Here is a 1,153,433-nt window from a genome sequence, read left to right on the forward strand (position 1 = left end):
GAGTCTTTTAATTTTCTCTGTTGTTCAGATTGAATAATTTCTACTGTTCTATCTTCCAATTCACTAATTCTTTCCTCTCTCCTCTTCATTCTGATAGTGAATCCATGCACTGGGCTTTTAATTTCAGTTACTGTGTCTTTCAGTTCCAAAATTTCCATTTGGCTTTTCCTTATTATCTGCTAATTCCTCTCTGAGACAGTTTTTCTCACTGAACAATTTTTCTGTTTTTCATTTGTTCCAAGTGTGTTCATAATTGGTCTTGGAAGCATTTTCATCATGGCTGCTTTGAAATATTTGTTAGATAGTCCCAAAATCTCTGTCACTTGAGATTAGTACCCATTGATTTTTTTAAATGAAAAATTGGACATTTTCATATTATGTTAGGACAATCTAGGTCTTATGTAAATCTTCTCTTTTAGCTGACAGTTTCTGACAGTGCTCTGTCAGGGAAAAGAGACCCTATTACTGCCACGGGGTGGTCCAGGGGAGTCTGGGTTGTCCATATTCTCCACTTGGTCTCTGTTGACACCAGAACAGGGACCATCCCTTAATCTTACCTGGGCAAGGACGGGAGTTCCAGCTCTCTAGAGATACTGCAGTGCAGCTGACCTCCTTCCCACTGGGCCATAGTGAATTTTTTGACTGTTCATTAAACCTTCTCTCAATGGTGTTTTCACATGTTTAAAAAAATATCTTATATTCACGTTTTTTTTTAAAAATCTTCCTTATATCTAGGAAATGAATGTGACTAAATTTCCTTAATGAATTACTTAGTTTTCCATTTCTATCAATTCTCTGCGGCTTAATTCTTTTATTTTCAACAAATATCTTCTCCTTGCCTGAGTCTGGCAACTGCAAAGATGTTTTTTTTCCTCATCCATGATATATTTTCTTATATGCAGCTACTATTTTCTCCCATCTTTATTTTTGCTTCTCTTACTGTTTATCACAAGTCACCTTATTCCTTTTGAAGGTGTGTTTGTATTGTGTGTGCTCTTTTTGAGCGTTTCACTTTTGAAATAAAGGAGTGAAGTTAAAGTGCTGAGAATGCCGGTTCATGCATCCTGAGCTGAGATTTCTCCTGGTGAGTGAGGTGGGTGCATCTGAAGTTGACTGAGGAAGGGTCAATAGGAGAGATGAGACAGGGATCTGATTTTGAAGACTAAAACCTATTTCCTCTAAGGAAAGGAAAGAGTACAAAACTATTTTGGATCCTATTTCCTTGTCTCTTGGGTGGTATAATGGCAATCAGGAACTAGATAAGCTTTGCTAGAAGCATCTTAAAGCACCATCAGGAAATGACTGGCCTTAGTCATGATATTTTAAAAAGTAGCATGTTCGCAATTGATACCTTTATCTCTAATTTCACTTCTGCAAACATTATTCATGAATATTGTCACCGCTTTGTCAATCTCTGGGATTCTCAGAGGTGTCCTTTTAATTAATGCCCCATCCTCCCTGCTGTACAGACTTTTAGGCTTCTAGATGGCCAAATAGGATTTGAGTGATTGATTAGCAAGTTCTGCTAATGATTTTGATTAGCTTTATTTGTTTTGCATGTAATTATCTTTTCTTGGTAATTAGAGTTTAGTCACACTAGTTATACTTGATGTAATTTTGGATAGAAAATATCCTAGCTAAACCCAGACATATTTATAATTTCCAAGCAATTATAGAACAATCTATCCAAATTTACAATAGTTGTATCTTCTGAGGGAAATAGTGTTCCATCGTGTCTTAAAATGTAAAATAGTTTTTGCTTATGAAAAATGACTGATAACATGAATTGACTGTGTTTTTAAAAATGATGTTTCCTGGAACCTCCCTGGCAGAACAGTGGTTAAGACTCTGTACTTCTGATGCAAGGAATGTGGGTTCAATCCCTGGTAGGGGAACTAAGATTCCACTTGCTGCATAGTAAGGCCAAGAAAAAAATAATTCCCAAGAAACTATTTGCTAGATGAAACTGATATTAATCTAGGACATAGTAACCTTTTCTTCAGAGAGGGATTTGAGTGAGTTCGCCTTTTGGATCCATTTGTTAGATTAATCTTTTTTTCAGATCCCAATTATGCCGTATCTGGTATCTGGAAAAGAAACAGCACAGTGTCCTGTCCACTTGTGTTCACAGACCCCAAGAAAACATTCTATTTGTGGACTTAGCATTCAGCTAGTATCTGAGCAGGTCTCCCTTTATCCCCTTAGGGAAAATGAAGTGGTTATCTGGATTTATCCAGGTCAACTGCAGAGCAGGACTGAGCAGAGCTTTAGCTGATCCTTCTCTTAGTCCGTGGGCAGCTGTGTGGCTCCCTGAGCCCTGGCTGAAAAGAGCAGAAGTACCAGGGCACCCAGATGGGGTGCAGCAGCCCTGATTCCCTCCTGGACAATCAGTAAGGCCAATGGGAAGGGAACATTCCTGCATTTCTGACAGTGTACATTCCTTCAGCCACGTTCTCCTGTAAGTTTTCTTTTGGAGGCACTAATGATGAGTGTGAACCGCTTCCCATGGCTACTTTAAGGTCATCTTAATTGGCTACTTTTGATTATAAAGCTTTTCGAAGAGACTATATATACTTTGGCGCAGATGCATATTAATGATATTTCTTTTGGAATTTGATGAAAGCAGCTTCAAGTCCAATTTTTGTATGATTTGATAGTGGTTACAGAGTAATCTAAAGGAAAGCTCCCAGCATGTCACAGTTCCTGCAGTGATCCAAGGGAATGTTGGCATAGAGTAACTCCCATGCCTATGCTTTGCCGGCCACCTGGCTGTTGTGAATGGCAGCTCACAAGGCCAGGTCAGGGGACTCATGAACATTGTTGGCAATGACACTGCCGCCTAAACAATTCAACTCCCTTTAGCTTGGTTTTCCCACAGACACTGCTGACTGTGACTGCTGATAAGCCAAATAAGGCTGGAGGTCAACAATTCCCAGACTGCTCTTAATGATTAAAAGATCAACACGTTTTAATGCTCAAGTCCTCTGAACCCAGGGCCAATCAACTGGGTTTCAAAGAGAGTTTTCCCTTCTCTCTCTCTCTTTTTTTTTTTTAAGATTTTTTTATGTGGACCATTTTTTAAAGTCTTTATTGAATTTGTTACAATATCATTTCTGTTTTATGTTTTGATTTTTTGGCACAAGGCATGTAGGATCTCAGCTCCCCAACCAGGCATCAAACCAGCACCCCCTGCATTGGAAGCCAGAAGCCCTAACCACCTGATGGTCAAGGAATTCCCTTTTTCTCTTTAAATTAGCAAAAACAGACAAAGCAATTGTTAAGGGGGGCCAAAGGATTTTCCCTGGTATTCTGATTGTAAATTTGGCACTTAAAACATTGAACAGGGAGCAGCTATTAATTACTCTCCAAACTGAAGCTGCTGTCTTTTTGCCACCTTGATCTACACACTTGGTTAATGGTACCCTGACTTGGTCCCACACCATGGAGTGATGGGACTAAACAGCACACTGGAGCCTTGTGTGGCTGCTGTGAATTAGTGGCTTCTCTTATCCTAAATTAAGCTCCTCGACATGTAATTATCCATCCCACACATTGAACCTATCTTCAAGGTATGTGTTTCTGCAAGGCTAATGGCTGATTATAGCACAAAACAAGTGCAAAAAACAAGTGCTACTCTCTCCACCAGCTCCCTGTCACCACTGCCAGGCAAACTGTGCGTCCTCCCTCTGTTCTTCAGGCTGGGTTGCTGTAACATTTTTCAAAAATTAAAATATAGTTGATTTACAATATTATGTTAGTTTCAGATGGGCTGTAACATTTTGGTGATTACACAAAGAAAAAGGTAGCCTAAGGAAGTGTTGTTGGTTCTTCCCCCAACCCCTGCCTTTTTCTCTCTCTTCAGAATTTGAGCAAAAGGTGTCAAATTTGTTAGAAACAATAAAGCTGGAGTTTATTAAAAACTTAGGAAACCACTCAAATCAAAACAGTTTACAGTGCTGCCAAAGGAGTTAACTGGGTGTGTTATTTCTAAATGGGTATTACAAGATGATCAGAACTATCCTAAATTTGGCTGCAGTGAGTGATCCAAAGTGTCTATTCCAATTCTTAGTAAGATGAGGTTTCAGGGAGTCTGCCTGAGTATTCTGAGTATGTAGCAGCTTCAATATTTAGTGTCTTAGAGTTTACACACCGATAGCAGAAAAGACAACAGAGATAGGCAGTTCACTCACTCTGAAGAAAAGGAATACAGAAAAATGGCCAAAACATAGAAAAAGGGAAGTTCAGAGTAACTAATGGGCTTCCAAGGTGGCTCAGATGGTAAAGAATCTGTCTGTAATGCAGGAAACCCAGGTTTGATCCCCGAGTCCAGAAGATCCTCTGGAGAAGGAAATGGCAACCCACTCCAGTATTCTTGCCTGGAGAATCCCATGGACAGAGGAACTGGTGGGCTACAGTCTATGGTGTCACAAAGAATTGGACATGACTGAGTAACTAAGCACACACAAACTAATTAATAAGCCTACAAATGCAAGTTAAAAATCTTTTTTTTTTTTTGCCTATCAAATTTGCAAAGATATAAGAAATCATAATACTCAGGATTGGTGAAGGATACGGGAATTTTCTCCAGTCAGATAGACTGAGTTTGCTTCCTAGCTCTTCCTCTTACTAATGAAGGGAACTTGGGCTATTTTTGTCATTTATAAATGAAGATAATATTAGTAACCACTTCACAGAGTTTTTGAGAGAATTAGTGAAATAAAGTGTTTAATATATTGTTTGGCACATGGTAAACGCCCAATTAATATTAGAATAATAATTATTATTAGAAGCTAAATTCCTGATACACTAAAAGGGGAGTGTAAACTGGTAAAACCTTTAAGAATGAACATTTGACATATATGTTAAAGCTTTAATGATATGTATACTTTTGACTTAACTGTTCCACTTCTATAAGTTTGTCCTTGGGAAACAAGGCACAATGATATATTTATGAGGATATCTTTCATGGTATTTTTATAATGATAAAGACAGAAACAATGAAAATAACTAAAAGCAAGGGAATAGTTAAAAATTATGGTTTGTCCAAAAACACTTAATTGAAAAGATACATGTGCCCCAATATTCATAGCAGAATTATTTTTATTTTCAATCTTTAAACTTTTTAGTTTGTGGGGTATAGCTGATTAACCATGTTGTGATCATTTCAGATGAACAGGAAAGGGACTCAGCCAACATATATGTGCATCCATTCCCACCCAAATACCTTTTCTATCCAGACTGGCAGATAACATTGAGTAGAGTTCCATGTACTATACAGTAGACCCTTGTTATTACCCATTTTGAATATAGCAGTGTGTACATGACCTTTCCAAACTCCCTAACTATCCATTCCCCCTGGCAACCATGAGTTCATTTTCTGAGTCTGTGAGTCTCTTTCTGTTTTGTAAGTAAGTTCATTTGTACCATTTCTTATTCGAATCCACATATAAGAAATGTCATATGATATTTCTCCTTCTCTGTCTGGCTTACTTCACTCAGTATGACCCTTTTTAGGTCCATCCATGTTGCTACAAATAGTTTACTTTATTCTTTTTAATGGCTGGTAATATTCCATTGTATATAGGTACCACATCATCTTTATCCATTCCTCTGTCGATGGACATTTAGGTTGCCTCCATGTTTTGGCTACTGTAAGTAGTGCCTAACAGCATTATTTATAATTTCCAAGGTTTGGAAGCAACCTAAATGTCCATCAATAGATGAATGGGTACTTGATAAAACCAAGTACCATAAATTGAGTGGATTAAACAACATAAATTTTTTTTCACTTCAGAAATATTTATGATCACTTTCAATTTCATTAATCTTTCATGTCTTCTGTCTCCTAATCTTTGGCATTCCGCTGCCCTTGGAATAGGCCACTCCGTAACAAATATTTTCCTACACAGATAATCTTTAACTGTGTATTTATCTTTTTTTAAATATAAATTTATTTATTTTAATTGGAGGCTAATTACGTTACAATATTGTGGTGGTTTTGCCATACATTGACATGGATCCACCACAGGTGTACATGTGTTCCCCATCCTGAACCCCCCTCCCACCTCCTCCCCATCCCATCCCTCTGGGTCATCCCAGTGCACCAGCCTCGAGCACCCTGTCTCGTGCATTGAACCTGGACTGTCAATCCATTTCATATATGATAATATACATGTTTCAATGTCATTCTTCCAAATCATCCCATCCTTGCCCTCTCCCACAGAGTCCAAAAGACTGTTTTATACATCTATGTCTCTTTTGCTATCTTGCATATAGGGTTACCATCTTTCTAAATTCCATATATTTGCGTTAGTATACTGTATTGGTGTTTTTCTTTCTGGCTTACTTCTCTGTATAATAGGCTCCAGTTTCATCCACCTCATTAGAGCTGATTCAAATGTATTCATTTTAATGGCTGAGTAATACTCCATTGTGTATATGTACCACAGCTCTCTTAGCCATTCATCTGCTGATGGACCTCTAGGTTGCTTCCATGTCCTGGCTGTTATAAACAGTGCTGTGATGAACATTGAGGTACACGTGTCTCTTTCAGTTCTGGTTTCCTCAGTGTGTATGCCCAGCAGTGGGATTGTTGGGTCATATGACAGTTCTATTTCCAGTTTTTTAAGGAATCTCCACACTGTTCTTTATAGTGGCTGTACTAGTTTGCATTCCCACCAGCAGTGTAAGAGGGTTCCCTTTTCTCCACACACTCTCCAGCATTTATTGCTTGTAGACTTTTGGATCGCAGCCATTCTGATTGGCGTGAAATGGTACCTCATTGTGGTTTTGATTTGCATTTCTCTGATAATGAGTGATGCTGAACATCTTTTCATGTAAACAATGGAAATTTATTTTCTGTCTGTCCTGGAGGCTAGATGGCCAAGATCAAGGTTTCATTCAGGGGTGGTTTCACTCTGAGGTCTCTCTCTTTGTATACAGGTGGCTTCTTCTCTTATGTCTTCACATGGTCTTCCCTTTGCAATTGTGTCCAAACTTCCTCTTCTAATAAGGACACCAAGTTGTACTAGATTAGAGCCCTCTCTAGTGAACTCATTTAATTTAATTATATTTTAAATATCCTATCTCCAAACATAGCCACATTCTGAGGTACTAGAGCTTTAGGGCTTCAACATATGAATGGGGGGGGGCATAATTCAGTCCAATAATAGACATTATTTGACAGTATTTCTCATCTGAGATTGCTCTTCTGAGCCATATGATAAAGAAACTAGGTGTCCCTTCCTTTTCCCTTCAATGGAATATTTTCAGCCCCTTTAAAGAGCCCCTTGAGGAAGACTAAAAATGTGTATCTCTCTTTGAAAGTCTGCTCATTGGCCCCAGTGTGGACAGTGGTGGAGTTTCATTTTGGGTAAAGGGGACCGTAGATTGGTAGTCCAAACTCACTTCTGGAAAGCAGTGATGTTCAAGGGTTTTCCTGGCATTTTGAGTCTGCTCCAGTGTTTAGTCCCCAGTCCCTATCTCAGCCCAGAACCAAGCATTCCAGGTGCACCTCCCAGGGAGGACTTCCTGAGGAAGAAGGTGGTGTCCCAGCATCTCACCAGTTTCAGAGGCACAGTCTGAATGAAATCTTTTTCTAGGCATGGCAGGGGCCACCCAAGGAGAATGAGCCACTGGTGAAAAGCAGTAGTAAAAAAGGTTCTATAATTCTATCAATCAGAAGCTCCCTTCATTATATAAATCCAACTTACTTTCATTAAAACAGGTTTTAAAGAAGAAAGGATATAGACAATTTTTGTCAACTGGATAGTTAGTACAGTTTAAGATTAAGTTAAGATTAAGCTAGACACATCAAGTTCAACCCTGTGTTTGAAAGGTTGGGAAACTGTTCCTCCAAGACTTTCAGGATTTGCTTCCAATCACACATCCGACGGGGCTTCCCTGATGGCTCAGATGGTTAAGAATCTGCTTGCAATGCAGGAGACCTGGATTTGATCCCTGGATTGGGAAGATCCCCTGGAGAGGGAAATGGCAACTCACTCCAGTATTCTTGCCTGGAGAATCCCATGGACAGAGGAGCCTGGCAGGCTGCAGGACATGGTTTTTAAATGTACCCAAAACTTTGATTGCCCATGACCTTTATATTGCCTGTGGTCACTTTCAAATAAATTGCTTTGAAATTTTTTCATTTTTGTGTGCTCTTAGTATAATTTAGAAATTACTCAGGTTGGTGAGGAAATTTTAAAGATAACTCAGTCCATATACCAGAGAACAAAACATTACAAAAACTGCCTGCTTCTGAGCTGTGGTTCCTTGGCAAAGAAACCTGGCTGTAAAGAACTGACAATTTAGGGTATGACCCCTCCCTCTCGTCTAACTCCTTCCACTCTCTGTTGTGGGCTTCCTGGAACTTGCTCCTGCCACCATTGGCCACTGAACCTGAGAAGTGAAGTAAGAGCCACTGAAATGTCCACAGAGCAAAGAGTAGATAGGACCCCATTCTGGTCACCTCATGATGCACGCACATCACAATCCAAAGGCAGGTCATTAATTTACAGTGAGAAATCACTGTGACAGAGACCTGAAATACTTAGAATCTGCATGTCATTCTCCATGTAAACGGACTTACATGAGAAGCCACATAGTAATTATAAAATTTTATGTGAGTATAGAATTAGAAAATGGGGAGTTAATAGCAACTGGCTAAAAGAGCTAGAGGTATCCTTTTCCTAAAAGGGATGTTCTTACTAATGGGACTACATTATTTGAAGCCCATTAGCTAATACTTCTTCATCCCTAGATGTGCTTGGATAGGCATTCTAGCATCTACCTCAGTGACTCACCTTGTTCTGTGTTTCCTAACTGACCATCTCCTTTTAATGATTGATGCATTCTTTATTTAGACATGTCAATACACTTAATCATATCATGGTGGAATTAGCCCTACTTAGGAGCCATTCTGTCTCTTTAAAATGATGGCCATTCATCCATCAAATATTTATGGAGTGTTTCCTATGCACCAGGCTCTGTGCCCTGAATTAGGCCTACAGCAGTAAGCGAAACAAACAAGTGATACAGTCTGGTGGGGGAAATAACAGTTTAACAAGCAATCACAGTAATGTGTGATAACAGAATGAAAATAGCAAGGAGCCATAAATCACATCACCCCTAGTCTAGGGGGCTTCTGGGGGAAAGTGATGCCAAATCTGAGAACTGAAGGATGGAGTTGGAAAAGGCAGAAATGAGAAAAATATTATTTTTTTAAAAAATTAATTTTTATTGGAGTACAGTTGCTTTACAATGTTGTGTTAGTTTCTACTGTATAGCAAAGTGAATCAGCTATATTTATACATATATCCCTTCTTTTTTTGGATTTCCTTCCCATTTAGGTCACCACGGAGCACTGAGTAGAGTTTCTTGAGCTATACAGTAGGTTCTCATTGGTTATCTATTTTAAACATATCAATAGTGTATGTATATATATATATATATGTCAATCCCAGTTTCCCAATTCATCCCATTTCTCCCTTCCCCTTTTGTGTCCATATGCTTGTTCTCTACATCTGTGTCTCTATTTCTGTTTTGCAAGTAAGAACATCTATACCATTCTTCTAGATTCCACATGCATGTGCTAATATATAATATTTGTTTTTCTCTTTCTGACTTATTCACTCTGTGTGACAGTCTCTAAGGTCCATCCCGGAGAAGGCACTGACAACCCACTCCAGTACTCTTGCCTGGAAACTCCCATGGACGGAGGAGCCTGGTGGGCTGCAGTCCGTGGGGTCGCTAAGAGTCGGACTCGACTGAGCGACTTCCCTTTCACTTTTCACTTTCCTGCATTGGAGAAGGAAATGGCAACCCACTCCAGTGTTCTTGCCTGGAGAATCCCAGGGCTGGAGGAGCCTGATGGGCTGCTGTCTATGGGGTCACACAGAGTCAGACACGACTGAAGCGACTTAGCAGCAGTAGCAGCAGCAAGGTCCATCCACATCTCTACAATTTCATTCCTTTTTATGAAAGAGTAATACTCCATTGTATCATGTACTATATCTTTTTTATTCATTCCTCTGTTGATTCCATGTCCTGACTTTTATAAATAGTGCTGCAATGAACATTGGGGTGCACGTGTCTTTTTGAATTATGGATTTCTTTGGGTATATGCCCAGTAGTGAGATTGCTGGGTCATATGGTAGTTCTACGTTTAATTTTTTAAGGAACTGTTCTCCATAGTGGCGGTAACAATTTACATTCCAGACAACAGTACAAGAGGTTTTGCTGCTCTCCTTATCCTCTTCAGCATTTATTGTTTGTAGATTTTTTAATGATGGCCGCTCTGACGGGTGTGAGGTGATACCTCATTATAGTTTTGGTTTGCATTTCTCTAATATTTAGTGATGTTGAACAAGTTTTCATGAGTTTGTTGGCTATCTATGTGTCTTCTTTGGAGAAATGTCTATTTAGGTCTTCAGCCCATTTTTTGATTGAGTCGTTTGTTTTTTGATACTGAGCTGCATGAGAAGAAAAGTATTATTGGTAAGGGGGACTTCCTATGTGAAGGCTTTGAGGAGAGAGAGTACAAGCTACCTACCTGTAAGGCACTGAAATACTATCATTAGGGCTAAGATATAAGGTGAAGAGGATAATGGCTGGTGGTCTTGGTAGGGAACTTCATGAAGGATCTTAGTAGACCTCTTATGGAGACTGAGCTGTATCCTGAAAACAATGGGGAAGACTCTGGAGGGTTTTAGCAGGAGAATGATGATTAAGTTTGCAGTTTGGAGAGATCACTCTGGCTGTAGCATAGAGAAGGGATTTCCAGGGAGAAAGATTAGAAAGTGTGAAGCCAAAGAGAAGATCATGGCATGACTGCAGGCAAGAATGGGTGAGTTAATAGCCTGAATCATGGTAGTGACAGTGAGAGAATGGAGAAAATAGTGTTTTGAGATGTATTTATGGGGAAGATGGACTTCCCTGGTGGCTCAGTAAAGCATCTGCCTACAATGAGGGAGACCCAGGTTTGATCCCTGGGTCGGGAAGATCCCCTAGAGAAGGAAATAGCAACCCACTCCAGTACTCTTGCCTAGAAAATCACATGGACGGAGGAGTCTGGTAGGCTGCAGTCCATGCGGTAACAAAGAGTTGGACATGACTGAGTGACTCCACTTTGTCACTTTTTTGTCTTTTATGGGGAAGATTAGATAAGACTTGATGCCTGGATCAAGTATGTGGATGATGAATTCAGGCCAGAACATATTGAGTCTGAAGTGTTCATGAGTCTGTAAGGTGGTTAGATATGTAAATCTGTAGTGTAGGAGAAATGTCAGAGCTGGAGATAAGATTTTAGAATCATCACACCAGTATGGTCTTTGAAGCTATGAGAAGAGGTGAGCTCATTTATGGAAAGTATGGAGAATACAGGAAGAGATGAGCATTAAATTTCAGCTGGAAAAAAAAAAAAAGCAGCATGAAAGTTAGAGGAGGTAGTTTAGATGAATGGGCAATTTGAACCTCAAATCCTGTCTTGTGTGTCTGCTTTCCAGAACCATTTTTCTATTCTGATTCTCTTAACATGGGTTTCTCTGGAAAATCTTCTAAGGCAGTGGTTAATGTTCATGCTTCATATAGTATGTTCAAACCCAGGGTAGCAAGGATGAAGAAAAAGGAGGAGAAGAAAGGAAAATGAGAATCAAAGGAAAATGATGTCAGTGGGGACCAGGTCATGGAGATTATTAGACGTGTTAAAGAAACTGGACTCTATCCATGTGTGTTAGTTGCTCAGTCATGTCCGACTCTTTGTGACCCCATGGACTGTAGCCTGCCAGGCTCCTCTGTCCACAGAATTATCCAGGCAAGCATACTGGAGTGGGTTGCCATGCTTCCTACCATTTCACAATAAACATACCTCCCAAATTGGTGAGTTCCAGCAACATATCAGATGACCAGTCCAGCCAGGTCTCCAGCAGAGTGAACACAGTTAACAGTGGGACTGTGGGGCACACCTGGGAAGGAGATGAAGGAAAAGAGCTGGCAAAGGAAGAAAAAGTGAAGAAATCCATAGATGGTTACTGGAGGTTTGGGGACGTGCCCCTTTGTGCTCATTGCATGACAATGTAGCTTGATAATACTAAACTCCCATTTGAGGAGAACAGATCAGGTTATAAAATTTATAACAGCTTTCTGCACCTTCTGCCACTTGGCCTTTGGGCTCATTTAATATGTAGTGGTCACAACACTCTTTGTGCCCATAGGTCAGCAGAAGAATTATCTTCCTAGGCAGATATTAAGAGGGGGCTCTTCTAATCTTTTCATGCTGCTCTCCCATCTGTCCCTTCAGTTTGCACTTTTGCCCAAATTCAAGCTAAAAGTCACAGGCAACCCTGTAATGTAAGATGTCTGTATTGCTCAGTGTTAACTCGCTGAATTGAAAGGATCAAACAGGCTAAACTTTTCTAAACAAGAAAAGCCTCTTAGGTTGAAGGCTTCCTGAAAATTTGCATATTTTCATTTCACTGCTTTATAAATTATCATCAGGAAGTTGAATCTCTGTTGTCTATAAACAGTATGATGAAGTGCAATTTCTTACCTCTAACGGATTTGTTTTTAAAGAAAGGAAAGCTTGGATTCAAATATTTCAAAGATGTTTTCTACGATCCCTTGTTATTTAAAACTCATTCATTAAACATCTGATGAATAGGTCTATTACATTTTTTTAAGCTGATGAAATGCTCGTTTTGGAAAGATAGAATGAATGATCTCAAGGTGACTTCACTGCAATACATCTTTGTCAATGTCCAGTGTTATATGGAATTGAGTCACAATTTGCTCTACAAATTGACAGGCTAGCAGTTACTATTTTTCATGTATAAGCAGGAGTCTGTCTTTGATCTTAATCATATTTTCAGTAGTAGAGGAGATGGAGGTGGTGCAGCATTATTATTTTCCCTGCATAGAAAATTATACCACAAAATAAATCATGTGCAGGGCTATCATAATGGCCACAGTGGTTATGACAGGAAAAAAGAATAGTTACAGCTACCCTTCAGTACACAGTGAAATAGTGAACAATTTGTTAAATATCCCTGGAGTCCATTAAAATGGCATATGATCAGTTTGATGGCTACCCAGCCTCAGTGGGAACCAATTAGAATTCACCAAAAATGAAAATGGATGCATCTGGAAAATCAGTGTTAGATTTACAAGGGAAAGCAAACACATAACATCATTGAGCTAAGAATAATCTTGGAAGATATTCTCTGAAGGCTGTTGGTCAGAGAGGATTGTATAGTGCCATGTTCATAGTTTTTTGACTGTTTCTTCTGCAATATTTTAAGCCATCACTACAAGGGAATTAAATTAGTCAGATTTAGCCTCCACAACATGAGAGAATCATTCTGCAAATTGCAGCCATTATTAATTTTGTTCCAGAATCAGCCTTGAATGAAACATTCGTGTGATTTTTCTTTTCTTTTTGCAATAAACTACAGATAAAGGCTACCGATTGCTCCAGATAAATGCTATGAAAATGCTGGAGACTTTATGGCATTCCTTTTAAAGTCAGATATTCAATTGTGAAAGATGTTCGAACAATCTCATGATGGATGTTCATTAGTTCGCTGCTCTCAAGACAAGTTACTACTCCACATCTCTGATACTGATCATGTTTTTGCAGTCATGATTGAGCTACTGAAGAAAAAGCACTCTACAGAGCTCTCTCAACTGTGTCCAAACCAGCACCAACTTGAAATATCATTGGCTTACTCAGCAGCATCAAAACCCACAAAAGCAAATAGGTTAGATCCATCCCAGAGACTTCTGCAGCAGTAAATGGATTTGCCCTTTTTAGAGCAGGGAGCACTGTTCCGATACAATTATTCTTATTGGACTAGATGAAGGAATTTACTTCAAATGAGGTTGCTAGTTGTCCTGTGGAAGCTATGTCAGAATAAATATCCAGCTACTCTTCAGAGGCATAATTTGTTCATTCTCCCATGAAACATGTGTGCCTCATGAACTGTAGATAGCTGACTTTGTTTAGATGGAGGAAAAATTCTTTTATTCTATTAACACTTGCATTGCTCAGGTAAGGTACCATTTTAATGAAAACACCTTGACATCCAGTTGTTTGCAAAGGGGCCATTTTCATATGCCAGATGTCCTGAAACAGTCTTTCTTTGTTACTTGTTCACAATCAATTTTATTAAGGGAAAAATTCCAAGTGACAGATGTCACCAGTGAATGTCCACATCAGTTTAAGGAAGAAGTGCTTTGAAATGTATCATTGTCGGGTAACTATTTAAATGCAAAGCCTATACTGCTACAGTTTGACAAGATGTAAAGCTTTTCAGTTGCAAGAAGACGGGCACTGCCAGTTACTCCTGTGACAGAGCACATACTTCATCCTTCTCCGAAATCTGAACCTCTCTGAACAGAAGATAGTGCTGGACATTATGGGCACCTCTGTAATAGGAGATGCTTGACAATGAAAGAGATGATGACTGTGGCCTAGTGCTTTGTATGGGGGTGTTTGATTGACTGAAAGCAAAGACGAGAGTGACTGGTATATGCCATGACCAGTAGGAATAGGCTGGGATGTGTTTTCAAGAACAAACAAAACTTTTTATGAACGTGTGAAAATGTATTATTTCTAAAAATATTGCATTCCTACTAGGTATAAAATGTTAGGTTGAAATTCTAAGAGATACAAAATCACTGTGGGGTAACTTGGATTTCTTGGCGTGGCTTGGACTGTGAATGGTGACATTTCATTTTTCTACCTTTTTAAAAAAAATTTATTTATTTATTTGACTGCACCAAATCCTAGTTGCAGCACACCAAATCTTTAGTTGCGGCATGTGAACTCTTAATTGTGGCATGTGGGATCTATTTCCCTGACCAGATTTCGAAGAACTCAGGCCCTGTGCGCTGGGAGTGCAGAGACCTAGCCACTGGACCACTAGGGAAATCCTCATTTTTCTGTCATGAAATTTAAGGATTGCCAACATTGGGCCTCCAGTTAATAGAAGATTGGTTTACAGTGATCTTGAAATGAGATGGTGAGAACTGTCCCTGAAGCGGAACCCTTTGGGAGAGCTTCTTACACTGGACTGAGAATTAGGCAATAGGAGACCCAGGAATACAGCAAGTAACCTTGGGTGTGTTTACATAGGTCATTCCTAACACCAAGACCCCTATGCATGTTTAAAGTAGCCATTGAGTATATTAAGATATATCTTATTCCTTCATCCATTCACTCTGGAAACATCAACACTATTTAACCAAGTCCCAAGTAGCCTCCATTTATATATGTCAAGGTGGGACATCCCTCTTCTGTCGGCCCCTTAAATGGAATGCTCCTTGTCCTCTAATATCCTGGATGTGACAGATTCCATGTCCTCACTGTAAAGGTGTCATTTAGAAACTGGACTCTTTATCTATTCATATGTCCTGCCCAACTGACAAAGGTATTCTTATTTTTTCTTTGACAGGGATTACTTTCCCTCCTTAGACTTTTCTTTTAAATATTTAACATATTAAATCGAGTATTACAGCTGAGCCTGCTCTTTCACTGGTATCGGGGATAATACTGGAGCAGATAGTGTTAGAAATATCCCCTTTTCAAAGAGATTTTTTTTTTTTTTGGCCTCTGATTAAATCAGTGCTTCCAATTTATCATAGCATGTTAGTAACAAAACCAGTCAATTTTTGCCAGGGCCATTCCATCTTCTAGCAAAATCTCCAGGATACAAAGAGTACATTTATCATGAGGGGATTATAAAGGTTCACTTCGGCATTTCAAGGAAGACTGATTATATGTATTCTTTTCATGGGATGTTGAAAATCTATTTGTATATCAGTTATGCCCAAGAAACTACAGATCTTGACGGCTTTCCTACCTCCAAAGTTAGGCTATTGGATCCCACAATTAGGGAAAATTTAGCTTACTATGGATTGAATATTTGTGCTCCCCACCCCCTAAATTCATATGTTAAAATCTAACTCCCAAGATGATGGTGTTAAGAGGCGAGACTTTTGGGAGGTGCTTAGGTCATGAGGGTGAGATTAGTGCCCTCATAAAAGAGATCCCAGAGAAATTTTTTAAAAATTAAAAGATAAGAAAAACAATGAAAGAGATCCCAGAGAGATAGCTCTTCCCAGAGGTCACAGCAAAAAGGCACATCTATAGACCAGGAAGTAGGCTCTTAACACACACCAAATCTGCCAGTACTGTGGTCTTTGATTTCCCACCCTCCAGAACCATGAGAAATATGTTTTTGTTTATAAGTCAGCTAGTTATAGTAGGAGAAGGCAATGGCACCCCACTCCAGTGTTCTTGCCTGGAGAATCCCATGGGCGGAGGAACCTGGTGGGCTGCAGTCCATGGGGTTGCTAAAAGTCAGAGATGACTGAGCAACTTAACTTTTACTTTTCACTTTCCTGCATTGGAGAAGGAAATGGCAACCCACTCCAGTGTTCTTGCCTGGAGAATCCCAGGGACTGGGGGGCCTGGTGGGCTGCCGTCTCTGGGGTTGTACAGAGTCGGACACGACTGAAGTGACTTAGCAGCAGCAGCAGCAATTTATAGTATTTTTGTTATAGCAGCCCAAACTAAGATGTAGCTTAAATATGGTTCCTAGTACGTTGTAAATAAATAGAATTTTTAAACTTAAAGTATATTTATAACATGCAGATAATTGGGAAAGTAAAAAGTTTTTACAGTTTTTGTTATGGAAATTTTCAGATACTCAAAAGTAGAAAGTATAGGATAATAAACCCACATGTACCCAACTTTAGCAATTATCAGCATTTTGCTAATTATGCTTCCTTCCTTCCACCCATTGTTTTTTGTTGCAGGATTTTAAAACAAATCCAAGACATCATGTTATTTCATACCAAAAACTTTCATATGCATTTTTAAGTCTTTTCCTTGAGCACCATTTTAAAAAAAGAAACATAACTACTATGCCATTGTCATAGATACTAAAACCAACAATAATTTAATTTCACTTAAACCCAAGACAATATTCAAATTTCCTTGATTGTCTCAAATGTCTTTCTATGGTTGATTTATTTATTTTTAGATTTCATACATGGGTCATATGCTGCATTTAATGAACATTAGGAGAAGGCAATGGCACCCCACTCCAGTACTCTTGCCTGGAAAATCCCATGGACCGAGGAGCCTGGAGGCTGCAGTCCATGGGGTCACTAAGAGTCGAACACTACTGAGCGACTTCACTTTCACTTTTTACTTTCATGCATTGGAGAAGGCAATGGCAACCGACTCTAGTGCTCTTGCCTGGAGAATCTCAGGGACAGCAGAGCCTGGTGGGCTGCCGTCTGTGGAATCGCACAGATTCGGACACGACTGAAGCGACTTAGCAGCAGCAGCAGGTCTTTTAAATAACGACATACCCCCCCCCCCTTTATTTACACCATTAGTTTGTTAGAGAAACAGTCATTTGTCCTGTAGAAATGTCCTGCATTGTGAACTCGATAATGCTGTATCATGTGGTTCTTCTCTCGTCCATGTTTTCTGTAACTGAAATTTTGTTGTGGTTGTTCAGTCACCAAGCTGTGTCTGACTCTTCGTAGCTCCATGGACTGCAGTACGCCAGGCTTCCCTTCATGGATCTCTGTCTTGGCGAAGGGGCTGGCTAACTTAATGAAGCTATGAGCCATGCTGTATGGGGCCACCCAAGATGGATGGGGTCACAGTGGAGAGTTCTGACAAAACATGATCCACTGGAGGAGGGAATGGCAAACAACCCTAGTATATTTGCCATGAGTACCTCATGAACTGTATAAAAAGGCAACTGAAATTTATGTTCAGAAAACTGATCAGATTCAGGGTGAATTTTTTTAAGTGTAAATAGAATTTTTAATAAAAAATGAAGTACATTTTGAACACACCAAAATGGTTAGTTACTTTATAAAAATAAGTATAATGTTTTCTGCAAAGAAACTTTTTCTGTGCAAGGAGACAACTCATTGGAAAAGAACTAGATACTAGAAAAGATTGAAGGCAAAAGGAGAAGAGGGCAGCAGAGAATGAGATGGTCAGATAACATCACTGACTCAGTGGACATGAGTTTGAGCAAACTCTGGGAAATAATGGAGGACAGAGGAGCCTGGCATGCTATGTTTCATGGGGTCTCAAAGAGTTGGACAAGACTTAGGGACAGGACAACAACTTGTGAGTAATTGGAACTATGCTACCCCATCATGATAAAGAGAAAATGAACGGGTTATAGAAAAATAATATTAGACAGCACAGTGTCCAGTAGAAGAATGTGCTATGAATTAGGCAGAATGGCAGGGGAAAAGAGGCAGAAACATTACACAGTGAGACAGGCTGAACTTTTAGATGCGATTTGTTCTCAGGGGCAAGGGGTGCACGGTACTTCGAAAGGCGTCATGTCACAAGGTGCTGGTCATACCAGTTATTTCAGTCACTCTGAGGCAGGGCGGGGTGGGCAAGTGGTATCAAGTTAATATCTTCATTATAAAATTTGCCATCGACCTTCCTCCAAATGAACACCTTGTAATTACATGTTCATTAACAATGGATTTAGTGTTAATAAGTCAGGTACTTGAGACTTCGTGACCCCGGCTTTCTTCAATCGAGTCCCTGGTTCCTGTGCCACTCCTTATTCCTTGTTTTGACACCAATTTTATGCTTCAAAAAAGGCACTTTAACAGCCAGCATTCTTTACCCTCCTTTTCCCCCAAAGTGCTTATACAACCGTCTTTATTATTGGCAGGCACTTTTCTTTACCTTCCCATCCACTTTGCTCTCCCCTTCTCTGCCGCCATCTTTTTTTTTTTTTTTAACCAAACAGATTCATCTGTGTGTGTGTGTGTGTGTGTGTGTGTGTGTGTGTGTGTGTGTTTTTTAAAGAGGAATGTTCACTCGGGACTGTTCAGTAGTCAACTCTGGAGAAACCGTGCAGCTTCATTTCCTGTTTACAAACAGAGCTGCTGGCTACTGATATAGACAAAACCCAACCAGGAGAGAGTGAGGCCTCTCTGTTCCTCCTAGTGTTTCTGTAGTTAGTGTTCTTTTTAAAAAATTTTTATTTTATATTGGAATATAGTTGATTTACAATATTATGTTTCAAGTGTACAGCAAAGTGATTTCTTTTTCAGATTTTTTTTCCCATAGAGGTTATTACAGAGTATTGAGTAGAGTCCCCTGTGCTATACAGTAGGTCCTTGTTGATTATCTATTTTATGTATAGTGTGATGTATATGTTAATCCCAACCTCCTAATTTATCCCCGCCCCCAGCTTTCCCCTTTGGTAACCATAAGTTTGTTTTCTAAGTCTGTGGATCTGTTTCTGTTTTGTATATAAGTTCATTTGTATCATATTTTAGGTTCCACATATAAGAGATATTATATAATATTTTCTTAGACTTACTTTACTTAGTATAATAATCTTTAAGTCTATCCACATTGCTGCAAATGACATTATTTCATTCTTTTTATATATATGTACCACATTATCTTTATCCATTTATTTGTCCATGGACATTTAGGCTACTTCCAATCTTGGCCATCAGTGTTTTAGAAACAGATCTTTTAGAAAGTAAGGTCCAGGATGTACTTTAACTTGCACAGTTGCAACTATGGCGTCATCTATATGATGGGGCTGCTGGTCCTTCAGTAAGTTCCAGTGGTTTCAAGTAGGCTACTTGGAGTAACTGCTGCAATTTGACAGTGACCTTTGCAGCACAGAACTATCTAGAACCTTTCAAGTAGTGAATGCCATTGAATAAAATCTTGAATTTTAAAATTCCCACTGTTCATGTGATACAGAAATAGTAAATAATATATATTCTTATATATCCTACAGAATCTGAGTCTTGGGAGCAAATAATTCCTTTGCATGGGAAGAGTGGGTACAGAAGATATTTAGAGTGGATTCAGGAAATGGATTAGGGTAGTAAGAAAGATTCTTTAGGCAAGAATTCAACTGGACAATATTTATTTTTCAGTTTTTCAACTAAACTCTTACATTTCCATGAACCTGTTCCCACCTCTCCATGTAGGGAAATTCTGAAGAAATAATAGGAACAACTACCATTCTGTGAGTGCTTTACCAGGTGCCAATCATGGAAACAGACTTCACATTCCTGAGGCTCTGAAAGATTATATACCTTCTGCAAAATCACACCCAGAGTAACTGTCAAAATTCTTCCGAAACTGAGGTCTCTTAAATGTGACACTGCATTGCTTTTTTGCTGAAAAGGTCTGAGAAAAGCCACATCTTCTGCAGTTTCTACACTGTGGAGATTTGTGCAGTATTCATTAGCAACAGCAAGAACTCTCAAGACAAAAGACTGTATTCTCAGGGCTAAACTTTGGGCAATTGGAGATAATGAGCTAGAACTCTGCAATGACACATTAATGACAATCCCAGAAAGCCACCAAGTCAGTGCTCCCCAGTGAGAAGCACATGATTAAAGAATGAAAATTGAGGATGGAGAGGCAGGAATAGAAAATAAAATAGGGACAGTGAAATGTTGACTCTGTTTGTACTGCTCTCGGCCAAAGTCTTCACCAAGAGAGAATTGATGGGTAGATAATCCCATACCCAGGCTGGACTTGGACTTGCATTATTTGTAACTTGCTGCCTCTATTAGTGATTAAAATCATTAAGTTGAATTATTCTCAACCAAAGCTTACTTGTTTTCAATACAGTTTCAAATTTGAAGACTCTCTTCTGTTATTTTAAGAGGCAGCATCTGGACCAGGTGGACTGGACCCATAGATGTAGTCATCCTCAGTTCAGTTCAGTTCAGCTCAGTCACTCAGTCGTGTCCAACTCTTTGTGACCCCATGAACTGCAGTGCGCCAAGCCTTCCTGTCTATCACCAGCTCCTGGAGTTTACTCAAACTCATGTCCCTTGAGTTGGTGATGCCATCCAACCTCTCATCCTCTGTCGTCCCCTTCTCCTCCCACCTTCAATCTTTCCCAGCATCAGGGTCTTTTCCAATGAGTCAGTTCTTCACATCAGGTGGCCAAAGTATTGGAGTTTCAGTTTCAGCATCAGTCCTTCCAATGACTATTCAGGGCTGATTTCCTTTAGGATTGACTGGTTGGATCTCCTTGCTGTCCAAGGGACTCTCAAGAGTCTTCTCTAACACCACAGTTCAAAAGCATCAGTTCTTCAGTGCTCAACTTTCTTCATAGTCCAACTCTCACATCCATACATGACTCCTGGAAAAACCATAGCTTTGGCTAGATGGACCTTTGTTGGCCAAATAATGTCTCTGCTTTTTAATATGCTGTCTAAGTTGGTCATAACTTTTCTTTCAAGGAACAAGTGTCTTTTTATTTCATGGCTGCAGTCACTATCTGCAGTGATTTTGGAGCCCCCAAAATAAAGTCTGACACTTTTCCACTGTTTCCCCATCTATTTCCCATAAACTGATGGGACCAGATGCCATGATCTTAGTTTTCTGAATGTTGAGCTTGAAGCCAACCTTTTCACTCTCCCCTTTCACTTTCATCAAGAGACTTTTTAGTTCTTCACTTTCTGCCATAAGGGTGGTGTCATCTGCATATCTAAGGTTATTGATATTTTTCCCAGCAATCTTGATTCCAGCTTGTGCTTCATCCAGCCCAGCATTTCTCATGATGTACTCTGCGTATAAGTTAAATAAGCAGGGTGACAGTATACAGCCTTGATGTACTCCTTTCCCAATTTGGAAATAGTCTGTTGTTCCATGTCCAGTTCTAACTGTTGCTTCCTGACCTGTATACAGATTTCTCAGGAGGCAGGTCAAGTGGTCTGGTATTCCCACCTCTTTCAGAATTTTCCACAGGTTGTTGTGATCCACACAGTCAAAGGCTTTGACATAGTCAATAAAGCAGAAATAGATGTTTTTCTAGAGCTCTTTTGCTTTCTTGATGATCCAGCGGATGTTGGTAATTTGATCTCTGGTTCCTCTGGCTTTTATAAATCCAGCTTGAACATCTGGAAGTTCACAGTTTACATACTGTTAAGCCTAGCTTGGAGAATTTTGAGCATTACTTTACTAGCCCTATATTAGTGATTCACATCATTAAGTTGAATTATTCTCAACCAAAGCTTACTTGTTTTTAATACATTTTCAAATTTGAAGACTCTCTTCTGTTATTTTAAGGGACAGCGTCTGGACCTTGAACTTGAGGTGAACTTGAGCCATAGATGTAGTCCTCCTCAGTTCAGTCATCCTCTGGGTGCTATAATAAAGTAGGTTGAGAACCACGCTTATAAAATAGCTCCCCAAAAGGGATAATGTTGGAAAGAACCAACTGTTACACCTGCATTAGAGAAACACACATAGACTTACTGGATTGCTTAGTCTTCATAATATAACCAGTAATCAGTAACCAATATAGCTGTAAAATATGTGATTTTATAATCATAAAACCATTTTATATTAATAAAATATGTGATTCCTATGAAACTTCCTTACTTGACTACTGCAAAGATTATCCTACCTACATAACTCCTTCCATTATAAAACCAAGGTTTAATTATACCTCTGATCCATGAAGATGTTTTCTCTCCAAAAAACCAAATCACTACTGACAAAGCAAAAATTCAATGTTTATTCTGGAGTTATAAAGTAATTCCGTTTGAAAAGACCTCCATGAGTAAAGGAAAGCAATGAATTCAAATGAGCTTTCTTTTTGCAGCCACTGAAGGTGAAGTGTTGAGGATGAATCCTCAGCAGTTTGCCCAGTTTTCTATTTGCTTCCATGGAGGAGCTTGGCCATGTGTTGGGTTAGTTAACAACTCGTGTCTAAGGCTCACTAAAAGGAATTTCAGGGATCACGTAGTTTATTGCCTGTCTGGAAGCAAGACCAGCAGGGAATCCATTTCTCAGGAGAATTTGGAAATGGCATATATTTAAAAAAAGACCAAAGAGATATTTTCTGTGTTTTTTTTTTTCCTCTAAGATTATGTCTCTCTGCAGATTCTATACCCTGAATAGTATTCATTCGACTATTTAAAAACCAGTAAAAATTTCTGTGTCATGATTCTAGAAAACTTTTTTTACCTTTGTTATCTTTTTCTGTAGGGCTGTCAAAAGTATGAAAATGAGAAGAAAAACAAAATTAAAAGCTGTGCTGAGAAATTAAATTTCTTTTTTCTTAGGAATATTTTTTCAGGAGTAAGAAAAATTGGGGATTTGAGGTTGCTTTCATTATCGCTCTTCAAAAATCACAAATAGCTTTTACCTTTTTCTCTTTCTTCTTTTTAAGCAGTTCAGACATTTTTATTTTAAAATAACCTTCAGTTTAGAAAAAAGGCAATGTAAAACTTCAGTAGGGCAGAGGAATCTGAATCATGTTTTAGGGCAGTTTTTCCCCAGGGATTTGGAGGACTAGGGTTAGATCTTATATCAGAATTACCAATGGCTTTTTTCAAATTGTGTTTGCTTAATAAGGGCAAGACAGAATTTGAAGGGACTGAAGGTGGTACAGGGAGGGTGGTGGTCCATTTCCTATGGAAACTGGTTATGTTGCATTTTATCAGAATTGTTTAGAGGTTCTCAAATGAATGAACATTTGTCCAGATAACCCCCTCTCTCAGGTGGCACAGTTGGTGAAGAATCCACCTGCTAATGCAGGAGACACAAGACACATGGGTTCAAGCAGGAAAGATCCCCTGGAGTAGGCAATGGCTACCCATTCCAGTATTCTTGCCTGGAGAATTCCATGGACAGAGGAGTCTGGCGGGACTACAGTCCATGGGGTCGCAGAGAGTTGGAATCAACTGAGCATGCACTGGCTGGCTGGTGGGTCAGAGGTGGGGAGATTCTGTTGAGCATCATTGAGTAAATGAGTTTTAAGCATCCAAACTCATTTACTTCCCACCGACAAAGTTGAAATAGGCTAGGTATAGTTGCTTTTGAACTGTGGTGTTGGAGAAAACTCTTGAGAGTTCTTGGACAGCAAGGAGAGTAAACCAGTCAATCCTAAAGGAAATCAGTCCTGAATATTCATTGGAAGGACTGATGCTGAAGCTGAAGCTGAAACTTCAATACTTTGGTCGCCTGATGCGAAGAACTAACTCATTAGAAAAGACCCTGATGTTGGGAAAGATTGTGTTGTAGCCACGCATTCCGGGAAACAAACTCACTCAGAAGGACAATGCAGATAGTGAAGTGCAGTTTATTACACCGGCGGGCCCAAGGCAGAGTCTCCTCTTAGCCAAGGACCCTGACCAGCATTTGTGAAAATCTTTTATACCCCATGAGTACGTGTCTGAACCCACCACTCCAAATTCCTTAAGACTTACATAAACCAAGGAAAACACAATCCCAATAACCCCATCATTCACATGCTATGTGCTCATGTGCTCAAACAGTCAAACAATTAGCCAATAATCAATAAACCCGAGGTTATACTCCGAGTGATACAGAAAAATTTATGGCCTGTCTGGAGGAAGGGGTGATTAGTGTATGTTTTCTCTTAGGCGATGAGTAACCTAGATACGATCTTCAAGGTTCCCCTGTCTGGAGGGGGTCTTATCCTTCTGTTGTTGTCTTCATAGGCACTAAACACAGAGTTCAGATTCCATTGGAAAGGTGGCTGAGCATGATCAGCATGAACAGGCCTAAGGTGGAGTCCAGGCCCTATGAATTCCTTCTTTAATTGAAGGCAGGAGGAGGGGACAACAGAGGATGAGATGGTGGGATGGCATCACCAACTCGATGGACATGAGTTTGAGCAAGCTCCGAGAGTTGGTGATGAACAGGGAAGCCTGGCATGCAGCAGTCCATGGGGTTACAAAGAGTTGGACAGAACTGAGTGACTGAACTAAACTGAGCTGATTTGTCCCCACCCCACCTCACCAACAAAGTGTGAGAATATGAAGGAGGAAACAGAACAGGCTTTATTTTGAAAGCAGGACTCCATCTTGGGCTGGACTGTCGAGCTATATGCCCAGTATCTATAGAAACAACATACCAACTGGAAAACCAGGCCCCGGGAAGGAAGAGCCCCAGGGCTGTCCATCACCTAAAAGAGTACCCTAATTATCTGTGTAACTGAATAGAATCATACATTCTATTATGCTTATTGGGGTATGACTACAAGCCTATTGATAATTGTCCACTGTTAACTACCTAGGCTTAAGGCTTATGAATCACAAGTTAACTTTGATTGTATCTTTCTTTTTCCTTTGTTCAAACTAGGGAATTTTGGGGAGGAGGGTTTGGACAGGTACACTTAGGGTATATAAGGTCTTCACAAAAACTAGTCGGGGTCCTTGGCTAAAAGAATACTCTGCCATGGGCCCACCGGTGTAATAAACTGCACTCCACTATCTGCATTGTCCTTCTGAGTGAGTTAATTTCCTGAAACACGTGGCTACAACAAACAAGCCTCAGCTTAACCAATCGCAGGCTCTCATTGGAACTTTGAATGAGGAGCAAGTGACATGGAAGGAGGACAGCTCCAGTTCCCAAGGGCAGCAGAGCTAGTGTCCAGTGCTGGGGATAGAGGGCAGCAGCAATAAAGGAACCCACCCATATCTCTGGTCCTTGTTCCCTTGTCTTGCTGACCAGTTTTGGGAACTATTTAGTGTGCTTCCAGTTCTTTTTCTGCTGTAGTTGTTCAGAGTGAGTTTCTATCACTGGTGATAAGATCCTCATAGACAGAGGCTCTTTCTGAGATTTGAACCTGGAGATATAGAGGTTAATGTGAGCTTCTGTCACACAGCACAGAAGCACTGTCTTGTGTGGGTGGCCTTGCTAAAACCCAACCTGCTCTGTCTCAACCTGCTTTCGCTCAGGACACTTTTCTTGCCCAAGTCAAAGCCCAAAGGAGAATGATGTAATCACCAACAGCTCAGAGAACAGAGTCAAAGAGCATAGTTTCAAGAAAAAGATTAATGTCACCCTTTCCAGCCCTTTTAACACTAGTTTAAATTCCTGTTTTTTCATAGAGAGCAGCAGTTCTGGAAAAGTCACTGGTGTCTTGAGGCTTGATGCTGGGGTTCACTTAGCTAAGCCTTGTTGAAGACAAACTTGCCAGCAGCTGACAGTTACCTTTTCCTTTTTCCTTCCCCCTCCTACACTGAATCCATTCAGGGTGCTGAAAAGTACCAACCCAGAGCTAAGGCCGGCTCTTACCTGCTAGATGTTCTGAGACGGAGCCTCTGAAAATGAGAATATAATTTATCAAGCAGTATGTGTTCAATGATTCAGAAAGATCCATATGTGCTTTTGTTTTAGCTGCTCTAATGAGAATGTGTCAACTTCAGTTAGATTCTTGTATTATCAGGCTTGTTTGTGACTAAAGCAGAGTCACTGCTCTCCAGAGAGGCACGGTCTTCCTGTTGGGGTGTGCTAGGTTTGCAGAAGGTATTCTTCATCACTTGGAACCTATGGCTTAGGGGGCCCAAGCCCCCTTAGAACTGTCAAAAATCGATCTATTCTTTCCATGAGGAATTTGACAACATTCCAGCATCATTATCCACCTCCAGCACTTAGCAAGCAAAATAAAAGATCTAAGGCAAGAACTTCAAGAGTGACCAGTTTAGATGGATGCAGGGTGGGCTGGAGCCAGAGGCCGATGCAGAACAAGAGGTCACATTGTTTAACATATCACAAGGAAATGACATTCCTTTCCGGTGTCTGCTGAAATGAAAGTCATGTCTTCCTGTTTGGAGACAACTGGTGTCTGCAGGGGACAGACTATTTTGCAGTCAGAGAAATGTGCTGTCCAGCAAATAGATGCTGAAACACATGGATGGCCATGGATTAGTATAAATGTGCCCCTGAAAGAAAATGATCCCCACCCTGTTCTAGCAAAACCTTGAGCTTTTGTATAGAAAGAGAAACCCTGGGGGTGAAAATGGGAATTAAGTGTGAAGCAAGTAATCTTTTTCTCTTGCAGTTCAATATTCCATCTGTCTCAAGGGTGAAGGAGGCATAATAAGCTTCATGGCCAGGGAGACTAAGCAGGGTTTTTTCCATAGCAGTCAAACATTCTCTGTGGGGGCAGTCTAATGACTTACTTGTGCGGATGGTCAAGTAAGAGTAGGGGTATAGAGAAAACAGAAGGCAAGGGAACCAGGCAGAGCTCCTTTGAATGTATTTCTATGTCATCACTCTTGGGGTATCTGAAACCAAGATTCCTTACCTTTTACTTTGGGTTGAGGTTTTCATTCTGATTCCTTCACAGGCAATTTGCATTAGAAAAATATGAAATTCATGGATGAAAATTCACAAATTTGCTCTGTTTCACAATTTGGTGGATGTCTCTGAATCATATCACCAGCTTCTTGGGAAACTTAACAATTGTCAGCCCTCATGAAGATATTGCAAGTGACAGACAAAACTGAGAGTCCCCTGGGGAAAAAATAATCTCAATGATTCTAGTAAAATCTGTAATTTACCTCCTTTGTTCCTCTACTTTGAATGATATCTGTATTTTTATTGACTGCTTCCTAGGGTTGGCTGTTTAATAATATCCTGAGGGAGTCTGAGATGGTTGACAGTTTTAGCAGATGACTAGAATTTTAACATTATTTCTCTCACTCACCTTTTTATGTTCCATTAATGATAATATTTTTTGAGTGCCTAATATGTGTTAAGCACTATATAAGTTTTATAACAAGCCTACTTAATGTTGGTGCTATAGCTAGTTTTTTGACACTTTTTATTTTGTATTGGGGTATAGCCAATTAACAATGTTGCCGTAGTTTCAGGTGAACAGCAAAGGGACTCAGCCATACATATACATGTATTCATCTCCCCCAGGGGCTTCCCGGATGGCTCAGACATAGAGAATCTGCCTGCACTGCAGGAGATGCTGATATCATCCCTGGGTCTGGAAGATTCCCTGGAGGAGGATATGACAACCCACTCCAGTATTCCTACCTGGAAAATCCTATGGACAAAGGAGCCTAGCAGGCTACAGTCCATAGGGTTGCAAAGAGTCAGACACAACAGAGCGCATGTGCCATATCATGTCGTTCTCCCCCAGACCTTCTTCCTATCCAGGCTGCCATGGTGCTATAGCTCATTTTAAGGACTGAGACTTCCCTGGCGATCCAGTGATTAAGATTTTGCCTTCCAATACAGAGGGTGCAGGTTTGATCCCTGGTTAGGGAGCTAAGATTCCACGTCTTGGGACCAAAAATCAAAAGAAAAAATAGAGGCAATATTGTAACAAATTCAATGAAGACTTTAAAAATGGTCTAATTGAAAAAAAAAAGCTTAAAAAAAAAGGATTGCACAACTATAGCACAAACATTATCTAAGTGATTTCTGCACACTAGCTATTTTCTTGTTTGCTATGGTTCTGTTTTTCTTGTGGGTTTTCTGGTGTGTTTTTTTGTTTTTTGTTTTTTGTTTTTTTGCATGTATTCAGGGAGAGTCTTGCTGGCTTTGTGGATTGATGAATGCACAATCCTGATATTTTGCTTTTTCAACCTCTTCCTGCCATGTCAGGAGCACCTCATTCGATTTTGTAATTGTTTCTGATCCTTTTCAAGTTAAAGCTGCTTAACTTGCCCTTCAGCGGTGTATCAAAGTTGGCTGCTGGCGGCTGATAGGTATTATCAGCGGCTGCAGATCAGAAAGTGCTTCATCAAATCAATGCTCTGTGGCTCTGGACGGGCAAGCACATGGGTATTTCCTTCTATCACAGTGATGGAACGTTAGTAAGAATTAACTAATTTGCTGTCTGAATGGGTGTCTTTGATTTGAGGCCTTAAAAAACTATGCTAATACTGCCTTTCATCTGTTTGAAATCTTGTATTGAAATTTCCCCAAAACTCTAAAAGAGTTGAGCACACAATGTTAGACTTTCTCTAAATGCTGAGTGAGTTGAGTCAGAATACACAGTATGTTAATTTGATTTCTTTAATATTTACTAACATGCTGTCCAATAAATACAGATATGACATGTGGGAACAAAACATTTAAAAATATGGATACAAAATGAGAAACTTGGGAAACAACTATAAGATTTTTTAAAATACGATTTCCCCCAAATTATTATAAAATTTCCCCAAGTAGATTCCCTGGGACACAAATGGGTCCCTGAAAAAAAAAAAAAAAAAAAAGACGTTAAATTGTTTAGTACATTTGAGAGACAGTGCATACTTTGTTTCTTACTCGGAGAGATGTGATGCGTATTAGCATGTAGTGAAATCTGTAGCCCTCTGCAGCAGGAGATCTGGGTTTTCCTCAAGGCCCTTCTTTCTCAAATGTACTTGACGCTTGAAGATTTTATTGGGTGATACCTTTTAACATCTCACAAAAACCACCATTTGGGAAATGCAGGCAGTGAAAATGGAAAGAGACAAGCTTCAGCTTTCAGATGTGGATTCTTCTACTAGAGAAATTTTGAGAATGTCATTCTCTGCAGTCAGGATTAGTGAAGTTCAAGCCTATGAAAGAAATTCGGGGGCAGTGTGGAAGAATAGTGGGGGGACGTCTGTACTGATATGCAGCCATCCAACAGCCTGGTATGTAGTTTGGCCAGACCCATGCCTTCCCCTTGGTGGCACTCTCTGTAATTGGAGAAAAGATCCTGTGTTCGCTCCCCTCCCTAAACCAAATGCAAAAGAGGGGAAGAGAGACTTGTGAAAACTGAATTGTTGTTGTCTAAGTCGTGTCCAACTATGTGTGTCCCCATGGACTGTAGCCCTCCAGGCTCCTCCATCCATAGGATTTCTCAGGTAAGAATACTGCAGTGGGTTGCCATTTCCTTCTTCGGGGGATCCTCCTGACCCAGGGATTGAATCTGTGTCTCCTGCATTGGCAGGTGGACTCTTTACCACTAAACCACAGGGAAGTTACTTACCCTCTCATTTATATTTATAAGAATTTTGATGTAGCAGAGTTTTTTCTTCCAAAGTAAATTACATTTTTGTTGTTGTTTAGTTACTTAGTCATGTCTGACTCTTTGTAACCCCATGAATTGCAGCACATCAGGCTTCCCTGTCCTTCACCATCTCCCGGAGTTTGCTCATACTCATGTCCATTGAATCAATGATGCCATCCAACCATCTCATCCTCTGTTGCTCCCTTCTCTTGCCATTAATCTTTCCAAGCATTGGGCTCTTTTCCAGTGAGTTGGCTCTTCACATCAGGTGGCCAAAGTACTGAAGCTTCAACTTCAGCACCAGTCCTTCCAATAAATATTTAGAGTTGATTTCCTTTAGGATTGACTGGTTTGATCTCCTTGCTGTCCAAGGGACTCTCAAGAGTCTTCTCCAGCTCTCAGTGTCATATCTTTTTGCCTTTTCAAGCTATTCATGGCGTTCTCAAGGCAAGAATACTGAAGTGGTTTGCCATTCCTTTCTCCAAGTAAATCACATACATAGATTTTTTTTCCTTAATGGGAAAATACTACTTTTGAGTATTCTGTTGTTAACGCAAGTCCGAATGCCCAATGCACCGGGAAGCCAAACAAACTGAAATGTCAAGAGTTGGGGGCAGCAAAAGGTTTATTGCTGGCCCATGCAAGGAAACAGAGTAGCTCAGGACCTAAAAAGCCTGGAGCTCCCAGGAAGTGTTTGGGCAGCACTTTTAAAGAAAGCTGGGTGAGGGAAGAGGGTCACAGAGTCTGGGATCAGCTTGTGCACTGTTCTCTGATGATGACGGGGAGCAAAGTGGTGTCACAGGGTTAACTTTATCAGTCCTTGGACTCCAGGAGGCCAGGGCTATGTGCTTAGGGTGGTCAAGTAATTAAGATCTTCCATTTGGAGGGAGATGAGGGTTTTGCAGATCAGGAAATTTTGCATTGAATACTATTTTCCAGGTACTTCAGAGAGGAACTAAAGCAGAGGATGTAGGGGAAGACCAGGTACTTCAGAGAGGAACTAAAGTAGAGGATGTAGGGGAAGACCCCCTCAGGGTCCTGCTCAGTTACATTATAATCCGTCAGTTTCCACAGGCCAATTTCTTTAGACCTATAGAACAAGAGAGGAATTTATATATGTCATAATCTATTGCCTTATATTTGTTTTGAGTGTGATATTGCATTTCACGGCTTATATGCTTTCCCCAACTCCTGTGGTTATGTCATTCGCAGGGACTGTTCCAATTAGATTGTGGTCCTTCGACGCTGGCCAAGCCAAGCTGGAAGCAAGGTGTGGGTGTCAGTTTTTATTAGCACCTTTGCTTAGATAACAGGCTTCCAAAAGGAAAAGGTGACAGGGCAGAGTTGAGGAAAGCTCAACTATATGTCAGTAGATCAGCATCTTGAGTTTTCAAAGAGGTTGTCTGTCTTTCAGCTCTCTTTAGAGGAGGGAAATGGATCAGGATTTCTTAATCTTGAATTCTTGGTCCATGGCCCCTTGCCAGCTTCCTCCCAAGACCCTGCCCAGCTTTTAGTCTTACCAGCAGGCTTGTGATGTGCATCCTCTGAAGGGGCTTTTTAATCGGGAAGAGGACACTGTCCCCCTTGTTGAGAGGGAGTTGGGAAGGATATTCCTGGGCCTCTTGGAATCTCATTCAGCCTAATGTACTTGGAAATGAACCCGCTTGTCAGAGAACAATTGACAAAAGAAAGAAAAATCTCGATTAAATTTTGAGTCTAAAAAAAGCTGCTCTTAATCACTTCTTAAAATAGCAGTACTCTTTCATCACTAAGCCCACAAAAATGTGCAGGCCTGAAATTTGGTCAGCCTTGTTTCAAAGATATGCTTATAATGTCTGTGTAGCCATTCACCACCTAAAATAAAACAAATCAAACACACACACACACGCACACACCAATTAACTAGGGAAAAAAAGATGTTTCTTCATAAGCCCATTCCTACAATTCCTGGTATTATTCAGGAATAATACTAGCTTTCTTTCCAGTGGAAATATTTTACTAAGAATTTTTTAGCATTCAGGCAAACCTCCAGACCAGAGATAGTCTCGGACCGTGGTATCATGTCTGTGCCCTCAAGTGAACAGTCTTCTGAGATATCCATTGTAATTTTCTTTATTTATTTTTGGCTGTGCTAGGTCTTTGTTGCTGCTGCGGCTACTCTAGTTGCAGTGTACAGGCTTCTCACTGTGGTGGTTTCTCTTGTGGAGCGTGGGCTGTAGGGTGCAGGCTTAATAGTCGTGTCGCTTGGCCTTTGTTGCTCTGTGGCATGTGGGATCTTCCCGGATCAGGGATCAAACCTGTGTCCCCTGCATTGGCAGGCAGATTCTTTACCACTGAGCCACCAGGGAATCCCTGAGATACCCATTAAATAGTTCTGTCAGTGGGGATTGTCAAGGATGACCCAAGCTTGAGATGCTTCTACTGTCATTTCTCTATGGCCAAATTAATCTGCCACCTCAAGGGCATCCAGCCTGTGTAGAAGGGAGAGACCAGAACTCTGCCAAAGTTAAGGTTACTGGAACTGGGAATTACCAAACAAGTATGGATGGATAGGTAGACAAACAGATAGCCCCCGTAGATGGGGCTTCCCAGGTGGCTCAGTGATAAAGAATGCTAAGGGAAATGAGCTCAAACCATGAACCTAGAGAAACAGCTCTGTTGGGACAGAGGTTTTATTTTAAAGAAATCTTCAAAAAAAAAAAAAAAAAGAAATCTTCATGGCTCAAGCAAGGGTAGCAGTGATGGCTGGTGCCCAGTGGAAGTGGTGCTGTTTTCTACAAGCCAGGGACAAGCTCTGTCATAACCACAAGTTTCTACCCACTTAGATGGTGGGAAAGCACTGTTTTAGAAGCGATGACTTTGGTAAAGGCTTCCCAATCTCCATGATGCTCTCTCTTCTTATCCCCATGCTTCACTTTCTCCCTTTGCCCCATAGATCCCTTAAGGTAAAATATCTGGAGGGCATATTTAGTATTATTTTATTTTTATAATGTTTTTGTATATGACCATTTCTTTGATATTTCTATATCATATTTTACCCTTGATAAAGAAATTCTGACCACAAAGAATGCTACTGAACGGTTTCATTTGTTTTGGGGGGAGATAGCGTGTGTGGGATTTAAGTGCAAACCTGATGGCCAAGGATTTAAGGTGACCCCACAACTTCCCTGCTGGGTACACTGGACAAGTTGTTAACTCTCTGTGCCTCAATTTCTTCATCTGTAGAAGAGAGAGAATAATAGCACTTTTCACAGGTTGTTATCAGAATTAATATTTTTAAAGTGTTTAAGATAGACCCTGGTCCATAGTAAACATTGCATAAATATTTTCCTATTACTTAAGATACTCTGCACATGTTTCTATATTTCTTTATCTGGAAAGGGAGGGTGTTGGGGATTAACATTGTTAACCACCTACTGTGTGTCAGAAACTGAGCTAAAAGCATTTAGATTGCTTTACTTAATCCGCGTGATAACCTACAATTCAGATATTACTCTTCCTTTACAGATTAAGAAATTAAGATTTGCAGAGTTTAAATTGGTCACCAGCATGTAGCTAGTGAGAGGTGAGCTAGAACTCAAACCCAAGACTACCTTGTCCAATTTTTCTGTGTTCCCTTTCATCTCATTTCCGATTCTTTTTTATGATACCCCCTTGAGATGATTTTCCATTTTCCAGTGAAGAAAACCTGAGGTACTCAGAACGTCCAAACCAGAATTTCTAACTCCTGTGAGAACTGCCTCTAAAACTATTAGCTTCATTTTTTTTTTCTGCTACAACATAAAACAAAGAGTAATGGCATGAAAAATATGACTTGACAACATCATTTATATTATAATTCCCCCATATTATGAACTTTATCCCTAAAACAAAAATTTAGCTTACTTTTGTTCTATTGTCAACTGCAAAAATTACCTTTTAGTTTTTTGGGTTTCTTTGTGTTCAGAGAGCTTGCAAGCAAATATTTCTACACCGAAGAAAACCCCAAACTAAGAAGATTAATTCATAGTAAGTCAAATCTGATGCTAAAATAGTTTGATCTGAGATTACCATTGGCTACAAATTGCCATCTGTGCTTATTTGTTAAAGATGTCAAGTGTAATTAATTCAGTGGACCCACTATTTGACAACCTCTGTTAACAGGATTTGCAGAATACATACTGGTATGTTAATTTTCAAATTAGAGCTGCTAAGTGTTTGTTGGTTTTGCAAAAATAGCTGCTTCTCTCCTCTGACCAAACTTTGAAAGGCCTGAAAGGGGAAAAGAAGTGATCATTTATTAAAGATGTTCTATGTGCTAGGCACTGTGCTGAGTACTTTGACCCACGTAACCCTAATTCATCCTCCATACTTTCCTGTAAGGGGGCAGTTATTAGCTTCTTCAGTGAAGAAAAGGTCCCAGAAATCTTTTGTTTCAGACCCCGTGAGATGGGATAACTCTGTCTTGAGCCTTAATGTTCAAGACTCATCATTAACATGTAGGGACTTTCCTGCTGGTCCAGTGGTTAAGACTCCACGTTTTCACTGCGGGGGGTACAGGTCTGATCTCTGGTCACACAACAAGGATCCTGTGTGCTGTGCAGGCAGCCAAAAATAAATAAATAAATAAATAGAAGTAAAAGACTCATTATTAACATGTTTTTGCAGGCCTGATACTCCTTTTCATGTTCTAGGGGGAAATAGAGGACAGAAAGAAGGAATCACCTTGTCACTAATGTGTTTCCCAGCCACTGCCAATGGTCAAAACCCTTAAGTCCTTCTCAGGAGACACATGTCCTTGGACAAAGGCTAAAGGAAGAAAGCTGGCAGGCTGATCTTGTTCATATTTCAGTCAGGGAGGAATACTGTCTTGGGCAGAGGCAACAGAAAGTGGAAAGGAAAAGAGAGACTGGCGCACCACTCTTTCTGAACAGGATCAGAAACCGAACACTGACAGTAGAAGGCAAAACCTGGGCTCGAGCAGAATACTGAAAGAAAGCCTCGACCCTGAACCTGTTCCACGTCCCCTAAACTGCCACCCAAGGCCTACTTCATTTTGCATATTTCCCAGCACCCCACCGTTAGTCCTGTGGCTGGAGCCCCGACACTAGTTTATAGAAGCCCCCCACCCTGAGTGTCTAGGTCAGAGAGGGTCTCCCCATTGTCAGGCCTCAGAAGTTAGAAGGGACAGCTGAAGAGGAAGTCCAAGTCCCACTGCAGTAGGGAAATAAAGTGCTTTTCTGATATCTCAGCTTCAAAGGAATTTATTTCCCATGGTATAATTGTTAAGAAATGGTGTACAGACTCTGAAGTATTATTATAGTTAAGCTCCAGCAACAATTTGCAAGAAATGGTTTTGTTTTGTTTTTATGAACTGGCCTGGGAACCTAACAACCGCAAACAACATAATTTTCTAAGAAAGTGTCCTCCCAATTTCCTATTTAAAAATTTTTTTAAAATATATCATAAGTTGGGTCTAGCTTAAAGTTGATAAACTATGGGAAAGACAATCAAAAGAATCTTTAAAAATTCCTCGAATAAGGGAAATAGGAATGTAGCAATGAATACAATAAGTGAAATTAGAAATGGTTCACAAAAGGAAATGCTAAAATTGGGGCAAAATGGAGGAAAAAAACTTAATGTACTTTGAAATGATTAAGTAATTTACAAAAACATTAATCTTCAAATTTCTGACACTATGAAATCAACCCTGAATATTCATTGGAAGGACTGATGCTGAAGATGAAGCTCCAGTACTTTGGCCACCTGATGCGAAGAGCTGACTCATTAGAAAAGGCCCTGACACTGGGAAAGATTGGAGGCAGGAGGAGAAGGGGACGACAGAGGACGAGATGCTTGGATGGCATCACTGACTCAATGGCATGAGTTTGAGCAAACTCTGGGAGACAGTGAACTACAGGGAAGCCTGGAAGTACAGGGAAGTCCATGGAAATCCATGGGGTCACAGAAAGTCAGACTGGACTGAGTGACTGACAACAATTAGCATTTATCTCAGATAACATACATCTACCTTGACATAAAATACACATCAAATCTATGAATCTCTTTATTCATTTACTCATTTACTTTTATTTAAAATTTTATGGATTTATACTAGACACATGTACAAATGTGTACTATAGTTTTTTCAGAAACAAATTTGTAGCATTAAATATGCATCAAAGTTCTTAAATCATGCCTCTTACTTTTTATAATCTTTCCATATCCCCATTATCCCCATTTTACTTTTGTAATTTTCAGGATTGTCTGAACTTTTGCTAAGTGAAGGTTTTCTTCTATATTTTTATTTCTGGGTTTCTGCATTTTACTGGACCTTAAATTTATGTACAGTCATAAGCTAAAAGAAAAAAAAAATCCTTGCTTACTTTCTAGGCAAGGTATGGTAACTGAGGAAATACTTGCTGTTCCTTTAATATTTTTCTACATAATTGAATCTATTTTAGCAGTCTGAGCTATTGCAGCTATTATGAACTGAACAATGGAGGAAGGCCAATTATTCCAAAGCTGCATTTAACTGTGGCTCACCTTATACAGCTATCTCTCTTCAAAATCAACTACAATCCAACATGCATTTTCTGAAGAATTCAAAAGGCAGGCAGATCAACACCATGAAACAGCGTCATTTTAAAGTGTAGCATTAGACATTAAGAATCTTGGACCATCTGTGCTGCAATTCTGCTTCTTAGAGTTCCTGGCCAGTGGTACTCTTAACTACATTTTAAAAATGCAGATTGATGGTTAGGATCTATATCAAAGAATTTTTGTTCATAAAAATATTCTATATGAGAGACATCTTCTCATATATCCTGTGTATTCAATATAGATGAGTCCTCCCAAAATTAGCCTTAAAATTGGCTTGAGCAAACAGCTGTAAGAATTAGGGGAAGTGCATATGCTAAGATGAAAATCCAAATGAAAGGTACCGGTTGAAAGAGACTGGAAAATTAGGTAATAAAATTCAGTTTAAAAGTAGCAAGTGGGTAACAGACTGCTGATATGGCCTCTGTGTGTCCAGGGTTGATGCCACTGAAGCAAACGTGATACCCAGGAGCTCCTAAGCTAACTGATTGACTTCTCTTTGCTGTTAGAAAAATGGCAGCTTGAGTGATGTTTGTCTTCAGCACCTCCTTACTTTATGTGACTCCCATCATTGCTCATCTCAACATCTTATTTCACTTGGGATCCTTCCACTTCTTCCATCCTCTGGTAAGTATCCCAGGTCCTTGATCTTTCTTACCCATCAAAGCGTATCTTAAATACATTCAGTTCCCTTAGGGTATGTCTCCCACTGAGGTAGCAGCATAGCATGACTTGGGAATCAGACAAGCCTTCCAAATTCTGGCTTGGATACTTACTAACTGTGAGACCTTGAGTGATATATATATATAACCCTTTTGAGCATCATGTTCAAAAGTAAAATTAGCATAATAGTAGAAGGTGCTAACAGGACTGTATTACAACACATAGTATATTTGAAGTGCTTGGTATTATATCTGAAAAACAGTAAAGGTCTTGTAAATAAAAGATACTATAAGATATAATAAAAGTATTATATCTGAAAAACAGTAACGGTCTAGTAAATAAAAGATACTATAAATGATTTGATAACATACAGTAAAAAGAACACAGACTTTTACATTAGTGAAAAATCTAGCAAAAAATGTATTAGTTCAGTTTAGTTAAGTCATTCAGTCATGTCCGACTCTTTGCAACCCCATGAATCACAGCACGCCAGGCCTCCCTGTCCATCACCAACTCCCGGACTTCACTCAAACTCATGTCCATCGAGTTGGTGATGCCATCCAGCCATTTCATCCTCCATCGTCCCCTTCTCCTCCTGCCCCTAATCCCTCCCAGCATCAGGGTCTTTTCCAATGAGTCAACTCTTTGCATGAGGTGGCCAAAGCATTAGAGTTTCAGCTTCAGCATCAGTCCTTCCAATGAACACCCAGGACTGATCTCCTTCAGAATGGACTGGTTGGATCTCCTTGCAGTCCAAGGGACTCTCAAGAGTCTTCTCCAACACCACAGTTCAAAAGCATCAATTCTTCGGTACTCAGCTTTCTTCACAGTCCAACTCTCACATTCATACATGACCACTGGAAAAAACCATAGCCTTGACTAGACAGACCTTTGTTGGCAAAGTAATGTCTCTGCTTTTGAATATGCTATCTAAGTTGGTCATAACTTTCCTTCCAAGGAGTAAGTGTCTTTTAATTTCATGGCCGCAGTCACCATCTACAGTGATTTTGGAGCACAAAAAAATAAAGTCTGACACTGTTTCCACTGTTTCCCCATCTATTTCCCATGAAGTGATGGGACCAGATGCCATGATCTTAGTTTTCTGAATGTTGAGCTTTAGGCCAACTTTTCCACTCTCTTCTTTCACTTTCATCAAGAAGCTTTTTAATTCCTCTTCACTTTCTGCCATAAGGGTGGTGTCATCTGCATATCTGAGGTTATTGATATTTCTCCTGGCAATCTTGATTCCAGCTTGTGCTTCTTCCAGCCCAGCGTTTCTCCATGTCCAGTTCTAACTGTTGCTTCCTGACCTGCATAAAGGTTTCTCAAGAGGCAGGTCAGGTGGCCTGGTATTCCCATCTCTTTCAGAATTTTCCACAGTTTATTGTGATCTACACAGTCAAAGGTTTTGGCATAGTCAATAAAGCAGAAATAGATGTTTTTCTGGAACTCTCTTGCTTTTTTGATGATCCAGCGAATGTTGGCAATTTGATCTCTGGTTCCTCTGCCTTTTCTAAAACCAGCTTGAACATCTGGAAGTTCACAGTTCACATATTGCTGAAGCCTGGCTTGGAGAATTTTGAGCATTACTTTACTAGCATGTGATATGAGTGTAATTGTGCAGTAGTTTGAGCATTCTTTGGCATTGCCTTTCTTTGGTATAAGTACTCTATAAGAAAAATTACAAAACTTTATTGGGAGAAAGGAAGGAAGATAAAAATAAATGGGGTGATATGCCATCTACATAGATTGAAAGAGTTGACATAGTAAGGATTTAAATTTTTCCCATATCAGTCTCAATATTCAATGGAATCCCAATTAAAACCCCAAGAGACTGATTTTCATTTTAGCCACCTGATATTAAACTTTTAAAGAAATAAAAAATTCCCAAGAATATTCAAGACACACTGGAAAAGAGTTATGAGGAAAGAGGTTTTCTTCTGCCAAATATCAGTCATGACTGTGTGGAATTGTTGCAGATAAAGAGATTCCTGAAAAAGAATAAGGATACCCAAAACAGACTCAGGCATAAACTGATATGATTTGTGACAAAGGAGGTAGTCCAGAACAATTGGGGAAATGATGGCCTTCTTGATAAATAATGCTGGTATAACAGTATCTAAATGTGAAAAGAAGGCTTCTATGCTGGCTCAGTGGGTAAAGAATCTGACTGCAATGCAGGAGACACAGGAGATATGGGTTCAATCCCTGGGTCCTGAAGATCTTCTGGAAGAAGAAATGGCAACCACTCCAGTATTCTTGCCTGGAGAATCTCATGGACAGAAGAGCCTAGCTGGCTACAGTCTATGGGGTCACAAAGAGTCGGACACAGCTGAGCGGCTGAGCACAGCACAAATGTGAAAAGAATCAAACTGGACCCCTTCCTCATACCACGCACAAAAATCAGCTTCACGTGGATTATAAACTTATATATGAGAACAAACATTTTAAAGTGCTTAATCAAACTCATGAAAAGGCACCACAAATAGTGTGAAGTTATAAGCCACAGAAGGAAATGATATCTGCAACATACAATCAACATAGATTTGTATCCATAAATCAATTAGAAAAAGGCAGACAACCCAATGAAAAAAGGAGCAAAAGTCTTAAATAAGCACTTCACAAAAAAAGGAAATCTAAACAATGAATAAGAATATGTCAAGATGCTCAAGTTCATTAATAATTGGAAAGTATAAGCTGAGGTCCTAGGGCACACACAGGAGTGGCAAAATTAAAACTCTGATAATAACATATGTTGGCTTGGATGTGGAGAGATGTCATACACTGTTGGTAGTAGTAGAAATTAGTACAATTACTTTGGAAAACAGTTTACATTTTCCAGTAAAATCGGAGCTACACATACTTTGCAACATGGCAGTCCTACACCTGGATATATTCCTAGAGAAATGCACACTACTGTGTCTCAGGAGATGTATAAGAGTGTTCCAAGCAGAATTTTGGTAATGATCTTCAACTGTAAATGAACCAAATGTCCATTAACAGTAAAATGGCCATAAACATTAAGTGAATGACCAAATCGTGGTACATCCATTAGCACATTGCAGTTCTACAATAATGTAAAAGGAGAAAATAGAGGGCTTTTGGTGAGGAGGAAGAATCTTACGAACACAATACTGATCAAAAGAGCAAGGCCCATAAGAATGCATACAGTTTATTTTTAATTGATATAAAATTGAAAAATAAGAGAAAGCACATTTCATAGGGAATAAAGCTATAAGGAAGCCAGGAGAGTTAGGACTACCCTAGGAGAGCTAGGACAAGGCCTCCCACCAGAATAATCAGGGCAGTGGTCATTTCTTTGAATAGGAAGTGTCACAGTGGGGACTTCAGAGGAGCAACCAATATTTCATTTTAAATCTTGGACATTGGCTACAAGCATATTTACTATATAATTATACATTCCAATATATGTTTGTGTCCTTTTTCATTCTTCTTTGTGTATGTAATATGTCAAAATAAAAAAGAAATTAAAACAAAAATATGCCCACCAGAAAGAGAATCATGGTGGTACCACCGTTTTAGAATTAAAATAAAGTGCTGTTATTATCCAGCCTCTGTGCTTTGAACATAAAACCAATGTCATGCTGACATATTAAGCAACTTTACAAGTGTCATTGACAAACTATATTTCATGTTAAATAGCAAGATAACATATAAATAAAGCACTTACTAGGTCCCAGGCAATGTGCTAATATATGAGCTTATTTAATCCTCTCCATAATGCTGGGAGGTAAGTGTTATGATTGTTTTACAAATGAAGGTAATGTATGTCAGAAAAGTGTTTGTGTTAAGTCTCACTCAGATTGAGGAAATGGCAGAGGTGAACTCCAACCCAGGTCAGTTTGACCGTCCAGCTGGCTTGCTGAGCCATTGTCCTGTTTTCCTCCTTTGTGAACATTTAGACTTGGTCATTAATAACAAAATCTTGAGCATAACCAGGTGACTGCTATAAAGAAATGGCTCCAGATGGCTCCAGCCTGGCATTCGTTCATCCCATAGACATTTACATGGCAAACTCCATGTTGGACTTTGTGGCTACAAAGCGGGAAATGACACCAGCCCTGCCCTCGGAGCTCCTGACCTGGGAAGAGTCTAGTAAGTAAACAGATAAACAAACAGTAGTTTATGGGTTTCTAAAGTGGAGTGAGGACACTCAAGGCTGGAAGAAGGAAATAGATACAGGTAAGAGAAGATGCTTTAAATCATATCCCTTTTAACCAACCAACCAACCTTCTTTATTACCTATCCTTCTTTATTATTTACTTCTATACTTGTCTCCCAGAGACGGCAATGGCACCCCACTCCAGTACTCTTGCCTGGAAAATCCCATGGGCGGAGGAGCCTGGTAGGCTGCAGTCCATGGAATCACTAAGAGTCAGACACGACTGAGCAACTTCACTTTCACTTTTCACTTTCATGCATTGGAGAAGGAAATGGCAACCCACTCCAGTGTTCTTGCCTGGAGAATCCCAGGGACAGGGGAGCCTGGTGGGCTGCCGTCTATGGGGTTGCACAGAGTCGGACACGACTGAAGCAACTTAGCAGCAGCAGCAGCATACTTGTCTCCAATTACTTTGGAGCTAACTTTATCCCATAACTTGCTTTTTAACTGGACTGCAAGTTTTTCCATTCTTTGTTTTAGAAAGTGTGATTTTTTTGGTTCCTCTTCTTTCTACCCTTATGCTCCCACACCAGCTCCCACACCTCTACTCCCCTCCTGCTCCCTCTCCTCTGCTTCCTCCTCATTTCAGCTTAAGTCATACCTTGTCCCTTAATGCCTGGATCAAGTACACCTTTCTCTGTAAATCTCATGACACCCCTCGCCCCTACTCTGGAAGTGAGTGCTATCTTTCTGACATTCTTCTGCTTTTTATGTATGTTATTTTTATAGTCTTATCACATATTTACTCTTGTATCATAATTATTTATGTGCATGTTTTGTCCCCGCTGCTAGCGTGCAAGTTCCTTTAGCCCAGAGACCATGATTAATTTCTCTTTGTGTTCATCTGCCTTGCTAGATAGAAATGGACACATAACCAGAGCTGAGAGGTATTTTGGCAGCAACATGACTGAACTTTTTGGTAGTTGAATGGTTCTTCTGGAGCAAAGGTATCATAAATTCTGTAATAACAACTTATAATATGTTAACATTTTAAGACATTTTTAGATGGGACAAATGGAATCTACAAAGAGGGATGGTATTCATAGGTAAAAGACTTGAAATTATTTATGAAAATATTTTCTCCTTTTGCAAGAAACATCATTTATGAAGTAACAGCCAAGTTTTCACAAGTATAGAATATGGAAAGGATGGCTAATCACCATTGATCTATGTTACCCTGCTCATGAATTCAACCATTAGCATCAATAATTATGGAATTTAGAACATAGTATAATAAAATACCACATTACTTTATATTTATGATTGTTTTAATTTTGCTTGTGATACGGGATAAAGTCACTAAAGTCCTTCCTATATTTGGCATTGGCAATTGCTTCTAATTCTGTTTCTTAAGTGGATTTCTCTTCATTTGTTTATTACAGCTTTTTCTGTGTTTTTCTCTATTGGAAAAGTTTTCCAGCTACTAGACCTACAGGGTAGGAAGAAAATTTGATGAAAATTTATGAAAGCTTGATGACCTTTAGAGATCTTGCCTTGAAATTTTCTTTTGTTTTTTAAATGTTTGATGTTAAATGGTTCCGAGGGAGCTGCACTGTGCAGCTACCCAAAAGTTCAATGTAACACACTCAAGTTAACTGCTTCAGAGGTGTATATCCAAAAGAGAATGATTGATAGGAAAGATGCAACTTTTAATGAAGGCCAATAGGAAGCTAGCTGCAACTCCAAATTTCTCATTTCCCTGATGGTGTCCGGGGCCACCTCACACCTTCTCCCTGGAACCATTTTAATTCCTTCTGTGGTTGAAGCTCTGATCTCCCCTAGCCTCAGCCTTGTATATGGCTGTTGCCCTCATGAAACCATAGACCAAAACTGGATACTGTCTCTTGGTTGGGCTCTTCCAGAGATCTCTTGTGATTATCAGTGGGTCTTTAAGGAAGTACAGGGAGAGAGGTAGGTACAGACAGCAGTCCTAGGTCTGGGCCTCATGGCAAATAGGAACATTTTCCATATATAACATCATTCTGGTGGCTCACCCAGAAGAAGCACATCTACCGCTTTTTGCAGTGGCTTCCAACCACTTTTGATCCTTCAGTGGTCAAAAAAATAGAGCATGTCCCCAATATGTGTATTTTTAATGTATGCAAAAATAGAAATGAAGAAGAGATAAACAAATAAGTGCAAATAAGAAGAGATAAACAATAAATATGAAGAGATAATAAATATGTGAGATAATAAATGTAAGAGATAATAAATATCTCTTCAATAAATATGGAGAGATAGATAGGTGCTTCTAATGTCACAATGGATCATCTTGCAGACCCCACCTTGGGCATCACTGCTTGCATGGTGATCCACTGTTCCATGGTGAAGGGTGTCTCAGCCACCATCTGTCTCTTCTGCTGCTCCTGGGCTAAAAGCTAATATCTCTCCACATCATGGTTCCTCCTACCATAGCTTTGTGTCTCTCCACTTTGCCTCCTGTAGTGCCGATTCACTCTGGATGCATCATACAAACTCTGTTAAGTAAGACTTCGGCTTTCAATGCAGGGGGCCCAGGTTCGATCCTCAGTTGGGGAGCTAAGATCCCACATGTCTTGCAACCAGAAAAAAAAAACACCACAAAAAACCATAAAACAGAAGCAGTATTATAACAAATTCAAAAAAGCTTTAAAAAAAAGAAACAGGTTCACTACTCTGTGTGGAACTCTTCTCTGGACAGAGATTTCTTGCCAGGCCCCAAGAGGACCGCTGACCAGCTTAGATAGCTTTGTGGAATTGGGAGTTTGGCCATGGTGAAGCCATCTACAGCCTGGGTTATAGATCTATTATAAATCCTGATGCAATTCTTCCTTTCTTGTTTGGTCCGCAGCTTCAAACAACCCCCAACCTATCAACTGCAGAGCCACAATTTGTGTATGAAGCCCACTAAGGGGAGGCCCCCCTACTTCTCCCGATGTCCCCAGTAAAGAAACGCTCATTCAATCTACTTTTTGTTAATAGAGGTCCCTTCCCCTGGGAAGGAAATACAAGTTTTCAGGATAATCTGGCACATCTCAGGGTGAATTATCTTGGCATACTTAACCCTTCTCCAGGAGGTATAAGGGTGAACTTTTGCCTACCTTTCCCTCCTCATTGAGGATTTTAGATCTAGAACCACCTGATAGCAAGAATTTTTCTGGGTCTTCTTTCTTTCCAGAGCCTATGGATATTTGTCCAAACTGCATCCATGGCACAGGGCTCAAGGTGTATAAATGTGCTGTGTGTCCTGGAGAAGATGAGGCTGCTTCCGGCTCTGCTCCGTCTGTGTGATGCAGGGAGCATGGGACTAAGAGCCTGGGCTCTGCAGCTGGCCTGCCGGGGTCCATAATCCAGGGTCAGACATACATTCATGCCGTGATGTTAACACTTCACTTATCTCTTTGTGCCTTGGTTTCCTTCTCTGTGAAATGGCAATAATAATAGAATTTGCCTCATAGGATTATTGTGAATTAAGGTACAAATGCTGAGACTTCCCTGGTGGTCCAGCAGTGAAGATTCTGCCCTTCCAATGTAGGGGCACAAATTCTGTCTCTGGCTGGGTAACTAAGATCCCACATGTCCCATGGCCAAAAGATTTTTTTTAAAAGCCCAAATCAAAAAAACACAAACAAACAAACAAAACCTCTATGCCTGTGGTGATAGTTGCACAACTGTGTGAATATACCAAAAATCACTGAATTGTGCAAGTCAAGCAAGTAAATTGTATGGTATTTAAATTATAACTCAATAAAAAATTTAAAACAGATACAAGTGCTTATTACAGTTAGCATTCAATAAATTCCTAAGAGGAATAATAGCTTTTGTGTGGTTTTTTTTTCCAGACTAGGAGGGTTTATTAGACTTCTTGCTGAAACCAACAAAGATGAAGAAAGCAGATGGATGGACTTAGTTACCTGTAAAACGCAGGAACAGCAAGCTGGGGTAGGCCCTGTTCACTGCTCTGTCTTTAGTACCGAACCCCATCCCTGGTATGACGTAGACACTCAATAAATATTAGTTATTGGTCTAGAAAATGTTAGGAGGTACAGTTACATAAAAGTAAGTAGTCTTTAATGGATTTAAATAAATTTTTCTCTGCTGAAAGAAAATGCAGTGATGCTAATAGACTCTGGGAATGTGCAATAAGGATCATTTCCATTTATTGACTGCCTCCCTCTCCCCCAGCCAGATAAGTTAGTGATCACATTTCGCCTATGGGAAACTGAACTTTACATAGTTTGTGACCTTCATGAAGGTGACAGGGCTGTAGGTGACAGAAAGGGGATGTGAACCCAGGCTACACAGATGGCTCTGAGTCAGAGACTTTTCTGTTGATTTATTTCCCAGTGGTGAGGACAGCTCAGAGGAAGAGCTGCTCTCTAGTGCCTCAGGCATCCAGAACCTTGAGATGAAGAGCCAGTCACTGTGGGATGTAGGGTCCTCACGCTTCCTAGATATGTCATGTAATCCACCCAAATCATTGAGTTCCTAAACTGGTCATCAGAAACTGGTGTTTATCCATTCAGAATTAAGAGACAGACAAATTGCTACAGTAAATTCAAGTGCTTGATGAACTTTTCACCATAGGCTTGTCTTGTTTGATATTTCTTATCTTAAAAAATGCAGAATTTAGTTGATACATCACACAAGAAGGATCAAAACTCAGAGATGTAAAATATATATTGGGGAGCCAGGAGAAAACTGCAGAGTGTAGAATGGGGTGGTTAATTTCCGGCTTTCATTAGCATCTGCAAAAAAATGTTAATGCCTACTTACCTTCGAACCAAAGGGGAGTTTGCAGGAAGCATTATTTAATGTTTTTAAAAAATAGGGTTTTAAATAATTAAGATAAATGCTAAAAATAGCTAAGCAATAAACCCCTTTTAAATATTTTACCAAAGTATATTGCTTACATGCCTTATCTTCAGACGGTGTCCTGATTTGGATATTTCATGTTTCTACAATTTACTTTGTATATCACTAATCAAAATTAAATAGTGTCTATGCCTAATTACAATGATAATTTTCCACACACTGCAAAGAGAATGGAAATCTTGGAAATAAATGCTTTTGCTTGGAATGAATTCTCTCTGAAATAGTACATTGATGAGTGATTTGTTGAGATAATATGATATAAGTGGTTGCCACTGGAATTAATTAGGCTTCCCTGATAACTCAGTTGGTAAAGAATCTGCCGGCAATATGAGAGACCTGGGTTCAGTCCCTGGGTTGGGAAGATCCCCTGAAGGGAATGGCTACCCATTACATTATTCTGGTCTAGAGAATTCTTTGGACTGTATAGCCCATGGGGTCACAAAGAGTCAGACACAACTGAGCAACTTTCACTTCACTTCACTGGAATTAACTGGATGAAATGAAACTGGAAGATTTGGGATGAATATCCAGAAAATAGAAGGTTTTAAACTTTTAGACTGTGTGAACTTCTTCTTGGGGAACAGGTAAAAGTCCTGGGTATTTATATTAAGCCCCGACACCAATATGAGACTATTCAGCAGGAAAGATTTCAACCTTTCTAAATACCATTCAAGAGTATTATGAAGCATACTTCTAATCTCCCTTAGATCCTAAGCAGGTAAGACTTTGATATCTCTGATAAAAAAACATTGAATTTTAGTGCACCACAAGTAATTATTCTCCCAAGTAATTTCCTTTAGAATATAAGTTGTCTGACTGTATCTACTTTGAGGGAAGTGGAAAGTATTAGTCCCTCAGCCATGTCTGACTCTTTGCAACCCCATGGACTGTAGCCTACCAGGCACCTCTGTCCACGGGATTCTTCAGGCAAGAATACTTGAGTGGGTTGCCATTTCCTTCTCCAGAGGATCTTACCAACCCAGGGATCAAACCTGGATCTCCTGCATTGCAAGCAGATTCTTTACCGCCTGAGCCACCAGGGAAGGAGATTTTTTTTTCTTGAGAAACTATGATCTGATCTGTGTGGTGCTGTAGAGCTGAAGGCAAGAACTTGACCTCTCTGGGTGAATTTGCTCAAGGATCTCTTGAGAAGGTCACAGAAACACAAACACCTCCAACCTGGATTCAGTGTGGTCTTATTCAACTCATACGGCATCTCTCTGGACTTCTCTAAGTTCCCAGTGGTCCTAATGAGCAATCAAGATTGAGAACCACTGCCAGAAGAAGAAGTGAAGTCGCTCAGCGTGTCCAGCTTTTTGCGACCCTGTGAACTATAGCCTGCCAGGCTCTTCTGTCCATGGGATTTTCCAGGCAAGAATACTGGAGTGGGTTGCCATTTCCTTCTCCTGTTTCTTGCCTGCAGTACAAACCGGAGTCTGCTCTCCTGGTTCTCTTGAGCCTTGGATTACTGCTTCTGCACTTTTGCCTGAACTCAAAGAACGTGATGTCTACGATACCTCTACCAAGGTTATTAACTGTGATGGTTAATTTTATGTGTCAACATGACTGGACCATGGGTGCCCAGGTTAGTCATTGTTTGTGGGTGTGTCTGTGAGGGTATTTCTGGATGAGCTTAACGTTTGAATCAGTGGACTGCCCTCCCCAAGTGGTTGGGGATCATCTGATCTGTTGAGAACAAAAGGCAGAGGAAGGAGAAATTTGTTGGTCCCCCATATTTTCCCCCTGTCTCACTGATTGAGCTGGGACAGGACATTTCAACTTCTCCTGCCCTCAGACTAGGATTAATAGCGTTGACTCACCTGATTCTCGGGCCTTTCTATTTGGACTGAATTATACCTCTGGCTTTCCTGGATCGCCAGCTTGTGGACATCAGACATGTGGAATTTATTAGCCTAAATAATTGCATGAGCCAATTCCTCTATCTTCTATCTATCATCTATCTATCATCTATCTATCTATCTATCTCCTATTGGTTCTGTATCTCTGAACAACCCTCACTAATACACTAACACTTTTTAATTCATAGACTCCTTAGAGAATACAGTAAAAGCAATAAACCTTCTCCCAAGAAAACACACTTTATCTTGGGAGCAACTGAAACATGTTTTAGAACCCCATAACCCCACCTCTGAAAACCTAGATTAAAGTCCCTATCTTATCTAGATAATGCCTGAAACCAGATGCCTGTATTCTTATCTATCTGGAGTTGCTGCCTCTGAAGCCTGTGCCTGAGCCAGGTAGGGACTAGGAGATTGTCCTGTCCTTTCCCAAAGAAGCAAAAGACACCTCTAGTAAAGCCCAATGCTGAACTCTGCTGGTGGGGCTGTTCAAAAATTATTTAGAACTCTAGAGGTACACACACAAGAATATAGTTCAAAATCAGAGCAGAGGTCCAGCAATGCAAACCTGTAAAAGTTACATACATATGCCCTGGGATGATTTACTTTGCTTTCATGCATTGGAGAAGGAAATGGCAGCCCACTCCAGTGTTCTTGCCTGGCAAATCCCAAGGACAGGGAAGTTGGACACGACTGAAGCGACTTAGCAGCAGGAACAGCAGTCCAGTATTAACAGCAAAGCAGATGGGATGGGCTTGAGTGATCTTGGCCCTGCAGCTGAAAGTGGATGGACACTATAGAGACCACTGTATGAACAATCATGACATCAACACTTGTTCTTTCTGGTTGTCCTGCGGCAGCTCTGGGGCAGGCCACATCAACTGCAGGACCACCCACCGTGTACTCTTAGGGTTCATGACCCCACTGCGATGTCCACATCTCTAAAGCAGTGGTCATCATTTATCAGGAAGCTCAACATCTGCACCTATTTTCAAGCATTTTTTCATTGTTTCTCCATTATTAAAGGGTTTAATTTTTAATCTAAAATTTAAGAAACTACATAATTCGCATATACAGATTTGTCTCGTAAACACAGATTAGTATTGAGCAAGACACATTTGAAACTGGATTGTTTTGCTTTATAAATTGCTTAATACAGAAATGTGGTTTGAATCATAGCTCCTCCAAGTATTATCTAAAAATTTTTTCCCACTGAAAGGGGAAAAGAGAAAGAAGCAATGTCATCTTTAGTCCAAGTAAGGAAATGCTCAGCAGTCCATTTATTTAAAGCATTTTGTTTTGTTGTTTTTTGGTCTACCTTTCTACTTGGCCGACTGAGCGACTTCACTTTCACTTTCTACTTGGCAGGGCTTCCCTAGTGGCTCAGACGGTAAAGTGTCTGTCTGCAACACAGGAGACCTGGGTTCGATCCCTGGGTTGGGAAGATCCCCTGGAGAAGGAAATGGCAGCCCACTCCAGTATTCTTGCCTGGAAAATCCCATGGATTGCAGAACCTGGTAGGCTACTGTCCATGGTGTCGCAAAGAGTTGGACACGACTGAGTGCCTTCACTCACTTCTATTTGTCAACACTCAAGTTAGAAAATCCAGGTGAAATAAATGATAATAAAAAAAAATACTGTCTCAAAAAGATAAAATTTGTTTAGATCATGAACTATAGTAGATAGTGTAAAGCAGGTAAATATCAGCACTTTCCAAAAGGCAATAGGTTACTTTATGAATGATTCTGCAAAACCTGTAAGTAATAGATAATTACTATTTTAAACTGTTGTAAAGTATTAAGAACGAAAAGCTCTCTCATTTACTCTGTATATCTAGCATAATTCTGCTGTAAAAATTGAACATGAATAGTGAATGGAGTAGGACACTATGATCCTTTTGCTTCCCCATGGCCTCAGCCTACCTTTTGTCTGTGGAAAAACTTTAGCCAAAGAATAAGTTTAATTAGAGCAGTGAGAAAATGCAAAAACAAAAGAAACAGTTCAACAAGACTAAATAATATTAGTTTATAGTTATTAAGCATAGTCAAGGACCTTTAGGAGCAGGCAATGGCAACCCACTCCAGTACTCTTGCCTGGAAAATCCCATGGACAGAGGAGCCTGGTGGGCTGCAGTCCATGGGGTCACTGGGAGTCCGTTAGCACTGAGCGACTTCACTTTCACTTTTCACTTTCATGCCTTGGAGAAGGAAATGGCAACCCACTCCAGTGTTCTTGCCTGGAGAATCCCAGGGACGGGGGAGCCTGGTGGGCTGCCGTCTATGGGGTCGCACAGAGTCGAACATGACTGAAGTGACTTAGCAGCAGCAGCAGCAAGGGTTTAGACAACATTCTGAGCCATACCCTATGAGCTGTCTTGTAGATACTGAAACCCCCACGTGGTGACGAAACTGTAGCCATGACATAAGCTGCCACAATTCTGAAACCTGGCCTCAAAGAAATGGGAACAAACTGACTCTGGAACTGAAGATTAACTGTACCTAATCCAATCAAGGTGACACTGACCAGACTCTTGCAGCACCAATTTCAAGATGACTGCCAGAGCCAACTGTGCTATTTCTGCATGTAGCCCCATCCCTCCCTCCCTCCATAAACGGTCTTGCCCACTGATTGCCAGTGTGGATGAGCTGGCCTTTGTCAGGAACCCCTTGCCTCCAGGCTGCTGTCCTCTGAAATAAAGCAAACTTTCCTTTCCACCAGCTCGCCTCTTCTTTGGCTTTCGAGTGGCAAGCAGGTGGACCTCACTCTCAGTTTTTGGCTCCTTCCTTGGGACTCCTGTGCTCTCGCGATACCTGGCTTCTGGGGTTTTCCTAGAGTAGAGCCATCAGGACCAGGCTCAGGAATGGCTGTGAGGAACTGCTGCTGGAGGCTACCTGGTCCTGAGAGGAACATTTTGGAGCGGCAGGTGTTTCTAGCAGCTGCTGAAACCATTTGTTTCTGGGAATCCTCCCTGTTTCTCCTGTGCTCGGCACTGCCTGTCAACATACGCTTTCCCTCGGTGGAATGGAAACACGCGCCTGGATGAACAGACGAGCTCCAAGACCCTGTAAGTCCTACTGGTGTGCACCCAGGCTAACATCTCCTTTGAGCACAAAGTGCTATTTGGGCATTTTGCCAGTTGGTTCTGACGTGCCTGATGTTGACCATTTGTGTTGGGGGCGCCTTTGTTTGGGACTCTGTATCGGTCATTATCTTGTTGGATTTGTGATGATTCTGTTTTCTGGTGTGTGGGTATACATTCCATTTGTGTGGTTGGTATTATCTTTTATAAATTAATTTTTATTAGAGTACAGTTGCTTTACAGTGCTGTAAAGTTTCTGCCTATACATATACATATATCCCCTCCCTTTTGGATTTCTTTCCCATTGAGGTCACCACAGAGCATTGAGTATCCTGTGCTATAAGGTAAGTTCTCATTAATTACCTCTTTTATACATAGTATCAATAGTGTATATGCGTCAATTCCAACCTCCCAATTCCCCCCTCCCCACCCTTGGTGTCCATATGTTTGTTCTCTACCTCCTGGGTGTCTATTTCTGCTTCTCTAATAAGATCATCTGTACTGTTTTTCTATGCATTAAAATATGACATTAGTTTCTCTCTCCCCCCCCCAACAATGCTTTATTCATTTTCTCTAAAAGTAAGGATTTTTCCTATAATTTTGGCAACCTACTTCTTGATCACCTCTCCATATGAAAATGATTTTCTAATTACTTTTTTAAAACTGGAGGATTATTGTTTTATAATGTGTTGGTTTCTGCTGTACAACAACACAAATCAGTCATAACGATATACATCTCCTCCCTCTTGAGCCTCCCTTCCATTCCCCCTATCCAACACCTCTTGGTTGTCACAGAGTGCCGGGCTGAGCTCCTTGTGTTATCCAGTAGCTTCCCACCAGCTGTCTATTTATACATGGTCATATATGTGTGTCAGCGCTACTATCTCTGCTCCCACCTGCTGTGGCCTCAAGTCCCTTCTCTATGTCTGTGTCTCCATTCCTTTCCTGCAAAGAGGTTCATCAATACTATCTTTCTAGATTCCATATATATGCATTAATATACAATATTTGTTTTTCTCTTTCTGACTTACTTCACTGTATGACACTCTCTAGTTCTGTGTGATTAGTGTCTTTATTGTCTTTCATAAAATGGGAAATTCAGATTCAATTCAGTAGAAAAATATTAGTTATGCAATTATGACTGAAAAAAGAAAGGTAATTAAAAAAAAAACTTTTTACTTTGTATTGAGGTTTAGTCGATTAACAATGTTGTAAGTTTCAGGTGTTACAGTATACTAACACATATATATGGAATTTAGAAAGATGGCAATGATGACCCTGTATGCAAGACAGGAAAAAAGACACAGCTGTGTATAACGGACTTTTGGACTCAGAGGGAGAGGGAGAGGGTGGGATGATTTGGGAGAATGGCATTCTATCATGTATACTATCATGTAAGAACTGAATCACCAGTCTATGTCTGACGCAGGATACAGCATGCTTGGGGCTGGTGCATGGGGATGACCCACAGAGATGTTATGGGGAGGGAGGTGGGAGGGGGGGTGCATGTTTGGGAACGCATGTAAGAATTAAAGATTTTAAAATTAAAAAACCAAAAAACAAAAAAACAATGTTGTAACAGTTTCAGGTGAACAATGAAGGGACTCAGCCATACATATACATGTATTTATTCTCCCCTAAAGTCTTGTCCCATCCAGGCTGCCACATAACATTGAGCAGAGTTCCCTGTGCTGTACAGTAGGTCCTTCCTGGTTATCTATTTAAAATATAGCAGTGATTTTTAAAACATTATATAACAATGGTATTCTTTAGACTCCAGAAAAAAATGGTTAAGATGAAACTCTTTTGGAATTCCAAAGCTAGTTCTTTTTGCATATGCAGTTAGAGGAAGCTAGCTTGATAAAATACTGTTTTAAGAATGCTGAGGCTTAGAGAACAAAAACAGTCCAGGGGAAAGTTTGAAGTTAACTCTTATCATGTCCTTGAAATATACTTTGCCTGAGACTTCAGCTTTGGGTTAATTAGTAGAATTGCAAAAGATGCTTGGGTTTATTGTACCATATTAAAGAGTAAGTATAGTATGAGAAAAATGCAAGTTTTTAGAGGTTATGAAATATGTGCTTAAGTTTACCAATCAGTAAATGCTGGTATAGCAGTTTAGTTACTTGCTTCCTGGTTTTGTTAAGGCTTTTAAGGGTTAAAAATTGTAATCTGTAATTAAAGCTACTAAAAATGATAAGGGAAACATTCCAGTGTTTAAAGCAAGTAGGGCCTGTGTTGTCAGCGAGAGACGATATATAGAATGGAGATATTTTTGTTGAGGAAAAATGATGATAATAATTTTGTCCTGGAGCTGGTTATTTCTAGGTAGGGAAAAATAAGGGACAAATTATATGGATACAAAAAGTAATAAAACATTTGTGGAAAAAGGGAACTTTGAGAAAAGAATTTTGTACGCTGTCAGGAGTGATTAAGATTAGGTTGGATTTAATTTGGTAAATGAATCATGTTATTAATAGTAAGCTGATTGAAAACTGGAATTTGGTTTTCTTTCTCTCTGTTAAGAGAACAAAACTTTCCTGGAATAAAGAGCTGCTTTTGATAACAGATTGTAAGTTTCTTTCTCTAGCTAACTTTGAATATTCCAAATGGCCCTTAGCTGTCTCAAAAGAAATATTTTTATGGTTTAGAATTTTTATTTAATGTTTTTACTATGATAATATATACATACAATTTACTGTTTTAACCATTTTCAAATGTACAGTTCAGTGGCTTTAGGCACATTTACATTATTGTGCAGCTGTCACCACAATCCATCCATCTCCAAAACACTTTTGTCAGCCCAAAGTGAGACTCTCACCCATTAAACAAGAACCTTCCATTCCCTCCCCCTAGCCTGTGACACCTGCCGTTCTATTTTCCATCTCAGAAGAAATATTAAACTAACTAGAATTGTTTGGTATGTTAAACTATATAGAAAATATTTGATAACTTTCAGGTCATACTGCTGAAGTGGGTAAGAAATTTAAAGAATGCTAATGGAAATCTATTGTTTTGCTTCAAGTCATATTTTTGACCCCAGTGTTCAGGATTGATGTGTATCACTGCTGGCTTTACGTTTACTGCTAAAAGTATGTACAATGCGTGTGTGACAGTTGGGTATAAGTGATAAAATGTATGGCCTATAAAACGTTTCTCCATAAGCATACCTCTATATTTGTTTGCTGTATCTTAGTTTTAGTTTTACCCCAACGTGGATGACTAGGTCAGTATATAAGCAAAGAATAAGCCTAGCACTGAGGGACACAAATGGACCTAGAAAAGGCAACTGAACCACTCTGAGAATGCCAGAAAAATATAATGATTATTGATGCTTTCTATGAAAAGATCTGCCATTAAAAGGGGAAAATTATGCAAGAAATTTTCACATATTGTGTTATGAGGAAGTCATTCTGGCTTATTCATGATTTAATTTGAACTTTAGGTTAACCAAAAACATCCTGTTTATGGCCTAATAAACATGCATTGTGCACGTGTGCTCAGTCACTCAGTTGTATCTGACTCTGTGGCCTCATGTACTGCAGCCTGCCAGGCTGCTCATGGAATTTCCCAGGTAAGAATACTGGGGTGGGTTGCCATTTCCTACTCCAGGGGATCTTCCTTACTCAGGGATCAAACTTGCATCTCCTGCACCTCGTGCATTGGCAGGCAGATTCTTTACCACTGAGCCACCTGGGAAGCCCTCAACTTACATTGTACATCTGCTTTAACACGTTTAAAGAATAATATAAAGATGCATTTGATTATTATCTTCACTGTAATATCTCTGTTGTCCAATTGCTAAGTCCTGTCTGACTCTTTGCAACCCTGTGGACTTCAGTATACCAGGCTCCTTTGTCCTTCCCTGTGTCCTGGAGTTTGCTCAGATTCATGTCCATTGAGTTGGTGATGCCATCCAGCCATCTCATCCTCTGCTTCCCCCTTCTCCAGTTGCCTTCAATCTTTCCCAGCATCAGGGTCTTTCCAAATGAGTCACCTTTGGCCTCAGGTGGTTAAAGTTTTGGAGCTTCAGCATCAGTCCTTCCAATGAATATTCAGGGTTGATTACCTTTAGGACTGACTAGTTTGATCTCTTTGCAGTACAGTATGTCCAGTACTATGACAAAGTACCTGGTAAAAGAGGTAATATTTTCAAAATACAAAATATTGATGCTAAGCTTGGAACTTGAGGTTATTTCTAATTCTGTATCCATTCCCCAAATTAGGCAGGAATATACCCCACTTCACCAGGAAGTTGCTAAAGTGATTGTCACCCCATTCCCTCCAAGAGCTGGAGATAATTTGAACAGAAATGGAACTAAATCTGGGTTCCTCTGCCAAGTTTATGACTACCCTCTCTATCTAAAACTTTGCTCCCTTTCTTTTTCTGTACCTGTCCTTCCTCAAGACTGAGAAGTACCAGAGAAAAGGGGGGACTGAAATGGAGCAGAGCTCTGTAGTCCTCTATGTCCTCAGCCTACCTTTTGTCTGTGGAAAAACTGGAACCATAGAATAAGTTTAATCAAAGCAGTGAAAATGCAGAAACAAGAAAACAGTCCAAAAAGACTAGATAATACTTTAGTCATTAAGCACAGTCAAGGACCTTGAGTCCATCTCCAAGAGCTATAGATAATATTCTGTGCCACATCCTTTGAACTGTCTTATAGAGACTAAAACCCCGACCAGGTGGAAGAAGATAACTATGTGATGACCAGGCTACAGCCATGACATAAGCTGCCACGATTCCCAGAGCTAATTTCAAAGAAAGGGAACGAACTGACCCTGGGCCTGCAGATTAACTGTACTTAAAACCATCAAGATGACACTGGTCAGAGGGTAGCTTAGCTGGTAAAGAATCCACCTGCAATGCCCGAGACCCCAGTTCGATTTCTGGATCAGGAAGATACCCTGGAGAAGGAATAGGCTACCCACTCCAGTATTCTTGGGTTTCTTTTGTGCCTTAGATGGTAAAGAACCTGCCTGCCATGTGGGAGACCTGGGTTCGATCCCTGGGTTGGGGAGATCCCCTGGAGGAGGGCATGGCAACCCACTCCAGTATTCTTGCCTGGAGAATCCCCGCAGACAGAGGAGCCTGGCAGGCTATGGTCCATGGGGTCGCAGAGTCGGACTGAGCAACTAAGCACAAAACAAGATTACACTGATCAGATCACTGTAGAACCAATTTCAAGATGACTATCAGAGCTGACTGTGCTGTTTCTGCATGTAGCCCCCTCCCTTCACCTGTAAAAGCTCACTGATCTTCAGTGGGAGGAAGTCAGCGTTTGGACAGGAGTTCATGTACCCCTCCCCTCCCTTGGGCAACAGTCCACCAAACTTTCCTTTCCACCAAGCTTGCCTTTTTATTGGCTTTCAAGCGACAAGTGTCTGGACCCCAATTTACAGTAAAAACAGCACTCAAATAAAGGGAAAGTGAAAGTCACTCAGTCGTGTCTGACTCTTTGTGACCCCATGAATTCTCCAGGACAGAGTACTAGAGTGGGTAGCCTTTCCTTTCTCCCGGGGATCTTCCCAACCCAGGGATTGAACCCAAGTCTCCCACACTGCAAACAGATTCTTTACCAGTTGAGCCACAAGGGAAGTTCAAGAATATTGGAGTGGATAGCCTGTCCCTTCTCCAGTGGATCTTCCCAACCCAGGAATTGAACTGGGGTCTCCTGCATTGCAGGCGGATTCTTTACCAACTGAGCTATCAGGGAAGCCCTAAATAAAGGGAAAATATAGTCCAATATGAATATATAGATGCAAGTACATAAATAAAATATTGAGAAATCAAATCTAATGATATTTGAGAAATACTTGATGCCCAAGTAGATTTCATCTCACGAATGGAGAGGTGGTTAACATCAGGGTACCTGTTAGTCTAATTCACAATATTAACAAATGAAAGAGAAACCAAAATCATTCCTCAATCATGATAATGATTATTAAAAACACTTGTTATGAAAAGAATAGAAAGGGACTTTCTTATGTCCCTCAAATAAACCTGATGATGAAACATTAAAAGCTATTTCCACTATAATTGGCAAAATGACAAGGATAACTACTGTGACTATTCAACATTTTATGGAAGTTCTAATTATTGAAATAAATCAAGAAAAAATCAAGTAATGATCTGGAAAACTATTAGGAATTATATGAGAATTAACGAGTGATGTTGGAAACAACATGCAAAATTGATAGCATCTACCATTGCCACTTAGAAAATGTAACAACTAATATAGTGCCATTTATAATTTGCAACTCATTTATAAAATACCTAATATGAAATGTCAGAATTATATAAATAAACAGACAAAAAAGTTATAAGATATAAATCAAGACATATACATATCTCCTGGATGGGAATGTCCAACATTACAGACATCAAATCTACCTATCACAAATTCATTGATTAATTAAATATAACACCAATCAAAATGCCATAAGAATGTCTGTTAGAAATCTGAAGCTTATTCTAAATATCACATGAAATAGAAAAGGCACAAGAACAGCAAAGACATTTATAAAAAAGAAGAGCAAGGAAAGGGATGGAAAAACTACCATAAAGCTATAATAAACAGTGAGACAGTGGCATGGATATAGACATAGCAATCAGTGAAACACAGGAGTCCCAAGACAGACTCCTGGAAACATGAGAATTTTGTTTTGATACAGTAGCATTTCAAATATGAGATAAAAGGTGGAAAATTTAATGAACAGTTACTGGATAATTTTCCACACTTTTGGAAAAACATAAAGCTAGATTCATTATGAAGCTTATAAATTTACAAGTGATGCATTTAAGGTCAAAAAAAATTTTGGAGGGTAAATTGTCGTTCTCTATAAACATGAGAAAACAAAATAATAAGATTATTAAATTATTAGAAGGAAATACAGAAAAGTATTTGTATAATATTGAGTTAAGATTGACCTTCCTAAACAAGATAAGAATTTGAGAAACCCAAAGTTAAATCTACAGGAGACCCCGGTTTGATTCTTGGGTTGGGAAGATCCCCTGCAGAAGGGATAGGCTACCCAATCCAGTGTTCTGGCCTGGAGAATTCCGTGAGCTATACAGTTCATGGGGTCACAAAGAGTCGGACGCAACTGAGTGACTTTCACTTTCACTTTCAAAGTTAAATCAGATAATCTTCTTTTAAAAAATGAATATAAAAAGGACCATATAAGTAAAATTAAAATATAAGCCACAGAGTTGAGGAAATATTTACAATATGTTTTATAGACAAAGGTTACTATTCAGAATATGTAAAGAGAAAATAGAAATCAATAAGAAGAAAGTTAAAATATTAATAGTTGAAAGATAAGAATAAACAATTCATGGAAGTGAAGATAAAAAGGGACCAATGAAAAGATTCTCAGTGTTACAGGTAATCAAATACAGACTAAAATCTTAAAATATATTTTAACCATTTATCTAACTGACAAAATTAGAAAAAATACTTATTTTCACTATTTGCTGAGAAATGTGTGTAAACATGCATTTTTATTAACTATAGGTGAACATATCTTGATGCACATTGAAGAAGTCAAGCTGCTACTCTTTGTAAATGAAAGAAAGTTTCCATCATTTGGTTCAGGCATTCTATTTTGGGGATTCAATTCTTTAGAAGTATTTAGATTTAAAAATAGAAATATACATAAAATGACATCCCAGTATTGTTTCTTGGCATGAAAAACTGGGAACAATCTAACTCTCCAGCAAAACATAATATTTCTGCTACTATTGAATGCTATATAGCCTTTAAAAATAACAATAATAGGAAACCATCATCACAAAACAGAGTTAGTATGACCTTATTTATAAATTTTTTACCACCTAAACATGTGTGTGGATGTGCGATTATGTTTAAATTCATAAGAAAGGGTTAGGAAGGACCCACAAAATACTGACAACCGAGGTTAAGTCATGAGTAGAAGAGACGGAGGAGGAAAATTTTTATTTCTCCATTTATTTCTGTTTTATTTCAGTTTTTAATAATAATTGAATAATAAAAATATAAGATAATGTGATGTGAATAATTTTAATCATATTATATAGCACAATGACTTGAATTTCCACCTCCCACCAATTTCTGTTTGAACCAGTCAATACTGTTGACTACCTGGCAGGTGAACCAAAGTGTTCACTCCTCCTCTACATGACAAACTCATTCAGGTGAGCATCAAGGCACGAGATTAGATCCATAGATCGAAAAGGCAAGACACCAACTCAGAGAAGATATCTGCAGGGCATATACTCGACCAAAGATTTATTGATTTTACCCAGGGATTGAATCCACATCTCTTGCATCCTGCATTGGCAGGCAAGTTCTTTACCACTAGTGCCACCTGGGAAGATAAAGATTTATATCCAGAATCAATTAAAAAGTTAAATGGAAAACTTCTATAAATCAGTAAGGTAAGATACCAAATTAAAAATAAATGACAGAAGCATACTGGCTTCTTAAGAAATGATAAAATAAGGATATAAAAAAAAAACCACTCCTTCATAAAGGCAGTTAGAATACTGATGAAAAAAAAATAATCAAAAATAAACTTTTTCAGAACTCTGGAAAATAACCAAAAGTTTACAACAATCCAAGGAACATCAAATTGAGAAAAACAGCTGAATCTCAGTAAGAGCATTGAGTTTGGTGGCATTGTAACCTGCTCTCTACCCTTCTGCATAGCTCCAAAGTAGCCTTGAAAACTAAAGGCCTTGTAACCATGGTAACTGTGAAAGCTAGCAGTCTAGCAGCCACTGGAGGCCACAGACAAGTTTGGAGTTGTCCCAAAAGCTCTCTCCCCAGAGAATTGTTTCTATTTGATCTGTCTGGCTGTTCCAGCCCCTTTCTCAAGGTTTGTCTCTATTTGACTGGACTCAGAACTTGTTCTACATGGACAGCCTATCACCAGTGTGTTTGTCAAAACGATCAGAGGAATCATTTAACATCAGAGCTCTCTGAAATGGGAATACAAGCTAAATGAGAATACCAAGTGGGATATGAAAGAGGCTGACCAAAAGACTCAAAAAAAAAAAAAAAGGGCATGGGAAAGAGATATCCACAGAGCACCAAGAAAAACTTTTACTTATTTCTGGCAATCTAGAAGGCCACACAATGCAGGGCTGTGCGCAGGGGAAAGAGCAGAGAAGGCCCTAATCTCACATCTATGCCTACTTTGAGACTGTGAAAGAGGAAGTTAAGATTAAAGCAGAGTATATTATAAACTGCTGGAGTATTGAAGATAGGCTACAATGTACTTGGACCCTTTGGCAAAGGTTGAGAGGCTTATTGGCATTTACAAAAATCTCTGTCCAATCATTAGCAAGCTGAGCAGAGACTTCAGTGGAGAACTTTACAAGTTAGATCATCCTTCACCCCTATGGGATTATCATCATTGCTACTGGTTATAGTTGCGGCTCTTATGCTTTATTTGCTTAGCAGCTTTCCTGGACTAATTCTATAAAGTCTGTATTCCTTGTTGCAGGTACAAAAGAAGAAAAAAAGACTTGAGAAAATAAAAAAGCAAAATGACATACATAAATCCTACTTTATCAATAGTTACAATGAATGTACCTAAAACGTTCCAATCAAAAGGCTTGGATTTTAAAAATATGCTTCAAGGAGGTTATATTATATGACAGATGCAAGGCAGACATGAACAAAATGGAAGTATAATTATATCCATAAAATATTGAGAATTATTTTCCAGCTTGAAGAGATTTTCAGAATCATCTATCCAAAGCCTTCATTTTCCATATGAAAGAAAGTGCAGGAGAGAAATGGAGTCACTATTGTTTGTTTACTATATAGGATATTTTAATTGGTAAATAGTCTAAGTGTTCATTCTTTTCTTTTCTCCTTTACTGTATCTAACAAGGTATATCCCAGCCCCCAAATATAATCAATATTGCTTTATGACTTTATTTTTTGCACTGAAACTTTTATGTAAATCCTAATACAGACTGTTAATTAATGCTTTTCTTTGTTATCACCATTGTTCAACTAAATTGTTATTTCTGTCCTGACTATAAATACTACAATATTCTTCTATCTGTTTTCTTTAATCTCTATTTTTTTCATAAATGCTTATTCCTGATTCAGAATCTTAACTATTTCAATTTTTTTGTTTTATAATATGTTACAATAAATGGTTAAGTAAATCCTTTCAATCTTTTTTTTTCAAACATATCTTGACTCATTTCAAGTTGCTGTTTAAGTAAAATTTTAACATTATTTTTTAAAGTTCTAAATAAATTTCATTTGGAATTATGGTTGGGATTGTATTAAATTTATAGAGTCCTTCCATGGGGTGTCTGAGTCACAGGAGGGTAAAAAGGATGCCCATATACAGAGAAAGTCTGGAGTAGGATTCAGCGGGCAGGTAGGGTGAAGAGGGAAACATGCAGAGCTGTTGCTTGGTATTGTGTGTCAAAGCCTGAGTAGGACCTGGAGGGCATCCACAAAGCAGGGACAGCCTAGTCAGGGGATCAGCAGAGCATGGTTTACATCTGCAGTACCCTTGCCAGGGATGTGTAAGTTGAACTCGATTTTAAGGAAATGTGAGACAAGTCCAAATTGAAGAACATTCTACAAAACAACTGACCTATAGTCTTTTAAAGTATCAAGGTCATGAAAGTCAAAGGAGGAACTATTCAAGACTGAAGGAGGTATAACTAAAGGCCATGCATGATTGAGAACTGGATGTTTTTGCTATAAAAGATTACTTAAGGGTTTCTCCTAATGCAGGAGGCCTGGGTTTGATCTCTGGTCAGGGAACTAGATCCCACAAGTGAGTGAAAGTGAAAGTCGCTCCATCATGTCCAATTCTTTGCAATCCCATGGACTATGCAGTAGTCCATGGAATTCTCCAGGCCAGAATACTGTAGTAGTCTATCCCTTCTCCAGGGGATCTTCCTGACCCAAGAATCGAACCGGGGTCTCCTGCATTGCAGGCACATTCTTTACCAACTGAGCTATCAGGGAAGCCGGATCCCACATGCCACAACTAAAGATTACTAAGGTAATTGATGAAGCTTGATTATGGGGATTAATGATTAGAAGATAATAATATATCAATAAACTTATTTTTAAGGCTGTATCGACATCATGTAGAACATGTTTGTTCATACGAAAAACACTAAAGTTTTAGATAATAGGAAAATGGAAAAGTAATTTACTCTCAAATAAATCAGAAAAAAGTGGGCCTTTGTATTGCACTCACCTTTTCTGTAACTGTGTGATTGCTTCAAAAATAATTTTTTGAACAAGAAGCAATTTATGCTGAAAATAAATGTATAGATTAAATTGAGAGAATTGAATGATTCCAAGATTGAATCTTTCCATTCAGGCTAATGTATTTCCATTAATTCAAAAATTTTAAATACACTCCAGAAAAGTGTTATTACTTTTGTATGTCTTGAATATTTCATCTTAAGCATTTTATGATTTTTTGCTATTGTGAATGGAATATATTTCTATTTCAGTTCTTCTTCCTCTTCTCCTCCTGCTTTTCTAATTCTATTGAGATTTATGTGTTTAATTTATATCTTTGGCATTCTGACCTTTTGGCATAACTGACATTTGGACCTTTTATTAGTTTTATTATACTTTTAGTTGTTTCCCTTAATTTTCTTAGAACTAAATTATATATCTGCAAATTACTCTCATTTTATCCCTTCAATTTGTGAATCTGTGCCTTATTTCTTTCCTGATATTTTTGTTAATAATTCCAGAATGATGCAAATAGTTTTAAAAACTGATATTCTTGTTTTAATCCTAATTTTTGTGGGAATGCCACTAATGTTTTTTATTAGTTATGATATTTGTTTTTAATAGATATTCTTTATCACTATGAGAATATACTTTTATTCCTTAGTTTGGTAATATTTCCCCCTAAGGATTGGGTATTGAATTTTATCAAGTATCCTTATGGCAATTTGAAAATATTCATGATTTTTCTCAATTAACTTGAGTTATGAATTATGCAAACAGATTTCCTAAAGTTGATCCACTCATAAATTCTCAGAAGTAATTCATTTCAAATTAATATAACATTGGATTTAATATTATAACATTCCAGAAAGGATTTTTACAATTATATTTATGAATGATATTGGTCTTTATTTGCTCATGTTTATTATGCTATTCTTGTTAGCATTTTTTTCTGCATTTAACTTTATAGCAATGTAAACCCCTAAAATTGACTGGGAAATATTCCAATTTTTCTATCTTCTGTAATTGCACAAATAATATAGGGACTTGATTAAACTTTCAATGAATAGAGAGAACTTGTCCTTAAACCATATGGGTCTATTGCCTTTTCTTTTCCTCATTACATCACTTCATGGGAAATAGATGGGGAAACTGTGGAAACAGTGTCAGGCTTTATTTTGGGGGGCTCCAAAATCACTGCAGATGGTGACTGCAGCCATGAAATTAAAAGACGCTTACTCCTTGGAAAGAAAGTTATGACCAACCTAGATAGCATATTCAAAAGCAGAGACATTACTTTGCCGACTAAGGTCTGTCTAGTCAAGGCTATGGTTTTTCCAGTGGTCATGTATGGATGTGAGAGTTGGACTGTGAAGAAGGCTGAGTGCCGAAGAATTGATGCTTTTGAACTGTGGTGTTGGAGAAGACTCTTGAGAGTCCCTTGGACTGCAAGGAGATCCAACCAGTCCATTCTGAAGATCAGCCCTGGGATTTCTTTGGAAGGAATGATGTTAAAGCTGAAACTCCAGTACTTTGGCCACCTCATGCGAAGAGTTGACTCATTGGAAAAGAGTCTGATGCTGGGAGGGATTGGGGGCAGGTGAAGGGGACGACAGAGGATGAGATGGCTGGATGGCATCACTGACTCGATGGATGTGAGTCTGAGTGAACTCTGGGAGATGGTGATGGACAGGGAGGCCTGGTGTGCTGCGATTCATTGGGTTGCAAAGAGTCAGACACAACTGAGCGACTGAACTGAACTGAACTGAACTATTTTTAACCTTTTAAGTTTCTTTCCTGGATAATACACTATGCAGATTTGGTATGCTCTTGTGTCAATTTTGGTGTTCTGTGTTTTTCCATAGAATCATCTCCTTACTACATGTTCTAGCTTCTTTTGTTCCATTGCTGTCTTTTGTTGTATTGTTTCCCTTGATCCCTTTCTCAGATGATTTGAAAGTTAGATATCCAATTGTTATTCTATTATGCTTACTCTTACTTTAAAAATATATTTGAACTTATATTTCCCTGTCATTCTCAAGAACAAAGTAATATCTGTGTATTCTCACCCATTCTATGGCCCTCTCTTTCCCAACAAATGTTAGCTTATTTTATATCCCTCTTTCTCCAACTCTCTCCGATATTTTGTTCAAGTAGCTCCAGGTAGTTTAAAAATGCTATATGATTTTATATTAAAAATGCTCATAATTGCTTTACTGGTCAGGAAGCAACAAATACAACTGGACATGGAAAAACAGACTAGTTCCAAATAGGGAAAGGAGTACATCAAGGCTATATATTGTCACCCTGCTTATTTAACTTATAAGCAGAGTACATCATGAGAAACACTGGGCTGGATGAAGCACAAGCTGGAATCAAGATTGCTGGGAGAAATATCAATAACCTCAGATATGCAGATGACACCACCCTTATGGCAGAAAGTGAAGAGGAACTAAAAAGCCTCTTGAAGAAAGTGAAAGAGGAGAGTTAAAAAGTTGGCTGAAAGCTCAACATTCAGAAAACTAAGATCATGGCATCTGGTCCCATCACTTCATGGCAAACAGATGCAGAAACAATGGAAACAGTGGCAGACTATTTTTTTGGGCTCCAAAATCACTGCAGATGGTGATTGCAGCCATGAAATTAAAAGGCGCTTGCTCATTGGAAGAAAACTTATGACCAACCTAGATAGCATATTAAAAAGCAGAGAAATTACTTTGCCAACAAAAGTCCATCTAGTCAAAGCTATGATTTTTCCAGTAGTCATGTATGGATGTGAGAGTTGGACTATAAAGAAAGCTGAGCACTGAAGAACTGATGCTTTTGAACTGTGGTGTGGGAGAACACTCTTGAGAATCCCTTGGACTGCAAAGAGATCCACCCAGTCCATCCTAAAGAAAATCAGCCCTGAATATTCATTGGAAAGACTGATGCTGAAGCTGAAACTCCAATACTTTGGTCACTTGATAGGAAGAACTGACTCACTGGAAAAGACCCTGATGCTGGGAAAGATTGAAGGCAGGAGGAGAAGGGAACGACAGAAGATGAGATGGTTGGATGGCATCACCAACTCAATGGAGATGGGTTTGAGTAGGTTCCGGGAGTTGGTGATGGACAGATAAACCTGGCCTCTTGCAGTCCATGTAGTTGCAAAGAGTTGGACATGACTGAGCAAATGAACTGAACTGTATTTTTAATTTATTTTTAATCAGCAAGTAATCCAGGGCTATATTCTGATTCTAAAAATTCAACCAATCATCCTATTTATTTGGTTGGCCAAATGGTTTGTTTGGGTTTTTCATCAACAACGTACAGAAAAACATGAACGAACTTTTTGGCCAACCCAATAAAAATGACCCACTGTCAATGCTAGTACTTTCCAAAGAAGTTATTGCTATTATGAATCTGGTGTATATTCTTTCAAAAAGTATCTGGTAATGCATGGCATATATACTCAAACCACATATTATACATGTAGTATTTAGAATATATATGTTTAGTGTGTTTAATATAGCACAACCATCATGTAACTTCCTTATTTTCTTGGAACTGTTTTCGTGTTCAGAGGTAGAGAGGCACTTCATTCTTTTAAACTGATGCATCTCATAGGAGATACGTGCCCTAATTTATTCACCCATTCCGCTATAATTAGACATGTAGGTCATTGTTTTGGAGTTGTTAACAAACAATGTTGAAGTGAACATCCTTTACTTGCCTCTTTTTGAACAGGTACAAGTGTAACTATAGGGTTTTCTATCAATTGGGCTTTAATTCAGGAAAGATAAAAAGAGAGGTTTTTTGAATATGAAAGTATTTAAATAGAAATAAGTTTTCTATAAAATAATTGTAAGCGCTGGAGGTATGGAATTCGGGGTATTTCATTGAAACTTTGAATTGAGTGTTGACCACTCTTGATGCAATCCCAGGATTCAGTGATTGCTGCAGCCACAGCTCCAAGAGCTGCCACCATCACCTCCACTTCCACTCATGGAGCTCGTGACTAGAGTGTGGATTATGACATCTGGCCACTCCAAGCCCCCACCCTTTAGAGCTTGCTTGTCTGTCCATACTGTTACAGAAAGATGGTATAGAAAGAAAGTGAAGTTGCTCAGCCATGTCCGACTCTTTGCAAGCCCATGGACTGTAGCCTATCAGGCTCCTCAGTCCATGGAATTTTCCAGGCAAGAGTACTGGAGTGGGTTGCCATTTCCTTCTCCAGGGCATCTTCCCAACCCAGGGATTGAACCCGGGTTTCCCGCACTGCAGGCAGACGCTTTACCGTCTGAGCCACCAGGGAAGCCCTGAAAGATGGTATAACTCTTTCCAAAAAAGCTCATACAAATGTGTTTAATTGGCAGAACCAAATTTACATCAAGAATCTTAGCAGCAAAAGTCTGAAGAATGTAGTTTTTAGCCTTCTCAGCTCAGTCAGTCATGTTCGCTCAATTGTGTCTGACTCTTTGCAGCCCCATGGAAATGGCAACCCACTCCAGTATTCTTGCCTGGAGAATCCCATGGATGGAGGAGCCTGGTATGCTACAGTCCACGGGGTTGCAAAGAGTCAGACATGACTGAGTGATTTCACTTTCTTTCTTTCTTTCTTTCTTTCTTTCTTTGCAGCCCCATTGACTGTAGCCCACCAGGCTCCTCTGTCCTTGGGTTTTCCAAAGCAAGGACACTGGAGTGGGTTGCCATGTCCTCCTCCAGGGGATCTTCCTGACACAGGGATCGAAGCTGCATCTCTTGTGCCTCCTGCACTGCAGGTGGATTCCTTACCACTGCACCATATCACCAAATAGAAAAATTGTTTGACATCCGAGTTGAGAGTCAAACCATTCTGTCACAGTCTACATTTTTTGCCTGCTCAATAACCATAAACGAATTTTTTTGCACACAGAGTCTTCCAAATAGCTGCAAGGGCAACAACTTACTCCCATTATGCAACCATCCCCCATGCAAATAAAACATACCATTTTCCTAAAGAAAAGACCCAAACTCCCATTAAACACTGCATAGATCCTTGAAGATGTTTGTTCCTTTCTAACTCAGCCACAAACCTATCTTGGTAACCAATAACCTCAAAAGTAAATTATAGTTAACCATCACCTCATAGAAATAAAAGTGAGAAAATAAATAGAAAATTGGTCAGTTATATACAAATATACATATAAAACAAAGAAAGGAATAAAAATATATAGAACTATTATGTTCTTCAGTTCTGTAGTAAGTCAGAAGAATACAGTTGGTATTTATAACTTCCTTTGCCCAATACCAATTTTCTGTATCAATTTGCCCTCAGCCAGCAATTCTGTGGTCAGTGTTCTATATCTGGTGGGGTGATCCAAACCTTCCCTCCGTAAGTGCCTGAGTTCTTCCTGGTTTTACATGTATTGTGTTGCTGTGGTCTTCCATTAATCTTTACTATTGGATACAGAAATTCTAGGAGACACCCTAGGGGATTCTCAGGGTTATAAATACTCCTTCATGCCCTTGATATATACCAGTAACTCTATTTCTGCTTGATAATGAAGGTCAATTACTTACGTTAGAGCAGTGAATCTCTTCTTTGTCTATTATTCAAAGTTCAGTGAAATCACTGGTCATAGGTGGAAAGAGTCCTCCACTGGGAAATAAGACATGTAAGCCAGAAGAGTTCAAAATCATGGTAGTGGGAAGCAAAAATTTACAAGTGAGTAATTAGGCATAATAGTGAAAGGAACCACTGGCATTTTATCTTCTCAATTCCCAGATGCTCTTATTTTATCGGCAGGAGAATCAACACTTGATTAAATGTATAATGTCCATTTTATAGGACATTTAATATTTATTCTGATTACAAAAGTAATTTATGGTCATTAAAAATGTTATCATCCAAAAAGATATAGAAGGTGAGATTCTCCCTTATTCTCTCTCCTGTCTCCCAGTGATAACCATTGGCATCATTTGTATTATAAACACACACACAAATATACATGTGCTATACTATAATTTATTACTAAATTAGTAATTATTATTATAGGGATATGAGTATACACTTCTACATTTAAAACATTTTAAAATATTTATTTGTTTATCCTTGACAGATCATCTTATTCCTTTGAGCAGTAGGTATAGTATTCCATGGCTGGTTACATTGTAATTTATTTATTCAATGTAATATGAATAGACATTTAGTAGCTTCTAAGTTTTGCTTTTTTTTTTTAATCTTCGTGCACATATGGAAAATAACTCTAAAAAGTAGAAATTTTACCTTTCCTCTTCATCAAAGTTAGGAAAATATGGAGGCCACCTAACCTTATGATTTCACCAATCAATTTGGAAAGTTAGACTTACTTTTGGATGTTAATTCAGAATCATTTCAGAGCAAAATGAGCTCCTTTATTTTTGTTTGGAGAGGAGAGCACTGGAGGGTATGTGACTGCTAAGTGCAATTTGTGTGTAATTATTCCTTAAATAATTGTGTGACATAAGATGCTTTGTAAAGAATATATGTACCTATAAGGTATGTTAAAAATAACCTTTATTGGGACTTGGGTGGCAGTCCAGTGGTTAAGGCTTTGCCTTCCAATACAGGGGCTGAAGTTTCAATTCCTGGTTGGGAAGCTAACATTCCACATGCTTTGTGGTCACAAAATGAAAAAAAAAAACAAACCAGAGACAATATTGTAACAAATTCAATAAAGACTTTAAAAATGGTCCCCATGAAAAAAATTCTTTAAAAATAAACTTTATTTGTATCTTCAAAGAAAATAAAAACAATCTATATAACGATATTTTAACCGAACACAAACACAAATACACACACCCCCCGGAAGCAGCAACTGCTTAGGTTAGACAGGTTTTCATACTCCATTTATAATAACTTTAAATTTTTAAGTCACTGAACCATTGTATCATCAATTTTCATTTCTTTTTACTTTCCTGTGAGGTGGACTGGTTCCAAGTTGACTAAGTCACACATTTAAAATAATTAAAAGTTTTATATTGCAGAAGAAAAATATACTCTTTCCTCCACCTTGGTGTGTGTCCTTTTCTCCACTCATTTATCACCATAATACTGAAAAATAGTAAACCAGAGCAGCATTTCATGTTAACCTTCTTGCCTCAAATATTTAAGATGAAACATGAGTTTATACAAGCTCCAAGACATTGAAACAACTAAATGTTTTTGAAATGACATTTACAGATAGTGTTTGTGCATTTGTATAATACTTTTTAAAGAGTATTTCATGCTAGAAACATGCCTATACACAAATGAAAAACCAAGGTGAATAAATATGTACTGCAAAGGCAAATGTATCCCAATTGAAGACAGAAAGCATTGCCCACTGGCCTTTTTCTTTTTTGGCCAAATCGCTCAATCTGCAGAATCTTAGTTCCCAGACCAGGGATCCAATCCAGGACCCCCACAGTGGAAGCTCAAGAGTTCTAACTACTGGACTGCCAGGGAATTCTCCATGCCTGCTGGTCTTTTTTCTATTATTTTAATTTTTCTTTTCTGTCTTTATTTTTACTGCGCTGGGTCTTCGTTGCTTCTTATGGGCTTTCTCTTGTTGCGGTGAGCAGGGGCTAGTCTTCATTGCGGCGCACGGGCTTCTCACTGCAGTGGCTTCTCTTGTTGCAAAGCACAGGCTCTAGGAGCACTGTCTTCAGTAACTGGAGCACAGAGGCTCAGTAGTTGTGGCACACCAGCTTAGCTGGTCTGTAGCATGTGGAATCTTCCTGGGCCAGGGATTGAAACTGTGTCCCCTGCGTTGGCAGGCATATTCTTGTCCACTGTGCCACCAGGGAAGGCCTACCCACTGGTCTTCATGACATAACACCAGCCTGTGAATTCTCTTCTCTTGCCATCTCCTCCTGCTACACCCCTCCACTTCCTGTCTCCATAAATTGCTCTTGTAGATGCACTGCACTCATAGTTATTTCTCTGATTTTAGGTGACGGAGACGCCAGAATGTCTATGCAAAAGAATTCAGTTCAGTTCAGTTCAGTTGCTCAGTCGTGTCTGACTCTTGCGACCCTATGAACCGCAGCACGCCAGGTTTTCCTGTCCATCACCAACTGCCGGAGTCTACCCAGATCCATGTCCATTGAGTCAGTGATGCCATCCAAAGAATTAAGTGGTAGCAATTTCGTAGGAAAAGGAACTTGAAGGTGGAATTACACTGCTCTTTACATAAAATTGAGAATATATTGATTCTAGTAAAGAATGTCCTTCCTACCCCACAACCCAGAAATACCATTGCTTTTAGAGTGGAAAAGGAAGAGAATCTACTCTGATTCTGTTACTTTATACATGAGACTGAGGCCCATGAGCCGAAGCTAACCGCCTAGCTGATGGCAGACCTAGGCTCTCTTCTCACTCCAGGCCTGGTATCTGGGAAGCATATTCAAAATGATAAGTAGTTACAAACATTGCAATTCCAGGTCTTTAATTATTAGTGAATTCAGGAATTCATTTTAAATGAAAAATAATCAAGTCATCCAGCAGCAAAGGCTTAATTTAGTGAGAGGTGAGAAAAAGTATAGGAAAGGGACACAAGCAGGGTCTTTTATATTGTAACAAATTTGCTAGTATTATATAAATACTACGTTTTTGCTGACTTTGGAAATGGTTTAAGGGAAAAAAATGAATTTGGACCCTATCACCAGATAGATATGGGGCAAACGGCCTTCATTCACCACAGGTGGTAGATGACTAGGTCTAGAACTTTACCTTTTCACATTCAGATCACAGCTGTGCATTCAGGGAGGGAAGGTAATGGATGAGATTTGTTGATCTGCTTATCTGACCGCCTTTAGAAATAAGATAAATTCTCATTAGCCTGGGGTGACTCAGGTGTGACTGCCTACCTGAAAGAGAAGGATAAATTACACTACCTTACCAGTGCTTTTACATTCCAGTGATTTTGTAAGTCTAAGCTAAATTAGCTCAGATTTCTGAGTATTATAAATATAGTGGAATATCACTATAACATTTTTTGAAGGTTCGTGTTAACCTTATTTTATAAACTTAAAATTGGAACACGTGGTCTAGCAATAGATGTTTTCTAATCTCTAAAATGAGTAATAGGAAACCACACTTAGACACTGAAGGCACTACCTTTATAGAAAAGAATAAATTTATACTGGAATTGTCCCAGAAAAGTCTAAGATATATGACCACTATACTTATAAATGAGAATAATTTATCAGGTGGATATTTCAGTAACTATGCCTTTTTGGATATACCTTAACAAATTCTGATCTAGGGCACAGAATGTCCCAGTGAGTTTCCAGTGAAGTTCAAATCCAAGAAATAGAATTCTTACTGAATAATTTAGACTTCCCTTCTTTAAGGCACTCTAGTCTTATTTTTCTCCCATTTTCCTCAATATTCATGCCTTACACAGGCTCCTTGTTTTACTCAGCTACTCAGAAACACATTATCTCACTTAAAATGAGAAAGCCAATGAGAAAGAGTTAGCTCTCAATGAGGAGTTTTCAGTGTTGTAATTCATGGGAAATTCCTTCTGCAAATGATAAAGAATTCCCAGCATGTTTAGCCACAGTTAATCCTATTCCTTTGGGTGCAATATGGTGCTATATTTCAGAACGTTTTAAGAGCCTTACCTAGCTAGGCAATAAACATGCTTTTAAGGGCTTATTGGTAGCAAGCTGACTCAAAGCAAAAATAATATTATTTCCAGTCGCCATGTCCTCATTCATTCTTTCTAAAGACCCTTGTAGGCTTTTCAAGGTCTCTTGCCCCCTGTGACAGTTTGATTTTGTAAGAGAACAGTCTAAGAATTCAGTTTGTTGTACAATCTTAAAACAGAGCAAAACAGAACAAACAAAAATCTCCGTATTTGTTTGAAATTTCATGAGGTGAAGACTTCCTGTCAAGAGACCAAGTCCACCCTCTTCTTACTGTTAGGGGGCATAACTGTAGTCACCTGTGATCTGTGGTTCTGGAACCACAGAAATCACTTTTGGAGAAAACCATTTTAGTTGGGGTTATGGAACTGGAAAAGAGGAAAAGTAAAGGAAAGAAGGGACTGAGAGGAGATAAACCCCTTTAAAGCCAAAGGTGGGCAAAGGAAGACAGGACCAGAGCTGGACAAGGGGGTTCTGAGAATAGGCCTATGGGAACTTCTAGTGATTTCTCATTACATCCAGACTCTGAGGAAGAGGGACGCTTGAAATACTTATTCTTGGAAACTTAGATGCTTTTTTTCTGAAGTTCTTGGTCATTAAGAATAGGAGTTAGGGGGTATAGACCAGAGATCCTGACCATGAAGACACTGTAAGATTCCCTGAACTCATACAACTGCCCAACGTTATAGTTGTTGTTGTTGTTGTTTTCAAATCTCCATTTCCCCGCAGAGACACTGGTAAGCCCTCTGAAGTGTGAATGGTCCATTCAATTTCAGGAAACAAGTCTCTTCTGTTGTCACATTTGGAGAATGAGGGAACATGGGATATAAGGGAAGGCAGACAGCTTTAGCTAAATAGACAGCAGGGTTTTTAGGTGACCCTGGAGGGACACATCACAAGAAATCAGCCAAGAACTCCCTCAGGAGTGAGGCTGTGTCTTGAGCAAGGGTTGTCTGGAGGCCCACTGGATGACAGGGATCTTTCATTTGCTACAGAACTGGAGCCACAGTGAGCTGTTCTGGGGTTGAAGAGCTTATGGGAAGTGGATGTTTAGACATCCTCTCTATTATCTTTCACTTCAAATTAATCCTCTACACTCCTGTCTTGATAACATTGTTGTTATTGTTGTTGAGTTGCTCGGTCATGCTCCACTCTTTGCAACCCCATGGACCATAGCCTGCCAGGCTCTTCTGTCCATAGAATTTTCTACGCAAGAATATTGGAGTGGGGTGCCATTTTCTACTCCAGATCTTCCTGCTTGAGGGATGGAACCCATGTCTCCTGCATTGGCAGGCGAATTCTTTACAGCTTCACCATATGGGAAGCCAAACAGAACGTGTGTTGATGACTTTTGTGATCAATTACCCCTCTCAGTGGCTCTCTGTTACCCACCAAGCTTGGCCCAAATTCCTTGATAATTTATGTCCAATTTCAACCAACTATGATTTGGAATTCTGTTTCCTCCTCTAAACATCACAAGTAGCCAGGAATTCCTTTTTAGTTCTGCCTCTTCTGGACACTAGCTTCATGGTTTTCTGCTTCATGGTTCTGTTTCCCTGGGTCAACTAGGCCATATGAGTTCTTACTGTTTTACAGAAAGTCACCAAGTTTAGCTCTTTTTGGCTATCTTATTTTTTCCATTTCCAATAAAATCTTAAGGAAAATTTTCTGATGCTCTGTGCTTGTATGGGGGTGGAAGGAGAGGGAAGTGGAACAGTGTGGGAGGCAGTCAGTAGCTCCTTCTACTGCCAGTTGTCATCACGATTCTAATGCATCCTTTTTGCTTTTTATCCTTTGACTAGACAACACATCCCCTCCCTTTTGGACTCCTACAGTGATCTTTCTGTTCTCCAGTCTTCAAAAATCCTTGTAGAATAGTTTAGTTGCAGTTTTGACTATTTATGTCCATCCCCTCTCCTCATTAGTGAGCTCCATGAAGGCAGGGATTGACTCCTACTTCAATTTGCAGCTCCAGAATCTAGCATTGTACCCAGAACTCAAAAAATATTTACCCATTGAATGAACTGGAATTAGAATCATCTTCCATCCTTGTGATATTCTCCACTGAGCCTCCATTTGAGGCTTACATTTTGGCAATGACCACCTGTCAAATGCTGAGTCAGAGGCAGCTTTGATCTAATCCTGGAGGGTTTTACTTTAGAGGAAAAGGACCTGATGAGACATAAAGAGCATACAGAAGCAGCTACTTGCTTAAAATGGACCTAGTACACCCTTCTCTCTCGTCTCCTTGTGCTTTCCATCTACCCAGAGGGTATAAAATCACCATGTGACACAGGCACCAGAGGCTTCTGGATAAAATGGGTGGAATGCTGTAATGCCAGGAAAATTCCTTCTTCTGCAAATGATAAAGAATTCTAGGCATGGGAGAAATATACTAAAAAAGTCATATCCATGGAAAGTCAAGAAAATCACTGAGGTCAGACAAACAAGGTCAGTCAAAGGTGGAAATTACTGAAACTGCTGTCATCTCTGCATCTCTGAGACTATCTAGACAACTTCACACTTAGAGTTTTCCCAAAAAGGGTTTTAAGAAGTGTTAATATAAAAGAAGGCTTCCCAGGTGGCTCAGCGGTAAAGAATCCTCCTGCCAAGGCAGGAGACACAAATTCAATCCCTGAGTTGGGAAGATTTCCTAGAGAAGGAAATGGCAACCAACTGCAGTATTCTTGCCTGAGAAATCCCATGGACAGAGGAGCCTGGAGGGCTACAGTACATGGGGTTGCAAAGAGTTGTACCTGACTTACTGACTAAACAACAACAGCAATGTAAAAGAAAATAGCAAAGAAGAAGAAAAGCCCAGATGACTCAGGCAGCAGGGAAAGCTGTCTCACCCTTTCTCCTTTTTGGCTACACTGTGCGCATGAGGGATCTTAGCTTCCCAACCAGGGATTGAACCCCTGGCAGCAAAAGCATAGGGTCCTAACCATTGAACCTAAGACTTCCCTGGTCTCAATTTTGAGTGGGAGTGACAAAGAATCTTCTCTGAAGATTTCAAGGTCACCAGCCATGACAAGGATTTCAGCACTGTTTGTGTGATGTATAAAATCCTAACATAAAAGGGACCCTGGTTAAACAGTGCTTATTGACCTCAGAAGGAAAGTCAGATTTTTCTTAGGATCTAGGCACCCTCTACCTAGACCTCCGGCAAAAGAGAGTACCCACAACTACAAAACCCTTACACACACACACACACACACACACAACAGGCACACACACGCAAACACCAGTATGAGAATTAGCAGAAATAACAAAGCTGGATCCATAAGAATTATTGGAGGTGGTAAAACAATGAGGTTTCAGTTCAGTTAAGTCGCTCAGTTGTGTCCGACTCTTTGCAACCCCATGAATCGCAGCACGCCAGGCCTCCCTGTCCATCACCATCTCCCAGAGTTCACTCAGACTCATGTCCATCAAGTCGGTGATGCCATCCAGCCATCTCATCCTCTGTCGTCCCCTTCTCCTCCTGCCCCCAATCCCTCCCAGAATGAGTCTTTTCCAATGAGTCAACTCTTCGCATGAGGTGGCCAAAGTATTAGAGTTTCAGCTTTAGCATCATTCCTTCCAAAGAACACCTAAGGCTGATCTCCTTTAGAATGGACTGGTTGGATCTCCTTGCAGTCCAGGGGACTCTCAAGAGTCTTCTCCAACATCACAGTTCAAAAGCATCAATTCTTCGGTGCTCAGCTTTCTTCACAGTCCAACTCTCCCATCCATACATGACCATTGGAAAAACCATAGCCTTGACTAGACGGACCTTTGTTGGCAAAGTAACGTCTCTGCTTTTGAATATGCTATCTAGGTTGGTCATAACTTTCCTTCCAAGGAGTAAGCATCGTTTAATTTCATGGCTGCAATCGCCATCTGCAGTGATTTTGGAGCCCCCCCAAAATAAAGTCTGACACTGTTTCCACTGTTTCCCCATCTATTTCCGATGAAGTGATGGGACCAGATGCCATGATCTTCGTTTTCTGACTGTTGAGCTTTAAGCCAACTTTTTCACTCTCCTCTTTCACTTTCATCAAGAGGCTTTTTAGTTCCTCTTCATTTTCTGCCATAAGGGTGGTGTCATCTGCATATCTGAGGTTATTGATATTTCTCCCAGCAATCTTGATTCCAGCTTGTGCTTCTTCCAGCGCAGCATTTCTCAAAATGCAAAAAAGCAAAATGGCTGTCTGAGGAGGCCTTACAAATAGCTGTGAAAAGAAGAGAAGCAAAAAGCAAAGGAGAAAAGGAAAGATATAAGCATCTGAATGCAGAGTTCCAAAGAATAGCAAGAAGAGATAAGAAAGCCTTCCTCAGCGATCAATTAGGTTTAATATATTTAAATAAATAAAAGTGAATTTAAAAGAGTAAGGAAAGAGAGGCTATGAAATGGAAAAAAGTGAGAGAAATGAAAGAAAAAATTATGATTTAGAAGAATGAAATGGGACAGCTGAAGAGCCAAATAGACAAGCTGAAGAATTATGAGGAATGCTGATTAGAGAAACAAATGAAAGTAGAAAACAGAGGTCAAATGCCAGAGAATCTTCCAAGATTGTTGAGACACATGTCTCTAATCCAGAAGACCAAAACATCTCTAGTCTAGATTAAAAAAAAAAAAACCCACACCCAGTGGAAATACAGAACACAGAAAATACAGAGAAATCATTAAGGGCAGCCAGAGAAAAAAAGGCAGTTTACCCAAGATGGAATAATGATTAGATTGAATACTGAGTCATCAACAGCAATTAAGACTGAAGAAAGTAGAATATTAAAATATTCAAAGTACTTACTGTAAAACAAAAATTGTGTTCCTTGCAAAATTGTCTTTCACAAACAAGAGGAAAATATTTTCTGTATAGTAAAATTGAAAGAATTTAATAGCAACAAATACTCACTTATGGAATTTCCAAAGGGTGTTTTTCAAGTGGAAGGAAGAAATCTCCAAAAAAAGATCTGAGCTTTGGGGGAAAATGGCATATAAGTAAAAGCATAAATATATCACCAAATCTACTCACTATTGAGAGTATAAAACAACAATGCTAAATTGTGAGCGAGTCATCATAAATAAAGCAGAGCTAAAAGACTGGACAAATATTGAATGTAAACAGGTGAATGGGTCAGAAGTGATTGAAAATAAAACAATAGACTTCTGTCTATTATTTAGAGAGTGGGAAAATATATGGATTAAAGCATCCTAAACTTTTATGTTATACAGTAGGCAGGTAAAGATATTGATTACTGTAAATTTTAAATGTAACCATGTTAAAATTTCAAGGACAACAGCTTGAAGACTAAGATAAAATATGTATTTTCTTTACTATGTGTTATCACTTATATGTGAAATCTAAAAAATAATACCAGTGAATGTAACAAAAAAGAAACAGATGCACAGATATAGAGAACACACTAGTGGTTACCAGAAGGGAGAGGGGCAGGGGCAGGGGCATGATAGGAGTAGGGGATTAAGAGGTACAAACTACTAAGTATAGAATAAATAAGATACAAGGATATATTGCACAGCACAGGGAATACAGTGAATTTTTATAATAACTATAAATGAAGTACAATATGTAAACATTTTTGAATCCCTACATTGTATGCCTGAAACTAATATAATATTTAAATCAACTATACCTCAACAAAAAAGGGGGGAAATTTGTATTTTCCAAATCAGGATAGGAAAGAAAAAGTGAAATGGAAAAAAAAAATCATTTCAGAAGACCAGGAAGAAAAAAGGTGAAATTCAGAAAAAAAAGTTCAGCAATACATAAGATGGAAGAAGTAAGGCCAAATTTGTGACAAAATCACAATGAATGTTAAATGCATAGATTGATAGTCTGGTTTTTTAAAAGTCCATTTCTATACCATTTACAAGTAAACGTTGATGGAAATTTTCTTCACCTGGTTTACCTGTCCTAAATTAACCTAATTATGTCCATTGTTTCTGGGTAGTAAGGTACTTGATACAATAGAAAGTTCACAGACATCTGAGTCAACAAATGTCACACAAGTCAGAATTAATTTGCCTCTAAGTTTCTTGCAGACCTTCACAGGTATATTTTTATTTCATTAGTCACTGTCCAGAGGGTATGAGGTATTTTAGCCAGCCCTGGAGTTTCTTGAGCAGTATCTCTGGTTCCAATAAAACTGACCACTCAACCAAGCATTTATACAAAGCTCTTTACTACTGAAGCATCATGGGCTTTGACATAGGACTTCAACCTCAGGATGTCGTTCTAGGACCTTTTCTGAGGGATGAGTTCTTTTCTGGAGAGAGGAAGGGCTGACTTTACTAAAATCTGATTCCACATTTTCCTATCTATCATGATATTTAGTTATGCCAATTTCATAGTGTCAGGGCCAGTCTTATTATGTAGGCTGGTGGTCAGCTGTCTAGGGCAGCAAAATATTATTGGTGACTGTGTTGGCAGAAAAAAATTCTATTGTAAGAGACTACAAAAAAAGAAAAGAGTTAAAAAGAAAACTTTAAAATGCAAAGTTTGCATCCTTTAAAGAAACAATGCTATAAGAAAAAGGTCTGAAACTTAAGATTCATGCTGAGCTTCTTTCCTTCTAGAATAACTAACAGAGCTAGGTCTATGTCTAGGTAGATTTGAAAAATAGAAAACAGCTTTCCCTTTTCTCCAAAAATATTACCCTGCAGCCTTCCACACTGACTTGACATTCTCACAACAGCAATTTCAGTTAAAAATGTTTAAATTCTATTTTTATAAAAGTAAAACACACATGGAACTTAAAAAAACTGAACACATCTAATAAAAACAGTACTTCCTTGCTCTAATACCTGAGTTGGGTTTCTCAGAAACACCCTCTTCACTTTTTTTCTTTTTTAGCTATTTCTTCTGACAATTACTTATATAATTTTAAATGCTGTTCTCACTTAGATTTTTTGGTTTTAGGCATTGATCACTGATTTCTTGGTATGAAACATGAGCATTGGAACTCTTATGAGACCACCCTACCCCTCAGCTTCTTCCATCTTGTATAACTTTTAAATAAAATCAATAATCAGTGTTATATTTTCATCACCATGAAAATATCATTCACACCTGAGCAAAATCTTATTCTACAACTATATCTTCTTTTTTATGAAATTTTCTATTTCCCTTAGATTTGACATTTGATTCCTTTTTACTTGTTTTTTTTTTTTTTCATGTTCTCATCACAAATTCTGCTCAGACTCTTCACAAGAACTAGAAAACCCAGGATGCTATTTATTTACTGGCTGCACTAGAATTCATTGCTGTGCTCGGGCTTTCTCTAGTTGCAGTGTGCTGGGTTTATTGTTGTGGTGGTTTCTATTGTCATGGAGCTCAGGATCAGTAGTTGTGGCAGCAGGCTGAATAACCCCAGGACATGTGGCATCTTCCTAGAGCAGGAATGGAACCCCTGTCCCTTGCATTGACAGGCAGATTCTTAACCACTTCACCACCCAGAAAGTTCCCATGATACTATTTTAACTACTTTTCTAGAAGGGAATACGTAACAGGTAACCTATCAAGTCTAGTGTGTTTTGCCCTGGGGACATAATTCTTCAATTCTTCTACCCTCTCTCCTATTCTACAGGGTTCTCTGGTAACTCAGCTGGTGAAAATCCACCTGCAATGCCAGGAGACCCCAGTTTGATTCCTGGGTTGGGAAGAACTGCTGGAAAAGGGATAGACTACCCACTCCAGGATTCTTCGGCTTCCCTGGTGGCTCAGTTGGTAAAGAATCCACCTGCAATACAAATGACCTGGGTCGATCCCTGGGTTGGGAAGATCCCCTGGAGAAGGGAATGGCCAGCCACTTCCGTATTCTGGCCTGGAGAATTCTGGCCTGTCACAAAGAGCTGGACACAACTGAGCAACTTTCACTTTCACTTCACTCCTATTCTGACTGATATGACCTGGCCTATTGGAGACAAAGCATCCTGGGACTCCTCTCTGCTTCACTTTTCTCTTAGATTCCCTGTTCCTTACATTTGCTCTCTTTCTTTTCCTTGTTTACTTGCTTATTGTGTTGCATTGTATTATCCAGTAGCTTCCTGAGAAATAGTGACTGGGAATTGGCAAGTAATGAAAGGTTGTGGCTATGAGCCGTGTGCTACGTCGGAATTTGTGACCTCTGGAGGAGAGGAATTTGGTCGAAGGCCAGAGATGAGCCTCAACAACTTGAAGCTTTTTGTGTAGCCAAATTTTATTAAAATATAAAAGAGATAGCGAAAGCTTCTGACATAGACATCAGAAGAGGACAGAAAAGAGTGCCCTCTTGCTAGTTTTTCAGTTCAGTTCAGTTGCTCAGTTGTGTCCAATTCTTTGTGACTCCATGGACTGAAGCATGCTAGGCTTCCCTGTCCATCACCAACACCCAGAGTTTACCCAAACTCATGTCCATTGAGTTGGTCATGCCATTCAACCATCTCATCCTCTGTTGTCCCCTTCTCCTCCTGCCTTCAATCTTCCCCAGCATCAGGATCTTTCCCAGTGAGTCAGTTCTTCCCATCAAGTGGCCAAAGTATTGGAGTTTCAACTTCAGCATTAGTCCTTCCAATGATTATTCAGGACTGATTTCCTTTAGGATGGACTGATTGGATCTCCTTGGAGTCCAAGGGACTCTCAAGAGTCTTCTCCCACACCACAGTTCAAAAGCATCAATTCTTCAGTGCTCAGCTTTCTTTATAGTCCAACTCTCACATCCATACATGACTACTGGAAAACTATAGCTTTGACTAGATGGATCTTTGTTGCTAAATTAATGTCTCTGCTTTTTAATATGGCGTCTAGGTTGGTAATAGCTTTTCTTTCAAGGAGCAAGTATCTTTTAGTTTCATGGCTGCAGTCACCATCTGCAGTGATTTTGGAGCCCCAAAAATAAAGTCACTATTTCCATTGTTTCCACATCTATTTGCCATAAAGTGATGGGACCAGATGCCATGATCTTAGTTTTCTGAATATTGAGCTTTCAGCCAACTTTTTCACTCTCTTCTTTCACTTTCTTCAAGAGGCTCTTTAGTTCTTCTTCACTTTCTGCCATAAGGGTGGTGTCATCTGCATATCTGAGGTTATTGATATTTCTCCCAGCAATTTTGATTCCAGCTTGTGCTTCATCCAGCCCAGCGTTTCTCGTGATGTTCTCTGGATAGAAGTTAAACCAGCAGGGTGACAATATACAGCCTTGACGTACTCCTTTCCCCATTTTGAACCAGTCTGTTGTTCCATGTCCAGTTCTAACTGTTGTTTCCTGACCTGCATACAGATTTCTCAGGAGGCAGGCCAGGTGGTCTGGTATTCCCATCTCTTTAAGAATTATCCACAGTTTGTTGTGATCCACACACTCAAAGGCTTTGACGTAGTCAATAAAGCAGATGTTTTTCTGAAACTCTTTTGCTTTTTTGATGATCCAGCAGATGTTGGCGATTTGATCTCTGGTTCCTCTGGCTTTTCTAAATCCAGCTTGAACATCTGGAAATTCACGGTTCACATACTATTGAAGCCTGGCTTTTTTTTTTCTGTTTTCAAAATGGAATTTTGAGCATTACTTTCCCAGTGTGTGCTGCTGCTACTGCTGCTACTGCTGCTAGGTTGCTTCAGTCATGTCTGACTCTGTGCGACCCCATGTGTCCCTGGGCTTGGAGAATCCCAGGGACGTTGAGTGGAATTGTGCAGTAGTTTGAACATTTTTTGGCATTGCCTTTCTTTGGGATTGAAATGAAAACTGACCTTTTCCAGTCCTGTGGCCACTGCTGGTTTTTAACAAGGTGTTTTATGTCTGTTAGGGAGCCGCTAATCAGATAAGGGAAACACCAATTGACACGAATACTGGTTTGTTGAGCCATTATTAACCCAAGGTTTGAGAAAAGAGAAAAAGGTTAGTCTTAGGCTGAAAGGATTTGGAGAAATGCAGATTTCAAAGCAAATACATAGTTTCGTTAACATAGCTTAAGAAAAACATTTCCATAAGAAAAAGCTCAAGGTTTGAGAAAGTTAAGTTCAGGTGGAACCAGGTATTGTCAACAGAGAAGGGAAAAATAAGTCTGCTATTTGCGGTTTATTTCCTCCTGCTGCTTGGGGGACCTCTGATTTTCCTACCTATTAACCCTCTCAATAACATTTCTGTGACCTTGAATGTTTAAAAATGTGTTTTTTTTAATTACCGTTATACTTCTGGTAGATTGCCTGGATATGAATCATAATCCCCCCCCCCCCCACCACCACAATTTTGAAGGTATTGCTCCATTGTCTTCTGGCTTCCAATGTCTCTGATACGAAGTCTAATGTTCTAATTCTTTATCCTTTGAATTAGCAAGTCTTTTTTCCCTAAAAGCTTTCTGGACTTAAAAAAACAAACAAACAAAAAACCCTCTGGTGTTTAAACTATTATGACATGCGTTGCTTGAACCCTTTCTTGTTCATTTTGCTTGGTTTATCATTTCAACCCTATGAAATTATTTTGTAATTTTTATTGCCCAAATCGCCTCACCTGTGTTTCCTTTGTTCTCCTTTTCCATATTACCTATTATTTGGATGTGGAGATTTGAATTAATCATACACTTTTCCAGAATTTTTCTTTACTGTCTCTTTATCTCAAATTCTGCTTTCTGGGAGCTATTCCTCAATTTATCTTTCAGCTCTTCTGATATTTTTTATTTTGTCTACTCTGTTTTTTAAAAAATATTTATTTATAATTATTTATTTGGCTGCATCAGGTCTTCGTTGTGGCTCAGAGGATCTTTGATCTTCAGTGGGGCTTGTGTGATCATTAGTGGCAGCATGTGGGATCCAGTTCCCTGACCAGGGATCAAACCTGGGCCTCCCTCATTATGAGCATGAAGTCTCAGCCACGAACCATCAGAGAAGTCTCCACTACCCTGTTTTTAATATCTAACAATTCATTATTGTTTCAATGTCTTTTATTACTTTTTATGGAGTCAATATTTTCTCTTAGCTCTTTGAGGAAATTAAATGCAGGCTTAAATTTTTAAAAAAACTTTCTACATTGTCTTAGTTCCCCTGATAGCCTATGGATTCTTTATAGTAAGAAGCTGTTTGGAATATGTGTGTGTAAAGTCAAGCCGTATTGACTAGGGCTCCATGTGAGTTTTCCTAGCAGAGGCCCAGCTGTTTCAGTATTATCAAATGTCAGTATATGCAAATATTCCCTTCGTCCTCCACTCAGTCTTTTTATATCTCAAGAGAAAAGAATTCTCTAGTCTCCAGCCTTGGGAAATAGGCCTACTTGCTTGTATTCTTGGAGTTGAGTCATGGAAAAGTGGTAGGTGTCTCAGTATTCAGTATGTAGGTTTTTAAATTTTATTTTTTAATTTACATAAGGTAGTATTCACTCTTTTGGGTTTACTGTTCTGTGAGTTGCGACAAATGCAAGTTGTGACAAATGCACCACCACAACTGAGAAACTGAACAGTTCCATCTTCCAAAATACCTTTCTGCTTGTCCTTCACAGTTAATCTCTCTTCCAGGCCCTACCCAACAACCACTGATATCTTTACCATTCCTAAGCTTTTACTTTTCTAGAATAGCATATAAATGGAATTGCTCTTTTTCATGTCCAGTTACTTCATTTGGCACAATGCATTTGAGAATCATCCATACTGTTACATACACCAACAGTTTATTCCTTTGTTTGCTGATTAATATTCCATTATATGTATCACAGATTGTTCATCTCCTCCTCTATTGAAGGACATCTCTATTGGTACCAGTTTTTGGTAATTGTGAATAAAGTGGTTACAAACATTTTCATATGGGCCCTTGCATGAAAATAGATTTTCATGCCAATCCTACCTGCTAGGAGTGAGATTGCTATGCCATATGGTAAATGTATATTTAACTTTGTAAGAAATTGACAAACTGTTTTCAAAGTTGTATTTTCATTAGCAACATATGAGAGTTCCAGTTGCTCTACGATCTCACCAGGATAATATTAGGATTTGTTTGCTTGTTTTTAAGTCATTCTATTAGATGAATAGTGGTATCACATGGTGGTTTCAGTTTGCATTTCTCCAGTAGCTAATAATGCTAAGTATCTTTTCACACATTTATTTGCCATCTATATATCTTATTTGGCAGACTATCTTTTGAAATATTTTGTGCATTTTTATAAAGCTGTTTTTTTTCTTATTGCTGAATTTCAAGAATTCTTTATATATTCTGGATATGTCAGTGCTTTTGTAGATGTCTGATTTGCAAATATTTTCTCCTAGTCTGTGGCTTGGCTTTTGATTTCTTTAATAGTGACTTTCACAGAGTAGAAGTTCTTAATTTTAAGGAGGTGCAATTTATCAATTCATTCTTATAGAGATGTTAGGTATAGATCAATGTTTTTTATCTTTAATATATATATGTCTAATTTTCCCAGCAACATTTGTTGAAGACCCTAAAAATGATACATTATACAGTGGCTTTCAAGAGAGGAACAACAGTTAATGAAGAATGGTTTTCTCTGAGAAATGGGAAATAAATGAGATAGCCTTATGCATGACAGTGTAGGGAATCTGGGGGTGCAAAGTCTGCTCAAGTCTGCAGGAAGAAAACCAAAGAGGAGAAGGCTGCACAGAAAGGAACTCCAGAGATGTCTAAATGGTCCTTTTGAATATTCTGCAGAGTACTGATAAACACATGCATATGAAAAACCTCCCAAAGACAGAGGAAAGAACACTCTTAAAAAGACTGGATTTATCTCTGGCTTTCTGTTCTGTTCCATTGATCTATATTTCTGTCTTTGTGCCAGTGCCATACTGTCTTCATAACTGTAGCTTTGTAGTAGAGCCTGAAGTCAGGCAGGTTGATTCCTCCAGTTCCATTCTTCTTTCTCAAGATTGCTTTGGCTATTTGAGGTTTTTTGTATTTCCATGCAAATTGTGAAATTATTTGTTCTAGTTCTGTGAAAAATACCGTTGGTAGCTTGATAGGGATTGCATTGTATCTATAGATTGCTTTGGGTAGTATACTCATTTTCACTATATTGATTCTTCTGATCCATGAACATGGTATATTTATCCATCTATTAGTGCCCTCTTTGATTTCTTTCACCAGTGTTTTATAGTTTTCTATATATAAGTCCTTAGTTTCTTTAGGTATATATATTCCTAAATATTTTATTCTTTTCATTGCAATGGTGAATGGAATTGTTTCCTTAATTTCTCTTTCTATTTTCTCATTATTAGTTTATACGAATGCAAGGGATTTCTGTGTGTTGATTTTGTATCCTGCAACTTTACTATATTCATTGATTAGCTCTAGTAGTTTTCTGGTGGAGTCTTTAGGGTTTTCTATGTAGAGGGTCATGTCATCTGCAAACAGTGAGAGTTTTGCTTCTTCTTTTCCAATCTGGATTCCTTTTATTTCTTTTCCTGCTCTGATTGCTGTGGCCAAAACTTGCAAAACTATGTTGAATAGTAGTGGTGAGAGTGGGCACCCTTGTCTTAGTCCTGACTTTAGGGAAATGCTTTCAATTTTTCACCATTGAGGATAATGTTGCTGTGGTTTGTCATATATAGCTTTTATTATGTTGAGGTATGTTCCTTCTATTCCTGCTTTCTGGAGAGTTTTTTCATAAATGGATGTTGAATTTTGTCAAAGGCTTTCTTTGCATCTATTGAGATAATCATATGACTTTTATTTTTCAGTTTGTTAATGTGGTGTATTACATTGATTGATTTGTGGATATTGAAGAATCCTTGCATCCCTGGGATAAAGCCCACTTGATCATGATGTATGATCTTTTTAATGTATTGTTGGATTCTGATTGCTAGAATTTTGTTAAGGATTTTTGCATCTATATTCATCAGTGATATTGGCCTGTAGTTTTCTTTTTTTGTGGCGTCTTTGTCAGGTTTTGGTATTAGGGTGATGGTGGCCTCATAGAATGAGTTTGGAAGTTTACCTTCCTCTGCAATTTTCTGGAAGAGCTTGAGTAGGATAGGTGTTAGCTCTTCTCTAAATTTTGGGTAGAATTCAGCTGTGAAGCTGTCTGGACCTGGGCTTTTGTTTGCTGGAAGATTTCTGATTACAGTTTCAATTTCCATGCTTGTGATGGGTCTGTTAAGATTTTCTACTTCTTTCTGGTTCAGTTTTGGAAAGTTGTACTTTTCTAAGAATTTGTCCATTTCTTCCAAGTTGTCCATTTTATTGGCATATAATTGCTGATAGTAGTCTCTTATGATCCTCTGTATTTCTGTGTTGTCTGTTGTGATCTCTCCATTTTCATTTATAATTTTATTGATTTGATTTTTCTCCCTTTGTTTCTTGATGAGTCTGGCTAATGGTTTGTCAATTTTATTTATCCTTTCAAAGAACCAGCTTTTGGCTTTGTTGATTTTTGGTATGGTCTTTTTTGTTTCTTTTGCATTTATTTCTGCCCTAATTTTTAAGGTTTCTTTCCTTCTGCTAACCCTGGGGTTCTTCATTTCTTCCTTTTCTAGTTGCTTTAGGTGTACAGTTAGGTTATTTATTTGACTTTTTTCTTGTTTCTTGAGGTATGCATGTATTGCTATGAACTTTCCCATTAGCACTGCTTTTACAGTATCTATGGACACCTTATCTTTGACAAAGGAGGCAAGAATATACAATGGAGTAAAGACAATCTCTTTAACAAGTGGTGCTGGGAAAACTGGTCAACCACTTGTAAAAGAATGAAACTAGAACACTTTCTAACGCCATACACAAAAATAAACTCAAAATGGATGAAAGATCCACACGTAAGACCAGAAACTATAAAACTCCTAGAGGAGAACATAGGCAACACTCTCTGCCATAAATCACAGCAGGATCCTCTATGACCCACCTCCCAGAATACTGGAAATAAAAGCAAAAATAAACAAATGGGATCTAATTAAAATTAAAAGCTTCTGCACAACAAAGAAAACTATAAGCAAGGTGAAAAGACAGCCTTCAGAATGGGAGAAAATAATAGCAAATGAAGCAACTGACAAACAACTAATCTCAAAAATATATAAGCAACTCCTGCAGCTCAATTCCAGAAAAATAAAGGACCCAATCAAAAAATGGGCCAAAGATCTAAATAGACATTTCTCCAAAGAAGACATACAGATGGCTAACAAACACATGAAAAGATGCTCAATATCACTCATTATCAGAGAAATGCAAATCAAAACCACAATGAGGTACCGTTTCATGCCAGTCAGAATGGCTGCGATCCAAAAGTCTACAAGCAATAAATGCTGGAGAGGCTGTGGAGAAAAGGGAACCCTCTTACACTGTTGGTGGGAATGCAAACTAGTACAGCCACTATGAAGAACAGTGTGGAGATTCCTTAAAATACTGGAAATAGAACTGCCTTATAACCCAGCAATCCCACTGCTGGGCATACACACCAAGGAAACCAGAATTGAAAGAGACATGTGTACCCCAATGTTCATCACCACACTGTTTATAATACCAGGACATGGAAGCCACCTAGAGGTCCATCAGCAGATGAATGGCTAAGAAAGCTGTGGTACATATACACAATGGAGTATTACTCAGCCATTAAAAAGAATGCATTTGAATCAGTTCTAATGAGGTGGATGAAACTGAAGCCTGTTATACAGAGAAGTAAGCCAGAAAGAAAAATACCAACACAGTATACTAACACATATATATGGAATTTAGAAAGATGGTAACAATAACCCAGTATGCGAGACAGCAAAAGAGACACAGATGTATAGAACAGTCTTTTGGACTCTGTGGGAGAGGGAGAGGGTGGGATGATTTGGGAGAATGGCATTGAAACATGTATAATATCATATAAGAAATGAATTGCCAGTCCAGGTTCGATGCAGGATGCAGGATGCTTGGGGCTGGTGCACTGGGATGACCCAGAGGGATGGTATGGGGAGGGATGTGGGAGGGGGTTCATGTAGGATTGGGAACACATGCACACCCCTGGTGGATTCATGTTGATGTATGGCAAAACCAATAAAATATTGTAAAGTAATTAGCCTCCAATTAAAATAAATAAATTTAAATTAAAAAAAAAAGATTGGAGTGACCATACATGGTGTTCACATGGGGCCTGAACTAGTTCCTATTGCCATCAGCCAAAACGAAAATGCTCATAATTCTGGGTGCACTGGGTAGAACACTTGGGAATATCTTGCCTAAGAAATAGGGAATGATTAGCCTTGGACTGGACAGGTCTCTGTTTAAGAAATTAGAAAAGTGAAGTCGCTCAGTTGCGTCCGACCTTTTGCGACCCCATGGACTGTAACCTATCAGGCTCCTCTGTCCATGGGATTTTCCAGGCAACAGTACTTGAGTGGATTGCCATTTCCTTCTCTAGCGGATCTTTCCGACCCAGGGATCGAACCCAGGTCTCCCGCATTGTAGACAGACGCTCTACCATCTGAGCCAGCAGGGAAGCCCTAAGAAATTAGAAAAGCTAGATCCAAACAAATCAGTTTTACAATAATTTAACTGCATACAGTTAGAACTGGACATGGAACTGGTTCCAAATAGGAAAAGGAGTATGTCAAGGCTGTATATTGTCACCCTGCTTATTTAACTTCTATGCAGAGTACATCATGAGAAATGCTGGGCTGGATGAAGCACAGGCTGGAATCAAGATTGTTGGGAGAAATATCAATAACCTCAGATATGCAGATGACGCCACCCTTATGGCAGAAAGTGAAGAAGAACTAAAGATCCTCTTGATGAAAGTGAAAGAGGAGAGTGAGAAAGTAGGCTTAAAACTCAACATTCAGAAAACTAAGATCATGGCATCTGGTCCCATCACTTCATGGCAAATAGATGGGGGAACAGTGGAAACAGTGGCTGACTTATGTTTCTGCGCTCCAAAATCACTGCAGATGGCAATTGCAGCCATGAAATTAAACAATGCTTACTCCTTGGAAGGAAAGTTATGACCAATCTAGACAGCATATTGAGAAGCAGAGACATTACTTTGTCAACAAGGTCTGTCTAGTCAAGGCTATGGTTTTACTAGTGGTCGTGTATGGATGTGAGAATTAGACTATAAAGAAAGCTGAGCACCAAAGAATTGATGCTTTTGAACTGTCGTGTTGGAGAAGACTCTTGAGAGTCTCTTGGACTGCAAGGGGATCCAACCGGTCCATCCTAAAAGAGATCAGTCCTGGGTGTTTATTGGTACAACTGATGTTGAAGCTGAAACTCCAATACTTTGGCCACCTGATGTGAAGAGCTGACTCATTTGAAAAGACCCTGATGCTGGGAAAGATTGAGGGCAGGAGGAGAAGGGGATGACAGAGGATGAGATGGTTGGATGGCATCACTGACTCAATGGACATGGGTTTGGGTGGACTCCGGGAGTTGGTGATGGACAGGGAGGCCTGGCATGCTGCAGATCATGGGGTTGCAAAGAGTCAGACATGACTGAGTGACTGGACTGAACTGAACTGCATCCAAGTATGAAGCTTAAGAAGATTTATAGGAATACAGAAATAACCAGAACACAGCATGGTTAAATTCTTAATGCCTGCCACTCAATCAAAAATTATTAGGCATGCAAAGAAGCAAGAGAATATGCTCCACAATGAGGATAAAAATTAAATCAATCAAAGTTGACCCAGAACTGAAACAGATGCTAGATTTAGCAGACAAGGACATTAACACAGTTATTATAATTATATTCCAGATGTTCAAAAAGCTGGAATAAGATTGAACAAGTAGAGTTATGCTATAAATAAAAAAGCTCAAATCATTTTTCTAAAAATCATAAATCACAGAGATGAAAAGTTCATTGATAAGATTATTGGTAGATTAAATATTGCAGAAGAAATGATCATTAAACTTTAAAAAGAAAATCTTTTGGCTGTGCCACATGGCATCTGGGATCTTAGTTCCCTGACCAGGGATCGAACCTGAGCCATTTCCATTGGCAGCATCGGGTGTTAACCACTGGATCACCAGGGATGTCTCTTTATTTTTTTAGATAAAAAATGTTTTTTAGAAATGATTATTAAACTTGATGACATACCAGTAGAAACTATGCATAATGAAAAACAGAAAAAAGACAAGACAATAATAGCAAAAACCAAATAAGAAGGCAAGGAGAATTACCAATATGTAGGACCACTGCAATGGCTTATCACATGTGAACTTGAAATCAACGGAAAAAAGAATAGAGAGGCTGAGATAAAAATAGTTAAAGAAATGATTGAAATTTTTTCAAATCTAAAAATCTATATAGCCAAGATGGTTAATGAAGCAAGCAGAACAAAAAACAAAATGAAACCAAGCCCAAACCAAAAAACTATGAAGAAAACTACATCAAAGCACACCATAGCCAAATTCTCCAAACTATGATCAGGAGAAAAATCTGAAAAGGAGCCGGGGCAGGGGAAATGTTAAGTGAATGGGAACAACAATAAGAATTACAGCAGAATTTTCAACAGAAGCAATACAAGTTGTAAGGTTCTTTTACCATATGTGACATGGTATAATACCACTTGGAATTAAAGATAAGTTAAAGATATTTATGGTACTAAAAACCCTGAAACAACTGCTAAAACCAAACAGAAACAGAGCCATGTCTAATAAGCCAACAAAGGAGATAAAATGAAACTATTACAATTTTTCATTAATTCAAAAGAAGGGAGGAAATGAAGAAAAGGCAAACAGATTAGACAAATAGCAAGATGGTAAATTTAAGTCTAAACATATAATTAATCACATCAAATTAAAGGATTTAAATACTCTAATTAAAAGACAGAGATTTTTAAGACTGGCTTAAAGAGCAAAATCAACTATTGGTTTCCTACAGGAAACCAACACAAATAGGTTAAAAGTAAAAGACAGCCATTAAAAAGAATGCATTTGAATCAGTTCTAATTGCATGTATAGTTAAAATTCTCCCTAAAAAGAAAATTCCGTTTTCATTGGTAAACTTTACTAAACACGAAAGGGGGAAATAACACCAATTCTCTATGAATTCTTCTAGAATACTGAAACATAGAGCATGCTTTTCAGTTCAATCCATGTGAATAACACTATTTGTACACCAAAACCAGACAAATATACCACAGAAAAGAAAACTACAGAGCATTACATCTGGTAAACGTAGATGGAAAATTCTTAACCAAACTAGAAGTCAAATTTACCAATGTATATTTAAAAAGATAATATATTATGACCAAGTGAGACTTATTCTAACAATGCAGAATTGGTTTAACATTTGAATGTATATGAACATAATTAATCATATTAACAAGTGAAAAAGAAATATGATATGAATAGCTCAACACACAGAGAAAAAGTATTTGAAAAAAATTCCATTTCTGATTAAAAATTTCTGATTTCTCAACTTGATAAAGGATGGATATAAAGAAACTTTGACTGACATCACAGCGATGGTACAAGACTGAGTACTTCCCCTCTAAGATACAAAACAAGGCAAGGATGTCTCACCACTTCTATTCATCATCATGTGGACCTGTAGCCAGTACAGCCAGGCAAGGAAAAGAAATAAAATGCATCAAGATCAGAAAGGAAGAAATGAAACTGGTTTTATTCACACATGACATAATTACCTATGGGAAAAATATGATGAAAATGTATAAAAAGAAGTTGCTAGAACTAAAAACTGAATTTAGAAAAGTTACCGGATACAACAACAACATACAAAAGTCAATGTGTTTCTATATATTAGCAGTGAGCTGTCTGAAATTGAAAACTGAAAAATAGTATCATTTACAGCAGCACCATAATGATACAATATTTGGGATAAATATGACAAACAATGTGCAAAATCTATACACTGAAAACTATAATCCATGCAGAGAGAAGTTTTAAGAGATCTAAACAGAAGGAGAAATATGTCATATTTCTGGGCTGGAAGACTTCACATTGTTAAAATACCAATTGTTTCCAAATTGTTCTATAGATTCAACATAATCCCAATATAGAAAAACAAGCTCAGGGCTAACATTCTACTAAAGTTTCTAAACCACACCACAGAATTGGTTTTAGAAGAAATTATGGCCACAGTTACCACTGCATTAGATATACTTGGCTTTGCAAGGCTGCCAGCAATTCAACTTGGCTTCAACTGCTCCCGCTGCCAAAAGGGATTCCACTTATAAAGACTTTACTTTGCAATCACAGCTTCTGCTAAAAGCTGAACGTCTTCTCCATCAGTCTCTCCAGCAAAATGGATACTTCACCTAGAGGTTATTTCTCATACAGTTCCCTTCTGAACTGAAGTCTCCTGTGGGTGTAACAGACCACTGACACCATGTGGTCACCTGCCTGTGCTCTAGCTGCAGAGGAGGTTGAGGAAGAGAGACATTCACTTTTTTAATCTTGAAAAGGTGGAATTTACAAAGTGGAACATTTCCCAAAATTAGAAGGGTTTTCAAAAGTGTTGGGCAGCCAGAGACATATGTCCCATATATAGGGCAAATACTAAAAATATTCAACATAAAATAATTGGACTTCAGCTGTATTTTAAAAGAGACTCCCTAAATTAGATGTATAAGAGTCCTTTTGTTAGTCCTTAAGACAAGAAAGGCCTGTGTTTTAAACCAGGTTGTACATCCATCTCCATGTCCCTCTGAGTCACTTCAGTTTCAAAAACGCGTATATAGGTGGCATTCAGGAAGACAAGATACAAAAACAAAAAATAGCTTAAGGGATGCATAAAGTCTCCATCAAAAGTCTGAGAAAAAGTGACCTATTTCCCTTTGTCCAATTTACATCGTTTTCCAGGGAGTCATAGAATGAAGAAAGGGGGCCATGTGTGATCAGCATGTGAGCAAGACATGGACCACCTCCTTGGAAGTGTTTCAAGAGTTAGTGCTTGGATATTGGAACTTGTCCCTCACTTGGTTTCCTGTTGTTGTTTTCAAAATATCCAGAAGTTCCTGGAAAAAAACAATCCAGACACCAGGGTCATTGTCAATGTTGCTGTTATAGTTTAAGGTATTCCTGGCATCCTGGAGAACAAATCAGCAAGTAAACTGTGAAAGAATAGTATCTTACTTCATGGTGTTTTGGATCTTTGGTTTTTTTTTTTTTTAAATCTTTTTCCTTAGCTTTATGTGGATGTAGTCTAAAAATATCTAATCTATTTCTCCAGGCCACCACAAGTGCAGGGACTTAACAGACACACACACAAACACATATATATATACGTATAGTATTTATATAATTCTTCCCTGATCCACACTCTCTTAAAGGGCTTTAATCCTCCACCTACAGAGCGTTCCTTACATGTCCTTGAGGACTCCAGCTCTGGACCAAAATCCTACATGGGATTGTTCAGGGTCAGATAATTACAAAGGCTTTACCTGGCCAGTCCCATGGAGGCAATCTGCCCTCATCACACCAGCCTTGGTAAACGACCACAACACTGTAGTTTTCTAGAGGGAGTTACAGTCAAGAACTCAGGCCCCCAAGGCCAGCCACCCTCACCCATACATCTGCTTTCCTGTAGTCCAGGAATCTTCATTCAGAGGCCTCTTTCTGAATGTCCAGAAACAGCTTGCAGCAGTACAATAAAAGGACATATTTCGAACTCATAGCCATAACCACAGCCTCAGAGGTAGGTCATGGCTTGCTTGAGAATTCAGTTCTATATATTTTTTGCGTATCATTTCTAGAGTCTAAAGTCTGCCATCATAACTTTTTCCAATGGATCTTGCAATGATTTTGTGGCAACCAAATTCTGGACCTTGAATCACTGCTTCCTTAAAATATCTAGAATTTCTGTTCCCTATCTTGAACCCTGACCAATACACTTCTCTTGCCAATAGATCTCTAGGTGGGGGACAGTGATATACGCTTACACACAAGCCAGAAATGTCCTTTCTCACCTTAATCTCACCCATCCCCCCTGCTATAAATACTTCTCTTTTGATATATACATTCTTTCCTGCCAAAGACTGAGAAGTATGTATCTTCTGATGGTGTTTTAACTAAGATGTACAGTTTCATACTTCAGAAGAGGTTGCTAGAGAACAGGTACCATGCATTTCTCCTTTTATCATTTTAATGGGAATGTCCTGGAGACATTTTGACCTGCATTTCTCATTTGCCATGGTATTTTACACACAAATCTGAAGAGTAGATTAAGTCATTTTTTTTAAGCAGTTGTTGAAGACACACAAACTTAATGATTATTACGGTGGACTGGGTAATGTTTTAAACGATAACATCCTCCCAAGTCAGCTCTATGTACTGTACAAATCGATGGGGTTTTGCTCTGTTGGAGAGGATGGAAGGAGCCAGGATTGTGCAGGCTCAGTGCCTTTGCCGTGTTTCTACTCTGTGGCCAGCCAGTGAGCGGTTCTTTCTGGGAACTTTGCCTTAGGTATTTCTGCAGTGGTGTCAAAGGGATTTCTTACTATATGGTGCTATATCCAATTAATTCAGAAGACTAAAAATATAGCTGGAGACACTGAAATTTGTGACTGCAGAAGTCTCTGGCCGAGGTTTCCATCCTGACACATTAAAATAACATTACTGCATCAGAAGGAAAGCCCCGGGCAAAAAGCAAGAAAGGCGGGGAGCTCCCTTTTCTTAGGCAGTAAAATGATGTGAGATTTTCAATTTTATGTAGTACAGCTCTTTCTACACTGTATATTTTCAAATGTCATAGGTGTTTTGGACATGTGACCTGTCTACTTAATGATTTACGCTACAGTTCTAGCTTAATTACCTCAACCTGGTAACTCTGTTGCAGGAAAAGATCAGCAGCTCTGCATATTACAAACTGGGAGATATTTTTGACAATGTTTCCAGCAATTTCTTTGCTCTTTCCTTGAGTTTGATGATGAGAGGAAGTTTCCTGATTTCTACAGTGAACTCAAGGCTAATGTTTGGATTGCTGTTTAATCAAACAATGAAAGTTCAAGCAGTTTGCAGTTGTGGCCATTAGCAGTTACCAGTGGTTAACTCATAAATCTTGAGTGCTAGGTTTCAGCATTATGTGAACCAAGAACTTCCAGATGTCCAAGCTGGGCTTAGAAAAGGAAAAGGAACGAGAGATCAAATTGCCAACATTCACTGGATCATAGAGAAAGCAAAGGAATTCCAGAAAAACATCTACCATTTCATTGACTACACCAAAGCCCTTGACTGTGTGGATCATAATAAACTGTGGAAAGTTCTTAAAGAGATAGGAATACCAGACCATCTTACCTGTCTCCTGAGAAACCTGTATGCAGGTCAAAAAAGCAACAGTTAGAACTCTGTATGGAACAATTGATTAGTTCAATATTGAGAAAGGAGTATGACAGGGCTGTCTGCTGTCACCTTGTTTGTTTAATTTATACACTAAGCACATCATAAGAAATGCCAGGCTGGATGAGTTACAAACTGAAATCAAGATATGCTGGAGAAACAACAACCTCAGATATGTGGATGTTACCACTCTAATGGCAGAAGTGAAGAACTAAAGAACTTCTTGATGAGGGTGAAGGAGGAAAGTGAAAGAGCTGGCTTAAACTAAATATTAAAAAAATTAAGATCATGGCATCTGGCCCCATTACTTCATGGCAAATAGTGGGGAGAAAGGTGGAAGTAGTGACAGATTTCCTCTTCTTGGGCTCTAAAATCACTGCAGCTGGTGACTGAAGCCATCAAATCAGAAGATATTTGCTTCTTGGCAGGGAAGCTATGACAAACCTAGACTGTGTGTTGAAAAGCAGACTTTACTCTGTGAACAAAGATCTGTATAGTCAAGGCTATGGTCTTCCTAGTAGTTATGTATGGTTGTGAGAGCTGGACCATAAAGAAGGAAGAGTGCCAAAGAATTGATGCCTTGGAACTGTGGTGCTAAAGAAGACTCCTGAGAGTCCCTTGGACCACAAGGAGATAAATCCAGTCAATCTTAAGGGAAATCAACCCTAAATACTTGTTGGAAGGACTGATGCTGAAGCTGAAACTCTAGTATTTGGTCATCAGATGCGAACAGCTGACTCATTGGGAAAGACCCTGATGCTGGGAAAGATTGAGGGCAGAAGGAGAAGAGGGCATCAGAGGATGAGTTGGCTGGATGGCATCACTGATGCAAAGGACATGACTTTGGGCAAACTTTGGGAGATGGTGAGGGACAGGGAAGCCTGGTGTGCTGCAGTCCATGGGGTCACAAGAAGTTGGACACGACTAGGTGACTGAACAACAACAGTGCACATAAATGCCCCCAGGCCCTGTGTTTCCTGCAATAAGTGTGTGGCAATCTATAATTCTCATGTCCTTTATGTGGGACCAATTATACACTCCCATCTTCTTGTTTAACTTACTCCTTCTGGACAAATATATCTTAACCATACTTAATGCTGCCTGGCTTTTTGGATGGAAAAGTCTTAAAAGGAGATTACTTCGAATACTTTGCAACACGAATACCACTTAAGTATCACCCTGCCATTTCTGTAGCCTAGAGGCGGGTAGAGAAAAACTGCAGGTGCGTCTCCCTGACAGAAAATATAGTAACATATTTTCGGAAGATTGTATAATGTAGTGCCCATTATACCATTGGTTTCATGAGATAATTAGGATGCACCAAAGCAAATCAGCATACTAGACTGGATGAATATGCTCACATTCTAATTTTGTATAGAGGGTGATTACTGTTATTATTATTTATAGAGTGCAGTAAGTGTATGTAATGCTTGATAAACACGTAGGCAGACGAGGGCTTGGCCCAGAGGTGCTTCAGTTCTAATTTCCTGACTTAGACAACGTAAATGAAAAAAGGCTACACTATGCAAAAATGGAAGGGGACCAGGCAGAAAATGGGGTTAATGAAGTAAGTGTTCCCAACGGACTACAGGATAAAAGCACGTGTCCTTTTAGACTTGGGCTGAAGTTTCTCTTAACAGTTCAGGAAGAATCACATATTGTAACCAAACCCACTTACAAATACTTTCTGAAACCTTTTAATGAGATCCAACCAGTCCATTCTAAAGGAGATCAGTCCTGGGTGTCCTTTGGAAGGAATGATGCTAAAGCTGAAACTCCAGTACTTTGGCCACCTCATGCGAAGAGTTGACTCATTGGAAAAGACTCTGATGCTGGGAGGGATTGGGGGCAGGAGGAGAAGGGGACGACAGAGGATGAGATGGTTGGATGGCATCACCGACTTGATGGATGTGGGTTTGGGTGAGCTCCAGGAGTTGGTGATGGACAGGGAGGCCTGCCATGCTGCAGTTCATGGGGTTGCAAAGAGTCGGACATGACTGAGCGACTGAACTGAACTGAACTGAATTCATTTCTGTGAAGTTAGCTCTTCCCTACTCGCCCAGGTCTAGCTCTATGGACTCTTAGATCCCAAAGCACCACTCCTAGGAACTTTACAAAGAAGGTAGGAAAATAGAATGATACCAGATTGCAGACTCTTTGAAGGCAGGAATGAAGTCTAATAGGTACTTGACCTTCTACATCCACTCCCTTCCTTAGGATTTTTCTTGCCTTGACACTTGTAATGGGAAAAAGGAAGACTTTGTAACTAGCAGTGTTGTTTTCACTTAAAAGCAAACCCACATGTAGGGGTTGCTCTTGTTATTCCTCTGTAGCTAAGTTGTGTCCTACTCTCTGCAAACGCCATGGACTGCAGTGCACCAGCCTTCCCTGTCCTTTACTATCTCCCAGAATTTGTTCAAATTCATGTCCATTGAGTCAGTGATGTTATGTCAAAGAATGTTCAAACTGTCGTACAATTGCACTTTCACATGCTAACAAAGTAATATTCAAAATCCTTCAAGCTAGGCTTCAACAGTACACATGCATGAACTGAGAACTTCCAGATGTAGTAGATGGATTAGAAAAGGCAGAGGAACCAGAGATCAAATTGTCAACATCCTTTGGATCATAGGAAAAGCAAGATAATTCCAAAACAAAAATCTGCTTCACTGACTACACTTAAAGCCTTTGACTGTGGATCACAACAAACTGTGGAAAATTCTGAAAGATATGGGAATACCAGACCACCTTACTGGTCTCCTGAGAAATCTGTATTCAGGTCAAGAAACAAGAGTTAGAACTGGTCATGGAACAACAGACTATTTCCAAATTGGGAAAGAAGTACATCAAGGCTGCATTTTGTCACTCTGCTTATTTAATGCTTAACTTACATGAATGCCCCTTATATAAAAACCCACCCTATAAAAAACCTACCAGCCATGAAAGTCTTCCCTCAAGTGTTAACTGAAAACAATAACACATTGTCTCTTTACTATTACTCTTCAGGGTTTATAATGTGTCCAAAATGTTCTTTGGTGCCGAAACAGTCCATTTTGGGTGAGTACTCCATAATTCATGAGAACATATCTCCAGGGAATGCTCTAAGTCCTATTTGGAAATCTATGGAGAAGTATAATTACAGTATATGAACACATATATAAGTAAAGTGTTGTCATTATTTTTTAATATAATAACACTAGCCAAAAATTCAACTTTCATTACAAACTTATTGCTAACCTGTAATAGCATTTCAGGAATATTATCTACAAATCAATATAATTACATGTCAACTACTTGTCTTAGTTGTGACAGTTTTAAAATTTGAGTTCATCAAATTATCAAGTTGAATTTAGGATTTCAACATTTTAAAAGAAATCAGCCACTTAGATTTTGTCTTTGGGGTTAACTCTACCAAGAGTAGATAGCACAACATAAGAAGTTGAAATACTAAGCTATTAATATATCATGAAGCAGGAATATTAAGAGCAAATCCAAGTCTTGAGAGAAGTTGCAGGAAAACTCCAGTGATTTATTCCAAATTTGTTACATTCTAAAGACAGTGTTTGAAAATTGTGATGTTTTCTTCATCATGAGCTCTACTAGGCTCTTTTAAAATGCTTCTCTAGAAAATGTATTACATAATTGGGCAGATTTATGAAAATTGTAATCTATAACTGAGATATATAGATAACACACATATATATGAGATATATGTATTAACTGTTTTTTAGGTAAGTCCTATATGAAATGAATTTTATCCCTATTCTTGCCTCTTTTTTTTTTTTTGGCAAAAAATGAGAAGCTGTATTAAGGAGCTTGTTTTGCTCAGGAGATAACTTCTGGAAGGACAGAATTATGAGTCTCCATAGTTTTGCCAACATGCATTTGCTAGAGGGTTTGATTTAGAGACTTTAATGTTACAGAGTATATTATGAAAAGCCACTGCCATATTGAAATAGTGTGCCCCTGCCCACAACATTGCCATCTCTACTCCCAATAAGAGCCATTCCTTCTTTGTAAACTTGATGTTTTGGCTCTCTGGTAGCTATGGACTGGTGTGCACGTGTGTGTGTGTGTGTGTGTGTGTGTGTGTGTGTAGCTAATTTTCCATTTGGACTCTGAAGTGTGCATGAGCTGAACTTCCTGGTCAACTATCATGCCTTTATTTGGGGCACCTCATTTTGGAGAAGGCAATGGCACCCACTCCAGTACTCTTGCCTGGAAAATCCCATGGATGGAGGAGCCTGGTAGGCTGCAATCCATGGGGTCTCGAAGAGTTGGACAGGACTGAGCGACTTCACTTTCACTTTTTCCTTTCATGCAATGGAGAAGGAAATGGCAACCCACTCCAGTGTTCTTGCCTGGAGAATCCTGGGGAAGGCGGAGCCTGGTGGGCTGCCGTTTATGGGGCCGCGCAGAGTCGGACACGACTGAAGCAACTTAGCAGCAGCAGCACCCAAGCTTTGGTCCTCAACCTACTTGGCCATATGGCAGTGTCCAGACCCTTGTGAATGTCCACATGTTGATTAGGGCAAAGTCCAGGGTGAGCTGAGCTAACAGTGTTTTTTACCTTATCATATATGCATGCACCCAGCTTAAATGACATGCTGCCTTCTGACCAATAGGAAAATATTTGTAAGGCACTTTGGAATTCTGAGTGATTCTGAGTTCCAAATACTAAACTTTTAAAACACGTACATGTCAATAGACAAACATAAAAGAATCTTATATAATAAGAGCAGCAGGTGATGTTTCTATGGATAATTTAACATGATCAGTTATGAAGGATTATTCTTTTGAGAACTGATTTTTCTTCTTCTCCTTTCCATTTCATACATAAATATATTTGTTTTATATCAGATATATAGTTTTTTCACAGAGATGGCATATGAGTTCATTTAAAACAGATTTTAAAATGTAGTTATTTCATACTCTTTAAAAAACAACTAATTAAATCAATATGTATTTATTAAGTGCCTACCATTTATCAGACACTGCACTGTTTCACGTAGAAAGGAAGACAGAATTACTGCCTTGGAGATTATAAATTTAGAAGCAAGACAGATATGCAAACAACCAATCAGTTCAGAATGTGAAAAAAGTTATCCTGCAGCTGTGAACCAAATAACAACAGGAAACCAAGGAAGGATGCTTAGGCTTGCCACATCAAATAGCCATTACTTACTGTGGCTGTGTCAGCCAGGTTGTCATGCGTGCTAATACAGCATCACTAATTAGCTGTTGACATGGAGCACTCAGAATTGTGACCCAACTTAGAAGGCTCATATGTACCAGCATAGCTGCCACTTCACCATCTTGTTTTCAGACCTTTTTATATTTTTGGCCAATGACTTGCTTATTCCCACACTATTAACCTGAATTAACATTATTAGGAACAGTGATTCCTGCTGAGGAATTGCTGTTTCGGAAACAAGCATCACTAGGACTTCATTATGTAATTCCTTCATGATGACAGGGTGTTTTTAAATTTATATATTAAAAAAATAGGTCGGTTGAAGAGGGCCTGGAGGCTGGTACCCAGTGTCCTCTGAAATTCCCTTGTTCTCTGTTCTAATTAGGAACATGCTGTATCTTTACTAATTTTAAGTATTCTATTTATTTGTTAACTCCAACCCCTAGTTAAGGATATCCATGACATTGCCTAATTAGCTAGAATTCTCTTTTTCAAATGTGGGGATTCCTAAGATTATTAAACGTAAGACAGTAGACCAAGATTCCACACTTCCTTCTATTTTGTTCAGCTTCCTTGGAGATTGAAGATTGCAGGGAAACTCTCTGCTCCTCCTGGATCATATTTTGAATAACTTTGAGAAGTTGAAGTTAAAAGCGTGTTTGTGGACAAGGGATCGTTTTCCTCGCATTCTGTTTCTTTCCCGCTTCCTACCATCACCTTTTCCATTTTAAGCAAGTATTTTCACGAAAGAGGCATCTCGGCGATCAGTGTTCTGGATTCACGAAGAATGACACTTGCATTTAAAAAGCACTGCCACTCGACCGGGGCAAAATTGCTGGCTACTCGCTTGGTGACTGCAGTGCCAGTCTGACGCCTCGCTGCTGACAGCGGATCCAGCCTGGGCAGGAGGCGCTCCTGCACATTTTGCTCAGACCCCGAGGCTGCGGCCGACCCCGAGGCTGCGGCCGTCCCCGAGCTGGGCACAGCCGCAGGGTACAGAGCGCCGCGGGCACACGGAGCCGCGCCCTCTGCCCCACTGACGGCGGGGTCGCTGCAGAGGGACAAACCTTTAGTCATTCTAGAACCTCCTAAGACCCTTCCTTTGGCGCCGCCTCAGGAGGTTACTTCCCTGTTGGGTCCCCAGCATAACTTCAGAGAACTGGGCAAGTGAGGTGACGACTCAGGCCTCCTCCGAGAATAAGTTCCTGGTGGGTGGCGGAGATGCACTACGATGGTCGACGATCTCCAGGGACTCGGCGCGGAGTTCTAACCACCATGGCCTCAGACCCCACGACAGAGTATGGGGCATCCGGAGGCCGACCTTGGCCTCTTTTCACTGGTTCCGGGAGTGTTTACCCAGCTTCTGTGGAAAACTCCCCCAGGGTCGCGCGGGGCGGGGAATTAGGTGCGGAAGGCCCGGCCTCTTTGCATCAACTTCTCAGTGCGCAGCGGCGGCGGGCTGGAGGTGAGCTCGGAGCAGGCTACAGCTGCCTTTGGCGCACCCAAGAGGGCTCCTTGCTGGGACCTGCGGCGGCCGTGGAGGCCCGGAGGACTCAGAGCTCCTCCTCCCGCCTGCTTCCTACAGGAGTGTGAAAATCCGCCCGCCTGCTCGGTCCACTCCCCTCTTCCTACTGTACCTCTAGTGCAGCTTTTTAAAGGCGTCTCGTGCTTCCTCCAACTTTGGGGGAAGATAGTGCCCAACTCCAAGGACACTCCCAACTCCTGCTTTCCCAACCCTCCTATCGCATTAATCCAGCCTCTTTGGTCGCATCCAAACTCGGTGTGCGTAGCATCGCCGCCCCAACTTGGAACCGAGCGCCCCCGGCTGTTCACGGCCGCCCCTCGGCTCCTGTTTGCAGGGAGCTCGTCGCAGGATCCAGCTGCGGTTCCGACAGGTCCCCGGGCTGGCGAGGCCCACGCGCGCGTGCACAGACACGCGCTCACAGTCCCGCTCACACTCCCGCGTCCTCGCTCCCCGCACCCCACCCTCCGCGCGGCTCCTCTGCCGGGTGGGGGGGTGGGGTGACGTCAGGACTGCAGTCCCGAGGAGAGCGGCTGGAGAGGGCCGCGCGCTCCTCGCCCAGCTGGGAAGCTGGAGGCGCACTGGGGCGGCCGCGCTCCGCCCTCTCCTCTGCACCCGCTGTGGCGCTGCCAGCCCGCGGGGGAGCCTCGCGAGCCGCCAGGTGGATTGAAAGTCGTTTCCTGGGAAGGACGGAGAGGGTGCTGCAGACCTGGCAGGCACTGAAACTGCAACTCGGACAGAAACGACCCAGCGGAGGAGCTGGGCGCGGGGCGCCGTGCGCAGCATCCCTGGGCGGCTGGGGGCGGTCGCAGCCCAGCGCGGCGGCCGGACCTCGGCCCCTGGACTCGGGCCCCGGGCGCGCTCGTCCAGTAGAAACCTCCCAGCCCTACGCATTTCGCGGCTGCTCTGGTGCGGGGAATGCGAGCGCGCCGGCTCCAGGTCACCGCCGCGGAGCAGCTGCCTGTAGGAAAGCGAGGAGAGGAGAGGGGGCGGCAGCCTCAGCCCGAAGTAAGTGCAGCAGAAGTTTGCGTCGGTTTCCCAGTCGCTCCCCTGGAGCGAGTGGGAGGCTTATCCCCTGCCCTCGCTCTCTGAGGATAGCAGACTTGCCGGCGACCCTCGCCGGGAGAGAAGGTGAGCGTCACGGGAGGGTCGAGGACGCGGGGCGCCAAGGCAGAGTGGGATCCCGATGGAGCCAGGGGAGTAGATCCTCCACCTGCGCGGAGGAACGCGCAAGGAACAGGCCGTGGGGGTCTCGGGAAGGGAGGGGTTTGGGGAGAGATAAGGTGGAGGTTGGTTGTCACACCTACTCTGGTGACCTTGGCGCGCCATCCTGGAGTGGCGAGCCGGGAGGGTCTCAGAGGTTGAAAACGGGTGAGTCTAGGAAACGGCGTGGCTTCTCATCCGGGGCTGCCTGGGGTGGAGGATCGCTGCCGCTGCCGGACCATGGAAGACCCGGGCAAGAGGAGACAGAAGAACGCGGCACCGGGCAGCGACGGTGAAGGGTGGGGATTCAGGGCAGTCCGGATCCAGGGGCTCGGAGTGGGAAGTTGGGGGGTCCTCTGAGATGCTCCGGTCTCAACGGGGGAAACAGCGGTCTAGGAAGAGGCCGGGTGTGATGCTCCGGGACGCTACAGTTGCAGTTGGGCGCCTTTGGAGCTTCAGTGGCTAATTCTTGTAATTGGGCGGCTTCCCCCAGGCCGAGAGCACCCGGGCTGCGCCGGTCCCCCGGACCCTCCGGCTCCCGGTCTCGGCTACCCTCCCCGCGCGGCCGCGGGTCCCCGCAGTCGTCAGGCTGTTCCCCGTGGCGGGTAGGGCGGGGGAGACCCGGTGAACACAAGAGACCCCCGGCGCTCTGCTCACTTGTTCCCGGGGCACGTTCAGGTCGTTTTAGGTTCCGTCCTCTCTAACCCGCCTCTGGAAGGAGCTTTTATTCTTTATCAATTGACCAAACTTCGAACCTGGAGAAAAGTTCATATAAGCTGCGCTCCTACCTGGAGCTGAGCCCCGCAGAGGGCAAGGGAGGGTGGCACGGGCAGCTCGCTCATCCTTTTCTCAACTGGAGAAGGTTCTCAGGGAATTTTATTATTAAATAAGATGCGATTATTCTAGGAAGTCAACGAAGCATCATTTTTCCAGAGTAGGACCGTCTGTGCTTAGGAAACCAGTATTCCACTCAGCTTCTGGTACCAAGGGTGCACTTTGTGGGTACAGGGAGATTGTTAACTAAGTTCCATTTTTTTGGTAAGTTATTCATGATGCATAGTGATTACCTAATTTCATTTACTCAGATTTATTCATGCAAAACAATTTATGAGGCCCAGTATGTGTCAGGCATTGTGTTAGATGCTGAGTTGATAGAAATGACTCATGTGTGGTCCTAGTGTTCAGGGAGTTTACAGTCAGTCTGTAAGAGATGTGGTCTGGAAAGAAGGTGGAAAAAATACATGCCCTGCAGCAAAGGGCAGGTAATACCTGTTCTTTAGGAAAATGACTCACTCCAACTCCTTAACTAAGGGGTCCAGCATCTGCTAGATTTCATCTTCCCTGAAATCAGGGAGGTTATTATTCATCTTTGATGGCCAGAAGACAATCTTGTGCCAGGCACATAGTAGGTCAATAATAAGTTCAGTTAAATGGATGGATGAATGAGTGAATTATTCTTGGTGAAAATATTAGAGGAAGGTATCATGCTGTATTGGGGAAGCATGTGAAGAATAAAGAGTGAATTGGAAGGAGAAGGAATAAATGGAGTTCTGGAGGGCAAGAAAGAAAAGAGGCTAGGGTTTGTAAACATTTGAAAATTATGTAACAGCAGAGCTTGTTTCCCGTTTTCACACAATGGAAATCAGTAAAGTTCTTTATCTGTGAAATACACACATCTCTATGTGTATTTACATTTTAACTTTTTTTTTTTTTTTAACAGCAGATTCTCTGTTACTTTCCCATGTTGCTGGTGGTGGTGGTTTAGTTAAGTGAGCCTGACTCTTGCGATGCCATGGACTGTAGTCTGCCAGGCTCCTCTGTCCATGGGATTTCCTAGACAAGAATACTGGAGTAGGTTGCCATTTCGTTTTCCTGGGGATCTTCCCCACCCAGGGATCCAACCTGCTTCTCCTGCATTGCAGCCAGATTCTTTACCAGACAGCCACGAAGGAAGCCCTAATTTACCATGTGGAGGTCATCATGCCACGCTCATGTGAATATGTTGATAATGTGTTGATTCAGATGTGTCTAGGTTAGTGGGACAGGTTGGTGAAAAAATTCTTTAGGATTACCGAAATCATGCATTCAGATATTTTATGATATTTTGCTACTTCATGTGCACATTTCTACTCCTATGTGTTAACCATATTTAATTTAAACATGATTAAAATATTTATACATAGATTCTGCCAATGAAAATTAAATATATATATATATGTATATAAGCAAGACTGTTCTTGCTTTAATTATCTGAACCAAGGTTACCATTGCACTCTGGTAGAAGGCGGTAAGTCACTCAGGTTCCAGAATGAATACTTTTCCCCCCATAGTTTAATTTTGTTATATTTACTAGGTCCATATATTTTTCTTACTTGTACAACAGAGCTACTTACTTTTGAAAAAAATTAGTATTCATTAATGGTAATAATAATTCAGTGATCTGAGTCATGAGTTTATAAGCAATAATTTTGGATTTAGAACTTCTTAGTGACATGTGATTTGGAGCCATCCTAGAAATTTTGTAAACCTCATTTTTTTCTACTTACAAAATGAGATAATTTTACTTGAATGATTTAATTAGACATTTAAAACAATATGTCAGTATACAGTACTGTTTTATTTGGGGCATTGGTTTCTCTAGTCAATGCCATTAATTTAGTATACCAATACTGACAAGTAATTTGTAATTAACAGAAAAAAAATCCGTATTTTCCATTAATGGGTATTTTGTAGGTGTTTTAGGACATTAATGGAGTTTTAGAAAAAGTACTGTGATTGTGGACAATGCATGGTGATTAAAACAATGTTTTAGAAGTAAATGTAAATACTTTAAACAGTAGCTAAAATTTGGAATTCTTTAACCAGACCATTTGTTGTGGTTATTTGATTTGGATTATTACCATTATCATGCTGTTGGATTGAATGACCATTTGCAAGGATCTTGCAGGTGTAGAAGCAGTACATTCTAGATGGCAGACTCTTTATTTTAGAAATGGAGTTAGAGTGCAGAAATACTGAGATTTTAGGAATGTGGGGTCACAGTTACTGACCTTGAAAATGATCTAGCCCAGTTTTTGGACATGAGAAAAGGAAGGTCTAAAAAGATGAAGGGTATAAATTTCCCAGGATAGCATTTGGACATACAGAAGATTCCCACATACTGTCCATTCCAGGGGCAACTTACAAGGTCTGCTATCCTTGGATGTCCTCTTTCCTAATTAGCTGTGTGTATGCACATATACCCTCCCTCGTGGACCTCCCTCCCTCCCCACCCACATCTTACCATCTTGGTCACCACAAACCGCCTAGCTGTGCTCCCTGTGCCACACAGTGGGTTGGAGGAAGAAAACTTGTGTTTATATTGCAACCCTGTCTCTTCCCAGCTACGTGGGCAGGTTGCTTTTTATTTATTAGTAGGTTTTTGTTTTGTTTATAGGTAATTACCATATATGTGGATAGATGTAGTTGCACAATTGTTTATTTCCCCTCTGTATTGTAAGTTTTATAAGAAAAAGAACTGAGTATTTCTTGCTCACTGCATGTCTGAGACTTAGCAGCTGTTGGGCACACAATGGATATCCAATAAACATTTGTTGAATAAAAGAATGAATGAATGAGTGAGTATAAAATAATGATTGAGTGAAGGACACATCTCTTTGGTAGAACTGGAATCCTTAATATGAGAGCCATGACCTTATAAAGATTCTTTATCTAAAATACTGTTCCCTTTGCCAACATCCCTTTCTGGATAGATGAGCTCCTGATGCACCCCTTCCCCAGACCTGCCTCTCCCATTTACTCCTCTCAGGAAGGGGTAGCTCCATTTTTCTGGTTACTGGGGTCAAAAACCTTGGGAGTCATCCTTCATGCTTATTCTTCACAGCCGGCAGTGAATTCATTTACAAATCCTGCAGCTGTGCCTTCCTGATGCATTGACATTTCGAATCTGACCAGTTCTCACCATCTCCCTTGCTGCCAGCCTGGACGGAGCCTCCATTATTTCCTAGCTGGTTTACTGCTGCTGCTGCTGCTGCTAAGTCGTTTCAGTCGTGTCGGACTCTGTGCGACCCCATAGATGGCAGCCCACCAGGCTCCGCCGTCCCCGGGATTCTCCAGGCAAGAACACTGGAGTGGGTTGCCATTTCCTTCTCCAATGCATGAAAGTGAAAAGTGAAAGGGAAGTCGCTCAGTCATGTCCGACTCCTAGCGACCCCATGGACTGCAGCCTACCAGGCTCCTCCGTCCATGGGATTTTCCAGGCAAGAGTACTGGAGTGGGGTGCCATTGCCTTCCCCGTGGTTTACTGCAGTGGCCTTCTAACTTCTCTCTAGGCTTCCATCTTGGGCCCACCCCACAGACCAGGTTCAGCACCCAGCCAGAGCCATACTATGAGCACATAAGGCTCTTCATATGACTCCTCTGCTTATATTTTCCAGTGTCTTCCCACCTCTTCTCAGAGAAAAAGAAAAAGGCCTTCCAGTACATCAGATGAATAAGGCTCTACACTGTCTCACCACTTGTAACTCTCTGGCTTCTTATACCCCCCCAACCACCCATAACTGTGCTTCCGCTGCACTGACCCCCTTTCTGTTCCTACAACATATCACAGTGGCTCTCTCCTAAGCAGTTTTGAACTAAGCAGTTTGAACCTTTTTCTGGAATGTTCTTTCCCAGACACCTGCTTGACTCACTTCTTTACTCCCTCTTTTCTCAAATTCCCCTTCTCAGTGAAGCCTCTCTTGGCTACCCTGTTGAAGATGACACTCTAGGTTTTTATCCCCGCCTTTCCTACACTCATTTCCTTTTAGCCTTTGTGACTATTATAACCATAAATTCTACCTGTCTTTATCTTGTGTTTCTCCCATTCGAAGGCAAGCTCCATGAAGGTAGAGATTTTTGCCTTCGTTTACTTCTGTACTTCTAGTGCCTAGAACAACATGTGGCACATAGTAGGTGCTCAGTAAATACCTGTTGACTAAGTACATGGAGATGAAATAGTGTCTGTAACCTAAATAGGGTCTTACTAAAATTAAATGAAAATGCATGTGCAGTGATCATCACAGCGCCTGGCGCACAGTATGTGCTTAGTATCAGACACAATTACTATGGTGTCTTCTCTGGTCTCCTGGACTTTTTGTCCCTCCTTTGACCAGGACTGTGGTCAGAGGCCCTGCTGTCCCAGGATCCTTAGCTGTTATTTTTGGAAATGACTTTGAAGAAGCCCCAACGGTTGTTTATATGTGCTGCTGGAAATAATTAGGAAATAAATACAGTTAACTCTCTAAGATACAGTGTAATTCTTTTCATTAAGTACCTTCTGGCCTGGGGCTTCTGGAAAGTGGCTGCTATAAGTTTCATCTTCAGGGTGAGATCGAAGGCTATCCTGATCTCTGCGTGGGACCTCCTGTAGTGGAGCGGGGGTCTTCTTCCCCTCTTGGGTCACACTGCAGTTCTTAAATGGCAGTGGCAGTGGAATGCTGGGGAGAGTGATATCCTGGGGGTGGGGGTAAAAGTGGAGATCAGAGCTAAGCTGGGCAACAGAACTGTTTCTGGAACGTTATTTCTTAATCGAGTCATCTAATCAAGTCAGGACTGAGAGCAGAAACACGAGAAGGGACAGAGAGAAACTTTATGGGTCACTAGTTGGCCACCCAGGTTGGGTTTTAACTACTTTTCCTGTCTCTTAATGCTGGATTTACTTCTTGCTTGACTTAACATGTCTGTTCTCATTGGTTGCCTCCTGGTCCAATGGATTCTAGCCGAGGAGGAGTTATAAGGCCATATCAATTAACCAATGATGTACTACATTAAGAAAATCATAATTTAAGTGGAGCCTTGTAAAGCTATCTCCAGGGCTTAGATTAGCCTATGTGGTAAATACTACTCCTTAATTCTAAAAATCCAGCTTAAGAATAGGCTGTACCTGTCTGTTTAAATGCACAGTTGGCCGAGCTGTTAGGATGTTTTTTATGGTTCTACCAGGATGTTGGGAGCAGATATTGTGCTTATGTGTTAAAGTTGGGTACATTGTTGCATTTCTATAAAATTACATACTAAGCCCTACAGCTCCTAATTCCTGCTAGCTAAGAGCAGTCACACTTTATGAGTTTACTCAATGGATAGTATTTGCCATCCTGAGTGTTCATAATGGTTTTGCCTTAACAGAAAAAATGCTACGTTGTGCCAAATTTTGCTCTAGAAATAGAAGGAGAGCCTTGGGTTTAGTACTTGTAGGTTATCAGATCTGTTCTTAGCATGCTTTGTGACCTTGTCCGATTTGCATTATTTTAGAGTAGCTTTTCTGGAGCCAGGAAAAGTTACCAAAGCAGCAAAAATGGGGCCAACAACCTTGAAATATAGCCATTTGAAATCCGTTTTCTTATAACTGTAAGAGATGCAGCTGGAGCAACTTTTCAACAGAAACTGTGTGTGTGTATGTATATATGTGTTGTGTGTAGGGGAGATAACAGACTCTAGGATAGAGGCTCAAAATATCACAACACTGTAAAGGAAGAGGGAGTGACTTAGCTTTCCAAACAACTGTGTACACAGTTTTTAGTGTTCTTTTTTTTTTTTTTTTTTTTTGGTGCCTGGTTTGAACATTTAGAACAAACACACTTTGTTCTAAATGTTTTTAATAAGTAGGTTGTTGGGAAACTTCTTCCTCCTAGAAACAATGTTACATGTGGAATTCAGGTTCCCAGCTGCCTTGGGAGAAATCTGTTTAATTCATTGCTGAGCATTAAAAAATGATACTGTAGGTTTCTTCTTCATATGAGAAAATCAGTATTAATTTCTAATTAATAAAATTCTAATTTCCATTTTTTTATAACCAAAAGATCTAGGCTGGCACTTTTGTAAGTAATCTCTCCCTTGACTCTTACTGGTATATTCAGCAGACCAACAGATTATATAACATATCATGTATAGTATACATCTGTAATATAGAAAATAAGTAAGTGGACATATCCTTCTTTTAAATATATAGATAATATTGGATCACCTGCATTTACAAACTTTTAAAAATCAATTTATAAAATCATGTTACCTTAATAAAACATAAATAAATAAACCACATAACCAATGTTAACTACATAGATATCCTTGAGAGTTCATGGTTTATGTATTGCTGAAGCCTGGCTTGGAGAATTTTGAGCATTACTTTACTAGCATGTGAGATGAGTGCAATTGTGCAGTAGTTTGAGCATTCTTTGGCATTGCCTTTCTTTGGGATTGGAATGAAACTGACCTTTTCCAGTCCTGTGGTCACTCACTGCTGAGTTTTCCAAATTTGCAGACACATTGAGTGCAGCACTTTCACAGCATCATCTTTTAGAATTTGAAATAGCTTTACTGGAATTCCATCACCTCCACTAGCTTTGTTCGTAGTGATACTTCCTAAGGCCCACTTGACTTCACATTCCAGGATGTCTGGCTCTAGGTGAGTGATCACACCATCGTGATTATCTGGGTTGTGAATATCTTTTTTGTGTAGGTCTTCTGTGTATTCTTACCACCTCTTCTTAATAACTTCTGCTTCTATTAGGTCCATACCTTTTCTGTCCTTTATTGAGCCCATCTTTGCATGAAATGTTCCCTTGGTATCTTTAATTTTCTTGAAGAGATCTCTAGTCTTTCCCATTCTGTTCTTTCCCTCTATTTCTTTGCACTGATCACTGAGGAAGGCTTTCTTATCTCTCCTTGCTATTCTTTGGAACTCTGCATTCAAATGAGTATATCTTTCCCTTTCTCCTTTGGTTTTTGCTTCTCTTGTTTTCACAGCTATTTGTAAGGACTCCCCAGACAGCCATTTTGCTTTTTTGCATTTCTTTTCCATGAGGATGGTCTTGATCCCTGTCTCCTGTACAATGTCATGAACCTCCATCCATAGTTCATCAGACACTCTGTCTATCAGATCTAGTCCCTTAAATGTATTTCTTACTTCCACTGTATAATCATAAGGGATTTGATTTAGGTCATACCTGAATGGTCTAGTGGTTTTTCTCACTTTCTTCAATTTAAGTCTGAATTTGGCAATAAGGAGTTCATGATCTGAACCACAGTCAGCTCCAGGTCTAATTTTTGCTGACTGTATAGAGCGTCTCCATCTTTGGCTGCAAAGAATATAATGAATCTGATTTCGGTGTTGACCATCTGGTGATGTCCATGTGTAGAGTCTTCTCTTGTGCTGTTGGAAGAGGGTGTTTGCTATGACCAGTGCATTCTCTTAGCAAAGCTCTATTATCCTTTGCCCTGCTTCATTCTGTACTCCAAGGCCAAATTTGCCTGTTACTCCAGGTGTTTCTTGACTTCCTACTTTTGCATTCCAGTCCCCTATAATGAAAAGGACATCTTTTTTTAGGTATTAGTTCTAAAAGGTCTTGTAGGATTTCATAGAACCATTCAACTTCAGCTTCTTCAGCATTACTGCTTAGGGCATAGACTTGGATTACCATGTTATTGAATGGTTTTCTGTGAACTTCCAGATGTTCAAGCTGGTTTTAGAAAAGGCAGAGGAACCAGAGATCAAATTGCCAACATTTGCTGGATCATCGAAAAAGCAAGAGAGTTCCAGAAAAACATATATTTCTGCTTTATTGACTATGCCAAAGCCTTTGACTGTGTGGATCACAACAAACTGTGCAAAATTCTGAAAGAGATGGGAATACCAGACCACCTGACCTGCCTCTTGAGAAACCTATATGCAGGTCAGGAAGCAGCAGTTAGAACTGGACATGGAACAACAGACTAGTTCCAAATAGGGAAAGGAGTACATCAAGGCTGTATATTGTCACCCTGCTTATTTAACTTCTATGCAGAGTACATCATGAGAAACGCTGGGCTGGATGAAGCACAAGCTGGAATCAAGATTGCTGGGAGAAATATCAATAACCTCAGATATGCAGATGACACCACCCTTATGGCAGAAAGTGAAGAACTAAAGAGCATCTTGATGAAAGTGAAAGAGGAGAGTGAAAAAGTTGGCTGAAAACTCAACATTCAGAAAACTAAGATCATGGCATCTGGTCCCATCACTTCATGGGAAATAGATGGGGAAACAGTGGAAACAGTGGCTGACTTTATTTTTGGCTCCAAAATCACTGCAGATGGTGACTGCAGCCATGAAATTAAAAGATGCTTCCTCCTTGGAAGGAAAGATATGACCAACCTAGATAGCATATTAAAAAGCGGAGATATTACTTTGTCAACAAAGGTCCGTCTAGTCAAGGCTATGGTTTTTCCAGGAGTCATGTATGGATGTGAGAGTTGGATTATAAAGAAAGCTGAGTGCCGAAGAATTGATGCTTTTGAACTGTGATGTTGGAGAAGACTCTTGAGAGTCCCTTGGACTGCTAGGAGATCCAATCAGTCCATCCTAAAGGAGATCAGTCCTGGGTGTTCATTGGAAGGACTGATGTTGAAGCTGAAACTTCAATATTTTGGCCTCCTGATGCGAAAAGCTGGCTTATTGGAAAAGACCCTCATATTGGGAAAGAGTGAAGGCAAGAGTAGAAGGGGACGACAGAGGATGCGATGGTTAGATGGCATCACCGATTCAATGGACATGAGTTTGGGTGGACTCCAGGAGCTGGTGATGGACAGGGAGGCCTGGCGTCCTGTGGTTCATGGGGTTGCAAGGAGTCAGACACAACTGAGTGACTGAACTGAACTCACTGATCCTTGAGAGTTAAGTCTCGTACAAGGCAAATCTTAGAGTCTTTCTGGGTCCACCCATCAGTGTCATTCATGGCTTTGGGAGGAATAAGAAGCTCTCTAGCCACCTGCCCTGAGGCCTCTGCTGTGGCCACATCTGCACAGAAGGGTGCTCGGCTACCTAGAAACTCACTCAGAGTTCTGATCCCACATTTCTCAAGTATATCTGTGTCCTTTGTTTATCAGATCCCTGAGATTGGATGCTGCCATCTTGTACCCCTTCCGTAGAAGTCACAAAACAATGATCCTTTTCCTTCTGCTTTGTCCTCCTCTCCTTCCTACAGTCTTCACCCTCTCTCCTTCCTTTGGTCTCATTTCCCATTAAACCCCAGCGTTCAGGTCCCTCAAATGCTTTTACACAAAATGTGACCCGCCCTCCCTCTAGTGGCGATCAGGAAATCTCTTCTGTTACCTTTTCCCCCAACTTTATTGAGATATAATTGCCGTATAAACTTGATTCATTTAAGGTGTACAATGTGTTGATTCGATACACTTATATGTTGAAAAATGATTACCATTAGTTAATACCTCTATCACATCACATAACTGTCTTTTTTTCTTTCCTTTTTTTTTTAAGTGGTGAGAACATTTAAGCTCTATTCCATTTCCAATCCATTGATACACATATATCGAAAAATGATCACCACCGTATGATTAGCTAACGCCTCCATCCTGTGTTGTATTTACCTTGTGTGTGTGTGTGTGTGGTGAGAACGTTTAAGTTCTACTCTCTTGGCAATCCATGACCTTGGTTAATATCAGGAGCTTGTTTTACCTATAGTCCTGGCAGTGGGCTGGCCCTTCCCCTCACAACCATCTCCAGAGACCTGGAAGTGGAGACTGTCTTGGTCACTCGTGCAGAGAATGGGTGTCCCAGCACTGGAGGGAGAGGGAGAAGGGGGATAAGAGACAGTTACTGTGAGAGTCTGTGGTTTCTTTTCTTTGGAGGACCTTGTACATTGCCCTGAGAACTTCCCTATCCAGTTCTAGCTTAGTTCCATGGGGTCCCATCTATGCATTCCCTATAGACACAAAAACAGATTCAAAGCTTCTTTGATACCCTCTGGTTTCTGAAAAGTAGGACTTCCCAGGTGGTTCTCGTGGTAAAGTAGTCACCTGTCAATGTAGGAGACACAAGAAATGGGGGTTTGATCCTGGGGTTGGGAAGATCCCCTAGAGTGGGAAATGGGAATCCACGCCAGTATTCTTGCCTGAAAAAGAGTTGAATATGACTGAGCATAGCATAAAGGAAAGTGAAGGGAAAGAAAGCAAAAAAAAACAAAAAGAAAAACCCACCAAGAGAGGTGAGATTTTCAGGTTTCATTTAGAGGTGTGTTGGATCCCTGGTGGAGCAAAAAAGCTCTGATTTGTTGCATTTGTTGATTTCTGTGTTGTAAATATTTCTATCATAGCTGATTTCAGCATGATGTCAACTGCCTCTCAAAACTCTTCAAAATTTAACAATTAACTCTCATGAATCTGTACAAAAATGCCTTCCTTATTCTATCTACTCTTCATGTTGCAAGCAATAAGGTAAGAGGAAAGATACAAGTTTTCCTCTTGTTCTTTCTCCTAGCCACTCCCTTGCCTTTTTAACTCTGTGAATAGTAGGGGGGAAAATGTATAGATCCTAGAGTCAGCAAATTTGTTTTATAAAGGCCCAGATACTAAATTAATATATTAGACTTTGCAGTCCACATTAGATTTTTGTCACATATTCTTCTTTTTTTTAATTTTCAAACAACTGTTCCTACTTTTTTTTTTTTTTTTTCAAAGAACTATTCCTAACTAACGGGCAGTACAAAAAACAAAACATAGGCTGTTGGTTGGATCGGGCCTCTGGGTCTGTTGACCCCTGGAATAGATGATCAGATGATTAAAAATTTAAACTTCAGAAATTTGAAATTTATAATTTAAAATTTCTATATATACATAAAATGTGATACAAATTGCTGCTGCTGCTGCTGCTAAGTTGCTTCAGTCGTGTCCGACTCTGTGCGACCCCATAGACGGCAGCCCACCAGGCTCCCCCGTCCCTGGGATTCTCCAGGCAAGAACACTGGAGTGGGGTGCCATTGCCTTCTCCGTGATACAAATTATATATACATATATATGTATGTGTGTGTTCAGTTCTGTTGGTCAGTCGTGTCTGACTCTTTGCTACCCCATGAATTGCAGCACGCCAGGCTTTCCTGTCCATCACCAACTCCCGGAGTTTACCCAAACTCATGTCCATCGAGTCAGTAATGCCATCCAGCCATCTCATCCTCTGTTTTCCCCTTCTCCTCCTGCCCCCAGTCCCTCCCAGCATCAGGGTCTTTTCCAATGAGTCAACTCTTTGCATGAGGTGGCCAAAGTATTGGAGTTTCAGCTTCAGCATCAGTCCTTCCAATGAACACCCAGGACTGATCTCCTTTAGGATGGACTGGTTGGACCTCTTTGCAGTCCAAGGAACTCTCAAGAATCTTCTCCAACACCACAGTTCAAAAGCATCAATTCTTCGGTGCTCAGCTTTCTTCACAGTCCAACTCTCACATCCATACATGACCACTGGAAAAACCATAGCCTTGACTAGACGGACCTTTGTTGGCAACGTAATGTCTCTGCTTTTTAATATGCTATCTAGGTTGGTCATAACTTTCCTGTGTATATATATGTATAAATGGGCTTCCCTGGTGACTCAGATGGTAAAGAATCCACCTGCAATGCAGAAGACCTGGGTTCAACCCCTTGGTTGGGAGGATCCCCTGGAGGAGGGCATGGAACTCACTCCAGTATTCTTGCCTGGAGAATCCCTATGGACAGAGGAGCCTGGTGGGACTCCTCTGGACTAAGCACATTATATGTATATATATATATATTTCAAAGGTAAAGCCCAGACTGAGTGAGGTTATCCTGAGCATCTCACCATGGGACCCAAGCTTCAGTCTCTGTTAGAAGAATAAGGCCTCTCAGGGTTGGGGGTGGAGGAGGTGAGGACACCAAGGATGATCTCAGGGTTGACTAAGGAGAAGCCTGATCTTAGGGCATCCTTTTCTTCCCTTCTTTCTTTTATAAAAAAATTTTATTGAGATATAATTTATATATTATAAAATACATCCATTTAAAGTACACAGTTCAATTTTTTTTAGTGTATTCATAGGATTGTGCAACAATTGCCACATTCTAATTTTAGAACATTTCAATCTCCTCTAAAATATATTCCCATACCATTACCAGTCAATAATCATTCCCTCTGTACCTTCCAGCCCTTGGCAGCCACCAAGCTACTTTCTGTCTCTATGGATTTGCTTGTTCTGGACATTTCATATAAATGCAATGTTTGTCCTTTGTGAGTGGCTCCTTTCCTTTAGAACAATGTTTTCAAGGTTCATCCACATTATAGCATGTATCAGTACTTCATTTCTTTTTACTGTCAGGTAATAGTATCTTGTATGGATATACCACATTTTGTTTACCCATTTATCAGTTGATAGATATCTGGGTTGTTTCTTATTTTTGGCTAATATGAGTAATACGGTTATGAAAAGTCATGTACACCTCTGTATATGGATTTATGTTTTCATTTCTCTTGGGTAGATATCTAGGAGTGGCATTATCATGTGATATGATAACTCTTACGTTTAGCATTTTGCAGAACTGCCACACTGGTTTTCAAAGAGGCTGCATCATTTTACATTCCCACCAGCAGTATACGAGGGCTCTATATTTTCCATAGTCTTACCAACACTTGTCTCTTTTTTTGATTATAGTCATTCTAATGATGTGAAGTGGTATCTTCTCATCATCGTTTTGATTTACATTTCCTTATTGACTAATGATGTTGGGCATCTTTTCATGTGCTTATTGGGCATTTATATGTCTTCTTTGGAAAAATACATGTCTGTGCAAATATATTGTCCATTTTTTTTGTTTTCTTACTATATATATTTTATTAAACTATAGTTGAGTTACAGTGTTTCAGGTGCAGAGCAAGGTGACTTATTTATACATAGATGCATAGATTATTTTTCAGATTATTTTCCATTATTGCTTCTCGGCCTTTTGGCTAAGATCAAGTGTAGTATCAAGTATGACTTCCCTGGTGGCTCATACAATAAAGCCTACTATGTGGGAGACCTGGGTTCGATCCCTGAGTCAGGAAGATCCTCTGGAGAAGGAAATGGCAACCCACTCCAGTACTCTTGGCTGGAAAATCCCACGGCCAGAGGAGCCTGGTAGGCTACAGTCCGTGGGGTCACAAAGAGCCGGACACGACTGAGCAACTTTAGTTCAGTTTACAGTGTTTCTGGTGCAGAGCAAGGTGACTTAGTTATACATATATGTATAGATTATTTTCCATTATAGGTTATTACAAGATATTGTATACCACAGGGAACTATTAAATGGAGTTCTTTGTCTTTTTATTATTGGTTCGTAAGTTGTCTAAATACAAGCCCCTTGTCAGATATATGACTTGCAAATATTTCCTCCCCTTATGTGGGTATTCTTTTCACTTTTCTGATGGTTTCACTTGCAGCACAGAAGTTTCAATATTTCGAAGAAGTACAATTTATCTATTTTTTTCTTTTATCACTTATGTAACAAATTCAGGTTCAGTAAGATTTATTCTTATGTTTTCTGCTAAGCATTTTGTAATTGTAGCTCTTGCTTAGTTTAGGTCTAATCCATTATGAGTTAACTTTTGTGTACAGTGTGAGGAAGCTGTCCAGTTTTATTCTTTTGCATGTGGTTGTTCAGTTGTTCCAGCATCATTTGTTGGAAAGGGTTGACTTGTTTTGGCATGCTTGCTGACGTTAATTGACTATAATGTGGGATTTATTCCTTGACTCTCAATTTTACTCCGTTGATCTATCCTAATGTCTTTTCTCATGCCAGTAGCGTATAGTCTTGATTCTGTGACTTTGCACTGAGTCTTTAAATTAGAAGACTCCAGCTTGCTGAGTCCTCCAGCTTGCTTCTTATTTTTCAAGATTGTTTTGGATATCTGGCCCTCCCAAATTTCCATATTAACTTTAGGATTTGTTTGTTAAATTCTGCTAAAAAAAAAAAAAAGCCAGCTGGTATTTTGGTAAGGAATTGTTTTATGTCTGTGGATCAATTTGGAGAGTAATGCTATCTTAACAATATTAATGCTTCTGATATTCTTCTGATACATGAGCATGGAATGGCTTTTTATTTATTGAGGTCTTCCTTTATATTTTCAATAATGTTTTATAATTTTAAGAGTGTAAGTATTACACATTAAAAAAAATTATTCTTTAGCATTTCTTCCTTTCCTTCCTTCCTAAATGCTCTGTCTAGAACCTGTAGTACAAGGTCAAATTGAAGGGACGAGAGTGAGCATCCTTGTCTTGTCCTTGATCTTGGGGGGAAAGAATTTAGTCTTTAACCATCAAGTATAATGTTAGCTGTGAGTTTTATCAAAGGTGCCTTTTATCAGGTTGAGGAAGTTCCCATTTTCTTCTTGGTTGTTGAGTGTTTTTATCACAAAATGGTATTGGATTTTGTGAAACTCTTTTTCTTTGTCTATTGTGCTATCACTCATTATTTCCGCTCTTTCCATTTTAGTGTTTTACTTTTATGAAACTCAGAAGTGGAGAAATGGAATAGAGTGTGGGTAGACAAAAATGATTTTAGGCTGCTTATGGAGAGAAGAAAGGGAGGAAGAGGGCAACAAGATGAATTTTAACAGTAGAAAAAAGAAGGATGGGGTTGGAAGGAACATGACCACACTTTTGGTCCCTACGCCTAGTTTTCTAGGTGGACACACAGACTTGGAAACACTGGGTGACTTCCTTCTCACATAGCCTGGAATGGCAGTGCCAGTACGCAGGCAGACCTGCCCACTTCCCTTTTGGGGGCTCTTTCCACTGGTCAGCGCCATTCCTCAAGCTAAACTCTGAAGGATAAGGAGTAGTCTATCAGATTAAAAAAAATAGAGGAAGGAGGTTTCTGGTAGAAGACGCCTGATATATAGAGGCCTTGGGGCAGGAGAGAGCTAGTATGGAGACTTCCAAGATGGTGGCTCTGGTTGAAGCTCTGAGTGAGAAGAAGGTGAAAACTGAGAGGGAACAGTTGGGTGAGGGCTTCATCACAGAGTCCTGTGGCCTGTACTGAGTGTGGATTTATTCCAAGTACAATGTGGACAGTTTTAAGGTGGGAGAAGCAACTTGAAAAGATTTATGTATTGTGAAGATGATTTGCTGCATTGTGGAGAGATTAAATGTGGCCAGTGCTGAGGTGGAGAGTCCAGGTGTGACCCTGCGGAAGGTGAGATGGGTGAGGAGAAGTGGGCAGACTAGAGATTTGGTTTGGAGTTAGAATCCACAGAACTTTAAAGCATTGCTAGGAATTCCAAGAGGGAGTTGGGTGTGTTTAGACTCAAGAAAGAGGGCTATGTGGATCCCCTCCTAGGAAGCTGGGTTGCTCTGGAAGCAGATGTATTAAGGGGTGCAAGGTTTTAGTTAAGGTGTTCCTGACTTGCTCTCTAGGTGTTTTGACCAGATGCTGCCTCACTCACCAGTAGCGGGTGAAAATTTGTGGAGGAAAAGAAACTTCCTTTTACCTGAAATGCCCTTTCTTCTTTCCTGATGGACATTGTTGCTGTTGTTGCTCAGTTGTGTCTAACTCTTTGTGAACCCATGGACTGCAGCACGCCAGGCTTCCCTCTCCGTCTCCAACTCCTGGAGCTTGCTCAAAATCATGTCCATCGGGTCAGTGATGCCATCCAATCATCTCATCCTCTGTCATCCCCTTTCCCTCCTGCCTTCAGTCTTCCCCAGCATCAGGATCTTTTACAATGAGTGGGCTCTTCTCATCAGGTGGCCACAGTACTGGAGTTTCAGCTTCAGCATCAGTCCTTCCAATGAATATTCAGGACTGATTTCCTTTAAGATTGACTGGTTAGATCTCCTTGCAGTCCAAGGCACTCTCAAGAGTCTTCTTCAACACCGCAATTCAAAAGCATCAATTCTTTGGTGCTCAGCTTTCTTTGTAGTCCAGCTCTCACATCCATACATGACTACTGGAAAAACCATAGCTTTAACTAGATGGACCTTTGTCAGGAAAGTAATATCTCTGCTTTTTAATACACTGTCTGGGTTTGTCATAGCTTTTCTTCCAAGGAGCAAGTATCTTTTAATTTCATGGCTGCAGTCACCATCTGCAGCGATTTTGGAGCCCACCCAAAATAAAGTCTGTCACTGTTTGTGTTGTTTCTCCATCTATTTGCCATGAAGTGATGGGACCATGCCATGATCTTTGTTTTTTGAATATTGTGTTTTAAGCCAGCTTTTTTAGTCTCCTCTTCCCTTTCATCAAGAGGCTCTTTAGTTCCTCTTTGCTTTATATTTACATGTTCTTCAAAGCTGGTCTCAAATATTACCTCTTTTGTGAAACTTTCAAGTTCTTTATTTCAGACACTGACATAACATTTATTATGTCTCTCTAGCCTTTGTTACTAGGTAACCCTTATTCTGCCTCAAATCTGTGTTGAGCACATGATGATAGGAAGCACAGAGAAGTTAAGTCACAAAGGGTTCCAGGGTTCCAGTGTCCCTGCTTGGCCACTATGCTATGCTGCCTCTTGCTGGGAGCTCTCTAAACAGAATGCCTGACCCCTTCTCTTGCTTCCCATGACCTCTGTTGTAGCTCTTTTTATATTGCACAAAGAGTGAAATGAATGTTTCTCTTCTCTGACAAAGAGGGAGCATATTGAAGGCAGGAACCGCATGTTGTTCATTTTCATAGCTCCGGTGCTGGGTGCATGATAGATGCAGGATAAGTGAGTGAAGGAAAGAACAAACATGAATGAATGACTGGCTGAGGGACTAAGAAAATGAACTGGTAGAAGTGGGATGGAGCTTTCTGTCACCTTATGCAGGCAGCACTTTTTCTAGGCCAGAGAGTCCCTGAACTGCATTATAATTTAGGCCAGTGAAATTTCTAGCTTTGCCATCATATGATTTAAAAATTTCCATTAATCTTTCAATGTGTTCTAATCAAATAATACTTTTCTCAGTTAAACAGATGATGAAGCTCTTGCACTGGCAGGTATTATGCTCTTTAAACACGGTTGCTTGGTTGTCACCAAGGACATTTCTGCATCTGATATTGATTTAAATATTCAATTATGAATGTGATGAAGCTTTATTTATAGATAATGAGCATTGTATTGGCTGAAGAAACCAGCTCTGAGAACAATATGGTGTATTCTTGTTAATTTGATGTGGGTAAATAGCTTCCTTAATCAGTATTCACAAGGCTTTTCGTTCTGCACTGATATGAAATTGAAAAATATTGGGTGCTATGATTTTACTGTATTTTAGTGTCAAGTAGTGAGGGTATTTGTGAAAAATTCATTATGTTTTGCAGATGATTCGAGTCATGTTGAACTTCTACTCAAAAATATATTTACACAGCTATGCCTTGATTTTTGAAAAATTTGTTGTATAAGATTCGAATTGCAGAATATATATAATATGAAGTCCGTTACAAAAGAACCATCAGGTAGTTCATCTGATGTCTGTGGAATGGGTGTAATGAGTCTAGGGGACTGGGTCACCATCCACCCTTCTCATTCTCAAAGGTTCTGATCAATAAAGCAAACCAACCAAGCAAGATTGCTAGCCAGATGGAGAATACAGTGATTTTGCTTGTCTATAGAATCTTCCGTGCACAGTTTTGTGAAATCTATATTAAAATATATGCTTTAGGCTTATCCAAAGTGGAACTTTTTACTCCTACTCTTTATCTAGGATTGGGCCCCATAAACTCAGGTATGCTTGAATATGGATGAGGCTGGAGGCAGCTTCCAGAAAGTGTCATAAGCAGAATAATGGCCACCGTCTCCCAAACTGTCTGCATCCTAATTCCCCTAAACGGTGACTGTTTTAATGTTGTGTTGCTTTAAGCCACTCCATCTGTGGTATTTGTTACAGCAGCAGTAGGAAACAAATACTGAGAGTTTGGGGACCTGCTCAGATGTGTTTGCCAATAGGAAACAAGAAACAAAGGAGAGCCCTCTGGGACCCATCCCAGTAAATGAAAGATGAAGTAGTCCTATCTGCTAGTAAACCATTGTCCAGTTAGTGGCAAACGTCAGCAGACCAACCAACCACCCCTTCTCTTCTAGAAAAGAGTGAGTGAGGCAAAAAGAGGCTGATTAACGTGTCTCGGTGGGGAGAAGTTTAACGCCAAGGATCAGAGACCTACACAGCCCTGGGGAGGTAAGAGAGCCAAGCACAGGGTGACCAGCCTTAGGAACTCCAGAAGCAGGAGTCTCAGAAAGGCGCTATGTCTATAGGACATTCTTTACTTCTGCTGTCTGCCTGATACCTGTGAGCCTGCCTGCAGCCACCATCAAACCTAAACAAAACAAACTTTCTGCCCATTTCCTGAGTTATTATATAAAATGTTAAAGCCACCAAATGGAAGATATTAACTACTTAATGACCATGAGCACACAGCACCCCAGGGCTCCTGGAGCCTAAGGACTGATAATGCTAACCTCTGCGATAATGCCCTATTCCCTCACCATCAGCCAGTCAGAGAATGGTGCATGAGCTGAGCACATACCCTTCAATCCCCTTCCTTACCTGGCTTTTCAAAATGCTTTACTGAAACCCTTTGGGGAGCTTAAGTTTTTGGGGCCATGAGCTGCCCAGGCTTCTTTCATGGCCCTACAATAAACCTTTCTCTGCTCAAAAACAAGCAGATGGAAAACTCACTTCCAAATCCCACAGGAGGCCCTCTCACTGCTCAACTCTCAGAGGAGCTCTGCAGGCCAGGGAGAAATGTAGTTTCAGGACCTTACATGGGGTGAAGTATACAGGGTATCGAAGAGGAAACAGTGGCACAAATTTTGCTTCTCACTAGTTTGAGAGAAGAACATGGGAAGATGAGCATACACGTTTTTCCCTATGACCCCCGGTCCCTTTGTTCTCTTGACCTTGGGACTGTAGCCTCCCTTATGGGCCTAGTCAGTGAACACACTGGCAAACTCTTTAAGAGACTGCATAGGGGTACAGTGAAGTTGGTGCTCAAGAGATCAGAGATGGATGTGGAACTGCATATTAATGGATAAGTTTGAAATGATTGTGTTATTATTTAACTACAATTTACCAGATATCTATTTTGAACCTACATTATTTCAAGGACATTTTTCTTTGAAGCTTTTAACAAATAATTTAAGCCAAATTAATATTCATCACAAATGTCAGAAACAGTTGAATTTTATTTTCATAGGGCCTTTGAACTTCTGTGTTTACTGAAAGAGATAAAATGTTATCACGCTGTGATTTCTACTTTTTAAAATTTGATAAAGTTGTGCAGGTAATTGTTATCTAATTATTAATAGTTATAAATACCATTTAATTAAATAATGCAGGAATACACTCAGCATGCCTCATTTCTTCTTGCTCTCAATCAAGAGTTTGCAGAAGATTTTCATATTACCTGTTAGTTCAGTCTTTAATTGCCTTTTAGGAGTACAAAATTGCTTCAGTTCTGCCAAAAGTAGCAAAGAGGTTGGAGTGGTTAGGGTGGCATGTGGTAGCCAGGTATTTGGCTCTGTATGTAATCTCAGAGTATGAAGGTAGGGAACAGCCAAAGTTAACAACATGGGGTCAGTAGGTATCTCTGTAAATTGAGTGAAGAGGGAGTCAGGAAAAGCCAAAGTTTCTAACCATGAGCTCAGGGTTTGAAAAATAGTGAGAGAGGGATATGTCATGGATTAATTGAGGCAGCATAGAAGTTGGGAGCAAGTTGCTAGAGCATCACTGAATGTTTGAACAGTCTGAACAGCTTTGGGCTGTTCTAGTACCTGGGAAGACTTTTGTTGTTGTTGTTGGCTGCACCATGGGGCATGTGGGAGCCTAGTTCCCCAACCAGGGATCAAACCTGTACCCCCTGCATTGGAAGTGCAGAGTTTTAACCACTGGATCACCAAGGAAGTCCCCTGAGGTGGCTTTTGTGAGCCCATCCAGGACATGTTCTGGTTCATAAACCTGTGTTCATTTGGCTCTTTGCCTCTAGGTTGTCATGCTGAGTATTTCTCAGTTTCTAAGACCTCAAGGTCAATATCAAGAGCTGTTGGTTTCTGTTTATAGTCACCAATCATTTCAGCATTATTTTATCATTTGCAATTTTGTTTTTGTACTTTCAGCAGATTAGTCTGACTCCTGTCCAGGCAGATTACCATGGAACAGAACGTATGTTTAAATACTTGTTGTTTTTCAGTCACTAAGTCGTGTCCAACTCTTTGCGACCCCATGAACTGCAGGGCTAAATACTGTTCTTCTGTAAAAATGCATCAGTCAGCAAGCATTTTAAAGTCCTTTGCATGTTTGCCAGCCTCATAGGAATGACAGTTTCAATGGTAGTGACCATTGTGTAGATCATATTTTCAGTTAATATTTTGCACTTATGTAGTCCCCTTGCTTTTTTTTTTCTCTTGCCTTTTTTTTTTTTTTTCCTCTTTCTTTTTTGGCTGGACTACCTGGCTTGCTGGGATCTTAGTTCCTGGACCAGGGATTGAGCCTGGACCCAGCAGTGAAAGCACTGAGTCTTACCCACTGGACTACTGGGGAAGTCCCTATACATTCCCATTTTTAAGGTTCTGTCTGATTTCTTTCTAGTAATCTGTGTTGATTTGCATGGTGATATTATTATCATTGTTATTATTAGTAGTTATTCTTTCACAAGACACCCACTAAAACTCTTTAGTATTTCTCATAAAGTTTGGCTTTAATCCCTACTAGAATATGAGATATGTGATGTGATTCTGGAGTTGAAGACATTCTAAAAACTAGTCAATTTAGTTTACTCTATTCCTCAGCAAAATTAGTGCTTCATGGTCTCCTATTTCTGGGTACCTCTAGGCAATTTTATTTATATCCTTGACTTCAAACCCACTCTCAAGTCTGTTCAGCTCAGAACTCTCTTCTGGAGTTCAGCTTGGTGCTCTGTGATGATCTCGAGGGGTGGGATGGGGTATGAGGTGGCAGGAGGTTCAAGACGGAGGGGATATATGTATTCTTATAGTTGATTCATGTTGTTCTGCAGCAGAAACTAACACAACTTTGTAAAGCAATTATCCTTCAATCTAAAAACTGTCCTATGAAAAATCATTATAGAGAAGAATATTAAGAAAAGAATGTATATATATGTGTGTAATAAAATCACTTTGCTGTACAACAGGAATTAAGAACACTGTAAATCAACTATACTTCAATAAAAAAAAAAAAGAAGAATTCCTTCTGAATGCAGACGTGCATCTATGCTGATTTTTAGGTACCCGGCCCTGCTGTTTCACGGGCTTCCCATGTGACACTAGTGGTAAAGAACCTGCTTACCAATGCAGGAGACCTAAGAGATGGAGTTTCGATTCCTGGGTCAGGGAAAACCCCTGGAGGGGCAACCTATTCCAGTATTCTTGCCTGGAGAATCCCATGGACAGAGGAGCCCGGCAGCTACAGTCCATTGGATTGCAAAGAGTTGGACACGACTGAATCGACTTAGCACAGCACAGCACAGCACCAGCTGTTTCATAGGCACCTCACGCTTAATCCGTACAGTCAGAAATCATCGCTTCTCTAGATCTGCTCCTCTTTCTATATTTCCTGACTCAGAGATTGTCCCAAGCTGTCTGAACTTATCTTCGATTTATTCTTTAACTTCACCTCCATATGCAGGACCGTTGCTAAGACCTGTCAATTCAGGATTGGGTGTTTCCCTTACCCAGTAGCTTTTATTGCCTATGCTCCCCAGCACTAGGTATCCACTTTGATTATAACAGTTATTTTTTGCATTACAACTGCTCTTTGCGTTACTGTCTCTCCCTTTTGCTGGTGGAGGAGAGAGACTTTTCATTTTATCCCTTTGGTTGTTGATTTTTGTTTAGTCTCTTAAGTCATGCCTGGCTCTTCATGTCCATGTCCATGTATTGTAGCCTGCCAGGCCTTTTTGTCTATGGGATTTCCCAGGCAAGAATACTGGAGTAGGTGCCATTTCCTTCTCCAGGGGACCTTTCCAATGCAGGGATGGAACCCTCGTCTCCTTCATTGGCAGGTGGGTTCTTTACCACTGAGTCACCAGTGAAGCCCCATCCCTTTCCTGGCTAGCCTCAGATTTGTTAAGTCAATGAAGTGAGTGAAAGAGTAACTAAATTGGATGAAAGTACTGTGACCAGATTTTGTCCATATTACTTCCTAAATAATTTATTTTGTTGAGACTGCCACTCCCATTTTATCTTTTCTTTTTTGGTTGGAGGAGGTGAGTGCCATGTCTTCTTACTCTGCCATCTTGATCCCCTTCCTATAGGTCCCCAAATTTCTTGATACAATCACTGTTAAAGGATGTTTTTAAAAAACAATTACTTTTCCAAAATAATTAACCATTGTTTCAAAATGTTCATTTGAAAAATAGGAGGCTTAGATTCTTATTTTGTTCATTTTAAATTCTATGACTCAGTAGCTTTTAAATTTTTATTATTTTTATAAAAAGACAGTGATTTCATAACAAAGAGATTCCTATTTTATCTTCTTTACACTTGAGTGTTATGTGACTGAATGATAAAAGTTGTATCAACTTTAGAGTTTCTTCATTGTAGCTGTAAGAGTTTACATTTATTTTCTGACTCACAACATGAAGTTTGAAATATATACCAGAGAGATTTAAAATGAGCATTAAATAGATGACTAACATGTAACTTTGGGAGTTTCAATGTCAAAACATATATTCACTTTGTCTCATCTACAAGTATTATCTTCTTAAAAATAAGGTAGAACTGATTCCAAAGAAGTAGTCACATTACCCAAATTTCAACAATTAAACTTGCCTGTGGAAGAAAAAGGCAAAGCTTATATGACACCTTAACTTTCACAACACTTCATTTAAAGGATTAATGTCATTACTCAGTCTACCGAAATGACCTTTGAAAGTCAGGATCTTTACCAAAGAAAGGGCTTTGTTTTAAACGGGAGCACTTTGCCCCAATTTGCAAGTTAATGTTTGTATTTTGGCCTTATTAATGGTGATAAGAAAGCAGAAACTGTGACACAAAAGATACAAATGTGTTTCAATTTTGAAAGACATTATTGTTCTTTTTATGCCTTGAATAAGTTAATATGGAAGCATTCTGACTAATGCTGAATATAGAAACTTATGCTCATATTTCATCGATAAAGTATATGAACATAGTAGACTCTGTGCACACAAAATGAAACGGAATATGCTTAGGGCAATTTGGAAAGCTTCTCCTTATGGAATGGATGAGCAATACCTTTCTTTAAATCCATCCAAAATAAAACTCTGATTTACAATATAGAGCTTAGTTTGGGATCATTGAATCCCCTTGGTTTGGATTCTTATGCACACATTCAGTAGTAGTTCCAAATAGGTAAGGTCATTTTGTGCTAAGTGCTCCTTGTGCTAAATCAATGCAATATGGAAACACTTCAGATTATAAATTAAAGATTCACTCAGTATATACAGTCAGGCTTTCTTGCCATTACAGGGTGAACCTGCTTTGTCTTTCCCTGAATACAATGAAAGTGGTTGGACCTTCCCAAGTGTTACATGTACAACAACTTCTCCATCTGCAGATGCTCCCCACTCACCCCTCCAGTCTGGTCCAGCATTGAACACACAGAAGACTGTGTGATTTGATGCTGTAAGTCAATGCAGAAAGCTGGTCTAGTTTACTAAGAGCAGCTTTTTAAGTCTGCATCTATAGTATAAAGTTTATTTATATGCACATAACAACAAAGGAACATTTATTTGACTAAACTTATAAAGTGAAGTGAAGTGAAAGTCGCTCAGTCATGTCTGACTCTTTGCGACCCCATGGACTTATCCAGTCCATGATACTCTCCAGGTCAGTATAATGGAGTGAGTAGCCTTTCCCTTCTCTAGTGAATCTTCCCGACCCGGGGAAGAACAGGGGTCTCCTGCATTGAAGTCAGATTCTTTATCAACTAAGTTACCAGGGAAACCCAAGTTTTCTTTATTTTTTAAAAAATTTTGGCCACACCATGTGGCACATGGGATCTTAGTTTCTGAGCGGGGATTGAACCTGAAACCCCTGTCCCCTGCATTGGAAAGCAGAATCTTAACCGCTGGACTGCCAGGGAAGCCCCTAAAAGTCTTTTTTTTTAAGACAAGCAGATTGTGAATGATAAATTTATAAAGTAGATCCCAGTTTACTACAAAATATTTTTACCTTTGACATCATCCATAATTCTTTTAGGTCTTAATATTTCATTTTTCTCACATTTTTAACTTCTTATATGTGAGAAGTATGTACACATTTGCATGTGTTTATTTGTCATCATGCACATCTCTGTCATAGTGTATGTTCATGTTTTACTAATCTTAAAGCAACCATATTCACAAACATACATTGTTGTTATTGTTCAGTAGCTAAGTCATGTCTGACTCTTTGTGAACCCAGGGACTGCAGCACGCCAGGCTTCTCTGTCCTTCACTATCTCCCAGAGTTTGCTCAAACTCATGTCCATTGAGTCGGTAATGCCATCCAGCCATCTCATCCTCTGTTGTCCCCTTCTCCTTCTGCCTTCAATCTTTCCCAGCATCAGGGTCTTTTCCAATGAGTCGGCTCTTCACATCAGGTGGCCAAAGTATTGGAGCTTCACCTTTAGCATCAGTCCTTCCAATGAATATTCAGGGTTGATTTCCTTTAGGATTGACTGGTTTGATCTCCTTGCTGTCCAAGGGACTCTCAAGAGCATTTCCAGCACCACAGTTCAAAAGCACCAATTCTTTGGTGCTCAGCCTTCATGACAAACATACATTAAACAACCAAATAAACAAAACCATACACAGGACCTAAATTCTCCTTCGATACTAAACCTCCTATCTAGTTTGCCCCTTGTCCTCACAACCTGTCTTTTTAGAAGCATTGCCTGCACTGGTTATCTTTACTTTTTCACCTCATCTTCACTGCTAGGTTGGTAAACTTAAAATGTGTGTTAGTGTTAACAAATACTTGGTTACCTCTGCTGGTTCATTATAAAATAAAGTCGCCTGACCTATTCATATGTAAATATTTGTTCTAAATTAAGCTCATGGGAGGACACAGTAGCTAAAAAGATTTGATTTTAATTGGGCACTTACTGTGGTCCAGGAAGTGTACTAAACTCTTTACATGAATTATGTAAGTTATGCTCCACAACCACATGAGGAGGTAAGAAGTTTGTCCAATGATAACTAAGGAAAATGAAGTATGTAAGTTGTGCCCATGGTCTCAAGCATGAAAATACAGGTCACCCTCAGATCACCCCAACTTTTTGAATAATTATGGATTTCTGCAAATGTGCCAACTAAGACTAGAGTCCTAGAAACAGAGGTCCACTTGGGAGTGGGATGGCTAAAGAGGCCGATTTCTTTATTCTCACATGATTCTCAATAGATTTTAAGCCAGAGGAAAGATACAAAGTAGAAATAGGGATAAGAGAAAAAGAACCTATGATGAAATTAGTATATAAAACATATGCTATGAACTCCTCTACCCTTGGAGATGTGGATCAGAAAATCAGATCGGGTTCTGAGCTCACTTGCAGCCAATGCAGAGATAAATAAGTCATTAGTGATGTCATTCACTCTGTCTACAATCTGAAAACAAAACAGCTCTTCAGGAAAAGTGCAGCTTATTCTGATAATGAGATCCAGACCATCATAGCAGTGATCACAGAGAATTACATATAAATCCCCTTAAAATATGTGTTTCTTCTCAAAAAATTTTTCACATGGGTTTTCTGGCTTTCTGGAGCTGTGTTTTAGTGTCTAAAGCCGTTATGATCAGGCTTTTTTATTGGTTATCCTAAATCTCCAAGCCAGGCTTCAGCAATATGTGAACTGTGAACTTCCAGATGTTCAAGCTGGTTTTAGAAAAGGCAGAGGAACCAGATATCAAATTGCCAACATCTGCTGGATCATCAAAAAAACATCTATTTCTGCTTTATTGACTATGCCAAAGCCTTTGACTGTGTGGATCACAATAAACTGTGGAAAATTCTGAAAGAGATGGGAATACCAGACCACTTGACCTGCCTCTTGAGAAACCTATATGCAGGTCAGGAAGCAACAGTTAGAACTGGACATGGAACAACAGACTGGTTCTAAATCAGGAAAGGAGTACATCAAGGGTGTATATTGTCACCCTGCTTATTTAACTTCTATGCAGATTATATCATGAGAAATGATGGGCTGGAAGAAGCACAAGCTGGAATCAAGATTGCTGGGAGAAATATCAATAACCTCAGATATGCTGATGACACCATTCTTATGACAGAAAGTGAAGAGGAACTAAAAAGTCTCTTGATGAAAGTGAAAGAAGAGAGTGAAAAAGTTGGCTTAAAGCTCAACATTCAGAAAACTATGATCATGGCATCCGGTCCCATCACTTCATGGGAAATAGATGAGGAAACAGTGGAAACAGTGTCAGACTTTATTTTGGGGGGCTCAAAAATCACTGCAGATGGTGATTGCAGCCATGAAATTAAAAGATGCTTACTTCTTGGAAGGAAAGATATGACCAACCTAGATAGCATATTGAAAAGCAGAGACATTACTTTGCCAACAAAGGTCCATCTAGTCAAGGGTATGGTTTTTCCAGTGGTCATGTATGGATATGAAAGTTGGACTGTGAAGAAAGCTGAGCACCGAAGAATTGATGCTTTTGAACTGTGGTATTGGAGAAGACTCTTGAGAGTCCCTTGGACTGCTAGGAGATCCAACCAGTCCATTCTAAAGGAGATCAGCCCTGGGTGTTCTTTGGAAGGAATGATGCTAAAGCTGAAACTCCAATACTTTGGCCACCTCATGTGAAGAGTTGACTCATTGGAAAAGACTGTGATGCTGGGAGGGATTGGGGGCAGGAGGAGAAAGGGACGACAGAGGATGAGATGGCTGGATGGCATTACCGACTCAATGGACGTGAGTTTGGGTGAACTCCGGGAGTTGGCGATGGACAGGGAGGCCTGATGTGCTGCAATTTATGGGGTCTCAAAGAGTCGGACACGGCTGAGTTACTGAACTGAACTGAACTGAAATCTCGTTTCTTTCCATGTTAGCCTACCATCGAATGATTCAGTAGGGGCAGAATAAATGAGTTTCTTCCCTGTTCCCACCTTATATACCCAATACAAAGTGCCGTGCCAGGAGTTAAAATCAGTGAGTGCCTCTGGTATGGCCCTTCATCTGTTAAATATCTTAGGCCTCTTAAAAACAGTTTTATTTCTCATTTTTCTTTTTCAAACTATTTAAATGTGGTTTACAGTACAGGAGAAATATTCCTAAGAGTCATTTGTTTTTTGTGTCACAGGGAAATGTTTTATGATTCAGGATTTGTCACAACTCTTTTTTCCATGTTTAAATAATTTTTTACTTGCTTTGTTATTCATCATAAGCTTAAAACAGTTTTTAAATTGCATTATTTTAGTTACTGATAAACCCTTTATCTGGAGAGAAGAGTATGTGGGTGGAAACGCATCAAGACTGGTCTCATTGGAAATAAATTTATAGAGATGGAAAGTTGATATCTATACTTTTTTTCTTTTAACCAAAATCTGTTTAGTGAAAGAAGATAAATGATAGGGTTTCTTTTTGTTAAAAACTTTATTTTTTTACAATATTTTCTTATAGCAATCTCAAGGTCTGCCTAGATGAGGTAATTATTTAATAAATAGTTTTGGAGCATAGAGAGAAAAATATCAGTAGCCATATAACTTGGAGAGATACAGACAGAGAGAGGGGGAAGGAAGGAAAGAAAGAAAGACAAGGATTTCCTTCCCTTTCAGAAGCTTATTTAGTTAAATAGATTATGCATGCAAAATGATGCTGTGTTTGTTGGTTCCTCAAAAAACTGAATAAAGAATTACCATATGACCCCACTCCTAGGTATATACCCAAAAGAATTGAAAACAGATATTCCAACAAATACATGTACACACATTCATAGCAGTATGAATAGGCAAATAGGCAAAAGGTAGAAACAGCCCGAATGTCTATCAGTGGATGCACGGATACACATTCATGGGGTATATGTACCATAGAATGTTCAGTTCAGTTCAGTCACTCAGTCGTGTCTGACTCTTTGCTACCCTATGGACTGCAGCATGCCAGGCCTCCCTGTCCATCACCAATTCCGGAGCTTACTCAAATTCATGTGCATTGAGTCGGTGATGCTGTCCAAGCATCTCATCCTCCGTCACCCCTTCTCCTCCCTCTTTCAGTTTTTCCCAGCATCAGGGTGTTTTCCATTGAGTTGGTTCTTCCCATCAGGTGGCCAAAATATTGGAGTTTCAGCTTCAGCATCAGTCCTTCCAATGAATATTCAGGACTGATTTCCTTTAGGATAGACTGATTGGATCTCCTCACAGTCCAAGGGACTCTCAAGAGTCTTCTCCAACACCACAGTTCAAAAGTATCAATCCTTCAGCGCTCAGCTTTCTTTATAGTCCAACTCTCACATCTGTACATGACTACTGGAAAAACCATAGCTTTGACTAGACGGACCTTTATTGGCAATGTCTCTGCTTTTTAATAGGCTGCTTAGGTTGGTCATAGCTTTTCTTCCAAGGAGCAACCGTCTTTTAATTTCATGGCTGCAGTCACCATCTGCAGTGATTTTAGAGCCCCCCTCAAAATAAAGTCTGTCACTGTTTCCATTGCTTCCCCATCTATTTGTCATGAAGTGATGGGACCAGATGCCATGATCTTAGTTTTTTGAAAGCTGAATTTTAAACCAACTTCCTCACTCTCCTCTTTCACTTTCATCAAGAGGCTGTTTAGTTCTTCACTTTCTGCCATAAGGTGGGGTGTCATCTGGGTATCTAAGGTTATTGATATTTCTCCCAGCGATCTTGTTTCCAGCTTGTGTTTCTTCCAGCCCGGCATTTCATATGATGTACTCTGCATATAAGTTAAATAAGCAGGGTGACAATATACAACCTTGACGTACTCCTTTCCCAATTTTGAGCCAGTCTGTTGTTCCATGTCCAGTTCTAACTGTTGCTTCCTGACCTGCATACAGATTTCTCAAGAGGCAGGTCAGGTGGTGTGTTATTCCCATCTCTTTAAGATTTTCCAGAGTTTGTTGTGGTCCACACAGTCAAAGGCTTTGGCATAGTCAATAAAGCAGAAATAGATGTTTTTCTGGAACTCTGTTGCTTTTTTGAGGATCCAACAGATGTTGGCAATTTGATCTCTGGTTCCTCTGCCTTTTCTAAACCATAGGTCCATGCCATTTCTGTCCTTCATTGTCCCCATTTTGCATGAAATGTTCCCTTGATATCTCTAATTTTCTTGAAGAGATCTCTAGTCTTTCCCATTCTATTGTTTTCCTCTATTTCTTTGCATTGATCACTGAGGAAGGCTTTCTTATCTCTCCCTGCTATAGAATGTTATTCAGCCATAATAAGGAGTGCAGTGGTGATGTCTGCTACAGTATGGATAAACCTCCAAAATGTAATGGTCAGTGAAAGAAGCCAGACCCCAAAGGTTATGTATTGTATGATTCCATTTAAGTGAAATATTCAGACTAGGTAAATCCACAGAGACCAAATGCAGGCTCGTGGTTGCTAGGGACGGGGGAAGGATAAATGAGGAGCCACTGTGTAATGGGTGGTAGTGATGGGATGATAGAAATGCTTTGCAACTAGATAGAGGTGGTGGTGGTACTCCATTTTAAATATACTGATGCCATTAAATTATTCACTTTAAAATGGTTAACCTATGCTATCTGAATTTTACCCCAATAAATTAAGAAATAGCCCTGTTTACATAGGATGGAGAAATAAATACTTACATGCCAGATTAAACATTCAAAAAATTCAAAAGGCTTTGCCTCCATGGGGCTTGTGGAGAGATGGGACAGTGTCATAGCATTTTTGTTTTAAACTTTGCAATAGCATTTAACCTGCTAAACTATGTTTTTTTTCCTTAATGAAATTAATTAAAAAAATTTTTAAGTGTTTGCTTACCAAGATTTTATAATAGTATCAGTAAATAATAACGAAATACCTAAATCCTGGAGAAATAAAAAAATTTTTAATTGAAGTATAGTTGATTTGCAATGTTGTGTTAGTTTAAACCCTGGAGCAATGTTGAGTAAAAACCTTTAGAATATTGAGGGTTATTTAAAGTAATATCTTTTTGGAAATGAATTTGGAGCTGGATTTCAAGGCTAAGTTGACTGGATTAATGAAATGAATGCGGAGGGGGGAAACAACAATCTGAGTAATGCAGAGGGACTGGACCGAAGCTTCATAGAAAGAACTTCCCCAAAGATACAGTAGAAGGTATTTGGAATCCAAAAATTGGTTACTTCTTCTCCATTTTGCTTTTCACTTGTGTTGAACACTCCCTTTGCTTTCAGTTTTCTGTTTGATTAAACAAACAAACAAAAAAGAATATTAGAGTTTATCTTGAAACTACTCTAAGAATGCTCTGTTCTCGGATAGGAAAATCCCTCCTAAATTTTATAGATAAAAATTCAATGAAGTATATTAACTACTTTAAGCCTAGAATTATTCCATGAACATGCACAGGACATCTATATGGAAATGGCTCATGTTCTCTAAGGAAAAAAAAAAATCTGTGAGTCTAGGTTTTGCCTAGAAAATCAAAATGAAAAGGTAGGAATCCTACTGATACCTTTTTAACTTACTGAAGACCCTAAGAATACTTTTGGATTCAGGGCATTAATAATAGCTTCTATGCACCCAATTTTGTATAGGCTTTTGTCTTCTTTAGGTACTATTTTTCCTAGGCCCATTAAAAAAACCATTTTTAGAATGAAATATTTGAGAACTTCGTAAAACATCTGGGAAATTAGCCAGTTTCCCTGAGAGTGCCCTTGAAAAGTCAGATGGAACTTCCAAAGTGTCTTTGGGAATTCCAAATTGCCATCATCCCATTCTGATCACTCTGTGCAAAAAGTACTACCAGTAGGCACATTGGAAAGTGGGTTAGAGCTTCCTCTCCCCAGGATTATTTTAATTTAATGTCTTAGAGTTATCACCTTTCACCTGCCAGGTTTTGACAAACCCCATGCTTTGCACAGCGTGTGGGTAAAATAATAGGTAAAGCATTATCATCTGTGAGAGTCAGGGTTACTGTTATAAATAACATCTTTTATTCCTTTAAAAAATATGGTTAACTGCTGCTGTTGCTTTAACTGTTGATATAGTCTATTCTTTTTCAATGTGTACAAAAGTATAAATAAATAAATAATCCATGTTCTTGGTTACCTAAACCAATTCAGACTAAAAGGCGTATAAAAATGTTCTCTGAGTATGTTTACCTTCAGTATAAATACGTTGTTCAGATTTTCCAGAAAAATATTCCTCATTTAGGAATCAGACTATTTGCCTTCTGACAGAAGAAATTAGCATAAACCCACCAGTTCAAGAGTTGAAAAGAAATAAGCCCTAACACATGTAGTGGGTACTTTAAAAAACATTTTGAAATTTTGCTTTTCCATGAAATCAGGCACAGAGGTTTCCCATATTTTATCTTCTTTTAATATACTTGTTTCTATTCAGATTTACCTTTTATGCTTAAAAAATATTTTTCTGTTACAACCCAAGTATTGATAAACAGATGAATGGATAAATAAAAAGGGGATCTATCTATCTATATGCAATTAAATATTACTCAGTTTTTGAAAAGAAGGAAATTCTGATACATGCTGCAACATGCATGAACCTTGAGGACATTGTTCTAAGTGAAAGATGCCAGCTACAAAAAAAAAAAACAAATACTGTGTGATTCCACTCATATGAGGTACTTAACAGTAGTCAGATTCATACAGACAGAAGTAGAATGGTGGTTGCTGGGAGCTGGGGAGTAAGGGGAGTATGGAGTTAGTGTTTAGTGGGCACAGAGTTTCAGTCGAGGAAGATAAAAATATTCTGGAGCTGCATGGTGGTGATGGATGCATAACTGTGAACGTACTTAATGTCACAGGACTGTACACTTAAAAATGGCTAAACTCATAAATTTTATGTGAACTTTACCATAATTAAAATTGTATATATATACACATATACATATATGTCATCTGTAAATAATGTTAGCACTTTTCCATGAAGCCTACTGTTAGCTCTTGGATTAGGATAAATATTGTCATGCTAAAGTAAAACATTTTGCCAGTATTTTTTAATTAATTATTTTTAAAATTCAAATAATTCTGGGAAAAATCTTTTCTGAATGTATCTAGGTTCTTAAATACGGTCTATGTATAGTCCTAGTTTTCAGAATGAGCCATCCTTTGGAGTAACAGACCACGGTGATGCGGTATGCTTTACCTCTGTTTTCTCAGTAGATCCCTACAGTGAGGAAATGGAGGCTCCAAGAAACGAAGTGCCTTATTCCAAGTTACCCCATACCAAAGCCAGGAGTTGAGCTTAGTCTGTGTAATAATAAGCTTTGGACTGACTGCCTATAACAGAAATCCCAATGGAAACTGGCATCCCCAGGAGATAATATAATTCATATATTCCAGTTCCTGACGGGCAGGTTTGGGCTCATGAATCTTGGGTCTAGCTGTTCCTCCGTTCCCCCCTTAATTCTGCCCTACTCAGTGTTGGCCCCATTCTCGGACTGGTGACAAATGGTGAAAAGAATTGTTGAGTGTCACCAGACAGCCTTTGCATTGACTTCAGCACACACCTCATTGGGCTGAATTAGTTCATGTGCCCGAATTAGTTCATGTGCCCATTCCTAGGCTGGCCAGTAGAAAATGATGAACTTAAATCATAATTTGGAGTCAAGTGGCTATTTTAGTCTATCTGATTCTCGTGTCCCATGCCACTTTCATAGGACTTTTAATGTTTTCAATCTGTTTCTGAATAGCCATATGCTTCTGTGCTTCCTGCATGATTGTATCTGGTTTATTACAGTTTCTAATGTTTGCTGTCCTTGTAAACTGCTATTTCCAGTTTCTATTAGCATGTTTGCTACCAATAGTATGCCCATTCCTCCTCAGATTATTTGATTATCTGCTTCCTAGCTGCTATGACCTGGGAAGATGAAAACATATTACTTTATTAGGCTTATATATAAAAATCTAAAGAGAGACTAATAGTAATGGCATGGTTGTCTCTCCTAAGGGGGGAAAAAACAAATGTACAAGCTTTAATGCATGCAACTTGTATCATCCCTTTTCACTGTTCAGATTTGTTTTTGTGCATTTACTGGTTCTCAACTTTCTTGATTATTGAGACTGGCTTATGAGTAACTTCTAATTGTGAATATTTGAAGTTATACAGAAGACTATATAGTATGTCTGTGTTTTTTAAAGTTAATGAAATTAATAGAATTAGAATTTTAGCATTCTTAAGATGCTATCCAAGCTATATTTCACTGTGATTTTTTGACTTATTAGTAGTGGAAGGGAAGGTTGAAACGTGGACAATGAGCTGATTGTGGAAGATTTTGATTGCCAGGCTGGATAACATAGCAGATTCTCTCAAGTTTTATCCCTAAGTAACCCTAAAGGTAGAAGAGAATGAAGGCATAATCTCATAATTTGGGTATGTTCAGTCGCTCAGTCATGTACGACTCTTTGCAACCCTAAGGACTGTAGCCCACCAGGCTTCTCCTTCCATGGCATTTTCTGAGCAAGAATACTGAAGTGGGTTGCCATTTCCTTCTCCAGGGGATCTTCCCAACCCAGGGATCGAACCAGCATCTCTTGCGTCTCCTACATTGCAGGCGGATTCTTTTACCTCTGAGCCATCGGCTTCCCTTCATAACTTGGGTGGTGAGCCCTAAATAGTTTCAAAAAGCCCACCAAAATGTATCTCAGCTTTTGTGTTGTGATTTAAAACTACATGTAAATTTTGCATTCCCCACCATAATGTATGTAATTATTTTAATATGAATTATGCTTTGATTACTTGTCATGAAGTTAATTGATGCGCCAGGAGATATGCCATATTTATCTGATGACTTTTGCCTTCAGTCTGTCCCACACCCAGGAGGACTTGCATATCTAATCATAACCTTGTGCATATGAAGCTCTCCAAGTTCATACTTCCAAGTACTTGAAGCCATTGGGTCTGCCTCAGTCCTACACCAGAGAGCCTCCCAATACACAATATTTTGCAAAACTCTTTTCTTCCAAAGTGCCGTTGACCTCACAGTTTCCTTTCCCTCATATATCTTCAACTATAAAATGTTTCTGGCATTTTTTTCCCCTTTGAAACCAAATTTGGATCTTGCTACCCATTGTCAGCACCCTGGTTCAGCCCGTTCCATGGAGTGAGACTGAAATCTGAAGTTTTTTTTTCAATTTCATTTTTAATATTTATTTTATTGAAATACAGTTGATTTACAATGTTGTGTTAGTTTCTGGTGTACAGCCAAATAATTCAGTTTTTCTGCAATGTATATAATAGTTTGCATCTGCTAATCTCAAACTCCCAATCCATCCCTCCTCCACCCACACTCTCCCTTGGCAACCACAAGTCTGTTCTGTATGTCTATGAGTCTGTTTCTGTTTCATAAATAAGTTCATTTGTGTCATATTTTAGAGTACACATGGAGATGATATCATATGCTATTTGTCTTTCTGTTTCTGACTTATGACACTCAGTAGGATAATCTCTAGTTCCATCCATGTTGCTGCAAATGGCATTATTTCATTCTTTTTTATGGCTAAGTAGTATTCCATTGTAGATATGTACCATGTTCGTTATCCATTCTTCAGTCCATGGACATTTAGGTTGTTTCCATGTCTTGGCTATTATAGTGTGGCTATGAAAATAGCAGGGGCATGTATGTTTTTCAGATTATAGTTTTGTCTGAATATACACCGAGGAGTGAGATTGTTGGATCATATGGCAATTCTGTTTTTAGTTTAGTTTGAGGAGCCTCTGTTGTGAAAACTGAAGGTTTTTATACCCTAGTGTGACTGATACACTAGTCTTTGTGGAAACTTGCCCTGAGAGTGATCTGTGTAAATGGTTTAAGTGGAGAACTGCAGTGTTAGGGGACACCCATTAAAGGCACATAGAAAGCCATTTCGGCAGGAAGGCTGTCATGATTTGATGTTCAATGTAAAGACTACAGAAAGGTCTTGAATTCTATCTTTGTCTCTCTTTAAAGATTGTTGTTTGGGGGAAATGTTGATTCATGTGACATGTTTAGGTATTTTCCTAGGTTTAACTTTATGATTGTAATCATGTTTGGGATCTATGAGAATAAGCATAATTAAATGTCACACAGCAAATGAGCTAGTTGCGCTGGTCCTCTTTCTTCCAAGTGGGATAAAATCAGAGCACTGTAGTTAATGGAATAATTAATGTCCACCACTGATTAGAGTGAATTCTTTGGTTTGGAACAATAAATGTCATTCTGCTGACATACAGGACTTGTTTATTCATTGAACTTTTGACTTATGGAAACTAGCATTTTACTGTAATAAACACTTGGTTACATCTGTTATAAATTGAACACAATTGGTTTTTCCAAGAATAGTGTTCCAACTCTAAACCAAAATTATAAGCAGCTGTCTGCTAATAGATAAGCACACCAACTCCCCACCTTTGTGTCCTGTTGTTTTAAAATGTCTGTGCCCCCCCAAATCAAGTTTAAATGGATATAGTTCCACATTTGAAAAATGTGCTTTAGGATTTGGTGTTCTTTGCTCACTCAAAAAAAAAAAAAAAAAAAAACAAACCCAATCTGGAGAAAAAAATGTTTTTACAGTTTTTTTTTTGTTCACATTATCCTTTTATTTGAATTCAGGCAAATGTTTCTATATTAATTTAATCCAAAGTTTCAGCTAAATTTAGCTTTCTCTCTCTTTTAAAAATTCTTATAGGGTTTAAATTCATTTTATGTTTTCAAATTACTTGCTTTCTTTTGTACCAACCTGGTAATGTTCCTAGGATATGGGGGAAGGGAAAACTAATTCGTTTTGAAAAGCTAAGCTTAATATTTGAGCATTAGTTGTTCATTTTCTTGTTGAGTTTCTTAAGTTACAAAATAAATGTAATTTACATGGGAAAATGTTGGCATAGAGAGAAAAGAGTTACTTGTGGTCTTAGTGTTTGGGCTTCCCTGGTGGCTCAGATGGTAAAAAATCTGCCTGGGTTGGAGACCTGGGTTGATGAGACTTGTAGTGTAGTCTTATCAACACCACAGGACCACTATTATAATTCTGTATTACAGCAATCCTCTTTGGGGTTGGTTCCAAGACACCTCAGCTCTCCTGTGCTCATACCAGACTCCACAGACGCTCACGTCTCTAAAATGGGTAATTCTATTGGTCCTCTGAATTCTCAGGCTTCCCGGGTGGCTCAGAGGTTAAAGCGTCTGCCTCCAATACGGGAGACCCGGGTTCGATCCCTGGGTCAGGAAGATCCCCTGGAGAAGGAAATGGCAATCCACTCCAGTATTCTTGCCTGGAGAATCCTATGGATGGAGAAGCCTAGTAGGTTACAGTCCACGGGGTTGCAAAGAGTCGGACACGACTGAGCGACTTCACCTTCACCTTCTGAATTCTCAGTTCCATATCCATGAATTCAGCCAACGAGATAAAAAAAATCTGATCCTCAGTCATGGAGGGCCAGCTGTATTTAATTCTATTCCTTTTAATAGGCATTAAAAAAAAACAACTATAGTTGTCATTATGATGTACATGCATCTTTGTATTCTTTTTCATCTAATGTTTTATTAACATTTTGTTGTGGTTTTTATATAATCTCTACAACTATCCACTTTAATGCCTATAAATATCCCTTTGAGGTGACATATGATGATTTACAATATATTTATATTGTTGAACATTACTTTTCACAGTTATAAGTACAAAAACAAGGATTTTTCACAATAGGATATCTGAATTAAATACAGTTGACCCTTGAATTCTATTGTTTCTTTGAGGAAAACAATAGAATTGGAATGACTAGAGATCTCTTCAAGAAAACTACAGATACCAAGGGAACATTTCATGCAAGTTCAGTTCAGTTCAGTTGTTCAGTTGTGTCCGACTCTGCTACCCCATGAATCGCAGCACGCCAGTCCTCCCTGTCCATCACCAACTCCCGGAGTTCATCAGACTCACGTCCATTGAGTCAATGATGCCATCCAGCCATCTCATCCTCTGTCGTCCCCTCCTCCTCCTGCCCCCAATCCCTCCCAGCATCAGAGTCTTTTCCAATGAGTCAACTCTTCACATGAGGTGGCCAAAGTACTGGAGTTTCAGCTTTAGCATCATTCCTTCCAAAGAACACCCAGGGCTGATCTCCTTCAGAATGGATTGGTTGGATCTCCTTGCAGTCCAAGGGACTCTCAAGAGTCTTCTCCAACACCACAGTTCAAAAGCATCAATTCTTCGGCACTCAGCCTTCTTCACAGTCCAACTCTCACATCCATACATGACCGCTGGAAAAACCATAGCCTTGACTAGATGGAACTTAGTCGGCAAAGTAATGTCTCTGCTTTTCAATATGCTATCTAGGTTGGTCATAACTTTTCTTCCAGGGAGTAAGCGTCTTTTAATTTCATGGCTGCAGTCACCATCTGCAGTGATTTTGGAGCCCAAAAAAATAAAGTCTGACACTGTTTCCACTGTTTCCTCATCTATTTCCCATGAAGTGATGGGACCAGATGCCATGATCTTCATTTTCTGAATGTTGATCTTTAAGTCAACTTTTTCCACTCTCCTCTTTCACTTTCATCAAGAAGCCTTTTAGCTCCTCTTCACTTTCTGCCATAAGGGTGGTGTCATCTGCATATCTGAGGTTATTGATATTTCTCCCGGCAATCTTGATTCCAGCTTGTGTTTCTTCCAGCCCAGCATTTCTCATGATGCACTCTGCACAGAAGTTAAATAAGCAGGGTGACAATATACAGCTTTGACGTACTCCTTTTCCTATTTGGAACCAGTCTGTTGTTCCATGTCCAGTTCTAACTGTTGCTTCCTGACCTGCATACAAATTTCTCAAGAGGCAGGTCAAGTGGTCTGGTATTCCCATCTCTTTCAGAATTTTCCACAGTTTATTGTGATCCACACAGTCAAAGGCTTTGGCATATCAATAAAGCAGAAATAGATGTTTTTCTGGAACTCTCTTGCTTTTTCCATGATCCAGCGGATGTTGGCAATTTGATCTCTGGTTCCTCTGCCTTTTCTAAAACCAGCTTGAACATCAGGGAGTTCATGGTTCACATATTGCTGAAGCCTGGCTTGGAGAATTTTGAGCATTACTTTACTAGCATGTGAGATGAGTGCAATTGTGTGGTAGTTTGAGCATTGTTTGGTATTGCCTTTCTTTGGAACTGGAATGAAAACTGACCTTTTCCAGTCCTGTGGCCACTGCTGAGTTTTCCAAATTTGCTGGCATATTGAGTGCAGCCCTTTCACAGCATCGTCTTTCAGGATTTCATGCAAAGATGGGCACAATAAAGGACAGAAATGGTATGGACCTAACAAAAGCAGAAGATATCAAGAAGAGGTGGCAAGAATACCCAGAAGAACTGTACAAAAAAGAGCTTCACGACCCAGATAATCATGATGGTGTGATCACTCATCTAGAGCCAGACATCCTGGAATGCAAAGTCAAGTGGGCCTTAGGAAGCTTCACTATGAACAAAGCTGGTGAAGGTGATGGAATTCCAGTTGAGCTGTTTCAAATCCTAAAAGATGATGCTGCGAAAGTGCTGCACTCAAAATTCTCCAAGCCAGGCTTCAACAGTACGTGAACTGTGAACTTCCAGATGTTCAAGCTGAATTTAGAAAAGACAGAGGAACCAGAGATCAAATTGCCAACATCGGCTCGATCATCGAAAAAGCAAGAGAGTTCCAGAAAAACATCTATTCTGCTTTCTTGACTATGCCAAAGCCTTTGACTGTGTGGATCACAACAAACTGTGGAAAATTCTGAAAGAGATGGGAATACCAGACCACCTGACCTGCTTTCTGAGAAATCTGTATTCAGGTCAGGATGCACAGTTAGAACTGGACATGAAACAACAGACTCTTTCCAAATTGGGAAAGGAGTACGTCAAGGCTGTATATTGTCACCCTGTTTATTTAACTTATATGCAGAGTACATCATGCGAAATGCCAGGCTGGATGAAGCACAAGCTGGAAACAAGATCACTGGGAGAAATATCAATAACCTTAGATACTCAGATGATACCCCCCTTGTGGCAGAAAGTAAAGAAGAACTAAAGAGCCTCTTGATGATAGTGAAAGAGGAGAGTGAAGAAGTTGGTTTAAAATTCAGCGTTCAAAAAACTAAGATCATGGCATCTGGTCCCATCACTTCATGACTAATAGATGGGGAAGCAATGGAAACAATGACAGACTTTATTTTTATGGAGTGGGGGGGGGGGTGCTCTAAAATTACTGCAGATGGTGACTGCAGCCAAGAAATTAAAAGACGGTTGCTCCTTGGAAGAAAAGCTATGACCAACCTAAGCAGCATATTAAAAAGCAAGAGACATTACTTTGCCAATAAAGATCCAAGCTATGGTTTTTCCAGTAGCCATGTATGGACGTGAGAGTTGGACTATAAAGAAAGCTGAGTGCTGAAGAATTTATGTTTTTGAACTGTGGTATTGGAGAAGACTCTTGAGAGTCCCTTGGACTGCAAGGAGATCCAACCAGTCCATTCTAAAGGAGATCAGCCCTGGGTGTTCTTTGGAAGGGCTGATAAAGCTGAAACTCCAATACTTTGACCACCTTATGCGAAGAGTTGACTCATTGGAAAAGACCCTGATGCTGGGAGGGATTGGGGGCAGGAGGAGGAAGGGATGACAGAGGATGAGATGGTTGGATGGCATCACCGACTCAATGGACATTATTTTGAGTGAACTCTGGGAGATGGTGATGGACAGGGAGACCTGGCGTGCTGCGATTTATGGGGTTGCAAAGAGTCAGACAGGACTGAGCGACTGAACTGAGCTGAAGTGAACTGAAAATGTTTTGACAGTTCAGTTTCCAAAAGTATCCCAGCATGTGCTACTTCCAGGATTTTAAAGTGATACAAATTTAACTACGCAAGAGCTGATATTGTATCTTTTTAAAGGTGCTAATTTACTTTAACTGACAATTATTTGATTGTTAGTTAAGATCAAGTATTTTTCCATGTTTATTTTCCAGTTGTATCTTGTCCTTTGCAAATTACCTAACATTTATCTGCTGCATTTCAAATATTTTCCTTATATATTTGTATATTACTTACTACTCTCTGGGCTCCACTGAGGGCTCAGATGGTAAAGAATCCATCTGCAGTGTGGGAGACCTGGGTTCGATCCTTGGGTTGGGAAGATCCCCTGGAGAAGGGAAGGGCTACCCACTTTAGTATTATTGCCTGGGTAATCTCCACAGACAGAGAGCCTGATGGACTGAATTACTAAGCACATATCCTACTAAGAAGTAGCATTTTTGTTTCTATAATACATGGTAAAATGTTTTTTAATCATGTAGCACTTGATAGTGAAGCAGATGTGTAAATTATAACAATAAATCTATATTCTTATATTACCTCCTCAACTAGAACCAGGCAAATTAACTGGAATCCAGCTTAACCAGAACATTAGCACCTAACTTAATATTAGACTCTAACCCAACCAACCCCTTCACTTTTGTGCTCTTCCTAGCTCTCCTTTCTTTGGTAAGCACTAGTCTAATTTTGGGATTTATTATTCTCTTTGAAGTTATTTTAAAATTTTTATTACATATGTTTGTATTCCTGAGCAACATTTTGATTAACTTTAGTTTAAAATAGTTTTTAAATATTGTGTCCTACTCTCGGCAAATTGCTACTTCTGTAGCATGGTATGTCTATGAATCATCTGTGTTGTTGCATCTAGATATAATCCATATTTACCCAGATAAATATTCTGTTGAGAGAAAATACCACAATATATCCATCTTGTCCCTCCTTAATGAGCATTCGAAGTTTTTCCAGTTTGTTGTTATTATAAATAATGCTGTTATAAACGTTGCTGTTGGTGTCTAGTAAGGTACACAGGGATTCTTTAATGTGTGTTCCCAAGAACAGAATTATGGGGTTCAATTATAATGTATATGGCTGCATTGTGTTTTGAAGTGGCATGGCATACCACTTTTTTAACTTTCTCCAGTGTTGTGTAAGAGTTCCTACTGACCTGCAACATTGCCTACACTTTATACTGTGAGGCTCTAAAATTTTTAGAAATCTACGGTGTACTAGTATTTTTTCCATGCTATCTTTGTGTGAAAGGAAGTTCTTAATTTTTTTTTTTTTGTATGCAAAATTTTATTTATTTTTTTTTATTTTTATTTTTTTTAAATTTTAAAATCTTTAAGGAAGTTCTTAATTTTAAGGAAGTTAAACATTGATCATTTATTTCATTACCTCTTTTTTTAATGGTATTTCAGTTCTTCCCTACATGATTCCATAATGATGTTCTCCTATATGTTTAAGTATTTTAGGTTTTGACTTTTACTTTCAAATTCTTAATTCTTTGTAGTGGTGAGTGTGGCATGATGTGGAACCTAATTTTATTTTTTCCATGTGAACAACTGTCTAAATGCCGCATCTCAAACATCTATCCTTTCTCTTCTGACCTTCAGTGCTGTCCTGCTACCCATCCCATTTCCATATATGGAAGGCTTCAGGTGATGCCTCTATTCTGTTTTGTTCATGTTTCTTCTGAGTCATTGCCACACTATGGTAATTAATCACTGCAGTTTTATAATAAGTCTTAAGATCTGGCTGTGTAAATATCTTCACTTTTTTCCTGCAAGTTTCTTAGCTTTTCTTGCCCTTTGTTCTTTCATATACATTTTAGAATCAATGTGCCAAGTTCCATAAAAAAACATTTCTAGGATTTTGATGGAACTGCATTTAATTCAAAGATCACTTTGAAAAGAATTGAAATCTTTACAAAACTGAGTATTCTGATCCATGAACATGGCATTTCTTTCTATTAATTTTTCTTTAATGTTTTTCAAGAGTTCTTATAAATGTTTCCATGAGTGTCTTACATATCACTTGTTAGATTTATTCTGATTTCATATACTGAATGGAGACACTCTCTTAAATTCCACTCGTACTTACTTTAGTGCTTTAAGAGTTTAGTCTCTTGCTTTTCCAATTTTCCTTCCATCACCCCTCCCCTCACTGTGTACAAATTTATCACTCTTGCATCAGTTTCCTCTGATTTAATGAACAAATCTTTTGAGCAAAATGTCCTCTTCTTCAATAAATGTATGTTTTGTATTCTGTCCTAGGTACTGTAATTGTAATAACTAAAATTATATTTGTTAGAGTACATTTTTTTTAAGTAAAAACCAATATACTTATTGAATTATGTCCAAGCAGTTAACCAATTTCGATGCCTACTGGTGGTTATTTTCTATTACATGTCTCCATTTTTTTGAAATTATAGTTTCATTAACCTGTTGGTGGTCTGGATTCTATTCAGTCAATTTTTATAGAAAACTCATTGGGTGGTAAATTCATCAGACTTTTTCATCTCCGAGCTGATTTTCCTTATAGCGTTCTTCATTTGCAGGTGTCATTCGTTAACATATGTTGTCGTGGCATATGAATAGCACATGGACATTTATAAAATCTTTGACTCACAAGCTTTTCTGCTCTGTGAGCTATAAACTGCCTTGTTTTCTGGCGTCTGTTATAGAGGCGACATTGGAAAAGGCGCTGTAGTTTTTTTCCCCTCAGTTGATTTTAGGACTCTTGAAAAATTCTTTCAGTTGAAACTTTGTGTGAAACTGTCAGAATATTTATTTCTGCCATTAAGTTTCTCTGAAAGATATTCAAGTATGAATTTCTAATCTAAAATTTGCTTTTTCAGGTCTGGAATGCTTTATTTTTCTCCCGCTTCCAATGATTGCTTCTCATCTGGATACTTGTTCTTTTACTGGAGGGTTTTCTTTTTTTTTTTTTTTTTTTTAAATTTTTTAATTTTAAAAAAAATTTTTTTTTATTTTTTAAATTTTAAAATCTTTAATTCTTACATGCGTTCCCAAACATGAACCCCCCTCCCACCTCCTTCCCCACAACATCTCTCTGGGTCATCCCCATGCACCAGCCCCAAGCATGCTGCACCCTATGTCAGACATGGACTGGCGATTCAATTCTTACATGACCGTATACATGTTAGAATGCCATTCTCCCAAATCATCCCACCCTCTCCCTCTCCCTCTGAGTCCAAAAGCCCGTCACACACAGCTGTGTCTCTTTACTGGAGGGTTTTCTAAGATTTGTTCTTCCAGTTTGCCATTTGCTTTGTGCACATTCTCACAGCTTTATCCATTTGGCCTTTCTTCTCAAGTTTATTCTCTATAATTATGAATGGGTTTTCTCTATTACTTACTGATTTTATTCCAGTCATAATTTCATTTTTCTACACTTGTATCTTATTTCACTGAGTTCTTGTTTAATACATTATTTTAGCATATTGGGCTGAAAAAGTAGATAACAATGTTCTTCTGTTTCTTAAAATCTGTGGGAGGGGGAGGTGAGAAGGCAATAAGATTTACCTTGAAGCCATTATACTTTCTTTTCTTGGCCGGAGAAATTTATGAAGAGATAGTTGATTTATTAATTCAACATGTGTTTACTGAAAAACCTACCAGGTGCCAGATACAATTCCAGGCAGTGGGGAGGTAGTCGTAAACAAAATAGCCCTTCCCCCAAATCCCGACTCTAGCAATTATAGTCTGCTGGGGAGACACAGGGGATAAACAAATAAATAAAGAAGGCAGTTGTACATCAGGTGGAGAGATGTGCTCTAGAGAATAATGAAATCTGGAAAGAAGAGAGGAAATGTTGCATGGGGTTGTGTGGACTGCTTTTAATCTAAGAAGGTAAAGATACCCGAGGAAGGGGATTCCAGGTGGAAGAAACTGTTAGCCCAATAACAGTTAATAGGAGCACGCCTCGTGTGCACAAGGAACCACAAGACGATAGCTTGAGTGGAGCATGCCAAGTAGCAGAAGTGACATCAGAGAGACATGGGTTCCACAGGCTCAGGCTTATCTTTGACTTTTTACTGCCTGAGGTGGGAACGCAAAAAAGGATTGGGAACATAGGCGTGACTTTTTTTCAGATAGGATTGCCAGGGCTGCTGTGAGTTCAGAGTAGAATTGGGAGGCTGCTCCAGTGACCCAGGTGGTCGCAGTGGAGAAATTGCCCACGGGTATATTTTGAAGCAGAGCTAATGTGATTGGCTGAAGCATGGGTTACCAGGTGAGAGAACAATTAGGGATCAGTTCAAGGCTGTTTACCTAGAAGTGAAATGGAGTAGACTTCTCCTCTGAGCAGAAGACTGACAGGGAATCAGATCTGGGGAATGGTGAGGGTTTCCACTTTGTACGTCCCAGGATTGAGATGTCTTTTGGATATTGAGTGCCAGGCAGACTGGAGAGGAAATGCCACTCAACGGAGGTGAACTTTGAATGATGCGAGAACAGAGTAAGTGCCTGAACGGATGACAGTCTGGTGGAATGAAGTCCAGGCAGAGGAGGCAGTGAAGACCCTGTGGAGGAATGAGCCTGTGTGTTTGAGTAACTGTTGGAAAACTGAGATGGGGGAACGAGTGAAGGATGGAAACAGTAGCAGTCAGGGTTGTACCAGAACCAGGTCCTGTGTGGCCTTGGGGCCTGAGGGCAAAGATTTGGAATGTTCTGTGTGTTTGACAGGGCTAGGGAGGTGGAAATCCTCCTGCTGGGGTTGGAGCGGGGGGTGTTGCAGGGTGGCAGGACCACAAACGACAGCCTGGTCTCGTCCCTCCGCATCCAAGCCTCTTTCTGCCATTCTCCAGCCTGGGCGAGTGGACCAGGGTCTGCAGGCCCATCCGGGATTTTGGTGCTTTTTGAAGAGCAGTGAGGAGCCATAGGAGGGTGCCGTATGACTGTCACAAGCTGCCGTATGACTTAGTTGGATCTTCATTTCAGTACAGTACTTGGAGCCAGAATAGTGGAGTATTATTATTATTTTTAACCTGACCCAAACCCATAATGCTCAGTCAGTGATTTTTGTAAAAAATGAAGTATAGCTGATTTACAATGTTGTGTTTGTTTCAGGTGTATAGCAGAGTGATTTAGTTATACATACATACCTGTTATTTTGCAGATTTTTTTCCCTAACTGGAAAATGTTGAGTATAGGTCCCTGTGGTATCCAGTAGGTCCTTGCTGGTTATGTATTCTATCTATGGTAGTTTGTGTATGTTAATCCCAAACACCTAATGTATCCCGCCCTCCACCTTTTTCCTTTGATAACCATGTTGTTTTCTATGTCTTTGGGAAGGCAGGGTGAAATAGTAGAAATCTCTTGGTTATTTTTCCCCCTGAAAATACATGTAAGATTGTCAACAGCAGAAACAAAACTCTAACTCGCTGCCCCTCCCCCATCCAAAGGGAAAGATGGCTTCTTAGTTGTAACAAGGGGCTTTTGAGTAGCTTTGAGCAGGGAAGTGATGTGGTTTGATTTATGTTTTAAGACCATGGTTAATGTTCTGTGGATCACTGACTGTAGGAGCACCTTGGAGACCAGTAAGGGGCTGATGTCATGGTCCAGGTGAGAATACAGGGTGACTTGGACCAGAGTGGTGGTAACAGAGTAGACAGAAATTGGAAGATAAAGGTGATGGGATTTGCTGATGGAGTAGCTGTGAGACCATGATACAACGTGTATGGCACAAACAGTAATAATAGACATCAAGTATTGTGTGTAAGGTTTTGACCTGAATAAATGCATCACTGTGCTGTTAGTATACTAGTATTCATTGGAAGGACTGATGTTGAAACTGAAACTCCATCTGATGTGAATAACTGACTCATTTGAAAAAAAACCTGATGCCGGGAAAGATTGAAGGCAGGAGGAGAAGGGGACGACGGAGGATGCGATGGTTGGATGGCATCACCAACTCAACGGACATGAGTTTAGGTAAACTCCGGGAGTTGGTGATGGACAGGGAGGCCTGGCGTGCTGCAGTCCATGGGGTCGCAAAGAGGCAGACACGACTGAGTGACTGAATTGAACTGATGGCGAAGTGTGAGGGGTGGATTTTGGAAGAGGACTAAAAGAGTTATATTGGAGAGCTGTTGTGTTTCGATGCCAGTATCCATGCAGGAGGAGATGTCTGCTCTGTGGGTTTATCTGAGAAGAGGCCAGGGATGGAATACACATGAGGATGTCAGTGACAGGTAGATGGGTTTACGGCCACCAGATGGGATGAGAGGTCCTGGGGTGTGTGTTTGTGGAGAGCAAAGAAGAGAAGTTAGAGGCCTGAGCTATGAGAAGATCTAGAAGAAGTTTCTAGGAGAGTTGGACTTGGGAGTTGTTGTTCAGTCACTCAGTCATGTCCGACTCTTTGCAGCCCCATAGACTGCAGCACACCAGGCTTCCTTGTCCTTCACTGTCTCCCAGAGCTTACTCAAACTCATGACCATTGAGTCAGAGATGCCTTCCAACCATCTCATCCTCCGTTGTCCCCTTCTGCTCCTGCCTTCAATTTTTCTCAGAATCAGGGCCTTTACTGATGAGTTGGCTCTTTGCATGAGGTGGCCAATGGAGCTTCAGCATCAGTCCTTCCAATGAATATACAGAACCGATTTCCTTTAGAATTGACTGGTTTGATCTCCTTGCAGTCCAAGGGACTCTCAGGAGTCTTCTTCAGCACCACAGTTCAAAAGTATTGATTCTTCAATGCTCAGCCTTCTTTATGGTCCAACTCTCACATACATATATGACTACCAGAAAAACCATAGCTTTGACTATATGGACCTTTGTTGGCAAAGCAATGTCTCTGCTTTTTAATATGCTGTCTAGGTTTGTCATAGTTTTCTTCCAAGGAGCAAGCATCTCTTAATTTCATGGCTGCAGTTACCATCTACAGTGATTCTGGAGCCCAAGAAAATAAAGTCTGTCACTGTTTCCATTGTTTCCCCATCTATTTGCCATGAAGTGATAGACTGGGGAGGGGGCACTCCCTCAAAGCAGAAGGTAGAAGTGGGGACCACAGGAAGAGGGGTGTTGACTGTATAAAACACTGCTGAGCATCCAGGTACAACTGAGAGTGAGAGATGATTGTTGACTTTGCCATCGTCTTTGTACCTCAAGGCCAGGGTTAGGAGAGATGGAGGAGGCTCTAGTTAGGAATTAATTCTTGACCAAGTGTGGAAGGGGCAGTTATTTTGATGTACTAGCCACTAAAAGAAAGCAGAATGCACAAAAGTTGCCCAAATCCAGTCCTACCTCTGCAGAAATATCAAGTGATGAGTTGGGTACTTGGAACAAAAGCCAAAATGGCACCATTAACACGTGGTGGACAAAAACACAGATTGCCAGGAGTTTCAGTATGTTTAAGATTATTTAACCACCTTTATGATATATTGGAACGTGACCTGCACAGAAAACCTGAAAGTTAAAAATATGTGCATAACTGAAACTGTCCCCTGGGGGCTCCAGGCAACAGATGAGCTTTACAAAAATCAGTGTTTATGGTAGTTCTTACCACAACCTATTGGTAATCCCATCGGGCATCTATTTCCAGAATGAGCTCAGTTTTATGATTTCTTGTGCAAATCACCTCTAAGTTGAGCACATGATATGTGCTAAAAGCAGCCTGAGGGAGAACAACTTCTCTGGCATTTAAATGGATCTGACCTGTGTTAGTTTTGAAAATTCCCAGAAAGAGGGGACATTATATTCAGACATTCCACTGGAATAAAGTGATAGCTGCTTGAACTGGTTTCAAGACAGTACAATCCCACTCACTTTCAGGGATGAAGGATCTAAAGCAGAGAAGTAAATAAGTTGATAATAACATCAGTTCAGTTCAGTTCAGTTCAGTCGCTCAGTTGTGTCCGACTCTTTGCGACCCCATGAATCGCAGCACGCCAGGCCTCCCTGTCCATCACCATCTCCCGGAGTTCACTCAGACTCACGTCCATCGAGTCTGTGATGCCATCCAGCCGTCTCATCCTCGGTCGTCCCCTCTCCTCCTGTCCCCAATCCCTCCCGGCATCAGAGTCTTTTCCAATGAGTCAACTCTTCACATGAGGTGGCCAAAGTACTGGAGCTTCAGCTTTAGCATCATTCCTTCCACAGAAATCCCAGGGTTGATGTCCTTCAGAATGGACTGGTTGGATCTCCTTGCAGTCCAAGGGACTCTCAAGAGTCTTCTCCAACACCACAGTTCAAAAGCATCAATTCTTCGGCACTCAGCCTTCTTCACAGTCCAACTCTCACATCCATACATGACTACTGGAAAAACCATAGCCTTGACTAGACGGACCTTAGTCGGCAAAGTAATGTCTCTGCTTTTGAATATACTATCTAGGTTGGTCATAACTTTTCTTCCAAGGAGTAAGTGTCTTTTAATTTCATGGCTGCAGTCACCATCTGCAGTGATTTTGGAGCCCCCCAAAATAAAGTCTGACACTGTTTCTACTGTTTTCCCATCTATTTCCCATGAAGTGATGGGACCGGATGCATTGATCTTTGTTTACTGAATGTTGAGCTTTAAGCCAACTTTTTAACTTTCTTCTTTCACTTTCATCAAGAGGCTTTTTAGCTCCTCTTCACTTTCTGCCATAAGGGTGGTGTCATCTGCGTATCTGAGGTTATTGATATTTCTCCTGGCAATTTTGATTCCAGCTTGTGTTTCTTCCAACCCAGCATTTCTCATGATGTACTCTGCATGTAAGTTAAATAAGCAGGGTGACAATATTCAGCCTTGACATACTCCTTTTCCTATTTGGAACCAGTCTGTTGTTCCATGTCCAGTTCTAACTGTTGATTCCTGACCTGCATACAGATTTCTCAAGAGGCAGGTCAAGTGGTCTGGTATTCCCATCTCTTTCAGAATTTTCCACAGTTTATTGTGATCCACACAGTCAAAGACTTTGGCATAGTCAGTAAAGCAGAAACAGATGTTTTTCTGGAACTCTCTTGCTTTTTCCATGATCCAGCGGATGTTGGCAATTGATCTCTGGGTCCTCTGCCTTTTCTAAAACCAGCTTGAACATCTGGAAGTTCACGGTTCATGTACTGCTGAAGCCTGGCTTGGAGAATTTTGAGCATTACTTTACTAGCATGTGAGATGAGTGCAATTGTGCGGTAGTTTGAGCCTTCTTTGGCATTGCCTTTCTTTGAAGTTAGAATGAAAACTGACCTTTTCCGGTACTGTGGCCACTGCTGAGTTTTCCAGATTTGCTGGCATGTTGAGTGCAGCACTTTCACAGCATCATCTTTCAGGATTTGAAACAGCTCAACTGGAATTCCATCACCTCCACTAGCTTTGTTCGTAGTGATGCTTTCTAAGGCCCACTTGACTTCACGTTCCAAGATGTCTGGCTCTAGATTAGTGATCACATCATCATGATTATCTGGGTCATGAAGATCTTTTTTGTACAGTTCTTCTGGGTATTCTTGCCACCTCTTCTTAATATCTTCTGCTTCTGTTAGGTCCAGACCATTTCTGTCCTTTTTTGAGCCCATCTTTGCATGAAATGTTCCCTTGGTATCTCTAATTTTCTTGAAGAGATGTCTAGTCTTTCCCATTCTGTTCTTTTCCTCTATTTCTTTGCATTGATCGCTGAAGAAGCCTTTCTTATCTCTTCTTGCTATTCTTTGGAACTCTGCATTCAGATGCTTATATCTTTCCTTTTTTCCTTTGTTTTTCGCCTCTCTTTTTTTCACAGCTATTTGTAAGGCCTCCCCAGACAGCCATTTTGCTTTTTTGCATTTCTTTTCCATGGGAATGGTCTTGATCCCTGTCTCCTGTACAATGTCACAAACCTCATTCCATAGTTCATCAGGCACTCTATCAGATCTAGGCCCTTAAATCTATTTCTCAGGTCCACTGTATAATCATAAGGGATTTGATTTAGGTCATACCTGAATGGTCTAGCGGTTTTCCCTACTTTCTTCAATTTGAGTCTGAATTTGGCAATAAGCAGTTCATGATCTGAGCCACAGTCAGCTCCCACTCTTGTTTTTTCTGACTGTATAGAGCTTCTCCATCTTTGGCTGCAAAGAATATAATTAATCTGATTTCAGTGTTGACCATCTGGTGATGTCCATGTGTAGAGACTTCTCTTGTTGGAAGAGGGTGTTTGCTATGATCAGTGCATTTTCTTGGCAAAACTCTATTAGTCTTTGCCCTGCTTCATTCCACATTCCAAGGCCAAATTTGCTTGTTATTCCAGGTGTTTCTTGACTTCCTACTTTTGCATTCCAATCCCCTATAATGAAAAGGACATCTTTTTTGGGTGTTAGTTCTAAAAGGTCTTGTAGGTCTTCATAAAACCGTTCAACTTCAGCTTCTTCAGCGTTACTGGTTGGGGCATAAACTTGGATAACTGCTATATTGAATGGTTTGCCTTGGAGACGAACCGAGATCATTCTGTCATTTTTGAGACTGCATCCAAGTACTGCATTTTGGACTCTTTTGTTGACCATGATGGCTACTCCATTTCTTCTGAGGAATTCCTGCCCGCAGTAGTAGATATAATGGTCATCTGAATTAAATTCACCCATTCCAGTCCATTTTAGTTCGCTGATTCCTAGAATGTCGACGTTCACCCTTGCCGTCTCTTGTTTGACCACTTCCAATTTGCCTTGATTCATGGACCTGACATTCCAGGTTCCTATGCAATATTGCTCTTTACAGTGTGGGATCTTGCTTCTATCACCAGTCACATCCACAGCTGGGTATTGTTTTTGCTTTGGCTCCATCCCTTCATTCTTTCTGGAGTTATTTCTCCACTGATCTCCAGTAGCATATTGGGTACCTAATGACCTGGGGAGTTCCTCTTTTGGTATCCTATCATTTTGTCTTTTCATACTGTTCATGGGGTTCTCAAGGCAAGAATACTGAAGTGGTTTGCCATTCCCTTCTCCAGTAGACCACATTCTGTCAGACCTCTCCACCATGACCTGCCCGTCTTGGGTTGCCCCGCAGGCATGGCTTGGTTTCATTGAGTTAGACAAGGCTGTGGTCCTAGTGTGATTAGATTGACTAGTTTTCTGTGAGTATGGTTTCAGTGTGTCTACCCTCTGATGGCCTCTTGCAACACCTACCATCTTACTTGGGTTTCTCTTGGAGCGCATACCCTCCTGTCTTGAGAAGAATGACCAGCACCCATAGCACGCACCTCACCAACACTGCACCAATAAGTTTTTCTAACTGGAAGTTCTTGTATTTGAGGATTATGTCTGATTTATGAGTTAAATAATCTCTAAAAAGCATCTTATTGTTTGGAGTTACTCAGTGCTGTGAAGCTCTGTTTACAGACTGCATTTGTAAAGCATGGAAATGAAAGCAGAAGAATACTAGTAAAACTTGTACCATCTCATATTTAGACTAGTTTTCTAGAACAATTTTCATTGAGCTGGTATTTGAATGTTTGGCTAATATAACCATGTTTCTATGTGTCCTTTTTAATCTTCAGAAGTCATACAGATGTTTCTGGGAACACTGTTAAAAGAGTAATTAATTTTTTTCTAGCTGGCATCAGGAAATGCCAGAAAAAATGTAACTACTTTTAAGGCAAGGCTGGGAGGATGAACAGTTTTGTGGTAGAAGAAGGGAAGTAAGCATTCCATGCAGAGGGAAAGCATGAGCAAAGGCAAGACCAATTGGAACTGCCTGATGTGCTGGAGTCCACGTTGAATCCAATGAGAAGAGGATGACCTTTGATTTAAGGACTTTAAAGACAAGAGTAGAACTTTTCCGTGTATAGTTTCCAGTTAGCAAGTGCATGAGCCACTAGGTGGCCTGTTGTCCCTGGGGCAGTTTGACTGCCACTTAAAAAACTTTTTCTTGAAGTTTAGTTGATTTACAGTGTTGTGTTAATTTCTCTGTACAGCAAAGTGGTTCAGTTAAACATATATATATATATATATACACACACACACACACACACATTCTTTTCCATTATAGTTCATTACAGAATATTGAATGCAGTTCCCTGTGCTATGTAGAAGGACCTTGTCATTTATCCATCAGAAATGTTATAGTTTGCATCTGCTAACCTCAAACTCCCAAACCATTCCTACCTCCTCCAATCCCTTCCCCCTTGGCAACCTCAAGTCTTTTCCCTATGTTTGAGTCTGTTTCTATTTATAATAAGTTCATTTGTGCCATATTTTAGATTCCACATATAAGTGATATCATATGGTATTTGTCTTTCTCTTTCTGACGTACTTCACTTAGTGTGGTGGTCTCAGTTGTATCCATGTTGGTGCAGATGGCATTATTTCATTCGTTTTTTATGGCTGAGTAGTATTCCATTGTATATACAAACCACATTTTCTTTATCCATGAGCATTTAGGTTTTTTCCATGTCTTGGCTATTGTGAACAGTTCTGCTGTGAACACAGGGGTTTATGCATCGTTTTGAATTATAGTTTTTTAAATTTATTTATTTTAATTGGAGGCTGATTACTGTACAGTATTGTAGTGGTTTTTGCCATACATTGACATAAATCAGCCATGGGTGTACATGTGTTCCCCATTCTGAACCCCCTCCCACCTCCCTCCCCACCCCATCCCTCTGGGTCATATGCTCAGGAGTGGGATTGCTTGATCATATGTAGTTCTGTTTTTTGCTCTTTGAGGAACCTCCATACTGTTTTTCATAGTGGCTACACCTATTTACATTCCCACGGGTTGACTGCCATTTCTTACCTGGTACTTTCTTTCTGCTTTTGACATGGGCATGATGCCAGCAGAAGATCCAGACTGGTGTTTCTACAATCTGAAAATTGACTAAAGCCAGCTGAACTGGGTGATTTCTCAGAGAACATACCAGAACAAGTGAAGCTGAGGGTATGCCTGTGGAAGGTGCCAAAGGGAGGGCTTTTCTTGATATTGTTAACCCAGTTGGGGCCGTACCCAGAGTCCATCATGTGACTCACTCCCCCGTATAGGTAGATAGATAGATACAAATATAGATACACATGCACATACAGGGTGGGATATCAGGCTGGAGACCCAGGGGAGAGCCTGTAGTAAGGTTCAGTTCAAGTCTAAAGGCTAATCACAGGCAGAATATTTTCTTGTCCAGGGGAGATAAGTCTTTGTTCTGTTAAGACCTTCAACTGATTAGATAAGGCCCACCCACATCCTGAAGCATAATCTGCTTTCCTCAAAGCCCAGCAATTTAAATATTAGTATTATTGGAAGATACACCCTCACAAAAACGTCCAGAATAATATTTGACTCAACGTGTATAAGCACTGTTACCCAGCCAATTTGGCACATAAAATTAACCATCACAACCTCCAAAGACTAAGGTAGAAGAAAGATTCTCTAATTAGATTTCTATATCTGTTTGTTGTCTTTTTGCCAACAAAGCATCAAAGGTTTTTGATTATTTTATCCATGTTGCTGTATCCCCAGCACCAATACTATTAACTGGCATGTAGTAGTTGCTCAAGAAGTGTTATATAAATGAATGAAAAGAATAAATATTTGATTTTAATTATTTGGAAACATATCCAACACTCCAGTTATTTCCATCCTGGCCAGAATGCTTGCTAACAGAACATGTTTACATTGAGTCACTCAGTATATCTGGCTGGAGCTTCTGAGCCTTCCCAGACAGAAATTAGGTATCTTTGGAAATTGGTTGTTAAATTTTTCATATTGCCAATTACTGCAGAGATGTTGGGAATAGACTTCAGTGCATCACAGTTCAGCATGTCCTGAAGAGCACCTCTTGGCCTAGTGAGAACCTCTAATAAACGGTCTGAATAATTTTAGCTGCTTTGGAGATATATAATATTTGTATTATATATATATAATATTTGTATTATATATAATTTTTGTATTATATATATAATACATGTAACATATTTACATACATATTATATATATATTTACATATATTATGTATCTCCAAAACAGCTGAAATGGACTTCCCATGTGACTCATTGGGTAAAGAATCTGCCTCCAGTGCAGGAGACGCAGGAGATGCAGATTCAATTCCTGAGTCAGGACAATTCCCTAGAGAAGGAAATGGCAACCCACTCCAGTGTTCTTGCCTGAGAAATCCCATGGACAGAGGAGCCTGGGGGGCAACAGTCCATGGGGTCGCAGAGAGTCAGACACAACTGAAGTGACTGAGCACAGGCATATATATATAAATAAACACAAGTGCTTTGAGACACGAAGAGAGATGATCTATTTTCTTTATAAGCAAAACTTGGGAAGGCTATTTGTAACTGTACTTGGCCCACAGATAATTTGTAGCCTTGGAAAACAGGAGAGGCAAGTGTGGAGGAAGCTCACCCAGAGCCCACAGAAAAAAGAGTGATAAGATGCAGCCCAGTGAATGGATGGTTCACCACTGGGAGACAGAACTGGCGTGAGGAGGTTCATCAGACAGTGGGTGCAAATGAAGAGATGATGAATCCATGCTTTTGTGTCTCTGATGGTTCAGGTTTTTCTGATAATTTTGCACCCCTTTTAAGCATCGACTTTTTAAAAATTATTCTGTGGATTGCAATGAACATTCATTCAGCAGATTCCCTGCCCTCTATTAACCTACATCCCAGATAGATGTTTGGGGCAGAGGCATGTTCATCCTTTCTACCTAGTCTGCAAAATCGTTTATGTGAGTTAGAATGTGAGCAAGAACTTACATGAGGAAACAGAGGGGCCATGGTGATGGGTGATAGGAGTCAGTCTTTGCTAGCTGTGGTGGGGAAGGGGATATGGAGATGCAAAGAGAAGGATTAAATAAAGTTCCAAGTGCCAAGGTAGAAACACACAAAACAAGATTGGACTGTATAATAACGAGGGCATTTCAAATTCATTGCCAAAAAAAATGTACTCAATAAAAACTGTTGATGTAACTGGCTATATTTGGAGAAAAACAAAACTGGTTTCCTTTCTTAGCCTTCCAGATGAATCAAAATTAAAACATTTAAAGAAAAGAATGAGTAAAGAATACTATAACCTTAGGGTGGGAAAGATTTCTAAGGACAGCGCAAAAACCATAATCATTAGGGGAAATAATAATAAATGTGAACATATCAAAATTTTAATTAACTCTATAGGAACATTGTTAGTCAACCAGTCATGTCTAACTCTTTGTGACCCCATGGACTGTAGCCCATCATGCTCCTCTGTCCATGGGGATTTCCCAAGCAAGAATACTGGAGTGGGTTGCCACTTCCTCCTCCAAGGGATTTTCATGACCCAAGGTGGAACCTAGGTCTCCCCCACTGCAGGTGGATTCTTTACCATCTGAGCCCCCAGGGAAGCCCTATGGGAACAAATCCACACCAAAAAAAGTAAGTCGTGGGCAGGTAAGGGGAAATATTATAAGATGTTTTACAAACTTCTGGTTCCCAAAGTTTAAAAAAAAAAAACAACATAAGACTTACAGGGGGCAAAAAAAGGGAGGGGTGCAAAAGAATATTTGTTTTGGTTGGAGTGAGGGAACATGAAAAATTTCAGGAGGTAAAGACAGAATCAAGAAGGCTGACAGAAGGCCTTGAAACCACCAGGAAGGAAGCTAAGACTGAGACCCAGAGGACCGTCCTGACTCATGAGACTGTCTCATCTGAAAAGCACTTTGTATTGTGTGTAGCACTTAGCTCACAGGAACACAACATGACGCAAATATCTGGCAAGAAAAAAAGACCTCTTTGAGTCTCTGGAGAGGAAATTACTAGAACCAAGAAGTCTGATGAGGAGACAGCAAAGCCAGAGGTCTGTCGTAAGGAATAAGAGGTAAATGAAGGTAATGAAGATGTTGGAGGAAGCATGGCATTTTATTTCTTCTAGAATTTGGATCAAGAAGGTGATGTGCCTTTTATTTCTTGGTGTTCTGACCTTGGGTGACTAATGGGGTTCTCAGAGTCTTTGTGAAGATGAGTATATATGGTAGGTTTCAAAAGATAAAGACTGGTCTTTAGTGTATGTTCGGGCAAAAAAAAAAAAAAAAAAAAACAAAAAACAAGAGTTCAAAAAAATACATTGCCAACACAACGGCAAGTGAGCCTCTTGGGTTGGGCCAAAACACATGTGGATAGAGTGGCTATCAGGACCATGTGTGTGTTAGTCACTCAGTCGTGTCTGACTCTTTGCAACCCCATGGGCTGTAGGCCGCCAGGCTCCTCTGTCCATGGGATTCTTCAGGCAAGAATACTCGAGTGGGTTACCATTTCCTTCTCCAGAAGATCTTCCCAACCCAGGGGTCGAACCCAGGTCTCCTGCATTGCAGGCAGATTCTTTACCATCTGAGCCACCAGGGAAGCCCATCAAGGCTATGGTAATCAAGATAGTTAAGGCAGAAATTATCTTATTTCTCATTGGGGAGGAATGGGGACTAGATTTCAGAGGAAGATGCACATGTGGTGAGGGAAATGATGAAGATGAGCATTCAAAGAAAATACAAAGGTTAGAAAGATACAGATGACCTAGATCAGAAGTGAATTCCTTCCAAAGCATGGTCTAGAACTGACAGGCTCCTTTGCAAAAGGTTCAGCTTTCTCCCTGAGCATCAGGGGCTGCTTCTGTAACTGACATCGGAAAGTCCATTCTCAGGCGTCCCATGGTCCTGCCTTTAGATTCCCTGGGTCTGCAGTCTAACCAGGCTTAAGCTGGTTTCGTACTGAGAGGTAGGTCCCAGAACCTTCTGCTGTATCCTACGCTTGGATTCCCTGAGAAGCCCAATTAATGATGACCTGCCTGTTTGGGAGTGATACCCCTGGAGACCTCAAGGCCTGTTAATTAGTTAGCTCCTCCAGGCTTCACGCCCCTGACATTCCCAGTTGCTTCTCACAATGTGTCTTTCCAGGGTGAATTCCCTCTTCTGTGGGCCCGGCCTGCTCTGTCCTTCCTCATCTGACCCTGCCTCTGCCACGCCCTTTCTCCAAAACCTGTGCTCTGTGGCTTATGGTTCCTTCCTGGACAAAACTCCCTTGCCCCGTCCTCCCCTTCAGTGGAAGCTTTCTTCCCCCCTAAATCTCCAGTGACACCTCCTCCATCTCAAGGCTTCCACATTTCCAACAGCCTCCCTACTGTAGGTTCTGTGAGAGCAGGAAGCACACAAGAATCTTCCAAGTACCTAGCACAGCCCTCAGGTACTCAAGAAGTACTTGAATCAATGAAGAGATGAGTGAGTGAAGGATGTGCTCATTGCCACAGCCTGTGTTGTCAGTCAGGAGTTGGGGTTGAGACCCCTTTGTTCCCCTGAGTATCTTACGGATAATGATTCTTCCTCCACTTGTCAGTGCCTGCCATTTTGAGGCCCGTGCTATCTGGTTAAAACCCACTACCCCATCACTTCAGCAGCTGTCCTCACTTCTATCTCCTTGTCCTTAAGGCTTTGCTCTCTGGCTCCTGCCTCTCTGCCATGCCAAGTCTGGCGTGACTTCAGTGTCCACAAAGATGATGCACCCAGCACTCTAGCTTTTTGGTTCCTTGACCTCTTCAATACCAGTGACCCTCATTTTCACTTTACTGCATTTGTCTGTGCTCCTGGATTCATCCTGAAACTCATTGCCATTTGGAGTGATGTCATGTCCAACATTTTTTTCCCCATGGATGTAAATTTCCAGAAGCGGACTTTCAGAGTTCATGAAAATGTTCTTTACACTTTTGTCTCCAATGCCTCATCTCCTAGGTGTACCCTAACTCAGTCCAATCAAGCATTTGTACAACCGGGAATCCCGCTTATCTATTATCCACCTCTCTTTAAAAAAAAAAAAATCCACTGCATTTCCCTATCTTTATTTCAGTTAACGGCTTGGCAGCGTTTGCGAATTGTGAAGACAACTGCCTTCTTGAAACATTTGTCCTTGGCTTCCTGGTACTCTCTTAGTTTCTTCCTGCCTCTCCTTGGTCGTCTTTCTTTATGCTCCTCCACTGATGCCCATTTCTAGAATGTTAGTGTTCTTAGTGTTTTGTCTTCTGCTCCTCTTCCTCTTAATTCTGTGCATTCTACCTGTGCTGTGCACCAGAGATTCTTCCAACTTTAGACCTTCCTCAGACCAGCTTTGGCTTCCAGGTAGATACCTCACTGCTGTGCAGTGATTAATTGTACATAAAGAACTAATGTTGACCTCAAATACAGCCTGTTATAAATTGAAAATGTAGTTTCCAAACCATCTCTCCAAATTTTCTTTGTCCCCTGAATTTCTTTTGTTTTGTTTTGTAACCTTCCACGTGTATCTTGGTGCTCTTTCATACTCTCCAACTTCACTCCCACAGCTTTATTCTGGCCATTGTCATTTATTGCCTGGGTTATTGCAGTCCTTTCTTTAAGCGGCTTTCCAGCTGTCCACTCCTAACTCCATCCAATGTCAGATTCAAATTGTCATCTTTCTAACATAAAAATCTGCTCATGTCATTTTATCTCTCAAAAGTCTTCAATTTTTCCACACTGCCCTTGAGGAAAGTCTATAAACTTTTTTGGCATGACATCTACAACCCTTCAGAAGCCCAACCCAAGCTGACCGCTTCTGCTTGGTTTCTAGCTACTCCTTTCTCAACTCAGCCCTAACTTACAGCCCTGCTGGGTGGTTGGCAGCCTGAGGATGTGAGAATGGGTCTTTGTTTCATTCATGTCTGTTTCAGTTGCCTGATAACAGCCTTCCTCTTGCTTCTCTTCCAACCTCCTCTTGGTTCCACTTACATGCTCTCCCCATCTCGGTGGCCCTGGTGCATCCCCTGCTTTCACTGCATTGCCCCTGTGTGTCATATTTGCCGTTCACGTTTCTTGTCTCCATCACTACATGGAATGCTCTTGGACTGCAGCCTCTCAAATCACGTTCATGCTTCTCTTCTCCCCTGCCCAGGACAGTGTCTATCTCAGAATATACTGTTGAGTTAATAAATGACTAAGAGTTGGAATGAGAGTCTGTGACTAAAGCTGACATAAATGAAGGAGAATTGCAGTAGCAGCATCTTGGCAGAATGAAGTTGTTGGTCCTGTCTTGATTGCCATCAATATATTCAAGTCCTTACTTAGTTTAGAAAGAGGTGAAGTTTAATAGTCCATTGGCAGGCATGCATCTTGTCATTCCTACTCATAATAGGCTGAATGCTGTCTCTGATTTTGTGTGAGACATCCTGGACCCAAGAACAGATGTGTTTGGGAGGCTTACTCATTCTCAGATTTTAATAATTGAAACCAACGAGAGTTATGTGTGCTGAAGCGTTTTGAAATCTATGCTGAAAATGGGTCTCCTGGTTTTCACGTCTCCATTATGAGTCATGAAGTCCTTACAGAAGCTAAAATGTCCTTTGGGTATCGTTGTTGGTTAGTTGCCAAATCATGTCTGACTCTTTGTGACCTCATGGACTGTAGCCCACCAGGCTCCTCTGTCTGTGGGATTTTGCAGGAATACTGGAGTGGGTTGCTTTTTCCTTCTCTGGGGGCATCTTCCTGACCCAGAGATCGAACCTGTGTCTCCTGCTTGGCAGGCAGATTCTTTACCACTGAGCCCCCAGGGAAGCCCCCTTCAGATGCTAGGACCCCATTTCTCCATCTCTTCCTTTGTGCCCTGGAATTTACTCTCAGTATGAAAAAATATTCAATTTCGTCTCATTTTACCATGATGGATGAACTTAATTTGTTTGTGTGGCTAATGGTCTTGCAAATCAAAATAGTTTCTGTGGTTTAGCAAAGCTGGTGGAAGAAAAATGTGAAGAGAAAATTTTAACTTCATGGCTTCCTTTCCTGTATTCCGAGACATCTTCAGGGGCTCTTTGTCAGATTATGTGTCTTAAAAATATTTGTAACTATTTATCGGCAACTGAACCTAGAAGGGAGGCAGTTCAGGTATAGGTTTTCAGAAACACTGGAATGAGGACACATCAGCAGGCATCTTTCATGATGTCTACTTTTAAAATAAATTTCTTGGAAAATTGTTTTTAGAAGCACAGAGTGGGTCTGGTGTGTTGTTATTTGTTTTGCTTCTGACAGCAGATTCTGTATTTCACATCCTTTGAAATTCACCCTTAGGTTGCAGGGAAGACAGGTGGTTTTGGGTAGAGCCAGTTGGACACCAGTGTCTATCTTTGCTCAACTATCCTGTGCTGCACGTGAAGCCAAAATAGTTTTCATAAGGAAACAGATTGAATTCCGCTGTGAACATTTTCATCAATTCCTATAATCTCAGAATGTCATTAAATTTTCAGGTAGAGGTGTTGTGTTACGTGTCAGGAGCAAGTTAATGAACTGAAATAGTAGTAACGTTGCCTTTCTTTGGGTTCCTAAGGCATTTACAGTGGGCTTAAGCCAACATTTTTTTAGAGTGGAAGTCAGTGAACAAAAATATCTATTTGATCCTAAGATAGGTTGATTTTATTGCCATGAGTTGCATGGGAAAAAATTGTACTTTGATCCAAATGTTAATTGAATGCAGGAGAATTGTTTCTGAAAATTTGACTGTTTTTAACGACCTTGATATAGGCTCCCATATCATTAAAACAGCCACCTGTGACATTCACTTTTATTTTCATTAACTCAGAATTAAGAAGCATGTTATAAATATAATTTTCCACTATTCACACAATCTTGTACTTTCTCTGTTTCCCTTAGGTATTTTACATTTGATTATATTTATTTAGAAATGACTTTTCTCTCTTGTATCAAAAGCATTAGTTATGATTTGCTGCTAATGAATGTAAGCATAAAGGAAAGACATTTTTATTAAATCCTAGCATTATTTTATTCCATGTCTTTAGATGGTTGGCTTTTTTGAAAGTTCTATCATGAGCCAAAGTAAATAGGCATTTACTGAGTGTCTCCTATGGGTCAGGTTAGCAATAAGCTATGTTTTAGAGACTCCCCAGGTGGCACAGGGGTAAAGGATCCACCTGCCAGTGCAGGAGATGCAAGAGACCCAAGTTCTATCCCTGCGTTGAGAAGATCCCCTGGAGGAGAGCATGGCAGCTCACTCCAACATTCTCGCCTGGAGGATCCCATGGACAGAGGAGCCTGATGGCTACAGTCCATGGGGTTGCAAAGAGTCGGACACGACTGAGTGACTGAGCACAGCAGCACCATGTTACATATGTTCTTGAATTAAACTATACAAGAGTCCTACAAAGTATTAATATCTCCAGCTTTTAAAAAAATTATTCTTTTGGCTGCATGGGGAGTCTTAGTTTCAGCACAGGTGATCTTCACTGCATTATGTGGAATCTTTTGATGCATCCCACAGACCCTCTAGTTGTGGCATGCGGGCTTAGTTGCTCTGTGGCATTTGGGATCTTAGTTCCCTGATCAGGGATCAAACTCAGGTCCCCCACATTGCAAGGTAGATTCTTTACCACTGAAAAGTGGAAAAGGGAAGAGAAGACCCCTAATGTCTCCAGTTTTACATAGAAGGAAGCTAAGGCACAAATTTGAATCCTTAACCCAGGTCCACATAAATAACAGTTGGTGGGTATTTGTAGATCTTTGAAATTAGATGCTCTGCACAATGATTCTGCAGTCTAATGCCTCTTATTTTCTTTTTTTTAATGAGAGCTCCAGTCTTTACATAGAAAATATTCTATGCTTAGTTGAAAAAAGATTCCAGATTTGATAGACAGTGGAGCCAATGAAGTATTAATAGATGTCTAACAATGACAGAGGAAAAACTGGCCAACACCAGCAGCTCGGGTTAGAGTTAGAGTGTCCCTGAGGACACTCTGGAAGCCTTATAGAATGAAAAGATAACGTTCTCAGTACAAGGATTAGGAGACCATTTGCACCCCAGGAAGCTTGCCTGCTAAGCTCACAATTGTTAATAGAAATAATTTGAGAGTTCTGTACTGTAACATGCTATTTCTGTTATGCCTGCTTCATCTCTATGTTCTGATTGTGAACATAATCAAAAGTCAATAGCCACCCACCTTTTTCTTGGTTGAAGTAGCTATAATAATTTTAGAAAATTTAGGATTCAAGCTAGGACTTGGATTTGGAGCTTGGCAGCTTTCATGTGACTGGGTTGACCCCACTCTCTGAGAACATTTGGGAACAGGAATCTTCTGATTGAAGCAAACATTATCTGGACTTCCAGATTCTGGAAGAATTTTAGAGAACAGAATGGGAGTATATTCCATAATAAGCCAACTAATCTTTTTTAATGATTGAAAATACCATTTGTTCAAAATCCATACTAATCTCAACAGTTAATCAGTGAAAAATCATTAGGGCTTTTGATGTACCAACCCATCTGAGTTTTAAAGCATCTACTTTTTTTTTTTTTTTTTTTTACAACAGAAAGGAAATCATAGATCTAAAACTTTCAGACTTTCCATCTCAACTCCACCTTTGCAGCTTAATTATTCTAACCCTTCTTGTCTCTCTGACAAACTTGTTTTTTACTTGCAAGACCCAGCTCAAAAGTGCCCTGATCTATAAATTCTCTCCTAACTGCTTGCTCACTGTTCCTTCTTCCCTGCCCCTATCAGAGTTAAACCCTCCCCCGTGTCTCCTGTACACCATTTAATGGCTGACCTTACTGGCTCTCCTCTCAGTGGCTGTCCTCTGAGCTGCAAGAGCGTAGGGAGGAGTGGACTGATTCATCCTTGTGAGTGCATGCTAAGTCACTTCAGTCATGTCCAGCTCTTTGTGACCCCATGGACTGTAGCCCACCAGGCTCCTCTGTCCATAGAATTCTCCAGAGAAGAATACTGGAGTGGGTTGCCATGCCCTCCTCCAGGGGATCTTCTCGACTGGAAGAACCCGCTTCTCTTATGTCTCCTGCATTGGCAGGTGGGTTCTTTACCACTAGGGCCACCTGGGAAGCAATGTTTGCTTAAAAACAAAACAAAAAAAACACTAACAAAACTGTCATAGCTCCTGCCTTCATATCATTTTCCACTGCTCTCTACCCCTTTCATCCTTAATGTCCCCTGGTCTCAAGAAGAAAGTGTCCCCTCTTCTGGTTCTGCCCTCCAGCTTCTCTTTGGGGCCCTGGAATCTTGACATTCACCTTGTGAAATTCCTAAATGTGCCTGTTTTTTTTTTTTTTTTTTTTTTTTGGTTTCTCATGTCTCATTCATCTCTGGGCATCTTCTGAGAGAAGGAGCAGTTACATCCATTGTACCATTTTCTACAATGTATTTTTTTTTATAAGCATTGCTGATTTTTTCCATTTGTGAGCCTTAATCAGTGGTATTTAATAGCTACATTAAGAGGAAAGATAAAATCAAAAGAAAAGGAATTTTAAAATACCATTGGCAAATGATTTAAAACCACCAAATTATCAAAAACAATAATTAAATACAAACTGAATTTTATCCTCATTATAGAAATATGTAGGCAAATCACAGACTGTGTAGCCGTCAGGGCTGGCACTCCTGATCCAGAGTTCTGCAGCTGTACCACCCCGCTGACTCTTCTGGGCTCAGCTGCATCTGGCTGTGGCCCAGATTCTTCCCTGAGCTGTAGATCAAACAGAGGAAAAGGTTTGGTAGAGAAGATAGCTCAGACCCTTGGAGCTTACTAGGAGAAGTTAAAATCTTGATAAAATCCTAGGAACCCAAAGGAAAAAAGAAATTAGTATATACTGTTATTCCAGATCTTTTGCCAAGATCCAGAGAATCTCGGGTTAGGCCCATTTCAGGCTTCCCCTATGACTCAGCAGTAAAGAATCTGCCTGCAATGCAGGAGACTCAGGTTCAATCCCTGGGTTGAAAAGATCCCCTGGAGAAGAAAATGACAACTCACTCCAATATTCTTCCCTGGGAAATCCCATGGACAGAGGAGCCTGGGGGCTACAGTCCATGGGGTTGCAAGAGTTGGACACAACTTAGCAGCTCAACCACCACCACCACTAAGTACCTCATATAAGTGGAATCATATAGTATTTGTCTGAAAAAAAAAAAACTGGCTTATTTCACTAAACATAATGACCTAAAGCTTCATTGATATTGTGGCATTTAGCAGAATTTCCTTCTTTTTAAAGGCTGAATAGAATTTTTTTGTATGCATATATACATTTTGGTTATCCATTGATCCATCAGTGGACACTTGAGTTGCTTCCACATTTTAGCTATTGTGAAGAATGCAACAATGAACATGGATGCAAAACCCTGCTTTCCACTTTTTGGTATATATCCAGAAGTGGAATTGCTGGATCATATGGTAATTCAGCTTTAAATAGAATTATTCAATAGTGCATAAGGATTCCAATTTCTTCACGTTTGCCAAAACTTGTTTTCTGGTTTTTTTCACTTGTTTGGTTTTTTTGGAATAATATCCATTCTACTGGGTGTAAGGTGGTTTCTCATTGTGGGTTTGTTTGCATTTCCCTAGTCATTAGTAATGTTGAGCATCTTTTTATGTGCTTATTTCCCACTTGTGTTTTTTGAGAAATGTCTTTTCAAATTCTTTGGTAATTTTTGAATCAGGTTATTTGTTTTGTTGTTGTTGAATTTTAGGAGTTCTCCAAACTAATTTTGTAGTAACTTTTAAAATCAGAAAGTGTGTGAACTCAGGTTTTGTTCTTCTTTCAGAATTGTTTTAACTTTTTAGGGTTCCTCAAGATTCCATATGATGTTTAGGGTGGATTTTCCCATTTCTATAAAAAGATGTCATTGAGATTTTGATAAGGATTATACTGAATATATGGATTGCTTTGGATAGTGTTGATATCTTAACAGTACTAAGTCTTCTAATACATGTACATGGGATAATTTTCCATTGATTTATGTTTTCATTACTTTCTTTAAGAAATGTTTTATAGTTTTTATTGAATCAAGTCTTTCACCTCCTTTGCCAAGTTAATTCCTAAGTGTTTTATTCTTTTTGATGCTATTGTAAATGGAAATTGTTTACTTAATTTTTCTTTTGGATTGTTCATTGTTGGTGACTAGAAATTCAGTTGATTTTTGTGTGTTGACTTTGTATCCTGCTACTTTGCTGAATTATAAGTTATAACAGATTTTTGTGTGGAATTTTTAGGTCTTCCCAGGTGGGGCTGCTGCTGCTGCTAAGTCGCTTCAGTCGCGTCCGACTCTGTGCTACCCCACAGAAGGCAGCCTAGTGGTAAAGAATCCACCTGCGGATGCAGGAGATGTAAGAGATGTGAGTTCAGTCCCTTGTTTGGGAAGACCCCCTGGAGGAAGGCATGGCAACCCACTCCAGTATTCTTGCCTGGAGAATCCCGCAGACAGAGGAGCTTGGAGGGCTACAGTCCATGGGGTCACAAAGAGTCTGATGTGGCTGAAGTGACTTAGCATGCACGTGTAATGTCACGTCATCTGTGAGTAGAGGTTTTTTCACTGCTTCCTTTCTAATTTGGATACCTTTTATTTCCTTTTCTGGCCTAATTTGTCTGATAGGACTTCCAGTACTATGTTTTATTCCTTTTACTCCCAGTTTTATTGAGAAATAAATGCTGTATCACTAAGCTGTGTCCTACTCTTTGCAACCCCATGAACTATAGACCACCAGGCTCCTCTGTCCATGGGATTTCCCAGGCAAGAATACTGGAGTAGGCTGCCATTTCCTTTTCCAGGGGATCTTCCCCACCCAGGAATCAAACCCATGTCTCCTGCATTAGCAGCCAGATTCTTTACCACTGAGCCACCAGAGAAGCCCCCATGCCACTGTATATTTAAGGTGTAAACATGATGGTTTGATTTACATACATTGTGAAATGATGACCACAATAGGTTTACTTAATATTTATTATCTCATACAAACACAATAAAAAGAAACGAAAAAAGTCTTCCTGTGATGAGAATTCTTAGGCTCTCCTCTCTTAACAACTTTCTTATATATCATAGTTATTTATAGTCATTGTGTTATACATTATATACTTTGTAGTTATTTATAACTGGAGTTTTGTACCTTTTCCACTCACAGAAATTAACTCAAAATGGATTAAAGACTGAAATTTAAGACCTGAACCCATGAAACTCCTGGAGGAAAACATAGGAAAAAAAGCTCCTTGACATGCGAACTTATACCAAAAGCACAAACAACAAAGTTAAAAATAAACAAGTGGGGCTACAACGAACAAAGAAAGCTTCTGCACAGCAAAAGAAACAATCAACAGAGTGAAAAGAGTACCTAAGGAATGGGAAAAATATTTGCAAACCATATATCTGATAAGGGGTTAATAATCAAATAAAGAATTTATACAAATTTGATGTCAGTAACAAAACATCAATACTATATTGAATAGAAGTGGCAACAGTGGGCATCCTTGTCTTATTCTTGATCTTAGAGGAAAGTTTTCTGTCTGTCCCCATTAGTGTGATGCATGCTGTGGGTTTTTCATATATGTCTTTTATTTTATTGAGGTATATCAGTGTTTAATTTTGCAACTATAGTTTTTCTAAAGGCCTGATTTCAGGATAGGTAGTTTTATTGTGTAAAAGGCAACGACGGGAACAACAGCCATGCTCATAATGATTAGGTGATGGTGTAGAGAGAAAATCATTATCTCGAAAAGATCTTGGGCTGATTCACAACTCTTCAGTTTTATGGTTATTGGATTTGAACAAGGTGCTTTACTTGTATGAGTCGCCAGTTTCCTGTCTGTGGAATTGCCCTCAGAAAGTTGTATGCGTGCTTTAAAAATTTCAGGTGCTTTTGTGTCCACACCTGCATTGTGCGTATGAAGAGTACATTACTTTTCTGTATTCTTTGTGGTAGAGAGAGAGAGAAATGATTTCCTTAATACTGTATCCCCACTTAGCTCACTTCTTCCATTCACCTCGAATCATACATGCACATAGGGAACGGTCATTTATTCTTCAACCCCAGTGTTAACTGGAAGTTCATTCAACCAGCATTTAAGTTCTCAGAGCTGGAGGTGCACCCCACCATTTGGATGTGAGGGCGATTGGGCTGCGACATCTGTCACCCATTGGTCTCCAGGGTCGATTTGGCTGACCCGGGTGTCCCCTTCTTCCCTTACCACTATGTGCGCCCTTCCCATCATGTACTTGCTAAGCACTGTCAGCTCCCTTTCGCACCAGCATGGAGTGTGTGAGGACGAGTCACTGGTTACAGTGATGTGCTTACTACAGTGCATGACCAGGGCAGATGAAAGTAACTCTTTTCACTGGACTGCTGATTGGCTAGTCCTTGATGTTACCACTCTGTCTGAATACGACTGAAAGTGAAGTTAGTAAAGTATTTGCATTATAAAATGGCATCAGGGGACTTCCCTGGTGGCCCAGTGGTTAAGAATCCTCCTTCTAATGCAGGGGACATGGTTTGATCCCTAGTTGGGAACTAAGATCCCACATGTTGCCAGTAGCTTGCACACTGCAACTAAGACCCAATGTAGCCACATAAATAAATATATTTTTAAAAAAATAAGGTTGCATCAGTATACACTGAGATGGAAACATTTAGGAATAAGCAAAGCAGAAGGGTCTGGAATGGACAATGGGACAGAAGTTGAATTCTAGCAGTCACAATGGGGCATCTCTATTAGCACCCTAAACTTTTTTTTTAACCTTTTACCAATAACAAGGAGAATAACAGTAAAGGCAAAAGGAGGTAGCAACATGGGAGGATGAAAAAACGTCAAAAGGTTAATAAGACCAAGGTTCTGCAAATGCTTATGTTGAGACAGTTTCAATTCAGTTCAGTTCAGTCGCTCAGTCATGTCCGACTCTGCGACCCCATGAACTGCAGCATGCCAGGCCTCCCTGTCCATCACCAACTGCCGGAGTTCACTCAAACTCACGTCCATCAAGTTGGTGATGCCATCCACTCATCTCATCCTCTGTCATCCCCTTCCCCTCCTGCCCCCAATCCCTCCCAGCATCAGGGTCTTTTCCAATGAGTCAACTCTTTGCATGAGGTGGCACAGTTTACCAGCTGTTAAAAAAAGAGTTCAGAAAGTTGAACAAGTATCCACTAAAAGGCTCGTCTAGTCCCAAATTCCGTCACTAAATCTTAAATATTGATTTAAAAAAAATTAATTGGGCATTTAAGTGAAATGCAGTGTTAGTTACGATAAAGACTGTAGGACAGTTGGACAGACAACTCTTTCCTTTGTTTTCCCTTTTCTTTCTCTTCTTTACCACCCTTTTCCTACCCCAGCAACACATATGAAACATCAGGGAAAAAGTGTTCATTTGCTATCCTACCTAATACTTGCTGCTTTCCAATTTCCAAGTCTTATCAGGTTTGCTTGGTAATTTTAATTTTTTTGTATTATCACAGTAAGGAGTAATTTGAAGGTGACTTGCGGAGGAAAATGTGGCTGATAAGAAGGTAGACAGTGGTTAAATTTCTTTAATTAGCAATGATTTCAGTATTCTTCTACTCTGTAGGAGTTTGAGTCAGATGACAAATTGAAAATCATGTATTCTAAAAGAAAACTGGGTCCTTCCTGAAGAGATTTTTCTGGCTTTTAAATCAAGTGTAGTTTCATGCCTGGTAGTTGTAACTAGTGGTGTGAAAGAGTAAATGTAGCAAATATTGATTTTGCTTTTGTGATATTTAAATGGTAGCTTTTATTCTTGGGAATGATCTTAATGTGTAAATAAACAGCTAATAGTTTGATCAAGTTTATCACCATATAGTTTCCTCTAGGCACCACTTAACAGCAAAGAACAATCGTTTATTCTTCAACCCCAGTGTTAACTGGAAGTTCATTCAACCAACATTTAGATTCATAGAAGCCATTTGACTCCAGAGCTGTGGTTATCACTATATGCTCAAATTGCCTCTTTGGGAACATGGCATTCTTACTCTAGCCTCTGTTTAGTTATTCATTCAGCAAATATTCATCTCTTGCACTAAGCCCAAGAGAAACAGAGATAGGAACACAGAGCCCTCCCTCCTGGGGGCCCCATGGATTAGCTGGGAGACACAGGAGCTTTCAGGGTGCTATGGAAACATAGGAACCAGTGAATAATTAGGTAAGTAGTTGGAGAGGGTGGTCAGAAATGGTTTCCACAAAGATGCACAATGAAGGGAATGAGTATGGTGATGTAGAGAGATGAACGGTGTGTAGTACACACTGAAAAGTACGCTTGAGGATGGGAGGAGCTGAGACTGCAGAGGTGTGGGTCGTGGAGGAGCTGGGCTTTGCTCTGGAAGCTTTGCGGAGACAGAATTTCAAGCAGGAGAGTAGTGTAATAAAGATCAGTGTGGACTGAGGACTGGAGGTGGGCTGGGCTGGAGGAAGGGCGGCGGCTGGAGCTTCTAACACTCTGGGTGAGAGGCTGGAGCTCCTGCTGAGGGAACAGACATGAGAAGGACAGTTTTCCTGCTCGAATCTTTTTTTAGAGTAAGAACAGCCTGGAGTAATTAGCAATAATTCGAACCTGGAGATCCTACATTGGTCTGAGCAAGCCTGTGATGAATGCCAGCTCTCATGTAGACAAAGATTCTAATGGGATGGAAATAAACCAAAAAAAAAGAACTGAAAAGTCAAAGTAACTGACCATGGATAAGGGAGAAGGAAGACGCTAGGACCACTCAGCTTGGGCAGTTGCTGTTCAGTTGGGAGATGCCACTCAGCAAGAAAACAAAGGGCAGGGATAGAAGATTTAAAAAAAAAAAAAAAGACTTTTTTTTGGGCCACATCCCATGGCATGTGAGAGCTTAGTTCCCTGACCAGGGATCAACCAAACTTGCATCTTCTACATTGGAAGGGAACGTCTTAACCCCTGAACCACCAGGGAAGTCCTGGGTAGGCAGAATTTTAATACCCCTTCCCTCTCCATAGTTCCCTAGCACCGAAGTGTATATGTAAGAAAAACTAATGAGACAGAAAGCACTGCTTTAGTGATAATCAGGCAGGCACCCTGCCCCACAAAGCAAGCCCAGAGAGGCTTAAATCCAGGAATCCAAGCATGCTTTCTCCTTTGCTCCTGGGAGGCAGATGCCAGGATCTCTAACTCAGGAGGCCAGAAGGCGGGGGTTTGTTGCCCCCTTCCCCATCCAGAGCTGGTTCCTGCTCCAGAGTTCTTCCTTTGGAAAAACAAGACTGTGGAGAAAAGTAACCTCTGAATTAGCAAAAGACAACAAAGAGGGTGAAGTCCCATTCTGTCACCAAAGAACAGTCACCTCATCCGTTCTTAACATGGGGCCCCATGAATGTTTCAAGAGCTGACCAATAAGATTTGTAGCTTTTCCTTTGGAGAAGAAACAGTGAGGCTGTGAAACAGTGGGGGCAGGGACATCATTTCTTTATTACAAGAGATGAGGCTCTCTCAAGTGCCTGGAGATGGTTCTTTACCATTTAGTGCAGCCCAGGAATGGGTTAATTCAAGGATCTTGGACTTAACTTGCCTCAGGAGGGTGCTTGGAGCTAAGCAGCTAAGGGTGGTGTAGGCTTGCCAGGGTCTTGTGGAGCCTCACGGATCTCCAGCAGACATCCTTCCAGAACCACACCAGACACATAAGTCAGCACGGATCCCTATATTGTGCTCTTCCCACTGTTGGGGGTTCAGGAGTCCTCAGCTGTATGGTGCACAGCCCTCACTCCCACAGAATTTCAGGTCTAGTGAGGACTTCTTGTAATGCAGAAGGAGGTGAGACAGCAAATGTGCTTTATCAAAGAAGTGGGATTGATTGCTGCTACATCCTTCTTTCATCCCCTCAGCTCTCATAGGCTTTGCTGTAATGACCTTAGCATCTAAGAAGCTCTGTTCCAAACACTGGAGACATTTGGCTTCGACATGTGCAATCAGTGCCTGCCATGGGAACTGGTTCCCTTTAAACTCAAAATTAATTATAGACATTTATATTTCCAGCAACCAAATGGGTAATCAGACCTAATTAACTGGTAATCAACCAATGATGCTTTTCTTTGCCTATCCTTCCCCATGTACAGTAGTAAGATAGTTTGGATCTGAGAAACTTAGAAGCCCTTGGGAGGCTGGAGTGAACCATTCTGACATCATGCCTGGGGATGTGATGTTTCTCCTCTTGGTAATGCTGTATGGTGGGCATGTGCCCATATCTCTCACTGTGCTTCCAGCCCTCTTCTGTTTGGCTTAGTGGTTTTCATGTCTTCTGTGCCAGAGGCTGTACTAAAAAATGCAAATCCTATTTCTCAAGTGGCTACACACTGGATGAATCTTGCTTCTTGCTGTATGTCTTGTTTAGGTTTCAGTAGAGTTGCATTTATGTAGTTTAGTTACACATTATCTATTATTGTTAAAAGATACTTTCAACCTAAGCTCACTTTTCAGGAACTCCTCACTGGTAGATAAAGTTCACTGTGTTTAGTGGTGACACAGAAGTAAAACAGGAATTTGTGCCCTACTACTTCAAAAGCAAAAGCAAAATGTTGCTACCTTGACCCCCAAGGATGGAGAAGACTCTGTGATGCAACTTATTATATTATAGACAACGGTACCCATTATATTAGTTCCCATTTTATTTTTGAGGAGTGATATTAGTTTTGCTCTTATTCACCCCTGAGTCAGTCTGGTCCTCTGGTGTCTTTGTGATGTACCAGATCTTCCCAGTGTCTCCAAAGTAAGCAGGACACAGGGGTAGCTCCTGTGTACACGTTGACCACTGTGTATCTCCAGTGGCTCCCAAGAGCCCATCTGTTTTTCCAGTATCAGGGAACTCCATGAGGTGGGAAGCTTGATGGGGTTAAGTAGTATATTACATACAGAATACAAGTCACCTTTTTATGGTGGGTAATAGTAGTGCCATACATTCAAGGTATATCTGGTCAGGTGTGAGGCACCCCTCAATGTGACAATGTAATGTAGCATGTTTTTAACCTGGCACTCTTTCTGTAATTAACTCCTCTCCCCTTTTGTCACCTTGATAGAAGTCCTCAAGTGCTAGGAAATTCTAAAGAAATGTCCTTTGTAAGATCAGAACTAGCATTGAAACAATGCCACCAGGTTTGGTTATGGTATTTCTTGTGGTAGTGTTGGAGCTACTGCAGAGATGGTTTCCAAAGACATAGCTTTGTTTCCTACGTGGTTCAGGTTGAATAAAGCTCTGTCTCCCAATATAAATTGCCCAGCTTGGAGTTTCTGCAGTGACTGTTAGTTTTTTCCTCCTCATACAGTACACTTTGAATCACTTCCTTGTGCCATAGGTTTTGATGTAGAAAATGCAGGCAAATTTTTAATATTAGCATGAATAAGATAGAAATGAAAAAGTATGTTTTTTGCCACCAAATCCCCACAAACATATTACTCCAATCCAATCAAGATACTGGTGCTTCTTGATTATATTTTATGGAATTTATATTATATATGATAACCCTGGCCTCTGTACAACAGATACACTTGAAAATCTCAAGGGCTTAACACAAGAGAAGTTTATTTCTTGGTCGCATAATGTGTGTTCCTAATTAGTGAGTGGCATGCTTCCAGGAATGATTTGAAACTGGCTTTCTTTCATTTTGTGGCTTTGGCATTTCTGATACAAAGTTTCCAAGTAACCATGAAAGGAGAAAGGGCATGAAGGATTGATTATGTTTAAGGACCATGGCACACATTGCTCTGACTCACGTTTTCTTAGGCAGAATTCAGTCCCATGAGAGAAAATTGAGACGGGTTCAGCTTAGTGCCCAGCGGGAAGAGGACACCGCTGTGGTCTGCAGCTAGCCCAGCTCCGTCGCAGTTGTGTTCTCTCTTTTCCTTCATACCCTCTCCATTCTTTTGCCATTTGTCTTTTTTTCACTTCTGCAACATAAAGTTCAGAGCTTCCCAGGTGGCTCAGTGGTAAAGAACCTGCCTGCCCATGCAGGAGACCCGGGTTCAATCCCTGGGTTGGGAAGATAGATCCCCTAGAAAAGAAAATGGCAACCCATTCCAGAGTATTCTTGCCTGGAGAATTCCATGGGCAGAGGACCCTGGCAGGCTATAGTCCCTGGGGTCACAAAGAGTCAGACATGACTTAGTGACTAAACAACAACGACAACAAACATGAAGTTTGGTGATATGGCCCACATATTGACAATTTTTATGAAAGCATCTAAAAATAACCACACTGTCAAATTTTATGAATTTTAAACTATGTGAATTTAAAATTCATATACTTTTAAAGTATGATTCAAATGTTAATGTATATTAGAATCTCACTTTATATGTAAAATTTGAAAAAATCAAATATACCAAATTTTAAAATCATTTGAATTGTATAATTTCTAAGCTGGCTGACCAAGCAGATTATAATGTATTTATGTCATTGACAGTTGGAGATTCCACAATACTTGATTCCAGTAGGTATAACGTGAACCATAAATTCTTCATATGACTGATGTATTGTCATCTTAATGGCCTTGAAGGCATTCTGTGTTGCCGGCATATAAGGTGTGCTGGCCTTAAACTTGGGGTACAGGTGTCTTGTTCTGGCTCCTGAACCTTAGGGAGTATCACTCTGGTAAGAGGTCCCTACAGCCCAGGGGTCCTGCCAATCTGGAGTCCATCCCCGCTGTGCTCCAGGTCCCAGGGATTTGGACATGCCTGCTCAGATGACTCCCAAGCTCACATCCAAAGTCGGTGCAGACCTCCTGCACTGGCGGTTCCCTTGGAGGTCAGGAAGCATAGTGGATTTAGGCATCGCTAAGCCTGAGTTGGCCCAAGGGTTGGTTGTTCTCAGAGGGATGTGGTTGAGCTCTTGACCTCAGCCAGGGCTGTCTACAGCCTGCCCCTCATATTGCTCATGAGCAGAACCCATGAATGGAAGAAAAGGAGCGGGGATGTAGGCTGGGGACCCAGAGTTTTCCTTTGCTGCTGTTTCCCATGTGAGTCTCTGAGGAACCCAAGAATTCTAAATTCACCACTAGTCTCCAAGTCTGTTAAGCAGTTACATTTGTTAAGATAGGAGGCTTGAGCGTATTTAACAGTTTATGAGCTTGATTTATTTATATGTTTTTATGTTCATTCATATGGATATGGGCCTTCGTTTCTATTCTTGTCTGGGCCCCATGCATGTAAAGGGTTGACAACTTGCAGAACGTGAAGCAGATGAGAGAGGCTGCAGTCAAATGCTGAAGGTCTTGACACATTGTGCCAAGTAGCAACGGGGAGCTGACAGACATATTCAAGAGTCACACGATGAGATTAGTTTTTATAAAAGACAACTGAGGGCAAAGTGAGAAATGAGCTGGGCCGGCCTTCAGACGATGAGTGGGTTAGAGGCTGTTGTGGATGCTTAACTCGTAGAGGATGAGGCAGTGAACATGCAGGTGGGTGATGAGGAGGATCTGGATTTGAGAGACAGTTATGAGGTAGAATCAATGAACTTTGCTGATGAAAATGGGGAGTTAGAACTCAGAGGAGGGATTGAGAAGGACTTCCTCTGTTGTCTGGGAGACTGTAAGGATGGTGATGCCGCTGGCGGAGACTGGAAGGCAGACAGGGTTTGTGCGGAGAGACAAGTTCAGTTTCAGGCACCCTATGTTGCAGGCGTGGGTGTGCAGCAGGCAGTGGGTGTCTGGAACCACACTGGGCAGACAGGTCAGAGAGTTGCACCTTGACCTCTGTCCTGTCTCAGCACACCCTGCAATTCATACACAGGCTGTCTCATATAAGAGTGACCAACATTAATGACTGTTTTGCCTAAACAGACTAAATGTTCGATTTAAAATTTTAAGCTTAATTTATGACAAACGCACCATTTTAGGTCATTCATATCATTCTATATCACATGGAACTTCAGGGTGATTAAATTACCTGTCTAGACATATTGTGGGGGCTTCCCAGGTGGTGCTAGTGATAAAGAATTTAGGAAACATAAGAGACGTGGGTTCTATTCCTGGGTCAGGAAGATCCTCTGGAGGAGGGCATGGAAACTCACTCCAGTATTCTTGCCTGGAGAATCCCTTGGACAGAGGAGTCTGGTAGGCAACATTCCATAGGGTCACAAAGAGTTGGACATGACTGAAGCGACTTAGCATGCATGCACAGATGTATTGCATTAAAATGGGATAAATATGCATTTTCTTCCTTTGATATGACTTTGTAGAATAAGACCTTTTCATCACCATTTTTTCCCCAATGGTCAGTGGCTTCTCTGGGTATTTTATTTTTTCTTAATTTAAATCATTTTGTGTTGTAATCCTGTTAGCTTCTATAACCTGTATAACTATAAAATGTAATTGTCCCTCAGACATAACAGATAATGTTATGAAAGTAACATGGAATCAAAATTACTTTCATTGAGTCAGATAAAGAACACTAATGATTTCTTTTAAAATTATAGGGCAGGTGATGTTCAGAGAGAATCTAGTATTAAGTAGAGGAATGACATTGGATCAGTGCCCAGTTTCTTGAGAGACCATCAGTGATAACCTGGTTTTCTCTGGGCTTGAATCCACATCATGTCTTCTCAGTATAGCATCCCTCACAGTAATCTTCCCTGGTGACTCAGAGGATAAAGCATCTGCCTGCAATGCGGGGAGACCTGGGTTTGATCCCTGGATTGGGAAGATCCCCTGGAGAAGGACATGGCAACCTACTTCGGCACTCTTGCCTGTAAAATCCCATAGATGGAGAAGGGGTAGGCTACAGTCCATGGGGTCACAAAGAGTCAGACACAACTGAGCGACTTCAATTTCAGTTTCTTTCACAGTAAACTTAATTGTTCAGATGCCTCCTAAAGGGACATTGTAGTTTATAAATTGATTCTTTAAGGATTTTAATCTGCATTAACCATGTAAACTTTGGGGAACTATTTGAAATTACATACATATTGAAATTTTTTCATTGGTGAAGATATAGATGATGATATTCTTATGCCTAACTTATTACTTTATTCACACATTTATTTATAATATTCTCCTACATCAGCCTCTTCTCCCAGGTTACAGTTGTTTACACCATTAGGGGTATTTTTGGCTATCAGCATTACCTGAGGTTAGTATCTCAATTAGAAATTAATATTAATAAAAATCTAAATGTCTTTTATTATTTTAAGACACATAGACAAGATTACTGGAAAAAATACATGGAAATTACTAGTATGTGTACTGAATGTTAGGACTATGGATACTTTTTCTTTCATTATACATATCCTGTAATTTCCAAAATTTCTGCAGTGAACACACAATTCTTAAATGTGAAACAAGGAAATACATCTTTTTGTTTTTAAAGAAAAACAAGGAAATATGTCAAGGGTCATATGTGTCTGAAGAACAGAGTGATGAGGTGACAAGTGATCATATGAAAGCTCACGTGCATGAACACTCCTATATTCACTAAAAGGAAATAATAAAGCCAAGAAAAAGGAGAGCAACTGTCAATATCTTGCTATCCCTCTGAAATAGAAAGGAAGCTGAGCTACGGAAAATGCTTGCTTTCTGTCTATCTCTTTAACATGTCATCGACTAGTAGTCTTAACTAAGGATGTATCTGTGGCAGGTAGAAGCATCTATTGCTGCACGAGAACTTTTTCTTCATAATTGGAAGAACCACCATTCCTATTTCTTTTTCATATCATTAAAGATTTAAGCACATAGAGAAAAATGAAATGGCCATGAGTTCAACTTTGTCAAAAACCTGGCATTTTGCTGAATTCCTTCAGATATTGTTTTGGTCTTATCAAGTAGAATATTTACATCTTTATTGTGGAAAAAGAGGGAAGACTTCAGTTGTGCCCTGATTGGACGCTGTTGGCATGGGGATGTTGTAGGCAGACTCACCAGAACTGAAACCTCCTCCATGATTTGTGAGGAGTGCATATTTGGTTTCCTTTGAGTGATCCTAAGTTGAAAGTTGGACAAAAATTAAGGAGACTATCCATTATTAATCAAGTCCTGGCCATTTGAGGCTAGTGTTAGAGAAGTTGTTGTGTAGCCTCCTGGACTGACACTCAAGAAAGCTGTCCAGCTTCCTGCAGATATGACTTAAAGCGGGTTGGCTTCCTGGGCTGTTAATTGAGAGAAGGGGTGTTTCCCGGGCAGGTGGCTGCAGGTTGGGGGTCAGAGCTCTATTTTTCTATGTCATCTGTCTGTATATTCAGTCTTTCATGATACTTGAACCTCAGATTTATTCATGTTTACCTGATGAGTGGTATTTCATTGTATAACTATGCAACAGTTTATTCATCCATTCTCTGGCTGATTTGAATTCCAGCTTTTTACCATCATGAACAACGCTGCAGTTAACATTCATGTCTGCTTGTAGAAGAAATACTTTTTTTTTTTTTTTTAGAAATACTTTTATTTGGTGATTCATACCATGATTTTCTTGCTGTATGTCTACTTTCTGTTTGGGGGCCAGGAAGAAAGAATGGCTTTTTATAACTCGTGTCTTTCCTGTTGATCAAATTTGAACAGTCATCGTTTCTTTCTGGCCCCCAAACAGAAAGCAGACATACAGAAGGAAAGTCAGTATATGAAGCATTGAATAAAATATTTCTTCTACAAGCTACTTTCCCTGATGGTCCAGTGGTTAAGAATCTGCCTTCCAATGCAGGGGATATGGGTTCAAACCCTGATTGGAGAACCAAAGTCCCACATGCAGCAGGGTAGCTGAGGCAACATGCCACAGCGAGAGAGAAACCTGACTGCTGCAACTAAGACCTGACACAGCCAAAAATAAAAAAAAAAATAAATAAATAGTTGTTTAGAAAAAGAGCCGAATTAATGATTGCCAGAATAAGTAAACACTGTCTAGGATTTCCAGGGCTACAAAAGTAGGCCAGCGAATTACATTTGCCTGGTATTTAAATGTTTACGATTTTTTAAAAAAATCATTTTTGCTCCTCCTGCAAAAATACAAATTCTACCACCTCTTCTTCCTCTGTGTCTCTCCTCTTCAGCTGTGATTAGTTCGTGGCAACTTCACGACTTCCCCAAGATGGAATCTCTTGAAGCTAGCCATTATAAATTGCCTCCAATGTTGCTTATTCAGGACATTATATCACATAAAGCTCACTCACTGTGAATGTTTATGATCAAGGCCAGGTGACTAATAGATACTTAACTAGAAGTTAAATTGACCGCAAGTTCTAAGATGAACCCCTGCTATTGAATACTTGTCAACATTGTTATTTTATGTTTACCTTCTCCTTTAAAAGTGCTACTATGTATTGAATATTAATATTGTAATGCAGCCTTTTATGTGTATATGCTTTCTAGGATGTTTATAGCTTTTCTCTTCACTCCAGATAATCACTTAATGGGCATTCATCTGAATAGTATTTATTTCAAAGAAATAGTAAAAAAAAAAAAAAAATTAAAAACATACCTGATGGAAAAAATATGAAGTTGTGCTCTGTCCTTTGTGACCAAGTTTAAAATCCCAAACACTTAATTCACAAGCTTGTTCCCTTTGGTGTGTCCCACTGCCCTCAATATTTCTTGCCTGGATTTAAAAACAAAAAGGCACTTTTTGACAGATTTTGCTGTCTGTGGGCTTACCTGCTTCAGCTTATTTTTCCAACCATGAGCAGAGTGATCTGATATAATGAATCTAAAGACTTCCCTGATGGTCCACTGGTTAAGACTCCAGCTTCCATTACAGGGGATATGGGATTGATACAGCTTCCATGGTGGCTCAGGCGATAACAATCTGCCTGCAATGCAGGAGACCCAGGTTCGATCCCTGGGTCAGGAAGATCCCCTGGAGAAGGGAATGGCAACCCACTCCTGTATTGTTGCCTTAGGAATTTCATGGATAGAGTAGTCTGGAGGGGTCCATGGGGTCGCAAAGAGTCAGACATGACTGAGAGACTAGCACTTCTTGGGGAAACAAGATTCTGCATGCCAAGTGCTGAGGTCAAAATAAAAAAAAAAAAGAAGAAAAAGAAGAAACTCTAATTACCCCCATGCTTAAAATCCATTAAGGACTTAGTGTTGAGTTTAAGTCAGCTTTTTCACTCTCCTCTTTCACTTTCATCACGAGGTTCTTTCGTTCTTCTTCGCTTTCTGCCTTAAGGGTGGTGTCATCTGTGTATCTGAGGTTATTGATATTTCTCCCGGCAATCTTGATTCCAGCTTGTGCTTCATCCAGCTCAGCATTTCACATGATGTCAGTTCAACTCAGTCATGTCCAACTCTTTTCCACCCCATGGACTGCAGCATGCCAGGCTTCCCTGTCCATCACCAACTCCCGGAGCTTGCTCAAACTCATGTCCACCAAGTCAGCGATGCCATCCAACCAGGTCATCCTCTGTTGTTCCCTTCTTCTCCTGCCTTTAATCATTCCCAGCATCAGGGTCTTTTTCAATGAGTCGGTCCTTCACGTCAGGTGGCCGAAGTATTGGAGTTTCAGCTTCAGCATCAGTCCTTCCAATGAATATTCAGGATTGATTTCTTTTAGGATTAACTGGTTTGATCTCCTTGCAGTCCAAGGGACTCTCAAGATTCTTCTCCAACACCACAGTTCAAAAGCATCAATTCTTCAGCGCTCAGCTTTCTTTATAGTCCAAATGTCACATCCATACATGACTACTGAAAAATACATAGCTTTGACTAAATGGACCTTTGTTGGCAGAGTAATGTCTCTGCTTTTTAATATGCTGTCTAGGTTGATCATAGCTTTTCTTCCAAGGACCAAGCGTCTTTTAATGTCATGGCTGCAGTCACCATCTGTGGTGATTTTGGAGCCCCCCAAAATAAAGTCTCTCACTGTTTCAATTGTTACCCCATCTATTTGCCATGAAGTGATGGGACCAGATGCCATGATCTTAGTTTTCTGAATGTTGAGTTTAAAGCGAACTTTTTCACTCTCTTTCACTTTCATCAAGAGGCTCTTTAGTTCCTCTTCACTTTCTGCCATAAGGGTGGTGTCATCTGCATATCTGAGGTTATGATATTTCTCCCAGCAATCTTGATTCCAGTTTGTGCTTTGTCCATCATTTTACATGATGTACTCTGCATATAAGTTAAATAAGCAGGGTAACTATATACAACCTTGACTTACTCCATTCCCGATTTGGAACCAGTCTGTTGTTCCATGTCCAGTTCTAACTGTTGCTTCTTGACCTGCATACAGATTTCTCAGGAGGCAGGTCAGGTGGTTTGATATTCCCATTTCTTGAAGAATTTTCCACAGTCTGTTGTGATCCGCATAGTCAAAGGCTTCGGCGTAGTCAGTAAAGCAGAAATAGATGTTTCTGGAACTCTCTTGCTTTTTTGATGGTCCAACGGATGTTGGCAATTTGATCTCTGGTTCCTCTGCCTTTTCTAAATCCAGCTTGAACATCTGGAAGTTCATGGTTCACATACTGTTGAAGCTGGGCTTGGAGAATTTTGAACATTACTTTGCTAGTGTGTGAGATGAGTGCAACTGTGCGGTAGTTTGAACATTTTTTAACATTGCCTTTCTTTGGGATTGAAATGAAAACTGACCTTTTCTAGTCCTGTGGCCACTGCTGAGTTTTCCAAATTTGCTGGCATATTGAGTGCAGCACTTTCACAGCATCATCTTTCAGGATTTGGAATAGCTCCGCTGGAATTCCATCACCTCCACTAGTTTTGTTCATAGTGATGCTTTCTAAGGCCCACTTGACTTCACATTCCAGGATGTCTGGCTCTAGGTAAGTGATCACACCATCATGGTTATCTGGAAATAAGTCATGAAGCTCTTTTTTGTACAGTTCTCCTGTATATTCTTGCCACCTCTTCTTAATATCTTCTGCTTCTGTTAGGTCCGTACCATTTCTGTCCTTTATTGTGCCCACCTTTGCATGAAATGTTCCCTTGGTATCTCTAATCTTCTTGAAGAGATCTCTAGTCTTTCCCATTCTATTGTTTTCCTCATTTCTTTGTACTGATCACTCAAGAAGGCTTTCTTATCTCTCCTTGCTATTCTTTGGAACTCTGCATTCAAATGGGTTTATCTTTCCTTTTCTCCTTTGTGTTTAGCTTCTCTTCTTTTCTTGGCTATTTATAAGACCTCCTCAGACAACCATTTTGCCATTTTGCATTTCTTTCTCTTGGGGATGGTCTTGATCCCTGCCTCCTGTACCTCGTGACAAACCTCTGTCCATAGTTCTTCAGGCACTCTGTCTATCAGATCTAATCCCTTGAATCTGTTTGTCACTTCCACTGTATAATCGTGAGGGATTTGATTTAGATCATACCTGAATGGTCTAGTGGTTTCCCCTACTTTCTTTAATTGAAGTCTGATTTTTCCAATAAGAAGTTCATGATCTGAACCACAGTCATCTCCCTGTTTTGTTTTTGTTGACTGTATAGAGCTTCTCCTTCTTTGGCTGCAAAGAATATAATCGATCTGATTTTGGTGTTGACCATCTGGTGATGTCCATGCGTACTCTTCTCTTGTGTTGTTGGAAGAGCGTGTTTGCTATGACCAGTGCATTCTGTTGGCAAAACTCTGTTAGCCTTTGCCCTTCTTCATTTTGTACTCCAAGGCCAAACTTGCCTGTTACTTTAGGTATCTTTTGACTTCCTACTTTTGCATCCCAGTCCCCTGTGATGAAAAGGATATCTTTTTTGGATGTTAGTTCTATCTTCAGAGAACCATTCAGCTTCAGCTTCTTCAGCATTACTGGTTAGGACATAGAGTTGGATTGCTGTGATATTGAATGGTTTGCCTGGGAAACAAACAGAGATTATTCTGTCATTTTTGAGATTGCACCCAAGTACTGCATTTCAGACTCTCTTGTTGACTATGAGGGTTATCCCATTTCTTTTAAGGGATTCTTGACCACAGTAATAGATACAGTGGTCACCTGAATTAAATTCTCCCATTTTATTTCACTGATTCCTAAAATGTTGATGCTCACTTTTGCTGTCTCCTGTTTGACCGCTTCCAGTTTACCTTGATCCATGGGCCTAACATTCCAGGTTCTTATGCAATATTGTTCTTTACAGCATCAAACTTTACTTCCACCACCAGTCACATCCACAACTGGGCATTGTTTTCTCTCTGACTCTGTTTTTTCATTCTTTCTGGAGTTATTTCTCCACTCTTCTCCAGGAGTGTATTGGGCACTACTGACCTGAGGAATTCATCTTTCAGTGTCATATCTTTTAGCCTTTTCATACTGTTCATAACAGCTGTTTAGTCTGATATGAAAGCTCCTGAGGGCATCTCTAAGCTCCTTCCAGATATTTCCAGCACAGCTACCCAACAGGCAGGCATGTTCTTTACCTACACCCTGGGGTTCCCAGAGATGCCAAAGGGCCCTAGCCCCTTTAGCTCGGATATTCCCCCTTTTCCTGTTTATCTGACTAGCTCACCCTTTAGGACTCAGCTCCAGAGTGTCTTGTTCTGTGAAGCTGCCCCCTTGCCCAGAGAAGCAGGAGTCCCTCCCCTCTTTTTTGTAATTAAGAACATGTTTGCCTCCCCTATTAGACAATGGGCTTTTTGAGGGCAGGAGCTATCTCAAAATGCTGATCTATTTGCCTTTTCAGTTGTGAATTAAGAAAAAATGTGTACATATGCATACACACACACACATATATGCATGCAGACATATACCTGACTCCTCGCTGCCAGTTGCTTTCTGAACTTGGACATGTTTTTAAACCTCAAGCCTTCAGTTTCCTCTTGAGGAAGTTGAGCCTAGTTAGGTTTGGGATTTTTGGAGGAGTCATTAGAAATCTCAACCAAAGATTCACTAAAAAAAGCACCATTTCTCTTAACTCGCTTTTCTATCCTTGCTGCATGTTTAGTCACTCAGTCACGTCTGACTCTGCGACCCCGTGGACTATGCCCACCAGCCTTCTCTGTCCATGGAATTTTCCAGGCAAGAATACTGGAGTGGATTGCCATTTCCTTCTCCACAGAATCTTCCCGACCCAGGGATCGAACTTGCATTGGCAAGTGGATTCTTTACCTACTGAGCCATCAGGGACTGTTGGATAACTGGGGGGAAGAAAGGAATGAAAGAGGAAGAACAGAGGGGAGGGATGCACGGAGGAAGAAAAATGAATGAAGGAAAGCAGCGTGTGATGATGTCAGATGTTTCTTGAGATCTGCGTCGGTGAGAAGGCTGCCTAGACGGCATAAAATTCTATTGGAAAAGAGGAAACAGGAGGATGCTGATACTGGGTAGGCAGCAAATAGTGTCCACACCAAAAATTGCTTGTGGGATACAAATAAATCAGACTTGCAGCCTGTCTCCAAGGCACTTTCTGGCTAGTAACAGATTCCGAAACGTGTGTCTGCACGAAATTACAAAGCAAGTGGTGAGGTTTGTTGTAGACAGTGGGCCTTCTGTTAAAGTCCATTGAGTGAATACATAAATTAATAAACTGAAGTACAGATAAAGCTCTTATAGGACTTCCAAGGAGGAATAAATTCCATCTAGCCAAAAGGCTCTTGGAAGGAAGGAACAATACTTAACCTTGAACTTGAGGACTGGGAGTATAACAGGAGTAAGTTGCAAGGGTCTAGGGTGATGGAAGGATGGGAAGGGGGCACATACTTGGTAGCATGATGAGTGAAGAGGAATGAATGGTAACTGAGATTGATCCAGTTCAGCCAATGACTCATTCTCGATGGCTCACAATGAAGGTGGCTTCCAGGATTACAGATTCTAACAAATGTAGACACACATTATTTACTCATGTTGGCTTTTCTACTGCATCGCCATCCAACACCATTGCTACCTCTCCAAAAGCTTAAAAGTATATTAAGAGGTAAGCAAAAGAACATTAGTCAAAATAGTGACAGATAATTATTATAACTCCAACCTTGTTACATGCGACACAGGAACCAGGAGGTGAGGTTCCTAGTGTGGCAGGGTTGTCATAGCCTTTTTCCCTAATTATTAGGGAAGAGTTCCTCAACCAGAGTAAACCAAAGGCTAAAGGAAGTCCTAAGAGCAGTAGGCACAACAAACCCAGAAATGTGATTGCACGTGATCCTGTGGAATTGCACCTTCTGCTTGTGTTGCTCAGAAGTCTGAATTCCTAAGGAGAAAGAAAAAAAAAATTCCAGTCATCAAAGTTTAACCTTTAACCACCATGACAGCAATGTTTGTGCACTGCTTACAGGTCCTCGACTGAGGAGATTGAGTATGACAGTGAGAATGGGAAAAAAATGTTTTCTGTGTTATAGACATTTAAAATATGTTAAGGTGTAATAGCATCACCTTTTTCCTCTCTAGTAATGTTTTAAAATTTAAAGGAGAGCTTTGAGTCATCTTTTTGGTATATTATGAGCAATCATATAAAAGAGAGTAAAAGGGGGAGTTCAATATATTTTTCAAATAATATGAAAGAAACAATTTCCTGATCTTTATGAATTCTCTCCTGTTTCCAAATGTTCCCCATTTGCATGGATTCTCTGGGGTAATTTAAATATGGAAAGTTTGCTAATGGAAAATCCTCTTGTTAGACAATAGAATGAGAATATATGAGATTCTAAGAGATTTATATTGTTGAGCTTTCCATAACTACGGGATACCTGCTGTTACATCTGTTACTCGGCTGGGTATTGGAGAAATAATAACAGATACTTCCCTGACAGTGTCATTCAAGGGTCAGGAAAGCAAACAGGGTCTCACAATTCTGGGCCATGTAGGTAAAGAGAGTAGTAAATACATGTTTCTTCAGGAGTTTGCAGTAAGGCATTTGACTTAATTTTGAAGGTCAAGGAAAGAGCCTAGGAGACCTCGAGTACATCAAAGAGAAGGGTTGCAGATAGATAATGGTCTGGGACAGAAGGCACAGCATATGCAGAGGCTCAGAGGACAGAGAAAGCAACATTGCAAGGGAGATGGCCAGGAGTTGGGAGAAAACCAAAGCAGACCAAACCAAAATCCATCATGCTGCCCAGCTTCCATATTCAGCGTGCCATACACATATTGTATTTCTGAAATAGGACTAGCCTTCCTTAACTAATATTTCTTTTCTAAACCAATAAGTGAAGTCACTCAGTCATGTCCGACTCTTTGCGACCCCATAGACTGTAGCCTATCAGGCTCCTCTGTCCATGGGATTTTCCAGGCAAGAGTGCTGGAGTGGATTGCCATTTCCTTCTCCAGGGGATCTTCCCCACCCAGGAATTGAACCCAGGTCTCCCGCATTGCAGGCAGACACTTTACCGTCTGAGCCACCAGGGAAGCCAATAGGTGAAATCAGTAATAGTATTTATTGTTTTGTTTTCATCCTTTTAAAAATTGTGGACCCTGTTATGATGAGCATCCCTGTTATATGTATCTCAGTGCCTTTGGGTCATCATTTCTTTACAGTAAATTCTTAGAAGCAGAATTATCAGGTGAAACCCAAGCGCACTGTAACACTTTTGATGAATTTTCCCTACAGTTTTATTTATACTCCTGCTAGGATGATGGAGTATCCCTTTATCTGGATCTTGATTGCTCAGATTTTTAGCAGCTCCATCCACTCACTCAGTTTTTAAAATGTTAATCTACTGGAACTCCTTTTGGAGTATATTCTTGAGGACAGAGATTTGCGAGAAGTCTCTTGTGTTTAGGGTTTTGTCATTGGGAAACCCTTTTTTAATTTATTGTTGATTATTTTGATGTGGACCATTTTTAAAGTCTTTATCGAATTTGTTACAATATTGCTTCTGTTTTAGACTTTGGATTTTTGGCTGTGAGGCATGTGGGGTCTTAGCTCCCTGACTAGGCATTGAACTCACACCCTTTCTGCATCTGAAGGTGAAGTCTTAACCACTGGAATGCCAGGGAAGTCCTGGCAAATCCTTTTTTAAACAAAATCGGTTATTGAAGGGTTAAGATCCCTCTCCATGCCATTTGGAGGTAGCCTGATGGGGGAAACATGGAATACCTGAGCCGGAATTTCTCATGGAGTTCACAAGCCTCGGTCCACCAGGGAGGCCCCCAAGTGCAGGATGGAGAATGCACCTTGCCCAGGGTCCTTCCGCTTCCAGGGCAACAGTGAGGTCTCTCTATAGTCCAGGTTTCTAAATCATCACCCAGTGAGGTTCCCCTACCACCTGAAGTTTAGTCCTAAAATTTCCAGCAATGGCTTTATAGGGAATGTGCTGGTTCTTTTGTAAAGTGTCTACTGTAACATTATCCTTTGCTTTGCCCCCCCTCCTTCCCATGCGGAGCTTTCAGTTAATTAATGAAAGATCGGATGACAAGTGATTCGCTTTCTGATGGGATTTTGCTGTGAATTGTTGAGCGTGATTATGTGTGCATATTTTGGGGACAGCAGTGTCCTTACAGCTCTCATTTCCATGGTTAATTACTGCGTGTGGCTCTCGTGAGCCAGTTCTGTCGGGTAGGAGCAGGACAGGGACAGGCAGATGCCACCAAGGACATAACACAAAACACCCAAATTAGGCTCTTTCATGACTAAGCAATTAGAGACTCATTTTAGATAAAGCCAAGTGACTTGTTGCAATTCTCAAGGTCTTTTTGCTTGAAGCTTTGGATGGCCATAGGACTCAGTGACATTAAAGAGATGAGCTGCAGGTCACAGGGGACTATTTTTGATAAATTTCTTTACAGTGTAAGATGGTAAATGAACTCTTAATTACGAATAAAATGCAAAGCTCTTTTTGCATCTAATTCTTAATAAAGCTCTTACTGAGGAAAAATGAGAGAACTTTTTTTTTTCTGTTTCCCTTTCTTTGATTGCCTAATAAGTTTATATGAGAAAAAAGGAATAACTTCAGTTTTATTGACGGTTTTTTTTTTTTGTATTTTTATTAAACTGGACCTTGTTAAGTCATCAATACTAGAAGCTTGTGATTCTTCCCTTGTTTTTAATCTGTGGTGATTCAACCTCTGTGTCTTGATTTCTGAAACAGACCACTGTGTAAGTAATCTGGGATTATATAGTTCACTCTAACCTATAATCAAAAATGGCCATTTTTAAGCTTCTTTTTTTTCTGAAGAAATATGGTTCATAACTTCCTATGAGGTAGGTTCTGGAATCTGACATTTTTTGGATTTTTATCCCTGCTTGGCCTCTTAACATCTAAAAGACACTAGGTAAGTTTACATAAACTTCCTAGGGCTCAGTTTGCTCACCTGTGCAATTGCATTAAAAAAAAAAAAAAAGATTCTCTAGCATCTTTGCCAAGCTGTCATATGAACACTTGCATGTTGTTGTTAGGAACACATATTTTAAATGAATATTAGTATATTTCTTCATGAGAAATATATATATTAAGTGCTGGGCTTTAATTTGAGAGAACCACATTGTGCTTAAAAACTTACTACTTGAATTGCTATAGCATAAAATTGCTGACAGAATTAGAGTTTTCTTTCTAATTAACTGCCAAAGAAATAAAATAGAACCTTTTCTTTTTCTGATAAAAGAGCATGTCTGCATCACAGGGTTTTGGTGAGGATTCAATGAGATAAAATGGATAAAGCTTTTAGTAAGGTAGCAAGCCTATCATAAGAGTTCAGTAAATAATATCAAAATATAATGTGACTGGTTAGGTAAAATGTTTACAATTTTCTGGATTGTATTTGCCATTTTACACGTTTATACCTGGCTGAGTTCCATTGCTGAGAAATAGCCAGCTTCAGTTACAGATGTTGAAGCATGTATTTCTTTGTTGTTGCTCTTGTTCAGTCACCCAGTCATGTTCAACTCTTTGTGACCCCATGGACTACAGCACGCCAGGCCTCTCTGTCCCTCACCACCTGCTAAAATTTTCCTAAGCTCATGTCAGTTGCATCGGTGATGCCATCCAGCCATCTCATCTTCTGATGCCCTCTTCTCCTTCTGCCCTCAATCTTTCCCAGCATCAGGGACTTTTCCAATGAGGCAGCTATTCGCATCAGATGACCAAAATACTGGCGTTTCAGCTTTAGCATTAGTCCTTCCAGTGAGCATTCAGGGTTGATTTCCCTTAAGATCGACTGGTTTGATCTCCTTGCTGTCCAAGGGACTCTCAAGAATCTTCTCCAGCACCGCAGTTCTAAGGCATCAATTTTTCCTTCCTCCTTCTTTACGGTTTAGCTTTCACAACCGTACACGACCACTGGGAAGACCATAGCTTTGACTATATGGACGTTTGTCAACAGGGTAATGTCTCTGTTTTTCAACACACTGTCTAGGTTTGTCATAGATTTCCTGCCAAGAAACAAAGGTCTTCTGATTTCATGGCTGCAGTCCCATCTGCAGTGATTTTAGAGCCCAAGAAGAGGAAATCTGTCACTACTTCCACCTTTTCCCCTCTATTTGCCTTGAAATAATTGGGCAATATATTTCTTTAATACTAAATTGTCAACAAATGATCTTACTGGTGATATTTGTGGTAAGTGCCATGCAGTGATTTTCTTTTCGTGAAAAGAGCTCATTTTTAAAGAATAATTGATGTTTCCTCATTGTACAGTCAAGTGAAATGAGGGAGAAAGGACTTTTTGTGAGATCTCAAATCTAAAATGTATAGCTTTCTTTCAAAGGTCCTTTAATTTGGTGTATTGATTGATGTCGATATTCTTAAGCTAATAGTAATATGACTTCTGATCATAATAATAGTTGAATGCTGTCTTTAAAAACTTAGCATCATGAAAAATTTCAAGCATGTACAAAAATGGAATAGTATAAGAAGCCTCTATATGCATAGCACGTAACTTCCACAATCAGAAATACATTGTCTGTCCTTTTAAATGTTTTATTCTTCCTTTCCTAGGTTTATTGAGATGTAATTAACATATAACATTGTGTAAGTTTAGGGTGTAGTGTCATGATTTGATACATGTATATATTGTGAATGATTACAAGAACGAGTTTAGTTATTCCTTTGTGATATGGATGCCTTTAATTTCTCTTTCTTGCCTAATCACTCTGGCTAGGACTGCTCTGGCTAGGACTTCTAGTACTATGTTGAATAGAAGAGCCAGGAGTGAGCATCCTTGTTTTGTTCTTAATCTTAGAGGAAAAGCTTTTCACTGCTACGTATGATGTTAGCTGGGGGCATGCCATGTATGGCTTTTATTGTATTAAGGTGTGTTCCTTCTCTGTCTAATTTGTTGAGAGTTTTTATCATGAACAGATGCTGAATTTTGTCAAATGCTCTTCTGTCTCTGATCATCATTTGAGATGATCAGATGACTTATTCTGTCATTCTGTTAATGTAATGTGTTGCATTTATTGATTTGCTTATGTTGAACTATCCTTGCATCCCAGAGGTAAATCCCACTTGATTATGGTAAATAATCTTTTAAATTTGCTATGAAACTTTGATAACTAGTATTTTATTGGGATTTATCAGGGATATAAGTTTTCTTTCTTGTAGTGTCCTTATCTAGTTTTGGTATTGGAGTAATGTTGGGAATAAAATGAGTTTGGGACTGTTTGCTCCTTTCCATTTTTTTTCTTTTTAAGAGTTGAAGAAGAATTTGTGTTAATTCTTTAAATGTTTGCTAGAATTAACCATAAAGCCACTTGGTGGAGATTTTCTTTGCTGAGAAGTTTTTGATTACTGACTCAGTCCCCTTACTCATTATTGCTCTGTTCAGATTTTTTATTTCTTCTTAATTAATAGTGGTTCATTTCTTCATTGATTCATGTTTCTAGGAATTTTCCATTTTTCCTAAGTCATCCAGTTTGTTGGCACCTGGTTGTTCATAGTAGTCTTTTATGATCCTTTGTATTTCTGTGGCATCAATTACAGTGTCTCTTCTTTCATTTCCAGTTTCATTTATTTGAGTCTTTTCTTTTTCAAATCAGAAGTAACATTTTAAAAAACCTCTGTCCTATGGATAAATCCAAAATGCCTGGAGAATTCCAGGGACAGAGGAGCCTGGCGGGCTACAGTTCATGGAGTCACAAAGAGTTGGACATGACTGAGCAACCAATGCTTTCCCATTTTTTTCCCTTAGTCTAGCTACAGGTTTGTCAATTTTGTTTATTAAAAAAAACCAGCTTTTACATTCACTGATCTTTTTGATAGTTTTTCTGGTCTTTGTTTCTTTTATTTTTTTCTAGGTGATTAAGGTGTGAAGTTAGGCTGCCTATTTGAGATCTTTTTTTTCTTAATCTAGGCATTAGTAACTATAAACTTTCCTCTTAGAATTACATTTACTGCATCTTGTAAGTTTTGGTGTGATGTTTTCATCTTCATTTGTTTCAAGATAATTTTTGATTTCTTCTTTGACCTATTGATTGTTCATTAGTGTTTTGTTTAATTTCCACATATTTGTCACATTTCCAGTTTTCCTACTGTTACTGATTTCTAGTTTTATTCTTGGCAAATATACTTGGTATGATTTTTTATCTTTTTAAATTTGTTAAGACTTGTTTTATGGCCTACCATATTATCTATCCTGAATGATGTTCTTTGTGTGTTTGAGAAGAATGTGTATTCTGCTGTTGTTGGATGGAATGTTCTATAGATGTCTGTTAGGTCTCTTTGGTCTAAAATTTCCAATTTATAATCTGGAAGCCTATTGCAAACTTTTCCTTTGTTTTGCAGTTTGAGCTCCGTCTGTACCACATTCCATCTGGAAAAATATTGGTGTCTATGGAAGGTATCATGATCTTCATACCTAAAAGCAAAGAGCACCTTAGAAATGAATTAAATAGGAGCTCTTCTGTTTGGTGATCATTTTTATGATGGTTATATAAAATGTTTAAAATTTTACATAAAATCTTTGTAAACTAGGACACTAGAGGGAAAAAGAAACATTTAGCCTGTCCAGCAGAGTTAGGAGAAGGGGACACCTTTTTTACTTTCTGCCATAGCTGTTCCAGAATGATTGCTGGTAAGTCATAATTTCAGAGCCCAGCAATGCTGTTGATGCTTACTGAAGCTGGCTATTTAAGGAGAATTACAGAAGAGAATCCTTTTGCAAAGTGAAAAATATATTATTCTGAACCTTGAATAAATAGTGTCAATTTAGTTCTCTTATAGTAAACTTTCCTATATTAGCCTTTCTCAAATGGATCGTATTTGAATGTAATTACTATTAAAATATTACCCTATTCTTACTCTTTTTGTCTCAAAGTGAGAATGGATGTCGGTAAAAATTCTAAACCTCTATAGCTTCACAAGTGTTCTCTATTACAGAACTGCTTTTCCCTGATACTTGTTCGCTTTCCTTCTCTGAGCTATGTTAGACTAAAATGGAGACGGTGGTAATCTTTAGCCTTGTTGCATGGTGGTTTACAGGCTGTTAGAGCCAGTGGCTTGAATGGCCATCCGGAAACCACTACTGCACTAAGTCTGCAAGATCACTGAAACTCTAAGCCATGCCGTGCGAGAAATGAGTTAAATGTTATGCATAGTTCTCTTCTATTTACTAGTAACTGGGGGCATTTTATTTTCATTGCTCTGCACATTCTACCATCAGGATGAGAGCCCTAACTCTATTCAGTTGTTCCACTGCGGTCACAAGCAAGGCAGCCTAGAGAACCCCATTTCTGCTCATGGAAAAGCAGCTCACAAGGTGTCCTAGTCAGGCGTTGGCATCACTTGGAGCCTCTTCCTGTGCCACCTCAGAGAACATGTGTCCATTATCTGCTTGGTGCTCTGCTCACTTGGTTATCTCATGGGATTGACTGCCCAGGGTAAGGACTAGTTGTGCGTGTGAAGAAACTACATTCCTGTTCATGCCTTCCTCCACTTTTCCTACCTCTTCTTCCAACTGTAGTACTCTTTTCTTCCTAGACCATTTGTACTGCATCCAGCAGAATATTCATGCATTCAGTGAACATTTAGCACTGTTAAGTGATGCTTGCTCCTTGGAAGAAAAGTCATGACCAACCTAGACAGCATATTCAAAAGCAGAGACACTACTTTGCCAACAAAGGTCCGTCTACTCAAAGCTATGGTTCTTCCAGTGGTCATGTATGGATGTGAGAGTTGGACTGTAAAGAAAACTGAATGCCAAAGAATTGATGCTTTTGAACTGTGGTGTTGGAGAAGACTCTTGAGAGTCCCTTGGACTGCAAGGAGATCCAACCAGTCCGTCCTAAAGGAAATCAGCCCTGAATATTCATTGAAAGGACTGACGCTGAAGCTGAAACTCCAATACTTTGGCCACCTGATGCGAAGAACTGATTCATTTAAAGAGACCCTGATGCTGGGAAAGACTGATGGCAGGAGGAGAAAGGGATGACAGAGGATGAGATGGTTGGATGGTATCACCGACTCAATGGACATGAGTTTGAGTAAACTCCAGGAATTGGTGATGGACAGGGAGGCCTGGCATGCTGCAGTCCGTGGGGTTGCAAAGAGTCAGACATGACTGACTGACTGAACTGAACTGAATATACTTCTACAGAGCACATCGTTGAAAAGGGAAACAATGCCTTGGCCGGCAATTAGTTGCCCAAAACATGCTGATAGTTACTAACCATAGACAATTTTCCCCAGAAAGTGTCTACTGAGAAAGCATCTGCTCCTTGGGCCTGGGTTCTTTGCTATCCCTGGTGCTGGTGCTGGAGCCTCTGCCTCCTCCCTCCGACCTGTGGCACAGGCTGGCCATGGACAAGTCCGAAGGAACTGTGAGCTCACAGAGGTAATTTAGGCTTCTATCTGTAAAAGCACTTAAAAGCAAAAGGAGATGATTTCATTTTGACCTTTTCTTGCCATGTTTCAAATAAGGTGAACTTAATTTTAATAGTCATTCATCAGAGGCATTTTGGCTATTATTATGAAATCATCATTTTTAAAAGTAAGCAAATGCTTATTAAAAGGAAATTATGGGGCTTTAAAAGAGTCTTCAATTTTAAAAACACCCTTTAGCAATCCTAGATTTTCTAAAGCTTCTTAAACTTTGCTTCCCAACTTATTTTTAAGTTATTCATTTATAGACCAAAGTGCAGAGAGAAATACATCATTTAAACCCACGTGTTTGGAGGTCGCTTTTTTTAAGTGGATGTTTGTTTAATGTTCAGTTCTTCTGAGATACTCATGATGTCTCACTAATGTCCACTATGGCTGATTGGAAAATACTTAAATATTTTGGGGACTAGTCTAACACATATTCAGTGGATGTTTTGGGGGATAAAAATTTTCATACAATAACTTGACTTGGGGGTAAGCTAGTAGGAAGGAAGCTGCTCCATCTAATTCTCCTTTATCTCTCCTTCTAATTATAAGGGACCAAGCAAAGCTCAACTTTTCTCTAAAGAAGAACACATTTTTTCATCACACCTTTGCTTACAAAAGCAGTAAAAAGCTGTTGTTCCTATTTTTGTTTAGCTGACAAAAATTGCAGCTATCTATTTTAAGGGAGGATTTGATTTTTGTTAACAACTGTGAGTCATTTCCTATATAATACATGCTTTGGTTTTCATTCCAGCAAATTTCAGAACAAAATTTTAAATATTTTGAAATAAACATGGAATACTTGCTTTCTCCAATGTGAAATAAATCTGCCCCATAAATTAATTTACACAAGATATTCAAAACAAAAGCATAATTAATTATTTTAACCTGGGAACCTGGGATCCCTAGAAGACCTGAAGATATCCTGGAAAATGTGTGATGATTTTAATGGATGTGTGCAAGTCTCTTTTGCTTTTTAAATATTTTTATTGGAGTATGAGAACACAGTATTGTGTTAGTTTCTGCTGTACAGCAAAATGAATCTTTTATACATATGCACATATCCACTCTTTTTTCTTTTTTGGCTGTGTTGCATGGCATGTGGGATCTTAGTTCCTTGACCAGTGATTGAACCCACACCCCCTGCATTGGAAGTATGAAGTCTTTCACCACTAGACTGCCAGGGAGGTCCTACACGTCTCTTTTGATGAGAAAAATATAAGGATACGTTCTTTCACCTGATTGTCAGAGGTCACTGATCAATCAGGTGGTTTTACTTCTTGTAACACAGATGTCAGGAGAGTCTCCTACTCTGTGAAGCGCTGCTTACTCCTGACCAGTTTTCCAGCGAGTGACACCCCAGAGTCCTTTGTGGGAGGACCAGGGAGCCCTGGGCTTTCTTCCCCAGGGGACCTTGGTCTCAGTGCCCCTGGGTCTGTGCAGGTCATTTGCTTCACACGGTCATGCGACTTCTCTGATCCTCAGGTTCCCCTTCTGCACAGTAGAGACAATAATCCCTCATCCCCTTTCTCAGAGGCTGCTATGTTTGTCTCCCATGGCCCTGTGACATCCTGGAGGGCCCAATGGCTCCAGACTCCCTGCCTTCAGCAAAATACCCATGAGATTACAAATCGGCTGCACCCAGGAGTGTCTTAATACAGGAGCCCTTCAGAGAAGCAGAGTACTTTTGGTGCAATGACTTAAGAATATTGTCAAATGTATATTTTAATACAAATACTGGACATGCTATTATATGTGTCTGGAATATTCCAGCCATGTCCTCCTTCCCCATAATATAAGGGTATTCTTATGTCATAAGACATAAGGGTATTCTTAGGCCTGAGGGCCTGCGAGAGGGGACCTCTGGCCCCCTGGATGATGCTAGATGTGTCTTCATTGAGCACTCACTTGCCTGGTACCACCAGGCCCTTTATATAAACTCATCCCTTTACTGGACTTCCCAGGTGGCTCAGTGGTAAAGAACCTGCCTGCAGAGCAGGAGATGCGGGTTCAATCCCTGGGTCAGAAAGATCCCCTGGAGAAGGAAATGGCTACCCACCCCAGTATTCTTGACTGGAAAATCCCATGGACAGAGGAGCCTGGTGGGCTGCAGTTCATGGGGTTGCAAAGAGTTGAACATGACATAACAGCTAAACAATGACAATCCCTTTAATGCTCACAGCCATCCTGAAAACATTTTTTTCTTTAGTTCAGAAAGAAGGGGGCTTCCCTGGTGGCTCAGATGGTAAAGAATCCGCCTGCAATGTGGTAGACCTGGATTTGATCCCTAGGTTGGGAAGATCCCCTGAAGAAGGGAGCGGCTGCCCACTCCAGTATTCTTGCCTGGAGAATTCCATGGAGAGAGGAGTCTGGAGGATTGCAGTCCATAGGGTCACAGAGTCGGACACGACTGAGTGACTTTCACTTTCACAGAAAGAAGGGAATCAAATTTCTGAGAGATTAAGCAACTTGCTCAAGGCCCCAGTTAGTATGTCTGACTCTAAAACACATGATTCTGTTATTCCAAGTGAGGGCAGAGGTGGTCGTTCATCTTAGCAGAGGAACAGCATCTATATTTTCTGCTCCCATCCTGTTCTCTTGAACCACAGCAGGAGGTGTAAACTGGGAGGAGTGATATATTAAAAGACCTTCAGGGTCACTGCCCACATTTTGAGAGCTTGTGAATCCAGTTCTTCAGCCACAGGTTAAACTGCATGCTCACGAGAGGAATTTCTTTATTCCTTGCTTTGCCTCTTTCTTTATTGAGAACAACGGTCTCTGAAATGTGACATCTAAGACAATCTATCCAATGTGGGAACAAAATGCTGGACAAGTAGATGTTGCCAGTGTCTTAAGGTCTGGCTGGGAAACCTGTATTTTGGATTCTGTAGGTCAGGTGGTCTCAGTGCCCATCCAGACTCAAGAGGAGGACAAACACCCTGCTCCCAGATGGAAGCAGTGCCATGGAATGTCTGGCAGAGGATGTTCCTAGGAGCGCCATGTTCTCCACCAGCTCCATCCACAGGCTGGAGTGACTGATCCTCTGAATACGCCATACACTCTAGGGTGTTTTAAAAAATATGCCAGATTGTTAGAGCTAAAGACATAGGCAAGAACTTGAGTTTAGCTTTTTTTTCCCTGCTATGAACCAAGCTGAAAACTTGATAATGGAATGGGTGTAGGCTCCCAAAGTTTGGTGTCTGTTAATATCTCATGAAATTAGAAAGGGTAGATTATGTCTTCCCACGTATTTTGAAATGTGTAGTGAGCCCTGCCAGGCAAGTTTTCTACTTCTGTCAGTTAATATAGGACTTCCCTGGTGGCTCAGACTGTAAAGCATCAGCCTACAATGCATCAATTAATATTGTAACAAGGACTTCCCTAGTGGTCAGTGGCTAAGACTCTGCACTCCCAATGCAGGTTTAATCCCTGGTCAGGTAACTAGACCCCACATGCTGCAATTGAGTTCACATATGTACTGTGCTTACTCAGTCGTGTCCAACATTTTGTGACCCTATGGACTGTAACCTGCCAGGCTCCTCTGTCCATGGGGATTCTCCAGGCAAGAATACTGGAGTGGGTTGCCATGTCCTTCTCCAGGGGATCTTCCCAACTCAGGGATCGAATCCAGGTCTCCCACACTGCAGGTGGAAACTTTACCATCTGAGCCACTGGGGAAACCCAAGAATTCTGGAGTGGGTAATCTATCCCTTCTCCAGGGGATCTTCCCAACCCAGGAGTCAAACCTGTGTTTCCTGCATTGCAGGCGGATTCTTTACCAGCTGAGCTACAAGGGAAGCCCCAGGAGTTCTCATGCTGCAACTAAAGACCTGGCACAGCCAAATAAATAAGTACATAAAACTAATTATTAAAAAATCATAACAATAGCTGGCAGCTTCTCTGCACAAAGGGTCCTGACGAGGATGCTCAGGGTAAAGTGTAGAATCCTTGGAAGGAGGGATGGGAGGAGATGCCAGAGAGAAAAGAGGGTCAGACTGAGGAGCCTTTGTATTAGTTTCCTTGGGCTGCCCTAACAAAGTACACACATGGAGCAACTTAAACAGGAGAAATCTGTTGTTTCACAGTTCTGGAGGCTTGAAGTCCAAGAGTAACATGGTGGCAGGGCCGGTTCCTTCTGAGGACTCTGAGGGCGAGTCTGTCCCCTGCCTCCTGCCAGGCTTCTGGCCATCTGCTGGCAGTCTTCGGTGTTCCTTGGCTTGCAGGAGCATCACCATGGTCTCTGCCTTCATCTTCATCTCCGCATTCTCCTTGTGTACATGTCTGTGTCCAGATTTCTTTTTTTGTAAGAATACCAGTCATACTGACCTAGACCCCACCCTGAGGACCTCATTGTAACTACATTCCCTCTGTATAGACTCTCCTTCCAAATAAGGTCACATTCTGAGGTCCTGGGGGTTAGGATTTCAACATAAGAATTTTGCAGGAAACAGTTTGACTTCTAACAGCCTTGTAAAGCAGCAAAGGAAAGTTTAGACTTTGTCACCAGAGTTTTTATTAAGATCATGTAAGATATGTTTATGAAAGCACTTCACAAACTGTGAAGTTCAACACAGATGTGAGTTATTGCTGTTTTAATTGCTGTGTATTTTACTGTTTTTCAGCCTATTTCTTCCCATTTTCCTCAGATGTTTGGACATTGCATAGCAGGCTGTGTAGAAGGTATGAAGAAGGCAAAATGTTTCTGCTACCATAGGATTGTTAAGCAAGAGATAATAAAGCTGCCCTTAGCATAATTCTTCTAAAGAATTAGGATCCACTAATTAATTTCTGGTTTTCTGAGGGAATTCAAGAAACTTTCTCCAGAATTTTTATTGGTCTTCTTAAGATTCTCTTGTACTCAAGGTCACTGGGCTTCTGTATGAAATTGAAATGTTCTGTTAAAGGAAACCTAGCAGCTTCCATGCTACACTGGAATGAAAAAGCCCAAGGACCACTCTCTTTGGAATGTCAGGCTTAAAATATTAAAAAAAAAAAAAAGGATTTATATTCAGAGCAGCAGAAAACAGGGTAGAGTTCTATTAGACTAAGAATTAAGAATGTATTAGCCCTATGAGAAATGCCTTTCTAAGATGGAAACAGGATTGATTTTCAAGTGATTTCTTTTTCTTTGCCTGTATGATATTTTTCTGAGAGCAATTTTGTTTGCTTTGAAAACTGTCACCATCGGGTATCTTAGAAATCCCTTGGTTGTTTTTCATCTCCTTGAAACCTACCAATCCCCCTTCCTTCCCTGCCTCTTACATTTTCACAAGAGTAGAAGATCAAAATTCATTTAAACAGGATGGACAACACCCATAAAACAGACCAAATAGTGTAACAAGGCACTCATTCATTCTACGTGAATTTGTTGCTCTGCTTAGGTATGTGCTGTGCTGTGCTCGGTCATGTCTGACGCTTTGCGACCCCCATGGACTATAAGCCTGCCAGGCTCCTCGGTCCATGGTATTTACCAGGCAAGAATACTGGAGCAGTTTCCATTTCCTACTCCAGAAGATCTTCCCAACTCAGGGAGCAAACTAATGTCTCTTGCATCTCCTATATTGGCAGGCGAATTCTTTACCACTGGGCCACCCAGGAATCCCTCGAATGTATTTATTCCTCAGTGGAGTTGATGTGGTTCTTAAAACCACATAAATTACAATAGGATTAAGTATCAATGAAGGGAATGGGGGTACAGGAGTGAACATGGATGACAAAATTAGAAAACTAGGTTTAACCAGTGACACGAATACCACCTGGTCCCATGTCCTTGCTGGAGGTAGGCCTCAGACAGATGGTACCCACCTTGCCTGTGGCCAAGGCACTCATCCAGGGTGTCTGGGCTCCCTAATGTTATACAGCTAATGCGCCTCTCCCCGGAGTCTTGTCTGCAAAATTTCTTCCTTGGCGCCTATAAAAAGGATACCGTGACAAGGGCCAGGGCCAGTAGATAAATAATGGGTACCATGTGGTTGGCCTCTTATGTCATCCCTCAGTGAGGCCAGTTGTGCAACACTAGGGACTAATTTTTAAAAAGCCAAGTCTAAAAACCATGGTCCAAGTCAAACTTTCTAATGGTCTCTCTCCATCTCAGGGTTTAACTGAGAGTATCCAGAGCAGCATTTCTTGAGTCTTGTAGGGGCTATGGACTATTTTAATAAGAAGAATAATGGCAAAAATATAAACTGAGCACCTTCTGTGGAGGTGTGTTGTTCAAGGTGCTTTACCTGGATACCTGAGATGATCTGATTTACTCTGCACAGCAATAGCTGGTATAGGTACTACTATTATCTTCTGGTTGTACGTTATTATCTATCTATAGGTACTATTATTATCTCCCTTGTCACAGTATCCTTTTTATGAGACTCCAAGGAAGAAATTTTGCAGACAAGACTCAGGGGAGCTGCTCAGGTGAGGAACTCTTTAGCTGTATAACCTTAGGAAGCCCAGACACCCTGGATGAGTGCCTTGGCCACAGACAAGGTGGGTACTATCCATCTGAGGTCCACCTCCAGCAAGGACACGGGACCAGGTGGTATGTGTGTCACTGTGTTAAACCAAGTTTTCTAATTTTGTCATCCATGTTCACTCCTGTACCCCCATTCCCTTCATTGATACTTAATCCTATTGTAATTTATGTGGTTTTAAGAACCACATCAAATCCACTGAGGAATAAATACATTTGATTGGCTGCAGTCCATGGGGTCGTGAAGAGTCAAACACGACTGAGCGACTTCACTTTGACTTTTCACTTTCATGCATTGGAGAAGGAAATGGCAACCCACTCCAGTGTTCTTGCCTAGAGAATCCCAGGGGTGGGGGAGCCTGGTGGGCTGCCGTCTATGGGGTCGCATAGAGTCAGACACGACTGAAGCAACTTAGCAGCAGCAAGATGTGGTAAGGTGAGAGATCTCTCATGAAAGCTGAAGACAGTCACTGAGTGGGTGATTGTCTCCCTGCACAAGCAGGGAATTTGGCCAGGTAATCCCTGCAGAAAACTGCTCAGCACTGTTCAACACATGGATTAATGAGTGATTGAGGCCCCAAAGCTTTCTGCCTACCATACCATTTTAGCCAAGAAATATTGTTTCAGTAACATAACATTGGCCATATGAAAATTTCAGTAAAGCAGCTACAGTGTACAGTGTCTCTTCCTTTTAAATGGTGTGGCTCCTGGGTAACCTCCCTAGATGAACTCTCTGCAGCTCTACCCCCAGATGTCTGATTGACTTAACCTGTTCCATAGACTTAGTGCATCTGAACAATTAAAGGTTGGAGGACCTCTGACATGGATGATGGGTTTTTGATTTTAGAATAGTTGACCTAACACTATTCTTTCTACTATTCTCAATTATCTTTTGAAGCTCCATCTCGTGACAATAAAACCAAGAACAGAGGAGAAACTTAAATTGTTTTCTTATCACTCATGTGGAAGTCAGCCAAAGGTAGGGTGAAGTCTGCTACCCGAAAAGATGTTCCTGGCACTGACTCCTTGAACTGGTTTATGAAGCAGTTCTGAGCATGTCCTTATAACCACAGAGAGATATTGAGTTCATAGAGTTTTCCAAAAATAATAATGCTCATTATAGCTAATGGTGTGACAGTACTCTTCTAAGACCTTTGCATGGATAATTTAATTTATCCTCTACACCCCATGAGGTTGTTACTATTATTACCGTCCTTATTGTGCAGATAAAGGAACTGGAGCCCTTTCCAGTGGGCAAGCGTTTTGTCCATCAGATTTCTCTACAAAGTGATTAAAGGTGTTTTTCCACATGAAGAACCTGCACTACAGTTGACTCAGTGATCTAAAAAGGCAGAATATCAGGAGAAACAAGCATCAAGTTCAGAAGGAATCTCTGATAGAGCCGGGGACTCCTAATTTGGAGTAACAAATATTTTGTTGTTACTGCTTAGTCGCTAAGTTGTGTCTAACTCTTTGCAACCCCATGGACTTTAGCCTGCCAGGCCCCTCTATCCATGGGATTTTTCCTGACAAGAATACTGGAGTGGGTTTCCATTTCCTTCTCCAGGTGTTCTTCGTGACCCAGGGATTGAACCTGCATCTCTTGCCTTGGCAGGTGGATTCTAATAGCTCTCATTTAAAAAAATATTATGAATGAGGAATTCCCTGGTGGTCTAGTGGTTAGAACTCGGTGCTTTCACTGCAGTGGCCTGGGGTTCGATTCCTGGTTGGGAAACTAAGATCCCACAAGCCTCATGGTGTGGCCAAAAAAAAAAAAAGTTATGGACTCGCAAGAATTTTGCAATGATGCTGGGTGCACCACCCAGGCCCCCTACCATTTCCCCAGGTGCTGGCAGTGTCACTGCTGAGGGCTCATAGTTGAGTTCATCCCCAGGCATTGTCTTCCCTTGTCAAGGTTTTACTCCTTCACCAGGGGCAGCCAACATCCTATGGCTGATCAAGGCAGGGGTGTAAAGACCCAGTGTCCTGTCATCACTCTGGGATGTCTCTGAAAGACCACCAAGCTCCAGAACTTCCCCTGGAGTTAACTGAGGCTCCTTTGGATCCTGAGGAGCAGTGCAATTCCTCCCTCTCCCCATCCTACTCCTGCACACCCAAGAACAGTGGTCCCTAAGGGCACCTTTTAATAAACATCAGGAAGACACATTTTGATCTCAGAATCTGTTTTGTGGGGAACCCTGACCTAAGATAGCTGTCCAAATTTATGATTTTCCTTTCTTCAATTTTATTAAAATTTTTTATTGAAATATAGTTGATTTATAATGTCATGTTAATTTGTGTTATACAGCAAAGTGATTGAGTTATATATATATATATGTTCTCTTTTTTAAATATTCCTTTCCTATTGATGTTTATCATAAAGTACTGAATATGGTTCTCAGTGCTATACAGTTCAGTTAAGTTCAGTCGCTCAGTCATGTCCGACTCTTTGAGACCCCATGGACTGCAGCACGCCAGGCCTCCCTGTCCATCACCAACTTCTGGAGTTTACCCAAACTCATGTCCATTGAGTCGGTAGTGCCATCCAATTATCTCATCCTCTGTCGTCCCCTTCTCCTCCTGCCCTCAATCTTTCCCAGCATCAGGGTCTTTTCAGATGAGTCAGCTCTTTGCAACAGGTGACCAAAGTATTGGAGTTTCAGCTTCAACATTAGTCCTTCTGCTGAACACCCAGGACTGATCTCCTTTAAGATGGACTGGTTGGATCTCCTTTCAGTCCAAGGGACTCCCAAGAGTCTTCTCCAACACCACAGTTCAAAAGCATCAGTTCTTCAGCACTCAGCTTTCTTCACAGCCCAACTCTCACATCCATACATGACCACTGGAAAAACCATAGCCTTGACTAGATGGAACTTTGTTGACAGAGTAATGTCTCTGCTTTTTAATATGCTGTCTAGGTTGGTCATAACTTTCCTTCCAAGGAGTAAACATCTTTTAATTTCATAGCTGCAGTCACCATCTGCAGTGATTTTGGAGCCCCCAGAAATAAAGTCAGCCACTGTTTCCACTGTTTCCCATCTATTTGCCATGAAGTGATGGGACCGGATACCATGATTTTAGTTTTCTGAATGTTGAGCTTTAAGCCAACTTTTTCACTCTCCTCTCTTACTTTCATCAAGAGGCTCTTTAGTTCTTCTTCACTTTCTGCCATAAGGGTGGTGTCATCTATATATCTGAGGTTATTGATATTTCTCCCAGCAATCTTGATTCCAGCCTGTGCTTCATCCAGCCCATCATTTCTCATGATGTAGTCTGCATATAAGTTAAATAAGCAGGGTGACAATATACAGCCTTGACGTACTCCTTTTCCTATTTGGAAACAGTCCATTGTTCCATGTCCAGTTCTAACTGTTGCTTCCTGACCTGCATACAGATTTCTCAAGAGGCAGGTCAGGTGGTCTGGTATTCCCATCTCTTTCAGAATTTTCCACAGTTTGTTGTGATGTACACAGTTAAAGGCTTTGGCATTGTCAATAAAGCAGAAGTAGATGTTTTTCTGGAACGTTCTTGCTTTTTCGATGATCCAGCAAATGTTGGCAATTTGATCTCTGGTTCCTCTGCCTTTTCTAAATCCAGCTTGAACATCTGGAAGTTCACAGTTCATGTATTGTTGAAGCCTGGCTTGGAGAATTTTGAGCATTACTTTACTAGCCTGTGAGATGAGTGCGATTGTGCGGTAGTTTGAGCATTGTTTGGCAGTGCTATACAGTAGGGCCTTATTTTGTATCCATTCTATACATAAAAGCTTACATCTGCCAACCCCAACCTTCCACTCCATCCCTCCCCAATAGCCCCACCTTGGGAACCACCAGTCTGTTCTCTGTGTCCTTGATTCTGTTTGTGTTTCAAAGATAGGCTCTTTGTGTCCTGTATTAGATTCTACATATAAGTGATATCATATGGGTATTTGCCTTTCTCTTTCTGACTTACTTCACTTAGTATGATAATCACTAGTTGCATCGCTAGATAATTGCTAGTTGCCATCTTGCTTCAAATGGCATTGCGTCCTTCTTTTCATGGCTGAGTAGTATTCCATTGTGTATGTGTATTGTACCACGTTTTCTTTATCCATTCATCTGCTGATGGACGTTTAGGTTCTTTCAGTGTCTTGGCTATTGTGAATAGTGCTGCTGTGAACATTGGGGTGCATGTATCCTTTTGAGTTATACTTTTTTCCTGGATATATGCCCAGGAGTAGGATTGCTGGATCATATGGCAACTCTAGTTTTAGTTTCTGAGGAACTTCTATACATTTTCCATAGTGACTGCATCGACTTACATCCCCACCAGCAGTGTAGGAGAGCTCCCTTTCTCCACGCCCTCTCCAACATTTGCTAACTGTAGATTTCTTAATGATGGCCATTCTGACCAGTGTGAGGTAGTACCTCACTGAAGTTTTGATTTGCATTTCCCTAATAATTAGTGATGTTGGGCATCTTTGGCCATTTATATCTCTTCTGTGGAGAAATATTTTTTATGTCTTCTGCCCGTTTTTTGATAGGGTTGGTTATTTTTTGTTCTTGAGTTTTATGAGCTGTTTGTGTATTTTGGGTGTTAAGCCCTGTCAGTCACATTGTTTGCAAATATTTTCTCCCATTCTATAGGTTTTGTTTGTTTTGTTTATGGTTTCCTTTGCTATACAAAAGCTGATAGGTTTGATTAGGTCACATTTATTTTTGTTTTCATTTCTGTTATCTTGGGAGACCGACCTAAGAAAACTGGTATGATTTTTGTCATAGAGTGTTTGATTATGATCTCTTTTAGGAGTTTTATGGTGTCATACCTTATGTTTAAGTCTTTAAGCCATTTTGAGTTTATTTTTATGTATGTTGAGAGTTGTGTTCTAACTTCATTGATTTATATGTGGCTATCCACCTTTCTTCAATTTTAAATCAATGAAAGATTGCATTCTCATTTCACACCAGGTATCTACTAAATTAGTTTTATATGTACAGATCTATTTGTCTTATACCCCGCTGCTTTAATAAAGAAATACATCTATAATTGCATCTTGATAAAACCACCATGAGAATGCCATGATTTTGGTTTGTGGCTTTCTACACACATACAACACACACACACAATGGCCAAGAAATTGATGCAGGTTCATACTAATACCTGTGAGTTTATATTAATGCAAAATTAAAATCATTTTATGTGTGTATATTAACATCATGAAATATTGATATAAAGATGAACAGAAATGTAGCCATAAAGATAAAAATGTTTTACATGCATAAAATTATTGTGTGTAACTCTGTAGACATATAGATTAAATATAAACAAAATTATAGACACATAGAGAAGAATATAGCTGTGGGCATATATATATGCAATTTTGTTATTGGATCGTGTTTTAAGTTTAGCACTCCTTTTTTTCTTCACTGTTGGCACTTCACTTTTCACAGGAGGATAAGTGAAGTGAAACTGTTCAGATGTGGTTTAAATTAGTTGCTGGGATAGTTCAGGGAAGATTGTAATTATAGGCTGAAGATAAGCTACAGAGTCCTGCAGGGTGCTGAGTACATCTTTCTTTCTGAGCCTGTGGTCAGTGGCTTGCTTCCTGTAGAGGTGATCATGCTCCAGAGTTGGATGAAAGGTTCCTTTGAATGTTCTGAATTCCTTCTCTTTGTGTGAGTGCAAGCCAGAGGAGCCACTCACACAAGATGCTTTGTATTAGTTATCATGAGACACAACCAGATTTTTTGAAACATATGAATAAATGTTGGACTCCTCCTGGGCAAATTTTTTTTCCATTTTTTTAAACAGAGATTATATGCGTGGGCGATATGAACATGAATCTTGTACGTGGTACTTTTATCAGTCTGATTTGCCCTGAGTTACTTTATCAGTGTGGCATTAGAGGTATATACATACCCTTGCCCATGTCCCATGCACTGGTGGTGTGGACTAATGAGAGAGCTGGCAGAATGAAGGTGTGTAGTCTGAGACATAATCATTTCCTAGTAGTCCTCGAGTCAACTAACCCCATCCTCATGTGTTGAATGAAAACTAATTTGAATTCAAGACCAAGACTCTGGAAGAGATGCTGTAAGGCAAATTCTTTAAGTTAAGATCTGTGGTCATCTGATCAGATGGAATTCTCATCTTGGGAATTCCCATTAGATTCACCCTAAAGATGTCTGACAGTTGATTGAGAGGTGTGTATGTGCATGTGTGTGTGTGTATGAAGGAAGAGTGAAAAAGTGTAGAATGGGAAAGAGGTGCTGAAAAGATTGTTGTCATTGATGAGCCATGTGATGGTATTTCCACAGGTAAAAAAGTATGAATATCTAAATGCAAATTAAAAGTGCAGCTCAATACTAGAAAAACAAACAACCCAGTCAAAAAGTGGGCAAAATACCTAAACATTTTTCTGAAGAAGACATACAGATGACTATAACACATGAAAAGATGCTTGACACTGCTTATTATTAGAGAAATGCAAATCAAAACCACGATGAGGTATCACCTCACACCAGTCAGAATGGCCATCATCAAAAAGTCTGCAAACAATAATTGCTGGACAGGGTGTGGAGAAGAGGGAACCCACTTACACTGTTTGTAGGAAAACAAACTGATTCAACCACTATGGAGAACAATATGGAGATTCCTTCAAAAACCAGGAATAAACTATCATATGATCAAACAGACCCACCACTGGGCATATACCCTGAGGAAACCAGAATTGAAAAAGACACATGCACCCCAATGTTCACTGCAGCACTATTTACAATAGCTAGGACATGGCAGCAACCTATATATATCCATCAGCAGATGAATGGATAAAGAAGTTGTGGTACATATGCACAATAGAATATTACTCAGCTATAAAAGGAACACATCTGAGTCAGTTCTAGTGAGGTGGATGAACCTAGAGCCTATTGTACAGAGTGAAATTAAATCAGAAAGAGAAAGACAAACATCACCTATATATGGAATCTAGAAAGATGGTACCGATGATCCTACATGCAAGGCAGCAAAGGAGACATAGACGTAAAGAACATTTTGGACACGTAGGAGGAGCGGGTGGGATGATTTGAGAGAATAGCATTGAAACATATATATTACCATATATAAAATAGATAGCCAGTGGGACTTTGATGTATGACACAGGGAACCCAAAGCTGGTGCTCTGTGACAACCTGGAGGGAGGGGGTTGGAGGGAGGGAACACATGTATCCCTGTGGCCTATTCATGCTGATGTATGGCAAAAAACACAACAATATTGTAAAGTAATTATCTTCCAATTAAAATAAATATTTTTTAAGAAGTGGATTAAAAAGTCCAAGTAGAAAAATAAACAAGAAGTGAATGATAAAATGTGAATGATTTTTTTACATTGGCTGTACTTTTGAATAATAGCATAAACTGGAAGATCAGATGGTCATTTTTTACTTCTTCAGATCCTACCCTAATCAGTAAAACTCTATTTACCCTGATGATGACCTTCTAATTTTATATTCATGAGCCTTCCTAAGGATACCGTTTTACATTCTCATGAATTATTCTATGAGAAAAAAATTCTCGAAACCAACATCTGGGTGGAGTTTTCATGGTATTCACATTTCATATTCTATTACTTTCCTCTGTCATCTCTTCTAGGAATAATGATTTTTTGCTAACCTAGTTGAATCTTCTTAGGTTTGAACCAACCATCTACTCTTTTGAATGAGTTTAATTTGCACTGCTACTTTTTCTTTTTGCCGACTCTTTGAAGATTGCAATCAACTCCTTTTTGGCCTTCACTGTACATTTTCAAGTTATTGATTCACTTGCTATGTGGTATATAAATGAAGCTTACAAATGCAATTTCTTTGGTTCTTTAAGTTTTTTTTTTCCCCTTCAGCTCTCTGATGTCCCAGCAATTCTGACTCAACATTCACAATATCTCAGCCCATTAGCAGCTAGAATTTGTTGAAGCACAGTGAACTATATTTCCTTGCTCTAATGAAGCACACAAAATATAACTGCTGTCTCCTCAGCAGGCTACCCTTTCTAAAGAGGGCAGAGCAAATGTTCTCTGAGAGCAGAGAGCACTCTTAATGAACTCAGAGGGACTTTCTACACTGGCCAGCTTGCATCAGTATGAAATTTAACAGATTACGTGTACTGGGTCAGCTGCTTCTGTCTGCATACTCCCCTTTTGGTCTTTTGAATGGACATGGATAATACATCAGCTATGTTTTCAAACCCCATTTGGCATTTCCTGAAATGGAAAATGCAGAGATTTTGAAGAATTCATAGCCTGAATGAAGGACACAACATATCATAATTATGTATATATAATGGAATATTACTCAGCTATTAAGAATGAAATAATGCTGTTTACAGCAACATGCATGAACCTAGAGATTGTCATACTGAGTGAAGTCAGACAAAGACAAATATTGTATGACATTGCTTATATGCAAAATGGTTTTTTAAAAATGATACAAATGAACTTATTTACAAAACAGAAACAACTCACCGACTTAGAGAATCAAACATATGCTTACAAGTAGGGAAGGGCAGTGGGGAGGGATATTTTGAGAGTTTGGATTGACATGTACACACTGCTATACTTAAAATGGGTAACCAGCAAGAACCTGCTGTTTATCAAAGAGAACTCTGCTCAATATTCTGTAGCAACCTAACTGGGAAAAGACTTTGAAGAATTGTCATCTTAGTTGCTCAGTAGTGTCTGACTCTTTGCTACCCCATGGACTATAGCCTGCCAGGCTCCTCTGTCCATGGGATTTTCCAGGCAAGAATACTGGAGTGGATTGCCATTTCCTTCTCCAGGGGCTCTTCCTGACCCAGGGATCGAACCCAGGTCTCCTGCATTGCAGGCAGACTCTTTACCATCTGAGCCACCAGGGCCTTTTGAAGAAGAATAGATACATGTATATGTATAACTGAACATATATATGAATCACTTTGTTGTACACCTGAAACTAACATAACACTGTTAATCAACCACACTCCAATATAAAATAACAAGCTTTTAAAAAAGAGATAGAAATTAGATGTAAAAACCATCTCTAAGTGAAGTTTTTTAGAGATGTGCTGTTACATGGTATGTTGGGAAATGGAGCCTGGGTAGCTATTGCTGGAGCATGGGGTAGGAGAATGGATTAGAGATATGATTGCAGGTGAAATCAGGGAGCTAGGATCTTGTCTGGATGTGTAGTTTTATAAATAGCCAGATAAAGAGATTGACATGATCCTTAGGTGCCCATTCAATATGCAATCATATTTGTATTTGGAGGTATCAGATGAATATGTGTAAGCTGATGTGAAAGAGCTTGATTGCCTTTCAGTTCAATACCCAGGAATATCAGAAAATTAGGAAAATGTAAAAACCGTAGTCAAGGCTATGGTTTTTCCAGTGGTCATGTATGGATGTGAGAGTTGGACTGTGAAGAAGGCTGAGTGCTGAAGAATTGATGGTTTTGAACTGTGGTGTTGGAGAAGACTCTTGAGAGTCCCTTGGACTGCAAGGAGATCCAACCAGTCCATCCCAAAGGAGATCAGCCCTGGGATTTCTTTGGAAGGAATGATGCTAAAGCTGAAACTCCAGTACTTTGGCCACCTCATGCGAAGAGTTGACTCATTGGAAAAGACTCTGATGCTGGGAGGGATTGAGGGCAGGAGGAGAAGGGGACGACAGAGGATGAGATGGCTGGATGGCATCACTGACTCGAACTCCGGGAGTTGGTGATGGACAGGGAGGCCTGGCGTGCTGCGATTCACGGGGTCTCAAAGAGTCGGACACGACTGAGCGACTGAACTGACTGAACTGAACTGAACTGAAATACCTGGGCCAGGTTCAAAGTCCAGAAATGGAACCCCTCAGCTGTCAGAAATGAAGAAGAACTCAAAGCCAAATCAGTGAGCAGGAACTGAAACTTAAATGGACCATGAGAGAAGGCAATAAAGATGCAGGGTTTAACTACTGGCAACTGAAGCTTTAAGTTCTGTGGAGATTTCAGCCTTCCCTAGTGGCTCAGACAGTAAAGAATCCACTTGCAATGCAGGAGTCACAGAAAACACAGGTTTGATCTCTGGGTCAGGAAGACCCCCTGTAGAAGGAAATGGCAAGCCAATCCAGTATTCTCACCTAGAGAATTCTGTGGACAGAGGAGCCTGGCGAGCTACAATCTATGGTATCACAAAGAGTCAGACACGACTTGAGTGAATAACACACATGGTGACTGTTACTAATGGCATATATTAGTGTTAGTTCATGTGAACTCCTTGAAAACAAGGGGTTCTCTTTGTTTGTGTGTCTTCCACTGTGCTTAACACAAGCCACAGTAGGAGCTTGGTGTAAGGTTGGTGAGTAAAATAATAAGAATAATTATTCTTTTTTCCGGTTTAAAAAAAAAACAGCCTTATTGGGATATAGTTCACTTACCATGCTATTCACTCATTTAAAGTGCACAATTCAGGGGCTTTTAGTATATTCACAGAATTGTGCAGCCATCATCACAATCTTAGAACTTTTTCATTATCTCCAGAAGAAACCCCCTGCCTAGCAGCTGTCCCCCTCAACACCCTTCTCCCCATCCACTTCCCACCTTAACCTTAGTTTACCACTAGTCTATATCCTATCTCTCTAGATTTGCCTGTTCTGGTTATCTCATACAGCTGGAATCAGTATGTGGGTCTTTATGACTGACTGCTTTTACTTTCAAGGTTCACCCATGTTGCAACACAGATCAGTACTTAGTTTATTTTTATTGCTGAGTAATAGTCCATTGTATATAGTCTGTTTTATTTATCCATTTATTGTTTGATGGATAATTGGGTTGTTTTCACTTTGGCTGTTATGAATAATGTTTTATGAACATTCATACACAGATTTTTGCATGGACATATGTTTTCATTTCTCTTTAGTATGTGCCTAAGAGTGGAATAGCTGGGCCATAGAGAGAAGGGAATGGCAACCCACTCCAGTATTCTTGCCTGAAAAATCCCATGGACAGAGGAGCCTGGCAGGCTACAGTCCATGGGATCGCAAAAGTTGGACACGACTGAGCAACTTATCAGCAAAATGGTGACTTACTAGATCTTCCCTGGTGACTCAGTGGTAAAGAATCCTCCTGCAGTGGATTCGAGCCCTGAGTTGGAAAGATCTTCTGGAGAAGCAGTGCCAACCCACTCCAATATTCTTGCCTAGAAAACCCCATGGACAGAGGGAGCTGGTGGGCTACGGTCCATGGAGTCGCAAGAGAGTCAGACACAACTGAGTGACTAAACAACAACACCAAAAATGGTAACCTACTACTTAATCATTTGAAGAACTACTAGATTGTTTTCCAAAGTAGCTGCAGCACTTTGCATTCCCCTCAGCAGTGTATGAGGATTCCAGTTTTGCTGCATACTCCTCAATACTTGCTATTATTTGAGATTTTGGCTATAGCAATTCTGGTAAGTGTGAAGTGGTATCTCACTGTGGTTTGGGTTTACATTTCTTTGATGGCTAATTATGTGAGCATCTTTTCATGTGCCTTCTCTGGACAACAATATCAGTTCTTTTGACCGTTTTTCAAAATAGGTTACTTATCTTTTATTAATGAGTTTTAGTAGCTCTTTGTATGTCCTAGATGCAATTTCCCTAGAAGACATGTGATTCACACCAATGTCTTCCTATTCTGTGAGCTGTCCTTTCATTTTCCTGATGGTGTCCCCTTGGAGCACAAAATTTTGATGATGTTCAGTTTATTTTTTTGTTTGCTGCTGGTGATTTGATATAATGTCTAAGAAACCATTGCTTAACCCTAAGTGACTCTCCCTTAGTTTTTAAAAAATAACTTTTACTACTGTTTGATTGCCTTGAGAATTTTTTTGTTTTGTTTCATTATAGCTCTTTTTAATGCTTATATATCTGGTCCAGTTTTTCCTTCTCTTTCTCTCTGTAATTATCAATTTTTTTTAAAAAAAAGATCTTCATGTATGTAATCGTTTGATCCTGTTTTTCTCACTTAAAATTTCATGGTGAATATTTTCCAGTATCATTCAAAATATTTGGAAAAGATCACATAAAATGAGTGTAAATCCCAGTGTGTAATGTATGTATTCTAATTTATTTACTCATTTCCATTTTCTTATGCACTTATAACTTGCTTTCAATGTTGTAGTATTACTATGAAGGGCTAGTCAACATGAGTATAAATATAATATTGTGGTGTTGCTATTAAGAGCTGGTGAGCATGCATATAAATATGCTGTGGTCCAAGTACCAAGTCCATTCCCTAGGATAGATTCTAGCTAAGAGGTGGAGTTAGTCAAAAGGCATGAACATCTTTCTAGAATGAATGCAGATTGCTTTTCAGAAAGTTATACCAATTCACACTTTCCTAGTTAGTGCCTGTTTCATTGTATCCTTATCAATATGAGCATTATTTTTTTTACAAAAATCGAATAGTAACTGTAGGATCCTCCTCTTCGATGCCCCAACCGCTCATTTACTTAAAACTTGAGAATGTAGCTGCTAATTTCAGTATGAAGCAGTCCCCAAGGAAAAATCATAAATTCTACCAAAATTTTCACAGTATTTCAGTGATTTCACACTTCATTTAAAAAGGCACTAAACAATTACCAGGTAATTAACAAATGCGTATTTAAGGAACTGAAAATAGTTCTCTCATAGAGATAACTTCTGAGCTTGTGTTGTTTTATTTTGGGGGGAGTAGGGGGAGAGGAAACGTTGACACAAATGAACAATTTAGAGGCAAGTATCAATTTATGGTAATAATTAGCAGATGACCCTACTCACTAGATTTTGGGAATCCCCTTGACAGCTTGAACTCCAGCTTACTCTTAAAATGAGAGGCACTTAACAGCATCGAGTCTAGGCAAGCAGATCAGTGTTAGAACCCAGGTGCTACCATTTCCTGGCAGTGCAGCTCAAGGGTGGCTTAAACTGCGCATGAAGCACTTAGCATAGCTAAGCACACGCTAGATACTCAGTAAATGTTAGCTATTTCCCCTTATTATTCATCTTTATATTCCCCAAAAGACAGCAAACACTGAGGAGAGCTGGTAACAAGTACTCATTACAATTATTAAGTGAGTATATAAATAAATTATGGAAAAACTAAAAGGAACGTATATGGAAGAAACCTCCCAGATTTTTGTGTTATCAGCCACTCATAATCCTCCATTCCAAAATTAAGCCATCTCACATTTGAAATTTCTTTAAGCGATTATCCGCTTATGCTTCCTTGGTGAGATCTTACTCTGAAATAAAACATTATTTGTAGCCTGTCATGTTTCTCTTCTTGCAGGGATGTGCATTGTGTTTTAGTTTAGTTTGCCATTTTAAATCATTTAGCAGATTTTAAAAAAATAGGAAGAAAAAAGTAATCACTTAGGGTCTAATTTAATCAAGAGACAACAGGATGAAGTGTGAAAAACTCAGTGTTGTTCTGATCCTTGGCTTCACTGAAGGCTGCAAAAATGTATAAATTAAGTGACCTTTTCAGGTCAGGATTTTATGGCTTTGATAAATTCCCCAAGCTTAGCAGTTATCAGAGAAAAACATGTGAGCAAGAATAGGAAGATCTTTTCTCCCCAACTACATCTTTCCATGAGTAGATGAGATAATGGGTTTGAAAGTGCCTCAAGAAAAGTTAAGTTCTATAAATCTACAGCATTATTATTATAATGTAAGGGATATAAGCACAGCAAAAATCTGGAAAGGTTCAAACTGAGCCAAAGTTTCTTTTTTATCACTTCATAAGCTCTTACAGCCAGAGGGATTATTAGTGATTTTATGGTCTAAACATCTCACGTTTATATATGAAAGAAAAGTAAGGTGACTTTATCAAGATTACATTGTTTAAAACCAAACTCCCTTTGCTCTCTATAAAAATAATGAATAGTAAAATTAAAATTTAAATTGTTCATAAAAGACTGTATTCTTTAATCTTCATGGTGCAACAAAAATATAAATTTATATAGTTCATTCATAAAGAGTTTGAATGCTTTATTTTTGTACTGAAAACTTTGGTTTTAGAATTAGCCAGCTGGACTCAGTTTATTTATTTAGAGTTTTTGTGTATTTATTTATTTGGCTGTGCTGTGTCTTAGTTGTGGCATGTAAGACCTTTTGTTGCACCATGCAATCTCTCAGTTGCAGCATGTGGGATCTTGTTCCCTGACCAGGGATCCAACCCAGGCCCCCTGCATTGGGAGTGCAGAGTCTTAGCCAGTGGACCAGCCGGGAAGTCCCTGGACTCAGTTTAGATAATCCCAGTTTTGTTGTCAACATCCTAAGCATCATAATCAGGAGTCAGTTGAACACATGCCTTCTCTCCATCAGGCCTGATTAGGGTGTTGACTTTAGCCACGTCAAAGTCACAGAGCTTCTTCACAGCCTGTTTACCTTGGCTCTTGTTGGCTTTGACATCCACAGTGAATACCAGTGTTGCTGTCTTCTGTTTTCTTCATGGCTGACTTGGTGGTGAGGGGGAATTTGATGATGGCCATAGTGGTCAAGTTTGTTTCTCCTAGGGGCGTTCTTCCCAGGATATCTGGACCACCTAGAATATTAGCCACGGTGTGGGCTGCCAGAAGGTGGGTGATGTCCGGGTCTTCTGTTTTTGTGGCTGTGGACCCCTTTCAACACTGCCTTCTTGGCCCTCAAAGGCTTTGCTTTGGCTTTAGCTTTGGAAGGGACAGGGGCTTCCTTCTTCACCTTCGGCGCCATCCTCATGAAAAGCCGAATGCATTTTAAATGTTATTGTCCTAAGGTGAATTAAAAAATCTAAATGAGGAATTTCAATTATGGAGGCTTCATTGGAATTGATTAGTGTTTGAAAATGTTTTTGCTGCGTAAGCAGTGCAGAGTTTAAATTCCCGATCTCCACCCTTAGTATAAGTTAACCAAACAGCCTTGTCCTTTGGAGAACTGTTAGCCAGGAGGGTCCAATCTTCTCTGGAGGATAATATATGCTGAAATGAGTAAAGGTTAATTAAGGCTTTTAGGAACTTCCCTTTTTTTTTCCTGTGGAACGCCATATTTAATGTTAAGCCCTTCCCTCAAGCAAAGTTTAAGAAGGTTGTTTCATGGTAGCCAGCATTCATCTTAACTTGGAGCTAAAAGTCTTGTATGTAAAGTATTGAGTGACATTTTGAATATACGAAACCAAATATTAGGTTGCAAAAACTGTTTTGCAAATATTACTCTGATTCTTAGGAAGTACCCTTCCCTACACTCACTTTTGGATGATATTGCGTTTAAAATACAATTCTCCTTTAGCCAGTCCTATTTAGAAGGACTGAAGAGTGGAAGGGTGAAAACTCTAAACCACTTGAAAGTGAAAATACTAGATCTTACATTGTAATTTGAAGGGCAAATGGATGAGTGGTTGGAAGTTAAAGCTTTTGTATCATTTATCACCAACTAGAGAGATGTCATCAGAAAGTGAGCATCAGAAATCGTCCATAGGGAACTATTCTTTATATGACAGAGTAGGGCACACAGAAATCCTGGAAAATAAGCAAAGGCAAAGGAGGGAAATGGGAAAAAAGATGATGCTGCTCTTCTTGGGCTGCAGCATATACTTCGGTCCCTGCTGCTTTGAACTTAAAATTACAGTGAGTGCTATAGAATATATACTGCACAAGTCCTTGTCAAATACTCCTGCAGAGCTGGAAAGCGAGATGATTCTGTTCCCCTTGCAGAAAAGACAAATTCCTAGTTCTTCCAAAAAGCAGTGACTGTGACATAATGCTCATTTTAAATGATTTGAAATCATTTTAATTGGTACTTACCTGGCAGGCTCTATCACTTTTCATTTCACCAACCTTCTCAAAATGGCACAGTGTATTACCACTCATCGGCAGCTGTGAAAGTTTGATAAGACAGGATGATGTATACAAACAATTTCTTCTTCAGAAGAATTCATCCAGAAGAATTGTCAAATTATTTTTAAATGGCTGTAATTCTTAATGAAACATTGCAAGAGAAATTTAAAGCTTCCCTTCTGTGATATGGCTTGCTATTCTGTAGTTGCTGCTGCTGCTGCTAAGTTGCTTCAGTTGTGTCCGACTCTGTGCGACCCCATAGATGGCAGCCCACCAGGCTCCCCCGTCCCTGGGATTCTCCAGGCAAGAACACTGGAGTGGGTTGCCATTTCCTTCTCCAATGCATGAAAGTGAAAAGTGAAAGTGAAGTCGCTCAGTCATGTCTGACTCTTCACGACCCCATGGATTGCAGCCTACCAGGCTCCTCCACCCATGGGATTTTCCAGGCAAGAGTACTGGAGTGGGGTGTCATTGCCTTCTCCAATTCAGTAGTTATGTTGTAGCATTGTGAGATGGGTCTGAGCTGCAACATGCTTTAGGGACTGTCTTTTCTAAAGCACTGATTTTTCTAATGAGATAAGGGAAATCCAGAGAGGTTAGGTAACTTGAAGGTTCTAAAGTAAATTTGAGGGTCAAAGGAAGCTTTAGAAGTCCAGAAGATCACAGTCAGTCATATTATGAAGGAGGCGTCTAGCCAAGGCTATGGTTTTTCTTGTGGTCATGTATGGATGTGAGAGTTGGACTATGAAGAAGGCTGAGCGCCGAAGAATTGGTGCTTTTGAACTGTGGTGTTGGAGAAGACTCCTGAGGGTCCCTTGGACTGCAAGGAGATCCAATTAGTCCATTCTGAAGGAGATCAACCCTGGGATTTCTTTGGAAGGAATGATGCTAAAGCTGAAGCTCCAGTACTTTGGCCACCTCATGCGAAGAGTTGACTCATTGGAAAAGACTCTGATGCTGGGAGGGATTGGGGGCAGGAGGAGAAGGGGACGACCGAGGATGAGATGGCTGGATGGCATCATGGACTCGATGGACGTGAGTTTGAGTGAACTCCAGGAGATAGTGATGGACAGGGAGGCCTGGCATGCTGCGGTTCATGGGTCACAAGGAGTCAGACATGACTGAGCAACTGAACTGAACTGATCATGACACTAGTGACCAGGATCAGCCAGGGAGAGCAAAGAGCCCTGGTTGCCTTGCCGATGATTTGTCCTTTGGCAGGGCCCAAGAAACTAGGAAAGTGGCAGGTGAGGTGGATGGAAAGAGCTGAGCAGACACTTGAAGAAATCACCCATTCTTATGAGCTCTCTTGACAAATGTCATGATCCGGTGACTAATTTCTTGCCCTATGAGGATTATCTAATAGCCCTGGGATTATTCCGCTACTCTTAGTATCAATAAAGCAAAGATGTGAGCTTATAATAATTGCATTCTACTAAAATATTCCTTCTATACCAAATGGGTTTAAAACTATTGTCATTATTCATATTACTTTATCTATGTAAATAATAGCATGCTATTTAATATTCTGATTTAATATTGTTTGTATGATATTAAAGTATCATTTGAATTTATTAAGAAAGGGATTATTGAGCAGAAATTCTGTGGAAAAGGATACCAGTAGCTCCTTATATTTCCCCCTTCTTCTTGCCTCGTAGCAGAACACTGATAGTAAAGCCAACATGGTCTAAGGTCCCTTGGAGCCAAGTCTGGCCACATGACTAGGATCTATTTAAGATGATACAGACAGAACTGTTGTTTGGGGCCTTCACGAGGTTATCTGAAAGAGAGAAGTGTGCCCTTTCTCTGCCCTTCTCCTTTTTTTGGCTGAATTTAAAGGAAATGGATGGAGCTCAAGGAGAACCTTGAACTCAAAAGTCATATGGGAAAGATATGTAGCAGAAGACATATGAACCCACAGCAGCTCTGAATCCCCTGCTGCTGGACTTCTTTGCTAAGTTGTTTCAATAGTGTCTGACTCTTTGTGACCCCATGGACTGTAGCCTGCTAGGCTCCTCTGTCCATGGGATTTTCCAGGCAAAAATACTGGAGTGGGTTGCCATGTCATCCTCCAATGGATCTTACTGACCCAGGGATTGAACCCACATCTCTTACATCTCCTGCATTGGTGACAGAAAAATTCATGTCATTCTCATTTAAGCCATCACTACTTGGGGGATCTCTGGATATATTCAGCCACATGTCATCCTAAGCAATACAGGTCTTATTTTAAAATATTATGAAAAACATTTAGTCCATATAGAAAAATCATTGAGCAAAACATCTTGCCAGTAGACACACAAAAGTATATTATCACTGTAAATGGCCTTAGGAGTTGAAAAGTTTTCATGTCATAACATTGAGGTTTTGAAGCAGTTCAGTTCAGTTGCTCAGTCATGTCCAACTCTTTGCGACCCCATGAAGCACCCCAGGCTTCCCTGTCCATCACCAACTCCCAGAGCTTACTCAAACTCATGTCCATCGAGTTGTTGATGCCATCCAACCATCTCATCCTCTGTTGTCCTCTTCTCCTGCCTTCAATCTTTCCCAGCATCAGGGTCTTTTCAAATGAGTCAGCTCTTCGCATCAGGCAGCCTAAGTATTGGAGTTTCAGCTTCAGCTGAAACTGAAACAGTCCTTCCAATGAATATTCAAGGCTGATTTCCTTTAGGATTGACTGATTTGATCACCTTGCAGCCCAAGGGACTCTCAAGAATCTTCTCCAACACCACAGTTCAAAAGCATCAATTCTTCAGTGCTCAGCTTTTTTTTATAGTCCAACTCTCTCATCCATACATGACTACTGGAAAAACCATAGCTTTGACTAGATGGACCTTTGCTGGCAAAGTAATGTCTCTGCTTTTTAACATACTGTATAGGTTGGTCATAGCTTTTCTTCCAAGGTCATAGCTTTTCTTGCAAGTGTCTTTTAATTTCACGGCTGCAGTCACCATCTGCTGTGATTTTGGAGCCCCCCAAAATAAAATCTGTCACTGTTTCTATTGTTTCCCCATCTATTTGCCATGAAGTGATGGGACCAGATGCCATGATCTTAGTTTTCTGAGTGTTGAGTCTTAAGCCAAGTTTTTCTCTTTCCTCTTTCACTTTCATCAAGACACTCTTAGTTCTTCTTCGCTTTCTGCCATAAGGGTGGTGTCATCTGCATATCCGAGGTTATTGATATTTCTCCTGGCAATTTTGATTCCAGCTTGTGCTTCATCCAGCCTGGCATTTCACCTGATGTACTCTGCATATAAGTTAAATAAGCAGGGTGACACGATATAACCTTTAGGTACTCCTTTCCCAATTCAGAACCAGTCTGTTGTTCCATGTCCAGTTCTAACTGGTGCTTCCTGACCTGCACACAGATTTCTCAGAAGGCAGGTCAGGTGGTCTGGTATTCCCATCCCTTGAAGAATTTTCCAGTTTGTTGTGATCCACACAGTGTTGTCCATAAAGCAGAAATAGATGTTTTCCTGGAACTCTCTTGCTTTTTCCATGATCCAGCAGATGTTGGCAATTTGATCTCTGGTTCCTCTGCCTTTTCTAAATCCAGCTCGAACATCTGGAAGTTCATGTACTGTTGAAGCCTGGGTTGGAAAATTTTGAGCATTACTTTGTTAGCCTGTTAGATGAGTGCAATTATGCAGTAATCTAAACATTCTTTGGCATTGCCTTTCTTTGGGATTTGAAGCAGATTTTCCCTTTAATGTTTTAATGCTGGCCTTGAGAGGGTTGCTGATCCAGTAGTTCAGGAAACTCAGTACTGTACCACGTGTGTCACTTACTTGTGCTGTGCTCTTGAATAAGGCCTTGTGACCTTGGATTGTCCCTCTGTAAAAATACCAGTTCTGGACTAAGTCATCTCCATTCTTCTAAGCTCTGTGGGCCGTAAATTTATAAAATTGCCTATATCCTTGTAAAACCACCAGAACTCTTTCTGGCCCTAGCTACATATGTAAATATAGATTAACAGATACTTACAGAGTGCCTGGTATATGTAGATGCTTCCGCAGTTTTGCACTATAGGGGATATGTGTGTCAGGGAAAAGAGGCACACACAGCTCATTTGCAAAGAATTTACATTCTAATGGTGTAGCACATGAGGCAAATAGCAAGTCATAAGATTTTGAATGACCCATGTCTCCTGACTCCTAGTTCAATGCTGGCTCCTCTCTGCTCTTACAGAGCTCCACCTGTTAAAGTGACAGAGGTCTCCTGGCTATGTGGTCTATAGAGCTCTTACTAAATTCCAAAAATTTTATTTAATACCATGAACTACAATTCTACTCTCTTATGACTCATCTAAGTCTAATCTGCTTGCTATGATAACGATCGTTCAACTTCTCTCCAACATTAGCTGTGCTTTATCTCACTTGTAAAGCTACATGTCAGCGAGGGCAGAATATTCTCTTGATAACTGAATGCCACCATGTTGAAAGAATTGGTGAAACAATTAAATCAGAAAAGACTTTCTGCAAGAAGTGAGCTTTGATCTCAGGCTCTAAGAAGGTGACAAATGGAGGTTGTCAAAGATGTCAGGAAGTTGTCCTCTTTTATATATAATTTTTAAATGTATTTATTTACTTATTCGGCTGCACCGAGCCTTAGTTGTGGCACACAGGATCTTAGTTGTGTCTTGGGGGATGTAGTTCCCTGACCAGGGATCCAACCCTGGCCCCCTGCATTGGGGGCTTGGAGTCTTAGCCACTGGACCACCAGAGAAATCCCAGGAAGTCATTGGAAAGAGGGTAAGTGGTGTTTGCAAAAGGAGTGGATTGGGAATGATGAAGGGCATGCACGCATGTGGCTGATGGTGGCCAAGTTGGCTGTGGGGAATAGGACCTGAGACCTTTCCTGCTATTCTTTGTTGGCCTTGATTCTCTAATTAGCTTGAAATATACCTTTTAAGCCCAGTGCTTGTCTTGAGTATGGCAGGAGCTCAGGTGAAAGAGAGATGGGTAAGAAGCTGACTCTGGTGGAAGTCATTTTAAAGATACAAAGCAAGGAATGACAAAGTCATCACTGCAAGACTGTGTCCCCTTCGTGCAAAGATATTCTGCTTGCATATTTAGGTTTCATGCTTCACTGTGTGTTTGTATGGTAGAGATGAGATAAAGTTGCAGAAGGAACTTCGAATTGCCTGACTTTTGAAAGTTAAGTCAGCTGTGACTTTCCACTAATAAAGTATCTTCGTGGGCTAAATTTTCTTGCAGGTGCGTGTGTGTGTCTCTGTGTGATGTATGTAGCTTGTATGTGTAGTGTGTGTGAGAGAGAGAGGGAGAGTTAATGCAAAGAGCATAAGTAGGCAGCTGATTAATTGCAAGCAGTATATTTACCTGAATGTATCATCACTGAAATTAACATAGATTTTACAAGTGGAAAAATGCCCTGGTGTTTAGTGTCAGCTCCCTTCTCCTCATTTTGCAGCACAAATCTGCCCTACAGAGTCATGATAGTTCCTGAGCACTGATTTGGACTTTGTCAAGGAAATAAAGCACAAAGTCACATGCTCAGATATCACACTAAATGGCTGCCTGCAGCAAGCTAGGTTGGCCAACCCAAAAGTAATGCATGTACATTACAGACCAATGGGACACTGGACTGTGTTTTCAGTCACAGGCATGGAAGCACTTCCTCCTCCTGCGTCCTCTTCTAAGCTTCTCTGCCGTCTTGCTTGTGCCTGGCAAATCGCTGTCCTCATCAGCAAACACAAATGATCAAGAAATCCTTTTGAAGAAAGGAGCACGGCCCTTTCCAGTTTCCTTCCTTTTATAACTATTTAAGCTATAGCTATTTATAGATTCTGACAGAATGTGGTCCACTGGAGAAGGGAATGGCAAACCACTTCAGTATTCTTGCCTTGAGAACCCCATGAACAGTATGAAAAGGCAAAATGATAAGATACTAAAAGGGGAACTCCCCGAGTCGGTAGGTGCCCAAAATGCTACTGGAAATCAGTAGAAAAATAACTCCAGAAAGAATGAAGGGATGGATCCAAAGGAAAAACAACACCCAGTTGTGGATGTGACTGGTGATAGAAGCAAGGTACAATCCTGTAAAGAGCAGTATTGCATAGGAACCTGGAATGTCAGGTCTATGAATCAAGGCAAATTGGAAGTGGTCAAACAGGAGATGGCAAGAGTGAACATCGACATTCTAGGAATCAGCAAACTAAAATGGACTGGAATGGGTAAGTTTAACTCAGATGACCATGATATCTACTACTCTGGGCAGGAATTCCTTAGAAGAAATGGAGTAGCCATCATGGTCAACAAAAGAGTCCAAAATGCAGTACTTGGATGCAATCTCAAAAATGACAGAATGATCTCTGCTCGTTTCCAAGGCAAACCGTTCAATATCATAGTAATCCAAGTCTATGCCCTAACCAGTAACATGGAAGAAGCTGAAGTGGAACAGTTCTATGAAGACCTACAAGACCTTTTAGAACTAACACCCAAAAAAGATGTCCTTTTCATTACAGAGGACTGGAATGCAAAAGTAGGAAGTCAAGAAACACCTGGGGTAACAGGCAAATTTGGCCTTGGAATACGGAATGAAGCAGGACAAAGGCTAACAGAGTTTTTCCAAGAGAACACACTGGTCATAGAAAACACCCTCTTCCAACAACACAAGAGAAGTCTCTACACATGGACATTACCAGATGGTCAACACTGAAATCAGATTGATTATATTCTTTGCAGCCAAAGATGGAGAAGCTCTATACAGTCAGCAAAAGCGAAAGTGGGAGCTGACTGTGGCTCAGATCATGAACTCCTTATTGCCAAATTCAGACTTAAATTGAAGAAAGTAGGGAAGACTACTAGACCATTCAGGTATGACCTAAATCAAATCCCTTATGATTATACAGTGGAAGTGAGAAATAGATTTAAGGGCCTAGATCTGATAGATAGAGTGCCTGATGACCTATGGATTGAGGTTCGTGACATTGTACAGGGATCAAGACTATCCCCATGGAAAAGAAATACAAAAAAGCAAAATGGCTGTATGGGGAGGTCTTACAAATAGCTGTGAAAAGAAGAGAAGTGAAAAGCAAAGGAGAAAAGGAAATAAGCATCTGAATGCAGAGTTCCAAAGAATAGCAAAGAGAGATAAGAAAGCCTTCCTCACTGATCAGTGCAAAGAAATAGAGAAAAACAACAGAATGGGAAAGACTAGAGATCTCTTCAAGAAAATTAGAGATACCAAGGGAACATTTCATGCAAAGATGGGCTCGATAAAGGACAGAAATGGTATGGACCTAACATTAGCAGAAGATATTAAGAAGAGGTGGCAAGAATACACAGAAGAACTGTACAAGAAAGATCTTCATGACCCAGATAATCACGATGATGTGATCATTTGTACCTAGAGCCAGACATCCTGGAATGTGAAGTCAAGTGGGCCTTAGAAAGCATCACTATGACAAAGCTAGTGGAGGTGATGGAATTCCAGTTGAGCTATTTCAAATCCTGAAAGATGATGCTGTGAAAGTGCTATACTCAATATGCCAGCAAATTTGGAAAACTCAGCAGTGGCCGCAGGACCAGAAAAGGTCAGTTTTCATTCCAATCCCAAAGAAAGGCAATGCCAAAGAATGCTCAAACTCCCGCACAATTGCACTCATCCCACACGCTAGTAAAGTAATGCTCAAAATTCTCCAAGTCAGGCTTCAGCAGTACATGAACTGTGAACTTCCAGATGTTCAAGCTGGTTTTAGAAAAGGCAGAGGAACAAGAGATTAAATTGCCAACATCAGCTGGATCATCGAAAAAGCAAGAGAGTTCCAGAAAAACATCTATTTCTGCTTTATTGACTATGCCAAAGCCTTTGACTGTGCAGATCACAATAAACTGTAGAAAATTCTGAAAGAGATGGGAATACCAGACCACCTGACCTGCCTCTTGAGAAACCTATATGCAGGTCAGGAAGCAACAGTTAGAACTGGACATGGAACAACAAAGTGGTTCCAAATAGGAAAAGGAGTACATCAAGGCTGTATATTGTCACCCTGCTTATTTAACTTCTATGCAGAGTACATCATGAGAAACGTGGGGTTGGAAGAAGCACAAGCCCGAATCAAGATTGCTGGGAGAAATATCAATAACCTCAGATATGCTGATGACACCATTCTTATGGCAGAAAGTGAAGAGGAACTAAAAAGCTTGATGAAAATGAAAGAGGAGAGCAAAAAAGTTGGCTTAAGGTTCAACATTCAGAAAACTAAGATCATGGCCCCATGATGGTCCCATCACTTTATGGCAATATATGGGGAAACAGTGGAAACAGTGTCAGACTTTATTTTCTTAGGCTCCAAAATCACTGCAGATGATGATTGCAGCCATGAAATTAAAAGACACTTACTCCTTGGAAGGAAAGTTTTGACCAAGCTAGATAGCATATTGAAAAGCAGAGACATTACTTTGCCAACAAAGGTCCATCTAGTCAAGGCTATGGTTTTTCCTGTGGTCATGTATGGATGTGAGAGTTGGACTGTGAAGAAAGCTGAGTGCTGAAGAATTGATGCTTTTGAACTGTGGTGTTGGAGAAGACTTTTGAGAGTCCCTTGGAATGCAAGGGAATCCAACCAGTCCATCCTAAAGGAGATCAGTCCTGAGTGTTCATTAGAAGTACTGATGCTGAAGCTAAAACTCCAATACTTTGGCCACCTCATGCGAAGAGTTGACTCATTGGAAAAGACCCTGATGCTGGCAGGAATTGAGGGCAGGAGTAGAAGGGGACGACAGAGGATGAGGTGGCTGGATGGCATCGCTGACTCAATGGACATAAGTTTGAGTGAACTCCGGGAGTTGGTGATGGACAGGGAGGCCTGGCGTGCTGTGATTCATGGGGTGCAAAATGTCGGACACGACTGAGCGACTGAACTGAACTGAGCTGATATATAGATTAAGGGAATTTCTTGGATACACTTAATCTACTCTCTCTTTGTGCCAATCCACACATAAACATAGCTGCATGAATTTGCTCCACAACTGTGTACAAAAACACCACATTGCTGTATGTTTCTGTATCTTGTTCAGTCTCTGTTTTAACCCTTGTTGACTAGTGTAGCCAGCTACCCAGTTTCAGTCATTACTGGAGGCCTCTGTCCCTGATAGTGGCTCAAAGGTCCCATGGGATTCTTTGACTTAGAGAATTTGGGGAAAGACTTCCAATTCTGTAGGCCATTGTGGTCACTGCTGTGTGTTGTGGTCTGTTGCAAGGGAGGGGGCCCATCTCCCATCTACCGGATGCGGGAGTAGGCATCATTCTTCATGTTAGTCAATCTCCTTGTTATCTCCAGTGCCCTTGGCCTACAGCGGCTCAAAGCAGGCTTTCCCTTCTGAGCCAGAGATTGAGGTCGGGCCTCAGCAGTGAGAGCGCTAAATCCGAGTCACTAGAGCCATTGTCAGTGACATGGTTCTGGCCCTTTGGCTTTGCAGAAAAGAATTCCCATAAAGACAGGAAGTAGTGAAATGAGTAAAGTATTTATTAGGAAGAAATAAAATGCAGTATGTGTGGATAGACATAGAGGGGTACTCAGAGAGTCACACCCTCGTGGTAGTTTAAATCACTTATTGGGACATTTCTTCTGGGTTTCCTTTGGCCAATCCTTTTGATTTGTCTGGTTCTGAATCTGTATTTGGTACATCTCAGGATCCTCCTATGTTGTTGTTGTTCAGCCGTGAAGTTGTGTCCGACTGTTTGCAGCCCCGTGGACTGCAGCACAGCAGGCTTCCCTATCTTTCACTAGCTCTCAGAGCTTGCCCAAACTCAAGTCCATTGAGTCAGTGATGCTATCCAACCATCTCATCCTCTGCCACCCCTTTCTCCTCCTGCCCTCAATCTTTCCCAGCATCAGGGTCTTTTCCAAGGAGTCAGTTCTTGGCCAAAGTATTGGAGCTTCAGTTTCAGCATCAGTCCTTCCAATGAGTATTCAGGACTGATTTCCTTTAGGATTGACTGGTTTGATCTTGCTGTCCAGGGGACCCTCCAGAGTCTTCTCCAACACCAAATGTGTGCACGCAAATCTCTCAGCCAGGGTGGATCCCAACAACAAGGCCTATGGATAGACTTAGCATCACTCTTCTTTTGACCTGCAAGGAATTTACTAGTCAAGAAGGGCTCCTTGACTTTGAGAATGACAAATACGTAGTCTCTTATCTGGGCATGGCCCAGCCTCCTTTCTCGATTACCCTGCTATTGATTTTTTGGAGTTTCTGTCCATAAGGAATCAACTCCTAATGCTAACCTTGTTGGGGAAAGGGGGCATCTACCCCCTGCCTCACTTGTACTCAAGCTCCAGCCTCCCTGACCATCCCACCAGACATCATGGACAATCAGGAGAATAGGGGAGGGCAGAGGCAGGCTCTGTAGCACCTCTCCAGTCTCTTTTAATTTCCAGGTCATTTTAACCATCTAAACTCAAAGCCACATCCATCTCTTTGGCTAGTAACAAACTCCAAAGCCTGGATAGTGGTTTTGCTTCCCCCGCCCCCCCCGCCCCCTGTTTCTGGCAATTTCTGTTTTCAATTCCTAAATCTAATATTTCTGGGTGCCCTAAACGCAAAACTCAAGACTTTGTCTTATCCACAAGAAAGGGAGCTAAATTTGCCTTATTTTTCCTAGATCCTATTGCAGTAGCAGGAACAAGATATAAAGTCATATCTTAATAGATTATCTGCCACATACATACCAGAGGAACTTGTGGCAGGGGAAGGAAAACAGGAATTTTTTTGATCAGTGGAAAATGGGCAAACTTTTTTCTTTGTTTTTATTATTGGTGTTGTTTAGTGTTATGAAGTACAGGAGTTTTCTAAAGATTGATGTGACTGATAAATTGAGTCACCATCCAGAATTGACTGCTTATTTCTCTATCAAAGATCTGCCAAACTTGTTCCATTTAGGAATTCAGGTTAATTATTCTTCCATTCTGTTGGTATCATGCAGGATCATGTCTCTTGAATGCTTAAAGACACAAAATCATGATCTGATTGCTTAAGCCTCTTAACAAGGATGGAGAGGTATTTAGAAAAAGCCAAACGAGGAAGTTTTTCCCAGAGAGTTTTGTGAGAATGAAAATGAAGTGAGTATTTATAGTAATGATGTGTGTTTTGTGAATGAGTCCCTCTAGATTGCTAAGTTTATCTTTTGATCTGAAAACATGACAGTGATTGAAAAATCAATTAGCACATATACCATATGTCCAAACAGCCTAAAATAAAGATGAGGAGGGTGATTTTTAAATGTATTAGGAGGCACTAATCCATGAACGACTCCTCCCCAAATTAAGCAGGGTTAATTATAAGGTATGTATACTGTATTCACTTTCTATTGCTGCTGTAACAAATTACTGCAAATTTAATGGCTTACAACATTCATTCATTATCTTTCAGTTCCATAGAGCAGGAGTCATGGTACAGCATGCCTCAGCTGGGTCCTCCACTTTAAGTCTCACAGAGACAAAATCAAGGTTGGGAGGGTTGTGTTCCTTTCTGCTTTCAAGCACATTCTGTTGTTAATCAAATCCAGTTCTTTGTGGCTGTAGGACTGTGCTTCCTTGATGGCTGTCAGCTGGGGGCCATCCTAGGCTTTTTCTGCTCCTTCCATCCTGTTACCCTCTGCATCCTAGTGCCAGTCAAAGCCTTCACTTCTTCTCGCACTTAGAATCCCTCTGACCTGGTCGTTTAGTGTGTCTCTTGTCTCTATCTAGAGGAAGTTCTCTGCTTTTAAGGGCTCATGTAAATGAATTGGCCTGCCCAGAAAATTCACATAATTTTCCTTGTAATGTATAGTTTAAGATGTAATCTTATGCTTTTTACAGAGAGGAAAGTGAAAACTTATTTTGTAGATGTATTTTCATATTTATTTCACTGTTTCAGGTCTTGGTTCTCTAGTTGTGGCCTGCAGGCTCTAGAGCTTGGATTCAGTTGCACGTGGGATCTTAGTTCCCTGACCAGGGATTGAACCTTTGTCCCCTGCATTGGGAGATGGATTCTTAATCACTGGACCACCAAGGAAGTCTCCACTCATTATGTTTTAGATATTAAATCAAAATACGTTTTCTAGGAATTTCCCTGGTGGTCCAGTGGCTAAAACTCCATGCTCCGAAGGAGGTGGCCTAGCTTTGATCCCTGATCAAGGAACTAGATCCCATATGCCACAACTAAGGACCCTTCATGCTGCAATGAAGATCAAAGATCCTGTGAGCCACAGCTAAGACCCAGCATGGTCAAATAAATAAATATCTTTTAAAATTAAATAATGTTTTCCAGTATTGTAGTTTTTTCACATTAAAATCTCAGCTTTTCTTTATCATTTGGGGCCTCTTTAAGTAGTTTTAAGTTCTTAGAAGCCATACTCATATTTGTGTATTAATTAATCTGTATTGGTGAGAATATGTATAAAAAACATATAACATGTATAATAAAAGAGCAAGAGACCAATAGGAAAACTAACTCTGGCTTTAATGAAGCTGTATTTCAGGCTGCTTGTGGTTATTAAACCACATATAAAGTGGTTGTCTTAGTTATTATACTCAGCAGGTACAGTTATTTTATTATGAGATAGTTTCAATTTTGGTTTAAATAAAATTGATTTTCATGGACTACAGTTTAGTTCTGAATATCTGTGTATTATTCTGGATTACAATGCCTTTAGGAGGTAGTGGGTAAAGGAAATATCCAATTTGTCATAGATTAAAATCATGTGTGCTACCCAGGTCTGCTAACACACCTGAGTAGCTTAAAAAAAAAAAAAAAAAAAAGGAAGCAAACTTCAGAGTTAGGCAGAAGACCAAATGCTGACTTTGTTCCTTAGCAGCTGTGTGACCTCAGACAACTTGCTCATCCTCTCTGATACTCCCTATCTGCATCTGCATAACGGGGATATCAGTATAAAGCTGCAGGAAGACGTCATTGATGAAGATTAAATGAGATTAATGAGAAATCCCTCACCACTTCTGGTATGCAGGCAGAGTTAAAAAATTATGGATTTCCTTTGCTTTGTCTCTCAGGGTCTCTAATATGCTAATATGTGAATCTCATCCTTGATGACTTATCTGAACCCAAGCCCTAATTTTGTGATGGAGGAGTCCATTTAGATTTAATATTCTTTAATATTCTTTCACATCCGGAGAAGGCAATGGCAACCCACTCCAGTACTCTTGCCTGGAAAGTCCCATGGATGGAGGAGCCTGATGGGCTGCAGTCCATGGGGCTGCGAAGAGTCGGACACAACTGAGTGACTTAGCAAGTCGGACACGACTGAGTGACTTCCCTTTCACTTTTCACTTTCATGCATTAGAGAAGGAAATGGCAACCCACTCCAGTGTTCTTGCCTGGAGAATCCCAGGGATGGTGGAGCCTGGTGGGCTGCCGACTGTGAGGTCGCACAGAGTCAGAAACGACTGAAGTGACTTAGCAGCAGCAGCAGCAGCATTCTTTCATATTGTCTTATTATGTTTTTAAAAAAATTCAGTTTGATTCTTTCAGTTCAGTTCAGCTCAGTTCAGTCACTCAGTTGTGTCTGACTCTTTGCAACCCCATGAATCGCAGCACACCAGGCCTCCATGTCCATCACCATCTCCCAGAGTTCACTCAGACTCACATCCATTGAGTCAGTGATGCCATCCAGCCATCTCATCCTCTGTCATCCCCTTCTCCTCCTGCCTCCAATCCCTCCCAGCATCAGAGTCTTTTCCAATGAGTCAACTCTTCGCATGAGGTGGCCAAAGTACTGGAGTTTCAGCTTTAGCATCATTCCTTCTAAAGAAATCCCAGGGTTGATCTCCTTCAGAATGGACTGGTTGGATCTCCTTGCAGTCCAAGGGACTCTCAAGAGTCTTCTCCAACACCACAGTTCAAAAGCATCAATTCTTCAGGGTCTACTAAAAGAAGTATTTTATGATCATTTGCTAATGCAATAATAAAAATGCTTTTGAAAAGGATTAGAAACTTGGAGTTTCATTAGGGGGCCAGAAACAATAGAATTTTATTATTTACATTAGATTTGTCATTTCAGTAAAATAGGAAATGCTCCTAGTTGAAAGGCCTTACTTACCACAAGAGCTTAAAGTTAATCATTCTTCTCAAGAGTAGCTAGAATATCCTTTGTGTTGCATGTTTTTTTCTGGGATAAAAGAAAGTAACTTTGATTGGTAATTTGAAGGCAGGGTCGCAGTCCCCTTGTGGTTCCTTTGGTTCCTTCTTTATTGAGCCGTCCAGATACCTCTGTCCATGGTGCTGACCTCCAGACTCGCTCCCCTTCAAGTATTTGATGGCCCAGGTTTGTTGTTTTTCATGCTAGGTGCCTAAGGAGCTCCCTTTGGTTTGTAGCTGCTGTTCTTCTCTGTTGAGTCTGTGTCATTTTATGCTCTTCTGCAACTTCCCCAGTGCTTAAAGGGCCAGCTTGTTCCTGGTTACTATTTTTTAAATGCGCTTATTCAGTGTTTTCATGCTGTGATTTAGAGTTTTTTGAGATGTTTCTTGGTCCAGTTCACTTATGGTTGCTGAGATTTAAATCCATGCCAGTGGTATCCTCATTCCACAAATTTTTACTGCTCTCTTTCTATTTAAGAAAATCTGTCTTCCTTCTGTGTTTCTCCTTTACTCTCACATTACAACCATACTTAAAACACTTCGGGGGTCAACCACAAGTCCAGGTTGTCACCTGCACCTCTGATTGATAGGCTGTAGATCCTGGGTTCTACAAACCTTGGATTCCTTGCAAACTCCCTACTTGGATTCTATTAATTTTCTAGAGGAACTCACAGAACTCAGAGAATCAGTGTACTCAAGAGATTCTGAGTAACTCAGAAACAGCCAGATGAAAGAGATGTCATATAGCAAGTTATTGGGGGAGGGCACATAGCTTCCACACACTCTCCCAGCACTTGTTCACCATCCCAGAAGCTCTCCTAACCTTGTCCTTTTGGAGTTTATTGAGACTTCTTTACAAAGTCATGATTAATTAAATCACTGGCTGTTGGCAGTTGATTCGACCTCCAGCCCCTCTCCCCTCTCCAGAGGCTAGGGAGTGGGACTACAAATTCCAACTCTGAAATCACGTGATTGGGCCCACTGGCAGTCAGTCCCCAACCTTAGATGATCTAGGGGCTTTCCAAAGCCACCTCATTAACATAACACAAGACACCTTTATCACTCCCCTCACTTAGGAAATTCCAAGAGTTTTAGGAGTCTGTACTAGAGACAAGAGATGTTCTACACAAGGAACAGGGATAAAGACTAGCTATATATTTCTTGTTATAAATCACAATACTGCACCTCCTAAGTATAGACTCTTGTCATGGGCACTCTAGAAAAATAAAAGGGGAATATGATTTGGCACCTGACTTCAAGAAGCTTTGAATCTGGTGAAAGGTGAGAGGAGGTGAGCAGTAAACAGATGCAGGAAAGCGAAGCAGACATAAGCTAGGTGTCACTGGAGAGGTGCCAGTAGTGGCTGTGTGAGCTTGCAGCAGTGACTCAACTCTGGCCACACAGAGGAAGCACCTGGGGAGCTTTTAGACATCTTGGTGCACACTGTCAGTCCCAGACATATTCAGAAGCTCTGGGGATGAAGGTCAAACATCAGCATTTTAAAGTCCCAAGCGGATTCCAGTGTGTGGATACAGTTGAGAACCACCAGCCTGAAAATGACCCTGACACATTCTGGCTCTGTGACAGGGTAACAGCAAAGTCTTGCTTTCCTTTATTTTTATTTGATTTAATGCACCTCATGCTGCATATTGGATTTTGACAAGTACCTGCTTCAATGTTGATAAGACCTTGTATACGTAGTATATACTCAATAAACACTTACCTGTTGATAGATGAATACCCGCTTGTTTTAACGCTCCCCACTCCCTTAAACAACATTTATTGAGCACCTAATATATTTGGAGATTGTCATTTAGTTGCTCAGTCATGTCCGACTCTTTGTGATCCCATGGACTGTAGCCCGCCAGGCTTCTCTGTCCATGGGATTTCCCAGGCAAGAATGCTGGAGCGGGTGGTCATTTCCCTCTCCAATATTTGGGGATAGAGCACTACTCACTGGTGGGGACAGAACAGTAAGTGCAACCATCTCTGCCTGGATGTGCTGTTTCCCACATGATGCCATCTTCTCCATCAGAACCGTTCTGGGAGCTTGTAACAGAACAGGCTCTTGGATGCTTCCTCAGCTTATTACAGAGTTTCTGGTCATGAAGTCCAGGGACACTTTTTGTTCACAAAGTGCCCAGATGATTCTGTATACATGAGAGTTTGAAAGGCCCTGCAAAGACAATGCAGGACAGGTCAGGGCAAGGTGTGCTACGGTGCCCCCTACAGAGAGACTGACGTTCAGGGAGCCCGGAAAGGGTGTTGGGAGAGGGTGGCCTCTGAGCTGGGTCTTAGGGATGATTATTGACTTATTCGCAGGAAAGGGGAAGGAGAGCATTTCAGGAAAAGGCAAGCTCCTGGTCATGTCTCAGAGACGAGAATGAACACAGCACATGGCAGAGACTGGAGGCCAACTGTGAGGAGCCATTTGTAATTTTGAGTTAATTAACCTCTATCGATCCCCACAATGTTCTGAGCAGTGCATGCAAGGAGGATAAAACTGCTCAAGGAACACGGTGTCCCTGGGTCTGGCTCTGAGCTCTTATTTGGTTCGGCAGAGCGATGCCTGATCACTGCCAAGCTCTGGAAGTCTCCCAAGAACCCAGATTCACGAGGTTGTAAAGCCACGCCTGGGGTGACCGAGTATCTGCAGGAAGGGCACAGAGCTCTGGCTGGTGTCACCAGGGCCACCACTTCCTGATGCGTCTCTTCTGGAGGCTCTGAAAGAGGCAGAGTCTGGTCTGGGAAGTTGGCTGACAAAATGAGGTCAAGGCTGGTGATCCGGTGAAATTGGTGGTTTGGTTTTATTACACTGTGAATGCCAGGCTATAAACATTATGAGTAAAATAGGCTTTGGAAACCTAACATGGAATTCTAACCACTGTTTATAACTTCTCCTCTAAGAGAAAGAATAAACCATGGTCCAAAAACTAAATTATTTTTGAGTAACAATAGCTATTTACTGGGCTTCCCAGGTGGTGCTAGTGGTAAAGAACCTGCCTGCCAGTGCAGGAGACATAAGAGACATGTTTGATCCCTGGGTTGGGAAGATCCCCTGGAGAAGGAAATGGCAACCAACTCCAGTATTCTTGCTTGGAGAATCCTCTGGACAGAGGAGCCTGGCAGGCTACAGTCCATGGGGTTGTAAAGAGTCAGACATACCTGGAGCGACTCAGCACGCACTCCCAGCTATTTATTGATGACTTAGTAGGCACCAGGCCTCTAATGGCCTGAGCTTTACACTTTCTTTTTACTACTGCTTGTCTGTGTCTCTCCCTAGCCATCTCAGAGATGTGGTATTATTCCATTTGCTTTACCGATCATGGAGCTTGTGAGCGACAGAGTTGGGATTTGAATCCAGATATGTGTAGCTATTAGAAACTGAGTGTGTAACAACCGTGCCAGGCTACTTTTGGAATATGATTTTGTATAAATTGGTGGTTTCCTTTACCTTCTTATTTTACATACACATCCCACAGTGTCTGTCGAGACCTTGATGAATAGTTAACCAGAAAACAGCATGAAAAGAAATAAAATGCCCCAGAATTAGCAGGAAGAAAAATACTGCTTTATTTCTTTGATCCTTCTATTGGGTCGGCCACAAAGTTCGTTAAGGTGTTATGGACAAACCCGAATGAACTATTTGGCCAACCTGACACATTTCTCACAGTTTGAAACCAAAATCCTTCCTCCGAAGTGCTTTTGCCAAGGAATGCCTGATAAAGGGGTTAGAAATGTAGCATCACTCAATTTGGCAGGAATCGCAGGTAAAGTGGAATGTCAGATCCTCTGTTTCAAGGGCTGTTTTCAGATACAGTGGCTCTAAGATGGTTCTCATTCTATAAAACAGAATTTAGAAGAGTGGGATGAATTCAACTGAATTATGAAAACAAGTGCTGTGATCTGCTAAGTATAGTCCTTGATCATCCTTTCCCCCCAATACCTAGATAATTAGCTGGAGCTTGAGTCATGGTTTACACGTAGCCATCTGATTATTTGCAGCACCTGCAGGGGAAAGTACATTGTCACTTCTGTCAGTTCTGTTTGTAGGGATCATCTCTACAGGTGAAAACAAGAGGCCACTTTGGTGAGGATGTGTACCTGAAATATATTAATACAAAAGGGGAAAATTGCAGAAACAAAATTTCTTCACAGTGATCTGAAGTTTCAGTAATATTCAGTTATTAAATATTTGCTCTTGTTTATTCAAAACTGTAATTATTGGCACATTTACAATTTTCTGCTTAGTTTGACATTTAATGGTTTTATGTTTATTTATTGCATGGCCTAAATATGGTTTCACTTTCTAAACTGTGACTAATCTTTATAGTCATTTGATATGATTTAATTGTATCATGCTATTTAAATAATGAGTGCCTTCTCTGTACCAAGTATTTGTAATCTTTTTGTACATGTGGTAACTTCAGGTACCAAAGAGTTAATCAAGTTTTGCATAGTTATTAGACATTTCAAAATATTTATAGTGAAGATATGAATTTACATGACCTCTGAGTAAAAAGAAATTAATTGAGCTCATGCTGTGAAACTAAATAAATCAGTGGGAAGAAAAATTGTAGGCTTTAGTAGCGGAAGTAATTAGATCAAAGGCTTCTTCTGCATTGTACTAAGTTGCCTCTGTTTGTTTCTGAATGGCTGCTAATGTTTAAATTTCTGAGCTGCCAGGTTTTTACTATTTTGCCAACATTTTCTCTACTTCAAGGATTACTGGAAAACTAATCAGATGCAGTAATTGATTTAACAACAGAATGATTCAATAGTTGCTGTCTTCTGTAAAATCTTCCTTCTTCAGTTTTAAGGTAAATTATCAATTTATGGGTCTTCACAGAAAAGTATTTATTTCTCTTTGTTCCGTTAAAAAGGAGAGTTCTCTGCACTCAAATTTGCTTGGGGGTAAAATGTTCCACCTGTGAATCCCTTTCGGGAACATGAATACGTGTTTGACAATCAAGTCTCAGATGACAGTCCTGTATGAGAATCACAGGGCTATAGTTTAAAATTGTGTGTAATCAAATGATGCGGTCTTGACAGAAGATGGCCTTGTCCAGAGCGGACTGAGAAAAAGTCAGTTGCAGAAGTTGTGTGCTTGTCTGTCACTGTAATAAAGGGTCCAGGGTTTTGCTTTCTAGAACTGTTGCTCTGCCTGACCTACTCAGCGAAAGTCCCCAGTCTTCTGATGGGCATGACATGCAGATTTACCCTACAGGAACGAGTAATATCCCTAAATACATGTATGTAGTTACAAATATATGTACGTATGCTTAATGACAGAGGAAGTACCAGACATGAAAACTGCAGATTAGTTGAGGTCTATCCCGATGGGGCTTTTCCAATAAACCTACATCATTGGAAATGCCTCGTAGAGTAAGTATGTGGTTTCCTTTACTCATAGAACTGCCTGTTCGATCTGTGGGAAAGAGCTACAAGACACAGTTGCCAAGAAAACTATGAAAAATCTAACAAACTTTTTTTTTTGAATCTTAGGTATTGACATATCCCAACAATCTGTACTGTTCTAGGATGTGATAGCTTAGGGGTGAATATGATTTGCACTTAATACATTTTTAGAGGGTGTCAAATTCAGAACCAGGCAGTTCTGTCTGCAGACCCTAAACATGGTCCTAAAGTAAACTGCCTGAGGAAATTGAATCCCAAAGATTACAGATGGGGGATGTCAAAGTGTGTCTGTATTCCATTGGAGAGCAAAGAAGCCTGACTGACTGACTGACACGGCAGCTGTGGATTGTGCAAAATGTCTTTTGGAAAGGGCTGTTGTACGTATCTTGAATATTATGACTTTGTAGGAACTGAGGTGATTGGCAGTGGAAAGAATGAGATCATGTGAAATCCCTTTAAAATGTATTGACTTAAATCATGCCTGTGTTACACATTTGAAAAACAAACAAACAAAAAACAAAACTCTTTGTGCAGAAAAAAATCCTCTGCAGGTTTCATGTGAAGGCTGGACAGCTCCTCAAGTGCTCAGAGGTATTGAGTATGGCACAGGGTTTCAGTGGCCGAGTGGAATGGGATGGGCAGGAGACACCAGTCTGTAGAGCCCTGAGCGGGTTGCTCCCTACTTCCAGAACTTGTCTTCTCTGCTGATTCTTGGATAACTGGCTGCTTCCTTCCAAACAGCTGGGGACGCTCTTGATTTCTGCATGCCACCACTGTTGCCCAGCTGTCTGCCCAGCTGCTTTTCCAAATTCTCACTTGTGCTCTTAAGGGATTTTTATTATAATTTATTATTATTCTTGGCTGTTCTGGGTTTTCACTGTGGCGTGCAGGCTTAGTTGCCCCATATGTGGGATCTTGGTTCCCCAGCCAGGGATCAAGCCTGTATCCCCTGCACTGGGAAGCAGATTCTTAACCCCTGGACCACCAGGAAAGTCTTGAATTTTTATTGCAAATGCAATATGTTTATTGATAATAAAATTTGAATTGGAGATGATCATATAGAAAATAAATATCTCCTCCCCTAACCAGGTTCTCAGTGTCCAATTTTCTTTTTTAGTTCTTCTTGTGGTTACCTCTGTAATCATCCCAGACTACATGCTGATGTTTCCCCCTCTTGAATTATCATTGTATACTAGACTGTTTGAGCAATATATATTCATTCCCTGCCATGAAAGATAAGGACTTTAGCATGCTTGTGCTATTTCTAAAGACTTTACTCTTATTAATGATCCATTTATTAATTGCTTTTGTAACTCTAAATAATAATGTAAATCTTTTCCTTAACACATCACCTTAGGCACTATATCTAGACTCCTCAGTACATCTATAAAATGGGGATAACTATAATACCTACATTATAAGGCTGTTATAAGAATTAAGTGACAGGATCCTTTTAAACTGTTTAGGAAGGGCTTCCCAGGTGGCTCAGTGGGTAAAGAGTCCGCCTGCAATGCAGGAAAGGAGATGCAGATGTGGGTTCAATCCCTGGGTTGGGAAGATGCCCTGGAGGAGGGCATGGCAGTCCACTCCTGTATTCTTGCCTGGAGAACCCCATGGACAGAGGAGCCTGTTGGGTTACAGTTCATGAGGTCACAAAGAGCTGGACACAGCTAAAGCGACTAAGCACACACAAGGTCCTGGTACTTAGCGAATTCTCAATATATTTGGCCAATATTCTATGTGGGAATCCCCAGCCTTCAACTCCGCTCACTGCTGTTGCTAAACAGCTACCTCAGTTAGCTGGAGTGTGACTTGTACATTATCAGTGTTGCTTTACGTTCTCAGCTGCAGCTTTAAAGATTGGCATAAAAACAATTGCCTGCTTTCACCTGATGGTTAGGGTCATCAGCTCCCTAATAGCCCAGTTTGTTACATTTGAAGATATTCTCTAGGGACCCTTTGCTTTTCTCTTCAAGTTTGGACCGATTACTTTCTAGGTCTGTGGCATAGTCATCATCCTGGTTATCGTATATAAAATGATCAGGGAAGGACTGCTGGGAAAGTGATATTCAATTAAAAACCTGAAGTAAGGAGAGGAGAATTCTAAACAGAGGAAAGAAGTGCAAAGGTCCTGAGGCAGAACAACCCTACTGTGCTTACTTGGGGCACAGGAAGGGGGCCAGTGTGGCTGGATTGAGTGGAATGAATAATCTGGGCGAAAGTGATGGAGGTTATAAGTATTTTGAAGATTCAACTAAATGGATTAGATGTGTAACAAGATAGAGAGCAATGAAGAACCACTCCAATATTTGTGTTATAGTCAGTTGGAAGGATTGGGTTGCTGTTCAGTAAGATGAATGAAGAATGGGGAAGAATGTGGGAGGAGCAGGGGACGTCCCTGGTGATCCTGTGCTTAAGAATCTGCCTTGCAATGCAGGGGACTCGGGTTCCATCCCTGGTTGGGAGACTAAGATCCCACATGCTGCGTGGCTCAACCCAGTCCACAGGCTGCAACTAAACAGATGCTGCGTGCCACAACTAAGACCCAACACAGCCAAATAAGTATTTTTTAAAAAGAATTTGGAAGAACAGATTTGACCCATGTGGGATGAGAGATGGGTGGCAGGAAAGGGCAGAGAGCAAGAGTTCAGTTTTGGAAGCATTTATTTAGAATGCCTGCCAAAGGGACTTCTCTGGTGGCCCACTGGATTTAAAGTTTCACCTTCCGGGGCAGGAGTGAGGGTTTGATTACTGATTGGGAAGCTAGGATCCTACATGCCTCACAGCAAAAAACTCAAAACAATGTTTGTAAAGCAAACAATGTAACAAATTCAATAAAAACTTTAAAAATGGTATACATAAAAAGAAATCTTTAGAAATAATAGAATGCCTATAAGATATCCAAATGGAGACGTGAATGGGAAGTTGGGAATATACTTTGGGGTTTGGGACAGACATCTAATCTGGGAGTCGTATATGTGATCAGTAGGCCATGAGATGAATGAAGTCATGAAGGGAGAGTGTGTGAGCAGAGAAGAGAATTAATAGGGCCAAGGGTCATGGTCTTGGTAATGCCCATGTTTGGAGCCAGTAAAGAAGATGAGAAAAAGACCATTGAAGGATGGAGTTTGTGAAGCTAACAAAGCAGTTCAAGAGGAAAGAGTTAAAGAGTTGCAAAGAGAATTAAGGGAAAAGAAGAGAGTGGTAAAACAAATGGATGTTAACAACAGAGAAAAGAATATGAGGTTGAGAGTTCACTTCTGGATTTAGTGTAGTGGAGCTCACTGTTAAACTTCATAAAAGCAAAGCGAGTTTATTTTAGCTACTCTGAGAAAGGAGGGACCATCCCCAGTCCTTGGGGTGTTTTTATTCCCAGAGATGATGAGCAACCCACCTCCTGCTGGCATCTGCATTAGCGCCCAGCAGGACTGTGCTTTAGCCATAGATGTTTCTGCTCTGTTCCTGGTCTAGGGTGATACTTACTTCTTTAAAAGCCTGGCTATGTTGCTTTTGTTTGCTCTTTTTGTATTTGGTCACATTCGCATGTGTTTAGAGACGCGGGGGAGTGTGATAAAGTGTGCATCTATTTAAACTGAATGTTTTTTTCTGCTAAATCTTTACCTTCTTTACTAAATGTTCCTTTTATTTTCTGGCCTTACCTGCCTCACTGTTAAGGATGTGATATTTGTGATCACTTTCTCAAATAGAGAGGTTGTTTTTTTTTTTCTTCCTGCATGTATGGCTGGGTTGCTGAAGTTGGTGTCATATTAAAACTCACTGCCACTAAAAGTCATTTCTCCCTTATTATGTTCATCTAATTTGATATATTCCCCTGTGTTCCTTCTAGTTTTTGTCACTTAACAACCTCCTGGCCAATCCCTGTTACGGGCTGAATCGTGTCTCCTTATCCACATTCATATGTTGAAGTCTTATCCCCCTGGGGCCTTAGAATGTGGCTTTATTTGGAATAAGGTCTTTGTCTTCTAAATTCTATTGGAGTATATTTGGTTTGCAATGTTGTGCTAGTTTCTGCTGTATAGCAGAGTGAATTAGTTTCACGTCTACATGTGTGCCGTGCCGTGTTTTGTTACTCTGCTGCTGCTGCTGCTAAGTTGCTTCAGTCGTGTCTGACTCTGCGACCCCACAGACAGACAGCAGCCCACCAGGCTCCCCTGTCCCTGGGATTCTCCAGGTAAGAACACTGGAGTGGGTTGCCATTGCCTTCTCCGGCTTAGTCACTCAGTTGTGTCCAACTCTTTTTCTCTGTTCATGGGGATTCTCCACATAAGAATCCTGGAGTGGGTTACTATGCCTTTCCCCAGAGGATCTTCCTAACTCAGTGATCAAACCCAGGGCTACCTCATTGCAGGAGGATTCTCTACTGTCTGAGCCAGCAGGGAAGCCTAAGAATACTGGAGCAGGTAGCTTATCCCTTCTCCAGGGGATCGTCCCCACCCAGAAATCAAACTGGGGTCTCCTGCATTGCAGGCGGATTCTTTACCAGCTGAGCTCCCAGGGAAGCCCCATGTATACATATACCCGTTCTTTTTTAGATTCTTTCCCCATATAGGTCATTACTGAGTATTGAGTAGAGTTTCCTGTGCTCCACAGTAGGTCCTTATTAATTATCTTTTTTACATATAGTAGTGTGTGTATGTCAGTCCCAATCTCCCAACTTATGCTTCCCTCCCTCTTCCCCAGTAACCATAAATTTGTTTTCTATATCTGTGATTCTGTTTTTGTTTTGTAGATAAGCTCATTTGTACCATTTCTTAAAATTGCTCACATAACCAATATCATACGATATTTATCTTTCTCTGTCTGACTTGACTTAACTTATATGATGCTCTCTAGTTCTACCCATATTGCTGCAAAAGGCATTATTTCATTTTTCCGTGAGTAATATTCCACTGTATATCTGTACTGTATCTTCTGCATCCATTCCTTGGTCGATGGACATTTATTTAGGTTGCTTCTATGTCTTGGCTATTGTAGACAGTGCTGCAATGATTTGGGGCACATATATCCTTTAGATTATAGTTTTCTCAGGATATGTGCCCAGGAGTGAGATTGCTGGATCACATGGTAGTTCTATTTTTAGTATTTTAAGGAACCTCCATACTGTTTTCCATAGTGATTATACCAATTCACATTCCCACCAACAGTGTAGGAGAGCTCCCTTTGGATAATGTCTTTAAAGAGGTGACTAAGGTCAAATGAGGTCATTCAGATGGGCCTTAGTCCAATATGATTGGTGTCCCTATAAGAAAAGGAAATTAAGACACAGACATACAAGGGAAGATCTTGTGAAGACACAAGGAGTAACCAGCCACCTGCCCTGCCAACACCTTGATCTTGAACTTCTAGGCTCCAGAACTGTGAGCCTAGAACAAATTCCTCTTTTTTAAGCCACCCAGTGTATGGTACTTCATTATGGCAGCCCTAGCAGACTAATAGGCCCCCTCATAAAAGATTTTGGCAGTTGGTTCACAGACCTTCTTTCCATCCACTGCCCTGCCTTCCTCCTGGCCAAGCTCAATGTCAGTAAAGACATGGTCCTCTGACCTCCAAGATCGTCTTTCACGGCTCAAGCCAAGCACTCCCAGGACCATTCATTCTCTGGTTTTCACTCGGAAGAGTTTTGCCTTTGAAGTGATACATCCCCCTTTCCAGCAATATCACTCAAGTATTTTCTGTACACTGATTCTTCAGCTGCTTTGTCTCATAGGCTGTTATCATCTAGATTTGCTCCCTGATTGTCAGGCAACTCTTCCTGACTTCCTCCTCCCCCAGCTTAGACTTCATGAACCCTTCCTCCTACCAAATGCTGCCAGCACACTGAGCCATCTTGTTCTATTGTCTTCTTGTTACATATGCCCGGCAAACCCCAGACTCAGATGGACCTGAATGCCAGTCTTCTCCATGTCCGCAACTAGGACACACTGTAATTTGTTTAATAATGGTTGGACATAAGGACATTGTTTCCCCTTTTGCTATTAAATATGACTATGGTGAATATCGTTCATTATACATATATCTTTGTGTGTTTCTCTGTGTCTTTCTTAAGCTAAATTCCTAGCAGTGTAGTTATAGGACCAAAAGCTTTAAGACTTTTAAATAGAATGATTCAATCAAAGGTACTGTTATTTCACTTTCTTTGGCTTTTGTTTCCTTATATATATAAAAGATGGTACACCATTCATTTTTTCCAATTCCATTAGAAAACAAACCTATAATTGCTAGGTGTCTAACAGGTTGTGAATTACATTTTTCATTATTATTAAATCAATTTGTAAGAAAAGTTATCCATTTAATCTTTATTTTCTGCCGTGAATTATCGCTTTTTCTGAAGATATGTGATTATAAATTTGCTGTTCATCTGAATGCTCAAAAATGCAAAAATTTGAGTTAAATTCATTTACATTAGTGATTTTGCTCTTATAGCCTTTGTTTTTCTCTTCACCTCTTCATACTGTGTTTAATTATTATCAATTGCAATTTACTTTGATTGCATGGTGAAATATATTGTAAGTGACCTAAGATAGTTTTAGGGATGAATATATTTAATTTTTAAAGTGTTGGTTTCCTTGTGGCATTTCCAAAGTCTTGTTTGGCACTGACATTCTACATACTTCATTTTTTTCTTATAAATAAAATTGATGAGCAGACTATATAATAAAATAAATAAATAAAATACAACATCAGGTTGCCTTTCAATAAGCTCAGAATGATTTTTCATCACTGATGTATGAGAATACATCAGTTCAGTCCAGTTCAGTTGCTCAGTCGTGTCCGACTCTTTGCGACCCCATGAACTGGAGCATGCCAGGCCTCCCTGTCCATCACCAACTCCTGGAGTTCACTCAAACTCACGTCCATCGAGGCAGTGATGCCATCCAGCCATCTCATCCTCTGTCATCCCCTTCTCTTCCTGCCCGCAATCCCTCCCAGCATCAGAGTCTTTTCCAATGAGTCAACTCTTCGCATGAGGTGGCCAAAGTACTGGAGTTTCAGCTTTAGCACCAGTCCTTCCAATGAACACCCAGGACTGATCTCCTTTAGGATGGACTGGTTGGATCTCCTTGCAGTCCAAGGGACTCTCAAGAGTCTTCTCCAACACCACAGTTCAAAAGCATCGATTCTTCAGCTCTCAGGTTTCTTCACAGTCCAATTCTCACATCCATACATGACCACTGAAAAAACCATAGCCATGACTAGACAGACCTTTGTTGGCAAAGTAATGTCTCTGCTTTTTAATATGCTATCTTAAAAAGCATGGTTTTTAATATGCTATCTTAAAAACCAGGTTGGTCATAACTTTCCTTCCAAGGAGTAAGCGTCTTTTAATTTCATGGCTGCAGTCACCATCTGCAGTGATTTTGGAGCCCCCAAAAATAAAGTCTGACACTGTTTCCACTGTTTCCCCATCTATTTCCCATGACGTGATGGGACCATCATGGGGCCATGATCTTCGTTTTCTGAATGTTGAGCTTTAAGCCAACTTTTTCACTCTCCTCTTTCACTTTCATCAAGAGGCTTTTTAGTTCCTCCTCACTTTCTGCCATAAGAATGGTGTCATCTGCATATCTGAGGTTATTGATATTTCTCCCAGCAATCTTGATTCCAGCTTGTGCTTCTTCCAGCCCAGCATTTCTCATGATGTACTCTGCATAGAAGTTAAATAAGCAGGGTGACAATATACAGCCTTGACATACTCCTTTTCCTATTTGGAACCAGTCTGTTGTTCCATGTCCAGTTCTAACTGTTGCTTCCTGATCTGCATATAAGTTTCTCAAGAGGCAGGTCAGGTGGTCTGGTATTCCCATCTCTTTCAGAATTTTCCACAGTTTATTGTGATCCGCACAGTCAAAGGCTTTGTCATAGTCAATAAAGCAGAAATAGATGTTTTTCTGGAACTCTCTTGCTTTTTCGATGATCCAGCGGATGTTGGCAATTTGATCTCTCATTCCTCTGCCTTTTCTAAATCCAGCTTGAACATCTGGAAGTTCACAGTTCATGTACTGCTGAAGCCTGGCTTGGAGAGTTTTGAGCATTACTTTACTAGCATGTGAGATGAGTGCAGTTGTGCGGGAGTTTGAGCATTCTTTGTCACTGTCTTTCTTTGGGATTGGAATGAAAACTGACCTTTTCCAGTCCTGTGGGCACTGCTGAGTTTTCCAAATTTGCTGGCATATTGAGTATAGCACTTTCACAGCATCATCTTTCAGGATTTGAAATAGCTCAACTGGAATTCCATCACCTCCACTAGCTTTGTCCGTAATGATGCTTTCTAAGGCCCACTTGACTTCACAATCCAGGATGTCTGGCTCTAGGTGAGTGATCACACCATCGTGATTATCTGGGTCATGAAGCTCTTTCTTGTACAGTTCTTCTGTGTATTCTTGCTGCCTCTTCTTAATATCTTCTGCTTCTGTTAGGTCCATACCATTTTTGTCCTTTATCGAGCCCATCTTTGCATGAAATGTTCCCTTGGTATCTCTAATTTTCTTGAAGAGATCTCTAGTCTTTCCCATTCTGTTGTTTTCCTCTATTTCTTTGCATTGATCACTGAGGAAGGCTTTCTTATCTCTCCTTGCTATTCTTTGGAACTCTGCATTCAAATGGGAATACATATTTTGCTACACATTTCCTAGAGTTGGGACAAATGAGTTCAGAATGTTCAAATCAATTAAACAAATGAAAAATGACACTTTTAAGATATTATGTTCTTTCATTGCTAGGAAGAGAATAGATTTAAATGTTTATTGACAACTTGTTTTCTTGATTCTGTTTCTTTTTTTTCAGTGTTTGAGTTTCTTTTCCATTGATTTTATAAGAGATCTTTCTCATTACTTATTTGATACATTGTTAACTCAGGACTGTCTTAAACTCATAAAAATGTTCTACTCTATTATGAGTTTGATTATTGTCTCAGTAGTCTATTATTTGCTCTTATTGTGTCTTAGCACTATCAATTATACATACACAATGGATTTTGTTTTATATTTGTCATGCTGTTTATCATTATGTTTATTTCCATCCTCTTCCTCTGTCTTCTGGAAGATAATCTCAAATTTCTTTGATTTTTTTGTATTTTTAATTAACTTGAAAAATAATTTTGCAGGCAAACTTTAAAATCTCCCAGTACATTTATAGTTTTTTTTGTAATAACTTCTTTTTTTAACTAGTTCCCTTATCTTCTCTTCCTCTGCCTAAAGAATCTTCGTATTAATTTCCTGATGTCTTACTACTTTCTTTTCTTGTTTCACAGCCGTCTTACATTTTGGAAACATGAAGCTATATTGCTGACAGTCTCGTGACTCTCGTAGTAGACCTTTTCTTAAGTAGGAAGTTCCTCTCATCTTAAATATGACATTTCCCTCCTTTTTGGTTGCAGAATTTTTTCCATTGGTTTTGTCTTTTTCTTGTTTGCTTATCTTTAATGAGAAGGTCACTCTTTGGTCTGATTTTATAAAGATACAGGGTGAGTGAATTCTCTTTGGAGTCTTGTACTGTTTGCTCAGTTGCAGTTAGAATTTCTCTCTCACATAATAAGGGCCTGGATTATTTCAGACAGATCCTTTTTTAATCCCGAGTGTGGTGGTTATTTGCATACAGTATGACTGGGCTGCTCACTCTACATATACAATTCGTCTCCATTTTCTCTTGCCTTTACCTCCCGTATATATTAATTTTGAACCTTTAAATCTAATTTATTATTCTGAACCATCAAGCTTGTAACCTTAGGCAGCCAATGAGTTACCCTAATGGAAACTATCTGTTCTTGTGATCAAAATGGTTTCTACAGGTTTCATCAAGCCACACTGGATAGCAGTGTAGCTAATGGTTGGAAAATGCACAGCAATGCTTTCTTTAAGTTAATTGTACAAGAACCCTTCACGTGTACGTGCATGCTAAGTCGCTTCAGTTGGTCCGACTCTTTGCCATCCCATCCCGACTGCAGCCTGCTAGGCTCCTCTATCTCTGGGATTCTCCAGACAAGAACGCTTCACAAATGCTGCTAAACTTTTGTTGAATTTCCCTTATGAGAAATTTGAAAGATATGCAAAGATATGCAATATGTATATTGCATTCCCACCTGGAGGACAGTTTTCATCTGCCCCATAGAATTGCATGGTTCTAGAGTAGATGTTTTTGTGAACAAGAAATATACCTTTGTATTTGTTGCAAGCTTTGAGAAGCTGAGATTATTTGTGACCATTGTGTAATTTAGCTCATCCTGATTAATATAATACGTGTCAGCTTGTAATTACACATTCCTTTTAGTTATTAATGTAATGTCACCCTTTCAATGGTTAGGTTGAGGAGTAGATAAATTGGGTCTATATTTTTATCCCTAGAACTTGGTACAGTCCCAGCATGTGGAAGGTACTTAAAAGTATGTATGGGACAAATGGGAGCTTCCTTTGAGATCGATTGGTTGAGACTCCAGGCTTCCATTGCAGGGGGGCCCAGGTTCAATTCTTGGTCAGGGAACTAGGATTCCATATGCCACTGGGTGTGTGGCAGCACCACCCCGCCCCCCCAAAAAGTATATGAGACAAATGCCTAAATAAAAGGACAACAGAAAGCTCAATGTTATTGTTGATACAGTTCCTCAAATATGTTTCCATGAGTGTTGTTAGAACAAATGAATAAATGAGTTGATTTTTGGCTATAAATTGTGACATTTTACCCAGGGAAGGCTTGAAATATTAATACACAAATCTTCAATTGAGAAATAGGGACTAATGAAATTAAGCTGGAATTTGAAATTCCAGCTAATTGAAATTAAGCTGGAAGCTTGCATGGGGTTATCTTTTCTAGATGTCATTTACACATGCAGACACCATCCATCCAAATTCTGACGTATCAGTTCAGTCACTCAGTCGTGTCTGCCTCTTTGTGACCCCATGGACTGCATGCAGCACACCAGGCCTCCCTATCACCAACTCCCGGAGTTTATCCAAACTCATATCCGTTGAATCGGTGATGCCATCCAACCATCTCATCCTCTGTTGTCCCCTTCTCCTCCTGCCTTCAATCTTTCAAATGAGTCTTTTCAAATGAGTCAGCTCTTCGCATCAGGTGGCCAAAGTATTGGAGTTTCAGCTTCAACATCAGTCCTTCCAATGAACACTCAGGACTGATCTCCTATAGGATGGACTGGTTGGATCTCCTTGCAGTCCAAGGGACTCTGAAGAGTCTTTTCCAACACTACAGTTCAAAAGCATCAATTCCTCAGTGTTCAGCTTTCTTTTTAGTCCAACTCTTACCTCCATACACAACTACTGGAAAAACCATAGCCTTGACTAGATGGAACTTTGCTGACAGAGTAATGTCTCTGCTTTTTAATATGCTGTCTAGGTTGGTCATAACTTTCCTTCTAAGGAGCCAGTGTCTTTTAATTTCATGACTGCAGTTACCATCTGCAGTGATTTTGGAGCCCCCCCAAAATAAAGTCTCTCACTGTTTCAATTGTTACCCCATCTATTTGCCATGAAGTGATGGGACCAGATACCATGATCTTAGTTTTCTGAATGTTGAGCTTTAAGCCAACTTTTTCACTCTCCTCTTTCACTTTCATCAAGAGGCTGTTTAGTTCTTCTTCACTTTATGCCATATAGAGAGCTTTAATAGAAGTTAGTTACTATGAACATTCTTCACTCACCTTCTCCTCAGGGCCAAGATCCTAGATCTGTGTTGAAATAATGGGAAGTGAGGCAGTTGCTCCCAAAAGACAGACTGTTACTCCACTGATCCTTCCTAAGAAACATTCTGAAAGTTCATATCAGGATAGCATTCTCCATACAGCGGAGCTTCACACTTCACTAACTGCTTAACAGTTGCATCTCACTGGATTTTTTTTTTATCCTTCCAGCTCTCTGGCTAACTCAACTCTTATTTTGTAGATTGATCAGAAGACTTTCTGTTCAAACCCTGTCTGAGTTGTAATGGCCCAAAGTCTCCCAATGTGACAGTCTCTTGGTTGACCTTCTCTGTTTTCTCAGGAGTCCTCTGCCAGTTTCCAGGCACTTACAAACATCCACCCATACAACAGACACTTTTCAATCTTACTTGCTTTCTAATCTAAATAGCCTGTAAGTCCATCCTTCAGGTTCTGCTGTGGATTTTTTATTGTGTGCTCAAACCAGGAGGCTATTTTTAAACACGATTTACAAATTGAATTTTGCAAAATGAGGTGGACCAAATTCTAGCATTTACCACAAGTAAATGCCTGAAAGTCCATCCCATTAAAGAGTTTTTAATTAAAAAGAACAACCCACAGGTGCCTCATTGTCCTAGCTTCCTGGATCATCCAGCAGCTTTTACAAGAAACAGAAGAGTTTGCCCCATGGTTAATGTCCTCTAGACAAAATTAACCCTAGCACAGAGCGAGGCTGCCCATTAGAGGCTAAGGTAATTTCATCTGAAGTGCTACTAACTCCTTACTTTATTTCTTTAAGTCTCTGCAAATAGCAAAGAAAAGAGTAATCGTGTCCTCAATTCTCTCATTTCTTCCCAACACTATTTTAATATGAATTTCAAAGAAGGCCAGCTGACAGTATCACAGTAGGGGAAAAGCCAGATGCAGAAGTGTAAAGAGGGGTAGGATAATTTGCCTCTTCTACCACTAAGCTGTGATCTTCACGAAGGGAGGAAGGTACAAAGAATAAGATACCTTCATAGGCCTTGTTCCTGACAGAGCACATCTAATGTAGTAGTCCTTAAGTGAATGTTTTTGAAAGAAATTCACATAAGATTTTGCAGTGCTTTCAACTGATAAATTATGATCTCAGGAGAAAGTCCCCACACTTTGTTAACTTACAATGGACTGCATGGAGTAAACTCCAGTTTACTGCAGTAAACTCCATTTCTCAGACTATAAGAGTTTCCTCTCACCTCTAGTGAGCATATGTTGTCCAGTAGAGTTGATCAGTTATTTATTAGAGTGAACAGGACAGGACTGAATAGGAGGCCAGAGATAGAATGGAGTGAGAATCAAAGGTCCATTAAAGAAAGAATTTGCTAGAAGCAAAGCTCTGTCATTGATAATGATGATCTTCCGCTGTAATTAAAATTACTTTATAGATTTAGTCATGCCTGTGTATTGAAGGATATAGAGGTCCCCGAGTGTCTGTATCAGAATCACCTGGAGAGTGCTGGGTGCAGGTAAAAGGGATCGAATCAATAGTTGTAGGGACTGAGACTTCCCTGATAGTCCAGTGGTTGGGACTCTGCGTTTCCACTGCAAGGAGCACGAGTTTGATCCCTGGTCAGAGAACTAGGCGGCACTAGTGGTAAAGAACCCGTCTGCCGATGCAGGCGACATAAGAGACATGGGTTCGATCCCTGGGTTGGGAAGATGTTCTGGAGGAGGAATTGGTAACCCACTCCAGTACTCTTGCCTGGAGAATCCCATGGACAGAGAGGCCCGGGAGACTACAGTCCATAGCATTGCATAGAGGTCAAACCAGGGATCAAACCCTTGCCCCCTGCATTGGCAGTGCAGAGTCTTAACTACTGGACCACCAAGGAAGTCCCACTTAGGACTTATTTTAATCAAACTTCATTTTCTTTCTCACAACATCTGTGTACATTTTCAGAGTAGTCTTGTGTACATGTTTATAGCACACCAGTACTATACACTAAGTTCTGGTATGTACAAAATGTCACTTTAAAAGCACTCCTTAATCTGACTTTGAATATCACAAAGATGATTTTGTCAGTCTAGTAATTTATCTAATTTCATTCATGGCTCATCGGGAAAAGGTTTTGCCTGCAGTGTAGAAGATACACACGAAATGCAGGTCCAATCCCTAGGTCAGGAAGATCTCCTGGAGGAGGAAATGGCAACCCACCCCAGTATTCTTGCCTGAAAAATCCCATGGACAGAGGAGCCCTGGCAGTCCATGGATCACATAGAGTTAGACACGACTGAGCACACACACACACACACACACACACGCACACACACGCACGCACACAGAGTCATTACTGGGGCTCCCCCTTCCACCCTAAAATCCCTCCCATCTTCAACTCACGCTGATTAGCCCTGAAATACTCATTGTCTGAAACCACTTGCTTCTTTTACAGTTGCCTCCTTTTGCTCGTTTTCTGCATGTGATAATCTTTGCTGAGTCTAAAAGTTCTGGCTGTTGAATGATATATCTTCCCAGACGTACCAGATGTCCTAGGAAACTAAAGAATTCCCTACCCCACTGATTCTATTGTTCCTTCCAGTCTCCTGGACAACCTCAAAAGACTTTCGTATCTTTTACAGGATGGAAAACCTTCCTTCCTTTGACTTAAACCTTGCACCTCTCTTCTCCACTCTTAATTCCTCCAAGGAACTCAGGGCTTTAGAAAATAAAACCCAGGGAGAAATTAAAACTTATTGTGAGCCAGTGTTGTACAAAGAACTTGACTACTATCTTGGAAGGGCTTCCCAGGTGGCGCTAGTGTTAAATAACCCACCTGCCAATGCAGGAAACATAAGAAAAAACTGAAAAAGTCGCTCAGTCATGTCCGACTCTTTGCGACCCCATGGACTATCCAGTCCATGGAGTTCTCCAGACCAAAATACTGGAGTGGGTTGCCTTTCCCTTCTCCAGGGGATCTTCCCAACCCAGGGATCGAACCCAGGTCTCCCGCATTGCCAGCGGATTCTTTACCAACTGAGTCACAAGGAAAGCCCATGAATACTGGAGTGAGTAGCTTATCCCTTCCCCAGGGGATCCTCCTGACCCAGGAATCGAACCGGGGCCTCCCACATTGCAGGCAGATTCTTTACCAACTGAGCTATCAGGGAAGCCCAGGAAAGGTAAGAGATGCAGGTTCCATCTCTGGGTCAGGAAGATCCCCTGGAGGAGCACAACCCACTCCAGTATTCTTGCCCAAAGAATCCCATGGACAGTGGAGCCTGGCAGGCTACAGTCCATAGGGTCACAAAGAGTCGGACACAACACGCTATCTTGGAAAGGGAACACAACTGATTTAAATATATTATTGTTTAAAATGTAGCAACTGGGTGTGAATGTGTTTGTGCGTATGTGTGTGTGCTATATATGAGGCTTGTGACATCTATAAATTTATTGTTCCTTTGTTATGATAGCAGCCTAAAGCCCATGAATTGAGAATCTTTGGATTAGAGGATCTCTAAAATTCGTTCCAGCTCTATTGTTTAGCGCTTTCTGGATCTTTCCGCCCTTTGGTGTTGCCCTTGACTGATAGCTGCTGCTCCCTACAGCTTTCCAACAATATGCACTAAACTCTCTGTGTCATGATGTGAGTAAGCTTGGATGGAGTTGTCATTGTTGGTTAGTTGATTGGTTTTCTAACCTGGGGTGAAATACAAATATATTTAGAGTCATATTTGGAAAAGCAATGCCACAACCTTCCACTAACCACATGCCTTGAGCCATTCTTTCTCTGGTGCCCAAGGCATAACCACAGCCAGCAGGAGTCAGGCTGTAGCTGTAGTGATACATGGGGCTCTTCCATAGAAGCAGCTGTTTTTCAATACTTCACTTTTAAATCTCAACTTTAGTCCTTCCAGCTATGGAATGTTGCAATGCTTTCATTCCAAAAAACACGTACAGTGTGTACTTCAAAAAAGGTTATATGCTTTCAGAAGAATTTTGAAATATGCGAATTTACAGCATAGTAGAGATGGGTTTATTAGCCTCATAAAAGCTTCCCCGTGTTTAGACTGAAGTGTCTAAAATGACTTTACTGTGATTTTTTTGGCAGCTAGTACAAAAACAATTACTCAGGGTCACAGACATCTAAGACTTTCACTTCTGAATTAGAATATCATGTAGACTTTCAAAGGCATATTCGCTCACTGCCATTTGCTCATTTGCCTAATGGCATTTGCAACCATGCAGCTGAATGTCACTTGTCTAAGTATAAGAGGGGGAGGGTTAGAATCTCTGCCTCTCGCATCACTGACGTCCTAAGCTTCCTCTTCAGGGTGGGGAACAGCTGTAGCCTGGACCTCACAGCCCAGGGCAGGGATTTTCTGGCTTCTTGCTCTGCTCTTTCTGAGCTTCTGCTCCTTCATGTAGCTTAGGTATATGCATAGATGTATATGTGTATATATGTATGTATGTATGTATTTTTTATCTTGACACTAAACTCTAACTGACCTTAATGGTGAGATCTTAAAATTTTTCTAGCTCTGGTTTCCTGGGTGATAATTTAATATTCTTCTTTGCTTCCAGCCTACTTGGAAACTATTCCGTTTCACGTTTCCATATTCTTTTTAGTGTGATTTCCAGTATATAACCTCCATCAAAGCTGACATGATTCCCTTGCCACCTGTAAAAAGTGTATCATTTAAGGACATTAATATTACACATGGTAGTGGAATATCTATATACAGGACCAGCCATGTTTAAAAATAGGGTAAACAGAGAATTTTGGAGTTAAGAATTATTATTCTAAGTACTTCCTCTGTTCCTTTATTTATAAGCAATTTAAGCATCCACTTTTAAAAAATTATTTACATATATCATTTCTATAGCAATAATAAGGGAATTTTTATAATGCTAACCATGCAGACCCTAACTATCTTCAGGGCTTGCTTTCACCTTGCTATGGGCATAACTGAAGTCAAGAAACATTACATTTTTAAAAATGTTCCTTCTTTTTTTTTTTATTCTTGCACATTCTACAGTGACATCTTTTATTTTGCTATATAGAATCATCCATCTTTAAAGTATTTATTTAGTGTTCCTGATTCTTTTATGGAATATAATTCTCCAGGCTATCTTCTTCCCTGTCTCCATTTAGTCTTCTCATAAAGCCTCTCTCATGATCCTGTCAGGAACCCTTTGCATTTCCCTTACTGTTCATCGCCTTTCCACCTTATTACCTGATCCATCTCATCCCTCCTCTTTCTTTCTTTTTTTTTTTTTTCTCTTTATTATTATTATTTTTTTTTACTTTACAATACTGTAATGGTTTTGCCATACATTGACGTGAATCCGCCACAGGTGTACATGAGTTCCCAATCCTGAATCCCCCTCCCACCACTCTCCCCATATCATCTCTCTGGGTCATCCCAGTGCACCAGCCCCGAGCATCCTGTATCCTGTATCGAACCTAGACTGGCGATTTGTTTCTTACATGATAGTATACATGTTTCAATACCATCCTCCCAAATCATCCCACCCTCTCCCTCTCCCACAGAGTCCAAAAGTCTGTTCTATACATCTGTGTTTCTTTTGCTGTCTCGCATACAGAGTTATCATTACCATCTTTCTAAATTCCATATATATGTGTTAGTATACTGTATTGGTGGTTTTCTTTTGTATCTTTTTTTTTTTTTTTTGGAGGGGAGAAAAACTCATTATTCTATTTTATACAAGGAATATGACTCTTCAAGGATTTTGGTAGGGGTTATAGTCTGAAAGTTTGTGTCCCCTTAAAATTCATCTGTTGAAACCTAATCCCCACTGTGATGGTGTTAGCAACTGGGGCCTTTGGGAGGTGATATGACAAGTGTGGTGCCCTCATGAATGGGATTAGTTTCCTTATAACAGAGGTTCCAGGGGACACCCTTGTCCTTTTGGCCATGTAAGAACATAGCAAACAGGTAGTTGTCTATAAACAAGGACATGAGCTCTTACTAGACACTAAGTGTGCCAGCACCTTGATCTTGGATTTCCCAGCCTCTGGGAGTGTGAGACATAAACATCTGTTGTTTATCCACCCAGTCTGTATTGTTTTTGTTTTTAGAAGCCCCAGCAGATTAGCAGTGAAATGTCTCTTAATCTAATAACACAGGCATGAAACCTGCATGAAGAAAGATACACTTTGTAAAATTTCATGTTAACTTGGATTGAGTGATGAAATACACAGATGCAAGAGGTTTATGGTGGTCATTTTATGGGCTATAAGCAGTGAGGTGAACAGAATGGACTCCAAAGACCTCCCTGCTCTGATGCCTGGAACCAGAATATGTCGCATTACATGCTTTACAGATATAATTAAGGTTACAGACTTTAAAATAGGGATATTATCCTGGATTATCTGAGTGGGCCCAATCTGATTGAGTGAAGGTTTAAAAGCAGAGAACTTTCTCCAGTTAGAGTCAAATAGATGTGGCAGAAGGAGAAGTCAGAGAGGTTCAAGGTTTGAGAGGACTCAACCTTCCATTGCTGGCTTTCCAAGAAAGTGGACTTTATGAAAGGGGAGACCATGAAAGGTGGGACACAGGCCAGAACTGTAACAGATGCATGACTGGCCCCTTAATGTAGAAGATCTCCATTCCAGCAATGCTGAGCCCAAAGCATTCATAAAGCCTACTTTATACCCATCACTGTGCCTTATAAAATTGGAGATGTGTTTCAATGGAGGGAACTTACTAAAGCAAGTTTAAACATTGATGAAAAATGGTAACCAACCACTGGTTTTTTTTTTTTTCAGTTTTTAATTTTATTTTTAATATTTATATTGTTGTAGTATAATTGCTTTACAATGTTGTGTTAATTTCTGCTGAACAACCAAGTGAATCAGCTATACACATCCATACATAGATCTCCTTCCTCCTGCGCCTCCCTCCCAGCCCACCCCCACCCAGTCTGCCCCTCTAGGTTATCACAGAGCACCAAACTGAACTCTCTGTGCTTTACAGCAGGTTCCCACTAGCTAGCTATTTTACCCATGGTGGGGAAGATCCCCGGAAAAAGGGAATAACAACCCACTCCAGGATTCTTGCCTAGGAAATCTTATGGACAGAGGAACCTGGTGGGCTACAGTCTATGGGGTCGCAAAAGAGCCGGACACAACGCACGACTGACTAGCAACTAAAGCAACAACAGCAGCAAGTGTGTATATGTCAGCGTTACTCTCTCAGCGCATCCCACCCTCTCCTTCCTGCTGTGTTCACACGTCTGTTCTCTGTGTCTGCATCTCTCTTCCTGCCCTGCTGACAGGTTCATCTGTACCACTGAAAACCAACCACTCTTTTTCTAGGTTATCCTGGAACTCCACCACCCAAGCCTTTGAAGGATTATATTCTGCAGTCAGAAAAAATGGTTCCTTCATAATACTTTCCAAAGCCATGACGTTTTCTCTGCTGTTGGCTACTTTCCTCCCATCAGTTGTCTCGCCCCTTGCTTGTTTAAAGATGGATCTGAGAACATGTCTCCCTTTTCCTCTCATTTGATTATTTGTAATAGTGGCCAGTGGAGACACCAAAGATAAAATCAAAATGCTTTAGTGAAAACTAGTAATGTACTGAAGAGAGAAAAGAAAGCATAGAGCTGAAAGAGCAGCAGTGCCTACTGACCCAAGAGTCCCATAATTAACTCCAGCACAAAAGAAATGGGCTGTCTGTATTTGCAGAACAATTTACCAAGCATTTCCACATCCATTAAGGGATGGAATCTTTGTAACAACATAATGAGTCTTCATCTCATTTTATGGAAAGAAACTGAGAGGTTTCTGAGAGGCTAAGGGAATTGCCAAAAGCCACACAGCTAATAAGTGACAGAACTGGGGTCTTTGGACTCCAAGCCCAGTGTTCTTGCCAATCCCCTGCTGTTACTATAGACAGTCCCTCAGATTTGCTACATGTTACAAACATGTCCTCAAGTAATCATGAACATTTCAAGAAGCAAATGTATTATCAACACATTTATTTATTTTTCAATATTCTTATTTATTAATTTTATTTGGCTGCTCAAGGTATTAGTTGCAGGACTTCCCTGGTGGTCCAGTGGTTAAGACTGTGCACTCCCAATGCAGGGGGCCTGGGTTCAATCCCTGGTCAGGGAACTAGATCTCACTTGCTACAACAAAAGTCCTCACATGCCGCAATGCATTTATTGGTGCTTACATAATAAGCTGTTCTTTCCTCTAGGGATGCTAACTCTGAAAAATATCTGATTTGTCCTTCCCAAAGCAACAGAATGTGGTAGAGGAGGATGGAGGGGGGTGCTCAGTGCTCAGTCACTCAGTTGTGTCTAACTCTTTTTGACCCCATGAACTGTAGCCTGCCACAGTTCCAAAATCCTCTGTCCGTGGGATTTTCCAGGCAACAACAGTGGAGTGGGTTGCCATTGCCTTCTCCAAGGAGAATATGTGGGGAGTATTGAATACTCTGGTTCATTCTTCTCTAGATAACACCTTGTTTTGATTCAAAGTCTCCTTGTACACAACTGTCCTGAAAAGCTTCCAATTTGATGAGCATTTTAGTATAAAGTTTTAACTGATGTGTTACTTTGAACACTGTTTTCTGAACAACAAAGTCTATATCCCTGAAAGAGTAGATCCATTTAGAACAAATTAATCATGTAAGCTATGACCAGGCTGATGAGGATGGAGGAGGTCGTCTCTGTTAGTAAAAGGTCACATAAGGAGTCTTGTAGTAATAGAGCCGCTCAGTTTCTTGAGTGTGGTGGTGGACACTTGTGTGATGAAATCATAGAGAACTTAATACAGCCAGACCCACAAATGAGTACAGTGTGCAGATCTGAATAAAATCTATGGATTTTATTAAGGTAAAAAAAGATGTTATTTTGAGCCCTCCAGAGAATCAGTGACTTCCACATGACTTTCTCTTTCAATCTTTCCTCACCTCCTGTCTTCAGATTAAACATTACTCATCCCTCACTTATACTTCCCTTCTTATAAATCCAAGCTCCTGTCCTTTTCCTCAAAATCTCACTTGAAGCTCTTCGCCTGTGCAAAGTGTTTTCTGGTTGACCTTAGCCCACTGTCTATGTTATGAGGCTTGTGTGCTGTTTTTGCCCTCCACAAACTTGTGTGAATATTGTGTATGTGTGTGTGCACATTATCTACACACAATTAAATTATGAGCTTCATGGGAAGAAGTACAGTTCCTTCCAACTTCATTTCTTAATTCCTTTAACAAAGCTTTATTGAGCTCCTATCGTGTAACAACAACTGTTCCAGTTGCCGGAGGTACTGTAAGAAACAAAAACAAAGTCTCTCTTCTCATGGAGCTCATGTTTGGTGTTGGAAGGCAAACGCTAAACAAGTAAATATATGGTTGTGATAATGAGGGCTGGGAAAAAAAACTAAAGAAAAAAGAGCGGCTGAAGATGACAGGGATGGAAGGAATGCTATTTAGGGTAAGTTGATCAGGGAAGACCTCTGAGCAGGAGACTTGATAGAAACCTAGATAAATAAAGAGATGCACATACGGGGGGAGTAGGGTTCTAGGTCAAGGGCACAGTGGAGTCTGACACTCCCCAGGCAGGAGGCTGTCTATGCTGGGGACAGAAAGCAGGCAGATGATGCTGGAGCACAGTTGGTCAGGAGGAGATGAGTAGTGTGTGCATGTTCAGTCATGTCTGACTCTTCACAACCCCAGGGACTGTAGCCTACCAGGATCCTCAGTCCATGGGATTTTCCAGACAAGAATACTGGTGTGGGTTGCCATTTCCTCCTCCCGGGGATCTTCCCAACCCAGGGACTTAATCTGAGTCTCCTCTGTCTCCTGCATTGCAGTTGAACTGTTTACCGCTTGAGCCAAGGTACGTAGGAGGAGATTGGCAAATGATATCACCAAAATGGTAGATGGAGGGCGGATCAGATAGAACCTTGTAGGCAAACATACCGAGAAGGCAATGGCACCCCACTCCAGTACTCTTGCCTGGAAAATCCCATGGATGGAGGAGCCTGGTAGGCTGCAGTCCATTGGGTCGCGAAGAGTCAGACATGACTGAGTGACTTCACTTTGACTTTTCACTTTCCTGCACTGGAGAAGGAAATGGCAACCCACTCCAGTGTTCTTGCCTGGAGAATCTCAGGGACAGGGAGCCTGGTGGGCTGCCGTCTGTGGGGTCGCACAGAGTCGAACACGACTGAAATGACGTAGCAGCAGCAGGCAAACATAAGGATGTCATTTTATTCTAAGAAAATTAAGAAGCCTTGGTAGAGTTTCAAGCAGAGGCAAGTCATTAAAACCATCTTCCTGTCACCTGCTACTGGCTGTTGCATTGCTTGAAAAAAATAGTCATTGTTTACTCTTTGCTGTTGCGGTTGTTGTTCAGTCACTAGGTCAGGTCCGATTTTGTGATACCCCATGAACTCATGCATCCCAGGCTTCCCTGTCCTTCACTCTCTCCCAGAGTTTGCTCAAACTCAGTGTCCATTGAGTCAGAGATTCCATCCTGACTCATCCTCTGTCGCCTTCTCCTTTTGCTCTCTTGCCCTCAATCTTTCCCAGCATCAGGGTCTTTTCCAATGAAACGGCTCTTCCCATCAGGTGGTCAAAGTACTGGAACTTCAGCTTCATCGTCAGTCCTTCCAGTGAATATTCAGGGTTGATATCCTTTAAGACTGACTGGTTTGATCTCCTTGCTGTCCAAGGCACTTCTCCAGCACCTCAGTTCAAAAGCATCGGTTCTTTGGCTCTCAGTCTTTATGGCCCAGCTCTCACATCCATACATGACTCTTTGGTGCGCTCTTCTCCTAAAGCCATTGAACTCAGACCCTATCTAGGATAAGGTGGCCTCTTAATTACCGAGTTCAGTGTCCTTTTTCAGTATTTATCCTTCCAGACTCTTGACAACCCTTAATAACTTTGACTGTGGCCTCCATTTTGAAATGCTCTTCATTGACCTGTAACCCAGGTCCAGCAATGTTTAGCTCTGTGACCTGGGGCAAGTTGATTACCATCTATGTTTCCACATCTGTGAAATGGGAAAAGTGATTGTAACAACCCCAAAGGCAGACCTAACTCATTCTTCTTAATAACTATGCAACTCTTCATATTTTACATATTTTTAACAATATGATGTTCCATAATTTGTTTACCATTGGCATTTGATATCCAGGTTATTTTGGAGGCTTCTTTGTGGGGAGAGGTTACTACAAATAATGCTACATGTAACAATTATTTTGGGGCATTTCCCAGGTGTCTCAGGTGGTAAAGAATCCACCTGCCAATCCAGGAGATTTGGGTTCAGTCCCTGGGTCAGGAAGATCCCCTGGAGGAGGAAAAGGCAACCCACTCCAGCATTCTTTCTGGGATAATCCCATAGACAGAGGAACCTGGTGGGCTACAGTCCATGGGGTCACAAAGTGTTGGACGTGACCGGGCATGTGTGCACAATTATTTTACTAGATGTTATGGATTACTTTCTTCAATTTAGTACTCATGTTTTCACCAGTAATGTGTGAGAGAGATTTTCCGTTTGCCCAGCCAGCACTGGGGATTAGTGTTCATTGTAATTAGTGCCAGCCTGATAGATAAAATATGGCATCTCATGTACATTGAATTTGCATTTTCTAGACTGTTGATGAAGTTGAGCATCATTTTCATTTATTAATTAACCATTTGGACTCTCTTTTGTGGATTATATTTTGAGGTTTAAGTCAGATACTTTGTTCCTTTTGGTACTGATTTCTATGCTCTTTCCTTATCCATTTATGTATTATAGAATTTAACTCTCAATCTCTCAAGTGATTTGCAAATAATTTTTACATTCTCTTACTTGTCTTTTGACATCATGGAATCATTTATCATTTCAAATGTTTTTCTTGAATTTCTTTTCCAATCAAAATTGCCTTTTTCTTTCTAGTTTTGGAAATTTCTTGTTGCTTGAGAACTCTGTTTCATTTTGTTATTAACGTTTTAAACAGCTAAACCTTTATTTCATCTAATACTTATTTTTGTACATGGTGTGGGATGAGGTCCAAATTTGCTTTCTCACAATGGTTAGTCAATGATGCCTGCAAAGTCTACTAAACCTTATTACATTTTAATTTAGTGGAGAAAGAACCAAACAAGCCATCCTTCCTCTTCTAAATTAAATACCATTTTTGTCACATGTCAATTTCCCATGAAAAGTAGGATCTTTTTCTGGATACTGTATTGATCTATCTGTCTGCTCCTGTTGGTTCGACTAAAGAAACTTTAAAATAAGTTTTATAGCTGGTAAGACAAATCAATGACCTTCTCAGCCTCAAAGACAAGATGCTCTATTCCTCTTTATTATAATTCAAAATTTTCTTGGAGACTAATTCTTCCATGTGAACATCAAATTATTTTACCCAGTTCCAAAAATTTTTTAAAAAAGATATAATAATCCTTACTCTACCAAACCAAACACACAACTCTCTAGGAGTCTATCTACATGTTCAGTATATTGTATGTTATTTGAGGGAGAAACATTGCTGTCTTTATGATAGTCAGTCTCCCGTCTCAATGAAATTTGCTCATTTGCTGAACTAATATCATAATGCTTGCTTCAAGTTGATCAAGCTTCTGGGAAAACTTCTCCATTGGGCCTGGATGGGTTCTAGTTTATTGATTGAAAAGCACTAAAATGAAAGTAGGTAAACATTTAATAGAATAAATTTTATATTTTAGCCAGTTTCTATCTTTGCTAGATAAGGACCTAATATTTCCTGTTGCTATACCCACCCGTTATTATTCTAAAGAGGAAGAAATCCCCTTCCTAACGTGAGCTCTGGTGGTCAAGGGGGTTGGTTTCATCTTGCTGGTTTCCTAGCGGCCACTGTCCTCTTAGCCCCAAGTGTATCCCCCTGGGAGCCCCACCCAGTCTTAGGAGGCAGGATGCCATGAGAGCTTCTCTGCTTTTCTCTCAATTCAGACCACTCTGTTTCCAGACCTCTGTGCTCTGAGAACTGTGAGCCCTCATGCTGCAGCTCAGAGGCGCTCGGGCAAGCCTGGCAGGATGGAATGCTTGTTCTGCAGTCACGGTATGCCCTTCTGCATGTTCCCTCATGCCCCTCTGGCTCAGGCTGTTTGTTTTCTTATTGCTTTTTACCCTTTCTCAATCCCCCAAATGCCTCCGGACCACATGGCTTTCTTTGTTGCTGGGAAAGCAGCCCAGATGGCTGGCTGTTCAGTTAATCCAGTCTTCGTATAAAGGATGCAAAGATAGACCAGCAGACAGGCTGAACAAAGCCTGGGCAGAGACTGCTTTGACATCAGGGCACAGGGACACGCAGTCTACTGCTCAAGTTGTGCCTGAGACTCTAGGAAGAGCAGGCAAGTGTATTTGCCCACGTCTCTGTCCTTGTCTGTAAATCTCTTTGTATGGGATTTAAAAAAACCAATCCATCTGTCACCAAGCCCTGACTCTCCTAGCAATCTGATTGGGTCAAGATGCAGTGGTTGGTTCATTGTTCTTTCTGAAGGTCAACATTTTTCAACATCTGCAGCCTAGATCTTGAGCAAATACGTGGCTTTCAATTCACTCAAGAGGGGAGGATTCTTCATTTCTCTGTGCCCTATGCCTAGCACACATGGCAGGGCCTGAGCTATCTGTCCTCTTTATCAGCAAAGTTCCAGCTCTCAGCCTGTGGCATTCTCAGATGTTTGCAAAAGCATTTTATTGGCTGCAGTTGCTAATATTAATACAAAGTTATCACTTGATATCACAATTTGGGGCTACCTTTTCCATGCCTGTATTTGAATAATATTTGAAAAAATGTCTTCCTTTTGGAAGAACTAGAGTTATTTTATAAGAATAGACCTGTCCTAATGTCAATTTTCTGCCTGAATAAAAGTGAATGAATATTAAACATTGCTGCAGGCCACCTTGTCATCGGAATTAAAGACTCTGCTACAATAAATAATTCTGTAAAGACACAAAGTTTTGTCTAAGCAATACTCAGCCCAGAGTTTTTGTAAATACATTTTCAGCCCAAAGTACATCTATTTGCAGCTTAAGGTATGACCATGAAATGTCGGATTTAGCATAAGTAGCATATATTTTGAAAGAGCGGTATAGTCACCCACCTGGTAAAAGGTGGTCCAGTGGCTAAATGGGGAATAGACGATTTTCCTAGTGAGAAGGTAGTATAAGTCTTAGAGGAAAAGTGAGTCACATCCAGCACTCCTGAATAGATGTGCGCTTGAATTACACTTTGGGCCTCGGCTGAAGGAAATGTGATGTGTTGTGTAGAAACAACATTGGCCTCAGATCAGCAGACTTGGTTTCCAGTCAGTGGCAGTTTTGCTACTCAATACCTGTGTGACCTCAAGCAATTTATTTATGCTTTCTGAGCATCACTTTTATTGACTCCAAAAGGGAAGTATAAGGCTAGGTTGGCGTTCTCAGCCACGTTATTTTACACAGTGGTCTGTCTCCATCAGTTCTGAGGTAAGAAATCTATTGCTGCTAGGAATGAAGTCTTGACGTTTGCAAACAGTTTATTTGTGGAGTGCAGATAGGTTTAGCCCAGTGATGTCATTCTCACCAACTCACTTCTGAAATGGTTTCTTAAGAGTGTGAATTGTGGCCACCACACTGGTAAGATCAGTGCCAAGAACTTGACACATGACCAGTTTCATTATTTATGTATCTATAAAACATTTCCATGCATACCACTTGGCCCAAAGTTTCTGGATATCTGCTTTTCATAAAAACATTTTTTGTCAATATTTTTCCAACATTCTGTCAATATTTTGTCAATTGGGAAAAAATATTGTCTGTCAAAATACTGTCTTCTGGGCACAGGCTGAAGAAGACAGTATTTCTTAAATATAGCCCGCCCCGAGTGAACTGCTGGGCTGGATTTCCCCTAGCACTCCTTCTGGTTACTACCTTCTTTGCAAAGGTAGGTACAGGCGAGGATATTCTCACATTGGGAGTGGGGTGGATGAGGGAACAGATGCTGACTCCATGCACTGGCGGGAGTGATTCTGGAGGCAGAAGCATCTCTGGAATATTTCTGTTGCTCTTTGATGCTGCCTTTGCTACTGGCACATGGAGAGTGCTTTCCTGGGGTTTGAGTACTTCAACTTTCAAATTCCATATTTTCATATTCTGAATTTTCTTTGCCCCAAGGCATTTAAAAACAATTATTTACATATTTATTTATGGCCGCGCTGGGTCTTCGTCGCTGCTCACAGGCTCCCCCTAGCTGCAGTGAGTAGGGGCTGCTCTTCCGCTGCAGGGTGCAGGCTTCCTACCGAGGTGGTTTCTTTGGTTGTGGAGTGCGGGCTCACGGGCTCACGGGCTCCGTAGCTGTGCGCATGGACTTGGTTTCCCCATGGCATGTGGGATCTTCCCAGACCAGGGATTGGACCTGTGTCCCCTCCATCGGCAGGTAAATTCCTAACCACTGGGCCACGGGGAAAGTCCCCCAAGGCATCTTAACAAAGGTGTATGATATGAATTCAGCTATAATGAATAGCTCTGTTTTCCCCCCACTCCTACCTCCCTCCTCCTACCAAACATAGGTACTTAAGGAAACACCAGGAAATGGATGCGGTGACGCCAAGGAATGGTGGTTATAGCCAGTGAGGACACAACCCAACTCTGTCAGGGCTTTCTAAAAAACACTTGCTTTCCATCTTATTACGCCAGTTTTAAATTTGAAGAAGCCAAGGATCAGTGGATAAAGTGACTAAGTTCCCTTCACTGGAAATATTAACAGGTGGTGAAGGAACTGGGTGTTTTATTTAAATTGAGATATAGTTGATGTACAACATTACACAAGTTATGGGTGTTCAGTATAATGCTTCACAATTTTTAAAGGTTATATTCCATTTATAGTTATTATAAAATACTACCTATATTTCTTGTTTTGTACGATATACACTTGTAGCTTATTTATTTCATAATACTGGTTTGTACTTCTTAATCCCCTACCCTTATCTTGCCTCTCTCTTTCCACTTGTAACAACTAGTTTGTTCTCTGTATCTGTAGTCTGTTCCTTGTTTTGGTTGTTGTTATATTCACAAATTTGTTTTATTTTTTAGATTCTACTTATAAGTGATATCATGCAGTATTTATCTTTCTCTGACTTACTTATTTCCCTTAGAATAATGCCCTTCAAGTCCATCTATATTGCTGCAAATGGCAAAATTTCATTTTTTATGGCTGAGTAAAATTCCATTGAATATATAAACGACATCTTCTTTATCCATTCATCTGTTGATGAACATTTCAGTTCAGTTTAGTTCAGTTCAGTCATGTCCAACTCTTTGCGACTCCATGGACTGCAGAATGTCAGGCCTCGTTGTCCATCGCCAACTCCCAGAGTTTACTCAAACTCATATCCATTGAGTTGGTGATGCCATCCAACCATCTCATCCTCTGTTGTCCCCTTCTCCTCCTGCCTTCAATCTTTCCCAGCATCAGGGTTTTTTCAAATGAATCAGTTCTTCACATCAGGTGGTCAAAGTATTGGAGTTTCAGCTTCGATGTCAGTCCTTCCAATGAATATTCAGGACTGATTTCATTTAGGATGGACTGGTTGGATCTCCTTGCACTTCAAGGAACTCTCAAGAGTCTTCTCCAACACCACAGTTCAAAAGCATCAATTCTTCGGCGCTCAGCTTTCTTTATAGTCCAACTCTCACATCCATACATGACTACTGGAAAAACCGTAGCTTTGACTAGGCAGACCTTTGTTGGCAAAGTAATGTCTCTGCTTTTTAATATGCTGTCTAGATTGGTCATAACTTACCTTCCAAGGAGTAAGCATCTTTTAATTTCATAGCTGCAATCACCATCGGCAGTGATTTTGGAGCCCCAAAAATAAAGTCAGCTACTATTTCCACTGTTTCCCTATCTATTTGCCATGAAGTGATAGGACCAGATGCCATGATCTTAGTTTTCTGAATGTTGAGCTTGAAGCCAACTTTTTCACTCTCCTCTTTCACTTTCATCAAGAGGCTCTTTAGTTCTTTTTTGCTTTCTGCCATAAGGGTGGTGTCATCTGCATATCTGATGTTATTGATATTTCTCCTGGCAATCTTTTTTCCAGCTTGTGCTTCATCCAGCCCAGCGTTTCTCATGATGTACTCTGCATATAAGTTAAATAAGCAGGGTGACAATATACAACCTTGACGTACTCCTTTTCCTATTTGGAACCAGTCTGTTGTTTCATATACAGTTCTAACTCTTGCTTCTTGACCTGAATACAAATTTCTCAAGAGGCAGGTCAGGTGGTCTGGTATTCCCATCTCTTTCAGAATTTTCCAGTGTTTGTTGTGGTCCACACAGTCAAAGCCTTTGGCATAGCAGATATTTTGGCATAGTAGTAGATATTTTTCTGATGATGTACATTTAGGTTGCTCCGTACCTTGGCAATCATATATAATGCTGCTGTGAACATTGGGGTGCATGCATCTTTTCAACTTAGTGTTTTTAATTGCTCATCATATTTTTATTTTTAAATTTAAAAAAATAGCTAAGGAGAAACGTTGGAGAAACCAAGGACCTGGGATTTGAATGTAGGCTTCTTTGTATATAAAGCTACAATCTTGACTATTTTACATTGATTTCTGAATAATAATGTCACCTGATAGAAATGAATATGAAATACTTATAAGAATTTTTTCTGAAAACATAGTTTGTCCTAACTGTTTGAACTTTTCATCTGTAGTAGAGCATCATTTTCCAGTCAATGATTATTATCATTATAATTTTTTCAAGTACCAGGTTTTGAATATCTGTTGAAGAGTCATTTTCACTACTGCTTGAAACATATCAATACATTCCACTTAGAAGGGACTGAGGGTCTCTACCTTTAAGAGCTGCTCTCAGGTGCTGATAACATTTCATCCTCAGACTCAGCCCCTTCAGTCCTAATCCAAACAGAATGGGGTAAACCCTAAACCTGAGTTTCTGGTCGGTGGGAAGACCTAGTAGGGCTGTCAGCTTGATAGCCAATCAGAACCAAGCTTGAAAATGTAGCAGATATTCCCACCTACCAGCGCTGGTGGTGCTATCTAGCTTTGGTCTTGCTTTCCTAAAACAGCTCTGTGAGTTGCAGATTCCTTCCCAACCACCACAGGGGACCCACTGAAAGATGGAAGTTCAGTTCAATCGCTCAGTCGTGTCCGACTCTGCGACTCCACGGACTGCGGCACGGAAGGCTTCCCTGTCTGTCACCAACTCCTGGAGCTTGCTCAAACTCATGTCCATTGAGTTGGTGATGCCATCCAACCACTGTGTCTTTATTCTTGCTTTTTCAGTCAGGTTCTTTGATTGGAACTTTAACCACTGAAAAACCATCAGTACAATTCAGCTCCCCTGCTTTGAGCACAGACTCTATCACTTATCCTCAATCATTGATTACGATTAACCCAAGCATCTCCCCCTTCTCTTCCTATTCCCCAAGTTGATCAGTTACAAGTTTGCCAACCTTTCTAAGAAGGGGAGGTTTGAATGACATGTTAGTTACCACTTCTTTAGTGCAAGGTCTTTTGAAGGCTCCAACCCTAACCTCAGGTTGTTAGAAGAATTCAATAACTGCTAATGAAAACTCAGTAGCAATCAATCACCATTTGCTAATAACAGCAAGAGTGATGGTGAGCAGCAACATCAATATGTCATTTTCTATTTCCCACTTGAAATAACATGCATTGAGTGTTTCCATGGCAGGCACTGTGCTAGGCCCCAGGGATCAGTGACAGGTAAGCTGGATCATGTCCACAACCTCTGGCAGACCCATTTATGCCAGCAGCATGGTCTTCCTCTCCAATTTAATTCAGCTTTTCTGAGAAGGTCAAATGATCTCTTTGTTGCAGGATCTTTATAAGATTACATTTGCCTATCTGGAGAGGAATTTTTAAAAACAATTCCCAAACTTTAATTCGGAAGAGACACTGCAAGTAGTATTTATTCGGATTTTCCCATAAGATATTATGGAAAAACCTGAGCTAACATTTTGGCCAACCCAATATGTGGTCAGAAATTGTAGGCACCCCAGCCTGAGACTGTGTGATCTGGAAACACAAGAGGAGCCTGGGAAAGTGATCAGCAGTGCCTTCAAAGCTCAAGGCTTCACGGAGCAGATACAGAAAGAAGGCACTCCCAGAATAAACTTGGAAAGAATAAATGGATTTTCAAATATTGAGGAGAAATGGATAGGAAGTGAAAGAGGTGTAAACATTACCGCAAAGCCTCCTTCTCAGCTTGGAGGAGAGCAAGCTTGTCATTTTCTTGAGAGCAGAAGCTGCAGGGCTGACTGCACTGTCTGCCTCGTGGAGACAGTTCCCCCAAAGACCGCCCTGCACCAGCCTTGCCAAGACTGCAAAGGGCTTCATTTGCCACCGCTGAAATATCTCCACCAGCTAGCGTTCACATTAAGGGAAACAATTAGCAAGTTAATTATTTGGATTTTTTCCCCCTTGCTTTTGTTTTCAACACTACTTTGCCTTGATTAGAAGCCTTAAACACTTCTACGTGCTCACCGAGCTTGCTTCCTCTGTTCTTGAGGCAAGGTTTGTGAAAACAGAGCATTTCAGAAAAGTCAGCCAACTAAAGTGAGTGTTTAATTTCTAATGACTGTACTCAGTGGACACACTTTATATATTTATGTATATAATTAATTTTAGAATAGAAATAGATATGGAGATAGATTTCCAGTTGTTCTTCCTAGAGTTTTTCGCTGACTTTTAGTATTTTGAAGTCAGATTTCCAGCATTTTCAGAATGAAACAAACCCAGCATAAACAACTAAATAGCTTTCACTTACTGGTAAGTGAAGTACCAGTAAGTGACAAAAGACTGCTCCAAGCCCATGTATCTCACTCTAGTAAAAATTATGTAAAAAATAAAAACCACATGAGAAGTGGGATATTATACTAGAGGAGATTGAGGTCAGAACAACACGGCATAAGGAAAATAGTCTGGGGCCATTAAATGTAGGGAGAAATAACCTGCCACACCATAGCATCTTTTCAGAGCACCACAGCTGTTAAGCGAAATAACTGCAGTTCCTACTGCAAGAATAATATCAGATTATGTTTAACAAACACGGAAAAAAAAAAAAAAACCAGGGTCATGATTAATGTTCTTTATAAATAATTCCTTAAAAATAAGACCATTTTTCTGAGAGATGACTCTTAAAAGCATGTAATTTATCTTTTAAAATGAATTTATGTGGAATGCCTCTTCTGTGAAGATGTTCTGTGATGTGTTAGAATATGTCATTGAGCTTGCTGCATCCTCTCTTACTTGAAAGTTAGTTTTTATACTTCCAATTCTAAGATGGGACGAGGAGTCATAGGAAGGTGAATGGATTGAAGAAATGTTTGCATAGTCCAGGTCTGATCCAAGACACTGTCACCTCTTCCCAACTTACTGATCTTGTCCTAGACAAGCTTGGCCTGGAAGGGTGGAGGGAGAACATGCAGAGTCCCATTGCTGGTCTCTTTTGGTCCTCCAACCCATCTCTCTTTCTCACTGCTCAGAGTTAAATTGGAGGTTAAAACATTCTTTGCCCTAGGTAAATGCAGATTACAAAATGCCAAACTTACACCATTGTAAGGCAAGAAAACATGAGTACACATGCAATACGCTAGTCAAGTATTCCAGTTTTATGAACTAGCGCAGTCCAGTTCATTTGGACTTTGCATGCTGACAGCAGTGAAAGGAAATAACTCCAGTCATTAAGTAAGCACTTACTGTATATCAAGCACTGGACTTTATATGGTAAGAACAATAAAATACGTGCTTTACTTACATGGTAAGAAAATATGCAGTATTTATAGAATCATTTCTGTAATTCATCCAAACCTCTTTCCTGTTTGATATTAATTAAGTCCCATTTGGTTTTTACCCTGATTTTCATGGTTAGTTATCATAGCTCAAACTCCCAGCTTCTCCTACAAGTCTGCCATGAGCCATCACGAATTTATCTATTAATCCCTCCTTGATGGTGTTAGGACATTTGCCTCTTGATATGCCATATGTTTTGTATTTTCTCAGTAAAGTTGTCGCTTCTTTTTACTCTGAATTCTCTCAGATGTCAGATGTCCCTTCATTACTCAGCTCGTGAATCGTGTGACCAGAGTTCTGGCTCTTTCTCTAGTTAATTTTGAGATCTTGATTTATTCACTTAGCATCCCTTGACTTCGGTTTCCTCGCCACTATGACAAAGTGGTCCTTAAGCTTCTACTGTTTCTACATGCCTAAAATTCTGTTATTTTATCATCCAGTTAATACCCTTTATGATTCCTAATCTCTGCTCACATTTCTTTATCTAGAACAGTGCTGTCGTAAATATATACCAGTATTTGGAGATCTTTTTAAAAATATTTGATGCTTGGCTTCCACTCCAGACCAATTAAATCTGGGGGTGGAGTCCAACAACATATTTTCAACTTTGTTTCCAGTTAATTCAAATCTGTAGCCAGAATCAAGAACTCCTAGTCTTAAGTAAAGCATCCTGAGTTTATCTTTGTTGTCTCCATTGGTCAATACTACAAATAATCAGAAAGAAAAGGGACACGTGTTCCAGGATCTCTGTTTACAGAAGCAGGGAGCCAGGCATCTGATAGGAGGAAAGCAGGCAGTAATAGAGGAGAGGTCATGCCTTTGAAAAATAGGAAGGAACCATTATTTTCTAGGTGCAGAATATAATCCTTCAAAGGTTTGGCCGGTGGAGTTCCAGGATAACCAAGAAAAGGAGTGGTTGATCTCCATTTTGACTTTTTCCATTTTTGAAATTAAGAAAATTCTATTTATAATAGCATCAAAAAGAATAAAATTATCAGGATCGAATTTAGCAATGTAAATGTAAGGTTTGTACACTGAAAAATATAAATAATATTGAAAGACAGAAGACACAGTTTCCCAATACATCCCTGGAAGATATAACATTTTTTAAATGACAATACTCCTTAAGTTGATCTGCAGATTCAATGCAATCTCTATAACAATTCCAGCTAGGTTTTTGTAGAAACTGAAGAGCTGATGCTAAAATTCATGCAAAAATTCAAGGTTCCCAGAACAGCAAAAACAATCTCGAAAAAGAGCAAAATCTGAGGACTCACATATCCCAGTTTCAGGACTTCTACAGCCTGGCGTGCTGCGATTCATGGGGTTGCAAAGAGTCGGACATGACTGAGCGACTGAACTGGCAAACTGTAATAATCAACATAGTGAGGTTAGACAGTAGATCAGTGTAACAGAATTAAGAATCTAGAAATAAATCCTTACATTTACAGCACTTTAACTTGTTCCAATGTTTCCCCCATGAAAACACACCTCCAGCTTTATAAGGCTCAGTGGTGGGTATGGAGCATATTCTGTGGATGTGCTTTGGGGTCATTGTGGAATAGAGCTCTTCCACAAACAAGGGCACTCACACACCTGTTATAATTCAGGCCTGTGTCCCATCTCTCATGGCCTCTCCTTTCATAAATTCCACTTCCTTGGAAAGCCACCTTGCAGTGATCGAATTGGAATCTACCATTCAGTGCTTTTCTATTTCTTGGCTTTGAAACATTTACCCTTCTTCCAATGGAAAAGAAATAGATTTAAAGTAATATGTACTGATATCTGAGACCAACATGAAATTCTACAACTATATTTGATGACAACAATGAAGGATGAGTTAGGAAGAGTTAGGTTTGGGGTAAGCGGCAGAGCAGTACAATAGAGACACTGATTGATGTGTCCCTTGTGTGGAAATTATTTTTTTAGTATTTATTTTACTTATTTGGCTGCATTGGGTGTTAGCTGTAGCATGGGGGATCTTCACTGAGGCATACTGGATCTTTTCACTGTGGCACGCAGGCTTTTCTCTAGTTGCAACACGCAGGCTTAGTTGCCCTGCAGCATGTGGGATCTTAGTTCACGGACCAGGGATTGAACTTGCATCCCCTGCATTGAAAGGTGGATTCTTGTTTTGGTGGTTTTTTTTTTTTTTGGAAAGAGTATTCTTAACCACTGGACCACCAGGGAAGTCCCCAGCATGGAAATTATACCCTGCTGCTAAGTGATTTGATCACGCCAACTTCTTTTTAGCTTTTCAACGTTGTCCATTCCCGGAACTGTGCAATGGGACAGGGTCAAATCTAAGGTTCCTTTTAGCATCAGGTGCCAGAGTTTTAAGCTTATGTGTCACCAGCTGCACTTTCTTTAGCTAACAAATGGATCAGCTGTCTAATTTTCCTCTTTGAGTGAGTGAAAGTCGCTCAGTCGTGTCCAGCTTTTTGCAACCCCATGGACTGTAGTCCACCAGGTTCCTCTGTCCATGGAATCTTCCAGGCAAGAATACTGGAATGGGTTGTCATTTGCTTCTCCAGGGGATCTTCCCGCCCCAAGGATCGAACCTGGGTATCCTGCATTGCAGGCAGATTCTTTATCATCTGAGTCCCTGGGGAAGCCCCAGTCTTCCTCTTTAAGTGATACTGAAGTTTCTAAGACTTTTATTAGATGTGATCATATGTAGGGCAGAGAGCCCAGGGGCCATCTCCTCCGTAGCAGGCATTAGACCAAATGATGTAGAAAGCCTCAGCTGTATCACTACAGCCTTGATTCTTCACTTTACTTTTATATAAACTTTTATATCTATGGGAGAATATTTGTTTTTTTAATGTGTCCTGTTGTGCGAAATGATATTTATTATTTTTAACATTTCTAGGACAGTTCCCTTGAACCCTCAGCCTAATGTTTTCCATTCATCAGCAAAACTCTTTCTATAGCTAGAAATAATGAATATTGGAAAAGTGAGACAACTCCATAATTGACATGTTTATATTAACAGTGTGTATACTTCAGTATCTCGAGAAGTTAATATATTTTTGCCTAAAGTAATTACAGTTTTTCTAGAAGTGTATGGATAGCTTTTAGTGAGCCATAGATCTTCTACCCCATCAGATATGCACAATGGTCTTTAAAAATTAGGAAGCTAATTCTCTTTGATAGCTTCTGAATAAATGTTCACTCTCAAAGGCTTTAACATTAGATATAAATTGACACTTGAATATCAAATAGGCTTTAAGAATCTCTCTTCTTGCTTCACTAGCATCATTTTGTCAGAAGCCAGATAAACACAGGTGTATAAAAGATTCATATTGTGATGCAATATTCCTGATAGAGAGGTTCGCAGACACAGTGAAATCTTGATTTGTGGTGACATAAAGGCATCCGGTTTCCACTGTTTCTTGTCAAGCTCCTGCAGAGGCACCATGGCAGCCAGATTGCCGGGGGCACTGGTTCAACTGCATCTACAGAGAGTGCAGAGAAGTTACTGCTAACAAAGATGCGAACCGTCTCAGCAAAGAGGGGCAAGTGCCCTCTGCTTTCTTCCTGGCAGGAAAGCTCTAAAACAAGAAGACTGACTAATGAGACAACTTGGCTCCAAGCAGCGTGAGACACTGAGTCAGATCACAGCAAGAAAAACCCAGACATGATTTATATTGAACTGACATACTCTTCACACTCGGCTCTTTGCGGGGGGAGGCACACTTATGTGCCAGAATGTTTTATCGGTGTCACCAAACTCAGTGGATAGCATCCAGAGGTGAGATTCCAGGTGCAGCTGGGATCAGCGCTTCCATCTTGCTTAAAACGATTGCACTATATTTCTCTTGATTCATTTATATAATTTTTTTTCCAGAGGAGTTTGTTTGCTATGATATAAAAGATTCAGACGTTCATTCAACAAATATTTACGTTTGTGTTTGAGGCTCTGTGTCAGAAACTGGGCTTTCTTGAGTCTGTATGCTGAGGGAAAGACAGAATTAATAAACAAATAAGTGAAAGATGTGATGTGCCAGGTTGTGGTAAATTCAGTGAAGTTAAGTAAAGCAGAGTTCGGATAGGGCTTGCGGTGTGACAAAAGGTGTGATCAGGGAAGCAAAGGAGGTAAGGAGCAAGTTCTGTGCCTGTCTGGGGAAAGGTGATGGGGAGAGGAGTGGTTAGAGGCTTGAGCAGAGAGCAGAGTATGAAATATATATAAGGAAGATGAGTAAGCCAGTGGGCGAGGGGACTGCAGAATTGACTGGCAGTTGAAGGATTATAGGTTTGGGGGGAGATAAGCAACATGGTGATGTATGTGTTTTCCAGCCACATTCAGCTGCTTGTGAATTCAACCAGGGTGGACTCTGCCAGGTGAACAAGGTGGAGAAAGGAGCCACAGAGCCGAAGCTACAAGGTATGCATGGGGCAGAGTGGGAACACCACAGGAGGCTTGGGTGGTGCCATATATGAAAAGGTAGTAAGAATAATGGATTGATGCTCTATATAGGGTCAAATATTGCTAAAAACATGGAGCCAGTAGTTCATTATGACATGAAACTATTGTCTCTTTTGATGAAAGATAAGCGCATTCATCACTGAAATCTGATTTCACTTTGAATCTATTTAATTAAGTTTTCAACCATTAAAGTTCGTTAAACGATGCAAAAAGGACTACAGCTTTCAACATTAGTATGCATCCTTTCACTTACAATTATGAAATGAATATATTAATGCATAATCTAAAAACAATTAGTGATTGCTAGAATACATCTCAGTAATCTGCCTCTTGTAAAGTAATAAATTGCCAAAGACAGAATTTAACTATCCTGAGAACTTTTAAAATATTTATGCTTCCTTGTAACCCCAATGGTTTGGGAAAATGATGACAAACAACATAAATCTCTCCTCCTATTCTGCAAATCATTTTAATTTGTCTAAATTGCTGAAAAGGGGTTTACTGTGGTTAAGAAACACTTTTCAAAAATCTAATTGATGAAAGTACATTATATAAGACTGATGCTAGAGCTATAGAATGCTTGACTTTGATAAGATTATGTCCATTACACTTCAGAATTGATCTGGGTGAATGCAAGTTTAGCCACCCTACAGTCTAATCCAGTGATCTTTCCCTCCACTGATTGTAGGGGGCATCTAGGATACCTTGCCCCATGCCCACTTCTGTGGATGAGAAGCATCATTTTCCTCTCACATGAGGACCTGGCCTAGTGGGCTCATGTGCAGCTATCTCCTCTCACTCAGCTTTGCAGCCAGGTCACTTCCCACCATTTCTGTTTTGACAGCCCAGCCTTCTGTTCTGATGTCTGATGCTGTATGTAGCTTTCCCAATCTGCTAACCAAGATAAAATCACATCCCAGATGTGATGGGCAACATAAACTTGTATGGTTTATACAAGTTGTGTGTGTGCATGTCCTTAGTCGTGTCTGATTCTTTGTGACCCCATGGACTGTAACCTGCCAGGTTCCTCTGTCCATGGGATTCTCCAGGTAAGAATACTGGAGCGGTTGCCACTTCCTTCTCCAGGGGATCTTCCCGATCCAGGGATCGAACTCAAGTCTCTTGCATCTCCTGCACTGACAGACAAGTGCTTTACCAGCTGAGCCAACAGGGAATCCTGTTATTTGGGATAAAATACAGATTCCACTTCTGCAAAATGGAACACCTTTTTCTGTTCTCTTAAAGTCTTATTACTTTCACCAGCTTCAAAGTCAGACAAAAATTTCAAATACATCTAAAATCCACCAAAGCACATACCAAAAATCCCAGTGTTGAGGTTTACCAAATTCCTGGTTAGGATGAGATGACTCAATACTGACTTCTATTTCTCAATTTGGGAAATCTGTGGTCTCAGTCTTTCCTCATACTCAGTCTCTTGGGCCTTACCAGTGACAGGCATTCAAGGTCAGATTCAAAGTATTCATTGTTGTTCTCATGGTTCTCAAGTCTAGATCCACCAGCCACTGTCTCACCTTTATTTGAGTCTGGAGCCTGAGTGAACCTAGTAAGGTGGCTCTGTGCTGCATGCTAAGTCGCTTAAGTCGTGTCTGACTCTCTGCAACCCTATGGACTATATATGGCCCACCAGGCTCCTCTGTCCATGGGATTCTCCAGGCAAGAATACTGGTGTGGGTTGCCATGCCTGGCTCCAGGGGATCTTCCCAACCCAGGGATCAAACCCATGTCTCATACATCTCCTGCGTTGGCAGGTGGGTTTTTACCACTAGCACCATCTGGAAAGCCCAAGGTGGCTCTGGGTTCACCTATAGGTCAGTCCTGTACTTGAACTTCTGCCTTGAACTACTATCATATCTTTGACAAAAGTAGTATATTATTTGCACACAGCATATAATGCTATAAGAGTTGGATGTCTAGAGTTTTTCTATTTGAATCACCTTAGAAGAAAACCGTAGCAAGTCCTCTGTTTTCACATATAATGTGTTCCTGAAGATGCCAAATGTAAGAAAATTAAAAAATAGACTTATACATTAAAAGAAATTTCTATTCATATAGAGATTTTTAAAAATTAAGTCCCTAATTATATTTTTCCTATAATCTTCAATGATATGGTTTTAACCATTCAGGAATTATTCTTAAATTTTTTCTTTCTTCATAATTAAACATACATTTTCTTAGTTCTAATAAGCATTCAGTTAAGGCTAGAGATTTTCTATTTTGTTAAAGAATCTATATTCCTTAACAGTAGTATCAGAGCTTTCGTTCTGTCTTCCCTTTGTTCCTGTAAGATAATCAGGATAAAATGTAATATCACCTTCACATTCTCAAATAAACTTCACTGGGGACTTGCCTGATGGTCCAGTGGTTTAGACACTGAGTTTCCACTGCAGGGAGCACAGATTTGATCCCTAGTTGGGGAACTTAGGTCCTCAATGCTGGGCAGCTCAGCCAAAACAGTAAAAAAATAAATAAATCAGGTAAACGTCACTAAGCAGATGAAGATAGCAATGTCTCGAACCAGAGTCATTGTACAGCAGAGATTGCCATTAGGCAATGTTTCAGGAGGCTTATCCATCCATAGATATCAAAGTAGTGCTGTTTAGATGACCTATGATATGTAATCCATAGTTCCGTGAAAACCAGACATATCACTGCCAAAGAGGAACTACTTACTACATTCGCAAAGCAGGTGCCATGAAAGAGGAAGAAGAAAGCATTGAAGGGGAGCTAGGACACACTGGCTGATGGGGGTGGGGAAAGAGGGTGCAGGGTGCCCCAAATTCACCTTGCCTGTCCATTGAATGGTGGTTAAGAAACATCATTCAACACTCCCTTGCATTTGATGTATGTTCTGTGTTTTTTTGCATGGAATAGCATCTGGGAATAATTTATTCTCATCTTATTGATTTACCTTGATTGATTGATTTGTGATTGGGAAAACAACTGTCACCTTCATTAAAAAGAAACAAAACCTGAACTTAAGTCTGTGTTCACCACTGAAGGCAGCATATGGTTTCACTGGGAGTTACTCCCAACAATGATTCTTGTGTTAAGTATTAAGGACTGGAATGTCTTCTAATTCACTTTGGTTTTAAATGTGTTTATAAATTCTTTCTTTGTGAGGCATCGTATAGACTGGAAAATGCATGTGTGATTCCTCATGAAAATAGGTTAAGAAAGAAAAACTGTAGCTAATGCCACAATTAATGGATTAATTAGAAAATAATTCAAAAGGCTTGGGCACAGATAATGAGACTGAGTGACTTTAAATTGTGGTGGGAGAGTTTTCAGTTTTACAGTGGACACGGCCAGAGGGATAAGCCATCTGACACTTGAACCTAGAGTGTTTTAGTTAGAGTAATACCTGCTTTCAGCTCATGCTCCATTTACGAATCAAAGGATCAAAAGCAAGGGAAGATATATTTCTTGAGGTGTTATGGTCGCTGCAGTCAGCCAGCCAAGGACTTCCCTGGTGGTCCAGTAAGACCACAGTAAGACACAGTAAGACTCTGTGCTTCTAATGCAGGAAGCCTGGGTTCAACCCCTGGTCAGGGAACTAAATCCCGCCTGCCGCAACTGAGAGTTCACATGCTGAGACTAAAGATCCTGTATGCCACAGTGAAGATCGAAGATCCCGAATGCTGCAACCAAGACCTGGCGCGGTGAAATAAATAATTATATTTTTAAAAGAGCCATCCAATTAATATTATGCTTTACTGAAATCATAATTTCTTGAGCTGAGTGAAATTGTGATGAAACATTGGCTAGATGTAGCCAATACCTTAACTTACTCTTGACTTTAAGCAAATCATCTACAGGAAAGGCTTGAACCTAGGCAACATTTCAGATCCTAGTTTTCAAAATTTAAATTGTGAAGAATAAAAAGTAGTATGTAAACAAGATATTTTTGCTCTAAAAATAAAATTTAAAAACATAGTGTTATTTTTTTTCATTTTATTATACCTGAGTATTGGTTACAAAAAATATATATATATATAAATATATATATATATCAGTATGCTTTTCTTACCCATCGTTGATTACAAGCATGAAAGTGAAAGCGTTAGTCACTCAGTTGTGTCTGACTCTTTGTGACCCCATGCACTGTGGCCTGCCAGGCTCCTCAGTCCATGGAATTCTCCAGGCAAGATTACTGGAGTGGGTTGCCGTTCCCTTCAGCAGGCATACCTAGCACTTCCCTTTACTGCACTTTGCACATACTGTGGTTTTTTTACAAGTGGAAGATTTGTGGCAATCCTACATCCAGCAAGCCCATCAGGACCATTTTCCAACAGCATTTTCTCACTTCCTGTCTTTTGTGTCCCATTTTGGTAATTCTCAAAATATTTCAAACTTTTTCATTATTATTACATGTGTTCTGATCTGTCATCAGTGATCTTTGATGTTACTATTATGAAAAACATTACTACTCACTGAAAGCTCAGATGATGACTAGGATTCTTTAGCAGTAAAGTATTTTAAAATTAAGGTATGAACCTTATTTTTTTAGACATAATCACACACTTAATAGTATAGTGTAAACATAGCTTTTATGTGCAAAAATTCGTGTGACCAGCTTTCTTCATTAGTATTTATTTTTCTTTTATTTATTTGGCTGTGCTGCGTCTTAGTTGTGGCATGTGAACTGTTAGTTGCAGCATGAGAGGTCTAGTCCCTGACCAGGGATTGAACCCAGGCCCCTTGCATTAGGAGCACAGATTCTTAGACACTGGACCACCAAGGAAGTCATGAGACCAGCTTTATTGTGACATGTGCTTTATTGCCATGGTTTACAATATCTTCGAAGGTATGCTGTAAGCTGAAAGTGTGCTCTGTGGATGCCCAGAGACGTCTGAGCCGTAGGAACACGCCAACAGCAGAAAAGGGAGCTGTGTTTCGGTCTGGTGACCTCCCTCTTTTCCCTCCTTGGAGCTGCAAGCAGGCAAGCCACCGCCTGAACTCTTGTCATCTTTGACACCAATTTAACCTGGCAATTCTCTGTCAGTGCAATAGTCTCAGAGACAAATGATTTTTCAAGATGGTGAGGCCTCTTTTTCACCAGTTCAGTTCAGTTCAGTCGCTCAGTCGTGTCCGACTCTGCGACCCCATGAATCACAGCATGCCAGGCCTCCCTGTCCATCACCAACTCACTCAAACTCATGTCCATTGAGTCGGTGATGCCATCCAGTCATCTCATCCTCTGTCGTCCCCTACTCCTCCTGCCCCCAATCCCTCCCAGCATCAGGGTCTTTTCCAATAAGTCATCTCTTCACATGAGGTAGCCAAAGCATTGGAGTTTCAGCTTCAGCATCAGTCCTTCCAATGAACACCCAGGACTGATCTCCTTTAGGATGGACTGGTTGGATCTCCTTGCAGTCCAAGGGACTTCAAGTAGCCAGACTGTAATCCAGGGGAAAGTGAAAGTCAGTCACTGTAATACATAATCTCTTGCTTTTCCAGTTGCCTCTCTCATTATCTGTCACAGGCACTGATAGGTGGTGGAATTAGAGGAATTATTCCAGCAGATTGGCCCTTGGCTGCAGGCTTCAGGATTGTTCCAAGGAACTCACACGTCGCAGCCTGTTCTTGGGATGCGGGTCTGGCACCTGCTGGCTTCCCCAGGATGCTAATGATCACAGGGCTCTACAGTCACTAATTCCCCAGTGGCTCAGCCGTAAAGTATCTACCTGCAGTTCAGAAGACGCAGGAGATCCCGGTTCGATCCCTGGGTCAGGAAGATCCCCTGGAGGAGGGCATGGCAACCCACTCCAGTATTCTCGCCTGGAGAATCCCATGGACAGAGGAGCCTGGCGGATCGCAAAGAGTCGGACATGACTGAAGCAGCTGAGCACACACACACAGCTCCTGGCAGATCAGCTGGAAACAGCACTGCTTGGGATGGGTCACGTGTGCCACCTCTTCTTCTCTTCTCCGTCTCTTGTCACCCCACGCTGTCCTCTCCTGGCTGCTTAAATGGCTGCATTTGGAAGGAAGCATTTCTACTTCTTCCAGCCAAAAAAATTGGATGTTGTTTGAGTTTTATACTTCACAGTGCATTATTACAAAGTACCTAAGCTGAAATCTCCAGATGAGAATAGTGATGCAGAATATATCTAAACTTTTTAAAAAATAAATATTTATTTGATTTTGGCTGTGCTGGTCTTCATTGCTACATTCAGACTTTTCTCTAGTTGCGGCAAGCCAGGGCTACTCTCTAATTTCTGTGTGTAGGCTTCTCTTGTTGCAGAGCCTAGGTACTAGGATGGGTGGGCTTTGGTAGTTGTGGCATGTGGGCTTGGTTGCCCTATGTCATGTGGGATCTTCTTGGATCAGGGATCAAACCAGCATCCCCTGCAATGCAAGGCAGACTCCTAACCACTGGACCACCAGGGAAGTCCGATGGAGAGTAGCAGACTTGAAGCTGAGGGCCTTCACCAAGGGCGCGAGGCATTGGAAACAATATAGGGGACAAATTTGGAAAGATAAATGCATCTCTCAGCTCATTTGTAGACTTGACCTCCACACATTCAGGAAGAATGTCTTGTTGATCTTTGTATCTTCAGCACATAGTCCTGTGTTTGGCACTTAGGAGGTACTTGGTAAGCATTTGATGCACTGAAGAAAACAGACACACAGTTGAACCAGGGATGGTGATCAGGTAGTGACTCAGTACATTTGATGAAGGTGCAACAGGAAGAGGAAGGACATAGATTTTTCTTCTTACCTTTGGTTTCATACCCAAATCTCGCTCCTCTGTACCCCTGTTTGAAGCTGTGTGCTTATGTAAGTCATTTGTGCAGTCAGCTCTAAATGGAGCTGCTTCCAAGTCACTGAAATACTAACAATTGCAGTACCCACAGGCAGTGTATTATTTGCAGAATTTGGGTGCCCAGGCGAGATAGTTATTTCCCATAGTCTCTTCAACAACTGTGGAGCGTTTTCTTGCTATTTGAAATGTAGTGGTGTGTATTTCTGACTCCACTCTGATTATGATAGTGTTGATCGTGCCTTTAGTGGTGAGGGTGGCTGCAGGGTCTGAACTTGTTACTAGATAAATCATTATCCTGAGGTTGGCCTCTGTTATCATCTACCTAACCTTTACAAAGAGTGAAAAAAGAAAATCTGACTCTCCAGAAGGAAGCTTCTCTGATTTCCAGCAGCCCTGAGTACCAAGTATCACTCTTATTGCTAACTTTGCGGATGTCAACATGGATGTCTTCCTATTTCAATCAGAAAACAAGGTTTTCCTAAAACACATTTCTTTGAAACTCTGATGTCTTGTTCATTCATTCAAAAGGATTGGCACCAGTGGACATGTGGATATATTTGCCTGACCCTACCAGTCAGTTGCTTTTTCCTCAAAGCCCTTTCTAAACACACAGCTCTGTGTTGAGCCTGCCTCAGGAGAGCGATTATGGAAGCAGCCAGATCAGTCAGAGGCCAACATGTGCTTGCAGTTTAGAGGTTCAGAATGAGAAATCTGCTGGGCTTTGGTCAATTCATTTGTAACACGTTCACTAGGCGGCAGCAGTGAGCAGCCTTGTGTGTTCCCTGAGGTTGAAGCTATCAATCTGATTTAAACCAAGGAGAGCTGAATGAACAGTAGAGACAAAGTTTAGATTCAGTTTCATTTTATGTATTCATTTCTGAAAAGACAGGCCTTCTATTGCTAATGTAACTTCTTCGAGGTTAGGAGGTTAGGATCTTTATTATAGTTTAAATTTTTTCTTCTTCCCCCCAAATGTGATTTAATAATAGATTGCTAATACTAGGAGCTAGGAACCTTTTTAACTTTAAAAAAAATTTAAAGGAATAACTGAAATGTTATGAAATTTTGAATTTTGGACTCAAATTCCTCAGCTGGTGTACCTTCAGAGAAGACATTTCCCCATGTCTTATCTTGTAAATTTACTAAGAAATTTGAAGCCCTTCCTAATTTCACTTTTATAGTTAAAATACTTTGGGCTATGTTTATTTGTTAGAGAAACAGACTTGAGACAGGAATTCAAGATTTTAGATTTGGTATTGCCATTGTCTTACTTTCTTTTCCTGTGGATATCATTTAAACCCTTTGAGTTTATTTCCCCAGTTGTAAAAAATAAAAGGATAAAAATAACTTATACTATTATTTGATAATCATATCTAGTAAACTATGTCAGAGTATTTCAAAGAAATGTAAAGTGTTATGTAAGTGCTTCTGTTTAGACAAGATATAGATGCAGAAAATAGACTGTGTATTTGCTAGGGGGTGGTATTCATTTTTAATCTCAAAATAAGATTCCTTTGAAATTTTTCCATTAGTGATGGTCTTAGAGTTGTTTTTTGTTTTAAAAAAAAAAAAGTAAAGAAAGAAACAGCTATAGGCAACCATTAGGATGAGTTAGAATCAGTGTCTGAAAAATGTTAATCTTTTCACATCTGTCCTGAGGGATCAATATCTGCAGTCACAAAGAGAAACAAAATTATATCTGTGAATACAAGCCAGTCCTGAAATCAGGCTGTAAAAGTACTCATTTTTAGTTATCTTTTTATATCATATTTTCTGGGTTTCTTTTAAATAAAAATCTACCATATTGGGTTTCTATGAAGATCCAGATGTGACTGGCCTCTAGCATCCTGAAATAGGGACTTTCCAGTGGTTAAGACTCCATGATGACAATGCAGGGGATGGGAGTTCAGTTGCTGGTCAGGGAACTAAGATCCCACATGCTGGGCAGCATGGCCAGAAGATTAAAAAAGAAGAAAAGAACCTGAAATGTAAAAATGACTGAGAAATTTTCCCTATGGCTTGGATTCCCTTGATTTTGGGGAAACCCAAAGTAAACAGTGTCCGGTGAACATCTCTTATCTGTCTCCCTTGTGAAGTAGTTCTCTTTGAAATGTCATGTAACTTAACATTAATTCTAAAATTTTGGTGCCTTTTTAAGGATTTCTTCATAGGCAAGATTATTCTCTGTAACAGGGAAATATTTGCAATATCTCTTTACCAGAATTTTACATCTGCAAAACAGAATACAATAAAATTTGAAGCTACTTTTGTGTAGCTTTCCAGACATTTCCACCTCTCACATAGAATGTCCAAGACATGTTCAGGAAACAGGTTACTAAACATCTGTTACTTGTTTTACCAGGCTCCCAACTTTGGGCATTAAACCTGGGGACCAAATTGCAGAACTTTAACTGTAATGTGACCTCATTCAGTAACCATCATAAAAGCAGACCAAGATTGGAGGTAGGGAGACATTTGCCTGCCCTGCTTCCCTGCCCTCCAACCCCCAGTCCCTCCCTGCTCTAATTCATTGTCTCCAGCTACCCCCCACAGGCTATTTCTAGGCAGAAATAAGTGGGATGTTGAATAGATAGTTATAGATGTGATTATGCATATGCAATCATCTGTCTGAATTATGGACATTAGAGTGATTTGCAGTTTGGAGCTATTGAGTCTGAAGCTACTCTGAATTTTCAGCAGAAGCTATGGCGTTGACGTATATTTTAAATCTCTCTCTTGAATTCTCTTGTTCATAGAGTACGTGCATGTATAACTTTACAGGAAATTACTGAATTATTTCTAAGTGATGGGACCATTTTAAACTCCCACCTGTAATGTGTGAGAGTTCAGTTGTTCTACGTTCTTGTCAATACTTGGTACTGTCCGGTTTTTTGATTATAGACATTCTAATGAGTGTGTAATTAGTATGTAATTGTGGCTTTTGCCTTGCATTTCCTGATGACTAATGTTGATGAGCACCTTTCAGGGATCATTTCCCATTTACATACCTTCTTTTGTGCAATGTCTGTTATCTTTTTCTGTTTACCAGATTGTCTTCAAGAGTTTATGCCAGATTTATATTACTTTTTTCATTAAATGTTCAACAGAATCCACCAAGGAAGTTATCTGGGCATAAAGTTGTCTTTGTGAAAGTTTTTTGATTATGGATTCACATTCTTCAATAGATAAGGAGTCATTCAGATTTTTTTGTTACCTTTTGAGGTAATATTTTGGTAATTATGATATCAGTAATTTATGTTTTTCCTCATTTTTCCATAATTAGTCTTGCTAAAAGTTTATCATTTTTGATAATCTTTTCAAAGATGAAATGTTTGTCAGTATTCTGTTTTCTTTGTGTTGATCTGTGCTCTTGTATTTATTATTTTTTTCTTTCTATTCACTTTGGGATTAATTTGATTTTCCTTACCTAAATTCTTAAGGTTGACACTTAGATAACAGATTTTAAATCTTTCTCTTTTTAAAATTTTGTCTGAGTTGTAAACTTTTCTCTAAGCACTATACTGGCATCACCGACTCAATGGGCATGGATTTGGGTGGACTCCGGGAGTTGGTGATGGACAGGGAGGACTGGCGTGCTGCGTTTCATGGGGTGGCAAAGAGTTGGACACAACTGAGAAACTGAACTGAACTAAAGCATTATACCTATCTTTTGCGTATTCTGATATGTTGTGTTTCATTATCATTAATTTTGAAAGGTTTTCTGATTTATATTTAACTCCTTTAACATGTAGATTATTTTAAATTGTATTGTTTAATTTTCAAACATTTGAGAATTTAAAAATATCTTAGTGTTACTGATATCTAGTATAACTCTTTTATGATCAGAACACACATTTTGTCAGTTTCCAAATTATTATAGTTTATTGAACTTATTTTATGGTTCAGCATTATGGCCATATCTGATGGCCATATCTGATTTCTTCTGCTATCAAAACAAATATGTATAATACAATTAAATAAAATGATCTTTCAGTTCGGTGAAGTTGATGGGTAGAATTTTTCAGATCTTCTATATCCTTACTGATTTATTGCTTACTTAATCTATTTCCTGATAAAGCAGTAATGAAAAATAAAACCCAACTTTGTTTGCTAATTCCAACATACAGATGGCCTCAGGATCTGTTTGTATTAACTATTTTTTCTCTTGACAACATTTTTGTTTCTTCACATGTACAGTAATGTCTGACTGATATTGAAAATTGTAGATGACATGTTGTAGAAACTAGATTCTGTTTTCTTTCTCTAAAATATATTGATGTTTGGTTTCTAAATGATCATATGAAATATGTATTAAGCCTTTCCACGCTTTGTTAGATGGGATTTGTGGACGGTCCAAGGTGTTTCCTAAGCTGTTCAAGAAGATCTATCTTCCCTGTGGATCTTGATGAGACATAGTTTTACAGTTGATACAGGCAGGTCTAATGGAAGTCTTACTGCAAGTCAGGGTCCTTTCTCCTAGGACATACCCTTTCTGGTGTTTCAGTCATGTCAGTGTGGTAGACTGCAATGTTACCATGGTTGCTCTTCTCTAACTGGGCCAGAAATCCAAAATTAGCCAGCACTGCTTGATCTCAGTATCTCTGGCGCTCGGCCTGGTAACAGCAGCCTTCTGGTAAGCCGTATGTATTACTTTGTGCATACACGGCCCAACCCTGAGCAAAGGATTTGTGGGGGAAACACACTTAGACTTCTGGGTCTGTTTCTCCCACACCCTGGCAGCTGTCTACCTCGAGGACTCAGCCACTCAGGCTTCAGCAGCTTCAACCATCTCAAACTCTTGATCTTTGCCTCCTTGGACAGCAGAGCAGCTGTACTTTGCGTGGGCTCCAACCCTTCATGTGAGTCAGAAAATTATCTTCAGACACAGTTCCAAGGTATTTATGGTGCTGACCTCATGGATTTCTCTTCTCTCAGAGACTGCTTTCTTATACTTCTGTTGTCCATTCTCTAGAAATAATTGCCTTATATATTTCGGCTGGTTGTCTATGGAAGAAGACCTGATCCTGATGATGTTAGAAGTTGATGTCCCTAAATTCTTTCTAGAGAGATTTGTCTGTTTTTCTCCTTACCCTCCAAGTGTTAATTTTCTCTCATTCATTATAATTTCAGATATTTTCTTAATTCTAAGAACTATTTATTTTTATATTTTTAATTTAAAAATTATTTTTGTTTCTGAATTCTTATGTGCTTGATTTAAAAAATGAAAACCACAGGAATATACATATAAATGAAAAATAAATGCCATTCATTTCAACAAACTCTCAATCAAAACATAAAGAAAAGACATTATTAAAGGTTTTAATGTCTGTTCAATTTGAAAATCCCCTTTTAAATTTTGCTTGTCAGGTAGTAATATATGTGGAGGTTTCTTTTATGAGAACATGGGTAACTTTTAAGCAAACAGTACTTTTATGAGATTTTCCCTTTAGTCTGGTTTCTTCTCACTAATGGAAATAAAATTATCATTACAGTAAGCTGGAAGGCTGTTTCCAGTCCCCAGAGGCATGCTTCAGAAGCCTTGTTGAGTTTTATACATTTGGTATAGCCAAGTGAGTCATCTGTAATATGTTCAGTGTCTGCTGGCCTGGGGACTCAGAGTCTGCTGACGAACCTTGGCCTCTTGTTAACAGAAATCAGCCCTTAAATTCAGAGTTATTAATGACACACATTAAGCATCAGTTTCCATTTCCTTCAGGGAAAAGAAATCTCCTGGACAATTTGGACAGTGTACCTCATTTATTGTGTTAAATGTCTTTTTAATAATGATGGCTTACTTGTTCATTTTGTTCAAGGTTCACAAGTTTGAGAGAGTCATATGTTCTATGTTATAAAGAAAAGAAAAGATACCACAGTTAAGAATTTTGATAGAACTTGGGTGAAAAATAAACCCACAATTTAAGTCATGCCTTCATCAACTAACCAGAATTTGATGGTAAAAGAAATAGGTCTGTAATTCCTCCTGTCTGATTTATGCTATAGAAGACACAGCTTGGCATTAAAGTCTCTTTTAAAAGCAGAACAATGATCAAAGGCAAATAGTTCCATATTTCCTTACTCTATTTGTAGGATCATTTTTTTCCATTTTCCCATTTTTTTTCTTTGTTTTTATTAATTCTGTCATCATCATCATGCTATCCAATTTATATTTGATGCATCTTTAGATTTTATTTCAATAAATGAAAAAATTCTTCATTAACACTCACACTCCACATACTGCAAGGAGTTCTTGCTGTACATTTCTATCCACTTCTTTCTCTCACCCCAATCTCACCTCAAGGAAGTTCAGTTCAGTTCTGTTCAGTTGCTCAGTCATGTCTGACTCTTTGTGACTCCGTGGACTGTAGCACACCAGGCTTCCCTGTCTATCACCAACTCTTGAAGCTTGCTCAAACTCATGTCCATTGAGTCAGGGATGCCATCCGACCATCTCATCCTCTGTCGTCCCCTTCTACTCCTGCCTTCAATCTTTCCCAACATCAGGGTCTTTTGCAGTGAGTCAGTTCTTTGCATCAGGTGGCCAAAGTATTGGAGTTTCAGATTCAGCATCAGTCCTTCCAATGAATGTTCAGGACTGATCTCCTTTAGGATGGCCTGGTTGGATCTCCTTGCAGTCCAAGGGACTCTCGAGAGTATTCTCCTACACCACTGTTCAAAACCATCAATTCTTCAGTGCTGAGCTTTATAGTCCAACTCTCACATCCATACATGATTACTAAAAAAGTTCCATCACCTCCACTAGCTTTGTTTGTAGTGATGCTTCCTAAGGTCCACTTGATTTCGCATTCCAGATGTCTGGCTCTAGGTGAGTGATCACACCATTGTGGTTTTCTGGGTCATGAAGATCTTTTTTGTATAGTTCTTCTGTGTATTCTAGCCACCTCTTCTTAATATCTTCTGTTTCTGTTAGGTCCATACCATTTCTGTCCTTTATTGTGCCCATCTTTGCATGAAATGTTCCCTTGGTATCTCTAATTTTCTTGAACAGATCTCTAGTCATTTCCATTCTGTTGTCTTCCTCTCTTTCTTTGCATTGATCATGGAGGAAGGCTTTCTTATCTCTCCTTGCTATTCCTTGGAACTGTGCATTCAAAAGGATATATCTTTCCTTTTCTCCTTTGCCTTTCACTTCTCTTCTTTTCTCAGCTATTTGTAAGGCCTCATCAGACAACCATTTTGCCTTTTTTCATTTCTTCTTGGGAATGATCTTGTTCACTGCCTCCTGTACAATGTCATGAACCTCCATCCATAGTTCTTCAGGCACTCTGTATCAGAATCTGTCACTTCCACTGATTAGATCATACCTGAGTGATCCGGTCCCATCACTTCATGGGAAATAGATGGGGAAACAGTGGAAAAAGTGTCAGACTTTATTTTTGGGGGCTCCAAAATCACTGCAGATGGTGATTGCAGCCATGAAATTAAAAGATGCTTACTCCTTGGAAGAAAAGTTATGACCAACCTAGATAGCATATTGAAAAGCAGAGACATTACTTTGCCGACTAAGGTCCATCTAGTCAAGGCTATGGTTTTTCCTGTGGTCATATATGGATGTGAGAGTTGGACTGTAAAGAAGGCTGAGTGCTGAAGAATTGATGCTTTTGAACTGTGGTGTTGGAGAAGACTCTTGAGAGTCCCTTGGACTGCAAGGAGATCCAACCAGTCCATTCTGAAGGAGATCAGCCCTGGGATTTCTTTGGAAGTACTGATGCTAAAGCTGAAACTCCAGTACTTTGGCCACCTCATGCGAAGAGTTGACTCATTGGAAAAGACTCTGATGCTGGGAGGGATTGGGGGCAGGAGGAGAAGGGGACGACAGAGGATGAGATGGCTGGATGGCGTCACTGACTCGATGGACGTGAGTCTGAGTGAACTCCAGGAGTTGGTGATGGACAGGGAGGCCTGGCATGCTGCGATTCATGGGGTCACAAAGAGTCGGACATGACTGGGCTACTGAACTGAACTGAACTGAGTGGCCTAGTGGTTTTCCTTACTTTCTTCAATTAAAGTCTGATTTTTGCAATAAGCTTCATGATCTGAACCACAGTCATCTCCCAGTTTTGTTTTTGCTGACTGTATAGAGCTTCTCCATCTTCAGCTGCAAAGACTATAATCAATCTGATTTTGGTATTGACCATCTGGTGATGTCCATGTGTAGAGTCTTCTCTTGTGCTGTTGGAAGAGGGTGTTTGTTATGACCAGTGCATTCTCTTGGCAAAATTCTATTAGCCTTTGCCCTGCTTCATTTTGTACTCCAAGGCCAAATATGCCTGTTACTCCAGGTATCTCTTGACTTCTTACTTTTGCATTTCAGTCCCCTATGATGAAAAGGACATCTTCGTTGGGTGTTAGATCTAGAAGGTATTATAGTTCTTCATAGAACTGTTCAATTTCAGCTTCTTCAGCATTACTGGTTAAGGCATAGACTTGGATTACTGTGGTATTGAATGGTTTGCTTTGGAATTGAACAGAGATCATTCTGTCATTTTTGAGACTGCACCCAAGTACTGAATTTCAGATTCTTTGTTGACTGTGGGGGCTACTCCATTTCTTCTAAGGGATTCTTGCCCATGATAATAGATATAATGGTCATTTGAATTAAATTCACCTGTTCCAGTCCATTCCTAAAATGTCAGTGTTCACTCTTGCCATCTCCTGTTTGACCACTTCCAACTTTCCTTGATTCATGGACCCAGTATTCCCGGTTCCCATGCAATATTGCTCTTTATAACATCAGACTTTACTTCCATCACCAGTCACATCCACAACTGAGCACTGTGTTCACTCTGGCTCCGCCTCTTCATTCTTTCTGGAGTTATTTCTCTACTCTTCTCCAGTAGCATCTTGGGCACCTACTGATCTGAGGAGTTCATCTTTCAGTGTCCTATCTTTTTGCCTTTTCATACTGTTCATGGGGTTCTGAAGGCAAGAATACTGAAGTGGTTTGCGATTCCCTTCTCCAGTGGCCCATGTTTTGTCAGAACTCTCCACCATGACCCATCCAACTTGGGTGGCCCTACATGGCATGGCTCATAGTTTCATTGAGTTAGACAAGGTTGTGGTCCATGTGATCAGTTTGATTAGCTTTCTGTGATTGTGGTTTTCATTCTGTCAGCCCTCTGAAGGATAAGGACAAGAGGCTTATGGAAGCTTCCTGATGGGAGAGACTGACTGTGGGGGAGTCTGGGTCTTGTTCTGATGAGCAGGGCCATGCTCAGTAAATCTTTAATTCAATTTTCTATTGATGGATGGGGCTCCATTCCCTCCTTGTTGTTTGACCTGAGACAAAACTACAGTGGAGGTAATGAAGATAATGGCGACCTCCTTCCAAAGGTCCCATGCACGCACTGTTGTCCTCAGTGCCCCGACCCTGCAGCAGGCCGCTGCTGACCCACACCTCCACTGGAGACTCCTGGACACTCACAGGCAAGCCTGGGCCAGTCTCTGTGGAGTCACTGCTCCTATCTCCTGGGTCCTGGTGCTCACAAGGTTTTGTTTATGCCCCCCAGGAGTCTGTTTCCCCAGTCCTGTGTAAGTTCTGTAATCAAATCCCACTTGCCTCCAAAGTCAAATTCTCTGGGAGTTCTCAGAGCACCACAGAGCCGCCGAGCAGATGACCCCAAGGAAGCCATCATCTAATTATAATGTCTGTGGATAGAGATCTTGCTGGTGACCTCTACGATGCTATTTCATGCTTAGGTAAATCATGTCTTATTTCATTTTAACTTCTTGAAATCTCTAGCCAGTCATATAGTTGGATAATGTGTGATGATCAGGCCTTATTAAAAATAATGTTTATTAAAAAAATTATTCACTTGGCTGCACCAGGTCTTAGTTGCAGCACATGGGATCTTCAACCTTCATTTCAACACATGGGATCTTTAGTTGCAGCCTGCAAACTCTTAGTGGCAGTGTGTGGGATCCAGTTCCCTGACTGGGGATTGAACCTGGGCCTCTGCATTGGGAGCACAGAGTCCCAGCCACTGGACTGAAAAATAATTTTAAAAAGAAACTCATGTTTCAGTAGGTTCTTTTAGGAGCAGCATCCCAAGGATTGTGTTAATCTCTTGCAGAAAGTCTTGAATGCCGTAATCTGGATGACCCTTGCTTTCTCTGCAAAAACATCCTTAGATTTGAGATATTTTCCATTATCAGTTATATTTTTGAATTCTAGATGTTTCCTGCTACCTGGATTTTTTAACAAGGTTGAATCAAGTGAAAACAGACTCCATTCATTGAACCTTTGATTGAGGATGGGTGGTGATTCATACATTCTAAAGGTTAGAAACTCTTAGGACACTTAGGACTTTGCTTCTTTGAGAGGTTGGCTGGCCTCTCTCCATTTCAGTGGAAACAGTTGTGGTCAGTCTAATACTATAAAGAGACATTCCTACATTTCCTTAGTAACATTTTTGGGAGGGGGGAATAAGTGGTGAATTTTTGGAAGGCGGGAATATAAATCTCCCTCGATGTTCATGTAATTAAATTTGTACATCAGAATCAGTTTTAATCACCTCATAGGTAGGAATAAAGTTTTGAGGTAAGCAGTGCTACATATAGACAGATACCATAGATTGAAAATGACCTTGTAAGCTCACCAAATCTGACATGTGATCTTGGGGTCCTCACCAACTTTTTTATTCTCATTTTATTTATAAATCAAAAGAGTTGTTTGTTTTTTTTTTCTTTTTGCCCCTTCATATGCAATGGTGGCCCAGGTAGTTTGACATGACTAAAATTTTCTCGGTGGCACCCTCTTGGTTTGGTTTTTCCCTTCACATATTCATTGCCCATCATTCTGCTCTTGGTTTCAGTCTGAACCATCTCCATGCTTTATGGCACTCACTGATGCAAGAGGAAGGGTGGACTCAGGGCTTCAGCTGGCGAATTTCTCTGATGGTGGCCAGGGTGGGAGGTGGGAGCTATAAACACCCACAGATGTGACCAGCTATGGACCCAGGGTGCATGGGTGAACCACATCCTTCCCATGTTGAAGACATTTCTATTTAGTCCCCCAGGAGATGTGTGAACCTGGGAGGAAAAAAAAACTAACTGGCAGCTTGGAACCCATTCACTATCTTCAATCTTTGCTGAACTCAGGATGATAATAGAATAACAATGTTTAGTTTTACTTGACACAAAGACAAATCATTGCTCCATGTAAAACTAAAAAGGTCATTCTTTTCTTGAATATACCCAAAAAACTCTTCTACAACCTATTATAAAAATGTGATATCTTAGTCTGACTAGAGATGCCATTTTGTTTAATGGTAAATGATTTTTAAATTGTTTTCTTAAAAATCTCTTTCCCAGATCCTCAATTTCCCCTCTTTTGTAAGTAGAATTATATTTTGAGTGAGACTAATAAAGTTTTTTTTTTTTTGAGACTAATAAAGTTTAGAGAGACACTGCCAGAGCATCTGTGGTATGACTGGCTTCTCCTATGCCAATGCCTAGCTGTTGCTAGGGGAGTATAAGAAAACAGTGGCTACTCATATTTTATTGAACAGACTGTACATAAATTCTGACTCTAACCAGAAAATCGGGTTCTTTATAATACCAGAATGACTTTCTCACCTGGAACTTGGTTCCATATATACTCCATCATGCTGATCTCAGTTCTGACATTCAGACCACAACTGTTTGGCATGGAAAAAAAAGAAGTTTATATATTTATTAGATGTGTACATTATATATGTACAATCATCAGACTGTATCGAAAACCTAGTTTAAGGGTTAGAACATAACTGTCGTCATTGAGGACCCCTGCGTATTCTGTCCCATTTCATGGCATCACCTTATTCTCTATTATGCTTTACCATAAATGCTTATATCTCTAAGGATTATATGGCAAGTTTGCAGGTGTTTGAGATCTATAAAAGTTGAATTATACCCTGTATTCTTCTGCAAATTAAAAAAAATTTTTTTAAGTTAGAATGATGTAAAATACACTTGACTTTAAATTTAATATTTTGACTCTTTTCAGAGAGTACAGATCAGCATTATTAAATTGTTGTTTTGTCGCTAAGTCATCTTCAACTCCTTGCGACCCCATGGACTGCAGCTCACCAGGCCTCCCTGTCCTCCACTGTCTCCTGGCTGCTGCTGCTACTGTTAAGTCACTTCAGTCGTGTCCGGCTTTGTGTGACCCCATAGACGGCAGCCCACCAGGCTCCCCTGTCCCTGGGATTCTCCAGGCAAGAATACTGGAGTGGGTTGCCATTTCCTTCCCCAATGCATGAAAGTGAAAAGTGAAGATGAAGTTGCTCAGTCATGTCTGACTCTTAGCAACCTCATGAACTGCAGCCTACCAGGCTCCTCCGTCCATGGGATTTTCCAGGCAAGAGTACTAGAGTGGGTTGCCATTGCCTTCTCCGCTATCTCCTGGAGTTTGCAAAAGTTCATGTCCATTAAGTCAGTGAAGTTATCCAACCATCTTATCCTCTGCTGCCCTCTTCTCCTTTTGCCTTCAGTCTTTCCCAGAATCAGGGTCTTATCCAGTGACTCAGTTCTTCCCATTAGGTGGCCAAAGTATTGGAGTTTCAGCTTCAGCATGAGCTTCAACATGAGCATTTGCCTTTTTGCATCTGGCTCTTTTCACTTAGCATAATATCCTCAGCATTCATCCATCTGTAGCATGTGTTAGAATTTCCTTCTCTTTGAAGGCTTAATGCAACTTTCTTTGGATCCACTCAGCACTAAACTGTGGGCTAACCCATGTTGATATATATAGTTATTGTTTGTTTAATTTTTATTGCAGTACATTATCCATTATATAACCATTCCGTAACTTAGTTACCCACTCTGGTTTTCCTGGACTTCTTGTTTCCAGGATTGGTTGGCTTGTTTATTTTAGAACCGGTTCCTCTGGAGCAACTTTGCTTGCAGCATCTTGCTTATTTGTATGTACCTGTGCAAGCATTTTTCTAGAGTATAAACCCAGGCAAGTGCTGAGTTATGGAGTACACACATGCTAACTTCACTCATTAAGGCCAAATTGATGTCTAAAATACTTATAAATCAATTTACATTTCTACATGAGAGTTCTTGCTACTTCATAGCCTTGCCAGTGCTTAATATGGTCAGAATTTTTAATGTCTACCAATCTAGTGGATATGAAGTGATAGCTCACTGTGGTTTTATTTTGCATTTCCCTAATGGCTAGTGAAATTGAAGCACATTTTTGTATGTGTGACTTGCATATTCAATTTTGGGATCAACAGAGAAGAATATAAGTCTAGAGAGAAAGAGAGCAGGCATTGTATATCTAAACCATAACTCTGTAATTGACTGTAACTCTGGCAACTTCTCTTGCCCCAGTGTGAACACTGCCCTTAAATCACTTGTTGACTGACTTATGTCCTTCTGATGCTCACAACATTTGAATGAAAGAAGTCACATAGTCTACTCGGCAGGCCATGAGAAAGCTCCTAGAACTAGAGTCTAACTTGTTTGGCTGAGAGATGCCTATGAATATTTATGCATGTGCATGTGTGTGTGTGTGAAACATTCTTTTTTTTTTTTAACAAAAGAACAAACAGACACCTTTATTTACTTACTTTTCAATAAGCTGAAATCCTTGAAGGGTATGGATCACATGAACCTGTTTCCAATGGTCTGAAAGTGAAAGTCACTCCATCCTGTGTGACTCTTTCCAACCCCATGGACTATACAGCCCATGGAATTCTCCAGGCCGGAATACTGGAGTGGGTAGCCTTTCCCTTCTCCAGGGGATCTTCCCAACCCAGGGTTCGAACCCAGGTCTCCCGCACTGCAGGTGGATTCTTTACCAACTCAGCCACAAGGGAAGTCCAAGAATACTGAAACAGGTAGCCTATCCCTTCTCCAGAGAATCTTCCCGTCCCAGGAACTGAACCAGAATCTCCTGCATTGCAGGCGGATTCTTTACCAACTGAGCTATCAGGGAAGCCCAATGAGCTCATCAGGACAGTTGCTTCAGACTTTGACACAAGCCATGTCATTGTTTCCATGAACACGATTACTCTGGTTTTGGCTGGTTTGCTGCTAGGATGTGCATTGTAAAACACACACATGTACCTAACCAGAAAAATACCACATATCACAGTAAAATAAAAATTAAATTTACTAAGTTCACAATATGGTTTGATATTTTTCGCTCAAGTTTTTTTCTAGTCTTCTTTCTTTCTCTCTTCTCTTCCTTCCTTCCTTCCTCACTGGCTCCAGCTAAATAGATTTCACAATATACAAGTGTAGTGGTTCTCCGTGTGGACAGGGAATATTTTGGACCTTTAAAAAATATTTATGTATCTATGTGGCTGCACAGGGTCTTAGTCACGGCACTCAGAATCTTCAGTCATTGCTGGGGCATGTGGGATTTTTAGTTGCGGCATGCAAACTCTTGGTTGCAGCATGTGGGGTCTAGTTCCTTGACCAGGGATTGAGCCTGGGCCCCCTGCATTGGGAGCATGGAGTCTTAGCCATTGGACCACCATGGAAGTCCCTGTTTCGGATATATGTGAGGATGTTCAGGGCATTTACTGGCCAGGAATCAGAGATGTGATGTATGGCTTATTCCCAAACAATGAAGCATTTTTCCTGGTCTCTCAGAACTTTTGATATTGCTACAGGTGATCATTGGATATTCATTAAATTTTAAAAGATTGTTAACCTGAGAAAGATCTTCCTTTCACCCAAGTACATTTTGCATAGGTAGAGTCTATAATGTGCACTTCTATTAAAAGGCTAATGTCAGTCTGTCCTATAAAATAGTGATCTGTCACTTGCTGAAATGGAAGATCCCTGAAGGAAGGAGTGATGTAGCACTCATCAGGGTAATGTCTACAAGGGGTCAGCAGAGGGCCTTGTGTCTAGGAGTTAGGGTGGAAATGTAGAGAGGGGTGAGTGTGAAGGCCGTACTTAGAGAAAGACTTGATTTAAATTCCAGTCATATCCTGTCTGTTTGTTGTGAACAAGGGTAAATTATGAAGCTTCTCTAACCATCCATCAATCACTTGCAAAACTGGTAAGACAAAAACAAAATTTCTGTGGAGATTAAGTAAAATCATGTTTGTAAAAGTGCATATAGTAGTTGCTCAAACTATCATAGCTATTATGACTTTAATAAGTGTTTTTCCTTTAATTGTTTTCCTTTAATAAGTGTTTGTTCCATTGATGTTGATGTTGTTTGAATATTTTTATTTAACCCTAATAATAAGCTCTAACATTTATTGAGTGCCTCTTTTGTGTTCAACTTGAAAGCTTCACAGGGTTGCTTTCCTGAGGTTAATATTTCCTACAATCCTCCTGTAAGGTAATTATAATTTAAGAAAATTTACATGAAATCCGAAAAAGAGGGGATATGTGTGTACAAATAGCTGGTTCACTGTGCTGCACAGCAGAAAATAACACAACATTGTAAAGCAACTATACTCCAATAAAAAAAAAAGAAAGAAAATTTATATGAAAAGAGGCTAGGTAACCTGTTCAAGATAGCAGTGTAGGAAGGAAGGAAGCCAGGGTATACACTAAGGAAGTCTCATGTCAACATCTGTGTCTTAGCCATTTTGCTGTTGTTTGCTAATATAAAAAACTTCTAAAAATATCCCATAAGACAGTATTTGCCTTAACAGGTTTCAAGTTGACAAATCATTGATACTGTCCTTCAGAAAATAAAGATTATTGGTATAAAGCGGGAAGTAAGGCCTGGGTACCACAAACAAAAGAAAGTATATAAAAATGCCACAGAATAACTTTATGTTGAAAATCAACCATTTAGCTCCAAAATTTAATGACTTAGGGAGCTGAATCTGTTATGGAGTCTTGTTTCTCTTGTTGTGCTTTTTCATTACTTAACTAAGACCTGAAATATTAAAGAGCTGGCTCACTTAGGCGTGAATGCAGACTCGACCATGAAGGCAAACTTTCAGCAAGCGTATGGAACTTCTGTACTGAGTCTGACATGAGGTGCATTGCTGGTCAGCCCAGCATTTGTCTCAGCCCTCTGTGTGTTGGTCAGCAGTTGTCTGACACGCAGCCATGAAGGAGCTGTATTTTTAACCACAGCTCATTATCAAATGGGCTTCCCTCATAGCTCAGTTGGTAAAGAATCTGCCTGCAATGCAGGAGACCCCAGTTCAATTCCTGGGTCAGGAAGATCCAGCGGAGAAGGGATAGGCTACCCACTACAGTATTCTTGGGCTTCCTTTGTGACTCAGCTTGTAAAGAATCTGCCTGCAATGCGGGAGACCTGGGTTTGATCCCTGGGTTGGGAAGATCCCTCGGAGAAGGGAAAGGCTACCCACTCCAGTATTCTGGCCTGGAGAATTCCATGGGCTGTATAGTCCATGGGGTCACAAAGAGTCAGAAACGACTGAGCAACTTTCACTTCACTTCACTATCAAATACAAACCTTTCATCTCATGGAGATGGAATGAGAAGTCTGGATGGATGGACACGAACACATGAGCACTAGACTGGAAACATAGTTGAAAGTACCTTGTCCTCCTGAGGTGAAGCCAGACGAAACTTCTTGTTTACCACATACTCTTTATATATGATGAATCATGCAAGAGTTTGAGAGGGAGCCATGCTGAGCTGCTGAAAGAGTTCATAGCAGTACTTCAAAGGCAGCATCAAACAGCAGGCAATTTGATGCATTACACAATCCCGTATAAGTCAGAGCATCAATATGACAAAAGTGCTGTGGCAATATAATTGTGCTGAGAATGACACATGAGTGGCCACAGGAGCACAGGAAGGTTAAGACAGGAGAAATACTCAGCAGAGCTGAGGTCTGGATGTGGCTGCAGGACTGCCCCATTGATCTGACAAAAGGGTCTTTGAGCTCATTTCATCAGAGGGCACAAGTGGTTCATTGTTGTTGCTGAGTTGCTAAGCTGTGTCCCGACTCTTTGTGACCTCATGAACTGCAGCACTCCAGTCTTCCCTGTTCTTAATCTCCCAGAGTTTGCTCAAACTCACATCCATTGAGTTGGTGATGCCATCCAACTATCTCATCCTCTGTCTCCCCTTCTCCTCCTGCCCTCAATCTTTCCCAGCATCGGGTTTTTTCCAATCAGTCGGCTCTTCGCATCAGATGGCCAAACTGTTAGAGCTGAGTGGTCAGTAGGTTGGAGGATATTGTGGAGAGAAAACGGCAGCAGAACGGCCAAGGGAAAGACTGAAGTGGTGCAAGAAATAAAAAGCCATGAGGGGCAGGAAAGCGGGCAGGGCAGAGTGTTAATGACAGAAGAGTTCTTAAAGGGAGGAGGAACAGTTGGGATTGGAGTTAGTTTCAGTGAAAACTTTTAAACTCCTTTGTACCATTGTGAAAGAATATACCGCTTGGAAAGAATGTTCCCCCTTTATCCTCAGGGAGTATTTTCCCCAACCCCCAGTGATGAACCTGATCTCGGAGCCTGCAGTGGCTTGAAGCAGGGGTTCCGGTCCCAGCCAGAGATTGAGGTGGACTGTGGCAGGGAGAGCACTGAACTGCAGCCACTAGATCAGTGGTCAGTGACAAGGCCCTGGCCTTTTGTCTTTGCAGAAAAGAATCCCCATGAAGACAGGAAGTAGTGAAACAAGTAAAGTGTTTATTAGGAGGAAAAAGAATGCCATATGTGTGGACAGACACATGGGCTGGCTCAGAGGCAGAATCACGCCCTGGTGGCAGTTTAAATCACTTTTACAGGGCATTTCTTCCAGGTTTTCCTTCAATTATTTTGATTTGCCTGGTTCAGAGTTCAAATTTGGTGTATCTCAGGATCCTCCCATGCTTGCACACATCTCTCAGCCCAGATGGATTCCAGTGCAGAGGCCTGTGGGTAGACTTAGCATCACTCCCCTTTTGATCTGCTAGGAGACTTTCTGTGCATGTGTAGTCAGGGAGGTCTCCTGACTTCAAGAATGAGAAATTTGTGGTCTCTCATCTTCTATCTGGGAAGGGCCCAGCCTCCTCTCTCAATTGTCCTGCTATTCTCATCTTGGAGTGTTGGTCCACAGGGAACAAAATCCCCAACTGCTTACCCTGGGGCAGTGTGAGGCCCATCTACCCCCTGCCAGAAAACCATGGATAGTACCAAACCCTATATATACTATGTTTTTTCTTAGTTATACCTTTGATAAAGTTTAATTTATAAATTAGACACAAGAAGAGATTAATAATAGTAACTAATAATAAAATAGTACAGTTATAGCCACATACTATAATAAAAGTTATTTGAATGTGAGCTCTCAAAATATCTTATTGTACACGTTTAATGCCTTTTCTATCTTAACTAAGCCCTTATCACTTAGCATGGCCATATCTTCTGCAGTATGAGGTGTCACAGCAAAACGAACACAAATTTCCTTTTTTGTTCATAATTTCACAGTTAGAAGATTCGTTCTTCCTGTAGATGTTAGCAAGCTCAGCATACAAAAGGGTCTTTGAGCTCATTTCACCCTTTCACTTAGAAGCACTTCGCAGCTTCTCTTTGGCATCATCCACGTTGTCAGCATCTCTACTCTGGTGCTTTGGGGCCATTATTAAGTGAAGTGAGGGTCAGTTAAACCCAAGCACTGCAGTTCCACGACAGTGAACCCAATAACTGAGGTGGCTATGGGATATGCAGGACCAGGGGATGATTCAAGTCCTGGGCTGGATGGAGCCAGAAGGAGGAGGTTTCATCACCTTATTCAGAACAGTGCATGGCTTAAATTTATGAACTGTTTATTTCTGGAATTTTTTCTTTAATATTTTTGGACCATGGTTGACTCGGGTATCTGAAACCACAGAAAGTAAAATCATGGATGAGGGAGGAATAATACAGTATGTGGGTAGGGAAATGCAAATTAGCTTCCTCCCATTTAGTGTCCCAAAGCACTATGTCCAGTATCCTCTTTTGTCTTTAGCTAAAGATGGTATTTAAAGTGAGGGTTTTGGCCATTTGAGGGAGTTACTCGGCTCTCCTTCATCATGTTATTAAACTTTTGTTTGATTTTCTCCTCTTAATCTACCTTATGTCAATTGAATTCTTAGACCAGCCAGAACTTGGAAGGATAGAGGAAGATTTCTTCCTCCCCAGCACTATATATGAGCTTCACTTGTGACTCAGCTGGTAAAGAATCTGCCTGCAATGCGGGAGACCTGGGTTTGATCCCTGGATTGGGAAGATCCCCTGGAGAAGGGGCTACCCACTCCAGTATTCTGGCCTGGAGAATTCCGTGGACTGTATAGTCCATGGGGTCACAAAGAGTTGGACACAACTGAGCGACTTCCACTTCACTTCAGCACTGTATATACTGAAATATTTTTGTTCAGCCCCTCTCTATCCATAACTAACAGTAGCCTTGAGAGTTCTACAAAGTGTAAGATTTACTTGTATTAGTTTTTGGTGTGATGATGAGGCGTCATTATGCTTTCTAAGGGTATGCCAAGTGTAAATGCAATTTGTTTTTAAAAGACTTTAATATCAGAAAGAAAGTATTGCGTATGTTTAATATCAGAAAGAAAGTATTGCATATGTATCGCCTGGAATGATATCAGAAACATAATGGGTGCTCTGAGACATTTGATGACTGCAATGAAATAAGAATGGGTTACCTCAGCAGTAGTCCAGATATTTCATAGTGCTACCGTGTTAGATATTAATCACATGATCTCAACAGATACCTGAAATAGCCATAAATAGTATTTATAGAGTGTGTTATATTTGGCAAAGCTTTTCTTACATACATTTGTCAGGATAGGCTAGGTTTTATCATACTTATGACAGTGTCCAAAACTTTCTTAGCATAACTCAGCAAAAGTTCAGGTGTCATATTTGCAAAGTCAGCTGCAGGGGAAGTGGTTCTCTCCTGGGTCAGAGTGCTTTTGCTCGGGGAACTTTAGTGTCAATGGGCTGCTGAAACTGCATAACTCAGATGGAAACTAGAACCAGTGGACTGGGACTCGAGCCCAGCCAAAATCCAGGTTGGAATTCAAACCTATGGTCTTTTAATTGAAATCACACACCTGGTCTTAGGACTTAATTAAGCTCAGTTTCTTCATCTATCTTTATAGAGAGAATTCAGTGAGAAACAAAGTGCTAGGTAAGAAGTGGACTTATTTAGATAGATACACATTCCATAGACAGAATGCATGTTCGGTCTGTCTCAAAAGTGGCCCAAAGGGTCGTTTTGGAAAGTGAGAATGACCTTGGGAGAAACACACCCCACAGACAGTTTGGGCCACCTCAGAAGTGAGAGACCCTGAAGTATGAGGTGGTTAATTTTTATAGGCTGGGTAATTTCATATGACAATGAATGGGAGGATTATTCCACCTTTTTTGAGGAAAGGCCAGGGATTTCCAGAAATTGGGTCACTGCCCACTTTTTGTCCCTTTATGGTCCGCCTCAGAACTGTCATGGAGCCTGTGGGTGTGTCATTTAGAAGCTAGTATAGTACAGTGAACCCGTGATGAGGCTTCAGGTCCGCTGGAAGTTGAATCTTCCACCATTTGGGACCCAGTTGGTTCTAACCAATTTTTGCTACATCCTCAACAGCTGTCATTTTTTTAAAGACTGTACCTTGCTCCTTTCCCCACTTCACTGACAGAGTCATCACAGCAAGGAAAGGGAATATGGAAAAAAAATCATGTATTGGCTCTTAACTGCTCTCCTGGAAATGATATATGTCCCTTCTGCTCAAATTGCACTGGTCTGAACAAGTCATATGACCAAGTCCAATCCCATGGGAGTGGGAGCAGGCACGTGAAATCCTGTCATTACTGAACCAAACTTGGGTCCTCTCGCTGGACACCTGGCAAAGCCAGTCTCCTGATACCTGATTGTGGTGAAGGGAATTACAGCATTCATTTCAGGGCACCAAACAAGGGGAACAGGCAGCTGGTGCTCAAAAGACCCAAACTTCCCAGTGGCTCTCAGGCAAGGGTTTTTAAAGGCAACATTGGGGTGAGGGTTGCAGGGTGTGTGATCAGCTCCTGAACGTTTTTCTAATTGGTTGGTGGTGAGGTAACAGGGTGGTGTTTGGGGAATCTTAATCATCAGTTTTCTGGTTCCAACCAATCTGTAGTCTGTGTGCTTGTGATCAGCAGGTGGTCACCATCCTCTGCCTGGGTGGGAGTCTCAGTTCCTGTAGAAGAACTTGAAGATGTGTGTCAGATTGTTATGTGTGTCTGTGGAGGAGGAATGGGGAGTCCTATGACTTGTTTTATTACTGAACTCTTGTTTAAGCTATCAGTACTTTTCTTGCTTGGCTGCTTTCCCTTTATTTTGCATTCCCTCAATTCTCAAATCATGAAGTGTTTGACTCTGCTTTTAAATCTGCTCTTTGGAACTCAGGGAAGACCAAACAAGAAGCTGGGGACATGAAAGGGCCCTGCAGAGTCCTGCTTAGTTCCTGTCCCCTATTTTCTTTGATATTCCTTAGTCCTGAAGGGAACAGGTGTGGGACAAGAAAGGGAATAAAGTTTTGGAGAGAGGTTAATCATAAACTCATCAGAGGAACTCAGTTTTAGGGGGACTCAGTTTTACTGTGACCCAGAAGGAAATGAGAATATGAAATATTGGTGAGCACAGTCAAGTTACTACACCTACATTATCTTATTTATCATTGAGTCTGTCAAAGAACTCTCTGAGGGTCAAAATTTTAGTATTGTTTTGCAGGTGAAAGAAGAAAGGACCAGGAAGATTAAATAACTTGCCCACAGTCACTCAACTAGTCAGAGATGGGCCAGCCTTTGACCCTGGCCCGGGAACTTGAAATCTCTTACTCTTTCCATCCATCTCAGGGATGAGTGCATCGCTGAGAGTGTGTGTTTAGGAACAGATTTCACATCAACTTGGATAGCTTGCAGAGTAGTCCCTCTGTTGCCAAGCAGGTACCTAAAGTACCAGTGTGCAGCCTGCCGTCTGATCGCCAGGCCAGGAGGGGGCTGCTTGTTATGTTGCTGCTGAGAAAGTTGTGACCTGCGTGGGGAGATGTCTGCCCAGGGCCCTGGAGCTCATGTGCTGTCTGCTGAGCGAGCCAAGAGGGGCTGAGCAGCGTGAGTCATGGGAGCTTGTCTCTACAGGCCTCTCCATGCAGGGACTGGCTCTCTGTGTGTCTTGGGCCATGACCTGCCCCACCCACAGCCACCAGCCTGGAGATGGGGTTCAGCCATCAGCTGGCCTTCCGTAGGGCACCTAAAGTGTGTCTTCCACTATATAAAGGATGGTAGTAGGACCTCGGAAAGGTTCAGTCACCTGCCCAAGGTCATGGAGATAAGAGAACGCTGGAGGGGAGCCCCAGACTCCAGGATCCTCAGGGAGACCCCTATTAAATATGTATATATATATATATTTGACTGTGCCGGGTCTTCATTGCTGCATGCAGGCTTTCTCTGATTTCAGTGAGCAGGGGCTACTCTCTTGTGACGCGCAGGCTTCTTATTGCAGTGGCTTCTCTTGTTGTAGAGCACAGAATCAGCAGTTGTGGCACTTGGGCTTAGCTGCTGAGAGGCATGTGGAATCTTCGCAGACCAGGGATTGAATCTGTGTCCCCTGCGCTGGCAGGCGGATTCTCAACCACTGGGCCCCAGGGAAGTCCGGGGGATTCCTTTGACTGTTTCAGATGGCCTAAAAGGGACCCCACAGAATGCTTTGCCTGGACTTCTGAGAGCAGAAACAAGAAGGGAGAGGGGGTCTCACTTGTACCCATTAGCTGGGAAAAGCCCATTCTTTAATAAAAAGGAAAAATATTTCATGACTGTCTCATGAATCAGACAGTGTATTATTATCATGCCCCCCAAATTTGAAACTTTGAACAATGAGTATGAAACTTTCCCCCCAAATCCAAGACTAAGACAGTCATGCAGAGAAGTATGAACATACTGGGTAGGCCAGAAGGTTCATTTGGATTTCTCTGTAATGTCTCATAGAAAAACCTGAATGAACCTTTTGGCCAACCCCATATATAGACACTTGCACACACCCCCCAAACGTATAACCAAGGCTTTTCTCATGATCTTAGCCTCCTAACCACTTCATTACTTGCTGCTTTCTTAGAATAACCAGATGTAAAATGGAATATACTTAAATGACAAATAAGAAGTGGAGAAATAAACTATTTTTTGTAGATGTTAAGGGTTTGGGGTTATGAGTGATTTTAGTTTTTAAAATAAATCTGGAGTTCTTTCCCGGAGAACCCCATGAAGAGTATGCAAAGGCAAAAAGATAGGACACTGTAAGATGAGCCTCTCCAGGCCGGAAGGTGTCCAATATGCTACTGGGGAAGAGTGGAGGGCAATTGCTAATAGCTCCAGAAAGAATGAAGCGACAGGGCTAAAGTGGAAATGACGCTCAGTTGTGGATGTCTCTGGTGGTGAAAATAAAGTCTGATGCTGTAAAGAAAGGGAGAAGGAAATGGCAGCCCACTCCAATATTCTTGCCTGGAGAATCCCAGGGACAGAGGAGCCTGGTGGGCTGCCATCTATGGGGTCGCACAGAGTCGGACACGACTGAAGCAACTTGGCAGCAGCATCAGCTGTAAAGAAAAATATTACATAGGAACCTGGAATGTTAGGTCCATGAACCAAGGTAAATTGGATGTGGTCAAGCAGAAGATTGTAAGATTGAATATTGACATCTCAGGATTGAAGGCAAAGAAGAAGAGGGCAGCAGAGGATGAGATGGTCAGATAGCATCCCTGACTCAATGGACATGAATTTGAGCAAACTCTTGGAGATAGTGGAGGACAGAGGAGCCTGTTGGGTTGCAAACAGTCAGACACAACTTGGCAACTGAACAATAATAACAAAAACTTATAATTACGGTCAATTTTTATTTTGATTTATATAAAGTATTCTTAGTACTAAAAGTATTTCACAAGCTCCCAATTTGCACTTTCTTGTAGAACTGTATCTGGGAATATAGTTTTCCGTGGACTGCTAAAGAAAGCTGATCAGGGAATTCCCTGGTATGACTCTACGCTGTCATTGCTGACAGCGTGAATTCAGTCCCTGGTTGTGGAACTAAGATCCCACAGACTGCATGGTACAGTTAAAAAAAGAAAAAGAAAGAAAGAAAGAAACAGAAAGAAAGAAAAAATAATAAAAGAAAACTGATTGTCTCTAGGACTAAATCCCCAATGTGCATTAGTTTCATGATTACTGCAAGGTGGTCTGGAATGTATGAGACAGTCCATAGTGTAAGACAAGCAAAGCTGTGGTTCTTATTCCTGAAGCCCAGCAGGTGCATGGACATCAGAAAACAGAGAAGTCTTACTGTAGAGCTGATGTAAAATCTGCCCCGCCCCCAATCCTGGCTCAGTTTCTTTGTAATTAATGATCAGACAAGACCACTGCCACCCACCACGACTGAGTTCCTTTATACTTTATGAATGCCGTTTTTGAGAACATGTGCAATTTAATGGGCCAAATTATATCTCAGGAAGAATGTTTATGGGAAAAATAACTGCCTTCCTCAGTGACTCAAATATTTATACACTGAAGTACTTAGAACACCAGTGTATATGAATCGGTCTGAGGCAGCTTAAAGCCCTTGATGGATTTCTACACATAAATAATTGACATGAAAACTGCACACTGTTCTCCCCCGTGTGTTGAAGCAAATGGCCTAACGATCAGTATCGGGCTGCTGCTTTGCTTGAGTTCTCAGCAGACAGACTTCATCTATTTTTTTTTCTCCCTCATTTCTTTCTTTCTTTCTTTCTTTTTTTTTTTTTTACTGTCTTCCTCGTCTTTTTCTTCAACAAATAATTAGAGTGGTAACTGTATGTCCACCCCTTTTCTAGGCTCTGGGAAGACGGCCATGAACAAGGCATCTCTCTCTTCTCACAGTTGACATTTGAGAGTAAAGGGGAAACCTGGCCGCAAAGGGAGGAAGACCATTTTAGGGAGGTGTGGACTCTGTGGGGCTAACGGGATGGGCTTGGCAATGATATAGGATCGGGTATCCAAATTTGCATTTGGAACATGAGCAGTTGACCCTGGGAAGATGTGGGGGTGAGAATCCCAGGTGGAGGGAAGAGCTGAAGGCAGACGCAGAAGGCAGGGGCCACGTTTGATTTCAAGAGCTTTAATGTGTGGCTGGAGCAAAGACAGCAGGTGATGACACACATGTAGGATGAGAAGATGGGCAGGACCTGGATGGTAGATGGGTGTCTGCTGCTAAGGAATTCAGACTTCAGAAGTGATTGGTGTCACATGACATTTGTCCTGCACTGACTTAACTTCATGCAGTGTGACAATCTCTAGGTCCATCCATGTTGCTGCAAATGACATTATTTCATTCTTTTTTATGGCTGAGTGATATTCCCTTGTACATATGTACCACGTCTTCTTTACCCATTCCTGTTTTGGTGGACATTAAGGTTGCTTCCATTCCTGGCTATTGTAAATAGTGTTGCAGTGAACATTGTATTGCTTTGTTTTATAAATTTTCCACAGTTTGGATTTCATCTGCTCCACTATACTTTCTCCAGTTCCAAGGCTAATGCCTCCCCTTTGTAACCAGTGCCCCTGTTTCCCCTGATGGTGGTGAGAAGCTCTCTTCTCACTTCCCCCGACCCCCGACTGCTCTGTCTCTGTTCCTCCACTAAGTCTTCCTTGGCAAACCAGGAAGAGTTGGTTTGCCAAGGAATCAGCTTGGCAAATCAGCTGTTGCTCTGCCCAGGTGTCACCCTTGACTTTTCTTTCTCTAGACACCCTCTCTGGGTGAACCACTTTGGAGCACAGTTTCTATTTTGACTCGTTCTCCGACCCAGCCCTGAGTTCTCAGTTGAACTTATGGGCCAGCTGGACATGCAGTGGCAGATATCCAATCTTTTCAGTGTCAACCTTTCTAATGTCTCTTTCTCCCTGAAGGATGGAGCCCAAGTTCCTGAGTGACCCTATGCTCTGACTCTGCTCCATCTTCAGCCCCAGGCTGTCTTCCTCCGAAGTCTGTGAGACACCAATAGGGCAGCTTGTAGGTTACTGTCACCACCCAACTGTTTTTCCAAGTGCACTTCACTGTAAAGCTTGTTCCATGTACCTCTGGCCATCAGATGAGGGTCAGGTGGTGCCCTAGGGGCACAGCACACGGAGGTGAACAGGACTGCCTAAATTCATAGATGAGACAGAAGGTCAAAGGTGAAGATGATGGAGTTCAAGGCAACCAATAAGCACTCAGATGTAATGACTAAAAGTAAGGAATGTGCTTAAATTTTTTTAAAAGGCCCATGAAAAAATAGTTTTAAAGAAAATTGAGCCAAAGCATGAGTTGGGAAAAAGGAAGGAGGGATAGAAAAATGGTTATAAAATGGAAGTTATTGTAGAAAAGAAAAGCTGAGGGAGACTTGGACAACATTTCTGCACCTTAAGTGAAAATGTCTTCTGAAGAAGCAGGAAAAAGTGGGGATTTCTATATAGGAAGAGGAGAGCAGGCAGACTCCCAGGGAAAAAGCTAAACTTCTGGGATTAGATCATGGGCAATAAATCCATCTGCACCCCTGGCTGCTGCAGCAGTCTTTACAGTCCTCACCAGGGAAAGAAAAGTGAGAGTCCCTAAGCGAGGGGAGACCTCCTATAGGCAGGCCCTAGGTTAAGTAAAAGAGAATGAAATACTGCACAAAAGTAGATTAAATCCTGGGTAAAAGAAACCTTCCCAGAGATCAAATTGCCAACATCTGCTGGATCATTGAAAAAGCAAGAGAGTTCCAGAAAAACATCTATTTCTGCTTTATTGACTATGCCAAAGCCTTTGACTGTGTGGATCACAATAAACTGTGGACAATTCTGAAAGAGATGGGAATACCAGACCACCTGGCCTTCCTCTTGAGAAACCTATACGCAGGTTGGAAGCAACAGTTAGAACTGGACATGGAACAACAGACTGGTTCCAAATAGGGAAAGGAGTACATCAAGGCTGTATATTGTCACCTTGCTTATTTAACTTATATGCAGAGTACATCATGAGAAACGCTGGGCTGGAAGAAGCACAAGCTGGAATCAAGGTTGCTGGGAGAAATATCAATAACCTCAGATACACAGATGACACCACCCTTATGGTAGAAAGTGAAGAGGAACTAAAAAGCCTCTTGATGAAAGTGAAAGAGGAGAGTGAAAAAGTTGGCTTCAAGCTCAACATTCAGAAAACTAAGACCATGGCATCTGGTCCCATCATTTCATGGGAAATAGATGAGGAAACAGTGGAAACAGTGTCAGACTTTATTTTTGGGGGCTCAAAAATCACTGCAGATGGTGATCACAGCCATGAAATTAAAAGACACTTACTCCTTGGAAGGAAAGTTATGACCAACCTAGACAGCATATTCAAAAGCAGAGACATTACTTTGCCAACAAAGGTCCATCTAGTCAAGGCTATGGTTTTTCCTGTGGTCATGTATGGATGTGAGAGTTGGACTGTGAAGAAAGCTGAGCACCGAAGAATTGATGCTTTTGAACTGTGGTGTTGGAGAAGACTCTTGAGAGTCCCTTGGACTGCAAGGAGATCCAACCAGTCCATTCTAAGGGAGATCAGTCCTGGGTGTTCTTTGGAAGTACTGATGATAAAGCTGAAACTCCAGTACTTTGGCCACCTCATGCGAAGAGCTGACTCATTGGAAAAGACTCTGATGCTGGGAGGGATTAAGGGCAGGAGGAGAAGGGGACGACAGAGGATGAGATGGCTGGATGGCATCACCAACTCGATGGACAAGAGTTTGGGTGAACTCCGGGAGTTGGTGATGGACAGGGAGGCCTGGCGTGCTGCAATTCGTGGGGTCACAAAGAGTTGGACACGACTGAGTAACTGAACTGAATGAGCTAAAAAGACAACCTGAAGCTGTTGAATTCAGTAGGACATTAGGTGTAAGCTGGTCCCTCTGCATCATGAACACCCACAAGCCTGAGGGCTGGTCCACAGTGGTAATGTCTGGCTCCAAGCAGCATGAAGGGCGCTGGTGGAGAGAGAAATCAAACCCCTGGTCCAGGCCTCATTAGCAAGATGCTCAAACCCGATGGGTCCACCGGCATCTCCATACAGAGTTGCAAACGGTGGACTTCAGGGCTTTTCCAAGGATCTACTGATTTTTTACTACTCAGGATTGGAGTCAGTGATGCACACACTAAAGAAAATTTGGGCTTCCCATGTGGCTCAGATGGTAAAGAATCCACCTGCAATGCAACAGACCCAGGTTCAATCCCTTGGTTGGGAAGATCCCCTGAAGAAGGGAATGGTAACCCATTTCAGTATTATTGCCTGGGAAATCCTATGGACAGAGGAGCCTGGAAGGCTACAGTCCTAGGGATCAAAAAAGAGTTGGACACAACTTAGTGATTAAACCACCATATAATATGGTGTTTATATATATGTGTGTGTGTGTGTGTGTGTGTGTGTGTGTGTGTGTGTGTGTGTTAAGTATATCTATAAGTAAAATCTTAAGTAAGTAAAAATTATACCATGTGAAGATTTTTTTCTTGTGCTAGGGAGAGGGTGGCAGCAAATGCCTCCAGAAGGGTTTATCGAGGTTTGACACCCACAACAGATACAGTCCTTCCAGCTTCCTTTCCTTGTATTTACTTTCTTGGTTAGGAGACCGTTGAGGGTGGAGACGTCCCTGCCTGCGATGGAATCCCAGATTCCCATCCATATATCATTTATGTCTTCCATTCAAGTATGCTGTGATGTAGGTGCCAGTAACCCAGTTTTAAAGGTGAGAATATTGAAAGTAGAGTAAGTGACCCACCAGTGGCACATCTCTGATAAATGAGAAGTCGGGACTCAAGTCATCTGGCTCTGAGTTCAGAGGTATTTCCAAAACTGGGCAAACTGTCCACAAGGTTCTAGACCGACGTTATTCTCTACCTGCCTCAGACCCTTTATCACTTTGAAATGGCAAGAAGGCACCCAAAACAATCCCAGTTTTCCACATGTGACCTGTGGGTGTTTCCAGTTAGAAATATTATCATCACTGGCAACTTTATAGCCTTTACCATTGAAGTGAAAACGCATTCACCCTTTCATTTTACCATCACATATAAGACGGGTTTCCCTGGTGGCTTAGATGGTAAACCATCTGCCTGCGACGCAGGAGACCTGGGTTCAATCCCTGGGTTGAGAAGATTCCCTGTAGAAGGGCATGGCAACCCACTCCAGTGTTCTTGCCTGGAGAATCCCCATGGACAGGCTAGCCTGGTGGGCTACGGTCCATGGGGTCTCGAAGAGTCGGACATGATTGAGTAACTAACACGCACATCACATATAAGAACGAATGCTGTAAGAAGCAATGTTTTTTTAAGATGTATTTGTGTGTGTGTGTCTGTTTAGGGGTTCTGCTTTTCTGACTCACCATTCACTTCCCCACCTAACTTCCAAATTAAAAACACATAAATAATAGATTTGAGAAGGAAATTGCATTGTTTATGAGTGTGGGAAAACTGGACCAGCATCACCCAGTGTTTTAGTGAAGCATTGGATGGTCTTGACTTCCCTGATGAGGTTGATGGTCCAGGCGTGACATTGATGGTGATCTACTTAAGACAGCAGGGGCTATGCACTGCCTTCAGCTCTTCCTTCTACGTGGATCCACGCTTTGAGTTGGTAAGCAGCTGAGATGAGACTCCCCTGTCAATCATCACCTTGCTCTGTGCAGTCTAAGCTGAGTTGTGACCACATCAACTGCCTGAGTGATGAACAATAGGCAGGATGGACACTAATGAAACCCTCCTCTCTGCCACTTCTTGCCACTAGGGGGCATGGTTCCTTGACCTGCATCCCTTCCCTCCTCTCCCATTTACCTGCTCACTGATGTTGTGATCCATTAATGATAAAGCCACCTTGCTTCTCAGTTTTAAGTGCAGATACTCTCGAGGAAGGTAACACACTGACCTAAACTAATAGGGAGGTGATGGTTCCCAGTGGGTCAGGCCTCAGGTTCAGAGCCTTTGGGAGCTGTTGTCCACCTTTCTGCACTCAGATTTTTTTTTTTTTTGGGCATTCTATCTTTTTTAAAAATTAAATGCTTATTTTTGGCTGCGCTGGGTCTTTGCTGCGAAGAGCAGGGGTTATTCTCTAGTTTTGGTGCAGCTCCTCATTGCAGTGGCTTCTCTTGTTGCCGAGTATGGGCTCCAGGGCGCACGGGCTTCAGTATCTGTGGCATGTGGGCTCAGTAGTTGCGGTTGGCAGGACACAGGCTCAGTAATTATGGCACATGGGCTTAGTTCACCCGTAGCATGTGGAATCTTCCCAGACCAGGGATCGAACTGGTGTCCTTTGCATTGCAAGGCAGATTCTTAACCACTGGACCACCAGTGGAAACCCCCTGCACCCAGATTTACATGAGCATTTAAGATCGTCTTTTAGAGAAGGTCTGGGAGCACCAGTATGACCTGTTGGGATTGCAGGTAAAATTCAAGACATTTCTTAATACAATAAAGAAGTCACTTGCTTTTTCATGTGATTGAAATAATGTAATCTGTGTTCCCTGGAAAGAATTTGAGGAGCAGGGTCAGAGCAGCAGAAATACAGAGCAGGCATTTAGGCCTGGGTAGTAAGAGAGGGCATGGGTTGCTAACAGCCTAGTGTCACCTCACGGTTCTTTGTAAACACAGTGACACAGACACGCCTTCTTCGGCCAGTCTGTCGGTGCTGTTTTCCTTAGAATGGCACTCTCTCTCCTGAGCTGTCTGAACGGTACCCACCATGGCGTGGCCAGCTATAGAGCAAACCACAGCAATGTGATTGTCACTCATTTATTCTTAGGAACAGAGGTCAGCCCCGGGAACTGTCCTTTCCTGGGATGGCCTTTGAGTTCACAATGACTTGTGACAGCCAGCCTCAGTCTTAATGGAGACTTCTTTTTACTGAGAAGAACTCCCCAGAAGGCTCTGCATTTGGCTTCTTTACTGCGGGGCAGATAAAGGAGCTGTCAGACCTAATCATGCCCACGAAGAGACATCCTCCCAAGTACATGAGTTTATGCTGTCAGAGAAGACGCGCCGAGCTCCGGTACTGGCTTTTTACCCAGTGCTTTTCTGTTCCTAAAAAAGGAAGAAGAGGCTTTCCCTTGCTCCTGTATTAGCCCTGCCCCCACATATGCCTTATAAACTTTTACGGGGGGCTGGAGTGCTTTTTAGATGGAAGTTGTGGGGGTGAGGAGAGTGGGAAGATAATTTAATTAGAGGATCGGGGGCTGGTATGGAGAGATAAGTGAGGGGATTGCTCAGGGGCCCTTGGAAAGTCCAGGGATGGTGGAGTGAGAGGCAGGCTGCCAGGGAAATTCCTGCTTCCAGAAGAGTGTTGGCATTCTTCATTGGTGTACACTCCAAGAGAGGACAAATCAGCCAGATTCTTTAAATAGACTAATAAAAATATCACTTCTCCTGTTCCTTTTCTAATTCCGTCTTTACATACTAGGGAGGCAGATAGTCAAATGGAGAAGCATCCAGGGGAGGGTGCGGGGGTGGAAGTAACTGCTTCCTCCTCCTTCCATCTGTGGTCCTCACATGTGCAAGGCAAGGCGGCCAGTTTGTACTCATGCTTTCAACCCTTCATTCACCCAACCGACGTTCACCAAAGCTCCCTGGAGCCGCCACTTCCTAGATGCTGGGGGAGCAGCAGTCCACACCGATGGCGCTTCCTGCACCAGTGGAGGGCTGGACACAACGCTGAAGAAGGTGTGCCGAATCAGGAGGGAGATCCCAAACCGCCTGAAGGCTCAAGCAAGACAGCCCTAGGAAGGGGACACTGGGGCCAAGGTTTGAAGGATGGGTAGATCTTGGTGGAAGAAAACGTCTTCTTAGTGGCAGCATGCAGCTTACAAAGGGTCCTACGCGAGATGTGAAGGGGCAAAGGGGTACCTCGGAGGCCAGTCATCAGTGCACACATTTCCCTCTTTCTCCTCCACCTTGGCGCAGAATCCTGATGACAGCTCTTACTCAGCCATTATGGTTCCGTGGGCATCATCGATGCCACGGCAAGTCCTCCTCCCTCACCCTGTGTCACCCCAGCCCGGGCTTGGGGACAGCATGACTGCCCGTCAGCCTCAGTGTCTAGATCCAGGACGATTCTCCTTTGCAGTCAAACCCATTCAAAATGAAGAGGAAATGAAGGCGAGATGCCTGCTTTGTGATGTTTGACAGCACTCTGTATCCAGCTTCGGTGCAATCCATATCCCCAGCCCAGTGCCAGGGCAGGGCAGAGCTGGGCTCAGCTGCCAGGGAGCTGGCCTGGGGGGTGGGACATCTGTAGTTATGCTCTGATGCTGTCGTGCTCCAGGGAGGTTTGGAGTATAGCTGTAAGTGTGAGTCGTTTGATCTATTTATTAATTGAAGAATTGAGCAGGATATCTCAGCGAAAATGCCTTGAGGGAAAAGTAAAGAAATTATAGATCAGACCTGAAATAGCCAACCCTGGATGATGTACAGGAAAGGGAGAATCTCGCCAGAGAAAAGAGAAGGGGTGGGGAGGGGAGGAGGGAGGAAGAAAGAGAAATACCTGGCAGGGGGGAATGGAAAGTAGGAAAGCAAAATTGCACAGAAAGAAACTAGGGGCAGTGATCAATGCAGCGGGGAAGTCATATAGCTAAAGAAAAAGAAGTGCTCCTTGGACTTGGAAGTAGATAGGTCATAAACAACCTGGGCACAGACTGCTAGTGATTGCCATGGATTGAGGTGCAAACAGTTTATCTGTGAGGAAGAAGGGAGAGAGAGGGTGGTAACTGTAGGAAGTCGTGGATTTGTAACAGAGGCTTTTTGTTATTTGGCTTTAATATTATAGAGATGTGGATATGTTAAAATGCTGTTAGGAACAGAAAAAAAAAAAAAAGAGATGAGGGGAAAACTGGTATAGTCCAAGTGCATCCAAGCTGGTCCTTAATTTTGGCACATGTACCATGGCAATTAATGCAAGATGATAACATTAGGAGATGCTGGGTGTAGGGTAGGTGGAAATTCTCTGTACTCTTTTTTACAACTCTTCTGGAAATCTACAACTATTCCAAAACAAAAGGTTTATTTTCATTTGAGCTATTGGAAAGATGACTCTAAGGAGAGAGAAAGGAGTAAGACTGGGAGGAAGCCAGGGCCAGTGACCAGACCTAGGAGGAAGATTTGAGCAGAGTGAGAAGTACGTTTGTAGATGTGATGGTGGGAAGTTCAAGGCCATTTCCTGGAAGGGATATATCAGAGAGAAGCATTGATCATTGGCTAATTCGAGGGGGAAAGAAATGGAAGATAAAGGGAGTGGAGATTTTTTTTTAAAAAAGCCACACTGTATAACGGGACAGAAAGAATCAGAGGGCTATGTGGAATATCTGAGCACTGTGGGTGTATTACAGACATTTACTGTATGCCGGTTTTCCATATTCTGTTGGATCGCTTACTAATACTCAGCCCTCTGATTGAATATACCCCAGTCCAGCTTATGGACTCAGAACGTCTGCTTGCTCCATTCTAATGAAAATGTTCGTGTGAAGATAGCTTTACAGATTAAGTAATGTCCAGTGAGAGTGGCTGACGCAGGATGCCTCTGTTCAACTTCACGTCAGCTATGGGTCTTCGGGAAGTTAAATGAATGCTTGTTCATCCTTGGCCTCCATCCTTGGCTCTGAGCATTTCTGACTCAACCACGGTCTGATGATCTCTCCTCCGAACTAGCCAACATCCCTGTTGTTGTTGTTTAGTCGCTCAGTCATGTCCAACTCTTTTGCGACCCCATGGACTGTAGCCTGCCAGGTTCCTTTGTCTGTGGGATTCTTCAGGCAAGAATAGTGGAGTCAGTTGCCATGCTCTCCTCCAGGGGATCTTCCTGACCCAGGGACAGAACCTGAGTTTCCTGCATTGCAGACAGATTCTTTGCTGCTGAGCCACTGGAGAAGTCCTTTGCGTGCTAGCACCACTTCAGCAGGAGGTAGATTTATCTCACTATATTGCAATCCCTTATTTAATGAGATTGATTTACTGCTATAAATTTATCTATTTGTTCATTTAATGCTGTAGGGCTAGATTAAAATAAGCTCATTGTATCTTTCAAATGTTCAATATAAAAGCACTTCTACATAAAGGTTATTAGAAGGAATAAGTGACCAGAGGGTTTCTTACCAATGTAGCTTAGGAGCATATACTTATACCCTGGTAAACTGGAATTGGAAATGTTTGGTTCATTGTCTCTTTTCTTTCTCTCACACACGTGCACTTTTTATGCAATAGAATATAGGCACCGTTATGGGGCCCCCACATTTTAATGTTATAATTTTAGACCATACTTCATAGTTCATTTTAACATGTTGACAACCCTGTAGTGGCTATTATGCCCCAATTTAACAGGAAATAGTAGAGGAAAACTCAGAGAAGGATAGCATTCCACGGAGACCCTCAATTGATTCAACATGCAGAATGGAAGATTCACTGAATTTCAGTTTCCAAAGCCACTCTCATTCACCAAAAAGGAACCACTATGACTGTGGTCCATCCAGTCGCCAGGGCAGTCAGGCTTCCTACTCCAGGGGACATGGGGACTCAGGGTCAGATTCTCCCAGTGCTGGTCCTGTGAGTCCCCAACAGCAAGCCTCCAATCTGGTCAAAAGAGGCGGGTGGATGAAAGAGGAGATTCTCGACTGCCGTAGGAGGCAACAGGGAACAGGTGTGTTGGGGCAGAGAGTCAGACAGACAGACAAGACAGCAGGACTAAGGAAGAGACTGGAGATTGGAGTCCAGGACTCTGGCCATGTGAGTGGAAAGTGACTTGCCTTTGAGCTGGGAAATTCCATTTCCCAGAACTTGTCTGTCACAGTCAGTATGGAAAGAAAGGTCAGAGAAGTGGAGCCAGCCAGAGAGCTCCAAGGAGGTAACTCAAGCCTTACCCCTGGCACTTCACCCGCAGCCAACTGTTCCAACAGCTGTCACTGACAGATGCCGCTTGCTTCCCACCCCCAGTGCTCATCCCAAGGCTGATCGTTCAGGGAGGACAGGGAGAGTGATTCCATGTCCCTGGAGCTAGGAGTGGCCTCTGTCTTCAGGTTGCCTTTGGTGAGGTTTGATCACCTGGTTACTCTGTTTTGAGGTTCACACTGCGTATCATTTTTATCTGTACAGACATATGTGTGTATATAATGAGCTAGACCAGTTTTAGCTTAAAAGTTTAAAAATAGGATTCGCTTCTTCAATCGAGAGGTAACACATGTTTTACCCCACTATTCTTAGAGGGAAAAAAAACCCCAAGATGCTGAGAACAAATTGGCGTATCTCATCCACCATGTGAAAAGCAAATGGAAAAACAAGCAGCCAAATGGCACTTGTCACGATGATGTAGCATAACTGACCCTCAGCCAGTCCTTTTGGGCAGCTGTTTTTAGCTGGGATAACCTTTGCATGAGGCCTTTGCAGGGTCACAGCTGAGACCGCTTGGGAATGTCACCATTCCCACGGCTGCTCTATCAGGAAGGTATCCATGAGCCCTTGCGCCTTGGCAGAGCTGCCCCCAGCAGATCCTGCTCAGGACAAAATAGCCGAGTCCAGAGTATTCCCAGCCTTGGATGGAACATGAGTGATTTCACATTTCATATATCATAATTGTTTTGTGATATTTAAGAATTTAAAGAAGAATGTACTGTTCATTGTTTTTCAGTTTCTCAGTCGTGTCTAATCTTTGCACCCCATGGACTGCACCGTGAGAGGCTTCCCCATCCTTCACCCTCTCCCAGAGTTTTCTCAAACTCATGCCCATTGACTCAGTGATGCCATCCAACCATCTCATCCTCTGTTGCCCCCTTCTCCTCCTGTCTTCAACCTTTCCCAGCATCAGGGTCTTTTCCAGCGAGTTGGCTCAGGTGCCCAGTGTGTTGGAGATTCAGCTTCAGCTTCAGCTTCCAATGCACTGTCAATACACCAGCAAAAAAAAAAATGCCCCCAGAGAGCAAGTCTACTGTGAGCATATGTTCAGATGGTGGTCTTCGCATGAGTGTGGGTGCTCCAGAGTCAGAGCTGGGTGTCCCTGACCCAGGCATGCACTCAACCATTTCAGCAGCTGGCACGCAGTGGGATTCTTACACCAATTGGGAAAGGATGATTTCTCTGCAAGACTGGACCAGAGAGATAGAACTCCACTTCCCTGTAGCTGGATCCTAAAACAGACAACTGCAGGCTCCTCACAGCCCTGGTTTCTGATTCAGTGAAGAGGCTCCATTAAAAGAGCCCTTTGGGTTCTCCTGGCTCAATATGATTGAAAGATTAGTCTGAGACTCAAGCACATTGTCATCACTTCCTTCTCTTATGGTGTTATCATGTACTGCTGAAGCCTGGCTTGGAGAATTTTGAACATTACTTTGCTAACGTGTGAGATGAGTGCAATTGTGCAGTAGGTTGAGCATTCTTTGGCATTGTCTTTCTTTGGGATTGGAATGAAAACTGACCTTTTCCGATCTGTGGCCACTGCTGAGTTTTCCAAATTTGTTGGCATATTGAGTGCAGCACTTTCACAGCATCATCTTTTAGGATTTGAAATAGCTCAACTGGAATTCCATCACCTCCACTAGCTTTGTTCGTAGTGATTCTTCCTAAGGCCCCCTTGACTTCGCATTCCAGGATGTCTGGCTCTAGGTGAGTGATCACACCATTGTAGTTTTCTCAGTCATGACGATCTTTTTTGTATAGTTCTTCTGTGTGTTCTTACCACCTCTTAATATCTTCTGCTTCTGTTAGGTGCATACCACTTCTGTCCTTTATTGTGCCCATCTTTGCATGAAATGTTCCCTTGGTATCTCTAATTTTCTTGAGGAGATCTCTAGTCTTTCCCATTGTATTGTTTTTCTCTATTTCTTTGCACTGATCACTGAGGAAGGCTTCCTTATCTCTCCTTGCTATTCTTCAGAACTCTGCATCCAATGTATATCTTTCCTTTTTCATTTGCCTTTTGCTTGTCTTCTTTTCTCAGCTATTTGTAGCCTCATCAGACAACCAATTTGCCTTTTTGCATTTCTTTTTCTTAGGGATGGTCTTGATCACTGCCTCCTGTACAGTGTCATGAACCTCCATCTACAGTTCTTCAGGCACTCTGTCTATCAGATCTAACTCTTGAATCTATTTGTCCCTTCCACTGTGTAATTTGTAAGGGATTTGATTTAGGTCATACCTGAATGGTCTAGTGGTTTCCCCTACTTTCTTCAATTGAAGTCTGATTTTTGCAATAAGGAGTCCATAATCTGAGCCACAGTCCGCTCCCAGTCTTGTTTTTCTGACTGTATAGAACTTCTCCATCTTCAGCTGCAAAGACTATAATCAATCTGATTTCAGTATTGACCATCTGTTGATGTCCATGTGTGGAGTCGTCACTTGTGTTATTGGAAGAGGGTGTTTGCTGTGACCAGTGCATTCTCTTGGCAAAACTCTGTTAGCCTTTGCCCTGCTTCATTTTGTACTTCAAGGCCAAATATACCTGTTACTTCAGGTATCTCTTGACTTCCTACTTTTGATTCCATTCCCCTATAATGAAAAGAACAACTTTTTGGGGTGTTAGTTCTGGAAGGTATTGTAGGTCTTCATAGAAAGAAAGGGGAGGCTTTCTCTGAAAGGGGAGAGGCTCTCAGTGAAAGGGGAGGCTTCAACAGTACATGAACTTCCCGATGTTCAAGCTGGATTTAGAAAAGGCAGAGGAACCAGAGATCAAATTGCCAACATCTGCTGGATTATCAAAAAAGCAAGAGAGTTCCAGAAAAACATTTACTTCTGCTTTATTGACTATACCAAAGCCTTTGACTGTGTGGATAACAACAAACTGTGGAAAATTCTTAAATAGATAGGAATACCAGACTACCTGACCTGCCTCCTGAGAAATCTGTATGCAGGTCAAGAAACAACAGTTAGAACTGGACATGAAGCAACAGACTGGTTCCAAATTTAGAAAGGAGTACATCAAGGCTGTATGTTGTTACCCTGCTTATTTAACTTAATGCAGAGTACATCATATGAAATACCAGACTGGATGAAGCACAAGCTGGAATCAAGATTGCCGGGAGAAATATCAATAACATCAGATATGCAGATGACACCAGCCTTATGGCAGAAAGAAAAAAGAACTAAAGAGCCTCTTGATGAAAGTGAAAGAGGAGAGTGAAAGAGTTGGCTTAAAACTCAACATTCAGAAAACTAAGATCATGGCATCTGGTCCTATTACTTCATGGCAAATAGATGGGGTAACAATTGAAACAGTGAGAGACTTTATTTTTGGTGGCTCCAAAATCACTGCAGATGGTGACTGCAGCCATGAAGTTAAAAGATGCTTTCTCCTTGGAAGAAAAACTATGACCAACCTAGACAGAATATTAAAAAGCAGAGACATTACTTTGCCAACAAAGGTTCATCTAGTCAAAGCTATGGTTTTTCCAGTGGTCATGTATGGCTGTGAGAGTTGGACCTTAAAGAAAGTGAGCACCAAAGAATTGATGCTTTTGAACTGTGATGTTGGAGAAGACTCTTCAGAGTCCCTTGGACTGCAAGGAGATTAAATCAGTCAATCCTAAAGGAAATCCGTCCTGAATATTCATTGGAAGGACTGATGCTGAAGCTGAAACCTCAATACTTTGGCCACCTGATGGGAAGAGCTGACTCATTGGAAAAGACCCTGATGCTGGGAAAGATTGAGGGCAGGAGGAGAAGGGGATGATGGAGGATGAGGTGGTGGTTGGTTGGCATCACCAACTCAATGGACATGAGTTTGAGTAAGCTCTGGGAATTGGTGATGGACAGGAAAGCCTGGCGTGCTGCAGTCCATGGGGTCGCAAAGAGTTGGACATGACTGAGTGACTGAACTGAAATGAACAGATGGTGTTATCAAATCAGGGGTCCTGCTGCTTGCCACTTATGCATCAATCCTCATAAATGTTGGTAGCAAAAGAAAGACCTTTTAATAATCTGGGAAGATTTTGGGCTAAACATTCCCCAAAGGCCACCATTGGAGATTCTGCTTGGCCATGAAACTTTTAAAGGGAAGGAAGGAAGGAATCTCAGTCAATCATTGAAATGGGGGTACAGAGTCATCAACTTCTTCTTATCTTCCTGTACACTTCATCTTGTCCACACAGTTTGGTTACACAGTGTGCTCATGAGATTACTGAAAGGAGAATCTAAGGAAGAGATCTGGTCATCTCTTAATTACGTATTCTTCATTTCCACTTCTTTGATCTGTGGCAAGGACCGACAAGTTAGGCAAGGTACTGTGTGATTAAAAGATCTGAAAGATGTGCATGGACTGGAGAAGAGTAGAGCATGGGGGTGCCTGGTTTAAAATTAGTTACAATGTGTTAGTCACTCAGTTGTGTCTGACTCTTTGTGACCCCACAGACTGTAGCCTGCCAGATCCTCTGTCCATGGAATTCTTCAGGCAAGAATATTGGAATGTCTTCTCCAGGGATCAAACCCAAGTCTCCTGCATTGCAGGCAGATTCTTTGCCACCTGAGCCACTAGGGAAGCCCACTTACAATATAGCTTTGCTAAAAGGGGCCTCCTGCTGAGGGCAGTCTCCTGAAAAGTGCTGCTTACAATGGTAGATACATTAATGCCTGTCTGCCCTTACACAGATACCTCATGTATGGTGCAAGGATCCCACTTAAACTTTGCAGGGAAGTCAGAATCTAGTCACCAGAAGACTCCAACATTGCCAATTTAAAATGTGTGTTGTTTCAAGATGGATGCTCAGCATAGTTTCTGCAGAGTTCAGTCATAGTCTTTTGCAGAGTCTAGTGATTTTCTTTCTTTCTTCACTCCAGCCTAAGTGATTTGGCTGGAGGTAATTGCCTATTCTTTTTCAGAACAGATGTCAATGTACTTGGTTCATAACCCTGCTTCTAACTTATTAGTAGCAAAACATTATTATTTGCCAGGCTGTGACTATGTGTATCCTTGACTCAGGAATTGAGAGCATCAGAATTCCACAGATATTAAAGGCTATGAGGGGGTTATGTTAATGACAGAATATGCTGCTAAGGATTATGTCAGCCTGAGACAAAGTAAAGGAAAACCTAGCCAGAACTGAGGGCATTAACCATTAAAAGGAAGGTGTCTTATTCCATCTGGGCAGCTATGAGAGAAACATAGGGAATTCCCTGGCAGTCCCGTGGTTAAGTCTACATGCTTCCACTGCAGAGGGCACAGGTTCAGTCCCTGGTCAGGGAACTAAGATCCCACATGCTAAAAGGTGAAGTCAAATAAATAAATATATATATTTACAAATAAATAAGGAAGAAAAGTATCATAAGCTAGGAGGTGTGTAAAGAGCAGACATCTATTGCTTACTGTTCTGAGACCCCTCTTCCAGTTGCAGAGTGCTGATTTCTGATTGTGTCCTCACGTGGCGGGAGGGGCAAAGGTGCTTTCTCAGGCCTCTTTCGGCAGAGCACTGGTCCTATTTATGAACACTGTGCCTTCATGAGTTCATCGCATCCCAAAGGCCCCCACCTCTTGATACCATCGCCTTGGAGGTGAGATTCCAACATATGAATTTTAGGCAGACACAAACATTTAGACCATAGCAGAAAGGGTAACATGATACTTTAAAAGTACAGTAAAGACTTAGCTTTGATGCAGATTATAAGGGAAACCAAGTAGGACTTTTAAAAATAATAATTCTGTGCTCAGAATGTTGAGAGACATACTGAATGATAGACCCTAAAGATATCTACATCCTAATCCTGGAAGCTGTGAATGTTACTTTTTATGGCAAAAGGGACTTTGCAGCTGTGTTTAAATAAGGAATTTGAGATAGGGAGATTATCTGGGTGAGCTCTACATGTAATCTCAAGGGCCTTAAAATAGGGAGTCAGATGGAGACCTCACTACACAAATCAGAGGGTATAATGATAGAGAAAGAGATAGGGTGATGTGCTCTGAAGCTAGAAGAGAGGGTTCCAAGCCGAAGAATACAGGTGACCACTAAAAGCAAAAAAAGGCCAAGAAACAATTTCTTTCCCCAGGAAGAAACCAAGCCGCTGACACCTTGACTTAAGCCCAGTGAAACTGATTTCAGATTTCTGACCTCCATAACTATAAGGGAATAAGTTTGTGTCATTTTTAAGCCACTGGGTTTGCGGTAACTGTTTTACAACACCAACAGGAAACTAGTACACCTATCTTGATGTACCTTCTCAAGTGATTAAAGTTTGAAAATCCTGGAGACTGATCAAAGGAAACTATAATTACCGCAATCCCCAAAGAACAAGTGGAAAATTCTAATCATGAACATAAGGTATGCAAGTGAATTAAGAGGCTTCTGCCTGAAAAGAAAATTTAAGATTGTTTAATACCTGGAAGAGGAAGACATAAAAGTTATACAAATTTTGTGACAAAAGGAGAACAGAGAAACAGCAGTAGAATCAGACTATTTCAGAAGGAAAGTCACCTTAAAGGCCATCCTATCCATCGTCCCATATTGCAGTGGAATGAATTTGGACTGGCAGAGCTTCAGGAAATAATCCGGAGTCACAGAGCAGGGCCCCAGCAAACTGGGACGATACCTTTGCCTCTCAACCCCAGATTCCTCCAGGGATTTTTCTCCCACCCCATTGTATTTAAAACTTCTGAAATAATCTCTAATGAAAAGAGAAATGAAATGCTGTAGATAAGATCAGGTGCATAAGGCCTCAGTAATAGGTGCTCAGCTCATTCTTCATTATGACTTTATCATCAGGGCTGAAAGACAGAGCGGAGGGCATAATTGCTATTTGCAAATGCTGGTGAATCCAGGTACAGAGTTTACTGTTATCGAAAAAAAAGATAACGGTTTCAATTTGAAAGTGAAAGTGAAGTTGCTCAGTCATGCCCGACTCTTTGTGACCCCATGGACTGTAGCCTACCAGGCTTCTCGGTCCATGGGCTTTTCCAAGCAGGAATACTAGAGTGGGTTGCCATTTCCTTCTCCAGGGGATCTTTCCGACCCAGGGATCGTACCTGGGTCTCCTTCATTGTAGGCAGACGCTTTACTGTCTGAGCTACCAGGAAAGCCTGGTTTCAATTTAGACATTTTAAAATGTAGACTTACTGAGAGAACACATTTTGGTTACTCTGGTAGGCATAATCTGAGCTCTTCTCCGAGGTGCAAACTGACATGCTGTTCCCTCTCTCCTGACCTGAAAATGTCGTTGAGGTGAAAGTTCTCATTTTGAGGGGGTTCCCCAAAGTGTTAAAAATAACTTAGGAATGTAGAAGAAGGAGAGGAAGAGGGAGGGGCAGAGCAGGAAGAGGAGGAAAGAGAGGGAGGAGAAGAGGGGGAGGGGAGACGGCAGCTCTGGCAGCAGAAGGAGAAAGGAAAGAAGGGGAAGGAGTGGGACTTCCCTGGCAGGTCAGAGGTTAAGACTCTGCCCTTCCCTTGCATGGGGCACGGGTTCAATCCCTGGTCAGGGAACTAAGATCCTGCATGTTGTGGTGGCCAAGAAAAAAGAGGCAGGGAGAAGCTGTGAAGGATGGGGATTACCTACGTTCCTCTCCAGCATGTTTGGACCCACACTCTGGGAGACATCCAGGAAGAAGACCCTTGGGGCTTCTCTCCAGTGGGAAGATGGGCAGTAAATTAGAGGCCTGTTAAGAGAAGGTCCACACTAAGTGCCCTCTCCTCTCCCGCCCACCTGCATGCTGCATTGGACCAGGATCAGCATCTTCCAGCTGTCTCGGCCTTTTCCAGTTGGCTCAATAATTTTCCAAGTTTTTGAAAGAATTTCTTGACTTGAGCAAATTGCCGCTGCACAGTTAGCTTTGACGCTGTCTCGTGTTTCACAGGCACAAGCCTCCGTTTCTCACGAATCCTCAACTGTTTCAGCATTTGCCACCTCTGACTGAGGTGTTGCCCTTTCTTCTTCCTGGAGTGGAAAAAGCGGATGGAACTCCAGGCAAGTATAGGCAAGCTGGGTTAATCTCTGATACATGTCTCTTTCTAGCTCTGTGACAAGTTACTGAACATCCCCAAACTTGGGATTTGGGATTCAAGGAGGACCCCAATAAAAATAACACTTCTCTTTTCTGTTTGAGTTTTGATCCGCTGAGAATTGAAACCAAGTGGGAAGCAGATGGATGTCAACATGGCACCTATGTTCTGGACAAAGATTATGCGGGAGAATCTGGCTTCTATCTGCTGGCCAGTAGATTTCCTCTCATTGACTCGCAGGATGTGTATATTTACCCATCCTCCATCACAGTGGTGCTGGGTCCAGGAGGACCTCCTCCCACTGGGGCAGAGCCTGGTCTAGGAGAGGCAGGATAAAAACTCTGCTCGGGCACACTGATCCTCAGGAAAGAGAAGGAAGAGGGGCTGACCTAGACAGACGTGGCATCTCCTCCCTGCCTCTCAAATAGACTGACTCACTTCCTCTCCCCAGGGGAAGATTGAGAGGGGAGAGGGGCTTAACAAACCAGGATTGTATCCATTGGTGCTTCCTGTATGTAAAAGGAAGTATCAGAAGTCAAATTCTTGAGCTTATCAAAGTCTGTGTGTGTGTGTGTGTGTGTGTGTGTGTGTGTGCGCGCGTGTGTGTGTGTGTGTGTGGTTGGGTGGGTGCTCAGTCACGTCTGACTCTTTGCACCCCTATGGACTGTAGTCCGCCAGGCTCCTCTGTCCATGGTGTGTTGCTGGTGAGAAGACGCGAGTGGGTTGCCATGCCCTCCTCCAGGGGATCTCCCCCAGCCAGGGATTGAACCCAGGATTTGTCTCTTGTATCGTCTGCACTGGCAGGCAGGTTCTTCACCACTAGTGCCACCTAGGAGACCCTTTTTTCATTTTTAAGGTGGGGTTAATACTCATCGCATGTTAACCTGATGACAATGATGAGGGGTCTAGGGAAGACTGTACATCCAAGTGCCTGGAAAATTGTGATCTGCCTAGCTCCCTCCCCTTATCCTCTCCTCTTGTCTTCCTTCAATCCCTGTCTCCCTCTTGGAGGAAATTATTTGAGAAACAAATCTGTCCTATTTGTTTTAACTGCTTGAAAATCTTTCCTACAGGTGGATTTCTGCTCTGGCAACAGTACCATTTTCTCTCATCTGTCTTTCCCTTAGCAAGTCACAAGAAAGGGAGAAAGGGGTACGTGTGTCTATAGTCAGATGTTATCTGTAAGTTGAGATACTCCTCTTGCAATACTACTGATAATTACTCTACTCAAAGTGTAACATGAAAGTAATATGAGAATTAGGGCTACATAAAATTTCCAGTAAATTTAAGATAGTGTTTGGAGGCACCAAAATCGCATTTTATTTTACTATACAAGAAGGCTGGTTTCCTGCAGTGAGAAGCTCATATAGGATTCAAGGTGAGGATGTGTGTTCATGAAAGTAGAATCTTGAGGCAGATAAAATGGTTATGTATTCGCCTTTTGGGCAAATATTTTGGAGATGAGATTTATCAGCCCTCTGTTATTTCCCAGAATAAGTTCCTCTGGATGTTTTCTTGCTTTGTGTCCCCGAACGGCACCTGTTTTTGGTGTGTGAGTTTTGTAGCACAGATGCAGGTATAAACAGATGTGCTGTTCCAGCCTCCAGAGGTGGTTCTTTTCCCAGCTTAGTGCTGAAACTATCATGGGATACACAGATGTGACCCTGAATGCAAGACAGAGAATTCACATATAAAAATAAATATCATGATAATTACTAATGAAATGTTGAAAAATATCGCCGTAAGCCTGCATCATCCGTCCAGTCACTGAGGACCAGTGCTGCCAGATTTTAGGTTAGGTGCAGCAGCTGGTCCTCAGCAAATCAGCCAGCACGTGTTCCTGCAAGGTGTCTTGCTTCCTGCTTAACAATGTATCGACCAGAGATGTGTTAGTACATCCTCTGTTACCTGAACGTTATTTTGACTGTAGATGTTTCAATACTCACTTACCTAACAAATTGCTGGCCACAGGCAGTTAGTTTCTGCAAAAATCCCCCGGTCAATAATGTGTTAAATGAGTAACTTCAAAGAACAATCTGCGACACTATATACCTATGTGGGTTTAGCTGGCTTTGGCATAATCATCAACAATTCAGTCCCCTTCTGAGACACTGTGCTCTCGCATTTCACAAGCAAACTGCATCTGGAAGCTCTTGCTGAGTGACACAACACCCCCCTCCACCCACTGCCACCCCGCCGACCCCGGCCACCTCTCCCAGCAGGTTCCACTTGGTAGGGCCCTGATCTAGATCTGCATGGCATCCAGCTCTTCATTTCTGAAGCAGATAACACATTCTAGTTGAGAACACTCCCTTAAAACCAACTCCCTGAGAAAGTAGCTGCCCAGAAATAGCAGTACAGACATTTTCTTTTTCAGTATCACTATGGGCCTAATCTTTGCTAATGATTGTGGTATTTACCTGTCAACTTGTACGTTTATTTATTTATGTAAGTATCATTATTTAAATAAGTGGCTACTGCATGCAATAGGCATTATTCTGGGCCCTGGGCATAGAGAATTGAAAAGGGAATAAGAAAGATTTATGTTCTTATACAACTTGGAGCCTTCGGATGTGGAAAAGAGTCAGTGAGCCAGAAATTATATGCACACGTGCTTAAATATGTGTCCTGTTCCCAGCAATCCTGTGATGCAGATGCGGCGATCATCTGGGTTTTAGGTGAGGAAATTGAGGTCCTTGCAGATCAAGCGTTCACAGAAGTCATTAATTATAGGTGGTGTGGCTCCATAGTATTTTCTTCACTTCCACATGGAAAACTAAAATACGGTGAAGCCATAGCTGCAGAGTGGCTACTTTCAATAGAGAGGTCTCAGCAGGCCTCTCTGTCTAAAGAGATGACTATAAACTGAGGTCTGAATAAAAAGAAGTCAATGGAGGCAAAGATGGGCCCAAAGAACAGTGTGTTCTAAGGCTCTAAGGCACAAGTAAGTATAGCCCGAGGGAGCATCCCCAAGAAGACCAGTGTGGCTGGCAAGTCAGAGGAAGGAGCTGCACGAGGGGATAGCGATGCAGAAGCTGAATCAGGTGGGGCTGTCAGCCAAGAAGAGAAGTGAGTGTGACTGTGGATGACTCTGTAAAAGACTGCGATGTCAGAGTGCAAATCAACTTTAAAACACAAAAACCTTTCATCTCCTGTTGATTATTCTCTCAGTTTTTCTTCTTTGGCTAATGACCATGAAGTCAGCACCAGTTAGAAAGAAAAGGAAATATGGGCACATCAAAATGAGGGATTTTTCAAACTGGCCCCCAGATTGATACAGAAAAATGTCAAGGTTCAATAATGTCTGCTTCTGTGTCCTCTTATGTACAGAGAAGTTAGTTATCCAAATAATCAAATTAGAAAATGGTTGGAACTTCCAGGGAACGGTGGTAGAGCCTCCACAAGAGCAGTGTCCACATTTGCTTTGTATCATCCACTTTTTATGCTCAATTCTACAGCACATATTTTTCTCACATCTGGATGTTTTCAGAATTGGTTTGCATCTTACAGTCAAGATACCAAAATAACTGTCAGGGTCTTTCAGAAGTTGCAGTTTCTGCATTTTGCTGGAAAAGGACAATATGGAAATTGAGCTGCTTATCATTTCAACAGAAGCCAGGATCAGTGAAATAGACCTTTCCAGTGTATCCACGACTCCTGAGGAAGAAGTCAGACATTTAAGGACATTCTGCCTGTTTCTTTCCTATGCTCTAGTTCCATCTGATTCACAGAAGTTAACTCAGTGTGAAGACGGTGTTCCTCAAGTTAAGTCCTTGGACTCCATGCCTTCAATAGCCACTTGACCTTATATGTTTCAGAACCATAGATGGCCCCTCGGTGCTGGCCATGCCCTTCCTCTGATGTGTTCCTTACATTGGTCTCCTGAAATGCCTTGATGTCAATTACATGGAACTTTAGTTCAAATGCCTCATTGTCTTTTTCAAAATTAAAAGATGCATAGCATGTCACAAGTCTGCTGGGAGTATGGTCGTGGTATAGAAGGTAGGAACAGAATATTATGTTACATGCTTTTCTGTAGTTCTCTGCAGTTCCTGTTTCTAAACTGTGAACTAACTCACCCTGTCTGTCTCTATCAGGTATCACTCACAACAGCACTAGCATTTTCTCCGTGCTTCCTAAGAGTCAAACACTACATTAAGTTCTTCATGTGGATGTCTTGAGTAAATCCCACAACACCCCGGGATGACAGGTATTGACATTAGCATCTCCATTTTATAGATAAACAAACTGAATCCCAGAGAGAATGAGAAACGGCAAAGCTAGGATTTGAATCTAGACAATCCTACTCATACGTGTGCCCTTGTCTTTTGCTCCTGTACTTAGAGATACTGAGAGAAAGAAGATTCACTGTGTCCAGGTCACTTCATCTAACGCTTACCAAGACTACAGCATAAGCTCCCGGAGGCAGGAATTATATCTTATGATTTTTCTGTACCCAGCCCAGCCCCTGACTCAAAGTCTCTGCATGATAATTGTTGGTGGATGGATTATCCTTGTTCAAGTATAGGAAACCTCATCAGACTGACCTGAAAGTATTAGCTCACCAACAAATTAGTATCATTTTCTTTTCTCTTTGGTGATAGTGGATTTGTCTTCTACTGTTTTAATAGATGACGTGTGATGTCTTAGAACTCTTGTAAATCAGAGTCCTGGCAGGAAACAGATGATTCATTCAATCAGTCAAGGAGTGTGGTAAAGAGGCTGTCTGGAGTGTAGGGACACAGCAGACGCCAGTGCAGTCACGCAGGCTGCTGGCTTCAGAAATGTCGTCACCCCTCCAGTTGAAAAGGCAAAGGTGATGGGAGGTCCTGAACTACAGGAAGAGAGCTGGATGGTGAAGACCATCTGGCAAGAGCTGGTAGAAAACCCCCACAGCAGCCAGCAGGAGGGGCAGGAGAGTAGACCTTGGCTTTTCCCTTCTCCCACGTCCATCTCCTGCCATCCCTCTCTCCTATTGACTGAAGGTAACCGGACACAGATATAGTGCAGAAGGATGAGGGTGTGCCTGGGGGAGTCGGCGGACGATATTCATCATAACTTGTGAGAAAAGCCAAGAGCATAGTGATGGAAAAAGTTTTCACATATTGAGACCTGGGGAAGTCATTCTGGCTTCTGCATGATTTGGCTTGAACTTTGTGCTAACTAGAACAGCCTGTCTTACGCCCTATCAGGCATGCATTTTATATCTGCTTTAACCATTAAAGGAAAGAATGCATTTGAAAATCAAAGTGAAGTAACTGCAATTCAGGCATTCGGATGGAGCCGGTGGCCATTGTGGATGTGATCTCAGACAAGTTCCTGCATCGCTGAGAACTCGAATTTTCTGAACTGGATCAAACTCAAAGATGCCACCAGTCGTTCTCAAAACAGTGTTTGCTAGCAGCTGTTGGCTGCAGCTTTATGGTCTTAAGGTCTCCCCTTGTGTTAATAACCATGCAGCCGTTTCGGACCCCAACCAGCTCTTGCTTAACAAGCACCCTTTTTTCTTGCCAGCTTCAATCTTAATTCTTGGCAAGCAACTTGTCTAATTTTGTGGGTTTTGTCTTTATAAGCCTTTCCTATTTCGTAGTCCAGCAGAACACAATTCAAGTGCTCCTTGAATCTGTGTCTCCCAGACTATCATCCTCAGTTTGGATCAAGTAAAGTTCTTTTCTTATTGTAGATCATTTATTGATTATTTGCACCAACAGTAGCCGGTGTGTTTCAAACAGTATTGATTACCTAGCATAGTTCTTACTTGCTCCACACGATCTTCGTTCATTCAACATCTGGTTGTTGATGGTCACATATGTGCTAGGCCAAGTATATAAATTGAGCCAGATTCTTTCAGTCTTTAAAGTGCAACTTTAGAGAATCTTGGAAATTCTCTATCTTGGAATGTTCACTCTTCAAAGATGCTTAAGCAATAATAGAATGTATCATCAACTCCAGGAACCTAATACACAACCATGAGGAAATTTATACATGGGGAGCGTGGAATAACTGTAAATTTTTTCACACACAATTTCCTCAGAGATTGCTGAATCCTGTCCTCATGGAAATTTTCCTTTATAGTTTTTAGATAGTAATATTTAATATCATCTTTACCTCATACTGTTGGAAATATTTAACATCATCTTTACTTCATACTGTTGGAATAACATTTGTTTTTACTCTAATAAGTATGAGTTCTGAAGTCATTAGGTCTTATCTCTTTTCACAGTAGTCAAATAGACGGTGTTAATCGCTACTGCCTGGTTTTCAGATTGTAGAACTGTCTGCACACTGAAATTACTCATTATGATAATGAGGAAGCAGAAATAAATAAGTGAATACATTTGCTTAGAAAAATGAGCAAATATTAAGCAAAATTAGGACCATTTACAAGCAATGTCCCCCTTTTTTGGTTGTTACTTTGACAGGTAATTTGAATATCCTAAGAAACTGTAATGAACAATTAGTTAGCCGATTAGCTAGAACTACAAGCAGTTTATAATGTAAGTGCCATCGAGGCATTATACTAGCATTGTAGCACGGCTTATGATCACAGTTATTTTGCCCATTTCACTTCCTGTATAATAAAATCAGCATATTCTTTGCTGAGCCTGTTAGATACAAAAAAATGTATTCCGTTTTTACATCTTCTCTGCAAGCTGTGTAATGACACATCTTGAAGGGAGGGGCGATCACAGAAGTTGATAGAGATACAGACTAAAGGCTATTTCTTGAAAAGCCTCAGAGGGCAGCACTCTTCACACACAGGCCGAATTGGCTTCTGGGATGAGGGTTGTGTTTTGGATGAGGGTTCCGGGAGCCCAGGACATGTTCTTTGCTAGGCCACCAACCCTTGTGCCTGGAGCAAGACTCTTGCTTTTCTGAACCTTCATCTATTTGGTTGTGAAATCATTGTGCTAATTTTCAACAGTCACCAAGTCACTTTCCAGTAAGTCTCATAATTTTTTGCTCACCAAAATTACAAAGTGGTCTTAGAGTACATTTTTAAAGTTCTCTAAATAAAGCACATTAAAAACAATGCTTTAATTTTCCCAGCCTTCAATGATAAATACCATGAATATTGACCAGAGTGTGGAATTGCTGACTCTTGAGAGTCCCTCAGACTGCAAAGAGATACAACCAGTCCATCCTAAAGGAGATCAGTCCTGGGTGTTCATTGGAAGGACTGACGCTAAAGCTGAAACTCCAATACTTTGGCCACCTCATGCAAAGAGTTGACTCATTGGAGAAGACCCTGATGCTGGGAGGTATTGGAGGCAGGAGGAGAAGGGGACGACAGAGGATGAGATGGCTGGATGGCATCACCGACTCGATGGATGTGAGTTTGAGTGAACTCCGGGAGTTGATGATGGTCAGGGAGGCCTGGCGTGCTGCGATTCATGGGGTCACAAAGAGTCAGATACAACTGAGCAACTGAACTGAACTGAACTGACGGAAAAATTCATGGGCTGTTCATATGTTCCTCTGTTATGTTGGTGGCATTTCTCATTAGGATAGGTGAGGCCTGTGTTCTATACAGAAATGAGTGACAGTGGAGGGAAAGTGATGGAAACCCCTGAATGTTAAATTCCTGCTCTGTTTCAAAGCCATGAAAGTTAAAGAATGAATAGGAGGCAATCAAAGACCATAGGTTGATTGCTAATTATTAAACTGACTTAAGTCAGTATAAATGGACATGATTATCCAAATATCAGACTTCTGTGAACCCCAGACCACTAACAGAGATATATCTGAACATTCGCAATAGTTGCTAGAAAATACTTGCATTAAAGGGGCCTCATAGATGGCTCAGTGGTAAAGAAATCACCTGTAATGCAGGAGCCACAGGAGATGCGGATTTGATTCCTGGGTTGGGAAGATCCACTGGTGGAGGGCATGGCAACCCACTCCAGTATTCTTGCCTCGAGAATCCCATGGACAGAGGAGCCTGGTGGGCTGCAGTCCATAGAGTCACAGAGTCGGACACAACATGCACGCACTTGTATTAAAGGAATGCACTTTTGTCTGTCCTTACTCAGCATTCATTGGCTCTAATTTAGCCTGGTATTCTCAATGTAACCTGCACTTTTACCTGAAATTGTATAGACTAGGTTATATGATTCTCAGACCAAGACATAAATAAACTAGGAGTGAGGCAAAGGGAGACACTTAGAAACTCACATAATAAAGGCAAGGGAAATGAGGTTTCAGAGCTGGATCTGAGGAATAGATAAATAGAAAGTAGACAAAAAATTGTATCATTGAAACTAAGACTAATATTCATAATAAAGTAATTGTATCTTTAGTGATATATTGAGTTATTTGCACCAGCATTTATTTAAGAAAGAGTGGATAACATTATCTCTAAAGGTCTTCATCAAAATGGTTAATTTTTCTTTTAAGTTTTGGTACTGAAAGAGATTATATATATATATATATATATATATATATATATATATATATATATATATATAATTTATTTGAAAGAATAGAAGTCCAGCTAATGGTGGATAAACATCAGGATTCCAATAGGAAACAGATGGCACACACAAACTAGGATAATTTTCAATGGCTTATTAATAAAGGGACTAAAGGAGATCAGTCCTGGGTGTTCATTGGAAGGACTGATGCTAAAGCTGAAACTCCAGTACCTTGGCCACCTCATGCGAAGAGTTGACTCATTGGAAAAGACTCTGATGCTGGGAGGGATTGGGGGCAGGAGAAGAAGGGGGCGACAGAGGATGAGATGGCTGTATGGCATCACCGACTCGATGGACGTGAGATTGAGTGAACTCTGGGAGTTTGTGATAGACAGGGAGGCCTGGCGTGCTGAGATTCATGGGGTTGCAAAGACTTGGACACGACTGAACGACTGAACTGAACTGAACTGAACTGACCTGAACTGACAAAGAGGTTGCATGATAGATATGCAAGAGCTAACAGAAGCCAAGCTATCCCTACTCCTTGTTTCAGAGAGCAGAAAGAAATGCTCATTGGAACCAGGAATGAGACAGAGTTGATTAGAGCAGGTGGCCTGGTGACCTTCTGTCAAGACACATGGCAAGACTAGGGTCACCTCCCAGAGAGAAACCTGGTAAATACATTCTCAGGCCCCTCTCTTCTCAGTTCCTCCAGTCTCCTCCTGGAACTTCCCATCTGCTGAATCCAACTGGAAACCAGAGGCCATGGGGGTCCATTGATGTAGTCCATTTAGGTCAGCTTCCAGAGACTGAGAAAAGGGTAGAGAAGGACGGAGTATAGGTGGAGGGTCAAAGGTAGATATTTATGGTGGGTTGAATGTGTTCCCTCCAAAAGATATGTTCAAGTTCTAACCCTGGTCCCTGTGACTGTGACCTCAATTGGAAAAGGGCCTTTGCAGATGTAATCAGATTAAGATGAGGTCGTATGAGATCAGGGTGGGCCCTAAATTCAATGGCTGGTGTCTTAATACAAGAAAGCAGAGGGGTGTTTGGACATGGAGACACAGACAGACAAACAGACAGGACTATATAACAATGTAGACAAAGATGACAGTGATGAAGCTACAGCCAAAAAACAGCAAGGATTGCCAGCAAACCCCAGAGCCCAGGAAGAGGCGAAAAAGGATCTTCCCTAGAGCCTTCAGTGGGAGCACAGCTCTCCTAACACCTGGATTTCGGCCTTCTGGGCTCCAGAGTATCAATTTCTGTAGTCCAGTTAATGGCGATTGGTTTAGGCAGCCCTAGGAAGCTGACACACACAAAGCTGTAGCAAAGCTAGGTGACATAAAATGTAATCATAGGGCTGGGAACGTTTGGAAATGAGGGAGGGCTGTGCCTGTTGGGACTAAAGAATGGTGTTCTTAGACTCCTGACTGGATAATATTGTGTGTTAGTTGCTCAGTCATGTCTGCTCTCTGCTACCCCATGCCAGGCTCCTCTGTCCATGAAGTTCTCTAGACAAGAATACTGGAGTGGGTTGCCATTTCCTTCTCCAGGACATCTTCCTGACCCAGGGATCGAAGCTGGGTCTCCTGCATTGCAGGCAGATTCTTTACCATCTGAGCCACCAAGATAATATTATGTTCACACAAACAAATACTGCCCTGCCTGGCTACTCTGTGACTCATTGAGCAACCAGCCTTCTCAGACTCGTTCCTGGTACCTGGCCTCCCAACTCCCTGAGGCTGACCTGCTGGTACTTACTCTCCTTCCAGATTCCACCCTCTTTACTTACGCATCAGGCCGTGCTGCCTCAATTATGTTCACCAGAACCTACGCCTCTTCCAGCTCCAGTAACCAAGGTTTCATATGCTGCTTTCCAAAAAGAAAAAAAAAGAGAGAGAGAGAGAGAGAGAGAAAAGCCAGGTTATAAAAGATAGCTAACAGGAAGATCCATACACCAGCCGATTATCCCTTCTTTGCTTCCCTCCAGCATCCTACTTAATTTGGTATCATCATAAATAAGCAGGAGCATGTGCTTCAGGCCAGATTGGAGCAATAGGTCCCTTGCTTTCCCTTCCTTGTTCCTGACCCAATGAATAAACTGGAAGAGGTATAAGAAACAATGGTTTTCAGACATTAGCTGAAGGCAGTGTAGGATGGTGATTCCTGAGAGAGGAGAAGCAAATGAGATGAGCCCTATCATTGCCCCAGTTATTTTCCTGGAGTGAATCTCCAGACTCCAATACTGTGAAAGGAAGCCCAGGCAAAGCCCAGAAAAATCCTGGAGTTGGGAAGATAGAGTTGGGAGTTCAGGGCCGCCACGGTGGGTGGTGTTCACAGGGCAAGGTATCAGAGAGAAAACCACTCCTTGGAGGGACAGAGAGCACTGGAGACCTGAAGAAGGTCCCTCTCAGACCTTTTGCTGAGTATATTCAGCACATGTATGTGAAGAAACTTCCTAAGGTTGGAGAATGAATGAACCACTCAAAAAGAACAAACAGAAATTTCTTCAGAGCTCATGTAAGACTTGAAATAGTTGCTGTTTCCACGAACCAGAGAAAGAGGGGTTTGGTAAACATTAAAACAATAATAAATTCCCCTGAAATTACAGAACAGCCAAGCCTTAGGAGTCAAGTATATATCCCAAGACTAAGGATTCATCCTAAGATTAGAAATAAAAATTGAAATTGACCTGTCCTAACAAAATGAAAAAACAGTGCCCCACAGTGTCAAAACAGTCACCTGTCCTAACAAAATGAAAAAGCAGTGCTTCACAAAGTCAAAATAATCAACCAGTAATTGAACTGCCTGCTAGAACAAAGATCTACACTCTTCAGAGGAAGAAAGCAAAATTCAATGCCTCTATAACATGTTATTGACAGGGTTCAGTATGTAATAAAAATATGTGAAGAAAAAAGGAAGTGTGACTGGAAAGAAACAAAAAGTGGCAAATAGAAACAGTCACTGAGAAGCCAAGGATTTGAGGATTAGCAAAAAAAAAAGATGTAAGCAGCTTTTATAAATGTATTTAAGAAAATAAAGATAATGAGTAGACAAATGAAGAATATCAGGTGAGAAATGGAAATTTTAAAAATAATCAAATGAAAATTCTAGAACTGAAAAGTAAAACAGCTTAAATGAAAAAAGTCACTGATATGCTTAACAGTAGATTGGAGACATGGTCTATTACCTTGATTTCAGATTTTAAAAAATGATACATCATAAAGAGCAGAGAGGAAAAAATGAACAAAAGTTAAGTCAGAGAAACAATGAAGCAGAAAAAGTATTTAAAGAAATAATGACCTCCTTTGGTAATCCTGGCATTGACTCTAATACAAATAAAGGTATGTTTTCAAGGCATGAAGGAAAAAGATAGCCAAAACATCCCTAAATTTGTGAATAATATCAATTTACAGATCGACATGTCTCAAGAAAATAAATTCTGATAATTCAAGCACATGCTCACACTTAAGTACATTATAGCAGCAGTGCTGAATAAATATAAAATCCTGAAATCACCTAAAGGAAGATGATACATTACATACAAGGAACAAGGATAGGCAAGAATGCTTACTCTCCCCACTTCTATTCTTTGTATTGGAGACCCTGGCCAATACAACATACCAAAAATAAAAATATATATAAATATATATATACACACGCAACTGACCCTTGAACAATGTCAATGTTGGGGTGCCAGTTGAAAATACATGTATAAAATTTGACTCCCCCAAAACTTAACTACTAATAACATAAATCAGTAACATAAACAATTGGGGAACACACACTTTGTATGCTGTATGTATTATATACTATATTCTTATAATAAAGTAAGCTAATAAAGAAAAATGTTAAGAAAGTCAGTAGAAGGAGAAAATACATTTACAGTACTGTATTGTATTTATCGATACCATTAGTTTACATCATCTATCATCTATTTATAAGATAAATTGTCTATCAGTTGTTGTTGTTGTTCAGTCCCTAAGCGTGTCCGATTCTTTGCAACCCCATGGACTGCAACAGGCCAGGCTTCCCTGTCCTTCACTATTTCCCACAGTTTGCTCAAACTCATGTCTATTGTGTCAGTGATGCCATCCAACCATCTTATTCTCTGATGCCCTTTTCTCCTTCTGCCCTCAATCTTTCCCAGCATCAGGATCTTTTCCAGTGAGTTGGCATTTTGCATCAGTTGTCCAGAGTATTGCGGCTTCAGCCTCAGCATCAGTCCTTCTGATGAATATTCAGGCTTGATTTCCTTTAGGATTGGCTGGTTTGATCTCCTTGCAGTCCAAGGGACTCTCAAGAGTCTTCTCCAGCACCACAGTTTGAAAGCATCACTTCTTAGGTGCTCAGCCTTTCTCTCAGTGTATCAGTACCTACATCAATATTGTCTTATATGATAAAAACAATGTAGATGTTATGTGTGTTACTAACACTAGACATCAACAATGAAAAGATAATGTAAAAAAGAAATTCACATTTACTTACATATGTATTAATAGCAATTCACACATTGAAGAAGCAGCAGCAGCATTATGATTGTTTTATGCTGACTCTTGTCATTGATAGAATTGCTTCACGGTAGCCTAACCCATACAATAAAGCATGAACCATTATAAAATTTGTATGGCATACAGTATTACAGTCATATTCATAATATAATTTGGGAAAAATTGTTACATTTAAAAAAACCAGCTATCTAAAATGATAGGCTGATATGCAATTTCTCCAGTTATATGAGAGCCATATTGTATAGTAATGTAATTCTTTGAAAGGAAAGTTATAAAACAGTAAGAAAACTTATGTATTTTTAATTTTTTAAAATATCATTCAGTTTATGCCTATGAAAGAAGAGCTAACCACTTCAGTACAAGTCTTACACATGATGTCCTACATGCATATTTTTGTATATTTATTGAAAAAAATCCACATGACTTTACAATTTAACCCACATTGTTTAAGGGTCAACTATATATGTAGATATGTCTATGTATAAAGTACAAGACACTTCCAGAAGGAGAAAAAGAGAAATTGACTGCAGAAGGAGATGAGGAAGCTTTCTGGGGTGATGGAAATATTCTGTATTTCAGTTGAGGAGGTGGTTATAGAAGTGTGTGTGGTCTTCCCTGGGGATCTCTGGGGGGATTGGTTCCAGGACCCAACCAAGATACCAAAATCTGTGATGCTCAATTCCCTTATATAAAATGGTGAGCGTTTGTATATAACCTCCCCACATCCTTCTGTATACTTTAAATCATCTCTAGATTACTTACAGTACTAGTACAAGGTAAATGCCACGTTGTTGTGTTGTTTAATCACTCAGCTGTGTCCAGCTCTTTTGCACCCCATGGACTGTAGCCCATCAGGCTCCTGTGTCTGTAGGATTTCCCAGGCAAGAACACTGGATTGCCATTTCCTCCTCCAGGAGATCTTCCCAGCCCAGGGATGGAACCTTATCTCCTGCATTGTCAGGGAGTTCTTTACCACCAAGCCACTAGGGAAGCCCCTAAATGTCATATAAACAATTGTTATTGTAATTGTAAACAGTTGTCATATAAATAGCGTGTAAATAGTTGTTGGCATGAGGCAAATTCGTGGGGTTTTTTTTTTGCAATTTTCTGCAATTTTCAAAAATTTATTTTTATTTTTTATTGAAGCATAGTTGATTTACAATGTTTCAGTTGTATAGCAAAGTGATTCAGTTATATATGTGTGTGTGTGTATATATATATATACTTTTTCAGTTTTTTTTCATTATAAGTTATTACAGGTACTGAATATAGTTTTCTGTGCTATACTGTAGGTTCTTATTGGTTATCTATTTTATACGTAGAAGTCTGTATCTGTTCATTCAAAATTTTTCCCTCCCCCTTCCATCCTCTTTGGTAACCATAAGTGTGTTTTCTCCATCTGTGAGTCTGTTTCTGTTTTTATAAAATAAGTGCATTTGTATTATTTTTTAAGATTCCACATATAAATGATATTGTATGATAGTTGTTTTCTATCTGACTTATTTCGCTTAGTATGGTAATCTCTAGGTCTATCCATGTTGGTGCAAAGGCATTATTTCACTCTTTCTATGGCTGAGTAGTATTCTGTTGTCTATGTATACCATGTCTTCTTTCTCCATCCATCTGTTGATGGACACTTAGGTTGCTTCCATGACTTGGCGATTGTGCATAGTGCTGCTATGAACATTTGTTGTTGTTGTTTAGTCACTAAGTTGTATTCGACTCTTTGTGGCTTCATGGACTGTAGCCCACCAGGCTCTTCTGTCCATAGGATTTCCCAGACAAGAATACTAGAGTGGGTTGCCATTTTCTTCTCCAGGGGATCTTCCCGACCCAGGGATTAAACTCACATCTTCTGCATTGGCAGGCAGATTCTTACTGCTGAGCCACCAAGGAAGCCCTCTATGAACATTGGGCTGCATTTATCTTTTTAAAAAATATTTACTTATTTATATTTATTTTTGTTTGCACTGGGTCTTGCTGCGTGGGCTTTTCTCTAGTTGCAGAGAGAGGGGATCACTCTCTAGTTGTGGTGCCCAGGCTTCTCCTTGCAATGACTCCTCTTGCTGCAGAGCACTGAGCTCTATGGCCTCCAGGCTTCAGTATTTGCGGCATGTGGGCTTCAGAGCACTGACTCACTAGTTGTGGTAAACGGGCCTGTTCCCCACAGATGTGGGATCTTCCTGGACCAGGGAAGAGGCAGGGTGTCCCCTGCATTGCGAGGCAGATTGTTAACCACTGGACCACCAAAGTGCATCTATCTTTTCAAGTTAGGGTTTTCTCCAGATATATGCCCAGGAGTGGGATTGCTGGATCATATGGTAACTCTATGTAGTTTTTTAAGGAACCTCCATACTATTCTCCATAGTGGCTGCACTAATTTATATTCCCACCAACAGTGTAGGAGGGTTCCCTTTTCTCTACACCCTCTGCAGATATTTTTGATCTCTGGTTGGTTGAATCCATGGATGCAGAACACCCTGATAGAGAGGGCCAACTGCACATTTATCAAAACACAAAAAGATTATATTGAAAATCTGTGTAAAATAAACTTTATCTAAAATAAAAAAGCAGAACACTAAGGGGCTCTCACAATTCTTTTATTATGTTGGAGGGATTTTTTTAAATCAAGAAATGATGCTTTTGCACTGTGGTGCTGGAAAAGACCCTTGAGAGTACCTTGGAGAGCAAAGAGATCAAACCAGTCAATCTTAAAGGAAATTAATCCTGAATATTCATTGGAAGGACTGATGCTAAAGTGGAAGCTCCAGTACTTTGGCGACCTGATGCAAAGAACTGACTCATTGGAAAAGACCCTGATGCTGGTAAAGATTGAGGGCTGGAGAAGAAAGGGGTGACAGAGGATGAGATGGTTGGATGGAATCATCGACTCAATGGACATGAGTTTGAGCAGACTGTGGGAGATAATAAAAGACAGGGAAGCCTGGTGTGCTGCAGTCCATAAGGTCACAAAGAGTTGGACATGACTTAGCAACTGAACAATAACAAATACCCACTTTATGAAACACAGGTAACCATTTTTTTGGGCAGTTTCCCACCCTTCTCTACAGGTGTCTGTCTGAAGAAAACACACATAGACTGTGTGCCTCCAATGTCTGTTCTTTTGAAAAGAGAGAGAGTAAAGGGAAAAAAAAACACTAAAGGAGCTACTTGACAGGTAGAAGAAAATTTCATGTAGAAAAACAACCTGACTAAAATCCCATTAAGGCTTCCTGATTTATTTCAGGGACTCAGATTGTGTAAGTGTTTCTTTAATTATGTATGTATTTGTTTTAAATCCATATTTTACCCATACACACAGCCATGGTGGAGTTTTAATTCACGCTGCCCATTATAACAAATTTTTAAACAAATGCAATTGACGTCTTCACCTTCCAAAGAAATTAAAAAGCAGTAATATAGAACAGCTTTATGCAGAAATTATCCACTGCTAAATGTTGTTTTCCTCTTTCTTTTCCTTCTTTATTATTCTAACACTTGCCTGACAGGACTTTATCATCACATAATAGTCTACATATAGACTCTTCAAGAGTCCATAAAAATCCATCTTTATATGGTTAAAAGGTTTGGATAATATTCTGATTTCTAAGGGTGGCGTCTGGGAGAGACTTTGGAACATCACTCTATTTAATTCTAGAAGAATTAAAATATAAAGGACAAATGTATATACATGAATAATGAAGCATTTGTGTCTTGAAAAAATGTAGTTAAAAATATTTCAAAAGAGTCTTTGTTTAGCTGCCAGAAGTCTGGATTATGACTTTTAAGCAGTGAATATTGATCTCATTAGCTAATTCCCTGTTTCTACTTGTAATTAGAGTAATCACATTATGTGCAATCCATAGATAAACATTCCAACCTTTCCTTTGAGCCAGTCCTTTACATTTCATCCCATACCAAAGCTTTTTACCTAATTGCACAAAGCAGTAAAAGTAACATTTTTGCATCTCATAATCTTTCCTCTCTCTTTTTTCAACAAGAGAGTAATAGGTGGTGACTACAGTTGCATTAAAAATGTAAAATTACCGCTAAATTCCTTCATTCTTTCCATAAGTTTTTGTTGAGTGCCTTACCATGTGACTGTTAACTGTTCTTGGGAAGGTGATGTAGCAGGAAACTAAACAAAGGTTCTGCCTTCATGGAGCTTAAACTCTCGTGTAAGGATACAAACAGTAAATAAGGTAAGTATGTATGTGACATCTTAAATGGTGATGACTAATAAGGGGAAAGTTAAGAAGAAACATCTACATAAGGGGAAATGCACCCAATCCAGTTTTGGATAATTGAGGATTTATTGCCTTCCCACCAATACCCAGCCCTGACAGAGCAGAGGATCTTTTTCCTTAACTCATCAACTTGGATCTTTCCAAGGCTGGTCATTTACTCAGTTACCTTTCCCCCATGGCAACATGGAACAGAGACTTTCCAACATGTCTGTGACCTAATCTGATAAGCTTTTCTGAGTTCTTATATCCAAAATTATATTAACTTTGTCAGTTTGTTTGCCTTCATGATGTTGGTTGAACTATTTACTGCTGGTACCAGTAGAAACATGAGCAGTTAGTCTGTTAGCAGATAAGGACTCAGATTCTAGGGAAAACTGCCTTGGTTCAAATTCCAGCTGTCACCAGCTGTGTGACCACAGGCAAGATGCTGAACTTCTCTGTGCGTCAGTATCTTCAGCTATAGAGTAAGGATGATAATACCTCATAGGGTTGTCGTGTTAATGCGTACACAGTACACTTAGAACAGTGCTTGACATATTGTTTATTAAACTATACAGAAAAGACCACTTATGGTATTTGTTCAGCAGAGTTTCAAATTAGGGTTGGGTTGAATGTTATAGTTCAATACCATAACCAAATGCTATTTTGTTTAGTATTTTGAAGTGATACTGGATCAAGTGAAGTTTTGTTTTAAATTTAAAGAAATGAGAGATGGCATATCTCTTAGTTATGCTGAGGTTTTGAAAAGAAAGCTGAGTCCCTATATGTCAGGAAAGTTTCGTTTGTTCTTTACTCTTGACTATCATTTTCCATCCACTAGAAGTTAAGCTTCATGAGGGCAAGGATTTTATTTTGTTCTGTCTCTGTTTTTGCTATGTTCTTGTTTTGTTTTGTTTATAGATGTATACCAAATGGCTAGAATAGTGTTTGGCACATGGTAAGCATTCAATAAATTGGATAAATAAATGAACAAAAGAATGAATGAATGAGCAAATGATGAATGAATGAAATGCCTGTAAACAGAAGTCTGAGGAGCCAGGTTTAATTCTGGCTTAGTCAGTGATTCTGGTAGGATTTTATTATTTATCTATCTGTAAACTTTACTCATTCTTGAAACTTTGATTGAATACCGATCTATTATAAAGCAATCTGCTAGACTGTGAGCCCTCAACAGGCTCACAAGTCGGGAGCATAGGTATTAAAGGGACATTTAAAAAAATAACCAAAGGTAGAAAGAGCTAGATGTTTTGAAAAGAAAAGAAGAAAAAGTGAATGAAGTAAAGAGGGAGAGAGAACTGGAAGAGTCAGAGAAGATTCTTTATTGGCCTTTTGTCTTTTAGGGATAGTTGGGCTGATTCCCGAGAGCCTCCCTTGAAGTCTTCTTAAATAAATCTTTGGAAAGTTAAGGCGCTTGTCAAGTTCACAGACCCTGTGAAAGCCTGACAGAAAATACACGGGCATGCTAGTAAAACACAGTACCCTCGTGCAAAAGCAAATAAGCAGTGAGAGGACAGTTGTTTTCTAGGGGACTCTGATGAGATTTTGTAAGTCTGATTATTTTTCAGTCGATTCATCTATATTTACACCTCCAGTTGTTTTGTTGCTTCTCAGAGTTATTTATGTTATTTAATTTGTAAAAGTACGCAGGATTGTATGACATATGCAGAGTGAGAATGTGATTCTCTGACAATGATTACTTGTATTCTCCTGGAATAACATTACAAATGCATTAAATCCAGATACCCACAAAGAAATTGCAGCTATAAATTTCATTTACCAGAAAAGTAGACATCAACATTTCTTTATTTTTTACTTTTCTTAGATTTCATCTTTATAAAATTGAAGAAAAAATTGTCTCTTTTTTTCAAAGCAGCTCAGCTGAAAGTCAGTTATGCTCTTGACAATGCAAATCCTGTGAATGAAATTTTATTTTAAACAGTTGAAGAGTGTTCAGTGTTGTGCAGATAAAGCAATGGAGAAATATCAAATGACAAAACTGTAACTTCTCGATAATTAAAATTCTCTGGTTTGTTTGCTAAGCCGTTTTCAGCTGCACAGGAAGTCAATTCAATGGGAGAGCATTATAGTCTAGAATCAGAATAACAGCTGATGTTTACTGAACACCTTCTGTATGTGAGACACTCTTCCAAGACTCTAAATTGTTAAACTCATTGGATCCTTCTAATAACCATGGCAGGCTGATGATTTTCTTATCTCAATCATATAGATTAATAAATCAGATGAGAGGCATTAGGGGAACTGCAGTCTTCCAGGACTAGTAAGTATCAGAGCAGAAATTTGAAACAAGATCCCTCCCTCTTTACCTGTTTAACCCCAGAAGACTTAATACCAAAGGTATTGACCCCAGGCAAATAGTAGTTATGTAGTAGTTGTGACTATGGCAACTATCCAGCTTCTGTCCACGAAGTTTTAGGGCTTTTTTCCTCCGTAAGATTATTAGGATATTTTGGTAATTCCTGCATTAAGGTGCTGTGAGGATTCTTTGATTGCCTTAGGAGTAGACAGCAGTTACGATTAAGTTCAAAGGCTGTATGGTGGAGTTCTTCAACATTTTTTCTTGTATGTTTTCATAGTGTTATCTTTACATTTCATCACTTCTGATCCACAGAAGTTTTAAAGACATAAATGATAAGACTCAATTGCAGGCAGGAGGACAGGGGGAAAGAAATATTTTTTGAGCAAGTAATTAGGCCATGCCCATGCCAGGGACTTTACTGGGATTATTTCAAACAAAACACAAAGTAATTCTATTATTCATTAATTTATTCACTGGGGATGGTGATGGAAATGAATTTCAAGTTGGGGAAAGACAGATGAAAATAGGGTAGAATTAGAGACTGGGATGGGGCTGAGGTTGGGTCCAAGGATACAGAAAAGGAAGGGATGGGGTGGTTTTGTGTTGGGGATGGGAAGAGGTTGGAGACAACACATCACCATCTGGCATATAATATGTATTATTTACTTGCTTATTGTCTCTTTCCCTCTACTGGAATATTTACTTGCTTTTGTCTCTTTCACCTTACTGGAATGTAAGCTCCATGAGAACTCAGATTTTTTTTTTTCTTTTCTTTACTGTTGCATTTCCACAGTCTAAAATAAGTCCTGAGATACAGTAGGCATAAATACTTATTGAATGAGTGAATGAATGATTTACATATATTCATATTGCTGTGCCATTAATGGAGTGTCCATGATAAAAGAAACTGCCTTGGCTCTTAACAAACTTCTGGTTGAGAAATGAACATACAAACGGGATATTACCATTGATGTGAAAGGTACAAGTGAAATCCAGGACAAGAAGAACCTGTGTGATCCTGTGAACGTAATCCAGCCCTAGGAAGGCAGGATGGCCTTCCTAGAAGAGGCAAGAGCATCTGAGCTGACATCTAAAGCAAGAGAGCAGTACCAGGAAAGCTGGAGGGAAGGATATTTCAGTCAAAGGAAACAGTAAGAAAAAGACAGGCAAGAGGAAGCAAGGCACGTTCAGGCAACTCTAAGAGTCCCTAAATGTCTTCATTTTAGTTTTGAGAAAACTTAAGCTCAGAAAATAAAATAATTGGCCCTAGGTCACACTAAATCAAGATTCCAACTCAGTTCTGTCTGCATTCAAATGCCATAGCTTTCCCAGTCTGCTGTACGCAAACGACTTCACAGACCCAAATCTTTTAGTGTCTCAAATGCCCTCTTCCTGTTGATGTAGCTATAGCTTTCCAAATGGAAAACATTAGGTCTCATTTCTTATCATTTAAAATATTCCCCAGAGAACCTCAGAGCTAACGTCTCTGGTTTTTTTCCCCATGCAATTCAGACTTGGACCAAGCTGAGTATATAGGAAGCTGTGTTCACTTACTTAGGACACCAGAGATTCATTTTATGGACTGAAATGTACATTCAATCAATGTGGCTTAAAAGGCTTCAAGAATTCATGTGCCATCCGAAAAGGGATGGCTATTTTCTCCTGGGAAATAGCTTGCACACAGGGATTATCCTCCTTGTTCCAAGAGAATAATTGCTCAGCAATTGTTGGGCCAAATTCTGTAATAAGCAGAGACTAAGTGACGGAAGATTGGCTTGCATGCAGCCGATACCATGTGGATATGCAAACTCATTCTATCTATATCACCTGTCGGCCAGCTTTGCCTTCTTCTAGGGACTTCATTTGTCATCACCCATAGAACCATGGGTTTTTTGAGTAGAAACTATTCTGTCCTCTTATTTTACATTTCTGCTATGCACTCTAGAGCAATGTCTGCCCATCATTTCTGTGTGCTCAGCAGGTGTTTTCCAAAGGTAGGAACATAGTGAAATTCAAGCTTGTAAAAGGCAGTCCTGTTGTGATCTGTTCCTAAAACCATGGGGGCTCTAACAGTGCCCACTGCTGAGAGAAACTGCCCCCAGCTGAATGCTGTAAGCAGGGCAGTTCTAAAGACCTGGCGTCAGCTGGGGATTTAGAAGTTGTTCTGTCATGGCAGGATGAACAAGACTCTTCTTCATACTCTTCCTGGACACTGTCTTCCATCTAGGAGCAAGGTACTAGGATCTGGAAAATCTGAGTCTCAGCTTTAGCTCTGCCATTTAGCCTTTGTGACTGTTAGTTAGTCTTTGTGAGCCTCAGTCTCCTAATCTGTGAAATGGGGATAGTAACACTGGCCTTGCCTACTTCCTAGTGTTGTCATGAGGAACAAATGAGTTATGTGTATGAATGTAACCTGTAAACCTTAAACCATTTCCTAAATGTAAGCTGTTAATGTTATTATTATTATCCGTGGATTGAGACTCAATTGGTGTCTTTACTCAGCTCTCTGGCTGTGACCAGCCATCATTTCGGGCGGGAGGATTTGACTCAATGGTAGAAATGTATGACTGCATGTCGGCAGCACCTCTGTATCACCTGGACTGCCTGTGCGCACAAAGCGGGGAAGGGCAACAGCAGATAGCGGGGATCTCACACAAGGGGTTCTATTAATGTCACTTCTTGTCTGCTTTCTGGGAGAAGACATTTGAGAAATTCTATTTGATAATATTGCAAATATTTTTAAAAAGCTAACTTTAGGATGGGGCTCTTAGCGAAAGTGAGGTACACGGTTTAGAACTGGGGTCCCCAACCTCTGGGATCTAATGACTGATGATCTGAGGTGAAGTTGATATAATAATAGAAATAAGGTCCATAATGACTGTAATGTGCTTTAATCACCCAAAAACATCTCCCACCCCTCCCCTGGTCTGAGGAAAAATTGTCTTCCATAAAACCGGCTCCTGGTGCCAAAAAGGCTGGGGACCCTGGTCTAGAAGGTATCACATCATGGCTAAGAGTTTGGGCTCTGAAATCTGCCCAATGCTCTAACATGGTATTAAAGTTGGGGTTGTATTTGCATATGCTTCAGGAGCAAATTAATCTTGAAATATCTATGGGTGAACATACTGTAAGTATATTTATCTTTTATGTAAAATCCAGGTTAATAATGGCTCTCTTCCATCTCCAGTGTCTCAAGAATTCAGGCTCCTCCCAAATTGAGACATTGCTGTCTCAACATGCAGCTTCCAAATTTGCAAAGAAAAGGGAAAAAGTTAGTATAAAATTGACACATTGGCTCTTCAATGCCTTGGCCTCTATGTGTCACCCATCATTTCTTAAACAAACAATTTATTTGGCTGTGCTGGGTCTTATTGCAGCTCTCAGGATCTTCGACCTTCATTGAAACTTGCAAACTTGTAGTGGCGGCCTGGGGAATCTAGTTCCCTGAAAAGTGCAGAATCTTGGCCGCTGGACCACCAGGGAAGTCTTGTCACTCATCATTCCTATTCATGTTTCATTGGCTAGAAAAGTCTTATGGTTTTGACTAACTACCAGAGTCTGAGTAGCACAGTTCTCCAGTGTTGCCAAGAAGTAGGAGAGAACTCATATGGAGAAGAATTAAGGGTCTTTACTGTACCCGGCTTCACCCCCTTCTTAGCCAAGTGGGTTTTGGCAAGTTAGGTTTCTTTATGTATAATATAGAAGTAATAATAACATCTGCCTTGTGTGGCTATTACTCTGATAGATCAAACGAAATGATGAATCTGAAACACTTAGCATAATACCTGCACAGAATAAACTTTTAGGTATTATTATTGTTATTGGTGAACTGATTGACCTAATAGTCAATTGTATACAGAGCTGACTTCTGAATTAATTGGTGGAGAATCTTCTGCAGAAGAATCAGTTCATTTCCAGGATGTTTTGAGTGTTTTCCCAACAAAAATAAAAACATTATGGGTTTCAAAATGTATAAATGAAGCTCTTCTCTTGCTATGAAACCAATACTTTCTTGATTTAGGTCAGTTTTATCCAAAGGCCAGATGAAAATGTATTTGTGTGATAAGATGTCAGCTCTTTGAAGAGTTTGTCATTTTCTGCATCCATTGAACAAGGCTTCAGTGTGATTTTTTTTTTTTCAACTGGCTCTTTGGTTTGTCTTTAAAACCATCTGGGGCTTTCGTCCACTAGTAATTCAATTGCAGAAAGATTAGAGCAGATGTGCTCAGCAAGCAGGAACAGTCTTATGCAACCAGGCCATTGGTTCACTCCTCAATGAAAAAGGAGGGAAAATGAACATATACTGATTACCTCCTCTGCACTGAGCACCTGATGTATCATTTCATTTAATCATCACAGCACATTGGTGAGGCTGGTACCATCCTTCCATTTATAGATGAGAAAATTGGGTCTCAAGAGGGTCCAGACACTGGCTCAAGGTCTCAAAGCTAAATTGCAGGGCTTGGATTTGAGCCATGCTTTGAGGGGAGAAAACAATAGAAAGAATATACACTTTGCAGTGAAGAAGAGCTGCATTTGAACTCTGGCTTTGCACATACCAATACTGGATCTAGATGAAGTCACTTAATCCAATCTATCCATCTCTGTGTAATGAAGATGATAATACCACCAACAGTAACAGCTAACACATGGAGGGCTTATTGGAAGGGTTTTCACATAGGGCTTACAATTCCAAGTTCTTTTAATGTGCGTTTTGGATATTAATCCAGTTAGTCTACGTAACTATCTCATTGAGATGGGCAACGTCAGAACCCCTATTTTACAGAAGACAAAACTGAAACACTCAAGGATTAAGCATCTTGCCCAGGGTCACATGGCTAATAAGCAGCAGAGTATGAATTCAAACCCATGCATTCTGGCTCCCCCAGTGTGAGTCCTCAGCTCCAACCTGTCCTCCACTCAAGTTAATGCATTCATTCCGAACAGATTAGAGAATGCTTGATGTCAGTGCCCACTCATGGGAGGGCCTCGGCAGGCCTCATTATCACCATTACCTCCCCACGCTACAATACTGAGGTGATAGTTCCAGTGGGGTCTCTTCCCTCTGAGAAGGTGATCTGGGGACCACTGACCAATGATGAATGACTTTTCACTGCATTTATCCATCAAAAGGCTTCTCTCCCACCCTTTATAGTGTCTTGGATGCTGTCCCCATGGACCAGGCATTTGTAATCACTCTCATCATAAGGAACTAGTGTTTGGGATGGGATTGCCCAGCCTCCATTAGTCTGCATCGGGCAGCTTGTCTGCCCCATGGAAGGGCTGTGGGTGATGAAATACAAGGAGCTTGAGGAAGCAAATCCTGGCATTTGAGACCATCCAACAAATGGTGACATGTCTGGAGAGTATAATCACTTGAAGATTTTATCATATATTTGGTTTTTAAGCTAATGGAGAGCTTAACTATAAACCTCTTAAGTTGATTTGCCATGATTCCTGTAGTTAGCCCAAGTTGTTAAGGATGGTTTCTCATTTTCTTTCAGTCCATTTCATCACAGAAATCTAAGAGATGAAGAGAGATTCTATTTTCAGATGAGCAGTTAAATGGACAAGAACAGTAAGAGAAAATGTGGAAGGCCCAAGATCTTTAGATTAGACATGGCATCTGATAAATCTGGAGGAAACACTGAAAGAGGGAACTACGTGCTAGCTGAACAGAAAGAAAATAAGCTTTATTGACTGTGTAGATCAGTATAGTAAGTTACTACAGAAATACTCCAGGCAAAAGTCCAGACTCAGTGAAGACAAAGAACTCGCAGAGTCATTTTGTTTGGTGAATCCATAAGAGAGCTACAACTTGTGAACACCTTTAATGGTCCCATTTTATTTTTTTAAAGAGTTGTGGCCAGGCCACAAGGCATGTAGGATCTAATTCCCTGACCCCAAGGATTGAACCCTCGCCCCTTGCATTGGAAGCATGAAGTTTAACCACTGGACCACCAGATAAGTCTCTAATGATCCCATTTTAATCTTACTCTCTAAAACTGAATTTAAAAAGTAAAAGCTGGGGTTCAGTGAGAATGTGATCTTTCTTGGTACTTTTGTGCTCCTAGATCTTTGACAGATTTTTACCCCACGTTTAAGCATCTGAGGCCTAAAAAATATACAGTACACACACACACACACACACACACAAACACACACACACACACATCTTAGCATTACTGTATGTCACATGAGTGGCTGCATGTCCTTGGTAACTTAGGGGAACCGTTTGTGGTTGTTGTTAGTCACCCAGTCATGTCCAGCTCTTTGCAACCCCCATGGACTTCAACATGCCAGGCCTCCCTGTCCCTCACCATCTCCTGGAGTTTCCCCAAGTTCATGTTCATTGCATTGGTGATGCCATCCAGCCGTCTCATTCTCTGATGCCCTCTTCTCCTTCTGCCCTCAATCTTTCCCAGCATCAGGGACTTTTCCAATGAGTTGACTGTTCACATCAGATGGCCAAAATACTGGAGCTTCAGCTTGAGCATAAGTTCTTCCAGTGAATATTCAGGGTTGCTCTCGCTTAAGATTGTCTGGTTTTATCTCCTTGCTGTCCAAGGGACTTTCAGGAGTCTCCTCCAGCACCACAGTTTGAAGGCATCAATTCTTTGGCACTCAGTCTAACCTTTTTTTCTTTTTGGAAGTCACTCAGTCGTGTCTGACTCTTTGCGACCCCATAGACTGTAGCCTCCTGGTCTACAGGAGACTGTAGACCAGGCTCCTCCGTCCATGGGATTCTCCAGGCAAGAATACTGGAGTGGGTTGCCATTTTCTTCTCCAGGGGATCTTCCCAACCCAGGGATCGAACCCAGGTCTCCCGCATTGGAGGCAGATGCTTTAACCTCTGAGCCACCAGGGAAGCCGTGTCTAACCTTATAGTAGTTCAATTTAGTATGCATCCTTGAAGACATATTATATTCAAGACAGTAGGCTAATTGCCTCACTGCATTAGCCTCGATGCACCTCCTTATCAGTTACCAGATCCTGTGGAGTCTACCCTGAGGACCCTCCCCACCTCTCCCCCTCCCTGCCTTCCCTTTACCCTCAGGTCCTGTTTCTAAGCCCATCCCCTTGCCTCTTCCCTTCCTTTGAACAGGTGTCTTGCCATGCTCCTCCCCCATTGAGGACTCTGCCTGTGGGGAAGCTGCTCTCAGCATCATGACATTATTCACCTTGACCTCACGGGGCCTGCCGAGCACTGCCGAGAACAAACTGGCCACCGCTTTGTTCTCCAGTCTCACTTGCTCTTGTCCTTTCCTCAAATGAGCCCTGTTCTCTCCTGCCAGATCTCCTGCCCACATGGATTTCCACCTCCATGTCTTCTAGCTCTTACACTTCTTTTGAGCACTCTGTACTCTCCACTGGGCTGATGTCTCCATCCTCACAGTGGAGGACTTCAAGTTCCACAAAAACATACTCATAGACCTTCATGAGGAGGTGACTGATTGCTGTATCCCCAGCATCTAAAACGTGGCCCCACACAGAGAGATGCTAAATATTTGTTCAGTGAGTAAGTGAAATAACTTACTGTTCTTGGAGAGAAAACAAATATTTGCAACTAAGCTAACAGAAAGCAGGAAAGAAAAGCCATCCTGGGGAGCCCCTGGGCTGGGACTGAGGAGCTCTCCATGGGTTAATGGGGGCTTGTAAGGATGAGCATGCTTCCCCTGGAGGCTCAGTGGTAAAGAATCCACCTGTCAATGCAGGAGACGAAGGAGATGCAGATTTGATCCTTGGATCGGGAAGATCCCCTGGAGGAGGAAATGACAACCCATTCCGGTGTTCTTGCTGGGAAAATCCCATGGACCGAGGAGCCACAGAGTCGGGCACAATTGAGCACATGCACGCCCGTGAGGATGAGCAGAATTTGGACCTGCCAAATAGAGGGAAACTTCATCCCATTCAAAGAAAATTTCCTGGAATTTCCTTGGCAGCCCCTTGGTTTAGACTTCACCTTCCAGTGCGGGGGGTGAGATTTTGATCCCTGGTCCAGGAGCTAAGATCCCCCATACCTCAGGGCCAAGAAACTAAAACATAAAACAGAAGCAACGTTATAAGTCAATAAAGACTTAAAAAATCATTGCTGTTCAGTCACTAAGTTGTGTCTGACTCTGCAACTCCATCTATAGCACACCAGGCTCATCTGTCCTTCACTATCTTCCAGAGTTTGCTCAAATTCATGTCCATTGAGTCAGTGATACTATTTTTAAAAATGGTCCACATTAAAAAGATCTTTGAAAAAGAGAGAGAAAAGGCTGGTGACCAAAGGCAGTCAAGTATGTGGCACTTTGAGGAATGAGAATTCTAGTAGAACTCAAATATCTTAAGGGTCTGTGTAGAGGCTAGTGGCTGGAAGGCCATGTGCCATAGGAGGTGGTGTTGAATGCCACACCAAGCCTATAAATATTAATAAAAGACAGGCTTTACCATCCTTGTGAAGGAGCATAGCATGACCCCAGATGATTTTAGCAATACTTTCTAAATGGAAAAAAAAAAAGAAAAGAAATCTTGAACTCAGCTAACGGTGAGAATAAAGCAGGGAACAGATTCAAGAGAGAGTGCAAAAGCGAGATTTCTTCTCACATTGAAATCAAATGCAGGTTTCATGTGAGAATTTCTTGAGAATAAATGTGACTTTTCCCCTGTGAATGATTCATTCATTTGAAACAACTCTTTGTAACTTTTCTAGGAAGTGAGAGAAAGAGGGAGACAGAGAAAGATTGGTTGACTGTTCTGGTTGCAAGAGAGTTGAACTTAACCCCATCAGTTTAGGCAAAATGGAGACTGTGTTGGCAGCCTGCTGTGCCATAGAAAGACCAACTTGGTGCTGGAGGCTCTTACTTCTTGTCATCTTTCATCTTTGTTTTACGTTGGGTATCAGTTTCACTCTCTCAGGCACTTTCTGGGCTTTTTCTTACAAAGGTTGTCACCATACTTTCTTTTCTTATTTTTGGCCATACGGCATGTGGGATTTTATTTCCCCAACCAAGGATCCAACCCAGGCCCTTGGCAGTGAAAGCAGAGTCCCAACCTCTGGACCACCAGGGAATTCCCCATTATGCTTTCTTTCGATGTTGCTTGAAAGTTCTTAGAAAAGGGCTCTCAGTGACCTAGCTGAGCTGTGCATCTATTCCTGGAGCCCAGAAGAGGTGTTCTATGACAGCCTCTCTCTAGAACCAGGAGCTTAACAAAGAGAGGTGCAATCAAGGAAAGACGTAAAAGGTCTGGTAAGACAAAACAATAAATGTCTCCTACATACACTGTGGCATATAGCATCAGTGCTGAAAATGGTCGTATGTTGGGAGGCCATTGATCAGGGTAGCTATTCACATGTCTCTTCCTGGCATTCATACACTTGTCTTACAATAATCTAAAATACCTTCCCCAGCACCTGCTTGCAGTTTGAAAAAAAAAAAATGGAAAAGCTTCCCCCCCACCCCAACTCTTGCTTATGGATCATGGATTTGATTAGCTAAATGACTATGCCCTTCTTTTAATGAAGTTGGAGAGCAGTCTTTTCATTCCAGAAAGAAAACAATATTTGCGAAGAAAAGGAAATAGCTGAACACAGTATTTCTGCTTCTTCCGATTCTACTTTGTTTTATGGTTGAATAATGTCCTAGAGAGACAAGGGGAAATAAATAGCTGGAATGAATATTTCACTTAAGAAATTTAAGCAAAGCAAAACAAATACCTATTAAAGTTCCAGGAATCTAACCCAGTTTGACCCACTCTAATTGGTTCATTAAGGCTTTCTTCCTTTATATATGTTCAAAATAATTCATTTTAAAAGGAACAGATGAATATGGGCTAATTGCTCAATGGCTCATCTTATATTTCATGTAATCACTTTTATGTTATTTATTTTATAATAGCAAGATAAGATTTGACAGCTGTAGATTTGAACAACTTTATCTGAAGGCAGATAATTTAAAGCACATTATATTTAAAAGAGATATCTTGATATTCTTAGGAAACCAAAACCACTAAAGTATGATATTACAATGCATTAAGAATGTTTGAACTATTTTTATGGATTATAAATTGCAGGATTTTTAAAATAAAGCCTCCAGGGAATTTTAGAATTTGCGCTGGAAGCCGTTCTGTGGAATTCATAAAACACTTTAAAGATAGGCGTGTTCATGGGTCACTAAGGACTTCTGTAGGGCCCCATAAAAGTGCAATTTCCATAAAATATCATATTAATACATTTTAATTTATTTATCTTTGTGCCTTTCCTCCAGCTGTAACCTAACAATCATTCTCTCTTTTACTTTTAATGTTATGCTTCCTCGTGGTTATATTCAGATGTTAATCTATACATTCATTATATTTCATGTGACCTTTTCCAGACCATGTTATCCAAAAATAATATTTGAAACAGCGCTGAAAAACATTTTTGTGATGCTATCAGCCATCAGTGCCGTGAGTTGGAAGCAGGTTGAGATGAAGACTTTTAAAACATTTCTTAATGTTATACAAGCAACAAATTTTGTGCCAGTTCCTATAAATTAGAAAGGAAAAAAATCATTCAGCAAGAATTGCATTCAAAGTTGTTCCTGATTCTCTCTGTGTGTACCATGGGTTGGCTGGTAAAAGTGCACTTTCTCATGTGCTATCACACCTAGAAACTATCCTAAAAATAATCCATGCACTTTTTTTTAATGTGGCAAATCTAATTAAACAGACCTAATGAAGTCTAGGAAAACTGTTCTTTTGAGAAACAGCACCAATTGATGGTGTATGACTTTGCTAAGGCTACTGAAACACAGTATTGTTGACTGGATGGCTTCTACAACTGAAATGTAATGTTTCACAGCTCTGGAGGCAGAAATGCAAAATTATGGTGTCCACTGGGCTTCATCTTTCTGAGGGCTCTGACTGAAGGATTGGTTTTAAGACTCTCTCCTTGGATCACAGATGGCTTTCTTCCTGTGTCTCTTCACGCTGTCTTTCCTCTATGATATTGTACTTCCTCTATGAGTATCTATCTCTGTGTCCAGATTTCCCCTCCTTGTAATAACATCCTTGTAGTAACCCCTGTGTCAGGTAGATCCCCTGGAAAAGGAAATAGCAACCCACTCCAGTATTCTTGCCTGGAGAACTCCATGGACAGAGGAGCCTGGTGGGCTACAGTCTGTGGGGTCACAAAGAGTTGGACACGACTGAGCGACTGACACTATAATAACATCAGTCATATTGAATTAAGATCCACCCTGGTGGCCTCATTTTAAGTTCAGATGTACATCACGGAGGCTTCCCCTGTGGCTCAGCGGTAAAGAATCCATCTGCAGTGCAGGAGATGCTGGTTGGATCCCTGGGTCGGGAAGATCCCCTGGAGGAGGCCATGGTAACTCACTCCAGTATTCTTGCCTGGAGAATCCCTGGACAGAGGAGCCTGGTGGGTACAGCCCATGGGGTTGCAAAGACACGACTAAAACGCCTTAGCACACGCACATGTTCAGGAAGGAACTCTGAATGAAGGTACTATGTACCATGCCTGAAATCTGATTATATTTAGAAAACTTGTGGCAGACTGAATGAACCCCTCCTTCCATTCCAGGTAGTACCATTTGTGAAAAAACAAACAAAGACTATTCTTCACCTCAATGAATTGTCTTGCCAGCGTCACCCTCTGAATATTCTAGAATTAAATATTGATTGATGGTTGATGAATTTTTATGATTATTTTGTTAAACAAGAATTTCCTTTCTTGTGAGAGAATTTACATAGAATTTACATTACACTTCATGAGAAAATTACCACATTCGGCTTTCATACACATTTTGTCAAGATAAATATTTTGCTTGAATTGAAAAAGCTCAATTTGAAAGGCTATGTATGTCTGATTTTTCTCTGTCATCAGAAAATTGAGATCACTTTGTCAGCTGATGCTGATGAGTTAAGAGTTTTTGTGTCCTTGTTCTTTAGGTGCAAAGAGAGTTAAGTACAGGAGAAAAAAATAGCTCTAAAGTGGGGAAAGGGAGTTTTTAAAGAATTTTATCCTGATCATGATAATCATGAAAGTGAAAGTATTAGTCGCTCAGTCTTGTCTAACTCTATTTGACCCCATGGTCTATAGCCCCCCAGGCTCCTTTCTGTCCAAGGAATTCTCCAGGCAAGAATACTGGAGTGGGTTGCCATTCCCTTCTCCAGGGGATCTTCCCTACCCAGGGATCAAACCCGGGTCTCCTGCATTGCAGACAGATTCTTTACCATCTGAGCCACCAGAAAGAATTAGGTATGGGAGGAAAAAATAGCTCTAAAGTGGGAAAAAAGAATTATTAAAGAATTCTATCCTGATCATGATAATCATACCTACCACTTACTGAGCACTTGCTCTGCACTACAAATTTTGTCTGATCCAATCCTTGAAGCAGCCTGTTTTACAGATTATGAATCTAAGACTGGACAGATTAAATGATATCTCCAAAGTCATGCCATTTATAAACGATAGAGCTGGGACTCAAAGCTAGGGCTGCCTGAATTTAAAGTTTAGGGACAGCTTACTGCCTGTTCCTGAAATGGTTCCCAGCCTCACAGAGGCTCATGCTGAAATCACATAAAATGGCATCTTACATTCAGGCAACAAATTTATGTGTTTGTTGAGATAAAAGACAGTTATTTTGCCCAGATTGAGAAATACCAGCTAGCAAATTCATAACTTGCTGAACATACTTCAGACAAGCACGCTGCTCCCTCCTGCAAAAGTTCTGCTTTATCACAGGCAACCCAGAGAAGGCGATGGCACCACACTCCAGTGCTCTTGCCTGGAAAATCCCATGGGCGGAGGAGCCTGGTGGGCTGCAGTCCATGGGGTCGCTAAGAGTCAGACGCGACTGAGCGACTTCACTTTCACTTTTCACTTTCATGCATTGGAGAAGGAAATGGCAACCCACTCCAGTGTTCGTGTCTGGAGAATCCCAGGGATGGCGAAGCCGGGTGGGCTGCCATCTATGCGGTTGCACAGAGTCGGACCTGACTGAAGCAACTTAACAGCAGCAGCAGCAGCAGTATCACAGGCAATCAGGGTAATGCTAAGAAACTGATTCTTGTTGTGAGTCTGTTTGCTTCTCCCAAGTCATAGATTTCACATTGATCTTGTTCAGCAATCCCCCACCCCCCACCCCATGGAACCAAATTCTGATCAAGAAAGAATGACTCAACAAAAAATTCTCATTTCAGCTCAGGAAGGAAAGGCGACCACGTTCCCCATGGGCTTACATGTGTAGCTCTCTGGAATGTTCTAGAATCAGATGTCAACAGAGTAACCTCCAAACCCATAACCAAGTTTTTCTTTTCATTTTTTTTTAAAGCATTTTTAACGTGAACCATTTTCAGCCTTTATTGAATTTCTTACAGTGTTGCTTCTGCTTTGGTCTTTTGGCCAAGAGGCATGTGGGATCTTCGCTCCCTGATCAGAGATCCGACCTGTATCCCCTGCACTGGAAGGTGAAGTCCCAACCACTGGAGCACCAGGGAAGTCCCCATAACCAACTTTTTCAGAGTTGAAAGTGAAAAAGGATGTGACTGCTGGAAAAAGCAATTAGGATTAATTCATCAACCAAAAGAAGGAAGCACTCCTCTCTACTCAGTATACACCCCAGATTGAAGAATGCAAAGTAAAAGGCTTAGCACCAGCTTTCTGGGGCTCGTTATTAATAAGCTACATAATGAAGGCTTCATACTGGGCAGAGGAGTAAGAGCATGTGTTGTGAAGGACTGGCTTTAAAGTCTATGTCCAGCGATTCCTAAGATGCTAACCTTGGAGAAATCAGAGCCTCAAATTTGTTTCCTTGTCCATAAAATGACGATGCTATGAACTGTTACGTATGTGATCCTGATGCAGAAATCAGGGACCTGGGCTTTATACTCATTTACATCAGGGCTCAAATCTTAGTTCCTCCTTTTATCAACTGTGTGATGTTGGGTAAATAGCTAACCTCTCTGAACTGCAGTCTTTTCTTCTACAAATGGGTTATTAATACAGAGGGCTTGTGGAGATTAAGTAAGATAACGTGGATAAAGCACTTAAAGTTGAACATGGATCATATTACATGGTGAAAAATACACATACCATCTGTTGTTTATTATCATCACTACTGCTACAGTTTCTGCTACTTGAAACACCTAGTACAACCCCTACCGTGAAGAGGAACTCAGGAACTTCTTTCTCCCCATTTTATAATAATTGGAAAAAATATGCCTAAGTTTATTGATTATCCTTCCCTCCTATGGACAGACATTTCCTCCTTGGCCGTCATGCAGGTGCAGAAAACTTCTGGCTCCTTTTCAAGAGTTCTGGGTGTAGCTGTGTTTTTTCTCTCTCCTTAGCAATTAACTTCAGCAGTTTCATTTAATTCCTCAAAGCACACTGCAGAAAGCATGTCTTCCCTGGGTCAGTGATGCACACAGCTGATACACACGGAAGTAGAAGCGCAGGGGCGATGGCTTGCCAGTGTCCCTCCCCTTACACAGAAAATACGCATTTTCAATTAAGAATCTCCATGGAAGCCACTGGCCTCAGAGACTATTTTTATCAGGAGAAGTTGGCCCCTAAAACTTCCTTCGCCAACCGATTTTATAGCACCCTTGCTCCTCTCTTCTGGCTCCCCTCGTTCCTTTCAAGCTGGAAGTGAGATAGAGTTTCAGGGAAATGCTTGGCAGGCAGGCAGGACACATTTTATAAAAAGCAAGTATCTGAAGTTAAGATTTCAACCTGCTGTCCCCACAGCAACATCATCCAGCTTTTCTTTTCCACTCCGAAACAAAATTAGAAATGCCCAAAGTTACTTTGAAAATAAAAGGTAAAACCCTAAGCACTTCCTTGGTTCTGATGAAAGTGCACAGGTCAGTGCCTCCCTAACTTTGACGTGTGAGTCACAAGAAGTTTACCTAGAGGGACTCAGAGCATTTACCAGGTAGATGTGACGTGCGGTAGTGATGCCTTCTAAGGCCCACTTGACTTCACATTCCAAGATGTCTGGCTCTAGATGAGTGATCACATCATCATGATTATCTGGGTCGTGAAGATATTTTTTGTACAGTTCTTCCGTGTATTCTTGCCACCTCTTCTTAATATCTTCTGCTTCTGTCAGGTCCATACCATTTCTGTCCTTTATCAAGCCCATCTTTGCATGCAATGTTCCCTTGGTATCTCTAATCTTCTTGAAGAGATCTCTAGTCTTTCCCATTCTGTTGTTTTTCTCTATTTCTTTGCATTGATCGCTGAAGAAGGCTTTCTTATCTCTTCTTGCTATTCTGTGGAACTCTGCACTCAGATGCTTATGTCTTTCCTTTTCTCCTTTGCTTTTCACCTCTCTTCTTTTCACAGCTATTTGTAAGGCCCCTCCAGACAGTCATTTTGCTTTTTTGCCTTTCTTTTCCATGGGGATGGTCTTGATCCCTGTCTCCTGTACAATGTCACGAACCTCATTCCATAGTTCATCAGGCTCTCTATCTATCAGATCTAGGCCCTTAAATGTATTTCTCACTTCCACTGTATAATCATAAGGGATTTGATTTAGGTCATACCTGAATGGTCTAGTGGTTTTCCCTACTTTCTTCAATTTAAGTCTGAATTTGGTAATAAGGAGTTCATGATCTGAGCCACAGTCAGCTCGCAGTCTTGTTTTTGTTAACTGTATAGAGCTTCTCTATCTTTGGCTGCAAAGAATATAATCATTCTGATTTCGGTGTTGACCATCTGGTGATGTCCATGTGTAGAGTCTTCTCTTGTGTTGTTGGAAGAGGGTGTTTGCTATGACCAGTGCATTTTCTTGGCAAAACTCTATTAGTTTTTGCCCTGCTTCATTCCGCATTCCAAGGCCAAATTTGCCTGTTACTCCAGGTGTTTCTTGACTTCCTACTTTTGCATTCCAATCCCCTCTAATGAAAAGGACATCTTTTGGGGGTGTTAGTTCTAAAAGGTCTTGTAGGTCTTCATAAAACCATTCAACTTCAGTTTCTTCAGCGTTACTGGTTGGGGCATAGACTTGGATAACTGTGATATTGAATGGTTTGCCTTGGAAACGAACAGAGATCATTCTGTCATTTTTGCGATTGCATCCAAGTACCGCATTTTGGACTCTTTTGTTGACCATGATGGCAATCCATTTCTTCTGAGGGATTCCTGCCCGCAGTAGTAGATGTAATGGTCATCTGAGTTAAATTCACCCATTCCAGTCCATTTTAGTTTGCTGATTCCTAGAATGTCGACATTCACCCTTGCCATCTCTTGTTTGACCACTTCCAATTTGCGTTGATTCATGGACCTGACATTCCAGGTTCCTATGCAATATTGCTCTTTACAGCATCGGATCTTGCTTCTATCACCAGTCACATCCACAACTGGGTATTATTTTTGCTTTGGCTCCATCCCTTCATTCTTTCTGGAGTTATTTCTCCACTGATCTCCAGTAGCATATTGGGCACCTAATGACGTGGGGAGTTCCTCTTTTGGTATCCTATCATTTTGCCTTTTCCTACTGTTCATGGGGTTCTCGAGGCAAGAATACTGAAGTGGCTTGGCATTCCCTTCTCCAGTGGACCACATTCTGTCAGACCTCTCCACCATGACCCACCCGTCTTGGGTTGCCCCGTGGGCATGGCTTGGTTCCATTGAGTTAGACAAGGCTGTGGTCCTAGTGTGACTAGATTGACTAGTTTTCTGTGAGTATGGTTTCAGTGTGTCTGCCCTCTGATGGCCTCTTGCAACACTTACCATCTTACTTGGGTTTCTCTTTCATTCCAATTCCAAAGAAAGGCAATGCAAAAGAATGCTCAAACTACCGCACAATTGCACTCATCTCACATGCTAGTAAAGCAACGTTCAAAATTCTCCAAGCCAGGCTTCAGCAATACGTGAACCATGAACTCCCTGATGTTCATGCTGGTTTTAGAAAAGGCAGAGGAACCAGAGATCCAATTGCCAACATCTGCTGGATCATGGAAAAAGCAAGAGAGTTCCAGAAAAACATCTATTTCTGCTTTATTGACTATGCCAAAGCCTTTGACTGTGTGGATCACAATAAACTGGAAAATTCTGAAAGAGATGGGAATACCAGACCACCTAACCTGCCTCTTGGGAAACCTATATGCAGGTCAGGAAGCAACAGTTAGAACTGGACATGGAACAACAGAGTGGTTCCAAATAGGAAAAGGAGTACACCAAGGCTGTATATTGTCACCTTGCTTATTTAACTTCTATGCAGAGTACATCATGAGAAATGCTGGACTGGAAGAAACACAAGCTGGAATCAAGATTGCTGGGAGAAATATCAATAACCTCAGATATGCAGATGACACCCGCCTTATGGCAGAATGTGAAGAGGAACTAAAGAGCCTCTTGATGAAAGTGAAAGAGGAGAGTGAAAAAGTTGGCTTAAAGCTCAACATTCAGAAAATGAAGATCATGGCATCTGGTCCCATCACGTCATGGGAAATAGATGGGGAAACAGTAGAAACAGTGTCAGACTTTATTTTTGGGGCTCCAAAATCACTGTAGATGGTGACTGCAGCCATGAAAATAAAAGACGCTTACTCCTTGGAAGAAAAGTTATGACCAACCTAGATAGTATATTCAAAAGCAGAGACATTACTTTGTCGACTAAGGTCCATCTAGTCAAGCCTATGGTTTTTCCTGTGGTCATGTATGGATGTGAGAGTTGGACTGTGAAGAAGGCTGAGCGCCAAAGAATTGATGCTTTTGAACTGTGGTGTTGGAGAAGACTCTTGAGGGTCCCTTGGACTGCAAGGAGATCCAACCAGTCCATTCTGCAGGGGATCAACCCTGGGATTTCTGTGGAAGGAATGATGCTAAAGCTGAAGCTCCAGTACTTTGGCCACCTCATGCGAAGAGTTGACTCATTGGAAAAGACTCTGATGCTGGGAGGGATTGGGGGCAGGAATGAAGGGGACGACAGAGGATGAGATGGCTGGATGGCATCACAGACTCAATGGATGTGAGTTTGAGTGAACTCCGGGAGTTGGTGATGGACAGGGAGGCCTGGCGTGCTGCGATTCATGGGGTTGCAAAGAATTGGACACGACTGAGCGACTGAGCTGAACTGAACTGTGACTTGCCGTGAAAAGTGCTATTCGTGGGAAGAAATGAGAACCAGCAGTTACACTCAGAGCCTCTTAGGGATGAAGACCCCACCCTACCACCCAGCCTCACACTGCCATATTGTATTGAGTTCCTGGAAGTTTCTAATCCTCTTGTTTCCCTTCTGAAAATATCACAATTGATCCCTGTAATGGGGCTTATCCATCTGAAAACAGAGTTGGTTCCTTGTGTTACAATCCCATGCCCCATTCCCCTCTTGACCTCGTGAACCCATTTTCCAGACAACTTCTCTGGGTTCCCCATGCAAATGAGAAGAACTTACTTGTTTCTGTGGGAGTAGAGATTGCTCCAGCAGCACTTTATCCCTTTGTTTGGATTCATCCTCCACAGATCTAGAGTGAACTCAGAGACTCCCAGCTCAGTATCGGACCTACTAGATCAACCAATCACATCTACTCATTTTTAGATAAAGGATTGAACTGGGTCTTCGGGAGATAAAGTAATTAATCCACAACCACCCAAGCAGCTTGTGGCAAAAGTGGAACTAGAAATCAAGACCTTTCTTTTTATTAGTATTTATCTATTTGGACCTTTTTTGTATCATGCAGGATCTTTCATTGTGGCACTCAGATTCTCTAGTTGCGGCACGTGGGCTCAGTAGCCGTGGTGTGCGAGTAGTTGCCCTGAGGCATGTGGAGTCTTAGTTCCCTGACCAGGGATAGAACCTGCATCACCCCCTGCATTGCAAGGCAGATTCCACCAGGGAAGTCCTTCAGGGTCTTTCTTTATCAGTCCAGACTGCCCCTTTTCCTATTACTGAGAAGTGGGAGTTAACTGGGTAACAAGTTAGCTGGACACATTCTTCCTCTACAAGATTATTTTGATAAATAGTTTGTTCTCAAATGAACTGCAACTGGTAAATTGTTAATAACAATTTAGGCATATTAAAATATGATAATTTGTGGCCAAAGGCACAACTTCTATATCTAGGCAGATGATACATACGTCTTTGTCAAAATTCTCCCTCTTGACTCAGGCTCACACAGTATTTTGTACACAAGAAAATATTCCTTAATACTCCATCAGCGCATAATTAATCAGTATCCCCCGGTAGGTTCAGGACTCTTCTAGGTGCTAAAGAGATTAGAGGAAAGGAAAAAATTGTCTATATAGATTTAGAAGAATGAAGTTTCTGTGGAGGAAATTTAGAAGGAAAAATTCCAAAGGCTTTGGTTCCCAAAGACATGCTGGATCTTGAAATGTCAGTAGCTGCTCATGGGCAAGTAGGGGTCAGAGATTTTGTATGAAGTCCAACTGAGGAAGATGTTGGATCGCACTGACCAGGTCAAGGGAAAACTCTTGATCTTACAAGATGAAATATACTTTGCTTAAATCAAGACTCTTTTTTTCTAAAGAAGAACAGGGGCAAAGTCATTTGCAGTCAGAGAGCTAATAAAACCCCCACGAGACACCATTCTCTTTCTCAGCAGAATAATAGCTAAAAGTTAAAGATGATTATGACTTTTAGTCTGTAAGCCTTTCTGCTGACAGAGGTCTCTTTCATGTATGTTTTCTATCTAAAGGGTACGACAAGTACCCTTGAAAAAAATGTTGTCTCTTGTATTAGGTCCTTCTTAATTCCATGAGAATGATTAGCAACCCAAGGCTTGAAAAGAATTTTGATTTAGTTGTAGGAAGAGAAGCACATCTTGAAATGGTTTCAGAGGCTGTCAAATTTCTTTTATTTTTTAACCAATTGTGTGCCATCTTCCAGCCCTAGTTTTCAGAATGTACATAACGCTGAAGCTTATAGAGCACTTTCATTTCCCTGCTTAGAGAGGGAGGGAGGGCAAGCGTTATCACCTTGATGTTACAGATGAAGAAACTAAGCTTCAGAGAGTTTAGAACACTTACCCAAAGTTATACAACTAGTAAGTGGCAGAGTTAGAGGAGGAGAGAGGTCTTTCCTGATTTCATCCAGTGGTCCTTGGGTCACACTCCAATGAAAGGAAGGGAAGGAGGGAGTGAGGAAGAGAGGGAGGAGAGGTGAAAGGAAAGAAAGGAGGCAGGGAGATGGGAGGAAAGAAGGAAAGGTGAAGAAAGTCAAGGCTTAGGACTGAGGGATACTTACTAAGGTAACCCAGCTTCCCCAAAAGCAAAACAGTTGGCAAAGAAAATCCTCTCCATTTTTCTAGGTTTAAAAGCCCTTACCAGTGTCCTATAGAATGAAAAATTAATGAACACCTGTAAAAGATTTCATTGCCCAGCTCCCTGGGGCCACAGTTTAAAGTTAATGTTATTTTCTATATTAATAGCTGCTCCCAGTGTTGTTTCCTTTTACATTAATGCAGATGCCAGGTAATTTGGAAGAAACCAAATAGACCAAGAGGAACAAGCCAGATTGCTCACTCAGCAGCCCTCTAATTTGAAAAGAGAGCTTCAGGAGCAGTTACTACCATGGGGACTACGTCTGGGGTCATTAGATGCACACAAGCTACTGCTTAAGAATAACATCCCTTATTTCTTATCCTTCGGAAAAACTTGTGGGCTCCTAGCAATTGTAGACTAGAATCCCATTACTGCATACTCCCACTGAGTTTCTCCTCCACTGCTCATTTCTCAGACGTTTTCCGTAGACATGACTGCTCACTCCAGCACCGATAGGGGAGTCGCGCGACACATTGTGCTCATAAAATAGCAATGATCATCATCATGGTGATTTTAGATGAAGAATGGAAACGTCCTGAGTCTGAGATCCAAGCTGAGTATTCAGAGACATTCCCAAGATTCTGCAAACTCTCAACTCATGTCTTTATTCTGCAATACCTTCCTTTAACCTTCAGCCTGACCTTTCTCAAGGAAAGAGAACCTTCTGAATGTTCCTCTGTTCTTTGTTCCACCTCTTCTAATCAGAAACATATTTCTCTGAACAGAAAACTAAGGAAATGTGTGGGTGTCTTTTCTGACACTAGTTTGAAGCTACTCTGATCAATTAATCTAAATTAGAGCAGAATTTCTCAAGGGCAGTGAATATTTCATGTGGAATTCATGTTGGGCTTTTGTATAAGTGTTTGGCCTTTGAAGCACAGCGCTATGGAGAATTAAGGAAGTGGGTGTAGAAATAACAGACTCCAAATACTTCCAGTAATACATGCTCCTCCATCTATGTAGAATGTATACACGTTACTCTGCAAACACATTCTAATACACAAAATGCCTTTATACGCGTACGGAGAAAATGCAAACTAACAGATAATGTGTTTATAAATAGGAGTTGTATTTTTTCTTTACTTTAAAGAATCATGTTAAGTTCTTCCTTAAGCAAAGTTTTAAAGTCCTCTTAGGAGGTCACTGGCCTAGCCATTTTTCTCATATGGTCCCGTGAGGATATGAAAGGAGAGCAATCTTAATGTACTGTACTTGAGTTATTTCTTCTTGCCTGTTACCTGGTAGCAAAATGAGAATGACACATGGATGGTGGCAGAGCTTCATGTTCCTGAATACTGGAAACCAAGAACAGACCAAGCAGAGTGGGGCAGAAACCCAGCTGTATCTTTCCCTCAAAGTCATATCTCCAATGAATGACTATATGTCTTGATTAAAATGCTCCTGTATAAATGACGCAAAGAACTTACTTACGAAATAGAGACTCAGAGAATGAACTTAGGGTTGCCGGGGGAAGGAAAAGGGGGAGGGATAGTCAGAGAGCTTGCAGTTGACATGTACACACTGCTATATTTAAAATGGATAACCAACAAGGACCTACTGTATAGCACGTGGGACTCTGCTCAGTGTTACGTGGCAGCCCGGATGGGATGGGAATTTGTGGGAGAATGGATACATGCGTATGTGTGGCTGAGTCCTTCAGTGCTCACCTGAGGCTAGCACAGCATTGTTAACCAGCTATACCTCAATACAAAATAAGGTTTTTAAAAAGAAACTTTAAAATGCTCCCGTATAAAATAACTTTGGGACTATTCCCTGGCAGTCCAGTGATTAGGACTCCATGTTTCCAATGCAGGGGGCACAGGTTTGATCTCTGGCTGGGGAGCTAAGATTCCACATTCCAGGCAAGGGGCCAATAAGTAAATAGAGTCACTTTGAACCACACAAAATGGAAGAGAAAAATATTACTCTTCCCAACGTTCATTAGATTTGTGGACCTGAGATTTTAAGTGCCTTTGCTGATGTTCTCGCTGAGACTCAGAGAGGCTGACTTATGTGCCCAAGTTTTCACATCCCGTCCCAGTGGGTGGCAGACCCGACGGGCTCTCTCAAATCCTTCTCTGCTCATTCTCACTCTAGTAGAATTTATATTTTAAGATAGAAAAATGTTGAATTCCCAAGGCATGAACAATCCCACATTTTATGCTCCCTTAAAAATTTTTCCCTTCATGCTTCTCCTAAGGGAAAATCTATTGTAATAAAGTCTCCTGTGGGCCCTTCGTTTTTTCTGATTAAGATAGTTTTTTTCCCCTTTATTGTAAAATAAAACATAGATACAGAAGACATATTTTTTGCTTTCCCTGGGGGATGTGAGGGCACTCTTGCCTGGCCCTCAGCAGGCAGCTGTCCTTGCCTTTCTCAGCCCTGCCTCCCTCCCCACACTTCTGTCCTCTCCCATCCGGGGCTTTCATGGGGAAGCCAGCTTACAGCATCACAGTCAGCCCCCTTCCTCCAGGAGAGCAAGGTTGATGCTCTCACCTACCCGCATGACTCTGGATGGGCTGCTTCAGAGCTCTCAACCCGGGATGTCCCTTTTCTGATATTTACTGGTTGTCTATCTACCTGAGATGGTTAGCATCACCGACTCAGTGGACATGAACTTGAACAAACTCCAGGAGATAGTGAAGGATGGGGAAGCCTGGCGTGCTGCAGTCCATGGCGTAGCAAAGAGTCAGGCACAGCTTAGTAACTGAACAGCAGCAACAACTGATTTTCTCTTTTAAAATAAACCATTTGTCTCTTGTTCTCATCTCTTTGCTCTGCTTTCTGGAGGATCTCTTTAACTTTATTTCTCAGCTTGATTATCAATGTTTTAGTTTTTAATGTTTAAGCTTTTTAAATGTTGGTGATTTTATTTATCAAGAATTATTATTTTTTTTTTTTACTCACGGATGATTTCTCTTTTATGGCCTCCTGGGTTTATTTTATGGTAACAGTATTTTCTCTGTCTGATGATAGGGTTTAGTATATTTCATGTTTTCCTCTGTTCTTTGCAGTTTCTCATCTTCTGACATTCTTTCTTCTTATTGTCTGTCTCGGTGTCTCTGTCTCAGGAGGAGGCTTTGCTCAGGGCATGATGACTTTGGCTGTCTGTCCTGTTTGACAAATGAGGGGCTCTGAAAGCCAGAGAACTCATGTGGGGAGGGCTGACAGGTGAGCAACTCAGATGATCGGGGGACTGTTCAAACAGGTGACAGATGGCATTATCTGGAGATTGTCTCTCTGAGGTCTTAAGTTTCCACAGAGCAGAATCAAAGCTACCAGTAAGAGTTGCAGCTAGTGTTGACTTGGGATAATTCGAGCCCCAAATCAGTAGGACAAGTATATATTCAGTGTGCTTTACTGTAGTGCAAAATCACAGGAGAAAATGAAGAATTGAGACAAGTTATCCAGTCAACCACAGCCTTCTCTCTTGACTGTGATTATTCACCCCCATGTGAGACTCCATGCTGAGACTCCTCAAAGTCTCACCTCATCCCAACATCAGGCTCAAAGTCCTGAATCGTATGAGTGACATCACGGCCAGAAGAGACTTCTTTAGTTTTGGAGACTTACAAACTAAAAAGGCAAGCTACCTGCCCATCTCTATGCTCATACATACATCTCTATGTACCTAACGTCTAATGATGGAAGAGGAAGAGGTTTAATGCCAAACACATTTGACAGATCCAGGGTGGGAGGCACATAGTAGTTGTTAACCAACTGTAATTCTGAAATTGCCCTGTGGAAATGTTGCTTGGTCGTAAACAAGAGAGTGTTGCTTGATTGGCCCGTTCTGCTCCCTGGGTTCTCCATGGTCCTACTCCGTGGTTCTCCGTTGCTCTTGGCACTATCTGCCAGGAGGCCCTTCCTTTTAGACCATCTTTCAAGGCCACATCTGAAGAAGGTTGGTTGCTTTGAATATATCCTTCCCAGTAGCTGAGAAGCTGTCTCGGTCACATCTCTGCCTGTGAACTGTTGGTTGCCCTTAGGTCTTTTTATAGCCAGTCACAGGTTCTTTTATTTAAAGCTGGTGGTAGTCCTGCCAATATAATTATCTCAAAACTGTTGCAAATTTTCCATGTATTTGATTCCTGTCAATTCCTTGTGCTCAAGCCATACTCACCATTCGATTCCAAAGGCCATGTCGTACTGGCTTCATCTTTGACTTGATAAGAAACGGTTTTATTTCCCAACCCTACACGTCCCCAAATTCCTGGGCTTTCTATTCTGTTTGCAAACTGGCCTTTTCTAAATTCGTCTCTTTCTAATAGTGCTTTACCAAAGGAACCAGTTCATTCCATTGACATTTTACCTCAAAACTTTCTCACCCACAAAGTTGTTATGAATGTTCTCTGTCCTCTGAATTACCATAGAGCACAGTCTTATCAATTCGTTCATCAGTTACATCACATAAGTCACAATTTTTCCATTCTCCTATACTGATTTCCTTCCTTGTTTGCTGTCAGCTGATCTCATAGCCAGTGCTGGGGAGATATCTATTACTAACATTCTACTTCTGGGTATCAATTTCTGTTTTAGTCAACATTTGCTAGGTACTGAGACCAACCAAAATCAAAATCTTAAGGAGCAAAACAGCAAGTATATGTTTGTCTTGCTCATAGTTCTTCAGATTTGTTTGGCATGGCTCCAGGCTTTAGGTTGGTTTGAAGTCAGCTCCACAGGTCTCCTCATTCACTTTGGACCAGACTACCTGAAGCAGGTTCTCAGGTGGATCACAAGAAGGGTGACCAGAAATGCATGATGTCTCACAGAGTCTTGGGTCAGAAGAAGAACATTGTCACTTCTGCCCCCATTCTCTTGTCTAAAGCATGTCACATGGCTAAGCACCAAACCATTGCCTCCTTTACTGCTCTGCAAGTCACACGGCAGAAAGAGGGGCAAAATGAAGACAACACTTCAATGTATGATGCATTTCATAATGTACCTTTGTTTTGATATAATTGTTTAAGTATTGTTACCCTGGAGACTTTAAATAAAATTGACATTCCAGGATTATTCCATGGCTTTGAATACTTCTGACACTACCAACCACCCCCTGCCTCCACTAGTTTGTCCAATTCGGGAAACAGAGCTTCATAAAACTGTGCCTCAAGCACTGGGAGGAATGATGATCTTGCAGGTCCCTCTGAAAAGGATATTCTAATTCTATGACAAGGGGTGAGGGAGGCACTGAACATTTCATCTGGTTTACAGTTTTACCTTAGGCTGGTTTGAATCCAGTTCTGTCAGTTCTGAAACCTGGCCTCTCATGCTCCTTGTTTTCTAGCAACAAAATTTTGAGGTGTGAGAATGAAAGCAAGAGGAAGGCTTCCTTTAAAACATGTACAGATTGTGGCACATACAACATGTACAAACACTGGAAAGGGAACAGTGCAGGAATGTGATGGCCTTTTACTCATTAATTCTTTCATCAGGGAGCTTTTACACATCTGTCACGTCAGGTGATGAGGCTAGTGGCTAAGGATGTGATTCTCTAATTTTGATTATGTATTTATGGCTGTGCTGGGTCTTCGCTAATGTTTGCCAGTGTTCTCTGGTTGTGTCGAGCAGGGGCTACTCTCTAGTTGCAGTGCAGTATGCGGGATTTTCCTTGTGGTGGCTTCCGTTTTTGAGGAGCGTGGGCTCTAGGGTATGCAGACTTCAGTAGCTGTGGTGCACAGGCTTAGTTGCCCTGAGGCATATGGGGTCTTAGTTCCTGGACCAGGGATCAAACCTGTGTCCCCTGAATTGGCAGGTGGATTCTTAACCACTGGTCCTAAGGATGTGATTTTGCAGTGATTAATAAAGTGGTCTAGGGAAGCTGAGTGTTCCTGAGAAGTTTCAAGTGGTCTTCAAAGGCCAAATTGCTTCCATGACAATCCTAAAGTGTTACTTGCATTTTCACTCTTGTTCTTACTATCTTAATAGAAAATAGAGAAGCTATTGTTATTATACCAGACATTTAAAAGATTTACAAAAACATAAAATATTGCCATTCTTCTCACTACTTTAATTTTGGAAAATTACAGCCATTTTTTCATAAGAAGTATTAAATTTATGTTACTATGTAAAGATTTCATTATTATTTTAAATGAATTGGTATATGAACATTGTGGTGTGCTTAGTCGCTCAGTCATGTCCAACTCTTTGTGACCCCTTGGACTGTAGCTCACCAGGCTCCTCTGTCCATGGGGATTCTCCAAGCAAGAATACTGGAGTGGGTTGCCATTACCTCCTCCAGGGGATCTTCCCAACCCAGGGATCGACCCCAGGTCTCCCAAATTGCAGGAGGATTCTTTACCATCTGAGCTACCAGAGAAGTCAATTAACACTGTTAAATATTCACAATTTTGTCTTCTATTATGGTAAATATTGTTACATATAAGCCATGTAAGCAAAAACCCTCATAGGTATCCTCAAAGAGTTTTAAGAATGTAAAGGATCCTGAGACTCAAAAGTTTATGAACTCTCTCAGTAGAGAGAGAACATGAAAGCAGGTTGGATCCTTCTCATTTGGAGCTTGTATAGAGTTATCTGTAGGCAGCCGGAAACACTCCTTTCTACGCACCACCCACTGTCACGGGGGCTGGAAGCCTAAGAACTCATTTCCCAGAATGCCTTGCCAGAACGGCTTCAGATTAGATTCTGCCAACGATACATTCTCACTAGATGTGGAAAGTAACTGAAGCCAAATGCTGCTCTACAGGCAGGTGTCTGGGCTCCAGCAGATATGAGATTTTCCAGCAGCTCTTGGTATTGCTATCATCACTAGTTTCGGTGATTCAGGCAGCTATGATTATCACCAGTCTTTCCTATGCCTTCAGAAAGTTCCCAACTTTCTTTCCCCCGCCCCTTTTTGTTGTTTTATTATTAACCATTTTTTTAAATTAATTTTTATTGGAGTCTAATTTCTTTACAATGCTGTGTTAGTTTCTGCTGCTGCTGCTGCTAAGTCGCTTCAGTCATGTCCGACTCCGTGCGACCCCATAGACAGCAGCCCACCAGGCTCCCCTGTCCCTGGGATTCTCCAGGCAAGAACACTGGAGTGGGTTGCCATTTCCTTCTCCACTGCATGAAAGTGAAAAGTGAAAGTGAAGTCGCTCAGTCGTGTCCGACCCTCAGCGACCCCATGGACTGTAGCCCACCAGGCTCCCCATCCCTGGGATTCTCCAGGCAAGAACACTGGAGTGGGGTGCCATTTCCTTTTCCACTGCATGAAAGTGAAAAGTGAAAGTGAAGTTGCTCGGTCGTGTCCGACCCTCAGCGACCCCATGGACTGCAGACCACCAGGCTCCTCCGTCCGTGGGATTTTCCAGGCAAGAGTGCTGGAGTGGGTGCCATCGCAGTCTCTGGTGTTAGTTCCTACTGTACAGCGAAGTGAATCAGCTAAGTGTGCACATGCCTCCCCTCTCTTTTGGACCCCCTTCCCATTTAGTCACCACAGAGCACTAAGCAGAGCTCCCGTGCTGTGCGGCAGCTTCTCATTAGTTGTGTATTTTATACATTCAGGCTAATGGCAAACTTTCATTGTCCTCCTCCCACCGTCTCAACATTTTGGTAACCCTCTAATTCTCTTATTTATGTTAATATCTCTTTCTGGATGGATGCCTAGAGAGGTTTTATTTTCCTGAACCAGCTTACTTGTACCTGGAGAGTCAAACACCAAATGAACAAATAAATTACAAAATGCAGCTCACTATAAGTAACACAAGAGAAATAGAATGAATGCTGTAATGTAGACTAAGAATGGACACTTTAGGTTAAAAATTATATACATGAGAACTATGCAATCTGTTCATTTATGGTGCTGATTCTGTATCTGTTTTTGGTTTTCTAAGAAACCATTTGGGTGTTTTTTTTTTTTTTTAAAGTTTCAAAGCAAAAGGAAATAAAATCACAAAATTATATCAGAAAAAAAGACTTTGACTTTAAGAAATTAATACCAGTGTTCCTTGTCACAATGATTTGTGAATGTGTCATAAAATTTTATAGACTCTTACCATATGGAAATGTTTTACACAGAAATTCTTGGGAACATAATTTAGAATCTTGTTACAGAATAGCTTGATATAAAACATTGATTTGGTGATGTGATTAATGAAAAGCAAACTTTCCACTAATTTTTATTTTCATTTTTGAGAAAACTTCTACTTCATTAACTCTTATGGAAGTATCAGCACAAGCTAAGTCCTGTGAAACAAAACTTCTGGTGATCGGAGAGAAAACTCAGGTTGTAGCAATGAACTGTATCATACCTCAGCTTGGCAGTGATGTTCACCATCAGTAATTTACTTAAATATTTTGCCAAAGTTGGAAGGATGACAGATGTTGCACTTATAGTCATGAGATAAAATGGATGCAGAGTGTATGTGTGTATGTCTATTTAAAACTAGATTTTCCTGAAAGTTAGAGCTGTCTTCTTAGGTCTGGAAGGCAAAAAAAGGATGCAGCATGGAGGTGCACAAGTTTGTCATTCTAAACAGTCTTAGTGAAATACCAAACCAGCTTATTTTCCAAATTTCAGAACTCAGCAGGGCTAGTGACCATTCCAAGGTCACACCCAGCATGCAGCCATTGCCTCAATTCTACAGCAATTAGCAGAGCCCAAGATCCACTAGAATTTTCAGAGCTCAACTTTCTGGAATTTATATAATGAAAACAATAGACCTTTAAACCTTTTTCTGAATATAAAACTTACTATAATGTGTTAAATACTTTCGAATAGTTCTGTCACCCTTCTCATTTAGTTATGTATAATGAAGTTAGAGATATTAAGGAGCTGAGTGTGTTGCAAATACATTTATTGGGCTTAGTTCATTGCTGATAAGCAGTACAAAAGGAGAGAAGAACTATTTGATTAACTGTACTGTCTCCTGACTTCAAAAGTCAGTCATGGCATGTATGTCCCAACGAAGCAGGTGCTATCAAAAGCCCTATGCAAGTCAAGGGATCAGATCTTCATCTTTTTGTGTGTGTTGCTCTTGTCTAGTCGCTAAGCTGTGTCTGACTCTTTTGCTGCCCCTTGGACTTTAGCCCTCCAGGTTTCTCTGTCCATGGGACTTCGCAGGCAAGAATACTGCAGTGGCTTGCCATTTCCTTCTCTGGGGGATCTTCCCGACCCAAGGATCGAACATGCGTCTCCCACACTGGCAGGCAGATTCTTTTCCACTGAGCCACCAGGGTGCCCCTTTTATTTGTGAATTCTTAAACCTTTCCCTTTTCTGCTTCTTTTCATTAAAGCCTTTAAAAGTCATTTTGTATCTCATTCCAATAAATATCAATGTAAGTCCCTCATTATTATTAATATCCTTTAAAAATGAGGTGGCCTTTTTGTTTCGGTTTAATCACAAGAATCTATATTCTTTTCCGAATTTGGTTTCTGTGGGTACTTTTCTCTCCTAATGAGTCATATTTGTGGGTGCTTAAAAAAGGAGATTATCTAAAATATATTTAAGAAAAGCACACACTTTTTTTGGTGGTTTTTTTCCAAAGCAGGTGTATCTATTTAAGTAACACTTGCTTTGTAAAATCTAAATTACTATAGGAAGACCAACAGAGTGATGACCCACTGAAAACTAAGGAATTGTGTTTTAATTATTTTTAAATTGCTACTCTATATCATTTTTACAAGTCTTGGTGAACAGATGAAATGCCTTTTTCACCTGGTAGCAATGGGTGTTATGGGTAACAAATTGATGAATGAGGTGAAAGTTAGCGAAGAAGAGCTGAAGGAAAACAAAGTAGATTATAAGGGTATAGGGAATGGAGACATAAAGAATCCTGCAGAACAGTTTAATATTCCAGATCCCTCATTTTATGCATGAGGAAGTTGTAGGCAAGTGAGATAAAGTGACAATAAAACTTAGAACCTGTACCTGGAGAGTCAAGAGTCATCTGCCTTTGACTGGACATGAAAAGCAAAGTGAGAAACAGAGGCCCTTCTCTGCTGGAATTGCATTTTGAACCAGAATCATCAAGTTATGCTGTCTTAGTGGATTGAGTCATCAAACTCTTCGAGTATTTTCCTGATTTCTACTAAAAGTTATGCTTTGCAAACACAGCCTGTGTCTGTATGGGAAGGGAAGGGTCAGATCCTGCTACCCTGAGGCTGCCCGGCCAGCATTTAGCATCACTTACAGCTCACTTTTGTATGCGATGCTAAACAGTCTTCCCACAATCCTGTTTGCATTGGCTTCTCTGCTGTTTCCCATGAACTCCATCATCTAGTTACTCAGCACCTGAGATAGGCATGGCCCTGGGTTCAGCGCTTAATGGGAACATAAAAGTACAAGGAGCTTGCAGTCTAATTAGAAAACAAATCGCTGGGTGCAGAGGCGAAGGGACAGGTCAGTGCCTGTGTGTGTTTGAGAGGTCAGAGCTGGGTTGAGCAAAGAGAGTGACTTCTGCACACTGCCCTGGATTTGAGCTGGACCAGGAAACATAGGTACGTTCTAGATGTATGAAAGAGGTGGAAATTATATTCTAGGGGAGGAACAGCATGTGTACACACTTTGTGCTAGCGATAAACACCATATAAATGAGGATCCAAAAGGAAAATGACCTCTAGGGGCATCAGGGGTCTGTGGTGAGGAATAGTTAGGTAGATAGGTTTTACAGGGACTTGAACACCAGGCTGAAACACTTTATCTCATTAAATACAACAATCTTACCACCTCTGAATAAATAACGTCTTCCAGTTGGAAAGTGGGGAAGATAAACTGCTTTGTGATCCATTAAAATAATGACATGAAGCCAAGTTGTATGATTTCCCAAAAACCCATCATTTCACGAGCTACTCCTCGGGTAAAATTACTTTTCTGACTCTGTAGCAATATAAAAGAATACTCTCCAAACCACAACACTGAAACAAGCCGGAGTACTTTGGGTTGTGCTCCCCTTGTGGATTTATAAGTCTTTATTGCTTTTTCATTGTGGAAATTGTTTTGGCAAATATATATTCAGAAGTGCATTCAAAAAGCAAAAGCTGATAAAGTGGAGAGACTACAAAATGTAATGGCTCTGACAAAGCAACAGAGGAATAGAAGCCACAGGGCTTGAATGTCCAGTAACTGTCTCAGTACATTGTGTGACTGACCCAAAAGAAGATGAAACACCCTGCCTACCCCACAGTGACCTCTCTCTGTCAGAATGAGACCCGAGAGAAGCAGGAAAGTGGTGAGGGCAGGTGTCGGGAACCTCCAGAGGAAATCACCTGGCCTGATGCAAGGGAGAGGATCCGCCAAGATAAGGGATGGTCCCCATAAGATACATTTATCTGGCAGATAACAGAGGCCAAGAGAACTAAGTTCTATCATTTTTTCTTGGCAGCCCTCAGGCTGGGGTGTCCCAGCCAATGGTCTGGAAGCCCTGAGGTCACGATATAAGCTGGCACTGAGTCCCATTGTTCCTCATCACTGTCCAGCTCAGCATCCCTGCTGGTTCTGACATGTGGACCAGAAGAGGCAGTTTGGGGTCATGGTCAGGTCACATAGCTTGTCCCACTCCACTGAGCCTGCAAATTCAGAAAGGACACATAGGGAGGGCCGGGTCGGGGAGGGGAGTCTGGGAGGGAGGGAGAGAGGGCCGACCCACTTAACCAGTCAGATCAACTGAGTCATCACTGCAGGACAAGGGAATCAGGAATGTCACGCCAGCTTCAGCCCACCCTTCCTTGTACAGACGTGTCGTTTAAGAGCCTTGCCGTCACTTCTTCCCATGGACTCTGAAAGCCTTCTTTTCATCCCCAGCTGCACACGTAGATAGACTAGCAAAGCCTCGGGGTTCCTGCTCTTCTTTCTTGTGCTGTCCTATTTGCCCAGCCTCTAATCCCAGCTAGGATCAGGACCTCCATGTGAAGCTCCGGAGACCAGGTTGTTTTCCAGCCAATGTCTGAAATGTCTACGAGTCAGGAGCTTGGTTGGGAGTAGGCAGCCTTTTCTAAGGAGATGCTGGAGGAAGGCAGGTCTGAGTCTTCTGGGGCTCGGCCCAGGTTCCCAAGCATTCAGGAGAACAAAGAGATGCTCCTGAGGTTTAAAGCCATCCTTCTTCTCCCTGGTCGATGGGGAAGTACTCCCAGTTTAATGACTGCTTCAGCTTATGAGCAGATCTGGGTATCCCTAGACGAGGAGGGAGAGAGATGGTGATAGCAGCTCTCTTTGGACTAACCTGGTAATGACAGGTAATGTTGTGCTCCTTACCCAGCTTGGCACAGAGAAACCTTGGGTGCAAAAGGCTTTCTTCTTTTCTAAACTGCAAGTTCATGACTGCTGAAGCCAAACGGGAGCTCAGTGGTCCTTTGGCCACCCTGTCATACTTGGGGTGGGAGTGTGGGAGTTTGAGGAATGGGGATTTAGGGATGCGGACGATAGGAAACTTCCTCTGTGCTGATTTTAGGACCTGGGATAGTCCCGCTGCTCAACACCATCCTATACACGGGCTGTCTCTGGGGGTTGCTGGGTTTGTTGAAATCCTAAATGCCCCCTACAAGGAGTTTGCCTTCCTGCTACCCAGGGAAAGCTTTGGAGAAGTGGAATACAGGAGATGTATGAAAATTGAGGAAGGCCTGAAACTAAATGCTTGTAAGTCTAAAGCCAGAAGCCTTTCTTGAAGGTTGCTTCAAGAAAGCAACCTTCCTTGCTAAGGAAGTCAAAGATCTCATTTGTTTTACCCCTACCTTGAGGACGTTTCTGAGCGTCATTGAGCATGACACCACCAGGGGGCAATATGAAGCTGCGTCCATTACTCATCATTTTGGTCTTGACCAAAGTCAAATCCAGACCACACAACATTTTCTGTCCCCATACAGCAGCTTTCTGAAAGCCCTCAGGTGGCATTTAAACTTTAAAGCTTTGGCAATGTTTAGCAAATCTGACAGAATCATTAAGAGTACATTGGATTTTTTCCCCCTTAAAACCAATACCAAATTCAGTTTTACTGGGAATATGTTGCTTTTCAAATTCTCATCTGAAATGGCCATTTTTCTCTGACTTCACAGTCTGAAATAAGAATGCATTATGGAATGCCCCAAACCTAAGTTGTAAAGAAGGAAAAATTTGTAAAGATTTGCTTCCAATCCATGTTATTAAAATTTAAAAGTCTCCAAGGGCAGCACAGTCCACCAGAGATGGATTCACACTAGGTTGAGTGTTTTGTTCAGTCCTTGCCTCGTGTCTCCCTTGTGGCTCAGCTGGTAAAGAATTCGCCTGCAATACGGGAGAGCTGGGTTCTATCTGGATTGGGAAGATTCCCTGGAGAAGGGAAAGGCTACCCACTCCCAGTATTCTGGCCTGGAGAATTCCATGGACTGGATAGTCCAGGGGGTCACAAAGAGTTGGACCTGACCAAGCGATTTTCACTTTCGCTTGCCTCGTGTTAGGATTGCCCTGGGGCTGGCACCGCTCCTGCCTTTGGAGACTTTTAGTCTCCAGGGAATCTGACGAAATAGCAGAAGTCCATTCCCTGGCACTCTGCTAGCTTTTAGGGAATAGCTGGTCAGTTTGGAAAATGAAAAAAGAAAATAATTTCTGGAACCATCACAGTTTAGGGAGCCTGACATGTTCATAATCTTAGATTTTGGAATACTACTACTCCAGTGGATTTTCTAGCTGATCAATTCTATCCCAGCCAAATTAGGGTAAATGGCTTTCTCATTATTAAGAGAGTATTTCCCCTTTTCCTAAAAGTTTCAGTATTTCCTCAGTCAGTTCAGTCACTCAGTTGTGTCCAACTCTTTGTGACTCTTTCCTCAGTAGTATTTAGCATTTTCTTAGGGCCCCGGTGGCTCAGACAATAAAGAATCTGCCTGCAATGCAGGAGACCTGGGTTTGATCCTTGTGGCAAAGATCCCCTGGAGAAGGGAATGGCTATCCACTCCAGTATTAGAATTCCATGAACAGAGGAGCCTGGTGGGCTACAGTTCATGGGGGTCACCAAGAGTCAGACATGACTGAGCAACTAACACTTTCACTTGTTTTAGGGCAGTTTTGCTAATATATGATATTTGGGAATAAACACAGGTTGAGGTGGTAATCCAGGGACTGTCTCCTGAAAACTTTGAGAAGTTGGAAGAACACTGAGTTCTTCAACTGAAACAGCGGTAAAATAACGTCACTGCGCTATGAATCAAGTGCTGTCTTCTTGCCTAATGCGTCTTAATTCTAATTAAACAGCAAAACTGAGCCCTGATTTTTTTTGGGGGGAGGAGGCAAGGTTAAGCATTTTGTTGAGTGCTCTCAGCACAGGATAGCGATTTATAAACTCCAAATCCAGGTCCCAAGTCTATTATGGACTTTGGGAAAGTCATTTAACCTTTTGTCTCATTTCTGTGGAGGGAAATGAAAGTCATAAAATGGCCCATCTCACTGGGAGGCTGGGATTAATGTCACAAATGACAGAAATATACTTTGCAAGTTCAAATTGGTATTGCAGTACTGTAGTGAACCCCTAGCAAAGGGGTAAGGGTCCTGTTTCATAGACAAGGAGGCCATCTGCCTCCCTCTTTTTCCCACCTCCATCCTCTGACAATGTCCAGATGCTTCCAAAACCTTACTCAGCTCTTCTTGACTTTATATGAAGCAAGCAGGTGCTCAGGTGCTCAGTTGTGTCCAATTCTTTGACCCCCATGAACTGTAACCCGCCAGGCCTCTCTGTCCGTGGGATGTTCCAGGCAAGAATACTGGGGTGGGTTGCCATTTCCTCCTTCAGGGAATCTTCCAACCCAGGGATGGAACCCATGTCTCCTGTGTCTCCTGCATTGCAGGCGGATTCTTTACTGCTGAGTCACTGGGGAGGCCCAGGTGAAGCAGACACACAATCATTTCAGAGACACTTAGTAAGCATCTTATCTTTACATTCTTCAGGAAGCAAAGACTGTGAGAGTCAAGTTACCATAGTTGTGTGTGCTCCCCTTCTTGCTTCATTGTGATGGAGAAGCAGTGGGGTTTGGGGAAAGGGGGGTCAAAGTAGCTTGATGACATAGGAAGGAGATAGTTTCTCTGTAAGAAGAGAGCATTGGACCAGCACTCCTTGCAAAGGGCTTTTCCTCGCTAGACAATGAGCATAAAAGCTAGACCTGGTGATTTCCTTTTTTACTATGTATCCAACAATGGGCACAGTGCTTGAGCCAAAATAGTCACATGATAAATGTCTGTTGGAAGAAAGATCGAGGAGGAAATCAGCTGGTTCATTTGTAGCGCTAATAGCCACACCAAAGTGCTTAGAAGCTGCATTTTCCATGAAGATCTAAATAATGAAATTTTAATGAAATAACAGAAAGTTATACCAACCAATTTTATCTCCATGTATAAGTTTGGCTTTCCTGGTGCCTCAGATGGTGAAGAACCTGCCAGCAGTGCAGGAGACCCAGGTTTGATCCCTGGATTGAGAAGATCCCCTGGAGAAAGAAATGGCAACCCATTCCAGTATTCTTGGCCTGGAGAATCCCACGGACAGAGAAGCCTGGTGGGGTCCATGGGGTCCTAGCGGTCATAGGTCATAGTGCCTAACACGGCCGAGCAATTCACACACACACACACACACACACACACACACACACACACAATAAAAATTTAATAATTCAATAAATGAATTTTATTTCTATTTTTTTGCTTTTATGTTTTAATATCCACACCAAAAACATTTCAGAAGAACTGTAATTTTTAAAAAAATTTTATTGAAGTATAGTTACTCCACAATGTTGTGCCCGCTTCTGCCATGTACATATACATACCAAGGCTTCCCTGGTAGCTCAGCTGGTAAAGAATCTGTCTGCAATGCAGGAGACCCCAGTTTGATCACTGGGTCGAGAATATACTCTGGAAAAGGGATAGGCTACCCACTCCAGTATTCTTAGGCTTCCCGGGTGATTCAGCTGAAAAAGAATCCATGGGTTTCCAGTCTAGTATTCTGGTCTGGAGAATTCCATGAACTATATAGTCCATGGGGTCCCAAAGAATTGGACACGACTGCACAACTTTCACTTTTCTGCCATATAGCAAAGTAAATCAGCCGTACACACACATACAACCCCCCCTTTTCTTTCATTTCCTTCCTATTTAGGTTAACTATAGAGCATGGAGTAGACCTCCCTGAGCTATACAGCAAACCCTCATTAGCCATCCATTCTATAGCCATCCACTCTATATACAGAGTAATGTATATATTGTCAACCCCAACCTCCCAATCTACCCTACCCACTCCTTCCCTGCTTGGTATCTATACATTTGTTCTCTGCAAATGTGTCTCTATCGTTGCTTTGCAAATGGGTTTATCTGTACTATTTTTCTAGATTATACGTATATGTGTTAATATGCAGTATTTGTTTTTCTCTTTCTGACTTTCTTCACTCTGCATGCCACTGTAGGTCCATCCACATCTGTGCAAACGGCACAATTTTGTTCCTTGTATGGTGGAGTAATATTCCACTGTATACATGCACCACATCTTCTTACCCATTTCTCTGTTGATAGACATTCAGGCTGTTCCCATGTCCTGGCTTTTGTAAACACTGCTGCAATAAATATTGGGGTGCAGTCATCTTTTGGAATTATGGTTTTCACTGGGCGTATGCCCAGGAGTGGGACTACTGGGTTGTATGGTGGTCCTGTCTTTAGTTTTTTAAGGCACCTCCAGACCATTCTGCATAGTGGCTGTATCAATTTACATTCCCACCAACAGTGCAAGACAAGAAATGAACTTTAACTTCCATCTTTATTACTTTTTAGAGGTTTTTTTAGTAGTCAAATTCTTCTACAAGCCTAAGTGCCAAGAATGCAAAAAAAAATTTTTTTAAGAAAAAAAAAAAAGAGAAATGCTAAACTTATATTGTGGATTTTCCAACTAAACCTAAGTAACTCACATGGGAAAATGCAATTTCAGTCAGATGGGTTTTATCCTTATTTACTCCTAAATATCCAAAATATTTTAAAAAGTAAAGGTATGAAGAGGAGATACAAATGCCTTCAAAACCGACCATTACTTCTCAGAAGCCCAGCGTTACTTGAGAATTGAAAAACAGCGTACATAGCCTGGTGGTCTCATCTTTTTCAAAAGTAGAAGTAATTCCCAGGTCTCACTTCAGATGATTTATTTGTACTGCGATTTCAGCAGTTTGTTCTTTCAGTGGTCTCTGGCAAAAAAGCAGCCAACTTCCTACTGACTTTCTACCAACTTAGAGAGTGTTCTATCGTGAAAGGCAAAAGGAACTTGGTATTATTTCAGGATAAGAGTTATAGTCTCTTAGATTACCACATGTCCCCAAAAAGCTATTGTTGAAGGAAAAATAGACGGTTGCTTGGGAGAAAATATAGATTTAAAGCCATTTTCAAAAGAAATGCTTTAGTTTTTTAATGACTTGGATCCATATTCAATAAAGAGCTTTGCTAATCATTTTTCGTAATTACGTTGGCTAACTCACATTTGATGAAAAAAAAAATATTGTGAAGACTGCAGTAAAGTGTAAGTTGCTCTCCCATGTAATTAGTTTGTTCTGGGAGCTCATTTTTATTACGAAAATAATTTGCAGTAGGTAGTTATGAGGGAGGGGGCTCAAGCTCCAAGGCTTCGGGATAGTATTTCCTGTATGAAACCTTCTCTACCATAACAATTCATTTTATTTCTTGGAAGTCAAACATCTCCTTTGCATCTAATTTCAGATAAACAGACTCAACAAACTCAGGCCCTCGACTGTCTGACAGCGTTTCTGTGGCATTTCATTCATGAAGGGAATTAAAGGCTTCAGGCATCAGTGGCCATGTATTTCCTTCCACAGTGCCTATTTCTGAGGTCCTGTTTCTCTTTCTTGTCTCTCTCTCCCTCCCGGTGCCAAGTTGATTTTAAGGGAGAAACAAGGACTAATGGAGGATGGATGGAGGGGAAAGCCACGCCCAGACCTAAGCGACTGCCCTTTGGGAACAATGAGTTCTTTTGTTCATGGTTCCCTGAAGCCAGGAGGAAAGAGGGAGGTGCTTCCATTTTTCTTTTCTACACCAGTCTCTCGGCCAGAGCTTGGGATCCTATCAAACCAACCCCCAGGAACTTTCTCAACTATTTTCAATTTTATCCTCCACTTGACTCTTTCTCCTTTGCCTTCAAACATGAGTAAGTTCATTTGTACTTTAAAAAGAAAAGACTTAATCTTACCAGTCTTCAAACAAATGTTCTTTCCTGGGTACTTTCTTTGTGATCCGCATCCTGACTTTTAAGTACTTGGCAGTCTTGGCCCTAACCAGAAATACCTTTATTTCTAACATGTTGACTCAATAAAATGAAACTTCAGTACAGAGGACACAATGTGATCTCAACCCTTAACTCCAGGCAGTGGTGGCAGTGCATTTTTACCCCCAGAGAATCTGTTTCTAGGACCTTGTGTCTCTTTTCTACGTCTCTCTAACTCCCATTCCAGTGCCAATTTGACTACTTGGGAGATAGATGGAGGGAGAAGGATGCTATGCCTGTATCTAGAGAGATTCCCCATTTAGACAAGGCACTGGGAAGGCTGTGTCTTTGGGCAAATTTTAAAGTGTTGACTCATGCTTTTCAATCTTCCAACTATGTTGGATATATTTGAAAGGCTAGTTGGGTTTCCATGACACTGTGTTTTGAATTTAAGTTTGAATAATAGGGGAGAATTGGTCAGGGACCTGGACACTTATAAAAGGTGATCCTGTGGATCGATAAAGAATTATCATAAACAGAGAAGCTTCTATGAGCAAATTCACAGACATGATTCTAATAGAGAAAGATGGCTGACTCAAAAGTGATTCAGAGCTGAGTCATTGTTTGATTGGGGTTCTTTATTTAGACTCTGGAAATAGTTCCAAGAGAAAAAGGAGGCATTGACTAAGTTACAGTATAAGAGACAGCATGTTTCGCTATATATTCAGATATGCACAATTGAATGTCTTTCACTGGGATGGTTTTATAGTCACATTTCTGAGAATAGTTCTATCACTAAAATAGTCGTGTATGCGTATATATCTTTTAAACTTTTCTTCTGGCCATTAATATTAAACAGTTGGTAAGAAAACTCTTAGGTTAGATTTCATCACCAATTCAATGGACATGAATTTGAGCAAACTCTGGGAGATCATGGAGGACAGAGGAGCCAAGCAAGCTGCAGTCCAGGGGTTGCAAAGCGCTGGGCATGACTTAGCAACTGAACAGCAACCACAAAAACAAAAGAAAACTCTGCATTGCATCTTAAAATGAAAATGCAAATAAGTTAGATTGCCTTGTTGTATGTGTATTTGGTGGTATTTGTTTGGGTTAGTCTTTTGGGTGATTTGAACAGGAAGATTCAGAAGAACAAGATAAAAGTTAAGTATTTGCTCTGGGAAGAGTTCCTAATTGCTGAAAATTGCAGGAAGCTGACCTGAACTAGGAAACTAAAGGTTCACAGACTCTGAACTGCTGAGACCAGGACTGGTCCCTGGGCAAAGCCAGCTGGGTTCTGACAATCAAGCAGCAGGAGCAATGTGATGAGGGGGAGGCCACTGCCATCCTTGCCACCATCACTGCATCTAACCATCCCGTTGTCTTTGAGTCATTTCCTCGGGGTTTAGAGAGGAGCTTAGGGCACCTGTCTGGGCCCTGGCTTCCAGGACTGCTGAAAAGTGATGAGGGGAAAGGGAAGGAGAAGATCTGAGGAGGATCTGACTCTTCCAGCTTCCTTAGGTTGGGGGATGAGGAGACAGATACTCTGAACAAGTGTGTACAGTGGAGAGAATTGGGTTTTGGACAGCTCCCTGTGCTGGCCTCCCCCCATACTCCATTTTCAGAGAGAAAATGTGTTAGAAAGTGAAAGTGAAAGTCGCTCAGTCCTGTCTGACTCTTTGTGACCCTATGGACTATACAGTCCATGGAATTCTCTAGGCCAGAATACTGGAGTGGGTAGTCTTTCCCTTCTCCAGGGGATCTTCTCAACCCAGGGATCAAACCCAGGTCTCCCACATTCATGTATTAGAAGACTCTGGCTAATAAAAATTCCATATGCCCTCTGTTGATTTATTAAATTACTGTAGAACTCATAACACTGTTCTAAGCAGGGTTAATATATTGTAATAATTTCTAGCATTATATTCTTTTGTAATCCAACTCAGTTAAAAGTATATACCTTTATACAATTAGCATCAGGCATTGAGAAATAAAATGTGTCTTTTAGGGGGTGACGTGGCTATAGTTTTTCCAGTAGTCATGTATGGATGTGAGAGTTGGACTGTGAAGAAAGCTGAGGGCCAAGGAAATGATGCTTTTGAACTGTGGTGTTGGAGAAGACTCTTGAGAGTCCCTTGGACTGCAAGGAGATCCTACCAGTCCATTCTAAAGGAGATCAGTCCCAGGTGTTCTTTGGAAGGACTGATGCTAAAGCTGAAACTCCAGTACTTTGGCCACCTCATATGACGAGTTGACTCATTGGAAAAGACTCTGATGCTGGGAGGGACTGGGGGCAGGAGGAGAAGGGGATGACAGAGGATGAGATGGCTGGATGGCATCACTGACTCGATGGACATGAGTTTGGGTGAACTCCGAGAGTTGGTGATGGACAGGGAGGCCTGGCGTGCTGCAGTTCATGGGGTCCCAAAGAGTTGGACACGACTGAGCGACTGAACTGAACTGAAGTGAACTGTCATTTCTTCAGCTTCAGATATCATCTGTTCTGCATTGAACCAGCAATAGCTAGCAAAGAGTTTCAGTGCTTTATTTAACAGGAACTTTTCTCCACATCCTCTCCAGCATTTATTGTTTGTAGATTTTTAAATGATGGCCACTCTGGCACATGTGAGGTGATACCTCATTGCAGTTTTGATTTGCATTTCTCTAACAATTAGTGATGTTGAGCATCTTTTCATGTTGGTCGTCTGTATGTCTTCTTTGGAGAAATGTCTATTTAGGTCCTCCGTGCATTGTCTTGATTGGGTTGTTTGTTTTTTGTTATTGAGGAGCATGAGCTGTTTGTATATTTTGGAGATCAATCCCTTGCCAGTTGTTTCTTTTGCAAATATTTTCTCCCAAATAAACAAGAACCCCTGACCTTTGTACACGTCATACAGTATTTCTTTTTTTTTTTTGACTGTTCATAAAGCTTTTATTTTTCTAACTTGATTTTATTAAAGTCTAGTTGCTTCACAATGTTGTGTTAGTTTCTAGTGGTAGCAGTCATTCAGTCATGTCTGACTCTTTGTGACCCCACAGACTGCAGCCGGCCAGGCTCCTCTGTCCATGGGATTTTCCAGGCAAGAATGCTGCAGTGGGTTGCCATTTCCTTCTCCAGGGGATCAAACCCAGAGATCAAACCCAGGTCTCCTGCACTGCAGGCAGATTCTTTACCATCTGAGCTATGGGAAAGTTTCTGCTATACAGCAAAATGAATCAGCCATACTTATACATATATGAAGTGAAGTGAAGTGGAAGTTGTTCAGTCGTGTCTGACTCTTTGTGTGTGACCCCGTGGAGTACAGCACACCAGGCTCCTCTTCCCATGGAATTTTCCAGGCAAGAATACTGGACTGGGTAGCCGTTCCCTTCTCTATGCGATCTTCCTTATCCAAGAATCGAACCAGGGTCTCCTGCATTGCAGGCAAAATCTTTACTGGCTGAGCTATCAGGGAAGCCCCACTTTTATGTATATCCCCTCCCTTTTGGACTTCTGTACCATTCAGATTACCACGGCACTTCAAGTTGAGCTCCCATAGTGCAGTGTGTTCTCTTTAGTTATCCAGTTTTTACATAGTATTACTAGTGTGTATATGCGTCAATCCCAATCTCACAATTCCTCTCACCACCACCCTTCCCCCCTTGGTATCATGTATCAAACAGCATTTCTTTAACTGTGAATGCCATCAGCTATTTCACATTTAGGAGAAATCTCATTTTATATTCTTGTATTCTATCTAGTGCAACCATTTGGATTTCATAAATGAGAAAATTTAATTGGTAGCCAGTGGACCAGAGAGAAATTCTGTTGCAAAAAGGGGCAAGTTTCACAGTTGCTTTCCTCACAAAGATTATGCTGGCACAGGATAACCTTCGGATTGATTAAAATGTTGCTCTGAATCATATAATGTTTTCCATAAATCTGCTACCAATAGTAGTTTGCAGTAGTCGAACAATAACTCTTCAATCATTCAGACTCAGTGGTTTCATATTTCTCTTATCCTGACATCTCTAAATCTTGAATTACTTTGGAGTTCTGCTGATTTGAAATTAAAATTTACTAAATAAGCGCTCTCTTCCAAAATGTGACAAATTGGGTGGCAGTATTCAAATTATGAAGGTGAAGGACAGGGAAGCCTGGTGTGTTGCAGTCCATGGGGTCGAAAAGTTCTAGAGACCTCTTTATTTTATTCAAAGATGAGACTTTCAGGTATTACCAAGTATTTTTTATTTTTTAACCACCAAATGATTGCAAATGGCTATTTTAGGTCAAAACTAAGGAATGTGTTTTGACACATTTTAATTGTGTTCGAGGATTCTTTTTCTCCATAGTTTCATCCATGATTTTCTTTCCAATTAGCAACGTGTTTCTCTGGATACTAGGAAGAATTGAAGTGAACAGATTTCCATTTGGAGAAATGTTGTCCTAAAGGTTGTCCTATTCTGTGCTCATTCAATTCACTGACATCAACTAAACTACTAGAGCTCCTGAGAGCATAGAAATCTGCTGACTGTAGGGAAAGATGGCAAAATCAAGTTCTGTTTCCTGGAGTTCCTCAATGATCCTGGACTCCTGCTCTGCAGACGAGGTCCTCTTGATTTAATCCACAATTTCAGAATCTTTTTGTTGGGCACTTCATGCTCTTTGGTGGCCCAGCCTCCCGCTATGGGTCCTCAGTCCCATGGATACTTCCCATTGGCATGGCTGATGGAATCCAGACTTCTCTGTGCATCAGGCTCTTGAAATGATCCAGCAATCCCTGCTGCCCATCACTCCCAACAGAGGGAGCAGAGAGATGGATCAGAGACAACTCAGCCTTTCATTCAGTCTCTGATGCTCAGTTGGCCTTTCCTGATTTCCTTCTGCCTCCAACGACACAAGTGTGAAAGTCGCTCAGTCGTTTCTGACTGTGACCCTATGGACTGTAGCCTGCCGGGCTCCTCTGTCCATGGAATTCTCCAGGCAAAAACAACTGGAGTGGGTTGCCATTCCCTTCTCTAGGGTGTCTTCCCAACCCAGGGATCAAACCCAGGTCTCCCACACTGCAGGAGGATTCTTTACCGTCTGAGCCACCAGGGAAGCCCAGACTACACAAGGCTGCTCTTCTTTTCATGGTTGATCAGTTTACTGTGTTTACATTCCTTGGTAGTGTAAACACCAAGGCTTTGTGAAAAACTGGAAGTTAAAAACTTCTGACTTGGGTAGCTTGTACAGAAGTGTAAATAGGATTACAACCCATTGTGCTCTTCACATCATGCATACATTGTACTCTATATCCTTCCTGTGTGTTTTAATCAGCTTCAATTTCTAATTACTCAGCAGTTACTTGGTGGAAACCATGACACTATTATTTGCATTTTTCAGATGGAGAGACTGAGGTCCTGAATTTGTACTGATTGTGCTGTGCACCGTGTGTCCGTCCAGGTGACGGGGTTGGAGCCTCAATCCAGAGCCCCTGGGTGTCACCCTAAAAGGCTGTGCCACTTATCAGTGGAGGACGCTTCCTCTTCATTTTTTGCTAGGTAAGTCTCTCTTTTTATGAAATCATAAAGTGAGCATTCATCATCTTGACAGTGAACGAATTATAAAACTATAAAGCTTGGCTTCTGTTAATTCCTCCTTGAGCCCCATGGAACAAAACGTCTGAGTCCAACCATGCACTCTTCCTCCAATGTGTATTCATTCTGATATCCAGCTGTTTTATTTTTTCAGCCATTCTTTCTTTGAGCTTTCAGGCAGCTCTGTCGATATAGGTGTTACCTTTCAGGCTATGTTTTATGTACACTTTTGTGCCTGTCTTTGTGTTTAGACTCTGGCTTGAAGCCATCATGATGACTAAAGCCTAAGAGAATGTTCAAAGATCATGAACCTTTGGCAAATAGTATGTGAACCCCTGTAGGCATCTGATGACTTCGTATCTAAGGAGTAAATAGAATGAATCAAAAGTAAGATCCTTTTAAAGACCTACCCAGTAATGATGACTTTGATCTATGTCAAGGTCCCACAAAAATAGCAAAATTAGTTTGCCAGTTTCATTGAGGTTCTTTTGGTTTGCCTAGATCAGCTTATGGAGGTGGATTTGGGTGTCTGGAATGGTGGGATAACCAAATCGACCCCCCCCAGCTTTAGTTGTACTCATTTGGCCCAAATTCTGATCATAAATCTACTGCAGGACGGGGGACCCCTTCCAGGGCCTGAGAGTAGGCTCTTGCCTAACATTCAGAGATGAATTGTCTGATAGGGCACACACACTGACAGAGCAAGAGATCGTGAGGGGCAGAGGCACCTGGGTGGAGAGCAGGAGCGTAAGAGAACCCAAGAGGACTGCTTTGCCACGTGGCTCACAGTCTCAGGTTTTATGGGGATGGGCTTAGTTTCCAGATGGTCTCTGGCCAATCGTTTTGACTCAGGGTCCTTCCTGGTGAACTCTGGTGGCGTGTGTCACTCAGCCAAGATGGATTCCAGTGAGGATTCTAGGAGATTGATAAGACATCTATAGTGGCATCTCCTGTCTCCTTTTGGCCTTTCGCAAATTTTTCCCATTGGTGGTAACTTTTTAGTTCTGTGCTCCTTACCATGACCTTCTGTTCTAAGATGATTCATGCAAGTGGCAACTATCTTGCCTGGCTGGAGGAGTTGGGGGTGGGGATGGGGAGTGGTTTCAGTCAGTGTTCCCCTTAACAAATCCACTAGTTCAGTACTTTAATAAAAGCAATTTTCGTTTTGAGTTTCCTCCGATTATAGATGGAGAAGGAAATGGCAACCCACTCCAGTATTCTTGCCTGAAAAATCCCGTGGACAGAGGAGCCTGGCAGGCTCTTATAGGGTCAGGCAGCCTAAACTAACAGTTCAGTAGTCCTCAGTTCAGTCATTATTACTGGGTAGGCCTTTAAAAGGATCTTACTTTTGGCTCATTCTATTTACTCCTTAGATACAAAGTCATCAGATACCTACAGGGGTTCACATACTGTCTGCCAAAGGTTCGTGATCTTTGAACATTCTGTTAGTCTTTAGTCATCATGATGGCTTCCAGCCAGAGTCTGAACACAAAGACAGGCACAAAAGTGTACATGAAATGTAACGCCTACAGTTCATGGGGTCGCGTTACAGAAGTCTTCATATAGCCCTTACCATTTCACACCATATCGTAAAATTTTGGTACTTGATCCACAGGAAGCTAAGATAGAGAAGAGAGAGCTCCTATCCCACTACAGTGGTTATCACCTTGGATTTGCTTTAGTGAGCAGCGTGAATCGACACACAGCCAAATTGCATTGTTACCCCAAAACATCATAACTCTAGAGTCACTGGCAAAGAGGTCATTGAGCTTAGTTTCAACAACTTCAGAATCAAGGATCCATGGCTTCCATGTTTATACCAGTTCTGATGCAGGAAATTCACTAATACAAGAGTCAGACTTGCGAAACAGCTTCTGAATTCAAGAAGCTAAAGAGAGTGTTTCCTTCTGTAAAGTGACAACATTGGTGGACCACTGTCAGATAAGAGAGGACATGTGGAGACTGGACTTTGTGCTGCTGGAGAGCTGGCTAGTAGGTCCTGTTTACTCTTGCCCAGAAGCTGAACCTCGGAAAGGGAATTCAGGAGTCCTTTTAAAGCTCCTGGTGATTGACTCTGATTTCCTTTCCTAGGCATATGGAGTCGATTTTCTACTGTCTCTATAAATACTGTTGTGTCTGTCTCTCTGCCAAACCAGCTACCTTTCTCACCCCAAGGAGAAGCCAGAGATCAGACATTCCTACTCTCCAGCCCCATTAGACACCATGAGGGGAGGGAGCAGATTTGGCAGTCAAAATGATGTGTGTATTTGAATCTTGAAAGAGCCAGGCTACACTCAGAGTCAGTGGGCTCCCATAAATAACCTGTGTTCCTTCTCTCTTTGTGTGGTTTGGACTGGAATGCCTTTCTCTTTAGAGCTGTACAAGCGGCCAGAGATCAAAGAGTCAACCGTTTATGGATGCGTAGTTCATTACAAAGTCATCATGCTCAGCGGGAGGACTCTGGCCCAAGCACTCATAATTTTCTCCTATTACTATTTTGTTGCCTGGGTTGGGGTTTGGAGGGCACTCAAAGAACTTGCCACTACTTTAAATAACTTTTTTAAAAAAACAGTAGAGATGAAAATTCACTTTCAAAGGAGGGTTAAAGCTTAACTGGCATCTTTTTAGGCTATGGAATGTGGTAAGAGGGAACAGGAAGTAAAGAAATTGACCCAGTACCACAAGGAATGTGGTTTAAAAAGAATAATAGGCAGAACAGTATCCTGTGTAATTGACTTACCCTTGGGTCAACATTACGGAGAGCCTTTGATAAGCAGAGCAGAACATATACAGGGATTTTTTTTTTTAAGCTCAAACTAGATAATGTACTTGAAAAACCGGCTTTGAAATAGTTTGTTAGAATATAAGGAATAAATGTGTTTCAAATTATAGCATTGGGTGATGTTAGCAATCCCTGGATTGTGGATAATCACAATGATATGAAATAATGACACTTTGTTGAATGTCTACTGTGTGCGCATGCTGTGCAGCGTAGGTGATATCTTTTAATCCTCCCAGCCACACACAGGGAGGTGTCTTTTCCTCACTTACATACAGGGAAACAGGACTCTGCAAAGTTTAAGTGCTTTGCTCAAGGTCGCTCAGTCATTAAGTGGTGAGCCCAGGATCTGAACCAAACTCTGGAATGAATCAGAATGACGGCCACTTAGCCTGTAGCTGGTGTTTCTGGTTCCTGACTCTTGCTCTGGCCTCTGTTGCAGGAGTTTTTGGAGTGCCTTTGCTTTCTGAGCTGGGGAAGCTCTGCAGTCGGTGCTTGCCACTGTTCAGGCCGGGGTCCACCCTCTCCAAGACCCGCTTCCCTGCATTTCCCCATCCCTCACCCACAGGTCCTACTCTGGCTTCTAGGGCTGCCACTGACCACCACCCACAGGCCTTCTGCAGTCTCTAGAGCGCATTATGAGGAAAATGCTTAAAAGAAATACTTTGTCAAATCTGTAAGGGACCCTCATTGGATTTCATATTTAATTTGTATGGTTGTTATTGTTGTTCATTTGCTAAATCGTGTCTGACTCTTTGCGACCCCGTGGACTCCCCACCAGGCTCCTCTGTCCTCCATTGTCTCCTGGAGTTTGCTCAGATTCATATCCATTGAGTTAGTGATGCTATCTAACCATCTTATCCTTTGCCACCCCTTTCTCCTTTTGCCTTCAATCTTTCCCATCATTAGGGTGTTTAATTTGTATACCACACATAAAATACTTTGAAAGACAACTCATGACACTGAATGAATCTGTATGTTTGTCCACAGGCTATCAGACTTGATCCCTGAACCTTTTACAACAGGTCATGTAGCTCAGGTCCTTGGTCTGTTGTTTTTGCATGGATCTCAGGGACCGCATATCTAGTAAAATAACTTCCATCAGACACTTGATCAATTACAGGGATAGCCAAAGAACATTTCCCCAAATGTATTCTTTTAACAAGAATCATGTTCTAGTTTTTCATCCTTTTTATTACTTTAATTATAATCAAAGCTGAACTATGTGAATCCAAAAAAAAAAAAAAATAGTGTGTAGTGCAAAGAACTCAGTGAATAGAGTCCATATAAAGTCTCAATGGCTATGGAATCTCGGAGAGCCTTTGTCCTTGTCACAGGTCAAACCTGCATCACAGGGTTTCCCCAAGATCAGATAATTCAGATGATGGAAAAGCTAAAACCCTTTGCAAGTGTGACCTTCTTTCCATATTACTGCCTTTTGTTCATCCCATCTCATTTTACTGCTTTAAAAAATAGTTTTAAAGGGTCAGAAATAGAAGCAAATAATCGATCTATTCTTTTCTACCAATTTAATTGAATGGCAATGGAGAACATCATCTAAAAATCCTCTGGCTCTTCCCGGCTCCAAGTTTTCCTGAAAGATTTCACACGTGCCATGGAAGAAATTGTGAGTCAGCCTTCCCCAGTCCCAACTTTAAGAGTTGCAGAAATGATCTGCCAGGCAGCACATATGTTCTTAGTTCCATGAAAGGAAGAAAACATATTTGTTGAAAAGAAATGGAAATTTTAAAAACCAGTTGAGTTGTAATAAAGACACTTCAAATTTTGCTAACTTCTTTCCCCCTCTGGTGCCTGACTGCTTTCCCGGCCCTGGGCAGTGTCCCCTGCTTATGAGAGAGCTGTCACCCCAAACACTGTATCCCTGGGGTGTGGGCTCCACTTGGCTGTGGAAGGCAGGCACAGGAAGTGTAGAATAATCAAAAGATGAAATTATGATGCTGAAATAATATATCTGTGGTGACTCCTTGAATGCAGAGCACTCAAAAGCTGTAAATCCATTCTCTTATTAAGATCTTGTTCAATTCAGTGTGATAATAAACTTGGTAATAAACTACAGTCTACAGTTGAGGGAACATGGCCATGATGAAATAACTTGGCCAAGGTCACACAGCTAATGAGCCAGGCAGAGGCGAATAATGCAACTCCTCAGTGTCGTGTTGCATAAGGGACCTCCAGACATAGGAGAGGTATTCTCTTATTTTCTTCTGTCGTCTTCAAGGAAGCATACTCACGACCCCCTAACATGCTTATAAACAGACTGCTGGCAGTACTGTTGCCTCTATGTTATTAATGACATTGCAGGAATCAGATTCCAACAAGTTGTGGGTTTCTCTTGAAGCAAAAGAAACCAGTTACAGGGGAAATGAAACGGTCAACTCAGTGCTCTCCCTAAAAAAATTTTAAACTCATTTGAGTTCACTTTTTGTCCTTCTTCACCTCTCACTGAAGCCGTTCTGTTCCTTGGTAATTGCTGTTTGATGATTCTGGTGGATTGTCAGTCTTCATGCTTTTATTCATTAAAATGTATAAGTAAAACTTGATGCAATGGAAGAACTGTGGCAGCCTCCACCACAGAACAAAGGCTTTTCTGAACCAGGCTTTTGCCCATAGCGTCTGAGTATATGTTTCATGTGGGGTTTTTTTCCCCCCCCCAGGAATCCAATGGCATGATTTTACATTTAGAATATACTGACATTTTCTTTGACCAAAACTAAGTAAAGAGAAAAAGGAAGAAACATTTCTACATTTAACTAAAAAACCTAAAGGCAATCTGAATAAAACTTTGAAAAAAATTTAATTTTAATTGAAGGATAATTGCTTTCCAATATTGTGTTGGTTTCTGCCATACATTGACATGAATCAGTCATAGGTATACATATGCCCCCTCCCTCTTGAACCTCCTGCCCACCTCCCACTCCGTCGCACCCCTCTACGTTGTTCCAAAGCACTGGTTTGAGCTCCCTGAGTCATACAGCAAATTCCCACTGGCTATACTGGCTATGTGTATGTTTCCATGCTACTTTCTCAATTCACCTTGAAGCTTTATTTCCATTTTGTGATCTAAAGCAGACCTAAGGTGTTTGTGCAGACAGGTGCTGAGTCCTTGGGCAAAGGATCATGTTGACGTTCTGAGAATATTTCAGGATTCACATCAGAAAGGATTTTGAAACATGGTTTTAAACTCCCATTGAAACAGGTTGCAGGGTGAACCTTAAAGAGAAAACCAAGCCAGATAAACCCAAGATCTTGGCTTCCTGTCAAATCTCACTTTTTGGAACCTCAGATCAGGGACTTCCTTGGTGGTCCAGTGGTTGAGACGAGGCACAGGTTCAATCCCTGGTGGGGAAATTAAGATCCCATATGCCATAAAGTGTGGCAAAAAAAAATTTTTTTTAATTAAAAAAAAAAGAAATAGAAACCCCAGTTCATTCTTCCAGAAGTCTTCCAAGGCAGCCTTCCCTAAACCCTTCCCTGCCACAGACACCAGCCCTGTGATTTCCTTGATCCTGCTAAAAAAAAAAAAAAAAAAGCTCAGTGCATTTTGCATAAAACTAGCAGAAAGGAGCACAGCAAGAGAGGAATTCTTAGCAGTAGAAAACTGAGCGGTTTGGTGGTGAGACTCTCTTTCTTTGGGATGAGTGGGGAGAGTTCTCCCCTTGCCTTTGAGTGAGGGGTTTCCCTAAAGACAATACTGAACTCTGTGTTTAGTTGCCGAAACCACGCAGGCTTGGGATTTTTTAGAAAGTCGGAACATTCAGAGGACTGAAACACCCATTACAATGAACTATAACTTAGGAGTACCCAGTAGAGGCAAGAGAATGGAAGACTTTTTAAAAATACAGTTTTATCAAAAAAATTGAACTTCAGCTGGATTAAGTTGACACCAATTTCCGCATGTGTCAGTCAATAGAAAATGTGCCTTTAAAAACTGGAACCTTTTTTGGCCACTGATAGCATCTTAGTCTGGGCTTCCCAGATGGTACTAGTGGTAAAGAACCCACCTGCCATTGCAGAAGACATAAAGAGATATGGGTTCGATCTTAGTCTGTAACATTTTTTTTTATGATTGAAATGCAGTTTTCATCATTCACAGAGCCCATATTTGTAAATTCGCCTGCTCACTAAAATTTAATAAATCAATACGTAAGTGTTTTCACAGTCATTCAGGGACAAGTTGCTGAAAACATAGGCATTTTGCTAGCTGAAGTTGGACAAGGCCACCCTCTGCCTCCCCGTTTGGCTCATACTGTAAACAAGTGTCATTTTCACGGTTTATTTTAGTGTCCCATTTTTGCTGTGTGTGTTGATGATGTCACCATTTAAAATCGCCCCCAAGCAAAGAGCAGATGGCCCCTCAGCGATCCAGTACCGTAAGGCTGTGATGCGCCCTACTGACAAAGTCTGTGCTCAGTAAACTGTTCAGGCGTGAGTGTGAGTCATGTTACTGAATCAACCATACATGTTACATAAGATGTCAGACCAAAACACATTAATAAAGGTTATGTATTAATTGTTTCACAGAAACGTTGCGATCAGAGGCTCTCCTGAGCTGTACCCTCTTTTCTCCCCTAGGAACAGTGTTTTAGTGTCTGCTCATTCCATTGGATACTACAGAACACGAATACTGTACTGCAACAAAAAATGAGAATTGATCACGTCTGACTGAAAGCTCTGTACCATCTACTAACTTGAGGGACTCTATGGTGTGGAGATAGCCTTCAGTTATCATCTCAGAAATATAGGACTCAGAAATGTCCTGCTGTTTGGGGGGGCCAGGTTTCGGGTGAATCAGGAGTTATGGAGATTGGATGAAAACACAGTGAATTTTATATGTGAGGCAAAGAAAGGGAAGCTAGTACTGGAATGTAGAGAGAGAAGGGAAATTTGGCTGTAAGTCATGGCCAGGGTCTGCCTTAAAGGGAAGGAGATGGAGATGGAGGAAGAAACTAAAGATGAACATCTGAAAGTGAAGGACAAATTGATGCGTTCATAGTGAAACTCAGAGTCGGTAGGAGAAGGCAATGGCACCCACTCCAGTACTCTTGCCTAGAAAATCCCATGGACGGAGGAGCTTGGTAGGCTGCTCCATGGGGTCGCGAAGAGTCGGACACGACTGAGCGACTTCACTTTCACTTTTCACTTTCATGCATTGGAGAAGGAAATGGCAACCCACTCCAGTGTTCTTGCCTGGAAAATCCCAGGAACGGGGGAGCCTGGTAGGCTGCCGTCTGTGGGGTCGCACAGAGTCGGACACGACTGAAGTGACTTAGCAGCAGAGTCAGTACCCAAGATAATGTCATTAACCATGGGATGTGTCACTGAAAGCATTCAACATACTCCTGCTACTGAATTATAGAATGGGAACATTAATGTGTGTAGAATGTCATTGGTTATATTTTCTTGAGAAGCAGTAGGTGAGATACCAAGACATTCAGCAGAGCTTAATGACATCATTTTTACATAAATTGAGCTTTATTTGTTTTTTGTTTTCTTTTTGCCTCATGTAAGGTCATGAATCTTTCTCTCATAGCTACCCAGAAAAGACAATTTTGATTTTGGATAAATAGCATCTGCAGAAATGTTTCTCTTAAGCCAGGGGTACTTGCATGCACTTAAGGTAATGGAATTTAATAACCCTATTTAATTTGTGATAGTGGGAGAGAGATTTTTTTTTACTAGCTAACTTAGGGAAACAATGTGTTCTCATATTCATGCAAAAAGTAATTTGTTTTATATGCAGAAAGTAGAGTTTACAGTGTGAAATAAACAAATCATTGCTTTAAACAGTGTAGGAGAATGCATGCTACAGAAATAATTGCTTGTTTACATGCATTTGCTTGTTGGAAACAAAAGACTGAAATGATAGCTCCTCTACCATTAGTCTGCTATGTGAAGAAATGAGAAAGGAGAGAGAATTTCCCATAATCCCATGTGGTCATGATTAATTGTACCATTTGGCCACTTAATGGTATATTAGATCAATATGGCATCTAACTCTTGAGCTTCAGTTAGAAATCTCAAGTTTGGTGGAAAAGTATTTTTTAGTGTTTCAGGAAAGATTGTCAAAACTTTAGGAAAATCAGTGCTGATGAAATATGACCAAGTTTTATCTTCACATACGTAAAAGTTACTTTTTGTTTTTTCTAGGAGTTCGAAAATCATTCTGAGCACTAATAATTTTTTTTAAAGTAGTGTTGAAATCACATTGAACTGCTGCTAACAAGTAATAGTCATACTCAAATTTTTCTAAAAACTTAACACAATAAGACACATAAAATACATAAGACAAAAATTAATACAAATTTTCAGTAAGTATTAGTTATTATAATAGTATTGTTTTTTTGATTATCATACAAGTGACCTTCTCTTTCTTGAAAATGCCTAGAACTAACAAAGTAAAAGATAGGAAATAACTAAGCAAAAGGAAATTTTGAGGGCTGCAAAGAGATTTTCTGTATCCCCCAAGACATTTCCTTTAAAAGACTGTGAATGGGAGAACATAATAACAAACAAAACAACTGACAAAGAATTAATCTCAAAAATATACAAGCAGCTCCTGCAGCTCAATTCCAGAAAAATAAATGACCCAATCAAAAAATGGGCCAAAGAACTAAACAGACATTTCTCCAAAGAAGACATAGAGGTGGCTAACAAACACATGAAAAGATACTCAACATCACTCATTATCAGAGAAATGCAAATCAAAACCACAATGAGGTACCATCTCACACCAGTCAGAATGGCTACTATCCAAAAGTGTACAAACAATAAATGCTGGAGAGTGTGTGGAGAAAAGGGAACCCTCTTACACTGTTGGTGGGAATGCAAACTAGTACAGCCACTATGGAGAACAGTGTGGAGATTCCTTAAAAAACTGGAAATAGAACTTCCATATGACCCAGCAATCCCACTGCTGGGCATACACACTGAGGAAACCAGAACTGAAAGACACGTGTACCCCAGTGTTCAGCGCAGTACTGTTTATAATAGCCAGGACATGGAAGCAACCTAGATGTCCATCAGCAGACGAATGGATAAGAAAGCTGTGGTACATATACACAATGGAATATTACTCGGCCATTAAAAAGAATGCATTTGAATCAGTTCTAATGAGGTGGATGAAACTGGAGCCTATTATACAGAGTGAAGTAAGTCAGAAAGAAAAACACCAATATAGTATACTAACGCATGTATATGGAATTTAGAAAGATGGTAACGATAACTCCGTATGCGAAACAGCAAAAGAGACACAGATGTAAAGAACAGTCTTTCAGACTCTGTGGGAGAAGGCGAGGGTGGGATGATTTAAGAGAATAGCATTGAAACATGTATACTATCATATGTGAAACAGATTGCCAGTCAAGGTTTGATGCATGAAACAGGGTGCTCAGGGCTGGTGCACTGGGATGACCCAGAGGGATGGGATGGGGAGGGAGGTGGGAGGAGGGGTTCAGGATGGGGAACACATGTACACCCATGGCAGATTCATGTCAATGTATGGCAAAAACCACTACAATATTGTAAAGTAATTAGCCTCCAATTAAAATTTTTTAAAAAAAAAGACTCTGAAGGGACTTCCCTGGTGGTCCAGTGGCTAAGACTCTGCACTCCCAGTGCAGCGGGCCTGGGTTCCACCCTTGGTCGGGGAAGTAGATCCCACAGGCAGCAACTAACAGTTTCCCTGCTGAAACTGAAAGATCCCACATGCCGCAATGAAGATTAAAGATCCTGTGTGCCACAACCAAAACCTGGCACAGCCAAATAAGTAAATAAATATTGTTTTTTAAAGGAGTATGCAATGATTTTGTTTGTCTGCATCCATATTAGTTTTGTTAAGGTGATTAAAACTCTCTGCTATTACAAGCAGACTCAAAATCTCAGTAGTTTAAAACAAGATTTATTTATTGTGCATGTCATGGTTCCTCTGAGATTACTCCTCTAAATAGTTTCTTCCACCTTATAGCTTTCCTAGTCTTAGAGGGAGGGAAACACCTTCTAAGTTGTTTGGATGGTTTAGGGCCAGGCCTGGAAACAGCAACATAATTTCCACTCATAGTCTTTAGACCAGAATCTTGTCCTAGTTCAGTTCAGTCCCTCAGTTGTGTCCGACTCTTTGCGACCCCATGGACTGGAGCCCGCCAGGCTTCCCTGTCCAACACCAACTCCCAGAGCTTGCTCAAACTCATGTCCATTGAGTTGGTTATGCCATCCAACCATGTCCTAAGGCCACAACATAACTGCACAGTATTCTGGGAAGTGCTTTCCTACTGGTTGCATGCTGCTGCTAAATCGCTTCAGTCGTGTCCAACTCTGTGTGACCCCATAGACGGCAGCCCAGCAGGCTCCCCTGTCCCTGGGATTCTCCAGGCAAGAACACTGGAGTGGGTTGCCATTTCCTTCTCCAATGCATGAAAGTGAAAAGTGAAAGTGAAGTCGCTCAGTCATGTCTGACTCTTAGCGACCCCGTGGACTCTAGCCCACCAGGCTCCTCTGTCCATGGGATTTTCCAGGCAAGAGTACTGGAGTGGGGTGCCATTGCCTTCTCCATACTGGTTGCATGGAGAAAAGAAACACATAGGCTTTCTTGATTCTTGAGAGATACTAAAGGTTTAAATTTTCCAGTGTGCTCTGTTTATTTCGTAGCATGCCATTAACATGGGGTTAACAATTTATTGTAAGGGCACCATTTGATACCATCATTTTTGTATCTCAGCATGCATAGTCAAGGTTGGTCCAAGTCTTCCCTGAAGCTTCCCTGATCATTATACCACACCCTATAGTGATCCTCATGTGAAGAGCTGACTCATTGGAAAAGACTCTGATGCTGGGAGGGGTTGGGGGCAGGAGGAGAAGGGGACGACAGAGGGTGAGATGGCTGGATGGCATCACAGACTCGATGGACATGAATCTGAGCGAACTCCAGGAGTTGGTGATGGACAGGGAGGCCTGTCGTGCTGCAATTCATGGGGTCGCAAAGAGTCGGACACGACTGAGCGACTGAACTAGACTGAACTGATTGTGATCCTCTAATCTATGCTGTTATGGTGACATTTGGCACATAGTCTCTGTAGTCTTTATTCTTTCTACTTGTAGTATCTATTATCTTCCTCTTAAACTCTGCATATCTTACATCTTATAGCACAGAATGGTATTGTATAGCATAGTGTGGTCTGGTATCACACAGTACCATATCATATAGTGTTGTATAGTAGTTAATGACATAGTCTCTGTAGTCGGTCTGCAAGGGTTTGAATTCTGGTTTTATTACTTACTGGCAATTTGCCTTACCTAATTATCCAACTTCTTTGTACCCTACTTTCCTCAGTTAAAAATAAGCGTAATCACTAAAGTACATACTTCATATATCTGTTAATGAAGTTGCGCATGATAAAGCACTGAGAGTAGTAAGCATTTATAACACTCGTAGTGATGTAATTACTTGTACAATACAGAACTATCACTTTTTATTCTTGAATGCTCTACTGCAGTTTTCATATAGGCCTACCCAGAATAGGTCACAAGAAAGGTTTACCAAGACAAATTAATGAAGATTTCTGATTGATAAAGTAGAGAATCTTCTACATCCAGATAAGAACCCTTCCTCAATATGTCTCTTCCAGTTTCACACAGATGCCGATATTAAGATATCATCTTTTCCTTTAGAATTAGGAATTAACGTTAAAATGGCTTTTTTTTTTTTTCATTTAAGCAATACAATGCACTAAACTGTAAGTGCAATGCTTACTGACATAGCATGTGTAAAATCCTGGGTCAAATAAAACATTTAATTTTCATGTACACCTGAGCTGTTACGAAAGTGAAAGAATACCTGCAAAGGCCACATATCATGTGAAAGTACAATTCCACGGAAGTACAGAAATTTATTCTGGGTTGTTTGCCAATTCTTTGTGACCTGGCACCTGAGTTCCAGTAGTTATACACAAAGGTTGGTGGCTCAGTGGTAGAGAATCCGCCTGCCAATGCAGGAGACACAGGTTCCATCCCTGATCCAGGAAGATCCCACATGCCAAAGAGTAACTAAGCCCATGTGCCGCAACTATTGAGCCTGTGCTCTAGAGCCCAAGCCCCACAACAAGAGAAGCCACCACAATGAGAAGCCCACACACTCCAGTGAGAGTAGCCCCTGCCTGCCACAACCTGAGGAAAGCCCACACAGCAACAAAGACCCAACGAAGCCAGAAACAAGTATATAAATAGATTTAAAAAGAAAGAAGGGACCCGGGCAGATTGTGCAAATAGATTAGAGACATAGATAAAAAGCAAGAAAGGGGATTGTATTTAAAAATCCCACATCTCATAGACAGTTAATAGAGAAAATTGCTTGCCTCAGCCTTCACTCTGTGAGGAGCAGGAGAAAGAAAATATCTGTTTTTAAAATGCATTAAGCTCAGTCCTACCAGGTAACCATTTTAACCACCCAAAAAAGGGCAAAATTTGAGTTTAAAGCAGCATCAAGTTGATAGTCTCCCAGGTGCTTGACAGGAGAAGTGCAAATCTCTGAAAGAATGCATCTTAAACCTAAGCCTCACATTTAGGAAAAAGGTTTCCAAGGAGCGTGAGCTCACAAAAAGATTTACCAAACACAAGGGAGTAGAACACTATTAGCAAAAGTCAAGAGAAATAACAAAGTGAAGAATTTCAGAATTTTTACCCCAGGAGTATATAAGTTTTATATCTTTAATACACTCAAGAAGCTAAAAGCATATAGCAAGTATCATAAAGTTGTGTGTTTTGTGTGTTAGTCACTCAGTCATGTCTGACTCTTTGTGACCCCATGGACTGTAGCCCACCAGGCTTCTCTGTCCGTGGGGTTCTTCAGTCAAGAATACTGGAGTGGTAGCCATCTTCTTCTCTAGGAGATCTTCCTGATCCAGGGATTGAACCTGGGTCTCCTGCATTGCAGGCAGATTGTTTATCAGCTGAGCCACCAAGGAGGCCCATCATAAAGTTGTATAACATTAAATATGGAATTTGAAAAGAAACTAGCATTCTGGAAATGAGAAACATAATAATTGAACTTAGGAACTGCTTTAAACATAAGATGAGGCTAATTGGAGAAAGAATGTGTAAATCAGAAGATAGGTTAATAATTAAGAATGCCACACAGGCAAAGAGGAGGTAGGAATGAGAGTTTAAAGATGAAGAACATGTAGTGGGGGAGGGCAGGACACATGTCAGACTGGGAGGCCTAGGACAGGAGGGGGCAACTTGTTCCTGTAAAAATATCAGATAACAAATACTTTAGGGTTCATGGGCCAAAAGGGCTCTATCAACCCTGTCACTGTCCTGCAAAATGATGCTCTGAAAAATACTCCAAGAAATACTCAACTCTGCCATTGTAGTGCAAAGCTGCTGTACATAATCATGTAAACAAATGAGGCTGGATGTTTTCCAATAAAACTTTACTTACAAAAAGACAGCATACTTTGTTTGGTGCATGGATCGTTATTTGTAAACTTCTAGTCTTGGAAATAATAGAAAATCAGGGTAGAAGAAAATTTGAGAAGATAGTGAATTACATCTCAATCAAGATGCCCAAAACAGTTAAATCTCAAACCAAAAGGAAAAGGTACAATAATGGCTGGGAATTTTCCAGAAATAATAGAACACAGTAATTCTCAGATTCACAAGACAAAAATTCCAAAGTAGGAAAAAGTAAAAATAAAATGCAGTTCAGTTCAGTTCAGTTCAGTCTCTCAGTCCTGTCCAACTCTATGCAACCTCATGAATTGCAGCACACCAGGCCTCCCTGTCCATCACCAACTCTCGGAGTTCACCCAAACTCATGTCCATCGAGTCGGTGATGCCATCCAGCCATCTCATCCTCTGTTGTCCCCTTCTCTTCCTGCCCCCAATCCCTCCCAGCATCAGAGTCTTTTCCAATGAGTCAACTCTTCGCATGAGGTAGCCAAAGTACTGGAGTTTCAGCTTTAGCATCAGTCCTTCCAATGAACACCCAATACTAATCTCCTTTAGGATGGACTTGTTGGATCTCCTTGCAGGCCAAGGGACTCTCAAGAGTCTTCTCCAACACCACAATTCAAAAGCATCAATTATTTGGCGCTCAGCTTTCTTCACAGTCCAACTTTCACATCCATACATGACCACTGGAAAAACCATAGCCTTGACTAGACAGACCTTTGTTGGCAAAGTAATGTCTCTGCTTTTGTATATGCTATCTAGGTTGGTCATAACTCCTTCCAAGGAGCAAGTGTCTTTTAATTTCATGGCTGCAGTCACCATCTGCAGTGATTTTGGAGCCCCAAAAAATAGTCTGGCACTGTTTCCACTAGTTATTGTGAAACTGCAGGACAAGAATGATAACGAAAAAAAATCTAAAGTCATTTAAAAAATCATTAAATTCATTCTCCTAAAAATATGTAGAAACTGGACAAAATTTCAAAAATATATCAGGCTCCTGGAAATTGACCCAAGACAAACAATACTTATGAAGCATCTTTTCATGAAAAACCTCTAGAACTTTGAGTGGGAATGGTAGAAATCTGTGATCTTCATACTTGGAGTTAGTCCAGACACCCCACTACAAGCAGCACCATGGCAGATGCCATCTGTAGCTTTACAAGAGTGGGGTTGGATGTGAAAACTAGCAGTTTAACTGTCAGAGAGGGATGACTTGAAATGAAAGGTGAAAATCCACACCCAAGAGTTTTGTCAGTAAAAGTAGCAAACTTGATAGGATATCAATAGGAGAAATCCGGTGCTCTTCACCTTAAACTTGTACTCCCATTTCAGTGAGCAGGGGACACCAAGAAACTTAGTAAAATCTTTTTAAAATAACTTTATTATTTTTTTAATTCTGGCCATTCTGGTCTTTGTTGCACAGCTTTTTCTCTAGCCGTGGCAAGGGGGAGCGAGCCACTCTAGTTGCGGTGCCCTGGCTTCTCGTTGCGGATCGCCAGTCTAGGATGCGCGGGCCTCAGAAGTTGCAATTCTCGGGCTCAGGAACTGTAGTGCACACATTTACTTGCTCTGCAGCATGTGGGATCTTCCCGGACCAGGGATCAAACCCATGTCTCCTGCATTGGCAGGCAGATTCTTTACCAAACAAACCCCTTAGTAAGATCTTGGGAGTGAGAAAATCCCAAAGAGATTACAGTTATTGAAACTAATAAGCAATTATAGCAAGGTAGGCGGATGCAATATATTAATATCAAATCATATTAATATTAATATAATTATACAAATGTAATTATATATTGATAGTATAGTGATTATATAATATGTAGGCATTAATTGATGTGTTAAGAATTAATCAATACAATTATTATTAAATTTGTGTTAATCTTGATATAATTAGTAGTATATTGTGTTATATAAATTTGTATTATTATAAATTCATAAATTGATACTAAATTTATAAATTATAAATTAATACTAAAAAAGTCAATTCCTTTCCTATATACCAGCATTGAACAATTCAAATTTGTAATTAAGAACATAATACTATTTTTGCATTAATACAAAAAAAAAGTGAAATACTTTAGGTATAAATCTGATAAACTATGTGCAGGATCTATATGAGAAAAAAAGCTGCAAACTTTAATGGAAGAAGTCAAATATCTAACTAAATGAGGAGAGAGTTCATATTCATGAATAGGAAGATTCAGTATTGTCAAGACATCAGTTTTCTCCAACTTGATCTTTGGATCTGTTTCTCCTTTAACTCATGAGTTATTTAACATTTGGAGATTTTTCAAATAGCTTTCTGCCACTGATTTCTAATTCTGTTGTGATCAAAGGAAATAGCCCATGCATTTCCATATCTCTGTGTAGTACCCTCCTGTGATATGTTTCCCTAAAATCTATGTTTTTGCCTCCCTGAACTTTGAACTCTGTCTCCTCCACTCAGAGAGATAGCTGACCTCTGTTTGGGTGTCCTTTCCCTTCACTGTGGTCTGGAAACTCCCAGACAGTAACCAGAGACATTCACTGGGCACACCTCATTTGTTTTTATCTCTCAGCAATCACTTTCCTGTGCTGTGCATTGTACAATGTCTGAGAACCATTGTTTCATATATTTTTTCTATTTTCCTAGTTATTTGAAGAGGAAGGGTAAATCTGGTCTCTTTTATACTGTCATTGCCAGAAGCAAGCCAAAAACTGTTTCAAGGCAATTGTGTTTCCTCTAAACAACAACAAACAGAAAATGTAACTTTAAAATGACACCCTTTTCAGTAGCATAAACAAGATAAGGTCCACAGGAATATATTTACCAAAAGATGTGCGATTTTCAGAATATTATAAAATCTGCTAAAAATAAACTATTAATGCCTAAATAAATGGACAGAAATGTAATGTTAATGGTTAGGAAGACTCAATCACATAAATTTAGATTCAGTGCAATACTAATGAAATAATTTTCCCACTATATTGAGATATAATTGACATATAACATTCATTGTGTAAGTTTAAGCATGCATTTGATATGTTGAAAACATGATTACTGTCATCAGTTCAGTTCAGTCGCTCGGTCCCGTCTGACTTTTTGCGACCCCATGAACTGCGTCATAGCATTCCCTTTGTAGTGCAGAGGGTTTTTTTTAGTTTGCTGTAGTCCCCCACAAACACCTTTTTATTTTGCTTTTGTGGCCTTTGCTTTGATTTCAAATCCAAGACTTATGTCAAAGAGCTTACTGTGTTTTCTTTTAAGAGGTTTATGGCTGCAGGCATTTTATTCAAGTCTTTAACCCATTTTGAGTTGATTCCTGTGTATGGTGTACAATAGGGGTCCAGTTTCATTCTCTTCCAGTTTTCCCACCACCATTTATTGAAGAGTTTATCCTTTCACCATTGTATATTCTTGGCTCCTCTGTCATGAATTAGTTGACTATCTATGCATGTCTTTATTTCTGGGCTCTGTATTCTGTTTCATTGATCTATGTGTCTGTTTTAATGCCGATATGATTCTCTTTTGATTACTGTGGCTTTGTAATATAGTTTGAAATCAAGAAGTGTGGTGCCTCCAGCTTTGTTCTCCTTCTCAAGATTGCTTTGGCTGTGCATGGATTTTTGTGGTTCTATACAAACTTCAGCATTCTATTTCTGTGAAAAATGCTACTCCAATTTTGATAGAGATTGTGTTGAATCTGTAGATAGTTTTGAAGACTGTGGACGTCTTAACAATATTAATTCTTCCAATCTATGAACACAGAATATCTTTCATTTATTTCTGTCTCCTTCAGTTTCATTCATCAATGTCTTACAGTTTTCTATTTCTGATGGCTTTATTATGCAGAGAAGTAACTGCTTTTTATATATTGATTTTATATACTGCAACTTCACTGGACTTTCAAATTTGTTCTAGCAGCTTTTTGGTGGAATCTTTAGAGTTTTCTATACATAATATCTGGAGAAGGAAATAGCAACCCACTCCAGTATTCTTGCCTGGAGAATACCGTGGACAGAGGAACATGGTGGACTACAGTCCTTGGACGTGCACAGAGCTGGACACGACTGAAGCGACTAAGCAGCGTACACAATTTCATACCATCAAAAACAGAGACAGTTATAATTTCTCCTTTCCAATTTGGATGCCTTTTATTTTTGTTGCAGAATTGCTCTGGCTGCAGCTTCCAATACTAGGTTGAATAAAAGTGGAGAGAGTGGACATTCTTGTTTTTGACCTCAGAAGAGAAGCTCACAGCTTTCCACTGTTGTGTATGATTTTAGTTGTGGGATTGTCAGATATCGCCTGTATTATTTTGAAGGATATTCTCTATGTACCCAGTGTGTTGAGTATGTTTATCATGAAAAGATGTTGAATTTTGTCAAAACTTTTTTTCTGCTCTCATTGAGATGATTTTATGATTTTTATTCTTTATTTTGTTAAAATGATGTATCACAATGATTGACTTGTAGATGTTGAACCATTATTACTTCCCTAGAATAAATCCCACTTGGTGGTAGTGTGTGATACTTAATGTACTGCTGAATTCAATTTGCTAATATTTAATCAGGATTTTTCATCAGGGATACTGGCCTGTAATTTTCTCTTCTTATAGTGCCCTCATCTGGTTTGGGTATCTAGGTAATTTTGGCAAGAAGAGTTTGGGAAAGTTCCCTCTTTTTCTATTTTTTTTTGGAAGAGTTTGAGAAGGGTTGGTATTAATTCTTCTTTAAATGTTTGGTAGAACATTTAAAGTGAAATCATCTGGCCTGGATTTTTTTGTTAGAACCAGGGAAAATTTTAATAGCTTTAGTTTTATGTGTAATTTAGCAAGATGTTTATAAAATTGCATGGAACAGCAAAGTACTAGGAATACCCAAGACACCCCTTAAGAAAAGCCATTGCCCAGCCTGATATCATGGTTGATAACATGAGTCAGGAGACTTCTCTGATGGTCCAATGGTTAAGAATCTGCCTTCCAGTGCAGGGGACAAGGGTTCAATGCCTGATCAGGGAACTAAGATCCACAAGCTGTGGGGCAGCTAAGCCCGCTCACTGCTGCAACTCTTTAGCCTGCATGCTTCAACTAAGACCTGAAGCAACCAATTAAATATATCTATAACTATATCTCTACACAGTGGAAGTGAGAAATAGATTTAAGGGACTAGATCTGATAGACAGAGTGCCTGATGAACTATGGACAGAGGTTCGTGACACTGTACAGGAGACAGGGATCAAGACCATCCCCATGGAAAAGAAATGCAAAAAAGCAAAATGGCTGTCTGGGGAGGACTTACAAATAGCTGTGAAAAGAAGAGAAGCGAAAAGGAAAGAGATAGCAAGAAGAGATAAGAATGCCTTCTTCAGCGATCAATGCAAAGAAATAGAAGAAAACAACAGAATGGGAAAAGCTAGAGATCTCTTCAAGAAAATTAGAAATACCAAGGGAACATTTCATGCAAAGATGGGCTCGATAAAGGACAGAAATGGTATGGACCTAACAGAAGCAGAAGATATTAAGAAGAGGTGGCAAGAATACATGGAAGAACTGTACAAAAAAGATCTTCACGACCAAAATAATCACGATGGTGTGATCACTCACCTAGAGCCAGACATCCTGGAATGTGAAGTCAAGTGGGCCTTAGAAAGCATCACTACGAACAAAGCTAGTGGAGGTGATGGAATTCCAGTTGAGCTATTTCAAATCCTGAAAGATGATGCTGTGAAAGTGCTGCACTCAATATGCCAGCAAATCTGGAAAACTCAGCAGTGGCCACAGGACTGGAAAAGGTCAGTTTTCATTCCAATCCCAGAGAAAGATAATGCCAAAGAATGTTCAAACAACCCGTACAATTGCACTCATCTCACACGCTAGTAAAGTAATGCTCGAAATTCTCCAAGCCAGGCTTCAGCAGTACGTGAATCGTGAACTTGCAAATGTTCAAGCTGGTTTTAGAAAAGGCAGAGGAACCAGAGATCAAATTGCCAACATCTGCTGGATCATGGAAAAAGCAAGAGAGTTCCAGAAAAACATCTATTTCTGCTTTATTGACTATGCCAAAGCCTTTGACTGTGTGGATCACAATAAACTGTGGACAATTCTGAAAGAGATGGGAATACCAGACCACCTGACCTGCCTCTTGAGAAACGTATATGCAGGTCAGGAAGCAACAGTTAGAACTGGACATGGAACAACAGAGTGGTTCCAAATAGGAAAAGGAGTACATCAAGACTGTATATTGTCACCCTGCTTATTTAACTTCTATGCCGAGTACATCACGAGAAATGCTGGGCTGGAAGAAGTACAAGCTGGAATCAAGATTGCTGGGAGAAATATCAATAACCTCAGATATGCAGATGACACCACCCTTATGGCAGAAAGTGAAGAAAACTAAAGAGCCTCTTGATGAAAGTGAAAGAGGAGAGTCAAAAACTTGGCTTCAAGCTCAACATTCAGAAAACGAAGATCATGGCATCCGGTCCCATCACTTCATGGGAAATAGATGGGGAAACAGTGGAAACAGTGTCAGAATTTATTTTTAGGGGGCTCCAAAATCACTGCCGATGGTGATTATAGCCATGAAATTAAAAGTTGCTTGCTCCTTGGAAGGAAAGTTATAACCAACCTAGATAGCATATTGAAAAGCAGAGACATTACTTTGCCAACAAAGGTCCGTCGAGTCACGGCTATGGTTTTTCCTGTGGTCACGTATGGATGTGAGAGTTGGACTGTGAAGAAAACTGAGTGCCGAAAAATTGATGCTTTTGAACTGTGGTGTTGGAGAAGACTCTTGAGAGTCCCTTGGACTGCAAGGAGATCCAACCAGTCCATTCTAAAGGAGATTAGTACTGGGTGTTCATTGGAAGGACTGATGCTGAAGCTGAAACTCCAGTACTTTGGCCACCTCATGAGAAGAGTTGACTCATTGGAAAAGACTCTGATGCTGGGAGGGATTGGGGGCAGGAGGAGAAGGGGATGACAGAGAATGAGATGGCTGAATGGCATCACCGACTCAGTGGACGTGGGTTTGGGTGAACTCCGGGAGTTGGTGATGGACAGGGAGGCCTGGCGTGCTGCTATTCATGGGATCGCAAAGAGTCGGACACAACTGAGCGACTGAACTGAACTGATATCTCTATCTCTATCTATCTATCTATCTATATGTATATACACATACATAGTAAAAAAAAAAATATGAGTCAGATTTGCACAATATGCTTGTACATTTTGGGTTTTAATTCTGCCTAGATACCTACAGTTTATTTCTCTGAGCCTCAGTATCCTCATCCATGTGATAAGTGTTTCAACTTTACAGGGTAATAATGAGGAATAAATGAGTTACCAGGTAATAAGTAGTTACATATTTACAGTATCTGACATATCATAAATATCAACCCACGTTAGCTTTTTTTAAATTATTATTTGGCTCTAACTATTAAGACAGCACAACACAGGAGGGATAGACAAATAGATAAACCAAACATATCCGAGAATTCAGAAAAGGCTTACTCAAAAATGGAAATGAATAAACAACAAAGCTGCCCCTTCAGATCTACAGGAAAGGATGTATTGTGATGCGGTGTAATTGATTGTTTGATTATTTATGTGGAAAAAAAATGAAAAAAGATATTTTCCTCTCACTAAAAATAAACCAAATGTTCAGCAGCTGAAGAATGTAATATGCTCCTGTCATGGGCCACTATACAAGGTGAAAATGAATGAATTAGTTTGTCGTGTAGATACATATAGGAATCTCAAGAAACAATGCTAAGCTAAAATAAATGGTTGTTACTTAGTCACCAAGTCATGTCTGACTCTTTTGCAACCCCTATAGCCCACCAGGCTCTTCTGTCCATACGATTTCCCAGACAAGAATACTGGAGTGGGTTGCCATTTCCTTCTCCAGGGGATCTTCCTGACTCAGGGATCGAACCCGGGTCTCCTGCACTGGAAGATGGTTTCTTTGCCACTGAGTCACCAGGGAAGCCCCAAAGTAAATTATAGGGGCACAAACACTATTTAATGTCATTTCTATAAAACGAAAAAAGCAAAGTCAAACTATATATCTATATATCTATAGATAGATCCACACTTGGAAAACTATGAAGAAAAACAAGAGAATCATTAAAGCTTAATCCAGTGAAGCTGGAAGCACTTAGAGGATTTCACATTCTCCAAAGGCAGTATTTTATATCTAAAGCTAGGCAATGGGTCTGTATGTGTTCTTTGTATTTTTTATCATGACATTTTAGTTTAGAGCCTTTTTATAGTTGCTGTATCTCAAAATCTTTACAGATTATCTGCTGCTGCTAAGTCACTTCAGTCGTGTCCGACTCTATGACCCCATAGACGGCAGCCTACCAGGCTCCCCCGTCTCTGGGATTCTCCAGGCAAAAACACTGGAGTGGGTTGCCATTTCCTTCTCCAATGCATGAAAGTGAAAAGTGAAAGGGAAGTCGCTCAGTCGGATTATCTGAGGAGTGCCTAAAAACCTAAATATCATTTATGTGGTATATCAGTAGTTTACTGCTTCCATCCTCTTGTCCTGGTTAGATAGCATCACCTATTCATTGGACATGAACTTGAGCAAACTCTGGGAGATAGTGAAGGACAAGGAAGCATGGTGTGCTGCAGTCTATGGGATCGCCAAGAGTCAGACACGACTTATCAACTGAACAATAACACTGCTTTCATGAATGTGTTATATTTGATATTTTAAAATTTTAATACTGCGTAAAAACTTTTGCATAATCTAAAAAAAAATTCTACATTATAAATATCCCATGAAGAGCTTTTCCCGAAAGCAAATTTTCCACAGGTTAGAATTAGGGGTCTCCTGAGGACATAAAAATAGTTGTCAAAGAAGAAACAGGAATGAAGGAAGCCAAGGGCTGTGAAATGACATTAAACTATGATGGAAAATGAACCCTGTTTCACAGTTTTCTTAACTGCCCATAAGTGGGTACAATTTTTGTCTATGACTTTTTTTTAGAGCTGAAAAGAATCATCTGAATAATCCTACCATGGACTGGGGTTGCAAAACAATTCAAAAAGAGACTTTAGAGCCTCATCTGCTTTTGGAAATTAGATGTGTCTAAAAACAGAGGAACGCCAAATCACTCTTGAAGATGCACGCTGCTCTGTTTCTCTGCATAAATATCTGCATTGCCTTGTTTGCGAACAAGAGTCTGCAGAGATATGAGGGTTATGGACTGTTCTTGCACAGCGTGGTATGAATTCTTCCTTTCATCCACTCTAAAGAGTATTCAGGGACTAAGGCAAGCACATAAAAACAAATGCAGACTGCTCAGTGGATCTTTATTTATTCACTCAGAAAAAAATGGGACACTCTGGTACAGGAGCTTCTATAGTGTAATTCAGGACAAATTTTGGAAAGTCAGGGCCAAAAAATTTGCTAGCAAGGATTTGAAAGTCACGCGGGGAAATCTCTCCCTCACTTTGAGGAGGATGTGCTATTCCTTTCAAGAAAAAGAGATGCTCTCCAAAGAGAAGAAAAGACAGTGGCAGGGAAGAAGAGACAGGAGACAAGTTCTGAAAAGGTGGTTTCAGAGTCTTTAAGGCAAATCCATCCCTAGTCTTGCTCATTACCTTGGGAGAAGTTGTTTGCATTTGTGTTTGTAAAGTAAGAAAGAAAATGGAATTCAATTCCACTTCCAAGGGCTTTGCATCCTCTGCTTGCGCAGCCGTGTGATAATGCAAGGGGACTTTTTGGGTCTGGGGGCAGCTGAAGTTTGGCCTCAAAGGAAAAAAAAAAATCACTTCTCTTTTCTGGCAGCAGAATACTGCCGATCTCCTTTTTTAAAAAAACATTTATTTGGCTATACCAGGTCTTTTAGTTTTGACATGCAGAATCTTCATTCACGGCATGCAAACACTTAGCCTGTGGGGTCTAGTTCCCTGACCAGGGATCAAACCCAGGTCCCCTACATTGGGAGCGTGGAGTCTTAGCCACTGGACCACGAGGGAAGTCCCTGCCTATCTCCTTAAATTCATCTTGTGAAAATAGAATTGCATCTAGGCCTTGTCTAGAAGCTACAGAAAATTGTAGTGAGGGAGAAGATGGACCATTGTCTAGCCCTAGTTTCACAGGAGAAATTACAGTGCCACCTGTGTGCAAATGTGAATCTGAAGAACTTTCACTGTGATGCAGGATACCATTTTGACTATTTTAAAGTGCCCGGTTCTGTGGTATAAAGTGCATCCACATTGTTGTGCAACCATCACCGCCATCCACCTCCAGAACTTTTTTATCTTCGTTAATTGTATCTCTATGCTTTAAACGGTAAGTCCCCACTCAGCCCCTGGTAACCATGGTTCTGTTTTCCTTACGTATTGACTACTCTAGGTATCTTATATCGGAGAAGGCAATGTCACCCCACTCCAGTACTCTTGTCTAGAGAATCCCATGGACACAGGAGCCTGGTAGGCTGCAGTCCATGGGGTCACTAAGAGTCGGACACGACTGAGCGACTTCACTTTCACTTTTCACTTTCATGCAGTGGAGAAGGAAATGGCAACCCACTCCAGTGTTCTTGCCTGGAGAATCCCAGGGATGGGGGAGCCTGGTGGGCTGCCGTCTATGGGGTCGCACAGAGTTGGACACGACTGGCGTGACTTAGCAGCAGCAGCAGCAGGTACCTTATATAAGTGGAATCATATAATATTTGTGCTTTTATGATTGTCTTATTTCATTTAGCATAATGTCTTCAAGGTTCATTATGTTATAGCTTATGTCAGAATTTCCTTCCTTTTTAAGGCTGAATAATATACCATTGTGGGCTTCCCTGGTAGCTCAGCTGGTAAAGAATCCACCTGCAATGCAGGAGACCCCGGTTCAATTCCTGGGTCAGGAAGATTCCCTGGAAAAGGGATAGGCTACCCAATCCAGTATTCTTGGCATTCCCTGGTGTCTCAGATGGTAAAGAATCTACCTGCAGTACGGGAGACCTGTCTTCAATCCCTGGGTTGGGAAGATCCCCTGCAGGAAGGCATGGCAACCCACTCTAGTATTCTTGCCTGGAGAATCCCCATGGGCAGAGAAGCCTGGTGGGCTACAGTTCACGAGGTCACATAGAGTCAGACACGACTGAGCGACTAAGCATAGCACAGCACAATACTCCATTGTATGCATATACCACATTTTGTTTATCCATTCATCTATAGATGGACAGTTGGGTTACTTGCATCTTTGGACTACTGTGAATAATGCTGCTATGAACAGGTACAAGTAACTGTTCAAGTTCCTGTTTTTATTTATTTGGGGTATATATTGAGAAAGAATTGTCAGATCACATAGTGATTCTACATTTAATTCTTTGAGGAACCACCAATACTGTTTTACTCAGCGCTACACCATTTCATATTCCCACCAAAAGTGCACAAGGATTCCAGTCCTTCCCCATCGTCCCTAATTCTTATTATTTTCTGATTTGGATGGATTTTTGTCTGTTTATTTGTAACATTCATCCAGAAGGGCTTGAGGTGATTTTTCATTGTGGTTTTGATTTGCATTTCCATAATGATTAATGATGATGAGCATCTTTTCATGTGCCTATAGGCCTTGAATAATGTTGAAAGCTGTGCTATCTTATATTCAAAGAGCCATTTTTTAATTTCACTATTCTTTTGGCATCTCATTTCTGTATTACTTTTGGGTAAAATTTACTGTGGTTTGAATAAAGAGAAAAGGGAACTGTAGTCTTTAAACGTTTAGAAACAACACTTGGGTTGACTTTGGTGGTGGATCAAATCTCAAGATGTTTTCATGTTTAATGGATGCACTTTCCCCTGATCGTGCATTAAAAGTTAATTGAATACATAGCACATTTTTAATTTGTTCCATTTTCTTATTTACATCATGATTTCTTGAACCCCTCTCCACCATTAAATCAGAGCATTTGAAAGCTTGTGAAAACCAGAGAGAATTTCTCTGGTATTTAAAAAAAGTAGCTGGTGTCTGTTGAACGAAATGTCATTCCATATTTCCACAAGTGCCTAGAAGTTCTGAAATAACCTCTTCTTAATTTTTCCTTTTTTAAGGTTTGACTTTTGCTGACCTGAAATATTCAACATGTGGGATGTTTTATAACTAAGAACTTGAGCAAGATAATTTTAAATCATACACATGGAGCCACATCATCTTTTTAAAACATACACATAAGCTTCACTAATAAATCTCAACCTCATTTATAACGAAAATCATGTTAAGATAATGAAACACTTTTTCTTACAACCAAGAGACTGACAAAGTTTAAAATTTTGGTAGTAAATTACTTTGGTCAAAGTGTGTGGTTTCACAGACATTCCCATTTCTTCTTTGTAGAAACCTAATTGTTAAGACCTCACTGAAACATTATTTTGGTAGTATCAATCATAATATGAAATGATGAGGTGATATCTCATAGTTTTCATTTGCATTTCTCTAATAATTAGTGATGCTGAACATCTTTTCATATGCCTCTTGGCCATCTGTATGTCGTCTTTGGAGGAATGTCTACTTAGGTCTTCTGCCCATTTTTTGATTAGGTTGTTTATTTTTTGGATATTGAGCTGCATGAGCTGTTTGTAAATTTTGGAAACTAATTCACTGTTGGTCCCATCGTTTGCAAACATTTTCTCCCACTCTGCGGGTTGTTTTTTCATTTGTTTCTGGTTTCCTTTGCTGTGCAAAAGCTTTTGAGTTTAATTAGGTTCCATTTGTTTATTATTGTTTTTATTTCTGTTACTCTGGGAGATGGATCGAAAAGTTACAGCAAGAATTAACAAGCTCATGTACTCACCAAATAATCACTGTGTGTTGCTTGCCCCCTTCAAGTGTTCACTGGATTTATCTCTTTGTTTTTTCTTCTTCTTCTTCTCAGAACTGTGTAGATCTACTGTAAAAAAAATTTTTTAATGAGGTGGGAGGTGTCTTCCATCACTGTTGTCTCATTTGCATTTTATAATAAGTAAAAGGTACTGCCCATTAAAATTACAAGTACTTTAAAACCTCATGGATAAATCTGAAGACACTATTATTACCAGTAAGTCATAAGAATACCTTTTAGGTTACTCAGTGTTTTCAAGGATTATATTTTATTTATTTTTGGTTGCACTGGGTCTTCACTGCTGTGCACAAGCTTTCTCTAGTTGTGATGTGGGGGTTTCAGTAGTTGTGGCGCATGAGTTTAGTTGCTCCTCGGTTTGTGGAATCTTCCCGGACCAGGGATTGAAGCCCTGTCCCCTGCTGGCAGGCAGATTCTTAACCTCTGGACCATCAGAGAAGTCCAAGCTGTTATATTTTATGTTATTCTTTCAATAATATCACTGCAGTCCAGCCTAATAAAAAAATAGCTGATCTTTACTTCAGGATTCCACTTTTAAATATACAATTTTAACTTGCACTTAGAGAAGATATAATTCTTAAAATGGCACATGGAAAACTAACCGTCTGTAACTACTAAGTTCCAGCCTCCCTCACAACCTGGCTGTCTAACACATTTTTGGACTACTTTTTCAGACTGCTTCCAAATCTGTGGTTGGTTCCGATAAAGTTGTTCTGCCTTCTATGTATGGGAGTGTTTTGCAATAAAAACCAAAAAAGTTCTTCTTGGCAGTGACAATTTTATAACATACCGAAGCATGTCCTAAATAATTTTAAGGTTCTTTTACAATGTAGAAGTGCAGATGGGTGACATCATGGTGTAAAGCAACTTTTATTGAACTCATAAAAAAATGCTTTTTAAAGGATTCTTGGAAATTAGAGTTGTTAAATCAAGAAACCTCTCTGTCATATTTAACTAGGAAATTGAAGAATCTGAACATACAAGTCTTTGTCTTGAACCTCCGAAGCATGAAAATTTTTACAGGATAAGTTTAGACCACAGATTCAGTTACCCAGGCACTCAGACTATGACTCCCTACATCTAGCAACCTATGTAGATTAATTACTGGTACAAAATGGCAAAGCATGGTAGGATCCAGCCAGCCAGAGTGGTGGGGGGTATTCCTGGCCCTGCTGTGTTTTGTTATTGTTTGAATTAATATTAGCTGTTCTTAGAGACCCCCGAGAGACTTACCTCTAGTCACTGAACGTGATGCAATATCCAACTACAGGAAGGTAGTTTGAGAAACTGTTCACATCTCAATCTGGACCCAGAGCAAAGAGTGTGCTCAGTTACACATATAATAAGGCAAGAAATCCATAAAGCAGGTTTTAGTTAAGGAGATAAGAATTAGATTGGTATTGTTATTCATAGATGGTTAATTGGTTGCTATAGAACAGAGATCAACAAACAATGAGTAACTTGGTCATATTAGTTTTTATAAATAAAGTTTTATTGAAACACAGCCTTGCCCCATCACTCATGTTTGGTCTGTGGCTGCTTTCTAAAGTTGAATAGTTCCAAAAGGGATCATACAGTTCTCAAAGCTGAAAATATTTACTGTCTGGTCCCTTACAGAAAAACTTTGCTGACCATTCATTTTATAAAAGACTCTGCTAGGATACCTAAGCAGTCTTCAAGCAGGACAAATAGGAAAATTGGTCATTTATATCCACAAAAATTATTACCTTTAATTCATCTGTTATTTTACAAATGTTAAAATGCTTTCATATTTCTTTAATGTCACTTGATTGTTGCAGCAACCCTGGGATTGAAACAGAGAAGATACTAGGACACCTTTTTCAAGGTCATGAGAGGTGAAATGACTTCTCTGTAGTGATGTAACAAATCAGGGTGTTTCTATGGGCAGAGTGAGCGCCAAAGGCAGACCAGTTTTTTTTTTTAATTTTTATTGGTGTAGAGTTGCTTTACAGTGTCGTGTTTCTACTATACAGCAAAGTGAATCAGCCATATGTATACATATATCCCCCTTTTTGGATTTCCTTTCCATTTGGGTCAGCACAGAGCACTGAATAGAGTTTCCTGTGCTATACAGTAGGTTCTCATTAACTATCTGTATTATACCTAGTATCAGTAGTATATTTATGTCAATCCCAATCTCCTATTTAATCCCCCTCTCTTCCCCCCTTGGTGTCCATAGGTTTGTTCTTGACATCTGTTTCTCTATTTCTGCAAATAGGTTCATCTATACTCCTTTGCTAGATTCCACATATATGTATTAATATATAATATTTGTTCTTCTCTTTCTCACTTCACTCTAAATGACAGTCTCTGGGTCCATCCATGCCTCTGCAAATGGCACAATTTTGTTCCATTTTATGGCTGAGTAATATCCCATTGTATATATGTACCCTATCTTCTTTACCCATTCCTCTGTTGGTAGACCAAGCCAATCTCACCAAGTTGTTTTGCTTGACATGTGGTCAGAAAGCAAGATCAGGAGGCAGTGATGTGAAAGGGCAAGACACCCAGGAGATGCTGGTACTTGGGCACCTATCCTCCTTGGAAGAGTGTGGCTCCCACCCTCAGGCTCCTTCTCCCCCAGCCTTCTCTGCAGACTTGTTGGCTTCACTTTTCCTAGGTCACCGCTGTGACTGAACAGTCCCTGAATGCTCACACTCAGTGTGCAGTGTGGATTACAATAAAACTTTTTATTTCTAGAGCCAAGGACAGTCTCTGGAGCCAGACTGATTTCACATCTCAGCTTCAGTACCTTCACTCTGAAATTTGAGGTGAGTTTCTAGGTTTCTGAGTGCCATACATTACTCATCTGTAAGATGGGAATGATAGCACACACCAAACTGGCCGTGAACTCAGTGGTCCAGAGACCAGCACCGTGCATGTTTACCCAAACATCTATCATCAGTTTTCTCGATGTTCTTCCTGTTAGGGTACTGTGAAGAATAAAATGACTTAGAATGGTGTGTATATAGAAATGCACAACGCACTGAATTGCTTAGTTGTGTCTGACTCTTTTGTGACCCCATGGATGTTAGCCTGCTAGATTCCTCTGTCCATGGAATTTTCCAGGGAAGAATAGTGGAGTGGGTTGCCATTCCCTATTCCAAAAATGCTCAGTAAGTGTTGACAATGGCTGTTCATGATCATTACTCTCTCGAGGAAAGACAGGGTCCTGCGGAAACCTGCAGTACTTCTATTATGAGAGGCATCTCTATTGCCTTGGGGAACCTTTACATCCTCAATTGGACATGGATTGTCACCTCCATCTTCTCACCAACCCAGAGGACATCCTGCAGGTTGGGATAACCAAGTCCCTATCTGCAGCTTAGCCTCCACACTGTGATGGGAGGACACTCATCATTCCACCTTCTGACCTGGGAAGGTGGCCAGGGCCAATGCAAGTATCCAGATCTTGGAGAAAACCCCACTTAGTACACAGAACTCTCTCCGTGCAAAACTTCTCTTTTGAAAACATTTATTTATTTTTGGCTGTGCTGGGTCTTCATTGCTATGCGCGTATTTTCTCTAGTTGTGGCGAGTGGGGGCTGCTCTTCATTGCAATTTACAGGCTTCTCATTGCAATGGCTTCTCTTGTTGAGAGTACAGGCGTAGTGGAATCTTCGTGGACCAGGGATCAAACCCATGCCCTCTGCTTTGGCAAGCAAATTCTTAAGCACTGGACCACCAGGGAAGTACCCATGCAAGTCTTCTCTAATGGATCATGAGGAAATGAGGGAAGAGACACCCTTATGAATGATCTCAATTTTCAGGTCAAAACAAGAGAAGGTCTGTTCAAAACCTATAGGAGGGATTTGGGTGGTTCCAAAAGCAGAATTCAGGAGCTATAGCAGAGGGTCAGAGCCAGGAGGAAGAGGGTTCCTGGGGAGAGCTAGCTGGTTTATCCAAGCCCCGTCCTCCAAACATCAGAATGTTGCCTCTCCAACGAGGAATTATGCCTGCAGAATGTGAATTTCCAGGGAGGTGGGCAGAGCTAGAGGGATCTAGATGTGAAGCTAAATAAAGAGATATGTGGGGTGGAGGTCTGGGAAGATCAAGAGTACAATGAACACTAGTGAGGGACTTTTAGTGATAACACTTAAAGTGGTTCAGTAAGATGTTCTCATACTGAAAGAGTAGTTTAGAATAGACTGTAAGTACTTGGAATTTTAGAGAAATAAGAAAACTTCTATTTGAAAAGGATGATCAGCCAATTCCAGAGGTACTGACAGTGAGATCATGAGACTCAGGGAGAAAATCCAGATTCCCCAGGGAGTCAAGGTCATCACCAGTACATGTAAGAGGCTTGTTACAAAAAGTCCAAAGCAGAAGCTAACATCAAGGTCCAGAGTGTTGAGCAATGCTGTGGTTAGGTCATTGTGGAGTAACCAAGAAAGGATAAAAAGTGGGAAGAAAGCCCAAGAATTCAAACTAAACCTGAGTCCAAAAGCTCAGCTAGGGAACAGTCCTAGTCTGGGAATGTTCTTAAGATCTGGAGTAGATAGGCAAGTTGCCAGTTGATCAGAGGAGAAAAGTTGTCTACTGTGGATTAAAGGAGCTTTCTTGGAACAAGCCGATAGATGTGTACTATATCCTAGAGAAAATGAGGGTTTGTTCTGTAAGGTGCTTGTCTTTGCTCTGAAAAAGGAAAGTGTTAATTGCACAGTTGTGTCCAACTCTTTGTGACCCCATGGACTGTAGCCCACCAGGCTCCTCTGTCCATGGGATTCTCCAAGCAAGAATACTGGAGTGGGTTGCCATTCCCTTCTCCAGGGGATCTTCCCAACTCAGGGACTGAACCTGGATCCTCCTGCATTGCAGGCAGATTCTTTACCATCTGAACCACCAGGGAAGCCCAGTCACTCACAATTCAAACAAGATACTTGTGATACAATGGCAGCTCCCTAACTTTGGGATCAAACAATGATGAAATAACATAGACCACAAATTTTCCTCTTTCCCTTTCCCCTTTTGTGCCAGGAGCTTAGAGTCAAATTGCTACCTGCGTTAAGTGTGGAAATACATTTCCATGTTCTGACTTTTTCTCTAGCCTCTGTTATTATTTATTTCTTATTTTAACTGTACATTAAGTTCATTCTGGGCTTCCCTGGTGACTCAGCAGTAAAGAATCCACCTGCCCTGTAGGAGATGCAGGTTCAATCCCAGCATCCCTTGGAGAAGGAAATGATAACCCACTCCAGTATTCTTGTCTGGGAAATCCTATGGACAGAGGAAACTGGCACGGTACAGTCCATGGGGTCGAAAAAGAGTCAGACCCCACTGAGCAACTAAATAAAATTTATTTTAGTAGTGTATATATTTTGCAAGTTAACTAAGATTCTTTTTTGAAATTAGGCAAAGATAGAAAAAAATTATAAAGCTTCTCCTCTTAATGTCCATCTTTCATTTCTTTAAGGGTTTTGTTGGGGTACATGGCCAGGCAAATGTTTCTGTGTCAGTGTTCAATTATTTTCTTGGCTTAAAGTAAAAATAAACCACCATTGTTGACCAACTTTATGATGGCCTGAGGGTTTGATAACCACTAAGTAACAAAGCATCCCAGGACACTTTCAGTGAGCATAGAGGAAAGACACTGAACCATGTAGTGTTCCTCAACATGCTTCAAAATGTTAGCCTTGTGGATGAACTAATGCTGTTTAAATGGATGCGTTTTTGGTGCAGACATGAAGCCTGTTTTCTGAGTGACTAGGCAAGACAAATATTACTGAATTACTCAAATATAGTACTGAAACCAGGTTTACTTACTGAAACTCTGATTACTTGACAAGTGAAATGGGTTTGGTGTTCTCAGACAGTTTCCCTGGAGCCCCCATAAAGGACACACCACATAAACTGCTCTGGCAGGTGGGCTCTGAAAAATGGAAGGAGCAAAAGAGCAAACAGCTTTGCCGGTAGCCCTACCCCTTGAGATGCAGCAGCACCTGGAGAGCAGCCAAGAAAAACCTGATCCAGTAGCCGCTAGTCTGGGCACAGGGAAGGGAAATGACCTAGTGTGGCTCCAAAGCCCACTGAGCATCAGAGTCACCTGAGAATGATGTTTGTAAATTTCTGAGAGTCCCTCCTGTGCTGTTCCCACCATTTGAATCCACTGGGCCTGACGTGGAGCCTCATGGATGTACTTGTATATATATGTGTGTATTTGTGTGTGTGTACATGTATTCTCAGGGGTCTCCAGAGAAACAGAGCCAACAGAAAATAGGTAGGTAGATAGTTAGAGAGCTAGAAAGAAATATATACATAAATATATGTATGCTGCTATACATATACACATGTATATACATATTTATGTGTGTGTGTATATATATATAACAGGATAGATAGGTAGATACATATATATGTATATATATATAGGTTGTATATAAATAGGATGTATGTTTTATACACACATATATATAAAACATAGATCCTATTTATATGCAACCAGTTGTGTGTGTGTATATGTGTGTGTGTGTGTGTATTTATGTTTAACAGGATAGATAGGTGGACAGATGGGTTCTATTAATTCTGTTTCTCAGGAGAACCTGACTAAGCAGTCTCAACCTGTACAAGTAGTCTGCTCCATAGGTGATCTTGTGTTTTCTCCCTCCATCATAAAATGGGTCTAATTATATTAGATTCTCCCAGAGAATGAGTGCACACTGGGATGAGCTGCAATTCCATTCTTCAGAAATACTTCCATCCATTTTGCACAGGTGAATCACCTGCTTCCAGTGGTGTTAGGATGACATTATGCTTCTTTCCTCTACCTGATCCTTCCGGCTGGCTGTGCAGGCTGCAAGCACAGATGTGTGCCAGGGGTCTTCAACAGCTACCTGTTTTGCACACCTCATAGCTGCACAATATGTCGTTGTTGGTCATGGTTCTGAGGCATGATTTAAAATGTGGGCCTGGCCTTAAGAGTGGTCACGTGGCTGGTGAGTGAACTTTTCTGACTGCCAGACCCTAGGTTCCAACACAACTCTGATGTTCTCCACTTGACTGTCTACGATGTGGTCAAAGTCAGTTTTGTTGTGAAACGTGTTCTTGAAAATAAAGCTGACTGATGAAGTAAATGAAGAAACGCACAGAGGTCTAAGAAAGCCATGGTCCTCAGGCAGAAGTAAGAGATAAAAAATGGATAAATTAAAGCATCAATTATCCCATTTGGACAGAATTATAATGAGTAAAGGGGTCACTTAAATTTGGTAGTTATGCTTTCAGATATTTATAGGGCTGGATTTTATGGTAGCGTGGTATTTGCAAATGTAGTGAGTTAGTTCATTTCGTTGGCAGGACACATTTCTCATGCCGTCAAGGGTCTGGTCTCACATGGCTTTCTCCCAAATCTACAGGTCGGAAATCAGGAATGCAATCTTACTGTGCTCTCTCTGGTCTAGGTCAAGGATTTGATTTTGTAGCTCTCTCATCTTTTATAAGGCTGTGTAGACCTGTTGGGAATCATTAAAACTGTAAACTTTTGGAAGGACAGGGCAAGGAAATTCACATTTATTGAGTGCTATCATGTGCCAGACAGACAAGGTACAGGTCTGTCACTTCAGTTGAATTGCTATTCCAATTTTATTGATGAAAAAAAAAAAAGGCTGGACCCAAATTTAGAATTTAAAGGTAACTTCAGGTCCAATTGATTCCAGAATTTATACTCTTTCCAACTCGTAATTCTGCCTCTGATAAAGTGCTAAGTAGCTGCACATTAATCAGCTATAAACGGGGAATAGCATGGTGTTTACACTTGGAGGGGAGACGTATGATCACACATTCTCAGAATCTTTTTATAGCTCACAGGGAGTTTGTGTAGATTCCCCCTGAGGGAAAACAGAATAATTGAGGTTGGAAGCAGCTTAACCCCAGTCATAAAAATCGCTGACATGGGAAACTGAGAGGGAAATGGTTGCCCCTCGTGGGGAAGGGGTTGTGTGCCCCTGGTGCGGGCTATGTGTTCAGTTGGTGGAAGGAATGTCTTCAGCCTCAAAAAATATGACCCCTTGAACACACTTTCTTTTTATATTGCTACTATTGGTCTTTCAGAAAGCATGGTAATTATAAGTATTCATTTGTTCATTAGAATGAAGTCTAAACCCTTTAAAAGGTGAAATAATTTATCTCTTCCTCAGAGCCCCCCAACCTCACACACACACACACACACACAGACACACACACACACACACCCCGCCCCACATCTCGCAGACACACAACTCCCCTTCTCATTAATTAGTAGGCACCCTATGGCAGCCCAAACATGTGTGGAAATTACACTCTTCTGTTTTACCCCTTTTCCACGGTACTATTCGTGTTCTGTAACCAGCAGGAGAAGTAATTATGCAGGTGGGCATTCGTTATATGGTCAGACCTTGGAATATAATATAGAAATGTGCTAAGCAAGGAAGTATTGATTTGACTTGCTTGAACTAATGCCTGGAAACTGAGCATGGTATGCACTTCATAGTATTATAAACCACACATCTGGATTATTTTCATATATCGTACCTCTGTGGGTGGGGCGATATTTACATTATTTTCCCACTTCGGAGTTGTCCAGTGGCATCTAGTCTGCACGCTAGGGAGTGTTTGTGTGTGTGTGTGTGTGTCTATATTACATTCCCTTTTCCAGCATCTGCTGTTCACTCTGAGTTGGAGCATGTACCATTGCAAAACTGTCACCAGCGTCTTTGAAACACACATGTACATTCCACAGGTCAAGCAAGTGGGCTCTGTGACTGCATGATGCCTTTTGTTTAAAAGAAACCCGAGTGGCAGCCAGCACTTTCCATCCAGAAGCACTTTATACTGTTAACTGTAGCAGCTGAAAAGTGAAGCTCAAAGGATTTTTTAGAAGCTGCTGCCCCAGCAGGTAACATTCTGGAGTTGGTTCTTTTTATTGTTTTGTTTGGGTTTTTTTCTGCTGTTTAAAATGTCCAAACCTTCTCGCTTGGCTAGACCTTTCTTTGCTAATGCAGCTTCTAAGCTGCCATCGTCTAGAAGGGATGATTTAAACAGCAAACAGAAAAAAAGCAGCTTAGGGGAGAAGATTTTGAAAACTGGGAATGAAGGAAATTTGGTCAAACAGCAGCAGGTGCAAACGGCAGTCACTTCTGCCCAGCGGAAGACTTCACCACACAAAGGTAATGTTTTAAATCAGCTGCTTTTTTCAGTTTGGGCTTAGAAACTTCTTTCTTAATACTACTGCTGTGTAACTTGAATAAGACTCTTCATGGTTTCAGAAATGTACCCATTTGTGTGAGTGTGGCATTTTCTAAAATCCTAGAGTGCATTGCTAAAATAGACAATAATTAGGAAGATACAGGTAATACAACTTTTTCATCAATTGAGAAATGATCAAAGAAAAACTGATTATCTTCACTTCTCTTTGAGAAAGAGATTTTACTCTTGGTTGTGTTTCACACACTTTCTTAATCCAGTTATATTCATGAGAAGTTTCTTTTTTATTGCTTAGCTATATGAAAAGAAACAAGCAAATAATATCTCCCAGAAGCACATCATTAACTGCAAAAGAATTTGTGCATGCTTAGTTTTTTGCAGTCTCTTTAAAAAGTCAGTTTGTATCTGAAATGATAATCTAACGATATGGTTCCTGGCCAAGCATGACAAAAATCTCTGCTAATATTGTTACCTGGAGCGTTTAAATGAGTCTTCTCAGGTGATTATTAGAATGTTTTCCTGAGCAAGAATATTGTTGAATATTTGACCTGGAATTGAGAAATGAAGTAACCAAATAAAGACATCTATTATTTTTGTGTATATAATAGAGGGCAATGAAATCTAGCTTAAAATATTATAATAATTTCCTCCATTATACCAAGAACTACATATTAGGTCACTAAGAAACATTCATAATAGTTATTTTAATACATTTTGAGCTCTCTACCAAAACTGTAATATTTGGCCTGTGATTTTATGCTAAAATAAAAAATTGTTTTAATATTCTCAATCTTAAAAATGGAGGTTTTTATTTTCTAGAAAAAATAAGTTAATTGTTTAATTTTAATCCTGACCTCTTCTCTATTAAAAACTGTCGCCAATGAATATGCAGTTATACATTTTTGTGTTATTTCAAGGATACAAATTTCTTTCTGGAAATTTTTAATATTTTTATTAATCTGCATTATTATTATTTTATCCACTATGATCAATGACATGTTTGTACAAAAACTTTTGTTAATCAAAATACTTTATAAAAGATGCATATCATGAACAATGAAGGATTTTTAAAGTGCTGTTGAAAGTTGCTTAATAGGCTAAATTTTGGCTGCTTCAAAAGAAAGTTCTCTTTGACAGTATAATAGTCTAAGAAATTCTTCTAAAAAGAGAGGTAAATTACCTCAATCTGAAGAGTGTCCAAACATTTATATGGTGTGTGTGTGTGTGTGTGTGTGTGTGTGCACATATATATATATGTGTAAGGTATTCTGGGGAAGAAATTTTTAAACCAACGATCTAAGGCAAAATACTTATTCTGAAGATTATTCAAAATACTGACTTTTTTTTAGCAACCTGTGGGGTTTGAATGGACTTAGTGGATGAAAATAGTTTTTCTTTGATAACAGATTTGATTTAGGGGTTAGTTAAAAGTTATTTAAAACCAGGAATGATTATCAAGGTACAAGGTCAACATAGATAATGCAAGTTTTTGTAAAAAATAAACTAGGGATAGATAATAAAGCAATGTGGTGGTATTTCCTTTGAGTCTGCCTAGGAGGATCTGGGCTATCTAAAAGGGAAAATTCCACTGCAAGAATTTTGAAATTGGCATCAGGACTGGATTATTTGATGAAGACAGTCATCAGAATGTATATTTGTGTTTCTTTTTAATCAGAATCCTTTTCTCATTGCCACGCATCATATCATATAGAACCAATAGAAACCTTTAATTATTGCAGAACAGGGCTAAGGTTCTCTTTATAGAATGGTTAAGTTGTGTTAAGCTTGTACTTAAAGTGGTTTTTATAATATCAAGAAATCCAAATAATAGTCATGCCATCTTAGGTTGTATTGAAGTTGGTGTATGTTCCTGCCCACGGCTATAGGATCTTAGTGTTTGTTAGTTCTTTAGAATGTTTATCTTGTTTGATCCACAAGACTTGGTTTAGTCTCTTTATGTAGGTTCTCATGGACCTGACTTCCGCTTTTTCCCTTGTGTAATTTGTCTGGTAATGTGAGTGTATTCTTGTACCTTTTTAACTTTAAAAAAAGTCTCTCATATAGTTGGTTTCTTAAATTAGTGCAGTGAGCTTTCGTTTACCTCTTTTCCATGGCTCCCTCTCTATACCTTAAATTTTGTCTTCTGTACTTTTGTTTTCTTATTTAAAAGGCTGATAAGTTATTTTTCATTTTCATAATTCATGGTTTGTCTATAGGCTAATTCTAAAAGTTGAAAATCAATAAAGTGTGTAAGTAATAGGCCTCATAAATATTTTCATTGCTAAACCAAAAAGTGTGCTATCATCATGTCCTCTGATAGCCTTAAAACTGTTTCCAGTCTTCTCTCTTCAGCACTTTTGATTCTCCTAAGGACAAATGGATCTTACCCTATTTCTAAAACTCCTTTCCTTCCAGATACTTATCTCTGTATCCCTCAATCCTTCTGCCCAACTCTTTCCTGACTAATTTCTAGAACCTCTGGACAGGTCTCTCTCTTCTGGAGCACATTCCTGAAAATTTTATAAGAAGGACTCAATGGGACGTAAACTTCCTGAGTTTTTATAATACATATTTGAAAAATATCTTTATTTTCTCTTCCCATTTCAACAGTTAGTTGGGACAGGTTTTAGACCCAAAATAATTTTTCCTTCATAATATTAAAGGCTTTTCTCCATAACCTTTTAGGATCAAGAAGTGTTGATGAGAAGTCCCGTGTCGTTCACGCCTTCATGTATTCCTTTGTAGGTGATTTTTTTTCTCTCTCTCTTGAAGCTTTGAGGATTTCCTCTTTAGTCTTGATGTTCTGAAACGTCTCTGAAGTATTTGAAAGTGTGGGATTCTTCCCATTCACTTTCACAGGATACTTGATGAACCCTTTCAATTTGAAGAGTAATAGTCTTCAGTTCTGGAAATCCTTTTTTTTATTAATTCTTTTATAATGTCTTCCTCTGTATTTGCTCTAATTTTCTTTTTATGCATCTCCTATGAGTTGGCTATCAAATCTATTGCATCAATTTTCCCATACTTATCTTTCTGTTATACTTTTATGTCTTTTTATGTTTTCCAGATTTTTGACCTTATCTTCTAGCTATTCTAATTTTGATCATCATCATAGTTTTAATTTCCAGGAAACTTTTTTGTGATTATGTTGAGCCCCAGAATACATGGAGTTATTTTTTTTATATAAGCAGTAGATCTGTGTGCTCCGTTCCCCAGTGGAAGTTGTCTTTGTCTATTCCAGCTTGAGGGTACCATTCCTTCATGTTAATGATGTGAGTAACTACCTCACTATGATGCTGGCGTCTTTTCATTCTGAGCCAATAGTCCAGTTGGCCTCTGGAAGAGAAGAGCTTGGCAATCAACTAACTTTAGGACGATAGCATTAATATCTAGTTTTCACCCATGGAGAACATTTTTCATGATGAAAACTCACCACATGGAAGATAAATGTTGAAATATATGTTGATAATATGTGCCAACAGCTTTATTCAGAAATAGAGTATGAGTCAACATCTGAGAATGTGACATTTCTTCCTGGGTTTTCTGTACTCTCCAGAATTCTTTTTAAGTATATTTCCTCAAATTATTTTGTTCTGATTTTATTCGTTTATATAGCCTCATAACTCTTCTAAATAAAGGAAAACACTTTTTTTTTTAGACCACTAGCTTGGTTTGAAAAAAGAGTAGCTCTGTCTCCTGCACACTTGTAGTAATGATAATGATAGACTTTAAGCTTTATTGAGGTCATCCTATGTGCCCAGCAACAGCTCTTTTAAAATATTTTTTTTTGGGGGGGGGCTGCACTGGGTCTTTAGCTGGAGCGTGCCAGCTCCTTAGTTGTGGCATGCATTCCTTTGTAGTTCCCTGAGCAGGTATGAAATCTGGCCCCTGCATTGGGAGCATGGAGTCTTAACCACTGGACCACCAGGGAAGTCCCCCCAGCACAGTTCTAAGTACATTATAATATATTCTCTCATGTAATCCTTGCAACAATTTTCTGACATCCCTAGTTTGCAAATGAAAAAACTGAGAAAAGTGTTTCAGTTATTTTCCCAAGATTGTAAGGCAGACGGAGATTTCTACCTCCATTTATTTTGACTCATGAACCTACACACTTCACCACTATGCCAAGACACCTTTCAAGACAGAAAAACAATTCTTCCATCAAAGAAGTTATTAAAAATTAATCAAAACCTTGAGATTGGATGGACTGGTCCCTGAAAATAACTGGCTGGTGACATTCTATATTTCAGAATATGCTCTTCTGTTTTCAGCCTTTTTATTTGTTGCCCAGCGTTGCTATTTCTCAGACAAAACAAAGAAATGAAAAGGGAAGAGAACAGATTTCTAAGTTAATAAATGTATCACAATTCTGTAAGTTTTTTTCTAATATTGAGTCTCAAAAGGATGCATTGAATACAGGACCTTGTGATCCCAACATGTACACTCTTGCCTGCAGACTTGAGTATGTATGGACACGCACACACAGAAACACAAATATTCTGTGTACAATTCAAGAGAGATTCTTCCATCACATATGACCTGGTGGCCCAAGTACAAGCCTCAAGTCTAATTCTTTTTCTAACACAGGCTCCTTCTGTGGCCTTGAGCAAGGCAATTATCTTCCCTGAGTTTCTCAACCATTAAAGAATAATAATATGTGGTTATGGGGAGAAGCCGTGGTGAAGAGTAATGACTTAGCAAATGTGTGTACAGAGCTTTCAAAAGCACATGCAGCCTGAATATTCTAAGTCAAGCACGATGGGATCTCTGTTTACCATGAGTTGCTGTGAAAGGTAGAAACATGTTTTTTCACAGATATCACACATGTACCCACACCAGGAAAAGTCCATAATCCACCCCTGACTGCATGCCCTATGCTGTTCGGCGTGTACACGGGGTAGCCTCACATGTGTCTTATTTGCCAGCAGCACGTGTGGGCTGAGACCGTCTCTGGATACATGGAGTTCAATATTGTCCACCTGTGTGAATCAGAAAGATTAGGAGTTCCCTGGTGGTCCAGTGGCTAAGATTCTGTGCTCCCTTCCCAAAAGAGGCCCGGGTTCCATCCCTGGTAGGGAACTGGATCCCACATGCCTCAACTAAGAGCTCACACACAGCAACTAAGACCTGGCACAGCCAAATAAATAAGTATTAAAAAAAAAAAAAAAGACTGAAAAAGGTCAGTTTCCATTCCAGTCCTAAAGAACGGCAATGCCATAGAATGTTCAAACTACCACACACAATTATGCTTATTTCACACGCTAGCAAACTAATGCTCAAAATCCTTCAAGCTAGGCTTCAACAGTACATGAAACAAGAACTTCCACATGCACAGGCTGGATTTAGAAAAGGCAGGGGAAATAGAGATCAAGTTGCCAACCACCACTGGATCATAGAAAAAGCAAGAGAATTCCAGAAAAAAATCTATTTCTGCTTCTTTAACTATGCTAAAGCTCTCAACTGTGTGGATCACAACAAACTGTGGAAAATTCTTCAAGAGATGGGAATATCAGACAACCGTACCTGCCTCCTGAGAAGGCTGTTTACAGGTCAAGAAGCAACCATTCGAACCAGGCATGAAACAACAGACGGATTCCAAATTGGGGAAGGAGTGTGTCAAGGCTGTATATTGTCCCCCAGCTTATTTAACTTATATGCAGAGTACATCTGGCGAAATGGTGGGCTGGATGACTCACAAGCTGGAATCAAGATTGCTGGGAGAAATATCAACAACCTCAGATACACAAATGATGCCACTGTTATAGCAGAAGGCCAAGCAGAACTAAAAAGCCTCTTGAAAGTGAAAGAGGAGAGTGAAAAGGCTGACTTGAAACTAAACATTCAAAAAACTAAGATCCTGGTCCCATCACTTCATGGCAAATAGATATGGAAACAGTGACAGACTTAAGTTTCTTGGGCTCCAAAAATCACTGTGGATAGTGCCTGCAGCCATGAAATTAAAAGATACTTGCTCCTTGGAAGAAAAGCTATGACCAACCTAGACAGTGTATTAAAAAGCAGAGATATTACTTTGCCAACAAAGGTCTGTCTAGTCAAAGCTATGGTTTTTCCAGTAGTCATGTATGGATGTGAGGGTTGGATCATAAAGAAGGCTGAGTGCTGAAGAATTGATTGCTTTGAACTGCAGTGCTGGAGAAGACTCTTGAGAGTCCCTTGGACAGCAAGGAAATCAAACCAGTCAGTCCTAAAGGAAATCAACCCTAAATATTCATTTGAAGGACTGATGCTGAAGCCGAAGGTCCAATACTTTGGCCACCTGATTCGAAGAACTGACTCATTGGAAAAGACCCTGATGCTGGGAAAGATTGAAGGCAGGAGGAGAAGGAGACGACAATGGATGAGATGGTTGGATGGCATCACCGACTTGACGGACATGAGTTTGAACAAACTCCAGGAGATGGTGAAGGACAGGGAAGCCTGGCATGCTGCAGTCCATGGGGTTGAAAAGAGTCAGACATGACTGAGTAACTGAACAACAGCAATAGCAACAGCAAAAGATTAATATCTGGAGCACAACAAGTGTGTTTTCTCTCTAGTAGGGTTCAGATTCATTCTGGATTCTGTTTATGACTGCAGTGACATTAGGCCCTTGTACATTAGACTTTTGCACAGGGAAGTAGCTGAGAGGTAATCACATCTATTAGTAGGCAGTGACACTAAAAGATGTCATCTGTGGAGTGCTTTTACTTGTAAGAAACTGATAATATCAGTAAGTAGTTATCACCCACTGATAGGGCCTGCACTTTGTCTAGAGGGATAGGCTACCCACACCAGTATTCTTGTGCTCCCCTTGTGGCTCAGCTGGTAAAGAATGTGCCTGCAATGCAGAAGACCTGGGTTTGATCCCTGGGTTAGGAAGTTACCCTGGAGAAGGGAATGGCTACCCACTCCAGTATTCTGGCCTGGAGAATTCCATGGACTGTATAGTCCTTGGGGTCGCAAAGCGTTGGACAAACTGAGCAACGTTCGCTTCCAGAAGCAGCAGTGGTTTTGTACTTATTATATAGGTTCCTTTGTCTGATTGCCTTTGTGACCAATGCCACTCACTTTTTTGGAGAGCTGAAGTCAAGGACACAGTATTTAAGAGGGCAGAAGTAACATGCTCACACAGTTACAGAAATCATAATTTTGACTCTTTATTGGTACCAATTAGTCCAGAATCATGCACTACACTACTATATAGGTCCATAAGTCTCTCTCGAACCTGTTACTGAAGCTCTCTACCTAGGACAGTTGTTTTACAAATAAAATCTAAACACTTTTTAATGTTGTTTACCAGTGTTTAATGGCAATTTTTCTCTAACAAGGCATAGTGTGAACTATGACTGTGTAAATATTGAAAATGAACAATTACTTTGAGTTCTCCTTACTTTCCTTGACTAATCTTATCTGCATTTTTCTTCCATCTAGTAACAGATGAAAAGTAAGAACCTATGTTCTGATAGTTCGTTTGCTTATTTGATGCTGTGAACATGTAATATGTCAGAAAAAGAGTATGAAACCACCTCTTAAAATTAAATTGGGGTTTCCTTTGAGTTAATCTGCATATTATTAGTTACTTTGGCATATTTCATTTATCCCAGAAAGGTCAGTAACTCTCAAATCTGATAAAAAAATGCAATGCACCTGTACAGAAGTAGCATAGGCCATTGAAGGAAAAAGAGAAGTAATAGTCTCAGAATTTTAGAGTGTGATAAAAACTTTAAAATCATTTAATTTATCTCTTTTCATACATATAGAAAAAGCCTAGAGTTGCTTCTTTTGATCAGGACCGAAGGTGCACACTCTAAGTTAATGCCTTTTTTAGAATGAGTTTATTTTTAATTGATTGATTGATTTGGCTGCTCTGGGCCTTAGTTGCAGCACTCAGGATCTTCAGTCTTCTTTACAGCACGTGGGATCTTAACTTGCAGTGTATGAATTCTCAGTTGCAGCATGTGGGATCTAGTTCCCTGACTGGGGATCAAACCTAGGACCCCTGCGTTGGGAGTGTGGAGTCTTAGCCACTGTACCATCAGGGAAGACCCATATCTCCTCATCAGTGGTGTTTTGTTTTTTTTTTTCCCCTTTCCTTTAGTCTACGAGGAAAAGTCAAAAACTACTAGTGAAAAAGAGAGTGTTCGTCGCTCAATCATGTCTGACTCTTTGCAACCCTATGAACTGTAGCCTGCAAGGCTCCTTTGGTCCGTTGGATTCTCCAGGCAAGAATATTGGAGTGGGTAGCCATTCCCTTCTCCAGGAGATCTTCCCCACCGAGGGACTGAACCTGCATCTCCTGCTTTGCAGGCAGATTTTTTACCACCTGAGCCACCATGGAACCCCCCAACCCAACTCCACCTCACCCCCCAAAAAAACTACTAATTTCCCTTCAAATGTTTGCTTCCTTGACATGGACTCCTTTTGACCTCGAATATATAACATCTCTTGTACTATGCAACCTATACTCCTAGTTGTCTGTTGCTAACTTGCTTCTTCTGACTTCAAGATGACTAGACGGTTGTTGTGCTAATTCTTTTTGGATATTATTAATATATATGTAATTAAGTTATAATTAGGTTCATTTAATGCTGGAAAGTTGCAAGCACTCTTATTATGTTTATGTTTAGCTGCTTATCTCTAATGCACCTGATAAAGAAAGGTATTTCTTTGCTTGATAAAGTTAGAAAATCACAAAATGATTTTCTGTTTCTCCTTTAACTAGAGTTGAAACCTAAAGTGGCAAACTCTGTTTTTGCAAATATTTCTCTAAAATCTGTGTTATTCAGTACCTTCCAAATTTTAAATCTGTATCCCAGTGAAGTTTTTCTTCTATAAAAGCTTAGGCGATTGTATACAATCACAAATGAGAAATTTTGCCAAGCTCAGTAGAATATTTTACTACCTGAGCTACTTTTTCACTTCCATTCCCTGTACTTCGGGTTTTCCTTTGTTGTTTATATTGCTTCTAACTTTATGTTGTCAGATCTAATGAGCCAGCCTATCTTCAAAATCCTTCTATTTCACTGGGCTTGTTTAAGCAATCAGAACTGGCCATTTAAAAAAAAATCAGAATTAGAAAAATCAAAAAAACCAGATGAAAGAGTGTGTGGTTACCTTGTTATTGGGGGATATAGTTATAAAAATTCTCCCAAGCTAATAAATCATCTCTGTTTATCATTATATGCTGTATATGTTCTTAAGAATAATTTTGTTAATAGTGGACACTTATGAGAAAACGACCATGAGTCTCTACTTGTCTGTCTGCTTATAAGGCATTTATCTCCTCTAGAATCACATAATACCATGTATCTTAGCTCATGGCCAGATATGGGTAGGATAAGTGTCTGGGAATTTGAAAATCTTCACAGAAGAAAGGCCTTCTTAATGATGCTGCTATACTTGGTTAACTATTACGGTTTCTTGAGTTAATGATTTCCAGGGCCTTAAATCAAATACGAAACTCTACCTGTGTGGTTTTCTCACCCTTTTTTGCAACAGAAAAAACATCTCAAATGAGTTCAGATTAATTTTATTTTCCATATTTCCAAAATGTAAATTTATATTACCAAAATAAATTAGAGAAAACCACAAGCAAGTAAACAATCCTTTCTTAAACAAGAAATTTCAGTTGAATGTATCCATTAAGAATATGATTTTTATTATATTTTGTATTTCTTGATAATTCTTCTTTACAAACACATAAGTTAGGCTTTAAAGGAAATTCTCTGTTTTTTTCCCTCGAGTGTGCTGGATCTTGCCGCTGTGCAGGCTTTCCTCTAGTTGTGGCGAGCAGGGGCTGCTCCCTACTGGTGGTGTGCAAGCTTTCATTGTGGTGGCTTTTCTTGTTGCAGAGCAAGGGCTCTAGAGTGTGCAGGCTTCAGTAGTTGCATCACGTGGGCTCAGCGCTTGCTGCTCCCCGGCTCTAGAGCACAGGCTTAATAGTTACAGCACGGGGCACAGTTGCCCTGCAGCATGTGGAATCTTCCCGGATCCAGGATTGAACCTGTGGCTCCAGCATTGGCAAGTGATTCTCTACCACTGAGTCAGGGAAGCCCCGAAAGAAATTCATTTTTTAAACAATTATTTACTCAGACCACAGAATATACATTCTGAATATATAATCTTATGCTGGTATGTTAGTGGCTTAGACAGTAAACAATCTGCCCACAATTCAAGAGACCCAGGTTCAATCCCTGGGTTGGGAAGATCCCCTCAAAAAGGGAATGGAAGCCCACTCCAGTATTCTTGGCTGGAGAATTTCAGGCACAGAGGAGCCTGGCAGGCTACAGTCCATCGGGTAGCAAATAGTTGGACATGACTGAGTGACTAACACTTTGACTTTCAGTTATGTTATTTTATATTATGTATTTTCATTACTTTAGAATTAATAAATTTAAAATGCTCCATTTGAATATATGTTAAAGCCATTAGATAGATTTTTTTTGAGCCAGTGTTTTAATATTTGATCTTAGTGATGAGGTTGTTTTCTGATAATATAATTGCTATAATGCCTTTACTCATTTAAAAAAGAAAAATCTCATTGACCATCTACTCTATGTCTGACATTGTGCTAAACACTAGAACATTTTTTTAAAAAATCCTAAAACATGGTCCTTGACTTTGAGAAAGATCATACAATGACCGAGATAGTTATCTGATCTAAATAGAATTCTCTGAATAAAGGATTTATGTACAAAATTGAAATGCGTGCATGGAGAAAGCAGAGAAGGCTATTTCCCCCAGGTAATAGGAGGGAAGAAAGTGTTACAAAAGACCATGTTGCATTTACAAAATGGCAAAGTAGACCAGAAAATGGCAAAGCACTCATCTCACGCGCTAGCAAAGTAGTGTTCAAAATTCTCCAAGCCAGGCTTCAACAGTACGTGAACGATGAACTTCCAGATGTTCAAGCTGAATTTAGAAAAGGCAGAGGAACCAGAGATCAAATTGCCAACATCCGTTGGATCATCGAAAAAGCAACAAAGTTCCAGAAATACATCTACTTCTGCTTTATTGACTATGCCAAAGCCTTTAATTCTGTGGATCACAACAAACTGTGGAAAAATATTCAAGAGGTGGTAATACCAGACCGCCTTACCTGCCTCCTGAGAAACCTATTTGCAGGTCAAGAAGCAACAGTTAGAACTGGACATGGAACAACAGACTGGTTCCAAACTGGGAAAGTTCAGTTCAGTTCACTTCAGTCGCTCAGTCGTGTCCGACTCTTTGCGACCCCATGAATCACAGCACGCCAGGCCTCCCTGTACATCACCAACTCCTGGAGTTCACTCAGATTCATGTCCATCAAGTCAGTGATGCCATCCAGCCATCTCATCCTCTGTCGTCCCCTTCTCCTCCTGCCCCCAATCCCTTCCAGCACCAGAGTCTTTTCCAATGAGTCAACTCTTCGCATGAGGTGGCCAAAGTACTGGAGTTTCAGCCTTAGCATCATTCCTTCCAAAGAAATGCCAGGGTTGATCTCCTTCAGAATGGACTTGTTGGATCTCCTTGCAGTCCAAGGGACTCCCAAGAGTCTTCTCCACAGTTCAAAAGCATCAGTTCTTCGGTGCTCAGGCTTCTTCACAGTCCAACTCTCACATCCATACATGACTACTGGAAAAACCATAGCCTTGACTAGACGGACCTTAGTTGGCAAAGTAATGTCTGTGAAAAGAGTATGTCAAAACTGTATATGGTCACCCTGCTTATTTAACTTATATGCAAAGTACATCATGCTAAATGCCGGGCTGGATGAAGCAAAATTGGAATCAGATTGCTGAGAGAAATATCAATTACCTCAGATATGCAGATAACACCACCTTTATTGCAGAAAGCAAAGAACTAAAGAGCCTCTTGAAAGTGAAAGAGGAGAATTTAAAGCTGGCTTAAAGCTCAACATTCAGGAAACTAAGATCATGGCATCTGCTCCCATCACTTCATGGCAAATAGATGGGAAAACAATGGTAACAGTGACAGACTTTATTTTCCTGGGCTCCAAAATCACTGTGGATGGTGACTGCAGCCATGAAATTAAAAGATGCTTGCTCCTTGGAAGAAAAGCTATGACCAACCTAGACAGCATGTTAAAAAGCAGAGACATTACTTTGCCAACAAAGGTCTGTCTAGTCAAAGCTATGGTTTTTTCAGTAGTCATGTATGGATGTGAGAGTTGGACTATAAAGGCTGAGCACCAAAGAATTGATGCTTTTGAACTGTGGTGTTGGAGAAGACTCTTGAGAGTCTCTTGGACTGCAAGGAGATCCAACCAGTCCATCCTAAAGGAAATCAGTCCTGAATATTCATTGGAAGGACTGATGCTGAAGCTGAAACTCCAATATTTGGTTACCTGATGCAAAGAACTGACTCATTGGAAAAGACCCTGATGCTGGGAAAGATTGAAAGCAGGAGGAGAAGGGGACAACAGAGTATGAGATGATTGGATGGCATCACAACTCAATGGACATGAGTTTGAGTAAGCTCCAAGAATTGGTGATGGACAGAGAACCCTAGCGTGCTGCAGTCCATGGGGTGGCAAAGAGTCAGACATGACTGAGCGACAGAACTGAGAAAGTAGACCAGTGTTGATGGAGTAAAAGAGAACTGAGGGAAAAGATTTAGAGGGAGGCAGGGGGCTGTTGGAATTTCAAAAGAGAAATGGATGTTCATTTTTCCAATCCTTCCATGAACAATTACTGGGGCCCTACTATTTTTCAGGTGTTTGTCTAGATTTTAACCAAGTTGAAGGTCATGATAGATGAAGGCTGTGGTTCCACGGGGCTTGCTTTATAACATGGGTTCTGTTACAAACAGAACACAAGGCAAAGTCACAGAGAATAATGGGAACAAAGCAAGGAATTGAGAAAGTCAAAAGTTCTGTTCGTGATATGAATGTGGGCCAGCTAGTCAGTATTCAAGAAGCTGTGCCAGAAAGGAAATTAGAAACATAGCTCTAGAAATCAGAAAAGGGCAGGAACTGCTGATACCGATAAGTGGATCACCAGTATATAAAAACTATTTGAAGCATAGGACTGGATGAAATCATCTATGTAAGGTATAGGAAAGACAGTGTAGCCCATGTCTGAGAAGAGGAGGTGGCCCAGGACTCCAGAGCATCCCAGCATTCGAGGGTCAGTGCAGGAGCAGAGATAGGACCAAAGTCTTCAGGCCTGTGTACATCAACTTGAGAACATTCTTTTAAAACTCCAAGTCAGAATATTCTAAACAATCTTTCCCAGCAGAAACAAATGTGTTCATGCCCCCAAATAGAATTTGCTTTGAAATGTTTATATTTCAAATTATGCAAGCCTTGAACTCTAGCCCATGCTATAGTGCTTACTTAATATAACATCATATTTAACTGAATTACCATCAGAATCAAAATGTTTTTGATTGTTTGTAGTTTTGGGTATCCACAAAGCCTATCACATGGGAGAAGGTATCCCTACTCCACTCTAGGAGCAAAGTTTTACTCAGTGATGGGGAAGCATTAAGAGACTTTCAACATAATTTCATTCTTATTTGCAAATTAATATTTGTTGTCAAAGAATTATTTTATGGGATTTGTGGGATTTGTCCTAATATAACCCTGAAAGTGGGATTTTCTATTTTTCAATTATGAACTTCTTTCTCAGAAGGTGAGGGTTCATTTGTTACCTCAATTTCTAGCACAACGTAATGTGAATTTTTTATAGTGAAATGTCTATTTTCATTCTTTGAGATTTGTGAAGAAGCATCTTGAATATATGAAGATAATACACTGGTAAAGTCTCAAATCTATTCTATTTTTGCCCTTCAAAGTTATTTCACAAAGATTTTTAAATAACTGTACCTAAACAAATCAACAAAAAATAATAATGAAAATAGTATATAAGAAATGTTCAGAGAATGCCCTCCCAGGAGAACAAAGCTAAAAACACTGGATTTTTTAAAATACTATATATATATCTTTTGAAATGCCTGGTTAATCTGACAGGGATACAGAGAAATTTCTCAGAGGCAAAAAAAAAAAAAAGGGAAAAACCAAGAAATCTTCAATCCAGACGATTATCTAAAAGCCAAAGCCATCATTTGCTTTAATGATCTCTGTCCATCCCTGTGACCCAAGGGGTTTAAGTAGACACTTTCAATGGCGAAGTGAATCCTGAATGCCAAAGGCGATCAGCCCTGGGTGTTCTTTGGAAGGAATGATGCTGAAGCTGAAGCTCCAGTACTTTGGCCACCTTATGCGAAGAGTTGACTCATTGGAAAAGACTCTGATGCTGGGAGGGATTGGGGGCAGGAAGAGAAGGGGACAACAGAGGATGAGATGGCTGGATGGCATCACTGACTTGATGGACGTGAATCTGAGTGAACTCCAGGAGTTGGTGATGGACAGGGAGGCCTGGCGTGCTGCGATTCATGGGGTCGCAAAGAGTCGGACACGACTGAGCGACTGAAATGAACTGAACTGAACTGAAGAAGAGTTGTAGTCATATTGGAGCCCTCTACAAAATCAGGTTGACACCATCAGTGGATGAGCAAGGAAAATACCAGAGAGGATCCTTGGATAAAGCTCTCAACTCAGCCTCAGCCTCTGTGTGAAGCAGAATAAAAGAAAAGAATGTCCTGAGTATGCCTGCCCTTGTGTCTTCACTCACATAGTTTTGGGGCCTAAAGTCATATTATTCTAGAGTAGAGAAAGTTCCAAATACTCTTCCCCCTGCCAGAAAAGCCCAAAGTTTTATGTAATGGTACAAGACTGGTTGTGTCTCCAGTTGCCTATTGTCAGAAGACAAAAGTTATCTCAGAAAAAATATACCTTATATCCAGATCTCTAAGAGTTCCCACAGGTAAAAGTCCAAAAATTGGATCTCACAATAAAAACTCACAAAATATGTAAAGAAACAAGTGACCATAAATAAGGGTCAGAAAGGGAAAAGAACTGCAGAATTTTTAAATCTACTTAAATTTGCCAAAATTAGAATTATCAGATATAGATGAAATAAGTACATTAGATATAGTTAAAGAATATATTCTAACAATATTGACCTGTACTATGTAAACAAAAGATTTTGTAGGAATGAAAAATACAATAACTAAAGAAAAACTCAGTGGATTTGTTAAATGTCTCACTAGCATGGGAGACTTTTAAAATCCCTAATAATACAGCATTAAGAGACAAAATGATGAAAAATATGAAATAAGGGTTAAAAATACAAACAATAAAGTCAGGAGGTCCAACATAAGTCTAATTGGATGTCCCAAAGGAGACCATATGGAATCTGAGAAGCTTTACTCAAAAAGACCATGGCTGAGAATATTCCAGAATTGATCAAAAGACTTTAATATCTGAACTCAAGAAACCCAACAATTCCTAAAAAAGATCAACTGACAAAAAACACCACACCTAGATATGTAAATATGATAATTATTTAATTTTTATATCTGTAGAGGGTTATGATTAGACAGCAGTTGATAGATACAGCAGTTCATTAATTTTAATAAAATGTGTACTCTGTAGACATGAATACCTTATCATGTAAATTAGTTACTAGATCTTATTGTAATTGGGCCCAATACATTTGAGAGATGTGTGTTTTTTATCTACATCTTGCTTCTTGACCCAAGCAGGGCTCAATAGTGAAAACTCTCAAAGCTTGTAAGAGCTACAGCCTGTTTTCCCATGGGGGCAGGGGAGGGACATCAGTGCTTATTTGTTCAGTTTTGCTGCAAGTGTTTTCCATGCAGATCTATTTGCATATTATCAGATGATAGAAAGGTTGAAAAGGAGGGAAACTATTTAGAGAACAATATGCAAATGAGCTTTAGAAAATGGAATTCTAGAATGAATATAAATTGTTTTCTACTCAGGGCATGTATATGCATCACTGAAAGCATGTCTATGGAATTCAACAGGTAGTCATGTTGCTTGCATGACATTGTAGCCTTGTTATTATTTATAAGGATATTGCTACAATCATCGTGTCTGGAATGTTTGAGAAAGTAGATACTATATCTACTAAATAAATCCCTGTATGTGTCAGCATTCCTACTGGGTCTGATTAAAGGGAACATTGTGTCATTGTTGAAGGAATTAGAACTTCCCTTAATGGATGATCCCCAACTACTAAAGATATTGTTTCTTTTCCAGTTATCCAGCTAAGCAGCTGGAAATTATAAAAACTGTGCAGATAATTATGTAATCCTCTTCTCTGTGAGTAAATCAGGGGTGTACGAAATATTCCAAGTTTTGTTTATAAACCCTCCATTGTAGAAAAGATGGTTTGATAAGTACTTTTGTTCTCACTGGTTCATTTATACATTTAAAACTTTAACCAGGACTTCTTTAGTAGTTAAGTGGCTAAGACTTTCTGCTTCCAAAAAAAAAGACTTTCTGCTTCCACCATAAGAGGCATGGGTTCAATACCTGGTCAGAGAACTAATATCCCATCTGCCACATAGCACAACCAAAAAAAAAAAAAAAATCAGTATTTTAAAAAATAGAGAAATAAAGGGAGGATGTTTAATGAGCACAAGAATATAATCTTAAAAAAAAACAAACAAAAACCTTACCTAGCTGAACTTCATACACTTAACATTGGCCATCCTAAGGCTAGCTTTCCTCTTTCCACTTGCACTCAGATATTTCTCCAGATCTGAGCCTTAATTCTGACCCTATGAACAGTATGAAGAGGCAAAATGATAGGATACTGAAAGAAGAACTCCCCAGGTCGGTAGATGCCCAATATGCTACTGGAGATCAGTGGAGAAATAACTCCAGAAAGAATGAAGGGATGAAGCCAAAGCAAAAACTATACCCACCTGTGGATGTGACTGATGATAGAAGCAAGGTCCGATGCTGTAAAGAGCAATATTGCATAGGAACCTGGAGTGTTAGGTCCATGAATCCAGGCAAATTGGAAGTAGTCAAACAGATGGCAAGAGTGAACATTGGCACTCTAGGAATCAGCGAACTAACATGGACTGGAATGGTGAATTTGACTCAGATGACCATTATATCTACTACTGTGGGCAGGAATCCCTCAGAAGAAATGGAGTAGCCATCATGGTCAACAAAGGAGTCTGAAATGCGTCCCATACTTGGATGCAGTCTCAAAAATGACAGAATGATCTCTGTTTGTTTCCAAGGCAAACCATTCAATATCACATTAATCCAAGTCTATGCCCCAACCAGTAGTGCTGAAGAAGCTAAAGTTGAACAGTTCTATGAAGACCTACAAGACCTACCTTTTAGAACTAACACCCCCAAAAAGATGTCCTTTTCATTATAGGGGACTGGAATGTAAAAGTAGGAAGTCAAGAAACACCTGGAGTAACAGGCAAATTTGGCCTTGGAATACGGAATGAAGCAGGGCAAAGGCTAATAGAGTTCTGCCAAGAGAACGTACTGGTCATAGCAAACACCCTCTTCCAACAACACAAGAGAAGACTCTACACATGGACATCATCAGATGGTCAACACCAAAATCAGATTGATTATATTCTTTGCAGCCAAAGATGAAGAAGCTCTATACAGTCAGCAAAAACAAGACCAGGAGCTGACTGTGGCTCAGATCATGAGCTCCTCATTGCCAAATTCAGACTTAAATTGAAGAAAGTAGGGAAAACCACTAGACCATTCAGGTATGACCTAAAACAAATCCCTTATGATTATACAGTGGAAGTGACAAATAGATTTAAGGGCCTAGATCTGATAGATAGAGTGTCTGATGAACTTTGGAATGAGGTTCGTGAAATTGTACACGAGACAGGGATCAAGACCATCCCCATGGAAAAGAAATGCAAAAAAGCAAAATGGCTGTCTGGGGAGGCCTTACAAATAGCTGTGAAAAGAAGAGAAGCGAAAAGCAAAGGAGAAAAGGAAAGATATAAGCATCTGAATGCAGAGTTCCAAAGAATAGCAAGAAGAGATAAGAAAGCCTTCTTCAGCAATCAATGCAAAGAAATAGAGAAAAACAACAGAATGGGAAAGACTAGAGATCTCTTCAAGAAAATTAGAAATACCAAGGGAACATTTCATGCAAAGATGGGCTCGATAAAGGACAGAAATGGTATGGACCTAACAGAAGCAGAAGATATTAAGAAGAGGTGGCAAGAATACACAGAACTTACAAAGAAGATCTTCATGACCTAGATAATCACAATGGTGTGATCACTCATCTAGAGCCAGACATCTTGGAATGTGAAGTCAAGTGGGCCTTAGAAAGCATCACTACAAACAAAGCTAGTGGAGGTGATGGAATTCCAGTTGAGCTATTTCAAATCCTGAAAGATGATGCTGTGAAAGTGCTGCACTCAATAGGCCAGCAAATTTGGAAAACTCAGCAGTGGCCACAGGACTGGAAAAGGTCAATTTTCATTCCAATCCCAAAGAAAGACAATGCCAAAGAATGCTCAAACTACCGCACAATTGCACTCATCTCACATGCTAGTAAAGTAATGCTCAAAATTCTCCAAGCCAGGCTTCAGCAATGTGTGAACTGTGGACTTCCAGATATTCAAGCTGGTTTTAGAAAAGGCAGAGGAACCAGAGATCAAATTGCCAGCATCTGCTGGATCATGGAAAAAGGAAGAGAGTTCCAGAGAAGCATCTACGTCTACTTTATTGACTATGCCAAAGCCTTTGACCGTGTGGTTCACAATAAACTGTGGAAATTCTGAAAGAGATGGGAATACCAGACCACCTAACCTGCCTCTTGAGAAACCTATATGCAGGTCAGGAAGCAATAGTTAGAACTGGACATGGAACAACAGAGTGGTTCCAATAGGAAAAGGAGTACATCAAGACTGTATATTGTCACCCTGCTTATTTAACTTATACACAGAGTACATCTTGAGAAATTCAGGGCTGGAAGAAGCACAAGCTGGAATCAAGACTGCCGGGAGAAATATCAATAACCTCAGATATGCAGATGATACCACCCTTATGGCAGAAAGTGAAGAGGAACAAAAGAGCCTCTTGATGAAAGTGAAAGAGGAGAGTGGAAAAGTTGGCTTAAAGCTCAACATTCAGAAAACAAAGATCATGGCATCTGGTCCCATCACTTCATGGGAAATAGATGGGGAAACAGTGGAAACAATGTCAGACTTTATTTTTCTGGGCTCCATCTGAAGATGGTGATTGCAGCCATGAAATTAAAAGACGCTTACTCCTTGGAAGGAAAGTTATGACCAACCTAGATAGCATATTGAAAAGCAGAGACATTACTTTGGCAACAAAGGTCCGTCTAATCAAGGCTATGGTTTTTCCAGTGGTCATGTATGGATGTGAGAGTTGGACTGTGAAGAAAGCTGAGTACCGAAAAATTGATGGGTTTGAACTGTGGTGTTGGAGAAGAAAGACTCTTGAGAGTCCCTTGGACTGCAAGGAGATCCAACCAGTCCATCCTAAAGGAGATCAGTCCTGGGTGTTCTTTGGAAGGACTGATGCTAAAGCTGAAACTCCAATACTTTGGCCACCTCATGCGAAGAGTTGACTCATTGGAAAAGACTGATGCTGGGAGGGATTGGGGGCAGGAGGAGAAAGGGACGACAGAGGAGGAGATGGCTGGATGGCATCACCGACATGAGTTTGAGTGAACTCCAGGAGTTGGTGATGGACAGGGAGGCCTGTCGTGCTGCAATTCATGGGGTCGCAAAGAGTCGGACACGATTGAGCGACTGAAATGCACTGAACTGAACTGAACTGAACCTTAATTGCTTAGTGAAATCATAGATAATGAAACTAGAGATAGCAAAAATAGGGAAGAGTGGGTGTTTCAAAATCTTCTTCATAACTTAATATTTTATTAAATACATACTTTGCTTGATGATTTCTGATATTGAAGCACATGTTTTGCAAAGTCACATTTCTGCTTTGTTGATCTTCTAATACCAAGAAGTGAATAAAAGATCAAGTACACACAGCCTGGTGCAGATTTACATGAGATGAAGAGCACATTAACACCATGCTGAACCCTCAGCTAAATGCCATCAGTTACCAGCTGACTCTAAACATGAACCATGAGGGCAGCAATGACCCCGGAAATGCATTATTGGCCATCATGGTCAGATGGAGGAGAAAAATGTAATGAGTGTTTTTTCCTTGAGAGAGGAATAAGGAAGTCTGTCACAGAAGGAGAGAAAGAAGAGAGATGAGGAAAATATATTTGGAAAGTAACAAAAATATTAGAATATTATTTTGCTTATTATTTCACCATCTTTTAACTCAGCGGACAGAATCTTTGATTAGAAGTATTTCCTCAGCATTTATTCTTGTTGTTCAGTTGCTGTCGTTATTCAGTTGTTATTCGACTCATTTTGACCTCATGGAGAGCAGCATGCCAGGCTTCCCTGTCCTTCGCTATTTCCTGGACTTTGCTCAAACGTATGTCCACTGAGTCAGTAATGCCATCCAACCATCTCATCCTCTGTTTCCCTCTTTTCCTCTTGCCTTCAGTCTTTCCAGAGCATCAGGGTCTTTTCCAATGAGTTGGCTCTTCATATCAAGTGGGCAAAGTATTAGAGCTTCAACTTCAGCATCAGTCCTTCCATGAATATTCAGAGTTGATTTCCTTTATGATTGACTGGTTTGATCTCCTTGTAGTCCAAGGGACTCTCAAGAGTCTTCTCCAGCACCACAGTTCAAAAGCATCAAATTCTTTGGTGCTCAGCCTTCTCTATGGTACAACTCTCACATCCATACATGGTTACTGGAAAAACCGTAGTTTTGACTATATGTACCTTTGTGCTACTGAAAAGTAAAAAGGGAAAATGTCGACTCTGTTTTAATAATAAAAGCCCAATTCCAGAGGATGGATCTCTTGAGAAGCAGTAGTTTAGTGCAGACATCCTAAATGGAAGATTGGTCAGTTCATCAGGAAAGAAGAAATAAACATTGCTTTTTCCTAAACATATGGGGTAAACATAAATAAATGATCATTTGTGTGCTGCTATTGAGATGTTTAATCTCAGATTCTCAGTAACATATTACCCTTGTAAGATTCATTGAGGGGCAGAGTGTACTGCCTGACAAATGCAGTCAAATAGTTTAAGGATCATTAAGACATGTGAAGGTCAAATGACAAAGGTCATTATTAAGTAGCCACCACCACAGAAACCTTAGCTGTGCTTCAAACACTAATTCAGCAGGACTTCGAAGAATGTTGAGAAGAGGGTGAGTGACATGATCGAATTTATGGTATCAAGGTAACTTTGGAAGCAGTTTGGAGGATTGGGAGATGGAGACTAAGAACATAGACAGAACTAAAAATAGAATTACTGTATGGTCCTGCAACCCCACCCCTGGGCGTCTATCCAGACAAAACCATAATTCAAAAAGATACATGTATTCCTACGTTCATAGCACTATTCACATTAGCCAAGGCGTGGAAACAACATAAATGTCCATCCACAGATGAATGGATAGGGACAATGTGATGTATATGGGCTTCCCAGGTCCCAGGTGGTTCCAGTGGTAAAGAACTTGCCTGCCAACGCAGGACACATAGGAGACGCGGGTTCATTCTCTTGGTCAGGAAGATCCCCTGGAAGAGGGCATGGCAACCCACTCCAGTATTCTTGCCTGAAGAATCCCCATGGACAGAGGAACTTGGCGGGCTACAGTCCATGGGGTCCAAAAGAGTCAGACACGACTTAGAGACTGTGTATATATATATACACATACATGTGAGCATGCACGACTGAGCCAACTGCGTATGTACATATGCATGTGTCATGCTCAGTTGTGTGTGTGTGTGTGTGTGTATAGATATAGATACAGATATGTAATGGAAGTTAAAAGAAGAATGAAATAATGCCATTTACAGCAACATGGATGCAGCTAGAGATTACCATACTAAGTGAAGTAAGTCAGAAAGAGAAAGACAAATGCCATACAAATCACTTATATGTGGATTCCAAAATATGATCCAAATGAACCTCTCTATGAAACAGAAACAAAATCATGGACGTAGAGAAGAGACTGGTGATTGCCAGGGGGAAGGGTTTGAGAGAGGAATGGAGTGGGAGGTTGGGATTAGCAGAGGTAAGCTTTTATGTACAGAATGGATAAAATAACAGGGTCCTGCTGTAGAGCACAGTGAACTGTATTTTATGTCCTATGATGAAGCATAATGGAAAAGAATATTTTTTAAAAAGAATGCAAAAGAAAAAAAGAACACAGCAAGTAAATGCATCACAGAGGGACAGGATCGGGCCAGGTAACTTTTCTTTCACTCTCTTGGGGAACATCTTCTGCCTCTGGAAATTAAATTTGCTTCCAGGTATACAGAGCAGCTCTTTCAACCTCCCAATAGCCCCCCTTTACAATGAGGAAGCTGAAGCTTAGAAAAGTTAAGTGCATTATTAAGAAGGTTAAGTGGATTATTAAAAATTGGGGAGTTGTAACCCAAACTTAGGGTCCTCTCCTGCCTGCTCTCCTGTCCTGACCAAGGACAGAAAAGCCTATTCTCCTTATTATGCAAAGAGAATACTGGAAGAAGAGGTAGACAGACTGGCAATCTTGTGAGTTCAGACATTTTTAAAAGGATGCTGTTATACGCTCAGGTCTAAAAAGCTGAAATTACTCTTTAAAAATCTATAGTAAAAATGCTCTTTAAAGGAGATACAGATGTACAGGACTGTGAGGGTCAAAAGAAGAAACATTATTTAGGGAAGAATTTGGCCGAAGAAATTGAACTGGGCCTTGGGGTTTAGGGACTGGCCACGATCACAGAGAGGAAACCCAGACAGAGCGGTGCTCTGGGGACTCTGAGAAGTCAGGCCGCCTGTAGAAGGGACAGTGTTACTATGCAGTTTTAACTTGTTAGACTCAACACAACTTTCTAGGGTTTCTCCCCAGCAAAAGCCAAATCAAATTACTTTAGAATGAACTCTCTCTCCCGTGAGACTTCTCACACTGGACAGTGGCCAGCAAGGCTAATGTGTGAGCAGGTCGCTGGGCTTTAACATTGGGGTTTCCTCCAACTGGCTGAGTGAGCCTCCCTGAACCCGTTTTCTTGGGTAGGATTCAGGGCCACAGTAGATAGTTGGTTTCAATTAATTTTTATTGGAGTAGAGTTGCTTTACAGTGTTGTGTTAGTTTCTGCTGTACAGCAAACGAACCAGCTATCCTTACACATAGTAATATAGCCCCTTTGGGGGGGCGGGTTTTCCTTCCCTTTTAGTCACCACAGAGCACTGAATTGAGTTCCCTGTGCTGAACAGTAGGTTCTCATTAGTCATCTATTTATATACATATATTGATAGTGTATGTATGTCAATCCCAATCTTCCAAGTCCTCTTTCCCCCCTTGCACCCTCGGTACTTATGACGTTTGTTCTCTACGTCTGTGTCTCTATTTCCACTTTGCAAATAAGTCCATCTGGATCATTTTTCTAGATTCCACGTGTAAGCAGTGTTATATGATATTTGACAGTTAGTTTCACGGTTTTCTTGTTTCATGAGAGTGTGCTCGGTGCCATGGCCCTTGGGGTCCTCTTGCATGTAGAACACACTGGAGAGCTCTGTGAACTCCCTTCAGCCCTCCGTTAATGGACTGACTCAGGAAAGGATTTGTCAAGTGTCTATAATGTGCAGGGATTATGGGAAAAGAGAACGATGAAAGAGACGTGAATAAAGTTAACAAATACTGAAATGCAGAGAAGGGGAGGTGTCCTGTGATGGGTAACTGGCATCTGAAGTAGAGGCGCAGTGTAGGCACTATGGAAGAGCAGCAGCCACCTGCACCCTCGAGGAGGGCAGATGAATTTATTGTAGGGCCATGAGGCAACTCTGAGTGCCAGAGCTGGGATTAGGAACTTTCTGTCCACACCATTAAGCTCTCCTGATTCACTGTTTATCAGATGACCACTCCTTCTCATTTTCTCTCTGTATAAACAGGACAACCATCTCCTTTTCCCTAAAGAAAATAAATGGAATAATATCACTTACCACTTCATGGTATCATATTATCATTAAAAGGAAATTAGTCTACTTAAATATAAATAACGTGTCTGATTATTCCTTTTCCTTTGAGATACTGCAACATGCTTCCAATAGATCTGTATAGTTGATCTTGGATAAGAAATTACCCATTCCATGAAAGAACATTTTCTTGCACCCAAATTGATCTTTTGCAAAGGGGAGTGCCACCTCTGATGCTGGCTGTAGGTAACTTTGGGGATGGTGGTACAGCTTATGTCTATCTAACATCCTTATCACTCACAGATACGGTTTCAATGTCCGTAGCAATATTCACATCCCCAACGCCAGACTGACTGCCCTGGTAGCTCAGATGGTAAAGCGTCTGTCTACAATGTGAGAGACCTGGATTCGGTCCCTGGGTTGGGAAGATTCCCTGGAGAAGGAAATGACAACCCACTCCAGTACTCTTGCCTTGAAAATCCCATGGACAGAGGAGCTTGGGGCAGGCTACTATCCATGGGGTCGCAAAGAGTCGGGCACGACTGAGCGACTTCGCTAATGCCAGACTATAGGTGACACTACTGATATGACATCTCTTCTGAAAATTTAAAATTGGACCTGAGAGGTGATAGGAAGTTTACATGAGTACTTTAACCAGAATATCCTGGCACATCCAAGTTTAGCCCAGTGCATACAGGATCAGAGAGAAAAATGAAGAGACCTGCAGAGAGAGAGCTGAGAGAGACTGATAAGACTGCTAAATCCAGGCTCATGTGGCCCTTCTGTGCATCTGTGTGTCTTGTATGCAATGCTCCCACATCTTTTAAACCTTCTTTTAAGGTTTAAACCTGTAAATCTTGTTTAAGCTAGAGTCGGTAAGTTTCTGTTACATGCAACCAAAGGGCCCCTAATTAAATACTCAGATTTCTAAGAGCTTCTCTTCCTTTCTTATTTTTCTTGAAGGCTTCTTGTAGGTGTCCCGGGTCTGGTAAAATGTTAGTAGAGGGAGAGATGAAAACAGGCTTATTGCATTGGTATTGATTCCTGGCCGTGCAGTCCTTTTCAAACCCTGACAATACTGTAAGCTATGTGGTTGTTTATCCAGAGCTCCTGGGTCAATGTTTGACTTTGGTTTTATTTAAAAGGATGGAGGAAGAGGCAGGGACACGCTGTTCTTGGCATGACTAGCACTGCTGAGTGGCAGATCTGTTTTCCTAAGTCATTAACGGGTCCTTCCGGAAACAGCCAATCCTTCCTCGAGCATCAGGTCAGCAGTCCTGATTAGACTTGGCATCATCCACCCATGAAACTAGAAACTTCCCTGTGATTTACTGTTATAATAAAACCTCACTAATTAACCATAATTAGAAGGAAAAGCCAGTCTCAATTTTAAGGTTCTAAAAGAAGCAACATTTTAATTTCTTCCAACTTTACATAGTGATTTAAATTAGGTTGAGTATATTTGACTTACCATATAAATAAAAATTATTTCTAGTAGCACATTGACTTCATATGTGCATTTTTGGTATGTAAATGGTCTTTAAGGAACAACTTTTTTTTTTCCAGGCAATGTAAGCATTCTACTTATACTTTTGGAGTATTCATGGCTTAGTAAGTGCTTTTTCCCACTGAAAAATACGATGACTAACTTAATCTTAACACTTGTCAAAATTATTTTTAAACAAGTAGAGCCTGAACTGTAGAGATTGTTGTTATTTTTGGAGCAACATGACAATGAATAGGGGAGCAACTCGGTTGAGTTAGAGTGTCATGAAAACTATTTGAAAGCTTTTCTGTATTTTTAACAAGGGTTTATGTCACAGTTGAAAATGAGTTGCTGATTTACTTAAGTCTGGTGGGATGATCATGTCGTGGATGTGCTGAAAATCATTTCTCCTGCACATCTGATAACACTGTGATCTTTACACTGTGGTTCCAAACTCCAGAGAGCCCCGGTACATCCAGTAAGCCTTGGATGGAGTGTTTGGTGTCCCGTGTCATTTCTCCTGATTGTTCATTTGCTTTTATGAAGTCTGAAGAAAATGATCTGGGTGGCCAAAACTGATGCTGTAAATAGAGATATCTTAAAAGCTACGTTGATTTCATGGCTGCAGAAATGTCTCTGTAGGATTCCTGAAGCGTGCTGTGTTGGGTTATGAAAGCCCAGGGTTTGTATTTTCTTTTCTTTTCTTTTGTTCTTACATTTAAAAAAATTTTGTTTATTTATTTGCGTGGCTAAATTGGGTCTTAGTTGTGGCACTTGGGATCTTCATCACGGCAAGTGGGTTTCTCTAGTTTTGGTGCGTGCGCTCTAGAGCTCCTAGACTCAGTAACTGGAGCACGTGGACTTGGATGCCCAGAGGTATGTGGGGTCCTAGTTCCCCAACCAGGGAATGGACCCATGTCCCCCACATTGGAAGGCAGATTCTTAACTAGTGAACCACCAGGGAAGTCCTTCTATTTTCTTAAAAAAAAAAAAAAAAATATATATATATATATATACACACACACATATACACATGCATATATATATATGTATATTTGGTTGCACCTGGTCTTAGTTGTGGCATGCAGAATCTTTAGTTGGGGCATGCAAACTCTTAGATGTGGCATGTGGGACCTAGATCTAGTTCCCTGACCAGGGATTGAACCCACACCTCTTGCATGAGGAGCTCAGAGTCTCATCCTCACCCACTTTACCATTAGGGAAGTCCCTGGGCAGAGCCTTTGCATTGGCGTTGAGACCACATCTGCTGAGGAATCCAGAGAGTCTGACTTGTGCCAGCCGTTTATCTCCTGCTGCTGCCCCCTCCACACCTCCTCTCCCTTCTTGTTACATTGGATGCTTTCAGCTTCCTGCCTCATTTTTCACCTGAGCCCATGAAATTATGTGCAGAGTCTAATATGTTGAAGCACACCTGAAAGCTAATGCAGGTTTTTAGAACTCCTTGGAAACCGCCTACTTTCTGATGTTCCTTCCCATAGGAGTAGAAGCTATAGCCTTGCTCTGTTGGGTCCAGGAGAGCATCTTTAACTTGACAGAGTTAGATCACAGGGTTAGATCTCCCCTTGGCAGATCTCCCAGGCAACTAAGACAGGGCTAATCACAGACAGGAAGAAGATCAAACCAGTCCATCCTAAAGGAAATCAGTCCTGACTATTCGTTGGAAGGACTGATGCTAAAGCTGAAGCCCCAATACTTTGGCAACCCAATATGAAGAGCCAACTCATTGGAAGAGACCGTGAGGCTGGGAAAGATTGAGGGCGGGAGAGGGATGAGGTGACAGAGGAAGAGATGGTTGGATGGCATCACTGACTCAATGGATATGAGTTTGAGAAAGCTGTGGGAGATAGTGAAGGACAGGGAAGCTTGGCTTGCTGAATCCATGGGGTGGCAAAGAGTTGACATGACTTAGTGTCTGACAATAACAACAAAACGTGGCATTAATGTTGCCAGAGTTGGTACAGGAAGATGGAAAGAAGCTTTCTGTTGTTGAAAGCTATGGAGCATTGTCCTCACTTGCCATTCAGTCTCTGGACAGAAATGACTGGTAGACTGTGGGTAACTTCTCCTCCAAGGAATTCTCTGTGCTCGCCCAGGGTACCTGCCTTTGTCCTGATTCTTTGGGGCTTCAGCATTTTTGAGGATGTCTGTTATTTGTTTAGCACCTTTGCTTTCTTCTTTTTTTTTAAAGATTATTTTTAATGTGGACCATTTTTTAAAAGCCTTTATTGAGTTTGTTCCAACATTGCTTCTATTTTGTTTCGGTTTTTGTCTGTGAGGCATGTGGGATCTTAGCTGCCCAACCAGGGATCAAACTCACACCCTCTGCATTGGAGGGCAAAGTCTTAACCACTGGACCACCAGGGAAGTCTCTTACTTCCTTCTTATAATTTTTTACTTTATATAAAAATAAAGCATGTGTGAGATACCACAGTCAAGTTTTCCTAAAGAGGGACAGGAGAGAAGCAGAGCCTGTGGCATGAGCCTTCCTCCCACCCTGCTGCCACTGCTCCAGACACCATGGTCTGTCTCCCTGCCCCCATCCAGTCATGGTTTCCTGATCACAGTGGGCACATGACCTAGAGGACATTGCTGATACAGAGCATCTGGGCATCACCTTGCCTGGGCTCTAATCCAGACCCTACTATTCGTTATTCAGACTACTTCATCTCTCCAGGTCTTGGTTTTATGAAAAATACAGTTAAATAGTAAGACAGAGTATGCTCAATAGATACTCGTTAGCTTCATGACATGAGAGTTTGGATGATAGGTGGGCCTTTGCATAACCTGGGGGAGAACTGGTCTCCGCATCTTACCCCACACCTTGACACAGTAGAGGAATAGCACTTTCCATCCCCAAGTACTTGGGCACACATCTCAATATTTTGTTCATCGAATGTTAATTAATTATGTTTGCTTAATTGGCAAGGTGATAAAGCAAAATTAAAACCAAATGCAAATCTAAAATGACTACATTAAGAAAATGCATCTAGTTCCACAGAGGACAGAGGGGAGGAGGGAGCAGAGGCTGCCCTAGGTTTCTGCTTCAGGCAGTGAATGATGAGGGTTCTGTTCACCCAGTCAGGGATCGCAGGGGAGGGCGCATCAAACAGGCAGATGATTATCAGTCTAAGATGATCTCTTGAGATCAGTGCAGACCTGTTGAGTATCAGGTGCCCCTGGGACATCGAGAGGAGATGTCTGATTAAAGGCTGAACCTTGGGAGAGAAGCCTAAAAGTTAACATGTTATAGTTGCTTGTTGCTCAGTCTTTACATTTTCCCCACTGCAGTCTGGAACATTCTTTCTCCAGAAATTGGCACAGTTTGTTCCCTGTCTTCTTTAGACCTGTGCTCAACCTATCATTCTTATAGTAAGACCCCCTGAGCACCTAATTTTAATGGGCAAATATTTTCGACCCAAGCATTACATATCCACCCTCTCTGAATCATATTTTCCCTATAATATGTAACATTTTCTTAATATTATCTATTTTCTACTATTTATTTTGACTTATTTATCTTGCTTATGATGTTCTACCTGTTAGAATGGAGGCTTCATGTGGGCATGGATTTTTGTCCATTTTGCTTACTTCTGTATCTACAGTGGCTAGAATGAGGCCTGGGACATATATGCTCTCAATAAATAGTTGAGAAAGAGAATAAGCCCTTCCTGTGTGCTGACACTAAATGCTTTATATGTACTCTCTCCATCTCAGTGAGAAATAAATTTAGGAGCTACAGCTTTATAGTTAGTAATGGGTGCCATGAAAATAAATGAAATCTGCAGAGAGGAGAAAACCTAAGACAGGCATAAAGAACATCATCCTTTCAGAGACAGGTAAATGTGGAAATGGACCACACATAGGAACTCAAGAAAAGTCACTCAGCAGGAGGAAAGCCAGACTGCTGTATTGCTGTCCGACCAACTGGGGGATGGTTTCAAGAGGGAAGAAATACCTGCAAGGTGTCGGATGCTGCAGAAGGGTTGGCTCAGCTAAGGAACAAAAGGTGATGAAGAGATGAATCTGCAGAAGCTCTTAGGCTCATCTGGTGCATCTGATTCGGATGCTGACCTACAAACCTCTGACCAAATGGGTGGAGTTGTTTTCACTGCCATCTCCTCTGACAAAACATATTGCAGGGATATAAATGGTAGAGTTTTTATTTTTAAGCAAAATGTAGGTCACAGTGGTTCCTAGATTTTGAAATATCAAGAACTACAATCATTTGAGGAAATGAATCAGTCATGGAAGTACTAGACTGCCTTGTCACTCATCTTATTATTCTGCTCAATTCATGTAGGGCAGTCTGACCACAGGGAAGGAATAAATTCAGAATCGTTCAGGAGACATGAAACCTAGACAATAAGAGCACTTCTGTCGGCCTGGCTTCTGGCACAGGGAGCTTGACGAGGTGCTCTGTGGTGAGCACCCCTATAGGGGTGGGATGGGGCAGGGAGAAGGGAAGCCCAGGAGGAAGGGGATATGTGTATACATATAGCTAATTCACATTGTTGTACAGCAGAAGCAAACACAACTTTATAAAGCTATTGTTGTGCAGGCATTGTTGTTATTGCTGCTATTGTTGAAGTCATATCCAACTCTTTGTGAACCCATGGACTGTAGCACACCAGGCTTCCCTGTCCTTCACCATCTCCCAGAGTTTGCTGAAACTCATGTCCATTGAGTCCACGATGCCATCCAGCTGTCTCATCCTCTGTTGTCCCCTTCTTCTCCTGTCCTCAATCTTTCCCAGCATCAGGATCTCTTCCAATGAGTTGGCTTTTTGCATCAGGTGGCCAAAGTATTGGAGCTTCATGTTCAGGATCAGTCCTTTCAATGAATATTCAGGGTTGATTTCCTTTAGCATTGACTAGTTTTATCTCCTTGCTGTCCAAGGGACTCTCAAGAGTCTTCCTCCAGCATCATAGTTCAAAACCATCAGTTCTTCAGTGCTCAGCCTTATTTATGGTCCAACTCTCACATCTGTACACGACTACTGGAAAAACCATAGCTTTGACTAGATGGACCTTTGTTGGCAAAGTAATGCGTCTGCTTTTGAATACGCTGTCTAGGTTTGTCATAGATTTTTTTCCAAGGAGCAAGCATCTTTTAATTTCATGGCTGCTGTCACCATCCACAGTGATTTTGGAGCCCAAGAGAATAAAGTCTGTCACTGTTTTCATTTTTTTCCCCATCTATTTGCCATGAAGTCATGGGACCAGACACCGTGATCTTAACTTTTGAATGTTGAGTTTTAAGCCAGCTTTTCCACTCTCCTCTTTCACCTTCATCAAGAGACTCTTTAGTTCCTCTTCGCTTTCTTCCATTAGGGTGGTATCATCTGCATATTTGAGGTTGTTGAAATATCTCTGGTCAATCTTGGAAAGCAACTGTCAGTTCAGTTTAGTTCAGTCACTCAGTCGTGTCCAACTCTTTGCAACCCCATGAATCGCAGCACGCCAGGCCCCCCTGTCCATCACCATCTCCCGGAGTTCACTCAGACTCACGTCCATCGAGTCCGTGATGCCATCCAGCCATCTCATCCTCTGTCGTCCCCTTCTCCTCCTGCCCCCAATCCCTCCCAGCATCAGAGTCTTCCAATGAGTCAACTCTTCGCATGAGGTAGCCAAAGTACTGGAGCTTCAGCTTTAGCATCAGTCCTTCCAAAGAACACCCAGGACTGATCTCCTTTAGGATGGACTGGTTGGATCTCCTTGCAGTCCAAGGGACTCTCAAGAGTCTTCTCCAACACCACAGTTCAAAAGCATCAATTTTTCAGCGCTCAGCCTTCTTCACAGTCCAACTCTCACATCCATACATAACCACTGGAAAAACCATAGCCCTGACTAGACGGACCTTAGTCAGCAAAGTAATGTCTCTGCTTTTGAATATACTGTCTAGGTTGCTCATAACTTTTCTTCCAAGGAGTAAGCGTCTTTTAATTTCATGGCTGCAGTCACCATCTGCAGAGATATTGGAGCCCCAAAAAATAAAGTCTGACACTGTTTCTACTGTTTCCCCATCTATTTCCTATGAAGTGATGGGACCAGATGCCATGATCTTCGTTTTCTGAATGTTGAGCTTTAAGCCAACTTTTTCACTCTCCTCTTTCACTTTCATCAAGAGGCTTTTTAGCTCCTCTTCACTTTCTGCCATAAGGGTGGTGTCATCTGCATTTCTGAGGTGATTGATATTTCTCCTGGCAATCTTGATTCCAGCTTGTGTTTCTTCCAGTCCGGCGTTTCTCATGATGTACTCTGCATAGAAGTTAAATAAGCACGGTGACAATATACAGCCTTGACGTACTCCTTTTCCTATTTGGAACCAGTCTGTTATTCCTTCTCCAGTTCTAACTGTTGCTTCCTGACCTGCATAGAGATTTCTCAAGAGGCAGGTCAGGTGGTCTGGTATTCCCATCTCTTTCAGAATTTTCCACAGTTTATTGTGATCCACACAGTCAAAGGCTTTGCCATAGTCAATAAAGCAGAAATAGATGTTTTTCTGGAACTCTCTTGCTTTTTGGATGACCCAGCGGATGTTGGCAATTGGATCTCTGGTTCCTCTGCCTTTTCTAAACCAGCTTGAACATCAGGAAGTTCACGGTTCACGTATTGCTGAAGCCTGGCTTGGAGAATTTTGAGCATTACTTTACTAGTATGTGAGATGAGTACAATTGTGCAGTAGTTTGAGCATTCTTTGGCATTGCCTTTCTTTGGGATTGGAATGAAAATTGACTTTTTCCAGTCCTGTGGCCACTGCTGAGTTTTCCAAATTTGCTGGCATATTGAGTGCAGCACTTCCACAGCATTATCTTCCAGGATTTGAAATAACTCAACTGGAATTCCATCACCTCCACTAGCTTTGTTCATAGTGATGCTTTCTAAGGCCCACTTGACTTCGCATTCCAAGATGTCTGGCTCTAGATTAGTGATCACATCATCATGTTTATCTGGGTTGTGAAGATCTTTTTTGTACAGTTCTTCTGGGTATTCTTGCCACCTCTTCTTAATATCTTCTACTTCTGTTAGGTCCATACCATTTCTGTCCTTTAACGAGCCCATCTTTGCATGAAATGTTCCCTGGTATCTCCAATTTTCTTGAAGAGATCTCTAGTCTTTCCCATTCTGTTGTTTTTCTCTATTTCTTTGCATTGATCGCTGAAGAAGGCTTTCTTATCTCTCCTTGCTATTCTTTGGAACTCTGCATTCAGATGCTTATATCTTTCCTTTCCGCCTTTGCTTTTCACCTCTCTTCTTTTCACAGCTATTTGTAAGGCCTCCCCAGACAGTAATTTTGCTTTTTTGCATTTCTTTTCCATGGGGATGGTCTTGATCCCTGTCTCCTGTACAATGTGACGAACCTCCGTCCATAGTTCATCAGGCACTCTATCTATCAGATCTAGGCCCTTAAATCTATTTGTCACTTCCACTGTATAATCATAAGGGATTTGTTTTAGGTCATACCTGAATGGTCTAGTGGTTTTCCCTACTTTCTTCAATTTAAGTCTGAATTTGGCAATAAGGAGTTCATGATCTGAGCCACAGTCAGCTCCCGGTCTTGTTTTTGTTGACTGTATAGAGCTTCTCCATCTTTGGCTACAAAGAATATCATCAATCTGATTTTGGTGTTGACCATCTGGTGATGTCCATGTGTGGAGTCTTCTCTTGTGTTGTTGGAAGAGGGTGTTTGCTATGACCAGTGCATTTTCTTGGCAAAACTCTATTAGTCTTTGCCCTGCTTCATTCCGCATTCCAAGGCCAAATTTGCCTGTTACTCCAGGTGTTTCTTGACTTCCTACTTTTGCATTCCAATCCCCTATAATGAAAAGGACATCTTTTTTGGGTGTTAGTTCTAAAAGGTCTTGTAGGTCTTCATAAAACCGTTCAACTTCAGTTTCTTCAGCGTTACTGGTTGGGGCATAGACTTGGATTAATGTGATATTGAATGGTTTGCCTTGGAGACGAACAGAGACCATTCTGTCGTTATTCTGTCGTTTTTGAAATTGCATCCAAGTACTGCATTTCGGACTCTTTTGTTGACCATGATGGCTAGTCCATTTCTTCTGAGGGATTCCTGCCCACAGTAGTAGATATAATGGTCACCTGAGTTAAATTCACCCATTCCATTCCATTTTAGTTCCCTGATTCCTAGAATGTCGACATTCACCCTTGCCATCTATACTCCAATAAAAAATAAATTTAAAAATTTATCTTTCAATAAAAAAAGAAATCCTTTCGGGAAAGGATATGACTTCCAGTCCTTTGCCACCAACAACCTACCATATTTCAGGCGCTCTCCGCTGCTTCCTTTGCCCTAACTCACATTCTGGATTGAGTCAAAGAAGCCAGTGGTTGCCAGAGGTACCAAGGAGTCACCAGCAATGTCTTTAGCACCTTTGAGCAGTATTCTCTGTCAGCCTCCCCAGCCCACCTCACAAATACACAGCCATGTATAATCTCAGTTTTTAAATGTATTTATTATATCACTTGAAGGCAAGTCCTCTGGCTGCCCTCGCTGTCCCCCTACACACACACACACACACACACACACACACACGAGTATTCATGTACGCCTCGCACTGGGCAAGTGAGACTGTATGTGATGTGGTGTCTGGCGCTGGTTGTTAATGAAAGTGAAAGGGAAAGTCACTGAGGTGTGTCTGACTCTTTGTGAGCCTGTGGACTATACAGTCCATGGAATTCTCCAGGCCAGAATACTGGAGTGGGTAGCCTTTTCTCTCTCCGGGGGATCTTCCCAACCCAGGGATTGAACCCAGGTCTCCCACATTGCAGGCCGATTCTTTACCAGCTGAGCTGCCAGGGAAGCCCAAGAATACTGGAGTGGGTAACCTATCCGTTCTTTAGGGGATCTTCCCGACCCAGGAATTGAACCAGGGTCTCCTGCACTGCAGGCGGATTCTTTATCAACTGAGCTATCAGGGAAGTATGGTTGTTATTTGAACAAGGCTTTAAAAGGAGGAAATACTAAAAATAGGGTGGAAGTAACTCTGAAAAGGAGCCTTGTCAAAGGGGGCTTTTTTCCAGGGCCAGTTTTGCCTTTGGCACTTGAGCAAGTTAGGCATTCACTCCTCTTGCTTCTGACAGTATTTCTAATAGTATAGTCTCCCTCAGTTTTGGAGAGTACAGATACTCCTTCATTACCAGAATGACATTAGCCAGGATATTTTAATGTCAGCAAAGACATGTGAATGATTGTTTGCCTAATTATTTCTTGTATCTGCTTTAGAAGTTTCCATGTGTACAAGATTTCAAATAAGGAGTATGTCCAGATTGATTTTTTTTTTTTTTTTTTTTTGGTTCTTGTAAGAATCCTGAATTTTATCAAGGATGCAGTTTAAGTGAACTTGGAATGAAGCTTTAGTTTCCTATTTTCTGGCTAATGTTCCTTAAATGTCATAACTTTGCTGTTTAATGAGGAATGTATCTTTTTCTGTAATAGATATGCCAAACATTAATGAAGGGTAGAGAGGGAATGACTGAGAAATGCCATCTCAAGCTCAAAAAATATCAAAATTAGCAATAAAAATGGAAGTTGCTTATCACCGGGAGTGGGAGGGAGATAGTCACAGACACAGAAACAGACACAGAAACAGACAGCCTGGTCCTCGCTCCCGGTTTCCCATAAGCCCCTCATGGGGTGACCTTGAGCCAGCAGTTCAACTGCCTCATGCCGTGTTTCCTTCCTCTGTTCCTCTGAGACTAATTGGCTAAATGACACTGAGGTTTCCAGCTGGTGCAGGGGTGTTGTAACACTGCTCCCATGACGTGGTCCTCGGTCACCCCACTGTCCTCTAAGGCAGCGGTCCCCAACCTCGCTGGCACCAGGGACCTGTTTCGTGGAAGACAGTTTTTCCACACACAGGGTAGGGAGTGATTTCAGGATAATTCAAGAGCTTTACATTTATTGTGCTCTTTATTTGTAGTATTATTACATCCACTTCACCTCAGATCACCAGGCATTAGATCCTGGAGGTTGGGGACCCCTTCTCTGAATAGGAGCATTCATCTAATAAGGAGATTCATGCATGATATCTGTGGTCTCCAAACTCAGAAAATCTATTAATCCTTAAGTGAAACCCACACTGCAGGAAAAGTTTTAAAACCAACCATGACTAAGCGGTGGGGGTGGGGACGGGGGTGGGGGTAGGAGTGGGGGGCAGAAAAAAAAGTCTGTCTGATCTAGTTGGAAGTATGAATCCCAGAAAAACTTTAAGAAAGGTAGTTTTATTACTTTGACAGATTGATAGTATGTATGATCAGGTTAAATCCTGGCCTAATGGCAATTCTTTAAGAAACACTGAGACAATTTTTATATTAGAGGAATCTCTTTTTAATTTGTCTTCGTTGTATGCTTCTAAAGGTGCTTCTAAAGTGAAGATTTTTGAAAACCATAGTCCTGCATAATTTGAGGATTCTTCTAAGACTATATTTATGTCCCTCATTGTTTTACTCTTTATTTCAGTGTTAAATTTTACATGCTTTCCAAATGAGTCTCATATTATTAACTAAAGGGATCCAAATATCAATATATGAAGTTTTATAGTGGTAGTTATCTTTTAGCCCAGGTTTTCTCTACACAGGCAGTGCTTGGCAAACATAATAAACGTTTGGATAAATGAATTAGTGAATAAATGGGTGGCAAAAGGCCATAGATTTAAACTATACCTTTCAGGTGTCTTAACTTTATTCCATTCTGCGGAGATAGAATCCCCAATTCTGACCATCTATTTAATGCCATCGGTATTAAATAGGCCATTTGTACAGTCTAGGCTTAGTTCAGGCTGCTATAAGAAAGCACCATAGACTGAACAACAGAAATTAATTTCTCACAGTTCTGGAGGGTGGAAGTTCTCAATCAGAGTACCAGCATGGTCAGATTCTGGTGAGAACCTGCTTCCTGGTTCACAGATGGCCATCTTCTCACTCTGTTCTCACACAGTAGAAGAGGTGAGGGAGCTCTCTGGGGTCTCTTTTATAAAGTAACCTTGTACAGATGTGAGAGTTGAACCCTAATGAAGGTTGAGCACCGAAAAATTGATGCTTTTGAACTGCAGTGCTCGAGAAGACTCTTGAGAGTGCCTTGGACAGCAAGGAGATCAAATCAGTCAATCCTAAAGAAAATCAACCCTGACTATTCATTGGAAGGACTGATGCTGAAGCTGAAACTCCCATACTTTAGGCACCTCATTGGAAAAGACCCTGATGCTGGAAAAGATTGAGGGCAGGAGGAGAAAGGGGCGACAGATGATGAGACGGTTGGATGGCATTGCCAACTCAATGGACATGAGTTTGAGCAAGCTCCGGGAGATGGTGAAGGACAGGGAAGCCTGCAGTATTGTAGCCCATGGGGTCACAAAGAGTCAGACATGACTGAGTGACTGAACAGCAACAAATCCTGTTCTTGGAGGCTCCAGCCACACGACCTAATCACCTCCCAAAGGTACCATCTCCTACAGTCATTACCTTGGGGATTAGGATTTCTTTTCTAAGAAAATTAATTCATTAATTTTTTTTTGGTTGCACTGGACCTTTGTCGCTGTGGACTTTGTCTAGCCGCATCGAGTGGCGGCTTCTCTCTAGTTGCATTGCACGGGCTTCTCAGTGTGGTGGCTTCTGTTATTGCAGAACACGGGCTCTAGGCCACTCCAGCTTTGATAGCTGCAGCATGTGGACTCAGAAGTTATGGCTCTTGGGCTCCGGAGCACAGGCTCAATAGTTGCGGTGCATGAGCTCAGTTGCCCTGGGGCATGTGGGGTCTTCCCAGACCAAGGACAGACCCTGTCTCCCCTGCATTGGCAGGCAGATTTTTAACCTCTGGACCAGCAGGGAAGCCCAGGGATTAGGATTTCAACGTGTGCATTTGGGGGGACCTGAGCATTCAGTCTGTAGCAGCCATGAAGGAGAGCCTGTTATAGCCATGTGCTGTGAGCTTTGAATGTGTGACGTGTGCTCCATCACACCAGTCTTGCTCACAGTGTCACATCCCAGCGTGCTTCACATTTACATGTTTAAGAGTAGGAGGGATTAGAAGGTGTGTGCACTTCCTGGCTGCACAGCAGTTAGAAAGAGCATGTTGTGAGTTGTTCCCTCTTTATACCAGGAGTGGAGGTGCACAGTGGAGAAGTGGGGAGAGGGAACTGTGAGCATTCTGAGGGGAGGGTCTCTTTCTCTAACCCACACCAGATCCCCATCTCCCAGCATCAAGTGCTTGCTCTGGAGATTCTGGAGTGATTCAAAATCCAGCAACAACTTACAATCACAGAGCTACTTCCTAACATTCTTAGCTTTAGCTTTAATGGTGCTAAGTATTCTGGAAGGAATTTCTCAAACATATAAGCAAATGTATTTATAGTATGACAGGCTTGCAATATGTAACAGTGCAGCTGAGAAAATCAAAACAACAACCGAAAGTCATTAAAACACTAGTCACCTGTGTAAATTATTTCTGGATTCGCAGCCCAAGTTGCCATCTGTAGCATTCTTCCCTAATTATATTAGACTTATGATTGTATCCAAGCCTGTTCCCAAAAAAATCAGAGAATATGTTTCCTGACGTTAAACCCCTCGCTTTTTCAGGTACATTAAAATGAGATTACCGCAGCAAGTTCTTTTGTGCAGAACTGTTCCCCAAAAGGTTTATTCATTCCTGTGAGTTTTGAAAGTATTAAATCTGATAGCAACGACTAACTCTGTTATTATCGGTCCTGGCTCACAAACTGCTCTGCTGCACATTAAGGTGAGCGGTATGCAGTTTGAAGGATTGGCTGGAGTCATCCAAATGTTCCCTGAAGGTCTTCAATCCATCACTTCCTCCCCAGTCTGCCCAACAACTTGCACCATCATCATTCTGGATGATAGAATGCTTTCGTTCTTATTGGGTCTCATTCGTGTGACACTATTTTCTTTTTAAGGGTGGACACAGAGGAGGAAAAAATACAGCCTGCTTTACTCATTAATGAGTCAGAGGAAGAGTCACCACCGCTTGGAATTATCAGGGGTCAATGTCTGGGTCTCTAACAAGGAAACTTGTTTATATTATCAAGAAGGCTGTCTAAGATGCCTAACTATACAAAATTAGGGGACTTTCCATGACCGTAACACCTGCCTACAAGTCCTATACATACCCAGATCCTGTGATCTGGGGGCTGTTTGGTGATTGGGTGGTTGCTTGTGACACTGAGCTCACACTTTGAGTATCATTTGAATATTTTGCAGAAAATAAGGCCAAACATACCTCTGGGGATAAATATTTTCAATCAGTTGAATCTATAGCTTTTCTTCTTTTCCTTGGCACCTGCTCCATCACTGCTGGACAAGCAAAGGTGATGGACTGTGTTTTCCAGAAACATTCATTGGCTCTTAGAGAAGCATGGAAGCATGATGTAATCATGAGATAGTCTGGTTGGGGTCAAGGGTGAAGTTGGGCCATTTGAAAGGTCTGACATTGTCTTCTGCTGTCTCCTATGAAAGGTCAGACTGGGGCTTTGAAAGGCTGGTGGCTTTCCTGCTTTCCCAGTAAGATGGAGGGGGTAACACCTTCGAATCAAAAACCGGTCCCTCCCAACCTTTCAGCAGTCCTGCTCTCTCTTTCTCCCTACACCCTCCTCTTTCCCTTATCTTCAGCTTCTCCCTGTCTGCTTTCTCCTTTTCACCATCATTAAACATGGGCAAGTCTTTTTTATCTTTGCTAGGCCCTCCCTTCCGTAACCCCACGGCCACCTCCAACCACAGCCCTGTTCACTGTCTCTGTGTCAGCCAGAACTCTCTAGAGCCTTGCTTTTACTTACTGTAACCACTTCATCCCTTCTCTCTTCTTTGGTTTTTTTATTTTATGAGTTTTAGAAAATAAAAAAATTTTATTTTTGGCTGCACTGGGTCTTCATTGCTGTGTGCGGGCTCTCTCTAGCTACAGCGAGCAGGGCCTCTCTTGTTGCAGAGCACAGGCTGTAGCGCACTCGGGCTTCGGTAGCTGCAGTGTGCAGGTTCTAGAGCTCAGTCTCAGTAGTTGTGATGCACAGGCTTAGTTGCTCTGAGGCATGTGGGACCTCCCCAGACCAGGGATCAGACACGTGTCCCCTGCATTGGCAGGTGGATTCTTAACCACTAGACCATGAGGGAAGTCCCTCTCTCTTACTTCTTAACTCTCTCCAACCCTGTTGTGACCTTACTGCCTCTGCAAAAGTCTTCATGATACTCATAATCATCAAGTTAAACATAGCTTTACCATAAAACTCAGCAATCACACACCCATGAAAAATACAAACTTATACTCGGGCCAAACCTGCTTGCAGATGTTTACAATGGTTCTATTCATAATCAACAAAAACTGAAAACTGCCAACATTTCCTTCAGCCTATGAATGGATAGACAATTTGCAACACGTGTATCTGCAAGATGGAATACTACTCAGCATTGTAAAGGAACAAGCTGCTGAGTCATGTAATAACATAAATGGTTCTTAAATATGTGTTGCTGTATAGCAAGGCCAGGCTCAAAGGCACATAATGTGTGATTCTATGTAATTTTTTTTTCTTTAATATTATTTATTTATTGTTGACTGTACTGGGTCTCAGTTGCAGCACATGGGATTTTTGATCTTCATTGTGTCATGCGGGATCTTTAGTTGTAGCATATAAACTCTTAGGTTTGACACATGGGATCTAGTTCCCTGACCAGGGACTGAACCCAGGCCCCTTTCACTGAGAGCATGGAGTACTAGCCACTGGACCAGCAGAGAAGTAAGTCCCCCTGTGACATTTTCAAAAAGACAAAACTTTAGGAATGAAAAACAAATCAGTGGTTTTCAGGAGTGGCTGAGAAAGGTTGAACTGCAAAGGGACAGCATGTAGAAATTTGAGGGCAAGGGAAAACTGCTGTCTGATGATTCAAGTGGTGAATATTTGATTCTCTGCGTTTGTCAAAACCCAGAGAACCCTAGAGCACAGAGTAGATTCTACTGTACATTGTTTAAAATATCAGCTGGGTTAAGGGGGACCACCCCAAAGGGAATTCAAGCCAACAAATGAAAGAACAAATGATACTGACGACCACTGTGGCTCCATGGGGGTCACTGCGCCATGGCAGAGTGCATTCAACACCTTGGCAGACGTCCTGCCCTTCGCCGTCTGGGTGCCGCATCTTCCTGCAGTACTGTCCCCCTGCTGGATCGGCTTCTCCTTCTGGGCCTCCTTTGCAAGCTTCTTGTCATCTCCTCAGTCTTTTCACGTGGCTCTTTCTTGAGCCTCAGGATGAGGCCACTCTTTTCTCACCCTACAATCTCTTCCTGAACAGCTTCATCCACCACCGCGGTCTCAATCACCAAATATGCCCATGAATTCCTCACACTGGGATCTCTCTTCTGAGCTCCAGATGGACATATACTATTAATACTACCTACTAGATATATCTGCTTTGGACTAAACTATCCCAGACTCTGTTTGGCACCTAAGCTTTCCCACAACTCACACCTGCTTCTTCTCCCAGGTACCCAGTTCGTTCAAGACTAAGAACTCGATTTTCTTCCTTCACATCCCCGTCTGTCTCTTCCTTCTCCCTCACTTCTGATCCCTATGTCTCATTCTCTCTTTCTTTCTAAAGTAATTTTTATTGGAGTATAGTTGCTTTTGGAGAAGGGAATGGCCACCTACTCCAGTAGTCTTGCCTGGAGAATTCCATGGATGGAAGAACCTGGTGGGCCACAGTTAATGGGATCGCAAAGAGTCAGACACGACTGAGCGACTAACACATACATAGTTGCTTTACGATGTTGTGTTAATTTCTGCTGTACGGCAAAATGAACCAGTTATACATGTACATATATCCTTCTCTTTTGGATTTTCCTTCCCATTTAGGTCACCACAAGACACTGAGTAGAGTTCCCTGCAAAATGAACCAGTTATACATGTACATATATCCTTCTCTTTTGGATTTTCCTTCCCATTTAGGTCACCACAAGACACTGAGTAGAGTTCCCTGAGATATACAGTAGTTTCTCATTAGTTTTCTGTTTTATATATAGTATCCATAGTGTTGGAGAAGGGAGTGGCTACCCACTCCAGTATTCTTGCCTGGAAACCCCATGAACAGAGGAGCCTGGTAGGCTATAGTCCATGGGATCAGAAAGAGTCAGACTCAACTGAGCAACTAACACTTAACTTTAAAAAAAAGTTTTTACCCATAGTGTATCTGTGTCAATCCCAATCTCCCAATTCCTTCCCCTTGCCAACACACCCAGGCTCGTCAGAGCATTCTCTCTTGAATCCATGTGTTTTTTGTTTCCACTGGTGGCCGTGGCACCAAACTGGTCCAACCCCCACCCCCAACCCCCATCTGTTGTCTCTACTACCACCCCCTGATTTGGTCACCCAGCAGCATCTTCTTCAAACCTTCTCCACTTTGTAGTTATGATCTTTTAAAAACACAATAAATTGTTACATTCCTCGGCTTCAAACCCACCTGCGGTTTCCCATTGCTTTTATAATAAAGCTCGAATTCCTCAACCCATCCTCCAGCCACTGTATGGCCCGGCCCCCAGTGAACTTTGGCCTTTCTCCCTCAAGGCGCTGCCCCAAAATCCCTGCCTCCAGTCACGCCAGCCAGCCAGCCTTCTTCCCACAGATATGTCATACTCTTTCCCGAGTCGGGCCCTTTGCGTGTACTCCTCCTCTCCACCTACCCTCAGCTTAAATGTCTCTTCTGGGGAAGCCTCCCATCACCCTGGAGACTCGCTTGGCTTCCCTCAATACGTGCTTTCACGGTTTCTCTCTGAGCATTTATCTTAAATATCAACCCCCATTCTCTAAAAGACAGGAAAGAAATGGGTTTGGCTTGTTGGTTCTCTAGAGCTAAGGATCATGTGGAAGTCACTGCAGCTACCCAACAGATACCCGCTGAAAGGAAATAAAAATTAAGTTAGTGAGTTTAGTAATGTACCCTGTACAGGAAGAGGCCAGCTGCCCAACACATCTGTGCTTGCAAAGAAAAGTGGAGAGTGTCATGTGCTCTTAATTTGGTTATTCTGTGCAGGAGTGATTGGGGAAAACTTAAACACTACTGGGCTTCCCTGGTGGCTCAGACTGTAAAGAATCCACCTGCACTGCAGGAGACCCGGGTTCAATTCCTGAGTGAGGAAGATCTCCTGGAGGAGGGAATGAGCTACCCACCCCAAGTATTCTTGCTTGGAGAGTTCCATGGATAGAGCAGTCTGGCGGATTGCAAAGAGTCAGACACGACTGAGCGACTAACACACACACCACAGAACCTTATTTGAGACTTCCCTGGTGGCTCAGTGGTAAAGAATCCACCTGTCAATGCAGGAACCGCGGGTTCCATCCCTGGGTCGGAAAGGTCCCCTGTGAGGAGGAAATGGCAACCCACTCCAGTATTCTTGCCTGGAGAATCCCAGGGACAGAGGAGCCTGGACACGAGTCGGTGACTGAACAACAACCACAAAACATGACGATGCCCACGTGATAGGCGGAGCATGGGATCATAAGGGCCTGGATTAACATGGTGAAAATACGAATGGAGAGAAAAACAGTATAGGATTTGATAACTCATTGTGTTTGGAAGTGAGAATGGAAAACATAGAATCAGAAATTAGGCTCTGATGATTTTTTTTTTAATAATAAGACATTAAGAAAAGAAAACAAAGTTTCAGGGGAAGTTAATGATGTCAGGTCACTAAATTGGCCGGGGGTTGATGCGGGTTACAAAGAATTCCAAGTGGCCTAAAAAACAGAAGTCAGATTTCAAAGACAGTCTGCATGCCTTCTCCAAATCAGGACCATCTGCAGGGAAAGCTGGAGTGACATCGTTGTTTATGCAGGCCATTTTCTCCCCAGGTGGTCCCCTTTTTTGGGGGGGTGGGGGCAGGGGTGGGGGTTGGAGGATTCTGGGAGGCCAGACCGCATTCTGTACAAAGCCAAGGCCAGGGCAGCTTTGAGATGTGCCTGCGTTCTCTTCCAGGGAGACTGCCTGGGACTGGAAGCCGCAGTCCCCATAATGCAGGGCATCCTACCCTCCCTTCCTCTTACCTTCCACCAGCCCTTGGAGAGCTGACGTAGGGGAGAGGCCAGAGAGCTCCAGATGATAACGCAGCGACCTGTGAGCCTGTGGACTGTAGACCTGGTACACCGTGGTTTTCCAAGGCAAAGGCAGAGGAGTAGCTCTCACCGTGGCACGTGGGATTCTGTGGAAATAGGGGAGCACAGGGGGCTCTTGGAGGGGTGGGACTGGAGAAGAGAGTGCAGAGATCTGGCTCAGTGTAGGTGCTGAGACCTGACCCAAGTGTGGGAGGATGGAACTGTTTTGCCTAAGGGTAAGGGGGAGGATATAGGAGGTTTTAGGCTACACAGCCCAGAGCAAAGGGGACTCCCTGGTGACTCAGAAGGTAAAGAATCTGCTTGCGGGAGACCTGAGTTCGATCCCTGGGTCAGGAAGATCCCCTGGAAAAGGGGATGGCAACCCACTCCAGTATTCTGGCCTGGAGAATTCCATGGACAGAGGAACCTGGTGGGCTATAGTCCATGTGGTCGAAAAGAGTCGGACATAACTGAGCGACTAACATTTTTACACTTTAGGGCCCAGAGAAAGGAGATGTCTGAAATACCGAACTGAGGCTTGCAAAAACCCAACAGAGAGGGAGCCAGAACCACTCAGTCGAGGCTCTGAAGGGCTTGCTTTTGGCTGGGGAGTGGAGAAGGTTTTGCCCAGCCCTATCCGCAAAGACCAGAGGTCCAAGTTAAGGGCTCACACACTCTAGTGAAGCAAAATCCATGCCAGTCACCTCCTGGCAGCTCTGGTACCAGCGGGATTTCTCTGAGCTCTGTAGGGAGATGGGCAGTGGGTTTAAGCTGGGCTCCATAGTGTCACTCTGTGTTAAGATTTCAGACTGTTTTTGTAGTTTTCATCTGTTCGAGAGAGAGAGAGAGAATGTGTGTGTGTGTGTGTGAGTGAAAGAGAGACAGACAGACAGATAAGGTCACTGAGAGAGAGAGAACACTTCCATTTGAATTTGCCAATGTCTGTCTTGGCAGGGGTTCAAGACTACACTCATTTTATTGATTTAATTTAAAATATATATATGTATTTTTTTTTTATTAGGATGCACCAGGTTTTAGTTGTGGCACGTGAGATCTTTAGTTGTGGCATGTGGGATCTAGTTCCCTGAGCAGGGATTGAACCTGGGCCTCTTGCATTGGGAGTATGGAGTCTTAGCCACTGGACCAGGGAAGTCCTTACATCTACTTCAGTCCAACCACACACTGTTAAAACAAACAGTAAGAAAAGCTTTAAAGCTCCCTCTCTGGTCCCGCTCACGAATCCTACTTTTGTATGGGCAAATCATTTTCCAGCTCTTAGAAGGCAGAAAGGAAGGCCCTTTTATTGTTTGCTACAAAGGTCGTCGAGTTTCCTAGTTCTCCCTGGGGGAGGTTATTCCCCCCTGCAACACTGCCAAGCTTTCCCTGCCTGAAAAGAAAGCCTTGATTTGATTTACTTGTGTTTTGCTTGCCTGCCAATAATATCCTACCTGATCAGAGGGTGTTGGTAAGCTATTCATGACCCATTTGGACAGTCCTCCTCTTTAGTTGGCTTCCTGTTCTCGCTGGCTCTCCCTCAAGCAATCTCTCTGCAAGATCCCTGTGTCTTATTTCAGTGGTCTCCAGATCTTTGAGGGTTTTTCATCACTCTTCCAGGAAAGAAGGGTGTGAGGCAGCTGTTAGGATAGTTATGTTGGTAACGAGCCCCAGTCATTACTCTACTTGGCCAGCAACTTGTGAGCACACCAGGATGCACAGCTGTTTCACGGACTAAGAAAAGGTGTCTTTGCGGATGACAGACTTGTGGATGTCTGTTCTAGAGTTCTCCAGAGAGAACTCTCTGTAATGCCTGATGTCTGGGAAGCAACAGTAGTACATTCAGAATCTGGAGAGATTTGCCCTCCCCCAAATAACTGCATGTTCCATACTTTGGGCCCAAACATTATTAAAAAATTTAAAAAAAAGGACGACAACAAAATAAACATAACTAAAAGCTATCAGATTATACCTTATCTTTCTCAAGTCTATCCACGGATCCTCAGCTTCTACTGTAACCAGGATGCATTTTCACTGTTACATAAGACTAGCACTTAATACATAAAGTGAATGTGGCTTTTAGCAAGACTGTCATTTAGATTGTGTCCTGGACCAGTTTAGAGAGTTGCCTTAAAGGCAAGAAATACATTAACTCTTCACTTTCCAAATGATTCTGAAAGGATATCAATTCTTATAATGAAGGATGTATTTCTAGTAGGATGCAATTTGCATTATAAATCATCTAAATTATCCCAGATATTTTGCTTCTCCATTTTCTTCCTTTTAGTTTTAGGAAAATTGTTTTGTTGACATTTTTCTTATAAAATAGGTTAGGGAAAAAAGATCTAAGAAAACACATACAAAGAATATGTCCAAGGGACCTAAGCAGGATGTTCAGTAATAGGAACTTCTTGGTCATTTTGCTGGAAAAGGTAGCCCAGTTAACAAGCATTTTTTAAAAGTCTTCATGATTTTTCTTTTTCTTAAATAAAAAGCTCCACATATGACTATTGTTCAAAAGAACTAAAACAACAAATGGCAGTTTGCTCACTCAAACCGCAATAACAGTCAAGGTCAAAATATGGTCACAGCTTGGGGAAAGCAGCACCCCTCATGTTAATAGCAGATATTCCTGCAGGAACCCAGCAGATAAGACATCTCGGAGATGTTAGCAGAGGACACAGTATTGGCACGAGATCCATGGGTTTTTTTCTCAAATGGGTGTTAGTGGAGCTTTGTAATATGCCTATAAATTATTCATGAAATCCCCTAACAAGTTTAAATACTATTTTTTAAAAAGTTTCATGAAAACTAGTTTTTAAGTTTTTAATAGTTAATGGCAACCGCCCAGGGCATCCATTCTTATGGAAATGGTGACTGCACTGGAGAATGCTAAATCTAGGATTCGAATGTGATTTGAAAACGTTTGCAAGTTTTATTGATTCCTGTTTTGGTTACATAATATTGTTGCTATGCCTGGGAGCTGATTCTCAGTTAAATTGAAAGGCTAGAGTCATCAAGGTTTTCTGCAACAGTTCGGTGATCCAAATATCCGATGTATGTACTAGATTGAATCATATGAAATTGCTACCATTAGGTCATTTTACCTATAAAAATGACAGTTGCATAGTGTTTAGCCTAACATTTTTCACTTGGAAATCTGTCATAATGTGCTTTTTTCCTTCCAGTTTTACTGAGATATAATTGATGCACAGCTCTGTAAGTCTGACGTGTACAGCAAAATGATTTAACTTAGATACATCATGAGATGGTTATCATAATAAGTTTAGTGAACATGCATCATCCCATATAGGTACAAAAGAAAAGAAAAAGAAAAAACAATTTTCCTTGTGATGGAAACTCTTAGGATTTACTGCCTTAGCAATTTTCATATATAATATATAGCAGTGTTAATTATATTAATCATGTTATAAATTATAACCCTAATACTTATTTATAACTGGAAATTTGTACCTATTGATCATCTTCATTAAATTCCCCCTCCCCCCGCCTATGGTAACCACAAATCTGATCTCTTTTTCTGTGACTGTGTTTGTTTTTTGAAGTATAATTGATCTACAACAATAGTAGTTCCCAGTACACAACATAGTGACTGGATATTTCTATACATTTCAAAATGATCACCACAATAAGGCTAGTTACCATCTGTCACCGTAAAAAGACATTATACTATTATTAACCGTATTCCCCATAGTGTACCTCTCATCACCATGACTCGTTCATTTTGTGACCAGAAGGTTAGACCTCCTTATTTCCCTCACCTATTTTACTGTTTCCCCTGCACCCCTCTCTTCGGGCAACCACCTGCTTGTTCTCAGTATCTATCATCCTGTTTCTGTTTAGTTTTGTTCATTTGTTGTTTAGATTCAACCTAACAGTGAAATCTTATGGTGTTTGTCTTTTCCTGTCTGACTTATTTCACTTGGGCTTCCCTTGTGGCTCAGCTGGTAAAGAATCTACCTACAATGTGGGAGACCTGGGTTTGATCCCTGGGTTGGGAAGATCTCCTGGAGAAGGGACAGGCTACCCACTCCAGTATTCTGGCCTAGAGAATTCCATGGACTGTACAGTCCATGGGGTTGCAAAGAGTCAGACACGACTGAGCGACTTTCACTTTGACTTTATTTCACTTAGCATAAAAACCTCCTAAGTCCATCCATGTTGCTGTAAGGCAGGAGCACATTCCCTTTTTAGGGCTGAATAATATTCCACTATATATATATATAGTTATATATCTGACATCTTATTTATCCATTCATGTATCAGTGAGCTTCATATTTGAGTTATTGTGAATAACGCTGCAATGAACATAGAGATATGTGTATATTTTCAAATTAGTATTTTTGTTTTCTGTGGAAAAATACCCAGAAGTGCAACTGTTGGATATAACTGTAGTCCAGACAATGAGATTGAAGTGGTCTGTTGTACAGGACTTCAGAAAAATGTCTTCAAAGAGAGGGGCCAATAATGTGCAACAATTTGGGAATAAGTCAGACAGAAAAGGACAAATACTATATGTTTTCACTTATATGTAGAATCTAAAAAGCAAAAAAAAAAAAAAGAGAGAGAAGAAAAATATAACAAATATAACAAAGAAAAACAGACTCACAGATATAGAGAACAAACCAGTGCTTACCAGAAGGAAGAGGAATGGGAGAGGGGCAAAATAGATGAAGGAAATTAAGAGTTTCATACAAACTACCAGTTATAAAATAAATAAGTTACAGGGATACAGCACAATGAACATAGTCAATATTTTATAATAACTTTGTATGATGTGTGATCTATAAAACTATCAATTCACTAAGTTGAACATCTGAGACATAATATAGTAGGTCAACTATAACTCAAATTAAAAAGTAATAATTAATTTATTAATTAAAAGAGGACACACAAACATCTTCCATTTCTCCAGGCTCCATCCCAGAATGCAGATTTAGTGGATGGTACTCCAGTGGCCGTTTTGTTCCATGAGGTTACTTGGAGTCTGAAAACCAGCTCTTGGATTCTAAATTATAAAGATAAAAGAGAACTGGGTCCCAGAGTATGTATCTCTCCCATTCAAGCCCTTAAATGCCTATGAGTTGACTTCTCTTACATGACAGAATAAAACCCCTGTGTGTTTCCTCGTGTTTCCTCTTAAATTACAAGGACAGGGAAATCTCACTTACCTTCAGCTGAATAATAAGCCAGTTTCATAAGCCAATCTCCTTGAAATTCCAGCTTGTCTTGCCTTTCTGTTATTAAAATTCTGTGCCAGACGAACAACAAAATACATCTCAATGTGCTCTGACCAGTTTACATGTTTTTCTGCCTAAATACACAGGATAGAACTAAATCCTCATACAAAGTCCCCATCAACCATTTCATCACCTGTATAAATATATACAGTATATCTTGAAATGTTTTGCCACACCAAATCTCCTAGCAATCAAATCTCTTTCCTTTTAAAAGACTCTTGTTCTCATACAAGGGATGAAGAATATTACTTAGTGTTCCAAAGGGTTAGGATAGTTCTGGCAAGTTGCTGGCTGTGATATCATTGATAAGTTATTTTCTCTTGGTCATGAAACTAATAAAGTGAAAGAGGAAAATTATAAATGAAAAATTAGTGGTTTAATAGCATTTCTCTATGACATGGTAGGTGATGCAATGGAGTTGTCTGCACAAAAGCAGGTCTGGGGGCGCACCAAGGAGGGTGTTCAAAGCCCCCAGCAGGTATCTCATGTCAGAGCAAGATAGAAGGGGGAGGAGAAAGATGCTGTCGGAATTAGCAGCCAGGAAGGTTCTGGAAGCCTAGAGGTGTCAGATCTGACCCCCGGTCCTACAGCAGGCTATTTTAATTTATTTGTTAGTTGTGAGGAACTGTGTAACCATAGGGATTGTCTATAACAGAAGGAAATCATACATCTTTAGAAAAATACTGAACTTGATTGAGGCAAGGACAGAAATTATAAAATTACCTTAGTGCCAAAATTATTTAGGTGGCAAAAATCAGATAAAGCCCTCTAATAATCATGTTATTAACTAGAATTCAATGACTGAAGGGTTCTTAAGCTTAAAAAGACATCGTAGGTTGGAGTGTAAATAAGAGGTGAAAGAAAAGAAAAAAAAAATGTGGTGCTTCACATTTTAAAAGATGTTAACACAATACATCTTAGAATTTACTGCCCAGAAAGCCTAGCTTAAATCTACTGTGAAAGAGTTCAACAAACATTAAGAGAAAAGAACCCTTTAAGCCAACTAAAGGTTAAAAAAAATGAGAAATCATGTTTTTTTTTACTAACTCAATTGCTTTTTTTATGGAAAGATAAAATAAATGGGCAAAGAGAATGCAATAGACAGAATATATTTGAACTTTCAAAAAGAAGTTATTGACATTTACTAATTTGTCCTGGATAAGTCAACTTAAATTGCCAAGATCTAAACATGTCCCCTAGGTTAAAAAGTAGATAGAAATCCAGGTAACATCTACCAATGAATGATGGGGGAGATTTGAAAAAGGAAAGAGCTCACAACATTGGCTATAGCTTTATTTTTTACTGTATTCATCACTCTTTTCCTTAAACATCAGAGAAATGGCTTTGTTGAATAGCAGAAAGTAACACAGTATTATAAAGCAATTAAACTCCAATTTAAAAATATAGTAAATGGAATAAAGAAAAAGAGATCAGAGAAACAGAATCAGCACTATGAATAAAACAAAATAAATAAATAAAACACAAATGTCTCTATGGATGTTTAAATTATGTAATGTCACAATGGAAAGAAAGGTACCAACTCTTTTGCCTGCCTTTCCAGTTGCCTTTTTAATTTTTCATTGTGACAACTGCTTTGTGTAGCTAGTTGAGTTCATTAACTTTTCAGTTGAACTGCAGTCTTTATTTTGAAACACACTTGAGTTCACTGGGTATAGTACTGAGCAGTATTTACATTGATCCACAGCTTTCTGGTCTCTGGATTCCCATTTTCTGTCAATAATTCTCTATGTGCTGAGGAAACCAGCCAAAAAGCAAATAGATGGAAATTGGGTGATGGAGTGGAAACTAAGCTAAAGGGGATCTGAAATGAACAGAACTCCAAATGGATGTTCAGGGGTAGATGAAGAATGTTGAAAAGGAGAGGGAAAAAGGCTTAAAAGTTAAAGGATGAATGGAATGCTTATTCCAGGAATAAAGAGAAAATGATAAAAGATCAAGCAATGATAAGAGAGTTTAGAGCAATAGAAGGTTTGCTTTAAGAATGATTTGGAATTGGGGGTAATTGAAATAAAAAGTCCATTTGATTGTAGCTGACAATTCATGTGTTTTTTTCAGTCATCATTTTTTCCATGCCCATCAAGTACATTTGACTGTGGTTGAGAACAGAACTTTCAGATAGTCTTACAGACTTGAGTTTTTACTAGAGAATTGTGGTTTATTATTTTCCTTCTCAAAACTGGTAAATCAATTAATCTCTGTCTTCATATGAAGATGGACTAGTTGTGGATTTGTATCCATCATAGAAAAGTCAGCCATCAGCACAGATTTTCAGAGTTCTCCTTTCTTCACATGTAAAGTAGGATAATCTGTGATTTTATTCATTGCCCTCAGGGAACAAAAGAAAAAAAAAAAAAAACCAGGGAGATTCATTTTCCAAAAGAGTTTGTGTTCATTATTAATGATTGCTATGATTGGGCAATAAAAACATGCAAATTTAAGTTTGACATCAGTGAAATGAAAGTATGTAATTATGCATCTGGAGAAGAAAAATACATATAGATTGGGGCATATTTATGTAAAGTCCTGACCAATAGCTTTTTTCCTGTCTTCCTGTGGCTCCACCTAAAGCAAATAGATTATAAACCTTTGTTGAAAAAGTATTATGAGAAATCATTCAAAATAAATGTGAAATGTTACCTACCAAATGGCAAAATGGCATAGGTTTTAAGTGCCTATTACACCAGTAATGTTTCTGCATTTTAAATTTGAATTTTAAATTATTGGGGGACAAATAGGTTAGAACAGTGCAATGTTTAGTTTCCTCAAAGTGCATACCAAAACATATTTTCAAATTTTTTTCAGATGTATTTTTAATACTTTTATCTTTATGCATTATTTAAACTTAAATATTCAGATTTTTGTAGCTACAATGGGCATTGTATTAACATTTTTAGTGACACATTAATGTATGCCAAGAATGATTGTATTGTAGTTTGTTTATACCCGTAGTTATTTTTGATGTTAGCTATTTGGTGCAGAATACAGTTCTTACATGTTATGGGAACATAAACTTTATTGCTGTCTCATTACCATGCAGAGGCCAAATATGAGCAAAAGAATATCATCCTATATTAATCTTCCAAATATTGGTTATGGGTAACTCAAGTGATTGTATCATAGTTTAATTAATGGAATAAGAAGGGAATAAATAGCTTCAGTGCTGCCTGATAAATGTAATTCTTTCATGCCAAGATGTGTACAGTGGAAAACAATAAGGCGTGCTGATGGAATAGCTTTTTGTCTAGTTCAGTAATGCAATCTTCTCTGCTGTGCCCTTTTAAAAAAAAAATCTCCATCCTAAGGCAATATTTTGTAGTGTCATTTTAGGTATTCATTTTGGGGGGAAATACTTGCTCCCTCAACTTTAGAGAATTAGATCTCATTGAAGTAGGGAAAGAAAGCATCTAAAATAGCTTACATTGTTTTTTGATTTGGAAATGCAAAGTGTCATCACACTGTTCATGGATGAGGTGACATTAGTTTCGATGACTGTGCCTAACATTTTTCTCTTCTGCACATATGTTACCCAAAGGTGGGGGTCCAGCTGCTCACTGCTCAAAAAGCCAATAAAGAGGTCAGGTTGGTGAAAAGGAAAGTTTGTTACATTTTGGATGCTGCAACTCGTGTAGAAGGGGCGGGGGAGGAAAAACAGCTGTCCAAAAGCAAACTGCCTCCCACAGACAATCAGTGGGGAACAGATTTTATAGACAGACAGAGGGGGCTACATGCAAAACCAGCACAGTCAGCTCTGACAGTCATCTTGAGTTGGTCCTCAGTGGTCTGCCTAGGGTCGTCTTGGCTGTTTTAGGTACAGTTAATCTTCAGTTCCCCAGTCAGTTTCCATTTCTTTGAGGCCAGTTCTTGGAACTGTGGCAGCTTATGTCATGAGTACAATCTACTCATCATGTAGTTAACTTCATCCACCTGGTGGGGGTTTCAGTATCTACAAACCAGCTCATGGGATATGACTCAGAATATTATTCATAGCCCTGAGAAGGAACTGAAGGTCCTTGACTATGCTTATTGGTGGTGAGTTTAGTTGCTAAGTCATGTCCAACTCTTGTGACCCCATGGACTGTAGCCTGCCAGGCTCCTCTGTCTGTGGGATTTCCCAGGCAAGAATACTGGAGTGGGTTGCCCTTTCCTTCTCCAGCTCTTCCCGACCCAAAGAGCGAACCCAAGTCTCCCGTGTTGGAAGCAGTCTCCTGCACTGCAGGCGTATTCTTTACTGACTGAGCCACCAGAGGAGCCTGTCGTCCTTAATGAGTACCTTTTTATTATCTGGTCTCCTTTGACTGTTTTCCTTTGTTTCCACGTGTTGTCATGTCTCTGATTAAACTTATCATTTGGCTAACAGTTTTCCACAGACAAAAAGCAGGCTGAGGATGTGGGAGGCAAGGACCACAGGAGCCCTGCTCTGTTTCACAAACACTGGTATTTTGCTGATGGTCCTGCAAAAATTTCCCCCATGCAGAACAACGTTGAAGGGGTACATTTGCAGAGAAAAAAAATTTAGACAAGGGACATAATAGTTCTGAGGGTTTCTTTGGGGTCAATTGTGGACATTTCCCTGTAACTTTAAGATTTTCTGACAATAAATGCATTGGAAGGAAGCAAGGTATTACTATGTAAGCAGAGTGGTAGGTACCTCTTCTATGAGTGGTAGGATATGTCTGAAGGCAAAACAAACTATATATCTTTCCCTTCCTGCCACACCAGTGTGCTCACCTGTGAGTCTTTCTTACCTCATGTGTCTGTAGCTGTTTGGTTCAGTTGGCCAGGAACAGTCATGAGGGCAAGATGGTTGACTCCTGTGTAGTGATCCCCTTATTTTGTTCCTTAGGCTGCAATCTGAACCCTGCTGGAGTGAGTCGATTAGAGACCCCACAAAATACACGTTCTCCCAGAACTTCAGAATGTGACCTTGCTTGGAAATAGGTCATCCCAGTGAGACTATAGACAGGTATGCTTCCAGGTCCCCCAGAGGGACCTAAGTCCCTTCAGTCGTGTCCAACTCTGTGTGACCCCATAGACGGCAGCCCACCAGGCTCCCCTGTCCCTGGGATTCTCAAGGCAAGAACACTGGAGTGGGTTGCCATTTTCTTCTCCAATGCATGAAAGTGAAGTCGCTCAGTCGTGTCCGACTCTTAGTGACCCCATGGACTGCAGCCCTACCAATCAGGAAGAAAATGCATCTTCACAATTAAGGGGCTTCCCTGGTAGCTCAACTGGTAAAGAATCCGCCTGCAATGCAGGAGACCTTGGTTTGATTCCTGGGTTGGGAAGATCCCCTGGAAAAGGGATAGGCTACCCACTCCAGTATTCTGGCCTGGAGAATTCCATGGACTGTATAGTCCACGGGGTCACAAAGAGTTGGACACGATTGAGCAACTTTCACTCACAATTAAAGGGATGTGTCTACATCCATCCCTACCAAACAGCAACTCAGGTTTTCTGCCTGAGAAACAGCACTAGGGTCTTCCCTAGTGCTGGGAACTAAGATCTCACATGCTGCAGGGCAGCTAAGCTTTCATGCCACAACCAAGCCCAAACAAAGCCCTTTCTTCTTTCTAAAGAAAGAAAGAAAGAAAGAAAAAGAAAGAAATGGCACATCCAGAACATGGACTCTCAGTGTAATCACTGAATTCAACCACCTCGACAGTGCAAAGTCTGATAAAATATTGAGAAAGCCTTTTCAGAAGCCAGGCTTTTCCTCCAAGTGTGTCCTTCATGAGAGATGTGCACGACGGAAGATAATGGAATCCACTCTATTTTAAACAGACAAGGAATTTTGCTCATAAAATCGTTAGAGGGCCAAAGGATCAGGACCAAAGCTTGGCCTCAAAAAATGGTTCCTGCAACTTAGAGGGGCGGTATGGTGTGGGAGGTGAGAGGGAGGTTCAAGAGAGAGGGAACACATGTATACCTATGGCTGATTTATGTTGATGTATGGCAGAAACCAGCACAGTGTGGTAAAGCAATTATCCTCCAATTAAAAATAAATAAAACTTTGAAACTGGATTCTGAAACAAGCCCCTGTAGCAGACCTGGCCTCCCTCAGTCACAACGAGAAAGATGAGGACCCCGGAACTGCTATCCCAGTCAGTAACTCCTGGACTGTGGCCCCAGGGGGAAGCTTCCAGACTGCTGTAGCCTGTCACCACACCTAGAGCTCTGGGAACACAGGGTCCCGGCTCCCTCCAGAATGGAAGAAGCTGACCCCAGAACTGTTGGTGGGACCGGCTACGTGATTTGTATGGCTCAGTGCAAAATGCAAATGCAGGCCCCTAGTTCAGAATTATCAAGAATCAAGACAGTGACCAAGTTAGACCAAGTAAGGGACCATCTAGACGTGGGTCTGTGTGACAGCTGCAGTCACAGCGCTGGCCTCAGCTGTCGCTATACTGGCCTGCTAATCACACCTGCAGAGCGGATGCATCCTGGACGGTTGCTCGTCCTCTCTTACATCAGGACCAAATCCACATCTGTGAGAGCGTGGAAGCCCACAGAACCCTGCCTGCAAGAGCATCTGAGCAAAGTGTCCTTTCCAGTGATGCAGGCTTTTCTCTGAAGCAACACTCTAGAAGGAGCTAGGAAAGATTCTGAGAGCACTCTGCTTATCTGACCAAATGTGCAAACTCCGGAAGCAAAAATGCCTTTTGCAGAGCAGTGTCTTCACCCTGTGTTATTTTGAGGCCCGCCCTGCCCTGTTGTAGCTTTTCACTCACAACACCTGACACACAGCTGACAGAATGACACACGTTGGGTCCTGGGAGGTGCCAGGGTGACGAAGGAAGATGAGGTTCCTGCTCACTCCCAAGTGGGTGGAAATGAAGAGTTAACACCTGAACAACCAAATGAGATGATTTTTTCAGGTGACCATTTCTGGGGGCAGAGTTGCCATATTCCAAAATACACCTCAAAGCCATCCTCTTCCCTTGAAAACTGCCACTGGTACCATTTTATCCCAGCCAACACCATCTCTCAGCTGATCTCACTTTCACTCTTAACTCCCTCCAGTCCCTCCACCACAGCAGGGTTAGGGAAATCCTTTTGAAAACATAAATCAATTGTAGACATTCCCCTGCTTCAATCCTCCCCGTAGTTTTTGGCCTGCCCTTGGAAAAAGTCCAAACCTCCTTATCATCCCTACAAGACCACACACAGTCTGATCATTGCCTGTTTCTAACTCACCCCTACTTGGCCACTATGCTGCCCTGGTGTCTTTTTTGGGGGACAGGCCAAGTTCCTTCTGACTTCTGTCTTTGAACTTACAGCTCTTATAGTTACCTGGACCCCACAATCCTTCTCAGCTTCTGGCATTCGGCTAACACATCACCTTCTCAGAAAGATTATCTCGGGACCACCCTACCTAGGACAGAGTCCCCACCCGCCTCACCGTTACTCTGAAGCCTGTGCTTCTCCCTAAACACGTCACAATCTGAAATTATCCTGTTTATATGCTCTGGGCTTCCCTTTCCTCTCCATGAAGCCGGAGACTCTGCCTCTCTGATTCCGTCCTTCACCCCAAGCTCAGCGCAGTGTCTGTCACTTAGTTACAGCTCCAGAAATATTTGTTACTGGGCTGACTCACTGACAGATGGATGAGGGGAAAAAATAGCTACATTCACAGGGTCTACAAAGGTGGATCTGTGTTCCTTATTTAGGGAGAGGGCACTATGCCTAAAACCTGAGCAAGAGGACTTCCCTGGTGGTCCAGTGGCCAAGACTCCACACTCCCAACGCAGGGCACCTGGGTTCAGTCCCTCGTCAGAGGACTAGATCCCATGTGCTGCAACTAAGACCTGGACAGCCAAGTAAATATGTATATAAACAAAACAAAACCTGAGCAAAATTTGGGATCACTGGAGGGTTTGGGAAAAGTGAAGCAGAGTTCAGAGTGACAGGCAATAATCAAATCATGCAAGTCAGCTGTTCTGGAAAAAATGCAGACTGGCTTCAGGGTGAAAAGGCCAGGCTGACAACTGCCCAGTAGCACGGATGACCTCACACTAGTTTACGGGTTGCGTTGAGGTTATTCTCTTCCTGTTCACAAGGTGAGCATTCTCACAGTAAAATCACTTGCTCCCTGGGAACGGAGGCCCTGTCCTTCTCTGGTGACTCCGGGTGGCCTCAGTAGCACCAGAATAGTTCCCTGCTTCTTATCCAAGCTCCCCAAACATATGGGTACTAAGTGCTAAAACAGCTCAGCTACTGTCCTTGAGGATTTTCCTCTCAAGTGGATTTCCCAGCTTCCTGCCCAGCCCCAGATCAGGGCAGACAACTCTGGATTCCTTGAGGCTGAGGAGGTTCCCGGATGCAGGTTCCCATTTTAACACTGGTAAAGTCCATACTGGGACAACTGAGTCACCCTTCCACCAGGCCACAGGAAAGAAGGTATCCAACGTCCTTATTTTCCTCAAGGTCTTAGTCCTGACAGTTTGCTCCAGCCACTTCCTATCGCACATCCTGACTTGTGATTAATCTTCATTATCCCCCTCCCCCAACTTATGGCTTTATGGTGCTTCTCAAAGCCCTGCTCCTCTGGCTTCCCTTCTTGATGACGTCCGGATACTGCCTCTGACTCTGTCATCCTACACCCACGTATATGGTCTGATCTATTTTGTTCCCCAGAAGCACGGGGTTCCACTTCTACCCCAGACCCCTGAGAAACCCTCCTGCCACATCTACTCTGGGAAGAGTGGGAGAACGTTTAAGGACACTCCTTAATTACGATTATAATGATACCTCTGACTACACAACTCAGGAAAAAAAAGCCTAAATATTCATAGTTATCTAGTGCAGGGGTCCCCAACCTCTGGGATTAATGCCTGATGATCTGAGCTGGAGCCGATGTAATAATAATAGAAATAAAGTGCACAATAAATGTAATGGTCTTGAATCATCCTGAAACCATCTCCCCACTGTCAGTGGAAAAACCGTCTTCAACAAAACCAGTCTCTGGTGCCTAAAAGGTTAGGGACCACTGAAGGTTAGAGACCCTTTATCATAAGGAAGATGGATCTTCAAATGTTTTGTGTAAAGGGCCAGACATTAATCTTTTAGGTTTTGTGGACTGCATGGTCTCTGTCATAACTACTGAGCTCTGCCACTGTAGCAGGGAAGTAGCCATAGACTGTATGGGAACAAATGTTCCAATAAAACTTTATCTATAAACACTGGCAGAGGGCCTGATTCAGCCCCTGAGCCCTAGTTTGTGGATCCCTTATATAGAATATACTTCCAGATAATTTTAAAAATTTCTCTCTTAAGTCCACAAAGGTTTTCTTTGTCCCAACACACAGATAGCCCATAGCTTTACATACAACTTGCACACCTCATTCTGTCTTCCCAGCTTCACCTCCTTTAATCATTCATGCTGGCACTCGGCCAGTCTTGTGGACACATTTGCTTCCACAAAATAAGTTCTTCCGCAAACACATTGACACAGAAAGATCATGTGGAACTTATTTTTAGAGAAGGTTTAACACCAGTTTGTAACATAAAGGCTGGATATGGAGTTCGAGTGAATAATTAGGATAATCGAGATTAATACCTAGTTAATGCTTTGTCAAAGGAACTGCTAGATTAATAGGGTAAAACTCCTCTGATGGCCACTAGTGACCTCACTGTCACCCGCAAATAGTGGTTTTAGAGGGCAGTTTTGAAATATTCGCTGTTTCTGGTTTTGTTTTTCAAACTAAACAGTATTAATCTGTGGGGTGAATGGGCAGGGCTCTGTAATGATGAGTGGTTTACTAGACCGATACATTCATCAAATGTGCAATTAATTATTCCTGAATCAACAGGGTATCTTCAGAACTTATTCTGAGATGTGCTGTCCTTAGAAGTATACTTTCTTTTTTTAATTGAAATATAGTTGAATTACAATGTATTAATTACTGTTGCACAGCAAAGTGACTCATATATATATATATATATATACACATTCTTTTTCATTATAGTTTATAGTATTTCATATAGTTTAACTATATTGAATTATAGTTCCTTATGCTATAAGAAGTATACTTTCAAATGAAGACCGGTGGAAGGGGAAAGGAAGCATTGGTAACATTTTAAATTAATTTCAGGAATGTGATCACAGAGTACAGGGGCTTAGAAACTGTTTATCTCAGATAAGAAATCAGAAGGTGAGTAACTTGCCCTAAAACTGGTGGTTAAGACTCGGAACTCCCAATGCAGGGGGCCTGGGTTCGATCCCTGGTTAAGGCGCTAGATCCCACATGCTGCAACTAAGACCCAGAGCAGCCAAATCAATTATTTTAAAAAGGAAGAAAGAAATCAGGAGGTGAAGATGAAGGGGCAGGAGGGGAAAAAAGGGTGGGGTGGGGGAAGAAGCCTGTGTTCCAATGGAACGTCCAGCAGAATGTCCTCATGTGCATTTACCTGTCCTGGAAGTCAGATGTGGTTGAAACAGGGACTGACAAGTGGGGCGGTAGCATTCTCTTGACCCTCTTCCTCCAGGTCCTCTCGGTGGCGGGGGGGTTATTGCAGAATCAGAGAGTTCTCTGCAGAGCAGCAGCAGCAGCCCATGTGGGCTCATTGCTGAGCAGATACTGCTGAGTCTAGAAAACAGAGAGCCTTAACAAGTAAATTCCACACCCCCTCGAATTTGTGCCTCGGTAGGGAAGCCTCAGCAGGAAATCCTCCATATGTTTTCCTTTACTACAAGGAGCTTCAGAGAATGAGTTCATTTCTCTACAAACATCCTCGTGTTGCTGTAAAACAGCACTGGCTGGATGATGAGAAATGCTAACAGGAACACAAGAGGACGCCCACAGACGGAGATAGGAGAGCAGTTACTCTTCTGAATTAGATATTAGTTTGGGAGAAGTTTTATTTCTCCTTTGCTGCTTACATTCTCGACTTCGTGGCCTTTTTTCATTTCATTTTATTTTGTAAGGACAGTCTTTTGCTTTTGACTGCTTCCTAGTAGAGCTTGGATACAGGGAGAAATAAATATCAAAAGAAGATTTCTCAAAGATTTGTCCTATGGAGGAATGGAGTTTACCCTGAGGACCGAAGGATTATAGCTCACGTTAGTCTTTGCTCTTAAACAAAAAAAGACGTTTGAAATTCGGGATTATTTTTAAAATATCACAGGCAAGTAAGTACTTTGTCTTTATTGTTTTCTTCTCTTCCTTTTTAATCCCCTAATAAGCATCTTCTTTGCATATTGTAATCTCAATGAAGTGAACAGTTGGATTCTAAATAAAAATAAAATGATTTGCTAGCTCATAAATTAATTACAAGATGAGATATGAAATGTTCTGCTCTTAACACTGTTTAGCAGGTAGCAGGTAATATTTATAGCAATGTTTATGTTTTTATGCCAAGAATCACTTAATTTCATTAGTGTCTCAAGTGAGTATCTTTTGCCTCATTTCCTCTAGTAATGTAGATTCTATTTTAGATTGAAAAAGAAGCCAGTAAGAAATGTCCTCTGAAAAGAGCATGGTTGCCCTGACAGGCAAATCAGCTTTTGTGGACTCCTCTAGAATATTTAGAGAGATTTGCTGCAGGTCCTGTAAATCTCCAGGGTGAAAATCATTACAGCTCTGACTCTTGTGAACTTTCTTTTGAAAATATGATGAAATCATGTAGCAAATGTGGGGAAAAAAAATCTTAATGGCAAAAGGGCATTGAAACATTAAAATATTTCAGCAGATATTATCTTTTCTTGATTACACTATTAGACTGAGCTCCAGCTGCGCACATGTTGTTGCCTCCTCCGGATTCCAGGAGTCAAGAGCTGTCAAGCTGATCTAGCAGGATCAGGTTGTCACTGGGAAGGAAACTAAACGTGGTCAAGATGTCCTGTTTCCCTCCAGATTCCTAATCCCCTTCGCCTCCCCACTCCTGCCCTCCCCTCTTGATATGGAATCTGCCATCAGTTTATGGGAGGATGGCTACCTCCCCAGCAATAGTAAACAAAGAACTGGCTGCTTTCAAAGTCAGGCCATGTCTGGTTGATCTTTGGACGAGAATGAACAATCAGAATGAGCTGGGCTTTCTCTGCACCCTAGTTCCCCCACTGCCACCCCTAAAGCCATCATCCAGGCCACAGTTCTCTGTACATCAGCTGGTCTGAAATGATGTTTTCAAAAGAAAGATAAAAGTGAAAGCCCCTTCCACGAATGAAGGGTGTTGCATTCCTCCCTCCCTCCAACTTCCCCTCGTCTGTAGAGACGGTCTGCCTTGTCCTCTAAGAAGCGTGATTCCAGTTCATCACTCGTTTCCAAAGCCAAGTGCTCCTGGCACTGGCCTCGTTACTGAGTAGCCTGTCAGTTAAAGATCATTATCTGCCAAGCCATCTGTTATTTCCCTTAGGAGAAGATGTTATTTCAGTTCCATAGATAGCTTTTAAACTTTTCCCTACATGTTGTGTAGCAGTTAAATGTAGTCCAAGGGTTAAGTCCTGTTGAGAGCAACAGGAATCTGTGGCCCACTTTTGAGAGTGTTAGTGGTAATGGTGTAATCTTGGATGGCCCAAAAGTGTGGGGTGAGCTGGGACCTGAGAAAGATGCAGCCACGTGAGAGTCTGGTCTTTGCTTTCCTGGAAAACTGTTACTTTTAGAGGAATTACTTGCTTCCTGATTTAATTGTGCCTAAAGATTTGCTCTTCTTTTATGGGGCATAGTGTTGCCCTAATTGCCCTGGTTATAGAGGCTGGCTACCCATCAGTGAGGGCAGTTTGGGGACTTAACCCTTACAAAAGAGAGCCATGAAGAATATGAGCTTTCCTACTTGTCACACTCGTCCTTCACCAGTTAAGAAAAAGATTTTGCCTTATTTAAGCGTGCTATTATCTACCTGCTAAGTGAGAGTGGACCTCTATAATTTCTCTCCCTCAATAATGGAAATTACATTTGTTGTCGTTATTGCTTTAGTCACTAAGTCATGTCCGACTCTTGGCGACCCCATAGACTGTAGCACACCAGGTTCCTCTCTGTTTATGGGATTTCCTAGGAAAGAATTCTGGAGTGGGTTGCCATTTCCTCCCCCAAGGGGTCTTCCCCACCCAGAGATGGAACCTGCGTCTCCTGCATTGGCAGGCAGATTCTTTACTGCTGAGCCACCAGGGAAGCCTGGAAATTACATTGCTGCGTTTCAGAAGCCATCAGGTCATCTCTGCAAGCGCGGAGATTTTCCTCTGTAGAAAGAAAGTTTCCTTTGCCTTGGGCTGCTCTTTATAAACTCATGGTTGGACAAATCTGAAGTGCTTTGCCCTGTGCTACTAGCAGGTGATGACGATGATGACATCTAACACGTATTGAGTGCCTTCTTTTGCCAGGTGTTGCTAAATATTCTATGTCACATAAGACATTAAATTTTTGCTGCCTTACCTGTAATGCATGTAGTGCAGAGAGCCTCCTTCACAATGGAGGAGAAACAAAAAAGTTCAGTAGAGGAGGTTCAATGGAGGAGGAACAACAAAGATTCAAGAAAAGCTTCCATCAACTAGTATCCTGTCTTCTTTCTCTTTGTTGTCTTTGTTTCTTTCATTCACCTAATGACCAAGGTTATGGGTTGTCCAGGCTCCTTTCTGTATGACTTCATTTGTGGATAACATTTCTGAGAGAGCATAGGCAGTGGCCCAGGTTGGAGTGGGGGAGAAACTGGGACTCCAGCAGTGAGCGTTAGGACTTGTATTGGAAATGGATTTCGTTTCTCTGTGCTCTGCCTTAGCCTGTCTGTAAAGTGTGACTGCACCTCACACCATGCTTTTCTGTCCTTCACTTTCTGCAGGGTTATGGGGATAATTAAACTGTTGGCTAAAGGCAACAAATTCCTGGGGAGAAAATAGCACATTCATGAGCAAGTGTGTTTAACTGTTCATGTCGGGCTGGATTTTCACTGAGAGCAAATTAGACGCTTAGAACCGTCTTTCAAACTACCAGAAGGTAGAGAGTATGGAGGAGAAGGCTCAGGGTTTTTTTTTCCAATCATAAAGCATATATTTTCAGTAAATTTGCTGTTGATGCCTACTGTTATAAAAATTTTATTACGTATAACAAATTGGAAGAAGCTGGTTTATAGGTGATGATTCAGGACAAATGACATATGAAATAATCAAGAATAAATGAGTGAAGAAATAATGCATTTATAAATTAGGAAATGGAAGTCTATGGGGACTTAACACTATTTTTTTTCTTTTTGTATTGTTTCTGGGTAATGGAAACATTTTAAGCTAATTTGCTGCCTTGATTACATCTTTGATGTAATCGATTGTTTATTGACTACCACTTAGGGCATTGCTTTCTGGGATAATCCATGACTGCATTTGGGAACAAATGTATTGCTATAAGGTGAGTGTGTATATTTGATAAGGAGAGAGAAGAATTGAATTCAGAAATACTATCCTTTCACAACTTGAGAATTGCTGAAATTTGAAACTAGGGTAGATTTTGAATCATCTTATCCAACTCCTTCACAGTATGTATGAGGAAACTGAAATCAAAAACTGATTTACAGGTCACTAATTAGCTAACAGTTAGAACTGGACATGGAAAAACAGACTGGTTCCAAAAGGAAAAGGAGTACATCAAGGCTGTATACTGTCACCCTGCTTAACTTCTATGCAGAGTACATCATGAGAAATGCTGGGCTGGAAGAAACACAAGCTGGAATCAAGATTGCCAGGAGAAATATCAATAACCTCAGATATGGAGATGATACCACCCTTATGGCAGAAAGTGAAGAGGAACTAAAAAGCCTCTTGATGAAAGTGAAAGAGGAGAGTGAAAAAATTGGCTTAAAGCTCAACATTCAGAAAACTAAGACCATGGCATCTGGTCCCATCACTTCATGGGAAATAGATGGGGAAACAGTGGAAACAGTGTCAGGCTTTATTTTTCTGGGCTCCAAAATCACTGCAGATGGTGACTGCAGCCATGAAATTAAAAGACGCTTACTCCTTGGAAGGAAAGTTATGACCAACCTAGATAGCATATTCAAAAGCAGAGACATTACTTTGCCGACTAAGGTCTGTCTGGTCAAGGCTATGGTTTTTCCAGTAGTCATGTGTGGATGTGAGAGTTGGACTGCGAAGGAAGCTGAGCACAGAAGAATTGATGCTTTTGAACTGTGGTGTTGAGAGTCCCTTGGACTGCAAGGAGATCCAACCAGTCCATTCTAAAGGAGATCAGTCCTGGGTGTTCTTTGGAAGGACTGATATTAAAGCTGAAACTCCAGTACTTTGGCCACCTGATGCGAAGAGTTGACTCATTGGAAAAGACTCTGATGATGGGAGGGATTGGGGGCAGGTGGAGAAGGGGACGACAGAGGATGAGATGGCTGGATGGCATCACCGACTCGATGGACGTGAGTCTGAGTGAACTCCAGGAGTTGGTGATGGACAGAGAGGCCTGGCGTGCTGCGATTCATGGGGTCACAAAGAGTCAGACACGACTGAGTGACTGAACTGAACTGAACTGATACTTTAGTATTGTTATGTATGTGTGTGTTAGTATATGTGTGTGGAGGGTGGGCTTTCAGTTCCAGACATGGATATATATATATTTGAGGTCATATCTAATATCTATTTGTGGTTATACTGTTATTTTGTGTTCAAAATTTAAAATATATAAAGCATCGTCTTTTATACTTATATATTCTTTTTTTTCTGTTTTATTTTATTTATTTATTTATTTTATTTTTAAAATTTTAAAATCTTTAATTCTTACATGCGTTCCCAAACATGAACCCCCCTCCCACCTCCCTCCCCATAACATCTCTCTGGGTCATCCCCATGCACCAGCCCCAAGCATGCTGTATCCTGCGTCAGACATAGACTGGCGATTCAATTCTTACATGATAGTATACATGTTAGAATGCCATTCTCCCAAATCATCCCACCCTCTCCCTCTCCCTCTCCCTCTGAGTCCAAAAGTCCGTTATACACATCTGTGTCCTTTTTCTTGTCTTGCATACAGGGTTGTCATTGCCATCTTCCTAAATTCCATATATATGTGTTAGTATACTGTATTGGTGTTTTTCTTTTTTGTTTTTATTCAAAGTTGTTTTGGAGATATATCCATGTTGATGTAGATATCTAGTTGATTTTGTTATAGCTGCAGGATACTATCACATTACATAAATAATCCAAAGTTGATTTATCTATTTTCTTACTGAGGCATATTTGTACTCTCTCGGAAGTTTTGATATCTAAACAGTACAGCTATGGTCTTTACACATATCTTCTTACACTTCAGCTAGAATTTCTCAAATAAGAGTTCAACCTCGAAGTTGAATTGTCAGGTCCTAGGGAGACACATCTTCCTAGAGATTGTTAAACTCTTCTCCAAACTCTGCTTGTTTATTTGACCACCAACAGTGTTGAGCAGTAGTTCTGAACTCTGCCCACAGAAAGAATCACCTAGCCAGTATTTTAAAATCACCAATGCCTAAGTTCCACTTCAGACCCATTAAATCAGAATCTCTGGGGATAAGAGACAAGACTGATATTTTTTTCCAAGTTCTCTCAGTGATTCTAATGTATAACTAGGGTTAAGAACCACTGACTTAGCATTTCTGTTTCCCCATGTCTTTTCCAACCCTGGGTATTATCAGACATTTTGTTTTGCTAATCTCTTGGGTGCAAGAACTTTCTAATTACTGGTGAAGCTAAGTATGTTTATATAATGTTATTAAGCATTCTAGTGCCTTCCATTGAGAACTATGTGTGGTATATTTTACCTATTTTTTCTCTTTAATTATCTTTTATTATTGATTTGTAGGCACTTTCTTTACTTTCTGGACAGTAATTGTGAGAGGGGACATATAACTGGCAAATAGCTGCCCTGGTCAATAACTTGTCTTTTCACTTATTTGTGTTATTATCATATGTAGTAGTTTAAAAATTTAAGTATGGTTCAATCTGTCAATATTTTCCTTTATGGGTTGTATGGTGAGAAATTGTAAATATTTTCCTACGTGATTTTGTAAAGCTATTTTTCTATCTTCAAAAAGTTTTATGGTTATATTTTTTCCCAATGAGGTCTTGAATCTGTCTAGAATTTATGTTTCTGTATGATGTGATGTATGAACAAATTTTACCTTTTTTTGGGTTTTCCTTGGTATAACTTATCTTTCCTCACCGGTTGCTCTTAAGATCTCTATTGACTTTGTAGTTTGGCTGTTTCACTACAATACATCTCATGAATTTATCTTTTCTTTATCTTGATTTCTTCCTAACCCGTAGGAATCATACATTTTGCCAATTCTGGGACATATACAGGCATATATCTTGGAATCTTGAGGCTTCAGTATTTCTGTTCACTGTCTGAAATTCATATTAGACATGTTGAATTTTTTTGTTCAATTTATGCTGTCTCAACTTTATATTTATCCTTTTATCTCACTCACTTTGCGACATTCTGAGTTGCTTCTTTAAACCTATCTTTCATACCCAGGGATTGAACCTGGGCCCTCAGCAGTGAAAGCACCAGCTCCTAACCACTGGACCATCAGGAAATTCCTTCACTTGTGTCTAAAGAGCTATTTTACCTCTCCATTGAATTTCTCATTCCATTGCTGTAGTTTTCATTTCTAGATAGTCTACCTACCGTTATTTTAATACTATGTCTTTCTTTCCATATGGTTTGTATTTTATTTAGTGTTAGTTGTTTAAAATTTATATGAAATAGTCTGTTATTTTGTTCACTTATCCGAAAGTTTTAGAATTCAGGGTCTTCTATTTGTAGTGCCTGATGGTTTGATCTTCTGATGGATTGTCTCTTCATGTGATGTGCGATTTAGGACAATGAATTCATTATTAGTAGGGAATACTGTATAAAAATGTGTAACCAGAGTGTCTCTTTCAGGGACATTTTTATTTGGTGTCCTAGGATTAATCCTTAGGCTAATTTCTTGACTCAGATATTCCTGGACCACACATACAACCCTGATTATAAATTCTGACACTATCTTTTCCCATTTGCTTGGTAGAGATCAGACAGGCATTATTGTGTCCAGTTGCTGGGACTGCATCACCTGTCCATACCCTTACATAGGAATTTAAACCCAACCTTCTGGGTTACTATTGTTCAGTCGCTCAGTCGTGTCTGACTCTTTATGACCCCATGGACTGCAGCCCGCCAGTCTTCCTTTGCTTCACTATCTTAGGGAGTTGCTCAAACTCATGTCCATTGAGTCAGTGATGCCATCCAACCATCTCATCCTCTGTTGCCTCCTTCTCCTGCTTTCCATCTTTCCCAGAATCAGGGTCTTTTCCAATGAGTCGGCTCTTTGCATCAGGTGGCCAAAGTATTGGAGTTTCAGCTTCAAAATCAGTCCTTCCAGTGAATATTCAGGGTTGATTTCTTTTAGGACTGACTAGGTTACTGGGCTCTGTAAATTTCACTGATGCAGACCACTATCTGTGCCCTTACCACACTGCTTTTCAGATCCACAGATCTTACACCTGGCATTCTCTTTCTTTTTGCTTGCTTTTTCTCTCTCTCTTGCTCTCTCTCTCTCTCTCTTTTTTTTTTTTTTTGCAAGCTCAGTAATGCATTTACTGAGAAAAGAATGATGTATGTTTATCTGTTATTTCTGAGTATTTGTAGTGGGAAGGTTTTCAAATTTTATTGAGAAAAAAATTTCAGAACAAGGAGTCCTACTTTGACTTTTTGACATTAAAAAAAAAAAAGCCTAAGAATTTCACAAATCATATGCTCCACGCAAAATTTTCTTACCAGCTTTTGTGGAAATGTAGTCTATCCAAAAATCAGCTTGAAAATCATTAATGTGCCCTTGAATGTTTTGCTGTATAACTGCTGAGGAGTTGCATTCTTTTGAGCTAACACAATAAACTCAACCACAACCCGGTGTGTGGAGGATAATGTGATGGGGAGGGGCTACATCCTAGTTTCAAAAATTTGTGGGGAGTGTGCTGCAGAGGAACAAATAATATTTTCTGAAATAGTGGGAAGTCTTTAAAGGTTATAATGAAAATCCCAAAGCCCTTTCTGACCATAGAATTCTGTGATTTTTCTACTACCTTGAGAAATTTTCCCAACAAATCTCATAGCCTCTGAGCAGCTTTGTGACAAATCATAAAAATCAAAGTTGCTTAATTCTCAGGATGCTTGCCTGTTCTCCTTCCTTCACTGTAGCATCTGAGCAAGTCCACAGACATGAAAGGAACTGTATTCAACTTTTATTGCTGTAACTATTCCTCAGTCTGCTTTGTCCACACGTGATTCTTATGACATGCCAAAGAACACATCGCCAAGCAAAATAATTAGTGGACTAAAGAGAATCTTAACTTTTGAATCCTATCTAGATATGACATATTTCAAAATATACACTGTTGGAAGTTTTTATAGTTTCTGTTTAACATGTAATAATTTTGTGATATTTTACTCCAAAACTCTCTTTGGAAGCAACAACTTAGTAATAAGACACAGTTGAAATAAAAACAAAGGATTCATATAAAAAAAGGAATGAATATTCTTTCAACACTCGATACCCAAAGTTATTTCTGAGGCCTCACCATGTTATTTTAGATTAAATATTAAAACAAATTATTACAAAAATAAACCCATCCCTTCACTGGGTTTCATTCTGTGTTTAGGCTGAGGTGGAGTCTGTTGTTAGCTGCATGATCAGAGCACAGACGCTGAGTCTTTTTATTTTCTTAATTATGAATTACCGTTTCAAACCCTCATCAGCGGTTTACAATGGCTGTAATCCTTACCAAAACAGTTGCTCCTCTGGATTGTAAGTGGCTTGCCAGAACATTAACCTCTGCTTGACCCCGGATGATCACAGGAGGGATATACAAGGGTCAATGATAATCATTTATAGAAAAATTATCAAATATGGACTGTACACTAGATAATGTTACTTGCCTTTAAAAATAATTATAATATGTTTGTCATTTAGAAGGACTGGGATCAGCAAGGCTAATGAACATGTTTAAATCCTTATCAGCTGGAATGAAAAGGGCTGGCTCCAGAAAATGCTGACCTCAGAATTTTTCTGCAGCTTGTGTCTATCCAGTATGCTGATGCACATGACCTACTGATGTGAGGCTTGGCAGGCCACAGAGGCTTATTCACCCATGCGGGATGTGAAAGGGGCTTCCGGGCCTGTCCCTGTGCTGTGCATTCCTCTAGTTCTCCAGCAAAGCTTTTAATTGGCGTCTGTGACTAAGGCGCATACAGTCCCAGGAGGAACAGAACACAGTTTTCCATCACCAATTAAGACAAGCTCTAAGCCCCAAGCTTATCAAGCCTGAACCAGGAGTAGCTAGGGCCAAAGGCTGGAGATAAAGAGTCACTAGTAGTTTTATAAACCACATTAATAATTCTGCATTAACCATAAATACTGCATGTTTAGTGTTATTACCTAAACTCTCATAGCCAAGACCCTCACTGGGCCTGGTCGTTAAAAACAACAGAGCTCTTTTAAGCAGAATCTGAATTAAACCTACTTTACCTAAAATTTCGTCCAAAGACACTTCTCCAAGTAATCTTCCCCTCTGTGTAGGGAAGCCATCTCATTCTGCCTGGGTCACGTGGGATGAATACTAGAGGTGGGCCATCCTGAGCTGGTGAGAAATGTACAGAAAATCCCAGGGCAGATGGTTCTGCCTTAGGATTTTGGTTATTTTTCTTTTTCAGTTTAAGTTATCAATTATGTGCCTTGCTGCAATGTAACTAGGGAATAACTAGATTAGAGGAGAAGCAGGACGAAGACCTCATATTCATTACTTATTATTTAGTTAGTTGTTAAAATTAATTTTTGTTGAAGTATAGTTGCTTTACAATGTTGTATTAGTTTCTACTGTACAATAAAGTGAATCAGCTATATATATATATATATATATTTTTTTTTTTTTTTCAATCCCTTCCCCTTTGGACTTCCTTCTTATTCAGGTCACCGCAGTGCATTAAGTAGAGTTCTCTGTGCTATACACTGTGTTCTCATTAGTTATCAGTTTCACCCATTATTTATTATATTTGGTCAAGGATGTCAGAAATAGCAGGTCATTAGAAATCAGTAAGTTGCTGGATGTATGGGGAGGTGTGTGAGGAGGCAGAGTCATACCCCTTCCCTAAGACTTTAGCAGGGATGTTTGAAAGGACACTTGAAGTTCCCATTTGACCATTGTTATGTTGTAGACTTCATACTTCTAAATTTCATAAGTGAATATGGAGATAAACAATAAAGATGTGTTAAATGTCCTTAAAGTATATAGCCATTCATTTTTAATTCTAAAGCTGTTCTTCCTCATTGATGACTTGATTTTACATAGCCATCCCTCTGCTATGAGACTCTACTATTTCTTGTGTTCTATGCTTGCGTTCTATGCTACTTCTGTCTCAATCCTTTTGGCCCATCCCTGGAGACCTGGGTTAAACTTCCTTTCATCCTGTGTAGACTGGCCACTTCATTCCAGTTGTTCACTGAGCTCCTTTTAAAAACTCGTATGCATGTAGTTAGTTACGGTTGTGCTGGGCCTTTGTTCCTGTGCGTAAGCTTTCTCTAGTTGAGGGAAGCGGGGGCTGCTCTCTGTTGTGCTGCACGGGCTCGTCGTTGCGGTGGCTTCATTTGTGATGGAGCACGGGCTCTAGGCACGTGGGCTTCAGTAGCTGTGACATGTGGGCTCAGTGGCTCTGGCTCACAGGCTCTAGAGCACAGACTCAGTAGTTGTGGCGCACAAGCTTTGTTCCTCCTCAGCAAGTGGGATCTTCCCAGAGGAGGGATTGAACCGGAGTCTCCTGCATTGGCAGGCAAATGCTTTACCACCAAGCCACAGGGAAGCCCCTGAGTTCTTTTTTCTTTCCTCTTTGGTGGCATTCCACTGACCCATTGTTGTTCTTCATCTGGTCCAGATTCGTGGGTCTCTTGGGTCTCTGCCCATATAACCTGTCCCACATTACCTCTGACACCTGCTGCCTCCTTCTTTTTTTCTAATAGGACTTGCATCTCCCTGCTAGTTGAGAAACTTGTTGATCGTTCCCTCCTGCCATCTTTCACACAAAATATTTCTTTGCACACTCCCTTAGCCCTCAGTATATAAATTATATCTCAACTGTCAATGCAAACTTACTTGATTTGGAACTATTGGGTATTTGAAGTGTGACTTGAGCAACACTCCTTTCCTATGTTAAAATATGTGTTATTGACATGAATTGAGAAGGCTGGATTTTGCTAGATACCGGATTATAGGCTGTTGTAAGGCAGTTATCAGGTTTTATGTTCTGTAGCATTTCCTGTGAATCCATTAACTTTTAATTTGCACAATCAATATCACGGCAGCTGATGGTGGTACTGACGCCCTAAATGAACTTCTTAGCAAATACAGTTGGAAGAATACCCATGGGGTTCCAGCGTTATACTTTAAGAACTGAAAATAATAAAGAAATAAGTATTCAGGAACCACCCCCAAACTGATACATCATCCAGATGCTCATAAAAAAATTAAAATAATATCCTTTTCATGTACCTAGTGACTGGCATATAAAAGTTCTCAATAAATATTAAGTCTATCATCATTGGAATATGTCTTCAATACTGTGTGGTTGATCACCATCATCAACTTTTCCAGCAATTTTTCTATAAAATCTGTAGCTAGTTTATAGTTATGTCAAGAATCCCGAAGCCATTGTGAAATCAATGCAGCAGTTGGTAACAACTCCTTAAACTGAAGATCTTTAACCTAAGAGTGCAAGCTTCCATCTTCCTTTGGTATGCTTAAAAGATAAAAAGCTAACATTTTTTCAGAATTGATGAAACAGTGATAACAGTTCTTCCTCGTGAAAGAATGAAAATATACATCTTTAGATGACTACATGAATGATTTAATTCAAATATAAAGAATTAGTACAGGTCAGTGTTATTAAATATTGAAACAGATGGTAATAGAAAATATACAATCACTGCACTCACTTTTCTTCTATTTTATTAAAAATAGGATAACACACTGCTGTCCAAGATGGATTTTGAGACTCATTTAAGCTCTACAAATGTAGGATTTTATACTCATCGATAATAGTTCCCCTGTTCTTTGATTACATGGTGTTTCATTCAAGGTACTTTTAACTTTAGAATACTGAAGCAAAGATATTCAAAATCAGCCTTGGAATTTAATACATCATCTCTTTCACTAGAGACATTTCACTGATACTGTGTTATTTAAAGGCCAAATGGAACTGTTATGGTGAAAATCTGAAAAGAATGTCAGAACTAACACAGTATGGAGATCACATTTTCACAGAAATAATGATTCCAACTCTTGTAATTTAATTTGCATGGTTGAATGAACTTGTTTCTCTCCTCCTCCAAAAATACAGCCTACCACATCCTGAACTGCAGTCCTTCAAAACAGGAGGCCAAGTCCCAAAGTTAGCATTCCACAATCATGCCCATTCTACAACTTCATACCCAATAAACATTTTTTCTTAAAAATGAATTCTAAACCTACAAGCCTGTTGTTTCTGAGGAAATTATGGGAGAAGAAAAGACTTCCTCTATATTTCTTTTAACTAAAAAGGAAGTCACTTAACCTAAAAAGAGTTACGAAATTTATATACCAGGTGGGATCATGTAAACTGTCACAGAAAGAAATAGATCATGTTACCTGGAACCCAAGGAAATACACTGTTGATACTTTCTCTGGAGAGCTGACAAAATTCTTCCTAGGAGAATTTCCCTAGGTTGCTTTTATGTGAGTATATTATGAGAATCTAGACCTCTGTGTTAGTTAATGGGCATATGTGCTTACTAAGTTACTTCAGTCATGCCCGACTCTGTGTGACCCTGTGACTATAGCCCTCCAGGCTCCTCTGTCCATGGGATTCTCCACGCAAGAATACTGGAGTGGATTGCCATTCCCTTCTCCAGGGGATCTTCCCAACCCAGGGATCGAACTCTCATCTCTTACATCTCCTGCATTGGCAGGCAGGTTCTTTACCACTAGTGCCACCTGGGAAGCCCCAGATAATGGGCATAGTTCTATAATAAACAATATCCAGATTTCAGTGGCTTATCACTAAAAGGTGTGTCTGTTACCCACATAGTCCAGTGGTGTGAGGATGAGGAAGGTGGGAGGGTTCTGCTCCAAGAAGTCACTCAAGGACCCAAGCTACTTGCAACATGTGGCTTTGCTATTTCCAGGGCCCCTACCTTCTCTGCATTCAGCCCACCAAAGGGAGCCAATCACAGAGGACTTCCTGGGAGGTTACCTCGGGCTACACCTGCAAGTGGTTGTATGGCCCTTCTGCCTTCATTCCATTCGCTGGAACTCCATCATAAGACCTCATTTAACTGCAAAGGACACTGGAAAATGAAGCCTTAAATGGCTGCCAGGAGAAAAAAGAAATAGGATCAGATGAACACCAAGTGGTCTCTCTCACATATTTAAAAGTTTTGAATTGGGGATCATTAACAGGGTATGCAAAAATAGCCCCATTGTTGATCTTGAATGCTAGTAGCTATAAGAAAACATTCGACCAAGGATGCCCATCCCAGGAAGCAATAGCTTTATATTCCCTACTAGGGAGGATGTTCAATTTTAGATGTGAGAAAAGTAAGATGAATCAGATATTGTCTCTGTCCTCAGGCAGTGTATAGTCTCCTATAGGAGTAGGCTATCCGTATAACTAGCTGGGTTCTAGCTGGCGTCACAGGATGTTAAATTGGAAGTGTCTAGGAGATCACCCTTGGGTGTTCATTGGAAGGGCTGATGCTGAGGCTGAAACGCCAATACTTTGGCCACCTCATGCGAAGAGTTGGCTCATTGGAAAAGACCCTGATGCTGGGAGGGATTGGGGGCAGGAGGAGAAGGGGACTACAGAGGGTGAGATGGCTGGATGGCATCACCAGCTCGATGCACATGAGTTTGGGTGAAGTCCCGGATTTGGTGATGGACAGGGAGGCCTGGCGTGCTGTGATTCATGGGGTCGCAAAGAGTCAGACACGACTGAGCGACTGAATTGAACTGAACTGAACTGAGACAGGTCTAATAGAGGTGAAATTCCAAAGTTAAATACAAGATCAAGGTGGAGGTTTACAAAGGATTATTTAAAATATGTTTAGTTCAGTTCAGTCACTCACTCGTGTCTGACTTTTTGCGACCCCATGGACTGCAGCACACCAGGCTTCCCTGTCCATCACCAACTCCCAGAGCGTACTCAAACTCATGTCCATCGAGTTGGTGATGCCATACAACCATCTCATCCTCTATCGTCCCCTTCTCCTCCTGCCTTCAATCTTTCCCAGCATCAGAGTCTTTTCCAATGAGTCAGTTCTTTGTATCAGGTGGCCAAAGTATTGGAGTTTCAGTTTCAGCATCAGTCCTTCCAAGGAATATTCAGGACTGATTGCCTTTAAGATTGACTGGTTGGATTTCCTTGCAGTCCAAGGGACTCTCAAGAGTCTTCTCCAACACCACAGTTCAAAAGCATCAATTCTTCAGCACTCAGCTTCCTTTATAGTCCAACTCACATCCATACATGACTACTGGAAAAACCATAGCTTTGACTGGACAGACCTTTGTTGGCAAAGTAATGTCTCTGTTGTTTAATATGCTGTCTAGGTTGGTCATAGCTTTTCTTCCAAGGAGCAAGTGTCCTTTAATTTCATGGCTGCAGTCACCATCTGTAGTGATTTTGGAGCCCTAAAAAATAGTCTGTTACTATTTCCATTGTCTCCCCATCTATTTGCCATGAAGTGATGGGACCACATGCCATGGTCTTAGTTTTTTGAATGTTAAGTTTTAAGCCAACATTTTCACTCTCCTCTTTCACTTTCATCTTAAGGCTCTTTAGTTCTTCTTTGCTTTCTGCCATATGGGTGGTTGGTGTCATCGGCACATCTGAGGTTATTGGTATTTCTCCTGGCAATCTTGATTCAGGCTTGTGCTTCATCCTGGCATTTCGCATGATGAACTCTGCATATAAGTGAATTAAGCAGTGAGAATATACAACCTTGACATACTCCTTTCCCAATTTGGATCCAGTCCATTGTTCCATATCTGGTTCTAACTTTTGCTTCTTGACTTACATACAGATTTCTCAGGAGTCAGGTCAGGTGGTCTGGTATTCCCATCTCTTTAAGAATTTTCCTGTTTGTTGTGATCCACACAGTCAAAGGCTTTGGTGTAGTAGATGTTTTTCTGGAACTCTCGTGCTTTTTTGATGATCCAACAGATGTTGCCAATTTCATCTCTGGTTCCTCTGCCTTTTCTAAATCCATCTTGAACATCTGGAAGTTCACGGTTCACATACTGTTGAAGCCTGACTTGGAGAATTTTGAGCATTACTTTGCTAGCGTGTGAGATGAGTGCAATTGTGCAATAGTTTGAACATTCTTTGGCATTGCCTTTCTTTGGGATTGGAATGAAAACTGACCTTTTCCAGTCCTCTGGCCACTACTGAGTTTTCCAAATTTGCTGGCATATTGAGTGCTGCACTTTCACAGCATCATTTTTAGGATTTGAAAGAGCTCAACTGGAATTCCATCACCTCCACTAGCTTTGTTCGCAGTGAGGCTTCTTAAGGCCTCCTTGACTTCACATTCCAGGATGTCTGGCTCTAAGTGAGTGATCACACCATCGTGGTTATCTGGTCATGAAGATCCTTTTTGTATAGTTCTGTGTATTCTTGCCACCTCTTCTTAATATCTTCTGTTTTGTTCGGCCCATACCACTTCTGTCCTTTATTGTGCCCATCTTGGCATGAAATATTCCCTTGAGATCTCTAGTTTTTTCCATTCTATTGTCTTCCTCTATTTCTTTGCATTGATCACTGGGGAAGGCTTTCTTATCTCTCCTTGCTGTTCTTTGGAACTCTGCATTCAAATGGATATATCTTTCCTTTTCTCCTTTGTGTTTAGCTTCTCTTCTTTTCTCAGCTATTTGTAAGGCCTCGTCGGACAACCATTTTGCCTTTTTGCATTTCTTTTTTGGGGAGATGGTCTTGATCACTGCCTCCTGTACAATTTTACGAATCTCCATCCATAGTTCTTCAGGCACTCTATCAGATCTAATCCCTTGAATCTATTTGTCACTTCCACTGTATAATTGTAAGGGATTTTATTTAGGTCATACCTGAATGGTCTAGTGGTTTTCCCTACTTTCTTCAATTTCAGTCTGAAGTTGGCAATAAGGAGTTCATGATCTGAGCTACAGTCAGCTCCCAGTCTTGTTTTTGCTGACTGTATAGAGCTTCAAAAATATGTTCTATATCCTAAAATCTTCTTAGCTACAAAGAGGATATAAAAGGTCTCAAAGTGAAAATTGAGAGAGAATTACCTTAAGAGGATTTCTTCTTTAAAAATTAATTAAAATTTTTCAAACCATGCCTTGTTTTCACCAGTATCCCTAAGGATAAAGGCTACAGGCTGTCTGCCACTTCACCTAAATTCTAGTAAGACTGACTTGTACAAGACAACCTGGAGAACTTGACCTCTACCTTCTGAGTTTGTGAGGGGGATACAATAGACTGAAGTCTCCCTCAATTCTGAGAAATGTGGAGGGGGATATAGCATAACTAGTTAGCTGTTCGGAAGGTAGGAGCAAAGGGAAGTTACTGTTGTAGTGAAATCAACCTGCTTCTTGGCTTCTTAGAGTCTGTTCCAAGATGGCGTCCCCAGAGCAATGGGGCGTCCGCAGAGAAGTGCTGGAGGTGGACCGTTAGATGCCCGGGGGCTACAAAGGAGTGGCAGGTTGGAATAGAGCTGCATCAGGGGGTCAGGAGAAGACTTCAGAGTGGGAGTGTCTCTGAAGAACCTACAAAAGTGATCTTAGAGAAAAAGAGTCAGCTTTCATTGTTGGCCACAGTCTCTTTTGATTCAGTCAAAGAGATCTTTCCTTTGAAAGATCTATCTTTCATACTTTAACTGTGGGGATGGAGGTTGGTCGGAAACAGCAATTAGTGGGTGAAGGAAGATGGGAATGAGAAAGATACAGGAAGCCAAACTCTCTATCTTGAAGACAGCACATTGCCTGCAGGCAGCCTTGGATGGAAGGTGATAGTGATGGTGGTTTGGCTTCCCCGGTGGCTCAGATGGTAAAGAATCCACCTGCAGTGTGGGAGACCTGGGTTCCACCCCAGAGTTGGAAGATCACCTGGAGGAGGGCATGGCAACCCACTTCAGTATTCTCATCTGGAGAATCCCCATGGACAGAGAAACCTGGCAGGCTACAGTCCATGAGGTCACAGAGAGTCGGACAGGACTCAGCCACAAAGCACAGCACAGATGGTTCAACTGCTGGTGAATCCTGAGCTGGCGTTCTCATCCAAATTGAGACTCTGTTTTGTTACTGGCAGAAAATGTAGAACTTTTTCTTAACTAGGAATGATCAGAAAAGTCAAAGTTTTGCAGGAGTTTTCATTAGGAGCAGGGAAGAGCTAATTTCTTTGATCAGGCTTAAAGGGGACAATGACAGGCAAAAACAGTATTATTTTATGACTACAGCTGACATAACTGATTTGTTCAGTGTGCTGTTCATGTTTGAATTCTGGTGAGATGCCCCAGGAGAAATACAAGTAAAGTGCTCTGGGAGGCCATGTATAATGGCACTTGCTTCTAGCTGGGGTGCAAGTGTGCCTGAGGAGAGGATGCGTGGAGAAGGCGCATGCAGCAGACTGCTGAAAGATAAAGAGGTTTAAAGATAAAGATGCAGAGATTCAGGATGGGCTAGGGAGGGTGGGGCTGCTGGAGCTTTTTTAAAGACATTTCTAGCAGAGCAAGCAAACAACAACAACAAAAAAGCAAAGGATGTGTCAATGTACATTCAGCCTTGGCCAAAAAAAAGAAAATACCTTTCTCATGAGAAAGATTGATAACGGAGAGAAGGCTATGCATGGGTGAGGACAGGGGGTATATGGGTAATCTCTTTGCCTCCCCCTTAATTGACTGTAAACTGCTCTTGTAATTGTCCTTTAGAGAAAATAAATGCAAGGATAGGACTTCCCTGGGCGTCCAGTGGTTAAGACTCCGCACTTCCACTGCAGGGGGCGCGGTTCGAATCCTGGGAGGGAAACTAAGATCATGCATGCTGCGCAGCATGGCCGAAAAAGAGGAGACGGAACAGCATAGCAGATGCTTACAGGCTCGCAATTAGTTCCACTTGGCTGAAGCCAGGCATGGGGCAGTAATGGAAAATAAGCTAGAAAGCATTGACCTCCAGCTTGGGTAAAAGCCTAAGGCATAGAATCAGGGATGAGGCAGGGACCAGGGCAAAAGGAGAAGCCCTGTGGTTGAGCTGACCTTCATGTTAGGCAGCCCAGTGTCTACCTGACAGCGTCCAGCAAGGTATGATGGCATCAGTCTGTTTCTAGATAGATCAGGGTGATAACCAAGGAAAGTCAATGTGATAAGTAGGACGTGAAAACAAGAAAGTGTAGGCAGTGGGGATGATAAATTCAGCAAGTTATACCTGAAGGTATTAATTTCACCTTGGAGGAGGTTTGGGAGTTATATCTGTATAGGTAAGAACAGCTTCTTTTCAGACAGGCGGCTCCAACACTCCAGTTCTATGACCTCTGACAAAGTAATATCATTCCTCTAAGCCTCAGTCCTCATTTATGAAGTGGTAATAATAATAATGTATGATAATAATAATGTATGATCACCCAGCATGGTGCCAGGCATATTTTTGGTGACCAGGAAAACCAACTCTCTTCTCGGTTCCTTTAAGACGAGGAGGATGGATATTTTCTAAGAAGCAGGCTGCAAATCAGGTTATGGTCCCCGTCTTGGCAAAAGAACTAGAGAAAAAAATCGATAAACCACAGCGGATGCTCTGTTTCATGGACCAAGCCATCGATGGCAGGTTTGAGGTGGGGAGGCTTTAGGACTATCGGTCCTGAGATTCCCTCCACATTGAGTGAGGACAAGAGACCCCCTATATGGCAGTTCTCAGTCTGGTGGCCTCAAGTGGGGTTGGCTGAGGGGTTGGGTGGGACTGAGTTTGCAGGTCACAGGTCCTCAGTGCTTTTTTAGGTTGTCTGGGAGGCAGGAGAAAAATGGAGAGTGGGGAGCAGGTTTGCAAGGCAGAGAGTTTGAACATTATTCCAATGCAATCTTAGACTTTGAAGGGGGGCAGAGCTGGAAGAAGGGAGAGATGTGAGACTTTGCCTGTCCATGCAGCCAGAGAGCTCTAAGGGTGAGCTTGTGGAGAGGCCCAGAGAGTGCAAAGAGCATGGATCACAGCTGGGAGGCGGAAAATTTTAGAGTGAAGAGACAGAGTCTAGACATAGCTCTGTTGCTAAGCTTGCTGAGCATCAGGTTCTCCAGGCTAATGTCAAAGGGGCTTATGTTGACATTTCACCTCCCCATAGACTGGGATCTGAAACCTGACCTATGCAAAATTCAGCCAAAACAGAAAGCCTAATTTAAGTGGTCTTTAGGCAGTAAATGTAGGCATGATTACAACCTTCACGCTGAAAAGATAAGACAGCACTCCTCTCCAGTTTATTCATCAAGGACTATATACTTAATTCTGACACAATTTAAAAAGTTTGACATACTAGTTACTCTCCCCAGGAAACTAAAGATGCAGACAAAAATGGTGTTAGAATAGGAGATGACCATAGGAACAAGCAAGTCTGGGGAGCTCACTACAAAGAAGAAATAAAAGGAAGTAAAAGAATTATTTTATTTATTTTGCTTATTTTTTGCATTAATTTTTATTGGAGTGCTGTTACTTTACAATGTTGTGTTAGTTTCTGCTGTACAACAAAATGAAAATATGATACATGAATCTCCTCCCTTTTGGACTTCCTTGGCAATCAGGTTACCACAGAGCATTGAGTTGCCTGTGCTATGCAATAGGTTCTCATTAAAGTGAAAGTCGCTCAGTCATGTCCGACTCTTTGCATCCACATGGACCAAACAGTCCATGGAATTATCCAGGCCAGAATGGTGGCGTGGGTAGCCATTCCCTTCTCCAAGGGATCTCCCCAACCCAAGGATTGAACCCAGATCTCCTGCATTGCAGGTGGATTCTCTTATCAGCTGAGCCATCAGGGAAGAATACTGGAGTGGGTAGCCTATCCCTTCTCAGGGATCTTCCCGAGATCTTCCTGACTCAGAAATCAAACCAGGGTCTCCTGCATTGCAGACAGATTGTGTACCAGCTGAGCTACCAGGGGAGCCAGGTTCTCATTAGTGATCTATTTTCTGCATAGTATCAGTTCTGTAGATAGTCAGTCCCACTCTCCCAATACATCCCATCCCCCCTCCCCGCCGCTCTGGCGTCCATATGTTCTCTACATCAGTGTCTGTGTTTCTGTTTTTCAAATACGATCATTTATACCATTTATCTAAATTCCGCATATATGCGTTAATATACGGTATTTGTAATCCTCTTTCTGACTTACTTCACTCTGTATGAGGGAACTTTTTTAGAAATAGCAGCACAGATCTCAGCCCGGGGGCTAGGGTACACATGTGTGTATATCTCCAATGTGCCTTGGGGACTCTCCAGATTTGTGCGGTAGTTTCTGGAATCTGCAAACATCATGACTAATCGATGTTGCAAAGATAGTTGAGTCATCGAAAAAATGGATAAGTTATAAAAGAAGCAGAACATGGAACTGGAACACATTTTTAAAGTACTATTGAAAATTATAGAACTTTTAAAACCTGGGCCTCTTAAGGCCCAAGTCTTCATTATATGGATATATTTGTTTATCTAATACTTGTGTTTGAGAAGTCATAATATTCTTACATAGACCCACTGTGACTGACTGTAAAATGTACAAACTGCTTAAAATTTAAAAAAAGAAAAAGGGGAAACAGATACACCAGAACATAGTCAAACCAGTGGTCACATTGGTCAGTATGAATTTATACTGATAATCCTACCATTGCTGAAAATACTACTGTGATTTGTTTTTATTGAGTATGATAGCCTTTTGGGGCTTCCCTGGTGGCCCAGTGGTAAGGAATCTGCCTGCAGTGCAGGAGACGCGGGTTTGATCTTGGGTCAGGAAGATTGACTGGAGAAGGAAATGGCAAGCCACTCCAGTGTTCTTGCCTGGGAAATCCCATAGACAGTGAAGCCTTGTGGGCTACAGTCTCTGGGGTCACAAAAGAGTTGGACATGACTTAGCAACTAAACAACAACATAGGCTTTTAAGTAAGTTTATAATAATATAAGGCAACAACTTTCTTACTTTAGAAGCTTAAATTGCTATTCACAAAGAAAGCCACCATTGACAGCAGATTTTAGGCCTGGTTCTTCTAGAAAACATTGGCTGAGTGCCTTATGCTGTAAGGACACACTAGCTGACCCTTGAAATTAGCTCAGAGTGAGACTGAATTATTCAGATTTCTCATTTTTTGATGACTTACACAATATCAGACCTACCCTAAAGTCAAAATCTTGCCACCATTGTAAAGATTATTTTAAGTGTACCATAAACCCTAGTGTCAGAGTTCAAAGTAGAATATCAAAGATAGCTTGAATGATGGTGGCATTGTTAAAATAAGGTATAACTCCTTTGAAGTTTACAGTGCTCATTCAGTATGTAAGTTCCAGCATATTTGTTTCAAAAACATATCTCAAGGGACTTGCCTGTGGTTCAGTGGTTAAGACTCCATGCTTCCACCACAGAAGGCACAAGTTCAGTCTTTGGTCAGGGAACTAAGATCCCACATGCTACATGGCCAAAAAATAAAAAATAAAAGTCTTAAAAATTTTTAAAATACAAATGAATCCCATGGGATCACATTGGATAAGGCATTGGTCACTATTAGGCCCTTTACAAAAGTAAAGAGATTGTTGGTATATTGGATACTACCTTGGAGTCTGGAGAAGGCAATGGCACCCCACTCCAGTACTCTTGCCTGGAAAATCCCATGGACGAAGGAGCCTGGTAGGCTGCAGTCCATGGGGTCGCTAGGAGTAGGACACGACTGAGCAACTTCACTTTCACTTTTCACTTTTATGCATTGGAGAAGGAAATGGCAACCCACTCTAGTGTTCTTGCCTGGAGAATCCCAGGGATGGGGGAGCCTGGTGGGCTGCCGTCTATGGGATCGCACAGAGTCGGACACAACTGAAGCAACTTAGCAGCAGCAGCACCTTGGAGTCTGAAGACTGCAGAGGTTCAAGTTCACCCTCACTCTGCTGGCGGGATTAGAGTTCTGTCTGCCCCCAGCATCCAGGCAAGTTGGTGACTGAATCCTGCCAAGACCCAGTGACTACAGATGCCTAGACTTGCAGCAGAGCATCCCTGAGCCCTCAGAAGAGCACTTTTCCAGTGGTGATTCAGGAGAGGGAAGGACACTTTGCAAAGAGCATTATCTTCTACTCCACCTCCACTTCCTTTGAAAGGCCATACCACATTTGAACAAACCCGCTTTTCTTGGAATGTCTAGGACCCTGAAGGTGGCCCAAGAACCAGGACTTTTTGTCCATACTTTCTTTCAAATTATTATGAACTGAGTTCATTTTCTAAATATGTGGCTTTAAAGCATAGAGTAAGATCATATTATTACATAAAGTATCATAAGTCATTTATAACTCGACCAGGATGTGCCAAGCCTGAACTTGAAAACTGTAAAGATGTAAGCTGTATTTGGAAGGTTTCAGCGTCAAAAATACCCTGTTCATACTAATGACTATGAAGCATTAAGATATAATTATCTGTGTATCCTCTGATTAAACTGATGTCATGACATCTTATTGAAAACACTTCTTTTCTACTCTTGGTCTGAAAAAGCCAGGGTTTAAGTAGACATGTCAGATCATATTTGGCAATTCTTTCAAATGCACCAATGAATTCTGTTGGGATCCTTTTTTTAATTGCAAAGGGCATTCATTTTGCATTAACTAACATAACTTAAAATGTAAAACTAATATATTCATAATGTAGATTTGAAAAAGAGAAAGAAATTTTAAAAAGCTATAGATAACAACTATTAAAAATTGGACTTGATCAAAAAATAAAACTTACTCTGTAAAAGACTCTATAGGCTGGGAGAAAACATTTAAGAATCAGATAGTTGACAGAAGACTTGGACCCAAGAATAATGAACACTTAAAACTCAACAGTTAGGAAACAACCCAATTAAAACACAGGAAATGGCTTGAACAAACACTTAACCATAAAGAAGTTTATATGGTTGGTACATAAGCACATCAAAAGGTGTTCAACATCTTTAGTCATTAGGAAACGGCAAGTTAAACCATGATAAGATACCACCATTAACCTATTGGAGTAGATAAAATTTAAAAGATTGACAATGGCATGTGTTGGTAAGAATGCAGAGCAAATGAGACCTTCACATACTACTGGTGGGAATGCAAAATGCTGGAAAACAGCTTGGCAGTCGCTTATAAGGTTAAACATATACTAACAATATGATCCAGCAATCCCACTTCTAGGTATTTACCCTAGAGAAATGAAAACTTGTGTTCACACAAAAACTACACAAATATTCAGAGAAGCTTTATTTATAATCTCCAAAAACTGGTAACAATCCAGATCTTCTTCTGAGGATGAGTGGGTTAAACATATTGTGATAAATACGGCTGACCTGAAACAAATAGAATGCCAAGTATCTCTCCAACAAAGATGGATTTATTTGGGATCAGCAGAGAATTACAATCTGAGTCTGCAAGCCGCATACAAGTCCTGGAAGAGCAACACAAGGAAATGCTTTAATAGAGGGGAAAAGGAAGTTGGGAGGGCTACATAAACAGAGAGTCTGTGGTTTGTCATTGGCTGAGCCTTAACAGACCTTCCTGTTGGGCAATCAACACAGGGTGTGAGAGCTCCCTCTTTGGGTCTCCCAACTCTATTTTCTAAATAGTATTTTTGAAATATCTTGGCCCAATTTATTAATATTTTATTTTATTTTTTGGCCTCTTGGCATGTAGGATATTAGTTCTCCCATCAGGTATTGAACCCATGCCCCCAGCAGTGGAAACACAGAGTCTTAGTCACTGGACCACCAGGGAAGTCCCCCTCCCAACTCTATTTAATTGAGGTTTCTGTTTATTGTTTTACAGTACATGTAGGGGAATAGTCCTTGGCCATAAAAATGGCATCAAATTTTGACACTTGTGTATATCAAACAACTTTGGCTCATAAAAGAGTTATGCTAATTGAAAGAAGCCAGATAAAAGTTTACCCAATATATGATTCCATTTGTAAGACATTCTCAAAAACCAAAAGTGTAGTGACAGAAGATCAGTGGTTAGGTGTTGGGGTTATGACTGCAACTGGATAGCAAGAGGGCATTTCAATGGATGTTAGAACTTCTAAGTATCCTGATGGTGGTAACAGTTGCATAAACTATGTATGTTTAAATTCAAAGATACTACACTTGATCTTAGCCAAAAGCTTCCCCAATGGATCAGTGGTGAAGAATCCACCTGCAATGCAGGAGACACAGGAGATGCAGGTTCAATCCCTGGGTCAGGAAGATCCCCTGGAGAAGGAAGTGGCAACCCACTCCAGTATTCTTGCCTGGGAAATCCCATGGACAGAGGAGCCTGGTGGGCGACAGTCCAAAGGATCCCAAGGAGTCGGACGCAACTGGGGACACACATACACGAATTCAAAGAACTGTTAAATTCCTGGAACACACATGCACAAAAGTCCATTTTATTGTGTATCGATTTAAAAAGACATAGAGAACAGACTTATGGACATAGGGAGAGGGGAGAAGATGGTGAGATGTATGGAGAGAGTAACATGGAAACTTATGTTATCATATGTAAAATAGATAGCAAAAAAGAAAATGAGTAATATCGTGAGTAGTCATAAGGACCAGGGTTTCTTTTTTTTTTTTTTTGGCTGCGCTGCATCTTTATGGCTGCATGCTGGTTTTCTCTGGTTGCAGCAGGTGGGGGCTACTCTTCGTTATAGTGCAAGGAATTTTCATTGCAGTGGCTTCTCCTGTTGCAGAGCACAAGCTTAAGATGTGAGGGCTTCAATAGTTGCAGCATACCGGGTCAGTTGTGGTTGGCAAACTTTAGAGCACAGTCTCAGTAGTTGTGACGCATGGGTTTATTTGCTTCAGGGCATGTGGAATCTTCCTGGTCCAGGAATGGAACTCATGTCCCCTGCACTGACAGATGGATTCTTATCCACTGCACCATCAGGGAAGTCCCAAAGACTAGGATTTCTATGAGAAAAAATTAATTTTGCTATTAAATTATGACAGCATAATTTTAAAAAACAGTCTCAGAATTTTAGTAGTCTTCATAATATAGTTTGCATATTTGAGAACAATAGGCACAATTTTGCAGAAAAAAAATTGTCCTCCTCCACTTCTCCAACTTCAAAATCTTTAATTTGTAATAGGTGATCACAGAATTTGTCTAGTCATCCACACTAATCTTTTTCATGCAGTCACTGGGCAGTGCTGGAATGTTAAATTAGATAATGGAAGGAGTTACTTGATTAAGAAATTTAATCTTTCTCCAAGGGTCTCCTGAGGATTTACTCAGTGATGGGAATGAAATGGTCCAATGCACAAACAGGTAGAATGCTTGTCTTCCCAGACTGTAAGTGGACAGAGATCTGTGGACAGGAGAGAGTGTGGAGGAGGAGAAGGACAGACAGCCACTTGGAAATAGGATGAATGATTTCTGGGTTAAAGAATCTCCTGTACAAAGTCCAGAGAGTCCTCTTGTGTTGAGGAATAATCTTGCCTTCCTGGTGTAAAACTGCACAAAGGGAAGTGTTTGGAGGCAGGGGGTTGTTGTTTGTTTCTTTTGAGTTGGGGGAAGGATTGCTGAGGACTTAGTGAAATGCAAAATCTTAAACTGAAATGAAATAGTTGTCCTGCCCTGACTGTGAATTCATGCCCTGTGGTGTTTAGTGGGAGAAGGTGTTCTAAGCACTGCTAGTGAGTTCTAACTGGGAAACTTGTTAGAAGGCATCTGGCCTCCTTTGACCTGTTGCTTGGACACAGGTCACTCCACGCTCACATCTCTGGGATCTCTGTTGAGGCCCTTGGGGCTTTGATGACTTTGTGGCAAGTGCTCTGAGAAATAAGAACTGGGTGATTTCTTTGAGAGGATGTTGAAACTTTGGGTGGACTTCCCTAGTGGCTCAGCAGTAAAGAATCTGCCTGCAATGCTGGAGACACAGGAGATGCAAGTTCAATCCCTGGGTCAGGACAATCCCCTGGAAGAGGGCACGGCAACCTATTCCAGTATTCTTGCCTGGAAAATCCCATAGACAGACTGGAGGGCTACAGTCCATAGGGTGGCAAAGAGTCAGACACAACTGAAGCAACTGAGCACACATCCACACACAAACCTTTGGGTAAGAGATTTTGGCAAACTTGTAAAGTCACAAATGGGACTTCCCTGGTGGTCCAGTGGCTAAGACTCTGTGCTTCCAGTGCAGGGGCCAGGTTCAATCACTGGTCAGGGAACTAGATCCCACATGTTGCAGCTAAAAGATTCCACATAATCCTGCATGCCTCAAATAAGACTCAGGGCAGCCAGATTTTTAAAAAAGACATAACAAAAGAACAAATACCTCCATGAGAAATAAACTTTAGATGTATTGTGGACAATAATGAAAATGATTCTTTCTTCCAGAACAAATGGTTTGGGAAAAAAAGGAGTACAGGGAGAGTTAATGTTGATATCTGGGTTGGTTGGGCAGAGAATTTATTAGCAGTGTTCTTCACCCTCAGATGGTTATTAGCATTGTAAAATAGCATCATTCTTAACCCTCAGAGGATTCCGTTGGAGAGGGTCGGATCATGACTCCAGAATATTTCCACTGAATTCTAAGTTAAGCCACTAGATTAAACAGCTGTGGTCTAATGATATGCAGCCACTGTCCTTTCACAAATACAAATCTGAGGCCCATCGAACTTCTGATGCCAAAAAGACATAGATGATAAAAGCAAATTGAATCTGATCTCTACTTTTGATCATTGAAGGAGCCAAGATCAATATATGCATATAGTTCAAGCTTACAGAGCTGCTATAGTTGTTTTTAAATGTTATTTTAATTGACTTATTAAAACTTAGAACCAAGTAACCCATAACAATGATGTTAATATAAATAATAAGATTCTTAGGCTATCCTTTGAGGATCTGTTAAATCTATAACTAAGCTGGACCATGGAAACTTATCACACCCAATTGTATTTCTCTTGGAAAATGAATTCCAATTTGAGACACAAAATAGAAAGCACAAGGATCCCTTTACCCTCTCACTGGGTTATTCGGTGGGCAGACTACACATTTTCTGAGGGTAGAAACAAAGCAGAAAAACTAGACTCCTTGCTGTGGGGTGAATATTTGTGTACCCCCAAATCCACATGTTGAAATTCTAATCACCAAGCTGATGGGACCTTTTGGAGGTACTCAGGTCATGAGGGCAGAGTCTTAATAATTGAGATTAGTGCCTTTATGAATGTACTGGTCTGGATACTAAAAACCCAGCATATACACAGAGAGAAAGAATTTAGTACTAACATTGAAGACCAGAAGTACCATAATTCCACCATAGGAGAAAGCCATGAATCTATACCATGCTAGAAATGTTTTCTTGCACCATTAAAAAGTAAGGTATTCTCTGATAGTCCAATGGTTAAGATTTCATGCTTCCACTGCAAGGGGCTCAGGTTCAATCCCCTGTCTGGGAACTAAGAGCTTGCATGCCTCTAAGTGTGGCCAAATAATATTAATAATAATCTTTAAAAAAAAAAGAAAAAGTAAGGCAGAAAGGAGAAATAGTAAGGAGCAGTTCTCTGGTTGTTTCACCTAGATTTCACATAGACTCTTTAGGATTGCAAAGGGCACAGTAGTTGAAGAAGGTTTAAAGTTAACTAAGGACATGTGGAGGGAAGTGTCTCCATAGCTTTGGGGAAACCTGGTGGAACAGGAAGGCCACGCAGGATGCAGCTGCAGTCTTGCTGCCCTTTGGTCACAACAGCTGTAGTGACGTGGTTATCTGGTCATCTCGTCAACATGTGCTTCCATGTTAGGGACTCAGCTGCCTTCTGCTTCAACTTACTTGGCAGCCATAATTTCCTAGGGAAGCTTCCCTGTGCGTCCCATATTCAGTCTCACCAAGAACCAGAGTTTGATTTGTTCAGCCAGTCACCACTGAGAGAGGGTGGTCTTCCTTATATACCTGACCTCCTCCTATGTGAGCAGCAAGACTTTAGATGAGTAAAAAGTAACACACATGTTGGCTGTCTGCATCATTAAAGTAAGTCTACACAATCTGCAGAAGTGAAGAAACAAAGGATCCACTGGTAAAAAAAAAAAAAAAACTAGAATTTTAAAAACTAAAAGTAGAGTTGCCATATGATCCAGGAGTCCCACTCCCTGACATATATTTGGAAAACATGAAAACTCTAATTTGAACAGATACACACACCCCAATGTTCATAGCAGCACTATTTATAATAGCCAAGATACGGAAGCAACATAAGGATCCATCAACAGAGGAATGGATAAAGAATGCGTGTGTGAATATATATATTAATATATGTGTGTGCATATATAATAGAATATTACTTAGTTCCAAAATCACTGCAGATGGTGACTGCTGCTGCTGCTGCTAAGTCACTTCAGTCGTGTCCGACTCTGTGCGACCTCATAGATGGAAGCCCACCAGGCTCCCCCGTCCCTGAGATTCTCCAGGCAAGAACACTGGGGTGGATTGCCATTTCCTTCTCCAGTGCATGAAAGTGAAAGGTGAAAGGGAAGTCGCTCAGTTGTGTCCGACTCTTCGCGACCCCATGGACTGCAGCCTACCAGGCTCCTCTGTCCATGGGATTTTCCAGACAAGAGTACTGGAGTGGGGTACCATTGCCTTCTCCAGCAGATGGTGACTACAGCCATGAAAATAAAAGATGTTTGTTCCTTGAAAGAAAAGCTATGACAAACCTAGACAGTATATTAAAAAGCGGAGATGTTACTTTGCCATCAAAGGTCCATATAGTGAAAGCTATGGTTTTTCCAGCAGTAATGTATGGATGTGAGAGTTGGGGCATAAAAAAGGCTGAGTGCCAAAGAACTGATGCTTTTGAACTGTGATGTTGGAGAAGACTCTAGAGAGTCCCTTGGACTGCAAGGAGATCCAACCAGTTTATCCTAAAGGAAATCCATCCTGAATATTCATTGCAAGGACTGATGCTGAAGCTGAAGCTCCCACACTTTGGCCACCAGATACGAAGAGCTGACTCACTAGAAAAGGTCCTGATTGTGGGAAAGATTGAAGGCAGGAGGAGAAGGGGAAGACAGAGGACAAGATGGTTTGATGGCATCACCAACTCAATGGACATGAGTTTGAGCAAACTCCAGGAGATGGTGAAGGACAGGGAAGCTTGGCGTGCTGCAGTTCATGGGTTTGCAAAAGAGTCAGACACGACTAGAGCGACTGAATAGCAACAAATCACTCAGCCTTAAAAAATGAAATAATTTCATTTGCCACAACATAAATGGACCTCGAGATTATCATACCAAGTGAAGTAAGACAGAGCAAGACAAATATTATATGATATGACTTACCTGTGGAATCTAAAATATAGTTCAAATGAACTTATTTACAAAACAAAAACATATCCACAGATGTAGAAAACAAACCTACAGATACCAAAGGGAAAGTGAGGAGGGATATATGAGTTATAGGATTAACAGATAAAAATTGCCATTTTTATAAAATAAAATACAAAATAGATAAACAATATGGAGTTACTGTATAGAACAGAGAACTATATTCAATGCTTATAATAAACTGTAATGGAAATAATCTGATATTTATATATATAACTGAATCACTTTGCTGTACACCTGAAACTAATACAGTATCGTAATGTAATATACTTGTTTAAAAAAACAGAAATTTAAAGGATCAGAGAAAAGTTTATTAAATAAAGAATTTTATTTTTATTCATGCATACACTCAAATTTAAAAGTAGGATGCTTTTCAAACTTCAATGAGGGACTAAATTTTCAAAGTTTGTATCTCTCTTTTTCTGTCATTTGTGACATATTGGTCATTCAGAAGCCTTTAATTGATTAATGTGAAGAAAACGGAACAAAAGTATATTTACGTAGCTTCTCTTGTAGAGCAAAGGGAAAAGGAAATAAAAGATAAAAAGCAAAACTTAATGTACAGTGAGCCCTGATAAGAGTAGAAAGGATGCCGATTTTTAAATCTATTTGCCAGCCTCACATCAGCGGTACCGTCAAGCCTCCTCTGTTGGTTGCAAGGATGAGAAGGGGAAATGCTATTGACTCGATTTTGTGATCCATGTATATTCACAGACAGAAAACAATGTAACATGAGACTGACCTTATAAAGTAAGAAATTTGGAAATCTGGGTGGTAAGGACTACCGGTATGAAACAGGATGTGTAATCAGTATCTTTACTGAATAGATAGGAAGGAGGTGAAGTATTTTTACAAGATGCCTTTTTATAGATTTGAACTGAAATGGCAGGATTTGAGTACAATGGCAGATCAAATCCCTCTGGAACCGTTTCCTTCAGTTCTGCTATTTTTAGATGTTTTGTGCTTACTTCCTTAGGGCCTCTGGTAGCCTGACTTTTAGTGTCCTCCAGGTTACTCCATGTATCTCTTTTAAGCCCACCTCTCATATCTTTCATAATTTATATATCCTGCTTCTCTGAGAGTTTTCCAATCCTGGACAAAGAGTTATTTACAGCTGCCAAATGGTCACAACGGTTTTGTGAACAGGGAGCTCATTTGAGTTAATGATTATCATCTTATTTGAGTCTTCGATGCAGATCAGCACTTTGGAATTTGCTTTAGCGTGAGACTGAACATTGCAGGGGCTCTCTTTTGGAGCTACCCAGAAGAATACACCCAAGTCTCCCAAACCTACCTTTGCAGTTCCTGTTTGTTTTATCTCTGCCCTATGGGCAGCAGTTACACAAACAGGTCTTGAATTGTTAGCAAACCAGGATAACAAAGTTAAACAATTTGGTCAAGGATAACTGTTCTATTCTTCCTTGTCTATTTCACTGGAGTTTCAGGCTTTGCTCACAAACACATCCAGGTGTTGAGAATCTGAGATTAGTCAGGAGCTGAACACCGAAGAATTGATGCTTTTGAACTGTGGTGTTGGAGAAGACTCTTGAGAGTCCCTTGGACTGCAAGGAGATCCAATCTGTCCATTCTAAAAGAGATCAGTCCTGGGTGTTCATTGGAAGGACTGATGCTAAAGCTGAAACTCCAGTACTTTGGCCACCTCATGAGAAGAGTTGACTCATTGGAAAAGACTCTGATGCTGGGAAGGATTGGAGGCAGGAGAAGGGGACAACAGAGGATGAGATGGCTGGATGGCATCATTGACTCGATAGACATGAGTTTGAGTAAACTCCGGGAGTTGGTGATGGACAGGGAGGCCTGGCATGCTGCGATTCATGGGGTCGCAAAGAGTCGGACACGACTGAATGACTGAGCTGAACTGAACACACTTATACAGGCAGACCTTTTATAAGAGCTATTCTGGCTATTCATTGTTATAGAAGAATCACATAGACAAGATTTCAAGGAAAGCAAAGCCAGAAAATAAGCGTTGACTGAGTAACCAACGTATGAGTTTCTTTTTCTTTTCTCTTTTTTTCCACCTTTGTAAGAAATTCAGCCTTTAGTTTAGGAAAGGAGACAAGCATCTCCTTGTGATAAGAATCAAACACTTAATTTTGCATTTGTAATCTAATGCTTTGGCCACCTGATGCGAAGAGCTGACTCATTTGAAAAGACCCTGATGCAACTTTCCTGGTGGCTCAGACGGTAAAGCATCTGTCTACAATGTGGGAGACCCGGGTTCGATCCCTGGGTTGGGAAGATCCGCTGGAGAATGAAATGGCAATCCACTCCAGTACTATCGCCTGGAAAATCCCATGGACAGAGGAGCCTGGTAGGCTACAGTCCATGGGTTCGCAAAGAGCCGGACACGGCTGAACGATTTCACTTCACTGATGCTGGGAAAGATTGAGGGCAGGAGGAGAAGGGGACAACAGAGGATAAGATGGTTGGATGGCATCACTGACTCAATGCACATGGGTTTGGGTGGACTCCGGGAGTTGGTGATGGACAGGGAGGCCTGGCGTGCTGTGGTTCATGGGGTCACAAAGAGTGGGACACGACTGAGCGACTGAACTGAACTGAACTGAATCTTTGGTCAGAAAAGATACAATGATTGAGTCACAAAAAATCATGCCTGCACGTACATTTTTCTATTTGTTCAGCACCTCTCAGAGTATTTGGTGAGAATACCATTTGATGTTTGAAGAGAATTCCAAAGTTGCCCATTATCATTTATGGACTAAGTTTCTAAGCTGTTTATAGACAACTTAGGAAATACTTTTTAGAAATTGTTATTGCAAAAAGAATGCAGGCATGATTGCCAGATTTGATCTATGAAGAAACTGAGTCCCTAACTGGACACAGTCTGGTTATTATCAAGAATTTATTAGGGAATTCCCTGGTGGTCCAATGGTTAGGATTGGGCACTTTCGCTTTCCAGGACCCGTCCGTGTTCACCTGGTTGGGAACCTAAGATCCCATAAACTATGCAGAGCAACTCTCCACCCCGCAAAATTTATTAATTCCCTGATTAGAATATCAAACAAGGTAAACACAGTAGCCTAGCCTCTGTCTGTTGAACCCAGGTGGGAGGAGATAAGTCACAATGACCCACCTCTCTACCTCCCTTATATGGAGGAAGAAAAAAGTCATGCAAAGGATACATTTGGAAAATAGTTGATGCTCCTTCAGGGATCTGAGAGTTGCTCTGTCTCTTCAACATCACATGCTTTGGCTTACAAATTTCTGTATACCTAGGAATCATTTAGGGACCTTGCTTTAAAAAAAAATCCCTGGAGATTCTGATTCCAGTACAAAATGATCTGGTGAGTTCCCAGGATCCGCAGTTTTAAGTACTTTCTGTGCAGCTCTGGAAGGGTCTGGATAGTAGCTTCTGCTCACTGATAAATACAAGCATCTTGCTCTGTTCTACCACCGTTTTCATTGCAGAGATCAAACAAGCACCCTGTTTCCTTTGGAAAGTTTGCAAATGTAATTTTTTTATTCTTGTAATTTAGTAAGGTTGGGGGTTGGGGGTGAAGAGAAGATTGTCTTTATTTCTCTAAACACATTATTTTTTGTAAAAGAAAAGCATCTTAAAATGATGTATATTGTAAATTCTTAGAGAGCCTCTCTAAACCTTAAAAGCACCACTTTGGGAATTCTTGGAAGGATCCAGTAAATATCACAGAGTCTTAGAGAGTAAGTTGTCCCTCAGATGCATTGTATTTAAAGAGTGGTAAAATCATCATAATGCCAGAGTTGTATGTTGAACAAAATCATTTAGTCATCTGAAAAAAGAACTTTATGATTAGATTCACTTTGCAATGACATTTTAGAAATTAAAATAAAAGGTATTAAACTTTATGTATTGCTGAAACACTGGTTTTAAAAAAATACAAGGTTAAAATATTAGCTTAAATAGTCACTTTTGAACATATAAGTCCAAAAGAGCTAAGAAATTTATTTTCTCTCCAGCTTCCTAAAAATAAGTTGCCTTTGAATAAAAACCATATATGGAATATTTATCTCTAAAGGAGATTTTTTTTTTCTTTCTCGGTTTTAAATTACTATTTTGCATCTTAACTACAGCATTCATTCCTATGAATAGAGTTGAATTTTTTCTTGCACATATTTGAACTGCATTTTATAGAACACTTATGTAGTATTATGTTGAAGAATTGCTACTTCTGATGGTAATCTTTTACATGTAAATAGAAAGACATGGGTTTCTAAAGTTAAAACTAAAGTTAAGCTTAGTATTTTTCCCACTTACGTATATTTAATTGTACTAAGAAAAAAATGTATGCTATTTTGTATCCAAATATATATTTTCATTTCTATAAAATGTTTATTTCTGACCCTCAGACATTGAGCTCATTTGTGTGTTAAAAAAAACCATATGAAAACTGCAGTGAGTTTTTACTGTCATTGACACAGAAAACCTTATTCTGTGCCAGAGTGAGAATCTTTGCATTTTGTAAACACCCTGATTACTGCTTGGTCTTCAGTTTCTCTGTGGCATCATCCTTAAGACCTCCTGGATTTTGTAGAGGCCAGTTGTGAATGATTTGATAGAACTGTTTATAAAAGGCGGAAGGAGAAGACAGTACAGGATGAGATGTTAGATAGCATCGCCTACTTATGAACATGAATTTGAGCAGACTCCAGGAAATAGTGGAGGACGGAGGAGCCTGGCATGCTGCAATCCATGGGGTTGCAAACGAGTTGGACACTACTTACGGACTAAACAACAGTAACTATCAGCATCCAGCTTGGCTGCCTCCAAGGTCGCTGTCATCAGGACTGTCTCTCTCTCCCTCCTTCTCTAGGCTCTTCATGCCTTCCCAGTGGCTTATTCTCATAAGTGGATAGTCTCATAGAGCTGACATCTTAAAAGAGGGCATCATTTTCCCATGAGGATTTCAGAGTTGGAGCTGAAGAGTGTTATTCCGTCCTGGTAGACATAGAGGTGAGACCAGCCTGGTCGGGGCAACCTTGAGAATTCTGGAGTCTCAAGCTCACACCTGATATGGACAAGCTTGTTACCCATAGGGGTCAGGAGTAAGATGATCTGGGGGATAAGTCTTGGAAGACTGGAGAAACTGAGATCAGACCTCTAGTTCCTGGAGACTATCCCAAAGGTTCTGAGGTCCATTGTGCCTGGAGCTGAACAGACAGATAACAAGTCAGAGAAGGGAGACACGCTTGGGGCAATTTGCTAGACCCAAGTCCTAGAAAAGTGTCACAATTCTTGTATCTGTTATGAGAGTTTTGTAAAGACAGACATCACATACTTTGCAGTTCCACAGTAGTTTGCGCTGCTCAGATCAAATTTTGCATATTTTTACCTCATTGAATAAAAACCTCATGTTAAGGATCAGGAGACTGAAGCTTTGAGAGACTGGGAAAGTGACTTGCTAATGTCACTTGCTCCAGGTAGGGCTAGAATCTGACCTGAGGAAGGATCTTCCTGGAGTTCATTCATTGAGCATCCAGAGTGTGCCAGTCATGCTTTGAGGCTCCATGATGCAAGCTGGAAGAGGGATGTCCCAAGAATACGATGCTGCGACATGTATACCAGAAGGACAGATCCCATGCTGTCAGGAATAGGCGGGCATGAGTGCTTCATGATGATGCAAAACCTCTCTGGAGAAAGAATACTCTCTTATCTCAGGAAAGAATATGTCTGCCTTCCTCTCTGCTTAACTTCTTCCCTAAATTTTGCTGACTGTCCCATTGAGGATCCTTTGCTAGAAGCACTATTAGTTTTCTGTGTGGTTTCACCAGAGAACCATTGGCTTATGATGCTACATAGAGGGACTTCCCTGGTAATCCTGTGCGTAAGACTCCAGGCTTCCATTGCAAAGGTTGAGGGTTTAATCCCTGGCTGGGTAAGATTCCACAAGCCATCCAGAACAGCCAAAAAGTGAAAAGCAAAATAAAAATAATGCTACATAGACCCAAGGGAAGAATTTATTTCAGTCCCCTCATTTTATAGGCTGAGGAACTGAGGGCCAAAAGGGATGGTGAATTACTGTAGGTCACACAATGGGGTTAGTCGCAGTGCTAAGACTTGAATTTAATTCCAGATCTGTTGTTTTTTCTATACTAACCCCAACCTTGTAAGTTTCCAGATAAAAGTTAAACCCCTTACTGTTAACCAGAGTAATCAAGTTTTGTGACCATAGGTCAGACCTGACATTTTAAGTTAAAATAGCTTTCAAACTGCCTTTCCCTCTTGTTCTGCCTCCTTTTTCTCCCTCTTACTTTTTAGTTTCCAATGTCTCAAGAAAGCTTTGGTTCTTTTTTTTTTTTATTTCTCTTAAGTTTTAGATTTCTTTAACTTATTTTTTAATTGGAGTATTATTGCTTTTCGATGTTGTGTTAGTTTCTATAGCAATGTGAATCGGCCATATGCATACATATCTCCCGTCCCTCTTGGACCGCTCTCCCATCCCCTCATCCCACGCCTCTAAGTCATCACAGGGCACTGAGCTGAGCGCCCTGTGCTATACAGCGGCTTCCCACTATTTTATAGATGGTAGTAAATACATGTCAGCGCTACTTTCTCATTTCATCCCACCGTCTCCTTCCCCCACTATGTTCACAAGACCATTCTCTACATCTGTGCCTCTATTCCTGCCCTGCAAATAGAAGAACATTTTGGTTCTTAGAGATGGGTAATAAACTCTCTCTGTCTCTCTCTCTTTCAGCATTGAGTATATCGTGCAATGAGTGTATGATTTTCTTCTGATGTGGTTTTATGTATTTTAATCTCTGGTTTGACTAGCATGCATTTTCTGTAAATGCCCAGATTGCAAATGGTAGCGAGGCGCTGTAAAAATAAAATGTTATTATTGTGGTAAATATCCACAGAGAGAGAAAGAGCACCAGGTCCCATCTTCCTTTCCTTCTCATTTACTGGATCAGTACTTAGCCTTTTAAAAACCCTTTCTTGCAAATCAGTATGTAAAATATTTGCTGTATGTGTCAAAACTGAAAGTTAATGAATTACCAAAAAATTCTTATTTTGTGAAACAGCATTTTCTAGCTCTTTATGCATGAAGGACACAGAAATAGGCTGTGGCTTTCAGTGTAATAACAGCCTTTACAAGGGGAGATTGTATTACTTCTGTAAGACTTCACAATCTTCCTCCACATCCAGTAAATCTCCTTTTAGGCTAAATAAGGCAGAACGTATTATGCCTTTTTCATCTATTGTCTAATATTTTTTTAAAAAATAAACTTTACTATACCTTGTACTTCCTATTCCCTTTAGAAAGTACAAGTTCTCTTTGTCAAGAAAGATTGTATTGCTTTATTTGAGAAGAAGTGCCAAATCTTTTAGTTAAAAGGGAAAACTCTTAAGCTTGGATTTTTTTTTTTTTTCTCATTAAAAACAATCTGTTCCTAGAAATTGTGGAATGCTCTCAAGATTCTTTATTAATGAACAAGTCTCGAATGACCAGTAGAGAAAAGGAAACAAATTTACACATGCTGGAATTAAGAATAAACCTCAGAACAGTTTTGTTTGGGGAAAAGAATCAAATTCTTGAATGTCAACAAAGCTGACTTAATCAGAAGGGTGCCTGCTGAGTGAAAACCCACTGTTTTGGGCCTTTAGGGCCTATTGTCGCCTTCACGAACCGTTACCCTGAAGTCAATGGGCCCATCTCAGGCAGGCCCTTTATCCCTTCCACCATGAGGTCTCGCTGGGGGACTGACTGTCTGGTTCACTCTGGGGTTGATTGACTACAGCTGGTATTGGAAGCAAATGTTCCTTCCTGTATCATTCAGGATTGCAATCCTGCACCCTAGGATCTACCAGCAGCTGCGACAGCAGCCCGGAAAGGGTTAGTTTATGCTTTGGAGGGTAAGAACACCACTTGTGGTTATGTCTGTTTGGAATCTTTTTCTGTGTTTTCTAGAGACATTTCACTCTGAACGTGGGAAGTAGTAAAAACGTAGACTGTGGTTACACGGTATTATACTTCCTTCGGGGAGGGCTTGGAGCTTTACACATTTTCACGAACTCACTTCTAGTTCACCTTGGTTTTAGGAATAAACCTAAATAATATAAATAAACACTCACATGTAATTTATGGAAATGGGGGACTGAGCCACTAAGGTTTTAGGTGCCTATTGCAGCCTAATCAGGACTGGAAGTAACTCCACTGACCTAGATACTGGCTTATATATTTATAATTTAATTACCTTTTTGGCTGTGTTGGGTCATAGTTACAGCACTCGGGAGCTTCCTTGCATCACACAGGATCTTTCATTTCAGTGCACACGCTCTCTAGTGGCGCCTGGGCTCAGTAGTTTCAGCACTCAGGCCTAGTTACTCTGAAGCATGTGGTATCTTTGCTCCCCAACCAGGGATTGAACCCACATTCCCTGCATTGCACGGTGAATTCTTAAGCTCTGGACTGGCAGGGAAGTCCTTGGCCTATATGCTGTTGTTCATTCTCTGGCCTCACCTTTGCTAGATGACTGCCTACAGAACTGTATACATTTAAATTGTACTATTTGAGGATATATGGAATATTCACTCAAACTTTATACAGGCAGACCTATCAATCTTTTCCTTAGTGATTTGTTCTCCCATTTTGAAATTCAGAAAGTCTTTCTCTACTGGAGTTCATTAAAGATTCATCTTCAAAAAATAATAAATTGTACAATCTAATAAGACCTGTCATATGTATATACCATGAACCCATCACCACCATCAATGTAATGATGGCATGGCCTTCGCCCCCAAATTTTTCTTGTTCTCATTTTTAATGTCGCTCTCTATCCCCCTGTCATCACCAGGCAACCACTGATCTGTGTTGGGCATTTTTAATTATCATATAAATTGATTGGCATTTTCTAGAATGAGTCGAATCATACATACTCCTTTTTATCTCCTTCTTTCACCTACCATAATTATTTTTGAAATTCATCTATGCTGTTGCACTTATCAATAGTTTCTTCCTTTCACTGAAGTGGAGTGAAGTGAAAGTCACTCAGTTGTGTCTGACTCTCTCCAATCCCATGGATGGTAGCTCATCAGGCTCCTCTGTCTATGGAATTCTCCAGCAAGAATGCTGGAGTGGATAGCCCTTTCCTTCTCCAAGGAATCTTCCCGACCCAGGGATTAAACCCAAATCTCCCACGTCATAGGCAGATTCTTTACTGTCTGAGCCATCAGGGAAGTATGCTTTTATTGCTGAGTAGTAATCGATTGTTTGGATATACCACATTCTATATATCCATTTAGCTGTTGACATATATTTAGATTGTTTTCACTTTGAGGCCATTACATACAAAGCTGATACGAACATTCATGCAAAGTCTCTGAACAGACATCTGATTTGTGTGTTAACCATGTGTTTCTGATGTTCTGACATCTGGTCATCTTGGAGTGACTGCCCCTCTGGTCAAGTGTGCATTTCATCTGCAAGCTAATCAACCCAGAGCACTTCCTCCCCATCGCCTCTTTTTTGGTGCTCTCATGCTCTGAGCCGCTCTCCACCTGCCCTAATTACCCAAGGGCCAGATATTAGACAACCAGGAGCAACCCTCACACTTTGCAGACTGCTGAAACTAGTCAACCTGAATCCTGCCTAGCCTGCTTACCCTTACTTATTTGTTCCTTCTCGAAAAAAAACAGAGTAAAGGCATCTTCCCCTCCTGATTGACCTAGGTGCTTACCGCTGTGGCACCCCAGTATGCTGAGCCATGCCTCCAGTTCTAGGGAACTGTGAGTAAATCATCTTCCTTCATGACAGTTATTTCTACATCTGGGTGTCTTACCAGGCTTGATTAAAACAAATTCCAGGTACATTTTAAAAACACTTTCACTGTTCTTGAGTAAACCCTAGAAGAGGAATGGCTGCATCACATGATAGGTATATGTTTAAGTTTTTAAGAAACTTTCCAACTGCTTTCCAAATTGCTTGTACCATTTGATGTACTCAAGATCAGAGTAGGAGAGTTCCAATAGCTCCATTACCTCGCCAACCCTTGGTATGATTGGACTTTTTAATTTTAAATATTCTAAAAGAAATGTATCTCCTTGTGGTTTTAATCTGTATACCCTTAATGCACAATTATGTTGAAGATTTATGGGTGCTAATTTTCCATCCTTATATCTTCTTTGAAGATGTATCTGTTCAAATCATTAGTTCACTTTTAAATTTTTATTTATGATTCAGTTCTAAGAGCTCTATATTTAATAGTTAAGATGTCAGTTTATATGTATTCTAGGTATAAAGTCTTTATCAGATACATTATTTGCAAAGATCTTCCCCCAGTCTCTGACTTATCTTTTTGTTCTGTTAACTGTGTCTTTGGAAGAGCATAAATTTTAAGTTTTGATGAGTCCATTTTGTCAATTTGTTCTTTATGGATTTTTATTTTGGTGTCAGATCCAAGGAAACTTTGCCTGACTCAAGGTCACAGAGATTTTTCTCCTCTGTTTTGTTTTAGAGGTTTCATAATTTTAGGTTTCACAGTTAGGTCTGTGATTTATAAAAAGTAGTACTACTCTTCTATCTGGTACAAGATACCGATTGAAGTTTTTGTTTGCTTTTTTGGTATCCAGCTGTTCCAGCACCATTTGTTGAAAGCCTGTTCTTTCCCATAGACTTTCCTTTCTTTTTCAGAAATTATTCTACATGTAGACCTATTTATGGATTTTCTAGTCTCAGATCTCTTTGTCAGTCATTCTGCTATTTCCATACTGTCTTGATTACTATGGCTCTATAATTAAGTCGTGAAATCAGATGGCGCTAGTCCTCCAACTTTGTTCTTCTTTTTCAAAGCTGTTTGTCCATTCTAGGTCCTCTCCATCTTGTCAGTTTCTATACAAAAGCCTTCTGGAATGTCAATCAGAATACATCAATTTGGGGAAAATGGACAACATTAAATCTTCCAGCCCACAAACACAGCATATATCTCCATTTATGTATGTCTTTTCATACCTTTCAAGCAATATTTTGTTTTCAGTGTACATGTATTATACATCTTCTGTGAAATTTATCTCTATTTCACATTTTTGATATTTTGTAAATGGTATTCTTTTCTTATTTCAACGTCCAATTGAAAAAGGCCTTGTTATGTCAAACTTAAGTGCTCTGTTTCCATAGAGAAAAGTAAAACAATGGTTTCCCTGTCCTATTTTGGCCCCCCCTCCCTCAAGAAGTTCTACAAATGGATATTCCTCTTTGCCTTGCAAAATAAATGCTATGAGTCCTAACGTGGCTGAAAATGTAACCATATTGCCCAGAAGGGGCTAACGGTGATGTCCTTTTTAGCAAAAGCAGCTCAGCAAGCTGAGTATATTAGAGACACAAATTTTGAGGGCTTGTAAGAATTCTGTCAAGAGTGTGTAATAGGGATAAATTACTTTGGCCGTGAGAACTTCAACTTTTGCACTTCCTGGCTCTACTGTGGCTAAAATTGAAATACCAACATGGTGGTCCCCAAAGTGCTTGAATTTAATAGCATTAATTACTTACCAGGCCCCCAGATGTCTATACATTCTTATTTTAAAATTCAAATATCTTATTTGAAATTCCTAAGAGTGCTTGACTTTCAGTTCCTTACCTGAAAACTTTGCAAAAAGTAAACAGCTTCACCTTTGACATCAGTCTTTATAACAAGCTGTCTCTTGGTCTAAATTTGATGGGATCTTGTCTCTTCCATAAACTCGTGTTCCCTCAGAACCCAGAGGAAATGTGTTCTGGTAAACCCCTTCAGCACAGATTGCTAAGAACAGAGAGCAGGTTAACACTTCTAAGAGTATTTTTGTTTTTTTTGTTGTTTTTTTTGTTTGTTTGTTTGTTTGTTTGTTTGTTTTTAAGAGTATTTTTGTTTCAAAAGACTATCGCTGGCATGCAAACATTTGTTGTAGTGGTAGATTTCAGCCATTGTGGGAGCAGAGGCCACAGAGGGGCAAGAGAGCTTCCAACAGCCCTCAGAGCTCACTGCTGGTCAGATCTCCGGCTGGTTCTCATCCAGCCTTCACCTCTGACTATGTGAAGCTTGAGCTTTAACTCTTGGAAGACATTACTAGTGCACACAACACTTTTCCTGCCTACCTCCCCAGCTGTGTAACGGTAGATACGGATCTTCCTTTCTTCCCTCCCTCCTTCCTTCTTAACTTTTTTCTTGCTTTCTTCCTCTTTCTTTCTTTCTTCTTTCCTTCCCTCCTTTCTCTCTATTTCTTTCTCTCGTCCTCCTTCCCTCCATCCCTTCCTTCCTTTCTTTTTCTTTCTTTTCTTCTCTCTTTCCTTCTTCCTCCCTTCTTCCCTTCCTTCCTTCTCTCTCCCCCATCTCTCCCTCCCTCTCTCCTTCTCTTCCTTCCTTCTCCCTCCCCCTCTTTGTCTCTCTCACTCCATTACCTCACAGGAGAGTTGAGAAGGTGGCACACGATATGTGAAGTCACCCTACAGAAAGTTCATCTCCAAGTTGAGTTCCCATTATGATCATTATCCAGCTCCTTCCTTCATGCCAGCCTCTCAAGCACTGGTGCTCTTTGGTGACATTTATTAAGCTCCCACTCTTCGAAGTCTTGGATATCCTTCAAGTCAGAGAATTAATGTGGGGAGCCGGGACAGACACCCCCAGAGACAAGTGGGATGTTGAACCAAGCTCAAGTCTACTCATACCTGAAGTCTAGTGGTGAGGAGATAGATAAGAAATGATACTAACTAGAGAGCATTTCTGTAGAAAGGCTTTATGAATCTGAGTGCACTCAAACTCATCTCTGAAGGAGGAAAGAGACATAGCCTAGCAGAGAATCCAGGGTGGGATGACTCAGGTGCCTTTAAGGCACAAGGCACTCTAGTGTAAGTATACCCCATGCCCTAAATTGCAAGATTTTTTTAGAAGTGTGTCCACATGCCTGCAAATGGTTAATATGAATTTTGAGTTCACTGACATCTTCAAAAATCTTTTCCACCAAATCCAGGGCAGGGAAAGAGCAGCCTCTGGAAATTTGCAATTCTCTAAAAGCATGAAAATAGCAGCAAGACTGTGCATGTTTAAAGGAAGTCTGCGTAAAGTCATATCTTACATTCATTCTTCTCTGTGAACATCAAACTACTGCCAGGCCTTTGTTCCAGGTTCTCAGTGAAAGTTGAGCACAGGCTGACACCTGCCATGAGTTGTCCTTAAGGAAGTGTTTTTAGCATTTGGCTGGGCCCTCCTCTCCCCTCTACATCCATGTTGGCAGAGACCAAGCTGTGGCAGGTCCCTGAGCAGGGCAAGTGTCTGTCCATCCCTCTCCTGTGTGAGAAAGGATGAGAAGACGGAATTATCCCTGAGTGGTACAGCCCATCATGTGGTACCGAGGATGCTTTAGAACTGAGAAACAGTGCCTGTCAGCTAACTTATAGCTGCGCAAAAAGTGACCCCTCAAGATGTCAGCCTACATAGTATTTATTATCTCATGAGTTCTTTTCTGTTTTTTTTTTTTTTAGAAATCTGGGGTCAGTTTAGTTAGGTGGTTCAAGCTAAGGCTTTCCTGTGAGGCTGTGGTCAACCTGTTGGCTGGGCGCTAATCACATGAAGCTGGAGGAGGTGCTTCCAAGTTCATTCATGTGTTGCCGGCTGTTGGCTGAGGATCTCGCTTCCTAACCATGTGGATCTTTCCATAGGCTCTCTCAGCATCCTCACACCATGGCAGCTGGTTTTCCCAAGTAAGTGATTCAAGAGAGAGAGACCATGATGGCAGCCACAGTCTTTTATAACCAGGCTCAAAAGTGGCATACCATTACTTCTGCCATATTCTGTTGGTCATAGAGACCAACCTTGGTATCCTTTAGGAGGGGATTCTAGAAGGGTGTGAATATTGGGAGGTGGGATCATTGAGGGCCATCTTGAAGACTGCTTCCACAATAATCTAAGTGTGCTGAGAACACAGTTGGCCCCGGTGCTTGATATAATGTATATCAGGTAACGTTTCCTAGCTTAGGAGTCCTGCAGTGCAGTGGCAAGACGAGTGGCCTGGGAGTAGAGAAGTTTGAATTGAAGTACAAGTCTGGCAATTATGAATGCCACGTGAATTTGGAATGCTGCTTAACCTTTCTCAAAGATATCTTTCAGTGCTAAAATTCCATGTCTCTAAGAAATATGCCATTTGGGGCATGAATGTTATGAAGGCAATTTTAACAAAATGGGCAATTCTAGTGAGAGTTCTCTTATTCCAAAGCAATAAACCAACTGGAGAAATGGGACCTTAGAGCTTTCTTGGACCTTATTTCTTTTTTATTCATTATCCACATTTCATCCTAATAAGTAAGCCTCACAATAACATATTTTTATTTATATAATGTTTTAAGGTGTAACACACCAACTTTAATAAGCAAGTGAATTCATCTGTAAACCCCATTAGGAAGATTTTGGGCATTGGAAGCCTCACAGCTCTGCTTATCCATTTCCTGGTGGCTACTATCTACATGGGTGACAGTTTGACCAGAGCTACTGATAAGGATACTTCTAGCATATAACTCAAACAAATGGATGGAAATGCTCATTTATGTCTAAAATCTCAAAGTCTAAAGACACAGCTGTAATGACCTTACATATTCAAGGGGGACTAGGACCAGAGTGAACCGTGGAGTTCTTTTTGGTTTTTTTTTTAATATTTATTTTGACTGCACTGGGTCTTGGTTGCAGCACATGGAATAATCGATCTTCGTTGCAGTATGCAAGATCTTCAGTTACAGCATGCAAACTCTTACTTGCAACAGGTGGGACCTAGTTCTCCTACCAGGGATTAAGCCCAGGTCCCTGAATTGGGAGCATGGAGTCCCAGCCACTGGACCACCAGGGAAGTCCCCAGCAGTGGAATCCTTTATCTCATGTGTTAGCCTGGAGCAAGGAGAGGGAAGCGGAGAAGCATCATGGGAGATTTAAGTCTAAGGTGAGAATAGGAAAACCACCACCTGCTTATCTTAAAATCCTTCAACATGCCAAACAAACTCTCCTTTCAGGGCCTTTGCATCTGCCCTCCTTGGGAATCATTTAGGTCCAGTTCAACAATTTCCCCTTCAGATAAGCCTTCTCCGGCCACCAGCCTTAGTGGCTCCCTTCTCCTTGTCATCATTCTACCCACATGTTACTGTCGCAGAGCACTCAGCTCTATCTCCAGTCATCTTGTGGGCATGTCTGCTTAAGGTGTTCACTTCCAGCAGAATGTAAGCTGAGAGAGATCAACTCATCCATCCTGCTTGCTGCCACATCCCTAGTGCCTCCAGCAGTGTGCAATTCAGGGAAGGTGCTCAAGAAATATTTGTTAGGTGGATGAATGAATTGATCATTCTGGAAAGGCTTGTGGGGTTTTGGGGGGAGGGAGAAGGGAACAACCCAGGGCACGTGGGATCTTCCCTGACCAGGCATTGAATTTGTGCCGCTCTGCAATGGAAGCTTGGAGTCTTAACTACTGGACTGCCAGGGAAGTCCAAGGCTTGTGGTTTGATGGAGGTCAGTTTGAAGAAATGTTTGGTTAGTGATATGAAAGAATAGTAACTGGGCCTTTTTCCTGTTCCCTTGGAATCCCTAAATAGGGACTGAATCTGAGAACACAGTGCTTTCAAGTCTCCCACACACCAAAGATAACCCCCAACGGGTGGGAGCAGATGCTCTCCCCAAGGCCTCAAGAAGAACAAGTCCAGCTACTAGAACCAACACCTGTGTCCCAGAAAGGGGAGCAGAGGAAAGAAGGGTTTCCTGGGGTCACTGGGACCACTCCATGAATGCATTGTGACAGAGGGGCCTCTTCCCTGAAGACAGAAGGGATGTTCATACCTTCAAGCCAAGGGAAGATTGACTTTGAGAAGAAGGGTACTGGAAAGAGGGGAAGACTGGCATCTTTCTTGTTTGCCACATCTGCCTAGGTGACAGGTCAGCCCATCAGCTCCTGTGCCTGGTTGACCTGGGGAAAGGAAATAGGAGAAAGATGGCAGAGCAAATCAGAGAAGAGACCTGACCATGAAGCCAGCGGGTTTACAGTACCGTGGTGGCAAGGATGGACAGATTCTTGCATGGACCGTGAGCAGGTTGGCGCCATCTTGAAAGCTCTCCACTAGCAGACAAGGCTCCCAAGTTTCTAAGAGAATGTATGTATGGGGCTAGATGTTAGGGTGGAGACAGAAGCAGGGAAATGCTGCTGGTAGTGGGGGCTGTGTGGGGATGGGGGAGGTTGAACAAGGACCTATTCTCCCATCTCCAAGAACCATGTATAGACCCTGCAAAGTCAGCCAGAAAATTCAGTCAAGAGCCACATTTGGATCCTGTCATACTGTAGGTGCTAACACCTTGTCTGTGTTGGACCTAGAAGCAAAGAAAACCACCCAGAGAGGTTTCATCTGATCCCTTCTCACTGCCCAAACCCACAGAGGAGTCAAATTTTGGAGGAGGGAAAGGTGAAGGAGGTGAGAGGCAGACTGTGTCCCATCCCTACTGGGTGTCCCTAGTCCAGCCTGTGCTGGGGGACAGAAGAGATGAGATCTTAACTGGATATGAGACTGGAGTTTTCAACTGGCTTGGACTTATCATAATGGAAAGTGACCAGCAATCTGTAGGATATAGCAGAGCTGTCATCAATGGACAGGCAAACGGTATCTGACAGAGTATGGTAGAAATCAGGAGCAGTAAAAAAAAAAAAAATGTAATATTAAGCCATGGTGTTTTCAACACTGAGTTTGAACTCTGCAGTCACCTACTTGTAGCAGGAAAGGGCTGGCTGATGAAACTGTAGTAAGAGTTTCTCAAGCCTTTGCTTATTCTTTGGGTGAACTATTGCTTCTTTTTTCAGAGGCTAAGGTGACAAGACCATTTATAAAAAGCACGATTCGAGACACGCCTGTGAGTACTGCAGATTCAGTCTCCCTTCCTTCCGCACACCCTCCCTGGGAGAGGACTAAATGCTAATTTTCTGAAAATCATCTTCCTGCAGCTTCAAAAGATTTTTGTAGACCTTTGGGCAAGTCATTTTTAAAACTTCAAAGATACTTTTCCCTAAAATGAGTGACTAGATTGAGAGAATACCACCACCCTCATTCCCTCCTTCCTTGATAAATAAATCATCAGGAAAACCCATCAGACTATTTCCCAATGGGTGGATGTCCTGGGAAGGCATTTCCTGTGCCTGATGAAAGCTAGCTAGTGCAAGGAAAGGCCTACTGAAATCCATGTTTGGGACAGCCAGAGTCAGAGGCAACAGTTTGGTGGTTGTTAGCTGGAGGAGTAAGTTTTCTGGAAAGGAATGATAGTTGAATAAGTTTGGGTTTTACATAACCTATTTTTTAAAGGACAATACACTTCTTGAAGGTTAAAAAAATTAAAAATCACAATATTGAGGGGGAGAAAAGGTTTCTAATGACAGTAAACTGATAAAACTCTATTTTGCCTTGTTTTCTCTCATCTCTGCTTCCAAGAACCCCTTTCATCTTCCTGATAAAGAACACTCAATAACACCTATAGCTACGAGACAGTAGAAAGGTTGTGTGTCTGTGCATGAGTGGGTATGTGTGTCTTACTTTAGACATAACAAAAGAGTGAAGCAAAGTGATGCTCTGTATGTGTCCTTTTTAGAATTTGGTGGAACTTGAAAACTTTGCCATGGTATTTGCGCAGTCATTTGCTGGTTATCAACCCAAATTCAAAGGTGCCTTTATTTTCCCTATGAGAAACCTAACTTGAGATGGAGAGAGCTCTCTTTGCCAGGCCCAGGGCAGTAATCTGGAAAGGGGCCTCATGCAGACCCTCTCACCTCCGAGAGCCCGAGGCTTTTCCCACCTTTCCCCAACACTGACAACAGTGAACTCATTGGCCTCCATTGTAAGATTATACGTGGCAGTGTGTGCCGTGTCCAATTCTTAGTGACCCTAGGGACTGCAGCCTGCCAGGCTCCTCTGTTCATGGGATTTTCCCAGCAGGAATACAGAGTGGGTTGCTATTTCCTCCTCCAGGGGATCTTCCCAACTAAGGGATCAAACCTGCCTCTCTTCTGTCTCCTGCATTGGTAGATGAATTCTTTACCACTGAGCCGCCAGGGAAGCCCACAGGTAAAGATACAGGCATATAATTTCCAATCCCAAAAGCCTACACATAAGGAGGGAATTATTTTTTACAGACCAAGAGACTGAGGCTTGAAGAAAGTATGTAACTTGCCCAAGGACACACGCCAGTAGTAGGTAGATAAGCTGAGATTCAGCCCTGGGTTTGTCTGACTAGAGCACGGCTTCCTTCCAAGGAAAACTTTTCAGCAGGAGCTGAAATATTGCAGGCCGTTTCCTCTGGGCCATGGAGACCTTTTGTGGGCGGGGGGTGGGGATGTGGAGAGGACTGTCCATCGATAGGATCCCTGCATTTTCTTTTTAAAGAGAAACATGACAGACTGAATAGCTGATTATTAAAGAATGAAGTTCCTTTCTGGATGATAAAGTGAGGCGGAGAGAAAGTGCTGGCTCGCCCAATATATCAGAGGGGTTCCTACGTCCCCTGCAGCATCAGAAGGGGCTGCCCCCGTTCAGCGTGCCCGCTGGGCCCATCCTGGCCTGTCCCTGGCTACCGCCTGACATTATCAGTGTTCACATGTGTTTGCCTCCAAGGACACCCTTCATTCCAGAGCACCCCACCTCTGAGTTCCTGGAGAAATCATTCTTCTTTTAAGCAAAGAAAAGTCCCACAGTCTAAAGAGGCCATTTTTCATCCAGACCATCAAACAGCAGCTCTGAAGGTATATATAAGTCCCCCCTCGGCTCTGCTTGCCAAGCACATGATCCAGGGGCTGGAGGGGTATAATTCACGAGATTCCAGCTGCCAGCAGGGTCTGATGAACCAGGCAGGAAGGCTGGCCACTCTAATGAGCTTAGTTAACTCTTCAGAAGCATGAGATGCAGCAGTGTTTCCAAATATCTTCCGAGCGTTAAAGTTTTGTGCTGCGGCCACTCTTGTATTTTTTTTCCCTTTAAATTAGCAAAGGTAGGGGACTTCCCTGTTGGTCCAGTGGGTAAGATGCCATGCTCCCAATGCAGGGGACCTGGATTTGATCCCTGGTCAGGGAACTTGATCCCACATGCCGCAACGAAGACCCAACACAGCCAAATAAATAAATAAAAACATGAAAAAAAAAAAAGTTACCAAGGGTGGTACTTCCTTGGTGGTTCAGTGGTTAAGACTTTGCCTTCCAATGTAGGGGTTTCAGGTTCAATCCCTGATCAGGGAACTAAGATCCCATGTGCCTCATAGCCAAAAATCCAAATCATAAAACAGAAGCAGCATTGTAACAAATTTAATAAAGACTTTAAAAATGGTCCACATCAAAAAAAAAAAAATCTTAAGAAACATTAAAGGGCATTAAGACTGAGACAGCTCTCAATGAATACACTGCAGCATCTCTCATGTCAACAGCACTTGACAGGAAATTGACAAGATCCTTGTGGTCTGGCTGGACTTTCCTGACCGTGTTCCTCCACTCTCCCCTTTGTCTGCTCTGGTTTCTCCATAGTGCTGTGCATATTGATAAGATGCCTTTTGCCTCCAGATGTTTGCCTGTGTTTGCTGTTCCTTCCACCTGAAACTTCTTCCTCTGGCTGCCAGCGTGGCTCTCTTGACCCCCTCCTTTAGGTACCAAGAGCATCAATATTATCACCACAGACACACCTTCTCTCATCTCCAGCGCTGCCCCCCCATCCCCTGAACCACACCACCATCATTCTCTACCCTTTATCCTGCCTTGTTTTGCTTTGTTGCGTTTATCATATCAGTCTTTGAGTTCTGCTGTCTATGCAACCGAAGGCTTATTACTTCACGAGGATAGGGAATTTATTTTGTTTCCTACTATGTCCCAATGCCTAGTTGGTATATAATGAGTTGAAAAAAAAATGAATGAATGAAATATCCATCTGGAAAAGATGGTGATACTCAATTCATCACCAGTTGGTCAGATTTTACTGCGGGCTTAACCTGTCTGTATGCAGGTCAAGAAGAAACAGTTAGAACTGGACATGGAACAACAGAGTGGTTCCAAATTGGGAAAGGAGTATATCAAGGCTGTATATTGTCACCCTGCTTATTTACCTTATATGCAGAGTACATCCTGAGAAATGCTGGACTGGATGAAACACAAGCTGGAATCAAGATTGCCGGGAGAAATATCAATAACCTAAGATATGCAGATGACACCACCCTTATGGCAGAAAGTGAAGAGGAACTAAAGAGCCTCTTGATGAAAGTAAAAACGGAGAGTGAAAAAGTTGGTTTAAAATAAGATCATGGCATCCAGTACCATCACTTCATGGCAAATAGATGGGGAAATAATGGAAACAGTGAGAGACTTTATTTTGAGGGCCTCCAAAATCACTGCAGATGGTGATTGCAGCCTTGAAATTAAAACATGCTTGCTCCTTGGAAGGAAACGTATGACCAACCTATACAGCATATTAAAAAGCAGAGACATTCCTTTGCCAACAAAGGTCTGTCTAGTCAAGGCTATGGTTTTTCCAGTAGTCATGTATGGATGTGAGAGTTGGACTATAAAGAAAGCTGAGTGCTGAAGAATTGATTCTTTTGAACTGTGGTGTTGGAGAAGACTCTTGAGAGTCCCTTGGACTGCAAGGAGATCCAACCAGTCCATTCTGAAGGAGATCAGTCCTGAATATTCATTGGAAACTGAAGCTGAAATTCCAGTACTTTGGCCACCTGATGGGAAGAGGTGACTCATTTGAAGAGACCCTGATGCTGGGAAAGATTGAAGGTGGGAGGAGAAGGGGACATCAGAGGATGAGATGGTTGGATGGCATCACCAACTCGATGGACATGAGTTTGAGTAAGCTCCTGGAGTTGGTGATGGACAGGGAAGCCTGGTGTACTGCAGTCCATGGGGTCGCAAAGAGGACTGAGGGAGTGAACTGAACTAACCTATCCTTCATTCTCTGGGCCAGAGTCAAGCATCATAGGTTGCTAAGACTTTTCCAAGGGAGAATGTGCTTCTCTTAGAAATATGGGATATGTTTTTCTTCTCATTTAAGTTGCCATCTTATTTTCACGGCAGCCCAAACACGGTGCTTCTAACCCTGAACAACTTATGGGAAATAAAGCAGCTGAAGCTCATAAAAGAGGGAAAAATCCAAGTTCACTACATTGCTATTTTACAGATAATTTACTAATATTCAAAAGACTTTAACGGATTTTTTTCCCCAGAAACAAGCTATCCTTAATTTCAGTAGTTGAATACATTATGTCAGCCCATCTCTGCTAACCATGGAAAACGTACAGATTTTGTCCTAATATAGAGGCCATTGAGTCTGATTATCTACACATGTTCATGCTTTATACAAAATCCCAAACTAAATTTGGAATAACATTTTCCAATGCTAGTTTGTTTCTATCCTAAATACAGCAGCGTTGAAAAGACTTCGTTTCATGTTCAGTATCTTGCAGTATTTGGTGCCCTTTGCCTGGCGGCAAGCAGAGACTTTGGAGCAGGGAAATAGAGTTGCTTCCAAGAGTGGAGAGGAAGGTGGGAGTCCCAGGGGGAACTGGCCTTTGTGTGTGGATGAGTGAGTCTTTTTCAGGTATCTCTGTTCTTTGGATTTGAAAGGAAACAGAGACACTCTCCCATCTGTCCCTATGTCCACTGTGTGAAATTTGCCTCGTTTGGGGACTCCATTATTTTCCTGGCTGTGAAATGTAGGGTCACTGGAGTTTGCAGGAACGTGCTGTCTGGATGTGTTCCCAAGGGAGGCTCTTCTTTGGCAACCTTCTTCATGTGTTCCATATATAAGCCCATGTTCTATGACAGAGAGAGGACAAAGGCAGTGGTGAATGGACGCAACGGTCGAAAGACCCTCCCCACTTTGGACTTTTTGTTCATCTCCTTACCACGTCTACAGATATAGGTAACAAAGAGTTGAAACTATCGATGTCCATTTCTGTTCTGAATTGACTGAAGTTGTGCTCATGTAAAAACTCCAAGAGAAGTCTGCAAGGCTTGAAAGTTTGAAAAATTTTAAAAAAATAGTATGGTTTGTACTTTCATGGCTTCTGGTTGCTCTGACTATAAAATTGCCTTGAATGGGGTCCCAGATGGACCTGTTATTTATTTTTTTCCAGGGTAATATTCGTGCCAAAGTAAAGGTGCCACGTTTTCTGAACATCCCCTGTTCTCTAACCTGCATCAGCAAAACTGAGCTTGCCAGCCCAGTTAGGACAGCTAGGAGCGTCGATTGACAGGACCAATTGGCCAAGAACAAACAAGACATAAAGCAATTAATTCACCTAGAGACTTCATTCTATTGGAGTTTCAGAATTATCCTCAGACAAATTAGGTACAAATTCCAATGTGAGTGCTCAAAGAGAAAAGGTGTGTTACTGTCATCTTTATCGCCATCATTATCATCTTCATCATCATTGTAATTGTTTGTTAATTTTTTTCAAATAATCATATTTTTTAATTTATCTTACCTTTTGGCTGTGCTGGGTCTTCGTTGCTGGCGCGGGCTTTTCTCCAGTTGTGGCAAGCAGGGGCTACTCTCTAGCTACAGCGTGTGAGTTTCTCACTGCAGTGGCCTCTCTCGTGGCAGAGCACACGCTCTGGGTATGCGTCCTTCAGTAGCTGTCACACACGGGCTCAGTGGCTGTGGCTCCCGGGCGCTAGAGCACAGGCTCGATGCTTGTGGTGCAAGGGCTTAGTTGCTCCACGGCACATGGGATCTTCCCAGATCAAGGATTGAACCCGTGTCGCCAGCATTGGCAGGCAGATTCTTTACCAGTGAGCCACCAGGGAAGCCCCATCATCATTTTCTAGTGAACTTATAATGTCGAAATATACTGCCTGACAAGAAAAGTTCCAAGGAGCATTTCTGTTGGAAAGATCTCATGAATAGGGAGTGTAGCATGCCTGGAAGGGACTTCACTAGCTTAGATATTTACAAGAAGCTCAGAAATGCTTTTTAAATAATGCTATTAAAATGTTTAATAAAAAGAATTTAAACTATTTAAAATGCTATCATCCCTCTGATAATGGTAATCAACATCATAATCGAAATCATAGCTAATAACTAAGAGTTACTGAAATCTTACTACCAACCAGGAGCTGTGGGGAGCAATTTACATGCACTGTTTTAATTTAATCCTCACATCCTCTGAGGTTGGTGCTGTTTTTATTCCTATTTTACCAAAGGGGAAATTGAAGCTTAGAGAAGGCAAATGACTTGACACAAGTCATATAACTGGTATACATGATGAAACCAGAATTTAAGCCCAAAAGTGTTTGAGTGTGTAATTCACACAGGCTGGTACAGAAAAGAACTGAATAAATTTGTCATTCTGGGTGTTTTCATTGAAAGAGTAGCCATTTGAATGGGAGCTAAAAGTTTTTTGGAACTTGCCCTGAAGTGGTAAACAAGGAGAAAAGTTTTAAAGGGAAAGCTGGAGAATCCAATGGACAGAGGATCCTGGCGGGTTACAGTCCTTGACCTGAGTGACTATCACATCCGCTAAATTTGTCTTTCCTAGAAGAGCTGATTTCCTACTTCCATTATGTCAAGAAGATATTCTTTCTTGTCCGCATTCAGAGAGACAGGATTAAAAGCCTGAGCCAAGATTCTGGGACATGACAGCTCAGTGACAATTTTGAGAAGCAGGCTGTGTTATTCTTAAGAGCACGAACCCTGGAACCAGACTCTCTGGATTCGAGGTCTGGCGCCAAGACATACTGGCTGTGTGCCATTGGGAAAGTTAGTCAGCCTCTCTGTGCCTCCATTGTCTTGTAGAACTGAGACAGTGAAAGCACCTATTTTAATGAGCTTTTGTGAGGATTTAATGAGTTAGCATATGTCCAGCGGTCAGAGCATACTAGGCATAGAGTATCACCTTTTAAGTTTCCAGTTATGAAGCCTGAGCTCCGCAGATTTGCCACAAGAGTCCCAATTTCCACAAGCCCCTCAGGCCTTTCTGAACATCCCGTTGGTGCTTTCTTGTTCCCTCCGGACCATGTCCCTTGTGACATCCATCGTGTTCTACTGGCTGTGGTCACCGCGGCCTCAGCCTTGGTAGCCCAGCACTGAAATGTCCCCTGCCGAGGTCCAGTTCTCTGCAAGGCCACTGTCAAGCCCACCACTGCCCTCTGGAGAAGGAAACAGGGGCAAAACCTCACTGTAAATGCAATGTGCTTCCTGGACGCTTGGTGACAATGTAAGGGCAGTTTGAAAAGGACTCCAAGTTATTGTTACTACCCCTGCTGAGAGTTCCCAAACCCAGGCTTTCCAGGTCTGCCAGCTCTGAGCTTGCTGCCTTGTGACCTAGTTAGATCACCCCTCATCACAGAGTGCACACCAGGCCTCTCCACGTCTCAGAGTCCACACCAAGCCACCCCTAGAGCCTAGGGGAGAAGAGGACACCCCATTCCCCCATCACACACCCACACCCACAGGCACACACACACATGCGCCCAATTTCCTATCACAGAAAAGATACTTCTAGAAGACTGAAGAGCAAGGATGCCATTTCCTACTTAGGGAAACCACATCCTCCTAAGAAGAGGGTGTTCTTGCCTCTCCCGAGCAAACGATTTACATCAGAACATATTGTTTCAAACTAGTACATCTGGGGTTACAGCTCTGCTAAAATATGTAAGTTGTGTAATCAGACCACTTGGTAACCCATGACTGTATTCTTGCCTGGGAAATCCCATGGACAGAGGAGCCTGGCAGGCTATAGTCCACGGGGTTGTGAAAGAGTCAGACATGACTGAAATGACTGAGTTACCACCACCAACACCAATCAGACCACTTAATAAAGTTTAAATTTCTGCATTTGGGCACTTCTGTAGGATTATACTTTTGTCTTTCCCTTGCTTACATTTCATTGATTAAAAATCCCATGTTTGTCCCAGAGTTCAAGTCTCTCAGGCTCTATATATTGCTTATAACTTTAATTGATCAAATTAGTTTAATTTTTAAAGCTAAATGTACCATCTCAGGGAATCCATTTAGAAAGGACAAACAGGTTTGTTCCCACCCACATGTGTGAAAACACACAAAAAAGTAGGATTATGGAGAGAAAATTGAGAATTTGATGAGATCCTTTTCCTGTGTTATACAGTGACTTCCTGCTAGCTATTTCACATGTGTTAGTGTATACACGTCATTGCTGTTCTCTCAATTTGTCCCACCCTCTCCTTGCCAATAAAGGTCCGTCTAGTCAAGGCTATGGTTTTTCCAGTAGTCATGTATGGATGTGAGAGTTGGACTGTGAAGAAAGCTGAGCACCGAAGAATTGATGCTATTGAGCTGTGGTGTTGGAGAAGACTCTTGCGAGTCCCTTGGACTGCAAGGAGATCCAACCAGTCCATCCTAAAGGACATCAGTCCTGGGATTTCTTTGGAGGGAATGATGCTAAAGCTGAAACTACAGTACTTTGGCCACCTCATGCGAAGAGTTGACTCATTGGAAAAGACCCTGATGCTGGCAGGGATTAGGGGCAGGAGGAGAAGGGGATGACAGAGGATGAGATGGGTCCACCGACACGATGGACGAGAGTTTGAGTGAACTCCGGGAGTTGGTGATGGACAGGGAGGCCTGGCGTGGATTCATGGGGTCGCAATGGACGTGACTGAGCGACTGAACTGAACTGAACTCCTCCCTTCTCTCCCCTGTGTCCAAATGTCCGCATTCTCTATGCCTGCCCTGCAAATATGCTATTCTTGCCCTGCAAATATGTTCATTAGTGGGATATAGTTTTAAGGTAGAGTTAAAAGAATTTACTCTGTAAATTGGATATTGGATGTTAGGAGGGGAGAAGTAGTTTTGAGCAAAATATTATTCAGCCATAAAAAGGAAGGAAATTCCGCCACAGTAAGAGTATTGTGAGAAAACGCTCACATGTGCCTTATAGAATCATCTCATAAGATGAGATGTCTGTCTGGAACTGTTGTGAGTTGTACTGTGTACACAAGGCTGTAGTCCTGACCCCACCTATATCTGTGAATGTGACCCTGTTTAGAAATGGGTTTGTGGATGTTGCCAAGTTAAGACGTGTTCATACCAGAGTGCACAGTGTGACTGGTGTCCTTAAAAGGAAAAGAAAAATGGTAAACCTTCCTCTTTGGGCAACTTCCCTGGTGGTCCAGAAAAGGAGACTCCATGCTTCCAATGCAGGGGACTCAGGTTCAATCCCTGGTTGGGGAACTAAGGTCCCACATGCCCAAATGTAAGTGTGTGTGTGTGCGTGTGTGTGTGTGTGTGTGTGTGTGTAAATTTTGGACACAGACAAACAGAGGGGAAGACCACCAAGTGCAGGTGGGGTATGTGCCACAAGCCAAGACCAGCTCGGTGCCACCAGAAACTGGAAGGGAGAAGGACAGAATCTTCCTCAGAAGCTCTGGAGGGAGCAAGGGCCTCCTGACAGCCTGACATCAGACTTCTAGCCTCCAGAAGTGTGAAAGTACACATTTATCTTATTCTAAGGCATTCAGTTCACTTTAATTTGTTACAGCACCCTTAAGAAACTAATATAGGAGCTATAGATATTTTTTACATATTACACATCTGTATGTAAATCTGTGTAATAAAAGTATTCTACTGCTTTTACAAATGTCTCAAAGGATGACATTAAAAAAAAAAATCTCAACTCAGAAAAAAAAGCACGAAATCCAAATCAATGCCCATATTTATTTTTTCCCCAAGTAATTAAACAAATTTAAGGTGGTGGCGGAGGCTAGCTTCCGTTGATTTCCAGTGAATAGTGTTGATGAGTCAGGACCATTATATCTCTCAGAAAATGCCCTGGAAAGCAAAATCCAAGTGTTGTGTTTACTAAAGTGATACCATATGTCGGTTGATTAACAAGTTGTCAGAATATTAGAAGTTCTTGGCTGATTGCAAAAAGGAGCATCTGTTTGCTGAATCTTTTATCTAATGTGTGTACAGATATCACCAGGTTTGGCACTTTTCCTGAATATCAGATAGACATTTATGCAGTATTTAGCCTTCGGAGAGTGACACTGATGTACTGCTGGGGCTTAAGATATTTATTCTTAGGAAAGAAAACGAAGTGAGGCCAAAGAGATGAAGTATACATGTTAAGACTGTTATGCATCATTCAGAATTGTTTTACCGTTTTATCTCATATAATCTCCAATAAGTAATGTTTTCTTGAATGTCACTTGCATAGTAATTTAAGGGAAAAATACTGAATCTCTTTTAGGACTATTTTTTGGTTTATGTATTGATAGAATTGAATAATACCTTTATTTATAAAGTGACTTACTGTTTAAATGCTTCAGTAAGGTTGCTCACAACCTTGTAAGGATGGCCTGCAATCGTATCCCCATTTGCAGCTGAAATAAGGTAAATCAATCCATCAGGCTTGGAAGTGATAGAACCAGGAAGTCTGATCTTTTGAACTCCACCCCTGCACCACCTGCAAATTCCTTATGTAGAAGCACAGAAGCTGGTTGCGTGTACAGTGACAGGATCTAGTTAGGGTGAAATTCTGAAGTTTTCCTTTGCACCTTTTTACACCCCACCCCCCCTCCTTGATTCAGTCAGCCACCATATAATGGATTGTTCCATTATAATTCCAGCAAATGGGTTCTGTTGAAGGAGAAGAAAAAAAAAATTTTTTTTTCCTCTACCCCCTTAGGTTCAATGTATGGGGTCCTGCAAATTTAACAGACAAACAAATTAAAAGGAAAAAATAAATATAAATTTTATTCATGTTTTACATGCATGAGAGTTCTCTGAAAGAAAAACTCAAAGAAATGGTGAGACTCAGGGACTTATATACCACTTTAACAAAGGATTTCCTTGTATGGGCTTTGAGAGATGATAAATTATAAGAAGGTGACTAGAAAATATATGAGTGAAACTAATGGAAGATAAGGGTTCTTTTGGTAGGTTTGTTTATGCAAACTCAGCTCGGTGCTATCTCCGGCAATGAGTTGCTCTCCTCTTCCTAGTATAGGAATGAGGGAGCTCCTTCACAAAGGGACGTTTATGCCCTGATTTTAGGTAAAAAGTGGGAAGCCAGACAGTTTCTCCTATGTCTACTGTTTCTTAATTGCTTTCAGCCCCAAATGCCAACGTGACATATTTTAGAGAAGCGTGTCCTGATCCGCTTCAATTCCTTTCCACAACTTATCAAAGCAGACATGAAATAAGTGAGACAGGAAAAAGGGACTCTTCTCATGCTCACTTTCAAAGTTAAACTTCTATTTCCGTTGTTTCATTTCCTTTGAAATTTCTCAGCACTCACATGCTTAGAACTAAGTGCTTCCATAACATGATGTACATGTCACCTTTTCCTTTAGACCTGATATTTTTGTTCTATGTTTTTATAACATAGACAAAGGCTACCTTATGAAGAAGTTTTTTGGTGTTTTGGGAAATGTGGCATTTTTTTTTTTTTAGAGAGAGTATTTCCTTTTAACTATCCTAAACTTACCCCTTTATTTAAATTATAAGTCAGGTGTTACTTTGGAGGAGTTTCTTCCTGTCATTTTTATTTATTTATTTATTTATTTTTTAGATAATTTGTCCAACTCACAGAGGTGGCATTGGGGTCTTTTTCTTTCTGTGCTAAGTCTTAGTTGTGGCATTCAGACTCTCAGTTGTGCAATGTAGGATCTAGTTCCCTGACCAGGGATTGAACCCAGGTCCCCTGCACAGGGAGTGCGGATTCTTAGCCACTGGAACACCAGGGAAGTCCTCTACTAGCGTTTTCTAGCTACTGGGGGCTCCGTTATCTGAGGAATTCATCTGACAGTCTGTCATCTAGTCCTTCAGATTTTCAGTGGTTGTTTGAACAGTTACATAAATTGTCTCTTATTAGACTTCTCACACTTTGCTCCCTTGTGTCTCTTTAATCTCAACTCTGCTTTTTTCCCCTTGCTCTCTGTATCTTGGAGTATTGCTTTCCAAAGCTGTGAGCCAAGGACAGTCTGCATCAAAGTCCCCTGAGTCACTGTTGAAAAGGTAGCTTTGGGGACTGATCATGGATCTGCCGATTCACTTCCTGGCAATTTTTCTGCACAGGGAAGTTTATGAATCACTAACCTAGAGAGCACATCATTTATTAATATATTCATTCAACAACTATTTAAGCAGAAATTAGATGCTAGGTACCTGGGATATGGGCTTCTCAGGTGATACAGTGGTAAAGAACCCACCTGCCAGTGCAGAAGATGTGGGTTCGGTCCTGTGTCAGAAAGATCCCCGGGAGGAGGAAATGGAAACCCACTCCATGGAAAGCCTATGGACAGAGGAGCCTGGTGGGCTACAGACCGTGGAGTCACAAAGAGTTGGACATGACTGAGCAACTGAGCAAGTTGGAATTTCTAACCTCGTTTGAGAAACAGACAGTGAACAGACTTAACCACATGATGTGAGTTATAAAGGGGAGATGTGAAGAGTTGTGGGAATACCTAAGAGGGGACCTAATCTGGCAGGGGCCGGGGGCAAGGTCTACTTACTGAGGATGTAGAGTGAGATCTGAAGGAGGAGCAGGATCTGGCTTGAAGAGGGTGGAAGCAGGAGAGGGGCAGGAGGAAAGCGCAGCGAAAGCTCTGAGATTAGTTCCTCTTCGGAGGGGCAGGGAGCATCAAGACTTGTGTCCTCAGGCAGGAAAGGGAAAGCGACAGGAGGAACAGCTGGAGACGGACCAAGTGGCCGGATTGTGCGAGACCTTGAGGCTGAGCACTTTGGAACTTATCCCAACGGCGGCTGGAAGCAGTCAGAGATCAGTTCTTTCAGATCATTTCGAGTCTGGATGGAGCAAGAGCGTATCTGCAGGGGCTGAGTGGGAAGCTTTTGCAAATGTCCAAGACAGAGAAGATGATGGGTTTGTCCAGGGTGGTAGTGGTAGGGTGGTTTCAAATGGTACTTAGGAGATGGATAAGGTGGGATTTGCTTATTAATAGTATTTTGGGGTTAATGGGGTGAAAGAAAGGGGACTATAAGGATGTCTTTCATTTTTGTTTTGGTAACAGTTGTTGAAGTCATGTAACACTGAGAGACAGAAGGTCATGAGGGTACAATTACCAAGTTCAATTCCAGGTATAGAGATTTTGAAATACCTCTGAAATAATCAGGTGACCCCCATCATGTACTTTTTCATAGTTCTCATGGCAGAAGTGGAATTTAAATGGGCTTTGAGAGAATGGTGGAAATAATTAGCACCAACGGGGATCCGGTTAGGAAACCACAAGAATGATTTTCCATCAAAGGGGTTTCTTTGTGTCTTTTTTCTTACTTGGTATTTGGTGTTCCGCTGAGTTCTATATTTTTTCAATTCATCTTCAAAAGTGACTCATTTCTCTAAGGAGATTATGATGGCTTTATTCATTTTAATTTTGTTTCATTTAAGAAGTGGTTTGGAGTCAGTAGGACTCTTTGCCTATATTTGTTTGTTCTTTTGATGGAGGACAAGCTTAATAAAGGTGTGCATGTTCTTTCAAGTTAACCTGTAAATAAAACCTGGATTTTTCTTAACTTGACATTTTAACCAGTTACAGATGAGCTCAAATATACTGGAAGGTATGATAGAACTTCCATGAAGAGAACAAATGAAAACAAGGACTCTGTCATTTTGTACCAACATCATGGTGCTGCTGGAGAAAATTCAGGTCCAGTGAAAGATGTTAAGAGACCATTTGCAAGAATGAGTTGGTCTCTAATGATGGAGTACTGCAGTGTGCAATGCTTTACATTTGATGCGTATTCGCATATAGCCTGATTGCCAAGAAAGAGAGGACAATGGAAGGCTGTGGGTTCTCCTTTTACACTCTGATTTTCCTTCCCTTTTTCTGTTCATCATCTGTTCTCATTTATCTTTACAAAGAGAATATGGAATAAAGAAGCAATGGGGCTAAATTACTCTCTGTGTCTTAAAAATAATTACCCTCAGATCATTATTCTCTCAGTTTCAAAAATTACACGAAAGGCTTTAAACTATGCATGTGAAAATAGGCCATTTGGTTGGTTCTGCATTCCTGGATGAGAAATGTCCCCGCACAATTCCTGTGCCATTCTCATCTCGCCTCTATTTGGTTATTCTTAGCGTCAGGGAGCTCCCCCTCTATTTTAGGAATCAACCAACTTTGTTACCAAATCCAATTAGACAGACTATCTTTCCTCTAATGATTCAAAATGAACTCACTTGCTGACAGTGGTTCTGCACTCACAGCAACACAGAAGAAATCTATTCTATATTCCCCGCGACAACCTTTCAAATGTATTAAGACAACTACCGTGTCTCGACCAGCCTTCTCTGCAAACAAAATAGCTCCAATTCCCTCAAATGTGTTTCTTACAAGGCTCAGTTCCTACATCATTCACCATCTCTATAACAACGTGTCTCCTCTGGGCCCTCTCCAAGGACAATCACTCCCTTCTAAGTGGCAGCCACCCTGACCAGGGTGGTGTCTGGTGGGACAGCTGCCCCTTCCTTGTTCTAGTGTTTATGTTTAATGACAAACTCTTTCATTTGAAACAGAGGACAATGAGTGGAGACCCAGGGCTGTGTGGGGTGACTGTTGATTTTAGAACTCGGAGGCATTCGACAGTAGGTGGAACATTTATGTTTGGTTTATAACAGAGTGGTTTTTCATTTGTAGGACTTGAAATGTGCTGATGAATTCCGGTGGAATGACTCGGTAATAAATGGGAGGAGTTTTAAATTCCATCAGAGTAAAATGGGAAGATATTTCCCTTTTTCACTTTTTATGTGGCAGTTGTACCTTAATCTGCTTTTAGGCACAGCTGTTATAACAGATGTTCGTTTTAGATGTTATCTTCCTTTTTTTTTTTTTTTTAGTATACCTAGCAAAATCCTTTTCATGAAGAGATGTTTATGAAAGCCCAGATCTTTTTTCTAATGCAAATAAGCTCCCATTTGTATAGTATATTCAGACTGTCACCCACACTGACTAAGCACCTTCCAAGGACAGTCTGCTAGTCCTCTATGTCATGGAGGCCTCGTATGGAACCAATGCTCCTTCCTGACTTCCAGAAACGTTCAATATCCTGACTGCTGTTTGGGGCAGGTTTCCAGCTAACTGGGAGGTCACTGGCCAGAAGAGTAAGTTTGATGGAAACAGGAAAATTGGCCACATAGCTGGGAGTATTAGACTCAGAGCCAGGAGCAATGCAACATTGTTCTTTTTCCTAATTAGTCTCATTTCTATTTGGGAACCCCCAACCCCACAGACAGTTATTTAAATAAGAAGGAAATCCCGGATGTGCTGGTGCAGCCTGCTCTTGGTTCATAGAGAGGTAAAAACTATATTAACTCAGAGAGAAAAGAATTTCTCTCATTCAGTTCAGTTCAGTCGCTCAGTCATGTCCGACTCTCTGCAACCCCATGAACCACAGCACAACAGGCCTCCCTGTCCATCACCAACTCCCGGAGTTCATCCAAGCCCATGTTCATTGAGTCGGTGATGCCATCCATGTGTACCGTTTATAAACTAGGCATTTCTGTATGTCCGTTTGAAACTGACCTAAAATGAAACAAGAGCCTCAAGAAGAGGTTCCCCTTCCAGCTTCTGGTCTCCATTTATCTATGATCTAAAAGGGGACATGGTTCATCCCTGGTGGTCCACTGGTTAAGACTTCTCCTTCCAAAGCAAGGGTTATGGGTTCAGTTCCTGGTTGGGGAGCTAAGACTCCCACATGCCAAAAAGCCAAAATATAAACAGAAGCAATAATGTAACAAATTTGATAAAGACTTTCAAAATGGTCCACGTCAAAAAAAATCTTTAAAAAAATAAATAAGTAAAAGGGACTCCTGGGCATCACCATTTCCATGATTGTCACTGATGTAAAAGTCTTTACACTTGTGCTATGAGCCCATAAAACTTCAGGTAAGACCACAATTTTGAATAATGTTGATGCCCCCCAAAAGATATGCCGTATGTTAACCCTACAGTATAAGGAATTCCAATTGAAATAATAACTTACTTCAAGTGAATGTCCCATGACACTACTCAGTTCTCTTTAATTAGTAACATTTTAATGAGATTCTCCTCCAAGACATTCTTTTTAGCATTCACCTTGGAAGTCCTGAAGCTTTTCCTTGTGATAGTTATTTTATTATTTTTAATTTATCTTAAAAAATAACCTGTAGCAATATTATTCAGCCATGACAAGGAAAGGAATCCTGCCATTTGCAATTACATGGTTGGATCTGAAGGGCATTGTGCTAAGGGGAATGAACTAGACAGAGAAAGGCAAATACTGTATGATCTCACTTGTATGTGGAACCTAAAAAAGCCAAACTCATAGAAACAGAGAGTGGAATTGTGGATGCCAGAGTCTGGGATGGAGGGAACTGGGAGACGTTGTTAAAGGTAAAGACTTACAACCAGAAGAATAGGTCTTGGAGATCTAATGCACCAACAGTAATTACAGTCCACAGTATCGTATTGTAAACTGCCAAACTGCTAAGAGACTGGATCCTTAAGTACTCTAACCATCAAAAAGTAGTGATAATTGTGTGATGCACATGATTATTTAGAAAAATCAGAATGCTCATCCATACATCTATTCCCTGACTTACCATCTTTAAGGAATGTTTTTTGACCTTTCATGCAAAAAAACAAAAAAATCAACTTAACTTCTCTTAATATGTACTCTTAAGTTCTAATCTCTCTCCCCTCCACTTCCCAGGACATGTTAGCAATATTGTTATTTTCAATGGCCATTGTTCATAAAATTCGCATTCCGAAATTATGCTTTTTAGTACCAGATGGACTCTGTCCTCAAGGCAGCTCTTTGACTCCAGCTTTTTCAATCCTCTCCTGGACTGGTGTTCCTACTCTTCGAAAAGGCTTACAGAAGTTATTTTCCTGACTTCTTGAAATCGAAAATCCTTTGCCTTTCTACTTGAATGACAGCACTGAGTGGAAAATTCTCGAGTTGCGCTTGACACCACTGAAGCCTTTGTGCTGCCACCGTCTGCCTTCCAGAGCTGACTTTTCTTTCAGGATCTATTTGATCTGCATCCATTTTTTTCTTAGCCTGTATTTCAATCTGTACATTCATGTCTTATTTCAGAAAAGCTTGTTGAATGATCTCTGGACATAATTACACCTCTTTCTTGTCCTTGGTTTTCTCCAGGGACACCTACTATATACAAGTTGGATCTCTTTGGTTTTCCTCAGCTATCATTTTTTAATCTAACCACTTTTCGTTCTTGTTTCCCCAGTTCACTTTACTCCATTTTCTCAGATGATGTTTCTAGCACCATAACCTCCTCCCGTTTCTCTCCTCCAGCATTGTCTCAGTTCTGTTGCTGTCCAGTCGCTAGGTCGTGTCCAGCTCCTTTGTGACCCCATGGACTGCAGGAAGCCTGTGTCTCAGTTCTAGGACAGCTTTATTTATGTGCCTTGGAAATTTTTCTCACAACCCTGACCTGTCAGCCCTCGGTCTTTAGGAACTGTTCATAAACAGTTTCTGAAAACTTGATTATGGATCCAATTTTTCGCTTAAGTTTTTCCTATCCTGAACTTCCTCCCTGGCCACACAGTGTGGGTTCACTAAGCCTCTTTCCCACATTCTTTTCTCTTTTATATTTGCTCACATAACTTTTTGTAGCTGACTGAACTCATCATAATTAATCTCCTCATAGTTCCCTCCCGCCAGGTCATCTATTTCCTTTCTCATTCTGGAAGGTCCAGCTTCTAGAAAATATCACTGTTTCTGTGTGTCTGTCTTCCTTCACTGTTTAGTAAGTTCTTTGCCTTTTAGCTGTCCCTTCTCTAGTTATTGTTGGGCTTCCCTGATGGCTCCCATGGTAAAGCGTCTGCCTGCAATGTGGGAGACCCGGGTTCGATTCCTGGGTCGGGAAGTTCCCCTGGAGAAGGAAATGGCAATCCACTCCAGCACTCTTGCATGGAAAATCCCATGGACAGAGTGAGCCTGAAAGGCTACAGTCCATGGGTTCACAAAGAGTCAGACACAACTGAGCGACTTCACTTTCACTTTCTCTAATTAATACATTCTTACTTTTTAACTGTTTCTACCCAATTATGAAGGAACCCCTATCAGCAGAGAAACCAGGACAGGTGCCCTTGGGAATTCAAGGGTGTAACCCTGATGGGGGCGCTGTGGGAGGGGTGACCTCATGCATGCGATTTCGTCGAAGTCCAGTGTTTTGTCTTAAAAATAAGGCAATATTTTTATTCAACTCCACAACATCTGTGTTTGTTTTTAAAGTTTGTTTGAAGTGTTTTAAATTACTTTGCTATTCCCCCACCCACCTCTAATCTTGGAGTAAAATGGAAGCCTCCAAGAGATAAGCCATAATAATAATAATGAGGCTTCAGGAACTTCCTAAAATGCCATGGGGGGATCCTCATGGATGTGAGGATCATAGCCATGAATAAATAACATGTTTTAAAGGGTCCTTCATTTACATCTTTGAATCCCTGGCCTCTGACACAGGACCAGGTGCAGGTGGTGTTGGAGAAGACTCTTGAGAGTCCCTTGGACTGCAAGGAGATCCAACCAGTCCATTCTGAAGGAGATCAACCCTGGGATTTCTTTGGAAGGAATGATGCTAAAGCTGAAACTGCAATACTTTGGCCACCTCATGGGAAGAGTTGACTCATTGGAAAAGACTTTGATGCTGGGAGGGATTGGGGGCAGGAGGAGAAGGGGAAGACAGAGGATGAGATGGCTGGATGGCATCACGGACTCGATGGACGTGAGTCTGAGTGAACTCCGGGAGTTGGTGATGGACAGGGAGGCCTGGGGTGCCGCGATTCATGGGGTCTCAAAGAGTCGGACACCACTGAGCAACTGAACTGAACTGAATTGTTTCTGGAGTTGATCGGCATTGAAGTTGCAAGATTTCTTCACTTGATTCAGCAGCTGCTGGTGTATGTTCTGGATGTTTCATGGTACTTTTCTAACTAAAATGCAATTGTCCTTTGTCTTGAAGGAAAGACAGAGATGAGGCCTTAAAGAACCAATTCTTTTATAACATGTGTTTATACTTTGATCATCAGGAGTCAGCTATTTAAGCAGGTGTTTTCTGGTGGTTCCTTCCAGCTTCCAGGAGACGAGACACTGTCTTGAGCCTCAGTGAAGAAGTACCATGTACTGTTTGAGAACATGGGCTCTGCAGTCAGACTGCCTGATTGGGAACCCCAGCGTCGTCCCTGGTGGCTGTGTGTCTGTGGGCTTCTTACTTGGCCTGTTCAAGGCTTCATTTTCCTCATCTGTAATATGGGGATGATACCTACCGCATCAAGTTGTTGAAAGGGATAAATAATGCCGCCCATGAAAACATTAACATACATCCTGAGACAAAATACTCTATCATTAAAACGCAAATTTTTTATTACTAAGTAGTTGGCTGAAGGGGTAGAGAGATCATAGGATGAGCTCAAAATATTTTGTCTAGAAATATTTTTATAATGTGACCCAGAGACTAGGAAGCAGCTCTGGACAATAATTAATTGTCTTGGTGTAAAACTTCAAAATTCCCACGATGAATATAATAATTTAAAGTAGTCTTGCACTCCCACCCTTCCCGCATACACACATGCATATACACTCTTATCCAGCAATAGTAAAATCACAGAGGAAGGTTTTGCTTGGTAGAGGAAGGTCATATGCTGCAGCCATTTCTCATCCTTTTCTTCTTCTCTTTTTAAATTTTTTATTCACTTGGCTGTGTCAGACAAGGCAATGGCAACCCACTCCAGTACTCTTGCTTGGAAAATCCCATGGATGGAGGAGCCTGGAAGGCTGCAGTCCATGGGGTCACTAAGAGTTGGATACGACTGAGTGACTTCACTTTCACTTTTCACTTTCATGCATTGGAGCAGGAAATGGCACCCCACTCCATTGTTCTTGCCTGGAGAATCCCAGGGACGGGGGAGCCTGGTGGGCTTCCGTCTATGGGGTCGCACAGAGTGGGACACGACTGAAGCGACTTAGCAGCAGCAACAGTATTTGGCTGCACTGAGTCTTTAGTTGTGGTGTGCAGGATCTTCATTGCGCCATTTGGGATCTTTCATTGTTGCGCTCAGGTTTCTCTGTAGTTGGGGCACTTGGCATGCGGGATCTCAGTTCCCTGACCAGGAACCTGTCCCCTGCATTGGAAGGCAGATTCTTAACCACTGGGCCACCAGGGAAGTCCCTCATCCTTTTCTTCCAAAGCCAGAATCTTCCAGAACAGGTCGGTGTGCGTGGGATGCTGAGCCACCTAGTCACTGTAGAGTGATGAGCAGCTCTGGACTCAAGGCTTTAGAAGTTACCTTCAGAGCCTTCCCATGGCAGGACTGCCCTGGGTGACAGCCATAAGAAGCCCCAAAGTTTCTCCTACCCACAGATTTCCCTATTCCCCCATATGTCCTGGGAAAGCCCAGCGATATCTAGGAATTCCAAAGTTAGAAGAGCCACTGAAAGTGTCATATTTAAGGCTAGGCAGGCTGCCGAGTAGTTATCTTTTTTTTTAACATCTTCCCATCTTTTGGCATCTACTCCAGGAAACACCAGCCAGGTCTCTCTAGTTAGCTACCAAATGGATAGAATCCATAAGAAAACACTATATAATCTGTATTACTTACGTGTTCTGATGAATAGGTGATTTCATGCTAAGGAAAGGACCATAAGCATGTGTCTGTCATGCAGTTTTCTTAAAAAGTTATCCAACAACTTTGCACTACTGTTTTTTTCCTAGCACAGTTTTGCTCTGTTTAGTATGATTTCAAGACTTGCATTTTCCCCCAAACTTTAAACTTTTTATTTTGTATTGGGGTATAACTGATTAACAATGTTTCAGGTGAACAGTAAAGGGACTCAGCCATATGTATATCTATATTCATTCTCCCCTAAATACTCCTCCCATCCAGGCTGGTATGTAACACTGAGCAGAGTTCCATGTGTGATACAATATGTCCGTGTTGGTTATCCGTTTTAAATATAGCAATGTGTACGTGATCTTCCAAAAGCCCCTAACTGTCCCTTCCCTCTGGCAGCCATAATGTTGTGTTCTAAGTCTTTGACTGTCTTGCTGTTTTGTAGGTAAGTTCATTTGTACCAGCAGGGCTTCCCTGCTGGCTCAGACAGTAAAGCGTCTGCCTGCCGTGCTGGAGACCTGGGTTTGATCCCTGGGTCAGGAAGATCTCCTGGAGAAGGAAATGGCAACCCACTCCAGTATCCTTGCCTGGAAAATTCCATGGATGGAGGAGCCCGGCAGGCTGTAGTCCATGGGGTTCCAAAGAGCTGGACGTGACTGAGCGACTTCACATTTCTGGCATTCCTTTTAGATTCCATTTATAAAGGATGTCATACGGTGTTTCTTTTTCTCTGTCTGACTTGCTTCACTCAGTATGACACTCTCTAGGTCCAACCATGTCACTGCAAATGTCATTACCTCATTCTTTTTGATGAATGAGTGATATTCCATTCTATATGTGAACCACATCCTCTTCATCCATTCCTCGCTCAGCGGGCATTTAGGTTGCTTCCATGTCTTGGCTATTGTTAAACAGTGCTACAGTGTATATCGGGGTTCATGGATCCTTTTGGATCATGTTTTTCTCCAGATATATGTCCAGGGATAGGATTGCAGGGTCATATGGTAGCTCTATTTTTAGTTTTTTAAGGAGCCTCCGTATTGTTCTCCATAGTGGCACAGAGTGAATTTTCAGGAATCTTAATTATAAGCTTTCTGGGTTAGCTAGTCTTGGGTACAGGTGTTTGTGCTCAGCTGTAGTCACCATCCTAAACCTTGAGGGGTAGGGAGTGGGGGGGTCTCTAGTTCCTGCAGAACAATTCAAAGATATCATTCAGATTGTTAGGTTTATCCCTTGAGGAGGAACTTCTTGTTGTTTAATCACTAAGTTGTCTGACTGTTTGCGACCCATGGACTGCAGCATGCCAGGCTTTCCTGCCCTTCACTATCTCCTTGAGTTTGTTCAAATTCACCTCCATTAAGTTGGTGATGTTATCTAACCATCTCATTCTCTGTTGCCCTCTTCTCCTTTTGCCTTCGATCTTTCCCAGCATCAGGGTCTTTTCCAGTGAGTCAGCTCTTCGCATCAAGTGGCCGAAGCATTGGAGCTTCAGCTTCAGCATCAGTCATTCCAATGAATATTCAGGGTTTATTTCCTTTAGGATTGACTGGTTTGATTCCTTTCTGTCCAAGAGGCTCTCAAGAGTCTTCTCCAGCACCACAATTTGAAAGGATCAATTCTTCAGCACTCAGCCTTTATGGTCCACTTCTCACATCTGTACATGACTACTGGAAAAACCATAGCATTGGCCATATGGACCTTTGTTGGCAAAGTGATGCTTTTGCTTTTTAATACACTGTCTGGGTTTGTCATAGCCTTCCTTCCAAGGAGCAAGTGTCTCCTAACCCCATGGCTGCAGTCACCACCATCTGCAGTGATTTTGGAGCCCAGGAAAAGAAAATCTGTCACTGCTTCTACTTTTTCGCCTTCTGTTTGCCGTGAAGTGATGGGACCAGATGCCATGATCTTAGTTTTGTGAATGTTGAGTTTTAAGCCAGCTTTTTCACTCTCCTCTTTCACCCTCGTCAAGGGACTCTTTAGTTCCTCTTCACTTTCTGCCATTAGAGTGACATCATCTGCATATCTTAGGTTATTGATATTTCTCCTGTCAATCCTGATTCCAGCTTGTGAGGAATGAGGAGAAATTAGAACTGTTTTATCACCAAGCTGTGGCCATTACTTTTCTCGTTTAAACTGCTTTTCCTTTGTTTCTGCATCCTCCCTAATTAGTTACTGCCTATACCTGCTCTTTGGAACTCAGGGAGGGCCTAGGAAACTAAAGCCTTTAGCTACAAACAAGAAATGGGGATACGGATGGACTTCGGTACCTGAAGTCCTGCTCCATTTTAGTCTGGAAGGACTGTTGGCTGCAAAGCAACAGACGTCTGATTCAAGATTTTATGGGACTTCCTTGGCTGTCCAATGATTAAGACTCCATGCCTCCACTGCAAGAGGCACGGCTTTGATCCCTGGTCAGGGAATTAAGATACCACGTGCTGTGTGGCACTGCCAAAAAAAAAAAAGAAAATATTTTATGCCTGTGACCAGCTTAAACAGCTCCTTGGCAGTGTCCCTCCAGGACTGAAATGCTGAGCCAGGAGGGTCCTTCCTGGCTGTCATACAGCTTGCCATCTGTCCTGCTAAGTGATAAATGCAGCGTGAGAAACTTCTTCCTCATCTTCTTGGCTGTCAGGTCACGTCATACTTGCCCTCCTTTCGCTACGGGGGAGAATTCACTAAATCTCTGCCATCTCACCTGACCAAGAATGAGGGCTTAAATCAGCTCTCCTTGAGGAAATAAGTGTGCTGATAATCTAGATAGCTCTGTCTGAGTCAACAGTAGATGAGAAAAGAGGTTTGAGCCTTAACATTTGAAGTATGAGAGTAGATCTCAGCTCTCAAAGAAGGGCATTTGTTTTGTCTCCAATTTTCTCCCTCTTCTGTGTTTTCATTGTAGAAAGAACAGTCACGTACATGTACTTTGCTTTGTTGTTTTAAAGAGAATTTTTAAACTTGGTTAGAAAAAAAAAAAAGGGAATTCCATGGCAGTCCAGTGGTTAGAACTCCACGCTTCCACTGCAGGGGGCACAGGTTCAATCCCTGCTCAGGGAACTAAGATCTCACAAGCCCTCTGGCCCCACCAAAAAAAAGAAAAAGAAGAAGAAAGAAAAGACTGAGGTTTATACCACAAAAGGAATCCTAGCAGAGGCAGCATCGCCTGGAGGGGGTTTCTGTGCTCAACAGCTTATGTGAATTTGAATCCCAGTTCCTCCTCTTCCTAAGGGGGTGAGCTTTGTGGAGCCAGTGAATGTCTTGTTATAATAATAATAGTAATAATACCTTCTTCCTAGGACTGTAGTGAGGATTACGTTTGAAAACACATTTAAAGAGTTTAGAATAATGACTAACACATACTAAGGGATAGTTTGTCATTTTCTTAAAAGGCCCCCCTCTCCTTACTGAAGTTCTGAACAAATTAAGAAGCAAATGAAAGAGTAAGACAAACTGAGACTAAAATATTAGCTTGGTTCACTAACAAAATGGATGCTAAAATACAGCATAGGGTTAGGGCCACAGTGGCCTGCAGCCCAGAACGAGGCCAACATTCCCCCCAGTTTCAGACACATGTGGACCGTCTCAGCCCTTCCATCTTGGCCCAGAGAGAGGCTGAGAGACAGTGTTAGGCTAGGCAAGCCCCGTTCCTCTCTGGGAAAGAGGAGCTGAGGAGATGGTTGGGGGGAAATCCTACCCTCTGGAAAGTCAGGGAGTGAGAGACGTGCCTTCCTGCCAACATATCGTTGGTCATGAGCAATGACAACTCCACTGTGGACCCTTCACTTTTAGCCCGTGTCATTATATAGTTGACCTGAACAGATGCTTCTGAAGGCATCAAAGAAGGAGTGCTGTGTCTTTTAATGTTTGTTTTCATTAAAAATCTCCAAAGAGAGGACGTCCCTGGTGGTCCAGTGGTTAAGATTCTGAACTTCCAAAGCATGGGTTACGGGTTCCATCCTCAGTCACCCACATGCCATGCAGCCAAAAAAATTACAATGAAAAATCTCCAAGGAGACTATAAAGGACTTTCCATTCCTTCCAGGAGACGTTCCCCACCAGTCCTGGCCTTTCTTTTCACCCTCTGCTCTCTTCCTGCCCAGGAATCTGTAGAGCTCGCTGCGGCCACACTTGTTCTCTCTCCTCCCTGCTCATCCCTCCGCAGCCCTCGGTGCCCAGGGCAGCGTGGGCGTCGTACCATTTCCCCAGATTTCATGACCTTTCTTACTCCACCGAGAGGCCAGAGGGAGACCCGATGAGTGTCAAGAGACCAGAGCAGAAGCAAGGGCTGATCCATGGACCTTTCTGGACCACACTGTCCTCACTCTTCACACTGTTTCTACTCCCAGATTGGTGGATTTGCTGTTTAATTCAGTGTCAACAGTCACTTAATAAGAACCAGAGATCAAGGAGAATGAGGCGGGCCCACCCCTCCTCCCCTCCCTGCAGGGTCACCCTCTGGGGAGTAGCACCTTGCCAGGCGGCACCCCACCCCTGCCCCCACCCCTACCCCCACCCGGAGCACTCTCTCCAGGTTGTTCCAGGTGCTCCCTCCTTTTGCTTTTTTGGGCCTAGAAAAGGTAAGCGTCAGTCCCAGTGCCGACTGTGGCCTCCCTTGTGGGCCTGTGTTGAGCCCCTCCCACCCCTGTGGAAACACTGCACTGGCTTCATCAAGCCCTCCTCGCCTCACCATTTCAGGGTGCCTTCTCTGCTGTCTCCAGACCCTGCCTGAACGAAACGTTAGGCAGATGGCCCAGGAGCATGTGTCCTTGTTTAGACTGAAACCCAAGTCCTTGCATGATGGCTCTAAGCCTGCCAGCTGCCCCTGACTCTGCACCAGGAACACCAGGCTCTGTGTGCCTCCCCCCACCGCCCCCAGCGCCACCCCCACCCGCCCCCGCCCACCCCGTCCTGAAGGCTCTCTGGGTATCAGCGGTGGGGGTGGAGACAAGAGTTTTTCTCTAGGGCATCCACCAACAGAAAGGTGGCTAAAAACTGAGGAGGAAGGAGAAGCCAGAGGGCAGGAGAATCAGTAAAGGGGTGACTGAAAGTGCTCCCGGGGAAGTAGGGATGCTAGAAGATCTGATGGTACCAAGGTGGGTGAGGAAGTGAGGAGGAGAGGCCGCTGAGAAATGAAATGGGCCTGTAGGGAGCCATGGGAGACTTTTTCCTTAATAGCAAAGAACTAGGGCGTTGCTGATTATATTATTTCAGGAATATGTAATTAGGTTGAGTTTCTTTGACTAGCTGGTCAGTGTACTAGACCTGGAGAACACAGAGAAGAGCCGTGGACCAGAGGGAGGCCCAGGAGGGAGCCTGAGGGGCTGGGAAGCTAGTACAGCAGTTTCTATCCTTGCTTTTCTCCCATATATGGGAATCTGCAGAGTGACCAAAGTTGTCCCCTCCCTTCCAGCCCCCACCAAGCATCACTGATCCCAGGGCACACACAGCAAGCAACCTGAAGTGCTAGGCAGGCGTGATAAACCACATCACCACTCAAGAATGCGGGTCCTAAGAGTACTGAAAAGGAAGCAGAAGGTAACATTCAAGCTGGACCTTGAATAAGGAGCGTAATCCGGGTGGTGAAGCGGGCTGAGCAGCCCAGACAGAGGAGGTGGTGTGAGCTAAGGCAGATGAGCGAGGCACCTGGTGGGTGCAGGAAGAATTAGCCCCCTTGCAGTCCACACAGAAGGGTGGCTGGATTCAACAAAAATAATAGATTGACCCCCACACTGGGACAGATTTATATTTTAAAGTATTTATTGGGATTTCTCTGGTGGTCCAGTGGTTAAGACTCTGCACTTCCACTGCAGAGTGCACAGGTTCAGTCCCTGGTTAGGGAGCTAAGATTCCACAAGCTTCACAGTGTGGCCAGTATATCAATATTCATTGCTTATTTGAAACTCAGATTTGACTGAGCACTCTGTATTTTACCTGGCACCCCAACCTGACCTACCGGCCTCTGGGCACGCCTCCTAGCCGCTCTCAGGAGTATGCCCAGCCTCAGAGTTTCCAGGCAATTTGCACAGAAAGCTGCCCAAAGGAGTGGCCTTACCAGCCCTGCTTGGTCAACCTTGGAAAATGTACCTGATTGTGTCCTGGTTTCATTTTTAAATGGTTATTAGCAAAAAAGTAAAGCATTGCCCAAGGTGGATATTGTAAATAGCTCGGGGTTTAAATCATGCTAGAATTCCTGCTGTACCAAGTATTGGGGATGATTAGTAAAAAGAAGTGTGGAGAATGCTGCTAGGGAAGCGTGGAAGTTTCCACCCTGCCACGGGCAACACTGATGGGCAGGAGCAGGCTTTTGACTCTCTTGCCCTCTGGTGGCCAAATGCCTGCTAAATTCCTGCTCCTTACACTCTGGTGCCCTTGGACTAATTGCTTTGTCTCTGTAGTGAGTGACATAATAAAGGAAGATTCGAGAAGATGCAGGTCCAGGCAGATCCTAAACCCCAAAGCCAGCCTGAGAGGTGCTTGGATCCAGGGAAGAGGTGTAGACAGCTGTGCTTCTCTGCTGTGTCCTCTTCTGACTTCATGGGCCAGACGCTCCTGGGCCAGGTTTCAGGCCCTGAGGATTGAATCTGCCCACAGTTGCCTTTTACTTTCATTCATTCATTCAATAAACATTTCCGGAATGCCTACGATAGGTCAGGCACTGTGCTCAGTACTGGACATAACAGCTGACATACAGTGAGTCCCCTACATATAAAGGAGTTCCATTCTGAGAGTGAGTGCATAAGTCCAATTTATTTGTAAGTCCAAGTTAGCCCAGGTACCCAACTAACACCTTCGACTATATAGGACTGCACTTTCATAGGTTTATAATACTTTTCAGACAAATAATACATAAAAAAACAAACACAAAAAGTAAAGCAAGCATTTTTAATCCCTACAGTAGAGTACCTTGAAAAGTCCAGTAGTATTATGATACAGCTGGTATGCAGGGACTGGCACCGAGTGAACAGGCAAGAAGGGCTACTGGCTGGAGGAGGGAGAGGAGGCAGGAGACGGTAGAGCTGAATCATTGCCAGCAATAGGAGACAGAGGGCAAGCTGCAATCTCACTCATGCCTGATGCTGATGGAATGCAAGTTCACATCTTTGGAAGTGCACAAACTGAAGGTTCATAGGCAGGGGACTTACTGCATTTTGTTACGATGTGGAGTTGAACCAAAGAGTTTACAGAGAGCTCTAGAAATCACACCCAAGGCAAACTGGACACATCACTAGGCACAGGATCTTAGAACTGTAAAAGGACCTGCATGACTAATATATTTTTAGTTGAACTCCAGTTTTTCTGCCACATCGTTTTTTGTTTTGTTTTGTTTTTTTATAATTCATACCTACAGCGTCTTTTTTGATAAATGTTCATGAGACTTCTTGGCAGCTATTCATAATTTGGTACACCGTAATCAATCAGATTGCATGTAACAAAATTAATGCCATGTGATGTGCCAAGAGCTAATCCTAACTTTATGAAAAAAAAAACAAAAAAAAAACGAGGGCCTTGGCAGAATGTTGAATTTTCCCCCTTTTCCTAGAATGTGTAATGCTGGTTACTGACACTGAAAGAAAACGTACCAACACGAAGCTGCTAGAACAGCGAAGCTGTTTTGGAAAGAGCTGGGTCTATCTGTGGTACTCCGGACCTGACTACATCAGTGTAAAAATGTAGATGAGTTGTTGATACGTCACCTAAGATTGTTCAGCTCTACAAGGTTATCTTCCCAACTTCTGCCAACTCACGTGCAATTCGTCTTTACATCGTGCCAATTTCACTTCCTAAAGTCATTCTCAAATCTACCTGCTGTTGATGCAAGCTAGCATATAGAGGATGGATAAACAACAAGGACCTACCGTAGAGCACAGGAAACTATATTCAATATCCTGTGATAAACCATTATGGAAAAGAATACAAAAAATAATTTATAGACATGGGCAGGCATGCATGCTCAGTTGCTTCAATCGTGTCTGACTGTTTGTGACCCTGTGGCCTGTAGCCCACTGGCTCCTCTGTCCATGGGATTTTCCTGGCAGGAATACCAGAGTGGGTGGCCATGCTCTACTCCAGGCAACTTTTCCAACCAAGGGATTAAACTCGTGTCTACTCCGTCTCTTGCATTGCAGGTGGGTTCTTTACTGCTGAACCACTGGGGAAGCCCACAGACATGTGTGTGTGTGTGTGTATATATAATTGAATAACTTTGCTGTACACCAGAAATTAACACAGTGTCATAAATCAACTATTCTTCAATTTAAAAAAAAAAAGAAAACTTGCCTTCAACTTTCCCTTGAAATTTTAAAAAATTGATTATTTGTATATTTATTTTTGGCTGCACTGCGGTCTTCATTGCTGTGCACAGGCTTGCTCCAGCTGTGGTGCTCGGCCTTCTCTTGTTGTGGAGCGTGGGCTCTAGGGCCCACAGGCTTTAGTAGTTGCAGCTCATGGGCTCAGTAGTTGTGGACCACGGGCTTAGTTGCCCCATGGCAAATGAAATCCTCCAGGACCAGGGATCGAATCCATTCCCCTGGATTGGCAGGCAGATTCTTAACCACTAGACCATCAGGGAGGAGAAGGCAATGGCGACCCACTCCAGTATTCCTGCCTGGAAAACCCCACCGGTGGAGGAGCCTGATAGGCTGCAGTCCATGGGGTCGCTAAGAGTCGGACACGACTGAGCGACTTCACTTTCACTCTTCTCTTTCATGTATTGGAGAAGGACATGGCAACCCACTCCAGTGTTCTTGCCTGGAGAATCCCAGGGATGGAGGAGCTTGGTGGGCTGCCGTCTATGGGGTCGCACAGAGTCGGACACGACTGGAGCAGCTTAGCAGCAGCAGCAGCAGACCATCAAGGAAGCCCTCCCTTGAAATTTAAAAGTGCTCATGTTTCAAATCAACAAATACTTTCTTAAATGATCAAAAAAAAAAATCTACCTGGTCTTTTAATCCTTACTTCCTCCTAAGTTCAGATTCTCATATGTTTTTTCCCGAACTGTTATAATAGACATTTATTGTAGTTCCTTTTCCTGCTTCTCTGAAATCCACTCTCCACACGGATTGGTCCAAAACACAGATCATGACTCTATGCCGCTTGCAGGATTAAGTTCAAGCTCTTCGTGCGGAACTCGTGGAACCACCCACCACCTGTCCAGCAGCATCCACCGTCACTCCCACATCCTATCCATCACCTCCCTGCCAGGGTCCTATAGGTGTTCTGAATTGGTTTGTGGACCTTTGAAGCAATATCCAAAAACAGAAATCTACTTCTGCGCTGCATTGCTTATGGATTCTTTCCTTGATAAAACCACGGAGCCCTGAGGTGACCAAATCCCTTTCTAAACATACTATAAATGCATCCTCAGAGTGTTGTGTTAATCAGATTCCAGGCATCCTGCCCGCCTCAACTGTGTAGGATTCTCTGGCTGATTCTCTTTGGGTGCCCAGGGTTGTATGAATTGGATTTTAGTCTCAATATGAGGTAAAAATGCTTTGGTTATAAAGGCCTATTTTTTATTTTTAGAAAGGTTATTGGTGGGGCAAGGGTGGGGACCCCAAGTCTCTCTAACTGGAAGAACAAGCTGTTCCTGGCAGGTGCTTCCTACACTAAATTTCAATGTGTTCTAACTTTCCCAATCAGTCTTACAAACGTGATGTCACTGGGCATGCCTCATCCAAATCTGTTCTTGGTATTTCCATTATGTTTAGGTTACTAAGGTCGGTGCATTTTTATCTTTGTTGAAAGCCCTATGGGTATTGAAGAAAAGTGCCAAAATAAATTCCCTGAATTGAGTAGAGAGGGAATGGCTCTGTGTATCACCATGTGGGAATGGCCTGATGAGCACCAAGGGGTCTTGGGGTCTTCCTAGCAACATCACTTTCTACTTAGATCCACCAACCTTAATCACTTGTCTGAATCTCTCAGGGATCATGACCGACTTGTGGATGATAAAGGCTGGTTTATCCTGTTATCACTGAGATGGATGAATTGCCTATCACGTTCTGCTTATTCACTGACCACACTAAAATGGCACTTATGATGTGCCAGGTTCTGTTCTTCTTTATCCTCAAAATAACCCTGTGAGGTAGATGCTGTTATTTTTTCCATCTTTAGCAGGAAAACTGAAATCACTCGCCCAGGTTGGCATAGCAAGTAAGGGATGGAGCAGAGACTCAAGCCTGGACTCAGTCTGTGCTCCCTCCATGCAGAAATATTAGCAGCTCAAGGTGCCTAAAGCCATGTGGTCTCTCTCACTTTAGAGCTCAGGCTCTGCGTAAAGATGAGGCCTCAGGACCTAGGCTGTAGGGGCTTCCCTGGTGGTCTAGTGGCTACAGCTCCGAGCTCCCAGTGCAGGAGGGCTGGGTTCGATCCCTGGTCAGGGAGCTAGAGATCACATGCCACAGCTGAGAGCCCGCATGCTGCAACTAGACATCGAAGACCCTGTGTCTGCACCTAAGACCCAAATCAATCGATAAATATTACTTGTGCAGCTAAATCAATCAATAAATTTTTTTTAAGAAAGGAACTAGGCTGTAATGTGTATGTGTAGACAGTATTGGGGCTCCAGGAAGAACACTGAGAATAAAGCATAAGTGGTAGTCAACTCACTTCCCTGAGCCCAGCTGGGGCCCCGGATGAAAGAGCTGCTTCAGAACGAAGAGGAGCCAGCCTGAGTGATTACCTTTCCTTCCTAATACGAGCCTGGGTTGTCTGGAAACGCAGTAATAGAAGAACTGAGATATCAGGTGATCATTAAGAGGGCTCAGTATTTATCCAGCCTTCATTTTACAGATGAGAAACCCCAGGGTCCAGAGAGGTTAAAAAAACCACTGACCCAAGATCACACAGCTCAAGAGGGAACAAGAGTTTGCCTCCACATAATTTGAGAACCTAAATAAAACAGCACTTTAAAATTTTATTTATTTATTTATTTGGCTGCCCCAAGTCTTAGTTGTGGCACCCAGAATCTTTAGTTGCAGTCTGTGGGATCTAGTTCCCTGACCAGGGATGGAACCCAGGCCCTCTGCATTGAGGGCACAGAGTCTTAGCCACTGGACCAACAGGGAAGTCCCCCAAACAGCCCTTTTATTTTGTTTAAAAAACATAGTTTTCTAGTAATATGACCTTTTGAAACTATCTGCATTCATCTCTTCATTTATTTATTTATTGGCCACACAGCAGGTGGGATCTTCATCATCTTATTTATTTATTTAAATTTATTTTTTATTTTTTGGCCGCAAGGCATATGGGGTCTTAGTTCCCTGATCAGGAATCGCCTGAACCACTGGACCGCCAGGGAAGTCTCCCCAAACAGCACCTTTTAAATTACTAATTGCCTGCCTCTGTTTTGTTATCTTTTGATTTTTTGTTCCCCGGACCACGCTTATTATTGTTGACTTTTTCTTCTTATTGGGTAAATGCAGAGCCTGGTTTGATGGTCTGTGTAATTTCTGTGTCATAGTGACTCAAACTTGTGTGAAATGGATGAGCTTCTCCTTGGGAGAATTTTTAAACCAGGGTGGGCGGATGGCAGGGCACTTGCTTTTGTGAACAAATAACACGGAGAAGGCGGGAAAGGGTAACAGAGAGACATTGTCCGTGACTCCAGCAGACACGCCATGAAACGGTCCGTTTATTATAGTTCCTGACTAATTACCCTGAAGCTCATCTCTGCCCCTCCCCCTCGAACCCCCCCTTCATTCAATCTAGCCTCCATTGTGCCAAAATGATCACTTTCTAAAGTTTAGATGTGCTCCATTCACCCCTCATTGCCTATGGTTTGCAATGTAAACTTCTCATTTGAAATGCAAGAGCCCTCAAAAGGGCCTTTATTTTATCAATCTTCTGCCAGTCAGCATCCCCATCATCAATTTTTTATTTTAATTAAGAAAATTGAACTATAATTGACTTACAATGTTGTATTAGTTTCAGACGGACAACATAGTGATTTGATACTTTTATAGATTATGCTCCATTTAAAATTATTATAAAGTGTTGGGGCTGTAGTCCCTGTGCTGTACGTTACATCCTGCGCCGTATCTTATTTATTTTATACCTGGTGGTTTGTACTCCTTAATCCCCTTCTACTGTCTTGCTCCTCTTCCTTCTTCCCCACTGTAACTGCTGGTTTACCCTCTATCTAAAAGTCTGCTTCTGTTTCGTTATATTCATTCATTTATGTTTTAGATTCCACCTATAGGTGAAGATATAAAATATTTGTCTTTCCCTGACTTACTTGACTAAGAATAATAGCCGCCAGGTCCATCCATGTTGTTTCAAATGGCAAAATTTCATTATTCTTTTATAGCTGAGTAACAATCCATTGTGTATATACCATATCCTCTTTATCCATTCATGGAATGATGAACATTTAGGTTGCTTCCGTGTCTTGGCTATTGTAAATAACGTTGCTATGAACATTGCAGTGCATATATCTTTTTGAATTGGTGTTTTCATTTCCTTTGGATATATACCCACGAGTGGAATCTCTGTATCATGTGGTAATTCTATTTTTAGTTTTTTGAGGAACATCTATCTGTACAGTTTTCCACAGTAGCTGCTGATCCTCACTTGCTGGAGGTCAGGCCTGGGAGTGGCATAGAGAAGCTTCCCCAGCAACTTCCTCAGAAAGTGCTTGTGAGCTGGGCAAGCCTGGAAATCACACCAACTGCTCTCTGATCGTCTTTTTGCTTTGTACACCAGTTTGCCATTTATCAGGGTCCTGGGGTCTTAAGCATATTGGGTGCAGGTGTGTTGCATGAGGTACATGTATATGTGAGGGAACAGGTAGAAACTACCTGTTATCATTTCATTGCTTGCAACTGTGCAATCTATCATGTCACACAGATTAGACTCTTAATATAGTGTTAGGGAAACCCTTGCCCAACTTCTAATTATATTTGATCCCACTTAGCCTTATCCATATAAAGTTTGCAAAAGTTCAATAGCAAAACAACATAATCTAGGAAACATTGAATTTTATGCACATGGGGATGAACACAAAATTCCCCGTAGCTAGAAGGCAGAGAAGCTGAGCCATGAAGTGGTTGGTTCCTAAATGCTGGGCATCTTCATTTACATCCCCCTCCTACCCCAGTATCAGCACCTCACATACCCACTTGGCCCCAGAAATCAGGTCCTTCATTATTAAAACTGTTTTTCCCATCTGCAAGAAATATAAGTTCTCCCCGCCCTTTAAATTCTGGGGGCTGGGGTGGGAGAGAGAAAAGTGAAATCACTGTAAAAACACTTAAGTTCTGAAGCACGTGATTGGTTCTCAGGCGTCGACTATAAAACTAGAGGGTGGAGATGCTGGAGAGCTGACACTCGGGGTGGGGTGGGGTTGCTGCAGCATCCATCACCCCCACCCTGGGGCATCCCGCACCCCCAGGGGCACCCCGCCTCTCAGGAGTGCCCCATGTCCGAGGATAACCCCGTGTCCTTGCAGCTCCCACAGTGCCGCATTGCACGTGTGGGGTGAACATGGCCAGCTCTGCGCCATCTCAGCATCACATGCAGCCCTCTTGGGGTGAACTGAAGGGCCATGTATTTGCATTGACCCGTCCATTCTCTGCTGGCCATATTCTCTTGCAAATAAAGTTTGTGGCTATTACTCAACAAAGCTGAGAACTGATGACAAAACTGGAAAAAAATTAAATGCATTATTGAAATGAAGTCTAGTTCAGCGTATGTTTGGCATTAAAGCATATGGAGGCCATCAGTCCAGTTTCAAATGAGTTTCCCTGCCCTGGTTGGGAAGGTGAGGAGTTCTGACTTCTAGAGGTGGGGGCAGAGGCTCAAGGTAGGGAGCAGTAAGGACCACCCCACCCGCTTTGGGCTGCAGGAGGCAGTTCTAGACCCTGCTTTCTGCTGAATCAAGGTCATCTCCAGGGAGGACTCTCAGAGCCCCCACGCCTCACCCCTGTGCTGGACAGATGTGACTTCCTGGTCGTGCCTCCTCCAGCTCACCTCCCAGGCTCTTTCCCCTACTGGCCAGTCCAGGCTCCTCTCCAGCATCTCTGATGGCTGGCCTCAGCCTCACCTGCTCAGGGATGTCCTGCCCGCCTGGAATGGTCCATGGTGGTACAGAAGCAGCCCATGGGCTAACACACACAGAGCACACCAGGTCTTGATGAGCAAAGATGACGCAATGCCTGATGCCACGTGGCTTGTACAGCAATGCTCCCCCTTACCCAGCCCCAATAATACCAGACCCAATTCCATGGTCAAGGGGAGAACAATGTTAAAAACTAAGTATACACTCCCTTTTACGAACCCTGACTTGATTCTTCATTTCAGGAGAGCAAAAGCAGCTGGAATAATTGAGAGATCCCCTTGGGTGGTTGTGAGAAAAAAGGATAAAAGATCCTATGTAGAGGGGAGGGATAAATTAGGATATTGGGATCGACATACACACACTACTATATATAAAATTGGTAACTAATACGGACCTGCTAATGTAGTACAGGGAACTCTACTCAATGCTCTGTAATGACCTATATGGGAAAAGAATCTAAAAAATAATGGATATATGTATATGTATGGGCTTCCCCTAGTGGCTCAGTTGGTAAAGACTCTGCCTGCAAGACTTAGCAACTAAATCAGCACCATCTAAACTAATTCATTTTGCTATACACTTGAAACTAACACAACAATGTTAATCAACTATACTGCAATAATTAAAAAAAAAAAAAAGATCCTAAATACTTAGCAAGTATAACAGGGCAAAGGGCTGACCATGATACAGGAGAGATGGGAGCCTGACTGGCATTAACACTCCAGACCTCACTTTGCTCATTTGCAGAATGGGAAAGGTGAGTGGGGAGAAGGGAACCCCAGGATCCCAGCCTTCTGGCTCTGTGATTGGCTCCCATAGTTATCATTGCCCTTTCTACTCCCAAGAACTCACTGCTTTGAGGAAAGTCACGTGGACAAGCCCAAAGCAGAAGTAGGCTGGGAAGTCTCTTTCCAGCGAGGCCTCACCAAATATTCCATATTGAAAAGGTTCATAATGGCACCCTTGGGAAAAGCGAGGCAGGCAGCAAGGTACTTACATTTGTGGAAATTCTCACATTCTGTGGATTCCACCCTGGAATTCTGTGGAATACACTGGTGTTTAGATCACTCCGGTAGAAGAGGTGTGAGCATCTACAAGTTGCAATTCTCACTTAAAAGCTGCCACCTAGGATCCAGACTGGGTCTGCAGTGACCAGGGTCTGGCACCTCCCCACCATGGTGCACACAAGACAGTGTCACTACAGTGGTGTGTAGACAAGGTCTGTTCTCTCCAGTATCTACCGACTTAAAAGAGATAAAAAGAAACCCCAATAAAAATGAACATCAGTGGATTCTCTGGAAAAGAAAGCAAATTTGTTTAAGCCATTAACACATTGGATACAAGTGTGGCTCATATTTATATCCACATGAGGAATTTGTTACGATGTAGGGGAGGAAAGTTCCAGGACATCACAGTAGAGAGACTTGAGGGGGTTGTGTGTGTGGAGGTGGAGGGGGTGGGGGGAGGGTCTTGGCCACCTCAGTTCTCCTTGACCGGCAGGGATTTTAAGAACTGTGAAGAATATGGGTTATTCTCTAGAGAGAAGGCTGGAGCTATAAATGATGACCTGGTCGCATCTGTGAGATCTTTGTCCTAGACATAGAAAGGAAAACTCTGTTTTGATGGCTGAATCATGCAGGATATTGTATTCTGGAATCCGTGTTTCTCGATGTGAAATAGTGGGGTTTGTAATACAGAGATGAAGTTCACACATTTAATTAATAAGTAAGTTTCTCTTGTGAGGTCTGTGTTGGAGAAATTATTATGTTCATTTCACATTTGGATACCGACAGTGCGGAGGGCTTATCTTGAACTTAGGTGACCATCTGTGCTGGCTTGCCAGGGACAGTCGTAGTTTCTGCATCTTGTTCTGCTGTCACCATTGTTCTGGTGTCTCCTTTCCCTGTCACAAGTGCTCTGGTTTATATTTAAGTATACGGTCACCCTAGCCAGCTGACACACTGCTGGCAACAGGAGGGTTGAAGATCTTTCATTTCATTCACCAGATCATCCATTGAAGCAAATGTTTTCCCAGTTGTCAAAAGTCCTTTGTTTCTGACTTGCAGTCACACACAACAGCGTGTCCTTTAGAAGAGAAGATGCACCACCCAACAGGCCTGAGGTCTCTGGTCGAAACATTGTGGCTTGTCTTTCACTTTGTTTTGTTTGATTTTCACAGTTATGGAAACCTCGGGAGATTACCTTCTATGGCTTCAGCAAGCGTTAATTATTTCTTTTGTGTCCCAATGTCCTGTCATTTTAAGTTATCCTGTTCTTAATAGGATTTAAAGTAAAACAGAAAAGAAAAAAATGGAAACATAGCAGCAGGATTCCACGAGCGCTTATTCTAGTGATTTTTTTCTTGAAAAACTTACACGAAGAAAATTGACATGCTTTCCTCAGCCCTATAATTAAGTATGCCTGCCCGGAAGTCATACACAATATTTATGATTTTTGTGATTAATGTCCATCATAGTAATGCCCGTTGAAATTGCATCATCACAACCAATAATGGCTTAGTTCTGTCATGGGTTTGTTCTGGGTGCAAAATCACCAGTTCTCCTTACATCACTAGTATCTCATCAGTTGTCTTTCTTTTTAAATGACACTTCTCTGTGTCATAGCTCATTGTGAATCATGAATTGCCAACATATGGTGCCATTAACCAAGAAATCGTCGTGCACCTTTCCTGGTTAACCGAAATGGAGTTGAAAATATAGCCTGCTGGTAACCTTCTTGTAGGTCTTTATGTGTCTGCAGGAAAATATCACATTTCAAGTGCTTCCGCTTTCTTTAGGCCTTTGACAACAAATTTTGAAGTCTGCTAGTAGGCAGGTTGGTTTGTCATAGCAATTTTTTTTAACCCAGACATTAAATGAAACCGAAAAGCTTCATGTACATCTAGTTCAAATAGTGTTTCTTCCAGAAAGAACATACCACAGTAATAGCAATGATAATAATAGTATGTTTCATGAAAATCTGAATTACTAAGCTAATGGAGATTGCAGAAAAGGGTTACTGTTTGCCAGAGACCCCGTTCAGAGAAACTGACAATCAGCAAAAAGTTCTTAGCAAGGGCTTTGTGCTTTGGGGAGCAATGTAGAGAAGAGTGCCGTGGCATTAATACAGAGCCTCTCCAACTGTTTTCAGTTCCTGTTCTCAAGGAGGAGGAACAAAGGGCCGGTACTAGTACGATAGAAGCTTTTCCCCATAGTACGATCAGAAAGTTTGACTACTCAAGAGAAAGTGTTTTACCGTAAATATATATATAGATTTCATGGTTCTTAATGATTTATGTTAAGTGTCTTCGTTGCTAAATGCCTTTTTCTTTTGTGCACTCCCTGAAGAATCTTGCTTCAAGGACTGTCTGCAGAGGCCAGAGTCAGCTTTGCTTGTGGGGGAGGGGAGGGTTCCAGCCGCTGGGGCTGGGACACATAGTTCCCCGAGGGGGTTCCTTGGGCTGCCAGGGAACTAAGCCGAGTGCAAGAGGGGTGGGAGAGCCCCCATCTGGCTTATCTGAAATCAACAAGAGCGTTTATCTGCTCTTAGGCTTTCCAAACAGCCCCAGGCAAGCAGAATCTGCATCTAAAGGTGCATCTTTTCTGCCTGGATTGGGCTAGTCTGGAAGAGCCCTGGGAGGACTGGGTGCTACAGATTGTTGAGGACAGACTGCCATTGTATGTGCCTTGCTGTCTCCTTCATCCTGGGGTTTTTGCCTCTGTACTGTGTCAAGAGACAGGCAGAAACTGCCAGGAACAGGCTCTCCACACACCAAATCAAGGTGGGTTGGTGTCACAGCCGCAAGCCCAGGGGCATCTGGTTTAGGCTGACATCTAGAGCTGCCCTGCGGTGCTCTCTCCTTCTACCCCGCCCCCATCCTTTCTGGCATTAATAACTTGAAGACAAATACTCCACGGCTAGACAAGGGACCCAGATAATCTGGACCTGGAGACCTGAACTCAGATCCCTGCTTCATGAGCACTCTGAACCCAAGGAAATAACCAGGTTAAAAGGAGATTCGTCTGGCCTTTGCCGTAGGCCACCAGGACAGAAAGTGTGTGTGATTAGTTCCTCCTTAAAGCAAGATTACCAGGTCAGCCTGTTGCAAAGTCACAAGGTCCTTGAGATATCTGCCCCAGTCAACCCAACTGCCTGCCTTCAGTGCTACTGGGCTTGGCTTTAACTTTCTGGAAGATCCACCACATCCTCTCGGGTTTCAAGAAAAATCCTTTTAGGAGTTGAGGGGGTCTCTTCTTCCCTTCCTGATGTGATGACCTTGCACGATAACCTGATGTGGCTTCCTGGCATGATGACCTTGTCCTTCATGGGCTTCCAAATCTTTTTTCTCTGAAATGGCCAAAATATGTCCCCCACACTGCCAAAGTACACAGGTGACTCAAGGTCAGAATCTGGAGGGTAGGCCAGTCATTCTTCTGCACACAATCTTCATCTAAATTAATGTAAAACCTTGTCTGAATGGTATGTAAACTGGGTTGAGTTATCGTCAGCAGGCTAACTATCCTCCTTCCCCCCACCAAACAATGGGGCTCCTACAGATTAAAAGATCACCGTCTTCCTAGGCAGTGTGTGATTTGCCTAGATCTGAAATAGCAGCATGTACATTGCACAGATTATGTACCTTTTCTTGTTGTTGTTTTTTTTTTAATTTTTGTGGACGCTGTGCCTCCTCTTTTCACTTTCTGGGAAATCGGCCAGTGTTTCAAGGACCCTGTAAAGAACAAAATAAATGTTTGTAGGTAGTTTCAAGGGAAAATGAGTATGCTGGATGCAACTCTGCCCATCCAAAGAAAAGTATTTGAAGTGCCTTTCTGATATTTTAATGAACTGGAGAGATTCAGAAGGTGGATTTTACTAGTTTACTTTTCAGATTTGTGATCAACGTGTGAGTGTGTTTATGTATGTTGGGGAGGAGGAACTGTTGAGAAAGTGTAGGCAAAGGAGTGCAAACTTCGCAAAGTCCAGCTGAAGAGACTGAAATTGATTGTGTGCAAAGTCAGCTGTATCTGTCTGTTAATCAAGCTCTAAACGCTAGGTGAAGAAAGTGTGTAAGAACCTTCAGCATATAACCTGTCCTCGTTGCCCTTTATAAAAGGGATTTCACTGAAATCTGGGACGTTCCGCAGTCGGCTGTTCCTTTTTTCAGGATATCAGCCTATTGGGGAGGCTGATTCTGTGAGATGAAAGAGACGGAGAACCGGCTTCCAGCAAAGGCTCCTGCCGGCGATCCCGGGCCATGTTTTCCTTCCCCGGCTGCGGAGTCGCCGCAGTTTGCCTCGGGGGGCCCGCGTGGGTCCAGGGCAGGACAGCGCATCACCTGTTGGGGCCTCGGGGAAGCGCGCGGCGCGGGGGCGGGCGGGGGGCCCAGCCCGCATTCCTCAGGGACCCGGCCGGACAGACGGACGGACCAGGGGACGCGCGCACGCGGAGGGACGCGGGAGGCCGGGCGCTGGAATGCAGTCTTCCCTGGCGAGAGAGACTTTGCACGGGAGTGGAGAGTAGTTTGGGGTGGGGTTTCGCACCGTCCCCTCCTCCCCACCCCCCGGGCCCCCTTCCAGGCGCTTTCTGGAAGCGTTTTTTCAGAACGGCGCCCTGAAGTTTAAAGACCAGAGAGGAGCCTGGGCCGGAGGCAGGGACAATGGAAGAAAACGAAAGCCAGAAATGTGAGCCATGCCTTCCTTACTCAGCAGACAGCAGACAGATGCCGGGTAAGTAAGAGGCTCTCATTCAAAGATGGAGTTACGGTTCCGCGTGTGCCTCGCGGCTGGCTGCTGCTTTTTATAACTGCAGACCGAGCGCCTGGCACAGAAAAGGCGTATTTCTTGGGGTGGTGCGTTTTCCCAACTCAGTGGAGAGCTGTAGGCTGGACTTTTTTTTTTTTTTTTAATCTCTGGCAGGATTTTCTTAAGCAGCCAAAGAAGTGGCGGGGTGGTGTTACACTGGTAGCCCTGTAAGCCGTCAGTACTTGCTAGATCTCCAGGCAGTGACAAATACATCGCCCAAAGCAGCTTTCCATACTCCCTGCTCCAGCCGCGGGAGAGAGCAGCTCTTTCTGGAAAGGTCTCTCGGGGACGGCAACACTTCCATTCATTGGTTGGGGGGATTCCACGAGCCACAGGCACGTCGGAGGCAAGTTTGGTCGTATTTGAGAGTTAAATCGCAGAGTTTTTTTTTTTCTTTTTTTTTCCGGATCGGAACAGCAGGGGAGCACTTGTCCCTGTAGAGGAGAGATGGAGCTGTGCGAATTTTCTGTATGCTTGAATTCAAAAGTTGGGAGCTGTTAAGACAGTTCTGATAGATTTTCTCTGAGCAGTTTCCCTTTGATTGTGTTTATAATAGACTTGTCTTTTCCGTAGGGAACTTCCAGAAGCTTATGTCGTTCCAAAGAAATTATGCAGTGTGGTTGGGTGGGGAAAGGGCTCCTCGGCTGGGCCGTCCAGTGTCTGACGTCTGTGACTCCGGAGCCTACCTTGCATGCACTATCGCGAAGGCAGCGGGTTTGGACCCAGCACAATCCAGAGCCCTCCCCGCCCCCGCCTTAGCCCAGGTTCATCCAGGGGCCAGTTAATAGCCATGCTTGCGGGGCTGCAGTGCTGTGCGTGGGAGTAACAACAATGCACAGGGGAAAAGGTGTGTGTTTTTTAAAAAGGCAAAAGGGAAGTCACACATGACTCATCCACACTGAAAATGCAAAACTAAGCCAGACAGAAGAAAATACAAGTAGAAGAGATAGAAATTCCCCCCGGTGAAAAGCAGGAAACTTTAAGACCAGTGAACCCTGGAGAATCCGAGACTCAGAGTCCTCCGCTTGCTGGCTGTGTTTGTGCTGTCAAAGCACTACACTCTCCTTGGGGGCCCCACTGCCTGGGGGCCCCCTCCCCTGCCCTCTTTGATAGACAGGGTCCTGCAGCAGGAATTCAACCTCTGGGCTTCTGCTGCATTACGAAATACTCGGAATCTACGGGCGCAGTAAGAGAGTGGAACTGATTTAAGAAGCAATTTGCAAACAACCACAGCAGTTCAGAGACACTTCAGAGACTGAGATGGTGAGACTGATGCAGTGTGATCACTTTATTTCATTTATTCACTAAATATCAAGCCTCTGTTCTGTGGGAGTCACTGTTTTAGCTTCTGGGGATCCAGCAGTGAACAAAATAGATGAAAAGCCCTTGCTTTATATTCTTAGGGCCAAGTTTGGGGGAAGGGGAGTGGAGGACAAAAACAATAAATAGATAAGTAAAATAGCATGTTATATGGTGGGGTTGCCGTATTTGTCAAACAAAAATAAAAGGCTCATTTAAATTTGAATTTCAGGTAAAAAAATAAACTTTTTTTTTAGTATAAGTGTATCCCATGCAATATTTGGGATACACTTATGCTAAAAATTATTCATTGTTTATCTGAAATTCAAATTTAACTGGGCATCTTATATTTTATCTAGTAAGTTTATTAAACTGTGGGGGAAAATAAGGCAGAGAAAGAAAATATTGAGTATGGGGGTGGTCAGGGATGAAACTGTAGTAGGGTTATTAGAGATGGCCTCACTACTATGTTGGAGGAGGTAGTGGCAACCCATTCTGGGGTTCTTGCCTAGAGAATCCCCATGGGCAGAGGAGCCTGGTGGGCCACAGTCCATGGGGTCTCAAAGAGTCAGACACGACTGAGCGACTCAGCACTGCTGTGATACTTGAAGGGACATCAGAAAGAAGTGAGGGAGAGAAGAAAAAGGGCATCTTCAAAGAACAACATGAGGAAAGGATGGATAGAAAAGAGGTTAAGAGAGAATTCTAGGCCCTGTCGGGTAGGGCCTCTGATAGTAGAGTAAGGACGTCGGCTTTTATTTCAAGCGAGGTGGGAGCTGCTGGTGGGTCTGAGAGGTTTCTTCAGAGGTAGTCCTGGGTGCTCTACTGAGAATCACCAGAGTGGGGTTGGGGGCAGAGCAGGGAGCTCAGTTAGGAAGCTTTCAAAGTAAACCAGTCACTAGCTTGGATCAGCAGGTAGGGAAGTAGAACAGGTGGTCGTAAGAAGACAGACTTTAGATATGTATTGAGGATGAAACTGAATTTGCCAAGGGATTGGATACAGGATATAAGAGAGACAGAGGAGTCGGAGATGACTTCAGAAACTTTGGCCTGTGCTTCTGGGAAGTTGTCATTTACCTGAAGGGGAAAGTGTTGGAGAGGAGTAGCGGAGAGGGTGTTTGTGGCTTGGAAGTGGAGAGCAGAAAATCTTTTGGCTATGGTAGGATCTGGAAGCTTATCAGGCATCCAAGTGGAGATGTTGATTGCAGTTTGGATATTTGTAGCTGGAATTTAGAAGAGGGGACCCAGGATTGTTAGAAATGGTCCAGGATTGGGTCTGTGTGCAGAAGGAGGCTAGAAAGGTGGCTGGGGAGCGCGTGAAAGAGGGCTAAGAATTCAGGTTAGATTTTTAAGATCCCCATTGCGTCCTGGGTGAAAATGATGCTGTGAAGGAGTGTGGCCTCTTCTCCAGTTCTTCGATACTCAAGAGGACCATGCAAAGGAGGCCAGCGTCTGATGGCTTCATTACCCATGATTCCTTGTGGGCTTGATCGTATTTGGCATTGTAATAATACCAGTGAGAGTGTGGTATTCGAGGGCGAAGACCGTGACTTGTTTGTCTTCACATCCCCAGAACTTAACAGAGCACCAGGCATGAGACAGCGATCAATAAATATGTGCTGAACAAAAAGCTAATTATACCACCCTAGGGCTTTGAGTTTATCAATCTACAGATAGATAAGGATCCGCTGGGTGATCCTGTAACTTGTTCAAACCGAGACAGTTTTGAGAGTGAAAGGGACCGCTATAAATAATTTCAATGGGACAACAGTTGTAACCCAGAACTGTTTTGGCAACTGGGCATATGGTTACCTTGAGAATAATTGTTATCGATGATGCTCCTGGGGTGGAAGCGTCAGCTGCTGGGTAGTAAACAGTGCGAAGTGCAGAGAGGTGCTTAGTAATTAGTGGTTGAATTTGAGTCTGACTATATCATGCCTTTTTTTTTTTTTGGCTGTGTGCCATGTGAGATCTTAGTTTCCCAGCCAAGGATGGAACCTCTGCCCCCTGCAGAGGCAGCACTGGGCCCTAACCACTGGAGCACCAGGGAAGTCCAATATTCTGCTTCTTTTGGGCTCCCCAGAGTGGTCCTTAGGATGCCCATGCCTGCCCATAGCAACCCTGAGGCGACTGCTTTCACTCTGGCCCCAGTGTCTTGAAACCCCTGTGCAGCTGTGTCAGCCACCTGCTTGCCTCTACCACCCCTGATTCACTGGGGTCTTAAGATACTAGTATTCACTGTGGTAGTAATCATTTCACAGTGTGTAACTATCAAATCAACATATTGTACACCTTAAAATCAGATAAGATTACATGTCAGTTATATCTCAGTGAAGTTGGAAAAAAAATCATATTGGCAGCCTTGCAGAGTATAGCCCTGGCAGGGGAGGTGGTAAGTGGAGGGGTCCCCAGGGCGCCCCAGACATTCTGGTCTTTGCTCCAAAGCATCCTCTAAAATTGCCTATCAGTTTCTGTCCCTTATCCTGTTTTAACCTTAAAGCACTTTTCAGTCAGTTCAGTTCAGTCTCTCAGTTGTGTCTGACTCTGCAACCCCATGGACTGCAGCACTCTAGGCTTCCCTGTCCATCACCAACTCCCAGAGCTTCTAAAACTCATGTCACTCCCAGAGCTTCTAAAACTCATGTCCATTGAGTCGGTGATGCCATCCATCTCATCCTGTTGTTCCCTTCTCCTCCTGCCTTTAATCTTTCCCAGAATCAGGGTCTTTTCCAATGAGTCAGTTCTTCACAACAGATGGCCAAAGGATTGGAGTTTCAGCTTCAGCATCAGTCCTTCCAATGAATATTCAGGACTGATCTCCTTTAGGATGGACTGGTTGGATCTCCTTGCAGTCCAGGGGACCGTCAAGAGTCTTCTCCAACACCACAGTTCAAAAGCATCGATTCTTCGGTGCTCAGCTTTCTTTATAGTCCAACTCTCACATCCATACATGACCACTGGAAAAACCATAGCTATGACATTCATGTTACATATTATCTGTTTGTTATCTGCCTCCTTCATTATAATGTGCCTCCCCTATGAGGGAAGGGAAGTAAGTCTACTTTGATCACCACTTCACTCCACTTCCTAACTCCTTTCAGTGTACAGAGCAGGCACTCAATAAATATTTGCAAAAAATAAATCAGTCAATCAGCAAACAAGCCATTGAGACAAGAATGCTTTTCTGGATAGGGGAGGGGCTGTTCCTATTTTGTGTAAAATCTCTAGCAAAAACCTCTTTTATTTACTTTTGTAAGATTTTTTTAGAGGAATCTACATAATGGCCTGGTTTCAGCTGTTAATTTTTGTGCCAGTGTGTCTCTGGTAGTGATCTTTATGATATTAACAAGGGAGCTGGAAAAAATGGAGGAACTCTGTGCGTCCCAACAGAATATGTGATACATAGGAGTCAGATGATTGCTGTAATGTCTGTGGTTTAGCATAATCAAGGTTAATTTTTGCTTTGAACAATGGAATGTGGACATTCCTGGACAAGTGGATCCCGGTGGTTTACCTCCAGGTGACCCTGGGACCCAAGTCGTCCAAAGGATGTCTAGTTATGATGACAATTCCCCAGGGTCTTGGAGGTTTCTGCTGGAGGTTTTGCACTTAACTGGCCAAAGGGGAAAGAAGAAAGGGTAGGAAAGAGGACTCAGGAGGTCAGGGGCCAGGGCTAAAGGTGGCCCATATAGTTTCTTCCCACATTGCACAGAGCGGAATTAGAACAAGACCCCAACTAGATGAAGGGGACTGAAAAACGTGATTTTCTCGTGTGTGCACAAAAGGATGTAATGGTTTAAATACACGGACATACCTGTGACTGATGCCATAGTAGATTGGAATGCGTTTTACAGCCAGACAAAACTGTAGCTCCCCATGATACTCTAATGCAAGAGAGCATCCCAACACAGTCTAGAAAACGACACCTTAGAGACAGCTGACCAGGAGCCACTATGAAGCAGTGGGGGACTCCTTCCCCGGGAGGACAGGATCCTCCTAATCTGATCCAGGAGTAAAATCTCAGGAAGGCCATCCGCCCTGTTCTTGGCTCTCAAATGGCAAGAGGCATTAAACACAGGAACAATGCCAGGCCCAGATCCCGGGTTGCAGGTCAGCCGACCCAGCCCCGGCACCCTGAGTGGGGGCCGTGAAGCCAGTCTCGGCAGCTCCTGTGGTCTCTTGCCTACAGGGTAATTTGCTCTGGGCGTGTCTTCCTTGGGGTGACCCATCTTCCATAGTCCTCTGCCTGCCTGGTCCCTGCCCCTCCCCAGCCCCCCACTTTCTACTTTTCCTTTCCAGAAGTCTCCATCCCAGCCAAAAAGCCCTTTGAAACTTGGAAGAGTATCTCTCTGGCACCTCTGTCCTCTCGATCCCCACTGCTGCTCCAGGGAAGGTTGCTGGGGGACCGTTCTCCCCTGGAAGCTCCCATCTTGCTCTTTGCCTTGCGGGAGGGGTTGCTCTGGGCCGACAGAGGCTGGGAGGGGCAGGAAGGGGAAAACTGGAAACCTTGTCTTCAAACTCCAGCTTCATTATTTGTTTGACACAGATTCCCAGAATAGCAAACAGCCCGACACACCCAGGCTCAAAAGTTAGCACCAAAGTGCCTTCCAGACAAGGGCCAGAACTGAGCTTCTGTTTCCAAGCCTCGGGCAGTGTGTCCGCGTGGACAGTGGAGTTGGTGGGACTCCACTGGCTGTGGAATTGTGACTGCACGTCCTCTGCGGCTCCCCTTTGCTTTTTTCCTCCTCCACTGAAAGGTCCCGTTCTCCCCAAATGGCCGGAATGGGAGAGCCGTGTCCTCTGCCTCGGGCGTGGGAGTCGATCGCTTCCAAGAACTGCGTCTCATAGAGGAAGAAGCTCCAGTGACCCTTCCAGGGTCACGGTAAATGGGAATGTTGTATAGCCCATTGTGTAGGAGTCGTAGGGCTGGGTTGTTCAGCTTCGTGTGGTAGCCGCATTGGTTGGTTTGTTGCGGGTGCTGTCAAAGTGGAGCAGGGTGACCTGCAAGCAGGTGGGATCCAGAGCTCAGTGAGCTGCCAGGCAGGCAGGCGAGGCTGAGGGAAGGGTGGGTCCCCAGGGCAATGAGAAGCCAGTGCATTTACCCACTGGTGCATCTGCTGTCTGTTTCTGCTGTCCTGCACATTGCATTAAACCTCCGTAAACACCCAGAGACATTTTAGAAGAATCCACGAGACAGTGAAAAATGGAAAAGTAACCTACGGTGGGGGGCTTCCCAGGTGGCACTAGTGGTAAAGAAGACAGTTGCCAGTGCAGGAGACGGAAGAGACACAGGTTTGATCCCTGGGTTGGAAAGATCCCCCTGGAGAAGGAAATGGCAACCCAGTCTAGTATTCTTGCCTGGAGAATCCCATGGACAGAGGAGCCTGGCGGCTACAGACCATGTGGTTGCAAAGAGAGGAACACAGCTGAGCAGCTTAGCACACAGCCTAAGACGGACATGACCTCCTTAGTGCCAAGTGTGAAGAGGGTTGTGGTTGGAGGGTCAGCGAGGTGGGGCTGCTCCAAGGTGGATGTTGACAGATGACCCTGAACTCCAACTCTCTCCCTCCCTCCTCCTTTCCCAGTTTATTTCAAAGAACGTGGAAAACTTTTCAGTCTCCAAGGGGCTGTTGTCCTGGCTGTCTTGACCTTTTCTGAGGATCCTGAGATGAAATGGGATAGTTCTTGTGCGTTCACGTGGCAGAGCAAGGCCCAGTAGAACTTTCTGCCCTTGTCGGTAGTTGAGGAACATGAGTGTGTGTCCTCCTGGGTGGATGTGTATATTTGTGTGTTATGCCCACGTGAAGAAATCACCTTTTCAGAGATTCCATTTTGCCAGTTAATCTAGCTGTCTGGAATAACTTTTAAAATATATTATTTTCATGATATCACAAGTAATCAAGGGAATTCCCTGGCGATCCAGTGGTTAGAATTCTGCCATTCCAGTGCAGGGGACACAGGTTTGATTCCTGATCAGGAAACTGAGATCCTGAGTGTCAGGCTGCACAGCCAAAAAAAAAAAAAAAAAATTAATTGTAAAAATCCATTTAGAAGTCAACTCTGTTGTATCAAGTAGACAAAAATTTGACTAATGAAAAACTCATGTGCACACACTCAAAAGCATATGTTTAAATCTTTGCAGATTGCCCACATATTTCCCAGCCTGAGATGGGACATTTTCCGCACCTGTCTTTATTCAGTAGCTCCTGTTACCTCTGTGTCATTAGAGAAGAGACCACAAACGAGGTAGCCCTCACCAGAGGAGTGGGTTGCTATTTCCTTCTCCAGGGGTCTTCCCTACCCAGAGATTGAACCCGCGTCTCCTGCATTGGCAGGCAGATCTATACCACTGAGCCACCAGGGAAGCCCCTATGTGATGAGAAGGTAGAGTAAATAAGTGGAATTAATCTCCCCAAATCTTTTATTTTTTTTTCCCAACTCAGAGGTATTTACTGAATCCTTACTAATGACTTTTTGGGGCTTCCCTGATGCCTCAGTGGTAAAGAACCCTGCCAGTGCAAGAGATGAGGGTTCAGTCCCCGGGTCAGGAAAACCCCTGGAGAAGGAAATGGCAACCCATTCTAGTACTCTTGCCTGGGAAATCTCATGAACAGGGGAGCCGGGGGTGTGTGTTGGGGGGGGGGTGCTACAGTCCACGGCGGTCACAAAAGAGTTGGACATGACTTAGCGACCAGACAGCAACTAATGATTAGCGTGGGTTGGGTGCTAAGGGAAATTCCAAAGAAAACACAGGCATGAAAACTCATAATAGTGACAGTCAACGTCTCACAGTTTTCTTACTGGTCCTCAGTACTGGTAACACAGGTAGTATTATTGAGCTCTGCATTTTGTAGGTAGGGAATCAAAACAGAGAGACAGTAGATGGCTTGACTGAAACCATATGTATAGTAAGGAGTGGAGGAGGGCTAGAACTCAGGGCTTTTAATTCTGACCATCATCCCTTCCCTACCTGGAAAAGACTTCACTCAGCAATTGTGTGTCCCTTGAGGGACTCCCATGCTCAAGGCAATTTTCAGTGGACGATTTCTTCTGTCATCGTTGGAGAAGGAAACAGTTTCCACCCATTCTTCCAGATGTCGGTTCCATGATTTTAGAAGTGATTTGGGCTTCTCTCATGTCATTCTGGGTCTGACAGACTTTTTATTTTATTTATTTAAAAAATGTTTATTGGAGGATAATTGCTTTATGGTGTTGTGTTAGTTTCTGCTATGCTACCAAGTGAGTTAGCTGTATGTGTACATATATTCCCTCCCTCTTGGACCTCCTTTCTACCCCACTCCCCCACCCCATCCCACCCCACTGGGTCCTCACAGAGCATCAGGCTGGACTCCCTGGCGATACAGTAGCTTCCCACTAGCTGTCTGTCTTACACATGGTAATATATATATGCCAGTGCTAATCTCCCAGTTCGTTCCACCCTCTCCTTCCCCTGCACCATGCCCACGTGTTCATTCTCTACGTCTGCCTCCCAGAGCCTTTTTATTTATTTTTTTCAATATCTTTTCAACCAATATTTCTATCTTCTCCCCCTTCTAAAGGTACTGTTGAAGTTAATGAATAGTAGAATGAACTAATTGGACTGTTTTTTCCTTCTCTTTCCTCATCAGTGTCTGATGGTCTGATGGAAAAGCTATAATTAGCCATGTAATGAGGAGTGAAGGGTAAACAAGAAGAATTACTCCCAGAATACTCATCTAGGGGTGAAAAACTGGAAAAGGGAAATGAGCCCACGTTTCCAATATTTTCTGTGTCTAACCAACAGGTGCTGTACCTGCAGTTCTAGGTATAGGTATTTCTAGGTAAAAAAGAGAAAAACCATGTTGATGGCACTGCCTTTAGAGGAGCTGGTTTATGTATGAACTCTGAACACTTGTTGGTTTATGTCACTGGCATCAAGTTTTAGTTCTTGGGACTTCACTGGTGGTCCAGTGGTTAGGATTTCACCTTCCAGTGCAGAGGGTACAGGTTCTGTCCCTGATCGGGAAGCTAAGATCCCCACATGCCTCATGGCCCCAAATCCAAAACAAACAGCAGAAACAATACTATAACAAATTCAATAAAGATTAAAAAAAAAAAGTTAGTTCTCTGAGACTCAGCTCTAGAACTCTTAAATATTGGGTGTGTTTTCTTTACTTAACTTTTGAAGATAAATAATTAGCAAGTACCCTCTTAAATTGGAAATTTATTTTTAAAAATAATTTAGAGTATATTTATAATAATAAATATTTAAAAAATAAAAAACTAGAGACTTCCCTGTAAGTACAATGGTTAAGACTCCATGCTTCAGTTGCAGGGGTTGTAGGTTTGATGCCTGGTTAGGGAACTAAGATTTAAATTTGTATATATAATACCAGTTCAGCCATGCTTAATTTATTAGTGAAAACAGGGAGGCTAAGAGAGGTCCCATCATTTGTCCTTTATCTAGGCTTGAAGGAAGGATTCCTGCCTTCATATTTTAAAATTGTAAGTTCTGTTACTAGAATGAAACTATGTTTAAAAATAAAGAAATAATCATAATCACTTAAGTTAACTTTTCCATAGTTACAGATGAGGGTGAAGGGTAACCCAGGTTGTGTTGGATTGTTAGTCACTCAGCCCTGTCCGACTCTTTGCAACTCCATGACCTGTAGCCCGCCAGGCTCCTCTGTCCATGGGACTTCCCAAGCAAGGATACTGGAGTGGGTTGCCATTCCTTTTTCCAGGAGATCTTGCCAGCAACTGGTCTGACCAGGTGTTTTGGTTTTGAATAACCTCAGGGAAAGAAATTGTAGAGTTTTTTTCTTCTTTTTCTTTTTTGCTGCAATATCTTTATTTCCAAAGTGCAGTTTTTCATAGTTCTTTCAGTTGTTGATTTACCCTCTTTCCTGCTGCTGTGTGGATACATGCATCCATGCCTGCGCGCGCGCGCGCACACACACACACACACACACACACACACACACACCTGCTAAGTTACATTCATACATTATCAGCTGCCACAAACGCACTTAGTGTCCTGTAAATGAGATTTCTAGTGTGAAATCTTTAGTTGTGAGCTGTATCTTTTCTGTTTCTCAGAACAAGGAAAGAGCAGCCTGCAGGTGACATCCTTAGAAGATGCAGAATGTCGCAGAACCAAGGAGCGCCTTTCTAATGGGAACAGCCGTGTTTCAGCTTCCAAACCTTCCCGCAACATCCCGAGGAGACACACTCTAGGTGGGCCTCGAAGTTCCAAAGAAATCCTGGGAATGCAAACGTCGGAGATGGACCGGAAGAGAGAAGCTTTCCTGGAACATCTGAAGCAGAAGTATCCGCATCATGCCACCGCCATCATGGGCCACCAGGAGAGGCTGAGAGACCAGGTGCGAATATCCTGCCATTTTCACTCTGCCACGCTCATTCTTCGTTTTTTTTTTTCATTCTGTTTTCTCCCAATTTTATTGAGATATAATTGGCCTACAGCACGGTATGTTTAAAGTATGCAGAATAATGATTTTATTTATATTCATCCTAAAATGATTATCACAGGAAATTTAGTGAACATCCATCATCTCATTTAGATACGAGATGAAAGAAATAAACAACTTTTTTCCCCCATGATGAGCACTCTTAAGATTTCCTCTCCTCACAGCTTTCTGTGTAACATACAGTAGTCCTATTATATTTGTTGTGGTTACTTTATGTCCCTTGTACTTATTTCTAACTGGAAGTTGATGCCTTTTGACCGCCTTCATCTGATTCTCCCTCCCTGTGCAAAGCTCATTCTTTAATGAACATGAGGGAAAGCACAGTGACCTTCTGGTTAAAGGGGGAAAAAAACAGTTGAGTGGATTGTGCCCACTGCTGGATTGTCCCAGATCTCTCTGTTAGCTTGAGGAGAGGAGGCAGATTGCAGAGAAGATTTGACCTGAAGGCTCAGCCTTCTTTAGCAACAACAGTAAGAACAGAAAGTGAGAGAAGAGAGACCAGAGAATATGCAGCTCCCCTATAAGAACGTCCCAGGTTCAACCACAAATATATCTAAAATGCAGGCAACGCAGAAGTGTATCTTAACTGAGTAAAGCATGGAATCAGCTAATGTCTGCCCCCTTAATCACTGAGTGCTTGGCACAGTGAAAGAATGAGTGTATGAGTGAATGAATATAAATACATTTTCAGGCTAAAACAGAGCACACAGACAAACCCCTTTACCTCAAGAAGCTGACGTTAGGGTCTTGTTTTCTGTTCTTTTTTTTTTCCCAGACGTGTTTTTCTTCTGCACGCTTGGCTTTCTGCTGTCAGCAGCTACCTGCTTTCTCAGGTTATCTTGACAGCCACACAGCTATCCCTCGACAGTGGCTCAGGGTGTTTTGTTTCTTGACTGTGTGCAGTTACTTTTCAGGGGACAGTATGGGTTTAGGGTCACAGGAGATGGGAGGCCGGCCTCCTTTGTAGCCCAGAGATCGGTGTTTCCATCTGAGGATGGAGACCACGGTGATGGAAGTGGAGAACATTTAGCAATACTTGTGGTCAGGGACGAGAGCAGGCAGGTATTGATTTTAACACTCCAGGTAGAGACAAGTTCTGTGTTTTTAAGTTTGCTCTCTTGCCAGTTAGTTACAAAAGTGATGTCTAACTCAGCTTTTTGTTATCTATGGGAATGGTGATTGGCGTTGGCCTCAATTCTTTATGCTTTAAGCTCAGTTTGTTTGATCCTTTAAATGAAACCTTCTCTTTTATGAAATCTTTATCAGACAGAGTGCCTAAAACATGTGAAATATGCCTTATGAACTGTATGTTGACATGTTCACATCCCAAGAGGCAGCAGGCCCAGAAGAAGAGAAAGAAGAATCTAGATTGATATGGAGAGGATCAGATGAATTCTTCACTAAGAAAAGGATGGCTGTCTTCATTTCAAGTGTGTGTAGAGAATGCCCGTATTTTCTTTTATTTCTATTTATCAGTTATGTAACCTCCCTCCCCCAGTTTTATTGAGATATAATTGACTAAAAATAAAAGTATCCCTATTTTCTACTGGTAGTTGGGTCACTGTCCATTTAATTAATAGGATTTGTGCCTCTGTCTGTGTCCTAATATGTGAGGCATCATACTTTATCCAGTGCTGTTCAGATTGAGGAAACTCAGGGCAATTAGAGTTACACAGTTTGCTGAGGAAAAGCTGGAATTTGACTTCAGTGAAGTCTGAATCCTAGTTTATTCCTCTGGTCTATAAGTTGAAGACCATTTCCTGTAGAGCAGGCAGTGTGGTCTGTGTATGCTGTATAAGGGACATGGTGAGGGGGTGTGTTGTGTCTGAGACTGTAGGGATGGGAGCCTGGGTAAAGGAGGCTAGAAAGTTGGTTATGTGTTGAGTGAGGAAGGCTGATATATATATTTTAAATTAAAATGTATTGTTTTGCTGAGAAATATAGAAATTATCCTGTCAAAAATGGTATATTTTTCATTAAAAAAATTTCAGTTATTACTGTACTGTTATTATTTGTGATGTCATAATTCTCCCTCCTACCATGATGATTATGGCTTTGGGGAAAAAGTTATTACATAAAACGAACCAGAAGGTTGTCAAGGGCGATGGGATGGTGTCAGAAGATGGGGAGTACTGAATTTGGCCGAGTGGCCTCAGGCTCCAACCTCCTGTCTCTTGAATCTCTGTCGTATCGTAGTCTGGTCTCAGATGGTCAGCTGCCCCTTTGCTGGGTAATTCAGGATGAGTTCTTGTATTTTCCAAGCTGACCGTCTGTTTTCCATGCTTAGATCTGTGCATATATTTTTCCTTCTGCTGCTGAGTTGCAAAGGAACCTTAATCAGCATTGTAAACATTAGAGATAAGCTTAGGTGATGATTTAGGAAGTTCCTCCAGACAGCACTTCACCTTCTGTCCTTTCCATTCTTTTTCTCCTATCGCCCATTTCCTCTCTCCTATCTTCTTCTCCAAGACACCCTTTGTTCCTCCCAGATCTTCTGACTGGATTAGTCCAGGCTTCCTTTACAGGAAGATCACATGACCAGCCTTAAGGAGAAAGGCAAATATCACAAGTCTGATGGACTTTCCAGATATGGAGGTTATAAACACGACACACACTTGGGGTGGCTGTTCCCTTGGTCGGTTTCTAGAGAAGCGGGCTTAGTGAGAAGAGTGCCAATGAAAGAAACCAAGAATAACAGGATGAAAATGATGTATCCAGCACCTTTCAAGAAATGTCTCGATGCTAAGGGAATCCAGGTTCTAACTCCTTGGTGTCCAACATAAGGAGAATCAGAGCACACCTTCTGTTTTTATTTTTGTAATTGGAGAATTATTGCTTTACAGTGTCGTGTATGAATTTCTGCCGTACAACAATGGGAATCAGCTATAGGTATACATATACCCCCTCCCTCTTGAGCCTCCCTTTAAACCCCGCCCCCATCCCACTGCTCTAGGTCATCGCAGAGCATCAGGCGGAGAGCGCGACACCTTATGTTTTGACATTTGCATTCAAACCCTTGGAAGATTCATGGTTGAAATTTATATTTGAGTCTTTGAAAATAAGTTAGTCAAGAATTTTCTTTAGTCTAAAGGACTGAAAGGCAAAAAAGTTTTCTTTACTCTTTTCTGTGATCTCCAAAGAACGGCACACGTCCCCGTTGCAGCGCAGTGCTTATCTGCATAATGGAATTTTTATTGACTCACTCCTGGGGGGCAACCAGGCTGTGAAGCTGCATCACCTGGAAGCTAAGGGTGTGGCTCTGGGGTCAGGCAGGACTGGGTCGGAATCTAGTCTTCACCATGTGCTGGTTAAAAGATTTGAAGCTAATGACTTAATCTTCCTGTTCCAGTCAAGGAAAAGATAATACCTGTATCATGGAGTATTGAGAAAGGAAATGAATTTTCTTCCTGTATCAGTGGAAACTCTTAACATTACAGTATTCTTTTTAAAAATATTTTTATTTACTTTTTTAGCTATGCTGGGTCTTAGTTGTGGCACGAGGGATCTTTAATTGCAGCTTGTGAGATCTGGTTCCCTGACCAGGGATCAAACCTGGGCCCCCTGCATTGGGAGCACGGTGTCTTAGGCAGTGGACCACCAGAGAGGTCCCATCATTACAATATTTTGATTCCTGGTGACCAAAAGAATCGGCTCAGAGGCTCTTATTTTCAAATTAGTGTTTGAAGTCATTTCACTTTTTAACCAACACATATTTGAGTACTTGAAGTAATTTTTCCCATTTGTCAGAACACAATTTTGTTATATTTCTGAAACCTAAATGTATTTTTCCTTTATCAAGAGCTTCAAATTTGGATTTCTTTCACTTATTCATCCCGTATATAATTTATTTCGCACCTACCATGGAAAAGGCATTGTGAGAAATAGAGACGATGAGGCTTGGCCCCTGCCTCCAAGTCAGCAAAAGAAATAAGGCATTCATGGACAGAGATTAATCCTTCCAAATCCAGCCCGGTGTCACACCCGCTGAGCTGCTCATAGCATCCTGCACTACCTGTATTGTAGCATCTGATCATACCTTCATTGTACTTTTCTTTATGTTTTGTTCTCCCGTCTACAATATGCTTTTGATGAGCCTTGTCTGAATCACCTTTGCACAGTCAGCATTTAAGGGAGTACACAACCGAAATTAGGCACGATCAATTTTTGTTAAATGAATAAGGTGAATATTTCTAATACAATTGGAATGTGATAGGTACCATTTGTTTGGTAAACAGAGAGAGGAGTGGGGAATCCAAGGCTTAAGAGATTGATGGCAGTTTGAAATCAGAAGGGATTGAGGCTAAGAAGCTAAAGGAAGGCTAAGTAATTTCCCTCCAGTCAAGAAGCCAGCAGGTCAAGCAAGGTCAGAATTTCTCAAGTCTGTGAGCTCTCCATTGTTGACCTTGGTGTTTTCTCCCTCTGCCTGTAATTTTCCTAAAGTTTTGATAACAACTTATGTAGCTCACAGTGGATCAGGTAATAGAGACATTCCATTGCCATTTCTTTTAAAAAATAAATTGTATTCAATCCCCGAGCGTATGAGATAACCACAGAAAATAGATTCCTGTACATGTTTTACCTGGAAGGAAAGTTGCTTTTGCAAAATAGCTCTGAGTTCAGGAAGGTCTGCAGTTTAGCCATCTCCCATAGTCATGGTCACTGTGTCAGGCTACGGTTTGGAAATGCCCTTCTTTCACGTCTTTTCTAGGGAAGAAACAGATATCCAGCTGGCCTCACACTTGCAGAATCCGGCTGTCCACTCCTAGTCTCAGAAATCATTCTGAAAAGAGTTTTTTTGCCCTTATTTCCAGTTACCCACAGAATTTCTATTTAACTAACTAGGTAAAGAGTGCCTGCTCTGTGGTTAAGATTAGTTTGTGTATTCTTATATCTAACATGATCAAATCTTAGGAGAAAAGAGGCACACAGTTGGCCCTCCTTATTTGGGAGTTTTGCATCCTTGGATTCAACCAAGATAGAAAATAATTGGGAAAGAAATATTCCAAAAAAGGAAAACTTAAATTTGCTGAGTTCCGGCAACTATTTATATAGCCTTTCCTTCGTATTTACAACTTTTTATATAGCATGTCTATTGTATTGGTATTGCAAGTGACCTAGAGATGATTCACAGTGTATGGAGGGTGTGCATGGATTATGTTCTAAGTACCCCTTTTTATATAAGAGACTTGAGCATCCTTGGATTCTGGTATTCCAGAATCTGGTATCCCAGTCTGCTCTGCGGGACTATTGTACATTTTAACCTATAAGTCTGTTGTGTTTTTCCATTCGGAATAAAGAGTGAGCAAATTATAAAGGTTATTTTCCTTTAACATGAGCATTGTGGAGAGTTAAAATAAGGAGATAAGAACATGAACAGTGAGACTATCTGAAATGGGGTCCTTAATACCAGGAAGCATTTTGTCAGGCCTGTTGCTTTCTGAGTGTCCCTCAGATCTCGCTGAAGACTGAAGGTGTAGGGGGAGAAGGGTACAACAGAGGATGAGATGGCTGGATGGCATCACCAACTCAATGGACATAAATTTGAGCAAACTCTGGGAGATGGTGATGGACAGGGAAGGTTGGCATGCTGCAGTCCGTGGGGTCGCGAAGAGTCAGACACGACTAAGCAGCTACACGAGTCTCATTAGTGGCTGTAGTGTCTGCATGGAAGTGATACTAGAGCTGTGTTCTCGGTACCCAGTGGGTCTGGTGCTGCTTACCAATGTCTGCTGTAGTGTCTGGAGCCGGAATGTAACTACGCTGCCAACAATGGAAGTGAAGAAAAAGAAAATACGTGTCAGCCTGTTTACTCAGAAACATCTCAAGTTCTGGTTCATTCTAGCCATTTTTTTTTTTTTTAACAATCTCTAAAGAACTTTATTCATTGATGAGGAGCTGTACTGTGGAACCGGGAACTACAGACTTTGGTTCAAGCGCAACGTTATCCATTCCTCCACTATGGAAAATAGTATGGAAATTCCTTAAAAAACTAAAAGTGGAGCTGCCATGTGATCCAGCAGTCCCATTCCTGGGCATACATCTGGAAAAGATGAAAATTCTTAATTTGCAAAGATACGTGCACCCGAGTATTCATAGCAACACTGTTTATAGTAACTAAGACATGGAGACAACCAAAGTCCTCATCAATAGGTGACTGGTTTAAGAAGATGTGGTGTAGATATACAGTAGAATGTTACTCAGCTGTAAAAAAGAAGGAAATAATGCTGATTGCAGCAGCTTGAATGGACCTCCAGATTATCATAATGAGTGAAGTAAGTCAGAGGAAGGCAGATATCATATAATATCACTTATGTGTGAAATAAAAAAAATAATGCAAACAATTCTATATACAAGACAGAAACAGACCCACAGACATAGAGAACAAACTTTTGGTTACCAGGGAAAGAGGGAAGGGATAAGTTAGGAGTATGGGATTAACATACAAAAGCTACTGTATGTAAAGTAGATAAGCAACAAAGATTTACTGTATAGCACAGAGAATTATATTCAATATCTTGAAATAACCTATAATGGAAAATAATAGAAAAAATATAAAACTGAATCACTTTGCTGTACACCGAATATTAACACAATATTGTAAATCAACTATATATATGTCAGTTAAAAATATCCATTCCTTTGACGGATATCTCCTTTTCAGATGGTATGTAATTGATTTTGTTAAGAATCATGGAAAATTCCATTACAGTTAAATCTGGAAGACAGGAGGAGTCTTAACTGTGTCTTTCCTTGAATCAGAGGAGCAGGTCTTAAGAAGCGAGTGCTACTTCCAGGCAGTAGAGTGAAGGCATTTTTACTCACTTCCTTCGTAACTCACTGAGAACAATTATGGGTACTAACAATGGAAAGAGAGAGGGGAAGAAAATTCCATTTTGGGAAAAAAAAAGGAAGCTGTCAGGATCCGTGTCATGTTTTTGTGAAGACCTAGTATGCACAGAATATGGAAAGTGAAATCGCTTTTTGAAAGGAAAGTATGCTACCAACAATTTGTATAATCCTGACCTTACCTTCAACAGAGGAAGTTTTTTGGATGAAAAGCAAAGTTCGTAGGTGAGAGGAGGCAATGTTGCCAGGTCGGAACATTTCCACTTGCAGGAGGCCTGTGATTTAAAAGGCTGTGTGTGTGCCTCTCAGACGTTGATGCCACAGACTGAAGAGTGAGGATGACATGGTTTTAGGGCAAAGCAAGCAACGTATCATTGTGGGGAAAGCATTGGATGTCACAGGTCACAGACAAGGCTGCCTCTGTTGACTTCTCCCCTCTGCACGCCAGCTTTACAGTAGCTGGCTGGCCCCATTCAAATGGGAGTTAAAATGAGACAGGAGCCAATAGGAGATGTATACCTTACAACTCATGTACTAATCAGGGTGGTCTTGATTATGCTACATAACGAGAAAACCCTGTAAGTTTTTCTGTGACATGACACAGAAATGTTTTATTTCTCATGCATACAAAATCTGTTGTTTTCGATGACTTTGTGATTTAGGCCACATCCATGGTGTGGTGATGCCGTCATAACATGTGGATTCCAAGTCATCATGACAGGAAAAGAAAAAGCTAATGGTTCCTCACAGCTCTTACATATGTTGGCCCCAAAGTAGCATCTGTCATTTCCCTTCACTTTTGCATCTTGAATCAGACACCTACAGGGATGCTGGGTTTATCCAGATTTTGGCTGTGGAGTCTAGTTTAAGAGAGAAATCCCTCCCAGCTTTCCCAAATGTAATGAGTGGTTTTTATCAACTTTGTTGTATTGATACATAGAACTTTATACCTATCTGTACAAAGCATCCATTATGTGTATGTGTGATTTAAATATATTAACATATATTTACATCTACATGCAACGGCATCTTTTTAAAAAAATATACATGTGGTACCATATATATATATACGAAAGTGAAAGTCGTTCAGTCTGACTCAGTCCGTGGAATTCTCCAGGCCAGAATACTGGAGTGGGTAGCCTTTCCTTTCTTCAGGGGATCTTCCCAGCCCAGGGATTGAACCCAGGTCTCCTGCGTTGCAGGCGGATTCTTTACCAGCTGAGCCACAAGGGAAGCCCATATATATATGTATTTTTGGTCACCCCATATGACTTGTGGGATCCTAGTTCCTTGACTAGGGATTGAACCTATGCCCTCTGCACTGAAAGCATGAGGAGTCCTAACGACTCTGCCACGGAAGTCCCAATGTACAATAATATGTTTTACAGGTATAAAAGGTAGTGATTCACAGTTTTTAAAGGATATGTATGCCATTTTTAGTTATTGTAACATATTGACTGCATTGGTTGTACAGTATATCCTTGTGGCTCATTTTAACCATAATGATTTGTACTTCCTAATCCCCATGTAATGACATCTTTTGACTTATTTTTGATTAAGTGTCACAGAAGAACTTCTGTCACACTGGATCATGCCTCATGCCATGGATTTCAGGGGATCAGTCTAGATCTTCGAGAATACAAGTAGTCCCTTTTTTCATGTATGGAAAACCCCAAATTTATCAAATTTTTGCCTGTCATCTTTATCTGAACCCTAACCAACCTAGGTATGTGAAAGTGTTTGAAATTCACAAGCATGCATTGACATTCATGGATCAGTATATCAGCAAAGCCTGGAAGGTAGGCTAATTGGAACTAAAGATGCGCTAAGACCGTAGACCGTTCAGTTAATGGAGGCCTTGGGCTTCAGTGAAGATCTGGTAAAAGGTTCGTGTTGTGGAGGGATGGATTTTATACAGTTTTGTTTTGTTGTTCAGTCGCTAAATGTGTCTGACTCTTTGCGACCCCATGTACTGCAGCACGCCAGGCTTCTCTGTCCTCCACTACCTTATATATGTTACAAAAATGAAAAGCTTATAAGTTATAGTAAAGGAAATAGACCCCCTGCTAAGAATTTCATCTTTAGCACTATTATTTTTTTCTAATCCAAAGTGGAAAATGCTGGTGGAATAGCCATGTTTAGCAGCAGAAACATATTTAGCTTTTTGAACTAATGACTGATTCAGGGTTTACAGACCAATTTCTTACCTCTACCTTAAGGAAAAAGGAAACAACATCTTGGCAGTTAAGAAGTCGAATACAGAGATTTCCCTGGTGGTCTAAAGGGTTGGACTTCACCTTCCAATGCAGGAGGTTAGATCCACCAAGGGGTTAGATCCCTCGTCAGGCAGCCAAGATCCCACCCGTGCCTCACAGCCAAAACCTGAAACATAAAACGGAAACAATATGGCAACATTCAATAAAGACATTTAAAAAAAGAAATCTAATGCAGTGTATGCATAGCAAACAATAAAACCAAGTCACAGTAGGAAGAAGGAAGAAATAGAAACCTCTCCATGGGCTGCCATGAAGGTGGAGAATCTTAGTTAAATGTTCAGCTTTTCTTTTTTTTTTAGCACTGTTTTCTCGGCTATTATTTACAGTGGTGGAAAAGTGGAGAAGACTACAAGGACTACATATTATTGGCAGCACTGAAATTGTGATACTTGCTGTTTACACATATGGGTATATTCAATCCTCCCGAGAACCCTGTGGGGTAGGCACTATTTATTATGAACTGTACTTAACAGAATGACACAGAGCCTTTAGATCTCATCCAGAGTAACACAGCAAGTGAGTAGTAGCACCAGGGCTTGATCTTGTTACCTGGATGTGAGGCCCTTGCTCTTGACCTCCAGATTATCTCATCTTTCTGATGGGTGATGGAATCCAAAGATACTCTAATGCACCAAAGAAATAAGGGAGGACTGAGGCTTCCCTGGTGGTCCAGTGGTTAAGAATTCATCTTCCAATGCAGGGGACACAGGTTTGATCCCTGGTCAGTGAACTAAGACCCCACATGTCTCCATGCAACTAAACCAGCGTACCATGACTAGAGAGAAGTGTGTGAGCCATAATGCAGAGCCCACGTGCTGCAACTAAGACTTGACACAGCCAAATAAATAAATGTTGAAATAAGGAAGGACTGGAATGGGGGGACCAGTTTGCCCAGCATCAATAGGTAAGAAATGTAGTGGCCATCGCATATTGGCTGAGTCCCAAGTGGCAAAGTGGTTAAGAACCCACTTCCCAACGTGGGAGATGCAGGTTTGATTCCTGGGTTGGAAAGAGTCCCTGGAGGAGGAAATGGCAACTTGCTCCAGTATTCCGCTCCATGGGCAGTGGAGCCTGGCGGGCTGTAGTCCATGGAGCCACAAGAGTTGGCATGACTGAGCATGCACACACACCATATTGGCTGAAATGCCAGCCTCCTGATTAGATCAGCCTTCAATAATTCGGGGAAGAAAAGAAATTTAGGGGGAAGAAAAGTGGTGTATATCTGAGAAAGATAAAATTTGAGAAAATGTGATTTTTCCTGGAGCAGCCCCACTGATTGACGGGAGTGTATGTCATAACGGAATTACACGTTTCATTTAGAAGATACATTATTTGTCTATCAGTGTATGTGTGAGTGTGTGTTTAATAACCTACCAGAGCCTGTGAATAAAGAATATGATAGGATTGAAAGCATCAGTATAAGAAAAATTCCTCATTCTCAGAAATTTCAAATAATACTGGATATATCAAAGGGAAACAGTAGTCATCTAAATTTGAGCATGATGGAAAACAACAGTAAAAACAAAAAAAATAGAAAAGAGCAGTCTAATACTTAACAGATGATGCTTCTCCAGGGAGCAGATGAAGGGACTGGCCTAGAAATATATCCCAGAAGACTGATAATTTGCACTGTGGCTTAGAGGGTGGGATGGGGGGGGTGCATTTCAGCAGATTTGGGATATTACATCGTAGGACACACTGTGGGGTCTCAGTAAAGAAAGACTAGATTTGAGGGGGTGCAGTCTTTCCTTGCAAACTTGACATTGATCATATAAGATACAGAAAAAGAGGAGGATCCTGAATGGAGATCATTCGCAGCTCACGACTGTGAATGTTTAATTGGGTGCCACCAACCCCTGCATTAGCTTTCATTTTAATTAGTGTTGTGCGGAAGAGCAGGAGAACACGTTTTGAGAACAGTGCTATATTAAAAAGGGCTCTGCCGGAAAAAAAAAAAAAGGAAATAAAAATAAGATTCTACTGGAAAATCTGTTGATGGGTACCTGGGAGTAGGTGGGAAAGGTGAGGGGAGTCAAAAAGCAAAGCAGAACTGCGTAGTGGCAGGAGTCACCTGGAAAGTGGCGTTCAGTCAAACTGAGAGCAAACTCGGTTGCATTTTTGAAAATTGCATTTTCATTGCAATTAGATCGAAATTCGGGCATTGAGGAATCCGCAAAAGACTGGCGGGACTTCCCTGGTGGTTCTGTGGTTAGGACTGTGCTTCCATGCAGGGGGCACAGGTTCAGTCCTTGGTTGGGGAGCTTCAACATAGCCAAAACAATAAATAACAGATAAAGTCTTTATTCGTTCTAAAAAGCAAGCAGAAAACCCCAAAAGAGACTGCTGTGATTTAGTCCAGCACATCAATGCGAACTTAAATTGCAATTGTCTGGATTGTCCCGAGTCTCCTCAGTCATCAAGCTTAATTCTTCATCATTACTCACCCTTCTCCTGCAGCGTTTTCCTGGATTAATTCAGTCAAATGGTTACTTATCATGGTCCCACACTGTGAGTTCGGCATCATATAAAAAACACAAAGTAATATATCAAAAAATACAAAACACAGTATCTGCCCTGTCTAGCATGTGTCATGTTAGTGGACAGAGTACCAATGTTTGGGCCCAATATGAGTGAATTAACACAACTAGCACACCCACCTGTGTGGCAGGAGGCAAGTCGGTCCATTTCCCTGAGGCTTTTTCTTAACCATAGAATTGAGACAGATAATAGTGTTGGGGTGCTGATAGGTGAGATGATATATCTCTACTGTGGCAGTTTAATGCATTCTTATCAAGGAGAGCATTCTGGTGGGAAAGTCAAGGCCAGTACCATTAGGGCGGCACAGACAGTGGACATTTTCAATAGCAATGATCAAGACCAGTGTTTTGTAAAGGTATGTTCTACAGAATCCTAGATCCCCAGGCGGTTAATAGCTGTTTGGGGAGAAAGTTACTAATTTGAAGACATTCTTAGTTAACCAAAGTTAATTTCTACATTGCAGGACTGGTCAGATCTTTCAGTATGCTGAATTGTGACTCTCAGGTTGGAGATTTGGGAGTAGGTAGATGAGGAATGAAATGGGCAGTATTTCCAAACCCTATTTGCCGAATAATTATTGTTTGGTGGGGGGACTTTTGTCTTGTGAGACACATTCAGAAATGGTGGAATGTCATGCAAAAGCTTATATTCAGAGCGGTGGGAGATCTCAGAGAGGGAAGATTTTGTACAGGAGACCAGAAGTTAAGTGGAGTCTCTTGGAATGATTCAGGGCTCCCTGGAGACAGTAAACTTGTCCTAATTATCTGTTTCCTCAATGCCCAGAGCACAGTAGATACTCAACAGATATCTATGGCAAGGATATTGACAGATTATGATTTGAATGATTTGATGAAGGCATGGAGGCTTTCTGATGGAGGAGGGTGGCCAGGAGAGGCAGTGATGCAACAAGAATGGAGGTGGCTCCCTGGTGAGTCAGTGGATAAGCCAGTCTGAGAGGTGGGGGTGCTGTTTGGAGAAGGGGGGAGCAGTGGGGTTAAACAAAGGGGAGTCAGATTGTGCTGGACCTTGAACAGCCGGCAGAAAGCTTGGACTGGCAGACACAGGGCACTTTTCTTTCATTCCACAACTGGAATGAAAAGCAAAGTTCAAAGGTTAGTTTTTTAGTGCTACCTAGAAGGGAACGTGTGGAAAGCCTGGGTGCTTGCCTGGACATGGTTGCCATGTCCAGGCGGCAGTGATAAGGTCCAGTATCCTGGAGCGGGCATGGAGCTCACCCAGAATGAAAGGATGACGACACATCAGATACGCGAATGAAAAAATGAGAATGTCTCGGTGACTTAATAGAGAAGGATGAAGGTACGAAGAACTGCAGATGGTGTAGCAGGAAAGGCAGGAATACCCAGTGCCCTACCCCCCACCGCCACCCCTGCCCCCCAGAGACCTAGATTCTGGTTTCCACTGAGGTCCTAGCTGTGCCAGTTCATTGAGCGAGTCGCTAAGCTCCTATGCCACCCATCCGTATTGTGTGACCCCCTGAAGAACTAGAGAAGAACCACAGAAGGTTATGGCCACAGTCACGAGAGGAGGGGGTGGGGCAGGGAGGGGGAAGGACGCGAGTGTTAACTCTTGAGATCTGCTGCTGGAGATGGGCTGTGGGGAGAAAGATCCGGTCTGGAGCTCAGTGGATTTTTTTACAAAATTCTGTAGCGTCTTCCCTTTGAAAGGCTCTCATATTTGCCCTCTCGGGGCCCCGCTTTGCACCAGCCTCGTTTTGTATCTTCGTCTCAGCATCTGTGTCATATCAGGCCTTCTCTTTTTCCTTCCTTTGCCCTAATCCAAGGTTTTCAGACCCTGCACAGGTATGCAAGTGAACTGGGAAGCCTCAGGAATGTTGTGGGGCTGTCACATGGAGCTTTGAACCGAGGCATCGATTTCAACAGAGTGTGGAGGGGGATGCAACTTACTGCTGCAGTTATGTGGGAGGCTTTGCTTCATATCTTGTTTGCACCTGAGATGTATTTTGGGATGAATGAATGTGCAGGGACTTTAATTCATGAGTATTTACTGAGATCGCAACTGGGGCAGTCAGCAGTTCTCCAGTAGCGCTGAGATCCTAAAGGGGAAAGCAACTGGTTGACGTAGTACTTTAGACAGTGGATGGATGTGAGAAAGGATTGAGTTGTATGCACTGTAGTCACTACTGAAAGATTCCATATTTCAGGTTTGCCTGCCTCCCTCTATCACTTCTTTCCCCTTCCTTTGTTTCTTCCTTCTTCCCTTTTAATATTGTTTTTTTTTTAAAGAATTCTTTCTTTTTTTTTCTTTCAATATTTATTAATTTTTCTACTAATATTTATATATTTATCTGGCTGTGCCACACACAAGGGATCTTCAATCTTTGTTGCGGCTTGTGGCATCTCTGTTCGTAGCGTTTGAGATCTTCGGGTTGCAGCATTCAAACGCTTAGTCGCAGCAAGCAGGAGGATCGAGTTCTCTGACCAGGGATGGAACCCGGGCCACCTGCACTGGGAGCGAAGAGTCTCAGCCACTGAGTCACCAGGGAAGTCCCCCTTTTAGTTTGTAAACATTTTGGATGAACCAGAATATTCTGTACGAAAGCATGCATGTGCACTCACTTGCTCAGTCGTGTCTGACTCTTTGCAACCCCGTGCACTGTAGCCCCCCAGGCTCCACTGTCCGTGCGATCTCCCAGGCCAGAATACCGGAGTGGGTTGCCATTTTCTTCCCCAGGGAATCTTCCTGACCTAGGGATGGAACCTGAGTCTCTAGCATTTCCTGAATTAGCAAAAGTGCTGAGTATTAAATGTGTGAGAACCATTGCTCTTTCAAGTCTGCTGTGTACTTACCGCATCTCCTTGATGTTTCTCCAGCTACTCCATACATGTTTTACTTCTAGTTAAGTACTAGGAAGTTTAGTGCCCTTACAAGCTTCTAGAGAGCAAATGTCATTCTTTCTTGGGTTTGCCTGTTTTATTCATTATTTCAAAGAATCAGTTTCCATTTATTTTTCTTTTCCATATTATTGTTTGCTATCTTGTTACAGATTTTATGATTAATAATCTTTTCCTAGGGTTTTTGTTGTTGTTGTTATCTTTGTTGTCTTTTATACTTTTTTAGAATGTGTACTGAATTTACTTATTTTTTTATTATTCATTTTGGCCATGCCATATGGCTTGCAGGATCTTAGTTCCCCGACCACAGATTGAACCCAGGCCACAGCAGTGAAAGGGCTGCATCCTAACCACTGGACTGCCAAGGAGTTCCCTGAGTTTCCTTGGTTTTAGTATTTCTTGTTTAATAACGAAGGCATTTCAGTTCAGTTCAGTTCCGTCGCTCAGTTGTGTCTGACTCTTTGTGACCCTGTGAATTGCAGCACGCCAGGCCTCCCTGTCCATCACCAACTCCCGGAGTTCACTCAGACTCATGTCCCTCGAGTCGGTGATGCCATCCAGCCATCTCATCCTCTGTCGTCCCTTTCTCCTCCTGCCCCCAATCCCTCCCAGCATCAGAGTCTTTTCCAGTGAGTCAACTCTTCGCATGAGGTGGCCAAACTACTGGAGTTTCAGCTGCAGCATCAGTCCTTCCAATGAACACTCAGGACTGGTTTCCTTTAGAATGGACTGGTTGGATCTCCTTGGAGTCCAGGGGACTCTCAAGAGTATTCTCCAACACCACAGTTCAAAAGCATCAATTCTTCGGTGCTCAGCTTTCTTTATAGTCCAACTCTCACATCCATACATGACCACTGGAAAAACCATAGCCTTGACTAGACGGACCTTTGTTGGCAAAGTAGTGTCTCTGCTTTTGAATATGCTATCTAGGTTGGTCATAACTTTCCTTCCAAGGAGTAAGCATCTTTTAATTTCATGGCTGCAGTCACCATCTGCAGTGAATTTGGAGCCCAGAAAAATAAAGTCAGCCAGTTTCCACTATTTCCCCATCTATTTGCCATGAAGTAATGGGACCAGATGTCATGATCTTTGTTTTCTGAATGTTGAGCTTTAAGCCAACTTTTTCAGTCTCCTCTTTCACTTTCATCAAGAAGCCCTTTAGCTCTTCTTCACTTTCTGCCATAAGGGTGGTGTCATCTGCATATCTGAGGTGATTGATATTTCTCCCGGCAATTATAATTCCTGCTTGTGCTTCTTCCAGCCCAGTGTTTCTCATGATGTACTCTGCATATAAGTTAAATAAGCAGGGTGACAATACACAGCCTTGACGTACTCCTTGTCCTATTTGGAACCAGTCCGTTGCATGTCCAGTTCTAACTGTTGCTTCCTGACCTGCATATAGGTTTCTCAAGAGGCAGGTTAGGTGGTCTGGTATTCCCATCTCTTTCGGAATTTTCCACAGTTCATTGTGATCCACACAGTCAAAGGCTTTGGCATAGTCAATAAAGCAGAAATAGATGTTTTTCTGGAACTCTCTTGCTTTTTCCATGATCCAGCGGATGTTGGCAATTTGATCTCTTGTTCCTCTGCCTTTTCTAAAACCAGCTTGAACATCTGGAAGTTCACGGTTCACATATTGCTGAAGCCTGGTTTGGAGAATTTTGAGCATTACTTTAATAGCATGTGAGATGAGTGCAGTTGTGCAGTAGTTTGAGCATTCTTTAGCATTGCCTTCTTTGGGATTGGAATGAAAATTGACCTTTTCCAGTCCTGTGGCCACTGCTGACTTTTCCAAATTTGTTGACATATTGAGTGCAGCACTTTCACAGCATCATCTTTCAGGATTTGAAATAGCTTCACTGGAATTCCATCACCTCCACTAGCTTTGTTCGTAGTGGTGCTTTCTAAGGCCTACTTGACTTCACATTCCAGGATGTCTGGCTCTAGGTGAGTGATCACAGCATCGTGATTATCTGGGTTGTGAAGATCTTTTTTGTACAGTTTTTCTGTGTAATCTTGCCACCTCTTCTTAAGGGCAAATATATCCTGACAGCAGCTTGGGCTGTGCCCTGTAGTTTTGTATGAAATATTTTGTTTCATTGCTTTAAAGAAAAGTAAAAATTCCAGTTTTAAATTTTTCTCTTTTTAAATATTACCCAGGAATATTGCTTTTCCAAGTAGTTGAGATTATCATTATTTATTTATAATTTTATTGAATGTGATCAGAGAATGCAATCTGTAAGATTCCTACTTTTAAATTTGTTTATGGACTTGTTAAAAGTTTTTTTTTTTGAATAGTCAAATATGCAGTCAGTGTAAAGTGTGCCATAAATATTCATGGGAGATTATCTACTTTATTTTATATACCCATGCATGCACATATATATGTCAGGTTTATTATTTTTATCATTCATTGCTTCTCAGTCCTTATTTTGTTATTCTACTGCTGTTCAGTTTTAAACAAAGTATAATAAGGTTGCTCACTCAAATTGTATTTTTATCCTGTTCTTGCAGTCTAAAAATGTTTGTCTTATAATTTTTGGTTTTATTTGTTACAGACACATTTATGATGATTAGCCCTTTTCCCTAAATTATGTCTTTTTATATTCTGTTTAGTGTGTGTGAACTTTTTTTCAGTGTGTGTTAATATTAACATTGTTGCTCTTGCTTTACATTTGTTTACATTTGTCTGGTGGTATGTTTTACCCATCTGTTTTCAAATTTTATTAATACTGAGTATATATTGGAAACCACCTAAAATGTAGCTTACCTTTTTTTTTTTTGGCTTGCAATTTTAGCCTAATATATCATCAGTCTTTATTTTTAATAGAAAAATTCCTTTTAAAGTTCTTTGATATCTAGTGGTGTAACCAATAGACTTGATTATATTCCTTCATCTTAATTTGGTAGCAAATATGTCTATTCTTCTTTATTAAATACCACTTATGCTCACTAATATCAAATGGTTGCTCAGGTTTTAGTCTTGACAAGCTGCATTTGACATGATGGTAGGAGCTCCAAGTGAACATGACTGTCAGACAGTTGGAGATAGGAGAGGACCAGAGCCTGAGCCAGAAAAACAAGACTGGACAGAAGCTCATTGGCAGCACCTGTGCTGGTAGTCAGGGTTTTGCAGAGAAACTGAACCATAGGTTAGAGTGAGAACAAGAATGAGCATGAGTGAGAAATTGATTCAGCCTAAGGTCTTGGCTCACACTTTTGTAGGGAGTGGTGAGTTTGAAATCTGCCGGGAGGTTGGAGATTCAGGTATGAGTTAATGTTGCCACCTTGAGTCCAGATCTGCTGGCTGGAAACTCAGGCAGGGTTTCTATGTTACTGTCTTGAGAGAATTCCTCTTTTCAGAAACTCTCTTTGCTCCTGAGGCCTTCGACTGATTGGATGAGGCCCACCCACATTGTCGAGGGTAATCTGCTTGACTCAAAGTAAGCTGGCTTAAATGTGTGCATGTGTGCTAGGTTGCTTCAGTCGTGTCCAATTCTTTGTGACCCCACAAACTGTAGCCCACTGGTTCCTCTGTCCATGGATTCTCCAAGCAAGAATACTGGAGTGGGTTGCCATACCCTCCTCTGGGTGATTTCCCAACCCAGGGATTGAACCCACACCTCCTGTGGCTCTTGCATTGCAGGCAGAATCTTTGCCACTGTTCCACCAAGGAAGCCCGACTTCAATGTCCCAAAATACCATCACAGTAACATCTAGACTTGTTTGACCAAACGGCTGGGTGTCACAGTTGACACATAAAATTAACCATCGCCTCAGCATTGTAGAAAAAGCTGACTGAATGTGAATGGATAACTTCTAAAGCAAACAACATGAGCAAACAGAAACAGAGCTAGAGATCGAGGACTTAGCATTAGGGAATCAGCACAGTTGGTTTCCATTGTTTTCATTCAAAAACCCAAGTACTCTTATGAATTTGGTGACACTTATTATAGTGTGCTCTGGATTTGCAACATGTATCCTGGTTTTACTCTTTTTAACATTTGTCAGTTTTTCTGTACACCAGAACTTCAGGTGGAAGACATTTCTTGAGAGTCTGCTGTTTCTTGAGCCTTATCTGTCTTGTAGTGGTTCTGTTTGTCCTGGGGTTATGAGCTGTAACACGTTAATCCTGCTCCGTGAAGTCCTTGCCTGCACACAGCCTACAGCTAAACAAATGCTGCTGCTCCACTGATGTTGCTGTGCTGATGGAGTGTTGCACTGTAGACTCTTCCAGCCCCCATACCAGCTGTCGACTTGGTATATATGGGAGGATGTGCAGAGAGTCTGTGTTGCCCTTTACAACCCAATGTGCTTAACATTACGTATCTGTGGGTTCTGCATCTGTGGATATAGCAGGCTGACTGTACTACACCATTTTATAGAAGGCACTGGCATATTTGCAAATTTTGATACCCACAGAGGTCCTAGAACCCAGGCCCTCGTGGATACCAAGGGATGGCTGAATATATTTTCAGACTTGTCTGCTAAATAAATCTTTTCAGCATAGCTTAGTCTAGTTACTATTTAATATCTCCAATTACCAGAAAATGTTTTATTGGAGTATAGTCGATTTGCAATATTGTGTTAGTTTCTGGTTTACAGCAAAGGGATTTAGTTATAAGTATGCATATATATATGGGCTTCCCTTGTGGCTCAGCTGGTAAAGAATCCACCTGCAATGCAGGAGACCTGGGTTCGATCACTGGGTTGGGAAGATCCCCTGGAGAAGGGAAAGGCTACCCACTCCAGTGTTCTGGCCTGGAGAATTCCATGGACAGTCGATGGGATTGCAAAGAGTCGAACACCACTGAGCTGCTTTCACACACACACACACACACACACACACACGCATATATATATATATATTTTTTTTAGATTGTTTTCTGTTATAGGTTATTACAAGCTCATGAATACAGTTCCCTGTGCTATATAGTAGTACCTGTTTATCTGTTTTATAGATAGTAGTGAATATATGTTAATCTCATACTCCTAATTTATCCCTTCCCTCTTCCTCTTTGTTAATCATAAGTTTGTTTTCTGTGTCTGTGAGTCTGTTTCTGTTTTTTAATATTTAATTAATTTGGCCACCTCAGGTCTTAATTGAGGCACATGGGCTCTCTAGTTGTGGCCTTTGGGCTCAGTAGTTGCAGTGCTTGGGCCTAGTTGCTCCGGATCTTAGTTCCTAGACTAGGGATCAAACTAATGTCCCTTGCATTGCAAGGCAGGTTTTTAACCTCTGGACCACCAGGGAAGTTCTTATTTCTGTTTTGTAAATAAGTTCATTTGTATTATTGTATAGATTCTACACATAAGCAATTTCATACAGTTGTCTTTCTCTCTCTGGTATGATATGATAATCTCTAGGCCCATTCATGTTGATGCAAACAGCCAAATTTTCATTGTTCTTCATGGCTAAGTAATATTTGTGTGTGTGTGTGTGTGTGTGTGTGTGTGTGTGTGTGTGTGTGTGTGTGTGTGTGTACACATACACCACATCTTCTTTATTAGCCACTCATCTATTGATGGACATTTAGATTGCTTCTTTGTTTTGGCTATTGTAAATAGTGCTGCTATGAACATTGGGGTGTATGTATCTTTTCAAATTAGTGTTTTCATCTTTTCCAAATATTTGCCCAGGAATGGAATTGCTGGATTGTATGGTAACTCTGTTTTTCATTATTTAAGGAACCTCCATGCTGTTTTCCACAATGGCTGCACCAGTTTACATTTTCACCAACAGTTCCCTTTTCTCCACACCCTCTCCAGCATTTGTTATTTATAGACTTTTTAATGATGGCCATTCTGACCAGTGTGAGGATTAACAATATGGAACATCTTTTCATGTGTCTGTTGGACCTCTGCATGCCTTCTTTGGGGAAAGTGTCTATTTAGGTCTTATGCATATTTTTTAATTAAATTGTTTGTGTTTTTTGATATTGAGTTGTATGAGCTTTTTGTATATATTGGAAATTAAGCCCTTGTTGGTCACATAATATACAAATATTTCCTCCCCATCTGTAAGTTGTCTTTTTGTTTTGTTTATGGTTTCCTTTGCTGTGCAAAAGCTTGTACGTTTCCCGTTTGCTTATTTTTGCTTTTATTTCTTTTACCTTGGGAGACTGATCTAAGGAAATACTGCTACAGTTTTTGTCAGAGTGTCTTGCCCATGTTCTACAGATAGTAGTGCCTGGGCTTCCCTGGTAGCTCACAAAGTAAAGAATCTGCCTGCAATGCAGGAGATATGGATTCGATCCCTGGGTCAGGAAGACCCCCTGGAGAAGGGGATGGCTGCCCCCACCAGTATTCTTACGTGGACAGAGGAGCCTGGTGGGACAGCCCATGGGGTTGCCAAGAGTCGGACACGACTGAGCAATTAACACTGCACTGCTACTACAAGCAGTGCCTAGTGGTTAAGCACACGAGCTTTGGATTTACATTGGGCCTGCCTGGATTCCAACCGAGATTCCAGCGCTTAGTAACTACAACTCAAATTACCTAACCTCTCTGAGGCTTACTTTTCCCTCTTGCAACATGAGGATATTAATCATGCTTGCATCATACTCCTGTTATGAGGATTAAATGACATGAGGGTTGGTTATTTTTATTATAAAAGTGCTATTTTTTTCCTACTCAATGTGGTGTTCCTTTTCTCCATGACAACTTCTAACTCATGTTTTGAAGAAACAAAAGTTGAGGCCATCAGTGGTGAAAGCCAAGATCTTTCCAGTTATTTCGTTCCTGTCATTTCGTTAACGTTTTCAGTGAGTAGTTTTCTATGTTTGTTATAAGTAGGTTTTCTAATTTAGTTTTTTGGCTGTACCAGGTCTTACTTTTGGCACCCAGGATCTTCAGTCTTTGTTCTGGCATGCGGAATCTTTAGCTGTAGCATGCGAGCTCTTAGTTGCGGCCTGTGGAATCTAGTTCCCTTAGCAAGGATCGAACCTGGGCCCCCTGCATTGAGAGTGTGGATTCTTAGCCATTAGACCACCAGGGAAGTCCCTAAAATAGGTTAGAGGAAAGAAATTCAAGAGAAAGAATTTATTTGCCATCCATGTCCATCATAGATACCTAAAATGTTGCTAAGTTTAGAAACAAAAGAGCCCATGTGAAAGAGGCTTCCCTGGTGGCTCAGATGGTAAAGACAAAATAGCCCATAGACATGCATATTTTGAACTCTGACTTGGTTAGTGTGGTGCTGAGTTGCTATCAGGTAAGCAGGCAGGTCGCAGTGCCATTAAAACCTGGTTCTGCTTGATGGTTTCCTCATTTGGGGTATGGTAGGAAAAAACAGTACTAGACTGGTCATCTCTCAGCAAATCTTGGCATTTCTGCCTGGCCCTCCCATCTGTTATCCTAATTGCTAGGATTACTGCTCAAAACTTTCCCTGCTCCATATAGTTCAAGACTGTCACATATCATAATGATGTCCTCGTTGGTTACAGAGTCTTGTCAGAGAGGAATGGATGCATTCATCAAGTTGCTTCCACATCTGAGCTGTTTGTGGGACTGTCTCCACTTGCTTGACTTTCAGATCCTGACCTTCTCCCTCTCTTTTCCAAGCTCGAACTCAGTAAGTAAAAGCTGAGATATTGCCATTTCCTAAATAACCCAAAGGGAAGATCTGGCCAAATTTAAAATTGATGCTTTTGAACTGTGGTGTTGGAGAAGACTCTTGAGAGTCCCTTGGACTGCAAGGAGATCCAGCCAGTCCATTCTGAAGGAGATCAGCCCTGGGATTTCTTTGGAAGGACTGATGCTAAAACTGAAACTGCAGTACTCTGGCCACCTCATGCAAAGAGTTGACTCACTGGAAAAGACTCTGATGCTGGGAGGGATTGGGGGCAGAAGGAGAAGGAGACGACAGAGGATGAGATGGCTGGATGGCATCACGGACTCGATGGACGTGAGTCTGAGTGAACTCCGGGAGTTGGTGATGGACAGGGAGGCCTGGCGTGCTGCGATTCATGGGGTCTCAAAGAGTCGGACACGACTGAGCGACTGAACTGAACTGAACTGAACTGCAAAACCCTCTGACTACCGCATCCTCCTGCCCATGTTCCTCTCCCTAATGGAACTTTAAAGGAATAACCATCATTGAATAGAGCCTCCACGTCATCTTGGATCTCACCGCACAGAGCCTTGATTTGGTTATTTACTTTTTTCCTGCATTGTTTGTTGCTCACTGGGTAAAGTGCAGGCCTGGGCTTCATCTGGCTGTGGTTTCATCTCGCAGAGGCAGTAATTGAATCTCTGACATCGTCCTGCCTTCAAGGAGTGTTCCAACTCAGGCTGCTATATTAAACCAGCATAGTTCTCTGTTCTCTTGGAAGGTAGTGTCTCATCTATGGACAGTGAATGATGGCGATGCCAACTCAGAAGAGTCAGGGCTGGGACCCCAGGCATCTACTGTTCCTTCCATGCAAAGAGCCAGTCTGAGTTTGCAAAGACGGTATTTTAACCTGTTACCGCCCTCTCTGTAAATAACCTGATCAGCTTCAGCACGGTGTGGGGGTTAGTACTTGCTCTCTGACCTTTAAGGATAGATCTGTTGAAGCTAGTTGCAGTTTGCAGCAGGATCTGTGGCAAATTGGAGCAGGCTGCCCGCTTGGCCCCTGCCTCTCCCAGCACCCCGCGGTGTTATAGTCGATTCTGCTGGGAGCCGCCTTCTGGTGCATCCCAGCTCCCTGCTGAGCCCCCTGAAGAATTTTCCGTGATGGCATTTGCCGGGTGTTTGACATCATTGTTGGAAAGGCTCACAGTTTTGGAGGAACTCCCACTGAAACCTTTCTGGTACCTCGGCGTCATCGGTTTTTGACTTGGGGGTTTGAGGTGTGTCTGGGGTAAATTGAGAAGCAAGAAGAAAGGGTGCTGAGCCCAATATCAGCAAATTTGGCAGAAATTTGTCCCAAGCTTTAGACCAACAGGGTCTAAAGGGATTTCCATAAAATCAGGGATAGTGCAGAATGAATGAAAGAAAGGAGGAGTAAATATCAAACAACCTGTTGACCCTTCCCCAGAAAAGTCAGGAACGCGAGCTTCAGCGCTTTCGTGGTAACGTGTATAAGCCAGGACAAAAGTACAAAAGCTATGAGTCTGTTAGGAAGGAGTTAAAAAAAATTCTCAACAGCTTCTCCTACCACCTCTACAAACACAGAGGCCAAGAGAAAATGCGCACACACAGACACACACTTGCATTCCAGCAAAGAACCTGTTCTGCAAGTTTTGCTGGTAAAAAGCAGGAGGGGGGTTGCTGGAGAGTCGAGTGAAAAAGCCTTAGGAGTATTCATAGAAGGTTTTTCAAAACTAAGTTTTCAGAGTAACTTTATCCTGCGGAGAGAGGCGCATGGACCACTGTAGGCTTTTCTTCAACTGCTTAAGAGCATTGTTAGACAGGGAGGGGCAGATTAACGGATGCCTATAATTTTGATCATTGTTTTCTGCAAAACAGCTCAGGCTTTGAAAAACGAAGCCATCATTCTTGGCGAGGTTTCTGCCAACAGCACAAATTATACCGTGCAGAGATCCAAAGCCCCTAAAAAGGTTTCATTAATGAACGATTTCAGAGGACTGTTTAAGTCTTCACCCGACAGGTAACGTTGGCCCGCAGGCAGGTGGGGTTAGGGTTTCCGTGGAGATTTATGATGTCATGCTTGAAAGAGCATGTCAAGACAGCCAATTTAACAAGTAGCTACTCAAAAAGTCCTATAGGCTGGAAGTAGCTGTTATGCAAATGACGAAAGAGTTTCACTGGGAAAAACTGTGAAAGAAAACCGTAGAGACATGGAGGGGGGTTTACCTGACAGCTCAGGAGATGACTCCGGAGTCCACTAGAGACGAGAACTTCCAGAAGCTGAGTTAGATTTTCTGCTTTTACTGCCGTTTCACCTGTGGAGCTCCAGGTACAGGTAAATCTGGATTCTGTTTCTTCCGAGTTCTCGCCGAAAATTATCTGGAAACATTGTGAGGTCTGTTTCTCTGCATTGTTCTCTTGGCAGGAAGCACTGAATCAATAAGCATGGCTTTCCCACACCGAATGTTCGAGTGTTCCTGCTTCAGGGGCTGTTTTTTCAGGGCTTTTTATTGAATGAACTGAGATTTTTGAATAGAGCTGAAAAACAAGTGATGCATTATGCATTATGCTGATTCTGCCCTGTGAATACCGCTGTAAAAAATGCCTAGATAAGGGTTAGAAGGACGATCTGGGAACCGAGATATTATATATATTTGTGGATTATTCCCAGATGTTGGGTTCTTGCTCTCTCTTTTTTTTTCTTTAACTCTTAGAACAGACCTGAAATTGGGACTGTGTGTATTTTTGTATTTTCAAGTTGCAAAATGCCCAAAATACAACCCATGGAATCATATAGAACTAGGTTTATGAAACTTATACTTTTTTTTTCTTGTAAAATTGGAGGATAATTGCTTTACAGTGTTGTGTTGTACACTTTGATGTAAGTGTGTCTGTATATTTTTCTCACAGCAGCATTTTACAAGACTAGAAAGATATCCTGTTTGAGATATCAGGGTTTCTGGGCATGAAGGAAGTAGGAATTGTAAATTCTAAGACAGATAAAGGCTTCTAGGGTGGGGGGAATGGTTGATAAAACTGGTTTTTAAAGCGTGCTTTCAGAAGGAAACCTCACTTTGGTGGTACGAGGTTTTCTGCTTGCATCAGTTACTAGCAAGCCTGAGTAAACAGTCTTGCCAGCGATATGGGTGTGATAATAATCGAAGGTAGCAGTGTGTCTGCTAAGTTGAATTAAAGGGGTTAGCTTGGGGGCGTCAGGCTGCCATGTGAACAGTTAGGTACACCAAGCTTAAAAGGCAATGAAAATCATTTACTTTCTCTTTCATGCACTGCATACGGTGAAAACACAGCGTTAAGAATAAAGATACCTGTGAAATGGGAATTGGGGCTTTTGAAAGCAAAACTATTTAGGAGCACGTGGACAGGATTTAGCATATTTGAGAAAGCCTCCTGAAATTTGGCCATCCAATTATGTGAATCAACTCCAGCATTGATATTCATATGAAATTGTTGGGTGACCACCCCAGTTACTGCAGAAAAGCAATTCGAACTCTGTCCCTAACATCAGAACACCTGGGTGTTGAATCGTCTCCTACCTGTGTCACTTTAGGAAAGTAAACTCATGTCCTTAAGCCTCAGTTTTCTCCTCCCTAAGATGGGAGTGGTGTGGTGAGGGCGGTGTGCGTGTGGCACAGCTCTCAGAATGCACGCGCCACGAATTGCGGGTATTTTTATTTACTACTTCTGTGGTCCTGACCTGTTGGTAACAGGGTTTCATCTTTCACTTCACCGTATCACTGTAACAGCCCAGTGAGATTAGTCCACTCTTTTAATTCCCACTTTACAGATAAAGAAACCGTGGCTCAGAGAGATACTGAAATATGTAACATAAGCTGTCCTACATTTCCTGCTATTTTTTCCCCTCCTTTTAGAGATCTCTAAAAAAAAAAAAAATTAATGGGTTCCCGAAATGACTCCCTGAGGCAACTATTATTTCTGTTATAAAGTAATTAAAATACAAAATGTGAAGCGTGTCAAAGGAGCTGGGATATTCGTGTTTTTACATTAATTATATTTGTGGCACTTTTTCTAGACAGGCTAGAGAGAAGTGATATTATTCTACTTTTTCCTGTCAGCTATTGATAGAGCTTCTCCCTTCAAAGACTTACAGGGTTGATTCTTACCTGCTTGCGATGTTTCTGGGCCCTGCAAGAAGAGTCGAGTTTTGCTGTTACCTGAGCAAGAAACTAAGTCACCAGGAGGTTGTGGGAACAGCCACAGGGAGCCAGGGTCAGACACACTGTCTTTTCTCTTTTGTATTCTAGACCTTGGCACCTCCCTCCCAGACCAAAACAGTCCATAATTATATTCTACATCCGTTGTGTGTCAGAGACAAATATGTTTTTCATTGTGTTATTTTTAACAGCAGAGTTTTCAGCCAGAGAAAACACTCTCTTAGTTCCAGAGTTTTCCTAATGACTGCTCTGATGTTTCCAAGTTGTCCACCTCAGGCTGTTCAAAATTGTTGGGGTTCCCCACTCCCAGAAGAACGTTCTTAGCAGGAGTGGTGGTAGGGTCATCGAGAGGAATCCTAAAAGCATTCTGATCTCTGAGCTTCCGCGGGCGAACTTATTCTGTCCTAGATAACTCACTAAAAGTGATCATCTGAACGGCAGCAGACTGTATGGTGCCCAGCTCTAGTTTGGGACCCTGGGCAAAGCTCTGATTATCTCAAGGGCAGAGTCTGCAGGGAAAGATGGATTTCATTCAAAGTTTCGAGAAACCAGTCATGAAATCAAACAGCCACAGGGTGCCGAATTCCACATAGGTTCCGAGTCACTAATGAATATTCTAATTTTCTTTTATTTGACCCACAGACCCTGTTTTAGAAGGCCCTTAAGCTTTTTATTACACTTAATTATAATATATTGCTGAGATTATCTGCTGATTCATAAGTAGTGATTGCATCTAGAAACATGTTTTGCACCCATCAGGGTTTAGTAAAGATTTATTGAATCACAGGGACTGAACACAGGGATTCAAGGCCCAGGTTACCTGGATGCAAATCTTGCCTCCATCACTTACTAGTAATAGCGAGATTTCCTGCTGAAGAACATACCTAGGTCTATGCATATTACAAATAAGATGTAATGTCTGAATTTTAAAAGCCTCTTAGGACAAGGAGTTGTGATCTTTCATTACAGTTGACCCTTGAACGGTGCAGGTATAAAATCCACATATAACTTTTGATTCTCCTAAAATTTACTACTACTAGTAGTAGGGCTACTGCTACTGCTAGTTGCAGGTGACTGGAAGCCTTACAGGTGACATAAACTGTCGATTAACACGTTTTTTATGTTATATTTATTTATAAGTGTATCTTCAATAAAATAAACTGGAGGAAAAAATCATAAGGAAGAGAAAGTACATTTACAGTCGGTTCAGTCGTGTCCAAGTCTTTGCAGCCCTATGGACTGTAAACTGCCAAGCTCCTCTGTCCATGGGATTCTCCAGGCAGGAATACTGGAGTGGATTGCCGTTTCCTTCTCCAGAGGATCTTCCCATCCCAGGGATCAAACCCACGGCTCCCATGTCTAATGCATCGGAGGTAGATTCTTTACCCAATGAGCCACAGGGAAGCCCCACATTTACAGTACCTCTACAGTATTTATTGAAAAAATTCCACATATAAGTGGACTGACCCGTTTCAAAGTCCTGTTGTTCAGAGGTCAACTGTGTTGTAGTATTCTCTTTTAAAAAAGATTTTGAGAATTGTTTCTTCGGAAAGAAAGGCACTGCAATCTAGCAGTTCAGGATGTGGAACTAGGACTTCCTTTGGGGGAGGCGTGCGTGAAGCTCTTCTAAATAAGAAGGAAGATGTTTTCCAGAAACTACTTAGGCTCAGACCTGGGTCCTTGCTATTCATCAACCTCAGTTTGTCAGAAACACTCCTGTTTTGAACCTGGTGGGAAGTTGTTTCCAAAAGTCTGTTTATTTAAAAAAAAAAAAAAGTCCTCCTGGAAAATGGCAGCACCCGAGGCGATGTTGCTCTTCTCTTCAGTGTGAGCCTGAGAAGGGACCAGCAGGTGGACTGGGCAGGGCCTTCCTGCCTCTCAGTTTTCTTTCCTTAACTTTTTTTAAGCTGGAGAAACATAATTTGGTGAAAGCAAACGTTCCTCAGGAACTCGAGTTTAGGATTTTTTTTTTTAATGTTTATTTATTTGTGGCTGCTTTAGGTCTTAATTTAGGTACAAGGGCTTCTCTCAAGTTAGAGTTACTGTCTAGCTGGGGCTCCCGGGCTCAGTAGTTGCAACATATAGGCTTCGTTGCCCCACAGCACGTGGGCTTCCCAGGTGGCAGTAGTGGTTAAGGACCCACTTACCAGTGCAGGAGATGGAAGAAATGCAGTCAGGAAGATTGCCTGGAGGAGGGCATAGCAACCCACTCTAGTATTCTTGCCTGGGAAATCCCATGGACAGAGGAGCCTGGCAGGCCACAGTCCTTGGAGCTGCAAAGAGTTGGACACAACTTAGCAACTCAACAGCAAACCCCAATGCAAAATAAAAAGTTAAAAAAAAATGGAATTGTGGAGGACCTTAGGGAGGGACCAGAGAGGAACAAAAGGTGGAGACTGGGGTGACAGGAAGTTCTGCTGCTCTTGCGTCCTTTCATAGGCAGCAGGGACAGTTCTGAACTGCTCCTTTGTGTGAATGACAAGAGTGAATGTAAACTATTACATGTTTGGAGAAATCTTTTTCTAGAGATCTTATAGAAAGGAGAGTGACTTTATGTGATGACATGAGTACAGTCTGTCCAAGGTTAAGGGTAGGTGATAGCTTTTGTGGCCTCTTAGAGCCCTAGACGGAGAAGGCAGTGGCACCCCACTCCAGTACTCTTGCCTGGAAAATCCCATGGACGGAGGAGCCTGGTGGGCTGCAGTCCATGGGGTCGCTAAGTCGGTCATGACTGAGCAACTTCACTTTCACTTTTCACTTTCATGCATTGGAGAAGGAAATGGCAACCCACTCCAGTGTTCTTGCCTGGAGAATCCCAGGGATGGGGGAGCCTGGTGGGCTGCCGTCTATGGAGTCGCACAGAGTCGGACACGACTGAAGCGACTTAGCAGCAGCAGCAGCAGCAGCAGCAGAGCCCTAGAATTCTAGCTTGTGGCTTCCCCTCACACGATTCTCTTCACTTCCACCCCTGCCCAGTTGCTGAAGATTGAGTAACAGAGGTGAACTTCCCTGGTGGTCCAGCGGTTAAGATTCTGAGCTGCCAATGCATGGTCCACTTATAGAGGACCATTTTCAATTTCTTCTTTTGGGGAGAGAGTGTGTGCACCTATGTTTACAATGGTGAGAAGAATTACTCCCAAAATGGTTGGGGAACTAAGATCCCATGTGGCTCATGGCACAGCCAATAAATAAATATCTAAACAAAGAAGTTTGTGTTAAAAACTATTAATCAATGAATTAAAAAACAAAAGAAAATTAATAAAATAGATTAAGCCACAGAAGTGATAATGGAGTTCCCACCAGCCTTTTTACCAGTGTTCACAAATGCGGATGCTCACGTCAGTCTCCATAAACTCGACGGTGGCGCTGTCCTCCGAGCTGTGGTCCCTGCTCTGCACTCTGTTCAGATGCACAGAATGGACGGCCAAGACGCCATTGAGAGGTGCTTTTATTGATCCACAGTGAGCACTGTGAACTTTCTAGAAGGGCCTTTCTTTGGCATTACTACCTGCCACTCAGAAGGAAAGTAGGGTGTGGCCACACACGATTTTTGAAATAGCTGGGGAAATGGGTTCAGAGGAACCCTTGGTAATTTTCCGCCTTTGACATTAAGGATGTTTGTAAACACCCCTGAGAATGTCGCATGAATGTCAAATCACAGGAGTCATTAGTCAGGTAAATGTGCCTCCATCCTGCTGGTGCACAGAGACTTTTCTTTTTTCACTGTTTTTTTGAATTTCGCAGCAGGAAAGGTTGCATGGGCTTCCTTCACCTTTGACTGTAACTTTGAGTCCATTTTCAGATAAGTTTTAAGACTGCAGGAGATAGCAATTCTAGCCAGTTGACTTGTTGTTCAGTCTCTAACTTGTGTCCTAGTCTTTGCGACTCCAAGAACTGCAGCTCACCAGGCTTCCCTGTCCTTCACTAACTCCTGGAGTTTGCTCAGACTCATGTCCATTGAGTCAGTGATGCTATCCAACCATCTTGTCCTCTGTCGTCTTTTCTCCTCCTGCCCTCAATCTTTTCCTGCATCAGGGTTTTTTCTAGTAAGTCAGCTCTTTGCATCAGTATTCTTGGCCAGAGTCTTGGAACTTCAGCTTCAGCATCAGTCCTTCCAATAAATATTCAGGGTTGACTTCCTTTATGATTGACTGGTTTGATCTCCTTGCTGTCCAAGGGAGTTTCAGAGTCCACAAAGCATCAATTCTTTGGCACTCAGGCCTCTTTATGGGCCAACCCTCAGATCTGTACGTGACTACTGGAAAAACCATAGCTTTGACTGTATGGACCTTTGTTGGTAAAGTGATGTCTTTGCTTTTTAATATGCTGTCTAGGTTTTTCATAAAGAACCATTTTAAATTTCTTCTTTGGGGAATGTATGTTTGTGTTTACAATGGTGAGAAGAGCCCAAACTGATTTAGAGCTAGTCTCTCCTCAGAGCAATTAAAGTAGTGACCCTATAATCTATTAACTTGACCCTTTTTAATTGCTGTTTCGATTATTTCTCTTTTCTTCCCCTGTTATGAACAGCACTGCTGTGACCTTCTGTGTTGCTGTGCAGGTGTCAGTAAATCTGAAACAAATTCCTAGATGTCAGGTTACTAGTTTTCCACTATTCTTTTACAGGGCTTACTCATATTGAAAAGTATTGCCCAATTTTCTCTCAAAAAGACTTATCAATTTATTCTGTCAACATGAGTGCTTGGGAGTCAGTTACAGTACATTCAGATAATACAGTTCTCTGCAGTCATGCCGGTAAATGAAATAGACAGGATGTGCAGGTGTGAACATGTAACCAAGCCATGTTAAGTGAGCAATACAATTTATTACATTAAGTAAGCAATATTATTCACAGAGCAATGTAGAGAGTGGGATCCTATTTATTTTTCAAAGGCCTGATCCAAAACCATGTTCATTTTTTGTGTACTTATCATTCCATTAAACATTTCTAGAATGATACCTATATCAGAAAGAAAGACACATGGGCTGGTGAGGATGGAACTTCTCCACTATTTGTATTTTTGCTGAGGGCATAATACTCCCCTGGAGCCTGAGCCCATGTTCTTCCAGAAGCAGCCAGCCATTCCAGGTGGGCTGGGAAGTGACTTTCTCCATCTCCTGTGCCAGTCTAGGAGAAGATTTGCACTTTGATGTCATTGTCCCTTGAAGATGGAGGGCTGAGTCTTATTCCCAGCAGACACTTCTCTAAACCATTTTATTCTGGTCATGATCCCACTTTCCTAAATAAACGCTCTTTGGGGTTCTGAACCTCAGGTATGTTTGGATTAGACATGTTTAAGCTGCCCGAACTTGTCATACAACAGCACTAAGTTCACCTTCCCTTGATCACGTCGTCATCTGACCCATTATATAAAACATTCACTTCTTGTTCACATGTAAATACTTTACAACCAACCTTCACCCCTTTCCAGTTAGCGGGGTTCCTTTTGGGATAAAAGGTGCTTAGGCTTTGTTAAGTCTGTAACTATACAACTATGATTCAGTTTCCTCAGTGAGGGTGAAAAAAAAAATCTGTGTTTTAATATCCGAAATATCTAGATTTGAAAAGATTTTTGTTTTACAAGTTGAGAACAGAAGGCATCCTGTCAGAGGTTGCCTTTGAAAAGAAAAGAAATAACATTTCTTTATGCTCCCAAATCACTGAAGAAAGCTTGAGTCATTATTTTAAACTCCAGCTCCTTTTTAATTCAGATGCCTGGAGTCCATTAAAACCGCAAGTGATGTATTCATTCCTTTCACACAAATCAGTAGAGATCTCCACTGTAATTATCAATAGACTTTTCTACCTTTCTCTTTCTCCAAAGCTTCTTTTGAAACTACCTTCTTTCCTGGATATATTCTTTTTTGGCTTGGTAAAATATCACAGTTCTGCTGCAAACTACAAATATTTGCAAAAGGGAACCAGTATAAAATCAGTGCCTCTTCATGTGGTAGTTTGTGAAGAAGTGTATGCCTGGCACTAGTTGGTTAACCTAAGAAATAATGAGGAATTACTGCTTACAGAGAAAAGAGCGGGATAGTGGCTGTGATGTGCAAAACAAGGAAAGCTGTAATTTAAGCAATTCCATTAAAGAGAATATAATTACTGTAGCCTCAGGGTGGTGGCAGGTCACTTTTAAGCCTAATTGAACTTTTTCTTAATATCATTAGAGAAATGGAATGAACTTTGGTATCATGGGGTAAATACAAAATTTTCTTCTTCCAGTTTTAAATACCACTGGCTTTTTAAGATATGTACATCCAAATCTAAAATGCCTTTACGCATGCCAACATAATACAATAAAAATTTTCCCTGTATGTATTCAAACCACTGCAAGTAAGTACATTGTAATGGCCACAATTATTAGATAGCATCTAATGGTTAGATAGCATCCCTGACTCAATGGACTGAATTTGTGCAAACTCCGGGAGATAGTGGAGAGCAGAGGAGCCTGGCGTGCTGCAGTCCATGGGGTTGCAAAGACTCAGACACAGCTTACCAACAGAATATCAACAACAATGCTCACAATTACTACTCTGTGCTGAAACTTTCACATAAGTTATCTCACAAGCTTCTCAAAAATCCTACCAACCTATATGTAAACGTCCATGTAAATAAGGAAGCCAAGGCTCAGAAGAATCTAGACAGTTGATTCTCGTTTCTCATTTAATTTTTATTTTATATTAGAATATGTGGTCGTTTGGTCAGTAAGTTGTGTCCAACTCCGCGACCCGATGCACTATAGCCCACCAGGCTCCTCTGTCCACGGGATTTTCCAGGCAAGAATACTGGAGCAGGTTGCCATTTCCTCCTCCAGGGCTCTGCCCCACCCAGGGGTCCAGCCTGGGTCTCCTGCATTGCAGGCGGGTTCTTGTGTTAGTTTCACGTGTATAGCAGAGTGAATCAGTTGTACATATTCCATTTTTTTCAGATTCTTTTCCCATATAGGTTATTACAGAGTACTGAGTAGAGTTCCCTGTGCTATACACTAGGTCCTTGTTGGTTATCTATTTTATGTATTTAGATTTTTTTGATGTGGACCATATATAAAATCTTTACTGAATTTGTTACAGTATCGCGCCGGTTTTTTGTTTTGCTTCTTTGACCCTGCGGTATGTAGGATCTTAATTCCCCAACCAGCGATTGCACCCACACCCCCTTTATTGGAAGGCAAAGTCCTAACCACTGGACCACCAGGGAAGTCCTGGTTATCTATTTTATATATAGTAGTGTGTATATGTTAATCCCAAACTCCTAATCAATTCTTTAGGCAACTGAACTGGGATTTGAACCCAGCATTGCTAACGCAAACCTACAGCATTTTCCTGGGATCAGAAGGTGTTCTCTATGAAAAGTACTGTTCATTTCATGGGGGTGCATTTCCAAACAGGGAATCATAATCACACAGAGCATGATTTACTTCTTACCTCTGTAGGCTCACCTCCTCTTTTGCACCTCCTACCTTCTTTGCCATTTCAACATTACTGTTAAAGGGTTGGCCAGGGAGAACTTGCAGGCTTTGGAGTAAGTAATCCAAGCTTGGCTACTTGTTAGCAGTTTTTCTGAAGACAAACCTGGAGCTGGTGTGTCAGGAATGCACTTAGAAAGCTGCCTTCCTCCTGGCGTTAGAGGAAGAAAGCCTCCTACATCCATCAGATCCCTTCCTTTGAAACCTGCGCTCCATGTACACACCTTTAGAACTCACCCAGGTGGAAAAATAGTGCCTACTGGTTCTCAGACATGAACATTCACAAAACGGTGTGGCTGCCTACCCTTTGCATAATATCCTGCAAACATGCTCTCTCCTGTTGCCAATATTTTTACAAGTGATTGCAAAAGTTCTCACTGGACTAGAAGGGACAAACTGGGCAACTTTCATAGGTAAATTCCTGGTACAGAATAAGTATGGGTCCCAGGCACCAGGCCTGGGGCCAGATTCTCCAGACAGGCCTGGGCGAGGACTTCTACAGATTGTGACAAGCCACCAAAACTTGGTAGAATCAGGAGTTTTTACTTCTGAATCAAATTTCTTAAATTAAGACGGTGAAAAAAGTCAGTAAACACTGAGCTCAAATTCCTTTCTGATATTTTCTACTAGCACTGTGTTGCAGCTGCCCTCATTAAGATGGGGGTACAAATCCCTGCAGTCATCACAACTCCCTACCATCCCCCACCTGTCTCCCTAACCTGCCTGACTCCCACGGCGGATGGCCCCACGTTTTCATTTTGTGTGTGCTTGTTCCTGTGAGGCACTGTTGGGAGGTGGGAGGAATCTGGCCTTTGTTGTTGGACAGACTTAGGTTTGGGAACTGGTTCTGCCAGTTGCTATTTGTGTGGTCTTGGGCAAGTCCCTTAATCTGAGGAAGTTTCTATTTCTGCATCTGTGAAAAAAGGGCTAAGACCTCTAGCCCAGCCAGGTGGTGCACAGATCAGAGGCAGAGTGTGAGAAGTACTTACCCCAGTCCCTGGCAGGTAGCCGATGTTCAATTCCCAGAAGCAGTAGAAACTATGAGATGGAAACATCTCCCAAAGCACTTTGTTTAAATATTTTCTTATTTATTTGGCTGTACCCGGTCACAGATGTAGCACATAGGATCTTTATTTGTGGCATATGGGATCTAGTTATCTGACCAGGTATCGAACCCCGGGCCCCCTGCATTGGGAGGTTGGAGTCTTAGCCACTGGACCACCAGGGAAGTCCACTGACAAAGCATTTTATGAGAAAGGACCAACGTCTACCCATCAAAGTCTTTACTCATTGGTTGTTCAAGGTGGAAGGCTGCCTAGAGCCGCTGCACAGAACATCCTGACTTTTTGGAGGACTCGAAGCTGGGCATTGGCTGGTCTGACGTTACTCTGTTTCTTCTGAGCAAAACTGGTACAGAGCCAGTGACTTTCTGCGACTCTCAAAAAGGCCTTGGAATGTGGTTTTAAGGACTGTGTGAAAGTGCTTCTTGAATTACTAAGTGTGAGAATACTTTGGCCTCCTGAATTGAAGAGCCGACTCATTGGAAGAGACCCTGATGCTGGGAAAGATTGAGGGCAGGAGAAGAGGGGAGACAGAGGATGAAACGGTTGGATAGCATTACAGACTCAATGGGACTCTATGGACATGAGTTTGAGCAAACTCCGGGAGATAGTAGAGGATGGGGAAGCCCGTCACACTGTCGTCCATGGAGTTGTAGAGAGTTGAACACGACTTAGCAACTGAACAGCAGCAACAAAGTAAGGTAGCCTTTCCCTTCTCCAGGAGATCTTAGTTTTGATTAGTATGCACATGACTCAGGATCTTTGGATTTAGAAAGAATGAACTGTTGTCCTGTCTGTCATTCATTCATTCATCAGCGTGGGCTGAGTCTCTAGGTTGGATCAGTCCTGGGATTATAGCAGTTCTGACAAGGCCACTGCCTTCAGGGAGCCTGGACTCTTAAGGAGAGGGTGGGAAGGAGAGGCAGAGGAGAAAACATAACAAGGATAATAAATTCAGATTGAGGAAAAAATGCGAAAGAAATAAAGAGGGCTGTGTGTGTGAGTGGATCCCGTTGTGCAGACAGTGGGCCAAGGGCTTGAAGAGGTGCAGTAAGCGGAGGGTCCTGATGATAGGAAGGGCTCTGTTGGTTTGCAGAACTAGCTGACTTGGGAGAGTTGGCTGGGGTCCTTGTCAGCTCAAAGGAGTTTGGGCTTTATTCTCTTTCTTTTAAACCTATTTGTTTATTTATTTCATTTATTTGGCTGTGTCGGGTCTTGGTTGCGGTGCACAGGCTCTCAAGTTGTACACAGGCTTAGTTGTCAAGCAGCATGTGGGATCATAGTTCACCAACCAGGGGTTGAACACCTTGCCCGCTGCATTAGAAGCAAACTCTTAACCACTGGACCACCAGGGAAGTCTCTGGGCTTTATCCCTAGTGTAGCACAAAGGGTTGTAATCAGAAGAGTGTAGAATAGTGTTAGCTTTTGTTCAGGTGCTATTTTATGCAGAAGTCCCTTGGGGGTGGGTGAGGATTGTAACTAAGCTAGTCTCTCCTCCCCTCCATCTCTGGGATGTCTCCAAAGGGACGTTTTGGCTCCCCACAGCCCCTTATAACCCACAGTTTTGACCCCGGTGCAGGCAATACAGAGTCTTGAGGGTCTGTGATTTGTCCCCCAGGACCCCTCGCCTGGTGTCCAGAAACATGATCCAGTATTCTTGTCATTCTTGACCCAGAGGTTAAAGGCCGGTACTTCTTTTTTTGTCTGCATTTTTCATAATTCTCAACGCTTCCACTGGCCTCATGTACTGTGTGCACACTTAGATCATTAAATCATTTCCCCTCGACCACAAAATAATTGTAAGTCGATGCAGCAACTGTCTGAAACAGGATACATGCGTCACGCGTCCCTGAGTTTGGGTTTTTCCAATGACCTTGTGATACATCAAACCTTAGCCTTCCCCTCATCTGCTCTCAACTTAAAAAAATCACTTATTTATATTTCAGTCCAACTCAGTGTTTTTGTTTTGTGATAGTTGATTTGAGGTAAAATGTCAACAGTGAGCTTCCCAGGTGGCTCAGTGGTAAAGAATCCCCCTGCCAGGGCAGGAGATACGGGTTCAATCCCTGGACCAGGAAGATCCCCTGGAGAAGGAAATGGCAACCCACTCCAGTATTCTTGCCTGGGAAATTCCATGGGCAGAGGAGCCTGGTGAGCTACTGTTCATGGGGTTGCAAAAGAGTTGGACATGACTTTGAGCCTAAACAGTTGGCAACAGTGGAAACCACCAGCTCCCCTGTGGAATCCACAAGATGGCCCCCAGAGAAGGTTGGCAGAACTGTGCAGTGTAGAGCCTGTGAGTCCCTCTGGCACCTTTAACACTGGGCATTGTTCACCTTGGGTGTGTTTGTGAAAATTATGGAAGTACTGAAAAAATGAGTAGATAGCATTCAATGCCTCATCTTACAGGTAAAGAAACAGCCTTAGAGAAGTGAATTGAGTTGATCTCACCCTTTGGGGTACTCAGACTTCTGACTCCGAGTGACCGACCCCTTGCACACCAGCCTGTGTGCTTTGGAGACCACCTTCTGAGAACCAACCGCTGGTGTGGGGGGTGGCACAGGTCGTGCCATCTGGAAATCTGAGACGTGTTCTTTGGGTAGGTTTCAACTTTGGGGTGTCGGAGCCTCCCCACCTGTTGATTCTACTTTAGAGGTTCTGCCTGGTGTGTTTTGAGGCAGATGTGGCCAGAGATGCAGTGAATTCACCTTGACTGCGCTGCCTTGGAGGAGGAGGCAGTTTGACCAGCCGCTGAGGTGGATGGAAGCTGTTGGCAATTTGACATTTGGTTCATGGGGATGGAGACACGATAAATACATTGTGATGTGAGCTAAGACCTGAAACGGCCTGTGAACGTGGCTACCTGGCTGCGCTGATGAACTGCCCACTCCATCCGACTCAAATTCTCTTAAATCTTTTAAAAAATCATCTAATAAATGGTTGGCTGTGCTGGGTCTTCGTTGCTGTGCGCAGGCTCTCTCTGGTTGCAGAGAGCGGGGGCTACTCTTCGTTCGGTGAGCAGGCTTCTTGCAGTGTCTTCTCTGGCTGCGGAGCGCAGGCTCTGGGGCGCATGGGCTTCAGCAGCCGTGGCGCACGGGCTTATTTGCCCCGAGGCATGTGGGATCTTCGAGGACCAGGGATCTAACCTGTGTCCCCTGCATTGGCAGGCAGATTTGTAGTATCTGGGCCACCAGGGAAGCCCTTGAATTTTCTTTAATGAGTGGTGGGCAGGCCGAGCCCATTTGGCCAGGTGAAATATACATAAAAGAGGCGCCGTCTGCCCTCCTTGGCGTCCACATCCAGATTTACCTAAACCCCTCCCAGGTGGCATATGCATAGCTATGAAAAACCGGTATTTTCTACCCATGAATCACACCCCAAATCCTGGGCCTCCCTCTGTCAGGGGTGCGGCAGGCCGGCTTCCGGGAAGGGTGGGCATGGCTGAAGGCCGCTGAGTGCAGAGGGGGCAGGTCCCATCCGCTGCCAGGGGATCCGCCGGGTAACTGCTGGTGTCTGCTTTCGGATCTGGACATGGAGCCATCTGCGTGTCCTTCTGTCAAAAGGCCAGACACAGACGGAGGCTTCCTGAGTTTCTGCTGTCGGGGGCCCTGCCGTGCAGCAGACAAGAACAAGGTACAGAAGTGGCCTGATTCTGGGGGTCGCCGCCCCTCCCTGGGGGTCTCTCCTTTGCTGTATCATGCCTTCCTGACTTCCTGGGCATCTCACCTGAGGCCTGAGTTCTTCCTGGTCACTTGGTGCTGGGGAGAACCAGAGAGGGCCATGGGTCACTGTGATTTCTTTCTGCTTCGGGGCCGAGGATAACTGCCCACAGCAGTTAAGCCTCGTTTAATGGTAATCAGATTGCTTTTCTTTACTCTGAAAAATCCCTTCATTTTCTGTACAAAAGGCAGGAAGCATTTTTCTGTGATTATACAGAACGTCCCCAGGTAAGATGTAATCCATCTTCACCATGCTGAGCCCTGAAATAATGAGTCTGGATTTGGAAATGCCACAAAGAGTAGAAAACCAAGTGCTTCTGATTAAGAATTTTCTCAGCTGCTTTTTCTTCCTTCCTCCTCCCGCTTTGGTTCAGAGTTGTTGAGTTTGGTTAAGAGACTCTCAAAACATGAGCAACTGCTTCTAAACTGGTCTGGATTGCCTTTTCAAAGCATGAAGTCTGGCATGTACCATCTTGTTCCTTCCTCACATAATCCGTACACACAGGCAATGCCAACTCCCACGGGAGCCCGCAGAGTGTGGGCAGTGGAGACCTCCCCTCTCCTTGCTGCCCCAGAAGTTGACCAGCTCTCCTCCCACGAGGAAGACGCTTTGGGGCCGCAGAGGCAGCAGAGAGACTGGCTGCAGCTGACGTTTAAAAAAAGGAAAAGAAAAATTTTAAGAATGAAAAGCTCTAGAACAGGAATTCGTTGGATGAGTCTGTCATTTCATGCGCCTGACTTTCCACTGCCAGAATCAAGGTGTTCTGTAAAGTAGCTTTAGGAAATGAGTCATGGTTACCAAATTCGAGGTAGGGCTAGGATGAAGGGAAGAGCTGAGTTTTCGTGAAGGAACTGACCACCTGTGGTTTTAGAAACTTGAGTTTTAAGTTGTATTAGAAACGTTTGGCAACATGAGGATTTGGGGTGTGTGTGTGTGTGTGTGTGTTGGTGTGTGTGTGTTGGTGTGTGTTTGTATGTGTGAGTGAATGAGTTTTGTCTGTCACTTTCTCAGTCATAGAGGTTGGTTCCCTGGCCCAGAGTGCCTTGTTTAGATGTCTTTGGGCTGAGCTAATACCCAGGTTTGGCTGCCTGATGCTAAGAGCTGACTCATTGGAAAAGACCTTGATGCTGGGAAAGACTGAAGGCAGGAGGAGAAGGAGACGACAGAGGATGAGATGGTTGGATGGCATCAGCAACTCGAAGGACATGAGTTTGAGCAAGCTCCAGGACTTGGTGATGGACAGGGAAGCCTGGCCTGCTGCGGTCCATGGGGTCACAAAGAGTCGGGCACGACTGAACGACTGAACTGAATACTGAGCTGGCAGCAGCAGAACTGGAGGTGCATGGGGAATAACAGCAGGATAAAACACAGAAAGGTCATGGGCAGGAGAAAGAAGATGCTAGTCTTTGACATGAAGAGAGCAAGGACCAAGGACCATAAAATTTGGACTAGACAGAGCAAAGGAGCTTGAGACCTATAAATGTATTCAACAAGATGGTCAGATGGAGAAGGCAATGGCACCCCACTCGAGCACTCTTGCCTGGAAAATCCCATGGACGGAGGAGCCTGGTGGGCTGCAGTCCATGGGGTTGCTGAGTCAGACACGACTGAGCGACTTCACTTTCACTTTTCACTTGCATGCATTGGAGAAGGAAATGGCAACCCACTCCAGTGTTCTTGCCTGGAGAATCCCAGGGACAGGGGAGCCTGGTGGGCTGCTGTCTATGGGGTCGCACAGGGTCGGACACGACTGAAGCGACTTACAGCAGCAGCAGCAAAATGGTCAGAAAAAACTTTTTTCAAAGAAGATATGAGTGGAGTGAGGTCAGGGAATTTACAGTCATGGTACTGGTGGCCTGATAAGGAAAGGCGATGAGTTGTGCCCCTTTTCAGAATGGAGCGTTCAAGAGCGTCTCATTTCAGAGAGGACCCTTGCGTTTCTACCTGGTTTTCTTTCTCTTCCTTTTTTTTAGGGCCGTGCTGCATGGCTTGTGGTGTTAGTTCCTGGGCCACGGTTGTGGTCACTGAACTACCAAGGAATTCTCCTACCTGGCTTTCTAATGGCTTTTTAAAACTTGAGTCTATGAGGAAATGCAAAGGAAACCATCATTAGAATTGACCAGCCAGAAGTGCCAACCATATTCTTGACTGAGGATGCGGTGGGGCCTTGGAACCACATCCCCAGTTCCCCAAGACTGACTCGAACCTGCATCCAGCTGGACCCCTGATTCACTCATGCAGCTCCAAGACCCTGTTCTCGCCTAGTTAAGTCTTCTTCTTGATCTGAGAGTCAAAACTAACTCAGGGCAAATTCCAACTCAGAGAGTCAGAGAACACAGCAGCTGAAAGTTATATCCAGCCATCCCCAGGTGACAGAGGTCACTGAAGCCAGAAAGCTTAGGTGACTTATTCAGGGTCACAGCTCAGCCTTCCTGAGTCTTGTGAGAATTTAACCCAGTTTATGACTCTTTTTTTAACTTTAAAAAATTTATTTATTTTTGGCTGTGCTGGGTTTTTGTTGCTGCGTAGGGGCTTTGTCTAGTTGCAGTGAGCAGGCTTCTCACTGAGGTGACTTCTCTTGCCGCAGAGCCTGGGTTCTCGGGTGCATGGGCTTCAGCAGTTGTGATGCACAGGCTTAGTTGCCCCAGAGCATGTGGAATCTTTTCAGACCAGGGATCCAACACGTGTCCCCTGCACTGGCAGGTGAATTCTCAGCAACTGAACTGCCAGGGAAGTCCTGGCCCTTCTTGAGGAAGGGCGGAAGGCTGTGGATAAGGCCAGGGGGTCCCAGGGGGCTTTGGCACACATCCCGGTGGCTCCCCTGGGCCCCAGTGTCCTGCCTTCTGATGCCCCTCGACCTGATTCAGGCCCTGCCTCCTGACTCCTCCTCTGGCTCTTCCTTCAGAGGACCGCACAGGGTGGTGCCCTGAGAAGCTGGATGGTGGGTCTGCCCACGAAGCATTCTGCCCCAGGCTCACGCGTCTCTGTGAGCAACTCTAGTTATGCGTACCGTGTGTGACAAGTGGTGTATGCCACAACACTTGTGAAAGGAAAATGATTGTCGGTAGAAAGGGAAGCTATTACATACTGAGCTATTTATTGTATTATCCAGAGCCCAAATGAGTGAGTGCGTGAACACTCGCACACACACAGTGGCGTGGAGTGTTTGAAACCCTGACTGGCTTTGAAAACCCGAGGTTGGGACTTTCCTGGTGGTCCAGGGGTTGAGACTTCGAATGCACGGGATGTGGGTTCGAACTCTGGTAGGAGAACTAAAACCCCACGTGCCTCTCAGCTGAGAAACCAAAACATAAAGCAAACAATATTGTAACAAACTCAGTGAACACTTAAAAAACTAGCCACACCAAAAAAAAAAAAAAAAAAAAAAAAAAATCTTAAAAAAAAGAGAATCTGAGGCTATTTGCAAGGACCTTTCAGTTCTTGAGCAGGTTTTTCCTCCAATTGTCCCTCTGCTTGTGCCACTCAATGTGTAAAAGTACACATTAGTTATACCACCCCTAGGTTTCCACTAATTGTTTCATCTATAGGCTGTGTTTAATACATTACGCCCTGAAAGCTGTCTGCCTGCTATCTTTACTCCAAAAACCTGAACATAGGGCCAGTATAAACTTAGGTTCAGTGTTGAATGGTGAAATTTAAGTAAAATAAAAATGGCATACTCATGTTAAACTGAAAAAAGGGGACACGTTTGTGAAAGATCCAAGCTGAGAATGGGGACCTGTGACTCGGACTGCAGCCTGTTATTAAAAAAGAGCATTATGGGGACTAACCATAGAGCCAGCCCAGGTGCAAATAGCACTCAGAAAATCTCTGTCATCCGGGGGGCTTATGGTTTAATGAGCCTGTAGACACCTATCAGCTTTGTGTCATCACAAGGGTGATCGCTTTCTCCAGCAAGGAATTTTCCCTCAAAGCCCTGGGCTCAGGGGCAGCTCTTGGAAGATGAAGCCCTGTCTGATTCTAGCAGACACATGTGGGCAGAAGTGAAGCTACTTCTGCCCTGTTCAATTGTGATGGAATTCCAGCTCAAGTCATCAAGGGACGGTGTTTGCAGGGAACCCTGCTTCTTTTTCTTTTAAAGCAGAGCTATCCTTCTGTGTGTCAGGGTTTGTGAGCGTTTCTCTTTTCATTTTTTTCTGGCTGCACAACAGCGCATGTGGGATCTTAGTTCCCCATCCAAGGATTGAACCTACGCCCCCTGCGGTGGAAGTGTGGGATCCTAACTGCTGGACTATCAAGGAAGTCCCAGCTTTTCTTTCAGTAGGAAAAGGAGAGCACAGATTTTTCACAAATTAAATGGGGCAGTTTCTCATAGTCTTTCCAGGTCACTTGGAATTACCCTAATGGGAACTTTGTCAAAATGCTTGGCGTTAAAAATGGGCCCTATTTTGGGGGAGTCCCTTTTGGAAAGTCCTGAATTCTGGAGCTGCACTCTAGCCTGAGCACCCTTGAAGGTGTCAGACTCACAGGGGAGCCTGAGGGTGGGCTCCCTTGCTGGGGTCCCACCTCCAACTGCCCTGCAGAAGGAGTCTGTCCCAGGCATGAGGGAGAATGCTCTGTCTCGGGCTTCCAATGCCCCTCACCCTTTCTCCTGTAGAGAAAGCAGGGTGTGAGAGGAAACCCAAACAGATTTCTACTTCAATCCCTGCCCCCAGGCCCAACCCCCAGCACATCTACACGCCCACACACCACACACACACCCCTCCCGAGGTTGCGATTGTTTCTCCTGTGACACTAGACTCTGACCGGCCAGACCATTCATCTGTGTTTGGCTCAGTTGTTCTAACAAGCTTAGGTGTCGAAATCCAGCATTTTCCCATGGCTTTACAATTCGGTCCTACAGATCTGTCCCCTTGCAGGAAACCGGGGCGGTGGTGGTGGGGTCCTTCCTTGGGTTTGTTTTTCTCACCGTGTAAAGAAATCAGAAAGGTTAAGGCTTCATTAGGAAGCCCTGAGTAGGAAGGAAAGATGAGAATCAAACTGCTCACATTGTAGAGTCATAAACCCGGATTTGTGTGTGTGCAGTGCTGGCTGCAGAAATGAAGACGGGGGTCAGACCTCTTGGATGGATCAGCAAGGAGAATCAACAAAAGAGCAGACATGCTTCTGGCAGCATGTTTTCATGTATATTCTTTAGGAGGGCTCTCTCCAAATGGATAGGGAAGCCTCTGACGAGGCAGATACCAGGGAAGACAAAGTATTTGCTGTATTCATTTGTGCCACAGTCAACATTTGAACTGTGAAAACACTTGTGTATGTGTGAGTGTGTGTGTGTGTGTGTGTGTGTGTGTGTGTGTGTGTGTGTGTGTATGTATGGCCGTGCAGCAGATGAGATCAAAGTTCCCCAACCAAGGATCGAATCTGTGTCCCCTGCAGTGAAAGCATGGAGTCTTAACCACTGGACCGCAAGGGAAGTCCCAAAGGCACAAGCATTTTTTAAAAGACAATGTTGAGATGTAAAACAACCCACTCTCAGCTTTATCCAACTACCACCTCTTGCCTAGACTTGACTGCTGCTGCTGCTGCTAAGTTGCTTCAGTCGTGTCCGACTCTGTGCGACCCCATAGACGGCAGCCCATGAGGCTCCCCCGTCCCTGGGATTCTCAGGCAAGAACACTGCAGTGGGTTGCTATTTCCTTCTCCAATGCATGAAAGTGAAAAGTGAAAGGGAAGTCGCTCAGTCGTGTCCGACTCTTAGTGACCCCATGGACTGCAGCTCCTCCGTCCATGGGATTTTCCAGGCAAGAGTGCAGGAATGGGGTGCCATTGCCTTCTCCGGCCTAGACTTGACAGGAGTAGTTAAATCCTGGAACGTGATACGGTCTCGCCTCAGCTGTTCTATCTGTGAACGGAAGTGGCTCTTCTTTGCCTGAGTCTGCCCTGAGGAAAAGTGAAGTAACAGTAACAGTGAAGTAATGCCTCACAGTATTCGAGGTGGAGGCTCAAAATGACTCTTCATCAAGGAGACCTTGTTACCGAGCTGCGTGACAGTCACCATTCAGTGTGTCAGTCCTAGGTGCTCATTCTCGCAGCCACAGAAACAGTGTACCAGGACCTCTCTGCCCTTGTCCGATACCTGGGTCTTTCCCCATCTGACTGTTTATGGCCGTGAAAGCTTTATCTTCTAATCTGGTTGTGTGGCACCTGCCTTCCAGATAGTCCTATAGACGTGCATTTAGTTTGCAAATGAGCTGGTCTTTGGTGCTCTGGATTTTCTGTTGTTTCTGTGATAAATGGGTCCCGAGTGGTAATTTTGTATTCAGGCTAGCAGGCTCTTCTTTCCCTGGCTGTGAGGTGTTGGGTAAGGGAGGGCAGTGGTGGTGGTCGGAATTGCGGGGGGGAGCGTTGGTATGAGAGTGGGGAGCCAATCCCCTGTGCTGGGGTGGCGGGCCTCTGTTGTTGGTGAGAGCCTCTCGGGGCTTTGTGCTGGAGCGGGAAGAAGCAGCTTCTGAAGTTTTGTCTCAGGAGTGGTAGCGGGCGAGGGGAGCAGACTCCACCTATGAAGAGGATGGGCGGGGCTGGTGGAGGTTGGGGGTGCAACATCAGCTTGGTTACCTGTAACCGGGGCCTTGAGAAGAGTCTGGGGGCATTTGACCGCCGGGGAGAGCTGCAAGGCCTGCTGCCATGCGTGTTGCGTGGAAAGGACATTTGCCTGAGTTAAGCCATGGGAAAAATCTAAATTTAGACACCTTAGTTCTTTCCAGCAGCTGAGCCAAGACACAGTAGACAAAATGGTTTGGCCTTTGAAAAATCAAGTTTTTGACCTACAAGGATCCAGTTTCACAGAAGAACGCAGCTCCCTGACCCTGTGTGTGTGGAGAAAGAGAAAAAATGGACACACACAGGATCACTGCAGCGTCTGGGATCCACACCACAGCCTTCAGCCCGTTGAGTTATCACAGAGGATTCAGAGAGGGAGAGGTGACAAATGACAAAGGAATGGGGCTGTTATTGAAGAGAACGCTGCCAGTGATGTGTTTGTTGTCTGGGAGGATAAGAAGGATTGCCCTGGAGAGGATTCAGACATCATTTCAACAGTCTAGAAAGAGCCACACAAGGAGAAAAAGGCTTTAAAGCAAAATATTCATTGACCCAGTTGGACAAGTCGCTGTGACAAAACACTGGCCTGTGTTACCAATTAGGTAGGTGGGCTGTTGCTGGTTTAAGTCTGGATGATTATGTAAAAAAATAATTTTATAAAGTATAGTTGATTTACAGTGTTGTGTTAGTTTCGGGTGTACAGCAAACCGATTCAGCTGAACATACACAGATATTCATTCTTTTCTCAGATTTTCTCTCATACAGGATTTTACAGAATATTGAGTAGAGTTCCCTGTGCTGTTCAGTAGATCCTTGTTGGTTTTCTGTTTTATGCAGTGATATATATATGTTAATCCCAGGCTCCTGATTTATCTCTCCTCCCCACATTTCCCCTTTAGTAACCATAAGTTGTTTTTTTTTTCAATACCTGTGCATCTGTTTCTGATTTGTAAATAAGTTTATTTGTGTCATTTTTAAAAATTAGATGCCACATGTGAGTGATATTGCATCATGTTTGTCTTACTCTCTCTGACTTAATTCACTTGGTGTGCTAATCTCCAGGTCCATCCGTGTTGCTGCAGATGGCATTATTTTGTTCTTTTTTATGGCTGAGTAATATTCCAGTGTGCGTGTGCGTGTGCGTGTGTGTGTATCTTAATCTCTCTCTATGTATATATACACACACATTTTCTTTATCCATTCATCTCTTGATGGACGTTTAGATTATTTCCATGTCTTGGCTATTGTGAATTGTGCTGCAGTAAACAATGGGGTGCATGTATCTTTTTGAATTATGATTTTCTCTGGATTATCTGTCTTAAAGAGTAACTACTTGTGGGATTCCCAGTGTAAGGGGTTTGGGGAAGTGGGAGTTCTTCTTGGAATGTCCTTAAAAATAAAATACAGTCTTTTAAGGAGGCACTTGTAACTTTATTGTGGACAGGGGTCAAGCTCCCCTCACATGCTGAGTGCTCCCGAGGGGAAGGCTCCTCTCTCTGTGTCTTGGCGCTTTTTGAGCTGAAGTCACCCAGTCAGCCTCCCTGCGTCTGCGTCCCACATGCTGCTGATACATGTGCGTGCCCGGGCCTCATGCAGAGCCTGGCACACTCACCCACCCTCCATCTTTCCCTCTTTCCCACTCTCCATCCTTCCTCCTCTCCCCCCTCTCTCTGTGTATGTAAATGTCCTGAAGATTAGCATCTATTTATATATTTTCTGCTTGGACTTCCCTGGTAATTCACTGGGACTTCCCCTGTGGTGGTCCAGTGGTTAAGCTTCCACGCTTCCCATGCACGGGGCAGGGGTTCGATTCCCAACTGGGGAACTAAGATCCACTTGCCTCATGGCCAAAAAAAAAAAAAAAAATTCACTGCCACCCCTGTTTGTTGGTGACTGTCTGCATGAAGGTGGCTTTGAACTGAAAAAGTGCAAAATATTTGGCCATTTGAGGGAGAAAAAAAGACTTGAAAGACTTGGGTCATTCAGCTGTGCTGAGCCCTTGTGGGAAGTCCCGTTAACCCTGGTGACTCAGCTGGTAAAGAATCTGCCTGCAATATGGGAGACCTGGGTTTGATCCTTGGGTTGGGAAGATCCCCTGGAGAAGGGAATGGCTAACCACTCCAGTATTCTGGCAGGGAGAATTCCATGGACAGAGGAGCCTGGCGGGCTACAGTTCATGAGGGTCGCAAAGAGTCAGGCACAACTTTAGCTCACTCACTCCACTGTTTTATCCACTGCAGCAGGGTCTGAATGGCGCCTTTAATGTCTTACAAAAGGGCCTCCGGACGCCAGAAGGCCAGGACGGGCTTCCCCTTCTGCCACTTCCTTCTGCCGCTACTGGCTCCTCTTGACTCTCAAAAGGCACTGGAACCTCTTTATACCTAGTTTTCCAAAGATAAATTAACTGTCTCCCATGTGTGTCTGGCAGACCAACCACTAAGCGTTTAGTCTTTTAGGTTTGAGGGGCTCTTTCTTTCTGAGAAGCATTGTTCCTGACTGGCCTTACCCAACTGAGTGGGATTATGTTTACAATTCTGTGAAGAGCCTCTAGCATTTTTCATTATGAAAATAACTTTTGAAGATGTATTGGGGAGTAGGTTTTGGAGGAGCATTTAAGGTTGTGCAGGGGAACCATAGATTTCATGGTTGATGTACCCTGTCCGTGCGTGCGTGGGTGCCCAGTCACTCAGCTGTGTCTGACTCTTTGCGACCCCCTGGACTGTAGCCCACCAGGCACTGCTGTCCATGGGATTCTCCAGGCAAGAATGCTAGAGTGGGTTGCCATTCCCTTCTCCAGGGGATCTTTGCAACCCAGGGATCAAACCCGTGTCTCCTGCGTTTCCTGCATTGGCAGGCAGATTCTTTACCCCTTGAGCTACCTGGGAAGCCACTCTGTCCATTAGACACCTCAAATCCACAGACGTGCAGGGTGGTTTTTCTTTCTCTGCTCTGAGGCAAGCAGGCTGCGTAAAACATATAAAGGTCAGAAGAGTGTTAGGCTGCTTGAAATTCAGTCATTAACTATTTTGATGCTATTTTCGAGGTGTGGAGAGGGACAAGAGAGATGCCTTTTAAAAGCACCTGCCTGGTGGCTTAGACAGTAAAGAATCTGCCAGCAATGGAGGAGACCTGGGTTTGATCCCTGGGTCAGGGAATGGGAACCTACTCCAGTGTTCTTCCCTGGAGAATTCCATGAACGGAGGAGCCTGCGGGCAAAAGGAAAAGAAAATATTAAAACATCTTTTGTAACTGACAACACTGACTTTCATCCTTGTGTTAGTTCACACTCCTTAATCCCACAGCAGCATGGCCTGTCCCATATCCAGCCTTCCTCTAACTTGCTTTCCTAAGCTCTTGTCTTCATCCCAAGACAGTATCTGAACAAAGACTCTTCTTTCCTGAAGCAGTTCAGTAGACAGTGAAGAAACACTGGCCATCCCCCCATCACTGTCTGTCTGTTGTCTTAAGGTCTTGCAACCCTCTTTCTGTGAAGGTCCTTCTTTCTCTTTCCTCTCGCTTAGCCTCTGCTTGCTGAATAAAGAGATTGAGTATCCATTTTGGACTGGGTGCTGTGCTATGCAGTGGTCATAACTCAGCAAGCAAGATGGACAAATTTTCCCTCTTGTTAGCAGGGATTAAAGCATTAAATACGGACTTCCCAGGTGGTCCAGTGGTTAAGACTCTGCTTCCAATCTAGGGGGGTTCGATCCCTGTCCGTGAATCCCACATGCCATGTGACAAAAGATAAAGACAGTGAGTGTTTAAAAGAAGGAATGTCAAATGAGGGGACTGACATCTGTGAGGGGGCTCGAGGGTCGGGGAGCTCTGAATCAGTCGAGCCAGAGAGGAAATCAAAGACCTCTAAAATGTATCTTTACAGGAGAGGAAGGAGAAAGCAGTACAATTTTGAAAGAAAAGGGTAAAAGATACTTTCTCTTCTTTTCTTTTTTGGTTGCACTCCACAGCTTATAGGATTTTAGTTCCTGGACCAGGGATGGAACCCAGGCCCTTTGGTGAGATAGGGGCATCTTAACTACTGGATCACGAGAGAATTCCCCCCAGATGCTGTATTTTTAATACAGAACATTGGAGGCTACATTGTGTTCAGTTTCCAAGTCTGTGCAGCTTAGAAAACTTGTATTCGTTTTCCAGACACTTCGTTTCTTTCTCAGATAACACTACTTTTGATCATTGTGCTGCTCAACAACAATGTCCCCTGAGAGTAGATGACAGGAATCCTATCCTCCCCCCAAATCTGCCAGTGTGCTGAGATCATGTGACTAGCTGTCACTGGGGGTGAAGTGTAGAGTGTCGAGTAGAAATTTGTCGGCTTTGATTACAATGAGACTGAGTTATTTATAACTTTATGTTTGTCGTCTTCTCCATAAATATGATGAAATGCGTTTTCATCAAGCATCCATTAAGAGCCAAGAATTCATGTAGCTGGTGGGAACATAAAGATTAATAAAGATGATTTGTGTCCTCAAGGATCTTCAGTCTGGTGGCAGAGACTCCTATCTATAGAACCGATGGAATAAATCTTCTGAGGAGAACATGAGTAAGACATTAGAGGAACCCAGAGGATGAAAAAGTTCTCCCCAGGTGAAGGAACTTGGAAGGACTTCAGAGAGAAGGAGGTATTTGAATTGATCTTAAAAAGAATCATAGCCTGTTAATGCAGCTAGCCAGGCGTTTTTAAAGAGTTGAATTATTTTTGTAGTTAAGGCTTAATATGAGTAATAATGCTTTAAAGAGAGAAAAAGCACCAGTTGAACAAATCTGTTTTCTTTTCATCTAGGTGTCACACTTGGCACGTATTAGTCTGGAAACAACTTCATGTTTTGCTCACGCTGCAGGGTTTGCCTGACGCACAATAAACAGAGCCTGAAATTTGGGTGTGGGTTGAATTTTCATAAATCAAATTGCTTTTCCAATTATCTTACATTTAATTAAAGAGATGGTGTACTTTCTGGTTACCCTGTAATTGGCAGTGGTAGCTATCTCTTTAACTCTGTTTTCTTACCCTAAAGCTCCCTACTCCAGCACTTAATCATCAGTGTCCTGACACTGACAATAAGTTACTAGGGGGTGATGCTGTTCAAAAACAAACAAACAAACAAACTGTCAGTGAACAGGAAAGGATTCTGGTGCAAATCTTTTGCTCCCTAGTTCTTTAGGGTAGAAAGGTTGGTTTTCTTATATTGGATTTTCATAAAACTGGGTGAACTAATAGTCCCCCGTATCCAGAATATCAACAACCTGTTATATTTGAAATTCCTCTTTAAAATGAGGTGTACTATGCTTTCTCCTTGCGCCTTAATTGACTTGCTAACCTCCTGGTAAGATTTATCCATTTTAAACATGATTGCTTTAAACAGTCATCAAGAAGCATAGAGCAAATTGTGTTCTGGGAGCAACACGAAAGCTAATATTTGGATCTGACCAGCCACTCACTCAGCTTATCGCATTGAAGGTAGAAGGAGTGGGGTTGGTTTTCTCCCAAAGGAATGTTGCTTTGGGACAGAGTCATTGGTCTCTGTTCAGTACAGTCCGCCACCAGACAATGGGTGTGATTCTGTGATAATGTTCAAACAGTGCAGATACTTATCAAGGGGCACTTTCAGAAATAGCGAAGTATCAAATGATCCCCCTCACCATGCTATGTAAAATCCTAAATAAACCTCAATTCTGTGGTTTTGAAGAGGGCCCTCGTCTCTTGTCAACATGTCACCATCTGCCGTAGGCGCATGCTCAAATCCGCGCAGATATGGAAGGGTCTCCTCCACCACAGGAGAGAGCAGTGGGTCATGGAACCAGAACCCAAACCAGGATGCTGAGTTCTGGGGTCAACCCAAGTCACTGATATGGTCTGTTTCCCTCACTTTCTCTAAGATTTTTTTTTTTTTGATGTGGGCCGTTTTTAAAGTCTTTATTGAATTTGTTACAATATTACTTCTGTTTTATGTTTTGGTTTTTTGGCCTTGCGGCACATGGGATCTTAACTTCCTGGTTAGGGACTGAACCCACACACCCTGCATTAGAAGGTGAAGCCTTAACCACTAGACCGCCGGGGAAGTCCCCCTGTTGCCCTAGCTTTAGAAGGACGGTGTTGGCAGTGGAAAATGCTCAATATGTTCTTTGATTTCTAAAGGAGAGCAATCAATTTTCTTCCTCTCTGTTGGTAAATCTTTCACGTTTTGAACGATGATCCTGGACCAATACCCAGGATTGTCAGTTGATGTGAAGAGGAAGTTTGGTCCCAGAGCACCATCACTTACAGCGTCGTGACACTCTCATGAATTCTGTCCTAGGCAGCTCACACTCATCCCCTCAACTGGTTCTCAGGATGTTCCTCTTTTGGCTATAGTGGGGTATTAGATAAAAAACTTATAGAGCATCCCTCCATCGTTGTAAAGGCAATTCATGCACACACTCTGTTGGAATAGAGTATGCTGTCATTAAATTACATGAAATATGACATCTTTTTTTAAAAAATCTTTTTACCAATTAGCTAGCATGAAAAATAAAGGTGATGGGGTAAGCTACTACATGGTGGTTAAGTGAAGCTTAGATTTCTTCTTTTTGATGATACTTAAGAGTAGCCCTGGCCTCCTCCCTGTGCCCATCCCCCCTGCCATTTCCACCGTAAAGTAATATTTCTTTGAACTACAAACCACAACACATAGTTCTCTGTTCTGCTGAAAGAAAATGGGTGCAATTGCCAGATTTCCCTGAGAATTATAGGGTTTTCAAGTCATTGTGGAGAAAATTGCTGAGGTTCAGTGTCTATGGAAAAAGCATGCTCTTAATTTGCCTGTAATTTTTCTTTTAATTGGTACTTTGGTCCCACTTTCAAAGCACTCTTGAAGCGTTCTTTTCCAATTTGGCATTAGCATTATTTTTTAAAACGCCATTTCATTTTAGGATTATTTTCTATTTTGATTGACACAAGACATTCTGAAGGGGAAAATATTAACACATTTTGGGGTAAGGAACTCAGATAAATTGAGCTTTATAATCACTTCCCTAGGAATGCAGTTTAGTGGTTATAGATACTGGAAAGACCTCACAGTATAACCAACAAGCTGTCAGAAACTTGGTTGAGATTCTAGACCATAAAGTGCTAATTTCAGTTCTTACAATAGCCATTTCACTAGTGAACACTGGCCTTTTACTAAGAAAGTAGGGAATAGGGAAATGATATTATACATACACAAGCCTTTGAAAAAACTTCCTCCTTGCGCATACCTCATTCTAAAGATACATATTTTTCTTTGCCCCATTCCCCACCCCCCAACCTCTTCACTTGAAAATCTTTTCATTCAAAATAGTACCTGGCCCCATACAAGATAAAAAGGCACTCATGGTCAGGTTCATGCAGACTCACTCTATTTTAGGGTAATTCCAAGAAGCCCAAAGAGACCAAAGTCCATGGAAATGCTCAGAAGAACGAGAAATCTTGTGGGTGGGGCTCTAGGCTGGGGAGGCAACCTGGCATTTCTCTACCTCCATTGTGTGTCTCTGGCAATGACTTTAGAAGGTCCCTCGGGCCTCCTCTACCCTTCTCACCACACAGTCAGGGTTCCATTCCTGTAACAGATGGCAATGTGTTTAGGCAGTAAAATTAGAAAAGTGGGAGCAATCAGGAAAATCACAAGTCAGGGTTGACAGGGATGCTCACTGTAGACCCCGGTTAGTGATGGAGGCTCAACCAGGAAGCAAGAGGGCTCTGATCCAGCCTCATTCTAACGCGATTTGTTACCTTGGTCTTAATTTCTTAGGTTTCGATAATCTCATCTATTGGAAAAAATGTTTGAGTTGCATAGATCATGAAATGACATCGAGGTTTCTTTCAGCTGTAAGAATCCTTAGAGAGGGACCATTGAGAAGAGTATAAATTCCTGAACTCATATTCTCGGGAGCCCTACCAACCACTCTGTCATTGTTGAAAATAAAATATCAAGGTTGCCTGTCACATTCTAGGCAAATTGACTGTACATACACACATTTTAGCCATCTTCTAGTCAAATTCAGATGGCTGTGAAAATACTAACAAATTTATTTCATAGTTTTCTTTGAAAATTTTCGCTTATTTCTTTCAAGGTAACCATTAACAGCCATCCTGAAATTTTAGCAGCAGTCTGTTTTCACATATTGTTTAATGATCCTTATGAAGTAAATCTTAATGAAAGGTTTTTTTTCTTCTTATGAGTTACTTGCCTGGAGAAAAAAATTCTTGACTTTCTTTTTCATCTAAATGAATGCTAGAATAAAGTGTCCTTTGAAAAGTCTTAATGAAAAGAGCCAATATGGGAATATCTTCTACCCCAATTCTTTCTCTGCAATCTGGGCTCTGAGAATGAGGTCTCTGATTGTGGGAGGAATGTCAGGGGACTTCCACTGTGTAAAAGTCCACACCCTTCTGCCCCTTAGACAGCTGGCTTGTTGACGATTATGAAGAGTAGCCTTTAGGAAGAAAAAAGCATTAATAAGTGTTTCATTTTCTATGGGTTATTTTAGCCACACTAAATACATGAGAGAGAGAAGCTGACATTTTCCATGTGAGACAACTCTTTCCTGTCGCCAGCTCAGGGGAGAGAGTAAGAATTATGTTTAGAAACTGATAAAGTTCCCTATGGTTACAATCAGGAGATCAAACTCTTATTAACTTCTGCAAAACAGGAACGTTTGAAAAATAAACATTAAATTAAGTATTACCCTCTTCTTCGTTCCCCTTTCTCTAGAGATATTCTTAAAGAGTCTATGCTAGGCGTTGACAGATTTCTTTGAAGCAAAATATACCCTTGTTACTTTCGTGTCATGATTCTTTTTTCCCCAGTTCCCCCTTTTGGAGTACATGAAGCAAATGACATGGCAATCTCTCTCACATCTAGCTCACTATGCCAGCCCAGTGCAGCTGCTGCTGCTGCTAAGTCACTTCAGTCGTGTCCAACTCTGTGCAACCCCATAGACAGCAGCCCACCAGGCTCCCCCGTCCCTGGGATTCTCCAGGCGAGAACACTGGAGTAGGTTGCCATTTCCTTCTCCAGTGCATAAAAGTGAAAAGTGAAAGTGAAGTCGCTCAGTCGTGTCTGACTCCTAGCGACCCCGTGGACTGCAGCCTACCAGGCTCCTCCGTCCATGGGATTTTCCAGGCAAGAGTCCTGGAGTGGGGTGCCATTGCCTTCTCCATCCCAACCCAGTGAGGATCCCACAGAAAGACCTTTTGCTTATTTTTATATGCAACTATCCCACACCACATCCTTAATTAGAATCCCAGGTTATCTTTGAGAAGGACCTGGGGCATCCCTTCCCTATCTCAATTTAAGAACATGAATAATACTCCCGACATAAGCATTGAAGATCTGGATCCCAACTACAGCAGACATTTAGTGCCACAAATTTTCCAGTGCAGAAATAGGTAACTTAAACAAGGAAACATGAAAACAATAGAAATCTCATAAATCATAAGGTCATGTTTTCTGTTCCACATCCTACCAGTCATTCTAACAGTACACATATATATGAACTGATTTTATGTAAATTACAAGAAACGTGAACGAGGGGGAAGATCTGAGTCCGATATTGTGCTTATTTTCAAATTGGTTCAATAGTAGTGGGTAATTTGGGGGAATAATGAACATGTTCTAAGACTTGATGATAAGAAAATTCAAATATTGCTTAGTTTAAGAAACTTGGACATAGATTTAACAAAGAGATACCCAAATCAGATGACAGTGTTTACAAAGTGTTCACACTGTGTTAAATAGTTGTACTTCGTTGGTATTAAGAGGATTTGTCTGTTTTTATTCTAACAACAAGTTGTTGAAACTGAGCATTCTGTAAAAATAAGTCTTGGAGACCAGTGGCAATGTGATGTAGAGGCTGAATAAACAGTCTGTTTCTGAGTGGAAGCAGTGGCCTAATGTTGCATATTGCTTTAGTTAAAGAGCATCTTTGCAGAGTGATCATGTATTAGTATTACTTTGAAGCACAGGCAAGATTAGACTTGAGGTCTTGAAGTCTTAACTCCCCAGTGAATAAGAATTGTACACCTGTAAAATTCTCATTTCAAGGAAGCCCATTTTGCAGGTGGTTAATAAGTGTAACCTGTTTTTAAAGGTGAAACTGTACTTCTGTTTAGCAGTTAATCATAATAATTATGATTAATTGCTAATAAAACATCACAATTTAGAGAGGATATCTAAGTGTTAGCTGGCTATATTTTCCAACAGAAGCTAGTGATCAGAAATTTTAGAATTCTTAAATCTACAAAAAGTAGAAAAAGAATATCCTATAGCTGAATAGCCCTTGCTTTTTCCCTGCAAGTCTTGTTTTACATACTTAGGACATTTTCACAATGGTTGCTTCTTGTTATTCTCAGACGTTATGTTCCAAAAAGTTGCTACAGACACTGAATTAGAGAATTCTGGATTTATTCATGAAAAATATTGAATTTTCTAGGGGGTTAGGTTCCAGTGAGCCTCTAGTCCCAACATGCTTGTCAACCAGTTAACACAGAGCCTTGTTGTATATGTGTTCTGTCTAAAAAAAAAAAACTGTATGTAGTATTTATTGTTGGTTCATGAATCAACGTTGAACGCATGGCCACTGGCAATGTAGTTGGTGCCTGAAGGAAGCTTATCTAAGACAGATTTTGTCCATAAAGCACATCACAGCCATCCTGTACTCAGGAATACTAGGTAGCACTTCAGCACAGTTGGGATGCATTTTATTTTATTGTTATTTTTAAATTTTTTATTATTATTTGTTTATTTTGGCATGGCTTGTGGAATCTTAGTTCTGCCACCAAGGATTGAAGCCAGACCCTTGGCAGTGAAAGCGTGGAGTCCTAACCGTTGGACCACCAGGGAATTCCCTTGGGGGCCATTTTAAACAATGAAATCACACACACATACACACAGTCTCTCGCACACACACACACACAATTGTGGCATTACATAGCCTGCAGAAAAGGACACTTTTTTTTTCCTAACAGTCTGAGCCGAAACAAGAAGACTGAGTGTAGCCTTGTTGGACTTCAAACGGGGCTGTGTTCTGCCTGCAAGTCAGATTGTCTCCTGCTCTGGAACGTCAGCTTCCCAGCTGGCTCAGTGGTAAAGAATCCTGTCAATGCAGGAAGCATAGGAGATGAGGGATGGATCCCTGGGTTGGGAAGATCCCCTGGAGGAGGAAATGGCAACCCACTCTAGTGTTTTTGCCTGGAAAATCTCATGGACAGAGGAGCCTGGCGGGCTATAGTCCATGGGGTTGCAAAGAGTCGGACACGACAGAGCACACACACTGTGCGTGTCACAAATGACAGCAGAAGTTCTGGGAGGATTGTGTGGGAGCTACAGATATTGGAGCAGGTAGGCGAGTTTTAAGTACAAAATCTGTGAATCATAAGAATTGATTGTATGTAGTGGAACGTATACAGTGGTTTTTAGTATCTTCTTTTCCCATTAAGCTTTTACTTGAGATGTAAGGTAATGAAGTACATTTTAAATATCTTAAAATTTTAGTGATCAATTATGCCTCAATTAATTTTTTTTTTTTTTTGAGCAGGAAAAAAAAAGTTCCAGTGAAATTGATGTTCCTGGCTTGGTTGACTTTAGCGTCAGTATAGCTGCTTTTTCTTTCCTTTTATTATTTATTTTTTTTATTTATCTGTGGCTGCACTGGGTCTTTATTGCGGCACATGGACTTTCTCCAGCCACAGCTTGCGGGCTACTCTAATCGGGGCACAGGCTTCTCATTGTGGTGGCTTCTCTTGTTGCAGAGCAGGGGCTCTAGAGCTCCAGGGCTTCAGTATTTGCCGCATACAGGCTTAACTGCCCCATGGCATGTGGGATCAGGGATTGAACCCATGTCCCTTGCATTGGCAGGCAGATTCTTTACCACTGGAACCACCAGGGAAGTCCAGTCAGTGTATTTGGCTCCTGATAGAACTTTCCAAAGTAGAGTTTACTGGCCATTATGGCAGTGGGCTTCCCAGCCATCACATCTACTTTCTTGGCTTCCTTGATAAGTATTCTTTTCTCACCTGCGCTTCCAGACTCTGCCCTCCAGTGAACTTGGCAGTGTTGTCCTGATCACCGGAGGAGAGGCAGGCTGCTGCCCTAGTCCCGACCATTTCTCTTTGTGCCAAGGCCTGCACAGAATGTGGAAGAAAAGTTAGATGTAATTCAGAAATTCAACAGCTTGAATACTGTTGTTTTGGCCCTTATTTAGCAGAACTGTCATTGAATTGAGCTGCAAAGTCATTGGAATCAGTGCTGTTTCATTCCAGATCATTTTACAGGCTGTTGTTCTAAGAATAGTACAAACAACCTGAGATGCCATGTGCTGATCCCCCATCTTCTCCATGTCATTAAACAGAACCCAGATACACAAAGAGAGTTATGTGACATTTCAGCTTTGATGTCCTCTGAGTAAGGAAGATCTTTTCAGAAATGTGTAAGACAAAATAACTTACAATTCCATCTAGTTCTGCCTACCATGAGAGCATCCTTTTCTGTTCCTGTGGTAGCTACTAAATCCTGTGGAATTCTGGGTGGGAGTTTTTAAAAAACTTTCAAATCAACAGTCAGATGTTTTATCCTCTTAGAAGCCCATTGCTAGTTTTGTAGATTGGAGAGTCTCGCTTTGTTCAAACCAAGTCTTAGCTCCAACCTGATTAAAAGGTGGCAGCTTATCAAATCCAGCCTGTGCCAGTTACTCAGCCTGGATTTGTCACTTGCAGAGCACGGCTTTTTAGCTGAATTTCCTTCCAATAATTCAGGTGTTTCTGAGGCAGGCGCTGGAGTGGCTCCCACACACCGTGGACCCAGAAGGACTGTGGCTGGCGGTCCGTCTAGAGGGAGCCTCAGAGGTGAAGTGGGGGTGGCTGCTGAAGAGGAAGACAGGAGCCTGCGTTAGACTAGAGCCAGCACTACCACCAGGCCTGCAGGCCAGGGTGCCCTCCACCCCTCCAAGGCGTGCTGGCTTTTCTTTGTGATGCCTGTGGATGGCAACTGTATGGTTTCTGCCTTTTGTCCTATGGAGGCCCTGTCTTGGCAGCTCGAGGGGGAGTCACGGGTGAGATGCTTTAAAGCGTGGTGATGCTGTGCATCTCTTAGGCTTTGTGTGCAAACAGCAGGGAAAAGTAAGCCTGGTGAGTCAGTGGAGAAGGGTCTCATGCGCCGGGGAGAAGCCCGTTCAAGCCCCAGCGGGGGTGGAAAGGGTCAACGCAACCACTCACTTCTGGCAAATCTTCATGTTTGAAGGACTGTCTACCGGAAGATGGATTGGAGTCACTGGGGGGTGGGGGGGCGGCCTATGTGTAGACCTCTGGCCGTTGTGCATGCGCTGCGGGGAGAGGCAGTGTTTGCAAAGATAAGGAACGTGTTTTGAAGTTATAGAGGCCAGGTTTTCAGCATGCATGTGGCTGTGTGACCTGGACAAACCTGTTTAATCCCACTGACCTGCATCTGTAAAACATCTGAAAAGAGTATAAAGCTTGCAGAGCTGTGTGGATGAGAGAGAATTGAGTCAAAGCCTCGGGCAGGTTGCAGCCATGTAGTGGGCTTTGGATAAGCTGCCTCCTCCTTAGACTTGAGTCTCATTCATTCATTCTCTCCGTGTTTGGGTGCTGAGTCGGGTACAGCTGTTCTGCTGGGCTCTGGAAACACGAAAGGAATCAGAGAAACAGGGTAACCTGGTGCTTATGGGCTAATGGGGACAGGCAACAAATAGGTAGTTAAACTCTTGAGTTTTGTGATGAAAGAAGTTGGTGACTTCTTTCATGTGAGAGCACATAGGAGGGTCTCCTAACCCATACTTTGGAGCTAAGAGACTTTCCACGATTACAAAGCATCTCCACCAAGCTGCAGAAGAGGAGTTAGCCGGGCAAGCAGGGGGAGGACTGGGCTTCCTAGTGCATGGACCAGCATCTGCAGAAACCTGCTGGGAGAAGAGAGCATTGTTCCTTTTTTCTTTTTCTTGCTTTCTTTCTTTTTTTGGCTGCTCCAGGTCTTAGTTGAGACATGAAGGATCTTTTCCTTATTTGGAACATGTAGGATCCAGTTCCCTGACCAGGGATTGAATCTTGGCCCCCTGCATTGGGAATGAGGAGTCTTTTTTTTTTAATTTTGTTCATTTTTGGTTGTGCTGGGTCTTCGTTAGTGCTTGGGCTTTTCTCTAGTTTTGGGGAATGGGAGCTACTCTCTAGATGCCATGAAGGGTGGGCTTCTCACTGTGGTTGCTTCCCTTGTTGCAGAGCACAGGCTTTAGGGTGCAGGGGCTTCAGTATTGTGGCACACGGGCTTAGTTGCTCTGAAGCATGTGAGATCTTCCTGGACCAGGGATCAAACCCATGACCCCTGCATTGGCAAGTGGATTCTTTACCACTGAGCCACCAGGGAAGGCCAGGGGTGAGGAGTCTTAACCACTGGACCACCAGGGGAGTCTCAGAGCTTTGGTCTTTAGTGGAATGGAACTAAGGTCAAGCACGTGGGCACAGGTATAACAGGGTGGGTTGGAAAGGGTAGAGAGAGGACAAGCAGAGCTAGGAGGCCATGTCCAAGAGTCCAGATTTTATGTTGAGGGAAGTAGACAGCCACTGAAATTTGCTTTTAGAAAGGCCACTGGCTGCAGGGTGGAGACGGGATGGGGTCTGGATGAGGGATGCTGTTAAAAGACAGCGGGCTGGTGCAGAAGGTGTACGGGTCAAGAGGAGCCTCTGATTTGGGGTCGAGGGAGTGTCACGGAGGATGAAGAGAAGCGCATGGATTCAGGGTGTCGGAAGCAGCTGAAATTGACAGGTCTCTGTGAATGAAGGAGAGGGCAGGGGGAGCAGGAGGGGACAACGGTGGCTCTTGAGTTTCTAGAGTGGGTGATAGTGTCTTTCTCAAGAGGAAAGGGAAGTTTGAGAGCTCAAGGTAGAGGAGGCCTTTGACTGCAGTGCTTGGGATTATAGAGGACGTTCAAGGGGTGGTGTTCACTGGGGAGTTAAACAGCAGAGGTTAAAGCTCAGAAGAGATGTGTGAGCTGGAGGGACAGATCTGTGGCTCACTGACATGTATCTGTATGTGTTACCTATATCCATAGGGCATTTCAAGCCAAGGGAGTGGATGGGGTGACCAAGGGGAGTGGGCATCACCAGATGAGGGCAGAGGACAACCCTGCACACAGTGGCTCCCAGCCAGAAAAGTTGCATACTCTCTTGGAGACGTCTTTGCATTTTACCAATTTTGATTAATGAAAACAATCAAGGGTAAACAGGTTAGGAAATTTTCTATATCTTTTATTAACTAATTATACAAGACTATATTTTAATAACGTAGATTTTGAGAGAAGTTTATTAGGAAGATGGTGAGGAGGACTTAATAGAGACAAAATATTCTAAGAAAGTAAGGGAGATTATTTACATAGATCAAGGCCCATTGCTGATGGGCTTTGCAACAAAACATTGTTCTCTAGGGGATTATGAAATTTCTCCCTCCAGGTGTATGATTTAAGCTCTCCTAACCATACATCAGGAAGCTTCCATAAGCCTCTTATCCTTATCCATCAGAGGGCAGACCGTATGAAAACCATAATCACAGAAAACTAACCAAACTGATCACATGGACCACAGCCTTGTTAAACTCAGTGAAACTATGAGCCATGCCATGTAGGGCCACCCAAGACGGATGGGTCACGGTGCACAGTTTTGACAAAACGTGGTCCACTGGAGAAGGGAATGGCAATCCACTTCAGTATTCTTGCCTTGAGAACCTCATGAACGGTATAAAAAGGCAAAAAGATAGGAAACTGAAAGATGAACTCTCCAGGTCAGTAGGTGCCAAATATGCTACTGGAGATCAGTGGAGAAATAACTCCAGAAAGAATGAAGAGACAGAGCCAAAGCAAAAACAACACCCAGTTGTGGATATGACTGGTGATGGAAGTAAAGTCCGATGCTATAAAGAGCAGTATTGCATAGGAACCTGGAATGTCAGGTCCATGAAGCAAGGCAAATTAGAAGTGGTCAAATAGGAGACTGCAAGAATGAACATCAACATTTTAGGAATCAGTGAACTAAAATGGTCTGGAATGGGTGAATTTAACTCAGATATTATATCTACTACTGTGGGCAAGAATCCCTTAGAAGAAATGGAGTAGTCATCCTAGTCAATGAAAGAGTCTGAAATGCAGTACTTGGATGCAGTCTCAAAAACGACAGAATGATCTCTGTTCTTTTCCAAGGCAAACCATTCAGTATCACAGTAATCCATGTTTATTCCCTGACCAGTAATGCTGAAGAAGCTGAAGTTGAATGCTTCTATGAAGACCTACAAGAACTTTTAGAACTAACACTTCCAAAAGATGTCTTTTTCATTATAGGGGCCTGGAATGGAAAAGTAGGCAGTCAAGAGATACCTGGAATAACAGGCAAATTTGGCTTTAAAGTACAAAATGAAGCAGGTCAAAGGCTAACAGAGCCTTTGTCAAGAGAACACACTAGTCAGCAAACAGCATCTTCAAACAACACAAGAGAAGATTCTACACATGGATATCACCAAATGGTCAATACTGAAATCAGATTGATTATATTCCTTGCAGCCAAAGATGGAGAAGCTCTATACAGTCAGCAAAAACAAGACCAGGAGCTGACTGTGGCTCAGATCATGAACTCTTTATTGCCAAATTCAGACTTAAACTGAAGAAAGTGGGGAAAACCATTAGACCATCCAGGTTTGACCTGAATCAAATCCCTTACGATTATATAGTGGAAGTGACAAATAGATTCAAGGGATTAGATCTGATAGAGTGCCTGAAGAACTATGGATGGAGATTCATGACATTGTATAGGAGGCAGTGAACAAGACCATCCCCAAGAAAAAAAAAATGCAAAAAGGCGAAATGGCTATTTGAGGAGGCCTTACAAGTAGCTGAGAGAAGAAGAAAAGCAAAAGGCAAAGGAGAAAAGGAAAGGTATACCCATCTGAATGCAGAGTTCCAAGGAACAGCAAGGAGAGATAAGAAAGCCTTCCCCAGTGATCAGTGCAAAGAAATAGAGGAAAACAGTAGAATGGGAAAGACTAGAGATGTCTTCAAGAAAATTAGAGATACCAAGGGAACATTTCAATGCAAAGATGGGCTCAATAAAGGACAGAAATGGTATAGACCTAAGGGAAGCAGAAGATATTAAGAAGAGGTGGCAAGAATACACAAAAGAGCTATACAAAAAAGATCTTCATGATCCAGATAACCACGATGGTGTGATCACTCACCTAGAGCCAAACATCCTGGAATGCAAAGTCAAGTGGACTTTAGGAAACATCACTACAAATAAAGCTAGTATAGGTGATGGAATTCCAGATGAGCTATTTCAAATCCTAAAAGATGATGCTTTGAAAGTGCTACACTCAATATGCCAGCAAATCTGGAAAACTCAGCAGTGGCCACAGGACTGGAAAGGTCAGTTTTCATTCCAATCCCAAAGAAAGGCAATGCCAAAGAATGTTCAGACTACCGCACAATTGCACTCATCTCACTGGCAAAGTAATGCTCAAAGTTCTCCAAATCAGGCTTCTACAGTACGTGAACCATGAACTTCTAAATGTTCAAGCTGGATTTAGGAAAGGCAGAGGAACCAGAGATCAAATTGCCAACATCCACTGGATCATTGAAAAAGCAAGAGAATTCCAGAAAAATGTCTACTTCTGTTTTATTGACTATGCCAAAGCCTTTAACTGTGTGGACCACAACAAACTGGAAAATTCTTCAAGCGATAGGAATACCAGACCACTGACCTGCCCCCTGAGAAATCTGTATGCAGGTCAAGAAGCAACAGTTAGAACTGGACATGAAACAAGATTGGTTCCAAATTGGGAAAGGAGTACGTAAAGGCTGTATATTGTCATCCTGCTTATCTAACTTATATGTAGAGTACATCATGCGAAATGCCGGGCTGGATCAAGCACAAGCTGGGATCAAGATTGCCAGGAGAAATATCAATAACCTCAGATAAGCAGATGACACCAATCTTATGCAGAAAGCGAAGAAGAACTAAAGAGCCTTGATGAAAGTAAAAGAGGAGAGTGAAAAAGTTGGCTTAAAGCTCAAAATTCAGAAAACTAAGATTGTGGCATCCAGTCCCATCACTTCATGGCAAATAGATGGGGAAACAGTGGAAACAGTGAGAGTCTATATTTTTAGGGGCTCCGAAATCACTGCAGATGGTGACTGCAGCCATGAAATTAAAAGACATTTGCTCCTTGGAAGAAAAGCTATGACCAACCTAGACAGCATGTTAAAAAGCTTTACTTTGCCAACAAACGTCCACCTGGTCAAAACTATGGTTTTTCCAGTAGTCATGTATGGATGTGAGAGTTGGATTATAAAGAAAGCTGAGTGCCGAAGAATTGATGCTCTTGAACTGTGGTGTTGGAGAAGACCCTTGAGAGTCCCTTGGACTGCAAGGAGATCCAACCAGTCGATCCTAAGGAAATCAGTCCAGAATATTCATTGGAAGGACTGATGTTGAAGCTGAAACTCCAATACTTTGGTCACCTGATGTGAAGAACTGGCTCATTGGAAAAGACCCTGATGCTGGGAGGGATTGGGGGCAGGAGGAGAAGGGGACGACAGAGGATGAGATGGTTGGATGGCATCACTCACTCGATGGACATGAGTTTGAGTAAGCTCTAGGAGTTAGTGATGGACCGGGAAGCCTGGTGTGTTGCAGTCCATGGGGTTGCAAAGAGTCGGACACGACTGAGCAATTGAACTGAACTGAACTGACCTTGCCTCGGACTTCCCAGGTAGCTCAGCTGGTAAAGAACCTGCCTGCCAGTGCAGAAGACATTAGAGACTCAGGTTCAATCCTTGGGTTGGGAAAATCTCCTGGAGGAGGGCATGGCAGCCCACTCCAGTGTTCTTGCCTGCAAAGAATCCCATGGAGAGAGGAGCCTGGCAGGCTATTGTCCATGGGGTCGCAAAGAGTCAGCCATGACTGAGCGACTAAGCACAGCACAGTCGCATCCATGCCTCACTGACATGTTTACCTTTGCAAATAAAATTGAACACAAAGAGTTCAGTTCTTTTGGTAAAAGCAGTTGGTTTTAATTGTATAATATAAATGTTCCCTTCAGTAGCATAAAGGATATTTAAATGGAAATCCTTGAAGCTCTTCAGGTTTGCAGGAAGATTGTGAGGCTCTGTGTGTGCTAAGTCACATCAGTCGTGTCTGACTCTTTGGTGGGACTGTAGCCCGCCAGGCTCCTGTGTCTGTGGGACTGTCCAGGCAAGAATACTGGAGTGTTGCCATTCCCTCCTCCAGCGGATCTTCCCAACCCAGGGATCAAACCCGAGACATGTCCCCTGCATTGGCAGGCGGGTTCTTCACCACTAGCACCACTTGCAGAAAGAGTAGTAGCATCAGAATAAACTCGGGGGATGCCTGGCGTTGGTTTTGCTATCAGTCTTAGGGCGTCTGTTCTACTCTCAGTCTTGTGGCGATTTCCTGTTTGGCTAGTAGCCAAGATAAGTTCTCCATGTATACAAGAAAGAAGACTCCTTACCCTTCGCTGCTGTCCATTTTTAAAAGTCTGTGCTGTGGTCCAGGTCAGGAAAGACTTAGAAAACCATCCAAAATGCACATTGGGAGAAATGATGTTCTGTCTTTGGGAAACTTACTCTGATCTTATTATCTCTAAATTGCATTTCTATTTGAGGCACTTTATTTAAAGTAGTTTCTGTAGAGGAAATGGGCACAGAGTTAATGACCTGGAGCTTACGGAAAGCTGAGAATATAGGATGAATACGTGTCCAATACACACTTTAATTTCTTAGCCAGGTGCCTCAGACCAGAAAGGGCCGCCAGTGCCTCAGGTTATGAGTTAGTGTCACCATGATGTCCAGGGGCTTAACATCTTGCTAGTTTACAGTGAGTGTGTCTGTTCTATAATTAGAGGTTAATAAACTGGTTTATTTATGTGTGAGGTTCTAGTGACTAAGAGATCACGCAGACTCCTTCTTGAGCCTTAGCGAATTGCTGCGTCCCTCCCATGGAATCCTAAGTTGTTGTAGGCAGCTTCTTGGTTTTCTCTAAAGTACTCCCAGGTGGGGGCAGTTCCCAAATTACATCTGTTAGAGCAAAATTTTGAAATAATACGAGCTTTTCCTGAAAGTGTTTTTCTTGAAAGTCATGCCCAGTGTCTGCCTGTCAGGTAAACACAGGACTTGCCTCTTGACCTTACCCACACTCTCTGTATCTACTCACAACACATCCTTTCTGTCCTGACTCATCCTGTCCGGTGTAGTATGCATTTCAGAGGCAGTGGCTCTAAACCCAAGACTCAGTGTTGTTAGGGAGCGCATCAATACGTTTTGTGGGGTGGCATCAATGCTAGTTAATTTTTTTTAAATTCTAGGTTAAAAAAAAGTTGGGGGTGGGAAATATATATATATATAAATACTCCCTTATAAACCTACCCCAGGAAGTAATCCTTGTTCACATTTTTGTTCATAATTTTTAGTGTTCTGTCAATGCATAGATATTTTTAAACAAAAGTAGCATCTTCTGGTACACTCTAATCCTTTAAATTTGTCAACATTTCACAAGCATGTTCTCAAGTCATGAAAATAAGGAATATAAATTAACTTCATCCACATCCTCTTCAGACTGGAAATCCATCCTGCTTCAGCTCTCCCATCCCTTTGCTGCTGTTTAGCAAACCCCGTCCTTAAGAGGTTGTCTTTAAACAGTAAATGTAAAATTACCTTGTCATAGCACTCTTAGAAATAATTAGAATTCTTCTTACTTATACCAAGATGTCATGTTAACTATGTGAAGGGCAAGTAGAGTCCATTATTTATTGTATTCAGTTTTAGAAAAATCCCAGCTGGATATGTAGCATGTCATCTCTGATAGCATCTCCATCGGAAAGCATTGATGAGTCACATAATTTACAGAGTATCTCAGAATCTATAGGAAAACTACACCGCATCACCTCTACCTTCAAGGACTTACTCCTATAGGTGAATGAGCTCCTGGTTTCCTTCCCTCCCATATGGCTTTGGCAGAACAGGAGCCAGTGTTGCTCCAGGCTCAGTCGCACGTAGGTAATGTCAGTCACCAATGCCAGCTCAAGTCACAAGGTATATTTCAGAAAGTCAGAATCGGAGCAAAGCACCACAGCGTAAGTCCACTAATTCCAACAGCCTGATGTTTCTTGTGAAAATGAATTTAGGTATTATCACTGCCATGCTTTACAACGTCATGCTAGATAGAAATTTGCCTCCATCAAGTGACCACTCATCTTGTTGTTTTCAAATGAAAAAGAGATTGAAGACGGCTTATTGTGAAGATTGCTTACTGTGGAAGTAGAAGAGCTGAGATAGTTGAGTTCGCTGAGGTTGAACTCAAATTAATGGGGATGATTTGGGCTAGGACCAAGTAGGTATAGGGATGTATACTTCCTTCTTGTCTTTTTTTTTTTTTAATGTATTTATTTGGCCATATCAGGTCTTTCCAGGCTCCTCCGTCCATGGGATTTTCCAGGCAAGAGTACTGGAGTGGGGTGCCATTGCCTTCTCTGTTAGTTATGGCACATGGGCTTAATTGCCCCATGGCACGTGGGATTTAGTTCCCTCTCTGGGGACTGAACCCAGGTTCCCTGCATTGGAAGGTGGATTCTTAACCATTGGACAACCAGGGAAGTCCCTCTACTGGTCTTTGTAACTGTGTTTTGTAGGTGGTTCCAAAAAAAGAAAAAGATTTGCTGGGTCTGTTACATACCATAAAGGTAAGCGTCATTTCAAAGTCCTCTGGCGTTAATGGCATCTGACTCAGACATAACTGTCTTTAACACATCATTTGTAAAACCTACCATGCTACTCAAAGGGACGTACTGCCATTTAACTGGGAAATACAAATGAGTAAGGAGTATGTGGAAATTTTATCTAGAAAATGAAGTCTTTGTGAAAAGGGATGAAGGCTGTTTGGAAAAGAGTGTATAAGAAAGAAATTATAAGTAAAGGTTCATGAATCCTGCATATTAAATATAAATAGCTATTAAATTATTTACTGTATTATAATTGAAAGGAGTAATTAAACTAGAGCCTATGATGAAGAATCTGGAATTTATGTGAAAACCTACAAAACTTAAATGTAACAAATTGAAAATAGAAAGAAATTTCACTAACTCCAGTTGAAAGAGTTTCTTGCTGCTTCTTTTTGCAGTATAGGGGGAAAAGTTATGTGGTACATGTGTTATTATGGAAGAAAACTGAAAATGTTACTGCTCATGGACAAGAAAAAGTGAGACATAGTGAAAGAGCTCAATTTCATCTGTTGGTTGGAACTGTAATGTTCTAAGAAAGGTCTTGGTCATTTGATTCTCCATGTTTAATGTTTTGACTTTTTTAAAAACTAACTTGAAAATTCACTGTGTCCAGGGCTCAGGGAACTCATCTTGTGGAAGAAATGATTCATTAAAATAAATGAACCTGTGGGCTCTTGACCATTTTTAACATGATGGAGGATAGGTTTGAAGGAGTTGATATTCTTCTGTGCTCAGATTATCGGTGACATTCTCTAGAAAAGGAGTGCGAAAGTCTTTCACATGGAACCACTGAAATTGACACTGAGATGTGTCAAAATAGGTGAATATCTGCAGTTTCATGTAGTTCATGCTAACAGATTCTAAATGGGCCTAAGATCATACCTTGAGTGAATTGAAAAGGAAGGAAGTTCTATGTTTTAAGGATAAAACATTTGCAAAAATGTAACAGAAATTGAGAGAAGCAAAATAGTTTTGCTTTGCTTGAATTTCTGGAATAATCTGGAGTACAAAAGGTGGACTTCGGGTGATTAAACAGTGTGTCAGTGTACGTTCATCAGCTGTAGCAAACGTACCTCTCTGGTGGGGTACTATACAGTGATCATATACGGTAAAATCAAATAGGAAGGTGTTGGACTTCGCCGTTAATTTGAAATTTGCCTAGATTCGTTGAAAATTATCTTTTCTTTATCTGTAAACAAATGATTTAAATTAAAAAATACTAATTTAATTGTAATTCTTCAACCTAGGAGAGAGAGTTTTCTATTTAAGAAACAAATAGTTATCAGATACATGAGAAAAAATTTTTTTTATATTTAAGTAGTATAATCTCAGCACATAAAAGGCCAGTATTTCTTAATCAGATGTGTTGATGGCTTATTTCAAATCAATATTTTTTACTTATTAAAATGAGACTGCTGGGAATTCCTTAGTGGTCCAGTGGTTAAGACTTGGCACTTTCATTTAAGAGGATTCAGCCCCTGGTTCTGTTGCAGGGTTCAGTCCCTGGTTTGGGAACTAAGATCCCAAAACCCATGCATACTATGTTGCTTCAGTCATGTCTGACTCTTTTTGACCTATGGACTGTAGCCCACCAGGCTCCTCTGTACGTATGGCAGGCCAAAAAGCAAAAGCAAAAATACTAGACCGCCAGGGCAACCAACATCTGCTGGATCATGGAAAAAGCAAAGAGTTCCAGAAAAACATCTATTTCTGCTTTATTGACTATGCCAAAACCTTTGACTGTGTGGATCACAAGAAACTGTGGAAAATTCTGAGAGAGATGGGAATACCAGACCACCTGACCTGCCTCTTGAGAAATCTGTATGCAGGTCAGGAAGCAACAGTTAGAACTGGACATGGAATAACAGACTGGTTCCAAATAGGAAAAGGAGTACGTCAAGGCTGTATATTGTCACCCTGCTTATTTAACCTGTATGCAGAGTACATCATGAGAAATGCTGGACTGGAAGAAACAAGCTGGAATCAAGATTGCCAGGAGAAATATCAATAACCTCAGATATGCAGATGACACCACCCGTATGGCAGAAAGTGAAGAGGAACTAAAAAGCCTCTTGATGAAAGTGAAAGAGGAGAGTGAAAAAGATGGCTTAAAGCTCAACATTCAGAAAACGAAGATCATGGCATCCGGTCCCATCACTTCATGGGAAATAGATGGGGAAACAGTGGAAACAGTGTCAGACTTTATGTTTTGGGGCTCCAAAATCACTGCAGATGGTGACTGCAGCCATGAAATTAAAAAACGCTTACTCCTTGGAAGAAAAGTTATGACCAACCTAGATAGTATATTCAAAAGCAGAGACATTACTTTCCCATCTAAGGTCCGTCTAGTCAAGGCTATGGTTTTTCCTGTGGTCATATATGGATGTGAGAGTTGGACTGTGAAGAAGGCTGAGTGCTGAAGAATTGATGTTTTTGAACTGTGGTGTTGGAGAAGACTCTTGAGAGTCCCTTGGACTGCAAGGAGATCCAACCAGTCCATTCTGAAGGAGATCAGCCCTGGGATTTCTTTGGAAGCAATAATGCTAAAGCTGAAACTCCAGTACTTTGGACAGCTCATGAGAAGAGCTGACTCATTGGAAAAGACTCTGATGCTGGGAGGGATTGGGGGCAGGAGGAGAAGGGGATGAAAGAGGATGAGATGGCTGGATGGCATCACTGACTCAATGGGCATGAATCTGAGTGAACTCCGGGAGATGGTGATGGACAGGGAGGCCTGGCGTGCTGCGATTTATGGGGTCATAAAGAGTCGGACACGATTGAGCGACGGAACTGAACTGAACTGAATGTACTTTTCAAAACTTCACTTATTAATTGATATATTTTAATTATTATCTTTAATTATTAATGAATTTTATTTATTTAATTGATTGATTTGATTTGATTAATTTATTTTTGGGCTGTGCTGGGTCTTCATTGCTGTGCGGGCCTTTCTCTAGTTGCGGTGAGCCAGCTTCTCATTGCAGTGGCTTCTCTTGTCGCGGAGCATGGGCCTAGGGTGCGTGGGCTTCAGCAGTTGTGGCAGTTGTGGCTCCCAGGCTCTAGAGCACAGTCGATAGTTGTGGTACACAGGCCCAGTTGCTGCAAGACCTGTGGGATCTTCCAAACTCAGGGATCGAACCCATGTCTCCTGTACTGGCAGGTGGTTTCTTTACCACTGAGCCACCAGGGAGACCCTCACTTAAAGATTTTAAATAAAGGTTTAATTTTAGAACAATTTTAAAATCGCAAAGATAACTTTAAAAGTTCCCATTTATCCCCTAAACAGTTTCCCCAATTATTAACATCATAGGTGGTACATTTATCACAATTCATGAACCAGTGTGGCTAGATATTACTACTGTCTGCAGTCCACAGTTTATTCGGCCCCATCCTTTTCTGTTCCAGGATCCCACAGTACTTTTAGTTGTCATGTCTCCTTGGGATTCTCTTGGCTATAACAGTTCCTCAAACTTCCCTTGTTTTTCATGACCTTGACAATTTGGAGGACTACTGGCAGATATTTTGTAGACTTCCCGTCAGATGAGACTTGTCTAATGTATTAAAAAAAATTTTTTTTATTAAGATGGTATTTTCATAGCAGTTTTAGTTTCATAAGTAAAAGAGGAGAAGGTAGACAGATTTTCTCTATACCCCCTGCCCCCACACATGCATAGTTCCTCCTCCCTAGAGCCTGTACATATGTTACAACTGATGAACCTGCGCTGATCCGTGGTAATCATCTGGAGTATTATGGTTTAGTCTTGATAATGTATATTCTACCATTTTGGACAAACGTATAATGACATGTATATACCATTATAGTATCGTATGAGACAGGAGTTCCCCAGCCTCTGGGATCTAATGCCTGATGATCTGAGGTGGAGCTGATGTAATAATAATAGAAATAAAGTGCACGATAAAAATTATGCACTTGAAGCATCCCAGAACCATCCCTCCTCTCCCCCAACCCTTGGTTTGTGGAAAAATTGTCTTCAGTAAAACTGGTCCCTCCCTGGTGCCCAAAAGGTTGGGGACTGCTAATATACAATATTTCCCCTGCTCTAAAAATTCTCTGTAATCTGGCTAATCAGTGTTAAACCAACCACCAATCCCTGGTAATCACTGATTTTTTTTTTTTTTTTTTGCTGTCTCCATACTTTTGCCTTTTTGTAGCATGTCACATAGTTGTAATTACACAGTATGTAGCCTTTTCAGATTGGCTCCTTTTACTTAGTAAAATGCATTTAAGTTTCCTCCATGTCTTTCCAGGGGGCTTCCCTGATGGCTTAGCGGGTAAGGAATCTGCCTGCAATGCAGGAGATATAAGAGACATGGGTTCCATCCCTGGATCAGGAAGATCCCCGGGAGGAGGGCATGGCAACCCACTAAATACTCTTGCCTGGAGAATCCGAAGGACAGAGGAGCCTGGCGGGCTACAGTCCATAGTGTTGCAAAGAATGGGACACAATGGAAGCAACTAAGCACACACATCCATCTTTTCATGGCTTGATAAGTTCATTTCTTTTTAGCCCTGATTAATGGGTCTAGATGTAGCACAGTTTATTTATTCATTAATTTACTAAAGGACATCTTAAGTTGCTTCAAAGTTTTGTCAGTTGTAAATAAAGCTGCAGTAAATATCCATTGACGTGTTTTTGTGTGGACGTAAGCTTTCAGCTCTTTTGGACAAATACCAATGGGCACAGTTGCTGTATCATTTTGTAGAAGTACCTTTAGCTTTGTTAGAAACCATTGAACTGTCTTACAAAGTGGCTGTGCCATTTCCACCAGCAATGAATAAGCGTTCCTATTGCTCCACATCCTCATCAAAGTAGGTGGATGCTGCTAAGTCACTTCAGTCGTGTCCAACTCTGTGTGACCCCACAGATGGCAGCCCACCAGGCTCCCCCATCCCTGGGATTCTCCAGGCAAGAACACTGGAGTGGGTTGCCATTTCCTTCTCCAATGCATGAAAAGTGATAAGTGAAAGTGAAGTTGCTCAGTCGTGTCCAACTCTTCGTGACCCCATGGACTGCAGCCCACCAGGCTCCTCCGTCCATGGGATTTTCCAGGCAAGAGTCCTGGAGTGGGGTGCCATTGCCTTCTCTGAAGTAGGTGAATAGTGGTGTCTAATTGTTGTTTTAATTTGCATTTCCTCGATGGTGTTCAATATGGAACATCTTTTCTTATGCTTATTTGCCATCTTTGTTTTGTTTGGCTGTGCCTCACATGGCACATGGGATCTTAGTTTCCTGACCAGTGATCAAATCCATGCCCCCTGCAGTAGAAGCGCAGAGTCTTAACCCCTGGACCACCAGCAAAGTCCCTATTTGCCATTTTGATAGCTTCTTTGATGAGATGTCTTTTCAGATCTTTTGACTTTTATTTTGTTGGGTTGTTTATTTTCTTACTGTTGAGTTTTAAGAGCTCTCTGTATAATTTCACTTATTTTTCACAACCAAAACACTCTACATTTTAAGACTCCTTAATTGCTGTCATTACCTTTCAATTTTACGGGATTACTTATTAATTTAGAATAAGGTTCAGCCTTCCACTAGTAATACAAGTTAAGGGTTTATTTGTTTAGTTTATATATGTATGCTGCTGCTGCTTCGTCACTTCAGTCATGTCCGACTCTGTACAACCCTGTGGACTGCGGCTTGCCAGGCTGCTCTGGCTGTGGGATTCTCCAGGCAAAAGTACTGGAGTGGGGTGCCATGCCCTCCTCCAGGGGAATCTTCCTGACCCAGTGCTCGAACCCGGGTCTCCTGCTCTGCAGGCAGATTCTTTACACCTGAATCACCAGGGAAGCCTGGTGGCTCAGTGGTAAATTTATAAATAAATGTACATGTATACATATATATATATTTTTTCATATACGACAGGAGTCTCCATATATATATATATATATATATATATGTATGTATGTATACGACTGAGCGACTTCACTTTGACTTTTCACTGTCATGACTTGGAGAAGGAAATGGCAACCCACTCCGGTGTTCTTGCCTGGAGAATCCCAGAGATGGGGGAGCCTGGTAGGCTGCCGTCTATGGGGTCACACAGAGTTGGACACGACTGAAGTGACTTAGCAGCAGCAGCATACATATATATATAGTACACATCAAATGAGGCAGACAAGGACCCTACTTTTTAAAACAGTTTTTTGGTATGAAATTGTGCTTATATATTCTTACTGTCCTTTTTAAAAAATATTCATTTATTTATTTGACTGCTTCCGGCTTATTAATAGTTGCAGCACTTGGGATCTTCCTTGCCTCATGCGATATCTTTCATTGCTGGCGCACAAACTGTCTAGTTGCAGAGAGTCAGCTCAGTAGCTCTGAAGCATGTGGGATCTTAGTCTTCTGACTAGGAATCAAACCCGTGTCCTCTGCATTGCAAGGCAGATTCTTAACCACTGGACCGCCAGGGACGTCCCAAAGACCCTACTTTTAGAAGTGTACAACTCAGGAAGGAAAACTCCGTGGGAGGTATTGTTATAGAGTTAATTTAATGGGAAACAAGGCAGAACGTTTCAAGGACAGTTAGTCCCTTAAATCTTCTTTATCCTCGGCTGATTCTGGCTTTCGAGACTTCAGAAGCCTTCCCCAGACGTTTTTGCATTCTCTGAAGGAATGTTAAAAATTCTAATTCAGGGTAATTTTGTTTTACTCCAGGCTCTGAGTGCTAACTAAGGTTAGTTTCTCAAGCAAAGCATTCTGTCCCCTCCAGGAATGGAAGCCTTGATGAACAGAAAATATTCACTCTCTCTGGAATTTTCTACTTAGCAGTAATTGGAATAACCACCTGGTCAGCTTCACTCAAAAGGAGTGGGGGGTGTGATTATGTTTGATTCAAGCAGATAACACAAATCCCCCAATCCATGCCTATGGATTTGAATTTAATAGCATCCTGGACTTGACTTCTCAGAAGCATCTCTCGTTTGTCTTCAATGAGGACGTTTAGGTCAGTGAGAATTTTTGTGAGTCCAAAAAGACCACATTCATGTTTGAGAAAACTGAGACTGACAAATCAAATTTTTAATTACAGGAAATAATCACAAACTACTGTAGATGCAATTAAAGGCCTTTTTCTTTTGGAGAAGCTTGTTTGTCTTTTATGTTTTGTTCCCCTAAGCTCATTATAAAAAATAGTATACTCTTTCATGCTCATAGCCTAAACTCTATAACATTCCTGCTGTGAATATGGAAATGAATTTTGTTGAAATCAAAGAAATTACTTAATAGGATTTTTTAAAAGCCTGTTAGTAGAAGTGGTTTAACATTTTTAAAGAAAATGTTTACATTGTTCATGATTAAACCAAACTAGACACCTGACTCCGATTTCCATCTAAACTTGTCTTTCTGTGACCAATGAATTCCTTTATGAGTTGAGAATTGATTAATTAAAACCATAATTTGATTCTCCAAACTGGTTAGGATTTAAATGTATGAGACAGGTCTCACTTAATAACATGAGAGTTTTTTGCTTTTCTTTTTATCTCCCCCTCCCAGCTCCCTACCCCCACCCCACTTCCCACCTTGAGGCATAGGGGGTCTTAGTTCCCTGACCAGGGATTGAAGCCCTGACCTCTGCATCAGGAGTGCAGAGTCTTAACCACTGGAACAGCAGGGAAGTCCCTTGATTTTCTTTTTAAATGGTAACTTGGTAACTACCAGAGAAACATATGGGTTGAGCAGGGCATCATAGGTCAATTCAAAAGCTTGCAGAAGAACCGAGCTGGCAGAATATAATATTTTCAGTTGCAATTCAACTAGCCTTTGAAATGTATCCTCATCTGAAAAGTACTACAGGATTTTAAAATAATGTAGTTAGACACATGACTTCTTAGAAGGTGCCCTCTTCTAATATTCCTCTAATTACTCAGTTGCCAACACAGCTTGTTTATTTGAAAGATGTTGGGATGGAGGTTGGACAGCATATATTCTGGTTGCTTTTCTTCCTGTATATTATTTTAATTTGAAAATGTTGAAGTATGTTCAAGAGTATTTGCCTGTATCACGGATATGTTGAATAAGAGATATGATTTTGATGGACTTTTGCTCCCAGAACTAGATTGAAAAAAAATTTTTTTGTTTTTTATTTTGACTGCTCTGGGTCTTCCTTGCTACCCACAACTTTCTCTAGTTTTGGTGTGGTCGCTTCTTTTGGAGAGCACAGACTCAGTAATTTGTGACGCATGGCATGGACTCGGTGGCCCGAGGTGTGCGGAATCTTCCTGGGCCAGGGGCAGGACCTGCATCCTCTCCATTGGCAGATGGATTCTTAACCACTGGTCACCAGGGACGTCCGCAGGATTCGATTTCCTTTCAGCTTTTTTTCCTACTATTCACAGCAGTCCGTACAAGGCATCCGCACTGTATTTTCCCTGTATCCTACTTCTGTTTACATCCCTTCAACAATTATATACAGGCATATTGCACCGTATGTAGGTTTGGTTCCAGACCACTGCAATAAACTGAGCATTGCAATACAGTGAGTCACACGATTGTTTGGTTTCCCAGTGCATATAAAAGTTGTATTTACTCTGTACTTTAGTCTATTAAGTATACAATAGCATTATGGCTCAAAAAAAATTATGTGCCTACCTTAATTCAAAAATACTTTGTTGCTAAAATGCTAGCCATCATCTGAGCCCTTGCGAGTTGTCGTCTTTTTGCAGCAGTAACATCACAGATCACCCTAACACAGTGGTCCCCAACCTTTTTGGCACCAGGGACCAGTTTCATGGAAGACAGTTTTTCCATGGACTTAGGGTGGGGGGCTAGTTTGGGGATGATTCAAGCACAAGACATTAATTGTGCACTTTATTTCTGTTATTATTACATCATCTCCACCTCAGATCATCAGACATTATTAGATCCTAGAGGTTGGGGCAACCTGTCCTAATATATATAATAATAATGAAAAAGTCTGAAGTATCGTGAGAATTACCAAAATGTGACACAGATACATGAAGGGAGCAAATACTGTTGGCAAAATGGCCCTGAGGGACTTGCTCAACTCAGGGTTGCCACAAACCTTCAGTTTGTAAAAATGCAATCAAGTAAAGCACAGTAAAGTGGGGTCTGCCTGCACTGGACAGCAGCCGCGTGGCAGGCAGTGGGCCTGCACGTGTGGGCGGTGCTCAGCCCTTGCCTCAGTTCTCTAGGAGGAGGTGGCACAGGGTTGCTGTGTAGGATGTAGGTGCTGATTGGAGGAACAGAACATGAAGGGGGACCCAAGCGGGGGATACCTCACCCCAGAGGGAGCAAGGTGGTGAGAGGCCATTTGGATCAGGGAAGGCTGCCTCGAGACGCTGGTCCTAAAACAGACTGTTCAAGACTGAGTCAGATTTTGCCAGACATGAAAGAGTCATGTGTAAACAAAGAGATCATGGTGTGTCCAGGAAGTGGCCTGTAAGGAGTTTAATGAGCCTGCAACACAGTCATGTACATGGGGGTGTCTGGGGCATCTGGAAAGTGAGGGAGCTGGGCCAGATCAATGAAGTGCTTGGACGTCAGGTCAAGAAGTCTGGGTTTCATCCTGTGGACAATGCGAAGCAAGTGAAGGATCATCCTTAGGGAAGTGGTGTGATCAAATGTACTTTTCAGGCAAGTCTGATGAGAAGCCTTTGGGTTTCATATTACAAAAAGCTAGATCCCTTCGCACTTACATAGCTGCTATGTATTAATTCCCTGCTGTGTGCCTAGGCATATCCATATATGTTTTCCCCGATATTTTTAATCCATTTCTCTCTACTGGCTGTTACCTTCCTCCTGCCATGCCATGTTTATAAACATGACAAAGTCCAGTGTTACAAATGAAATACTACTACTAAGACCTTTAGGTGAGGATATTGCCATCAGTGTTGGATTCAGCAGCAGTGAATCAAGGCAACCTTGGAAGGAGCTCTATCAGTTGGGGAGCAGGAACAGTGGGTCAGGGACTAGCAGGTCAGGAAGGTGAAGTTGGGGATCCGCCAGTTCAGTCTCTAAGTTGTGTCCAACTCTTGGCGACCCCATGGACCCCATAGCAGCACGCCAGGCTATCCTGTCCTCCACTGTCTCCCGGAGCTTGCTCAAACTCATTCCATCGAGTCGGTGATGCCATCCAACCATCTCATCCTGTAAGAAGCGTGTGGTCCCCAAGGTAGCCTGGGAGGAGAGAGCCTAAAGGCACGAGAAAGTCAGTGGGTGGATTTGCTTCCGGGGGGAGAGAGGAGGAGGACAATGACTGGAAGCTGCATGTAGATAGGATTGTCTGTGGTGCTGTGGGGAGTCAGGGAAGGCTTACTGCTTGCCTTGGAGTTTTCCAGTGATGAACTTCTGCTGAGAATGGAGAAGAGGCTGGTGAGGAAGGAACCTGAAGGGAATGAGCAAGGTTTGAGGGAGCATTTGTGTGGGAAGAAGATGGAAATGGTGAGAAGATGATCACCACCACCCTGTGGGAGCCCAGCTGAGCGTGAGGACCACAGCAGAATGGGGCGCCATTCAGCAAGGCTAGGGAACTTCCTTCAGCCGTGATCAGCAGCCTGGTGTGGGAACAGAGAGAGTCTGAGTGGAGGTTGAGGCTTGGTTGTGTGGGTGTGGGAAGAATCACATGGTCAAAGGAGATGAAGGGTTTGAGAAAAGTGTGGGGAATGATAGGTATTAGGGTCCAGAACTTTTAGGAAGAGATGCTTAACAGGAAGGGAACTGGAAGAAGACAAGACATTGTCAGAGGAGGCAATGGTGAGAACTGAAAAGTTGTCATCAGAAGCGGAGGCAGGGAATGAGAAAGAAACCTGAGGGATGGGATATATGTATACTTACGACTGATTCATGGGCTTTTCAGGTGGCGCTAGTGGTAAAGAACCCATCTACCAGTGCAGGAAACATAAGAGACACAGGTTTGATCCCTGGGTGGTGAAGATCTCCTGGAGGAGGACATAGCAACCCACTCCAGTATTCTTGCCTGGAGAATCCCATGGACAGAGGAGCCTGGCTGGCTAGAGTCCATCAGATCGCCGAGTCAGACATGACTGAAGCCTCTTAGCACGCACGCTCGCGTGACTGATTCATGTTGCTGTACTGCAGAAACCAACACAACATTGTAAAGCGATTATCCTCCAATTAAGAATTTATTAAAAGGAAAGCTGAAAAATTCAGACCCAGAGTAACAGTTGTGGGCTCTGCTCCAAGGGATGGCCATTAATGAGGGCGAAGAGCTGGCAAGGAATCTCTAAAGTAAAGAGACACAAGAGACTTCCCTGGTGGCCCAGTGACTAGGACTCCAGGCCTTCTCTACTGGGAGGTATGGTTTGGATCCCAGGTCAAGAAACTGAGATCCCACATACCGGGTGACTCAGGCAATAAAGAAGAGACCCAAGATCCTGGAGACAAAGGTATGAAAGGTCCTCGGGGCCCTGGAGCGCCCAGGATGGTGGCATCCATTAGAGTGAAAAGAGAGGGAGAGAGCTCCAAGCCTGAGTGAGCACCTGCGTCGGTGTCTGAGCAGGAGTAGAGAGTCGTATAAGGGGCTGTGTTCCTCTGTAGAAGAAAGCCTTCCTTGCGTTAAAAAAAAAAAAAAGAAGAAACGTGACTTGTAAAATCTGATTTTCATCACAGTTTCTCACAATGGAAAAGTGACCCAAAGTTGGCATCTGTTGGAATTCTGAAAATATCCTGAAAACTATGCCTATAAATATTGTCTTTCATTTCTCATGAAATGAGATGAGGTTTTATAATTTCCAAAAAAAGAGAGAGGTGGTTCTTTCTTATTTGCTGAGTTTGGACTCACTGCCCTAATACAATAGGAGGAAGGCTTTTCAAACCATAATATGAACAGACATCTCTCTTGCTGCTGCTGCTGCTGCTGCTGCTAAGTCGCTTCAGTTGTGTCCAACTCTGTGCGACCCCATAGACAGCAGCCCAGCAGGCTCCCCCGTCCCTGGGATTCTCCAGGCAAGAACACTGGAGTGGGTTGCCATTTCCTTCTCCAGACATCTCTCTTAAGACCTTTTATTTTGGGAGGATTAAAATCCACCTCATGGGGATAGCCGATTGTCCTCTCTTTGCAAAGATCGTTTTCCGTTCACCATCTGTATGGATTCTTCTGTTGTATGTTAAGTGCCACCACTCAACAGTTGTTTGGTGCCACCACCCCAACCTCGACTACAGTTGTGTTGGGATAGGAAGCATAGGCCCCAAGGTGGTCTCATGAACAAGGACCCTCAAGCTGCCTCTTTTTGCTATATACTCGTGGGCAGCCCCAGAGTCCAATCCCCAAAGGGAAGTTCCCACCAGCTTTTATCTTAGAAAACTTGATCAAACATCCCACTTCTGTTCCTCTCATTCCTCCTTGGCATGTGGGGACAGTTCTAAGGCAGTCTTTGGGGACAGTGACATTTCTGTTCCCATCCACTCATGAACTTTTTTCAGAAGTATGTTTTTGGTCAAACTGCAGTGTTTATGTACTACCACAGAGTTAGTATTAACCCATTTCATCATGCTTTCCTATCCCCCATTTGAAAAAGAGTCCTACGAAGGATCATGTATTCTTGTAGATTTTTTAAAATTAGGAGCTATTACTAAAATACAAGGGATCCTCAGAGTCTTCAGATTGAAGACTTTAGGTTCATCTACTATAGGTGAAATTCTATATAGATACACGGGGCTTTAGGTGAATCATACTTAACATGTGTCCCTGTGTCTATGGCCCATATTTATATCTCAAAATCAAATGAAGTGATATTGGAAGGGTTTTATCTAGTGGCTCAGGCATTCAGTAGTATTTCAAACACTTCGTCCAGGTTTGTCACAGACATATGTGTTGATGAGACCTCTGGCTCTTGTCTAATCAGGAGAGGCTCATGGGGGAATTAAGGGAGGCATGTGTGAGAATGAAATGGTCAAAACAATGCATTATTCTGGATATAAAAAGGATTATTATGATGCTATGGAAAAAAAAAGCCCAAAGGATTGAGCTGATGTAGTTTAGAATGAAGGCTAAATGAGCACAACAGTTTGCTGTGGAAATTGGTTAACTGATGGAAAACTCCAGAAGCTAGGCCCAGGAAGCACTGTATTATATCCATTTGGACCAATAACCCGGAGCTCGGTGTCACCCATGTATTCCTCCAGTTGCACACTCTGCCCATCCAAGTTCCCTTTCCTCTACCCTGGCGGCTCAGGCTGGTCAAGCCAACTTTCCCCAAGACCTTGTGGTTCTGTGGTCAGAGGAAGTCAAAGATGTTTGTTCCATAAACTGTGACCAGGTTAGGGGGAAGGGTGGGAAGGCATGGGTGTCTGTATAGTTCAACTAGAGTTAAACCTACTCTGTTAACTTTTTAAACCCTGGTGGAATTTGTCCCAGACTGTTCACGGTGGGCTGCTTATCTGTTGCAGAATTACAGGTGCTAACTCCAAAAATGAGGAACCTGTTTACACTGCTCTGTCTCGCTAATAAGGAAGAACTCCCAGGTTGTGGTTGAGGTAGACTGTCTGACGAGATCCAAGTCTGAGTCAAGTTAAAATTTAGGGTGCTGCTTTCTGGGTGCGGAGTCACTACCTTATTGTGACCACTTCTGGAAGGTTCTTCACAGAGGATGAGGAGGGGCTACAGAGCCTCTTTGGGTTTAAGAAGAAACAAACAAAAAAGCTGGTCTAGGGGCTTCCCTGATGATCCAGTGGTTAATTCTCCACGTTTCCACTGCAGGGGGCATGGATTTGATCCCTGGTCAGGAAGATCCCCTGGAGAAGGGATTGGCAATCCACTCCAGTATTCTTGCTTGGAGAATCCATGGACAGACCCTGGGGTCACAAAGAGTCAGACAGGACTGAGCGACTTTCACTCACTCATAGAAATATACAGACATCTAGGGTTTAGTTGCAGCAGCCTATGAACCAGAAATCTGACTTTTGCTTGCTACAAGTTGCATTTCAAAATGCATCTAACTGTAAGCTCAGAAAGTGTTTTTTAACCTCAGTAGCTAAATTAACTCTGTCTTGCCTTCTCTGCCATGAACTTAACCACCCACCTCCCTGCCTCTTTCTCCCCTCCCTCTTACGCATCAGAAGAAAGCACCTGGCGTCTTTCATGGAACACCGAGAAAATGACACAAATGCTCAGGGACTCTTCTCCTAACTTGTCACCAGGTGTGTTTATTGGGCTTGCAGCCGTCAGGAGTAGAGGGGCTCAGCTTAAAAGTTTCCATTGTGGATCTCCAACCCTAGCATGAGCTGTGGGGCTTCGAGGTTCAGGATGTCTTGTGGGTGAGCTTCAACCTCTGAATTCCCCCTGTCATCTGCTCTTCCATCAACTGCATTATCAACAGTGTTTTCAATCAATAGCTTCTCTCTCCCGGAAGTTTATCTGCCAGAGTCACGTTGGTGCCCATGAATGAAACTCACATCTGGCACAGAGAAGACAATGCAGGGGCTATTTAACTAGCATTGCTAGCACCTGGCATGGCTGTCCCACAGCTGTCCTTGCTGAAGTCCCCTCCCCCAAGGCGGGGAGGCGGTGGGACAGCCCACCTTGGGGCTTCATTTCTGCTGGTTTCGTCCAGTTTTCTCCTATTTCATGTACATTTCACACTTTCCCTCCACTAGTTTGCATCCATTCAAGTTCTTAGTGCAATTGTCTACTCCGATAAAGATTTCTTTTAATAGTCAAAGAGTCCATTTAAAAAAAAAATGCCAGTGAGATGGAGACTGAACACTGAGATGACACATTTTCTGTTATCGAGGGGTGTGTCATTTGTTGCTTCCATTAGGCAAATTAATGGCAGTTAGGTACTTTCACGCTGAGGAGGAAAGAGACAAATGAATATATATTTTGTAAACAGAAGTGCAGTCGGTGTATCAGTCTCCTTAACTGGTTCTGCTGCCCTGTACAATTCTGCAAACTTCTTCAGAGCAAAATTATTCTTTAGAAGAATGCAAACTTAATCAGGATTCAGAAAGGAACATGGAAACCTTTAAGATACCTGTTCGGTCCACTGCACATCTCAGAGGTTTCTGCTGTGTCTTGCTGAGAGATGAAAAGAGTCCGTGATCAGAAACTTTAAGATCCAAAAGGTAGACACAGTCTGGGCATTGTCCACGTTGTTGTTTAGTCGCTAAGTCATGTCCAACTCTTTTGTGACCTCATGGACTGTAGCCTGCCAGGCTCCTCTGTCCATGGGATTATCCAGGCAAGAATACTGGAGTGGGTTGTTGCTTCCTTTGCCAGGGGATCTTCCTGACCCAAGGACTGAATCCAAGTCTCCTGCATTGGCAGGCAGATTCTTTACTGCTGAGCCACCAGGGAAGCCCCCATTATCACAGTGTTAAATCACAAGACCTAGCCAAATAATGTGGTAATTGGGGGATTTCAAGTTATAATATTTTCCACCTTGAAACAACCTTGAATCCTCCCACTCTGTAAATTAATGTTTTGGAGGCAGCCTCTTACTCTTTTTCAAAGCCAGACCCTTTTCTCTTTCTCAGGTGACCTAAAACTGACATAGTGCCAGGCATTGGAGTCAGGGAAAATGTGGTTAATCACACTGCATCCAGCTCTTCTGAGGATGAAAAATGGCCAAGTATTTTGTGTTAGGTGGGACATTATTCGTTAATAGCAAACTTAAATCTTAAGTCTCTGAGGGGAAAAATGACAGCATTTATTAGTTATTTCTAATGTAACCCAGGACCGAGTGCTCCAAGAGCATAGTCTTATAACTTTTAATTCATGTATCTGTTTTTCCCAAACCTTTTAAGAAATGCTTGTAACTTTGCTTGTCAGATCAGGAGAAGGTAGATCGTTATTCAAAGGAAAGCCTGATATAGGAAATGCAGATATAAATGGGTCAGCATTTTTTTTTTCTTTTCAAAGATTTATGACCGTTTCTATTTCAGACCTTCCTTGACGTTCTCACGACCATTTCAGTAGCCTTTTCTGTGGTCCAGAGCCTCTGTTTCTCTTCCTGCACCTCTTCGTCCATCCCTCCTGCTGTTCTGTGGATAGTTGTCATAAGCTCAGCTCTAGATTCCCTGACTGAGTGTCCTGGGTCTTTCCCAATCTTCTCTTAAGCTAGCTTCCCAACCCCGGCTTCCACCATTTTATTCACACCTCCTGTCATCATTCCCTCCCAACAGGGAAGGGACCTCTCATCTCCTTCCTCACCCGAGCATGCCACACTTCTTGATGGTGTCCTTGGTTGCCTTTGGTCTCTCTGCCAACCCTATCTTCCCTGTGGCAACATGCCCAAGCTTATGTCTACTAAGAAACCAGCCTAAATGCCACCTTGCTTACCATCTCTACTGAGATACCCAACCGCCCCTGAGAATCATCCTTCCACTTTTCTTTACAAAAAAATAGTATGTATTTACTTGGCTGCACCAGATTTTAGTTGCATCGTGAGAAATCTTAGATCTTCATTGTGGCATGCAGGATCTCTGGTTGCAGCATGTGGGGTCTAGTTCCCTGACCAGGGATAGAACCCAGGCCCCCTGCCTTGGGAGCTTGTCCCTCTCCTTTGACTTTGAATAGCACCTTATCTGTTGTATGGCACTTAGAGTAGGTAGCTCTTCTGTTTACTTGGAAGGTATATGTGTGTATACATATGTATACGTTTCTCCTGACCTAAACTGTAAGTTCTCTGAAGGCAGGGTCCCTGTTTAATTTAATTATTTGATTCCCTAAAGTGCCTTGTTACTCAAAACATGGTTTGCTGACCAGCAGCATCAACCACACCTGGGAGCTTCTTCAAAATCCAAGATCTCAGTCCTCATCCCAAATCCGATGAGCCCACATTTTGACGTGCCCCCTCCCCCACCCTGTGATTACACCACATGTGAAATGTCAAGAAGTTCTGCTCTGTTACATTGCACAGACCCTGGTGTGAAGCCGGGATAGCTGTTAATGACTGAGTGGCATTAAAAGCTGGGGCTGTCCTCATTGGCTTATGGAAAGATGATCTCACACTCAAATATTGAAAATGTCATCCAGCAGACATCACTTTTCTGTGACCGTTTTTAGTCTTAAGTCATGGGGACCCTCTTCTCCTCTTAAATTCTTTGATTTGTTACTTGCAGGTCACTTTGGTAGTAGTTTGGGTTTTCTGTTTTATTATTTAAAAAAAATCCCCTTTTAGAGCAGTATTGGCCTTAGGTAGATGGGTATAGAAAGACAGCTTACTAACTGGGTCTAAATATAGATTATGTGCAAGAGAATAATTGCTCACATCTGGAAATAAGCACCGATATGGTGTGTATCGTGGTGTCATCCTGGCAGCTATTTCTTCAGGAACAGCCAAAATCCAAGGGGCTGTGCTCTGTCACTGTGTCAAAAACTGAGTGATCCTTGCCACACATATCTGCTGATAACCCTGGGAGGAGATAGATGACAATACGATGTGTTGGGATTTTTAAAGCACTGAAAAATGTAATACTGAAGTCTCCTTAGCTGCCTGGGGACCCGTGAAGAGCTGGGAGAAACTTGTGAAGTAAGGAGGAATATTGCCTGTGGCTTAGAGCAGTGGAAAGCACCACCCGCTGTGCCATATTGCTTGTCACAACTGCCAGGGGGTGTCATCTGCACGAGTACCAGCCCGCAATGCTAGATGCCCTGCGGCGTCTAGAGCCATCTCACACTGAGGAGTCGAGACCCATAAGGCGGTCACTTCAGAACATATCAGCCAGACATCATGGGAGGGTGGTGAAATAACTGTTTATATCACTAAAATCTCAACCTATTTTATGTAATTTTAAAATTTTGTATTTTATTTATGTTTCGTGTAAATGAATGTTTTTATGCAAAATGTTTATATATGTATACATATAAAGTATCATATATTTGTATACATATGTATACAAAAAGCATTTTAAATAGATGCTGAATTTTCCAGAAATGCAGCCACTAATTTAAAAGAAAAAAAATCCAGAAAAAAAAAGAAACGCAACCACGATATTAATCGAGAGGATATTATTCTTTGTTTTATTTAGAAATTTATTATCTATTTACTTCAGAAAGATCCTGTCACAGCTCCTATCATTCTGCATGGGTAGCTATTGAGTTCCTACTGGTCTTATGTAGAGGGGCCAGCATCCTCCTCCTATTTTTTTTTAATTATTATTTTAGTTTTGGTCACAGAGCATGTGGGATCCTAATTCCTTGACCAGGAATCAGACCTGTGTCCCCTGCATTGGAAGTACGGAGTCTTAACCACTGGACCACCAGGGAGGTCCCACCTCCTGCTTCTGCCTTCTGCTGATGGAGTTGTACCTGAGCATTTACATATTGAAGTGTATCTGATTTGTTATAAATTTCTCTTTTATGTCTTCTTTATGTAATTAGGCTATCATGTTGATTTTTTTTAAAATGTATGTGACTAGGCAAGTTTTTTTTATTAATTATATCTCCAGATATAAAAAGAAGTATGATAGATTTGAGAACCTGCCTGACAAAGACAGCTCATTCGCTCTCGTCTAGAGTTGGTAAAGGCTTCGTCAGAGTGAGGGGGTAGGAAGAGTCACCGCCCACAGGGAGAAGATGCTGACAGAGAAGCAAGGCTTGGGGTGCTGCGTGGAAAGCATGTGTTGGGCAGAAAAGGCAGCTTGGGCTCCGAGGTTGCCCTAGCTTGAGTGCCATGCTGTTCCCTGCCGCTTATTACTGGGTAGCCTTGGTCACCCTCCAGAAGCTCAGGCTTCTGGGTATCCTTACAGGGTCAAGAGTGAATATTAGAGATAATGACGTTAAAGAACTTGGCAGAGAGATGCAAAGATGTTAAAACTTGTATATAATATGTATAATAATCCTAATGTCATGTTACCAAGCCCTCCACACAATAGGCCAATATATTTGAGGCAAGGAAGAGACTTTAATCAGGGAGCCAGCAGACAGAGAAGATGGCAGGCTAGTACCTCAAAATAACCACCTTATTGGGGTCTGGACACCAGGTTCTTTTACAGATCAGAGAGAAAGAAAAAAGTAAAAGTCATTCGGTCGTGTCCAACTCTTTGCGACCCCATAGGCTGTGAATTCTCTGGGCCAGAATATGAGTGAGTAGCTGTTCCCTTCTCCAGGGGATCTTCCCAACCCAAGGATCAAACCCAGGTCTCCGTCATTGCAGGCGGATTCTTTACCAGCTAAGCCACCAGGGAAGCCAACAATACTGGAGTAGGTAGCCCATCCTGTCTCCAGAGGATCTTCCTGACCCAAGGATCAAACCAGGATCTCCTGCATTGAAGGTGGATTCTTTACCAGCTGAGCTGCCAGGGAATCGAGAGAACTAAAAGCAATGACGAACTAAAGTCAGAAGGCAGAGTAGATAGGCAGAGGCAGTGGGGAAGTAAAGTGAAAGGGTCTTCAGTCTGGCAAAAACATCTCCAAGAGAAATGTCCAGCCTTCAGAAGCGGTGTGTTAATCTCTTCTGTTCACAGGTGGGCAGGGACAAATCCTCTCTCCCTGAACTAAACAAAGACACTTGACAGTCAAGCAGAGGGGCAGGGTCCTCCAGGAAAGCCATTGAATATGATTATGATAATAAAGGCAATGAAAAGCAAGTCAAAGAAATAGTTTCCAACGTGGAGTCAGAATTGGTTTTCTCCCTGCAAGAATGACTCTGAAAATGGCAAATAGACAAATAACACTGGCTTCCACTGGGTTTGGCTGAGTTTTCTGTGATTCCCCAGGGCTGGATTGGCTCAAGACTTCAAAATCCGGGATTTTAAGTTATTTTGACACCCACACTCAACTGCAGGTAAAACTCCCGACTTGAACCACCCTGTCCTTCTGAACACTTCTGGACTCTTTTTTTCTACCCAAAGGGACCCTTCTATGAAATTCCGCCAAACATCTGTACTCCCTAGAGTCTCTCCGGCAAATCTGTGACTTTCTCATGGCAGCCTAAGTGTCTTTGACACGTGTTCATTGTTTTTGTTTTTAGTAGTCACTACAATTTTTTGAAGGAAGAGGAGATGAGAAAAGGTATTTATTTCCCCAGGCACTCTCTTCCTCTTGATCCCCCTCACTCTTCCCAGAGCCCACGTGGTGCCCAGCTCTGTCCTGCAGCGCCAGGACCTTTCTCTCTGGATTCCATCTTGTTATTGTTGTTGTTCAGTCACTAAGTCCTGTCTGACTCTCTGCACCCCTGTGAACTATAGCACACCAGGCTTCCCTGTCCTTCACTATCTCCTGGTTGCTCAAACTCATGTCCATTGAATCGGTGATGCTATTTAACCATCTCATCCTAGAGTTAAGTCTCCCTCCACTCAACTTCTGGAGAAGGAAATGGCAACCCACTCCAGTACTCATGCCTGGAAAACCCCATGGACGGAGAAGCCTGGTAGGCTGTAGTCCATGGAGTGTCAAAGAGTCGGACACGACTGAGCGACTTCACTTCCACTTTTTACTTTCATGCATTGGAGAAGGAAATGGCAGCCCACTCTAGTGTTCTTGCCTGGAGAATCCCAGGGATGGGGTAGCCTGGTGGGCTGCTGTCTATGGAGTCGCACAGAATCGGACATCACTGAAGTGACTTAGCAGCAGCAGCAGCCACTCAACTTCCCTCCCGCATCAAGCCATTCCTGTTTTCCTTCTCTTTGTGCCCTCAGAACCAGAACCCCGGCAAGAATCCAGCAACAACTTTACCTATAGATTCTTTCCTAGTTTATTTCATTTCAGATATGAGCAGAATGGACTTCCTGTGGCCCAGGTCTTTTTAATAAAGAGTGGTTTCACTTTGGAGATCACCACGCGTATATGCTCAGTCGTGTCCAGGTCTTGCAACCCCCATGGACTGTAGTGCACCAGGCTCCTCTGTCCATGGGATTGTCCAGGCAAGAATACTGGAGTACATTGCCATTTCCTACTCCAGGGGATCTGATCCAGGAATCAAACCTGCCTCTCCTGTAGAATACTGGAGTGGGTAGCCTATCCCTTCTTCCTGACCCAGGAATCAAACCCACCTCTCCTGCAGAATATTGGAGTGGGTAGCCCATCCCTTCTCCAGTGGATCTTCCCAACCCAGGAATCGAATTAGGGTCTCCTGCATCGCAGGCAGGTTCTTTCCACTGAGCCACCTGGGAGGTCACGAAGGCTATGCTAATAGGGATGCTTTGCTGCCTGTTCCCCTCCCCCACCATGTCTTGGGCGGGGGCAAGATTAATGGAGACAGTGTGAGTAACGAGTTTGCATTAAAATTTCTTTTAAATGATAGTAACGAAAGGAATCCCCTGCTTTATAGTGCAAAGAGTTGGCTGCTTAGTCAGTTCACTTTGGGAAGAATAATTTCAGATCTTTTGAAAGTTAAATGTTAATCCTTAGAAAAGTGACCACATGATCCTTGAGTGTATTCTGACCTTTATGATCTGCTTATTTTTCTCTTCTTCACTTCTTGATTCTCTTGTAACAGTGTTTTTACTCAGGTTCCTTCTGATCATGTGTTTGTCAGGATTGGCTTTGGATAAATGTGATATAAATATATCCCTCTCCAGTCCTGTTACCAAGGCTGGTCTTAGCAGTTCATGCCTGGTTCTTTTAACCCTTGTCTGCATCTCGGGCAGTATCAACCTTCTTAATGCTGCTTCTAAGCTTTGGCATCTCAGTAAAATTCAGTGCATCTGGGGCAGATAATACCCTGTGCTCTGGCATTTCTCTTTGGTCTTGGCATATTAAAGTTAGACCCAGGTCATTATTTTTGTATCAGTGACATTTTCATAATGAACTGAAAAATGAAGTGGTAAGGACACCCCCAAAAAACCTTAAAAATGACTAGAACATTTCCTGAAGCATTTAATATTAAGGGTATTAACCTTTTACATCTCCTTTTTAAAAAATATAAATTGATTATAAAGCATATTGAAAGTGACTTCAAATCAAGGTATTCAGTATCTGAAAAATTGGCCTTTAATTGCAGTTTGCACCAGATCACCACAGTCATGCCCAGCTCCGCCCTTGGTGTTGCAAATGTCTTTCACTTCAAATCTCAAATAGTCCTAGGTCTTCTCTCTGTGCATGAGTGCATTGTAAGTCGCCTCAGTCATGTCTGACTCTTTGTGACCTTTTGGAAAATAGCCCGCCCAGGCTCCTCTGTCCATGGGCTTCTCCAGGTTACCTCTCCCCAAAGTCCAGCTGTCTCCACATGCTGAACCTAGCTAGATTCATGATCACTCTAGGTGGAAAGTAGTATGCCCTTTTCTGAATTCCAAGAAGTCTTTTGCTTACAAAAATGGCAACAAAGCTTCCACATTCAGTCTTTTATATTCATGCTCTATCATCCAGAATATTATACATTAGAGACTCCATGAGAGCAGGCGATGACCAGTTGCTACTTTGCTCTGCTGCGTCTAATACGATCCTTGTCAGTCACTACACAGTGTGCTTTGAGTGGGGAATCAAGTAGGCTTTGCTTCTGCACTAGCTCTGCATAGAGTTGCATGCAAATTGACTTTTTAAAATGGAATCCTACAGAGAGAGAAGGACATTGTTTTAAAAGAAACTTTGAGGGAAGGCATATGATTCTTTTTTTAGCATAGAGTCTCTACCTAAATGAACTACCTTTGATCTGGCATTTCATTTCTAATGTGCGTATCTTCTTCTCGTATGCCCTTTCATTTATTCAGCCTGTATTTAATAAGAGGCTATCACGTCCTGCTGTACAGGTGTGAAAGCAAGCACAGTAGTCAGTGGGACAAAGGACCCCCCCTCTTAGCGCTAACTTCTCGGAGCAGAGGGGCAGGCAGTAGACAGATCTAAGAAACGGCCTGTGGCGGTAGGGCTGTGTAGAGAAATAAAGTGAGATAAGGGAAATGGAGAGACATGGGGCGCTTTTTAAATTTTTAAATTTATTTTTATGCTTTTTGGTGCTGTTGCAGAGCGTGTGGGATCTTAGTTCTCCCAACTAGGGATGGATCCCGCGCCTCCTGCAGTGGAAGTGTGGAGTCTTAACCACTGGACCACCAGGGAATTCCCGGGTGGTTTTTATAAAGGAGTTTTGAATGAAGGGGTAGTCTGAGCAGAGCCCCAGCAGGAAGGAGGGCAGGAGGCCATCAGGAGAATACTGGTTAGAGGAAGAACCCTAGCAGAGGAAACAGCAGGGGGCGGGGCCGGGGGTGGGGTCTGAGGATCAGGGTGTAGGTGGTCTCTGTGGCTGGTGTGGCTAGGGGAGGGTGTGGCTAGGGGAGGAATGTTGGGGGCGGGTCTAAAGACAGACCTGGGCAAAGTCCTTAGAGTTAAGCAGGCATGGTAAAGACTTGAATTTTTAGTTGAGATGTCTGGACGTTTGGAGGACCTACATACTTTTTTTAAAAGATTGAGTTTGAACCCTGTGGAGAGTAGCCTGTAGAAGCAGGAAGACCCACAAGGAGACTTCTGAATAGGACAGGATATGGGCCATGACTGGGGTGTGGCTTGAGGGGTGAGAAGCAGTCAGATCCTGGTTCTTAGAGGTGATGAGATTTACTTTTGGTCTGACTGTAGAGGCCCATCAGAGAGAGGGAAGTCAGGAGTCATCACAAACAAGGTCTTGTTTTTAGCAGCTGCAAGATTCCTGTTTTCAGCGAGTGACCTGGGGAAGGTCTTAGGAGGATCACATCTGAAGGAGAAACCCAAGCTGAGTGTTAGATGCACTGGGTTTGAAGTGCCTGTTGGTCATCCTAGGCTGTTGGCTTCAAGTCTTCCAGCACTGTGAGTCCTGAAATTTGAGGTCTTGTCTTGGTTGTCTTGTGTTCGCCACTTAATCTGAGAAGTTCTCGCTCACAGAACCCCTGACACTTGTGTGCGAGTTAATGGGATTTGCGTACGTGGGAGTTTCTGAACGTGGCCTGTGGTTTCACTTGCATTTTCATCTCCTTTTTCATCATCTGTGAAAACGGAGAAGAGATAGTTGGGGAAAAATGCTGTATGAAACTTGCTGGAAATGGGTAGAACTTGAAATGATGCTGACAAGAGGTTTAGAAATACAAAATAGAGAGGACTCAGACCAAATATAAGTCAATTAGCATAAATCATCCATCTCTGATTTCCATGCCTATCTTTCCCCTAGTTGGCTGACTCAACAGCTGCTTCTATGACTACAGCTGTGTAATTCCTCCACATTTCCTTTTTGCATGGATAAAGTATTCCAGTTTGTCATTGCTTCATCATTTGTTATTTTATATTAGGTTCTTGTGTTTTATTTTTGGGGCCTGACCATATGGTTAAGAAAATCACCCAACTGTTTTCCATTCTGTTGAACTGTTCTGTTTTCACTTGGGGTTGGGTTTTAGGTCCACTTGGGGTTTTATTATTTTCCCTTGGGGTTCTCCAGGCTGGGAACTGCTTCTCTTGGTACACTTCCTTCTTTCTGGTTGAAACTGGCAGGGCAGTGGGGGTTCCAGGTAGAGAAAACCCTCACCAGCAGAGGGAAAAGCAAGGTGAGGGCAGTGCCTAGTTTGTTGAGGATGCAATATAAGCTTCATGGGGAGTGTGAAGAACAAGTGACAGCAGGTAATAAAGGCCATTATGGGCCATGCTAAGGAGTACAGAAAACAAGGAATTTCAGGAGCTTAGAGTCTGGAAGTGCTGTGATGAGATTTGTATTTTAGCGCAGCTACTTTGACTGCCTTAGGAAGAGCAGGTGGGGAGTGAGGGAGACTGGTTTGCAGGTTCTTGGTGATGGAAGGCAAAACAGGATGAAAGTCTTAGAAAGTTCTTAGACACACTCAGTACTAAATCAGTACTGAGTGATTTGTTTAATAAAATTAAACAAATAGAAGTAGAAACATTTGTGATGGACAAGGGAACACCACATTAGAGACATCTTACAGGTAGGATGATTATATCTACTTGGGTGAGCGGTGATGCCATTCCAGGAAGGAGAGCAGGTGGGATTACAGGGAGATTGACCAGGTGCCATAGTTCTGCCTGGACAGCGTGCTCTTTGTGGAGCCCGTGGAGCATCCACTAGGCAGCTGGAAATATAGCTCTGGGGCTTGGCGGAGACTGTGCTCTGGAAGGACATGTTTCGGACATGTTTAGAAGTCTTCAACATCTAAATGGAAAAGAAAGAGATCATTCCAGAAAACAAAGCACAGAGAGTATTGTACCAATGGTCCTAGTCTAATGATGAAATTTAAAAAAAAATTATCTCCAAATTCTAGTTGATATAATCTCTTAATCAGCAATCAAAAAACTAAGATCATGGCATCCAGTCCCATCACTTCATGGCAAATAGATGGGGAAACAATGGAAACAGTGATAGACTTCATTTTCTTGGGCTCCAAAATCATTGCAGATGGTGACTGCAGCCTTGAAATTAAAAAGACGATTCTCCTTGGAAGAAAAGCTGTGATTAATCTAGAAAGCATATTAAAAAGCAGAGAAATCACTTTGCTGACACCTGATGAGAAGAGCCGACTCATTGGAAAAGACCCTGATGCTGGAAAAGATTGAAGGCAGGAGGAGAAGTGGGTAACAATGGATGAGATGTTTAGATAGCATCACCGACTCAATGAGATGAATTTGAGCAAACTCCAGGAGATAGTGAAGGACAGGGAAGCCTGGCATGCTGTGGTCCATTGGGGTCGCAAAGAGTTGGACAAGACTGAGTGAACAACAGTAATCTCATATAAGATTTTCTTTAAAAAATTTTTTTAATCTGGCTAACCAACTGATACCTATCCTAGGAAAACAATACCTGTTTTTGTTTTTGTTTTTTATAATAGCAGCTACTGGTGTCAACATTAATAAAGTCCCCTTTCTACTGTGAAGACCCACCACAACCCACTTGGAAGTTCAGTCTTCACAGATGGTCACTGCATGATTTGACTTCCCCAGTGCACTGGTAATTTGCATCTTTGGGTATGGCTGTTCCATTCTTGCTATTTCACAGCCCTCAGTGGCACTCGAGCCTTCTGTAATCTTAAGAAATTGAAATAGAGACGCATTTTGCCCCCAACCTGAATGCCTCAATAGAAAATTGAACAGCCTCCTCTTACCAGTGATGTGGATTCCCCAATAAATAATGATGGAAGAGCAAGAAACGCCTACATCTGTGAATTCTCTCCAAAACACCAGGTCCTGAGCCTGGTGTTTAAAACCACCTCTCTGGCCACTCGGGGTGTCTTAGTGACTAGCTGGCAGTGCCGTCCTTCAGCAGGAGTGATTCTCTGAAGCCGTAACGTACATCGGGGCAGGCTGGACACATACCACATCCATGCCTGGGAAACAGTACTTGCAGCAGCAGCGTCTTCCAAGTGATAAAAATAACTTCGCTTTGGCCAGTAGCCTTGAAGCCAGGTGTCCCCTTTCACTTCCTGTTCTCTGTTGGGTCCTGCAAAGGGACGTCTTGTCTTCCACAGTTTGGAATGTGACATTTCTCGTCTCACCACTTTAACTGCCTAACGTCTAGCTGTCTGTTCTCTTGTGTATTTTGAGAGTCCTCTCCTCTTGAACCTTTGCATTTTAGCTGCTCATGTCTGCTGCTCATACCTACAGGGAGAGATTGACAGCTCCCCGCTAGGCACTCGCCAACACAGATGTTTATATTTTGATTTCTGTTGTGTCCCCACTTTTTAAAGCCTAAGCTGTTAATTACAGAGCAGTAACTTTCCTGTTCGTGATTCTCTTGAAAGTCTATTTTATTCCCCCATTGCGAAAGGTTCTTTTTGTTCCCCCTTCTGACAATAGATGTATTTCCTGCACAATATCGGATCATCTTTTGGATTGTGAAGTTCTTCACGAGTCTCCTTTTTGAAACCATTATTGACTAGTGAGTATAATTTCTTCTTTTTCATGAGGTCTAGGTCAGACTTCTTCTCAAAAATTCTTAGGTTCTAAAGCTCTGTGAGCCCAGAGGGATAGATGGTGGGTGCGATTAATCACTGAAAATGTGGCTGCTGATGGGGTTATTTCCTGTGTCAAGCTTCCCACTGTCAGACCTGGCAGAGAGCTAACACGCTGGGGGGCCATCTTCGTGTGGACACGGCCCGACCTCACTCTCTCTCCTTCCTTCCCGTTGGGACAGAATCGTGTCTGCCTCCATTGAGAACAGGAAGGCTGTCTCACTCACTGTAGAGAAAAACCTCCCGTGGACCTGCCAAAATAACTGCTGAGTGGTTTGTTATCGAAGGAAACACAGGGTGGGTAAGTCACCTGAGTCCTAGGTTCATTGCCCGAGCCACAGAAAATTCTTCTTGATTCTAGTAGCCATGTTTAACTGACCACTGACATTTAAAATTGTAAAAGAAAACTGAAGGGACCTGACTGGCCGTGCAGTGGTTGAGACTGCATGCTTCCAGTGCAGAGGACACAGGTTCAATCCCTGGTTGGGGAACTAAGATTCCACATACTGCATAGTCAAAAAAATGAAAGTTCCTGTGAAGTCATATCAAAACTGTTACTTGGGAACTGTGTTCTTTATTGGGAGACAGTGTGAGGAGCTTGCCTTTTGAATACCCGCCTCTTCTTCCCCATCCCTTCCTCAGCCATGTCCCTTCTAACTGATAGCACATGTGTTTCAGAATGGAACCTGGAAAAGGAATGTTATAGGGGCCTCATATGGAAATGCCATTCCAAATTCCATACGCTGTTCAATAATACACTGGCTAGACCATCAAGAGTCACCCCTAGAGAGGGGGAATTTGGATTGGAAGGGAATCAAAGGAATTGAAGACCTAATATAATTGATTGCAGTGAAGCAGTAATAGGGTGGTCTGGACAACTGGATGTGGGCCAAATTCAGAATCACAAGCAACTCACCCTACCCTCTGAGAATGAGGTGAGGTCTACTGAATGGAGAACAGGGCAGGTCATCAGCTTGCTTAGGGTTTGATTTAAATGTGGGCCCTGAGCTTTGTGTGTTGTTCTCTGAAAGGGACAAAGGTATTGAAAGTGAAAGTGAAGTTGCTCAGTCGTGTCTGACTCTTTGCGACCCAGTAGACTGTAGCCCACCAGGCTCCTTCGTCCACGGGATACTCCAGGCAAGAATACTGGAGTGGGTTGCCATTTCCTTCTCCAGGGGATCTTCCCGACCCAGGGATCGAACCCAGGTCTCCCGCAAGGGAGGCAGACGCTTTAACCTCTGAGCCACCAGGGATGCAGCCAGAAAAACCTGTGCTTATCCATTCTCTTACTTTTATCTCTCTTGTCCTCCTCTCTCAGAAACAGGGTTCTAAAGCAAAGTTCTCAGTTGTGTATGAATAAATGTCTACTGATGTCCAGGGGTCGTTTTCCTTTGTCCCAGGTATAATGTCTAGCATAACATACTGTATGTATGAATGAATGAGTGTCTAGCATAACATATTTACAAATGAATGAATGAATGAATAGCACTGGTATAAAAAAACAGGGAAAATGTTAGTAATTGGAGGAAAGGGTGAAAACAAATCCTAGTTTTAAGGATTGAGTGTTTGCCCTCAATGCCATGAGAAAGCAGTACGGGATGAATGTGGGGTTACCAAGCTCTATTCAGTGGAACAGTAGAGCATGATGAATCTCACACACACACACACACAGAGGCTTCCATGGTGTGACAGATATTTCACACTATATCACACTATGGGGTCCACAGTATATTATTTGCATACTGAAATCTCTGAAAAGACCTGCAATGAAGACAACCCAGTTAAAACTTTTATTTAACTCAGCTTTTCTCCCAACAGAGTTGGATATAGAATTCTGTTTCACATCTGTGTACATCCAGAACCCACTGAACACACTTTGACCAACGCTGGTAGAAATATCCAAAATTGTCCTAGACTTGAGTCCATCTGATCTGGGTTTGAATCATAGCCACCACTTACTGTGTGAACCTGAGTCTAATGAAGTCAGCTCTAGTCTCCTGTTTCCTCATCTGTAAGGTGAAGCTAATGTCCACTTCCTGAAATATGAGAATTAAAGCACATAAGGCCAATAAGCCATTTTATGGGTTCCTGGCACAGGCTGGCTCCTTATTTTCAAACTGCTGCACTGCCTTCTCTGTACTACATGGTCCTTACATACAGGAACTTCTTAGGATGAAGCCTATTCTCCTTAATCTTTACAACCAGTGGCAGACAAACTGCTATTTGCACTTGTAAAATGTGAATAATAAACCTTTTTTTTTTTTTAAAAGATACTACTTTCCCGAAGGAAAATTACAGCAAAGAGCTCATAGTTACTTTCAGGTTTGTTGGTGCTGTTGCCTCCTAAAATCTGGCATGGTTGTTTCCCAGTTTTTTTCTTGACTCTCCAGTTTCTTCTAAATTGGATATTAAAAAGAAAAAAGTCTTTCTGGAAATGCCTTTTATTACTATTAACCCACCAAATAAATGGCTGTTCAAAAACTATATGTAATAACAGCCACAGATGTTTGTTTTGCTTTTACCATGTATCAGGCACTTTTCTGAACTCTTTATGTGTAAAATTCATTTAATCCTTCCAGCAACCCAATGCGTTTGCAGTGTTATCTGCATTTTGCCGATGAGGAAACTGAAGCTTTCAGGGAGGTATGCCTAAGGCCACAAGGTAATAAAAGATGATGACAGATGACTCCTGAATTTTGTTCAGCAGCAGAGGGAGGAGGAAGAGAACAGAAACACAGCAGCTGTTTTAGACACACTGACCCCCTGGCCCGCCGATAAGAAGCTCTCTGCTCTGCTAAGTGGACTCTTCTTGCAGCAGAATTTTATGTTCCTGCAGGGCTGGTGTCAGATTCTCTGGATACCTCAGGTGACATGAGGAGAAGCAGATGATATCAACAGCACAGTTTATTTGTGGAATCCGGGCCTCCTCTTCAAGACCAAGGCTTTGTCTCCAAAGTAGGGGGAGTTACGCTCAGGAGGCCCATTCCCTCGCTTAGCTTTTCCACGCAAAAGCAAGGAGAAGATTCCAGCAAACTGGGGCCCACCCACAAGTCATTTCAGGAAAGACAGATATAAATAAAAGTGTGCCTGGGAGGCTGAATATGTTTTCTTCTGCAGGAAAGTTAAAGTGGAACCCTAAGTCATAGATTTTTCTGAAAATTAGTGTTTAAAGATACACCAGCTGTGGAAATTGGCGAAAGAGATTTGGTTTAATAACATATGAAGGGAGTCTTCCCTGGGTGGTCCAGTGGTTAAGAATCTGCCTCCCAAAGCAGGGGATGCAGGTTTGATCCCTGGCTGGGGAACTAAGATCCCACATGCCGAGGAGCAATTAAGCCCTCGTGCCACAACTAGAGAGTAACCCCATGTACTGCAGCTAGAGAAAGCCCGTGGGCTGCAGCAAAGACCCAGTGCAGCCAAAATTAAAAAAAAAAAATTAAATAAAACCATGGTGAGATAAAGTGTCAGATATTTAAGAAAAAAAAAAAAAGGACATAGGAAGGGAAATATTGGCATTACCAGTGTTCCGCTTCCCCTCCATCATCTCCTCCAATGAACCTCTCGATGAAAATCAGCAGGGCCCTGGAACATATTTTGCAGCTCTGCTGTTGATTTGCAGCAGATTTGGGAGGGTAGATGTAGAAACGTTCCTCTGAGGACACTGCCGGGAGCCCAAGTTGTCAGCAGAGCTGAGAGTGAAGTCGTTGTCCCATCTGTTGACAGGCACTGACTTTATCGCAGGACAGTGTGCTCCCATTGACAGGCGTGGGAAGAATAGCCTGGTGATTGAATGCTCTTATTTCCGAGTGAGCAGCACAGGGGTGTTGGAAGAGCCTGTTACGTTGAGTGTGAGGCTCATCAACAGCCCAATTAAGAGAAAAAGAAGGGTGGCTGTGGAAATATCAGTGGGTTGTGTTGCTAAAGCTGTCTGAGTTTGGAGCCAAATGGAGCTTTTCAGTACAAAGTCAATATGAAATTCTGGAGTGTTTTCATGTCAGACACCCTCCGACGGGATGGGGGTGGTTTTAGAGAATATTTGTTTTGCTTCTTTGGCTACCACCTGCAGCAATGTGTTTATTTTGACTATTTTATAAAAAGCTGGTGAAACCATCTTGTGAGAGGATTCTTTGGGTGGCAGTTTTCCCATCTGATGGCAGTGCCCAGCTTGGAATTGGCATCAGGCTGAGGGTTATAGACCCTGATATTGAAGTCAAGTATTGGTTTATAGACCAACTGAAACAGTTTTGGTGGGTGTCCTTATGAGTGATGGGCCCAGCCTTACTCTCTTTGAAAAACACTCTTCAGCAAGAGAGATTCAAAAACACCTGTTATTATATTCTTTCATTTAAAAAAATAAATCCTTACTGTCTTGCTAAGCCTATGCAACCCCTCCTATAGTTCTGTTTACATATTGTAAAATGAACCCATTGTTTGGATCTGCAGAGGACTAACATTTGAATGTAAGCATCTTGATAACAAGGTGAAGACTCATGGGTGATGTTAAGGGGCAGCCCAGGAACGCTCTGTAGAGGGATAACCCCTCAGCAAAGTCGTGTCGTCTGTCCAGGGTGGCACTTTCACACGCGTTATGAGCACAGGCGTGTGTGGGAGAAACCCTCCTCCAGTTCCACTTCGCTCCCTTGACTGTCGATGGAAATTCAGATGTGGTATTTGTTCCCACCTGCTGTCTACAAAACGAACTCATTGTTTACTCAAGAACCCACCCACATGGGTCTTTTGGGTGGTTTTTCATCTAGCCTTGGTGCTGACCGTCTCTAGCACCAAGGGTCTTGCTAAGTTGCTTCAGCCATGTCCAACTGTTTGTGACCTGTTGGGTTATAGCCTGCCAGGCTCCTCTGTCCATGGGATTCTCCAGGCAAGGATACTGGAGTGGGTTGCCATGTCCTCTTCCAGAGGATCTTTCCCACCCAGGGATCAAACCCGCATCTCTTACGTCTCCTGCATTGGTAGGCGGGTTCCTCTGTGGGACGCAGCAATTCCCAGAGGCATCTCTGGAAGGCTGATGTAGAGAAAGGAGAGGATGTAAAAACAGATTGGAGGTGCAGGGAGGGATGTAATGTACAGTTGAGTTCAGTCGCTCAGTCCGTCATGTCGGTGATGCCATCCAACCATCTCATCCTCTGTTGTCCCCTTCTCCTCCTGCCTTCAATCTCTCCCAGCATCGGGGTCTTTTCAGTGAGTCGGTTCTTCGCATGAGGTGGCCAAAGTATTGGAGTTTCAGCTTCAGTATCAGTTCTTCCAATGAATATTCAGGACTGATTTCCTTTAGGATGGACTGCTTGGATCTCCTTGCAGTCTAAGGGACTCTCAAGAGTCATCTCCAACACTACAGTTCAAAAGCATCGATTCTTGGGTGCTCAGCTTTCTTTATAGTTTAACTCTCACATCCATACATGACCACTGGAAAAACCATAGCTTTGACTAGATGGACTTTTGTTGGCAATGTACAGGAAACATATAGAAAAGAGGAAGAGGTGGTACTAAGCAGTCAGGAGCACCAGCCTCAGCTCCTGCCTCAGCTTCTGATGTTAAAGGTAACTGCAAAAAATCAGTGCTGCTCCCATAAATAAGGAGAGAACCAAATTTGAGACAGAGAGTAAGTGTTTTTTAAAGGTGAAAATGAGCCCAAGATTTTCACAGGACTCCAGGACAAAAAGGAGTTCTTCTCTCTGTCAGATCTTCTGCTTCAAAAGTGAAAATCCTGTAGTGAGAGGAGATAGAAACACAGGGCAAACTACATGCTTCTCCACCTAATCTCTGGAGAGTTGATCCTGAGTGCTGGAAGTATTTGAAAGGAAGGAGGTGCGGCTTTGATGAATCATGAAAACAGCACTTCTGTTTTCACAGGGGGCAGACTTCTTCCCATCCCATGTTGGCTCAGCACATCAGCCACGTCTCTTGCCCCTGGGCTCTAAGTATTCATGTGTTTTCAGATGAGCTATCCACTGATGGAAACAATTGTCGTTGTGTCTGTTGCCAGAATGGGAGTTAAGTATTTGAAAAACATGAACAGTGAAATGGTATCAGATTATGCATCATCCGTTTTCATTATTGGTGATGATTTTAACCTTTGATCATTTAAATGGAAACTGTTTATCTTGATATTATATAATAATAGATAAAAGGAACTTATCAAAAAGAGATCAGATATAATGACAATAGTATAGAAGACAGTTGTTTACTAAGCTGAAAATGCTCTCTTTAAAACACTTTGGGTATCCCTCTCTACCTAAAAGATGAGGTGGAACCCAGTCTAGTGCTTTTCATATGTTCGGTACACATCCTTATGATGTAGGAAATACCAGGTTTCTTTCATCTTCTTTAGGTAATGTGTCTACTCCAATAGGTATTCCTCATTTCAGTTCAGTCACTCAGTCATGTCCGACTTGTTTCAGCCCCATGGACTGCAGCACGCCAGGCTTCTCTGTTCGTTACCAACTCCCGGAATTTACTCATAACTCATGTCCTTCACGTCAGTGATGCCATCCAACCATCTCATCCTCTGTTGCCCCCTTCTCCTCCTGCCTTCAGTCTTTCCCAGCGTCAGGGTCTTTCCCAATGAGTCAGTTCTTTGTATCAGGTGGCCAAAGCGTTCAGTCTGGGCTGTTCATCCGTTCCTGGATGGCTGTGGTTTGAGTCACTTCAGAACGAGGCCAGTTGCAAGCGGAAGTGATTTTATATAGTAGTTATGTGTGAGGTGGAGTAAGTAACTGTCCCTGTCTCCCTTTGCTGGCAGAGATGGGGTTCCTGGGACATGCAACTTCCAGTTTTCATACTGGGAAAGTCCTGGGCAAACCAGGTTGGGTTGTCACCCTGTGTGGAGTGGATTTGACCGTAAACTTTAGCGTTATACTTCCAAGTATTAAGCAGTTGAAATTCTGCGTGTTCTTGAACTTCCTTTATAGTACAGCGTGGACTTGTTCCAGTAACCCTGGGTTCATGTCTGCTGACTCTGTCAACTCTTGACACTCTCTTTCTAGAAAATGCCTCCAAAATGCCTTCAGAATGCGTCTCACTCCCTTCAGTGTCTTCTGTGTTTTCGCAGACTGGCTCAGAGGGTGAGCTGAAAAGGACGGGGCACCCCCTGTCCCCACCTCCAGCCTCCCACCCCCTTCTTCAGCCAAAGCGTCATCACTTTTACCTGCCCAGAGAAACGTTTTACAGCTCAAAATTTTTTAAAAGATAGTACATTTGTAGCAACATAAATGGACCTAGAGATGATCTTACTAAGTGAACTAAGTGAAAGACACGTATCATGATATCATTTATATGTGAAATCTTAGCATAGACTCAGATATTGAATACAAATTATGGTTATCAAAGGAGCAAGGGGAGGGAGGCATAAACTGAGAGTTTAGGATTAACAAATACACACTACCGCATATAAAATAGATAAACAACAGAAATCTACTGTATAGCACAGAGAACTGTTTTCAGTATCTTGTAATAAACGTAGAATAGAAAGGACCTGAAAATTTTTTCTGTATACGTATGTATACCCGAATCACTTTCCTGTACACCTGAAACTAACCCAACATTGTAAATTTCTAAGTAGTGTGTTTCCAAGCCAGTGACTAGATGCCCGCGTATCCCTCTGGTTCCTCTATTCTACGATCTTCTATGGAGAGTTGCTAATTTTCCAAAGGCTTGGAATGAAATGAATTTAAAGAAAACAACTTGTTCCAATGGTTCTTGTGACAGTGAGAGATACTCACTGTGTGGTCCTTTTATTTTTAGCAGTAGTGTTGGAAAAATCAGGTTATGTTTATTCTGAATGTCTGGGGGGGCTGGTGAGATTGTGTAGTCTAGAAAATGCAGCGATTATAAATTATTATAAACGTTGGCCGGGTGGAGAAATTCATATACCAAAAATACTGCAGTGTATAAGTCAGCCTATAGATTTTTCCCTAGTTCATTGCCCAAAAATGTATACATTGGCCAAGGAGAATAAACCGAGAACATACTTTCACAGAGAAATATAAATACATTTCACTGTGCTGTTCTTTTGTCAAGTGTGTTTTTATATCAGATTTCTTGCTTATCCCCAAAGCCCCAATTTTGAGTTCACTTGTTTTTTGCTGCCTTCACTGTAAATCTCATAGTGTGGACTTGTTTTCTATTAGATAAATACTTTCAAATGGTAATACTTCCTAGTTTTTAGCATTCAACAAATATTTTATGGACTTTCCCCAGGTTATTGTTTATTTTTAACCTTTTAATGTTTGTTTCCACTAGAGTACTGATTTTTTTATAGCGCTGTGTGCGTCTTTAGGTATATTGAGGGCTGGTGATAGCAAAAGCCCCATTTGAATGGGTTGGCTTCTTTTAAATGGCAAACCTACTGCCTTCAATGAATAAGAAGTCTCCCTTCTTAAAAGAGAAAAGTCACATTGCCTTGGTATCTCAGGAGTGCAGTTCCATAACTATTATTATGCATGATGGAACACATCTTTATTCAATAGAGCAAATATTGCCAACAAAAATGAAATAATAGAGGAAATAACTTCTAGTAGTTTCCAACTCTAATTATGAGAAATAAGTGAAAATGTTTTCAATCAGAGTTTTTTCTGCAGTGATAGTTGACTATCTTTCACTAAGCAATACTTATGCTCTCAGGGGAAAAATAGATAAATTGAGTGTTTGATTTTGGTTTTCTGAACATTTTCTCCCTGTGGGTTTTGCTTTATAAGGTCAAATGTTATACTTGTCTTTTAAGCCACCCACACATCAGCTATGTGGGTGAGGCTGGACTCTACACTAGAACAGAGGTGGGGCTTGGTGAGGGGCTCAAGTTTATTATTATGAGATGGCTTTTAAGACCCTGATGCTGGAAAAGATTGAGGACAGGAGGAGAAGGGGACGACAGAGGATGAGATGGTTGGATGGCATTGCAGGCTCAAAGGACATGAGTTTGAGCAAGCTCTGGGAGATAGTGAAAGGCAGGGAAACCTGGTGTGCTGCAGTCCATGGGGTCGCAAAGAGTCGGACACGACTGAGCGACTGAGCAGCATCAACATCGTATCAAGACTCACTTTGAAATCTCTGCCTCCAAAATGTTTCACTAGAGGCAAAGTGTTGTCATTATATAAATCAAGAATTTCCCTTAAAAATAAATCCTTACTTATCACCAGGCTAGGTACTTTTCCTAAGCTATCTTGACTGCTTTTTCTAAATACAAAGATGTGAAAGAAGTAAAAAATAAACATTCTACCCATAGAAGTTATAAACCCATAATTTATGATAAGGGCTTTAATCCATATTTAATTTTATTTTTGTAATAAAATGTGACCTAGGTGAAAATCATTGTATTATGATTCAAGAACATACCATGCTGTGGGTGGATTGGGATGGTTTATGGAGAGGAGGAGTGGTGAGGATTAAAAAATCCATTTCTAGAAGTCAGACTGATAGTAGACATGGTGGAGGGAATAAGAAATTGAGTTTTGGAACATTTGAAGTGAGGTAACTGCCTCTTGAGAAACCTATATGCAGGTCAGGAAGCAACAGTTAGAACTGGACATGGAACAACAGACTGGTTCCAAATAGGAAAAGGAGTATGTCAAGGCTGTATATTGTCACCCTGCCTATTTAATTTCTATGCAAAGTACATCATGAGAAACGCTGGGCTGGAAGAAGCACAAGCTGGAATCAAGATTGCCAGGAGAATTATCAATAACCTCAGATATGCAGATGACACCACCCTTAAGTGTGAAGAGGAACTCAAGAGGCTCTTGATGAAAATGAAAGTGGAGAGTGGAAAAGTTGACTTAAAGCTCAACATTCAGAAAACGAAGATCATGGCATCTGGTCCCATCACTTCATGGGAAATAGATGGGGAAACAGTGGAAACAGTGTCAGACTTTATGTTTTGGGGCTCCAAAATCACTGCAGATGGTGATTGCAGCCATGAAATTAAAAGACACTTACTCCTTGGAAGAAAAGTTATGAGCAACCTAGATAGCATATTGAAAAGCAGAGACATTACTTTGCCAGCAAAGGTCTGTCTAGTCAAGGCTATGGTTTTTCCAGTGGTTATGTATGGGTGTGAGAGTTGGACTGTGAAGAAGGCTGAGTGCTGAAGAATTGATGCTTTTGAACTGTGGTGTTGGAGAAGACTCTTGAGAGTCCCTTGGACTGCAAGGACATCCAACCAGTCCATTCTGAAGGAGATCAGCCCTGGGATTTCTTTGGAAGAAATGACACTAAAGCTGAAACTCCAATACTTTGGCCACCTCATGCGAAGAGTTGACTCATTGGAAAAGACTCTGATGCTGGGAGGGATTGGGGGCAGGAGGAGAAGGGGACGACAGAGGATGAGATGGCTGGATGGCATCACGGACTCGATGGACATGAGTCTGAGTGAACTCCAGGAGTTGGTGATGGACAGGGAGGCCTGGTGTGCTGCGATTCATGGGGTCATAAAGAGTCGGACACAGCTGAGCAACGGAACTGAACTGAACTGAACTGTGGAAATTCTTCGCTTTGGAATATGCATGTATGTTGATGTGCATTTAGAACCTGCATGTATATTGAAATGTATTTAGAACATATGTATATTGACGAGCATTTAGAATATGTCTGTCTGGATTTGGGGAATCCTGGGCTGCAGCCAGCAATGTGTAGGTGTATTCTTAAGCTTTTTTTCCATTCACAGCACCCTCAGTGCCCATAGGCCAAAAGAAATACCTGACAGTTTCTGTTCATTTCAGCAATAAAGTTCATACAACCTAATGAGAATTTATGTTCTAATAATTTAGTGGTTGATTGAAAATATAATTGTACACATTGAAATATATATGTATATTTTTCTTTCTTAAAAAATTTTATTTATGGCTGTGCTGGGTCTTTGTTGCTATGTGCAGACTTTCTCTAGTTGTAGCGAATGGAGGGTACTGTTCATTGCAATGAGCGGGCTTCTCTTTGCCCTGGCTTCTCTTGTTGTGGAGCACGGGCTCGAAGGTGTGTGGGCTTCAGTAGTTGTGGCACACGGGCTTAATTGCTCCATGGCACGTGGAATCTTCTTGGACTGGGGATCAAACCCATGTCCCCTGCATTGGGAGCATGGATTCTTAAACACTGGACCACCAGGGACGTCCCTATCTTTTTTGGTCTTAAGCGATAGTTAATTTTATGTGCAGACTTGGCATGGCATAGTATCCATGTGTGTGCTGTGTGCTCAGCCACTGAGTCATGTCTGACTCTTTGAGACCCCATAGACTGTGGCTCACCAGGCTCTTCTGTCCATGCGATTTCCCAGGCAAGAATACTGGAGTGAGTTGCCATTTCCTACTTCAGGGACTCTTCCCGACCCAGGGATTTTGTGTCTCCTACATTGGCAGGCAGATTGTTTACTGCTGTGCCACCTGGGAAGCCCGTGTGTTTGGACATACACCAGTCGATGTGGCTCTGAAGGTATTTTTCAGATGAGATTAACACCTGGATCAGTAGACCTTGAGAGAAGCAGATTAGTCTCCATAATGTGGATGGGCCTCATGCAGTCTTCCTGAGGCATTAAGAGATAATAGCTGAGGGCTCTCAGGGAGGAAGGAACCCTGCCTCCAGACTGTCTCCAGACTCAGCTGTATCGCCAGCTATTCTGTAAGTCTCCAGCCTGCTGGCCTGCCTTGCAGATTTGGGACTTGCCAGCCCCCACAGTGGCGTGAGACAGTTCCTAAAATCAGTCTCTCTCTGTGTACACACACATATTCTACTGGTTCTGTTTCTCTGGAGAATGCTAACCACTGGAATTAATGCTTCCTTGGGCACCGCATAGCCTCTCACGCCTTAGAAACAGATGGGACAACGTTTCCTGTTCCACCTTGAACTTGCTTTTTATGACCATTTCTCAGAACCTTGCTTCAAAACGATGATGTCATCCAAAGGACTGTAGGTGATTTCATGTCAAAACAGGAAACTACCTCAAGCTGGTATTTTGTATGGTGACCAACAGGTGTCAAATATGGCTGTATTTCCCTCGGAAATGTAATGCATCCCTTAGCACATCTGTGCACGAGCTGTGACATCGGGGCAGCCGTGTGCTCGCTTTGGGAACTGTGCATACTGGTGTACAGGAACCACGGGGATGAGATGAGCTCAGACCAAGAGCAGAGATGAGCCCCAGAGAACACCTGCAAGGAAGACGCAGCGGCAGAGGAGCTTTTCGGGGGCAAGTCTGGTGGAGACTGGAGGCACAGGAAAGGGCTGATGCACGCTCTGCACAGAGCAGGGAGAATATGATCTCAGCTAAGAAACAAGTTTAGGCCCAGGACAGAAGGCAGGAGGAAATGCTCTCTGCTTCCTGCATGGTCAGGGGAGTTAGGATGGTGGAGCTATATTAACATGTTCACCCTTTCTCTCTTTTCCAATTTTTTTTTGCATGTCTATGTCTTCATTGTATAGTGAAAAAAGATATATTTACAACCATGAAAAGAACGTTTTCTAGCTCTCTTGTTATTCAGCACACCTGATCTTATTTTTTATTTTTTCCTCTTCTGTCCAGTTTCAGCCTTGAGGTGTGTGTGTGAGTATGGGCGTGAGTATTAGTTTTGGGGGTAGGAGGACGTGGACAGGAATAGGTCGGAGGAGATAGTAAAATAAGGACGTAACAGGAAAAACTATTTCCAGGTTTGCTTTTCTTCATGAAATGTTCAGTAGAATTAGGGAGGTGAAGCAGATGTGCAGAAGTCCAAACAAAGAAGTTGCAGTTAGAAGCTTAACACACTCAAACTAGAGCAGGAGGTGGAAGGTGACGGGGTGGAGCGGGCCCTGGAGAGGCTGAGAGGATGGTACAGGTGAGTGGAGCTGGGAGGAACACCGGGTGAGCCTCAGCACTTGGACTAGACCCCAGCAAAGAGGCTTGAATGGATGGTGTGGGGCTCTGCTTTGAATCAAAGCCATAGTTTTCTCAAGACAGCATGAAAGCCACCAGGCTTTGCCAAAGCTCTTTAAATCTTTTGGCATTTGTTGAAATTAATTTGCCCATAAGAAAATTCAGGTATCTAGCTTTGTGAAGTGTTCATTCAGGGAAATTTTTCTGTGCATTAACTAAAACCCATAATAATGAAGAAACAATGTGCCACAATGGAAAGGTGATATAATTAAGCATATAAATAAAGCTCTTGATTTTTTTTGAAATTACTGTCATCTTGACACTAGTGGTTTCATCATGTAAAAGCAGTGATGCCAAGAGTCACGTGGCTGGAACTGTTGGGGTTATTTTGCGTATAAGATGAAACTCAGTTTTACATCTATTTTTATTTTGAGGAAAAACTAAAGGATAAAAAAGCATCCCGTTCCAGTTCTCCAGGAATGTTATGATTTTAATTCCCCACCACAGAAAATGCAAAGAAATTTGTAATTACACTTCATGCATGGCGCTCCAAAGAGGAAAAATAAATTGGTACCCATCTACCCCAAATCCGTAGATTAGACCTAGAATGGCTAATCACAGATATAAACTGTATGCTTGCTGCTGATTGCTGTCTCTTCAGTCCAATGTCAACAATTAAGATTTAGGTCTTAGTGTGGCTGCAACGTTTTCAAAGTGTGACTCAAAAGTAAAAGTTTATTTTAAAATTCTCTTAATCCTGGTTTACACTTTTCATTCCTTTTGGTTGAAGTATTATCCTCAGGAGGCCCGTATTAAACTGTAAGTACCGATTTGGGCTGTTTTCAGAGCATCACAGCACCTTACCATTTATCAGAAAAACCAGAACTGACTGAGAAAAAACAACTGCTTTCTTTTTTTTTTTTTAACTGTGTAAAAACAAGACAGCTTTCAGTAGCAGTCACCATTCATTGATATAGTGGGATGGAGGTGGTTCTGAGGGGCCCACCAGTGGTTTTCCACCTTCACATTCCCATCACAGACAGCCAGGAACATCTTAGAAACTACAGAAGAAATGATGCAGCTGCTATGAAAACAGTGCGGTAGTTCCTCAAAAAAAAAAAAAAAGCTACAAATAAAATTACTATATGGCCCAACAGTCCAACTTCATGGTATGTATATACTCAATAGAATTGAAAACTGGGACTCAAAGACATTTGTGCACCCAAGTTCATGGGAGGATTATTTATGATAGCCAAACAGCCCATGTGTCTACCAGTGGAAGAACAGATATAAAATGGAGTGTGCACACATAATGGAATATTGCACGCATGCATGCTAAGTCGCTTCAGTCATGTCCGACTCTTTCCGACCCCTGGTCGCAAGGCTATAGCCTGCCAGGCTCCTCTGTCCATGGGATTCATGCCTTCCTCCAGGGGATCTTCCCGACCCAGGGATCGAACCTGCGTCTCTTACATCTCCTGCATTGGCAGGCAGGCTCTCCACCATTTGCACCACCTGGGAAGCCCAGTGGAATATTATTCAGCCTTAAAAAGGAATGAAATCCTGTTACATGCTACAACATGGATGAACCTTCAGGACATTATGCTAAGTGAACTAACTCAGTCATGGAAGGACATAGGATTCCACTTCTATGAGGTACCTAGAGTAGAGAAATGCAGGCAGAAAGCAGAATGATTCATGATTATCATGAGTGTGTGGGTACAGGGAGCTTCTGCAGCCTGGAAAGCCCTCTGGAGATGGATAGTGGTGGCAGTTGAACAGCAGCGTGAATGTGCTGAACGCCACCGAAACATGCACTGAAAAATGGCAAGGACTGTAATTTTATATCATGTTTATTTACCACCATTGAACGAACAAAACCAAAAACAACAGAGGAGTGGGCGACACGCAGAAACTCAGTCCCAGTGTGTCTGAGGCAGGGGCCAGGCTGCAGTGATGCTGGCCTCAGGCGTGCATGGTCTCCGGAGTGCTGAGACTCGCATGGCGCAGCCAGCAGTGAGGAGCCCACGCTGCTCAGTGACGGGAAGGCCTCCAGGCATTGGGAGGAGAGAAGGGCAGTGTGAAGGGCAGGGAGGTCCCAGTGGAGAAGACGACCCTGGTGTGGCCAAGGGGTTATTCCAGTGAACAGAATTGCAGGCATTTGGAGTAATCTGTGCACGTGGGCCAGAAGGGTCTTTCAGTCACATCTGGGCAGCTGTCCTTCAAAGCAAGCAAGGTGGGTGGATGTCTGTCCCACCTCCAAGAAGCGTCAGCTCTTCCCTGGGTCCTGCCTCACTTGCTGCTCAGGTGAGACTCTGGAAGATAGTGGACGCTCATCTTTGCTCTGCTTTGGGCAAAGCAGAGGCAGAAGGGAGGCCCAGAATGAAGGGACCATACTACAGACCAGCCACTCATGCCTGGATATAGCAACTTTTTTAGATGCTTCAGAGAGAGACGTGCCTTACAAGTGACCCTTCCCTCTTTCGTTTGTGGGGACGTGAACCTGGGTTCAGACCTTTGTTGCTTCTTGAGCCCGGCCTTCTCCTGACCCAGAAGCATCTTAGTGAACATAGGATTAATGGATTAACCCATACATACATTCAGTTTCTACACACGCACTGGACGTTTCATGCATGCTGTTCACCAAGTCAGGTGAACAAGAGTTCAGTTGAGTCCATCCTTCCATGCCAGGAGAGATCCCTTGACAAGGCTGCATTTCTGCTTTGCCAGAAGAATCTCGTGATAGTCAATAATAGCTTGCCCTGGTGTTCCTACCGAAGCTCTTTATTGAATACAATTCATTTTAAATGACCTTTACTTTTTAGGAATAGTTCTTTATTTGAGAAGTGCAGATTGCAAACACCCTAATCAACCCTCTGGCTTTTGGTTATTAGCATTCCATCTGCTTTATAATGCCATGTAAAAACGAGCTGTGCTAGGGAGGAAAAAATTACTGACTGAATCTGTTTCTCTGGAAGAAAAATTTGTGTGGCATTAAGATTGCCAAATGGCAGGGTCTTCTTTTGGGGGGTGTGTGTGTGAGTGAGACTCACTTAAGGTGTTTGTCGTATTTCTTCTTCAAGTCCCAGAGCTCAGGTGTCATAGTTAAAGTTAGAGTTATGAACAAAAGTGTTTCTAAAAAACTAAAGGAGGAATAATAATTTTAATCATCAGTTCAGTTCAGTCACTCAGTTGTGTCCGACTCTGTGACCCTGTGGACTGCAGCACGTCAGGCCTCCCTATCCATCACCAACTCCCAGAGTTTACTCAAACTCATGTCCATTGAGTTGGTGATGCCATCCAACCATCTCATCCTCTGTTGTCCCCTTCTCCTCCCGCCTTCAATCTTTCCCAGCATCAGGGTCTTTTCAGATGAGTCAGTTCTGCACATCAGGTGGCCAAAATGTTGGAGTTTCGGCTTCAACATCAGTCCTTCCAGTGAATGTTCAGGACTGATTTCCTTTAGGATGGACTGGTTTTGTCTCCTTGTAGTCCAAGGGACTCTTAAGAGTCTTCTCCAACACCACAGTTCAGTAGCATCAATTCTTCGGCACTCAGCTTTCTATATAGTCCAACTCTCACATCCATACATGACTACTGGAAAAACCATAGCCTTGACTAGACGGACCTTTGTTGGCAAAGTAATGTCTCTGGTTTTTAATATGCTGTCTAGGTTGGTCACAACTTTTCTTCCAAGGAGTAAATGTCTTTTAATTTCATGGCTACAGTCACCATCTGCCGTGATTTTGGAATTTTAATCATAAGTTGTTGTAAATAATTTTATTATAAATGATTAAATGTTGCAGACTTAAGCATTAGCTCTTGGGCTGACTAGCCGCTAAATATGGAGAAGAAAATACAAACAAAAGGTTGAGTGCAGGGTGGGAGTATTATTAAGAATTCTTGGATTTTTCTTCCCAAGCTGTAGCCCATTAGTTGTTTATTTCGTAGTTCTGCTGCTTCAGGACTCTTTGTGTCCTAGACCCTACTTTTTTGAAAGATAATGTTGATACTTGTTTGTATGCCGGTCTTGTCAAGTCTTGCAAGCTTGTACTGCTGCTATGTTAATTTCTTGGATAGATGCCTAAGATCATCATGTTTGTTCATAACAATGCTTGTGTGTGCTTTTATTCATGGACTGCTTGAAAGAGCCTTCCCCTCCTGGGTTGATCATGAGCTTGACCCCCAGACCCCCACCCTGCTCCAGACATTGGCTGTTCAGAACTTGAGTTGAGGGAGGTATAAGCCAGTGATTGTCAAAGTGCTGGTCAGGTGCCACCTTCTCAACTTGAAATAATGCTAGAAATCCTCATTTCCGTTTATCAAGAAACTGCCAAAGTCACCTGGAAATGAGCAGTTTGAAACTGAAGCTGTTTCCTGACTGGTCTTCATTCTGCCATTACTCCCTCGTAACAGACATGTGGAGCCATGATTTGCAAGTTCTTTGAAGATAGAATCTTGTCTTTGGGATTTTCTTTTCCCTTTCAGGTTTGGAGCTTAGCTCTTTGATTTCAGGGAGGAAAATTCAGGAAGGCTATGGCAATTCAGCCGTGTCCACCATCATCAGTTGCTGGGGTCATGGATAAATTGGGAACAATTGGGGAGATATATAGGACTGAGATGAGATGAGGTGTGTGGTCCCTTGGGGAGCAGCTGAAAATGAGAGTAGGAAGGTCATCTCTTCAGCCCTAAAACTTACAAATGAGACCCTGGGGAGAACACAGGGCTCTCACCAAGTTCCCAGAGTTAATGGCGACTCAGCCACCATACCCTTTACCATCTGCATTTTATAGCACAATATGGATGGATCCTCTTAAACCCCTCAGACAAGACTAATTACAAGCAGCCAGTTGATCCTGTAATGCACCAATTTGTCTGATCTGGCTATAAGATTAGAGAAAATTATGCTCTTGATGCAGAGGGAGGAAAACAGTAGTAAGTAATGGGACAGAAGTTTTCGCTCTGCACGTGGATGTGAATGGACAGGTGTGGATGTGTATGTACACTTTGGCGTGGTGATGAAGAAAACACAGAAACCTGTTAATTTTCTGGTTTCTCTCCTAAACTCAATTTCAGTATTTTTGTAGTTTTTTTTTCCATGTGCCATTTTTTGGTATAGATTTGTGTTCTTTGAATTATATCCTCTGGGGTAGGATTTGGGGTTCTCGTTCTTCCGATCCAGAGTTCTAGAATTATTTGAGCTTCCAGGTGGGAAAGTGTGTACTGGTTAAGTCACCCATGCTCTCTAATTGGTTGCATTGATGATTTACTGTTGTGGGCCTATTGGTACCAAGGGTGGGTTACTGCCACCTCCCTATCCAACACCCTCTTTTAGATTCCTCATGGGTCCATTGCCTAACTTATTAAACAAAATAAGTTTAAATAAAATTAAATAAAATTTTGTATGCCATTGAAAAATTGTACTGACCCTTTTATTTTTTAAAAGGCTCACTGATTCATTCACTTACTTTGGGCTGTGCTGGAGCTTGCTTGCTGCGAGTGGGCTTTCTCTAGCCGTGGCTAGCAGGGGCTAATCCGCAGTCGTGGTGCACGGGCGGTGCCCTCTCGCGTTTCAGAGCACGGGCTCTCTTGCTTCAGTTCGCCGCTTCAGCAGTTGTGGCACGTGGGCTCAGCTGTTTCTCAGCCTGTGGAATCGAACCAGGGATCGAACCCATGTGCCCTGCCTTGGTAGGCAGACATGGGTTCTTAGCCAATAGACCACTAGGGCAGCCCTGATGATCCTTTTGTCAACAAAAGGAGTTTATCCTGGCAGTGAACATTATTACCTACACTGGAATTCAGAGATGGCATAAGGATGTTTCTAGGATTCGCCCTTCACTCGCTTGTCTGCAGTTCTGGTCTTTTTTTTTTTTTTTTTTGGCTGCACTAGATCTTTGTTGCAGCACGCGGACTCTGTAGTTGCTGTGTGCCACCTTAGTTGCCCCCCAGCATGTGGGATCTTAGTTCCCCGACCAGGGATCAAACCCATGTCCTCTGCATTGGAAGGCAGAGTCTTAACCACTGGACCACCATCAAAGTTCCGCAGTGGTCTTCTGCCTCTTTCTTTCCTAAGTTGTGTGCTATAGGCTCGAGTCTCCTTTGTATCCATACTATATATGTTAGCATTTTTCAGGATTGTCTCTCTCCCAGGCAGGCTGGTCCAGTTCCCAGGCCCACTCACGATGTTTCTAAGAGAACACCGTTGTTCTTTTTTCCTAGAACCCATCAACCCAGAATAAACAGAGGGTACCATTCCCAACCACCTCAGTGACTTACCCCACCTCTTCCTCAGAAGATTTACACAGGCATCTATGGCTTTGAGAGAGAGGCCACTCTCTCTTCACCCTTCCAATGAAGTTGTAAAGAAAAGCTCCTTTGGTAATGCCAAGTAATTACGCTCATATTTCTATTGTAGATTTTGTTCATGCTCTAGGCAGTTTTGTTCCATTTATGCGTTTCATTGTCAATGAAACAGCATGTTCTCCAGCTAAGTACTTCCCTGAAAATTACTTGGTTTTCACTTACTTAGAGCTACTCAGGTAAAGGATAGGTCATCTTTGTAAGAGCTATAATGTTTTGTTTCACTTCACCAAATATATATGTGTGTGTGTGTGTGTGTGTGTGTGTGTGTGTGTGTGTGTGTGTGTGTGGCTCAGATGGTAAAGAATCTGCTTGCAATGTGGGAGACTGGGTTTGATCTATTGTGTCGGGAGATTTCCTGGAGAATGGAATGGCAACCCACTCCAGTATTCTTTGCCTGGAGATCTTCATGGACAGAGGAGCCTGGTGGGCTACAGTCCATGGGATCACAAGACCTCATGCATACATATGTATATCATTGGGTTATATAGTTAAAGGGAATCTTGAACATAAGATGAACAGTGTTAAAAATAAGGTTGTATGCTCCTGAGAATGATCTAGAGAAAAGAAGAGTGTGATTGTAGGAGGGAAGAAACTGAACAAAGCCTTGGGATTTAGTGGGAGGCTTAGCCTTAGGAACAGAGACAGCTTTTCCATCTTTCCAGCCAGGAAGGCATCATCTGTGGGCATGTAAATCTGGTGGATGAGGGTGAGAGGTGAGGTAGTTCTCACCTGTCAATGACACAGAAAGGGAGATGATCAGCTAAGAGTAAGAAGAGGATATTGGAAATTTGAGGGGAGGAAAAAACCTCTATGAAATAGATTGCAATCTTGGAAAATAAAAAAGTAAAATTATGAGGAAAGCATAGAAGAATCATTTAGCAGAGTTAAGTTTGAGATTTATGTTAAGGAAATTAAGGCCATTAAGCAGAGTTTTATGAGGTTTTTTTTAATTTTCTTCCTTCCAGCAGTTTTAGCAGCTCAATGGGAACCTGTATTTGTTTTGCATTTATTTTCTTTTTGGCTGTGCCGGGTCTTCGTTGTTGTGAGTGGGCTTTCTCTGGGTGCAGCAAGCAGGGGCTACTCTCTAGTTGCGGTGCATGGGCTTGTCTTGTTATAGAGCATGGGCTCTAGGGCACGTGAGCTCACTAGTCGTGGCACACGGCCTTGGTTACCTTGCAGCATGTGGGAATCTTAGTTCCTGGATCAGGGATAGAACCCACGTCCCATGCCTTGGCAGGCAGACTCTTAATCGCTGGACCACCAGGGAAGTCCTGACTGGAACTGTATGGGCTGCCAGACTAGTGCAGCAGAGGGTTGGGCAGGTGAAGATATTGCAAGGACTCGCTCATGAAGCTGGACCGCAGAATCTCAGTTGGGTGTGATGAAGTGGATGGTGGATTGAGATTGAAGGATAAGATTCCTGTTGGGTCAAGGATCATTGGAAAGTGTTTTTGATGGTTTCATCATTATGCCTTCAATCTATATGACTGTGCACTATTTAAACCATGCCCTATGTGGCCAAATGGTGGAGAGGATGGATGTCCATAGATCCAATATCCAAATTCTCATATCAGGGAAAACCTCGGGAGCATGATTTTTATTTAAAAGTCTCTGTTAGCAGTTGGAGAGATGATGAAAGTAGATTTATCATCCTTTTCTTTTTAGTCTGTGTTGGGTCTCCATTGCGACAGGTCGGCTTCACCTACGAGCATTGCTCAGTTGCCATGAGGCATGTGGGAATCTTACTTCTCTGACCAGGGATCGAATGTTCATCCCCTGCGCTGGAAGGTGGATTCTTAACCAGTGGACCACCAGGGAAATCCCTGTTTATCATCCTTCATTCACTTTGAAGCTAGTAATATTTTTAAAGCTCAAGTGTTTTTAATAAATGAAAAAAAATCTGTCCCTTTAAAAAATTTCTTTTTTACTCATTTGAAAAGCAAATCACAGTAAAGGTGAGAATTAATATCTAGTCCTCTGGAAATAATTTTTTAAAGTAAATCACATCCATTAGGGACATTCAAAAAATTCAAAAAGCATTAAAAAAAAGCCCGTCTTACAGGTAGACAGAATTGAGTTTCTATCTTTTGACAAATCTCTTCTCCAGGGGATCTTCCTGACCCAGGAATAGAACTGGAGTCGCCTGCATTGCAGGTGGATTCTGTGACAGCTGAGCTACCAGGGAAAGCCCCTTTAAAATAGTAGTTTTTATTATTTAATGTCATTTTATTTGTAATGGCTATGTTTGTTAATTTTTTAAAGATATGAAATTATTATTGTTGTTAGACATTGAAATCTTTTCATGTGTATGAAATGATGACAACTCAGCAGTGAGCCCCAGGAACAAACTATTTAAGTTGTAAATATACCAATTAAAGGAGCCACAACTTACCCTAAAGCCTTGCAGGGAGCATTGTTCCTATTTCAGCAAGTTCCAGGACTGTCTGGATGAAAGTCCCATTGTTAGCAGAAGTCCCCGACCCCCAGGCTGTGGACTGGTACTGGTCCTTGCCTGTTAGGAACTGGGCCGCGCAGCAGGAGGTAAGCGGTGGGCAGGTAAATGAGAGAGGCTTCATCTGTACTTACAGCCGCTCCCCATCGCTCTCCCATCACCCCCAGATGGGACCGTCTAGCTGCAGGAAAACCAGCTCAGGGCTCCCACTGATTCTGCATTATGGTGAGTTGTATAATTATTTCATTATATATCATAATGTAAAAATAACAGAAATAAAGTGCCCAATAAATATGTGCTTGAATCATCCTGAAACTATTCCACAAAACTGGTCCCTGATGCCAAAAAGGTTGGGGACAGCTGATTATAAGGACTTTGAATACCTGAGACAGTAAAGGGACCTTACTTTACGTTCACTTTTTACTTCTTTATCTTTTCCATCAAGCTGTTTCATCACGAGTAGTTGGATTGATGCTGTTAGATTTTGTAAGTTGGAAATTTTCCTTCCTATAAGCTGTTATCTTACAAATCTTCAGGAGCTTGAAATTAACATTTTATAGGTGAGAACCTTAAATCACAAAAATTCTACTTGCCTCCTCTACCCTTTCCCCAGTTAAGAATTAAAAGGAGTGCTCCTTTTTTTTTTTTTGGATGGCGGAATATTTTGGTCTAGCTCATGCCATACAAATACTTATGAGAGCTTAGTTTGAGCAAATCTGACAAAAGCTTTGTAACACAGGTGTTGTACTTATCTAATTCATTTTTTTCCAGCGAGCTCTAACATTTCTCAAATGTAAAAGTGTGAAGGGCATGGTTACCAAAAACAAATAGATGTGAACAGGGCTGTGTTATTAAATGTCATACTTCTTGATTTGTTGGTCATGTATTATCTCAAACAAAAAAGGATTTTCCTGCTCTTCTGTTTTTGCATTTTTGAAAATGGGCTGTCCACAAACTGGTTTGTGGCATTCTTATTTTGCAGTGAGGGGGAAATGGAAATAAATAGAAACGATTTGGTTCCTCTCCCAATTATATGAATTAATACTGGTTCTCAAAATTCTCTTACGTAAGGAAGGGTACAGTTGAAATAGAATGGTGTTTTGTGGGTAACTAGTGAAGAGAGTCGGAGAAGGCAATGGCACCCCACTCCAGTACTCTTGCCTGGAAAATCCCATAGACGGAGGAGCCTGTCACTTTCATGCATTGAAGAAGGAAATGGCAACCTACTCCAGTGTTCTTGGCCTGGAGAATCCCAGGGACGGGGGAGGCTGGTGGGCTGCCGTCTGTGGAGTTGCACAGAGTCAGACACGACTGAAGTGACTTAGCAGCAGCAGCAGGGAAGAGAGTGATGTGCAACAGCTGATGGTGTGTTAATGATGCTTAATAAATTTAAGCAGAGTAAGATGGCAAATTCTTGTCCACATTGGAACTGTTTTGTGCATACCACTTTTAGACTTCCTTTCATTGGTTATATTTGTTTCTTGACATTTCAAGATAGCATAGAATGTTTGGTTTTTGTTTTCTGAAAGATGAAAAGTGAAGACTCATTGCATTTATTTAAGGATGCAAGCTAGTGGTAGTCTTCTAAGTTGATATCACTTCTTCTTTGGTGAGAACTAGCCTAGGTATTGTCAGAATTTTATTTATTTAAAAAAATATTTATTTATTTGGCCACCCCGAGTCTTAGTTGTTGCGTGCAGGATCTTCTATCCTCATGACTGTATATGAAGTCTTAGTTTCGGCATGTGGGATCTAATTCCCTGAGCAGGGATCAAATCTGGGCCCTCTGCGTTGGGAAGATGGTCTTAGCCACTGAACCACCAAGCAAGTCCCTTGTCAGCATTTTTAAAAAAACCTTTCATGGGTGTTATATTCACAAGGCAAAGTAAGATGCCAGTTATCAATGTTTCGCAAGTACTAGCTCGACAGACTTGCATCACTGTGATACCCAGTTCTGGCATATCAAGAAAGTGAGATGTTTAGCAGTCTTTCCTAAAATGTGGTTACATATGTGATTTTTAATTATGCTTTTTTGCTATTTTCTTAATTTGCGTAAAAGTCCCCTTTCAGTATAAATGTAAGGGAATTGCTCATTGAGTCCTCCATGCTTTACATATTATTATGTACTAATACCTCTCAAGACCCATTTTTTAAAAAAAGATTTTTGGCCATACCGCATGGCATGAGTTTGAGTAAACTCCAGGAGATTGTGAAGGACAGGAAAGCCTGGAATGCTACAGTCCACGGGGTCGCAAAGAGTCAGACGCAACTGAGCAGCTGAATAAAAACAACAGCAACATGGCATGTGGGCTCTTAGGCCCTGAGCAGGGATCAGACCCGTGTCCACTGTATTGGAAGGTGGAGTCTTAACCGCTGGACTGCTGGGGCAGTCCCAAATGCCCTCTGTTTCTTACTTACTTTTGTTTTGATTCCCATTTCACAGATGAAGAAATAGAGGTACAGCGGGTATATATTACTTGCCTGGGATCAGGACAAACAAATGGCAGAGCCAGGATTGAACCCCTAGTCCCGAAGAGTGTAGTCTTAGGTCTGTGCATTGTATCTTCTTCAGTTCCAGCGTTCTGGGGCCTGATGTTCTCCGTCTGCTGCATGTGGTCCTGATGCCCTCTGTCCTGGAATGTTAGTCATCTTTGTGTGTGACCCTGTGACGCCTGATTGGGACCCAAACTGGGGCCACTGAGCAGTCAAACAGCTCTATTAACAGAGATGTCAGTGTCCTTATTTTTTATTTACTAGGAATAAATGAGTACTTGATATCCTGTTTTCAAATTTCCATGACTGTATCCCTCTTCTCTTCATAGCTACAAAATGTCCTCAGGAACAGTGTAATTAAATAAAGCTTTGTCTCTTTATTTTTGAGACCCACATTTATGTCTCTATTCATAGCTTGTCTTAGGACCTCTGTGATTCCATGTGCTGAACTGGTCTCCGTATATATCTCTGTATAAGCTGGGGTCCCAGTTTTGTTAATTGAATTTGCAGCGTGAGATAGGAAATCACTGTCCTTTTGTATGTATCTTTCCAAGATTCAAAGCTAATGGTATTGTTTGATAGGATTCACTAATAGCACTGTTATGATTTATAACATATTCATTCATACTGTATTAAACTATCCATCCCTTTGTGCTTGGTACTCAGAGGAAAGTAAGACTTCTTGTACTCTTAATGAGAAAAATCTCTTCTCTGGGTAAAACCCTATAGAGTACTCCCCTTGTCCTAGAGCCAAAGAAGAAAAATAAATTGTCTTAAGATGTAGGAACATCTCTTGTTGGGTAATTAGCCCTTTACAGACCTAAGGGAGCAGTGATAGAGTGTCCCCTCTGATGGAAGTTGAGTGTAAAACTCCTGTATTTAACAAACCAGATGTTATTTAACTTCTCTGAGCCTTCATCTTCTCACCAGTTAATTAAGATTAAGAATACTTATGATACTGGCTTTATTGACATCTAAGTATATTCATATAATGTAGTTAGTGCTGTGCCTTTCTCCCAGTGTAGGCACTCAATAAGAGGTAATTATTTGATTACTGAATATTAATATGCTACCAAAAGGATCTTGAGCAGGTTTGGAGAATAAGCCATTAGCTAGCAAAGAAATAATAATGGAAAATGCACTTAGGCAAATGCACTAAGCGAGTGTGGTTTCGTGGGTTTGCATAAAATATAGGAAATACTTTTAAAAAATAAGAAAAAATAAGGGTAAAAGAATCTCTCTTGTTGACTTAAGGCCTTGTTTGATTTGTCTCATGTATAACTTACATGAGACTCAAAAGCATGGACTGTTTTAAGAATAACTAGGAACTTAAAAGTAAGGCTGTTTGACCCTTTGAACAATTCTTTTAGTGACTTAAGAAGATATAAACGGAGGTCATCAGTCAGGAAGTGCATAGTTTCCAAAGAAACTTTTTAGAAAAGGCGAAGGGAACCCTTCCAAGGAATCCTGATGCAGATCTCTCATTTAAGAGAAGAGGAGTGCAGGCTTTCTGAACCTCTGACCCTGTCATCTGTCTGGGTGGTGTCAGGGGTCTCTTTGCCCTCTTCTGCCTTATGGATCCAAATCAACTCCTAGAGAAACAGCGGGGTCGTTTTAGAGAAGAAAGCAGAAAAGTCCATGAAGATGCCTGTTACAAACGTAGCATTAGATGTGTGTCTGATTGTGAAAGACGTCAGTCTTAGGATCTTCAGTGGCTAAGCAACAGCAGTATTAATACTCTTGAATTTGTGAAAGTGGATTTCAGGTATTTACGAGGAAACTCTCACTACAGAGGTTGAATAGAAAAAGACAGGAGAATCCTGCGGGCCCGACTGTGCTTTAATGAAGCTTAGGTACAGGGAACAACAAGAGGCGAGTCTCAGGAAGGTAGGGAAGGCAGGAGGAAACCCAGTGGGATGAACAGAGAAGTGCTTGAATAGCTGAGACCTGAACAGAAATGCTGTGCCAAGCAGAAGCCTGGCAGAGGGCCCAGGAGGAGGACAAAGAAACAGCAGCAGAGCTCGAGCAGGAAATGAGAAGCAACTTTCAAAAACACATCGAGGGGGACCTTCTTTAAGTACATCAGAAATAACAAGACAGGGAAATGTTGTTTCTCTGTTCCCCAGAGGAAGGAGTTGGTTTTAAATGACAGCGATAGGGCAAGTTGTCTACCTTTCCCCCTGCATGGAAGTATAACTTCATTGTTTTAGTAGAATCTGGTAGTATTGAGCGGGAGTAGGGAACATCATCAGAAGAGCTGGAGGAAGGCTCTGTTAGCAGGCTGCATGTGTGTGTGTGTTTGTATTGTTGCTTATGGGTCTAGTTCCCTGAACAGGGATGGAACCTGGGCCCCCTGCATTGGGAGCTTGTGCCTTCGCCACCGGACTACCAGTGGAGTCCCACAAGTGATTAGTTTTCACTACACAAATCTTGAGCTAAGTGGCTACCCGTCGGAGCATATTGAAAGTGTGTTTACATAGGAACTGATGTTCTTGGTGGAATGGGTAAAAAGGGTCATAGTGAGACAGTTAAAAAGTGATCAGTACTAGATCCAGTGCTTATTCAAAATGTTCTATAACCTGTAAGATGTGCAGGAAACACAGAACATGACCAGGCTGCTGGTGGGAATGGGGAGGAGGGAGCGATTTAGGTCAGGATGGTCTTGGCCATTTGGGAGGCATGGTTATAAATGAAGTAGTGGAAGATAAGGTCAGGGAAGAAGGGTAGGGGGCATAGGAGAATACTTGCATTTCCATATGTAAGCATCATGATGGTCCTGATTTGAATGCATGCTTAGAAGGTATACATTTTGAGTTTATCTGATGGTTTGTTTTTTACCCAAAGCAGTGTTGAGTTGGTTTCTTTCTGAGCCCTGCAAGTTGCCTTTTTTTCTGGGCCAACTACCCTCTAAGAATAGTTTAAAAGAAGGTCTTGTAGGTATAAAGCTCAAAATCAGTAGGCCAACCTACAAGATCAGGTAACAGAGGACCTTGTAGTAAGTTCAGGTCTTAGCCTTGGGTAAGCAAGGATCTAGTCTTAGCTCTACAATAAGAGTGAAGTCATTGAAAAGAATCATAAGGATGGTTAACAAACTGGGAAAAATAAAGTGCCCAGGTGAAACAAAACTTGAATAAAGTGACTTTTTTTTTTGAAATTTTTTTGTCCTGCCAGGATCTTAATTCCCTGATTAGGGATTGAACCCACACCCCCTGCGTTGGAAGCACAGAGTCTTAACCATTGGACCATCAGGGAAGTCCCCAGTGATAAGTTATTAATGTTAAGTATCTGAAGGACTTTTTAAAAAAGCCACATTAGTGATATGTTTTATATTTCTTCTGATGAAAAGGAGGGCAAAGACTTACCTGAATAAAGGATTTGGAATAGATTTAAAGATTGTATGACCCTTATAAAATGTTGAGATAAGGTTGTGAGGAACAATGTATGTTTCCTTCTAAGAGATCTTTAAAAGTATGAGCAATTGTATTTTGGGGATGAGTACATTTGATACATTTATAAAATGTTTGACTTTGGATATTAACTAGGAGGTGAAGGAGATGAACCTTGGGATCGCTTTCAACTGAGTGTATTTTTAAAAAATATTTATTTTTATTAATTTATTTGGCTGTGCCAGGTCTCACTTGCAGCACACGGGATGTTTGATCTTTTTTGCAGCACTTGGGCCCTTCAGTTGTTGGCATTTAGACTCTTAGTTGAGGCATATGGAACCTAGTTTCCTGATCAGGGATTGAACCCAGGCCCCCTGCATTGGGAGCATGGAGTCTTAGCCACTGGACACCAGGGAAGCCCTGTATATATTTGTATTGGTTCTATTGGCATTTTCCTCTTCCTGCTACAGCTTTGTGTTTAGCTGCCTTCTAATGGCTATGTAATTCCATTCTGGTAGTATTTATAAGCTATTATTATATTTGTTTGCTCAATTAACAGTCTCCTTGATGCCTCTCAGCTCTGTAAATGGACAAAGTCTATCTTGTTCACCATCGTGACTTCAGTTCCAACCCATTACCTGGCACGCAGTTGTAATATTTGTAGAATGAATGATAATGAATGAAGTATGACTTAGGTTGTGGGCTTAGAAGGTTGTCATTTTTAGATTGATTTGTTTAGAGGCTCAGTTCAGTTCAGTCTCTCACTTGCGTCCAACTCTGCTACCCCACGGACTGCAGAGGCTAGAATATCACTAAAATAGATTTCCCGATCTTGAGCGTTTTGTTGAAGCCCTGTTGCTGAAATTGTCTGTCATTTGAATCAAAGAATGTCCTCTCTAATCATCTTGTGAAATGTAAATGGGATCCACACAACTGTACTTGAATGTCCCTAACCACATTATTCATAATTAACAAAAAGTGGAAATAATCCAAATGTTCATTAATGAATGAATGAATAAATAAAGAGTGGTATCTCTACACGACTTAGCAACTAAACAACAGCAGCAATACAGTGGGATAGTATTTGGCAATAAAAAGGAATGAAGTATTGATACATGTTACATCATGGATATGTTTTGAAAACATTATGCTACTCAGAATCACATATTCTATGATTCTGCTTAACTGTGAAATGTCCAAACCAGGCAAATGCACAGAGATAAAAGGTAAACTGGTGGTTGCCTAGGGCTGAGAAAGTTAAGAGGAGATGGGAAGTGAATGCTAGTAGGTGTGAAGTTTCTGAATATGACTGCCATCGTGGTTGTCCAACCCTGTGAATATTCTAAATACCATCAAATTTTGTACCTTTGCTTTGCAGTTTTTTTAAAAAGATGAGTACTATGTACTGAAGTTTAAAAAAATATTTATTTTTGTATGTACTTAGCTTTGGCTGTGTCAGGTCTTAGAAGCAGCACTCAGCATCTTTGCTGTAGCTCACGGGCTTTTCTCTAGTTGAAGCTTGCAGGCTCAGTAGTTGTGGCTTGACAGCTTAGTAGTTCTTCAAAGCCCACCAGGGATGGCACCTGTGTCCCCTGCATTGGAAGCTGGATTCTTAACCACTGGACCACCAAGGAAGTCCTTTTTTTTTTTTTTTTTTTTTTTGCAATTTTTAAAGCCTTATTTATTTATTTTTAGAAATATAATTGATTTACCATATTATATTCGTACAACATAGTCATTCAATATTTTTATAGGTTGTACTTCATTTAAAGTTATTATAAAATATTGGGTACATTTTCTGTGCCCAGGTGTATACTCTAGGGGTTTGTTGCTGCTGTTGTTGCTTTGGCCATGCCACGTGGCATTCAGGGTCTTAGTTCCCCAACCAGGAATTAAACTCCTGCACCCTGCAGCAGAAGCTCAGAGACTTAACCACCGCACCTCCAGGGAAGTCCCCAGTTGTACACTTTAAATGAGTGCACTCCTCTTGCCAGTCACCCTGCAAATAGACCTCTAGCGAGAAGAGGACATGAAGAACACATTCAGACAGTAGAAAATTCAGTTCTTTTTTCTACTGTCCGGTTTTGCCTTTGGTCAAGGGTATCTAAACAATTAGGGTTTCCCAGGTGGTGCTAGTGGTAAAGAACCTGGCTGCCATTGCAGGAGACACAAGGGAAGAGGGTTTGATTCCTGGGTTGGGAAGATCCCCTAGAAGAGGTTATGGCACCCCACTCCAGTATTCTTGCCTGTAAACTCCCAGGGACGGAGGAGCCTGGAAGGCTGCAGTCCATGGGTTTGCTAAGTCAGACACAACTGAGCAACTTCACTTTCACTTTTCACTTTCGTGCATTGGAGAAGGAAATGGCAACCCACTCCAGTGTTCTTGCCTGGAGAATCCCAGAGACGGGGGAGCCTGGTGGGCTGCCGTCTATGGGGTCGCACAGAGTCGGACACGACTGAAGCGACTTAGCAGCAGCAGCAGGGGCCTGGCAGGCTACAGTCCATTGGGGTGCAAAAGAGTTGGACAGTACTGAAGCAACTGAGCGCAGCACTGCACACAGCATCTAAGAATTATATTTGACAAACACTTTTTTTTTTTTTTAACAAAACAAGCAGTGTAGGGTCTTCGCTGTTGTGCCTTAGAAAGGGTGCAGACCTCCTAACCCTGCACATGGCACAGAGGATCTTCAGTGTGGATTTCTGTGTCTGTGTCACCCTTTACAACATGGACAAGGGTACTGTGACCCCATCCAGTTCAGTACTGCGTTCATGTTGATTCACCCAGGACCCGGCACAGGGTAGGAGGACCACATTGTTTATTGCATTATCTATGGTTGCAGCCATGAAATTAAAAGACGCTTACTCCTTGGAAGGAAAGTTATGACCAACCTAGACAGCATATTCAAAAGCAGAGATATTACCTTGCCAACAAAGGTCCATCTAGTCAAGGCTATGGTTTTTCCAGTGGTCACGTATGGATGTGAGAGTTGGACTGTGAAGAAGGCTGAGCGCCGAAGAATTGATGCTTTTGAACTGTGGTGTTGGAGAAGACTCTTGAGAGTCCCTTGGACTGCAAGGAGATCCAACCAGTCCATTCTGAAGGAGATCAGCCCTGGGTGTTCTTTGGAAAGACTGATGCTAAAGCTGAAACTCCAGTACTTTGGCCACCTCATGCGAAGAGTTGACTCATTGGAAAAGACCCTGATGCTGGGAGGGATTGGGGGCAGGAGGAGAAGGGGACGACAGAGGATGAAATGGCTGGATGGCATCACCGCCTCGATGGATATGAGTTTGGGTGAATTCTGGGAGTTTGTGATGGACAGGGAGGCCTGGCTTGCTGCGATTTATGGGGTCACAAAGAGTCGGACACGACTGAGTGAATGAACTGAACTGAACTGAGCTGATAGTTAAATATAAAGCGCTGGGCAGGTTTTGCTTTCAGACAAGGTACAAACTCTGTTTTGAGTTTGACAGAGTTGCTTGCTTAGAAAATGCTTCTTAAAAATTTTCTATTGAAACGATTTTCAACAAGAATGCCAAGACTGTTCAATGAGGAAAGGACGGTCTTCAGCATATGAGACTGAGAAATACTGCATGATTCCAACTCACAGGAGATTTCTAGAGTGGTCGGTCACATTCCTAGAGACAGGAAGTGAAACAGTGGTTACCAGAGCCTAAGGGGAAAGGGGGGTGGGGAGTTGCTGATTGAAGGGTCCAGTTTCACTGGGGAAAGCTGAAAAAGATACGGCTGATGCACAACAGCGCAAATGTGCTTAATGCCAAAACTGAACACTTAAAAGTGGTCAAAATGGTAAATTTTATGTAATACACTTTGCCACAATAAAAGTATTATTTTCAAAAAATAGAAAATATTATTTTCCAATGAGACCATTTACGTGTTCAGACAAAGGCTGCCGTAGAAGTTCCCATGTCACCTGTCCCACCGTAAATATCCTCAGTTTCTTCCTCTAGACCATAGCAAGCACAGTAAGCATTGCCTCACTTAGGTTCTTTCACAGCTTTTACTCCAAATTACTCAGTGACCCAACCAGTAATTGCAAACATTTTCAACAGTGCTTTACTCACTATTGTTAAAACTGTGGGATTTGTTAGTCATCATCTGGACCCGACTCTGGGAGATTCCATAGTGTGGTTTTGTTTCTGTTATTAGTGCTCTACTAAATTTTCACTAATTTATTCCTTCCAGTAATTTAAAAATATATTTATAAGAAATGCATTTTTGAAAGATAATACCACATCTCATAAGCTGTTTCTTACTAGAAATCAAAGACTTCCTGATAATGATGAAGTGCCTTTTTGATGCTTGGAAAGGGGGCTGGAAGATGGATGCTGTGTATCCATTATTTCTTCCATGACCTATGGACTTGGGTTGGACTTGGGGTGGACTGTCCATGCATACCTCACTTTGGGGGAGCAAGAGACATAGCAGTTGGTTAATCTGCAGACTTCACATTTTTCATTTGCCTTTTTCCTAGACTTTTTGCCATTTCCAGCAATGAATAGGACATTTTTAGAAAACTCTTAGAATGTTTTCTAAATTTAAGTGAGGAGGTCTAGAGGACAACCAACAAATGTTGGATCCAGCCTTATAGTCTTCAGAAGTGAGGCATAGTCTTTGTCCCCAGTGTGGGTCATTTTCTAGGTTCTTCTGTCAAGGATTCTTTCAGGGACCTTCCCAGGAGATTCTAGTGTCCAAAATACAAGACCTTCGTCTGTACCTTTCAGAACACCTGGGCTCCCCTGGTGGCTCAGATGATAAAGAATTTGCCTGCAATTCAAGAGACCTGGGTTCAGTCCCTGAGTCAGGAAGATCCCCTGGAGAAGGAAATGGCAACCCACTCCAGTATTCTTGCCTAGAAAATTCCATTGACAGAGGAGCCTGGCAGGCTATAGTCCATGAGGTCTCAAAGAGTCAGACACGAATGAGCAACTTTCACTTTCGCCTTCTTTCAGAACACTTACCATCTCATTATGAAACTTACAGCAACCTTCTTAGCCTGCGTCCCTCAATCCTAAGGGTCACATCTAAATGGCAGTGAAGTGAATGACTTCAGTGGCCCTTTCTTTCTGGAGGACAGAGAGAGACTCTGCAAGTCCTGTAGGATGTGCCCATGCTGGAAAGAACCTCATGAAATTATTCATGCCTTCAAGCTGGGCTGAGTTTAATCCTTCAGAGAGAGGCAACTGTCAAGTGTTTCAGATGTTGAGCATACTTTAACATTTTGACCTGAATGCTCAAGGCATTCCTCTGTGTCTAACCTAAAACTGGTTTGAAGTGGGTTTTCTTTTCACATAGTATGAATTTATATATTCTTCCTGGCTGTAGAAATAATGCATGTTCCTTTTAAATGGTTGTCAGTTTAAGATATTTTAAGTTTATTTCCTAGATTATTTTCTTGTGGCTTTGAAATTGAGACAAAATTGATTCTTATGATACAAATAACTCTTAAGGAAGAGTAATTTCATCATAACAGAATCATGTAGAAACTCTTTTATAAGGACGTCTAGAAAAATGTAAACCAATATATCTAGCATAAATTCCATTTACGTGGAGAAGGAAAACTTTGAGTCCCAGTGACACATTTAGATCCAGGTTGGTGCCTGAACCAGCCTTTTAAAGCAAATTTTCAAGCTTGATTTCCTTATCTATAAATTGAAGAAACACATTTTTCTCAGGATTGTGTAAACTGAATATAATGTTACACGTGAAAGACCCTGATAGGAATCAGGTACGCAGAGTAGCTTCCCAGATAATCCTTTGTCTTCCCATACCTTCTCCATCTCTTCCTAACTTCTTCTTTTGTGTTTTTAAACAGATATTATCCCTTGTTAGACATCTCTCTCTCTCTCTTTTTTTAAAATATTTATTTGTTTATTTGACTGCACTGGATTGGGACATGTGAATTCTTAGTTGAGGCATGTGGGCTCTATTAATTTCCTGACCAGGGATTGAACCTGGGCCCTCTGCATTGGGAACGTGGAGTCTTAGCCACTGGACCACCAGGGAAGTCTCTAGATATCTCTTTATGAGCACAGAAAATATGTTTTTTTCTTGATTGCAACATTACAGTTCAGTCATGGGAGATATTTTTCCCTTTTGGGGCATTGCCACCCAGTTTTTGTCCATTCAAAAAAATCTTCATCTTAGTCCATTAGTCACTGCATGTGTGTGCTCTTAGCCGTGGCTGACTCTCTGTGACCCTTCGCCTGACCCGCCAGGCTTACGTGTCTGTGGGATTTTCCAGGCAAGAATGCTGGAGTGGGTTGCCACTTCCTATTCCAGGGAATATTCCCGGCTTAGAGATCAAACCCACGTCTCCCTTGTCTCCCGCATTAGCAGGCAGATTCTTTGCCATTATGCCACCTGGGAAGCCGCTCATTAGTTATTACTTAAATCTAAAATTTCAATTTAGGGATTTCGCTGGCAGCACACTAGTTAAGACTCTATGCTGCCACTGCAGGGAGCACAGGTTTGATCGCTGGTGGGGGAACTAAGATTTGGCCCAGCCAAAATAAATAAATCAATTATTTAAATAAATAAATAAAATTTAAAGAAAATTAGCCTTCTAAGTGGAAAGAAATCCTGTGCCATCCTTTGTAAAGGATTTTCTCTCTTACTCTCAAAGTAGCATGTTTAGGGCTTGACTTCAGCCTTCCACAGACCTATTGAGTGAGTCGGTTCAGAAGCTAGCAAACTCCCAGGTAAGATGATAATCAGGAATTCTGGTATTATTTGTACCAGTAACCAGGAACCAGGTAACATGCTTTACCTGTGTTTCAAGTCTAATTTCACAGCTCTCCACTGGGTATTATCACTATTTTAGAGGAAAGAAAGTGAAGATCCTAAGAGGCTAGTCCACTCACACAGGATGGCATACTGAGAATGTTCTAGACCAGGGTTGCACCAGGGCTGCCTGAGTCTTTCAGTATTTTCCACAATTTGATTGCATTTAGGGGTCATGACTTGGAGAAGGAAATGGCAACCCACTCCAGTACTCTTGCCTAGAGAATTCCGTGGACAGAAGAGCCTGGTGGGCTGCCGTTTATGGGGTTGCACAGAGTCAAACATGACTGAAGTGACTTAGCAGTAGCAGCAGGGGTCATAACTGTGTGGAGGCTATCCTGCATGACTATCTCTTGACATGCAGGATAACAGGATCCCACCAAAGCCAGTGTTCATCTCACAGGGCAGTCTCTCCTTTCCTCTGATGCCGTCTTCTCTCCACTCTCCCTGCTTGCCATGATAATAGGGTGACTGTTGGCAATGAGTTCATCAGAGTAGCTAATTCCAAGGATTCATAGTATCATGATATCAGTAAAAAGACTGCTTTATCGGTTGTGCAGTTCTGTGTGGAAGGAAAGGAGAATCTATGCGACTTCCCTGGTGGTCCAGTGGCTAAGACTCCACGCTTTCAATACAGCGGCTCGAGTTCGATCCCTCGTCAGGGAACTTGACCCCGCATGCCTGAACTAAGCCTGCATGCCACAATTAAGACTCAGCACAGCCGAAAAATAATTCACAAATAATAATATTTTTTTTTTTAATGAGAAGAATGAAAGGAGAGCCTAATCAGGACTTGATCTCTAGGCCTTTGCGGGTCCAGGAGGAAAGGAGTCTGCCTGGTTTGGCATCTGTCCTGGAGAAGCATGAGCTCAACCACAAGGGCTGTGTTATTTCGTCCCAACTCCCATCTCTCCCCTCCCATCCCCATGGCAACCACCACAGGGCTGAGGTCAGGCCAGTCTCCTCTGACCCAAACAGGAGAAATCTTGTTTGGCGAAATTTATTCCTGGGAGTCTTCTTTGGCCTTAAGCTGCCACCAGAAAGACTCTCCAGACAGCACCCTCTGTCATTGAGTTCACTATCTCATATTTAGTTGACTGTTCTTTTCTTCTGTGATATCCATCTTACAAGGAATCACATAGGCTTTGCTTGGAAATTATTTTCAAGTAAGCAGAAGTATCTCACCATTCAATCCAGCTTGTTAGTGGCAGGAATATTCTTTGCCTGTGTGTGTGAGAGAGACTGTGAAAATGTGTCTGACGCATGTTACTTGGAGAGAGTTCTCTGTCATCTAATCCATCAAAATGCAAATCCTCTGATCTGATTGCTTTACTTTTCCCTAACTGTGTATATGTGTTATGCTCAGTAGGCTGCCAAGTCCATATGAATTAGCACTGCTTGTTATCTTTTTCCTTCTCCTGTCAAAATAACCAGCCATCATTATGCAAAAGAAATGCATTCTTCCTGGGCTAAAGTGGGGCTCAGTGCCCCAACTTACAAATTAACGTTTTCTTTCTGGAAGCATTCTGTCATCATACGCAATAGGATTCCCTCATGTCTTGTGCATGTTGGCAAAATCTTTGTTAACCCCAGTTGAATTGACAGTCATGAGATGGCTTGGAAGATTGTCATGCCAAGGTGATTACTCCTCCTCTATTCCTGAAAGAGATCACAGAGTTGTTTTTAAATTGTATTTAAATCACTATCTGGAGTTGAATTCTTTTGCTTTTCTTTTCAGTGAGACTGGATGTTTATCTCACTGCTTCCACTTCTAGATAAGTATAGCTTCTCCCTTATCTGAACCCAACACTCCTGGGAAAACTTTAGGGAATTAAATCAGGAAAACAAACTATGCCTGCTCATGCTCAGTCATGTCCAGTTCTTTGTGACCCCCATGGACTGTAGCCTGCCAGGCTCCTCTGTCCGTGGGATTTTCCAGACAAGAATACTGCAGTGGGTTGCCATGCCCTCCTCTAGGTAATCTTCCTAACCCAGGAATCAAACCCACGTCTGTTGCGTCTCCTGCATTGGCAGGCAGGTTCTTTACCACTGTCACCACCTGGGAAGCCCAGCTGTGAGGTAGGTACATGGTAAAGTCTTCAAATGATACCTGAAGCCATGTGTACACCCACAACATTAAAAGCTTCTGCCTTCAATTCTCAGTTCCTCTTTCTAAAAGTAACTGTTGTTCGTCTCTTGTTGCATCCTTTCTAAAGGTGGAACATGCGTGTCCCAGCAGATAATATGCATGTGTGCATGCTCAGCGCTTAGTCGTGTTCGACTCTTTCTCCAAGCCAGGACACTGGAGTGGAGTGCTCCTACTGCAGGAGATCTTCCCCCCCGGGGTTTGAACCCACATCTCTTGTGTCTCCTACATTGGCAGGCAGGTTCTTTACCACTGCACTGCACAGGAAGCTCCAGATACGTGCCTGGCTTCTATCCTTCTATAAATGATATGCAGTTGTTCCATACTCTGCTTCTTTTCTTAGTATTTTTGTTTATTTATTTGGCTGGGCCAGGACTTAGTTGTGACATGTAGGATCTAGTTCCCTGAGCAGAGATCAAATCCAGGCCCCTTTTACTTTTCTTTAGAGTTTAACTTTCCTAGGTTGTAATATTTGACCCTTCTGAAGTTTGTGTTGAAATGAGAAGTTTTATAGGCACCCAGCTTTATTTCTTTTTCTAAGAAGCTATTCATTGGTGCCACTACCCTTGACTGTACAATTAATCGTTTTGCCACTGATTCGAAATACCACCTGGTGAGATCCAATTTTTTTTTTTTTTTTTGGTATGGTCATGAGTTTTAACCTTATATCTCTTCCTCTTTTTTTTTTTTAAGTTTTAATTTTATATTGGAGTATAGTTATTAACACTGTTGTGATAGTTTCAGGTACACGGTAAAGGGACTCAGCCATACATAAACAAGTATTCGTTCTTCCCCAAGCTCCCCTCCCATCCAGGCTGCCACATAATTAATATTGAGCAGAGTTCCCTGTGCTATGCAGTAGGACCTTGTTGGTTATCCATTTTAAATATAGTAATGTATGTATGTTGATCCCAAATTCCCTAACTATCCCATACCCCCATCCTTCTCCCCGGGCAACTGTAAGTTTGTTCTTTTAAGTCTGTGAGCCTGTTTTGTATATAAGTTCATTTTTATCATTTCTTGTTAGATTCCACATGTAAGGGATGTCATATAATATTTCTCCTTTTCTGTCCAACTTACTTTACTCAGTGTTCATAATCTCTAGGTCCATCCACGTTACTGCAAATGGCACTGTTCCTTCTTTTTATGGCTGAGTCCGTTGTACATATGCACCACACTTTTATCCATTCCTTTGTCCATGGATATTTAGGTTGCTTCCACGTCCTGGCTATTGTAGACGGTGCTGCAGTGAACACTGGGGTGCATGTATCCTTTTGGATCCTGTTTTTCTCCAGACATATGCCCAGCAGGGGGATTACAGGATCCCAGTCAGTGGTAAAAATATTCTAAAAATAGAATTACCATACTGTTCTCCGTAATGGCTGTGCCAATTTACATTCCCACCCACCTCCACACCCTCAGATTCTGCTTGGTTCTGAGTCTGTTCCTCCTGAGCTCTGTGTTTGATTTCATTGAACTGTGGTTGTTTTTTTTTCTTTCTCCAATTCAAGTATGTTTGAGTTACAGTAGTTTCAGATATGAGTCAAGCAAGGGAACAAAGGGAAGGTTAGTCACTAGTCTGATCCTTTCATAGGCACACTATTTTGAGGCTACTTAATGAGGGGACCTCTGTTCTCAATTTTCTCTACTAACATCAGAACTTAACGTTCACTGTGACATCTTGTCATACAAAAAGAATTAACTTTTGCAGTGATACAACGCTTAGAGAGATTGAATGTATGCCACATTAAAAATAAATAAGGTGATCTTTTAAAAATAGCATCCAAGAAGATATTTGTAAAATCTTATCTGGAAATCTCACTTCCGTGGCAGTGTTCCGTAAATATGAGACATTTACTCTATCTATTTGTACATTTGTAGATCAGCCAGGAAAGTATTAGTATTTCTTGTGCCTCGTTTTTAGTATGTGGCATTTCAAACAGAGTTATGGGTTGCCCTGATCTGATTGATTTCATATAAAGGTCTTTTTTGGCAACAATGGGAACTTCTTCACTCTCCGAGGTAAATCTTGCAGGGCAGGAAGTTGAGGTTTTGGGGTAGATTCCAAGAGTCCGTTCTGATCTTACGGTTGAGGAATGTGGAAACCTAACGCTTTCCTTTACTTAATAATGTGAATAGTGAAGGATTTTTTTTTTCCCCTGAGCTAATTAAGTATTTCTAAACGAGGATGAACTTTTAATAATAGGAATGTAACTTTTAACTTATTTTAAACGTGGTCAGAGAATGGTCCCCGCTTTAAAATCTCCTTATTTGTACATGTTATAATTCAAAGGAGAAACCATACCATTTATGTGGAGGGAAAATAAATGAGATTTCTTTCTGTCTTCCATATGTTTAATGGTAGGCTTGTGTCTTGGATCGTACTCTGAGTTAAAACAGACGGTGGATTCAAGGAATTGCTGTGATAACGAACTGTTCTTATCTCAGAATCGACTCTGGAGACCATCTCCGAGAATCCCATATTGACTGGCCAGGCGGGAGATCCATCTTAATCTGAACAGGCAGTTTGATTGTTTCTTTTCAATTAAACAGACATGGGTCCTTTTTAGTCCCAGACTCCAGTCAGAGAACAATGTGGTTGAGACATCAAGCATAGTGACTTTTTCACCTATAGTTAACACTGAAAGTGAACGCCTGTGTCTTCCTTCAGTATGTAAGAAAGGTCAGTGAAAAGCTCTGGCACTGGATGGTACTGGAGACAGTTGTAGTGCTTTGGTTGAATTCTGCTCAACCCCGCATGGAGCTGCCCATTTGGTACCAATACTACAGCTACTTGCTGACACGTCACACTCACCTTGAGGAAGAAGGGCCAAGTAGACTCAGCAACAATGTATGTACCTCAGTGATCCTAGTCAAAGGGCATCTGTACAGAGTCCAGCATGTGGGGTGCAAATGTTAGTCACTCAGTTATGTCCGAATCTTTGCAACCCCATGGACTGTAGCCTACCGGGCTCCTCAGTCCATGGAATTCTCCAGGAAAGACTACTAGAGTAGGTTGCCAATCCCTTCTCCAGGGGATCTTCCTGACCCAGGGATCGAACATGGGTCTCCTGCATTGAAGGCAGATTTTTTATTGTCTGAGCCAACAGGGAAGCCCCATATGGGGTAAGATCATGCTTAAATATCTCAAGGAATCAAAAGATTGGGGAAATACCAAAGGGACCGTCAGGCCAAGGGAAATGTAGCTAAGATCTTCATTCAAACTTGATCAAGTCCACAGCCATTCCCCTCTTGGAGTGGGCCCTTAGGGTAAGACTTAGCTTTCACTAAATACACAGGCAGGGACTTAACCTCCTTCCCCATCACAAATGATATGCTAGAAGTAATTTTCCATTTGAATACTCCTTATATACTTAGGTATTGGGTTGGCCAAAACATTTGCTCAAGGTTTTCTGTAACATGTTTCAAAAACCTAATGGAACATTTTGGCCAACCCAATATTGTGTAGAGAACCCACACTCGCAGTTACCCTTTCTTGATCACTTTTGTTCCCCTCTCATTTTATTGTGACAGTTGACAGGATTTTACAGTTTTTTTTAGAATATTTCATTTTATTTTTTACTTGAATTTGCACCATCTTAACCATTTTCAAGCATACAGTTCAATAGTGTTGAGTATATTTGCAGTGTTATACAGCTAATCTCTAAAACTTTTTCATCCAGGAAAACTGAAACGCTATACCTTTTAAAGAACAATTCCCCAGTCCCCTTTCCTTAGCCCCTGGCAACCAGCATTCTGCTTTCTGTCTCTCTGAATTGACTACTCTGAGTACCTTACATAAGTGGAATCCTAGTGTATCTGTCTTTTCGTGACTGGCTCGTTATTTCACTGAACGTAATGTCCTCGAAGTTCATCGGTACTGTAGTGTGTGTCCGAATTTTCTTCTAAGGCCGAATAATATTTCATTGTGTGTATAGACCGCATTTTGTTTATCTGTTTGTGTGTCAGTGGGCATTCAGGTTTTGTTCATTTTTCATTAGCAAAATACACGCACAGTACTGTTAACCATGTGGTCACATGTCAGCTGAATAGTTTTAGAATCTGAAGAGACTCCCTGGTTAGACTTTTGCTATTGTCAGTAACTGTGAGTTGGGTTAGTACATGCTCAGGCACAGCGCAGTCGTCCAGACGATTGCTTTAAAAACATTTACAGCAATTGCTAACTAGTCTTCAGACCTCAAGTCTCCCTGACGTCAAGTTCGGGCAACCGCAGCCTTTGTGAAAGGAGTCGAGGGACAAAGGTGGCAGCCACTTGGTGAGAGGTGTTTACTTTCTTCAACTGATTGGCCTCCACCTGGGATCCACAAAGGTGTGTTTTCCACAGACATTTCAGGCCTCTGAGCTTGAGATGTGAGTTTATTTCCTCAAAGACACAGTACGTGATCTTTCTCACCAGACACTCTGGAAGGCTCCATTAGATAAACACTCAGAGGGCTGGAAAATGGGAGGAAGGGGACCGTTTAGATTGTTTCACATCCTTTGACCTGGAGTACCGCTTTCCTCAACGCTTGCCTCACATTTCTCAGAGGAAGAAAGACATGGAAACTTGGTACATTTATTTTTTACATACGTGCCAGCTTTGACCACTCTTGGCACTGGACGAGTGGGAGATTAATGGTCTGGGTTATGCCATGGAAAAAGCCATAAGTCTTTACATCACAATTTTTGTTTTTAAGACATTTTGTTTTCATAGCTGGGGATTACGCTCTTAGCATGGGGAGAGGGAGAATGAAAAATGTGATAGAATAAAGAGAGAGCACACTTTTAAAAAATCCAAAATAGGAGGCACACACATACCCAGAAAGATACTAAAATTCTTTGTGAGTTTTGTAAAGAAATGCCGAGTTTGGAGGTGAATAAACAGGATAGGATCCCTTTGTATGTGCGGTTCACGTATTATTCCTTGGCTTTAAGAACACTGCTATATAACTAAGAGGTAATTGCTCACCCAATGCAATCAAGGTTTGGTTATGCTTATCCTAAAAGGATTACCAATCAAGTTACTTCTAAGACAGAAGTGACTTTAGTTCATTCCAACATTGACATGAAAGTGAAGTCACTCAGTCGTGTCCGACTCTTTGCGAGCCCATGGACTGTAGCCCACCAGGCTCCTCTGTCCATGGGATTCTCCAGGCAAGAATACTGGAGTGGGTTGCCATTTACTTCTCCAGGGGATCTTCCCAACACAGGGATCGAACCCAGGTCTCCTGCATTGCAGGCAGACACTTTAACCTCTGTGCCACCAGGGAAGCCATACTTGACTCAAATTATCTCACAGCTGTATATTAAATGGCAGAATTTTAACTGAAGACAAAATATGAATAAAAAGATAAGTCCTGGTAATTAGCTAAGAAATGAAAACTAATTCCGTTAAAATTTGTTTGACTGTTATGCAACTTTGGGGAACATTTCTGAAACATAACTTGGTATATATGGATAGCTAGAAATGTATAAGTGCTTATGCATCGTAATAGCTCGTGGATGCAGTGGGTTTAGAATAGTGTAGCATGGGACTTCCCTGGTGGCCCAGTGGTTAAGACTTTGCACTCCCAACGCAGGGGAAGCAGGTTTGATTCCTGGTTGGAGAACTAAGATCCCACATGCTGTGCAGCATGGCCAAGAGACAAAAGATTTAAAACAGAGTAGTGTAGCAAATGGGCTTCCCTGTTGGCTCTGTTGGTAAAGAATCTGCCTGCAATACAGGAGACCCCGGTTCGATTCCTGGGTCAGGAAGATCTGCTGGAGAAGGGGCAGGCTACCCACTCCAGTATTCTTGGGCTTCCCTGGTGGCTCAGCTGGTTAAGAATTTGCCTGCAGTGTGGGAGACCTGGGTTCAGTTCCTGGGTTGGGAAGGTCCCCTGCAGAAGGGAAAGGCTGCTCACTCCAGTATTCTGGCCTGGAGAATTTCATGGACTGTATTGTCCATGGGGTCACAAAGAGTCAAATATGACTAAGCGACTTTCACTTTCAGTGTAGCAAATGGACTTATTGGTTGATCTTGAGTATATGCTTATAGCAGATACCTCGTTTCTTTTTAGTCTGTATTTTTGAGCATAAATACTCTTATTTATATGAGTATATATTTATATATCTTATTTATACTTAAATATACTTATAGCATCTGGTCTCATTACTTCATGGCAAATAGGTGGGGAAACAATGGAAACAGTGACAGACTTTATTTTCTTGGGCTCCAAAATCACTGCAGATAGTGACTGCAGCCATGATATTAAAAGACGCTTGCTCCTTGGAAGAAAAGCTATGACCAACCTAAACAGCATATTCAAAGAGCAGAGACATTACTTTGCCAACAAAACTGATTGCCGAAGCATTGATACTTTTGAACTGTGGTGTTGGAGAAGACCCTTGAGAGTTCCTTGACTGCAAGGAGATCAAACCAGTCAATCCTAAAGGAAATCAGTCCTGAATATTCATTGGAAGGACTGATGCTAAAGCTGAAACTCCAATACTTTGGCCACCTGATGCAAAGAGCTGACTCACTGGAAAAGACAGTGATGCTGGGAAAGGTTGAAGGCAGAATCAGACAATGTGTAACATAGAAAACCACCCTGCCATAGCCTGGGAATCCACATACATCTGGGTGTGTTCTAGCAGGATTTTTTAAAGAGAGGTTGGAGAATGAGCAAAGCAAAAGTATTTGTTGAGTGTGGACCATCTACCAGGCACAGAAATGATTTAATTTACTCTTCATTGAAACTCTGGATAAGCTACACAGTGGTGTTCCCATTCTGCAGATGAGAAGACCAAGGCTCAGCCAGGCTAAGTTATTTGATTGTTGCTGTTGTTCAGTCGCTCAGTTATGTCCAACTCTTTGCGACCCCATGAACTGCAACACGCCAGTCTTCCCTGTCCTTCACTATCTCCTTGAGTTTGCTCAAACTCATGTCCATTGAGTAGACGATGCCATCCAACCATCTCATCCTCTGTCGTTTCTTTCTCCTCCTGCCCTCCATCCTTCCCAGCATCAGGGTCCTTTCCAATGGGTCGGTTCTTCTCATCAGGTCGCCAAAATATTGGAGCTTCAGCTTCAGAATCAGTCCTTCCAGTGAATATTCAGGGTTGATTTCCTTTAGGATTGACTGGTTTGATCTCCTTGCTGTCCAAGGGACTCTCAAGAGTCTTCTCCAACAGCGCAGTTCGAAAGTATCAAATCTTCGAGTGCTCAGCCTTCTTTATGGTCCAACTCTCACATCCGTACATGACTAGTGGAAAACCACCACTTCGGCTATACAGACCTCTGCTTTTTAATATCCTATCTAGGTTTAGCGTAGCTTTTCTTCCAAGGAGCAAGCGTCTTTTAATTTCATGGCTGCAGTCACCATCTGCAGTAATTTTGGAGCCCCAGAAAATAAAGTTATTTTGTAGACCATATATATATCTAGGATGGTCTAGTTCCAAGCCTGTGCCCTTTCTCAGACACCCTCCTGTCCCTGGCCAGCTTGTTCTCCCAGATGCACTGATGTGGTGCCTTCCTCGTATAACCTGAGGCTGTGTTACCTCCTCTGCTCAGAGTGATGGAATTGTAAGCACTGGAAGGGGCATGCCAATATCTGAAAGCCATTAAGGAAAAACGAGTCACTTGGTAGATGCATGGAACGTCTTTTGATTGTGAGAGTTTCGTGGAGAAATAAAGCACCAACTGCTTTTTCTTCTTATAAAGAATTGAGTCCCTCTCCGGAATAGAGATCGTTGGCAAGTCCACATGCAATCGTGGTCAGCAGAAAAGATACTTAATCAGTAGTGAAAAGCTTGTGGGCTTGGAGTTTCTTTAACCCTCCAGAGCTAAAGAGCAGGCCTTGGGGGACTGATGTCGAAGGACAAAGAATTGGGGCTTGAAAAGAGTTCTGATCTTGGTGGTAAAGACAGGTAAGAGAAAATAAGGAGATCAAAAGCAGGCTTGATACATAGTTACTTGTCACCCCTGGATAACATGGTGTAAATTACTTTATGCTTCAACCCCTGCTCTCCACATACATATTTTTTTGTTGTTGTTAAAGAGAAGAAAATATTTTTGAGGTAACTCATTACCTTTTTGGCTTTAGGCCTAGAAGCTACAGAAGTTGAAAGTAATTTTATACACTGCAGATGCTTCCTGGTTTTAAAAACTATGACCTGGCTTCCAAGCAATGATGACATCAACTCAGAAGGATAATAATCTTCCATATCGTGTAATTCCAGTAGCAGTCATGGGGCCGTCGTTATGAAATTGGAAGGAGAGAGAGGCGGTCTGATTGAGATCGTGAAATAACCAAAGCAAAATTGTCCAGTCTGTCTTCTATTGTGTGTAAAGATAATTTTTTTATTGCATTTTAGTTCTAACGGTCATTTGATAAACTTGTCTTGCCTGTTATATTTTTTGAAAGTCTTTTATGGACTACATGCTTTTGATGCATTTTCATGATCCGTTCAGACTACCCAAGATGACCATAAAATACCAGTAATTAAGAAAAACTCTCCTTTGGAGAAGCATCCAGAAAACTCTGCTTCCGTTATTTGATTTTGACATCTCTGGAGGGACACAGTGAATTTTTTTTACCCATTGAGCTGACCTTGAAATAGGATATGCATTTCCTCTGTACTGCGTTAATGCGTCTCCATTTTAGTCTTGTTCACATGCATGAGATTTAAGTGCTGGAACCAAAAGAAACTTCATAAAACAGATGGTTTGCAAATCCTGTCCTCCTACATTCTCTGGAGCTAGCTGATGGTAGATACGTGATGTTTATGGTTGATGAGACCTCATCGGCCATATATTTTAACTGTTACTTTTTGGAAGAGTGAATATGTGACTTGTTAACAGATTTTTGGAATCTAACTCCAAAAATTTCTATCTGGCTGCCTTTCTTCCCATCTAAGAGTCCTTCTTTTCTCCCCTGCCCCGTTTCATTGTTTTCTGGAGCTCCTGTCAGTCCCTATAACTATGCCCTTCATAGCACAGTCCAGGGTCGGCATCATTCTTGTCTCCATTTGGTCATTGACCACGTGTGCGGGTTAAAGCTGTGTTCCACCTCTGTGGGCTGGAGAGGGATCTAACAGTCTGGACTGCAGTCTGCTCCTGTTGCCCATGGTAAGATGGGGGAGATTTGTCCTGTGAGGGAAGGGGAGCTGGGGAGCCCGGGAAAGCACTGGACTTTTCCCACTTTGGGTCTAGGTTCATGAACTTGTGAAAACCAATGAAGTAAGGAATAGTTACCTTTTTTGTTATTGGAATATAGTTGCTTTACAATGTTTGTCTTAGATTCTGCTGTACAACAAAGTGAACCAGTTGTATATACATATATCCCCTTCCTCCCACCCCACCTAGGTCATCAGAGTACCGAGCTGAGCTCCCTGAACTCTACAGCAGGAATAGTCGCCTTTGCACCAGTAATTTCATTTCTGGTTCCTGTTTCCTGTATCTTATCAAAATCTCCTCTCAAGAAAGGAAGTCTCACTATCTGATAAGGCTGCTATTGTTTCTTTCCCTGTCATGTCTGCACTTTTAATGATGGAGTCCAAAGCCTCTGCTTAGCCCACCATGGAGCTGGAGATCTACAGGGTTCCACTGGCCAGTTGGCGAGGCGTTCTTTGAACAACATGATGATTCCTTAGTGCCCACAAAATCACCCTCTTCCTCTCGCAACTCATCCACAAGCTACTATCCTGTCTTCTTACAAGTCAGATCCTACCCTTGTCATTGGTGACCAAGACAAGGGTCCATATATTGAGTTGGTCCAAAAGTTTGTTCAGGTTTTTCCATTATATCTTATGGAAAAAAACTAAACGAACTTATGGGCCAACCTGATACACTGGTAGCTGGTAACATGATGGGGAAGAGCTGTGCTCACCTGCCGGGGTGTGTAATGCAATTTGGTGTCAGGAATGAGCCTCTGGACACCCCTGGGATGGCTCCCTTGCCCAGCTGCACTGGGGGGCAGGTTCCCTTGTTCCTGGGGGGCAGGTGCTGGTCATCAGCATGACAGCTCTGTATGCCCCAGGGAAGCCTGTCTTCCTCCTCTGAGCTTACACTGGAGCAGGAAAGAAGTGAGCAGACAGATCTATAACAGAGCTGAACACTGGATTCCACTTCATCATGTCTTTTCAGCTGATGGAAGGTCTGCATGATGAGTGGAGAGGAGGGGGGACTCAAGACAATCTTTAGAGCGACTGAGTGCGTAGAAAGCCTGCCTTCTTTCCAGTGTTCCACGCAGAACAGTCATGAGCAGCATAATAGTTCTGCGTCTATCAATGCAGTCAGTCAATTGCCAGGTATGGTGGATACTTTAAGTGTAAGCTTAGAAAACTGTGGTTTATGCTTCTCATAAGTGGGCGCTGATCTGCCTGCTATAGATTATGGTGGCCAGAGCCCCACCATTCCATTAAAAATATAATCCTTTTTTAAACGCCAGCCAGTCAAATGCTCTATCTGCTTCAACTCTGCCCTCTGCTCTGATTTTCAAGCTCTTCTTTAGCATCTCAAAATGTTGAGAAGGTCAGTGTCAGTCTAGGAGTCGGTGGAGACTCAAGGTTACCCTTGCTCTGCAGTCTTGCCTTGAAAGAGTGAGTGACTGGTCCCAGAGGCCAAGGAACTGCTGCTGTGCTTTCGCTGCTGCTATGCAAGTGGGATTTATTAACTTTATGAAGGATGTAGAAGGCCATCATGATACTTGGTAAATTATGAGAGAGGCCAGGAGATCAAAAAGAGGGAGATTCGATGCCAGACATCCCTGGCTGAGAGTTAAAATTCCATGGAGCAAATAGCCTGCAAAGTGGGAGTGACCTTCTCCACTTTGTCCTAAATCCTCCTGCCTGGGGGTGCAGACCCAAGGAGGGAATGTGACTTGGCAGGGATCTGCGGGTGGGAGGGATGGAGACTGGCCAGTTTTTTTGGTGAGATTCTCCAGGGAGTGCTGGAGGATGGAAATGATGTCGAGCCCCCTCTTCCCCACGAGCGCTAGAATGACCCCATATGCCTACTCAGCAGCCTCAGACCCAAGGTAGCTTCAGGAGTCTTCGAGGCAGAGGAGAGGCTTGATCCACACAAGATGTATTCAGACCAGCGGGTGTACTCATCTCAGTGATGTGGGTTTCCTCTGCTCCTTGCCTGCAGTTCCCCCATCCCCTTACTGCACCTCAAAACTGCCAAACTAAATCTCCTGAAAAGGAAGGACGAGAAGGCCACTTCAACCCGTGGTGTTGACATTCTAGCATTGCCCCTGCCTGATGTTCTCAAGGACAGGAGATGGGGAAACCCAAACAGATGATCCAGATGGAAATGCCTGTGACCCATTTGGAGCTTGTTTATGGTGAAAACCACCTTTGCAATAGCTCTGTATTTTGTTTGTGAGTCACCATTTCTGTTTATCTTTCTCTTTCAACCTATTGCTCATCAGATTTCTTCCAACATATATTTTCAACCTATTTCTGTGAAGTTGGGATGGGAAGAGTGTGAAGGGAGTTCTGCATTAATGTTTTTAGGCCTTTCTCCTGGAAGGGTAGTTGGTAATCTTCTTAATTTTTTAAAAAAATTTTAAATGGAGAATAATTGCTTTACAATGCCAGGTTAGTTTCTGCTGTACAACAATGTGAATCGGTTGTAAGTGTACACATATCCCCTCCCTCTTGAGCCTACCACCCCGCCCCATCCCGCGCCTCAAGGTCATCACAGGACAGAGCTGGGCTCCCGGGGCTGTGCGGCAGCTCCCCACCAGCCATCAGTCATCCACATGGTGGTGTGTGTACTCTCTGAGCTCACCCTACCCTCTCCTTCCCAGCTGTGTCCACGTTTCTTCTCTGCATCTGCATCTCTATCCTGCCCTGCTGATAGGATCATCTGCACCGTTTTTCTGGACTCCATAGATACGTGTTAATATGTGATATTTGGCTTTCTGTTTCTGACTTACTCTGTATGACAGACTCTTGGTTCATTCACGTAAATTTTTCTTTTAAAGCTTTTGAATGGCATCACTCAGTGCCCTGCTGATTGTGAACTGTGGTTGCGCCCCAGCTCCCCAAATTCCGTATCTGTGATGATAAGCAGGAGCTCTGCGACTTCTAATTTTGCTAAGGGCTCTTTTCTCTCTTCTGATTGCGCACTCTCAGTTTTTCAGTGTAAGGCCAGAGGCTGTTTGTGTAACTTAGAACCTGTTTTCAACTTTTTGCTTCTGCTGTTTCCAAGCAATTAGCAAAGTCTGTTTAGAGTTGAATTGTTATGAGCACACATTCTATTTTAATTCATTGTAATTAGGGGTGCACATATTAAACTTCTTCCAGAAGAACTGCTAAGATCCAACCTTCTGTTTCAAAAGATTGAAATCTTTACTTTATGAGCAAAAGATTTGACTGGATGTTAAAAATGACCCTTGATAGTATTCACCCAGCTAGAAGAACGTGTGAACTCTATGCCTGTAATCTTAACATCACATTAGAGAGCTATTGCTGGGGTTTTGTTGTTAGTAGTGGTGTTGGTGTTTTTGTTTCACCACAGATTATTTACCTTAAATGCAATGTGAAAAAGACTAATTTGTAATTATGGCACCGGTTACATTGTATTTATTATCGTGGTGATGTTTGATCACACAAATTAGCAATTGATCATAGTCTGTGTTCCTTGTCGATTTAAATAATATTCACCTACTTTTGAATTGAAGAAATGGCATGACTCTCTTCAGTCCAGTTCAGTTCAGTTCAGTTGCTCAGTCGTGTCTGACTCTTTGTGACCCCATGAATCGCAGCACGCCAGGCCTCCCTGTCCATCACCAACTCCTGGAGTTCACCCAAACTCATGTCCATCGAGTCCGTGATGCCATCCAGCCATCTCATCCTCTGTCGTCCCCGACTCCTCCTGCCCCCAATCCCTCCCAGCATCAGCGTCTTTTCCAATGAGTCAACTCTTAGCATCAGGTGGCCAAAGTATTAGAGTTTCAGCTTTAGCATCAGTCCTTCTAAAGAACACTCAGGACTGATCTTCAGAATGGACTGGTTGGATCTCCTTGCAGTCCAAGGGACTCTCAAGAGTCTTCTCCAACACCACAGTTCAAAAGCATCTATTCTTCAGCTTTCAGCTTTCTTCACAGTCCAACTCTCACACCCATACATGACCACTGGAAAAACCATAGCCTTCACTAGACAGACCTTTGTTGGCAAGGTAATATCTCTGCTTTTTAATATGCTCTCTAGGTTGCTCATAACTTTCCTTCCAAGGAGTAAGCGTCTTTTAATTTCATGGCTGCAGTCACCATCTGCACTGATTTGGGAGCCCCCCAAAATAAAGTCTGACACTGTTTCCACTGTTTCCCCATCTATTTCCCATGAAGTGATGGGACCAAATGCCATGATCTTCGTTTTCTGAATGTTGAGCTTTAAGCCAACTTTTTCACTCTCCTCTTTCACTTTCATCAAGAGGCTTTTTAGCTCCTCTTCACTTTCTGCCATAAGGGTGGTGTCATCTGCATATCTGAGGTTATTGATATTTCTCCCGGCAATCTTGATTCCAGCTTGTGCTTCTTCCAGCCCAGCGTTTCTCATGATGTACTCTGCATACAGGTTAAATAAGCAGGATGACAATACACAGCCTTGACGTACTCCTTTTCCTATTTGGAACCAGTCTGTTGTTCCATGTCCAGTTCTAGCTGTTGCTTCCTGACTTGCATATAGGTATCTCAAGAGACAGGTTAGGTGGTCTGGTATTCCCATCTCTTTCAGAATTTTCCACAGTTTATTGTGATCCACACAGTCAAAGGCTTTGGCATAGTCAATAAAGCAGAAATAGATGTTTTTCTGGAACCCTTGCTTTTTCGATGATCCAGCGGATGTTGGCAATTTGATCTCTGGTTCCTCTGCCTTTTTTAAAACCAGCTTGAACATCTGGAAGTTCACGGTTCACGTATTGCTGAAGCCTGGCTTGGAGAATTTTGAGCATTACTTTACTAGCATGTGAGATGAGTGCAATTGTGCAGTAGTTTGAGCATTCTTTGGCATTGCCTTTCTTTGGAATTGGAATGAAAACTGACCTTTTCCAGTCCTGTGGCCACTGCTGAGCTTTCCAAATTTGCTGACATGTTGAGTGTAGCACCTTCACAGCATCATCTTAGGTGTTGGCTATTAGCAGTGAGATGGAACTGTCAAGGAGAGTATTTGTGAGACTTCCCTGGTGGCCAGTGGTTGGACTGTGCCCTTCCACTGCAAGGGGTATGGTTTTGATCCCTGGTTGGGGAACTAAGATCCCACATCCCATGCAGGCTGAAAAATAAAAACAAAAAATAAAGCATTGATCTGCTAAGGTGTATTATTATTATTATTATTATTATTATTAAGAGTATATGTATAAAAAGGTATTTTTATCTGCCAGTAAAGCTTACTTGTTTTCATAGTAATTTTCAGCTCCGAAAAGGTATTTGGGTTGTTTCTGGAGGGTAATAGGCCAGAAGCTGGGAAATGAGGCCAGAGGCCTGCACTGAGTTCTCAGGAACGTGGGCTGTTGGGTGTGGGAAGGTTGGCCAGGCGCCGCCTGCTAGGATCCACACGTATGTGGCAGCAGATAACCGGCGATCTGACCTGGAATTAGGTCGGGGTCAGGAAAGTGTGCAGTTCCGTGGGAAGGAGGGTCTTGAGACCTCAGGACAGCAAGTCCCTCATCGTGGCCTAGGCCCCCAACTGGGGACAGCAGAGCTGACATCCGCCACCAGGACTTTGATCTGCTGCCGAACTGAAGCTGTGTATGGGAGGCCTTGTGTCCCTGCAGCCAAGGAGGTGGGGACAGACACAGCTAGACTCCTTCTTAAGCAGCAAAACATGGTAGCAGCTCCTTTCCCCATGTGCATGCCTCAAGCTCTGCTCCTTAATAACAACACCGCTGCTTTGTTATTTTTAGAGCTTTACAGTTAGCAGTGCTTTTGTCTCATTTATTTCGTTGGTGCTTCTTGGTGACCTCGTGAGGTCAGCCAGATGGCTGTTGTCATTTTGCAGATGTGGAAAGGAGACGTCACTTCTCAGGTGGCTCAGTGGTAAAGAATCTGCCTGCCAGCACGGGAGACACGAGTTCAATCCCTGGGTCGGGAAGATTCTCCTAGAGAAGGAAATGGCAACCCACTCCAGTATTCTTGCCTGGGGAATCCCATGGACAGAGGACCTTGGAGGACTACAGTCCACGGGGTCGCAAAGAGTCAGACATGACTGAGCAACTAAGCAACAGCAACAAAGCAAGACCCAGGGCCCAGTGGTCCCTGTACAAAACCCAGTGTTGGGTTAAGTAACTCCTTCAGAGGGAAACAGTTAACAAGTGCAGAACCCTGGGGCTTCTGGCTTCGGGTTCTTCCCACCCGCACCGGGAGCCTTGGCGATGGAGGACTTGCAGCTCTGACCCAACGTGCTTAGCCTTCCTTGGGAATGACTGTGACGGGGGCTCTCTGGTGTGACCAAGGGTGTTGAGAGGCAGCCAAGTCTAAAGCTAAGCTCTGTGGTACAGGTTGAGTCTCTGTTTTATTTATATATTTTTCTAGTTTTGAAAGGTCTTTTGATGTGGACCATTTTAAAGTCCTTATTGAATTTGTTACAGTATTGCTTCTGTCTTATGTTTCGGTTTTTTGAATGTGAGGCATATGGGGTCGTAGCTTCCCCACCAGGGATTGAACCCCATACCCCATGCGTCGGAAGGTGAATTCTTAACTGTTTGACTATTAGAGAAATCCCAAACTCTTTGTTTTATACTGAAGGCAGCTGAGGCCCAGGCTAATGCCTGTGTTACGTTGCTTGGGCATCTACTGTCAGCCAGGGTTTTCTGGACCACTGAGCCTTACCCCCCAACACACACACAGTGTGCATAGGACACTCCCTCCCCTTGAAATATCCCTGCCAGTCATCCTGGAAGCTTCCAGAGTAGATGGGTGTGAAAAGGCCAGCCCCTCCTCATTGTAGGTCAACAAAGACAAGACACTCAGACACGTCCAGCAGTGGGTCTGGGCACCAGCGCGTGGGGGGTGTGAATCAGTGCGTTTCTGAGGCAGGTTTGGGGATCCAAGAGGTCCCAGATTCTGGGTCCCTTTCCTGTGGGAGAAAAAAGAGAATTAGAATTGCATTCTCAACTGGACTTAATAGAGGACCCAGTTTTTTTACCCTCCTCCCCTCCCTATTAAAATTCAGTTCTCCCACCTCTCCTCCCTATGAAAATTCTTAAAAAAAATTTTTCTTTAAGATTTTTTTCAGTTGGAGTATAGTTGATTTACAATGTTGTGTGAGTCTCAAATGTACACCAAAGTGATTCGGTTATATATATACATATATTCATTCTTTCTTAGATTCTTTTCTCATTTACATTCTTACAGAATATTAGGAGGCTTCCCTTAAAAGATGGTAACAAGTCTGTCTGCAGTGCAGGGGACCCAGGTTCAATCCCTGGGTTGAGAAGATCTCCTGGAGGAGGGCATGGCAGTCCACTCCAGTATTCTTGCTAGGATAAACCCATGGGCAGAGGAGTCTGGTGGACTATAGCCCATGGGGTCGCAACAGAATAGTAAGCTATACAGTAGTAGATTCTTGTTGATTATCTATCTTTTTTAAAAATTATTTTATTTGGTTGCATTGAGTCTTAGCTGTGACACATGAGATCTAGTTCCCTGACCAGGGATCGAACCCCTGGCCCTTGTGTCGAGAGCCTGGAGTCCTGGCCACCGGACTACCAGGAAAACCCCAGTTATATATTTATATACAGTAGTGTGTGTGTGTTCATCACAAGCTTCTGATTTATCCTCCCACCCATCAAATTCTTGAGGTCTTAAGCACGAGAAGCCTGCTCCCAAGGCAAGGTCTAGTCAGATCACGGCCGAGGCCAGTGTTAACTGGCTCTTCCATCCCACCATGAAGCCTAATTCCTCTGTAGCAGCTTCCCAGACAGGCCCGTATTAAAGCGAGCGTGGGATGTATTGCAAAGCCTTTGTATAATGAGGGAAAAATGGAAACCTCCGGTTTGGAAGGTCTTTTTTTCTTGAGAATTTTTGATTGAGTTTCATGTTCCAGGGGAGGAGGGTTTTGGTGAAAATGGAAGGGAAACCCAAACAGAAATTCCATATCTGATGGAGATTTTCCTCCTTTCAAGAAGGTGTGAGAGAGAGCAGCCAAGGAGCACAAAAGCGTGGGGGAGCAGGGGTGATGGATTGGAATGCTTTCGATGGAGCAAGGACCCGTGGTGGGCTGGAGAGGCTGATGTTAAGTGTGGCTGAGCTCGCTAGCCTGCTGGGCATAAGAACAGCCCCTGAGACACGTGTCTGAACTCCTCAGACCCAATGAGGTGGTTGATGGTCCAAGGAAGAGCCTTCAAGTCAAGCAGGCTGCAGGAAGCTCAGGCTCCCAGAGACCACCACCTCCTCCAGCCTTCTTCCATGCATTCACCCTAGAAGGGAAATCGGAGACCTGGAGGTACCCTGACTTCCTGGTGGTCACATTTGTGTGTGTGCATGTGTGCGTGTGTGCATGTATGCATGTGTGTGTGCATGTGGAGGGGGCCAAGGAGACAGACAAGAAGTAACTAAGTATGTTAAGTCTCAAGTGTGTCCAGTGGTATTAAATGCTGTGGAGGAAAAGTCAGCAGAGTCCTCAAGGGATGTCTCAAGCAGAGTCCTCTTGAGGACTCAAGCAGAGTCCTCTTGAGGCCTCAAGCAGAGTCCTACGGTCACTGGGGTGGCCATAGGCTGTACCTGGTGGGGAAACACCCGTCACCCTAGTGGAGATGACCCGGGTTAACTCTTCCCAAACACTGTGTGTCACTTGGCAGGCGTACTTCCAAGTCACTGTTTCCCCCTTTGTTATGTGGGAACGTGGAGGATCAGGAAGGGAACTCGGAGGTCTGTTCACTAGACGCCAGTCACTCTTGCAAAGAGGTGCGCGAAGCACCTTTCATTTCCATGAGAACCGACTATATCAGATCTCTCATCGATCTGTTGCATCTCATAGGTCTCCTGCTCTAGGTGGTAGAAAGGGAGGAGATTGAAAACACTAAACTGAAGAGGAATGACCAGGGTCAGTCTCATAATATTTTGGAGTCGCTGTGGCACCCGTGGCTGCCCACCATGGATCATGGTGGTGCCGCTCCAGGAGGAACTGGCTGAACTGGGGCCCCTACAGGTGGCAGGTGTGCTTGCTTCCTTCACGATCCGTGTTTTGCCGACAGCGGCAAGGTCACAGAAGTAATTGTGTGACCCTGCAAACCCACTTCTTTGAAGACTAGCACCCCATTGTATGCATACGCGTGCTAAGTTTGTTTTTAAAATCAGACTCCTTCCCAACATTTCACAGAGGTGTTCAGATACTTCTCTTAGCCACATACTGCACAGGAGTGGTGGTAATCCTAGTATTTATCAGACTTATTTTTTTAAAGATTTTTTTTGATGTGGACTGTTTTTAAAGTCTTAAGGAATTTGTTACCATACTGCTTCTGTTTTATGTCTTGTTTTTTTGGCTTTGAGACATGTGGGGTCTTCGCTTCCTGACCAGGCATCAAACCCACACTCCCTGCATTAGAAGGTGAAGTCATAACCACTGGGCTGTCAGGGAAGTCCCCCTCAGGCTCTTATTAAACCAGGTGCTGCCTTATTGTGTGCTAGGCACTGGGGTTAGCATTTTTCATAAGTTACTTTATTTCATACAACATACTGTAATTTATGTCTTATTACTATTTCTACTATCTTATGGATAATGAAGCTACACACGACCAAGGAAGGTGGCCTTTCCAAGGTACACGGCCCAAGATAGCATCCCAAGGTCTCAGAGATATTAAGTGTTGAAACTGAGGCTCAAGCCCAGTTTTCCTGCCAAAAGTCATATTACCAATCATTGTCCTAAATTCACTACAGAATTACTGAGGATTTTTAGTTAATTAGAAATTCTTAAGATTTCTTAAGGTTTTTATTTAATCAGAAATTTAATCAGAAATTCTTATGATTTCTACCCTGAACTCTTTTTGTTTCATGTTGCAGCGTTTTTTTAATTTGTGTGTTTGTCCTTCAGAATCCTCAGACTTCATGCTGCATTTTAAGATTACGGTCTACCCTTGAACAGCATGGGTTTGAACTGCATGGGTCCACTTATACGTGGATTTTTTTCAATAAATATATTGGAAACTTTTTTGAGATTTGTAGTGGTTTGAAAAAAACTTGCAGATGAACCTCATAACCTAGAAATACCAAAAAAAATTAAGTAAAGATATGTCATGAATGCATAAAATATAGGTAGCTAAACATGTAACATATAAAATATGTGTTAATCAACTGTTTATGTTATCAGTAAGGCTCCCTGTCAACAATAGGCTGTATTAGTAGTTAAGATCTGGGAAGTCAGAAGTTATACATGGACTTTCAACTACAAGGTGGGGATGGGGGAGCCTGTTATGACCCCAAATTGTTCAAAGGTCTACTTCGTTGTTACATCAGTTATAAATCTTAGCATGTCTTACGGAATCTCACAGGTCCACCTCATTTTATTCCATCTTTATTATTTTAAACACTTTTTTTTAAAGGCATTATATTACAATTGGGTTTCTCAACTGCTGGCTCTTCCCTGGTGGCTCAGATGGTAACAAAAATCTGCCTATAGTGTAGGAGACCTGAGTTCAATCCCTGGGTCAGGAAGATCTGGACCAGGCAATGGCGGCCCGCTCCAGCGTTCTTGCCTGGAGACTTTCATGGATAGAGCAGACTGTGTGACTAACACTTCTCAACTGAGTAACCTTTCTGGTTTTTTTTTTTTCCACCCTGAATAACCTGAAATTGCTTTCATCTCTAGGTTCCTCTGGGTCTTTAGGATAGAATTATTTCTAAGACTGTTTTCCCAACACCTGCTTTTGTTGGTTTCTTTAGTTTTGTATCACAGTGGCTACTAATTTTAAATCAACTCTCTTTCCCTTCCATCACTGGTAGTCACTACACAAGCAGTCAGCGTCTGTCTACAATGCGGGAGACCCGGGTTCGAGCCCTGGGTTGGGAAGATCCCCTGGAGAAGGAAATGGCAATCCACTCCAGTACTATTGCCTGGAAAACCCCATGGACAGAGGAGCCTGGTAGGCTACAGTCTATGGGGTTGCAAAGAGGCGGACACGACTGAGCAACTTCACTTCACACAAGCAGTCAGCCCATTGTGGTTTTTATTTCAAAGACTGGCCAAAGTGAGTTTGTGTTAATACAAGGGACCCTGTGCGGATATACTGAGGAGGGTGAAGGCTTCGCAAAGCAGTCATTGTGGAGTGTGTCTTGTTCCCTAAGTTTCGATGTCAGCTGCTTCCTTCCATCATGCTGGCCACTGCATTACTGTACTTGCTAAGTTCAAGGCGCCCCCTTGTGGTGCAACTGATACTAATCAACATGACAAAACAAAATGGCAAGATTACAAGTGATAGAAGCAATGCCTTTAAAAATAATCTTATCGCTCTTCCCAGTTTTAAGACTCTCTAATGAATACAGTATTTTTCCTCCTTTTGTTTTACTCATAACTCATACTCAATGCTAAGTCTTTTTGGAGGTAGGAACAAATCAGAAAAGGAAGTGCAAAAAAGTGGATGCCAAATCCCAGGTGACTTTTAAAAATAATTTCTTACTTTTTAATTACAAAAGTAATACTTGTAAATTCTAGAACTGTTAGAAAGAACAGATAAAGAATAAAAGAATCATTTATGCTCTCATAACCCACATGGGGCTTCCCTGGTGGCTCAGCGGGAAAGAATCCGCCTACAATGCAGGAGATGTGACTTAGATCCCTAGGTCGGGAACATCCCCTGGAGAAGGAAATGGCAACCCACTGCAGTATTCCTGACTGGAAAATCCCATGGACAGAGGAGCCCGGTGGGCTACAGTCCATGGGGCTGCGAAAGAGTCAGTCATGACTTAGTGAAAAAACAACAGCACACATGGGTTAGCGTTTTGTTGTATATCCATTTGTTTCTAAGCATATAGATCCCAAAGAAAACCACGTGTGCCAGTCTTCTAGCATGATTATACGTGTGAACTTTATTCTGTGTTAGAGAGTCAGCTACGCATCGTCCTTAGTGATGCTTGATTTGATTGGTTCCATTGTGTGCTCACCTCACAGTATACAAGCACAGCACCATGCAGAGCTCTCTTTGGGTCATTATAGATTTCCTTATCATTAATTGCTCGAAATAGAATGGCTAAACCAAAGCAGTGTGCAAAATTTTAAGACATTTGACATTTATTGTTTGGTTATTTGTTTAACGAAGGCATCTTTTTGATAATACAACGTATGTTTTTAAAGTTTCAAATTCCTAGCATTTGCATTCTTAGCCTATGCCTGGAATGATGTATCGTGTTTTATGCCTCAATCTCAATTAATCCTCATAACAACTGTGCGACATAAATACTCTTAATGTCCCCACTTACAGATAAGGAGAGTCAAGCTTAAGGAAATTAAATCACTGTCATGTGACTTCAAAATCAGGAAGACAGTAGTAGGCTTTCAGAACTATGATAAAAATAGCACTTTGCTTCCCTTGATTCTTGGACTCAATGGAAACTAATACTGATAATTCTCAGTTTGTAAAATAAAGAACAAGAATGTTTGACAGTAAGAGAGGAGGAAGAGGAAATATGTGTCCGTGAATTTAGGAACATGAGTAAAAATCTTAGTTGAGGCTCTCGCAGTTAGAGCTTCATGTTGGAACATATGGTGGGCAACTCGGCCATTACTGTGTAATTACGGGCTCCTGTACGTGTTCAGTGGCTCAGTCATGTCCGACTCTATCTGACCTATGAGCTGCAGCCCACCAGGCTCCTCTGTCCCTGGGATTTTCCAGGCAAGAATACTGGAGTGGGTAGCCATTTCCTCTTCTAGGGGGTCTTTGCGACCCGGGGATCGAACCCACATCTCCTGTGTTGGCAGGTGGATTCTTTACCACTGAGCCCCCTGGGAAGCCAGTATAGTCATGTTTCACTAGACCTTTTCATTTTTCCCTGAATGCATTGTCTTTAACCCCATTAGTCTTCAGACTGGTTAAATTACTCCCAAGCTGTCAAAGTTGACTAAAGGAAAAGTGGTATCAGAAGAATCTCCAATTTCTGAACAAAACCAGAACTCTTTTAGTGAGTTCAAAAAATCTGGCCATCTCCAACATCTTTTGCAGGTTTTCTCTCATTGCTGCTCAGTAGAGACCTACATTGCACTCCTGCCACCATAGCCATACTCTTCTTTTTCTATTATTATATAACTCTCAACTTAGATACGGCAAAACAGAAAATAAATATTACTCATCACTTTCTGTTGTAAATACTGTATTTTTTAAAAAACAGGTGAACTTTATTTATTTGACTGTGCTTGATCTTCATTGTGATGCTTCTCTAGTTGGTACCTCATAGCTTGTGGGGTCCTAGTTCCCTGACCAGGGATCAAACCCACATCCTCTGCCTTGCGAGGCAGAGTCTTAACCACTGGACCACCAGGGAAGTCCCATAAATACTATATGTTGTTCATCTTTGGTTCTGTCTGCTGCATGAAAACTGTGATCCTCTTTTCCTTCCACCCCACTTGGTCTTTCGAAGACATCCCAAGTACCATTCTGTATAACAGTGACAGCTGTGGTTTCTCTGCCATTTTCATCCTTGGATAGCTATTAGATTTATTAGGAGTCTTTGAGGAAATCAAAGTGTCCTTCTGTTTAATTTGTACAGCGTCATTATTTTTGCTACTCCAGCTGTTTCCCTGTGGCGGTGACCTGTCATTTTTTTTCCAGTTACATTTCCCTTAATCTTGATGTAACCTCGATATATTGTTAAAATACTTGATCATCATTGTCATTGTCTGACGTGACTCACAGACATTCAGCTTCCTTCCCACTTGGTCCTTTTATTTACTTATTTTTTTCTTTTAGGAACGATTTTCTAGTTTATAGTCAAAATCCATAAATCAGACTTCTAAGTTCTGCACACTCGATTTGACAGGAGTATGTGAGTGGCCTAATAAAATACACTTCTCTTTCACTGCTTTCTTACTGTTGGGCTCAAAACATTTTCCACGCAGATGGAGCCTGGCGAGAAGTGAAAAAGTTTCCCGTGAGTTTCATTTTGTAATCCCAAGAAATTTTGTGTTATGGTAGAAACTCGCTGTTCTGTGGCCTCAAGTTCTAGAGCCCTTTCTCTGTGGAAGCCGTTGCATTTTCTTTTTTTATATTTTTTTGGAGGAGGGGTGCCACACGGCATATGCGATCTTAGTTCCCTGACCGGGGATCGAACACACACCCCCTGTTTGGGAGCGTGGACTCTTAACCATTGGACCCCTAGGGAGGTTCTCCATTGCATTTCCTGAGATGAGCTCCTGCCTCCCCAGGACCCCTGGGTCCTTCCTGCTCTGCTTCTTCCACCTTCTATGTTTCCCTGACCTCAGTCAACAAAGGCAAGAAAGATGCAGCCCGAGTTGGTTTTGCTTCAAGTGTGGAACCTTGTAACCATTTAGGTGTTTCTCTGGCCCCTCTTCCGTCAGTTTCAGGTGGTTGTCACCCACAGCGGCCGCTTCGGTGACTTCCTTCGCCCCCTCTTGCCCAGGCTCTCTAAGCTTGTTGCTCTGCCACGCGGCAGAGAGAGGTTGCGGTCTCTGCCCCTCCCCTCCTGGCAGCCTGTCATCAGGGCGCAGGTCTCCTTCACCTGGCTCGCTGTCTCTGGTCTCTGTGCTGGGCGATGTCCCCCCAGGCCCTCTGCCTTCGGCCTGTTTTATTCCCCATCTCCTTGAGGTGGAAACTCTGACTTTCTGTGCCCTTTACCCTCTTGTCTGTCTATAGCAACTCTTCAGATGGGTCATTCTATTTGCATCTTACGCTTTTATTTATCATGTTATTACTTGTGGTCTGCATTAGGGTCTTGCTTTCATAGTTGATGAATCAGACCCCCTACAGCAACCTTCCCCTTTCAAGCAAGAATATATTCACCTCAAAAAGGGCTTTAGGAGGTCAGTCTAGCTAACAGTTCTTCTAGTGGGGCCACTCCCCTTTTTTCTTAAAAGTTCCTTCGCGGTCTTTTCCTTTTTTTTTTTTTTAACCCCTAAGTGCAATCTGGGTAGAATGTTTTAGTACAGTTCTTGTCTGGAGACCTGCCTTTTGTACATTTGGTAATAGCCCTCTGAATTCAAGTGTTCTTTTTCTTGCGGAGATTTGTGTCTGGTATGTTTGAGACTGGGATCTAAATAATACAAAATAATTCAGAGATAAAAGAAATATACACATAGTGTATATCTATATCTCAATCTGTGGTGGTGATATGAATCATGGATATTGTATAGTTCAGTTATGATGGTATTTAGAGGCTCTGTGTATGCTGATTATCCATATAGATATATCTGTATGTGTGTGCAGTAAGTTATGAAGTGAGCTGCCAAGCCATGACATCTCATTGACTGATTCTTTCCTTTTTTTTCTTTTCTTTTGATTTATGGAAAAACATACATGGCTTAAAACTTATAAACTCAGCCGTTTATAAGTGTACAGTTCAGTAGCATTAAGTACATTCGTGTTGTCATGCAGCCAGTCTCTAGAACTCTTCACTTGATTAAATTGAAACTCTGCATGGGACTTCCTTGGTGCTCCAGTAATTAAGACTTCACCTTCCAATGCAGGCAGCAAAGGTTCAATCCCCAGTTGGGAAGCTAAGGTCCCATATGCCCAGTGGCTAAAAAACTAAAACATAAAAACAGAAGCCATATTGTAACAAATTCAATAAAAATTTTGCAAAATGGTCCACATCAAAAAAAAAAAAAAAAAAAGGGAAGAAACTCGACATACATTAAAAACATGTAGGGACCCCCTTCCCCAGCCCTTGGAGACCACTGTACTACTTTCTATCTGTGTGAATTGACCACGTACTTTAAATAAGTGAACTCGCAGTTTTTGTCTTTTTGTGACAGCCTTATTTCACTTTGTATCATGTTCTAAAGTTAATCAGTGTTGTAGCATGTGACAGGATTCCTTTACGAGGCTGAGTGTCTTTCAGTATGTATGGACCACATTTTGTTTATCCAGTCATCTGCTGGTGGACATTTGGGTTGCTTCTACCTCCTGGCTACTCTGAAGAATGCACCATGAACATGACTGTATAGACATCTCTTTAAGACTTTGCTTTACATTCTCATTGGCCAATTTCGGATGCAAGAGTGAGTCATTCTTGCATGAGGATGATGAAGTTTTTGTTTTTTTAAAACTAAACCATTTTTCCACCATGTCTTTTAAAAAAATTAAGTAGTCCAAAAATTAGTGGGTCAACAAGAATTGAAATATTTAAACACCAGTACAGTGAGCCTAGTAAATTGAAGGCATCCTCCAAGGTCAATCAGGTTCAGATGTCAGAATTTGTTCCCTGAACAATAATTCTGATCTGTTCCTGTAAGTGGAAGATCACCTTGGATCTTCTCAGGAAAAGTCCTGGTCATCCCGTGTGGCAGAGTACAGGTACGGAGTCCTGGGCTCTGGTCTTGTCGAGTAGCCAGGTGGCCAGTGACGAGTGCCAATCAAGATGGCAGGTTGGGGCTCCCCACCAGACTGCATTCTAACTGAGGCTGGAGTTTCATTCCGACTCTGGTTACTCCCCTGCAGCCTTGAGACACCTTCAAGGACAGCAAGCCAGGGTGACATATTCTCCTCTGACCCAGGGGAGTTTAGAAGGGCCCGCAGTGAGATATTTAGGGGGAAACTCATTGCCAATCAGGGCTGGCTTCCCTGCATTTCTCTGAGTCCTAAGGATGGGACTGCCACCTTCCTGCCTTTCTTCTGGGGGAGAGGGCTTCACTGTGCTGCATCTTCATTGTGAACAAATAGATGATTCTTTTGGGTCAAGTCTTCTTTTTCTGTTCCTGTTTTCACTCTTTTTCTTTTCTATTTTTTTTCTCTCTCTCTTTTTTTCTCCTGATACACAGGCTTTGCAGTGCATGCTGGTCTCTCTTCAGGCAGAACTTGACATTCAAAGGTACTTGATGAAAATTGAATCATCTCAGCGAGTTAGTACCTTTTCTTCTCGTCGCACCTCGCCCCCGTTGCCTTCACTCGGCTGCGTGTGGCGTTCTAATCTGTGTCAGCCTGTCCCTTTTCCTGCCCTGGTTTCACCCTCTTGGAGCCAAACGCTTGCAGCATCCCCAGACGTGTGCATTTTTGTTTAATCATGAGAGTGAATATTAAAGACGAACACTAATAGCATGCTTGCTTCTAAGTATTTCATGTACTTGCCACAGATGGAGGTGTAGGGTCAGCAGTGATGCAACAGCAGTTCAGAGATCTGTTCAGCCCCTCTGAAAAGTGGGGCTCCGGCCGCATCAGCTTCCTCATGGCAGAAAACAAACCTTGCCTTCTAACAATCTTCAGAGCTCTGGGACTCTTCCTTCCCATGGCTCCAAAACATCCAGTGTGGGAAACAGACCAGGTCACTGACGTATAGCTTAATATTAAAAATGGAGTCTTCCCTGGCGGTCCAGTGGCTAAGACTCTGCATTTCTAATGCGAGGGGCACAAGTTTGATCCCTGGTGGGGAACTAAGATCCTACATGCTGTGCGATGCAGCCAATAAATAAAATAACTTTAAAAATCCCCCACAAAACTGCAGTTAAAATAGGGGTAGACATATCTCTAGCACCAAGCAGTGTTCTAAATGCTTTACAAGCCTAAAACCTCCCACACCAGCCCCATGGGGTAGGTGTCCTGTGGTTCCCATTTTATAAATGAGGAAGCTGAGGCGCAGAGACGTTAAGTAACTTGCCCAAGGTCACACAGCTAGTAAGCTGCAGAGTCAGTGTCAACGTATTATTCATTTCCCCGTGATCCTTAGTGCCCCCTGTTTCCTAATACATCAGTTTAGAATGTTACAGCTGGAAGGAAGTGGGAGAATTTTCAGCACTTGGAAACCTGGCAAGTTACATACCTGTGCCAACCGGCCCATTGGCACATGGCCACTCACATCCTTTGATCCCCCAAACGTGGCCTGTTTCTTTATTATCGCCCAGATAAGAACTGTTTGGTATTTACTGTGAGGCCCCAAACACACCTGTGTTTAGGAAGAAGCATCCAGCAGTCTGGCTTTTATGCCTATGTGACCTCCTGTCCATTCGGTCAGGGGTCAGTGACCTCTTCACCTTCCTTTTCTTAATAATCAGTCTCTTTGATCTTTTCCAAGGTCAGGAGCTCAAATTAGAAAGTTCCTGCCCAAACAAATAGACACAGAAGGAAAAGTTGGGCAGTGCATGCTGCAGAGACCCGTGGTCCTACCCTCCCATCTCATTTCCAAGGGGGTGTTTACCATTAATTTTTTTGCACGCGTTTTTAATCGTCCTCATGTGTTTGTGTAATTCATGCAAAATGGAGACATCTTTAAGATTTCCTTGCGCACATACTGTGCACCAAACAGAAACTCAGAAAAGGAAGCAAACACGTAAGCTCGTCCCTGTAGTTTCACAGGCTGCCGTTAGTTTAGAGACCTGACGTCGTGATCTGGGGTTTTCTAATTTGGAGTCCCCCTGACTATTCTTTTTTCCTTAGAGCCTGAAATAAATGATCAACGCTGACTTTTGTTTTTTGATGCAGCAGCAAATAATGGGGTATGTGAGAATTTTTTCAAGAGCTTTTAAAAAAACTTTTGGCCGCACCTCATGGCATGTGGGACCTTAGTTTCCCGACTAGGGATCAGGCCTGAACCACTTGCATCACTGGACCCCCAGGGAAGTCCCAAGAGTTTTTTTTTAAAAAAAAAAAAAAAAAAAAACACAAGTTACAATGACGGTAGGGTTTTTTTTTTTTTTTGAAGGAGGAGGGGATGAGAGTTAAGGTTGGAAATTGAAGACGTTCTTCCCTCTCTTTAATAGAGAAGCGACTCTCAGAGCCTCCGAGGATGTCAGAATCTCTATTTTGAAGTCGGTAATCATTTACCGACTTTAGGCAAGGTGGTCGCAGTAAGAGGTGGGCTGTATCCTCTCCTCACATAGAACCCCACAAACCATGGACTCTCCAGTAGGGAGCCAAGCCATTTCAAACCATCCTCAAGAGAATCGTACTGCATAAGGGCAGCTAAACGTTTTCCATCATTTATAGTTGACAGATTCCTGTGAATTTTCTTCCATGGCTCTTCACCACAAGTTTTACATCAAGCTGATACTGCTTCTTTTATAAAAGTGAGAACTAAGGTTCACAGAGCTTCCCTGTGGGGTCGCTGTACCAGTGCACAGCAGGATTGGAGTCTCATTCAGCAAGAACAGCCTGATAACAAGAGGAAAGTCCTCTCATTCTAAATCTTGTTTTCCTTCCCTCTCCAAACCCTGGTATTCTTTCCTGTAGCAGAACTAGAGGGAAATAGAATCTTTGGCCTGGGATCTCCCTAGCGGTCCAGTGGTTAGGACTCCGCCCTTTCAATGCTAGGGGTGCAGGTTCGATCCTTGGTTAGGGAACTAAGATCCCACATGCTGTGAGGTGCGGCCAAAAGTCAAAAAAGAAAATGGAAAAGAATCTTTAGCCTGAAAAGCTCCTCTTCAGAATTTTCACAAGGTGTGTTTTCATTTGAAAATCATTCCAGGGAAACTGGAGGGCAGTTGGTGGTGGTGATGGGCTACATGTGTTTAGAAATGAGAGTTTGAAAATAACAGCAGCCTCTGCTCCCAGGATGCCTGGAGAGGGTCTGGCCACAAGCCCCAAAGCTTGGTGACCTCGGGCTTGACCTCCCCTCTGATCCAGTTCCCCAAGGTCCTCTTCACTGTGGGGATGGACATCTTCAGACCTCCCAGGACAGGCTGCTAGCCGGGAAGCTTGTTCAGTTTCACAACAAGGTAGTTAAGCTCTAGGGGCATCACCCCGGGGCCTGGACCCCCACATCCTCTCCAGACTGAAGTCTGGGCCGTGGAGATGAGCTTAATAATGGCTTTCCTAAGGATGCCTGCTAAGGTGTATATTTAGCACACTGTGTGTTATGCTCGTATTTCACTTGAATTTGAAAGCCTGCAAGCAGGTGCCTTTCCTTTCATCACTGCAGAAACAGCAGTCCTCAGGCGGACACCTTTTATCCCGAAGCCTTTTAAGTGCATTCCAGGCTCTCTGAATTACAACGGCATCTGCCGCCTTGCCCGAAGCCTCTTCCAAGGAGGACGGTAGGAGCCGGAGCCTCGGAAACTGTTGTTTATAATGCACACCGTCTTGTGTCAAAAGTAAAAAGAGAGAGAGAGGAAAACCTGATTGATTTAAGGCCGCTTGCCATAGAGAGACACCTACCTTCAGGATGATAAACTAAAAATCGGAAGGCAAAACCTCCTAAGAGGAGGAGACAAACTTATGAATGTAGCTAACTCTGATTAGCTTGAACCTTAAATGTAGCTTTGACTTTTGTGACATACATGGTATTTTCTCTAAATGTGATATACTCCTTATAAGACAAAGTACTACTACTCCTTCACGAGACAACGTTGTTTTCCCTGTTTTAAATTCTAAAAGAAGCGTTGTTTGCTCATGCCTTCAGAAAAGGGACATCCATCAACACAACAGACAGGGTCAACAGGAGAACAGCACTATTCTTCATCGGGCCTTTTCTTTTACATCAACTCCTTCAAGAGGAAGCACACCACTAAATAATAATTGCAGGAACATGCATCTGAAAGGGGTGGATGGGGGGCTGAGCTAATGAGATCCAGATTTGGAACTTGCTGATGGAAGGACGCTAAAAAGAGATGATGGTGAGCCAGGCCTTATCGCCTTTAAATAGGATTTACCTCTTTCTGGCTTTGAAGGGAAGTCAGAGAGTAGCTGATTCAAGGTATTATTTTAGAAGCGAGTCTGTGCTATGTTTCAGGTAGGACGTGAGGTTGGCAGTCAGCAGGTTGACAGAAATCCCGGAAGTGGCAGCAGCTGCACCTTGTCTGGGGGTCAGCCCGCTTTGTCCTCTTCTCCAGGCACAGCCAGACCTCTTAAAAGAAAAAATAAAACAATCACATCATCTACACATTATGAAGGGGTTGGAAAGTAGAAAAATATCCAAGAGATCATAGAAAATGGCTAAAATTCCTAATTTACCTGGAGTCAAATTGAAGGAGCCTTAAAATGAAGTTACTATAATGATGTCAGAGCTCTCGAGGGGAGCGTCTGTTTCCTTAAAATGTGAACGCATGATCTGCATGTTCAAAATTGAATGGACGGCTCTGGATCTGTTTTAACTGTTGCTTTTTTGGAAGTCGGAAGTCTGTGCAGTTCTGGATTCCTGCAGAAGTTTGCATGACATGAGAATGGAAATGTGACTCCATTTCTGTGTTTTCCCCATAAATGTGTGTCCTCATTTAGGGGCCGTCTGGGAGGATGAACCTTTTACCTGGAATCTAACCGTAGGAGCTTAACGCAGGAGAAACCCAAGATGGGTGTGGGTACCTTCAGGTCACCGAAGATGTGGATCCTTCTGGATTAAATGCTCTGTGAGAGTCTTCCCTTCCAGTGATCCACTCTAAAAATAGCACGCTTACCCAGGAATTCTCTGATCTGCAAAAGCAGTATTATCCTCCTGTTGGAGACATAAAGAAGAAGAAAGCATGTTACTCACAATAGGCTAAGTTTCTTCCAACTGAGTGACTGACAACGTTCATCTTACGGGCTTCCCTCGTGGCTCAGACTTTACAGGATCTGCCTGCCATGCAGGAGACCTAGGTTGCGTCCCTGGGTCGGGAAGATCCCCTGGAGAAGGGAATGACAACCACTCCAGTAGTCTTGCCTGGAGAATCCCATGGACAGAGGCTCATGGTGGGCTACAGTCCATGGGGTCTCAGAAGAGTTGGACACAACTGAAGCAACTTGGCACACATGCATTACTCATAATACTATTGTGTGAAAGAAACCAAGGCTAATATTTGGGTGTATTGCTTCCATTTCTTTTTTCTTTCTATTAATTTGGCCGCGGGTCTGAGATGCAGCGTGTAGGATCTTTGATCTTTCCTGTGGCATATGCAATCTTTAGTTGTATGTGAGCTCCTGTTAGTTGCAGCATGTCGGATCTAGTTCCCCGACCAGGGATTGAACCCAGGCCCTCTGCACTGGGAGTGTGGCGTCTTGGCCACTGAGCCACCAGGGAAGTCCTTTGCTTTCATTTCTTACAGTATGGAAAAACAATTCTTTAAAACACCTTGATTGTGACTGCATCATATCCCATAGTGTGGCTCCATTGTAATTTGTTAACCAGCCTTCTAAATAGTTTCTAGATTGATTTATTCTATTAAATATGTACTACATACAGATTTTTCTCCCTGACCATCTAGTACAGGAAGTATCAAATTTTTAAATTTTTGTAAATCAGATTTGATTTGAGCAGTTACCAAGAAATGTATTCTCATCACTCGGGGTCATAAAGAAAGTCTAAGGATCGAGTCTAGTCTGATAGAACTGGATAAAGTTTCTGGGTGCCCTGGGACTCAGCAGATAGCCTCCTGGGGGTCTGTTTGCAGGCTGATTCTTGGGACTGTCTGCCCAGCTAAACCAAGGCACACACTTTCTGCCACTGTGAGCACACCACACACCCCTCCTCCACTGGGAGCTACTCCCTGTAAATGAAATCCAGATCTCCATAATTTGAAGAACATCACCACCACCATCAGCACTAACACCGGCATCCTCTTCCCGGGCCTGGAAAGTCACTTACCTGCCTCTTCCTGACCAGTTAGCAGCCTTCCTCCTCTCCCACTGGGGGAGGAGTGGGCAACCCCAGACTCATCCTCCAAATGCCTTTATCTTGAGTCCAGTCTAGAGAGGAACTCTTCGGGGTGGCCTCTGTAACACTAAGGCACTGTTCACAGCCCTTCCCCCTGGAAAGACCTTGGGACACAAAGGTTTGGCAGTTTCCCCAGGAAGTTGGGGACAGGGGGTAGATGTCCCAACATTTTTTTGTTTGTTTCTAGCTGACAACTACGAGGACAAGCTGTGCTGTGTGCTTAGTTGCTCAGTCATTTCCAACTCTGCGACCCCATGGATTGTAGCCCTTCAGACTCTTCTATCCATGGGGATTCTCCAGGCAAGAATACTGGACTGGGTAGCCTATCCCTCCTTCAAGGGATCTTCCCAACCCGGGAATCAAACTGAGGTCTCCTGCATTGCAGGCAGATTCTTTACCAGCTGAGTTACCAGGGAAGATAAATTGGTAGTATCTCAGAAGAGTCATTGATGCACAAATACTGAGAGAGAGTGTGTTTGTGTCATGTGATGCTTCTCTGTTTTTGTTTAAGACTCACCTTTTAAGACGCGTTTCTTTCCGGCTGCGCTGGTGGCTGCGCACGGGCTTTCTCTAGCTGCGTCGAGCCGGGGCTGCTGTCTGGCTGCAGTGTGCGGCCTTCCCATTGCAGTGGCCTCTGTTGTTGCGTGGGCTCTGTGCTCATGGGCTTCAGTCACTGCAACGCGTAGGCTCCACAGCTGTGGCTCACAGGTTCTAGAACAGGCTCAGTAGTTGTGATGCCCAGGCTTAGTTGTCCCAAGGCATATGGGATCTTCGAGACCTGCGATCGAACCCATTTCTCCTGCCCTGGCAGGTGGATTCTTAACCACTGGACCACCAAGGCAGTCCCTGTGTCTGCACAGAGATGTCCTTGTCAAGCGTTTCTTGGCATCTGCAGAAGGGGCTTTGCTTGGCGAGAGCGGGTTGGTGGAGGGGCCCTGCCTGGCTCACTCAGCTTGCCTGTGGCCGACTCTCAATGGGGAGGAAGGGGTGGTGACTACTTAGCCTCATGGCCTTTTCATCTTTCTCATCTGATAATGAAGTAATACCCACAGTGAAGGGAAAATGGGGAAACAAAAGACACAGTTGTACTTTGCTCAACTGCTGAATCGTCTGATTTTACTCCAGACCAAACATCTTTCTGTTTTCACAGGTGAAAATCATGAAAAATGTCTGGGTACCCTTTTGGTAGAAAGAGGGAGGAAGGGCTTGAAATATTACCCTTGAAGAAACAGGGTATAAATTGAGTTTATCAAGGATAATTCATCAAAAATAAATCCTAGAGGAAAATGTATTCCCTTTGTCCAAGCTGGGGAAGAGAAATACTGATTTTCAGGGCTAAACTTAAATCGGTCCTTATGAGGATTTCAGATATGCGCATTTAAAAGTTGGTATTAGAATGGGAGGTGTGTGTGCATACATGTCCTGCTCGTTATAAGGCCCAGAAGTTCCTGGTTATCCTGGAAGTGACAGATGTCCACAGATTCACTCCCAGGAAGCACCCAAATACACACTAAACAACCGTGTGTATTTATATTACCAGTGGGGCCCTTTAATGCTTGCACCCAAGTTTTCTATTAAAAAACAAAAGCTGATTTCTTCTCCTCTAAGTCGTTAGCTCCAAGCCCATCCAAATTAAACAACTACATAACTGTTACAAAACTAAGTACAGCTCTCTCTTAATACACTTCTCACATTAATCTGTTATGTTCTAGAACCAGGGATGTCTTCAGTGTGTTCCCCAGATTGGCCATCAGCATAAGAAAGGCCCTGAGGAGATGTTTGCTCAGGTCTCATTTTCCTGGCCATCAGCCACAGAAGCTGAGCGAAGTGGTAAAGAGCCGTGGGGAGACCTGGGCCCGCTGCTCCAAAAGCGCCCACCCTAGGGTGTGAATCTTGGGGTGCGCCTGAGAATGGCAGGTCCTCTGTTGCTGTGGCCCGCCACCGGCTGGGTTTATGTAAGGACAGAAGCCCGTGTGCCGTCTTGGAGCTCTTGGTCTTCACATCCTCAGACCCAAACCCAGCAGAAGCCTTAGACTTCAGAAACCAGAGGGGCAGAGGAGGGGGCAAAAGAACTGCACTGTGGCTCTAGAAAGGACTCTCTGAGCAGATTTTGAAGCTTAAACCTTCCGTGGGGCAATTTGTCAATTCTTCTGACATTAGTGGAGCTGGAAGGAGGGGTGGTAAAGAAAGGTAAAGTCCAGGAAATCATTCAATATTTTTGAATTTCAAATATCTTGCTCCTTGCATCTTTCATAAGAGTGTATGACACCTGGAAAATCCTCTTGGGTTGGCATCACATTTTTGGCTGGAATTTTGAGTTGAAATCATCACACTTGGGAAGTGCATGGGGGATTTTCCATCTTAGTTGCAGCATGCTAACTCTCGGTTGCGGCAGGTGGGATCTAGTTCCCTGACCAAGGATTGAACCCGGGCCCCCTGCATTGGGAGCACAGAGTCTTAGCCACTGGGCCACTCTGGAAAGTCTTTTTTGAAAAAGGAAAGATTAGAATGGATGAGTGGGGTTCAGGTGGCCTTGTTACACAGGCCACCCCTTCCTGCACGACCCCAAATGACTTCCGGTTTGAGGTAGTTTGGGGTCGCCTGATGGTTTAGGGAAACCTCTGGAAGAGGGAGGTGAGTTGGTGTCATGTGTGCCCATGAAGTGCTGAGTGAAATCTAGCCTTCCAGACCCTTGAGTCCTGCCCAGGTTGCTCAGAAAGCATCTCCACCATCCTCTGCCTCCCGAAGCTTCCCAGTTAGGGGCAGCGTTCTTCAGAGGCTCAGGGCAGGGGCCCCCAATGCCATGCTGTAGATGATGCATGTCTGAGAAAAGGCTTCTCCTGAGCCAAAACAAGAACAATTACACCCAACAGAAAGACTGTGTTCTTAACCAATCTGAACTGTGTAAGTATCTTCCCACCCATTTCTGGGGTATTAAAATATCTTTCCAAGATGACCAGTGCAAGTTCCATGCATAAAGTAGGGCACTCAAAGCCGGTGCTCTGGGACTACCCAGAGGGGTGGGATGGGGAGGGAGGTGGGAGGGGGCTCAGAATGCATGTCAGTGTATGGCAAAACCCACCATAATATTGTTAAGTAATTAACCTCCAATTAAAATAAATTAATTAAATTTTAAAAATCTTTCCTTTCTCCGGCCATATTGCTGTCATACAGAGCGAAAGCATGAGTGGGTGACTTCACCCAGACCATCCCTAGCTCTTCCTCACCTCTGCGCTTCCTCCTCTCTGGACCCATTATTTAATGTCGGCAGTTATCCCCTAAACCTCACTCTGCCCTGCACTATCACAGTGATGCACCTCGTAGCACTTTTTGTCCAGTTGTTACACGTATTTTATTCTTGGCCCCCAAATGTCCCTTATATGCATTATGAGCTCAACAATCACATACAGCCCTTTTAACCCCTGGAGCCTCGCACTGTGCTGAGTACCGAGTCCCTGTTTCAAATGCTTTTTGACTTTTTTTTTGTTTTAATATGTCATATCACAGAGTGCCTGACACCAGTGTCAGCAATTTTCATTGTCTTTTTTCTGCCCTAAATGATGTCTCAGCAGCGAGCTGGCATCCGCAGGGAGAGCGCGGTGTGAGGAGATTGCTAATATGCGGTGATAGTTTGCAACGAGAAAGTGAATGACATAAAAACGAGAACAGGAGTTTGCATTTGGAACTGAATGGCTGTGGATAGGAAGTTTCAAAAAAAAAGATTGAGCCCTCGTATCTTTATTTTTATACGTACGCCCGCCAAGATGACCCTGAACAAGAAATCGAAATTTTATTTTGATTTTCTTCAAGGATTATTGCCTTTTGCAATGGAAAATGACAACTCATCAAATGCATCGTGTCTGCCATAGGCTGCAAAGATGACCAGACAGCAGAAGCTGTCATTGTGTTCACGCTGCTTCAAGTAATATTATCACTTGGCCATTTTGCTAAACTAAATGTATATTCTTTTTTTTTTTTTCTTATCGAAGTCAGGGATGAGGACATTTTGACTTGATATTCCACTGAGCGTAGTAACCAGGTAGCTATTTCACTGAAGGATGATGTGAATTTATATAACTCTTGGTGAGCTGGGCAATGATTTAGGGTTGATTTTTTTTTTTAAGTTTAATAATACTCTTAAAAAGAGTGCCAAAGCCAGATCCAGATCTTTGTAACAGAAGCAGATTTTATGAAAAATAAACTACTTTGGGACCTTGCGTGGAAAAACCCAAAGCAAAGAGATACGTCGTCTGTCTTTCTGGTCGTGATGTGTTGTGTTAGTCACTCAGTCCTGTCTGACTCTTTGTTACCCCATGGTCTGGAGGCCCCCAGGCTCCTCTGTCCATGGAATTCTCCAGACAAGAATACTGGAGTGAACTGTCATTTCCTTCTCCAGGGGATCTATGACATGGGCTGGTCTTCTGAGCTGAGAGTTTCCTGTGGAACACCCAGGCTGGCCACCTCCATGAAGGGGGTACCGGGGGCTTTGTGCTGACTTTATTCCTGTTTTCCTCTATGGAAATGTCCTGTAGCAAGGCGTGGATGTCTAGGTAATACAGTAGTGCTCCTACCAAGACGGGTCTCCTGGTACGTTTAGCAAAAGGGAAAGAAGCTGATGATCCCATCCTCACAGGGCTCCCTTAGAGTGCCAGGCACACCTGGGCATCCCTGAAAGAGTTCTGTGCCCTTGAGGCAGGACCAACTCTGTGTGATTCTTAGCGTGCATGTTCAGTCGTGTCCGAGTCTTTGTGACCTCATGGACTGTAGCCCGCCAGGCTCCTCTGTCCATGGAATTTTCTAGGTAAGAATATTGGAGCAGGTTGCCATTTCCTGTTCCAGAGGATTTTCCCAACATAGGGATAGAACCCATGTCTCTTGTGTCTCCTGCATTGGCAGGCAGATTCTTTACCAACTGTGCCACCTGGGAAGCCCTTGTTCCGTAAATTATTAAGGGTTTCAAGGCAGCCACAGCAGAGCATGAAACAAAACCCAGAACCCTTTTAAACACTTGAGTCGATTGTTCACCCACAAAGTTGGTCCTACCTTGAGAAGTAAGTGCTTTGGTGTTTTGAACTTCAAAGTACATTAGCATCCTTAGGAAAACGTAGAAGAAATTAAGGGATGCAAACAACCGTCACGCCCCCCAAAACAAACAAACAAAAACCTATCTCCTGGGGGCTGCCTATATCCCACCACCATCAGCACCTTTGGCAATTTAATAAGAGAAGACTCACCACCTGATTAATTCGGATCCATTTGCCATCTGGAAGGTGCCTGGAATCATGTAATGAAAACAGGGGTGGGCTTTGGGGGTGGGGAAAGCTGAGATCAGGCTTTCATTCAATGAACACCTATCCATAAAGAACATTACAAAAGATAAGGAAGGACACTACATAATGATCAAGGAATCAATCCAAAAGGAAGACATAACAATTGTAAATATTTATGCACCCAACATAGGAACACCTGAAGCCCCTGGTGGCTCAGATGGTGTGGGAGACATGGGTTCAATCCCTGGGTCAGGAAGATCCTCTGAAGAGGGAAATGGCAACCCACTCCAGTATTCTTGCCTGGAAAATCCCATGGATGGAGGAGCCTGGCAGGCTACCGTTGATGGGGTCACAAAGAATCGGACAGACTGAGCAACTTTCACATTCATTCAGCAGAAGCCCCCCCGTTTCCCTGACTCCTTTTCTCTGACCTTCTACATGTACAACCTCCAGCCTCCACACAACAGCCCAAATGGTCTTATAAAAACTGTACCTGATCCTGACCCCTCCCCGTTCTCCCTGCCTCAGGTGGCACTCTGGTAGCTTACAGTCAGAGTGAGAGCTCTGCCCTTGGCCCCAGGGCTCTGTGGCGTCCGGGGTCTGCTGGTCTCCAGGGCTTACCACTTCTTTCTTTCTGCCTTGAACTTGGCACATGCTGCCTTGTCTTTTCACCCCCCACCCCGCCCCCACCCCTGGCGTGCCCCCTTCTCCCACCTTCCGTCGTCCTGGAGATCTCAGTTTCCTTGCTTTTCCAGTTCTCCACTAAATACACCCCCTCGCCAGCCTGGATTCTCACTGTCAGTGTCTTCTTCGTCTGTCCCCTGTAAGCACCACGAGGGCAGGATCGTATCTGTCTTGCCTGTTGTTCTGTTCCCAGTACAAACTGTGTACTAGCATGTACCTAGCATGTACCTGGAATATACTAGGCACTTGGTAGGTGTTCGTTGAAAGGATGAATGGACGTACCAAACAGTTCATGGTGTAAGCTTAATTATACACTATCTTGTGTTGTTATCCTTCACTAATTTCACCAATTAGTTTGAAAGTCTTTGACATCAGGCAGTGTGATATCTGTCTTTCTGTCTCAGTTGCTCACGGTGCTCAGTGCATGTTCAAGAAATGTTATTGACCAATATAACTTATGAATGTTTCACAGATTCATTACAGCATAGATAACCAAGCGAGAAATTCAATTATGTATTATGTGTGTCTGAGTTATTACAGGTACTTTCTGCTGTTTGTCAAGGTTAAGGGATAACCGAAACTAGACAAAGTCTGAATTATGGAATTTCTGCCTCAAAAGAAAAGAAATCTAGTGTGATAGAAATATCTCTGTCACAGTTGTATTTTATTGATTTTTGGAAACAGTCTAGAGAGAGGAGTTTAGAGGACTGGTTGTGTTCAGTTTACTGTGGTGTGAGGGCATCTTCCGTGTGAGGTTATAAAAATATGCACCGTCCTATCTGCTGTGATTATAACCACTGCCAGAATTTGTCTGGCAAAAGGAACTAATTTGCCGTCACTCTTTTTATTTATTGGCTGCACTGGGTATTCGTTGCCGCGAGCAGGCTTTTTTTGCAGCAAGTGGCGGCTACTCTTCACTGCGGCACAGGCTTCTCGTTGCAGTGGCTTCTCTTGTTGCGAGCATGCAGCACAGCAGTTGTGGCACACAGCCAGAGTCGCTCCACGACATGTGGATCCTCCTCAGTCAGGAATCGAACCGAGTCCCCTGCACTGCTAGGCAGATTCTTAACCACTGGACCACCAGGGAAGTCCCTGCTATCATCCTCTCCAGTAATGTAAGAAGCAAGTCACTCAGTCACGTCCCAACTCTTTGCAACCCCATGGAATGGAGCCCACCGGGCTCCTCCATCCATGGGATTTTCCAGACAAGAATACTGCAGTGGGTTGCCATTTCCTTCTCCAGGGGATCTTCCCAACCCAGGAATTGAACCTGGGTCTCCTGCATTGCAGGCAGACGCTTTACCATCTGAGCCACCGGGGAAGCCTGTAATGCAGCTTGTCCTCAACTCCTTGCTTGAATCGGCATTTGCACTGTTATGTCCAGTGATAAAAACCTTAATGGAATACTCACTCAGGGACAACTTCTTTTCCAGTAACTTGCACAACTGAGATTCTGACCCACTGGGTCTTTATTTCTATATCCAGCCCTTCCAATGGACTGTTTTTTGTTGCCATGTTGTTCTTCCAGCTCAGCAGATCTTGATGGTATAGAAAATATTTTCAGCTTAAGTAGTAACAATCTGTTTTCCCACTTTCTTTCAAATGCCTTTTGCAGACAAGAAGCCCCAAACTCTCTCACAGTCCTCAGCCTCCCAACGTGGGCGACCCAGTGGAGCATCTATCAGAGGCGTCTGCTGATTCTTTGGAAGCCATGTCTGAGGGAGAAACTCCCAGTCCTTTCTCCAGAGGCAGCCGGACTCGGGCAAGCCTTCCGGTGGTGAGGTCCACCAACCAGACGAAAGAAAGATCTCTGGGTAAGCTTCAAAAGACAGCTTCTGATTTTTATTACGGCACGTGTGTGCGTTTATACTTCTGAACACAGACCCCTACATCGGAATGTTAATTTGATCTTGATTTATAAAACCTCAAGTACTCAGAAACTCCGATGACTTAACATGAAGCCTTGAGATTTACCTGCTGGAGAAGCATCTAGTCCAGGCGGTCTCTGGGGCTAGGCACATGCAGGACTGGCTGGGGTTGGCACTCAAACAAGAGGCTAGCAGTACTTGTCTGTGTCCTGGTATAGGGAATAGTGAGAGACATTCTGCCGAATGAGCCTCATTTCTTAGGAACCTCCTCCCCAGTTTCGGAGCTGTGGACGGTTGGGGTATGAGCCCCACTCCACTGTCTGACAGTCCAGGGGAGGACATGAATGGCTCCAGGAAGAAGACGTGCAGTGTGGCCAGCACCCCCCGTGACTGGTCATGAAAGCCAGAAACAGGGCTGTTCGCCCTGCCACCACATGAGAGGGTGGAGGGGCTTAGCAAGAGGTTAGCATACCTTTTCTTTCAACAAGCTTTTAGGAAACGCTTGTGATCAATTGCTTCAGTTGCGTGGAACTCTTTGCAACCCTGTGGGCCATCATAGCCTGCCAGGCTCCTCTGTCCATGGGATTGTCCAGGCAAGAATACTGGTATGGGTTGCCATGCCCTCCTCAAGGGGAATCTGTCTCCTGCATTGGCAGGTGGGTTCTTTATACCTGGGAAGCCCCTGCCCTCACTTAGCATCTGCTTTTTCATAATGGATATTCACTTTCTATCTTGCTTTGCTTCTTTTTTCTTCCTGGCCCTTTAACAAAAGGCACAGATCCTGAAGATTTAGACATTTTTGCAAATCATGTTGGTATTTCATAGGGTTAACCTGCCTTCTCAAGGTTCTGATTCGGTACCTGTGTTTACAGACATTTGGGGTCAGGAGAAAGAGGGGACAGGAACGGGATCAACCCACAAAAGGCTTCAGGGTGGGCCTCTGCAGAAGACAGCTGAATTCTGCCTCTTAAAACCAAGCAAATGCCTGCTTGAAGAACAGAGAAGACTGTGGGAAGGTATCCTGATGTTGTTTCCTCAGTCACAGATGGTAACCAGAGCAAACTGGGTTCAGACACTGTCCTAGGTCTTTTTTTCTTTTTTAAAGCTGTGCTGGCTCTTTGATGTCGTGCAGGGGGCCATTCTTTAGTGGCAGTGTGCAGGCTGCTCACTGGGGTGGCTTCTCTTGTGGAGCATAGGCTTTAGAGTGCAGGGGCACATGGACTCAGCACTTGTGGTGCACAGGTTTAGCTGCCCCGAGACATGTAGGATCTTAGTTCCCGGACCAGGGATCGAACCGATGTCCCCTGCATTGCAAGGTGAATTTTTAACCACTGGAGCACCAGGGAAGCCCTGTCCTAGGTCTTTTAAAGAGAAAAACAAAATAAACAAACCAAAAAATTATTGGTATTAATTTTTAACCTTCGGTTTTGTATACTTCACGTTTGGTTAATAATCCAGGGTCCTCATTTTACTAGTGAAAGATGAAAGCCATGGAAAATCTCCTTTTTGTTTTCTGAGGAACATAGTTAATTAAATCGCAGAAGTGGGAAGGCCCTCTAGTTCCTTTTAACTCCATTTACCAATGAAGGCATGGGGTTTGCAAGGGTGCAGTGCACCCAGGGAGCATACGGGGGCCCTGGCAGTGTCAGTAGGATCCAGGCTGGCACTTTGCATCTAGAGTACAGGCCTTAGTGTTCTCTTAATCCCGCTCCTGCTTGAGGCAGGAGCCCAGGAACCAGCCAAGAAGTGGAATTTCTCCTTTGTGCTTTGCAGGAAATGAATCAGGTTCAGTTCTCTGTAAAGATAGGCTGTGCTTTGCAAAATAGAATGAAAGAGAACAAATACTTCTGTACCTTCCCCCTTACCTGGGGAACAGCACGCCTGTGGGATAATGGAGCCTTTGTCTTACAGGCAGGAATTTCCCCTACAGCCAAGCGCACTTGGCAGTGCAGGTATCCGTAGATACTGGCTGCCTTAGAAAGCCAACCTCTGGGCTTCAGGGCTGAAGGCTTAGGACAGGCAACCTTGCCTTAGGAACTGCTGAGCGTGGCTGGTAGTTTGTTTTCTCACGGGCCGGCTGAACTTATGCAAAACGCTGTTTTACTCTAAGCATACCTTGCTGTGATGTTCTGGCAAGTCCCAGCAGATTCTCAAATGCAAAGGAGGTGCTTATTCTTCCGGCTCCAGGAGGAGCTTTGGGGCCAGTGATTTCTCGAACTCCTGGATGGAAGGAGAGAAACGCAGGGAGAGGAGAGGAGTGAGAAGTTTGCCCCTTCGAGAGGAGCCCTGGGGCCAGAAAATGAGGCTGGCCCGGGCCAGTGCGCCTGACGCTGCCCTTCACCGCCTCTCTGTGGCCGACCTGGGAATGTCCTCTGGCCGCACCTGGCCTTCCTGACATAATCCAGTTGAGCCAGGATGGGAAATGAACAGGAAAGTGAGTCAAGGAGAGTCTATATACAGTCTTTCTGCCAGGGGCCTTGCTGGCTTCCTGTCCGAAAAAGTCCCTGTGTGCCTGACTGTATTTAACACCCAGACATGGGAACAGCAGGTTCCCCAGAGAGCAGGACTGGGAGCAGCGGGGCCCCCCCCCCAGCATTCCAGTGGTGAAGGCCATTCAGGACCCCAGACCTCGGAGGCTGCAGATGAAACAGCTGTGATCTCTTGCAAACCCACTCTGGAAGCCACCTGCAAGCCCCGGGTTTCCTTTGGGGTCAGTGCAAAGTCATTTTCTTTTAATCCACAGAACTTGGGTAGGACCTTCCCACCCAAGTCCTGTTCATCTTGTGTTTAAATTTGTCATGGTTGGTTCTTCATGGATTATTGCGTTACTTTTGTTTTTTTTTTTTTTTAATCATTAAAATATTATTTATCTTGATTACTGAGTTTTGCGGGGGGGGGGGGGGCGTAAATTGTGCGCCTGAGGAGAGTGCCTCACTCGCCTCACCCGAATAACTGCCCATATGTCACCCCAAGGATTTTGCCTATCATCCAGGCGACCTCCAGCCACAGGGCCCGGAAGGGGCGGGGGCGGGAGAGCCTGGCTCCCAGGCTTCGCTTCTGCACATGCGCAGTGTGTCACTGGTGCCCTTCCCCGGTCCTGGGCAGGGTCTGGACCAATTCTCCCATCGCTCCCGCTCCCCGGAGGGGATGCGACCTTGCTTTCACTTCAGGCAGCCTGTGCCTGGAGATAAACCTGCTGGCTTAATCATTTTTTCACTTGAATAATCCTACCTTTCTGGTGCTTTGGCGTATTTAGGATATGGGAGGAGCGCGGACTTGGTGCATTGCACAGAGGCTTTTAGAAGATGTGCCAGAGAGAGATGGGGCAGCTCTGTGGCGCTGATTAGGACAGAGAAGGGAGACATTGCTGGTGCCCGTGTAATAGTCTCTCTCCAATGCTCCCGTGCATGCAAGGTGGGAGCTTCTCATTCCAGGATTTCAGGTGGGGCCAAGTGACAGCAAAACCCAGAAATCTTGTCTGATGCTGAGAGCCAACTAGTCACTCTCAGAGATTTACAGAGCTGAAAGGTAAAGAAAAAAATTCGCTCAGCCGCTCTGATTTATAACATGACCAGTTCCAAAAATCCGTCACCTCTAAATCTTTGCTTCTACGGAGCAGTGGATTCCCCGCACGCTCCACCCATGAAATTCTTCTCAGTGGAATTTATGTCATTTCTGCTCCCCTCTCTCTTCAGTGAAAAGAGAGATGGTTTGGGGAAAGGAAATCTCCAAAAGAAAGTAAAAACCGTTTTGCCATAGAGTGAAGTTTTAGAAATCATTTCCGTGTAAAATTGTCCGCAGTAATTAGGTCTGGGTCTTAATGATGGAGTCGTTTCCTTTTAGTCATTGCTGTCTTGTAAATGTCTGGAATGCAGCCGCGGGCAGGGGCTAGGGTCTGGCTGCTCCACAGTCAGCCACGAGGGAAAGAAGAGCCACAAGTTCTTCCCACCCTTCTGTGTACCCTCAGGAATTTGAAAATAAAACTCATATAAAAGCACAGAGCAGCAGCTTCCTCCTCACTGCAGCCAAATGCCTTGGGTGACTGTATCCTGAACGGTTAGCTTTGGAAAAGACACCTTCCTTACCAGCCTAGCAGCCAGAGGTGCTGCCATTTCTGGAGCAAATTTCCTCTTAAACACTCAGACTCAATAAATAAGATTGATTTTTAAAGGCTTCGGAGGATTTGAGACTCTTCGAGGGAGAACTTACCCAACGTGTGTGGCTCGTTGAGTATCTTTGGGGCTGTCCTCTGTTTTTGAGGTGGTGACAGTGATGAGGACCATATCCAGGTGGGAGTATTTAAGGAACAGAAAGTTCACCACTGCTAGAATCTCCCCGCCTGTGCAGAAGAGTGAGTAGGAGGTTAGAGAAAAAGATGGAGGAGACGTTGACGTGTAAAGTGGAAAACCAAGGATGTTTATGGGTGAAGACTGTGAGCAAATTAAGATTGTTTGATCATGAAGAGCTAGGCTCTGGAAAGTTAAGAAAAAGAAATTAATTTCAGACACATGGAAAGAGCAATGTTGCTGTACAGAGTAAAGAAAGCACTAAAGGGATTTAAGTGCCAGTAGTGGTTAACACTTTCACTTTTCTCTTTCATGCATTGGAGAAGGAAATGACAACCCATTCCAGTGTTCTTGCCTGGAGAATCCCAGGGATGGGGGAACCTGGTGGGCTGCCGTCTATGGGGTCGCACAGAGTCGGCCACGACTGAAGTGAATTAGCAGCAGCAGCAGTAGTGGTTAACATGTAATATTATAAAAACTAAAATTTACAGAAGAGTTTGGTTGTAGGTCAGTAGCTTGGGAGCACATTTCTGACCTTTTTAGGGTGCCATCAAAGAAAAGGTGAAAGGGTCGTTTCTAGCTTGGGAACTCAGTGAGCGGGGTGGGAGGATACGGCGACTGGCCAGCGGGGTCCACTGCAGTCTCCTTCTAACGTTTCTTCTTTTACTTTGGAGACTGGAAAGCAGAATCATTCTGGAATAGCAGATACGCTGGGTTCCAGAAGTAGGGACCAAGGCATTTGTGGAGGCTTTGGATTTTCTTCAGCATCATTTGCTGAGCGGTCTCAGGACATAGCCACTCACTTGATAGGGCTGAAATCTGGGCCTCTGTTTTTCTTCTGCTGAGGGCACAGGTGTGGTGTGACTTTGCAGTGGGACCAGCAGCTTCTGGACTTCCAAAGCGGAGTCACAGTGGTCCAGGACCACCGGAAGCTTCCCCCTTGTCAAATGGGTTGTGTAGTCTCCCGGTTCCACAGTTAACATTCAGCCCAGTGACTCCACAAGCCAGTTAATAATTCCGTCTTTTGCTTAAATCAGCTGGAGTCAGTCCAGTTCTCCGCGCTGAATCCTCACTGATACAAGGGATCTGATTGGCTGTGCTTGTAGCAGTTGTAGGGCCGCCTCTTCTGCATGTTCTAGAAAAGATGGCAGGTACCAGTGGGGACAGACTGATGACTTCTAAAGACTTGGCAGTGAACTGGAGAATGAGCTGGAGGTGTGATTTCCCAACTGTGTTCCTCAGAGCTCTGGAGTTTTGTGGCATTTTCTCTACTATAAATATTGCATTTTCATATAAGATTTCATTTGGCAAATGAGCTGTGTTGGACTGCTAACCACCCACACAGTAAAAAGCATTAAGTAGACCAAGGGGCATTGGAGAATAAGAGAGAAGTCATGAAGACGTCTTCTTTCCATAACAGGGGTTCCTTGAGCTCTTCTCTTTGGCTGTATCAGGTAAGTCAAAAGATGATCTCTTAGGTTTTTTGCTCTTGATGTACTGAATGTCCTGAAAGGTAATGTTTTTTAAAAAGTGAATCGATCTTTAAGCTAAGGGGAAAAAAACAGATTTGGGACTGGGAATTAACCACTGAAAGGAAATATTTCAAGAAACCTTTGGGACTTCCCTGGAGGTCCAGTGGTTAAGACTTCGCCTTCCTATGCAGGGGGTGCAGGTTCGATCCCTGGTCAGGGAGCTAAGATTCCACATGCCTTGCAACCAAAAAACCAAAACATAAAACAGAAGCAGCATTGTAACAAGTTCAATAAAGAATGTTTCTCAAAAAAGAAAGTATTACCTGGGATTTTCATATATGAGTTTCTCTGAAAGAGAAGCCAAGAGAGTAAACTTGGCTTTACCCTTTACCCTCTGAAAGAGGGGAGTACTTATCCAAGTTTACCCTCTTGGCTCTCAATTCACCCATAAGAAAGAATGTTCTTGTAAAAGATTGGAGACTCATGATTTGTTTGTACTTACTTTGAAAAATAACGTTAGTCTGATGTCTTTCGAAATCCCTTGCTATTAACATTCCTGGGTTGAAACTTTAGAATAAATTTCTCAGACTTTGAGGAAATGGTTTAGTTAATGTGGTACCTACAGAGTTCTGTGCCCTTTACCAACTTCTTGAGGATTGTTTTGCAGGCGGGATGCTGGTAGGAAAAGCATCAGTGAAGGTGAATAGAAGATTTGGTGGAATCTAAGGGCCTTCCCCAAGCTACCATTCATTTACAGAATCTGGGACTTCCCTGGTGGTCTAGTGACTAAGATTCTGATACTCCAGTGCAGGGAGTATGGGTTCGACGCCTGGTCATGGACCGTGATTTGGTCCGAAAAAAAAATTACAGGGTTTGCCGTTGGCTGGCTGAGTACCAGTGAAAAGGCGTGGAGAAGACTTGGAGTATGCTGTCTCTTCCTCCTCTATAGCTGAGATGTTGCTAAACCTGGACCTTTAATTTTTGTTATACTTTTTGTTAAGTTCAGTTCAATTGCTCAGTCGTGTCTGACTCTTTGTGACCCCATGGACTGCAGCACACCAGGCTTCCCTGTCCATCACCAATGCCCAGAGCTTGCTCAAACTCATGCCCATCGAGTCAGTGATGCCATCCAACCATCTCATCCTCTGTCGCCCCATCTCCTCCTGCCTTCAATCTTTCCCAGCATCAGGGTCTTTTCCAGTGAGTCAGTTCTTTGCATCAGGTGGCCAAAGTATTGGAGCTTCAGCTTCAGCATCAGTCCTTTTGTTAAGTTAGGGGCAACCATTTCTAAACTGAAGGTGGAGCTCTAGGGTTAAATGCTGGAAAGGTGACTTCAGTTTCCAAAGCCATTTCAGAAAACCAGTCCCCCCATACCTTGTGTGTGCTCAGTCACTAAGTCATATCTGACTCTTCTGAGACCCCAGTGAACTGGAGCCTGGCAGACTCCTCTGTCCATGGGATTATCCTGGCAAGAATACTGCAGTGGATTTGCCATTTCCCCCTCCAGGAGATCTTCCCGACCCAGGGATTGAACTTGAGTCTCCACTGTCTCCTGCATTGGCAGGAGGATTCTTTACCACTGAGCTACCTGGGAAGCCCAGCCCATCTGTTAGCCAGTATGAAATATTTCTCTCTCTGTCACAATCATAAAATCCATTCAAACCCAGACATCTAGACAATGTTTAGATTTTTTCCCTGATGTTTTTATAAAAATACTCTTATTCAAAAAAGAACTCTTCATCGAATTTCACAGGTCAGCAAAAGAAAGCAAGACAAGTTTTATCTGTATAAATCTATACATCCAAAGTAGATTTGATTTGGCTTAAAACAATAAAAGTATATAAGAATCATTAAGACAAGAGCTAACACAAGAACCAGTTGGGCGCAATATGTATGTCAAGAAAATTAAGATAAGAATAATTGCTGTAATTGCAGCCAAGATCAAAAAAGAAGATAAAAGGAGAAATGTAATGAGTTCAGTGAATTTCATTATTTAAAAAGAGGTTTAGGGCCCCTTGTTTAGAGCATATAATCCAAGACCTCCTGTATCTTAATATTGTTGACATTATATAGTTTTATTATATGTTAATAGTTTTATTTAACAGTTGTTTTATGGAAAGTTTCTTTGTATAAAACTTAAAAATCCAAGGATATCGTCTGAAACCATCTTATTAGAAGGTCCCATCACTTTATGGCAAATAGATGGGGAAAAAGTGGAAACAGTTACAGATTTTATTTTCTTGGGCTCCACAATCACTGCAAGTGACTGCAGCCACAACATGAAAAGATGCTTGCTCCTTGGAAGGAAAGCTGTGACAAACCTAGACAGCATATTAAAAAGCAGAGATACCACTTTGCCAACACATGTCCATATATCAAAGCTATGGTTTTTCCAGTGGATGCACAAGTTGGACCATAAACAAAGCTGAGCGCTGAAGAATTGATGCTTTTGAATTGTGGTGCTGGAGAAGACTCTTAAGAGTCCCTTGGACTGCACGGAGATTAAACCAGTCAATCCTAAAGGAAATCAACCCTTAATATTATTTGGAAGGACTGATGCTGAAGGTGAAACACCATCACTCTGGCCACCTGATGCGAAGACCCGACTCATTGGAGACGATCATTGGAGAGGACCCTGATGCTGGGAAAGATTAAATGGAGAAGAAGTGGGCAACAGAGGATGAGATGGTTGGATGGCATCCCTGACTTAACGGACATGAGTTTGAGCAAATTCTGGGAGATAGTGAAGGACGAGGATGCTGGCTTGCTGCAGTCCATGGGCTCACAAAGAGTCGGATATGACTTAGAGATGGAACAACAGTGTCTTTTGGGCTCTGTAGGTTTCTAGTGATCTAATTTGATACATGGAAAGAGCTGATATAGTCTTGATAATTGACCTGACCCCCCAGGTGATTGGCCTTTGACTATTAATAATCTCATCAGGGTGGGTAACTTCAGATAGAGAGGGAAATTTGAGCAGCAGGCCAGTGTTTTGGTTTTTAATATTTGTTATGTGTTTGGCTGCACTGGGTCTTAGTTGCGGCATGTGGGCTCTAGTTCCCTGACCAGGGGTTGAACCCAGGCCCCCTGCATTGGGAGCTCGGAGTCTTAGCCACTGGACCACCAGGGAGGTCCCCAGTCATTACTGAAGGCTTGAAAGGCAGAAGAGAGTTAGAAAAGAAATCTCTCCCCAGATTCCAAATTCCTAATAATACCAACTGTTTACTCTAGACTCCAGGGATGAGGTTGGAAGTATTTGGTTTCGAGTGATGTTCGCTGATACTCTCTGCTATGGTTTGGTTGGAACAAGAGTTGAGCTATTGCATTACTTTTAGGGGAAAATATTTCATTTATAAATTGCTGTTGTCTCCCTTTGCCACGAAAACTCTACCTAAAAATCTGTTGACCATGCCTTGCTATTTTTATTTATTTATTTATTTGGTAAATGCAAAATTCATTGCACCCTTAAGAGTTCCTTGCCAAGTTAATTTGTTCTTTCAAAGCTGACTATAAAATATAATCCTTAATGTTCATCTCATTCTATGAGTCCACACACATTTTTTGCACCTGCTTTTAAAGATGATTCTATGGACTACTAAAAATAATATGAAGATGCATGCCAGCTTTATGTTACACACCCAAGTCAGATTCCATCCTTGGTGCCCTCATCCTAAACGTGGCCTCCAGAGAGCTGACATCTGGAAACTGAGATTTGTGGCAGCTTTTTATGTTTCAGGCAGAGTGTAAGAACACAGAGGGAAGAACACATGGGCATTGTTAGAGAGGAGATGTATATCTTCTATGTGTATCTTCTTAGGCAAAGAAATGGGTGAATTCCCATCCGGATTTCTCAAGTAAGCTCTGTGACAAGGGGAACTCAGTGGCTCTGATCTGGAAATGAGGTTCTATCTGCACCACCAGGGGACTAAGTCTCCATCCAGAAGCTGCTTTTGAGCACGACAGTCAGTGAGCCCCAGGGCACCACCACAGTGGTCTTTAGTTACTCACCCGTTTGAGCCACTCTCTGAGGGTCTGAAATTGGCCAAACTGCATGTTCCCCCGACCCCTCTGTCTTCAAGTTCGTATGTTGAAGTCTTAGCCCCTGGTATCTCAGAATGTGAGTGTGTTAGGAGAAAGGGCTTTTAAAGAGGCAATTAGAACAAGGACCTGAGAGTGGACCCTTGTCCAATAGGACTGGCATCCTTATAAGAAGAGAAGGTCAGGAGACAGGTGCAGAGGGAGGACCACGCGAAGACATGGGGAAGGGGGCTATCTATGAGCCAAGGAGAGATGCTGCAGAGACACCGACCCTGCTGACACCTTGGTCTCAGACTTAAGCTTCCAGAAAGTGAGAGAATAGATTTCTGTTGCGAAGCCACCTAGTCTGTCGAACTTTGTTACAGCGGCCCCAGCAAACCCAAACAGGGACTCAGGTCACTCGTATCCTCCCACTTCCTTTCTCATATGAGGGGACAGGCTGATGGCAGTTGTCACAAACTTGAAGCATTTCTCTCTGTAAGACAGTAAAATCAGATGCATTGAGTTTTCTGTTTAAGTTGGGTTTCATTCCCGCCTCTTCACCTTTGGGACGTCTCGGGTGGCACTAGTGATAAAGAACCCGCCTTCCAGTGCAGGAGACGTAAGAGGCGTGGATTGGATCCCTGAGTCAGGAATCTCCTGAAGAAGGGAATGGCAACTCATTCCAGTATTCTTGCCTGGAGAATTCCATGGACGGAGGAGCCTGGAGGGCTACAGTCCATATGGTCACGTAGAGTTGGACGTGACCAAAGTGACTTAGCATGCAGACATGCTTCCACCTTTGCTGTTGCTTAGCATTGCAAGGGAAAATTTTAAAACCCCTGGGACAGATTCATCATCCACGACTACTTTTCTGTCTGGTGTCTCTCAAGTGCAATCCTCAGATTTAGCAAATGAAAGTTGTTTCACTTCGGGGTGACTTAATTATATCCCATCAAGAAAAGCTTGGAAGGTAATCATCTGAATTTGAGTTCTCAGAAGTTTGGTGATGTCATTAAAAATTACATTCTCACCAACTTCGCTACTTTCAGAATTTCTCTGAGGTATTAATTGGCTTTCAGATGGCTCTGCCTAACCTTCTCCCGGTAACAATATAAAGCTAAACATGAAAAAAAAAATCCTTAATTTTTTTCCTTCACAGGTTTTGCCCGTTTCTCAGTTTTTTCTGCATTCATGTGGTTATACATTTATTAAGAATCTGTTTAGTTCCAGGCACTGTTAAAGGTGCCATAGTGCATAGTGAGTTGTTTAGAAAATATATGAAATCTGGTTCTTATATGCAAGGAATTTTAAGTGTAACTAAGGACACATGGTAACCATGAAAAGTCTTTGAAATATACGTAAATCAAAGACTACACAGATGACCCTGTGCATTTGCTCAGTCCTACTGGCCTCCTAGCCGTGCCGCATCAGAACTAGACACTCTCTGCTCTCTCTGTGCCTGGATTCAACTCCCACTCTTGGACCCTCGCTTCTGCACGGCCCCCTCCTCACTTCATTCAGAGCTGTGCTCAAGCGGCCTCATCAGTGAATGCTCCCCCAAGTAAGATTCACTCCGCCAATCGCTTTTGCATCCTTTCTCATGAATCATCATTTAAGACAGTGGTTCTCAAATTTTAGCAGAGACCTCATTAAAACACCGATGTCTGGCTCTGCTTATTGGCTTTATGGTACAGTAGATTTGGGGTGAGACTCAGGAATTTGCAGCTCTGACTAGTTCCCAGGTGATGTGGGTCAGGGGATCACTGATTTTGTGCCTTAGGAAAGATTTGGGCTTCCCAGATGGTGCTGGTGGTAAAGAACACACCTGCCAATGCAGGAGATGTAAGCGACGTGGGTTCGATCCCTGGATTAGGAAGAGCCCCTGGAAAATGGGCATGGCAACCCACTCCAGTATTCTTGCCTGGAGAATCCCATGGACAGAGGAGCCCCGAGGGCTCCAGCCCACAGGGTGGCACAGAGTCAGACAGGACTGAAGTAACTAAGCACACCTGCTGATTTTAATGTGTCATTGCCATGTAGCACCACGTGAGGGCGCTTTAATTGGCTCCAAGTAGGGGATGGAAAGTTGTCCTCATCCTTTGGTAGGAAAATACGGCGGCCTTAAATGTCACATCTTTGAACGAGAATATTGAATTCCAGCACACATGAGTCACAGGACCCTCACAAGAAGTATGGGAATACCCGTCTTTACTGCAGCAAACTGTAGAGCCAACCTACTCAGCCCGATCTGTCTTGCCTTTTATTTATGTATTTGCTGTCAGCTGCCCTAGGTCTCCACTGCTGTGTGCGGGCTTCCTCTAGTTGCAGTGAGCGGGGGCTGCTCTTGGTTGCAGTGCATGGGCTTCCTGTTGCAGTGGCTTCCTTGTTGTGGCGCCTGTGGTATGTGGGGTCTTCCCAGAGCAAGGATTGAACCTGTATTGGCAGGTGGATTCTTAACCACTGCTCCCCCAAGGAAGTCCTGGATCTGTCTTGCCTTTTGCCCTGGGCCATTCATACTTGTGATCCCTATTTGATCTTTACATTCCGTCTCATCACCACCCCTTGACACACTCGGAAATGTCAGTAGAGTCAACTTAGCTGGACTTCTTATAGGACCTCATGCTTTTCTGTTCCACGTCCCAGTTTCCTCAGTTCAGGGATTTCCCCCATTGGCGTCCAGCCCTTGTCTGCTCCAGGGGACCTCTGGCCCCGGTCATGGTCAGTTAGCACCCCAGTATTGGTGCTGCTTGTTGTGCTGAGGAGGCCGAGGCAGATGGATGCGGCCAGTGCAGTGAAGGTTTTCCTGGAGGGGAGCGTTCCCTTAGCTGCGCGTGTTTCTAGGATAGCATTCTTTCATATACTTTCATTTGCCTTCGTAAGAAGAGTCAAGTGATATAGGAACCCTTTTAAGAAAGAGTCAAATTTAACCTATTAATTACATACATGTTAAATACCCTACAATACACATGCTATGTTAAGTAGGCAGCAAGAAAATCATTCTTGTAACAAATAGGGAGTTCCAACTAAGACAGCCCTGGGTGCAGTTCACGAAAAAGGCACAACCTCTGATCTTTTAGAGCTTCTCTTCTGTTGGGAGAGACAGAGAAGAAACACAACCTACCAATAGAGTAGATGGTATAAATGCTAAGGAGAAAAATGAAATAGGGGCAGGGATACAGGGAGTGCTGAAGAGATGAAGGCTTGATTGGTTGTCGTTTTAAAAAGGATAGACAAGGAAAGCATCATGGAGAAAGTGGCATGTGAGGGACTTCCTTGGTGGCCCAGGGGTTAAGACTCCGCATTCCCAAAGCAGCGAGTCCAGGTTTGATCCCTGGTCGGGAAACTAGATTTCCTGCATGCCTCAACTGAAAGAGCCTACTTATAGTGACTAAAAGATCCCGCCTGCCACCACTAAGGATGCAGGGCGGCCGAAAAAATAATTTTTTTTTTTTTTAAAAGAAAGTGGCACCATGATCCGGAGCATGCAGAGATGGGAATGACACCTATATCTGAGGGAGGAGAATTCCAGGCAGAAAGATCAGCCAATGAAAAGCTTTGAGAAAAGGGCATACCCAGAGCATTCAGGGAGACCACTGTGACTGGAGTCACCCAGAAACAGAGGATCAGGGAATGAGGTTGGAGAGGCAGTGGGAACCGGACAGTGCAGGGCTTTGACGGTAGCAGAGACTTGGGCTCCACTGTCCTCATCGTGATGGGAATGGCTCTGTTGCATTCTGAGCAGTGGCACCGCTCCATGTTAAAGACTGTATTCTGGCTTCTGGGCTTGGAACAGACTAAAAGGAGTTGGGGCAGAAGTTGGGAAAACCAGTTAGAAGTCTTGCCATAATGTAGGGAGGTGAGTGGGGAAGGAAATGGCAACCCACTCTAGTGTTCTTGCCTGGAGAATCCCAGGGACGGCGGAGCCTGGTGGGCTGCTGTCTATGGGGTCGCACAGAATCAGACACGACTGAAGTGACTTAGGAGCAGCAGGGAGGTGAGAGTGTTAGCAGTGGAAGCAGTGAGAAGAATTGGAAGAACTCTGTAAGTGTTTTGCAATTAGAATAAGAAGGATCACTGCCACACACACCACTGCCACACAGGGGTTCTAATGAAGGAGACATACATATAAGAAATCACCATAGCAGCTAACACTTACCAAGCACTCACTCTGTGCCAGATAGGTGAAATCTAACACACATCACACCAAAAACAGAATCAGAACCCTAACAGTCTGCCTACTGAGCCCACATGCTCAACCATTACAGTGTGCTGAAAAGAGAAAGCAAGAAGTCCTGAAACAATGGAATAATATATTTCAAATCCTGGGGGAAATATCGCTTCTAACAAATATTTCTTTAACCAGCAAGATTATTACTTAAGAATGAGAGCCAAAAGAAGACATTTTTCAGGTAAACAGATTAACAGTATTTACCATTCACAGACTCTGGCTGAAAGAGCTAATAGCATATTTATTTCACATAAAAATCCTCAACAAAATATTAGCAAATCAAGTCCAACAATGTATTTAAAAAGTCATCGAGTGGGATTTTTTCCAGGTATGCAAGGCTGGTTCAAGATTTGAAATATAATCAATGTCATTTACCATGAAAAGATGTAAGTGTTAATTGCTCAGTCATGTCCAACTCTGCGGCCCCATGGACTATACCCCGCCAGGGTCCTCTGGCCGTGGGATCCTCTAGGGGGCAAGAATACTGGAGTGGGTTGCCATTCCCTTCTTCACGAGATCTTCCTGACCCAGGGATTGAACCCAGGTCTCCTGTATTGCAGGTGGACTCTTTACGGTCTGAGCCACCAGGGAAGCCTGTCATTTACCATATCCATAGACAAAAGAAGAAAAAATCATATGATTATGTCAACTGTATCAACTGACACATAAGAAGCACTTTAAAAAACAATGCCCATATATGATTTAAAAAACAAAACAAAACTCCTAGCAAACTAGGAATGAAGGGAAAATTTCTCACTTTATAAAAAAACATCTACCAAAAAAACCCTGTTGCTGACATCATACTTGATAATAAGAGACTGAATGCTTTCCCTCTGAGATTGGGAACGAGGCAGGAATGACCAACCTCTCCACTCTTACTCATCGTAATTCTGGAAGTTCTAGCCAGTGCAAAGGACAAGAAAAAGAAATGGAAAGCATGCCATTTGGAAAGGAAGCTATAAAACTGTCTCTATTGCCAAGTCATGTTATCTAGACAGAAAATTCCAAAGAATGTACCAAAAAATAAAACACAACTCCTTGTAGAATAAGTGAGTTCAGCAAGGTCACAGGATCCAAGATTAACATAAAATTCAGTTGCATTCTTGTATACTAACAACAAACATTTGGAAGCGAAAATAAAAGGCTTAATGCTATTTAAAATTACTCTAAAGAAAACTAAACATTTAGGTATAAATCTTACAAGATATGTATAGGATCTGTTTGCTGAAAATTACAGTATGCAAAGTAATCAAAGACTCAATAAGTGAAGAGACACTGTTTTCATTGATTGGAAATCTCAAAAAAGTGAATCTCAAAAAAGTCAGGTTCCTCCAAATTGATCTAGAGTTTTAAAATAATCCCTATTAAAATTACAGCAAGATTTTTTTTGAAACATAAACAAGCTTATTCTAAAGTTCATATAAAAGGCAAAGGAGTCTTTTATAGAATATTTAGATAGCTAAAACCATTTTGACGAAGAAGAACAGAATGGGGGAACTCAAATCTGCCTGATTTCGAGCCTTACCATAGAGCTGTGGAAATCAAGACTATTCCGTAGGACTTCTCTGCTGGTCCAGTGGCTAAGACTCTGCACTCCCACGCAGGGGGTCTGCGTTCAGTCCCTCACTGGGGAACTAAATCCCTTCTGCTGTGACTAAAGATTCTGAATGCCACAACTAAAACTGTCCTGCGAACCACAACCAAGACCTGGTGCAGGAAAATACAAATACAAATAGATTTAAAATAGATTTAAATACAAATAGATGTAAAAATTGTACGGTACTGGCAGAGGGATAGACACGCAGACCAACGTGAACCTAGAAATACACCCGTAAAATTATGCTGATCTGATTTTTTTGACCAAAATTGTGAAAGTAATTCAATTAAAGAAAGCTTTTTCAGCGACACTGAATCAATTGGACATCCACAGGCAGAAAAGAGAACGTTAGTGTAATTATCCCACTTGTACACAGATTTACTCAAAATAGATCATGGACTTTAACGTAAAATGTGAAACTATAAAAACCTTTAGAAAAAAAAAATAAGAAATGTGATTCAGGACTTTGGGCTTTGTGAAGAGTGACGTGAGACCAAAAGCACAATCCATCAAAAGCAAAATTGATAAAATGGACGTCATCCAAAAACGGGTCCAGAAACATGGACCCTGTTAAGAAGGTGAAAATGTAAGCTACAATCTGGGAGGAAAATATTTGTAGCCATATAACTGACAATGAGTAATATTTAAAACATATAAAGAACTCTCAGAGACTTCCCTGGCAGTGCTTAAGACTTCACCTTCCAGTGTGGGTTGGGTACCTGGTTCGGGTGTTAAGATCCCACCTGCCTCGGAGCCAGAAATCTAAAATGTAAATCAGAAGCAATATTGTATCAAATTCAGTAAAGACTTTAAAAATGGTCCACATCCAAAAAAAAAAAAATTCTTTAAATAAATAAAATATAAAAACTCTCAAACTCAGCAGTAAAAAAAAAAATAAAAGAAATCAAACAGTCCAATTAGAAAATAGACAAAATACAGGAAGACACACTGCAACAGAAAAGGACGCACAGCTAGTAAATAAGGGCATGGAGAAATGTACGTCGTCAGCCTTGGGGAAAGTGCAGATTTAAATGGCGTACAGAGGTATCGCTACGTATACGGCAGAATGGTTGAGATTTTTAACCATGACACCAAATGTTAGCAAAGATGCAGTTAACCAGGTCACTTGTACATTGCTGGTGGGAATCAAAAACCATACAGCCACTCTGGAAAAGAGTTTTACAGTTTCTTTTAAAACTAGAAATAGGCTTACAGTATGACTCAGCAATGACATTTTTTGGCATTTATCTCAGGAAAATGAGAATGCATTCACCCATAAACTTGTCCATGGATGTTCACAGCAGCTTTGTTTGTAATATCAAAAGCTGCTGCTGCTGCTAAGTTGCTTCAGTCGTGTCTGACTCTGTGCAACCCCGTAGATGGCAGCCCACCCAGCTCCGCCGTCCCTGGAATTCTCCAGGCAAGAACACTGGAGTGGGTTGCCATTTCCTTCTCCAATGCATGAAAGTGAAAAGTGAAAGTGAAGTTGCTCAGTTGTGTCAGACTCTTAGCGACCCCATGGACTGCAGCCACAAATGTCCCTCAGTGGGTGCACAGTGAGTAAATTGTGGTACCTCCATGCTCTGGAGTACTGCTGCCATGAGAAGGGACAACTTTTGATACAAGCTACAACTTGGATGTCCCTGAAGGGAATCATGCACAGTGGGCAGAGGGTACCAACCTCTCAAGGTACTATTGCATTCATAGAAAACAGTATCAAGGGACTTCCCTGGTGGTCCAGTGGTTAAGAATCCGCCTTTTAGTGCAGAGCATGTGGGTTCAATCCCTGGTCTGTGAACTAAGACGTAATATGCCGCAGGGCAACTCAGCCCGTGTGCTGCAACTGAGGCCAAATGCAGCCAAATAAATAAAAATCTTAAAATGCTATTAAAATCGTACAAATAGGGAACAAATTAGTAGTTGTCAGGGGTCAGGGACTTCCTACAAAGAGGTAGCATGAGGGAGACTTCTTACGATGATACAATTATGTGTTGTGATTAGGTAGTAGTTACAGTTCAATGTCATAGAATTATACACACCCACACACAGGTAAATCTGCATAACCTTTGTGGGTGGTTCTGATGTCAATAGCCTGGTTTTCTTACTGGATTATGTAAGATGCCATTGTTGGAAGCAAGGGCATGAGACCTCCTTGTGCATTTCTTTCTAACTTTCTATGAATGTGTAATTATTGCAAAATCAAAAAGTGCCACAAACAATTTACTAAGAAGTATAATAAACCAAGGAGGAAGAAGCAAAATATGTGATGTGATGGTGAGAAAAATAAATTGGTAGTCATGTTTTCCAGAAAATTGTAAATAAGCATCAGTTCTAATGAATTATTTATGGGAGTTGAAATCAAAATAAAATGGAAATGCCAGCAAGAAACAATGTAAGACCAGGGCACCTGATCAGAGTGAAAGCATTCAGAAAGCTTCCTGTTGTCTCAGAGAACAGAAAACCAAATATTTGATGTGCCTTTATGATGAAAAAATAGAATGACATCTAAACCAACCAACGCTATTTTAATTCATACAAAAATCACTTACTGAGTATCTGCTGTGTGTGTAGAAACCTACTAACATTACTAATTCCTATCATTAATTCTGAAAGAAGGTAGTTTTATCCCCTTCTCACTGATAATGAAACAGAGCCTACCTAAATGGGAGTCAATGACATATATAAAAGGTGGTGATGAAGGCAGGAGGTGACAGAGGCAGGAGTTTTTTTGAATAAGAGGAGACATTACTTATTTATTTATTTGGCTGCATCAGGCCATATTTGCACCATGTGGGGTCTTTTTGCAGCATCTTTTGTTGGGATGTGTGAACTCTCTGGTTGTGGCATGCAGCGTTAGTTGCTCCGAGGCATGTGAGATCTTAGTTCCCTGACCAGGGATCGAACCCATGTCCCCTGCATTGCAAGGCAGATTCTTAACCACTGAACTACTAGGGAAGTCCCCAGTGGCAGAATTTGAACCCAGAGCTCTCTGATGTGTCTGTGTTGTTACAACTCCATTCTTCCTTCCTGAGCATAATGAATATTGAAATAAGTTAATTTTCTAAGGAGAATGCTCACACTGTTTTGAAGGTGAAATGTTTTTATGTTTTATGGATTGAAGTATGAATCATCTCTAAACTATGGACAGAACAGAAAGCTTTCACATCTACTCTTTGCAATTCATTTCATTGCCCAAACTATGGGCAAGACTTATAGCAGAATAGGAAGCTTTCATAGCTTCCCTTTTTCTTTGTCAACACTAAACAGCCCCTGTGAAGCTGGGTATCACAGGAACCCATCCTTCAACTAGTTGTGTTACCTGCAGGAGTAAACAGCATCAGTTAACTTTCACATTTAGTGTTTTCCCAATAAAGCTATGAGCATTAAGCATGCAGTTTTTTTTATCTTGTTCTGTGTGGACGAGAAAAAGCTGATATTTTGAAGATCAAAGAAAACCACAAATCTATCCGACCATTGGTTAATTTCCCATTTGTAAATCTTGTTTCTGTTTCTTCTGATGCTAAAATTGATCTTGAAGCCCAAGTATTCTGAGATACCTTTTCACACACCCATTCACAGAGCCTGTGGGGATAACACACAAACACACACACAGGTTGGTAACAGATAGTTAAGAAAGAGGTGTTAGGGCTTAGTTTCTCCTGTTTGTTGAAAGCTATGAAAAAAAGAAACCTTGAAGATTCATCTCTGATCTAGCAAACTTTTTCTCCTTTTATTTTTTGTCTGGAATAAATGACTAAAGCTCTCCATTTTATAGGACTGAAAAGAAGGAGTACTTTTATCTTACTTGAAACAGTGTTCGGCAGAAGCTTCTATTTACTGGCTCATAAAAGATTTTATGCCTCATCTGTTGTACTTAGGCTGACTCCGGTGAATGTACTGGGAGATTTGAAGTGTGTTGCTTCCTGAAGTTAGAATTATAATCAGGTGTACTATTGAACCATCCAACTTTCCTTAATGTGTACAGATTTCTGCCTTGGCAGGAAGTCTTGAGGTAAGCCCAAATAGAGCATTAAGCAAAACGTGGCCCCAGACTCTGAAGACATGTATGAGCGCCCGCCTCTCTGTGCACAGACTTCAGAATGTGTGTGCTGGCTGCTGTACAACAGCTCTATCTGATGAAACAACAGAAACACCTGTCATGGGCTGAGCTCACCACTGTCTATGAAAACAGCAGGAGCGTTCTGATCCCAGCTCTGTCATGGAACCCTTGGGAATACCTTGGACAAACCTTGCCTCTTCCTGAGGCTTTAGTTTTCTCATCTGTTAAATCTTGACCCATTTCTCAGGATATTTGAGGGGAAAAAAAAACAACTCAACAACATTGACACTAGAGAAATGGTTATGAAAAGCAGAATATCTTCCAGAAATATACTGTGATGATTTGAGAAAGGGGAAGCATGGGTGTATGTTGTGCCCTTGATAAATGAATATACTTTTAGCAAGGCAAGAACAAAAGGAAAGTACCGGAAAGAATTCCCCAAAGAGCAGGCAGCTGTGATCCTAATGCCCTGATTCTTCATGTCCAGTCCTATTCTGGAGTCAGTACTTTTCCGAGAGGTCACCTCCAGCGCAGTCTTAACAGCACTCACCGTTCACGTGGCCGTGGACATGAAGAGTGACCAGGGAGCGTTGGCTGAGCGGACCTGCAGAAGGTGGCTCTACAGAAAACTCATTTATCTCTTTGTCCCAAAAGATAGAGAAGTTATTTCTGAAATTTTTGTTTGACACTCTGAGTCTTCAATGAATGACCATTAAATTTTTTTTTTTCTCAATTTTTTGGTTTCGTAAGGTTTACCTGGATCAACATAGTTATTGATTCTCTTACACATTAACCTTGAGAAGTCAGATAGCATGTAGTGAAAGCACAGCCTCTGAAGTCAGATCACTCTGGATCACAACCCAGCTCTGTCATCTACCACTGTGTGATGCTGGTCAAATTACCCAACCATTCTGTGTGTCAGTGTCTTTGTAAAGAAGTAGACTACTGCATAGTGTTGTAGTAAGGAGTAAATTAGTTTATGTTGATTGCTCAATGTAATACCTGAACCTGTAATTACTATATAGTTGGGATTATTATTGTGTTTCTTCAAAGCACTGCAGGCAAATAAATCCTGAGCCATCAGCCCACCTTCAAAATATATCCAAAACCTGACTACTTTTTACTGCTTCTGCTCCCAGTCCCCCAGTACCTCGTGCTAGGACTATTGCAGTAGCCTCCTAATGGATTCTCCTGCTTTCCCTCTTGCCACCAACAGTCTCCATGGGGCAACCCGAGTGGCCGTCCTGAATTGCATCACCTCACTCCTCTGCTCTGTGTACTCTATAACCCATCATCTGTTCAGAGCCCAGGCCATCCACCCTCTGGCTAAGTTAAGTTTATCCCCATTAGGGCTCATCTTCTGCTCCCCTGCTCTCATCCCTCTGCTCCAGCTCCTGACCTCTTGGTAGTGCCTTTAACAGCCTAGTTTACTGCTGCTGCCAAGTCGCTTCAGGCGTGTCCGACCCCGTGCGACCCCATAGACGGCAGCCCACCAGGCTCCCCCGTCCCTGGGATTCTCCAGGCAAGAACACTGGAGTGGGTTGCCATTTCCTTCTCCAGTGCATGAAAGTGAAAAGTGAAAGGGAGGTTTCTCATTCATGTCCGAATCCTAGTGACCCCATGGACTGCAGCCTACCAGGCTCCTCCGTCCATGGGATTTTCCAGGCAAGAGTACTGGAGTGGGGTGCCATTGCCTTCTCCAAGTTTATTGCTACCCAAGCAAGATTTATATTTTCTGAAATGTTCTTCTCCTAGACATCTGTGAGAAGAGTGGCTTCTTCATTCAATCTTTTTTTTTTCTTTCTTTTTTTGGCCTCAAAGCATGGCATAAGGGATCTTAGTTCCCTGACCAAGGATCAGACAGGTGTTCCCTGCAGTGGAAGGGTGGGGTCTTCATCACTGAACTGCCAGGGAAGTCCCTTCATCCAGTCTTTACTCATATGTCACCTTATCTGAAGTGGGTTCACCCTCTCATTTCCTTTGCCGTTAGGTTTACCATATCCTGCCTGATTTCCTTACAATGGACTACAGATTTTCCTTGGCTTATGATGAGGTTATGTCCTGATAAACCCATGATAACTTTAAAATATCATAAATTGAAAATGCATTTAACACATCTAACCTACTGGACACTATAGCTTAGCCTACCTTATCTTACATGTACTCTGAACACTTGGATTCACCTACAGGTGGGCAAAGTCATCTAACAGCAAGCCTGTTTTATAATACAGTTTGAATATCTCATGTAATTGATTGAATACTGTGCTGAAAGTGAAAAACAGAATGGTTGTCTGGGCCCAGAGTAGCTGTAAGTGTCTTTGTTGTTCTCCCTGGTCACATGCCTGACCGGCAGCATCACAGGAGATCGTCTACCGTGTCTAGACCAGGAGGAGATCAGAATTCAAAATTTGAGGTTGGGTTTCTACTGGACACATAAGTCAAACCATTTTAATTCGGGGACCGTTCATCATTGCCGCCTGGCGTAGTATATGCTTGTGTGTTTACTGGTGCACCCCAGTCTTTCTCTGACTCTCATAAAGGATCCTAGAGGGCGCATGTCGCATTTTGCTAGGTGTATGTTCAAGCTTTAATATAGAACCAACATACAGTTAGATGCTCAGTAAATATGTGTTGAATACATTAATGAACTGGAGTAGGTGATGTGGTCGTTTATATTTGGATGCATTTTAACATGCACTGTAGTTTATTTGCTTTCATGAAGTAGGAATCAACAGGGAGGGCAAGTTTCTTTTCTTGCACAAACAGCTATAAAGAAAGCGTTCCATCCTCAAAACATTGCCGCAGTGAAATCAGTGGTGGTTCGGTGTATGACGAGCATCGCAGAGAGGATGAGGGAACATTTGGCAGCAGCCAGATATTCGTTATCCTCATCGTGGTGGATGTTTCACGGATATAGGTGTTTATCAGAACTTACCACGTCGTGTACATTTTATTTTTTAATTAACTCATTTCTTTTTGGTTGTGTTGGGTCTTCGCTGCTGTGTGTGAGCTTCCTCTCGTTGCAGAGATCAGGGGCCCCTCTCTAGTTGCAGGTTTGCGGGCTTCTTCTTGTGGGGGTGGCTCCTCTTGCTGTGGCTCTAGGGCCCTGGGCACAGGCTGCATAGTTGTGGCTTCAGGACTTCATGGCTCCATGGCATGTGGAATCTTCTCAGATCAAGGATCGAACCTGTGTCTCCTGTATTGGCAGGCGGGTTCTTATCCACTGTACCACCAGGGAGTCTGTACATTTTAAATATGTATGATTTACTGTATGTTATTTTTGCTCATAAAACTGGGGGAGGAGGGCCTTTGTTTGTTGGGGATTTTCAGCTGCACTGCACTGCTTTGGCAGAGAAGGCAATGGCACCCCACTCCAGTACTCTTGCCTGGAAAATCCCATGGACGGAGGAGCCTGGTAGGCTGCAATCCATGGGGTTGCTAAGAGTCAGACATGACTGAGCGACTTCACTTTCACTTTTTACTTTCATGCATTGGAGAAGGAAATGGCAACCCACTCCAGTGTTTTTGCCTGGAGAATCCTGGGGACGGGGGAGCCTGGTGGGCTGCTGTCTATGGGGTCACACAGAGTCAGATACGACTGAAGCGACTCAGCAGCAGCAGCAGCAGCAGCAGAGCAAGTTAAAGAATTAAATGATTTGACTGAGGCCATCTGAAACAGCAGGTTTGGCACAAGAATTAGAAACTAAATAACCCTGAATTTTGTTTCTCAGCCTAAAAGCCTTTCTCTTCCTTCCATTCTTTATTGGCAAATTGTAACTTTTTCCCCCAAAGTACTGAAATTATCTGCTCCTCCAAGTCTTTTGAGCTTGTTTCTTTTTCTCTTTTGTGAATGAGGTGTTCTAAATGGCACATACAAGACTCATTAGAAACTCTTTTTATAAAATCTGCTATTTAAGAGAGGGACCCTCTATTGAAAAAAGTGTCAATAGAACTGAAGTCAATAAAGGTATCAGCCAGATGAATGTGTCAGGAATTAAGGCTGAAATTCCACCTGATGTTAGTCAAGTAAGTCACACTTCAATAAACCTGTTCTTGAGAAAGCTTCTGCTCTCAAATTGATCAATATTTTTTCTAGTTAAGTGAAGACATTTTTAAAGTTTCCTGCTGTGTGCTACTGAGTACCTACCGAATGCAAAGTATACAGAAGGATGCAAAGAGGTCAGCCTAAATCTCAGGGAGACTGAATAGAATAAATGACAAGTATTTTGGAAAGTAAGGAAAGCATAGAAGACGATTTTTTGTTGTTGTTCTGAATTGTTACTGAATCGTTACCTTTTAGCTTTTTTAAAAAAGTTTTTTTTTTATTTGGCTGTGCTGGGTCTTCATTGCTGGCGGGCTTTCCTCTAGTTGCGGCCAGTGGGGGCTACTTTTCAGTTGTGGGTGCAGCCTTCTCATTGTGGTGGCTCTTCTTGTTGTAGAGCACAGACTCTAGGGCTCATGGGCTTGGGTACTTGTGACACCTGGGCCTAGTAGCTGTGGCTCATGGGCTTAGTTGCCCTGCAGCATATGGGATCTTCCCTGACCAGGGATCAAACCTGAGTCTCTTGCATTCGCAGATGGATTATTTACCGAGCCAGCAGGGAAGGCCCTATCTTTTAGCTTTAAATTAATTCGTTTACCTCCTTTATTTCACTTATATTCCCAAGACTCTTGGTTAAATAATTTATAATTGTGATTTTAAGTGCATTTGAATACTAATTACTAAAAGGGTATGCTTGGTGAATTCTTTCATCATATGCATAATTTACTCGGCTGTTTATTATGAGAAATTGTGTGTATATGCATACATATGTGTATATATATAATACACACACATCTCCAAATATATACACATACACACAAATATGATTTTCTTAAATTGGGACAGCCTTTTCCATCATGTTTGCAAGCATCACTCAGTAATCTTAGGCAAGCCTATTTGGGCAGAGAGAAAGAAAACAATGGAAAATGAAAACTCCAATGTGATTATTTTTCCATTTGCATCACATCTCACATCTAAACAGACACTTGGGTGTTTCCTTGAGTCTAGCTGTGAACACTGAATATTTTTAGTTTCTCTTTAGAATTTGGAGACTAGATACTATCAGTAGGAAGTTGCTAATGGAAATTGATGCTTTTGCTTCTGGCCAAGCATACCACAGAGATCACGGAGGTAACATCCAACCCATGCACAGAACATGACTTATAAACAAGAAAGTCAATGCCAAGGGTAGATTAGATATCTGTGTAGAAACAAGCTCTAGCTAGATTGCCAGATACCACTGTGACCAAAAGTTGTTTGTGTCTGCAGAATTGTGAAAGAAAAGATCCACTGCAGTTTTTTACATTTGTTATAATTTTCCATTAAGATTGTAACAATACCACAAAAATGTTTTGGTCGAAAACAAAAATCTGAAATCTTCTAAAAAATATGTCTCGTATTACTGATGGCATTTGAGCCGTGTCTCATCTGACTTGCCTGCCAGTCTTCCGCAATCTTTTGAGACTATTTTGAGACTGGATTACCCAATGCTTTAGCTTAAGCTCTCCCATTTTTTTTTTTTTTTAACAATATCCCCTTCCAGCTATGTGACAGAATGGCTAGAAAGTTCTCTGTTAGCACTGTCTCCAGTTCCTCTCCTGTGGTTTCTCTTGAACCTGTCCACTCCAAACTTCACTATTCCATACAGGCAGCTGTGGTCAAGGTCGCAGGTGACCACCCTGTGTCCATCAGCCCTTTCTCATCTGATCTGTCAGCATTCAGCAGGCTGCGACCTCCTGTACTTAAGACGTGAGCTTCTCCTGGCTTCCTGGGCGCCTCTCACTCTCAGCCGTCTTTCATTATCACCAGCTGCTCCTCTTAGACCTTCTTTGTCGATTCCTTCTCATTTTCTCACCCTTAAACACTGGCCTCAGCACCCAGACCACTTCTGTTTTCAACGATGTAGTGCCCTCAGTGGTCTGATGGAGTCTCTTGGTGCCCATTGTCACCTGTTTGATTGTCTTAGTCAGCTCAGGCTGTCATGACAAAATACCATAGACTTGGTGGCTTAAACAATGGAAATGTATTTCTTCCCAATTCTGGAGGTGTGGAAGTCCAAGCTCAGGGGGCCAGCATGATCAGGTTCTGCTGAGCCTCTCTTCCTGGCTTGCAGATGCCTTTCCCTGTTCCTCTGCATGGAGAAAGAAAGAGGACAAGCTCTCTGGTGTCTCTTTTTATAAGGGCACTAATCCCATCATGAGAACCCCACCCTCACCTCCTGATCCAGGCATAATCACCTCCCACAGTCCCCACCTCCAAATACTGTCATGTAGAGAGTTGGGACTTCAACATATCAATTTGGAAGGGGATACAAACACTTCGTGCATAACCATGATGATGACCCTTCTGCCGGGGTCCAGCCCCAGTGGATCCAGGGAATTCGAAGCGGGGACAGCGTTGGCGAGGAAAAACTTATTTGTTTATTAATATAAGATTAGATCAAGAAACAGTAGTGTATAGTAGGAAAATTAAGTGGAGAAAGAAGGCTGAAGAACTTGGCTTACGGGGAAGGCCAATAAAGTTCCAGACAAGGAGCTTGCACCATCTACGTTGGGCCACCGGCGCCCACTTGAATATCGGGGGTGCCCCGCCTTGGGGTCCCCCTCACGTGGATCTTAAAAGCCGGGACAAGTAAGTGGACTTGGTGAGTCGCCCCGCTCCAGATGGGAATTCAGCCTGAAATTAGAGTAAAGAGGAGACACAGGGGAAACCAGTCCAGCGACTGGCTCCGTCCTCTGTTGTTCAGAGGGCCTTTTATACTTTTGATAAAACATGGAGATCAATGGGTAACACAAAGTTATGCAGCGTTAGCAGCCCAGACTCATCAAAACCAGGCTTTTCTCTCTGCATACCTAATTGTATACACAAGTCTTAGGTGATTTACATCATCTTCTGGCCAAAAGGGCCAATTAACATTTTACAGCCTTTTTTCTGATAAGGGTTTGTCAACCAGAAGGCTTATTTGTGTTGATCTTCCCAAGGTCTGGTGCCACTCTCAGAAAGCACTAAATAAAGTTACATTTTTACATAGCAAAGATACAGCAGTTTATAACAAGTGAAAGGAGTACAGTGGTTTATAACAAAAGAAAAGTAATTAACTCAAAAGTCTAGTGTTGCTAACATCAAAACTACTATATATCCTTTTCCATATCCCGTTTACATTGATTAACATCTTCCCAGGTGCCTAAAAGATAAAGAATATGGAGGCCTGGCAGCAGTCATTGAGTCAACCGTGAAAACCCTCTACCAATATGATTTTTAACTCTTTAGAAAAGGCTCTGTATCTTTAAGATGCTTTAAGCTTTGTGCCTCTCGCAGTTGAGGGGCTGTAAGCAATTCGCAAGCTGTGAGAGGTCGGGGGAACCTGTTAGGCAAGCTAGAGAGTTATCAGAGGGGGTTTAGCTGAAACATCCCTTTCAAATGCAGAAGACTAAAGCCCTGATTTGACTTTTTCCAGAGAATATTAGAAGAGTGGAAAAGCAGGCAGATTCTTCTTTTTTTGTGGGGGTGGATGCTCAGGAAATTCCAGGGGGAAAACCTGAGGTCTCATTAGCCTTGCCATCGGAGCTCTGCCGCATGACCTTGTCACGGGTGGAATTCCTCACGCTGGCTCCCAGCAACCCTTTGGCCCAGACCTCTCTTCTGAAGTCCCCAGATATATACTTCATATCACTTATTTGGTACCTCAGACTTCGCAGGTGGCTCAGTGGTAAAGAATCTACCTACCAATACAAGAGACATGGGTTCGATCCCTGGGTCAAGAAGATCCCCTGGAGAAGGAAATTGCAACCCACTCCAGTATTGCTGCCTGGAAAATCACATAGAGAAGCCTGGAGAGCTATAGTCCATGGGGTCACAAAGAGTCAGGCAAGACGGAGCGACTGAGCATGCACACACTTGACACCTCACCCTTAACAGGTCTAGAAATGAACTTCTAACTCCCCCAACCAAACCTACTTCTTCCAACATCAATACATTGCAGCCCTCTCCTGCCAGCTGCTCACCTCCAAACCCTGCCATTCTCCTTGACTCCTCTTTTAAAAATCTCATTCCATATCGAGTCTTTCAGGGACTCCTTTTCACTCTGCTGTCAAACTCGATGCAGAAATCTGACCACTCCTTACCACCTCTAATACTCTGCCCAGGTCCAAACCACCATAATCTGTCCCCTGGATTATTGCCTTATGTTCTTGTGGTCTTCTGATGTTAATCTTTGTCTCATGTAGTCAGTTCTTAAAAAAGCAGCCCTGGTAAATCAATCTCACCTTGTCTCACCTCTGCACACAACCCTCTGTTGTTCCCCAGCTCATGGAGAGTGAGCATGCTACACGGTCTGACCACTTGCTCCCTTCCTGATCTCATCTCCATCCATTTGCCATCTCTGTCTTCTCCAAACGCTAGTCCTTTGCATGCCCCAGGCATGCTCCTGACCCAAGACTCCTCTCTATGTCTGGATTGTTCTTCTCCCAGATTTCTTCACCCCGATATCTATAAGCCTTGCTCCCACCCTTCTTTCAAATACCTTATCAGCAGGACATCCAACTACTGGGAATAAAATAGCAATCCACCCACTCCCACCCCACTGCTCTCTGCCCCCCACACCCTGTTTCATTTTACTCCCTGTTGTTTGGCACAATCTCCACTCTCTCGTCTGTGAGCTTATTGTCTATTGTACATCAGTGGAAACGGATCTCTGAGCTTACCGCTGTATCCCCAGTTTAGAAGGCTGGCCAGCCAGCACATGCGGGTACTCAGTAAATACTTGTAAAAGGAAAGAAAGCTGTCTTTCACAGTACTGACTCTGCTGAAGTGAACGCAGTGCCGCTGCTCTCAGTCTGAAACAGCCCCACGTTTCATAAACATTTCTCCCTAAAGCTTTCATTTCAGGATCAAAATAACAATTGAGTCTGTTTTTGCTTTTAGTTGTTTTAACCAGCATAAGCATGCTATGTAGGTTGAAGTACTTGTCCTATGGAAAGAGAACATAGTCTGTGTTTCTCCCTTCTGGTATGCTTGTTTTAAAGCATAATGTTTATGTATCAGTTGAACTGTTATTATAGAAGATAAAGCTGAGAGAATGCACCGATGCTTGGACGCGGTAGCAAATTGGGTAGGCTCTTGTTTCTCCAGGTTACCTCTAGCCCAGGGGAGGGGCAGTGTCGTGAGCGGTAGCAAATTGGGTAGGGTCTTGTTTCTCCAGGTTACCTCTAGCCCAGGGGAGGGGCAGTGTCGTGATGGGGCAGCCCAAAACAGCATTGCTCGATACATTCTTTAGCTATTAAAGCAGGTAGAAGTGTTGTGGGCGTATTGCCATTCCCGGGGATTACAGTAAGAACACCAATGACGGGACTTCCCTGGTGGTCCAGTGGTTAGAACTTCTCGCTTCCACTGCAGGGGCCACAGGTTTGGTCCCTGGTCAGGGAACTAAGATCCCACATGCCACACGACGCAGCTAAAAAAATAGAAAAAGAATACCAACAATTGTCGTTTTGATCTTGAGGCATTTAGAAGGGGGAAGGAGGGACTCAACCTCTGAAAGCAGGGAGGAAGGTGATTGGGGATGAGTCTGGAAGCAGGGGCTGCGTTTTGCCCGCAGTGATGGGGAGACTGGGGATACAGATCTGAGCAGGCCACTTTGTCATCACGTCCCTCCCTACCCACTACTCCCAGGCTGCTTTTGCCACCCTCGGACATCTGTTCTTGATTGTGCTCGTGTGGTGGAGAACAGAAGCTGCTTTCAAAAGGCAGCCCCGAAACTGCAAAGGGGCAAAGGGGAGGTGGAGGAAGTAGCCATGTGTCACACCTCTGAAATGCCCTTCCAAAAGTACCAGGGGACAACAGAAGGTAAAGCTACGATGAAGTCCCTCGGGGTCTTTTGAGGACAGACTGGAAAGCTCAGCTCATCAAGCCCAGCCCTGAAGAGTCACGTCATGGGATCCAGCGCTCAGGGCCAGCCCCTCCTTACAGCCCCTGCGGGCTGGAGGCCAGCTGTCTGGGAGAGAGACCGTGGCCCCATCTACTAACCCTCTTGCACCTGGAGTTCTACACTGGCTGTCTCTCTCTCCTTTCCCACTTGCTTGTAAAGCAAGACCCAACATATTATAAAAGAATACCTCTTACAGGACTTCCTGGTGACCCAGTGGCTGAGCCTCCACGCTCCCAGTGCAGGCAGCCTGGGTTTAACCCCTGGTCAGGGTGCTAGATCACGTATTCCACAGCTAAAACCTGCAGCTAAGACCTGGCTTGAAAGAAAGAAGGGAAGGAGGGAGAGAGGAAAGAAGGAAGGAAGAAAAAAAAATAGCTCTTACAGAGATTTACAAAGCTTTGTAAAGCCCCTTCCATCCAGGAAAAGTGCCATTTTTCAATGCACTTTCATTTTTCAACTCAGGTTGGCACACTTGACAGCCAGATCCATCTGTACCCCATTCTCTCTTCTCTCTGACTCACACACCCTCACACGCATGACTACAATCCTGAGCAACTATCTGGGGCTTAGAGAAATGGGGACACTTTCCACAGCGCTGTCTCTTGAGACCCCCTTTATTCCTTCAGGCAGGGCTGAGAAGGACATTCCAGATCTCCCCATAGGGGCAGGGTGTGGAGAGGGCCAAAGACAGGAGACCCCAAAGAGGCTTCCAGAAGGGTCACACCCTCTGGCATGGGCCTGAGGACATGGGAGGAGCAGCCTAGTCGACACAGGGAGTGGAAGCAGGTGGGCGGCCAGGGGCAGGAACAGGAAGGGCCTCACCCACCTCGCACTCCATCACTTGCCCACTCCAGGCTGGAGTCTGGCCGGGTTTGTCTGGGAGGGTCCACCGGGCAGCTGGGGCCAGTTATGGCGGAGAGGACATGTTCAACAGCCTGGGAAAGCCGGTTACAAATCTCAGAAGAATCCGATAGTAACAAATAACAGAATAATTAGTGCATAATCATCATGGTGAAAATGTGAAGCTGAAACTGTCACCGAAGTAGTCCACCCATGTGTACACCGTGGAGACACGAAAAGCAGCTCGGCGTGACTCAGCTTTCCTGCCAACATTCAACCAAAAATAAGTAATCTCTGGAGAAGCAGAGGACCCTCAGGTACCCACATGTGTGAGGACCACTCAAAAAATAGACATAAAGTCAGCTGTCAGTGGAGGATGCTATTCCTAGCCGATGCTCAGGAAACACCCTTCATGCTTCTGTGTCACACAGGAGCCTGCCTGGGCAAGAACACAGAGGCTCCTACCCCATGTGTCTAAATATTTTTAAAGCTGGAAATCAAGCTGACCCCCGTTAGGTGGAATATGTTCTAGCCTCATGCTTTGACCAGCATACCTTCGTAACAACCTTTCAAGGCAGATTTGATTTTAGTATTTTTGAAATTCTCAGAGTTCTCTGCTTGACCATGAGGTGGAGGAGGTCTGCCTCACCTCAATCTGCAGCAGCCCAGCTTCCTTCTGATTCTCCCTCCATGTCTCTCTCTCTCTCTCCCCCCCTTTTTTTTTTTTTTTTGTCACGCCATAGGCATGTGGGATCTTGTTTTCCTGACCAGGGATCAAACCTGTACTCCCTACATTGAAAGCACAGAGTCTCAACCCCTGGGCCACCAGGGAAGTCCCTCTCCCACCAGCTGCTTTCACGTTTTGCTTGTAAGTATGCTCACCTGCAGACACAAGCTCCCTGCACACTCCCTGCAGACAGTAGAGCCTCAGTCCCCACCCTCAGCACTTGGGGGTGCACACGCCGATGTTGGGGGTGGGGAGCGGCTCCAGATTGTAGCCCCCTGGGACAGGCCTCTTTGTCACCTCCTCCTCCAGCCCCTTACTCCATCAGGACTTTACACACAGAAGCCCTGCCCTTCCATCAGATGTAACTGAACCACTTTGCTGCTGTACTGCAGAAATTAACACAGCATTATAAATCAGCTATACTTCAATTTAAAAAAAATCATATCACAGGCATTGAGAGAGGCTGATGATTCCTCTGGGAGCTGGCATGGGTTAGATCCTTTATGTTTCTCACATGATGGAGCAAAGTCTTTTTTAAAAGCTTTGAAATGAAGGCCAGTGAGATGTGAATTCCCCGAACGGCCCACACCCTCTTTCTCACCACTCGGCACAAAACATTCTGAGCCTCCCCCTCAGGCACCCAGAAAGAAGCTGAGAAAAAGCAGCCCCGAGGAGGACCAGCCACTCAGCGCGTGCCTCACCCTCCCTGTCCATCACATTTCCAGCTGCTCTGCCTTCTCCACAGACCTGGGGGCAGAAAAGCCAGGAGGGAGACGTGAGTGTTGCCGAGTATTTGTCAGTGGCTGCCCATGCTCAGAACGTCACCCTCCGACTGACCGAAGTGCTCCCCGATTTCAGGCCCTATTACATGTGTGGGTGCACTCCCAGGCCTGAGGGTGGCAAAGGCCAGCCGTTTGCAAAAGGATGGGTTTTTATCCCCATGTATTTCCATGAGGTGCTGGAAAAGTGGATGAGTCCCATGAGAGCCAAGAGGCAGACAGAAACTAGAATTACTAGGGACAGGGACTCTGGCAGAAGGCTGGGCCTCAGAAGGAAACTAAGATGTGGAGTCCAGAAACAAGGGTGAGGAAGGGAAAGACGTAGGACGAGGCGGCACTGAAGGCTCTTTGGAGTCCAAGCATTTCCACTTCATGCTTTTAAAACATGAAGGTGATCGGTGGCTAGTGGGAACTCTCTGTAAAGTACCGGAAGCTCAGCTGGGTGCTCTGTGATGACCTAGAAGGGCGGGATGGGGGTGGTGGTGGGAGGGAGGCCCACGAGGGAGGGGATATATGCATAATACATATAGCTGATTGACTTTGTTGTACTGCAGAAACTAACACAACATTGTAAAGCAATTATAGTCCGTTTTTAAAAACAACATGATTTTGAAAACATAGTAGGAAGTCTGTCTAATGAAATGGAATCACAGCTACGGGCCTACTGGCATTTGTTTACAACCTTAGTCATCAAAGGATGATATTAGTGTTTTGTCACTCACGAGACTTTGGCTGTAAAAGTGTAAAGAAGCAGCGCTGTTCTCATTTACCCTGAAAGTTTCCTCTGGGAATTGTTGATGATCCTGATGTTTGCTGGCCAGAGAGGAAAAGAAGTTTGGCCCATTACACCTCCCAAAGTCTTTTTCCCCCAACTCGGGGACCAGACAGGTGGTATCTTTTCAAGTAGGCTAATTTTCACATAACAGTATAAAATAAATTATCAATAATAAAATTCATAAATCTACATGTAAATTCTGTAAAAACTATCATTTCATACTGAAAAGTTTTTAAATATATATTCATTCATCCAAAATAATTACTGGTTATTATTATGTAAAACACTAGTAATTTAACATAGAAGAAAATAGATTTCCAATTAACTCAGATGGTTTCTCACTAATGTCCATAATCTCTGGGCTTCAATCTGCTAATCAGTATGATTGAGAACCACGCACAATGTTTAAATCTCCTACTATATGGGATGGGTATATACATTTGATATATAGTGAAGTCTTCCTAATACTTTGTAAACATTCTTTGGAAATTCTATAAAGTTGCACTTTTCATATCCCTAAAAGGCCAATTAATTTTTTTCTGGGGCCCTGATGATTGTACTTTTATATATCTGTTCTTTAAGAAAATCTTCTTCCTTTTATGGCCTTTACTCTTTGGTTCTATATGATAGAACTTCTAGACCCAATTTTTTAATCAAAAGCCAAGGAAAACGTCCATATTTCCATAACCGCATCCAGGTTTAAGCTCCTAGGTCAGATCTGGATGCTTTGTGGAAGAAGCCTTATTTAGATAGTGTTAGATCTTGATTTTACCGTATAACAAACTGATTTCGTCTTTAATTTGGGGGATGGAAAAAGTACAGAAAATACAATAATATAATAGACATTACCAAAATTAAACATGTGCATCTGTTCTCTTGAACTCTTTAAAGTTCTCTTTAATTCTTAAGTTAATGTATTTTTTAAACATTATGAATGGGTTTTAGATTTTTCTTAACATTTTTCTGACATTGTTAAGATTATTGTGGTTTCCCTTTGCTTGTTTATTATTGCAGGACATATTAGTACTAGATTTTCTAGTGTTAAACTGGTTTTACATTCCTGAGATGAACTCTTCTTGGTCATGATGTATTTTTCTCATACATTGCTAGATTTGCATTGCTAATGTTTAATTAAGAGATTACATTTAAATTTGAAGCCTTCCCTTTTATGACTTTCCTAACATCCAGGTGAATACTAGCCTTATAAAGTGAGATGGTCTGGCAAGGTTTAACTGAACCAGCAGCTCACCCTAAGTGTAAGAAAGAATCCAGTTTCAGCTGTAGTATACCCACAGTTAATGTTTCTCACTGCGTTTTCTTATAATAAGTCTTGCCTTAACTGTTGAGTAACCTTTAAGGTTAAATTATTGACTCGGTTGCTGTCACTGCAGGTTCTGTAGTGACTGTGCAGGGAACTTCCTAGTCAAGTTTCCAACTATCCTTGCAAGAGGGCAGTGAGATCCATTGGGAATCGTTAGGATCGTGGCACCAGAAATCAGCGTCTTAGACATTCACACCTGTAACTCTGCTTGAATTCCAAAAGTTTTCAACACATATTAGTGTTTTTTAGAGAAATGCTTTGGGATGCTCACTTCAATGGTATTATCATTTCTCTTGGGTCCCAACTGTGCCAATATGTCTGGAACAAAACCAAGTTAACGGGTTAAGTGCCAATGATGCCATTACTAATACTCCGTGCCAAGAACAAGTGCCTCCCAGAAGAATATCCGTCCAGTGACTGCTGTCAGTCAGGTTGTTGGATGGGCAAGACTCTATCATATTTAACTTTAAATAAATAAGTGTGTGTGTGTGTGTGTGTGTGTGTGTGTGTAGAGAGAGAGACTTGGTGCCTCGGGACCTTTGTGTGTGTGTGTGTATATATATAGATATAGATATAGATATAGATATAGATATAGAAAGAGAGAGAGAGAGATACTTGGCTGCCTCGGGATCTGTGTGTGTGTGTGTGTGTGTGTGTGTGTGTGTATGTATATATGTGTATATATATATAGAGAGAGAGACTTGGCTGCCTCGGGATCTTTGTGTGTGTATGTGTGTGTGTGTGTAGAGAGAGACTTGGCTGCCTCGAGATCTTTGTATGTGTGCATATATATAGACAGACAGAGAGATACTTGGGTGCCTCGGGATCTTTGTGTGTGTGTGTGTGTGTGTGTGTGTGTGTGTGTAGAGAGAGAGAGAGAGAGAGAGAAACTTGGCTGCCTTGGGATCTTTGTGTGTGTGTGTGTGTGTGTGTGTGTGTGTGTGTGTGTGTAGAGAGAGAGACTTGGCTGCCTCGGGATCTTTGTGTGTGTGTGTGTGTGTGTGTGTGTGTGTGTAGAGAGAGAGAGAGAGAGACTTGGCTGCCTTGGGATCTTTGTGTGTGTGTGTGTGTGTGTGTGTGTGTGTGTGTGTGTAGAGAGAGACTTGGCTGCCTCGGGATCTGTGTGTGTGTGTGTGTGTGTGTAGAGAGAGAGACTTGGTGCCTCGGGACCTTTGTGTGTGTGTGTGTGTATATATAGATATAGATATAGATATAGAAAGAGAGAGAGAGAGATACTTGGCTGCCTCGGGATCTGTGTGTGTGTGTGTGTATATATGTGTATATATATATAGAGAGAGAGAGAGAGACTTGGCTGCCTCGGGATCTTTGTGTGTGTGTGTGTGTGTGTGTGTGTGTGTGTGTATAGAGAGAGAGAGAGAGACTTGGCTGCCTCGGGATCTTTGTGTGTGTGTGTATAATATATATATATATATATATATAGAGAGAGAGAGAGATACTTGGTGCCTTGGGACCTTTGATTGGAGGTATGCAGCCTCTCTCTAGTCGTGGTGTGTAGTCTAGCTGGGGCATGGGGGCTTCGTTTCTGGATCTTGGTTCCCAGAACAGGATCAAGCCCAGGTCCCCTGCCCTGGAAGGCGGACTCTTAGCCACTGGCCCACCAGGGAATTCCCTACAATATTTACCTTTTACACTGGCTTGCTCCACAGTTATGACTCTGTAAGTGTCCGACTCTTTGCGACCTCATGGACTATACAGTTCATGGAATTCTCCAGGCCAGAATACTCGAGTGGATAGCCTTTCCCTTTTCCAGGGGATCTTCCCAACCCAGGGGTCAAACCCAGGTCTCCCACATTGCAGGAGGATTCTTTACCAGCTGAGCCACAAGGGAAGCCCCATGACTCTGTAAAGTACAATCTAAATTAGAATTTCTCTTAAAATTGCTATAGCAGTTTTTCAGTCCCTCATTAAGACTCTCCAGAGGGTCTCCCATAGTTGCCTAGTGTAGAAGATAAATCAGTTAAGAGACTTAATGGAGTCTTGCCTTGGCTTTAAATATCACGTCTGAAAGACATAAGAAAATATCTGATTGATGTCATCCACCTCAGATACCTCAGCAAAGATTTGGTCTTTACCTAAATCAAAGTAAAATCTGAGAGTAAAGTTATTCCAGAAAAAAGGAACATCCAGACTTTCCATGGAGAATAATTTTTCTGCTATAATTCTCTTCTTTGCAAGACAATGCTTGCCATCTTGCTTTGTCCCCTACTTGAAAAGCTATTCCCTAGAAAGAGGCGTGGCAACATGAGTCTTCTCGGGATGTGAAAGGTTTCAGACATCAGGGGGCATACTAGCGTTTTTCAAGAAACACATGTGGCCTGGTCTTCAAATTGCTACTGTGTCTGAAACAAAATGTCAGCTGGTGTCAGACCTGAATTGTTAAGGTCTAGATAACAGGGTCATTTTATGGAACCACTATGTGGGTTAGAACACAGGGCGTGACCCGTGGTTTACCATTGTACCTCCCAGTCCTGGCATGGTGCCAGGCACAAAATAGGGGCTGGTCTCTTGAATGAATGAAGCCATTTCTGCAGGTCCTTCCAGACTACATTTCAGTGCGTTACACTTCTTTTTATTTCCACTTTTTTTTTTTTCTTATAACTGATTTTTTTTTTTTTTAGTTTTTGGCCATACTTTGCAGCATGTGGGATATTATTCCCCAACCAGGGATAGAACCCATGCCTCCTGCAGTGCCAGCATGGAGACTTAACTACTGTACTGCCAGGGAAGTCCCTGCACTTCTGTTTTTAAATCAGAGGACTCTGAAATTCAGTCTCTTAAGGATATGCCACAATATTAACTACCCTGGAATCTTTCGCTTATTTTAAATACCAATGTCTTCCCCATTTCAGATACCAATTTACATTCTGCCAGCTCCACTGAAAGTTTAATATGTTCCCCTCCTGTGGCCCATCTCTTCTGTCTTGAAAAATTACCCAATTAACTGAGTAGGAACCCTAATTGGCCAGTCTCTTTAGATCTGTGGTAGTTACTTTTTAAGATGATCAAATCAAAGCATTCTAATTGAGAAAATGTAAAAAATACAGAAAATCTTGATGAAGAGGACATCACCCATGCACTTAACCACCCAAAGACAACCTCTCTGGACATTTATCAAATAGGTAGACTTAACCATGAACCTGGGGAAACCAAGGTTCAGGCCCCTATAAATCAATAATTTACTTTCATAGTGAATTTTTTGTTTCTAACTTTGTAGTCTTATTCTTAAGGAGTCAAAAATGTCATAAGCTTCAGGCCCCACAAAACTTGGGTCCATCACTGCCATTAGATGATTAATTGATTTTTTAAAAAATCTGGTTCCTTTCTGTTTCATAATACAACTCTTTTCCATTACCATTTTCATTTAGAATTCCTTTTAATAACAGTGTAGTGTTACAGTGAGTGGATGTGTAGTAGATGAATTGATTTATTAAGTGAATCCTGAATCCTCTAATGTTGGAATCCACTCCCCCGCCGCCGCCCCCCACCCCCCCCACCCCACCGTTATTCTTATAAACGACGCTTTATTGAGCATCCTGGTAAATACATCTTTGTGCATAATGTGTAGAAGTGGCTCAAACCATATGTATATTTGGGGGGCTCTTGATGCATACTGACAAATAGCTCTTTGGAGAAGTAGCATCAACTTACTTTCCCAGCAGTGGTATGTGAGAAAACTCGCTTTCTCATCTCCTGTCAGCGATATATATTGTATTGTGAAAACCTTTGCTGGGACTTCCCTGATGGCCCAGTGGTTGAATATCCACCTTGTGATGCAGGGGACACAGGTTTGAAACCTGGTCGGAGAACTAAGATCCCACATGCCTCAGGGCAACTAAGCCTGTGTGCTACAACTGCTGAGCCCAACCGCAGCAGCTAGAGAGGCTGCCTGCAGCGAAGAGAGATCCCGCTTGATGCAGCTAAGACCCAAAGTAGCCAAACTAAAGTTTTTGCCAATTTCATGAGGCTATCTTTACTTTAATAATCATATTTTTTCTTATTAAACTGAAAACTATTAGTTTTCCATCAGAATGTACTCTTAACACCTCTTTTTATTTTTAAGGCATTAGCCATTTGCCATTGTTACAGTGCACGTATTGATTTGCCTAGTCTTACATTGAATTTGGAGAAACTGAGGAATTTAGGTCATTTGGAATTGTCACCATCGTCTGACTATGAAAAATGCCATTTAGGGGACATTGTAGGAGGCATTCCAGAAGGCAGGCACACATCAGAGTAAGTTGGCCACATTACAGGAAGAATTCAATTCATTTCAACTAAAAGATGTCTGAGCAGCTAGTATACACCTAATATTTTACTATATATTACCCTCTGATGAATACAGCTAATTGTAAGGCAGAATTAAAAGCCATGCTTGCAATTTCAATAAGACGTATTTGAGAAAAATTCTTAAATAGTTAATGGAAAAGTGCTGGAGGAGTGTTTGCGAAAGTGACTCAGAGGTAGAGTGTGTGCCAAGCAAAGAAGTGGCAAGAAAGTCCTCCAAGCGGATGGCCCAGTGTGGAGAGTGGGCGTGCTTGATAAAGTCACGGAGCAGCAGGCTGTCCAACACAACTGTGATGCCCTGGGAATGGGGCATGATCTGGGGTTAATGGGTGAGAAGAGGAGGTTGAGATCTCTTTTAGTTGGTTTGGGGTGCTGTGACAAGTTACCCAAGACAGAGTATCTTAAACAACAATGTATTTTCCACTGTTGCAGAGACTTGGAAGTTCAAGGTCAGTGTCTGGGGAGGACCCACTTCCTGGTTTGCAGATTGCTATAATCTCACTGTATCCCCACAAACCAGAGAGCAGAGAGAGAAAAGAAACTCTCCCATGTCTCTTCTTCTAAGCGTGCTATTCCCATGACGGAGTGTGGGGCGTGGCACCCTCATGACCTAATCACCTCCCAGGGGCGCCACCTCCACATACCATCACAGTAAGAATTAAGGTTTTAACATGAGTTTTAGAGGAACACAAATATCCAGTTCATAGCGAGGTCACACAGTGCAAACCCTTACATCCTATTTGAAGATTAAAGAACATTTTAGAAGCTATCCCAAACTCTGGAACGGATTCTGAGATTCAGAAGATTATAGCAGTGTGTGACACCACATGACCTGCCAAGTACATTGTGTTTTTTACAACATGTCACCAAAAGCTGTTGGTGACAAATGGAGCTTCCCTTTGTAGAGCCGTTGAGATGGAAGAACCCTTGAGGCTTCTCAGAAGGTCCACAGATACTGCGGGGTTCCTTTCAGCACTCCTGCTTTTAGGGCTCTGGGCCTTCCTCCACTCCCCCTAGCACGTGGATTATTTCTAACCACGTGTCATCATTTACTTTGGTTGATTTCAAAATAGGAATCTTTTTTCCAAGCTGCCCCCATCATGCTTTCGCATCTTCCAGCAGATGGTCAGGCTAAAAGTGTGAGGACAGCTAAGATGGTCCTAAGAGGACAGTTGGAGGAGATGGATGTAGCTTAATGCAAAATTTCAGAGGCTGTGTGCTTCCAGGGAGAGATCGTGGCTTCTGTATAAGTTAGCTAAGCCATTTTACTACCTGTAACTTGAGGCAAGCTACCTGGACCTTCCGAACTTCCTTTTCCCTTTCTGTGAAATGGGGGCATCACACCAATCTCAGAGATGCTGATTCCGTGAAATTACACGGGTACTGTTTCTGACACAGAGCAGACATCCTATAAATAAATGTATTTCCCCGGTCCTCTTTCCTCCTTCATAAAAAGGGAACTTCTCTTCCAAAGTCCTTCAGACTTCCTCTAAATCTGGAGCAGCCAGCCCTCACTCAGAGCGAGGGCAGAATGCCAGGGTGTGCTGAATCCCACCACTGTGCCAACAAAACGCCACCATAGATTAAGAGAGTTCCTTCTGAGTTTAAGCGTTTCTAAATACCTTTCCTGAGCTGAGAAGGCAGGCTGAACCAAGTGTAAAAAGACTGCTCTCCTCTGTTCATAAAGGCATCTTTTCCATCTCCTCTGGATTTTCACGATCTGTAACTGGACTTGTGTACCCAGCTGGCAGCCGCGCTAGCCAGACCCTGAGGTAACCATAGTTCAGGCCCAATTTTTCTTTTTTTCTTTTCCCTCAGAGCAGCCTGCAAATTCTATTTCAAGCACACACACGTACAGAATGCAGATGTGGGAATGAAAACCAGGCTCTTCTGGGGGGAATAAGGCTGTGATATCTGACTGTCGGGAGGCCACAAGTGGTCCTTGAACAGGGGCCCCGCCCAAGCATGGTTGAGGCCCAGACCTCAAACGTGGTTCTGGCCTTCGGATATGACATTAGCAATCACATGGAGAGTCACCGCATCTCCTGTTTGGGGCAGAGACGTTGCACAATCTATGGTCAGACAGGCTTGAAAGGGTTTTTCTGTACTCTGCAAAATGTGTAGCAGTGTGGAAGTTCTGGAAAACTAACTCCTTGAAGACGGTGAAGATCAAAACAGTGATGGAGAAGAGAAAGGGAGCTGCTTATGCTTATGTGAAAGGACTCCTCTGATCAAGGAGATGGACACTTCAGAATGTGGTTCTCGTGTGTGTCCAAATCAGGAACGAGATTCCTACATCATGCAGCCAAAGCTCTTACAGCCCGAACAGATTCCAAAATCAACATTCCTTTTCGATGACCAATATTAATAAACCATTCATTCATTCAACAAACACGTATTAAGAAACCTACTACATCACAAGTTGTATCACAAGTCTTAAGGATACCGAGGCAAACAACAACGACAAAAAACATCTTAAAAAAAATCCCTGGGACTTCCCAGGTGGTTCAGTGGTTAGGGCTCTGTACTTCAATGCGGGGAGCCCAGGTTCAGTCTCTGGTTGGGGAACTAACATCTCACATGCTGCGCAGCTTGACCAAAAAAACCCCCCAAAACCTGTTTTTAAAATGAAAAAAAAAAAAAAATCCCTGGTGGTCCAGTGGTTGGGACTCTGCACTTTCATTGCCGAGGATGCAGATTCAATCCCTGGTCATGGAGCTAAGATCTTGTAAGTTGTGCAGAAAGGCCAATAAGTAAAGAAACAAATAAAAAGGAGACCAGAGGAATTATTAAAAACAAAAACAAAAACCCTAGTCTCATGAAGCTTCTATTTTATTTAAAAAAAAAAAAAAGAATTTCTGGACTTCCCTGCTAGTACAGTGGAGAAGAATCCACCTGCCAATGCCAGGTACACGGGTTCCATTCCTGGTCTGGGAAGATCCCGCATGTCACGGAGCAACTAAGCTTGTGTGCCTCAGTTACTGAGGCTCGTGTGCTTAGAGCCCATGCTTCACAACTAGAGAAGCCACTGTAATGAGAAGCCTGCCTACCTCAACTAGAGAGCAGCCCCCACTCGCCTCAGCCAGAGAAACCTCAGGCACAGCAATGAAGACCCAGCACAGCCGAAAATTAACAACAAAAAAATCCCCAGCCCCATGAAGCTTCCATTTTGACAATAAACACTAGTAATTGTGAATATATGGATTAAATAGTGAAAAACTCTCAGGAACAGAAATGAAGCAGGAATTGCAGGTATGGAATATGAGGCAGAAAGGGTGCTGAAATTTTGGAGAAGGTGGTGAGGGAAGGCATAGCTGGGAAGCTGACTTGAATGAAAGACCTGATTGATGGTTTGGATAAATATAGACCTAGATAGGAAATATTTCTCCCGGATTTTTGAGACCATTTCCCCATTGTCTTTAGTTTCTGGGCTGCTGTTGAGAAAGCAAATGCCCTTCTGACTCCTGCTTCTTCCTTTGTGACTTTGCTTCCCACCCCCTGGGAACTTGTAGGAACCTCTGTTTTTCCCCTGCCATCTGGAATGTCTCAGTGCCAAGCCTGATTGCCTTTAGCATTTCACAAACCTTTTTTTTTTTTTTTTTTTGGTCATGCCTTGCAGCATTCAGGATCTTAGTTCCTTGATCAGGAATTGAACCCATGCCCCTCTTTATCAGAAGCTCCAAGTCTTAACCACAGGACCACCGGGGAAGTCCCTCCCTCATGAACCTGTTCAGTCTCCAACCTCATGTCTTCAGTTTGGAGAGACAAAAAAAATTCTTATAATATCTTTGAAAAACTGCTCTGTATTTTTGACCTCCTTACCCAAGTCCCCATTATTAGGAATTGAGCGGCCCTGAGGTAATTCTGTCTTTTTCTTTTATTGGTTCTCACCCTTTTCCCATCCCTTAGTCTTTTTTGGTGCTCTTTTTGAGATTTTGTCAACTTTTTCTTCTCCACTGAATTTGTCGTTTCTGTTCTCATGGTTCCCAGCGCTCGCTTTTGCTCTCCAAAGGTTCCCTCTTTCTCAGACTGTCTAGTCGCTTCTGCGTTTCTGTTTGCTGTTTGCTTCTAACATGAAAGAGGCTTTATGAAATGTCTGGTAATCCTTGCTGGTCTGTTCATGCATAAGCAAAGCATGGTTGTACTCCCTGGAAGCTCTTGTATGTGGCCTGAGCTGCTTCGTGATGGGATGACCAGACAGAATCAGAATCTTACCCTCAAAACTCTGTTGGTCTCCCCTCAGAGGACAGTCAGCTTTCCTCCAGGGCTTCCTCCAGTTACCTGACAGAGATGTCAGCCCTTTGCCAGAATTCTGGCAGAGGGGACCTCACACACCGTCCCTTGTCTGGTGAGCCAGAATCCAGTCCACTGGCTCCTCTTTCAGTTTCTGCTTTGGATTTGTGGAGTTGCTTGGCTGAATGGGATGGAAAGGTGATGGGGAAACTTGTTGCTGTTGTAGTATAGTCGCTAAGTTGTGTCCAACTCTTTGCAACCCCGTAGACTATAGCCCACCAGACTCTTCTGTCCACGGAATTTCCCAGGCAAGAATACTGGAGTGGGTTGCCATTTCCTTCTCCAGGGGATCTTCCTGACTCAGGGATCAAACCCGCGTCTCCTGCATTAGCAGGAGGATTCTTTCCCACTGAGCCACCAGGAAAGCCGCCCAGGGAAAGTGTGCTAAACCATTAAAAAATTTCAGTCAGCCCTCATGCTTTCCAAGCACTCTGCATTCCAACCTTCAGGAGGATCTGGTGCCTCATTTCCTGAGCTTCTCCAAGCCCTGCAATTAAGCAGAGTTCTGTGCCTGAAGATCTAGGTGTCAGCTTTGCATGGTCTGCTATTGTTTCCTCGCTCACCCCCTTAATTCTTTGATTTATGCTTTTTTAATTCTTCATCATCATCTGAATGGAATGTCAGAAGGAGATAGAAATAAATCAGTTGCATGAGCTGTTGTATTTAACCACAAGTCATAGTCTATTTTCTTTTGAGTCTCTCCTGCCAGCAACTTACTCCAGTGGTACTGGTAGAGGGCCTCATTAGACTCTCACAGGAAGTGGGATTCAAATTCAACATCGGGATCTTCTATCCCCCGCCTCAAGTCACCTGTCTCTGAATAACAAGTGACCCTAAGCGTAGTGACGGAAAACAACCACAATTATGTATTTGCTCGTGATTCTGCCATTTGGCAGGCTTTCCAGGGAGGGTCTTGTTTCTGTTCCATGTCGGCTGGCACAGCTCTCCTAAGGCCCAGGGTTCCCCCTCAAGCTGGCACTCCCACATAACTGGCCAGTGGTCCTGGCTGGAGAATGGTGCCTGGTGGGGGGCATCAGTCAGGGCTTCCAGTTTTTTCTTCATGTGGCCTCCCAGCGTGGCTCAGTTAGACTCCACAGAAGTTTGGTTCTGTGAGGATGCAGACAAGGCCATGCTCAACAAGAAAACAAGCGCTCACATGCAAACATGTATCGAGCCTCCATTTTGCATCATACTTGCTGGCGTTTCATTGGCCAAAGCGAGTCACGTGGCCAAACCTAGCCTCCAGGAGGAGGGGACTATGCTCCACAGGGGCATGATGGCTGGGAGGCATGGTTCACCGGAGCCACATGCCCCCTGGAACTCTGAGATGCTATCATCCTGTGCTTGTGTTGGTGTAGCTGATTTTTTTCCATTTTCTTTCTGACACATTAGGACACCAGACTCATGTAGATATTTTCTTTTGGTAGAAACATTCAATATGTAGTAGAGCCCCAGAAATATTGTAGCATTTCCACTTCAAGCACATTGCTGGATGGACTATAAAGACTTAAACTGGGGACTCCCCTGGTGGTCTAGTGGTTAAGACTTCACCTTTCGATGCAGGGGGTGTGGGTTTGATCCGTGGTCCAGAAGCTAAGATCCCACATGCCTGGAGGACAAAAAAACCAACACATAAAACCGAAGTAATATAGTAACAAATTCAATAAAGACTTTAAAATAGGTCCACTTCAAATCTTAAAAGAAGGACTTTATGTCACTGGCCTGTTGCTATCATGATTGTGTCCCTTGTTAAAGACTTGGGGGAAGAAATTCTCCCAATGGGGTCAGATTCCTAAGTACACCTTTCAAGGGAATTAAATATTGTGTTTTGCTTTAGGCTACCAAGGGTTAGCTTCTTGTCCTTTGGTTTTTAAAATAGTTAAAAATGAGCTTCTGTAACACCTGCCTTGACTCTAAAGAATAAGGTATTTACATCATAACCAGAGAGTGTGTTTCTTGAAAATTCCAAGATCACGTCTCTTGTGACGTGCTTTTTTGCAAGTGCATCTGGCACATTCCTGCCTGCGGTAGGATGGAAGTGGCTTAGCTTGTGCTGTGTGTCGTGTGAGTCTTGAGCTGCGACTGATAACTGTGTCCATCTTGTGTGCAGGGGTTCTTTATCTCCAGTATGGAGATGAAACCAAGCAGCTCAGGATGCCGAATGAAATTACAAGTGCAGACACAATCCGTGCTCTCTTCGTAAGTGCCTTTCCACAGCAGCTCACCATGAAAATGCTGGAGTCGCCCAGTGTCGCCATTTACATCAAAGATGAAAGCAGAAATGTCTATTACGAACTGAATGATGTCAGGTAAGCAGTGACGTCATATGTGTCCACCATCTTACATTGACAGTTGCTACCAAGTCCCCATCTCTCCGTGTCCCCATGAAGACAGCACGGCTGTTGTCTTAATGAGCAGGTGTACCTTATCCAGGTGTGAATCCACTATCTGGTTTTCTAGAATTCATTGACAAAGTTTGGTTTACAGAGGTGAACACAGACTTCTCCCACCCAGATCTTTGCAGATTACATCTGAAAAGAATGGAAAAACTGAGCCAGTCCACTGTTTATCGTTAAGAGTTAGGGAAGCGATGGCCCAGGAAGATCATTTGAGGAGAGGGTTATACCTACAGGTGGAACTTAACCGACTCCTTTTCAAGGGCTCGTGTTCTCATAGACGGAGGCTGTGGACATTTTAGGTAATGATCCCACTGGGCCATAAATTACATGAAAGAGTTAGAATAAACGCAGTGGACGCAATGCTATCGTCTGCAAGAAAGGAGGCCAAGAAGCATTCTCCTTTTCTTGTTTTTAAATAGTTGGCCTTTGCTAAAGGATCCCACTTTCCATGTGGGCTTTCTCCAAGGGCTCCTAGTACAATAGTGAAAGGTGAAAGTTTAGTCTGTCAGTCATGTCCAGCTCTTTGTGACCTCCATGGAGTCTGGACCACCAGGCTCCTCTGTCCATGGAATTTTCGAGGCAAGAATACTGGAATGAGTAGCCATTCTCTTCTCCAGGGGATCTTCCCAAAGCCAGGGATTGAACCTGGGTCTCTCGCATTGCAGGCAGATTCTTTACCACCTGAGCCACCAGAGAAGTCCACTCCTAATATAAGATGTTCTTTAAAAGGAGGCTAAGGGATTCCTACTGTGGCCAGTGGCACAGAAAGGGAAGCACTTTATCAATGCCAATAATGTTATGTCATGAAAAGAAGGGACCATCTGAGCCCTTCTTGGCAGACAAGCCTGAGAAACAGAACTGAAATCAACCCAAATGAGTTGTCGCTAGTATAGCCGTTAAACATTTTAGGGCTGAGAAAAAGATTGAGTGATTCATCCAGCCCTTTCATTTGATGGGACCAGAAACTCAGATGCTTAAGAGTTAAGACTTATTCAAGATCATGCAGCCAATTAATGTCTAAGCCCAGCCCCAAACCTGACTGTCCACATTCTTGATCAGAAATTGTTTATTCCCTCAGAATGTTCTCCTCTCAACTCATCTGGGCCCCGAGTTGGTTTCTCTGGGTCCCTTCCTTGTGGGGATAGCAGACTGTCCTGTTTCTTCATCATGGAATTAATAAGAACTACTTTTTAAAAATATGCCTCTAGTGCATAATAAATTTCTAAGAGTGATCAGAAATGACGCATTTAGGCTTGTACAAAGGTATATGAGTAATTTAGAGCTTTCAACGTTTGACACATGCCCCTAAGGTATAGGTGTTATGTCTGTTGCCCAACCTTTCTGTTTTTTAAAACATGTTTAAATATTCATGGGTATCAGGAAATTCATGTTTGTTTTTTGACATAAATTATTAATCAAGCTGCCATCAAAAAAAATCCTTAATGTACAAAGCATGAACTTAACCATGAAGTAATCACACAATATTTAGAGAGTATATTTGCAGTGTATACTCCAATATACTGAAGTTCCAATACTTTGGCCACCTGATGGGAAGAACTGATCATTGGAAAAGACCCGGATGCTGGGAAAGATTGAAGGCGGGAGGAGAAGGGGATGACACAGGGTGGGATGGTTGGATGGCATCACTGACTCGATGGACATGAGTTTGAGTAAGCGCTGGGAGTTGGTGGTGGACAGGGAAGCCTGGTGCGCTGCAGTCCATGGGGCTGCAAAGAGTTGGACACGACTGAGTGAATGAACTGAACTGATACTTGCAATAAGATAATCTCATGTAGTTTTTGTGTTTTTTTTTTTTAAACATAGATGTGCTGCTTTAAAACCGTCTTCTTGAATTTTTGCAGTTCGAGAAATTGAGGGGAAGGGTAATAATAAGTATACATGAAACTACACAAAGCCACTTTTGATTGTGGAGTTCAAGGCTGATAAATTTATTGTAAACAGTTGGACCCCCCTGTCTTGCAGCTCATGCAAGAATTTTTATAGTACGAGTCATGATTTCCTAGACATGAGTTTCTTTCCCAAGCCTCAAAGTATGACTACTAAGACTTTCTGTGCACATTCTTTGGGGGTATTGTGATGTAGTCACAAAAAGAGAAATGGGAGGGAAGACAAAGAGGAAAATGTCCCCCCAAACTTTCAAACTGAAACGGTCCTTCTTGATGCAAATTCAGTTGATAAAACAAAGCAGCACTTGAAAGAAGTGATTGCTTTAAATGTTAATAATTTCAGTTTGTTTCTATCTGCAAAAGGGATGTTCTCATTGATTCTTAGGCTGCAGTACTGATAACCTGATTTTTAAAAAATCTCATTGAAAATGTGTAAGGGGAACGTCATTGGTTTATAAATTTGTCTATAATTTTACTTTTCAGAGTTTTGATTTACATATGAAAATGGATCTAAAAATATTCAAGTGGATCTAAAAATATTTAAATGTCTTTATTTGGTGATGAATATACTATTTAGGCAAGATGATAACATGTATGTCCTTTCAAAGAATTATTATTCTTTGCTTTTTTTTGCATAAAATCCTTCCAGTATATTTTATTTAAATTGTAGAATAAATTTTCACTATCAGCATTAAATAGAACCTTGCCTGCCCCCTCTCCCAGCAAGGGAAAAAAAAAAAAAATGTAGCATGTACATTTTACCTGAAGACACTGGCTTTAATATTCTAAACCCAGAGACAAATTTCATTCACTGCCAGTATTTTTGAAGTGAGGGAATATTTGTTAAACATTTGGAGCTTTCATCATGGTGTTGAGTTGTCCATATTTTCCTTGGGGAAATGCTACCGAGAGTTTAGGTTGAAACTCTGTGTTGTAAACGTTGCCATGGCAAACGCAAGCTGGGCCTTTTCTGTTGGTTCATCTTGGATGAACATGTTTCTAAATTAGTCCTAAACCAACCTCCTGTGTTTTAAATACCTTCAGAACCACATGAAGTTTTTTTTGTTGGTTTTTTTTTTTTCTCACGGCTTAAGTAAGGTTTTCAGTTTCTTCACATCGTCACTTGGGACTTTGACCCCCCCATGCACCTGATGAGTTCCTGCAGTGAATCCCCACCCCCTTTCCCTCTGCGAACTCTTCCCTTCCTAGTCACTCAATCTTTTCTAGTAACAAGGACCACACGCCTCCCCTTAAGCAGACTTCTAAGGAGTTGCTTGAAATGTGGAGCGACGGTACAAGCTGGGGCTAGTCACCGCTTCAAAGCAAACACTGACAGATATTTGATGGAAGGAAGCAAGACTAGTCCAAGGATCCTCCAGTTCATTGAAAACAAAAACACAAGCCAATCATCCCAGTGATTGTGATCGGCCCACAATACGTGTGGCTGCACCTGGAGGAAAGGAATGTGTCTTCCTGCACCAGATTCCCTGAGCTCACCATGCCAGCGCTGGCAGGCACCGCAGTGTAGACAGGGCTGAACGTGCCTGGGGGGGCTTCTTCTGCTCATGAAAACTGAAGACGGAGGGCAAAGGACGTCGTAGATATTCATAAGCTCTTAAATAATTTCAAGGTAGGCTGTCAGCGAGATGTGGTCCTTTGCTGCAGTCTGATTGACTCTAGAGTTTCTAAATGTTGGATTCCAAGGGAGAGACAAACCAGGGGAAGAATTTATCTACTGCTTTTTCTGGAATTCAACTTGTATGTAGAACAGTATTTTTTTTAAAGTCCATTATGGAAGGGAAAAAAATCATAAAGATGCCAGTTTTGATCTTTGTGGTACGTTTTTTCTGGACTGCAAATACCTTTTCTTTCCCTGGATATAGGTGTTCGGAGGAAAAAAGCATTTTTCGTTTGCATCCATTCATGAGATAAGCAGAAAACCAGGTGTCTGGGCAAAGTAAACAATTAAATATTTAAATATTAACCAAATCCCTTTGAACAGATTGTAAATATGGGAACGTTATTGTTTCATGAAGTGTTAGCTTTCCTTGCTCAGAATCTTGAAAGAAGGTTTATGCTACCCGATATTTATGGGTGGAGAGCTATGGAGAAAGGGTAATACTTTCCTGAGGAATGGGGGAAAAAAGGAAAGAAAAGCTGAAGTCATTTTTCTCCTTTGCCTTATTTATCTTTGCCTATTTTTATGGTAAAAGAACTTTTTGTCTGGTTGATTGCACACAACGGCTGGATTGTCTGTAGATATCTTTTACCCGATTCTTATGAGTAGATGAGAAGGAAATGGCCACAAGAAGGCTCCTTTCATCTGCCATAGTTATTGATGTTTTTGATTCCAGGAACATTCAGGACAGATCCCTTCTCAAAGTGTACAACAAGGATCCTGCCCACGCATTCAACCACACACCGAAAACTGTGAACGGAGAGATGAGGGTGAGTGTTCCTGTTCTATTTTTACTTTAATTCTACGGGTCGAACCATCATCCCGCCTCTGGCATGTGGTCCGGGTGTGATCACACTGAAACACCAGGTATGCGGGGTTCTTAACTGTTCTTCTTCTTGTCTAATGACATTGTTCGTTGGTAGAGAAGTCAGATTCCCTCATTATTTGGAGTAAGAGGGTTCAGACAGGGCTGGACACATCCTAATTCATCTCTAAGCATGGAATTTAGTTAGGTCCTCACTCCAAAGGGGTCCTGAAGATCTGTATGTGAAAGGGTTCTTGGTCTGTAATAAATTAACTTACTCGGAGGATCTCTTGCTAATTTTTTTCCTCCATTTAAAGCAAAACTGACATACGAATGACAGCAAACCCTGCGCACATCGGCATGTGGAATCTATTAATATCTTTCTATCAGCTATTCCAAGTCCCAGCATTCTAATTATTGAATAAATCCTTCACTTTCTAATTCAGGACTGTTTGCTGTTGCAACAGCAAGTAGTGTTAAATATTATCCAATGTCACCTGCATGGTGTTGAGGGCAAAGTACAAAAATCTGCGTGTTTTGTGAGCTAAAATGCTCTAGATTTAGAGCATTGTAGAAGATTATTCAGAATACACAGGCATGTTTTGAAGAATAAAGCACAGGGAAGCTGAAAAGACAGATTGTAAAATCGCACTAATGCAAGTCCATTTGAGTGAGAGTGCATTTCTAACAGTAATGCTAGTGGTACCTTCCTCTGCAGTAAAAATGAGCAGCGAAAATAGATTCGCTTTCCAGATGCACCTCCACCTCCCCACCCCGTCCCCCACCCCCAAATTTAGAACATGCCTCGACATTTTCTATCATCCCTTCTGACGATTAGCACTGGATGCTGGAGTTTAACTAGAAAAAAAAAGTAAATGATTAGGATTTATTGCCAAAGAAACCCAGGCACTGCCTGTCCTAGAATTGCAGGAGGTTTCTTGAAGGACTCTGCTTCCTGACAGTGAGTATTAGTTTGTGTTTAGCTGCTGTACCAAATTATTACATATTCACTGGCTTAATATGACCCAGATTGACTGTCTTACAATTCTAGAAGTCAGAAGTCCAATATAACTTCAGTGAACTAATAAAATAAAGGGATCATTGGCATTCCTTTCCAGAAACTCCTGTTTTTCCCAGCTCTTGGAGGCCACCCCCATTCCTTGGCTTGCAGCCTTCTTCCTCCGTCTTTAAACCCATGCAAGTACCGTCTTTCTGACCTGGCTTCCCTCGTCACACCTCCAAGCCTCCCTCTTCCACTGTTAAGGACACTTGTGATTACATTGGGTCCAGTTCTCCAGAATAATCTCCTTATGTTAGTGTCAGCTGATCGGGCACCTTCATCCCCTTTCCCGTGTAGTCACAGGTTCTGGAGACTTGGATGGAGATGTCTTTGTTCTGCCAGCCACACGGGGTCTGTGAGTTGAGGACCAAGAGGTCAGGAGGTGCAATAGAAAGTGCTGGGAGAATTTCCACGTGGTTCTGGACTGCAAGCTGAGTGATGACATTGTAGGATCAGAGCCTACACACTTTTTGAGGAAGAGGCCTCTTGCGTTCTCCACGGCTGCTTTTTTTATGTCAGAAATGACATGTGATTTGAAGGGGAGGCTGAGCTGCTACTGCAGAAAAGCTTGGATTTGGAAGCTTATTTTTAGTCAGTTACACTTTCCATGTAAACCAGCTCCACGTGAAGACAGATGGAGTCATGCTCATCACGAAGTATGTGCCAAATACGATGATTCTCTTTGCTTTTCATGACCTCATTCATCTCTTGCTAAAGCAACATTCTTAAGAGTCTTTGCTCCTTGGAGATCCTTATTTTTTGATATGTCTAGCCTTCAGTCTAGAGTTCATGGTATTCAGAGTTGTGTTTTTGTTTCACGGAGCCCACACAGGGGCCCTAGAATTGCCTCTGAAAATCTTGTTTATGGCTGGGGAGGACACCTGTTTTTAACTCTTAAGCAGATGTGGAACCTCCATAAGGACCAGCAGTAAAGCAGGGAGAAAATCAAATATTAACCATCTGGATAGAGCCTACTAGGATTCAGAACTTCGACTCTGGATTTCAGTAGTGTTGCTCTATTTTTACTTTTAGATGAGACCCTTGTGGTCACTTTCCAAGTTGCCCACAGCCTACTTTAGACAGTGCTATTCTCTGGGAGAGAGTCAAACTGTTCTCCCTGGAGGAGAATAAACAAATGTTCACCATCCAACCCACAGGAAAAGCATTCAAATTTCAATGAAGACAACTAAGAAATGAGACAGAGAACGTAGTTTTAAAACCAACTCGCCAAAGAAGGGGTGGACACAGTTCAACAAGCTGGTTCTCATCCAGTGGGCTCTCAAAAAAGTTCTGTACAGAAAAATTTTCAGTTTTCTCTTTTGTGTCAAAATGGGTTTTAAAAATGTATAGTCTCATGGAATAATTATCTGATCAGCAAATATAACAACATTCTTTTGTTTGTCAATGTTATAATTTGGTGAATCATAAACTGGTATTAATAAAAAGCCATTTTTAAATATTAAGACTTAAAAAAAATTCTTTTATTTCTGGAATAAACCACACTTGATCACACACACACACACACAACAAAACCCAACTTGGTGTCATGTCTGCAGTTTGCGACTTGGCCCCTTTTCATGAATTCCAGGAGCTAAAAGACCTGGAATCCCTTCAGCCTCACCTTCTGGCTCTGGGGGCTGGAGTTCTCTCTCCTTCCTGATGAAGGTGGATGCCATCAAAGGGAAGGAAGCTTTGTGGAGCCCTGCCAGGAACCCAGCTGCATAAGCCCACTGCTCGTGGTAAAGATGAGAAATAGAGAACAGAACAAGGATCAACGGCTCTAGACTAAACCAAGGGGAGGGATTTGTGGATAACTGCTCACCTGAGTTGGTTAAACACAGGCCTGTACCTGAGGTTGTTGGTCCATCACCAGTCTCCCAAGGCAACCTGAGCCGGTCGTCCCAGCTACCCATTTGTTACCAATATGCCTGTGTGACTTGGAGAACATTGGTGGGACCAAGGTCATGGACCTCAGAGCATATGTGGGATAGATGCTTAGTGGGAAAGACATGTGCTATATTTTTCATTGAGCATCTAGCTGAGCATGTTTAAAATTGATTTATCTTTTTAATTTGAGGTATAGTTGACATACAATACTGTTAATTTCAGGTGTACAGCAAAGTGATTCAGTTATTCTTTCAGATTATATTCCATTGTAGGCTATCACAAGATATTAAATATGGGGCTTCCCTGGTGGCTCAGCCGGTAAAGAGCCTGCCTGCAATGTGGGAGACCTGGATTTAATCCCTGGGTCAGGAAGATCCCCTGGAGGAGGAAATGGCAACCCACTTCAGTATTCTTGTCTGGAAAAATCCTATGGATAGAGGAGTCTGATGGACTATAGTCCATGGGTCACAAAGAGTTGGATATGACTGAGCAACTAACAACAAAAAACTCATTATATAAAAAAAAAAGATTTTGAATATAGTTCTCTGTGCTATACATTATAAATCCTTATTGAATATCTACTTTATGTATAACAGTTTGTATCTATTAATCCCATACTCCTAATTTGTCCCTCCCTCTCTCTCCCCTTTGGTAACCATATGTTTTTTGTTTTTCCTATGTCTGTGAGCCTGTTTCTGTTCTGTATATAGATTCATTTGTGCTGTTTTTAGATTCCATGTATCAGTGGTATCGTATACTATTTGTCTTTCTCTTGGCTTCACTAAGTATAACATTCTGTAGGTCCATCCATGTTGCTACAAAAGAGAATATTTCATACTTTTTATGGATGAGGAGTATTTCAATGTGTGTGTGTATATATATATTTATGTGTATATATACACACGTACATACATGCTTATATATGCTGTGTGCTGAGTCACTTCAGTCGTGTCCTACTCTTTGTGACCCTATGGACCAGAGCCTGCCAGGCTCCTTGGTCCTTGGGATTCTCCAGGCAACAGTACTGGAGTGGATTGCTATGCCCTCCTCCAGGGGATCTTCCCGGCCCAGGGATCCAATCCACATCTCTTACTTTCCCTGCTTTGGCAGGTGGGTTTACCACTAGTGCCACCTGAGAAGCCCTTCGTCTTCTTCAGCCAGTCGTGTATTAATGGGCACTTAGGTTGCAAGCACCCTCTTCCAACAACACAAGAGATGACTCTACACATGGACATCACCAGATGGTCAACATCGAAATCAGATTTATTATATTCTTTGCAGCTGAAGATGGAGAAGCTCTACACAGTCAGCAAAAACAAGACCAGGAGCTGACTGTGGCTCAGATCATGAACTCCTTATTGCCAAATTCATACATAAATTGAAGAAAGTAGGGAAAACCACTAGACCATTCAGGTATGACCTAAATCAAATCCCTTATGATTATACAGTGGAAGTGACAAATAGATTCAAGGGATTAGATCTGATAGACAGAGTGCATGAAGAACTATGGACAGAGGTTTATGACATTGTACAGGAGGCAGTGATCAAGACCTTCCCCAAGAAAAATAAGTGCAAAAAGGCAAAATGGTTGTCTGACGAGGCCTTACAAATAGCTGAGAAAAGAAGAGACGCTAAAGGTAAAGGAGAAAAGGAAAGATATACCCATTTGAATGCAGAGTTCCAAAGAATAGCAAGGAGAGATAAGAAAGACTTCCTCAGTGATCAATGAAAAGAAAAAGAGGAAAACAATGGAATGGGAAAGACTAGTGATCTCTTCAAGAAAATGAGAGATACCAAGGGAACATTTCATGGAAAGATGAGTGCAATAAAGGGCAGAAATGGTATGGACCTAACAAGAAGCAGAAGATATTAAGAAGAGGTGGCAAGAATATACAGACTAGCTATACAAAAAAGGTCTTCATGACCCAGATAACCACGTTGATGTGATCACTCATCTAGAGCCAGACATCCTGGAATGCAAAGTCAAGTGGGCCGTAGGAAGCATCACTACAAACAAAGCTAGTGGAGGTGATGGAATTCCAGTTGAGCTATTTCAAATCCTAAAAGATGATGCTGTGAAGTGCTGCACTCAATATGCCAGCAAATATGGAAAACTCAGCAGTGGCCACAGGACTGGAAAAGATCAGTTTTTGTTCCAATCCCAAAGAAGGGCAATGCGAAGAATGCTCAAACTACCACACAACTGCAGTCATCTCACACGCTAGAAAAGTAATGCTCAAAATTCTCAAAGCCAGGCTTCAATAGTACGTGAACCATGAACTTCCTCATGTTCAAGCTGGATTTAGAAAAGGCAGAGGAACCAAAGATCAAATTGCCAACATCCGCAGGATCATTGAAAAAGCAAGAGAGTTCCAGAAAAACATCTATTTCTGCTTTATTGACTATGCCAAAGTCGTTGACTGTGTGGATCACATTAAAATGTGGAAAATTTTGAAAGAAATAGGAATACCAGACCACCTGACCTGCCTCCTGAGAAATATGTATGCAGGTCAAGAAACAACAGTTAGAACTGGACTTGGAACAACAGACTGGTTCCAAATTGGGAAAGGAGTACGTCAAGGCTGTAGATTGTCACCCTGCTTATTTAACTTCTATGCAGAGTACATCATGAGAAACACTGGACTGGATGAAGCACAAGCTGGAATCAAGATTGGTGGGAGAAATATCAATAACCTCAGATACACAGATGACACCACCCTTATGGCAGAAAGTGAAGAACTAAAGGGCCTCTTGATGAAAGTGAAAGAGGAGAGTGAAAAAGTTGGCTTAAAACACAACATTCAGAAAATGAAGATCATGGCATCTGGTCCCATCACTTCATGGCAAATAGATGGAGAAACAATGGAAACGGTGAGAGGCTTTATTTTTTGGGTCTCCAAAGTCACTGCAGACAGTGACTGCTACCATGAAACTAAAAAATGCTTGCTCCTTGAAAGAAAAGCTATGACCAACTTAGACACCATATTAAAAAGCAGGGACATTACTATGCCGACAAACATCAGTCTAGTCAAGGCCATGATTTTTTCAGTAGTCATGTATGAATGTGAGAGTTGGACTACAAAGAAAGCTGAACGCCGAAGAATCGATGCTTTTGAACTGTGGTGTCGGAGAAGACTGTTGAGAGTCCCTTGGACTGCAAGGAGATCCAACCAGTCCATCCTAAAGGAAATCAGTCCTGAATATTCATCGGAAGGACTGATGCTGAAGCTGAAACTCCAATACTTTGGCCACCTGATGTGAAGAACCGACTCATTGGAAAAGACCCTGATGCTGGGAAAGATTGAAGGTGGGACGAGAAGGGTACGACAGAGAATGAGATGGTTGGATGGCATCACCGATTCAATGGACATGAGTTTGAGTAGGCTCTGGGAGTTGGTGATGGACAGGGAAGCCTGGCATGCTACAATCCATGGGGTCATGAAGATTTGGACGCAACAGCAACTGAACTGAACTGAACTAGGTTGCTTCCATATCTTGGCTATTGTAAATAGTGCTGCTGTGAACAATGGGATGCGTATGTCTTTTCCATTTAGAGTTTACTTTTCTTCCAGAACTGAGCATTTTTGAAGCAATCTATCCAGGGAGACTTGTGGTTCTCTGCTAGAACTGAGCATCTCCTGATTCTTTACTCGTGGGTGCAAATCACCCTGATCTAAATGAATTGCCTGGCTTTTGTTTCATCACATTAGATAGGAGCTTTGATAATTCAGTTCCCAAGGGGCTGAGCTCATCACATGGAATGGGCCCTTTTGCTAAAATTATATATATACTCACAAGTTTGTAATTCACACATGTGCAACTAAGAAGATGATGAGATATTCCATTCTGCAGCTCTCAAAGGGTACCAGGGACTTTCCATTCACTGAACCTAGTGGTTTTTTTTTTTTTTTTTTTTTTTTTTGCAGTTTTCAGGCTTTTCCACTTTCTTCTTATTTATGTATTTTATTGGCTATATTGGGTCTTAGTTGCAGCGTATGGGATCTAGTTCCCTGACCAGGGCTCTAACCCCGGCCCCTTGAATTGGGTGTGAGGAGTCCTAGGCACTGGACTACAGGGAAGTCCCTTTTTCTCCTTCATGTGTGCTTTGAGATTACTTCCTGAGGTTCTTTGCTGCGATCAGTCAGTTCTCTGCTTTCTCTATGTCCTGAATTTTTACTCGCAATGTTAGACAGTTTCCACATTTGCATAGAGAACATATTCCCCAGTATTGGCTCTGCATCTTAAATAACTTTCGAATGCCCAAATCAGTCACTGCCCCCCAGACCTCTTCTGTCTGAGCCCTGCATTTGACAGTGATGGGCAGTCTCCTTAGAAACCTTGGTTTCCGTTACACTGCCGTCTCTGAATCCCTTGCATACATGCAGACACACCCCAGCCTTCTTCACTAACTCTTCTTTCTCTTGCCCTCTACATGGTCTGCAGGGCCTTTAGCCAGGCTCTACGGGTGTGTGTGTGTGTGTGTGTGTGTGTGTGTGTGTGTGTGTGTGTGTTAATTTGCTCTTTTTCTTTCATCTGTACCTTTGAACTTGTCTTTTTTGTGTTACTACTCATTTAACCATTAGGTCAGTGTAGACGACCCTTGAAACTCTGTCCCTAGCTCCGCCGTTTCTCTAGAGTGCAAGTCCAGTGTTCAGCTTCCGAGCAGTTGTCTCCATATGGATATTCTTCCAATGTTTCTAGTGTATTCTGTCAAAGAAGAAAAAAATAAATCCTGATCTTTCTTTCCACCACAGACCTTTTCCGCTTGTTTTCCTGTGTTTGTGAATGAAGGCGTGACTGCTGATGGTGTGTCTATGAGTGCGGTGCCTGTGTGTTTAAATGAGACGGAGAGAAATGATTTTAAAAGTTGAGTTATCAGTGCGTCTTCAGTGACCTAACTCCTGTTTTTCAGATTGTCCCACCAGTCCTCAGAACCCATCCATCTCACTCTGCAGGGCCTCTTACACACCCCCCTGCTGCCCTGGCCTGCACCGTGACTCTCACAGTAGCTAACGTTTTTGTGCCTTTGACGAAGCATGTTCATGGGTAATTTCATTTAAATCCTCAAGACACCATTTTGAGGCAGGTATTGGTACAAGCCCTTGTATTTATAGCTCAGAAAACAGTTTCTTAAGTCTGTTGAAGACGTCTGCCCCAGGCCACACAGCGAGAGAGTGCAGAGCTGAGATCTGAATCCGGGCAGCTTGGCTGCAGACTCCAGGCTCTTAGCAGGGCTGTTCTGATGCTGTAGTGACAGCATGCCTTATTTTTCTCTCGGTTGGTAATGCAACAGCTTTTAACCAGTCTCCCCAACTCTTATTCCAACCTAGCAGCAATTTCCCAAGTCATCTCCCGACCTCCCATTGTGCGAAAGCCCGACCTCCCATTGTGCGAAAGCCCGACCTCCCATTGTGCGAAAGACTAGCACAGGCTGGGATTTCCTTGGCAGTCTGGTGGCTATGACTCCATGCTTCCACTGCAGGGGTCACAGTTTTGATCCCTGGTCAGGGAACTAAGATCCTACAAGCGACATGGCACAGCCCCCAAAAAAGGGAATAGCACAGGCTGATCATCGTATCGCCTCCATCCCAACGCCCAAGCTGAGCCACCTCAGTGCCTGCTCCGAGCCTCTGAAATGCACTCTCCCTCCCTCCATGATGTCTTGCAAAATCCATCCAGCCACCATACTACAGGACAATAGCTCAGTTCTGTTGACAAGTATGGTAAAAGGGTGGGCGGAGACCCTGTTCCATTTCTCAGGCCTCTTCGTCCACTAACAACCCAAAAGCCGTGTGGGCAGCACGTTTGGATCCTGACGGGGACAAACCAAATGTACAAGACATCTTTGAAACTGTTTGGGAAGTTTGAACATGTGTTAGGAATCAGATGATATTAACAGATAACCGGTAATTCTGTTGGGTATAATAATGACTCCGTGGTTATGTTTTTAAAAATGAGACCCACCGAAGTATTTTACAGGCTAAAATGGTACAGCTGCTGGGGTTTGCTTTAAAATGCTCTGGCAAAACAAACCCCAAAAGTGGAAACTGATGAAACAAAATCGGTAAAATGTTGAAAAATGTCAGAGCTGGATGCTGTGAGTTCATTATATTACTTTCTCTACTTATGTTTATGGTTGGTGGAAATATCCATAATAAAATGTTTAAAAAAAAAAAAACACCTCTCTTTTAGAGGACAAATAAAAGACTGCCTACTCTGTGAAGACTTCTCTGTCAGATTTAATCTTTCCTTTGGGGGGGCATGTTGTACACTCCCCTGGTGGTTTAATCATTTAGATGCTTGTGCATCCCATCCCATAAGAGTGTCAGTTCTTCAGAGGCACACGCCCGTTCATGTTCCTCTTGTATGCCTCAGAAAGCCAGTCTTCCTGTCTCATCTGTGGCAAGTGTAAACGCTTGTTAAGCCGATCTGTTGAGTACTATAATGATGGTGCTCCAAACGGTGTAGTATTCATCTTCTGTCATTAATGAGAACCCACTGTATAAATATCTCTCTGTTCTCATCACCAGAAATAGTTGTGCTTCTCCCGGTTTATTTTTATCATATGAACACTTTGAATCTTGTAAGTGATCATTTTCCCTCTTTGTGTTGCTACTCTAAGGCTTAGAATTAAATTTGTGGCCCACCCACAGCCAGCGTACAGGCATTCGCAGCGCGTGTGTTGGTTGGTGTGTCCTGGCTTTGTGCCTGGCCTCTATTTTTAATTTTCTAGCTTTGATCTTCTTTCTGTCATACATTCCAGTTTGACTTTTGGTGGGGGCAAAATTGTAGTGATTTGTGTAGACTCTTAATTTCCTTGTGAAATCAGTCATGGTATATAAGTAGTATTCATTCTGTTCCATTGCGTTTCTCAATGTGAGACCATTCTGCATCCACATAGAAGGCAGTGTTAAATACTTTACATGTTATTTAAATGAGTCAACAACATTGCACACTGACTCAGTTTTTATAGATGGTAAAATTGAGGCCAGTGACGTCTTTCCCAGGCCCAAACGGTTGGTATATGTCAAACATAGGACCTGAACCTGGTTATGACTCTTTCTACTTAGCCCACAGCCTCCCTTCCTTGACATTTCCCTTCAGGCTTTGCAAGTTTTGAAATGATGCTCTTAACAAGATTTTAGAACACGTGAAATATCTTTTTAAATATTTGTTTCATTTCTTGATTCTCTTGTGTCTATATATTATGCATCTGTTTCTTGGCCTCCTTTTATAGTGAACATGTTCCATTCTGTTCTCTTCTGACTGGGCTAAAAGGGTATCCCACCTGGAAAAAAGAAGGGAATTCCCTGGCAGTCCAGTAGTTGGGATTCCACACTACCACTGCAGTGGGCACAGGTTCGATCCTTGGTTGGGGAACTAAGATTCCACTTACCACCTGGCATGGCCAAACAAAAGAAAAGAAAGGAAAAAAAACCAAAAAACATATATATATATAGATATATATATAAAATTAGGTATGTATGTGTGAAGTTGGCCTGCCACAGAGTTCAGGGCCTTTTTTCTACAAGGCAGTGCTCTGGTTGAAAAGAAGGGTTTGGGATTTGAGGGAAGACAAGAAAACCCCTTAGAAACAGAAGTTTAGGAAACCACTCCTAGCTGATTTTCTTTCATTCTCTCAACATCCTCCTTGACCCAGCTGCCCCATGTCCCCTTCACTCACATAATGGCAGCGGTACTAATAACTAGGACTTACATTGTGCCAGGTACCGTGATGAGTATTGTGCTCATAATCACTCTCATTTGTTCAGAACAACCCAGTGTGAGGGGAATTCTTATGACCCCCACCCACCCTGTTTCAGATGTGGATCAGAGAGGTCAGGAAACCTTCTCAAAGCCACACAGCACATCAGAGATGGAGCTAGTTTCAGAGCCAGACAGACCAGCTCCAAAACTGGCCTCCTCATCCCTCCAGTGGTCCCTACTGTCCTTCCCCACAGTACTGGCTTCATCATCAGGACCCATGTGCTACTCATTTTTTTAATTATATAAGTTTCAGGTGTGTGGTATCTGTATACAAACTCCAGGGTGGTCACCATCACACATTTAGTTTCCATCCATTATCCTACAGTTGACCTCTTCATTCATTTCACCCTCCCCGCAACCCACTTTCCTTCTGGTAACCATCAATCTCTTTTCTATATCTGTGACTTTGTTTTTGTTTTGTTTGTTCATTAACTTTGGTGTTTTTGTTTGTTTAGGTTCCACATATGACTAAAGTCAATAAGGTATTTGTCTTTCTCTGTCTGACTTAGTGTAATACCCTCCTGGTCCATACATGCTGTTGCAAAGGGCAGGGTTTCATTCCTTTTTATGGCTGAGCAGTATTCCATTGACTGTATACATGTATATGCGTGTACATATTTCACATCTTCATCCATTCATCCGCTGATGGACACTGTGGTTGTTCCCATATATTGGCTACTGTAAATAATGTTGCAGTGAATATGAGGGTGCAAATATCTTTTCAGTTAGTAGTCTTGTGTTCTTCAGATAAATACCCATAAGTGGAGTAGCTGGGTCATATGGTAGTTCTGTTATTTTAGGAATCTCCATACTGACTACAGCAATTTACAGTCTCACCAACAGTGTGCAAGGATTCTCTTTTCTCTGCTGTCCATCTTTGAAGACCTAACTCGACAGCTACTACTTTCAACATGCCTTTCCTGACTCCTCTCTTATCCAAGTCTCACTAACCACTGTCCCTTCTCTGATTCCATCAGACCTCACCTGTCTCTCCCCTCTCTGAGAACCCTCACCTTTTCCTATCTGCGTTGTAGTTGCTGATATACGCATCTGAAGTTCTTGTCTAAACTCCACGCTTCGTGGGAACAAACCCCTATTCCATTCATCTTCACACTCTCCGTGTTTCCCTGCAACAGTGTCCTGCTTTGAGGAAATTCTCCTTAAACATGTGGATGGAAAAGGGGCTTATGTCAGCATTTTTCCCATCACACACTTTCAGTTAATGCCTTCTCTGCTAAAACCAGTACAGTGATGTGCACATGCAGACATTTGAGATTTACAGCACATTCCCTTGTTTATCCCAGGAGTAATTCCTGACCAAAATGAGGACGAAGAACATCTAACAAAATTACTCATCCTATAAATATAATTTTATTGCAGTTAATTACTCTGTAATTTAAGATGAGAATAACAGATTTGCCAGATTAAACTAACTGGTTGTCAGAAACGCACACAGATCTGTGTTTTATTTTCAAGAGTAAAATTCACCCATGGCAGAAAGTAAGCCAATCTCTGGATAACAAATTAAAGAAGACAGATCTTGGTTTACTGTTATTTCTAACTCCGCAGGACACATCTTGCTTTTAGATTGAATGGGTAATCAGTATTTCAGATACCTCCAGACTTATCAGGTAGGAGTGATGATTTTGGAACAGTTAAGTACTTCCAGTGATTGTGAAGTTTCACTGACCCACTCACCCAGCCATCATGCATTGAGTCTTGACTGTGATTTGGGCTCTTGTATAAGATTTCGAAGATATAATAGTGACCAAGTATGGTAACTGCCTTCCAGAGATCATCCAGTCTAGTAGAACGGTGGTCCCCAACCTTTTTGGCACGAGGGACCAGTTTTGTGGAAGACAAATTTTCCATGGCCCTGGGGAGATTGGGGGGAGGAGGATGTTCAGGATGACTCAAGTGCATAACATTTATTGTGTACTTTATTTCTATTATTATTACATCAGCTCCACCTCAGACCATCAGGCATTAGGTCCTAGAGGTTGAGGTCCCCTGTAGTAGAAGATCAGACAGTCAATAACCAGTAGTGATACAGACGTCTGTAATTTTCACATCTGCTGCCAGCTATGTGCCAGCTTCCCTTCTCTTATCTGCTAAAGAGTGTAGTTGATTTACTTCCACAGTAGTGGCTTTCCAGGGATGTACCTCATTATGTCCCTTTTATGACGTGTCTTTCTGACAGGCGAAAAGATGTTTCTGCTGCAGTTGGTAAGGAATTATTCTTATTGAAATGATTAGCTGGGAAAACACAACTCATCCTTTATACACTTTCATACAGCGGCTTTACAGAGCAAGGGATTTTTTTTCCCTTTCTCGCTGCTTCCAGCTCTATTTTATTTTTTAAGATGCAAGAACTAGTAATATATGCATATCTGACAGGCAGCTTCCAAATGATACAGATCTCATCTTTCCTGCTGTGTGGCTGCCTGCTTTCTCTTGCTTTTTTTTTTTTTTTTTGTCATTGAGAGGTTATGACAACACAAGCCATATTGTATTTATAAACATCACGTGTTCCCTTGATATGGCTTGCCGTTTCTGCCAGACGGAACACATGGAAGAAACATTTCTCGTTAACTCAGCATTGGTTTTTAGTTATGCTGATTTCCGGGACAGGAAAAATGCCTTCCTACTCAGATTTAACTTTCATAGAGGAGAAACAAAACCTCTGAATGTCCGTGAAATAGTTTTAACAAGGCTGGATACTGCTCCTTTAAACCACATATTTTGACTAAAAGCTTCCTTCTGTTTAAAAAAAAAAAAAACAAAAACCAAGCCTTGCATTTAGTTACCATCAAGACAGGCGGAGCTGGAAGCATTCGAGAGATGGGTGGTTTCAAGGTCTCTGAACGTCTAGAAAGTTTCTTCTAGAAGAGAACAGTTTGTGGAAGATGTAAGGTAAGAACTGAACTGCACCTTTATAACAAAATAGGATTTTCAAGATTTGGGGTTCCTGTTGTAGCATGTTTACCTCCAAATGAGTCAACTTTTCTGTATTCAAGTTCAATGCCATGTGGAATTGAAATGCTAGGTTTTTATTTTAACTTCTTGCACACTGCTTAGAAGGAAACTTCTTTGTTATTGGCGTTGGTCTGTTTTTCAGAATCCACTTAAGTTACATTGGGCTGTATCCAGTCTATAAATCTGTTTAATCTGGTGATCTTTCTGTTTAACCTTATAATTTAGAAAAGGATTTCAAGTGTCAGTGTTGTTTGCTTGTACAGATCTCATTGACGTATGTGTTTTTTGACAGTTTTCAGTGTTTTCACCAAGATATTTGACTTGCATTCAGTTTCTGAGACAATTGAAAATTTGAAGGCGTGGTACAAATTGAGGGGGGCAAAGGGGGAGGTTAGTATGCTTCCTTCAGTATTCAAGGAAAACATCGTCTGTTGTATTTTCCTTGTGAAAATCACCTTACATTTTAAAATATAAAGGACTTTTTTATCTTGGTTTTTTAAAATTGTTTGAGATATATCCATTTAAGTTTTATGTATAATATTTTAAATGTCTGCAATTTTTATATAACAGATATATCCCTGTTATATTGAGGTTTAATGGAAAAACCCAGAAAAAATCTGTGGCAGAAACTGTATATACTTGAGATAACTATTCTGTCTTATCCTTGCAATAATAGTTCAGTCACAATATTTTGTATATATTTCTTTTAAAGACATTTAATAAGATGAATGTCTTTTTAAGTCAGTCTGTTTCCTTTTAAAGGTACATGTGTGCCTGGATCTGTTTATATTTATCTCCATTTATAGATGAGTTCATATGGATGAGAAGTTGTTAACCAATGTGGTCTAAATAATATATATTATTTCATTTGGTCATTGTAACCATAAGGCATAGGTACTATTATACCCATTTTAAGGTAAGAAAACTGAGGCTGAGAGAGATCAAGTGACAAGTCACATGCTAGCTAGAATCAAAGCTGGGACTGAGCCCCAGGCTGACTGTCTCTCTAGTCCTTGTGTTTAAATCCTATACTGCACTCCCCTCCTTACCAGTAGCTAAGACTCCAAGTCTGCAGTCAGATACTGATAACTTATCTTGAAAATAGTAATTATAAATAAGCAATGCTTACTTGGCTTCAAGAGAAATGATTCTGTACAGTTTTGAATTTTTTCTTTTTTTTTTTTTTTTTTGGTTTGATCTGTAACATCCAAAACCTAGTAGCAGACTGTTTATCCAGGGACCTGGCTGCAACTTACTTGGAGTGAAAAGAAAACAGTAAATGTCTGATAGTGTCCGATAGTGTGGGGATAGCAAAAAGCACTGCAGAGACACAGAGACCAGATTTGTGGACACGGTGGGGAACAAGTGGGAATGGGCTGTGTGGCCCAGGGAGCTCAGCGCAGTGCTCTGTGACAACCTCGAGGGGCTGGATGGAGTGGGAGCTGGGAGGGGAATTCAGGAGGGAGAGAACACATGTATACCTGAGGCTGATTCATGATGTATGGCAGAGGCCAACACGATATTGTAAAGCAATTATCCTCCAATTAAAAAAAAAAAAGGCACTGTGGATGAACTGCCGTCTCCTCCTTCCCACTTCCTTCTTCACTTCATGTGCTGTGTCACTCAGAAAAACCGTCTTCCCAGGACAGGGAAACGAGCTGATTCATGAGCCCGATTTGCAAGGGAGAAAGTGTCTTTGAATGGAGACAGGCCTGCGTGTGCCTGCCTGCTGCCCTTCCAGACTCCTGGCAGCGCTGTTAGGAGGAGGACAGGAAGAAAGTTACAGAACGTCGGAGGTGGAGGGTTCAAGCCACCCCGGAGGCAGGGGCTGTGGCTCTCCTCAACCCCCCACATATGTGAAAATTGAGACATCCACTCGGCTGCAAAAATATCCTGGTAATTCGCTAGGCGAAGTAATTACAGCCAACAGTATCATCAGAGATGCAGCTGCTCACCCCAGCCCTGAACTTGGGCTGCAGGAGCAAGGCCACTTGCTTCCAGCTTCCATGGCTGCATAAGATCCAGGGCTGGCTGACAACCAACACACTGGAAAGCCGACGGAATGGGACCTTCCTTTTCCTTCAGTGGGGGCTGGGAGGGGCTGGGTTGTTAGCCATTCCTGGGGAGAAGTGTACACCACACCCTCTGCCCTTTGCTATCCAAACTGAATCTCTCAGCTTGGCTCTTGTAAATACAGATGTCAGCGGAAATTGCCTCTGACAGGAAGCCTGAGTCCTGGCATTTTCAGGTGGTGTTCTGTGCATCCACGTGTTGCTTCCTTCCTGAGGTTTTGCTTTTTCTGTCTTCTCGGTGGGTCTCCATCAGGGAGGCCCAGACCACATAGTACACTGCTCAGGCTCCCTCGATCCAAGGCCCTACTTTGTAGAGAGCTTCCATGGTTCACTCTTTTATCATTTCTTGTTTTTAATTGAAGTACAGTTGACTTACAATGTTATAAATATTGTAATATCAGGTATACAGCAGTGATTCAGTTATACATCTTTTTTCAGATTCTTTTCCATTATAGGTTATCACAAGATATTGAATATAGTTCCTGGTATTATATAGTAAATCCTTGTTGCCTTTCTATTTTATGTATAGTAGTGTGTCTCTGGGGACTATTATTTCCTTTATACTTTTTCTAAAATTCGCAGCATTTTATATAACTACTTTTATATAAATCATGTTACTTATATATATTTGTAGGAGAAAAAGCACTTACTAATTTTTTTAAAGAGGAAAAACTGTGTCTTTGAGCTACAGATCACCCGGTGCTAAGCCATTTCCTCTCTGTCCTGTTTTGTTCCCATGGGGTCTGCATGTAATTTGCAGGAGCGATATGTCTGCTCCTGAGACACTTGAACTGCGACTCCAGCTTGGTGGCTGAGGAAATACAACCTGATCTGTGTCATTGGTGTTACCTCAAGAAACAGGCCCAGATGATTTGGAATCAAAGGGTTTCACAGGTGGAAAGAAGGTCTTACACGTCATCTTTTATAACCTTTCCCCCGTCAGTCGAGACTCTGGAGACCTGGCATGGATGGCGTGACTTGGTAAAGATCACGGAATTAAGAAGTGATCGACCAAGAACAGGGCTGGACCCCAAGCACTGGTCCCTTAGACCAGCTCTTTCTCCATCTCTAGTGCCTCCCTGCCTTGCTTCTTATCCCACAGGACCCACCAAGGTGTGTTCTCTTGGTTGATTTAGGAAAACACTATATCTGACTTCCCTGAGCCATCTGTGTTGCAGTTAAGTGTAGCCAGGTTCCCCTTCCTGTCCAGATAGCAGCACAACCCTGCCATGGGGCCAGAGCTCATTAATTGGAAATGCATGGGCCTGGCCCCAAAATAAATGGATTTTGAACTAACCAGATTTAGATTATCCAATATTTTTATTGAAGGAGAATAGGCCATCAAGTCAACTGAAAAACAGCAGCTGCTTCAAATTATGAGATGCTTTGAATAAAGCAATCTTGGCTAAAAAGGGTTGGGTAATATTATAGCATTATTTGCAAAAGTCAGCCTCTTTGCTGAAGCAGTGGCTCCTACAGTAACCTAGCTGGAAACGCTCACATCTTCCTACTGAGAATATTTTCAGAGTTGTTCTTCACTTGGAACCGGTGAGTTTTGACAGCACAGAGGAAAACAGATTCTTACATTTTGGTGATTGTATTATATAGTTGTGTATTGGGAAAACAAGTAGCACAGGGACTCTGAGAGTTAATGAATATTATTGTTCATCCCCCCTAAGAAGGAAAAAGTCAGCTTAAAACTGATGTCAAGAAAAGCCTTGGACTTCCCAGGTGATCCAGGGGTTAAGAGTCTGCCTGCCAGTGCAGGGGGCAGGGGCTCAACCTGTGGTCCAGAAAGATCCCACAACTAAGCCTGCGTACCACAGTTGCTTGGGGCCTGTGCTCTGGAGCCCGTGCCCCGCAGCAAGCAAAACCACCGCAGTGAGAAGCCTGCACACCGCAACTAGAGGGTAGCCCCTGCTCACTGTAACTAGAGAGAGCCTGAGCATAATAATGAAGACTCAGCACAGCCAAAAATAAAAAAATGAGTAATTAATTTTTAAAAAATTTAGAAAGTTATTGGTTAAAACATTTTTTAAAAAAGCACTGTGAGTAATAGTAATATGGTTAGTGTTAGAATGTGGCCAAGATGGTGACAGCTTTCTTATAATTGAGCGAAATGTAGAAACCAGGGCTTTAAGATGAAGCCCAAATTATGGCGGAGACAGAGCAAGACATCATTAAACATGATCAGTTCACAACAATGCCCCATTTTGATGTCAGAATAAAATCTAATTCTTGTTTGAGTCCTGGAGGCCTTCGGCGTCTTGTAACTTGGCCCCAAAGAAAATCGGTTCAGTTCAGAGCTGTCCAGCAGATTTATGTATTTTAAACCTGTCCAGATAAAAGATGTGACGGTCGGGTGTGTCACTTCAGCCGGAGGACTGCTTCTCCTCGTTCAGGCGGCACTAACTCCCTCTATTTCCTGAAATACAAAGACTGTGTTTCTCTCGGCACATGCACTTAATTTCTTTCTTTTTTTCCTTTTCCTGTGAAATCAGAGGTCGTGCTTGCCCTTGCTCTGATTGAACTCTTTGAACCTGTTCCTTTCTGTTTGCCCTTGATATGGTGGCAAGAGCTGCCAAAGGAAAAGCCAAACAAGAAGTGGTAGCGATGTCAGTGATGCGGTAATTGAGACATAGTGGGGACCGGTCGACAGCGCACTTACACTTCAAAGCGTGTCGCTCGGGAGACGCACCTCTAAAACATTGGGTGTCACAGTCAAGCTCTGCTGGCTTCTCCTACATGAGTGTCTAGGATTGTCTTGGCTTCCTTGTCTTCACTTCCCAGGAGGAAGGTAACTGAATGGAACATTTTGTAGGTGGGTCCCTACTCCTTTGCCAGAGGGACCCAGGGAACATAGCCATAAACTGGATATCATTTTTGCTTGGCTTAAAAATCAGATCTAAAAATGTATTTCCTAGCAGCTGTGTAATTGCAAAACAACAACAAAAAATCTGCTCTACTGCAGTGCAAATTACTCACTAGATATCTCCAGGGTTCAGATCTTAGTGCTTTAGAAATTTGCTGCAGATTTTACTGTATATATTTAGACCAAGGAGCCTGTTAGCTTGTGATCCAGGATAGAACCTCTGTATTCCCATGAAAATGAGAAATGTGCCACTGTTGGCAACCTCAGGCTATAATTATGTTAATCTGACCATTTGAAGACTGAAATATGTTGTTTTAAAAAGTTTCTGTATTTTTTATTATTCGTAACAATGATCCAAAGAAACTTGGTAAAATGCTAATAAGTTTCTATCCAGTATCACTCTGTGACTAGAGCATAAAAAATGAGTCAGACGTGGTATTTGGATATTTTAGATTTGGGCAGAGAATTTTTATCTACAGATATGTACTCATATTCACGGTGCATCTTAATAACATGAAAACTACCCAAATGTATTTTCATATTGTAAATGTAGAGACAGTGAATATACATGCAAGGCCATCTCTACATATATGCCCAATAACAAAACATTTTGACATTTTCATTAAATCAGCACATTTCTGTACAAAAGAAAAGTAAAAAAATTTTTGAGCAGTACTGCAAGATAAATGTTTTTCTATCCAGAAGTATTCTAAAGCATACAGGTTTGTGTTTTTAATACAAATGTGGAGCTCAGACTGTACAGTAGAAATTTTGAGCACATCCCAAATCTTGCCTTTACCTACTTGGTTCAGCTTCCTCTTTACCAACCAAAACTATTCCAGTCACAGGCAAGTGATGACATGCATTCTCTTTTCATTCCCAAAGAGAAGTTCTCCGCAGTGGTAAGACAGGAAGGGAAGAAGCAAGATCCAAAACAAAAATGTGGGTCATCAGCCATCTCACAATTTTTATAAATAATTAATACATGAATTTATAAATCATTAATACATGAACCCTGATACTGGGAAAGATTGAAGGCAGGAGGAGAAGGGGACAACAGAGATGAGATGGTTGGATGGCATCACCAACCCGATGGACATGAGTTTGAGCAAGCTCCGGGAGTTGGTGATGGACAGGGAGGCCTGGCGTGCTGCGGTTCATGGGGTTGCAGAGAGTCAGACACGACTCAGTGACTGAGCTGAATACCTAAATCTACTAGCTGAACCAGTATCGAGTAGATGTGTGTGTGTGTACTCAACTGCTCACTTGTGTCTGACTCTTTGCGACCCCATGGTCTGTAGCTCACCAGGCTCTCCGTCCATGGAATTTTCCAGGCAGGAGCACTGGAGTGGGTTGCCATTCCCTCCCCCAGAGGCTCTTCCTGACCCAGGGATTGAACCCGTGTCTCCTGCATCTCCTGCGTCGGCAGGTGGAGTCGTCGCCACTGTGCCACTTAGGAAGCCCCATCAAGTGGATGGGGAGTCTTATATTGCCTGATCTTGATTCAGGATGGCCAGTTCATTTGGGAATAGGAACGAGGAAAAACACCTCCTTAACGAAGAGTTGATAGCATATATAATTGGGTTTTTCTCTAGGATGAGATCTCTGGACAGTAATACAGTGTTCTGTTCTTACATCGGCTACGTCAAGAATCTTCCTTCTTTAATGAGCGTTTGTATCTCAAGAAGACAGTGTGTCATTCTCTTCCCACTTCTATGCCTATATTACAGTGGGGCTTATCTGTTTGATTTGCTCTCGATTCATGGAGTGAGCCCATCACTGTTCATTGGTGATATTAATCCTACTGCACACTGACCACACTCTTCTGCATGCAAAGTCATGGTAAGAATAATTTAGCTCTTTTGATGTTCATGGCACCAGAAGGGTAACTGCAAGTGTTCCCAAACCCATCTGCAGCAGAACCAGGGTCTCAGAAGAGCTCGGTGGCAGGACCACAGTCAGGGCTGTGAGACCACAGCCCAAGGAGATCCCCAGGAACAAAAACCAAGTGTTTTCATTCATAATCCAGGGCTCTCTCCACCACACCCTACTGCCTTTCCTCTGAATCATGGTGGAGGAGGGTACTGATCAAAGAGGGAGGATGATTGCATCTTTAAAACAAAAAAAACTTTGGAAACTAGTTTTTAGGTTTCAGCACATTGAAGAAGTTGTTGAGAGTTGAGGGTTTTCAGAATCAAGCCAAAAACATCTTCTGATTTTAAGAAACTCCCTTTGTCTGTTTATCAATACATATCTTCCTGTCCTCTGTGGGAGAAATTATGCCCCAATGTTGCTTTTCCAAGAAAGGAAGAAAAGTGAAAGAAAGGATAATACAAAGGAGAAGAGGGGGAAAAAAAGGCTGGAGATTGGCTTGGGCAGTAGGGGAAGATGAGCTAGCTCCTTTAGGGTCAGCTTGGAGCCTGTTTCTTTTTGAAGGGGGTCACAACCTCTTGCTGCTCATCACGGACTTGGGAAGGTTCTCCGAGATGACAAAGCATTTTTGTCACTTGCCTCAACTCCTGTGTGACAGAGGATTCTTTCCTTTCAGGGGGCAATGTTTGGGGTGTGGAGGGGGGGAACAACTAGACCAGGGCTCCCTCTTGCCTGATGTGGGCCTCTGTCATGTGGCGTGTGATTCCCTTACATACTGAGCGGGTATCTGTCCGTGTGGTTTCTCCTAGTTACCTGTGTCAGGAATGCAGGGCATCACTCAAGGGGAGGAATGCTCAGAGGCCCAGCAGTGTGTCCCTGGGATGCAGAGAAGCAGATCTTGTGACTGGCGGGGAGGCTTCTGGCCTCGTCAGAACCTGGTAGGGAGCCGGGACTGTCAGTGCTGGGCGAGCCTGGCAGGGCGTGGGCGGAAAGCATGCCAAGCCCAGCCTCAGGGTGTGCTTGACTCCCAAACTGGTTGTCTTTGAGGCTGTTATTTATCCAAATAAGGAGAGGCAGTGGTTTTGCTGACCATCTCAGATTTCTGAGCCTTGTCCACTGGCTGGCTGGCTGGCTTGATATTTGAACTGAAAACATAAAGGTATTCCTTTGAAATGGAGCACTCTTATGGGGCCCTTGGATGCCCTGGAGTCATCATTTGGAAGGTGGTTTTCCCCCACATTTGTAGATAACAGTGATGTGGTCTGATCTCTGTTACTCTCCTCTTGCGTCTCTTGCAATATTTAATCCAGATGACTTCGTTCAGGTATTTCTGAGCCTGATTTTGGACGGGAATCATAACTGATCTTAGTGATTGTTGAACAATGGTTCAACTACCCTTCTTTGAAGAGTACTCAGAGGTCAGGTCTCTATACCAATTTCTTAACCTGAGAGTTCGAGATTGTTCTGGCTCTGGTGTGTTGACTTTGTGGCCCCCGTTCCTTCAATCTGTCAAATGGGGATTATATCCTTTATCTGATGGGAATGTGCTAGGAATTAAATAGAAATTTTGGAAAGCATCTGGTAAATAAGAAGTCTCCAAAAATGCTTCCTTTCCCTATTTCCATCTTTCCCTGGCAGATTTAATTGCAAATATTTACAGATGGAGAAACGCTTATGATTGTCACTCAAAGTTGAATAAGGTCAGCTTTCTGAATGAGGATTTAACCAAGCCCACAATAGAATGGAGGGCTTCCCAAGTGGCTCAGTGGTAAAGAATCCGCCTGCCAATGCAGAAGACTCAAGTTCAATCCCTGGGTCAGAAAGATCCCCCAGAGGAGGAAATGGCAACCCACTCCAGTATTCTTGCCTGGAAAATCCCATGGCCAGGGAAGCTTGGCGGGCTATAGTCCATGGGGTCGCAAAAGAGTCAGACACAACTCAGCAACTAAACAACAGCAACACAATAGAGTGGAGATTTTGACTGGAGCTTGCCTCTTCGCTTTACTCCTTAGAACAGTTTTTGTCAAAGAGTAGTCCCTGGACCAGCAGGTCAGCATCATCTGGGGACTCATTAAAAAGGCAGATTCTCAGGCCCACCCAAGTCCTGCTAAATCAGACAGTCAGGAAGTGGAGCCCATTAATCTGTGTTTCAGCAAGCCCTCTGGGTGATTCTGATGTTGTTGAATTACATCAACTTGCAGAACCACTGCCCAGGAATAATTTGCTGGCTGGATCAGAGGTCGATCCATTCTCCAACACTTGGCACTCCCCACCTCTGGTCTATGACCATGCCTTATTTCCTGCCTGAAAATTCCTAAGAAAGGAAACTCTTTCTTCCCTACTGAAATTCTGCTTATCATTTATGGACTCACTTAAATCTCACCTCTTCAGAGAAGTATTCCTCAACTATCCCAGGCAGGAAAATCTTATTCATCTATAGATTCCAGAGGGTTTGTCTGTTGCACTTACTTGAAACTTGGCAAAGTTATTCTTTCTTTTGTCTTTAAAAAAAATGTATTTGTTTATTTGGCTGTGTTGGGTCTTAGCTGCTGCAGGCTGGATCTTTAGCTGTGGCATGTGAACTCTTAGCTGTAGCATGCAAGCTCTTAGTCGTGGTAAATGGGATCTAGTTCCCTGACCAGGGATCAAACCCAGGCCCCCTGTCTTGGGACCGCCAAAGAAGTCCAGCTTTTGTCTTATTTTTATTACTCGGGTACATGCTTCATCTTCTCTCCTCTTAAGAGGTAGGAATTGTGTGGCTTAAAGGTTCTTTTCCCTTCCTCAACCTCAACCTTGGGCTTTGCATACCTGGTGACTACTCAATAAATATTTCATGGACTGAGCTTCCCTGGTGGGTCAGTGGTAAAGAATCTGCCTGCCAAAGCAGGAGACACGGGTTGGATCTCTGTCCTGGAAAGATCCCACATGCTGTGGGGCAACTACGCCTGTGTGCCACAGCTGCTGAAGCCATGCTCTGGAACCCGGGAGCCATAGCTTCTGAAACCCGACTGCTCCAGAGCTCATGCTGTGCAACATGAGAAGCCACCCGCAGTGAGAAGCCCTGCAGCTAGAGAGTGACCCCCGCTCGCCGCAGCTAGAGAAAGCCCAAGCAGCAGTGAGACTCAGTGCAGTCACCAATAAATAAAAATTTTAAAAGATATTCCATGGACCCACAGAATGTGGTAGTTGGGATGGGCCTTGAGACCCCAAGAGGTCAGACTTCTTGCTTACAGATTAAGAGCCAGATGTTAACAGCTGGATCAGAAGGCAGGTTCTGTGATGCCCAGTTTGGTGTTCCTCTTCCACATACTGCATGGACTGCTGAGAGACACCTGAATGGGGGCAGCTGGGACTCTTGGCCTGGCCCAGGTGAGCAGATGCTTGGTGTTTGCTGTCACAGACTCCAACCAAAGCCTTTGAAAACAGATGGGTGTTCAAAGGTATATTCATGTAATTTATAAACCTGGAACCTTTTGGTTCTTTCATAATTAATGAGAACAGGGAAATTTGTGCATCTATGTAGGTATATAACACATGGCATCTATTCTCAGTCATACATTCCCAGGGCACATGTTCAGTGTACCTGGGATACCCATGGAACTTCTTTGGGTGTGCTATATGCGGGCTAAGTCACTTCAGTCATGTTGGACTCTTTGCCACCCTATGGACCATAGCCCACCAGACTCTGTCCTTGGAATTCTCCGGGCAAGAATACTGGAGTGGGTTGCTATGCCCTTCTCCAGGGGATCTTCCCAACCCAGAAATTGAACCTGTGTCTCTTACATCTCCTTACCCGCATTGGCAGGTGGGTTCTTTACAACTAGTCCCACCTGGGAAGCCCTATAATTTAATTTTATTTATGTATTTATAGATAATACCTTTATACTATTATCTGTATAATGTATATGGATATACAAAATTATATCTATATGAATATGTGAAATTATATCCCTACCAGCAGTTCACAAGTGTGCTCTTTTGTCCACATCCTCACCAGTGCTTATTTCCTCCTGTCTTTTTGGTAATAGCCATTCTAACAGGTATGAGATAATATTTACGGTGATTTTGACTTGCATTGTACTGATAATCAGTCATGTTGAGTACATTTTCATATTCCTATGGGCTATCTATGTGTCTTTTTGGAAAAAATAATCTGTTTCTTTTGCCCACTCACACATTGGATTGTTTGGTTTCTTTTTTTTTTTTTAACTTTTTATTTTATATTATAGTCCATTAACAATGTGGTGATATTTTCAAGTGGACAGCAGAGTGACTCAGGCATACATGTACATGTATCCATTCTCCCCCAAGCTCCCCTCCCATCCAGGCTGCCACATAACATTGAGCAGAGTTCCCTGCGCTATTCAGTAGGACTTTGGTAGTTATCCATTTTTAAATACAGCAGTGTGTACATATAGATCTCAAACTCCCTAACTATTCCTTTCCCCCTGGTAACCAGAAGCTCAGCCCATGGAACTTCTTTTAGTTTCAAGAGTGGCTGTTACCTTGTGGACACAGCAAGGGAAGGAGAGGGTGGAACGAATGGAAAGCGCAGTGTGGAAAAATACGCACTAGCGTGTGTAAAACAGACGCCAGCGGGAATGTGCTCTATGACTCAGGGAGCTCAAGCCCGAGCTCTGCGACCACCTAGAGGGGTGGAGGGGGGATCCAGAGGGAGGGCACATATGTATACCTGTGGCTGATCCATGTCGATGTGTGGCAGAAACCAACACCATACTGGACATCAATTATCCTTCAACTAAAAATAAATAAGCCTGAAAAAAAGGACGTGCTGTTTCGAGAAAAGCAAGTGGCTCTCATGAACCCAGGAAGAATTTGGCACCAGGGCTGTTTTGATCTGGATCGCCATCAGGGTTTTTTCGTATTTATTTTGAGGTTAAAAATTGAAGCTGGTGTACTTGTTGAATTATTGTCCTTCAGTGTTGTCCTCTGGATCTCTTCACTCACACAGCCCTTTCTTCCTTTGACACGCTGGCTAATACTGTCCAGCTGAGGGTCCAAATAATGGCAAGGCTAAAACACCTTTCACTGGAAGGTCTTTGGAGACTGACTCTGCGGACAGAGCTCATCGTGAACTGTGTTGTTGGTTCTGTCACTTGGTAATAGAACCAGCACATGTTCCCCTGCGATCAGTGCAAAAACAAAGCAGGATGCAGGCAGTGGGGTGATTCTGATAGAAGGGCCATGGCTATAACCCAGGTGCGCAGAGTTGATTCCAGAAAAGAGGTTAGGAAAGACGGGAGACAGCAAACAGGCGTGAACAGGTTAAAGCTACCAGGGAACTCTTGGTATTAAGAAGCTAAGGTGTTAAGAACTCCTCAAGGAGCTCCCTGGGAGTGGTTAAGAACTCCCTGCTTCCTTAGCAGTGGACAAAGGTTCGAACCCTGGTTGAGGAACTAAGGTCCCACATACCACGCTGCCTGGCCAAGGAAAAAAAGAAGAAGAAGAAGCTGGGGCTGTTTAAAGCCCTGAGAAAGAGATTGACCTCAGTTTGACTAGCTACAATGTGAGAGGGCAAACCAAGAATGAAAGACCATTTGTTTTCCAACTCGGCATCATCCATTCATCAGTTTGTTTACCAGAATTTTCTCCGGCAGTCTCTAAAGAATACCCTTTAAGCTGTAGCTGTGAAGCATAAAATTCTATGTATTTAGATCGTTGTCAGTTCCCTGTGTAGGTTTGGATACGGTAAGGATATGTTTTATCATCAAATTAAAATTTTTTTAAAATTTTTGCATTGTTGTGAGCATCCTAAAGCTATATGATGTTGTATCAGCATTTTTTTTTTTTCACTTATAACCTAATCACCTTGACCTGTTTCCTGAATGAAGGTTAAGCAAGGCACAGGGGCAGAGGTGGAACACTTCTCTGAGGGATACGATCCCAGGAGTGGGATCAGGGTCCTAGCGGTAAAGAATGTTAATCAGATGCTGTCTGGATCTTTTATCCCATAAGCAGTCTGGTGTCTTTGACTAGTGAAGACATGTGTGCGTGTGTGTGTGTGTACATATACATAACATGTGTGCCTGCTGAGCCGCTTCAGTCGTGTCTGACTCTTTGCGACCTTATGGACTGTACCGCAACAGGCTCCTCTGTCCATGGGATTCTGCAGGCATGAATACTGGAGTGGGTTGACATGCCCTCTTCCAGGGGATCTTTCCAACCTAGGAATCGAACCTGTATCTCTTATGTATGTCTCATGCATTGGCAAGCGGGTTCTTTACCACAAAACTGAGGACTTTCGCTTTCACTTTTCATGTAATATATAAGTATATGTAAGCATGTTATATATAAGCATAATGTGTACTAATGTGTGTGTGTGTGTGTGTGTGTGTGTTTGTGTACTCAGTCGCTCATTCGAGTCCAACTCTTTGAGACCCCATAGATTGTAGCCTGCTAGGCTCTTCTGTCCAAGGAATTTTCCAGGCAAGAATACTGGAGTGGCTTGCCATTTCCTTCTGCAGGGGATCTTCCCAACCTAGGGATTGAACTTGAGCCTCTTGCATCTCCTACAGTGGCAGGTGAATTTTTTACCACTGGGTCACCTGGATATTAGTTAAATGTGATATATAATTATATAACACATTTTGAGGCAGGAAGATAAAACTTAATGAGTACTGGGTAGTTAGATCCTAAACCCACTGAGATGTCCTATTTCTGTTTTCTTTTGCTATGAAAATCTGAACCTGAAAGTGGAACAAATGAGGTATTTCTCAAACAGAGTTTACCAGACTGCCTGCTGCTGCTGCTGCTAAGTCGCTTCAGTCGTGTCCGACTCTGCGACCCCATGGACGCCAGCCTACCAGGCTCCTCCATCCATGGGATTTTTCCAGGCAAGAGTACTGGAGTGGGCTGCCATTGCCTTCTCCACCAGACTGCCTACTCAAGGTCAAAACTCAAGCGTATAAACCCTCAGTAATCCATGTAGGGAAGACCTTGGGAGCATCAGCCTCACAGGTTGCCCAGCAACCTGAAGGACATGCAACTTCACACTTACACAGAGAAAGAAGTGGTAACAGTGCTGAGGCTGAAGATGGTTTCTTTTGAGGGATCTTAGTTCCTTGACCAAGGATTGAACCCATTTTCCCATGCGTTGGGAACACAAAGTCTTAACCACTGAACCAATGGGGAAGTCTTGCTCCTTCACTACGTAGTGGGCTTCCTGAGTGACTCAGCTGATAAAGAATCTGTCTGCAATGCAGGAGACCTGGGTTCGATATCTGGGTTGGGAAGATCCCCTGGAGAAGGGAACGGCTACCACTCCAGTATTCTGGCCTGGAGAACTCCTTGGACTGTACAGTCCATGGAGTTGCAAAGATTCAGACCCGACTGAGTGACTTTCACACTCACCCACTACTTCGTACTCTGAGAAGGTGGGCAGGGCCCTTATCTCCTCATACTTCCATCACTTCCACTTTCTCGCCATTCACATGGGGAGAGTGAACTGGACCTAAACATATATCACTGCACTCTGAGGATCATGAAGTAAAATCAGCATTGAAAACACTGTCTAAACTGCAAACCAAAGGGTGATGGTGATGGGGTGTATGCATGTGTGTGCACGCACAGCCGTCTAAAATCCTCTGTGGGAACTGGCGTGGTAGTCCAGTGGTTAAGACTCTGCGCTTCCATCGCAGGGGCATGGATTTAGTCCCTGTTTGCAGAACAAGGTTCTGCATGCCACATGGTGGGGCACACCACCCCCAAAAGCAAAGTCCTTTGTAGAATAAGAAACATTATAAATAAACCAAACAATATATGATCTGTTGCAGGATGTATGTTGACCAGTTAAATAGGAGTTTGGAGACCTGTCCGACAAAGAAAAACAAAATCTAAGGCACCGAACATTTGTATTTATAGGGAGGTAGGCAAAGATGACTTATCTGGAAGTACCAGAAGGGAGTTGTGTATAAAAGACAGTGTCCGTCCAGGAAATGGGTGGATGTGCAGAGATGGCGATAAATAATGAGGAGTTCTTTGTACCATCTGTTGCAAGTGGTAGCAAGAAAATATCCTTTTGCAAACCGTAACTATTTTAGATATAACCGGAGCTTGTCCTTGGCCTGGATCACACGGGAGCATCCCAACAGAAGATTGAGTGTTGGTGAGAGAAGGATAGTTTTCTTTTATCTGTGCTGCACTCCACACAGTGACTGATTGTGGCTTGGAAGTTACATGATTTATTTCATGTTACTTGTTACCCGTTTCCCTGCTGAGATCTTGACTCACCACTGGGCACAGTGTTAAGTCAGCCAGCGGGTCTGGTACAGGGGAGCTCAGCAGAGTTGTGTGTGTCAAAATATTTGTGGGAATAGCTCTCATCTTAAATATAGCCAGAAGCTAACCATCTCTTCCCTGAGAATTAAAAAATTTTGGCAACAGTCTGTCTGTCTCGTGTCTGGGAGACATTCCATTTATGACCAAATGAAACATGAAGAGACATTAATAGACCTTCCAAACGACCCTCTTTCCAATTTTAACAGTGTAAGCAAGATGAACTTGAAATTTTTCCAGCGTCAAAGTCACTTCCCTTCCCAATAGCATCTTCATGTTTATAAGCCCAGTTTAGATTTTCTTTTAGCATATGTAATTTTTTAAAAAGCCAATAAAGCAGCAAAAGTGAAAGGGGAGATAGGAATACATTTCACAAGACCGTTGGCCTTAACCAGAGCATAAAAAAGCATTTCCTGTTGAGGTAATGCTGAGTGTTTATTAGCCTCTCTTTTCTTAATAGTCACTAGAAATAAATTGCTTCCACTTTGCAAAGTGCCAGTCAGTGAAAGGAGCAGAGGGAACGAATAGGATACTGAACACACTGCTGGCAAGAGCAGGTTCACAGAGGCTGTAGCATCCCAAGGTAGGCGGCCGAGAGCCTGGCAAAATAAAGAAACCAGACTGTGGGATGTTGGTTCTTGTGTTCCCCTCAGAATGAACCAAACTCTGTGGGACGTTGTCCTATAGGAGCCATTTTCTGGAGGACATGCACCACCCAGGTGAAGCCGAGTTCTCTGGCAGCAGAATCCTGTGCAGGTGATCCTCCTGCCCGATCCCCCAGCCGTCTCTGGGTTACTGCACTCCCCTTTCTCTTGGGTGAGCTGGGTGCTGAAGCCTTACTAGACAGCATTTCACTCATCCTGATTCACTGCAGGATGGAGCCAGCATTCAGTCTCCTGACGATGGGTGACTGCTCTAGTCCTGACAAAGCTGTGCCTGTCCTGCCCCAGCGGTGCCCAGAGGCATTTTGAAAGGGAGAGGAGATAGCTGTGACCTTGCAGGAAGGAAGAGATCAGGACCATCTCTCACCTTGCACTCACGGACTCCCAAGGTAGCTGGGTCCACAGAAGTCACCTGCCTCTAAAGCAGCGGAGGACCATCTCTCACCTTGCACTCACTGACTCCCAAGGTAGCTGGGTCCACAGAAGTCACCTGCCTCTAAAGCAGCGGACGTGAGCCCCTGTGCTGAGCTCGGACCCTGTAGCCAATAGCAGTGACAGCTTATTGCTTCTGTGTCCTGGGGGTAGGAGCATGGCAGGACCCAGACACTTCACACTCGTTCGCCTGACAAGCAGTCCTGCCCGCAGAAAGAGCAGGTACGGGACTTCCTCGGTGGTCCAGTGGTTAAGACTTTGCCTTCCAGTCCTGGGGGTGCGGGTTCGATCCCTGATCGGGGAGCTAAGATCCTGCACGCCTTACCATCAAAAAACCTGGAACATAAAACAGAAGGAATATTGTAACAAATTCAATACAGAGTTTAAAATGGTCCACATCAAAAAACATCTTAAAAATAAAGAGCAAGTCAGTTCTTACAAGGATGGTGCTGTTTAGGACATCTTATGCCCTAAAACAGGGGCTCCGGGGAGACAGTAGGGGTGGGGTGGAACCACGTCTTCACCAGACCAGAGAGGCCAGCCCCTCCACCCCCTTTCCTGGAATGCAAGCGTTTGATGGAGGGAACGAAACCTACCAAATGTATACCAGATGCATCAGGGGCCGAGACTGTGCTTTCCACACTCTGGTGAGAAATAACAAACTCTCACCGATTAGATTAAAAATCAAAACAAGGCTTTCCACGTTCCGTCTCCTCTTCTCCAGCCTCTTAGGTGGCCTCTGTTACAACCACTTCATCCAAACATTGTTTCAAATGAGACATCTTAGGAGGGAAGCGATGTCATGGGCCCTGCGTTCTCCCTCCTTTCACGACCACAGAGCTTTTTGATAACAGTAAACAGTTTTCTTAGCAAGCTTGCAACACTAACTGGATCTGAACTTCAGAGACGTCACGAAATTCTTTTGGTCAGCAAGACCAACCTCTGAAGGCCTTAAAGTGTTTGAAAAATGCAGGGGCTGCCCAGAGCGTGGTCGTGGGGTGTGGTGTGAGGCCGCCGTGGCCTCCAGCCCAGCTTTTTGAGTTATTTGTCACTGGATTCCCACTTGAATAGCCTTCTGCTCCATTCAGTCCCCGAGGGCTCAGGAAGCATGACGGTGATTAAACAGAGCCTACCTAGGAGCTAAGGAAATGCTTCTTCTCTCTGTCCTTTTGTTGGTAATGCGTTCATACCTGTCTCCTCTGAGAGCAGCACAAGCCACTTCTTGCTGGGAACACAGACCTCCTAGCGCCTGTTCCCCTGGAGGAAAAGAGCTGTGTTGACAGCGGTCGTCCACAAGGGTCTCCGGAGACCGCCCTGGCCTCCTCCTCCCCCGTCTTGTTGAGGGTGGGGCTGAAGGGCTCCGGTTCCCTTTCTCGAATACCCTCTTTGCTCAGCCTTGGCTGGCCCTCTCTCATCCCCTTTCATTTCAGGTGTGTTTTCTAGAATGATTGCACTTGCTTGCCTGGTGCTGCCTCGGCCTGATTCTCAAAGTTCAGCTTGGTAAAACCAGCCTGGTTAATTAATAGACAGCCTCCTCTGGCACCTTCCTTGTTTACTCTGCGGTGTTATCAACCACGGGAAAAAGCTCACGTTTCTTTCGGCTTCAGGGACATCAAAAGTCCGGCGGCCGAATGGACCTGGGGTACCTGAGTTTTCTCTGGAGCCCTCTGGTCCCCAGCAGAACACTGCTCTGAGAGTTGAGGGAAATGAGCATGTTGGGCTTTCTGATGATTTCATTTGTTGGTGGCTGGTGGTTTGCTTGTGTTAGCGACCCTCTTTACATCACTAAGATCCGTCTTGTATTAATAATATTTCCTTCACTATTACCCGGTTTACCTAGGCCTCCCCGAGTTCGTTTGTTGGTGTATGTTTTCCGTGTAAGCAGTTGTCGGAGGTCTGAGTCACCCGTGCGGTAGCCTGTGGTTGGATATGGGCTGAGGTTATTCAGTGACTAATTGCCAAGGGGAGGAGAAATTGGCTTATCACGGGGAGGACGCCTTTTTATCCATGCCTGTAGCAGCTTCGCTCAGAAGACAGGGTAAAACAGAAGGGTCTTTCCTGAGCTGGGGAACATTTTAGAATCTGTGGGGTTTTGTGTGTGTGTGTGATTTCTTCTCTGAAGAGAAAGCTGTCTAAAATATCCAAGGGTGGAACTGAGGACTTAGATGAAACCAGCAAACAAAGGAATCGCGTAATTGGGAGCTCAGCCAATGTGCTTCTTCCCCGGCGTTAGTTGTACAGGTGATTTCCTTAAGAAAAAGTAAGTGGCTTTAATTCTTTGAGGATGAGAGAGTCTCCTAAGAGTCAGTTTCAGTTTTGTCGGTAACTTCATTGTTATGGTCTGATTGAGTAGTGTGTTTACAAATTCTAGACTTGGAAGGGTGGGGTTTGAAATACGGTAAATGGGACATGATAGTCCCTTTCCTCAAAGAATATATGTATATACACATTTTTTTCAGTGCTCTACAATGAGACATAATTACATGATTCGGCCTCCCAAATGATTTGAAACAAACATCTTTTGTGCTAGATTTCTTTTTTTATAAGTAATTTTAAGTTTTTTATCCCCCACTGTTATATTGCAGAAATTGTTAATAAGGAACATTTTATTTAACTTACACTGTTTGAGGGGAAACGAAATACAGAAATGTTAGGATTCCTAACTCAGACTTCAGGTGATTCATTTGAATTACCCACATTTGTTCTTGTCTTTGGGAAGGACGAGCCAAACAGAGGGCTGAGCTGTGTGCTGTGGGCAGGGCCAGCAGCTTCTCGGTTGGGGCCATGGTGCAGAAACTCCGGAAGCAAGTATGCTGTTTATAAGGTCTGGAAGGACTCAACACGGAGCTGGCCATGGTTTGGGCAGTAATGGAAGGAGGGATATGCTGCCCAACAAAACAGATGAAGGATGGGGAATAGCCTCTTCATGCATAGCCAGTATATCTTGTTATTGTTTAGTCTCTCTGTTGTGCCCGACTCTTTGTGACCGCATGAATTTCCCAGGTAAGAATACTAGAGTGGATTGCCATTTCCTTCTCCAGGGGATCTTCCCGACCCAGGGATCAAACAAACCCGAGTCTCTTGGTTGGCAGGCGAATTCTTTACCACTGAGCCACCTGGGAAGCCCATGCCAATATATTAATATCTAGTACAAATGAATGAGCTTTTTCTTTGTCTGGGCCAAGGTGCAGGCAAATAAATATTTATGTTGTGTCCTGGAAAGGTGTTAAAATCTTTATTCTTTTACTTAGGTTATCTCTCTCTTGCTATAAAATGGTATTTTTAAAGCTCACATCAAGACGTCAGTGTGGAAAGCTTCGGGGCTAAAAGTGTCAACGATATAACATATTCAGATATTTTCAACTTTCTAAGAGAGATGAGATGATAAAGAAGATTAGTGAGGATCAGTGAGATTGGTGGGAGAGGAAAAGATTCAGGTATATTAAGATGAATAGCAACTGTGTGCATAGGTGTGTATGTGTGTTTTATTTATTTTACCTCTAAAGTTTAAAATAATTTTCTCCTAAAAGGTCTGACTTTGATTAACAGTACAGGAAAAACCAAGAGTGTGTTTAATGTCATTTCTTTACTCGTTAACTAGAACACAGTTAAAACACACACAGGGATTTCCCTGGCAGTTCATGGTTAAAACTCGGCACTTCATTGCAAGGGGCACGGGTTGGATCCCTGGTCGGGGAACCTAGGCTCCTACATGCTTGGTGGTATGGCCAAAAAGCAAAAAAACACTCTGCAGGTACTTGATTCTAGGAAGGTGCCCCCTTTAACATAAAGGGCTGGGGCTTTTTTTTAAACTGGGAATCACAGAATCTTACCCATCATCCTGGTTCAGTCAATCAGACAATGAGTATCTCCCGTATATAAAGTACAGTTTTTATTGGAATAGCAAGTGGTCTCCTCGGGAGATCACACTGAAGACTCAAAGCAGACTCTTTCTTTTTGTCTTCCCATACGTTCCACCCTGTCCTGAGGGTGAGCTGCCTTTAGTTAATCTGTGTCCATTCGTGCGTAAACCCAAGCAATCTAATTTTAAGAGTTTATTCAAGTGGTAGATTTAAAACATTTTCCCACCAAGTGATGGGAAGATCATCATGTTATTCTCTTTTTGGGCTCCAGGTAGAGCCAAGGATGAAATTGTCTCAAGCTGCTTCTCAAAACTCAGTCTTGGCAAGTCAGTCATGGGTTGGCAAGCAACGTAAGACTTTTGCCAAAGGCTTCCAATCTCTATGTCACCCATATTGATGAAGACATTTAACCTTATATCACCTGTTCTGGCATAACAAAACGCTTGTGTTCACCTCCATGTGGGTAACTCAGGTGGACAGTGACTCTGATTCAGTGACCCAGTTGGATGATGGCAAGATTATTTTGAGGTCGACAAGGCAGGGCTGACATAACAGTATTACCATCAGGTACATGATACTGATTGCTTATGGCTATGATTCATCCTCATTGGCCAAAGCCCCGTTCTGGCTGGTTGGTACCCATGTAGTACTGGCTAGCAGATGTTAAATATTTTGACTATTGCCTGTGTTCCCTGTATGAATGTATAGCACATCTGAATTGTTGTTTATTAAGTGTTACATTTCTTTCTGAATTCATCTGCATGTGACTTCCAGAAATGAGATTCTTCTAATGATTTTTTTGCATGTGTTTAATTTTAAACTTTACATAACTTCATTTCACTTAGTTACATAATGTGCCTCCTAGCGATTTCTTTTCACATCACCAAACATATTTTTAAAACACCCATGCAGGCACCTCTGTTGTTCTCAAAGAAATTTACTCAACTTCTTATTAGTTAAAATTAACTTTAAGGACTTCGCTTGTGGGCCAGTGGTTAAGACTTCATGCTTCTACTGCAGGAGGTACAGGTTCAATCCATGGTTGGAGAACTAACATCCACATGCTCCCAGCATGGGCAAAAAAAAAAAAAAATTAACTTTACGTTTTTATTTCATTAATACTCTTCATTCTTCTAGACAGTTCTGTACTCATAGGAATATTGATGCCTCTTTTTACTCTCTTACCCGAAAAGGGGGGAGAGTTTTTCTATGTGTTAATTAGGGTCAGGATTCCCCAAATGAAGATGAAGCCAGATGAGGAGGAAAAAGAGAACAGGAAGTTGTGACTCACCCTGTTAGGATTATTATTCATCCTAAGTGGGTTTCCCTGGTGGCTCAGATGGTAAATAATCTGCTTGCAATGCAGGAGACCAGGATTCCATCTCTGAAAGGGGAATGGCAATCCACGCCAGTATTCTTGCCTGGAGAATTTGGTGGACAGAGGAGCCTGGCAGGATAGAGTCTACAGGATCGCAAAGAGTCGACAGGACTGACCGACTAACACTTTCACTAAATGGGTCTAGACATTTGAAACCCTAGTCTTTTGGGGGGATTAATAACAATAACGACAGTAGTACCTACCGTTTGTTGCACCTGATTAGCCTTGAGCACCATGTAGTTCTTTGTATACAGTGGCATGTTTGAATTTACCTTTATGTTTATTGGGGTTGATTATTGCATTGTGTGGTCTGCTTGGGTGGGGAAGTTGACCAAATGTGCACTGCTGGCTGAGCCAGACACTCTTGTATTTTATTACCTATAAAGCCCTACCTTGCTTACCACTGAGCTGGATCTTTCTTTTCATTGAGCCTTGCATTGAGGAAGACAGGGTGGGAGAGGTATTTATAGAGGATCCACGTTTATCTGCTGCAAGACAGAGGTTATATGGTTTCTCCAGCTATTCTGGAATGGGAATTGTGTATGTTACAACACAATGACCTTGGGAATGACCTCCTGGTCTAAGGTCCTGAGCCTCTGAGTCTTGAGGGTGTGTGGGCTGGAGCATCTTGACTTCAGCCTAGGTGTGACTCCCCAAGGTCTAGGAAAGGGTCCCAGGGGTGAGGACAGCTTGAGGATTTCCCACGTCTGGTTTAGAGGCGAAGAACAGACTAGCATATTATGTGTGTGTACGTGTGATGGGGAAGCAGGGGTAGTGGAGATAAAATCATAATTTCAAGTGAGGAGCCTGCATACATTGGGAAGGATACCCTTAGGGAGCTGAGGAGCCAATTCAAAATGCTTAAGTAATGTACCATCAGTGACTTCCCTGGTGGCTCTGCGCTAAAGAATCTGCCTGCTGAGCAGGAGATGCAGGTTTGATCCCTGAGTCTGAAAGATCCCCTGGGGAAGGAAATGGCCACCCACTCCAGTATTCATGCCTGGAGAATCCCATGAACAGAGGAGCCTGGCAGGTTACACAGTCCATGGGGTCACAAAAGATTCAGATACAATTGAGCACGCACGCAGGAATGTACCCTCAAAGGATTCCTTTTGGTTGCTACATATTTGCATTTTGCTTGCATTTTTGCTTGATCGGTTCCATTATGAAATCCACCTTAATGTGCCAAAGTCCCCGGGTCAGAGATTCTGCATTGCTGGGTCCTTCCACTGACAAGATAAGGAAGCTGTGGGAAACCAGCTGGTTCATCCCCTGCATCCTCATCACCCGATGCAGGCAAGAGGATGTCCTCTCCAGGGCAGGAAGTTTCGGGCTTGATTAGAGCTGTGTCTTGGAATTAGGCTTGATTCTTAGCAAGTGCATGGTGAATACTGTTGGACTAAGTGAATGAATTGATATGTATTCTGTATGCAGTCAGAGCCTTGGGTTCTGTTTCCTTTTCTGTCTTCTCCTTGTTGCCTCTTCTATTTCTTCTCTCTTCCCCCATCACCCACACAATGGATCTCTTAGCTGCTCATCTTGACTGCTGTCCATTTGAGCCCACGTCCTCAACCCTCATGCCCCTACCTCGCCCACCCCAGTCATTTATACCCTCCTTGTCTTTCACACCTCTGAGAAGACCGAATGGAAATGTGGCTTCTGTGACATCACAGAACTTTAAGACAGGGCTTGAGAGGTGCCACTGGCTTCTGTCCCCTCCCTTTGCAGCCATTTGGAGAATCTCAGTGAGCATGACCCTGGTGGGTTTTAATCAAAACAAAAATATCACGTCCTAAATTCATTTGTGTTTTTGATTCTGCCCCTAGCTAAATACAGTAGTATAGTTGCAAATTATAATAGTTTCCTCTTTTGCCATTAACTTGAAAAAAATTTTTATTGAGATTTAATTGACATATACCATTATATTAGTTTCAGAGGTACAACATAATATATGCATCTATTGCGAAATAATCACCGCACAAAGTCTAGTTGACATCCATTACTAAACATAGTTTCCATTTTGTTCTTGTGATGAGAACTTTAAAACTTACTCCCTTAGCAACTTTCAAATACAATACAGCATTATCTACAGTTACCATGCTGTGTATTACACCCCCAGGACTTAGATGTATTTTGTAACTGTAAGTTTGCAGCTTTTGACCATCTTCACCCACTTCACACCCCCCAGCCCCCACCTCCTGCCTGTGGCAACCACCGATCTGTTCTCTGTGTCTATGAGAACAACCTTTTTCTTTTTATTTATGTATTCATTTGTTTTAATTGGAGGATAATTGCTTTATAGTGTTGTGTTTCTGCTGTACAGCAACGTGAAACAGCTATATGTATACAATATCCTCTCCCTCTTGAGCTTCCCTCCTATCCCCAGCCCATCCCACCCACCCCCCACCAGGTTATCACAAAGCACCAAGCTGAGCTCCCTACTAGCTATCCTACTAGCCATCTACTAGCTGTCTGTTTTACCCATGTGCTTAGGTACTCAGTCATGTCCGACTCTTTGAGACCGCATGGACCCACCAGGCTCCTCGGTCCATGGTATTCTCCAGGCAAGAATACTGGAGTGGGAAGCCATTCCCTTCTCCAGGAGATCTTCCTGACTGAAGGGAAGATCCTGAGTCTCCTGCATTGCAGGCAAATTCTTTACTGCTGAGCTACCAAGGAAGCCCATTTTACACAGTTACACATGGTAGTGTACATACATGTCGATGGTACTCCCTCGATTTGTCCCGCCTGCCTCCTCCCCCGACCCTGCCCTATGCCCATAAGTCCATTGTCTATGCCTGCGTTTCATTCCTGCCCTGCAAATAGGTTCATCAGTAGCGTTTATTCTTTACTCACTGTTTCCTATGGAGGAGAGCTAGTGGGAGGCCCTATGGGATTCCTCACGCTCCTGAACCGGGTAGTAATGAAACAGCCCAGAAATCTCTGCTTCCTGGGGCTTATGATGACCTGTCCCAACACGCTCCTCCTCATGATATGGCAGCTCCAGAGGATGTACTGTTAGGATTCTTCCTTCCTCCTCCTGGGCTTTCCTGCCCCCTTCTCTCTTTTGCCATCCCTGCTATAATTTGCCTCCAATTGCACTCATCTCCTGAATCATTATTTCTTCCAGACCTCTCAGAGCTGACTTCTCATGGTAAAGCACCAGGAATTGGTTAACCTTCCCTCCGAGTCTTTCCCATGCCTCTCCTCTCTCCCTGGCCATGTCCCTACATTGTATCAGCTCGGAAAGATAAGAAGGATGCTTGCTATCTATTTTCCAGGGCTAAGGCTAGAAAAAATGTGCCCAAGGTAATCTTAGAAAACATTGTAGCACTTTGGATACATTAAAGCCACATCCTTTCTTGAAAGCTCTGACCTTCATTTTTAAACCATTGTTACCATTTTTTCCTCAAACTCCATAGCATTGAGTTCTATAGCAGATATATTCATTTCCTGTGGTTGCTGTGACAAATTACCACAAACTTAGTGGCTTGAAACACCACAAATTTGTTATTTTCCACTTGTGGAGAGCAAAAGTCCAGACTGGTTTCACTGGCCGATATTAAGGGGCTGGCTCTGCCCCATTCCCTCTGAAGACCCTAGAGGAGAATCTTGTTCTTTGCCTTTTCCAGCTGCTGGGAGCTGCCTTATTCCTTGGCTCATGGCTCTCTCCTCCATCTCCAAAGTCAGTAATGTAGAATGTTTTGTATTCTGTTGGGTTGGCCAAAAAATTCACTCAGGTTTCCTCCTAAAATTTTATGGAGAAACCTGAGCGTACATTTTGGCCAGCCCAGAACTACAAGTTAATCCCTAAAGGGATGTTGCCTATAAGCTTAAATTATACACAATAGCCTATCTCTGGGAACCCTGCCTCTAAGGTGATGAGCATTAACACCTTCGTATTTATGGGATCAAGTCCACCACCTGTGAAGGACTGCAGGGAGGGCAAGAGTAACACATCCCTTCCGGAGGCTGACCGGAAACAGGAAACCTTTGACTTTACTCCCGCCCCTTTTAGTATAAAAGCAGCCCCAATTCTAACGGAGACAAGATGGCTGTTAGTGAGTAGGAGTCTATCTTCTTCTCCGTTTGCCAGCTTTCTGAATTAAGTGACCATTCCTTGCTCCAACAGCTCGTCTCTCAAGTTTCTGGCCTGCTGTGTGTCAAGCAGTGTGAGCTTGGACTCAGTAACAAATTTGGGGGAGTCACCTAGTAGCCTTGCTGCTCATGGCTATGTGGCAGGGATTGGGGTTTTGAGTATAAGATCCTAGCAGCCGCCAGGACCACGTGTCCTGAGGACGTGTCCTTCAGAGTTCCCCGAAGTGGCACTGGCTGCCTCAGTGCTTGGCAATTGGAACAAGGAATTGACATCTGAGAGCTGGCGGACTCCATACAGTAGGGTAAGTCACTCCAGTGTGTACAACTAAAAAGAATTTCTTCTCTGGGGCTTTTTTTTTTTTTTTCTCCAGAATAAGCCAAATTTGTTTTGTGTTTGAATGGTGTACCCTGTTAGAGACAGGAAAGAGTTATCAGACTTCTACCGAGTTCGTGAACCAGTTCATCTGTTTCTTTGCATGCATGCTAAGTCACTTCATTCATGTCCAACTTTGCAACCTTATGAACTATAGCCCTCCAGCCTTCTCTGTCCATGGGATTCTTCAGGCGAGAATACTGGGATGGGTTGCCATGCCGTCCTCCAGGGGAATCTTCCTGACGCAGGGGTTGCAGCCTCGTCTCCGGTCCCCTGCATTGGCAGGCGGGTTCTTTGACCACCATCCCCACCTGGGTGGGATCTGCCATTTGTGCATGCTGTTTGTGTTTTGCTGGTCTTGAATTGGTGACTTTAAAAATGGAGACTATTTCAACCGTCCCTATAGATACTTCTCTGAGGTGTATTTTGGATAAGGGATCTGATTATAGCTATGAACCCATGGGTGAAAGGGACATTATATTTTATTGCAGGGGCCCCCAACCCTTTTTGGCCCCAGGAACCAGTTTTGTGGAAGACAATTTTTCCATGGATGGGGGTGGAATGGTTTCGGGGTGATTCAAGTTCTTGACATTTATTGCGCACTCTGCCACCACTGATCTGACAGGAGGTATGGATCCACGGCCCGGAGGTTGGGGGGCCCCTGTTTTATTGTAGCAGTGTGTTGCCACTGTTCCGTTAGGATCTCCACGGTGGTTAGGCAAGGCTATCTTGGGACCCTGTGCACCCTGCACTGATACCTTTGTTGTGTTAATTACATTGTTTATGGTCTCTTGTGTCATTGGAGTGTGCAAGATCCCAAGACCAAACTTCAGGGTTTATTTAGGATTTTGTGTGGTCTCTTTTGGTTTCATTCTGTTTGGTACTGTTCCTCCACTTGCAGCCAGATCAGTTTTGTGATTTTTTAAAATTAATTTAATTGGAGGATAATTACTTTACAGTACTGTGGTGGTTTTTGCCATAAGTCAAATGAATCGGCTGTGGGTGTACCTGTGTCCCCTCATTCTGAACCCCCACCCCATCCCTCTGGGTCATCCCAGAGCATGGGCTTTGAGTGTGCAGCTTCACGCGTGGAACTTGCACTGGTCATCTGTTTTGCGTATGGTAACGTACGTGTTTCAGAGCTATTCTTTCACATCATCCCACACTCACCTTCTCCCACGTAGTCCGAAAGTCTGTTCTTTACATCTGTTTCTCTTTTGCTGCCTTGCATATAGGATCGTTGTTACCGTCTTTCTGAATTCCATATATATGCGTTAATACACTGTATTGGTGTTTCTCTTTCTGACTTCACTATTTTAAAACTTGACTGATATCAAATGGAGGAAAGAAACAGGAAAGAAAAGAAAACAAAACTGTCTGTTCTTGTCCAGAAGTGGGCATTCCGAAGGAGGGGAGAAACGTTTCACTTGATTCCTAATGTCACCAAAAGCTACAAATAGAAGTGTCTTTTCCATTAATATTAGTAAAAGCGTTCAGTCATCTAGACAGGTGACCTTGATTTGTCCTGTCTTCCAGAACCCAATCTGATTCCGATCTCTTTTATAACTTATGGCTTTTACATTGTGGTACCTGACGGATAACTAAAATTTTGGAATGGGAACTATGTCCCTGTGTATTTATACATGTGTTTGCACATAATATAGATGTGTGGTATTGCCATAATGGATTTGTAAAAGAGCTCTGTTTAATTGGCTTAGAGGAAATTAAGTGAGTTTGAATACTCAAACATAAAAGAAACTCACCAGAATGGGTTTCAAGTTCACAAGCTCTAGGAAATATTCAGTATTGAATTAATATCTGGTCTGAAAGTTGGCTTAAGCTTGTTGGCTCGATACAGATGTTTTTTGAGCCATCAACATTAAGTATAGGGACTTCCCTGGTGGTCCAGTGATTAGGAATCCACCTTGCAATGCAGGGGATATAGGTTCCATCCCTGGTCCAGGAACTAGGATCCCTGGGCGCATGTGCTACTAAGACCCAATGCAGCCAAATAAACTATATAATAACAAACAACATTATGTGTAATACTTTTATTGTATCTAGGTTTACTAGAAATCAAATAAGGCCTTATTATTCCTGTTACAAAGTTTGTCAGCAAGAAAAACAATGTGATAAAGCTTTTAAGTGAATACAATGTAAGTGAAGTAAACGGTTTGGGGTAAACTCTCTGGGCATCATGTCTTAGGAATGTTTGTCTAGAATAGTCTCTCCAGATTTTCGTAACTTGAAACTAAGTCCTAAGAGAAGATAGAACATAATTTAAAAAATCTTAAAGTGGTACAAAACCTGGATTTGGTTCTCTAAGAAAACAAGGTTTTCTTAAAATACTGAACTGCTTTTAAGTGACCTGTATTTGCCACAGTTCTTTTATTATCACTGGTTAGAACTGTCTTTTTATATTTCTGACTAACGTCTCAAAGATCAAGTTCTAAGTGGGGTTCATTTGACCTCTGGCTAACTCTGGGATTTTTCAGAGGCTCCCTGGAACACTTCCAGTTGTTTTCTCTGCATCTCAGAGAAATATTAAACTATGTATATACATGGTTGAGTCCCTTTGCTGTCCACCTGGAACTATCAGAGCATTGTTAATTGGCTATACTCCAATAGAAAATAAAAGTTAATAAAAATCAATCTGTATTACTAATCAGAAAAACTAATTGGGCTTATCTGGTGTGTTGAATTGCATGAGGGGCATTGTCAAATGAGTGATGGTAAAATTTCTTAGATTATATCATGGGTAAACATTATTAACATACATATTATAGAAATTATATGGAACTCCTAAAGTTCTGGTATACTCTGGTAAATGATGTCATGATTTTAGTAATTATCACAGCCACAGCAGTAATTAGTTTTCTAGTCAACTGCATTGTAATCCCAGTTGGTTGATGCCGAAGCAGAAAGGCATCCTTTTAATGGTTAGATGATCAGTTGCTATCCGTGTGTTTCACAGTGACTTCTGAATGACTCTAGAGCTGTTTCGTGAAGAAGCAGGCAAGACTGATGAAATCCTTTATGTGCAAGCATTTTTACTATTATCAGGGAAAATAAAGGAATAAAAGAGAGGATATGTTGCTTCAACCTTAACTCCTCTAGCTGAGCTTGCTGTCCCAGCCACTCTGGGACATTATGCCAATACATCCACCGCTTCCACCACCTTCCATTCCTATCCAGGCTCAGTTCCTGACGCTGGGGCTGAGGACTTCTCCTTATAAGCATCAATCAGGAAATGCTGGGTTGACATGCACTACTGTCTGTAAGACAGATAGCTAGTGGAAAGCTGCGGTATAGCACAGAGAGCTCAGCCCGGCGCTCTGTGATGACCTAGTGGGGTGTGGTGGGGCGGGAGGGAGGCTCAGAAGTGAGGGGATCTATGTATACATAAAGCTGATCCACATGGTTGTACTGCTTAAGCTAACACAACATTGTAAACCAACTATACTCCAATTTAAAAATAAATACATTTTAAAATGCTTTAAAACAAAGTGTTCAGGGAGCAAGAACAAAAGATGCAAATCAAAATTCCCTTCTTTTTTTTTTTTTTTTTTGGCATTGGATTCCTGGAAGGTAACTCAGAGAAGTAAGCCACCACTGAGGAAGAAACCATGCGCTTAACTGTAAGGAGGAGGAACACTGGGGAATGGACTGCCCTCAGCTGAAACAGAAAAAAGAGGAGCTCCTGTGGTTGAAAGAGAGAACACTCTGGATAAAGAGGCCCAGGGGCTCCCTTGGACTTACCGTGCCCAATTCCCCACAGGAGCCCAGGGTAAAATTGAATGTAGGGGATGAAATGATTGAAGGCAAAAGGAAAAGGGAGCAGCAGAGGATGAGATGTTTAGATGGCATCACAAACTCAATAGCCATGAATTTAGGTGAGACAGTGGCGGACAGAGGAGCCTGGAGTGTTGCAGTCCATGGGGTCGCAAAGAGCCGGACACGACTTAGCGACTGAAAAACAACAAACAGATTGACTTTCTGATCGACATTACCCTGAAAAAACATTTTTTTAAATCAGAATAGCTTGACATGACCAGGCTTTTCTGGTGGCTCAGTGTAAAGAAGCTGTCTGCCAACGCAGGAGATCCGGGTTCCATCTCTCAGTAAGGAAGATGCCCTGGAGAAGGAAATGACAACCCACTCCAGTATTCTTGCCTGGGAAATCCCACGAACAGAAGAGCCTGGCCAGCTACAGTCCATAGGATCACAAAACAGTGGGACAGGACTAGGCGACCAAACAACAACAACAAAAGCTCGACATCGGGAGTCTCACCTAAACACTCTTTCAGCCTACAGATGGTGCTCATGAAAACCCCAGAACAGGAGACTGAGCTCTTTCCCCCCAGGTCTTAAAAATAACCCAGCGACTGCTGTCAGCGCTCCCCAGATGGGGACTCAATGCCAAAGAAGCTGCGCCGCTAAGGACTGAAATATACTCAACACCTATTTCTCAGATGCTTCAAACTGCAAGACATTTCAGATACCTGGACACTTTCTCAGTGTGGGTGGAAGCATATCCCTCCTGGACAAAAAATCTCTGAGATGGTTAAAGCCATCCTTAGGGAAGTCATGCCCTGATGCGGCTTAAGGCATTACAACAACATTCATCCTGGAGATCACAGTCAATAAGAAAAGAAGAAGATGAATCATACATTAAAAGGGAAAATGGCTAAAATGTCAGGAGACTAACTGAACTTGGGATAAGGCCTTGCCAGTTGCCCTGCTGCAGATCAGTAACTCCTGGAAGCAGGCTTAAATTAGGCCTCTTTAAAATACTGTATGGTAGGCCATTCCAGCTGTCTCCCGTGGCAGGGGAGTCCATAAGACACGTAGCAGTGGGCAATTATGTTAAAGCTTTGGGCACTATACTAACCTCTGTTCATGAGTTTGCCTCCAACAGGACTACCTATGCAACTGAAGTTGATGGTAATTCCCTTGTAGCTATGAAAGGGTCAACCGATTTGTTTAATTTTGTCCAAATAAATAGCACAGGAATTTAGTATGTGTATTGAAAACTGGAACCAAAGCCCTAAGTTCAATTACAAAGTAGACAACATAATGCTCAGAGGTTTCATTGGGTTCAAATAGCTGTCAAGGACCTGACTAAGGAATATTCATCACCTGCATTCAGCAGAAAGTAACCAGCCATTGTGGTCTTGGTCCCTTTTCCCACAGGACTGTGAAACAGACAGTGATAGTGGGGAATTCTAATAGGGAAGAACCTATTGGAAATAGGTTCTTGGGAACAGAGAATGACCACAGAGAAGAAGAAATTAACACCTCCCCTCTGGAGGCAGATGGGGACCTGGAAGTGTTTGACTTTGCTCCCACCCCTTTTACTTTTTTTTTTTTTTTTAAACAAACCAAAAAAAAAACACCTGAATTCTGACTCAGGCAAGATGGTTCTTTGCGGCATGAGTCCACCACCTTCTCAGTGTGTTGATTTTTTGAATAAAGTCTCTGTTCATTGCCCCAACAGCTTGTCTTTTGATTATTGGCCTGTCGTGCAGAGAGCAGTATGAGCTTGGACTCGGTGACAGCATCTTTCCATCTTGTTCTGTTCTGTTTCAGTCTTTACATCCCCTTCCATGACATTGACCCTCCTGCCTATTTCACAGATAAGGACCCTTGTGATTTCACTGGGTCCACCTGGATAATCTCTCCCTCTCAGCATCCTTAATGGGGCATCTGTGAAGTCCTTTTTGCCATGTAAGGGAACATGGGTAAGGATCTAGGGACTGGGGGCACAGACATCTTGCAGGGGCCGCTCTTCAGCTGGTTTCATCGGGGAAGCCACACTGAGACATCTCTAAAAACATGAATATCAAAGTAGATGTTCTAATTTCTTGTTTTCTTTCCAGATGCAGAGAGAAATTGTTTACGCAAGAGGAGATGGCCCTGGTGCCTCTCGACCTGGACCCACAGCTCTTCCACCCCACGCCATTCCAAACTCTCCTCCGTCTACTCCCGTGCCCCATTCCATGCCTCCCTCTCCATCCAGAATTCCATACGGAGGCACCCGCCCAATGGTGGTTCCTGGTAATGCCACCATCCCCAGGGACAGACTCTCCAGCCTGCCAGTCTCCAGATCCATCTCCCCCAGCCCCAGCGCCATCCTGGAAAGAAGAGACGTAAAGCCGGATGAAGACATGAGCAGCAAAAACCTCGCCATGTACCGAAATGAGGGTTTCTATGCCGACCCTTACCTTTATCACGAGGGGCGGATGAGCATAGCGTCTTCGCACGGCGGGCACCCACTGGATGTCCCGGATCACATCATCGCGTATCACCGCACCGCCGTTCGGTCAGCCAGTGCTTACTGCAGCCCATCTCTGCAAGCGGAGATGCACCTGGAGCAGGCCCTGTACAGACAGAAGCCAAGGAAGTACCCAGAGAGCCACTTGCCCACTCTGGGCGCCAAGACGCCGCCGGCGTCTCCCCACCGAGTCGGCGACCTGAGGATGGCGGAGATGCACGGCCACCATAACACCCACGGGCCCCCGCACACGTTGCAGCCAGACCGGGCCTCGCCCAGCCGCCAGGGCTTCAAGAAGGAGCCCGGCACCTTGGTGTACATTGAGAAGCCACGGACCGCTCCAGGATTATCCGGGATTGTGGACCTCGGGCCTCCTCTAGTTGAGAAGCAGGTGTTCGCTTACAGCACGGCTACCATACCCAAAGACCGAGAGACCAGGTGAGGCGGTGAGGGTGTTGCGAGGGTGGTCTGTGCCCACCTGCTGGGTGTTTGGGCTGCTTACAGGAGTCAGCAGGAGAGAGCAGCAGTTAGCTGAGTACCAGCCTTGAGCAGTGCGCCCTCTGGGTTCTGTGTTGGGTGCAGGGGTGGGGGCGTGGGAAAGTAGGATCAGAGGTGGTTCTTGTCTGCAAGGAGTTTCTAAACCTGGTGGTTGTTGAGTGTCCTTTGCCAGTGGCCTGGCTAAAGGCAAGCGGGCAGGCCACCCCAACAAGAGGGGTCAGAATGGGCCTCCCGTGTGTGGGTCTAACAGCAGCATCACTAGTACATATCTGATTCATTCAGAAGAAAATTGGTTAGCAGATGAGAAGAAACCATTCAGACAAACCAGTCAAGAGCTGATCATTATTGATCTCCCACTGAAAAGGAGTGAGTGGTTCAAGTGTTCACTGTTTAAACTGGCAGTTTGTGTTTTGTTTTGTTTTTTTCTTGAACTGCAATTTTGTTTTCTCATATGGTTTGGGGAAATGAGAAGAATGTGTCACTATCTGTCATCCAGGGTGATAAAAACATAAATCTGCGTAAAATTAGGATGGTGTTGATGTAATACTCATTTGGGAGTGGTACTGAGATCAGCAAAGTTTTTCTTTTGGATAAGATATGCTGGGTATTTAAGTTTTTTTTTAAAATTTACATGTTTTTGTAATTCACCTAGAACCTTCATACAACATCTTGAAAACCCTCAAATTTATAGTTATAGAAAAGCCAATTTTGACAGAGAGAATTTCTCTAGCCTGGATTTGTTGATGGAAGGCAATAAATATATTAATTATAGTCGTAAAAATCTAGGCAAAGAAATAGAGTTCAAAGGAGATTAAGCATACGACCTGTGGTCATACAGGAATTCAGAAGGGGAGTGAAAATTACAATTCAGACATTCAGTCACTCAGTACCCTATCGGAACCTCTCTTCCCTCCTTCTCACCAAAAACGATCATATCACTAACTATTACATAACCTTGTAAAAGAGAAGGCCAAAATTGTGACTGGAATGCGAAATGTCTATCTTACTATCTTAAGCACACAAATCAGAAAGTTCTGTCCTCTTTGGCAGATTTTTATCCTGAAAGGGCCATCTCTCATCTGGTCACAAAAGAAAGATTCCAGGAAGATGGAAAGAGAATAAACATGAGTTTTGTGTTTCTTTTAAAGCTCTAACCTTCTCATACAACTGGAAAAAAATTAAAAAACAGCAACAGTGACTGACTTGATTATTCAGGACAAAGAAAAATTAAGAATCAGAAAAAGATATTCATTTTTTCTCTTCCAAAGTCCTTAGGAAGTTAAATGCTAAGATTCAAAGGAAACAGACACCTCCTATGACCATAGAAAAGTGAGGGGTGTGGAATAAATGCTGAGGCTCTTTGAACAGACCAGTGTCACAACTAGAGGGGACTCTGCCAAGATGGGCCTTAAGGGAGCCTGCACCCTGTGCGTCTAAGAAACGACAACTCATCCCCCTTGGTGGGCTGTGAGGGGCTGGTTGGGAAGTGTATGTCCCTGATAGGATGAGACTTGGAGTCATAAGAATTTCTTCCAGGAGACAAAACCTATCCATCTCCTGGGCTCGAATCCATCCTGCTCCCATCCCCCCACCCCCCTGCTAACCCACCTTGAGGGTAAGAGAGGATCGTGAGCTTGATTCCACCATGTATCTCATTAAGCCATCCACACTCTGCTGATTTCCAGGCACACTTTGGTCAGTGATGGCGTCTGGCTTCCCACTCAGCACCTGGTTCATTGTCATGCATGCAGTTACCACGTGTATATAACTGGCATCAGTGAACCCAATTCCCAGGATTGGGTTATGAGTGGGACCAAAATGAAGGTCCCTCCACTATGTGGAATCGCCTCTCTGCTGCCCCGTTATCAGTCGTGAATTTTAGCCTTAAGTAGCATCAGTGCAGGGCCTCCCAGGTGGCACTAGTGGTAAGGAACCTGCCTCCCAACGCAGGAGACATAAGAGACTTGGGTTCAGTCCCTGGGCTGGGAAGATCCCCTGGAGGAGGGCATGGCAACCACTCCAGTATTCTTGCCTGATAATCCCAAGGACAGAGGAGCCTGGCAAGCTCCAGCCCATAGGGTCACAAAGAGTTGGACATGACTGAAGCGAGTTAGCACACACACGCATCAATATATTTTCAGGTCCTTTGTTTCCTCAGAGGTTTTTTTTCACTGAAGCTCAGAAAATGCTATTCTGTCTTACATATATGTTAGCAGCTACTTTTAGAAAATCCAAATTAGCAGTTTTCTAGAATAACGAGTATTAGAAAATTTGATTATTTTTCTAGAATAAGATTAATGTTCACTTAAAATATATGTTGCTGTCATTTCCATATTCTAACATATAGTTGTAGTTTTAGAATACAGTTTTACATTTTTCAATTTTTTCCATTCTTGTAAGTGTGAAATAGCAGAGGAGGAATTTTATCTCCCATTTTGCCTACGTGATTCCTCACCTGTTAATCAGCTTATCTCCAGTGGGCGGAACCGGAGGGTTGGCGTGCTTGTATATATGTGGGTAGGCTAGACTCCCTTCTCCTGTAGCCCTAGACACACACACACACTCCTCTCTGTACATTTAGAGTTGCTATTACTGAAACACCTAAACATCCCCACTAACTCAACCCAGGCACATGACAAAAAGTATGTAAAGAATGATTTGCTTGGTAAAAAAGAATTGAGTCTGGACATTTGCTGTTAGCACTCCCACCCACCACCCCATTAACTAGACAGGTCTCTTCTTCAACTGCAGTTCTAAACTCTTCTGGAAAGCTTAATGGCTAAGCTGAAATGCAGTACTGCCGGGGGATAATATAATAACACTGATGGTAGCCATCATGTATTGGCCAAATGCGAGGTTAAGTAGTTTCCATACGTCATATGATGTAATCATCATGATGACCCAGCAAGGTCCGTACCATTGCCATCCCTATTTTACAGATGTGGAAACTGAGCTCAAAGAGGTTAAGAAACTTGCCCAAGGTCACAAAGCCAGTAAGTGGCATAGAATGTCCAGGTGCATTAAAGAATCCATACCTTTTACCACTAGGTGGTAGTCTGCCTGGTAGGTGAAGAACTATAAGCCCCACCTTCACCCAACAGAGAAGTGAATTCGGGAGTGAATTCTAAGCATTTCAACCAGGACAAAATGCTAAGTAGCTGCTCTGAAAGGATGTTTACAATCATCAACATGGTAAAATTTGCATAATTATGCTGCTAAATATATACATGTCATTTAAAATATAACTGCCCTAGCTAGTATATTAGCACAATTATGAACAGGGGAAGAAAGAAGAGAACATTCTTGGTAGATTTTATTTTGACAAAATAAATGTGAGCACCATGTCAAAGAAAATTTTAAGAATGCCAGAAACAGTTACCAAAGCACAAGAGTACAGTCCACTGCCGCACCTATACTGTGGTGCTATTTTGGATATATTTAATCTGTGCCAGTATTTGGTAAAGAAACATCAGCCCCTAAGAGTCTCCCTTTTAGAGTTAGGGTCTTATTAAGTGCCAAACCAATTTCTGTTGCAACTTCATATTACTGAAAAGCAAATGGATCTGAGGATTTCTTGCGTGAAACTCTCAAGTGAAATTTTATGTCTAAGATTGACAGCTGCAGAAACACAGGAGGGAGAGTGAGAAATCTGTAGAGAGGCTTTCTTCGGGACACCGCTGGATCGAGATGCTTTTCCAAAGACCACATTTATGAAATAGCGCAATAACTGCAGGATGTTCAAAATCAGAAAATTTTTCTTTTTCATCTGCACTTAGGAAACTTCCAACGGTAACTTTTTTAAACACGATTTGCTAACAGCTCTGACTTGAAAATGTATTGAAGACAAAGTAATTTCACCTTGATCTTGTACTTAGTCCATGTGCCTTGATTTAATGAATTCGGCATCTCTTTTCTTATAAAGATGCTTCCACAAAGCATCTAGTGATGACAAATTATATATAATAGATCTGGAAAACATAGTGTAGAACGTATTTGAGGTAGCATCCTCTTCCTGGCATGGTCATGGACTTCAGGGTAAGAGTGGATTACAACTGCTTTGACCTTGATGATAGTACAGTCATTCATGGGGGTTGTTTCTGGGAGCCCGTGGGTTTCTTATTTGTAGTTCATTCGGCCCTGCACATCCGTGGTTCCACATCTGCAGATTCAGCCAGTCTGCAAAATTCAGTCTGCATTTGGTTGAATCTGAGGAAGCAAAACCTGTGAATATGGGGGGCTGACTCTTAATTCTCAAGTCTGAGCTTCTGGAAAGAAAATGACCTTGAGTGATAAGGTGGTTTTACCCAGATGATCTCCCATCATCAAGGACTCCAAGAAGACAGTGGATCCATGTGACTGTGAGGCCCAGTGCCAGGGAGATGGTGTGTGACAGATAACAGGAGGCGTGAGGCTGTCTTCCCAAGGTTATAAAATTACTTCATTAAACAGCATCATTATCCCTACCCGTGGCACATAAAACAGCCCTTAAGAATTGTAAAACTCTAAGACATTTATGTTTTGCTATTTTCTATTTATAGTTTGGCTCATATAATGTGAAATATATCAAAATCACACTCAAAATTCAGGGGTGCTCATTGCAAAGTGACTAATAGCTCTCCTTCCAAATGTGTGACAGATTCCTGCTAATATAACGTTTTCCAAGACATGGTAAACTTGAACTGAGATCATATTTTCAACACTTATTCTGCACTGACAATAGCTAAATTCAATAAAACTAGTTAAGAATGCACTTGGGAGCAAATTTTTGCCTGTCCGGGCATCTGTATGTGGAGAAAAGCTGCAAGAAATCCACGGTGATTTCTAAAGCTTCGCAGATTTCCTGCCTTAGAAAGAAAAGGAAAGAAAATGTCTATGTACAGGAGGAGGCCTGCAGCCTAACTGGTAGCTTGTGTCTGTTCTTAATCATTTTACCTTACTTTGCATTTTGTGAGCATTGGATATCTTCTTCTTTTTTTCTTTTACTGGAGTCTAGCTGCTTTACAATGTTGTGTTAGTTTCTGGTTGCAGCGGAGTGCATCAACCACAGGTGTACACACATCCCTCTTCCTTGGGTTTCCCTCCCACTCGGGTCCCTGTGGAGCACTCGGCAGAGCTCCCCGTGCTGCCCAGTAGGTTCTCGTCAGGTACCCATTTATACATAGCAGCAGTAGTGTGTGTATGCCAGCCCAGCTACCACTGTGTCGGTAGCATTGAGGGATAGGACACATCCTTGGTTTACCAGCTGACTTGAGTCGAAGTCTAAATTCAGATTTGTGTCATTTTAAAATGTCCAGTGTCTAGCAGACCTTTGGAGACTTCCTAAACTGTGTATCCTGCTAGAGGGATGAACGATGGAAAAAAGAATGATTTTTTTTTTTCCTTTTGAATGTATAGTCAGAGAGAAGCCACGTCAATTGTCTCCTGAGTATCGGGTTGGCCAAAAAGTTCGTTATCTTATGGAAAAACCTGAACTTTATGGCCAACCCAATAATTAGACTTGGGATCTTCCCAGAGCAGGGTTTCTTCACGTCTGCACACTTGATATTTTGGGCCTGACCTGTGCATTCTGAAATGTTTATCAGCAGCTCCAGCCTTCCCCCATCCCGCCCACTGCCCGGCAGTATCAGAGTCCCCTGACATGCTGCCCAGTCAGGAAAACCAAAGATGTCTCCAGAAGCTGTCAAATCCAAACCATGGATCTTGCCAATTATTACTTCAGTTCTACCCTTACCTCTTGGTAAAGCAGCTTCATTATTGTTAGAACTTGCTGTTGTCACCTTGATTCAGTCAACCTGTGGTCAGCCGTTTACTGAGAGGCAGTATCGTCATGTTTACGAATGTGATCTCCAAAGCTAGGTAACCTGAGTTCGAGTCCCTGTTCTGACACTTGCTAGCAGTTGGAAGTTGGACAGATCACTGAGTCTTGCTCTGCCTCAATTTGCTCATCTGTAAAATGGAGATAATCATAGCACCTACCTCATACAATGGAATAGTTCATTACAATTAAGTGCCTGTGCCCTCCCTGGCATAGAGTAAGTGCTGGAGAGTTCCTGGTTTGAGCAAAGTACTCTACGAATGCTACTAAGCCCAAGATTAATATACAGGCGAGATGGCGAGGACGAAAGACTATACCAGAGGAAGCAGGGAGACCATTGTTAAATAGAATACCAGGAAAAACTTAAAGCAGGTAGGGAGTGCAGGAGACAATGAACATAAGCACGCACAAAGAATGGAATTAGCTGGGATTAAACATCAAAATGAGAATGTTCAGAGTACCAAAGCCACTTTTAAGTCCCTCTCCGGAGAGTAATGGGGGTTACACCTTGACTTGAGTCCAGGAGCTAAGAGACAAACCAGGATGACAGCATCTTTTTCCAACTGCACCCGAGCGGTATGACTGATGATACGGACACCTAACCAGGTAGAGCTGAAGTTATTAGGTTATCAGATGCCTGTTTTGATGCCTAATGGTGCCTGACCGATTCAGCTGTTGTCTGAATTGCTTTCCCGTGTAGCTCTAATTAGGGATCAATAAATGTTTATTGAGCTTCTCTTTATGTACTTAGCTGGGGACTGCATGCTTTGCAGAAACTTAGATATGTCCCCACCTGCAAGGAATATGAACTGGGAAGATAGTCATAAAACATTAAAAGCATATTATAAGCATGTAAGCTATGCCACAGTTCAGTGCAGGAAGCTTTGGAGTCCCCAGTGCGCGTTAAATAACTGGTTTTTAAGATCAACCGCAACAGTAGGATTGCATTCATAGGTGATGCTCAGGGCTGATCTTTTTGTCATCCTAAGAAAGGCTGGGTCTCCCAGTGAAGCACAGAAAAGAGAGGAGGATGTGCAAGTCACTCAGGGGGAAGTGTCTTTCCTTGAGGCTGGAGCTGCAGAGAGAGATTTGCTCCCAGCATCTCCAAGTTCAGCTGGAAAGTCAGGACACGTTTTCCTTGAAAACAATGAGGAACAATGAAAGGACTAATAATACACTGTAGGTTAAAGAGGCTTGCATGGGCCAGCTGGAGATTCAACCACCATTTATCCCAAGTTCTAAACAATGAAAGTAGAAGAAAATTTTCAATTACAAGCCTGCCATAATTTGGGGACGGCTTGTACGTAATTAATTCCAAAGAAGTGATGCAGAGAGTAATTGCTATGAATGCAGAAACGGGAGCACTTCCCTGAACTTAGGCTGGGCTGGATGCTTTCATGAGAATACCGACTGAGATGGGCGCGCATTTAAGGAATTTACATAATGGAATGAAAAGATACCATTTGGAAAGACAGATTGATCTGTGTCCAGAATTTGCTGTATCTCTCCCATTATGCTACCAAGAAAAATGACATCTGGATTCGATGTCTTGCCAGTTTCAGATTACAGAGGTGCTGAGAAATTGAATTATGACTTCATTCACAGGAGTATAACTTTATGGATAAGTAATATTTGCTAGTCATCCCTTAGACAGCTGAGTTCAGTCAAGAGCTGTCTGGTAAACATGATATTCAACCAACTGACAAATGTCTGAAGACAGCCGTACTGTTACCCCGGGGATACTGTATCAAAAATACCAGTGGAGGGACTGTCGAAAAGCTCTCACAAACCAGTTTCTCAAAAGGGAAAGCCGTCACCTGCCAGTAATTAAATGTCATTGAAATGTATCCCTGCATCTTTCTTGAATATTCATGAGATGCTGTCAGTCAGATGCCTTAGGTCTGAAACCAGAAACTAAGGACAACCTAAACTCTGTGAGACTCAGTTAAGCCCCTTTCCTTGCCGACTAAAACCTCTTTCTTCCAAGAGAAGAGGAAGTCATGTTTAGGTGAACATGTTTAGGTTCAGCCTGGCAAGATTAAAACTCCGTGCAGGTCAGTGTGGCTGCACCCCAGCCTTTCTGAGTAGCCTGATGGCTCAGTGGCTGGGTAATCAATCCGGGCCGCCATGATGTCCCAACCATCCAGCCTTTCTTAGGAGTAGTTGTCTTGCTGTCTGGTGGAGTTCACAGAGATGACACTTGTCTTTATTTGAATTGGGGACTTTATTGTTCATAAATGAAATGATTCAGAATTATAGCCAGGTCTAAGCATTAATTCGGAGAAGGCAATGGCACCCCACTCATACTCCTGCCTGGAAAATCCCATGGACGGAGGAGCCTGGTGGGCTGCAGTCCATGGGGTCGCTGAAAGTCTGACACGACTAAGCGACTTCACTTTCACTTTTCACTTTCATGCATTGGAGAAGGAAATGGCAACTGACTCCAGCGTTCTTGCCTGGAGAATCCCAGGGATGGGGGAGCCTGGTGGGATGCCGTCTCTGGGGTCACACAGAGTCGGACACGACTGAAGCGACTTAGCAGCAGCAAGCGTTATTTTGAACTTCCAAAAATTGTGGGTCTTAAAAAGTCTGCGTTGACTCTTATAGGGTCAATGTGTATTGCCAGTAAACACCTCCTCTCTCTCTGTCTCTGGAGCTGAAGGGACCCAGTCTTTTTTAAAAACCATTAAGAATTTATTGAAGTAGAGTTATTTACAATGTTATGTTGATTTCTGCTCTACAGCAAAGTGATTCATGTTCTTTTCCATATAGTTTATCACAGGGCATTGAACACAGTTCCCTGGGCTATACAGCAAGACCCTGTTGTTTAACCATCCTATTTATTATAGTTTGCACCTGCTAATCCCAGACTCCCCTATCCGTCCCTCCCCCAGCCCTCCTTTTCTTTGGCAGCCGTAAGTGGTCTGTTCTCTACGTCTGTGAGTTCCTTTCTGCTTTGTAGATGAGTTCGTTCGTGTCATATTTTACCAATTATTTATTTAGGTGCACTGGGTCTTAGCTGCAACACATCAGCTCTTTACTGCCGTGTACAGGACCTTTCTGTGTAGCTTTTGAGATTTTTAGTCACTGAATGTGAACTCTCAGTGGCGGCATGTGGGATCTGGTTCCCTGACCAGGGATCAAACCCGGGCCCCCTGCATTGGGAGCATGGAGTCTCAGCCACTGGCCCACCCGGGAAGCCCCTGTGTTGTGTTTTGGATTCCATGTACAAGTGATATCATATGGCATGTCTTTCTCTGTCCTACTTCACTTAGTATGATCATCTCTAGGTCTGTCCATGTTGCTGCAAAAGGCAGTATCTCATTCTTTTTTATGGCTGAGTAATACTCTGTTATACTGTATATGTGCTGTGTCTTCTTTATCCATTCATTGTTGACGGACATTTAGGTTGCTGCTGTGCCTTGGCTATTGTGTGTAGTGCTGTTAGGAACATCGGGGTGCATGTATCTTTTCAAATTAGAGTTTTTGTCTCTTCTGGATATATGCTCAGGGAGTGGGATTGTTGGATCATATAACAACTCTATACTTAGTTTTCAAAGGAACCTCTGTACTGTTTTCCAAACTGGCTACACCAATTGACACTGCCACTAACAGTGTAGGGTGAAAGGAAATAATCTCTTTTTGCAGACTTTCAGAAGGAGAAACAGGACATTTCTCAAAGGACCAATGATGGCTGCTTCTCGGGTCAAATGCCATTTTCACTCTCATGCAGCTCAGGGTTTCTTGGTCTTTGTCATGAAGGCCGGGTGTCCCAACTTTTCCAACAAGCACAGGGATCTAAGAAGACAAGAGAGAGAGAAACCCGAGAGAGGCCAAGAACAGGAAATGCTTTCCTGCTTTTCCCTAAGAATCATTATCTTATTTCTTTGGAGTCCACCTTGAGATTTTGCAGATCAAAAGCAAGTACAAAAAGACACATGCACCCCAGTGTTCACTGCAGCACTGTTCACAGTAGCCACACCATGGGCGCAACCTCAGTGGCCAACAGAGGAAGGGGGAAGAAGACGTGGTGCGTATGTACAATGCAGTGTTACTCAGCCATGAAAAGGAATGAAACTGGGCCATTTGCAGAGATGTGGATGGACCTAGAGGTTGTCATACAGAGTGAAGTAAGTCAGAAAGAAAAACATCGTATAAAATGTAGAATCTAAAAAAAATCAGTACAGATGATCTTATTTACAAAGCAGACATAGAGACGTAGAGAACAAATGTATGGACACCAATGGGGAAAGGAGGGGATCAGGCTGAACTGGGAGCCTGGGATTGACATATATACCCTATTGATACTCTATAGAAAATAGCTAACAAATGAGAACCTTCCGTACAGCACAGGGACCTCTACTCAGTGGTCTGTAGCGACTAAATGGGAAGAAAATCCAAAAAAGAGGGGGGAGATATATATATATATATATATATATATATATACACACACACACACATATATATATATATATGGCTGATTCATTTTGCTGTACATAAGAACTAACACAACATTGTAAAGCAAATATACAATAAAAAAAATATTTTTTTAAAGCAGGTGGAAGTGGGGAGCTTCCTTCCATAGCCCCCTTAGGGTCATTGAAAAGACCATATAGCCTCTGACACTCATTGGAAGGTCAAATACAGGCCTGTGATCAGGCAGCCAGAATAGGAACAAACAGCTATTCATTCTGGTTTGTACCTGTACCGAAAAAAAAAAAAAAAGATGTCACTTCCAGAGCAGGAATATTAAAAATTGCCCTCAGGTAAGAGAAAGAAAATGCAAAGCAGGTGATTTCATGCAGGGTGGAGGCTTGCCCTGGGGAGCAAGGGCTCTCACTCGGGAAGTGGAGCCTCACCCCAGACAGTGGGTGAGTCACGGGAGGCGGCGGCCCAGAGCCTAGCGCAGAGCCCTGGAGGCGGGGTGGGGGGCAGGAGACCAGCTGTGTTTTCTTACATCTTGCCCTGGGTCCTTGTCGAGCAGGAAGCCTCAGTGTCCTTGTAACCAAGGGATGGCAACTAGGGTTCTAGTCGGCATCCAGATGGCAACAGAACCTCCTCCGGGTCCTGTTGAAATAAAAACGGGTATAGAAGCACCTTGTGAACTGCAAAGTTCTCCATAAATAAGAGACCTTGTGTATGTGGCAGGCTAGGTAGGGGAGTTTGGGGGAGAATGGCTGCCTGTATATGTATGGCTGAGTCCCTCTGCTGCCCACTTGAAAACTATCACAGCAACATTGTTGATCGGCTATATTCCAGTAGAGCATAAAAAGGTTTTCAAAGAAACACAAGACCTTGTGACACAACGCCGTGAAGCCATAGCCGCTTCGCACAGAGGAGCATCGCTGTGCGGGCCATTTGGGGACGGTGTGTTCATGAGCTGACCTGGGACTGTGCTCTGGTCTCAGCCAGAGCGGCCCGCCCAGAAAGGAGGCTGTGAAATAGATTAAAGGCGACCTGGAGCGTTTCCAGGTGCAGTGCTGTGCTGGGCAGAGCCCTCTCCCAATGGGTGATCCTGCCACACACAGGCCTGGGTGTGGCTGAGCTTTGCACGGCCTCCGGGCCTGTCACACCTTTTTTTTTTTTTCCCCTTCTTTTTTTCCTTTGCTTCGGTCGAGATCACCAGACCACAATGGAAAGAAAACTGTGGGGGTCTAAAGTAAGTTCCCTCCATCTAGAAAAGTGTGTGAGTCTGGAATTTTGTGTCTGGCAGGATGTGGTTCTTGTTGGGTTAAGAGGGTAAGCAAAGGGGTGCCTCTTTTTAATAAGGGGTGCAAGCCCCTTGAGGGAAGGCAGGCCCTGTTTCCTCTGTGTGCCAAGTTCATTCAGCCTCTTACGTTCCCTGCCATCCACTCATTCACTGGCTTCCTGCGTTGGAACTTGCTAGGGCTTTTCCTGACTCTGGACTCCTGTCTTCGCATCTTGGGTATGACCACTTCTTTCATCCAGTACTTGGGCTAAAAGTCTTGGAGTCTTATTGATGTCATTGGTCACACTCCACACTGGACGCCAGAGGATGCTCGCAGATCTGTATCCAAAGATGCCTTGATGCTCCAGCAGCTGTTGCTCTCAACCTCACTGCCCCACGCTGGTCCATTTCGTCTCCTCTCTTCCGCTCCTCAGTCAGTCAGGAGCAAAGTCATCCCCACGGAGAGACAGCGAGGCTGAGATAGAGGTCAGGACAGCGGAGAGTATGAGAGGAGTCCGCCGGGTAAACAGCAGGAAAATTAAAAGGAACTTCCAGACAGTACTGATGGCAGGGGATGGAGAAGGAAAGGCCAGCATGCAGGCACAGAGCTGGTCTGTGTTACCAAGAGAACAGAAGACAACCAGAGTTTGTTGTTCTTTGTGTGTGGAGGGGTGGGGCTGTGCCAGTCTTAGTCGTGGCAACAGAATCTCCCATCTTCATTGTGGCGTGTGGGATGTTTCAGTGGCAGCATGCAGAATCCACTAGTTGTTACATGTGGAATCTAGTTCCCCAAGCGGGGATTGAACCCAGTCCCCCTGCGTTGGAAGCTCAGAGTCTTAGCCACTGGACCACCAGGGAAGTCCCCAAAGATTGCTGTTTTTAAAGACGATTTTGGAGTTTTCAAATCCAGAATGTAAAGTCATACTGAGTAAGGATTTTAAGGTCAGGGGATGTCTGAAGAAGAGTTTGAGGATCTGTGGTGCCAACTTGCTGAAAGGGTTATCAGTGTGGATACTGAAGCTACATAAGGTGATGGTCTGGGGGGTGGCAGGCAGGAGGCCAGCTTTCTGCGCTGAAGTCATATGAGGATGTGAGGGAATGTCCTGAATGCTGGTAGGGAACTGAAGGATGAGTAATGCAGAACGCAGAAGCGGGGGGGAGGTGTGGAGGGTTTGGACAGATGATGGACTGCAGTGATAAAGGGAAAGCAGAAGAGCCCTAGTCTCCTTTAGGGCAAGGGAGAGAGAGCAGCCTTCAGTGCCAGGGTTGTAGACAGCATCTCTTCATGACCCTCTGCGTGCCAGTCCTCCTCCTCTAAGGACTGAGGATGTGAACAAAGGTGCACGACGTGGTCAGTATCCCTAAGGAGCGTGGAGTGGTGCCCAGACAGTACCAAGACCTCCAAGATACTTACAGGTACTTGCCATGGTAGCCCCACTCAGATATCACCAACTCCACCAATATCCTCCATAAATCTAGGTGTTTCCATGAGAAGTTAAATTTACTGGGCGTTTTTGGAAGTATGTCTTCAGTTACCGGCCCTCTCACCAAAAGGTTCACATTGGGCGGAAGAACTGAGTTCATGGCTCAGAGTCCTTTATTTAAAGCTTTACCACAAATTCAGATCATTTGAATTCCAGTGCTCTGTTGAACTGATCTAAAAACAGTGTCTTTAATAACTCTGGTATTTTTTCCTCTCATGCCAAAGCATCAGGGCATGAACAAACAAGGGCACAGCCTTGCTTTAAACCTGTTCACTCTTCGGTTCTGGAAAACGCTGTTGGCACTGCCAAGATGAAAGGGTTTTAGGTCACTTCGATTGCTCCCAAGAAAAAAAATGGACTTTGTGAGAGGAAGGTATTGCTTAAGGATGATAATACCTGATTCACTGCTGGGTGTGCGGTGGCTCACATGGCACCTAGCACGTATTAAGTGCCCAGAAATGTTTGTTGGTGACTCACTGACCATTTATAACTTTCTGAGGGGAGAGAGATAACAAGGAATGAGCAGGAACCAGAAAAAAAAAAAACATAAAATATTAGAACCAGAAGTGAACAGGGAACCACCTAGTTAGTACTCTCAGAAAAGCCAGCCCTGGTTACTACAGTTGTACTGAGTATCCTGTACCATCAGGTTCCAAGGTTAGTAGCTGGTTGCCCAGGTGGATGTGGACTGGGAGTTCAGTCACATCAGCTCGGTAGGCTGTTATCAGCCAGCTCCCAACACTTCTTTTGGATATTTAAAAACATATTCTTAAGGATTCATTATAGGGGAATTACCAGTGTCATACTCCTGGGTTTTTAATAGCCATTCACTTACCTAGATGCACAATGATAAAGACTTAATTCAGGCTTCATGAGGCCTCGGTCAGTCCAAAGACAAGTCCCCAGTCACAAAACGCTGAATCAAAAACTTGTATGAATGGATATGCTCGTTACCCCCTTTTCTAGACTCTGCAGACAGAGAGCAGACCACGAGCAGTCTGGGTTTTGCTCCATCTTCACAGACAGACAGGGGACTTGCAGAAAAAGCTGGTTGTAGCAGCAGGAATTTAATACTGAGATCAGCACTTTCTCTGGATTGGATTTGAATTTTTTATTAATATTATGCTTGGGCCCCGAGAAGATTCATTGAGCCAGGCTGACTTATAACACTAAATGACTAGTTAACCGTACATACTAATCACATAAATATGGTTTATGGAATGAAATAAAGTGGTCTATGAAATCACTTTTAAGCCATCTTTTCAACAGTAATTATACCCACCCTGGAATACCTTAAACCAGCGATGCTGGCAAGAATTAGCTTGAGCATCTTTAATATTCTGATGATTATCGTACAAAATTGCCACTGCAGTGAAATGACAGGGTTGTTTCAATTTCTCTTCTTCCACTGCGTTTCTCTTTCTTCCCCCTTTCACACTTAAAACATACTCCATAACATTTCGTCATGGGAGAAGGCTGCCGAAGTTTCCAGTTGCTGTAATTTAGTTAAACCATAAAATTGTTTCCAGATTACCAGCCATGAAATGGAAAGACAATCTTATTTATGAATTTATAAATCAGATAATCTCCTTCAAATGAATCCTGAAACCAGAAACACTTTGATGATTAAACAGGAGGGGAAAAGTTTTCTCATTACCATGTGTCAAAAGAATTGTATTTTTGTAAAGTGGTTTTGGCCGAGACAGTGGAACACGCACGTGCAGTCTGCGCAGCGCCCGGGGCACGCACTGTCTGCTGGGCATAGGGAGAGAATCGCTCCCTCCTCGGCCGTCAAGCTCAAGAGTACTGAGCTCTCCACGTTCTGATGGATCTTATCTCCTTCCTGGTGACCCCACTGGTGACATAGCCTGGAGGAGGCCACCTAAGGAGCTTCCAGTCCTGTCCTCACAGATGCAAACAGAAGGACAAGCATGTGCGTATCTGGACTGAATGCAGGATTTTTGCTCCAAAACATCTAGACCCTCATCCCAGGCAGTTCTGCAGGCTACGTCCACGTCATTCCTAGAAGTCAGGAGAGTGGGGTGCCGTTCGGGGGTTTTCTTTCTCTTCATCCTAAGAGCATTGTCTGGGGTAAGAACGGTGAGAGGCCAAGTACCAGCTGAGCCAAGGAGGGTGCCAGAGGCATGTGGGAAGCCCTGTGGGTGCCTCTCTGAGAGGACCCACGTGTGCTGTACCATCCTGCAGTTCTCACCCTGGGGGTGAATCTGCTGAATCTGGATGGGTTCTGGTGCTTTGTTAGACAGGTCATGATAGCTGGTGACCAAAGAGGGACCAGAGAGAACACTGAGGTAGCCCTAATCAGTGCTGTGCCTAGGCCAGCGCTGGGCTCTATCTGCCCTTTCTCTCCCCCGGGGACTCCTGCTCATTCTCGGTAGCTGTGGACATCTCCTGATATTATTGTCTCCTGGGGGCAGTTAGCTTGTCACCATGCCTTTGTATCCCACACTGCAGCTTCAAAGAATCCATTAAGCTTCTTCCTAACCAAAAGAATGTCCTGCCACTTTGTAAAGATATATATTTACTTACTTGGCTGCATTGCGTCTTAGTTGAGGCAGGTGCAGCATGCTGACCCTCTGAGTTCTGGCATATGTGATCTAGTTCCCATCTGGCTCTTAGCATATGGGATCTAGTTCCCAGACCAGGGATTGAACTTGGGCCCCCTGTGTTGGGAACACAGAGTCTTAGCCTCTGGACCACCACGGAAGTCCCTGCTTTCCCACTTGAAAAGAAACCCTTTGTATTTGCCTAGGATTGAATAAGAGGGGTAAACTAGTGCCTCTCAAGGTAGTTCTGAGAGCACCCCTGCTCTAGGCATCACGAGTTTGGCTTCCCGCATTACCATGGGAAGACTGGGGACTCTGAACAATGTCTACCCAGAACGCATGTGTGTGTGCCCCACACGTGGAGACCAGCCACCACCCCATCAGTCCTGAGGCACCTTGCAACTTGGGGTCTGATAAACTTCGGATCTCCAATGGGTATTTATTAATCTGTTTTCTTTCTTTTTCTTTTCATATTTATTAACTGTTTCTTTGACTGTGGCGGGGTCGTAGTTGCTGCACGCGGGATCGCCACTGCGCAGATCTTCCGTCACAGCCCGGGGACTCCCTAGTTGTGGCACGTGGGCTTAGTTGCTCCATAGCAGGTGGGATCTTAGCTCCCCAACCAGGGATCAGACCTGCATCCCTTGCATCTGCAAGGTGGATTCCTAACCACTGGACCACGAGGGAAGTCCCTAACCTGCCTTCTTGAGTGGGGTTTCTTACTAATTTTTCTCTTTGCCCCATGCACGGCTTTATGACAGACAGAACGCTGAGAACATACATATGACTGAAAATGCTCGACAGCTCAGAGGTTTAAAACACTTGGAACGTCACTCCAGGTAGATGCATATCTCTGCTCACTGCTTGAGAGAGATCCTACTACTAATAATTCCCCCCCACCCGGTCCCACCCCGTGGCGGGTTGACAACCATTAATCCTCCAGACTGCATGACTTACATCCTAGAAACTCAATATTGTGACATAACCATTCATTGTAAACTAAAGAAAAATGCGTGAAATTCTGAAGTCAGAAGCTTATAACTGTGAAATGAATCTCAGTGTTTGCTACATCACTGAGGGTTATATTCCAAAGGCAAAGTACAAAGCCAGAAAACTGTGAATGAGCAAAATTACTCTTGAAAATCCTCTTACTTGCCTTGAAGTTCAAGATATAGGTGTAGCATCTCTTGTGAAGTCCAACATAACCAGTTTTGTTCAAGTGAAAGAACGGACCACCATGGCCTTTTCCACTGGGTACCAGATAAAGTGGTTGGCTTGTATTTAAAAGCCACAGTGTCTGAATGTGCTGTTTGTCACCCAGGAATCTTCACCATTGCTCACACTCCAAGAGGCCCATGGGACTGAGATGCCCCCCACCCCTAGAGAAGAGTGGGGGTTGCGTCTCTGCCCCGGGCTGGGGCTTGACACCTGCTGGTGAGGGGACGATGGCAGTCCAGGCATCCACACTGTTCTAGTTCTTCTTCTATTCTCTTGAACTACTGAGCAAGAAGAGCTGGGTTTGTGCCGTGACTTGTGTGTTAACTCTGTCCTCAGCACAGGTCGCTCTGTGATGGTGACTGTAATGTGTTGGAAATAACGGTGATAGTTTTGTGACACTGTTGTTGCTCTGACGTACAGAAATGTGAGCCTGTTTCAGAAGCCGAATGAATCGTATGTAGCCTTGGAGAGCCTTGAACAGAGAGGCGTAGTATCTGTGCATGATTTAAAAACTGAGGAGAGTTTTCATTCGTGTCTTGAGATAACCAAGTTGGTGGGGGTACTTGTTTTCCTGCTGGATCCGTAAAAGCCTTCAGATTCCTATGGCATCGATTTGAGGACTCTCTTCCCTCTAGTGTGAAGACATTGATTTCAATCACACTTTCCTGTGCTGTCAACAGACAGTTACTTGTGTACTCTTGGGCTGTGCAGCAGGTCCTACTCCGGGCACCACGATGAGGGTCTCCATCATTCACACCAAAATTGGCAGCCTTGGAAGAAGCACAGCTTGAAAGTGTGTGTTCCTGGCCCACTCCCTCCCCTGACTGGCCTGGGACCCCTCTTGTGCAGAGGACAAATAGCAAAAGCAGGGCAGGAAGGCTCAAAAGCACAAAGATGTGCAAAGAGAATTATTTCCAAGGGAGAAGCTTTTCTGTTTTCCATGAGGCCTCTGCCAGTCTCTCCGGGTCTTTTTAGTAAGATCATTGGGTTAATACTCGTCTCTGACCATCAGATCTCAAACTCAAACTCGGCGGGGATTTGCAAGCTCATTTGTTTCTCCAAGCCAGGTGGGGCTGAACTTTGGAGGCCTGCTCAGTGAAGGTGGAACCTTTTATCACCCTCAGGTGATCACTGCCCTCGACAAACCAGTCTGAAAGTCAACACGGCTTTAACAAACAATTCTCTTGTTTTACAGAGAGAGAATGCAAGCCATGGAGAAACAGATTGCCAGTTTAACTGGCCTTGTTCAGTCTGCGCTTTTTAAAGGGCCCCTTACAAGTAATAGCAAAGATGCCTCTAGGTAAAAAGAAGAAAGCAAACCCACTCAAAATTAATTCAGTCTGTTTCTCTTTAATGATTAAGATCATGCATTCATTCCAATCGTTTTCTTGTAATCATTTCAAGGCTGAAAATACCCACGTCTCTATGAATCATGGTTTGTTTGTCTGTCTGTCTTTCCAGTAATTCTTGGCCGAAGGTACCACTTTGGCCCAAGAAGGGTAAATGGGCTTCCCAGTGCATGTGGCTTTGTGGACACTGCGCAGTGCCTGCCACCGCCCCCTGCACACCTCCACATCCTCCATCATCCAAAAGTCATGAGTGCGCCTCCGCTGCACACCTGGGAAGCCTTTTCCATTCTGGCCAATATTGGTGCTGATGCGGGGATACCTTCATTGCTTGATACCATCACTAGCTGCTGCTGATTGCTTGGAATAGTGAATGGAAGCGGGGAAGAAAAGCATTTTGGAAACTGCAGAGCTGACTCTCTTTTTTCTTTCCTTCAGTGAGAAAATGATGAAAACCACAGCCAGTAAGAACCAAACAGATGGTGCAGGTAAGCGTTCTTCAGTCTCACAGGAGGCCTGGGAGCTGTCTTTGACATCTTAACCTCTCCCTATGTCAGCTGTGTGATTAATTCGAGGTGGGGTTTGGGACTAAGCCATTCGTCCTCTCCCTTCTGTCTTCAGTTATTCGCTTCCTCATTCATTTATTCATTGATGAGGTTCTATACTCAACAAATACTTATGTGCTTGGTACTGGGTAAGGACAGTGGGCACCCTAGGACAGGGCTGCCTACCCACTAACCCAATGCAGAAAATGGATCTGGGACAGGTCATTGTATGTATGAAAAGTGAAAGTGAAAGTCGCTCAGTCGTGTCCAACTCTTTGCCACCCCATGGCCTATACAGTCCATGGAGTTCTCCAGGCCAGAATACTGGAGTGGGTAGCCTTTCCCTTCTCCAGCAGATCTTCCCAACCCAGGGATTGAACCCAGGTCTCCTGCATTGCAGGCAGATTCTTTACTAGCTGAGCCACCAGGGAAGCTCAAGAATCAAACCAGGGTCTAAACATTAAGAAAAAGTGCAAGACGTAGAGACAAGAACCAACAAAAACACAATGGTCCAGAACCTATGGGATGACATACCATCTGTTATCGCTTTCATCCTTGGTTTATATCCCTCAGGACAGGGCAGCTGGATGGTACTGGGCATCATGAGTTTCCCAACAAAAAATAATGGAAAGCTGATACATAAAATTCAGACTCTTAAAAAAAAAAAAAAAAAAACTTTTTTTTTTTAATTAAGAAGAGAAAATCATTGGCTTCATAATTGGCTTGATATAATTATGTAGGCTCGTCCACTGGATACTCAACAAAGTAAATTTTAAAAAGCAGGATGAATGTTTAACCATCAGGGCTAGACTTGACCAAGGCCATTTCTCTGGGGAAGTAACACAAACTGAAGCCAAAAGGATGAGGAGGGAAGGGGAGAGACACCCAGGTAGAGACCAAAGCATCTACAGGTGCCGTGGTGAGAAATTTAGATATTATTCTAAATGCACAGGGAAGGCAGTAGAAGGTTCTGCATGGGGAAGGGCCTCAGCGCAGCAGCAGGATGTGAGTAGATGAGAAAGCAGAATGAGCTGATAGGGAGCCCACAGGGGTCGAGGCAGGAGAAGGTGTACTTGGAACAAGGTCTGCTTTTGAATGCCAGCACTCCCCCCAAAGGCCTGACCCTGGCATCTCAGACGGTAAAGAATCTGCCTGCAGTGCAGGAGACCCAGGTTCAGTCCCTCGGTCGGGAAGATCCCCTGGAAAAGAGAATGGTTACCCACTCCAGTATTCTTGCCTGAAGAATCCCATGGACAGTCTGTGGGGTCACAAAGAGTTGGACACGACTGAGCGACTAACACTTTCACTTCCCCCAAAAAGGCCCAAGTTATATTCCCTGTTGACTTCACTAGTGTCCGGGTATATATATGTATTTTTATAATATAAAATGTGCATTTCTGGTGATCTGGCCTCATTTGATCTTTTTTTTCAATATTTACTTATTAGTTTGGCTGCACCAGGTCTCAGCTGTGGTGCGTGGGATCTTTTTAGTTGCAGTATGTAGGAACTCTTAGTTGCAGCATGTGGGATGTAGTTCCCTGACCAGGGATTGAACCTGGGTCCCCTGCATTGGCAGCACAGAGTCTTAGCCACTGGGCCACCAGGGAAGTCCCTGTCCATGTATACTTGATAGCCATCTTATCCTGCAGACTCAAGGTGAGCCTCTCTCAAGAATATGATGTCTTTCTTGGGTTAGAAATAGACATCATTACCAGGGACACATTTGGCTGTTAAATTACTCAAGGAGCACACGGCACGCTGGCTGAAACCCCTAACTGGGGGAAAGCCACAGGTGGCGTTAGTGCCACATGGCAGAATGGACAGAACTGGGGCCTTATGTTGAGATGTCTGCTGGTCCTGATTCCGCCCTAGCCGAGTTCAGGCTCTTCAGCTCTGAGGCCGGCAGGGCTGCTCTTCTTCCAGCCTTCCCAGTCCTCACGGGATTGGTTGGTTTCCTTAGAAATCAACCAATCACCTTGACCACAGCCAGAGAATTGTTTTGTGGCTGCTGCTGAGCTTGTCTTCAGAGCACCTGCCAGTTTGCTCGGGAGATATTTATTCACTTACTTTCTGATTATGAACCTATGTGGGGGGAAAGGCACCAACTGACCTTGCAGAAACGGAAAGCAGACGGATGGTTGCCTGCGGGTGGGGGACATAGAAGATGTCAAAAAGGACCAGCTTCCAGTTAGAGGATGAGTAAGTTCTAACGTACAGTGTGGTGATTGTAGATAAAAGTATTGAACTGGACACTTGAAAGTTGCCAAGAGAACAGATCTTAAATGTTCTCACCCCAAGAAAGACATGGTAATTATGTGACAGGATGAACGTTTTTGATAGGTAATAATCCTATGGCCATACGTTATGTGTATCAAATCGACACATCACATACCTTAAAGTTACACAGTATTGTATGTCTGGTGTATCTAATAAAGTCGGGGTGCTACCATTAAATAGGCACCAGAACATTCTGTTCCTCTGGCTTCTAGTCTAGAAATGATTGATATCCAAAACCACTGTAATCAATGTGCACGTGCTACTGTGTGTCCTTCTTTATTGCATTTCCCTTCTGGGGGGTGTGTGCTAGTCACTCAGTTGGGGGGGTGCTGTGGGAGGGGTGTTTGTGTGTGTGTGTGTGTGTTAGCCACTCAGTAGTGTCTGACTCACAACTCCAAGGACTGTGGCCTGCCAGGCTCCTCTGTCCGTGGAATTTTACAGGCAGGAATGAGTGGGTTGCCAGTCCCTCCACCAGAGGATCTTCCCAACCCTGGGATCAAACCTGCATCTCTTGGCATTGGCAGGCAGATTCTTTTACCACCATGCCACTGGGATGAAATAAGAAAGGAAGCATTGAGTGAGTGTTTCCTATGTACCAGGCAATATTTATTCTGAGTGCGTTTCTATGCCCGAACGTGTTAACCCTTGACGCCGCTTCGTAGGATAGACACACGCATGTTCCAGATGAGGGAACTGAACACACATTCACCCACACGTGACGGACATCAGTGTGCCCCACCAGCCTGTCCTGATGTCTCATCCTTTTGTGTTAAGGTGCCCCAGTCCCTTTAAAGAAAGGTTGTTTCATGTCTTTGTTTTGAAAATTTTTGCCGGTGTCTTTTTTGAAGCATGAGGGAAGGAGCAGGTGTAATCTCCTCAGAATGCATTTCCCAAAGTGGAATCAATAAGTCCAAAGGGACAAACAGCTGCGGAGCGCTGGCGACACGCTGCCAGCTTTCTCTTTGGAAAGGCCGAGCCAATCTGCAGTGCCATCAGCAACGCGCACATGGCTTTGCTCCCCTGGGTCTCTGCAGAGTCTGGCCTTTCTCATTGTGATGTGTCAGGGCTACCCGTGGTCCACAGGGCTTTCGTTGCCATAGCAGCCTTGTGTGGTGTACAAAAATATATTAATTCTTCCGGAATCCTAGGAGGTCAGCGACAAGACAGGAAGTGTTATCCCTGCTCTGTAGACAAGTACATGGAATTATGTAGTGAGTCAAGGAGCTCACTGGGTCAAGGGTACCTGGAAAAGGGAAACCCAGACTTCCTGTTACTTTAGGAATATCTGGTTTACCATGGGTATAAAAGAACAGAAGGAACCTCCCATTTCAAAGTCATAACCTGTGTTTTATAGTGTATTATATTGTTTAAACACATAACCCTGTAAGGAAGATGTTAGCCTTGGAGCTAGTAAGATTCTCAGCCAGTCTGGCCAACCCTAAACCCAGGTTCTTCCTGTTACAACAGTCCACAGTAAGATACACCTCAAGGGAACTTCCCTGGTGGTCCAGTGGCTAAGACTCCACGCTCCCAATGCCGGGGGCCCTTGTTCAATCCCTGGTCGACGAACTAGATCCCACATGCCACAGCCTAAGAGCCAGCACAGCCAAATAAATTAAATAAATAAAATATTCTCAGCCAGTCTGGCCAACGCCTAAACCCAGGTTCTTCCTGTTACAACAGTCCACATTAGGATACACCTCGGCTGAAGTAGATTACCAGACTTGGTAAGAGGAAGAAGAGGCTGTTGCCTGGAAAAGGCTGGGTGTATAGAAGGGAGGGGCCGAGAATGACCTACATGCTGACCATCCTCCACAGACTAGAATGTGACCATCCCGCATGTTGGTTCAGAGAGTGGATCCCGGTCCTGAGACTCTAATCTGAAGGGGGAACTCATTCACCACTTGCAGTCCCCACGCACCAGACCCAGCTCCAGCCATAGATTTCAGGGCAGTTGCTTGTAGCTCTCAGCCTGTCACCGCTGCCACTCCAGGTGGGGAGGGACGTCCAGCAGGGGCTCTTCCCACTCACCACTCACTCTGCCCAGAGAAATAATCATTACAGCCCAACAACCGCAGTGGGGGCCCTTTGTGCCAGAAATTGGGTGGAGCAGTCCATGTGTGTTAATTCCGTCATCCTGCACAATCACCCTTATACCCATTTTACAGATGAGGAAACTGATAGGGAGAGACACAACTAGGATGTGGATACTGAGAGTGATTTCTGGGTTTCTGGTTTAAATACTTGAGTGGTTCATAGGACCACTGGCTAAAATTAGTTCAAGAGAGACAGAAAGAGGTTTGGGAGGAGAAACAGGTAGAAATAATGAATTTGACCTGCTTGTGGAAAGGTCCCAAAGTGCCGTTAAGGGCTGGGGATGTGGCTGAAGGCAGAGGTGTGGGGGCAGAGGTGTAGGGGACCTTGGCGGGTGGTGGTCATGGAAGTGACCTTGAAACCATGACCAGTGAGAAGAGAAGCAGGCCAGGATGCAGAAGGCTGGCTGAGGAAGAAATTAGGAAAGAGGCTGACCAAGACGGGGCAGGGAAGAAGATGAGGGCAAGGAAAGTTTCAAAGTTCTGAGAAAAGAAGTGACTGACGGAGGCCAGCATCACATCAGGGTGCTGCCGTGGCAACCCAGTCTATTGGATTGACAGCTGACCACTGGCCACTGTATTTTTATTTTATTATTTGTTTGTGTTTGGTTGCGCTGGGTTTCCATTGCTGCGCACGGGCTTTCTCTGGTTGCAGTGAACGGGAGCTGCTCCTCGTTGCATTGTGAGGGCTGCTCATTGCGGTGGCCTCTCTTGCTGTGGAGCAAGGCTCTAGGGCACGCGAGCCCAGTTCATTGTGGTGCATAGCCTTTGTCACCCTGCAGCACGAGGGGTCTCTCCAGACCAGGGATTGAACCCCGGCAGGTGGGTTCTTAACCATTGAACCGCCAGGGAAGTCCCACTGGCCATTTTATAAAGGGTCAATGCAGCGAATGATGGAGTTATAGAAGCCAGGTTTAGTGGATTGAGAGGTTAGAGACGAGGAAGCTGTATAAATGAGCATGAGAAATTCGGTTCTGGAGGTATTTTTAAAGCCAGGTACCAGGGTTCGGCTCTCACAGACGGCGGTAAGCTTGGGCCTCTCCTCCATGGAGGACGGCAGTGAGGTGCACTGGCGCCCGCCGAATAGAAGAGAAGCAGACCGTGGAAGGAACGCGTGTCTTCGTTTGGCTGAGGAACTCAGGACAGTTCTCATTATGGAACAGGAGTAACTGGCTGTCGCGCAGTGTCGTTTCTGTTGGAGAAACACCTGGAGGATGTCGTCGTCGTCATTTGTACCAGTGAGGTTGTGTGGTGTGTGTGCGTGTACAGGTGCACCTTTGCTTGAGGATACGGAGTGAGATCAAGTGACTTGACTGATTTAAAGACTCCCAATTCATTGTCTTCCCTTTAGAATACTTGGTCTCAGAGGCACTGTGTTAACTTGGTCAAGCTGTTATTGTTGGAAATGTTACTGAACGTCCTGTCACTAAAGACCTTCACAGTTAGAGAGCACTCTCTGGAGCAGCTGCAGAGATAGCAGGTCTTGCTCTTCTGTAGAGCTGTTTATTGGTTCGGCTGCGCCAGGGCTTAGTTGCGGCACGTGGGGTCTTCGATCTTCACTGTGACACGCGATCTCTTAGTTGCGTGGCACGTGGGGATCTAGTTCCCTGACCAGCAGTCGAGCCTGGGCCCCGTACATTGGGAGCAGAGTCTTAACCACTGCACCCCCAGGGAAGTTCCCTATCTTGCTCTTTCAAGGGGGATTTTCCGTCTGGAGGGGAAGTGGTCAAAAGTCAGCCCAACTTTTGTTGGTGATGACATGAGGGACCAGTCGGGCCCATAAAGGTAACAGGAAGCTAACTATCTGTCTGCTGGGGCTCCTTTGTAAATTCTTAAAAAGCTTCCCATCTGTTCTCCTGACTCCCCAAGAGGGCCATAAGAGCTAGGAGACCGGTTCTGTTGGGACAGGCAGGCAGGGATGAGGAATGCGGTGCTCCATCAGCTCTGCGCCGGCATTGCTGAGGCCAAGCAAGTAGGAGGACACTTTGGAGGCACCTCCATGCCCACTGGCACACTGCCCATGGCTGCTGCTCGTGGAGGCTTGTGGGGCAGTGTGTCCTGGGGAAGGAGGGGCCACTGTGCTGTAAGCCCGCCAGGCACACGGGGCAGCAAGAGGGCTCTGCCGTGCGCAGCCAGCCTGGGCTGCGGCAAACCTTCTCCTTTGTCCCTTCCAGGAAGAAGGACTGAACAGCCTCTTCAGGGGTGGGGGTGTGTGTGTGTGTGGACTGAACAGCCTCTTCAGGGGTGGGGGTGTGTGTGTGTGTGGACTGAACAGCCTCTTCAGGGGTGGGTGTGTGTGTGTGTGTGGACTGAACAGCCTCTTCAGGGGTGGGTGTGTGTGTGTGTGTGGACTGAACAGCCTCTTCAGGGGTGGGTGTGTGTGTGTGTGTGTGTTGTGGATTCCTTGTCTACTCTACGTGAAGCCTGTCCCACAGAACTGCATTGTCACAAAAAGGAAGTAGCATGGCATCTCCTTTTGATTCCCACACCTTCCGATCCTGTGAGTGTTACTGGGGATCCTTTGGGGGTCACTTTGGTTTTTATTGGTCTTGCCACTCAGCATGTGGCATCTTAGTTCCCTGACCAGGGATTGAACTCTCGCACCCTGCATTGCAACCTTGGAGTCTTAACCCCTGGACCACCAAGGATGTCCCTTGGGGGCATTTTTAAGGCAAACTTGCTCCAATCAGGCCCTTCCCAGATGCACTTAGGAACTGCAAGAGGATGATTTAAGTTGGACTCAGGGAGCAAAAAATTATGGCAGTGGCAAAACTGTTCAGGAAGGTTTCTCTCTGTTGCCTTTTTTTGGTTCTTCTCCCAAAGAATATTAGCATGCCTGATTTCCTCACTAAAGGAGATGTGTGCAGAGGGCCTGCTGCTTTTAGTCAGGAGATTCCAAGGGACTCAGGAGAGTACCCAGTCCTTATTAGCTTTCCCTTGGTGACTGGCCAAATCTCTGCCCAGAACTAAGTGGGTCTTCTTGGGATCTATCTGCTTTGATTGCCCCTTCCTGGCATCTCAGGGCTTCGCTGCTCTTTTTTCCTAGGAACGCCCCAGGTTTCCGGTGGGAAGACTCTCGGCGCCGTGGATTCCTCGGGGCCGCCCGGCCAGCCCGCGCCCGCCAGCGCCTCTGCGGTCCACGCGAGCCTGCTCGACATGAGGCGGAGCCTGGCCGAGCTCAGGCTCCAGCTGCGGCAGATGCGACAGCTCCAGGTACAGCCCGCGTTCCAGGGATGGTGTCCTCGGACACAGGCTCCCGCCGCCTCCCGCACCCCTGGCCCCACAGCATCTTCCCGGTGGCGTTCTCTGCAGCATCCTTTGGTAGGGATGACAGCGCCAGGGTGCAGGCGCCGTGACACCCTGGGCTCCTCTCTCACACACATCATCTTGGTCTAGAGCCTTCCGCCGCAACGACCGTCTGTAGCCACTTTAAGCTGCGCGTGCTTCTTACACATGAAAAAACCATTAAGCATCTGTTGTTGCTTTTTTCTTTCCCTTTTTTTTTTTTTTTTTGAGGAGAGATGGAAGCAGAGGAGCCCTGTGGTGGAGCGTTCCCACAGCCAGTTACAACTTCCTGCTTCCTAGGGTTTGGCTTTTGCGCTTCCCCATGAGCACTTGCGGAAGTGCTGCGGGCAGCTCAGGGTTTTTGCAAGGGGGAAAAAAAAAACCTTTGTATTCAGAACTAAGAGTTTAAGAGGGTGAATTCATAAGGAAAAGGAGCCATCGTGGATGGTTTGAGAAAAACTTCTGCATTATTATTGGGATAGTGCGTCTTCCGTAATACTTCCCTTCCCTTTCCCATTCTTAGGAATATATGAACTACACGGGAATCAAAGGGCAGGGGAAAAGGACCCTTGCTGTCACCAGGCATGGTGAATAAATCCCATAAATCTGACTTGGCATGGCTGGTCCAGGGTAATAAGGAACTGGGAAGGTGTACCTTTATGAGATCATGTGTCTGCTCCAGGGATCAGGCTCACCCCTCCCTGCCCCTGGGGGTAGGCTGGTGACTGAGGATGTAGTGCTGGCTTAGATGACGCCCAGGCATCCTCCTCAACTTCGAGGAAGCTCGTGGTCCAGCAAACATTAGTAAAAGGCAGACGCGTCCAGGAGCAGGGAGTACCTACCACAGGAGTGGCATCCTCGGGCACGCAAGCTCCTGTGCAGCGAGTCCAGTAAGGAAAGGGCACTCCAAACCCAGCTGCTCTCACACTTCAGCTTGCCACGCATGAGCCCTCCACTTCCCCGTACCTGAGTAAAGCTAAGACAGTGATTTCCCCTTGTCCTCTACTTCTGGAAGAACTAACAGAAGGGAAGGTAGCTTGAGAGCCCGCCCTGAGCCCTATCACAGATCACACTACTCATGCTCGGGTCTCCAAAGGCTGGTCCGGCGGCGTCCCAGACCCCTTGGACCTCCCACACAAGTTCACTTCAGTCCTCCCTGAATCACGTTGCAGGGGAAGTTCCCCATCCTCTGCATTCACTTTTCCTTGCTTTGCTGTTCTTAAGACTTTGCAGTGACATGAAGTGCACAGGGTGGCACAATTCAGTGCCCACAGTGAACAGGCAGTAACTAAGCAAGCGAGTGGACGAGGGAGAGTGGCGAGTTGGCACCTCTAAAGGACAGTCGCCTCTCCACTTCAGGCAGCTCTTAACCTGGTAAAATGAGAGTCCAGTGTTTCTAGATGTTTCATTATCTCAAGAGAAGCTGGAAATAGAGGTTTTTGTTTTGTTAGTATTTATTTGGCCGCACCAAGTCTTGGTGCTTCCCAGGTAAAGAACCCACTTGCCAGTGCAGGAGACCTAAGAGATGCGGGTTCTATCCTTCCGTCAGGAAGATCCCCTGGAGAAGGAAATGGCAACCCACTCCAGTATTCTTGCCTGGAGAATCCCATGGACAGAGGAGCCTGGCCAGCTATAGTCCATGGGGGTCGCAAAGAGTCAGACACGACTTAAGTGACTGAGCAGGTAGCATACATGTCTTAGTTTGGCACGTGGGATCTAGTTCCCCAATCAGGGATGGGACCCAGACCCCCTACATTAGGAGCTCGGAGTCTTAGCCACTGGACCAAAGGGAAGTCACAGGACACACAGATGTTTTATATAAAATATCTAAGTTCATTCTAAAAGTGTTGGAAGGTAATTTAAAAATCGATTATTTCATAATCTGCAGGCCAGAGGGCACGTGTGCAGGCCAGCAAGTGTCTGTGAGCTCCCGTGTTCTTTGCTGGTGCTTAAGGAGGTTCAGCCTCCCATCTTGCACTGCATCTGCCTTTTACTGCCACCTGCTGGTCAAATTGGAAATTGTGCACTCCAAGTCTCAAGAGTCCGGAGAAGGCAATGGCACCCCACTCCAGTACTCTTGCCTGAAAAATCCCATGGACAGAGGAGCCTGGTGGGCTGCAGTCCATGGGGTCGCTAGGAGTCAGACACGACTGAGCGACTTCAGTTTCACTTTTCACTTTCATGCACTGGAGAAGGAAATGGCAACCTACTCCAGTGTTCTTGCCTGGAGAATCCCAGGGACGGGGGAGCCTGGTGGGCTGCCATCTCTGGGGTTGCACAGAATCGGACACGACTGAAGCAACTTAGCAGGAGCAGCAGCAGTCTCAAGAGTCAGACACAACTTAGTGGCTAAACATTTGGATCCTCACAAAGAAAAGTGCTAAATATGTCGTTTGCAAGGTAGTTCCTACTGCTTTCGAAAGTGAGCGTTTGTTGGTGTGGGGTCAGAGGTGGAATTGCCATGATGTGGCAAATCTGATACCAGGGGCCGTGATGTATGGGGTGGCGGCATCACTCTGCTGGTGGATGGCAGTGTTTGGTCCTCTGGTCAGGGTGAGGCAGGAGGTGAAGAGGGACCTCCCACAACTTGCCACTCCTTGTAACCCTTGAACTGAGGAGGCTCAGCTGCAGAATCATAGCTTCTCAAAGAGGTGCTACAGTCAGTTTGGGGTAGCAATCTTAATTACTCAGGTTCCTTAATTGCCCCCAAGCTGCTCAGCTTTCCTGGCTCTCAGAGTAAAGAACATGGAGCAGGTGTGCTCTTTTCTTTAAAAAAAAAAAAAAAAAAGGTATTTATTTGGCCACACTGGGTCTTAGTTGCATCACTTGGGATCCTTTGTCACAGTGCACGGACTCCAGTTGTGAGGCAGGCTCAGTACTTGCAGCGAGCGGGCTTAGTTGCCCCACAGCATGTGGGATCTTAGTTCCCTGACCAGGGATCGAACCAGCATCCACTGCATTACAAGGCAAATTCTTAACCACTGAACCACCAGGAAAGTCCCCAGGTGTGCTCCTGAGCTGAGATGCTGGTGCGGTTCAAAAGCGCAGGCACTCAGGCAAAGAGAAGCAGTTTTATTCCTAACCTGGATGCTCTTGTTTCTGCCTCAGTCTTTGCATCCTCTGTGCCTCCATCAGCTTTCAGGGGAGTCTGTTTGAGACCAAACCAGTTTAGAATAACTCAGCCATCTCAGCACCAATTCCCCCTCGGCACATGTATTATACACCAAAAGGGAAGTACAAGCCCACAGTGATTATAAGCCCAATAATGGAGCTATCATTAGAGAGCTCCGAATCTCCGGAACAGTCTCAAAAGAACGAAAATTGAATTAGAAATTCAAATGTTCTTTGAACTGTGTTATAAAATAGTGAAAACGAATGAAATCTTTTTTGTGCTTGGCAGCCGGCTCCAGTAATTAGATAATTAAATCAATGGGAAAATCCTAGACTGTCAGGCATAGCCTGTGTGAGCATTTCATTTGCAAAATTGATGGATTATTCTCAGAAGTAGAAATTCAATGCAGACACCGTGGGGTGTGTAGATTTAAATACAGCAAAAAGAATGTCGAGGGAGGTGAAAGAGCCTAAGATGATGAAGAAAACCACAGGAACTTTGCTCCGTTTTCCTGCTCTCCAGGCTAATGTGAATTTTCAGTCTAAGAGAACAGTTCTTAATTCTGGCTATCCATGAGAATCACCTGAGGCCTTGCAGAAAAATGCCAATACTTGAGCGCCACTGCCAGAGTCTGACTTCATTGGCTGTGGATCAAAGGCCAGACATTGGTGACTCTAGAATGTTCGAGGGTGAGAAGTACTGCTCTCAGACATTATGAATTCTTAGTCCATTGAGATGCCACGTGGAAATGGACATCTCAGTCAGCTGTCACAAGGAGTGAAGCAGAAATACCCTGCAGGCACGAACAACACACTTGGTGATTTCAAAGCCCTAACTCTAAACAGTGTACCTTTTTCCCAGAGACTAATCAGACATGTTCTCTACTTATTCATAACAGATAAGAGCTACAAGGACCTTCTATATTGTGATGGTCCCATCCCCGGTAGGAGCTGCACCTGTATCTAGCTGAAAACAGCAGGAAGAGACAGGGGAAGGCCTAGCTCCTAACAAATGTGCCCTTCAAAAGGTGATCATCTTTGTCTGTTACCCTTTCTGGCATGATTTAGGAAAAAAGTGATGAGCTACATCATCGTCCCAAAATGCCACAATCCTTAGGTTTCACCCAGATCATCCAGTACCCATAGGAGTGACTGCTGTTCTGCCCCTCATTATGGGCTGAGGGGAGAGAGAGGTTTCTGGAAGAGAGGGCTCAAGTTCTGTGAACTTGAACTTGGCCTAACGTTGAGATGGATACATCTTTCTCCAGTTGCCACAGTTTTCTTCTTGGTCTCTCATCTCCTCCCCCTGCTTCTTGATAAATTAAAAATTGGATTATTCTGAACTCAGTGTTCCATTTTTAAGACTACTGAGAATTGACCATGTCTTCCCAAGAGAGGGAGGAGGTAAAACATCAACATAAAAAAGAAACATAGCAGGACACAGAGCCCTTGCGCTTGAAACGATATAATTCAGCACCGTTATCATAAGGTGTCTTTTTATAAGATAGCGCCTCATAGCAATGTGCCGGGGTCTCATTTATCTTCCGATGTTCAAAACAACGGTCATGGGAATGTGTGTCCCTGAGAAAAACATGCAGGATGTTGGCCCATACTGAGCAGACCTGTTTCTCCCCACCAGGCAGAAATAATAAATGGAACTAGCACAGGAGATGACAGGCAGGCCACCGTGCAATGCATCAAGCCCTCGATATGCCTACACTGGCTAAGGTGGGGCACATCTCCCAGATATCATTTGCTTGGTGAGCAGGCATCCTCTACCTGCTTGCCTGCAGCTCGGGGGGTAACGGGGGAAAAACTCCTGGTCAGGAGTCATTCTGGGGTCTGGCTATCATGAAACTTCCTGATGGGCTGTACAGCCCATTTACTGTCACTGCCAGACAGCAAAGTCAGTTCAATTAAACCACACTGTTGGCAAGCCGGATAGTCTTAGATTTTACTTAAGAAGTCACAGTGAGTATGTGAGGCACATGTCCATTTTGAGGTGAGTGGAATTTGGTTTAGGCAGTTTCCTACCTTCTCAGGGAAGCTAACAGAAATAATTTATTTCATCCAGTTAAAAATTTTAAAATATTTATGTATTTGTTTGGCTACATAGGGTCTTAGTTGAGGCATGTGGGATCTAGTTCCGTGAGCAGGGATCGAACCTGGGTCCCCTGCATTGGGAGTGCAGAGTCTTAGCCACTGGACCACCAGGGAAGTCCCGTGGTCCAGTTAACTTTTATTTTTTTAGTTTTATAAAACCATCAAGCCACGGCATTTACAACCAACTGAAATTTCTAGAGATGTAGGGATAACTACAGCTGTTCTTGCCCTTCTACTGTTGACAAGTGGAACACTGAAAAATAAATGCATGAAATAACTCTGTTCAGCATCGGCCAACAGACAGCACAGGAGTGTGACCCTTGGGAGAATGAAAGGAAAGGAGACAAAAACCTCTATCTTCCTCAGCTTTCTGCCTATTGACACTTCTTAGATCACAGGACAGAGAGAGAGAAACCCAGAGGAGCACTGATCACGTGACCAGCTAAGGGCACGGAGCAGATGCAGCTAGGATTTGGGGAGCCGAGTACCGAACGAGAAGAAACTCTGCTGAGAAAGTTACGTCAGTCTGTGGATCCGTCATCGACTAATAGGCCAAGCATGAGTGTTGTGAAAGACCACTGATCCAAGCACAAAGCAGGAGGCTGTAGGCCAGAAAATTCCCAGAGCTCACACAGTCCTGGGAGATGCTCATGCCTCGACCAGCAAGCACAGAGAGGTTTTATTAATCGCTCGGGGCATTTGGTAGTGACAGAGAAAGGCCATGCTTCAGTCTTTTTTTTTTTTTCCCTTCAGTGTTTAGTTGATACATTTTTATTTATTTGTGGGCACCACATTTTAGTTGCAGCATGTGGTATTTGGTGCTCTGACCAGGGATCAAACCCGGCCCCCTCAGCATTGGGAAATGTATGTAACAAATCCTTAACAAAATATCAGCAATTGAATCCAGCAGTATATAAAAAGGATAATACGTTATCCTGGATTTTATCCCAGGAGTTCAAGATGGTTTTAATATGGGGGGGGGGGAATGATTCAATGTATTTGACCTTTTCGAAGAATAAAGAAGACAATCATATCATTTCAGTAAATGCAGAAAAAAACATATAACAAAATTCAATACCGATGATAAAAACACTCAGCACTCTTGGAGTAGAAGCAAACTTCCTTAACCTGATAAAGGATGTCCGAAAATTCTACAGAAAATGTTACATTTAGTGGTGAAACACAACCACATTCTCCATAACATCGGGACCACAGCCAAAGAAGCCTCCTCTTTCTTCTCTTTAACTCTGTACTGAATGTCCTAGCAAGTGCAGTAAGGCTGGAAGACAAAAGGAAAAAGCATATGGATGGAAAAGTTAAAAGCGTAATTGGCATTAAATCACTTCACAATCACGATTGTGTAATATCAAATCAAAAAAAGATGCTTCCAGAAATAAGTGAATGTAAGCAAGATCACAATCAAGTCAGTATGTAAAAACATTAAAATGCTAGTACATACAATGTACTAAATCCATGCAATAGAAAACCACTAAGCCTAGAAAAGAATGAGGCCCTAAAATTCCAAACAGCATGGCTGGATCTCAAAAACAACGTACTGACGGAAAGAAGCCAGATACACACAATTTCACAGTGGACGGTTCCATGAGTGTGACATTCTAGAACAGGAAGAACTAATCGAAGGGACAAAACGCAGGTGGGTGGTTTCCTTGAGCTGGGGGTCGGGAAACTGAGTGCAGAGTGCTGAGGATTTTTTTAGGGTGAGAACAAATGTTGTCTCTGTTTTTAGTGGTGCTTTCATCAGCGTATACATTTGTCAAAACTCATTGACCTGTGCACTATTAAAATGGGTATATTTTAAAGCTTGCAAACCATATCTTTTTTAAAAAATGTATTTGGTTGCACCAGGTCTTAGCTACAGCATGTAGGATCTTTTTAGTCACAGCCTGTGGGATCTAGTTCCCTGACCGGGGACTGAACCCAGGTCCCCTGCCTTGGGAGTGTGGAGTCTTAGCCACTGGACCACCAGGGTAGTCCTAAACTATATCTTAATAGAGTTCTTTTAAATTGAAATTTAGAATCCCCGCTAAGAAAAAGTAAATGTACTGATTTGAAGTGCTGGTGGCTAATTTATCCGAAGCATTTAGAAAGAGATGTTGACACACATCCTGCCTTCAGCACTGTTTTTTTTTTTGTTAATTAATTTTTATTGGAGTACAATTGCTTTACAACGTTGTTCCTACTGTACGGCAGAGTGAGTCAGCTATACGTACACACCTCTGTCTTTTTTGAATTTCCTTCCCGTTTGGGTCCCACAGAGCGTCGAGGAGGGCTCTGTGCTGCACGGTCGGCTCTCACTGGTTGTCTGTTTCGTATGTAGCAGTAGTCAGCACACTCTAGGAGCAAGTCCTAGAGACAGTGGTAAGAACTCCAGACAGGAGGGTCGAGGGCCCAGGGAAAGCAGAAACAGAACCTCTGCGTGTCTGTATTCCTCTGTGATTTTACTTACTGTGGCCCGCTCACCAGCCAGTGTGCTAGGGGAAAGTCAGTGTTTCTTCTCCCTCTCTCTGGGTTAAGGCACTCTTCCTGGGCGGGAGGATCATACAGCCTGGAACTCAAGGCCCGTCTCTCCCTGCCTCCACTTTAAGTGGAATAATTTGAGCATAATCTGACTCTGTTACCAGTTGAGTAATTTGAATATCGTATGCAGTTGTGTTCCTCTGATACGTCTGTAGGTTTTCAGAGTGTGCACTCAGTTGCTCAGTCGTGTCCAGCTCTTTGCTGCCCCAGGGACCATAGCCCACTAGGCTCCTCTGTGGGATTTTTTGGGCGAGAATACTGGAGTGGGTTGCCATTTCCTATTCCAGGGGATCTTCCTAACCTAGGGATCGAACCTGCGTGTCCTACATTGGCAGGCGGATTCTTTACCACTGAGCCACCCAGGAAATCTTGGCATCTGAGGTTGATTAAATCTGAAGATGTGGAACTGTTTGAGTATGGAGGGCAGGCTAGAAAGTTATACTCGGATTCTTGTTTAAAACATGTATTTATCTGGCTGTGCTAAGATAAAATATGTTTTTATCTTAATTGTGGCACGTGGGATCTTTAGTTCTGGCATGCAAACCCTTAGTTGCAGCATGAGGGATCTAGTTCCCAGGGATCGAACTCAGACCCCCTGCATTGGGAGCATGGCGTCCTAGCCACTGGACCACCAGCGAAGTCCCTATACCTGGATTTTTGCGCAGAGGGTAGGCACTCCCACCCGTGTTGTTCAAGGGTCAACTGTATTGTCACTCAAGCATTGAATGTGCTGGGTTCATCAGCTGTGTGCCAGAAGCTGCTTGTGTGCGGGAGTATAGCAGACACTGCTGTGTAATGCTGTCTAGTAGACGGTGATTGGAAAATTACTGGTTTGAATTTGACTTTGAAGAAGGCACCTCACTTCTCAGGGCTTCATTTCTCCCATCTTTGGAATTTCAATTTTAAGGATTTGAAATATTCTAGCAGTAATTTCTGGCTTCATAGCCACTGTCAATATCCACTGATGATTGGACCGTAATTTTATTGGAGCTTGTCTGGGAGATTTGGGCAGAAGGGTTAGGGAGGGCCGTGCCACTCACCTCACAGCACAGTGAACAGTGATGTCATCTGTCCATCAAAGTGTTCTTAGACCACAGTGCTCAGACTGTGGTGGCACATTCGAATCATCTGAGGTGTTGTTTGTTTTTTTTTTTTTTAACACATTTATATCTTCCATTTCTTATTTATTTGGCTGCACCAGGTCTTCGCTGCAACATGTGGGATCTTTAGTTGGGGCATGCAAACTCTTAGTTGTGCCATGTGGGATCTAGTTCCCTGACCAGGGATTGAACCCGGGACCCCTGCATTGGGAGACAGTGTCTCAGCTACTGGACCACCAGGGAAGTCTTTGAGGGCTTTTAAAAGTTCCAAGTGCCCAAGCTGCATCTCAGACCAGTTAAATCTGAATCTCTCAGGGATGGACCTAGGCATCAGTCACTTTTAGACACATTTAATTATCTTATTTGTCCCTTACGTACCCATTACCACTATCCCTCAACCCCTGAAGGAAATAGGTCTATAGGATTTGACACATGGCCTTGAATTTGATGCCATTTTGATAACAGCTGGTTTACTATGTCTGTTTAGCAACTGTAGTCGGAGCAAGTCTGGGAATTAGCACTGAGCTCAAGACATAGCCAAGCCATGGGTCACCTCGCATTTCTACCATCTGGCAAATAATTGTGGATTTTCCATTGTTTGTTATTACCAACTCAGTTCACACATTCAGCAAATATTGGGTTGGCCAAAAAGCTCATTCGTGTTCTTCTGTAACATTTGGTGGAAAAACCTGAATGAACTTTGTGGCCAACAGCATATTTGAGTGCCTGCTATATACCAGGCATGGTGTCCTGGAGCCTCTGTGGAAGGCAGAAATTAACCAGGTAGAGGGAGTACCATGCAAAGTCCCTGTGGCAGAAAGGAAAGGGGGTCAGGCTGTCAGAACAGAGAGGGTGGCCCTGCGGCTGGAGCAGAGAGCGCACCAGCTGCCTGCAGTGATAGGAGGCTGGTGATGTGGGCAAGGGCCAGACCTCCGCATGCCTTGCGGACAGAGCTGTCACTGCAGAGAGCGTGGCCGGAAGCTGCTGTCTGTGTGCTGCCTCCAAACGTGCTGCCTTTCAGCAACCGACTGACTGTCTTAAGACCTCAATAAAAAGACAGCATTAGCGAGGAGAGTGTGAAAGCATAATCATGACTCATTCAGAGGAGGTAACCCAAGGGTGGCACTTTTTTGGGGGTTCCCTCCCAGACAAAACCGCAGGTCTCGCCCCCACAGTTATCCTCCCTGATAGCACCTCATCTGCACCGAGAGCTCAGTTTGTGCCAAGCACAACTGTCACGAAGCTCCATTACGCCTCCAAGAGATACAAACTACTACTGTCCCTTTCTGTTTGTTTTGGAGAGACACGGAGAGATTAATAACTTGCCCACAATCGCATGGCTACTAATTAGGAAGACTGGGAACTAATTAGGGAGACTGGGAGCTAATTAGGAAGGCTGGGAGCTAATTAGGAAGGCTGGGAACTACTTAGGAAGGCTGAGAAATGAACTCAGGCTGTCTTTCTCTGGATGGACAGTTGATGGTGGTGTTCAAACATGATGGTGGTTCTGTAGGGCTGGTCCATGTTGAATTTTTTTTTTTTTAATGTGGACCATTTTTAAAGTCTTTATTGAATTGTTACAATATTGCTTCTATCTTATGTTTTGGTGTTTTGGCTATGAGGCATATGGGATCTTAGTTCCCCAACCAGGGATGGAACCTGCATCCCCTGCATTGGAAGGCTAAGTCTTAACCACTGGGCCATCAGGGAAGTCCCAGAAATGGTTTATTTTTATTCAGAGAAAATGGAAGCCATGATGAGGTTTCAAGCAGGTGGTGACACAGTCAGATGGCATTTCCTCTCTGTTTGCACGGATGATGGACAGCTGATAGAGCGTCATCCTTCCCATGGGGTGATTCACAGTCTACGAAGCCACAAAACGAAGGGAGCAGTAACAGCTAATTGGAATTTCAGAGGAACTTCAGATATAATAGGTATGATAGAGTTACTGGTTTTCAGGCTGATTGAATGAGCTCACTGGATGTACATGCTGTCAGAAAATTGTCCTGCCCCAGGGAGCCACGTAACACCTTCTTGGAAACAGGATTCAAATGTTTGGCTAGATTTTGTGTAAAGCCTGGATTGATACTCACACATCCTATACTTTGGGGTGAGAAACAAGAGTATCCTGGAAACCACCCGGGAAAATTATGTGGAAATTGTGGTCTTATGTATGCAAGCAGCCTACGTATAATCCAGGGAGATCAGTTAATTGCCAAAAGCCGTAGGGCTCGTCTGCAAATATCATTGCCACCACTGAAAGCAAGTACTGTGTTTTGAGGTGGTTTTTTTTTTTTTTGAACTATAGTTGATTTACAGTGTTGTACCAATCTCTGTTGTACAGCAAAGCAACTCAGTTATATACATATAGACATTCTTTTTTATATATTCTTTTCCGTTGTGGTTTATTGCAGGATATTGAACATAGTGCCTTATGCTATACAGTAGGACCTTGTTTATCCTTCCTATATATAATAGTCTACAGCTGCTAATCCCAAATCCCAGTCCTTCCCTTCCCCACCCTCTCAAGTACTATGTTGTGATAGTCTGTAATTACATGGTATTTGGTCCATGGACCCATTAATAAGAGGGACAGATATTCATTTAATTGATGAGCTGAAATAGTCCACAGTCAAACCAACATTTATTGAGTACCTTTCTATTCCAAACAGTATCTCGTTTAATTTTCAGAGTAGAAGAGGCAAGGGAGATGAATGCCCCATCTTTAGAGATAAAGAGTGTGCCCAGAGTCTCTCAGTGCATCTGGGAGTAGGTTTAGGGTTTGATTGTAAGTCTCCTTGGCTCCCGAGCTGGTACTCTTGGCTCTCTCTATGAAAACATGTGCAATTTCATGCCCGTTGTCTGTATGTCTATCCAGCATTTAGGAAGGACTACTTTTTTGCAAACAGGGATGTGAAAGTGTGCTTGTCAGCTGGCTACTCAAACTTGGATGCTGGCTGAAGCAGCAATGTTATATACAGTCTGTGCTCCCTTCCCTTTTACAGTGAAATAAAGAAAGACTCAGCTATGGGGCTGTTTATCCAGACCCACACCTGGGGCCTGCCAGGCGCCCTGGCACCCCCGTGGCAGCCTGGCAAGAGTTGATGGAGGGTGATTTCTTTTGTCCAACAGCTGCAGAACCAGGAGCTGCTGAAGGCAATGATGAGGAAGGCTGAGCAGGAAATCAGCAGCAAAGTGATCGAGACGATGAAGAGACTGGAGGACCCTGTGCAGCGCCAGCGGGTCCTGGTGGAGCAGGAGAGGCAGAAGTACCTGCACGAAGAGGAGAGGATCGTCCGCAAGCTGGGGTGAGTCCGGCCCTTGCAGTCAGTCCCTGGTTGCGTGCATAGCTGTTCAACCTGGCAGGCAAGCCTGTCTTGGCCAAGGAGGCAGCCCTTCCTAGACGGTGTTCTCATACTCTTTCTTTACTGAGCACCCAGTTCTGGCTGGTTCTGGATATCCGTGGACACTCGGCTAGTGCCCTCCATCCGAGCTCAGGAAATTGAACAGTCCTCAGGTGACTGAGCTTATCAGTCTCTTTGGAAGCATCGCACTGTTCTGTAGGGCTTGGCAACCCATCAAATTAAAAAGAGCCAGTGGCACAACCCAATGATAAATGGGAAGTCTGAATTTAATCTCAATAAATTAAAACTAATAGCCAAAATAACAAAGCGCTAAAATTATCCTCCTATTATTCAACTGCAGTTTAAATCACAAAAGAAGAATTTCAGTGTAAAGTATGTTTGATGCACAATGAAAGATGCTGCCTTGAATGCGACCCATCTTCTGTGAGGTTCTTATTGGAAACATCTATCAAGTCGCACGACTGAAATAAGCAGAGTTTTATTACGCCCCAGTCACTGGGGCAGGCCCATCTGTTATGTTAATGTATGCTTTGTTATGCAGTGAAGATTTATCACAGAACAGTTTCACCTTTTAGTAGAATGAAGAGTCATTTGTGTGGGTTCTTCTAGTGTTGGTAGTTCTCCTGTTTGTTTCTCTTGAGTTTCACAAAGCCATTTTAATTTATTTAATTATTTATTAATACTTTACGTATTAAATATTTAAATATTTAAAATACTTTAAAATATTTTATTACAAAATATTGGCTATATTTCCCATGTTGTACAGTACATCCTTGTAGCCTGTCTTACACTCAATGGTTTGAACCTCCTCTTCTCCCACTAGATTCCCCTTCGCTGCCCCCACTGATAAGCACCAGTTTGTTCTCTGTATCCAGGAGTCCACTGTTTTTTTGTTATATTCACTGGTTTGTGATTTTTTTGCATTTCCCATATAAGTGATAAGCATACAGTATTTTTCTGACTTGTTGTACTTTGCATAATGCCCTCCACACCCACAGGTAAATGCTGCAAATAGTGAAATTCCATTCTTTTTTGTGGCTGAGTAGTATTCCATTGTAGATGGGTAATTCTCTTGTTTTTTGGAAAGCATAAACGTCCCAAAGTGGGATTGTAAGGGAGCAACTTTCAAATTCTTTCCATGACTATAATCACCAGAAGCCTATAGGATGGGGGGTGTTATGCTCATTGACCTCTTTGATATTTGAGCTGTAGCTTATGTCAAATCAGATGCCAATCCAGTGTGCCTGATTAAAATTGGAATACCCTTCTCAGTAGTAGTCTAGAGAGTCAGATAATAAATTTGACCACTGTTCATCAGCATCTCAAAAATAGACTCCAATTTGTATTTAGTCCCTGCACTTATAGACAATCACCCGCAGTGAGATAGTAAAGCTGTTAGTTTTCTGAAATGGGTCTGTGACAGCCAACTGTCTACAACTAGGTCTCAAGGTTCTTCTTGAAAAGTTCTTTTAAAAAAATATGTAGCCTTTAATGTTTTTATAGAATTGCCAGTTAAATTTTTCTTCCAGTTTTATTGAGATGTAATTGACATGCTCCCCCATATAGTTCAAGGTGGACAGCATAATGATTTGACTTCCACACATCATGAAATTATTGCCATAGTAAGTTTAGTGAATATCTATCATCTCCTATAGATACAAAATAAAAGAAATAGAAAAAACTTTTTTTCCTTCTGATGACAACTCTGAGGATTTACTCTCGTAACAAATTTCATAAGTAACATATATCAATGTTAATTATATTTATCGTGTTGTTAATTACACTCCTAGCCCCTGTAACTGGAAGTCTGTCGACTTGCTGCCTGCCCCACACTAAAGGTTCTGGCACTGGAATTGCTGTCCGCTTACTGCCACCTAGTGGTTCTTCAAATCAAAGCTCTTTTCGTGTTTCTTTAATAGCAGGGGTTTCTACTGTCAGAGCAACAGGCAAAATGAAATAATGCACACATCTGTTTAGGGTGGGGTTACTGACATGCGCAGGAGACATGATGTTGTTACTGGTGTGTTTGTTGAAGTGGGAGACGTACCCTAAGTAGTGAGTACATGTGTGCACATGCACCCCTTCCAGAAATCAGACCTGGGGTCATTCATTCTCTTTGCAGCCTGGAGAAGGCAGTCAGTCCTTACTGACGGGACAAGTCAGTATAAACCAGAAGTTCTCAGGGGCAACTTTGTTCCCCTCCTGACCTCTAGGGACATTTTAACAATGTCTGTGGAACATTCTTGTTTGTCTCAAGTTAGGGGAGGTTGCTACTGGCATCTGTCATAAATGGGTGTTGGATTTTGTCAAAAGCTTTTTATGCACCTATTGAAATGATTATATGGTTTTATTCTTCAGTTTGTTAATGTGGTGTATCACACTGATTGATTTGCAGATATTGAAGAATCCTTGCATCCTCAGGATAAATCCCACTTGATCATGGTGTATGATCCTTTTAATGTACTGTTGGATTTCGTTTGCTAGTTTTTGTTTGTTTGTTTGTTTTGGGGTTTTTTTTGCATCTGTGTTCATCAATTATACTGGCCTGTAATTTTCTTTTTCTTGGGGCATCTTTGTCTGGTTTTGGTATCATGGTGATGGTGGCCTCAGAATGAGTTTGAGAGTGTTCCTTCCTCTGCAATTTTTTGGAATAGTTTGAGAAAAGGATAGCTGCTATCTCTCCTCTAATGTTTGATAGAACTTGCCAACAAAGCCATCTGGTCCTGGACTTCTGTTTGTTGGAAGTTTTTTCTTTTTAATTAATTTTTATTGGCGTATAGTTGCTTGATAATGTTGTTAGTTTCTACTGTAAGCAAAGTGAATCAGCTCTATGTATACATATACTCCCTCTTTTGGATTTTAGATTTCCTTCCCATTCGGGTCACCACAGAGCACTGAGCAGAGTTCTCTGTGCTGTACAGTAGCTCTCGTTACCTGTTTATACACAGTATCCATAGTGTACGTGTACCGCGCCGATCTCAGTCTCCCAGTTCATCCCACCACCCTGCCGCCTTTGGTGTCTATACATTTTTTCCCTATGTTTGTGTATCCATTTCTGTTTTGCAGATAAGATCATCTGTACCACTTTTCTAGATTCCATATATATGTTATATATTTTTCTCTTTTTGACTTCATTCTCTATGGCAGTCATCAACAGAGGAATGGATGAAGAGCATATGGTACATCTACAGTAGAATATTAGCCTTATAAAGGAACAAAACTGGGTCATTTGTAGAGACGTGGATGGACCTAGAGACTTTTGAAAGTTTTTTAACCACAGTTAGAACTTCAGTACTTATGACTGGTCTGTTCATTTTTTTCTGTTTCCTCCTGGTTCAGTCTTGGGAGGTTGTACCTTTCTAAGAATTTGTCCACTTCCTCCACATTGTCCATTTTGTTGGCTTAGAGCTGTTGCTCCTGGAGGCTAATGTGTCGAGATCAGGGGTGCTGCTGAATACCCTACAGTGCACAGGACACCCCCCACCCCACCCCCGCAGAAAAGAATGACCTGGCCCCAGAGGTCAGTGCCAAGGTGGAAAAGCTTGATCTGCAGCAACCTGGGCTCCTCCTCTTGCTGTCTCTCCCCCCTTAGTCCTCTGTCACATCAGAGTCCACACAGCCCTCCCTCAGTCAGCATCAGCACTGCTAAAAACAAAGAGTGGGTCCTTTGTCAGCCAGGTGGTGGACCTGGGCCTCCCCAAGAAACCTCACCTCACACCCCAGAAGGGTCTATTAAGCCAAACCAATCTACTCCTCCCCAGCTGCTTACACCTCCGTGGGCATGGAGGGACCTGCGGCACTGAGGCCCAGGCTCCTCTGCTCTTGCACTATCCGTAGGGAAGGCCCCGCACTCACTCCATCTGTGGTCTGCTTTCCCCCTAGTGACCTGGAAGACTTCGTTGATGATCTAAAGAAGGACTCCACCTCGGCCAGCCGTGTAGTGACTCTGAAAGACGTGGAGGATGGGGCTTTCCTGCTGCGCCAGGTGGGAGAGGCTGTCGCCTCCCTGAAAGGTGAGCATCCTCCTTGGAGCAGGAGGGGAATCCAGACAACCCATCAGACAGTGAAGGATTCGTTCGTGCACGTGGGCAGGTGTTCATCCAACACCCACCGTGCACTGTTCTGGGTGCTCAAGATGCATCCCTGAACAGAGGAAGACACGCCCCTCTCTGCCGGGAGCTGGTATTAATACTTAGTGGCTGCTGTAATCTGAATACACCTCGGGGCCCCGCAGACACATCCCACGTACAGAGACAGGAAATGAGACCTCAAGGGGCTGCGCCCTGCGCCCAGGTCACGTTGAACCAGCTCTGCCTCCTGAACCCCCACACTTCTCAACCATGTCCAGTGCTGGGGTCTGGGAGGGGAGCCTGCTCTTCTTGCCTTTGCTCCTGCTGCTCACTCACTGTTCTTGGTCTGCAGGAGAATTTCCAACCTTACAAAATAAGATGCGAGCCATCCTGCGCATAGAAGTGGAGGCGGTGCGGTTCCTGAAGGAGGAGCCACACAGGCTGGACAGTCTCCTACAGAGAGTGCGCGGCCTGACGGACACCCTGACCATGCTGCGGAGGTGACCAGGCTCGGGAGGACCGGGCGGGCCTGGAACGGGGTGGTGCGGGGGAGGGCGGGGTGGCGTGGGTGTGACCTGAGAGTTTGACACCAGACTTGTTGGTTCTGATCTCATGGCCAGGCAGTCAGTCATATTTGGACGTTCTTATCTGTTCCAGTCCTGGTGTTGGGTGTCAAGAGTTTAAGAATAAACCAGACAGAACCCCTGCCCATATAAAACTTCCTTTCCCACATGGGAAATAGACACAGCTACCACATAAACCACCTCCCAACAGCATCAGTCCTGAATTTTCCTTTTCTTTAGAAAACAGAACTAGGAAATTACAGAGATACTACCCTTTAGATCTTAAACCAGATTTGAGAGCCGGTCACAAGCATACGTAACATCTAAATTCTTAGGAGAATTTTAATCACTATCATTTTTTGATAGGTTTGCAGGAGAAATATGTTAAAAGTACAGTTGACTTTTAGATGAATTACAACCGTAAGGAGCAAGTGAGATTTTTCTAGTAATAGTGACCTCAAGGAAAGAGGCTCTTTTGAGATGCTAATGCTACAAAGAGCTCTATAATCTCCTGGATAAGTTTCAGGAGGCTAGCAAAAATCTGAATTAAGGTAATTCTTGCCTCTTCCTGCAGAAAAAACATCTGGCTGGGCACAGGAAGAAATTGTACTTGAATTACATTTTCTCATAGACTCACTACTTTAAATTGCCAGAGTGAACTTTTTCTTCCGGTAGGATAAAAATATGTGAACAGGATTCTTCATTAAACTCTTACTTAAATGTGGTAACCCAACCACAAAGGCTACAACAAGCCTTCCTGACTAAGTGTTTACAGAGATAGCAGGCTGGCAGCAGTGCCCACCCTCCCTCTCTTCCCTGAAAACCAATTTTAAAACATGACACAGATAAAGCCAGTTAAGTTACTTTAAAAATAAAATAAATATAGCCTCCATTAAGCTGCCCATCACAAGCCTTTATATTATTATTTCTTGGGATCTTTCTGTCTACGTGCTGTACTCAGCACGGTGGAAAACACAAGGAGGAAGATAGGAATACACCCGCCCCCGGGGACAGGCACACGTCCTGGCGCCCGACAGAGACGACAGAGCAGGTGACAGTCGTGGCTCAGAGCAACTGTAGCGGGTCGGGAAGATGCTGGAGAGGTTGTGTGTCTTGAATTTGAGGTGCCGGAAGGATAGCAGAGCAGAGTTGCCCAGGAAGCCCTTAGAAATGCAGACTGAAGTTCAAGAGACAGTTAGAAGGAGTCTTTGCCTAACTCAGAGGGAGGGGAAGGAGGTTTAGAGTTGAAAGTTGCCTTCATGTAGGTGATTACTGAAGATGGAAGAGAAGCTCTGACAGAAGGAGAAGGAAAGAGGGAAACAGACCCTTGGGGATTTGAGATTGAAGGAACCAGACAGTTAAAGAAGTGAGCAACAGAGGAGAGCTGTGGAAGGCAGTATCTTTTTTTCAAAGCAAAAGAAAAACACATTTTGGTAAGAGAATGAGAGGCTAATTAAAAATTATGGGTTGAGTATCACGTTTGACAGTGTCAGTCGTAGCCACCAGCCCAGAGGAAGGAATTAGACCATCATCAGCTTTCCTATAATCCACAGAGAAGTACCTGAGGCTCACAGAGGTGAAGTTCCCAGCATTACAGAGCTAGAACACGGTAGCTGATAGCCGAGCACAAGCCTGTCTGACCCTGAAGGTCCTGTCTTTTCCACCGTAGTGTGGGTGGAGCTGGACAGAGCATCAGGTGACTGCCTTCCCCCCGACCGCCTACAAAGCAGAGGAGGATGAGGACTCACGCGGCAGTCAGATTCAGCCACTCGCAATGTTGCAAAGAGGCTGGTCAGGCCTGGGCTGGGTGGCCAGGCGGCTGAGCTGTAGGAGGAGCGAGCGAAAGGGACTGGCATGCAGACCGCCCTCCCGAGGTGTGCGGCCGTGAAGGCAGGAGAGACGAGGGCTGGGGAGCTCGGGCCAGAACCGGGCATCTGAGCGCTGCCTAGGCCTGGAACGGGTGCAGGCAGTGTGGCCAGAATCACGTGTCCGCTCTGGGACGGCACCACCCCAGCAGTGTGCACAGCAGCAGGAGCAGACCAGCTCCTGAGGGAAGGAGAGGAAGCAGTCCTGTCGCTGTGGAAACCCTCAGCTCTGAGCTGCTGCTTGGCATTTTAGCATGTCTTAATTTCTGCAACAGAATCTTGCCTGGTCTGCGGATGACACAGCACTCAAGTAAATACCGTACAATGAAAATGCGCGTTACCTTGTTCACTGGTTGATGCTGCTGTGTGGTCTCTCCCAGGCATGTCACCGATGGGCTCTTAAAAGGCTCAGATGCAGCCCAGGCCGCACAGTATGTCGCTATGGAGAAGGCCACGGCCGCCGAGGTCCTGAAGGCCCAGGAGGAGGCCCCCCACAGCTCGGGCCAGCCCGTCCCCGGCGACGTGAAGGCAGAAGTGGTGCCCTTGGCTGTCCACCATGCGCAGAGCTCTCCCGTGGTCATCCAGCCGTCCCAGCTCTCCTCCGCGCTGCTGAACCCTGCCCAGCACGCACCTGGGGGCCCGGGCCCTCACCCCGCCAGCGCCCCCGCCGCCACGCAGGAGGCCCCCTCCACTCTGCTGTCCCCGCAGATGCCCGGGGATGGCTCCTCCGTGCAGAGCCTGTTCATCGAGGAAATCCACAGTGTGAGCGCCAGGAACAGGGCGGTGTCTATCGAGGTAGGTCCTCCTTCCATTTCTCCTAATTCCGTGAAGGGGGAAGGATGGGGTCCTTTCCCACCAAGAGTTGACAGTCTGGTTGTAGAGACAATGGATATATGTATCAAAGATGTGATACATATATGTATATCATACATATATGATAGATTTTTAAAAGTCATTAAGTAGGTTTCAATGGCCAGATTAAGAGAAAGACCATCAGCTTTCAGAGAAGAGTCAGGTACCCAACCTGTAGGAAGATGAGACAGTGGTGTGCTGGTCCATGTTTAACAACAGGGAAAAGCCTGATTTGTAGCATTTGCCAGTTTCTGTGGTGGAAAGACTTAACCAACCATTTGATTTTGAGTAAAGCATCAGTGTGACATCCACTGAACGTGACTTTGGGAGGAAAGATGACAGTCAGCCCTCCTGAGCCAATGTGAGCTGGCTCAAGCACACCACTGGTGAATGCAGGGTTCACCAGTGATCTTGAAGATGAAATAGAATCTGGGTAAGCAGAGAAGGCTGGTGAGCGCATTCTCAGATAGAGAAGGTCGGGCCTTGAGTACACCTATTTACTGGGAAGAGGAGGAAAAACGGCTGGCCAAAGGGGCTGGAAGCTGACTCAGGAGAGATTACTCCCCGGTCTCAGATGACTAAGGTTTTATTCCATGGATATCAGAGAAATTCTGCTGCTTGGACCAGTGATAAAACGTGGTGTCTTGAGAAAATTCATGTGGAAATAGTATGCAGAACTGATTGAGGTGGTGGGTCTCAAATAAAGGATGCTGGATGGGAAGTTGTTACCAAAGTCTCAGAAGAAACAAGAGAGGGAGGCCTCAAAGTCACAGGGTATAGAGAGAAAACCTGCTGTGTTTTTAAAATATTCTTTTCAGCAAGAGCTGGTGTCAGTGTTCGTGCAGCACACTGCATTCCCCTGGGTCTCTCCTTCCCCTTCTCTAAACAGTCTCCTCCGCTCAGGACTGTGTCCTGGTCCCCAGTCCTAACCATTCCTGCCTCTCTTGCAAGTCAGCAGTGGATAACTTGTTTCAAGAGGTGACAACTTAAAACCATGAAGGCCAGAGTCACGGCCACTGGGCCTCTGAACACGAGGCAGCTCCCCTCTGCTCCAGACTCGGAGGCTGTGCTCCCTAAACCAAGTTAGCTGCTTATAAAATGCATATTACAAGACGGGGTGAAATGTGATTGATGATGATTCTGCCTGTCAGGGTGGGGAGGAGGCTGCAAGCACATCTTCCTCCTGAGAGTTAGTGGATCTGCCACATTAAACACCTCTATATTGCAAAGAGGTCAGTAGGATGATTCTTTTAGTTAAAAATGTCTATTGAGAATCCACGAGGCATAATTACCATTGTTATGTGTATATTTTAAGTTTTAGCAGCACATTCACAGGTCACCTCTGAAATGCTCTGATCCCCGGTAAGGAGGCCTGAGTCTACGTACTGGCTCTGCCTTTGAGCTTGATTCACTCAAAAGATGTTACTGAGCCTGAGTGAGTGCTAGCCTTCATAGGCTCTGGGGTAGGCAGTGAACAGAAGGGACCAGGCTCTGGTGATGATAAATGCAAGGAAGGAAAAAACAGAGGCGGCTCAGGATGGTGACAATGCTGGCTGTTACTCCTAGAGAGTGAATCTTGGGCAAATCCTTCATCTCACTGGGCCCCTGTGTTCTCACTGTAAGATACACCGATTCTGTGATCTCCTGGGTCTTTTCTGATTCTGGCAGTATGGGGTTCTGCTGATCCTGGTGCTCATTTCCACTCTTTCCTCTTAAAATGATAATGTAACATCTCAAAATCACAGGAAAATGTTCTTTCAAAAAATGTACAGGTATTTTAAAATGCATTTTATGTATTTCTGTGTAGAAACTGTAGAACTTAGTGGAGCTTAGAGATTATCTCAATACCCCCTGCATTTGGTAAATAGGAAAATGTGACCCAGACGGTCATATGGCAATTCTTTAGACAGCAGCAGAACTAAAACATAGGATTAGTGAGTGTTCTGTTGTTTGTTTCTTTGAACATCTCCTCTATGATGAAAGCTCAGTGTAGACGAAAAGAAAGTTACGGGCTACACGCCTTTGTGTATCTCTATCCCTCTCATGAGTGCTGGGAGAGTATGTGCTAAGTGCTCAGTGATAACCGAGTGAGTGAGTAGTTGGGTTTCTGAGCTTACTGCTCTGTGAATGAACTTCACTTGGGCTTCTGTGGCAGCCTATTTAAGGAGATGTAGCAGACAGCATAAGAGTCAGGTTTGTCTGATGTGCAGACATGTCCCTGGACACAGAAGCCAGAGCATCATTTGACCAGTGGTTTAAATGGGTTACACTTTCCCCCACCCCAGCATCAAATCTCAAAACTTATCAATTCACGTTCCCTTCTGACTTTTGAACTTTCTTCATTGCTGATGTCCTTCAGAAAGCAGAAAGGAAATGGGAAGAGAAAAGGCAAAATCTGGACCACTATAACGGGAAGGAGTTTGAGAAACTCCTAGAAGAAGCCCAGGCCAATATTATGAAGTCAATTCCAAACTTGGAGATGCCACCAGCCTCAGGCCCCCAGCCAAAGGGTGATGCTGCAGTGGACAAGTTAGAACTTTCAGGTAAGGTGCTATCAGAGCTGTGTGGTGCCACCCACATGGGCACAGGCTGGCCAATGGGATCAAGCTCTCACTTCCTAAAAATCTTATATAATATTATATCTCAACTATGCCTCAGTAAAAAACTTTTTTTAATTTATAAGTTTTAGGTGCACAATAGTGATTCACAATTTTTATGGGTTATATTCCATTTATAGTTATAAAATAGTGGCTATATTCCCAGTTTTGTACAATATATTTTTGTGGCTAATTTCTTTTATACAGCATAGTTTATAACTCTCAGTCCCTTACCCTTATCTTGCCCCTCCTCCTTTCCCTCTATACTCACTGGTAATCACTAGTTTCTTCTCTGTATTTGTGAGTCTGATTCATTTTGTTATCTATGTACTACTTTATTTTTTAGATTCCACATATAAGTGATAGCATAAAGTATTTGTCTTTTTCTGACTTATGCACTTAGCATAATACCTTCCAAGAGTCCATGTTATAAACGGCAAAATTTGACTCTCTTTATGACTGAGTAATACGCTCGTGTACATATACCCTGCACACCCTCTTTACCCATTCCTCTGTTCATGGACACTTAGCTTGCTTCCATATTGTGGCAAATGTAAATAATGTGGCTATAAGTATTGGGGTACACGTATCTTTTCAGATTAGTGTTTGTTTTGGGAGGCTATGTACCCAATAGTACTATATACTACTGCTGGTAATTCTGTTTTTAGTTTTTTGAGAAACCCAATACACACAGATGGCCAACAGTCATTTGAAAAGTTGTTCAACATAACCAGGGAAATTTCAAATCAGAATCACAATGAGATATTACTTCACATCTGTTAGGATGTCTTTTATCAAAAAAACCAAGATAACACATGTTAGCAAAGATGTGGAGAAAAGAGTACCATCATCCACTGTTCATAGGAATGTAAATTTGTACAGCCGCTATGGAAAATGGTATGAACGTTTCTCCAAAAATTAAATATAGAACTACCATATAACCAGCAATCCCACATCCAAGTATATATTCCAAGGAAACACAGTCATCTCAAGAGATATCAACACTCTTCATGCTCACGGCTGCATTATTTGTGAAGGGATATGGAAAAGTTCATAGCTGAATGGAATGGGTAACGAAGATGTGATGTGTATGCCTACTATATAATTATACATGTGTACATAATATATACTTACTGCATATTTATACATATATTCCATTATTTGTGAAGGGATATGGAAAAATTCATAGCTAAATGGAATGGATAATGAAGATGTGACGTGTATGCCTACTATAAAATTATACATGTGTACGTAATATATACTTATCACATTTATACATATATTCTATGTATATGTATATAGTGTATACACATATATAATATATATGTAGATAATTGTATAATATATATATGAACATTATTCAACTATAAGAAATAAGATAATCCTGCCTTTTGTGACAACATGGACAGAAACTGAAGTCACTCGGTTGTGTCCAACTCTTTGCGACCTGTGAGCTGTCGCCCACAAGGCTCCTCCATCCATGGGATTTTCCAGGCAGGAATACTGGAGTGGGTTGCCATTTCCGTCTCCAACATGGATGAACCTGGAGCATATTATACTAAGTGAAAGAAGCCAGCCAAAGAAAAATAAATACTGTGTATCCTCACTTATAGGTGGAATCTTTTAAAAAAAAAGAAAGTGAACTCACAGAAACAGGGAGTCTAGTAGAATGGGGACGTGCTGGTCAGTGGATACAAGCTTTCAGTTACAAGATGAATAAACTCTGGATAGCTCAGGTACAGCATGTTGACAATAATATTTAATATATACTTGAAATTTGCTGAGAGAGTATATCTTAAACATTCTTACCACACACAAAAAAAACTATGAAGTGATGGATTTGTTAATGATTGTTAAGCATTTCACAATGTTTATGCTTATCAAATCATCAGGTTGTACACTTTACATATGTATAATTTTGTTCAATTATATCTCAAAGCTGGGAAGAAAATAAAGTCCATTTTAACAAGAAAAAAAATTTAACTGGAAACAAAACCTTAGATGTCTCTAGAGCCTTGCTTCTATTTTAATTTTTATTGGCTACTACTGTTGAAGAACTGTAACCATAGCAGGGAAGCTGTGTTCTGCATTAGGATTCTAGAACAGTGTCCACTAAGGAAAAATGTAGCTTCTGCCTTTCTTATGAATTTATGACCCTTTGCCACAGCAGCTGGGGGAACAGGAGGCCTGTGTTTAAATTGAGCTCTCCTTAGAAAACACCAGATTTTATGAGTTCCCAGAGGGATGTTAGATCACAGAGAGGATTCACATTATTTTTTAAATCAAAATTATTAGATAGTATATTTAACCAACCAAACCGTGGAAATTAAGCATCAGTGTCTCCATAATAATATAAAATAGCTGTTAAACTCAAGCTGGTAAATCTTCAACCAGTTAAAAACCACGTGCCTTATTCTGATCTTAAAATTATGGACAGAGACATTATTTTACATGCAGCCCAGGGCACCTCAAGTTGGTCAGAGACAGAACCTTTGTCATTACATATGGGAGGGAGACCAGAGCCAGGCTGTTGGCCTCAGGATGAGACCCTATAACCCAGCACCCTCTGCACAAGCCAGAAACCATCCACTGCAATCACTGGCCTGTCACCCTGATGACTTACCCAAGCCTGTATTAAAACTTTCAGGAGAAAATCCTCAAGCACCTCCTCTAAACAACTCCATGTCATTTGCTCAGAAAAGACAAACACTCCTGGGAGGCCTGAACTGTGAGTCCCCAGAGTTGGGGCAAAGGCTAGCTGGAAGCTCCGACTCCAAATTTCTGGTTTTACTGCATTTGCGAGCTCTTGGATAGAGTATTGCTAAAAGGTGGAAGGGAAGGATATTGATACAGGACAGGATTGAATCTGTTTGAGTTTTGACTAAGAAATGCCCCTTTCTGGGCATTTTTGGCAGGAAAGCTCAGCCGACAGCTGCATCTCCTAACCTTCGGTGTCAGTACTACTTTTTGATTCGCTCATTTCTGCGTTTGCTTCTTCCTTTAATTAGCAGAAAGGCCATTTCTAACCACATAACCATGACCAAAAAAATCCACTTTCTCCCCAACTCTGTTCTGTGACCCCATCTGCTTCCCACTCTCCCTCTGGCCCTTCCTGGGCCAGATTCTGCTCTCACCTCCTCCACCTGAAGCCTTCCTCCGAACCCTCCTTTTCAAACTCAGGGATGAAAGCTCTGGAGGCCCTGCAAGGGGTTCTGACCTCTCATCTCTCCTGGTAAAAGTTTTTTGGGGTAAGAAATTTGTTTAGAAGTCACACTAAGTAATACTTGCATAGCAGTTGCTATAAGCCAGGCATTATTTTAAATGCTTTATGTGCATCAAGCCATTTAATCTTCACAACACCGCAGTGGAAACAATATTGTTAACCCATTAAAGCAGATGAGACAACTGAGGCAGACAGAGGTTAATTAAATTGTTCAGGGCCTTTCTAGGACTTCAAACCAGTCAGGCTTCAGGGCCTATATTTTCAGTTGTTGCACCATGGAGAGAAGAAAGAAGTTTTGAGTCAGGCTACACTGACATTCTAGAAATACAGTGGACTTTCTGGATGTTATCTTGAAAGCTGATTTTGGAATGACACACTGTTTTCCAGAAGACTCTCCAAATTCAGAACTGGACTTGGACAAGCTGGGGGGTAGGTCCCCACCTCCTCCTCCACCACCTCCACGGCGGAGCTACCTGCCAGGATCTGGGCTCACCACCACAAGGTCGGGGGACGTGGTCTACACCGGCAGGAAGGAGAGTGCCACTGCTAAGGTCTGATGGGTGAAGCCCTGCTAAACTGGTCTCTGGGTACAGATGATGTCCCTAGACAAGGTCTTCTCTGCTCTCCTTTAGAACATGAAAGGTAGCAAACAGAAGCAGAGAATGAACTAGATCTCCAAGGAAGCGCCACAGGTGGGAAAGTGTCGGTCAGTATACTGTTGGAATAGACTCAGCCCCAGGAGTTCTGTCCTTACTTGACTTAGCCGCAGCTATGTGAAATTCACATCACCAGCTACTTGCCCAGCTAAGACTGGAAATGGGGGCCTGCGGGGCAAGCACAAGAAAGATCATCTTACAGAGGTAACTGTGATTAGCTGACCCTGCTGTGGGCGTCAACAGAAAGAGGTTCAGAGAGCTTTCACTTCCACTTAACCTGGCAAACTTGGTCTTTTATGTTAAATGAAAATACAGGTTCCAAGGAGGACCTTTCTAAAAGGCATTAAAATTAAGGAGTTTTAATTCTTCAATTTCTTTGCCAAAATGACACCTTGGGCAAGGAAAAACCCAAACTACATGAGAGTGGACAAAACAGCCTTTTAGCTTGATTTGAAGAGCTAGGAAGCTGAGGCACCTGGCAGTGGGGGAATGAATGCTCTTCTGTGATCTGTCCCCCCTTTTGCCAGCACCTGGAGGTGAAAAACCAATAACTGTGGTTCAAATCTTCCACAGGCAACCAGTGAAGATGCTGGACCAAGTCCACAGGCTAGAGCCGCAAAGTGTCCGGCCGAAGAGCCGGCATCAGCCTGGGCCCCATCGCCAGCCCCCATCACTGCTTCTGCAAAGGATGAGGAGGAGGAGGAGGAGGGAGACAAAATCATGGCGGAACTTCAGGTATGTGGAGAGGTGACTGACCGTGGCTCCCAGCCGCTCCCATCTGGGACTCTGGCTGTGTCTCTCACAGATTCATGAGGCATAGTGGGCACGGGGAGAGCCCTGTGGGACCTGGGCCATGTCGCCTGCATCTCTGGGCTGGGCCTGAGGTGGCACTGAGTATGTGTAAGGCATGACCACTGCATTACAGCTCAGGAAGTGTATGCCCAAAAACTAATTCCAAGCTTTCCTAGCTCTGGCTGGTAGGATTTACTTTCCTTTCAGTGTGAATAGTCCCTGCTTCACACATTATTTAACACTTGACACACTATTGACTGAGGGATTTTTGCAGAAACTAAGGCCCGTGGCCAGCAGTTGGTTAAGTGACTACTGAAACATCTCAGGTCACTTGGTAACAAAAGATATATGACTACATCTGTGGTCAATAATGAGTTAAGATGGGGATTAGAAATACCAGTCCTTCCTAAGGACTGATTCAAGGCCCCTTCAAGTGGGGTACCCTTCTTTCGCTTTAATTCTTAGAATGACAGGCCTGGAATCATGTGGCCTTCTGTCCTCCACGCCAAATTCCTAGTCAGTGTAAATGGCATCTTTTCAGGTATTCCAAAAAGCAGAATAATCTTGATTCCTGTTTTCTTTGGTCTATTTGAGAAATGTTACTTTATTTTTAGATTTTTATTTGTTAACAGACCCAGTCTATTTGTAGGAATGATGATGGGATATAGAGCTATACCCAAAGTTGATCCCACATTCAGATCCTGGGTGTAAATCTGACCCAGGTGTACACTCTAAGAACTTGTCTAATCAGTCATAAAGCACAATTCCTAGACCGAAGTCTATTTGTAGAATATTTCATTTTGATTCATGAATTAATGTAGGACTTTTTTGCCTATTCGATGGTCAGATCAAACTTGTTTAGGGCTCCAGAACATGTTTGCCAAGGTACCAATGGTTTTGTGCAGCCCAAGGATCTGCCTTCCTCATTTGGAGCAGGAGAACTTTCAGACCATGCTGTGTGTCCATCCTGCTCTCCATGGGAACAACTGCCAACATTAAGCTGCTTGGGTTTTCCAAGGAAAGCCTGGTTTAGCCTCATTAAAACTTGTCCTGGCCTGAGACATCCCCTCCATTAAACAGTTTAAACCTGTGCTGCTTACAGGTTTTTTAGACCAGTCAAGGAATTTCATTCATAGGAACCATGGATTATAGTCAGTGACTCATGAAACAGTTGAGTGCATGGAGGCCTTATCCACTAGGGGCCCTCTGACCAAGACACTGGTAGGTCAAGGCTACTTGCTGCTGGGCATTGGTGCCTGTCCTAAGATGCACAGGCAGATGCTGAGGCCATTCATTATGGCATTTGCTCCCAAATTATGGTGTAAATAACAAATATGAAGGGGAAGAGGACAAGATAGTGGAGAAGGATGTCAGCTTATCTTCTCTCACAAAAACACCACAACCACACTAACTGCTGAACAGCCATCAACAAAGAGGACTAGAACCTACCAATAAGAGATACTCTACATCAAAACACAAAGAAGAAGCCAAGATAAGACGGGAGGAGGGACACAGCTGCTGCCGTAACATCAAATCCAGTACCTACCAGGTGAGAGACCCACCAACGGGAAGATGATTGTATCTCAGAGGTTCTCCCACAGGAGTGAGAGTGTGGAGCCCCACGCCCAGCTCCCCAGCCTGGGGCCTCAGGAGGAGTCCTCACAGCATGTGGCTTTGAAGGCCAGCAGGGTTGGGTTCAGAGCACTCCACCAAAAGGAGGGAAACAAACTCCACTCCTGGAGATGCACTCAAGGTCTTGTGCACTCTCAACCCAGGGAAAAAGCAGTGACTTCCTAGGAGCCTGGGCCAGACTTCCCTGCTGGTCTCGGAGGGTCTCTGGGGAGGTATGAGGTCACTATAGGGTCAGAGATAACTGGAGGCAGACGTACTGGAAAGTACTCATAGGTGTGAGCTCCCCAAGCAGTCACCATGTTGACCCAGCCCCACCCAACAGCCTGTAGGTCCAGTGCTAGGACACCTCAGGCCAAACAATTGATAGGAACACAGCCCCATCTGAGCCCATAGCCACCTCTGAACAGCCACCCCTTGACACAGCTCTACCCACCAATGGGCAAGAAGCAGCCGCTCTCACCAGGAAGCCTGCACAAGCCCCTTAGATCCACCACCTCCCCCAAGAGGCAAACATCAGAAGCAAGATGAAGGACAGCGCTGGAGCCTGTGGAAAGGAAACCACAATCAAGCAAAGGGAATCAATCAGTGTGATACACCCATATTAACAAATTAAAGAATAAAAACCATATGATCATCTCAAGAGATGTAGAAAAAGCTTTTGACAAAATTCAACACCCATACATGACAAAAACTCTCCAGAAAGTGGGCACAGAGGGAACCTACCTCAACGCAATAAAGGCCATATATGACAAACCCACAGCCAAAATCATTCTCAGTGGTGAAAAACTGAAAGCATTTTCTCTAAGATCAGAAACAAGGTAAAGATGTCCACTCTTGCCATGATTATTTACCATAGTTTTGGAAGTCTTAGTCATGGCAACCACAGAAGAAAAAGAAATAAAAAGAATCCAAATTGGAAAAGAAGTAAAACTGTCAGTATTTGCAGATAACATGATACTATACATTGAAACTCCTAAGGATGCCACCAGAAAACTACTAGAGCTAATCAGTGAATTTGGTAAAGTTGCAGATTACAAAATTAGTGTATACAAATGCAAGGGATTTCTGTGCATTAAGAGCAAAAAAATCAGAGAAATTAAGGAAACAATCCCATTTACCATAGCAACAAAAATAATTAAATACCTAGGAATAAACCAGTCTCCACGGAGGTAAAAGACCTGTATTCACAAAACCACCTAAGACACTGATGAAAGAAATCAAAGATGACACAAACAGATGAAGAGATATATACCATGTTCTTGGATGGGAAGAATCAATATTGTGAAAATGAATATACTATCCAAAGCAACCTACAATTGAAGGCAATCCCTATCAAATTAACAATGGCATTTTTCATAGAATGAGAACAAAAACTTTTTACAATCTCTGTAGAAATACAAGACCCCAGAAAGTCAAAGCAATCTTGAGAAAGAAAAATGGAGCTGGAGGATTCAGGCTCCCGGACTTCAGGCTCTACTGCAAGCTACAGTGATCAAAACCTATGGTACTGGCAGGCTAGAAAGCCCCAAGGTAAACCCATGCATCTATGGTTACCTAGCCTATAACAAAGGAAGCAAGAATATACAATGGAGAAGAGACAGCCTTTTCAATAATTTGTGCTGGGAAACTGGACAGCTGCATATAAAAGAAGGAAATTAGAATACTCCCTAAAACCATACACAAAAATAAACTCTAAGTGGATTAAAGACCTAAATGTAAGCCAGACACTATTAAAACTCCTAGAGGAAAACATAGGAAGAACATTCTTTGACATAAATCACAGCAAGAAGTTTTCTGACCCACCACCTAGAGTAATGAAAACAAAAATAAACAAATTAAGCCTAATTAAACCTAAATTAGGACCTAATTAAACTTAAAAGCTTTTGCACAGCAAAGAAAACCATAAATAAAGATGAAAAGACATCCCTCAGAATGGGAGAAAGTATTTGCAACTGACAAGGGACTGATCTCCAAAATTTACAAATAGCTCATCAAAAAAAAAAAAAACCAATAAATGGGCAGAAGACCTAAATAGACATTTCTCCAAAGACATACAGATGCCCCTAAAACACATGAAAAGATGCTCAACATCACTAATTATCCGAGAAATGCAGACCAAAACTACAATGAAGTATTGCCTCACACTAGTCAAAGAGACCATCATCAAAAATCTATAAACCAATAAATGCTGGAGAGGGTGTGAAGAAAAGGGAACCCTCTTATACTGTTGGTGGGAATGTAAACTGGTATAGGCAACTATAAAGAACAGTATGAAAGTTCCTTAAACTAAAAATAGTACCACATATGATTCAACAATCCCACTTCTGGGCATATTCAGAGAAAACCGTAACTCAAAAAGACACATGCACCTCAGTGTTAACTGCAGCACTATTTACGATAGTCAGGACATGGCAGTAACCTAAATGTTCATCAGAGGAATAAATTAAGAATAGGTGGTGTATATATATACACAACAGAATACTACTCAGTCATCAAAAAGAATTAAAAATGCCATTTGCAGCCACACAGATGGGCCTGGAGATCATCATAATAAGTCAGAAAAAGACAAATATATGATATCACAAATAGCAGTTCAGTTCAGTTGCTCAGTCTTGTCCGACTCTTTGTGACCCCGTAGACTGCAGCACACCAGGCTTCCCTATCCATCACCAACTCCTGGAGCTTACTTAAACTCATTCCATTGAGTTGGTGATACCATCCAACTATCTCACCACCCTCTGTCGTCCCCTTCTCCTCTGGCCTTCAGTCTTTCCCAGCATCAGGGTCTTAGGACTGATCTCCTTTAGGACGGACTGGTTGGATCTCCTGCAGTCCAAGGGACTCTCAAGAGTCCTCTCCAACACCACAATTCAAAAGCATCAATTCTTCGGCACTCAGCTTTCTTTATAGTCCAACTCTCACGTCCATTCATGACTACTGGGAAAACCACAGCTTTGACTAGATGGACCTTTGTTGGCAAAGTAATGTCTTTGCTTTTTAGTATGCTGTCTAAAAGGTTGGTCATAGCTTTTCTTCCAAGGGGCAAGCATCTTTTAATTTCATGGCTGCAGTCACCATCTGCAGTAATTTTGGAGCCCCAAAAAACAGTCTGTCACTGTTTCCATTGGTTCCCTATCTATTTGCTGTGAAGTGATGAGACCAGATGCCATGATCTTTGTTTTCTGAATGTTGAGTTTGAAGCCAACTTTTTCACTCTCCTCTTTCATCAAGAGGCTCTTTAGTTCCTCTTCACTTTCTGCCATAAGGGTGGTGTCATCTGCATATCTGAGGTTATTGATATTTCTCCCAGCAATCTTGATTCCAGCTTGTGCTTCATCCAGCCCAGCGTTTCTCATGATGTACTCTGCATATAAGATAAACCAACAGGGTGACAACATACAGCCTTGACATACTTCTTCCCCAATCTGGAACCAGTCTGTTGTTCCATGTCCAGTTCTAACTGTTGCTTTCTGACCTGCATACAGATTTCTCAGGAGGCAGGTCAGGTGGTCTGGTATTCCCATCTCTTTAATAATTTTCCAGTTTGTTGTGATCCACACAAAGACTTTGGCATAGTCAATAAAGCAGAAATAGATGTTTTTCTGGAACTCTTCTTTTTTGATGATACAGTAGATGTTGGCAATTTGATCTCTGGTTTCTCTGCCTTTTCTAAATGCATCTTGAACATCTGAAGTTCTCAGTTCATGTACTGTTGAAGCCTGGCTTGGAGAATTTTGAACATTACTTTGCTAGCGTGTGAGATGAGTACAGTTGTGCAGTAGTTTGAACATTCTTTGGCATTGCCTTTCTTTGGGATTAGAATGAAAATTGACCTTTTCCAGTCCTGTGGCCACTACTGAGTTTTCCAAGTTTGCTGACATATTGAGTGCAGCACTTTCACAGCATCATTTTCAGGATTTTGAAATGTACTGAATCTACAAAATGGCCTAGTTCAGTTCAGTTCAGTTCAGTTCAGTCACTTAGTCGTGTCCGACTCTTTGCGACCCCATGAATCACAGCACGCCAGGCCTCCCTATCCATCACCATCTCCCGGAGTTCACTGAGACTCATGTCCATCGAGTCAGTGATGCCATCCAGCCATCTCATCCTCAGTCGTCCCCTTCTCCTCCTGCCCCCAATCCCTCCCAGCATCAGAGTCTTTTCCAATGAGTCAGCTCTTTGCATGAGGTGTCCAAAGTACTGGAGCTTCAGCTTTAGCATCATTCCTTCCAAAGAAATCCCAGGGTTGATCTCCTTCAGAATAGACTGGTTTACACAACAGAAACAGACTCACAGACTAAACAAACAAACTTAGGTTACCAAAGGGGAAAGGTTGTGGGGTTATTATTTAGGAGTTTGGGATTAATATATACACATTACTATATATAAAATAGATAATAAGCAAGGACCTACTGTATAGCACAGGAAATTCTACTCAATATACGATAACATAAATGGGAAAAGACTTTTTAAAAAAACAGATATGTGTATATGTATAACTGAATCACTTTGCTGTACACCTGAAACAGAATATTGTAAATCAATTATATGCCAATATTAAATAATCAATATGATAAATAATCAATCATGATATAAATAAATCGTGACCCAGTTTGTTTCAAATGAAGACAAAGCACTAGATAATTTCTAATTTGTGAAAGGTGAACAAACACTAATAATCAAAGAACTATAGGCTTTTAGGCTTGTGAATAGTCCTGCACTGCCCCAAAGAGAAGTAATTTCTGTGTTCCAACACTTGAAGATGTTTCCCTCCATTGATATCTAAATGGCTTGGATGCTTTGACTGAAAGCTATGCAGAGGCAGAGTATCTAGCTTCCTGTTGGATTATTGGTGGTCAAGTAGCAGTGGTGAGTAAAGTGCTCTAAGCCTAAGGTAACCAACTTCATCGGTTAGCCTGCTGCATTAGAAAGTCAGCCAGTAGCCCTGCTGGAGCCTTTGCCTCCACAGGCTCTACAGAGTTAGGCAGCCCCCAGCCCCACAGAGACAGGACAAGCAAGGAGCGGCTGCAGCCCCAAGTGTAACTGTGGGACAACTTTCCTACTGCATGTCACTGGGCATCAGAAGGAAAAAACCACTGGCTCTGAAGTCCAGGGTCTAACAGCCCAATGGAGATGGCGAGTGGCCTTAGTAAGCAGAGGCCCAGGGCCTCTCCGGGATCAGAGAGGACAGGGTGTCTAAGGAGGGGACCAGGAGCCAGAATAGCTGGGGGAGGTGCCAGGCATCAGCTCTGTGTGTATTTTAAAACCTGTGCTGGAATGTTCATGTAGGGAGGGCACAGGTTATTCTTTGTGTCTACAATTATTTCCAAATGACAGTACCTAGTATTAAGAAAACATGAGATGATTATTTGAAATTATTCATTTAAATAACTGCTCTTTAATTCCGCCTGCACATTATAATAATTTGAGGAGTTAAAATCCTATGACACCATGAAACTCCTAGAAGAGAGCATAGGCAAAACATTCTCAGACATAAATCATAAATAAATCAATGTTTTCTTAGGTCAGTCTCCTAAGGGAATAGAAGTAAAAACAAAAAGCAAGCAAAATGGGACCTAATCAAACTTACAAGCTTTTGCAAAGCAAAGGAAACCATTTTTTTTTTAATGAAAAGATAACCTATGGGATGGCAGAAAATATTTACAAATAATGTGACAAACAAGGGTTTAACCTCCAAAATATACAACAGTTCTTACAGCTCAACAAAAAAAAAAACAATCAAAAATTGGGCAGAAGGCTTTACAGACATTTCTTCAAAGAGGACATACAGATGGCCAAGAGGGACATGAAAAGATGATCATAACCACTAATCATTAGAGAAATGATACCATCTCCTAATATTCAGAATGGCCATTATTTAAAAGTCTGCAAATAACAAATGCTGGAGAGGGTGAAGAAAAAAGGGAACTCTCCTGCACTATTGGTGGGAATATATGTTGGTACAGCCACTTGGAAGAGAGTATGGCGGTTCCTCAAACACTAAACAGAATTGCTGAGTGGAAGTCAGCAGTTCCGCTCCTGGGCATACACTGGGCAAAGCTCTAATGGGTTAAAGACCGACATGCCAGCCTGGATACTGTAAAACTCTTTCAGAGGAAAACACAGGCAGAACACTCTTTGACATAAATCACAGCAAGATCTTTTTTGACCCAAGTCCTAGAGTAACAAAAACAACAATGGGAACTAATTGAACTCAAAAGCTTTGCACAGCCAAGGAAACTATCAACAAGACGAAAAGACAGCCCTCAGAATGGGAGAAATATTTGCTGACAAGGGATTAATCTCCAAAATAAACAGTTCATGAAGCTCAATACCAAAAAGTAAACAACCCAGTAAAAAACTGGGTAGAAGACCTCAACAGACATTTCTCCAAAGACGACATATAGATGGTCAAGAGGTGCATAAAAAGATGCTCGACATCATTAATTATTAGAGAAATGCAAATCAAAACTGCAATGAGGTGTCACCTCACACTGGTCAGAATGGTCATCATCAAAATATCTACAAACAGTAAATCCTGGAAAGGGTGTGGATTGAAGGGTCCCTCCTACAGTGGTGGTGGGAATGTAAATTGATGCAGCCACTATGGAAAACAGTGTAGAGTCTCTTTAAACAATAAACCTAAAAACAGAACTACCATATGATCCAGCAACTGCAGTCCTGGGCATGTATCTGGAGAGGACTATGATTTGAAAGGTGCATGCACCCTAATGTTCACTGCAGCCAGGACATGGGAGCAGCCTAAATGTCCATCAGCAGAGGAATGGACAAGAAGCTGTGGTGCATCTATATTGGGTTTGCCAAAAGGTTCATCTGGGTTTTTCCATAATGCTAAACCAAAAAACCTGAAAAAAACTTTTTGGCCAACCCAACACAGTGGAATTCAGTTCAGTTCTGTCTCAGTCATGTCCAACTCTTCATGACCCCATGGACTGCAGCAGGCCAGGCTTCCCTGTCCATCACCAACTCCCGAAGCCTGCTCAAACTTATGTCCCTCAAGTCGGTGATGCCATCCAACCATCTCATCCTCTGTCATCCCCTTCTCCTCCTCCCACCAAAGTATGAAAAGGCAAAAAGATATGACAGTGGAATTACTCATCCTTAAAAAGGAACAGATTTGTGCCATTTACAGAGTCATGGATGGACCTAGGGACTGTCATTCAGAGTGAAGTCAGAGAAAAACAAATATTATATACTAATGCTATACTAGAAAAATGGTACAGATGAACCTACTTGCAAAGCAGAAATCGACACAGATGTAGAAAACAAACATAGGGACACCAGGGGGTAAAGGAGGGTAGTTGGGACGAACTAGAATACTGGGATTGACATATGTATACTACTATGTATAAAATAGATAACTAATGAGAACCTACTGGATGACACAGGGAACTCAGTGCTCTGTCCTGACCCAAATGGGAAGGAAATCCAAAGAAGAGGGGATCTATGCATACATATAGCTAATTCACTTTGCTGTACAGCAGAAACTAACACATTATAAAGCAACTATACTCCAATAAAAAAACTTTGTTTAAAGATAAATGTACCCCTATGTTCATAGCAGCACAATTCACAATAGCCAAAACATGGAAACATTCTTCATGTCCATCAACAGATAAATGGCTAAAGAAGATGTGGTGCATACATACAATAGAATACCATTCAGCCATAAAACAATGAATGATGCCATCTGTAGGAACACGGATGGACCTAGAGGCTCTCATACTAAGTCAAGTCAGGAAGAGGAAGAAGTACTATCTGATATCCCTCGTATGTGGAGTCTAAAATATGGCACAAATGAACCTATCTTCAAAACAGAAACAGACTCACAGAGATTAGTAGATGTCAGCTATTACATAAAGATATATAGTATGGATAAACAACAAGGTCCTAGTATATAGCACAGGGGGCTATATTCAATATCATGTGATAAACCATAATGGAAAGGAATCTTTAAAAAAGAAAGTGTGTTATGTATATAACCGAGTTGCTTTGCTATACAACAGAGATTGGCACAGCATTATAAATCAACCCTAGTTCCATGAAACAAAAATTTGAAAACTTAAAGAAAAAGTCCTACAGTGCAGAGTCTGGCTTAATTCTCTAGGTGTGGCCCAGGAAACGGTATTTTTTGACTGGATGTCACGCAGCCTGCCTGAACCAGTAATTTCAGGGAACGCCGCTGCTTGGGTTACGCTCCTGCTCTTACCGTCATATGGACTGTCGCTCCGTCTCTGCTCTACACACAGCTGATGCTTTCTCTCTGAAAGCTGGCCGCCCTCACTCTATTCACTAGCCTGGCCCTGTACTCCTGTAACCACAGTCATTAGTTTTCAGAGACAAGTCTGTGGGGTTCTGGTTGCTCCCAGGCTACTCAAAATTCACTTTATTCTACAGCAGAACAGTCCAGAGCATGGGAGTATGTTGCTGCTGCAAACAGTGAACTGTTAAAGATAACTTCCTTTTTAAAGTTTAAAAATGTATAGTATCTTGTGCCTTTTCATCTCAATAAAACTGGCAAAAATATAATGGAAACTGGAAAGATAGCTTCTTATTAATTCATTTACACAGTCAGTATTTTTAAGGGTCAAAACTCTTTCAAAGAAGCCCTACTAAGTACAAATCAGGTTTACCCAGACAGAATTAAAGGACTTTCATTTCAAAGGCTCTGTCCATTTCATCTTGGCCCCCAAAATAAGGGCTTTGCTGACTTAAGGTCAACTGGGGAGCCAGTTTTTAGGGCGCTAACTCCCTGGCCCCAGGGTGTCCCACACGCAGGTCTCAACCGGGAAATCCTCTGGAATCCCAGCTGTTCCCTCTGACCGCCTCACTGCACTCCATCCCTGTTAATCTCAGTATTTTAATTCCTTAGGCATTCCAGAAGTGTTCCTTTATGGATGTAAATTCAAACAGTCACGCTGAGCAGTCCCGGGCTGACAGCCACGTTAAAGACACTAGGCTGGGGGCCACAGCCCCATCCAAGGAGAAGAAGGTAACGTGGCAGTTACACGTTGGCCACCCAGTGGGCCATCCTTCTTTCCTGGCTCTGGCGCTAACATCGCTCTGTGCTTGAGCTTCTGTTCCTTCTCTCTTTTCTTCACCTTTTTTTCCCCCCCTTCCTTAAACAAATGGAGACATGGCTTGGGGTTTCACTAGAGATCTCTTGCTCAGGTTTCCAGAATGGATGCTGTGTTCTGTGCACAGCACACAACCATAGATGCAGAATTGAGGCATTTTCTCCCCAAACCAAAGATAAGACATCAAGATTTTCTAGAACTCTAAGAGGGAAAAAAAAAAAAAAAGGAAACATGAAGCAGGTAGCACTTTTTCTAATTTTTAACATGTCTTCTGGACCAAAGATGTCTACATTAAAAGTAAGCAAAAGCTTTAGATTCCAGGAAGAAAATGCACAGCAAAATTGTTGACCTGCCATCCATGGGTGTATCCATGGAGACTTCCACACATGTTTGAGGATGCCAGAGTTTTTGTTACTACTAGATTCTCAAAGTGCCCCTTCCAAGTCAGCAAGTGCAGTATCACTTTAGTGCTGTTGTACTTTGTCTCATTCTCAGCTTCCAAAGAGACAACTAGGCTCTGAAACAAGCTCACTGTCATGACATAAGGACTTTAAAGAAAGTGAAAGTCACTCAGTCATGTCCTACTCTTTGCGGCCCCATGGACTATACAGTCCATGAAATTCTCCAGGCCAGAATACAGGAGAGGGTAGCCGTTCCCTTCTCCAGGGAATCTTCCCAACCCAGGGATCAAACCCAGGTCTCCTGCACTGCAGGAAGATTCTTTACCAGCTGAGTCACCAGGGAAGCCCCTGGTAGCTTAGCTTAAAGTCCTTTCCTCTAAGGACTTTCAGGAAAAGAGATTAACCTGCATGTCTGAACTTCAACTCTGTAAATTGAATCTGGAGCTTTGATGATTTTTGGAAACAGAGTCATCTTCTATGAATGAAGCCTCTGTCTAAGTTTAGGGTAAAAAGTCTTAACATTTTCTGCCAGGAACTTGTATCTCAGAATTCAAAGCTTCTAGCTTCCTTTAAGTAAAGTCAAACAAATCAGCCATAACATACTGCCCAGTAGCTACTTCACGTAGTTACCTCAGTCCAGGGATAAGTAAGTTCAGTGAAAAGATACAGGATCACAAAACCAGAGGGCTATTCAAGCACAATCCTTCAAGAGATGCAGTCCTGGCTTACAGCTGCCAGCTGTGGAGCCCTGACAGAGGCTGACCGGCTGCTTCCTGGCTCCCAGCCATCCCAGAGCCTCATGTAAACTCTGCCTGCCACATATCTGGCAAATGAAACTGTTAACCAGGTGACAGGGGTACCTCTGTGCACCAGGGGAGATTATTGTTGATTTATCTTTCTCATGAAGAAAATCTCCTACTAGTATGAACTGAATGCATGACAGTCACAATGGAAATATGTTGCTTCTTCAGTCTGAGGAATTTCCTTCTGTGGCCTTATAAAGCCAGCTCATAGAAGGCCCTGGCGTGTCCTGAGTTACATGCTGTACTTGAACCAAAGTGACTGTTTCTTCCAAAATACTGACCAGGAGCTTCTTGAGGATCCCTCCAGAAACAGTCATCATCTCATTGTAGAATTTTTCTAATTTGCTAAAATGCTGCATGGGGTTTCTTGCCCTGCAGTTAGAAATCCATATCCCATCAATCCCACAGATCTCAATCAAGGGTCCATCAGATATTGAGCAAGTCTGTACTGATTGTCCAACACTAGGCCACTAAACACAAGGTTTAATTACAGGTACTTTTTCTGGATAATCATATTGAGTAGACTGATCTCCTTCATAATAACCATGACTCTATCAGAACTGTCCCCAAATTGTTTTCATTATTAACCTCTTCTTGGGCTGTTCATCTTCTCTTCCATAAATCAAATGTTTCTTAAAATTCTTCTCTATCATGAAGTGCTAGCCTAATACTTCTGTGTTTCTAATTTTGGTTTCTTGCCCAAATGCTTATTACCTTTGCTTCACCAGTTGTCTAAACAGTCAAATCTCAGGGTCCCAAAACAGATACATTCATGAGGCTTAATTACATTTCATGCAGAGTTTTGACTATCTAAGACTAAGATGTCAATGTGAGATTACATGACAGCTGTGAACAAGTTACCCTTGATAAAGTTACTGCACTTGCTTTGATCCCTGCCTTCATTTTTCTAGCCCAGCATCAGAAACGCTAGGTCATATGAGACGTACACATGGCATCTTTATCTTAGTGACTTTCCATCAGAGGAAAGTCATTTTCCTTTGATGAAGCAGATCCATTCTTGCTGCTAAATTTGTTTTAAAATACATATACTTCTGGGTGGCATTTGAAATATTTCACTGGGTATGACATGGACTGGCCAATCAGAACAGATGCCAGTCCTAACCCCCAGTACACGGGTCGGCAGAACAGCAGCTGTGCGTACACGAGTTCTTCCTCTGGGTGTACTCACATTCAGGGCCTAGCACAGTATGCTGACTCCCTCTTTGGAGTTGAAACCTTAAGACAAAAACCTCATTTATTTTTCTTCATACAGCATTTTAGGTCTAAATTTAAAATCTGAATTTTAAATCCCACAAGAGATATTGTTCCACTGTAGCAGCTGAATCTCACTGCACCGTCTGGGGCCCGATGGGGATGAGGGGAGGTTAAACACGAGGTGTTTGGTGGCTGACGCGCTTAGGATCCTGTGCCGTATTTCCCTGTGATTAACACTGACTCTGTTGTCTCTCTGTTACTCCTTGGATGTGTACAAACACTCTTTCCATTTCCAGCTGGGCAGTAGGGTTGATCTAGGTTGTTCCTGGCGGGGCCTGGGTTCTCGTGTTTCGTTATGTCGTCGTCGCGTTAAACCCAACCGCCTCCTTGGGATCATGCCCCAGTCTGCTCTGATCACCTCTTCCTCTTGGGCTTCTGCAGCCAGAAGAAAGGCCAGCGAGGCCCTGGAAGTGAAGGCCGGGCTAGTGTCAGGGCTGTGGACGGGGCCGAGGCTACCGCTACACCCCCAGCAGGTAGCGCGTTCTCCATAGCTGGTCCTGTCCACTGGGCTCTTACCTTCTGAATCTTGGTGGGAACCTCAGAAACACATCTTCCCTCTCAATCAGAGCACCCAGCAACTCAAAGCTGAATCATGACAGCACAGTCACGACTTCAGCCTCAAGTATCTGTTTTCTAAATGTTTAGATGACATTTTGGAGGCACTGTCACTCTGAATGGGGATTTGATCATCTTGGCTTTGATTGGTTTGAAGGTTATTTTGACACTTTGCTTGGCAAGTACAAGTACAAACTGCAAGTATGTTTTCAAAGCTATGATTTGACCAGGGAAAAATAATGGTCTGGGGTTTTTTTTAACCTCAAAGTACCACACCCAACCAGTGCAGGGCCTTTATAGACAATCCCCATACAAGAAGCATAGCTAAGACTGAAATAACCATCTGGCAGAGATGGGGAAACTTTCCTGGTCTAGTTCCTTGGTTTATAAGCAAGAAACCTGAGGCCCAGGGAAGTGAGGTGACTTGCCGAAAATAACACAGTTAAGTGGCAGATCCGAACCGGATTCAAAATCTGCCTGCTGATATATTGTGCTTTCTACAACGCCACCCCAATCCTCTGGTTTTAGAGTCGGCTAAGCGCACAGTCAGATGGTGAAAAGAGGACGTGCTGGTCCAGAATCAGTCCCTTTATATTCTCTTAACTGCTCCCCCTACCAACATTTGAAATCCTTGAAGCATTTTGCTAATTGAGATTTTCGTCTTGTGCAAACACAGGGCATTTTTGGAAGTTGGAGAACCAAGCAACCCAAGGTAAACAGAGCTGTAGGCTTTGGACTGGTGTGTAACAAATGTGCTTGGCCCGCATGTTTTGGAAGTGTAATTAAAGGAACACTCTAGTTGTAGTCCACTTTGGGGGCGGGGGTGTGGTTTTGTGGAGTAACGTGTCCTACACTGTTCTACCAGAATTTGGAATTTTTCCACGAAGACGTACGGAAATCTGATGTTGAATATGAAAATGGCCCCCCAGTGGAATCCCGGAAGGTGAGTTCACCAGATATGTGTTCCAACTGATACCATGCAGATTGAATCCCTTCCTCTCCAGATCCATTTCTGATCACTCTGTGTGGTTTCCCCCCTCCGCTCTTCCTCTCAGGTTACCCCAGGGGCTCTCACACCTAGTGACCATCCTAAGTGGGAAAGAGGAATGGAGAATAGTATTTCTGATGCAGCAAGAACAGCAGAATACAAAACTGACATCTCAATGAAGGAAAGTTCCCTTTCCACTAAGAGTTTACTTAGAGACAGTAAAAACCATTCCCAGAAAAATGTGTCTAAAGTCAATTCTAGTTTCTCTGGTGTTAGTTCATTCGAATGTGAAATCAACAAAGAACCTAAAAAGTCCGGGCTGCAGTACCCTGCATCTGATGCTGAGAATCAGAAGATGAATTATGGGAAGACAAAGGGGGTGAGTCAGCAAGGACAGGAAGATTCAGAGAAGGGTCACCTTCCCTCTCTCACTAGATCAACCGAATTGATGACTCATGATGTCAAAACTCCAGACCAAGAGGTTCCCATGACAGAGTTTGGCCAAGTTGTCTTAAGACCAAAGGGAGCTAAGCATGCTAACACGATGCCTAGTGAGGATGGGGAGTCCACACCAAGTTCTCCCAGCGAGGAGAAGGCAGCCACCGACAACATTGCCTTCATGATCACCAAAACCGCGGTCCAGGCTCTCTCCAGTGGGGAGGTCCGCGATATAGTGAGCCGACAGGGGGAAGATGTACAGACGGTCAACATTGACGCCAAAAAAGAGACGCTGTCCCAGCAGGAAGGCACTGAAAGTGAAGACCCTGTGGTGTGCCTGGACAAGAAGCCCGTGATCATCATCTTTGATGAGCCCATGGACATCCGGGCTGCATACAAGAGACTTTCAACCATATTTGAGGAGTGTGACGAGGAACTGGAGAGAATGATGAGGGAAGAAAAGATAGAGGAAGAGGAAGAGGAGGAGACTGGAGACCCTGTGGTCCAGAATGACACTCCCCAGAAGTTTCCTAAGGAGGGGGCTTTGGGTAGCCCTCGAGCAGGGCAGGAGGCCAAGAGTAAAGTGCAGCCACACTTCCTTTCAGTGGAGACAGGAGTGTCAGGAGGACAGGAAGTGAATAAAACCGAGCAGATCAAGTTCAACCCAACCGATTCTCCAAGCTCAGAAAGCCAGGGTGATGTGACCGATGACCAGTTTGAAAGCCCCAAGAAAAAGTTCAAGTTCAAATTCCCAAAGAAGCAGCTTGCGGCTCTCACGCAAGCCATTCGCACAGGCACGAAGACTGGGAAGAAGACGCTACAGGTGGTGGTCTACGAAGAGGAGGAAGAGGACGGCACGCTGAAACAGCACAAGGAAGCCAAGCGATTCGAGATCAGTAGGTCTCCATCCGAAGACGCCCCTAAAAGCCTGTTCAGGAGACTAGAGCAGCCCAGTCCAGAGAGTATTGCTCCGGTTTCGAGAACTGATGAAATCAGAAAAAATACCTACAGGACGTTGGACAGCCTGGAGCAGACCATCAAACAGCTGGAAAACACCATCAGTGAGATGAGCCCCAAAGCCCTAGTTGAGACCGCATGTTCTTCCCACAGAGATTCTGTTGCAAGTTCATCCCACACGGCCCAGGAGGCCAGTCCCCCGTCCTTGCTAGTCCTGGATGAAGCATCCACTGCCTTAGAGCCCCCCTCATCTATACCTTCAGCTTCACGTAAGGTATCTTGGTCTGATGGAAAAATGAAAAGAGCCAGCTGCTTTCTTAAATCTGCCATAATCACCATTAGCAAAAGGTGTCTTGTGATTGACTCGCTTCCTTTCAGGTGGCTCGTTTTGTTTTGTTGTCTGTTCACCATGATCCCTTTCTCTCACACTTCTTCCCTCGCCTTCAAAACAACAACAACTAGGTGTCTAACAGCTAATCAATTTCTGTTTTTACCTCTGTTGCTGACTGGTGTTGGGAAAACCCAAGGACGCTGGGCCAGCTATTTGCCGTTGAAGTGATTGCTCTGATACTCACATTAAAATCCGTTTGATCAGTAGTGGGGCAGTTTCATTGTTTGATTCTCCGAATTAACCCCAGTGGTGTCTCCTGATGTCCGTCTCCTAGATCTGTCCTGCATGTAGGGCTGTGGCTTCTCACGTTGAGCTTCTCTGCACACAGTCGGGTGGCCTCGGATGACCCACTCACACCGTCCTTTCTCTCCCCCCTCTTGCCGCTCCTCCCCACAGGGCCCCACTGGGACCCCTCAGACGAGCAGGATGCCAGTCCCCATGAGCTCCAAGAACAGACCCGGAAGCCTGGACAAGCCTGGCAAGCAGTCCAAACTGCAGGACCCCCGCCAGTACCGCCAGGTAGTTCTACCTTAAGCCCGCTTTTGGATGGACACTGTTGTGCTTAAGAAGCAAGTCACTGACTTAGTTTATACCAAATATTGCACTTTTTCTTTGTTAAGATACAGTTTATCTAGACATCCTGGATCTGGGGGCATGAAGAGAGAGTCTCAAAGCCTTTGTTGAACTTCTCACCACGCTTTTGCATGCTCGCAATAAAACATCTTTCACTGTGTGACTCCAAAGTTGACCTGTAAAAACGAGGTGGCAGGCCAGGTGGCTTTCCCTGGGGGAGTGTAGTGGTTCATCAGAACACCTGGGGAAACCGAGAGAGAAGGCTGCCCTGAAAGTCACCAGGACTAACGTGTGTGTTGACTGCATCGCACTAGAGGCCCATTAACCACCATGATGCCCCGCCCCCACCCCAGTAACAGCCCCCCGCATGGCCCCCCCCGCCCCCTGAACCCAGAGGTGGGAGGAGAATGATGTGCCTGTTCTCACAAGCGCTCTTCTTCCTTCTTCCCTGTTCTGTACATCCTCTGCCCGGCACTTGGGGGGTTTCTGCCAGGCCCAGTACAGCATGACAAGAGTTAGCTCAGGCCTCGAACTGGTTTAAGTTTGGTTTGGTGTCTTTGATTTAATGATCCTCAGAAGGGCTGTGTTGCCAGAGCCTGTGGACTGATGGTGTTACCAGCTTTCTGATAAACTGTCTCCCGCCATCTTTGTTTGCAGGCTAATGGAAGTGCTAAGAAAGCTGGTGGGGACTGTAAGCCTACTTTCCCCTCCTTACCTGCTTCTAAGATTCCAGCCCTTTCTCCCAGCTCTGGGAAAAGCGGTTCTCTGCCTTCTTCTAGTGGTGACGGCCCTAACTTCCCTAATCCGCCTGCTACTAAACCATCGGTTCCTTCTAACCCTCTCAGCCCCCACACAGGACGACCTGCTCCCTCCGCCTCCCTGATCCCCTCTGTCTCTAACGGCTCCTTAAAGTTTCAGAGCCCCACTCATACAGGGAAAGGTCACCATCTCTCATTCTCACTGCAGACTCAAAACGGCCGAGCAGCCCCTCCTTCCTTCTCCTCCTCCCCCCCGTCCCCTGCCTCCCCCACTTCACTGAATCAAGGTGCAAAGAGCATCAGAAGCAGCCACACTCCTAGCCTCACCAGCTACAAGGCACAGAACGGAAGTTCAAGCAAAGCCACCCCATCCACAGCAAAGGAAACCTCTTAAAGGCCAAATCCAATTAATCACAAGTTGGAGTTACATTTAAGAAAAAAAAATTTTTTTAACAGTCTTACTGTTTTCACAAGAGAATGTAACATATTGCTGTACTGTTTGAGGCTTAATGCTAAGTATGTGCTAAATACTGAATTAACAGACTTCAGTAAAGCTTTTTTTTTTTTTTTACTTTGTTGCTGTTCTAATTACATAGTGTTTACTGTCTCTATTCAGTACCTGTTAAATGAAGCAAGCATGTGTTACCAAAAAAGAGAGTATGGCAAGAGAGAAGGGTGTGTGTGAGACAGGAAAATAAAAAATGTATTAAGCATGTAAAACATGTATGATTCCAGAATTTTAGTATGTTTTGTATAAAAATATTTTTCATTACGGAGACTAGAAGTGAACAGAGAAATACACAAGTGTGACTATACAAATTGTAAAACAGATACTATTATATTTCCTTTTATTTTAGTGTTATTTAGCTTTATTACAGATTTCTATTTTTGTCAAAACTTCATGGTTTCTTTCGAGATCTTTTTTGCCAAAACATTTTGATACTATAGCATTGTACATTTGAAAGTAGTGTGCTAGACAAGAAGCCAGTGAACTTCTACACAAGCCAACACAGAGGCACGTGTAGAAGGCAATTATCAACCCTACTGCACTGCCATAAAAGTTATGTATAATAATTTGCCAGCCCAAGCAAGCTAGTTCTGCTTTTCTTTCTTTCTTTTCAATGTATTGGGATTCTCTAGTTGTTTTCTTTGCAGTATCTCAATCCTCCCTTTGTTTTCTGAGACCTGGTAACCCACACTACTGCATTGTGGATTTTAAAATGTACACTTCTGTACGGTTCTGTAAACTGATCAATTTTTGTAAATATATAAATAGATGCCAAAAATACTATATGTGACAGCACATAGAGTAGTTTTCCCACACCAAAGTTCATTTTTATGCATGCTTTAAACATCTATCTTGGGATGGGCAGAAATGGGACTTGCCGGACATTTTTAAAAAGCAACAAGTTTGCACAGCTAGAGTGTTTTTGTAAATAAGTGTATTTGTATAACACAGTCATGTAATATACAGAACTATAAGCAGAGACTTTGCAAAACTAAATAAAGGGCTGCATGCTTACTATTTTTTGTACCTTGTCCCTATAACTACTTACTAGTCAAAGAACAAACATAACTGTTACCAAGTTAAATGCTTTTGGCTTTGAGGGCATGATAAGAAAACATGTAACCAGATGCAGAGGGGTTTTCTGAAAGCTCTGGGGCGGTGCATTCTGAGAAATTCATTACAAATATACAAATATAGTGCCTTCCCATGAAACCTCCAACCTTCTTCATGGCTTAGCAAGGTTTAGCTGATAGCAAGCAAACCAGATAGAGTTTCTACCACCCTCCTTTACCAGACGGGCTCTTATTAACTTGTTTCTTCATCTCCAGTAGAAGTAAAGTAGAAATAAAATGCCTTTATCACTAAGATTTTGGTTTTTTTTTTTTTTTTGAGTTCTAAATTTTAAAAGAGATCACTGGTCTAGAGGGAAATATTCTCACTAATATTACCCTATTATGTATTCATTTTAAATATCAGCAGAAAAGCTAGTGAAAATAATACCAAGATAATGAACTGACTACAAGAAATCTCAGGGACTTGCTTATCATTATTTTTTGACCCTCCACCCCCAATATTTAACTTGTGTGTGTAGTAGCTCAATCGTGTCTGACTCTTGCGACCCCGTGGACTGTAGCCTACCAGGCTTCTCCATCGATGGGATTCTCCAGGCAAGAATACTGGAGTGGGTTACCATTTTCTTCTCCAGGGGATCTTCCCGACCCAGGGGTCGAACCCGGGTCTCCCGCATTTGAGGCAGACGCTTTAACCTCTGAGCCACCAGGGAAGCTGATTTGGTGCTAAATACAAATGTTACTATTGCTTTAGCACCTGATTATTAATGTTCTCAGACTTTAGGTTTACTGAGCTGGGATGCCTTCACCAGAAATGTTAGTATATCTCTATTCAAAGTAGTCACTATAATCACAAGTTTCAGGGCACACTCAGGGAAGGTATCTTTTTTGTCCGCTTTTAATGCAACATAACTGACACAGTATACATTTTGCTGCATAAGGCGTGCAGCGTAATGATCTGACTCACATACATCATGAGATGATGGCCACACTAAGTTTAGTGTCCAGAGACGGCATGCAGATGACCAAGAGGCACATGAACAGATGCTCAACATCAATACCTGTTAGAGAAATGCAAAGCAGAACTACAGTGACCACCTCACCATGGTCAGAATGGCCATCACTAAAAAGTCTACAAATAACAAATGCTGGAGAGGGTGTGGAGCAAAGGGAACCCCTCTTACACTGTTGGTGGGAATGTAATCTGGTGCAGCCACTATGTAAAACAGTACAGCGTTCCCTCAAAAAACTAAAAGTAGAATTATCATATGATCCAGCGACCCCGCTCCTGGGCACATACCCAGATAAAATTATAATTTGCAAAGATCCATGCACCCCTATGTTCATAGCAGCACCACTGACAAAAGCCAAAGCATGGAAACAACCTAAACGTCCACTGACAGAATAAAGAAGCACAAGGGAATATCACTCAGCCATCAAAAAGAATGGAATAATGTCATTCGCAGCAACGTGGGCAGACCTAGAGACGGTCATACTAAGTGAAGCAGAAATGCCATGTAATATCACATATATGTGGAATCTAAAATATAACAGAAATGAACATATCTATGAAAAAACAGACACAGAACAGACTTGTGGTTGCCAAGGGGAAGGGATGAATGGGGAGCTTGGGATTAGCAGAGGCAAACTATTCTATATATAGGATCGATAAACAGGGTCCTGTATAGCACAGGGAACAATATCCAATATCCTGTGGCAAACCATAATGGAAAAGGGTAAGAAAAAGAATGCATATGTATATGTGTAACTGAGTCACTTTGCTGTACAACAGAAATTAACACAATATTGTAAATCAACTTCAATAAAATTTTTTATAAATTAAAAATAAGTTTAGTGAACATCATCTTATATAGATACAAAATTAAAGCAATAGAAAAGAAAGTCATCTCTACTTTGTAAGTATAAAGACCTCCAACATTTTAATCATGTCTCATAATCTCAACAACTACATTATATAAATGATAATGTATATGTTACAATGTATGTTTAAAATATATACACAAGCTAGCTGTTTATGTCCGCTAATATATACACAAGCTAGCTGTTTATGTCCGCTTATTTGCTCTTGTGTATGGACAAGCTGAGAATTCTTTGTGAGCTGCTAGACACAATTTCCAGTTGAAACTTCAGACTTCTGAAGCCCTAGCCAGGGTGCACAGGTGATGGTCAGTGTCAGCCAGTGTAGCGAAGGCTGAAGCATGCTCACCAAGTCAGGGAGTGCTCAGCATGGCTCCAGGCATGACCTTGACCGAGACCCAGGAAGTTGGAGGGGAAACTACCATACCTGGAGGAATTGAATCCAGGTGCCCAGAGCTCCCTTCACAAAAGGGCACCCTGGTTCCTTTAACTGAGGGAATGATGTCAGGTAGGGTGAGCTCTCAGATTTTGTTAAACCACTACTAACAGATTCTCATTCAGTCAGTCAGTTCAGTCTCACAGTCGTGTCTTACTCTTTGTGACCCCGTGGACTCTGCAGCACGCCAGGCCTCCCTGTCCATCACCAACTCCCAGAGCCTATTCAAACCCATGTCCATCGAGTTGGTGATGTCATCCAGCCATCTCATACTCTGTCATCCCCTTCAATCTCTTCCTGCCTTCATTCTTTCCCAGCATCAGGGTCTTTTCCAGTGAGTCAGCTTTTCACATCAAGTGGCCAAAGTATTGGAGTTTCAGCTTCAGCATCAGTCCTTCCAATGAATTCAGGACTGCTTTCCTTTAGGATGGACTGGTTGGATCTCCTTGCAGTCCAAGGGACTCTCAAGAGTTTTCTCCAGCACCACAGTTCAAAAGCATCAATTCTAGTCTCACATCCATACATGACAACTCAAAAAACCATAGCTTTGACTAGACGAACCTTTGTTGGTAATGTCTGCTTTTTAATATGCTGTCTAGGTTGGTCATAGCTTTTCTTCCAAGGAGCAAGTGTCTTTTAATTTCATGGCTGCCCTCACCATCTGCAGTGATTTTGGAGCCCCCCCAAAATAGTCTGTCACTGTTTCCATTGTTTCCCCATCTATTTGCTATAAAGTGATGGGACCGAATGCCATGATCTTAAGTTTTCTTTTAAGCTCATCATTCAGCCAACTGGCTGCACCTGAAAAAAGATTCTTAGATATAAACCATGGGGGCTTCTCAGATTCTGTCAATAACCAATCCATCAACCAGGTCACTTGCTGGCTATGCAACCTGGAGCTTGTCTTGGCTTCCTCATCTCTTAATAGAAAATAGTAATGGAGTCTACCTCACAGGGAGACTGCTGAGGTTAAACGTGACGTGGTAATGAAAACTCTTAAGACAGAGCCTGACACATAGCACATTCAATAAAGATTAGTTAGGGCTGGTGTCCTTGTCACTGCTACAATTATGCCTGGATACTTCCCTTAAAGGCTGTTGGTCTGGCTGGGGGCGGGGGGGGGCGGCACAAAAGTGGGCAGGCAGGGAGTGGCTGGAGGAGTCTAGAAGAGTGACCGTGCGATGGCAGTGAGGACATTGAGCCCTCGCTGGTACAATACAGAACTTTTAGTACAGTCTCAGCACTAAAAAGGCTGCTTTTAATGCTGCTTGAGGCTGAACTTCTTTCCAAAATAAACACGTTTCTAAACAGACTAGGAGCCAAGCCAAGGCCCTCCAATTGTGGTTACAGAAAAGCAGTCCTTGGTGAGACCTATTTTGCATTTTTTTCAAGCCTGGGAGGAAGTGTCCCCAAATCACCCCACCCAGATGCCTTGGGTGGTGCGAAGTACTGGTGGCCGTCCCTAAGCTGAATCCCATGAGGAACAGTGGACGCAACTACTCAAGGGGACCCAGAGCAGGTGTGGCCAAGCCGCAGCCCCCTCCAGAGTCATCTCAGATGGCTTCCACCACCTGCCCTGTGATTAGAAGGAGCTTTCTCCTCTCTTTGCGTTCTGTAAATGAGAGCATTCAAGAACAACCAGGAAACCCTTCTGGAGGGAGTCAAGGAATGAAAACTGCCTCAACCCCAAATTCAAAAGTTAATTTTGCAAAAGTAACCAGGGGATATCATCCAGGAAAACACACCACTCAACCACACTACTGAGGGGAGACTGTCCAAAAGGAAGAAATGGTCACAAGAGCACTTTGGGGGACAGAATCCCAGACTCTGCCAGGGCTCTTGGCCCTCTAGCTCCAGAGCCACTTTAGAGACAAGCTCACCCTGGAGGCAGGAAGGTCAAGTCACATTGCACACACTCCACCAAGAAGGTAGTGGAGCTCACAGTGGAAACCTGAGATTTACACAAAATGCTGAATTGGTTACATGGCCTTGCGTGTGTGGGTGTGTGTGTGTTTAACCCTCAGGTCTGTAGTCACATCAACAAAAACTGCCATCTGTCCCTTATCACGAGCCAGGTTATGGGCTGAAGTGAAGTTGCTTAGTCGTGTCTGACTCTTTGCAACCCCCTGGACTACCAGGCTCCTCTGTCCATGAGATTCTCCAGGCGAGGAACTGGAGTGGGTTACCATGTCCTTCTCCAGGGGATCTTCCCGACCCAGGGATTGAACCCGGGTCTTCTGTGTTGCAGGGAGACAGTTTACCATCTGAGCCACCAGGGAAGCCCAAAGTGCTTCGCATATGTTGGCTCTTAATCACTCAAAAGTGTGTGAGATACTTCCTGCCCTTATCCTCCTCCCACACTGCTGCAGACACAGGCTGGTAAGAGACAGAAGGTACGAGTCAGCCGTCTGGGATGAGGCCAAGGTGAGAAGCACTTGACTATTCAGATCAGAGTAGGCAGATTTTCATTCCTGGGCCAAACAGAGCATCATTCAGGAAGTCATCCGTTTAGGGATTACTGGATGACAGATTTTGCCTGCCTCAGTCAGTCCTAAAGGAAATCAACCCTAAATAGTCATTGGAAGGACTGATGCTAAAGCGGAAGCTCCAATACTTTGGCCGTCTGATGCGAAGAGCTGACTCATTGGAAAAGACCTTGATGCTGGGAAAGATTGAAGGCAGGAAGAGAACGGGATGAACAGAGGATGAGACAGTTGGAGGGCATCACCAACTCAACGGATATGAGTTTGAGCAAACTCTGGGAAATAGTGAAGGACAGGGAAATCTAGCGTTCTACAGTCCACAGGGTTGCAAAGAGTTGGACCTGACTGAGCACCTGAACACCACCACCTTCAAACCCTAATGGCAGAAAGCAAAGAGGAGCTAAGAGCCTCTTGATGAAGAATTGATGCTTTTGAACTGTGATGCTGGAGAAGACTCTTGAGAGTCCCTTGGACAGCACAGAGATCAAACCAGTCAATCCTAAAGGAAATCAACCCTGAATATTCACTGGAAGGACTGATGCTGAAGCTGAAGCTCCAGTACTCTGGCCACCTGATGTGGGGGGCCAACCTATGGGAAGTGATACTGGGAAAGATTGAGGGCAGGAAGAGATGGGCGCGAGACAGGATGAGAAAGGAATGACAAGTGACAAAGGATGAGAAAGGGAGCATCATCGACTCCAGGGACATGAGTGTGAGGAAACTCTGGGAGATAGTGAAGGACCAGGAAGCCCAGGGCGCAGCAGTCCATGGGGTCGCAAAGGGTCAGACACGACTGAGCAACTGAACACCACCACCTGCAAAAGAAGGGGTAGGCAGAGAAGTGCTCAAGTCAGGGAATTAATAGTCTCATCCTACATCCCTGGAGGGCAGGTGAAGTTGGGTGGGTAACTCAGATAATGGCTCTTTTTTTCCTTGAGCCCCAGGAGGACTTAAACCCAAAGGGCATGGGGCAAGGACAGCAGAGAAACCCAGCCAGGTGACACAAAGGTCCCACCCCTCCTGAACAGGCCACATACCCTTTCACCACACTCAGGCCGGGCCACGCCCCAACCCCTATGGCCATGCCCCAACCCCTATAGCCACGCCCCAATCCCTATGGCCACGCCCCAACCCCTATGGCCATGCCCCAACCCCTATGGCCACGCCTTCTAGACCACTCCTTTACTGCAGCTCACAATCTTCCCCATACCTGGTTGGACTGCCCCTTTTCCAGTCCTGGGGGTAAGAGGCTCCCATTTGCCTTCTAAAAGGCATTTCTTGAGGATCTGTTTCCTGAGGCTTCCCAGGCCCAGATGTGAGTGGGCAGTTTGGCCCCTCAGCAAGCTTCTGAGATGATCCTTGCTTTTAAATTACAAATGTTTTAACAATAAATGCTGGAGAGGGTGTGGAGAAAAGGGAACCCTCTTACACTGTTGGTGGGAATGCAAACTAGTACAGCCACTATGGAGAACAGTGTGGAGATTCCTTAAAAAATTGGAAATAGAACTGCCATCAGTTCAATTCAGTCGCTCAGTTGTGTCTGACTCTTTGTGACCCCATGAATCGCAGCATGCCAGGCCTCCCTGTCCGTCACCATCTCCTGGAGTTCACTCAAACTCACATCCATCAAGTCAGTGATGCCATCCAGCCATCTCGTCCTCTGTCGTCCCCTTTTCCTCCTGCCCCCAATCCCTCCCAGCATCAGAGTCTTTTCCAATGAGTCAACTCTTTGCATGAGGTGGCCAAAGTACTGGAGTTTCAGTTTTAGCATCATTCCTTCCAAAGAACACCCAGGACTGATCTCCTTGCAGTCCAAGGGACTCTCAAGAGTCTTCTCCAACACCACAGTTCAAAAGCATCAATTCTTCGGTGCTCAGCTTTCTTCACACTCCAACTCTCACGTCCATACATGACCACTGGAAAAACCATAGCCTTGACTAGATGGACCTTTGTTGGCAAAGTAATGTCTCTGCTTTTCAATATGCTATCTAGGTTGGTCATAACTTTTCTTCCAAGGAGTAAGCGTCTTTTAATTTCATGGCGGCAGTCACCATCTGCAGTGATTTTGGAGCCCCAAAAGATAAAGTCTGACACTGTTTCCACTGGTTCCCCATCTATTTCCCATGAAGTGATGGGACCAGATACCATGATCTTCATTTTCTGAATGTTGAGCTTTAAGCCAACTTTTTCACTCTCCTCTTTCACTCTAATCAAGAAGCTTCTTAGTTCCTCTTCACTTTCTGTCATAAGCGTGGTGTCATCTGCATATCTGAGGTTATTGATATTTCTCCTGACAGTCTTGATTCCAGCTTGTGCTTCTTCCAGCCCAGCGTTTCTCATGATGTACTCTGCATATAAGATCTGCCACATGACCTAGCAATACCACTGCTGGGCAAACACACCGAGGAAACCAGAATTGAAAGAGACACCTGTACCCCAGTGTTCATCACAGCACTGTTTACAATAGCCAGGACATGGAAGCAACCTAGATGTCCATTGGCAGATGAATGGATAAGAAAGCTTTGGTACATATACACGATGGAGTATTACTCAGCCATTAAAAAGAATGCATTTGAATTAGTTCTAATGAGGTGGATGAAACTGGAACCTATTATACAGAGTGAAGTCAGCCAGAAAGGAAAACACCAATACAGTATACTAATGCATATATATGGAATTTAGAAAGATGGTAACAATAACCCTGTATGCGAGACATCAAAAGAGACACAGATGTATAGAACAGTCTTTTGGACTCTGTGGGAGAGGGAGAGGGTGGGATGATTTGAGAGAATACCATTGAAACATGTATATTATCATATGTGAAACAGATCACCAATCCAGGTTCAATGCATGAGACAGGGTGCTCAGGGCTGGTGTACTGGGAAGACCCTGAAGGATGGGACGGGGAGGGAGGAGGAAGGGGGGTTCAGGATGGGGAACACATGTACATCCATGGCTGATTCATGTCAATGTATGGCAAAAACCACTACAGTATTGTAAAGTAATTACCCTCCAAATAAATAAATTTTTTAAAAAAGGAAAAAAAATTACAAGTGTTTTGTAAGAGATAAAATGATTGATGACATATCCTACCTACTTTCCCAGCAAGACATAATACAATGCCCTAACTAATGATAACATGAGGAAGCTGTCACAAGCCTGTACCTGACAAGCAGAATTCAATAACAAATGCTTCCACTGCATTTGGAGACAAGTGCCACATTTGCTGATATGACTCATTCCAAACAGTGAACGACTCTGTTTAAGCTTCAAACAAAGCAAATCACGAGTCTCCCTCATTTTACCCATTCCTGGAAATGGTATTGCCTATTTTAAGAATGCAGGGGCAGAAAAAAAGCTTCTTATTTGTAAAACAGAATTAACCTCTAGACTCAGATCATTATAAACAGGCTTTTCACTACATAAATGTCCAGTGGGACCTTACGTGGTCCTGCTTGTGGGGGACAGTTCTTGCTTAGCAGCCCACTGTAGGACACCTAGTATCCCTGGCCTGCTTCCATGAAATGCCAGTTTTGGCTCCATCACTGTGACAACCAAAAGAAGAAAAAAAAAACAACCTCAGATACCACAAAGTGCTTATAAAGCGCATTGCTGTTTTGGCTGAGAAACACTGGCCTAGAATAAGGAACACAGACTCCACGGTTGAAAAATGCAGGGCCAACTCCAAAGGGACAAGGATCCAGCAGAGAGGATCCAGGCCAGAGACACCTTCCCCACAAAATAACAGCACTCAGGGTCCATGTGTAGAGCTCAGGTCTACTTGTATGTCCTTCTGCCTTTTCTGGAATGTTCCCATGATGCCACTAATCATGTTAGCATTTTTTCTCTCTTCATTCACACCTGGAAGAGCAAGTGATCAACAACAGAAGAAATCCAACCTGTAAGTCACTGCAAGGAGGAGAGCAAGAGAAGCCTTGAGACGGTCAGTGGGAACGGATTTTCCTCTTCTAAGAGCTGAGCCTCTGGGTTTGGCAAGGGGCTGCATCATTTAGAACCAGATCCTTACCTGCTACAGACACTTCCTCCTCTCTGATTAACTGTGAAAAGATGGGCAACAGAGTGTTGGTCACTGGGCTACACCACAGCAGCTCAATCTTGCATTTGGGATGACCTTGACTCACATTCCAGGTTCTCAAACATAGCTACAATCTGGGATCACGTGGAAGGCTTTAACGTGCTGAGGCCTGGGTCTTACCTGCAGAGATTCTACATCAGGGATCAGAGTGCTGCCTGTTCAGGGGACTGTCAAGTCTTCCCAGGCGATTCTAATGGGAAGGCAGGGCTAAGAATCACAGTCTCATACTAGGAACACAGCAGTTCAGGAATAATAAGAATAAGCTCTCTCTTAAAAATAAATGGAATGGGATTCCTTTAAGGTCATCAGCTGATTTTTCAGCAGAAACTTCAGGCCAGAAGGGAGGCAGGATATACTTAAGTAGCAAAAGGGAAAAACCTACAACCAAGATTACTCACCCTACCTAGCAAGGATCTCATTCAGATTCAGCAAGGATCTCACTCAGATTCATCAGAGAAACCAAAAGCAAAAAGCTAAGAGAATTCACCATCACCAAATCATCTCTCCCACAAAAGCTAAAGATACTTCTTTAGGTGGGAGACACAAGAGAAGAAAAGATCTGAAAAAATAAACCCCAAATAATAAAGAAAATGGTAACGGTAATAAGAATATACACAGCGATAATTACTTAAATGTAAATGAATTAAAAGCTCCAACCAAAAGACCGACTGGCTGAATGTATACAAAAACAAGACATATATATATATACACTATCTTCAAGAGATCCGCTTCAGACGCAGAGTCAATGCAAACTGACAGTGAGAGACTGGGAAAAGGTAATTCCATGCAAATGGAAATCAAAAGAAAGCTGAAGTAGCAATGCTCATATAAGGGAAACTAGACTTTAAAATAAAGATGGTTCTGAGAGACAAGGAAAGACAACATAATGAAATGATCAAGGGATCAATCTAAGAGGAAAACATAAAATTAAATATATATGCACTCAACACAGGAACACCTCAATACATAAGGCAAATGCTAGCAGCCATAAAAGGAGAAACTGACAGTAACACAATGATAGAGGACTTTTAACACTCTGCTTATACAAATGAACAGGTCATCCAGAGAGAAAATAAACAGAAGCCTAATTTTTTTCAAGTATTCAAAACGTATTCACAGCCTTACCTGGCACACAATGCATAATAAAAGTACATATGCAAATATCAAACCAGCAACTGAAAATTTTCCAGAGATTTGCCTTACTAAAATAAGCTCCATTTCCAATGGTTTCAAAGTTCAATTAAAGGATAAGTCACCTTATTTCTTTTTAGGAAACACAAGCTTTAAATGATACAATAGACCAGACTGACATAACTGATATTTATAGGACATTCCATCCTAAAGCAGCAGAATGCATTTTCTTCTCAAGTGCACACAGAACATTGTCCAGGACAGATTACATCTTGGGTCAGAAATCAAGTCTCAGTAAACTTTAAAATATTTAAATCAAACATCTTTCAAACCACAGCTCTATGAGATTAGAAATTACAGGAAAAAAAAAACTGTAAAAATCATGAACACGTGGAAGCTAAACAATACTCTCCTAAATAACTAAGAGTTCACTGAAGAAATCAAAGAGGAAATTTAAAAATATATAAATACAAATGACAATGAAAACACAACGACCCAAAACCTAAGGGATGTAGCAAAAGCAGTCCTAACAGGGAAGTTTATAGCAACTCAATCCTACCTCAAGAAACAAGAAAAATCGCAAACAACCTAAGCTTACCCCTAAAGCAACTAGAGAAAGAAGAACAACAAAACCCAAAGTTAGTAGAAGAAAAAAAAATCACAAAAATCAGAACAAAAATATATGAAATAGAAATGAAGAAAATAGAAAAAAAAAAAATCAATGACTAACGGCTGGTTCTTTGAGAAGATAAAACTTACAAACTATTAGCCAGACTCACGGAGAAGGCAATGGCACCCCACTCCAGTACTCTTGCCTGGAAAATCCCATGGACGGAGGAGCCTGGTAGGCTGCAGTCCATGGGGTCGCTACAAGTGGGATACGACTGAGCGACTTCACTTTCACTTTTCACTTTCATGCATTGGAGAAGGAAATGGCAACCCACTCCAGTGTTCTTGCCTGGAGAATCCCAGGGACAGGGGAGCCTGGTGGGCTGCCGTCTATGGGGTCGCACAGAGTCAGACATGACTGAAGTGACTTAGCAGCAGCCAGACTCAACAAGAAAAAAAAAAGGGGGAGAGGATTCAAATTAATAAAATTAGAAATGAAAAAGGAGAAATTACAACTGACACTGCAGAAATACAAAGGATCACAAGAGACTGCTCTAAGCAACTATGTGCCAATAAAATGGACAACCTGGAAGAAATGGACAAACTCTTAGAAAGGTACAACCTTCCAAGACTGAACCAGGAAGAAATAGAAAATATAAACAGACCAATTACAAATAATGAAATTGAAACTGCAATTAAAAATCTTCCAACAAAGAGAAGTCCAAGACCAGATGGCTTCACAGGAGAATTGTGTCAAACATTTAGAGAAGTGTTAACTCCATTATTCTCAAAACTCTTCCAAAAAATTGCATAGGAAAGAACACTCCCCAAGTTCACACTCCCCAAGTTCACACTCCCCAAGTTCATCTTATGAGACCATAAGAAAACCTGACAAGAAAACCAGATAAAGATACCACAAATAAAGAAAATTACACACCAACATCACTGATAAACAGATGTAAAAACCTTCAACAAAATACCAGCAAACAGAATCCAACAATATATCAAAAGGATTATACACCATGACCAAGTGGGATTTATCCTAGGGGTGCAAGGATTCTTCAATTTGTGCAAATCAATGTGATACACCAAATTATCAATTAAAGAATAAAAGCCATATGATCATCTCAATAGATGCATAAAAAGCTTTTGAAAAAATTCAACATCCATTTATGGTTAAAAACTCCCCAGATAGTGGGCATAAAGGGAACTACCTCTATCAACCTAATAAAGGCCATATATGACAAACCCACTGCAAACATTCTCAATGGTAAAGAAACAAAACCATTTCCTCTAAGATCTGAAATAAGATAAGGATGTACATTCTAACCACTATTACTCAACATAGTTTTGGAAGCTGTAGCCATGGCAATCAGAGAAGGAAAAGAATTCAAACTGGAAAAGAAGAAGCAAAACTATCACTGTTTGCAGATGACATGATAGATGACTTCACATAGAAAATCCTAAAGATGCCACCAGAATACTACTAAAGTTAATGAATGAACCATTATCAATGAATCTGATAAAGTTGCAAGATACAAAATCAATGCACAGAAATCTCTTGCATTCCTAAACACTAATCATTAAAGATCAGAAAGAAATTAGGGGGAAATACCACTTTTTAATACTACAGCAACAAGAATAAAATACCTAGGAATAAACCTGATTCAAGGAGGTAAATGACCAGTACTCAGAAAACTTTAAGACACTGATGAAAGAAATCAGAGAAGACACAAACATAGAGATATACCATGTTCTTAGATAGGAAGATCAATCAATATTGTGAAAATGACTATACTACCTAAAGCAATCTACAGGCTCAATACAATTCCTATGAAATTATCCATGGCATTTTTCATAGAATTAGAACAAAAGTTTCATAATTTGTATGGAAACACAAAATACCCCAAATAACCAAAGCAATCTTGAGAAAGAAAAATGGAACTGGAGGAATCAGGTTCCTTGACTTCAGACTATACTGCAAGCAACAGTGATCAAGACAGGCTGGTACTGGCACAAAAACAGACATATACATCAGTGGAACAAGATAGAAAGCCCAGAGATAAATCCATTCACCTATGATCACCTAATCTTATGACAAAAGAAGCAAGACTATACAATGGAGAAAAGACAATCTCTTCAATAAGTGGTACTGGGAAAACTGGACAGCTAGCTATATGTAAGAGAATGAAATTATAACACTCTTTAACATCATACACAAAAATAAACAAAATGGATTAAAGACCCAAATGTAAGACCAGACACTATAAAACTCTTTGAGGAAAATACAGACAGAATACTCTTTTTCAAAAATCACAGCAAGATCTTTTTTGACTTACTTCCTAGAGTAAGAAAAAATAAAAACAAAAATAAATGGGACCTAATTAAGCTTAAAAGTTTTTGCATAGCAAAGGAAACCATAAACAAGGTGAAAAGACAACCCTCAGAATGGGAAAAAAATCTTTGCAAGCACAGCAGCTGACAAAGGATTGATCTCCAAAATATGTAAACAGCTTATGAAACTTAGTATCAAACAAATGACCTAATCAAAAAATGAGCATTAGACCTTAGTAGATATTTCTCCAAAGAAGAGATACAGATGGCCAAGAGGCACATGAAAAGATGCTCAACATCAGTAATGATCAGAGAAATGCATATCCAAACTACTATAAGGTATCACACCTCACACTGGTCAGAATGGCCATCATAAAAAAATCTATAAACTATAAATCCTGGAGAGGGTGTGGAGAAAAGGGAACCCTCTTGCACTGTTGGTGGGAATGTACATTGATTCAGCCACTATGAAGAACAGTATGGAGGCTCCTTAAAAAACTAAAAAGAGAACTAACATATGACTGAGCAATCACACTACCAGGCATATACTCTGAAAAAACACCTTAATTCAAAAAGACACATGCATCCCAATGTTCATTACAGCACTGTTGACAATGGCCAGGACTTGGAAGCAACTTAAATGTCCATTAACAGACTGAATGGATAAAGAAGATCTGGTACATGTATACAGTGGAATACTACTAAGCCATTAAAAGGAACATTACTCAGTCATTTTTACAGACATGGATGGATCCAGAGTCTGTCACAACTAGTGAAGTAAGTCAGAAAGAGAAAAACAAATATCCTATATTAACACATCTATGTGGGATCTAGAAAAATGAGCCCATATGCAGGGCTGGTATAGAGATGCAGATGTAGAGAACAGACAAGGTGGACCGATCTGGGAGACTGGGAGTGATGTGCGCACTGCCACCTGTGAAAGAGACAGCTAGTGGGGACCTGCCAGACCGCCCAGGGAGCTCAGTTTGGTGCTCTGTGATGACCTAGACGAGTGGGATGGGAAGGATGCCCAAGAGGGAGGGAACAAATGGGAGACGTACAGCTGATTCACTTCACTGAACAGCAGAAACTAACACAACATTGTAAAGCAACTACACCCCCAATTGAAAAAAAACCCTCACAGATATAGAGAACAAGCTGTGGTTACAAGTAGGGAGGTGGTAAGGGAGGGTCAAGAGAGGGGAGGGGGATTAGAGACACAAACTATTGGTAATAAAATAAACAAGATGCAAGGATGTAACACACAGCACAGGGAATATAGCAAATATTTTCTAATAACTTCAAATGCAGTATAATCTATAGATTGAATATGTTGTACACCTAAAACATATTGTATATCAACTCTACTTCAATTAAAAAAAATGCAAAAAGGAAAAAAAACACCCACAAAAAGATGGAGGCTAAACAATGTGCTACCAAACAACCAATGGAACACTGAATAAATAAGAGAAAATCAAAAAACACTTAGAGACAAATGAAAATCCAAAACCTATGAGATGCAGCAAAAGCAGTTCTAAGAGGGTCATTTACAGCAAAACAATCTTACCTCAGAAAATAAGAAAAATTGCAGACAACCTAAGCTTACACCTTAGAGAAAAAAGAATACAGAGTCATTAGAAGGAAAAAAATCATAAAGATCAGAGCAGAAATAAACAAAACAGAGATTAAGTAAATAGAAAATGTCAGTGAAACTAAAAGTTGGGTCTTTGAAAAGATAAAACTGATAAACCTTTAGCCAATCAAGAAAAAAAGGAGAGGGTTCAAATCAACAAAATTAGAAATGAAAAAGGAGAAATTATAACTGACATCACAGAAATACAAAGGATTGTAAGAGATTACAACAAGAAATTTTTAATGTATGCCAATGAAATGGACAACCTATAAGAAATAGACAAATTCTTAGAAAGATACAATCTCCCAAGACTGAGCCAGGAGGAAATGGAAAATATAAACAGACCAATCACAAGTATTGAGATTGAAACTGTGATATTAAAACTCCCAACAAACAAAAATGCAAGACCAGATGACTTCATAGGTGAATTCTATCAAACAATTAGAGAAGAATTAACATCTATCCTGAAACTCCTCCCCAAAATCACAAATTCTGTGTGACCACCCATCATCTTGATACCAAAACCAGACAAAGATACCACACACAAAAAAGAAAATTACAGGCCAATATCACTGATGAACTTAGACACAAAAGTCCCCAACAAAATTCTAGCAAACCAATAATACATTAAAAGAATTATACACTATAATCAAGTGAAATTTATCCCAGGGATGCAAGAATTTTTCAATATCCACAAAACAATCAGTGTGACACACTATATTAACCCACTGAAGAATAAAAATCATATGATCGTCAATAGATGCAGAAAAAGAATTTAACAAAATTCACCCCTTTATGATAAAAACTCTCCAGGAAGTGGATATTGAGGGAGTATACCTTAACATAATAATGGCCATATATGACAAACTCACAGCTAACAACCTATTCAACAGTGAAAAGCTGAAAGCATTTCCTGTAAGAACAGGAACAAAACAAGGATGTCCACTCTTGATAGTTTTATTCAACATAGTCTTGGACATCCTAGCCAAGGCAATCAGAGAAGAAAAAGAAAGAAAAGGAATCCAAATTGGAAAAGAAGTAAAACTGTCACTGTTTGCAGATGATCTAATACTATACATAGAAAATCCTAAAGATGCCACCAGAAAACTACTAGAGCTCAGAGCTCAGCAATGAGTTTTGGTAAAGCTGCAGATATAAAATTAATGCACGTAATCTCTGAATTCCTAAACAATGATGACAAAGGATCAGAAAGAGAGAGAAAGGAAAACAATCCCATTACCATAGTAACAAAAAGGATAAATGCCTAGGAATAAACCTAAGGAAGTAAAAGGCCTGTACTCAGAAAACTGTAAGATACCAATGAAAGAAATCAAAGGACACAAACAGATGAAGAGATATACCATGTTCTTGGATTGGAAGAATCAATATTGTGAAAATGAATATACTACCCAAAGCAATCTACAGATTCAGTGCAATTCCTATCAAATTAACAATGACATTTTTCATCTATAGAATTAGAACAAAAATTTTACAATTTGTATGGAAACACAGAAGACCTGAAGAGCCAAGCAATCTTGAGAAAGAAAAATGGAGCTGGAAGAATCAAGCTCCCTGACTTCAGGCTATGCTGCAAGCTACAGTAATCAAGACAGTACGGTACTAGCACAAAAACAGAAATATAGATCAGTGAAACAGAATAGAAAGCCCAGAAATTAACTGATGAAATAAACAATTTATCTATGACAGAATAAACAATTGATCTATGACAAAGGAGGCAAGATTACATAATGGAGAAAAGACAGTCACTTCAATAAGTGGTGCTGGGAAAACAGGACAACTACATGTAAAAGAATGAAATTAGAATACTCCCTAAAACCATACACAAAAATAAACTCCAGATGGATTAAAGATCTATATGTAAGACCAGACAACATAAAACTCTTAGAGAAAAACATAGGAAGAATACTATTTTACATAAATCACAGCAAGATCTTTTTTGACCCACTTCCCTGAGTGATGAAAACAAGAACAAAATAAGCAAATGGGACCTAATCAAACTTAAAAGCTTTTGTATAGCAAGAAAACCATCAACGAGATGAGAGGACAACCCTCAGAAGGAGAAAATATTTGCAAACAAAGCATCTGACAAGGGGAGTAATCATCAAAATACACAAACAGCTCATGAAACTCAATATTAAAACAAACAAACAAACAAAGAATCAAATCCAAAAATGGGCAGAAGACCTAAACAGGTATTTCTCCGAAGACAATATATAAGATGGCCAAGAGGCACATGAAAAGATGCTCAACACCACTAATGATTAGAGAAAGACAGATCTTTCTTTGTAGAAAACTACAATGAGATACGACCTCACACTGGTCAGAATGGCCCTCATCAAAAAACCTACAAACAATAAGTGCTGGAGAGGGTGTGGAGAAAAGGGAACCCTCCTACACTGTTGGTGGGAATGTAAATTGGTGCAGCCACTATGGAAAAGTGTGGACATTCCTTAAAAAACTAAAAACAGAGCTACCAGATGATCCAGCAGTCCCACTCCTGGGCCTTTACCTGGAGAAAACCATAAACTGAGAAGATACATGCACCCAGCGTTCACTGCAGCATTGTTTACAAAGTTAAGACATACGGATTAAGAAGATGTTGTACATACAATGGAATACTACTCAGCCATCAAAAAGAATGCATAATGCCCTCTGAAGCAACACAGATGGACGTAGATTATCACACTAAATCAGACAGAGAAAGACAAACATGATATCACTTATATGCGGAATCTAAAAAAAAAATACAAATGAACTTATTTACAAGACAGAAACAGACTCACAGACTGAGAAAACAAGTCTTTGGTTACCAAAAGGATATGGTTAGGGGCGGGATAAATTAGGAGTTTGGGATTAACATGTACACACTACTATATATAAAATAGATAACAAGGACCTACTGTGTAGCACAGGGAGCTCCATTCAGTATTCTATGGTAACCTAAATGGCAAAAGAATTTGAAAAAATGATGCATGTATACGTATAACTGAGTCACTTTCCTGTACACCTGAAGCTAACACATTATAAATCAATTATATTCCAATATTAAATGAGTAAATAACAAATGTTATAAATAATCAAATTATTGTATAAATAAATCATGATTCGGTTTATTTCAAATGGATGACAAAGCACTAGATAACTTCTAATTTTTGAAAGGTGAATGAGCACTATTAATCCAAAAACGACAGGCTTTTCGGCTTATCCTGCACTGGCCCCCAAGAGAAGTAATTTCTGTGTTCCGTCACTTGAGGATATTTCCCTCCACTATGATCTAAATGGCTTGGATGCTTTCTTTGACAGAAAGCTTACAAAGGTAGAATATACATCTAGCTTCCGGCTGTATTGGTGGTGATCAGGGAGCAGTGGTGATCCGGGTGCTCTAACCCCTAAGGTAACCAATCTCATCAGCCAGCTGCTGCATCAAAAAGTTAGCCAGTGGCCCTGCTGGAGCCTTTGCCTCCACAGACTGGAGAGTGAGGCAGCCTCTAGCTCCCCGAAGGCAAGACAAGGAGCAGCTTCAGCCCCCTGAGTGTAACAACTTTCCTGCTCCGTGTCACTGGGCATCAGAAGAAACCACTGGTTCCAAAGTCCAACAGCCTGATGGAGATGGCAAATGGCCTTAATAAGCAGAGCCCTGGGGCATTTCCAGGGTCAGAGAGGACAGTGTGTCTAAGGAGGGGACCAGGAGCAGAGCCGGAGAAGGTCCCACATCGGTTCCACTTGTATTTTAAAACCTGGGCTAGAATGTTCTGGAAAAGGCAATGGCACCCCACCCAGGACTCTTGCCTGGAAAATCCCATGGGCGGAGGAGCCTGGTAGGTTGTAGTTCATGGGGTCGCGAAGAGTTGGACACGACTGAAGCGACTTAGCAGCAGCAGCAGAATGTTCATCTGGGGAGGGCATGGGTTATTCTTTGTGTCTACAGATATTTCCAAATGACAGTACTTAGTATTAAGAAAACATGAGGTGATTATGTGAAATAATTCATTTAAATAACTGGTCTTTAATCGTGCCTGTACAATGGAATAATCTGAGGAATTAAGAAAGTCTTATGAGACAATAAAACTCCTAGAAGAGAGCTTAGGCAAAACATTCCCAGACATAAATCATACCAATGTTTTCTTAGATCAGTCTCCCAAGGGAATAGAAATAAAAACAAAAATTAATAAATTGGGACCTAATCTAACTTAAAAGCTTTTGTAAATCAAAGGAAGCCATTTTTAAAACAATGAAAAGACAATCTACAGAACGGAATGGGAGAAAATATTTGCAAATAATGAGACAGATAAGGGCTTAATCTCCAATATATATATGAACAGTTCAAATAGCTCAACAGCAACAGAAAAACCCAATCAAAAAATGGGCAGAAGACTTTGTAACAGACATTTCTCCAAAGAAGACATGCAAATGGCAAGTAGGCACGTGAAAAGATGCTCAATATATAATTATTAGAGACATGCAAATCAAAACTACAATGATGTACTACCTCAAACCAGTAAGAATAGCCATCATTTAAACATCCACAAATAACAAATGCTGAGGGGTGTGCAGAGAAAAGGGAACCCTCCTACACTATTGGTGGGAATGTAAGTTTGTGCAGCCACTATGGAAAACAGTATGGCGATTCCTCAGAAAACTAAGAATAGAACTACCATATGATCCAGCAACCCCACTCCTGGGCACATATCTGGATAAAGCTATAATGCATTAAAGACCTAAATGTAAGGGCAGAAGCTATAAAACGCTTCAAGGAAAACACAGGTAGAACACTCTTTCATAGCAAGATCTTTCTTGACCTACCTCAGAGTAATGAAAATAAAAATAAACAAACAGGACTCAAGTACACTTAAAAGCTTCTGCACTGAAAAGGAAACCATAAACAAGATGAAAAGACAAGCCAAGAATGGGAGGAAATACTAACAAAGCAACTGACAAGTGATTGATCTCTAAAATACACAAATAGCTCAAGACACTCAGTATCAAAAAAAAAACTACCCAGTCAAAAAGAGGGCAGAAGACCTAGACATTTCTCCAAAAAAAGAGATACAGATGGCCAACAGGCATATGAAAAGATGCTCAACATCACTAATTATTACAGAAATGCAGATCAAAACTCTGAGTATATCACCTCAAACTGATCAGACTGGCCATCAACAAAAAATCTACAAACGATAAATCCTGTAGAGGGATGTGGAGAAAAGGCAACCCTCCTGCACTATTGGTGGGAATATAAGTTGGTGCAGATACTATGGAAAACAGTATAGCGTTTCCTCAGAAAACTAAGAATTATCCTATCAGCCAGCAATCCTGCTAATGGGCATACACCCTGAGAAAAATAAAATTCAAAAAGACATCTGCACCCCAAAGTTCACTGCAGCACTTTACAATAGTCAGAACATGGAAGCAACCTAAATGTCCACCGACAGATGAAAGGATAAAGAAGATGTGTTATGTATATACGCACAATCATAAAAAGGAGTGAAATTGGGTCATTTGTAGAGACATAGATGATCCCTACATTAGGAGTGAAGTCAGTCAAAAAGAGAAAGAACAAATCCTGTATATGAATGCATGTATGTGGAATCTATATGGTACAGATGAACCTATTTGCAGGGCAGGAAGAGACACACAAATGTAGAGAACAGATGGCAATGAAGGGTGGGATGAATCGGGAGACTGGGATTGACACACGTGCACTGCCAGGCAGCTAGTGGGAACTTACCATGTCGTGCGGGAAGCTCGGCTCTGAGCTCTGTGGTGACCTGGGGTGGGGAGGGACAGAGGGCGGGCTGAGAGGGAGGGGATCTGTGTACACACACAGCTGAGTCACTTACTTGCACAGCAGAAACTAACACCACTGTAAAGCGACTATACTCCAATTTTTTTTTTAAGTGGCTATTACCACATGACAGCAGATTCCCCCTGAAAAGCATGGCTCAGTCATCACAGATGTTTTCTCAAACTTTCCAACTGGTTTCTTTTTTTCCTAAATAGTTGGAATTTATGAACATGTTTTTTACCCTCTGAGCAGATGTTCTCACCTGGTGCTTTCTAGAGTCTTGCTTAGGTTTTGATACTTCCAGTGGGGCCAGCATCTGCCTACAGTGACTGAACTTAAGAGTCTGTTTGGTCTGCAGGTAGCTTAACATGTATAGAACTCAAATGCCTTTTGCAGTTGGAGTAATTTAAGGATCTGACTTCAAGAAAATGCAGATGTAGCTCCTCCCTTAGCTTCTAGAAATCCCTGAAGTCCCCAGAATGGTTCCCAGGATTTGGGCAAATGAGACATCTCAAGTGCAACTGTCACAGAGGCCCCACTTGACAGTGAGCATTGATTCAAATGTTGTGTCTGGCCTCTGTTTACATGTTGCGAATGTAGAAAGCCAAAAAGCAGAAGCGGGGAATCACTCCTCCCGGGGAAAGGGCTGGCGGGAGGGTGGCTCCTGTAGACACAAGAGCTATTCAGGGGACACAGGGTCTGGGGACAGGGCAGGAGAATTCAGAAACAAAGATGCCCACATAAACAGAGAAGACTGGGGAAAGCAAGCCTATCTTCGACCTCGCAGTTTTAGAGTCAGAAGGTGAGGCGTGCGGGAAGGAGACCGTTCCAAGAGGCCCCTCTCCTCTCGGATAGCCCCTCATCCTCTCCTTCCTCCTCAGAGCTTGAGTTCTTCCAGCAGGCCCCTCCCCACTTCTCCCACATCCTCCTCACCCCCAATCCTTTCCTCCAGCATATAGACAGGTTGCCCACTTCCTTGCCCCAGCCCCTAATGTCTGTCTCCTTCAGAGAAGACCTGCAGAGCCCAGTCTGGGTCTCCAGGCCACCCTCCACCCAACACCCTGGAAGAGCTCCCTCCAGGGGTACCCAAACCTCCAAACTGCCATGCCCAGCGCACATCTGAGACAGGCTGGGGCCTGGGACCCTCTGCTCTAGCACTGCAATGCTTACCCCAGGCACCTCTCTCCTCCAGCAACAAAATACAAAGAAACTGGATGGGACTAAAAATAACTGCATGCATGCTCAGTAATGGCACCCCTCCCAAGTACTCTTGCCTGGAAAATCCCATGGATGGAGGAGCCTGGTAGGCTGCTGTCCATGGGGTCGCTAAGAGTTGGACACGACTGAGCGACTTCACTTTCACTTTACACTTTCATGCATTGGTAAAGAACCCACTCCAGGGTTCTTGCCTGGAGAATCCCGGGGATGGGGGAGCCTGGCGGGCTTCCGTCTATGGGGTCGCACAGAGTCAGACATGACTGAAGCGTCTTAGCAGTAGCAGCAGTAGTAGCATGCTCAGTAAGGGCAAATTCCTGAGGAAGATACAAAAAAATCAAAATGCCACCTCTAAGAGCCCATGGCAAAAGCAGAGTGCTGCACATGCCCCGGGCACACAATACCACCTAAGGGCCTACCCCTCTGCCAACCGCTGGACACACCCCTACAACACCCCATATAAGGAATAAGCTTGACCCCCCTCAGCAAGTGAGCAACGACCTCCTGTTACTCATTTCCCCCAACCCCCACCGCAGCAGGGGCCCCAGTAAAGCCTCGCCTGAACAATTTCTATCAATTAAGGAGGCCAATAACCCTGTTGCACCAGGACCCAGGAGAAAGGAGCAATGACCCCACAAGAGGCTGAGCCAGACTTGCCTGTGAGGGTCTGGGAGTCTCCGGTGAAGGCGTGGGTCAACAAGTAGCTGCTGTGGGGTCAGGGGCACTGAATACAACAGTCCTGGGAGCTGCAGCTGCTGGCAGAAGCCCTTCTGAACAGAGGCGGCTATCCTGTCTATACTCCCACCATAGTTTGGCCTTGGGCCAAACTACAGGGAGGGAACACAGCCCTACCCATCAACCGAAAATTGGATTAAAGATTTACTGAGCATGGCCCCGCCCATCAGAGCAAGACTCAGATTCTCCCACAGCCAGTTCCTCCCATCAGGAAGCTTCCATAAGCCTCTTATCCTTATCCATCAGAAGGCAGACAGAATGGAAACCATAATTACAGAAAACTGACCTAAATCATATCCCTTATGATTATACAGTGGAAGTGAGAAATAGATTTAAGGGACTAGATCTGATAGACAGAGTGCCTGATGAACTATGGAATGAGGTTCGTGACACTGTACAGAAGACAGGGATCAAGACCATCCCCATGGAAAAGAAATGCAAAAAAGCAAAATGGCTGTCTGGGGAGGCCTTACAAATAGCTGTGAAAAAAAGAGAGGCGAAAAATAAAGGAGAAAAGGAAAGATATAAGCATCTGGATGCAGAGTTCCAAAGAATAGCAAGAAGAGATAAGAAAGGCTTCTTCAGTGATCAATGCAAAGAAATAGAGAAAACAACAGAATGGGAAAGACTAGAGATCTCTTCAAGAAAATTAGAGATACCAAGGGAACATTTCATGCAAAGATGGGCTCAATAAAGGACAGAAATGGTCTGGACCTAACAGAAGTAGAAGATATTAAGAAGAGGTGGCAAGAATACACAGAAGAACTGTACAAAAAAGATCTTCACGACCCAGATAATCACGATGGTGTGATCACTCATCTAGAGCCAGACATCCTGGAATGTGAAGTCAAGTGGGCCTTAGAAAGCATCACTACGCACAAAGGTAGTGGAGGTGATGGAATTCCAGTTGAGCTATTTCAAATCCTAAAAGATGATGCTGTGAAACTGCTGCACTCAATATGCCAACAAATTTGGAAAACTCAGCAGTGGCCACAGGACTGGAAAAGGTCAGTTTTCATTCCAATCCCAAAGAAAAGCAATGCCAAAGAATGCTCAAACTATTGCACAATTGCACTCATCTCACACGCTAGTAAAGTAATGCTCAAAATTCTCCAAGCCAGGCTTCAGCAATATGTGAACCGTGAACTTCCTGATGTTCATGCTGGTTTTAGAGGCAGAGGACCAGAGATCAAATTGCCAACATCCGCTGGATCATGGAAAAGGCAAGAGAGTTCCAGAAAAACATCTATTTCTGCTTTATTGACTATGCCAAAGCCTTTGACTGTGTGGATCACAGTAAACTGTGGAAAATTCTGAGAGAGATGGCAATACCAGACCACCTGACCTGCCTCTTGAGAAATCTGTATGCAGGTCAGGAAGCAACAGTTAGAACTGGACATGGGAACAATAGACTGGTTCCAAATAGGAAAAGGAGTACGTCAAGGCTGTATATTGTCACCCTGCTTATTTAACTTCTATGCAGAGTACATCATGAGAAACGCTGGGCTGGAAGAAGCACAAGCTGGAATCCAGATTGCCGGGAGAAATATCAATTACCTCAGATATGCAGATGACACCACCCTTATGGCAGAAAGTGAAGAGGAACTAAAAAGCCTCTTGATGAAAGTGAAAGAAGAGAGTGAAAAAGTTGGCTTAAGGCTGGACATTCAGAAAACGAAGATCATGACATCTGGTCCCATCACTTATGGGAAATAGATGGGGAAACAGTGGAAACAGTGTCAGACTTTATTTTTTGGGCTCCAAAATCACTGCAGATGGTGACTGCAGCCATGAAATTAAAAGACGCTTACTCCTTGGAAGGAAAGTTATGACCAACCTAGATAGCATATTCAAAAGCAGAGACATTACTTTGCCAACAAAGGTCCGTCTAGTCAAGGCTATGGTTTTTCCTGTGGTCATGTATGGATGTGAGAGTTGGACTGTGAAGAAGGCTGAGTGCCGAAGAATTGACGCTTTTGAACTGTGGTGTTGGAGAAGACTCTTGAGAGTCCCTTGGACTGCAAGGAGATCCAACCAGTCCATTCTGAAGGAGATCAGCCCTGGGATTTCTTTGGAAGGACTGATGCAGAAGCTGAAGCTCCAGTACTTTGGCCACCTCATGCGAAGAGTTGTGCTGCGATTCATGGGGTTGCAAAGAGTCGGACACGACTGAGCGACTGAACTGAACTGAACCAAACTGATCACTTGGATCATAGTCTTGTCTAACTCAACGTAACTATGAGCTATGCTGTGTAGGGCCATCCAAGATGGATGGGTCTTGGTGCAGAGTTCTGACAAAACATGGTCCACTGGAGAAGGGCATTGCAAACCACATCAGCATTCTTGCTGTGAGAACCCTATGAACAATATGAAAAGGCAAAAAGATCTGGCACTGAAAGATAAATTCCCCAGGTCAGTAGATGCCCAATATGCTACCGAAGAAGAGTGCAGAAATAGTTTCAAAAAAATGAAAAGCCTGAGCCAAAGCAAAGACAATGCCCAGCTGTGGATGTGACTGGTGATGGAAGTAAAGTCTGATGCTATAAAGAACAATACTGCACATGAACCCAGAATGTTAGGTACATGAATCAAGGTAAATTGGAAGTGGTCAAAAACAGGAGATGGCAGGGAACATCAACATTTTAGGAATCAGTGAACTAAAATGGACTGGAATGGGTGAATTTAATTCAGATGACCATTATAATTCAGATGACCATTATAATAGTATTGTGGGCAAGAATCACTTAGAAGAAATGGAGTTACCCTCCTAATCAACCAAAGAGTCCAAAATGCAGTACTTGGGGACCATCTCAAAAATGACAGAATGATCACTGTTAGTTTCCAAGGCAAACATTGGAAATCCATCACGGTAATCCAAGTCTATACCCCAACCACTAATACCAAAGAAGTTAAACAGTTCTATGAAGACTTACAAGACTTTCTAGAACTAACACCAAAAAAAGATGTCCTTTTCATCTTAGGGGACTGGAATGCAAAAGTAGGAAGTCAAGAAACACCTGCAGTAACAGGCAAGTTTGGCTTTGGAATACAGAATGAAGCAGGGCAAAGGCTAACAGAGTTTTGCCAAGAGAACGCACTGGTCATGGCAAACACCCTCTTCCAACAACACAAGAGATGACTCTACATATGGACATCACCAGATGGTCAATACCAAAATCAGATTGATTATATTCTTCGCAGCCAAAGATGGAGAAGCTCTATACTGTCACCAAAAACAAGACTGGGAGCTGTGGCTCAGATTATGAACTCCTTATTGTCAAATTCAGACTTTATTTGAAGAAAGTAGGGAAAACCACTAGACCATTCAGTTCAGTTCAGTCGCTCAGTCGTGTCCAACTCTTTGCGACCCCATGAATCGCAGCACGCCAGGCCTCCCTGTCCATCACCAACTCCCAGAGTTCACTCAAACTCACGTCTATCAAGTCAGTGATGCCATCCAGCCATCTCATCCTCTGTCGTCCCCTTCTTCTCCTGCCCCCAATCCCTCCCAGCATCAAAGTCTTTTCCAATGAGTCAACTCTTTGCATGAGGTGGCCAAAGTACTGGAGTTTCAGCTTTAGCATCATTCCTTCCAAAGAAATCCCAGGGCTGATCTCCTTCAGAATGGACTGGTTGGATCTCCTTGCAGTCCAAGGGACTCTCAAGAGTCTTCTCCAACACCACACTTCAAAAGCATCAATTCTTCAGCACTCAGCCTTCTTCACAGTCCAACTCTCACATCCATACATGACTACTGGAAAAACCATAGCCTTGACTAGACGGACCTTTGTTGGCAAAGTAATGTCTCTGCTTTTGAATATGCTATTTAGGTTGCTCATAACTTGTCTTCCAAGGAGTAAGCGTCTTTTAATTTCATGGCTGCAGTCACCATCTGCAGTGATTTTGGAGCCCAAAAAATAAAGTCTGACACTGTTTCCACTGTTTCCCCATCTATTTCCCATAAGTGATGGGACCAGATGCCATGATCTTCGTTTTCTGAATGTCCAGCCTTAAGCCAACTTTTTCACTCTCTTCTTTCACTTTCATCAAGAGGCTTTTTAGTTCCTCTTCACTTTCTGCCATAAGGGTGGTGTCATCTGCATATCTGAGGTAATTGATATTTCTCCCGGCAATCTGGATTCCAGCTTGTGCTTCTTCCAGCCCAGCGTTTCTCATGATGTACTCTGCATAGAAGTTAAATAAGCAAGGTAACAATATACAGCCTTGACGTACTCCTTTTCCTATTTGGAACCAGTCTGTTGTTCCATGTCCAGTTCTAACTGTTGCTTCCTGACCTGCATACAGATTTCTCAAGAGGCAGGTCAGGTGGTCTGGTATTGCCATCTCTCTCAGAATTTTCCAGTTTACTGTGATCCACACAGTCAAAGGCTTTGGCATAGTCAATAAAGCAGAAATAGATGTTTTTCTGGAACTCTCTTGCTTTTTCAATGATCCAACGAATGTTGGCAATTTGATCTCTGGTTCCTCTGCCCTTTCTAAAACCAGCGTGAACATCAGGAAGTTCACAGTTCACATATTGCTGAAGCCTGGCTTGGAAAATTTTGAGCATTACTTTACTAGCGTGTGAGATGAGTGCAACTGTGCGGTAGTTTGAGCATTCTTTGGCATTGCTTTTCTTTGGGATTGGAATGAAAACTGACCTTTTCCAGTCCTGTGGCCACTGCTGAGTTTTCCAAATTTGTTGGCATATTGAGTGCAGCACTTTCACACCATCATCTTTCTATGACCTAAATAAAATCTCTTATGATTACACAGTGGAAGTGAGAAATAGATCTAAGGGACTAGATCTGATAGACAGAGTGTCTAAAGAACAATGGATGGAAGTTCATGACATTGTACAGGAGGCGGTGATCAAAACCATCCCCAGGAAGTAGAAATGCGAAAAGGCAAAATGGTTATCTGAGGAGGCCTTACAAATAGCCATGAAAAGAAGAGAAGCAAAAGGCAAAGGAGAAAAGAAAAGATATATCCATCTGAAGTCAAGAGTTCCAAAGAATAGCAAGGAGAGACAAGAAAGACTTCCTAAGTGATCAATGTAAAGAAAGAGAAGAAGACAATAGAATGGAAAAGATTAGAGATTTCTTCAAGAAAATATGTGAAAAATATTTATACATAATATATATATATATTTTAACAAATTGCATACAATCTCACTAAACGTAAAAGAAGGAAAATGTGCCCCATCCACCATGGTGACTGTTTCCAAGTTCTTGTTTGTTCTCTGTCCTCCAGGCCTTATGCACGTGTATGATGTCGATATTTGTCATGATAGTGGGAAAGCAGCTGTGGATTTTATTTCAACCACTTTGACAGAGACAGATAAAGAGTTAGAGGAATTACTTGCACGTAGTGGCTCAGACAGTGAAGTGTCTGCCCACAATGCGGGAGACCCAGGTTCGATCCCTGGGTTGGAAAGATCCCCTGGAAAAGGAAATGGCAACCCACTCCAATACTCTTGCCTAGAAAATCCCATAGATGGAGGAGCCTGGTGGGCTACAGTCCATGGGGTCGCAAAGAGTCGGACATGACTGAGTGACTTCACTTTCAAGAAAATTAGAGACTGCAAGTGAACATTTCATGGAAAGATGAGTACAATAAAGGAGAGAAAGGTCCATACCATTTCTGTATGGACCTAACAGAAGCAGAAGACATTAAAAAGAAGTGGCAACAATATTCATAAGAACTATACAAAAAAGATTTTAATGACCCAGATAACCACAATGGTGTGATCACTCATCTAGAACCAGACATCCTGGAATGTGAAGTCAAGTGGGCCTTAGCAAGCATCACTACGAACAAAGCTAGTGGAGGTGATGAAATTCCAGTTCAGCTATTTCAAATCCTAAAAGATGATGCTCTGAAAGTGCTGCACTCAATATGCCAGCAAATATGGAAAACTCAGCAGTGGCCACAGGACTGGAAAAGGTCAGTTTTCATTCCAATCCCAAAGAAAGGCAATGCCAAAGAATGTTCAAAAGTGTGTGTGAGTCACTCATTCATGTCCACCTCCTTGGAAACCCATGGACTGTAGCCTGCCAGGCTCCTCTGTCCATGTAATTCTCCAGGCAAGAATACTGGAGTGGGTTGCCAGTCCCTTCTCCAAGAATGTTCAAACGACCACACAATTGCACTCATCGCACATGCTAGCAACCTGGAGAAGGGAAAGGCTACCCACTCCAGTATAGTGGCCTGGAGAAGTCCATGGATTGTATAGTCCACGGGGTCGCAAAGAGTCAGACACGACTGAGCGACTTTCACTCACTCACATGCTAGCAAAGTAATGCTCAAAATTCTCTAAGTGGGGCTTCAATGGTACATGAACCAAGAACTTCCAGATGTTCAAGCTGGATTTAGAAAAGGCAGAGGAACCGGAGATCAAATTGCCAACATCTGTTGGATCATTGAAAAACATCTTCTGCTTTATTGATTATGCTAAAGCCTTTGACTGTGTGGATCGCAACAAACTGTGGAAAATTCTGAAAGAGATGGGAATACCAGACCACCTGACCTGCCTCCTGAGAAATTGGAATGCAGGTTAAGAAGCAACAGTTAGAACTGGACATGGAACAACAGACTGGTTCCAAATAGGAAAAGGAGTACGTCAAGGCTGTATATTGTCACCCTACTTAAAAATCTGCAGAGTACATCATACAAAATGCTGGGCTGGATGAAGCACAAGCTGGAATCAAGATTGCTAGGAGAAATATCAATAACCTCAGATACACAGATGACACCATCCTTATGGCAGAAAGTGAAGAACTAAAGAGCCTCTTGATGAAAGTGAAAGAGGAGAGTGAAAAGCTGGTTTAAAACTCAATATTCAAAAAACGAAGATCATGGCATATGGTCCCATCACTTCATGGCAAATAGATGGAGAAACAATGGAAACAGTGACAGACTTTATTTTCTTGGGCTCCAAAATCACTGCAGATGGTGAGGGCAGCCATGATATTAAAAGATGCTTGCTCCTTGGAAGAAAAGCTATGACTAACCTAGACAGCATGGTAAAAAGCAGAGACATTACTTTACCAACAAAGGTCCGTCTAGCCAAAGCTATGGTTTTTCCAGTAGTCATGCCCTGATGTGAGAGTTCAACCATAAAGAAAGCAGAGCTCCGAAGAACTGATGCTTTTAAACTGTGGCTGGAGAAATCTCTTGAGATTCCCTTAGACTGTAAGGAGATCCAACTGGTCAATCCTAAAGGAAATCAGTCCAGAATACTCATTGGAAGGACTGATGCTGAAGCTTCAATACTTTGGCCACCTGATGTGAAGAACTGACTCATTGGAAAAGACACTGATGCTGGGAAAGATTGAAGGCAGGTGGAGAGGGGATGACAGAGGATGAGATGGTAGGATGGCATCACCAACTCAATGGACATGTGTCTGAGCAAGCTCCAGGAGTTGGTGATGGACAGGGAGGCCTGGTGTGCTGCAGTCCATGGGGTCGCAAAGAGTCAGACATGACTGAGCTGAACAACTCTGATCAGTAACATACTTTGTGGTAGTCAATGTGGGCACTTGTCCCCTTCTAGGAAGAGGATCTGGGGACCTCCAGGGCCACCAAAAGCAGCTTTCCTGTGGATCTCAAGCGGCTGCCTGAACCTTTTGTTTCATTGTCTGCCTTCCCATCCCCTGGGGCCTCAGGACCCTCACTCAAGAAACACTTCCCCCTCCCCTTTGTCCCTCTCCCTCTGCAAAAGCTTCCCTTGTGGCTCAGCTGGTGAAGAATCCACCTTCAGTGCAGGAGACCTGGGTTCGATCCTGGGATTGGGAAGATCCCCTGGAGAAGGGAAAGGCTACCCACTCCAGAATTCTGGCCTGGGGTCACAAAGAGTCGGACATGACACAGCTACTTTCACTTCACTCCCCTAAAACCTCCCTACTTCTCCGTCCTCTCCTCTCTGTCCTCTTACTTCCATGCTCTTCTTCTGAGACTGGACATGGGGCAGCTCCAGCATCACTCCTCTCAGCCTGTGAGATCGCTGGCTGTCAGGGCCTATGTTGACGGATGACCAGCACAGGTGGGAGAGCTTGCCACTCGCTTTGCAGACTTTGGGCCAGTGGGTTCTCCCTGACCAGAGCTTTGGGAGAATCACCTTTATTATCCTGCTGCCAAGAGAAGTCCTGTGGGGACAGGTTGAAGCGGCAGATTCCTATACGCTGGTGGATGTGTGGATGAGGGGCCCACCTGTGGGGTTGAGGACCCACAGATACTAGCCAGCTTCTGGTTTTGATCACCTCAGTGGGCACTGGACAGGGCGCTCCCTCCTTCCTTGCTCCTTTCTGGAAACAAGCAGGTTGGTGCTTGAGAGGGCGCAGCAGGGGTGGGTTGAGCTAGCCACCTCTGCCTCTGCCTCTTTCTCTGACTTTTCTGTCCCTCCTCCTCTACTCTCCCTTGGTCCTCACCCCTACACTGCTGTCCCCTTTATCCTGAAACTTCTAGCTTGGGCCTTTGTTTTGTGATTGGTATTTCGGTATTGTAGTTTTGTCTGGCCAGCTGCCCCTGGAGCACTTAAGCCTTGAAACACAAACACAGCCCACACTGCCTGAGACTCCGGCCTTGGGTTACCTAGTAAGATTTTAAAGAACAAAAAGAAAATATAGGAGCTTGTACTTTTCTCTCCTCTGCCTTTGCAATGTAACTATTCTGCCTGGGCTCTTCAGAACTACCTACCTGGTTCCTCTATAGCCCCCAAAATTGACGGAAAAAAGAGGGCTATTTTAGATTCAAGCGGGAAAACTATAAGATCTCTGGTTCCATACAAATTAACTTGTCTAGCTTAAGCTTGTGGGTTTTATACAGACCTGTCCTTACAGTAATAAGCATAATACTTTCACTGTACCTAGGATTATTGAAAGTCATTAAGCATATTCTTTCTGTTAAAATATCCATCAATAGGAAAAAAAATCTGATATGATTAAATTTTTAAGTAACATTTAATTTAAATTTAACATTTCCTTGATGGCTCAGAAGGTAAAGAATCTACCTGCAAATCAGGAGATGTGGGTTTGATCCCTGAGTTGGGAAGATCCCCAGAAGGGAATGCCTACCCATTCCAGTATTCTTGCCAGGAATATTCCATGGACAGAGGAGCCTGGCAGGCTACAGTCCATGGGGTCACAAAGAGTTGGATAAGACTGAGTAACTAATACACCAAAGTAAATGCAACTGAAATAAGAACCTCTTGGAAAACTCTATAGGAATAATTATGCTTTGGAAATGTCCATCTACAGCAGTCTCTCTAAATTTTGCCAAATTTGAAACTAAATCAAGTTAAATGATAGGAAGTAACTGAATATTCAGGCCATTTCAAAGAAGATAAAATACTGGAACATTAATTGCTAAACAGGTCTCAATTTACCTACTCTTATAAGAGAAAAACTAAAGATGTTTGGTGCCACCTTGCCAAGTTCTCTACCAACCTGTAGATGCTAATGTAAAGAACGATTCATGGTTGCTAAAAGGAAGTAGGATGTGTGTTTTCAGAAAAGAATGTATGAGGAATGGAAATATATTTTGTTGAAAGGAAAAAATGTGATTTTGTCCTGGGGTATTTCTGAATGAGGAAAGAATAAGGGACAATGTATGGTGACAGAGTGTTGCAGAAGGTTTGAAGAAGAGAAACATGAAGAATTTTGTAAGCGGTCAGGATTTTCTAAGGTTGGATTAAATTTAATTGGGCAAATAGATTTTAAGAGTAGGCTGGTGCGAAACTGGATTTGGTTCCTCTCATTAGAGAACAAAGTTGTCCTGGAATGCTATTTGTGATAACAGATTGTGTCAGTTCCTGGGCCTTAAAGTGATCTGTATTTACCTTTGATATTTTTTCCCCCACTTTAGCTCAAGTATTGTTCACAGAAACCTATGATACTATCTGACCAGGTGTTTTAAAACTTTTTAACATTTTTGACAGACTTCCCAAATATGAAATTCTAATTGAAATTCTCTTTGACTTTCAGTTAACTTTGGGGTGCTTGTTCAAGGGGCTCCTAGAAAATCCCAAAGAGAGATCCTAAACTAACTGGGTTAATCTGTAAGGAGAGGTTTGCCAGGTTCTCGGGGAACCTTGACAAGTTTAGGGATGAATTTATCAGACTGAGGTTGGCACTCTCTCTCACCTGGCAGAGCATCGTGGTTATTCTGGCCCCCTGTTGCACCCCGGATTAGAAGGCGCGTACACTAAGAAAGGCCAGGAACATGCAGATGGCCTATCGGCTACCAACCCACACTACCAAACTCATCAGGCAGGACCAGAACATGACCCGCGCTGAGACTGCGAAGACAGTGTCAGCAAGAAGATGAGGCATTATTCGTTTATCAGAAGCAATGAAAAGGTGTATGGTGAAGCCTGTAAGTTACGATAAGGTCCAAGAGATTACACGGGAAAAAGATGGAAACCTGGCGGTCTTCCTGAGCTGGGCGACAGAGGATTCAGGGAAGACACCCAGACAGACCCTGAGTCCACAGAAGGAAGGACACTACTGGCCATGTGTTTTATCATCCAGACCGTTCCTGATACCCAGAGAAAATTACACATGTTTCAGGCTGGGCCCCAAACCCCACTGTCAGTCTTGGCAGATGAAGCCTTCAGGGTCTCTAACAACCGAGACTTAACGGTTATCCAATAAGGATAAGAGGCTGTTAGCTGCTCTGATTCACCCACCACCTCTAGGGGAGTCTGGAGGGCTGAGAAGGCTGGACAGACCACCAAGAAGCTGCCTGGTCCGAAGCAGCGTGCCTTCTGTTGGAAAGGCGGGCACTGGAAGGGGGAATATCCTGAGCAGCCTCCTGTGGGATGCTGGAGGGGCAACCCCTTGCGAATGTCTCAGACGACAGGTTCCTGCCCACATATCATCTGACAGGGCCCAGGGCCCGCCCAGCTCCATATCCCACTAGATCCATCCTCATCAGTCCAGCAGAGCCTCAGGTCACTCTCGATGTGGGGGAGGAGAACTGAATGCCTTGTAGGAGCTGTCTGCTCTGTTCTGACATGGCCAACCAGCCCCGTCTCCAATCGTGACTGCACTGGACTGGAACTGATGGATGGCCAAAGGTAAGTGATTTATGTCTCCCCTTGACTGCAGAGTCAGGTCCATTATTATTACTCACTTCTTTCTATACATGACAGAAGCCCCTGTCCCCCTCCTTGGGAGATTCACTAAATAAGTTAGGAGCCAATATATTCTTAGGACAGGGTAAAGTCCAAGAAGGGAAAGAATCCAAACAGAACGCATCTATAAGGGGCCCCAGATGACCCACATGTTGGCATCAAATATCCCCCAAGATATTCCCCAAGAAATCAGAGAATAAGTAGCTCCTGCAGTTTGGGATACCTCAGTGCCACGAAGAGCAAAATGTGTTCCCCCAATAAAAATAAGGTTAAGGCCTGGGGAACATGCCCCAGGAAGAGACATTACCCCTTAAAGCTTGAAGCCCTGAAGGGACTCCAGCTGCTGCTCAGCAAATCCCTAAAACATGGACTCCCTAGGCCCTGCCAGTCCCTTCACAACACCCCGAGCCTCCCTGTTCAGCAGCTTGGCGGGACTTCCCTGGTGGTCCAGCGGTTAAGAATCCACCTGCTGGGAAATTACCTACATCACTACAAGAACATAAGTGTGTGAAGTCAAGGCTATATCACCTAGCTGAATATTCCACCAGAATGGAGCTGATTAGGCTGGGCAAGTAAAAAAGACAAATCGCTCAAGTGAGGCTCCTTCGGATCCTTCTCCAGGATTTAGGACCAGGATGTTCTCTAAGACCTAAAGTCTCTCCACTGAAATGAAGATTCTCTGGGCTGTGAGTCTCAAGGTAGAAATTGAAATGCCGGAGTTTGAGAACTATCAGATTCAAGTGTTATCTCTATAACATATAACGGATTTACACAATAAAGACATGGGTGTTGAACAGCCCTGACTGCAAAAACTGACTCTACTTCAGTGAAAACCATAAACAGCAGTTGACTTTCTTTACTCTGATCTCTTCATAGAAAATGGATAGAGTGGTCCCTTGGTCTCTGCAGGGGATCAGTTCCAGGACACCAGTCCTCCCATACCAAAATATGCAGATGTTCAAGTACTGTACATAAAATGCTATAGTATTTGCATATAAGTTATGCATCTACCTGTATAATTAAAGCAGCTCTATGTTACTTATAATACCTAGTACAATGTGAATACTATGGAAATAGTCGACAGCATGGCATATTCAGCTTTGCTTTTTGAAACTTTCTGGAATTTTTTTTCCCAAATACTTTTGAGCTATAGTTGATTGAACCATGAATGTGGATCCCTAGATTACGAAGGACTAGCTGCAATTATACCCACAAGATGTTGTTTAGAAAGATATTCAATAAATGATAGCTATGACTATGAGTCATAAAGGATACATTAAAATTCTCAAAAATGCTGTCAAATCAAAATACACTTAACTCAAAATCACAATGAGGTACCACTTTTGATATATTAGGAAGGCTATACTCAAAAAGACAATAAAATATTTGGCAAAGATGTGGGGAAATTGAACCCTCATACACTACTGGAGATAATATAAAATGATGTGTAGACACTTTGGAAAACAGGTTGCTGCTGCTGTTGCTGCTGCTAGGTCGCTTCAGTCGTGTCCCACTCTGTGCGACCCCACAGACGGCAGCCCACCAGGCTCCACCGTCCCTAGGATTCTCCAGGCAAGAGTACTGGAGTGGGTTGCCATTTCCTTCTCCAATGCATTAAAGTGAAAAGTGAAAGTGAAGTCGCTCAGTCGGGCCCAACTCTTAGTGACCCCATGGACTGCAGCCTACCAGGCTCCTTCGTCCATGGGATTTTCCGCAAGAGTACTGGAGTGGGTTGCCATTGCCTTCTCCAGAAAACAGGTTGGCAGTTCCTTAAAAAGTTAAACCTATAGTTACCATATGATTCAGTAATTCTCCTCAACATATCATCCAAGAGAACAGAAAATATATATCCCCACAAAACTTGCACAGGAACATTCATAGCAACATAATAGCCTAATAGTGGGAACAACCCAATGTCCATTAGTTGATAAATGAACAAGTGAAATGTGGTATACCAGTGCAACAGAAAGAAACCAAGAACTGATATATGTTAAAACATATATGAATCTTTAAAACTTTGCACTAAATGAAAGAAGTCAAATGCAAAAAGCTACATTTATATGATTTCATTTACATGAAATGGAAATAAATGTCAGGATAGATAAATCCACAGAGACATAAATTGGATTAGCAATTGCGAGGGTCTAAGAAGAGGGTAAAATGAGGAACACTGAACTGCATGCTTCAAAAGTGTAAATTATCTTGTAAATAACCTATAATGGAAAAGAATCTAAAAAGAGATTATATTTAAATACATGTAACTGAATCACTTAGCTTTATACCTGAAACTAGAACGACATTGTAAATCAACTATTTTTCAACTAAAAATTTTTTAAAGGGTTAAAAAAAAGAATCCGCCTGCAGGGACACAGGTTTGATCCGTGGTCTGGGACGATTTCACATGCTATGGGGCAACCACGCCCGTATACCACAACTACTGAGCCCGCAGTCTAGAGCCCACGCTCCACAACAAGATAATCCACTGCAATGAGAAGCAACACCTGCAGCCAGCATTCGCTCACAGAAGGGGCCCAATTCTTCACGACAATGCCCAAGCACACAGCATAACCAATGCTTCAGAAGTTGAACGAACTGGGCTACAATTCATCTGCCATATTCACCTGACCTCTTGCCCACTGACTACCACTTCTTCAAGCATCTCGACAACTTTCTGCAGAGAAAATACTTCTACAACCAGCAGGACGCAGAAAATGCTTTTCAAGAGTTCGTCAAATCCCAAAGCATGGATTTTTATGCTATGGGAATAAACAAACTTACTTCTCATTGGCAAAAATGTGTTGACTGCAGTGGTTCCTATTTCGATTGATAAGGATGTGTTTGAGCCTAGTTGTATAATGATTTAAAATTCAGGGTCTGAAACCGTAATTACTTTTGCACCAACCTAATAACCACTAGAAACTCCTCCACAGAACATAAAGATTTGGTTTTGGCTGTTTTAGAAGCAGTGCAGCTCCCGACCTGGGCAGCACTAGTTCACTGTGGGTGTCATCAGAGGGATGGATCCTTCGTAAGCCAAGGGCATGGCAAAGCTGATCAAATTGCAGAACAGTCCCCTTGACTGTTCAAGTTATGGCTCTAGTGACGGGCCCCCCTGCACTCCCCAGCCTGGCCCAGTGCTCCCCACAGGGACACAAACATGCTGAGAAATGAGGCTCTGAGAAAGGAAGCACAGGCTGGTACAAAAAGGAGGATAAGGTTCTGATCCCTGAGGCCCAACAACGGAAGCTCACCAAGAGCTTACATGATGCCACCCACCACGGGAGGGACGCACCATGGGACTTGATAGAAAAGGCTTCTTCAGGAGAGGGGCTCAAAAGACCAGTAAAACAAGCAACGCTTGCCTGTGATTTATGTACCCATAATAACCCACAGACCCATCCAATGCCCCCTTCATTACTCAGGTCAATTCAACGCAGAGGGACATATCTGGGGGGAAGACTGGCAGTTAGATTTCACCCAAATGCTCCCACGATCAGGATGTAAATATCTTCTGGTAAATATCTTCTTCCACAAAATGGGCTGAAAACTTTCCCACCTGATATGAAGAGGCTATGGAAGTCTGTAAGCCCATCTTTTTTTTTTTTTTTCAGATTTTTTTTCATGTGGACTTTTTTTTTTAAGTCTTTATTAAATTTATTACAATATTGCTTCTGCTCCATGTTTTGTTTTTCTGACTGTGAGGCAGTGGGATCTTAGTTCCTCAACCAGGGATTGAACTTGTACCCCTTACATTGCAAGGCCCAGTCTTAACCACTGGACAGTCAGGGAAGTTCCCGTAAGTCCCATCTAAAAGAAACAATTCCTTGTTTGGACTTCTGAAGTCCTTGCAGAGTGACAGCGGGCCCTCTTTTACAGCCAAACTCACACCGGGGTTCACGATGGCCCTAGGGATAGACTCCGAGTTGCACACCTTGTGGCACCCCCAGTCCTCAGTGAAGGCAGAGAAAATGAACCACACTTTAAGGAAAACCTTAGCAAAGCTCCGCCAAGAAACTCACAAACCCTGGACCACCTTGCTTCCTACTGTACTCTTCAGGGTCTGTGTAGCCCCCAGGAGTGGTCTGAGGCTTAGCCCATTTGAAGTGACCTACAGGCGGCCTTTTCTTACTACTGACATTCTGCTAAATGAGGTCGTGAGCCAGGCCCTGAGTATATCATTAATCTAGGACAAGTTCAGAAGGCAATCCAGGACGATGTCCATAAGGCACTGCCAGTGTCCACTGAAAATACAGAGAAAGGAGCAGTTCCTTCACAAATAAACGCCAGGGACCAAGTTTTTCTTAAAACCTGGGAAGAGGGGTCTCCTGAAGATCAACTACTGCCAAAATGGAAGGGCCCCCTATAAAGTAATTTTAACCACCCCCCACTGCTGTCAGACTGCAAGGCATATCAAACTGGGTACATTTGTCCAGACTAAAGCTTTCACCTCCAGAAGCCCCACAGGTCACAACAGAAGAACAATACACCTGAGTGTCAGTGGGAGATCTGAGATTCCTGCTCAGAAGACAGGCACCATTGATAGATGAGTAAAATGATGTAGTGGGAGGGGGCTCCTATTGGAAGTCTTAATAAGACTGGGGACCTCTCTTGTTTCCTTGGTTGGTGTGGTTCTTGACAACTGTCTGCCACTTGAGTACCTTCTAGCAGAACAAGGTAGTTTGTGCAGTAACTAATATTTCCTGCTACACGTGGATCAAGGCAATAGGACAGGTAAAAGTTAATATTAAGGAAATATATGCCTGGGCAGAGGGGCTTCATAATTTTGGCAGGGGCAAAAGGACCCTGCAGGTCCCTGGAAAAGTCAGTGAGGGACTTCTGCACCTCTAGGGCAGGCAAGGGTCTGCGGCCCCTGTGCAGCAGGAAGAAATTTCAGAAGAGAACTTGAGCCCCTAAAGAATAAGTGTGCAGAGTCTCTCAGCAAAGAATGAGACAGGCCTGGGACCCTTTGCTGCAGTGCTGCAATGCTTGCATCTGGACACACCTCTCTCCAATAAATAAAATACAGAGAAACTGTATGGAACTAAAAAGCACGTGCAGGTGCAGCTGGACAAATTCTAGACAAAAGAGTCAAAGAGACCAAAGAACCCAACTGCCACTTCTGAAGAGCCCCCAGCAAAACACCACCTAAGGGATGGGCGAACCACCTAAGGCACCCTTCTGGCCTGACCCCCAGACTCATCCCTTCCCTTACCTCACGTAAGGAACAAGCTTGCCTGCCTCAGGAAGCAAACAAGCAAGGGAACCTCTTTGTTCTTGCTCCCGCCTGCTGCAGCAGGGACCCCAGTAAAGCTGGCCTGAACTTCTTGTCTGGCTTCTAATCGATTTCTATTGATTAAGGAGGCCAAGAACTCTGGTCGGTAACACGTCCCTCAGTCCCTATCCATGGCTTTACTTAAACACTTTACCTACTAGTATTCCCTATGGAACAAATAAGAAGTCTCTGCTCTACGATGAAGGGCAGTGGGAACCAGTTCTCACCTTTACCAACCCCCACAGGGCAGTAGCAATACAGACTGCAATCCCACTCCTGGGCATATATTCAGACAAAACTATAATTCAAAAAGATCCTATACTTCTATGTTCATAGCAGTATTATTCACAATAGCCAAGACATGGAGACAACCTAAGTGTCTATTGACAGGTGAATGGATAAAGAAATCATTTATGTCCACATTGAGGCATGAAAAAGAACTCAATAATGCCAACTGCAGCAACCTAGATGGGTCTAGTAACATACTAAGTGAAGGAAGTTGGAAATAAAAGACAAATATCATATGATATCATTTACAGGTGGAATCTAAAAATTAGTAACAATATAAACCAATCAACAAAGGAGAAACAGACACACAAAAGAAGAAAACAAAATTATGGTTGCCGAAAAACAAAGATGTGGGAAATAAGAAGCTGGGATTGAAAAACAGAAACTATTATATTACATATAAAATAAATAATCAACAAAGACCTAGGTATAGCAAGGGAAGTCTACTCAACCCTCGGTAATAACTTATGTGGGAAAAGAATCCAAAGACGAATAGATATTTGTATATGTATAAATAAGAGATTATGTACACCTAAAACACATACAACACTGTATATCAATGTAGTCCACTAAAAATTCAGTTAAAGAGGTAATGAGACACAAGCTTTCGGGTGTGTACACACACACACACACTGGAACATTACTCAGCCATCAAAAAGCAGTAACATCGATGGACCTAGAGATGATCATACTAAATCAGACAGAGAGAGACAAATACCATCTATCAGTTATCTGTGGAACCTAAAAAAACGATTCCAATAAATTTATTACAAAATAGAAACAGACCTATGGACTAGGAAAGCAAATTTATGGTTACCAAAGGGGAAAGGCTGTGGAGGGGAGGGATAAATTAGGAGTTTGGGACTAACATGTACATACGACTATATATATATAAGATAACCAACAAGGGGGATGTAGCATAGGGAACTCTATTCAATATTCTGTTATAACCTACACAGGAAAAGAATGGATATATGTATATGTATAACTGATTCACCTTGCTGTACGCCTGAAACTAACACAACACTGAAAGTCGGCCAGCCCAGTAATGCATTAGTTAAGTGCTTCTCCGTAGCAGTTAATTACATTCTGTTTGAGGCAGCACTTAAGGTGGTTTTCAGTGCTGCTTAGGGAGACTAGATCAGAGGGCTAAGATTCCTTAGATCTGTAAGGAAGATGAAGTTTGTCTTTGAGCCATTTAGTTTCCTTTCTTGTCTTTCCCCCTTTCTGACTTGGCGATCTCTGGACCACACACACCACTGCCAGAGACTGGGGCCTCGGCGCCTCTCACCTCCGCACCTCTGGTCTCCTCTGTGCCAGAAGAGAGCCAGCCGGGCCTGGTCCCTGCTCTTTCTGAAGCCGAGGGGCCTGAACACCTCCAGTACCCTCAGAAGGGCTTTTTTATTTACCTCTGCCATCAGTTCAGGTAAACCAAGCCAAGTGGGAATATTTCACAAACAAGAAAGAGTTCAGTCCCCTGGAGATGGAGTCAGAAAAGCAGATTTTCAGAAATAAATAGTCACTGTATGGTGCTTGCAGTCAGTCTTCGTTTCCACGGAACAGAAGCACACAGTGGATGGGTCTCAGGTCTGACACACCTTCTGGGTCCCAGAAGAAAAGAATGCCCTCTCACTGAGTGACCCCAGAGAAAGAGGTTATATCCTCCTTCTGACCCATCTGTCCAAAATTCCTTAAGGAGACACTCCTGCAACAAAGCAAGCCATTCCTGCCCTATGGGAGCTGGCTGCTACCCACCCCTCATCTCAGCTCAAACCATCTGCCATGTCCCTCCCTCTGCTCCACCTGCCCTGCCATCTGTCCTGCCCATCAGACAAGCCTGAGCCACAAGCTGTTCTCTCTGCCTGGAATATTCTAAGAAGCCAGGATCAGGGACCCTGCTATGAACACTCTCTCTTGCATAATACTTGGGGGAGCTGACACACCCCCAAGTGGTGTGAAGTAGTCAGTAAAAATTTAAGAAGTACAGAGACTGAAGTCCCTCCATACATACATGGATTCATATCAGGACCTTCTACAAACCATGAAGGACGATGGTTTTTGGTGGAACCTGGTGGAAGATGGCTGAGAAGCTCACATCTGTGTCATCCAAAACAAAGACTCACTCCAGTTCAGCAGCGTTTTACCAAACAATTGTTTGCTTGCTGCCACCTGGTGGTCATTTCTGGAACTTCCTCTAAGATATCGCAGGAACTTCCCTGGCGGTCCAGTGGCTGAGACTCTGCACTCCCACTGCAAAGTACCTGCGCTGGAATCCTGGCCAGGAAACTAGACCACAGATGATGCAGCTAACAGTTTGCATGCCACAACTAAAGAACCCACATGCTGCAACTAAGACGCTGTCCAGCGAAATAAACATAAAACACACACACCATTGCAAGCCCTCAGTTCAGTTCAGTCACTCAGTTGTGTCCAATTCTTTGCGACCCCATGAACCACAGCATGCCAGGCCTCCCTGTCCATCACCAACTCCCGGAGTTCACCCAAACTCATGTCCATTGAGTCGGTGATGCCATCCAAACATCTCATCCTCTGTCGTCCCCTTCTCCTCCTGCCCTCTTTCCCAGCATCAGGGTCTTTTCCAATGAGTCAGCTCTTCGCATCAGGTGGCCAAAGTATTGGAGTTTCAGTTTCAGCATCAGTCCTTCCAGTGAACAGCCAGGACTGATTTCCTTTAGGATTGACTGGTTGGGTCTCCTTGCAATCCAAGGGATTCTCAAGAGTCTTCTCCAACACCACAGTTCAAAAGCATCAATTCTTCGGCGCTCAGCCTTCTTCATAGTCCAACTCTCACATCCATACATGACCACTGGAGGAACCATAGCCTTGACTACATGGATCTTTGTTGACAAAGTAATGTCTCTGGTTTTCAATATGCTATCTAGGTTGGTCATAACTTTCCTTCCAAGGAGTAAGTGTCTTTTAATTTCATGGCTGCAGTCACCATCTGCAGTGATTTTGGAGCCCCCAAAAATAAAGTCTGACACTGTTTCCTCATCTATTTGCCATGAAGTGATGGGACCGGATGCCATGATCTTAGTTTTCTGCATGTTAAGCTTTAGGCCAACTTTTTCACTCTCTTTCACTTTCAATAAGAGGCTCTTTAGTTCTTCTTCACTTTCTGCCATAAGGGTGGTGTCATCTGCATATCTGAGGTTATTGATATTTCTCCTAGCAATCCTGATTCCAGCCTGTGCTTCCTCCAGCCCGCTCCTCATTAAATTCAACTTCCTTCTCAGTTTTGGCCAGTTATCCAAATGAACCACCAAGAGGTGATATGCACTGATGGCCCTGGATGAATGTGTGAGACAGGTGGCATCTGCCTTCATTTCAGGACCTCCCTCTCAGAACTACTTAGTACCTCCCATCATTCCTATTTGGGGGAAAGTGACAAATAAAGTTGATGCTTTTGAACTGTGGAGTTGGAGAAGACTCTTGAGAGTCCTTTGGACAGCAAGGAGAACAAACCAGTCAATCCTACAGGAAAGTAGTCCTGAATATTCACTGGAAGGACTGATGTTGAAGCTGAAGCTCCAATATTTGGACACCAAAGCAAGAGAGTTCCAGAAAAACATCTATTTCTGCTTTATTGACTATGCCAAAGCCTTTGACTGTGTGGATCACAATAAACTGTGGAAAATTCTGAAAGAGATGGGAATACCAGACGACCTAACCTGCCTCTTGAGAAACCTGTATGCAGGTCAGGAAGCAACAGTTAGAACTGGACATGGAACAACAGACTGGTTCCAAATAGGAAAAGGAGTACGTCAAGGCTGTATATTGTCACCCTGCTTATTTAACTTATATGCAGAGTACATCATGAGAAACACTGGACTGGAAGAAACACAAGCTGGAATCAAGACTGCCGGGAGAAATATCAATAACCTCAGATATGCAGATGACACCACCCTTATGGCAGAAAGTGAAGAGGAACTAAAAAGCCTCTTGATGACAGTTAAAGAGGAGAGTGAAAAAGTTGGCTTAAAGCTCAACATTCAGAAAACGAAGATCATGGCATCTGGTCCCATCACTTCATGGGAAATAGATGGGGAAACAGTGGAAACAGTGTCAGACTTTATTTTTGGGGGCTCCAAAATCACTGCAGATGGTGACTGCAGCCATGAAATTAAAAGACGCTTACTCCTTGGAAGGAAAGTTATAACCCAGATAGTATATTCAAAAGCAGAGACATTACTTTGCCGACTAAGGTCCATCTAGTCAAGGCTATGGTTTTTCCTGTAGTCATGTATGGATGTGAGAGTTGGACTGTGAAGAAGGCTGAGTGCTGAAGAATTGATGCGTTTGAACTGTGGTGTTGGAGAAGACTCTTGAGGGTCCCTTGGACTGCAAGGAGATCCAACCAGCCCACTCTGAAGGAGATCAACCCTGGGATTTCTTTGGAAGGAATGATGGTAAAGCTGAAGCTCCAGTACTTTGGACACCTCATGCGAAGAGTTGACTCATTGGAAAAGACTCTGATGCTGGGAGAGATTGGAGGCAGGAGGAGAAGGGGACGACCCAGGATGAGATGGCTGGATGGCATCACGGACTCAATGGACGTGAGTCTGAGTGAACTCCGGGAGATGGTGATGGACAGGGAGGCCTGGCGTGCTGTGATTCACGGGGTCGCAAAGAGTCGGACATGACTCAGCGACTGAACTGAACTGAACTGATGTGAAGAACTGACTCATTGGAAAAGACCCTGATTCTGGGAAAGACTGAAGTCAAGAGAAGAGTATGACAGAGGATGAGATAGTTGGATGACATCACTGACTGGATGGACATGAGTTTCAGCAAGCTCTGGGGGTTGGTGATGGACAGGGAAGCCTAGGGTTGCAACAAGTCTGACACAACTGAGCAACTGAACTAAGCTGATAAATAAAGCACTAGAAAACTAATGGTTCCCTCTGTTCCCTGTAAGTGCTCTAGGGCTGTAAGAAGAAGGCCACTTTTAATCACAGAGTCAAGCATAAAATGGTGGCATACCAAGTATCAGAGGCCAGAACTGTTATGGACTGAATGCTGGTGTCCTTTCTAAGTTAGGGCTTCCCTAACATGATGGTATTTGGAGGCGGGGCTTGTGGCAGGTAATGAAGGTTAAATGAAGTGACCAGGGTGAGTCCCTCCTGTTAGGATTAATGCCCTTCTAAGAGAAGGCGCCTGAGAAGATGGTCATCTGCAGGGCAGGAGGAGAGCCTTCATCAGAACCCAAGCAAGCTGGCACCCTGATCTTGAACTTCTGGCCTCTAGAGCTGTGAGGACATGTTTGCTGTACAAGCTATGCCCCCTGTGGTGCTTGTTGGCCAGAGGAGCTAAGATAGGAACTGTGGTGGGATACCCTTCCAACTCAAATCTCACAAGCAGGACTGTGAATCCGCACAAGGCAGCCCTCTCTCCTGCCTCTGCTCACCATGAACTTACTGTCCTTTCATTTTTACCTGCGGGATTTCTGCAGGAAGTTGTGCTGCCCATGACAGGGATGGAGGAGCAGGAAGCTACTGACATGTGGGTGAGGGAAGAAGCCAGGGAAACCCAGGGTCTGACTCAGGTAAGCTTACCGAAGCAATGGTTCAACCCGGAACTGAAATCTGAACAAAAGACAGAGCCTAGTGAGAGGGTTCCACTCTTAGTCTCACGATGCGGTTCCTATTTGAGCCCCCATGACTCTAGTAGACTCTGAGCAGCAGGGCCCCCACAGTTTTGCTGACTCTCTGGTGTCAGCAAAAGCCGGCATGGCTTTTCCAGGTAAGCAAATGCCGAGCCACCCAAGACCCGTTCTACACTGTGCAATTGACTCTCTACACTCAAGTACGAATTTATATGTATCCCTGTTGCATTTCCACCTGTTAAGAGTCAACAGATCATTCCAGGTGCCTTAAATAAAATCCAAACCCCTTACTGGGATCCACGGGGCTCCGCTATGCAACTCTGACCAACATCTCCAACAGGCTCAGCAGACTCGTGTGCCTCAATGCAAGGAATGCTAAGACATTACCTTTGTGTTTTAGTAACTCTCAGCTTGTGGGAAACCCTAGTTGTACCCCCGAGCCCTAGCAGGATGAAGGGGGAGGTGTGTGGAATTTTCCCTCCGCAACTACAAGCCACCTACTACCAAAAAAGGAGACATTAGGCCCTGGCGTGTTTTTGAAGCATCTCTGCCAGTACCTGCGCATCCAAAACTCTCAGGGGTCCGCACTCCTGGAGGTCGACTCACTTGGCTGGGGTGTTCTCACAGCACATGCGCTGAGTCCAGTTCTCTAGGTTGTAGCCTCCCCCCACTCCCCCCAACCCCACCCACTCTATCCCTTCCACCATCACTGGCAGAGAGGATCCTCCATTTCCTGGGGACCAACAACTGCTCCCAGGTTTCCAACTAGAGGGGATTTGCCCTCAGGAGACAGCTGGGAATATGTGGAGACAATTTTGAGGATTCGCAACTGGGGCCCTAGGGGTGCTACTGGCGTCCAGTGGATGGGCGCCAGGGTGCTGCCAATCATCCAACAATGCACGAGACAGTCCCCCCCCAACCAAGAACGACGTGCTTGTCAACACTCACCTCTGAGACCCTGTCTCCTCGCCGCGGAAGCTCGGGGAAGATGGCATCTGGCTTGTATCCATCCAGTTCTCGGCCCTTGGAAGACGGCAGGGAGGGAGTGGGTTGCATTCCATTTTCCAGCCAAAAGCCGCAAGCCCTTCAGGAGGAGTAGACTATGACACAGGGACCCCCAGCGAGGAAGAAGGAAAAGGGTCTCTGGTTCCCAGGGCCTGCTTCCTCTGGCCTTCACACCCCTTCCCCCCCCCCCCCCCCCCAGCTCTTTCTTTTTTAGCCCCACAATTCCGCCTTTTCAAAATTTGACCGTTATGCTATGTCTGTTGGCTGTCACAAGTAGGGTTTGGGAGGAAGGGAGGAGGCCGGGGCGTCCCAGGCTGCAGAGCCCGCCCCATGCAGCTCTGGAACGGTCCGCCCGTGGGCCCTAAGCTGAGCGCGCCCAGCCCTTAACTGCTGGGCGTGGAAAGCTCGCTGACCAGGGCGAGACCGGGAATTTGCTGTTAAGGAGAATCATCTAGTTCTAAAGCTCTGTGAGGAGGAAAGGGCTGAGGAACAAGGGGCGGCTCTACAGAGCTGGAGAGGCAGAACCCACTTAGTGAAGCCGGGCCTGGACACCCGCTTCGTGGCCCAGGCTGGTGGTACCTGAGACAAAGAGCAGCAGCGATGTCTTAAAAGTTGTTTGGAGCCAAAATAAGAAAGGCCTCGCGCACGCTAGGCCACAAAGACAGCGCTTTTCCATGCAGGCAAAAGGGGAGGAGAAGTGTCTCATTTCTCTTGCCCCTTCCTTCCAATTCCACCTTCTGCAAAGGTAAACCCCGGGCTTGCCCCGGGATAACACTGACAAGCAGGAGCTCTCACATTGCCTCAGCGTTAGTGGTTGCTTGGGCAGCCAAGCAAGTGCCCCCACGCACTATCCTAACGTGAACTGTTACCATAGCAACAGCGGAGGCTTCTGGGAAGATGGCGGCACTGAGAAAAGCTGGCAATATTAAAACCAAAACCAAAAAATCCAAAACTTAAAAGACAAAAACCAACTGGAGACCAAAGACTTGAAAGGTTAGCTCAATTACTAATTACTGAGTCACACGAAAGCCAAAGAAGGAAAGCCCTCCTGGCCAAGGCCTTGACCCTTCCCCAGCTTTTCTCAAGGAACCAGTATGGTGGGGGCAGCGACACTGTCCAGCTACCACCCTGGGCTCTAACCAGCCCCCTTCTCAGTCAGGGCAGAATTGTCCTGCCTTAGCTGTTTCCAAGAAGAATGCCACCTACTTTTGAGCGCCCTGGTGGTACGCAAACTCCCGAGTTCAGAGCACATGCACTTCTGCTGAAGACGCACACACGTGTCCACAGGGGACGTCAGCCCGGGGCGTCCCGGGGGCTCAGGCTGCCCTCCCCTCCCAGGGCCAGCCCCTAGAGCACCAAGGCACGAACGAACGGGGCTTTCTGCCACGCTGTCTTCCCCGGAATTAGAAAAGAAACAGCGCTGCTTTAAGTGACCTTACCTGCTTACTTCACTACCAGGAACTTTCCTCACATCTTTCCTAGTGGGTACCTGGGCTGGGAAGTGGTGCCTGAGGGGAGGTGGCCAATATTCCAGGGATAAGGGGAGGAGAAAGGAGGGAGGTGACAAGCAGACGAAAAGCATGTGGGGAAGACTTGTGGGGTAAGGTGGACCCAAGGTCCTTCAGTCCACAGACCCTTCTCAGCAAGATGAGGAACCCCATGAAGTTTGAATACTTAAGCTATAATTTTATGATTTAAGAGTTTTGTTTGCCTGATGTCCATTGGAATGGACTAGAGGAATGGGAAGTTTACTGTTTCCTAATATTTACAATGGTATCTATCCTAGAAATATAATACAAAGTCATATTTCAGCTTTTGTGTTGAATTCTCTAGGAAACTAGAGACGTTATTCTCTGAATCTAAAGGACTTATCTAAAAAAAAAAAAAAAAAAAACTCCCCAGAGGCTCTTGTGTGACTATGAGATACTAGGAATCTTAGGTTGACTTACAAAGCTCTAAGTGGCATCTCAAATGCCTTTCTTCCTCCCACTTTCTCTTCAAAAAGCAGCCTTTTGGTATTCTCAAAAATAGAAAAAGGGAAAATGATTATTTGGGTACACTGAATTATGGTGCACCATGACAAAGGTTTACTTTTTTGGCACAAAAATGACAATGATAAAATTATAAATCTGTTATTCTGACTTGTATGAACAGACACTCCAAACATTCAAACAGAATCACCATAAACTAGGATCAACAGAAATATCAGATTAAAGTATTAAGAGGTTATGTACTTCCTTGGTGGTCTATTAGTTGGGACTCCCAATGGCCAGGGAACTAGGATCCCACATGCCACATAGCATGGCCAAAAAAATAAATAAATCTTAAAACAGAAAGAATTAGAAGTTAAAGATGAAAGAATCAGATCTGATAAAACTGAAGCTATGGCAAGCAACAGATCTAAAATATAATAATCATAGCAACCACATGTAACAATGAGACAAGGACTGTTCTTTCCTTCATTCCACATGTAAGGAAAGGCACAAAGAAGTCAGGTAGCTGTTCAAACTCATCCAATTTGTAAATAGTAGAGCCTTGATTTGAAGCAGGCAGTCTGGTTCCCGAATTCATGCTAACATCAATGGATTAAATATTTCATAGACATAAAAGAAGACTTAAAATGCGATAAAATGGATCTCACAACTGATTAAGCTAAATTGAGACAGCTAAACAGAACTTTTAGAAATGAGACACAAGTGAAATTTAAAACTGGACAGATTTTTGTAAAATTTAATAATCTTTTAAGTACCCATTATTTCTAAGAATATCTTTGATAAACATTTTGCAAGTACTGTGAGGCAAGCAATATTTTGGAACAGTATCTCACTTAAATCTAATAACCCTTATAGTAAATACTGTTATCATCATTGTTTGTACAAGGGAATAAATTCAGAGAAGTTAAATAATGTGTCCAAGTTTATGTATCTAGGAAGTATAGAGTTGGTTTGACTTCTAAATACATGTTCTCTTTACTCATTATCTCTATGAAAAGGTAAACAGCATATATAACTTCAGCCAGAAAAGTTAAATATTACCTGTGTACACAAGTAAAGAGGAGGGGGGAATGTTAAGACGAGGTAATTTTTAAAAGGCAGAACTGGGATTTCTCTGGTGGCCCAGTGGTGAACAATACTCCTCGCGATGTGCAGGACACGGGTTCAATCCCTGGTTGGGAAACTAAGATCCCACATCTTGAGAAGCAACTAAGCTCACACACTGCAACTCCTGAGTCCATGTGGCACAACTAGAGAGTCCGAGTGCCACAATGAAAGATCCACGTGATACAACTAAGGTCTGAAGCAACCAAATAAATAAATGTTTTTCAAATAAATCTAAAAAACTAAAATAAAAATTAGAATAATGGCAGTTATAAATGAATAGTGTTTAACTATATATATACGGAGAAGGCAATGTCACCCCACTCCAGTACTCTTGCCTGGAAAATCCCATGGACGGAGGAACCTGGTAGGCTGCAGTCCACGGGGTCGCTAAGAGTCGGACACAACTGAGCGACTTCTTTCACTTCTCACTTTCATGCATTGGAGAAGGAAATGGCAAACCACTCCAGTGTTCTTGCCTGGAGAATCCCAGGGACGGTGGAGCCTGGTGGGCTACCGTCTATGGGGTCGCACAGAGTCGGACACGACTGAAGCGACCTAGCAGCAGCAACTATATATTAGTAAGTAATAAGTTTCAAGCCATACAAAGTTCACCAAAACAATTTTTATTTCCAGTGTTTAATTGGGTATGCACACAGGCATGACACAGGTTTGGATCCATTAAGTCCTCATGCAGAATTATATTCTTCTCCATAAAGAAGCCAGTTCCATCCAGGTCACTATCTACACACCTATGTTACAACATTTATATCAAATCTGGTATCTGAAGAAAAGATACACATATAATATGTTCATTTAAGTTACGTATTTTACAGAAAGATTAAAAATTCAAGTCACACAAAACTCAAAAACTGTATTAAAAGTTGGAATAGAAAACTCAGAGATCCACCTGGAATGACTAGAGAATGGAAGTTCTGTCTCCACCTGTGTTAAAACTGGTAAATGTGATGAAATTTATTACCAATAAAACACTTTTTTTTTTTTTTTTTGCTCAATGTACGTTATCTAATTTTAACAATATGGCACCCTAAAAACCAAATGTATTTTTATGATGAGGCACTTTTGTTAGTGATGAAACCAAAAGAACACGTCTGCCGCATTCTAACGCCAGAGATTTTCTTCAGTTATCTTGTGTGTACACACTATGCAGTGAGTTGCAACAAATACCTTGCTCCTTTGTATACAACTATCCAATATATTTTAAATATATATTTATTTATATATTTATATATATATATGTTCTTCTGGCTGTAGAAATGCACCGTAAAGCTATTTCACAGTGCAAAATGATGAAACCAGCCCAAATGAAGGCTGCATAATAACAATTCTGGTACAAGAAAATATTTACAGAGTTACTGGAAAGTGTAACAGTAGCTTTTATTCGCTTCAGAAAGGACCCCCAGTTTAAAGACAGGGATGGAACTGTGCTTTGTGGTCTGGGGTTTCAGACAGTTGATGAGGTTGGACCGTGGCTGCAGAACTGGAGTTTTGGCTCGTGTTCTGGAAGCTTTCTCCATTTATTTGGTCAGGTGACTGTGGTGGCCTGGAAAGAGGGGCCCTGTTAGTTGAAGCCAAGGTGCTGGAAGAACTGTCTGCATCCGACTGGAAAGACAGGGGTGGGTCCCTGGTTGCTATTTCTAAGGTGCCTAGACTCTCAGGCTGGGGGTCCCCCGTGTCCCCTCTGCTCAGGTCAGTCGTACTGGTGCGTAGCCGCTCCCTGGCCAGCCAGTCTGAGATGGACAGGTCCTGGGCGGAGCATTTGGGCTTCAATCGATTCACAGCTGAAAGTTCAGATTCTCTGTCCCCGCTCTGCTCCTGGGCTTTCCAGAAATTCAGAACACTAATTTCAGTAGCATCCCTGTGCCCGCCCAGCGTGTGTCTGCGTTTGATGTTTTTCCTTTTGGCAGGATCGGCGATGGTTTTTTGACTTCCTACTCCAAACATGTCATCGGCTGGGGCTTTGGGCCTCAGTTTTAACCGATCGGCTATTTTTGTTTTCCAAGTGGGTTCTTGTTTGTCCGATTCGCTTCTGGCTGGTGGTGTCAGTAAATTTCCGGTGGATTTTCCTTTCTTCATAACGTCGAACACTTTGGTGATGGAAGGGGCTTCTTTCTCATTCTTGGAGTCTCCTAGACTCCCACTGTCTGATTTGAACCTGGCGGATTTCTTCCTGGACAGAGTGTCACACTCGATCAGTTTGTGGGAGCTGAAGAGCTGTCTCCTGCTTTCTAAACTCAGCGTCAAACTTCCCTCCGTGCAGCTGACCTCACTGCCTTCTGAGTTTCTCCGGCTGGTCCTCGCCGCCTCTTGGAGTTTTCCTCGGAAGTGCCTGTCGGAGGCCAGGACGGCGGGGAAGACCGGGAAGTCGCTCTCGCTGTCCGTCTCCACCGGCCGGCCCTCGCTGACCAGCTCGCTCCTCTCGTCATCAGCTTCGTCTCCCCGGCTCTCGGCCATGGACTGCACCTCGGGGCTCAGCCGGCTGGAGTCGAGGCCGGCCAGGTAGGGAGTGGATGGTGCGCCGGCGTAGTCGGAGGTGATGCTGCCGACACTGACCAGGAGCTCGCTGTGCTTGGGCTCAGGGCTGGGGGGTTTCCTGGTGGGAAAGCTTGCCGGGGGAGCCGGGGCACGAGTGCTGAGTGGGGTGCCAGGGTCGGACCCCGTGTCTTCCAGGTGGGAAGTCTTCTGGGCCGCGAGGGCTCTGGGGCTCTCTCTCAGGACGGCGAGGCGACAGCTCAGGGTGGGTGACCGGCTCTGCTTGGTGCTTTGGGGGGCCGGGGGCTCCAAGCTCTCCCCCCGCGGGGCCCTCTGCTCAGCTCTGCCGCCTCCGCTGCTGTCTTTCTTCGTGTTGTTTTCTTTGGGAGCAACGGTCCTTTGTTTTCGGCCCGGTGTCTCACTCTCTTTTTTGGACTCTTCTTTAATGTCGTGGTGACCCTGCTCTGAGTTTTCTTTCTTGAAAAACACATTGTCCAGCTCGTCTTCCGAGCTGCTGGGTTGTGCTTTTTCTTTTGGCTTTTTCCTCTTGCGACTGGCAGCCGCGAAGATGGAGGATACAAGCAGGTCCCTGCTGTACTGGTCTTTTCCGGATCCCCAAGAACCCTGGGAAGCAGAGATACAACACTTTGAACAGAACGTCATCGAGTTCACTTTCTGAAAAGGTTTCCCCCCAAATATTTCTTTTTGTGTGTGTGTGATTGCTATTGCTTGATTAAAAAAAAAAAAAACTTTTTAAAACTGACATATAGTTGATTTACAAGGTTGTGCCAATCTCTGCTGTACAGCAAAGTGACTCGGTTATAATACATATAGACATTCTTTTCCATTATGGTGCATCAAGGATATTGATATAGGGCCCTGTGCTATACAGTAGGACCTTGTTGTTTATCCATCCTATATGTAATAGTTTACATCTGCTAATCCCAAACTCCCAGTCCTTCCCTCCCCCACCCCAATTATTTCTTAACCACTAAAGCCAAGTACTAACAAGGTGTGGTTTTTACACCTCCTTTTAATTTGTGCCTAACATAAGTTTTTATTTTCAATTAATTAGAAATGGGACTAATTAATATTTATTTATTGACCAAGTCACAGGGCTCACATACCTGTCTTTCAGGGACACATTTTGTGTTTGGTGGCCCCCACCCCCCATTGTTCTTAACTTTTCTGTATCTATGGACCACCCCGGCTTCTGCTATACTCAGTGGGTCTACAGGTTCTTTCCTCTGGAACACAGGTTTCATAGTCAATATTCTGATGCTGGTTACTAAAATCTTATGACTACCTTTTTTCTAATTACAGATGTCACATGATACAGACACGGTGTCGCATAAGCTGATTAAGATAAGGGAACTTTTGGGTTCCTATTAGTTCAGTCAGGCTGGATCTGCAGAGAACAGCCTTAGGTAAACTAGGTTGGTAATGTCTTCACTGATCTCAAGGAACAGCCAAATCAGAAAGTTCAAAAAACCTAAGGTCAATTCAAGATCTTAAATCCTTACCATAGAAACTCTGTCATGCCCTGTATTGAGAAAGTGGCAGTGCAGCCAACCAGCTTAGTCAGCTATGCCTAACAGGTTCCTGAAGATGACTGTTTAAGACCATTTAATTAACATATTCATAATGCTTACAGGCTCAGTTAATGGGGGAGAGGGGTGTCAATAAACCCTAGCTGGTTTAACACACCCCATTTAAGATGAGCAGGCAGCCAGTATGCTGAGTCAGAAGCTGAAAGTATGGTTTCTCTATTGTCACAAAAATTTTAGACAAGCTAGAACTATTATACTGAAGTCTTGAAAATTAAAGTAAAAACTTAGGCTGTTGTATTAAAAAGGACTTTCCAAAATCAAGTCAGATGTACAGAACTTTGTTCTTCTAAAGTGAAGTCACTCAGTCGTGTCCAACTCTTTGCGACCCTGTGGACTGTAGCCCACCAGGCTCCTCAGTTCATGGGATTCTCCAGGCAAGAATACTGGAGTGGGTTGCCACTTCCTTCTCCAGGGGATCTTCCCGACCCAGGGATCGAACCCAGGTCTCCCGCATTGCAGGCAGACGCTTTAACCTTGTTCTTCTAAAGGACTGTCTAATTATCCAGGACTTTTCTGATGCTTATTCACATTTTAACACATTCACATTCTGCTGAAGACCTCAGGGAATGATGGCTATGACTGGGCTCTGAATTAGAAGATCTGGTGTTTCTTTAGCCTGTTCTTCCCTCACTTGCTGCGTATGACACTGAGCAAGTGATTCAGTTTTCAACAACTCAATTTCATTGTTTATTTAAGTGAAAAAAAATTAGATTATCTTTAAGATTCCCAACATTGATGATTCTGTGATCACGTATATGTTAGAGGAAATGACTTTTACTTCTTTTATAATTGAAAACATTGTTACAAAAATATATCATTTGGTTATCTGCACCATAATTGATTAAGATGAAGAGATTGCTACAATTACAGGTTAAGAAATATGCTTCTAGTAAGAGGGATGGAAGAAATTTCAAAAACGTTTTTAAAACATAAAAATCTAAATCTGAAGTCTTATATTCTGGCAAAAAGAGGTGGAAAACTGGTCCAAAATAAGTAAGTCTAAGGAGACATGACAACATAATGCAAGGATTGATCCTTGATTGCACCCTGTATACAAGAAAAAAAAAAAAAAAACATTGTTGGGACGACTGGTCAAATGTGTGTAAATGCTGTACATTAGAAATAATAATGTATTGTACTCATTAAGTGCCTGAGTACAATAATTATACTCTAATTATACAGAATGCCCTTGTTCTTAGGTGACACACATGGAAGCACGTAGGGGTAAAGTGTTATATCTATAAGTAACTCAAATGACATAGAAAAAAATTACATACATATATGTCAAGAGTTACCAACTGAAAAATCTAGGGCAAAAGGTTTGAATGCTATTATTCCAGTAACTTAAAAATTTCCAAAATAAAAAGTTAGGGTAAAAACATGATAAAAAAATTTTTTTAAAAGACAGTAATAATCACAATATAAGTGATAGTGAATGATATATCATTAAATATTTTGCAATATTTTCTGTAAGAAATTAAATTACAATTTAGTCATATGTGACCTCATTATGCTTAGAAATGATATGTAACATTCATGTCTCATTTCCAAATAGAACATTTAAAAGTTTTTATTAACAATTTTACTTGCTACTATCTCAGCAGAGCAAAATTTGAAATAAAAAACTTTCTAACTATATGAATGTCTTTAAAACTACTCAAATAGTTATGTACTTTGGTGGTGGTGTCAACAGAACACAAACTGTGTAAACAAAAATTGACTGTAAAAACAAAATTAATGACCTTGTTGAAAAGAAGGCAAGAATATTTTAAAAATATATATATAATGATTAAGTCTATATCACTACTGAAATGTTTACAGATGAAATACAATGTTTGGCATCTGCTTCAAAATAGTCCCAAGGAGGAGGAAAGTGGGCGGGGTGCAGATAAGACAAATGTTGACCGTATGTTAATTGAGGATGGATAATGAGGACTGAACTGAACTGAATGAGGACTCATACTAGTCTGTCTACTTTTGAGTATGTTAGAAAATTTCTACATATAAGAACAAAGGGGGAAATGCCTATTTCTTTTAGAAAATTTCCACATATAAGAACAAAGGGGGAAATGCCTATTTCTTTGTATTACAGTAAACTATGCTGAGATAAACCCAACACCCCAATTCACAATCCAGTATTCTTCTATCATATTCTAAGCATTATTTTTCCCCTTTATAATACTGTTAGTTATAATACTGTTAGTCTGTGTCATCAGACACAGACAAGGGTGCACCACATATGAATCAGCCACAAAGCAATTCGCCCCTAAAATATTTCCCAACTGTAAGAAACAATTTACCTTAGATTTTGTTGAGTCACTAGTAGCTGAATCTGTGGGAAGTTAAGGAAAACACGGTCAGTATTGGTCAGATTCTTTACTGCTTTCCACAAACAATGCAAAAACTTATGGAAGAGACAGGCACAGAACAAAATGTGAAAGCAAAACTCAAAAAACAATAGAACACAGTGGATAGTCAGAGCTCACAAAGATGCAAGCTGCACCACAGAAAGCCACCGCCATGAAAGGATGCTGTGAATTGTAGGCAGAATCAGCTCAATGAGAGGGATGGCAAAGGAGCCCTGTACTAAACAAAACAGAAACACTAGTGTTTATTAAATTTTCTAAGTATTCAATCTAGCAATAAAGCAGCTCGAAGACCTTTTGAAGAATCACACTATGTACCACATCCTGTATCTGAAACTGATACACAATGTAGAACGTTTGAGATTGTTGGCTGCCCTCACTACAAATTGAGATGCTCAGACTTGGTGTTATCTACTTTGATTTTTGTCAGACTGTCAATGGTAAATTTGAGAAGCATTTACTGTATGCATAATATGCATTCAGATAACCCTGCTTCTAGGTCACTTTGGTGTCATGTTAAATCATGCTGATCTCTATGCTTTGGACCCCGGTTTCACATCTGTGCAGTCAGGGATCCTTTTGACTAGTTACACTGCTACCAGTTTTCCAATTATTTAGTAACGAATGCTATTATGAAAATGGAAAAATGGAGAGCATCATTTTACTGTCTGGCAAAAACTCAGATTGTACAAGTACAAAGAGGGTAGGAAGGGGCTAGCAGTCTTTAGGACAACATCAATTTTTGAAATTTTCTCTTTCAACTTCAGGGAAATGGATTTTCAGAGTTAATGAGCTGAGCCCCATGCCACACCCCTTTCAACACATGGCTCAATGCTTTATGACTTTAAGAACTGGTAGACCATACCATGCTATTTCTCCTCACGGTCTGCTTCAGAAATAACAAGAAACAGCAGAAAAACTTTTAAGAAAGTAGTCGTGATCTGTTTACAAGAATCGTAAGAGAAAATGTACACCACAGATCAGCTCGGTGTGCGTTTACAGGAATCGGGGGTTTCTGCAGACAAGGCAGCTACAGTGTGGACAACAGTCGTCCTTCTTCCTACAGTTCCAGCTGTCCATCAGGGACACCACGGAATCCACTAGCGACATTACCGTGTGATAGACTCCTCCCATCTCGCCTGTTCAACATCAGTATACATTTGCCTGTGTCAGTAAAGTGCTGGAAGAAAGACCCTTTAGGACTAAAACACGAACTAGAGACAAAGGGAGAACATGGTGTAAAACATGCTAGGTTAGTTGCAACAGTTTGGCAGGAGAAAACTTTCATCGAAAGAGCCTGCAAGAACTCGTATTTCACCAAATATTAGGGTGGCGAGAGAAAACAGAAGAAAATGTCAAAGAGGTTGACTTTTACGGTGACCTCTGTAGTGACAAGATAATATATACTGCATTTATGGAAATGTTGCCCGTGAGCATTTCACATAGTTAACTTGCTGCTTTTTCAACAGAACATCCAGCTCGAGATAAGAATTACTCGTAACAGTCTAGACCACACTTTCTGCCATCACAGCAACCACATACTCAGTAGCGGGTATCTGTTTTACCTTGTGATGACTATTACATGGAAACTGTGAATTAAAAAAAAAAAAAAAAAAAAAAAAGAACAAAACAGTGGTTTGCATGCTCATTTTCCCTCATAGTTCCTTTCTGACAAGCATTACAACTCCATGCACTGCCCATGGCATTACAGTCACTGGAAGATAATCAAGATCAAATCAGAAAAGGAAGATTACATTCTTTTATTAGTAGAAAGGGAAAAAGAGAAGAAGAAAAGGAAAAAAAAAATCAGAGTGAATAGTTACTTATGATTGATTTGCTCTTTCATGTTATAAAAATTTAGCTTTTAATCTAAAGATCAATACTGCCCAGGCAAGAGTTACCTGATACATCTCCAGGGGAGACGCCTGTCCTTCCAATGTTGGTGAGTAAATGATCTATGTTTGGCACTGGCTGGGAGTCTACTGTGTTTTCCTCCTGCACTGTCGTCTATGGTTAATAAACAAAGATCTCTTCATCATCTCTTCACAGATACTTTCTTTAAAATTCAAACAACATTTAGTAAAAGACACATTACTGAGTGGAGGACATATACTGAATTTTTTTACACTGTTTGCAGATAATTAATTACCAAACAAGCATCATACTTGGACTTTCATTTGATCAGAAACTGAGGTGCTATATAGACCTGCTTCCGAGATGCAAAGCAGACAATAGCATACAAAGCAGGAAGGTGACACTGTTGTAGGGTCAGCATCTCACGTGTGCCCAGAACAGAGTATATAAACGCTGACAGCCAATACTTACAAGAGGTTCTTCAGCACCTTCTTCTGTGAAAAACCAGTCATGCTAAAATTTAAAATAAAGACGGTGAAAAAGAGAAATTAAATAACCCCCTAAAGAGATCTATATTTTGGAGGATAGCACAGAAAAAAAAGTAATTTTTCTTAGGGGAAAAAATAAATTATAACCATATGCTACCCTGCCAACTATCAGCTGCTCATGAAAAAGAACTTTCTCGATGAGCCGAAGCCGGAACTTACGTGCTGGATGAGTGTCTCTACGATCTTGTACTGGTCTGGCATGTGAGTGACCATGTGCGTCATGTTATCTTCAGAGGTTCTCACTAGAGTTGGACCAAACACTATGGCTAGGTTTCTTGGTTCCATCTGCAACAAAGGATATTAGAAAACATCATAACGTTTCTTAAGAAAGTAGGCTTAAATTCCCATTGCATGTTTGGCATTTTATTTCTGAAAGGTTCTTTTGATGAAAAAAAATTCAAAACAATGGTTGACTGATGTGTGTAAAATAGCAATAATACTTCCTGGTTGGGATTTCCATAAACCAATCTATATGTAAATTTTTTCTTGCTTTAATGACAATATACAACACAACTGACATTTTTTCCAACAAGTGTTTGATTGAAAGCAATTTATCTAGTTCACAACTAGTATTATAGGGAATTCCCTAGTGGTCCAGTGGTTAAGGCTCCACGATTCCACTGCAGGGGCACGAGTTCGATTCCTGGTCAGAGAACTGCATAGCACAGCTAAAAAGAAGTATTACCAAAGCTGGATTAACTCACAAAAGTATTAAAATCAAAGGGAATAAAATTTGTAAAAGAACAGGGAAAACCTCTCTCCTCAAAAACCAAAAATTGGAAATAAATATATAAAAATTTCCAAATTTGCCCAAGTGGTACATTAAGATCATGACTATGTAAAAATCTAATGTTTGAAAATATTCTTTCGATAAAACCTTTACTTCAACCAAGACTTCCAAAGCCTTTTGCTCACCCTTGTACCAATATGAATACCTCAGTATTACAAACCTAGATGTTTGTATGTTTATTTCCATATTTTGTATTCCTGTTTAACTACCCAGTTATCAAAGGTACACATCTTTTTTGTTATATCTTATAGTGTTTAGTATAATCTTTTGACCTCAAGATTTGATTAAAACATTAAATAACCAATCCCAAAAACATACCAGAGAGTAAAACACCATTGTAGAATTAAAAAAAAAAAAAATCAAACTGATCTAGGGACGCATACCAAAAATTCAGTTCCCATCCATCACTATACAGTTGATCCCCTTTTCTCTGTCACCTTGCCTTCAGCCCCCACCCTCCTTCCCTGCATCCCCAACCCTCCTCCCCTCTGGTACCACTGCTCTGTTCTCTGTATCAGTGAATTTTTTTGTTTGGTTTTGTTTGTTCATTTATATGGTGTGTGGGTTTTTAAATTCCATATGATATTCATAAAAAAACCATTTCTTTAAATCAATCAGGAAAAACTACACATGAATAGAATAGTAAGATAATATTAAAGAATACTAAATTTTGGTGTGTTTGATAAAGAATATGGTGGTATTAAAACAAAACAAAGAAAAGGTCTTATCTGTTTAAACCAAAACAAAGGAAATGTCTGTCGTTTGTCACTGTATACTACTTGATACATTTTTACTGTTGTTTTATGTAAGCATTGCACATTCAAAATATTAAGGTACAGTTGAAAAATAAAAAGTAAACTTTCTTTTTCATTTTTCTTGCTGGATACACATAAAAGAGAACGTCTTTAAAAAATAGTAATTGATATTTTGGGGATCTTTTGCTTTTAAGAGTGATCTTTAGAGGGACTTAACCAGCAATATTATGTATTTTAGAGCTGTTGTTTAATTATAACCTATTTTTGATTATTTGGCCTGAAGCAGGGGAGCATGTCTTTTCAACTGAAGCCACTGAAAACACATCTCTTCAATAAAGAGTTTACATACCTTATTTTTTTCTGAATTTTCTGCTACTGTCTTCAGATGAGCCGAAAGAAACTTGAGTGTTTCATAATGATGTTCGGGCAAATCGTGAATCTGAAACATATTATTTGCATGATGGATTTAAATGCTGAACTTTTGTTGTACCTCCAAAAATACAAAATAATACCTACTAGTCTTTTTAATGTTTTCAGACGATCTAGAGGATCTTCCTTACGATTGGCTTCAATAAAGTCGGCGTATTTATCTGACAACAACAGTAAGAACAAAAAAAAATTCATCTTAAATTGTTCAAGTGAGCTGTAATCAAGTTTCCCTTTAAGATTCAGTTTCAAACTATGATTAAAAAGAAAGACAAAATAGTGAAGACCACAAATAGCCTTTGAAATGTTGTCTTTGAAACTGCTATAGTTTTTAATATCTCCTAAGCCAACGCATTTTGGACTGTTTTGTTGACCATGATGGCTACTCCATTTCTTCTAAGGGATTCCTGCCCTCAGTAGTAGATATAATGGTCATCTGAGTTAAATTCACCCATTCCAGTCCATTTTAGTTTGCTGATTCCTAGAATGTCGATGTTCACTCTTGCCATCTCCTGTTTGACCACTTCCAATTTTGCCTTGATTCATGGACCTAACATTCCAGGTTCCTATGCAATATTGCTCTTTACAGCATCAGACCTTGCTTCTATCACCAGTCACATCCACAGCTGGGTATTGTTTTTGCTTTGGCTCTATCCCTTCCTTCTTTCTGGAGTTATTTCTCCACTGATCTCCAGTACCATATTGGGCACCTACTGACCTGGGGAGTTCCTCTTTCAGTATCCTATACTGTTTTGGGGGTTTTTCATACTGTTCATGGGGTTCTAAAGGCAAAAATACCGAAGTGGTTTGCCATTCCCTTGTCCAGTGGACCACATTCTGGTTCCAAATAGGAAAAGGAGTCCATCAAGGCTGTATATTGTCACCCTGCTTATTTAACTTCTATGCAGAGTACATCATGAGAAACGCTGGGCTGGAAGAAGCACAAGCTGGAATCAAGATTGCTGGGAGAAATATCAATAACCTCAGATATGCAGATGACACCACCCTTATGACAGAAAGTGAAGAGGAACTAAAAAGCCTCTTGATGAAAGTGAAAGAGGAGAGTGAAAAAGTTGGCTTAAAGCTCAACATTCAGAAAACGAAGATCATGGCATCTGGCCCCATTACTTCATGGGAAATAGATGGGGAAACAGTAGAAACAGTGTCAGACTTTATTTTGGGGGAGCTCCAAAATCACTGCAGATGGTGACTGCAGCCATGAAATTAAAAGACGCTTACTCCTTGGAAGAAAAGTTATGACCAACCTAGGAAGTATATTCAAAAGCAGAGACATTACTTTGCCAACAAAGGTCCATCTAGTCAAGGCTATGGTTTTTCCAGTAGTCGTGTATGGATGTGAGAGTTGGAGTGTGAAGAAAGCTGAGCACCGAAGAATTGATGTTTTTGAACTGTGATGTTGGAGAAGACTCTTGAGAGTCCCTTGGACTGCAAGGAGATCCAACCAGTCCATTCTAAAGGAGATTAGTCCTGGATATTCTTTGGAAGGACTGATGCTAAAGCTGAAACTCCAGTACTTTGGCCACCTCATGCGAAGAGTTGACTCATTGGAAAAGACTCTGATGCTGGGAGGAATCGGGGGCAGGAGAAGGGGACGGCAGAGGATGAGATGGCTGGATGGCATCACCGACTCGATGGACATGAGTTTGAGTGAACTCCGCGAGTTGGTGATGGAACGGGAGGCCTGGCGTGCTGCGATTCACGGGGTCGCAAAGAGTCAGACATGACTGAGCAACTGAACTGACTGACTGAAGCCAACGCAAGGAAAAGGCAATGGCACCCCACTCCAGCACTCTTGCCTGGAAAATCCCATGGATGGAGGAGCCTGGTGGGCTGCAGTCCATGGGGCTGCGAAGAGTCAGACATGACTGAGTGACTTCACTTTCCCTTTTGACTTTCATGCATCGGAGAAGGAAATGGCGACCCACTCCAGTGTTCTTGCCTGGAGAATCCCAGGGACGGGGGAGCCTGGTGGGCTGCTGTCTATGCAGTCGCACAGAGTCGGACACGACTGAAGAGACTTAGCAGCAGCAGCAGCAGCAGCAAGCCAATGCAAGAGACCCAAGAGACATTGTTTTGATCCCTAGTTTGGGAAAATCCCCTGGAGAAGGAAATGGCAACCCACTTCTTGCCTGGAAAATCCCTTGGACAGAGAAGCCTGGTGAGCTACCATCCATGAGGTTGCAGAGTCAGACACGACTGAGTGACTGAGCACATACGCATATACAAGCCTTATCAAATAAAGGAAATTCCCTAGAACGTGAGTTTGCTGAGGGTACATCAGTCTGGCCACTTTCTCTCTCTTCACTGCAACACCCGCTACAGGATCTTATCTCATTCAAATAGTAGGCTTGGCTGAAAAAATGTTTTTCTACTAATTGCACTATAAAATGTCTGAAGGCTTTTCACTGAGAACAATAAATAAAAGTATTTTCAACTTGGCTGTAAACATGAATGAACAGAATAATATATGTTTTTAATGAACTGTAATAATTTTTTAATAAACTCTACATTTCACTGAAATGTATCAGGAGGGAAAAACAATCCAGATCACAAAAATAACACACAATTATGCTTTGTATTCTAATAAGAACTAAACAAAACCTCCTGTTCCCTTTGATGAAAGTATTTTCTCCCAGTTTAATTGAATATGCTGTGGGTTCCCAACAATGTATGGTTCACTTGTTTCATCTGGTGTCTTTGGTGGAGGTAAACTCACCATTTGTGAAGAGAGGTTCTGGGAGTTTTCTGAAGAAGGATTTTAGTAAACTGCTGATCACATTCAAATCTCGCCATTTCTGGTTATGCAAGATAAAAATACAGTACTTTTATAGTCAATACCAACAAAGGGGGGGGGGAGCCAACAACACAGACCAGTAATTCAAACAAATACCCAAATTAAAAAAAAAAAAAGACACAAACTTACATCATCTTGTATATCGATATCAGCCATTCCCTTGTTCAGCTCCTCCTGCATACTGGAGATGGCTGCATTGTTTCCAGGGACTCTGTAAATACCTGTATATTCGAGACCTCTCTCTTCAACTAATTTACAACATATGTCAACTATTAATGGAATATACTGCAAAACAAGAAATAAACATTTATTTAACACCATATGAATGTTTATCTTCAGTTAATAGATGTGTATCATAGCTAAAAGACCCTTTCCATCAAAAAGGAAACAGTATATGAATTGCTGTTATTTGATACAGAGAAAATGAATATAGACACTGCAGAACTGGGAGGAGATAAAACCAACAGGAGATGTTTGAGTCAGTGGAGAAAGAATGAGTAAGTCAAGGCAGAAAGGAGAATCCATAGTAATAGAAGTCTAAGGAGGAAATAAGAGCAAATAAGAGAATGTGGAAACAGTTCAGTTGAATAAAAGAAGGGTAAAGGGGAAGAAGAAGGTTAGAATAACATTCACTCACTCATGATAAGAATCTTAACATGCGCATTGTAAACACACAGACACATTTACATCTATAACACTTTCTCAATCAAGTCCTTGTTCCTATGCTTCTTTAAACACACATGACTTGAAAATGAATTCTTACCAAGCATTTTGAATACATTCCTACTGGTTGAATAATTATTCCATTTCAGAGTCAATACATTAGCAAAAAACGTTACAAAAATTACTCAACACACTCATACAGGTCAAAAACACTTAGAGAAACTAAGGTCTGTTAACACAAGGAAAATATTCAACAGACCGACAGACACGCCCTGTGATCTGCAGGGCTATGTACTCAGGTCCCGATATGACTACGGCTGAATTAATGACTTTAGGAAATCTGGTTGGCCGGTGTCTCCTACCCGGTTTGTATGAGCTGGTGGGCAATCGTCCAGTCTGACCCCGAATGTTCCTGTAGCAGTAGGCTTTTTCTCAAATGTCTTTCTCATAATACTTGGAATGCCTTTTCTCCACGTGCCTTTGTCTTTTGGAGGACTGGTATCATCTTTTGATTGTTTTTCAAAACAAAATGACATAAGAGAAAATGGAAACAAGAGTATCTAAACCATGACTTTAAAGATTCATATAAGTCAGAGTCCTGTTCTATAAAGAATACAAACTTTATTTATCAAACATATTCTATTCTATTCTCTTCCAAATGAAACACTCCTTTCAACCTTCCAGATAATCTATTAATAGTTGGAATCATGTATGCTTCTTCACCTTTTGACTATCTGTACCATGATTTTCTTTAAAACAGTCAAGAAAACAATCAGTGTGACATCTTTATAGTGAGACTTTAGCAAAAGTAAATATATTGATTCTATTTCAAAATGAAAGTGCCTGGATCTTCATTATTAATCAAACTGGTAGTTTTTAATGTGTATATATGTGTTGGATTTTCCCTCTCTTGGTCTTTATTGCATTAACAAGAACTGATGTCTTGGACTCCCACCTTAAGAAAGGCCCCACTAGCCTAGACCAGGGACCAGTGATCTCTGGGTTAGTTCCCCCTGAGCTGAGGTCCACAGAAAAATAGGAAAATGTCTTTGCAATCCCAATTTTGTTTTATTAAAAAATATTTTAAACTGATACTTCAATTATATTTAGTTGATTTACTACAATCCCTGTTTTATTTTACTTTCTATTTATTTATTTTTTTGGCTGCACCATGGGGCATGTGGGATCTTAGTTCCCCAACCAGGGATCGAACCCACACCCCCTACAGTGGAAGCTCAGAGCCCTAACCACTGGACTGCCAAAGAAGTCCCTATGGTCCCAATTTTAAGCCCTACATGTGTCAGTACCTTTACTGAGAAGCTTCCTTTCTGACTCCTCCTTGGGAGAGTGTGGACTCTGAGTCCGAGGCTCTGCTTTAGCACCAAGTAGGGTTTGCCGGATGCTGAGACTCTGGCGAGGGGTCTTCGGCAATGGCTCTGCTTTGCTGCCAAAAGAAATGGACATTTGTGAACAAACATTTTTACAGTGTTTTGTGAACACGCATTTTTACATCCTAATGACCTAGGAGGCACGGTGGGATTCTCACCTCATTAGACTGTTGTATTCTTTTATTCTTCGACTAATTAGGTCCCTGTTAGTGACTCCAGTGTCCTATAGAATAAACAGAAGGTAAAATGAGAAAGTCAATTCTAAATTTAAATAGGGATCCTACATTTTTTTGGTGGCAGGGGGTATGGGTGGGGGGGGCTCCATACTACTTTGCTCATTCAATATCGACACTATGGAGTGCTTTTAAAACCTCTATTCAAATCATGACCCAACATCATTAAGTGACAAATGCTCCAAGTGCCTCTCCCATTTCCAAGAGCTTTCCGTTTATTTCCTGTATCTCCGCAATACCTAGACAACCAGCAAGTTGCCAGTGTTCAATTTTATGGAACTCATCTGTCATTTTTAATAAATGACGGGGAAACAGAGAGCCAGTTTTTTTCTTGCTAACCCCAGAAAGATTGTTAGAACAGAAAAGCTCAAAACTGTTTTTGTTTTTTTTTTTAACCTCAACAATATACTGTATGGAAAACTCAGAGCTGACCATACGATAATGATTTTTTTCCCCTACTGATTCCAGCTCTATATTGACATGTGTCCTCAAATATATTTTTTACTTGTCTCATTTCGATCATAGAGAACATTATAATTTACAAAGAATACAGGCTTTGTAAATTCTCGGATTCAAATCTATTCTTCTCATTTACCAACTGAAAAAGGATATGGTTAAGACCTAGAATAAGATTGCCTGGGTGTAAGTCTTGGTCCTGACACTTCCAAGCTATGTGACTTTGAGGACACTACTTAACCTCTCTTTGTTAAATAGTTCCCATGTTTGAAACACGGTAATGGTAATAGTGGGACACATTCATATGATTACTGTGGTTAACCAACGTAAAAATGCTTAAAAGACTGACTGCCATATGCTATATGCTCAGTGAATTATGACTTTCTGAGCTATAAAACTGGGTGGAAATATCCGTGTCTGAAAAATCAGATGATAGTGATGATGGCTGGCATGAGGTGCATGTTCATGACCTACCAGGCAATGGGCTGCATTCTTTGTAAGCGTCACCTCCATCAACCCTTAAAATAGCCCTACGTCTCAAAGATGAAGTCATCTACTGCCCAGTACGACACCTGGCACAGAGCAGGTGCTGATTCAAACAGGAGCTCCTGTGAATTGCTACTTAGAGCTGAAATCTATATCCAAGTTCTGATTTTCCCTCTTTACTGCGACAAAACTTGCTAATGTTTTTTTATAGTGGTGGTTGTAGAAAAAGGGTTGTATTGACACGGATCTGGGGTTCATTGTTAGTGACAAACAAGAAAGAGTATACACTATCAGAGGAAAAAAAATAGGCATTTTTCTTATGAACTAAGTTTTCACGATTTAAATTGGATATAATGGAAATGACTAAATTTGAAAACATAGTTTGCATAATTTTATGCTTGATGTAGGTGTTCCTGAATACTGTAAGAGGAAAGAACCTTGTGTTTTTCTTTTTTTGTCATAACAATGGGTCACACAAAAGAACAATATCTAAGAAAAACTGTTGATAGGAAAAAGGCACCCTTGAGTGAAATCTAGACTTAATCATTGCTAAATCTGCTCTGTAGAGTTTATAGTTATGTACACGTAAAAACAGTATCTTCACTACTGGAATTTCTGCTGTAGAAATATCTTGATGGCTGTGAGTCAGAAACTGCTTATTAAAAAGAAAAGTTGGCTTATCACACGATTTCCAATAATGCAAGTTTTCTTAGAATCTAATTATTGTATTACTATAGGCTATATTATACTCTTGCCTGCACCATTTCATTTAAAAAAAAAAATCACACTATCAGTATCTCTTTGAATTTACACAGCGATTTGAGAAGCATTTTCAGTGTAACTTAAGCCCCACAACAATCCTGGTCTTAAGATAAAGAAACAGAGTATTTAGTCATTAAGGTAATGACCAGGACTAGGAACCTAGATCTTTGATCAGTTCACTGTTTGACAAAGGATGCAGAATATCTGAATTATCTATTTCTCTAGCTCAGTAATGATGATTTTCCAGTAAGTGAAAATAATATAAACATTAATATATACACTGAATTCTTCTTCTTCTTGTTTTTTTTTTTTTTTTTGTGGGGGTTGGGGGTGAGGCATGCAGCTTGAGGTTCCTAACCTCAGTTCCCTGACTAGGGATCAAACCCATGCCCTCGGCAATGGGAGCACAGAGTTCTGACCAGTCAACCACCAGGGAATTCCCTGAGTTTTCCTTCTGGTCACCTATTTTTAAGTGAATATAGCATACTATAATTTTTTTTAAGTGATGTATCAGATTCTTTCAGTCTTCTTTTAAAAAACCATTGTGAAGGTTGTTGGTTTTATTGATGTCATTTTGGACAATCACCTCCTCGTTTAAATTGCTGCTCTCCTGGATAGTTTTGATCCAGGCTAACATGTCATCCCTGTCTTCAGCCTGAAACAGGCACTCGCAGTCAGACGTGGTGAGTCGAAAGACATTCTTCCTCTTGGTCTCGCTGTAAGAGATGTCTATTAAGCAGGCGTTAACACTGATGGGCTGCTCCTCCTCAGATGGAGTCGTCTGTTCTCGTTTATCTTTGTACAGATACAGCGAATGGCCCCGAAGTACAACATACATCTGCTTCCACGGCCGAATACTTCCACCAACTCGCTGGAGAACAAGAGACAAATCAGACAGACTCAGCACTCGGCTAAATCTTAGTGCAGAACAGACACATCGAGCAGAACTGTTAACATACAGAAATGTTAACCCAAGGTGGCAGGTGCCTGCTTTACGTCAACGTGTATTTGTTAGGGGAGGAAAGGCAAAATTTGTGTAATGTAAACCAAGTGGGGCACTGCATTCCTATCACAATCAAGGGTAGTGAAACCTCAACTTTAATTGGGTCTGGAAAATAAAATGAACAAAGTTAATTAGGATAAAGCGAGTGTAGCAAAATATATTAAAAAATGCTAAGGAAATAGAAAATAAGGAAAAAAGATCAGTCAGAAAAATCTTTTGAGTGAAAGCAAGGCTTAGATCATGCAAATGATAAACACTGCATAAGGTGACTCCAAAATGATATGTACGAGTGATGAATTTAGTTAACAAAATTGATCAATTTTATATGGTCAAGCAACAACATCCAGAGTGGGTTTTCTAAAGAAAAGAAAAGAAAAGTTTGATACTCTTTGGACAGTATTATAGTTTTCTTATAAATTAACTGCCCAAATATTGTAGGGAATTTTCTGGTAGAGTTTTTATTATATTGTTATCTGCCTCATGAAGCATATATTGATACTGAGATATTCATTTAAATATCTTTTATGTTTGTAAAATAAATGGAATGATAAAGCTATTTTAAAGGCAACTTAACAGAGTAAACTGGAAGACGCTGAATAAAAGTTTTTAAATACTAACATGGAGAATTGCCACTCCCTAAAGGACTATCCTGTGATAATCCATGGGTAATAAATTTTTTAATAAGAGAAGCAGAGTTCCTTCTTAAATACTATGATGTCACTTTAATGTTGCCAAGATAAAAGATAACATATTCCATATGTAATTGATATAAAGAATGAAAGAGGAATTAAATTTTAAGATATTAAATTAAATCACTGATCAGAATTTTTTAAAACAATTTTTCCTGTATGTCAACAAAGATACTTATAAATGTTTTCGACTCTTCTTATTATGTATATGTTGCCATTTTCCGTATACAGACTGACTGCTTTGTTTTTCAGGGCCTGCGTTTCACAAGCTCATGGTAGCTGAGAAAACGTACTACCTTGCCCTTATCAGTGACGAGTGGCCTGAAATGAAGCCACCCTTCCTTGGCAGCATCGCTGAAAACCTCTGAGGAAGAGTCTTTCCTGGATCCGGAATCTTCTGATGACTTTTGACTGTCTAAGATCTATAGAAAAGGTCACAGAAAACACAGCAAAATATCAGCTTTTTCCTTTGGAAATACTTGCATGTCGAAATTACTTTGCTGAAAAGTCTTCTACTAAATCTTCCAAATGAAAGGCTACTTTTGAAAACCCCTTTACATAAGAAAAATATTTATTTATTTATTTATTTTTAAGATGAGCATCATTTTTTAAAGTCACCTGAAGGAATTATTTTTAACCATTAAAAAACAGAAATAGTACAATTTTCCTGTTCTGAAGAGCTCACAGTTTTAGTGAGGAAAGACAAAGTAGAATAAAAAATTAAAAAACAAGAGAATGATCAGATTGTGATTAGTGCCATTTGGAGAATGAATCAGTGAGATGCAATAAAAGGAACAACCAAGGAGCGGCTATAAATTGGTGCTGCTGAAGCAAGTCTTCTCTGCAGAAAGAACACGTAAGATGAAATTTGGAGAAAACATTTTTAAAAGGGGTAACCATGAAAGGTCAGGGGAAAGAAAAAATTTAGGGAGAGTGCATAGCTAATAAATATACATTCATCGTTACAACCTTTTCTTTTTATTTTTTTGGCCGTGCCATGCAGCGTGTGGGATCTTAGTTCCCCAACTGAGGGTGGAATCCAAGTCCCCTGTGTTGGCAGGCAATCTTAACTACTGCACTCTCAGGGAAGTCCTTCACTGTTATCATTTTAAATGTTCACTTTTCCATGGGAGTAAGAGAAACTGCTAATTATGGACTGTTCAGGATCCTCCAAGCTGTGGCAGGAAGTGTTGTGCGGGGAGACCATGAAGTGATGCATCAGGGGAGTTATACCATCTGATCACACAGCTGGAAGGTCGCTCTGCTTGCTACCTGGAGTGTGGATTTGAAAGGACAACTATGAAAGGACAACCTATGGGAATCCAGGTGAGGGATGACAGGAGCTGGGACTACACGAGCAAAAATGAAGACGGAGAGGAATGGAAAGGTTCAGGGTACGTCCTGGAGGTGGAGTGGACTGGCATGTGAAATGGAAAAGGAAAAACAGGCTAATTACTGTATTTGGCACTTGAACAACTAGGTGACCTGAAGCAGATTTTGAGAGATGGGGAAAGCTGAGGGATACATGTCTGGGGGAGTCATCTAAGTCTTCTTGGGTGTGTGAACCTTGAGCTGCTCATTACACATCCCATTGCAGATGGTGCAGGGGAGGAGCCCACGTGAGTGGGGAAGAGGTCAAGGCTGGCAATATACAGTTGGGGAGATCTCTGGGGTAGATTGTTGAGAAAATGAGGGTAGACGGAGAGGTGAGAGGAGTCAGAACCAGCACTAGACCTTCCAACATTTTATATACTAGGCAGAGGCAGAAATGGAGACCAGCAGAAGAAAGTGTTTCAGGAGGTGAGAAATCATGCTGGATACTCCTGAAAAGTCAAATGTGTTAAAAACCCAAGCAACTAGGGACTTCCCTGGTGGTTCAGGGGTCAAGAATCTGCCTTCCAATGCAGGGAATGTGGGTATGATCCCTGGTCCAGAAACTAAGATCCCACATGCTGCAGGGTAACTGAGCCGGTGTGCTCTAGACCCCACACTCTACAACAAAGAGCCCAGGTGCTATGTGAAGACTTAATGCAGCAACACACACACACACCCCTAGCAACTAGTCTTTTATTGGTAACCTCGGCCTGAACAGTACCATCCTGATATGTGTGGGTTGAGAAAGACATGACATGGGGGAGTGGAAACCACGGACAATTTTTTCCCGAGGAATTTTGCTGTGGAAGAGTAAAACAGGAGCAGTAAATAGGGGAAAGGGGTTGCGGATTCCAGGAAGGTTTTTCTTTTAAATACAGGAAGTAGTAGAACATGCCTTTACATGCTGGTGACTGAACCACTGGAAAGAGTGATTCTGCAGAAGAGAGAAGGGTCCTGAGAAAGGGAAAAGTGATGGAATCCAAAGAAGAAATGTGGGTGTTTGTGTTTAATAGGATAATGTTCTAAGTAAAAAGATATTTATTGGCACTTCCCTGGTGGTCCAGTGGTTAAGAATCTGCCATGCAATGCAGGGGACATGAGTCCGACCCCTGGTTGGGGAACTAAGATCCAACATGCCATAGGGCAGTTAAGCCCACGTGCCACAACTACACAGTCCATGAGCTACAACAAAGATCCCACATGATGCAGTGACGATCCTGAGTGCTACAACTGAGACCCGAAGCAGCCAGATAAATAAAAATAAATGTAAAAAATAGGTAAGGTATTTATTAAGATAAGGGTAAGGAAGGCAGAAAGTGTGAGTTTAAGTGAAGATCCTAATGTTTTTGAAGAAGGCAAAATAACGAAATTCCGGTCTAATAGCTTTTGGGGAAAGGTATGAGGGGAGGGTAGATAAGAGTGGATGGGGTGGATTACATTGAGGGGGTGGTGGCTGAGTGAAGTAACATTGAGGACAGAAAAACAAACATCCTGCTGGACAGTCAGAGTTCTCTCCATAAACTTGTATCAATAAAATAAGAAAATCAGCACAATGTATGTGAAGTATTATATATTTGATGAATACGTTTATAAATCACAACTTAGAAGGCAATTTTCCAAATGCATTTGAAGCTTACAGAATAAAGGGTTATGACACTTAAATATAAAATACCCAATGATAAACAATTCTCTATGAAGAGCAAAAGTAAATTAAAGTTAATAGAAACACTTATCATTTGCTTGTATTTTAAAAATATTGACTACCTACCTTGATTCCCTTCAGGCTAGATACATGTTTAAAAGACCTGTTGGAAAAGAAATCTATCAATATTTGTAATAAGTGCACAAAAATAACTTAAAGGTGTAAAAGTAATTTAACTATTACAACTACTCTTTCATTAATAAGATGACCTTTCATTTTTACCATGTTAAGTGTTCAGGGTTCAATGCAAGTAAGGAAAAAAAGGCAATTTTATAAGTACTTAAACTTTTGATTCTGTGACAGAGCTTTCTTAAACTGTAAGTTAAAACCATCTCTGTATAAAAGGTGAGATTTTGTTTTCTTGGGTGTTTTTAGATCAAAGAAAAAGCTACTCAGACTAAGCATTGGGCTTTATGTTATTAGTTGCCCGTAGCTTAATGCTCTACTAAGGATTTCCACACTGTCAATAATGAGCAGTCCGTGGTCCCCATCAGTGGCCAGAGAGACCAGCAGGTGCACACTCATCCAGCCTGTGGACATGCGGTAGCAAGCGCGTTAGGGCTGGTCACCACTCTTCCCTCTGACCCTGTTCTGGATGTTTCAGCACAGAGAACAACTCTGAAAGCCACTAAAAAAGCTTAGGAGGACAGGTTCACACTGATTATTCAAAACAGTTTAAGTTCATGGGACAAAGCTGTTTTGTGCTGTAATTCAAAATTCATTTAAGGAGCACAGGATTTTAATGTGTGACCGAAGATGGCATGGTCCTTTCCTCTCAGTCCCACCATCTTTGCAGGAAGCAGAGTGTAGATGGGATAAGATAAAGCTGACTGTGAAACGAAGCTGTTACCAATATCTTTTTGTAAGGGGGAGTAAAGGCGAAGATGGCTCATACATCCCATTCTGCATCGTAAGAATAACCCCTGCCAGTCACTGCCACTGCCCTGGCCACACCTCACACACTCCCCTAAGGCAGCTAGTCTAGGAAGAGCAAACGGGACAGCGACTGGCAATAAATTTTGGAGTTAAAAATATACACAGCCTTTGATATAACAATCCTTTTTCCAGCTGTACTCACACACATATATGCTAAATGAACTATGTATAAATATAGTCTACAAAGGATTATTTGCTGTGGGATAAGAGTTGATCATTGAAATGTCTATTAATAGAATATAGAATACCAATTAAATATATTACAGTGTAACTCCTCAGTGGAAAATTAAACAATCATGAAAAAGAATGAGCCAGGAATACACACACTGAAAGCTCTCCAAGATCCGTCTATAGAGCACATATCATTTGTCTATAAAAATAACTAGAATACACACATGAATGTATATAAGCATATACAAACGTGTATGATTTTAAGCAAGGAATAGCTCTGGAATTACATAAAAGATAGCATAGCTCTGTCTGAGAGTAGGACTGCATGACTAGAGGTCTAAAGCAGGAATAATTTTATGTGTATTTTTGTATCATAAAATACTATTACTGATTTTTAAACACTTAAAAAAATTCAATTGCACGTATTATCACGTGACAATTTTTATTTTTTATTTGCATTTCTAATGTTGAAGTCAGAAAATACATCAGTAAATTCCGTATTTATATGTCAAGGGCATAGTGAGCACCCACTAACAGGCATTTAAAACCACACGCTTGAGACTTACAGTTTTGCATCTTCTCTGTAATCATCCAGGCCCTCATCATATGACTTGGATCGTTCCGTCTTTGAGCTGGGCTGGGCATCCAGGCTGGGAGGTCCAACAGATTCTGCAAGTAAAACCCAACATTCAGATATGTGCAAGTAGTTTCCAGATTCTATTTTCACGGCAAGAAGGTCACCACAGTACCCTAAGTGGAAAACTGAGAATGTGAGACAATTCACGTAACTACTCAATGAAACGTACCCTGGTCATGGGAGAGCTGACGTCGGATTAATGGAGCTGAAGTTGTGAGGCTGGGAGGGACCGTTGCTATGGAGGGTACCTGGGAGGTGGAGGCAGAGATGACCGCAGAGGCGGGGATGTGAGAAATGTCGTGATCGATGCTAGGGCTGGTAGGTTCATCTATAAGATAAAATGAAAATAAATATTGGGATGTTAAATGGCATCATCATTAATGATAACAATGACAGAACTAATCAGTGGTACCCAGTATTAAAAGAACCACATAGAGATCTGAACACCACAGCAATAACAGTAAATGACAGAGTCATCTGTTAAAAGTCTAGTCACACAGTTTCAACTCTAGTAATTCCAAAGAATTCCAAGAATATGATCTAAGAAATCAAATGAGTTGCTTTTACCCAAAATTAAATTGTTTGCTTCTACTGAACAATTAAGAGAATTCCCTGATGTCTCAGATGGTAAAGAATCTGCTTGCAATGCAGGAGGCCTGGGTTCGATCTCTGGGTCTGGAACATTTCCTGGAGAAAGGAATGGCAACCCACTCCAGTATTCTTGCCTGGAAAATTCCATGGACTGAGGCTACAGTCCATGGAGTCGCAAAGAGTCGCACACGACTAACACTTTCACCAAACAATTAATACTTTCACCAAACTGATCATCAAGATACCAAAGTTCACAGGTATTCAGAACCCAAACTATAAAAGCAGCATGTTTGTGTGAATGTGAGAGGCACGTGTGTATGAAAGATGACCCAGCTTGCGAGCTGACAAATGCTGGAAACATTAATTTCAAGGAATCTAACATTTACCTTAAAATAATTTAATATATATTAGGTACCGATTTCACAAATTTATCTTTAGGATGATTAATTTTAGCACAAAGAATAAGCCAGATGTTAGGAATGGGGAAGACTGAGCTGCTGGTCAAAGGATTTAGATCCTGTTTTGCTGGACTTTGTGAAAGCTACTTAATTCCTCTGGATATTAAATTCATTCCCTATAAAGAAATTGGGCTAGGATTATCAGAAGGGTCATTTATAGCTCAAGAGGACTACAACAATAAATCCACAATAGGGGTAAAATTATCTGTTTAATTTATGTAAGAACATAAAATACTTAGGGGCTTTCATAAGCCAGAGATTTCTTAGGGGGCTTCTGAGGTTTGAATTTATTTTAAAAACTGACAGATCTGACTGAGAGTGTAGTTATTATTGGATCTACTTTCAATATTAAAGGAACTAGCTGAAAATCCAGAAAATCTGATTGAGGGAAATGATTCTATAATTTTTATAAGTACAAAGTTTTTTAAAAAATTTATTTCCCTAAGTAAATAAGCATAGTATTCTACAAGGGATGCTATATATCAGTCTGAAATATTACAGGATAAAAGCCAACACTACTATCAAAAGGAAGATAAATGAACATCTAAAATTATTCTGTGGTGAGCAGTTTTGTTACACTTGAAACATATAAATTTATCTAGTAAGAAGATGCCAACTCAAACTTGGGAAATCTGAGCTAGAAAGAGTGAATATTAAATTCAAAATTATTGTTTAGTCACCCAGGCCCATGCCTTTTGGGTAACTTTCAGATAACTAAGTTCTCCTGAACTAGAGAAGAAAACAGCAAACCACTTCAGTATTCTTGCCTTGAGAATCCCAGTAACGGTATGAAAAGGCAAAAATATATGACACTGAAAGATGAACCCCCCAGGCCGGTAGGTACCCAATATGCTACTGGAGATCAGTGGAGAAATAACTCCAGAAAGAATGAAGAGATGGAGCCAAAGCAAAAACGATGCCCAGCTGTGGATGACTGGTGATGGAAGTCAAGTTCGATGCTGTGAAGAACAACGTTGTGATCCAGCTCTATCCTACAAGCTCTAAGATTTCTGAATTGGTTTTAAATGCCAGTGTCAACAAGGCTATATCAACCAAATTCAATTTTAGTTAGGCTAATCCTAATTTGGTACACACGTACTGGCCAACTCTAGGGTGAGAGGAACAAGAGAAAATATTTAAAGTATGGCAAAAATGAGGGTAGTACGAATTTTAGATGAAATTGAAGTGGGTAATACAACTGGCTTTTTTATATTAATAGTTATGAGTAGTAGTATGATGACCTAGATGGGTGGCGTGAGGGGGTGGGAGGGAGGCTCAGAACGGAGGGAGGGAATATATGTATACATATAGCTGATTCATGTCAATGTACAGCAGAAACTAAGAAAACATTTTAAAGCAGTTATCCTCCAATTAAAAATAGAAAAAAAAACACAAAAAATCAAGATTGGAGAATATACCTTAATACCTGCTACTAAAGAACAAACTACTTAGGAACCCATTATTCATCTTGTATTTTGTGTTTACTTGTGACAGGTGTTGAAATTTATTTTCAGGACATACTTTGAAGCTTTACAGGGCATGTGGGTATAGTGAAAGTGAAAGTCGCTCCGTCGTGTCCAACTCTTTGCAACCCCATAGACTATACATCCCATGGAATTCTCCAGACCAGAATACTGGAGTTGGTAGTCTTTCCCTTCTCCAGGGCATCTTCCAACCCAGGTGATGAACCCAGGTCTCCCGCAATGCAGGGGATTCTCTACCAGCTGAGCCACAAGGGTGTGAGTAGGTATAAACAAAATACTGCTAATGACTGATCTTCTTAATTTTAAAAACAAAGTGGTTTATTTTTTTCATTTTTCTAAGTCTTGTGACCCCAGAGGACTATTAGATGTTAAATGTATAACAAAATGCTGGAATTTTTTCTTTCTGCAAGATGTTTCATTATCTCTGTATTACACAGATAACAAAGTAAATGAATTGGCTCCATTCTCTGATATTTGGGGAAATAAAGCCAAAGCACCTATTTATTTCCATTGGTTATAATGCTTTCAAGTAACAAAAATAATTATTAAAATCACAGACTATTAAGACTCTGGAGTGTGATGCTACAAAAGCAAGCCTTAATTCTTTTTTCCTTCTAATTTAATGTTTCATGAAAAGCACAAAGCATAGTCCAACATTCTCCAAAGAAACTGAAATGCTCTAAATAAAAGAAAGGATTCATGGTCAAATACCTCTGAGACAAATGGTACTATATCCTGCCTAGAAAACTCATAAGATATAAGGAGTACATTCCTGAGAGTTCTATGATAGACAAACTTAATTTTTAAAACTCAATATTTCTCAATTTATTTGATCACTAATCTTCGCCCCCCCTCCCACCGCCTTTATCAAATGGAATTAGTGTTCCCAGAAAATACTTTGAGAAACACTGCAAATGGTCTCTTTTACTCCATTTCAATGCTGGTGTCTATCCTAGTAAGACATACATTTTAGAAAATAGCTAGATGGGAAACACAAACACCGGGACTTCCCCGGCAGTCCAGTGGTTAAGACTCTGCCTTCCAGCGCAGGGGGAATGGGTTTGATCCTTAGTTGGGGAACTAAGGTCCCATATTCCATGGGATGTGGCTAAAAATTAAAAAGAAAAAGAAAAAAAAAAAAAGAAAGACCTATTGGTCAGATAAAACTCTGAAGCTCAACAATATAGAAGGATTTCAATATTAAATTTTGGTACTTAAGAACGCTTACATCCATGTAAAAATCCAGTTTACATCCAAAACAGTGAAATCAATTCCGTGTTCATATCTCAGTTCTTTATTCTACCCTTTTCCATTGGTGCCGATCAAATGACATACCAGAGTAATCATATGCAGTACATTAAGGTTCTGGGAGGCATATAAGAAATAAATGGATTATAAAGTCATTTCTATATTGTGGGACTTTTAAGTCACGACTCATAAAACAAAAGATGTCATTCACTGGGAACTATAAAAGACTGAAATAAGTACTTGAAGTAGAATTTGATTCAGAAATAATTAGTGAGCATTTTTATTTTATAATGAACAAACAAAATGGTCTCTTTTAATCATTTTTCTAAATCTTTATATGCATATACAATTAAATAGATTTTTGTTTTATATTTTAGCCAAAGTTCTCTTTAATAACATAACTGACCTTTTGGTTTATTCCTATACCTAGTAGTAACTAGGAAGAAATACTAACAGATGTAATTAGCAAACTTTTTATTATTATAATATAATTGGATTATATTATTCTTATTAAGTAGAAACAAATATAATGCTATTATTCTGGTCTCACAGGCCTGTGAAATACAGCAGGATTTTTTTGTTTGTTTAAAAAAAATCATAAAACAATCATTTTTATACCATTTCCACAATAAAATTCTGCTATTAGGGGGGCTGGCCTTAAGGTTACAGATATAAACATGAGCACAATTGAGGCTGAGATTCCCTACAATGTTTACAATTTGAATATGTCATATATATTTTAAAAATGTGAGTTATATGGAATTTTTTTAAAAAGCTGATTCTGATAGTGTCACATGACAGTCCAACAGCGCAAGAGCTTTAAAAAATTTCTCTAGAAAAGAATAATTCTGAAATAGCACTCAAAGAACCACATTGTATTACAAAATCATGGCAAACTCTTCCTGAACCTATCCACTGAAGAAGAGTATGACCCTGGCTCAAAGCAAGGCTTGCATCACACACCTCCAGAGGAGGCTCTTCACGATGCACTCTGTACAAATGATGCCTCTGGAGTTATGCCCTGAGATGAGGCTGAATCAGCGAAGTCTCTATTGCTTATTAACTGTGTGACTTTGGGCAAGTTATTTAACCCCTCCATAGCTTAAGTTTCTCATTTATTACATGAGGATAATACTAAGGGACATACCCGATAATCTTGTTAGCAGATGGTATCTTAGACTTGATAAAAGTTTTTGTTTTGCTACACATTTAAACTATCATCTCAAAATTATCATTCATCTAGTATTTCAACAAATATTTATTGAGTCCCTTCTCTACCCCAGGCAGTGGTTCCAGACGTTAAGGACACAGATGTGAATAAAAAGATCTAAAATCCTGGCTCTCACAAAGTTTAGGCTTTAGATCTGCAGAGAAAGATGTAATAAAAAAAAAAAGTACAATGTCAAGTGGAAACAAGTGGTATAAAGATAAGTACAGTAGCTTAAGGACATAGAGAATGTCAGGTTCTGTGTGTATTTCAGATAGGCTGGTCTGGAAAGGCTGCTTTGATAAGGTAATGTCTGAGCAGAGGCCCAAATGTACTGAGAGAGACAGTCTTGTGAATATCTCTGGAATGCATTCCAGGGCTGGGAACTGGTGCCAGGGCCCCGAAGCAGGGTGTGCTTGGTGTGTTCCAGGGATGCTAGGCGGCTGGCATGTGCAAAGATGGGATGAGCAGAAAATGGGAGGTAGGGGCAGAGAGGTGCGGTGCGGTTGTGGGGCAGATCATGGAGGGCCTAGCCTGCCATAGGATTTTGGATTCTATTCCGAGTAACATAGCAAGCTAAACCAGGGTTCTGATCAGGAGTGAAATGATCTGGTTTATGTTTTTAAAAATGTACTGGTTGCTGTGTGAATAATATACTTGGGGCGTGTGGGAGCAGTCTAAAGCCTCAGTGAACGCGATAGATGTTCTAGATAGGGCACAGGCTTGTCATTTAAGTAATTTCTCCCCATCTATTCCAGGATTTATTCTAAGACAGAGTAATTCAGCAACAAAGAGGTCTTTTCAGTCGGCCCATGAATTAAAATTTATACAGAAATCAGCTTCAGAAAGTAAAAAGCACTGATGAAATGAAAGGTTGATTGCTAGTGATCCAAACTGTTCTACTTGGCTATTGTTTCAGCTGAATCAACAACCAAGCACAATTTGGTTTGCTGAGTCTCCCCAGATGGTAGGGATATGTTTCATCAAAATCAAGATTAACAATAGGTATTGGGTATGCAAAATTTAAAATAAAAAAAGGAAAATTGATGCTAGAAATAATTTTTGAGAGTAAAAGCTTATGGTTCTGGGGACTTCCCTGGCAGTCCAGTGGTTAAGACTCTGCCCTTCCACTGCAGGGGGACGAGTTTGATTCCTGGTCAGGGGACTAAGATCCCTCATGCTGTGAGGTGCAGCATAAATAAATAAAAATACTTAAAAAAAAAAAGCTTATGGCTCTGGTTTTTAGCAGAGTGTAGAAAATTCAGAACAAGTGTTTCAAGATCACAGAGTAAAATTCCTGGAAACTAGAAATACTTTGCTGGAAAGATTTGTGACATATTTGACATGTTAACCAACAACTATGAGGTGAGCTTACCTATAAATGGGATGGAAGCCAAGGAATCACCAGGTGGAGTGGTACTTGAGGCCTTCCTCTCCTCCATCCTTTTTATATGGACCTCCCGGCGAGCATCATTAGGCAGCCAGCAGGTGGTGTCTGAGCCTGTCTCCTGGTCACTCACTGCTAAGATGTAAGACTGATGCCTTAAAGGCTGCGGCGTCTGGCGACCAGACGGAGGTTTTTCTCTTAGGATGACAGTTTCTTTATTATCTACAGCGTTCAACTGCTGAATTTCCACCTCTTGTACATTTAAATCTTGATTCCTCTGAGTGACGGATAACTCAAAATCTGGAGTGCTAGCATTCTCACTTGCCAGAGTAGGGGGCTTAACAGAAGCTCCAGAAAGAGAGGGGGGCTTCCCAGTGTCCACTTGGTGATCGGGGGCGCTTTCCCTCCGTAACCATGTCTGCTGATTGAATAAACTGTTTTGATGCAAGTGATTTACTGGTCTTTGGTCTTTGATAGAAACAAATGAGTTCTGGCTGGAGGGTGGTTTCGGGACATGCGTAGAAGGCGCTTTCAGAGAGTTACTTCGGACTTTCCCAAGAGGTGACCTGTCTTGGGAAATCCCTCGAGGCTGGGACATTCCACAAGTAGTTTGAAAATTTCTGCTGGGCTGCAGGGGTTTTAGATCTGCTGGAATTTTTTTAAACTGAGACACTGATCCCCCGACTCTGCTGCTCACTCTCCTGCTGTCAGAATTCACCACACTCGGGGCCACTGTAAAATTGGAGCCTCGGAAAGATTTGTGAATTTCTTGCTGCCTGGATCTCTCGTAAATACCTCGCCGATCGTCCTGTTCGGTGAACCCAATCCACTTGTAAGTCTGCTTTCCTTCACCATTTGCATCCGGCGGTGGACATTCACCATGGACGTTTTCCGAGGTTTCACCCTGCCCCTCAATGTAATCCCACGAGCGAGTTCTGTGGTTACTAAAACTAATAGAAGGAGATGTCAGCGCACCTTGAGAGGCACTCCTCGGACAATACATCATCAACACAGAGTCCTCCAGCCTCTCCTGGGACACGCTGCGCTGCCGGACCTGGATGGACTGGGGCACTCGGTCCTGAGAGGTGCTCCGACGCCGTACCTGCAGGGCAGCGCGGTTCAGCACCACCTGGTTATAATCCGCTGTGCTCTGAGAGGCGGCTCTTAAACTGTCTAACCTTTCCTGAATGGTCCGACAGCCCATGTGCAAGCGCCGGTTATCAATATACTCTTTGTAAGTTTTATAGTTTTTCCAGTCTATGTGCTGATGCGAGTTGGGAGAGTAGTGGTTGACAGTTACCGAAGGAGACTCCACAGCTGGAGACCTGCTCACCAGACCTTCTGAGTGCCCGCCGTAGTGGCCAGATTTAAGTAAAATGCCAGAAGGTTCCAATGACCTGGAGCCGGGCTGATGGATGAGATGGGCAGTGGGAACCGAGGACGGCGGTGAGGTGGTTCTCGTCGCTGTTTTGAAAGAGGGCTGCTCGTTTCGGCCATACCTCACTTCCTCAGTCCTGTGAGCGGGAACTGTGTGGTTGCTTCTGTTAGGTAATAAATCTACAACCTTCTCAGAAGGTACAATAACAGTCCTTACACTCTCATTGCAGACACACACTGCTGTGTTGGACTTGGCCACCTCTGGTGGTGACGGAGGCACTTGGATTTCCATCCTGTAGGCCCTGCCGGGCTGCGTCAATACTGGGGGGCTAGTCTGCGGTTTGCTTGCTGTTGAGTCTGGAGGAGGTGGTTCAGGGGGCTGCGCCATGGCGGGAGGGGCGGATGACGGCCAAGGGTAGCAGACTGGTGGGGGCTCAGGGATGTTGCGGGCATTGCCGCTGTAGGCTTCATTGCCTTTCAGGTAGGCATCTTGAGAATATGCCTACATGGAGAGGAGAGAAATGGGTCACTTCAAACTCATCAAAGGAACACATTTCCAATCTTGTGATATACTCTTATTTTATGGTGCCCTGCCTTGCTCCCGAGTGGCATTTGCTAAAGCATGCATGCAGACACAATGTAAGGGGACTCCACAAATTCAGCTAGTCTCTCAGAAAGCAAATAAACTGTAGAATTTGCAAAAAATATAAATTATAATTGCCTATTCTCTCAAAAGATCTGAAACACATCAAATTCTATCCATTCCACCCGCCATAATTAGATATGGACATCTTGCTTTCAAAAATTTCCCCTTTTAAGTTTTATGTTTGGTTTTTTTTCTCCCTAGCAGTTGGCAGGTTAAATGGCTGCCTAATAAATCTCACAGCAAAAGAAGAACCTGATCTTTTGCCAGAGTGAAGGTGAAAATATTAAAAATCTTCACCAAATACATCTTTACTCTAGGCACTACTGCTATGATAAATAATATATTGAACATTGTCTTGCCAATTAATAACTGCTGAATTGCTAAAAATAATCCATTTTGATAAATTAGGTCCTCCAACAGCCATGTTAACTATTAAAATTTTTCAAATAGAGAATATACACATATTAAAGGCATAAAATATGAATAAAGGTAATTCATCTTCCTGTATATAATTTATATTTTTTATTTTACACTCATGCAAAATTGTATTGTACAAATTTATTTGGTCTCTTTTACCTGTTTTAAGGAGACATTTCTCTATTATGAACAGGCAAGCATGCAGTTCCAATTTTTTTTTAATCAACTATTTATGAAATTAGGAATATTTTAAAAAACTTAAAAGCAACAAATTAAATACAGAGACTCTATAAAACAGAGCTAATTAAGGTAACTCAGAATTATGTTCAATAGCTGAGACAGTTAGGTGTGGTGTCATGTTACATATTCTTTCCTAATCAAAACAAGCTTAATTCAAAACTATCTCCTGTCTTTGCATTAGACAGCTTGCAAAGCTCAAATGCAGCCACAAACATAACATAACGTAACAGCAAAGTACTAGGAAAGGAGAGAAGGTGAGATGCTTCAAAAATATACAGGGATGCAGATAAATGTTATGTTTTAACACCAGTTATGCACAGGATACAAAAATCAAACATAAAAAGAAAAAAATAATAAAGAAAACAATGTATCACAAACACATTCTGCAAATTAGTAAGATTAACACCACGAAGAGATTCCTCTAAGCAAACTGACAGTTTTAATAGACTGGCTTATTACAAATTTCTACAAAACATGACTTTAAAAGCAAGGAAATGGCTTCTGTGCAGTTCTTACCAGAGCTGTGACATCCTTTGTAAATTGTAGCTAGCAGAAAATAGGAAAACATAGTAGAAGCTGCTTACTGACATAAAGACAGAATCATGTTGTCATATTGATGCTGGAAAACAGCAAGCTAAAAATACATCTATACTGAATCCTCTGGAAGGTACCAAGAGAAGTAAAGGGCAGTGAGGCATAAAGATTAACTTCAGTTTCCATCTGAGCATCTTTTTCTCAGGCTTTTATCTGGCTCTGATTTGATTTGTCTACCATTCTTGAAAGCAAAATACATCTGGTAACATGCATTCCTGACAGATATTTCCTTCGATCTGCACTGCTGTCTGATACTGTGCTAGGAAGCTTCCCTTCCACGGGAACAACATTGATGCCTCTCAGTTCCCCTGAGCTTCTTCCATCTCTGCTTCCAGATGACGAAACGAATGCTCTATTATGCATTTAAAATAGTACAACCTCCTCCTTCCCCTGTAAATCGGAGCACAACCACCAGCTGTCAGCTGACTGCCGCTGCCTTGACACTAGCACTTTGCAATGAAAGAACGACTGTTGGGTTAACTGGGTTTCCCTCAAAAATTAAGATCTTTCCACACTGTCCCTTTTGTCCTGTTTGATTCACTTAAAAAAATAACTACTTAGTGGACATGAAAAAATACTGCTTCCAGAGTAATTCTTTTTCATGTATGATGAATACCATAAAATCTGAACCAGGAGACCGTGAGAAACGAAAGCCAAGTAGATGAAAGAAAACATGCATACCATAATACTGTGAAGGTGTGAAAACAGTCAATCCAAATAGACATTTTGGGCATTTGCCACTGATGTAATAAGCCTATCTTTTTCATGCTGATTACAGTCACACTGAGACTGTTACATGACAGGAAAACTGTGCGGATGAGTGTGTTGTCTGGTTCAGTATCTCCAGAGCATGTGTGTGCAGTTTTATGAAACATCACCTGAAAGGGTGTATCCCCTGTGCTCAATAAAGTAAAGTTTGGCTGATGGGTTTCATGACTTCTCAAAACTTCTACTACATTAACATACGCTGTAAAACTCAACATGAAGCTACAAATTTATTTGGCCATGGAACCCATTTTTTTCCCTGGGGGTTTTTACACAATTCAAATTTCTGCTAAGAAATGCTGCTCTAGAACTAATAATTTAGACATATCTCCTTTATTCAAATTCGGGGAGGAGTATTATTTTTAATAATAGAAGTATATGACCAGAACTATTGGGTTGGCCAAAACAAACTTTTTGGTCAACCAATATTAAATACTTGAAAGGTATTTGACATACTTTAGATAATGCTAAAATTTCTAGTCTATATTCATAGGTCCTCACTTCTGGGTAAAGTGATGGCAAAGGGGTCCTTAAAATACATACACATGGACCATGCATTACCAGTGGACTGACTAAACAGAATAGCTTATAGATACAGTACTATTGTCTAATGTAAGCAAATATGCTTGAGACTACTAAAGTAAGAATTTATTCAGTAGTAGTATTGAATTTCCTCACATAGTCTCTCATTTCATGGATACTAAAAAAGCTTGTTATCTATGTAAATGTTTCTCATTCTCATAAAGTTTAAAAACCAATACATTCAATTAACATTCCTGGGGAAATCAGCAGTGCTCTAAGGCCACTGTCGCTTAGTATGTCTTCCAGATAAGTCATGAGAATAAACTTCAATGGCTATGCTTAGAGGTGTGGAACAGACAGAAATTAGCTCCATGATAAGCTAGAGGAGTAAACTAGGAACAGATAATATGCATTGTAAGGAGTCCTCTTCTCCCATAATGCCATTCGGTTTTCTTCTGGAAAACAGCCTACTAAGGAAAGCTTTAGCCAGGGCTTGGGCAAACACTGGGGTGGATTATAGCATTCAACTCTTCCAGGTGAACATGGAATCCATTGATTAAGTTTCCCATTCTGAAAACAGAATTTAAAACTCTATAACTTGCTCATAGCTGTGACTGTGGCGTGCTTTCTTGTGAGTCAGAAAGTAAGTCTTCCACTGAGACGTCACAGTCAGACATTTCAATGTTTTAACTACCCATTGGGAATCTCTGAATTGTCAACAGGCACCAATTAAACAGAACAAAATATCACTTAAAGTATTCTTTATCTAATGATATTTGTTTATATAGTTTTTGTATAATTATATCCTGTTATAATGATGTCAAAATCATCCTGTGTTAATGTTTGTCTGCAGTGACATGGATTTGAGCAGACTCTGGGAGACAATGGAGGACAGAAGAGCCTGGCCTGCTGCAGTCCAAAGGGTTGCAAAGGGTCGGACGTGACTTAGCAACTGAACAACAACCATCCATGGCATGGCCCAGAAATTTTTGAGACCAATGTCATAAGAATTGCATATCTGGCTCATAATCACTTTGACTTTTACATTTAAGTCCAAATGGATACTTCGTAGTATATATCCAGAAGTTTTGATAGAATTAGACAATACTCAGATTTTTTTCAGACTGATTAGCACTTAGAAATTCAACAGGCAATGACCAAAAAAAAAACCAAAACTCTGGCCAATTTTTTTCATTAGTCCTTTTAAATATCACTCAATGTTTTTTCTTGAATTTCCTTTACCCTTGTTCTTAAGTTTTATATCTTATAGTAGCTTAGTAGTTTAAAAGTTTATAATGTTAAAGTTCAAGCCATATCTATATGAAAACAGAATAGGAGCAACCCTGTCGTGCATACAGATCCAAAGGGTTCTCTAAGCGGGGGTTGAGGGGAGTGAGTAAGGATAGATGCCTTACAAATGTCTTCATTTGGAATTAGAATTGTAAAGAGCATTTAAATAAAATGTAATGTTAACAGTCTGGATCTTAATTATATGTACAGTGCCTAACAGTAGCTAAATAATCTAAAAGTAATCTTTCAGTTCAGTTTTAGTAGAATTGCATCAAAGTCACTATTACCATACCCATTACTATAGTATTACTATTACCATACTGTATTTACTGTCTAGTAAATAATAAAAACAAACCAACAAAAAGAGTGCAGAATAAATAAGCTACTAAGATTAAAATTCCTGCCTACCAGTTCACCATTAACAGGCTGGTCTGTTAATACCTGTATCTATGACAAAAGCAAAAATAACCACCTATCGTGTTTGTATAATTTTCAAATACATGCCAGATATGTCACAGTGGGGCATGGGAGAAGGGGATGTTGTGGACAGCTTATACCTTTCTAAATCAGTTGAAACTTTTCTAACAAGCATGTATAGTCTTATAATTATTTTAAGTGAAAGTCACTCAGTCGTGTCCAACTCTTTGCGACCCCATGCACTGACTACTATACAGTCCACAGAATTCTTCAGAATACTAGAATGGGTAGCCTTTCCCTTCACCAGGGGATCTTCCCAACCCAGGAATCGAACCCAGGTCTCCCACACATTGCAGGCGGATTCTTTACCAGCTGAGCCACGAGGGAAGCCCAAGAACACTGGAGTGGATAGCCTACCCCTGCTCCAGCAGATCTTCCTGACCCAGGAACTGGACCGGGGTCTCCCGCATTGCAGGCAGATTCTTTCTTAAAAATACATTTAAAATAAGGTAAGAAAGCAGAAGAACGTAACTGCTTCAAACTTTCAAAATATGAAAGAACCTTCCAGAATTCCTGTTCTTGTTTCCCTATTCTAAAGCAGGACCACCCTGATGCCCATGTGGCAAATGGACACCTAATTTTTAATCGAATAGTACACTGAGTGTGGAACATAATAAATAATTACTTGATTAGAAAGTACTTCTGATAAATCTAAAGGAAAACTTGGGTAAATTACGTTTCTCAATGGATGTGACAATATTCATGGAGTGGTAACTAGGGCAGTGGATGCAGAGCCCAGAGACTGGTTACCCTGACAGCTCGGACCCTGACAGGCGGTGTGACTGTGTCAGCCACCGGACTGCTTCATCTGGACCCAATGGCAGTGTGGAACGGTGGTTTAGCTTCAACTACAGGCTATATACAGTCTCAGACCTGCGTGGGTTCAAGTCCTAGCCCATCACTTTCTTCCCTGTTACACCAGAAAAGCTGTTTAACCCGGCTGTGTTTAACAGAGAATAACATGGAGTAGGCTCCAAATGCCCTTGTCAAACACCAGACACACCTGAGAGTCTCCAGAGCCATCACAACTGACCAACTCAGAATTCAGTCTTGAGTCCGTGGTGCTAAAGCCTTACCAAAATGTCTTGAGGTGTGAAGGGAAAAGAATGCTCAGATCTAGCCCTCCTACAGTGGGTCCATATTTTTTTTCCCCTTAGCACTGCCCTTTAGGGACTTCCCTGGTGGCTCAGATGGTAGAGAATCTGCCTGAAATGTAGGAGACCCAGGTTCGGTCCCTGGGTCCGGAAGATCGCCTGGCGGACATGGCAACCCACTCCAGTATTCTCGCTGGAGAATTCCATGGACAGAGGAGCCTGGTGGGCTGCAGTCCATGGGGTCGCACAGAGTCGGACACGACTGAGGGACTGACACTACCACTAGGACTATCGCCCTTTAGGCGACTTGATGGGTGATGGCTGTTTCATTCAACGTCTGAGAAGGCAACACAATCGTTTCACTTTTTTAAAAGTGCAACAGGAAGTGCTTTTTATTTTGCAATACCACCATAAAAATATGAACCTGTCTAAGATTATGATCATAGTCTAAAATATCATTACATAAGACCATCACACAACTGAAATGCATACAAAACTAAACATATTGTGGATCCAGATATGTTTAAAAGACAAGGCTGCCAAGTAAAGAAGTACTATTACCAGCACTAGTTTAATAACATAATGAAGAATTCTTAACTTTACCAATACTTTGTACTTTTCAACACTGTACCACTGTCTTCTGTAAATTATGACATTTATTATTATATACCAGTCCTTCCGTGAGGCAAGTTTTAAATCAAATTTTCTAGGTCGCCTCTCAAAGATGAGCTGAGGACCTCTAGAACCACTTGGTCTTTACATCACTTGAGGAGCAAAAGTTCATGGGCACCCCATCCTGCTGTTACCCAGGCAAACATATGTAAACTGAGAAAACAAGCTTTCTCTTGGGTAAATGATGTTTACAGTGGCTGTAAAAATGTTCCTGTTTTCTTTACAATGAATATTTCAACCTCACAGGGACAAATACATCTTTACAAGCATGTATTTTAAGTAACAGATTTAAGACCAACATAAATACTTCTGAAGGCCCCTTATTTTCACATGTTTTTTTAAATCCCAGATTCTCTTTGTGTTTTATAATAGCTTTGTAAAATGACACTTGTAGATATCCTAGCTAAAAACACTTACGTGAAAAAGAAGTTTCTGCATTTTGATGTTCTTCGGGGAACAACGCATAGCCTACATTAACTATATACACTCCTTCAATTTTCTAAGAAATTACAGGACATGCAAATTTGAATGAAGACTGGGTTTAAAGGTGAGGTTTTCTTTCATTATCAAGGATATGGACTTTTAACTTTTTTCTTTAATTTTTAGAATTTTTATTTATTTATTTCTTGATGTAGACCGTTCTTAAAGTCTGTGTTTAATTTGTTATAATACTGCTTCTGTTGTTTCATGTTGTGAGGCATGTGGGATCTTAGGGCCCCAACTAGGGATGGAACCGACACCGCCTACGTCGGAAGGTGGCGCTTTTAATTCCTTATGCTTAAAATAAAACAACAAGTTGTAAGAATATGACTTTTCTGTTACAATATATCAGGACCCTTTACTGAGGAATTTTGAAGATCTGTGTGCTTGGGTCAGCCCAGTGAACCAACTTTTCCCTGTGGTGCAACAATTTGTAGTTTCCCTCTGCTGCTGCTGCTAAATCACTTCAGTCGTGTCTGACTCTGTGCGACCGGCAGCCCACCAGGTTCCCCCGTCCCTGGGATTCTCCAGGCAAGAACACTGGAGTGGGTTTCACGCATTTCCTTCTCCAATGCGTGAAAGTGAAGTCACTCAGTCGTGTCCGACTCTTCTCGAACCTATGGACTGCAGCCTACCAGGCTCCTCCGCCCATGGGATTTTACTTTAGATAAAACACAAAGAGACTCATCAATTAAATTTCCCACTGATCACATCCTTAGAACATTATTGCATTGCTGATCCCCTGCATCAACCAGGATGATCAGCTAGGATGATCATTCTGTGCTTGATTCCTTTCCCTTGGCATTTATTCATCGCCAGCTACTCTGAAATGAACTAATTCTTTCACTGTTCTAACAAAGCCCCACCAGTGCCTTCACCTTAGCGAGGAAAGAGTCTACTAAAGATGACTCTTCCCTAGAGTTCTGGTTCGGAAGAGCACTCTATCTCTGAGTCAGGAGAATACAACAGTTCAAGGTCAAGTCTGCCCTACCCTGTTAGTATCACCTCCTGGTCCTTTGCATAAGAAGAGCCCTAGAGAATAAGCCCCTCTTTATTCTCAATCTAGTGACTTCACTGCCTTCCATGGTTATGATTGTTACTCTTTCATTGTGCTGAATGATCAGGGTAGGAACTCTGCAACTAATTCTACTTGATTAAGAAAACCATCATGGATGGTTATCCCTCCTTGATCAGACACCACTGACCTCAACAGAACTGTGCACTTAAGAAGGATAATCTTTTATCAGTAAAACTGCCATTTTAAAATGAAATCGGCCTGCCTTGAAAACACAAGGTTGATCTCCACGAATTTTGGTTAATTAAATTTTACGTGTAAGTCAATCAGTTCAGTTTAGTCGCTCAGTCGTGTCTGACTCTTTGCGACCGCATGGACTGCAGCACACCAGGCTTCTGTAAGTGGAATTATTAGGATTAGCTTTAGTAATAATTTTTGTAAAAAAAAAAAGTGTTTACAAAGATTATTTGAGCCAAGTTCAAATTAACGCCTTATAAATGAGAAACATCCTTTTTTGATTCCTATCACAAAGATTCCATTAGTTCTGAGTAAAACAGCAATGGTGGTGCTGCTGCTGCTGCTAAGTCGCTTCAGGTGTGTGACTCTTTACGACCTCATGGACTGCAGCCTACCAGGCTCCTCCATCCATGGGATTTTCCAGGCAAGAACAATGGAGTGGGTTGCCATTGCCTTCTCCGAAACAGCAATGACAATTCTCTAAAAGGAAGTTTTCTAAAAATCACAAACTTCAGCAGCCGCTACTATTTCCCCAATCTAACTGCTTTATTCTGCTGAACTACAAAAGTCAACTGAGGGAAAGTATTCCTGAATGAAATTTGTCTTTTTTTTTACCATCAGCAATATCTGAGTTTAATAAAGGAGTTGAATACTCCATTCAATTTGTTTTCTTTCTCAAGAGGAAAAAGGTATTTTAAGACAAATGCTATAGGTTTTCAGCTATCTAATTTCATTCCCTCTCTAAGATGTTAACATATTTTTCCCTTAAGGTGTGGCCTGTACTCATTGTGAACATTCCTTCTAATGGAATGAATGGATACTGTTGAAAACTGTTTGGTAAGTTAATTTATAAGCAGTAATACTTACTGAAAAAATAAGAAATGGCTTTCATACAACTTCTGACTTTATAATTTTTTTTTAAAGCCTAATTCCTGGGGATATTTACTTGCATCCTGAGGTTTGGCTTTGGTCAAAGGAATAATCTAGAACGCAACACTGGGGCAAACAAACTCTTTAGGAATCTCATTCCAAATGACAATAGCAAGTTTACTGTGAAATTAATAAAACATTCTCATGTTGCTTAACTGTAAAAAATTGACAGTGGTCTGTGTCTGTCTCTCTCTCTCTCTTTTTGGTAAAGTGTAGAGAAAAACAGAGTGTTTAAAGGTTTTCCCCTTTAGAATCTTTTTTTAAAAAATATAATTTACCTCTATCTTTAGAGAATTTTTATTAACATTCATAACTATAAAACAATCCACATATTTAAACAAATAAAACTTACCACTTGGAGAATGTCTTCATCTTTTGGCATAACACTAAGTTCCAATGTTGTATCACTGAAATTGAATATACATAAACTATTTTAGGGGAGGCAAAAATTATACAAGAAGGACATAAAGGAAAAAAAGAGGTAACTCAGGTATTTTTATGAGTTTAACTTGCAGATTTTAAAAATCTTTACTTTCAAATCCAAATCATTAAAATGAAAAGCAATACTTTTTATGCATATATAATAATTATGTACATATGTTTGAGCTATTCAGAATTGGTCAAGTGTTCTTTACAACATGCTTCTAATTTAGAAACACCAAGTATATTACTTATATTGAATATTCCTGGAACAAAACTCATCAATATATAATTATGTATTCCTTTATCTCAGGTCACAAAACAAATTACAAATTTTTACTACATAGTCTCACTGTTTATCAAGTTAAAAACCCATTAACACGAAAATAATCAAAGAACCCTCAAATTTAACATTTTAAGCAATACTGAGCATCCTAATTTTGAAATATTCCCTCTTGGCCTCAGAAGGGAAGGAAATAAGAGTTCACCATCACAATCATCAAAACGATGCTTTATCTTTAAAAACCACACAGCATCTCAACTATTTGCTTTCTTCTCCATGATTTAATTTAGCGCTTTTACAGGAATAGCTCAAAGTCTCATTTTATTTTGGTACTGCAAGTGTCCTGTTGAAATAATAGACAAGTTTCTCTAGGTTTAAAACAGCTCAAAGGGAAAAATTATATTGAGTCCTGTGATATCAGAATTACATTGAGATAAGCAAGGATAGTGGTGCTGTCCCCAGCTAGGGCTTCAGTATCTATCCTAACAATACTGGATAGATTTCCCCCCAATACAATCATGAGATTAAGAAACAAACAACAAAAAACCCCAAATCTAATAATTTACTGGTGTCTCTATTTGAACCCTTATTTTTAGGTTCATAAATGCAAAGAGAATAGTAAACCAGTAAGAACCACAGGTTCAAATAAATTCTACTAAGAAAATATGTAAGTACTTGAATTTCAACATTTAGAGTTGGTAGAAAATACATACTGATGCTTAGATAAATTCTTCTGCAAGGATACATTTTTACATTAATACACTGCAGAATCTCAATGGCTTTGTGCTGCATTAATCCATTTGCTACCAACTGCAGACAAAAGGAACACAATTTTTTAAAAGAAAAATAAGATCATGAAAAAAAAACATTTATTTTATTTATTTATTTAATTTTTCAAATTGCTTTACTGGTGAAAAATTAAGACTGTCATTCCAAAATGTTATTATCGTGAAAGATGAACTGCATCAGTAACCAAAAAAAAAAAAAAATAATAATAATAATGTGGAGTTTGAGGAAAACAAAGATTAAATTATGGTTGTTTTGGGAAAATGGTACTTTTAAAGACGATATGTTAAGAAATACCCTGAAAACTCTTAAATTATAGGTTGACAAAACATATTGTTATATTTATCATGATCTAAATTATTTTCAAAAAGAAAATTTGGGTAGATCTCCCCACTGCCTCTGAGGGAGGCTTTCAATTCTTCACCAGTCCCCAGGTTTCCTCAATACTTAAGATCAAATAGGTGTCACTCAGGAACACCTAGAATCCAATAGTAAAAAGAATACTCTGAAATCAATAAATCATGATCACCCAACTCTGAAAGTGGCAACGTATTAGGGCATTTGTGTAAATCGTTGTTGCTGCTTAGTCACTCAGTCATGTCCAACTCTTTGCAACGCCATGGACTGTAGCCTGCCAGGCGCCTCTGTCCATGGGATTTTCCAGGCAAGAAGACTGGAGTGGGTTGCCATTTCCTCCTCTAGGGATCTTCCTGACCCAGGGACTGAATCTGTGTCTCTTGTGTCTCCTGCATTGGCAGACAAATTCTTTGCCCGCTGAGCCACTGGGGAAGCCCGCTGGAGAAGCTGGAGTGGGATGCCATTTCCTCCTCCAGGGATCTTCCTGACCCAGGGACTGAATCTGTGTCTCTTGCGTCTCCTGCATTGGCAGGCAAATTCTTTGCCCGCTGAGCCACTGGGGAAGCCTGCTGGAGAAGCTGGAGTGGGATGCCATTTCCTCCTCCAGGGATCTTCCTGACCCAGGGACTGAATCTGTGTCTCTTGCGTCTCCTGCATTGGCAGGCAAATTCTTTGCCCGCTGAGCCACTGGGGAAGCCCGCTGGAGAAGCTGCAGTGGGATGCCATTTCCTCCTCCAGGGGATCTTTCCAACCCAGGAACTGGACCTGCATCTCTTACATCTTCTGCATTGGCAGGCAGGGTTTTTACCACTGACGTCACCAAGGATCCTCATGTAAATAAGTGAGATTATAGCATGAACTGCTTCAGACATGGTTAGAGGAGCTTGACAGAAGTCTTCAGAAAACAGTGAACTTCAATTTAATTACAGGCCACTGTGTGCGGCTAATATAAAGCGATAGGTCACCTAAAAGTTCCTGTATTTCAATCTGGGTAGAACCTCTTGTGATGATGATCTGGAAATCAGACCCTAGTAGAGTCATGGCTTATTCTTGGTCAAAATTTAATATGGCAACCTCTTTGGCTTTTGATTTCCGTATTTGTAATTAAAAAAAAAAAGTCTAGGTGTGTGACAGAGAGAAAGAGAGTTGGACTAAATTATCTTTATAGTCAGTCACTCTATAAATACTATTCTACCTCTAAAACTCAAAATCCTATTCTGCAGACAGTAGGCAGACAAGTGGATTAAAAGATGATTTCTTGTGGTCTTTGTTAAAACAAATGAATCTGAGCCAAGAATATTATTCAATAAGCTATTTAAAGATAAGTTATCTTAGTAGTTTTAAAATAAATTATATATGCAAGTATTTCTATACATATTATAAACAAATTTAATTGTCACTTCAAATAAAAGTAAGAAACTTAATGGCAAATCTAAAATGTATGCCTCTCAGGCTCAAAAGGATTTTAATTACAAATCTAGTAAATTTGCCAAAACAAAGCCACCAAATACGCCATCCTCTGGTAGTACGCTCTTGGCAACTTTCAAATGCATTTTCAACTTTAAAGGAAGGTGTCCTATCTTTACATCAAATCAGCTTCTTATAGGAATACAATATTGTATTAAGTCTACTTTCTTCATTGATTTATAAAACCCATCTTTGGCCAAAATTAACCATGTCAAGACTTACCTGTTCTGGATTAAAGCAATTACTTGAGAATAGGTCTTTCCAATAACACTTTCTCCATTGACTTTTATAATTCGATCACCTTCAAAGAGGAATTAAAAAAACACATGAGGAATTCCTTTACAATGTCACTTCTGAGTACTTTTGTAATACTTCCTGAGTAATATACTTATTTTTGATATATCCTTGCTCATTGTTTTGTAAAGTATCTTTTATAAAAGTGATCCTAAATTTTAATATATCCAGCTTATGAGACATAATGATGTTTTAAATGAAGAGTGCAGCAACTGATGAATTTAGAAACCTCAAAAAGTATTTTATCTCTAAATATTTATATAAATAAATCCCCTAATTTTATTTATTTATTTTTTAAGTTTTTTGGCTATGCAGTGCAATATGTGGAATCTTAGCTCCTCGACCGGGACACAGCCCTGGTGTGGAGTCTTAACCACTGGACCACAAGGGAAGTTCAGTGTCCTCCGATTTTAGTCCAACTAATTTCTTTGTCGTATTCTCCCAATCTCTCAGAAATTAAATATGGGTATGCACATGGGTTTGACTTTATATATATTAACTTGTTCTTCATTTTAATGGGGTAAAGGATGTCTGGATGACACAAAAAAATTCAATGGAGCATAAAAGAAAATAAATGAGAGGAAGGACAAGGGAAAGAAGAAAATAGAAAAAATGTACTTTTCATGTGCCTAGCACAGCCCCTCAACTATGACCAAAAAAACAACTAACAAATTAACAGTGCATCCTAATATATCTTAGGAATGACACCCAATACTTACACTTGTAGCTGAAAAGATATTTTAATCAAAAGGCAGTGAAAGATAGTTTTTCATTAATTCCCATTTTAAATTATCTCATGTTTAAAAACAAGAGAAAGGGGTAACTATTTTAGTGTGTGCATTACTCTAAGTCCTAGCTAGTTTTTATGAAAATCATAAGTCACAGAATATTTTAGAACAAACAGACCACACCCTGCAGATATGCAGCTGGGCTTGCTTGCATTGCACTGGAGACTTCAGTTACTCTTTGGGGACTTGGAGGGATGGAATGAATTGGGAGATTGGGACTGACACATATACACTACTGATACGATGTATAAAATAGATAACTAATGAGAATTCTACTCTATAGCAGAGGGAACTGTACTTGATGCACTAAGGGGTGTAAATGGGAAGGAAATCCAACACAGAGGGGTTTTATATATAAGTATAGCCAATTCACTTTGCTGCACAGCAGAAACTAACACAACACTATAAAGCAACTATACTGATAAAAATTTTTTAAATAAAGAAAATTTACCATTTTAACCAAAAAAATAAGCTACTCTTGGTGGTGGAATGAACTAATTCATCTCTGGCAGGCCAGGCTCTTCTGGAATTTGGAGCATCAAGATTATTTTAATTAGATCAATAAATATCTTCATCATTTTACTATTTTGTTCACCTTTGTCAAAATTAAATGTATGCAAAATAGGTTGTTTTAAAGGGCCTCTGAGAGTCCATTATTAAGTGGTAACTAAAAGTGCCCGTTTTTTTGAAATTAAAAGATCCTTGCTCCTTGGAAAAAAACCTATGACAAACCTAGACAGTATATTAAAAAGCTTTGCCAACAAAGGTCTGTTTAGTCAAAGCTATGGTTTTTCCAGTAGTCATGTATGGATGTGAGAGTTGGACTACAACGAAGGCTGAATGCCAAAGAATTGACACTTTTGAACTCTGGTACTAGAGAAGACTCTTGAGAGTCTCTTGGACAGCAAGGAGATCAAAACAGTCAATCCTAAAGGAAATCAACCCTGAATATTCATTGGAAGGACTGATGCTGAAGTTGAAGCTCCAATACTTTGGCCATGTGATGCAAAGAGCTGATTCATTGGAAAAGACCCTGGGAAAAGATGCTGGGAAAAACTGAGGGCAAGAGAAAAGGGCAACGGTTGAGAGGATGAGATGGTTGGATGGCATCACTGACTCAATGGATGTGAGTCTGAGCAAACTCATGGAAATAGTGATGGAAAGAGAAGCCTGGCGTGCTGCAATACATGGGTCGCACAGAGTCAGACACCACTTAGCAACTGAACAACAACAAAAGTGCCCACAAATTGCGTGTGCGTGTGCTAAGTTGCTCAGTCGTGTACAACTCTGTATTTCTGTCAGAATGTATCTATTTGGGTATCAGGAAGCATATAACTAACTAGGTCTCAGAAATAACTAATATGAAGAGGAAGAAAGAAACATACAGAAGGAGAAAGAAAAATATGGAAAATGAAATATGGAAGAAACAAAGTAAGAAATTTAGAGTCTGTTTAGATATCAGCACCTGTGCATAATCCAGCTTCAAAAGCAGGTCCGCCCTCTTTCACCTGTTTAACAAAGATGGTGTCCATGGGTTCCAAGCGGTTTCTTTGTTTTCCTGTGGGAGAGAAAAGATCCAAGGCATGGTTTCACTTCATAATATTTTCATAAAATAGCAAAACAGGAAACTATGTTTAATTGAGACAATTAAGCCAAGATCTTTTAATGAAGTGTTAACCACATATCCTGGATTTGAATGCTGAAGTCATTATTAACAGTATTTCACAAACTCAAACATTTATTTTGCTTCTTTCATAACACAACTGCCACAGTAGCAATGGTTTCCATTTATTGGGAACATTCTGTATGTAAATTACTACACTAAATACTACCAGCCTGAGAGCTAATTTCCATAGTGAGTAAATATTACCATGGAACAAAAGTGGACACAGAGGCTCAGGGAGATTAAGTAAGTTCTCCAAGATCACAGAGCTTAATTATACAGGTGGTACTCAAGTCTACTGCCTTTTTTCTTTTTCCATTTGTTTAGTAATTTATTTTTATCAAGTCTACTGCTTTTTAATACTGCATGGTATTAAGCACTGAAGTCATAATGCTAAGTAAAACAGTTCTTTTCCTTTAGGGATGCTGGAGGGAGACAGACATATGAATGAAGAATGATACGACAGTATTAAAAAACAGAGACAAACACAACAGACAGTCATGGTGATGAGGAGCAGGTGATCAAATGGGAAAGTCAGGACTGCGCCAACTGCTATCCATAGACCAGCTCAGGGACTTGCTAAAAATCAATGTTTGGAGTCCAATCAGAAATCTGCTTTGTCCACAATTTTCCCTGGTGATTCACCTACACACTAACATTTGAGAACAACTGACAGTTTCAATACACAGAAGTAAAAAAAAAAAAAAAGGAGCCATGGATGAGAGAACATTTAAAGTAAGTGATAAGTACGAAGGTAAGTACTGAGAGAGGACAAACAGGTAGATACTCAGAGTGTGGTCCCCAGACTGGCAGTATTGACAAACCCAAGAAGTCTGTTCAGATCTACTGAATCAGAACACACAGCCCTGACTCTTTAAAAAGAATGTAACTGAGAAAATAATGCTTATACATGTATGGGATAAATTTAATCCATTTTGTTAGACTGCAATGCTGGGCAGAATTTGATTGAGTGTCAAATATAAAGAATCCATAATTGTCATATAAAACTTTTTTTATATGAATTTTTATACATTGTACAGGATGCAGGGATCAAGACCATCCCCAAGGAAAAGAAATGTAAAAGGCGAAATGGTTGTCTAAGGAGGCCTTACAAATAGCTGTAAAAAGAGAAGCAAAAGGCAAAGGAGAAAAGGAAAGATACACCCATTTGAATGCAGTGTTCCAAAGACTATCAAGGAGAGATAAGAAAGCCTTCCTCAGAGATCAATGCAAAGAAAGAGGAAAACAATAGAATGGGAAAGACTAGAATCTCTTCAAGAAAATAAGAGATACCAAGGGAACATTTCATGAAAAGATGGGCACAATAAAAGACAGAAATGGTATGGACCTAACAGAAGCAGAAGATATTAAGAAGAGGTGGCAAGAATACATAGAAGAACTATACAAAAAAGATCTTCATGACCCAGATAATCATGATGGTGTGAGCAACAACCTAGAGCTGGACATCCTGTAATGCAAATTCAAGAGGGCCTTAGGAAGCATCATTATGAACAAAGCTAGTGGAGGTGATGGAATTCCAGTGGAACTATTTCAAATCCTGAAAGATGATGCTGTGAAAGTGCTGCATTCAATATGCAAGCAAATTTGGAAAACTCAGCAGTGGCCACAGGACTGGAAAAGGTCAGTTTTCATTCCAATCCCAAAGAAAGGCAATGCCAAAGAATGCTCAAACTACTGCACAATTGCACTAATTTCACACACTAGTAAAGTAATGCTCAAAATTTTCCAAGCCAAGCTTCAACAGTACATGAATTGTGAACCTCCAGATGTTCAAGCTGGATTTAGAAAAGGCAGAGGAACCAGAGATCAAATTGCCAACATCCGTTGGATCACTGAGAATTCCAGAAAAACATCTGCTTTGTTGACTACGCCAAAGCCTTTGACTGTGTGGACCACAACAAACTCTGGAAAATTCTTAAAGACATGGGAATACCAGACCACCTGACCTGCCTCTTGAGAAATCTGTATGCAGTTCAGGAAACAACAGTTAGAACTGGACAAGGAACAACAGACTGGTTCCAAATAGGGAAAGGAGTACGTCAAGGCTATATATTGTCAACCTGCTAATTTAACTTATATGCAGAGTACATCATGACAAATGCTGGGCTGGATGAAGCACCAGCTGGAATCAAGATTGCCAGGAGAAATATCAACAACCTCAGATATGCAGATGACACCACCCTTATGGCAGAAAGCGAAGAAGAACTAAAGAGCCTCTTATTGAAAGTGAAAGAGGAGAGTAAAAGTTGACTTAAAACTCAACATTAAGAAAACTAAGATCATGATATCTGGTCCCATCACTTCATAGTGATGGGAAACAATGGAAACAGTGACAGACTTTATTTTGTGGGGGCTCCAAAATCACTGCAGATGGTGATTAAAAGACGCTTGCTCCTTGGAAGAAAAGTTATGACCAACCTAGACAGCATATTAAAAAGCAGAGACATTACTTTGCCAACAAAGGTCCATCTAGTCAAAGCTATGGTTTTTCCAGTAGTCAAGCATGGATATGAGAGTTGGACTACAAAGAAAGCTGAGAGCCAAAGAATTGACGTTTTTGAACTGCGGTGTTGGAGAAGACTCTTGAGAATCTCTTGAAGCTCTCTGCAAGGAGATCCAACCAGTCCATTCCAAAGGACATTAGTCCTGAGTGTTCACTGGAAGGACTGATGCTGAAGCTGAAACTCCAATACTTTGGCCACCTGATGAGAAGAACTGACTCATTTGAAAAGACCCTGATGCTGGGAAAGATTGAAGTCAGGAGGAGAAGGCGACAACAGAGGATGAGATGGCTGGATGGCATCACTGACTCAATGGACATGAGTTTGGGTAAACTCTGGGAGTTGGCAATGGACAGGGAGGCCTGGCGTGCTGCGGTCCATGGGGTCGCAAAAAGCTGGACACCACTGAGTGGCTTGAAATGAACTGAACCACAAAAGTGACTCAAAAAAAAGAAACAAATAAAGCAACATCTATCATCAACTCCGCTTACGTATTTAGCTATTTCTTTTGAAAGAAAGCCTCTAAAAGCAGAGAATGCTAACTCTCCTTAAAATGCAACAAGACACAGTGGAAACTGCTTGTGCTTTCCACAGAAGACAGGTCTCCAAATTCCTTGCTTTGCCACTAGATAGTCCAGCTGTAATTAAATAAACTTTTTTACTTAAAGAAATGATTACTCTTTCTTTCATAGCACAGAGATATGTTTTAACATTCTTGAAAAGTTTCTAGGATTCAAAAGATAGCATATAAATGTGCTCAGCATAGCTTAAAAGTGAAGTGAAGTCGCTCAGTCGTGTCCGACTCTTTGCGACCCCGTAGACTGTAGCCTACCAGGCTCCTCCGTCCATAGGATTTTCCAGGCAAGAGTACTGGAGTGGGGTGCCATTTCCTTCTCCAGAGGATCTTTCTGACCCAGGGATCGAACCCGGGTCTCCCGCATTGTAGTCAGACGCTTTACCGTCTGAGCCACCAGGGAAGCCTAGCATGGCTTATAACTGGAGCAATTTCTCAGTAAATGTGCATTTCCATTCACAGTGTTTAGATGAAGACTAGTTCCATGTTTTCAAGAATTAAAAACTCGAAAAGTCATAAAAATACACCTGCAAAGTAGCTATCATTCAATTTTTAAAACTATTTCTATTTATCAGATCTCTTCCCAAGGAAACTCTATAAACTCTCTATGTTTAGATGACCTGAAAATATTCTAAATCCTTTGGTCACTTTTCATTAGCTATGACAACCCCAACTGAAGGAAGTAAGAGAACTAAATGCTAGTTAACTCCCTACTATAAGGAAGAATGTTCTCATTCTGAAGAGATGTTTGTTGAAATACTTAGGGATGAAGTATTAGTAATCATCAATTATCATATTTTATTATTACATTGTTACATTTTCATTATTATAATGAGAAAGATATCTGCAACATAATTTTCAAATGATTTGAAGGAAAAAAATAAACCTAAATAGCCAGACACTCAGAGACACATATGGATGGACAGATAAAGCAAATATATCTTAAACATGTTAATTGCGGAATACAGACAGACAGACAGGGCATTTGCTGTACTCTGAAAATTATAATACAGAGTTTGGAAAATTTTTCTGTATGTGCCAAGCTTTTACTTCACAGAACTGGTCATCTACTACTTACAATTACACATTTATTCGTTTACACGTTGCTTGTTTGTCTTTTCAACTAAAATGAAGAACAGGGATTTTTGTCACGTTCACTGATGCTCAGAGACGTAACAATGCCTGGCACAGAATGGACATTCGATAAATCATTGCTCAATAAATGAACAAATTTCTTATTTAAATCTTATATCAAGCTTTCTCTTACAACTAGTTTGAACAGGAAAAAAAAATTCTTTTCAATTTAAGTCACTTAAAATGCAAACACTTAATTCCAAACAAGTTGGTAATCAGGCTCGGTCCTTATGTAGCCAACTCAACATTCACAGCAGTGGGTGTTTAAAGAAAACCATTTACTTTTTACTTGGCTAGAGATTCGAAGGTTTAATAAGTTTTGCTGTATCAAGTCATTGCTTCATGAAAAGATTTATATAATAAAAGAAAGGACACATTTTTCTTTTTATTAATGACTTGCAGTCCACCATGTCCCAAAGGTGATTATATCATACCTACATTTAAAAAAACACAAAAATATAAATGACTATTAATGACTTCTACAAAATAGTAAAAAGCTGGCTATATAGCAATATAGTGACTTCTGAAAGTTCTCATAGGAACTTTCTTTTTTTAAATATAAATTTATTTATTTTAATTGGAGGTTAATTACTTTCACTTACACAGAATAAATGCAGTTCAAAGTAATTTGGTTTTAATTTCTATAAAGGAAACAATAACTTGGCAATGACCACCACTATAAGTTCAGAGCAACTTTGCCACATATCGACCAATCCTTCAATATACCGTGCCTGAAAATACATGAAGATGGAGTACACTAAAAGAAGGGCCGGCCGTACAGCAAACACTATTTTAACTGCTGAGAGTTGTACTCTGATCCTTCTCGTTCACTTTCCTTTCTAGACTCTCTACAGAATTCTGACTTGATATCACTACTGTAGATGTTATCCAATTTCTTCCGGACAATAGAAAATCTTCCCAGAGGCATCCATTAATTACAGACAGGTTTACTAAGAAAGATCCCTCTCTTCAATTTCTGTATGCCTTGACTTTAAGTCTTATGTTAAACACATAGTTCATTAATTTTAAGAGCGTCTTCTTTTTAATATATGCTCTCTGCAGTTCCACTAGAACTGGAAATCACAAGCATCAAGTTTAAAGTCTGTGTTGTTCAATCTCCTATGCCTTTGGTTTTTTACAGTCAGTTTCTAGACATGCAAAACTAAAAGTCCAACCCTGTGGCGATTCATCAGGAAAATTCACCCCTTACTTCCCTGTAGGATCATTTGGCGCAGTTAGTGGCTTCCTTGGCCATTCTCAGTAAAACGTTTCTTTCAATTCTGCATGCGTGTTTTATAATTTCTTAGTTTTCTAAAGACCTTATTCAAGCGTCATTTCCTTACCAGAAGAAATGTGTCTTTTTAGCACACACATGTAACTAAATCTTTCTGTCTTTGAGAAAAGGAAGAAGATGGTGGTGATCTTATGTGAATCAGAATGGCTAAAATGGGCATGTACTCCAGGAAAGTCCCATTTTATTCTATTTTGCCACTTAACATACAATTAGTAAAGACTTAAATAAGAAGATGTATAAAGCATATATGAAGTTACTTGAAGGTGAAAGTGACACTTTGAAATCAGAAAGAATGCAAATACTTTTACATTTCAGTAAATATGATTAGTCGGCGGGGCGGGGGGGACAACTAAAAAAACAATAATGAATAGGTGGTAGCTGCCATCCAAACGCTGAATGAGCATCCAGGTGGGCATGATTTTTACTCTCCATATCCCGTACAATGCAGCAGTCAACAGCTTGAGACCCATGACCGGATTACAGGGTTTAAAATCCCAGCTCTACCACGTACTTTCCAAGAAGGGTTACTGGATTTTGCAAAAATTATTGTCCATCAGAAATTCAAATGTAATTCAGCATCCTATGTTTTTATCTGGCAATCCCATCCTCAAGGGGTTTTAAACAAATGATCTGTTGGTGCCCCAGTTAACTCATGGGAAAAATGAGAATGATGATCATTTATTTCTTTTCACCTGGCAAGGTTGTTGTAAGGATTAGAAGAGAGAATCCATTAACATATTTATATAATGCTTCATACAAGTAGGTTTTTAAGGAATGTTACTACTATGCTAAGTCGGATGATAACCCTTTAGGTTTACGTAGAGAGCAGGGGTGAATGAGGCCAGGGACACAGCACTGTCACAGGGTCAGGGCATGATTAAAGACTGGTCTAGAGGGGAACGATACAAACTTAACCGTCAGAGCAGAGGGAAGCTGAAGAGCAGAAACCAAAGAACAACGAAAAAAAGAAGGGAGACTGCACTAAAACATTTCCAGTAACTCTGACACAAACTACAAATCTGCCTTAAAGAGTGTGTGTGTGCGCAGTCATTCAGCCACATCTGACTCTTTGGGATCCTAAGGACTGTAGCCCTCCAGGTTCCTCTGTCCACAGAATTCTCCAGGCAAGGATACTGGCGTGGGTTGCCATTTTCTTCTCGAGGGGATCTTCCCGACCCAGGGATCGAATCCATGACTTCAGCATCTCCCGCACTGGCAGGAGGTTTCTTTACCACTGAGGCATCTAGGGAGCCCAGTGTATTAAAGAAATTGTGTCTAAAAGCCAGAAGCTCTAATGACCCTCTTCTCTGGAGAACGCTAAAACCTAAAACAATTGGATTTAAATTGTTTCAAAATTTGAAATATGAAGTACACAGAGCAAGCAGACTAAAGCAAAACGATTATTTTCCGAAGCAACAGATTTTGAACTATACCAGTTACAAACGAGAGCCTATAGTGAAGACACACAGAGGGATAGATCAGGGAATCCTATAGTTCTCTGTTCCCTACAGGGACAAGAAAAATGTATTTCTTAGCAGTTAAAATAAAAAAAATTCCTTAAACAAAGAAATACCATCTTACATTTCAACCAAAAGCAAAGCAGCAGAAAACAATGGCAATTACTCAGATTGAGATTTTTTTTTAATTTTCCTTCTCTCTCAGAATTCACAAACATGCTATCAAACAACTTTTTAAATGAAAACAAATCTGTTTTCATAATGACAGATTTAAGTTCTTTTTTATCTATTTCTTTGCTATTAAAAAAAGAGAGAGAGAGAGACAAAGACAAAGAAATGCTCTTTCTATCTCTACACAAGAAAAGGCTGTTGAAATTAAACTGGGCTTAATATGAAAGTTAGATAAGCCTTAGAAGGCATGTGCTCTCCACAAAGGCAGAAAGCTAAAGAGGTCACATAATGGAATGCTAAGGCTCCAGGCATTAATTATTTAAAGAAAATCAATTAAATAGCTCATTGAAATTAAAATCTATTTTTCAGACCCCTAATAATTGAAACCCTGTAGATTGAGACAGCTATATCAAAGTTAAATGTGAATGATGAAAAATGATCTTTGCTTCGCTTTGCTGGGCTGTAGATCGCTACAGGCGAAGAAAGAAAAAAACAAACCCCGGGCGTGGGGAAGCACGTACTAAGCCTAAGTTTAGGAATATGGCTCTACTAAGGCAGAAGTGATAAATACGAAATTCAGACTAGTAATTACATCTGGGGGGACGAGAAGAGAAAAGAAACTGTATAGAAAGGCCTTAGTCATATTTGTAATAATTTATGTCTTAGAGAAAGACAGAGAGGAATGAGGTGGTGCCGAAATATTAGGATGACATAGGTAGTAAGCATTTGGAAGTTACATTTCCCCTTTATTTTTCTGTTTGCCTGAAATATTTGATAGCTCCTTTTAAATTGTTGAGAACAGACTTCTAAAAAAAAGAAGAAAACAGGCTTCTAATTTTCACTTTAGGGGTCTGGTTCGCTAATGGCATACAAAACACTTTTAGAGCCTAACAGACTGTTTAACATCAAAAATCCACATGTATCAATGATGAATATACATCTTATATGAAAATTAAGTAGAATCCAATGCAAGAGGACTGTCATGGCAGATTACTGGCTCCTTTTCTCTTCTCTTCTCTTCCCTGTAAAGGCAGAAGCACTGAGAGAAAAAAAAAAAAAATCGCATTCCAGCTTTCTAAACCTAAGTGTTTCCAAACTTCGTCTTAAGACAATTCTCATTTCCACAGTGATGCCTAGTACTTTAAATTTTATCTCCCAGGCCTCCAATCTGTTGTCCAACAAATCTTATGAGCTTTAAAGTCCAAATACCAATAGTCTCTAGACAATGTGCCACCTGTCAGGTCTCAATCACATTTCATCCATTATAAGCAAACACACACTTGCAATTCAATCTCATCTTCAAACAACATCAAATGGAACAAAGCAAAGCAAGAAAATCTGCTAAATATTAATATACAGATCATGTTCTAACTTAATCATAACAAACTTTCTTTCTACCCACACCAGTCTAATTTTTTTGTTTACTTTTTAGTGTGGAAAATGTCTAGAATTTACAAAAGTAGAGAAAAACAGTAGAATAACCTCTGGCCATGACATAATTTAAATAATTATTCAAAATCTGTCATCTTGTTTCATTTACACTCAAATTTTCTTCCTAAAGTATTTTAGTGCAAATCCTAGGTATCATGTCAGTTCATTCATAAATACTTTAAATATGTCAGCATGATTATTAACATATCAGAACTTTACTTCCTGCTCCTTGGAAGCAAAGCTATGACAAACCTAGACAGCATAGTAAAAAGCACAGACATCACTTTGTTAACAAAGATCCATATAGTTAAAGCTATGGTTTTTCAGTAGTCATATACAGATGTGAGAGTTGGACTATAAAGAAGGCTGAGCACTGAAGAACTGATGCTTTCAAACTCTGGTGCTGGAGAAGACTCTTGAGAGTCCCTTGGACAGCAAGGAGATTAAACCAGTCAATCCTAAAGGAAATCAATCCTGAATATTCATTGGAAGGACTGATGCTGACGCTGAAGCTACAATTCATTGGCCACCTGATGTGAAGAGCCCACTCATTGGAAAAGATTCTGATGCTGGGAAAGATTGAGGGCAGGAGGAGAAGGGGGTGACAGAGGACAAAATAGTTGGATGGCATCACTGACTCAATGGACATGAGTTTGAGCAAGGCCCGGGAGACAGTGAAGGACAGGGAAGCCAGGTGTTCTGCAGTTCATGGGGGTCACAAAGAGTCGGACACGATTTAGTGACTGAACAACAATGAAGGAAAGATATAATCTGTTCACAGTTCTCCATACTATATAGTTATCTTGCACAATGTGTATCATATAAACTGACAACAAACCCGAGACTTCCTTACCTCAATCTCCCTGAAAGCCTAACATTAAGGCAAAGTAATTTCATGACATAGAAATGTTAGCACCAAAAGCTATGAAACAAATTTAGAAAGGTCTCACATGTAAAATCACACACACACACACACACACACACACACACACACACACAAACGCACAACCCTAAAATTAAGTTCTGGAACGAGTGGAATGCTCTATCTATGTATTCAAATTCAGTGATGTCCTATATACAAGAGAATATACACCACATGAAAATCTCTGGCACACAGAACAGTGTCTGGCATACAGTGGACGTTCTGTAAATATTACTGCTGATTGTTTCAAGTTAAAGTCCTGGTAAATGCCAATATCAAGACTGCCCAAAATCAACTGAGAGAATTGTTTCAGGAACAAAGCGATTACTGTTACTGCCACTGATCTGTACGATTTCTCTGAAATAAGAAAGAAAACGCTGTCACTTATTAGTAATTTGAGTATACCACCACTAGGTGTCAGTTGCGAGCCATAATTTTCCGGCATTATAAATCTCCCAGTCAAGAAATTCTCTGGAGGGTGTTATTCATTCAACAAATATTTACTGAGCTCGGACAACAGACAACTTGCCAGGAGCTGATTACTCTGCGACAAACAAAACAGTCCTGGGATCTGTCTTCTGGAGTATTTGAAGTTTCTGCAACATCGTTTTTTTCCCTCTCTGAAGCTTCAGGAATTTCACAAAGTATGTATCGCATGTGGATTCACAGTCCTGTTATTCCAGTTGTACTGGATTTTAAGTTCTCTGCAAACCCAGAAAAATGTGCCACACTGCACTGACCGCAGGCGACTATCTTTCCATCTCTGACCATACCACTGCCTGACCACGTAAATGATAAAACCTGCCCATCTTTCTTCAAAACCTTAGTCCTCTCTAGTCTTCAAGACTATCCAGTCTCCTAAAGTGTATTTTAATCTCCCATGATCTGTATTTTAATCTCCAAAGTGATTATGAGAAATCACTTTCTCATGTTTACCCACAGATCAGTATTACAACCAAACTCACCAGCAACCTCAACTTCCTCTCCCCCTTGACCTTCCAAAGCACTCCACCAGCTATGGACAATTCCAACCAGACCCTCCCTCTGCTCTCGTTCTTGGTGCGATGTCACTGAGTCAAACTGTGTAACCCACTGATTTAGAGTTTCCCAGTTGAGCTAAGTGTTTGACACTACTGACTAGTCTCTTGCTTGTATTGAATATTTTAATTCCCTTTCCCTTGAGGTTGCCATATCAAGCTTCTCATAACCTTCGAGGACTTGCTCTGCCATCTTGATTCCTCACACTGTTTAGATAACTGTACCTCTTACTTCACTCTATCTCAACTACTGTATCCTCTTTTTTTCCTTTAAAAAAATCTTTTCCTACCCATACCTCCGCTTCCCTGGTGGCTCAGTGGTAAAGAACCTGATTGCCAATGCAAGAGATGAGGGTTCAATCCCTGGGTTGGAAGGATCCACTGGAGAAGGAAATGGCAACCCACTCCAATATTCTTGCCTGGAAAATCCCAAGGACAGAGGAGCCTGGCAAGCTACAGTCCATGGAGTTGCAAAGAGTCGGACACAACTGAGTGACTAAACGACAAAAACACCCTTACTTTCCTTTGTTCTACCTCAGCTGAGGATTTAGCTACCAGCATTCTTCAGGACTCGGCTCCCGAAATGGCCTCTTCTCAACTGTAAAACCAATCTCTTTCTTCTTCTCTCCAGATCTCGTAACACACAAAAGCTTTCCAAATGTAAAAAAACAACGGAACTTCTCCCCACTCTGCCACATAGCTACCACCTCTCATTCTCCATCCCTTCATTTTCTTACTTCTTAAAGAACAGTCTACACTCACACCTACCTTCATTTCTTCACTTCTAATCCAGTTTCTCAGACATTGACAAGAATCTCTGGGGGACAGCACGCCCACCCCCACCTCCCACCCAGTCCCTGATCTAATTCACATCACAGCCCACTGACATGCCTGATTCCCTCTGCCCACTGCCCTCAAACGGTTCTCAGTAACTTTACCAATCTGCTACTTGTCAGTCAGGTCAGATCAAACGGTATCTTTTTAGTCTACATCCTAAAGAATCTTCTAGGATGGATGACAAGTTACCCACCCTCCCTTAAAATGATCCTCTCTTAATTAGCAAGCCATCAACTCCTGGTTGTCCTTATACCTTACAAAATGTATTACCAGACTTCCTTTCTGACTCTTCTTTCTCTGACCAGCTCTAAGATGCTGCCTTCCCTTGGGGTCTACCTTTATGCTGGATGTCATCATCTCTGACTGTATTTGTGACTAGTGCTTAACTGTAGCATACAGAATGATGGCTTCCAAATTTATCTGCAGCTCTCACCTCTCCTTATGAGCTCTACTTCCAAAACTTCCACCAGGTACTGAACATTCTACAGGCATTAGAAATATTGTTGTTGTTGATGTAGTCACTAAGTGGCGTCCAACTCTTTGCAACCCCATGGACCTCAGCATACCAGGCTTCTCTTTCCTTCACTGTCTCCCAGAACTTGCTCAAATTCATGTCCATCGAGTCAGTGATGCCATTCAACCTTCTCATCGTCTGTCACCCCCTTCTCCTCCTGTCCTCAGTCTTTCCCAGCATCAGGGTCTTTCCAGTGAGCTGGCTCTTTGCATCAGGTGACCAAAGTATTGGAGCTTCAGCTTCAGCATCAGTCCTTCCAATGATTGACTGGTTTAATCTTGCTGTCCAAGGGATTCTCCAGAGTCTCCTCCAGCACCACAATTCAAAAGCATCAATTCTTCAGCACTCAGCCTTCTTTATGGTCCAACTCTCACATTCGTACATGACTACTGGAAAAACCATAGCTTTGACTATATGTAATTTTGTCGGCAAAGTGGTGTCTCTGCTTTTTAATATGCTATTTAGCTTTGTCAAAGCTTTCCTTCCAAGGTGCAAGCATCTTTTAATTTCATGGCTGCAGTCACCATCTGCAGTGATTTTGGAGCTCAAAAAAAGAAAATCTGTCACTGTTTCCACTTTTCCCCCAATTATTTCCCATGAAGTGACAGGACTGGATGCCAAGATCTTCATTTTTGAATGTTGAGTTGTAAACCAGCTTTTTCACTCTCCTCTTTCACCCTCATCAAGAAGCTCTAACTTACCCCAAACTAAACTTTTTCCCCAGGGAAGGAGGAGGAGGGTGTTTCCCTTCTGTATCCCTCAATCAGTGGTACCTCCATCCATCCACTCACTCATATCAGAAAAACCAAGCAAAAATCACAATTCATCTTTAACTGGTAACATACATTCTACCCCCAAGTCCTACCACCAAAGTTGGGCAAATACAATTTCTAAATACCTCTGAAATTTGTTCTCAAATGCTGGTTTTCCTTTGACCTGATAAAATCCTGTTCAGCACAAAGCACACCCTATCTAAGAAACCCTTCCCTGGTGGTTAGATGACTCTCTGTGCTCAGACCCTGCGACAGCTGTGCAGACTTCTTTTTTCCTACCCTTGTGTAATTGTTTTACACCTTCATCTTCTATCATCCTATATAAAGAGTTATTAAATGGATATAGGCCAGGAACTGTTCTGGGTTTAAAGAAAAAAGTAATAGACAAAGCAAAATTGGGAGGACTTTGCTGGTGGTCCAATGGTTAACACTCTGTGTTTCCAAGGCAAGGGATGTGGGTTTGATTCCTGGCCAGGGAACTAAGATCCCAAGTGCAGGGCAAGGTGACCAAAATAAATTAATAAATAGAAGCTCACTGAACTGTAAGACCTAAAAAAGATTAAAAATAAAATAAAGTTGGAATTCCCTGGCAGTCCAGTGGTTAGGGCTCTGAGTTCCCAATTCCTGGCCAGGGAACTAACATGCTACATGCTGTGTGGCCATAAATACGTACAAACCAATTCCTTTTAACATTTAAAAAATAATAATAATCTTTCCACTTGACAATCCAACTGAGGCAGAAAAACGTCTGGGAAAAAAGTAGCAGGAGGGATGGTGAAAGGTGTGAAGGAGAGAAATGAGCAGGGTGAGAAGGGAAGGAGAGGGAGAGGCGGGGTGGGAATGCTATTTTTAGGAAACGGGCAGGGAAGTCCTCTCTAGCAGGTGACATCTGAATCACTAGCTAAAGGAAGTGAGACTAGAGGCCATATTGCTCCCTTCCCAGCAATTAGTTTAGTGACTGGCTCATGGCAATGACTCAACAAATATCAGCTAAGTGAACGAATAAACAACAGGAAGGATATTTCTAGACTTAATGCATTTAGCATTCATACGCAAAATATTTCTGTTGCAGTTCCACGCCGGAGATGAAGTTACTGTTAAAATTTTGAAAGCAGTTGAAGAATCATTATTAGAATTCACTTTGGGGGACCTTCCCTGGGGGTCCGGTGGTTAAGACTTCATGCTCCCAATGCAGGGGGCACAGATTCTATCTCTGGTTGGGAAACTGAGATCCTGCATCCTACATGGCATGGCCAAAAAAAAAAAAAAAATTCACTTTTTATTATTAACTGGATCTATGAATCATATTTTGAGTACAGACTAACTGGAAAGAAAAAAAAGGGCTTATCTGGCTGTGTCTGTGACCAAGGTCTTAAGTTACAGAGCAACTAAGAAAAGACAGCTCAGGATCACCTAGTTACAGGTAATCTCTGGAACAATATTTTCTTTAGAGAAGTGATTTCCAGGACAGTTTGGAACATTAATACTCCAAACATGTGCTTCCCTGGACTTTCACCTTTATAGCTCTGTTATTCAGTATCTCCAATTAGTTCTCTGAACTCCTAGATTTCATATTTCCTAAAGCATTTAGAACCATTAAAGAGATTTTAAAATTACATTTATCATCTTGACTGCCAAACTACCTTCATACAATATCTTACAAAGCCTTAAAATCTACTCCAAAAATTGGATTTCTGACAATACCTACTTGTAATGTAATCAAATTCCCTTCATTTTAGATTATTGTAAAAATGGTTTCCTGGGACCTTCTAAAGTGAAGTTAATTTTTTTTTTTAAACTTCTCATTGAACGTGACCAATGTACCAGTTTATTTCACAAATTCCTACTAAGGTCCTGGATTACTGTATTTTTGCTATTAGTGTTCCAGCTTGTGCACTTATCAACTATATGAAAAAAGATTCCTGGTTTTAAAAAGTGTCACTGAGACTTTGTGTTAAAGGGAGACTGATGGGAGAAAGAAAAATAGAAAGGAACAGTTTTGGGAAAAGAGACAACAGTTCAACAGGTGAGGTCAGATACTAATGTGCTAACTTCTGCAGTTTTGGGAAAAGTCATTTGGGAATAGTGCCATGTGAAAGCAGTGGCACCCCCTTTATTCAATACATTTACTCAACAAATATTTGTGGTCCTACTACATGTCATGCACTTAGCAGGCACTGAAAAGTCAATGATGAATTAAAAATTCAGTGAAAATTCCAAAATTCAATGACAGTTTCTCCCCTTAATGATTTCTGTTCTCAAAGTAACACATAAAAACATTTTCTTAATAAACATAATGACTAGTCTGAGTATGTAGGAAAATTTTACTTTGAACCTTCTGATGACCAATTATTGATAAGACAGAATCTCTCTTCTTATTTTTCTATTTTCCTGTGTCAGGTCTGTGTTCGTCTTTACCTCTCAGGAACAGGTATATAAGGAAGCAGAAAGTCTCTACTTGTTTACCACAATCACTTAGATTAACTGTGTCCAAAATACGAGCAGGGATTTTCCATAAGAGAATCAGGGAAAGAGACTACCTGCATCTTCCACTAGCTGTGAAATCATCCCCGTATCTGTGATCAGACATGGCATCTACTCCCCCTTGTGCAAAATATCCTTTCAAACACTTGAAAACTATTGAACATATGGAAAGCTATCAAGTTTGCCCTTTAACAAAAAGTTACAAGCTCTTTCAATCTTAAAAAAAAAAAAACACACACACATTGTGTTGTTGTTCAGTTGCTAAGTTGTGTCCGACTCTGTGATCCCATGGACTGCAGCACACCGGGCTTCCCAGTCCTTTACGATCTCCTGGAGTTTGCTCAAATTCATATCCATTAAGTCAGTGATACTATCTAACCATTTCATCCTCTGCTGCCCTCTTCTCCTTTTGCCTTCCATCTTCCCCAGCCTCAGGGTCTTTTCTAAAGAGTCAGATAGTCACATCAGGTGACCAAAGTATTGGTCACTTCAGCTTCAGCAACAGTCCTTCCAATGAGTATTCAGGGTTATTTCCTTTAGGATTGACTGGTTTGATCTCTTTGCTGTCCAAGGGACTCTCGAGAGTCTTCTCCAGCACCGCAATTCAAAAGCATCAATTCTTCAGTGCTCAGCCTTCCCCATGATCCAACTATCATATCCATACATGACTACTGGAAAAACCATAGCTTTGCCTGTATGGACCTTTGTCAGCAAAGTCATGTCTCTGCTTTTTAACATGTTGTCTAGGTTTGCCACATCATAGTTTCAAATTATATATACAAATCTCTTTAAATTTATAGATAATATATTTTACATTTATATATTTCAAAACCATTCATATGCTTATATTCATATTTATTATACATTTACTATATATAAATATTATAAATAATAATATAGTGATATACATAAATAAGTAAATAATATAAACATAACATAAAAATAGAAATAAAATACCATCATGTTCACATTTGCCACTCTCCTACCCCCGCAAAGCAGGATTCTCCTAAGGGCCAGTGTTGGCTTGGGGACTCCTCTCTGGCCCGATACAGGCCTTCTACGAGCTATGCCATAATTGCCTTCCTACCAGATCCTTCCTTTTCTCTCTTCTTTCCCAGGTGACAGACCTGTATCACAATTTTAAGTCTTCCCCATCCTTGCTGCCCCTTTCTACAGGCATTTCCCCCAATCAACCTGTGCCATGCCTAATAGTGTTTTGCCATTGTTTCTGTCTTGGTGTTTGCTTCTCAAGGAACCCAAATGATATACCAAATTTCAAAAAGGCCAAAGTTCACCTTCATGTGAAAGCTATCCTTGAACAGACCTGCAGAAATTCTAAATAAAGTAGAAAACCAAATCTGGTAATATATAAAAAGTATCATACATTAGGAACAATCTTGGTTTAGTTCTATAATGCAAAGTCAATTTAACATTTAAAAAATAAATCAATATAATTCACTATGTTTAGTTGCTCAGTCATGTCCATGTTGTGAACCCACGGACTGTAGCCTGCCAGGCTTCTCTGTCCATGGGATTTTCCAGGCGTGAATATTGGAGTGGGTCGCCATTCCCTTCTCCAGGGGATCTTCCCCACCCAGGGATGGAACCCAGGTCTTCTGTACTGCAGGTGGATTCTTTACCATCTGAGCCACTGAGGAAACCCATAATTCACTATTTTAAGAGTTTAACGGAGAAAAAAAGTCCAATGATTATCTGAAAAGATGCAGAAAAATTAAAAATTCATTAGTGGAAGAGATATACCACATTCATAGATTAAAAGATTCGATATTTCAAATATTCAACTACTGTAAATAATATAAAACCAATCAAAATTCTAGAAGAATTTGTATTGGGTTTACTAAAAAGTTCATTCAGGTTTTTCCATAATATCTCGTGTCTGTGTGTGTGTGTGTGTGTGTTACTGCAGATGGACAAGAATAGCCAATCCAAACTTGAAAACAAAACTGGAAAACGTATTCTATCTAACAGCAACCCTTATTATATAGCTGTAGTAATTAAGATCAGTCTTGCTCCAAAGAAAGTGACCAATGGAATGGAACAGAGTTTGGCAAACTCTTCTGTAAAGGGCCAGATGCTAAATATTTTAGCCTTTGCAGGATTCATACAGTCTCTGTCTCATATTCTTTTTTTAAACAACCTTTTAAAAATATACAACTATTCTTAGTTTGGAAGCTGTACAAAAAATGAGCCACATGTCAATCCCTGGAATAGAATAAGGTCCAGAAACCAACCAAAACATATAGAGACACTGTGTGAGCAGGTGGTATTACTGAGCAGTAGAAAAAGTACAGATTTTTCACTGAATATTGCCAGGCCAATTCATATCCATAATGGGAAAAAATTTACCTTGATCCTATACTACGTGTAAAAATAACCAATTACAAATTGTAGGTTTAATTGTCAATGATAAAACAATAAAGTATTTGGAAAATAATAAAGGAGAATATCTTCACGACCTTGTAGTAGAAAAAAAATTTCTACAATAATATTCAAAGTATTAACTTTATAAAAGAAAAGATTGATAATCTGGGATCTTCCTGACCCAGGAATTGAACTCAGGTCTCCTGCATTGCAGGCAGATTCTTTACCATCTGATCCATAATGGAAGCCCTAACCATAAAAGAAAAGATTGATAATTTGAACTAAATTAAAATTAAGAACTTCCCTCTATCAGAATCACTAATAAGAACTTCCCTTTATCAGAATCACTAATAAGAAGTTGAAAGGCAAGTCACAGCAGAATATCTGCTAAATACAAAACTAAGAAAGTCTTCATCAAAAATATTTGACGATTCCTACAAATTAATTATTTAAAAGGACTGATAGCTAATAACCAAATAAATGGTAGTCAACTTCATCAATGTCAAGAAACTTTAAATTAACCCAAATTCCACACCACCACACACTCACTAAAATGAATAAAATTAAAGACAAATGTCAAGTGTTGGTAAAGATATGGAGCAACTAGAATTCTCATACCCTGCTGATGGATGTGTGAGCTGGTATAATCACTTTGGAAATGATTATAGTGTTAGCCATACCTACCAAATGTGTGCATACCTACGTGCGTACCTATGATTCAGTAATGGCATTCATTCCTAGATATAAATACCCACCAGAAATGAGTATATACATGCACAAAGTACACGTAAAAAGATGGCTCATAGTTGTACTGCTTGAAACAGCTGAACATTGGAAACAAATCTAAATATCCACCAACAGTAGACTGAATAACTGAATCGAATATGTTTTTTGTTTTAAATCAACTTTCTTATGACCATAAAATGTACCCATTTAATAGTTCATAAGCTTTTACAAATGTACAGACCCATGCAACCACCACCACAATCAAGATCTAGAACCTTCCCATCAAGCCAAAAACTTCCCTTGTGCCCCTTTCCAGTTAATTCGGGCAACCACAGATTTGTTTAGATTTGTCTTTCCTAGAGTTTCACATAAATGGAATTAGACAGTGTGTACTGTTTGGTGCTTGCCTTCTTCATTAATCAAAATAAAGTTTCATAGGAAAAGCATGAGAAACCAAAGTAGATAAACAAGATTTCACCAAAACTTAAAACTGTGCGCATCCAAGGACATTATCAAGAAAGTAAAAAGACAACCTACAGAATGAGAGAAGATATATGTAAATCATATATTGCCAATGGAAATGTAAAAATGGTGCAGGTGGTATGAAAAACAGTTCAGTAGATCCTCCAAATGTTAAACAAATAATTACCACATGACCCAGCAATTCCACTCCTACATATATACCTCAAAGAATTTAAAAAGAGGAATGTAAACAAATACTTGTATATGCATGTTCGAAGCACTAATCACAACAATCTAAAGGCGTCTTCCTAGTGACTCAGACTGTAAAGAATCTGCCTGCAACGCGGGAAACCTGGGTTCAATCCCTGAGTCTGGAAGATCTCCTAGAGAAAGAAATGGCAACCCACTCCAGTATTCTTGCCTGGAGAAATCTATGGACAGAGGAATCTGGTGGGCTACAGTCCATGGGGTCTTAGTGACTCAGACTAAAGAATCTGCCTGCAATGTAGGAGACCTGGGTTCAGTCCCTGGGTTTGGAAGATCCCCTGGAGTAAGAAGATGGCAACCCACTGCAGTATTCTTGCCTGGAGAATTATGGATAGAGGAACCTGGTGGGCTACAGTCCACTTGGTCGCAAAGAGTTGGAAAGGACTGAGCAACTAACACTTTCACTTTCAAAGGCAGAAACAGCTCAAATGAATGGATAAACAAACTGTGGTATGTACAAACAACATACCATTGTTCATCCATAAAAAGGAATGAAGTATTGATATATGTGCTGCTGCTGCTGCTGCTAAGTTGCTTCATTCGTGTCTGACTCTGTCCATCCCCATAGACGGCAGCCCACCAGGCTCCCCCGTCCCTGGGATTCTCCAGGCAAGAACACTGGAGTGGGTTGCCATTTCCTTCTCCAATGCATTAAAGTGAAAAGTGAAAGTGAAGTCGCTCAGCTGTGTCTGACTCTTAGCGACCCCATGGACTGCAGCCTACCAGGCTCCACTGCCCATGGGATTTTCCAGGCAAGAGTGCTGGAGCGGGCGCCATCGCCTTCTCTGTGATATCTGTGACACAAACATCAACACTAAAGTGGAAGAAGCCACACGAGAAAGGTTGCACATGTATGATTCCACCTATATGAAACATTTCACATAGGTTAAGTTCCTCGGGGACAGAAAGCAGACTGGGGGTTGCCCAGGACCAGGGCAAAGGGAGAACAGTGAATGACTGCCTACTGGAGACATGGCTTTCTTTTTGCGGTCATGGAACGTTCTGGAACTAGATAGAGGGGGCAGATACACATTGTACACACGCCTTTTAATTCTGTGCTAAATGTCGCTGAATTGTTCACTTTAAAATGGTGACCTTTATATTAGGTGAATTTCACCTCAAGAAAAGAAATGTTTTGGAGATTGATCCCTGATGCCATGTGTAGTCCACAAGCAGGTATACCACAATTTAGCCACCCATTCATATATTGTTTACTATTTTGGTCAGCTCAATCCAATGCTTTATTTAATATGAAAAACCAACTATGAACAATTCTGTACAAGTATTTTTGCAGTCATGTTTCATTCATCTTGGGTAAATACCTGTAAGTGCTCTTATCATTTCACGCACACACACAAAACAAAAAAAAGTGTTATCTGTCGTTACATAACTGAATCAAAGATGAAAACCAATTACAGACATTAAAGTAATGATGCTTTATCCTTAAGCCCAGCAGATTTAAGCCAACAGTACATGTTCAATTATAAAAACAATGAAGAAACTAAAGAACAAGTCTGAAAGGCTAATCCAATGTTAACCAAATTTTACCTGAAAGTTGCATCAGTGATTTTTTTTTTTAATACTGCTTGACTTTCAAGGGAACAGAACCCTCTTTATTACACATTTTCAAGAATGAATTATGTGACAGTAAAGAGCTTTCTGTGGTGTTGGAGAAGACTCTTGAGAGTCCCTTGGACTGCAAGGAGATCCAACGAGTCCATCCTGAAGGAGATCAGCCGTGGGATTTCTTTGGAAGGAATGATGCTAAAGCTGAAACTCCAGTATTTTGGCCACATCATGCGAAGAGTTGACATATTGGAAAAGACTCTGATGCTGGGAGGGATTGGGGGCAGGAGGAGAAGGGGATGACAGAGGATGAGATGGCTGATGGCATCACTGACTTGATGGACGTGAGTCTGAGTGAACTCCGGGAGATGGTGATGGACAGGGAGGCCTGGCATGCTGCGATTCATGGGGTCGCAAAGAGTCGGACACGACTGAGCGACTGAACTGAACTGAAAGAGCTTTCTGAGAAGCGGGGGTGGGAATTGAGAGAAAACTCTAGAATCAGAGTGTTCAGTTCTACCACTTGCTATGTAGACACTTTGTGCCTCAATTTCCTCATCTTAAAAATGGAGGTGTCAATGTATGGCAAAAACCACAACAGTATTGTAAAGTAATTAGCCTCCAATTAAAATAAATTAATTTTTTTTAAATGGAGTTGATAATATCCATCTTAGAAAGTTGTGATGATTAAATGAGTTGACCATACAGAGTCTTAGAACAGCAACCGGCACATTGTAAGTTAGGGGCTGTTGCTGCCACTCCACTCTGCCACCACCACCATCACCACCACCCCCACCATTATCATCACCCCATCACCATCTTCATCATCACCATCATCACCATGAACATTAACATCATCAATTCTACTTTGTAAAATATTTTCAAGACAGCTTAAGACACTTATGTTCAACTGAACAGCACTAGATGTTAATAAATGTATGTAACTAATTAGTATATTTACCAAGTTATTAGTATATTTACTATACGCTAATATGGACTGGTTCCAAATAGGAAAAGGAGTACGCCAAGGTTGTATATTGTCACCCTGCTTATTTAACTTATATGCAGACTACATCATGAGAAACGCTGGGCTGGAAGAAGCACAAGCTGGAATCAAGATTGCCAGGAGAAATATCAATAACCTCACATATGCAGATAACACCACCCTTATGGCAGAAAGTGAAGAGGAACTAAAAAGCCTCTTGATGAAAGTGAAAGAGGAGAGTGAAAAAGCTGGCTTAAAGCTCAACATTCAGAAAACGAAGATCATGGCATCTGGTCCCATCACTTCATGGGAAATAGATGAGGAAACAGTGGAAACAGTGTCAGACTTTATTTTGGGGGGCTCCAAAATCACTGCAGATGGTGACTGCAGCCATGAAATTAAAAGACGCTTACTCCTTGGAAGGAAAGTTACGACCAACCTAGATAGCATATTCAAAAGCAGAGACATTACTTGCCAACAAAGGTCCGTCTAGTCAAGGCTATGGTTTTTCCAGTAGTCATGTATGGATGTGAGAGTTGGACTGTGAAAAAAGCTGAGCACCGAAGAATTGCTTTTCAACTGTGGTGCTGGAGAAGATTCTTGAGAGTCCCTTGGACTGCAAGGAGATCCAACCAGTCCATTCTAAAGGAGATCAGTCCTGGGTGTTCTTTGGAAGGAATGATGCTAAAGCTGAAACTCCAGTATTTTGGCCACCTCATATGAAGAGTTGAGCCATTGGAAAAGACTCTGATGCTGGGAAGGATTGGGGGCAGGAGGAGAAGGGGACGACCGAGGATGAGATAGCTGGATGGCATCACTGACTTGATGGACGTGAGTCTGAGTGAACTCTGGGAGATGGTGATGGACAGGGAGGCCTGGTGTGCTGCGATTCATGGGGTCGCAAAGAGTCGGACACAACTGAGCGACTGAACTGAACTGAACTGAATATGGACTTTCCTGATAGCTCAGTTGGTAAAGAACTAATATACCAAATATTAGTATATTTACTAAGCTATATTTAGTATAACTACCAGAGGAATTCAAAGCTCAAAAAATTTAATTGTCAATACAATTAAAAATGGATCCAAAGAGGTTCAGTTAATGCTCCTTTTCAATGACAAGGGATGAGTGAACCCCACTCAGTATTTCTACATTTCAAAAGTAACAAGAACACAATCCTGACACCCTATCACCACGCCACAGACCACAGATCTACGCATAATAAGAATTTCTTCTTCTAACCAATTTTCAGGTCCATATTTTAGTGTTCTATTATCCTAAGGGAATAGGTTTTCAATCTATTAATGGAAATCAATGGCATAAAATATACTCAATTTTCTCAGCTCTTCAGAATTTAGCTCTTCATTAAAGTGAAGAACATTTGCTCTCTAAACATAGTGAGTGCTGTTCATTAAATGATGAACTAGGCCAATTATATTTCTCTCTGGGGGGATTTGGAATTATTATGATAAGAGAGGAAGGAAGGAAGGAGATGGTGAGCGTGTACTTTCTACCGCGGTCAGCACGTGAGACAATCAGGTATAATCAAAACTGTCTGTAAACATTATCTAAATCATCCTGTAAATAGTGGAGTTTGGGCCTCTGGAAGATCATATTTCAAGATTTTGTTGTTGATACTCTGGTTTTAGTTGCTTTCCAGGTCCTATTTCTGGTGCCTGGCACATTTGGGTATCCTATGCTGTTTAACTTTGAATTTGGAGATGCCCTATTGGTTTTTTAGAATTAACACATCTTCCTAAGGTGGCTTAGGCACGGGGAGAGTTCTATTTCTTGCCACTAAAATATCCTTCATTTGAAAACTCTAACATAGTCTATAGAGCTGTTTAGTCAGAAGTGACTGCAATCACAAAATACAAATTTTTACTACTGAGAAAGTTTACAGATTCCCCAGATATCTTTTTTCCTACCATTAACATGCTTGAATATAAAATTTAATGCCAAAGTAGAAATCCAACAGTTACTGAAGCATCCAACAAAATGATATACAAATTTTAGAATCTTGGAAGTGTCCCTACACCTAAGCTGAGTCAGAATTTTTCTCACAGAACAAGTAAAAGAGAAATAATGGTAATTACAGAGACCTTCAATTATTCTTATTCTTGACTATTTATGAAGTTATGATTTAAGGCACAATAGGATGTCAGCAAGATAGCAATTATTATTATCACCAAAAAATATTTTTCTACCTCAGTGGCCTTTTTCTTGTATACAGCATCTGTATTATAGTGCAGAAAACTAACCAACAAGAATGAAAAATCTTAAAAATCCAGAGAGTACACATATATGAGAAATAATGAGATATGAGAAATAATATGTAACTGAATGTAAAACTTGGATAAAGGGAATAATCAGAAAGTTAAGTGGCAAAAAGAGACTCCACTAAATTGCCAAAAGGAAAAGAATAACAAAACAGAACCTTTCAACTGCTGCACAGAATTCTGGCAACCTAGCAGGATCTCTTAGGAGCTTGAATAAAATTCTGGGAATTCTTTTCTCTCCAGTGATTCTAGGCACTGACTCGGATCACTGCACCGGAGGCTGGGATTCTAGTTCATTAAATAAAATTCATAGAAAAGGATTTTTGTAATCTCAATACTCTTGAAAATTAGTCTGAAAAGGAAATGAGACTATAAAATGAATATTGAAACGTTCAGCTGAATCAAAATAACAGATTGCAAGTCGTCTGTCTCCAAACAGGTTGTATTTTTAAAACAGGTCTATAAATAACTGTTCTCAAGTCAGAAGAAATTTTTTCACTGAGAATATGTTCTGAGAGACCATCCGATCAGTTTATTTGAAATGGTACTGTTAGTACTAACTGTAAGTTCAGTAGGCTCCTGTAGACCAGCCTGTGACCCCCCACTGCCAACTGGGATGACAAAAGCAAGCTTGGCCCTGGGCGGTAAAAGGACATAGAGCACCAGGAACTCTTTAAACGCATCCAGCTTTCCAGGTCCACTGCCAGCCAGCTATTCAGACTCCAGGAACAAGGGACGGTTGCTTCTGTAAGATGTCTCTGGGGCCTCTGAACTTGGTGCTTCCCTCACCTTGCGGAATTCTTTGTCCTTAAGTGTTCACAAATACGGAACATTTGTTTTCAACTTTTCCAATTCAGAGATATTTCACAGAATTAATTTCCTAACGCAGTAAATGTATCCAGTATTTATCTACTAATTCTTGACACTACATAAGTCAAACAATTTAAGTCAACAGAACACTTTCAAAAAGACGGACTTCAGAGTTATACAAGCCCGATGTGGGAGTCCAGATCTGTCACTTGGCTGTGTGATCCTAGGCAAGTTACTTTACAGCTTTTTCACCTTCAGTTTCCTCATCTACAAAAGGGGAATATTGTCTTACACCTCAAAGCATTATAGCAAGGCTTAAATGGGATAATAGCATGTATTATGATTCCTAGTATAAAGTTTTCGATCATATATTAATTTCTACCACCCTCCAAAAATTCTCTAAAAATCAAGCAGTTCTCCAAGTATATTACAAACATACCTAGATGACTGGTTTAAGTATTCTCATAACTTTCCATATTCTTCTTCTTAGGAAGAAAACATACAGATGTTCCGGACTATATAAATAATCTTAATTTGACAGATCTTGCTTTGCAGGAGATAAGGTGCTTGAATTTCTATCTCTCTTATTTTAAAAATCTTAGCTACGTTGTATTTATTTTAATTCTTTTATTAGCATTTTAGGGCTTCCCTCAGAGCTTAGATGGTAAAGCATCTGCCTGAAATGCAGGAGACAACGGTTCAATCCCTGGGTCAGGAAGATCCCCAGGAGAAAGAAATGGCAACTCACCCCAGTATTCTTGCCTGAAGAATTCCATGGACAGGGGAGCTGGGTTGCAAAGAGTCAGACATGTCTGAGCGACTAACACACATATTAGCCTTTTAAATTAAATTGTTAACCAAGCTTATAATTATTATCTCCCTCCATCTGTTGGACTCCTGATAAGTTTATTACATTTCAACTATTTACATTCTTTGATTTTTAAGCTATTAACTATATCTCTTTTAGTTATTAATATACTGACTGACTCTGTATTTTCTTAAACTGTTAACATTTTTCTTATGTATGATTATTCCCTCACTGACAGCATACAATGCCAGTAGAATAGCCAGATAATTTAATCTCAAACTACAGTGGTAACTTTCAGATCAAAACTCAGTTATGAGGGATAATAATCATTAAAGATCACTGGATGTGTGGTTTTGAATATCCATTCTCCTAATAGTCTTAAGTATTGTCACCAGATCAAGCTGGACTGTTGGGGAACTGTACTCTTGGGGGCCACTGTTTTAGTGTTCATCCCTATAACCTAAGGTTTTTCAACCTTAGCACTATTAAATTCTGGGCCAGATAATCCTCTGGGGGTGGGGTCTTTCGGGTGTATTGTAGGATTCTCACCAGCATCTCTGATCTCTCCCTGCTGGGTACCAGAAGCACACCCTCCCCGCCACCCCAACTGTGACAAGCAAAAATGTGTACTGATGTTCCGTGTATCCCCTGGGGAGGAAATCTGTCCCCAGTTGCAAAGTTCTTTAGACCAAACTGGACCACGGGCTTTTGAAATTAACTTACACTGAAGAATCTGTTAAAAATATTCATGTAAAAGGATGGTTTGAGGATGTTACCTACATTATCTTTGTTTCCATTATGAGGAACCACAGGAGAAATCTGTCTCAGACTCCAGTGCAAACCAGATGTTGTTTTCTCATGGACAACATGAGTCCTTGTGCTTAGTCACTCAGCCATGTCCTACTCTCTGCGACCCCATGGACTGTAGCCCGCCAGGCTCCTCTGTCCATGGAATTCTCCCGGCAAGAATACTGGAGTGGGTTGCTATGCCCTCCTCCGGGGGATCTTTCCAGCTCAGGGATAGAACCTAGGTCTCCCGCATTGCAGACGGTAACTGTGAATCCTCAGCTAATTCTTAAGTAATAATCCTTCCTTCTTTCCCTCTTTTTTTCCCCCCACTGGGAAAGCTCAAAAGCGAATTTACAGCCTGTGTTTGATAACAGTGCAGGATCTTCAGCACACATTCATGTGGACTAAACCTCCCCAGTGTCAGTTTAATTCATCTTTTTCCCCATGAAAAGATGGGGCTTTTCTCATAGCTCAGTTAGTCAAGAATCCACCTGCAATGCAGGAGAGTCCAGTTCGATTCCTGGGTTGGGAAGATCCACTGGAGAAGGGATAGGCTACCCACTCCAGTATTCTGGCCTGGAGAATTCCACGGGCTGTACAGCCCAAGGGGTCATAAAGAGTCGTACACGACTGAGCCACTTTTCACTCTCCCCCATGAATGTTTTAATCTCATTTTTATCTTAGTATAATACATGCGTGCGAACACAAATTCTTTTTTCAATGAGATTAAATATAAATTAATAAATAAACAGTATTTAAACTGTAAATTTTCCCAGCAGACCACATCCTTTAGTCTCGCTTATTCCTACCAGTCCAAATCTTCAGCTGGATCTGTATCTTTCAAGTTTTCCCTTATAAATGTTTGATTCTGTCCAGTCAAAACATATAATGAAGCCTGCTCACTTCAGTGAACAGATATGTCAGAAATACAATCATCTGCAGAGTACAGTTTTACAACTAAGCCCTTCTACATTTATTAGCAGTATATCTCTCCCAGTAGAAACTAGAACATGAGCGGCGTTAAACTCTAGGTGCAGTGTCCAGTAATTGCCCAGGCATTAGCACATCAATCCACAGGGCGATGGGGAGACAGGGCACCCTTGTCTTTCTCATGCTGATGCTGGTTCTGTCAGTTTTGCCTTTCGCCACTGAGGCCAAGTAACATTTGGAATCCATCCTGAGCCCTGGAGCATGACAGATGGTGACACAGGAGTGGCCCATCTTGCACTACGGTGATAACTATGAAGGGCCCTACCTCACCCTGCACACTCAGATTATTTTTCATAGTGCTGAAAGAAACCATTTTCCTCTCATTTGAACCCTGAACATAACACCTCAAATCAGAGATGCTATTACAAAGGTGTATCAACTGGGGAGAGGATGAACACTGTATGGCCTATTCAGGCAGGGGAAAACCACTCAGGAAAAAATAAAAAGGAGCACTGTTAGTACCTACACATACAATATGGTGAATCTCAAAAGTACTATGACAAGGTGTGGGATGGATTAGGAGACTGGGATCGGCATACACATACTACTATGCATAAAGTCGGTGACTAATGAGAACCTACTGTATAGCATTACAGCACCTACTGTGGGGACCTGAATGGGAAGGAAATCCACGAGGGGATGTATGTATACACGTGGCTGATTCTCCTTCCTATACAGCAGAAACGAACACAACACTGTAAAGGAACTATACTCTTATTGAAAAAAAAAAAAAAAAAACATGCCAAGTGAAAGAGAAAAAAGAGTACACATTGTATTTTCTGTTTATAAGAAATTTGGGAAGACGCAAAACTCATCTATCATGATGTACAGCAGATCAGTGGTTGTCTGGAGCCAGCAGTGTTGACAGCACAGTGGCACAAAGGAACTTTACGGATGATGGAAAGGTTCTTTTCAGAATCACACCTTGATTGGACTGGTGGTTTCCCAAGTGATGTATTTATCAAAACAAAACCTTAAGTAAACAATACATTTCATTGGTGCAAATAGGTATTCTTGCTAAAAAGGCATCACTTCAAACAAAAGATAAGAAAACATTGGACAAAACCAAACTGAAGGACACTGTCCAGAAAAACCAAAGTTTCAAGGCCACGGATTTTAAGGAAAGACTGAGAAGCTGTCACAGACTACAGGAATCAACAGGTCGTGAAAAGTGAATATAATATGAAATCTGGGAACAGAAAAGGGGCAAAATCCAAATAAATTTTGCAGTTTAGAGAGGAGTGTCATACCAATACTAATGTCTCGATTTTCTTGGTTGTACCATAGTTATGTTTTTAACGTTGGGGGAAGTTGAAAGAAAGAATATACAGAAACTCATCATTATTTTTACAAGTTTTTAAACACCTAAAATTATCTAGAAATAAAGTTTTTTAAATAGGTGCGTTTTATTGTGTATAAATTTTAAGTCATTAAAGTTCATATAAAAATAAAACAAAAATAAAAATGGCAGCTTTTATGAAATAACCCTATCCCTAGGCTGATTTTCCTTTCAAGCCCATTAAATATGTTTAAATCAAGAGTAACTAGAAGGATCAAAATATTTCTCAATATTTGAACCAATAAATCTAGTAAATAAAACACACACCAAATCACTAAATTTATAAGATTACTAATTGCATAAAAAAACCTCAGAATTACTTTCCTGAGAACCATGATACGTTCCCCTACATAACACTAATATATAATTGACAATAAAATCATCACACATTCAGATCATAGTGATACAAGGGAATCCATAAAAATTTGAAGACTACAGTAAAAATGTTTAATTTCTATGACTTTCACATCTAGAGACTCTTTTATACTTGGACTCCAAAAACTAAATCATCTCATTGAATGTTACTTAAAGAATGGTAGGACATGAGTAGAAAAACTATCAGAGAAAAATTAAAACTTTTATAAACATACCTCCTCTGTTGCCATTTTCTTCATCCTACAAAACAAAAAGTATAAATTCATGTGAATACTTGTTTAAAACTGGTAAAATCACAGCAAGACTCAACTAAATTCAAATTGCTCTCCTGAAAATGTGCCAACTACAATCTCACTAACAATGCCTTTTGCCAGAAGGATGAAGCTGTCATGCATGGAGATGGAAAAGCTTCAGGTAAAGCCAATTTAAGGAGGACAACAGAAGTTCAGTTTCTAACATACTGAGTGTAAACTGTCTAAAACAGACATCCAAGGAGAGCTGTCAGAAGTGGGCAACTGTATGGATGGGGCTAGTACCTGGAAGAGAGGGCCAGGTTGGTTCATCACTTATGTACTAAACCTTAAAAAATGTGCCTTTTAAGGCTATTACAGCACTCAGAACTATCTTTGGGTAAGTTGGTTCCAAATTGCTATATCTTTAAAACTTTGAGGTTTATCTACTTGGTTACGTTCATTGCTACCATACTGTCTTGCCATGTTGTCTACCTCTAGCTGGGAAATTAGAAAAGCAATTTTGAAAACCTAGCATAAAAATGCATTTATTCAAATATTTGTTGAGGATCATATGAAAAGCAATGTACTATGTACAATGTACTGTGGAAAGAAAAACAAACATTTAGTGAAGGGCTGATAATTTGCTATGTAATTTTTGACCTTTATTTTGGCTGCCCAAATATGTAATTTTTTTCCTGGTTACAAGCTCTGTTCTGAGACTGTTCTGGCAACAAGGTTGCCAGCTACGTAACATAATAAAGACACTGTTGTATTAATGGTACATTTTCTGAAAGCTCTAAAATATTAATTTTTATATACTCCTTTGAAGTGGATGAACAAGTTTTCAAATTGAAAAGATTTCAATACATATTTTCTATGTAAAAGTTATAAGACTGAAACCTATTTGCAAGAACATCTATGTTAAATAACAGCATTAATCGCTGAGGTTTAATGAGCAATTACTGTCTGCCAATTTCTGTGCTGGTTTACATGTATTATATCACTTAATCAACCCAGCCACCCATGAGGAAGGTGCTGTCACTGTCTGTTAAGAGACTCATTCAAGGACACAAAGCTGACAAAGAGCAGAGACAGGACTCAAATCCAGACTCTTGACTCCAAAGACTGTGCTGCTAACAGTTACATTGTGCCACTGAAATTTCTAGAAATATTTTCCAACAATAACAATGCATTTTAAACCTATGTTTGGTAAAATTATCTTTTAAAATCTGTACTCTCTATATCACGATCTAATACTCTTCTTCAAAACAAAACCTAAAGACAAAAACAAAATTCTCCTTAATCTGTAATTAAAGCAAGGGATTCTATTACTCTCTTATGTGACCTAGTATCTAAGTTATACTACTTGAGGCATTTTTTAAGGTAAAGTAGATGTTTAGGGAATCCAGTTCAACTGTTTTATACATTTTAGGAACACCAATCTTGTCAGTTTAAATTCCAAAGGTAGCAATAATTCATAATTCTTAAAAATTCTTTAGTAGTTTTAAAAGTTTATATTTTCCAAGAAAAATATAGTTTAAAAACTGTTGTCTTTAGAAGCAATATGACACTACGTTATAAAAGACAGCCCTAGATTCACAGATATTTAGACTTAGAAGAGACTTTCAAATCTGCTAGTACAATTCCCTTGAATCAGAATGGAAATCTAGAGCCCAAAAGAAGTTAAGTGTCTTGGTCAAAGTCCCCCAAGTCTTCTGAATGTCATTATTTCCATTACACTGTTGTGCAATAGTTAAGCATCAGGCATTCACATTGGCCAAATTCAAATCCTAGGTCCACCACTTACTCATTACATGACTCAGATCAGTCTCCATATCTGTTATATGGGGCTAATAATAAAGTGAGATAACGCTCATAAAGAATAATAAAGAACACAGAACAAGTACTCAGCATGTCAGCTGCCATTACAGTGATTGCATTTGCCTTTTATTAGATCGTGTTCCTATATGTTGAAGCCTACCAGTATAATTCACTCGAGTGAGAAGCTGTGTTTAAATTCTGACTTGCCATCATATTACATATCTGAAAGTTAAGTACGAATCTAATTCCAATAACTCTACAACTATCCAAATATTTTAATGAACTATTTCCTCTGCATGCTCTGCCCGGAAAACTTATCCCATTTCTAGATATTAGAAAAAGCAGAAGCTTTTAATTTTAATTAGATCCCATTTGTTTATTTTTGCTTTTATTTCCAGAATTCTGGGAGGTGGATCATAGAGGATCCTACTGTGATTTATGTCTGAGAGTGTTTTGCCTATGTTCTCCTCTAGGAGTTTTATAGTTTCTGGTCTTACATTTAGATCTTTAATCCATTTTGAGTTTATTTTTGTGTGGGGTATTAGAAAGTGATCTAGTTTCATTCTTTTACAAGTGGTTGACCAGTTTTCCCAGCACCACTTGTTAAAGAGATTGTCTTTACTCCATTGTATATTCTTGCCTCCTTTGTCAAAGATAAGGTGTCCATATGTGTGTGGATTTATCTCTGGGCTTTCTATTTTGTTCCATTGATCTATATGTCTGTCTTTGTGCCAGTACCATACTGTCTTGATGACTGTGGCTTTGTAGTAGAGCCTGAAGTCAGGCAAGTTGATTCCTCCAGTTCCATTCTTCTTTCTCAAGATTGCTTTGGCTATTCGAGGTTTTTTGTATTTCCATACAAATCTTGAAATTATTTGTTCTAGTTCTGTGAAAAATGTGGCTGGTAGCTTGATAGGGATTGCATCGAATTTGTAAATTGCTTTGGGTAGTATACTCATTTTCACTATATTGATTCTTCCAATCCATGAACATAGTATATTTCTCCATCTATTAGTGTCCTCTTTGATTTCTTTCATCAGTGTTTTATAGTTTTCTATATATAGGTCTTTAGTTTCTTTAGGTAGATATATTCCTAAGTATTTTATTCTTTTCGTTGCAATGGTGAAACAGCAGAATGAAGTTTAGAATTAGAAGTGATAGTAAAAAAAAGATACATAGTTCAAAATTAGTATGATCTTTCAGAGGAGATTAAAGTTTTGTTCCAGAAGATAGGAATATATCTAAAAGATGGGAAAGGATATAATAAAAATGCAAACAGACTGGGTTGGCCAAAAAGTCTGTTTGAGTTCCTCCATAACATCTTATGGAAAAACCCAAAGGAACTTCTTGACCAACCCAATAACACTTAATCCTTAAAAGACAGAAGGCAGGATGAGAGGAAGACAAGGAGACAGCAACTGCCTGTGTTCTACTTTAATTACTTCTCTTACCTTAAATGAAAATTGAATTGCAGACTCTGGGGGATAAACAATAAAATGCCTCAATGTAAAACCAAAGCCTTGAGATGTTCTTTTCAACATAACTGTTTTGGGACCTGGCCAGGAGAACATTTCATCTTCGGATGGTGATATAGTTTCACTTTGTTCTTTTCCATCTTTACTTGTTGATACCTAAAAGGAAAAGACATTTAAATGTTAACTATATAGCACAATATATTTCATCATTTGGGGGAAATGTTATGTGTAAAAATATAGTAACTGAGTGCAGAGGGGAACTGACTGGAGAAAAAGAACCATATTGTGATGCATGAACTATACGTGGCATAAAAAAATCACACAGATTATCAAAAACTCAATTTTTTCCAAGATAGGGATGCTATGAAAAGTTAATCAGAAGCAAGAAAGAACTCTTGAAAGTGAGACATAAAATGTCAGGTTAAAATTTTAAATGCAATAGCCAAGACTAGATAAGCAGCATGGTCTGTGGAGACAGAACCAGAATAACCCCAGCAGGAGAACTGAACAAGTTGTAAAAATTCATACTACGGACTCTTAAGGTCATTAAAAATGATGGTAATAATAAGAAAAATGAGTTATGGCTGGGGATATTTATTATACACAGAATTTTAAAAAGAAGTCACACAAAAAATTTAAATGCAATAGAAAAACTAAAAGACAACATAAAGAAAATCTCAGAGCATTCAGGATTAAGAAACAAAAACCAGGAGAAAAATATGAAACTGCTGCTGAGTAAGAACCCTAAACATGTTGTCAGTCCAATGGCAGCAAAGGACATTAGAAAATAAGAGACCAGGCTTCAGGTTCTAAGCATAAATTCAGTTTCACATAAATAATCCTTCCCAAACCCTGGCTTTCCAGTTGTGTGCTTTCCTCACCCCCCACTCTTGGCTTTTATCTGGTCAGGAGTAAAAGCCCTCTGCAATCTCAAACCTAAGAGCCCACCCCTTCATCCCTCTCATACGCCAACCCTTACAAATTCTTCCATCTGAGGCTGACCCTACTGCCCCTTCCCAGCCCCTCACCGCCCCATGGCCTCACCTGTCCCTTAAACCAGCTTCAGTTCACTCTTCTGCCTTTTCTCCCCTCCTCAGAGTCATCTGAGAAAATCTAAACCTGGATAAATCAACATTGCCTGCTCTGCACCTGGACCCGTGCAGTTGAACACAGGTAAACAAAAACAGAAAATTAAGCCGCCTGCTATATCTCTCTAAGTTCATGATCACTAAGCTCACACGAGCCTTCAGTGTTGGCGTCCATTTCTCTGCAGTCCATTCATCCAATGACTATTCCATACCTTCTCCCCTACCCTCACTTGGCACTGATAACCCTGCTTTTATTACACCGAAAACTCAAGTACCAAGATGAGTACTTTGTCACCTTCCACATCTCCCCACCTACTCAGCTCTGTCCCACGTTCTCCTGTCTCCTTCCTGTGACAATGGCTGCACTCCCCATTGCTCTAAGGTCCCACCACTTAACGGAGTAGATTCCAGTCCCTCTTCCCAGACAAACACGTGGTCCCACCCATTCTTCCCTCCCTCTCTTACATCACACTTTCTCCTATGATCTCATTCCCATGGCGTGTGTGTACATTTTTGTAAGTTCTTTTATCTTAAAAGGACAGCAAAAGTCCTCTCTGACCACAGTCTTCTCCAGCCTCCTCTTTGTTTTTCTATGTTTAGAGCAAGACCCCTTGGAAGTTATCTATGAATGCTATCTCCAATTCTTTTTCTCCCATTTGTCTCTTAAGTCCCCTTAAATCAGGCTGTGGCCTCCCTATATCCCTGAAACTGCTCTTTCGTCAAGGCCCTGAAGGCTTCTACATCGTTATACTCAACGGTCAATTCTTAGCTCTTGTCTTCAGTGACCGATAGTTGGTGCAAGGATTACTTCCTGCTAGAGAAATTTCTCCACGAGACTGTCCACACTGAATTTCCTCCTAATTCCCAGGCTCCCTCTGCTCAATCTCCTTTGCTATCTCTTCAATAGCTCAACTTCTGAATTAAGGAATATAAGAAATCAACCCTGAATATTCATTTGGAAGGACTGACGCTGACGCTGAAACTCCAATACCTTGGCCACCTGATGCGAAGAACTGATTCATTGGAAAAGACCCTGATGCTGGGAAAGATTGACGGTCAGAGGAGAAGGGGATGACAGAGGATGAGATGGTTGGATGGCATCACTGACTCAATGGACATAAGTTTGAGCAAGCTCTGGGAGGTGGTGAAGGACAGGGAAGCCCGGTGTGCTGTGGTCTATCAGGTTGCAAAGAGTCGGACATGACTTAGCAACTGAACAACAAAAGGGCTCAGCCCACAGACCTTTCTACCTCTACTCTGGCTTTTGGTGATATCCTCAATTTTTATCTCTAGCTCAGACATCTCCCCAATCTAATAGGTATCTCAAACCTAATATGTCTACCTGTCTGTTAAGATTTTGTATGAAATTACTAGTTCCACAGCAGTTGTGCAATGTCACCTTTACAAATGACATACTTGAATATGCTTGATTCTACTACATTTTTAATTCATTTCACTGGTGAATCTTATTTATTCCTCTACAGCAATAAACCTTACATGAAGATATTCAAATTACAAAAACAAAAGTTCCTAGAAGCCATTTTTCAAGAGACTTCTAAATCCTAAATATTTTCATCATAAGTCAATATTTTGGCTATTACTAATTAGAAAGAAAGAAAATGAAGTCACTCAGTCGTGTCCAACTCTTTGCGACCCCATGGACTGTAGCCTACCAGGCTCCTCCATCCATGGGATTTTCCAGGCAAGAGTACTGGAGTGGGTTGCCATTTCCTTCTCCAGGGGATCTTCCCAACCCAGGGATCAAACCCGGGTCTCCCACATTGCAGGCAGATGCTTTACCTTCTGAGCTACCAGGGAAGCCCCATTACTAGTTAGCCATTCATCAATTTCACTTTTCCATTTGGGAAGACACGTATAGTAGCATTCCCCAAACCTGCAGTAGGGGAGACTGGACCAAGTCCTATTCAATGGAATGCAAGAATTATAAAATATAAAAATGAGCAGTATTTCTACACACTGTCTGTGTGTTCTCAGTTGCTTAGTAATGTCCAGTTCTTTGCAATTCTGTGGACTGTAGCCCACCAGGCTCTGTCCATGGAATTTTCCAGGCAAGAATACTGGAGTAGGTGACCATTTCTTTCTCCAGGGGATCTTCCCAACCCAGGGATCAAACCTGAGTCTCTTGCATTGGCAGGTGGATTCTTTATCACTGAGCCACCTAGGAAGCCCTTTTGCTGCTGCTGCTGCTAAGTCGCTCAGTCATGTCCGACTCTGTGCGACCCCGTGGACTGCAGCCTACCAGGCTCCTCCGTCCATGGGATTTTCCAGGCAAGAGTACTGGAGTGGGGTGCCATTGCCTTCTCCTAGGAAGCCCTTTTACACACTGACAATAGGCAACTGCAAATTAAAATTTCAAAAGTAACATTTAAAAAAAAAATTTTATTTTTAATTGGGGGATAATTGTTTTACCGAGTTGTGTTGGTTTCTGCCATATAACGTGAATCGGCCTAAAAATAACATTTAAAATGCAAAATACTTAGGGATAAATATGAGAAAAGATTTGCCAGACCTATAAACTGTAATTACAAAACTGACAGATGTAAAGAAGATCTAAATAAATGGAGAGATATGCCATGCTCACAGTTCAGAAGACTCAGTATTATTACAGTGTCAATGCTCCTGAAATTGATCTATAGATTCAGTGAAATCCCAATCAAAGCCCCAGGAGATTTTTGCGTAGAAGTTGATAAACTAAAATTCACTTTGAAATTAAAAGGACCTAAACAACCAAAAACAACTTTGAAGAAGCAGAACAAAACTGGAGGACTTACATTACAGGACTTTGTTTAAAGCTACAGTAATCAAGACTCTGAGCCACTGATGGAGACTTTGCACATTTGAAACTCATTTATCATAAATGCATTTTACCTTATTCCCCCTTCTAAGACCTGGAAATTTTGAGGGGGAGGGGGAATAACAGCAAACACCAACATGGGGGACTCAAGCTGAGTCTCAGTTCCAAAAATGATCATATAATCAGGTAGAATTTGTAGCAGGAAAGTTTTTATTCTAGGCTTAATTATCCAAAGAGTTTAGTTAAGCTTTAGGTTGTGACTGAATCTTCCTTTTGAGATCCAAAGGAGACAATTATTTTATCTTTGCATTTAAGTTCATTCCCTCCATATCTGTCCTCTCTCTCTCTCAAGTTTGTATTCTCGAGTGCATTTGGTATTGTTATTTTTTTTTTTTAGTCACTGTGATAGGTGTGTGGTATGCTAATATTTGCATTTCCCTAATGGCCCATGATAAACACCTTTTCAAGTGCTCAGCTGCCATCTCCTTATGTAATTTTAAAGCCCCAAAGAATCCCAGATATGATAGGTATAAGTGAATCGTTTTCTGAGGACACTGAGGCCCAGTTTAGCTAAGTGATGTATGTAAGACTTTTGTAGGCTAATTCAGAGTAAGCATTAAAATCATAGTTCCTGAATCTGAGGCGAGAGTGTTTCTCCTGTGTCAGTGTTTGTGCTTAGCCGCTCAACAGTTTCCGACTCTTTGCAACCCCATAGACTGTATCCTGCCAGGCTCTTCTGTCCACGGGGATTCTCCAGGCAGGAATATTGGAATGAGTCGCCATGCCTTTCTCCAGGGAAATCTTCTCAACCCAGTGATCGAGCCCAGGTCTCCTCATTGCAGGCGAATTCTATACCATCTGAGCCACCAAGGAACTTTTCATCATTTTTTCTATTGTGTAATCTGCATAGATTTTCTCCCCCAGTAGCGTGTGATCTAATTTATTGCTTTTATTTTTCTGCAGGACTCTAATTTTACAACTTTAAACAGTTTACGTGCATTAATTTCTAGTGTATTATTATGACTTGGGCCTCAAAGCTCCCAAACATATTCAAGCTTCCTTTTTCCTATGAACCATATAGATAAGGCTCTAGGATCCTGGTGTCATACTTCAAGTTGCTGCATAGAGCCTGCTGTGTCTTATTCTACTGAGTTCTTTACAAAATGGAGAAAATAGGATAAAGAGTAAGCAACTTCATTTTTGCTCTCTGCAGACAAAGTTGTTTTTTTCCAATGTCACAAAGCTCTGTTGTCTCGATTATTTCTCCCTCCCAAGAACATCACACTGAATCCTTTGCAGTCTCCCTACCTTTTCCCTACAAGGGAGAGGGGAGGGTGACCATTCTTCCTACATAAAGAGAGAAGATGAAAAGAAACACACACATGTGCCTTCCTCACTCTTTCCCCTCCTTACCCGCAGAGCCTTTTGATCTGCTGGATTTTATAACAAGGGCAAACTGCAGGCACACAGCGAAGGACACAGAAGTCAGATTCCTCCACTTGAGAGGACCCTTCAGACGCTATCTCTACACATGTTGCAGCTCCCCACCATGAGCAGCAATTTGTGTACTAATAGCCTCAGAGTGTAAGAAGCCTAGAAGTGGATGGAATCGTAGTGGTGGTCCCATGCCTTTGAACGAAGAACGGTCATCCGATTCCCTTAGGAGACTTCATAACAAGGTCGCCTGATTGAGCAATAACTCAAGGTTAAAAGAAACCAAAATAAAACATAGAAACTAGATATAACAACTAGACTAAGCAAAGAGGAGTGAGAGAGAAAGTATTGGGGGACACGCTAATCATGTAGCAATAAAGGTAATAATAACCTCACAGAAGCGAATGCACAGGTATGACAGCACCTTTGGGGATAATGGAAATGTCCTCAAAGTAGATTATAAACAAAGTTTCACTACTGTATAAATTTACTGCAAGCCACTGCGATGTACACTTACAATGGGTGACTTTTTTTATGGTATGTAAATAACACTTCAACAAAGATGCTTCAGAAGAAAAACTGGCATAGAAAGTACAAAGTCTAAATGTGTGCCAGAGGTGAAAGATGTAGGGCTGTCATGAAAGCAAACACAAGTGAGTTAAGAAGGAATCCCTTTATACACAGTGACTATAGAAGACTTCAACTATCTTTTGTAATTACTTGTAATTTAAATAGAATGGGGATAGCTTCCTAGTATATTCCAGGAATCATTCACAATAAAGCATAAGAAAGTATTGTATTATGTTCATTCTATAAGATCTTAATACTGATTCCATCATATACCTAAGATTATAAGCCCTACTCCTATGGATTATTGAAAATGATTTGCTATTTTTTAAAAAATTTTACCACTGATAAAATTAGTAGTACCAGTTACTTAAAGTAAGATTTTTCTTCCTTATTTTAGGGCCAGATTTGTTCACAGTGATGCAACCCCTTTTTAAGATGACACCTGCTTCCATGTTGCTGTAAATGGCATTATTTTGTTCTTTTTATACCTGAAGAGTATTCCATTGTATTTATGCATTGTATCTTCAGGGGCTTCCCAGATATCTCAGTGGTAAAGAATGTGCCTGCAATGCAGGAGACCAGGGTTCAATTCCTGGGTCAGGAAGATCCCCTGGAGAACGGAATGGCTACCCACTCCAGTATTCTTGCCTGGAGAATTCCAAGGATAGAAGAGCTTGGTGGGCTATAGTCCAAGGGTTCCTTTTTTCTTTTTTTATTGGAGTGGACAGAGGACCCTGGCAGGCTACAGTCTACAGTGTCACACAGAGTCGGACACAACTCAAGTGACTTGGCCTGCAGACATATGCTAAGCATACCTGACAATTCTGGGCTTGGAGCTTTCAAGTCTCTTTCTTAGCCAGGTTGATAACAATTGAAACCACTTTGATGTTTATTATCTAGATGCATCCAGATACATTTTTCCAATAATTAATTCTAGTTTTCAATAGATATTTTAATATTTAAGTGATAAAAGATGACGACCACAGAAATGTTAATATTCTCAGGAACTGAAGTTGAAAAATCTAGAGAATTCGCTTTCACTGCTGAGGGCCTGGGTTCAGTCCCTGGTCAGGGCCCTAAGATCCCACAAACCATGCAGAGCAGCCAACACACAGAAAAAGAGAAAAAAAGAAAAATCTAGATGCTTGGATTTAAGTTTTAAAATACTACTCAATTTTTTTTTTACAACTTAATTTTTAAGTTCATTATTGGACATTCATTTATAATATCTTTCATCTCGGTTGACTGTCAAGATGGGTCCTTTCTCCTGCTTTTCTGTATGGTTTCATTATAGATTGCTTTGAATTGGCTGATATTTTCCTATGTGATTTCCTTCTCTAGTCAGCATTCTGGTTTTTAATATAATTTTTATCTAGACAGTACTCTTCTTTCTTCTCTAAGATTTACTTTCAGATCCCATCACGTTGAAGACATGAGTTCTTAATTCCGCAATTTTAGAACTTCACTCTCACAGAAGATGGCTATGTTAAAACCTGAAGTAAATGAAAAAAATTAAAAAGAATGGTGTGAACTGTTTATAAATAGCTTAGCTCTGACTACCACTATGACTTTGAAACATTATTTCTAATTTACTTCTGACGTGTTATGTGAGTAAAAGTTGCTCAGTCGTGTCAGGCTCTTTGTGACCTCTTGGACTATGAAGTCCATGGAATTCTCCAGGCCAGAATATTGGAGCGGGTAGCCATTCCCTTCTCCAGGGGATCTTCCCAACCAAGGATCGAACCCAGGTCTCCCGCATTGCAGGCAGATTCTTTACTGTCTAAGCCACCAGGGAAGCTCAAGAATACTGAAGTGGGTAGTCTATCCCTTCTCCAGAAGATCTTCATGACCCAGGATTTGAAACGTGGTCTCCTGCACTGCAGGCAGATTCTTGACTAGCTGAGCTACCAGGGAATCTGTCAATATTATCAGTCTCACAAAATGTACTTCTCTTCACAAATTACCCATTTCCTGGGCATTTTCTCACAGTTGTCTTACTAGTAGTGATGGTGGGATCAGATTACACTTACTTTTGTCCCTTGGACCTTCTGTGACCAACAGTAAACGTTTTTGTGATATTAAAGGAAAGTCTGAGCTTGTTTCCTAAAATACAGAAAGCATTTTCAAGATGATACCTTAATGGTATCATCATGTGTCATCTGGCATTTGTATAACTTTCCCTATCATTTGAAAGAATTCCTCTTTATTACTGAATCCAGAAGCAAAGATGACTGAATCTAACTGGCATGCTTGCTGCATTCATCCTTTCATCTTTAATAGCTTCTGACATTGCTTCCTAATTCTGTTATCAAAAATATTCACTAAAGTAAAGGAGGCTGGGGAACGTGATTAGCTATTTACCAGGAAGAAGAAGAAAAGGGTTGATGAACAGCTAGGCAATCTCTGCTGTGGTTCACTGATTTTCACTGATACATAAAAGTTCATCGTGAATGTACCACTTTTTACCTATTATCCTCTAAATGGAAATAGGGTTTTCCCATTTTACTATTAGCAAAAAAATAGAAAAGAAAAAATCAAGTTGCTAAGAACATCTCCTGTTCATAAAAACACCTTTTACACCATAGTTTCTTAAGGTATTTACACAGTAGTTATCTGGTTTATTTTTTATGGTATTTACTTATGTTTACGTAGTATTTAGATGGTTTCTTTACGGTATTTACCTGGTATTGGATAGATGTTCATAGTTTAATGACAGATGGTAGCTTCACATAGTAAGTTTCAAACATGTAATTCAGAAACCTGACCTAGACCATGACTACCGTCAGTCACTACTCGCCATCTGGCCCATCACTCTTCTCCATCAAAGGGGCAAGCGGACTAGGAGAACCACCTGCCCTTTGCACATGCAGACTGTCAACATCCCACTCTCGAAGTTTCACATATATTCCTCCAGTGCTATGCTAAGGAATAATAATTTTTTAAAAATCTCTCATTTATTTAAAAACATTTATACACTGCAGGGCTGTTTCCTAAAGGAGAGAAAGCCTACACTCTATGTAGGGGGAATATTTCCACTTTAAGATACGTCACCAGCCCTATACCAAAACCTCTCTAATTATTAACTAGCATTAACTATGAAGGTGAAAGTTCAACTGGCACCCAGTAAGCAGGCATAGGGTATGCTCCACGTGTTACTTCAGTATTACCATATTGAACTACCATGATGGCGCTGACTGGCATCTATTTACATCTTTTTAAAATGAGGTTCAAAAAAAAAAAAAGTGACTTCCCCATAGTTGTAAAACATACAACTCCAATGCTAGAGCTCTCTAAAAAAATAACTCTCTACCCAAAAAGGTACAAGAACTCAACTCAATCTGATTCCAATACAATTTTTACTTACTTTTCCAGGACTATGTTTTTCAGAAAAAGAGTATTTGCTGAACCTTACAACTTTAATGACTTCTAAATAATATTTTATTTTTAAAAAAAAAGTTCATCAGTCCACTGATTAGCAAATAAAACTAAGCACACACTAAACTAACTTAACTATTTATTTCAACACATTAATCTCTTTACATTACATGGCAGATTTAAATCCACATAGGAGAATCCGTACAAAAGAATGACCTACTGTATACCTCAAGTATTTTTTTAATGAAGCCTTAGATAACTTAAATTTTTCTAGAAACAACAATTCCAAACTAAGTTCCTATCAAAAACAAAACTTCCAGAAGTTTATCAGTTTGATTGCTGAACAGCTTCTAAACATATTAGAAACGGGTCTGTAACAAATGACGACTGTCTATTTGGATGGCGAAAACTATTTAAATCTGCTTTACATATACCTTTTTCTCTTTCCTTTGTTAAACGAGTATAGAATAGAATGACTAAATGAAATACACGTCTAAAATGATAAAAAAAATCTAAAAATGTAATTTTAGCTGCTCAAGTACTTCCCCAAAAAACTATGTAGTGGCACTATATTAATATTTAATGTTTCTGCTTAATTGCTTTTTCCTTGCCTATATTTTAATAAATATGAAATTCTATAAGCAAGAAGAGAGCCAATTATATAATATAAAGAAATAAATAAGCCATTAAATACATATTTAAAAGTACAGTGGTGGTCAACCACATTCAGCACACACCCAAAATAATAACTGAGCATTATATCTATTGATATTTTACAGCCTCATACAATTCACAATAGTATAAGCACCTCGCCCCTGCTCTCAAAGCCTAACTAGCTATACGGAACATTTATAATCTATTTCTAAGCATGTCTACCAGAATCGGGGGATATAATTTTATCTATTTTCCTCATTTGCTGCGAACTTGTCAGAAAGTTATTCGCTAATCACAAAAATGGAATGACAGAATGACCATTTAGAACAACAACAAGAAAACCTTCTTTTTCGAATTTAATATCATACTGATAGAAGTCTTCCTAAATTATTAAGTCTAAAATCTCATTCCATGCCAAAAGATTTTCAGATTATAAAGGAAAGGTATTAAATTTCCAAAATATTTTTCTGCATAGGACTTCTGAAGGAATTACTTTACTAACCTGAAGTTTAGTTAAGTCTCTCATTAACAATATTCTCTACTAGCAGGAAAGGACACTGAAGAAAAGATATTATTCTAAATTCAATCAGGAAAAACCGTTTTTCTCATACTCTTCTACTGGAAGTACAATCTTTCTGTAAACCCTCTTGACAACATTTATCAAGAGACTTAAATTTTATACCTTTTAACCTAATAACTAATGAAATAATAAGAGGGTGAAGATTCATTTTACAAAATGTTCAGCCTAAGGTATAATAAACTCAACTCGGAAATTATTTCAAAGTCCAACAACAGCAAAAAAAAAAAAAAAAAGGAAGAGTTATATAAATAATGATACAGCTGAAATATGAAAAAAAAATTAATGACATGGGAAAGTGCCCAAAATATAATATTGAGGGGGAAAGTAAGGTTAAAATGTCCCAGTTTGACAAAGTGTTTTTTCAGTCTCTCTCTCTCAAACACACACACACAGAGTTTGGAATAAGGGGCCAGGGTCCTTTTTTTTTAGACAATTCATCAATTTTTATAAGAAACCCGTGTGAATGGTAACTTTTCACATCAGCCTGCATTGCTGTGCATCATTGTGTATCACCCAAGCTGCGTTTTGAACACTTTGTCTGCGTTAATCGAATAATCCACTCTTTTCTTGGTAACAAAGTGCCGTACAACATAAATCACCAACCAGTGCCTTGCAATACTCAGAGGCCGTCTCCCAGGGCCTGTATCTCATAGAGCCCCTGTGGCGAAGGGTATACCCTACCATCTTATAATTACTTGTTTGTACATCTATTGGAGAAGGCAATGGCACCCCACTCCGGTACTCTTGCCTGGAAAATCCCATGGATGGAGGAGCCTGGAAGGCTGCAATCCATGGGGTCACTATAAGCCGGACACGACTGAGCGACTTCACTTTCACTTTTCACTTTCATGCACTGGAGAGGGAAATGGCAACCCACTCTAGTGTTCTTGCCTGGAGAATCCAGGGGACTGGGGAGGCTGGTGGGCTGCCGTCTATGGGGTCACACAGAGTCAGACACGACTGAAGTGACTTAGCAGCATACATCTATATTTTCAATCTTAGAGTAGTTTCCTGGGGACACAGGAGAATAATGTCTTAATTCAGTGCCCATCAAAAATTCTGACAAAAAATAGGACTCAAAAAAAAAAAAAGGTGAAATCTACATGAATTAAACAAGTAAAGTTGACATAAAACAAGGACAATGGAAAACAAAACGATTGCTTTAAAACTCTGATGGGGAATTACTCCTGTTTAAGTACTTCCCCATTTTTCTCATTAGAGACAGTAAGGGCATATAGCTCTATTTCTCATCAAATAGACAGAGAGTGAAACAGACAGAAGCTCAAATATAGATGTCTATTTTTACACATATTTTCTTGTAAAGAGTCTCTATGACCAGATAATAGGGTTATTTTCAGAAGCTGCTTTTTTTCTGATATGAATAAAATTTTGTTTACTCTGAATCAGAGAACAGACTGTATTTTTAGGGGAAAAACAATCACCTCCCTATCCTTTGGGCAGACAGGAATCTCCGAATTAAGAAGCAAGCTTAAATTTCAGTTCATCTTAGCTACTAATGAAATACTGCAGCCCCCTCTGAGCAGACACAGTGATACTGACCACATATAGAGCTAGTGAAGATATGGGTACAGAAGGTCAGACCCATATCATGTGATTTCCCTATTTTGCTTGAAGCACTGTAATGACCTAGAGTGCCAGAGATTCATCTTGCTAAAAGTCCATACAAAAAAGCTTTCTGAATCTACGTTGATTTTAGATGATCAAAGATACTATGCTACCAACCAGTGTTAACAGTTGCTTCAATTTCGTCAGCCTGAACTATGGAAAAATTTCACAGACTTTCATATAGCTGGAAGGAAACATGGAGATAATATAATCCAACTTGGCCATTCACCATTTTATTAAGCACTGAGTCTCCAAGAGGTTGAGCAACTTGCCAAAAGTTACACGCTGATGGGTGACCCGAACTATTCATTAGGGTCCAACTGAAGTAGGATAGACTGGGCAGAGAGTATTACTCCAATGGATCAGGAGCAAATGGGAAAATAATTCATAAAAGATGTTGAAATGGTTTTTGAAATGTGTAAAAATATAGGTCTCTCTATGTTAGCTAGGATGAAGACACCCCATATCATGTGAATTATTCTTTTACTCACTAGCTCTCAAAGAATGTAGATCATCATAATCTGTTATTTCCAGGAGAACAAGGGCATCCTGATACATAAGGTAAGCTCAGTCCTATAAGAAACTTGCCCCCATGAATGGGAAGAGGTATAAACCTTAAAAGGAGTCACATAAAACTACATCTTCTAAAGAGGACTCTCTCCCCTCACCTTTTCCTTACCTTTTGTTGAAAGAAAGCTTCAAATAGAAGCTCTATACACAAAATATCAAATATATAGGGCTGCTCTGTCTGGGGATAGGGGCTGGAGAGTTTGTATAGAAACCTGCTCCCTTTTGCTAGTTCCTCAGACACCTGAACAGTCTGTTAAGGAGTTTAAAGATCAGAGAGGTAGGTCAATCAACTTAAATTTACTAAACACAAAAATAGAGACCCAGAGAGACTTGCTGATGGTCTCACAGCTAATCAGTGACACAGTTTAGGCTAGAACCTAAGTTTCCAATCTCCTGATCCTGGAACTTCCTCACTGTATTATACCACGAATGGATAGGTTTAGCAATTCAAGGATACCAGCTACTGGATCAGGCACTCTTTGCTTTTTCCATTATAAGTGATATTTATCAGATGCATATATTCATTCAAGACAAATTAGAAAATAGAGTTGAGCAAAAAAACAATAATAACTTACATACCATTACCCCTCTAGAGAATACTGATGCCAGTAGTTTGGGATATATTATACATATATATATATTAATTAGACCTTTTCATATGAAAATATATACAAACACACACAAGAAAAATGCTCTTCTAATCTTATTTTTACTTAATATGTTATGAATGTCTCTCTGAGTTAATATAGCGTGTGTGTGCGTACTAAATTGTGTCTGAATCTTTGCAACACGGTAGACTATATAGCCCACCAGTCTCCTCTTCCATGGAATTTTCCAGGCAGGAATACTGGAGTGGGTTGCCATTTCCTACTCCAGGGGATCTTCTTGACCCAGGGATCAAACCTGCGTCTCTGGCATCTCCTGCATTGGCAGGCGGATTCTTTACCACCATTGCTACCTGAGAAGCCCAATATAACATATATCTATATATTATTTTTCAAGACTGCATGGTATTTCACCATATCGATAAATGAAACTTCATTTATTCACTTTTCTTTTTGCTATTTGGAATGCACAGTTTATTAAGTCTTTTTATACTACTACCACTATTATTGCTTATTACTACTGCTACTACAACCACCTGTGGACCAATTTCTGTGAAAAACCAGGAATAGGTCATTGGGATAAATTCCAAAGAATGAAGTTGCTGTAACATCATTATGCTGTTTTACGGTTTTATACTCAAAGTGTCAAAGGGCCATCTATAAAACAGGGACCAAGTCATACACCTCCTACCGACAGTACATCAAACTACTATATCCATATTCTTGCCAACACTGGGCAGTCATTCTTTGCTAACAAGCTAAGATGAAAACTGATTCTTACTGTTTTAGTGTTTTGTTTCTTTCATTTGTAGTGAAACTAAACATCTTTGCAGGTAACATCCAATTCTTAAAGACCTATAATATAAATAACACAGAAGGGACTTCCCAGGTGGTCCAGTGGCTAAGATTCCATGCTCCCAGTACAGGGGGCTCAGGTTAGACCTCTGGTCAGGGAACTAGATCCCAGCTGCCACAACTAAGGATCCCACGTGCTACATCTTAAAGATCCCACCTGCCACAACTAAGACCCACGCCAGCCAAACAAATTAATTTTAAAAAAAATAGAAAAGAATACACAGGTATGTCTCAACTTGTTTGAGACTGAATTGCAAAGAAACACATTGTCGCTGTTCAGAACACAGTTCTCAGACAAAATGAGGGTTGACAGCAATGTCTCAAAACACAGTAATAGAAACCAAAGCAAAATTTCTGAACTGGAAAGGGAACTTAAAGTGCACAGGGATCCAGAGGTGACAACTAGGGGAAGCAGACCCCAGATCGCAGAGAGGAGACAAGCTCCCCGAGGAAAGAGGGTTAAACTGGCTCATGCTCAAAATAATCTGAGCACTGAGATGCACCCTAACTTCAGAACACCAGACACCAGGGCAGATCCAGTTTTGAGTTGCTATGTCCAGCCAAGGCAGATGACGTGACGCTCACTAACTGCTAACTGCATGCATGATCCACCAGGGGAAGACCGGCCTTGGAAAGGGAGCAACTCGGCTCTGCTCCGGACTTCTAATGTGGTAATGTACTGTCTGCTTACAGCCTTTCAGATGCACCACTGTTTCTAGTCGAACCCAATAGTGTCTTGTTTATTTCAAAAACCCAGCTAAGTAAAAACATTCCAAATGCAGGAGGTCCTTGTTTTATAATTTGTTCATGAAAAGTAATGATTAAATACCAAGAAGTATTTTGAACATATTTTACAGGCCCTAGTGGAGCTTACTGTATAAAAGAACCCAGGGAGAAAGCCTTTGGGAAAGCAATAAATTATTTTAATCACTCCATAATTTATGTCCCATAAATACAATTGCCTTTCAACATAACGTTTTTTTCTGGAAACTACATTATAAAATGAATCACTTGAATAGATAATATTTTTACATAGAAAAGAATGCTTTAATTGGCTAAAACACAGAAATGATTCAACAACACATCCGGAAAGTAAATATATAGCAATTAGAAATCTCTAAAATCATTTCCAAGTGCAGTCACAGATTTTAAACAAGCATAATTAAACCAGCTGGATATTATATAAGAAGCTTAAAGTATTATAAAGTACATACAGCAGTCATAAAAATACAAATCCAATCTATCTTAAATTTTACTGAAAATTTATAAGGCAGAAATAAGAACCATTAATCATTCAGATCAACCTGAACAGCCCAAAGAAAATTTTCTATTAAAAGGGCTTTTTACGCTCCTTTACATTCCTTTGCTTTGGCTATAGTGCAAGCAGTTTATGGTTCAGCTGGATGCCACAGGGCATTTCTTTAAATAGTAGCTGGTGGGACCATCTCCCAAATCAATTTCCAGACCTTTGTTAGTGATATTGATATTCTTGTGATTGTTGCTGCTATTGTATTAATTCAAATTTAAATAATTATAATTTCCATAGGAAGAAACAAGAGTCTGCCTATAAAATAACTTTATGTTTGGAAAATTGCTTTTCCTACATCCATTTTAGCGAGGCTAAAAGGGCAATCCCACTCTCTGCAGATCTTTATTTTTTAAGATTTTTTTTTTTTAATGTGGACCATTTTTAAAGCCTTTATTGAACTTGTTACAATATGACTTCTAATGTTTATGTCCTGGTTTTTTGGGGAGGAACCATGTGGGATCTTTGCTCCCTGACCAGGGATTGAACCCGCAACCCCCTGCACTGAAAGGCGAAGTCTTAACCACTTGACCCCCAAGAAAGTCCTTGTTCCTTCTATTATTAAAAATCTTTACATTCAAGTAGATAGAGTCAACGCAGAAAATATTTAATATGTAGTTCCTAGGAACATCTGGAAGATAAAAGTTGCTTAAAGGAGACTAACTTGCTTTGGTTACTCAAACATGCTTAGTTGCTCAGTCGTGAGCGACTCTTTTTTCAACCCTATGAACTGTAGCCCACCACGCTCCTTTGTCCATGGGGATTCTCTAGGTAAGATATGGGAGTGGGTTGCCACGCCCTCCTCCAGGGGATCTTCCCAAGTGAAGTGAAGTCGCTCAGTCGTGTCCAACTCTTTCTGACCCCATGGACTGTACCCTACCGGGTTCCTCCGTCCATGGGATTTTCCAGGCAAGAGTACTGAAGTGGGCTGCCATTTCTTTCTCCAGGGGAACTTCCCGACCCAGGGATCAAACCCAGGTCTCCTGCATTGTAGGCAGACGCTTTACCGTCTGAGCCACAAGGGAAGCCCAACCAGAGACCAAATCCACATCTTCCACATTGCAGGTGGATTCTTTACCATTTGAGCCGCCAGGGAAGCCCAAGAATACTGGAGTGGGTAGCCTATTCCTTCTCCAAGGGATCTTCCCAACCCAGGGATTGAACCAGGCTCTCCTGCATTGCAGGTGGATTCTTTACCAGCTGAGTTACCAGGGAAGCCCCAAGATTTGTCTACATTATTACTACTATATCAACAAACTTAAACATTAATATCAGGCACTAATTTAATATTAAATATTTCCCAGTTCATGTGAACCTGAAACTCAAATTAACCATGGCAATGTGATTTAAAAAAAAAAAGACACACACACACATATAGACCCACAGGGAGGCCTCAGTTCTTATTTTTGTTTCAATTCCAAGTCAGGTACAACAGTATAAAACCCATGAGTTTACAAATTCAAATAGACTATTCAAAGAAACCAAAAATTCGATGACATCATTCCTCTTGTGTGTATTTTTAACACTGTACTCAAAGATATTGGGTGACTTATCCAAGTTCTTACAACTAGGGAATAATGGGCAAAGAAATCCAAGTGGCCAGTAAAAGATGCTCAAGCTCATTAGTCATCAGGCAAATGGAAATCAAAACCATTATAAGACATTATGACAAAGAGAACAAAATGGCTAAAAAAAAATTTTTAACTGGCAAACAATTATTGGCAATGACATAGTGTAACAAGAATTCTCAAATATTGCTGATGAGAATATAAACTGGTACAACCACTTTGAAAAGCTGCTTGGTAGGATCTGTCAATGTTGGGCCATAAAATGTGAACATCCCGTGTCCCGGGAACTCCACTCCCAGATCAACACTTGACAGAAATCCATACATGCAAAGCCATGTGCAAACATGTCCATAGCAGCATTATTGAGGATGGCTGAAACTGGAAATGAGCTTGATGCCATCAAAAGTAAAATGGATAAATTGTGGCTTATTCATAAAACTACTATACATAACATTTTTTTAAGGTTTACAGCTAAGGCAACAACCTGGATGAATTGAAAGCTAATCCTAAGTGGAAAAAAGTCAAACACAAATGCAATAACATTCATAGTAAAATTGGGCGAACCAATACATGGTGATGTATGCCTAGAGAGTTATAATATTTGGAGGAGAGGATAATATGCAGGGGTACAAGAGGCTGAAGGGCTGCATCTATAGCTTTATTAGGGTAATGATGCCACAGGTGTATTTACTTTGTAAAATTCATCAACCTATGTATTTATGATTTAAAGGTATTTTAGGTATTGCTATATAAATATATAAAATACCCTTATTTTAGGTACTGCTATAGGGAAGCTTCCCTGGTGGCTCAGAGGTTAAAGCGTCTGCCTCCAATGCAGGAGACCCAGGTTCGACCCCTGGGTTGGGAAGATCCCCTGGAGAAGGAAATGGTAACCCACTCCAGCATTCTTGCCTGGAGAACCCTATGGACGAAGAAGACTGATAGGCTACAGTCCATGGGGTCACAAACAGTCGGACACGACTGAGTGACTTCACTTTCACTTAGGTATTGCTATATTTCTAGTTAAAATGTTTACATGTTTGTTTAAATACAAATCTGGATCGGTCAGTTTCATGCTGAAAACCCTGCAACTGGCTTCTCATCACACTGGGAAGAAACTCCAAAACCCTTCTCTTATAGACCCTTCCTGACCCAGTCCTGGATGTGTCTGATTCCCTCCTTTCCCTCTGTTCACAGATTCCTGCCACACACATCTGGCTGCTTCAAACACACCAAGCTCTTTCCCATCTCAAGGATTTTACCTTTGCTGGTGCTGCTGCTGAGTCGCTTCAGTCGTGTCTGACTCTGTGCAACCCCATAGCCGGCAGCCCATCGGGCTCCCCCATCCCTGGGAGCCTCCAGGCAAGAACACTGGAGTGGGTTGCCATCTCCTTCTCCAGTGCATGAAAGTGAAAAGAGAAAGTGAAGTCGCTCAGTCATGTCCGACCCTCAGCAGCCCCATGAACTGCAGCCTACCAAGCCCCTCCATCCATGGGATTTTCCAGGCAAGAGTGCTAGAGTGGGGTGCCATTGCCTTCTCTGTTTTACCTTTGCAGTTCCCACTATCTGGCATGCTGATATCTGTATGGCTTGCTTCCCTAATTCATTTAGGATTCTGCTTAAACATCATCAACACAGAGAAGTGACTTTGAAATAGGAAGAAAGGGGGACTCTTCCACCATCTTGGACCTAGTTGGTTCTAACCAGGCTTTGTCATGTCCTATGACTATGTCAGTCCTAAAGGAAATCAACCCTGAATATTCGCTGGAAGGACTAATGCTGAAACTGAAGTTCCAATACTTTGGTCACCGGATGCAAAGAGCCAACTCACTGGAAAAGACCCTGATACTGGGAAAGATTGAGGCCAGGATGAGAAGGGGTGACAGAAGATGAGATGGCTGGATGGCATCACCAACTCAATGGACATGAGTTTGAGCAAGCTCTGGGAAATAGTGAAGGACAAGGAAGCCTGCTGTCCTCCAGTCCATGGAGTCGCAAACAGTCGGACATGACTTAGAAATTTGCTATGTCATTCTTTTAAAGGTTGCACCCTGCTCTCTCCCCTCCTGTCTCAACTTCAGAGGGGCTTTTCCTGACCACCTTTATCTAAATTAGTCTTCCCATTGGGACTTCCCTGATAGCTCAGTTGGTAAAGAATCCACCTGCAATGTGGGAGACCTGGGTTCGATGCCTGGGTTGGAAAGATCCCCTGGAGAAGGGAAAGGTTACCCACTCTAGTATTCTGGCCTGGAGAATTCCATGGGCTGTATAGTCCATGGGGCTGCAGAGTCAGACATGACTGGGCAACTTTCACTTTCAGTCTCCCCACTGCTCCATCCTGTTTTGCTTTTTTCCTCATAGTGCTTGTCACAATCTGAGACAATATTGCATGTTTGATTATTGACTCCCATTAAAACGTAAGGTCCATCAGAGCAGGGACTTTTGTTTTGTTCATGTCAGAATAGTACCACAAAGTAGGTACATAAAAAAATGTAGCAAATGAATAGAAACTGAGCATTTTCTCCTCCTGTTTAAGGGAAAGCTTTTATTTGCAATTATATATTTATTTCTGCTTATACGTTTAATATCTGTCTTCCCACTTGATTACAATCTCCAGGAACACATCTTATAGGGAATGCCTAACATAGGGAATGCCTAGCACAGCAGAATGAAATGGCAACCTACTCCAGTGTTCTTGCCTGGAGAATCCCAGGGACGGGGGAGCCTGGTGGGCTGCCGTCTATGGGGTCGCACAGAGTCAGACACGACTGAAGCGACTTAGCAGCAGCAGCAGCAGCAACATAGCAGCCAGGCAAAAACCAGGCACTGAGTCAACATGTCTGGAAGCAAGATACAGTACATCAATACACCACCAACGCACTTCCCTGACGGCCCAGCGGCTAAGACTGTATTCTCAATGCAGGGAGCCCTGGTTCAGTCCCGGGGCAGGGCACTAGATCCCACATACCACAACTAAAGATTCTCCAAGCCACAACTGAGACCTGCTGCAGCCGAAAACATAAATAAATAAAAAACTTTTAAGAATTACACCACTGAAATTTTTTTTCCTAAGGTCACTACAAATATGCATCGTAACAGGCCAGTCAGGATCTAAACACTGGGATTATCACCTGAGGTAAACTTCTTTAATCTCCAGGCCATAAAAAGCACCATCCCCACCTCCCCACCAAACATAGGCCCAGAATTATCAGTGTAAGAAAGTATTTTGACTGCTCACCATTATTTATGGTAAACTTAACCTGTTCTCACGGAGAAGGCAATAGCACCCCACTCCAGTACTCTTGCCTGGAAAATCCTATGGACAGAGGAGGCTGGAAGGCTGCAGTCCCTGGGGTCGCTGAGGGTTGGACACAATTGAGTGGCTTCACTTTCACTTTTCACTTTCACGCATTGGAGAAGGAAATGGCAACCCACTCCAGTGTTCTTGCCTGGAGAATCCCAGGGACGGGGGAGCCTGGTGGGCTGCCGTCTATGGGGTCGCACAGAGTCGGACACGACTGAAGTGACTTAGCAGTAACCTGTTCTCATCCGTGCAGAAACGAGTTCCCACAGCAGGCCTGAGACTGCTGTCCTCAGAGAGGCCTGCTTAAGAGGTTGGCCATGGTTGGCGTCTGGGAACTTGGACTTCAGGGGGGCTCCCCTCATTCCCTCACGGATAAGAGTGGCCCTCTGGGCCTCAGTTGTTAGTGCAGACAGTGCGGTTCCTGCTGAGCCGCTGCCTTCCTTCTGGGGCCTGGAATTCTGGCATATGCTAGTCACATGACTGGCCCCCAGTGAAAGCTTTGTCTTACACGAGCCCCCCTCGTGTCAGACGTGTCCCTCGTGTTGTCACAGTTTGTGCTGGAGGAACTGAGTGCACTTCGTGTGACTCCGCTGGGAGAGGACCCTGCAAAGCTTGTGCATGCTTCCTCCGAGCTTTATCTCGCGCGTCTTTGCCCGTTGCTGATTTTGCTTTGAAACCTTCTGCTGTAATGAATGACGGTTCTGGGTACCACTGCCTCATGAATTCTCTAAGTCACTGAACCAGGAGGTGATCTAGGGGGTCCCCCTCTCAATTCTCCCAATTCTTAAACAGATGATGATCAATCACAACTGCAGAAGAAACAGAGGAAGAAAAAGAACAGTGACACCCGCCTTCTGGCATTCCTGCCTCTGAACAGTCCCCTCCTCTTGAGTGTGGGCTGGGCCTGATGATTCGCTTCTAATGTTTGGAATTCAGCCAACGTGATGGATGTCACTTCCGAGATTAGATTACCAAAGACTGCAGCCTCCGCCTTGCCCACTCACTCCGTCTGGCTCTCCTCTTTGGCTTTGTATGACGTAAAGAATTTCTTATTGTTACAACTGGAAGAAGGAAGCCCTGAAAATCCTCTAATCAGATTATAGATAAGAACACTAAAATCCAGAGAAATGACAGAATTGTTCAGAATCACACAACCAAGAGATGGCAGGGCAGACAGATATGCAGGAACCTCTACTCATAGTCCAAGGCTCACTCTTTCCACCAGACCATCCAACATGCCCCAAGGCTGGGGAGGATGAACATAAAAAGCTAATGTTTGTAAGTGCTTTTCTCCTTGCAGTCAATCTCAGCTATCATCAAAACATGTGACTCTGTCATCCTATTTATCTGCAGACCATTTGCTCTGTCCTGAAATCTGCCTTTTCCTTCAGAGATTTCAATTTCGTCTTTCTCACTCATTTAAACCTGATTTCACCCATCAAAAGCTCCCAGGAAGAAGACTAGGCCAAGATAGTGTCAGCCTCTGGGCCCTCTAAGTAACAAGTCCAGAGGCACCTGGCTTGATGCTCAACATCAATATAAACTAGATATTTAAACTAACTAAACTAAGCTCAACACTCTAACTTCACCAGCTTTCAGATCAAAAGCAATTATGAATATCGCTACAGGACATTAATGACATTACTTTGTGAATTTTTTTTAAATGTGGACCATTTTAGTCTTTATTGAATTTGTTACACTGTTGCTTGGCTCAGCAGTAAAGAATCTGCTTGCCAAAGCAGCAGATCCTGGAGTCACAGGTTCGATTCCTGGGTCAGGAGGATCCCCAGAAGGAAACAGCAACCCATTCCAGTGTCTTGTCTGGGCAATTCCATGGAGGAGCCTGGAGGGCTACAGTCCATGGGCTCACAAAGAGTCAGATGCGACTTAGCAACTAAACAACAACAAACAGCAATATTGCTTCTGTTTCATGTTTTGGTTTTTTTCAGCCATGAGGCATGTGGTATCTTAGCTCCCTGACCAGGGATCAAACCCAAGCCCCTCCACAGGAAGGTGAAGTCTTAACCACTGAACTGCCAGGGAAGTACAATGCTACTTTTTAAAACTTTCTTTCAACATTTTTCTCTGTTCATGCAGACTCAATGTTTATCACGAATTGCTTATATTAACATGGTCACCGACTCATAATATATTTGTTTATATTTATATATTAACAAAGCTAAAGTTTATAAAGAAGGCTGGGCACCAAAGAATTGATGCTTTTGAACTGTGTTGCTGGAGAAGACTCTTGAGAGTCCCTTGGACTGCAAGGAGACCAAACTAGTCAATCCTAGAGGAAATCAACCCTGAATATTCATTGGAAGGACTGATGCTGAAGCTCCAATAGTTTGGTCACCTGATGTGAAGACCCAACTCACTGGAAAAGACCTTGACGCTGGGACAGATTGAAGGCAGGAGGAGAAGCAGGCAACAGAGGATGAGATGGTTGGATGGCATCACCAACTCAATGGACATGAGTTTGAGCAAGCTCCAGGAGATAGCGAAAGACAGGGAAGCCTGGTGTGCTGCAACCCATGGGGTTAAAAAGAGTCGGACACGACTTAGTGACTGAACAATGGACAACAAAGTCTCAGTATCAGAAGGACTAAGAAAGTGACATCAGCTAACCAACATTACAAGGCACTTAAATCTCACAGCTACCACTATTTACGGCAAAATCAAACTCTGTTTCCTTTACCTCTCTTAGGCAGCTCTTGAACCTTTTATCTCTTCTTCAATCCTGCATAGTCCTCATTCCAGACATTCCTATCCTTTTCTCCCCCTTTTCTGCTCCTTTTTCCTTCCATTTTTCTTTGTTGCTCCCTACAGTGGCCATTAATTGGAAATATATATATATATATATTCCAATATACATACAAAATTTTTTCATTTACTCCACATTCTTAATGGGATGGCTGGATGGCATCACCGACTCTATGGACATGAGTTTAATAAAGCCCTGGAAGTTAGTGATTGACAGGGAAGCCTGGCATGCGATGGTCCATGGGGGCGCAAAGAGTCGGACACGACTGAGCAACTGAACAGAATTGACATTCTTAATACAGCTTTAGAATGACTAGTTTTAAAAGCTGATGCGTTGAATGTTGTATCAAATCCCTCAGCACAGTATGAGTGGTAAGGGCAGAGACTTCAGAGTTTGACCACCCCCATTCCTCTCCCCATGCTTACATCCCATCCTGCTTGGCAGCGTCTAGGCTGTGTGGCTGGCCACTTAACCCCTATTTCATCTGTTTCCTCACCTGTAAAATGGGAATATGAAAATAATATCATCTCTGAAGTCAGACCCCAAAGACTATACACTATAGGATTCCATTATATAGGGACAGAAATTAGATCAGTGGTTTCCAGAGAATGTGTACTGCAGCAGGGAAATGACCCGAGAGGGACAGGAAAGCGTCTTTAGGATGAGGGACGTGTTCTATATCTGGATTGTCACGACGGTTACATGACGGTTAGATGAACTTGTCAAAATCCATTAAATTGCATGCCTTATGAAGTGAATTTCTGCAGACAAATTATACTTCCATAAGCCTTTAAATTTTTAAAATGAATTTTAAAAAGAAAATAATATCATCTCTGTAGAAGAATTAAAGGAGGTTAACAACATAAAGTGCCTGTCACCTACTAACTAAGTGGTCGCTAAATGTTAGCTATTTTCATCTCTTATAAAATATCAAGTTCTTGGAACGTTTTTTTTCCAGCATTTTCGAGCCCTGGTGTTGAAAGTCTGGTCACAGGGGCACATGGAGTATTTTTTTTAACCTCTTCTGCCTTCTGCCAATAATTCTGAGAGTCCCAATTTTAGGTCAGCAGTTCTCAGACACTGCTGGTGAAATGCAGAAATGATCTGCTTGGACTTTTCCTAACAATAGTTAAGAGGCCTCTGTACTTGAATTCTCGGCTCCCCTGGTTTCACCTGTGGACCAGTGGAGAATCAGCCATTGGTGCAGAATCAGCCATCAGTGCATCTTGGCAATGTCACTCGTATCCCCTGAACACGGACATGTTTCTGCTAATCCTACATTCACCCTGCCCAACAGCTAGCTTCTTCCAGATGGAATCACCTACACATCTCCAGGCCCAAGCCATCTGCATAGAAGTGGGCAGTTAGCACACCACAGGCTGCAAAGAGGGCTGAACCGGAGGTCAAGCCAAGAGAAAGGCCATTGACACTAGAAGCCTTGCAAGGCAAAATCCTCAGGGTCCTTAACCTGAAGTCCTCATTTTCAGGTTACCTGAATTAAAATAATAAAAATTAAAGATGGCTCCAGTTTTTCCTTCTATGTTAATAATGAGGCATAAAACAAGGAAAGTTGAGCTCTTGTTCTTTACGTTCAGATATTCTGCATTAACTGGTCTCTTATCCAATGATTAAAAGGAAGCACTTAATCCCTTAGAACTTCACTATAAATATAAGTATTTAAATGGGGCTTCGCTAGTGGCTCAGTGGTAAAGAAACCACTTGCCACTGCAAAAGATGAGGGTTCGATCCCTGGTCAGGGAAGATCACCTGTAGGAAACAATGGCAACCCACTCCAGTATTCTTGCCTGGAGAACCCCAAGGACAAAGGAACCTGGCAGGCTACAGTCCATGTAGTCGCAAGGACTCAGACACGACTGAGCAACTAACACACACACACACACACACACACACACACAATGTAAATAATATTTAAAGAAAAGCAGTTAAACTAAGCATCTCTTTAAAAACCAAGTAAACAAAAACCAGCTTTAGGGCTTCCCTGGGGGCTCAATGGTAGAGTCCACCTGCCAAAACAGGAGACGTGAGTTCAATCCCTGATCCAGGAAGACCCCACGTGCCGCAGCTGCTCAGCCTGTGCTCTAGAGCTCGCGCTCCACAACAAGAGAAGCCACTGCATTGAGAAGCCTGCTCACTGCAACTGGACAAAACCCACGCAGCAACAAAGACCCAGTGCGGTCAAAAATTAATAATAATAATAACAGCTTTAACTCTTTCCAGGTGGAGCTTGAAAGTGCAGAAGAATCACTGGAGGGTCTTATTAAAATGAAATTCTTAAGTCTGGGCGGGGCCCTGAAAGTCTGAAAGTTTCTTACAAGCTTCCTGGGAGCACAGGAACTGCGGGCCTGTGGACCATGCAGAGTAGTTTAAGTGTCAAAAGGCCTATTTCCCAATTCCCTCCGTTACCAAAGGAAAGCCTCCTTGGAGTGGTGTGAGAAGCAGCGGCTGGTTCTAACAGCTCTAAGGAACAAAGTGAACCTTAGCCTACCAACTACTTCTTAATAATGGAGAGAAGCTCAAGGGAGAAGCAATAAATTTTTAAAAAAATTTTTATAAAGTTCTCCGCCAGCCTCTCTTTCTGTCTTCCATTTCATTTCATCATAGAAGGGAGGAAAACTTTAAGCCAGGATCCTCAGTATGACTCTCTCCTGGTTTCCAATTCAAGGAAACCACCCAGGATTCCTCTCTGGCTTTTCTTCCTTGAAATAGATTTATATATATATATATATATATATATGTATCAACAGAATGACTATTCTGTGAAATAATAAAGTTTCTAATCATTCTAATTTTTTTTCAAAGGAAAAACAAAAAAGGATCTTCTTGGATGATATGATTATTTTCCCCTTCGTAACACTTAAATTTGAACAGAACACTTCAGTGAGAAAGGGACAGGTGAGTAAAAACCTAAAGAAAGTGAAGCAGCAAACTCAGCACAGATCTTTGCGAAAAGCATTTCTGGAAGAGGGACTCAGACAGTCAGGGCAAAGGTCGTGGGGTTGGAGTCCCGGATGAGAAGGGGAACATCTGAGTGGAAATAGGGTCATGGTGATGACGGAGGAAGACAGGCACACCACATAAGGCCCCAGGCTTTTCTGCTGAGTGATCTGGGCAGTCCCTGGGGGCCCAGACTAGAAAAGAATGACTACTGAGTCAGACCGTTGCGAACAGAGTAACAACGTTCAGATCAGGATCAGACTGGCTGCTGAGCTAGAAACCGATTGGGAGCTCTGCACGGATATACACCAAGAATGGCGAAGCCAGGGTCTCCCATGCCTGGTGCTTCCGAGTCTTCCTTCAGAAGGGTGCAATGTTGTCAGTGGACTTGTGGGAAAATCCAGAACTAGGATGGCAGGCTGTCATCGCCATGAAGCTTTAACACCCAACTCCTGGTATCTGACTCTGCTGTTCACATTCAGCCCCAAGTTCTAAATGCTGATAAGAACATCTAAAATTTCTCACGTACCAACATGGAAAAAGAGAAAAACACACAAGATGCTTCCCTTCCGAATGCTGTTGTTGACGTTAACAGTACTGCTGTCCAGAAAGTTTAAAACGTCACTCGTCTCTCACAAGCCTAAGAATACTTTTCTAAGATCTTCTTAATCCAAAATGCGTTTTGTTAAAGTTATGCATCACTCTGACCCAATAATTTCACTTCTGAGATTGTATCCAATGAAAATGATCCTAAACAGGAAAATAAATTTTAATCACAGAAATATTCACCATATTTTATTTCCAATGGCAAAAAAACAGAAGCAATTTAAATTTCCAACAACAGATAAACAATCATATTATTTATATATATAAAATATTAAATGTTACAAATGCATGTGTGTGTGTGTATATATATATATATATATCCATCCTCTGGCTAGAATATTATACAGCCATTAAAAATGATACCACACATACACAAAAAATGACATCCCAACAAGACAAAATGCCCACATTATGATTATAACTTATAAAATGCCCCTCACACACACAGAGGGAGAAAATACTGTGCATAGGGAAAAAAAAGCTGGCAGCAAACACATCAAAATATTAACAGGAACTGTACTGAACTAAGTAAATCAACTTATACTTGCCAGTTTTTATGCACAACCATGCATTTTATTTACAGGTATTTTTTTTACAACTCTAAATATTAGAGCCAGACATCCTGGAATGTGAAGTCAAGAGGGCCTTAGAAAGCATCACTACAAACAGAGCTAGTGGAGGTGATGGAATTCCAGTTGAGCTATTTCAAATCCTGAAAGATGATGCTGTGAAAGTGCTGCACTCAATATGCCAGCAAATTTGGAAAACTCAGCAGTGGCCAAAGGACTGGAAAAGGTCAGTTTTCACTCCAATCCCAAAGAAAGGCAATGCCAAAGAATGCTCAAACTACCGCACAATTGCACTCATCTCACACACTAGTAAAGTAATGCTCAAAATTCTCCAAGCAAGGTTTCAGCAATACATGAATCGTGAACTTCCAGATGTTCAAGCTGGTTTTAGAAAAGGCAGAGGAACCAGAGATCAAATTGCCAACATCCGCTGGATCATGGAAAAAGCAAGAGAGTTCCAGAAACACATCTATTTCTGCTTTATTGACTATGGCAAAGCCTTTGACTGTGTGGATCACAATCAACTGTGGAAAATTCTGAAAGAGATGGGAATACCAGACCACCTGACCTGCCTCTTGAGAAACCTATATGCAGGTCAGGAAGCAACAGTTAGAACTGGACATGGAACAACAGACTGGTTCCAAATAGGAAAAGGAGTACTTCAAGGCAGTATATTGTCACCCTGCTTATTTAACTTCTGTGCAGAGTACCTCATGAGAAACGCTGGACTGGAAGAAACACAAGCTGGAATCAAGATTGCCAGGAGAAATATCAATAACCTCACATATGCAGAAGACACCACCCTTATGGCAGAAAGTGAAGAGGAACTAAAGGACCTCTTGATAAAGTGAAAATGGAGAGTGAAAAAGTTGCCTTAAAGCTCAACATTCAGAAAACAAAGATCATGGCATCTGGCCCCATCACTTCATGGGAAAAAGATGAGGAACAGTGGAAACAGCGTCAGACTTTATTTTTGGGGGGTCCAAAATCACTGCAGATGGTGACTGCAGCCATGAAATTAAAAGACACTTACTCCTTGGAAGGAAAGTTATGACCAACCTAGATAGCATATTCAAAAGCAGAGATATTACTTTGCCAACAAAGGTCTGCTAGTCACGCCTATGGTTTTTCCAGTGGTCATGTATGGATGTGAGAGTTGGACTGTGAAGAAAGCTGAGTGCCGAAGAATTGATGCTTCTGAACTGTGGTGTTGGAGAAGACTCTTGAGAGTCCCTTGGACTGCAAGGAGATCCAACCAGTCCATTCTGAAGGAGATCAGTCCTGGGTGTTCATTGGAAGGACTGATGCTAAAGCTGAAACTCCAGTACTTTGGCCACCTCATGCAAAGAGTTGACTCGGTGGAAAAGACCCTGATGCTGGGAGGGATTGGAGGCAGGAGGAGAAGGGAACGACAGAGGATGAGATGGCTGGATGGCATCACCGACTCGATGGACATGAGTTTGAGTGAACTCCGTGAGTTGGTGATGGACAGGGAGGCCTGGCGTGCTGTGATTCATGGGATCGCAAAGAGTCAGCTGCAGTCCATGGGGTTGCGAAGAGTCAGACATGACAGCAACTTCACTTTTCTTTTCACTTTCATGCACTGGAGAAGGAAATGGCAACCCACTCCAGTGTTCTTGCTCGGAGAATCCCAGGGATGGGGGAGCCTGGTGGGCTGCTGTCTATGGGGTCACACAGAGTCGGACACAACTGACGCGACTTAGCAGCAGCAGCAGCAGCAAAGAGTCGGATGTGACTGAACTGAACTGAACTGAAACATTAAATTAATGGATCCCCCTTACTCCCATCTTTTTATTTTCAATATAAATCTCCCAGAGCATCACCTCTAGGTACACTGTATCAAGCCAGAATATATTAATGATAGCAAGTATGTACTGAGTGGTTATCCACGCACTGTGTGAAATACTGCACTCAGGTTACCTCATTTAATTGTCACAACACTCCGTGATGCTGGTACTATTAGAAAACGAAGCAGAGGTGAGTGAGTGATGCCAGAGTCACACAGAACCAGCTCCTCCCTCATCCTGCCTTTCATTCACTCCTCTCCTCCCCCACACTCCCTACCAACACCCTAAGCTTCCAAAGGTGTTCAGCAGCATCCCTGGGCAGCTTAGCTTCATAATAAAACTCAAATAAATCCAGCCATCGCCCTAAGTCCTTCTATTAGTCAGAAGTTACATATCGAAAGCTGAGAGCCACATTGCCCACAGATGTGTTTTGCATAGATCTCAGTGTTTTGAAAAATCTGAATCAGTCAACATTTTTTAAATAAGCATGAATTGTGCACAAAAATGCAAATTTTTAGTTTCTCTTGAAAACTCAATGATGTGACAATAATAGGTCCAACAAGGCGTTCATCTCCTGAAGCTGAATCCCAAGTTAGCCACAGGCTCCTCCAGGCCCAGGTGTCCTCTACTTGACTCTCCCCAGCTCCCTTTACGCTTTTATGGAAACTGTCTAGACCCCAAAGCACCGAGCTGGCGACTTCCACCAAAAACTTTAAGCGGTGATATAAAAGCTATAGCAGTGGTCACAGGCCAGTTTTACTTCACACTGTGCTGTGCTTAGTTGCTCAGTCATGTCTGATTCTTTGCGACCCCATGGACTGTAGCCCACCAGGCTCCTCTGACCATGGGGATTCTCCAGGCAGGAATACTGGAGTGGGTTGTCATGTCCTTTTCCAGGGGATCTTCCCAACCCAGGGATCAAACCCAGGTCTCCCGCATTGCAGGCAGATTCTTTACCAGCTGAACCACCAGGGAAGCCCTTCTTCATGCTAAGTTCTGCGAATTCTTCTGAGAGATGCTAGCAACTAAATGGCCTATTAACAGGTCTAAACCACAGGATAAGTAGCAGTAGCAATCCCGTAAAAGCCCAGGCCAACACACTTTCGGTTACTGACTTACTGCATCAACTTATCCTGTGATTCTTTTGCAGCCCAAATATTTCTTTAGGATTAATTACAATGAAGACGTCTTGACGAGGTCCTGGATCTCAAACTAGAAAGTTTTCTGATGATGAGACCAATAAGTTTAGTGATGGGGCAAACTGGTGACTAGACACTCTGTTTTTTTTAATGTAAAGTTTCAGCTCTGGTTAGCTCCTGACATTATGAATTTTACATGCTAAGATAATTGCAGTATCTATCTTCTTTTATTCTCTAAGTAGCCATTTGAAATCCATATTTTTACGGTAATGTAAATCCATTAGGGAAAGAACTAGAAAGTGCATTGAGGGATCAATCTCTTGCTAGAAGAAATATAGACTAAATGATCTTCTCCATCTCTAATGTCTCTGATACATTAGTCTATTGCTCCCAACATAAACCATGAAAATATCTTCCCACCATTCCAGAACAAAAAGAATAAGACATAAAGAAAGGTACAGAGACCCAAAGTCCCACTTGGAACTAAGTTCATGTTTCATAAACTTCCGTTAATGCCATGTTTACGGGGGACTGAGAAATGCTGGAGGGCGTATGTGTGTGGGGGTGGGGGAGGGGGCTGGTACATACCATGTCATTCACTGCTTTCAATATTTTAAATTTAGTTTTGCTTCTATTAATAAATTTGAAACAATACTAAAGAACTTTTAGAATAACAAAGACAGAAATCCACAGTGATAAATAATTCTACGAGGTAAATAATTCATAAGATTCACTGGTCACTGGAATAGAAGATATCAATAAGGCTTCTATTTTGTAACAGAAGCTATTGTGCTAAATATGAACAATATTATTTATGAATTACAAAAGCAGACTGTACTTGATAATAATGTTGATTGAAGGTTGAAGGGAGAAACAACAGCTTTTGCTTCCTAGGGGAGAAAACTCAAAAGCATATGATAACTGCCATTAAAAAAAAAATACCTGGCAAAGTTTCTCTACCACAGAATAACTATTTTCTCAAAAGGCTATGTAGTAGACTAGGAACAGAATACAAAAATAAACTTACATTTAATCCCATAATGAAAGAAATCAAGAACTATTATTTCATTAAAAATGAAAAACTAGTTAAAAAGCAACTCATTCCAAATCTTGCCTACCTTCTCATAGATAAAATATTAAATGTCTCTAAAAAGTCTAACATTCATCATGTCTCAATTCTATTGCTTTAATTTTTCCTAGTTTTATTTTTTCAGTAATTTGTTCTAACTTCCCCTCCCCCACACTGAAAGCTCTCCAAATAAAGTCTCATCAGAGTTAACTCTTTTAGAGAAATTCAGATGACGAGAGTTGAGATACACCAAGCTAAACAAGTATTTCAAGAAAAAGTCATAGTCTAAAGATTACTTTTTCACTGTTAAAGGAAGACAGTGATTTCATAGCCAGTATTTTCACTGCCATTTTTTTTTAATATTACAGCAGTTTTGAATGAACAAAGCAAATATATACACACATATCCAACAAACCTGCCCACTCCATGCACAATAGAGATTGCACAATAAACTCCAGTTGTGGTTGATCATGCAGTCTAAGATCCTGAACTGGGCCATGACTGCCTAGAGCGCAGCCTGCGCGTCTTCTCTGACTCAGCTCCTGTTCCCGGAGCTCTGCAGTGATGCGACCGGCAAGGAAGATCTACCCCTCCCTTTCCTGTCCAAGCGGCAGTAGCTCACGAGCAGAACAACACCATCTTCCGAAAGATGCTACATTCGCTCTGTTACATCACGAAGGACAGTCTCTTCCGAATAAGAAAGGTCTTATTCTATATTTATGATTACTTGCTTTTTAAAAAGATTACTGTTTTTTCCTTCTTTCTGGATATCACAGGCTCACATTTATACATTCAATGAAATCACAACTTAGGGAAAATGGCATAATCAATCATGCTGGACTACATCCACGACAAGCCAGCTCCCGACACTAGGTTGAGGCAGCATCAACCTACTTCTCTGACCATCTCTTTCTTGTTAAAAAAAAAAGTCTAGACCTTTAGTAAAGATATCATTTCAACTGCCGCTTACAAATGAATGAACAGGAGCTAACAGCTTAACTTTTGAGCCTCAACTTATTTGGCTGTAAAATGGAGACTATTTCAACACCTGCTCTCATGAGGTTTTCAGTATGAAATAACATAGTATCTGTAACATACTTGAAACAGTATCTAACAGACACCTAATAAATGATTGCTGTTGTTCAATCGCTCAGTCATGTCCGATTCTTTGTGACCCCACAGATTGTAGCCCGCCAGGCTCCTCTGTCTATGGGACTCTCCAGGTAAGAATACTGGAGTAGGATGCCATTTCCTTCTTCATAAATGATTACTACTGTTCTTAAATGGGCTTCCTTCCTGTCTCAATTAGAATTCTACCTCTCATATCTTATACTATCCCTAAACGATGTTATCCTTCATGATTTTCATTATGAATTACTTCCAATCTTCTCTACAACCCTACCCTCTCTCCCAAGCTCCAAATCTATGTGTCTGAATTCTCACTAAGTACACGCACCTGCAAACCTTTAGACCACAAGTCCAAAATGGAACTGGTCTTCCCTTTCACAACCTGTCTCTTTGCATAAAGGCGCATCGTAAGCTCCCCTGGTCAGGCAAACAGAAACCAGAGTCCTCCCAACTCCCTCTTGCTTACTTCTCAGGTACGGTGACCAACTCCTAGCATTTTGACTGAAACCTACAGTGAATCTCTCTCTTTCCCTTTCCCACTGTCTCTGCCTGTACTGAGACCCTCATCAGCTTGCTCCTGGACTTCCACAAGTGCCTCCAGCTGATCTCCCAGACATTCTTTCTCACTGCTTCTGGGATCTTCTGGGATCTTGCCCCCCGAGGACCACCTAAAGAATCTTTGAAAAAGCCTTCAACGCAAATAAGTTCAAAAAGCTAGGTGAAATAAAGTTGCAAGGTTATTCAGAGTCTAAGTAGGAAGGTCAGATTCAAAGGCCTGTGGGAAGGCTTATTTTTAACCAGTTCTTTAAAATCTTCAGCTGGTTTGTCTTCTCTCTTTCCTTAATTGGTGGTGCTCCCTAAGGTTTTAACCCTGGCCCTCTTCTCTTTCCTTACCCTTTCTCCTATGAGCTCATCTTATTCCCCAAACTATAATTATAGTCAATGTTGGTTTAGTTGACCTTTGCCTAACACATTTGCTGAACAAACCAGAATTCTCCGGTCCCACTGTATGAAGGTTGCCTGGTCCTACGACAAGCTCACCTGCCATGTTTGGGAAATTTTTTTCTAGCCACTTAATTTCTGCTCCCACCAAATGGGACTTCTGCTTAACACAGTTTGCTTTTACACAAATCTCTAAATCAGTTTTACTTTTGGTATCATTATGTAGCTTAGACAATACGGAAACTGATAAAATGTGAATAAAACTGAGAGTTGATGTTTCTATGAAAATGTGAAAGCTTTGAAAAGACCCAATAAAGGCTAGTGTTCACGTCTATATTTTTCTCTTCTCTGGTCTTGTACATTTTTCTCCAGTAAGATACTAGAACCTTTTCCTTGCTGGAGTCATGGGGTATATTCAGAAACTAAGGCTGTACTTTCTGCCAGAACATTCTTCTTTCTATCTAACTAACATAACATAGCTTGAACACAATCTTCCCAGGAAGACTTTCCCTGATCCCTGCACTAGGGGAGGTCTGCCTGCTGTATATACTCATAGCTCTTCGCTCTTCTCTTACAATACCGTTAACTCACAGCACTCTATTATAACTCCTTGTTCACTCGTTCCCACTTCCCACTATCCAAATACATCCATGAATGCAGCAACCAGATCGTGTCTGTACTTTTTCACTGCTGCATCCCCAGTGCCTGGCATTTAGAAGGTATTAGTCGCTCAGTCATGTCCAATTCTTTGTGACCCCATGGACTATAGCCTGGCAGGCTCCTCAGTCCATGGAATTCTCCAGGCAAGAATAGTGGAGTAGGTAGTCATTCCTTTTTCCAGGGGAATATTCCAAAACCAGGGATCAAAACCAGGGATCAAACCCAGGTCTCCCACATTACAGGCAGATTCTTTACTGTCTGAGCCACCAAGAAAGCCCATTTAGAAGGTACTCAACAAGTATTTGTTGAATGAGTACGGCATATGGAAAGACAGTTCTAAGTACAACAGGAATCTTTGGCACTAGAAGCAGTAAACTTGAATCACTTTAAGATAGTTTCATGTTGGAGTCTAAGGGGGTCATTATCACCACTTTAGGGCCAAATACAAATTATGCCTTTCCTCCAATGATCTCACTAAGCCGTCAGAGCAGATCTCTAGCAAAACCCCTATATCCCTATACCATATACTGTATCCCCATCTTGCTGCTGCTGCTAAGTCACTTTAGTCGTGTCCGACTCTGTGCGACCCCATAGACAGCAGCCCACCAGGCTCCCCCATCCCTGGGATTCTCCAGGCAAGAACACTGGAGTGGGTTGCCATTTCCTTCTTCAGTGCATGAAAGCGAAAAGTGCAAGTGAAGTCACTGAGTCGTGTCCAACTCTCAGCGACGCCATGGACTGCAGCCCACCAGACTCCTCTGTCCATGGGATTTTCCAGGCAAGAGTACTTGAGATTCTAAAAAATTCTGAAAGCAGCTGGGGGCTGGGGGGACGGGCTGTGAGGAAGGGTTTCAGGTACTTGGATTTTCAGAAGTTCTCAGGTGATGCTTAATAGTTAAGAACCACTAACCAAAAGTTCATACCCAAAGAAAAGAACTTAGAAACTAAAGAAACAGCTGTAATCAAGCTTTCACAAATCATTCTTAAACACAGTGTGTAACTTAATAATAATAGTGCAGCAATACTAATTGCCTTGTTTTTGATTATTGTACTGTGATTATTTAAGATGTTTATAGTAGGGAAATCTGGAGGAAGGATATAAAGGAATTCTCTACATTTCCAACCTTCTGTGAGACTCAAGTTATTTCAAAATGAAATGTTAGTTCGAAAAGGACCATAAACAGTTGCAACCCAGTAGCAACGAACGTCTCTAACTTCCCCGTGCAATCTTGCATACCATCTACCACTAAAAAAAAGTATGGTAGACTTCCCTGGTGGTCCAGTGACTAAGAATGTGCCAACACAGGGGACATGGGCTTGATTCCACATGCCCCAAGACAACGAAGGCCATGTTCCACAACTACTCAGCCCTCACTCTAGAACCCATGTTCTGCAACAAAAGAAGCCTGTGCACAGAAACTAAGCATAGCCCCCACTCTCCACAACTCGAGAAAACCCACACTCAGCAACAAAGACCCAGTGCAACCAAAAATAATTAGTTAATTTTAAAAAGAGCATGGCTTCCTGGAGGAATAGCTGATTCTGTGTCTTGGGCAGGAAATATACATAAAAGATATGCTGAAAACTCATACTGCTACCAAAGAAATTTAGGTTCATGTATAAGGGACTCAGGAGAAAGCTTGAAAAGGCTACCACTAGTCAAAACTGGGATAAATGGAGCTACAATAAGAAATGAAACATCTACCAGTTAATACTAGATATGCACAGAATACACACATGGGTCACCTTTGAAAGCCGATCAGAGTACTAATTAATTTCCACAAGGGAAACAATGAAAAAAAATCATATGATTACTAGGTATTTTCCCAATATACAGTTTATGTCGTTGTTGTTCAGTCGCTCAGCTGTGTCCGACTCTTTGCAACTCCATGGCCTACAGCATGCCAGACTTCCCTGTCCTTCACTATTTCCCAGAGTTTGCTCAAATTCCTGTCCACTGACTTGGTGATGCCATCCAAACATCTTATCCTCTGTCATTCCCTTCTCCTCCTTCCATCAATCTTTCCCAGCATCAAGGTCTTTTCCAATGAGTCGGATCTTCACATCAGGTGGCTGAAGTGTTGGAACTTCAGCCTTACAGTGAATATTCAGGGTTGATCTCCTTTAGAATTGACTGGTTTGATATCCTTGCTGTCCAAGGGACTCTCAAGGGTTTTCTCCAGCACCACAATTAGAAAACATCAATTATTCAGCACTCAGCCTTCTTTATGGTCCCTCTCTCACATTCATACACAGTTTGAAAAATTGCCTAATTTCTAAAAAATTAGGCAATCTGGACCTATAATCTTATATTTATACTCCCAAAAGTCAAACAGATTTGAAAGTCAAAACATTTTTGCAACTCATTGATAGTGAAATCTGACCTGCCCCAACCTGACACAAATAAATATTCATACATTTTACAGCAGAAATGACTACTTTGATAGCTGCGGGCTGTCTCACAACTTACATCATCACATATTTCTAAAACCTTTCTAGAAACTTCTGAATTCTGAAAAGCTCAAGGATTTTGGATGATGGATTATAGATCTGTACAAACAACACTGGAAATAAGGGTAACAGAACAGCAAGGAGTTCAGAAGGGAAAAAAAAGGAACAACAGGGCAAGAAGCTTACAGAGCATGAGCCCATCTCCCAGAACATCTTTTCTACCTACTGCAATGAAGGTGAGACAAAGCTTTCTAAGCAAGTATTTAAAATGTGAGCCAGACCTGGAAGGAGGTGTGGGGTTTACATAAACGACAAGACATGGGAAAGGCGCCTCAGGTAAAATGAACATGAACAAACATGAAGACACTTCAGATCCCATGTATCTTCAGGGGACAATGGACCTGCCATTTGCTCTGAACAAATGTTTCATGTGGGACAATAAGACATCACATGTGGAAGCACCTACACCTTAAATCTATCACAGCCACTCAGCTCTAAATGAACTGCAGGCTTTCTTCAGCAAAATATGTCTTATATACGACCAACCTACCACTCTGGAGAAAGGATAAGCAGAAACTTAAAATACAGAGAAAGTGCTCTTCCAAACCTTAGTCTTAAAAGATCATTCCTGAGACTCAATAAATTCAGCACATGGCTTTAGCTCAAGAATTTAACACACTGAAGCGACAGAAGAGGCCAGTCATCTGTGTACCATAAGCTGACACTTTAAAGACATAAAGTCATCAGGGTTCTCTGGTTGCCAAGAGACAAAAGAGAGGGTTGACAAAATTTTCAAGCTGTCTATCAATCTGCCATTGAACTGTTTACCATTTAGCTAATGGAACACAAACTATTTCCATCTAGGTGAAACCAGTAAATCTCAATCAGAAGTACAGACTTCTCCTTGAAATTTTTTTCTTCCTTCTATTAAAGCTGTTATGATCATATTAACACACTATCCATTAAATTTCTATCTTCCCCTTTGGCTGTGTAACCTTGGTGAAGTTAATTAAGTTCTCTGTACCTCTATTTTCACATGCTTAAAATGGATATAATAATAGTAGACATGTCATGGAGTTGTTTTGAGGAGTAAACAAGATAATGATCAGTATTATGGTAATTAGTAGGGGTTCAGTGTTCTCTCTGAAAACCCTAAAACATTTTCTGAAGCCTTCTTTGCTTCACTGTATGTTGTCTGCTGCTGCTGCTGCTAAGTCGCTTCAGTCGTGTCCGACTCTGTGCGACCCCACAGACAGCAGCACACCAGGCTCCCCCGTCCCTGGGATTCTCCAGGCAAGAGTACTGGAGTGGGCTGCCATTGCCTTCTCCTGTATGTGTCTAGGAAACAGATTTCCAGTCTAGCACTTATAAACAGTATATCAAGATGAAATAAACATTAAGGTTAATGTAAAGAGCATAAATATCTAAATTATAACCGGAGTAAAAAGTATTAAAAGGATATGACACAAAACTGGAGATAAATAGATAACACACCGAATACTAGAAATCAAAGGGCTACTAACTTTTTATTCTCATATATATTTTTAGGCAAAATAAATAACAAACTATACAACCTCATGGAGCTTCCTCACATGGCTCAGTGGTAAAGAATCCACCTGCCAATGCAAGAGACAAGGGTTCAATCCCTGGGTTGGGAAGATCCCCTGGAGAAGGAAACAACAACTCATTCCAGTATTCTCGCCTGGGAAATCACATGGGCTGAGGAGCCTGGTGAGCTACAGTCCATGGGGTTGCAAAAAGGCAGACACAACTGAATGACTAAACGCCAGCAGTAGCCTCGATTCCCTGTGAGGAATCTGAGACTATGTTGGCAGACAAACAAATACACGCAGCTAATCTTAAAAAAAAGGAACAAACAAATTCACTTTTCCTGACCTTGCCTATTCAGAGTATCTACAGAAAAGCAAAACCATACCATACAGCCCCAGCAGTTTTACAGATTATAAAACAGTAGAGGAAGGAAACGAAGCGAAGATTAAATCAATGAAGGCAGCTACAAAACCGGAATACATTAAGATATTTAACAAGGAGACTTATCTGATTTAACTCTTTTTAAAAGGAAAGCTTAAAAAAAAAATACTGTCACCAACATCACTGTTTCTCAGGGTCCTTGGGTCAATTGCTTGTGAGAATCCACAGATATTACAGGTTGACAAAAATTACTTGCTTACAGCTGGCTAGATCGAGCTTTTATAAAAAAATCAGATCCTTGTTATCAAATACACTAGAGGTCCTCTATGGAGAACTGTAATGTCTCAAAAACAGTCAGAATTGGAAAGAAAAGCAGCAAAAATCAGTTCCAAACTCCAAGTTGTGTGTTTCATTCATACAATACACACATCCTTACTCAGAAGCAATGGCAGAGGAAAATCTTAAATGGAAATTTATGTATAGACTGGCAAGTGCTTATTTTAGTATGACTTTTCTTCATCTTTCGGTGGGTTTCCTCTTTTATCATTCTCTCACATTCTGCCTCTACCATTCTGTTCGCTCTGCCTGCAACATTTTGCCACCACCTGCTCCAGAAATTTCTGCGTGTCCTTTAAGACTCTACTCAAGGGCCACCATCTTCCCTCCACAAAAACTCGAAAGGCTGAGGTTCAGAGCGCCTCCAGGCAGGATTTGGGGAGAGTGGAGCACATGGAGAGGGGTGGACCCTCCTCCACACTTTCCCCCACACCCTGCCCTATATGTCCCGCCTATCTGGCTGTCCCGGGTTACATTCTATTATAAAACCCATGATCCAGTAAGTAGTTTCTCTGAGTTCTGTGAGCCACTCTAGCAAATTAACTGAACCCAAGGAAGGGGTCATTGGAACCAACAATCCAAGTCAGTAGGTTAGAAACTCAGGTGGCAGCCTAGACTTGCAATTGGACGCTGAAGGTGCAGAAGGTAGGGAGGCGGTGGGGCGGGAAGGGGCAGTTTTGAGGGACGGAGCCTTTAACCTGGAGGATCCAATTCCACATCTGGGTAGAGAGCATCCGAATTAAGTTGAATTGCAGGACACTCAGTTCTCTGATGTCAGAGAATTGCTTGGTGAGGAAAACCCCACCATCACCACTCCCAACACACACACACCCTCCTCTGAATTGGTATCAGAATTTTACAAAGAATTTGCCCATTTCATCTAAACTGTCAAATTCACTGGCATAAAGTTATTCCAATATTCCCCTTTTTTATCTTTTTAATGTCTGTGGGCTCTGAATGGTGACCCTCTTTTAATCCTGATGTGGACACTTTGTGTTTTTCCTCTTCATTCATTTATCCTGAGAACTGATTTCTGACATTCAAAATCCTTTTCATGGGTTACCAAAAGATGCCTGTCTTATCTGCTGTCAATTCAAAGCCAACGAGAAAAGACGAACTCTTTGCTTGTCAAATCCATGCCAAACAAACACATCAGTGGAGTTTATAGAAATCAAGCAGTATTCATTTTCTAAGCCATGTTGTTTTGAGGTATCCTTACGCTTCTTGAATATATATATATTTTAGGCTTTATGTATCTGCCTTTTTCCTAGAGATCCCACTTGATCCAAACACAATGTTTGAGTAACTTATTTGAAAGTAATAGTTAGATAAAGAGAATATGGTGATCAAATGAAAAGACAGCCAAGAATGGCAGCAGTAGCCAAGGATTAAACAGGGAAAAAGGATTCTTCTTCCAAGTTCCTCTCCTAAACTGAAGAGAATTTGCATTCCTCCTTGGTCCAGGGCAGATGCAGTTACAGCTGCCATAAATGATGAAGTTTTGTCAATCTCAGTCTCAGCTAGGGACCGCAGTTCTGCGTACACCACTCCAGTATTCTTGCCTGTGAAATCCCATGGACAGAGCAGTCTGGCGGGTTCCAGTCCACGGGGTCACAAAAGTGTCAGACATGTCTTAGGAACTAAACAACGACATATTTAAAATTTGCTAAGGGGGTAGATTTTTTATATTAAGTAGGCCTCACACATGTTGCAATAATGCCAACAATAATAAAGAGTGACTTACTGTGTAGCCTGTCAGCCTCCTCTGTCCATGGAATTCTCCAAGCAAGAATACTGGAGTAGGTTGCCATTCCCTTCTCCAGGGGATCTTTCTGACCCAGGGATCAAACTCAGGTCTCCCATATTGCAGGCAGATTCCTTACCATCTGAGCCACCAGGGAAGTCCCTTAATAAAGAGAGTGGGAGGAAAACTGGAGAGGTAAGGAATATGTTTATGGCCTTGATGGTGGGAATTGTTTCATAGGTGTATGACTTATCCTCAAATTCACTGAGTATATACATTAAATATATACAGCATTTTACATGTCAATTGTACCTCGATAAAGGGGTTTTCTAAAAAAAGAAATGGAGACATCTAAAATATTCAGACTCTGAAGTGTTTGTACATCTAAAAATATTACAAATGCAGGACTTTTAAAGATGCTACTCCTGGACCTCTGTGTAAACAGCTTTATCTCTAAGTCAACTAGAGAAGATAAAATGTTCTATTCACTCTTAGTGGCACTGTCTCTACTTAGAAAGTACAAAAGAAATCTATTCACCACCTTCTTCTAGATTCACACCCACTTTTTTAGGTCCCTTGGTAAACAGAGCTTAAGACATGGGGTCCAAACTAAGCATCACTGCCCAGAGGAAAATGTCACTTCTCCACACTTGTAAATGCCCTCAAGGGCATCAGTGTTCTCCAAGCTTCCCTTAATCCTTTGAATTCAAATCAGTCTCTCTTGAGAAGCCCATCAACCTTGATGCCGCTCTCTTCACTGGCCTCAGTCTGACTCTATGAGCAGCTTTTTGCTCCTCGTGCAATATCACTTTCACTGACTTCAAGAAATCGTGCTTCTTCTGCAGAATTGGCAGTTAGACTCTCGCTATTAGTTCAGATCATCTCTGTAGCATACTACCCAAAAGGATCTTACAAATCAGTGACATCAAAAGACAAGATGGATTCAATGGACAGACAGAACAGCTGTTGGTACTAAATGAGAAGGGTGTGTAAAGAGAAATTATCTGTTTAATGATTAGTTTATTATGATTTATGTTGGAATGATTTCTTAAACCCTTCACAATGTATACTTCGGTAAAGAAAGACATTTTTTTCTTTCACTGTTAACTTTTCCTATTCTTGATGAAGAGTTAATATGAACAAATGATTATAAGATGCAAATGAAATCATTTAAATGGCTATTTGCTTAAAGAAAATACGCCTTCCTGGAGCTGACATGAAACAAATGATTTTTATAATAAGTCTAAAAAGTAACAACAATAGTTTTGATATAACCAGAGCTCTATCACTTTAAAACATTTAACTTTTCATTAAAGCATAACAACAACAGAAAGTATAACATACATACAAAAAAGTACACCTATTACTGTCAAATTTTAAAGTGCTCTTTTGATAAAATGTTTACTTTATTTGAAAAGAATATTATTTTGTTATACTAATGACATATAGAAATACATTTGATTATATAAAGAAAGTGATTATAATTTTAAGCTTGAAATATTCACTGATTTACAATCGTTTGAATTTTCTCCCCATATTTTTATTATTTTCTTTATGTTGATATCAATTTGGTCACAACAATTCTGAAATCAGGCTGCCCTAAGAACCCAGACCTTGAATGTCATTTTGATTTGTTCTTCTCAAACTCAGAAGATCAGCATGGGACTTTTTAAAAAGCGAAGATTTGGGGGTCTCATCCCCAAGGATTCTGATTCATTAACATAATGATGGGGACAAGAACCTGTAGTTTGAAAGGTGGTCCAAGGGATTCTAATGATCATCCAGATTTGTCGGATTTAAATTCCTACCAAAGCAGGAATCCCCTCTGTAATCCTGTAAAACAGAAGGTCATCCCACCTCTGTGAGAAACACATTCAATTTCAGTTAACTTCTAATTTAACAAAAATTTTTCTTCTGAATTCTGGAAATTGGCCCGTCTGTCTATCTGCTGATCCTAGTTCTGCTCATCACAGCCACACAAAACAAATCTAATCTCTCTTGAATATCTTTGTACAGTGCTTCTTAAGAGTTTCTTTTCCTCCATTTATAAAATTGATTATATACATATATATATATATTTCCCTTATAAGCAGAGGAGGTTTCTATAATGTAGTATTAAATGAAAAAATAAGTAAACCAAAAACAGTTTCCTAAAAGCATCATAATAAAGATCTGATTTGACCTGGGTGCCCAGAGTACTTCCTCTCCATCACATTTACTAAGTATTTAAGGTTTCCAGAAGTCAGTATGTAGAACCCAAAGGAGAAAATAGGTCTCATTGATCTAGCTAACACAAATTCTTTTTTTCCAATGACTTTTCAAAATTTAATTTCAATGACTTTTTAAAATTTCATTTTATTTTTTTGGCCATGCCACAAAACACATGGGATCTTAGTTCCTCAACCAGGGATGAAACCCGAGCCCCCTGCCTTGGAAGCAGAGAGTCTTAACCGCTAGACCACCAGGCAAGTCCCAACACAAATTCTTTTAAATATAGAATTTTTAGGAAAACACTGGGAATTAAAAACATCTAGATATCTCAAGGTTTAAAAAAAAAGACTATTAATCCCCAAGATCATTCTAGCTCCTAATATTTAAGGATACTCTCCATACTGAGTAAGGAAAAAAATCAAGCAGTTCTTAAGAATATTAGTCCTGTCAAGATCTATTAAAGATTAATGAGGTGAACCAATGAGTGTAAGTCAAGTGACTACGTCTTCATTAGGTTATAAACAGGAAAATGAATTTGTGGGATTATAAACAGACTACGTACACATCACCACCACTCATAACTATGCCAGGTATCTATTCAGAACAGAGATAAGCCACCAGGGGAAAAGGCAATAAGTAACCAAGTCTGAATGAAGAACACGCCCAGTATCAAACAAAAGGAAGGCTCAACAGTAGCTGGCCTAAGGGAAAAAAGAAATACGCTCTTTAACTCACCTTTTTTGATTACAGTTTTTATGATCCACCTAAAAACTTTCCCCAAAATAGATGAATATTTCAGAAATGTCCAATTTGGGTTCTAAATCCATTCTCTTATTCACAAATCTACACAGTGCAATTCTTTCCATGTTAATAGATAACTAGAAAGAAAGAGGACTTCTAAAAAACAATTTCCATCACACTGAACTTCTTAAACCTATATTACAGAAATCAACTCATCTTCAGATTATCTTAGAGGTACAAAAGGCTATCTTCCAGATTTTTTTGTGAAATTAATTATCTCCATAACTCGATTTTTTTTAAGAATATGACAACTTAGAGTAAAAAATTATTTTGGTGGAAGCAATCCAAAACTGAGCTTTTGAGTGAAGATGTCTTCCTGCTTCAAACCAACAGAATATATAGATGGCTCATAATATTTTTAAGGCATTTAATGCCTTATGGTCAATTAAAATTAAATAAATACTAGGACAATCTAAGTCCAATATCCTTTCATTTTACTAATGTAATCACATCAACCAGAGAGAAAAACAAGTGCCTACCATATGGTCTTTCTGTAACAGAAAATAGCTGCATTTGATAACAGCATCTGTGCGTCTCCATTCAGCAGGGCCCATACTTAAATCAGCATGTTGTTAAATATAATAAGATGATGGGTCCCTTCACAAAGGAAAGAACAAAAGAAATTGAGTATCACGCTTGTATCAGATTCTGTGACCTAAAGAAATGAGGAAAGGGTTAGAGATTCTGTAAGCAAGGCACAAGGTCTTCATGAAATGTTTCCTTTGGAAGGAATGAACGCTACAAAACACCCACAATGTGTACAGAGATCTTCTTAGACCTGGGCACCCAGCTTCAAGCTAGACATGACAGCTAGAGAGGGGTCCCACTCTATACCTCTAATTCTAGACTTCTGTTGCTGCTACGCTTCCTAATTCCAACAGGCTATACTTTTCACCCTAACTTGCAGTGTAAAGCTTCTGCTATACAATGGTGTTCTGTCATTTAGATTCAGGTATATGAAGGAACACACATTTCAAGTTAAATAACAGTATTATGTTATACTGTACTATTAGTAGCCTGCAATGAATCTAGCTGACATTAAAGAAGACATACGTTTTCTTAAAAAATGTCTAACTATTGTTTTATGCAATTAGTATCCTTTTCAAAAAATGTCTAAGTATTATTTTAAGCAATGTAGCTTTGCTAGAAACCAGATTTTGACAAGACTGATAATGTATTACCTATTTAAATTTGTAAATGCTATCTTTTTCATTGCAACTTTGGAATTAAAACAAAAAAGAGAAATTCCAAAAATAATACTATTCCAGTATACTCCTCATCCAGAATGAACAACTTAACATTTTGCTATCATCAAAGTTGTGATCATTTTAAAACTTGCAAAGAAATGTTTATGACATCAAAAATATGAAAAATATAAGTAGCATTCCTATACTGGCCAATTGTTTTAAGAAAGAAAACCTCAGACATACAGTTGGGCCATTGTATCTGAAGGTACTGCATCTGTGGATTCAATCAATGAACAAAGATATTCAGAAAAAAATTTTCCAGAAGGTTCTAAAAACCTGAATGTGCTGCACACTGGCAACTATTTACATACCACTTACATTGTATGAGGTGCTATAAGTAATTGAGAGAGGATTTAAAGTATAAAGGAGGATGTTAAGGGCGTATGCAAATACCACCCCATTTTATATAAGGAACCTGAGCATCCAAGGATTCTGAGGTCCACAGGGTGGGGGGACCTGGAACCAATGCCCTGTGGATACAGAGGAATGACTGTATTTCCCTTTTATAGTTTTGCCACCCATCTGATTCCCCTCCCATCAGTCTGTTAATTACCAGTATCTTACCTTAGCGCAAATTGCTTCACACATTTATACCACGCACTGCCTTGGTTACTGTTCCTTGGTTACCAGCTTCCCAAAGGTAAGAAAGACATGAGCAGCCATCCTAATGGAAATGGAGGTCTGAGGAAGACCCTACATCTCACACTACACCTTGCTGTATAATCTAAATTAAGAATTCACATACTGCACACCTACATGTAAACTCAAGAACATTTTGGAAATTTTCCTTAAGTCTTCACTCATTCATTTGAAAAAATATTTGAGGCCTACGATGTGCTAGATTCCCTTCCAGGCACAAGAAAATACCAGGTGAACCAAACAAACTGTACTCTTAACACTTACATACATCATCTGTCCAGACCCATAAGCAAAATCAGATGGACGAGCAGGTCAGATGGAGAGCAAGTGACAGGGAGGAAAAGCAGAGCGAGGAAGGAGGCAGGTGGTGTCATGGGGAGCAGGGAGGGGAGATTCTCCCTGAAGGTGACTTCTGAGTAGATCTGGAGGAGACAAGGAGTCAGGCCCTGCAGACACCAGGGGACAAGTGTTCCGAGGAGGCGGTACCCAGTGGGAAGGCTCTGGGGCACACCAAGATGGCAAGGGTGAGGTGAAGTGGGGAGTGTTCGGGAGGTGAGCTCAGGGAGGGCAGGGCAGGGGAGTCTGTCCAGGGCTCTGCAGGTGCTCTGAGAACCTTGCCTTTTCATCCTGAGAGCGATGAGACGCCACTAGAAGAATCAGAACAAACGAGTGCCAGGATCTGACTTCTGAAAGGTCCATCAGATGACTGTGGGGACAGACTGCAGGCAGGCGAGGTGGGCTAGGCTGAGGGGCTGGAGGCAGTCAGATCTGCATGAGAGGCACCAGAGAGAAAAAGAGGGAGCAAAGATTGCTCTGGAGCCACTGGGCTGGGAGGGTGGGGCTGCTATTGCTTAAGATGAGGAAGACTGCGGACGGAGTCAAAGAGCAGATGGGGAAGCTGGGCAGGGGGAGGGGCTGGAGAGGAGGAGGAATTTGGTTTGGGATGTGGCTTCTTAGCACGCGAGTAGGCAGGTCAGTTGGATGGGGGAACACGAATTCAAGGGCAAAGTCAGGGTGGACACACACACGCACAAATACCTGTGTATATGTGTATGTATATGAATGACCAGCTTATACTTGATATTGAAAACTGTGAAACTGAGTCTGGAGAGAAAACAGGGTCAAATTGAGCCTTAAGGTATATGAAGACTTGACAGGTCAAGAGGCCAAGGAAACTTCCAGGACTGAGAAGGAGGGAACAGAGAGGCAGGAGGACCGTCGAGACAGTACGGTGTGCTGGGGTCTCAGATAACTATTAATAAAAACTAAAGCCCTTTCCGCATATTTATTCATTATTTCGGCACATTTACGGAGCACCTACTATGCACCACACACTAGAAACAAACATGGTCCCAGTTTTCATGGGACTTGCAATCCAGGGGCATATATATAAATAAACTAGTCAGTGATCTTCCTGATAAAGCTCAGGGTGTTGGAGGATAAGGCACTGGGGCCAACTAACCCAGTTTTGGAAGGTCAGGGAGGGCTTTCCTGAGGAAGCGATGTTGAAGAAAAGACCAGAATGAGAGTAAAAATCAGCCAGGGAGGGGTGGCAATGGAGGAGGGGAGAACGGAAGGAAGCCTGGGAAAAGAAACAGGATTTATAAGGACCTGAAAGGAAGAGAGACTGTCATGCCCTGGTTGTTGTACAGTCACTCAGTCATGTCCAACTCTTTGTGACCCTACAGACTATAGCCCTCCAGATTCCTCTGTCCATGGGATTTCCCAAGCAAGAATACAGGAGTAGGCTGCCATTTCCTCCTCCAGGGGATTTTCTCAACCCGAGGATCAAACCCACATCTCCTGCATTGGCAGCCAGGTTCTTTACCACGGAGCCACCAGCCTTGGAGGGAATTGGAAATCATTCAGCACAGGAAGCACAGAGAGGTCACAGATGAGTAGGAGAAGGCGGGCCAGAAGTCCTCTAGGACTGTTCTCAGGAGTCTGAGCCTTCTTCCAAAGGCAGTGGGAAGCCAGAAAACTGTTTTAGGTCAGGGAATGCAATAATCAGCTTTCTATTTCAGGAGGAGTCCTCTGGCTACAGAGGCAGGTCAGAGCTGGAAGGGGGCAAGGCAGAGAGCCTGGGACACTAGCTAGGAAGCCTGGTCGGTGATTCATCACCATCACCGAGATGCCGCTGACCTGAGCTCAGGGAGTGGCAGCAGGACCTGGAATGTAGACTCAACAAGACTCTGACAGGAGGGAGGAGGAGAGAGTGGGGTCAGAGACAGTAGGCTGGGTTTTGAGGTGGACAGATAACCAGCAGGGCTAGTCCTTAAAAGAAGGTAGTCAGGGAGAGGGCAGGATATTGGTTAGAGTAGAATCTGTTGAATTCCAAAAGCATGCAGCCTATCTCCCAAAACAGCTTTTGGGTAAATAGGCAATTGGCTATCTAGGTCTAGAGAGTAGCCATACAATCTGAGATAGAGTTGTAAACCAGGAATCACGGGCATGTAGATTAATGCCCTGGAAGAGTGTAAAATGAAACCCAGGGAGAGAGAAAAGAGGAGTGGAAAGGCCTGGCTCCAGTAAAAACCAACAGGAAAGAGGCAGCAGAGGAAGAAGCAGCCTAAAGAGAGAGAGAAAGAGAGATGGACAGAGGGAGAGCCCAAGAAGGAACGGGGAAGCCTGGGATAAAAGTGTACAGTGTTTCAGAAAGAAGAGCAAAAGTGCAAATTTTTACATGAATGAATTCCTGCCAAGAAAATGCCTTATTTTATTATTTAAACAGTGTTCCAAAACCAACTAACAAACATTTTTCATCAGGTTACAGTACCTTTTAGTCACAGAATCATCTTAGTCTAGGTGAAGAAGCAAGACATAAAATGAACTAAGTTAATTTGCATGAGTAAATAAGATTGTTCTAATAATAGACAGTGAAAGTGCTACACACTTGGACAACCCCTCCGACTAGAGATTAAAAATGAAGTAACTGTTAGAAATGGGAAAACCAATATGACCTAGACAGCTTTGCCTAAAAAGAAAAGAAAGAGAAAAAAAAAGTAAGTTGAGCCATAAAGAAGAAACACTATGTGATATTAACAACAACAAAAAAAGGTAATACCACAGAGGATTCATGAGTCTATACAAAGTAATTTTGTAAGTAAAGTTAGTCAAGGCTAGGTATCACAGATCAGCCTACACACATGTCTGCACAACACACACACACACCAAAGAAACCCTTATCTAGCTCAGAGTGATTAAATTTTGAAATATAGATCTTTAGATGTTCGAATACATCTCTCTTGACAACTATGCTATCCTATTGTATTATGTTGGATATATTTTATTAAAGTGTCACAATTCTTTATTGGAAAAGGATTGTTTGTTATTTGTTCTTTACCTTTTCAATATACTCTTGGGGGGAGGGGGTGGATGCCTCCACTTATCCACATAGCAACACAATTAAATTCTAAACATTTAAGATAAACAAGAAACTTCTGTTTTTCAACAAAGCAACAGACCTTACTCATAGCAGGTAGAGTTAGTCAATTAGATAAGGCATAAGACAGCGACTCCTTTAATACCCTACATTGATTTCTCCTGTGCTGGAAAGTTAATTTTTGGCTAATGCGATTAATATTAAGATATATACTCTCATTTCTTGGTTAAATAAAAGCACACACAAATTTATTATTCAAATACACATTTTAGGAGTGTGGCTATTGTTTTTTTCTTTGTTAGTTTTTTAGCTAGTGATTTTTAAAATTTTAAAAATAGCAGTACTACTCCAGAATGTAATTCTTCTAACAAAATTAAGCACAAAAATTAAGTGTGGTACTCAAAAACTTAAATATCTATCAGCCCAAAGTTGATACCCAAAGTATTTCAATGGCAACTCTCTTTTTATTAAATATCCACAAGATTTAATATGCACGGGAGTATAAGAGACAACGAAACAGACAGTAATTATACCACATCCCTCCCCATCCTGAGATTTTTAAAATGTTTTCTGACAACACTGAGACCCTTTATATCTGCTTCCATATAGAATCTAAACAAACTATCTGCCTATTGTTTAAAAAGCCAAACAACACCTGAGTGTAATATCAAACCCAGCTACTGTATATAGTCTCTAAATGAGCAAAATACAGACAATACAGTATTTCCTTGGCTCTCAAACTAGAAATACTATGGTTACATCAGCAGTAAGGTCTAAATGAAAACAAATTTCACCACCCTTAAAAGATATATAACTGTCATTGTTAATAAAAGCCAAGTTTGCAGCTGGAAACTGCCTTCTAGCCAAGGACAAGATGTGTCTATTACAAATTCTTGGTTTCTGGGACATCCTTTAAATGACCAAAAAAAAAAAAAAAATCAAATAACATTAGTTCTTGCAAATATAATGCAAAATAGCATGCTAATTAATGTCTTCAGGAGTCAATGACAAAGAAGGCTTCAAGACCACAGTACCTATCATTATGGAGCAACAATACACATTAAGCAATCACTAGGCCTTCCAAAAGGCGTTATTATGGTTCACCATGATCAGAGGATTGTGGTGTTATACTTAACCACGTTTTTACCTGGAAGCAGGTGTTTGCAGGTGTCGAAAAGTAAAACACTGTTTCTAACTGTAAACCTATACTGTAGTTCTAATCAACTGTATAGTAATGGCACACTGATCTAGCTCACCGTGATTTCTGTATAAACTTTCTAATCCAGTACGAGGTCAGCTGCATGAAGCAAGCTCCTCTGCTGCTTTACCAACAAAAACATAACTTGAGTCATTTTTATCAAAATGCCAAAACTCACACACTTAGAACTAGACCCAGTTTCAATGACCAGAAAGTTAAACTGTAACACAAGGCACAAAATAAACCATGAGAGTGATGTCTCACTGGGAGATGTTATTATTATCTAAAGCAATTGTCAACCTTTCCATAAAAACATAGGCATCTCAAAAGTAAAGTCTAAAGGAACCTAATTACAGAAACCATCAATAACAAAGTAAACACAAATAAGCCATTATAGAAACAAACACCAAAAATAAGGAGGAAAAAAGACAAGAGAGGCAAGAGGGCATAGGGATGCCACCAATACACGGCTTTTCTATTTCTGTCCGGCCTGCTCAAAAAATTTCAGGAAGCCTGGTGTAAAATCTTCTGGACCCTTCGGAAGATGCTAGTATGAAGGCAGTATGAGCCACTTGACAGCTCAGGCTGACACTCACAGGACTTCTAAGCAGTGAAAGGAAGGGCATAAACTGAAGAACAGGGAAAGCAGGAGATTTTTAAGGCAGTTGGAACGATAGTTCCATTAAGCCATTTTCCAAAGCTGTGCCTAAACCGTCCACGGGAAAAGACTTGGTTTTCTACCCAAAGCAGAGATTCATAGCAACAGCAAGCAGGCCGGACCGCATCAGTGTCAGAGAGAGAAAGTGGTCCAGGAGCAACAAGGATTCCAGCTGCCCTCTCAATCTCCAGAGGGAACCCTGGATACACACATGAAATATACAAAGCCAAGGGCTGTCCAGCCCTTCAAAACTACCAGAGGATGGGGAGTGAAGGAAAACAAGCTAGTGGTATTCCTAGTCATCTAAAAATGGAGAATTCTGTGGTCTGAGATGATCAAGATAGGGACACTTCAAAGTAAGGAAAATGCCCTTGCAAAAGAATCACTGAAGTGTCTAGAAACAAAACCAGGCAAGGTTTCACCTCCCTACGGGTGAGGCTGGGACGCTCCCACCATTCAGCCCAAAGCCCCAAAAGCCGATGGATCTTCTTAGACCCCCAAGGTAGCTGACCCCCACCCCACACTGGCAGGACAGACACCTCAGAGACACAAGCCACACAGCTGGGCAGGGACGTCAGCTCTGCACTTACCTCACAGGTGGGGGACCCGCAGGCCTTGAGCTTGGTGTCAACATCTCCCTCAGGCAGACCAGTCCGACGAGTGGCCATCATTTCATTTCAAATTACAAAGAAGGGACCAACCCTTGGGAGTCCACATTGGGAGGGAAATGCCACCATGCACCAAGAAGGTAAGAATTCCACACCAGGTTCCGAGAGGGTGCAGGGTTGCTGAGACAAATGAAGGTTTCAATGAGGCGCCTTTCAAATGCCCTGATGATGATTCCTTCCGACTTCAACGGCCTTCACCGTCTTCGTCCATTTCTCCAGACGTAAAAAACAAAGACCAGTCTCCTGTGCAGCTAGTGAGGCCAACTGCAGAAAGCGGTCCCCTTCGTTCCTAGCGCTCCTCCCAAGTCCGAGAGCAATGCTAGCGCGTCGTGAAGGCTCTCCCAAAGAGATCTTTCCTAAAGAGGGAAAAGTTAAAGGACATGAACTTTCTCCAGACGCTGACCTTGGCCTTGCCCACGAGTCTACTCCAAGCTCGCCCTTCCAGCACTTGGAAAGATAATTCGGTCCATGCTGATGAATCAAAAGATGAAATAATCTTCCCATACAAAATAAGAAAGAAAGGCGGGGGGAAATCTTTAAATCAAGGGGGAAATGAGAGACATCAGAACGGCACGATGGTTACCTCAAACATGCCCGGACTTTCTGCAGCCGACAAGAAAAAAACATTCCCCTTTCAAGTGCATTTAAATTCATGTATTTTCTGGGCAAATGAGAGGGAGCTTATGTTCTTCTGCATCACCCGGATAAGAAGACTTTACAGAAGTTTTGTCCCCACGAGGCTAAAATGGGAGAATACTTTTTCAAAAACACGCTTTGCTCCCCGCCACCTCCCCAGCTCCCTAAAATAAAAGCAAAAAGTCAGGCTCGGACGCGGCCAGCGGCTCTGCCGGCGTTTCCAGGCGGCCTGGGGGACTTGGGGCGCCCGCCCTCCGCCCCGACCGGCCGGTGTCCCCGAGGAGGCGGCTGTTTTCCTTGGCCCGCGGCGGGGCTGGGCGGGGACGGCGCGGGGCCGGGCGGGGAGGTGTGCCCAGCGCCGGGAGGGAGTCCCTCTCCGGGGCATTATTCCGGAGCCACAGAAATGAAGCCGCAGTCCCAGCAACTTTTATTTAGTTGCCGCGCCCCAAACTACGCCTCGACACGATCGTCCCGTTTTCCCGGGGCCGCCTAGGGGGAAAAAAAAATTTGGGGGGGGGGGAAACCACCACCCACCTACCACTATTTCCTCCGCCCCTTCCAGAGGCAGATCGGGGAGCGCGATCTCTCGGGAAGGGCGGCCCAAATATGTACTTTCAAAAAAGAGTGGGGAGACCCGAGGGAAAAGCCAAAAGCGAGGGGGCTCACCCTCCGCGCCCCGCCTGTCCCGGCTTCCAAGGCGCAGAGGCGAGCGGCGGGGACGCGGGCAGGGCGCCGGGCCCAGCCGGGGCGCGCTAGGCCGCAGGCTCGGTTAATATTCATGAGCGCACGGGAGGCGCCCCTCCTCCACGGCCGGCCGGCGGGACCCCGGCGCCCGCTGCCGGCCTTTGTGCCCTTCCCTCCTCCCGCCGGCCCTCCCTCGCTCGCACACGCGGGCGCGGCCCCTCTGCCCCCGCCGGGCTCCCGCCACCACTCTCTCCGGCCCCGCGCCAGCGCCCGGGCGGGGTGGCGGGAAGGGAGGGAGCCCGCGGCGAGCCCGGCTCTCCCTCTCCACCCGCCCGCCGGCGCTGCGCCCTGTCCGCCGAGGCGGAAAGTCAAGCAGACACGCACCGGAGCAAGCGCGCCGAGTAGATCCGCACCGGGCCCGGCCAGTCCCCCGGACGGCGCGCACGCCTGGCGCACAGCGGACCAAGCGGGAGGACGAGCCGGCGCTACCAGCCTCCGCCGCGCTCCGAGGCCGCCGCCCCCGGCCGACCGCTCCCAGACACCGCCGCGACCTGCCCCGGCCGGCCCCGGGCTCTCGGCCGCCGCGGGAGGGCGTGGGGCGGGGCGGCGGCCGCCGGACTCTCCCCTCGCCTTGCCGGGCCGGGCCGGGGCCGCGCTCGGGCGCCCGCGATCGCCAAGTGACAGAACTGCTCCGCTCCGCAGCCGCGCCGAGCTGTTTCCCGGGGGCGGATTTCTCGCTTCTTCCTCCCTGGATCCACCTCCTCCCACTCCACCTCCTTCCCCTCCCCTCCCCAGGGGAGGCTCTGGGGCTGAATATTTTCTGTCTTGAATAATATGGTCCGGGGAACAGACGCTGAAGCAGGGGGATTAGCCTGGGGCGCGGGTCGGTGGGGGTGCTCGCCAACCCCCTCCCAATTTACGTCGGGACCTACAAGCCCTCACCCGCCCCCAACACCTCCCCAAAAACCAAACACAGAAAACCCTCCCCGCCTTCTCCAATCTCCAGAGCGCTGAGCGGGAGCGGCCGGGAACCTGGGCTTCCACTAGGAAGGGACCCTGTTCTCGGCGTCAGGGCCGGGGAGGGGTTGGGGGGGCGAGGATTCTAGATACTCAGAATTAGGGGGGGGGTGTCAGAGATCATGGGTCCCGGACTGCGGGGTACGCGTCCGGGTGAGTTTTTGCCCCTATCTGCAGCGGGAGGGGTGCGATATGGGACTTCAAGATAAGGGAGTGTCCTTTCAACGCCCGACTGCAAAAGAGCTTCTCTTTAAGGAGGCTGGGGGCTCGCAGCGAAGCGTTATTCATTCAGTCCTTTGCCCTTGTCATATCTTCAGGGCAGCTGAACAATTCGGCGCGGCTAGCGGAACTGGGAGGGAAGGTGGAGGCGCTTCTCCGCCCCACAGGTCACAGAGGCGCGGGGCCGGGAGCCCCACACCCGCCCCTCCCCGCCAGATCCCGGGGCTTAGCCCCAGACCCCTGGCGGCTCGCTCCGCCCCGCCGCGCTTCACAACATCTCCCGCTGCAAATGGCCCAATCAGAGGACGCGATGAGAGAACACCAACCAATCAGGGGCTGCTGACTCAGGCTTCCCTCCACCCTTTGCCCCGCCCCCGCTAGGAAAGCCACAGCCCCTCGGTCTCCCCTCCCCACCCCGCCCGGGTCCGGGGAGGTGGCTCGCCCTCCAGTCCTCCTCCAGCTGCAGTGGAGGAGTGGGCCGCGGCGGCGGGGTTTGTCACCTTGTCACCCTCATCTTCGCCTCCTCCCAGACACGCCTCTCCTCCCTTTCCCAGTCCTCCTGCTGATGCTGTTGAGGGGCATTTTATCTTCACGCGGATGGGGAACTACCAGCTTTTGTGTCTGATCAGCCGCCACCACCCTCCTGAGGGAGAAAAAAAAAAAAAAAACAACCCAAGAAGCTTTGGGGTCTGCGTACCTTTTCCTTCTTTTTTTTAACCACACTCTCCCCATGAGATTTAGAGACAGTTCCCCGCTCCACCCACCCCGCCGTCCACACCCAGCTCGCAGTCCCGAGCCTCCGGTCCTGTTTTTTTTTGTTGAGAAAAAAATCCAAAACCACTCTCAGGAGCCTGAAAACCTGTGCTGTGGTTTTTTTTAGACCTTCCTAAGAGTGGAAGGTGCCAAACATTAGAATATACAGCTAAGTCCTTCGCCTTAATTAGAGGAAAGACTCATTTTTATATGGCCATGAAATTTGCATGGTCTGGACAGCCCCTAACAAAACTAGTCAGCTAATAACAAAGAAAAAAAGAATAAAACAGAAGGAATGCCTGCCAGCCAGTGGGTAATTTACTGAACAGCTCACTGGACTATAGTAGTAGCCAGTTCTGGATACTGTAGGGTAAATGAACTAGAAGTGAGTGGAAAGACAGGGTCAAGTAGTGTACCTCCAGTGGGCTTAAAGAATATGTCCAGAAAGAGAAAAACAATTTTAAGCACAAAACAGCTTCTTTACAAATGCAAATGGGCATGCATGGCATAACTTGGGTCTCTCACAGCTAAGGACATCTAGGGTTAAGGTTTTTGTCATGGAAATTTTTATAAACGTTGATTTTGGAAATAAAGGCTTTCAGTTTGGTTCAGTTCAGTTCAGTCGCTCAGTCGTGTCCAACTCTTTGCGACCCCATGAATCGCAGCACGCCAGGCCTCCCTGTCCATCACCTTCCCGGAGTGCACTCAGACTCACGTCCATCGAGTCAGTGATGCCATCCAGCCATCTCATCCTCTGTGGTCCCCTTCTCCTCCTGCCCCCAGTCCCTTCCAGCATCAGAGTCTTTTCCAATGAGTCAACTCTTCGCATGAGGTGGCCAAAGTATTGGAGTTTCAGCTTTAGCATCATTCCTTCCAAAGAACACCCAGGGCTGATCTCCTTCAGAATGGACTGGTTGGATCTTCTTGCACAAGGGACTCTCAAGAGTCTTCTCCAACACCACAGTTCAAAAGCATCAATTCTTCGGCGCTCAGCCTTCTTCACAGTCCAACTCTCACATCCATACATGACCACGGGAAAAACCATAGCCTTGACTAGACGGACCTTAGTCAGCAAAGTAAATGTCTCTGCTTTTGAATATGCTATCTAGGTTGGTCATAACTTTTCTTCCAAGGAGTAAGCGTCTTTAAATTTCAGTTTGGTAAAGGAGAATAAATGTTGGCCATGGAAGGAGATGTGAAAAGAAGGTAAGACACATTTTGGGAATTGTGGGAAAATAACATAATCTAGGGGGCTTCCTAGGTGGCTCAGTGGTAAAGAATCCTCCTGCCAATTCAGGAGATGCAGGTCCAATCCCCAGGTTTAGAAGACCTCCTGGAGGAGGAAATGGCAACCCACCCCAGTATTCTTGCGTGGAAAATTCCACGGACAGAGAATCCAGGTGGGCTACAGTACATGGGTGGCAAAGAGCTGGACATGACTGAGCATGCATGCCCACAATGTAATTTAGAAAGCCATTTCTATAGGAGATAAGTGTAAGGATGGGGATTACAGTCTAGCTTCATCATTTACCATGTGACCTAGGGCACAGTTTTACTTCTGTAAAGTACTAGAGCTAACAAGTAACAGTGACTACTGTCTAGGTAGCACTGCCAGCTGAGTATTCCTCCCAGAGCTTTCAGTTCAGTTCAGTTGCTCAGTTGTGTCCTCCCAGAGCTCTACACAAAACTTAATGAAACAGGTACACTGCAGAGCAAGAATTCAACTCCAGGACATAGGGTCCAGAGTCATGTTTTTCTCTACAACACTATCCTTATTTCTAACACAAGTTTTAATAATAACAACAGTAGCCAGCATTTACTTAGCTTATCCTGTACTGATCATTGTGTTTTGTGATTAACTGACTTAACCCTACATCTAGAATCAGTAGGATTCTGTTCTTGCTACCATATGTATCTTTTTTAAATTAATTAATTTATTTGGCTGCACTAGGTCTTAGGTGTGGCATGCAAGGTCTTCCATCTTTGTTGCAGCATATGGAATCTAGTTCCCTGAAAAGGGATTGAACTCAGACCCCCTGCATTGGGAGCTCGAAGTTCTAACCACTGGACCACTAGGGAAGTCCGAACCATATGTATCTTATATGCATTAGGCTATCTGGATGCAAAAGTAAAAAAAGACCAGAGCTAAGATTTGGGAAACCTAAGTCCTAGCCCTCTCCTGGGATCTCCAGTATGACAGGACCTTCCCACTCTTGTTGGGCTGTTGAGAGCATCAAATGAGACGATAGACATAAAGGAGTTTTTAAAAGGTAAAAACATTATTCCAATTAAAATATTACTATTTTATTACTATTATATTATAATAATAAACATTACTATAAAAATATTACTATTATAAATACATATAAATATATTTATATTACATAGTAATATAAAATATTATTATGAAGGAGGGGTTTGTCCTGTTTTCCCAATAGGAACTCTATACTTTTATTTCATTGGCATTTATTAGGAACATATTAACCCAGCTTAAAAAATTAGGTCTATTCCTTTCTAAGGCATGAACAGTAACAATACTTTAATAACTGCTTGAGCTCTCACGTAGATGTATTCTGAATAGACTTTGTGGACGCCCTCTAGGCATCTGGGAAGCAGCAGCCTTCTCCTTTCCAAAGGCTGACAGTATAATTGGTGGAGGATGCAAAAAAGGCTTGGCGTTGTTTTCAGCTGCCCATCTTGGGTGTTTCACTCATTAACACCTCCACCAGAGGGAGGGCAGGAGAAAGGAAAACCAGCCAAACCTAAATCCTGTGGCTACTTGTTAACTGTTCCAGTGAGAGATTTGGTGAAACAATAGGTTTGGGGATCTTTGGAACTGAGGAGACTTGGAATTAGCCGTGGGTTTTGCACTTGGTGGTACCTTGGTATTCTTTATCCCAAATATCATGGCTAAGCAAGAACTCACAGTAATTCTAGCTTCGTTTACTTTGAAAGGCTGATATTTTCTTCTTTTGAGCATAACTAATAAATGTGTAAATTTCCTAGAATCTAACGTCTGAGAGTCTCCCTTGAAACAGTCCCAGAAATTCCTCACCCCTGCCCCTGCCTCTCTCGTGTCCAACTCTTTGCGACCCCATGGACTGTAGCCTGCCAGGCTCCTCTGTCCATGGAATTTTCTAGGGAAGAATGCTGGAGTGGGTTGCCATTCCTACTCCAGGGGATCTTCCCAACCCAGGGATCGAACCCGTGTCTATTCTGTCTGTATTGGCAGGCACATTTTCTTTTCTTTTCTTTTTTACCACTGGTGCCACCTACAGTTATATTAATAGCAATTCTAAGACAACCTTGTACACTGTAATTCTTGCAACGTAGGCAAGACATTCTTAAAGATGGGAACTATAACCTCAAAATGTTCAGCTTTGAGTTTGTTAATGACACAATATTATTGTTTTGGTAAATCATTATCTGAAAAAGCCAAAATAGAACTATTAATAAGTTGTCCTAGCCCCTGATCTAATGTCATTCGGTGATAATCTATGGATGATTTCTACTCTCAGTATGGAAGTTGGTAATTCTAAGAAGCACAAGTGTTTGCCAGCAAATTCCACAGATGAAATGTGTAGTTGGGATGAAGCATTTGCAGAACTATGTGTCTGAGGCAGTTAAGACCAATAGCACCCAGAGGATTAAGCCTTTTTTTGGTTTTAGGACTATACTGTATATTTTATTTATTACTCATACAATAGAAAAAGACACATTATCTACTAATATTTCTTTGAAAAAAGACTTTCTTGTTGAATTGAATAACTACAGAGAACTCACCTTTCTGGAAAGGCATTTAACTATTGTAATCAAGGAGAGGCAGTGATTTTCCACAATAAGTAATTTCTAGGGAATTCCCTGGTGGTCCAGTGTATAGGAATCAACACTTTCACTGCCAAGGGCCCAGGTTCAATCCCTGGTGGGGGGAATTAAGATCTCAAAAGCCATGCCACAGTCAATAATAAAATAGAAATAATAAATAATAATAAAATAAAATACTGAAATAGATCGCCAGTCCAGGTTCGATGAATAAGACAGGGTGCTCAGGGCTGGTGCACTGGGATGACCCTGAGGGATGGGATGGGGAAGGAGGTGGGAGAGAGGGTCAGGATGGGGAACACATGTATACCCATGGCTGATTCATGTGAATGTATGGCAAAGACCACCACAATATTGTAAAGTAATTAGCCTCCAATTAAAATTTTTAAAAATTAAAAAATTAAAAACAACAATAATTTCTAAGACTCTCCTTCCTTCATTACCTCTTTTAAATAGTGTATTTACTAATTTAATGCTCTGCATCTGCGAAATATATGATTTATTATTTCTGTCTGCAAGATCACTATCTTCAATTATTAATTTCTAATCTGTAAGGTATTGATGCTGTTTTATTCAAAGTATATAGTGTGTAGCAAGTTCACACACAATAGACATACTTGAATAATTTCTCTGCCTTCAACTTAACCTGGTCTTTCCTTTCTTTGGACCAGTACTCTGCTTGAATGTTTCTTTGTGGTTTATATGTTTATTTGTTGCTAGTAATAAGTTACTTGATCATAAACAATCTTATATTATTACCTGATGGTGGTTTAGTCACTAAGTCATATCCCATGTATGATAGCTGGCGAGGCTCCTCTGTCCATGGGATTTTCCAGGCAAGAATACCAGAGTGGGTTGCCATTTCCTTCTCCAAGGAACCTGATTATTATCTCCTTTTCTGCCTAGACTGTAAACTTCTCTAGGGCCAATTCCTAGGGCATTTGGTTTCTTCAGAACTCCATAATACCTACCACAGCTTTTGCACATTTCACTACAAAATTATTCAAGAAAGGAATGATGATTGTGTGACTATTATTGATAAATATTTATACCTCAAGAAATCCCTGTATTGCATGAAAGGAGAGAAGGTTAGCACTCCCCTTGACAAGGATGGAAGAGGCTCTCAGGCCTGACAACACACATACGGTTAAGGCATTGCCACCTACTTCATGGCATCTAACCACTGTTTTAAAAAAAAAAAAGAAAGAAAAGAAATACCTGGCCATCCAACAACGCTCTGGGTTGCTGGAAGATATATATACGTGTCTGTGTGCACGTGCCTAAAAGGGAAAGTATACATTACATGAGGTGCCCGCAAGAAGAACACTTGACGTGGGCCTCGATTCCCAGAAGTACCACATTTTATCTCTTTACCTGAGTCCACCTCTGGTGACCAAACTGATTTTTGACCACATTACCCTGCCAAGAACTCACAAGGACTTGCACTTTGGCACTAATTATAAAGCCCATAGTTTAACCGTAATCATGTAGCAGACATTCTCTTCTGGATTCAAATATTTATTTCAGCACCTCCATAATTAAAATTGAGTGGTATGGTATTTATATTCATCAGCATTATGAAGAGTTTATGTCTATATTTTGAGGAAAAAGAATTAAAATGTCCACGTTTTTCTTTTACCCTGAGAATCGTGACTTCCATTTATAAGCATTCCAGTTTCCCTTAAAAATATGAGACCAGTTTTTTAAAGGTTTCCACCCACCCAACTAAATATGAGCTGGAACATCCTGTGAAAATACTGTGCAATCTGGGTAGCAATCCAGAGTCAAACTGGAGAACTGAAATATGTCTTCATCATCTTGGGGAAAAAAAACTAAATACCAACCATTCCAACTAAGAAACTGTGTTAGCAATTGATTTTGATATTGTAGGCCTGATCCAGAGCAATCAAATCTTTTTCTTCAGAATGAAAACAATATCCTACCCTTCCCGTTCACCTTCTCAGGGCAGAAGGAGGAGAGACATCTAAAGACCCCACCAATCCTTGACTCAGTGAAACTCACTATCTTTCAAAACTCCCTGGCACTGTAGATCCCACCCCTCTATTCCTATCACTGCCTGCGTTCTCTTCTAATCCCAAAGTCAGCTAACCACAGATTCTACTTTCAGATAGGAAAGGTTTGCACGATGATTTAGGGCAATTCACATTTGGGCTTCAGTAAGATAGCTGCAGGAGAAGGCAATGGCAACCCACTCCAGTACTCTTGCCTGGAAAATCCCAGGGACAGAGGAGCCTGGTGGGCTGCCGTCTATGGGGACGCACAGAGTCAGACATGACGGAAGTGACTTAGCGGCAGCAGCAAAAGGATAGCTGCATGCTTGCATCACTTTTCTCCCCAAAGATTTTTCAATTACATTTTAATTTTCTAAAATTGCAACACAGAAAGAAAAAAAATAGATATTGCAACTAAGAGAGAGCCCAATCTTGTGCCACGTTCTATGAACCCACCCTTTTGCCTTCTTCCAATCTCCTACTGTGGCTCTTTATTGGCTGAATCCACCCAAAAATAATTCAGCCACTGTCTCTCTCTTTCTCTCTCTCTCTCTCTATGTGTGTGTATAATAACTGAATTATAAGCAATAAGAAGAAACATTTGGAGAATTCCCTGATGTTCTAGTGGTTAGGACTCCATACTTCAGGGGAAGCAGGGGGCATAGGTTGAATCCCTGGTTAGGAGAACTAAGATCTCACATGGGTACTGCAGGGAAAAAAAGGAGAAGAAATATCTGGCAGAAAATAATGGGGAGGATGACAGGCTTTTAAAAACACTTTATAAGAAAAAGTCAAAAAGGTTAAAATGATTAGATAGGAGATGAAAAATAAGGAGGACAAGTAACCAAAATCCAATTTGGAGAAACCAGTGCATCTAACAAAGAGTTTAGAAGTAACGGAACTAAGAAAATTATTAAAAGATGTAATATACTCTCCTATATCTGTTCTCTCCTTTCATAAAAATAGTATTTTGGCTGGCCACGTGGTCAGTAAGCTAGACCTAGTTTCTCAGCCTTCCTTCTAACTAGGTGTGGCCCTAAGACTAAATTCAAGCCAATGAATGGTGGGCAGAAATGAGGGTCTGCCACTGTGGAGGTTTCCCTTAAAAGACTGAACCTGTGCCTTTCTAGCCCCTTGTCCTCTTCATGATGGCTGAAAAAGAGATTCCCAGGTTTAGCAAATAAAGAATGCCCAGTTCAATTTGAATTTCATGTAAAGGAACACATTTTCAGCATATCTCAATTATTGCATGAGACATACTTGTACTAAAGAATTATTTGTTGTTTATCTACAATTCAAATTAAACAGGGTGACCTATGTTTTATCTGGGAATCTTACAGTAGGTACTGAGAATGTCAGCATCTCCTTTGACCCACAGATGGAAGTCACCTGTGGAAGATGCCAGAGATGTGGCAGGCCTGAACTGACTACTTCTGGATTGCTATTAATACCAGAAACAGACCCAGCCTTCCATCTTGCCACTTCTATATATAAGGACCATTGTATTTCTAAGATCTTTTTGGTATAGGAGCTTAGCTTTTGCCTAAACTATATGTGAACTTTTTTTGTAATGTCAAAAATTAGAAGGACTTACCATGTTTCAGGAATTATTAAAAGAGAATATCTACTTGTGGGGAGGGGGAAGTTGTTAAGCTTAGATTATTTTAAAAAAGAAAAGAATCTTAAAAGTGAATTGGCCAAAGCAGGGGGTGATAAATTTTAGCCCAGAGACTTAATCCAGTTTGCTGCCTGTTTTTTGGGGGGGGAAAAAAGAAAGAAAATAAAGCTTTATGGGAATACAACCATGGTTATTTGTTTACTTGTCTGTGGCTGCTTCAGCACTTTAATTGCAAGAGACCGTATTGCCTGCAAAGCCTAAAATATTTTCTATCTGGGTCTTTCCAGAAAAAGTTTGCTGACCTCTGATCCAAAGGAAAAACATTACTGACTGCAGAACTCTTCTCAGTATGAATTGATAGGAACAGAGTTTTGGAGAAAAAAGAATGTGACAAGATAACAATCATGTAGGCATCCACATCTAAGAGCAGCAGATGACTTCCCTGGTGGTCCAGGGAAGTGGACCCACTCCACTGGACGTGAAGACTCCCCATTCCCGAGGCAGGGGGAATGGGTTTGATCGAAATACCCCACATGCCATGTGGCTAGCACCACAGCCAAAAAAAAAGAAAAGCTGCAGAAAGACACTCTCAACTATATAAAGATTTGGGAAAAAGATCACCTTTCCTCAAAACAATTCTCTGATATGACTGTGTCATTCACTAAGAGAGGACTTGGAGAAAATATAAAAGGAATGAAACAACTGATTATTCTCATGATCATATAGCATGTACACATTGTAAATCTTGAAAGAAAAGTACTAAAACGGAAAGCAACAATGCTGTCAGTATAATATACTAGAATAAGAATAAGGGTACAAAAAATTGAGAGGTGAAAGGACAAAGAAACGTGAAAAACGTGTTAACAGTAGTAATTTCCTCAATGGTTATAGGGAGTTATGAAATAGTATTCTTATGGTATTTAATGTAGAAGTGTTGAGTGACTAAATAATATAAATAATGTGAAAAGACAAGCCATGAACTAGCAGACGATGTATGTTGCTGATATATAACCCACCAAGGATTTATATCGAGTTTATAAAAAGCTCCTATAAACCAATAAATAAAATACAAAAAGATAAATAGGCAGTTCACAAGAGAGGAAACACACGTGGCCACTAACCATAAAAGATGCTCAGTATCACTGGAATCAGGATAATGCAAATTAAAGTGATAATGAGACCATTTCAAATCCATCAGACTGGCAAAAATAAGTCTGATAACATCAAGTGTTGAACTGTTGATGAAAACAGAAGCTCTTACACACTGCAGGTGGGAAATATAAATTCATCACACCAGCAAATGGCAACTCTGGTTGCTCAGGCTCCACCCCCTAGATTGTCTGCAAAAGCTGTCAGGACTATTATCTCCACCTTGAGATTCAAAAGAGGTCTCAAGTGTAAGGTGCCTTCATCTCTTTTTCCTATATTAACAGCATCCTGTTGCTTGAGACCAAAAGCTTTGAGGCAGCCTTGATTGACTTTCTCTCACACCCCACATCTGACCATCAGTAAACTCTCAGCTCTAACATCAAATCGTATCCAGCTTCTACTCACCTCCATAGTTCTCACTCAAATCCAAGCCAATCGTCTGCTGCCTGAATGAAGATGACAGTCTTCAGTGTTGGAGCTTCTGCCCACAGCTTAGGTCTGCTCTCAACACGGGAGCCAGGGTCATCCCTTTTAGGACCTAAGTCAGATCACGTCACTTCTTTGCTTAAAACCATCTACTGACTTCCCATTTCACTTGGAAAAAGAACCCTAACTTAAAATTATTTTATTTATTTGGCTGTGCTGGATCTTCGCTGTGGAAAGTGAGATCTAATTCCCCGACCAGGGATAGAACCCAGGCCCCCTGCATTGAGAGCACAGGGTCTTAGCCACTGGAACACCAGGGAAGTCCTCCAAATTCTTACAATGCTTTACCTTGGTTCTCCTTGATCCACCTCCTGGCTATTGGTTCTAGTGCAGCCACACCCATACCCTTGCTGCTCCTCAAACACACACACACACTCCTGCAGCTCACCTGCTGTTTGCACCTGCTGTTCCCACTTTACTAGACAGGGCTTCCCTGATCCCCTGCCCCCACTTAAAATAGTATAGTATCCACCCGCCCTACCCCAAGCCAACTGCTCCCTCCCCACCCTTTAGACTTTAATTTTTCAAAGCACTAATTGCCACCTGGTGTTTTGTATTTTTATTTATTGCATCTCTTCCCAGCTTCAAACGTAAACCTCAGAAGTGTTTATGGCTAAATCCTTGTGCCTTGAACAGACCTGGCTTATACTAGACACCCAATAAAATATGTGTTGAGTAAATGAAAACCATTTTGACAAGCACATTTAAAAATATAATAGCTAGGAAAATTGAATAGCTACATATTCTATTCTAGAAAAAAATTTACTTCTATATGTCTCCCCCAGAGAAACTGCCCCTTTTGTATTCAAGTAGAAAGTAGAAAGTATCCCTTTCTAAAAAATCAGATATAATATGTTCTTCAGTAGGTGAAAGATAAAAACAGCTTTATGTAAGCAACACAAGTCTATTTAGCATGTAAAATGAATATATCACCAAATATCAATTTATATCAATAGAATTATGTTGAGTGAAGAGGTAAGTTGTGAAGAGATGAGCAGTTTGAGTAAATACTATATACCTATGTATCCATATGAGCAACATATATTGTTTATGGTAAACACATCTGAATGAAAAGTATAAAAATCATAGAATAATACACATCAACTTCAGAAGGCAAGAAGGAAGGACAGAAAAGAGGGGTGGCAAGGGTTTAGCTGCAGTATTTTAGTTCTTTAAAAATAAGCTCTGGGTTTCCCTGTAGCTCAGCTGATAAAGAATCTGCCTGCAATGTAGGTGATCCCGGTTCAATTCCTAGGTCAGGAAGATCTCCTGGAGAAGGGATAGGCTACCCACTCCAGTATACTTGGGCTTCCTTGGTGCCTCAGTTGGTAAAGAATCTGCCTGCAATGCGAGAGACCTGGGTTCCATCCCTGGGTTGGAAAGATTACCTGGAAGAGGGCATGGCAACCCACTCTAGTCCTTGCCTGGAGAATCCCCATGGACAGAGGAGCCTGGTGGGCTGTAGTCCACGGGATTGCAGAGTCGGACACGATACAACTGAGTGACTAACACCCAAAATAAACTCTGAAGACATGTCAGAAACACATTCTACAACATATACAATATATTTAGACATAATATAGTATACAATACAATCTATTTAATCTATTTCCACAACACAATGAAAATCAGAAACTCTTAACAGCATTTGTCTTTGAGGTATGGAATTGAGAATGGGGAATGAGAAGCAGCAGCACCTTGATCACCATTTGATCACCATTTTCCCCTAAAATTATTTATGAGAAAGCATTACTTCCATTTTTTAAATGACAAATTTAACATGCCTTTCTTCAGTCTTTGTCAGGGCAAACTGATAGGAGAGTAAAAACGCTGAGGGCCTGAAAAACAGAATTAACAAGCTTAAAATATGTATCTATCAAACTCCTCTGAAAATAAAAGAGTACCTGCCATCAGGGCTCCCAGGAAACAGTGATGAGAGCTGACCATATACCAAGCCATAAAAAAGGCTTCAGTATATTCACAAGGTATTATCAGAAACAGCATAAGATAGTTTTTCCATTTTCAGCTGGGAGGATGTACACTACAGGGCAAAGAAAAGAGAGTGAAGTCATAGGAGAAACAGAATGGTGATAAGGAGGTAGAGTTGGAAAGAAGAGATACTTGCTACTTCTTTCGCTAAAATACACTATAGAAATATTAGGGTCTTGAGGGGACTTCCTCGGTAGTTTAGTGGCTAAGACTCTGTGTTCCCAATGCAGGAGGCCCAGGGTTAAATCTCTGATCGTGGAATTAGATCCCATATGCCACTACTAAGACCCAGAGCAGCCAAATAAATAGTTTTCAAAAGTGGCTCTTGAAAACGAGATTGAGAATATGATTGCATATGTTGAGGGATGGAGCATGGGGGCAGGAAGGTAAATACATGAATTACAGAAACATGGGAATGGTTAACAGTGGAATGTTTTTGATGGATATCTTCACTCCAAAAGTGAATTTATCTTTTCACTTTCACCAACATTTTCTTCGGCCATTTCCAAAGGTGCGCATGAAGATCCCATACAGTGAGCCTAGCCACAACAACAGGAAAATTGCAAAATTGAATGGAAAAGTACATGCCCCAGCTCTCCAGCCTGTGAAGCGTCTCATTCAAATTTGTGCTACAGCCAAATTACAACCTGCTACATGTCAGGGGCCTCCAGTTTGTTCAAGGACACCCAAACTGCAAAATCGGATTTACTAAAGTTTTTTACGAGTAAAATTTAGGAGCATTTTATTTTATTGAGGAATAATTGATGAATAGAGCTGTATTTAAAGGGTACAACCTGATGATTTTATATACATAGATGTAGAATGATTACCAAGATCAAGGTCACTAATTTACTAATTTAATTAATTTTAAAATTTATTTATTTATTTTGGGCTGCACTAGGTCTTATTGTCAGGCGGGCTTTTCTCCAGTTGCAGAGAGTGGGGGCTACTCTAGTTGTACTGCGTGGGCTTCTCACTGCGGCGGCTTCTCTTGTTACAGAGCATGGGCTCCAGGGCTTGTGAGCCTCAGGAGTTGAGGCATGAGGGCTCAGTAGTTGCAGCTCCTGGGCTCGATAGCTGTGGCTCACAGGCTTAGTAGCTTTGCGACATATGGGATCTTCCTGCACCAGGGATTGAACCCATGTTTCCTGCAAAGACAGGCAGATTCTTTATGACTGAGCCACTAGGGAAGCCCTAATTTACTAATTTTAAAAATTGAGCTAATTACTGAAGAGGGAACTTAGAACCTTGATGTAAAAATCTCATTTAGAATTCCAATTCCAATTTTGAAAATTGCAGCTTCATCAGGCTAGGAACTGAGTTGATAAAAACAGCAAGTTAAATAGCATGTGGATTTGATCAAATGCATAAAGATTTGTGCTTCTCAATCCAGGCTAATTTCCAGGAGCTCTAAAAAACTCCTGAACCCTCCTATACTGTTGGTAGGAATATGAATTGGTACAACCACTATGGATGAAGTATGGAGGTTCCTTTAAAAACTAAAAATAGAACTATCATATGATCCAGAAATACCCTGAGAAAACCATAATTCAAAAAGATACATGCATCCCTATGTTCATAGCAGCAGTAGTCACAATAGCCAAGACATGGAAGCAATCTAAATGTCCATCAACAGAGGGATGGATAAAGAAGAAGTGGAACATATATACGATGGATTATTACTCAGACATTAAAAAGAATGAAATAATGCTATTTGTAGCAAAATGGATGGACTTAGAGATTATCCTACTAAGTCAAGTCAGATAAATACATGATATCACTTATATGTGGAATTGAAAAAGGTGATACAAAATGAACTTATTTACAAAATAGAAAGACTTCAAAAACAAACTTCTGGTTATCAAAGGGAAAATGTGGGGGCGGGGGGCATAAGTTAGGAGCTTGGTATTAACATATACACACTACTATATATAAAATAGATAATCAACAAGGATGTACTGTATAGCATAGGGAATTCTACTCAATATTCTGTAGTAACCTATGTGGGAAAAGAATCTGAAAGAGAATGTATATATGTATATGTATAATTGAACCACTGTACTGTACAGCTGAAACTAATATGACATCGTGAATCACCTGTACTCCAATATAAAATAAAAATTCAATTTTAAAAACTCCTGAGACTCAGGTCACACTGGAAACCTATTAATACAGCCCTCTGGGGATGGGGCACAGGCATTAGTATTTTTGAAACCTGCTTAGGTGACTGCATCCTACAGCCAAGACTGGTACCCACTGCTCTGGTTGCAAGTAGAGGAAAAGAGAATGGTTACATCACAGAAGTCTGCAGAAGCTTGACTCTTCAAAAAGTGTGTAAGGCTTCCCATTTCTGCGCTCTTTCATTCTAGAGCAGCAGGCATTTCAGAAGTTCTGATTTTGCCCAGAAATGTGAACTGTTCTGTTTAGACTTCATGAAAGCACATGTGGGCGATGTCACCATGAAATCACTGGCCATCTGGCAATGCAACAGGAAGTTATTCTGGTTTCAAATTAAAGTGAAACAAGTAGGGTGAGGCGGCAATTAAAACTTATCAAAATAGCTTTGATTTTCTGAGGGGCACAGAAGAGTATTCATCGTTTCCAAAGGGATTTTTTTTTCCTTCTTCCTATTTCCACAGAAAAGATTTTTTAAGCTAAGATTCGATTCTATTATTTTAAGAAACAAAATAAACCCTAATACTTCAAAGACTTTAATAAAAACATAAAGCTTTACTTCTTAGTCTCCTGGAGAACTGTACATAAATCCAATTAATGCGAATTTGAAGGAAACATTGAAGCTTTAAAACTGAAACCGCTTTAAAATGTATGAAAGACTTAACAGGTACACGATCCAGGTGGGAACAGCAAGCATTCATGTAGGTAGGTGGGTGAGGGGAAAACAGTCTCTCTGTTTTTACCGTCACTTGGTGAGGGGGAAATGGTCTCCATAATATATTTTTTACCATCACTTAAGGGGATGTGGTGTCTTGAGGTAATCACCGTAACATCATCTGTTCTGCAACCAAGAATTGGCTGTCTTGTTTTACAATCCACATATCTCTCCCACTCCACACCTCTTCATAATGCTTGGCAATTATAGTGTCCTCCATTCCTATAATTTTGTCATCTCAAGAATGTTGTATAAATGGAATCACAGTCTGTAACCTATTGGGATCACCCTTTTTCACTCCACGTAATTCTCCGGTGATTCATCCATGTTGTTGCTGTATCAGTAGTTTGTTCCTCGTGATTACTGAGCCGTTCTCCACAATGTGGCCGTCTCTCAGTCTGTCTTACTATGCATGTGAGGAAGGACATCTGGGTTCTTTCCAGTTTGAGGCTGTTACACGAATCAAGCAGCAGTAAAAATATTTGTGTACAGGTTTTTGCATGAATGTAAGTTTTCATTTCTCTGGGATAAATACCCATGGGTGCAATTGCTGAGTCAAATGCTAATTACAGGGTTTGGGTTTTTCTTTAAGAAACTGCCAAAGTGTTTTCCAGGGTGACTCTACCACTTGGCATTCCCTCCAGCAATGTGTGAGTGATCAAGTTTCTCCACACCCTTGCCAGCATTTGCTGTTATCATTATTTTTTATTGTAGCCATTCTGATAAGTGTGTAGTAAGAGCTCATTGTGGTTTTAATTTGCATCTCCCTAATGTCTACTGACACAGAACATCTTGTCATGTAGTCTTCTTATGTTTGTTTTCTATATACTGTCCAGGTTTTCAGTTGTATTTAGCAGCAACAAGAAGGAAAGTACTCCATTCTCTTTTATGGCGAGTCAAAATAGAATAGCAGTTAAGGCATCAAGTTCTGCTCTCACATGGCCAAGGTCCAAATCCTAGCTAAATTGAATTCTAGCTTTGCAAACTTGGTCAACCACTCTTTCCTCAGTTTTCCAAACTGCAAAATGGCAATAACACTCATCTTATTTTGAGGATTTAATTAAGGCAAAGCACTTCAAGTACTATGGTCAATTATTTCTATTAAATAGAATTCATATGCCTTTTATGAGCCAACTCATTAGAAAAGACCCTGATGCTGGGAAAGATTGAAGGCAGGAGGAGAAGGGGACGACAGAGGACAGGATGGCTGGATGGCATCATCGACTCAATGGACAGGAGTTTGAGCAAGCTCCAGGAAATGGTGAAGGACAGGGAAACCTGGCGTGCTGCAGTCCATGGGGTCACAAAGAGTCAGATACGACTGAGCGACTGAACAACAGCAAAATACCTTTTATAAAACTGATTATATGATTTCACAAAATTTTAATATTTGCATCACACTCATCTGGTTTTTTAATATTACAGAAAACTATTTTGATGACAAACTATTTTTCCTTTTTAAAATGACCTTTCCTGGGTGTATCAAGATTGCCTGACATGAAGACTAAGGCATAGTAAAATCTTTGTTGAATCACCTTCATAAATGTCTGTTTATCTCCTTGTTTATACCAATGGAATGAAATGGCTTTATAAAAAAATTAGGTTTCTTTCTGTTCATTCTGAAAAGTCAAGAAATGAAAAAATTAGAGAAGGTTGAAAATATAAAGGACTGATATTATAAAAAATAAAAACATTCCTGGGAAACCCCACAATGATCAAAAGCTATTAGTGTTTTCGTGTTCTATTTCTAGAGTTTCTTGAATGGACAGCTCAGTATATCTCACTCAGTTTCCTTTAACTAAATTTTTGTTGTGTTAGTCACTCAGTCGTGTCCAACTCTTGGAGAACCCATGGACTGTAGCTCGCCTGGCTCCTTGGTCCATGGAATTCTCCAGGCATGAATACTAGAGTGGGTTGCCGTTCCCTTCTCCAGAGGATTGCCCCAACCCAGGGATAAATTCGGGTCTCCCACATTGCAGACAGATTCTTTATCATCTGAGTCACCAGGGAAAATACTTGTTAAGCTTTCAATTATTTGGGTCAATTGCAGGCATGTCCATGAATTAATGACTTCAACATATAAAATGATCATTTACTCATTGTCAGGGATTGTGATGGAGGCTATGAACACACACAGATGCATAAGCAATGTCCTGTAGGGAATTTATATTCTGGTAGAATAGATTAAAACTTTCCTAGAAATAATCATGCTTTGAGGTAGAAGACGAGGTACCAAAGAACATACAGGAAAACTCCAAGGTCTAGGGAATCAATTAGAAGTGAAATGAGATTAAACAGGGGTAGAACTGGGACATGCAGAATTGGAAGAAAGGGCATTTTAGAATTAGTACAATCACAAAAATAGCAAAGTAGGATGCATCCTCAGGGCCCAGTGAGCAGTTCAGGTTGACTGGACCATAGTTGGCAGGAAGAAGGTTCATGAGAGAGAAAGATGAGAAGACAGGTAAGGACTGAAAAGTCCAGAACCTTTAATGAAATTAATCTAAAGAGCAGAGAGTCTATATAGTAGATAAATGGTGGGGGCAGGGCAGGGGGAAGTTCACTAAAAGTTTTGAGGCATGGAACTGAGTGATATCACAGGAGCTAGTCAAGTAGCACCATGGTTGGCAGAGGAAATACTGGATGGAGCCCACATACACGGAAGGGAAGAGAGTCAGAAATGTGAGCAAGGACTGTGGCAGTACGCCCAGGTATATGGAGGTAAGAGCCTGATCAGGACAGTCATAGTGGAAACAGAAGTATTGGACAGTCTGAATCCACACGACTCAGATTCAATTGATAATCTGAGACCTATTTTGGGAGGGGGGCTTTGGACGTATTGACTTCCAAGTTCCCGATAAATTTCAGGTGCACCAGCAGGCGGAAAGCTGAGCCAGGGTGGCAGAACAAGATGAGAGCTGAAAATCCATTGTTTACCTTGTATCTGCCATTAGTGATAATCTGGTAAAGTGAGCCTCTTTCTTTAGTAATACTTTTCTAACTTGTTTCTTGGGTAGTCTTCTTTGATGAGTCATCTCAAGAAATCCTATTAAGACTTTAATCAAATAGTATTAAATGGATAAATTAATTTGGAAAGAATTCACTTTTAGTACGTAAGAATAGAATACTGCATTTTCCTATTAATGAACATTGGTATTCCCTTCAGTTATTTGTCTTCCTGTATCACCCTCAGTGAAGTTTTATCTTTCTTTCATGTCATTCTTATTTCTTACTAGGCTTGTGTGAATGTGAGCGCAGTCATGGACTGTAGCCCACCAGGCTCCTCCGTCCATGGAATTTTCCAGGCAAGTATACTAGAGTGGGTTGCTATTTCCCACTCCAGGGGATCTTCCCAACCCAGGGATGGAACTTGAGTCTCCTGTATTGACAGATTATTTTCCACTGCGTCACCTGGGAAGCCCTTATTATGCTTATTCTTGGGTATCTTATACTTTGTAGTGATTTATGATTATAGATTTTCAAACCATTTATTGGTATACAGAAAAATAATGAATTTGCATATTTATTTTATAACTAACCAACTTACTGAACTTTCTCCATTGCTCTAAGAGCTTCTCTTTCCTCTTCTTTCTGATATTTATATTGATTTAATTTTATTTCACATGATGACTTGAACAGCCAGAGCAATTTTGGATAGTAGCAACTGCTAAGGGAAGAAACACTAGGTATTTCCTTAGCCCTTGCATATTCAGAAAAGTCAGCATGTTTTCCTCATAAATGAAAAGCAATTTTATCTTACCTGTGCTATTTTTGGTTTGGGGTGGTTTATTTTTTTTTTTTTAATTCTTACTCACTTTGCTTTTTTAAACCTTACTTTACCTTTTTATTTCATCCTGTCATTTTTCAGACTTTTTCTTCCCTCTTTGTCATTCTGCTTTCATTCACTGAGATAGCATTTTCCTGCACTTTGTGGAGGAAGGCAAAGAGATTCCTGAAATTCTTCAAAACTTTGTGGAGATTATTCTCTTCCTCTAGCTTTATACCGTATTTAATAGACCCTTATTTTTCTTCTGCTTCTCATTCTTCAGTAAGATCCGCTCACACTTTTTGTCAACAGACAGAAGTGTGGACTGTCCTGGTCCCACTCTGTATGTTTGTGAGAAGATGGAGTTCCCTTCTCAAATCTACCATTTGAGAGCAGGTTAAAATTCTGCTTGTCCACTTTCCAGTTTTTAGGGTCTTTTCAATTGTGATCTACTTGTGACATCTCACCCCTTGCACTTCAAAATTATGGAATCATTGAAAAGTTAATATCCTCACTAGGTACCTGTAATGGTTAATTTCTGTGTCAACTTGACTGGGCCAAGGGGTGCCCAGATATTTGATCAAACATAATTCTGGGTGTGTCCATGATGGTGTTTCTGGATAGGATTAACATGTAAGCGGGTAGATTGAGTAACAGAAGGGGATGACAGAGGACAAGATTTCTGGACGGCATCACTGACTCAGTGGACATGAGTTTGAGCAAGCTCCAGGAGATGGTGAAGGACAGGGAAGCCCAGCATGCTGCAGTCTATGGGGTTGCAAAGAATTGGACCTGATTTAGCGGCTGAACAACAGCAGACTGAATAAAGCGGATTACCTGCCCCAAGGTGGATGGGCCTTATCCAACCAGCTGAAGGCATGAACAAAGCAAAAAAAACTGAGGCAGAAGGAACTCCTTTTGCCTGACTGCCTTCCAGCAGGGGCACTGCTTTTTTTCTCTGCCTCTGAACTCAAGGTGAAATACTGGCTCTTCAAACCTGCCAGCTTTAGACTTGAACACCACGTTCTGCTGAGTCTTCAGCTTGCCCACTTCAGCTCCTGGGACTTCTCAGTCTTCAAAATTGGGTGAGTCAATTCCTTATGAAAAAATCTCTTTCTACACACACTGCATTGGTGCTGTTTCTCTGGAGAACCCTAATACGGCACTCCTACGGGCATTCTCCGATCTTGCCCCTCTGCCTTTGGAACATGACACGTGGAGTCTACACCTGCAACTTACTACCACCAGTTCTCCTGAGCCCTGCATTCTGTGCCGTCACTCTCTGGAATGATAATCACCTCTGAGTCATAAAAATAAAAATGATAGTGACAATGTCTAATATTCATGGGAACTTATTAGGACTCAAGGGCTATGCGAAGGGCTTTATATACCTGTGTGGTTTGTGCTCAGGCGTGTCCGACTCTCTGTGATCCCATGACCTATAGCCCGCCAGGCTCCTCTGTTCATGGGATTTTCCAGGCAAGAATACTAGAGTGGGTTGCCATTTTCTATTCCAGGGGATCTTCCTGACCCAGAGATTGAACCTGGGCCTTTTGCATCTCCTGAATTGGCAGGTGCAGTCTTTTACCACGGCACCACCTGGGAAGCCCTCTTTATATACCTACTTCTCAGCTAATGCAAAAATATAGAAAGACAGGGGGTGGGGAGGAATGGAGAGCATCATGAGGAGCAAGAAGTATGAATTAGTGCTCTGGTTTTGAGACAGATCAAGAACTCTAGACTAAGTACCATCTACCCAATATTCCAATTGCTACAGATACAGGGTGTCTGAGTGCAAGAATCACTGGGATGGTAAAAAGCATATTCCTACCTCTTTTCGGGCAGTTTAGATACACGATGAATCTATGTCTGAGAGATTAGAGTTGGTGGAGCGAGACTGTGAACTCTGTAAGGGTGACTGCAATTGTATTTACTGAAAAATACATTCCCAGTACCTTGCACCATGCCTGGCACAAGACAAGTGTTTACTATACTTTCCAATAACGTTTGTCAAATCTACTTTTCTGTTGGTTAAGATTCACCCCAGATTCTAATAAGTTGTATAACTATATTAATTTTCCTTTAGGATAACTTTTCTAATTCTGTAGTTTCATAGTTATTTTAATGAGCAGTTGGGAGGAATTTTATATTTTTAAAAATCAGAAGTCACCTTAATGAATTTTATTTTTATTTCTTTGAGACATTTTTTATGTGAACCATTTCCAAACTCTTCATTGAGTTTGTTACAATATTGCTTCTATTTCATGTTTTGAAAAACATTTATTTCATGTTTTCAAGGCAGAGGGGATCATAGCTCCCCAACCAAAGACTGAACCTGACCCTCTGCTTTGGAAGGCCAAGTCTTAACCACTGGACCACCAGGGAAGCCCCAACCTTGATGAATTATATGATATTGTATCAAAGCTGAGGAATGGCTTTACTACAGGTCAATAAGACTACACACTTCATAAATGGAATCAGATGGTTAATGTATAGGAGTCAGAAATATGAAGGAGGAACATGATTTTGTGACTAATACTTCCATTGCTCAGAGTCCATTTCTTATCTGTACCATGAACAAAATTACATCCACCCCCTTGGCTTAGGGTGTGTGTGTGTGTACCTGTGTTGGGGGAGGAGGGGCTATAATCTGTGTAAAACTGCTTTGCAGACTGTACATCCTGTATATATTTTGGATGTTTTGGCTGCTGTCACTAGAATCATTTTCTGTCTCATATGCTAACCTATGTACAACATCTTTCTGTGACCAAGATTGCAATCACAAACTTTGTCCAGTGTTCCCAGAAACCACAGTACAGTCTTATAGTCAATTTCTCCACCAGATTCAAGGGTCCTGCTCTCTTTGGCAGGGAGTGAGTTACTGTCAGGAAAATCTTACTGCTGGATTGAGGACAAACCATTAAAAAGTTGCATAAGTCTTCGTCAGCTTCAAGTTGTTGTCCCGCAGGTGTTTTGCTCTGTTGACACAGCTCATGTTTGCCTTGCTTTATTTATTGCTCTTTCTTTTGGAAGAAATCATAGAGAAAACAGGACTCATCCCACGGGCGGAAACCGTTTCTCTATTTAGCTGCTGAGCTCCTTGGGAAAGAGGGAAGAAATCAATGAGATGCACGAATGAATAAAAAGTATTCAGCATCAAAACACACCAAAGACAGCAATGAAGATGCAGACTAGAAGAACTTGTGCCTGAGGGACTCTGGAGTGCCTGGAAATGGAGAGGAAACATGAAAGCCAATTTGCTTAATTTTAATTGAGAAAGCACTGCTTAACCTCCAGTCATGTTCAAGGCTCTGAGGAAGATACAGAGAGGAGTAAAACAGTTCCTGCCCTCCTGTTGTTTACAGCTGAACAGAGACAATGGAGTGAGCAAATCATAAGAAAGTGGCTGCCAGGACCTTCCTGGCAGGTCCAGTGGTTAGGACTCTGCGCTTCCAATGCAGGGGGCACGGGTTCGATCTCTGGTCGGGGAACTAAGATCCCACATGCTGCTTGGCCAAAAATAATAAAAAATAAACTTATGTGTCCTTGGTCTCATAATCCCAAGATTCTGTTTAAAAAAAAAAAAGTGGCTGTCACCAGCATGCTACCCCCATTCTAGATCTTTACAATTATTAATTATATGAACATAATTTCTCAAAATGTGTATTTTCTTGGAAACACATGTTAAAATCTCATTCTCAAATAAAGGACTTAATGAGTTCAGTGAATAAAGTTTCAGAGAATAAGACTGAGTTGTCTGGGAAGAAATAAAGGTTTTAGGAAACCCAAGTAAGCTTTGGTCCAAACATCTGTCCCTGGGCTTACTGACGGCCCTTGGAAAGGCTGAGCATATAGGAAAGAGTCTTCTTTCTAATATGAAAGGCATATTTGTGTCCCGTGGAATGAGAGGTATGTGTGGTATGAGAGCGGGACCAAGGTCACGGCAGGGCTCCCAGCTCTAATGCATGTTTACTGACTTAGGTTCCTCTACATGGATCCTGGTTTGTTGGTTATTCACACTCACGACTTCTACTGCATTTGTCCTATGGCACTTAATTATTCTTGTAATTTTTAACTGTTCTTCCCTTTCTTCATCATTCTCTATCTTTGTTATAGTGGAGTTTCATTTCTTGAAGTCCATTCTATCTCATCTCTGTTTCAGTAACACGTTTTACAGACATGGTTCAGCAGTTTTCTTTTTTTTTTTTTTTTTTACTTCTTAGACCTTTTAACTCTTTGATGAAGTAAAGGCTTGAAATTTTATACAATTTGTAAAAACAGATGCATTTTCAGTCTGAATAGATGTCATATATTTGGTGACTTGACAGAGTAAAAATTTAAAGCCTCCTTAAAAAAATTACATATTCAGAAACACAAGCTTTATAAGCAATCACTCATCATCTATCTGCTAATTACCCGACAAGGCTAATATCTGTCTAATTTTTAAAGCAAGATATATGTGAAGTGCAGAAATCTGAAGCACACATTCTGATAAATTTTGACAAATGTATAAGTCCATGAAACCACCACCCCAATCACAACGAACATTTCCATCAGTCCGGAAAGTTCTCTCATCTCTTCCAGTTAAGCCTCAACACCCAGGGGCAATTACTGTTCTGACTCCTATCACTATGGACCCATTTTGCCTGTTCTTTAACTTCCTCTGTACAAAGACACGGTTCTTACATTTTTGTGACTGTCTTCTTTCACTCCACATCCTGTTTTAGAGATTGGTCGGTATGGTTGAATATGAATATACTGCATTCTATGAATATGCCACAATTTGTCCTTTCAACTGTTGACGGATCTTTGGGTTATTTCCAGTTTTCGACTGTTCTTAATTAACATTTACAACTAACCCAAGTCCACTTTCAAGTAGTTCCCTCACAGACACCCACTGATCAATTCTTGGCTGCATACGTGATAGGGACCTTCTGCAGGCACCTGGATTTCTCTTTTTCTGCAAAATTTTCTTCTCTGTTCCTCTGTCCTAAATATTCTAGTTCTCATGGTCTCTCTGGACCCTCAGTGCCATCTTCTCAGTTCAGGAAGTCAGCTGGGTTTTGCCTGGTTTTCTCTCTGTGTGTGCTGAAGTTGAAAAGCTCTCAAACTGTCAAGCTCATAAACCTCGGTCAGCAGCCATGGCACACCCCTCGTTTACTTTTTGCTTCTGAGCAATCCCTGTCCTTTGCCTGTTGCTCAATGTCTTCAGTCATTGCTTCCTCTGTTTTGTCTGGGTTGATTTACTGATTCATTTATCAATTTTCTGGTTGTTGTTTGGTTGTTTCAGCTGGTAGTGTAAAACTGGGCTGGAAGCAGAAGTTTGTGTTTTATCATTTTTGATGCTATTTCAAATGGATTCTTACGCATTCGTCTTCCATTTGCTTGTTTCTAATACCTGGACATGCAACCGACTTTTTCCTGTCTTGATTTCCAAACAAGTACGGTTTTAACAAGATCATTGGATCATTGGATTAAGGGAACAAGAAATCACAGATGAATGGACAAATTACTACCAAAGCTACATGGAGGAGATGGGACTTGAAAGACACATAGAATATACTGTAGATAAAAGCTTCAGCATGAACAAAGCACAGAAGAAGGCATAAGCAAGGATTCCAAGTTGTGCAATTTGAATGAAAGTTGGATTATGAGTAGAGGATTTGAGAAAACAAGTCTCTACACATATGATGGGCTTCCCAGGTGGCGCTAGTGGTAAAGAACTTGCCTGCCAAAACAGGAAAGGCAGGAGACAAAGGTTTGATCCCTGGGTCTGGAAGATCCCTTGGACAAGGAAATGGTAACCCACTCCAGTATTCTTGCCTGAAAAATCCCACTGACAGAGGAGCTTGGTGGGTTACAGTCCACAGGGTCGCAAAGAATCAGACATGACTGAGGGACTAAACACACAACAGCAACATATACGATGCGTGTGTGAATACTCAGTTGCTTCTCTCCTCAGCTCCAAGAGCTTCTGTTCCCTCCTCTTCCTGATATTTATATTGATTTCATTTTCTTATTTCACATGACAAGAATAACCAGAGCAATTCTGGATAGCAGCAATTACTAAGGGAAGAAACACTAGGTATTTCCTTGCCTGCATGCTAAATCACTTCAGTCGTGTCCAACTCTTTGTGACCCTACAGACTGTAGCCCACCTGGCCCTTCTGTCCATGGGATTCCCCAGGCAAGAATACTGGAGTGGGCTGCCATGTCCTCCTCCAGGGGATCTTCCTGATCCAGGGATAGAACCCATATTTCCTGTGTCTCCTGCATTGCGGGAGGATTCTTTACGCTGAGCCACCGGGAAAGCCCTACATATATGATATATAAAACTTCTGTGCGAGAGCCTTCATGCATCCTCCCAACCAGGTGAAGTCATTTGAAATAAGCTTAATTTCTCTTGCATGAAGTGCTAACAATTCTAATCAACTTTTTGTTTGCCTTTTCCTGCAATGTTCGTCTTCCCTACTAGGCTGAAAATTCAGCAAGAACAGGAATTGTGCTTGTTTGTCTCACTGTTGTATTTCCAGCATTTAACAATGCATAGTCACTGAATGAATAAGTGGAACCAGGATAAGAAGTCTGAATTTGACTTCATATCCAATCAAAGTCTTTAAAACTATGTGCTTTAGGAGAATGATTTAGGGAGATTTTTCTGGCAGCATGTAGTAAACGAATTAGAGAGGCAAGGATGAAGAGAAGCTATTGGAATAGTTTAAACAGGAGGCAAGGTAAACCTGAACCAGTGATGTCACAGAATTCGGAAGGAAATAGACACAAAGCATTCTGTAGAGGGCAAACCAACAAAACATGAAAATCAAGGAGGAGAAGGAATAGGGGAGTCATTTATACACCTGATATTTTGAGAGTGGGGAATTAGGAGGAAAACAGTGCCATTTATAGGAATGGCAATCTAATAGGAAGAGCTGGTTTGAGGGGGTGGCTGTCAATCTTGAGTGTTAATTATCTATGAGCTTTTTAAGTGGATCTATTGATCATGCAATTGGAAACAGCGTGGAGAAGAGAGCTTCTTCTCTCTCCCAGAAGAGAGCTGTGGGTTAGGGACACAGACATAAGAATCATCTTCTAAAGGGGAAACGTAGCCCCAGGGAATGATGAAATTCTAGAGAGAGAAAAGAGAAGGAAGAAGAGGAGAAGCCCAAAGAGATAATTTCTGGAGTATTAACTTTTCAGAGGCAGGAGAAAGTCAACAAAAGATATGGATATATAAAGTTTTCTAAAGTTGGAAGTGTGTTACATTATGCAAGGAGTGAGTTTGAAGCCACCTAACTGAATATGCGGGGAGCTTGAGTAACGTAAAGACAGAAAGGGCCATTGGCTTTGATCATTAGATCATGAACAAACTTCAAGATAACAATACATGTATTCTAAGGAATAATCCATTAAGGCAAAGGATGGGGCATTATTACCCTCACTGTGTAGATGAAGTAGCAGAATCTCAGAGGGTTCAAGTGGTTTTCCCAAGGCCACACAGACAGGAAGCCTCACAACTGGATTTTACCCCAATGTCATCCCTGATACCTCCTCGAAACACCACACTGCAACCTATCCTTTCTAAGATTCTTCAGAAAAATGTATTTGTTCTCAGACCATTTTAATTCATCTCATTATTGCCTATTTCCCTAGTTCAGTTCAGTCGCTCAGTCATCTCCAACTCTTTGCAACTCCATGAATCACAGCATGCCAGGCCTCCCTGTCCATTACCAACTCCCGGAGTGCACTCAGACTCATGTCCATCGAGTCAGTGATGCCATCCAGCCATCTCATCCTCTGTCGTTCCCTTCTCCTCCTGCCTCCAATCCGTCCCAGCATCAGAGTCTTTTCCAATGAGTCAACTCTTCACATGAGGTGGCCAAAGTACTGGAGTTTCAGCCTTAGCATCATTCCTTCCAAAGAAATCTCAGGGTTGATCTCCTTCAGAATGGACTGGTTGGATCTCCTTGCAGTCCAAGAGACTCTCAAGAGTCTTCTCCAACACCACAGTTCAAATGCATCAATTCTTCGGCGCTCAGCTTTCTTCACAGTCCAACTCTCACATCCATACATGACTACTGGAAAAACCATAGCCTTGACTAGACGGACCTTTGTTGGCAAAGTAATGTCTCTGCTTTTGAATATGCTATCTAGGTTGGTCATAACTTTTCTTCCAAGGAGTAAGTGTCTTTTAATTTCATGGCCGCAGTCACCATCTGCAGTGATTTCCCTAGACCTGTAAAAACATTTGGATCTTGCTAATATAAAGATTGATATTAGGATTTTGCTGGTGGTTCAGTGGTTAAAAATCTGCCTGTCAATGCAGGGGACATGGGTTCAGTCCCTGGTCCGGGAAGATCCTACATGCTTTGGGGGCAACTAAATCCGTCCACCACCACTACTGAGCCTGCGACCCTCCGCAAAGAAGCCAGTACAATGAGAAGCCTGTGCAGCACAGCTAGAGAAAGCCCGTGCACAGCAATGAAACCCCAGAGCAGCCAAAAATAAATTAACAAAAATTTTTTTTAAAGATTGATATTAGCTATTGTCAATAAGTTAGAAGGAGTGAAGGCTCAAAATCCTTGTTTACCATCATAGGGTGTTGTCTCTTGAAATAACACAGGTATATAAATATTAGGGGATTTCTTTTTCTATTGGAGCAGAGAATACCAACTAAAGGGAACGGTCGAATTTTTCTCATCAATTCTGTAAGCTTCCTTAGGTTTAAACCTGATGAAGGACTCAGGTAGATATTAACTTACTTCATCTAATTAGTGACTTATAGTTATTATCTGAAAAGTCATATAAGAACATAAAAACCCACTTTATTATAGTACCATAAGGCCCAGAGCAGCATTGAGCTTATTGTCTCAAAGTTATTAAACATACATCCTGAAAGACACAGGTGTGTGGCATGGGGTGGAGATAAGTCTCAAAGAATTCTGGTTTACTAAGTTACCTTCCATTTTTTTAACCTTAAGAAAGAAACTCATAGGAGATAGTTAAGGTGATAGGCTTGGTTGCTGTCTTAAGATATTAACTTGGGGACTTCCCAGTGGTACAGTGGCTAAGACTCAGCACTCCCAATGCAGGGGTTTGGGTTCAATTCCTGGGTGGGGAACTAGATCCCACATGTTGGAACAAAGAGTCTGCATACTGCAAGTAAAGATCCCACGTGCCACAGTGAAAATCAAAGAGTCCACGTGTTGCAACTAAAGACCCGGCACAGCCAAATGAATATTTGTTTGTTTGTTTTTTCCAAAAAGAAGCTAATATGAGATGATAATATGTGCTGTTGTCATCTTCCAAAACTTCTGAAACAGATAAGTAGATAAACTAACAAGAAAATAACTGTCCAACCTGCAGAATCTGTTGCTGGAATCTGTGAGTATAAGTTTGGGTCTGCTGATTTCTATGATGGACACGTACAGGCAGGAAGAACTGACCCCATCACAATCAACAGTCATTAAGAGGCCAAAGGGGCTGGTTCATTTAGTTCACGCTTTAGAAAAGAGTTGCAGGTATTGTCCCAAAGGCTTGATATCAAGGCCTCATGGAAGGCAGCCGGTCTTAGCGAGAGGGAGTTCTTTATCATGAGCTAATAAAGGTGTGGGCATGTTCTGAAAGATAGGCGTAAGCTGTCTAACTAGTGCCCCAGCGTGTAAAGCTCACACCAGAGTTTTGGGTAGTTTCATCCTTCTTTGAGGGGCTCTATTTGCTGGGTATGCTGATCCCTTTGACTAGCACTACAATTTCATTATGAATTGGTATGATTTGTCAGAAGAAAATAAAGATAATTTTAAGAGCATCTCCATGGATATTCACTTTACCCTATTTCAAAAAGTAATGAGACAAGGCTACAGGCTGGGTTCCATTTTGGTCAAACTGCAAATATGTGACATTTTAGGAATCTTGGGCTATTTTATTCTTCACACCCATTTAATCACGGTTTGGTGACTGGGGTTTGGTGGAATAAAGCAGTGCTGTAGATTCAGGGCAGTTCTGTTTCTGGGATTTTGTAACAGCTATGGTTTTAGGAGAGAATGGAAAAAATAAACACACTTAGTAACTCAAAGGCCAGCTGCTTGAAAACTGGCTTGGACATTCTGAATTCATCACCATGACTTTTTCTATTTTCTTCTTGTTGTTGTCCTAAATTGTAAACAGATTTGTGTGGATTCTTCTCTTGTATATTTATATTTGGGGAAGAAGCAGGCTGGGGCATTCCTCTTTTCTGCATTTATATAAACTTCAGAAATCAATAAGGTCCAGATTTTCTACTGACTAAAAACTAAGAGCAAAGAATTGAAAGAAATGTAATTGATTATGGGTAACTTTTCCTTCCATTGTAAGTGAACCTAGTTAACAGTATCCTTCACCCTAAATAACACCCTCTAGTGTGTCAAAGCAGAGAAGGCAATGGCACCCCACTGCAGTACTCTTGCCTGGAAAATCCTATGGACGGAGGAGCCTGGTAGGTTGCAGTCGATGGGGTCGCGAAGAGTCGGACACGACTGAGGGACTTCACTTTCACTTTTCACTTTCATGCATTGGAGAAGGAAACAGCAACCCACTCCAGTGTTCTTGCCTGGAGAATCCCAGGGACAGGGGAGCCTGGTTGGCTGCCATCTATGGGGCTGCACAGAGTCGGACACGACTGAAGCGACTTAGCAGCAGCAGCAGTGTGTCAAAGAGCTTTAGAAGATATTAATTTAGATGCAGAAACCTCAACTGTGTGGACTTGTATTATAAGGGAGCAAGAGAAATGTTTTTTAAAAATATATTTGTTTCACTCTGCCAGGTATCATCTGGGGCATACAGGATCATTTTTAGTTGTGGGATCTAGTTCCCTAACCAGGGATCAAACCAAGGCCCCCTGCACTGGGAACATGGAGTCTTAGCCACTGAACCAACACATACATAATTTTGGAGAAGCAGTAAAAATGAAGGTACTGTGTATATTTGGGAGGCAACTCACCAAAATTTTTTCTTTTCTTCTGCTTAAAGTACTCTGACATTTTTTTTTTTTTGGAGGTGGGCGGTGGGTAATCTCTTTGTGAATCTGTTATAAATTAGTCATGAAATTATAGCAATTACAGTGGAATTGATCCAGGCATGGGTCTGATTGGCTTAAACCCAGAACATTCTATCTTTCTGGCCATAAGGATTACTTAGGGACAAAGATCATCAATTTTGGATCAGTGAGACATGTCTATAGAGTGTAAGTCTTTGGAGAAGTTATTTCCCTCACTCTTCTCACTACTCCCTCTCCTCTCACCAAATTCTTCCTCTGATGGAAAGGTCTGGAATAACTAGAGCTATTGTTACAACGAATGAATCTGGCCTTAAGACAAACTGAGTCACTGGGTGGAGGGGAGGGTAGACATAAGAAAGAAACAGATAACAGGAGTAGGTGCCTACTTGGCCTTAAGAACCCTGAGTCAAGTCGTGGATTATCCAGTTACATGAACCAATAAACTCCCCACTCTTCCACTCTTTGGTTAAGTCATTTTGGGCCAAGGTTTCTTCTACTTGCAACCAAAAGAATCCTGATAGCTCCAAAGGGGTTGAATTACAATGTCGTCATTGGAAATTTCCAATAGAAATTTCTGTGACGATGAACATAGTCCATAAATGCACTGATCAATATGGTAGCTACATGTGTCTACTGAGTTGCAGGTGGTGATTGAGGAACTAAGCTTTCAATTTAATTAGTTAAAATTAAAATTTCAATACAGCTATCCCCCAGAGTAGGAAATGGCAACCCACTCCAGTATTCTTGCCTGGAGAATCCCATAGTCAGGAGCCTGGCAGGCTACCGTCCATAGGGTCGCAAGAGTCGGACACAATTTAGTGACTAAACCACCACAGTAGCTACTATTTTGGACACCACATTACTAGATGTCTTTAAGACCTCTGATAGTTCTAACATTGTATGATTTTATGAGTGTACTCAGTGCACATAAATAACACTCACAAATAGATCCAAATGTTACCTAAACTAAAATCTGTTGCCAGTACACACAAGACATCTGATTTCCAGTAAAATTGGATATATTAGATTTATGTGTCCATTTAAAGCTGCTGCTATAGCAGCTAATTTATGAGCAGATGATAAAAAGATCAACGTGCACTACTTCTTTCCATATTAGACATTTTATAGCTGGGAAGACTTGGACAAAATACACAAACTCTCTAACAATATTTTGAAGATTAAGTGAGATAATACATGTAAAAGATTCGGGATAGACTCTTGCCCAGAGTAAATGTCAGTGAATGGCAGCTATATCTGCCACCACCACTATTGCTCAAGAGGGACACTGATGACCAAATGTCACTCCCACGCCCTTAGTATCTAGAAACACCTCTATCTGAGTAGACTAGTGACAGGTTACTGAGATACTGAGATTGGAAAAGGCTTAGACAGCAAGTCATCCAAGGAGATATATTAATAGTTGCAGAGGGTTAAATTAAGTATCAGCCATCAAAGTGACCAGGAAGTTAGTATAGGACAGAAATTAAAACCAAGACCTCCTGGCTTGAAATTCAGGGCCCTATGTATTTCCTTATTGTTGTTTAGTCACTAAGTCACGTCCAACTCTCTGCGACCCCATGGACTGTAGCCCGCCAGGCTCCTCTGTTCATAGGATTTCTCCAGCAAGAATACTGGAGTAAGTTGTCATTTCCTCCTCCAGGGGATCTTCCGGACCCAAAGATCGAACCTGCGTCTCCTGCATTGGCAGGCAGATTCTTTACTGCTGAGCCACCAGGAAAGCCCTATAAAAATAAATAAATAAAATAAAGTTGCTCAGTTGTGTCCAACCCTTCGCGACCCGTGGACTGTAGCCCACCAAGCTCCTCCGTCCATGGGATTCTCCAGGCAAGAATAATGGAGTGGGTTGCCATTTCCTTCTCCAGGGGATCTTCTTTATTTGATTTCACAATTTTCTAGATTTTTCAAACTTCCTAGAATTCTCTATTCACCTTAGTAAACAAGTTAATACTGGTGATTTATGGAAAACTCCATCTTTTACAATAAGATAAGCTTCTCAAGACCTTTTAATCTCAAGGCTGTCTCTAGATTCACTCTTTAAGAAGTGATCAAAGACTTTGGCTGTCAAGACTTTGGCTTCAATGTTTGAAGCATAGTTGTTTGAAAGTGAAGTGAAAGTGAAAGTTGCTCAGTCATGTCCAACTCTCTGCAACCCCATGGACTGTATAGTCAGTCCATGGAATTCTCTAGGCCAGAATACCGGAGTGGGTAGCCTTTCCCTTCTCCTGGGGATCTTCCCAACCCAGGGATAGAACCCATGTCTCCCACATTGAAGGTGGATTCTTTACCAACTGAAGCCCAAGGATACTGGAGTGGGTAGCCTATCCTTTGGGGATCTTCCTGACCCAGGAATCAAATCAGGGTCTCCTGCATTGCAGGTGGATTCTTTGCCAACTGAGCTATCAGGGGAAATATTTCAAAATTCAACAGTGTTCAGATCTCTTTCCCTATATTAAAAAAAATTTTTTTTTTGAGTTCTTAGTACTGTATTATTATGGTCAAAGGCAGAATTAGAACATAAATCCCTTACCAGATCACAGATTTTCCTCTTCCCTCTCTTGTTGAAGGGCTACCCTTTTTTTTTTGTTTTCAAAATGGAGCAAACAAGGTCTAAAACCAAAATCCCTGCCGATTTAATATTCAGCAATATTTAATGATAGCTCATCTATGGGTCAAGATGACAGAACACAGCCCACTCACAATTTATTACTAAATAAGCTCCACACCTCCAAGCTTGGAAGGTTCAAAGTCATTCCAATTCTTCTCTCTGATTTTGCAGCTGAATTACCTCATTAAAAATTATTATTAGATTGCTATTCCTATCAGATTGTGATCAATATTTTACGGCAGGAAGATCTGAATGAGAAGGTGAGACTCCCACATGAGTTAATTTTGCATTATATTGCTTCTATAGCTTTAAGATCTGTATCTTTTAAGCTACTCTATGAAATTAAGTACAAGTGTTTTGAAGGAAATATCTGATTTGCAAAGACTTTTCTGTCCATGGGTGTAAAAAAAGGAAAAACGTATTTCTAGGGCTGCCACATTTCTTCCCTTCTCATAAGAAAATTTAAGAGAGAGGCTTCCCTGGTGGTTCAGGGGCTAAAACACTGTGCTTCCAAAGTAGGAAGTCTGGGTTCGATCCATGGTCAGGAAGTTAGATCCCACACATCGCAACTAAGAGTTCACATGCTGCAACTAAAGATTCAGCATGCTGCAATTGAGACACAGTGCAGCCAGATACATAAATAAATATTTTTAAAACAGAAAGTTTAGAGGAACAAACTTTTTCTCCAAATAAATGTGTACCTTTGTCAATTAGGGGTTAAATTGCCTTTGAGTGACTAGAGTGGAAACTAATGATGAATTTCAGAATAATTTCTGGGAAGTGTCACCCAAGCTCCAAAAAGGAGATTGTAAGTTTTTAGAACATAATCCAATGGGAAGTTGGGGACATTCAATATTTCAAACATATTTAAAATATTTATTTCTTGGCCGTGCCATGAAGCATGCGGGATCTTTGCTCTCCTGCCAGGGATCAAACCCATGCCTCTGGCAGTGGAAGCACAAAGTCTTGACCACTGGACTTTCAGGGAGGTCCCCTCGATCAAGCTTAAAGTTTGAATGATACTGGCTCAAACATTTTTTTTAAACACTATATGGGCAACAGCGTATGTTGCCCATAATTCAATTCATGGGCAACAGCACAAAATAAAATAACAGATTCTAGAAATATAATAATGAAGGTTATATGAAAAACTTTAAAATGTAAAGGACTAATGCACACGAAAGGCTACCAGGCATATTCAGCAGGATATCTGAATAGTGATAGCCAAAAAAATGTCCTATTGGAAAAATAAATGTGATGGTTGATATACATACATGAAGGACGCAATAGGTCAATGTTAATCATATCCTCCATTGCATTTTTTCACTTTGAAAGCACTGAGAGATCCAGTAGTGAGTCATAATGGTTACTTCCAAGCGAGATCAATTTTGAAGGAGCCCTATTTCTGAGACTAACTGATAAATGTCATTTGTAATGGGAAACATTTGCTTTCTGGCTAGTTAAGAGCATTTAGGTAGACAGTAATGCATTGCAGCTGAAGGGTGGAGCTCCTCTAAAAAGAAGTATATTTTTTCTTTGCCAAATATAATGAAAAAAGTACAACTTCCAACTGCCCCACTATTGATACTCATTCAAGAAAGATTCTTGCAATATGACTCTTTCACAGGAAAGAAAAAACACTGGAAAATCAGAAGAGCAGATTATTACAGTTCAATAAACAGTGAGGAGTTTTAAGAAGAATAATCAAGATTTATCACTATAGAAACGAAGACACAAGTGAAAACAAAGAATAGATACGGTTTACAGGAAAGTCAGTGTATTTTTACACACATGTTAGAATGGGCTAGTTTTTGTTCTAGTTAAAAAAATAAATAAATAAATCCTAAATCTCAGGTGCCCTAGACAATAACTTATTGTTATTTTTCACTTGCTCCATGTCTGACGTGGGTTTGGAAGGCAGGTGTGCTCCTCTGTGTCACCAGTACTTCCCTGATCAACGTGGGAAGGGGGTTAAAGCTCTACAGTACCTGCCCCGGCAAGGAAATGCCTCCGCTTACAAGTGACACATGTCCCTTTCATTTCATTGGCCAAAGCCAGTCACATGGTCATGACTAATTTCAATATAGTGAAGTGCAATTCTATCATATGCTTGCTTGGAGCAAGGAGATCATATTTGTGAACAGTTTTAATGGCTATCACATCACTTTTTTGTGTAGTTTTTTTTTTTTTTTTTTTTTACTTTTTTAGTTTGTATTGGGGTATAGCTGATTAACAATGTTGTCAGGTTAACAGTGAAGATGCTCAGCCGTACATATACGTGTATCCAGTCTCCCCCAAACTCCCCTCCCATCCAGGCTGCCACATAACATTGAGCAGAGTTCTCTGTGCTATAAGTAGGACACTGTGGTTATCCATTATAAATACAGTAGTGTGTACATGTCCATCCCAAACTCCCTACTGTCCCCTCCCCCCAACCTTACCCCCTGGCAACCACAAATTCATTCTCTAAGTCTGTATCACATCATATTTGATGAAGGAAAAACTGGTTGTCGACAAGGACTATTACATGCAAGGTGAGTCCGACAACCAGAATCACAACAGTCCAACATGTAAGGAGAATACCAACAATAGGAAGGTATTTAGTGTCTTCAAAAGCATAACTTTCACAGTTACTGCTAATCAATATATTAACATTAGAATCTAGAAAACATATCATGTAGGTAGAACGGAAGGATACAAGTAGTTGTGACAAATGGTCCCAACATACATTTCAGGCAAAACTAGACTGGTCTGCTAGTACCATATATTCTCCATATGCTTAGTTAGCAAGTCAAAGACATTTTCTAATGAATTTATTAGGAAGCATGGTCTTTGCTTGACTTTTTTAACTTTTTTAACCCAGAGGAAACCTTCACCCTCATTGGGAGCACAGATAAAATCTCAGGCAGTACCATGGCATACAAAGCAAACTGGATCTGAGCCTCTCGGACTGGGATTGGAGGCCCAATATTCCCACAGTGGGCCTGAAATATTGCAGAAACCCTGGAAAATGCTAGATTGCTGCTTCAAGAACACTTTTCAAAGGAAAGAAGTTGTCTCTTTGTCAAACAATGAAGTTTTCATTTCAAAAAGCCAAGAATTATGGATAGACACAAAGACTGTCATCAGTTCAGTTCAGTTGTTCAGTGGTGTCCGACTCTTTGCGACCCCATGGACTGCAGCACACCAGGCTTCCCTGTCCTGCACCAACTCCTGGAGCTTGCTCAAACTCATGTCTATCGAGCCAGTGATGCCATCCAACCATCTCATCCTCTGAAGTCCCCTTCTCCTCCTGCCTTCAATCTTTCCTAGCATCAGGGTCTTTTCCAATGAGTCAGTTCTTTGCATCAGGTGGCCAAAGTATTGGAATTTCAGCTTCAGCATCAGTCCTTCCAATGAATATTCAGGACTCACTTCCTTCAGAATGGACTGGTTGGATCTCCTTGCAGTCCAAGGGACTCTCAAGAGTCTTCTTCAACCTCACAGTTCAAAAGCATCAATTCTTCGGTGCTTAGCTTTCCTTATGGTCCAACTCTCACATCCATACGTGACCATTGGAAAAACCATAGCTTTGACTAGATGGATCTTTGTCAGCAAAATAATGTCTCTGCTTTTCAATATGCTGTCTAGGAGACTGTCATACAGAGTGAAGAAGGTCAGAAAGAGGAAAACAAATATCATATATTATCATTTATATGTGGAATTTAGAAAAATGGCACAGATGAACCTATTTACAAAGCAGCAATAGAGACACAGATGCAGAGAACAAATTTATGGATCCCAAGGCGGGGAGGGAGAGAGGAATGAACTGAAAGGTTGGGATTGACATATATACACTACATATAAAACAGACAACTACTGAGAACCTGTTGTACAGGGAATTCTGCTCAGTTCTCTGCAGTGACCTAAATGGGGAAGAAATCTAAAAAAGAGGGAATATATGTTTATGTATAACTGATTCACATTGCTACGCAGCAGAAACTAACAATGTGGCAAAGCAACTCTAATAAAAATTAATTTTTTTAAAAGTCAAGAATTACAAGAGTGACAATGGGACTTTCAGTTCATTTCTATGTTAATCTATTTACTATGTTTTTGCAGCCATGAAATTAAAAGATGCTTACTCCTTGGAAGGAAGGTTATGACCAACCTAGATAGCATATTCAAAAGCAGAGACATTACTTTGCCAACAAAGGTCCATCTAGTCAAGGCTATGGTTTTTCCAGTGGTCAGGTATGGGTGTGAAAGTTGGACTGTGAAGAAAGCTGAGCACCAAAGAATTGGTGCTTTTGAACTGTGGTGTTGAAGAAGACTCTTGAGAGTCCCTTGGACTGCAAGGAGATCCAACCAGTCCATTCTAAAGGAGATCAGTTCTGGGTATTCTTTGGAAGGACTGATACTAAAGCTGAAACTCTAAAGGAATGGACAGAGGATGAGATGGCTGGACGGCATCACTGACTCGATGGACGTGAGTTTGGGTGATCTTTGGGAATTGGTGATAGACTCCTGGCATGCTGCAATTCATGGGGTCGCAAAGAGTCAGACACAACTGAGCGACTGAACTGAACTAACAGATAGCACAATATGTATCCTCCAATTTAATTATGTGATTCTTGGGACAGTATTATTTGCATCTGTGACTGTGCTATATAGACCTTAATAAAATATATGTGTATATGTGTATGACTGAGACACAGTTTCACAAAATTTATAACTTGTCTTTACTCCATACATGGAAATTAAAATTACACAAAATTAAAAGGTGTTTGCTCCTTGGAAGAAAAGCTATGACAAACCTAGACAGCATATTAAAAAGCAGAGACATTACTTTGCCGATAAAGGTCTGTATAGTTAAAGCTACGGTTTTTCCAGTAGTCACGTATGGGTTTGAGAGCTGGACCGTAAAGAAGGCTGAGTACCGAACAATAGGTGCTTTTGAATTGTGATGCTGGAGAAGACTCTTGAGAGTCCCTTGGACTGCAAGGAGATCCAACCATTAAATCCTAAAGGAAATCAATCCTGAGTATTAAACCTAAAGGAAACCATTAAATCCTAAAGGAAATCAATCCTGAATATTCACTGGACTGGTGCTGAAGCTGAAGCTCCAGTACTTTGACCAACTGATGAGAATAACTGACTCATTAGAAAAGACCCTGTTGCTGGGAAAGATTGAGGGCAGAAGGAGAAGGGGGCGACAGAGGATGAGATGGCTGGACGGCATCACCAGCTGAATATACATGAGTCCGAGTGAGCCCTGGGAGATGGTGAAGGACGCGGTCGCCTGCCTGCCCTGTCTACCCTGGGGCAGTCCACGGGGTCACAAAGAAGTGGACGTGACTGAGAGACTGAACACCACCACGCAATGATTCTGACAGGTTCTTTCCTATACTTTTTTTAAAATGCTAATTTCAACCCACTACATTGTTTCACTAAAGGATCACGGCCTCAGTCTGAAAATCCTGATTTGAGGGAAGTTTCTAGTTGGTCTGCCCTAGGGATCTAGCCTGTGAAATATTTCTCCTGGTGGTTTGATTTAGGACATTGACTGAACACTGATTGTCACTGATCATGTTTGCAGACAGATGATATCAGACTGGAAGATGTAGCTAACATAGCCTTAGTAGGCTGCAACAGTGGATCCAAGAAAAGGGGCTGTGTTTTCAAAAAGTTAAAGGTATAACCCTACACTACATTAAGCGATGTAAGTCATATATCCCCAATAGGGGACATATTTTAAAATTTGTTTCATCTTTGTAGAAGGAGTTATGATTTGAAAATAGAACATATGAGGAAAAATTTCAGGATTTTAATTTAGTATAAGCAGGATCCAAGTCATCAGGGTTAAGTGATTGCCAAAATAACCAGGTGAAAAGCAATCAGACGAAGAGTCCCTGAGAACCTTTCCTGAGGCCAGAGTTTACCTGGCTGTTTGCATTTACTTCTCAGAAGCACATTTTGACCAGAGGGACAATGACAAATTAGAACAAGGACACATGAGGTAGGGGAAGAACCACATCACACAAAGGACAGTTGAAGGAGTGTGGAATCTGAAAATGCAAGACTTAAAGGAATTTCCAGTGGTCACGTATGGATGTGAGAGTTGGACCATAAAGAAGGCGGAACGCTGAAGAAGTGATGCTTTTGAACTGCGGTGCTGGAGAAGACTCTTGAGAGTCCCTTGGACAGCAAGGAGATCCAACCAGTCAATTCTAAAGGAAATCAGTCCTGAATATTCATGGGAAGGACTGATGCTGAAACTGAAGTTCTAATACTTTGGCCACCTGATGCGAAGAACTGACTCATTGGAAAAGACCCTGATGCTGAGAAAGACTGAAGGCAGGAGAAGGGGATGACAGAGGAAGAGATGGTTGGATCACTGACTCGATGGACATGAGTTTGAGCCATTTCTAGGAGCTGGTGATGGACAGGGAATCCTGGCGTGCTCCATTCCATGGGGTCGCAAAGAGTCGGACATGACTGAGCAACTGAACTGACTGAAAGGAACTGTGGTCTTCAAGTATCAGAAAATCTGATATGAATCACACGAAAGAAAGATGACGCTTGGTCCCTTGTCTCCCAGAAGGCAGAATCATTCATTCATTCATTCATTGAACAAACTTGTTGAGCACCTATTACTTTTTATTAAGCCAAGTTTTAGAAGTCCAGGAATAAAAGGAGCTCAAAAACCACACAGTCCAGTGGGCATGAAGGACACATCCCAGCTTTCTGAAACTTGCATGTATGTCTCCTGTGGCAGCAGTGTTCATTGGGCAGGCATAGCCCCCTTGTAATGCGTCGCCTTCTGTGTGGGATCATTTATTGTCCAGACTCAAGGTCTGTACCGTGTCCCTGACCAGGCTCAACCAGCAAAAATCTTTCAAAAGCCCCCAGTTACCTCTAGAATAAGATCTAAAATCCAAAGGGCACCCAAGGCTTGTTTTCAAAATCTCTTTTTTCATCAATGTCTCCTGCCACCCCCCACCCCAGTCATTTTAAATTAAGTTCAGTTCCCTAAATGCACTGTGCTCTCTCACTGCCTTCCAATGCTGTATGCCCGTCATCATCGCCAGCCCCTGGCTGACTTCTGTGTTTCCACTATGACAACGCGATTACCCGCCTACTTCAGGAGGCCCCTGTGACTCCTGCTGGCCAGGTTCCATGAACCCTCCTCTGTGCTCCAGGGTACACAGTCCCCCTTTGTTACTTATCCTAGTGAACTGTCACTTACCTAGAAGCTCTGTGAAGACTGGAATGTTTTCTCTTGGTATCTCAGCACCGGGTGCAGTGGGTGGCACAGAGCTGGTCTTCAAAAATGCCTGTTAAATATATCAACGAATGAAGGGTTCCGATTGCACCAAGAGATTAAGTATTCCCTAAAACAACTTTTAATGGAGTATCATCTATAAAAATATTGAGTCACTATGTTGTACACCTGAAACTGATATTGTAAATCAATGATACTTCAATTTAAAATAAAACAAGTAAGCATTTCCAAAGATAGAACTGTTCATTGACTTTCAACTTTTGACAATGAATCTAAACAGAGGAATCGTGAGAGAACTCTTTAGAAACTCACTTCTAAGGTCAAGACCACGATGGACCTCTAGGCAACAGGAGCCCAAAGTGAGTCAGGTAACAGGAAGCACGCCCTGAAACTTGCTCCCCAGGGACGTGAAGAGAGGATGAGGAGGGATCGTTGACAGCCATCATCAGAAGGTGATCTCAATTTGCTGCTCTCTGAGCTGTCCTGGCATCGCAGGGGGCATCCAGCCTTTCTCTCCTACAAGAAGGCTGGCACCGGGCAGTCCATGCGTCGGGGCAGTGAAACAATCCCGCACGAAGGGCAGCACGTTGTCCGTGGGCCGTGCCAGCCTGAAGAAACAGTGCTGCCTTTGAGAGACACAAAGAGCCACTGTCCTTGCCTCTTTTTTTCTTCTTCAAAAACTGCCAGAGTCCAAAACTCGCTGCAGAGATAACAAAGGCTCCTCGCAGACTGAGCAGAAGGCTGTAGCCGTTCCACCTGTAGAACCCCAGCCAAAACCACCCCACAGCCCACAAGATTAAGGTAGTCAAGCATCCTTTTCACCTGGTCCATAATCTGAAAGAAAAATAAGCTTTGCTGAAAAAAAAAAAATAGAATGCTTCCCCCCCTTTTTTTTTCTCCGCCCCTATTGGTTCAGGACTGCCCTGTTCACATCCATGGAGTGAATCAGCTTCTGCATGCCAGGATGTCTCCTTGGTAATACACACCCTACTTGCTGGTGTTTTTCATGATGCTGCCATTATATCCATGTACTATAAAAGCCTGAGAAGTTATTTTAGCAAAGACTGAAGAACCATCCACAGAGTAGGTCCTGTGCTAAATGGGAGGTTGGACTGATTGACGACTGAGATCCCTTCCTGGTTCTGTAATTAGAAGGCAGGGAGAGGGAACATGTAATTCATTCAAGTCTGTGGTCACCCGGTAGTCACATTAATAACGCAAATGGCTCAAATGTGGACAGTGCTGCCAAGGAGTCAAGTACAGAGGGCAAGGGCAGTTAGGAGAGAACAGAGGGAAGAGGAAGGCTAAGAGACAGGGCTGCAGTTAAGAAGAAAGTTGACATCAGTCTACACTGGGCACGCGCTGTGTTTCAGGCAGGCACTCACGACGCAGGTGAAAAAGCAAATTGCTTTGAGACGAGCAGTGAAAACGAGACCTGTACTCAGGCTACTGCAATGCAATAGGCTGGGGGCCATGGTGCGTCCGTGCAGGGAGCACAGCATGTCTGGAGGCAGATAAAATAAAGCTTCTTCAATGAGGCAATGAGTGAGCTTAAGCTTAAGAATGAACAACAGCTGATTTAATTTGGGAGGAGGGGGCGGGAGAAGAGTCTACACAGAAAGGACAGCAAAAGCTAAGCTGTAAAGCATGTGAGATCATGGCAGACACAGAGAGTTGCAGGCGGTTCCTGGGCATGGCTGGTGCAGAGGACACCTGTGAAAAGACAGCAGAAGTACTGGGAAACAGGGAGCTACCTGAACTGTGAAGGTCTCTCCTGCCATGCATAGCGGTGGGGGATTTACTATCAGTGTTGGGAGGACATGGGTCCCAGAGCCCCAGGGAGGAACCGCTTCCTGGCAGGGACCTGTGGAGTGGACAAAACTTCAGAGAGGGCAAGAGACTATAGGCACTGGACTTCCCAGGCTAACAGAAACAGGAGAGAAGGCGGCTGGGCACAATCTTTAAGAGAATGACCTAGCCATCGACATTATGACAAAAACTGGTTAGAACCAACATGGCGGAAGATTAAACTTCCAGTGGACCTTGAACTTCATTATACGCTCTCTGTAATGTGTTAGCATTACAAATTGCCAACATCTGTTGGATCATCAAAAAAACTAGAGCGTTCCAGAAAAACATCTACTTCTGCTTTATTGACTACGCCAAAGTGGATCACAACAAACTGTGGAAAATTCTTCAAGAGATGGGAATACCAGACCACCTGACCAGCCTCCTGAGAAATCTGTACGCAGGTCAAGAAGCAACAGTTAGAACTGGACATGGAACAACAGACTGGTTCCAAATAGGAAAAGGAGTACATCAAGGCTGTATATTGTCACCCTGCTTATTTAACTTATATGCAGAGTACATCATGCAAAATGTCACGCTGGATGAAGCACAAGTAGGAATCAAGATGGCCAGGAGAAACATCAATAACCTCAGATATGCAGATGACACCACCCTTATGGCAGAAGGCGAAGAAGAACTAAAGAGCCTCTTGATGAAAGTGAAAGAGGAGAGTGAAAAAGTAGTTTAAAAGTCAACATTCAGAAAACTAAGATCATGGCATCCGGTCCCATCACTTCATGGCAAATAGATGGGGAAACAATGGAAACAGTGAGAGACTTTATTTTGGGGAGCTCCAAAATCACTGCAGATGGTGACTGCAGCCATGAAATTAAAAGACACTTGCTCCTTGGAAGAAAAGCTGTGACCAACCTACACAGCATATTAAAAAGCAGAGACATTACTTTGCCAACAAAGGTCCATCTAGTCAAAGCTATGGTTTTTCCAGTAGTCATGTATGGATGTAAGAGTTGGACTATAAAGAAAGCTGAACAGCAAAGAATTGATGCTTTTGAACTGTGGTGTTGGAGAAGACTCTTGAGAGTCCCTTGTACTGCAAAGAGATCCAACCTGTCAATCCTAAAGGAAATCTGTCCTGAATATTCATTGGAAGGACTGATGTCGAAGCTGAAACTCCAATACTTTGGCCACCTGATGCGAAGAACTGACTCATTGGAAGAGACCCTGATGCTGGGAAAGATTGAAGGCGGGAGGAGAAGGGGACGATGACAGAGAATGAGATGGCTGGATGGCATCACTGACTTGATGGACATGAGTTTGAGTAGGCTCTGGAAGTTGGTGATGGACAGGGAAGCCTGGCATGCTGCAGTCCATGGGGTCACAAGGAGTCAGACACGACTGAGTGACTGAACTGAACTGAACTGAATGTGTTAGGATCTAAATGACACACCCCAGTTCCCAGGCTGCCCATAAGAGGTCAAAAAGTGGGTGGTGGCCCAATTCCTGGAAATCCCTGCCCCTTCTCCAAAATAGTTGGAATAACCCTCCCACTCATTAGCCTATGAAATTACCCACCCATAAAAACTAACCACCCCATATTTCAGGGTCTCCTGCCTTCTGAGGTGGCCCATACTCTTTCTGTGGAGTGTGTTTCTCCCAGGATTATTCTTGCCTTTTGAGATGAACTGCATTCTGTCTATGGATTGTGTTAAAGTGAAAGTTGATCATTCCTGTCCAACTTTTGCAACCCCATGGACTGCAGCCTGCCAGGCTCCTCTGTCCATGGAATTCTCCAGGCCAGAATCCTGGAGTGGGTAGCCATTCTCTTCTCCAGGGGATCTTCCCAGCCCAGGGATTTGACCCAGGTCTCCCACATTGCAGGCAGGTTCTTTACCACTGAAGCCACCAAGGAAGCCCACGAATACTGGAGTGGGTAGCCTATCCCTTCTCGAGGGGATCTTCTTGACCCAGGAATCAAACAGGGGTGTCCTGCATTTTTACCAGCTGAGCTACCAGGGAAGCTCATGAAATGTGTATCTTTCTAAGTAAATCTTACATATCACTTTGTCTCTCACTGAATTCTCTCTTTGCTGAGACATCAAGAAACTGAGCTTCATTAAGTTCTGAGACCAAGTGTGCGATTTCAACTAAAAGGCTGTGGATTCAAGTCCCCGTCTGAGGTGTGGAGTTTCATAGTCAAGATTGGCTGTTCCCAAGTGTGGGTGAAGAATGTCAGCAGCCATATCAGCAAACAAAGGACATCTTGGTCATCAAGCCATCAACCACTGCAGCCATCACAACAGTGCAGCCTGAGGGGGATTCAGGATGGAGAAAAACAGGATACTGGCCAAGTGCAGCCTACCAGGCTCCTCCACCCATGGGATTTTCCATGCTAGAGTACTGGAGTGGGTTGCCATTTCCTTCTCCATAGACAACTAAGGTGCATGTCAAAAGAATTATTTCAACGAGCTCAGCCTCTTATATCTTCCCATACGGAAAATCACTAAATTTGTTAACTGGAGACGTCTGGGTTTTAACTAACAGTAATTCTTTGATGTTTCTACTACCTGGTTTTTGTTGCAAAAATATCTATATATCCTGTTTCTTCACTTAACTCTTTGGAACAGTTCCTCAGAGGTATATAAGAGGCTGACTCCTGGGCTTTCATCCTGGTCAATCTGCTGAATAAAATATAATTCTCAACTTTTAGGCTGTGCATTTGTTTTCAGTCCATACAAGCACGGCAGGAGAGTAGGTAAAAGGCTCATGTGGGCAAGGGCGACAGACATCACAGATGGGTTAGAATCTCTTCTTTTTCACCCCCAAAGACATGCTGGCACTGTGGAAGGCCCTGGAACTCTGGGGATGTGGGCAGAAAGGTCCAAGAAGATTCAAAGTTAAATTTCCAGTAACCCAGAGGCTTAGGGCTTAGAGCATATGTGACTTTTCAAAAATTACACATGTATTTCTTTTGTATCAGGATTTGTGGCTTGAGATCTACACCTACTACCTGGATTACCTCATTTAAGCCTCACAATAACTTACATGTGAAAGTCAAATCGCTCAGTCGTGTCCGACTCTTTTCGACCCATGGACTGTAGCCTATCAGGCTCCTCTGTCCATGGGATTTTCCAGGCAAGGTACTGGAACGGGTTGCTACTTCCTTCTCCAGGGGATCTTCCCCACCCAGGGATCAAACCCAGGTCTCCCGCACTGCAGGTAGATGCTTTACTGTCTAAACCACTAGGGAAGCCCCATTATTCTCCCTAGTTTACAGTAGTTAAACACAGAGGCTACGTAAGGAATGAGCTCATAAACGGAAATATTCTCATTCAAGCACCTCGTTTTACCACTGAGGTAACAGAGGTTTTGGAAAAGCTAAATGGGTCTTAAGTTCCCAGCCCAAGCCTGAAGGAAATCCTGGCTATCCCAATGTGCACTGGAAGGCAGAGTCTGAACCAGGGTGAAGTCCTGCAGGGCGCATTTTTTAAAAAACTCGAACACTGCTGTTGTTGCTTCTGCATTTGTAAGGCAGACACATGTGAAAGGCAGATTTCCTGGAGATTTTCTACTTTTGAAATATTAATTGCAGCCTAGGCTAATAGGCTAGAAGAAGCCTATTGGTCAGCAAGAAGGCTCTTGGTCTCAGTGGGTTAACTCCTTCCCCAAACTCCTCCCTACCCGTGGGAGAGGCAGCAAATCCAGTGAAGGAGAGGCAGAGGAACCTCTGCAAGGCCCGCTGCTGCTGCTGGAGCAAGTAGGGAGCCCATGGGCATCCAGCCTAGGGAGCCAAGCCTGCAAGGCCAGTCAGCTGCCAGGATCAATGGCGCTCTCCCAGGGCTCCAGGGCGTCCTGCTTGGAGGTGGAAGTTCCCAGTCTATGGGCAATGTGCCACTGGTTTAAGAAAGAAACTACTGTCTCTAAGAGCCAAAAAGCAGGGACATTACTTTGCCGATAAAGGTCTGTCTAGTCAAAGCTACAGAGAAGGCAATGGCAACCCACTCCAGTACTCTTGCCTGGCAAATCCCATGGACGGAGGAGCCTGGTAGGCTGCAGTCCATGGGGTCAATAAGAGTTGGACACAACTGAGCGACTTCACTTTCACTTTTCACTTTCATGCATTGGAGAAGGAAATGGCAACCCACTCCAGTGTTCCAGATTCTCTCTCCAGGAGAATCCCAGGGACAGGGGAGCCTGGTGGGCTGCCGTCTCTGGGGTCGTGCAGAGTGAAACATGACTGAAGCAACTTAGCAGCGGCAGCAGCAGTCAAAGCTATGGTTTTTCCAGCAGTCATGTATGGATGTGAGAGTTGGATCATAAAGAAAGCTGAGTGTGGAAGAATTGATGTTTTTGAACTGTGGTGTTAGAGAAGACTCTTCAGAGTCCCTAGGATTGCAAGGAGATCCAACCAGTCAAACCTAAAGGAAATCAGTCCTGAATATTCTTTAGAAGGACTGATCCTGAAGCTGAAGCTCTAATACTTTGGCCACCTGATATGAAGAACTGACTCATCGGAAAAGACCCTGATGCTGGGAAAGATTGAAGGCAGGAGGAGAAGGGGATGAAGAGAGGATGAGATGGTTGGATGGCATCACTGACTCAATGGACGTGAGTTTAAGCAATCTCTGGGAGTTGGTGATGGATGGGGAAGCCTGGTGTGCTGCAGTCCACGGGGTCGCAAAGAGTTGTACACGACTGACCGGAACTGAACTGAACTGTGTGCCTGGAAGTCTCTATCTGTGTTACTTGGTTTAATTGTAGTGAGATTACTATGAGAAAGGAATTATTTTCATTTAACAGGGAAGAAAACTGAGGATCAAAGAACTTAGAGATCCTGCCAAAGTCAGGAATCAGAAGGGTGAAGTTCAAAACCAAGTATTTACCCATTCCCCCAAACCACTGGCTTCTGTTTTTCTTCCCCCAGTGAGACCCCCTCATTTATTTCTAAATCACCCTCCCTGACTGCATTTTTTTTCCAGTTGTAAAACAAGCCTAGAAAAGGACTGATAAAATATCCCTCACCTTCCTTAAAATTGAGTGAACAAATGTGAAAGTATTTGGAATGAATAATATGTAAGATATATTGTAAGGATCCTTGCAGTAAAAAGATATGTGGCTTGCATTACCAAGGAGCCTCAACTGAAGTCCCAATAGGTAGTGACCACATAAAGATCATTTTGATTCCAAGACTGGTACAGGAGAAGCAGGGAGAGGAGGAAGCGCACTGTACTTCCACGTGACTGTTTTCGGAGAATTAAAAAAAAAAAAAGCTTCGGTGAGCTAATCTTGAACTTGAGGCACTGTTCCTTTGTTGTCCAGCTGCTGCCTTCAAATCCTGTGTTTGTGTTACCCACAATTGCCACGGAAGCGTTTCATTTCATTTATTTATTATTCATATCCCTCTAACTTCCAAAGATAAATGCAAAGCGGGGAAGTGAAGCTTTTTCATTTTCATACACTAGATTCGTATCTCAGCCGCTTTGTTTTGCTGATATGTCAGTGTAAAAACCACGGAGCTCCTACAACCACCCGTGCAGAGGGCTGGGCGATGGCGATTACTCTAAAATTCAAATATTTGGATTCGATGCAGAGGTCCAGTGCCAAGGACATGCTGATCTGCGATTGAAGAGCTAAAACATGAAAGTCCCAATATTCCTCTCCCCTGACTGTGTTGAAGGGACGCGCTGTGGACTTAATCTCTTTAATCTGCCTAGCTGCTTCCAAAGCCACAATTATTCTGAAACCAGGCAAGGGCCAGCAGTGCTGCTGGGTCTGCCCCTGAGTGCAAGGCGAGGCTGGGACCACAGATCCCCACGGACTCTTTGTTCTGTAGCAGAGGATTCTCTCGATGGCCAGCTGAAGGACTTTTCTTTGTGTTGTGATTGACAGACATGAATTAAATATCACCCCACTGGGCTTTCTGATTGGTGAATGGCCATGGATTACAACAATGTCTGGGGAAAATGGTGTTTCATGATAGGGAGACAAGACCAGAAAGGCAGGGCTTTTCCAGCTAATCCTGAACTTGACAAGAGCAGAGACCTTGATTCTGGGCTGTGTCTGTGTGTCTGTGTGTGCGTGTGTGCGTGTGTGTGTGTGTGCGCGCGCGCATGTGTATGTTAGCTTGATATGCCTTGTTCAGGTCTGGGAAGGATGGATCCTAGAATGGTCTAAGAGAACAGGAAGAAGCCAAAGGGAGTAAAATAACTGGGGGGAGAGAAAAAGACTGTTTTCTTTAAAAGACTGAAGTTTCTGGAGCTGTGCTTTAAGGATTCTATCCTTCAATGGGTCTGGCGTCGTCCTTCGGGCATTTTTTATTTCTCCGTTTTTCAGCAGGCAATTAGTGTTCCTTAGGGCAGGTGCAGGGGCCTGCAACGTCCACCCTGTTCCCAGCATACAATGCACAGCCTCGGGCACAAACAGCTCTGCACACTCAAGCCTCCGGTTCTGGCAAATAGAGATGGTGCAATCAGAAAGTCCTAAGTGTGGAGAGGTGGAGGGAAAAAGAAAAGCATCCCAGAATCCTAGGTGATTCAGCATGTAGGTGGCCAACTAGGAAAAGAGGAAGCAGGAACACAAATGGCAAAATGACAAAACACACCTATCATCTAGCCTAAGAGCTGGTGAGGGTTTAGATGAGTGTCAATTTCAAAGAAAGGTGATTACTGACCCCCCAAGACAGAAAGCGGTGATTCCCAGCAGAGGTCAGAAGCAGCATTCTTAGCCTTAAGTTTATATTTTGTGAATGATGTTTTCTGATGCTTGGAATGCTATGGTATAACATATATTCCAGCATGAACATACTCTGGTTTGCTATCAGTGGCAGACAACATTAGGGAGGAATCTTTTGCCCAGCTTTCTTATTTTTAAGATTTTTTTTAAAGTCTGTATTGAAGTTTTTACAACAGTGCTTCTGTTTAATGTTTAGTTTTCTGGCCAGGGGGAGGCATGTGGGATTTTAGCTCTCTGACCAGGGATCGAACCTGTACTCTCTTCATTGGAAGGCAAAGTCTTAACCACTGTACCACCAGGGAAGTCTCCTCGCTTTCAATAAATATCAAAATTTTATAAAGTAATTCTCCTCTAATAAAATAAATTAATTTTAAAAAAGAAAAATGCAAAAAAAAAATCAAAATTGTTTTTCCCCTAGTTGAGCACAAAGATTCCTTTGGTAAGATGAGAAGGCAGAAGTATTCAAATGTTGGCCAGATTTGGGGCAGTTAAATAGATTAAAAAAAAAAAGGGCAAAGAGTTTGTTTGGCCTAGGAGTTGTTACTGTGTCTCGAAAGGTAGTCTGTGTTTACCAGGGCACCTGTGACAGGCTTGAAAGCCTCAACTGGGAAAACTCCTGGGCACCATACAAGTGAGCAGATGAGAATTGGAAGCTAATATCCAAGTGTCAGCAGAGCAGCCATGGGCAAATCCAGAGTGGAGGGGCTGTAGCAGATGCAGCACATGGGGCACAGAGCTTCAGAAATCAGGGAAAAGCTGAGAAAACACTTCCCAATCCTGGCAAGAAAATGTGGGCAACAGGTAGGGTCCATGGCACTAGAATCAAGCTTAAGCCAAAGATTCATCCTCCAGGCATCTCAGCCTAGGGGCTGTAATATTTCCCGAAGAAGCAAAAGTGAATCTTGGCATGGCCAGGGTGAGGAGGCGGTGTGACCATATGGCTCCTCTACTGGGGTGTGTTGAAGGTGGTTGTGAAGGGAAGAGAAATACAAGGCAGACGTTTTGGGAAAGCAGAACTCGAGCTAACCACCTACGCTCTCTGGCTGCTGGAAATGGCATCCTTCTTTTGGGACAGAAGTTTGGGAGTTCTCATGTTCATGTACATTCTAATCAAAGTGAAGTCCTTATTTAGAGGCTGCACAATCTCAGTGGACTGTTTGCAACAGTGGCGAATAGATGCCTGGCTCTTCAGCATTCAGTGCAACAGTGCCAGCTCCGGGAAGCCTTCCTAAGCTGGAAGAGCCCTACTCCGGGAGGAAATATGACTAATAACAAAGATGCTTCTTTAATAGATCCACAGCTTGCAGAGCTGTAACTTGGTACATCCCCACCTCCTCCCACCATGTTTTGTTGTTTTTTTTCTTCCTAAGGTATGCTGTGTTGTTAGGAAGATTTATGAGCTGTGTGTTCCTTTGGCTCCTTCGTGAATCCAAGCAGTTGGGTCCTAATGCCTTGACTATGATGTTACGGAAGGGAATGGGATTACGAAGCCGTCAGAGGAGTGGACTGGCTGTGATGGAGGGTATGACTGCTAGGGCTGTCATTACAATATACTATAGTCTGGGTGGCTTAAGCAACAGCAATTTAATTCTGTTAGGCTTAATAATTCTGAAGGCTTGAAGTCTAAGATCAAGGTGTCAAAGACCTCTCTCCTGGCTTGTAGAGAGCTGTCTCCTCCCTTTGCCCTCATGTGGGCTTCCCTTGGTGGGTGTCAGTGTCCTAATCGCCTCTTCTCATAAGGACACTACCCAGATCCGATGAAGCCCACCTTAGTGACCTCATCTGACCTTAGTTATCTCCTTAAGGATCTTATCTCTGAATAAATTCTGAGGTACTGGGGGTATGGAGTCCAACATATGAATTTGGAGGGAGGGGATACAATGCAGCCCATGGATGCCCTTGTGGGCTCCCTGGATACCGGGAGATATAATTGCTTTGGGGTCTATAATATTGTTGTGAAACAGTCTTCGTACAAAAGCAGAATGCTGGATTTCCGTGGTGGTCCAAGGAAGAAGAATCCTCTTAATGCAGGGGACATGGGCTCCACCCCTGATCCTGGAGGATCCCACATGCCTTGGGGCAACTAGGTTGCACTGCAACTCCTGAAGCCCTCGCACCCTTGAACCTGCGCTCCACAACAAGAGAAGCCACCACAATGAGAAGCCTGTGCACGGCAATTAAGAGTAGCCCCTGCTCCCTGCAACTAAAGAGAGCCTGTGTGCGACAAAGACCCAGCACAGCCCAAAATAAATAAGTAAATAAATAAATAAATATTTTTCAAAAGCAGAATGTTTATGGACCTGTGACCAGTTGATTTCCATTCAATCACAGACTCATTATCATAACGCTATTATTATAACACACCAGGTAATCATCCCATCAATATCAATAAATATTTACTGATTAATGAATAACTCTTCTTTCCTGAAAAGACTCACCCCTTCCTTGTAAGGATTCGACAGCTGAGAGGCAAGCCAAGGTCTCAGGTTATCTGCTGATGGCCTCCTATTGAGTGAATTGTGGGCAGTCTCTAGTGAACGGTAAAGCATCATAAATAAATAAACTAAATAAACAAATAATCATAAACTGTAAAGCATCACGTTAAACAACTTTTGTCAACATAAATTAAGAGACTGCTCTTTACGACACGATCACTTCTGTTTTTTCAAGTCTGTTGGCTTGTCTCCTGAGTAGGTAACTCTGAGATGGGTTCCTCTCCAGAGAACAGAGGACAAGATGCTAGGCAAAGAGCCTCCTTCAAAATGAGTTTCTGTGGAAAATGCTAGATTGGCAGGGCTGGGGCAGAGACCCTTCACTTCAGGCTCAGGCCAGACCAAAGCCAAACATGCTCTTGGTTAATTGATGGGCTGTTCCAGGCAGGTCTGTGGGCAGATGAGATCCCCACATGGCAAGAGAGTCTAGCCCTAGAAGATTCTAGCGTGAGTGAGTTGGCTGTGGTCCCAGAAGACAAGTCCCTACTCTGGGAACATGCTGGTTAACCAGTGTTACAGTTACAGCAGCCCTGAGACAGCCCTGCATCCTGATTACCTTTAAGTTAACACAGGCCTTAGAAGGAAGAGCAAAGTTGTGGCTCAGAGTTGGGAAAAGGGATAAAGAATTGAATGCTATAATATCTAAGGCCCAAGAAGACACAGACTCTTTTTTTATTGTAGTAAAATACACATAACATGAAGCTTACCATTTTGGGACTTCCCTGGTAGTCCAGTGCTTAGGAATCCACCTGCCAATGCAGGGGACATGGGTTCGATCCCTAGTCTAGAAAGATC

General features: G+C 41.9%; 2 protein-coding genes, 3 long non-coding RNA genes and 2 other non-coding genes across 26 annotated transcripts; 3 read left to right on the forward strand and 4 right to left on the reverse strand.

The window, feature by feature from the left end:
* KIAA1217 (KIAA1217 ortholog) lies at positions 387,717-920,101 on the forward strand. Of its 17 annotated transcripts, none has more exons than XM_018057095.1 (22): positions 387,717-387,789; positions 581,244-581,527; positions 751,120-751,318; positions 796,154-796,352; positions 800,704-800,797; positions 846,319-847,151; positions 865,177-865,281; positions 865,766-865,815; positions 873,289-873,455; positions 885,512-885,687; positions 889,627-889,757; positions 890,167-890,314; positions 892,623-893,037; positions 895,454-895,637; positions 899,302-899,465; positions 900,144-900,305; positions 910,888-911,007; positions 914,803-914,838; positions 914,992-915,069; positions 915,182-916,783; positions 917,297-917,419; positions 918,131-920,101. In XM_018057095.1, exons 2-22 carry the CDS (start codon positions 581,414-581,416, stop codon positions 918,623-918,625), a joined length of 5,595 nt encoding a protein of 1,864 aa, XP_017912584.1. In that variant the 5' UTR covers positions 387,717-387,789; positions 581,244-581,413; the 3' UTR covers positions 918,626-920,101. The 17 variants fall into 17 exon arrangements, with proteins under 17 accessions (XP_017912584.1, XP_013823903.2, XP_017912589.1 ...); XM_018057092.1 differs by lacking the exon at positions 387,717-387,789 and adding an exon at positions 570,323-570,791; XM_005687938.3 differs by lacking the exons at positions 387,717-387,789; positions 914,803-914,838 and adding an exon at positions 570,324-570,791.
* On the reverse strand, positions 583,632-606,040 carry LOC106502743. Its single transcript, XR_001296380.2, has 4 exons — positions 605,965-606,040; positions 590,686-590,860; positions 586,212-586,336; positions 583,632-584,999 (listed from the first exon to the last, which is right to left on the reverse strand). It is a non-coding gene; the product is annotated as an uncharacterized LOC106502743 (long non-coding RNA).
* Positions 619,631-623,568, forward strand: LOC108637381. The gene is made up of 2 exons (XR_001918995.1): positions 619,631-620,094; positions 622,155-623,568. It is a non-coding gene; the product is annotated as an uncharacterized LOC108637381 (long non-coding RNA).
* On the reverse strand, positions 750,754-750,825 carry TRNAC-GCA. The gene has a single exon. It is a non-coding gene; the product is annotated as a tRNA-Cys (tRNA).
* ARHGAP21 (Rho GTPase activating protein 21) lies at positions 969,196-1,101,548 on the reverse strand. Of its 4 annotated transcripts, XM_018057104.1 has the most exons (27): positions 1,101,350-1,101,548; positions 1,100,229-1,100,385; positions 1,099,568-1,100,001; positions 1,048,365-1,048,544; positions 1,045,075-1,045,099; positions 1,015,734-1,015,826; positions 1,013,409-1,013,487; positions 1,010,226-1,010,280; positions 1,002,314-1,002,343; positions 999,106-1,000,996; positions 992,912-993,070; positions 992,672-992,774; positions 991,065-991,101; positions 988,219-988,344; positions 986,817-987,101; positions 984,452-984,516; positions 984,213-984,349; positions 983,268-983,410; positions 982,372-982,527; positions 982,165-982,243; positions 979,518-979,591; positions 979,351-979,440; positions 977,616-977,741; positions 977,380-977,421; positions 976,956-977,061; positions 974,989-975,020; positions 969,196-971,702 (listed from the first exon to the last, which is right to left on the reverse strand). In XM_018057104.1, the coding sequence occupies exons 3-27, from the start codon at positions 1,099,646-1,099,648 to the stop codon at positions 970,011-970,013; spliced, it is 5,886 nt and encodes a 1,961-aa protein (XP_017912593.1). In that variant the 5' UTR covers positions 1,099,649-1,100,001; positions 1,100,229-1,100,385; positions 1,101,350-1,101,548; the 3' UTR covers positions 969,196-970,010. The 4 variants fall into 4 exon arrangements, with proteins under 4 accessions (XP_017912593.1, XP_017912592.1, XP_017912594.1 ...); XM_018057103.1 differs by lacking the exon at positions 1,100,229-1,100,385; XM_018057105.1 differs by lacking the exons at positions 1,100,229-1,100,385; positions 1,101,350-1,101,548 and adding an exon at positions 1,100,948-1,100,969.
* Positions 1,066,231-1,066,302, forward strand: TRNAW-CCA. Its single transcript has one exon. It is a non-coding gene; the product is annotated as a tRNA-Trp (tRNA).
* On the reverse strand, positions 1,122,938-1,142,434 carry LOC102171166. The gene is made up of 3 exons (XR_310476.3): positions 1,141,921-1,142,434; positions 1,141,573-1,141,660; positions 1,122,938-1,123,785 (listed from the first exon to the last, which is right to left on the reverse strand). It is a non-coding gene; the product is annotated as an uncharacterized LOC102171166 (long non-coding RNA).

Source organism: Capra hircus, chromosome 13 (genome assembly GCF_001704415.2).
Source record: "Capra hircus breed San Clemente chromosome 13, ASM170441v1, whole genome shotgun sequence".
Taxonomy (NCBI): Eukaryota; Metazoa; Chordata; class Mammalia; order Artiodactyla; family Bovidae; genus Capra; species Capra hircus.

Coding starts and splice junctions, on each gene's coding strand:
- ARHGAP21 (XM_018057103.1), bottom strand. CDS start 1,099,648: ATGATGGCCACTCGTCGGACTGGTCTGCCTGAGGGAGATGTTGACACC. Junction 1,045,100..1,048,364: donor CAATTCAATTTTCATTTAAG/GTAAGAGAAGTA, acceptor TTTGTTTTGTAG/GATGAAGAAAATGGCAACAG. Junction 993,071..999,105: donor GGCTTCCATCCCATTTATAG/GTAAGCTCACCT, acceptor TTTATCTTATAG/ATGAACCTACCAGCCCTAGC.
- KIAA1217 (XM_018057092.1), top strand. CDS start 570,722: ATGGAAGAAAACGAAAGCCAGAAATGTGAGCCATGCCTTCCTTACTCA. Junction 885,688..889,626: donor AGGATCGTCCGCAAGCTGGG/GTGAGTCCGGCC, acceptor CTTTCCCCCTAG/TGACCTGGAAGACTTCGTTG. Junction 915,070..915,181: donor CCCCAGTGGAATCCCGGAAG/GTGAGTTCACCA, acceptor TCTTCCTCTCAG/GTTACCCCAGGGGCTCTCAC.